Below are 1,153,433 nucleotides of genomic sequence, written 5' to 3'. Positions count from 1 at the left end.
CCGGGAACCCCGTCCCAAGGTTCGCCGTTCCTCCCCGCTAGACTTCGCATCGCCGGAGCCGGGCAACTGCCGCCGCCAGCAGCTCCCGATTGGGAGTAGCACGACGAGCGCGTGCGCCGCTCGCTCCCCCCTGCGTGGGCTGCTCCAGCGCGTGGCCAGACGAGGCCCAGCAGTCGGCCTCGCTCCGGCCCGTCTCCAATCGCGAGCAGGCCAGATCGCCCCTGGCCGCGTGGGCCTCCTGCTCGAGCCAGCCTAGCTGGGCATAGCCGCCTCCCGACCATGGCCTGCTCCCAGGCCATCGCCTCCACACGACCCAGTCGGCCTCCAGGCCCAGCTCCAGATCCGGGCCTCGGCCCGAGGTGAGCCTCTTTCTTCCTGCCCTATACGCCGTAGGCAGTAGATAGTTGTATTGCGCACATGCATCTGCTGTAGATTCGGCCCAATAGGTTTTTATTTTAGGTTTTCGAATTAGTTAATTTCACGGAGTTATAGATATTCAAACGCCCGTAACTTTTAATCCGTATGTCAGATCGCGATGATTTTGATATGTACCTCGTGTAGAATTTCGTGTAGGTTACGAATTTGGAACTTGCATAAATGTTTGAAGTAGTTTGTTGTGCCGAATACCTAGTTTTGCGTGCTGTCCCAATAGGACGCCCCGTAATTTATTTTTCGCGCAAGACCGTATAGCCCGGATGCCGTAGTATAAATGCGCATGTTTTAGGAACCCCTTTGTCATATATTTTAGAGTAGTCGGTGGTATTTTTGCGCATAGGGATTTGCCGCTAGTTTATTTTCCGTGTTTAGGACATATTCTCGCATTTACGTGCGGTGAAATTATTGTTGTGCAACCCCACATATTTTATATGTTTTCGGGGTAGAAAAATCCATGGGATTTTTCTGTGCAATTAGTTTTAGCTTTCGAGTAAGTTAGTTCGCGAGATATTTTGCTAAGTTGCCCTTTTGTTTAATTCGTAGGATTTATTCCGTGCCTCGTTTGAATTAGTTGTCAACTAGGGAGTTCTTCTTAGATGTTTTGTTTAGCCCCTGGTATTTTTGGTTGCAATAGAAATGCATGTCTAGGTGTTGTTTGCTTGCTCTCAAGTTGCTAGAAATAGTGCTGATTTGGAGGAGCTGAAATATTTCTAAGTATGGGATCTGTTATTATTTTGTTGCTGTCTTGTCTTGCTTGCATCTTGTGATCTGTAGCTCTTTTGAGGTTGGTCCAATGGAGTTAGTTGTACCTCTTATGTTTCTCTAGCATGCTGTAAATTTTCATGCCATTCGGAGTCCTGTAGATATAGGTTTTGTTGCTGTCAATATTGCTTCAGATCGAAAACTGCACTTTCAGGAGGTGTAATTTTCACTAAGTCTGAAATAGTGTGTGAGATGCCATTTTGTGTCTTCTTTTCCTAGTGCTCCTTGCTGCCATGCTAGTTGTTGTTAGTTGTTTGTAGTAGTGCTTCTTGCCCTCTTTCGTGTCATGTCTTGCTTGAGCATATCGGAGTTGTGTAGCTCGTAGTTGTGGGGCATAGAAAATGCTATGTGGCTGTTTTTGACAGATTGTAGTCAATTCTTGTTTTGCTCGTAGTTTTTGAACCGTAGCTCCGATTTGATCGTGTCCTACATGAAACTTGCTTATAATATTGTGTAGTTTCATTTTCTCTTGCTATTTGTATGTTTTGAAGTGCTCGTGACCGTCGTTGCAGACATTTTGCATTCATGCCATCATATCTTGCGGTGCTTGTAACTTTTGATCCGTAGCTCCGTTGGAGATGTTCTTTATATGTAGATTGCTTGAAATGACGCGTAGAATCGCGTGAAACTATTTGTTTTGATGTTTAACAACTAATTAAATGTGTTAATTCAGATCTGGACAGAATTGTAAATTAACATGTGAGGTCATCTCGGAGGTGCTATATGTCATTTCCGACCTCATTTAAAATGCCTAGATAGGTAGATTAATTACGCTTCACCTATTGCCATGTTTAATCACATTTAATATTGCCGTGTATCTAATCGGGATAGAACTAAATAATTAACGTGGAGTTTCGTCAATATGCAACTCGTTGCATATTGAACTTCACTTAATGTGTAGTGTTTGATTGTGTGATTTGTCATGCCGTGACTTGCATGTATTCAGCTGTTCATGCATCATTTGTGTTGTGCATCGTGTGGTGAATTCCGTGTGTTGATTTGTGTTTCCGGTTTGCTTCGTCTCGATAGAGTTCCGCAACGTGCTGGATTGTGAGGACCCGTTCGACTATGTCGGTTCGTCTGCTTCACGGAGGCATTCTTCTTCTAAGCAGGATCTCAGGCAAGATGATCATTTCCCCAGATACCATTACTATCATTGCCATGCTAGTTATATCGTTTCTGTCGTTATGTCTCGTTGCCTACCACATGTTGAATATCAGCCTCTCAACAATGTCATGAAACCTTCAACCTGTTCAACCTAGCAAACCACTGATTGGCTATGTTACCGCTTGCTTATCCATGTTGTTAGCGTTGCTAGTTGCAGGTGCAGATGCTTCCATGCGAAAGCATGGGTTCCTTGTTATATCACCATATTAATGCTATTTAATTTAATGGACCTATATACTTGGTAAAAGGTGGAAGGCTCGACCTTTTCTAGCCTCGTGTTTTGTTCCACCTTTGCCCCCCTTAGTTTCGGCTACCGGTGTTATGTTCCATAAATGAGCGCTCCTAACACGATCGGGGTTGTTATGGGGACCCCCTTGATAATTCGTTTTAGATTAAAGCTGGTCTGGCAAGGCCCAACTTTGGTACTACATTTGCCTAATAACCTAATAATAAAGCATAGGGACCCGCCGGCACCCACGGACTATTTTAATCAACCCCCGGGCCAGTGCTCCTCATGAGTGTTGGTCCAAAACAGAGCACCGTGCGGGTCCACCACGAGGAAACTCGAGGTTTGGCACTCGTACGCTTCGCTTATCCGTCGTGTCCTGAGAACGAGGTAGGCGACTCCTATCGGGATCGTCGACACGTCGGGCGGCCTTGTTGGATTAGTTTTACCTTTGACGAGATATCTTGTGCATCGGGATTCTGATGATGCTTTGGGTAATCTCAGAGTTGAGGTTTTCCACTAGGGAATCCGACGAGATCGCGAGCTTCGTGATTGAGGATTTCTATGCGGCTTGTGGTAATTTGTGATGGACTAGTTGGAGCACCCCTGCAGGGTTAAATCTTTTCGGAAAGCCGTGCCCGTGGTTATGTGGCAACATGGAAGCTTTGTTTAACACTGGTTCTAGATAACTTGAAGTTAACTTAATTTAAAATATGCCAACTGTGTGCGTAACCGTGACTGTCTCTTTCGGGAGTTCCTACTCCGATCGAGGACACGGTGGGGTTATGTGTGACGTAGGTAGGTGTTCAGGATCATTCATTTGATCATCAGAAGTTCACGTCCGCTATGCGTAGATCTTCCCCTCTTATTTCTGGTACTCGTAAGTTTAGCCACCAAATATATGCTTAGCCGCTGCTGCAACCTCACCACTTAACCATACCTCACCCATTAAGCTTTGCTAGTCTTGATACCTTTGGAAATGAGATTGCTGAGTCCCCTGTGGCTCACAGATTACTACAACACCAGTTGCAGGTACAGGTAAAGGTTACTCGACGCGAGCGCGTTGGTTGTACATTTGGAGTTGCTTCTTCTTCTTCTTCATCGATCTAGGATGGGTTCGAGGCCGGCAGCCTGGGATAGCAAGGATGGACGTCATTCTTCTTTTGTCGTTTGTTTTCGTCCGTAGTCGGACCCTGCTCTTACTCTTGATGATTATGTAATGTACTGATGTGACTCTGATGTAGCTTGTGGCGAGTGTAAGCCAACTCTTTATATATCTCTTCTTGTCAGTACATGTACTTGTAACGATATCCATTCTTGCGACACGACGATATGCGCTTCTATCCTGACGAGGCCCTCGTGCCAAATTGAGGATAGGGTCGCATCTTGGGCGTGACAAACTGGTAATACAAATAATAGTCATATTGTTGCAGCAATATTAATATGAGGTCACGCCTAGAGATTCTCCCTCGACTCCCTGCAAGGAAGCAATCCCGGAGCAACATTCTAGTTAAGTAACAGTTGTAGTTGTATAAGATCGGGACACAACTCCAAGTCGTCGTGTAACCGTGGACACGGCTATTCGAATAGTTAATTTTCATCCCTGCAGGGGTGCACCGATTTTCCCGTCACGCTCGATAAACTTTGGCCGGACACACTTTCCTGGGTCTTGCCCGGCCTCGGAACATTGACACGTCGTAGCCCCACCTAGACTCAACAGAGAGGCCAGCCCGTCGGTCTAATTCCTAAGCACGCAGGGGTCATGGGCCCATCACCCTTTGCACTCCTCCACGATTCGAGGGCGACCGATGTCAGTCCTAGCACCCCTTATTACAAGCGAGATGTCTCTCCGGACCACTAGGGCACGCGCCGCCCCATTACTGATGTGTGAAGAGCTTCGGCTGATACCACGACGCCGAGTACCCATAACTTCTCCCGTGTAGCCGGTTAGTGCGAAAAGGTCTCCGACCAACCCAGATCAAATACCCAAATCTATTAGTGTTTTAATTAACTCATCGACACATCCATGCGGGAATCCACCCGCCTAACATTATTTCATCAATGTTCCCAGTAACACGGTCAAGTAACTGTGTGGTTGTAACATCAGGGGGATCCGAGGTATCACCCTTTGGATTCCGAACGATGTAACCGTCAAGGTGGACTTAGAGGAATCACCCTCGAGGGTCTCACACTTGAGGGTTTGCACGACAGAGTCATCATCGGCAGTGGTGAAGGAGGAATGACCCTTGATAACCATGACCGACTAGCTGCACTACAAAGATATCATCATGAGTACTTCGCGAGGTATCACCCTCGGTACCCGATAGTAGCTCTGCAGCATCATACAACTAAGGGGGGGGGGGGGTGTAAGTCCTGTGTCGGGTCTTGGCTCGTCGATCAGGGATCAAGACTAGATGATAAAGCGGGGCAACTGGACTAAGGGTCGGAGGGGATGACTGAGCCACCTATACTAAGTAGTTTAAAGTGTGGTACTGGAAAGTAGCAGTTCATTAAAATTAGGCTATGCATCAGATATAGGAGCTAACCACAACAGTAGCAAAATTCTAATGCAATCATGAGGGAGAAAGAAATGGGCGATATAGGAATGATGAAGGGGGGTTTGCTTGCCTTGTTGCTCTACGGCAAAGGGCTGGTCATCGGGAAGGTAGTCGTACCCGGCAGCAGCGTCAGTCTCGGGGTCTACCGGTAAGAAGAGGGGGGAAGAAACAATAAATATAACACCAATGCAAACACTAAGCATGACATGCCAAAGCAAGGTTAGGCATGAGCTAAAGCAGTGCTATCCATCATAGACGGGTCGGGAAAATATCAGATGATATTTCCCAGGTCTCTGGCTACTACCGGGCAGACGAAAGTGGTGGAAAAGTTCCACGTTCATCATGCTACACGCATGTGAGAGATGAACGGATAGCGTAATCAGATTCGTGGGATTTTTCTGAGCAACTTTCATATATAAATTATTTTCATCGGAGCTACAAATTATTTTCTATAAATTTTTAAATTTTTAATTATTTTATGAGATTCACAGAATTAAATTAATTAAAAAAACATTAATACCATCAGCATGACATCAGTGTGATGTCAGCAGTCAAAAGTGGGGCTGACTCGTCAAACCTGACCAGTGGGCCTGAGCTGTCATTGACTGAGGGTTTAAATGCAGAGTTTCATTAATCCAAATATTGACTAATTAGTTGGGGCCCCACATGTCATACCCTGTTGGAATAACACAGGGGGGTTAACTAAATTAATCGAAGAAGGGCCCCACATGTGAGTGTCTATTTTTATAATCTAATGACATGTTTAATTAAACATGCTTACTTAGCTCTAATGGGGGGGGCATATGTCATAGGCCCAGGGGCGTGGCCCACACACAGTGAAGCTCGGGGTGGCCCACTCGCAAGGAAGCTGGGCGGTGGCCCCAGCCATGCCACGTCGGCAGTGGCGGCGTTGGGTCGCCGGAGGAGCTCCGACGAGCACCCAGAAATGGGCGGTGGCCCCAGCCATGCCACGTCGGCAGTGGCGGCGTTGGGTCGTCGGAGGAGCTCCGACGAGCACCCAGAAATACGGCGGGGCTCGGAAATCGCGTGTGGTGGATCAAATCGCGTGATTCTTGTTGCGTTCGCGAGCTGGTGCTCTCGCCGATCCGTTCTAGCCATCAGGAGGAGCTGGGGGTGACATGTGGTATCGCCGGCGTCATGTTTGACGGAGGCCCATGCGGGTAGGGGCGCGATGGCCGGTCGAAGGGGGAGAGGAGGAGGTGAGGGAGGATCCTTGAGGGCTCACCGGTGTGTGGAGAGGGGGTGGGTTCGGCGAGGTGCGAGGTAGGCCGGCGGGGAGGAGACGAGGATGATAGCAACGGGGCCGCAGTAGCGACGGCTCGGCGAGCTTGAGCTCGAGCTCGGGCAAGGGAGGGTCTAGTGGGGTCGAGTCGAAGGAGGCCGATGGAGGGGGTGGCGTTGGAGGAGGCCGGAGGAGGTGGCTGCATGGGGGAGCATGTGGAGGTGCTCGATCGGAGGAGGAGGGGCTTGCTACTGCAACAAAAGACCTTCCAACGGCGCCAGAAACAAGGGTGCTGACGAGAGACTATTCTTGTCTTGATTCTCCTGAGCAACGGCACCAGGAATCCTTCTCCTACGACTAAGACATTAGGGTCTTCCTAGGCAAATATGCAAAGGATTCCCCCATGGCCTTGGAGCCTTGCGTTGGTGTTCCCTCGAAGCGGAAAGGGTGATGTAGCACAACAGCGGTAAGTATTTCCCTCAGTTTTGAGAACCAAGGTATCGATCCAGTGAAGGAGTATCACAAGTGCCTGCACAAACACAAAGAGCTTGCTCCCAACGCTATGAAGGGGTTGTCAATCCCTTATAGATTGTTTGCAAAGTGAGAACTGAAAGCAAAAAGTAAACAAAGCAAAGTAAAGGAAAAGCTGAGATGATAATTGTGAGTAGACCCGGGGCCGTAGTGTTCACTAGTGGCTTCTCTCATGAAAGCAAGTAGACAGTGGGTGAACGAATTACTGTCGAGCAATTGATAGAACCGCGCAAAGTCGTGACGATATCTAAGGCAATGATTATATCTATAGGCATCACGTCCAAAACAAGTAGACCGATACTTTCTGCATCTACTACTATTACTCCACACGTCGACTGCTATCCAGCATGCATCTAGTGTATTAAGTCCAAAAGAACAGAGTAACGCCTTAAGCAAGATGACATGATGTAGATGGACAATCTCATATCTACGACAAATCCCATCTTGTTACCCTTGATGGCAACTACATGATGTGTGCCTTGCTGCCCCTACTGTCACTGGGAAAGGTCACCACACGGTAAGAAACCAAAACCAAGCACTTCTCCCATTGCAAGAATCATAGATCTAGTTGGCCAAACAAAACCCAAGACTCGGAGAGACTTACAACGATATCAAATCATGCAAATAAGAAACCAGCAAAGACTCAAATATATATCGTAGATAATATGATCACAAATCCACAATTCATCGGATCTCGACAAACACACCGCGAAAGAAGATTACATCGGATAGATCTCCATGAAGATCATGGAGAACTTTGTATTGAAGATCCAAGAGAGAGAAGAAGCCATCTAGCTACTAACTATGGACCCGTAGGTCTGAAGTGAACTACTCACGAGTCATTGGAGGGGCGATGATGTTGATGAAGAAGCCCTCCAACTCCAAAGTCCCCTCCGGCAGGGCACCGGGAAGGGTCTCCAGATGAGATCTCGCGGAAACGGAAGCTTGCGGCGGCGGAAAAGTGTTTTCGTGGACGCCCTGATTTTTTCTGGATTTTTAGGGAATTCATAGGCCAAAGACCTAGGGCTGGGGGCGCCATGGAGGCCACAAGCTTGGTTGCCGGGACCTCCCCCTGGCCGCGGCAACAAGGCTTGTGGGCTCCCTGTGGGCCCACTTGCTTGGCCCTCAAGCCTCCCGATCTTATTCCGTTCTGGAAAAAATCATTTTGGGAATATTATTCCGTTTGGACTCCGTTCCAAAATCAGATCTGAAAAGAGTCAAAAACACAGAAAAAACAGGAACTGGCACTTGGCACTGAGTTAATAAGTTAGTCCCAAAAAAGATATAAAAGGTAAACAAAACATCCAAAGTTGACAAGATAACAGCGTGAAACCATCAAAAATTATAGATACGTTTGAGACGTATCAAGCAGCCCCAAGCTTAACTCCTGCTCGTCCTCGAGTAGGGAAGTGATAAAGAATGAATTTTTGATGCTTTCATGCTACCTAGCATAGATGTCCTTTGTAACTCCTCTTATGTGACGTGAATGTTCAGATCCATTAGATTCAAATTAATAGTTTGCTATTGACGTGGAAACAATAATACTTCAAGCAAACTAGCAAACTAATCATGAACTTTCAAAATAACAAGGCCAAAAGAAAGTTATCCCTACAAAATCATATAGTATGGCTATGCTCTATCATCATTGCACAACGAATTTAAATCATGCACAACCCCGGTATTGGCCAAGTAATTGTTTTCACACCTTTAATTTCTCAAACTTTTTCAACTCTCACGCAATACATGAGCGTGAGCCATGGTTTTAGCACTATAAGTGGTGTGGAGTGTGGTGGAGGGTGCAAGAAAAACAAGGAGAAGAGGGTCACATTAACTAGGCATATCAATGAGTTGTGGAGATGCTCATCAATAGATATCAATGTGAATGAGTAGGGATTTCCATGCAAATGATGCACTAGAGCTAAGAGTATGTGAAAGCTCCTAAAGAAAACTAGTGGGTGTGCATCCAACTTGCTTGCTCACGAAGACCTAAGGCAAATTTGAGGAAGCCTATCATTGGAATATACAAGCCAAGTTATATAATGAAAATTTCCCACTAGCTATATGGTGGTGACAAAACGAGAGACTCTCAATCATGAAGATCATGGTGCTTAATATGCACAAGTGTGGAAAAGTGGTAGCATAAATATACAAGCCAAGTTATATAATGAAAATTTCCCACTAGCTATATGGTGGTGACAAAACGAGAGACTCTCAATCATGAAGATCATGGTGCTTAATATGCACAAGTGTGGAAACGTGGTAGCATTGTCCCTTCTCTCTTTTTCTCTCATTTTTTTTGGATGGTGAAAGTGCATGCTATGTCCCTAATCGACTTTTGGTGTTAATGACAACACATACACAGGAAACTAATCCTATTTGTTGAGTGTATCTCAGGATGACAAGTACTTTAGTAGATTGAGAATTATGTGCCAAAGGTTGTCTAAGAAGATTGTGATTTATATTTCGAGAAGGCTCGGGATTAAGAAAAGATGATGTAGACTATTCTTTTGAGTTTACTTATATCGAGTATAGGGATCCCGCACTATTAAGAGGGGATCACAGGTTTTGCGATGAACTTGCTCGTACCACATCTTCACTGTCATACCCAATAACACATATTCTCCACTCTGTTCTTATCTCAAAACAGGTCTATTGCCTCGGACATCCGGCTCCCTCCGGACGTCCGAGGGCCGGACGACCGGCAGGCTTCGGAAATCCGTAGCCCTTCACGAGAAGTTTATGAGTCATATAACTCGGAAATCCGGCTCCCTCCGGACATCCGAGGGCCGGACGTCCGACCAGCCCCGGAAATCCGAAGCCCTGCACCAGAAGAACATGAGCTCTATAACTCGGATTTCCGGCTCTCTCCGGACATCCGAGGGCCGACGTCCGTTCCCCTTCGGAAATCCGGAACCTCCCACCAGTAGAAGTTGAGTCGAATAACTCGGATTTCCGGTCCTCTCCGGACGTCCGGTGGCTGTTCAATTCACAGTATTTTCAGTCATATCTACAGGCATCGGACGACCGACCCCTCGCGGACCCCCGAACTTCTGACAACTGTCGGACGTCCGGACCCTGTGTGACTTAAAGTGTCCCCAACGGCTGTATTTCACTCCCCACTATATATACTCTTCTCCCACCTCGTGAAATAGTGTTCAACACAGCTAGAATACATACAAGAACACCTTTCCTCTCACTCACTCTTGTCTACACCAAATCCTAGATCCCAAGAGCATTTGTGAGTCCCTTTGAGTGTTGTTCCAATCAAAAGATAGACCGTCTCCCTCTCCTCCTTCCCACCAAAGTGATTTATGATTTGAGCAAGTTTTTAGCAATCCCCGTAATCTTGTTACTCTTGGAGGTTGGAGACTCCTAGGCGGTAGGAGTCTTCGGAGAGGAATCAAACCATTGTGATTTCCCTCGGAAAGTTTGTGAAGGTTTGGAAGCCACCTCAAGGATTACCACTAGTGGTTGAGAAACGCCTTCGTGGAGTTATCTCAAAGGGAGAATAGGGTGAGCCTTCGTGGCGTTGGTGTGCCTTCGTGGTAACATCCGCCCCTCTAACGGTGACGTAGCTTCCCTCCAAGGAAGTGAACATCGGGATACATCCTTGTCTCTCTTGGAGTTTCGGTTATTCCTAACCCTAAATCTCTACTTGTGTTTATCCTTATTACGTACTTGTATTTGATTATTGTTTACCGCTTGTCTTACTTCACTCTAAATAGCTTACTCCTTGTCGTAGCAATTATTAGGCCTACACTCATATTCTGCACTTTTGCCTAAAATTGCTAAGTAATTATTAAAATTTGGATTTGTACCTATTCACCCCCCCTCTAGGTCCATCTCGATCCTTTTCAATTGGTATCAGAGCCTCGTGCTCTATTCTTGTGGCTTAACCGCCCTAGAGCGAGATGCACGGGGTTCCAGCTACGGTAGCTGCAGTGCAGAGGGACGGGACTTCCTCGGAAGTCAAGTCTTTCACCTTTGAGGACCTGGAATGGGCCCTTGCCAAGAAAAAAGAGGAGCATGATGCTTCTCTTGAGACCATGGTCCAAATGAGACTAGCATCACTAACCACGGGGACAACCACGTCCCCGAGGGCCTCAGGGCCACATGTGCGCGATACTTCATCTGGCCAACAACCTCCGGAAAGGAACCAAACTAGTGTTCCATGGCTTTATGCTAGATCTCAAATTGAGAAACCTAAGTACAATCCTGGAGGAAAACCTCCCTTGCTTGATGACAATTCCGATTTTGCTTTGTGGAGAGTTGGTATGCAGGATCATCTTAGGTACGCCAATGATGAGATGTTGGACATCCTCGAGCATGGGTACAATCCTGTAGATCCAAGGTGCCTCACTCCCAGAGAAACTTATGACAAGCATCTCAATGACACTGCGATCATGTGCATAAGAAAAGGAATGAATGACAAGCAACGAAGACCTTACATTCACATCACAAGTGCCAAGGAACTGTGGGATAACATTATAAGGACCAAGGCCGGTACCTCCACTCTTCGGCTTGCTCAATATGAAATTGCCAAGGGGCAATTACATAATTTCTGTATGGAAAAGGGTGAATCTCCCAAGCAACTACTAGAATGGCTCATGACTCTCGCCGCAGACATTGAGTCATGTGACTGTGACAAGACGCAAGATGGTTTCAATCTGACCAAGAGATTTCTTGTGGACAAGTTACTTCATGCTCTTGCTCCGTATCACCATCAAATGGTATGGGACATGAGGCAGCACCATGGGTTCAAAGAAATGACTCCAGATGACATCATGTCCACTTTCCAATTATTTGAAGAGTCAAAAGCAAATGCAACAAAGCACCTTGCCATGCATGGCACTTCAACATCAAAGATCAATCTTGCTTTGAAAGCCAAGCATGAATGTGACGAAGAAGAAAGTGAAGAAGAAGAGGGTGATGATGACTGCGAAGATGGTGATGATGTTGACTCTGATGAAAGCCCATCTTATGAGGACATTGCTCTCTTTGTAAAGAAGTTCAGTGCAGGAAAGTTCAAGGGAAGATTCCCAAAGAAGAAGGTAAGGAAATGCTATAACTGTGAGGAAACCAACCACTTCTCCAATGACTGCCCTTATGAGAAGAGAGAAGACAAACCAAGGTTTCCAAAGACCTTTGTAAAGAAGAAGTTGCCAAATCCTATGAACTCCAAGTTCAAGAGGACAGATGGAAGAGCAATGGTTGCACAAGAAGAATCAGATCCAGAAGATGTTGGTGGAGTTGCCGGAGTAGCTCAGGATACACAAAACACCTTGAGGCTAGTCAACAAAAGTGGTGATGTTGTTCACTACAACTATATGAAGGACTACAAGGGCAACGCTCACAAGTGTTTGATGGAGAAGACTGCCATGGGAGATGAGGAAGACCAAAGCTCCCATGATAAGGTTAAGGTAACTCCATGGTTAAACTCTTTCAGTCTAGCTTCTACTCCATCTGATGAGTATCTTGATGCGGAATATCACCATGAGGATAATGACTTAGATCATCCCATGTTTGCTAAAATAAACAAATTTATGTGCTCTCTTAAAGGAAAGAAGCTCACTATGTTTCGCATACTTATGGAAATGGTGAGTAAGCACACCAATACCATCAAGGAACTCGAAACCCTCGTCACTGAGGAGAAGGAAAGAAATGAAATCCTTGAGCAGAAAGTCCTGTATGAGGAAGCACAAAATGATGCACTATGCTCAAAAGTAGGTGAAAACCTTGATAAACATGCTAATGATCTTGCCTCCTTGAAAAAGGCTGAATCTGTGTGCAAAGAGTTACTAAATGATAAAACCGACTTGTGAACTCTCATGCTTCCCTTTCTAAGGACTATGAGCGTCTATCCTTGTCTCTCAAAGACAAGGAAGAGAAACTCACTGTTCTTACAAAGAGCTTTGAGGCACTTAAGGTTACTTATCTTGACATTCTAGCTAAGGCCTACTCCTCACGTATCATTAATGTTGATACCTGCACTACTAACTCTAGTAGTGAACTGGCATCTATCCTTGAGGAAAACTGTTCGCTAAAGGCACAGTTAGACAGAGGTCTCATGACATGTGCACAAGGACAAAAGACTCTCAATGAGATCTTAAGTCGACACAATGGAGGCTTCGCCAAGGAAGGGCTTGGGTTCAACCCAAGCACTGCCCAGAAAAGTGCATCTCCTCTCAAGTGTACCACTCCGCTTAAAGAAATATTTGTACGAGAGGGACACAAGGAGAAAGGTAAGGTTGTGAGTGGATCGGCCACTAGGGGTTCGCCTACTCACAACAAGACAACCGAATTCATGCCTCCATCCTATGTACTACGCAAATCAAAGGAAGGAGAGGTCTATGCTAAATTCGTTGGTCCCCGTAATGCATTCCTATTCTATGCTATTTGGGTCCCTAAGACTCTTGTGACTAATGTGAAAGGCCCCATGACAAAATGGGTACCTCAAACCAAGTCTTAATTTGTTACAGGCTGTTTTCTCCGCAGGAGCCAAATGGGTGATCGACAGTGGATGCACCAATCATATGACCGGAGATAGTAACTTGCTCTATGACTTCATGCAAGCCATTCGACCATACATGCGCATTGTATTTGGTGGAGGGTCAAAAGGGCAGGTAATTGGGTTGGGCAAGGTAGCAATCACTAATGACATGTCTATTGCAAATGTCATGCTTGTCCAATCTCTTCAATATCATTTACTTTCAGTTCGCCAATTGGCTTCCGTCGGTTATGACACATTATTTGGACTAACGGGTGTGAAAGTCTTTAAGAGAGACACTCTCGAAGTGGCCTTTGTTGGAGAGTTGGATGGCAACCTTTACACGGTTGATTTCTCGAAAGAGAGCACCTTCCACACAACTTGTCTAATGGCCAAGGCCGACATGGGATGGCTGTGGCATCGCCGGCTCGCCCATGTTGGCATGAAAAATCTTCAAAATCTCTTAAACGGCAATCACATCCTTGGACTAACAAATGTATCTTTTAAGAAAGATCGTGTGTGCAGTGCATGCATAGCTGGGAAACAACATCAATCAAAACATCCACCCAAGAACATTGTATCCACTTCGAGGCCATTACAGCTCCTTCATGTGGATCTGTTTGGGCCTCCTTCATGGGCAAGTCTTGGAGGGAAAAAGTATGGCCTAGTCATTGTTGATGATTACTCAAGATATACATGGGTGTTATTTCTCAAGTCCAAGGACGAGACGAAGATCACCTTCATTGATTTTGCCAAACAAGCCCAGCAGAAGTTTGACAAGGACATCAAGGCAGTAAGAAGTGATAATAGCTCTGAGTTCAAGAACTACACCCTAGAAGAATTTCTTAGTGATGAGGGAATTGAAGATCAGTACTCCGCACCTTACACCCCTCAACAAAATGGTGTGGCAGAGAGGAAGAACCGGACACTTGTGGAAATGGCAAGGTCCATGTTAGACGAATACAAGTCACCACATAGTTTTTGGGCTGAGGCCGTCAACACAGCATGTCATGAATCGAACCGGCTCTTCCTTCGATCAATATTGGAGAAGACTCCATATGAGCTCCTAACTGGGAACAAGCCCAATGTTAAGTACTTTCGTGTGTTTGGATGCAAGTGTTTCATCCTCAACAAACGGGAACGGTTAGGAAAATTTCAATCCAAAACAACTGAAGGGATTTTTGTTGGCTATGGGTCAAACTCTCACGCCTACAGAGTCTACAACAAATCCACTGGATGTGTTATAGAAACCTGTGACGTGACGTTTGATGAATTTAACCGCTCCCATGGGGAGCAAGTTGATCTAAATGATGCAGGTGAAGAAGACTCCCCACAAGATATCTTAAACATGGGTGTAGGTGCACTTCTTCCCATGGAACAAAGACCTCATGATGATGATGAAGATGATGAGAGTATTTCTCATCCTCAAGACAGTTCACTGCCCGTACCTCCACAAGATACTAGCACACACATCATGCCAGTTGTTGAGGATCAAGTGGGAGAACATGTCTCCCACCCTGATCACACTCAAGAACAAGTTGATCTTCAAGAGGTAGACCAAAGTATGGGTATGTTTGATGATGAACCTCAACAAGTGCAACGCGAAGAGGAATATATTCCTCCGCACATAAGTGATCCATATGTTGAGGACGTTGATGATGGAGACAAAGTCGAACCTCGTGAAACCTTGACCTCCATCATGCCACGTGTGGCCGGTCGTGTTGATATTGATCAAATCCTCACCGGCGTGTCAGAAGGTAGAGTGACTCGTAAACAATTAACAAACTTTTGTGCTCACTTTTCGTTTGTCTCTAGTACTGTGCCACACAGGGTTCAGGATGCATTGTGCGACAATGACTGGCTCCTTGCTATGCAAGAGGAGCTAAACAACTTTACACATAACGAAGTATGGTCATTGGTAGAACGACCAACTGAGGAACATAATGTCATTGGAACTAAATGGATTTTCAAGAACAAGGAAGATGAGAATGGGACTGTCCTACGCAACAAGGCAAGGTTAGTAGCACAGGGGTACTCCCAAGTTGAAGGTTTGGACTTTGGTGAAACCTTCGCCCCTGTTGCTCGTCTTGAGTCCATTCGCATTTTATTGGCCTATGCTGCTTTCAATGGTTTTACTTTGCATCAAATGGATGTGAAAAGTGCTTTTCTTAACGGTCCTCTACAAGAAGAGGTATATGTATCACAACCACCTGGGTTTGTTGACCCTCACCACAAAGACCATGTATATAAACTTCACAAGGCTCTGTATGGCCTCAAACAAGCACCCCGTGCTTGGTACGATCATCTTAAGAAGTTCCTACTTGATGATGGCTTTGTGGTGGGGGTGATCGATCCCACTCTTTTTACTAAGAGGGAAAATGGTGATTTGATCTTATGCCAAATCTATGTACATGACATCATTTTTGGTTCTCCTAACATCCATTTATGCAAGAAGTTTGCGGCCTCCATGACCAAGACCTTTGAGATGTCACTCAACACGGACTTGAAGTTCTTTCTTGGTTTTCAAATACAACAATTTCAAGAAGGGATTTTCTTATCTCAAACTAAGTACCTCAAGGACATTCTTGAAAAATATGATATGACAAATGCTAAACCAATGAAGACACCCATGGCCACCGATGTAGTTCCAAATGAAGACACAAACGGTATTCCTTTTGACCCATCTACTTACCGCTCCATGATTGGTTCACTACTTTATCTTTGCACATATAGACCGGACATCATGTTAAGTGTAGGCATATGTGCTAGATTTCAAGCTTCCCCTAGGGAAAACCATCACACGGCGGTTAAGCATATTCTTAGATACCTTGTTCACACCCCAAAGTTAGGCTTATGGTATCCTAAGGATGCTAAGTTTGATCTTATTGGGTATTCCGATGCGGATTTGGCCGGTGATAAAGTGGGACGGAAATCCACTTCCGGTGCATGTCAGTTTCTTGGATGCTCCTTGGTAAGTTAGTCCTCGAAAAAGCAGAACTGTGTTTCTCTCTCCACGGCCGAGGCCGAATATATTGCAGCCGCAAGTTGTGCAACCCAACTGCTATGGATGAGGCAAACACTAAAGGATTATGGTATCACGTATCGACATGTTCCTCTTCTCTGTGACAATGGAAGTGCCATAAAGATCTCCGAGAACCCCATTGATCACCCTCGCACAAAACATATTGATATAAGGTATCATTTCTTGAGAGACCATGTGCAAAAGGGTGACATTGATATTACCCATGTGGGTACCGACTTGAAGTTAGCCGACATTTTCACCAAGCCACTAAGCGTAGCTAGGTTCTGTCAACTTAGGCGTGAACTTGGTATCTTGGAGCTTGACAACATATCTTGAAACCTTGCACACATACACACACACTCACATTATGTTTGTGTCTTGATGTGGGCATGCATTTAGGGGGAGTGAGTCTTAATTTTCTGTTTTTTTGCTTACAAAGTACGCATAAATCAATTTCTGTCTCCAAGTAGTATATGTTATGCTTGTAGGAAACTATGTTCGTACTTTTTGTGAGAAACCATGCAAGTCATCATCTAATCATCAAACAAAACCAAGCATCAGCCTCTGCCTCCTCCTCTTTCTCGGACGTCCGACATGTCTCGGACGTCCGGCGGGAACTCTCCTTCCGGTCGTCCGACCAGTGTCGGTCGTCCGACGCCATAATCACCTCCGGACGTCCGACGTCTGTCGGATGTCCGACGCCTCGGGCCTATAAATAGCTGGGCGCGGGGCTGGGCTCTTGCCCTAACCCTCAGCGCCCCTTTTCCTCCCTACCGCCGCTGCCGCCAGCTCAAGGAGCCCCCGCCTGCGCCGCCAGACCTGAGATCCGGCCGATCCCCTCCGCGGATCCTCCTCTTCTTCCTCCTCTTCCTTCACGGGATCCGTCTACAGGTTGCTCTTCCGTTCCTTTCGCGTTTGTTTTGGTTCTCTCTCTCTCCCATGAATCTCCATGTTTGTTCCTTATTTGGGATTTTCATCCGTGTAGGATATTGTGCTCCATGAACAAGACCAAGCACACCGCTCGGAAGACCGTGGCTGGCTCATCATCTCACGCCCCTCCTAGCACGGGGTCAGACTCGGATGGGCCACGTCGACCCTTCAAACGGACTGCCCGACGTTCTCCGGCCTGGCGTTCTCCGTCTCCACAACTCCCCTCGTCGTCTGATGGTGATGACCCCGACTTCGAGGAGGAGCTTGCCGCCGAGGACTTTGCTGACCAGCACGCCGATCGGAGGTCCAAGCCAAAGCCCGGGACTCACAGGGCGTCCTACATGCCACCACCTCCTCCTGCCCAGCCCGCAGGTGAAGCTCGTCGCATATCACTACAACCTCCTGCTACTTTAGGTCGTGCAATCACGAACTTCACCACACTTGGCGCGGCTTCATACCTCACTTTCCGCCGCGTCCTTGATCCATACGCTGTCGTATGTGACTCTACGGACTCACGTTTTCGCACACACGTCCAGGCAGACATTTTTACCACAGTCATAGTTCCTAAGGGTTTATCTGTTCATCTCTATATTGATGTTGAGAATATTCGCACGCACACGACGAAATATTCGGGTGCCATTGAGCTTACTGAGGCATCGGGGCTTGCCGCCCCGTTTGCCTTTCATCGCGACTTTAATGCTGCTGCCATTCACCAGTTCTATGCCACATGCTACTTTGGTCCAAACCACACTGTGAGCTGGATCACCTCTGACGTTCGCTTCACAGCTACCTATGATACATTTGTTGCTGCACTTGGTTTCCCCAACTCCGGCTTCAAAATACATAGGGATGATCCTAACCATGCGCATAAGTCCATTGACGCGTGTGGGTATCTTCTCAAACCACTAAGTGAGCTTGATGCGGATGAACGCCTGAAGGACCTTAACCAGGCATCCATCTGGCGCTCACCTTATTTCATCATTTTTCAGTGTCTCATTCGCACCATCTATCCCAAGATGGGTGATAAGGGTTCTTGCAGTGGCTATTCTATCGACATCATGTCTCACTTGTTCGAGAACCCCAAGGGCAAAATTAATGTGCCTCATTTTCTATGGCATGAGATTCGGCTTGCTAGCTTTCAGTACAAGCGAGCCTTTCCTCATGCCCCCTTCATACAGGCTCTTATTAACCATGTTGCTGATTTCTCTGTGGCTGTCACTCACACACATCGCAGGTGGGTCATTCCCGCTCACATGGCGGATAACTATGCTCCCAAGAAAACCCCCTCCTCCTCCACATCCACTCGCCGCACTGCTGCCCGGTCCGCCACCCCCTCATCTAGCTCTGCTCCTCTCGGCCGCATTGCCAAATTCCTTGGCAAGGTACATTCTGCTTTGATGAAGGCCGTCTCTTTCCAGTGTGGTCAATCCCATGATGTGGTTTCTCGCTTAGTCTCCTCCCAGAATGCCCTCAAGGCTCGTCTGAGAGCCTCGGGCGCTCTTGATGTGAGTGATGATGAGGCCCCTCCTGCTCCTCCTACTGATTTTGGCTTCCCATCTGGTCCTGAGTGGGCTGATTTCTTTGACGAGGCTGGTGGCAGTGGCTTGCCTGATGATGCTGATGATGATGCTGATGAGCTCTGAGCGTGGTTGGTGCTGTTGGTGTCTCCCTTTTTGGTACTTGTTGCCAAAGGGGAGTAATGTATCGTAGTTTTTAGTCTTTGGAGATTTAATGTAATGGATAAACTCATGTATGGCTACTTATGAATGTTTGTGATTTGCTATGGATTGCTATGGATTGCTATGATATTATCATAGACTATTATGTTTTGCTCCACTACTTCTATGATGATCTATTATCTTTACATGTTGATCCATTGGATGTTCGATATTTTATCATGCATATACTAAGGGGGAGCTCCGTACTAAATATCTCCTAGGCTATAATGTATGTTAAATCTTTTTTAGACCTATGTATATGTTGTCATCAACTACCAAAAAGGGGGATATTGAAAGTGCATGCTATGCCCCTAATCGACTTTTGGTGTTAATGACAACATATACATAGGAAACTAATCCTATTTGTTGAGTGTATCTCAGGATGACAAGTACCTTAGTAGATTGAGAATTATGTGCCAAAGGTTGTTTGAGAAGATTGGGATTTATATTTCGAGAAGGCTCGGGATTAAGAAAAGATGATGTAGACTATTCTTTTGAGTTTACTGATATTGAGTATAGGGATCCCGCACTATTAAGAGGGGATCACAAGTTTTGCGATGAACTTGCTCGTACCACATCTTCACTGTCATACCCAATACCACATATTCTCCACTCTGTTCTTATCTCAAAACAGGTCTATTGCCTCGGACATCCGGCTCCCTCCGGACGTCCGAGGGCCGGACGACCGGCAGGCTTCGGAAATCCGTAGCCCTTCACCAGAAGTTTGTGAGTCATATAACTCAGAAATCCGGCTCCCTCCGGACATCCGAGGGCCGGACGTCCGACCAGCCCCGGAAATCCGGAGCCCTGCACCAGAAGAACATGAGCTCTATAACTCAGATTTCCGGCTCTCTCCGGACGTCCGAGGGCCAGACGTCCGTTCCCCTTCGGAAATCCGAAACCTCCTACCAGTAGAAGTTGAGTCGAATAACTCGGATTTCCGGTCCTCTCCGGACGTCCGGTGGCTGTTCAATTCACAGTATTTTCAGTCATATCTATAGGCCTCGGACGACCGACCCCTGTCGGACGTCCGACCCCTCGCGGACCCCCGGACATCCGTCAACTGTCGGACGTCCGGACCCTGTGTGACTTAAAGTGTCCCCAACGGCTGTATTTCACTCCCCACTATATATACTCTTCTCCCACCTCGTGAAATAGTGTTCAACACAGCTAGAATACATCCAAGAACACTTTTCCTCTCACTCACTCTTGTCTACACCAAATCCTAGATCCCAAGAGCATTTGTGAGTCCCTTTGAGTGTTGTTCCAATCAAAAGATAGATCGTCTCCCTCTCCTCCTTCCCACCAAAGTGATTTGTGATTTGAGCAAGTTTTGAGAAATCCCCGTGATCTTGTTACTCTTGGAGGTTGGATACTCCTAGGCGGTAGGAGTCTTCGGAGAGGAATCAAACCATTGTGATTTCCCCCGAAAAGTTTGTGAAGGTTTGGAACCCACCTCAAGGCTTACCACTAGTGGTTGAGAAACGCCTTCGTGGAGTTATCTCAAAGGGAGAATAGGGTGAGCCTTCGTGGCGTTGGTGTGCCTTCGTGGTAACATCCGCCCCTCTAACGGTGACGTAGCTTCCCTCCAAGGAAGTGAACATCGGGATACATCCTTGTCTCTCTTGGAGTTTCAGTTATTCCTAGCCCTAATTCTCTACTTGTGTTAATCCTTATTACGTACTTGTATTTGATTATTGTTTACCGCTTGTCTTACTTCACTCTAAATAGCTTACTCCTTGTCGTAGCAATTATTAGGCCTACACTCATATTCCGCACTTTTGTCTAAAATTGCTAAGTAATTATTAAAATTTGGATTTGTACCTATTCACCCCCCCTCTAGGTCCATCTCGATCCTTTTCAGATGGGCTCTTTGGCCTCTTTTATTTCCTCACATGGGACAATGCTCCATCAATGATGATCATCACACTTACAACTCGAAACTTAGAGCAACGATGACTCTATATGGAATGCCTTCGGTAGTGTACCATGACAATGATCTAGCATGGCATGGACATTAATGGAAACATCACGCTAGCTATCTTACGATCATGCAATGGCAATGTAGATGTGGTGGCACATGTCATGGTGGTAGTTGCATGGCAATATATCTCAGATTGACTTTGAAAAAGCCATAGTAGGTAGGTATGGTGGCTGTTTTCAGGGAGGCTAATGGTGGGTTTTGTGCACCGACGAAAGTTGAATGGCACTAAAGAAGATAGTGATGGTGGAAGGTGAAAGTGCATCTAAACCATGGACTCAACATTAGTCATGAAGAACTCATATACTTGTTGTAAAAGTTTTATTAGTAATCGAAACAAAGCATTCAACGCATACTCCTAGGGGAAGGGTTGGTAGGTATAAACCATCGCGCGATCCCGACCGCCACACAAAGGATGACAATCAATAGACTAATCATGCTCAGACTTCATCACATAGCGGTTCACCATACGTGCATGCTACGGGAATCACTAACTTCAACACAAGTATTTCTAGATCCACAACACCTTACTAGCATAACTGCAATATTACCATAACCACAACTCAAAACTAGTTAAGATGAATCAAACTCCTCTAACTATTCAATGCACATGAAGGTGGAAGTTTTCGTATCCCTTTGGATAACTACCCCTTTTGAGACTACTTTCAAAGCATAGATCAACTACCAAGCCACACACCGCCATGCTATAAAATATATAAGTGAAGCGCATAGAGAAAAAGCAACTAGCTCAAAAGGTATAAGTGACGCACATGTGAGCTGAATTGTCTAACCAAAGGATATAAGTGAAGCTCGACAAAATCACAGTGAGTGCATGTCTCTCTCTAGGTGTGCAGAAAGGATGATTGTGACACAACAAAAATAAAAGACTCCTACGATACAAGACGCTCCAAGCAAAACACATAACATGTGGTGAATAAAAATATAGCCTCAAGTAACGTTACCGATTGATTGAAGACGAAAGAGGGGATGCCTTCCCGGGGCATCCCCAAGCTTAGGATTTTACAGCACCCTTGAATCATCTTGGGGAGCCTTGGGAATCCCCAAGCTTGAGCTCTTGCCACTCTTTATCTTTTTGTCCATAAGAACTTCACCCAAAACTTGAAAACTTCACAACACGAAACTTAAACAAAAACTCGTGATAACATTAGTATAAGAAAGCAAACCACCACTTCCTTAGGTACTGTAGAAAACTTGAATTCTACTTATCTTGATGTTGGGTTATTGTATTTTCAATCTTACATGGCTAATACCCCCCGATACTATCCATAGTTTCATCAAAATAAGCAACCAACACAACAAAAAACAGAATATGGATACAGGAGACCAGTCTGTAGCAATCTGTCTACTTCGTATACTTCTGGTACTTCAAAAATTCTGAAAACTTACGACAGTCTGACGAATTTGCGTAGAAATCAGCAGCAAAAAGAATCAACTCAAAAGATCTCACAGAAAAAAATGAAAATTTGTTTCGTGAGCAGTAAGTTTCTGTCTTTTCCAGCATGACCAAACGATCATCCCGAAGACTAATCATAACGGTTTTGCTTGGCACAAACGCAAAAAGAAACACAAAAAACACAATCGTAACAGAATTATGAAAGTGTGGAAAACACAAAACAGAAAGAAAAAGGATAGATTCGTTGGGTTGCCTCCCAACAAGCGCTATTGTTTAACGCCCTTAGCTAGGCAAAAGGTGATGGAATCACGTATAGTCATCTTTGGTGCTCAAACCAGAAGTAGCCCTCATCATAGATTCATAAGGCAATCTTATTTTCTTTCTAGAAAAGTGCTCCATGCCCTTCTTTAGGGGAAATTGAAATCTAATATTCCCTTCCTTCATATCGATGATAGCACCAATAGTCCTTAGGAAAGGTCTACCAAGAATAATGGGACATGTAGGATTGCAATCAATGTCAAGTACAATGAAATCCATGGGTACATAGTTCTTTTTTGCAACAATAAGAATATCATTCATACTTCCCATGGGTTTCTTGACAGGATAATCCGCAAGATGCAAATTAAGAGAACACTCTTCAATCTCATGAAAACCAAGAATATCACATAAAGATTTTGGAATCGCGGAAACACTAGCACCCAAATCACATAAAGCATTGCACTCATAGTTTTTGATCTTGATTTTGATAGTAGGTTCCCACTCATCATGAAGTTTTCTAGGTATAGAGACTTCTAGTTCGAGCTTCTCTTCAAGAGATTTCATCATAGCGTCTATGATATGCGCGGTAAAGGCTTTGCTTTGGCTATAAGCATGTGGAGAGTTTGCAATGGATTGCATCAAAGAGATGCATTCAAACAAGGAGCAATTATCATAATTGAATTCCTTGAAATCCAAAGTGGGAGTTTCATTACTACCCAAAATTTTGATTCTTCTACTCCACTCTCCACACTTTTATTATCAAGATAGGTGGACTCCGAATCATTAGGGAGTTTTTCAACCAAAGTGGATTCATATCCAGCCCCTTCATCAAGAGGTTTGACACGCGAAAACAAAGATTCAAGAGGAGTCACAACAAGCACTTTAAGATCTTCGTGATTTGCATCACTAGAACGCACCCTTTTAAACCATTCATGCCTAGCGCGAATGTGGGCGGTTCTTTCTTTGCTCTCATTCATGGAGACACACATAGCTTTCAAAGTTTCATACAAGTTGACCTTGGGAGGAGTACATCTAATTTTCAAAGCATCAATATCACAAGACATCCTATCAACGCTCTTAGCCAAATCGTCAATTTTGAGTAGTTTTTCCTCTATGGACGCATTGAAAATCTTTTGAGAGTTGATGAACTCTTTGATATTACTCTCTAAATCAGAGGGTAATTTGTTGTGATTTCCATAAGTGTTGTTGTAGGAATTGCCATAATTGTTAGAGGAGTTACTAGGAGAAGGCCTAGGAACATAGTTTCCTCTAAAAGCATTGTCGTTGCCAAAATTGTTCCTACCAACAAAGTTAACGTCCAAACTAGCGTTGCTACTCTCAATCAAGGAAGATAGTGGCACATCATTAGGATCTACAGTAGCGTTTCTACTAGCAACCAAATTCATCAACTCGTCCATCTTAGCACTAAGCGACTTAATTCTTCTATAGCGTGTACCTTTTTGCTAGCAGGTGACCTTTCAGTGTGCCACTGAGAGTAGTTGGTCATGATATTGTCTAGAAGTTTTGTAGCGTCTCCTAACGTGATTTCCATGAACGTTCCACCTGAGGCGGAGTCCAAGATATTGCGAGAGGCAAAATTCAAACCAGCGTAAAAGATTTGTATAATCATCCACAAACTCAAGCCATGAGCGGGACAATTTCTAATCATAAGATTCATCCTCTCCCAAGATTGTGCAACGTGTTCATGATCAAGTTGCTCAAAATTCATGATATCGTTAAGTAAGGAGATAACCTTAGCCGGCGGAAAATACTTGGATATGTAAGCATCTTTGCACTTATCCCAAGAATCGATACTATTTTTAGGCAAAGAAGAAAACCAAGTTTTTGCGCGATCTCGCAACGAGAAAGGAAAAAGCTTCAACTTAATCACGTCATTATCCACATCTCTTTTCTTTTGCATATCGCAAAGCTCAATGAAGGTATTGAGATGGGATGCGGCATCTTCACTAGGAAGGCCAGAGAATTGCTCTTTCATAAAAAGATTCAGCAAAGCTACGTTGATTTCATACGATTCCGCACTAGTGGCGGGAGCAATCGGAGTACTAATAAAATCATTATTATTGGTACTCGAGAAGTCGTAAAGTTTGGTGTTTTCAGCCATGATGACTTCAACAAACAAACAAGCAAGAAAACCGACAGAGGAAAATGGCAAAGGGCAAAAGAAAGCAGCAAAGGAAAACGACAAAAAGGCAAAATAAAAAGGCAAAGGAGAAAGGCAAATGAAAACGGCAAAAGTGAAGTGGGGGAGAGGAAAACGAGAGGCAACTGGCAAAAAAATTAAATGCAAGAGATGAGTTTGTGAGACAACTTGGATAGATCTCTCCTTCCCCCGCAACGACGCCAGAAATTCTTCTTGCTACTGCAACAAAAGACCTTCCAATGGCGCCAGAAACAAGCGTGCTGACGGGAGACTATTCTTGTCTTGATTCTCCTGAGCAACGGCACCGGGAATCCTTCTGCTATGGCTATGACTTTAGGGACTTCCTAGGAAAATATGCAAAGGATCCCCCCGTGGCCTTGGAGCCTTGCGTTGGTGTTCCCTCGAAGCGGAAAGGGTGATGTAGCACAGCAGCGGTAAGTATTTCCCTCAGTTTTGAGAACCAAGGTATCGATCCAGTGAAGGAGTATCACAAGTTCCTGCACAAACACAAAGAGCTTGCTCCCAACGCTATGAAGGGGTTGTCAATCCCTTATAGATTGTTTGCCAAGTGAGAACTGAAAGCAAAAAAGTAACAAAGCAAAGTAAAGGCGAAAGTGGAAATGATAGGTGTGAATAGACCCGGTGGCCATAGTGTTCACTAGTGGCTTCTCTCATGAAAGCAAGTAGACGGTGGGTGAACGAATTACTGTCGAGCAATTGATAGAACCGCGCAAAGTCGTGACGATATCTAAGGCAATGGTTATATCTATAGGCATCACGTCCAAAACAAGTAGACCGATACTTTCTGCATCTACTACTATTACTCCACACGTCGACCGCTATCCAGCATGCATCTAGTGTATTAAGTCTAAAAGAACAGAGTAACGCCTTAAGCAAGATGACATGATGTAGATGGACAATCTCATATCTACGACAAAGCCCATCTTGTTACCCTTGATGGCAACTACACGATGTGTGCCTTGCTGCCCCGACTGTCGCTGGGAAAGGTCACCACACGGTAAGAACCCAAAACCAAGCACTTCTCCCATTGCAAGAATCATAGATCTAGTTGGCCAAACAAAACCCAAGACTCGGAGAGACTTACAAGGATATCAAATCATGCAAATAAGAAATCAGCAAAGACTCAAATATATATCATAGATAATCTGATCACAAATCCACAATTCATCGGATCTCGACAAACACACCGCCAAAGAGGATTACATCGGATAAATATCCATGAAGATCATGGAGAACTTTGTATTGAATATCCAAGAGAGAGAAGAAGCCATCTAGCTACTAACTACGGACTCGTAGGTCTGAAGTGAACTACTCACGAGTCATTGGAGGGGCGATGATGTTGATGAAGAAGCCCTCCAACTCCAAAGTCCCCTCCGGCAGGGCACCGAGAAGGGTCTCCAGATGAGATCTCGCGGAAACGGAAGCTTGCGGCGACGGAAAAGTGTTTTCGTGGACGCCCTGATTTTTTCTAGATTTTTAGGGAATTTATAGGCCAAAGACCTAGGGCAGGGGGCGCCAGGGAGGCCACAAGCTTGGTTGCCGCGGCCTCCCCCTGGCCGCGGCAACAGGGCTTGTGGGCTCCCTGTAGGCCCACTTGCTTGGCCCTCAAGCCTCACGATCTTCTTCCGTTCTGGAAAAAATCATTTTGGGGATTTTATTCCATTTGGACTCCGTTCCAAAATCAGAATTGAAAAGAGTCAAAAACACAGAAAAAACAGGAACTGGCACTTGGCACTGAGTTAATAAGTTAGTCCCAAAAAAGATATAAAAGGTAAACAAAACATCCAAAGTTGACAAGATAATAGCGTGAAACCATAAAAAATTATAGATACGTTTGAGACGTATCAGGGCTCGACCGGTGGTGAGGTTCGGCCGAGGAGGCCCGTTTGGAGGAGGCCGGCAGCGTTGCACGCGGCGGGCGACGGTGGTGGGCCGGCGGCTGGATCCGGCCGGAGGAGGAGGTGCAGGTGGCCCCGCGGCGGTGTTCGGTGGGGATCGAGGGGCTCGGCCTTGCTGGGGAGTGGGGATGCGTGGGGGTTGGCCTCCTGATACGTCTCCAACATATCTACTTTTCCGAACTCTTTTGCCCTTGTTTTGGACTCTAATTTGCATGATTTGAATGGAACTAACCCGGACTAACGCTGTTTTCAGCAGAATTGCCATGGTGTTGTTTTTGTGCAGAAATAAAAGTTCTTGGAATAACCTGAAAATTTACGGAGAATTTTCTGGAATTAATGAAAAATACCTGCGCAAATATCTACCGGAGGGGGTGAGCCAGTGGGCCACAAGCCCACTAGCCGCGGCCACCCCCGCAGGCCGCACCAAACAGGCTTGTGGAGCCCACACAACTCCACCGCCTCCAAACTCAGCTCTATATATTCCGTTTCGCCCGGAAAAAAATCAAGGAGAAGGATTCATCGCATTTTACGATACGGAGGCGCCGCCACCTCCTGTTCTTCATCTAGAGGGCAGATCTGGAGTCCGTTCTGGGCTCCGGAGAGGGGAAATCGTCGCCATCGTCATCATCAACCTTCCTCCATCGCCAATTCCATGATGCTCTTCACCGTTCGTGAGTAATCTCATCGTAGGCTTGCTGGACGGTGATGAGTTGGATGAGATCTATCATGTAATCGAGTTAGTTTTGACGGGGATTGATCCCTAGTATCCAATATGTTCTAGAGTGATGTTGCTACTACTTGGCTATGCTTAATGCTTGTCATTAGGGCCCGAGTGCCATGATTTCAGATCTGAACCTATTATGTTGTCTCCAATATATGTGTGTTTTAGATCCTATCTTGCAAGTTGTACTCACCTACTATGTGTTATGACCCGGCAACCCCGCAGTGACAATAGCCGGAACCACTCCCGGAGATGACCATAGTATGAGGAGTTCATGTATTCACCACGTGTTAATGCGTTGGTCCGCTTCTTTATTAAAAGGAGAACCTTAATATCCCGTAGTTTACATTAGGACCCCGCTGCCACGGGAGGGATGGACAATAGATGCCATGTAAGTTCTTTTCGCTAAGCACGTATGACTACATACGGAATACATGCCTACATTAGATTGACGGACGGGAGCTAGTTACTTATCTCTCCGTGTTATAGCTGTTACATGATGAATCACATCCGGCATACTCATCCATCACCCATCCACTGCCTACGAGTCTTTTTCTACTGGTCCTTGTTACGTTACTCTGCTGTCACTACTGTTACTGTTGCTCTGTTGCTACTGCTGTTACTTTGCTGCTACTGCTGTCACTACTGCTGTTACTTGTTACTCTGCTACTACTGCTGTTCCTTGCTACTGCTGTCACTACTGCTGTTACTTTACTGGCGCCATTGATACAACAAGTTAGGAATAGTCTGCCGTCAACAGACCTGTTTCTGGCACCGTTGCTATCATACCACTTTGCTACTGATACTTTGCTTGTAGACACTAATCTTTCAGGTGTGGTTGAACTGACAACTCAACTGCTAATACTTGAGAATATTCTTTCGCTTCCCCTTGTGGCGAATCAATAAATTTGGGTTGAATACTCTACCCTCGAAATGCGATCCCATACGCTTGTGGGTCATCAAGGCTATTTTCTGGCGCCGTTGCCGGGGAAGCACATCTATATTCTCCGAGTCACTTGAGATTGACGTCTGCTGGTCACTATGAGGAATCTGAAAGATCCAAGAACTGAAATCTTGCCCTCAACTACGAGGACAGGTAAGGAACTGCCATCTAGGTCTACACTTGATTCACCTTCAGTTATGAGTAAGTTTGCGACATCACCTCCTGCTAGAAATCTTGATATGTCGCCTGTACTTGATGATGCTACTTCTGCAGCCCATGATGCTTATGATGATGCTATGCTTGATACTACTTTGCCTAATGATGCTATGCCTGATACTGCTTTGCTTGATGATGCTATGCTTGATACTGCTTTGCCACTAGGTGCATTCCTTGATGCACAAATTGCTAGAGTTGCTGCTAGACGTGATGATACTTCTGAAACTGCTGATACTATTGAAGTAGAACCTGCTACTATGCCTGAATTGCCTGTTATGCCTGAACGTTATGTTATGGAGGGAGAGATAACTGAGGATTTTCTTGCGTGTAAGGATAGCTATGATGTTGAGAAACTACTGCTCAAGTGGAAAGAAAAGTCTCTGAATGCTAGGATGAAATACGACCCGAAGTTTGCTACTTCGCCTATCTTTGTGACCGATAAGGATTATGAATTCTCTGTCGACCCTGAGTTAATCACTCTGGTCGAATCTAATCCTTTTCACGGTTATGAGTCTGAAACGGTTGTAGCCCATCTTACCAAACTGCCCGATATAGCCACCCTATTCACTAGTGAGGAAAAGATCCGCCACTACTATATCCTCAAGCTGTTTCCTTTCTCGCTAAAGGATGATGCTAAGACTTGGTTCACTTATCTTGCTCCTGGATGTGTGCGTAGCCCCCAGGATATGGTCTACTACTTCTCTGAAAAATATTTCCCTGCCCATAAGAAGCAAGCTGCCTTGCAGGAAATATACAACTTTGCTCAAGCTGAAGAAGAGAGTCTCCCACAAGCTTGGGGGAGGCTCATCCAGCCACTGAATGTTTTGCCTGATCACCCTCTTGAGAAGAATGAAATACTTGATATCTTCTATAATGGACTTACCGATGCTTCCAAAGACCACCTAGATAGTTGTGCTGGTTGTGTTTTTAGGGAAAGAACCGTAGAACAAGCTGAGATTCTATCGAATAACATCTTGTGCAATGAAAATGCCTGGACTATTCCCGAACCACCTCCTAAGACAACTCCGAAGAAAAGAGGTATTCTATTCCTCAGTTGTGAAGATATGCAAGAAGTCAAGAAATCTATGCGAGAGAAAGGCATTAAATCTGAAGATGTCAAAAATCTACCACCTATCGAAGAGATCCATGGTCTTGATAACCCGATACAGGTAGTAGAAGTAAACTCTCTGTGTAGGTTTGATGAGAGTGATATTCCTTTTGATAAACCTGCTAGCCTATGCCTGGATGAATTTGATAACTTTGTTGCCAAACAACAAAGTTTCAATGATTATGTTAGCAGACAATTGGAACAGAATGCTCGTATGCTTAGTTATTTAAGTGCTTGTGTGGATAGAAACGTCAATGATCTTAAGCTTCTGAGTAAACATGCCTCTATGGTTACTACTCAAGTAGAACAAGTACTTAAAGCTCAAAATGACTTGCTCAATGAGTTGAATGACAACTCTGTCAAAGTCGTCACTAGAGGCAGTAGAATGACCCAGGAACCTCTGTATCCTGAGGGTCATCCGAAGAGAATTGAACAAGATTCTCAAGGAGTTAGAAGTGATGCACCTAGTCATCCTAGAAAGAAGAAGAAAGATGATAAGGATTTGCACGCTAGCAACCCTGTTGCTGGTACACCTGAGAGTCCAAACGATGCCTCTGTCTCTGATGCTGAAACACAATCTAGTGATGAACATGAGCCTAATGATGATATCAATAGTGATGTTCATGTTGATGCTCAACCTAGCAACGATAAGGATGTGGAGATTGAACCTGTTGATCTTGATAACCCACAGCCTAAGAATAAGAGATATGATAAGAATGACTTCGCTGCTAGGAAGCATGGTAAAGAAAGGGAACCATGGGTTCAGAAACCCATTCCCTTTCCTCCCAAACCATCCAAGAAAAAGGAAGATGAGGATTTTGAGCGATTCGTTGAAATGATCAAACCCGTCTTCTGCAAATGCGTTTGACACATATGCTCAAAATGTCTCCGTATGCTAAGTACATGAAGGATATTGTGACTAATAAGAGGAGGATACCCGAGGTTGAGATTTCCACCATGCTTGCTAATTATACCTTCAAGGGTGGAACTCCTAAGAAACTAGGTGATCCCGGTGTGCCCACTATACCTTGCTCCATTAAAGGTAACTACGTTAGAACTGCTTTATGCGACCTTGGAGCCGATGTTAGTGTTATGCCTCTCTCTCTCTATCATAGACTTCAACTGGATAAGTTGACACCCACTAAAATCTCTGTGCAAATGGCCGACAAATCAACTGCTTTCCCTATCGGCATTTGCGAGGATGTGCCTGTTGTGGTTGCTAATGTCACTATCTTAACATACTTTGTTATCTTGGATATTCCTGAGGACGATGCCATGGCGGTCATCCTCGGAAGACCCTTTTTAAACACTACAGGGTCTGTTATAGATTGCAAAAAAGGCAATGTCACTTTCCATGTCAATGGTAGTGAGCATACGGTGCACTTTCCGAAGAAACAATATCGAGTACATTGCATCAATGCTATCGAAAAAACTTCATCGATTCTTATTGGGAGCTTTGAATGCCCTATACCTCCTGTTAAGATGAAGTATGATTTGCTTGTTGGGGAGATACACATCCCCATTGAGGTGACTTAGTGACTATTCGAAAATTCTCCGTTCTCTTTTCTGATTCGAAAAGGTTTGTCAAAGAAGACTTGATCAACCTCATTGACGGATTTCTTTCGATGACCATGAAGATGGATGAATCGAGGAGTCCAAACCTCTGTTCCGAGTTTTCACCTTCGGTTGCTTAGAAGAAAAATGATAGATTTAGTTTAGTTTTCCCTGTTTTCTGTTTTAGCGTCCGGTGGAAAAGTACCCCGGAAATAAAAGTTCGCTGAACGTCCTGAAAATCAAGTATGATTTTTTCTGAAATTTTTGGAAAATTCTGAGATAAAGAGCTTGTCTGGGGGCTGCACGAGTGGGCCACAAGCCGTGACAGCGCGGGCACCCCCTGGCCGCGCCACCCAGGCTTGTGGGGCCCATAGGCACCCCCTCCACTCATTCTTGCTCTCATCTGGTTCTCTTACCTCCAGAAAAAATCGTTTCGCAACACAAACCCGTGTTCTTGCTCCTCTTGCTGGGATTTTCGATCTCTTTGCTCAAATCACCATTCTCTGAACTGTTTGGAGAAATTACTCCTTGGTAAGTGACTCCTCCATTGGTCCAATTAGTTTTTGCTCTAGTGCCTTATACTCCGCGTATTTTTGCTGCCTTGGTGACCATGTTCTTGAGCTTTGCATGCTAATTTTAGCTGGTCCCAAGTAGTTTTGATGCGTAATATGGCCTCTAGGCACTTGTGGGAGTAGTTACTACGAGTTTTGTTGAGCCTTGTTTACCTTTCCTTAGAATCACTACAGATTTCAGAAATTTTCAGAGATAAAAAGGGAAAAGATGAGTAGGTTCTTAAGAGGCTCTTCAAGCCATGACCCGAAGGATGACGGGAGTGAGAAGAAGCCCAAGTATTTGGTCCCTCGAGTCGTAGAAGTTCGAGCTTGCGAGTGGCCAAGCGACGTGTTCTTACGCGCCGCTGGAATTTATGAGGACTTTTATCACTTGGTGGAAAACGCAAGCCTTACCGCCTTCGTTGAAGATAAGTGTCCGCAATACCTCCTCCTCACTAATATCTTCGTACAAAGCTTTAACTTCTATCCGAGGAAGAATCGTCCTATGGTTGAGTTTAAACTTTATGATATCCCCCAGCGCATGTCACTCCAGGATTTTTGCAGTGTTTGCAAATTACCTTACGTTGGGGATATTCATGAACCTCGTCCACGGGACTTGGAAGCTCTCATCGATACAATTGCTGTAGGAGAGGAGAGAGGAGTGTCTTGCACTAGAGCTGCTAGCATTCATTTTCCCGTGCTTCGATACTTCTCACTATTTTTGGGAAAATGTTTGATTGGCCGTGGGAAAGCTGGGTCACTTAGTTCCCCAGATCTTGTGGTCTTGCGCGAAGCCCTTTATAACGATAAAAATTATAGCTTGGGCGCTATAGTAGCTCAACAGTTGAACCTGGACCGTTATAAAGGTGTTTCCTATGGAGGTATCTATGCTACCCGTCTTGCCAGACACTTTGAGATACCTATTAGATTGGAGGAGGAAGAAGAGATTCTTCTTCCCGAGAGACATCTAGATTAGGATAGCATGGTTCGCCATGACTTTCTTGATAGAGATATAAGTAGAAGGATGATTTATAACCTGGTATTTAGTTAGGGTACTCATGAGACTATTACTTTGCCTTCTCCTTCTTTGTTCAATCTTCATGCAGGAGGTACATTATTATGCCCTCGGACATCTACGCATATTGGGGCTTAGCCCAACCACAGGTGCCCGTGCCCGAGCCACCAGTCGAGTACCAGACGCCAGTTTATCAATGGGAGCCAGAGGAGCTCACACAGCAGTGGCATCCTCAGTCCACTCTGGAGTATCCCGGAGCTGGTTATTTCCCTCCTTTGGAGTAGACCAACTTAGGCCAAAAGCCTAAGCTTGGGGGAGTACATGTTTCTCACCGACTTTACATTCTTGCTTATGCTTTCACCTTGTTCGTCGGTGTTCACACTTTGCCACTGTATCATCCATGCTAATTTATTTTCTTTTCTCGTTTTCTTTTCGTGTGTATGTCTAGTTTGAGAAAACCCAAAAATATTTCCTTTTTCTTCTTTTGCTTGTTGGGAGCTTTCCCGTGTAAATAGTTTTCTTTTTCTTTGGGTCAAGGTAGAAGATCATGGTTACAATGTTTAGTGGCTCTTGCATGCATACCTGTTTAGCTTTCAAAGAGCCATATTAATTTGTCTTCTCCTTTGTGTTTGCCTGCAGATTCCAGCTTTAGTCCTATGCACGAGCACACTTATTATTGTTCACATCGTTCGGTCGTGCAAGTGAAAGGCAATAATAACGATATATGATGAAGTGACTGAGCCTGGAAAAGCTGGTATGAACTCAATCTATTTTGTTTTTGTAAATATGACTAGCTCATCATGCCTGATTCAGCTTTGTTGTGAGACAAACATGTTTGCAATGACAACTTAGAGATCATACTGGCTTATGCCATGCTTACTTAGCTAGGAGCTTATAATGGTTTGTCTTGGATGCCCACATGAATGTTGAGATGACTATGATGTAGTATGATAGGATGGTATCCTCCTTTGAATGATTCAAGTGGTTTGACTTGCGCATGTTCACGCATGTAGTTGAAACAAAATCAACATAGCCTCTATGATGTTCATGTTCATGGTGATTTATGTCCTACTCATGCTTGCACTCAATGTTTGTTAATCTCAATGCATTTTGATGACTGTTGTCGCTCTCTAGTTGGTCGCTTCCCATTCTTTTGCTAGCCTTCACTTGTACTAAGCGGGAATACTGCTTGTGCATCCACCTCCATAAACCCAAAGTTGTTCCATATGAGTCCACCATACCTACCTATATGTGGTATCTACCTGCCGTTCCAAGTAAATTTGCATGTGCCACTCTCTAAACCTTCAAGAAATAATCTGTTTTGCGTGCCCGAACCGCTCATGTGGTGACAGGGGACTATCAATATCTTCCATGCTAGGCATGTTATCCTCGATATGTGTTTATTCACTACCATTCACGAGAAAGGGGCCGGTAATTGGAATTCCCAGTTCCATGCTCAAATCGAAAAGATAATTGCAAACAAAACTCCCCCAGGATTGATGTTGGTATGGACGGTACCCGAGGATTCGGCTAGCCGTGGAGTGTGATTGATTGGTGGTGGGGGAGTCAAAACTTTACTTTTCTGTTTGGGAACCGCCTATAACATGTGTAGCGTGGAAGATGTTGAGAACTCTTAGTCATTGCGTTGACAATGAGAGCATGCCACCCAAAATTATTATCTCTGTTTTCAAAGCTTGAGCTCTGGCACCTCTGCAAATCAATGCTTCCCTCTGCGAAGGGCCTGTCTATTTATGTTCCTGTTGAGTCATCCTCCTCTTATAAAAGCACCAATTAGAGAGCACCTCTGTCATTTTTGTGTTTTGCTTTTAACTGTGTTGAGTATGACTATGACTGGATCTTCTTTGCCATGAGTTAAAATGTTTAGTCAGCCCTTGGTCTTTGAAGGTGCTCTGCATTTATGTTTTGCGGTCTCAGAAAGAGCTAGTGAGATACAATCTGTTCGTACTGCTTCATGTTGTTTTGATTGAAGTGTTGACATTTGAGGTTTATTATTATTTGCTCGCTAACTGATTATGCCATTGATATGAGTTTACAGTGAGATCTAGATGTCATTTGCTTGTGTGGTTTGCTTGTGATCTTGCTGAAATTTTGGTTATGAGTTAGACATAGTTGCAACAACAAGATCAAGCAGAGTGCGTCAAAGTTTTTCTTTTGTCTCTTTCAGTTTGTCAACTGAATTGCTTGAGGACAAGCAAGGCTTTAAGCTTGGGGGAGTTGATACGTCTCCAACGTATCTACTTTTCCGAACTCTTTTGCCCTTGTTTTGGACTCTAATTTGCATGATTTGAATGGAACTAACCCGGACTAATGCTGTTTCAGCAGAATTGCCATGGTGTTCTTTTTGTGCAGAAATAAAAGTTCTCGGAATGACCTGAAAATTTACGGAGAATTTTTCTAGAATTAATGAAATATACCTGCGCAAAGATCCACCAGAGGGGGTGAGCCAGTGGGCCACAAGCCCACTGGCCGCGACCACCCCCAGGCCGCACCAACCAGGTTTGTGGAGCCCACAGAGCTCCACCGCCTCCAAACTCAGCTCTATATATTCCGTTTCGCCCGGAAAAAAATCAGGGAGAAGGATTCATCGCGTTTTACGATACGGAGGCGCCGCCACCTCCTGTTCTTTATCTGGAGGGCAGATCTGGAGTCCGTTCTGGGCTCCGGAGAGGGGAAATCGTCGCCATCGTCATCATCAACCTTCCTCCATCGCCAATTCCATGATGCTCTTCACCGTTCGTGAGTAATCTCATCGTAGGCTTGCTGGACGGTGATGAGTTGGATGAGATCTATCTTGTAATCGAGTTAGTTTTGACGGGGATTGATCCCTAATATCCAATATGTTCTAGATTGATGTTGCTACTACTTGGCTATGCTTAATGCTTGTCATTAGGGCCCGAGTGCCTTGATTTCAGATCTGAACCTATTATGTTGTCGCCAATATATGTGTGTTTTAAATCCTATCTTGCAAGTTGTAGTCACCTACTATGTGTTATGGCCCGGCAACCCCGCAGTGACAATAGCCGGAACCACTCCCAGAGATGACCATAGTATGAGGAGTTCATGTACTCACCACGTGTTAATGCGTTGGTCCACTTCTTTATTAAAAGGAGAACCTTAATATCCAGTAGTTTCCATTAGGACCCCGCTGCCACGGGAGGGATGGACAATAGATGCCATGCAAGTTCTTTTCCCTAAGCACGTATGACTACATAAGGAATACATGCCTACATTAGATTGACGAACGGGAGCTAGTTACTTATCTCTCCGTGTTATAGCTGTTACATGATGAATCACATCCGGCATACTTATCCATCACCGATCCACTGCCTACGAGTCTTTTACTACTGGTCCTTGTTACGTTACTCTGCTGTCACTACTGTTACTGTTGCTCTGTTGCTACTGCTGTCACTACTGCTGTTACTTGTTACTCTGCTGCTACTGCTGTTCCTTGCTACTACTGTCACTACTGCTGTTACTTTACTACCGCCATTGATACAACTAGTTAGGAATAGTGTGCCGTCAACAGGCCTGTTTCTGGCACCATTGCTATCATACCACTTTGCTACTGATACTTTGCTTGTAGACACTAATCTTTCAGGTGTGGTTGAACTGACAACTCAGCTGGTAATACTTGAGAATATTCTTTCGCTTCCCCTTGTGGCGAATCAATAAATTTGGGTTGAATACTCTACCCTTGAAAACTGCTGCGATCCCATACGCTTGTGGGTCATCACCTCCCCACGAGAGGAGAGGGAGAGCTGACGAGGGAGGTCTCGTGGGGTGGGGGTCTGGTAGCGATCTGGAGGACGAGGGGAGGCGCTCGGTGGGAGTTGGTGGGGGTGAACGAGAGGGAGCGGGGGGTAACGAGGGGATCCAGTCCCTCGTGCTGTGAGGGTGGCCGGTGGCGGCTGGGGGGAATGAGGGTAGTGTTTAGGGGGTTAGGTTTAGGTGGGGGTTTAGACCCCCCAACGTTAGTGGGCCGGTTTGGGTAGATTAGGTGGGCCGGCTCGCCTAGTTGGGGTCTTTTTTTCTCTTTTTTTGCTTATTTTTATTTTAGTTTTTCTTTTACTAGTACTGTTTTTATTTTATTTTACTTATAAACTAACGCTACAAAAAGGAAAATAACATGCCCAATATTGCAAGCAATATTTGGCATGGTCACCATCATTTTAAAGGCTCCTGAAAACGATAGGAAAAATATTATAATCCAAAAGGCTTTTAATAATTGTTTGACATCTCTTAACAATGGTCTTGAGGCACCTAATGATACGATAAAACGTTGGTTCCAATTTTATAATAACTCAGGATTATTTGCAACCGAGACATGATTTTTATTTCAAAGTTTGCAAAACTTTTAATTCCACTTTTGAAATGAATTTGAATTGCAAGAAAATTTGGTTGGAGCTTGATTCTAACGATGATCAACAATTGTATTAGCAAAATGTATTATCTTAATCTTGGCCATCACTGTAGCTTAATTACAATGATTACTGTAGCATTATCTGGGGATGTCACAACTCTCCCCTACTAATAAGGATTCTCGTCCCGAGAATTAAGAGGTAGAAAGAAAGAGCTCGGGGTATTCATCACGAAGATGATCCTCGCGTTCCCAAGTGGCTTTCTCTTGAGAATGATTTGACCATTGCACTTTAAGGAACTTGGTGACCTTGCGACGAGTTTGTCGTTCTGTCTGATCGAGAATGCGGACCGGATGCTCTTTATAAGAGAGGTCTTGTTGCATCTCAAGCATATCATGATCCATTGCTCAAATATGATCCTTGAAGCAGCGACGGAGCTAAGATACATGGAAGACATCGTGAACCTGAGAAAGGTTCACCGACAGTTCCAATTGATAAGCTACTTTATCACGCCTTTCGAGAACAGTGAAAGGACAAATATAGTGAGGAGCTAACTTGCCCTTGATCCCAAAACAGTGTGCACCTCTCATTGGTGTGACACGCAGATAAGCCTTTTCGCCAGGTTGATAGACCATATCTTGATGATGACGGTCATACTGACTCTTTTGACGAGACTGAGCAGCCTTCAGGTTCTCATGAATAATGTGGACTCAATCTTTAGCATGTTGGATAATATCCGGACTGAAGGGTGATCCTTCCATTGGACGGTGGCTATGGAATTTCATACGAAGCCAAGTGTAAAGGATACTATGAAATCAAAGATGTATAGGAGAGTCAGGTTTCGATCCTGTGGAACTTTTGGTTATCGGTCCACCAAGTGGGCTAAGAGTAGGCAGAGCGGTGACATCTTGCACGGTCTAGGTAGCAAGACATGTCAGAGGATAGCCTGTTAGTTATGTTGGCAACAATGTTGGTACCAAGGGCAGGGAACGAATAGAACCATTTTCCTGCTCGTTGGAACGAGGCGGACTAATAGGCAAAGTTCTCGTCCACCGGCGGCTACCGGAATGTTATCCACAATAGTAACAGGGTCTTACTGACAGAGTTGTATAACAAGGTTTTACCTAAGTAGGGAATTACCACTGCCTAGATAAGTTAGGTTACAAGAAAAGGTCAAACAGACCAATGGAAAGGAAAAATGTGTTCACACGCAAGTATTAGAGTATAACTTTCCCAAGCCATACGGAGCATGGTATACTTGATAGGGCATCAAATATATAACCATTTAGTTGAAGGGGCGAGGAGAATCATGATGCTTACCCATACAAAATTGTTTGGATAATTGATCAAGAACATTTTAGCATGACACTTCCAATGTTCTTGTAGACAACTGAAGTACCACATTCGTGGTTCGAGGTAGCATCGACATGGTCATCAGATAAAGGTTGGACTTTGGGTACACAAAGGATTCATCAAAATTAACTAATAAAACAAGTCATACAATTTGCTCGTGGTAAAATGGCTAACCTAACCTATGGAAGAAATTTTCACAATAGGTCCTTCGGCCCGGCGTGCCACACAAGACATCACCGTACCAGGTATAAAGAACAAGGTTATAATTATTGGGAAATGTTCCAACCATCACATCTGCCTGAGATTCAGATCTGTTTGGTGTCAGGACACCTCAGGCTGAGGATGCCTGAGTAGAAAAGGGGACCACCAAAAATAGAGGAGATGATAACGCAAGATTCTCGAGATATGAACTAGGGAAGCAAGTATTGGATTATGAGTTGCATTGTAACACACATGAACACAATGTCAAGACATTCGTGCCCACGTGGAATTCTTACAACACAATGCAACCGAGTTCTGATTCGAGAACCCTCATCGAGGATATCGAGGTCCTTGTGTAAGCCTCAATTAGCTCTTATGAAGGAACTTATTTTTCTTGATCAAATCAGTCAGTGGCTTGGGGTGCTAAGATAAATTATGAAGTGAAGATAGAAAATCTTAAAAACATATAACACTTCGCACATCCGTGAATGACTTGGGATGATCCTAGAGGGAGCAAAACAGAAGTTTCACATATTCACGGCAGCAAGAATGCACGTGAACCTTGGGAAAACACTTCTTCTTCTCAAATATATCCTTCACGAGCTAGGCACAAATATAGTGCTTTCAAAAGATTCATTACGAACCATGGAGAAGTTGAGGGTGTGATTGATGTGCTCAACAATAATCCCTCAAAATTTTGATAGGGATGAATTTCCAAAATTATAAGATCAAGGAGATAACATTCATCAGATCAAGTGATATAAAGACGTATGCTCGAGGAAGCATCAAGAATTTAAACATTGACTGAAGGGTGCACTCGGAAATACGGAACGAGTAGCACGTTCAATACTAAAATGATGAGTCAACAACCAACATACCAAGAATGAAACTATGAGTCATTAACTCCAAGACAACAGGGTTGCCAGAAGTATTGGAATCACACATCAGAGTTCACTTGTCGGTATACCAGTTATAAGCAACACGGTGACCAAGAAATGAATGATGATGGCGAGAAGTATCACTATATCAAGAATTCTCAAGAGGTGCAACGATGTTCACAACATTCTTGACATAAAGATGGTAATACTCCAAGGTAGAAGATAACATAAGCTGAACTAGCAAGGAACTCAAAGGACAACACAAAACATGAACACGTTTGTCTTCGAGGGAAGGCAACAAGGATGTCGATGATAATACAATTCATCGAGGGGAAGGGATGGTATTTCTCAACATGCATTTGATTGATACCCTACAAGAGCTCAGAATGCTGATGGTGATCACGGCACATTTGTCGAGAAGCTTCACGAAGATGTAATTGATCAACGACGAAATCAAGCAAAGGAATGGTGAAGCTAAAGGTTGTCGGAAACACAGTGAAGTCTGCTAGCTCAGAATCAAAATTGCCTTTCAAAACAACCAATATGATGTGGAAAGCTTGATGTGAGCTTAATGCATAGTTGGAAATGTGTTCCAGAGATGGAGGACATAGATAGCATGGTCAAGCTCCAACATGATGATGATGATGTAGCTTAACAACTTGGAATGACATGATATAGTACAAACTCGTAAGCAAAGAAGATTACTAAGAGTTCTTGGATCGCAATGCGTACTCGATTCTGTTATCGATACCCTTGAGTGTCCAATAACTCAAAACACGAGGAAAACTGGAATAAATGAAAATATCATAGTTGATGAGGAGCTCACAAGAAGTTATGTAGCTCCGTGATATCCTCGAGCTACAAGGCATAATACTCGGAGGTAGATCAACATTAAGGCTTGGATCGATGTATCGATCTGAAGAAGACAAGTACGTTAACTCGTCTGAGAATGAAGTCAAGGTAGGACAACATGGTCTGAACCACGATTGCAAAGGACAAGATAAGAGATACCAGATTAAACCACAGAATGAATGATTATTGATACGAGAAGCTTCTATGGTAAGATCAACGTCGTTTCCATGGGCATGAACACAAAGTTCAAGGTCGACTCCTATTTCATCAGTGCATCACCCACCATTTACTCCTCGCCTTTGACCAGGTTGTAGCTTTGAAAGAATATCCGGCAAAACACTAGAAGAGTAAGACTCATGAAAACTCGTCGGATCATATTGTTTTAGGAAGGCATAGTTCAACCCATCGGGGTATCTTAGGAACATATACCACAAACTTCAAGAGTAATTAACACATGCTTGACAACAGAGCATGGCCGACAAAAGCATATGATACAATTTATCAGAGGGAGAAAACAAAATTTACCAATGGCATCATGTGTCAGGGGACGCATATCACACGAATTTTTGAAAGCAAAGGATCTCGTTGGATAATAACCCAACAATGGGTTTGACGGTCCACAAAGGACCTCATGTGAGTGTCGGTACTCAATCAGAGGGAGGTAAAATGCAAGGCATCAGATTGTAGAACATCTGAAAAATATCGATACTTAAATAACAAAGGAATTTATGATTTCCCGGTTGTGTATCAGAATCAGAAGCTCCGATCAAATACAACAAGTTGAAAGGACTTAGATGGACAATCAACCAAGGTTGATTTGCCGCGAACCAACTCTATGTGGAAGGACATCTGAGCCAGAAAGATAATTTATGAGTATCAACAGATGATTGTGTGCATTCACACAAAGGTAGAATCAATAAGATCATAGGAAAATCACAATTGATTGTAATGAAGGCGGCTAGACATATGGATTTAACCATAATGCAAGCAGGTGAGAAAGGTCAAGAGCAATAGGCTACTGGGGATTCTGAAAGATCGAATAGCAATTCAAAGAACTTTCGAAACCCATGAAAACTGATGACGAACGAATCCCCGATAAAATAATTTGTTGCATCTCGTAAAACAAGAGCAATTGGAAAAGAAAGTATGAACGACATTTGTATGTCATCATTCATAGGGGTTGACGGAGGAAGGGAAATTGCAGAAGCGATGAGCACCAGCTTCCGAGAGAACATCGGAGAGTATCTTTGGAGTCTTCTGAGGAATCAAGCCATCGTCTGGAATTGCTGGGCACTTCGGGAGGAACTATTTACGAGAACCTAGAGTTAGAGTAAGCAAAATTTTTAACCCGAAAGAGAAGAGAGAGTAGAACCCAGAGTATAGAAAAGGAGTAAAAGATACTAATACCACCCAATTGAGATGTGGGCCCGTAAGCCACAACATCAAAGTTAGTAAGTTTTTCAAGCACTAGACTCAACTTCGGCCAAGGAGTTGGAAATGGGGCTACCTACAGACAGTCGGCTCTGATACCAATTTGTGACGCCCTCGATTTGATCGTACGCTAATCATACACGCAAATGCGTATGCCCAAGCTCAAGGACTCACGGGAAGATATCACAACACAATTCAAGACACAAATAAAACATACAAGCTTCATACTACAAGCCCGGGACCTCGAGGGCTAGAATACAGAAGCTTGATAAACACACGAGATATCGGAAGCAATGGATATCTGAGTACAGACATGAAACATGAGGTGCCTTAGAGAAGGCTAGCACAAAATATACAACGATCGAACGAGGCGAGGCCTCCTGTCTGGGAGCCTCCTAACTACTCCTGGTCTTCAGCGGCCTCCACGTAGTAGTAGGCATCGTCGGGGGTAGCGGTCGTTGTCGGCGGGATACTCCATCTCCTGGGCTCCATCACTTGGTCACAACAACGGTTCAAGGGGACAAAGGGGGAGCAAAGCAACGGTGAGTACTCATACAAAGTACTCGCAAGACTGACATCAGAACTATGCTAAGTATGCATCAGTTTCAAAGGAAGGGGTTTATATGTGGACTGACTGCAGCAATGCAAGAAAGAGAGGGAAGGCCTAGTCCTATCGAAGACTAGCATCTTCAGGGGTCTTGCAGCAATAGACGAGAGCAGAATAGTTAACACAAATAATAGTCATATTGTTGCAGCAATATTAATATGAGGTCACGCCCAGAGATTCTCCCTCCACTCCCTGCGAGGAAGCAATCCCGGAGCAACACTTAAGTTAAGTAACAGTTGTAGATGTATAAGGTCGGGGCATTGTTGGAAATATGCCCTAGAGGCAATAATAAAATAGTTATTATTATATTTCTTGTTTCAAAATAATCGTTTATTATCCATGCTATAATTGTATGGAATGGAAACATAAATGCATGTGTGGATATATAGACAAAACAATGTCCCTAGTGAGTCTCTAGTTGACTAGCCTGTTGGTCAAGGATGGTTAAGATTTCCTAGCCATAGACAAGTGTTGTCACTTGATGGTGGGATAAAATCATTATGAGAATGATGTGATGGACAAGACCCAAACTATAAACGTAGGATATAATCGTGTCATTTTGTTGCTATTGTTTTCTGCATGTCAAGTATTCATTCCTATGACCATGAGATCATGTAACTCACTGACACTGGAGGAATGCCTTGTGTGTATTAAACGTCGCAACGTTACTGGGTGACTATAAAGGTACTCTACATTCATCTCCGAAGGTGTTCGTTGAGTTAGCATGGATCAATACTGGGATTTGTCACTCCATGTGACAGAGAGGTATCTCGGGGCCCACTCGGTAATACAACATCACAAACAAGCCTTGCAAGCAATGTGACTAAAGAGTTAGTCACGAGATCTTGTATTACGAAATGAGTAAAGAGACTTGCTGGTAACGAGATTGAAATAGGTATGGAGATGCCGACGATCGAATCTCGGGCAAGTGGACAAAGGGAATGATATACGGGATTGTGTGAATCCTTAAAATAGAGGTTCAACCGATAAGATCTTCGTAGAATATGTAGGATCCAATATGGATGTCCAGGTCCTGCTATTGGATATTGGTCAGAGAGTGTCTCGGTCATGTCTACATTGTTATCGAACCCGCGGGTTTGCACAATTAAGGTTCGGTGAAGTTTTCGGTATAGTTGAATTATTGATGTTGGTAACCGAATGTTGTTCGGAGTCCCGGATGAGATCCAGGATGTCACGAGTGTCTCCAGAATGGTCCGGAAATGAAGATTGATATATAGGACTGTTGCATTTGGCTTCCGGAAAGATTTCGGGCATTACCGGTAAAGTACGAGCAGTGACGAATGGGTTCCAGGGTTTTACCGGGAGGGGCCACCCACCCGGGAGAGAACCTAATAGGCCCATGGGTGGCGCACCAGCCCTTAGTGGGCTGGTGAGGCCAGCCCAATAGTGCTATTTCGGCTAAAGCAAAATTAAAGGAAAGGAAAAAAAAGAGGAGATGGGCAAGAAGGAAATGACTCTTCCACCAAACCGAGTGGAGGAGGAGACCTTCCTCCATGGCTCGTCCGACTCCTCCTACTTGGAGTAGGAGGCAAGGCAGCCACCCCTTGGTTCCTCCTATATATAGTGGAGGTTTGAGAGGGTTTTTGCACCTCAAGCCTCTGTGCAAACCTCTCTCCCTCCACTACTTCGTGACACATCGCAGCTAGATCGGTACGACACGGCGAAGCCCTGCCAGAGTAGCTCCACCATCATCACCGCTACGCCGTCGTGCTTGTATGTGCATCTAGTGCCCCTTATTGATTTTGGTGGTTAGAAGACTTATAGGTTAAGTATCGAATGTGTTCATGAGTGTACACATGATCTATAAGTCACTGAGGAGTTTGAAATATTTGATGAATATCGACCCCTAAAAATGTATATCTTCGGTTGAAGAAATTGGTATGAAGCTGAAGAATTGAATCGCGAAGAATCTGCAATGAAATTGATATTCCTCATGAAGATATTGAAATTTAGGAATTCGGTGTGTCCTGAAGAAAATCATTCTCAAGACTTTGAAGCATGAAGATTTACTCTTTCTGTTTTGTTTTCTTCACACTTAAGTAATAGGAACACCGTACTGTTAAAGGGGGTCGAGGTAACACTTTGGAATGAATTTCCTCATGATGCTCAACCCAAGCCTAATCCTACCAAAAGCCTCAAGTGAGGAATATGAGTGACATGAGGACTCTCACGGTTGAGGGTTCCGACCGTTTCAGTAGCCATGCCACATCATTGGTCTTATCCACACCAACGGTCATATTATTTAAGGGCATTAGTGTCAAATCATGTCGGGATGCTCCCAGGCTATAAATAGCCACCCCCACAACCATTAGCTAGTTGGCTGCTCCGTTAGAAACTGACACTTGTCATAAGAGCAACCCAATTCCTCAGAGTCTTCGAGAGTAATTCATCAGTGAGGAAATACCCCAAACACCAAACCACAAACCGAGAACCAAGTGATTGAGCATCACTGAAGAAGTTGTTCCTGTGTGGGACTGAAGCCTTTTACCTTTGATGACTGTGCATCATCCAGACGGTTAGGCGTCATGGTCTAGAGCAATCCAGCAGTCAATTGTGGATAGCGAGGTGACCAAGTTTGTGAGGGTTTGGAAGTCTGCCCTGAAGACTTACCACGAGTGTTGGGCGAGGACTGTTTGTTCTTAGCCCAAGGAGAATACGGTAGGGACTGTGTGTCCCGGGACTGTGTGTCTTTTGGTTTCAATACCAAGCCGCTCCAAACTAGATGTACAACTGTCACAACAGTTGGAACTGGGTCATCAACTACTGTCTTCGCTGTGAAACGGGTTCTAATTCCTCAACTCTTTATATTCCTCAGATTATGTGTTGATGACTTTCACTATCACTATTTGAAGAATTTGCTGAAGACTTTCTCTGAAATTCCTCAACCCCAAATTCTTCACGCAAGTTAATCCTCATCTGTTTTCTGCGTGCCTGCTTATTGTGCAATCTGTTTTCACATTCCTCATACTGAAAAACTGTTGTAGTGAAACTTTGCACTCCTGATCCTTTACTGTTTCCGCTGTGAGTTAGTCATCAGTGAGGAATTTCCTCAAAAGGAATTTCCTCAGTGATGAAATTCTAAAAATCTCCTATTCACCCCCTCTAGTCGATATAACGCACTTTCAATTGGTATCAGAGCAAGGTACTCCGTTGTTCTGTGTGATTTTGGTTTAACCACCTCGAGTTTTAGTTATGTCGACTACAGGCATGATTAAGGTTACTGCAGCATGTCCTACTTTCGAAGGAAATAACTTTCCCTTTTGGAAGACCAAGATGCAGATGCATTTACAAGCTATTGACAATGATCTCTGGTATATTGTGGAACATGGCGTCCCCATCATCTCTGCTAGTGTCTCTGCTGCCGATGTGAAGAAATTCAAGCAACTTGATTCTCAAGCGAAGAATATCATCTGTGGCCATCTGAGCCCAAGCCAGTTGGGAAGAGTGAGTGATTTGGGCTCAGCAACACTTATTTGGGAGAGACTGTCCAAAGTAAATGAAGGAGTATCAACCCAGCGTGATTCTCGTGTTGATGTTCTTCGCAATCTCTTCAATCGCTTCAAGAGGCTTGACAATGAAAGCTGCCAAGATACCTTTGATCGCCTCACTGACATATCAAATGAGCTGCAAGCACTGGGAGCTCGAGACTTTACTGATCACGAAGTTGTGAAGAAACTGCTAAGATCTTTGGATTCTTCATTTGATACTTTAGTCCTGATGATTCAAGAAAGACCAGACTACAAGATGCTTGATCCAGCTGATATACTCGAAAGACTAAATACTCATGAATTCCAGCAAGAAGAAAAGAAAGATCTATATGGACCAAGCTATTCTAGACCACGTGCACTGAAGGCTAGAGCAATTTCCTCATCTGAAGAAGAAGACTCGGATGATAGCATTGGTGACCCTGAAGAATTTGGACAGGAGCTTGCAATGATCGTGAGGAAATTCCAGAGGTTTACACGACGTGGCTAGTTCGGTAAATCTTCAAGAAGAGATATGAGGAAATCAGAATCTTCATCTGAGGACTACAAGAAAAGAACCTGCCACAAATGCAAGAAATCATGTCACTACATTGCTGATTGTCCCCGTTGGGGAAATGAATCAAAGAAGAAGAAATACAAGGATGGAAGTTCCGATGACACGAAGAAGAAGAAGAAATCTTCAAAATCCTCATCTTCAAAGCCCTCATCGCACAAGAAGACTAGTTTCAAAAAGGCTCGAGCACTTATTGGCAAGGAAATGGATTCCGAGGCAGAATCAGAGGAATGTGATGAAGAGGAGGGTTCTGATGAAGACTCAGAATCCGGACATGCCAGTCTTGCACTTGCAACCACTTTCATCAGCAAGTCAATCTTCAACCTTGAAGAAGATGATAACCCCATCCACACTGATGACTATGCTGATGACTTTGCTCCAACCTATTGCTTCATGGCAAAAGGTTCAAAGGTACCGAATGATGCTTCCTCCTCTGATTCAAGTGACTGTGAACCTGATGATTATAAAAAACCCAGTTACATTAAACTTGCTATCATTGCCACTAAACAACAAACTGCCTTGGAAAAGCTTCAGAAACTGCTAGATAGAAGCAATGATCTGTTGAATGATGAAATGAATCTTACCCAAATCCTCACTGAAGATGTGAAAAGTCTTCAGTCTAGATTTGATAATCTTCAAGATTGTCATGATACACTCCTCGCTAATCATGATAAACTTTCCCATGAAGTTCTTCAAAGGAAGCTTGATCTAGAGAAGTTGAGGATTTCTCATGATGATCTTCGTATGGAAAATGATTCATTACTAGCTCAACAGATCAACGCTACTCAAACTGAATTCGTTCCTCCATGCCTGAAATGCATTGAACGTGAAACTGCCAATTCTTCACCAGAATCATCAAATGCTTCTATTGCTACAAATTCTTCAACTGCTCCTGTAGTGTCAAATTCCTCACTTGAGGAAAACACACATGTCACTGATGAAAATGCAGGGCTGAAGGAATTGTATGTGACAGGCATATACAAAAGTCTCAAAGAATATCAAACCCTTTGTGATGTGCTCAAAAAGCAGATCTTGAACAGGAACCCGAGGAAAGAAGGAATTGCCTTTGAGAGGAAATTGAATGCTGATGGATCTTATTGGAAACCTGAGCAGTATCCTAAAACCTCGTGGGTTGCTGCTACTGGGCCTCCTTTCGATCCATCCAATCTAACTGGTTTTTCATGTGAATTATCCTATTCCTCAGATGAGTCATTTGACTCAAACTATAAACTGTTCAAAAATCAAGATGGTGAAGTATTTGCTCGATATATTGGAACTAACTGCAGGAATGGCCCTCCCTTGAGGAAAATCTGGGTTCCCAAAAGTTGCCTTGAAAATCTTCAAGTGAATGTCTTCATGACACCACCATTGAAGAATTTGAACCCCAGATCAAATTCCTCAGGAGGACCAAAGTCTTCAAGAGGATGAAAATCCTCAACTGGTCAAAACTATGCTCGTACCCGTGCTAATGCTTCTAACATGTAGGGAAACTACAAGGAATAGGAATATGAGCGTTACTCTTCAAATCATTATGTTCATAAATCCTCAAACCAGTTCTCTGCATATCCATATGAGTACTTTAACCCCCCTACTGCTAAGAGAAGTGCATTAGCTTCAATGCCTCCTTTCTCATATGGTGCTCGCAAGATGATGAATGCTTTACCACTCCTTCAGATGTGGGTGGTGAAGAAATTGAACTAATCACTTCTGCAGGCCAGGTCTCCAGATGAAAATCATCATCTGAAGAAGTTGCTAGAGACCTGAGGAAATACTTGATAGGATGCAAGCTAATATTGATGAAACAGAAATATTTCACACTTGAGTAATAGGAACACCGTACTGTTAAAGGGGGTCGAGGTAACACTTTGGAATGAATTTCCTCATGATGCTCAACCCAAGCCTAATCCTACCAAAAGCCTCAAGTGAAGAATATGAGTGACATGAGGACTCTCACAATTGAGGGTTCCGACCGTTTCGATAGCCATGCCACATCATTGGTCTAATCCACACCAACGGTTATATTATTTAAGGGCATTAGTGTCAAATCATGTCGGGATGCTCCCAAGCTATAAATAGCCACCCCCACAACCATTAGCTGGTTGGCTGCTCCGTTAGAAACTGACACTTGTCATAAGAGCAACCCAATTCCTCAGAGTCTTCGAGAGTAATTCATCAGTGAGGAAATACCCCAAACACCAAACCACAAACCGAGAACCAAGTGATTGAGCATCACTGAAGAAGTTGTTCCTGTGTGGGACTGAAGCCTTTTACCTTTGAGGACTGTGCATCATCCAGACGGTTAGGTGTCATGGTCTAGAGCAATCCAGGAGTCAATTGTGGATAGTCGGGTGACCAAGTTTGTGAGGGTTTGGAAGTCTGCCCTGAAGACTTACCACGAGTGTTGGGCGAGGACTGTGTGTTCTTAGACCAAGGAGAATACGGTAGGGACTGTGTGTCCCGGGACTGTGTGTCTTTTGGTTTCAATACCAAGCCGCTCCAAACCAGATGTACAACTGTCACAGCACTTGGAACTGGGTCATCAACTACTGTCTTCGCTGTGAAACGGGTTCTAATTCCTCAACTCTTTATATTCCTCAGATTATGTGTTGATGACTTTCACTATCACTGTTTGAAGAATTTGCTGAAGACTTTCTCTGAAATTCCTCAACCCCAAATTCTTCACGCAAGTTAATCCTCATCTGTTTTCTGCGTGCCTGCTTACTGTGCAATCTGTTTTCACATTCCTCATACTGAAAAACTATTGTAGTGAAACTTTGCACTCCTGATCCTTTACTGTTTCCGCTGTGAGTTAGTCATCAGTGAGGAATTTCCTCAAAAGGAATTTCCTCAGTGATGAAATTCTAAAAATCTCCTATTCACCCCCCTCTAGTCGATATAACGCACTTTCAGTGCTGCCGGACAATTCAGCTACCTCTTCATCTCTCTTGCTGGATCAAGAAGGTGGAGATCATCATCGAGCTGTACGTGTGCTGAATGCGGCTGTGCCGTTCGTTCGATGCTAGATCGGGACGGATCGTGGGACGACGGAGATTTGGATCACGAAGACGTTCCACTACATTAACCACGTTTGTTAATGCTTCCCACTTAGCGATCTACAAGGGTATGTAGACCCGATCTCCCTCTCGTAGATGATCATCACCATGATGATCTTCGTGTGCGTAGGAAAATGTTTGTTTCCCATGCAACCTTCCGCCAACAGTGGCATCTTGAGCTAGGTTCATGCGTAGATGATATCTCGAGTAGAACACAAAAGAGTTTGTGGGCATTCATGTTCAATTTGCTGCCCTCCTTAGTATTTTCTTGATTCGACGGTATTATTGGATTGAAGAGGCCCGAACCAACCTTACTCGTACACTTATGAGAGACCGGTTTCATCGATAGACATGCAACTTGTTGCATAAAGATGACTGGCGGGTATGTGTTTCTTTAACTTTAGTTGAATCGGATTTGACCGAGGCGGTCCTTGGAGAAGGTTAAATAGCAATTTGCATATCACTGTTGTGGCTTTGCGTAAGTAAGATGCGATCTTACTAGATACCCATAGCAGCCACGTAAAACATGCAACAACAAATTAGAGGACGGCTAACTTGTTTTTGCAGGGTATGCATGTGATGTGACATGGACAAAGACATGATATGATATATTGGATGTATCTGATGATCATGTTGTAATTGTTAAATATCGACTTGCATGTCGATGCTACGGCAACAGGCAGGAGCCATAGGGTTGTCTTTAAACTAACGTTTGTGCTTGCAGATGCGTTTACTATATTGCTAGGTAGTAGCATTATTAGTAATAGCATAGATAGCACAACAACCTCGATGGCGGCACAATGATGGAGATCATGGTTTGGCGTGGGTGACGATGAAGATCATGCCGGTGCTTTGGTGATGGAGATCAAGAAGCACAAGATCATGGCCATATCATGTCACTTATGATTTGCATGTGATGTTAGTCCTTTTATGCACCTTATTTTGCTTAGAACTACAGTGTCATTATAAGGTGATCCCTCACTAAAATTTGAAGATAAAATTGTGCTCTCCCCGACTGTGCACCATTGCGACAGTTCATCGTTTCGAGACACCACGTGATGATCGGATGTGATAGACTCAACGTTCACATACAACGGGTGTAAAATAGTTGCACACAGGGAACACTCGAGTTAAACTTAACGAGCCTAGCATGTACAAACATGGCCTTAGAACACAATAGACCGAAAGATCGAGCATGAATCATATAGTTGATATGATCAACATGGAGATGTTCACCACTGAAACTATACTCAACTCACGTGATGATCGGACTTGAGTAAGTGAATTTGGATCATGCGACACTCGAATGACTAGAGGGATGTCTATTTGAGTGGGAGTTTATTAGTAATATGATTAGCTAAACTCAATTTTATTGAACATGGTCTGCGTGGGGGAGCTTGTGGAGGTGCTCGGCCGGAGGAGGAGGGGCTCGGTCGGTGGGGAGGGTCGGCCGAGGAGGCCCGTTTGGAGGAGGCCGGCGGCGTTGCGGGCGGCGGGCGACGGAGGTGGGCCGGTGGCTGAATCCGGTCGGAGGAGGAGGTGCAGGTGGCCCCGCGGCGGGGTTCGGTGGGGATCGAGGGGCTCGGCTTCCCTGGGGAGTGGGGCTGCGTGGGGGTTGGCCTCCCCACGAGAGGAGAGGGAGAGCTGACGAGGGAGGCCTTGTGGGGTGGGGTTCTGGTAGCGATCTGGGGGACGAGGGGAGTCGCTCGGTGGGAGTTGGTGGGGGTGAACGAGAGTGAGTGAGGGGTAACGAGGGGATCCAGTCCCTCGTGCTGTGAGGGTGCCTGGTGGCGGCTCGGGTGGGAATGAGGGTAGGGTTTGGGGGGGTTAGGTTTAGGTGGGGTTTTTATACCCCCAAGGTTAGTGGGCCGATTTGGGTAGATTAGGTGGGCCGGCTGGCCCAGCTCGGGTGTTTTGTTCTCTTTTGTTGTTTTCTTTTTTGTTCATTTTTATTTCAGTTTTTCTTTTACTAGTTCTGTTTTTATTTTATTTTACTTATAAAGTAACTCTACAAGAAGGAAGATAACATGCCCAATATTGCAAGCAATATTTGGCATGGCCACCATCATTTTAAAGGCTCCTGAAAACTAAAGGAAAAATATTATAATCCAATAAGGCTTTTAATATTTTTTTGGCATCTATTAACAATGGTCTTGAGGCACCTAATGATACGATAAAATGTTGGTTCCAATTTTATAATAACTTAGGGATTATTTGTAACCGAGGCATGATTTTTATTTCGAAGTTTGCAAAACTTTTAATTCCACTTTTCCAATGAATTTGAATTGCAAGAAAATTGGGTTGGATCTTGATGCCAACGGTGATCAACAATTGGATTAGCAAAATGGATCTTAATCTTGGCCATCACTGTAGCATAATTACAATGATTACTGTAGCATAATCCGGGGATGTCACACCACTATGGGTGAGACTCTCTTCGACACATCTTCACAAGTCCATTGTCACCACAATGGACGACAAGCTTCATGTATGGTCTCCTCGTGATGCTCCACTTGAACTTCCACACTGCAAACTTGATGACAATCACCACTTGATGTCATCCTGCATGGGTTTTAAGAGATCTTGTTTTTGATGCAATCCCATAGAAATATACGTAACCCCACATGGAAACCTCACAAAGACTATGGGTTATTACACAAAGCATAATGGATAATACATACCATACCATGGGATCACTTGATCCCACGTGGTACATCTTCTATGCTTTGCGTGTTGATCAACTTGAATCCACTCTTTGTACTTATTCCTTGATTAATCTTGTCTCTTATATTCTCTTCATAAATATGACGTCTTGAAGGTAAACATGAATGTTCACACAATATTCTTCTTCAAGACATAATTTCAATAAGCTCAACTCTCACATGAACAATCTTTGGATAAATCCTCAAATACCACCTTGGTCATCACATAAACTCCTTGAAACCAACAATTGGACTTTACGAAATTCCTATGGACAAATTCTTGAAATAAATCTCAAACAAACCGTTAGTCCATAGGTATTTTCATCAATTACCAAAACCACACATGGAGAAATATGCTCTAACACCGAGGTCGTGATACCTCAAGCCAATGCTCCAGTAGCCCCACCCAGACCAGTTTCCCCTTTAACCGTGATGGATTTTCTTAACATGTTTGCACTCAAAACCGCATTGTTGAAAGAGGTCCACTCCTCAGTCAAAGAGGAAATTGATGCACACTTAAATACATCAACATCCTCTTCAAACTCATTTCCAAATGAGGTCTTTGATGTAGATGACTCAAGGGAACCCCTTGGATCACCAGGTCGAACCCAGGAGCCTAGGTACAATGTCACGGAACCATTTTACTCACCTCAACCCTTGAAACATCCTCACATTAGTTTGTTTGGCCTCCACCCCCTTTGAAAGCTAATGCGTTTGCCAAGTGAAACCTAGATATGAAATCTCACATTTGAAGTGCATCTACATGATTGTGGTGATTGTGGTCAATGGTTTCAACCACAAGGACCTAATCATATCACCCCAAGGGAAGCGGTTGATGATCACCTCAATGCAACCACCCACAACATTTTGCACAATGTCATGACCGATGAGTACAGTGACTCCATTGCACTTCTCAAGACCGTAAAGGAAATTTGGGACAGCCTTGAAGAGCCCCTCGAGGGTGATGAAGCAATTTGAAGATCTCGGTTGGCCTTGATCAAGAAAGAGGTCAATTTGTCTGAAATGATGGCGAGACCGCGGAGGAAGTGTACCGAAGGTTGAAGTCTCTTGTGTTAAATTTGAGAACCATTGGATGCTCTTGGGCAAATGATGATTTCATAAAGGACAAGTTCACTGATGCAATTTTCTAATGGAACACACTATGTGATGATGATTTACCAATGTGTGGACTATCACAAGTTGACCGCGACTCAAGTCGTCTGTCACATCCCTGACACCTTAAGCAAGTTAGTCTTGTGCTCATGTCTTCTTTGCATTTGCATCTAAGAATTTTCAACAAGAACAAGAAAGTGGCAAAGGAAAAACTCAAAACCCTAGCCACTACTTTAAATAAAGAAAATCTCAAACTAGTTAAAATCAATGAACCCAAAATGGCCTCAAGAAAAGTTCAAACTTTCTGTTAAATCATGAAAGTAAATGAGCATTGGAGAAAACTATTTTCTTGACACTTTAGGCATTTTAAATTAATGCAAAAAAGCCACTGGTTTCAAATTTTAAATTTGAAATCAGAAACTATAAATTTTCAAAAATGTTGAAAACTTTGGAAATGGTTGGGAATATTATAACAAATATTCAGGTGTGTTTAAAATAGTTTTTACAACCTTTTTGGAGCTGAAATAAATAGCAAATCAATGTCAGAAATTAAAACAGAAATAAAACAGAAGGAAATGGAAAAGAGGTTACCTGTCGCCTAGCCTGGCCCGGCCCATCTCCCCGAGTCGTCTCCTCCCTCGCGCCAGTAGGAGCAGGAGGTGGCCGCCGCCTTCTCCGGCGCAGCCACGCACCTGTGCGCCTGCGTGGCCGCCGCCTCGCGCTGGCAAGGCCGGGGATAAGCTCCCCGAGGCCTCCTCTATCCATTCCCAGCGTCAGCTCTCTCCCTCCTCCCGGATCTCTCCTTCCCCTTCTGCCGCCATTGGAGCCGAGCAAAGCTCGAGCTGCCCGTGCCCCTAGCCTTAGCATCCTCTTGCTGAGCACGCCGTTAGCTCCGCCTCGTCGGTCTGGTCATCCCTGCAGAAGCCGAAGTCTCCCCGAGCTCTGCATCGCCCCAACGCCATCGTCTTCCACCTCCGGCCGCCGGACCTCTCCCGTCGATTCGCTCCCTCCGGCGCACCCCCGAGCCCTACAACAACACCATCAGAACCGCCATGAGCTCGTCTTCGTTTCCCCTCTTACCCCATGCTCTTCCGTGCACCGTAGCCCCGTTCCCCACCAAGGCCGAGAGCTCCTCGCCGCCGGTCATGTCGTCGCCGTCACTGTGGTGTCTGTTCCACGCGCTCGAGCTAGGGATCGAGCTCCTGGAGCCTCCAGGAGTGTGATGAGCCCATTAGCTGTCCTCCCCGTGCCCTAGAGCCATCAACCGCGGGAGGCCGAGCTTCGGCCGCCGCTTTGGCTCGTCGCCGGCGCCTCTCCCGGCGACCCTAGCCTCCCCTGATGCCCCTGCCAGTTCGGCTACTTCGCCAGCGTCCCGTAGCTGCAAACCGCGCTCGAATTGGTGCCGTGCAGCACCGTTTAGGTCGTCTATGGCGAGCCCTCCGCCACGGGCTTGGTCGCCGGCGACCACCCTCCGGTGGGCGTCGACGTGGCCGACCATTAGGGCGTAATTGCCCTCCCCTCAGTCACTGCCAGAGGGCCCCACGCCTGGTCAAACCCCAATTAGGGGCTGGTCAGCGCGGGGTTAGCCCCTGGGTCACTGACCAGTGGGTCCCCCTTGTCAGGTTTGACCTGAACAGGTTGGCTGACCTGCTGACGTCAGGCTGATGCAATAAAGAGAATTTCCAGTATAGAAATAATTCCAGGAAATTGCTAAAACTTGTAAAAATCATAGAAATTAATCTGTAACTCCAATGAAAATAATTTATATATGAAAAAGTATCAGAAAAATTCAAGGATTCTGAATATGATATTTGCAACCATGTTTGAAAAAGTTACAGAACCCTAACATGTAGAATAAGGAATAATTCAACTCTTATAATTACTTTTTAAATGGAATTTGGAAAATATTCAAATTTCATTATGAATGCCATGATCACACACTGTCCTAATTACAAATTTGTACCCTCACATGACATCTCATGCATGTTAACATCAAGTTGATCTGAGCATCAGGTCGAATCAATTAAACCGGTATTCGAGACTACCTCGTTTGAATTGTTATTCGAATGTGATTCAAATCAACTCTAAACCTAATACATATTGATTATAATAACTTATCACCTTGCATTCTAATGCCATGCTCATGCATCATTTTGATTGCATATGATTGTTATTGAATGTTGCCATTCATTTCGGTAGGCTCCGCACCCCCGGATTCCACCGAATATCCGTCTGACGGATATCGTCCCTCCTCTCAGCAACAAGGCAAGCAACCCTTTTGATCATCCCGATAAATCCCATGTTCTTGCTCCTGCACCTATTTATTGCATTAAGATCAAATGCTTCAACTGCTTTTGCCACGATAGTTGAACCCACTTCCTTTGCATGACCTAACCTTGTCATAGTAAATAGCCGAACCTTGCAACCTAGCATACCTGGTAGTTGCTTGAGCTATGATGTGCCATATCCTGCTATGCATGCTATGCTTAGAGTTGTGTATGGTCTGTCATCTGGGAGATGAACAGAATTGTGGGAATGCGTTCGGTGAGCAAAGGTTGTGTGTTGAACTTGATTTGGTAAAGGTACCGGTGAAAGGCTGTGTAGGAGTACATGGCGGGTTGTTTCATTGGAACCGTCCTTAGGAACTGAGTTCCGTGTATGTAATCCAAGACTAGATACTACCACATGCTGGGCCCTGAAATATGACCCCGCTCGGCCTATTAACCGCGTAGTACTCGGTCCAGGAGTTGCAAGTAGTTTCTGGTGTTTATAGTAATGCTGGAGGCCGTGCATGGTGCTGACCTGAGAGGTGGGCCGTGATGCGGTAGGCAGTGGCACGGTGTACCAAGTGGCACCCGGATGGTGGGCTCAGGAACCCTGCGCACATCGTTTGAGGCCGTGGCGGAAACCCCGGCCGGACTTCCGTACGGGTTACTCTCAGATAGGCGATAAACCTGGACTAGGTACTAGTGTGGATAACGGTCGTGGCCGACTCCCTCGCTGGGCTTCCGCTTGAAGGTTGCCGAGGTGCATGACATGCACATGGAGATAAGTGGCGAGAGCGTGTGTGACGAAGTACACCCCTGCAGGGTTATGATCTATTCGAATAGCCGCGTCCGCGGATATGGACTACTTGGAGACATATGTTGTTCATAGATAACTTCAATGGCTACTCATAAAATTGCGAAGATAAGCGTGAGTGTCGTGGACGGCATTTCCGTTCGGAGACGGAATGATTCCACGATAGTGTATTGTTGTGGTGTTAGTGGACTCGTGTGCGAGAAATCAAGTTGTCAAAATTATTTAAAAATGCAAGTTGTCTAGCCACGAGTCAAATGCTGGCTTTCCGCATGAAACCCCACAATACCTTTTGATACCTTGCATGAGTAGTTAGTTATCCTAAAGTCTTGCTGAGTACCTTCATACTCATGTTTGTTTAATAAATGTTGCAGAGGTTGCTAATGACCCTAATGGAGGGTTCTTCGTAGACATCGACGACGACGAGTAGCTGGTGTCCCAGCTACGATCTGGCCCTATGTTGGTCTGTAGTATAGTCAGGCCATGTGCCTTCTAGTTGTCCTGTCTGTACTCAGACAGTTTATAACTCTTCCGCTGGCTTGTAACTGAATGACTGCTATTATGGGTCGTGAGACCCTTAATGTGTAATATTATGTGTGTGGATCTTCCGAGCCTCTTAAATAAAGCTTGTATGTTTATGATTTTGTTGTGATGCCATCGATGTGTCTATACATATCGGTATGCCATGCGTACGTGTGTCGTACTTGATATGTATGGGGTTCGATTACCTAGTCGTGAACTTTAGTAGCACTCCTTACGAGGAAATGCCCCTTTGTGATCCAATGAGCCTTGGTAGTTCGCTACTGCTCCGGACACATTGGTTGACCGGCATGTGTCCTTCTTAGCTGCTGGGTCTGTCCCCTTTGGGGAAATGTCACGCGATGTAATGGAGTCCTTGTAGCTTGCTACGACTCGTCTACATTCGCTGATGACCGACACCTGCTTTGTTGGGTCATGTATGCCTGTCCTTGTGCGGTACTGCCACTTTGGTTTATGACTAGACATGTCGATCCGGGTTCTTTGACATTGGATTGCTAGCGACACTATCGCATACGTGAGTCAAAAGACGCAAACGGTCCCGACTAAGGTAAGGCTGCAGCCGTGGAGTTAACCGTGCGTGAGACCGCAAAGGGATGCGATGTGTTACAGGCTGGATTCCTATGGCTTAGGATCGGGGTCCCGACAGCGTCTCTACCTTCTCCACCCATGTGCTATTGGAGACCAAGTCAAGGAAGACTTTTGCAAGTAATCAAGCCACCTAGAATAGAAATCTTGCGTTGAAGGTCAAGAAAGATGGTCGCTCAATAATCTAGAGAAGAATAAGTGTTTGAAGAAAGTTGCAAGGATGATGGTGAGAGTACTATCCCGAAAAATGACTTTGCGGAAGACTTGGCTATCTTGGTCAATAAATATTTGGGTACCATGGCGAGTAAAGGGAATAATCTTCAAGGAAGGACCTTTGGAAAAATAAAGTGTTACCATTGTGATAGCCAAGACACTTTGTGCATGATTTCCCATGTGAAAGACGTGAAGAAAAATCTGACAAGGTTGTGCTCAAGAAGAAGAAATTCTCCAAGTTCACAAAGAGGAAAGATGACAAGGCGCTTGTTCATGAGAAGTATAGGTCCACAGATGAGGATGACGAAGATGATGACTAAGTGGGCATGGCCGCAATTGCCATGCATGCTACTACCTCCTCCTCCCCACTAACCTCATCGACTCACCCAATGAGAACAACCGCTTCACTGATCGATGCCTGATGGCTAAATAGGTAAACACTGAGTCCAAATCATCTAGTCCACTAACCGCACTACCAATATCTCATGTGAGATACTGGAGGATGTGTGTGAGGTTAGTGTGGATCATGATGAGGAATCCTTGATGGATTTCATGAAAACTCTTCATGGTGAGGTTCGTGCTCATTTAGCGATCTCCTCAAGTCACTTGCCGAACATGATGACTTTATTGAGAATGTTGAAAACCTCCTTATAGAGGAAAAAGAGAGAGTTGAACTCCTCGAGCATGAATTACATGAGAAGAGTGCTAGTAGAGCATCACTTGAGGAAGCGTTGCCCTCCCATGACATTGACTTTGTTAAAATCAATGATGATTTACAATTTTCTCTTCAGAAGAAAGACACTCTCACTCTTAAATATTAGAAAATTTTAGTTGATAACTCGAAGATTGTTTCGGAACATGAGATCCTTGTGAAAAGTTCCAACGTTGTTAAAGGTGACCTTATTGCACTAACCTAGTCATATGCTCAACTTAAAGCTACTACCATGAAGGACCTCTCTTCCATGTGTCGCATTGATTCAAATGATGGACCTTGTACGACTAACTTTGCTCATGATTGCAAATATCTTCAAGAAGAGAATGTGAAGCTGAAATCCCAAATAGATAAAGGGCTTCTGTTGTGTGATACGTCTGCAACGTATCTATATTTTTTTATTGTTCCATATGCTATTACATTATAAATATATGATACTTTATATCCTATTTTGTATCATTTTGGGATCTATATTATTAACCCAGTGCCAAGTGCCACTTGCTGTTCTTTGCCTATTTTTGGTATCGAGGAAATCTGTACCAAATGAAGTCTAAACGCTATGAATTTTTTTGACAATTGTTTTCTAAAAAAAAGCGACCCATGAAGCTTCGGGAGGAGTCATGAAGGGGCACGAGGAGACGACAAGGAAACAAGGCGCGCCCAGGGGTTAGCCATACCGTGACGCCTTCTGGGCCCCTCATAGATCCGTTTGACCTAATTCCACCTCCATAAATTCTCTAAGATCGAGAAACCAACAGAGAGCCACCCAAAGCACTTTTTCCACCGCCACAAGTCTTTGTTTTGATGGGAGGCCATCTGGAGACCTTTTTCGTTACTCTACCGGAGGGGGAATTGATCATGGAGGCCATGTGTGAGTAGTCCACCACATACCTACGGGTCCATATCTAGTACCTAGATGGCTTCTTATCTATCTTTGATCTACAATACAAAGTTCACCGCGATTCTCGTGGTGATATCTATCCCATGTAACCTTCTTTTGCGTTGGGTTTGTTGGGATCCCATGAATTGTGGGTTTATGATCAGATTATTCATTGAAAGTAATTGAGTCTTCTCTGAATTCTATTATGCATGATTATTATAGCTTCATATTTCTCTCTGATCTATCAGTTTTGTTTTGCCAACTAGATTGATTTATCTTTAGCGGGGGAGGTGCGTTGTAGTGGGTTCAATCTTGTGGTGCTATATATCCTCGTGACACAAGGGGACACAACATGAATTTGTATTGTTGCCATAAGTATAAAACGTTGGCATTTAACATATTGCTTGTCTTATTTTATGTACATGATGCCACTTTGCTCCAAACATTACTTTGTTTGTCATGAACTTAATACCATAGATGCAGGCATGAGTCGGTCGACTGGTGAAGTAATAGAAATAGATGCAGAATTGTTTCGGTCTACCTATTTATGGACATGATGCCTATATACATGATCATTTCCATGAATAACATGTCATAACTATGCACAACTCTGAGATGTGCCCAACAATAATTTGTCTACACATCGTATGCTACTTTCAAGAGAGAAGCCTCTAGCGAACACTATGGCCCCCGGGTCTACTTAAACATAAATACAAAAGCTCCAAAAAATACCTTGCTGTATTTTATTTACTTTTATTTCATTTTCCTTTTACAATATCTACCTCTATCAAGATTTAATCCTTGCAAGTAACGAGTTCAAGGGGCTTGACAACCCTCTTGCCCATGTTGGGTGCAAGTGTTTGGTTTTGTTTGTGTAGGTTTTGTTGAAATGAATTTTCTTGGTTCCCCTATTGGTTAGGTAACCTTGGTTATCACTGAGGGAAATACTTATTTCTACTGTGTTGCATCTCCTCTCCTCTTTGGGCAAAATCCCAACAAAGCTCACAAGTAGGAGGAAAAATTTCTAGCGCCGTTGCCGGGAAGCATCATCAAATTCTTGTCCGGTCCCTACACATAAATTATCTTTCACTTTTTCTACTTTTTTTATATTTTACTTTATATAAAAGTAAAAAGTAAAAATATCTCTATTTTCTTGTTTGCTTAGTTATCTAGGTTACTTGTTTGAAGTTGCTATCATGTCTGAATTTGTTATTGCTAAAGGTGAAAATAAGGATAATGATCCTAGTAAGAAGGACCCCCTCGTTAAGCCAGATACTAAAACTTTTGTAACAAGAAGCGGGAATATTATTGGAAAAATGTTATTCAAGAATTGTTTACTTGTAGGGGAGCTTTGGTAAACAATCATGAGCCTATTCTTACAAGAACTAATAGTTATGCTCAAGCTATTTCACCTCTTATTATCAAACTTGAAACAAGATTTATTTGTACTCATCCTACTTTGCAAAGATTGTTCTTGAATTACTTTGATAAGTGACCCTAGAGCTAAAAATATAGACACAATTGCTCTTATGCATGAATTTTATTATTTCATCCGCGAAGCTAGAGAAGTATTCGATCATTATGAGGTTGTAACAGCCCGAAACCGACACTCCAGAAGATTCCTTTTTATTCCGTTGTCGCCGTGTGATTCGTTTGGTTGTTGCATTCATCATGGCATCATTCGCACTGTCCACATTGCATAAGCACTTCGTTGCCATCATTATTCAAAACTTGCATCCGTTATTAGTTGCCGGTTCTCTCTGTCTTGTCGTCGACCGTTTCGAGACCAACCACACACGCACGCGCCCGCGACATCGTTTAAATATTGTTTTAAAAAGTGTGTATCAAACTATCTCAGAATGAGTTGAAAGTTGGCGTGTGGTATTATTTTAGTGTAGGTAAGTCGCCTGCCAAATTTTGTCGCAATCGGAGACCGTTTGATACCCGAACCGTTAAACCTATAGCGTCACTATAGCCGATGAAACCGCAGACGTTTTTAGTGTTACTAAATTATTGACGGGCCTTAAATCTATCTCTTCTCTCAGCCCACGAGACTCCTACATTGCCCACCTAGCCCACCGAACATCTGCTCGCAACCGGAGCGTCCGGTTGTGATCGCACGGTCGAAATGAGAGCTAAAAACCCTAAACCTAGCCCCCTTCCCTATATAACAACCCACCCGTGCCTTTTTTAGACCCCCTCTCTCTCCACCTCGTAATCCATGCCGCTAGCCTCCAGCCACCAGCCGCCATCTCCCACCTCCATGCGTTAGGCCCCCCGGGCCTCGATGTGGCCTGCCCGAGCCCATCCGGGGCCCGGGCCAGCCACGCACGCCGCCGCGACCCGTAGCTGCCAGTTGCCCGCCACCCGTCTCCTCCTCGCCTCGTGCCCGATCCAGTGCCCCGCGAACGCCGTCAGTGACAAAGAGCAGCTCCGGCGAGCCGCCACCGCGTCGACCCTACTGCCAGGCGAGTGCCTCGTGCCCTCGCATTGCTCTCCTTCTTCTCCGTGCTAATCCATCTCTCCTCCCTTCCTTTCGGAGCGGCTCCCTGTCAGGGGCCGACCGAAGCTCGCCGCTGCCGCGTCTTCACCTCCGGGAATGGGGGGCCACCGTCCATATCCACTTGTCCCCGCCATCGAAGATCGTCGAGCCACGTGCCCGCATCATTGCCCATCGCCCGTCGCCATGGCCGCCTGCTGCCTCCTGCTCATGCGAGAGGGACATGACGAACCCCGTTGACCGCGTCGCCCCGCGTGGGCCTCGCCAAGGCCCGACCCAGCGTGTCGCCCCAGCCCCGCTCGGCCGACCTGGCCCAACGCCAGTACCTAGCCTGGCACATGGCTCCCTCACCTCGGAGCCGAGCACAACCCAACACCAGATCTGTCGGGCCTGGCCCATCTGGTGAGCGCCCGACCACCACTAAATTTTGCCCTCAGCGTAGTATAGTACTGTTGTGCCGGCTGTGTACTATTGGGCCACTCAGATTCATCCCGTTTCGTTTTTTCTGTGTCGCGGCAAATTTTTCTAATATCCACAGATTTAAAAATTACACGATAGGCCATAGTTTTTTTGCGTTGCTCATAACTAATTAACCGTGCATCGGATGAAAATATTTTCAACATGAAAAATGTCCAAAATTTTGCGTAGATCAATATCATGTCACTTTCATGCATGTTTAAAAATGTTTAACCTGCTATTTGAATTAATTTGCATGATGCCATATTAAAATGATTTAATTCGTAGCAACATAACCGTGCGCCGGATTTAAAAAAATCATACATGAAAAATACTTAGAATTTCGAGCAGTTTCACATTATCCAACTTTCAAATATGCCAAAAATGTTTAACTTGTTGTTTGTAATATTTTCACATAAATGCCATGTTAAAACGGTTTATTTCATAACTAGTTATCCGTAGTCGATTAAAATGATCCACTTATGCAACTTGTCTAGAAAATTGTGTAGAATAACATGGTATCATTTATTTTGTTGTTTAGCAACTCTAAAATTGTGTATAGCCAGAACAGTATTGATTTTTAATTTGCATATGGGGACTTTCCGAAGTTGTTATTTGTTATTCCGGCCTCATTTAAACTTGCCTAGAATTTCATGTAGTTCCATAATATCTTGTACATCCATGATTTAACATGTTGTGGCTGTCGCATTTTGCATTCATGGCATATTATCTTGTGTTGGTCATATCTTTCAAACCATAGCTCCGTTCAAAATGATCTATATATTTAAATCGACTAGAATGATGTTTAGAGTCACATGGTCCACTTTATTTTGCTGTTTAATATATATAAAATGTGTTTAGTATAGATCTGGATCAATTTCGAAATTAACACATGGGGTCATTCCGGAAATGGTACATGTTGTTTCCAACCTCATTTAATATACCTGTATAGTGTAGTTTATTTATGCTTCACCTCTTGCCATGTTTAACAACATTTAATATTGTCTCGTACCTAAACAGGAGTGAACTAAATAAATCAAATATGGAGTTTCGTCAATATGCAATGAGTTACATATTGAGCTTCATTTAATGTGTAGGCGTTGATTGTTGTGCTTTGCCATACCATGAATAATTAAATGGACATGCATTATATTGTTGCGCGTCATGTCATGCATATGTTGTGGTGTTTATTGTGTGTTGATTGTTATTTTTGAATGGTTTCTTCTCGATAGAGTTCTGAACCCCTTCGGAGTGTGAGGATTCGTTCGACTACATTGGTTCGTCTAGTTTACGCATTCGTTCTTCTTCCAAGCGGTATCACATGCAAGATGAGCATTCCCCTAGATACCATTACTATCATTGGCATGCTAGTTGTCTAGTTTCTATCGCTATGTCTCCGTAGGATCGAAAGTATGTCTAGAGGGGGGGGGGTTGATTAGACTACTTGCCAATATTTTTTTGCATTTTCCCAATTTTAGTTGAGAGGCAGCTATGGGAGTTATAGAAAGTCAAGTACACCCTACACATGCAGTTCTAAGAGTAGAGCAGCGAAATGTAAAACATGCAAGTGTAAAGTAGAGGAGTAAGGTAGGGAGATCAAGTGCATGAGGTTGACACGGCAATTTTTGGCATGGTTCCGATAGGTGGCCCTATCGTACGTCCATGTTAGTGGAGACTGCAACTCACAGAAGGTAACGGCTGCGAGAGTCCACGGAGGGATCCACCCACGGAGGGTCCACAAAGAAGCGGCCTTGTCTATTCCACCAGGGCTTCCGTCCACGGAGGACTAGCCTTACTCACGGTAGATCTTCATGAAGTAGGCGATCTCCTTGCCCTTACAAACATCTTGGTTGAACTCCACAACACGAAGTAGGAGGCTCCCAAGCGACACCTAACCAATCTAGGAGGCACCACCCTCCAAAAGGTAATAGATGTGGTAGACCAATGAACTCCTTGCTCTTGTGCTTCTAAAGATAGTGTCCTCAACACAAAATGACTCTCTCACGGAATATTCATGGGTAGGAGAGATTGATTTGGTGGAAAGCTGTTTTGGGAGGCTAGAGATCAAGTTTTAAATGATTGGATTGGAATATCTTGGTCTCAACACATCTGTAGGTGGCTTTCTCTCAGAAAATGGATCTGGCAGTGAAGTGTGTAGGTGGGTGAAGGGGTCACCGAAGCTCGGAAATTCCGATTTTGTGTACGGAGGCACCCGAAAGTTGGTCACCCAAACTCGGTAGCACCGATATGGCTTAGGTTGCACCAATTTGGTGGGCATGGCTAGGGTTTCTGTCTGAGGTCAAACTCAGTGGGTCCGAAATGTGAAGTTGGTGACACCAAATTTGTGTATGTGGATTTTGATAGAATGGATATATGGGAAAATGACTGAGTATTTTGGTTGCTAACTTTGAGCACTTTGAGAAATTAGTTTATGTTACTACCTCACCCCCATTTAATAGTATTGGCTTTCCTATGGACTCAAAAGTAATTGCTCACAAATATAAAATGAAGAGTTTTCTAGCTTGAAGCTTGAGCCAATATTATTCCTTTCTTGCATCAAGTGGCATATCCACATAAGCCTTTAGCCGTAGCATCTTTTGAACTTTTCTGAAATATATTTGGAAAACATATTAGTCCAATGATGCATATGTTGTGATCAATTATCAAAACCATCCTACGGAGCAATTGTGCTTTCAATCTCCCCCTTTTTCTTAATTGATGACAACTTATAGATCAAAGCTTCAACAAATATATAATAAATGATTAGCATCGACACTTTGAGAAGTATGCGAAAAGAAAGAGCTCTCCCGAAATTTGTGCATTATTTAAAATTTGCATTTGAATGCAAATGCACAATCGATTAGGATCATGGGTCACTCTTCCATGTCACATACATCTTGGTGGTGCGCATACAAGATAAGAATGAATAGCAATGCACGAGACACCAACAAGATAAGTGAATGATCATCACATAGATAGCTAAGAGATAATATCGTAGCATCAACCAGGTAAAGCGTATGATCAAACACACATAACGAGATAAGTTCATCCAAAATTCCAAAGTTTTTGGAACCAAATGAGAGCAGATAAAATAAAAAGCTCTCTCTCTCTCTCTCTCTCAGTCTATGATCTATACATTTCTCCCCCTTTGGAAACAAGTTACCAAAAAGTTCAAAAGGTATAGAACTACTCGTCTCTCTAGGAAGCTGGTAACGGAGTCGATAGAAGAGCGTCCACAAAGGCATCTGCTGAGTGTCCTCGAGTTGGAGGAGTTGATACTGGAGGTACTTGAGCTAGAGTTGGTGTTGAAGGTGCTGATGCTTGAGCTGAAGATGTCTGCCTTGTCTCCTGAGGACGAACAACAACTGATCTAAGGTGAGTGCTGTACCGTGTGGTAGTGGGAGGAGGAGACTCATCATCATCATCATCATCATCATCTTCATCTGAGCGCGGGATCTCCACTAAGTCAACTTCATGTTGAAGCTGTTTGACTATAGTGGTCAACTCAATAACCTTCACATCCATGTCATGAAACTTTGTTTCCACGACTCTCTCAAGGCTTTTCTGACTTTGTAGTATCTCCTGGATGTTCTTCTCCATGCCTTGGATAGAGCTAACTAGAAATGCCATTTGCTCAGCTTGAGTTTTGAGCTGTGGAACAGGTGGTCGCCTATTTCTAGGAGCCTCACCTTCTGCCGCCTCTGCTGCCATTCTTGCTGCATCCGAGCTGGGATCATTGTCACCCATTACCACTTCATTGTCTTCAAACTCTGGCTAAAGAGCTAGATGGGGATGATCAAGTAGATATACATGCTTGCCTAGCTTGGCATTGATAAGCATATGAATGTAAGGGGCATATCCACATGATCTCTTCTGATCAGCAGCAGTTCTCCGGATAGTCTCTACTATCAAGTCCATCACTCTGAATCCGGTGTGGGTGTCCAAAAGGTGTAGCAGGTTGATGGAATGTCCTCTGGTCATCTTATAATCACCTGATTTAGGTATCAAGGTGTGTCCCAAAATAGTGTTAGTTGTGGGTATCCCTGCTTGCAAAAAGTACACTGAGCCCATCTTGTGACTAGCCAAATACTTGTGAGGAATTGGCTTGTACATATGGGCCATAGAGTTGTGGCTCTTCTTTGCTTCAGAATACACATCAACATCTCGATCTTCCTGCTTTGGGGCACCAATGATAGTGGCCCACTCATCAATCGCAGACTCGTAGTTGTGACCATTAGTCATGCAAACCAAAGAACCATCTCCATAGAAATGAATAGTTGCATAAAATTGCATGACCAACTCATCATTCCATGGGGTCATCTCCTTTCTAACAAAATCTTCAAGGTCCACTAACCTGGAATTTTTTAGGACATGGTGAAATAAGTCTTAATTCTCCTTGATATATGTCTAGTCATCATACCTCATATCACTAATAGCAGGACTCTTGTTAAACAAGATGGTCTCATAAAAATCTTTTTGTTCCTTGGTGTGAAACCTTGGATCAACAACAATTCTTCTTGTGACAACATATGGGTCAACAACTCTCCACTTTCTCAATCCAACATCCTTTATCTTCCTCATATCTTCTGCTACTAGGTGAGCAACATTGTGAACTGACAGCGTTGGTTGGAGCTTCTTGAGAATGGGTGCATTCTCATCTTCTTCCTCCTCTACAACAAAGGTACTGGAAGCAGGACCTTTCTCCTTGGCAGTTGCAGGAATGTCCTTTGTAGTCCTCTTGGGAGCTACAACCTTCTTTGCCTTGGATGGAGGCTTAGGAGCAGATTTCATGGCATCTTCCATGAGCTTCTTCTTCTTAGGAGGAACTGGGATCTCATCAGGAACTTCTTCTTCAAAAGCTTCTTCAGGGTCTTCATACATAGAAGTAGGTCTCCCCACAACATGAACTATCCTTTTCCTTGCTCTCTTCACTCTAGCCTTCTTGACAGGTTCATCACTAGAAAGTGGTGTGCTTCTCCTTACATAAGCAGGTGTTGTCAGATTAGCAGGATCAGCACTTACCTTCCCGACTGTCTTCCTTGGAGCCTTTGGAGGAGCTGAAGTTTCCTCCAACACAAAGTCTGAGTCCTCTTCATCAGAATTCAGTTTCTTCCTCTGCCTGGTGGCGGCCTTAGGCAAGCCATGGGAGCTATAGGATCCACGGTTAGTGTCAGACTTCTCTAGGCTAGTGCCTGAGCCCATCTCAACACTTGGTTCTCTGAAATCATTCTGACTATCTTCTGAACCACACATCTCTGACACACAGGCAGAAAATCAGCAGCAAATAGCAAAACATGTGAAGTAGATATAGGAAAGACAGAAGGATTGCACATCACAAAATTCAGATGTTTTCCAAAAATTTGAACAAAGAAATCCTTAGTTTTAGCTTTCTGAGGATCACATTTCGGTAGCACCGAACTTTCGGAGTCACTGAGACACATGAACTCCTTTACAGAAACTTGTTCATCATTTCGGTGGAACCAAAATTGAAAACATAGTTTCACCAAGTTCATTCTCAGGAACCCTGCTGTGTATCCCTAGCAATGGTGCCAGAAATACTTCTGCTACTGCAAAAAGATCTCCGGCAACGGCGCTGGAAATTGTCATGTCGACGGCACCAGGAATCCTTCAGCTGCGGCTACGCCTTAAGGGACTTCCTAGGCAAGCATGCAAAGGATTTCCCCCGTGGCCCTGGAGCCTTGCGTTGGTGTTCCCTCGAAGCGGAAAGGGTGATGTAGCACAGCGGTGGTAAGTGTTTCCCTCAGGTTGAGAACCAAGGTATCAATCCAGTGGAGGAGTATCTCAAGATCCTGCACAAACACAAAACTTGCTCCCAACGCTATGAAGGGGTTGTCAATCCCTTATAGATTGTTTGCCAAGTGAGAACTGAAAGCAACAAAGTAACAAAGCAGAGTAAAAGCGGAGGTGTAAACGATGGATGTGAATAGACCAGGGGGCCGTAGTGTTTACTAGTGGCTTCTCTCATGAAAGCAAGTAGATGGTGGGTGAACAAATTACTGTCGAGCAATTGATAGAACCGCGCAAAGTCGTGACGATATCTATGCAATGATTATTTCTATAGGCATCACGTACGAAACAAGTAGACTGATACTTTCTGCATCTACTACTATTACTCCACACGTCGACCGCTATCCAGCATGCATGTAGTGTATTAAGTCCATAAGAACAGAGTAACGCCTTAAGCAAGATGGCATGATGTAGAGGGATAATCTCAAACCAATGATAAAACCCCCATCTTTTTACCCTTGATGGCAACTACTTGATGTGTGCCTTGCTGCCCCTACTGTCATTGGGAAAGGTCACCACATGGTAGAACCCAAAACCAAACACTTCTCCCATTGCAAGAATCATAGATCTAGTTGGCCAAACAAAACCCAAGTCTCGGAGATACTTACAAGGATATCAAATCATGCATATAAGAAATTAGCAAAGACTCAAATATATATCATAGATAATCTGATCACAAATCCACAACTCATCGGATCTCGAAAAACACACCGCGAAAGAAGATTACATCGGATAGATCTCCATGAAGATCATGGAGAACTTTGTATTGAAGATCCAAGAGAGAGAAGAAGCCATCTAGCTACTAACTACGGACCCGTAGGTCTGAAGTGAACTACTCACGAGTCATTGGAGGGGCGATGATGATGATGGACAAGCCCTCCAACTCCAAAGTCCCCTCTGGCAGGGTGCCGAGAAGGGTCTCCAGACGAGATCTCGCGGAAACGGAAGCTTGCGGCGGCGGAAAAGTATTTTCGAGGCTCCCGTGATTTTTTGCGGAATATTTGGGAATTTATAGGCCAAAGACCTAGGTCAGGGGGCGGCCAGGGAGGCCACAAGCCTGCCCACCGCCGCCTCCCCTGGTGGCGGAGTGGGGGCTGGTGGGCTCCCTGGAGCCCACCTGGCTTGGCCCAAAAGCCCCCTGGTCTTCTTCCGTTCGGGAAAAAAATCATTTCGGGTTTTTTTTTCCGTTTGGACTCCGTTCCAAAATCAGATCTGAAAAGAGTCAAAAACACGGAAAAACAGGAACTGGCACTTGGCACTGAATTAATAAGTTAGTTCCAAAAAATATATAAAAGGTACATAAAACAACCAAAGAAGACAAGATAACAGCGTGAAACCATCAAAAATTATAATTCAAGCAAACTAGCAAAGTAATCATGAACTTTGAAAATAACAAGGCCAAAAGAAAGTTATCCCTACAAAAGAATATAGTCTGGCTATGCTCTCTCATCATTCCACAACGAGTTTAAATCATGCACAACCCCGGTATTGGCCAAGTAATTGTTTCACACCTTTACTTTCTCAAACATTTTCAACTCTCACGCAATACATGAGCGTGAGCCATGGTTATAGCACTATAGATGGTGTGGAATGTAGTGGAGGTTGCAAGACAAAAAAGGAGAAGATAGTCACATCAACTAGGCATATCAATGAGCTGTGGAGATGCTCGTCAATAGATATCAATGTGAATGAGTAGGGATTGCCATACAAATGATGCACTAGAGCTACGAGTATGCGAAAGCTCTTAAAGAAAACTAGTGGGTGTGCATCCAACATGCTTGCTCACGAAGACCTAAGGCAATTTTGAGGAAGCGTATCATTGGAATATACAAGACAAGTTATATAATGAAAATTTCCCACTAGCTATATGGTGGTGACAAAACGAGAGACTCTGAATCATGAAGATCATGGTGCTTTAATATGCACAAGTGTGGAAAAAGTGGTAGCATTGTCCCTTCTCTTATTTTCTCTCATTTTTATTTTTATTTTGGTGGGATCTTTGGCCTCTTTTTTATGGGCTTCTTTGGCCTCTTTTATTTCCTCACATGGGACAATGCTCCATTAATGATGATCATCACACTTTCAACTCAAAACTTAGAGCAACTATGACTCTATATGGAATGCCTTCGGTAGTGAACCGTGGCAATGATCTAGCATGGCATAGACATCAATGGAAATATCATGCTAGATATATTACGATCGTGCAAAGGCAAAGTAGACGTGGTGGTAGTTGCATGGCAATATATCTCAGAATGACTTCGAAAAAGCCATAATAGGTAGGTATGGTGGCTGTTTTGAGGGAGGCTAATGGTGGGTTTTGTGCACCGATGAAAGTTCCACGGCACTAAGAAGACAGTGATGGTGGAAGGTGAAAGTGCATCTAAACCATGGACTCAACATTAGTCATGAAGAACTCATATACTTGTTGCAAAAGTTTTATTATTAATCGAAACAAAGCATTCAACGCATACTCCTAGGGGAAGGGTTGGTAGGATAAACCATCGCGCGATCCCGACCGCTACGCAAAGGATGACAATCAATATACTAATCATGCTCCAATTTCATCACATAGCGGTTCACCATACGTGCATGCTACGGGAATCACTAACTTCAACACAAGCATTTCTAGATTCACAACACCTTACTAGCACTTCAATATTACCATAACCACAACTCAAAACTAATTGAGATGAGTCAAACTTCTCTAACTATTCAATGCACATGAAGGTGGAAGTTTTCGTATCCCTTTGGATAACTACCCCTTTTGAGACTACTTTCAAAGCATAGAACAACTACGAAGCCACGCACCGCTGCGCTCTAAAAGATATAAGTGAAGCACATAGAGCAAAAGTATCTAGCTCAAAAGATATAAGTGAAGCACATGTGAGATGAATTGTCTACCAAAAGATATAAGTGAAGCTCGACAAAATCATGGTGTGTGCATGTCTCTCTCTCTAGGTGTGCAGCAAGGATGATTGTGACACAAAAAAAATAAAAGACTCCTAAGATACAAGATGCTCCAAGAAAAAACACATAACATGTGGTGAATAAAAATATAGCCCCAAGTAACGTTACTGATGGATTGAAGACGAGAGAGGGGATGCCTTCCCGGGGCATCCCCAAGCTTATGCTTTTACAACATCCTTGAATCTCTTGGGGTGCCTTGGGCATCCCCAAGCTTGAGCTCTTTCCACTCTTTATCTCTTTGTCCATAAGAACTTCACCCAAAACTTGAAAACTTCACAACACGAAACTTAAACAGAAACTCGTGATAACATTAGTACAAGAAAGCAAACCACCACATCATTAGGTACTGTAGCAAACTTAAATTGTACTTATGCTGATGTTGGGTTACTGTACTTTCAATCTTCCATGGCTAATACCCCCTGATACTATCCATAGTTTCATCAAAATAAGCAACCAACACAACAAAAACAGAATCTGTTAACAGCAGACCAGTCTATAGCAATCTGTATATTTCGTATACCTCTGGTACTTCATAAATTCTAAAACATTACGACAGTCCGAAGAATTTACGTAGAAATCAGCGTAAAAAAGAATCAACTCAAAAGCTCTTACATAAAAAAAAATAAAATTCTTTTCGTGAGCAGAAAGTTTCTGTCTTTTCCAGCATGACCAAACGATCATCCCCAAGACTAATCATAACGATTTTGCTTGGCACAAACGCAAAAAGAACACAAAGAACACAATCATAACAGAATTATGAAAGTGTGGAAAACACAAAACAGAAACAAAAAGGATTGATTCGTTGGGTTGCCTCCCAACAAGAGCTTTTGTTTAACGCCCTTAGCTAGGCGAAAGTGATGGAATCACGTATAGTCATCTTTGGTGCTCAAACCATAAGTAGCCCTCATCATAGATTCATAAGGCAATCTTATTTTCTTTATAGATAAGTTCTCCATGCCCTTCTTTAAAGGAAATGGAAATCTAATATTCCCTTCCTTCATATCGATGATAGCACAAATAGTCCTTACTACCAAGAATAATGGGACATGAAGGATTGCAATCTATGTCAAGTACAATGAAATCCACGGGTACATAGTTCTTATTTGCAACAATAAGAACATCAGCGATCACACCATCTCTAATAAAGTACGATCACGACGTTCGGACACACCATTACGCTGTGGTGTTCCAGGCGGTGTTAACTGTGAAACAATTCCACATTGTTTTAAGTGAGAACCAAACTCGAAACTCAGATATTCACCCCCACGATCAGACCGTAGGAACTTGATCTTCTTGTTACGATGATCTTCCACTTCACTCTGAAATTGCTTGAACTTTTCAAATGTTTTAGACTTGTGCTTCATCAAGTAGACATAACCATATCTACTCAAATCATCAGTGAAGGTGAGAAAATAACGATATCCGCCGCGTGCCTCCACACTCATCGGACCACACACATCGGTATGTATGATTTCCAACAAGTCACTTGCACGCTCCATTGCTCCGGAGAACGGAGTCTTAGTCATCTTGCCCAGGAGGCATGGTTCGCATGTGTCAAGTGAATCAAAGTCAAGTGACTCTAAAAGTCCATCAGCATGGAGTTTCTTCATGCGCTTTACACCGATATGACCTAAGCGGCAGTGCCACAAAAATATGGCGCTATCATTGTTAACTCTAACTCTTTTGGTCTCAATGTTATGTATATGCGTATCGCTATCAAGATTCAATATGAACAATACTCTCACATTCGGTGCATGACCATAAAAGATGTTACTCATAGAAATAGAACAACCATTATTCTCTGACTTAAAAGAGTAACTGTCTCGCAATAAATAAGATCCAGATATAATGTTCATGCTCAACGCAGGCACTAAATAACAATGATTTAAGTTCATCACTAATCCTGATGGTAACTGAAGTGACACTGTGCCGACGGCGATTGCATCAACCTTGGAACCATTTCCTACGCGCATCGTCACTTCATCTTTCGCCAGCCTTCGTCTATTCCGCAGTTCCTGTTTCGAGTTGCAAATATGAGCAACAGAACCGTATCGAATACCCAGGCACTACTATGAGAGCCGGTTAAGTACACATCAATAACATGTATATCAAATATACCTAATTTTTCTTTAGCCGCCTTCTTATCTGCTAGATATTTGGGGCAATTGCGCTTCCAGTGACCCATACCCTTGCAATAGTAACACTCCGTTTCAGGCTTAGGTCAAGCTTTGGGTTTCTTCGTCGGATTGGCAACAGGCTTGCCACTCTTCTTCGAATTACCCTTCTTGCCTTTGCCGTTTCTCTTGAAACTAGTGGTCTTATTCACCATCAACACTTGATGCTCTTTACGGAGTTCAGACTCTGCGACTTTCAGCATCGCAAACAACTCGCCGGGAGACTTGTTCATCCCTTGCATGTTGTAGTTCAACACAAAGCCTTTATAGCTTGGCCGCAGTGATTGAAGGATTCTGTCAGTGATAGCCTCTTGCAGGAGTTCAATCCCCAGCTCAACTAGACGGTTTGAGTACCCAGACATTTTGAGCACATGTTCACTAACAGACGAGTTTTCCTCCATCTTGCAAGCATAGAATTTATCGGAGGTCTCATACCTCTCGATCCGGGCGTTCTTCTGAAAGATAAACTTCAACTCTTGGAACATCTCAAATGCTCCATGACGCTCAAAGCGACGTTGAAGTCCCGGTTCTAAGCCATACAAGACTGCACATTGAACTATTGAGTAGTCCTCCTTACGTGCTAACCAAGCGTTCTTAACATCCTGATCAGCCGTAGCGGGTGGTTCATCTCCTAGCGCAGCATTAAGGACATAATCCTTCTTCCCAGCTTGTAAGATTAGCTTAAGATTACGAGCCGAGTCTACAAAGTTGCTTCCATCATCTTTCAACTTAGCTTTCTCTAGGAACGTATTAAAATTCAGGATGACTGTCGCGTGAGCCATGATCTACAACACAAATATATTCAAAGTGGACTTAGACTATGTTCAAGATAATTAGAGTTTAACTTAATCAAATTATTCGCTAAACTCCCACTCAAAAAGTACATCTCTCTAGTCATTTGAGTGGTTCATGATCCACTTACACTAGCTCAAGTCCGATCATCACGTGAGTTGAGCATTGTTTCAGTGGTAAGCATCCCTATGCTAATCATATCATCTATATGATTCATGATCGACCTTTCGGTCTCATGTGTTCCGAGGCCAAGTCTGCACATGCTAGGCTCGTCAAGCTTAACCCGAGTGTTCCGCGTGCGCAACTGTTTTGCACCCGTTGTATGTGAACGTTGAGTCTATCACACCCGATCATCACGTGGTGTCTCGAAACGACGAACTGTAGCAACGGTGCACAGTCGGGGAGAACACAATTTCGTCTTGAAATTTTAGTGAGAGATCACCTCATAATGCTACCGTCATTCTAAGCAAAACAAGGTGCATAAAAGGATTAACATCACATGCAATTCATAAGTGACATGATATGGCCATCATCACGTGCTTCTTGATCTCCATCACCAAAGCACCGACACGATCTTCTTGTCACCGGCGCCACACCATGATCTCCATCAACGTGTTGCCATCGGGGTTGTCGTGCTACTCATGCTATTACTACTAAAGCTACTTCCTAGCAAAATAGTGAACGCATCTGCAAGCACAAACGGTAGTATAAAGACAACCCTATGGCTCCTGCCGGTTGCCGTACCATCGACGTGCAAGTCGATATTTTCTATTACAACATGATCATCTCATACATCCAATATATCACATCACATCGTTGGCCATATCACATCACAAGCATACCTTGCAAAAACCAGTTAGACGTCCTCTAATTTTGTTGTTGCATGTTTTACGTGGTGACCATGGGTATCTAGTAGGATCGCATCTTACTTACGCAAACACCACAACGGAGATATATGAGTTGCTATTTAACCTCATCCAAGGACCTCCTCGGTCAAATCCGATTCAACTAAAGTTGGAGAAACCGACACTTGCCAGTCATCTTTGAGCAACGGGGTTACTCGTAGCGATGAAACCAGTCTCTCGTAAGCGTACGAGTAATGTCGGTCCAAGCCGCTTCAATCCAACAATACCGCGGAATCAAGAAAAGACTAAGGAGGGCAGCAAAACGCACATCACTGCCCACAAAAACTTTTGTGTTCTACTCGAGAAGACATCTACGCATGAACCTAGCTCTGATACCACTGTTGGGGAACGTCGCATGGGAAACAAAATTTTTCCTACGCGCACGAAGACCTATCATGGTGATGTCCATCTACGAGAGGGGATGAGTGATCTACGTACCCTTGTAGACCGTACAGCAGAAGCGTTAGAGAACGCGGTTGATGTAGTGGAACGTCCTCACGTCCCTCGATCCGCCCCGCGAACAATCCCGCGATCAGTCCCACGATCTAGTACCGAACGGACGGCACCTCCGCGTTCAGCACACGTACAGCTCGACGATGATCTCGGCCTTCTTGATCCACCAAGAGAGACAGAGAGGTAGAAGAGTTCTCCGGCAGCGTGACGACGCTCCGGAGGTTGGTGATGACCTTGTCTCAGCAGGGCTCCGCCCGAGCTCCGCAGAAACGCGATCTAGAGGAAAAACGGTGGAGGTATGTGGTCGGGCTGCCATGGAAAAGTCGTCTCAAATCAGCCCCAATACCTCCGTATATATAGGTGGGAGGGAGGGGACCTTGCCTTGGGGCTCAAGGAGCCCCAAGGGGGTCGACCGAGTCCAAGGGGGGAAGGCTCCCCCCCAAACCGAGTTGGACTTGGTTTGGTGGGTGGGAGCCCTTCCCTTCCTTCCCACCTCCCTTTTTTTTCCTTTCTCTTTGATTTTCTTTTGTATGGCGCATAGGGCCCTTTTGGGCTGTCCCACCAGCCCACTAAGGGCTGGTGCGCCACCCTCATGGCCTATGGGCTTCCCCGGGGTGGGTTGCCCCCCCGGTGAACTTCCGGAACCCATTCGTCATTCCCGGTACATTCCCGGTAACTCCGAAAACCTTCCGGTAATCAAATGAGGTCATCCTATATATCAATCTTCGTTTTCGGACCATTCCGGAAACCCTCGTGACGCCCGAGATCTCATCCGGGACTCCGAACAACATTCGGTAACCAACCATATAACTCAAATACGCATAAAACAACGTCGAACCTTAAGTGTGCAGACCCTGCGGGTTCGAGAACTATGTAGACATGACCCGAGATACTCCTCGGTCAATATCCAATAGCGGGACCTGGATGCCCATATTGGATCCTACATATTCTACGAAGATCTTATCGTTTGAACCTCAGTGCCAAGGATTCATATAATCCCGCATGTCATTCCCTTTGTCCTTCGGTATGTTACTTGCCCGAGATTCGATCGTCAGTATCCGTATACCTATTTCAATATCGTTTACCGGAAAGTCTCTTTAATCATTCCGTAATACAAGATCCCGCAACTTACACTAAGTCACATTGCTTGCAAGGCTTGTGTGTGATGTTGTATTACCGAGTGGGCCCCGAGATACCTCTCCGTCACACGGAGTGAAAAATCCTAGTCTTGATCCATACTAACTCAACTAACACCTTCGGAGACACCTGTAGAGCATCTTTATAGTCAACCAGTTACGTTGCGACGTTTGATACACACAAAGCATTCCTCCGGTGTCAGTGAGTTATATGATCTCATGGTCATAGGAATAAATACTTGACACGCAGAAAACAGTAGCAACAAAATGACACGATCAACATGCTACGTCTATTAGTTTGGGTCTAGTACATCACGTGATTCTCCTAATGACGTGATCCAGTTATCAAGCAACAACACCTTGTTCATAATCAGAAGACACTGACTATCTTTGATCAACTGGCTAGCCAACTAGAGGCTTGCTAGGGACGGTGTTTTGTCTATGTATCCACACATGTAAATGAGTCTTCATTCAATACAGTTATAGCATGGATAATAAACGATTATCTTGATACAGGAATTATAATAATAACTATATTTATTATTGCCTCTAGGGCATAATTCCAACATTTGCATCACTAGAACGCATAGCTTTCAAAGTTTCATATCTAGCGTGAATTTCGGCGGTTCTTTCTTTGATCTCATTCATGGATATACGCATAGCTTTCAAAGTTTCATCCAAGTTGATCTTGGGAGGAGCGCATCTAACTTTCAAAGCATCAATATCACAAGACATCCTATCAACGATCTTAGTCAAATCGTCTATTTTGAGTAGTTTTTCCTCTATGGACGCATTGAAAATATTTTAAGAGTTGATGAACTCTTTGATATTACTCTCTAGATCACAGGGTAATTTATTGTGATTTCCATAAGTGTTGCCGTAGGAATTGCCATAATTGTTAGAGGAGTTACTAGGAAAAGGCCTAGGAACATAGTTTCCTCTAAAAGCATTGTTGTTGCCAAAATTGTTCCTACCAACAAAATTCACGTCCAAACTAGCGTTGCTACTCTCAATCAAAGAAGATAGTGGCATGTCATTAGGATCTACGATAGCGTTTCTACTAGCAACCAAATTCATCAACTCGTCCATCTTAGCACTAAGCGAGTTAATCTCTTCTATAGCGTGCACCTTTTTGCTAGCAGGCGACCTTTCAGTGTGCCACTGAGAGTAGTTGGTCATGATATTGTCTAGGAGTTTTGTAGCGTCTGCTAACATGATTTCCATGAACGTTCCACCTGAGGCGGAGTCCAAGATATTGCGAGAAGTGAAATTCAAGCCAGCGTATAGGATTTGTATAATCATACACAAACTCAAGCCATGAGCGGGACAATTTCTAATCATAAGCTTCATCCTCTCCCAAGATTGTGCAACGTGTTCATGATGAAGTTGCTTGAAATTCATGATATCGTTACATAAGGAGATGATCTTAGCCGGAGGAAAATACTTGGATATGTAAGCATCTTTGCACCTATCCCAAGAATCGATACTATTTTTAGGCAAAGAAGAAAAACAAGTTTTTGCGCGATCTCGCAACGAGAAAGGAAAAAGTTTCAACTTAAGCACGTCATTATCCACATCTCTTTTCTTTTGCATATCGCAAAGCTCAATGAAGGTATTGAGATGGGATGCGGCATCTTCACTAGGAAGGCCAAAGAATTGCTCTTTCATAACTAGATTCAGCAAAGCTGCGTTGATTTCGTAGGATTCCGCACTACTGGCGGGAGCAATCGGAGTACTAATAAAATCATTATTATTAGTGCTCGAGAAGTCGCAAAGTTTGGTGTTTTCAGACATGATGTCTTCAGAAAACAAACAAGCACACAAGCAAGCAAGAAACTGACAAAGGAAAACGACAAGGGCAAAAGAAAACGGCGAAGGAGAAAGGCGTATGAAAACGGAAAATGGGAAGTGGGGGGAGAGGAAAACGAGAGGCAACTAGCAACAAAAGTAAATGCAGGAGATGAGTTTGTGAGACCTACTTGGATAGATCTTGATCTCTCCTCCCCGGCAATGGCGCCAGAAATACTTCTGATGTTTGTTGTGTATCCCTGGCAATGGCGCCAAATATACTTCTGCTATTGCAAAAAGATCCCCGGCAACGGCGCCAGAAATACTTTTGATGTTTGCGGTGTATCCCTGGCAATGGCGCCATAAATACTTCTGCTACTGCAAAAAGATCTCCGGCAACGACGCCGGAAATTGTCGTGTCGACGGCACCAGGAATCCTTCAGCTGCGGCTACGCCTTAAGGGACTTCCTAGGCAAGTATGCAAATGATTTCCCCCGTGGCCTTGGAGCCTTGCGTTGGTGTTCCCTCGAAGCAGAAAGGGTGATGTAGCACAGTGGTGGTAAGTATTTCCCTCAGTTTTAGAACCAAGGTATCAATCCAGTGGAGGAGTATCTCAAGATCCTGCACAAACACAAAACTTGCTCCCAACGCTATGAAGGGGTTGTCAATCCCTTATAGATTGTTTGCAAAGTGAGAACTGAAAGCAACAACGTAACAAAGCAAAGTAAAAGCGGAGGTGTAAACGATGGATGTGAATAGACCCGGGGGCCGCAATGTTTCCTAGTGGCTTCTCTCATGAAAGCAAGTAGACGGTGGGTGAACAAATTACTGTCGAGCAATTAATAGAACCGCGCAAAGTCGTGACGATATCTATGCAATGATTATTTCTATAGGCATCACGTCTGAAACAAGTAGACCGATACTTTTTGCATCTACTACTATTACTCCATACGTCGACCGCTATCCAGCATGCATCTAGTGTATTATGTCCATAAGAACAGAGTAACGCCTTAAGCAAGATGGCATGATGTAGAGGGATAATCTCAAACCAATGATAAAAACCCCATCTTTTTACCCTTGATGGCAACTACTTGATGTGTGCCTTGCTGCCCCTACTGTCATTGGGAAAGGTCACCACATGGTAGAACCCAAAACCAAGCACTTCTCCCATTGCAAGAATCATAGATCTAGTTGGCCAAACAAAACCCAAGACTCGGAGAGACTTACAAGGATATCAAATCATGCATATAAGAAATCAGCAAAGACTCAAATATATATCATAGATAATCTGATCACAAATCCACAATTCATCGGATCTCGACAAACACACCTCCAAAGAAGATTACATCAGATAGATCTCCATGAAGATCATGGAGAACTTTGTATTGAAGATCCAAGAGAGAGAAGAAGCCATCTAGCTACTAACTACAGAACCGTAGGTCTGAAGTGAACTACTCACGAGTCATTGGAGGGGCGATGATGATGATGAAGAAGCCCTCCAACTCCAAAGTCCCCTCCGGCAGGGTGCCGGGAAGGGTCTCCAGATGAGATCTCGCGGAAACGGAAGCTTGGGGCGGCGGAAACGTATTTTCGAGGATCCCTTGATTTTTTGCGGAACGTTTGGGAATTTATAGGCCAAAGACCTAGGTCACGGGGTGGCCAGGGAGGCCATGAGCCTGTCCACCGTCGCCTCCCCCCTGTTGGCGGAGTGTGGGCTTGTGGGCTCCATGGAGCCCACCTGGCTTGGCCCAAAAGCCCCTGGTCTTCTTCCGTTCGGGAAAAAACATTTTGGTTTTTTTCTTCCGTTTGGACTCCGTTCCAAAATCAGATCTGAAAAGAGTCAAAAACACGGAAAAAACAGGAACTGGCACTTGGCACTGAATTAATAAGTTAGTCCCAAAAAAGATATAAAAGGTACATAAAACAACCAAAGAAGACAAGATAACAGCGTGAAACCATAAAAAATTATAGATACGTTTGAGACGTATCAAACCCTAGGTTCAAAATTGGTGGAACCAACTTTTGCAAATTGGTGTCACCGAGATGAGGTATGCGGACAGCTAAACGTAAAAACTTCTCGTCCACTAATTCTATGGGAACTTATGGTGGATGAGGGCTTTGCACGAGGTGGCTTGTAGATAAAATTTCCCAGTGCGTAAGATTTTGATAGAGGAAAGCAAAAGGAGATCTGAACCATACGCAAATTCGGTGGCGGTACGGCTATGGCAGCGATGGAGGTGAAGAATCCATCAACGGCGGCGATTCCCAGTGGCGGAGACGCACGGGAAGTCAAGGGTGACGACTAGGGGTCACGGGAGGCAGCTTAGGGCTTGAGGCGAAACAACTTTGACAATTGGAAATCAAAGATTTGGTTTGCTGGAATATATACCCTTGCGCTGTCGGTGTCACCGAGATGACGAAATCAGTGTCACCGAGTTCCTCTACTATTTGTTGACAGGGAAACTCGGTGTAACCGAGTTTGTGATTTCGGTGGTACCGAGATGGAAAACCAGATCAACTTTGTAAATTCGGTGGAACCGATTTTGTGAAGTTGGTCACATCGATATTTTCAAAGAGGTTTTGGAAGTCATCCATTGACGATATGGAACTCCGACTGCACCTTCACACAGAGGGATCGACAAGTGCTTCTTCAAGTTTTGTGATGAAGCATGAATAGAACTTGAGATGAGATAGCATAGGTAGGTAGAGAAGGGTCCTACACATTCTTGTCCATCCAATTGGGAAGAGATAAATCAAGAGCCAAATAACAACAATTGGATGTCCTCGAATGATCAAACACATGCAGACCAACATGCTCACACAATAAGAATGACAAATCAAACATGGTGAACATGCACAAACATCCTAGAAACTATCAAGCACTTAGGCGATGACAAATGTCATCTATATATGAGTATATTGACATAGGAGCCAAGTAAGAATACTTGATCATAGGTCATACTCATCATTAAGCACAAGTGGGGTTACCACTTTTACATAAGCATTAATGTGTTCATATCCTTAGGAGATGCTTATACTCAAGTTTTAGAGTAAAGCTCCGCCTTGATATGACATACCCCCTAAGAGGGATCAACTAACCTTAGGTTTTGTCGTAGAAGACTTCAAGTAAGTGAAGTAGTAGTGGATGCTCGAATTTTGATGAAGATCATCTTGAGTTGGGAGAAATCCTTGTTGTTTTCTTACTCTTCTCACCTACATGGGTTAGCCCCAAAGCACGAGGAACATATGCAACAATATCTATGGACATGGAGTGAAACACAAATGGGATGATGTCCAAAGATGCATTAATTACCTTATTCCTTGCTTACCTTTGAGGGAAAGTGTGACTCCTTGAACTAATGCATATGGTTGAGGTTGATTGCAAATAGTTCTTGCCAAAATGAATAAGAGTGAATTTCATTGGCGGAGTCACCCCTTAAGAACTCTCTAGTTCTTCCTCTTGGGAATCCACATCAACTTGATGGGGATTCTTGGAGTTGTGGTAGCACTAGATGAGGTAGATCTAGTAGTGTCCTTGGAAATGCACCTAACCTTGACTTGGGGTTCTTCTTCATATAGATTATTTTCATCTTGAAGCTTTCCCTTGCCTTTGTGGTCTTGTGGTAGAAGGCCATCTTGTGAGCTTGTTCCTTCGGCAGGAGTAGGATCATACTTCTCTTCTTGGGAAACAAACTTAGGAATGGGATATGGACCTTCTTCCCAATCATCTCCGTTGACGTTGAAGCAGCCAACACCTTGCTTGTTCCGATGTCCTCCTTGCTTGCGCACAATTTCCTCAAATTGCTTACTTCCGGCAAGACTCTAAAAGACACCCCTCTCTATAATCCCTTTCAATAAATCGTTTTCTTGCTCAAGTGTAACTTGGCTAAGAGAATCATTAGTGGAATCAATAGATCTACTAGCAACAACATTATTGGATTTAGCTTTAGCATTGTTATTACTAGATAGAGAAACTTTCTTGCCTTTGTTACTAGTGTTCCTAGGTTTAACTTGCGGAACAAAAGCATGCAAGAGTAATCATTTGGCTAGATAAGAAGAACTCTTCTTTCAAAGATCATCACTGATCGCTTTTAGGAACTCATGCTCGTGCTCCAAATTTAGCTTCTCGAAGCGTAGCTTCTCATGGGTTCTTGCAAGCTTTCTATGATCTTCTAGAGTAGTCTCATGAGCTAACATAAGAGTGTTTAATTCTTGATTTAGTCGTTCAATCTCTTTCTTATCATCATCATTCGATTTATCTTGACTAGCATGATAATTAGCAAGTTCATCTTCAGTGCAAGCATTAGTTTTGTCAAAGAGCAAGTCATCTTCTCCTAACAAGTCATCCTCGTCACTATTGAAATCCACATACTCGAGGTGTGATACCTCGGGGCCTTTAGCCATGAAGCAGTTTCCGTCTCCCTCATTCGGTGAATCAAATAAGTCGTAGGAGTTGGAGGAAACAAGTGTAATGCCGGCAACACCTTCATCTTGACTATGGTCGGAGTTGGAGTGATAGCTTCCCTTAGAGTGTTGATTAGACTCGGAGCAAGAGATCCATTCACCAACATGAGCTTGATGTATTCTTCTTGAGCTTCTCTTGGTGTATTTGTCCTTCTTCTCCGATTGCTTGCCTCTCCGTGAGTGTCTTCATTCATAGCGATCTTCTCTTCTCCTTCTCTCTCAGCGAGGTGACTCATCTCTTGAGCTTCGTATTCGAGGTGACTCTTCTCTTATTTTGTAGGGAGCCGAGCACTCATTGGAGTAGTGTCCGGACTTCCCATAATTGTAGCAGTTTTGGTCAGGACTTGACGAATGCTTCTCATCATGTCTCGAGCTTGAGCTTCTCTCTTTGCCTCTACTCTTGTAGAACTTGTTGAATTTTCTGACCATGAGGCATATCTCTTCACGAGTGATAGATTTTCCTTCGAAGTAGCGGGAGTATTGACTCTGTGACAACGGACCTTCCCCTGCAACGGCGCTTGAAGAATGCTGCTAGCAATCCCCGGCAACGAAACTAGAAGAATGTTCTTGATGGCCCACCAGCGCGTGGGTTCGCAGCAGTTCTCGAGGGTAGAGTATTCGACCCAAATTTGTTGATTCGCCAGGCAGGAGGTGAGAGGATAATCTCGAGTATTAGCAGCTGAATTTATCAGATTCAACCACACCTGAAAGATTAGTATCTGCAAGCAAACTAGTATGATAACAACAGTGTCAGAAACGATCTATTGACGATAGCCTATTCCTAACTGTCGTATCAATGGCGCTAGAAGTTGCCCGTTGATGGAAATTGTCTGTTCCCGTCAACGACCAGCGAACCAAAATTGTAGCAGGTAGTAGCAGTGTAACGTGTAATAGCAGTGGCAAGGAACAACAGTAGTGACATCAGTAGCAAGTAGCTACAGTAGCAAGCGACAGTAGTAACAATAGTAGCAGTAGAGCAAGACAAGTAACAACAGTAGTAGCAAAGCAAGACAAGTAACAGCAGCAGTGGGACAAACTCGTAGGCAATGGGTTGGTGATTTGTTTGGATGATATTCATCATGCAACAGTTATAACACGGAGAGATATGTGGCTAGCTCCCGTTCGTCAATGTGATGTAGGCATGCATTCCGTGTGTCGTCATACGTGCTTAGGGAAAAGAACTTGCATGACATCTATTGTCCATCCCTCCCGTGGTAGCGGGGTCCAAAAGGAAACTACGGGATATTAAGGTTCTCCTTTTAATAAAGAACCGGACCAACGCATTAGCACTTGCTCACCACATGAACTCCTCAAACTATGGTCATCACCGGGAGTGGTTCCGGTTATTGTCACTCCGGGGTTGCCGGATCATAACACATAGTAGGTAACTACAACTTGCAAGATCGGATCTAAAACACACATATATTGGCGACAACATAATAATTTCAGATCTGAAATCATGGCACTCGGGCCCTAGTGACAAGCATTAAGCATGGCAAAGTAGTAGCAACATCAATCTGAGAACATCGTGGATACTAGGGATCAATCCCCGTCAAAACTAACTCGATTACATGATAGATCTCATCCTACTCATCACCGCCCAGCGAGCCTATGAATAGATTACTCACGAACGATGAAGAGCTTCATGGAATTGGAGAGGGAAGAAGGTTGATGATGACGACGGCGACGATTTCCCCTCTCCGGAGCCCAAAACGGACTCCAGATCTACCCTCCAGATGAAGAACAGGATGTGGCGGTGCCTCCGTATCGCAAATGCGACGAAATCTTCTCTCTTGATTTTTTCTAGGACGAAAGTGAACTTCTAGAGCTGATATTGGGGGCGGCAGAGCCACGTGGGCCCCACAAGCTTGCTACCCGCCACCAGGGGGGTGGCGGCTACAGGGCTTGTGGCCCATTGTCCCACCCCCTCCGGTGGATCTTTGCGCATGTATTTTTCATATTTTCCAGAAATATTCTCTGTAAATTTTCAGAACATTCTGAGAACTTTCATTTCTCCACAAAAAACAACACCAAGGCAATTCTGCTGAAAACAACGTCAATCGAGGTTAGTTCCATTCAAATCATGCAAATTAGAGTCCAAAACAAGGGCAAAAGAGTTTGGAAAAGTAGATATGATGGAGACGTATCAATTCCCCCAATCTTAAAACCTTGCTTGTCCTCGAGCAACTCAGTTGACAATCTGAGAGAGAAAGAAAAACTTTGACAAACTCTGTTTGATCTTGTTGTTGCAACTATGTCTAACTCATAATCAGAATTTCAGCAAGATCACAAGTTAACCACATAAGCAAGTGACACAAAGGTCTCACGGTAAACTAATATCAATGGCATAATCAGCTAACGAGAAAATAATAATGAGTTTCAAATACCAACACTTCAATCAAAACAATCATGAAGCAATATGAATAGGTGGTATCTCACTAGCTCTTTCTGTGAACGCAAAACATAAATGCAGAGCACTTTCAAAGATCAAGGGCTGACTAAACATTGTAATTCATAGTAACGAAGATCCAGTCATAGTCATACTCAATATCAATCAAAAGCAAAGCATAAAAATGACAGAGGTGCTCTCTAATTGGTGCTTATATAAGAGGAGGATGACTCAACAGGAAAATAAATAGACAGGCCCTTCGCAGAGGGAAGCATTGATTTGCAGAGGTGCCAGAGCTCAATCTTTGAAAACAGAGATAATAATTTTGGGTGGCATGCTTTCATTGTCAACGCAATGACCAAGAGTTCTCAATATCTTCCATGATACTCATGCCATAGGCAGTTCCCAAACAGAAAAGTAAAGTTTTAACTCCCCCACCACCAATCAATCACACTCCACGGCTAGCCGAATCCTCGGGTACCGTCCATACTAACATCAATCCGGGGGAAGTCTTGTTTTACAGTTATGTTTTTGATTTAAGCGTGGAACTGGGCATTCCAATTACCGGCCCCTTTCTCATGAATGACAGTGAATAAACACATGTCGAGGATAACACTCCTAGCATGGAAGATACCAATAGCCCCCTGTCACCACATGAGCGGTTCGGGCATGCAAAATAGATTATTTCTTGAAGGCTTAGAGAATGGCACATGCAAATTTACTTGGAACAGCAGGTAGATACCGCAAATAGGTAGGTATGGTGGACTCTCATGGAAAAACTTTTGGGTTTATGGAAGTGGATGCACAAGCAGTATTCCGCTTAGTACAAGTGAAGGCTAGCAAAAGACTGGGAAGCGACCAACTAGAGAGCGACAACAGTCAGCAAGATGCAGTGAGTTTGACTAACATTGAATGCAAGCATGAACAAGATATGAATCACCATGAACACGAACATCATAGAGGCTATGTTGATTTTGTTTCAACTACATGCATGAACATGCGCCAAGTCAAGCCACTTGAATCATTCAAAGGAGAATACCATCCTATCATACTACATCATAGTCATCTCAAAATCTATGTTGGCATTCAAGACAAACCATTATAAGCTCTCAGCTAGTTAAGCATGGCATCAGAAACTATGATCTCTAAGTTGTCATTGCAAACATGGTTCTCTCACAACAAAGCTGAATCTGGGATGACAAGCTAGTTATTTACAAAAACAAAATAGATAGAGTTCATACCAGCTTTTCCAGTCTCAGTCACTTCATCATATATCATCATTATTGCCTTTCATTTGCATGATCGAACGATGTGAATAATTATAAGAGTATTGGACTAAGCTGAATCTGCAGGCAAACACAAAGGAGAAGACAAAGTAATATGCCTCTTTGAAAGCTAAATAGGTATGCATGCAAGAACCACTAAACATTGTAACCAATATCTTCTACCTTGACCCAAAGAAAAAGAAAACTATTTACACGGGAAAGCTCCCAACAAGCAAAAAAGAAGAAAGGAAAATCTTTTTGGGTTTTCTCAAAAGGACACAAAACAAGAAAATAAGAAAACGAAAATAAACTAGCATGGATAATACAGTGGCAAAGTGTAAACACCGGCTAACAAAGTGAAAGCATAAGCATGAATGTAAAGTCGGTGATAACACGTACTCCCCCAAGCTTAGGCTTTTGGCCTAGCTTGGTCTACTCCCAAGGTGGGAAATAACCAGCTCCGGGATACTCCAGAACAGACTATGGATGCCACTGCTGTGTGAGCTCCTCTGGCTCCCACAGATAAACTGGCGTCTGGTACTCGACTGGCGGCTCGGGCACGGGCACCTGTGGTTGGGCCAAGCCCCAATATGCGTAGATGTCTGAGGGCATAATAGTGTACCTGCCTGCATGAAGATCGAACAAAGAAGGAGCAGGCAAAGTAATAGTCTCTCGAGTGCCCTGACTAAATACCAGGTTATCAATCATCCGTCTACTAGCATCTCTATCCAGAAAATAATGGCGAACCATGCTGTCATAATCCAGATATTTCTCAGGGAGAAGCATCTCTCCTTCCTCTCCTAGTCTAATCGGTATCTCAAAGTGTCTGGCAAGACGGGTAGCACAGATACCTCCATAGACGACACCCTTTGAACGGTTGGTGTTCAATCACTGGGCTACTATAGCACCTAGGGTATAAGTCTTATCGTTATAAGGGCCTTCGCGCAAAACCGCAAGGTGTGGAGAACTAAGTGATCCAGCCTCCCCACGGCCAATCAAACATTTTCCCACAAATAGTGAGAAGTACCGGAGCATAGGAAAATGTATGCTAGCAATTCTAGCGTGAGACACTCCTCTATCCTCTCCAACATCAATAGTACCAACGAAATCCTCCAAGTCCCGTGGACGAGGGTCACGGATATCCCCAACATAAGGTTATTTGCATACATTGCAAAAATCCTGTAGTGTCATGCACTGGGGAACATCGTATATCATGAACTCAACCATGGGAGGATTCTTCCTCGGATAAAAGTTGAAGCTTTGAACGAAAATATTGGTGAGGAGGAGGTATTGTGCGCACTTATGTTCAACGAACGCAGTAAGACCCTTGTTCTCCACCAAGTAATAAAAGTCTTCATAAAGCCCAGCGGCGTGCAAAAATTCATCACTTGGCCACTCGCATGCTCGAACTTCTGTGACTCGAGGGACTACGTACTTGGGGTGGTTCTTCTCATCCTCCTTGGGGTTACGGCTTGAGGAACCTCTCAAGAACCTCCTCATCTTTTCCTTTTTCTAGCTCTGAAAAATTCTGAAATTTTTAGAGACTTCGAAAGAAAAGTGAATAAAGATGAACCCAACTTGTAGCAACTACTCCTACTAGTGCCTAGAGACCGTATCACGTGCTAAAACTACTTGGGACCAGCTAAATCAACATTTCTAGCTCAAGAACAGGGTCACCAAGGTAGCAAGAATACGCGAAGGATAAAGCACTAGAGCAAAAACTAATTGGACCAATGGAGGAGTCACTTACCAAGGAGTAATTTCCCCAAAACGGTTCGGAGAATGGTGCTTTGAGCAAGGAGATCGAAAATCACAGCCAAATGAGCAGGAACACGGGTTTGAGCTGCGAAACAATTTTTTCTGGAGGTGGAAGAAGAGGCTGGGAGCTGGAATGAGTGGAGGGGGTCCCTGTGGGCCCCACAAGCTTGCTAGCCGCCACCAGGGGGGGGGCTGCAGGGCTTGTGGCCCACTGGTCTGGCCCCCAGGCCAGCTCTTAGGCCGAGTAATTTTCAAATTTTCCAGAAAAAATCATACTAAATTTTCAGGACCATCGGAGAACTTTTATTTTCGGGGTATTTTTCTCTGGGAACAAAAACAGAAAAAGGAAAAACTATACTAAATCTATTATTTTTCTTCTAAGCAACAGAAAGTGAAAGCTTAAAACAGAGGTATGTGACTCTTTGATTCATCCATCTCATGGTCATCTAAAGAAATCCGTCAATGGGGTTGATCAAATCCTTATGAAAAAACCTTTTCGAATCGCAAGAGGAAACGGAGAATTTTCGAATAGCCACTAAGTCACCTCAATGGGGATATTTATCTCCCCAACAAGAAAATCATACTTCATCTTGACACGAGGAATAGGGCACTCAAGCTCCCAATAAGAATCGATGAAGTTTTTTCGATAACATTGATGCAATGTACTTGATATCGTTTCTTTGAAAAGTGCACTGTGTGCTTATAAACGTTGACATGGAAAGTGACATTGCCTTGCTTGCAATCTATAATAGCCCCTGCAGTGTTTAAAAAGGGTCTTCCAAGGATGACAGCCATGGCATCGTCCTCGGGAATATCCAAGATAACAAAGTCTGTTAAGATAGTGGTGTTAGCAACCACAACAGGCACATCCTCGCAAATGCCGATAGGAAAAGCAGTTGATTTGTCTGCCATTTGCAGAGAAATTTCAGTGGGTGTCAACTTATCCAATTCAAGTCTACGATAAAGAGAGAGAGAGACATAACACTAACACTGGCTCCAAGGTCACATAAGGCAGTTCTTACGTAGTTTCCTTTAATGGATCAAGGTATAGTGGACACTCCGGGATCACCAAGTTTCTTAGGAGTTCCACCTTTGAAAGTGTAATTGGCAAGCATGGTGGAGATCTCAAGATCTGGTATCTTCCGTTTATTAGTCACGATATCCTTCATGTACTTGGCATACGGAGACATTTTGAGCATATCAGTTAACCTCATCTGCAGAAAGATGGGTCTTATCATCTCAACGAAGCGCTCAAAGTCCTCATCATCCTTTTTCTTGGATGGCTTAGGAGGAAAGGGCATAGGTCTCTGAACCCATGGCTCCCTTTCTTTACCATGCTTCCTAGCAGTGCGGTCATTCTTATCGTATCTCTTAGGTTGTGGGTTATCAGGATTAACCGTAGGTTCAATCTCCACATCCTTATCATTGCTAGGTTGAGCCTCATTATGAACATCACTGTCCATATTGTCACCAGGTTCATGTTCATCACCAGATTGTGTTTCTGCATCAGACGCAGAAATATCATTAGGTTCTTCGGGTGTGACAGTATTTGGTGAACTAGCATGTAGGTTTCTATCATCCTTATTCTTCTCCTTAGGATGACTGGGTGTATCAGCATTGATTCCTTGAGAATCTTGATCAATTCTCTTAGGATGACCTTCAGGATACAAAGGTTCCTGAGTCATTTTGCCTCCTCTAGTAATGACTCTGACCGAGTTGTCATTTAATTCATTGAGCATGTCATTCTGAGCTTTAAGTACTTGTTCTACCTGAGTAGTAATCACAGAGGCATGTTTACTCCGAAGCTTCAGATCATTGACATTTCTGTCTACACAAACACTTAAATGGCTAAGCATACGAGTACTTTGTTCCAAGTGTGTGCTAACATAATCATTGAAACTCTGTTGTTTGGCAACAAAGTTGTCAAATTCATCAAAGCATAGGCTAGCAGGTTTGTCAAAAGGAATATCACTCTCGTCAAACCTACGCAGAGAATTCACTTCTACTACTTGTATCGGGTTATCGAGACCATGGATCTCTTCGATAGGTGGTAGATTTTTGACATCTTCAGATCTAATGCCTTTCTCTTGCATAGATTTCTTGGCTTCTTGCATATCTTCGGGACTGAGGAACAGAATACCTCTTTTCTTAGGAGTTTTCTTAGGAGGTGGTTCGGGAATAGTCCAAGCATTATCATTGATCAAGATGTTATTCAGTAGAGTCTCAGCTTGTTCTACAGTTCGTTCCCTAAAAACACAACCGGCACAACTATCTAGGTGGTCTCTAGAGGCATCGATAAGTCTGTTATAGAAGATATCAAGTATCTCGTTCTTCTTAAGAGGGTGATCAGGCAAAGCATTTTGTAGCTGGACCAGCCTCCCCCAAGCTTGTGGGAGACTCTCTTCTTGGGGTTGAGAAAATTTGTATATTTCCTGCAAGGCAGCTTGCTTCTTATGGGCAGGGAAATATTTCTCACAGAAGTAATAGACCATATCCTGGGGACTACTCACACATCCAGGAGCAAGAGCGGTGAACCAGGTTTAGCGTCATCCTTTAAAGAGAAAGGAAACAACTTAAGGATGTAGTAGTGGCGGATCTTCTCCTCACTAGTGAAAAGGGTGGCTATATCGTGTAGTTCGGTAAGATGGGCTACGACCGTCTCAGACTCATAACCATGGGAAGGATCAGATTCGACTAGAGAGATTATCTCCGGATTGACAGAGAATTCATAATCCTTATTAGTGATAAAGATAGGTGAAGTGGAAAACTTCGGGTCGTATTTCATCCTAGCTTTCAGAGATTTCTCCTTCCACTTGAGAAGTAATTTCTTAGCGTCATAGGCATCCTTACACGCAAGAAAATCCTCAGCTATCTCTCCCTCCATAACGTAACCCTCAGGTATATCAGGCAATTCATATCTAGGAGAGCTAGATCTAACAGGAGCAAAAGCAGGTTCTATCTCAATAGTATTGGCAGTTTCAGAAGCATCACGAGCATTGGCAGTAACTCTAGCAATATGAGCATCAATGAACACCCCTAGTGGAACATCAGGCAAAGTAGTACCTCTAGCAGTATCAAGCATAACATCATCAGGCAAAGCAGTATCAGGCATAGCATCTCTAGCATCATCAGGCAAAGCATCTCTAGCATCATCAGGCAAAGCATCTCTAGTAGTATCAGGCAAAGCAGTATCAGTCATAGTATCAAGCATAGCATCTCTGGCAGTAGCATCATAAGCATCATCAAGCATAGGCGACATATCAAGATTTCAAGCAGGAGTTGATGTCGCAAACTTACTCATAACTGAAGGTGAATCAACTGCAGAGCTAGATGGCAGTTCCTTACCTCCACTCATAGTTGAGGGCAAGACTTTGGTTTTTGGATCCTTCAGATTCTTCATAGTGATCAGCAGATATAAATCCCGAGTGACTCAGAGAATATAACAATACCTCCCCGGCAACGGCGCCAGAAAAATGCTGACTCTGTGACAACAGACCTTCCGCTGTAATGGCGCCAGAAGAATGCTGCTAGCACTCCCCGGCAACGAAACTAGAATAATGTTGTTGATGACCCACCAGCGCGTGGGTTCGCAGCAATTTTTGAGGGTAGAGTATTCGACCCAAATTTGTTGATTCGCTAGGAAGGAGGTGAGAGGATACTCTCAAGTATTAGCAACTGAATTTATCAGATTCAACCACACCTGAAAGATTAGTATCTGCAAGAAAAGTATCAGCAACAAAGTGGTATGATAACAACGGTGTCAGAAATGATCTCTTGATGGCAAACTATTCCTAACTGTCGTATCAATGGCGCCAGAAGTTGCCCGTTGACGGAAATTTTCTGTTCCCGTCAACGACCAGCGAACCAAAATTGTAGCAGGTAGCAGCAGTGTAACGAGTAATAGCAGTGGCAAGGAACAACAGTAGTGACAGCAGTAGCAAGTAGCAACAGTAGCAAGCGACAGTAGTAACAACAGTAGCAGCAGAGCAAGACAAGTAACAGCAGTAGCAGCAGAGCAAGACAAGTAACAGCAGCAGTGGGACAAACTCGTAGGCAATGGGTCGGTGATTTGTTTGGATGATATTCATAATGCAACAGTTATAACACGGAGAGATATGTGGCTAGCTCCCGTTCTTCAATGTGATGTAGGCATGCATTCCGTGTGTCGTCATACGTGCTTAGGGAAAAGAACTTGCATGACATCTATTGTCCATCCCTCCCGTGGCAGCGGGGTCCAAAAGGAAACTACGAGATATTAAGGTTCTCCTTTTAATAAAGAACCGGACCAACACATTAGCACTTGGTGAACACATGAACTCCTCAAACTATGGTCATCACCGGGAGTGGTTCCGGTTATTGTCACTCCGGGGTTGCCGGATCATAACACATAGTAGGTAACTACAACTTGCAAGATCGGATCTAAAACACACATATATTGGTGACAACATAATAATTTCAGATCTGAAATCATGGCACTCGGGCCCTAGTGACAAGCATTAAGCATGGCAAAGTAGTAGCAACATCAATCTCAGAACATAGTGGATATTAGGGATCAATCCCTGTCAAAACTAACTCGATTACATGATAGATCTCATCCTACTCATCACCGCCCAGCGAGCCTACGAATAGATTACTCATGAACGATGAAGAGCTTCATGGAATTGGAGAGGGAAGAAGGTTGATGACGACGATGGCGATGATTTCCCCTCTCCGGAGCCCAAAACGGACTCCAGATCTGCCATCCAAATGAAGAACAAGATGTGGCGGCGCCTCCGTATCGCAAACGCGACGAAATCTTCTCTCTTGATTTTTTCTCGGACGAAAGTGAACTTATAGACCTGAGATTGGGGGAGACAGAGCCATGTGGGCCCCACAAGCTTGCTAGCCGCCACCAAGGGGGGTGGCGGCTACAGGGCTTGTGGCCCACTGGCCCACCCCCTCCGGTGGATCTTTCCGCACGTATTTTTCATATTTTCCAGAAATATTCTCCGTAAATTTTTAGGACGTTCTGAGAACTTTCATTTCTGCACAAAAACCATACCAAGGCAATTCTTCTCAAAACATCGTCAGTCCAGGTTAGTTCCATTCAAATCATGCAAATTAGAGTCCAAAACAAGGGCAAAAGAGTTTGGAAAAGTAGTTACGATGGAGACGTATCAAGTATCACATGACGCTTTGTAAGCACTGCTTGACTTGTTGTGTAGCCCATCTTTGTCCTTGAGTGACATCTCATGAGTGGCAGTCCTACCAATGACTTCAGTTGGCTTGAGATATTTGTAGTGTGGCATCATTTGGATCAATGTGCACATTGTGTCATACTTACCATCGAGAGCTCTAAGTATCTTCTTGATGATGAATTTGTCGGTCATCTCTTCACTTCCTAAGCCGACAATCTCATTGGTGATGAGAGCTAGCCTAGAGTACATTTCTGCGACACCTTCACCATCCTTTGTCTTGAACTTGTCAAGCTGACTTTGAAGCACATCCAACTTAGATTCTCTGACAGAATTTGTGCATATCGATCAAAGTATACCAAATTTATTTTGCATTCTAGACGACTGATTTTGTTGAATTCTGCAGGGCATAGACAGTTTAAGATGATGTCGCAGACTTGAGCATTGAGTTGCAACATATTCAGTTCATGAGTTGTCACATCACGATCAGGTTCGTGTCCTTCTCCAAAAAAGTTACCTTGCACACCAACACGAATAATATCCCAAACATGAGGATTAAACCAATAATATGCATGTTCATCTTATGCTTCCAACTAGCAAAATTAGTGCCATCGAAACATGGATCTCTACGGTGATAGTTTCCCTCACTAGACGCCATAGTCTTCTAGGTTGTTAAACCAATGAAATGGAGACCAAAGCTGTGATACCACTTGTAGGATCGAAAGTATGCCTAGAGGGGGTGGGTGATTAGACTACTTGACAAGATACTCTTTTTGCCTTTTCCCAATTTTAGTTGAGAGGCAGCTATGGGAGTTATAGCAAGTCAAGTACACCCTACACATGCAGTTCTAAGAGTATACCAGCGAATGTAAAACATGCACGTGTAAAGTAGAGAAGTAAGGTAGGGAGATCAAACGCATGAGGTTGACACGACAATTTTTGGCATGGTTCCGATATGTGGCGCTATCATATGTCCGTGTTAGTGGAGACTTCAACCCACGGAGGGTAATGACTGCGATCGTCCACAGAGGCCTCCACACACGGAGAGTCCACAAAGAAGCAGCCTTGTCTATTCCACCACGGCTTCCGTCCACGGAGGAGTAGCCTTACTCACGGTAGATCTTCACGAAGTAGGCAATCTCCTTGCCCTTACAAACATCTTGGTTCAACTGCACAACACAAAGTAGGAGGCTCCCAAGCGACACCTAACCAATCTAGGAGGCACCACCCTCCTAAAGGTAATAGAAGTGGTAGATCAATGAACTCCTTGCTCTTGTGCTTCTAAAAATAGTCTCCTCAACACAAAATCACTCTCTCATAGAATATGCATGGGTAAGAGAGATTGATTTGGTGGAAAACTATTTGGGGAGGCTAGAGATCAAGTTTTAAATGATTGGATTGGAATATTTTGGTCTCAACACACGAGTAGGTGGCTCTCTCTCTCAGAAAATGGACGTGACAATAAAGTGTGTGTTCTGAGTGCTTCTCCCATGAGTCAGAGGTGGGTGAAGGGGTATGTATAGGCAGCACACAAAATGCAACCATTACACACAAAGTGGCAAACTCGGTGACACCGAAGTGAAAAATTCGATGGTACCGATTAGCACAAAGGTAGCAACTTTTGAATCTCGGTTAGACCGAAAAGGTGGCTAATGGTCAGATGACCAAACTCGGTGGCAACGATACTCAAACTAGGAAATCCTGATTTTTTGTACCGAAGCACCCGAAAGTTGGTCACCCAAACTGGATAGCACCGATATGGATTTGGTTGCATCGATTTGGTGGGAATGGCTAGGGTTTCTATTTGAGGTCAAACTTGGTGGGTCCGAAATGTGGAAGTTGGTGACACCAAATTTGTGTATGTGGATTTTTACAGAATGTATATGTGGGAAAATGACTGAGTATTTTTGTGGCTAACTTTGAGCACTTTGAGCAATCAGTTCATTTTACTATCTCACACCCTTTTAATAGTATTGGCTTTCCTATGGACTCAAAAGTGATTTCTCACAAATATAAAATTAAGAGTCTTCAAGCTTGAAGCTTGAGCCGATATTATTCCTTTCTTGCATAAAGGGGCATCTCCACATAAGCCTTTACCCATAACATCTTTTGAACTTTTCTGAAATATACTTGGAAAACTTATTAGTCCAATGATGCATATGTTGTGATCAATTATCAAAACCACCCTAGTGAGCAATTGTGCTTTCAGTCTCACTACCTACCACTTAACTGTCATCCTGCCAACATTACCATGAAAAACCTCTAACCCTCCACATCCCAACAAACCATCGTTTGGCTTTGTTACTGCTTGTTCAGCCTTCTTATAGCATTGCTAGTTGTAGGTGCAGATGCTTTCCATGTGCCAACATGGATTCCTTGTTATATCACCATATTATTGTTAATTAACTTAATGCACCTATATACTTGGTAAACGGTGGAAGGCTTGTCCTTCTAGCCTAGTGTTTTGTTCATCTTTTCCACCCTAGTTACTTGTGTACCGGTGTTATGTTCTATAATTGGGCGTTCCTAACATACTTGGGGTGTTATGGGGACCCCCTTGACTTTCGTTTTGGGATAAAAATCTTCTGCCAAGGCCCAACATTGGTACTATATTTGACCAACATAATAATACTGAAAAAACATAGGGCGTCATGAACCCGAGGATTAAGTCAACGTAATACAGGGAGGGCCAGTGCTGATGGTTATTGTCCTAAATAGAGCACCGTGCGGGGCCAACCCGGGGCAACTCGGGTGATTTCTCAGGCCACTGTACACATCGCTCATCCGTCATGTCGTGAAAATGAGATAGGCGGCTCCTATCGGGATCGTTGACACGCCGTGCGGCCTTTCTGGATATGTTTTACCCTTCTCGAACATCTTGTGCGAGGGATTCCGAGGATACTTTGGGCTATCTCGAGGTTGAGATTTTCCACTAGGAACCCGAGGAGATCACGGGTTTTCCGTTGTCGAGGTTTCCGACGCAGCTTGTGGTAGTTTGTGATGGACTTGTTGGAGCACCCCTATAGGGTTATATCTTTCGAAAAGCCATGCCCGCGGTTATGTGGCAACTTGGAAACTTTGGTTAACACCCGGTCATAGCAAACTTGAAGTAAACTTAATTAAAACTTACCAACTATGTGAGTAACCGTGACTGTCTCTTCTCGTGAGTTCCTGATCCGATAGAGGACACGATGGGGTTATGTTTGACGTAAGTAGGTGTTCAGGATGACTTTGTGATCATAATTAGTTCACGTTATATATGCATAGATCACCCCGCCCTTTTATTCTTGTACTCATAAGTTAGCCACCTCAAATAAATGCTTAGTCGCTTGCTGCAGCCTCACCACTTAACCGTACCTCACCCATTAAGCTTTGCTAGTCTTGATACCGTTGGAAATGAGATTTTTGAGTCCCCGTGGCTCACATATTACTATAACAATAGTTGCATGTATAGGTAAAGCGATACTTGACGTGAGCGCGATGATTGTTCTATTCGGAGTTCCTTCTTCTTCTTCTTCATCGATCTAGGATGGATTCTAGGCTGGCAGCGTGGGATAGCAAGGATGGATGTCGTTCTTTTATCGTTTGTTTCCGGCCATAGTCGGACTCTTCTCTTCTAGATGGTGATTGAATATATTGTTGCATTGTGTTGTTCATGCTATAGCTTGTGACGAGTGTAAGCCAATTCCACATATTCATCTCTTCTGTACATGTATTTGTAACAATATTTATTCTTGAGAAATGATGAGATGCGCTTGTATCGCTGTCGAGGCCCTCATGCCAAAATAAGCATAGGATCACATCTTGGGCATTACAAGTTGGTATCAGAGCAGAACCGACCTAGTATCTCCCTTGATTGATCGAACTTGGCCGAGTCTAGTCTAGTGAAAAACTACTTTGAGTCTAGCTATATATCAGAGACTAGGATTCTTTTGCTCCTCTTCTATGCTATGGTAAGGTTTATGACTTAGGAATTTTAATTCCAATCCACTTCTCACTCAAATTTTTTTAGGATCACGCGGGTATTTTGGAACCTCTATGATGTCGTTGTGACCGGGATTTTGTTCCGGTGCCTCCTGTTATCGAGGAGTTGAGCTCCACGGGATTCTTGTCACACTTGCTATCCTTCAGTTTCCTTAGTATCTCAGGAGGGAGGATGTTCAATATTGCTTCAATACTGTTTGTGGCGAGAGGAGTTTGGCGTCACCCACTACTAGGGAGAGCGTCCAGATGTACTGCCATACTTGGTATCATTGTGATTACGAGGGGCTAAGGTAGATGAGTCTATGAGATATCTGGTTATGTGTTGATGGACGTGATACACTGGATGGGTAGTGTTATTGCTAGGAGTTGAGTGATGGATTTACTCCTTGTATCCACGGACCCGATTGCATAACCGGAAAATGTCGGAAGTTCTTAGGTGGGAATTGAAGTACTTACCTAGGATTATCTTCCAACAGATGCATGATGTGAGGTTGGGGTTTGACATCTAGTGGATTCGTTTGTTCAGGGTCTTTATTACATCGGTTCTCATTGTGTCTTAAAGAGTCCTTGTAGCGTGCTACGACCCGGGGACGCTTCGTATGTCGTGTGCATTGCCTTGTACATGATGGATACTATAAGATAGAGCCCGTGCGAACCTTACCACAGAAATATCGAGATAATTCTCTGTCATGTATTTGATTCCGGCTTGTTTAGTAAGCCTCATCCTTTGTTTTGCTGGAATATGGTAATTTAAGTTGCTTCAATGTAAAGTGGTGATTTCATATCTTTCCTAAGTAGTGTTCTCATATTTTTATGGGAATGCTAATCCTTTTGTTCAACTGGAGTTTTCATGAAATTCTTCAACCGGTGTGCTTCTCTTCAACATAATTCAATCTTCTCCAAAATTTGCAAGATCAATCCTCTTTCCAGAGTTCGTATCATCTCTCCCAAGTTGTCTTGTGTTGCCCCACCCTCCCACCCTTTTCTTCAATGATTTAATTATCACCCAAATTTTTTTCTTTTCAGTGTTACTTCCTCTATCTCTTCACTCGTATTGTATCCGATGATTATTGTGAAGATTCTTAGGAGTTTCGAGTTCATCAGTTCTTCATTCCTTGTTTTTTTCTTTTCTGATGGATTCAATTCAAGCTTCGGTGTTCATCATATCCTTTCTTTTCGCTAAATGCTTTCTTGTGTTGGAAATTCTTATCCAAGCCTCTCTTGTTTATTCAACCTCTCTATTCTAGACGGAGTGCTACAGATATCTTAGAAGATTAGTGTTCTCATTCAAATCCTTCAATTATTTTGAGGTTCTCAACCTCCTCAAGTTCTTCATTTGTACCGGTGCAATATCTCTTTCTAAGCAATCTTTCAACGGTGTTCTTTTGAGTGGGCCCATAACCCATAAGTTTTCCTAGGATCTTACATGGCTCTTCTAATCTTTGCCGGAGAACTCTAATTCTTTTCATGTCTGATGTAAGTATGATTTTCATCAATCATATTCCTTCTCCAAGATTGCTTCAAATTAATTTTCATCATTGGCTCAACCTCATCCTTATTCACAGTTCTTGATTAGCTTAGTAATTCATGGTGTTGTTTCTCGTCAGCATTCTCAGCATTGGAGGCCGAAGAAGAGTTCCTCTTGAATCTTGCTCCATTCTCTTGAAGATGCATGGTTTCAGCTTGTTGTTATCCTCTCAAATTTTTCTCGATCATGAGTAATTCCTTCAATACCTAACCGGTGCATTTCAGTGTTGTGTTCATTTCTTGTTCCTCCGAAGGCCATCATTTCAGAAGATATCTTCACTCTCAGCTTTTAGCTTTCATTCTCAAATTCTTCTAAGTTGTTGTCTCTTCGTTCATCTCTCTATTATTCCAGTGCCTCATTCAAGTTCTCTATTAGGCAGATCATGGCCTCTTCATTCTCATGTATCTCCATTGATTCTTAGTATCCTCATTCATTTCTGAATTCTTAACGGTGTTTCCTTGAAGACTTCTTCAAGTTTATGCTCTATCTATCTCCTCAATATTTCAGGAATAATAAGTGGTATGCTAAATACGTTGCTTGTCATCAATTTAACTTGATCAAGGATAAACATAACATAATTATTATTCTTGTTCCCTTTAAGTGATTTCAATTCTTTTCCGGAGTTGTTCATCATGTCAATTCTCGATTCTAAGTTGTTCATCTTTTATTTTCCGGAGTTCCAAGTTTTCTCAAGTATCTCTTCATGAAGCTTAATCTAAATCTTTGCAAGGTCATAATCCTATTGTTTTCAATCTTCATTACTTTTGATCATTCTTTTGTATACGGAGGTGCATCATGGTCGTTCTTCAAATATTTAATTCATTCTCAAGGTGTTCTTAAAGATTCTTGTGCAGAACCTCAAGTGTTTTTTCTCTTGCATTTCAAAATGTAATTCTTCCTCCTTTATCCTTTGAGGTGGTGTTATGGCGTTCTTGATTTATGAGGAGTATCGAATAGATTTTTTTTTCAAGAATGAGATATTTAAACCCACAAATTCTTTGACCATGGGATATTTTAAACCCATGATTTCTTAATCGAGGTTATCTTGGATTAGGTTTCACCTAAAGTTTTTTCTAAGGATTGTTGCTATTATGGTGATTATTGTTGATCCAAGTTATCATTATATCCTCTTGGTGAAACAAGTTTTGCATGTCTTGTGGCTCCCAACAAATCTCTGTTTCCGTTAGTGGCTGTTTATCACCTCGTTATTTGAGATTTTCATAAGTCCACTACAAGCATCTTCTTTTCGTTGTTGACTTTTCAACAACTCCATTCAATTCTTCTTGTAAGACCGCTTAGCAAATTCAATTGTGGTAGTAGTAACCATTTTCTTCTCCGTCAAATGATCTAGTTTCTATTCTTGTGTAACGAAGGCCTTGTGATGTTGCTCTCTTTCATCCATTATCTTGTTTTATCAATATCATGTTATTCCCTTGCTTGTCCAACTAATGAGAGTGTTGTGTAATCTTTTCAAGTTATTTCCATCTCATCAAATTTTTGTCCTCTTTCCTATCGTAGTGTTGCTAAAATTTGTTTTGAATCCTGTCTTGTTTCTCGTGCCATTCTTCATCTCTTTGCAACCTTCAAGGATCGTTGGTTTCAATCATTTGTCAAAGAAGAAACTAAGTCATCTCTTGCTTTCTTCTTCCTCTTCCCCTTTCAATTTAGATCTCGGGGCGAGATCTCTTGTTAGTGTAGGAGAGTTGTAACAGCCTAGAACCGATGCTCCACAAGATTCCTTTTTATTCCATTGTTGTCGTGTGATTCGTTTGTTTGTTGCATTCATCATCACATCATTCGCACCATCCACGTTGCATCGGTACTTCGTTGCCATCAGTGTTCAAAACTTGCATTCATTATTGGTTGTTGGTTCTCTCCGTCTTGTAGTTGACCGTTTCAACACCAACCACACACGCCCGTGCCTACGCCATCGTTTAAATATTGTTTTTTTAAGTGTGTATCAAACCGTATCGAAATGGGTTGAAAGTTGGCGTGTAGTTTTATTTCAGTGTAGGTAGAGCGCCTGCCAAATTTCATGGCAATCGGAGTCTGTTTGATACCCGAACCGTTAAACCTATAGCGATAGTATAGCTGGTCAAACCGTAGGCATTTTCGGTGTTTCTAAATTGTTGTCGGGCCTCAAATATCTCTCTTCTCTCAACTCACTAGCCTCCTATGTAGCCCACCTAGCCCACCAAACCTATCCCCACAACCGGAGCCGTCTGATTGCGATTGCACGATCGAAATCGGAGCTAAAACCCCCTAAACCTAGCCCCCTTCCCTATATAACAGCCCACCCCTCCCATTTTTAGACCCCCTCTTTTCCCACCTCAGAATCGATGCCCCTAGCCTCCAGCCACCAGCCTTCATCTCCCACCTCCAGCCATCAGGCCCGCCCGGTCCCGGATCTGGCACATCCGAGCCCATCCGGGGCTCGAGCGAGCCCCGCACGCCACCGCGACCCGCATGTGCCACCAGCTCGCCGTCCGTATGGTCCTCGCCTCCTGCTGGATCCAGTGCCCGGCGACCGCCGCCAGCGACCGAGCGGCAGCTCTGGCGAGCCGCCGCTGCGTCGACCCCGCCGCCAGGCCAGTGCCTCGATCCCTCGCCTTTCTCTCCTCCTTCCCCGTGCTAATCCACTTCTCCTCCCTTCCTTCCGGAGGAGATCCCTGCTTGGGGCCGGCTGAAGCTTGCTGCTGCCGCATCTTTGCTGCCGGGAATGTGGGCCACCACCCTGATCTGCGCGTCCCTACCGCCCAAGGTCGTTGCGCCGCCTGCCCGCGCCATCGCCCCATCCCCCATCGCCATGGCCGCGTGCTGCCTCCTGCTTGTGCGGGAGGGACGAGACGAGCCCGGTTGATCTCTGCCCTACGCGGGCCTCGCCAAGGCCCTACCGAGCGTGTGACTCCAGCCCCGCTCGCCCGGCATGGCCCAGCGCCAGCACCTGCCAAGGCCGGCCAAGTGTGCCTCGCTTCGCCTCAAAGCCGAGTGCAGCCTAGCACCAGATCCCTCGGGCCTAGCCCATTTGGTGAGCGCCTTAAGACCGCTAAATTCCGCCTTGGGTGTAGTATAGTACTGTTGCGCGTGGTGTGTAGTATTGGGCGAGTCAGATTTGGCCCGTTGCGTTTTTTCGTCGCGGCGAATTTGTCTAATATCCAGAGATTTAAAAATTACAGAATAGGGCATGGTTTTTGCATTGCTCATAACTAATTAACCGTGCGTTGGATGAAAATATTTTCAACATGAAAAATGTCGAGAATTTCGTGTAGATTAATGTTATGTCCCTTTCATGCATGTTTAAAAATGTTTAACTTACTATTTGCGTTAATTTCTGTGATTCCATATTAAAATGATTTAATTCGTAGCAACATAACCGAATGTCGGATTTGAAAGCTTCATACATGAAAAATGCTTAGAATTTCGAGTAGTTTCACTTTATCCAACTTTCAACCATGCTAAAAATGTTTACCTTGCTGTTTGTATTATTTTCGCATAAATGCCATGTTAAAACAATTTATTTCATAACTAGTTATTCGTAGCTATGATTAAAATGATCGACATATGCGATTTGTCTAGAAAAATGTGTAGAATAAAATGCTAGCATTTATTTCGCAGTTTAACAACTCTATAATTGTGTATAGGCAGAATAGTATCGAATCCTTATTTGCATATGGGGACTTACCAAAATTGTTATTCATTGTTCCGACCTCATTTAAACTTGCCTAGAATTTTATGTAGTTCCATAATATCTTGTGCATCCATGATTTAACATGTTGTGGCTGTCATATGGATGCATATTGCATTCATGGCATATTATCTTGTGTTGGTCATACCTTTCAAACCGTAGATCTGTTCCAAATGATCTATATATGTAAATCGACTAGAATGACGTGTATAATCACACAGTCCGCTTTATTTTGCTGTTTAATATATATAAAATGTGTTTAGTACAGATCTGGACCAATTTCGAAATTAACACATGGGGTCATTCTAGAAATGCTATATGTTGTTTCCGACCTCATTTAAAATGCCTAGATAGTGTAGTTTTTTTTATGCTTCACCTCTTGCCATGTTTGAAAACATTTAATATTGTTGTGTACCTAAACGGGAGTGAACTAAATAATTAAAACTTGGAGTTTCATCAATATGCAACGAGTTGCATATTGAGCTTCATTTAATGTGTAGACGTTGATTGTTGTGCTTTGCCATACCATGGATAATTAAATGGACATGCATCATATTGTTGCGCATCATGTCATGCATATGTTGTGGTGTTTATTGTGTGTTAATTGTTATTTTTGAATGGTTTCTTCTCGATAGAGTTCCCAACCCCTTCAAAGTGTGAGATTCGTTCGACCACCTTGGTTCGTGTGCTTCACGGATTCGTTCTTCTTCCAAGCAGGATCACAGGCAAGAAGATCATTTGCCTAGATACTATTACTATCATTGCCATGCTAGTTGTCTCATTTATATCACTATGTCTTGCTACCTACCACTTAACTGCCAGCCTCCCAACATTGCCATGAAAAACCTCTAACCCTCCACATCCCAACAAACCATCGTTTGGCTTTGTTACCGCTTGTTCAACCTTCTTATAGCATTGCTAGTTGTAGGTGCAGAAGCTTTCCATGTGCCAACATGGATTCCTTGTTATATCATGATATTATTGCTAATTAACTTAATACACCTATATACTTGGTAAAAGGTGGAAGGCTTGTCCTTCTAGCCTGGTGTTTTGTTCCAACTTTGCCACCCTAGTTACTTGTGTATCGGTGTTATGTTCCATAATTGAGAGCTCCTAACATACTTGGGGGAAATATGGGGACCCCCTTGACTTTCGTTTTGGGATAAAACTCTTCTGCCAAGGCCCAACATTGGTACTATATTTGCCCAACATAATAATACTAAAAAACATAGGGCATCATGAACCCAAGGTGTAAGTCAACATAATACAAGGAGGGCCAGTGCTGATGGTTCTGGTCCTAAATAGAGCACTGTGCGGGGCTAACCCGGGGCAACTCGCGCGATTTCTATCATGCCACCGTACGCATTTCTCATCCGTCATGTCCTGAGAGTGAGATAGGCGGCTCCTACCGGGATCGTTGACAAGCCGGGCGTGCTTTCTGGATTAGTTTTACCCTTCTCGAACGTCTTGTGCGAGGGATTCCGAGGATAGTTTGGGCTATCTCGAGGTTGAGATTTTCCACTAGGAATCCGAGGAGATCACGGGTTTTCCGTTGTCGAGGTTTCTGACGTAGCTTGTGGTAGTTTGCGATGGACTTGTTGGAGCACTCCTACATGGTTATATCTTTCAAAAAGCCATGCCCACGGTTATGTGGCAACTTGGAAAATTTGGTTAACAACCGACCATAGCAAACTTGAAGTAAACTTAATTAAAACTTGCCAACTGTGTGAGTAACCGTGACTGTCTCTTCTCGTGAGTTCCTGATCCGAAAGAGGACAGGGTGGGGTTATGTTTGACGTAAGTAGGTGTTCAGGATCACTTCGTGATTATAATTAGTTCACGTCTGATATGTGTAGATCACCCCCTTTTATTCTTGTACTCGTAAGTTAGCCACCTCAAATAAATGCTTAGTGGTTGCTGCAACCTCACCACTTAACCATACCTCACCCATTAAGCTTTCCTAGTCTTGATACCTTTGGAAATGAGATTGCTGAGTCCGTGTGGATCATAGATTACTATAACAATAGTTGCAGGTACATGTAAAGCGATACTTGAAGTGAGCATGATGATTGCTCAATTTGGAGTTCCTTCTTCTTCTTCTTCTTCATCGATCTAGGATTGGTTCCACGCTGGCAGCCTGGGATAGCAAGGGTGGACGTCGTTCTTTTATCGTTTGTTTTCGTCTGTAGTCGGACCTTGCTCTTCTACATGGTGATTGAATATATTGTTGTATTGTGTTGTTCATGCTGTAGCTTGTGGCGAGTGTAGGCCAATTCCATATACTCATCTCTTGTGTACATGTACTTGTAACGATCTCCATTCTTCCGAAACAACGAGATGCACTTATATCCCTGTCAAGGCCCTCGTGCCAAAATAAGGATAGGATCACATCATGGGCATTACATAGGTGAACTATGAGAGCCCTATTATAGATGAAATTATTTATGATGAAGATCTTATGTGGAGATAAAGGTCTAGAGACCATCTTGCCTTTGAAGAAAATGCTAGAAAGGGAGTACCTAAGCTTGACTTGATCCAACAAGTATTTAACGGCATTAATAAACACTATTCTTGGATTGTCCAAGGTAATAAAGATGGGTATGATGTGGAATGTCTTGATAGAGCTAAGGTACTTGTAGATGATGAATATACAATTTCTTATGAAAGGTCCCTTGATGACCAAACCCTCAACAGTCAAGTTTAGGAAACTTAAAAATTATGAATGATAGTCTGTTTCGGTACTTGAGGTCTCCTAGCAGAAAGTATATTATCGAGAAAGAGAATTAGTGGGAAGTTCTTATGATGATATTATGCGTAAGAATGTGATGGATAATATAAAGTAATTGGGTGTCAAGGATGATAATACTTGATACTATGCATTATGCCTAGCTAGGGGTATAAAAAATATTGCTTGTTGGGAAGCAACTCAATAGTTATCTTTAATTTTTTGTTTTACTTTCTCTTTTGGTGTGTTGACATGATTATTATACTATAAAGATTGTGTTTTTATGTTAAACTAAGTTTTTGTGCCAAGTAAAGCATTTGGGATGATTTGGGTGATAGTAGAACTAATGTTGTACATAAACATAAACTTTTGCATCCAGTAAAGGAATTTTGGTTCTCTTGTGAACATGTTAAATTGATGAAATTTTTACACACTATTGGTATACAAATTTTGAGGTTGATAATTTTTTTTAGAATTTTTGGAGTTAGCAAAGTATGGTTTTAGTACAGATTATTATAGACCATTCAATTTTAATCAAATTCTGTTTTTGCTTGCATAGTTTGCTTGTTTTAATGATGCTATGGATTCTATCAGGGGGTATAAGCCATGGAGAAGTTAGGATACAATACCTATTATGAAATCATGAAACATGAATCAATTAATAATAATACATAAACTATTTCATATGTTTAGTATACTAACGGATCTCACGAGGTTTTGTTGAGTTTTGTGTGGTGAAGTTTCCAAGATATGGGTGAGAGAATGATGGATGAAGGAATATGGAGAAACAAGAATGATGCGGAGCATCCCATGGTCATCCCCATGGACCCATCACCAACACCTCAAGCTCCAAGTGGTCCCATGACAAGAGCCCGTGCACGTGCCATTGAAATCGAGGTGACATCTCTCCTTGCTCAACCATCATTTGATCCACTCAAGACATGCTCACTACCTCAAGTGGAAACACTGTGCATACACAGGTACTCGGAAGAAGATCGTGGAACGACTACGAAGGATCATTAGGTCGCCAAGCTCGAAAGGACCTAGGAGGAGCTGCGGACAAGATACAGTCTCCGGACGCCTCGACCACCACGGACGTCCGAACCATGGAGTCCAGCTCAAGCTAGAGGCCCAGCCAAATGCTACAACAGCCAGACGACCGACGATGTTCAGATGTGTGACACCCACCAGCGTCTGACATTTGATTATTTTTGGCAAAATTGTGGCAATTTAGAGATGGAAACATGTCCAGAATAAAATCCACGGAACTAAATCAACAAAATCTCCACAAATGAAAGATATTTTGGTAGGGCTATATTTGTGAGATTTTTTGAAATTAGGTCAAATGAAAACAAAATTTTGCTAGAAAGTGGAGGGCTCCAAAGTGTGAATCAACGTGGCTCAAGATACCAAGATGATACGGGGCACACCCGATGTGGTCAACTATTTAACACTTGGAGGAGAGAAAGGGATCAATCAAGACAAGAACTCAAAACACTCAAGGACAAATCTCCAAATCACACATATTCTAGATCCACAAAACATAAGAGATACAAGATCTAAAGTCAATGGAAGGATGCACGGTAATCGGAGCGTCTTCCCACTTCGGAGGAGGGGCCTTGAAATCCCTTGGGATCTTCCCTCGAAAGGGACCTTGGCATCCACTTGGATCTTCTCACATAGATGTGTTCATCTCCATGGGAGGAGGAAGTGGAAGGAGCAAAGGCTCAACTAAACATGAGCTAAACATATGCTAATCCTAAAATAACCACGGTGTACGGTATATATAGTCTAGGGGAGATACATGGATACATGGGCCATGACCTGAACGGCTATGCGTAGATAGGGTCCAGACGTCCCGAGGTTATGAGTCATCCGGAGGCTCACAGGGGATCATACGTCTGAAGTTAGCCGGAAATCCGATGATTTCCTTTCAGGTAAGGTGGCACCGAATTTGCGGAGGGCGTCAGATGTCCGTGGCACGGTCGTCTAGAGGTCTTCAGATTTCCATAGTTTTGGTGCTGGCTTGGTGGCACCGGATTTCCAAATGCTACAACAGTGAGATGTTTAGATGATGTTCAGACGTCTTACACCCACCCACCCATAGATCTAGCTTTCCCCCATCATCCCCATCAATTTCCACCGCCAAATTACCACAATTTTGCCAATTTTGTTTCGTGTTCATCCCATTGCCTCGAGTTCATCCTCAACGCAAGGTTAGCCCACGACATCCGTATTCTCTGGATGACCGACTGTCTACGCACATCCGGATATGCGGGACCAGTTAGACGTCCGACCAAGCCTGGACATCTGGACGACCGTGACGCAACTGATTTTTTCTAAAGTGGAACTTTTGTTCTCCACCATTTTATTACACATTTTCCATCGAAATTTCTTCCACAACCTTTTGCATTTGATATTTTTAGTCGCGAGCTTCCCACTTACTAAGGTGTTTCGGCTACTTAGGAGTGGTTGTACACCGGCATCGCCGCTCATCATCGCCCCGTATCTTCGTCGACCAACTCTTCGTTGACACCTCACCATAAGCAAGGACGGTAATCGCAATGACACTCTTGTCATATACCCTTGCCATTGCATTGTTACCCCGATCCTATTTGCGTTACTTGCCTATTGATACGTCTATTTTGCATCATGTTTTCATGTTGATAGTTATCGCTTCTTCGGCTGTTATTTCACTTCATGGTACAATTCTTATGCCTTTTCTCTCTTATTTTGCAATGTTTACATGAAGAGGGAGAATGCCGGCAACTCGAATTCTGGCCTGAAAGTGGAGCAAAGTTGAGATACCTATTCTGCGCAACTCCAAACGACGTAAAAATAAATGAGGATTTTTTTTCGGATTTATAAAAAATACTGGGCCGAAGAAGTGCCAGAGGGGCGCCAGGGGGTGGCCACAAGCCTGCACGGCGCGGCCACCCCCAGGCCGCGCCATGAGGGCTTGTGGGCACCTTGCTGGCCCACTAGCCCCCCTCTTCTGCTATATGAAGGGTTTCGTCCAGGAAAAAAAATCAAGGAGGAGCTTTTTCATGGTTTCGCCGCCGCCATGAGGCGGAACTTGAGCAGAACCAATCTAGAGCTCCGGCAGGACGATCTTACCGGGGAAACTTCCCTCCCGGAGGGGGAAATCGTCGCCATTGTCATCACCAACACTCCTATCATTGGAGGGGACTCGTAACCATCAACATCTTCATCAGCACCATATCATCTCCAAACCCTAGTTCATCACTTGTAACCAATCTTTGTCTCGCGACTCCGATTGGTACTTGTAAGGTTGCTAGTAGTGTTGATTACTCTTTGTAGTTGATGCTAGTTGGATTACTTGGTCGAAGAGTTTATGTTCAGATCCTTGATGCTACTCCTTGCCTCTCTGGTCATGAATATGATTATGCTTTGTGAGTAGTTACTTTTGTTCCTGAGGACATGGGATAAGTCATGCTAATAGTAGTCATGTGAATTTGGTATTCGTTCGGTAATTTGATTTGTTGTATGTTGTTTTTCCTCTAGTGGTGTTATGTGAACATCGACTACATAACACTTCACCATTATTTGGGCCTAGAGGAAGGCATTGGGAAGTAGTAAGTAGATGATGGGTTGCTAGAGTGACAGAAGCTTAAACCCTAGTTTATGCGTTGCTTCGTAAGGGGATGATTTGGATCCACTAGTTTAATGCTATGGTTAGACTTTGTCTTAATTCTTCTTTCGTAGTTGCGGATGCTTGCGAGAGGGGTTAATCATAAGTGGGATGCTTGTCCAAGTAAGGGTAGTACCCAAGCGCCGGTCCACCCACATATCAAACTATCAAAGTAACGAACGCGAATCATATGAACATGATGAAAACTGGCATGACAGAAATTCCCGTGTGTCCTCGGGAGCGTTTTTTCCTTCTATAAGACTTTGTCCAGGCTTGTCCCTTGCTACAAAAGGGATTGGGCCACTTTGCTGCACCGTTGCTACTTTTGTTACTTATTGCTTGCTACGAATCATCTCACCACCCAATCACTTGTTACCGACAATTTGAGTGCCTGCAGATTTTACCTTGCTGAAAACCACTTGTCAGATCCTTCTGCTCCTCGTTGGGTTCGACACTCTTACTTATCGAAAGGACTACGATTGATCCCCTATACTTGTGGGTCATCACCTATCGATCTAGACATTGAGTATTGTCGGGCTATGCTACTTGTGTGCATATATCATAGTATCATGTTTTGTGTTACAATAGTACCCACATACATAATTGCTATCTTGGCGTGGATCTCCCGCAAAGTAATCATAAAAAATACCATCGCCAAAAGAAAGAGAAGCAAAGATTTTAAGAAAAATAAGAAAAGAGCAAAAGAGCAATAGCTTCATAAATTTTGCATATCATACTTGATCATCTTGGATCACTTGAGGGAGTCACATCTTGCCTCAGACATACATACCAAAGTTGAGAATAGGAAGACGACATGTTTTGTTTCTTATAGGTTGTGCACAAGTTCGTATCACACCCATTTGAGCAATCATGCTAGCATCTCTGCAGTGTTGTGCAACACAAGCGTTTTCCGTGGATCCCACATTTTGTGCTCATTCCTTGGTTGCATGACCCCACTTTTCTATCCGTGTGTGTGTTTTCATGTATACTCATTTGCTATTGATCCATATCGTCTTACTTGCGAATTTGTGAATATCTTTCAACATTATTGAATTTTATTCTTGAATTACTTGAATTTTCTGCCACGATCCTCACCAAACTACTCCGTAAGACTTATTTGTGTAGGTGTGAGAGGACGATCTCTGGTACCGATTATACTATTTCCACATTTGCACATTGAGTGATCTTTGATCCATTGTCAACTTTGGGAACGGTAATTGGTGTTGTCTTCTCATTCTTACACTTATATCTACTTGATCGTTATGGATAGGCTAACCATGTCAAACCCAACATGTGAGGGGCAAGACACCGTCAGGAACAACTACATCAACAAACTACACTTCTTGAGCGCACGAAAAGTGAATGCGCCAAGCACAAGATGTCTTTCACAACCGCATCGAGTAACTCGCCATCGACATGCGCGAATCCAAGGTGTGCATGCGGGACTACCTTCATGACAAGCTATCAAGCCACATAGACGAGATCTGCGCCTTGATGGTGAACCGCACATCCTCAACATCTACTTCGTCAAGGCCGCGCCACTCCTCCGAGTACTCTTCCGACGGAAGTCCACGTTGAGCTCGACATCACCAACGCAACGACTATCGCCATCACCAAAAATATGACAATCCTTTCCATGGAAATGGATTGCAAGATCGACTTAGCGAGCGAGACCGGCGTCACCGACAAGAATAAGAATCTTTTGAGCAAGCACGACAACAACAACACCGGGAAGACGGTCGTCTCCGTGAAGAACAAGCAAATGAATCACAATGTGCTCTCCGTGAAGCAACACACGTCCTGGAAGAACGCACCACCAAGTGTGCGAGGAACAACAAGCACTCCGACGTGAGCATCAACAGGAAGCCGAGTGCCAAGTGGAGCACCAAGAACAACAAAACCGGGTGCGAGGACCTCGCCAACGCCCTCAAGCACGTCACGTCGAGCCTAACGATGACGAAGCCCCAAGGAAACAACAACGTCAACTCGACAACACCAAGGATGCACCTCCTCCAAGACAAGGGCATCACCAAAACAATCATAATGAGGAACAATGCTTCGACAAGCTCAAGTTCGCATGCATAAGTTCTCAAGGAGCAATGATCTCGAAGACTACCTCTCATGGGCACTCAAGGTTGACAAGATATTCTGTTTGCACAACTTTGAGGAAGAGAAGAAGATAGTCATGGCTTCTCTCGAGTTCCAAGACTATGTTCTCATTTGGTGGGAACAAGTGATTGAGCGAAAAAGGGAAAGGGGTGAAGCTCCTATCACCACTTGGGGCCAAATAAAGGATCTCATGAGAGCTCGCTTCGTGCCAACACACTACAACTGTGATCTCTTGAAGAAGCTACAAATCCTCAAGCAAGGTACCAAGTCGATAGAATAGTACTACCAAGAGATGAAGATGGCTATGCTAAGATCCCATGTCAAGGAAGATGACGAGAAATCGATGGCGCGATTCTTGAATGGTCTCAATTACCAAGTCAAGAAGATTGCGGATTTCTATCCCTAGTCCAACTTACTCAAGCTAGTGTATCAAGCCACCATGGAGGAACGCCAAGTGAAAGATGACTCCAAGTCCTCCTACAAGAACTATGGCTCAACTACACAAGATACTCCGACTACGACGCATTCAACCATGAAAGCTACTATGAAAAATGATGACAAGTCGAGTTTCAAGAAAATGATGACGTCATCAAGTCGCCGTCCTACTTCAAGCAACTACAAGTCCAGAGCGTCATCCTCTACTCCGACACCGGATGCTACTACTAAATCAAGCTCCATCAAGTGTTTCATGTGCCAAGGCCGAGGCCATAAGACTTTTGAGTGTCCACCAAGACACACCATAATCCTTCAAGACGATGAAACCTATGACTCTATGAGTGACGACAAGATGGAAGCATTGGAACACGTGCCCATGCACCGACAAGTGAATGAAGATGAAGATTCACAAATCTATTGCGACAATGATCCGAGCCCCACTCTCGTTGTTTCCAAGGTTTTTACTCTTCAACAACATCAAGACGAATACCAACGTTGCCACATCTTTCATACCAAGTCGGGCATCCAAGGAAAATCCGTCAAAGTCATCATTGACCCCGGAAGTTGCCACAATTTGGCAAGTGAGGACCATTACTCTCATCTCAATTGGTTAAGATGAAGCATCCTCGCCCCTACAAGGTCCAATGGCTTAGTGATTTCGGCACTCTCCAAGTCGACCACACCTTGCAAGTATCCTTCAAGATAGGCGCTTATGAAGATACCTTGGAGTGTGACGTGGTTCCCATGCACGTTTTCCATCTACTCCTTGGTAGACCTTGGCAATTCGACGGTGGTGTCATCCACAATGGTCGGACAAATCACTATAGCTTCAAGATGAACGGCAAATAATATGTACTTCTTCGACCAATGACTCCAAGCCAAGTAACCACCTACAAGCAAACTACATCGCATCATGGAGATAAAAGTGAGAGAGTGAACCACTTAAAAGAGAGTGAGAGCCACAAGCCATACTTGAGTGACTCCACAATGAAGGACAAGAAAGATCTAGTTCTTTTAGCCACCAAAAGAGATTTTAGGGATGTGAGTGGGAGCCCATTGAGTGTTATTCATTTTGTACTTGTGTGCAAAGCTGAGGTCGCAGATACTAATACTTCACAACATTTTCCTCTTATATTGTCTTGTTTGTTGCAGGAATTCAAAGATGTATTTCCTGATGAGCTACCTCCGGGACTACCACCAAAACAAGGGATCGGACACCACATCGACCTCATACCCAACGCACCACTTCCAAACAAGGCACCCTACTGTGTTAATCCTGAAGAAACTAAGGGGATAGAAAGGAAAGTCCGAAAACTCCTAGATAAAAGGCATGCGCAGGAGAGCTTAAGTCCTTGTGCGGTTCCGGTGATAGTAGTGCCTAAGAAAGATGGTAGTATGTGCAAGTGTTGAGATGGCCGCCTTATCAATGCTATAATCGTTAGATATCGCCATCCTATTCCCCGCCTTTATGATATGCTTGAGGAACTTAGTGGTGCTACTATATTCTCTAAAATTGATTTGAAAAGTGGTTACTACCAAATACACATGGAAGAGGGCGATGAGTGAAAGACAACATTTAAAACTAAGTTTGGTCTCTATGAATGGCTAGTTATGCCAATGGGTTTATCCCAAGCACCACATACATTTATGCGTGTCATGCATTATGTATTACGTCATATCACTGGATATTGTGTTGTGGTATACTTTGACATCATTCTTATTTTAAAAAAATGCTAGACGAGCATGCTAAACATGTTAGGGAAGCACTACAAGTTGTTAGGAATGAACAACTTTATGCAGACATGGATAAATGCACCTTTGGTGTTGACAAGGTTGTTTTCCTAGAATTTGTGGTATCTTCTAAGGGTGTGCAAGTTGATGAAACTAAAATTGCTGCTACTAAAACTTGGCCCACGCCTACAAATTTGAAACAAGTGCATAGTTTCCTTGGACCGGCCGACTTTTACCATCGATTTGTTAAGGTTTTAGCACAATTACATCTCCTCTAAATGCTTTGAGCAATAAAAATGCACCCTTTGCGTGGGGATCATCACAACAAAACACATCCCATAAGATTAATAATTTTCTTACTCATGCACCATTGCTTGCCTTACCAAACTTTGCAAAAACCTTCGAAGTGCATTGTGACGCTAGTATTAATGGCATAGGTGGAATGTTAATGTAAGATAAGCGCCCAGTTGCATACTTTAGTGAGAAAATTTATGATGCTCAACTTAACTATTCCATATATGACAAAGAATTGTATGTTTTGGTGAGAGTATTACATGCTTAGGATCATTGTCTTCGTGCACATGAATTTATCATTCATACCAATCATGAAACTCTCAAGTATCTAAAGGGCCAAACTAAGTTGAACAAATGACGTGCTAAATGGAGAGAATTAATTGAGTTCCTTCCTTATGTCATCAAATACATTAAAGGCAAAGAAAATGGTGTGACTGATGATCTTTCCCACAAATGCATGCTAGTTACTCAACTTGATTTCAATGTATTGGTTTTGAGCATATCAAACATTTGTATGAGCATGGTGTTTCATTTGCTACCCCATATGCTAAGTTCCATGTGAAACCTTATTGGGAGAACTATTACATGAAATATGGCGACCTTATGCGTGTTACCAAACTTTGTATACCCGAGTATTCTCTTTGTTTGTTGCTTCTGCAATAAGCTCATGGCCGGGGACTAATGGGTCACTTTGGACGCGACAAGACATATGCCACACTCTCCAACAAGTAATTTTTACCAAAGATGTTCTGTGATGTTGCACGCTTCACCAATCGATGCTCTACATGTTGCAAAGCTAAGTCAAAAGCTCAATCACATGGCCTTTACATGCCTCTTCCAATACCTTTCCAACCTTGGGAAGAAATTACCATGGATTTTGTGCTTGCTTTGCCACAAACTAAAAAAGGCCATGATTCCAGTTTTGTCATTCTGGATCGTTCTTCCAAAATGGCTCATTTCATTCCATGTCATAAGAACGATTATGCTTCACATGTTGCAAATCTATTTTGTAGGGTCATCTTATGACTACATGGAGTTCCCAAGACCATTGTCTCGGACCACGACGTCAAGGTCCTTAGGAACTTTTGTAAGACTCTGTGCGCCAAGCTCGGGATCAAGCTACTACTCTCTTCGGCCTATCATCCACAAATCGATGGACAAATGAAGGTGCCAGCCGGATGCTCTCAACGCTACTATGCGTGTTGATAAACAGGAACATCAAGGAATGGTAAGATTGTATCCCCATCACCGAGTACGCCTACAATCGCGGACATCACTTCATCACCGGCAAGTCTCCTTTTGAAGTGGTCTATGGTTTCAATTCCTTGTTTCCATTGGACATACTTCTCCACCACTTCAAGACTGTATTAACGTAGATGGAAGTGTAAGGGAAAGCTATATCAAGAAGATGCATGAAGATACAAGGCACATGATCGAACGTCAAGTGGAATGAGTCACCGCTAAGTGCAAGATCAACAAGCACCTCATGGTATTCAGTACCGGTGATCTTGTGTGGCTACATCTCCGCAATGATCGATTCCCCATCGAGCGCAAGTCCAATTTACTTCCTCGAGCCAATGGACCTTTCAAGGTGTTCGCACGCTACAACAACAATGCCCACAAGGTGAACATTCCTCGTGACAAGTACAACATGAGCAACATCTTCAATGTCAAGGAAATTTCTCCTTTCATTGGTGATGAAGATATTTATCTGAGGACGGATCTTTCCCAATGGGGGGATATGATGCGGAGCATCCCATGGTCATCCCCACGGACCCATCACCAACACCTCAAGCTCCAAGTGGGCCCATAACAAGAGCTCGTGCACGTGCCATTGAAACTGAGGTGACATCTATGCTTGCTCAACCATCATTTGATCCACTCGAGACATGGTCATTACCTCAAGTAGAAACACTTTGCATACTCGGGTACTCAGAACAAGACCATGGAATGACTACGAAGAACCACGAGGACGCCAAGCTCGAACGGACCAAGGAGGAGCTGCGGACAAGCTATAGTCTGCGAACGTCCGGACCATCACAAACGTCCGACCCGTGGAGTCCATATCAAGACCGAGGCCCAAACGAACGCTATAGCGGCCGAACAACTAACGACGTTTAGAGGTCCGACACCCCCAATGTTTGGACTTCCGAACCCAATCGAGAAATTTGGCGCCAACAAGCCAACACCAAAACTACGTAAATCCAAAAACCTCCAGACGATCGTGCCGCGGACGTACTACACCCTCCAAAAATCCGGTCTCACCTTACCCTAAAGGAAATCATCGGATTTCCGGCTCCCTCCGGCGTCCGGTCCTATGGGAGCCTCCGAACGACCGGTAACCTCCGGCGTCCGGACCGTGTTTGCGCATAGCCGGTCAGTCCACGGCCCATGTATCCCTCTATCTCCCCTAGACTATATATACCATACCCCATGGACGTTTCAGGGGTAGCATAGGTTGATCTCATGTTTAGTTGAGCCTTTGCTCCTTCCACTTCCTCCTCCCATGGAGATGAACACCTCTATGTGAGAAGATCCAAGTGGATGCCAAGGCCCCTTTCGAGGGAAGATCCCAAGGGATTTCAAGGCCCCTCCTCAGGAGTAGGAAGACGCTTCGATTACCATGTATCCTTCCATTTACTTTGGATCTTCTATCTCTTGTGTTTTGTGGATCTAGAAGATGTGTGATTTGGAGATTTTTCCTTGAGTGTTTTGAGTTCTTCTGTTGATTTCTCCCTTTCTATCCTCCAAGTGTGAACAGGTCAATCACATCGGGTGTGCCTGTACCAAAGAACCTAAGCTAAGGGATTCCCTAGAAACCCTAATTTAATATTCAAGGAAGACCCAAGCATCCAAGCTTGGGTATGCCCGGAAGGCATCCCCTCTTTTGGATCCAATCTATCGGTATGCCACTTGGAGCTATATTTTTATTCATCATATGCTATGTGTTTTCCTTGGAGCGTCATGTGTTATATTTTGTTTTGTTTTAGTTTGCCACAGTAATTGTTTGTTGAACACACATATTTTAGAGATACACACGGTCATCACAATTTGTTAGAATACTCTTTATGCTTAGCTTATATCTTTTGAGCTAGGCAGTTGCTCTAGTCCTTCACTTATATCTTTTAGAGCATGGCGGCGTTCAGATTTTTTAGAAATAATTGAATTCTCAAGCTTCACTTAAATGTTTTTGAGAGTATAATAAGAAACAAAAATGGTAAAGGGCATGAGTTATATGACTAGTCCAAAAAGGATATGTATTTAAGGGGGATATAATAAAAACCTTCATCTAGCGCACTAAAGAAGAAACATGTGTTCATTATATTGATGGATAATATGAAAGGGCATGAGTACATGATTATTTGTTAGTAGAAATATCGGTAATTAAAGATTGTTATTTTTTATTCATCTAAGTATTAACTATGGCATGGTGATGATGTGTGAGCATTTTTATGTTCGAAATGAAATCCTATCGTATTGTTCAAATCAGGGCACGCGATGGTTAACTCCTACCAACCTCCTCCCTAGGGGCATGCGTTAGTACTTTGCTTCGAGAGAGCTAATAAGTCTTTAAATAAGTATATGAGTTCTTTATGACTAATGTGAATCCATGGATATACGCACTCTCACCTTTCTGTAATTGCTAGCCTCTTAGGTACCGTGTGTTGCCCATTCTCACCTAGAGAGTCGGTGCAACCTTTGTCGGTGCATCCAAACGCCGTGATATGATATCTACCTATATCTTCCTCAAAACATCCACCATACCTACCTATCATGGCATTTCCATAGCCATTCCGAGATGTATTTCCATGCAACTTCCAGTCTTCTGTCACATGACTTGTGTGTTCATCATCATATTTCTTTGCATGATCATATATATGACATAGTATTTGTGAGAACACTATTCATCATTGTCTACATGTTACGCTAGCTCATTGCACATCCTGGTACACTGCTAAAGGCATTCATATAGAGTCATATTATTTTATGTTGAGTTGTAAGTAAATAAAAGTAGTATGATCATCATTATTAGAGCACCGTCCCAGTGAGGAAAGTATGATGGAGCCGAAGATTCCCCCACAAGTCGGGATGAGACTCCGACTGAAAGAAAGGAGAAATGGGGGAGGCGAAAAAGGGAAAAACCACCATGAAAAAATGAGAGAAAAGAGAGAAGGGGCAGTGTTACTATGCATTTACCACACTTGTGCCTCAAAGTGGCACCATGTTATTCATATAGAGAGTCTTCTGAGTTGTCATTTCCGTAGGCTAGTGGGAATTTTTCATTATAGAACTTGGCTTGTATATTCGGATGATGGGCTTCCTAAAATGCCTGAGATCATCGTTAGCAAGCAAGTTGAATGCACATCCACTTAACTTTCGTTGAGCTTTCTTACACTTATAGATCTAGTGCATCCATTGCATGGCAATCCCTACTCGCATTGATATCGATAGATGGGCATCTTTGTAGCCCGTTGATCTACCTAGATAATGCGAGGATTTCTTTTGCACTTTGACTCCTTTGATATCTACCACCATACTCTATTCCACCCATATGTTATATCCATGGTTCATGCTCATGTATTGCGTGAAGTTGAAAATGATGAAGCACGTTAGAAGTACAATCCAATTCCCTCGTTCGACACCAAGGTTGCGATAGCCTGACTTATTAGGGATGATAGACTACTCATATCAATAAGGAATTCCTTCTTTTCCGGGAGACCATTCAAACTGAACTCCGAGGTTAAGCATGCTCGGCTTGGAGTAGTTCTAGGATGGGTGACCGACCGGGAAGTTGATCCCGGGTGCGCATGAGTGAGGACAAAGTGCGCATAAAAGACTAGTATTGATATGTGGGGCCATTCTAGGTCCCGCCGAGAGTAAGGACCGCCGGCGGGTGTGTCCGTGGCATTACTAGTTGGTATTAGAGCCGACCCTCGAGGTTACACAGGTGTTTGCGGACAGGTGTGCAGTCATGTTGTTCATGACGTTTGTGACTCGTTGCGGCACACGACATGGCACATGTACTAGACTGTATGCATAGACGTTTGTGCCAAGAGGGAACACTCCCGTGGCCCAACGAGGACGTCGGTTCCTCTGAGTGGTGGTGTATGTGATAACTTGGCTTATTAGGGATGATAGACTACTCATATCAATAAGGAACTCCTTCTTTTCTGGGAGCCCATTCAAACAGAATTTCCAGGTTAAGCGTGCTCGGCTTGGAGTAGTTCTAGGATGGGTGACCGATCGGGAAGTTGATTCTGGGTGCGCATGAGGACAAAGTGTGTAGAAAAATCTACTATTGATATGTGGGCCCAGTCTAGATCCCGCCAGGAGTAACGAACACCAGCGGGTGTGTCCGGGGCGTTACAAAGGTGCTCATGATTTATATTTATGCCGTGAAGACGGAGTCATGCCATGCTTGATATAATAAAATGAGTAGGGGATAACTTTATTTAAGGACCATATATTTTGAAAAGTAATGATTATTTTATTTATGTTTATGGATATTATTATGTTGATATCAATTAGTTCATCGTTTCTCAATGATCACAAATTCTGGGTAGCATGTCACATAAAAAAACTTAAAAATAGATTACATGTTGGGTAGCATGTCACATCAATAATTATGTTTTTATCATTTACCTACTCGAGGACGAGCAAGAATTAAGCTTGGGGATGCTCATACGTCTCCAACGAGTCTATAATTTTTATTCCATGCTACTATATTACCAATCTAGGATACTTTATATGCAATTATATGCTATTTTATATCATTTTTGTGAGCTAACCTATTAACCAAGTGCCAAGTGCCAGTTACTGTTTTTTTCCTGTTTTCGGTTTTCCAGGTAATCTGTACCAATCGAAGTGCAAAAACTACGAATTTGTTTGATGATTTTTTGGTTGACAAAATAGACCGAAGAAGCTTCCGGAGGAGTGAGGAAGCTGCACGAGAGACGACAAGGCAACAGGGTGTGCCTAGGGGGGTAGGCGCACCCTGATGATTTGTGGCCCCTCGTGTCTCCATCTGACCTAATTTCACGTCCACTAATTCTATAGAATCGGGAAACAACCAGAGAGCCGCCCAAAACACTTTTTCCACCGCCGAAAGTCTCTATTCCAATGATATGCCATCTAGAGACCTTTTTGGGTACTCTCCCTATAGGGGAATCGATCATGGAGGCCATCTACATCAACCTTACTGCATCCATGATGATGCATAAGTAGTCCATCACAGACCTACGGGTCCATATCTAGTACCTAGATGGCTTCTTCCATCTCTTTGATCTTCAATACGAAGTTCACCGCAAATCTCGTGGTGATCTGTCTGATGTAATCTTCTTTTGCAGTGTGTTTGTTGGGATCCAATGAATTGTGGGTTTATGATCAAATTATGCGCTGAAAGTAATTGAGTCTTCCTTGAATTATATTATGCATGATTATTATAGCTTTGTATTTCTCTCCGATCTATTGGTTTGGTTTATACAACTAGATTGATTTATCTTCAATGGGAGTGGTGCGCTATAGCGGGTTCAATCTTGCATTGCTTTATATCCTCGTGACAAAAGGGGAAAACACGTATTTGTATTGTTGCCATTAAGGATAAAATAACGGTATATGGACATATTGTTTGTTTTATTTTGTCTACATCATGTCACTTTGCTCCAAGCATTACTTTATTTGTCATGAACTTAATACCATAGATGCAGGTAGGGGTCGGCCATTTGGTGAAGTAATAATAGTAGATACAGAATCGTTTTGGTCTACTTGTTTATGAACATGATTCCTATATACATGATTATTGCCATGAATAACATGTCATAACTATCCGCAATTTCGTCAATTGCCCATCGGTAATTTGTCTACCCACCATATGCTACTTTCAATAGATAAGCCTCTAGCAAACACTATGGCCCTCGTGTCTACTTAAACATAAATACAAAAACTCCAAAAATACCTTATTTTATTTTATTTACTTTACTTTTATTTTTGTTTTACAATATCTACCTATATCAAGATTTAATCCTTGCAAGTAACGCACTCAAGGGGCTTGATAACCCTCTTGCCCGCGTTGGGTGCAAGTGTTTGATTTTGTATGTATAGGTGTTGTTGAAAGGAATTTGCTTGGTTCTCCTATAGATTCCATAACCTTGGTTCTCAATGAGGTAAATACTTATATCTACTATGCCACATATCCTCTCCTCTCCGTGGAAAATCCCATAGCATCTCACAAGTAGCATTGTGATTCAAGGAGAGAAAAACCTCAATGACCTCTTGAGAAATCAAAAGGAGTGTGTTGCAATAGTGGGAATTTTGTTTGATCCTTCTTGCAAGGTGAAGAATAACAACAAGAATAAGATTAGTCCTACTACACCTCCTCAACAAAAGGTAGTGTTTGTGCAAGAAGGGAACAAGTAGAAGGAGAAGGAATCAAGGAGAGCTGGGAATGGCAAGGTCATTAGGGACAAGGCCATTCCTAAAGAGTTTACCAACACGAACAAACCATCCTATGTTCTCATGAGGGGAGATGATGGTTATACTTTTGCAAAATTTGTTGGCACGAACTATTATGATTATGCATGGACTATTTGGGTTACTAAGACCCTTGTTGATAACTCTCTAGGACCCACTGCAAAATGGTGAAATAAAATCATAGCTTGATTCATGTAGGACTATATCTCTGGTGGAACGCAATGGGTAATTGATAGTGGGTGCACTAATCATACGACCAGAGATAGAGAGATGCTTGTGGAGTTCATTAATTCTCTCAATGCCCCATCAACCATTTATTTTGCTGATAATAGCAAGGAAAAGGTAATGGGATTGGGAAAAGTCATAATCTTTAGTGATTCCTCACTCTCAAATGTCATGCTCGTTCAATCGCTTCACTACAATTTATTCTCAATGATTCAATTGGCACTTACGTGTTGTGATTCTCATTTTAGTGAATTTCATATGACCATCTTTAAGAGGAGCAATATCAAATTAGTATTTTTTGGGCATGTTGAGGACAAACTTTATGTGATTGATTTCTCGAAAGAGAAAACACATCTTGCAATATGCCTAATGGCCAAGGATTAAATGGTGTGGCTATGGCACCGACGACTAACCCACGCAAGCACGAGAAATTTACAAGCTTTCTTAAAGTGGGAGTAAATCCTTTGACTAACCAATGTGCCTTTTACCAAAGATCATTGTTGTATTGCTTGCATTGGTGCAAAGATACATGAAAAATCTCATAAAGTGAAGACTATCATTACTATGTCGAGGCCCCTTGGGCTCCTTCACTTGAATCTCTTTGGACCTGCATCTTTATGATAGTTTGGGAGGGAGAAGGTATTGCCTTGTCATTGTCGATGAATATACAAGATCTATTTGGGTACTCTCTCTCAAGACAAAATATGAGACCCAATAAAATTTTATAAACTTTGCCAAACAAGCTCAATATCTATATACTTGTGAGATCAAGGAAATTCAAAGTGACAATGATACCGGGTTCAAAAATTATACTATGGATGAGTTCTTGAGTGATGAGGGGATGAAGGACCAATATGCCATGGCCTATACCCCTCAACAAAATGGTATTACGGGAAGGAAGAGCCAAACTCTTATTGAGATGGCTAGAATCATGCTTGACGAGTAAAAGTCCATACAAGCTTTGGGACAAAGCCATGAATACCGCGTGTCATGCATCAAATCGGATTTATCTACGCAAGCTCAAGAACAAGACCCCTATGAACTCCTCACTGGGAGAAAGTCCAATGTCAAATACTTTTAGGTATTCGGTTGTAAGTGTTTCATTCTAAACAAGAAAACCCTCTTATCTTAATTTGAGCGTAAAACTTATGAGGGCATATTTGTTGGATATGGTTTAAACTCTCATGCTTACCGTGTTCTCAATAAATCCGCTGAATGCATTGAGGAGACGGTGAATGTGGAGCTTGATGAAGATAACGACTCCCGTGCAGAGCAAATTGTTCTTAGTGTTGTAGGTGATGAGGCCCCTTGACCCGCTGAAAGCACAATTTCTCCCTAAGGTGGTTTTGGTAATTAATCACAACATATGCATCATTGGACTAATGAGTTTATTCAAGTATATTTTAGAAAAGTTCAAAGATGCCTTGGCTATATGATTGTGAGGAGATTCCCCTTGATGCAAGAAAGGAATAGAATTCTCTCAAGATTTAACCAAGAAGACTACATTTTACATTTGTGAGAAATCAATTTTTGTCCATAGGAAAGCAAATACAATTAAAAAGGGATGAGGTATTATGATGAATTGGTCGCTCAAGTGCTTAGAGGTAGCCACCAAAAATACTCAGCCATTCTCCCACAAAATATCTCTGTCTAAAGCCAAACCAGATAATCAATGCCACCAACAATTTCGACTCGGCCCTACCGATTTTACACTTGACACATCCTATACCAAACCCTACCATCTCGTACCACCAACTTTCACATCTGTGTCATCGAGATTCATTGACCAATTTTCTATTGAGAAGATTTCAAGGATCAAAATTTCCAAGTTTGAAATCGGTCTCACTGAGATTTGGAAACTGGTCTAGATCATTGTATCAGTACTACCGAGATTCCTATATCGCTCTCACCGAGAATTCAAAAGTTGCCACATTTACTGCAACTTGGTACCACCGAGATTATTTTTTTTCATCAAGTTGATCAATAATTTTGTAACGGTTGGATTTTGGGGGATGCCTATATATACCCCTCCACCTACCTCTCATTCGTAGAGGAAGCACTCAAAACATGGACATACTTGCGAGATCCGTTTTTCTGAGGGAGAGAGCAACCTACTCATGTGTTGACATCAAGAGATTCCAATCCAACCATTTGAAACCTTATCTCTAGCCTCCCCAACTTTCTTTCCACAAGATCAATCTCTCGTACCCCTACCAAATATGAGAGAGAGTGATTGAGTGTTGAGGAGACTATATTTAGAAGCACAAGAGGAAGGAGTTCATTGTTCTATCACATCTATTACATTTTGGAGAGTGGTGCCTCCTAGATTGGTTAGGTGTCACTTGGGAACCTCCTACTTCGTGTTGTGGAGTTGAACCAAGATGTTTGTAAGGGCAAGAAGATCGCCTACTTCATGAAGATCTACCATGAGTGAGGCTAGTCCTGTGTGGACGGAAGCCATGGTGGAATAGACAAGGTCGCTTCTTTGTGGGCCCCTTCTGGGTGGAGCCCTCCATGAACTCTCACAACCGTTACACTCTATGGGTTGAAGTCTCCACAAACATGTACGTATGATAGTGCCACCTACCGAAACCATGCCAAAAATCACCGTGTCAACCTTTGCGATTGATCTCCCTACCTTACCCACTACTTTACATTTGCATGTCTTAGGTTCTGCTGCTATACTCTTAAATGTGCATGTGTAGGGTGTACTTGACTAGTCATATTTGCTAAAACTAGCACACAATTAAAATTGGGAAAATGCTAAGTTTTATCTTGTTAACTCGTGTAATCACCTCCCTCTAGACGTACTTTCGATCCTACAAGTGGTATCAGATCTTTGGTCTCCATTACATTGGTTTTACAACCTAGGAGAGTATGGCGTCTAATGAGGGAAATTATCATCGTAGAGGTCCATATTTTGACGGCACTAATTTTGCTAGTTGGAAGCATAAGATGAAAATGCATATTCTTGGTCATAATCCTACCGTTTGGGTGTTGTTCATGTTGGTGTGCAAGGCGATTTCTTTAGAGATGGAAAAGAACCAGATCGTGATGCAACAATGCATGAGTTGAAGATGTTGCAATACAATGCTCAAGCCCGTGATATCCTGTTCATCCGCTTGTGTCCCTAAGAATTCAACAAAATCTGTCGCCTTGAGAATGCAAAGGAAATTTGGGATACTTTGATTGATATGCTCGAAGGTGCTGATTCTCTGAGGGATTCTAAGTTGGATGTGCTTCAAAGTCAGCTTGACAAGTTCAAGATGAAGGATGGTGAATGTGTCTGTGAGATGTATTCTAGGCTAGCTCTCATCACAAATGAGATTGCCGGCTTAGGAAGTGAAGAGATGACTGACAAATTCATCATCAAGAAGATACTTAGAGCCTTGGATGGAAGATACGACACTGTGTGCACATTAATCCAAATGATGCGAAACTACAAGGATCTCAAGCCAACTGAAGTCATTGGAATGATTTTTGCTCATGAAATATCTCTGAAAGACAAAGATGAGTTGCGCAATAAGTCAAGCGGTGCTTATAAAGCTCCAAGTGATGCTCCCGATACTTCAAGTGACAACCTTGTTACCAATGAAGAGATAAGCCTCATGGTCAGAAAATTCAACAAGTTCTACAACAGTAGAGGCAAAGAAAGAATCTCAAGCTCAAGATATGATGAGAAGCGTTCGTCTAGTCGTGACTGAAACTGCTACAACTGTGGAAAGCCCGACACTATTAAAATGAGTGATCGACTCCTCACAAATGAAGAGAAGTGTCACCTTGAAGACGAATCTCAAGAGATGAGTCACCTCACAGAGAGATAAGGTGTAGATAAGATCATCATGAACGAAGACACTCGAGGAAAGGCAAAGAATAAGAGAAGAAGGACAAGTACACCAAGAGCAATTCAAGCAGAAGAGATGAAGCTCACATTGGTGAATAGGTTTGTGGCTCCGAGTCTAACAACAAATCTGAGAGAAGCTGTCAATCCAACTCTGACTACAGTCAAGATGAAGGTATTTCCGGTCTTGCACTCATTTTCTCCAACTCCTACAACTGATTTGATTCACCAAATGAGGGACTGTAAACTGCTTCATGGAAAAGGCCCCAAGGTATCACGCCCCGAGTACATTGACTTTTATAGTGATGAGGATGACTTGTTAGGAAAGATTACTTGCTCTTTGACAAGACTAGTGATAATATTGAAAATGAACTTGAAAATAATCATGTTAGTCAAGAGAAATCGAATGATGATGACAAGAAAGAGATTGAATGACTAACAAAAGAATTAAACACTCTTAAGTTAGCTCATGAAACTACTCTAGAAGGTCATAGAGAGCTTGTAGGAACTCATGAGAAGCTACGCTTTGAGAAGCTAAATTTAGAGCAAGAGCATGAGTTCCTAAAAGTAATCAATGATGATCTTCGAAATAAGAGTTCTTCTTATCTAGCCGAACGATTACTCTTGTCCACTTTTGTTCCACAAGTAAAACCTAAGAACACTAGTAAAAAGGCAAGAAAGTTTCTTCATCTAGTAACAACAATGCTAAAGCTAGATCAAATGATGTTGTTGCTAGTAGCTCTCTTGATTCCACTAATGATTCTCTTACCCAAGTTACACTTGAGCAAGAAAACGATTTATTGAAAGGGATTATAGAGAGAGGTGTATTCAAGAGTCTTGCTGGAAGTAAGCAATTCAAAGAAATTGTGCGCAAGTAAGGAGGACATTGGAAGAAGCAAAGTGTTGGCTACTTCAACATCAACGGAGATGTTTGGGAAGAAGGTCCATATCCCATTCCCAAGTTTGTTCTTCAAGAGGAGAAGTATGATCTTTCTCCTCCCAAGGGAACAAGCTCTCAAGATGGACTTCTACCATAAGACCACAAGGGCAAGGGAAAGCTCAAAGAGGAGACTGACTCATTTGAGGAATAACCCCAAGCTAAGGCCGAGTGAGTTCCCAAGGGCACTTCTAGTACTACCTCATCTAGTTCTACCACAACTCCAAGGATCCCCATCAAGATGATGTGGGTTCCCAAGATGAAGAACTAGAAAGTTCTTGAGGGGTGACTCTGCCAATGAAATTCACTCTTATTCATTTTTGCAAGAACTATATGCAATCAACTCCAACCATATGCATGAGTTCAAGGATACACACATTCCCTCAAAGGTGAGCAAGGGATAAGGTAATTAATGCATCTTTGGACATCACCTCCCATGTGTTTCACTTCATGTCCATAGATATCATTGCATTTGTTCCTTTTGCTTTGGGACTAATCCATGTAGGTGAGAAGAGTAAGAAACAATAAGGATTGCTCCCAACTCAATATGATCTTCATAAACAATGAGCATCGACCAAAACTACACCTACTTGAAGGAATGTACGACAAAACCCAAGGTTAGTTTATGCCTCTTAGGGGGAATGTCACATCTAGGGGACCTTCACTCGAAGACTTGAGTATAAGCGTCTCCGAAATGATGTGAACATATTAATGCAGTATGTAAAAGTGGTAACCCCACATGTGCTTAATCAATGAGTATGACTGCTACTTCTCAAACAACAACGCCAGAAATTGACACGTTGACGGAGACTTGCTTGCGTTGGTTTTTCCCTTGAAGAGGAAAGGGTGATGCAGCACAGGAGCAGTAAGTATTTCCCTCAGTTTGAGAACCAAGGTATCAATCCAGTAGGAGAATCTCGTCAAGTCCAGAGTACCTGCGCAAACACAAAAGAGCTTGCACCCAACACTGTAAAGGGGTTGTCAATCCCTTCAAGATTCTTTGCAAAGTGAGATCTGAAGGTGGAAAGTGCAACGAAGTAAAAAGTGTAAGGCTGAAAATATGGTGTGGAGTAGACCCGGGGGGCCATAGTGTTCATTAGAGTCTTCTCTCAAAATAGGAAATATCACGGTGGGTGAACAAATTACTGTCGAGCAATTGATAGAACCGCGCAAAGTCATGACGATATCTAAGGCAATGATCATACATATAGGTATCACGTCCGAGACAAGTAGACCGATAATTTCTGCATCTACTACTATTACTCCACACATCGACCACTATCGAGCATGCATCTAGTGTATTGAGTTCATGATGAATAGAGTAACACCTTAAGCAAGATGACATTATGTAGAGGGATAGTCTCAAACCAATGATGAAAACCCCATCTTTTTACCCTTGATGGCAACAACACGATGCGTGCCTCGCTACGCCTTCTGTCACTGGGTGAGGTCACCGCACGGTATGAACCCAAAACCAAGCACTTCTCCCACTGCAAGAATCATATATCTAGTTGGCCAAACAAAACCCACAACTCGAAGAGAATTACAAGGATATGAAATCATGCATTTGAGAGATCAGAAGAAACTCAAATAAGATTCATAGATAATCTGATCATAAATCCACAATTCATCGGATCTCGACAAACACACCGCAAAAGAAGATTACATCGGATAGATATCCATGCAAATCATGGAGAACTTTGTATTGAAGATCCAAGAGAGAGAGAAGAAGCCATCTAGTTACTAGCTATGGACCCGTAGGTCTATGGTGAACTACTCACGCATCATCGGAGAGGTCATGGTGTTGATGAAGAAGTCTTCCGTATCCGAATCCCCCCTCTGGCAGGGCACCAGAACGTGCCCCAGAAGGGATCTTGCGGAGACAGAAGCTTGCGGCGGCGGAAAGTACTTTCGATGATCTCCTCATTTTTATGGAATTTTAGAGAATATATAGACGTAAAACCTAGGGCAACGGAGCCTCAGGGAGCCCACAAGCGCCATGAGGCCTTGTGGGTCCCTGGTGGCCCCCTGCCCTGATTCTCCAGATCCCCGATCTTTTTCTGTTCCGGGAAAAATCTTTTTGGCAGTTTCATTCCGTTTGGACTCTGTTCAAAATCCTCCTCTGAAAGGGGTAAAAAACATGGAAAAACAGGAACTGGCACTTGGTACTGAGTTAATAAGTTAGTCCCAAAAAATATATAAAAGGCATGCAAAGCATCCGAAGTTTGACAAGATAATAGCATGAAACCATAAAAAATTATAGATACGTTGGAGACGTATCAAGCATCCCCAAGCTTAACTCCTGCTCGTCCTCGAGTAGGGAAGTGTTAAAGATTGAATTTTTGATGTGGAATGCTACCTAGCATAGTTGTTCTTTGCAACTTCTTTCACGTGACATGAATGTTCAGATCCGTAAGATTCAAAACAATAGTTTTCTATTGACATGAAAACAAAATACTTCAAGCAAACTAGCAAAGTAATCATGAAGTTTCAAAATAACAAGGCCAAGGAAAGTTATCCCTACAAAATCATATAGTCTGGTATGCTCTATCATCCTCACACAACTAATGTAAATCATGCACAACCACGGTATTGGCCAAGTAATTGTTTTCGCACTCTTATTTTCTCAAACTTTTTATAAATATAACGCAATACATAAGCGTGAGCCATGGATATAGCACTATAGGTGGAATAGATTGTGGTGGTGGTTGTGAGACAAAAAAGGAGGAGATGGTCACATTGACTCGGCGTATCAAAGGGCTATGGATATGCCCATTAAAAGATATCAATGTGAATGAGTAGGGATTGCCATACAAGGGATGCACTAGAGCTATAAGTATGTGAAAGCTCAAAAGGAGAACTAGTGGGTGTGCATCCAACTTGCTTGCCCACGAAGACCTAGGGCAATTTTGAGGAAGCCCATCATTGGAATATACAAGCCAAGTTATATAATGAAGATTCCCACTAGCATATGGTAGTGACAAAGCAACAAGCTCTCAATCATGAAGAACATGGTGCTATTATGAAGCACAAGTGTGGAAACGATAGTAGCATTGTCCCTTCTCTTTTTATCTCTTTTTTTTATTTGGGCTCTTAGGCCTCTTTTTTTGTGTGGGCTCTTTGGCCTCTTTTTTTATATATTTTCTCACATGGGACAATACTCTAATAATAATGATCATCACACTTTTATTTACTCACAGCTCATAGCTTAGAACGATGATGACTCTATAGGAAATGCCTCCGGCGGTGTACCGGGATGTGCAACGATCTAGCTTGGCGTATGACGTTGAAACATCTCGCTAGCTATCTTACGATCATGCAATGGCAATATGAGAGTGATGGCTCAAGTCATGAGACGGAACGGTGGGAGTTGCATGGCAATATATCTCGGAATGGCTATGAAAATGCCATAGTAGGTAGGTATGGTGGCTGTTTTGAGGAAGACATATGGTGGGTTTGTGCACCGGCGAAAGTTGCGCGACACTAGAGAGGCTAGCAATGGTGGAAGGTGAAGTGAATCTATACCATGGACTGACATTAGTCATGAAGAACTCACATACTTGTTCCGAAAGTCTTTATTAGTAATCAAAACAAAGTGCTAAACGCATACTCCTAGGGGAAGGGTTGGTAGGTGTTAACCATCGCGCGATCCCGACCTCAACACAAAGGATGACAATCAATAGATCAATTATGCTCTGACTTCCTAACATAGCGGTTCACCATACGTGCATGCTACGGGAATCACTAACTTCAACACAAGTATTTCTAGATTCACAACACCCTACTAACATAACTCTTAATATTACCAAATCCATGTCTCAAAACTAATTGAGAGGAATCAAGACTTCTCTTTCTACTAAATGCACATGAAGATGGAGGTTTTTGTATCCTATTTGGGTACCTATCACCTTTGGGACTACTCTCATAGCATAAGCCATCTACCAAGTCACGCACCGCCGTGCTCTAAAAGTTATAAGTGAAGCACATAGAGCAAAAGTATCTAGCTGAAAAGATATAAGTGAAGCACTATGAGCATTCTAGCAAAATCACGATGAGTGCATGTCTCTCTCTCTCAAAAAGGTATGCAGAAAGGATGATTGTGACACAACAAAAAGAAAAGACTCCTATGATACAAGACGCTCCAAGCAAAACACATATCATGTGGTGAATAAAAATATAGCTCCAAGTAATGTTACCGATGGATTGAAGACGAAAGAGGGGATGCCTTCCCGAGGCATCCCCAAGCTTAGGATTTTTGGTGTCCTTGAATTTGGCTTGGGATGCCTTGGGCATCCCCAAGCTTGAGCTCTTTCCACTCCTTATCTCTTTGTTCATGAGAACATCACCCAAAACTTGAAAACTTCACAACACAAAACTTAAACAGAAACTCGTGATAACATTAGCACAAGAAAACAAACTACCACCTCTTTTGGTACTGTAGCAAACTTTAATTCTATCTATATTGGTGTTTGGCTACTGTATTCTCAATTTTCCATGGCTAGTACCCCCCAATACTAACCATAGTTTCATCAAAACAAGCAACCAACTCAACAAAAACAGAATCTGTTAAAAACAGACCAATCTGTAGCAATCTGTATACTTCGTATACTTCTGGTACCTCAAAAAATCTGAAAACTTACGACTGCCTCGGAAAAAGGCATATCAACCAGCAGCAAAAAGAATCAACTCAAAAGCTCTTTCTGAATAAAAAATTAAAAATCATCTCGTGAGTGAAAAGGTTCTGTCTTTTTCCAGCAGGATCAAACAACCATAACCAAGACTAGTCATAAAGGTTTTTCTTGGCTCAAACACAAAAAGAAACACAAAAAACACAATCACAACAGAATTATGATGGTGTGGACACAATAAAATAGAAAGAAAAAGACAAATTCATTGGGTTGCCTCCTAACAAGCGCTATTGTTTAACGCCCTTAGCTAGGCATTGATAAATCAATGATGCTCACACAAAAGACAAGAATTGAAGCACAACGAGAGCATCATAAAGCATGTGAAAATCGCATCTAAGTCTAACATACTTCCTATGCATAGGCATTTTATAGGAAAACATATTGTCAAGACAACCAATAGTTGCCATATGCAAGGAAGAAGAAAGAGACAATAGCAATCTCCACATAACGAGAGGTAATTTGGTAACATGAAATTTTCTACCACAATATTTTCCTCTCTCATAGAAATTACATGTGGGATCATAATCAAATTCAACAAAATAGCTATCATAAAGGATATTCCTTTCATGATCCACATGCATGCAAAGTTGACGCTCTTCAAAAATAGTGGGACTATCATCAACTAAAGTCATGACTTCTCCAAACCCACTTTCAATATTATTGCAAATATCATTGCAACAAGTAGTGGACATAGCAAAACTAGAATCCCCAAGCTTAGGGTTTTGCATATTTTTAGCATGATTTTCGCTAATAGAATTTACATTGAAACCATTGCAATCATGTTTTTCATTCAAGGAGCCCTCGTGAATCATTTCATAAATTTCTTCATCACGATTTTCAGATTCACGCATCTCAAGCAAAACTCCATAGAGAAAGTCAAGTGCACTCAACTCACTAGCAATTGGTTGCACATAAGTGGATCTCTTAAAGAGATTAGCAAGTGGATGAGGATCCATATCAATAGATTTTCAGCAAGCAAAGATGCAAGCATATTGAAGGCACATAGCACACAAGCAAAGGAAAGGCAAACGAAAAAGGCAAATATTTTTGTAAATTTTTGTTTTTCAGAAGTGGGGGAGAGGAAAACGACAGGAAAAAAAGTAAATGCAAGAGATGAGTTTGCACCACTTACTTGGATGAGTTCTTGACTTGATCCTCCCCGGCAACAGGGCGAGAAATCCTTCTGCTACTTCTCAAACAACAGGGCCGGAAATTGACACGTTGACGGAGACTTGCTTGCGTTGGTTTTTCCCTTGAAGAGGAAAGGGTGATGCAGCACAGGAGCAGTAAGTATTTCTCTCAGATTGAGAACCAAGGTATCAATCCAGTAGGAGAATCTCGTCAAGTCCACAGTACCTGCGCAAACAAAAAAGAGCTTGCACCCAACGCTGTAAAGGGGTTGTCAATCCCTTCAAGATTGTTTGCAAAGTGAGATCTGAAGGCAGAAAGTGCAACGAAGTAAAAAGTGTAAGGCTGAAAATATCATGTGGAGTAGACCCGGGGGCCATAGTATTCACTAGAGGCTTCTCTCAAAATAGAAAATATCACGGTGGGTGAACAAATTACTGTCGAGCAATTGATAGAACCGCGCAAAGTCATGACGATGTCTAAGGCAATGATCATACATATAGGCATCACGTCCGAGACAAGTAGACCGATACTGTCTGCATCTACTACTATTACTCCACACATCGACCACTATCCAGCATGCATCTAGTGTATTGAGTTCATGACGAATAGAGTAACGCCTTAAGCAAGGTGAGATGATGTAGAGGTATAGTCTCAAACCAATGATGAAAACCCCATCTTTTTACCCTTGATGGCAACAACACGATGCGTGCCTTGCTACGCCTTCTGTCACTGGGTGAGGTCACTGCACGGTATGAACCCAAAATCGAGCAGTTCTCCCATTGCAAGAATCATAGATCTAGTTGGCCAAACAAAACCCACAACTCGAAGAGAATTACAAGGATATGAAATCATGCATAAGAGAGATCAGAAGAAACTCAAATAAGATTCATAGATAATCTTATAATAAATCCACAATTCATCGGATCTCGACAAACACACCGCAAAAGAAGATTACATCGGATAGATCTCCATGAAGATCATGGAGAACTTTGTATTGAAGATCCAAGAGAGAGAATAAGCCATCTAGTTACTAGCTATGGACCCGTAGGTCTATGGTGAACTACTCACGCATCATCGGAGAGGTCATGGTGATGATGAAGAAGCCCTCCGTATCCAAATCCCCCCTCCGGCAGGGCACCAGAATGTGCCCCAGATGGGATTTTGCGGAGACAGAAGCTTGCCGCGGCGAAAAAGTACTTTCGACGATCTCCTCATTTTTTATGGAATTTTAGAGAATATATAGGCGCAAAACCTAGGGCAACGGAGCCTCAGGGAGCCCACAAGCCAGGGGGCCGCGGCCCCCCTTGCCGCGCCATGAGGGCTTGTGGGGTCCCTGGTGGCCCCTGCCCTGATTCTCCGGCTCCCCGATCTTTTTCTGTTCCGGAAAAAATCTTTTTGGCAGTTTCATTCCGTTTGGACTCCGTTCAAAATCCTCCTCTGAAAGGGGTCAAAAACATGGAAAAAACAGGAACTGGCACTTGGCACTGAGTTAATAAGTTAGTCCTAAAAAATATATAAAAGGCATGCAAAACATCCAAAGTTTGACAAGATAATCGCATGAAACCATCAAAAATTATAGATACGTTGGAGACGTATCAGTGACCTATGATCAAATATTCTTACTTGGCTCCCAAGTCAATATAATCATATATAGATGACTTCATCATCGCCCAAGTGCTTGATAGATGCTAGAATGGTTGTGCATGTTCACCATGTTTTATTTGACATCTTACTGTGTGAGCTTGTTGGTATGCATATTTTGCTCATTAGAGGATATCCAATTGGTGTTATTTGGCTTTCTAGTTTATTTGGCCAATTGGATATATAAGAATGCCTAAGTACCTTCTTCTATCTATCTATGCTTTCTCGTCTCAAATTCTATTCATGCTACATCACAAAATTTGAGCAAGCACTTTAGCGACACTATGTGTGAGGAGCACTCGGAGATCGGTCTTGGCAAGGACTGCATTCCAAAACCTCCAAAAGTGCATCTCGATGTGACCAACATCAAAATCTCGGTACCACCGAAGCTTAGGGTTGATCAGGTTCTATCATCTCGGTGCAACCGAGTTTTGCTTTTCGACCTTACCGAGTTTCACTATGAGCTGACAGCTAAGGAACTCAGTGGCACCGAAAATCTCGTCTCGGTGTGTGATACGTCTCCATCGTATCTACTTTTCTAAACTCTTTTGCCCTTGTTTTGGACTCTAATTTGCATGATTTGAATGGAACTAACCCGGACTGACGCTGTTTTCAATAGAATTGCCATGGTGTAGTTTTTGTGCAGAAATGAAAGTTCTCGGAACGTCCTGAAAATTTACGGAGAATATTTCTGGAAAATATGAAAAATACCTGCGCAAAGATCCACCAGAGGGGACGGGCCAGTGGGCCACAAGCCCTGTCGCTGCAGCCTCCCCCCTGGCCGCGGCAACCAAGCTTGTGGGGCCCACGTGGCTCTGCCGCCCCCAACTCCAGCTCTATTTATTCCCTTACGTCCGGAAAAAAATCAGAAGAGAAGATTTCATCGCGTTTGCGACATGGAGGCGCCGCCACATCCTGTTCTTCATCTGGAGGGCAGATCTGGAGTCCGTTTTGGGCTCCGGATCAAGGAGATCGTCGCCATCGTCATCATCAACCTTCTTCCCTCTCCAATTCCATGAAGCTCTTCATCGTTCGTGAGTAATCTATTCGGAGGCTCGCTGGGCGGTGATGAGTAGGATGAGATCTATCATGTAATCGAGTTAGTTTTGACGGGGATTGATCCCTGGTATCCACTATGTTCTGAGATTGATGTTGCTACTACTTTGCCATGCTTAATGCTTGTCACTAGGGCCCGAGTGCCATGATTTCAGATCTGAAATTATTATGTTCTCACCAATATATGTGTGTTTTAGATCCGATCTTGCAAGTTGTAGTTACCTACTATGTGTTATGATCCGGCAACCCCGGAGTGACAATAACTGGAACCACTCCCGGTGATGACCATAGTTTGAGGAGTTCATGTGTTCACCAAGTGCTAATGCGTTGGTCCGGTTCTTTATTAAAAAGAGAACCTTAATATCCCGTAGTATCCTTTTGGACCCCGCTGCCACGGGAGAGATGGACAATAGATGTCATGCAGGTTCTTTTCCCTAAGCACGTATGACGACACACGGAATGCATGCCTACATCACATTGACGAACGGGAGCTAGCCACATATCTCTCCGTGTTATAACTGTTGCATGATGAATGTCATCCAACGAATCACCGATCCATTGCCTACGAGTTTCCCAGTGCTGCTGTTAGTACTGTTGCTGCTACTGTTACTTGCTACTGTTGTCACTACTGTTGTTCCTTGCCACTGCTGTTACTCGTTACACTGCTGCTACCTACTACAATACTTTTCTGGCGCCATTGATACAACCGTTAGGAATAGTCTGCCTTGTCAACAGATCATTTCTGGCACCGTTGCTATCATACTACTTTGTTGTTGATACTTTGCTTGCAGATACTAATCTTTCAGGTGTGGTTGAATCTGACACATTCAGCTGCTAATACTTGAGAATATTCTCTCACTTCCTGTCGCTTGAACCAACAAATTTGGGTTGAATACTCTACCCTCGAAAACTGTCGCGATCCCACGCGCTGGTGGGCTATTGCAAGAGAATTTCTAATTGTTGAGCAACTGGAAGCAGCTCTTTTCTGGCTCCATTGCCGTGGAGGCATCAAGTCAGGAATAGTTGCACGTCAGCATTTTTCTGGCGCAGCTGCCGGGGAAGGATTGCTATATTCTGTGAGTCACTTAGGATTTATATCTGCTGATCACTATGAAGAATCCGAAAGATCCAAAAACCAAAGTCTTGCCCTCAACTATGAGGGGAGGTAAGGAACTTCCATCTAACTCTGCACTTGATTCACCTTCAGTTATCAGTAAGTTTGCGACATCACCTCCTGCTAGAAATCTTGATATGTTGCTTGTGCTTGATGATGCTTATGATGCTACTGCTAGAGATACTATGCCTGATACTGCTAGAGATGCTATGCCTAATACTGCTAGGGATGCTATGCATGATACTGCTATAGATGCTATGCTTGATACTGCTTTGCCTGATGATGCTAGAGATGCTATTTTTCCTGATGATGCTATGCCTGATACTTCTAGAGATACTACTTTGCCTGATGTGCCACTAGGGGCATTCCTTGATGCCCATATTTCTAGAGTTACTGCTAATGCTCATGATGCTTCTGAAACTGCCTATACTATTGAGATAGAACCTGCTTTTGCTCCTGCTAGATCTAGCTCTCCTAGATATGAATTGCCTGATATACCTGAGGGTTATGTTATGGAGGGAGAGATAGCTGAGGATTTTCTTGCGTGTAAGGATGCCTATGACGCTGAGAGATTACTTCTCAAGTGGAAGGAAAAATCTCTGAAAGCTAGGATGAAATACGACCCGAAGTTTGCCACTTCACCTATCTTTATCACCGATCAGGATTATGAATAACATCCTGATCAACGATAATGCTTGGACTATTCCCGAACCACCTCCTAAGACAACTCCGAACAAAAGAGGTATTCTATTCCTTAGTCCTGAAGATATGCAAGAAGCCAAGAAATCTATGCAAGAGAAAGGCATTAGATCTGAAGATGTCAAAAATCTACCGCCTATCGAGGAGATCCATGGTCTCGATAACCCGATACAAGTAGTAGAAGTGAATTCTCTGCATAGATTCAATGAGAGTGATATTCCTTCTGACAAACCTGCTAGCCTATGCTTTGATGAATTTGACAACTTTGTTGCCAAACAACAAAGTTTCAATGATTATGTTAGCAGACATTTGGAACAAAGTACTCGCATGCTTAGTCATTTAAGTGCTTGTGTAGACAGAAATGTCAATGATCTGAAGCTTCTGAGTAAACATGCCTCTATGATTACTACTTAGGTTGAACAAGTACTTAAAGCTCAGAATGACTTGCTCAATGAATTAAATGACAACTATGTCAGAGTCATTACTAGAGGAGGGAAAATGACTCAGGAACCTTTGTATCCTGAAGGCCATCCTAAGAGAATTGATCAAGATTCTCAAGGAATTAATGTTGATACACCCAGTCATCCTAGGAATAAGAAGAAGGGTGATAGAAACCTACATGTCAGTTCACCAAATACTGTCACACCTGAAGAACCAAATGATATTTCTGCGTCTGATGCAGAAACACAATCTGGTGATGAACATGAACCTGGTGACAATATGGACATCGATGTTCATAATAATGCTCAACCTAGCAATGATAAGGATGTGGAGATTGAACCTACGGTTAATCCTGATAACCCACAACCTAAGAGATACGATAAGAATGACTTCACTACTAGGAAGCATGGTAAAGAAAGGGAGCCATGGGTTCAGAGACCTATGCCCTTTCCTCCTAAGCCATCCAAGAAAAAAGATGATGAGGATTTTGAGCGCTTTATTGAAATGATAAGACCCGTCTTTCTGTAGATGCGGTTAATTGATATGCTCAAGATGTCTCCATATGCCAAGTACATGAAAGATATCGTGACCAATAAACAGAAAATACCAGATCTTGAGATCTCCACCATGCTTGCCAATTATACTTTCAAAGGTGGAACTCCTAAGAAACTTGGTGATCCCGGAGTGCCCACTATACCTTTCTCCATTAAATGAAACTATGTAAGAACTGCCTTATGTGACCTTGGAGCCGGTGTTAGTGTTATGCCGCTCTCTCTTTATCGTAGACTTGAACTGGATAAGTTGACAGCCACTGAAATTTCTCTGCAAATGGCCGACAAATCAACTGCTTTCCCTGTCGGCATTTGCGAGGATGTGCCTGTTGTGGTTGCTAAAACCACTATCTTAACAAACTTTGTTATCTTGGATATTCCCGAGGACGATGCCATGGCTGTCATCCTCGGAAGACCCTTTTTAAACACCGCAGGGGCTGTTATAGATTGCAACAAAGGCAATGTCACTTTCCATGTCAACGGTAATGAGCATACGGTGCACTTTTCGAAGAAACAATATTAAGTACATTGCATCAATGCTATCCAAAAAACTTCATCGATTCTTATCGGGAGCTTTGAATGCCCTATTCCTCGTGTCAAGATGAAGTATGATTTGCTTGTTGGGGAGATACATATCCCCATTGAGGTGACTTAGTGTCTATTCGAAAATTCTCCGTTCTCTTTTGCGATTCGAGAAAGTTTTGTCATGAGGATTTGATCAACCCCATTGACGGATTTCTTTCAATGACCATGAAATGGATGAATCAAAGAGTCACATACCTCTGTTTTAAGCTTTCACTTTTTGTTGCTTGGAAGAAAAATGATAGATTTAGTTTAGTTTTCCCTGTTTCCTCTTTTAGCGTCGCAGAGAAAAGTACCCCGAAAATAAAAGTTCTCCTATGGTCCTGAAAATCTAGTATGATTTTTTTCTGGAATATTTGAAAATTACTCGGACTGAGAGCTGGCCTGGGGGCCACACAAGTGGGCCACAAGCCCTGTCACCGCGGCCTCCCCCTCGCCGCGGCAACCAAGCTTGTGGGGCCCACAGGGCCCCCTCCACTCATTCCAGCTCCCATCCTCTTCTTCTACCTCTAGAAAAAATCGTTTCGCAGCTCAAACCCGTGTTCTTGCTCATTTGGCTATGATTTTCAATCTCCTTGCTCAAAGCACCATTCTCCGAACCGTTTTGGGGGAATTATTCCTTGGTAAGTGACTCCTCCATTGGTCCAATTAGTTTTTGCTCTAGTGCTTTATCCTTCGCGTATTCTTGCTACCTTGGTGACCCTGTTCTTGAGCTTGAAATGTTGATTTTAGCTGGTCCCAAGTAGTTTTAGCGCGTGATACGGTCTCTAGACACTAGTAGGAGTAGTTGCTACAAGGTGTGGTTGGTCTTTATTCACTTTTCTCTTGAACTTCAAAAATTTCAGCAAAAGGAAATTATGTTCAGGAGGAAGTTTCATGGTGGTTCCGCAATTAAGAAGGGTCCCCGTCTTTCTATTTGGGAGCCCGATCCTTATCAACTAAGGGACGCACCGGTACAACCATGTGAATGGACTTCCGATGAGTTCATGATCGAAGCAGGCTTCAAGGATGAGTTTGATACACTTGTCTGCAATGCCGAGTTAGAAGAATTCCTTGACCGCGTCGCTATGACACGCTACCAGTTCCTTGATAGGGATGATGAATCCCTCCTATACCGATTGATATTTAACCGGCAACATGTTTTCCAGATTACCCTTCCTGCTCCTGCTTTCTTTGACTTTCAGGTAAAACGGATATACTACATAACCATAGGAGAGGCAGAGGAGTATGAGAGGGAGGCGACGGCTTCTCGTCTCCGTGAGGCAGCTATTCAGGCAGTGGCTGCAGCGCTCCCGTATAAGCCCTATTATGATTTTGGGTTTCGCTAGGACCATCCTTGGGAGTAGACCAAGCTAGGCCAAAAGCCTAAGCTTGGGGGAGTACGTGTTCTCACCGACTATGGGTCAAGGTAGAAGATATTGGTTACAATGTTTAGTGGCTCTTGTATGCATACCTGTTTAGCTTTCAAAGAGTCATATTACTCTGTCTTGTCCTTTGTGTTTGCCTGCAGATTCAGCTGAGTCCAATGCATGAGCACTCTTATTATTTTTCACATCGTTCGATCGTGCAAGTGAAAGGCAATAATGATGATATATGATGAAGTGACTAAGACTGGAAAAGCTGGTATGAACTCTATCTATTTTGTTTTTGTAAATATGACTAGCTTGTTGTCCCAGATTCAGCTTTGTTGAGAGAGAACCATGTTTGCAATGATAACTTAGAGATCGTAGTTTCTGATGCCGTGCTTAATTAGCTAGGAGCTTATAATGGTTTGTCTTGAATGCCAACATAGATTTTGAGATGACTATGATGTAGTATGATAGGATGGTATTCTCCTTTGAATGATTCAAGTGGCTTGATTCGGCGCATGATCATGCATGTAGTTTAAACAAAATCAACATAGCCTCTATGATGTTCGTGTTCATGGTGATTTATATCCTATTCATGCTTGCACTCCATGTTAGTCAAACTCATTGCATCTTGATGACTGTTGTCGCTCTCTAGTTGGTTGCTTCCCAGTCTTTTGCTAGCCTTCACTTGTACTAAGTGGAATACTGCTTGAGAATCCACTTCCATAAACCCAAAAGTTGTGCCTTATGAGTCCATCATAACTACCTATGTGCAGTATCTACCTGCCGTTCCAAGTAAATTTGCATTTGCCATTCTCTAAACCTTCAAGAAATATTCTGTTTTGCATGCCCAAACCGCTCATGTGGTGACAGGGGGCTATTGGTATCTTCCATGTTAGGCGTGTTATCCTCGACATGTGTTTATTCACTGTCATTCACGAGAAAGGGGCCGGTAATTGGAATGCCCAGTTCCACGCTTAAATCGAAAACATAACTATAAAACAAGACTCCCCCCTGGATTGATGTTAGTATGGATGGTACCCGAGGATTCGGCTAGCCATGGAGTGTGATTGATTGGTGGTGGGGGAGTTAAAACTTTACTTTTGTGTTTGGGAACCGCCTATAGCATGAGTATCATGGAAGATATTGAGAACTCTTGGTCATTGCGTTGACAATGAAAGCATGCCACCCAAAATTATTATCTCTGTTTTCAAAGCATGAGCTCTCGCACCTCTGCAAATCAATGCTTCCCTCTGCGAAGGGCCTGTCTATTTATTTTCCTGTTGAGTCATCCTCTTCTTATATAAGCACCAATTAGAGAGCACCTCTGTCATTTTTATGCTTTGCTTTTGATTGATATTGAGTATGACTACGACTGGATCTTCGTTGCTATGAATTGCAATGTTTAGTCAGCCCTTGATCTTTGAAAGTGCTCTACATTTATGTTTTGTGGTCTCAGAAAGAGCTAGCGAGATACCACCTATTCATATTGCTTCATGCTTGTTTTGATTGAATTGTTGGTATCTGAAACTCATTATTATTTGCTCGCTAGCTGATTATGCCATTAATATTAGTTTACCGTGAGACCTATGTGTCACTTGCTTATGTGGTTAACTTGTGATCTTGCTGAAATTCTGGTTATGTATTAGACATAGTTGCAACAACAAGATCAAACAGAGTTTGTCAAAGCTTTTCTTTCTCTTTCAGTTTGTCAACTGAGTTGCTTGAGGACAAGCAAGGTTTTAAGCTTGGGGGAGTTGATATGTCTCCATCGTATCTAGTTTTTCAAACTCTTTTGCCCTTGTTTTGGACTCTAATTTGCATGATTTGAATGGAACTAACCTGGACTGACGCTGTTTTCAGCAGAATTGCCATGGTGTTATTTTTGTGCAGAAATGAAAGTTCTCGGAACGTCCTGAAAATTTACGGAGAATATTTCTGGAAAATATGAAAAAGTGCCTGTGCAAAGATCCACCGGAGGGGGCGGGCCAGTGGGCCACAAGCCCTGTCGTCGCGGCCTCCCCCTGGCCGCGGCAACCAAGCTTGTGGGGGCCCACGTGGCTCTGCAGCCCCCAACTCCAGCTCTATTTATTCCCTTTCGTCCCGAAAAAATCAGAAGAGAAGATTTCATCGCGTTTGAAACACGGAGGTGGCGCCACATCCTGTTCTTCATCTAGAGGGCAGATCTGGAGTCCGTTTTGGGCTCCGGATCAAGGAGATCGTCGCCATCATCATCATCAACCTTCTTCCCTCTCCAATTCCATGAAGCTCTTCATCGTTCGTGAATAATCTATTCGTAGGCTCGCTGGGCGGTGATGAGTAGGATGAGATCTATCATGTAATCGAGTTAGTTTTGACGGGGATTGATCCCTAGTATCCACTATGTTCTGAGATTGATGTTTCTACTACTTTGCCGTGCTTAATGCTTGTCACTAGGGCCCGAGTGCCATGATTTCAGATCTGAAATTATTATGTTGTCACCAATATATGTGTGTTTTAGATCTGATCTTGCAAGTTGTAGTTACCTACTATGTGTTATGATCCGGGAACCCCGGAGTGACAATAACCGGAACCACTCCCGGTGATGACCATAGTTTGAGGAGTTCATGTGTTCACCAAGTGCTAATGCGTTGGTCCGGTTCTTTATTAAAAGGAGAAACTTAATATCCCGTAGTATCCTTTTGGACCCCGCTGCCACAGGAGGGATGGACAATAGATGTCATGCAAGTTCTTTTCCCTAAGCACGTATGACGACACACCGAATGCATGCCTACATCACGTTGACGAACGGGAGCTAGCCACATATCTCTCCGTGTTATAACTGTTGCATGATGAATGTCATCCAATGAATCACCGATCCATTGCCTACGAGTTTGTCCCAGTGCTGCTGTTACTACTGTTGCTGCTACTGTTACTTGCTACTGCTGTCACTACTGTTGTTCCTTGCCACTGCTGTTACTCGTTACACTGCTGCTACCTACTACAATACTTTTCTGGCGCCATTGATACAACCGTTAGGAGTAGTCTGCCTTGTCAACAGATCGTTTCTGGCACCGTTGCTATCATACTACTTTGCTGTTGATACTTTGCTTGCAGATACTATTCTTTCAGGTGTGGTTGAATCTGACACATTCATCTGCTAATACTTGAGAATATTCTCTCACTTCCTGTCGCGTGAACCAAAAAATTTGGGTTGAATACTCTACCCTCGAAAACTTCCATGATCCCACGCGCTGGTGGGCTATTGCAAGACAATTTCTAATTGTTGAGCAACTCGAAGCAGCTCTTTTCTGGTCCGTTGCCGTGGAGGCATCAAGTCAGGAATAGTTGCACGTTAGTAGTGTCACCGACAGAAAGGGGATATATATATATATATATATATATATATATATATATATATATATATATATATATACGCGGAACCCGATGGTTGAAAAATTACTTCAAACGTCGAACAACTGCACCCCTTTGCTACCACGCGCTAGTCACGTGGACATCTACTTGATTCTTCCATGCATCTTCGCCAGGAGTCCTTGCGCCGATGGATTCTTCACCGCGGCACCACCGTAGCGAATCGATGCCGAGTTGGGGTACGGATTTGATTTCCTTTTGCGCTCCAAATCTCATTCTTTGCGCATATAGGTCCTACCATTATCTATCCACTATTGCTACAAGTTATATCTAGCAGAGAATTCCATTATTTTAGCGAGCAAAGAAAATTTTAGGGTTAGCAGTCCACGAGATTGAATCTCGGTGTCACCGAGTTGCAAAAATCGGTCTTATCAATTTTGGTTTTAGGGTTACTGCGAATGTTCTCGATGGAACTGAGTTTTTCCTTCTTTTCAGTGAAACTGAAAAGGGTACCAAGTTTCTGTTAATGAGAACATATGTCTCGATGGCTCCGAAATTTCTGACTCGGTGGAACCGAAATCCTATTTTGGTGAATGTTAAAACTAAATTTTTCAGAGTTCAAATTTGATAAAACTTCTACAATTTTGTGATGCTTATCCTTTCCAGCTCTTCTATATCTTTTCACAGGGTCTGCTTGTGTGCGAGTCTGCTTGTGTGCTTGTCTGCGAGTCTTCTTGTGTGCTTGGTCTTGCAAGATGTCAGGTTCAGAGGATAGTCAGAACAACTTCAGTGAGCCCAGTGCTGAAACTAACTCACGCACTAGTTCTAAGAGGACCCCTTCTGACCCAGGTACTCCTAGATCCCATGGCATGCCCAAGGCAGTTACCAGGTCAAGGAGGAAGCTCAATTATGATGAAGAAGATGCTTACTTCATCCGTGAAGAATCTACTCCCCAGAATCTTCTTACTTCATCATAGCAGAAGGAATACTGTGAGAAAGGAGTATGCTAAACCTTCTGACACTAGAGCTCTAGAATCTTGGCTTGCAAAGAAGCCAGGTCAGAAAAGAGCCCTAAAGAGAACTATCCATGTTGTTGGAAGGCCAACCTCAATGTATGAAGATCCAACAAAAGTTGCTCATGCTGAGGAGGAAGAAAGTCCAACTGAGGTTCATCCTCCCAAGATGACAAAGCTGATGGCTGATGCTATGCCAAATAAGCCTTCTGCTCCCAAGAAGTCTCCAGCTCATAAGAAGTCTGTAGATCCCAAGAGGACTACAAAGGATATTCCTGCAGCTCAGAAAAACAAAGGCTCTGTGTCCAGAGATTTTGCTGCAGAGGAAGATGAGGATGCACCTGTGCTAATGAAGCTGAGAGCTCATTTGCCAACCCATGATGCTTCTCACCCAATTGGTGAAGACACGAAGAAGAGAAGAGATGCAGGTTTGAGGAAGTGGAGATCTAATGATCCATATGTTGTGAGAAGAAGAACTGTTGTTGATCCCCGCATTCACAAGGGAACAACAATATTTGTATGAGACAGTTTTGGTTGACAAGAGTCATGCAGTCAGCGACATGAGATATGTCGATTGGGAATACATAGAGGCCAATGAAGAATATTTTCCTCATGTGAGAGAAAATTTTAGGATGGTTGATATTGAAGGTTTTGTTGGCAAAGAGATGACTGCATGGAATGATGAGATGATCATGCAATTCTATTCAACTGCTCATTTCTATTCCAATGGAAGAATTGTTTGGATTACTGAGGGTCAACAGTATGAAGCCACTATTGACGAATGAGCCACTATCATTTGTGCTCCTAAAGCACAAGGAGACTTGGATGTGTATTCCATCAACATGTTGCATCATCCAGACACCCACACCCGGTTCTGAGTGATGGACTTGATAGTTGAGACTCAAGAGGACTGCTGCAGATCAGAAGGGATCTTGTGGATATGCTCCATAGAATCAAATGCTCATAAATGCCAAGATTGACAAGCATGCATATCTACTTGATTGTCCCCACCCGTCACTTCAGCCTGATTTTGAAGACAAGGAAGTTGTGATGGACGATAGCCAGCTACTGTCGAGAGGCAGCAGAGGCGGCAGTGGCAGAGGCTGCTAGGAATGCTCCAGGTCCAACCTCACAGCTCAGAACCAGAGATGAGCATATGTCCTTCTTGGTCAGCACCATCCAAGGGATGGATAAGAAAGTTTCTGAGATCTTTGTAAACCAAAATAGCCTTGAGAGGATCGTGGAGACGAAACTCCATGACTTGGATGTCAAAGTGACGGACTTGAGTACCACTGTTCAACAACTTCAGCATGAAGTTGATTGAGTGAAGATTCCCCGCTCCAACAGTGATGGTGAAGAGTCGCCCCTTCCTACCACCACACATTTCAGGACCCAGACTAGGTCAGCAGCTATGCAAGTTTTGGAAGCCAGACCATCTTCATCAGTTCAAGCTTCAGCTCGTGCTCCCGCACCTCCAGTGTATACACCTCTAGCTCCAAGGACTTCTATAGAAGCCTTTGTGGATGCTCTTTTGTACACTCCATCGTCAGCTATCGGAGGAGATCGTGCTGAGAGAGACACTTAGTTCTAGACCTTTGAACTTTTTGGTAACTTGTTGCCAAAGGGCGAGAAGTGTATAGATCAAATAAGCTTTGAGAGGGAGAGCTTTCATTTTGTTTGCTCTCATTTGTTTCTCCAACACTTTTGGTCTTTTGGTTGACTTTATCTGTTTAGAGGTGTGTTTGACCATACACTGTGGTTGTTTGATGCTACCATGTTATTACCTTTGAGCTATCTACATGATGATCATTCACTTGCTTGTTTGGTGTTATGTGCATTACTATTCATTCAAATCATTTATGCGCACCACCAAGTTGTATGTGACATGGAAGAGTAACCCATGATCCTAATCGATTGTGCATTTGCATTCAAACACAAATCATAAATAATGCACAAATTTAGGGGGAGCTCTTGCTTTTCACATACTTTTAAAAGCATCGATGCTAGTCATTGATTATATCTTGTAACAAAGCTTTGATCTATATGTTGTCATCAATTACCAAAAAGAGGGAGATTGAAAGCACAATTGCTCCCTAAGGTGGTTTTGGTAATTAATCACAACATATGCATGATTGGACTAATGAGTTTATAAAAGTATGTTTCAGAAAAGTTCAAACATGCCTTGGCTATAGGATTGTGAGGATATGCCCCTTGATGCAAGAAAGGAATAGGATTGGCTCAAGCTTTAAGCAAGAAGACTCTACATTTTACATTTGTGAGAATTCACTTTGAGTCCATAGGAAAGCCAATATTATTAAAAGAGGGTGAGGTATTATGATGAATTGGTCGCTCAAGTGCTTAGAGGTAGCCATCAAAAATACTTAGCCATTCTCCCACAAAATATCTCTGTCCAAAGCCAAACCAGCAGAATCGGTGCCACCAACAATTTCCACTCAGCCCTATTGATTTTACACTAACACAGATCCTATGTGAAACCCTACCATCTCGGTACCACCAACTTGCACATAGGTGCCACCGAGATTCAGTGACCAGCTTTCTGTTGAGAAATTTCAAGAATAATTATTTCTGAGTTTGAAATCGGTCTCACCGAGTTGCGGAAACTGGTCTACGTCATAGTCTCAGTACCATTGAGATTCCTATATCAGTCTCACCGAGCATTCAAAAGTTGCCACATTTAGTGAACTCGGTACCACCGAGATTCATTTTGGTGTCACCGAGTTGCGCAATAATGTTGTAACGGTTGGATTTTTGGGGATGCCTATATATACCCGTCCACCTACCTCTCATTCATAGAGGAAGCACTCGCAACATGCACACACTTGCCAGATCCATTTTTCTGAGAGAGAGCCACCTACTCATGTGTTGAGATCGAGAGATTCAATCCAACCATTTGAAACTTGTTCTCTAGCCTCCCCAAGCTGCTTTCCACAAGATCAATCTCTCCTACCCCTGGAAAATCTGAGATAGAGTGATTGAGTGTTGAGGAGACTATCTTTAGAAGCATAAGAGCAAGGAGTTCATCGTTCCACCACATCTATTACCTTTTGTAGGGTGGTGCCTCCTAGATTGGTTAGGTGTCGCTTGGGAGTCTCCTACTTTGTGTTGTGGAGTTGAACCAATATGTTTGTAAGGGCAAGGAGATCGCCCACTTCGTGAAGATCTACCAGGAGTGAGGCTAGTTCTGTGTGGACGAAAGTCGTGGTGGAACATACAAGGACGCTTCTTTGTGGACCCCTTGTGGGTGGAGCCCTCCATGGACTCTCTCATCCGTTACCATCCGTTGGTTTAAGTCTCCACTAACATGGACGTATGATAGCGCCACCTATCGGAACCATGTCAAAAATCAACGTGTCAACCTTTGCGTTTGATTTCCCTACCTTACCCTCTACTTCATATTTGCATGTCTTACTTTCCGCTACTATACTCTTAGATGTGCATGTGTAGGGTGTACTTGACTAGTCATAGTTGCTAAAAGTAGCCCACAACTAAAATTGGGAAAAGGCTAAGTTTTTATCTTGTCAATTAGTCACTCCCCCATCTAGACATACTTTCGATCCTACACCCGCTATAAGGACCATGGGGATAGGCCACATTCTTCCACAAGAAATACCCCAAGTCCAAGTAGAATAAGAAGTAGTAAGAGCCCCTCTTGTAGAATCACCACAACGGAATTCATCATCGACACCACATGTCCAAGATGCTTTGTGAGATCATGAACTTATCCAAAAACAAGATCACGTCCCTCACGTTCCCGAGCAAGATCGAGGACAAGCTCAACCAAGTGGTGGTGAACTAAATATTGAGGTCCAAGATGAAGCTCAAGATCAAGATCAAGCCCAACCTCAAGTATTTCCCACCGATCCACAACCTTGTGTACACGAACTTGAGGTTGTCACTACTGGAATTCAGTTTTTTGCCGTCTGCCATATATTTGATGTCTGCTGGTTGATGGCAAAGAGTGTATTTGCCGTGAGCTGCCGCAAAGCAGACAACAAAGAACTGGGTGATGGCATAGAATATCTTTGCCATCAGTCACATCTTTGCCGTCAGCCGCAGACGGCAAAGAGTCGCACAACAGACGGCAAATATATAGGTGGGGCCACCTGACCGCGGGGACGTTACGTCAAACTGGAGTCCCTTCTTTGTCGTCTGCTAGCGGACGACAAAGAGTCCGGAGGCAGACGACAAAGAGCTAACTCCGTAACGGCTCTTTGCCCCCACCCCGCCCCTCTCTCTCTAACTCACTTACGTTGGCCATTGTGTAACGGCTCCACACCCCGCCCCTCTCTCTCTCCCACTCCTCTCCCCGACGCCCACCGCCGCCACCACCGTCGCGTCGCCGCCCCTAGCGCCCCTGCACCGCCCTGGTGCCTCACAGCCCTGCCGCCGCCGCCCCACCGCCCTCATCGCCGCCCTGCCCCCCTCTCTCTCCCACTCCTCTCCCCGACGCCCACCGCCGACACCACCGTCGCACCGTCACCCTGGCGCCCCCGGCGCCGCACTGGTGCCTCACAGCCCCGTCGCCGCCGCCCAACCGCCCTCGTCGCCGCCCCGGTGCCCCCACAACCCCCTGGTGCCGCTGCCCCACCGCCCCCGGCGCCGCCCCGCCACCCTCAACACCCCCGGCCCCGCCACCCGCGACGCCACAGCCGCCCCTCCCGGTGAGCCCCCACACCCCACCCCCCCCCCCCCCCCCGCACGGGAAAATTAACTATTTGGTATTTAGTTTTTTGGAATTAGATTATAACTACAAAGTTGATTTTTATTGTTGTTGTAGTAGTTGTTCTTGTTATTATAGTTGTTGTAGTTGTTGTTGTTATTCTAGTTGTTGTAGTATTAATTGTTGTTATTGTAGTTGTTGTAGTAGTCGGTGTACCGGTTGATGAGCCCTATATTCTTAGCTTTTCATATAAAGACCATCTGCCACTAGTTAGTTAGCTTAATAGAAAGAAGAGGAAGAAGAAGGGAAGAAGATAAGAAGAGAAGAAGGGAAGAAGAGAATAAGAAAAATAAATAAGAAGGAGAAGAAGAGAAAAAAAAAAGAATCAGTGGAAGAAGAGGATAAAGAAAAATAGAAATAGAAATAAGAGGAAGAAGAAGAAGAAGAAGAAGAGGAGAAGAGGAGAAAAAAGAGAAAAAATGAAAAGAAGAAGAAGAGAAGAAGAAGGAGAAGGAGGATGAGGAGAAGGAGCCCTCCTTCTTCTCCTTCTCCTCCTTCTTCTCTCCCCCTTCTTATTTTTTAGCTCGTTTAGCTAATTATCCTCCAAAATGACATAATAAGCTAAAAACCTTGGTTAGCTCATGAATATTATATTCTTAGCTTGTTTTCCTAAAAAATGACATAATTAGAATATTTGTGTTGATCGGGTGGATTTACATGTGATAGTTGTCCCGTCGCTGTGAGGTGTGCTGTGCGAAGACCTCCCCGTGCGTTGTACGAGCTCTGCCCCTCCATTCGTGGGTCAGTACAAATTTCATCTCCTCCTCGCCCCTTCATTTATTGTGGCTCGGTTTCCGGATGAAGCTTTCTAGATTTAGGTAATTAAATTAACTTATCAATATGCGTGACCAGTATGCGTCTCCCGCTCGAAAGGGCGACATCTATAAATATGCATGTCTTTGCATATTTATAACCGCCATCCTTTCGAATTGTCCAACATTATCCATGGACAGCCCGAGTATGTGTAGACTGGGTACGTTTTCCCGTATGCTGTGCTCTGGATCCGATGCGGAATTTCGTCAGTGCCTCCATGTTGTTCTCCGGATGCACATCGTCTCTGTTTATTGCGGAGACGTGTATCAGGAGAACAACGGGGAGGTGCTGCCGAAATTTTGCATTGGATCCGGAGTAGAGCATGGGAAAACGAACCCAATCTACACATACTTGGGTGGGATTAGGACCTATATTTTCCTATTAGCGTGTAGGTTGCGTGGACGTAATAAAAATGGCGAACCTGATTAACCAATGAATATAAATGCTAAATTATATATAAATATATTTCTTCTCTCTTTAGTAGCTAGGCAAGATGAGTGATCGTGCGTGGATGTATACCGGTCACCCTAGTCAGAAAGAGATGACGAAAGAATGGTTTGTAAAAACAAAGGAATTTGTGAAAGCCGCATTCGCAAATGGCGAGGAAAGAAACTATTGCCCCTGTCCTGGATGCGACAACTATAAAAAGACGACAGAGGCTGTAATGATTAAACACCTGTAGAGGAGGGGTTTTAAGCCTAATTATACGGTGTGGACATTTCATGGTGAGTCTATACAACGCACAAGAGCTGAGGTAGTCCGTCGTCGCACCGACGAGCATGGTACCGGGATCAAAGACATGGTGCAAGACTTTGATGATGCTCGGGATTCGGAAGATGAGATGGAGGAATCTGCAAAGGCCTTTTATGAAATGTTGGAGTCTTCAAAACGTCCTCTCCATGAGCACACTGAGCTCTGTCTGCTGGATGCAATTGCACAAGTAATGGATCTGAAGGCTCAGTTCAACTTGGGAAGAGAATGCTACGACGCAATGATGACACCATTTGGACGCTTCCTACCCAAAGGCCATGTCATGCCTGCAAACCTGTACCAGTCGGACAAAATACTTCGTGTACTTAAGATGCCCTATGAGAAGATAGAGGCATGTGAGAAAGGATGTGTCTTATTTAGGAAGGAGTATGCACACTTGGACCATTGTCCCAATTGCGAGTCTTGCAGGTATCTTGTGGTAGACAACGGTATGGGTGAGAAGAGGGAGACCAAAATCGCAGTTAGTGTTCTTCGGTATATGCCAATCGTACCAAGACTTCAACGTCTTTTCATGGTCGAAGAGATAGCCAGACAAATGACATGGCACAAATTGGGCAAAAGAACCGAACTAGATGCAGATGGGAATAAGATGGTGGTACACACATCGGATGGGGAAGCGTGGAAACATTTTGATGGATTGCATCAGGATAAAATGGCAGATCCAAGGAATCCTCGAGTCTGCATCACCACGGATGGTTTTAATCCCTTCGGCATGACGGCAACCAAATATAGTTGTTGGCCTGTATTTGTCATTCCACTCAATCTCCCCCCGGACAGATTATGCAAAGAAAGAACATATTTTTGACGTTGATAATTCCAGGGCCCAATTATCCGGGGAAGAATATGAATGTGTACCTGCAGCCGCTTAAGGATGAATTGGAAGAAGCTTGGGATAATGGGGTCAAGACATACGATGCCGCTAGAAAACAAAACTTCAAAATGCATGTGTGGTACATGTACTCTATGCATGACTTTCCGGCGTATGCACTTTTCTCTGGATGGTGTGTGCATGGAAGGTTCCCGTGCCCCCAATGCAAGGCAGCTCTTCAGTTTCATTGGTTGCAGGAGGGTCGGAAGTATTCTTGCTTTGACTTGCATAGACAGTTCCTGGATCCTGACCATCAGTTCAGAAAAGACAAGAAGAACTTTACCAAATGTAAAGTTGTCAAAAACTTGGCACCACCTGCGTTGACAGGACAATTGATCCTGGATCAGTTAAACGCCCTCGAGCCTGATCCAGAGCGTCCAGGGTATTTCAAGGGGTATAATTCAAAACACGCCTAGACTCACAAGCCATGCTTCTGGGATCTGCCTTACTTCAAAGACCTCCTTCTTCCACACAATATCGACATGATGCACACTGAAAATAATATCGGAGAGGCTATTTTTGGTACATTGTTCGACATACATGGGAAGACAAAGGATAATACTAAGGCTAGAGTCGATCAAGAGACACTATGTCATAGGCCATTACAAAACATGCGAGAAGGCAAAGGAAAGCAGAAGTGGTCAAAGCCAAAGGCCTGGTTCAATCTTGGAAGGCCAGCTATGAGGGAAATTATCTTGTGGGTCAAAATGCACTTGATGTTCCCCTATGGGTATGCAGCGAATCTAAAGAGGGGAGCGAGTCTTGAAAAATTTAAAATCTTTGGTCTCAAGAGTCATGATTGGCACATATGGCTAGAGCGGGTAATGCCGGTGATGTTACGTGGCTTTATTCCTGAGGATGAATGGCTAGTACTAGCAGAGCTGAGCTATTTCTTCCGTGTTCTTTGTGCGAAAGAATTGTCGCCTGGCGTGGTAGAAGACATGGAGGAGTTTGCACCGGAGTTGTTGTGCAAGTTAGAGAAGATCTTTCCACCGAGCTTCTTTAATCCAATGTAGCATTTGATTTTACATCTACCGACCAAGGCAAGATTGGGTGGGCCCGTGCAAAATCATTGGTGCTATGCAACTAAGAGGATGCAGAAGACCCTTCGAGCTAAATGTAAAAATAAGTGTAGAATTGAAGCATCGATGGCTGAGGCATTCATTACTGAGGAGGTGGCAAACTTTGTGACAGCACACTACGAAGACAAAAAACATCATTTGCATAATCCGAAGCCTCGGCACAATGATGCAAACCCTAAAAAAGGTGGGTCCAACCTCAGCCTATTGAAAGGGAAGCTCGCACCAGCCGGTGCTTCGAAACCAATAACGTTGGATGTCGAAGAATGGCGGAACATTTCGTTGTATATCTTCAACAACCTAACAGAAGTGCGGCCGTACATCGAGTGAGTTCTCGACACATTTTCCCGTAACTTCTATTCCTTTGAACTGCTCTTATTCCTGGATATTTCAAACAGCCGTTATGTCGCCAAATTCTCGGATGGAGCGGTGATAGAAAATGATTCCGTCGAAGAGTATGAGCTTCTGTCAACGACAGGAGGCGGCTATCCCGGTTTCATCTCTAGGTTCAAATAAACGGTAATTATCAATAATGGACCATTTCATTTCTTGGTCTAACTTGCGCCTAATGCAACAATCATTCCGTATTAAACTTGTAGGCTAATTCAGAGTCTATGGATGCCAAATTGAGACAAGTCACTAATGGTTTTGACTATAAGGTCCATTCATTTGAGAAATACAACATCAACGGGTATCTCTTTCGTACCATTGGCAAAGAGCTATCTATGCCCGACCAGAAATCTACAAATTGTGGTGTCTCTGCTATCGGCGAAGGTGTTAGCGAGTATTATGGAAGAGTTGCAGCCATTTATGAACTTCAATTCTATGGTGAAAACCCACCGAACGTCGTAGTCTTCAAATGTTATTGGTTCCAGCCGAAGGAGACTAGAAGGACTCATGAACATATAGGACTAGTCGAAATCAATCCAAACACCCATTTAGATGTTCCCGATGTCTATATTACGGCTCAACAGGCGACCCAAGTTTTCTATCTACCGTGGGCATGCCAAACGGATAAGAATTTGGAAGGTTGGTATGTTGTTTATGAAGTGCCGCCACATGTTAGACCACCTCTCCCAAATGAATAGGATTATGATCCTCACATTAACTCAGACACATATGATGGAGAATTCTTCCAACAAACACGTCTTTCCAAGAAACGTTTCAACAACCGTCGTGCTTCACCCAAGAACATGGAAGTAGACAGTGACAATGAATCCGACTCCACCCCTAAGTCGGAACTAGAAGACCTCGAACTCGTAGAGGTTACTGATGCGGATGACCTGTCAATGCTTCACCGATTACAGAAAGGCCTTTCACAACTTCACGCCGTTGAACCCGACGAGCACGTCATTCATGAAGACATGGGTGATAGTGAAGATGATGATGCATTTATTGATGATGATTATTAGTTTGTAAGATTCACAACTTAAATTATATATATTTTAATCTTTATTATTCATGTACATATTATTATTCATGTCAGTTATTCAAATTTTTTATGTTGTACTAGTTTATTTTAATCTTTATCATGGCAGGTCACTAGGTGTTGAAAGATGGTGGGCGCTGGTCCAGATCCCTCGACGAGTTCTTCCCAGGCGCCCCACACAAGGGGTGGTACTTCCCTTCCACCCCTATCTCTCCGTAGAGCCTTGGCAGACAGTCTGTCGACACCACCCGTGGGTTCTTCTTCGTCGGCGGCATTTCTCACTGGGAGAGGTGCTGATCGGGTAGGGAAGAAGGGGAAGGGTACAGGGAGAGGTGGTGGCCGCAGAAGATCCAGGAGGACTGTTGAGCCGTCCTCGCAACCACCACCAGCTCATTCACCCGAGCATAGGACTACTATGCTCGACACGTTTGCGGAGGAGGCTACGGGGACTTCGGTCCAGGAGCCTGGTGTTGACGGGCATTCGTCCCATGAGACTCCGGTCCAGGATCAGCCTCGGGTCGAGGTGCATTCGGCCCATGAGACTACGGTTCCGGAGGCTTCACCCGACGTGGAGAGGTCCGGATGGGATGCCTGGCCGGATCAGACCGAGTTGCCGGATTGGACCGAGGGTCCGGGTGGCTCAGGGGGCGGGGATGGCGGGGATGAGTTTACGGATAGTGAGGGCAATGTGCAGGTGGACGGGGCCACCTTGTACAAGTGTGGTAGTACACGTCTCCCGGTCGTGCCGGCTACCCGCGAGCAGAGGCCGGTGATTAAACGTGAAGGAGATAGGTAAGTACATTTCCTCTTTTTTTAGCTTTTGCCTTCAAGTTTGTTCAAATATCTAATGTGTTGACCTTATCATACTGCAGGGGATGGGCACACCCTCCTGGAGTCTGCAAGCCGAACTCCGTCCTTGGTGTGCTTTGCCGGACAAATTTCCCGGGGTTTGTCACGTTGCGTGGTGAGGGTCAGGTTCCTACACTAGGATTTTCCTGGGAGCACTACCAGGATGCGCAGGCCCTGCCGGAGGATATTATAGATGGTGTCTTGTGCCACACGACGGCCGAGATGGTGATCAAGAGCTTTTGGATAAATTATCCTTTTACACAATCTAAAATTAACAATATAGCTAATTATTGTACTAATCGGTGTTTTCACGTTTGATTGCAGACCTTCTATAGGTGTGAGAATGGATATGAGGAGGAGGAGGAGGCGGCCAAGGTTCTCGAGGCCGGGTGTAGGCGGTCACTACAGAACTTACGCCACGAGGCTCGGCCGGAGGCTATTCGAGAGTACTACGCCACGCGTGGTATTAAGAAACAGAAGAAGGATTGTCGTGGAAGGTTTCTGAAGAAGGAGCAATACATGAAGTTAATTACCTATTCTTAAGTCCTTCTACGTAGTTTTCTTGATTTCATTCATAGGCATAGTGCTCAAAATTCTTTCTAATAACTTACAGGTGCCCCCGAGATGGTGTGCGGATAAGATGGATTGTTGGGAGGCGTTGGTTAATGAGTGGTGCATAGGCAACTGGCGAGCCGTCCACGACAATGCGAAGGATCGGCGTAGCCAAATGGTTGGTGTGCCACACCATCAAGGCAGCGCCAACTTACTTTAGTTCGGACGAAACTGGGTATGTGATTTGCTTCATGATTCATGCAATTCATTCTTCATGCTAATATTTCGTTCCTCTCTTTTAGGCGCATCACAATAAGATGGAGATGCCACACTTGTACGACCTGTATGGCATGGCCCATACTGCCTCGTACAAGAAGGCGAAGGCATTCTCTGAGTCTGACCTGGATGCTCCAAATAACTTCACCAACATATCATCCCACCACAAGCTCGTGACATACAGGGACACGGGGAAGGCTACGAAAGGGGATGACTTTAACCCGAGCCAGGAACCTTTGGATCCAGACCTGGTGATGATATCTGGTGGCGAGAGGCCCCATGGCTCGATAGCCATTGGAGATGGGATAATACCTTGTCCACTCACTCTCCCGCAGATCAAGGCGCGCCAGTCGAGCAGTTGTCCTGAGATAACGCGTCGTCCATGACCAGTCGATCTTACCATCGAGGTTAGTTGTACGGACTCAGAAAACTTTCATCCATTTCATTATGTGTGTCACCATAGATCATTACTGTGGTAACGAGGAATGGTGTTTCAGGCTGCTCTTCAGAAAGAGAGAGCGGCAAACCAGGCTGCTCTTGAGAAAGAGAGATTGGCAAGCCAGGCTGCTCTTCAGGCTACTCTTGATGAGAGTAACTAGACCACGACACGATTGCTTGAGGAGGAGAGGGCCCGGAATGAGGCGGGTCAACGGGCCCTGTACGAGCTTTTTGTGGTAAGTTTTTTTTCACATTAGCCAAATCATGTGTGTAATGTCTGTTTCATTACTAACTAATACGACCCACTCTTCAGGGTCTGTGCGAGAAGAGCGGTCAAGTCCCTCCGCCGATGCCTGTCTTCTCTTCGATTGGCACGGTGAGTTTCATTATAAACTAGTATTAATAATTGAGTGTCATCATGCTAACTGAGACATTGCAAAATATATTTTCTGCAGAATAACTCCCGAGCGGCACCGCACGACCCTTCTCCAGGGCAACTGTCTCCAAACGAAGTCGCCGCGAGCAACCGTGGTGTTTCTCCTCCTTGATGACCACTACGGTAAGTTTCTCTTCTCCTCTTTCATATTCTCCTTGCCTTAATTTCCCCAACAATCACATAATTAGCCCATTTAGCTCCAAAATGCCATAATAACCTCAAAATGGCATAAAAACCTTGGTTAGCTCATGAATATTATATTCTTAGCTTGTTTTCCTCTAAAATGGCATAATTAGCCCATATAGCTCCAAAAAGACATAGTTAGCTAATTGAGCTCCAACAAGAGGAGAAGAGGAGAAGAAATAGGAAAAATGAAAAGAAAGAAGAAGAAGAAGAAGAAGAGAAGAAGGAGAAGGAGGAGGAGGAGGAGGAGGAGGAGAAGGCCAAGGACCTTCTAGTCCTTCTCCTCCTTCTTCTTTATTTCTTCTTCTTCTTCTCCTCCTCCTCTTTCTTCTCCTCTTTCATATTCTCCTTTCCTTAATTTCCCCAACAATGACATAATTATCCCATTTAGCTCCAAAAACACATTATAACCTCAAAATGGCATAAGAACCTTGGTTAGCTCATTAATATTATATACTTAGCTTGTTTACCTCTAAATGGCATAATTAGCCCATATAGCTCCAAAAGACATAGTTAGCTAATTGAGCTCCAAGAAGAGGAGAAGAGGAGAAGAAATAGGAAAAATGAAAAGAAAGAAGAAGAAGAAGAAGAATAAGAAGAAGAAGAGAAGAAGGAGAAGGAGGAGGAGGAGGAGGAGGAGAAGGCCAAGGACCTTCTAGTCCTTCTCCTCCTCCTCCTCCTTCTCCTCTTTCTTCTTTATTTCTTCTTCTTCTCCTCCTCCACATCTTTCTTCTCCTCTTTCGTATTATCCTTGCCTTAATTTCCCCAACAATGACATAATTAGCCCATTTAGCTCCAAAAAGACATTATAAGCTCAAAATGGCATAAGAACCTTGGTTAGCTCATTAATATTATATACTTAGCTTGTTTTCCTCTAAAATGGGATAATTAGCCCATATAGCTCCAAAAAGACATAGTTAGCTAATTGAGCTCCAAGAAGAGGAGAAGAGGAGAAGAAATAGGAAAAATGAAAAGAAAGAAGAAGAAGAAGAAGAAGAGAAGAGGGAGAAGGAGGAGGAGGAGGAGGAGAAGGAGGAGAAGGCCAAGGACCTTCTAGTCCTTCTCCTCCTCCTCCTCCTTCTCCTCCTTCTTTATTTCTTCTTCTTCTGCTGCTCCTCCTCTTTATTCTCCTCTTTCATATTCTCCTTGCCTTGATTTCTCCAACAATGACATAATTAGCCCATTTAGCTCCAAAAAGACATTATAAGCTCAAAATGGCATCAGAACCTTGGTTAGCTCATTAATATTATATACTTAGCTTGTTTTCCTCTATAATGACATAATTAGCCCATTTAGCTCCAAAAAGACATAGTTAGCTAATTTAGCTCCAAGAAGAGGAGAAGAGGAGAAATGAAAAGGAAGAACAAAAAGAAGAAGAGAAAGAGAAGAGAAGGAGAAGGAGAACAAGGAGGAGGAGGAGAAGGAGAAGGAGGAGAAGGAGCCCTCCTTATTCTCCTTCTTCTTCCCTCCTTCTTCTCCTCTTCTTCTCCTTCTTCTTCTCCTATTCTCCTCCTCCTTCTCCTTCTCCTTCTCCTCCTCCTCCTCCTCCTCCTTATTCTTGTTTTTTCTTCTCCTTCTTCTCTTCTTGCTTCTTCTCATTTTTCTTCAACTTAGCTTATTTGTCATATATATGTTCTTCTTCTTCTTCTTCTGACTTTCTTATTCCCATTTTGCAGATTGGATGTACTACATGCATGGAAGCTGGCATTGGATTGCTTTAGTTCCCATTTTTATTTGAGTTGATGAACAATGTGGAACTATATGTATATGTATATATGGATGAACAATATATGTGCAACTATATGTATGTATATATGGATGAAACTTTGTATGTGTTGGTTCTTTTGATATATGGGATGTACGTTGATGAACAAATGGCATTGATGAGCTTTATATGTATATCATATATGTGTTGTGACCTATTTATCATATATGTGCTATGAATTATATATATATGTGCTGCGAAATAGAAAAAATAAACAAAAATGTGACAATATAGGCTCTTTGCCGTCTGCGAGCTGATGGCAAATGCCTTTGCCATCAGCTGACCGACGGCAAAGGTGCCACATGGCACCCAGCTATGCTCCCTGTGTGTCCATATAGTCTCTTTGCCGTCTGCTTCCTGGGGGGGGGGGCAGACGACAAAGAAGAGGGCACAGAGGAGGGGGAGGAGGGGTAGGCAGATGGCAAAGAGTGGAGGGGGGGAGGAGGTGGAGGCAGACGACAAAGAGTGGAGGTGAAGGCAGACGGCAAAGAGTGGAGGTGGAGGCAGACGGCAAAGAAGAGGGCAAGGAAGACGGCAAAGCCTTCGTTAGCCCCTAACGGAGGCAACGCCTGTCGGTTGCCGTCTCGACCTCTTTGCCGACTGCTCTTATGAAAAGCTGACGGCAAAGCTCTTTGTCGTCCGCTTCGGTGAGGCTGACGGCAAAGAAGCTACAATGCCGTCGTAGGCTGACGCAGAATTTTTGCTGATAGGTGGCAGACGACAAAGACCTTTGCCGTCGGTGGAGTCCTCTTTTCCGTCTGTGATGGCAGACGGCAAAGAAGCTGATTCATGTAGTGTGTGCAGTGAAGGGTGTCCTCGAGACTCAACCGTGATCAAGGTCAAGCATGTTCTACAAGCACAAGACCAAATGATGAAGATCTTGCTCTAAAATAGCAAAAATTAGCCGCCAAGTTAAATAATCTTCAACATCTCACCAAGAACATCTATGGATGCATAAAAAAGGGTAACTACTCATAGAAGCATGTCAAAATTTTGTGAACATCACTCATTTATATCTTGTGTCAAACCCCATAAGGTGGAAGATTCCCTTAATGACCCGATTGGGTGCTATGCATCAAGAACTCATCAACTTCACCCAGAACAAAGTATGGACTCTAGTGAAGTGTTCCAAAGAACATGGAAATGTCATTGGATCCAAGTGGATTTTTATGAACATGGAAAATTGAGAAGGAATAAGGCAAGGTTAGTGTCATAAGGTTTCCCCCAAGTTTAAGGTTTGTAGTTTGGTGAAACGTTTGCCCGAGTTGCTCGTATTGTGTCCATTCTTAGTTTGCTTGCATATGCTTCTCATCATAATTTCAAGTTATATCAAATAGATGTGAAGAGTGCTTTTTCTTATTGGTCCTCTTAAAGAGTTGGTGTATGTCAAGGAACCCCCCGATATCAAAACCCCCGATCACTCCTCTCACGTCTATGAACTCCATAAGGAGCTCTATGGACTTAAAGAAGCAACTTATGCTTGGTATGATCAACTTTTGGCGTTCCTATGCGAGAAGGGGTTTCAAATCGAGTTGATAGATTCCACTGTGTTAACGAAGAGGGTACACGTAGAATTTTGTGTGTGCCAAATATATGTTTATGATATTATTTTTTGTATCCACTAACCATGCTATTAACATTGAGTTTGAGAATCTTCTGACCAAGGAATTTTTTATGAGCATGATGGGAGAGTTGAAGTTCTTCCTAGGATTTCAAGTGAAGTAACCGAGAGGAGGAACTTTCATCAACCAATCATTATATATCCAAGACATGCTCAAGAAATTCATAATGCTAGATGTCAAGACCAAGAAGATACCATGCCCTCAAATGGTCACCTTAATCTTGGTCCCAATGGTAAAGTCGTTGATCAAAAGGTATACCACTCCATGATTGGTTCTTTTCTTTACCTTTGTGCATCTAGAGTGGAGACTATGTTGAGTGTATGTATGTGCACAAGATTTAAACATGCTACCAAGGAGAGCCATTATATGGCAGTGAAAATAATCCTTCAATATCTAGTTCATACCCAAAACTTGGGCCTTTGGTATCCCAAAGGATCAACATCAAGTTAATGGGATATTCCGACCCGGATTGGGCCAGAGACAAAATAGATCGCAAATCCACATCCGACTCATGTCAGTTTCTTGGAAGCTCCTTGGTGAGCTGGTCTTCAAAGAAGAAAAATTGTGTGTCTCTCTGCACCGCCAAAGCCGAGTACATTGTTGGTGGGAGTTGTTCTGCACAATTATTATCGATGAGGTAGACTTTGATGGATTATTGTGTCAAATGTAACAAAATGCCTCTTTTATGTGACAATGGAAGTGGTATGAAGATCGCTAACAATCCCGTGCAATATAGCCAAACCAAACGTATTTATATTCTTCATCAATTTATTAGGGATCATGTGGCAAGCGAGACAATGAGTTATTTCATGTTAACAATGAGAAGCAACTTGCTGATATTTTCACCAAGCCACGTGATGAAGCAAGATCCCATGAGTTAAGTCATGAGCTAAATATCTTGGATTTTAGTAACTTGGTTTGCGGCTCTTGCATGCACGTACATACTCAACTAGTATCTTGTTTTAGAGAGGTGTTTTCGGCCATCTCTCATCTCCCCGGAGATAAAGCCCCCATGGATGATGGTTTCACCAGCTCTTTTTCGAAATCCTGTTGGGAAACAATTAAAGTTCACATGATGCAAGCTATCAACTTCTTCTCCCTGCATGCTGCCAATTTGCAATGGCTAAATTCGACAAATATTGTTTTACTGCCAAAGAATGCAGGGGCTGAGAATATCTCTAATTTCCATCCGATCAGCCTGATCCATGCCTTTGCCAAGATCATTGCTAAGATTCTAGCTAATAACCCAACCCCTTTCATGGATGGCCTACTTTCCAAGGCTCAAAGTGCATTCATCAAGATTAGGAGCATACATGACAACTTCATGTTTGTGTGAGGCTTTATCAGGCAACTTCAGCAAACAAAAACTCTGTCCTTGCTGCTTAAGCTAGATATAGAAAAGGCTTTTGACTCGGTGGAGTGGGACTACCTCCTGGATTTACTACAACGACGGGGATTCCCTACTAGATTCAGAGATTGGCTGGACGCTCTCTGTGCCTCATCCTCCTCACGAGTTCTTTTTGGCATCCGTGGGAATCCGCTCCGACTTTGGAAGCGACTCTGTGAGGGGCCCCCTTCCCCCTTGCCTTTTGTCATAGCCATCCAACCCTTGTAGTAGTTGCTTGCAGAAACCACGGATGAGGGCCATCTCCACCGTCCGCGGGGACGGGCCACCACCTTGCGCACCTCCCTTTACATTAATGATGACTTAATTTTTGCCGCCCCAGTTCAAGATGACATTGATCAGTTAGTGGCTATTCTGACCAATTTTGGTGAAGTCATGGGTTTCGTTGCCAATCCCCTGAAGAGTGTGGTCGTCCCTATACGATGTGGCAACCTTGATCTCGACGCTATTCTGCAGAGCTTCCCCATTAAGAGAGTGGGATTACCCATGAGATACATGTGGCTCCCGTTTTCCACTCACAGTCTGAAGAATTATGATTGTCAATTCCTGGTGGATAAGGTGGCGGCCAAGCTCCCACCGGGCAAGGAAATAATACTAACACGATGGGACAAACTACCCTTGTCAAATCTATTTTGACTTCTCCGATGATCTTCCACATCACAGCGATAGAGGTGCCTCCGGGCACCAAAGAAAGTATCAACAAGATTCAACGGGCATTCCTTTGGGCGTGGACCTATCAGATAATGGGCGACAAGTGCAAAGTTAACTGGAAGGTGGGGTTTTCACCCAACCAACTTGGGATCCTTGACCTCGACAAATTCTCTCATGCGCTCAGGCTTCGTTGGCTTTGGTTTGCTTGGGTTGACCCGCAGCGGTCTTGGGTTGTCCTTGAAACTCCTTGCAATGACAAGGAATATGATATTTTCTGTGTCGCTACGACAATCACCATTGGAGATGGAATGCATGTGAGTTTCTGGCACCCCATTGGTTGAATGGACTTAAACCCCAAGACATTGCTCCGACAGCTTCTCCCTTTCCAAGCTTACCAACTGTGGCATCACTAAGGTCATGGCCAATAATTCCTGGGTCCGACATATTATCTTACAAGGCATACTCTTGGTTATCCTCATTCAGCAATGTTATCACCTTTGGTCAAGAATCCACAACGTTAACCTCGTCCCAGGCACTAGCGACGGCATCCTTTGGAAGTTCATGGCGGATTGATGTTACTCGGCAGCCACTGCATGCAGGATGCAATTCGCATGATTGATCAAGTCTGCGATGCCATAGATGGTCTATAAGATTTAAACGCCTCCAAATATTAAATTCGTCTACTCTCTCGTACTACAAGACATAATTTGGATGACCAACATGCTTCAATGCAGGGTCTGGCCAAACTGTGGCCTTTGTTAGCTTTGCAAGCGGGTGCCAGAGTCGCTCGCCCATATTATTTTCAAATGTCGCTTCAGAATCAGAGTTTGAAACTTTAACTTCCGCTGGCTGGGATGGCAATCTACGACCCCCTCTTGGGCCGACTTGGAGGCGGTGAACCAATGGTGGATTTTGAGCGAGGACCAACCAGGCTACACGAGGAAAGTGTTTAATTCCTTGCAGATGCTCATATGTTGGGAGGTTTGAAACGAAAGGTATGCTCGGGTCTTCCACAACAAGGCTACCCTACCCTCGAGGGTGGCGGCATCGATTAAAGACGATGCAAATACGTGGGCAATTGCTGGGGCTAAGTTTCTGGGTAATATTATCCCGGGAGAGTGATCCCTTTGTTCGGACCTGTGTGGTCCTATAACCGTGCAAAATATGTTTCTCTCCTTCCGTTTTTAATGAGATGAGACAAAGATTTTGCACCCGTTTTAAAAATAGAGAGTTCTACTGTAAATTAAGACGTCAAATATCTAGGGCTGGACCGTACATGCGAAAGATTCATTTGTTATGGGTGAAACCAATGCTTCAGATTTCCGGCGTCATCTTTGTTAAATTATTTCATCGTTTGTGCAAACCAGGTATGACATAAGGGAGAAGTGTACATTTTGGATGACAGTTGGTGCCTACTGTGTATGCATATGTGTAGTTGCTTCAAAAGAAGTTGTGATCTTGTTCAGTGCATGTGTAATATTTGTGTTCACGCGCTCCATTACCTCTGTTACGTAACTATCTCCAACCTTATTTGCCGCCGACCCGCCGTCCACGAGTGTCATCTCGTATATACATAATAATGGAACACTTAAGGCAATGGTGATGCAGAAGTCGCTTAATACCAGCCTGGCCCTCGTGAACAACAACTCAGGTTAGCCATAAACCATAGTTAGACCAAATAATCACTTGGAATTTAGAGAAGGTAACGACTTCCAAAGAGGTAATGATGAATAGCTAAACCAAACTTTTTGGCCTCAAGATGACTAAGACGAAAATCGACGTCTCCCCACACCCAAAAACGACAAGTGAAGTGATTAACTTCTCACAAATCATGCATGTAACATCGGTGCCGCCCATGAGAGCTTGGGGGTGAGAGCAACGACGGAGCTATGTGGAGTGCTAGGGGGCTGTTGCCCCCTAGCTTTGGACCAATATGTGAAGAAAAAAAAATTCTTGGAAGGACTTATATGAGAACTTTTTTAGTATTTTCCCCCCCAAACACTCGTATTTTCTTTTTTGCCCCCCTGCACATTCCGTCTAGCTCCGCCACTGGGTGAGAGACTTCTCCGTCAGAGCTAGTACGCTCCCGTTTCATCTGACTTTCCCCATCATGTGTTCATCGCCCCGCCCTGCCACTCACCTTCCTATTCTCCTTCTCCTCCCCCCCCTCCTCATCCCGCCTGCCTGCGTAGTGGTCACGAACTCAATCCGGTTCAGCACCTTCTCATTCAATCGGTTTGATCAAAGCATCCGAGAGTTGACCAAAAACCTCACCTTCAACGGGAACTCCAGCGTAAGCCAAGGTTCGCTGCATATCAATCCCCTCACAATGGACGAAATATTTCTAATAAACCATAACGTAGACATCTTTTATTCATCCACATTCCTCGTGTCAAAGTCCACCCCTGACGGCCGCAAGGAGATTGCCTCGTTCTCCACGACGTTCGCGATCTCCCTTGGGCACATCAACGCCATCATCAAGGGAGGGGAAGGCTTGGCCTTCCTCATCGCGTCTAGCGACGGCGGCCCACCACCCGATAGCTATGGCGGACTCATCGGGCTCTCGAACGGCTCAACCAAAGGAAACTCCAGCAATTGTTTCGCGACGGTGGAATTTGAGACGGCGCAGCAGGAGCACAACATTGATGACAACCACGTTGGGTTGGATGTGAACAGCGTGCAGTCTGTGTGCGCCATGCCCCTCGGACCCATGGGCTTCAACCTCAGTGATGGGACGTCACTAACCGTCACGATTGACTACGATGACAGCTCAACGAATGTTTCTGTTTCCTTGAGCAATGATTTAGAGAACAAGCCTGCTGCCACTGTGCTGCAATCTCCCCTTGATCTCTCAAGGATCATCCTCGGCAGGGAAGCTTACTTTGGCTCTGCAGCTTCGACAGGAGTACGGTGATATGTCTCCAACGTATCTATAATTTTTGATGGTTTCATGCTATTATCTTGTCAAACTTTGGATGTTTTGCATGCCTTTTATATATTTTTGGGACTAACTTATTGACTCAGTGCCAAGTGCCAGTTCCTGTTTTTTCCATGTTTTTGACCCCTTTCAGAGGAGATTTTGAAACGGAGTCCAAACGGAAGAAAATCCCCGAAAAGATTTTTTTCATAACGGAAGAAGATCGGGAAGCTTGGGAGCCAAGGCAGGGGAGCCTCAGGGGCCCCACAAGCCCCCACCCCGCGGACAGGGCCGTAGACCACGGCCCACAGGCTTGTGGGCCCCCTGGGCGCCCTCTGCCCTAGGGGTTGCGCCTATATATTCCCTAAAAATCCCAAAAAAATCAGGAGATCATCGAAATCACTTTTCCAAGTCAAGAACTCATCCAAGTAGGTGTCGCAAACTCATCTCTTTTATTTACTTTGTTTGCCAGTTGCCTCTCATTTTCCTCTCCCCCACTTCACCAATTTGCCTTTTTGCTTGCCTTTTTCATTCGCCTTTTCGTTCGCCATGTTTCTCGCCTGCTCTTTGTTTGCTTGTGTGCCCGCTTGCTTGCTTGCCCGAAGTCACCATGAATGAAAACACCAAACTTTGTGACTTCTTGAATACTAATAATAATGATTTTATTAGTACTCCGATTGCTCCCGCCACTAGTGCGGAGTCATACGAAATCAATGCCGCTTTGTTGAATCTTGTTATGAAAGAGCAATTCTCTGGCCTTCCTAGTGAAGATGCCGCATCCCATCTTAATACCTTCATTGAGCTTTGCGATATGCAAAAAAAGAAAGATGTGGATAATGACGTGATTAAATTGAAGCTTTTTCCTTTCTCGCTGCGAGATAGCGCAAAAACTTGGTTTTCTTCTTTGCCCAAAAATAGTATCGATTCTTGGGATAAGTGCAAAGATGCTTATATATCCAAGTATTTTCCGCCGGCTAAGATCATCTCTCTCCAGAATGATATCATGAATTTCAAGCAACTTGATCATGAACATGTTGCACAAGCATGGGAGAGAATGAAATTAATGATTAGAAATTGTCCCGCTCATGGCTTGAGCCTTTGGATGATTATTCAAATCTTTTACGCTGGATTGAATTTCGCTTCTAGAAATATCCCGGACTCCGCCTCAGGTGGAACGTTCATGGAAATCACGTTAGGAGAAGCCACAAAGCTCTTAGACAACATCATGACGAACTACTCTCAGTGGCACACTGAAAGGTCACCTACTAGTAAGAAGGTACATGCTATAGAGGAAATTAACTCGTTGAGTGCTAAGCTGGACGAGTTAATGAATTTGGTTGCTAGTAGAAGTGCTCCTTTGGATCCTAATGATATGCCTTTGTCTTCTTTGATTGAGATTAGCAACGCTAGCTTGGATGTTAATTTTGTTGGTAGGAATAACTTTGGCAACAACAATGCTTTTAGAGGAAACTACGTTCCTAGGCCTTTTCCTGGTAACTCCTCTAATAACTTTGGCTACTCCTACAACAATACCCATGGAAATTACAATAGATTACCCTGTGATCCAGAGAGTAATATCAAAGAGTTCATCAACTCTCAAAAGATTTTCAATCCGTCCATAGAGGAAACGCTACTCAAAATTTGACGATTTGGCTAAGAGCGTTGATAGAATGTCTACTGATGTTGATGCTTTGAAAGTTAGATGTGATCCTCCTAAAATCAACATGGATGAAACTTTGAAAGCTATGCGTGTTTCCATGATTGAGAGCCAAGAAAGAACTGCCAAAATTCGTGCTAGACATGAATGGCTTAAAAAGGCGTGTTCTCGTGATGAGAATCACGAAGATCTTAAAGTGCTTGGTGTGACTCCCATTGAATATTTGTTTTCTTGTGTCAAACCTAATGATTATGGGTCTGGATATGAATCCACTTTGGTCGAAAAGTGCCCCAATGATTCAGAGTCCATCTATCTTGATGCTAAAAGCATTGAAAGTCGAGTAGAAGATGTTAAAACTTTGAGTAGTAATGTAATTACTACCGTGGATTTCAAGGAATTCAATTATGATAGTTGCTCCTTGATTGAATGCATTTCTTTGATGCAATCCATGTTAAACTCTCCACACCCTTATAGCCAAAACAATGCCTTTACCGATCATAGCATCGAAGCTATGATAAAATCTCTTGAAGAGAAACTTCAATTGGAAGTCTCTATCCTTAGAAAGCTTCATGATGAGTGGGAACCTACCATCAAAATCAAAATCAAAAACTATGGGTGCAATTCTTTGTGTGATTTGGGTTCTAGTGTTTCTGCGATTCCAAAGTCTTTATGTGATGTTCTCGGTTTTAATGAGATTGAAGAGTGTTCTCTTAATTTGCATCTTGTTGATTCTACTGTCAAGAAACCCATGGGAAGGATCAATGATGTTCTTATTGTTGCAAATAGGAACTATGTACCCGTGGATTTCATTGTGCTTTACATTTATTGCAATCCTATTTGCCCTATTATTCTTGGTAGACCTTTCCTAAGGACTGTCGGTGCTATCATCGATATGAAGGAAGGAAATATTAGATTTGAATTTCCTTTGAGGAAGGGCATGTAACGCTTTCCTAGAAATAAAATAAGATTGCCTAGAAATCCATGATGAGGGCCACTTATGGTTTGAGCACCAAAGATGACGACACGTGATTCTATCACTTTTATGCCTAGCTAAGGGCGTTAAACAATAGCGCTTGTTGGCAGGCAACCCAATGAATTTATCTTTTTTCTTTTTGTTTTGTTGCGTCCACACCATCACAATTCTGTTGTGATTGTGTTTTTTGTGTTTATTTTTGTGTTTGAGCCAAGCAAAACCTTTATGACTAGTCTTGGTAATGGTTGTTTGATCCTGCAGGAAAAAGACAGAAACTTCTCGCTCACGAGATGATTTTTCATTTTTATTCAGAAAGAGATTTTGAGTTGATTCTTTTTCATTCTGGTTGATATGCTTTTTGCACAGGCCGTCGTGATGTTTCAGATTTTTTGAGGTACCAGAAGTATACGAAGTATACAGATTGCTATATAATGGTCTGTTTTTGACAGATTCTGTTTTTTTTTGAGTTGGTTGCTTGTTTTGATGAAACTATGGTTAGTATCGGGGGTACTAGCCATGGAAAAGTGAGAATACAGTAGCCCAACTCCAATATAGATGGAATTCAAGTTTGCTACAGTACAAAAAGAAGTGGTAGTTTGTTTTCTTCTACTAACGTTATCACGAGTTTCTGTTTAAGTTTTGTGTTGTGAAGTTTTCAAGTTTTGGGTGATGTTCTCATGGACGATGAGATAAGGAGTGGAAAGAGCTCAAGCTTGGGGATGCCAAGGCATCCCAAGCCAAATTCAAGGACACCAAAAATCCTAAGCTTGGGGATGCCAAGGCATCCCAAGCCAAATTCAAGGACACCAAAAATCCTAAGCTTGGGGATGCCCCGGGAAGGCATCCCCTCTTTCGTCTTCAATCCATCGGGAACATTAGTTGGAGCTATATTTTTATTCACCACATGATATATGTTTTGCTTGGAGCGCCTTGTATCGTAGGAGTCTTTTATGTTTGTTGTGTCACAATCATCCTTGATGCACACCTTTCTGAGAGAGAGAGACATGCACTCATCGTGGTTTTTCTAGAATGCTCATAGTGCTTCACTTATATCTTTTGATCTGGATACTTTTGCTCTAGTGCTTCACTTATATCTTTTAGAGCACGGCGGTGCGTGATTTGGTAGTTGGCTTATGCTATTAAAGTAGTCCCAAATGTGATAGGTACCCAAAGAGGATGCAAAAACCTCCATCTTCATGTGCATTGAGTAGAAAGAGAAGTTTCGATTCCTCTCAATTAGTTTTGAGACGTGGATTCAGTAATATTGAGAGCTATGTTAGTGGGGTGTTGTGAATCTAGATATACTAGTGTTGAAGTTAGTGATTCCCGTAGCATGCACGTATGGTGAACCGCTATGTTTGGAAGTCGGAGCATAATTGATCTATTGATTGTCATCCTTTGTGTTGAGGTCGGGATCGCGCGATGGTTAACACCTACCAACCCTTCCCCTAGGAGTATGCGTTTAGCACTTTGTTTCAATTACTAATAAAAACTTTCGCAACAAGTATGTGAGATCTTCATGACTAACGTGAGTCCATGGTATAGATGCACTTGCACCTTCCACCATTGCTAGCCTCTTTGGTGCCGCGCAATTCTCGCCGGTACACAAACCCACCATATGCATTCCTCAAAACAGCCACCATACCTACCTACTATGGCATTTTCATAGCCATTCCGAGATATATTGCCATGCAACTCCCACTGTTCCATCTCATGACTTGTGCGGTCACTCTCATATTGCCATTGCATGATCGTAAGATAGCTAGCGAGATGTTTTCAATGTCATACGCCACGCTAGATCGTTGCACATCTCGGTATACTGCCGGAGGCATTTCCTGTAGAGTCATCATCATTTTGAGCCGTGAGTAAATAAAAGTGTGATGATCATCATTATTAGAGCATTGTCCCATGTGAGGAAATAAATAAATAAATAGAGGCCAAAGAGCTCAAAAATTAAAAAAAAATTAAAAAAAAGAGAGGCCTAAGAGCCCAAATGAAAAAAAAAGAAATGGGAGAAAAAGAGAGAAGGGACAATGCTACTATCTTTTTTTCCACACATGTGCTACATAATAGCACCATGTTTTTTCACCATTGAGAGCTTCTTGCTTTGTCACCACCATATGCTAGTGGGAATCTTCATTATATAACTTGGCTTGTATATTCCAATGATGGGCTTCCTCAAAATTGCCCAAGGTCTTCGTGAGCAAGCAAGTTGGATGCACACCCACTAGTTTTCCTTTTGAGCTTTCACATACTTATAGCTCTAGTGCATCTCTTGTATGGCAATCCCTACTCATTCACATTGATATCTATTAATGGGCATCTCCATAGCCCTTTGATATGCCGAGTCAATGTGACCATCTCCTCCTTTTTGTCTCACAACCACCACCACACTCTATTCCACTTATAGTGCTATATCCATGGCTCACGCTCATGTATTGCGTGATAGTTATAAAAAGTTTGAGAAAGTAAGAGTGTGAAAACAATTACTTGGCCAATACCGGGGTTGTGCATGATTTACATTAGTTGTGTGAGGATGATGGAGCATAGCCAGACTATATGATTTTGTAGGGATAACTTTCCTTGGCCTTGTTATTTTGAAAGTTCATGATTACCTTGCTAGTTTGCTTGAAGTATTATTGTTTTCATGTTAATAGCAAACTATTGTTTTGAATCTTACGGATCTGAACATTCATGTCACGTGAAAGAAGCTGTAAAGGACAACTATGGTAGGTAGCATTCCACATCAAAAATTCATTCTTTATCACTTCCCTACTTGAGGACGAGCAAGAGTTAAGCTTGGGGATGCTTGATACGTCTCCAACATATCTATAATTTTTTATGGTTTCATGCTATTAACTTGTCAAACTTTGGATGTTTTACATGCCTTTTATATATATTTTGGGACTAACTTATTGACTCAGTGCCAAGTGTCAGTCATGTTTATTCCATGTTTTTTACCCCTTTCAGAGGAGATTTTGAAATGGAGTCCAAACGGAAGAAAATCCCCGAAAAGATTTTTTTCATATCGGAAGAAGATCGGGAAGCTTGGGGGCCAAGGCAGGGGAGCCTCAGGAGCCCCACAAGCCCCCACCCCGCGGCTAGGGGGGTAGGCCGCGGCCCACAGGCTTGTGGGCCCCCTGGGCGCTCTCTGCCCTAGGGGTTGCGCCTATATATTCCCTAAAAATCCCAAAAAAATCAGGAGATCATCGAAATATCTTTTCCGCCGCCGTAAGCTTTTGTCTCCGCAAGATCCCATCTGGGGCATGTTATGGTGCCCCGCCGGAGGGGGGATTCGGACACGGAGGGCTTCTTCATCAACTCCATGACCTCTCCGATGATGCGTGAGTAGTTCACCATAGACCTACGGGGCCATAGTTAGTGTCTAGATGGCTTCTTATCTCTCTTGGATCTTCAATACAAAGTTCTCCATGATCTTCCTGGAGATTTATCCGATGTAATCTTCTTTTGCGGTGTGTTTGTCGAGATCCAATGAATTGTGGATTTATGATCAGATTATCTATGAATCTTATTTGAGTTTCTTCTGATCTCTCTTATGAATGTTTTCATATCCTTGTAATTCCCTTCGAGTTGTGGGTTTTGTCTGGCCAACTAGATCTATGATTCTTGCAATGGGATAAGTGCTTGGTTTTGGGTTCATACCGTGCGGTGACCTCACCCAGTGACAGAAGGGGTAGCGAGGCACGCATCGTGTTGTTGTCATCAAGGGTAAAAAGATGGGGTTTTCATCATTGGTTTGAGATTATCCCTCTACATCATGTCATCTTGCTTAAGGTGTTACTTTGTTTGTCATGAACTCAATACACTAGATGCATGCTGGATAGCGGTCGATGTGTGGAGTAATAGTAGAAGATGGAGAAAGTATCGGTCTACTTGTCTCGGACGTGATCCCTATATGTATGATCATTGCCTTAGATATCGTCATGACTTTGCGCGGTTCTATCAATTGCTCGACAGTAATTTGTTCACCCACCGTGATATTTGCTATTTTGAGAGAAGCCTCTAGTGAACACTATGGCCCCCGGGTCTACTCCACACGATATTTTCAGCCTTACACTTTTTACTTCGTTGCGCTTTCCGCCTTCAGATCTCAGTTTGCAAACTATCTTGAAGGGATTGACAACCCCTTTGAAGCGTTGGGTGCAAGCTTGTTTGTGTTTGCGCAGGTACTATGGACTTGACGAGACCCTCCTTCTGGATCGATACCTTGGTTCTCAAAACTGAGGGAAATACTTACTGCTCCTGTGCTGCATCACCCTTTCCTCTTCAAGGGAAAAACCGACGCAAACAAGAGAAGTAGCAAGAAGAATTCCTAGCATTGCTTGGGAAGGACTTTTGTTGCCGTAGCATACGGTACCAGCGAAACTACGTGAAGAGTTGGAACATGACAGTGCAGATGTTGGAGGACCACCCGAAGAAGGCTAGTAGGTCTAACGTGAAGCTAGCTGTCGAGATTGGTTTGTCGTGCATCGCCGTCGTGCTGGTGATCGGCATCTTGGGAGGCGCTGTTATATACACAAAGGGTCTTATAGCTCTTGTGCGACGTTTTTCATAAAATTGGATGGAATGTGATGTTTTTCGCGAGAATGGCTATGGTGCGATAGTTTGGAGTGCGTGAATAGTCCACGCACGACATGGTCCTTAAGCTCAACTGATGCCCTCGTCGCACGTTAGGGGTTGGACCCACCACTCATCGACGTTGACGTGGGACCCAGACGGCTGCGACATGGCCCTGTCCCCATGTCGGTCAACCCCGTTACATGAATTTGTTTATTACGAGTGGGGCCTCACGCGTCCAGTCAGCCGGGGGCGTGCACTGTAGCGACCACTACCTCTGTTCATGGCGGAACCGTCTCGACCCGGCGATGCCCATTTCCCTGCGGGTTTTTCATTGCCACGCGCCGCCGTCCATCACTGCGGGTTTTTCTAGTATACGTCCTGTCATCTCGGCTTCTCCGGGCTGGAGGAAATCAATCCTGGCGACGACAGTAGATGGAGCGGGCGAGACGAGCGGCGACACGAGAAGAGAAGCGACAGTCTTCGTTGAGGCCGGCGGCGACGCAGGGCTTGCGGTCACAATCGCAGGTAACAACGACGAGGGAGTTTGGAGGATGGGGTGGTGCGGGTTGACGGTCACAGAGGAGACCGGCGGCCCGATTCGTGACTCGGGCAACGGCAAGGGATCCAAGCAAGCGAAACCGGAATTCGGTGAAGCAGGTGTTGAAGCCGGCGTGGCGGCGTCACGGATACAATGGCAAGGGTTTTCCAGTTTGCCGTCATTCGCTGCGGAGGTTGAGACAAAGGTTTACCTCGATGCGCAACATTGATGCGGGCGACCAGAGCAGCTCGGGCCAGAGCTCATCGAGCAGGATTTCAACACGGTCAACCCCGATTCAACGCAAGCCGAGCGTGGACTTCGAAGTAGCAGTGGCCCTGGAGGATTTCAGTCAAGTTGCCCGTCTGGCGGAGGACAGATTGGTGTGCTCTGAAATTCTCTGCGAGATGAAATTCAGTCAAGCTACAGAGCCAGCTGCAACAACAGAGACAACTCTAGGTCCATGGCATTCGGAGGGAAGATGAAAACTGGTTGATTGAGCTACAGAGTGTAGTTTAGTTTGGGGTCTCGTTTAGTTTGTGAATACTGTTAGCTGCAGACTGTAGTTTAGTTTGCCTAGGGCTGGGGGAGTACTTTTGGGGTGAACTGGCCATGTAATCACTCTGTCGAATACCTTGTGTGCGTGCTTGGTTACATGTCGATTTTGGTATTCGCATGTCCCTGTAGGTGAAATCTTGTCAGCAAGAGGAACATCTAGCTAACTTTGCGTTATTCTTGTGTTCCTTGTGGGCATGCGAGGCAACATCTAGTTGGGATTGTGGCATTCTAGCTCTATCGAACATCTAGCACTCCTCTGTTATTTTTTTTACATTGAAACCTTATGTACATGCTTATAAAAGATGTCATGTGTACAAGGTTTCTCCTTTTTTTGATTTTATATGGTTTATTATTTTCTATAGAAACCCAGATTTCACACCACATTTCTAACCAAATGGAACTTTGAGAAAGATTTTTTTCCACCATGTCTAAAATAGCCAAATAAATTTGAGTTGTTTGTATATGACAAACTAAGAACATGTGCACTCGTTTTCATTTTTTTGATTTTTTTAATTTTTTATGCTCATTTCAAATTTGGTCAAACCTAAGTTTGACCAACATTTAAACAAGTTTCAAACATGAAAATGAAAAACCAATCCTCGATCCTTCTTAGTCAGTACAAAATGAAGCTTTTGTGAGGTTTTTAAAAGTTTCAAGTTCCACACCCAAAACGAGTTGTGTTCACACATGAGCTCCAAAGGTAGGGTAAACAACCCCATTTCTAACCAAGTTTTTTCCACCATGTCTAAAACATTCAAATAAATTTGAGTTGTTAGTGTATGACAAACAAAGAACATGTGCACTGGTTTTTTATTTTTCTGTTTTTTTTGAATTTTTTATGCTCATTTCAAATTTGGTCACACCTAAGTTTGACCAACATTTAAACAAGTTTCAAACATGAAAACGAAAAACCAAGCCTAGATCCTTCTTAGTCCCTCCAAAACCAAGCTTTTGTGAGGTTTTTGAAAGTTTCAAGTTCCACACCCAAAACCACTTGTGTTCACACATGAGAGTTATAGTTTGAGATTTAAGATTTCACACCACATTCAAGCATATTTTTCTTGAATGTATCTATACCTTGTTTATCAATTGGAGTTGTTAGTATATGACAAACTAAGAACATGTGCACTGGTTTTCCATTTTTTTGAATTTTTTTTAAATTTTTTATGCTCATTTTAAATTTGGTCAAACCTAAAGTTTGACCAACATTTAAACAAGTTTCAAACATGAAAATGAAAAAGTAAGCCTGGATCCTTCTTAGTCACTCCAAAAACAAGCTTTTGTGAGGTTTTTGAAAGTTTCCAGTTCCACACCCAAAACCACTTGTGTTCACACATGAGAGTTCATAGTTTGAGATTTGCGATTTCACACCACAATCAAGCATATTTTGCTTGAATGTATCTATACCTTTTTTATCAATTGGAGTTGTTAGTATATGACAAACTAAGAGCATGTGAACTGTTTTTTTTCATGTTTTTTGAATTTTTTATGCTCATTTCAAATTTGGTCAAACCTAAGTTTGACCAACATTTAAACAAGTTTCAAACATGAAAACGAAAAACCGAGCCTGGATCCTTCTTAGTCACTCCAAAACCAAGCTTTTGTGAGGTTTTTGAAAGTTTCAAGTTCAACACACCAAAAATCACTTATCTTCACACATGAGAGTTCATAGTTTGAGATTTGAGATTTCACAACACATTCAAGCATTTTTTGCTTGAATGTATCTATACAATGTTTATTAATTGGAGTTGTTAGTATATGAAAAACTAAGAACATGTGCATTGATTTTCCATTTTTTTTATTTTTTATGCTCATTTCAAATTTGTTAAACCTAAGTTTGTCCAACATTTTTCAAACTAAGATTGCACTTTTCTAATATTTTTCAAACAATTTTCAAACAAGTTTAAAGCATTTTTCAAACAAATTTCAAACATTTTTCAAACAAGTTTCAAAAACCTAGTAAAAAACGCAAACTGCGCGAGATCTAGCACTATTCTAGGCGTAGTAGTAGGATTCGGCCCGATAATATTTTTTCGATAATCTAATTCTCACGATGCGCCTTTTGACTTTGGGCCACAACCCACGTACTAATTACTTTCTCAGGCCACGGCCCAACTTCGCGTTCCCCTCCTTTATTTATCCGGTGAAATGGGGTGAAATGTGTCGTACGCTAGCTATTATCACTCCATTCCAGATCTGAGCCACTCTCGACGCCAGTGACCAAAACCACGCAATACAGCCCCACTGCCGCAGATCCAGCGCCGTGGTTCGACGATCATGAGGCCCGGAAGTTCTAGATCGCGTGGCGGCCATTTCGGGGGCGGAAACCGCTCCGGCAAGGAGCAGCAAGGGGCGAAGCGTCCGGCGCCCGCCTGTGACCGCGAATGGGCAGCGCGGGTAGCTTCCGACGGCACTTGGAAGCGCGACACACGCAGGTACACCATCTGGGGCTCGCGCCGCCGCCTGCATTCGCTCATCGAGTTGTGGAGGAGCATGACTGCCGGATGGAGATAGTGGCGGCGGCGCGGGTGGCAAGGGGAGCTCCTCTGGCGCGGGTGGCCGGGGAGCTCCGCCATCGCACGCGCACCGCTGCCACCTTCGAAGAGGGAGGTGGAGGAGCAGGCCTTGGCACCACGCACCCGGCGCCTCGGTTTTCTGCCGGAGACTACGTCGACGACGGCGACCTCGTCGGCGTCATCACCAAGATCATGGAGCGCACCAAGGACGAGCCGCATGAGGTCCTCGTGCGCCGATAGATGGAAGAGTAGCTTGACGAGTTCCTCTACGGTGAAGCGGTCGAGAAATCCCGCGCTAACACAAGGTGGGGCGCCTCCGACTCCGACTCCGACTGAGCGGCGCTATCACCTCGTCGCCGCCGCACCCCTTGGGCTCAGGTGAGCCCAATTTGTGATCGAACTAGGGGTTGGAGCCGCGGGATCTATCTAATCCACTGAAATAGCGTAGATGTATGTAATCGAACCCGTAATCGAAGTACTAATTACCCGTGTGGCTTTTGCTCCGACGAGCTCGCCATTAGAACTACTCCGTGTGTAATAGTACCCATAATTATCTACTATGCTTGGTGAATCTTATGTGTGTTGTTTGAATTCGGTTGAATGCTTGTAAAATTTCCTGTTATGCTTGTGTAAATCGGAGCTCGCCGACATTGCCGTGCTTCGTCGTCGGAGAAGAAGATGGAGGATGCGTGCGCAGGGGAAAACGATTTAACGGTCGACGCTGCTATCCCATGCCGACGTGGATAAGCTATGGGTCCCAGCGGGCTCCCCCTAATCCTGATGGTTAAGCTCTGAGATTGCGCTTAAGGCCCATGTCGTGCCTGGGCTATTTGTGCGCAGAGAGATGTCGCAGCAGAGTTCTTGTTACGAACAATGTCGCTTTGCAACCAATTTACAGAAAAAACGTCGCACATGAGCTATTCACCCATACATAAAGAGAACGAGTAAGATGAAGGACACCATTGATTTCAGAACAATCCCATGAGTTCTCCGGGATTACACTTAGAGAGAGTTGAAGGATGGAACGCACAATTTCGAGGATGCAGCCAAGCTACGAAAGGGAAGTTTCCGGGTCGTTTTCCGTGCCAAGGTGCACGCCACGGAGGTAGCCGTGATTTTTTTTTCGAGAGCGAGCACAAAAGGCAAGAACGATTTTCTGGCGGAGCTCCGTGTGATAAACGGGCTCCGCCACAACCATCTTGTGAAATTACTTGGTAAGCGGCCCTCTTTTTCTAGCCCGTTTCTTTGTTTAACTTAATTACTCTGTTTGTTCACTCATTGCGTGGAGGTAGCATAGATTGGGAGGTAGACGACGAAGTCATGACCGTCTGTTCCCCTTTCTAGTTTATGGTAGACGACGGAATCCTGACCGTCCATTGTAGCTTGATATACTGCATGCTTGTAGGTTGGTGCCACCACCGAGACGAGCTCCTTCTGTTTTATGAACTGGTGCCACAGGGAACCTTGACAAATTTATCCTCGGCCACGACGGGCATGTCCTAAGCTGGGACCAACGCTATAATGTTGTGGTCGGTCTCACCTCCGCCAGCAACTACCTGCACTAGGAATACGTCACAATAGTTATTCACCGCGATATCAAGCCATCAAATATAAAGCTTGACAGTTCAATGGATGTGCATCCGGGGGACTTCGGTCTGGCTCGAACCCTCGACAAATCCGGGGCTGACGCCATCAGCGTAGGGGGCACCATGGGGTACATGGTTCCTGAGTGCCTCACGACAAACAAGTCCACGAAGGAGTCAGACGTGTATGCCTTCGGCAAGGTCATTATAAAGGTGGTATGCGGCCGCCTCAGTGTTGATGGTTTGGAGAACCTGTGGACGCTCTACGGCGCAGTCAGCGGGCGCATCGTCGCGGTCGTGGACCCGACCCTCGCCGGCCAGTTCGACCGCAGCGACGCCGAGAGGATCCTGTGCTGGGCTTGGCGTGCACGCACCCAAACCCGAGGAGCCAGCATGCACATGTGTATGTATTTTGTCTTCATGCGTTTTCATAGAAGAGGTTGTACATTCATACAAACATGGCCATGTGTTGTGGTTGGTGTTTTGGTTTTCAAACGGATTCATGCAATGGGTACTCGCACCAAGCACAATGTTTCTTGGATCTTCTTTAGCAACTCCATATACGGTGTTGAATGCTCTCCACTGGCTACCATCTATGAGGTGTCTTAGCCTGGGATCATCTTTATCGTCGGGCTTCTTCCTCTCCGCGTGCCAGCGCATGAGCTTTGCTTCTTTAGGATCAACAAAATACCACTGTAGACGGGAAGTGGTCGGAAAGGACCATACAACTTTCTGAGGAGCTTTCTTTCCTGCCTTCTTTTATCGAGAAGCATTACACACTGGACAGTTGATTTTTTCTACGTGCTCCCCCCGATAAATGATGCAATCGTTGATGCATGCGTGGTACCTAACGTGCGGCAAATCAAAAGGGCAAAAGATTTTCTTGGCCTCCTCGACACTATTAGGACACAGGTTCCCCGCGGGAAGAACTTTATTATGTAGATACGTCAAATGCTCATTGAGGCTTTTGTCTGTCCATTTATTTTTTGCCTTCGTCTTTAAAAGTTCGAGCGTGAAACTCAAGCGGGTCACCTCAAGATCGCAACCGTCATACAATGGAGTCCTCGAGTGCACTTCAAGTTGAGCCAGCTTGGCCTCCTCTCTAGAAGCAGCTCTCTCGCTAGTCGTACTCTTGCGAAGGAGGTCTCGAAGATGAGGGTCTTGCACGACTACACTTAGTAGCGTCGAAGACTCCGGTGTGACCACCGCCTCTTCTCCGCCATGTCCGGACTCTTCTTCGCCGAGTCCGGAATCTTCTCCGTCGCCGTCATTTCCGGACTCTTCCCCGCCACCATGTCCGGCACCATCGTCTTCGTGTCGATCGGTCATCTCTTCATCTAGTCCCATGTCGTTATTCCCTGCCATCTGGACGTCCTCATCATCATCATCTTCTTCACTAATCCACTGAGTGTAGCCATCCATGAAACCATTCATCAGCAGGTGCGCCTTCAAAGTGCCACGATCAAAAGGGTCCAAAAGGACTCCTTCCTTGCATCTTGCACACGGACATCTAATCCTAGTCCGATTATTTGCATACATGTCCATCACCGCCGATTGCATGTACCGCTCCACCTTCCATCCACTCACCTTCATGACCGACTGCACGGTATAACAAGCAAAAGGTTATAAAATAAATAATGCATGCATGCTTCAAAGTCATATAATTTTTTTGGCATGACCTTGCCTAAAAATAGGACATATTGAGTTTGCTCGAAATTCACCGAAACGAAAATAATTTGACATTTCGGCAAAACATAAGCAACTCGATCGGAGGGCATGTCACACTCGCACAAATCTCTCCATATATATATATCCCAAACACACATATTCTCATTCACAAACATATTCCCATTCTTTAAATGAACAACTTTTTTGTACTCACCTATATATCTCCCGAGAGAGACCGATCGAGAGAGATGATGAGAGAGACTGATCGAAAGAGCACGTGTGGATGGCTAAATAGCTAGCTAGATCTAGTTGTTGGTGAGGAGAGGTTAATCGAGCTATCTAACTAATGGAGATGGAGTTATGGTGGAGGGGGCATTAATATAATGGGGAGAGGAAGAGAGGTAGGACAAAGAGAGATGTGAGAGAGGCCATTTATGAAGGAGAGTTATGGTGGAGGGGGACATTAATGAGGAGAGAAGAGAGGTAAGAGGAAGAGAGAAGAAGAGCAACAATGGTGTGGAGAGTGTGGAGAGGGGAAAGGAGGGGGAGAGAGGTCAAAGTGGGGGAGAGGAGGGGGAGGGGGGGTAAAAAGGTGGCACTAGCCGCAACTAGCAGTAGCGCTGCATACCAGAGAGCGCTGCTGCTATTCTATTAGTAGTAGAGCTTGTCACGTGCGAGCACTACTACTATGTGGGGCCAACTAGCAGCAGCGGTGCTGCAAAACAAAGCGCTACCGCTAAACACTTAGCAGTAGCGCTGGGTTTTGGGCAACGCTGCTACTACAGCTACCGTCGGTGGCATCATCTCGTCCCACATAGTAGTAGCGCGTTTTTAATAATCAGCGCTACTACTAAGGTGTTAGTAGTAGCGCTTAACTGGATCATCGCTACTGCTATTTAGCAGCAACGTTTTCTTTTTTTTTTCAACGCTACTACTGATGTCCTGCCTATAAGGTTTTTCCTAGTAGTGGGACAGTGTTAAATCCGACATCTATCATAATAAAGAATGGTAGGTGTTCATCCATGGACCAAACTCGTCCCATGTTGCCATTATCTTACCAAGATGATATGTGTGTGTTTGTCTACTCTAAGATCTTGTTGATGGCCACATGCACCCAAATTCTTCTCCTCTGAATTTATTGATTAAATTCATCCACAAATGGCTAAATCACTTCCTCTGCTCAGCATGTGGGAAATTATTATTCACTCCATTTTCCATCCCCTTACATGCATCTCTTTGTATAGCCAAAGGTGACACTGTCCCTAGACATCTTTTCAACTTCATCATGAACCATGTCCATGAAGCCTTTGTTTCTGAATGAAACAAGCCAATAGCAACAAGGAACATCCAGTTGTGTCCATCTAGATCATTGCATGCTGCCAACTGACCATTCCACCTGGCTGCCAAAAAAGATGAGTCTATGCTCAAATATGGAAGACACCCTGCTTTGAAGTCATCGATGCAAGACTTCAAGGCCATAAAGAACTTGGAGAACTTGACTTCACCTTCCTCTCACACCTCAGTATCTATCTCCCCAACACTCCTAGGTGACCTCTTCTCCACCTCTACTTTGAAGTTGTAAAGCATCCTAAATGTATTTTCCCAATCACCATATAAATTTTCTCTCCCCTTTGTTTTGCCTTCCACACTTGGTATATTTCAGTTTAATGGGGTACATCTTTTCCATGTCTACTTTGAGTTTCTTGGCAGTAGTGTTTGGTTTTTTTGGCTAAAACTGGGGTTCTCTTTTCTGCAACCCAAACTTGAGATGTCATGGTTGATTCTTTGTGTGAACTTGTAATACAAGTATGTTGATTGGGGATTTGGTTAACCCTGGCAGTACTTCCATCAGGTTGTAGTCTAGGAGATATGTACCATTTGCAAGGCTTGATATTACCATAAAATCCTCTGCTCCTCACATGAAGCTTATTTCTATCAGTCCAAACAGTCTTGGCATCAAACTCGTGTTTCACTGCATAAGTCTTGAAAAACATCCTAAACTCGTAAACATTTGGCCACAAATTCCCCACTTCAATGATAGGGTTTTCCTTGTCATGCACATGCACCAGCTCATCATCATGTGCATCATCTATATCATCTGCAGCTTATTTCATCAATTGTGCATCTACATCTTCATCAACATTAGAAGGAAAACTAGATTCGCCCTATCCTTATTTGTGTCATCGATTAGAATGCCAAAAAGTCATCGATTAGAATGCCAAAAAGTTTGTCCATCTCAATGTGATGCATTAGTGCAACGAACAAATCAGTAGGCTCATGTAATTCAACTTCATTCCAATAAACAATAGTTGCAGTTTCAGTTCTAGCCATCTGACCCTCTTGGGTTCTCACTCTCAGTTTGGTATGTTGGGTAACGTAGCATAAATTCAAAAAAATTCCTACGCATATTCAGATCTTCCTATGGAGAGACCAGCAACGAGAGAGGGGTAAGAGCATCTTCATACCTTTGAAGATCGCTAAGCGGAAGCGTTGCTAGAACGCGGTTGATGGAGTCGTACTCGCAGCGATTCCGATCTAGTGCCGAACTACGGCACCTCCGTGTTCAACACACGTGCAGCCCGGTGACGTCTCCCGCACCTTGATCCAGCAAGGAGGAGGGAGAGGTTGGGGAAGAACTCTAGCAGCACGATGGCGTGGTGTCGATGGAGAGACGAGGTCTCCCGGCAGGGCTTCGCCAAGCACCAACAGAGAGGCGGAGGAAGAAGGGCAGGGCTGCGCCGAGAGAGAGAGAAAACAGTGTGCCAAAACAGCCCCGAAACCTCAACTATATATAGGGGGAGGGGGAGGGGGCGCAGCCCTTAGGGTTCTCACCCCCAAGGGGTGCGGCAGCCCCCATATGCGCCAGGAGGTGGTGGCCAGGAGGGGAGGAGGGGTGTGGCGCACCCCTGGTGGGCCTTAGGCCCACCTGGCTTAGGGTTTGCCCCCCTTTCCTCTCCCCTGCGCATTGGGCTGAGTGGGGAGGCGCACCAGCCCACCTAGGGGATGGTTCCCTCCCTCACTTGGCCCACCTTACCTCCCGGGGTCGTTGCCCCCCTTCGGTGGACCCCCGGGGCCACCTCCGGTGGTCCCGGTGGTCTCGGTACGTTACCGGTGATGCCCGAAACACTTCCGATGTCCGAAACCATCCGTCCTATATATAAATCTTTACCTCCGGACCATGTCGGAGCTCCTCGTGACATCCGGGATCTCATCCGGGACTCCGAACAACTTTCGGTAACCTCGTATAACAATTCCCTATAACCCTAGCGTCATCGAACCTTAAGTGTGTAGACCCTACTGGTTCGGGAGACAGGCAGACATGACCGAGACACCTCTCTGGCCAATAACCATCAGCGGGGTCTGGATACCCATGGTGGCTCCCACTTGCTCCACGATGATCTCATCGGATGAACCACGATGTCAAGGATTCAATCAATCCCGTATACGATTCCCTTTGTCTGTCGGTATAAAACTTGCCCGAGATTCGATCGTCGGTATACCTATACCTTGTTCAATCTCGTTACCGGTAAGTCTCTTTACTTGTTCTGTAGCACGTCATTGTGTGACTAACTCCTTAATCACATTGAGCTCATGATGATGTTCTACCGAGTGGGCCCAGAGATACCTCTCCGTCACACGGAGTGACAAATCCCGATCTCGATTCGTACCAACCCAACAGACACTTTCAGAGATACCCGTAGTGCACCTTTATAGTCACCCAGTTATGTTGTGACGTTTGATACACCCAAAGCACTCCTACGGTATCTGGGAGTTGCACAATCTCACGGTCGAAGGAAAAGATACTTGACATTAGAAAATCTTTAGCCTACGAACAATACGATCTAGTGCTTTGCTTAGGATTGGGTCTTGTCCATCACATCATTCTCCCAATGATGTGATCCTGTTATCAATGACATCTAATGCCCATGATGAGGAAACCATGATCATCTATTGACTAACGAGCTAGCCAACTAGAGGCTTGCTAGGGACACATTGTGATCTATTTATTCACACATGTATTACTGTTTCCTGTTAATAAAATTATATCATGAACAATAGACGATTATCATGAACAAGGAAATATGATAATAACCATTTTATTATTGCCTCTAGGGCATATTTCCAACTGTCTCCCACTTGCACTAGAGTCAATAATCTAGTTACATTGTGATGTATCGAACACCCATAGCATTATGGTGTTGATCATGTTTTGCTCGTGGAAGAGGTTTAGTCAACGGGTCTGCAATATTCAGATCCGTGTGTACTTTACAAATATCTATCACTCCACTCTGGACATGGTCCTGGATGGAGTTGTAGCGGCGTTTGATGTGCTTCGTCTTTCGGTGAAACCTGGGCTCCTTGGCTATGGCAATGGCCCCAGTGTTATCACAGAAGAGTGTCATTGGACCCGACGCGCTTGGAACCACTCCAAGGTCGGTGATGAGCTCCTTCATCCAAATTCCTTCATGAGCTGCTTCTGAAGAAGCTATGTACTCTGCTTCACATGTAGATGCTGCCACGACTTCTTGGTTGCTGCTACACCAGCTCACTGCCCCACCATTCAACACATATACGTATCTGGTATGTGACTTAGAGTCATCCGGATCTGTGTCGAAGCTAGCGTTGACGTAACCCTTTACGACGAGCTCTTCGTCACCTCCATAAACGAGAAACATTTCCTTAGTCCTTTTCAGGTACTTAAGGATATTCTTGACCGCTGTCCAGTGTTCCATACCGGGATCACTTTGGTACCTCCCTACCAAACTTATGGCAAGGTTTATATCAGGTCTGGTACACAGCATGGCATACATTAGAGAGCCTACGGCTGAAGCGTAGGGGACATAACTCATCTTCTCTCTTTCTGCTTCCGTGGTCGGCGACTGAGTCTTACTCAATCTCATACCTTGCAAAACTGGCAAGAACCCTTTCTTTGAGTTTTCCATATTGAACTTCTTCAATATCTTGTCAATGTATGTACTTTGCGAAAGACCTATGAGGCGTCTTGATCTATCTCTATAGATCTTGATGCCTAATATGTATGCAGCTTCTCCAAGGTCCTTCATTGAAAAACTCTTGTTCAAATAGGCCTTTATGCTCTCCAACATCTCTATATTATTCCCCATCAATAATATGTCATCCACATACAGTATGAGGAAAGCTACAGAGCTCCCACTCACTTTCTTGTACAAACAGGCTTCTCCGTAAACCTGTATGAACCCAAACGCTTTAATCACCTCATTAAAGCGAATGTTCCAACTCCGAGATGCTTGCACCAGCCCATAGATGGAGCGCTGGAGCTTGCACACTTTGTTAGCACCCTTAGGGTCAACAAAACCTTTTGGTTGCATCATATACAACTCTTCCTTAAGGTTCCCGTTAAGGAACGATGTTTTGACGTCCATTTGCCAAATTTCATAATCATAAAAGGCGGCAATTGCTAACATGATTCGGACTGATTTCAGCTTCGCTACGGGAGAGAAAGTCTCTTTGTAGTCAACTCCTTGAATTTGTCAAAAACCCTTTGTGACAAGTCGAGCTTTGTAAACGGTTACATTACCGTTTGCATCAGTCTTCTTCTTGAAGATCCATTTATTTTCTATGGCTCGCCGGTCATCGGGCCAGTCCACCAAAGTCCATAATTTGTTCTCATACATGGATCCTATCTCAGATTTCATAGCCTCAAGCCATTTGTTGGAATCCGGGCCTGACATCGCTTCTTCATAGTTCGAAGGTTCACCGCTGTCTAACAACATGATTTCCATCACAGGGTTGCGTACCACTCTGGTGCGGAGCGTGCCCTTGTGGACCTTCGCGGTTCAGTAGTAACTTGATCCGAAGCTTCATGATCATCATCATTAACTTCCTCTTCAGTTGGTGTAGGCGCCACGGGAACAACTTCCCGCGCTGCGCTACTATCCTGTTCGAGAGGGGGTGTAATTACCTCATCAAGTTCTACCTTCCTCCCACTTACTTCTTTCGAGAGAAACTCTTTCTCTAGAAAGGATCCGTTCTTGGCAACAAAGGCCTTACCTTCGGATCTAAGATAGAAGGTATACCCAATAGTTTCCTTAGGGTATCCTATGAATACACATTTCTCCGCTTTGGGTTCGAGCTTTTCTGGTTGAAGTTTCTTCACATAAGCATCGCAGCCCCAAACTTTAAGAAACGATAACTTAAGTTTCTTGCCAAACCATAGTTCATACGGTGTCGTCTCAACGGATTTAGACGGTGCCCTATTTAAAGTGAATGCTGCAGTTTCTAATGCGTATCCCCAAAATGATAGCGGTAAGTCGGTAAGAGACATCATAGATCATACCATATCTAATAAAGTGCGATTACGACGTTCAGACACTCTGTTGCGTTGCGGTGTGCCAGGCGGCGTCAGTTGTGAAACGATTCCGCACTTCCTTAGGTGTGTGCCAAACTCATGACTCAAATATTCTCCTCCATGATCAGATCGTAGACACTTGATTTTTCTGTCATGTTGATTCTCGACCTCACTCTGAAATTCCTTGAACTTTTCAAATATCTCAGATTTGTGCTTCATCAAGTAGATATACCCATACCTACTCAAATCATCGGTGAGAGTGAGAACATAACGATAGCCACCGCGAGCTTCAACGTTCATTGGACCACACACATCAGTATGTATTATTTCCAATAAGTCGGTTGCTCTCTCCATTATACCTGAGAATGGAGTTTTAGTCATCTTGCCCATGAGGCACGGCTCACATGTGTCAAATGATTCAAAATCAAGAGACTCTAATAGTCCATCAGTATGGAGCTTCTTCATGCGCTCAACGCCGATATGACCAAGGCAGCAGTGCCACAAGTATGTGGGACTATCATTATCAACTTTACACCTTTTGGTACTCACACTATGAATATGTGTAACATCACGATCGAGATTCATCAAGAATAAACCATTCACCAGCGGAGCATGACCATAAAACATATCACTCATATAAATAGAACAACCATTATTCTCTGACTTAAATGAGTAGCCGTCTTGCATTAGGCAAGACCCTGATACAATGTTCATGCTTAAAGCTGGTACTAGATAACAATTATTAAGGTTTAAAACTAATCCCGATGGTAGATGTAGAGGTAGTGTGCCGACGGCGATCACATCGACTTTGGAACCATTCCCCACGCGCATCGTCACCTCGTCCTTGGCCAGTCTCCGCTTATTCCGCAGTTCCTGCTTTGAGTTGCAAATGTGAGCAACAGCACCGGTATCAAATACCCAGGAGCTACTACGAGCGCTGGTAAGGTACACATCAATAACATGTATATCATATATACCTTTAACGTTGCCGGCCTTCTTGTCCGCTAAGTATTTGGGGCAGTTCCGCTTCCAGTGACCTTTTCCCTTGCAATAGAAGCACTCAGTCTCAGGCTTGGGTCCATTCTTTTTCTTCTTCCCGGCATCAGGCTTACCGGGCGTGGCAACAGCTTTGCCGTCTTTCTTGAAGTTCTTCTTACCCTTGCCTTTCTTGAAATTAGTGGTCTTGTTGACCATCAACACTTGATGCTCTTTCTTGATTTCTACTTCTGCAGACTTGAGCATCGAGTACAACTCGGGAATGGTCTTTTCCATCCCTTGCATGTTGTAGTTAAGCACAAAGCCTTTGTAGCTTGGTGGGAGAGACCGGAGGATTCTGTCGATTATAGCATCATCCGGAAGTTCGACTCCAAGTGAAATCAGACGACCGTGTAACCCATACATTTTGAGTATGTGCTCACTGGCAGAACTGTTCTCCTCCATCTTATAGCTAAAGAACTTGTCGGAGACTTCATATCTCTCGACACGGGCATGAGCTTGAAAAACTAGCTTCAACTCCTGGAACATCTCATATGCTCCGTGTTGCTCAAAACGCCTTTGGAGCCCCGTTTCTAAACTGTATAACATTCCACACCTAACTAGAGAGTAGTCATCACTCCGCGTTTGCCAGACGTTCAGAATGTCCTGGGCTGCTGCGGGAGCGGGAGGGTCACCTAGAGGCGCATCAAGGACATAAGCCTTTTTAGTTGCTTCAAGGATGAGCTTCAAGTTGCGAACCTAGTTCGCATAGTTGCTACCATAATCTTTCAGCTTGTTTTTCTCTAGGAATGCGTTGAAATTGAGGTTGACGTTGGCCATCTACAATATTTATAAAGACAACTTTTAGACTAAGTTCATGACAATTGAGTTCATTTAATCAAATTAAGTATGAACTCCCACTTAAATCGACATCCCTCTAGTCATCTAAGTGATACATGATCCATGTTGACTAACCCGTGTCCGATCATCACGTGAGACGGACTAGTCACCATGGTGAGCAACTTCATGCTGATCGTATTCCACTATACGACTCATGTTCGACCTTTCGGTATCTTGTATTCGAGGTCATGTCTGTACATGCTAAGCTCGTCGAGTCAACCTAGGTGTTTCACGTGTGTAAATCTGGCTTACACCCGTTGTATGCGAACGTTAGAATCCATCACACCCGATCATCACGTGGTGCTTCGAGACAACGAACCTTCGCAACGGTGCAAACTTAGGGGAATACGTTCTCGAAATTTTAAGAGGGATCATCTTATTATGCTACCCTCGTTCTAAGCAATAAGATGTAAAACATGATAAACATCACAATGCAATCATATAGTGACATGATATGGCCATTATCATGTTCGCCCTTTCGATCTCCATCTTCGGGCATCGCATGATCATCATCATCATCACCGGCGTGACACCATGATCTCCATCATCGTGTCTCCGTGAAGTCGTCACGCCAACTACTACTATCACTACTACTATAGCTAACCGTTAGCAATGAAGTAAAAGTAGTAAGCACATGGCGTTGCATCTCATACAATAAATTAAGACAACTCCTATGGCTCCTGCCGGTTGTCATACTCATCGACATGCAAGTCGTGAAACCTATTACAATAACATGATCATCTCATACATCATACATGCAACATCACAACTTTGGCCATATCACATCACATGTCAAACCCTGCAAAAACAAGTTAGACGTCCTCTAATTGTTGTTGCAAGTTTTACGTGGCTGATTTGGGTTTCTAGCAAGAACGTCTTCTTACCTACGTGAAAGCCACAACGATGATATGCCAAAGCTATTTACCCTTCATAAGGACCCTTTTCATCAAATCCAATCCGACTAGAGTTGGAGAGACAGACACCCGCTAGCCACCTTTATGCACGGTGTGCATGTCTGTCGGTGGAACCAGTCTCACGTAAGCGTACGTGTAAAGTCGGTCCGGGCCGCTTCTTTCCAAAATACCGTCGGAAAAGAATAAGAGTAGTAGCGGCAAAAAAATTAACAAATCATTGCCCACAACTTTTGTATTCTACTCGTGCATAGAATCTACGCATAGAAAACCTGGCTTGGATGCCACTGTTGGGCAACGTAGCATAAATTCAAAAAATTTCCTACACATATTCAGATCTTCCTATGGAGAGACCAGCAACGAGAGAGGGGTAAGAGCATCTTCTTACCTTTGAAGATCGCTAAGCGGAAGCGTTGCTAGAACGCGGTTGATGGAGTCGTACTCGCAGCGATTCCGATCTAGTGCCGAACTACGACACCTCCGCGTTCAACACACGTGCAACCCGGTGACGTCTCACCTTGATCCAGCAAGGAGGAGGGAGAGGTTGGGGAAGAACTCCAGCAGCACGACGGCGTGGTGTCGATGGAGAGACAAGGTCTCGCGGCAGGGCTTCGCCAAGCACCGGCAGAGAGGAGGAGGAAGAAGGGCAGGGCTGCGCCGAGAGAGAGAGAAAACCGTGTACCAAAACAGCCCTGAAACCTCAACTATATATAGGGGGAGGGGGAGGCGGCGCAGCCCTTAGGGTTCCCACCCCCAAGGGGTGTGGCAGCCCCCATCTACGCCAAGAGGTGGCGGCCAGGAGGGGAGGAGGGGTGTGGCGCACCCCTCGTGGGCCTTAGGCCCACCTGGCTTAGGGTTTGCCCCCCCCCTTTCCTCTCCCCTGCGCATTGGGCTGAGTGGGGAGGCGCACCAGCCCACCTAGGGGATGGTTCCCTCCCTCACTTGGCCCACCTTACCTCCCGGGGTCGTTGCCCCCCTTCGGTGGACCCCCCGGGCCACCTCCGGTGGTCCCGGTGGTCCCGGTACGTTACCGGTGATGCCCGAAACACTTCTGGTGTCCGAAACCATCAGTCATATATATCAATCTTTACCTCCGGCCCATTCCGGAGCTCCTCGTTACATCCGGGATCTCATCCGGGACTCCGAACAACTTTCGGTAACCTCGTATAACAATTCCCTATAACCCTAGCGTCATCGAACCTTAAGTGTGTAGACCCTACGGGTTCGGGAGACAGGCAGACATGATCGAGACACCTCTCTGGCCAATAACCATCAGCGGGGTCTGGATACTCATGGTGGCTCCCACTTGCTCCACGATGATCTCATCGGATGAACCACGATGTCAAGGATTCAATCAATCCCGTATACGATTCCCTTTGTCTGTCGGTATAAAACTTGCCCGAGATTCGATCGTCGGTATACCTATACCTTGTTCAATCTCCTTACCGGTAAGTCTCTTTACTCGTTTCGTAGCACGTCATTGTGTGACTAACTCCTTTCACATTGAGCTCATGATGATGTTCTACCGAGTGGGCCCAGAGATACCTCTCCGTCACACGGAGTGACAAATCCCGATCTCGATTCGTACCAACCCAACAGACACTTTCAGAGATACCCGTAGTGCACCTTTATAGTCACCCAGTTACGTTGTGACGTTTGATACACCCAAAGCACTCCTACGGTATCTGGGAGTTGCACAATCTCACGGTCGAAGGAAAAGATACTTGACATTAGAAAAGCTTTAGCCTACGAACAATACGATCTAGTGCTGTGCTTAGGATTGGGTCTTGTCCATCACATCATTCTCCCAATGATGTGATCCCGTTATCAATGACATCTAATGCCCATGATGAGGAAACCATGATCATCTATTGACTAACGAGCTAGCCAACTAGAGGCTTGCTAGGGACGCACTGTGATCTATTTATTCACACATGTATTACTGTTTCCTGTTAATACAATTATAGCATGAACAATAGACGATTATCATGAACAAGGAAATATGATAATAACCATTTTATTATTGCCTCTAGGGCATATTTCCAACATGGTAAACTTGGGAATCAATGGCCTCTGTGAAGCCCAATCATCATCTACCATCTACGCATCCAAGTGTGATGGCAGATATCCAATCTACGAATAAATATTCAGATCAACGAGCTCAGCGAAGAAAAACCCCTTGCTTGTCCAACCATTTTGTCGATAGATTTCTTAAAGAATCTATTCACCATATTCTATTTTGACACACTCTCCTTTCCAATCATCGAACCACAACAGTGATACTTCTTGCTCTAGACCTGTGTTGGGTCCGTGGGACCGGGGGTACCCACGGCCCTCGGCCTGCAACCCCACGCGTGACACGCTACACAGGCCTGATTCGGCTTGGCGGTGGGTCCAGCAAGCAATATCCTCGAGAGGGCCCTCGCCTTACGAGGCAAGTGTCGGAGGATCACTTTCAAGGAGCACGTGAGGTCGCTCGCTACAAGGACGTGTCCCCAGGACACCCCTAAGGCCCTCACAGGGCGGGCTCATCAAGGGCGACCAGGCAGGGTCTTGGGACCCTGCATCTTCACGTGGGTGACGCAGGCAGCACAGGAGCGGTGCGAGGGGGCACGGATAGAGAGTCTTTCCACTTTCGTGCTAAGGGAGCGGGGCCAACTGGCGGGCTCCTAGAGTAACTCCTAAAGGCTTCCCATTTGGTGCAAGAGGACCAATGCTGGTGGCTCGGCAGGACGGAGGTCACCCCTGAACCCACCAGCATGTCATGACGAAGAGCTTTGGCCAGCGAAGACCACCTTTGTCAAGATGGACTGCAGTCCTGCCCCCTTTCAAAATGGCCAATGTGGCAACCCTTCCCGCCGAGTGTTTTCGGGGAAACAGGACCAGAGCCTGTATAAAAAGGAGGTATGGTCTCCGTAGAAGGGAATCCATCATCTCCATTAGGGCAAGAACCAACCTTGTACCCTCTCTCTCTCCGACAAGCAATCCAGACAAGCAGGAGTAGGGTTTTACACCCCAAGGTGAACTGAACCTGGGTAAACTGCACGTGTGTTCTTGTTCATCTCCCTTAGCTCAAGCCATCATAGATTCGCCTCAGGTTGAGAGGTAGAACACGGAAGGAGAGCGAGCACACCCGAGTGTTTGAAACTTTTTGGGTCTGCAGAGCCCTGATTCCGACATTTGGCGCTCCAGGTAGGGGTGTGCATCCGTCCTCCAACTCCAGTTTCTTCTCCAGCTTCATCGAGCCCATGACCGACGTTCATCGTGTGCGCCCCAAGCGCTCGGTGTCGGACGGCCATCACCAACCCACTAGCGTCGCGACCACCACCTTTGCCGCCCGCGCCGTCCGCGAGCAACATGGCTCCCCACGGCCCCCGGTGAGGCAGGGTGGCCACATCACCGCGTCCCGAGTAGCATCTTCCTCAGCCTGTGTCCACGTGGGAGACCTGAACGTGCAGGAAGCACTGTTCATGGCAAGCGAACTGATCTGCAACTGCCCGACGGATGGAGGCTACGATGCGTGGGCGGACCACATCATCTAGCTCGTCACCGTCGCCAGGAGGGACCTGGCACCCTACGTCCCACTTCAGCCCACTGCGCCAGAAGCGGGGGGCTTGACCAGCGAACCGCCTCCACCGCTGCCCAGCGACTCGCTCGGTCCCCAGTCCGAGGGGCCCAAGCAGGGTCCACCTCGCGCCGTACTCCTGCTCCTCCGGGTGCCGGTAACTGGCTTTGGGCCATCACCAGGCCCCTACGGTGGCACGCCCGAAAGAATTGGTGGGAGGTTGCCCACTCATCACAACACGCCCACCAACAACACGGGGGACTATCGGGCAATCGGGTCTTCCCGCAATGAGCGCGCCATCCGGTGCTGGAACCACGTCGCCGGGTGTGAGAGTGATCACGACAGTAGCGGAGGGGACGACCCTCACCAAGTCCGACGCGACCAACCCTGCGGCAACAGCAGAAGCAATCTGCCTCAAGAAGACGCTCAACACGGGTGGGATCACAAGGCGCGTCCCTAGGATGGTGTCTCCCTGTTGTCGCGACCGCGACCCTCCGGGGGCCTCCTACCTTTGGATTAGGAGGCCGGTATCATGGGCCTTGCGCCCCTAGCCGGCGACCGGCTCCCTCCAGCATAGGAGGCTTCGCCGGGCGCGCACGTCAGGTCGGGCTCGGGGCCTCCTGCATGGAGCCACCTCGCTTGGTCGGTGTGACGAGGGGGCGCCCGGGGACCCCGTGGAGGCACACCCTGGCACGCACCCCCACGAGCCCGGAGTGTGGCACCAAGTGCCAAGGGCACAGGAGTTCACCGCTTAGGAGATCACTAAGGTGCAAGAGGTGCGGGCCATGCATGCCTCACGAGCTTTCGGGCCCCCACGGACCCTTGAAACCTTACAAGGCGCCAGCTCCCTGATGACCCACAATTCTAGGGGATCAATCGTAGTCCTTTCGATAAGTAAGAGTGTCGAACCCAACGAGGAGCAGAAGGCTCTGATAAACGGTTTTCAACAAGGTAATAACTGCAAGCACTCAAAGTAGCGGTAACAAGTGATGGTGTAGCGAGGTGAAACGTAGCAAGCGAAAAGTAACGAGTAACAAGTAGTAGCAATGGTGGAGCAAGTGGCCCAATCCCTTTTGTAGCAAGGGACAAGCCTGAACAAAGTCTTATAGGAGGAAAAACGCTCCCGAGGACACACGGGAATTTCTGTCATGCTAGTTTCATCATGTTCTTATGATTCACGTTCGTTACTTTGATAGTTTGATATGTGGGTGGACCGGCGCTTGGGCACTGCCCTTACTTGGACAAGCATCCCACTTATGATTAACCTCTCTCGCAAGCATCCGCAACTACAAAACAAGAATTAAGACAACGTCTAACCATAGCATTAAACTAGTGGATCCAAATCAGCCCCTCACGAAGCAACACATAGACTTGGGTTTAAGCTTCTGTCACTCCAGCAACCCATCATCTACTTACTACTCCCCAATGCCTTCCTCTAGGCCCAAATATGGTGAAGTGTTATGTAGTCGACGTTCACATAACACAACTAGAGGAAAAGACAACATACAACATATCAAAATACCGAACGAATATCAAATTCACAAGACTATTATTAACATGACTTATCCCATGTCCTCAGGAACAACAGTACTAATCACAAAGCATAATCATAATCATGATCAAAGGTGTAATGAATAGCATCAAGGATCTGAACATAAACTCTTCCACCAAGTAATCCAACTAGCATCAACTACAAAGAGTAATCAACACTACTAGCAACCTTACAAGTACCAATCAGAGTCGTGAGACGGAGATTGGTTACAAGAGATGAACTAGGGATTGGAGAGGAGATGGTGCCGATGAAGATATTGATGAAGATGCCTCCCCTCCGACCAGAGGAGTTTTTGTGATGACGATGGCGATGATTTCCCCCTCTGGGAGGGAAGTTTCCCCGGCAGGATCGTCCTGTCGGAGCTCTAGATTGGATCTGCTCAAGTTCCGCCTCGTGGCGGCGGAGAAACCACGAAAAAGCTCCCGATTTTTTTTGGGACGAAACCATTCATATAGCAAAAGAGGGGGGCTGGTGGGCCGTCAGGGAGCCCACAAGCTTGCCCTCCGCCACGAGGGGGTGGCGGTGGCAGGGCTTGTGGCGCCCTGGTGGCCCCCCTCCGGTACTTCTTTCGCCCAGTATTTTTTATATAATCCCAAAAAATTCCACGTAACTTTTAAGGGCATTTGGAGTTGTGCAGAATAGTGGACTAAGATTTGCTCCTTTTCCAGTCCAGAATTCCAGCTGCCTGAATTCTCCCTCTTCAAATAAACCTTGCAAAATAAGAGAGAAAAGGCATGAATATGGTACCACAAAGTAATATAACAGCCCATAAAGCAACAAATATCAACATGAAAGCATGATGCAAAATGGACGTATCAACTCCCCCAAGCTTAGACCTCGCTTGTCCTCAAGCGAAAACCAAGTTCCATAAACATGTCCACATGTTGAGGGACGAAGGTGTCGATGAAACATAATACGGACATGAGGGCATCATGATCACACATAGAACAACAATACATCATAAAGATTCTTATGGGAAAGTAACAATTCCTTCACAAAGCAAAGCATGAAGCAAAAACCTTACCGAGAAGTAACCAACAACAGTCCAAAGTCATTGAAGCAATTGCAATTTATCACAACATCAGAACGAGTCAAATAAGAGCTTGTAAGGCAAACCCACATACTCAATCATCTCTTTTGTTTTCTACAGTTGTTACAACTCACGTGGTACTCATGGTGTCCAAGTTTCAGCTGGACATAGAGGAAGATAGGGGCTTATAATTTTGCCTCCCAACAATTTACATCAAGGGTAAAGTCAACAACAATAAAGCATAAGTACTCAACTCCAAGTTGATATATGAATATAGATCTTTCCCAAGCATGTGACGGTAGCCAAGACAAAGGCAAAAATAGGGAATTGGTGAAGATCGACATGACTCTTACAAGGGCAAAAAGTAAAGGTACAAGATAGGCCCTTCGTAGAGGGAAGCAGAGGTTGTCATGCGCTTTTGAGGTTTGAATGCGTGTCCTCTTAGTGCTGAGGAACGTCACTTTATATTGCCTCCTGTGATAAAGAACTTTATTATGCAGTCTGTCGTTTTTATGTCTTCCTCATCACAGGTTCGTACAAAGCTTATTTTCCACACACTAATAGATCATACATATTAGAGAGCAATTTTTATTGCTTGCACCGATGACAACTTACTTGAAGGATCTTATTCAATCCATAGGTAGGTATGGTGGACACTCATGGCAAAACTGGGTTGGAGGTTTATGGATGCACAAGTAGTATCTCTACTTGGTGCGGGAGTTTTGGCTAACATGAGGTGGAAGCAATCGTCACATGCTAAGGGATCTCTAATCATATAACATTGTTTGGAACTAGGCAAACACAATTCATTATGTTGTCTTCCTTGTCCAACATCTACTCCTAAGCATGTAATAGTTTGGTGAGTGCTCACAATTGTAAAAAGTGTCTAAGATGATATATTTATATGTGAACCTCTCTTTCCTTATTACTTCTTATTAATTGCAACAATGACTGAGGTCTATGTTGATTTATTCTCAACAAGTTCCAATCTCATACGTGTCATATGTGAAGTTAGCACTTTCCATAAGATCGTCTCATGATCTTTCATGCTATCGTTCTTTTCATACTTTTGATCATGGCACAAAGCAAAGCCCTTGACTAAGATACTCTTTATTATATAGCTCGCAAGCTCGAATACATCGGGGGAGAGACAAAAACAAAGACTCAAACTAAACACTAAAGACTTATTCCTCTAAGAGAAGAAATAAAACTGAAAAGGAAAGAACTAAAACAAAGGTAAAAGCAAAAGATATAAAGGTGATACGATACCAGGGCAACTCCCCCAAGCTTGGCAGAAGCCAAGGGGATTGCCCATACCAATGCTTAGTTGTCTTCCTTTGGTGGTGAAGGTGGTGGAGTTGTTGCCTTTGATTCCAAGAGAGCTATCAATCTTTGACTTATACCTTTGATATCTGTTACATGGTTTTACAGCAAAACAACTTCACGAGAAAGGGAAATATTGCGAGCACGAGTTGTTTCGCAAAACCTCAAGAGTTCAATCAAGGATGGAGACAACACGTGGAGGAAGGGTTGGAGAAAATCTACTCCTTCAACGTCTTCAATATTGAACGTAGGTTGAACTTCCTCCCTAGCTTGGGTTTTCTCCTTAGCTTGGTCCCTGGCTTCTGTGACTTCTACTCTTTTCAGATCAGCATCTACTTCTTCGTGAACTTGGTCAAGATCATTCTCCCCAACATATTCTTGAGACATCTTTGCTCTAAATCTGAGGCAGACAACAAGCTCGAAACGAAAACAGAGGAAAACTGCGCGATACGGAGATCAAAACCTTCGAGCGAGTATATATTGATTTTTTCTGGACCAGAAGGAGTGATCCGCAAGAAAACGGAGTCCGGGAGGCACACGAGGTGCCCACAAGCCCTCTCTCCGCCACGAGGGGGGAGGTGGCGGTGGCCAAGCTTGTGGCCGCCTCGTGCGCTCTCCGGACTACTTTTTATTTTTCTAATTTTCCAAAATTTCCAAAATGGAGAAAATTTCCTATTGGAAAAGCATCGAAGTCCAATTTCTTACCGAAACAGATACTTCTTCGTTTTCAGGGTCTGAAACAAGCTGATAAACATCACTTATGTACTCCTCTGGAGTTATGACATTGATGATATTGGTCTCAACATTTATGGGAGTACCAGAGATGTAATGCTTGATTCTTTGCCCATTTACCACTCTAGGAAAATTTCCTTCCGTGTTATTGATTTTGATGGCACCGGAACGATATACTTCCTCAATAACATAAGGACCTTCCCATTTAGAGAGAAGCTTGCCTGCGAAGAATCTTAAACGAGAATTGTATAGCAGGACATAATCACCTACATTGAACTCTCGTTTCTGTATTCGTTTGTCGTGCCATCTCTTAACCTTTTCCTTGAACAACTTGGAATTCTCGTATGCCTCGGCCCTCCATTCACCTAACGAGCTGATATCAAACAACCGCTTCTCACCAGCAAGTTTGAAATCAAAGTTGAGCTCTTTAATTACCCAATAAGCTTTGTGTTCCAGCTCAAGAGGTAAATGACAGGCCTTACCGTAAACCATTTTATACGGCGACATGCCCATGGGATTCTTATAAGCAGTCCTATAATCCCATAGTGCATCGTCAAGTTTGCTAGACCAATTCTTTTGAGATCTATTGACGGTCTTTTGTAGGATCAATTTGATCTCCCTATTACTCAACTCCACTTGACCACTAGACTGAGGATGATAAGGAGATGCAACTCTACGGTTGACATCATACTTAGCGAGCATCTTGCAGAAAACACCATGAATGAAGTGTGAACCACCATCAGTCATCAAATATCTAGGGACTCCAAATCTTGGGAAAATGACTTCTTTAAGCATCTTAATGGAGGTGTGGTGATCAACATTTTTAGTGGGGATAGCTTCTACCTACTTAGTAACGTAATCCATAGCAACTAAGATGTGAGTGTACCCATTGGAACTCGGGAAGGGTCCCATATAATCAAAGCCCCATACATCAAATGGTTCAATGACAAGTGAATAGTTCATAGGCATTTCCTGACGCTTACTGATATTCCCTATTCTTTGGCATTCTTCGGAAGACAAGACAAACTTACGGGCATCCTTAAAGAGAGTAGGCCAATAGAAACCTGATTGCAATACCTTATGGGCAGTTCTATCTCCAGCGTGGTGTCCTCCGTAGGCTTCGGAATGACACTTCTGCAAGATCTGTCCCTGTTCATGTTCAGGCACACAACGTCTAATAACACCATCTACTCCTTCCTTATAAAGGTGAGGATCATCCCAAAAGTAGTGTCTCAAATCAAAGAAGAATTTCTTCTTTTGTTGATGGGTGAAACTGGGTGGTATTTATTTGGCTACGATATAATTTGCAAAATCGGCATACCACGGTGCACTATGTGAAGTGCGGATGACATTCAATTGCTCATCAGGAAAGCTGTCATCAATAGGTAGTGGGTCATCAAGGAAATTCTCTAGCCTAGACAAGTTATCTGCTACAGGGTTATCAGCACCCTTTCGGCCAATGACGTGCAAATCAAGTTCCTGTAGCAGGATAACCCATCTGATCAGCCTAGGCTTAGCGTCCTTCTTCTCCCTAAGGTACTTAATAGCAGCATGATTAGAGTGAATAGTGACTTTGGAGTCAATTATATAAGATCTGAACTTTTCACATGCAAACACGACTGCTAAAAATTCCTTCTCCGTAGTGGCATAGTTTCTTTGAGCACTATCTAGAGTTTTACTAGCGTAGTGAATAACATTCAACTTCTTGTCAACTCTTTGTCCTAAAACAACACCAACAACATAATCACTAGCATCACACATGATTTCAAAGGGCAAGTTCCGGTCAGGTGGTTGAACAATAGGTGCGGTTATCAAATCCTTCTTAAGTATTTCGAAAGCTTCTTCACAATCCTCATAAAAAACAAAAGGAACATCCTTCTGCAAGACATTGGTAAGAGGCCTAGAAATCTTAGAGAAGTCTTTAATGAACCTTCTATAGAAACTAGCATGACCTAGGAAACTTCGTATACCTCTGATATCTGTGGGGCAAGGCATTTTCTCAATTGCGTCAACCTTAGCCTTATCAACTTCAATGCCTCTTTCAGGGATTTTGTGTCCTAAGACGATACCTTCATTAACCATAAAGTGGCACTTCTCCCAATTCAAGACGAGGTTGGTATCTTCGCATCTCTGTGAGACTCGATCAAGGTTGCTGAGGCAATCATCAAAGGAAGACCCGTAAACGAAGAAGTCATCCATGAAAACCTCGACAAACTTTTCACAAAAGTCATATAATATAGCCATCATACATCTTTGAAAGGTGGCAGGTGCATTGCATAAGCCGAAAGGCATACGTCTATAAGCAAAGGTACCGAAGGGGCAGGTGAAAGTGGTTTTCTCCTGATCAGATTGTGCAACAGGTATTTGCGAGAAACCTGAATAACCGTCTAGAAAGCAGAAGTGTGTGTGTTTGGATAGCCTTTCTAGCATTTCGTCGATAAACGTCAAAGGGTAATGATCTTTCCTGTTTGCCTTGTTCAGTTTCCGGAAGTCTATCACCATCCTATAGCTAGTAATAATCCTTTTGTGGGATTAGTTCATGCTTATCATTAGGAACGACGGTGATACCTCCCTTCTTTGGTACGCAATGTACTGGACTTACCCAATCACTATGAGCAACAAGATAAATGATTCCTGCTTCCAGAAGCTTTAATATTTCTTTTCTAACGACCTCTTTCATCTTAGGATTTAATCTCATTTGATGATCAACAACTGGTTTAAAGTCAGGATCGGTTTTAATCTTGTGCTGACATAGAGTGGGACTAATACCCTTAAGATCATCAAGAGTATATCCAATAACAGCACGGTGCTTCCTCAGAGTTCTTAGTAACTTCTTCTCTTTGTGCTCTGAGAGGAGCACACTAATAACAAAAGGATATATCTCTTTCTCATCAAGATAGGCATACTTAAGAGTATCAGGCAACTGTTTAATCTCGAACACATGATCACCCTTTGGTGGGGGAGGATCCCCAAGCAGTTCAACAGGCAGATTATTCTTGAGAATATGATATTGTTCTAAGACAATTTTATCTATCTCATCTCTCTCCTCCATATGCATATCATTTTCATGCTCAAGCATATATTGTTCTAAAGGATCTGTAGGAGGTACGGAAATAGAGGCAAGAGAAATAATTTCATCCCTTCCAGACGACTCTTTTTCATGGGGTTGTCTTCCAAACTTGGAGAAGTTAAATTCATGAGACACACCCTCGAAACTAACTTTTACAGTCTGCTTAATGCAATCAATGTGAGCATTCACAGTGTTGAGAAAGGGTCTACCAAATATGATGGGACAAAAGCTATCTTGTGCAGTAGCAAGGACGAGGAAATCAGTAGGATACTTCGTCTTACCACACATGACTTGTACGTCTCTCACAATTCCCAGAGGGTAGATAGTGTCTCTATTAGCTGGCGTAATAGTGACATTAATGGGTTCTAACTCAGGAGGTGCAATCTCATCTTTGATTTCATCATACAGAGAACGGGGTATTGCACTAACACTAGCTCCCATATCACATAAACTATGGTAACAGTGATCTCCTATCTTGACAGAAACAACGGACAGTCCAACTACAGGTCCGTGTTTGTCTTTCGCGTGAGGTTTAGCAATTCTAGCGGAGTCCTCACAGAATTTGATAACATGCCCATCTATGTCTTCGGCTAAGAGATCTTTGGTAATAGAAACACTAGGTTCAAATCTAATCTCCTCAGGGGGTGCAAGTGGTCTAATGTAACCCCTAAGTATCATAGTTGGAGCTTTAGAATAATCCTTTATCCTAGCAGGGTATGGTGGTTTCTGAGTGTAAGCACAAGGAATAACAGGATCACTAAAAGCAATGACTTTCTTCTCAACTAGATTGGTTTTGGCTATGTTGCTTTCTACAGGAGGATGATATTTAAACCACTTCTATTTGGGAAGATCAACATGAGCAGCAAAAGATTCACATAGAGAAGCTACTATCTCAGAGTCAAGTCCATACTTAGCGCTAAAATCTCTAGAAGTGTTTGTCTCAACAAAAGATTTAACGCAATCAAACTGGAAATTCATACCTGACTCCTTACCTTCCTCCAGCTCCCAATCTTCAGAGTTACGTTTGATTCTCTCCAATAAATTCCACTTGTGGTCAATATCCTTCTTCGTAAAAGAACCGGTACAAGAAGTGTCAAGCATGGTGCGATCTTCATGAGAAAGACGAGCATAAAAGTTTTGAGTGATGATTTTTCTCGAGAGCTCATGATTGGGGCATGAATATAGCATTGATTTAAGCCCCCCCAAGATTGAGCTATGCTTTCCCTGTCACGAGGCCAAAAGTTATAAATAAAGTTCTGATCATGATGTACTAAATGCGTAGGATAGAACTTTTGATGAAATTCCAATTTCAACCGATTGTAGTCCCATGATCCAGTATCATCACATAGCCTATACCATGTCAACGCCTTATCCTTCAAAGATAAAGGAAAGACTTTCTTCTTTACCTCATCCTCGGGCAAACCTGCAAGCTTAAATAAACCACAAACTTCATCTACATAGATTAGGTGCAAGTCTGGATGTGAAGATCCATCTCGTGTAAAAGGATTAGCCAGCAGTTTCTCAAGCATACTCGAAGGAATTTCATAAAATATATTTTCAGTAGGTACCTCAGGTCGAGGAACAAATCCTCGTGCTTCCGTTCATGGTGAAGATACTCCAAACAAACTCCTCAAAGGAACAATTTCCATAGTGACAAGTGACAATAAATTTCAGCACAGTATATAAATGTTTCCTTACCAATTTCCACTTACCAAAGCCGCTTCACTCCCCGACAACGGCGCCAGAAAAGAGTCTTGATGACCCACAAGTATAGGGGATCAATCGTAGTCCTTTCGATAAGTAAGAGTGTCGAACCCAACGAGGAGCAGAAGGCTCTGATAAACGGTTTTCAGCAAGGTAATAACTGCAAGCACTCAAAGTAGCGGTAACAAGTGATGGTGTAGCGAGGTGAAACGTAGCAAGCGAAAAGTAACAAGTAACAAGTAGTAGCAATGGTGCAGCAAGTGGCCCAATCCCTTTTGTAGCAAGGGACAAGCCTGAAAAAAGTCTTATAGGAGGAAAAACGCTCCCGAGGACACACGGGAATTTCTGTCATGCTAGTTTCATCATGTTCTTATGATTCACGTTCGTTACTTTGATAGTTTGATATGTGGGTGGACCGGCTCTTGGGTACTGCCCTTACTTGGACAAGCATGCCACTTATGATTAACCTCTCTCGCAAGCATCCGCAACTACAAAAGAACAATTAAGACAACGTCTAACCATAGCCTTAAACTAGTGGATCCAAATCAGCCCCTCACGAAGCAACGCATAGACTGGGGTTTAAGCTTCTGTCACTCCAGCAACCCATCATCTACTTACTACTCCCCAATGCCTTCCTCTAGGCCCAAATATGGTGAAGTGTTATGTAGTCGACATTCACATAACACCACTAGAGGAAAAAACAACATACAACATATCAAAATACCGAACGAATATCAAATTCACATGACTATTATTAACATGACTTATCCCATGTCCTCAGGAACAAAAGTACTACTCACAAAGCATAATCATAATCATGATCAGAGGCGTAATGAATAGCATCAAGGATCTGAACATAAAATCTTCCACCAAGTAATCCAACTAGCATCAACTACAAAGAGTAATGAACACTACTAGCAACCTTACAAGTACCAATCGGAGTCGTGACACGGAGATTGGTTACAAGAGATGAACTAGGGATTGGAGAGGAGATGGTGCTGATGAAGATGTTGATGAAGATGCCTCCCCTCCGACGAGAGGAGTGTTGGTGATGACGATGGTGACGATTTCCCCCTCCGGGAGGGAAGTTTCCCCTGCAGGATCGTCCTGCCGGAGCTCTAGATTGGATCTGCTCAAGTTCCGCCTCGTGGCGGCGGCGAAACCACGAAAAAGCTCCCAATTGATTTTTTATGGAATGAAACCCTTCATATAGCAAAAGAGGGGGCTCGTGGGCCGTCAGGGAGCCCACAAGCTTGCCCTCCGCCACCAGGGGGTGGCGGTGGCAGGGCTTGTGGCGCCCTGGTGGCCCCTCTCCCGTACTTCTTTCGCCCAATATTTTTTATATAATGCCAAAAATTTCCACGTAACTTTTCAGGGCATATGGAGATGTGCAGAATAGTGGACTAAGATTTGCTCCTTTTCCAGTCCAGAATTCCAGCTACCTGAATTCTCCCTCTTCAAATAAACCTTGCAAAATAAGAGAGAAAATGCATGAATATGGTACCACAAAGTAATATAACAACCCATAAAGCAATAAATATCAACATGAAAGAATGATGCAAAATGGACGTATCACTCCCTCACAAGAGGGGTAGACCATCAGTAGCATGTGTCATCAACCGGCCTGACACACCCGTGGCAGGCTGGCTGTCAGGTGACTTTTGGGGTTGTTCGAATCGAGCAATTCCCTGTATTTTGCATTGCCCCGAGCGGGTATTTCCTGGATATGTGACGAACTTGATTAACCTTCACTTGAGATGGTGTCGTTTGTCTAAATCTTAAGCTCTGGTGTCTTGCCGCTTTCGGGGGCTGGCGCGCCCCCACAACCACCCTGTGGTGGTTCTGTGGTGGGGGTTAGACACGGCGTTTATGTCAGGACTTGTCCTCGCAGCGCTGAGAAATCTAAGTGAACGAACTCTAGCTCACAGGCTGGCCACCCGTGCTAGTCATTTCGCCTAGGTCCTTGGTGTCACGCCCTCCTGGAGAACCTTCACGGGTAGATGGTGTTGGAAATATGCCCTACAGGCAATAATCAAGTGGTTATTTATATTTCCTTCTTCTAGAGTTGTATTGATTGGAAACTCAAATACATGGGTGGGTACATAGACAACACTGTGTCCCTAGTGAGCCTCTAGTGGAGTAGATCATTGATCAAAGATGGTCAAGGGTTCCTGGCCATAGACATGAGTTGTCATTTCATAATGGGATCATATAATTAGGAGAATGTGTGATGGACAAGACCCAAACTATGAACGTAGAATATCACCATGTCAGTTTATTGCTATTATTTTCAGCATGTCAAGTATTTGTTCCTATGACCATGAGATCATGCAACTCACTAACACCGGAGGAGTACCTTGTGTGTATCAAACGTCGCAACGTAACTAGGTGACTATAAAGATGCTCTACACGTATCTCCGACGGTGTCTGTTGAGTTGGCATGGATCAAGACTGGGATTTGTTACTCCGTGTGACGGAGAGGTATCTCAGGACCCACTCGGTAATACAACATCATAATGAGCTTGCAAGCAATGTGACTAAAGAATTAGCCACGGGGTCTTGTATTACGGAACGGGTAAAGATACTTTCCAATAACGAGATTGAACTAGGTATGGAGATACCGATGATTGAATCTCAGGCAAGTAACATACCTATGAACAAAGGGAACTACGTACAGGATTAACCGAATCCTTGTGATCAAGGTTCAACCGATAAAGATCTTCGTAGAATATGTGGGAATCAATATGGGAATCTAGGTCCCGCTATTGGTTACTGACGGTAGAGATGTCTCGATCATGTCTGCATAGTTCTCGAACCCAGAGGGTGTGCACACTTAACGTTCGGTGATGATATAGATAATTTGAGTTATTGGGTTGGTGACCGCAGGTTTTTCACAGTCCCGCATGAGATCCCGGACGTCACGAGGAGCTACGGAATGGTCCAGATGTAAATATTTATATATAGGAAAGTGGTATTCGGGTTCTGGAATAGTTTGAGAGTTTTCTGGTATTGCACCGGGAGTGCCGAAAGGGTTCCGGGGGTCCACCGAGAGGGGCCCACCCACCCCAGGGGGCCACATGGTCCTAAGAGGTGGCACACCAGCACCTGGTGAGCTGGGCAGCCTACCCCAAGAGGTTCCATGCGCCCAAGGGTAGGTGGGAGGAGGTCCCTTGGTGGAGGAGGAGTCCTTCCTAGGGTATCCACCTCCCTTGTGGGAGGTGGACTCATCGCTAGTTCGGCCGAGCCACCCTCCTTGGAGGAGGGGCCAAGGCTAAGCCCTACCAAGACATTCCTCCTATAAATAGAGAGGGAGAGGGAGGCACCCAATACACAATTTCTTGGCGGCACCCTACCTGTATCTCTCGTAGTAATTCTCCACCATAATGATCGTGGCAACGCTTGGTGAAGCCCTGCTGAAATTGCACCACCGCCACCGCCACCACGCCATCGTGTTGTCGGAGTACTCAACCTATACTTCACCATCGCTCGCTGGATCGAGGAGGTGAAGGCGTCATCGAGCTGTACGTGTGCTGAACAAGGAGGTGTCGTTCGTTCGGCGCTTCATCAGGAGTTCGCGGGATGGATCGTGATTGGATCGCCAAGACATTCCACTACATCAACCGCATTATTTAACGCTTCCGCCTAGCGATCTAGAAGGGTATGTAGATGCAATCTCTCCTCTCGTAGATGGTCGTCTCCTAGATTGATCTTGGTGAAGTGTAGGAATTTTTTTGTTTTCCATGCAACGTTCCCCAACAGATGGAGGGAATGCGGCTTGTCTCATGCTGCCGCGGGGCAGGTGTCGTGTTGTGCCCCATGACAACTCCCCTCATGATGTTTTCTTGTGGCCGCTTGGGGTGCGATGGCGCTCATGTTTGGGCCATACGAGCATTCCGCCGACATGCGCAGTCCCGAACCGAAATGCGCGGGGCCTGAAGACTCGGTTGGGGACTCTTGAGCCTTGTGTGTGGGGTGTCCGCACAATTATCATTGCCCATGATACTCTCACGTAAGAATGAGTGAGCTGTATACTCTCAGAGCCTCCTAAGTGGAAGCCCGTGACAAGCCGCATCGTGGCATCGGTGGAGGGCTCCTGCCCACGCCCAAGTGGAAGTCCCTATGCTCCGCGCTAGCGGAATGATGTCGAACCACGACTATGCCCACATACAAGTGGAATCCCCTTGCATCGCCCTTGAAGACACCCCGCAGGCTTCAACTAACCCTAGGCTGATCCAGGCTAGACACGGCAGTCACACTTCTTTTAGGCTGACCCATGCTGGATACGACAACCACATTTCTTTCTAGGCAGACCCGAGATGGATACAGCAACCGCTTTTCTTCCCTTCTTTTTTTGACTTGTAAAAAAGCTCACGAGGATGACCCGTGCTGGACACGACAACCGCATTCCCCTTTTGGGCTTGCAAATAAGTTCGCCTTGGGTTTTAATGAAGATCCTGGTCTTCTGGTTTTCACGGGGTTTTGTTGTATTTATCTTTTCTTACCATGCTCATGCCTAGGGGAAGCCCCATGCATCATGCTGGGGAGAAGACAATGAAGATGCCCCAAGGGTCACACCAACTTAGGGTGGAAAGCCCTCAGTTCGGCAGTCATATGTGTCCCCGCGTCATGCGCACGATAGCCTTACCTTGGGCCTCACGCTCGCGGGGACTGGGCACGGTGCCTTGGTTGGGTCTGGCCCGGTGTTGCTGGGAACCTAGAGAACTGGGTTCTAGCTCGCGGGCATGCCCATGCGCACGTCACCTCACGAAGGCCCTTGGGGCTTATACTTCTTGCGTAACACCAAAATACAAGCAGGCAAGCGTGTACGATTCGGGACAAGGCATTTTCTATGCAAGAATTTCCTCAAGGGGCGTCGTGAGGCAGGCCCCGCAAACAGCAACCCCTTGCGCAAGTCGCTCGCCTGATTAAGGCGAGCCGCTGAGCGTCGTGCCTCAGGAGCCCTCATACCCACGCTCGGGGGCTGGACCTTAGCAACACGTAGCGTCGGGATGACCTCGAAGAGGGTGCAAGCTCAACAAAGAGCACCAGGGAGAAGCTTATTTTGGACCCAAAATAGCATTCGATTTGAGGCATGAAGGCAATAACCCCTGTTTACACGCCCCCACAGGGCCAACATGTTGCATTACAGGAAAGGGAAGAAAACACAAAAGAAGGAAGATCGGGCTCTCGAAGAACCACCACCAGGGACCCCAACGCTCGCGTAGCGCGCGCTTAGTTAGACCCCTCCTCTTTCACTTGGGCGCCTCGGAGCCGTCAGAGTCATTGTCGCCCCTCCTCCCCCCGAAGGAGGAGCTGCCGCTGCCATCGGTGCCGGAAGGGCTGCTGCTACCGTTGTTATCACCTTCCATGCAGCAGTCCAGGGGACCACCGACATTCCGGAAGGCCTTCATGAAGAGCGTGGCGGCCCCGTCAAACTTGAAGTGGAGCACGTGCCCTTCCTTAAAGTCCTGGGCAAGGCCGAACAACTTCCACCCACGCCTCAAGAACATGATGCCAAGGGAGTTGAACCCCATCGCCACCCAGGTAGGCCCGTTACAGCAGCCGTCTCGCTGCAACCACAGGCCCAGGGACAAGTGCTCCTCCATCTCCTCCGTGAAAGAGTTCTAGAGCCGGAGCCAAGTGCAAGGCCTGCCCAGTATCTGTACGATGAACTTGCAGGCTTTGTCGGTGGAGCGACTTCGTGACCAGGGAGGCCGGGTGTGTGCGCCGTGCCGTTGGCCCCGTCTGTGGCCGCCTCGTCCATCGTGCTCCTGCCCACGAGCAGAGCCCCTCCCGCGGCTTCTCAGGCCATCACAAGCCGCTGGTGGGGAGCGCCCGCACACCACATGAGTTGTCATTTGATAACGGTATCACATCATTAGGAAAATGATGTGATGGACAAGACCCAAACTATGAACTTAGCATATGATCGTGTGGTTTTTGCTATTGTTTCTTGTATGTCAAGTATCTGTTCCTATGACCATGAGATCATTCAACTCACTAACACCGGAGGAGTACCTTGTATGTATCAAATGTCACAACGTAACTGGGTGACAATAAAGATGCTCTTCAAGTATCTCCGAGGGTGTCTATTGAGTTTGCATGGATCAAGACTGAGTTGCTACTCCGTGTGACGGAGAGGTATCTTAGGGACCACTCGGTAATACAACATCATAATGAGCTTGCAAGGAATGTGACTACAGAGTTAGCCACGTGATATTGTATTAAGGAACGAGTATAGAGACTTTACGGTAACGATATTGAACTAGGTATGGAGATACCGATCATCGAATCTCGGGCGAGTAACATACAGATGAACAAAGAGAAATACATATGGGATTAACTGAATACTTGACATCAAGGTTCGACCGATAAAGATCTTCATGGAATATGTGGGAAACAATATGGGCATCTAGATCCCGTTATTGGTTATTGACTGTAGAGGTGTCCCGCTCATGTCTTCATAGTTCTCGAACCCGCAGAGTCTGCACACTTAACGTTTGGTGACGATATAGATATAGTTGACTTATTGGGTTGGTGACCGAAGGTTGTTTGGAGTCTCGGATGAGATCCGAATGACACAATGAGCTCCGGAATGGCCTGAAGTTTAAGATGTGTATATAGGAAAGTGGTATTCTACTTCTGGAATAGTTTTGTGGTTTTTTGGTATCGTACTGGGAGTGCCGAAAGGGTTTCGAGGGTCCACCAGGAGGGGCCCACCCACCCCAGGGGCCACATCAGCCTAAGAGGTGGCGCACCATTCCCTGGTGGCTGGGCAGCGGACCCCAAGAGGGCCCATGAGCCCAAGGGTAGATGGGAGGAGGTGCGTTGGTGGAGGAGGAGTCCTCCCTAGGGTGTCCACCTCCCTTGTGGGAAGTGCACTCCTCCCTAGTTCGGCCGACCCACCCTCCTTGGAGGAGTGGCCAAGGCTGAGCCCTACCTACCCCTTCCTCCTATAAATAGAGAGGGAGAAGGAGGCAGCCAATACACAATTTCTTGGCGGCGCCCTATATCTCTCTCTCTCATAGTAATCTCCATCATAGCAATCACGACAGCGCTTGGCGAACCCCTGCTAAAATTGCAGCACCACCACCGCCACCACGCCGTCATGCTGTCGGAGTACTCAACCTCTACTTCACCATCGCTCTCTGGATCGAGGAGGTGAAGGCGTCATCGAGTTGTACCTGTGCTGAACATGGAGGTGCCGTCGGTCGCCGCTTGATCGGGAGTTCGCGAGACGGATCATGATTGGATCGCGACGATGTTCCGCTACATCAACCGCGTTCTTTAACACTTCCGCCTAGTGATCTACAAGGGTATGTAGATGCAATCTCTCCTCTCGTAAATGGTCATTTCCTAGATTGATCTTGGTGAAGCGCTGGAAAATTTTGTTTCCCATGCAACGTTCCCCAATAGATTGAGGGGATGTGGCTTGGCTCACGCTGTGGCGGGGAAGGTGCCGTGTTGTGCCCCATAAAAACTCTCCTGATGATGTGCTCTTGTGGATGCATGGGGCGTGATGGCTCTCATGTTTGGGCCACAGGAGCGCTGCACCGACATACGCACTCCCGTGCCGAAACACGCAGGAGCACGTGAGGACCGGGTTGGGGACTCCTGAGCCTTGTGCCTGGGGTGTCCACCCAATTATCATTGCCCATGACACTCTCATGTAAGAATGAGTGGGTTGTATATGCTCGCAGCCTCTTAAGTGGAAGCCCACGACAAGCCATGTCGTGGCCTCGGTGGAGGGTTGCAGCCCACGCCCAATTGGAAGTCCTGATGCTCCGCACTGGCGAAATGACTATCGAACCGCGACTATGACCATGCCCAAGTGGAAGCCCCTTGCATTGTGCTTGGGGAACAATCGAAGAAGGCATCCCGTGGGCTGCAACTAACCCTAGGCTAACCCGTGATGGACAAGGCATTTACACTTCTTTTAGGTTGACCTGTGCTAGATATGGCAACCGCATTTCTTTTTAGGATGACCCGTGCTGGACACGGCAGCCGCTTTTGTTTTCTTCTTTTTTTGACTTGTAAACAAGTTCACCACGCTGACCCGGGCTGGACACGGCATCCACACTCCCCTTATTGGGATTGCAAACAAGTTTGCCTCAGGTTTTAATGAAGATCTTGGTCTTCTGGATTTCGCGGGGTTTGGTTGGATTTCTCTTTTTTTACCATGCCCATCCCTAGTGGAAGCCCCACGCATCGCGTTGGGGAGAAGACAATGAAGAATGCCCTGAGGGGCCACACCACCTTAGGGTGGAAAGCCCTCAGTTCGGTAGTCGCAGGTCTCCCGAGTGTCATGCGCATGATGGCCTTACCTTGGGCATCACGCTCGTGGAGGCTAGGCACGGTGCCTTGGACTGGGTCTGCCCCGGCGGTGCTGGGAACCTAGAGAACAGGGTTCTGGCTCGCGGGCACGCCCATGCGCACGTCACCTCAACAAGGCCCTTTGGGGCCTATACTTCTCGCGTAACTCCCAAATGCAAGCATGCAAGCGCGTACCATTAGGATGGTCAAGGGAACGTGAAGCAACAACCTAGCTAGGTAAGGGAAAGTACTAAGAAGTACTCGAGGGTTGTCGCCCCGAGGCCCGCGTCACATGTCAAGGACGGGAGCCTCTCGAGCCGCATGCTATGGGACCCCGTTGGCGAGAGCGCAGGAAACAAACGAAGGGAAAGGGAAGACCTTGTGAAGGAACGAGGGCACCCCAAGCATAACACGCAACTACTACTTAAAGCAAAAATATATTACATAATATCTAAGCCCCTCCCAAGGCCAGGTGATTCTTGATGCAACGGGAAAGGGATAGGAAAGCCTCTACGGAGGAGGCGCTGCCTTCGTCATGGCTCTCGAAGGCTCTGGTGCCAAGGCTGCCGCTCTCCTTATTGGGTGCAGCCTGGATGAACCACCTGACCAGGGACTACACGTGCTCGTACACCTCGTCCCTGAGGGAGCACTGGAGCATGGCGTGCACCGGCTCCATCACGCGGGAGAGGTCAAACGCGGGATCATGGCGGCGCAGGTTTGTGGGATCAATAGAAGATGTGTCTAGAGGGAGGTGAATAGACTACTTATCAAGATAAAATTCCTAGCCTAACCCAATTTGAAGGAAGGAAGAAATCCAGCAGTTCTAACAAGTCTAGTACACCCTACACATGCTAGTAAACATATAAGGCAGCGGAAAAGTAAAGACTTTGCACATCTAAAGGAGTAGAGTTTAGGAGATCAAACGCAAAGAGGTTGACACAACTAATTTTGGCATGGTTCCGATAGGTGGCCCTATCGTACGTCCATGTTAGTGGGGACTTCAACCCACGGAGGGTAACGACTCCGAGAGTCCACGGAGGGTTGCACCACAAGGGGTCCACGAAGAAGAGGCCTTGTCTATTCCACCACGGCTTCCGCCCACGAAGGAATTGGCTTAATCACGGTAGATATTCACGATGTAGGCGATCTCCTTGCCCTTACGAACATTTTGGTTCAACTCCAAAACACCTAACCAATCTAGGAGGCACCACTCTTGAAAAGGTAATATATGTGGTAGATCAATGAACTCCTTGCTCTTGTGCTTCTAAAGATAGTCTCCTCAACACAAAATCACTCTCTCATAGAATATGCATGGGTAGGAGAGATTGTTTTGGTGGAAAGCAGTTTGGGGAGGCTAGAGATCAAGTTTGAAATGGTTGGATTGGAATATCTTGGTCTCAAAACATGAGTGGCTGGTTCTCTCTTACAAAATGGATCTGGCAATGAAGTGTCTATTCTGAGTGCTTCTCCCATGAGTGAGAGGTGGGTGAAAGGGTATATATAGGCTGCACACAAAATACACCCAAAGTGGCAAACTCGGTGACACCAAAGTCATAAATTCGATGGTACCGATTAGCACAAAGGTAGTCACTTTTGAATCTCGGTGGGACCGATATACACAACTCGGAGGCACCGAAAAGGTGGCTAACGGTCAGATGGCCAAACTCGGTGGCACCGATACTCAAACTCGTAAATTCTGTTTTTGTGCACCGAGGCAACAGAATGTTGGTCATCCAAACTCGATAGCACCGATATGGATTCGGTTGTGCCAATTTAGTGGGTATGGCTAGGGTTTATGTCTCAGTTCAAACTCGATGGGTCCGAAATGTGAGAGTTGGTGACATCGAATTTTAGTATGCGGAATTGGATAGAATGGTTATGTGGGAAAAATGACTGAGTATTTTGGTGGCCAACTTTGAGCACTATGAGCAATCAGTTCATTTTACTACCTCACCCCCTTTTAATAGTATTTGCTTTCCTATGGACTCAAAAGTGATTTCTCACAAATATAAAATGAAGAGTCTTCTAGCTTGAAGCCTGAGCCAATCCTATTCATTTCTTGCATCAAGGGGCATCTCCACATAAACCTTTAGCCAAATCTCTCCATGGACTAAACCTGAAATATCTAGGTAAAAGTGTTAGTCCAAGAGACAATATATGTTGTCATGAATTTTCAAAACCACCAAGGTAGAATATGTGCTTTCAATCTCCCCCTTTTTGGTAATTGATGACAACATACAATCAAGGCTTCAAATAAGGATAAGCATTTAAATGTGATAGCTTTGAAGGAAACATGACTGGTACAGGCTCCCCCTAAATGTGTGCAATCCCTTTTAAAGGATAGTTGCTTTTGAATGCATAGACACACACAAGGTACAAGGACCAAACAAGTCATAGACATCTTGGCTATATGCATATAACATATGTGAGTGAAGGACTTCCATGTTCAAGACTCCCTCTTGCAAACAATGTGTGCAAGAAACAAGAGGTCATCACGAATAAGGATATGATGCATATACTTACCTTGAGGATCTTGAGTGTCTTAACATAGGAGTACACTTGGGAAAACAAATGTTAGATAACACAAGAGTACTCTGTTGTAAAGATGCAAAGAGCTTCATAAGTACCAAGATATTGAAGACATATTCAAGATAGGATTTGATAAAGGATATGTCTCCAAGAAAAATAAGAACTTTTCTCCCCTAGGGATGAATATGTAATAATTTCCTCTCCCCCTGAATCATAGCATTGTGGATAATGGGAGTAGGTAGGGTAAGATAAGTTCGAACCAATAAAACAATTTTATCACTCGCCCCTTAAAATGTAAGGTTTGATATATCTCCCTTTAGGTAGAACTCCCTGTAGGTAGACCTGCCTTTAGGAACAAATATCTCCCCGGTTGAAATTTCTCCCCCTTTTGTGTAAGCTTCTAGGTGATATTTCTCCCCTATAATTAGGTTCATTGGATGGGAGCTTTGATATTTCTCCCCCTTTGGCATTAATTTCAAAAAGGACAGATGGTAAGGGCTCATTGAGAGAAAGGGATCCTGGATACTTCTCTCTTTTATAAGGGTTCCTTGAATTTGTCTTTTCTCCCCCTTAGATAGTTTGTAGGATTCATCGAATGTTATCCCCCTTTTTTATGGATAAGAGTTCCTTGAACTATCTCCCTTTTTGTTAGGGATCCTAGATGATCCTCCCACTAGTAGGGAAAACCTTATAGGTAGGATCCTAGTAGTAGCGCTGGAAATTTGCATGCGCTCCTGCTACTTAGCAGTAGCGCTGGCTCTACCAAGCGCTACTGATAATACTCATAGCAGTAGCGCTGGATCTGTAAAGCATGCTAGTGCTAAACGTGGCCCGACGAGGCCACCGACGGTAACGGTAGCAGCATCGGGCACATAGAAAAAGCGCTACTAATAAGTTCAATAGCAGTAGCGCTTGTTGGGAAGCAGCGCTACTGCTATTGGGATCCCAATGAGGCCACTAACGGTAGCTGTCTTAGCAGGGCGCACATGAAAAAAGTGCTACTGGTAGGTTCAATAGCATTAGGGTTGCATTATAAAAAGCGCTACTGCTATGCATGGCTGTGGGCAGCTTCCACTCACGCACACACCCCTCTCCCCCCTCCCCCCTTTGCCCTCTCCCTCCTTTCTCCTCTCATCTCTTTAAGTTACTTCTCCACCATATAGTTGCCCTTCTTCTCTCTGTCTTGTACCTCTCTTCTCTCCCCATTAATGCCCCCTTCACCCTAGTTCTCCCACATAATTAAGGTCATCTCTCTCCACTAGTTAGCTAGGTCATCTCTCTCCCTCTCCACTAGTTAGCTAGGTCATCTCTCTCCATCTCCACTAGTTAGCTAGAGTCATATCTCATCACAATAACTAGATATAGGTAGGTCTAGCTATAATTAAGGTGAGTAAAAAGTTGTGAATTTCAATAATGGGAATATGTGTGTTTGCGATATGAAGGAATTTGTGTGAGTGAGATGCCCCGTGAGTTGCTTATGTTTTGCCGAAATGTCGATTTATTTCTGTTTCAACAAATTTCGAGAAAACTCGATATGTCCTATTTTAGGCAAGGTCATACCAATTTTTTATAAGACATTGATGCATGCATGCATTTTTTATAACCCTTTAGCTTGTTATAACGTGAAGTCATGAAGGTGAGTGGAGGGAAGGTGGAGCGATACTTGCAATCCGCGGTGATGGACATGTATGCAAATAAATGGACTGGATTAGATGTCCATGTACAAGATGCAAAGGAGTAATTTTGGACCCTTTTGATGGTGGCAGTTTGAAAACCCACTTGTTGATTAATGGTTTCATGGATGGCTATACTCGGTGGATAAGTGAAGATGATGATGAGGACGTCCACATGGCAGGGAATAACGACATGGGACTAGACGAAGAGATGACCGATCGACACGAAGACGATGGTGCCGGACACGGCGGTGGTGAAGAGATTGAAAACGGCAGCGATGAAGAGTCTGGACACGGCGGCGGGGAAGAGTTCGGACATGGTGGCGGGGAAGATTACGGACACGGCAGACAAGAGTTGACGGACACCCCACAGACTTTGATGCTACTAAGTTCAGTCGTGCAAGACCCTCATGTTCGAGACTTGCTCCACAAGAGTACGACTAGCGACAGAGTTTCTTCTAGAGAGGAGGCCAAGCTAGTGCATTTTGAAGTAGACTTGAAGACTCCATTATATGACGGTTGCGATCCCGAGATGACCCGCTTGAGTTTCACGCTCGAACATCTAAAGATGAAGGCTAAAAACAAATGGACAAACAAAAGCCTCGATGAGCATTTGAAGTATCTACATAATCAAGTTCTTCCCGTGGGGAACCTGTGTCCTACTAGTGTTGAGGAGGCCAAGAAAATCGTTTTCCCTCTTGATCTGCCACACATTAGATACCACACATGCATTGACGATTGCATCATTTATCGGGGGCAGCACGCGGAAAAAACCAGGTGTCCAGTGTGCAATGCTTCTTGATACAATAAGATGGGAAAGAGAGCTCTGCACAAAGTTGTATGGTACTTTCCAATCACTCCCCGTCTGCAACGGTATTTCGTAGATCCTAAGGAAGAAAATCTCATGCGCTGGCACGCGGAGAGGAAGAAGCCCGATGATGCAGATGATCCAAAGATGAGACACCTCGCAGATGCTAGCTAGTGGAGAGCATTCAACGCCGAATTTCGATTTTTCATAGAAGATGCAAGGAACATCGTGCTTGGTGCGTGTACCGATGGCATGAATTCATTTGGAAACTAGAGCACCAACCACATCACATGGCACGTCTTTGTATGGATGTAGAACGTCCCCCCATGGAAGTGCATGAAGACAAAGTACATACACATGAGCATGCTTCTGAAAGAGGAGCTAGACACGTTATGGAAATCGCCGCGCAAGACAAGGGACGCTAGCACAAGAGAATATTTCCATATGAGAGTTACGTTGATGACGATGGTGCACGACTATCTCGGTTACGGGTACACCTCAGGCTTGGTGTGCCATAGATACTGCGGATGCACGAGGTGCATGGATGATACAACGTCTAAGCAGCTTACGTCAACAAAAGATGGCGGGTCTTGGAAAATCATGTACATGGAGCATCGTAGATGGCTCGAAAAGGATGACCCGTGCAGAAAATGTGGAGATCTATTCAATGGTTTGGCCGAGCATCGAGGATGTCCACGTAAGAGGAGGGGCGCCGAAATCAATGAGTTGTCGAACAACTGGGAGCAGTACCCCGCGGCAGGAAAGGTGGAAAAGGACCGGAGCCACTGCTGAAGGTATGGAAAACGAGGTCAGTTTTCTGGGACTTGGAGTACTGGCCCAATCACGACATGCCTCATTGCCTTGATCAAATGCATATCACGAAGAATGTCCTTGAGAGCTTGCTTGGCACACTGTTGAACATGCCGGAGAAGACCAAGGATGGGCCGAAGGCAAGGAAATAGTTGGAAGGTTTGGAGATTAAGGGGGATCTCCACATGCCCGGTAAAAAGTCGACGGAGGAGACGGAGACGGAGACGGCGGCGGGGCCAAGGGGGAGAAGAAAAGTCAACAAGAACGAGGAAAATTGTTTCCCCCTTCTTGCTTAACCTTAAGTCCAAAGGATATTGATCAATTCATCAAGTGCCTTACGGGAATCAAAGTCAGTTCCGGTTACTGTGGGAAGATAAACAGATTTCTAGACAACAAGAAGAAAAGGTTCAGCGGGATGAAGTATCGTGACTGTCACGTGATGATGACACAGATACTCCCGGTTGCCATTAGAGGGATACTGGACAAGCGCATTCGTGAGACACTTACTGGTCTCTGCAACTTCCTCAACGTTATCTCTCGAAAGTCCATTAGTGTGAAGTAGCTCCGAAGGGTACAGGTAGAGATCGTTGTCATACTATGTGAGCTTGAGATGTACTTCCCGCCCATGTTCTTTGACTTCATGGTGCATCTGTGTGTCCACATCATGGAGGACATCATCTACCTCGGTCCAACATTCCTTCACAGCATGATGCCGTTGGAGAGGTAGAATGGGGTGATCAAAGGATTCGTTTGTAACATGGCCCGTCCCGAGGGGAGCATCGTCCACGGGTATCTGACCCAAGAGTGAATCTCATTTTGTGAGAATTATATGGGCAAAGAAGACCCTGTTGTTGGTTTGCCCGTCAACAAGCACCATGGGAGGCTCGGAGGAGAAGGTCACAACAATGGACAGAGGGAATTGCACGTGGACTACTCGGATCGACGGGACGACTTTGACATGGCTAACTTAGTAGGGCTACAACACCTAGATGTGGTAGATAATTATGTGACACTGCACAAAGAAAACATCGCAAAGAAGTACCGTGATCAGGGGATGCGCAAGACGGACGACGAAGTTACTGTAGAGCACAACGCCACTATCTTGCGTTGGTTCAAAGAGCAGGTTTGTGCTAATCCCCCGGAAGAGGGCAGTGTGGACGGGTTTCTCATACATGTCTTAGCACATGGCCCCGTGCCCAAACTCATGTCTTATGAGGCATACGATATCAACGGGTACACGTTCTACACGGAGGCCAAAGACATGGACAATCATTACCAGAACTCAGGGGTGACGATTGAATGCGTGACCGACTTCAATGGCACAACTGAAAGATTCTACGGAAGGGTCGAAGAGATGTGAGAGCTTAACTATGCTGGAAGGGACGATGCGACGATGTTCCGTGTCAGGTGGGCTAAGGCCGACATAAGAGAAAACAAGTATTTGACTACCATGTATATACCCGACGCAAAGAGCGCTACCATGAACCTTAACTTCAACGCAAAATCTGAGTCGTGGATACATGCTAAGCACGTGACACAATGCTTCTTCATAACCGACCGGACCAATCCCAGTCGTGTTGTCATGAGGACAGGCAAAAGGAACATCGTCGGAATGGATGGAGTCGCCAACGAGGAAGACTACGACCAATATGGCATGCCGATGAGGGAAGATGACGATGACGATGAAGCATACGCAAAAAGAAGAATCAAGACTACATTACCTAAGAAAGATCGTACTCCATGGTGCCCGAAAAGATAAATCAACACAACAAACAAGAAAGGAAAAATCTCAATGTGAAACGTCTTCGATGCAACTCAGAAACAATCATTTATATATATGTATGTGTTTTTTGTACGAAAAAACACATAGTTCCGGTAATATTCGCGCAGTGTGGGAGGGAGACGTTCTCGTCATTGACTGCATGCGTGCGAGAGGTCGGGAGAAAAACAAAAAACAAAAGGAAGAAAGCAATACAAAAGAAAAAGAAAAGTAATCGGAGAAGGAAAGGAAAATACTAAAAAGGAAAGAAAAGTAATAGAAGAAAGTAATAAAGAAAATAATTAAAATAAATTAATAACAAAAAGCAATAAAGAAAATAAATTTAGCAGTAGCGCTGGATTGATTACACCGCTACTACTAATTTAGCAAGTAGCGCTGGTCTAGTCGAGCGCTACTGCTATATAACATAGGTCATTTAAGAGTAGCGTTGGGTCAGAACCAACGCTACTGCTAAGTTAACACTAGCGCTAGTTCTAACCCAGTGCTACTACCACGTTTAGTTAACCGGCTCCTAACTCCCCTCTCCACCGATCCAGCATGCCGCCCTCGCCGTTGCGACCCCGACGCCGTGCCTCTTTCCTCTTTGTCGTCGACCCCCTCCAAGCACCATCACCCCCTCCAAGCATCGTCGGGGCCCCTCCACGCGTCGCCACCCCCTCAAAACGCCGTCGGTCCCCCTTCATGCGCCGCCCCCCTCCAAGCGCCACCGGGCCCCCTCCACGTGTCGTTGTTCGACCCCCTCCCCTCCCGCTCCGGTAAGCCCCCCGTCCCCTCCTCCCTACCGCCTCGCTCATGAACCCTAGCACCACACCACACGCCTGCACCCTAGCACCGCAAGTAATATATATGGATAGGAGAGAGTAGTAATGTTTATCAGTAAAGAAGCTAACCTAGCCTCCTCAAATAGGACTCGGTGACTATTTCTGGTTCGTAGCATCTTTAGGTGTATTATCTGCTTTAGACGTTTCCACTCAAGAAAGATTCTGTAGGTAGTAGTAGCATCTTTCTAAAAGAGTAATGGAGAGGGGACTACGATGTCAACAACGAAAGTTTCCCAGTCAAGATATCTATCATACTAGGCCCTTCGAGATATCTATCATACTAGTAGATAGTATATAGTACTACACTTGCTTGTATCTCTCTGAATGTGTAGATGTCAATGAATATGAGTACTGGTATTATTATTACTGCAAGTAGTATGTAAGAATAGTAGCAAATGTTCTTTTCTTTAAGTAATTTAGCAATATGGTTAGGCATGAGAGGTGCTAAACGATTTTCGAGTAAACAGATTTTATGGGGATTAGAAACCAGAATAAAACCTTGCAAAACTTCTGTTTTGAGAAAAACACAATTTGAATATTGAAAGTAGAAACCAGATTTTTTTTGTATGGACATCTATGCATCTTCATGAGAAGATTTTTTTTGTGAAAATGTTCGTTATGAGTAAAATGATTGCTCGTAGTTCATAATATTCTCTCATTTAGCCCATTTGTTGTACTTGTTCATTGTTGCTATATCCAGCTGGCCTATGTTTTGCCGGAATGTTGACTCATTTCCGTTCCGACAAATTTCACGGGCTCCATATGTCCAATGTTTAGCAAAGGTCATGTCAAAAATTTCCGTGAATTTCGGCATGACTTGTGCTAGAAAATAGGACATATCAAGTGCGCGGGCCGGAATTGCCCGAAAGGCGAATGAATCAACATTTCGACCAAATATATTCCCCCTTTTATTATTCATGTTATTCGGCCTAGAATTAAACTATTATACTTAAATACGTGTAGGAAATTAATATGTCTAGCCACGACGAAGCCGGGGGTTCTAGTTGCCACGAAGAAGACCATTTTGAGGAAGCTAATCATTTTTTTGAGTACCTGGACCAATGGGAGAAGCGGATGCAGGGTGGCAATGAGACCAACCCCGACAGCAACACTGCCACCGGCACCAAGACCGGCGATGATGTTGACGTGTCCGATGAAGGACAGAATCCGAAGAGGACAAGAAAAGCAAACGAGCTCGACACCGGAAAAATTGTGGTCACGGCGATGCACCCCATGAAATTAGAGCCAACGGCGTCGGAGTCAGCACGCAAGTGCTAAGGCAATCAACTAGGATGCATCCTCGAGGAAACCGCCAACATCAATGATGAAAAGTTAAAGAAGATACCACATATGGAGCACACGCTCCTTAGAAGTTGCACAATAGGTTCTTGTTCCCCGGGCGGACTAAAAAACTTCCATGGGATGATGAACCCATGACAAAGATAAAAAGCAAGGCAATGGTGACGTTCACCAACACCTTGTCCGCATGGAAAGTTAGGGTGAAAAAACCGATTCTGAAGAATGAATCATGGTCCAAGATTCATGCTGACAATCCGTCACTAACGGAAGAGGACTTAGAAAAATTCAAGGAGACTTGCACTACAGAAGAAGCGCAAAAAAAGTTCGAGAAAATGAAGGAGCTCCTTGCCAGGAACACGCCTGCCCACCTCCTCGGAAGCCGTGGTTACGAGGGGAAGAGGAAGATGTGGGCAAAGGAGGATGCCGAACGTGAAAGTCACGGAATACCCGACCCCCGGGCGGAGTTCACCGACCCGCAGGAGCGTGACTGGATCAGGGCCCTACACCGGTGGGTCCCCATCAATAAGGTCTTTTACAGGGACCCGAACACGAGAGAGTTCATGAGACTACAACAGGTAATTGTTGTATTACCACCTTATATAATTTGCTTCCAATCAATTTGACAACAAGTTTTGTCTCATTTATAAACCATCCACATTCCTTTTGCAAAAAGAGCAACACCAAAAGGCAGTTGAAAGTGACGAGTCGTCTCAGTCATTGGCGAGGCCTAAGTGGGACAACCCGGTCAACCGGGCCCTGAACATACTGAAAAACGATTCGGTGGACAAACCTCCATCGTATGGACATGTGAACGGAGTCGGAGATGGCGCCTCGTGAATGAATTGATACCACGCGAAGCGGGAGGAAAAAGAAGAGACAACAACTTTCTCAACAGACCATTGATGAGAAGGTCGCGCTGGCGGTCGATAAGAGCAAAGATGAGATGAAAGAAGACTTGTTCCAGGTAATCGACGATAAGGTCGATGTAGTTGTGGCAGCTTCCTTGAGCCAATTGGTTTCGGTAGTTTTTGAGTATGCGAGGAGGAATCCAGAAAAAGGGCCAGAGGACTTTCCCCTTCTCAGCTTTGTCGAGAGAAATTGGATGAACATCGCACCACCAGCACCTTCTCAAGCAACCGCACATGCTCCCGTACCTGGTCTTGCTCTGGTTCATAGCAGCCCGTCCTCCGTATGTGGCGTGCTCACCGGGGCTTCGTCTTTGGATGAGCTCAACGCCATCACGGTAATTACGCATCATACACTCTTCACCAGCATGTCTATATAGTCTTCCATTTCAGTTGCCTTTCAGATGTCTGACGTTGTAGTCATGTCTTCATAGGCCGATGAAACCCAGTGCACCCTACTGTATGATGTCAACATCTTGAAGGTGGACGTGGGAAAGGCAACAATCATGATGTCGAAGGACCGCATGCTCCACAACCGATAGATGCCACATGGTGTCTTCAAAGTTTTTGTGGCCAGTGTGGAAGCAGCTGGCTACGAGGATTTGCATCTTCCAATACCAGTTGCTGACGACGAGACCCCTAAACAGATTGACACATGCAAGAGCTGGATCTTGCCTTGGCCGAAGACTCACCTTCGTGTCGAGGCGCCCGTTAGCACACCAATGACAACTCCCCAACAAGGTATAGACACCACCCCACCTACCCAATTACCTGCACCTGTCGTGGCGGGTGATAGCGGTCGACGCAGCGAGGGAGAGCCTCCATTAGTGCTAGCTGGCATCGCCCTCATCGAAGAATCAAATGCTGATGATGTCATGAAGGATGCTTATGACCCTAACCAGTATATCAATACCGGCTATGACGATGCTCGGTAGTATGACTCAGGCTATGAGCATGGAGATGACTTGATGATGCCTGAATTGTCAGAGCCGCAACATCCTACGGCTGATTGCAAAAAATCTCTCTTCATGCGATCCTCGCAGGAGACGCCTCCAGAAGCCGCCTCTACCCAGCAAGAACAGCACGGGGGTCGTCCACTGGTAATTAGCCCGACAACGCTGGGGGTGGTGGTTAGGGAAGGTATGCCGGGCTCACTACTGCCACCTGCCAAGAAGCGAAGCAGGAGACCGGGAAGAAAGGATCTTAAGGCGCCACAACTTCATCAATCAACAAGCCGCCTCTAAAGCCCCGGGAGGTAGACATAATACATGTCATAGGTGCAGATCTTTTCCATGTTGCCGGCAACCCGACCCTACCTCAAGAAGCGCTAGAGAACGTACATAACAATGATCTAAGGAGACTTCATGATGATGTGCTGTCCATAGAGAGAAGGCTTCTCAACACGGGAAAAGCAAGATACGCGCTTTACCCGGCTCAGGTTCCGGTGCAATGTCATACGCCGACAAATGGCCCGCGGATAAGTTCATCCTCCGATTTGACTACATCTACGACATGTTCCACATGACCAAGCTGGATTTTTAGTTCATTCGCGTGGATGCGTTGTATCTCAACTACATCATCACGCGCGAGAACATAGAATATATTTGCGTCGCGGACCCGTACTTTATGCATGATAGCTTCTGGGCAGTCTGCAAAGAGCACCATGACTATGCGAGCAAGTACATCTGCGATTTCATGATCGCTAATAAGGAAAATGAAATGATTCTCCTGCCTTATCATCCCACGTAAGTCATCCGCGGATATCATTTCGATTGTTTTGATCATTCCTTTGCAAGCATTGAGGCTAATTTGAGTTGTACCTATTTTGCGCAGTGGGGGGAGCGTCCTCATCTGTCTGTACCCACAAGACTCCCATGCTCTGTACTTTGACTCATCGAAGAACATCGAGAAAAAAGATTACACACACATAAAGAGTGTTCTCGATAGTGCCATTTTCACCTACAACCTTACTAGTGGATATATCCAGTTGAAAAAGTACAGGAAACAAGCGTCGACTTTCGGCCATAAGACTGACTTCTACTGCATCCAACAACCGAACGGTAGTAAGCCTGATGGATTCTACCTCATGCACCATATGATCGAGTACATAAGGGATAGATAACGCCTTCGCATGTCAGCTACTTCCGGCGATGCCGAGATTGTCAATTGGGCCACAAACATAGGAAGTACACCAGATCATCCAATCCGAGCTGAGTTTTATCACATATAGTGTGAACTTGCCCAAGTGCTCATGAAGCAGGTCGTCGAACAAGGAGGGATGTTCTTCCATGGGCCAATGAGGCGGGAGAATGTCCGAGAACTACTACACGCTCAGGTCTGGACCTAAAGCCCTTCAACAAGCTCGGGTCATTCATCCATGAATATGAAGATTGGGGCGCCGACATGGAGGAGTGATTGACGATGACAATGTGTGTTTATAAGCAGTACTACCCGCTTTCTATGAACTAGCATATACATCGCTATGGTTAATTAGTTTGTGTATGAGGAACTTCATTATTTATGTTTACTGCTTGTATTCTGCTAACTATATATGCCTCTTTGTGTTTCTCAAGTACATTATATTGCATATTATACATCGTTGAATTAATCAACTAACGATGCAGGTACATAGATCGGAGATGGCGAAGGACTGCGACGTCATATTCATTGGGAGGGTTCCAGGGGTGTACGCCCACTGGCCAGATGCTCAGGCCCGGGTGGACAGGTACCCGACGGCTAGCCACAGAGGGTTCGACAGTAGAGCCGAAGCGGAAAATAGTTACTTGAAGTGGATGCTACGGCAAGAGAGGGAGCGAAACCGGTACCTCTAGAAGTATTACATAGTTGCGCTATTGCTCATGCTGGTCGCTCTTCTCTTTTACATGATGGTTTAGATAGGGATGATGAAACTTGTGGGTGTGCCATGACTTGTGTGTATCGCTATTTTCGAGATTTGATGATATTTCTGTTGGATAATGATATTTGTGTTGGATAATGATGATGTTGGTATAAATGACGAGACTATGTTATATGTGTATGATATGATGAGAATAATACATGTTTATTATGATATGATGAAACTACTGTATATAGCATGCACAAATGAGGAGGCATTAATACGACTAGAATTAATTATTGAAAGTAGGAACATTAGCAGTAGTGCTGGAATAGTAGCAGCAGCGCTTTTTTTATTCCAGCGCTACTGCTAACGTAAGTATCAATAGCGCTGTAAATCCAACGCTATTGCTAACAGGTTAGATGTTGCGCGTTAGTAGTAGCGCGGGCCACAGCGCTACTGCTAAGGGTAAAACTAGCGCTACTAGTAGGGTTTCTCCTACTAGTGTCCCTCTTATATTGTATGGGATCACTAAGGTTTTTCTCCACCAAGAGGAGTTTTCTCCCCCAAGAAAAATAATGCTAAAACAGATTTTGTCTCAGAAAGATTTTCAATAAGATGTTAGGAGGCAATGAAACATGGGATGACTGATAATATATCTCTCCCTAAGGCAAAAAACAGAAGTAAATATCAGAATTGTTTTAAGGCAGTGATAATATCGGAGTCATCGAGGCAAATTGGTTCAGGAGAACCGAGAATGAGAAACGGGCCTTTAGGAGAAATTGATTGGACCGAGTTTCCTAGATTGGTGAGACCGAGTTGCAATGTAAATCAACTCCTTACTAAAAATAGATAGATAAGAATGGAATAATTGTTTCAAGATTCCAATTGTAAAAGATACCAATTGTGAAAGAAACAAAAGTAAAAGAGAAACATAAGGTGGCAGCAAAAAAAATTGAAGTTTTTGAAATATATACATACATTTAGATGAGATTTAAATGGTTCCAAAAGAATATGAAATGCCAAATGTGAACCATACAATAATCTCCATCTAGATGTGGGGCGGTGACTACGTCACCTATATTAGAGTATTTGACTTGAGGGGTCAAGCAAGGATGCTTGATCATAGGTCATACTCATCGTTAAGCTCAAAAAGGGGTTACCATTTTTCGATTAAGCATGTCAATGTCTTCATATCACTTGAGTTGCTTTACCCCATGAATTGGTGTCGAGATTTATCAAGAATATGAGTACCTACCTTCGTATGATGCTGATGGTGTGGCATGTAGGTGAACTTGTTGTGGATGTTCAAAGTTGATGAAGATCATCTTGAGTTGGGAGCAATCCATGCCGTTTTGGTTCACTTTTCACCTACAATGGTTAGTCACGCACGGAAGAACATAATATATCCAAATGACATAAGTGAAATTCAATATCATAGAATTGTCAAGGATATGATTTTGTTGTCTTCTTCCTCCATCTCCGAAGAAAAGGTTGTTGATACTTGGCCATGTCAAGATTTTTTTGGTATGAGTTGACTGCAATCTTGTGGAGTGTATTTCTTCCAAGTACCTTCAAAAGGTTAGATCCAATACAAGGGAGCATAGTTTCCAAGATGTAGGATAGTCATATCAATGGCATCATGGAATGGGCAATCAAGCTCATGCCCCTGCATGCATCCGAGTGAGTCTAGCTTAGGTTTGAACCATCAATGGTGTTCAACTCACTCCTCAAATGATAGAACACTTTCTCATCAAGTGGTTTGGTAAAGATATCAGCTAATTATTTGTCAGTACGAACATGCTTGATATTTATATCTCCTTTACCAACATGATCACAAATGAAGTGATGTCGAACTTGGTTGTGTTTTGTTCTAGAATGTTGCACATGATTATAGGAAATCTTAATAGAACTTTCATTGTCACATAATAATGGAACTTTTCTAACATGAGTGCCATAATCCTTAAGAATTTGAGTCATCCAAAGTAGCTGTGCACAGCATGATCCAGCGGCAATGTATTCAGCTTCGGGAGTAGATAAGGATGTCGAGTTTTGTTTCATGGATGAGCAAGACACAAGAGATCTCCCAAGAAATTAACATGTACCAGTGGTGTAATTTAAGTCAACCTTTTCTCCAGCATAGTCTGAATCGGAATAGCCAACAAGATTAAAAGAAGATCCCTTGGGATACCATATGCCAAAGTTTGGTGTGTGTATAAGGTATCTCGCTATCTTTTTTACAGCTAATAGGTGAGACTCTTTTGGTGCTGCTTGGTATCGGGCACACATGCAAATGCTCAATATGATGTCAGGACGGGAGGCACATAAGTATAGCAATGAACCAACCATTGATCGATAAACCTTTTGATCAACGGGTTTGTCCTCCTTAGTGAGGTCAAGATGTCCACTAGTAGGCATGGGGGTTCTCATACCTTTGCATTCTTGCATGTTGAAATTTCTGATTAAGTGCTTGGTGTACTTGGTACGAGAGATAAATGTACCTTCTCTCAATTTTTTGATTTGCAATCCAAGGAAGAACTTCAGTTCACTAATCATGGACATCTATACTTCTCTGACATCAACTTTCCAAACTTTTCACTAAAATGTGGGTTAGTAACACCAAAGATAATATCATCCACATAAATTTGGCAAACAAATAGTTCTCCATTAACTCTTTTAGTGAATAAGGTTGCATAAATTTTACCAATCTCAAAACCCTTTTCTATAAGGAACTTCGTTAGCCATTTGTACCAAGCTCTAGGGGCTTGTTTTAGACCATATAAAGCTTTATGAAGTTTGTAAACATGATCAGGTGTCTTAGGGTTCACAAATCCAGGACGTTGTTTAACATAAACTTCCTCCTCAATTTCTACATTGAAGAAGGCACTTTTGACATCCATTTGGTACAGAGTTATATCATGGTGATTGGCATAAGCTAGAAGAATGTGATACGTCGCCAACTTATCTATAATTTTTGATGGTTTCATGCTATTATCTTTTCAAACTTTGGATGTTTTGCATGCATTTTATATATTTTCTCGGACTAACTTATTAACTCAGTGCCAAGTGCCAGTTCCTGTTTTTTCCATGTTTTTGACCCCTTTCAGAGGAGATTTTGAAACAGAGTCCAAACGGAAGAAAATCCCCGAAAAGATTTTTTCTGTAACGGAAGAAGATCGGGAAGATTGGGAGCTAAGGCAAGGGAGCCTCAGGGGCCCCACAAGCCCCCACCCCGCAGCCAGGGGGGTAGGCCGCGGCCCACAGGCTTGTGGGCCCCCTGGGCGCCCTGTGCTCTAGCGGTTGCGCCTATATATTCCCTAAAAATCCCGAAAAAAGTCAGGAGATCATCGAAATCACTTTTCCGCCGCCGCAAGCTTCTGTCTCCGCAAGATCCCATCTGGGGCACGTTCTGGTGCCCTGCCGGAGGGGGATTCGTATACGGAGGGCTTATTCATCAACACCATGACCTCTCCGATGATGCGTGAGTAGTTCACCATAGACCTACGGGTCCATAGCTAGTAACTAGATGGCTTCTTCTCTCTCTTGGATCTTCAATACAAAGTTCTCCATGATCTTCATGGAGATCTATCCGATGTAATCTTCTTTTGCGGTGTGTTTGTCGAGATCCGATGAATTGTGGATTTATGATCAGATTATCTATGAATCTTATTTGAATTTCTTCTGATCTCTCTTATGCATGATTTCATATCCTTGTAATTCTCTTCGAGTTGTGGGTTTTGTTTGGCCAACTAGATCTATGATTCTTGCAATGGGAGAAGTGCTTAGTTTTGGGTTATACCGCGCGGTGACCTCACCCGGTGACAGAAGGGGTAGCGAGGCACGCATCGTTTTGTTGCCATCAAGGGTAAAAAGATGGGGTTTTCATCATTGGTTTGAGATTATCCCTCTACATCATGTCATCTTGCTTAAAGCGTTACTCTGTTCGTCATGACCTCAATACACTAGATGCATGCTGGATACCGGTCGATGTGTGGAGTAATAGTAGTAGATGCAGAAAGTATTGGTCTACTTGTCTCGGACGTGATGCATATATGTATGATCATTGCCTCAGATATCATCATGACTTTGCGCGGTTCTATCAATTGCTCGACAGTAATTTGTTCACCCATCGTGATATTTTCTATTTTGAGAGAAGCCTCTAGTGAACACTATGAACCCCGGGTCTACTCCACACCATATTTTCAACCTTACACTTTTTACTTCATTGCACTTTCCGCCTTCAGGTCTCACTTTTGCAAACAATCTTGAAGGGATTGACAACCCCTTTGAAGCGTTGGGTGCAAGCTTGTTTGTGTTTGCGGAGGTACTCTGAACTTGACGAGACCCTCCTTCTGGATCGATACCTTGGTTCTCAAACTGAGGGAAATACTTACTGCTCCTGTGCTACATCACCCTTTCCTCTTCAAGGGAAAAACCAACGCAAGCCCAGTCTCCGTCAACGTGTCAATTTCTAGCACTGTTGTTTGAGAAGTAGCAGAATGTGAATGGCTTCAAGTCTAGCAACGGGAGCATATGTCTCACCATAGTCCATACCTTCGACTTGCGTGTATCCTTGGGCTACGAGATTTTCCTTGTTGCGTACAACTTATCCGTCTTCATCTTGTTTGTTCCGAAAGACCCATCTTGTACCAATGATGCTCTGCTCGCCTTCAGGATTTTGAACAAGTGTCCATACTTGGTTCCTCTCGAAGTTGTGTAGCTCTTCGTGCATGGCATTCACCCAATCTAGATCTTCAAGGGATTATTCAACCTTCAAAGGTTCAATGCTAGATATGAAATAATAATGCTCACAAAAGTTAGCTAAATGTGATTTAGAGAGAGTGATTCTCCCAGTTTTTATGTCACCGTAGATTTGATTCAATGGGTGATCTTTGTCCACTCTTGCTCTAACTCTTGACAGCTTCTTCTTGTTGGATGGTGGAGCTTCTTCTTCATCATCATCATCTGGCATGTTGTCATTGACATTGTCATCCCCTTGAGGTGGTTGTGAGGAAGGTTGAGGTGGATCATCACGATGTTCTTCTTCCTCTTCTTCATCATGTCGTGTACCGCTTGTGGATGCGTCCATGTCATTTTTTGGTTCTCCTTGACGCGAAGTAGGATCTTCCACTTGAATTGATGAAGTGCTTTCCTTCACCTCTATGGGATGAATCTTGCCAATGGAAAAGTCTTTGATAGCTTCCGAAGGTTCCTTAGCTCCTACATCATTTGGCAATTGTTCGACTTGCGAACCGTTAGTCTCATCAAACTTCATATCTACCGTCTCTTCAACTTTTCGAGTGAAGTTGTTGTAGAAACGGTAAGTGTGAGAGTTGAATCCGTAACCGAGTAGGAAACCTTCATAATATTTAGGTGCAAATTTAGGGTGTCGATGCTTATCAAGAATATAGCACTTAGAGTCGAATACCCGAAAGTATCCAACTTGGGGTTTGATATTAGTGAGTAGCTCGTATGCCATTTTATCGAGAAGCTTGTGTAGATAGAATCGGTTTATGGCATGCAAGTTGTTTCCATGGCTTCTGCCCAAAAGTGTCTTGGAGTCTTGTATTCGTCATGCATCGTTCTAGCCATCTCTATGAGAGTCCGGTTCTTCCTCTAAACAACTCCATTTTGTTGAGGTGTGTACGTCATCGAGAACTCATGTGAGATACCTTCTACGTCATGAAAAGTATCCACATTCGTGTTCTTGAACCCCGTTCCGTTGTCGCTCTGAACCTTCTTGATCTTCACTTCAAACTGATTATGAGCTTTGCGAGCAAAGTTCCTGAAGATCTTTTGTACATGCGACTTATCATTAAGAAAGAATACCCATGTGAATCTGGAAAAGTCATCAACAATGACTAAACCATAAGAATTTCCAGCGAGACTCTTGTAAGCATTGGGACCAAAGAGATCCATGTGAAGCAGCTCGAGTGGTCTTCTAGTAGTCATGATGTTCTTCACGACATGACTTCCACGAACTTGCTTTCCTGCTTGACAAGCACTACAAAATTTATCTTTGTCAAAGATAACATCTTTAACACCAAGAATATGATCACCTTTAATAAGTTTGTCAAGATTACGCATACCAACATGTCCTAGCCTTCTATGCCATAACCAACCTTTAGAAGATTTTGCAATAAGACATGTACCGGGTTTGGATATCTTAGAGAAATTAACAATGTATAGATCACCTCTACGGAAACCAGTAAAGACGATGTTGTGGTTGTCGCTACAAAACATTCGGCAGTCAACTTTTGTAAATAGCACATCAAAACCAAAGTCTGCTAGTCTAGATACGGAAAGAAGATTGTAGCCAAGGGATTCAACAAGCATGACATTTTGAATGGAACTATCATGAGATACGACCACCTTACCAAGACCAAGTACCTTACCTTATCTCCAAAAGTCACATACACTCGAGGTCCACGGATTGGTGTGATATCATGGAACATGTCTTTATCTCCTGTCATTTGATCGGTGCATCCACTGTCGAGAACCCGCTCCTTTCCACCGGCCATGTAGTCTCCAAGGTTCGCCATAAGACTAAGGTTCTTCATGGTCTTCTCATACTCGATGTCAAAGTCGTCATCTTCATCGTAGTAGTCATGCTCCACATAGTCATCATCAGATGAAGTTCCCTCATAAGAAATAAGAGTTTCACCATAATTTTGATTATGAAAATGTTCATGTTTATGCATTCAAATGGCTTCAACAATGATATTCTTAATAGTAAGGACATCTCCTTTGGAACGCATGAGGTCACGAAGTCAATTAGGCATTTATCAAAATTAGGATCAGTTGGCTTCATTTTTTGAATAGAAATGCATTTGTAGACAAGGATATCAAGATTTTTCAAGGAATAATTTGGATATCTTTTCTCTAAGTCTTTACAGAAGGTATGAGCACACTCAAAGTTTGCAAATGATTAAGCACATATCTTGATAATCCTCTAATGATTAGATTGACAGTGTTAAGATTACCAAGCATATCAATTTCATCTTCATGAGAAGGGTGTATGGGATCAATGGGAGGCGCATAGGGATATTCAACATACTTGCGCAAATGGAAGTCATTAAATATATCAAGCATTTCATCTTTCAATTGTCTAAAGTACTCCCTGTCAAGAATAGGCACTCTACAACTAAAAATCCCGGAACAAGTCACACTCATCTTCCTCCAACGGTGATTAAACCGAGGTTTTGGAGACCTTGCTCTGATACCAATTGTGGGATCGGTAGAAGATGTGTCTAGAGGGAGGTGAATAGACTACTTGTCAAGATAGAATTCCAAGCTTAACCCAATTTCAAGGAAGGCAGAAATCCAGCAATTCTGACAAGTCCAGTACACCGTACACATGCTAGTCAACATATAAGACAGTGGAAAAGTAAATATTATGCACATGTAAAGGAGTAGAGTTTAGGAGATCAAACGCAAAGAGGATGACACAACGATTTTTGGCATTGTTCCAATAGGTGGCGCTATCGTACGTCCATGTTAGTGGAGACTTCAACCCATGGAGGGTAATGGCTGCTAGAGTCCATGGAGGGATCCACCCACAACGGGTCCACGAAGAAGTGGCCTTGTCTATTCCACCACGGCTTTCGCCCACGAAGGACTAGCCTTACTCGCGGTAGATCTTCACGAAGTAGGCGATCTCCTTGCCTATCGGTGCACTAAAGACCGGGGTCTCCAGTGCCCCGGACTAGTGCAAGGACACCGGCAGCTCCCTCCACAGCGGCAAGGCGCGTCGCTAGAGCAAAGGGCGGAAGCAAGGCTCGGAAGCCCACCAAGTACATACTGCATGCCCCCGGAAAGCGCCCGCTTGTTGGGAATGAAGAAGAGGCCCCGGTAGGAGCTCCCCGCCAGGAAGGTAAACACTGCCAAGGCAAGACCCTCCCGCCAAAGAAGGACTGAGCCCCGGCAAGCCATGCTTGTCGGGAAGATTGACAAGGCCTCGGCAGGCCATCACCTCCCTGCCGAGAGGAACAAGAAGAGCCCCCAGCAAGGTAACCCTGCCAGGGAGGGAAAGAAGGCCCAGAGATAGGCGCGGGCCCTGGGCACCTACGCGTCCTGTGAACGCCTCCACTGACAAACACGCCACCGCCGATGCATGGACCACGCGTTAGCCCACACGCTAGCGCAACACCCCGAAGTTGCCACATGTGGGTATGTGTCCAACCCCCCTTGACGAGGTCATGAAGTTTGTCGAAGAATTTAATGCGCCACAGTAACACTGTGGCGGACGGTGGGCGATGTTGCACTCGTGAACCCATCGTTCACCCGCTGAGCCACTGTGGTGACCCCTTCGCCTATAAAAGGATGCCTGAGGCTCAGTAGAAAGGGCTTTTTTTGGCTTTTTGATCAATCGAAAGGTTGTAAGAGGGACAAATCTACAGTAAACTAAAACAAGTAAAAAAACACATGCAGGAGTAGGGTTTTACGCACAACACGGCCCAAACCTAGGTAAAAACGACCTTGTCGGACCCTGACTGTTTGTTCTGCTCTTGCCGCGACCCCTCTCCACGCCAAACCAGCAAAGGGGACCGTTGAGTCCCCCATAGGTGTTGATCCTTTCATCGACATATTTGGCACGCCAGGTAGGGGGAGTCGCCGGAAGCAGGCTGGCTTAGCGTCGTCCCGATCCGACGAGCTGTTCAACGGCTCCACGGATCTCAGTTCGCCGCACCAACTTCCCGGAGCGGGAGGAGGCAGTGGCTGCTCTGCCCACGCGCGAGAGCACATAGCGCCTCCATAGGTGTTATGCGAGCGTAGGTGGAAGGAGCGGAAGCCCCGAGGTCTGCATCGCTTGGCGAAACACCTCCTTGGAATGCCCGCGCTGCTGTCGAGGGTGTGACAGTGGGCTTCCGCCAGGCCTCCGACGCTTACTACGGCCATCGCATATCTCCGAAGTGCTGCATGGTCATCAAGGACGCATCCGAAGCCCCGAACCGCCCCTTTACGCGCCCTCCGGCTCGCATTTCTCCTTGGAGCATTGTGACGCCAGAAAGATGCACTCGGGGGCTCTGCCAGCAAACCTCTTGCAAAAGAGGTGAGAAAGTGTTGCATCCCGGCGCGCCTCTTTCCTTCAGTGTGGCCAAAAGCCACCGACGAGAACCTCGTCGGCAAGGACGCTGCTAGGGGCAACGTCAGCTTGCCGGGGGTGCAAGATATTCCTCCCCGGCAGCACCTTCAGATGCTGCGTCTAAGAATGCCGCGACGAGCAAGATAAGTACAGAGGCAAACCTCTTGCCAGACTCTTGGTAGACTAGTTGTATCCTTTTGAAGCATCGACTTTTGTATGAAAATCTCGCGTGTAGATGGACCTTGCTAGGATCAGTGCACTCCGACTTTGTTTCGAGCCTGTTCAACGACTTGAGCGGCCACATAGCGCCCTCATCTCGTTTAGAACTCATTCAGTGTTTCGGATGGCTACGTAGCACCGTATTTCGCCTCGAGCCGCGCTCGACAATTTACATGGTTGCACTGAGTGCGGCAAGGAGTCTTGCCGGTGACGACCTCCTCTGTTGAGTTTTCTAAGGATCCGCTCCTCTAAGTACTCGCGGCAGGATAAGTCAAGCCGGCAAGCATCCGAAAAGTGCAAGAGAATAATCGTAGAAGAGGAGAGTCGAATAAAGGATGCATCGATTCATTCATTTGTCTCGATACATTTGATTTCACTTACAAAGCATTGTTGTCTAACCTAAAGACTCTGTATTTTGACGAGGGACAACCTATGCGAAGGAGTGAAGTTCAAGAAGACAAAAAGGCGGAGCCCGTGACGCGGCTAGGGCTGGCTCCCCAGGACTAGCACTGTGGCGACGAGAACAAGATCAGCCCTGGCAAGCACCGCCTGACCCTCCTCTCGCCGTATCCCACAGAGCAGGGCACATGAAGGGGCGAAGGATCCGGAGTCCGCGAGTAGGCCTCCTCCTGGGGCCTGGGGGCAGCACCCGCTCCGGTGAGGTGGCCCAAGCAGAGGGCATCGAGAAGTCGGAGCTTGCGGAGGTGCCTCCCTCGCGAACACGAGGCAGCGACGCCAGCTCCGGCAAGGTGCCTCCGCTAGGCGGGGGCACGGCGTGAGTGACCTCAGCGGCAGGGACAGCAGTCAGTTAGAGCTGGGGCAGTCATACTCCTACTTGACCCCCCGGGATCCCGACCTGCCAAGAGCGCCACTGCCGCCGTTGTCCCCCTCATCGCTTTCGCTCGAGGAGGGACACTCGGCGCTGCTCAAGCTCTCTTCGCAGCAGCTGAGACGCACACTTGTGCACCCGTAAAACTTGACGGATAGCATATTAACTCCCGCTAGCTTAAAGCGGAGGATATGCCCATCCTCGAGGGTATGGGCGCGAGCGAAGGCTTTCCAGCCCCGCCCAAGCAGCATGGAGTGGCATTTCGGATACTCCACACGCGCCTGCATGGTGCCATGGGAGCATCCGTGCGCCCGCAACCACAAGACCGGGGGCTTGGCGGCCTCCAACGCCCTAGTGAAATGGAGGGGAGGTCTAGATGACCGCGCGGAGCGTCGCGCAACTCCACGACGAACTCCAGCGTCGTTCCGTCCGAGAGCCCGACAAGCCCAAGGGAAGCCGGTGACGCTGGAGTAGGGCTCCACCTCCCTCGACCATGTCCCCGGCGTCCTCGGCCCCCCGAGCCTCTTCCGCCACGGTCGATGGGTCTGTTGCTGGCTGCGGCCCCAGAAGTTGTGGCTTGATCTGAGCGGGATCGCCTTGCTGCCCTGGCGGCCAACGGAGGTCGGCCCCATCCCCTAACCATGGTTAGGGACGGGTGCCACCGTAAAAGTTGACAAGAAGCAAGAGAGACAAGGTGACAAGCGCTGAAGGCTTCGAGAGTGAGATCGATGGGCAAAACCTCCGTGCAAACACCCTAATTTATAGGGCAAAGCTCGAAGGCCACCCTCCTCGCTCCAGAAGCCACCACCCCTCTCGCCCGATCACCCTCAAGTCACAGGCGGAATATGGAACTGCCCTGACGGGCCAATGCATGCAGGGGCGGGCCCATCCATGCCCGCGGCTTTTGAAGGCCACGATCACCACTTGCCCGACCGCCGCTGCGCATGCACTACGCGTGGCAGAAGCGCTTTCAGGGAATAAAGGGGCCATCACAAGCACGCCGCGCACCCTCCCACTTCGTGCGTTCAATGCGCGACGTGGGGAAAGAAAGCCTGCAAAGGCTCGATTCCGATAAGCCCGGTGCCTGCGAGTCCGCGCGCCGCTTTGGGCCTGGCCCAACAACGCCTCGCATGCGTGTGTGGCCCAGGCCTGGGCGCTCCTGTTGGTTCACTAAAGACCAGGGTCTCCAGTGCCCCGGACTAGTGCGCGGACACCGGCAGCCCTCTCCACAGCGGCAAGGCGCGTCGCTGGAGCATAGGGCGTCAGCGAGGCTTGGAAGCCCACAAAGTACAGACTGCAAGGCCCTGGCAAGCGCTCGCTTGTTGGGAATGAAGAAGAGGCCCCGATAGGAGCTCCCCGCCGGGAAGATAAACACTGCCAAGGCGAGACCCTCCCGCCAAGAAGAAGGCCTGAGCCTCGGCAAGCCATCCTTGCCGGGAAGATTGACAAGGGCTCGACAGGCCATCACCTCCCTGCCGAGAGGAACAAGCAGAGCCCCCGGCAAGGTAACCCTGCCGGGGAGGGAAAGAAGGCCTCGAGAGAGGCGCGGGCCGAGGGCGCCTTCGTGTCCTGTGAACGCCTCCACCGACGAACACGCCACCGCCGATGCATGGACCACGCGTACACCCACACGCCAGCGCAACACCCCGAAGTTGCCACGTGTGGGTACGTGTCCAACCCCCTGACGAGGTTGATGTCCCACAAGCGTATGGGATCGCAGCAGTTTTCGAGGGTAGAGTATTCAACCAAAATGTATTGATTCGACTCAAGGGGAAGCGAAAGAATATTCTCAAGTATTAGCAGTTGAGTTGTCAATTCAACCACACCTGAAAGATTAGTGTCTGCAAGCAAAGGATCAGTAGCAAGGTAGTATGATAGCAACGGTGCCAGAAAAAGACTTGGTTGATGGGATTGTCAGTACCGCTTACCTTGCCTCGGCAACGGCACCAACAAAGTCTTGCAACAAGTAACAGCAGGGTAGCAAGGAACAGTAATAGCAGCAGCAGCAAAGTAACAACAGCAAAGTGACAGCAGCAAAGTGGCCCAATCCCTCTTGTAGTAAGGGACAAGCCTAGGCAAAGTAACGTAGCAAGGACCATTTGTAAAAGACTTGTAGGCAGTGGATCGGTGATGGATGAGTGTGACAGATGTGATTCATCATGTAACAGCTATAGCACGGAGAGATATGTAACTAGCCCCCGTTCGTCAATCTAATGTAGGCATGTATTCGGTATGTAGTCATACGTGCTTAGGGAAAAGAACTTGCATGACATCTATTGTCCATCCCTCCCGTGGCAGCGGGGTCCTAATGGAAACTGCGGCATATTAAGGTTCTCCTTTTAATAAAGAACCAGACCAACGCATTAACACGCGGTGAATACATGAACTCCTCATACTATGGTCATCTCCGGGAGTGGTTCCGGCTATTGTCACTCCGGGGTTGCCGGGTCCTAACGCATAGTAGGTGACTACAACTTGCAAGATAGGATCTAAAACACACATATATTGGCGACAACATAATAGTTTCAGATCTGAAATCATGGCACTCGGGCCCTAGTGACAAGCATTAAGCATAGCCAAGTAGTAGCAACATCAATCTAGAACATAGTGGATACTAGGGATCAATCCCCGTCAAGAACTAACACGATTACATGATAGATCTCATCCAACTCATCACCGTCCAGCAAGCCTACGGTGAGATTACTCACAAACGATGAAGAGCATCATGGAATTGTCGATGGAGAAAGGTTGATGATGACGATGGCGACGATTTTCCCTCTCCGGATCCCGAAACGGGCTCCAGATCTGCCCTCCAGATGAAGAACAGGATGTGGCGGCGCCTCCGTATCGCAAAACACGATGAAATCTTCTCTCTGATTTTTTTCCAGGCGAAACAGAAGATATAGAACTGAGATTGGGGGCGGTGGTGCCACGTGGGCCCCACAAGCCCTCACGGCGCAGCCATAGGGGGTGGCCGCGGCCTGTGGGCTTGTGGCCCTCTGGCACGCCCCCTCCGTTCGATCTTTGCGCATGTATTTTTTCTTTTATTCCAGAAAAAATCTCCCTAAATTTTTAAGACGTGCCGAGAACTTTCATTTCTGCATAAAAACAACACCATGGCAATTCTGCTGAAAACAACATCAGTGTGGGTTAGTTCCATTCAAATCATGCAAATTAGAGTCCAAAACAAGGGCAAAAGAGTTCGGAAAAGTAGATACGACGGAGACGTATCAGAGGTCAGGAAGTTTCTCGAAGCATTTAATGTGCCGCAGTAACACTGTGGCGGGCGGTGGGCGTTGTTCCACTCGTGAACCCACCGTTCACCCGATGAGCCACTGTGGTGACCCCTGCGCCTATAAAAGGAGGCCCGAGGCTCAGTAGAAAGGGCTTTTTTGGATTTTTGACCAATCAAAATGCTGTAAGAGGGACATACCTACAGTAAACTAAAACAAATAACAAAGAACATGTAGGAGTAGGGTTTTACACACAACGTGGCCCGAACCTGGGTAAAAACGACCTTATCGAACCCTGACGGTTGGTTCTGGTCTTGCCGCGACCCCTCTCCCCGCCAAACCAGCAAAGGGGACCGTTGAGGCCCCCATAGGTGTCGATCCTTTCACCGACATTGCCCTTCCAAACATCTTGGTTCTACTCCACAACACGAAGTAGGAGGCTCCCAAGCGACATCTAACCACCCTAGGAGGCACCACCCTCCAAAAGGTAATAGATGTGGTAGATCAGTGAACTCCTTACTCTTGTGCTTCAAAAGATAGTCTCCTCAACACAAAATCAATCTCTCACAGAATATGCATGGGTAGGAGAGACTGATTTGTTGGAAAGCAGTTTAGGGAGACTCGAGATCAAGTTTCAAATGGTTGGATTGGAATATCCTGGTGTCGAAACATGAGTAGGTAGTTCTCTCTCGCAAAATGGATCTGGCAATGAAGTGTGTGTTCTGAGTGCTTCTCCCACAAGTGAGAGGTGGGTGAAGGGGTATATATAGGCAACACACAAACTCCAACCGTTACACCTAAAGTGGCAAACTCGATGACACCGAAGTCATAAACTCGATGGTACCGATTAGCACAAAGGCAGTAACTTTGAATCTCGGTGGGACCAATATACACAACTCGATGGCACCGAAAAGGTGGCTGATGGTCAGATGGCCAAACTCGGTAGCACCGATACTCAAACTCGGAAATTCCGATTTTGTGTACCTAGGCAACAGAATGTTGGTTACCCAGACTTGGTAGCACCGATATGGATTCTGTTGCACATATTTGGTGGGAATGGCTAGGGTTTATGTCTCAGGTCAAACTCGATGGGTCCAAAATGTGAGAGTTGGTGATACAGAATTTGAGTATGTGGAATTGGACAGAATTTTATGAGGGAAAAATGACTGAGTATTTTGGTGGCTAACTTTGAGCACTTTGAGCAATCAGCTCATTTTACTACCTCACCCGCTTTAAATAGTATTGGCCTTCCTATGGACTCAAAAGTGATTTCTCCCTAATACAAAATGAAGAGTCTTCTAGCTTGAAGCCTGATCCAATCCTATTCGTTTCTTGCATCAAGGGGCATCTCCACATAAACCTTTAGCCAAAGCTCTCCATGGACTAAACCTGAAATATCTAGGTAAAAGTGTTAGTCCAAGAGACAATATATGTTGTCATGAATTATCAAAACCACCAAGGTAGCATATGTGCTTTCAATCTCCCCCTTTTTGGTAATTGATGACAACATACAATCAAAGCTTCAAGTAAGGTTAAGCATTAAAATGTGACAACTTTGAAAGGAAACATGACTGGTAGAGGCTCCCCCTAAATGTGTGCAATTCCTTTTAAATGATAGTTTATTTGGAATGCATAGACACACACAAGGTAGAAGGACCGGACAAGTCATAGACATCCTATCTATATGCATCAAACATATGTGAGTGAAGGACTTCCATGTTCAAGACTCCCTCTTGCAAATAATATGTGCAAGAATCAAGAGGTCATCACGAACAAGGATCTGATGCATATACTTACCTTGAGGATCTTGAGTGTCTTAACATAGCAGTACATTGGGAAAAACAAATGTTAGATAACACAAGAGTACTCTGTTGTAAAGATGCATTGAGCTTCAAAAGTACCAAGATATTGAAGACATATTGAAGATAGGATTTGATGAAAGGATATTCTCCAAGAAAATAAGAACATTTCTCCTCTATTCTCATGTGTTTGTCATGGCAGATGTCCTCATGAAAGGACTTAGTGGTGAAGCCAACACAACTATGTGGTGACTCAAAGGGGTTGATCGGGAAACGGGAGACGAGTTTACCCAGGTTCGGCCCCTCAGATTGAGGTAAAAGCCTACGTCCTGCTATGTGTATATTGTTATAGAACCGATTACAAGGGTGCGAATTCGCCTGACCTACCTCTCGATTGATCTTAACTTAACCCTATTAACCCTAGAGACTCACCTTGATATACAGGTCGAGGCTCTAGGTTTACGAGAGTCCGACCCTCATTACAATTCGTAAGCCGGTCTATCTCTAACTCGCCTTGTCTCCCACGTAAGGAAGACTCTGGTGTCACCTTCCTCACGTTGACCGTAAGTCGCCTTCACCGGGTCTTGGGCCAACCGTATCATTTGGCGCCTTCCACGTCTTAGACAATGGCCCATCCTGTTCGTAGAGGTAGAGCTGCCATTGCCCTGACCCGGTCTCATAGGGCGTGTCTTATAACGGGGTAATATCCCCAACATTAGGCCCAAGATTGACTTGAATTTATTCATGTCAATAGACTTTATTTTAACCTTTGGCAACTCAATTGACACTTCATCTTATTCCCAACGGAAAAATTGTTGGCTTGTGGACTTTCTCGATTTTTTCCGCCACGCGAAGTAATGACGTCACTTACTCCAAAATTCCAAGAATCTTCATGACGTCACCCAACGACTCCTTTCGATCTTATCTGTCCAACCCGAAAATCGAGGCGCCATTAATTCTGGATTTGCAACGCCTCCTAATTTCCCGCGCCCGTCGTTTTCATTTCCCCCCTCTGATCCTTAAATACCGATAGGGAATCTTTTTTTACTTCCGACCCTGGTGCGTCTTCTTCCTCCTTGAGTTGTTCAATCCTCGGCGCACCTCCATTGCATCTTCTCCGACGAACCTCTCCGAACCACGGATTCCGCCTCCATTCATCTCATACGCCAAGCATCGGTCTTCTTCCTCCGCCAGTTGATGCTTATTAGGTATGCCTTCATCTTCCTGTAATAGATCCGCTCAGGTCGTATGTTGTAGTTCACCGGAGTTCTTCTAGGGTTTGTCGCGCCACCATTAGCGGCGCGGGTTGATGCACTCCTTCCAACGCAGCAAACTCCTTAATAGGTAGCGGAACGGATGCGGGATGAATCTCGAATAAACCTTACTGATATGTTTGTACGAAAATCCATCCCCATTTAGTTGGTGTCGCCCCTGTTCTTCGCTGCTCGGTTTGGCCATTAATTTTTCTTTTCTGCATCGCTGGTAGATCCATTGTGTTCTGTAGTTTTGAAAAAAAATGTTCTTCTAACACTTAGCAAAATTCAATCTTTTTGTGGTTCTTCATGACCTAGTGGCGGCTTATTGTGAAACCGGCTTAATCTTTTTCGTGACTTGCCATCATCATGTGCCCTCTCATTCTTAGGCGATTTAAAACATTACGATGTCCCTTCTTGTTAGTCATTAGAATAACCCGCCATTTGTATCCATGCAGCCGGCCTCTTTCCAGCTTGGGACATTATGTCAAAGCCATCAAAATGTGACTGGTTACCTTTTGATATTAATGAAGTCGCCTTGCAACGTTTTGTGTCAATGGGGACCTTTCTTCCCAAAGAGGTGATTGAATGGAGAGCCCCTGTCATAGAAGTATGACCTCAACCCGCCGAAGGGGAAGTAATAGTCTTTGCAGACCATTTAGAGTGAGGCTTCTCTCCGCCTGGCTCAAAATTCTTCCGAGACGCCCTCAAGTTTTTTCAGTCTCCACCCCCAAGATTTGGGTCCCAATTCAATCAGTAGCCTGTGCCAATTCCAAGTTTATTGTGAAGCATACTTAGGAATAGAACCCACCGTTTCCCTGTTTAGGTAATGTTTCTATCTAAACCGCCAAACGGAATGTGCTGATGGTCCTAGCTTAGAGCTTGGTGGAGTCACTATCCAGAGGCCGCGTGAAACTGGCTTTCCTGCTGCCGCCTTGCCCAGCCATCTCAAAGGTTGGGGGAAGACCTGGTTTTAATGCAAAAACACCACTCCGGATCACGAAAATCCCATACCAGGTTATAGAGAAAATCACCTTCCAATGGACTTTCAACTCCCCGAGCCTGTGACTCGGGAAGAACAAGTCGCCCATAAATTTATTTGGCCCCTGCTGAGGGCTTTGAACGCCAATGGTTTGACTGGCGTCGACTTGATCCGATGCTGGATTGAATGGTGGATCATGCCTCTGAGTCGCCGTGAGGGTCTGATGTGTCAGTATGACGGCAATTTGAACAATGCTCAGCGTTTCACGAATGTCATGCTTGACACTAATGAAATCAAAAGTCTCGTGAAGAAGCTATGTGGTGAAACCAAAGAGGCTTGTTCAAAGTTGGTCAGAAACCGTTCTGTCTTGCCAATCCTGCTCCAGAGGTAGATAAATTTACCTCTCATCCGTTCAATTTGATGCCTTCTTATGCTCTTTGGTAGAACTAACTTCCCCTTTTGCTGAAAAATGCACCCTTCTAGAAACGTAGGATTCTAAAGCCGCCCGTGAAAAGGGTGAAAACCCTTGCCAAGAAGAAGAAATGTAAATCCGGTGTGGGCGAGTCATCCGTCGTGGGTGAGTCTCGATATAATGAAGATGTGTCTGAGGTAAATATTTGGACCGTCCCCGTGTTGCATCACGTATTTGTTCTAACCATTTACTTAACTTCGAGGGGGGTGACGTGGAAAGCGATGCTGAAGAGGCTGAGGTAATTTCCATATCTTCTGACTCAATTATTTCCTTGTAAAGACCTCAAAGGCGGGTTTGTAGGAAAGTTCCTATGAATCACCCAAATGCTCACTTGGATCCTAACTTCCTTTTGAAGAAGGCCTTATATACTCCAAAACGCCACACCCGTAGCTCTTCAGGTGATCTTATGGAGGGTTTGCCTGAAAAATCATCCGTCCGCAAACGTCATAATGAGGTACCTTCTCGTTTATTATCATGCTTTATTGACAACCTTGCTTGTATTCATCAAACTTCGTGACCATAATAGGTTTCTCCTCCTTCATCTGGCGACTCAGCATCCTCCAAATTACCACCTCTTGTTTCTGTCGTAGGGTATCATGTTAATTGTTGTATGAACTCTTCATATAATATTTTGATTAAGTATATCCTGACCCTTTCATCCTTGTACTGCTCAAGCCAAGAAATGGAAGATTGGCGGATCAACTTTGAATGCTGACAAGCCTGGAGCGGACGAAACAGACTCTCCTGTCCCTGACATTCCAGATGAAGATATTGGGGCTTACACTGATCCTCCAGAAGGCGTCCCCACGGGTAACATTCCTGATGCCCAAGCTATTCCATCAAGAACTGATGACATCGCGGTGGAGCCGAGTCACAAAGAGAAACTCAAGCCGCCAAGTCCCATGAAGTCAGCCAAAGGCTCTCTTCCCGAAGATGATGATGTCGTTATTACTGGGACGAGTCATAAGACCCGTGTCCGCAATGTTTTGGCAAAGCATACTGTCGGGGATGTCTCAACCAAGATGACGAAAGGAAAGTTTGGACTTGACCTCCCAAATATTGAGAAGTTAAACTTCGACGAACTTCAGGCGAGATATTTGAACCACCTTGCGTCGAGCCGGGATTTTGAAGTTGGCTTAGTAAATATTATGAAGAGAAGATATGAGGTATGTATGGAATAAACCGCCTTATATATCCTCCTGTAGCCCCCAAGGGCTGGGTCATCTTCTTGAAGATGAGTCGGGTCTTGTATACTTCTCTCTGAAAAGCTTCAACCTGTAGCCCCCAAGGGTCGTGTCATCTTTTTAAAGATGGGTCGGGTATTGCTTAAGAAATTAAAAAGCTTCAACCTGTAGCCCCCAAGGGTCGGGCCATCTTTGTAAAGATGAGTCGGGTCTTGCATAATAAATTGAAAAGCTTCAACCTGTAGCCCCTAAGGGCCGGATCATCTTTTTAAAGATGAGTCGGGTCTTGCTTAATAAATTGAAAAGCTTCAACCTATAGCCCCCAAGGGCCGGGTCATCTTTTCAAAGATGAGTCGGGTCTTGCTTAATAAATTGAAAAGCTTCAACCTGTAGCCCCAAGGGCCGGGTCATCTTTGTAAAGATGAGTCGGGTCTTGCATAATAAATTGAAAAACTTCAACCTGTAGCCCCGAAGGGCTGGGTCATCTTTTTAAAGATGAGCCGGGTCTTGCTTAATAAATTGAAAAGCTTCAACCTGTAGTCCCCAAGGGTCGGGTCATCTTTTTTAAAGATGAGTCGGGTCTTGCTTAATAAATTGAAACTTACCTTCCCTTTATAAAAGCAAATACATTAGCCCCCAAGTGTTTAGTGTATTGCTTGCAATATGCTTGATTCTTGACTGTCCGCTTTTCAACGCAACCAAATAATAGTAACGTTAATGATCCTCTTGCTTGATTTTGTAGATGACTATCAGTCAAGCTAACATATCCCTAAGTGAGATGAGAAAAAACTCGGGATGTCAGTAAGACGCAAGGGCCATAGTAGAAGAAAAACTCCAGGCTACGACGATCGAAGTTGGACAGATCAGGGTTGACTATCTCAGCTTTCAGGAGTCAATCTCAGCGGAACAAGCCGCCCTTATAAAACGAGCAGAGAAAGCTGAGGGTCAACTGGCAGAAGCCACAAAAGAATTGACTGGTCTACATCGTCATATCTCCCAAATGACCAACGCTATCTTTGGTAAGTCCTTCATAAAATATGTTATTACTTATTGCAAAGGACACAAGGTGCTTGGCGACTTATACTTCACTTGTTTCTTTATAGGCCCTCGATCCGCCAATCTTCAAGATGATCCGGTTCTGAAGCTAAAGTCCATATACACTCTGACGGAACAACTGTATGCTAGCGGCTTGCTAACAGTCAAGGCCGTCTGGGGGAACAAAGACCCGGTGAAGTACATCAAGGATATGCTGCGGCGGCTCTCAACCATTCCTCAACACATAGCCGAGATAAGGAAATCAGCCGTGCGAAAGGGCGTGATGGCAGCTATGAGCCGGGCAATAGCTTATGCTCCCGAGCTTAAGCCGGATGAAATAGTCGGCGGCTTCCATGAATACAAGGATGACGGCTCAGTATTCATGCAGGAAGACTACGCGCAATGTGTGAAGGATGTGCGCCCTGCAGCGGGGCGCCTTGTTGAATACCTTGATCTGCTGAAGTACCAGGCGGCTTACGATGACGAGGGGAAGCGTGTGGCGATTCCCAGTTTTGCATCTTTGGACTTAACGCCTCAGCGTCGTAAGCCTCCTTTTGCCTCTAACGCTCACCCGTTAACCATATTGAAGGAAGAAGCCGAATTTCATGCCTTAATCAATTGCACCTGGGATGTGGACAACATCCACATCCAAGATCCCGAAACCCCAACACAGGATGAGCCGGCGGCGACTTAGGCGTGGCGGCTCTCTGAAGGTTCATCCCGCAGAAGAGATTGAAATCGGAGAAATGTTGCCGTCGGGTTTTAACATAGGAAATTTCTGGCCTTGATGAGCCTTGTAATCTTTGCTTCGGAACATGCCAAAAACGGCTTTGTTTATGTATTTAATGTGTAAATTTGCATGACATTACCTTGGAATATAAGTTGCTTTGGTTTGGCTAGTTGAAGAAGCATTTTCATTGCTGTTTAATCTTTTGCTGGAAAGCATAATCACCATATAAGGTGTAAAATAAGCCGGCTTTGTGAGTCACGGCGGGTTGACGAGCTTGCAAGGCTCTTAATCAAACCAAAAGAGGTCTTTGCAAAAACCTTTATGTATTTAGACTAGCTGATCAGGCTCAAGTCAAGCTTCAGTGAAGCAGGTTCAGTGTACCCATGGTTTGTCTATTTTCAATATGCTGGCTCTCGCAAGTACCTCAATGTTTTAACCTTGGGAGTTCAGAGTCCAATACTTGGATTGACTCGCCAAGAGTACACGTTCCTTAAGGGCGAGTCAGAAAACATACAGTCCAGTATAACCATTTAGTAATGCGTTAATTTTTCGCTGGCCAAGAGGGTATTAAGGTGGGACTCAATGAGTCAGAAGCCCCCAAATGACCTATGATCAAGAAAAAGCGGGCATAGGATAGCAGAAGACAATGCTATTACTGCTAAACGACTTGGGAACTAGTAGCCCCCAAGTAAACCGGTTTTTATCGTTCATCATCATACATAGGCGCCTATGTTTGAACCGTGCAGCATGGCACTTGATCCTCTTTGGCTTTACTGGTACCCATGTTTGAGTGGTCACCACAAGGCGACTTACTCTCTTTGATACCAGTAGCGTCCATGTTTGAATAGCCTCCCCAACGGCGACTTATCCTCTTGGGCGACTTAACTTGGTCAATAAGGACTCATGCTCAGATGTGGCTGAAACGGCAGAGACCTAGAATTTCATGGGACCCAACTTTATTGATGTAATGTAAAGAGTACACAATAATATAAGTATGTACATAGATAAGGAGACAATGGCTCTAAGTATAATAGGGACGCAGATGAGCAATGTTCCGGGGGCGGGTTGTCTCTTCCTCCGTGGTTGGCTTGTCAGGGCGTAGATCAATCAGATAATACGAGCCGTTGCGAATATTTCTGCTGGCAACAAAAGGCCCCTCCCAAGGGGGTGAAAGCGTGTGCATACCCGTATGATCTTGAATCAACCGAAGCACCAAGTTTCCCTCCTGAAAGACCAGGCTTTTGACACGTCGACTATGATAATGACGTAGGTCTTGCTAGTAAATCACCGATCGGGTAGCAGCCAAATCACCCTTCTCCTCCAGGGCATCCAAAGAATCCTGACGTGCTTGCTCATTATCAGCTTCCACATACGCGACGAATCTTAGGGAATCGTGCTTCATATCACTCGGAAGCACCGCCTCTGCCCCATAGACGAGGAAGAAAGGAGTGTAACCAGTAGACCTATTAGGTGTTGTCCTGATACTCCAAAGTACCGAGGGGAGTTCTTCAACCCAACTACCCGGAATGTGTTGTATAGGAACCATGACCCGGGCTTGATCCCACGCAATATCTCCTGGTTAGCCTGCTCAGCTTGACCATTAGATTGTGTATGAGCTACTGCAGACACATCAAGCCGGATGTGCTCTCGCTGGCAAAACTCCTTCATTGCCCCCTTAGAAAAATTAGTACCATTGTCGATGATGATGCTATGAGGGTAACCACACTGAAAGATCATCTTCTTGAGGAACTTGACCACCGTTTATGCTTCGCAGTTACTGACTAGTTCAGCTTCAACGCACTTGGTAAATATATCAACTGCAGCCAGAAGATGTGTCTTCTTGTCCGAAGATCTTTTAAAAGGACCAACCATGTCAAGCCCCCAAACTGCAAAAGGCCATGTAATGTGGATCATGCGCAACTCCTGAGCCAGCACGTGCGCCTGACGTCCGAACTTCTGACATCCATCGCATCGATGCACTATATCTTCAGCATCGTCATGAGCCGTCAACTAGTCAAAATCATGAAGAAAAGCCTTTGACACCAAAGACCATGACCTGGCGTGATGTCCACAGTCACCCGCATGTATCTCATTGAGAATCTCTCTGCCCTCTTCTAGCAAATCATAACATTGCAAAATCCCACAAGTGCTTTGTTTGTGCAACTCACCTTTATGTATAACCATGGATTTGCATAGCCACACAATGTGTGTGGCGAAAACTTCATCACATGGCAACTCGCCTCGAGCTAGATAAGCCATGTAAGGTATCGTCCAATCAGGAATTGCTTTGAGGGTCGCCACCAATTGTGACTTCGGATCAGGAATTCCTATGTCTTCTTCAGAAGGGCAATTTCACAGAAGGGTTATGTAAAACATCCAAGAATAAATTAGGGGGACAGGATTACGCTGTGACGTCCCGAGCCACGAAAGGGCATCAACCGCCTCGTTCTGTCGATGATCAATATGATCAACCTGATAGCCATGGAAATAACCCGCCACCTCGGTTACCACTCACCTGTAAGCCGCCATCAATGGCTCCTTGGAATCCCAGGTACCTGATTATACGTCTCAAACGTATCTATAATTTTTTATGGTTTCATGCTGTTATCTTGTCATCTTTGGATGTTTTATGTACCTTTTATATCTTTTTGGGACTAACTTATTAATTCAGTGCCAAGTGCCAGTTCTTGTTTTTTCTGTGTTTTTGGCTCTTTTCAGATGTGCTTTTGGAACAGACTCCAAATGGAATAAAATCCCCGAAATGAATTTTTCCCGAACGAAAGAAGATCAGGGGGCTTGTGGGCCAAGGAGGGCTACAGGGAGCCCACAAGCCCCCACTCCGCCACCAGGGGGCGGCGGTGGGCAGGCTTGTGGCCTCCTTGGCGCCCCGTGACCTAGATCTTGGGCCTATATATTCCCCAAAAATCAGAAAAAAAATCAAGGGATCCACGAAAATACTTTTCCGCTGCCGCAAGCTTTCGTTTCCGCGAGATCTCATCTGGAGACCCTTCCCGATGCCCTGTCGGAGGGTACTTTGGAGTTGGAGGGATTCTTCATCATCATCATCGCCCCTCCAATGACTCGTGAGTAGTTCACTTCAGACTACGGGTCCGTAGTTAGTAGCTAGATGGCTTCTTCTCTCTCTTGGATCTTCAATACAAAGTTCTACATGATCTTCATGGAGATCTTTCCGATGTAATATTCTTTGGCGGTGTGTTTGTCGAGACCCGATGAATTGTGGATTTGTGATTAGATTATCTATGATGTATATTTGAGTATTTGCTGATTTCTTATATGCATGATTTGATATCCTTGTAAGTCTCTCCGAGTCTTGGGTTTTGTTTGGCCAACTAGATCTATGATTCTTGCAATGGGAGAAGTGCTTGGTTTTGGGTTCTTACCGTGTGGTGACCTTTCCCAGTGACAGTAGGGGCAGCAAGGCACACATCGTGTAGTTGCCATCAAGGGTAACAAGGCGGGCTCTATCGTAGATATGAGATTGTCCATCTACATCATGTCATCTTGCTTAAGGCATTACTCTGTTCTTTTGGAATTAATACACTAGATGCATGCTGGATAGCGGTTGACGTGTGGAGTAATAGTAGTAGATGCAGAAAGTATCGGTCTACTTGTTTTGGACATGATGCCTATAGATATAATCATTGCCATAGATGACGTCACGACTTTGCGCGGTTCTATCAATTGCTCGACAGTAATTTGTTCACCCACCGTCTACTTGCTTTCATGAGAGAAGCCACTAGTAAACACTACGGCCCCCGGGTCTATTCACACCTATAGTTTCCACTTTCGCTTTTACTTTGCTTTGTTACTTTGTTGCTTTCAGTTCTCACTTGGCAAACAATCTATAAGGGATTGACAACCCCTTCATAGAGTTGGGAGCAAGCTTTTTGTGTTTGTGCAGGCTCTTGTGATACTCCTTCACTGGATCGATACCTTGGTTCTCAAACTGAGGGAAATACTTACCACTGCTGCGCTACATCACCCTTTCCGCTTCGAGGGAACACCAACGCAAGGCTCCAAGGCCACGTGGGAAATCCTTTGCATATTTGCCTAGGAAGTCCCTTAAGGCGTAGCCGTAGCAGAAGGATTCCTCGTGCCGTGGACACACCTATTTCTGGCGCCGTTGGAAGGTCTTTTGTTGTAGTAGCACCTGACACTTGCTGAGACACTAAATCGGAGTCGCCCAAGCACCTGACTCGGCTCATATTAATCTCCTTAGCTATCCTGAGCCCGTGAAGTAAAGCTTCATACTCGGCTGCTTTGTTCGTGCAAGGAAACATGAGCTGCAAAACATAGCAAAACTTGTCACCTCATGGAGACGTCAACACCACTCCGGCGCCTGAACCTTCCAATTTCCTAGAAATGTTGAAATAAACCATCCAATAGGTGTTATCCGGCTTGTCTTCTGGAACTTGCAGCTCGGTCCAATCATTGATAAAGTCGACCAATGCCTGAGACTTGATGGCAGTACACGGCGCATACTTCACATGATGGGGACCAAGTTCTATCGCCCATTTAGCAATCCGCCCCATAGCCTCTTGATTCTGTATAATGTCCCTGATGGGTGCAGAATTGACCACGGTAATTGGGTGCTCCAAAAAATAGTCCTTCAACTTCCGGCTTGACATAAAGATCCCAAAGACCAACTTCTGCCAATGTGGATACCGCTACTTGGACAAGGTTAACACCTCGCTAACGAAATACACCGGCTACTGGACTCGATATTCCTTGCCTTCTTCCTTGCGCTCAACAACCACTGCCACACTCACCGCTTTAGAATTAGCAGCAATGTACAAGAGCATCGACTCCTTGTCAGCCGGGGCTGCCAGTACGGGCGGCTCAGCAAGTTGGTTTTTGAGGGCCTCAAATGCTTCATTGGCCGCATCAGTCCAGACGAAGTGATCAGTCTTCTTAAGCAACTGATAGAGCAGGATGGCCTTCTCACCGAGGTGACTTATGAAACGACTAAGTGCCGCGATGCGACCCGCCATTTGCTGGACTTGATTAATGTTGGCCGGCTTCCCAAGGGAGGTAATTTCCTTAATCTTGTCCGAGTTAGCCTCTATGCCACACTCGGATACTAGAAACCCAAGCAACTTTCCTGCAGGAACCCCAAACACTCACTTCGTTGGATTAAGATTCATCTGATAGACTCGGAGATTGTAAAATGTCTCCTTGAGATCACTTAGAAGCGTCTACTTCTTCTATGATTTTACCACAATGTCATCAACATAAGCGTGAACGTTGCGTCCAATCTGAGTGTGCAAACAATTCTGGATGCAATACTGATAAGTCACCCCAGCACTCTTGAGCCCAAAAGGCATTGAGACATAGCAAAAGGCACCAAAGGGGGTGATGAAAGCCGTCTTCTCCATATCCTCCTTGGCCATTTTTATTTGATGGTATCCTGAATACGCATCCAGAAAGCATAGTCGTTCGCAACTAGTCATAGAGTCAATGATTTGATCAATACGGGGCAGCGCAAAGGGATCCTTGGGACAAGCTTTGTTAAGGTCCGTATAATCAATGCACATACGGAAAGTGTCGTTCTTCTTGAGAACCAGGACCGGGTTAGCCAACCATTCAGGGTGAAAAACTTCAATGATGAAACGAGCAGCTAAGAGCCGGGCGACTTCTTCTCCAATTGCCTTGCGCCTCTCCCCATTAAAACAACGAAGGTATTGACGAATCGGCTTCATCTTGGGATCTACATTGAGATGGTGCTCAGCGAATTCTATTGGTACACCTCGCATGTCAGAAGGTTCCCATGCGAAGATGTCTTGATTCTCAAGGATGAATTCGATGAGAGCGCTTTCCTATTTGGGATCCAAGACGGTCCTAATGGTGAATTGCTTTGAAGAGTCGCCAGGGACAAAATCCACCTGCTTGGTGTCGTCCGTCGGTTTAAACTTAAGAGGCGGTTCAGAGTCGACCGTGGGTCTCTTCAAGGAGCTCATGTCAGCTGGATCCACATTGGACTGATGGAACTTCAGCTCTTTGGCAGCACACGCCGACTCAGCGTAAGGAGCGTCCCCTTCTTCACATTCCCAAGCTATCTTCTGGCTTCCATTGATTGTAATGGTGCCATTGAGATCAGGCATTTTAAGCTTGAGGTACACATAGCAAGGCCGGGCCATGAAACGGGCGTAAGCCGGCCGTCCAAACAAAGTGTTATAAGGGTTTTTGATCTTGGCGACTTCAAACGTCCATGACTCGCGTCTGTAATTGGAGTCATCACCAAAGGCCACATTCAACTTAATCCGCCCAACAGGGTACGCCGACTTACCCGGGACAATGTCGTGGAAGACCGTGGTCGAGGGAATCAAATTCTCCTCCTTAAAGTTCATCCACCGGAAGGTGTCGTAGTATAAAATATTGATGATGCTACCTCCATCCATAAGGACTTTAGAAAGAGTATACCCACCAACCTGAGGCGCCACCACTAATGCCAACTCGCGAGGGTTATCAATCTGGGGCGAATGATCGGCCCTGCTCCACGTCACAGGCTGCTTAGACCAATTTAAGTATCTGGGAACCGCTCGCTCAGTCATAATGATAGTCCTTTGCCTCACCTTCTTGTCCCTCTTGCAATAGCTCGTGGTAAAAACATGGTACTGTCCACCATTGAGCTGCTTAGGGTTTCTCTGAAAACTGCCCTGGTTGTTTGTCTGCTGGAACTCGCCCCGGTCGTTATACTGCTGATCGCCTTGGCAGATGACTATCCACCAATGTTATGTGAGCCGCCTCGCCCTTGAGCCCCCGGGTTAGAAAAATCACCGAGCGAAGAGCCACGTGACCTGCCCAGGCCAAACTAATCCCTCTAGGCGTCTTCTACTCCTCCGTGATGACCCTGAGACGCCTGGAGGCGAAACTCCTGCATCACAATGTTTTTCACAAGAATGAGTAAACGGAGCACCTAGAGTACTGTGCTTGGGGCAAGGTCCCTTGAGCATCTCCTCGTAATTGTGTGGATTCCTCCCAGTAAAGCCTCGGTCTTGAAAACCGCCATGGTGTGTGTTCCGTCGTTGATTTCGTGGCCTTACATTGGTGTTTGCAACAAAATCGGAGACGCCATCCTCCTGTCTCCTCTTCCCGTGACCTCCTTGGTTATATTTGCGCCCGGAGTGTTGGTGGAGACCCTTGCCTCCTTCACCTCTTTTAGCTTCAATGACCTTCTCGTCATCAGAGCCGACATCCTTTGTTCCGTCCGACTCAGCATACCTGGTGAGGGTGTCCATCAACTCGCCCATATCATGTACCTTTCGCTTGAGGCGGCCCAGCTTCAACACCAGGGGTTCGAAATGATAGTTTTTCTCCAAAATCAGCACGGCCTGAGCCACCGAGATATCGTCCGAGGAGTGGATGATTTCCACGACCCGCCGGGTCCAATGATGAGCGGATTCATCCGCCCGCTGAAAACAGTGCTCGAGATCTACAATAGTCATCGGACGCTTGCAAGTCCCGCGAAAGTTCTTGACAAAACTCTCCTTGAGTTCTACCCAGGTGTTGATGAAATTTGGCGGTAGGTTCTTTAACCACGTACGAGCCAGCCCTTCCAACATCATGGTGAAATACTTGACCAGCTCATAACTTTCCACCCACGCCCCCGGCTCAAGATCAGGAGTGTAGTTGGGCACCTTATGGGGACCTTTGAAGTCTGATGGCATGCATTCATTGCGCAGGGCGAGATATAGGCCAGGGACTCCGACGTTCCTACCTTGTCCACCAGGTCCTGAGGCTTGTTGGACATAACCCGGAACTCCTTCACTCGCCAGAGCCGCCGCTACTTCTGCCTCGGCCTGCCGGGCGGCTCGGGCAGCGTTGACAAGCGCCTGAGCGTTGGGAATTGGCGGCTCTGGCATATTGGCCTTAGGTTGAAGTCGATGGGCGTCGCTGGAAATCGCCGGAGTGTCATTTGGGCAGCTCTTCGTGTGGCTCGCCTGCGGCCTGGAGTGCAGGCGATCGCGGCTATATGAGAATTGAGCCTGCTGGACGACCGCAGTTTTTGACATTTCTATGGCGTTTCGTGCCTCCACCTCCAGGGAAGTATTCCCATGGATGGTGAGAGACTCTAGATGGCGGGTCGCAGCCAGCACGTTATCCACCAGATTGGAGAAGTGACCCCGAGGTGTTTGGAAGTGTTGAGTCGCGTGCGGGTTCAATGGAGGTTCCGTCAGCTGTTGAACGATCTCCCCACGTGGATCGCCTTAGCCTGGCGGGTTGCAACCTGCTCCGGGCGTTTGCGGGCTAGTGAATAGGTGAGTTGGATTAAGGTTGGGCGGGATGCAACTGTGGCGCCTCCTCTCATAGACAACTTCTGACGCAACTCGTCGGCGCTTGAGCCGCCATGCCTCCAACTTTAGATGCTCTTCTTCTTGATCGATCCGGGCTTGTCGATCCACCATTCAGGCCTTCTCCGCGTCGATCTGGCATTGTATCACGACCATCTCTTCACGAAGTTTAGTCAATTCGGCATTAACCTCCGCCTGGTTGTCAGCCGTCACGACCACCGGTGGGGTCTTGCCTGACCCGCTGGCCCCATTGGCGTCTGCCTCGTTTGGCTGGTCTTGAGACGCCGTGGCTCCTGTCGTATAGATGGCGATTTGGTGGGGGCATCCCTGCGGTTCTTCGGAGATCGTCGCCTCGGGAAAACCACCCAGCCTCCCTTCATGGAGAGGACAGATTGAAACGATGTCTCCCATCCACGACTCGCCATCGGAGTTGACTGGGGTGTCACCGCCAGCTTCCGGCTCTTCTGGGAGGGCGGCTCCTTGCGTGAAGCCGACACAGAGGCGACGCCGTCTGAGCTGACGTGTGGCCGGTTGGGCGAACCGAGCCGGATCGACGATCTCGGTGCAGATGTCCGGCTTGGGAACTGGCGTTTCAATATTGCCTATGAAGACATGGATCTTGCCGAAGGGGTCCCGGTACCCGGATTCGATTGATCCGGCCTCGGGACCCCAGCTTGAATTGTTGATGTAGTATTTTCCGAGGCGACTCTTTGTCATAAGGCCGACCGCATAGCTCCCGAACCCTAGAAGGGATCCATTTGAGAAGTCAACTCCACCGTGCGTAGGCCGAGCAGTGGGCGCCAACTGTCGTGGTATTGTCACGGAAGATGTCCTCGTGAAAGGCTTAGTGGTGAAGCCATCGCAACTATGTGGCGACTCAAAGGGGTTAATCGGGAAACGGGAGATGAGTTTACCCAGGTTCGGCCCCTCAGATTGTAAAAGCCTACGTCCTGCTATGTCTATATTGTTGTGGGAATCGATTACAAGGGTGTGAATTCGCCTAACCTAGCTCTCGATTGATCTTAACCTAACCCTATTAACCCTAGAGACTCACCTTTATATACAGGTCGAGGCTCTAGGTTTACAAGAGTCCGACCCTCATTACAATTTGTAAGTCGGCCCATCTCTAACTCGCCTTGTCTCCCATGTAAGGAAGCCTGTGGTGTCTCCTTTCTCACGTGGGCTGTAAGTCGCCTTCGCCGGGTCTTGGGCCAACCGTCTCATCTGGCGCCTTCCACGTCTTAGACAATGGCCCATCCTGTTCGTAGAGGTAGAGCCGCCATTACCCTGACCCGACCTCATAGGGCGGGTCTTATAAGGGGGTAATATCCCCAACACCTATGGATGAATATGTTATAATTTCCTCTCCCCCTGAATCATAGTATTGTGGATATTGGGAGTAGGTAGGGTAAGATAAGTTCAAACCAATAAAAATGATTGAATGGTTATGTGGGAAAAGGACTGAGTATTTTGGTGGCTAACTTTGAGCACTATGAGGAATCAATTCATTTTACTACCCCACCCCCTTTTAATAGTATTAGCTTTCCTATGGACTCAAAAGTGATTTCTCACAAATATAAAAGGAAGAGTCTTCTAGCTTGAAGCTTGAGCCAATCCTATTCCTTTCTTGCATCAAGGGGGATCTCCACATAAACCTTTGGCCAAAGCTCTCCATGGACTAAACCTGAAATATCTAGGTAAAAGTGTTAGTCCAAGAGACAGTGTATGTTGTTATGAATTATCAAAACCACCAAGGGATCATATGTGCTTTCAAGGTTGGAGAAGACGCGCGTCAGCACGCTGTCCAGAAGGTCGCATGCGCTGGACTCAATGTCTTCGTCCACCTTGGAGACGCTCGATTCCAACGCCTCCACCACCTTGAGGAAGAAGTCGAGGCAGCGCAGGGGCGTCCTTGACGAAACGCGGAGTGCACCACCCGCATGACGGTAAAGCTCTAGGAATTGCTTGGCGCGTTGCGCCTCCATCAGCTACATGCGTCGCCTCGTCCCTGGCCGCGTGCACGGCGTCGGCGGCTTCGCCAACTTGGGCCTGAAGCGACTCCAGCTCCTCCTTAGCACCCTTCTCGCTCAGGATGGTGTCATGGAGAGCGGTTTGGGCGCCCTACAGGTGGGCCTTGAGCGCGCTCACCTCCTCGTGGAGCGTGTCACACCTGAGCTGGAGGTGGGTTTCCGGCGGGGTGAGCTCACCGTGATACTCCTCCAGGATGGCCTCCCGCTCTAGAGAAACCCTCGCGACCGCATCAGCTAGGCTTCCTTACGCGCCTCTGTGAGGGCGGCCTCGTCCACAAGAATGCGCCCCTCTAGAGCGTCGAAACAATCACGCTCCACGTCCTGATTGAAGGCGGTCTGGGCGGCCTCCCGCTCACGAAGAACCACGTCCGCCTCCCGCTCAATGTTTGCCGCCTCCCTGAGGGACAGATCCGCCTCGTGCCCGGCGCTCCGAGAGGTGGCTGCGGTAATTTGGGTCGCATGCCCTAGGGCCCGCCATCACCTCATAGAGGGTTGTGTATCCTCCTGGCCTCGTCAGACCAAGCGCCAGTGACCAACGACGGACAGTGGCCGGGGCATACAGGCCATGCACGTGCCTACCGATGCCCCCAAATCCTCCTCCCATTCATGTGTTGTGCGTCATGCACCAGTGACGGAAAGTGGCCCGGGCATACAGGCCATGCACGTGCCTAGGCCTGGACGTGGCGAGCGGGCTTCGTGGCCCGCTCGTGGCCCGCTCGGTCCGAGCCGGCTCGGTCCAAGCCTGGTAGAAAATCCAGCCGGTCCGGGCTGCAGATTTCGGACCGCCGCTTTGTCGATACGGTCCGGTCTTTAACCGAGACCGCTCGCAGGACCGAGGTCTTCTCTGCTCGCCGCAGTCTTCTCTGCTGGCGTCGCCGTCTCCTCTGCTCGCCACCGTCTACTCTGCTCGCGTCGTCGTCTCCTTTGCTCTCCGCCGTATCCTCTGCTCGTCGTGTCTCCTCTGTTCGGGGCCGTCTCCTCTGCTAGCCGCCGCACGTATGCACTAGCACATGCACTGATGCAGAAGCAGTGCCCGCCACTGTTCCTCGTCTTCACGGCCATCGGCAACCCTTGGATGAACCACCATGTCTCCAGGCTTGCCGCTGCTTACCTCGATGTAGTGTGTGCACCACAGCAGCTCAGGAGTTCTCGATCAGGTGAAAAACAGAAAAGTCGTCCGCACGACAAGGTGTTCGAGCGCCGGAAAAACTTTTGTGTTTGTCTCCCTCCGCTTCGGTCATGTCTCCGGCGATCACTGTCCACCGGCAATTCCATTTTTGCACCAAGCTTGCCACGGGGACAAGCGCGCTACTGCTGTAATTTCTGAAGTTTCTATACATTGTAATGTACTGTAAAGTTGTCTCGGCATGGAGTATGTTGCAGTTGGTTCAGTAGTGCAATGTGGCAGCACTCTACATTGACAGATTCGTTGCAAAAATACAGCAAAGGAATACTGAATGTACAAGTGTAAGCTTGGTTAAGCAGCTAGCTAGCACATTTTGCAAACAGGAGCTGCTAGGACTTAAACTGCAGGAACTGCTGTTGTTGTAGCTAACGAGGACCTAAATTGCAACTAAATCGGAGCTAAACAGCTGCTGAAAGGAGTGTTCCAATCGGTCCTCACGGTCCTAAAAAGACTGACCGAGCCAGCTCACTTTCGAGCCGGTCCTGAAAATACGGACCGCTGAACAGCTCGGTCCGGTCCGGTCCGGACCGCGGCGGCCGGTCCAAACGCCGGCTCGGACCGGGACCGGACCGGACCATGTCCAGGCTGACACGTGCCTACTGATGCCCCCAGCACACCGGCAGCCCACACGCTTCCTTCGTAGACGCAATTTCTGTCCAGACACAACCCTTGCTACCTACACCGCTCGCTCGCCGTAGAAGGAAGGAGGTGTCCGCCAACTTCACCCCTCGCCTCAGCTTCAGGATTGCCAATTGCCAAAGCGGACCTTGGATTGACTCGGAGATGAAGGCGAAGCGAGTTCTACTGTGGCGCCTCGGCATTCTCAAAGACGATGTCACACTCGTCTCCAACGAGATGCTTGAGAGATACGCTCAACTCTTCGACCGGCCCCTGGTAGACGACGTCCTGGAGGCATTTGCGGACTTCTTGACCGTGGGTTTGAGAATGAGGAGGTCACCGCTCGCCCTCCTTGCGCTGCCCAACGGCACACTCGCCGCCAAGGTTCCCCCTTGAGGAACCCCGTGCGGTCTGGATCTAGATTCACTCCTATGAATGGATCAGGAGCAGCAAGCAATGAAGGAGGGGGCAGTGGACAACATGAAGGTACAATGGGAATGCCCATGCGGTTACAACACGCGAATCACAACACAAAGCAGAAGTTGGTAACAAGGATATGCGTTATAGCATCGGAGGAGGAACTCGCGAGATGGATTCCAAGGTGAAGCACCTCAGCAAAGGAAATCATAGCGCAAGCACGGTGCAACGCTTATTAAACCTCGAGGGAGAAGGGAATCAAGTGGAGGGCGTTCTGGGCGCTGCAACCGCCGCCACAATAAATGAAGCCTTTATGGTCTCTACTCCTCCAAGCTCAACCAGCAGCAATCCTCGTCTGCATGCATTGGAAACAAGTACACCCCAGATTACAGCATTTGTTCCCACTCCAATTGATGGTGTGGTGGTTAGCACGGTCAATTGCAAATGGGTCAACACCAACAGCGAGAGCCTCGACCGTGAGGAATTTGTGGCTAGAACTCCGGCAGTCACGAGAACTCTCTTCAGATGTGAGGTTCCCTCCCCGCTATTGCACTGCGAGGATTCCTTGCCACCGCGACCTTCCGAATTTTCCCAATAGCCGCTGGACAGGAAAAGTGGATTCAAAAAAGCGCTGACGTCAGAAGCGGGTTTGTGGAAACCAGCTTCACCCCACAGGACAAGGATGGAGACGTACAAGAGCAAGATGCCTTCTATGCGCAACTCGCTTTCGCCCACCCCCCACTAGGGTTTCTCACCCCCTTTGGCGGCTCTTTTGGGACACTGGCGAGCTGGCCAAACACCACGCTGTCAACACTAGATCCACCCCCAGAGAGAGAACCCCAAGGGCTTGAGTTAGCAAGATGTGAGCACCACACTATGGGAGAAGGCTCGAGGGAAAGGGGGCGAGGAAGAAGTGGTGAAGTAAGAGGGAAACACTCAGATCAACAGCTTCATCAACAATTCATTCCTCCACCTCCTGGTATGCAATTTGGCTTCAGTCTGGCCTAGAATCTTGCTTTTGGTTTTCAAGGGACCCCATGGCCATGGGTTCAATTCCCGCAGTATCAGGGTGCCCCTTCCCTCAGGGGCCCTGGAAAAAACAATCTAGTCCTGGAATGCAATGGATGCAGCCGTGGCAAACTGATTTTGGGATGTCGCAGATGCAGGCCCAATTCCCGCAAAATCAGCAACACTATCCTCAGTTTAATGCTAAAGGGCACCAACAGTCTGCCTCTCACCAACAGGGGCAGCACAAGCAAAAAGGAAAAGATGCCACCCAGCAATAGAAGCACATAGGGTAACCACATCAAGCTCCTGCCAAGACCACCATAGACACTCCTAAGGAAATGGATATAACACACAGAAGTGAGGAATATCCTGATGTCATCTTCTACAAGTGTGGAGATCCAGGGCATCACAAATCTGGTTGTGTTGTCCCAAAAAATTGCTACATCTGCAAAAGCTTGGACCATGAGGTTGTTGACTGTCCAGTGAGAAGCCAGCCCCACTAGACAACTAAGTACATTGGGAGCTCTGCTACTGACATTGAGTTCTATCACATCGAGCTACAAATAGAGAAGGATCCAAGATTTTTCTCTCTCAAGAACATAGGTATGGTGTACCTAGAGACTGGAGAGATAACCAAAGCAGAGCTAGCAAGTGAGTTTTGCACTATATCCAAGGCCTCCTGGCCATGGCTGATTAGACAAATTGATAAATGGTCTTTTTCTTGTTAAATTTCCACCACATAGCAAAGTGGAAGATGTGGCCAACTATGCATGTTTTGGACCGGTCAAAGAGGGAGTTTCTATTAATGTGTCAATTTGGGAAGGAGAACTGGATGCCTTTGCAGACCTTGCTAAAGTCTGGCTATAGCTGAGGGGCATGCAACCTGCTCTTAGATGTTGACTCGCAAGGCATGTTCAAAAGCTTTTTTTAAGCGATGGGGATCAAAGTGAGGTGCAGAGATATCTCCAAGATTCCCACTGAGAGATTGTTTGGGATTAACAAAAAACTTTACCAAATCAAGATCAATGGAGAGGAGAGTGTTGAACCTGAAAGTGTTGACACTCCCCTCATTGATCAAGATCAAGGCAATCATAGAGATAAAGACACAAACCTGGGAAGCAACAAACACAAGGACTCAAGGGGATCCAAAAACAACTCTACCCAATAGCCTATGAATACTTAGAATAGTGGGAACCCCTGCAAGAGGGTTGCGAAGAATCTTGGGGGATACATTCTACCAAAGTGGGAGCTGAAACAACACTCATTCAAGACGCAAATCAAGAATGTGGATAGGGCCATAAGAGCAATTGGATCACTCATTCCAGGAAGTTAGAGAGGAAATCCTGGCATGGATGGACACCTCTGAGGCTCACAAAAATAAATGCTTCAACCTCCTGTAATAGATGGAGCTTGTGGATGACACTGAACAAGGACAGACTTATGTTTGTGACATGTGTGAGGTGTCAAACACTCAGGGACACTCCTGTGGATTTCAGTCTCAAAAAATAGCTCTAGGAAGTGACAAGGAAGATGACAATGGCAATAAAACCAAACAATGGGTTCCAATTCCAGCTACTAGATAGAGTGGCAGAATTGATCTAAAAGGGAAAACAATAACTGAGATTGGTATGGAAGCCGAGAGAGTAAAAATCTTGAGATACCTGGTAAATACCATGCGAAGAACCAAGGTATTGTCAATAAAAAACCTTTCTCTGATATTCCTATAGATAACATGGTATATATGGCTAGTGATGTAGGTGTTAAAATTCAGGTAGATGATGTGAAACTCGGAAAAAAAGATAGAAGGTCTTGTTGCCCCAGGAAACTTTACTAAGACTCATATCCCTAAGACTATATTTAGTAATAGTAATTGGCCTTTGAACTCTGGGATTAATTCTGGTAACCGCTTTTCATGTTTAGAGGTTCCTCAGGACACTGTCACCACCTTAGATAAACAACTTGATGTTGAAGATAGATGTCACTCCCCTCACACTCCCACTCATCTACAGGATGAATTTGAAGACTCGGAGGAATCCCTTTGGACTAAAATCCACAACTATAGGCGGGGCAAGCACCCAAAGAAGAGAGATCATATATGAATAGTATCTTTTGGAATCTTAGAGGCATCAATGCCCCAGGCAAGAAACAAAATCTTGTAGATTTGATCTGCAAGACTAAACGTGCTCTCATTGGTCTCTTAGAGACTAAGAAAGATCAATTATCTGATTCTTTTCTAAAATCGTTAGTAGGTAATAGATGTTATACATGGAATTACCTCCCCTCAATAGTCTCTACAAGAGGCATTTTGGTGGGAGTGGATACAAACATCTGTGAAGTACTATCTTGGCACATAGGAACTTTTTCTGTTACCTGCCATATTAAAGTCAAATCGTTAGGGGTCAATTTCAGGATTGTAATAGTGTATGGGTCTTCATATAAAGAGGATAAGGACAATTTCCTATGTGAGCTTCATAGTCTATTTGTTGATTGTGAGACTCCAACCCTCATTGGGGGAGACTTTAACTTAGTTAGGTATAATTCAGATAAGAATAATGGTAGAGTTAATCACAAATGGTGTGACAAGTTTAATGCTTGGATAGAAAATTTGAGTTTGCTTGAGGCTAAACTTAGCAATAGGCAGTACACGTGGGACAATAATCAAGATGATCTGATTATGTCTACTATTCATAGGGTGTTTTGTAACACGTATATAGATAGGCTATTTCCACTAGCATCTATACAAGCCCTCCCCTGACTTGGTAGTGATCACACCCCTATTCTTTGGGATGCTCGTATAGGTCAACACCCTAAGAGCTCCAGATTTAAATTTGAAAACTGGTGGCTACTTAGGGAAGATTTCCCTACTATTGTTGAGAAGGCTTGGAACACCCCTATTTTCGGATCCTCTTCCATTGATATTTGGCGGGGTAAAGTTAGGAACCTGAGGAGAACTACCAAAGGGTGGGGTATTAATATAGAGGCAGAGCTTAGGAAGCTTAAGAAAGATATCATGAATGAATATGACACCCTTGATACCAAACCTGAAACTGAGGAGCTAACCACAGTGGAAGCACAAAGATTAAAAAGTATTATGATAGAGATGACCAAAATCGGGCTTAAAGAAGGAACTAAAGCCAGATATAGGCCTAGAGATAGAGATATCAAGGAAGGGGACAAAAACATTGCTTACTTTCAAGCGGTTGCAAATCAGAGGAGAAGAAAATCCAGCATTCATATATTGCAAGGACCTTTTGCCCCACCTCTGATAGCAATGAGATGTTTGAAATAGCATCTAATTTCTATAAAAGCTAATTAGCAGGGAAGAAACCTCTGGGTTTACTTTGGCTAACAACTTCTTTAGTGAGCAAGAAAAAATTTCCACCTCAGAAAATGAATTGGTTTCTGCAACCTTTTTTGAGGAAGAGATGAAGAATGACATTTTTAACTCCTATTCTGGATGGAGCCCCTGGCCCAGATGGGTTTCCTTTCCTTTTCTACCAAAAAATTTAGCCTCTCACTAAGAAAGACTTGATAGCTATGTTTGTAGATTTCCACCTAGGGAAACTGGACATTTTTCGTTTGAATTTTGCCATGATTACTCTCATACCTAAGGAATCTAAGGTGTCTGTCATGACAAAAATCTGACCGATTAGCCTTTTAAACTTTGTCTTCAACTTTTTTACCAAGGTGCTCACCAACAGATTTGGGATGGTCATGGAGAGGCTAATCTCCAAAAACCAATCTGCCTTCATCAAAGCACATACATCTTGGGGAGTGTGGTCACTACCCATGAAGTCATACATTCTGTTGTTAGGTCCAAGAGTAAAGGTATAATTTTAAAATTAGACTATGAAAAAGCCTTTGACAAAGTAGATCTAGATTTCTTGATGGCTCTCTTAGAAGCTAGCGGTTTTGATACCAAAGTACTCATCTGGATTAGGATGATTACTCATCAAGGATATGTTGGTGTTAAACTCAATAACATGGAGAGTAGTTTTTTCCTAACTAGCAAAGGATTGAGACAAGGAGACTCACTGTCCCCTTTTCTTTTCCACCTGGTTATAGATGTTTTAACTAGAATGCTTCCTAAACCCTATGAAATTCCTTTGATCAAAGGCCATGCTCATGACTTGTGTCCAGGAGGCGTCATCACCCTACAATATGCTCATGACACAATCCTCTTTGTAGATGAAGATCCCTCTAAAGCATTAAACCTGAAGTGGGTATTGACATGTTTTGAACAATTATTAGGGATGAAAATTAACTACAACAAAATTGAGATGATTCATCTGAATTTATAAGCTAGGGAGATAGATGCCTTTGTTGATATCTTTGGATGTCCAATTGGAAAATTCCCTATGAAATATCTGGGAATTCCTTTGCACTTCGAGAAATTATCTAGAGAGGATATCCAACCTATCATTGATAAAATCTTGAAGGGAATTGCAGGATGGAGAGGCAAGCTCCTTTCTTATGCTGCTAGGCTTGTCTTCATCAAAGCATGTCTAGCTAGCATACCCTTATACCTCCTTTACTTTTTCATGTTCCCTAAATGGGAGTAGATATGATTAACACCCAGATGGCAACTTGCCTTTGTAATGACATTGAAGGCCATAGAAAAATCTATTTAGCTAACTAGCCTCTAGTCACCATGAAAAAAGAATTTGGAGGTTTAAGCTTCCCCAACATACATGACCTGAACATCTTCTTGTTGGGGGCCTCGATAAATAGAGTCATGTTTGAGGTCGGCGATGCTAGGTCGACACCTATGGGAATCAACGTGAAACCCTTGTGATCGTAGGGTGCGGAAAGGTGACGTCAAGAGCGGAGCTAACAATCAGCATCCGACAAGCCTTTTTACCCAGGTTCGGGCCGCTTACGCGTAAAACCCTACGTCCTGCTTGTTTGGTTGTATTAATCGTTTCTGTTGTTGATCGTTAGAGTGACTGTTGATAACCTTCTTCTGGGCCCATGTCCAAAAAGTCTACCCCCCTTGTGAATGATCTAAGGGCCTCCTTTTATAGGCAAAGGGGTCACCTACAATGCTCGGTGGTAGGTTCACGAGAAGTTACAGTGAACCTAGAGTGGTGCTTATCCATCTACCACTGTCAGGTGCATTAAATGCACGTCTTGTCCTTGTCAGCGATATGCTGGTGAAGACACGTATCCAGGTGTTTCGACACCTGGACACTGTGCTGGCGCATGCGGAATGCGCTGGAACTTGGTGGGCGGTGGCACTGTGTCAAGGGCGGTCGCCCTCGAGTGCCTAGACCCGTCATCTCGGCAAGGGGGCTTGCCTGGGCCTTGGGCCTTCGTCCTAGAAAGGGAGCTTGACGGGGGCTTCAGTTGTCGTCTCGGCAAGGTAGGCTTGTTGGGGTCTTGTACTTGGTGAGCTCATCATGCCCGCCAAACGGGCGTGGCCTTGGTCATCCTCCCGGCAAGGTAGGCTTGCCGAAGCCTTGATTATTTTCCCGGCAAGGCAGGCTTGACAAGGCCTTGGTTATCTTGGGAGATGCATCTTGTCTGGGTCCTGCCATGCGCTGCTCGCATGGGCTCTTTGCGTCCGTGGACAAGTCTGGGGCACTAGGGACCCCAGTCTTTAGTGCACCGACAGGAGCCCCGGGGCCTGGGCCACACACACATGCGAAGCGTTGTTGGGCCAGGCCCAAAGAGGTGCATAGGCATTCATGGTTGGTCAGCTGGCGGTTACATTTCCCCACGCCCCGCGTCAGATGCGCGAAGTGGGAGGTCGTGCGCGGAGTGGCCTCTCCGCCTCCTGAAACGCATTTGCCACGCACGTGGCATGCACATTTATGGATGGATAGGTGGAAGACGTGGCCTTAAAAGGCGCAGTAGTGGTTGGCCCACCTGTGCATGTATTGGTGCAGCAGGGCAGTTCTCTGTTTTCCCGTGAGCTCGAGCGATTGGGCGAGAAGGGTGGTGGCTTCTAGAGTAAGGGAGGCTACCCCCGCACCCCGTCCTATAAATTGGGAGGGTTTGCGAGGGGTTTTGCTCACCCAACTCCTCCTGAATCCACGAACTCCTCGGTCTTGGTCTTCAGGATCTTCTTCTGTCTCCAGGTGGCACTCGTCCCTAACCATGGTTAGCGGACGGGGTCGGCCACTATCGGCCGCCAGGGCGGCGAGAGGGTCCCGTTCGGATCTTTCCATAGCTTCTGGGGGCGCCGCGGCGGAAGACGGCCCGGTTGCCCGTGGCGGAGTAAGGGCGACGGGTCGCGGTCGTCGTGGAGGTCGAGGCCGAAGGAGGCGGAGCGCTACTCCAACGCCTCCGCCTTCTCCGAGGCTTGCCCTTGTGGCGGTCCTCCATGTTGCCTTAGGGGCCCCTAGGTGTGCTTGTCGGCTGCTGCGAAGGTCGCTCAAGCGGCATTGAGAGCTATGCTTCGAACAACGGCAACGAGGGGGACGGCGGCTGTGAAGGTGCCGAGCCTAGTCACAAGCCCGGGGTAATTGAATTGGATGGCGATTCCCCCAGCTGGGACTGAGTGCTTCCTGCACTGACGCGGCCCGGTCACGCCTCTCCCTCACCCCGGAGGGGGGATCTCAACTGGATCCGTCACCCCCTTCTCGCGGCTTGACGAGGTCGAACCCGCTTCCGTCGGTACACCACTTGGGAGTCAGCGTGGATGTACCGCGGGCCTTGTCGCGCCTTGTCTTCATGAACTCCAATTCCTCCGCTTAGGTTGATCCTCTTCAAAAGACAGAGTCTTTAGGTTAGGATAACAACGCTTTGTAAGTGGAGTCCAATGTATCTTTTCAAATGAATGAAAAGATTGTTTCCCCCTTTTTCGATTCCGTTCTTTGTATGATTCGCCTTTGCATAGTCTGGGAGCTTGCCAGCAACTACCGGCAAGTCTCCTTGCCGCATTCAGTGCAACCATGGAAATCGCCAAGCGCAGCTTGAGACGAAATCGGGTGCTACGTAGTAGCTTGCTCTATTGATCAGGTTCGCAACTGTTTGAAGGCGCTCTATGGCCGTTCAGGTCATTTGAACGAGTTCGAAACAAAGACAAGGTGCACTAATCTTTGGAACGGTCCCAGTATGCGCAAACTCCACACACAAATATTGGAAACTTTCAAAGGGGAAGCAGAGGATCTATCTACTTTAGATCTGAATCTTAAACTTAAAAACTTATCTGCTCGCGCCGCGGTTGCATGGCGCTTGAGTCTTTTGCCAAGGCATCGGAGCCCTCGGCAAGCAGTGAATCACCGCTTTTGGCGGCCTTTTCCTCCAGCAAAGTCTCCTTGCCGACGGTCCGCGACCGTCGATTGCAGGAAAAGCTGACCAAGGTGTAACCCCTTTGCTTTTCTCTTGCTAGATTGCGCTTGCGGAGCCCCCGAGCGCGTCTTTGGGCGACGATGCGACGCTCTCAGGGGCGCAACACTCGCATTGGAGTGTGCGTTGGGGCTTCGGGACCGTGTGACGCATCCTCAACGACTATGCATCACTCCGCAGAGGTGTGTCCGCTGGAGTATGTGCCGAGGCCTCCGTGAAGCGACCAGGCGCGCCCTAGATAGTTGCGCGTTGGCCCCGAGCGACGCATCGGCCTGACGGCGCCGCCTTTGGAGCCTCCGCCTCCCTGCCCCGCGCTCGCGTAGGCCTTGGAAAGCCATAGCAGAACAGAGCATTCGCCGTGGTACCTCGTATCTGGGGGAACGCGATGTAGCACCCAAACTTCGAATAATCCGGTGTTGAGTTTGCTCTAATTCACGCACAACTCCACACCCCTACCTGGCGCGCCAAAGATGTCGGCGATGCTAGGTCGACACCTATGGGAATCAACGTGAAACCCTTGTGATCGTAGGGTGGGGAAAGGTGACGTCAAGAACAGAGCTAACGATCAGCACCCGCTAAGCCTTCTTACCCAGGTTCGGGCCGCTTACGCGTAAAACCCTACGTCCTTCTTGTCTGATTGTATTAAATGTTTTTGTTGTTGATCGTTACAGTGACTGTTGATAACCCTCTTCTGGGCCAATGTCCAAAAATTCTAACCCCCTTGTGAATGAGCTAAGGGCCTCCTTTTATAGGCAAAGGGGTCACCTAGAGTGCTCGATGGTAGGTTCACAAGAAGTTACAGTGAACCTAGAGCGGTGCTTATCCATCTACCGTTGTCAGGTGCATTAAATGCACATCTTGTCCTTGTCAGCGATATGCTGGTGAAGACACGTATCCAGTTGTTTCGACATCTGGACGCTGCGCTGGCGCATGCGGAATGCGCTGGAACTTGGGGGGCGGTGGCACCGTGGCAATTGCGGTCGCCCTCGAGTGCCTAGCCCTGTCATCCCGACAAGGGAGCTTGTCGGGGCCTTGGGCCTTCGTCCCGGAAAGGGAGATTGTCGGGGGCTTCGGTTGTCGTCTCGGCAAGGGAGGCTTGCCGAGGTCTTGTACTTGGTGAGCTCATCACGCCCGCCAAACGGACGTGGCCTTGGTCATCCTCCCGGCAAGGCAGGCTTGCTGAGGCCTTGATTATCTTCCCGGCAAGGCAGGCTTGCCGTGGCCTTGGTTATCTTGGGAGATGCATCTTTTCTGGGTCCTTCCATGCCCTGCAGGCAGGGGCTCTTTGCACCCGTGCACAAGTCTGGGGCACTAGGGACCCCAGTCTTTTGTGCACCGACATTTGATGAGGGTAAAATTTGGAAAACTATAATAGGAAACAAGTTTAAGCCACTCCCAAATTTTTTCTGCTCCCAAGATAGAGAGGCATCCACTTTTTGGAAAGGATTAGTGTGGGCCACTGAAGCAGTTAAATTTGGATATAAATGGGCTCTAGGGGATGGTACCAAAATTTGATTTTGGGAAGATTGCTGGTTTGGTTCAGCTCCTCTTTCCATACAGTTTTGGGATTTATATGTCATTTGTAGAGACCAAGGGCAAATTGTTAGTCACGTATGGGATGGAGTAAACCTGAAACTCACTTTCATGAGAGCTTTCTCCCCTCCTGGTACGCGACACTTGCACTTCGAGCATTTCTGACTGAAGTTAGATGGGTTCCATCTTGTGGTCTCGAAGGCGTGGGAATCTATACATCCGAACCCGGACCCATTCAGGCGCATCGTGGCCCATCTCAAAGACACTACGAGGCGGCTCCAAAGTTGGAGCTCGCAATACGTTGGCAACGTGTCCTTGCAGCTTAAGGTGGCTCAAGAGCTGATTGCCCGACTTGACGCCGCCCAAGACGAGCGCTCACTCTTCCCTTCTGAGACGTGGTTGCTGTGGAAGCTCAAGGCCTCCTATCTCGGTCTCGCCACACTCGAGAGGTCCATTGTACGGTAGAGGATGCGCCTCTCTTAGATGCGCAGTGAGGACGTCATCATCTCCTTCAAAGTGCATGCTTCACACCGCAAGCAGCGTACCTTCATGGTCTCGCTTTGCATGGGCGACCAGAGGATCACTAGTCACGACGACATAGTTGAGGAAGCCCTCAACCACTTGTCCGAGGGTCAATAGCTCCTATGCGACGTATTTGACATGAATTGGAAAAAATCCGACGTCATTCATCAGAATAGCTCAGGTGCGTCATTTTGTATGGCAATAATAGCCCCTATGCGACTAGGTGGTTAAAATGAGTGGAACGGACTATCAACAGTTGGTGCGGTTATGTTAAAGAAGGGGTTAAATTGATAAGTGCAACTGATGATGGGTCCTACTTGGCAGTGCATCAAGGTTAACGTTTCCCCATGACTGAACCCGTCTTGTTCACCTGCTCCCCTTCTCCCTTCTTTGTTCTTGACATCGACGATGGTAGTGGCGACAGAGCTTTTGTTCTAGGCTATGTCTTCGGTGGAGCTTTCGTTGACAACCACGGTGGCATATGTGGTGAGTGTATTCGGCTGTGCCGTCTCTCAAATTAGATCTGAGCGTGTGGGCTCAACGGGATCCAGATTGGAGGGTGGGGGCGGTGGTGGCATTAGACTACTTGAACAAGATGGAGCCACGGGAGAGTAGGTAATGTTCACTCTTTCCAACCTATGTGATGTGTGCCTCATCTATTTGTGCTGCCTCACACTGCCTGCCATTGACAAATAGGGGCGATGGTGCTCGGACATTCAAATTCACTGTCGAATTTTTTCCATCTAAGGCAAAGCTAGTCTATGGTAGTGTGCGGGACATAGAGAGAGATACAATTGTGAAATGGGAGGTTGAATTTTCAAAGATTGATCCACAACAAATGCACAACATGGAAGAGAGGGTCATGAAGAATGTGGTCGAGAAAATTGGGGAGAGCATTTTTGGGGGTTTAGAGCAAGAGGTAGCATTCTTACGGTTTGATAATTGGAAGTGTGCATATGTGAGAATTGAGAATGGTGAAGAGATAGTTGATGAGATCAATCGGCAAGACGACTGGGTAAGCAAACAAACTACCTTTCATGCTGAGCTCGTTGAGCTGAAATCACATTCTAAGGTTGGATATGTTCTGTCGAAGTTGGCTTCGCACATGGTAGATGATGTTTGGGATTCACAGAGACAGATAACATCCACGTGTATGGGTGAAGTGACAGTAATAGAAGGGGTTGATGCAGATGCACAAGAGGGTTGTGATGGTGCTCCAAGGGTTATTTCGGTTGATTGGAATTCTGTGGAATTAGAAGACACTACTGATTTGGTCATCGCACCAATGGCTGACATTGAGATGGCCACAAAATTTGGCATTCCAGTAGATGATCAAGATAAGTACGAGATGGCTAAATCGAGTTTTCCTAGTGATGGTAACAGAGATCCATGTGAAGATGTGGATGAACAACTCATGAAAAATGATGCACATGATGATGAGCTTCTAAATGTCTATGATAAAGAAAATCATGTTATTGAACTAGGGAGGTTGTTCCAAACATGAATGAGTTTAGAATGTGTTTCAATACTTATGCAGTCAAACATGAGTTTGATGCCAAGACTGTGTGAATTGATAGGAAGAAGTTTTATGAGAAGTGTAGAGGTTTTGATGGAAGTGTCAAGCCTTGCAAGTGGTACATATCTGCTAGACTTCAACCTGGTGGAAGTACCATCAAGGTTAATCAAATCCCACATCAACATACTTGTATTACAAGTTTACATAGAGTATCAACCATGACATCACAACTTTGGATTGCAGAAAAGGTCACTCCTATTTTAGCCAAGAAACCAAACACCACTTCAAAGAAACTTAAAGTAGACTTGGAAGAGCAATATCCAATAAATGTGAAATATACCACAGTGTGGAAGTCAAAAAAGTCCAATGAAATAATTATATGGTGATTGGGAAATACATTTCGGATGCTTTATAACTTCAAAGCAGAGGTGGAAAAGAGGTAACCTTGCAGTTCTGTGGAGATAGACATACAGGTAACAGAGGATGGCACAGTCCTTTTGTCCATGTTCTTTGTGGCTTTGAAGCCTTGCATAGATGGCTTCAAGGCAGGGTGTCGTCCATATTTCAGCATAGACTCATCTTTTTTTACTAGCAAATGGAATGATGAATTGGCAGCATGCAATGCTTTAGACGGACCCAACTGGATGTTCCCTGTTGCTATTGGTTTGTTTCAGTCAGAGACAGAGGTTTCCTAGACATGGTTCATGATGAAGTTGAAAAGATGCATAGGGTCAGTGTCACTTTGGCAGTACACACAGATGCATGCAAATGGCTAGAAAATGCAGTCAAGCATGTTTTCCCCCTTTCTGAGCAGAGGGAGTGCTTTAGCCATATGTGGATGAATTTGATTAAAAATCAGAGGAGAAGATTTTGGGAGATTGTGGCCAGCAGTAAGATCTTACACCAAACAAACACATTCATATCATCTTGATAAGATAAAGGTGGCATGTAGTGAGTTTGGTCCATGGTTGAACACCTACCTTTCTCTATTATGGTACAGGTCAGGATTTAACACTACCATCAAGTGTGCTCATATCAACAACAACTTGGCAGAATGTTTTAACAACAAGATAAAGCAGTTAAAGAACTTGCATGTGCATGACATGGTTGACCAAATCAGGATCATGATCATGCGCATGTGGGAATTGAGAAGAAGGATGGGTGATTGTCTGCAAGGGGTAAGCTTCTTGCAGTGGTACAACATGTGGTGAACAGGAGCAGAAATCCTACACATTTGTGTGTTCAAAAATCTTCATTGTGGGGTGCTCAAGTTAGAGATACCAAGACTGGAAGGATGCATGCTATTAACACTGAGTTGCATGACTGCATTTGCCTTGAGTGGCAACACACCAGGAATCCATGTGACCATGCATACTTTTCTTTGCCTCCCAACGCAAGATAAACATGCATCCATATTTGCATGAATATTACTAAGTGCCAAGATTCAGGGCTGCATATGGAACTCCAATTACAACACTTACAAATCAGTTTCAGTTTGTGTATTGGTGATCTGTGATATGTAGAATAAAACACTTGTGTATTGGTGATGTGTAGAATAAAAGACCTGTGTATTGGTGATGTGTGATGTAGAATAAAAATCTTTCCCCAATTTGTGTAATATTGTATTTATGTAATGCTATTCAAATTCTGGCTGAATTTCAAATTTGACCTAAAATTCAAATTAGAACCAAAATTCAAATTTGAAATTATTTAGTATGTGCTATTGATGTTACAATGCTTTCTCAAATATTAGGCATGTTAAGCAATAAATCTGAGCACTTATTGTTGATGTGAAACAGTATCATGAAAAATGTGCTTCAAATGAGCTCCGAAGCAAAAAAATCAACAATTTCTAAATGAGCCAAAAATCAAAACATGACATCTAGTGTGCAAATATAGGGTACATGCCAAATATGAGATTGTTTGGATAAACTATGACATGCTTAGCCCCAAACCCTAGCTTGAACAGCTTGAATCCCATGCAACCTCATTCATAAATAGCAATGTTTTGTGAAGGTTTTTTCATAAAAATACCCATAGACAAAGTTTCTTATTTTTTTCCAAGAACTCAGTCACATAAAACGATGATGGGTGCAAGTTTCATATTTTTATGATTTTTTAAATAGTTGTGCTCAACCCTAGCCTTCAAACCCTCATAACCCTCTCAAAACCCCTCAAACCCCATCTAAAACCTCTCACCCTTCCACGCCGCTAGATCTCTGTTAGTGGGCGGTCTGGATCAGGCACTAGGGCCACATCACTCATCCGCATGAGGCTCGTTCTGCGTTACGATTCACTGGATTCGGAAACGCTGTTTTCGTGGTGTTTCATCTCCGCTCGAATGGGATGAGTCGGCTGGGTAGCATGCATGCATGCGTGCCGTTGGGCCTTGATAAATGTAGCCCACCCATTGGACCCTTGGACCGAATATTGCCTCGCCTGCCTCTAACCAGACATACTCAGGAGGCTACATTGCATGCATGCGCGCTAGCAGCCTACGATGCATGCATGCACACGCACCCGACGCTGAGAGAAGACCGAGCAAGCATGACACCCTGACTGCCGACTGATGACCCACAAGTATAGGGGATCAATCATAGTCCTTTCGATAAGTAAGAGTGTCGAACCCAACGAGGAGCAGAAGGATCTGACAAGTGGTTTTCAGCAAGGTAAAATCTGCATGCACTGAAATTGTCGGTAACAAGTGATTGTGTGGTGAGAGGATTCGTAGCAAGCAACAAGTAACAAAAGTAGCAACGGTGCAGCAAAGTGGCCCAATCCCTTTTGTAGCAAGGGACAAGCCTGGAGAAAGACTTATAGGAGGAAAAACGCTCCCGAGGACACACGGGAATTTCTGTCATGCTAGTTTTCATCAAGTTCATATGATTCGCGTTCGTTACTTTGATAGTTTGATATGTGGGTGGATCGGCGCTTGGGTACTGCCCTTACTTGGACAAGCATCCCACTTATGATTAACCCCTCTCGCAAGCATCCGCAACTACGAAAGAAGAATTAAGACAAAGTCTAACCATAGCATTAAACTAGTGGATCCAAATCAACCCCTTACAAAGCAACACATAAACTAGGGTTTAAGCTTCTGTCACTCTAGCAACCCATCATCTACTTACTACTTCCCAATGACTTCCTCTAGGCGCAAATATTGGTGAAGTGTTATGTAGTCGACGTTCACATAACACCACTAGAGGAAAAACAACATACAACACACCAAAATATCGAACGAATACCAAATTCACATGACTACTATTAACATGACTTATCCCATGTCCTCAGGAACAAAAGTAACTACTCACAAAGCATAATCATATTCATGACCAGAGAGGTAATGAGTAGCATCAAGGATCTGAACATAAACTCTTCCACCAAATAATCCAACTAGCATCAACTACAAAGAGTAATCAACACTACTAGCAACCTTACAAGTACCATTCGGAGTCGCGAGACGGAGATTGGTTACAAGTGATGAACTAGGGTTTGGAGATGAGATGGTGTTGATGAAGATGTTGATGGTGACGAGTCCCCTCCGATGAGAGGAGTGTTGGTGATGACGATGGCGAAGATTTTCCCCTCCGGGAGGGAAGTTTCCCTGGCAGGATCGTCCTGTCGGAGCTCTAGATTGGTTCTGCTCAAGTTCCGCCTCGTGGCGGTGGGGAATCCACGAAAAAGCTCCTCCTTGATTTTTTTCCTGGACAAAACCCTTAACATAGCAGAAGAGGGGGGGCAGTGGGCCAGCAGGCTGCCCACAAGCCCCCTTGGCGCGGCCAGGGGGTGGCCGCGCCGTGCAGGCATGTGGCCACCTGCTGGCGCGCCTCTGGCGCTTCTTCGGCCCAGTAATTTTTATAAATCCGGTAAAAAATCCTCATTGATTTTTACGGTGTTTGGAGTTGTGCAGAATAGGTATCTCAACTTTGCTCCACTTTCAGGCCAGAATTCCAGCTACCGGCATTCTCCCTCTTCATGTAAACCTTGCAAAATAAGAGAGAAAGGGCATAAGAATTGTACCTTGAAGTGAAATAACATCCCAAGAAGCGATAAATATCAACATGAAAACATGATGCAAAATGGACGTATCAACTCCCGCAAGCTTAGACCTCGCTTGTCCTCAAGCGAAAGCCTAACTCAATAAATATGTCAACATGTGTAGGGAGAGAGGTGTCGACAAAACAAGATACGAACATGCATGCATCATGATCATGATCAGAACAGCAATACCAACATATAATCTCTCATGCTAAAGTGATAATTCCTTCACAAAGTAAAGCATGGATCAAGAACCTTACCGAGAAGTAACAACCGATAGCCTTTAGTCATTAAAGCAATTGCAATTTATCACAACATCAGAAAGAGTCAAATAAGAGCTTGTAAAGCAAATCCACATACTCAATCATTCTTTCGTTCTCTACAATTGCTACAACTCACGTGGAACTCATGAGATCAAAGTTTCAGCTGGACACAGAGAAAGATAGGGTCTTATAGTTTTGCCTCCCAACTGCTTACCTCAAGGGTAATGTCAACAATAATAATTCATGAATACTTACCTCCAAGTCGAGATATGAATATAGGTCTTTCCCAAGCATATGACCTTAGCCAAGATAAAGGCGAGATAGGGAATTGGTTAAGATCACCATGACTCTTTCAAGGGCAAAAATTAAAGGTACAAGATAGGCCCTTCGCAGAGGGAAGCCGAGGTTGTTATGCGCTTTTGAGGTTTGGATGTGTGTCTTCTTAGTGCTGAGGAACGTCACTTTATATTGCCTCATGTGATAAAGAACTTTATTATGCAGTCTGTCGCTTTTATGTCTTCCTCATGACAGGTTCGTACAAAGCTTATTTTCCACACACAAATAGATCATACATATTAGATAGCAATTTTTATTGCTTGCACCGATGACAACTTACTTGAGGGATCTCATTCAATCCATAGGTAGGTATGGTGGAGTCACATGGCAAAACTGGGCTGATAGTTTATGGATGCACAAGTAGTATCTCTACTTAGTGCGGGAGGTTTGGCTAATGTGAGGTGGAAGCAATCGTCACATTCTAAGGGGTCTCTAATCATATAACATTGCTCGGAGCCAAGCAAACACAATTCATTATGTTGTCTTCCTTGTCCAACATCTACTTCTAGGCATGCAATAGTTTAGTGAGTGTTCACAATCATAGATGGTGCCAGAGATGATATATTTATATGTGAACCTCTCCTTCTTTATCACTTCCTATTAATTGCAACCATGACCAAGGTCTACGTTTGCCTACCCTCAACAAGTTTCAATCCTCATTCTTTTTATATGTGAAGCCATCACTTCCCATAAGATCATTACATGATCTTTCATACTTTTGTTCTATTCTCACTCTTTTGATCATGGCAAGAGGCAAAGCCCTTCAACTAAGACACTCTTTATTATATGGCTCACGAGCTCGAATACATTGGGGGTGACACAGAGCAAAACTCAAGACTAAAAACACTAAGACTTTTAATCTACTAGAGAAAGAGAAAACTGAAAAGGAAAACTAAAACAAAGGTAAAGGCAAAAGAAGTGATGGTGATACGATACGGGGAAACTCCCCCAAGCTTGGCACAAGCCAAGGGGATTGCCCATACCCATGTTTAGTTGTCTTCCTTTGGTGGTGATGGTGGAGGATTTGTTGCAGCATGGGCTTGATCCTCCGTCTTCCAAGGCATAGGTGCTCCATCATGGAAAGATGAACGAGTCTCCGGAATCCTCAAATCTGCACCCAACCGTATTGATTTAAATCTATACTCATACTCACAGTTTTGGTTCTGTAGGTCATAGATCTGGGCCTGGAGTTGATCAATCTTGTCATAGAGCTTGGAGAGGTGCTTCCCAATGTCATTGGCATCAATCCTGTGCTTGCTGGTGAACTCCGTGATCATCGTGTGGTTGGCGTTGAGTCCACGCTCCACCATCCCTTGGCACTTGAAGACTAGTTGCTCCATTGCTTCGAGCCTCGTCTCCACGCTTCCGGTCTTCTTGGGCCCCTCAACATCATGGATGTGCAACATCCCCTCACGCATCTCGATGGATTGAGGGTGTTGCAGCACTCCCATGAGGTAGGGATTGATGACCTTCTCGAAGATCTTGTCCTTCGGAGCTTTTGGGGAAGTCATAGCGATCTAGATCTGCAACAGAAACAGGCTCGAAACGAGAAACATAGGAAATCTGCGTGATGCAGGGGTCAGACCAAACAAGAGTATGTATAATGATTTTTTTCAGACAAGAAGGAGTACCCCGCACGAAAACGGAGTCCGGGAGGTGCACGAGGTGGCCACAAGCCCTCCCGGCGCGGCCAGGGGGTGGGCCCGTGCCGGGCAGGCTTGTCACTTCATCGCGAACTTTCCGGACTACTTCCATGTTTTGTATTTTTTCAAATATTCCAAAACAGAGAAAATTTCCTACTGGAAAAGTTTTGGACTCTCTTTTCTTACCGAATCACATTCCTCTTTGTTTTCGGAGTCTCAAACAGGCTAATAAATATCCCTTAGGTATTCTTCCGGAGTTATGGTATTGCTAATATTGCTTTCAACATTTATGGGAGTACCTGAGATATAATGCTCGATTCTCTGCCCATTTACCACTCTCGGACAATTACCTTCCGTGTTGTTGATCTTGATAGCATCGGAACGATATACTTCCTCAACAACATAGGGACCTTCCCATTTAGAGAGAAGCTTGCCTGCAAAGAATCTTAAACGAGAGTTATATAGCAAGACATAATCACCTACATTGAACTCACACTTTTGTATCCTCTTATCATGCCACCTCTTAACCTTCTCTTTGAACAACTTGGCATTCTCATATGCCTGAGTTCTCCATTCATCAAGCGAGCTAATGTCAAATAACCTCTTCTCACCGGCAAGTTTGAAGTCAAAGTTGAGCTCTTTGATTGCCCAATAAGCTTTATACTCTAGCTCAAGATGTAAATGACATGCTTTACCGTACACCATTTTGTACGGAGACATGCCCATGGGATTCTTATAGGCAGTTCTATAAGCCCATAGTGCATTTTCGAGCTTCTTAGACCAATTCTTTCTAGACCGGTTGAAAGTCTTTTGCAGAATTAGTTTAATCTCTCTGTTGCTTAGCTCTACTTGACCACTGGACCGAGGGTGGTAGGGAGACGCAATTCTATGGTTGACATCGTACTTAGCAAGCATTTTACGGAAAGCACCTTGAATGAAGTGTTAACCACCGTCGGTCATTAGATATCTAGGGACTCCAAATCTAGGGAAGATAACTTCTTTTAGCATCCTGATAGAGGTGTTGTGATCAGCACTACTAGTGGGGATATCTTATACCCACTTAGTGACGTAATCAACAACAACTAGGATATGAGTATACCCGTTGGATTTTGGAAAAGGTCCCATATAATCAAAGCCCCAGACGTCAAATGGTTCAATGACAAGTGAATAGTTCATAGGCATTTCCTGACGTTTGCTAATATTACCTATTCTTTGACATTTGTCACAAGACAAGACAAACTTACGGGCATCCTTGAAGAGAGTGGGCCAATAGAAACCTGATTGCAATACCTTGTGTGTAGTTCTATCTCCCGCATGGTGTCCTCTGTAGGCCTCGGAGTGACACTTCTGTAGGATCTGTCCCTATTCATGTTCAGGTACACAATGTCTAATAACACCATCTACTCCTTCCTTATAAAGGTGAGGATCATCCCAAAAGTAATGTCTCAAGTCAAAGAAGAATTTCTTCTTTTGCTGGTACGTGAAACTAGGTGGTATATATTTGGCAACGATATAGTTTGCATAATCAGCATACCACGGGGCACTACATGAAGCATTGATGACATTCAGTTGCTCATCGGGGAAGCTATCATCAATAGGTTGTGGGTCATCAAGAACGTTCTCCAACCTAGAAAAGTTATCTGCTACTGGGTTATCAGCACCCTTCCTGTCGACAACGTGCAAATCAAATTCTTGTAGCAAGAGAACCCATCTGATAAGTCTAGGTTTAGCGTCCTTCTTCTCCATGAGGTACTTAATAGCAGCATGATCAATGTGAATAGTGACTTTGGAATCAACTATGTAAGACGTGAACTTTTCACATGCAAACACAACTCCTAAAAATTCCTTCTCCGTAGTAGCATAGTTTCTCTGGGCACTGTCTAGAGTTTTACTACCGTAGTGAATAACATTCAGCTTCTTATAGACACTTTGCCCTAGAACAGCACCAACAGCATAATCACTAGCATCACACATGATTTCAAAAGGTAAGTTCCAATCAGGTGGTTGAACAATAGGTGCAGTTATCAAAGCCCTCTTAAGTATTTCGAAGGCTTCCTCACAATCATCATCAAAAACAAAAGGAATATCCTTTTGCAAGAGATTGGTAAGAGGCCTAGAAATCTTAGAGAAGTCTTTAATGAACCTTCTATAGAAACCAGCATGACCAAGGAAACTTCTTATACCTTTGATATATGTGGGGTATGTCATTTTCTCGATTGCATCAACCTTAGCCTTATCGACTTCAATACCTCTTTAAGAAATTTTATGTCCTAAGACGATTCCTTTGTTAACCATAAAGTGGCACTTCTCCCAATTCAAGACAAGATTGGTGTATTTACATCTCTGTAAGACTCGATCAAGGTTGTTGAGGCAATCATCAAAAGAAGACCCGTAAACGGAAAAGACATCCATGAAAACCTCGACAATATTTTCACAAAAGTCAGAGAATATAGCCATCATACATCTTTGAAAGGTGGCAGGTGCATTACATAAGCCAAAAGGCATACGTCTATAAGCAAAGGTACCGAAAGGGTAGGTGAAAGTGGTTTTCTCCTGATCAGATTGTGCAACTGGTATTTGGGAGAAACCAGAATAACCGTCTAGAAAGCAGAAATGTGTGTGTTTGGATAGCCTTTCTAGCATTTGGTCAATAAAAGGCAAAGGGTAATGATCTTTCCTAGTGGCTTTATTCAGTTTCTTAAAATCGATCACCATCCTATAGCCAGTAATAATCCTCTGTGGGATCAATTCATCCTTATAATTAGGGACAACGGTAATACCTCCCTTCTTAGGGACGCAATGCACCGGACTCACCCAATCACTATGAGCAACAGGATAGATAATACCCGCTTCCAGGAGCTTTAGTATTTCTTTTCTTACTACTTCTTTCATCTTAGGATTCAGTCTCCTTTGATGATCAGCAACTGGTGCTGGCATAGAGTAGGACTAATGCCCTTAAGATCATCAAGAGTATATCCAATAGAAGCACGGTCCTTCCTTAGAGTTTTTAGAAACTTCTTTTCTTCATGCTCTGAGAGGCTAGCACTATTAATAACAGGATATATCTCTTTTTCATCCAGATAAGCATACTTAAGAGTATCTGGCAACTCTTTAAGCTCGAACACAGGATCACCCTTTGGTGGGGGTGGATCCCCAAGCAATTCAACAAGCAAGTTATTCTTAAGGATAGGATATTGTTCTAAGACAACTCTATCTATCTCATCCCTTTCATCCATATGCATATCATTTTCATGCTCAAGCAAGTATTGCTCTAAGGGATCAGTAGGAGGCACGACAATAGAAGCTAAGGCAATAGTTTCATCCCTACTAGGAAACTCTTTTTCATTAGGTTTTCTACCGAACTTGGAGAAATTGAACTCATGTGACACACCTTCAAAGCAAACAGTGACAGTTTGCTTCTCACAGTCAATATGAGCATTGACGGTATTGAGGAAGGGTCTGCCAAATATGATGGGACAAAAGCTATCTTGTGCAGTAGCAAGAACAAGGAAATCAGCAGGATACTTCATTTTACCACACAAGACTTCAACATCCCTAACAATTCCCACATGGCAGATAGTATATCTATTGGCAAGCTGAATAATGACATCAATAGGCTCTTTCTCAAGAGGTGCAATCTCGTCTTTAATTTCATTGTATAAGGATTAAGGTATTGCACTAACACTAGCACCCACGTCACATAAACCATGATAGCAATGATCTCCTATCTTAACAGAAACCACATGCGTGCCAACAACAGGCCTATGTTTGTCTCTAGCGTGAGGTTTGGCAATTCTAGCAGCATCTTCACAGAAGCGAATATTATGTCCCTCAACATCGTCGGATAGAAGATCTTTGATACTAGCAATGCTAGGTTCAATTCTAATTTGCTCAGGGGGTGTAGGTGTTCTAATGTAGCCTCTACGTATCACAGTTGAAGCTTTAGAATGATCCTTTATCCTAACAGGGAAAGGTGGTTTCTCAATGTAAGCACTAGGAACAATAGGATCATTATAACCAATGACTTTCTCTTCAACTGGATTGGGTTTAACTACATTGACTTCTATGGGAGGATGATATTTAAACCACTTCTCTTTAGGGAGATTAATATGAGCAGCAAATGATTGACATACAGAAGCTACTATCTCCGAGTCAAGTCCATGTTTAGCCCTAAAATCACGAAAAGTATTTGTTTCAGCGAAGGATTTAATGCAATCGAACATAAGATTCATACCTGACTCCTTACCTTCATCAAACTCCTAATCTTCATAGTTGCGTTTAATTCTTTCCAATAAATTCCATTTGAAGTCAATATCTCTCTTCATAAAAGAACCGGTACAAGAAGTGTCAAGCATGGTGCGATCATCATGAGAAAGCCGAGCATAAAAGTTCTGAATAATAATTTCTCTCGAGAGCTCATGGTTGGGACATGAATATAACATTGACTTAAGCCTCCCCCAAGCTTGAGCGATACTTTCTCTATCACGAGGCCAAAAATTATAGATATAATTCCGATCACGATGTACCAAATGCATAGGATAAAACTTTTGATGAAATTCCAATTTCAATCACTTGTAGTTCCATGATCCAGTATCATCACATAGCCTATACCATGTCAACGCCTTATCCTTCAAAGATAAAGGAAAGACCTTCTTCTTGACCTCATCCTCGGGCAAACCTGCAAGCTTAAATAAACAACAAACTTCATCTACATAGATTAGATGCAAGTCTGGATGTGATGTTCCATCTCCCGTAAAAGGATTAGCCAACAGTTTCTCAAGCATACCCGAAGGAAATTCAAAGCAGATATTTTCAGTAGGTGCAACAGGTTGAGAGACAACTCTTTGTGCTTTCATTTGAGGTGAAGATACCCTGAACAAGCCCCTCAAAGGATTATTATCCATAGTGACAAGTGACAATAAATTTCTGCACACTATATGAATGTTTCCTTACCAATTTCCACTTACCAAAGGCGCTTCACTCCCCGGCAACAGCGCCAGAAAAGAGTCTTGATGACCCACAAGTATAGGGGATCAATCGTAGTCCTTTCGGTAAGTAAGAGTGCCGAACCCAACGAGGAGCAGAAGGATCTGACAAGTGGTTTTCAGCAAGGTAAAATGTGCAAGCACTGAAATTGTCGGTAACAAGTGATTGTGTGGTGAGATGATTCGTAGAAAGCAACAAGTAACAAAAGTAGCAACGGTGCAGCAAAGTGGCCCAATCCATTTTGTAGCAAGGGACAAGCCTGGACAAAGTATTATAGGAGGAAAAACGCTCCTGAGGACACACGGGAATTTCTGTCATGCTAGTTTTCATCAAGTTCATATGATTCACGTTCGTTACTTTGATTGTTTGATATGTGCGTCGACCGGTGCTTGGGTAATGCCCTTACTTGTACAAGCATCCCACTTATGATTAACCCCTCTCGCAAGCATCCGCAACTACGAAAGAAGAATTAAGACAAAGTCTAACCATAGCATTAAACTAGTGGATCCAAATCAACCCCTTACAAAGCAACACATAAACTAGGGTTTAAGCTTCTGTCACTCTAGCAACCCATCATCTACTTACTACTTCCCAATGACTTCCTCTAGGCGCAAATATTGGTGAAGTGTTATGTAGTCGACGTTCACATAACACCACTAGAGGAAAAACAACATACAACACACCAAAATATCGAACGAATACCAAATTCACATGACTACTATTAACATGACTTATCCCATGTCCTCAGGAACAAAAGTAACTACTCACAAAGCATAATCATATTCATGACCAGAGAGGTAATGAGTAGCATCAAGGATCTGAACATAAACTCTTCCACCAAATAATCCAACTAGCATCAACTACAAAGAGTAATCAACACTACTAGCAACCTTACAAGTACCATTCGGAGTCGCGAGACGGAGATTGGTTACAAGTGATGAACTAGGGTTTGGAGATGAGATGGTGTTGATGAAGATGTTGATGGTGACGAGTCCCCTCCGATGAGAGGAGTGTTGGTGATGACGATGGCGAAGATTTTCCCCTCCGGGAGGGAAGTTTCCCTGGCAGGATCGTCCTGTCGGAGCTCTAGATTGGTTCTGCTCAAGTTCCGCCTCGTGGCGGTGGGGAATCCACGAAAAAGCTCCTCCTTGATTTTTTTCCTGGACGAAACCCTTAACATAGCAGAAGAGGGGGGGCAGTGGGCCAGCAGGCTGCCCACAAGCCCCCTTGGCGCGGCCAGGGGGTGGCCGCGCCGTGTAGGCATGTGGCCACCTGCTGGCGCGCCTCTCGCGCTTCTTCGGCCCAGTATTTTTTATAAATCCGGAAAAAATCCTCATTGATTTTTACGTCGTTTGGAGTTGCGCAGAATAGGTATCTCAACTTTGCTCCACTTTCAGGCTAGAATTCCAGCTGTCGACATTCTCCCACTTCATGTAAACCTTGCAAAATAAGAGAGAAAAGGCATAAGAGTTGTACCGTGAAGTGAAATAACAGCCAAAGAAGCGATAAATATCAACATGAAAACATGATGCAAAATGGACGTATCACCGACCAACGCCGAACGACGCCACCCGACTGATGCCACGGACACGTGGAGTGATGAAACATTGCATCATGTCTATGGATGCAGCATGCGGTTTCCCACGCGCATACACACTCCCGATGCCACCCACCGCCGCCCGGCTACCTTCTTCAAGTCATTACTTCCATGGTGAAATCGGGTGTGAAATCAGTGAGTCAACATGTCGAACTAGGGCTATATAAGCCACCTATTGTCTTCCTCTACCTCTCACACTCAACCATATCGCATCCATCAGGTATACTCTCCCATCTTCCCTCCTTCTTCTCCAAAAAGATAAACCGACGCCACCATGTAGTGCAACAGTGGACCTACCGCTCCCCCCCCCGTGCCAGAGAGGCTCTACCCTGTCGGAGTCTACGTAGAGAACACCCTTAGGGTGTGGGCGATATCAAGGTGGAGGGGTTCAAGGGAGTTCACTGAGTTCTTCCTTTTGGTCGGCTACCGCCACCTCCCTTGGGGCTCTCGCTACATTCACCAACCCCTTTAACGCCTTCGACCTCCTTGATCGAGTGTTTTGGTGAGGGTATGAGTTTATTGCTTTCACCACCCACAACATCTTCACGGACTTCAACAATATCTTCCCCACCCAGAATGGGATGCACACACCCCATACCCCGTTCACAACCAGGAGTGAAGGGCGCCCGGAGGAGCGAGGCGGCGTTTGATACGCCTCAAACGTATCTATAATTTTTGATGATTTCACGCTGTTATCTTGTCTTCTTTGGATGTTTTATGTACCTTTCATATCTTTTTTGGGACTAACTCATTAATTCAGTGCCAAGTGTCAGTTCCTGTTTTTTCTGTGTTTTTGACTCTTTTCACATCTGATTTTGAAACGGAGTCCAAACGGAATAAAAACCTCGAAATTATTTTTTTCCCGAACGGAAGAAGATCAGGGGGCCTCTGGGCCAAGCGAAGTGGGCTCCAGGGAGCCCACAAGCTCCCACTCCGCCACCAGGGGGGAGGCGGCGGTGTCAGGGCTTGTGGCCTCCCTGGCCGCCCCCTGACCTAGATCCTTGGCCTATATATTCCCAAAAATTCAGCAAAAAATTAGGGGAGCCTTGAAAATACTTTTCCACCGCCGCAAGCTTCCGTTTCCGCGAGATCTCATCTGGAGACCCTTCCCGGCGCCCTGCCGGAGGGGACTTTGGAGTTGGAGGGCTTCTTCATCATCATCATTGCCCCTCCAATGACTCATGAGTAGTTCACTTCAGACCTACGGGTCCGTAGTTAGTAGCTAGATGGCTTCTTCACTCTCTTGGATCTTCAATACAAAGTTCTCCATGATCTTCATGGATATCTATCCAATGTAATCTTCTTTGGCGGTGTGTTTGTCGAGATCCGATGAATTGTGGATTTGTGATCAGATTATCTATGATATATTTGAGTCTTTTCTCATTTCTTATATGCATGATTTGATATCCTTGTAAGTCTCTCCGAGTCTTGGTTTTTGTTTGGCCAACTAGATCTATGATTCTTGCAATGGGAGAAGTGCTTGGTTTTGGGTTCTACCATGTGGTGACGTTTCCCAGTGACAGTAGGGGCAACAAGGCACACATCAAATAGTTGCCATCAAGGGTAAAAAGATGGGGTTTTCATCATTGGTTTGAGATTATCCCTCTACATCATGTCATCTTGCTTAAGGCGTTACTCTGTTCTCATGGACTTAATACACTAGATGCATGCTGGATAGCGGTCGACGTGTGGAGTAATAGTAGTAGATGCAGAAAGTATCGGTCTACTTGTTTTGGACGTGATGCCTATAGATATAATCATTGCCATAGATATCGTCACGACTTTGCGCGGTTCTATCAATTGCTCGACAGTAATTTGTTCATCCACCGTCTACTTGCTTTCATAAGAGAAGCCACTAGTAAACACTACGGCCCCTGGGTCTATTCACATCCATCGTTTACACTTCCGCTTTTAGTTTGCTTTGTTACTTTGTTGCTTTCAGTTCTCACTTGGCAAACAATCAATAAGGGATTGACAACCCCTTCATAGCGTTGGGAGCAAGCTTTTGTGTTTATGCAGGATCTTGAGATACTCCTCCACTGGATTGATACCTTGGTTCTCAAACTGAGGGAAATACTTACCACCACTACGCTACATCACCCTTTCCGTTTGGAGGGAACACCAACACAAGGCCCCAAGGCCACGGGGAGAAATCCTTTGCATACTTTCCTAGGAAGTCCCTTAAGGCGCAGCCACAGCTGAAGGATTCCTGGTGCCGTTGCTGAGGGAATATCAAGCAACACTCCTATTTCTGGCGTTGTTGCCGGGAGGAGCATGTCAAGATAATTTCCCAACAACGTGCCTATTTCTAGCGCCATTGGAAGGTCTTTTGTTGCAGTAGCAGAAGTATTTCTGGCACCGTTGCCGGGGAGGAGAAATCAAGATCTATCCAAGTAGGTCTAACAAACTCATCTCCTGCATTTACTTTTGTTGCTAGTTGCCTCCCGTTTTCCTCTCCCCCACTTCACATTTGCCGTTTTAATTTGCCTTTCTCCTTCGCCGTTTTCTTTTGCCTTTGTCGGTTCCCTTTGCCGGTTTTCTTGCTTGCTTGTGTGCTTGTTTGTTTGTTGAAGTCATCATGGCTAAAAACACCAAACTTTGCGACTTCTCGAGCATTAATAATAATGATTTTATTAGTACTCCGAGTGCTCCCGCCACTAGTGCGGAATCGTATGAAATCAACGCACCTTTGCTGAATCTTGTTATGAAAGAGCAATTCTCTGGCCTTCCTAGTGAAGAAGCCGCATCCCATCTCAATACCTTCATTGAGCTTTGTGATATGCAAAACAAAAGAGATATGGATATTGACGTGATTCAGTTGAAACTTTTTCCTTTCTCGTTGCGAGATCGCGCAAAAACTTGGTTTTCTTCTTTGCCTAAAAATAGTATCTATTCTTGGGATAAGTGCAAAGATGCTTACGTATCCAAGTATTTTCCGTCGGCTAAGATCATCTCCTTACGTAATGATATCATGAATTTCAAGCAACTTGATCATGAACACGTTGCACAATCTTGGGAGAGGATGAAGCTTATGATTAGAAATTGTCCCGCTCATGGCTTGAGTTTGTGGATGATTATACAAATCTTTTACGCTGGCTTGAATTTCGCTTCTCGCAATATCTTGGACTCCGCCTCAGGTGGAACGTTCATGGAAATCACGTTAGGAGACGCTACAAAACTCCTAGACAATATCATGACCAATTACTCTCAGTGGCACACTGAAAGGTCGCCTGCTAGCAAAAAGGTGCACGCTATAGAAGAGATTAACTCGCTTAGTGCTAAGATGGACGAGTTGATGAATTTGGTTGCTAGTAGAAACGCTACCGTAGATCCTAATGACATGCCACTATCTTCTTTGATTGAGAGTAGCAACGCTAGTTTGGACGTGAATTTTGTTGGTAGGAACAATTTTGGCAACAACAATGCTTTTAGAGGAAACTATGTTCCTAGGCCTTTTTCAAATAACTCCTCTAACAATTATGGCAATTCCTACGGCAACACTTATGGAAATCACAACAAATTACGCTCTGATTTAGAGAGTAATATCAAAGAGTTCATCAACTCTCAAAAGATTTTCAATGCGTCCATAGAGGAAAAACTACTCAAAATAGACGATTTGGCTAAAAGCGTTGATAGGATGTCTTGTGATATTGATGCTTTGAAAGTTAGATGCGCTCCTCCCAAGGTCAACTTGGATGAAACTTTGAAAGCTATGCGTTTCTCCATGAATGAGAGCAAAGAAAGAACCGCCCAAATTCGCGCTAGACATGAATGGTTTAAAAGGGTGCGTTCTAGTGATGCAAATCATGAAGATCTTAAAGTGCTTGGTGTGTCTCCTCTTGCATCTTTGTTTTCGCGTGTCAAACCTACTTATGGAGGGGCTGGATATGAATCCACTTTGGTTGAAAAACGCCCCAATGATTCGGAGACCACCTATCTTGATGATAAAGGTGTGGAGAATGGAGTAGAAGAAGTCAAAATTTTGGGTAGTAACGAAACTCCCACTTTGGATTTCTAGGAATTCAATTATGATAATTGCTCGTTGTTTGAATTCATTTCTTTGATGCAATCCATTGCAAATATCCACATGCTTATAGCCAAAGCAAAGCCTTTACCGCGCATATCATAGATGCTATGATGAAATCTATTGAAGAGAAGCTCGAACTAGCAATCTCTATACCTAGAAAACTTCATGATGAGTGGGAACCTACTATCAAAATCAAGATCAAAAATTATGAGTGCAATGCTTTGTGTGATTTGGGTGCTAGTGTTTCCGCGATTCCAAAGTCTTTATGTGATATTCTTGGTTTTCATGAGATTGAAGAGTGTTCTCTTAATTTGCATCTTGCGGTCTACTGTCAAGAAACCCATGGGAAGGATCGATGATGTTCTTGTTGTGGCAAATAAGAACTATGTACCCGTGGATTTCATTGTACTTGACATAGATTGCAATCCTTCATGTCCCATTATTCTTGGTAGACCTTTCCTAAGGACTATCGGTGCTATCATCGATATGAAGGAAGGGAATATTAGATTTCAGTTTCCTTTAAAGAAGGGCATGGAGCACTTTCCTAGAAAGAAAATAAGATTGCCTTATGAATCTATGATGAGGGCTATCTATGGTTTGAGCACCAAACATGACTATACGTGATTTCATCACCTTTCGCCTAGCTAAGGGCGTTAAACAAAAGCGCTTGTTGGGAGGCAACCCAACAAATCTATCCTTTTTATTTCTATTTTTTGTTTTCCACATTTTTATAATTCTGTTATGATTGTGTTTTTTGTGTTTGTTTTTGCGTTTGTGCCAAGCAAAACCGTTATGATTAGTCTTGGGGATGATCGTTTGGTCATGCTAGAAAAGACAGAAACTTTCTACTCATGAAAAGAATTTTCATTTTTTTTTTCTGCAAGAGCTTTTGAGTTGATTCTTTTTGCTTCTGATTTCTACGCAAGTTCTTCAGACTGTCGTAATGTTTCGGAAGTTTTCAAGTACCAGAGGTATACGAAATATACAAATTGCTATAGACTGGTCTGCTGTTAACAGATTCTGTTTTTTGTTGTGTTGGTTGCTTATTTTGATGAAACTATGGATAGTATCGGGGGGTGTTAGCCATGGAAGATTGAAAATACAGTAACCCAACATCAGCACAAGTAGAATTTAAGTTTTCTACAGTACCTAAGGAAGTGGTGGTTTGCTTTCTCATACTAATGTTATGACGAGTTTCTGTTTAAGTTTCCTGTTGTGAAGTTTTGAAGTTTTGGGTGAAGTTCTTATGGACAAAAAGATAAAGAGTGGCAAAAGCTCAAGCTTGAGGATGCCCAAGGAACCCCAAGAGATTCAAGGATGCCGTAAAAGCCTAAGCTTGGGGATACCCCGGGAAGGCATCCCCTCTCTCGTCTTCAATCCATCGGAACGTTACTTGGGGCTATATTTTTATTCACCACATGTTATGTGTTTTTGCTTGGAGCGTCTTCTATCGTAGGAGTCTTTTTTTGTCACTATCATCCTTGCTGCACACCTAGATAGAGAGACATGCAGTCACCATGATTTTGTCGAGGTTCACTTATATCTTTTGGTAGACAATTCAGCTCACATGTGCTTCACTTATATCTTTTGAGTTAGACACTTTTGCTCTATGTGCTTCACTTATATATCTTAGAGCACAGTGGTGCGCGGCTTGGTAGTTGATCTATGCTTTGAAACTAGTCTCAAAAGGGGTAGTTATCCAAAGGGATATGAAAACTTCCACCTTCATGTGCATTGAATAGTTAGAGAAGTTTGACTCATCTCAATTAGTTTTGAGTTGTAATTATGGTAATATTGAAGTCATGCTAGTAAGGTGTTGCGGATCTAGAAATACATGTGTTGAAGTTAGTGATTCCCGTAGCATGCACGTATGGTGAACCGCTATGTGATGAAACCTGAGCATGATTAGTATATTGATTGTCATCCTTTGCATGACGGTCGGGATCGCGCAATGGTTTATACCTACCAACCCTTCCCGTAGGAGTATGCGTTGAATTCTTTGTTTCGATTACTAATAAACTTTTGCAACAAGTATATGAGTTCTTCATAACTAATGTTGAGTCCAAGGTTTAGATGCACTTTCACTTTCCACCATCACCATCTTCTTAGTGCCGTGCAACTTTCGCCGGTACATAAAACCCACCATTAGCCTCCCTCAAAACAGCCACCATACCTACCTACTATGGATTTTTCAAAGTCATTCCGAGATATATTGCCATGCAACTACCACCATGACATGTGCCACCACGTCTACATTGCCATTTCATGATCATAAGATAGCTAGTATGATGTCTATGCCATGCTAAGATCTTTGCCACGGTACACTACCAAAGGCATTCCATATAGAGTCATAGTTGCTCTAAGTTTTGAGTTGAAAGTGTGATGATCATCATTAATGGAGCACTGTCCCATGTGAGGAAATAAAAGAGGCCAAATAAGCCCACCAAAATTAAAAAAAAGAGGCCAAAGAGCCCACCAAATAAAAAAAATGAGAGAAAAAGAGAGAAGGTACAATGCTACCACTTTTTCCACACTTGTGCATATTAAGCACCATGATCTTCATGACAGAGAGTCTCTCGTTTTGTCACCACCATATAGCTAGTGGGAAATTTTCATTATATAACTTGGCTTGTATATTCCAATGATAGGCTTCGTCAAAATTGCCTTAGGCCTTCGTGAGCAAGCAAGTTGGATGCACACCCACTAGTTTTCTTTAAGAGCTTTCACATACTCGTAGCTCTAGTGCATCATTTGTATGGCAATCCCTACTCATTCACATTGATATCTATTGATGAGCATCTCCACAGCTCATTGATATGCCTAGTTAATGTGACTATCTTCTCCTTTTTTTGTCTTCCAACCTCCACCACACTCCACACCATCTATAGTGCTATAAACATGGCTCACGCTCATGTATTGCGTGAGAGTTGAAAAGGTTTAAGAAAGTAAAGGTGTGAAACAATTACTTGGCCAATACCGGGGTTGTGCATGATTTAAATTCGTTGTGCAATGATGATAGAGCATAGCCAGACTATATGTTTTTATAGGGATAACTTTCTTTTGGCCTTGTTATTTTGAAAGTTCATGATTACCTTGCTAGTTTGCTTGAAATATTATTGTTTCCACATCAATAGCAAACTATTGTTTTGAATCTAATGGATCTGAGCATTCACGTCACATAAGAGGAATTACAAAGGACACCTATGCTAGGTAGCATGAAAGCATCAAAAATTCATTCTTTATCACTTCCCTACTCGAGGACGAGCAGGAGTTAAGCTTGGGGATGCTTGATACGTCTCAAACGTATCTATAACTTTTGATGGTTTCACGTTGTTATCTTGTCTTCTTTGGATGTTTTATGTACCTTTTATATATTTTTTGGGACTAACTTATTAATTCAGTGCCAAGTGCCAGTTCCTGTTTTTTTTGTGTTTTTGACTCTTTTCAGATCTAATTTTGGAACGGAGTCCAAACGGAATAAAAATCCCGAAATGATTCTTCCCGAACGGAAGAAGATCACGGGGGCTCTAGGACAAGCGAGGTGGGCACGAGGGAGCCCACAAGCTCCCACTCCGCCATCAGGGGGAGGCGGCGGTGTCAGGGCTTGTGGCCTCCCTGGCCGCCCCCTGACCTAGATCCTTGGCCTATATATTCCCAAAAATCCAGCAAAAAATTAGGGGAGCCTCGAAAATACTTTTCCGCCGCCGCAAGCTTCCGTTTCCGCAAGATCTCATCTGGAGACCCTTCCCGGCGCCCTGCCGGAGGGGACTTTGGAGTTGGAGGGCTTCTTCATCATCATGATCGCCCCTCCAATGACTCGTGAGTAGTTCACTTCAGACCTACAAGTCCTTAGTTAGTAGCTAGATGGCTTCTTCTCTCTCTTGGATCTTCAATACAAAGTTCTCCATGATCTTCATGGAGATCTATCCGATGTAATCTTCTTTGGCGGTGTGTTTGTCGAGATCCTATGAATTGTGGATTTGTGATCAGATTATCTATGATATATTTGAGTCTTTTCTCATTTCTTATATGCATGATTTTATATCCTTGTAAGTCTCTCCGAGTCTTGGGTTTTGTTTGGCCAACTAGATCTATGATTCTTGCAATGGGAGAAGTGCTTGGTTTTGGGTTCTACCATGTGGTGACCTTTCCCAGTGACAGTAGGGGCAGCAAGGCACACATCAAGTAGTTGCCATCAAGGGTAAAAAGATGGGGTTTTCATCATTGGTTTGAGATTATCCCTCCACATCATGTCATCTTGCTTAAGGCGTTACTCTATTCTTGTGGACTTAATACACTAGATGCATGCTGGATAGCGGTCGACGTGTGGAGTAATAGTAGTAGATGCAGAAAGTATCGGTCTACTTGTTTTGGACGTGATGCCTATAGATATAATCATTGCCATAGATATCGTCACGACTTTGCGCGGTTCTATCAATTGCTCGACAGTAATTTGTTCACCCACCGTCTACTTGCTTTCATGAGAGAAGCCACTAGTAAACACTACGGCCCCAGGTCTATTCACATCCATCATTTACACCTCCGCTTTTACTTTGCTTTGTTACTTTGTTGCTTTCAGTTCTCACTTGGCAAACAATCTATAAGGGATTGACAACACCTTCATAGCATTGGGAGCAAGCTTTTGTGTTTGTGCAGGATCTTGAGATACTCCTCCAGTGGATTGATACCTTGGTTCTCAAACTGAGGGAAATACTTACCACCGCTATGCTACATCACCCTTTCCGCTTCGAGGGAACACCAACGCAAGGCTCCAAGGCCACGGGGGAAATCCTTTGCACACTTGCCTAGTAAGTCCCTTAAGGCATAGCCGCAGCTGAAGGATTCCTGGTGCCGTTGCTGTGGAGTATCAAGCAACACTCCTATTTTTGGCGCCGTTGCCGGGAGGAGCACGTCAAGATAATTTGCCGACAACGTGCCTATTTCTGGCTCCATTGGAAGGTCTTTGGTTGCAGTAGCAACGTTCGCCAGGAAGAGGAGGGGTACCCGAGGATGAGGAGAATAAGAACCCGGTTGTCCGACGGTGGCCTGATACATCTATCATATTTGTATTTTAAGTTGTAATCGTCTATATTCGTGCTACTATATTATTAAATTTTAAGTTCTGAGTTGTTAGAACCCAAGTTATATCGATGATGTTCGTGCTACTATATATCTATGTTATGTTCGTGCTAATATATGTATGTTTCGTGCTTATTCTTTATCTTTACTCCTTGAGTTTTTATGTATTTATGAACCATGCAAGTAACACCACATGGAACAACATTTTTCTAGGAGAAAAAAATATTTTGATTTACATTTTTCCATGAACAAAAACAAGTAACAGAAGTAATCTTTAAAACGTTAAAAGAAGTCAATTTTCTATGGAGAAATAGATGTTCGTGCTTATTCTTTATCTTTACTCCCTGAATTTTTATGAATTTATGAATCATGCAAGTAACACCACATGGAACGACATTTTTATAGGAGTAAAAAATATTTTGAATTACATTTTCCATGAACCAAAACAAGTAACATAAGTAATTTTTGAAACGTCAAATGAAGTAAATTTTCTATGAGCAAACACAAGCGGGCCCAAGTAAAACATGAGCTAGTTATTTGCATTTTGCCATATTTTTATGTTAAAAGAAGTAATTTTTGAAACGCTAAAAGAAGGGGCGTATATGTTTGTTAGAGGTTTATTTCCCGAAGCAACATTATATTTAAATGGTTTTAGCCGAAGCATTTTTTGCTAAATATGGGTGACTTTGTGCTATAAAAAAGGGTTGGTGTCCCTACGCGGGTGGGCTGGTTTATCTTTGGGCCTGGTTAGTTTCTCATGGCCCAACATCTATTCGGCACCCCACGGCTCAATATCGTTTTTTACCATGTACTCTTGACTGCAATGCACTTTGTTTTAACTAAACCAATAATCCATTGACTTCCACTGAATATATCATTAGACGAATTTAGGAAAGTTATGCTTGAGACAACTTCAGCTAGCAAATGATCCCTAGACTAACTGAAACTATGAGCTAGACACACTAACTGAAACTAGGGATCCCTGAAACTAGCTTGACACAAGTAAAAGAAAGCCATAGCAATGACACAACAATAAAATGCTTTGGCCATCATATTTTCTTGCTACCTCAAATCAATCACGTGCTTTAGTTGCTTGCCCATTTTTCTTCAGTTCACACTTTAGTCTAGCACTGTCCATCTTCAGATCTGCTCTGTCTGCCAAATGGAGGGTATGTTCAATAGCAAGCGGCACACCAAAATTGAGCTCCTCGGTTGATACCTCCAGTTTAAACCTCTCAACGTACTCATCGAGCCACTCGAAATGCCCACATTTCCTTAGAACCTGGAAAACGGGATCAGCGGCGCATATACCCTAGATCCACTACCGAAATTTGACGTAAACAGAAAGAAATTGAGGGAAATTAGACCATACGATTGATGAAAAACATAGATCTAACCTTCCCCGGTTGTGGCCTGCTCAAGCATTCCACGAACTCGCGCCCACGGTTGCCATTTTCTTCCTTCGCACAAGTCAAACGCTTCAGAGTTTCCATGTGCGGGCAATCGGGGCATCTTGTCAGCAGCACTGGACCATACTGCAGCCGGGTCCATGATTGCCAGGAGGACGAAGTCGAGCTAGACATTACTCGTCGGCGGCACGCTTTGTTTTCAGAGAGGAGGAAGAACAAGGCGGGGAAAATGAAAGGGGAAGGGCAATCAACGGGGTAGCAATGGGGATGGCTCGAGGCATGCGGATGAGCACGCGCTGCTTATGTGGATAACCTGTGGGTCCCACACGCATGTGAGTAAGTGGTGGGTCCCATGTTGATGTGGAGAACTGATGGGTCCCATGTGTCATAGCTCAAATCGCTAACCCCTAGTGTCTTGTATTTCATGGTTAAACAAGCCATGTCGCATAGGAGATATAGTTGGCTTCAAAGATGACGCACAAGAGCTATTTTTGTCAACTACGTCGTATGCTTTCCAATTCACATCAAATACGTCGCATAGGAGTTATTGACCCCTTATTCGACGTCCTTGGCTCTACTCAGGAGCGTGACTACACTGTGAACCTCCATTCGTTGCAAATAAACCAATTCAACCTTCAAGAGCTTGAGGTTTCATTCTGCGAGGAAGAGGTTTGGGGTGCGATGAAGAGCTTGCCTACCGGGAAGGCCCCCAAACCCGCCGGATTAAACTCTGAATTCCTACGCATGTGTTGGGATACTGTCAAACATGACTTTTGTGAGGCATTTGACAAGATCTACACCATGAATGAGATGGGTTTCCAGAAGCTCAATGAGGCCCTTCTAACCCTACTCCCAAAGAGGGCGGACGCGCAATACCTTTCCGATTTCCAACTGATCAAATATCTTTGCGAAGCTTGTCGCAAAGGTTCTCGCCCCGAGGCTCGCACCTAGGCTCGCTTCGATGGTTTCCACTAATCAGAGCACTTTATCGCCGGTAGATGCATCCACAACAACTTTCTACTGGCGCAATAGACGGCTCGACTTCTACACAACCTCAAGGCACCGCACATGCTGCTCAAACTAGACATTGCATGCGCCTTCGACTGTGTCTCATGGCCTTTGCTCTTGCAGCTCCTCGAGCACCTTGGTTTTGGATCCCGCTGACGCGAGTGGATCTCTATCCTTTTCCCCACATCGTCCACACGAGTACTCATAAACAGACACCCGGGGCCTCCAATCGTACATGCACACGGTGTGCATTAAGGTGACTCGGTCTCCCCGATGCTCTTCACCTTGGTCATATACGTGCTCAACTCCATGTTGCTACGGTTCGTTGATCTTGGCCTCCTCCAACACCTCACTATGAGGCATGCGACCTCGAGCATATCTTTGTACATGGACAACGTCGTCATCTTCTGCCACCCCGACCGCCATTATATTGCCACTTGTGCGAGGTGATTGGGAGGGCTTATGGTCTACACATGAACTTTAGCAAATTCCATGCCACCCCCATCTACTGCACTCATGAGTAGATCGCGACGATCGCGGCCAAGATGCATTGCCCGGTGACCCAGTTCCCCATCACCTACCTTGGCCTGCCCCCTCTCCATTCGAAAGACCTCTACACATGAGTCTCCTTCCCCTAGTCCAGAAGCTTGAGTGGAAGCTATCCACATGGCGACCTTCTATGCTTTACAAGGGAAATCATCTTGAACTCGTGTGAAACTTCCTATGGGCCATTCTGACGCACTTCCTAATAGCAATCTCCTTCAACCAATCCATTCTCAAAAAGGTGAATCATAGCATCCGCGAGTTTCTATCGGCCGGAAGCAAGTAGGCCAAGGGTGTCCAGTGTCTTGTCAACTGGAAGAGAATATGTTACCCCACCTCACTTGGAGGCCTCGACATCACATATCTTCAACGCGCTGGCATTGCTCTCGTGTGACGCCCCGGTAGTTAAGCTACAGTAACCACACACTAATGGTGCCATGTCATCAATTTTAACTAAGTTGATTTCCACTTAATAAAAACCAAAACTAAATTCAAATTTCAAATAAAGTAAAATAAATTATTTCATCAAACTATAAAATAAAAATAATGATTGGGTTGAAGATACTCCCTAAGTAATTGTCAATGTGAAACCAACATTTTATCATATCTGTATGTGCCTCAAAACAATTAAAACCGAGGCCAAAACTATTATTTAAGTGCCTTTTAAAATATGAAATTCCTAACTACTTTAATCAATGCTCAAACTTTTTGTGGCACTGCCTCAGTCTGCAATAAGAATAATGAACCAATATACAAAAATTGCAAAAGTCTTTTGATATTAAAAATAAAACTAAAACAGAAATTGTTTTAAAAACAATACATAAAAGATTTTTTTAAAGGAAATAAGAACTTCGTCCCCCTCATCAGGCCTTGTCCCAGCTCGCTAGCCAGGCCGGCCAATCCCCCCTCTCCCCCCTGGGCGGCCCATGTGCCCCCTCAAGCCGGCCCAACTTCCCCGTGGGGTATAAAACCCCACGAACCCTAGCAGCCACCCACCCCCAGCGATCACTTCTCCTTCCTCCCCCCACCGAGCCCTCCGTGTGGCGGCTGCCCCACGCCCCCTTGCACCAACCCCGATCTCGTCCGGTTCCGGCACCCTGCCAGCCGTCACCTCCACCACCTCGCCGACGTACCCAACCGTTTCCCCACCTGCTGCATCGAGCCTTGCCGACCTCCCCAACTGCTTCCCCAACGGATACATCGAGCCTCGCCGCCCCTCGATCCCCGACAACGCAAATGAGCCTCCGGGCTCCGTCCACCCCCGGCCGCCTCTCCTCTTCCTTCACTCCGGCCACCACTCCAACGACCCCGGCCCCGTGCACCACCACGGTTTCATGCCCCTCCAGCCGTCGGTTTCCCCTTTAGCCGTTGTCGGCTGCGTTCCCCCCCCCCCCCCACACACACATGCGGGTGGTTGCGCCCCGAGCTGCTGTGTTCAGGCTGTTGTTGCTAGTCGTGCCCCGGGCGCCCCACCGCGGCTCTAGCCACCGCATCCCCCGTGTTGCCACGTACTGTCACTGCCCCGCCATCGCACCCGCTGCTGCTGCGGACCGAGCTCGCCCATCACGTCAACCTCCACTAGTCATCGTCGCCTGGCCGCTGCCAGCACGATGGCGCACCGCGACGCCCCATGTCCGTCCCCGTCGCCAGCTCGCCACCTTTGGCCACGACCGTCGCGGCCTTGTGCCAGTGCGGGTCTGGCCAGAGACGTTGGCCTAGGCCTCTGCGTGGTGGGGCCGAAAGCCCCCACCCACTGACCGCTGGGCCCTCCTCATAAAACGAGGTTAACAATAGATAGATAAACCTAAGGAGATAAATAATTAAATTAATTAATTGGATGATTTAATTAATTAGCTAAACAATTAAATAATTAGGTATATTAAGGTTAGTTAGGTTAATTAACCTCTTGTTAACTTAGTGGCCTATCACATGTGGACCAGGAGTAATTAGTCACTAACTAATCTATTAAGCTAATTCAATTAATTAATTTGCACTAACTACACATGACAGGTGGGCCCCGCACTTATTAATCTGTTTAAGTACAAATTAAATTAATTAAAAACCGTGTCAATGGCATGTGGGACCCACTCGTTAGTTTGACCAGTCAATAGTGGTGTTGACTGATGATTTCGTGTTGACATTTTGCTGATGTCATAATCGTGATTTATAAATTTAAATAATCTGTTTTAATTCTGGATATTAATGAAACTTTAAAAATTAATATAAAATAAACCGTAAGTCAAATGAAAAAGTTTTGAACATGAAAGTTGATCAGAAAAACAAGACATACCCGGATACGCTATCCGTTCGTGTGTCACGCGTCGCTAGCATAGCGAACATGAAACTTTTCCGTTTGTTTTGCCTGTCACGTAATAGCCAAAGACCCAAGAAATATCATCTCATATTTTCCCGATCCGTCTATGACGGATGTTACTGCGTTAGTGCATGCCTAGCCATGCATATTGCCATGCCATGCATCGTGTTGCACCTGTTGCTGTTATTTATTGTTTCTTTCCCCCTCTTCTTACTGGTAGACCCCGAGAATCTTGTTGCTGCCGGGTATGACTACACTCCCGATGACCAGCCCTTTGCCGCAAAGCAACAAGGCAAGCAAACCCCCTTGATCATCCCTATATCGCCTATTTCTTTCTCTCTCATCTTTGCATTAGAATTTTGCTACTGTTGTAGATAGATCCTATTCTGATGCATAGCCTGTTTTTGATGAACTACTATTTTACTATACTGAAGTCTAAACTGTTTAGAATAGGTGGAGCAGTCATTCCCTTTGCCCCCTTAGTCCAGTTGCCCCCGCTTTACCGTCAGGTCTTGATCCCTGATCGACGAGCCAAGACCCGACACAGCACTTACACCCCCTTAGTTGTACGATGCTACAGAGCTACTATCGAGTACAGAGGGTGACACCTCGTTATGTAGTCCGATGTTAACGTTGTAGTGTAGTTGATCGGTGGTGGTTCTCGGAGGGTGATTCTTCGTTCTAAACTTCTAATAACGACTCTGTCGTAGAACCCATCAGGCGTGGCCCATCGAGGATGATTCCTCCCTGGCCATCTTGACGGTTACATCTTTCGGAATCCAACGAGGGTGATACCTGGGATCTCCCTAATGTTATAACCACACGGTTACTTGACCGTGTTACAGGGAACATTGACGAATAAATATTTGGCGGGTGGATACTCGCGTGGATGTGTCGATGAGTTAATTAAAATGTTAATGGATTTGGGTTTTTGATCTGGGTTGGTCGGAGACCTTATTCACTCTAACGATCTACGTGGGAGAAGTTAACGGTACTCGACATCGTGGTCTGGATTATCACCGTTTTTGTATAAGAGGTGCCAGGACTGACATCGGCTGCCCTCGCATCATGCAGGACTGTAAAGGGTGATGGTCTCATGACCTGTGCACCCTTAGGATTTAGACCGGCGAGCTAGCCTCTGTGTTGAGTCTAGGTGGGGCTGCGATGTGTCGATGTTCCCAGGCCGGGCATGACCCAGGAAAGTGTGTTCGGCCAGAGTTTATCGAGCGTGACGAGGAATATGTGGTGCACCCCTCCAGGGATGAAAATTAACTATTCAATAACCGTGTCCACAGTTACAGGAGATGCTAATCTTCGATAGGACTAGGCCTTCTCTCCCTATTCTCACATTGCTGTAGTCAGTCCGCATATAATCCTTCCTTTGATACTTATGCATACTTAGCATAATTTTGATGTCAGTCTTGTGAGTACTTTGGATGAGTACTCACCATTGCTTTGCTCCCCCTTTTCCCCTTGATCTGTTGCTGCGACCAGATGATGGAGCCCAGGAGATGGCGTATCCCATCGACGACGACTGCTACCCCGACGGTGCCTTCTACTACATGGAGGACACTGAAGACCAAGAGTAGTTAGGAGGTTCCCAGGTAGGAGGCCTCGCCTCGTTCGATCATTGTATCTTTTGTGCTAGCCTTCTCTAAAGCATTTTCATGTTTAATGTGTGTACTTAGATATTTGTTGCTTCCGCTGACTCTTGTGTTTATCGAGCTTCTGTATTCTAGCCCTCGAGGCCCCTGGCTTGTAATATGAAGCTTGTATGTTTTTTTCTTTGTGTCTAAAGTTGTGTTGTGATATCTTCCCGTGAGTCCTTGAGCTTGGTCTTACGCATTTGCGTGTATGATCAGCTTAAGATCAAATTGGGGGCGTCACAAGTTTCTATCAGAGCCAACTGCCTGTAGGTAGCCCCCTTTCCAACTCCTTGGCCGAAGTTGAGTCTAGTACTTGAAAAAAAACTTACTAACTTTGATGTTGTGTCTTACGGGCCCACGTCTCAATCGTGTGGTATTAGTATCTTTTACTCCTCTTCTAAACTGTGGGCTCTGATCTCTCTTCTCTTTCGGGTCAAAGATTTTACTAACTCTTGCTCTAGGTTCTCGTAACTAATTCCTTCTGGAGAGCCCCTCAATCCAGACGGTGGCTTGATTCGTGAGAAGACTCCGAAGATACTCTCTGATGTTCTCTCGAGAACTTTTCCTCATCGCTTTTACGATTCCCCTTCCTCCATCAACCCCTATGGATGACTACATACAAATGTCGTTCATATTCTCTTTCCAGTTGCTCTTGTTATTACAAGGTACGACAAATTATCTTACCGGGGATTCGTTCGTCCTCAGTTGTCATGGGTTTCGTAAGTCCTTAGAATTACTATTCGATCTTCCGAAATCCTTAGTAGCCTATTGCTCCAGACCTTTTTCACCTGTTTACATTATGGTTAATCCCATATGCCTAGTAACCTCCATTAAAATCCTTTGTGATTGTCCTTTGAGCTTATTGACTCTACCTGTATGTGAATGCATGCAATCATCAGTTGATCCTTCCAAGTTATCTGTCCGGCTCAAAGTCCTTCCAAACAGGAGCTGGTTCTCGACAGATCAACCTCGTTTGATTGCCCAATCTAAGTCCATTCAAATTACTTGTATTTTATCAGAACATCTCGATCTGATACACCAACCTAGAAATCGTAATTCCTTTGGTATTTAAGTATCAATACTTTTCAGAGATTCTATAATCCGATGCCTTGCATTATATCTCCCTCTGATTGAGTACCGATACTCACATGAGGTCCTTTGTGGATAGTCAGACCCATTGTTGGGTTATTATCCGACATCATCCTTTACATTCAAAAACTTCTTGTGATATTCCTCCCCTAATACGTGATGCCATTGGTAAATCGTGTCTTCTCCCTCTGATAAGTTCTATCCTATGCCTTTATTAGCCATGCTCTTCAAGAATGTGTTAATTACTCTTAAAGTTTATGGTATATGTTCCTAAGATGCCCCGATGGGTTGAACCTATGCCTTCCTAAATCAATATGACCCGAAGAGTTTTCACGAGTCTTACTCTTCTGGTGTTTTGCCAGATAATTTTTCCAAGCTACAACCTCATCAAAGGCGAAGAGTAAATGGAAGGTGATGCATTGATGAAGTGGGAGTCGACCTTGAACTTTGTGTTCATGACCATGGAAACGACGTTGATCCTATCATAGAAACTTCTTGTATCAATAAGCATTCATTCTATGATTTGATCTTGCATCTCTGATTTGGTACTTTTCGACCATGATTGTTCTTCTTTGATCATGTATGTATAAAAGTTAAAGTGTTTGTCTTCCACATATCAATACACCAATCTAACCTCTATTCTGATATACCTCCGAGTATTGTCCCTGGTATCTCGAAAATATCACAGAGCTATATAACTTGTTATGAGCTCCTCGTCAACTATGATGTTTTATTGATTCTGGTTTTCCTCGTGTTCTAAGTTGTTGGACACTCAAGGACACCGACAACTGAATCAAGTATGCATTACGATTCAACAACTCTTTGTAATATTCTTTGCTTAGGAGTTTGTACACAATCATGTCCTTCCAAGTTGTTAGGCTACATCATCTTCGTCATGCTAGAGCTTGACCATGCTATCTCCGTCCTTCATCCCTAGAACACATTTCCAACTGTGCGTTAAGCTTACATCAAGCTTCCAAAGTCATGTTTGTTGTCTCGAAAGGCAATTTTGATTCTGAGCTGGCAATCTTATCTGTGGCTCCGACAACCTTAGGCTTCAGCATTCCTTTGCTTGATGTCGTCGCTGATCGATTACATCTTCATGAAAACTTCTCAACAAATGTGTCGTGATTATCATCAGCATTCTGAGATCTTGCAGGGTATCAATCGAATGCATGTTGAGAAATACCATCCTTTCCCCTCGATGAATTGTATTATCATCGACATCCTTGTTGCCTTCCCTCCAACGCAAACGTGTTCGTGTTTTGTGTTGTCCTTTGAGTTCCTTGCAAATTCAGCTTATGTTATCTTCTACCTTGGAGTATTACCATCTTTTATGTCAAGAATTTCTTGAGCATTGTTGCACCTCTTAAAGAATTCTTGATATAGTGATACTTCTCGCCATCACCATCCATTTCTTTGTCTCGTGTTATTTCAAACTGGAACACCAACAAGTGAACTTTGATGTGTGATCCCAATACTTCTGGCAACCCTATTGCCTTGAGGTTAACAACTGATTGTTTCATTCTTGGTGTGTTGGTTGTTGACTCACCATTCTAGCATTGGTCGTCCTACTCATTCCGTATTTTAGAGTGCACCCTTCGACCAATGTTTAATTGTTGATGTTCCCTCGAACATACACCATCATATCATTTGATCCGACAAATGCTACCTCCTTGTTCTTATAATTTTGGACATTCATCCCTATCAAAATCTTGAGGGATTGTTGCTGAGCCCATCGGCCACACTCTCAACTTCTCCATGTTTCATAATGAAGCTCTTGAAAGCATTATCTTTGTGACTAGCTCATGAAGAACATGTTTGGTCGAAGAAGTGTTTTCCCAAGGTCCACGTGCATTCTTGCCGCCATGAATCTGAGAAAATTTTGTTTCACTGCCTCTGGGGTTATCCCAAATCATTCACGCATGTGCGAAGTGTTATATGCTTTGAAGATTTACTATCTCCACTTCATATAACTTTCTTAGCACCCTAATCCACTGACTGATTTGATTAAGAAAAGGAAGTTCCTTCATAAGAGCTAATATGTGCTTACACAAGGACCTTATTATCCTTGATGATGGTTCCCAAATCAGATCTCGGATGCATTTTGTTGTAAGAATCCCATGTGGGCACGAATGTCTTGACCTTGTGTTCATGTGTCTTACAACCGAACTCAAGATCCAATACTTGCTTCTGTAGCTCATATCCTAAGAATCTTGCATCATCATTATTTCTTCTCAGACATCTTGAGTCTGAGGTGTCCTGACACTAACCGGATCTGAATCTCGGGCAGATATGATGGTTGGAACATTTCCCAATAATTATAACTTTGGTCTTTACGTAACCCGATACGGTGATGTCTTGTCTAGCACACCTAGTCAAAGGACCTATTGTTATAGCATCTTGTTCAACAAGATTTGCCATTCTTCCATGTGGAAACTATATGACTTATTTTATAAGTTGTTCCTCATGTGTCCCTTGTGTACCCAAAGTCCGACCTTTATCTGATGACCATGTCGATGCTACCTCGAAGCACGGATGAGGTACTTCAAATTTTGACAGGAACATTGGAAGTGCAATGCTAAATTGTTCTTGATTAATTAGCCAAACCGTATGGTATGGGTAAACATCATGATACTCCTTGCCCTTTTATCAAGATGGTTAGGTACTTGATGACCTATCATGTATACCATACTCTACTTTTCCTCGGGAATAGTATACTCTAATACTTGTCTGTGTAAACACCTTTTCCTTTCCATTGGCCTGTTTAACCCTTTTCTTGTAATCTAATTTATCTAAGCAGTGATAATTCCCTGCTTAGGTAAAAACCTTTGTGTACAACTCTGTCAGTAAGACCCTGTTACTATTGTGGATAACATTCCGGTAGCCGCCGGTGGACGAGAACTTTGCCTATTAGTCCGCCTCGTTTCCACGAGAAGGAAAATAGTTCTATTAGTCCCTCGCCCTTGGTACCAACATTGCTGCTAGCATAACTGACAAGATACCCTCTGACATGTCTTGCTTCCAAGACCGTACAAGATGTCACCGCTCTGCCTACTCTTGGCCCGCATGGTAGGCCTGTTGGAAATATGCCCTAGAGGCAATAATAAATTAGACATTATTATATTTCTTTGTTCGTGGTAATCGTTTATTATCCATAATTTAATTGAATTGATTGGAAACACAAATACATGTGTGGATACATAGACAAAATATTGTCCCTAGTAAGCCTCTAGTTGACTAGCTCGTTGATCAAAGATGGTTAAGGTTTCCTAACCATAGACAAGTGTTGTCACTTGATAACGAGATCACATCATTAGGAGAATGATGTGATGGAAAAAACCCAAACTATAAACGTAGCATATGATCGTGTCAGTTTATTGCTACTGGTTTCTGCATGTCAATGTGTCTGTTCCTATGACCATGAGATCATGCAACTCCCGGACACCGGAGGAATACCTTGTGGGTTATCAAACGTGGCAACGTAACTGGGTGACTATAAAGGTTCTCTACATATATCTCCAAAGGTATCTCTTGGGTTGGCATGGATCAAGACTGGGATTTATCACTCCATGTGACGGAAAGGTATCTCGGGGCCCACTTGGTAATACAACATCACAACAAGCCTTGCAAGCAATGTGACTAAGGAGTTAGTTACGGGATCTTGTATTACAGAACGAGTAAAGAGACTTACCGGTAACGAGATTGAACTAGGTATAGAGATACCGACGATCGAATCTCGGGCAAGTAACATACCGAAGGACAAAGGGAATAGTATACGGGATTATATGAATCCTTGACATAGAGGTTCAACCGATAGAGATCTTCGTAGAATATGTAGGATCCAATATGGACATCGAGGTCCCGCTATTGTATATTGACCGGGGAGTTCCTCGGGTCATGTCTGCATAATTCTCGAACCCGCAGGGTCTGCACACTTAAGGTTCGGTGACATTTTAGTATAGTTGAGTTACATGTGTTGGTGACCGAAGGTTGTTCGGAGTCTCGGATGAGATCATAGACATACCGAGGGTTTCCGAAAAGGTCTGAAAACGAAGATTGATATATAGGATGGTTTCATTTGGTCACCGGAAAGATTTCGGGCATTACCGGCAGTGTACACGGAGTGACGAATGGGTTCCGGGTATCCACCGGGAGTGGCCCACCCACCCGGGAGTGAGCCCAGTAGCCCTAGGGTGGCGCACCATCCCTTAGTGGGCTGGTGAGGCCAGCCCAAGAGGGCTATGGCGCCACAAGGAGAAAATACCAAAGGAAAAGAAAAAAACAAGGAAAGAGGGAGGTGGGAAGGAAGGAGTGGACTCCTTCCCCCAAACCGAATTGGGGTGGGAGTCCACCTCCTCCTCCTTGGCCGGCACCCTTGGGGCTCCCTTGAGCCCCAAGGCTAGCCCCTCCCCTCCTCCTATATATATTGGTTGTTTTAGAGCTTTTGAGACACAACTTTGGCACGTGCAACTCAAACCTATACCATGTAGTTCTTCCTATAGATCGGATTTCTGCGGAGCTCGGGCGGAGCCCTGCATGAGTAGATCATCACCACCACCGGCGCGCCGTCACACTGCCGGAGAACTCATCTACTTCCCCGTCTCTCTTGTCGGATCAAGAAGGCGGAGATCATCATCCAGCTGTACGTGTGCGGGACGCGGAGGTGTCGTCCGTTCGGCACTTGATCGGAACGGATCGAGAGACGGTTCGTGGGACGGATCATGAAGACGTCCCACTACATAAACCGTGTTTATTAACGCTTCCACTTAGCGATCTACAAGGGTATGTGGATCCAATCTCCCTATCGTAGATGAACATCACCATCATAGGTCTTCGTGTGCGTAGGAAAAAATTTGTGCAACGTTCCACAACAAGGCCCATAACCCAAAGTTCCACAGGATCAAAACCAGACTCTCCTGTACATCTTTGACTCCAAAGTAACCTTTGCACGTGGCTTCATGTGCAAATTCCCGGGCCACCGTCCAATATGAGGATCTATTCTTGTATTAGACGCAATGTTTATTTCATTGCTCTAAACCCCCCCTTTCATATCTGTTTAGGCATCAAATGATTGCCTAGTCGTTTGAAACCTCTATACAATCATGTTGTATTCCCAATGAATACCGTGAATTACAACTTGAGGGATAATTCATGTCCTCTTCCCTGAGTTTGCCATTAGATGCCCAACTTTGTGTACCTCCATTCTCCCAAAGTTTTCCCTATTATCGCATCGTAGGACGATGAAGATCCGAAGGAAGTATGGCGAATTCATCAGGATGATCAAAGTCAGATAATTGAAGTCTCAAATGAAAGGGATCAACTTCTTCGAGAAGAACAAAGAAGACTGAGTAGACTCATTAGAATTTCGTAACCAAATGTTTCACCCTTACCTCTATCTCTTAATTCCCGGGACGATAATTTATTTTAGTGGTGGAGAGTTGTGACACCCCGGTAGTTAAGCTAGAGTAACCACACACTAATTATGCCATGTCATCGAGTTTAACTAAGTTGAATTTCCACTTGATAAAAACCAAAACTAAGTTCAAATTTGAAATAAAGTAAAATAAATTATTTCTTCAAAATATAAAATAAAAATCATGATTGGGTTGAAGATATTCCCTAAGTAATTGTCAATGCGAAACCAACACTTTATCATATCCTTATGTGCCTCAAAACAATTAAAACCGAGGCCAAAACTATTATATAAGTGTCTTCTAAAATATAGAGATTCCTAACTACTTTAATCAATCCTCAAAGTTTTTGTGGAACTGCCTCAGTCTGCAATAAGAATAATGAACCAAGATACGAAAATTGCAAAAGTCTTTTGATATTAAAAATAAAACTAATACAAAAATTGTTTTTAAAACAAAACAGAAAAGCTTTTTAAAAAAAGAAATAAGTACTCCCTCCCCCTCACTTGGCTTGGCCCAGCTCGCTAGCCACGTCGGCCCATCCCCCCCCCCCTCACTTCCCCCTGGGCCACGGCCCATGTGCCCCCTCTGGCCGGCCCGACTTTCCCTCGGGTATAAAACCCCAGGAACCCTAGCACCCACCCACCCCCAGCGCTTAATTCTCCCTCCTCCCCCCACCGAGCCCTCCCTGTGGCAGCTGCCCCGTGCCCCCCTCGCGCTGACCCGATCCCATCCGGTTTCGGCGCCCCACCGGCCGTTGCCGGCCACCGGACCCCCGCGCCTCCACCGCCTCGCCGACCTCCCCAACTGCTTCCCCACCGGCTCCATCGAGACTCGCCGCCTCCCGATCCCCGACAACGCCGGTGAGCCTACGGGCTCTGGCCACCCCCGGCCGCCCCTCCTCTCCCTTCACTCTGGGCACCACTCCGGCGACCCCGGCCTCGCGCACCATCACGGCTCCATGCGCCTCCATCCATCGGTTTCCCCTTAGCCGCTGCCCGCTGTGTCCCCCCCCCCCACACACACACACATGCGGGCGAGCGTGGTCGCGCCCCTAGCTGTTGTGTAATGGCTGCTGCCGCTAATCGTGCCCCTGACCGCGCCCCGCCGCATCCCCCGCACTTCCGTCTACTGTCACTGCTCCGCCATCGCAGCTGCAGCTGCTGCGGACCGAGCTCTCCCATCACGAGTACCTCCACTGATCGTCGTCGCCTGGCCCCTGACAGCACGCTGGCGCGCCGCGATGCCCCATGTTCGTCCTCACCGCCAGCTCGCCAACTTTGGGCAAGACCGTCGCAGCCCTATGCCCATGCGGGTCTGGCCAGAGAGGTTGGCCTACGCCTCTGCTTGGTGGGGCCGAAAGCCCCCACCCACTGACCGTTGGGCCCTCCTCATAAAACGAGGATAACAATAAATAAATAAATATAAGCAGATAAATAATGAAATTAGTTAATTGGATAATTTAATTAATTAACTAAACAATTAAATAATAGGTATATTAAGGTTAGTTAGGTTAATTAACCTATTGTTAACTTAGTGGCCTATGACATGTGGACGAGGAGTAATTAGTTACTAACTAATCTACTAAGCTAATTCAATTAATTAATTTGCACTAACTACACAGGACAGGTGGGTCCCCTGCACTTATTAATTTGTTTAAGTACTAATTAAATTAATTAAGAAATGTGTCAATGACATGTGGGACCCACTGGTCAATTTGACCAGTCAACAGCGGTGTTGACTAATGATGTCATGTTGACATTCTGTTGATGTCATAATCCTGATTTATAAATTTAAATAATCTGTTTTAATTCTAGATATTAATAAAACTTAAAAAATAATATAAAATAAATCATAAGTCACATGAAAGTTGATGAGAAAAACGAGACAAACACGGATACGCTATCCATTCGTGTGTCACGTGTCCCTAGCATAGCTAACATGGAACTTTTCTATCCGTTTCGCCTGTCCGGTAGTAGCAAAAGACTCGGGAAATATCATATGATATTTTCCCGATCCGTCTATGACGGATGTTATTGCGTTAGTGCATGCCTAGCCCTGCATATTGCCATGACATGCATCGTGTTGCACTTGTTGTTGTTATTTATTGTTTATTCCCCCCTCTTCTTACCTGTAGACCCCGAGACTAACGTTGATGTCGGGTACGACTACCCTCCTGATGACCAACCCTTTGCCACAGAGCAACAAGGCAAGCAAACCCCCCTTGATCATCCTTATATCGCATATTTCTTTCTCCCTCATGCTTGCATTAGAATTTTGCTACTGTTGTAGATAGATCCTATTCTGATGCATAGCCTGTTTTTGATGAACTGCTATTTTACTATACCGAAATTTAAACTGATTAGAATAGGTGGAGCAGTCATCCCCTTTGCCCCTTAGTCCAGTTGCCCCCGCTTTATCGTCAAGTCTTGATCCCTGATCGACGAGCCAGGACCCGACACAACACTTACACTCCCCTTAGTTGTACGCCGCTGCAGAGCTACTATCGAGTACCGAGGATGACACCTCGTTACGTACTCCGATACTAACGTTGTAGTGTAGTTGACCGGCGGTGGTTCTTGGAGGATGATTCCTTGTTCACCACTTCCGATAACGGCTCTATCGTACAACCCAGCAGGCGTGGCCCATCGAGGGTGATTCCTCCGTGGCCACCTTAGCGGTTACATCATTCGGAATCCAACGAGGGTGATACCTCGGATCCCCCTGATGTTACAACCACACAGTTACTTGACAGTGTTACTGGGAACATTGATGAATAAATGTTTGGCGGGTGTATTCCCGCGTGGATGTGTCGATGAGTTAATTAAAATGTTAATGGATTTGGGTATTTGATTTGGGTTGGTCGGAGACCTTATTCGCACTAACCGTCTACGTGGGAGAAGTTATGGGTACTCGACGTCGTGGTATCAGCCAAAGCTCTTCCGACGTCAGCAATGGAGCGGCGCGCGTCCGAGTGGTCTTGATTATCACCGTTCTTGTATAAGAGGTGTGAGGACTAACATCGGCCGCCCTTGCATCGTGCAGGAGTACAAAGGGTGATTGTCCCATGACCCCTACGCGCTTAGGATTTAGACCGGTGGGCTGGCCTCTCTGTTGAGTCTAGGTGGGGTTGCGACGTGTTGATTTTCCCGGGTCGGGCATGACCTAGGAAAGTGTGTCCGACCAAAGTTTATCGAGCGTGACGGAGAATATGTGGTGCACCCCTGCAGGGATGAAAATTAACTATTCGAATAGTTGTGTCCACGGTTATAGGACGACTGAGAGTTGTGCCCCAATCTTATATAACTACAATTGTTATTTAATTGGAATGTTTGCTCCGGGATTGCTTCCTCGCAGGGAGTCAAGGAAGGATCTCTGGGCGTGCCTTTAATTAATATTGCTACAAGAATATGACTATTAATTGTGTTACTTGATATATTCTCGTCTATTGTTGTAAGACCCTTGGAGATGCTAGTCTTTGATAGGACTAGGCCTTCTCTCCCTATTCTCGCATTGTTGTAGTCAGTCCGCATATAACCATTCATGTGATACTTATGCATACTTAGCATAGTTTTGATGTCAGTCTTGCGAGTACTTTGGATGAGTACTCACCATTGCTTTGCTCCCCTTTTCCCCTTGATCTGTTGCTGCGACCAAATGATGGAGCCCAGGAGATGGTGTATCCCGCCGATGACGACTGCTACACCGACGGTGCCTTCTACTACATGGAGGACACTGAAGACCAGGAGTAGTTAGGAGGTTCCCAGGTAGGAGGCCTCGCCTCGTTCGATCATTGTATCTTTTGTGCTAGGCTTCTCTAAAGCATTTTCATGTTTCATGTGTGTACTTAGATATTTGTTGCTTCCGCTAACTCTTGTGTTTATCAAGCTTCTGTATTCTAGCCCTCGAGGCCCCTGGCTTGTGATATGAAGTTTGTATGTTTTTATTTGTGTCTATAGTTGTGTTGTGATATATTCTCTGAGTCCTTGAGCTTGATCGTACGCATTTGCGTGTATGATTAGCGTACGATCAAATCGAGGGTGTCACATCTCCGTACCGGAAGGTTATGGCTAAAGCGCACGGATGCTACCAGACCATGGAGCCATCTACACATCCCCCACGACTCAGACGTGAGTGCCATCTTTAGGGCATCCACTTCTTGGGACATTGGCAACGGCAATACATGCAAATTCTGGACCGATCACTGGATCGACCGGACATCAGTGGTCGAGCTCGCCCCCCTTATCTTCACACTTGTCCCCCGAGGGCACCTCAAAGAGCGCACTATCCATGCAGGCCGCCATCTTCGATCATGGGTGCAGGACATTCAAGGAGCTGAGAATGTCATGAAAGCTGAGATTACAGGACTAGTAATTGTGATTGTAGCCTACGACGTTGAGGAATTTGCTTGGAGTTTTGGGATTCGTAGCAGTGGTATGTAAGTAGAGGCGACATCATAGGTGAGGTTCTAGGTCCTACCTTTCAAGGTGAAAATCCAAGGTTTGGCCTTCATTGGTTGTGCCTGATAAAGGCCTTGTTGAAGACATTGTTTTGAGAGCGGGGATTATCGCTAGGGTGAAAACCCAAAATTTACGATCGGGCGACGACGGTGCTAATGCATTGTTTCCTTCTTGGAGGCGTCGTTTTTTCAGTACATGGAATCATGTGTTGTGTTGGTGGTGGTTGTGCTGCTACTGCAAGTACTAAAACTCTGTAGGGAGACTTTTGTTTTTTAGCTACTTCTCCGTTTTTTGGTTGTGTGCATCCGTCATGCCATTAGGGCATTGAGTTGTTGCAGAGGCTGGGTATAATTGGTATCTCCATGATATCAATATATGCTCTTTATAAAAAAAAGGACATTCAGGGAGCACTTGGGTGTGAGGCCATGGTTCAATAAATAGACCTCTGGAGGCGGGTCTACCACATAAACCTCTCAGTAGAGCCCGATACCTTGACCTGGCGATGGACCACATCGATGAGATATTCTGCCCGCTCATGCTACTAGGCGCTATTCATTAGCTCGTGTGAAGACCCCCGTTGGAAACTATGAGGGCTAGTTTCCAATTTCATCCATTACATCCATCTCGAGCTACAGGAAGGAGATACACATTGAGGGAGAGGGGAGAGGAGCAAGAACATGCTATATGTTCACGCCACACACACCGTCCTAGCCGTTCGTTGCCCACCATTTAAGTACTAGCTGGTCATATAGGAGAAGCTTGGGCCTTAAGCCCATTCGGGTCCAACGAGCCGAGCCAGTTTGCAAGGCTCCCTTCTGGGTCGGTCTTTCTCTGGATTCACGGGTCTGTGAGTCGCTTGGTCGCTAACAATCCCTCCCCCCTTAGAAATGGCTTGAGCCCAAGCCGATGCCCGAGAAAATTGTTGTTGCAATGAGACCTTGTCCTCCCAGGTAGCCATGTATTCAGGCATATTGCTCCATTTGATCAGCACTTGAATCAAAGAAGTAGAGCCACGCTTGACCACCCTTTGTTGCAGCACTTGCTCAGGCAGGGACTAGAAACTGATCATCCGGGGTAGGCAACTAGGGTAACACCTGACAGTGTGGAGAAAGCACTCTCTTGAGTAGTGACACATGGAAAACTGGGTGTACTTTGCTGGTGGGAGGAAGCAACAGCTTGTAAGCCACTTCACCGACACGCTCCACGATCTCAAATGGTCCATAGAATTTAAAGGCCAGTTTGTGGTTAGCTTTGGGCGCCACTGAAGACTGAAGATAAGGCTGCAATTTGAGGAACACCTGGTCTCGTGTTGGAAATATACCCTAGAGGCAATAATAAATTCGTTATTATTATATTTTCTTGTTCATGATAATCGTTTATTATCCATGCTAGAATTGTATTGATTGGAAACTCAAATACATGTGTGGATACATAGAGAACACACTGTCCCTAGTGAGCCTCTAGTTGACTAGCTCGTTTATCAAAGATGGTCAAGGTTTCCTGACCATAAACAAGTGTTGTCACTTGATAACGGGATCACATCATTGGGAGAATGATGTGATGGACAAGACCCAAAATATAAACATAGCATGTGATCGTGTCACTTTGTTGCTATTGTTTTCTACGTGTCAAGTATTCATTCCTATGACCATGAGATCATGTAACTCACTGACACTGGAGGAATACCTTGTGTGTATCAAACGTCGCAACGTTACTGGGTGACTATAAAGGTGCTCTACATGTATCTGCGAAGGTGTCCGTTGATTTAGCATGGATCAAGACTGGGATTTGTCACTCCGTGTGACAGAGAGGTATCTCGGGGCCCACTCGGTAATACAACATCACATATAGGCCTTGCAAGCAATGTGACTAAAGTGTTAGTCACGGGATCTTGTATTATGGAACGAGTAAAGAGACTTGCCGATAAAGAGATTGAAATAGGTATAGGGATACCAACGATCAAATCTCGGGCAAGTAACATACTGTTGGGGATATTACCTGCGGTATGGCCAGCCCTAATGGGCCAGGTCAGGAAAGTGGCGACTCTTACATACATGACCAACATAAGCCTTGGTTTGGGCCTGGGGTGTGTTGGGAGATCTTGTAAGAAGGCCGCCACGGCCAATGAACCAGATGGTGGTTCAAGAATGACAAACAAGATAAGCCGCCAAGGAGTTTTCCTTGGCTTGAGGTACAGGACGACTTAGAATAAGGAAGGCCACAATTTGTAACATGGCCAGGACTTTGTAAACCCTGGGGCCTCGACCTGTATATAAAGGTGAGTCTCTGGGACTGATAGATCAACTTAGAAATCATCGAGAGCTAGGTCAGGCGAGTTACGCCCTCCTTGTAATCGAATCCACCATCAATATACACAAGTAGGACGTAGGCTTTTACCTCCACACGAGGGGCCGAACCTGGGTAAATCTGAGTCTCGCTTCCGCTCACCCCCTTTGAGTCGCCCCCAAGGTGCGATGGCTCCTTCACTAAGTCCTTTCACGAGGACATCTGACGTGACAAAACCACGACAATTGGCGCCCACAGTGGGGCCTGCACACGGTGGAGTTGAGTTCTCAAAGGGAGCCCATCCAGGGTCAGGAGGCTACGCGGTCGGCATCATGACGAAAAGCCGCCGCGGAAAATACTACATCGACAACTCGCCGTGGGGGCCTGAAGCCGATTCAATCGAATCTGGATACAGGGTCCCCTTCGGCAAGATCCACGTCTTCATCGGCAAGTTTGGGGCGCCCGTACCTGAGCCGGACACCTTCACCGACATCGTCGAGCCGGCCAGGTACGCCCATCCCACCAAACATCAGGTCAAGGGACGCCACGTTTTCGTTGGTTTTACGCAGGGGACCGACCTACCGGACGGGTCGGTAATCCAGGAGATCAACCCCATCAACTCGGACGATGAATCATCCATGGGCGATACAGATTCAATCTACCCTCTCTACGAGGGACAGCTCGGAGGGTTACCGCAGGCGGCAAACTCGAAGGACTTCGCGGGACTGCATCGACAAGTCGCCATCTACATGGCGGGGGCAGCACCGCCTCAGCCAAACCCGGCGGGTAACAATGAAACTGGCGGGTCGTCGAAAGCTCCGGCTCAGGCCATGGCAGACTTGGCAACAGAGACAGCCAAACTCATGGCGATCGTTGTGATAGCAGAGAACCAGGAAACAATCAACGCCGAACTGGCGAAGCTGCGGGAGGAGATGGCCAAGACTCAGCGGGACGTGGAAGCGGAAACCGCCAGGATGGCAACAGAGCAGGCCCAGATCACCGCGGAGACAGAGTGTTTAAACACTGAAGGCTGGCGGCTTGAGCGACAACAGCGTGCCTCTCATGCGATCCACCGGAGGAGACATCATGGCCGCCTCCCGACCGATATAAATCCAACTCGCCTCTTCGACAGCCCGCATACCCCCGGGATGAGACCCGGTTGACCTTGGCAGGCCGCTCCAGGGGATGATCCGGCTCGCCCGTCGCTTAACCCGCAACCGCCTCAGCCAACGGAGGCCCGTGCGCCCCGTTTCCAGACACCACGGGGTCACTTCTCGAATCCCGTGGATAACGTGCTGGCGGCAACCCGCCACGTGGAGTCTCTCCTGATTTACGAAAACTCCCCGACTGAAGTGGAGGCGAGAAACGCCATCGAGATGCTGAAAACGGCGGTGGTACAACATGCACAATATTCACATATCCGTGACCGGTTACACTCCACGCCCTAGGCGAGTCACACCAGGAGTCGCCGTGATGACCTGCGTGCGGTGACCAGCGTGCAACGGTGCCTGCCGCAGACCAACCCGCCCGGGATGCCCGATACACGAGCTCAAGATCTTGTGGATGCGGCGCGAGCCGCCCGCTTGATGGAGACGGCAGCTGCGGCGGGTCAAGGCTATCCGACATACACCCAACCTCCTCCCGCGTTGACCGATACAGGCGGCAGGCACGTTGGGGTGCCCTGTCTAACGCCCGCCCTCCACAACGAGCGTATGCCAAAAGATTTCAAAGGACCGAGAAAGGTACCCAATTACACACCAGATCTCGAGCCAGGGTCATGGATCGAAAGTTACAAGCTTGCAATGGATATGCTCGATGTGAATGAGGTGGTCTGCGCGAAGTATTTCACCATGATGCTCGAGGGAACGGTGCGCGCATGGTTGAAAAACCTGCTGCCCAATTCCATCCACACCTGGGCCGAGTTGAAGGAACGTTTCATCAAAAATTTCTGAGGAACCTCTAAACGCCCGATGACCATCGTTGACCTGCAACACTGCATCCAACGCCCGGATGAGTCGGCCCATCATTGGACGCGGCGGGTTGCAGAGGTCATTCATTCATCAGATGGCATCTCGGCCGCTGAGGCAGTGCTAATTCTGGAGAAAAATTGTCATTACGAGCCTTTGGTGCTGAAGCTCGGGAAGCTCAAGCGTAAGGTGCAGGACATGGGCGAGTTGATGGACACCGTGACCAGGTACGCCGAGTCAGACGACACTAAAGACCCCGGGGAAGATGACGACAAGGTTAGCACCGCCAGGAGAGGCGAGTCGTGAAAAGGCCACTCCCAATTCCAAGGGCGGAGCAACCACAACCACGCGGGACAAAGTAAAAGGAGACATTAGGAAGGCGTCACCGACTTCGTCGCTAATACTAACGCTGGCAACGGAAACCAACGCCAGAAGAAAAGGGGCTTCAGCGGGAAGAAACCACGCAATAATCACGAGATGCTCAAAGGCCCCTGCCCACAGCACGCCACCGCCGAAGGGCTGTCTACCCACTCTTGGGAGGATTGCTATGTGATGCAGGAATTCCGAGCTGAGGCGCTCAAGAATGGTCAATGAGGTGACCAAGGCGGACGTCAGGAACAGTTCGGCACTCCCGGGTCACACCGAAGCCCGTTTTGTGGGTTCCCTAACCTGGGCCCGCAGGGTGGGTCACAGTCTAATGCCGGGCAGTACCAGGTCCACAATCATCAGCGGTACAACACGCAGGGCGTGTTTCAGCAACCGCCCCCGCAAGGTGATCCCCAGCGGCAGGATGACAATGGCGGCTTTCAGAATAATCCTAAGCAGTTGAACAGTGGGCAATACCACGTGTTCACCACCAGCACTTGCAAACGGGACCAAAAGGTGAAACACAGAGCTTTCAGCGTGGTTGAGCCGGCGCTCCGTAGGTACCTTAAATGGTCTGAACAGCCCATTATCTGGAGTAGGGAAGATCACCCGCCTGGGTTGATAATCCCAGCGACTTGGCTTTGGTCGTGGCTCCCCAGGTCGGAGGTTACACCCTTTCCAAAGTCCTTATGGATGGCAGCAGCAGCATTAACATCTTATATTTCGATACCTTTCGGCGGATGAATTTCTCAGAAAAAGACTTTATGCCATCTTCCACGGTCTTCCACGGTATTGTTCCGGGTAAGTCGGCATACCGTGTTGGACGAATCAGACTTAACGTAGCTTTTGGCACGGAGTCTAATTACAAGAGCAAGTCCCTCATGTTTGAGGTGGTCAAGATCAAGAGCCCTTACCACGCGTTGTTCGGAAGGCCGGCTTACGCTCGGTTCATGGCCCGCCCATGTTACGTTTACCTCAAGCTCAAAATGCTTGGCCCTAAGGGGATTATTACGATCAATGGGGACAGGAGCATAGCCCAAGAATGCGAGGAAGGAGACGCGGCTTATGCCGAGTCGGCTTGCGCGGCCAAGGAACTCAAGTTTCACCAGGCCAATGTCGACCCGGCAGATATGACACCACTCAAGAGACCCACAATCGACTCAGAGCCGCCCCTCAAGTTTAAACCGATGGATGACACGAAGGTGATAGACTTCACGCCTGGTGACTCAACCAAGTAGTTCACCATTGGGACGGGTCTGGATCCCAAATAGGAAAGCGCGCTCATCGAATTCATCCGTGAGAATTGGGACATCTTTGCATGGAAACCTTCAGACATGCCAGGTGTGCCGAGAGAATTCGCTCAGCACCATCTTAATATTGACCCTAAAATAAAGCTGGTTCAGCAGTATCTTCGCCGATTTAATGAGGAACGGCGTAAGCAATTGGGGAGGAAGTTGCTCGGATTTTGGCCACTGGGTTCATCATTGAGGTTTTACATCCTGAATGGTTGGCTAACCCGGTCTTGGTGCTAAAGAAGAATGGCACTTTCCGCATGTGCATCGACTACACCGACCTCAACAGGGCTTGTCTGAAGGACCTTTTGCCCTTCCCCGCATTGATCAAATCATTGACTCTACGGCGGGTTGCGAGCGGTTGTGTTTTTTGGATGCTTACTCGGGATACCACCAGATCAAGATGGTTGTGGCGGACCCGGAGAAAACGTCCTTCATAACCCCCTTTGGAGCCTTTTGTTACGTGTCCATGCCGTTCGGGCTCAAGAGCGCGGGGGCGACTTATCAACGTTGCATCCAGAATTGCCTGCACAGCCAGATCGGACGCAATGTTCACGCCTACATTGCCGATATCGTGGTCAGATCCCAGAAGAAGGAATTACTTTTGGAGGATCTCAGGGAGACTTTTGACAATTTGTGCGTATACCAGATGAAGCTTAACCCTACCAAGTGTGTTTTTGGTGTTTCGCATGAAAGTTATTGGGTTTTCTGGTGTCAGAACGAGGCATCGAAGCTAACCCAGATAAAATTGAAACGATCACTTCACTAGGCTAGCCGGCCAATATCAATCAAGTTCGCGCATGGCGGGTCGCATTGCGGCTCTAAGTCGTTTCACAAGTCGCCTTGGGGAGAAAGCATCCCTCTTTATCAGCTGCTTAAAACAACTAATCATTTTGTTTGGACGGATGAAGCCAACGAAGGCTTTGAAGCCGTGAAGCAACAATTAGCTAAGCCGCCCGTATTGGCTGCTCCAACTGACAAGGAACCTATGCTCTTGTACATCGCGGCCAATTCTAAAGCGGTAAGCATGGCAGTAGTCATCGAGCGCAAAAAAGAAGGGAAGGATAACCCGGTTCAACGACCAGTCTACTTTATCAATGAAGTCCTAACCCTCTCCAAACAGCGTTATCCACATTGGCAGAAGTTGGTCTTTGGGGTATTTATGGCGAGTCGGAAGTTGAAACACTACTTTCAAGAGCATCCTATCATGGTGGTTAGTTCTGCCCCCCTTGGTAATATTTTACAGAATCGAGAGGCAACTGGACGGATTGCTAAGTGGCACATTGAGCTAGGACCTCACCACGTGTGGTATACCCCTCGCACAGCCATTAAGTCTCAAACACTAGTGGATTTCATCAACGGTTGGACCGAGTTGCGGATTCCAGAAGATAGACCTGATCACACATATTGGACCATCTATTTTGACGGGTCTAGGCAGCTGGAAGGCTCAGGGGCTGGCGTGGTGTTGACTTCGCCTCAAGGTGACAAGTTTTGCTATGTCCAACAATGCGGAAGAATATGAAGCCCTACTCCATGGATTGCGACTCGCCAAAGATATGAATCTCAGCACAGTCAGATGTTTGAGGGACTCAGATCTAGTGGCACAGCAGGTTTCTGGCATGTGGGATTCCAGAGATCCCTTGATGGTGGCTTATAGGTGACCCGTGTCAGACGTAGCAGGTCATTTTCATGGCTATCAGGTGGATCACATTGATCGTCGACTTAATGAGGCGGCAGATGCTCTTTCACGACTCGGTTCACAACGTAAGCCGGTTCCCCCTAATGTCTTTTTGGATGTATTGCATAACCCATCAGTAAGGCTGCCTTTAGAGGAAGACTTGGTGGTTCCTCATCCTGAGTCTCAACTTGTGGCGGCTCTCCGTGCTACCCCAGATTGGGCACTCCCCTACATAGCGTATCTGGCACGAGGCAATTTACCTACTGATAAGTTGTTGGCCTGCCAAAACGGCCGTCGATGCAAGTCCATGGTCATACATAATGGCGAGTTACACAAGCGAAGCACTTCTGGAGTATTTCAAAGGTGTGTCTCTTCTGAGGAAGGGTGTGCGATTCTTAACGAGATTCATGCAGGCGACTGTGGTCATCATGCCGGGTCACGCTCTCGGGTATCCAAAGCCTTTAGGCATAGGTTTTACTGGTTCACAGCTCATGCAGATGTTGAGGATATAGTTCGCCGATGTGATGGTTGCCAAAAATTTGGCATCAGATGCATGTGTCGGCTCAGGAATTATGGATGATCCCAATCACATGGTCGTTTGTGGTCTGGGGGTTGGACATGGTTGGTCCTTTCAAAATGTCGTCCAACAAAAAGACTCACCTGTTGGTGGCGGTTGACAAGTTTACCAAGTGGGTTGAAGCAGAGCCGGTTAGTAGCTGTGATGCAGACACGGTTGTCAAGTTCGTGAAAAAGTTGATTTTCCGCTTCGGGTATCCTCATAGTATCATTACTAATAATGGTACTAATTTATCAAAATGCGCCATGCAAGAGTTTTCTGGAAGGGAGCACATCCGGCTTGACGTTTCTGCGGTTGCACATCATCAGTCCAATGGAAAGGCAGTGAGGGCGAATCAAGAAATATTGTGAGGAATCAAGCCCCGGCTTATGGTACCTCTGGAACGTATCCCGGGATGTTGGGTTGAAGAATTGCCCTCAGTTTTATGGAGCATCAGAACCACCCCAAATCAATCTACGGGTTTTACTCCCTTTTTCCTGGTCTATGGGGCAGAGGCAGTATTGCCAAGTGACATCTGACACGATTCACCACGAGTCGCCACTTATGTGGAACAAGACAACGAGTTAGCACGTCAAGATTCGTTGGACGCTTTAGAGGAAGAGCGTGATTTGGCCATGTCGCGATCGGCGATTTATTAACAAGACTTGCGACGCTATCACAGCCACCGAGTCAAGAGCCGAGCTTTTCAAGAGGGGGACTTAGTGCTCTGGTCGATTCAAGACCATACATGTATGCATAAGTTATCCCAGCCATGGGAAGGACCATTTGTCATCAACAAGAATCTCTGTAATGGTTCATATTACTTAGTGGATCTTTGCCCGGATAGACCAATGACAGAGGTTGAGACAACTCGCCCATGGAACATAGCCCACTTGTGGACATATTATACTTACAGCCACTGGCTCCTTACCTATGATTACAATTTCGAATTTGTAATCCTTTATTTTATTTATAAAGCAATAAAGCCGGCGCCCACGAACTTCGGGGTCCTTTGCCATTTCAGCTTCTTGAAAGCATGAGTCTTTATTGTTCTACAAGTCGTCCAAGCATGGATGCTATCAACATCAAAGAGCATTAGTCGCCACGTCGCGCTTATTTCAAACCTTGACGTTGATACGCCAAAGAGGACCAAACTTGCCACGTTGCATGGTTCAAACATGGACACCTTATATGGTTTTGAGAATTAAGCCGACTTACTTGGGGGCTACTAGCTCCCAAGTTGTTTTGCAGTAAGAGCGTATACGCTTATGCAATCCTATGTCTGGATTTTCCCTAATCATAGGTCACTTGGGGGCTTCCACTCACTGAGTTCAGCCTGAATACCCTCTTGGCTAGTCAAAAATTAACACATTACAATGGTTATACTGGACTGTGTGTTTGACGACTCGCCCTATGGTCCCATGTACTCTTGGCGAGTCAATCCATTTTTGGACCCTGAACTTGCCTTGGTTAAAACATGAAAGGCACTGGTGAGAGTCGACACATGGAAAATAGACAAACCATGGGTTCACTAAACCTGCTTCACTGAAGCTTGACTTGCGCCTGATCAGCCGGTCTAAACAACTAAAGGTTGTTGCAAAAGCCTTCTTGGGGTAGCACTAGAGTTTTGCAAACTCGTCCTATCCCGTCGTAACTCATCGAGCCGATGAACTTTCTGACTATCTTTGTGGCATCGCCCAAAGGTTTCATAAAATATATATAACCCGCCGCGACTCACTAAGCCAGCTTATTGTTATGTCACATCCTGTTTTTGCTATCACTTGTCTGTATTGTGAAATTCTGAGCTTCTTAAATTTTTTCAAAACTAATGATGTGAGTGCCATGATTGACATTGTATGCGTGTATGCTTGATCATGTGAGCACTTAAAACCCTAAAAGTCCTTTGGTATTATACTGATTTCCAAAAACCTTGCTTATGACTAACCAAAGTAAAACCACCTTGAGTTGCACTACAAGTCCATGATAGCAAGCAGTGCTTCAACTCATATTTGGTAACCTGATTTTTACCTATCTTTATATTTCAAAACCACAAAAATAATTATTTTTGTGATTTTTTTCCTAATTAAATAACCTGTCCATTTCTAAGATCAGAATTGGTATTCCAACATGGGAAAATACTTTTGTGCTTTGGAAAAATCTGATTAAATATAAAGATGACCAAAAGGACATATATTTTCCATACATAAGATTTTAAACCCCATTATATATTATATTTCTTGATTAAAACTATAAAAGCTATTTCTGTCTGTTTTGGCATTTTGAAATATTTCCAAAGGAAATATTCTCAATAAATTCCTAGAAAATTCCAGTGATATCCCTAAGCCTCGTTTGGTGTCCACATAAAGTTTCACCTTGATCAAAGGTGGATAAGGACCCCAAATAACCCAAAAACCCTGTCTGTCCAGAATCAAGTTAGAGCAACTCTACGTAGCAAAGTTTGTCCAATGATGCTAAGACTTTGTAGGAGTGCCTAATACCTCAAATGAGGGTTCCACACCAAAAATGGGATTTGTGGGACTTAGTTTTCCCACACTCCCTTTGGAAGGAACAAATCTGGTCATATTGGAGTGTTTTCAAGTTTACAAAGCTAAACTTGTCCTTTGGAGCTCAAATTTGGTGAAACTCCATAGTTTACCACCAAAACCAAACCTGTTAAGTCTCGGCACCAGCGGTGGTGTGCAACCCCCTAAACCCACTGTCAAACACCTTCTGACAGATAGGAAAAAGCCACCTTAGCCACAGCTAAACCAAACTCCTTTGCTTCAAACTCTTAGATTAAGTGGCCAGCACGTGTATCTAGACCTAGTCAACTGGCCCCTCACTGGTTCAAAGTGGAAAGGCCAAAAATCCCAATTTAGATCTCAATTCATGACTGACAGCACCAGTATTTCTTGCCTCCTTTGACCAGCCAAAGCTCCCACTAAAACCAAACGGCTAGCCACACCCCCCAGCCAGTGCCAGGACATGCTGGACACGTCCAAAGTGCCTCAGAGCGCACCAGCATGCTGTGGCATGCCAAAACTATGCTCTGGGTGCGCTACAGGGAGTCACTGAGGTGGGGGCGACGCCCTCGGCCAGTTCCAGCCTCCCCGAGATGTCCAACCTCTTCCCCGACAACCCTTCTGCGTCGCGCAAGCCTCAGGGCCCCTCCTCTCTCGCGCTAGAGCTCGCGCGACGTGTGCCCGCGCGCTCCAGAACTGGCCAAGGTTGCGCGGCCAGGAATGCACGACTCTCCACTCTCTCTCTGCTGCAGATGGATCGGGCGGTCCAATACCAGGTCCTGAGACCGTGGTTTCAACCCCAACCTCTCTCTGCGCCCCCATGCGCGCCACGGTGAGTCACCGGCGCTCCTGAATCTGCTCACCATCGCGGGCCTATAAATAGCCCCTCCCCCTCGCTCCAGCACCCCTCAGATAGCTTCACCACGATCACTAGTACCTCCCTAGCCACCCCAGCCAACCAGCAGAGCCCTGGTGCTCGAGCTCGACCGAGGCCCCTCCACCTCGGAGCTCCGGTGGATCTCCGGCTACACGACGGCTCCTGCGCCCCTCGACCACCCAAACTGACCCCCTCGATCCGAGGAAGCTTTCCCCCAACTCGCTCGAGCTTTTCCGTGTCTCTAGCCACCCCCTCGACCACCTCCCGAAACCCCTCCACCACAGCCCCCTCGTCGCCGGCGAACCCCTGCCTCCCCGATGTTGTTTCGACCACCAGCAGGTAGGCAACAACAAGGCGAACCCATTCCCATGTTCGTTGGAGCATGAGCGCGTCGGCAACCTCGTCGACGTCCTCCTCCTCCTCCCTGTCCGGAGGTAGGAGACGACCCCGACAGGTGTGCCCCACCTGTCGTTGGCCTAGCCTCCTCCCCCGCACTGACCTCGGTCGCTGACCGCAGGGCCCCGTGCGTGAGGTTCAAACCTGACAGCGCGCGCGCCTGGGCAGGCTGTCGGCTGGCCCTGGGCCAGCCCAGCTCTAGGCCGAGCCAGGCCAGGAGCTAGCTTGTTTTCCTTTTTATTTTAAACCCTGGTTTCTAAGATTTTTACAAAAACATTTAACCAGTGTAAAAATATAATTCTTCCACATTTATTCTTCTAAAAATGTGTAGTATTTAATGATATGCTTAGATGAATTTTTCCAGGAACTATTCTATTTTATTATAATAAAAAGGACTAAATTGGAATAGTTTTGCTTCTGTTTGGTTGATTTCAAAAATATCCCTTCAAGGAAAACTAAGGCAAATATTTTTAAATGATATCTTAGATTTATCAGTAATAGGGAACATTTTTTTAAATGACTTTGTGATCTCTTTCTGTGTGAGCTATTTCTTATTTATTGTTTTACCAACGATAGAAAATCCGTGTGAGGAGGGAATCGGAGCGGAAGACCTCGAAGACCTCGGATACTTAGCTGAACAAGGCAAGCAACCCTTTGACCATGATTGAGCATATGTTATTTTGCATGTTAAAACAACAAGTATTCCCGTTGCATATGATCATAAGTGCCGGTAATCATTTGATATGGTTTTACCGAAGGCTACTCCGGAGTGTTTTGCATTGAGCTTGACTCTACCCCTTGAGGGTCATGCTAATACCATATTGACAAGTAAAGATAGCAGTAGTATTATCATGAGCATGGTGTTGTCATAAAGCAAGAGTTTATGAAAACCCCATCGGGTGCCAATAATGCCCGAGGGTGATGATGAGTTAGGTGGTCACTTTTGGTGAAGTGATGCACCGGTATTTGTGTGAGTAAGGTTTCGGAAATGGGATTAGATTTATGATGTGTCGACCGTCCCAACCTTACCAGTACGACCACGTTACCCCTTATGGGACGGGGCTATGTTAATTACTCTGATCGGTGCTAGCAAAGAGCCACATTACTAGTGGCGGGAGTGATGTGTGGTCACTCTCGTTATGGGGTCGTGCCGGGTAGGACGACTATGCCATTTTTATGAGTTCCCCTCAGACCGTTGGTCCCCGCATTGTTGGTACACTCCAGAGTTGGTCCTCGTAAGACGTACAACATGTGGGATGGGTACCAATCGAGTGGACCTCTTTGTCTAGTATCGTCAGGGGAAAGGCATTGATCGGGTACTTACCTCGAGTCGTGGATGACACGGAAGTTTCCCGGATCTCGTGGGTACAGCGTACTACCTCTGCATAGTGTAAACTATTCGAATAGTCGTCTCCATGGTCAAGGACAATTGGGTAATCCTGCTTAAACTACATCCTGATATTTCCGCATAAACCAAGTGTGCGTGAGTTGTGTGTGTGTGTGTGTGTGTGTGTGTGTGTGGTGATGAGAAAGGTGTTCTATGATCGCAATGATATGACCAAGTTCAGTGACTTGGCATATATGGTGAACCCGGATGGTTCATCCCTCGGCAGATATATTGATATTTGTAACCTGTTCTTCAAGAGTAATTATTTAACTTGATGCATATTCATGATCATTCCACCTAGATGAGTTACACTAGAAATGCATGGTATTGTTATCCTTCACTTTCGTTGATTATATCATGGGCTGTTTGCGAGTACATTCAAAGTACTCATTGGCTTGCCACTGGTTATGTTATTGACCAGACATGGAAGGACCGGAGTTTGGAGATGAGTACGTCTTCGGAGACACCCCTACGAACTAGGACGCTTCCGAGTCAGAATGCCTGTCGGTGTAGGCTTGATGGGATGGACACCGCTTAGCCCCTTTGTTTTCCGCTATTAGTGTACTCGTGTGATTTTGGCCTTAGGCCCTGTCTTGTGAACTTGACCCTTCGGTCACGTGTTGTAATAATTGGTACTTGGATGTAAGACTCTTTATTCAGTATCTGTGTTCGGTGAGCATTGATCTCTGGGATCACTGAGCACGGAGATTCTCGACTAGTAAGTCGGGGTCCCCACATGTTATAACCCGTCGCGACTCACTGAGCCGGCTTATTGTTTATAACCCGTCGCGACTCATTGAGCTGGCTTATTGTTTATAAGCTACCGTGACTCACTGAGTCGGCTTATTGTTTTCTATGATAGACAGGGTAAAGGACATTTTTTTTCAAGATATGACAAAGCTTTTGGGAAAGGCGATTCATATTAATGAAAGCCGCATTTTCCAAACACAAATTGCAAGGTACGGTTATCATATTGTTTTCCTGAATCCTAAGACTATTACATGGCTCACCAGGCCATACCGGGCATCATATCCCGGTCAGAAAGGTATCAAAATATTTTTTGCGGATCGGTTTCATGATAAGTCAGTTCAAGCCGCCTCCGGGTCACCCTGCCTTGAGCTTTCGCCGTCTTCGATTTGTAAGTCTCCCAGTTTCCAATTGCAATTGGTCAAGGCGACGAACTCGTCTTCATCACTCAAGATGGCAGAGAGATCAACGTCAAAGTCAAAGGGATTCTTACGGCGTCGTGGAGTCAGGCTGGTGATTTCATATGAAGGAGGAGTCACCTTTTTGTTGCTTTCATCATAAGCCGCCTGCTATTTGCCTAAGTCCAGGCTGTTTGCTAGTTGAGTCGCCGCGGAGCGAGACTCTTTCACGCAACGATGGTAGTCCTCCTCGGTGAACTCCGACGCATCATCTTTTAACTATGGAAAGCCAGCAGCTACTTCCTCCGGCTTAAGTTCAGAAGCATAGGCCAGACACCGACTTAGGGTGGTCAGTGCTCCTTTACAGGCGGCTGGCCTTTTTAATTCTTCTATCTGAGGCGGCAATGTTGGCAGGCAAGCCAGCATGTGCTTGATGGATTTTATGGGCTCCCTGTTGCCCATCACGGCCTTCATAGTCATCATGCCTCCCGTGTATAATTGCTCTGTGAAAGTATAAATCGCCTTCAGCTTCAGAATGCAATCATTCTGCAGGGTGGCGGCTCGCGGACCTATGAAGGATAGAATGAGATAATTAACATTTGCAATATGCTTTGCAGATCTTTTCAGATGAAGGGAATTTATCCTTACCAAAGATAGCTTGGATCATGTTGGAGATATGATGTTTTAAGCCGAAGAGTTCTTGAAGAGCGGCTTCTAGCTTTTCTTCGGCTTGTTGCGCCCGCTTTAAGATGGCGGCTTGCTCAACATGGGCTTTCTTTTCAAACTTTTGGTGTTCAGCTTTCATCTTCTCCATGTCAGCAAGGGCCAAGAGAAATTTCTCTTCAGACTTAGCTCGAGCATCCTGCTGTTTGGCTAAGCTTTCTTTTAAACCGGCCAAGGTTGAGTTGGCCCGAGTCAAGGATTCCTGCAAACAAAAATTGGGGAAGCAAGTTTCAGGACCATTGCAAGCAACATCCCTGACACTTGGGGGATAATGTATGATTCTTTTAAAGTCATACCATCATTCAAGACCCGGCTCATCTTTCAAAAGATGACCCGACCCTTGGGGGCTGCAGGTTGAAGAAATTTTATATTCAAAAGACCCGAATCATCTTTCAAAATATGACCCGGCCCTTGGGGGCTACAGGTTGAAGAACTTTTATATTCAAAAGACTCGGTACATCTTTCAAAAGATGACCCGACCCTTGGGGGCTACAGGTTGAAGAAATTTTATATTCAAAAGGCTCGGCTCATCCTTCAAAAGATGACCCGGCCCCTGGGGGCTACAGGTTGAAGAACTTTTATATTCAAAAGACCCAGCTCATCTTTCAAAAGATGACCCGGCCCTTGGGGGCTACAGGTAGAAGAAATTTTATATTCAAAAGACTCGACTCATCTTTCAAAAGATGACCCGGCCCTTGGGGGCTACAGGTTGAAGAAATTTTATATTCAAAGACCCGGCTCATCTTTCAAAAGATGACCCGGTCCTTGTGGGCTACAGGTTGCACAAAATTTTATATTCAAAGTCCCGGCTCATCTTTCAAAAGATGACCCGGCCCTTGGGGGCTACACATTACAGAAATGATGCAAAAGTATGATTCATCATGGATGACGTGCCCTTTTCGAGGGCTAATGGGAGGATATATTCACAAAAATAAAAATGTCATACCTCATGTTTGACTCGCATCAAGTTGGTCGCGCTTTTCTCCATCTCTTGGCTTGGTTCCAAGCGGCTCACAAAACCGGAGTATAATTCTAAACTCCAATTTTTCATAACGAGGAAGCTTCAGCTTGGTGATATCCTTCTCTGCAAATGTTTGGGCATCTTTTGGCGTATGCTTGGTTAACACCGCAGTTGCAGGCTTAGAGTAACCAGTACCAGTAACAATGACTCCATCTGGATCTTCAGGCGTCTTAGCTGGACTGGGCGGGTTAACGTTTTCAATTTCCTCCTTTTGAGGGCTTGAAGGCTCAGCTCGGATATCAGGAATATCATCAAAGGTATCGCCTTGGAGTTTAGTTGGATCTTCCGAAGCCTCTGGGATGGAGGCGCCTTTACCAGATATTTCAGCCACTTTGGGGGCTGAAGATGAGTCGCTTGTCTTCCTCTTGTTTGCTTGTGCTCTGAGAAACAAAGGTACCAATGTTGGAACAAAGGACATTGATGATTGAAAGAATGTGTTAGTAAAGAAACTTACCCCTGAACACGAACCATCGGGGGGAGAGTCGCCAGACGAAGGAGGTGAAACCTGATGAACAAGAATTCAAGGATTGAATAAATTGCGAGAATATCTTACACAAGAAGGAAAAGATACTCATAATGATATACCTCGCTTTGTCGTTTTGACCAGTTGCTGTTTCAGGTAAGCCGGACACTAGGTCTCCAAAATGGCTTCGAGTATGGCGTTTAGGTGTGTAACTTGCCTTCTTCAAAAGGAAATTGGGGTCCAGATGAGCATCCGGGTGAGACATGGGAACTTTCTTACAAATTCGCATGCCGGCTTGGGGAGGGAAGAAGTTGAGTCGGAAGAAACGGAAATTACCTCGACATCTTCATCCTGGCTCTCATATTCGTCATCCTATAAACAACAGGCGGTAAAGAATAAGTACAAGTCAAAATGAAGCAATAAAAATGAGGAATTTTTACCTATGACTGCTCTTCAACAACACGAGACTCGCCAACGACAGATGACTCTTTGGCTACAGCTTTGCCTTTGCTCTTCTTCTTCGTCGTCGTCTTGGAGGGAGGTTCGGTTGTCTTCTTGACGATAGTCTTGGTTCTCCGGGTCCAGAACACCGAAACCCTCTAATTAAATATGGTGGAAGGTTCAGGACTAGAAATATAGATGAGTATATGAAATAATTACATTTTGGAGCCGGTTGTTTACCTCTGGAGCCGGGCGATGCAAAAGGGTTTGAGCCCAATTTGGGAGCAATTTTCAATAGGCTCGCCACATAGCGTCTATATGATATTGACAATGTCTTCTTCTGAGAGCCTCACACTGAAATTGCATTGGGGGTGGTTCAAATCGCCATCATACTCACACATCAAACCATTCCAGCAGCTTAAGGGAAGAATCCTCCATTCTACCCAACAACGGATCAAGTCGATGCCGGTAAGACCGTTGGTGGTAAGGCCCCTCAACTTTCCAAAGATAGGAACGAGTGTGGCTTCTTCTTCTTCAGTCAACTTCTCACGCAACTCAAAGTCCATAGGTAGGCGATCCTCCCCCAAGCCCGGCAGAGGGTTCTCGTTGGGTGGAGAAGTGTCGCGGCAGTAAAACCAAGACTTTGCCCAGTCTTTGGGATGACTGGGCAAAGTGACTGCCGGAAACCCGCATTCACGGCGTCGCTGAATGTTGACTCCCCCCCCAGTTCTAAGCTAGGTCCATGGGCAAATTATGTTTGGCGGTTCAGATAGAAAAATTTCCGGAACAATAGCACGGTGGGCTCGATTTGCAGATAAGTGTCACAGCAAACTTAAAACTGGCAAAGATTACTGACGGAATTTGGTCCCAAGTCTTGAGGATGAAGTTGGAAGAAATGCAGGGCATCTCTAAAAAACTTTGAGCCAGGCGGCTTGAAACCTTGCTCCAAGTGATCAGCAAACACGACTACCTCTCCTTCGGCGGGTTGGGGAATTGTTTCTCCGAAGGTAGTCCGCCACCCAATAACTTCCTTGGGATCTAAACTACCCGTTTTTACAAAATTGTCAAGATAGGCATCATTGACTTTTGTTGGTAGCCAGTTGCATTTCGAGATAGTACCCATAACTACAAAAGGAAAAGAGTAGGGTGGGTTGCCACGAACTGCGGAATGGCGACTTGCCAGCTAAATAATCTAAGGTGTATCTACAGGGGTATTACAACTCGCCAGCCAAAATGATCTACGGTGTATCTACAGGGATATTCTAATTCGCCATGGCAAAAGGAGACGGGTTATGGTTCTAAAAAGGGTTTCCTTAAGGATATTCCTGATCGGAAGACAAACATGTTTCTAACGACAAGCAATAATTTATGGATCTATGGGCATTTTCCAATGGGGGGAATAAACGCCGGCTGAAGGATTGAACGCCATGGAACGCCCAACAACACTATGAAAAATGGTGCGTAAATCTGGGAACTACGGATTGATAGGAAACACAATAGGAACTATTGTGACTATCATTTTGCATGTGGGTCTACAATACCGCATCCAGATGGGCTAAGAAGCAAGGGGAAGTGGTGTTCATGGAGTTCTGACGCTGACCTAAGAAGTGCGAAGGTTTGGATCTACTCCTAATGGGAGGAGGAGATTTACTTGAAGGAAGAAGGAGATGTCGGGTGGGGATTGAAGAAGACCCGCGATGGCGGTCGCGCCCTAGACTGGCTCGGGAAGCTGCTGGACGGCGACGACGTGTGATGGAGCTTCAACGGTGACAGGATGGTCGAGGTGCGGCTGGAAAAGACGATGCGGCTGAAAGAAAGGAGTGGGAGTAGGTGGCGTTGCCCTCCCACTCCCCCGTGGCTATTTAAAGGCCCAAGGTAAGACAACAAATGGCAGGCGCGGGAATCGAGGTGACATACTGAAACCTGGATATGATGGCGCCTAAATTTTCAGGATGATAAGATAAGGACGAAAAAAGATCCATTGGGAATGATGTCATCGGAATTCCTGGAATATTGGAGAAGGTGACGTCGTCAACAAATGACCTGGCGACTCAAGCAAATTGAGGAAGCTGGCGGCTTATAATTCACTAAAGGAAAGATGGGAGTGAGATGAGTCACCAACAAGAGGAGAGAAGATTTGTTGGCATGAATAAATTCAAGTCAAACTTGGGCTTAATGTTGGGGATATTACCTGCGGTATGACCCTTCCTAATGGGTCGGGTGAGGAAAGTGGTAACTCATACATACATGACCAACATAAGCCTTGGTTTGGGCCTGGGGCGTGCTGGGAGATCTTGTAAGAAGGCTGCCACGGCCCATGAGTCGGATGGTGGTTCAAGAATGACAAAGAAGATAAGCCGCCAAGGAGTTTTCCTTGGCTTGAGGTACACGACGACTTAGAGATAAGGAAGGCCACGATTTGTAACGTTGCCAGAACTTTGTAAACCCTGGGGCCTTGACCTGTATATAAAGGCGTGGCTCTCGAACCAATAGATCAAGTTAGAAATAATCGAGACCTAGGTTAGGCGAGTTACGACCTCCTTGTAATTGAATCCACCATCAATATACCCAAGCATGACGTAGGCTTTTACCTCCACACGAGGGGCCGAACCTGGGTAAATCTGAGTCTCGCTTCCGCTCTCCCCCTTTGAGTCGCCACCAAGGTATGATGGCTCCTTCACTAAGTCCTTTCAAGAGGACATCTGCCGTGACAAAACCATGACACATACCGAAGGACAAAGGGAATGGTATACGGGATTATATGAATCATTGGCATGGAGGTTAAACCGATAAGATCTTCATAGAATATGTAGGATCCAATATGGACATCCAGGTCCCGCTGTTGGATATTAACCGGGGAGTGTCTTAGGTCATGTCTCCATAGTTCTCGAACCCGAAGGGTCTGCACATTTAAGGTTCGGTGACGTTTCGGTATAGTTGACTTATAGGTGCTGGTGACCGAAGGTTTGTTCGGAGTCCCAGATGAGATCACGGACGTCACGAGGGTTTCCGGAATGGTCCGGAAACAAAGATTGATATATAGGATTGATTCATTTGGCTTCCCGAAAGATTTCGGGCATTGCTGGCAGTGTACCAGGAGTGACAAATGGGTTTCGGGTTTTTATCGGGAGGGGACACCCACCCGGGACAGAACCTAATAGGCCCATCGGTGGCGCACCAGCCCTTGGTTGGCTGGTGAGGCCAGCCCAATAGTACTATTTCGGCTAAGGGAAAAATCAAAGGAGAAAGAAAAAAAAGGAGGTGGGAAGAAAGGAAGGGACTCCACCTTCCAAACTGAATTGGAGTAGGAGTCCCTCCTCCTCCCTTCGGCCGACGCCCTTGGGGCTGCCTTGAGCCTCAAGGCTAGCCCGACCCCTCCTCCTATATATACTAGAGGTTTTAGGGTTTTTGAGACACAACTTTGCCACGTGCAACCCTAAGCCTCTACTTCGTAGTTCTCCCTCTAGATCGGTTTTCTACGGAGCTCGGGCGGAGCCCTGCGGGAATAGATCATCATCATCACCAGCGCGCCGTCACGCTGCCGGAGAACTCATCTACTTCCCCGTCTCTCTTGTTCGATCAAGAAGGTGGAGATCGTAATCCAGCTGTACGTGTGCGGAACGCGGGGGTGTCGTCCGTTCGGCACTTGATCGGGACGGATCGTGAGATGGTTCATGGGACGGGTCATGGGACGGATCGTGAAGACGTACCACTACATCAACCGCGTTTATTAACGCTTCCGCGTAGCGATCTACAAGGGTATGTGGATCCCATCTACCTCTCGTATATGATCATCACCATGATAGGTCTTCGTGTGCGTAGGAAATTTTTTGTTTCCCATGCAACGTTCCCCAAGAGTGGTATCAGAGATAGGTACATGCGTAGATGATATCTTGAGTAGAACACAAAAGTTTTTGTGGGCATTGATGTTCGATTTGCTGCTCTCCTTAGTATTTTCTCGATTCGGCGGTATTGTTGGATTGAAGAGGCCTGGACCAACCTTACTCGTACGCTTACGAGAGACCGGTTTCATCGACTAACATGCAACTTGTTGCATAAAGATGACTGGCGGGTATCTGTTTCTTCAAGTTTAGTTGAATCGGATTTGACCGAGGCGGTCCTTGGAGAGAGGTTAAATAGAAATTTGCACATCACCTTTGTGGTTTTGCGTAAGTAAGATGCGATCATACTAGATACCCATAGCAGCCACGTAAAGCATGCAACAACAAGTTAGAGGACATCTAACTTGTTTTTGCAGGATATGCATGTGATGTGATATGGACAAAGCCATGATGTGATATATTGGATGTATGAGATGATCATGTTGTAATAGTTAAATATCGACTTGCACGTCGATGCTGCGGCAACCGGCAAGAGCCATAGGGTTGTCTTTAAACTAACGGTTGTGCTTGCAGATGTGTTTACTATATAGCTAGATTGTAGCTTTAGTAGTAATAGCATAGATAGTACGACAACCTTGATGGCAGCACGATGATGGAGATCATGATGATGGAGATCATGGTGTGGCGCCAGTGACAATGAAGATCATGCCGGTGCTTCGGTGATGGAGATCAAGAAGCACAAGATCATGGCCATATCATGTCACTTATGAATTGCATGTGATGTTAATCCTTTTATGCACCTTATCTTACTTAGAACGACGGTAGCATTATAAGGTGATCCCTCACTAAAATTTCAAGATGAAATTGTGTTCTCCCCGACTGTGCACCATTGCGAAAGTTCGTCGTTTCGAGACACCACGTGATGATCGGGTGTGATAGACTCAACGTTCGCATACAACGGGTGCAAAACAATTGCACACGCGGAACACTCGGGTTAAACTTGACGAGCCTAGCATGTACAGACATGGCCTCGGAACAGAAGAGACCAAAAGGTCGAGCATGAATCATATAGTTGATATGATCAGCATGGAGATGTTCACCACTGAAACTATACTCAACTCACGTGATGATCGGACTTGAGTTAGTGGATTTGAATCATGCGCCACTCAAATGACTAGAGGGATGTATGTTTTGAGTGGGAGTTATTAGTAATATGATTATCTAAACTCAATTATCATGAACATTGTCAGAAAGGTCTTTGCAAATTATGTTGTAGCTTGCGCTATAGCTCTACTGTTTTTATATGTTCCTGGAGAAAATTTTGTTGAAAGATGATAGTAGCAATTTTGCGGACTGAGTCCGTAAACTGAGGATTGTCCTCATTGCTGCGCAGAAGGCTTATGTCCTTAATGCACCGCTCGGTGTGTTGAACCTCGAGCGTCGTCTGTGGATGTTGCGAACATTTGACATATACATTTTTGATGACTACGTGATAGTTCAGTGCGTAATGCTTAACGACTTAGAATTGGGGTGCCGAAGACGTTTTGAAACGTCACGAACATATGAGATGTTCTAAGAGAAGAAATTGGGATTTCATGCTCGTGCCCTTGTTAAGAGGTATGAGACCTCCGACAAGGTTCTTTGTCTACTAAGTAAGGGAGAAAAGCTCAATCGTTGAGCATGTGCTCAGATTGTCTGAGTGCTACAATCGCTTGAATCGAGTGGGAGTTGATCTTCCAGATGAGATAGTGATGGTTCTCCAAAGTCACTGCCACCAAGCTACTAGAGCTTCGTGATGAACTATAACATGTCAAGGAAACATATGATGATCCTTGAGCTATTCGCAATGGTAGAAATCAAGTAGGAGCATCAATTGTTGATGGTTAGTAAAACCACTAGTTTCAAAAAAGGGCAAGGGTAAGAAGGGATACTTTATGAAACGGCAAAACAGTTGCTGCTCTAGTGAAGAAACCCAGGGTTGAACCCAAACCCGAGACTAAGTGCTTCGGTTATGAGGGAAACGGTCACTGAGGCGAAACTACCCTAGATACTTGGTAGATGAGAAGGTTGGCAAAGTCGACAAAAGTATATTGGATATACCTGATATTGATGTGTACCTTACTAGTATTCCTAGTAGCACCAGGGTATTAGATACCGGTTCAGTTGCTAAGTGTTAGTAACTCGAAGTTATAGCTACGGATTAAAAGGATACTAGCAAGGGTGAGGTGACGATGTGTATTGGAAGTAATTCTAAGGTTGATGTTATCAAACATCGCACGCTCCCTCTACCATCGGGATTGGTGTTAAACCTAAATAATTGTTATTTGGTGTTTCCGTTGAGCATGAACATGATTGGATCGTGTTTATTGCAATACGATTATTCATTTAAAGAGAATAATGGTTATACTATTTGCTTGAATAATTACCTTCAATGGTTTATTGAATCTCGATCATAGTGCTACACATGTTCATAATATTGATGCCAAAAGATACAAAGTAGTAATGATAGTACCACTTACTTGTGGCACTGCCACTTGAGTCATGTTGGTATAAAATGCATGAATAAGCTCCATGCTGATAGATGTTTGTACTCACTCATTTTTGAAACGTTTGAGACATGCAAACCATACCTATTGGTATAAACGCATGAAGAAACTCCATGCAGATGGATCGTTTGGACTCACATGATTTTGAATCACTTGACACATGCAAATCATACAACATGGGCAAGATGACTGAAGGCCTCGTTTTCCAATGTGATGGAACAAGAAAGTAACTTGTTGGAAGTAATACATCTTCGATGTGTGCAGTCCAATGAGTGCTGAGGCACGCAGTGGATATCGTTATGTTCTTACTTCACTGACTATTTGAGTAGATACATGAGTACTTACTTGATGAATCACAAGTCTGAAATATTGAAAAGTTCAAAGCTATTTCAGAGTGAAGATCGTCGTGACAAGAGGATAAGCTGTCTACAATATGATCATAGAGATGAATATCTGAGTTGCGAGTTTTGGTACACAGTTAAGACAATGTGGAAATTGCTTCGCAATTCATGCCACCTAGAACACCATAGTGTGATGGTGTGTCCGAACGTCATAGCCGCGCCCTATTGGATATAGCACATACTACGATGTCTCTTATCGAAATACCACTATCGTTTTGGGTTAGGTATTAGAGACAACCGCATTCAATTTAAATAGGGCACCATGTAATTCCGTTGAGATGACACCGTATGAACAATGGTTTGGAGAAACCTAAGTTGTCGTTTCTTAAAAGTTTGGGGCTGCGATGCTTATGTGGAAAGGTTTCAGCATGATGAGCTCGAACCCAAAGCGGATGAATGCATCTTCATTGGACACCCAAAACAGTTGGGTATACCTCCTATCTCAGATCCGGAAGCAAAGTCTTTGTTTCTAGAAATGGGTCCTTTCTCGTGGAAAGGTTTCTCTCGAAAGAATTGAGTGGGAGGGTGATGGAACTTGATGAGTTTATTGAACCGTCACTTCAACCAGTGTGTAGCAGGGCGCAGGAAGTTGTTCCTGTGGCGCCTACGCCAATTGAAGTGGAAACTGATGATAGTGATCATTAAGCTTCGGATCAAGTTACTACAAACTTCGTAGGTCGACAAGGTCACGTACTGCTACAGAGTGGCACGGTAACCCTATCTTGGAGGTCATGTTGTTGAACAACAATGAACCTACGAGCTATGGACAAGCGATGGTGGGCCCGGATTTCGGCAAATGGCTAGAGGCCATGAAATTCAAGAGAGGATCCATGTATAAAACAAAGTATAGACTTTGTAAGAACTACTTGATGGTCGTAAGACTATTAAGTACATATGGATCTTTAAAAGGAAGACAGACGATGATGGTGAAAAGTCACCATTAAGAAAAGTTCGACTAGTCGCAAAGATGTTTCCAACAAGTTCAAAGAGTTGACTGTGATGAGACTTTATCACTCGTAGCGATGCTAAAAGTCTATTGGAATTATGTTAGCAGTTGCTTCAATATTTACGAAATATTGCACATTGGATGTCAAAACATTGTTTCCTCGACGGTTTCCTTGAGGAAAGGTTGTATGTGATACAACCAGAAGGTTTTGTCGATCCTAAGGATGCTAACAAGTATGCAAGCTCCAGCTATCATTCTATGGAATGGTTGTGATTTACTATGATATCATCATAGACTATTATGTCTTGACTCTTTTATTTCTATGATGATCTATTATTCTTCCATGTTGATCCATTTGGAGCTTCGATTTTCTTACCATGCATATCCTAAGGGGGAGCTCCGTACTAAAATATCTCCTAAGACTATAATGTATGGTTAATATTTTTGAGACCTATGTATATGTTGTCATCAACTACCAAAAAGGGGGAGACTGAAAGTGCATGCTATGACCCTAATTGTCTTTTGGTGTTAATGATAGCACATACATAGGAAACTAATCCTATTTGTTGAGTGTATCTCAGGACGGCAAGTACTTTAGTAGATTAAGATTTCTGTGCCAAAGGCTGCCTGAAAAGATTGGTGAGTTATATGTCGAGAAGACTCGGGATTAAGAAGAGATGTTGTAGAATAGTCTTTTGAGTTTACTGATATTGAGTATAGGGATCCCGCACTATTAAGAGGGGATCACAGGCTTTGCGAGAAACTTGCTCATACCACATCTCTACAATCATATCAAACATCACATAACATCCACTCTCTACAATTCAACATATGTCCAATCTCCTCGGACATCCGGCTCCCTCCAGACGTCCGAGGGCCGGACGTCCGGTTGGCTTCGGAAATCCGCAGCCAGACACCAGTAGTTTGTACACACTATAACTCGGAAATCCGGCTCCCTCCGGACGTTCGAGGGCCGGACATCCGGCCAAGCTCCGGAAATCCGGAGGCCAACACCAGTAGTTTGTACACACTATAACTCGGAAATTCGGCTACCTCCGGACGTTCGAGGGCCGGACATCCGGCCAAGCTCCGGAAATCCGGAGGCCAACACCAGTAGTTTGTGTGCACTATATCTCGGACATCCGGCCACCTCCGGACGTCCGAGCTCCAGATGTCCTACCCCCGTCGGAAATCCAGAAGCCACCACCAGAAGAAATTGTGTTGTATAATATGGACTTCCGGGCCACTTCCGGACGTCCGGCTGCTGATGTATTCGAATAGGTTCAGGCTCACCTACAGGCCTTGGACGTCCGACCCCTGTCGGACGTCCGGCCGCTGCTAAATTCAGTTGAGCCCCAGTCATGCCTACAGGCCTCGGACGTCCGACTCCCTCCAGACGTCCGGCTCCTCGCGGACGCCCGGACGTCCGGCAAGTTTCGGACGTCCGGACCCTGTGTGACTTATTGCACCTCCAACGGCTAGATTTCACTCCACACTATATATACTCTTCTCCCACCTCGTGAAAGTGGGTTCAACACAGCCAAGATACATCCAAGAACACATTTCCTCTCACTCACTCTTGTCTACACTAAATCCTAGATCCCAAGAGCATTTGTGAGTCCTTTAGAGTGTTGTTCCAATCAAAAGAAAGATCGTCTCCCTCTCCTCCTTCCCACCAAAGTGATTTGTGATTTGAGCAATTTTTGAGCAATCCCCATGATCTTGTTACTCTTGGAGGTTGGAGACTCCTAGGCGGTAGGAGTCTTCGGAGAGGAATCAAACCATTGTGATATCCCCCGGAAAGTTTGTGATGGTTTGGAAGCCACCTCAGGGCTTACCACTAGTGGTTGAGAAACGCCTTCGTGGAGTTATCTCAAAGGGAGAATAGGGTGAGCCTTCGTGGCGTTGGTGTGCCTTCGTGGTAACATCCGCCCCTCTAACGGTGACGTAGGTTCCCTCCAAGGAAGTGAACATCGGGATACATCCTTGTCTCTCTCGGAGTTTCGGTTATTCCTAACCCTAACTCTCTACTTGTGTTAATCCTTATTACATACTTGTATTCGCTTATTGTTTACCGCTTGCCTTGCTTCACTCCTAATAGCTTACTCTTTGTCATAGCAATTATTAGGCTTACACTTATATTCCGCACTTTAGCCTAAAATTGCTAAGTAATTGTTAAAATTTGGATTTGTACCTATTCACCCCCCTCTAGGTCCATCTCGATCCTTTTCAATTGGTATCAGAGCCTCGTGCTCTATTTGTGTGTCTTAACCGCCCTAGAGCGAGATGGACATGGATCCAGCTGCAGTAGCTCCAGTGCAGAGGGACGGGACTTTCGCAGAAGTCAAGTCTTTCACCTCTGAGGACCTGGAACGGGCCCTTGCCAAGCAAAAAGAGGAGCATGATGCTTCTCTTGAGTCCATGATCCAAATGAGACTAGCAGCACTAACCACGGGGACAACCACGTCCCCGAGGGCCTCAGGGCCCCACGTGCACGGTACTTCATTTGGCCAACCTCCTCCGGAGAGGAACCAAACCAGTGTTCCATGGCTTTATGCTAAGTCTCAAATTGAGAAACCTAAGTACAATCCTGGAGGAAAACCTCCCTTTCTTGATGACAATTCCGATTTTGCTTTGTGGAGAGTTGGTATGCAGGATCATCTTAGGTACGCCAATGATGAGATGCTGGACATCCTTGAGCATGGGTACAATCCTATTGATCCAAGATGCCTCACGCCCAGAGAAACTTATGACAAGCATCTCAATGACACTGCAATCATGTGCATAAGAAAGGGGATGAATGACAAGCAACGAAGACATTACATTCACATCACAAGTGCCAAGGAATTATGGGACAACAACATAAGGACCAAGACCGGTACCTCCACTCTTCGGCTTGCTCAATATGAAATTGCCAAGGGGCATTACAGAATTTTTGTATGGAAAAGGGTGAATCTCCCAAGCAACTACTAGAATGGCTCATGACTCTCGCCGCAGACATTGAGTCATGTGACTGTGACAAGACGCAAGATGGTTTCAATTTGACCAAGAGATTTCTTGTGGACAAGTTACTTCACGCTCTTGCTCCATATCACCATCAAATGGTATGGGACATGAGACATCATCGTGCCTTCAAAGAAATGACTCCGGATGACATCATATCCACTTTCCAACTATTTGAAGAGTCAAAGGCAAATGCAACAAAGCACCTAGCCATGCATGGCACTTCAACATCAAAGATCAACCTTGCTTTGAAAGCCAAGCATGAGTATGACGAAGAAGAAAGTGAAGAAGAAGAAGGTGATGATGACTGTCAAGATGGTGATGATGTTGACTCTGATGAAAGCCCATCTTTTGAGGACATTGCCCTCTTTGTGAAGAAGTTCAGTGCAGGGAAGTTCAAGGGAAGATTTCCAAAGAAGAAGGTAAGAAAATGCTACAACTGTGAGGAAACCAACCACTTCTCCAACGAATGCCCTTATGAGAAGAGAGAAGACAAACCAAGGTTTCCAAAGACCTTCGTAAATAAGAAGTTACCGAACCCCATGAACTCCAAGTCCAAAAGGACAGATGGAAGAGCAATGGTTGCTCAAGAAGAATCAGATCCAGAAGATGTTGGTGGAGTTGCCGAAGTAGCTCAAGATACACAGAGTACTTTGAGGCTAGTCAACAAAAGTGGTGATGTTGTTCACTACAACTATATGAAGGACTACAAGGGCAACGCTCACAAGTGTCTGATGGCAAAGACTGCCATGGGAGATGGGGAAGACCAAAGCTCCCATGATAAGGTTAAGGTAACCCCACGGCTAAACTCCTTCAGTCTAGCTTCTACCCCTTCTGATGAGTATCTTGATGTGGAAGATCATTATGAGGATAACGATTTAGATCATCCCATGTTTGCTAAAATGAACAAATTTATGGGCTCTCTCAAAGGAAAGAAGCTCACTATGTTTCGTATACTTATGGAAATGGTGAGTAAGCACACCAATACCATCAAGGAACTCAAAACCCTCGTCACTGAGGAGAAGGACAGAAATGAACTCCTTGAGCAGAAAGTCCTTTATGAGGAAGCACAAAATGATGCACTATGTTCAAAAGTAGGTGAAAACCTTGATAAACATGGTAATGATCTTGCCTCCTTGAAAAAGGCTGAAAATGTGTGCAGAGAATTACTAAATGATAAAGACCAACTTGTGAACTCTCATGCTTCTCTTTCTAAGGACTGTGAGCGTCTATCCTTGTCTCTCAAAGACAAGGAAGAAAAACCCACTGCTCTTACAAAGAGCTTTGAGGCACTTAAGGTCACTTATCTTGACACTCTAGCTAAGGCCTACTCCTCACCTATTATTAATGTTGATACCTGCACTACTAACCCTAGTAGTGAACTGACATCTATCCGTGAGGAAAACTGTTCATTAAGGGCACAGCTAGACAGAGGTCTCATGACATGTGCACAAGGACAAAAGACTCTCAATGAGATCTTAAGTCGACACAATGGAGGTGTCGCAAAGGAAGGGCTTGGGTTCAACCCAAGTACTGCCAAGAAAAGTGCATCTCCTCTGAAGTGTACCACTCCTCTTAAGGAAATATTTGTACCAGAGGGACACACTGAGAAAGGTAAGGTTGTGAGTAGATCGGTCACTAGGGGTCCGTCTGCTCACAACAAGACAACCGAATTCATGCCGCCATCCTATGTACTACGCAAATCAAAGGAAGGAGAGGTCTATGCTAAATTCGTTGGTCCTCGTAATGCATTTCGATTCGATGCTATTTGGGTCCCTAAGACTCTTGTAACTAATGTGAAAGGCCCCATGACAAAATGGGTACCTCAAACCAAGTCTTAATTTTTTACAGGCTATTTTCTCCGGTGGAGCAAAATGGGTGATCGACAGTGGATGCACCAATCATATGACCGGAGATAGTAACTTGCTCTATGACTTCATGCAAGCCATTCGACCATACATGAGCATTGTATTTGGTGGAGGGTCGAAAGGGCAGGTAATTGGGTTGGGCAAGGTGGCAATCACTAATGACATGTCTATTGCAAATGTCATGCTTGTTCAATCTCTTCAATATCATTTACTTTCAGTTCGCCAATTGGCTTCCGTCGGTTATGACACACTATTTGGACTAACGGATGTGAAAGTCTTTAAGAGAGACACTCTTGAAGTGGCTTTTGTTGGAGAGTTGGATGGCAACCTTTACACGGTTGATTTCTCGAAAGAGAGCACTTTCCATACAACTTGTCTAATGGCCAAGGCCGACATGGGATGGCTGTGGCATCGCCGGCTTGCCCATGTTGGCATGAAAAATCTTCAAAATCTCTTAAACGGTAATCACATCCTTGGACTAACAAATGTATCTTTTAAGAAAGATCGTGTATGCAGTGCATGCATAGCTGGGAAGCAACATCAATCAAGACATCCACCCAAGAATGTTGTATCCACTTCGAGGCCGTTAGAGCTCCTTCATGTGGATCTATTCGGGCCTCCTTCATGGGCAAGTCTTGGAGGGAAAAAGTATGGCCTAGTCATTGTTGATGATTACTCAAGATATACATGGGTGTTCTTTCTCAAGTCCAAGGACGAGACAAAGGCCACTTTCATTGATTTTGCCAAACAAGCCCAGCGGAAGTTTGACAAGCACATTAAGGCAGTAAGAAGTGATAATGGCTCTGAGTTCAAGAACTACACCCTAGAAGAATTTCTGAGTGATGAGGGGATTGAACATCAGTACTCCGCACCCTACACTCCCCAACAAAATGGTGTGGCAGAAAGGAAGAACCGGACACTTGTAGAAATGGCAAGGTCCATGTTAGATGAATACAAGTCACCACATAGCTTTTGGGCTGAGGCCGTCAACACAGCATGTCATGCATCAAACTGGCTCTTCCTCCGATCAATATTGGAGAAAACTCCGTATGAGCTCCTAACTGGGAACAAGCCCAATGTTAAGTACTTTTGTGTGTTTGGATGCAAATGCTTCATCCTCAACAAACGGGAACGGTTAGGAAAATTTCAATCCAAAACAACTGAGGGGATTTTTGTTGGCTATGGATCAAACTCTCACGCTTACAGAGTCTACAAAAAATCCACTGGATGTGTTATAGAAACCTGTGACGTGACGTTTGATGAATTTAACCGCTCCCATGGGGAGCAAGTTGATCTAAATGATGCAGGTGAAGAAGACTCCCCACAAGATATCTTAAACATGGGTGTAGGTGCACTTTTTCCTATGGAACAAAGACCCCATGATGATGATGAAGATGATGAGAACATCTCGCATCCTCAAGACGGTTCACTACCCGTACCTCCACAAGATACTAGCACACCCATCATGCCAGTTGTTGAGGATCAAGTAGGAGATGACACTCAAGAACAAGTTGATCCTCAAGAGATAGACCAAAGTATGGGCATGCTTGATGATGAACCTCAACAGGTGCAACACGAAGAGGAATATCTTCCTCCGCACATAAATGATCCATATGTTGAGGACATTGATGATGGAAACGAAGTAGAACCTCGTGAAACCTTGACCTCCATCATACCACGTGTGGCCGGTCGTGTTGATATTGATCAAATCCTCACAGGCGTATCGAAAGGTAGAGTGACTCGTAAACAATTAACAAACTTTTGTGCTCACTTTTCGTTTGTCTCTAGTACCGTGCCACACAGGGTTTAGGATGCACTATGTGACAACGACTGGCTACTTGCTATGCAAGAAGAGCTAAACAGTTTCACACGCAATGAAGTATGGTCATTGGTAGAACGACCAACTGAAGAACATAATGTTATTGGAACTAAATGGATCTTCAAGAACAAGGAAGATGAGAACGGGATTTTTCTACGCAACAAGGCAAGGTTAGTAGCACAGGGGTACTCCCAAGTTGAAGGTTTGGACTTTGGTGAAACTTTCGCCCCTGTTTCTCGTCTTGAGTCCATTCGCATTTTATTGGCCTATGCTACTTTCAATGGTTTCACCTTGCATCAAATGGATGTGAAAAGTGCTTTTCTTAAAGGTCCTCTACAAGAAGAAGTATATGTATCACAACCACCTGGGTTTGTTGACCCTCGTCACAAAGACCATGTATATAAACTTCACAAGGCACTTTATGGTCTTAAACAAGCACCCCGTGCTTGGTATGATCATCTTAAGAAGTTCCTACTCGATGATGGCTTTGTGGTGGGGGTGATCGATCCCACTCTTTTTACTAAGAGGGAAAATGGTGATTTGATCTTATGCCAAATCTATGTAGATGACATCATTTTTGGTTCTCCTAACATCCATTTGTGCAAGAAATTCGCGGCCTCCATGACCGAGACCTTTGAGATGTCACTCAACACGGACTTGAAGTTCTTTCTTGGTTTTCAAATACAACAATTTCAAGAAGGGATTTTATTGTCTCAAACTAAGTATCTCAAGGACATTCTTGAGAAATTTGATATGACAAATGCTAAACCAATGAAGACACCCATGGCCACCGATGTAGTTCTAAATGAAGACTCAAACGGTATTCCTTTTGACCCATCTACTTACCGCTACATGATTGGTTCGCTGCTTTACCTTTGCGCATCTAGACCGGACATCATGTTAAGTGTAGGAATATGTGCTAGATTTCAAGCTTCCCCTATGGAAAGCCACCACACGGCGGTTAAGCACATTCTTAGATACCTTGTTCACACCCCAAAGTTAGGCTTATGGTACCCTAAGGATGCAATGTTTGATCTTATAGGGTATTCTGATGCGGATTGGGCCGGTGATAAAGTGGGACGGAAATCCACTTCCGGTGCATGTCAGTTTCTTGGATGCTCGTTGGTAAGTTGGTCCTCGAAGAAGCAGAACTGTTTTTCTCTCTCCACGGCCGAGGCCGAATATATTGCAGCCGCAAGCTGTGCTACTCAATTGCTATGGATGAGGCAAACACTGAAGGATTATGGTATCATGTATCGACACGTTCCTCTTCTCTATGATAATGAAAGTGCCATAAAGATCTCCGTAAACCCCATTGATCACCCTCGCACAAAACATATTGATATTAGGTATCATTTCTTGAGAGACCATGTGCAAAAGGGTGACATTGATATTACCCATGTGGGTACGGACATGCAGTTAGCCGACATTTTCACCAAGCCACTTAGCGTAGCTAGGTTCTGTCAACTTAGGCGTGAACTTGGTATCTTGGAGCTTGACAACATATCTTGAAATCTTGCACACATACATACACTCACATTATGGTTGTGTCTTGATGTGCGCATATATTTAGGGGGAGTGCGTCGTAATTCTATGTGTTTTTAAGCTTACAACATACGCACAGATCATTTCATGCATGTAATGATTCTAGAAAAACCAGTGCTCATAGTTTGTTTTATATATATATATACCATGAAAGTCATCATCATCACAACAAAATTACCAGAACCCCCCCCCCCCCTCTCTATCTCGGATGTCCGGCTCACTCCGAACATCCGGCGCCAGAAAACCTTCCGGACGTCCGACGCCTCTCGAACGTCCGGCGCCAGATCATCCACCCGTCGTCCGACACCTCTCAAACGTCCGACGCCTCGGGGACCCTATATAAAGCTGGGCGCGGGGCTGGGTCTTTTACCCTAATCCCCTGCGCCCCACTTCTCCCAGCCGCCGCCGCCAGCCCTGGGAGCAGCTCGAGGAGCTCCTCCCCAACGCCGCCCTCCTCGAGATCGGCCGATCTCCTCCGCGGATCCCCTTCTCCTCCGTCCGTACCCTTTACGGGATCCCTCTCAGGGCTCCATGGGCAAGACCAAGCACACCGCTCGGAAGACCGTGGCCGCCTCATCCTCTCGCATCCCTATGAACACGGGGTCGGAATCGGATGAGTCACACCATCCCTTCAAACGGGCTGCCCGGCGTCCTCCACCCCGGCAGCCACCGTCTCCATCACCGTCTGATGATGCTGACCCGACTTCGAGGAGGAGATTGCCGCCGAGGAACTTCCTCAACCCGTCGCTCGAAGGTCCAAGCTCGGGTCTCGCCGGGCCTCCTACATGCCACAACCGCCTCCTGCCCAGCCTGAAGGTGAAGCTCGCCGCATCTCTTTAGAGCCCCCTGCCACGTTAGGTCGTGATATCACCAACTTTACCACTCTTGGGGCTGCTTCCTATTTTACTTTCCGTCGCGACGTAAATCAATACGAGGTCGTCAGTGATTCTACGGATTCACGTTTTCGCACACACGTCCAGGTTGACGTCTTTTCCACGGTCATAGTTCCTAAGGTTTATCCAATCATCTTTACATTGACATTGAGCATATTCGCAAGCATCCGGCGAAATATCCGGGTGCCTTTGAGCTTATTGAGTCTTCGGGGCTTGCCGCCCCGTTTGCTTTTCATTGCGATTATAATGCTGCTGTCATTCACCAGTTCTATGCCACGTGTCATTTTGGCACCGACAACACTGTCACTTGGATGACCTCTGATGTTCGCCTCAAAGCCACTTATGCTACTTTTGTTGCCGCTCTGGGTTTTCCCCATTCCGGTCATAAAATACATAAGGATGATCCTAGTCATGCACCTAAGAACAATGAAGTGTGTGGGCACCTCCTCAAACCACTAAGTGAGCTTGATGAGGATGAGCACCAGAAGGACCTTAACCAGGTATCCATCTGGCGCTCACCTTTCTTCATTATCTTTCAGTGTGTCATCCGCACCATCTATCCCAAGATGGGTGATAAGGGTTCTTGCAGTGGCTATTGCATCGATATCATGTACCACTTGTTCGAGAACCCCAAGACCAAAATCAATGTGCCCCATTTCCTATGGCATGAGATTCGGCTTGCTAGCTTTCAGTACAAGCGAGCCTTTCCTCATGCTCCTTTTATCCAGGCACTTATTAACCACGTTGCTGATTTCTCTGTGGCTACCACTCACATCCATCGCAAGTGGACCATTCCCGCTCACATGGCGAATGATTTTGCTGCCAAGCACGCCCCTTCTTCCTCTACTACCACTCGCCGCACTGCTGCACGTGCCGCCACCCCTTCATCTAGCTCCGCGTCTCTCGGTCGCATTGCCAAATTCCTTGGCAAAGCTCACTCTGCTTTGATGAAGGCTGTCTCCTTTCAGTGTGGTCGAACCCATGATGTGGTTTCCCGCTTAGTTTCCTCTCAGAATGCCCTCAAGGCTCGTCTGAGAGCCTCGGGCGATCTTACTGTGAGTGATGATGAGGCCCCTCCTGCTACTCCTTCCATTGATTTTGGCTTCCCTTCTGGTCCTGAGTGGTCTGAGTTCTTTGTCGAGGCTGGGGGCAGTGGTTTGGCTGATGATGCTGATGATGATGATGAGCTCTGAGCTTGGTTGGTGTTATTGATGGCTCCCTTTTTGGTCCTTGGTGACAAAGGGGGAGTAATGTATCGTAGTTAAAATTTTATTCTCGTCATTTTTAGTCTTTGGAGATTTAATGTAATGGATACAATTCATGTATGGCTACTTATGAATGGTTGTGATTTACTATGATATCATCATAGACTATTATGTCTTGACTCTTTTATTTCTATGATGATCTATTATTCTTCCATGTTGATCCATTTGGAGCTTCGATTTTCTTACCATGCATATCCTAAGGGGGAGCTCCGTACTAAAATATCTCCTAAGACTATAATGTATGGTTAATATTTTTGAGACCTATGTATATGTTGTCATCAACTACCAAAAAGGGGGAGACTGAAAGTGCATGCTATGCCCCTAATTGTCTTTTGGTGTTAATGATAGCACATACATAGGAAACTAATCCTATTTGTTGAGTGTATCTCAGGACGGCAAGTACTTTAGTAGATTAAGATTTCTGTGCCAAAGGCTGCCTGAAAAGATTGGTGAGTTATATGTCGAGAAGACTCGGGATTAAGAAGAGATGTTGTAGAATAGTCTTTTGAGTTTACTGATATTGAGTATAGGGATCCCGCACTATTAAGAGGGGATCACAGGCTTTGCGAGAAACTTGCTCATACCACACCTCTACAATCATATCAAACATCACATAACATCCACTCTCTACAATTCAACATATGTCCAATCTCCTCGGACATCCGGCTCCCTCCGGACGTCCCAGGGCCGGACGTCCGGTTGGCTTCGGAAATCCGCAGCCAGACACTAGTAGTTTGTACACACTATAACTCGGAAATCCGGCTCCCTCCGGACGTCCGAGGGCCGGACATCCGGCCAAGCTCCGGAAATCCGGAGGCCAACACCAGTAGTTTGTACACACTATAACTCGGAAATCCGGCTACCTCCGGACGTCCGAGGGCCGGACATCCGGCCAAGCTCCGGAAATCCATAGGCCAACACCAGTAGTTTGTGTGCACTATATCTCAGACATCCGGCCACCTCCGGACATCCGATCTCCCGATGTCCTACCCCCGTCGGAAATCCGGAAGCCACCACCAGAAGAAATTATGTTGTATAATACGGACTTCCGGGCCACTTCCGGACGTCCGGCTGCTGATGTATTCGAATAGGTTCAGGCTCACCTACAGGCCTCGGACGTCCGACCCCTGTCGAACGTCCGGCCGCTGATAAATTCAGTTGAGCCCCAGTCATGCCTACAGGCCTCGGACGTCCGACTCCCTCCGGACGTCCAGCTCCTCGCGGACGCCCGGACGTCCGGCAAGTTTCGGACGTCCGGACCCTGTGTGACTTATTGCACCTCCAACGGCTGGATTTCACTCCACACTATATATACTCTTCTCCCACCTCGTGAAAGTGGGTTCAACACAGCCAAGATACATCCAAGAACACCTTTCCTCTCACTCACTCTTGTCTACACTAAATCCTAGATCCCAAGAGCATTTGTGAGTCCTTTAGAGTGTTGTTCCAATCAAAAGAAAGATCGTCTCCCTCTCCTCCTTCCCACCAAAGTGATTTGTGATTTGAGCAAGTTTTGAGCAATCCCCGTGATCTTGTTACTCTTGGAGGTTGGAGACTCCTAGGCGGTAGGAGTCTTCGGAGAGGAATCAAACCATTGTGATATCCCCCGGAAAGTTTGTGAAGGTTTGGAAGCCACCTCAAGGCTTACCATTAGTGGTTGAGAAACGCCTTCGTGGAGTTATCTCGAAGGGAGAATAGGGTGAGCCTTCGTGGCGTTGGTGTGCCTTCGTGGTAACATCCGCCCCTCTAACGATGACGTAGCTTCCCTCCAAGGAAGTGGACGTCGGGATACATCCTTGTCTCTCTTGGAGTTTCGGTTATTCCTAACCCTAACTCTCTACTTGTGTTAATCCTTATTACATACTTGTATTCGCTTATTGTTTACCGCTTGCCTTGCTTCACTCCTAATAGCTTACTCTTTGTCATAGCAATTATTAGGCTTACACTTATATTCCGCACTTTAGCCTAAAATTGCTAAGTAATTGTTAAAATTTGGATTTGTACCTATTCACCCCCCCTCTAGGTCCATCTCGATCCTTTTCAAGGGGTGCGCCATTACTATTTATTAGTAGTGGCGTGATAATAGTGGCGCACCTATAGTGCGCCATTAATAGGCAAAATAGGTGCACCACTAATAGCCTTTTTCTAGTAGTGAGAGGGTCTGCACACTTAAGGTTCGGTGACGTTTCGGTAGAGTTGAGTTATAGGTGTTGGTGACCGAAGGTTTCTTCGGAGTCCCGGATGAGATGATGGACGTCAGGAGGGTTTCCGGAATGGTCCGAAAATGAAGATTGATATATAGGACTGTTTCATTTGGCTTCCGGAAAGATTTCGGGCATTGCCGACAGTGTACCGGGAGTGACGAATGGGTTCCGGGTTTTTATCGGGAGGGCCCACCCACCGGGAGAGAACCTAATAGGCACATGGGTGGCGCACGAGCCCTTGGTAGGCTAGTGAGGCCAGCCCAATAGGACTATTTCGGCCAAGGGAAAAATCAAAGGAGAAAAAAAAGGAGGTCGGAAGGAAGGAAGGGACTCCACCTTCCAAATCGAATTGGAGTAGGAGTCCCTCCTCCTCCCTTCGGCCGACGCCCTTGGGGCTCCCTTGAGCCTCAAGGCTATCCCCTCCCCTCCTCCTATATATACTAGAGGTTTTAGGGTTTTTGAGACACAACTTTGCCACGTGCAACCCTAAGCCTCTACTTCGTAGTTCTTCCTCTAGATCGGTTTTCTGCGGAACTCGGGCGGAGCCTGATACGTCTCAAACGTATCTATAATTTTTGATGGTTTCACGTTGTTATCTTGTTTACTTTGCTTGTTTACTTCCACTTTCACTTTTACTTTTCTTGTTTACTTTTTGCTTTCAGTTCTCACTTTGTAAACAATCTATAAGGGATTGACAACCCCTTCATAGCGTTGGGTGCAAGCTCTTTGTGTTTGTGCAGGTACTTGTGTCTTGACGAGATCTTCCATTGTTTCGATACCTTGGTTCTCAAAACTGAGGGAAATACTTACCGCCACTGTGCTACACCACCCTTTCCTCTTCAAGGGAACACCAAAGCAAGGCTCCAAGGCCGCGGGGAAATCGTTTGCATATTTGCCAAGGAAGTCCCTAAAGGCATAGCCGTAGCAGCACGATTCCTGGCACCGTACCAGGGAAGGTCTGTTGTCGTAGTAGAGAAGGATTTCTGGCGTCGTTGCCGGGGAAGATCAAGTCAAGAATAGTCTCTCGTCAACGTGCTGATTTCTGACGAGGGGAGGATATCTATCCAAGTAGGTGTCACAAACTCATCTCTTGCGTTTTCCTTTTTTGCCAGTTGCCTCTCGTTTTCCTCTCCCCCACTTCACATTTGCCGTTTTTATTTGCCTTTCTCCTTTGCCGTTTTCATTTGCCTTTTTCCGTTTTCTTTTGCCCTTTGCCGGTTTTCTTGCTTGCTAGTGTGCTTGTTTGTTTGTTGAAGTCATCATGGCTGAAAACACCAAACTTTGTGACTTCTCGAGTACCAATAATAATGATTTTATTAGTACTCCGATTGCTCCCGCCACTAGTGCGGAATCGTATGAAATCAACGCAGCTTTGCTGAATCTTCTTATGAAAGAGCAATTCTCTGGCCTTCCTAGTGAAGATGCCGCATCCCATCTCAATGCCTTCATTGAGCTTTGCGATATGCAAAAGAAAAGAGATGTGGATAATGACGTGATTAAGTTGAAGATTTTTCCTTTCTCGTTGCGAGATCGCGCAAAAACTTGGTTTTCTTCTTTGCCTAAAAATAGTATTGATTCTTGGGAAAAGTGCAAAGATGCTTACATATCCAAGTATTTTCCACCGGCTAAGATTATCTCCTTACGTAACGATATCATGAATTTCAAGCAACTTGATCATGAACACGTTGCACAATCTTGGGAGAGGATGAAGTTAACGATTAGAAATTGTCCCGCTCATGGCTTGAGTTTGTGGATGATTATACAAATCTTTTACGCTGGTTTGAATTTCGCTTCTTGCAATATCTTGGACTCCGCCTCAGGTGGAAGGTTCATGGAAATCACGTTAGGAGACGCTACAAAACTCCTAGACAATATCATGACCAACTACTCTCAGTGGCACACTGAAAGGTCACCTGCTAGCAAAAACGTACACGCTATAGAAGAAATTAACTCGCTTAGTGCTAAGATGGACGAGTTGATGAATTTGGTTGCTAGTAGAAATGCTCCTTTAGATCCTAATGACATGCCACTATCTTCCTTGATTGAGAGTAGCAACGCTAGTTTGGACGTTAATTTTGTTGGTAGGAACAACTTTGGCAACAACAATGCTTTTAAAGGAAACTATATTCCTAGGCCTTCTCCTAGTAACTCCTCTAACAATTATGGCAATTCCTACAACAACACTTATGGAAATCATAACAAATCACCCTATGATTTAGAGAGTAATATCAAAGAGTTCATCAACTCTCAAAAGATTTTCAATGCGTCCATAGAGGAAAAACTACTCAAAATTGACTATTTGGCTAAGAGCGTTGATAGGATGTCTTGTGATATTGATGCTTTGAAAGTTAGATGTGCTCCTCCCGAGGTCAACTTGGATGAAACTTTAAAAGCTATGCGTGTCTCCATGAATGAGAGCAAAGAAAGAACCGCACAAATTCGCGCTAGGCATGAATCGTTTAAAAGGGTGCGTTCTAATGATGCAAATCACGAAGATCTTAAAGTGCTTGGTGTGACTCCTCTTGAATCTTTGTTTTTGCGTGTCAAACCTATTGATGAAGGGGCTGGATATGAATCCACTTTGGTTGAAAAACGCCCCAATGATTCGGAGTCCACCTATCTTGATGATAAAGGTGTGGAGAGTGGAGTAGAAGAAATCAAAATTTTGGGTAGTAATGAAACTCCCACTTTGGATTTCAAGGAATTCAATTATGATAGTTGCTCCTTGTTTGAATGCATTTCCTTGATGCAATCCATTGCAAACTATCCACATACTTATAGCCAAAGCAAAGCTTTTACCGCTCATATCGTATATGCTATGATGAAATCTCTTGAAGAGAAGCTCGAATTAGAAGTCTCTATACCTAGAAAACTTCATGATGAGTGGGAACCTACTATCAAAATCAAGATCAAAAACTATGAATGAAATGCTTTGTGTAATTTGGGTGCTAGTGTTTCCACGATTCCAAAGTCTTTATGTGATATTCTTGGTTTTCATGAGATTGAAGAGTGTTCTCTTAATTTGCATCTTACGGATTCTACTGTCAAGAAACCCATGGGAAGGATCGATGATGTTCTTATTGTTGCAAATAAGAACTATGTACCTGTGGATTTCATTGTACTTGACATAGATTGCAATCCTTCATGTCCCATTATTCTTGGTAGACCTTTCCTAAGGACTATTGGTGCTATCATCGATATGAAGGAAGGGAATATTAGATTTCAATTTCCCCTAAAGAAGGGAATGGAGCATTTTCCTAGAAAGAAAATAAGATTGCCTTATGAATCTATGATGAGGGCTACTTACGGTTTGAGCACCAGGGATGACTATACGTGATTCCATCACCTTATGTCAAGCTAAGGGCGTTAAACAATAGCGCTTGTTGGGAGGCAACCCAACGAATCTATCATTTTTCTTTCTGTTTTGTGTTTTCCACACTTTCATAATTCTGTCATGATTGTGTTTTTTGTGTTTCTTTTTGCGTTTGTGCCAAGCAAAACCGTTATGATTAGTCTTGGGGGTGATCGTTTGGTCATGTTGGAAAAGACAGAAACATTCTGCTCACGAAAAGAATTTTCTTTTTTTTATGTAATAGCTTTTGAGTTCATTCTTTTTTATGCTGATTGCTACGCAAATTCTTCAGACTGTCGTAATGTTTCAGAATTTTTGAAGTACCAGAAGTATATGAAGTATACAGATTGCTACGGACTGGTCTGCTGTTAACAGATTCTGTTTTTTGTTGAGTTGGTTGCTTATTTTTATGAAACTATGGATAGTATCGGGGGGTATTAGCCATGGAAGATTGAAAATACAGTAACCCAACATCAACATAAGTAGAATTTAAGTTTGCTACAGTACCTAAGGAAGTGGTGGTTTGCTTTCTTATACTAATGTTATCACAAGTTTCTGTTTAAGTTTCGTGTTGTGAAGTTTTCAAGTTTTGGGTGAAGTTATTATGGACAAAAAGATAAAGAGTGGCAAGAGCTCAAGCTTGGGGATGCCCAAGGCACCCCAAGTTGATTCAAGGATGTCTTAAAAGCCTAAGCTTGGGTATGCCCCAGGAAGGCATCCCCTCTTTTTCGTCTTCAATCCATCGGTAACGTTACTTGGGGCTATATTTTTATTCACCACATGTTATGTGTTTTGCTTGGAGCGTCTTGTATCGTAGGAGTCTTTTATTTTTGTTGTGTCACAATCATCCTTGCTGTACACCTAGAGAGAGACATGCACTCACCGTGATTTTGTCGAGCTTCACTTATACCCTTTGGTTAGACAATTCAGCTCACATGTGCTTCACTTATATCTTTTGAGCTAGTTGCTTTTGCTCTATGTGCTTCACTTATATCTTTTAGAGCACGGCGGTGCGTGGCTTGGTAGTTGATCTATGCTATGAAAGTAGTCTCAAAAGGGGTAGTTATCCAAAGGGATATGAAAACTTCCACCTTCATGTGCATTGCATAGTTGGAGAAGTTTGATTCATCTCAATTAGTTTTGAGTTGTGGTTATGGTAATATTGAAGTTATATTAGTAAGGTATTGTGGATCTAGAAATACTTGTGTTGAAGTTAGTGATTCCCGTAGCATGCACATATGGTGAACCGCTATGTGATGAAGTCTGAGCATGATTAGTCTATTGATTGTCATCCTTTGTGTGGCGGTCGGGATCGCGCGATGGTTTATACCTACCAACCGTTCCCCTAGGAGTATGCGTTGAATGCTTTGTTTCGATTACTACTAAAACTTCTGCAACAAGTATATGAGTTCTTCATGACTAATGTTGAGTCCATGGTTTAGATTCACTTTCACCTTCCACCATCACTATCTTCTTTAGTGTCGTGCAATTTTCGCCGGTGCACGAAACCCACCATTAGCCTCCCTCAAAACAGCCACCATACCTACTTACTATGGCTTTTTCAAAGCTATTCCGAGATATATTGCCATACGACTACCACCATGACATGTGCCACCACTTCTACATTGCCATTGCATGATCGTAAGATAGCTAGCATGATGTTTCCATTAATGTCCATGCCATGCTAGATCATTGTCACGGTATACTACCGAAGGCATTCCATATAGAGTCATCGTTGCTCTAAGTTTTGAGTTGTAAGTGTGATGATCATCATTGATGGAGCATTGTCCCATGTGAGGAAATAAAAGAGGCTAAAGATGCCCACCAAAAAAAAGAGGCCAAAGAGCCCACCAAAAAAAAGAGAAAAAGAGAGAAGGGACAATGCTACCACATTTCCACACTTGTGCATATTAAGCACCATGATCTTCATGATTGAGAGTCTCTTGTTTTGTCACCACCATATAGCTAGTGGGAAATTTTCATTATATAACTTGGCTTGTATATTCCAATGATAGGCTTCCTCAAATTTTCCTTAGGTCTACGTGAGCAAGCAAGTTGGATTCACACCCACTAGTTTTCTTTAAGAGCTTTCACATACTCTTAGCTCTAGTGCATCATTTGTATGGCAATCCCTACTCATTCACGTTGATATCTATTGATGAGCATCTCCATAGCTCATTGATATGCCTAGTCAATGTGACCATCTTCTCCTTGTTTGTCTTGCAACCTCACCACACTCTACACCACTTATAGTGCTAAAACCATGGTTCACGCTCATGTATTGCGTGAGAGTTGAAAAAGTTTGAGAAAGTAAAGGCGTGAAAACAATTACTTGGCCAATACCGGGGTTGTGCATGATTTAAATTCGTTGTGCAAGGATGATAGAGCATAGCCAGACTATATGATTTTGTAGGGATAACTTTCTTTTGGCCTTGTTATTTTGAAAGTTCATGATTACCTTGCTAGTTTGCTTGAATTATTATTGTCTCCACGTCAATAGCAAACTATTGTTTTGAATCTAATGGATCTGAACATTCACGTCACATAAGAGGAGTTACAAAGGACATCTATGCTAGGTAGCATGAAACCATCAAAAAATCATTCTTTATCACTTCCCTACTCAAGGACGAGCAGGAGTTAAGCTTGGGGATGCTTGATACGTCTCAAACGTATCTATAATTTTTTATGGTTTCACGCTGTTATCTTGTCATATTTGGATGTTTTGTTTACCTTTTATATCTTTTTTGGGACTAACTTATTAATTCAGTGCCAAGCGCCAGTTCCTGTTTTTTCTGTGTTTTTGACTCTTTTCACATCTGATTTTGGAACGGAGTCCAAACGGAATAAAATCCCCGAAATAATTTTTTCCAAAACGGAAGAAGATCAGGAGACTTGAGGGCCAAGGCAGTGGGCTCTCAGGGAGCCCACAAGCCCTGTTGCCGTGGCCAGGGGGAGGCCGCAGCAACCAAGCTTGTGGCCCCCCTGGTGCTCCCCTGCCCTAGGTCTTTGGCCTATAAATTCCCTAAAAATCCAGAAACAATCAGGGAATCCACGAAAACACTTTTCCGCCGCCACAAGCTTCCGTTTCCGCGAAATCTCATCTGGAGACCCTTCCCGGTGCCCTGCCGGAGGGGACTTTGGAGTTGGAGGGCTTCTACATCAACATCATCGCCTCTCCAATGACTCGTGAGTAGTCCACTTCAGACCTACGGGTCCGTAGTTAGTAGCTAGATGGCTTCTTCTCTCTCTTGGATCTTCAATACAAAGTTCTCCATGATCTTCATGGAGATCTATCCATGTAATCCTCTTTGGCGGTGTGTTTGTCGAGATCCGATGAATTGTGGATTTGTGATCAGATTATCTATGTATTATATTTGAGTCTTTGTTGATTTCTTATTTGCATGATTTGATATCCTTGTAAGTCTCTCCGAGTCTTGGGTTTTGTTTGGCCAACTAGATCTATGATTCTTGCAATGGGAGAAGTGCTTGGTTTTGGGTTCATACCGTGTGGTGACCTTTCCCAGTGACAGAATTGGCAGCAAGGCACGCATCGTGTTGTTGCCATCAAGGGTAACAAGATGGGATTTTATCGTAGATATGAGATTGTCCATCTACATCATGTCATCTTGCTTAAGGCGTTACTCTGTTCTTTTGGACTTAATACACTAGATGCATGCTGGATAGCGGTCGACGTGTGGAGTAATAGTAGTAGATGCAGAAAGTATCGGTCTACTTGTTTTGGACGTGATGCCTATAGATATAATCATTGCCTTAGATAACGTCACGACTTTGCGCGGTTCTATCAATTGCTCGACAGTAATTCGTTCACCCACCGTCTACTTGCTTTCATGAGAGAAGCCACTAGTGAATTCTACGGCCCCCGGGCCTATTCACAACTATCGTTTCCACTTTCACTTTTACTTTGCTTGTTTACTTTTTGCTTTCAATTCTCACTTTGCAAACAATCTACAAGGGATTGGCAACCCCTTCATAGCGTTGGGTGCAAGCTCTTTGTGTTTGTGCAGGTACTTGTGTCTTGATGAGATCTTCCATTGGTTCAATACCTTGGTTCTCAAAACTCAGGGAAATACTTACCGCCGCTGTGCTACATCACCCTTTCCTCTTCAAGGGAACACCAACGCAAGGCTCCAAGGCCACGGGGAAATCCTTTGCATATTTGCCAAGGAAGTTCCTAAAGGCGTAGCCGTAGCAGCAGGATTCCTGGCGTCGTACCTGGGAAGGTCTATTGTCGGAGTAGCAGAGCCCTGTAGGAATAGATCATCACCATCACCGGCGCGTCGTCACACTGCCGGAGAACTCATCTACTTCCCCGTATCTCTTGCCGGATCAAGAAGGCGGAGATCGTCATCAAGTTGTACGTGTGCGGAACGTGGAGGTGCCGTCCGTTCGGCACTTGATCGGGACAGATCGTGAGACGGTTCGTGGGATGGATCGTGGGACGGTTATTGGGACGGATCATGAAGACGTACTGCTACATCAACCGTGTTTATTAACGCTTCCGCTTAGCGATCTACAAGGGTATGTGGATCCCATCTCCCTCTCGTAGATGATCATCATCATGATAGGTCTTCGTGTGCGTAGGAAAATTTTTGTTTCCCATGCAACGTTCCCCAACATCTCCAACAACAAATGACCGGTCTGTGCGATGCTTATAAGCTTGGTGCTTCATTCGTTGTTGAGCATGCAACAAATGTTCTTTAACTAACTCCAGCACCACTGCTCGATCCGCCAGCCACTACTGCAAGTCTGGTGACTGAATCATGTCATCAGGTGAAAATCCAAAGTGGCGTCGAATGTGGCCATACACTATCTCAAACGGTGTTTTTCGAGTAGTTGAATGCCAATTGGTATTATAACAAAACTCACACAATGGAATCCATTTTTTCCAACGAGATGGATGCCCACTGACAAAACAACGAAGGAAGCACTCCACCTGTTGATTGAGTCGCTCAGTTTGACCATCGGACTAAGGATGCATGGCAGAGCTCATGTGAAGAAGAACACCAGTTTTTTGAAAAAGCTCACTCCAAAACTTGCTGGTGAAGATCTTATCTCGATCAGACACAATAGATTGCGGCATACCATATAATTTGTAGACAGTGTTCAGGAAATCTTCAGCAACAACCTCAGCCATAAAAGGATGGTGGATTGGAATGAAATGCCCATACTTGGATAGCTTATCAATAACCACAAACAATCAGTTGAATGTACCAGACATTGTTAGGCCTTCCACAAAATCAATAGTGACCATTTCCCAAGGAAGATTAGGTATAAGTAAGGGTTGTAACAGACCAGGATAAGGTATTCTTTATGGTTTTTCTTGTTGGCATGTTAGGCAGTGTTGCACATAAGTTTTGATGAACCCTTTCATGCCTTTCCACCTAAATAACTGCCTGATACACATGTAACTCACAAGGAATCCTGAATGACCACCCAAAGGGTTGTCATGGAATGCCGCCACAATTTTGTTATGCACTTGTGAGTCACTCCCAACCCAAACTCATTTGCCTATCCTCAGAATACCAGCCTTGAGAGGAAGTTTTGCATCAGTTGTAGGGTTCAAAGTCAGTTTTTGCCTCAAGTCAATAGCAACAGGATCAGTAATGTAACTCTGATGTATATCATTAAGCCAAGCAGGTTGAGATGACGATGCACTTCTGGTAGGGTATCCTGAACTGGAAGTGGTTTCCTCCACAGGGATCTACTACTGAATAGTATACTGGAACCCCAGTAGCTTTGTTAATGCTTTGTGCTACCATCTAGTGTGCAGTCTCTGTTTAGATAGACAAGCTAAACTACGCTGGTCGGTTTTGATAAAAAAAAGTTGCAAGTTGCAAATATTGTCTCGAGTGTTCCACTGCCAAAAGAATAGCTAAGTACTCATTCTCATATACTGATAGTGTTGTATTTCGTGGGCTTAGAGCTTTACTAGCATAAGCAATAGGGTGACCCTATTGCATAAGTACTGCACCTATGCCCACATCACAAGCATCAGGTTCAACAACAAATGTTTTGGAGAAATCTGGTAGGGCCAGAACAGGGGCTGACATCAAGGCAATGCTTGTTGTTCATCGGAAGACCAGATAAATGGAACACCCTTTTTCAACAAGTTTGTCACTGGCTTGCTTAACATACCATATTGGGATATAAATTTTCTGTAGTAACCAGCAAGGCCTAAGAATCCCCTGACTTCCATGGCAGATATGGGAATTGGCGAATCTTGAATGGCTGATATTTTAGTTGGGTCAGTGGCAACACCCTGCATGCCCACTAATTATATGTCCCAAATACCCAATCTGAGTTTCTACAAAAGCACACTTAGAGAGTTTGACTTTCCATTGGTGTTGCAACAGAAGCTTCAAAACCTCAGCCAAATGTTGCAGATGCAGCTCATAAGAAGCATTGAAGATTAATATGTCATCAAACAAAACCAAAGAAAATTCTCTAAGACAGGGAGACAAGGTATCATTCATAGAAAAATTGAATGTATTAGGCCCCCCAGTTAAACCAAAAGACACGACCAAAAACTCAAAATGGCCCAAGTGAGTCTGGAAAGCAGTCTTATGTTCTTCTCCTGGTGCCAGTCTGATTTGATGGTAGCCACCTCTCAGATCCAACTTGGAAAACCAGCTAGCACCTGCTAATTCATCTAACAATTCATTAATTAATGGTATAGGATATTTTCTCTTGATAGTTATGGCATTCAATTTTCTGTAATCATATACAGGTCTCCAAGTTATATCTTTCTTCTGAACCATGATCATAGGTGAAGAGAATGCACTATTACTATGTCTGATGATGCCAGTTGCAAGCATTTCTTGTACCTGTTTTTCTACCTCATCTTTGAGAGCAGGGGGCAGTCTCTATGGTCTAGTATGAACTGGTTGAGCTCCAGGAATCAATGGAATGGTATGATCAAATTTTCTTCTCGGAGGCAAACCGGTAGGCTTTTCGAAAACAGTGGCAAATTGATCAAGAATAGCTTGGATTTCCTTGGGTATTTCAGATTGTGTACTGTCAATAGTCACAAGCAAAGCTCACATCTCAATGAGAGCAATGAGTTGAGGGAATGCATCTTGACCCAACAAAGTTACATGGTCGTATCTCAGCTGGAAACTTAGCCAATGTGCTGCCCAATCTACTTGCATAGGACTGTGAGAAGCCAGCCAATCTAGACCAAGGATACCATCATAAGAACCAAACGACAAAACTCTAAAAGTACTCACAAAATTATGGTTATCACAAGACCATTGTCCATTCAGCAATTGTTTATCATAGGCAATCAACTGGACATTGGCAACCTTAACAATACTCACTGGCATAGAAGAGATTCCTTGCAGTTTTGTAGCCATAGATCCATCAACAAATGAATGAGTACTGCCAGAGTCCACCAGAAACACCAGATATAAGCCTTGCAACATAATCTTCAACTTCATTGTGGATGAGGCTGGTGCAGATAAGTCCCTCATAGCAGTTGCTGAAATAGAAACACAGTTGAGTTCGGTTTGTGAAGTTTCTTCACTATCACTATGTTCTCCGGTATAAAATGAAATTTCGTGCTTGCATTTGTGTTCCCGAGCCCAACATTCACCACAAATAAAACAAAGCCCCTTGGATTTCATGTATGCTCGCAGAGAAGCTCCTCTATCCTCTGTAGCACAGAGTTTTCGGGTACTGCCAACACTCCTTTTTCCATCGGTAGCTTTGATAGCAGAATTGGTTCCACTCTGGCGAGTCACTGCTAAAGAAACTGAAGACTTGTAACTTGGTGACATCTGGGACACCATCGATGTATCACCCAATTCTTTTAACAACAAGGCCAAAGCATATGCTGAATCGAGATCAGAGGGTTGTTGAATTCCCATCAACAAACGTATAGCTGGTATGAGACCCTCCAAGAACCTTGTAACATAATGAATAGATCTATGATTAGTCTCATAAGCAGTTAACTCATCATACAACTCTGAAAAACGCTGAACATAGTCCTCAATAGAGCTAGTTTGGCGGATGTGAAACATATGATGAACTAAGTTTTGATGCTTGTTGCGGTCAAAACAAGATTGCAACATTGAGCAGAATTCAGACCAATTGACATGGGGTGCACGGCGTTGAACATATTCGAGCCACCTTGCTATTGATCCTTCAAATTGGGCAGAGACAAAGGAGATCCACTGTTGTTGCAGAACGTTCCACAGCTTGAAGTAATCCTCACAGCGTGACTGCCACAGCTTCGGGTCGGAACCATCAAAACGGGGCAACTCCATCCGGGGTCCAAAATTCAGAGAGTCCAGTAGGAATGGCCGAAAACTTTCAGCGGCTTCCACCATCTGACGTGATTGATTCATCTCAGGGGCATACCTCGAGCTGGAGGAGGCACGTACCGAGAGCCCATGTTCCGCTCCTCCAGATCTGGTCGGAATCCGCCATACCCGCTTGCTCCGCTGTTGCTGGAGGGTGGTTAAGAGTTCGGTGGTGGCTCTCATAGCGACACCGGCGCGGATGATGGTGCTACATGAGTGATTCGGTTGGCACCAATTTTGCTGCGAAGTTCGTCGATGTCGACGCCTATGTCGACCTTGACGTCGTCGATGCGCCCGGACAGCAAATCTAGCTTGTTGTCCAGCTTGGCGAGAGCGATGACCGTAGCCTCGGTGTGGTCCGACGTGGTTTTGGTGACGGCGATGTTGAAATCCGCGCACAGGAACTCAAAGACGGACGGGTCTCCGATGAAATTTTTTACATGGCCTCGGCTCGCAGCCGTTGTGCTAGGCGGGTGCGATGGTGGTGGCTAGGGACCTCCAGGATTCGGCGGCTCTGATACCATATTGTGAGGGCTAGTTTCCAATTTCATCCATTACATCCATCTCGAGCTACAGGAAGGAGATACACATCGAGGGAGAAGGGAGAGGAGGAAGAACATGCTATCTGTTCACGACACACACGCCGTCCTAGTCATTCGTTTCCCGCCACCTGAGTACCAGCTGGTCATATAGGAGAAGCTTGGGCCTTAAGCCCATTCAGGCCCAGCGAGCCAAGCCAGTTTGCGAGGCTCCCTTCTGGGCCAGTCTTTCTCTAGCTTCACGGGCCTGTCAGCCGCCTGGTCGCTGACAGAAACTCACTTAGCGACCATGGGCGCCGCTCAAAATGAAGATCTTCATGTGGCTGGCCATGCAAGACCGATGCTGGACGACGAACCGGCTCATTCAGCGTGACATTCTCCCGACACCGTCACCTGCATACTATGTGAACAAGAGCCTAAAACCATGCACCACCTACTCGCAGGTTGTCCCTTCTCTCGAAAGGTCAGGCATGAAATCATGAGTTAGGTGAGAGCGAAGGCCAACCTACCCAATGCTACCATGGAGTTCTAGTCCTGGTGGGCGGCATTGTGCGACCGCGCCCCTGCTTCATGTCGCAAGGGCCTATCCTCCATCATCATCCTTACGACGTAGTGGATGTGGAAGATGCGACTGCGCCCCTGCTTCATGTCGCAAGGGCCTATCCTCCGTCATCATCCTTACAGCGTGGTGGATGTGGAAGCACCACAATGGATGTGTCTTTGATGGGGACCAACCATCCATCACTGGCATTTGCTCTATTATCAAGGAGGCGCGCCAATGGGCTAAGGTCGGCGCCAATGGGCTAAGATCATACTACTCGACACGTAGACCTAGCTTAGCCATCGGGGCCGAGCAACCCCGTTGTACTCTACTCTTCTCCGTCTATCACTACCATACTTCTATGCATACATGGCCATGTAAGAGCATCTACAACCGGACCCCTCAAATCCTCCTCAAACTCCCGGGCAGGCCGCCCGTTCACTGTCCGGTCACAAAAAATCGACCCAAACGGGTCTTTCAAACCGGCCTCAAACGCACAGGCTAACCAGCACCCTCCATTTCCAGCCCAAATATGGGACGGATAAGGAGGAGCTCGGGCGCGCCTCGACACGCTAGTCACGTCGGACCCGACAACCCGACCCTACCTTAAATTACACTAAATCCCCTAAACCCTTCCTCCTGTCGTCGTCCGCCAAGATTTCCCGTGCCCGACCCCTCGCCGTCTGGTACCCTTGCTCTCCATCCTCACCACATGTCCCGATCCGCCACTGTGATGTCTTCCACCCTGTCCCTAACCACCGCGTCGGAGACGCAGTCCACCTCGTCCGTCGACGGCCCTTCCTTCGCTTCGTCTTGCAAGCCAGAGAACATCGCCCGTAAGATGCACCATCACCGGCAGCGACAGAGGGAGTTGGCCGCACAATTACATGCGGGCGTCGTCGACGAGATGTCTCCCCCAACGTGTCGGGCTCCCCTAACCCCATCCATGCAAGCGCCGGCGCAGATTATGTTGTCCGGCACCATCGAGACGGACAAGGAGGAGGAGACGGACCCTTCCAGAGAGCTTTCCGGTCATGCAGCAGCCGTCGGTCCATGAGTGTGAGTCCTCATAGCTCGTTTGGAAACGGATGAGCACGGGCAACCCCACCGCTTGGGCTGCACTCGACATGCTCGATGAAATGTCTCAACAAGACCGGGTACATTTGCTCATGTTCAATCTAATGATTAATGTTTCGTATAGTTCATTAGTTCACACATGATGATTGCATGTCCGTTTGGTTGAACTATAATATCATTTGCTTTTGTTTAAAACTATTAAATTCAAACAATTTGTATCGGATGATCGACGTACATGGCTTGTATGAATTTAAGAGTCCGGATATGAGGTACGTGGATGAACGGAGCGAAATATTAGGGACAGTCTAAATGCGTCCGCAGGCGTGGCCGAACGCGTCGATGGAAAGATACGCAACCTGTATTCCTGAGGAATACGCCATCATGTCATGCCGGGAGCACCACCTGCCGGAGAATATGGTAGAGAGCCCGGAGGAATCCTTTGTGGTGCTCTTCCTCAGCCAGCCTCAGCATGCTCGCCACCTTCTCGAACTTGTCCTGCCCAACCGAGGCGTCCCCTGGCGAGGCTACCGGGCCGAGGTCCTTGTGGAGCTCCGGCGGCGACAGCGCCCACTGCATCGCCCAGATGGAGAGGGGCCGCATGTAGTGCAGCCCGCGGTAGCCTCCTTCCGCCGTCCAAGCCTCCGGCGTCTGGAACGCGTACCCGAAGCCATCTTTGGACCAGCTAGCGTCGTGGGCGCCCTTGGCCGTCCGGAACGCGGCCTCCAGCATGCCCTCGTGGATCATGGCGGCCGCGACGGCGTAGGTGGTGCCGGGCCATATCTCCTTGGACTGCGTCGACGACATGTCGGTGGTGCCGTCTGGCCGCATCCCGTTCACCGCCCCGACCGTCCCGCCCTTCACCCGCATGACGTTGTAGTCGAGCACCGTCCCCAGCGCGCTCCGGGCCTTCTCCTCCTCCACGACCGGCTCTAGGCCGCACACGTGAGCGTACCACTGTCCGGCGAGCTGGTCGGCCTGGATGGACGAGCTCGTCTTGCCGCCGCTGTTGTCGTAGTTGAAGTAGGTGCCGTTCCAGAGCTCGTCATCGTACACGCGCTTCGCCCTGAGATACCGCGCACGGAAGTAGCACTCGGCATCGCCGTCGCCGACGATGCGCGCCATGGCAGCGGCCGCCTGCAGCGCTGCAACCCAGATGCCGCCGGTGTAGGCGCTGACTCCGGACACGGACCACAGGTCGTACGTCTGGTCGGGGCGGCCCTCGTTCTCGATCATGCCGTCCCGGTCCCGGTCGAACTGGTCCATGTACGCCATGGCCAGGTACACCGCCGGCCACGCCGCCCTGGCAAAGGCGACGTTGCCCGTGGCGACGACGCCCCGGTAGACCTGCAGCACGAACTTGGGGTTGAGGTCCTTCCACCGCGACGGGTCATGGATCATGTACGCGTTGAGCTCGAACCACGGGTCGTTCAGCCCCACGTCGTGCGGCACCGAGCCGAGCACCTTGCGCGGCACGGTCTTGCCATTGAGGGTGCGCATGGGGCGTGGGTCGTGGAGGAGGACGGCGCGGGCGAAGTCGCGCTGGAGGCTGAGCTCGAGCTCCGGGAAGAGGGAGAGCAGCGCGAAGGAGGCGTAGAAGTGCACGTCGTAGGTGTTCCACATGTGGTACTCCATCGCCTCCAGGTATAGGAACTGGCCAACGTTCTCCTCGCCGTCCGCGAGCAGCGTCGCGCCGAGCGCCGCCGCCGAGTGCAAGTCCTCCGTCACAGATGTCATCTCGCGCAGGACGCCGTCCACCACTGGGGTGCCTTGCAGTTGCAGGTCTGTGCGGAACACGTCGAGGGAGAATGGCTCGGTCCCCGTCCCTGATGAGGCGACGCTCATCTTTGGAGGCCGTCCATCTGTGAGTCATTTGATAGAGATTTGTTGTCAGCTCCGTGCTGCAAATTCTGTACGGCGGATCATATACTTGCTGATAGTGCTCGAAGATGAGCATTCACCTGTCCATATGGTGCCTCCAGCGATCAGATAGTAGAGTTCGTTGAACAATGCGACCGGATACCTGAAGACAAACATGACATCGATTATCTAGTACTCTACGTAGTAAACGGGCATTTTCCGGGCCGGGCCGGGCCAAAAAAAAGCCCGGTGCTAAAAACCCAGGCCCGAGCCCGGTCCGACCCGACCGTCGGGCTTGATTTTTGGGCCCAAGCCCGGCCCGAGATGGGAAAAGCCCGACTGGGCGACCAGCCCGGCCCGACTGCGGTTGAATTTTTGATAGGCATGAGCCCGGCACGACGTGACCGACGGGCTCAACTTTTCGGCCCAAGCCCGGCCCGATGGGGACAACTAGGCCCGGCCTGGCCCTGGATTTTCGGGCCGGCCGGGCCGGGCTGCCCATGCCCAGGTATGAGTAAGCCCATATAAGTCATTTCTCCCCCTTGCAATTTTATACTCGGCAAACCATATACTTGGCTTCTCTTTTTAGTGCTTGGATCCGGGCTTTCAGGCTTCGGGCTGGACTTACACATGCGTGCATTGAAAAACAGCATTCGGGCCCAGCTTACACATGCGAGCATTGAAGAACAGCATTCGGGTCGGGCTTTCAGAATTAGTTTTGGGCCGGGCTCAGGCTTGAAAAAAGATGTATTTCAGGCTTTGCGGCGGGCTTGGGCTTGAGAAAAGGAAATCGGGCGTTTACAAGCCAGACCTGAAACCCGGCCTGGCCTGAGGTATGAACAGGTTTACCCTGGAATGATCTGCAACTACATAAGTTCCGCAGACTGGGAAGTAATTCTGGGTGTGTAGACGATGCCGACTGTAATGTCATGGGAAAAACTGTGAAGAGATAGTTGAGCAAAGTAATACTCCCTTCGTTTCTTTTTATTTCCCATATAAGATTTGTCTTGAGTCAAACTTCATGAAGTCTGACCAAATTTATATACAAAATGATCAACATCTACAGTACTAGAGATATACAGTATGAAATTTAATTCAATAAAGCATCTCATGGTATCGATTTTATATTGTGAATGTTGATCTTTTTTCCCGTAATCTTAATTAAACCTACTACGTTTGATTTAAGACAAATCTTATATTCCGACTAAAAAGAAATGAAGGGAGTACGAGCTGATTACCACTCAGGCAGCCTTTTGTCTTGCAGAATAGGCCTCTGCCACTCTTCGATTTTGGACTCCCAATCCATGTGTTCTACACTCAGAGAAGGAATAGCAAATGAGCATCAGAATTCTGACCACCTATGTCTAACAATCAATCACCAGAGCTTACCAAGAAGGGCATCATGAGCCAAGCTCTCTGCAGCCGCATCTCCATCCAAGCCACAGAATTTGGTGTACCTCCTGTTCCACAAAGCCATGTCAGTTACAAGGAAAAACAGCTAAAGTAAATTGAAAAAAAAAGCTAGAGTAGTAGTTTTGAATTTTAGTTTCATAAATATTTCAGCACCCATCAAAATTACTGTTTTTTTTCTACAACTGAAATGACCAAAATATCTGAAGCGAAAAGCAAATATTACTGTCTACTGAAATTATTAAAATTTAGTGAAATTCATCAAAATTTCACTCAAAGTGAAAACCAACTAACCCATGCAGAATCAGCAAAACACATCACCTGTGATACGTTTTCCCGTCTGGGAACTTCACCTCGGGGCACGACCACGACAGAGCAAATGACACAACACGGGTCCCCCCTGCCGGCACCGTCGTCGCGGCCGCCACCGCCGCTCCGATGGATGATCCGGGCTTCGATGCCCTTGGCTCTTTATCGGTGCGGGTTTCACTGAAGGAACCATGCTGTTTGATCTCCTCCCACATGTCCTTGGCCGTGAAGTCGCCGGAGTCTGACGACCCCATCGTGAAGAAAGGGCAGTCTGTGACGCGGACTTCCTCTGTTTCTTGAGACGCGATCGCGAACGTCACTGGCGGGTGCCCATCCGCAGTCCTACATTGGTGCCATCCCAAGTTAGCTGCTTCGTTTGCAGTTCTGTATCATTCGAGGTTTTGCAAAAGAGAAATGTTTAACACACCTGTGACGGAGAAGAACACCTTGCACACCATCACGCTCTCTGTGTAAGAACATAAAAAAGAATGGCAAGAACCAGTAAGTAATTAAGGTTGTAGAGAGATTGCTGCTGCATGGCATGAACCAGAAAGTGTGGAAAAAAGAACTGATGTTCATTACATCATCTTGGAGTTGGTGTGATTTCCAGTCAGCTCTGATCTCCCACCAACTGAATTCTAGAGGATGAACAAATAGATATTAGGTCCTTGCTGGTAAGGTGCTTTTATCTTCGTGCTAAAAGGCACCACGTTGGCTTGTTGCACTTACAGTCCATGTGAAGAGCAATGTTACATCTGCAGCTGTGCTCCCAGAATTTTGCACCTGCAAGAGTCACCAGCATAAGTAATTGCAATAAAATAAAATAAAATGGCATATTTAAAAAATTAAAAAAACTCAGCAGCAAATAAGCAAAAATGGAAGATGTACCGTAAATGTAAAAACTGCGACAGGGAAGCTGCTCTCCTTGTAGTTGTGAGGGATGATTGGTGATATCTGACGGCAGGTGATATTGATTTCAGGGTCAGGTTCACCTACATTTCAATTAGTATGGTGTACCATAGAAATATTCAGTTAATGGACATGTATCTATCAGGTAAAACATAAAAGTGCATACAAAACCTTATTTATGTTAGGAATTTACCGTCATAAACTGTCCAAGATCTTGGGAACAAGGCATGATAAGTACAGTTTTTCTCCTTAAGCTTCCAGTCCCAAGATCCAATACCGACCTTATCAACTCCCCTGCAAGTATGCACAATGAATGATATCTCTGGTCTATTTTAATGGACAGAAATATGCCTGTTGAGATCCACAGCTTACTTGAAGGCATCAGCAGTTGGCGCAGACAACACCGTCGAGTAGCTCTTTCCGTTGGGACGCGAGACGAACGCCTAAACGAGTGAATAGTGGCAATCATTAGAAGTTCTTTACAGTTAAGGTGACACTAGGCATTGCCTTAATGGAGAATGGAAGAGGTTAAGTATAGTTACTGAAAACTGGTTTGCAAGGATGGGCCTTTCTTCATATAACGCTGGGAATATCTGAAAATGCTGAAAGTACCCTCTGTAGCTTCTCCCAATGCTTCCTGCACTGAGAAAAGGATTTGTTTTGAGAACAGGCATGCAGCATCTAAAGTTCAATCAGCTCTTGAAAACAAATTCGAGTTAATATCACCATGGCAAGCTTCAAGGTGCCACGAAAGCTTATATGTATACCTAATTGACAGTGAACTTAGCTAATTTATAATCTGCAAAGAAAACAAGACTGAAACTTACCCAAGGCCACCAAGGGGTAGGCCACGGTAGCAGTTGTCCATCCATTTCCTGAATGGATCATAGAGTATATCCTTCGCAAAATTGAAGAATAATTGTTTGTTAAGTTCCATGACAAGGCAGAGTCAATTTACGTCAATGGTACATTTGTAAATGTTGAGCACTCACCCGGCCTTTTCCCCTTTGGTCGGCATTTATCATCAGGCCCTTGAGAATCATGGGTATCTGAAGGACCACCAGCAGGAATTTGGTTAGCATTAAGTTCATAAAGAGGAATAACATTTGTAGAAGTCGTTGCTCAAAGCAAACACGGTGTTGTTTCATCTGTCAGTTGCTTGCTAGCATGGCTGAGCAGGCCATTTGCGGCATGTATCATTGCCAAGTGTGACAGGTTTTGCAAAGTGAAGAGTAGGGGAGAGTTCTTTTTGATAATTTTGAACCTTTTCTGCATCACCTTTTTTTAAGTGAATCATGAATGAACTAGTTTTGAAACTTCAGCCACATCACCTCGGTGCTGTACCAGAAAAGGATAATGATGCGGTTTACAGTTTCCAAACTAGTCCATTTAGTCACACAGAAAGGCCATATATATCCTTCAAAATTGGCTCAAACAGAAACCTGGGAGCTATAAAATAAGTATGTTCAAACACGTACGATTGATATCATATCATTCATGGTCATGCTAAACAGTTCGATTTTCTTGCCTTCATCGTCAAATTTCCTCTGCCAGGTTCTTGTTGCTGGTTGTGCACAATTGATGTGCGAGCGCGCCTAAAGTAAAAACAAAACAAAAAACATTAGTTCGAGTTTTGTTTGCTGATGGAGGCAAAGACAGAAGCATTTCAAAAGGCCTGATCCTTACCTTTGTCTGCTCTAAACCTGAACTTCCCATGTTGGTTACAGATATTCTGTGGGTTGAAGCTGATCAGCTATTTGGATGGGTAGACAATTAGACATGCATAGTCAGAAGGAGAGAACCACAAATATATACTACTAGTTCCTACTTGGAAAAAGGAGCTGAGTCGAGATCCAGCTTAACGGAAAAAAAAACTATGTGTCAGACCCCGCATTTCCTGGAAAAATCCATTTCCCTCGCTTTAAGCTTTCTAGGCACATCATTGTGTTTAATGTGACATGTTTATTTGAAGGTCATTATGGAACAGATGATGACCACTGTCTCCCTTGTGCAAATCATGAATACAAGTTCCGGAGCTCTTTATTTCAAAAAAAGGAAGCAACTGTGGGAAAACACGATCATTACTAGATCTAGTTGCAGAAATGTCTCGGCGCTAAGAAAACAAGCATTTTCGCTACCATCTCCAAACGAAAAGAGGACCAATCTGAGTACGAAATAAGCGGTCAAAATCATGTGTTCCGGCATCCAAATTTCAAGCGTATATGACAGAGAACTAACCAAGGGAGGAGAAGACTAGTTACCAGTAGTAGCTGGATCTGAATGCTTCCACTCTACCACACCTGCATTGCTTTTGCTTGCTTGGCTCTTTGAAGAGATCTGCAGCTTTGCTTTATAGGACTCAAGCGAAGCAATATGCAGCATGAGGTCTTATTGTCATAAAAAATAACAATATCTTTTTTATCCTTGTATGTCAGGATAGTTGAACTGTCCTTTTCGCTAAGCTAATGATAACAATAACATGTAGTATGGCTACTGATTAGTGCTAAGGGCACTTAGCTGTTGAGGCTGCCAATCAGAAACCTCACCTTCTATTGTTATCTGTTTGGTAGCCATATGATCATAAAGGAGTTGGATCCTTCTATGGTAGCAATATGTAAAGTAGATGCTCAAAAGCCCGTATTTTGCCAAAAGAGGGAACAAAGCTTTACAGGTTCTGATTAGGGAAGAATAGGATTGGTGACAGGGAAGGTCCATGATGACTACTGACTCATCAGGCACTACTACTCTCATATAATACTGCTCTTAAACGGCTAGCAGGACAAAGATGTTATGTTAGCTCTGTCGATGGGATGGTTGACATAATCGCTACGACCCCCTTTTTTTTGCAGCTAATGGTAAACTGAGCCTCTACAAGAGCATGCAGGTTTACTACATGAAATCTTCAAGATATATAGATCCAATGCAGAAAGCAACCTCCAGCTCCAGAATGTAATGTATTCATGATGTCTGTCAAGAAAAACAAAACAATGAGATTAGAAAATCAAAACAAAAACACAACCGACCTCGGTAGGTGTGGACACTTGCACATACGCATGTTACCCATGTGCACATTGCCATTGAAATTTGAAAACGATCCCTCAAGTACACAATGAAAACCACATATGCATAATAAAGAATAAAACAGCCTGGGGAACTCAACCTGCTCAAGATTGCAGATCTACTTTGTTTAGTGAAAATCTGTGGATTCGAGGAGCCTCGCTGGGCGCGCCTCCTCCAAATATTCTGGGATGGGGAGACCCTCCTCCAGCACCCCTTCTGGGATATTCACCAGCGCGTCTCCGACTCGGAGAACGCGGCGCTCACAGCTCCGTTCTCTCAGGACGAGGTCTGGGCGGCCATCAAGGGTATGAACCCCGCTTCCGCTCCTGGACCGGATGGTCTCCCGGTGAAGTTCTTCCAGACCTTCTGGGATGTGATCAAGTCGGAGGTGATAGCTCCCTTTGATGAATTCTATGTGGGCTCCATTGACTTCTCTCGCCTCAACTTTGGGAACATTATACTTATTCCCAAGGTGGCGGGGGCGTCCGACATCCGCCAGTTCCGGCCGATCATGGTGATCAACGTGATCTTCCATATCCTGGCTAAGGGGTACTCCAATAGGGTGACCCAGTTGGCCGACCGTATTACCCATCCTAATCAATCGGCCTTCATCCAAGGTCGGTTTATCCTGGTTGGGGTCCTGGTCTTCCATGAGGTCCTGGACGAGGTGCGGACTAGGCGGCAACGTGCGGTCTTCTTGAAGATCGACTTCCACAACTCCACAAGGCCTATGATACCATATCTTTGGCCTTCCTTTGGGAAGTGCTCCTCCGGAAGGGCTTTGATGATCGGTGGGTGACCCGAGTTTTGCAGATGATTTCGTCTCGCCGGACCGCGGTTAACATCAACGAGGAGGCTGGACCGTACTTCCGCACCCACTGCAGGGTTAGGCAAGGGGATCCCTTCTCCCCCTTCCTGTTTAACATGGTGGTAGACGCCCTTGCCACCATCCTCGATAAGGCCAAGGCTCCCGACCACATTCATGGTGTTGTTACTCATCTCGTAGGAGGGGGAGGGGTCTCCCTCCTGCAATATGCTGATGGCACCATTATCATGGTGGAGGGATCTAAGGATGATATTATCGACCTCAAATTCCTCCTCCTTTGCTTTCAGCAGATGTCGGGGCTTAACATCAACTTCGACAAAAGCGAAGTGATGATCCTTGGCTACTCTCTCGACGAGGCCCAACTCATCACCGACCGCCTAAACTGCCAGCTTGGGTACTTCCCCTCCTCCTACCTAGGGGTACCCATTAGTGACTCGCGCCTCTCTGTCGCTGACCTGCGGCCTACGGTGTCCAAGCTTCAACACCGGATCGAACCGTGGCAAGGCCGGTGGTTGTCCAAGGCGGCCAGGACTATGCTCATCAACTCCTCCTTGTCCAGCCTTCTCATTTTCGTGATGAGCTTCTACAGTCTCCATGAGACTTTGCATCACGAGATTGCCAAGTACGAGTCTAGATTTTACTAGGCGGCGAGGGCGATAAGCAGAAATACCACATGGTCAGCTGGCCCGACATCTGCAAGCCCCGTGACCAGGGCGGTGTGGGGATCATATCGTCGAAGCGCATGAACATCGCCTTGCTGACTAAGTGGCTATGGAGGATTGCCAATGGTGACGGTGGCCTCTGGCTCGACATCATTAGGAGTAAGTACCTTCGGGGCCAGCCGCTGGCATTCTGCCAATGCTCCGGAGCCTCTCAGTTCTGGCAATCTGTGATCCAGTTGCTCCCTGTCCTTCGCATTGGTTCTTCCATCTCGGTTGGATCCAAGTCCGCTACGCTGTTTTGGTTTGATCGCTGGACCGGTGAAACACCGTTCGTCGTCCAATTCCCGGTATTATTCTCCATCGTAGTGGAGCCTAGGACCTCGGTTGAGGTCTCCCTTCTGGATCTTGGGCGCCTCTCATTTCGCCGCCCTTTCGGTCCGCCTAAGCTCGCTGCCTGGGATGAGATGCTGGAGTGCATCGCCCTCCACTCACCCGACGTCGACACCGCCGCGGACCACATGAGTTGGCGCGTGGAACCCTCGGGCCACTTATTGCCCCGTCGACTGCCCCGAAGGCCCTCACTAATGTGTGGGCCATTACGTTACCACTAAAAATCAGAATCTTCCTATGGCAATGGATCCGGGGCCGGGTACCCTCTGGGGTGGAGGTGCTCAAACGCAATGGCCCTAGAGATGGGATCTGCTCTCTGTGCGACGTGTTGGAGGACTCCAATCACATCTTCTTCACTTATGTCACCGCTCAATTCCTCTGGAGTTGCTTTTGCTTTCGCGACACCGTCGGAGGGCACTGGTGCCATACCAATGTCCGTGACATGTTCACGGAGATTCAGTCCGTCCCCTCGTCGGCCCGCCACATTAGGTGGCTGACCATTGAGGTGCTCACATGGACTCTCTGGACTATTCGCAACAAGCTTGTGATCCAGCGTATGCCCCTACGACGTGCCACTGACGCAGTTTTTAAAATGTGTGGTTTCCTGCAGCACCCGCGGCCGCTTAGCCGCTTCTCTGACTGAGACGTCATTAACAACATCATCGCCAACCTTCGTCTGATGGCTCTCCACATGGCACCCCCGCTTCCGCCGCCACCTCCAAAGCCAGATTAGCCTGATGTGGCTTTTACATCCTTCCACTGTTGGGTTTGGGTGTGGGTGTGTGTTTCCTAGGGCTTGTTCAATTGTGCCCTCAGCGGAACCCTTTGGTGGTGCCTTGTGATACTTATGTGCGCGCGTGTGTGTGCTGAATTTGTGTCGAATGTTGTGAACGGGCGGTTTGCTTTATTTATAAAGCGGGGCAAGCTTTTTCGGTAATATTTGCAATGCCCTCCTCCTCTTCCAAAAGCTCCATCTCAAGATTCTGTCTTGCATTCTTGCTGAAGGATGAGCTGATCTACTCCTCTTCCAGAAGGAGCTCAAAATGGGGTTAATGAAGCCCTAACTGGTGAAAAACCTTGGACACAACGGAGTGCCTCCCTGAATTGAATTGTTGTTCTTGGAGGTCGATATCCTTAACAAATAATCGAACCCAACGCCAGATCGAACGGGCTGGGGGCCGCCGTCTCCGCATCCCGCCACTACGAGTCGCCAAACGGATGGGACGCCATCGCCGAAGCATCCTCTGGTCTGGGGAATCGATTGGATTCAGTGGGGGAATGGAACCGCACTCGCGTCATTCAATCTTTTCTCGCTGATTCAGTGGGAGAACTGAATTCACATAGGGGGAATCGAAGCCTACACAGGGAATCTATGCTTTTTTCGGTCAGAAGAGGATAGATAATTCAGCACTGTTTGCTTGTGTATGCTTCTCAAGTGACACGATTCTGACCTGAAGAAGTAACTAATTCATAAAATGAAGGGCAGTACTCCGCGTTCGACGCGCCGGTCGCAGTCCAGTCGTCAGATTAATGGGTCGCAAAAATTTCTCGATGCAGTAAACTTAGACCAGGACGCGGTAAATTTCGTCCACGATTGTAATAAAAATATGATTGTATCAAAAAAAATATCAACGTAGTCGTAACAAAAAAAGGACGCTGATGATGCATGGTATCAAAACAAAATGTGGGTTGTAGCAAAACAATCCGGTGAACTCGGGTTGCAACTTTCACGAACGTGTATGCAACTTTTTTAATGAACGGTTGCAGCAAAAAATAATACCGGTTGTAGCAAAAATCAAACGTCGGTTGTAGAAAAAAAATCCAACGAACTCGAATTGCAACCAAACATGGATGTAACTTTTTTAATGGACAAATTATAGCAAAATGAGAAACGGTTGTAGCAAATTTAAACGTGGTTGCAACAAATCTGAGCGAAAAAATGTTGCAAGCCCGGGCCAGCCAGCCGTGCGGGCCGCGTGCGACCGGCCAAACGATTCGGCCGGCGCGCCGGCTGGAAGCGTTTTCCTAAAATGAACTATGGGTGAATTTTTTTTTACCGTGTTGACCCTTTTGTGTAGCACACGACGGTCGGACGCCACACTACACTATATAGCGTCTAACATACCGAAGCTACATTTCTAGCAAGCGTTCATGGTTGTGCAACGTAGGTGAAAAAAGTCATACTACATTGTGTAGCGTGCAGGTGAAATGAGCCACCCTACGTTATATTAAAATCGTTGTAATTTTTAATCCGTGTATTTTATGAAAACGTGTCTTATATGAATGTTGTGTATTTTTCTATGTTGTACGTAATGGTGGTATTTTCATTTATATTAGGATCAATTTTCTTGATGAAAACTCTTGTGCAAAAGTGCATCATAATATAAGTGACAGAATTTGTTAAGACTTATAAATTTGACATAATGATAACCATTGACCTATAGTTCTTATGCATTTGTATCCTATATGAGTTTTGCATTACATAGTGTGTACGTTCACGTCATGCCTATGCTTGCCATATTAATCATCTTTAACATGTTCATGTCTTGCATCTAAATGACTAACATGATAAATAATATTTTGTTGCAGAAAGTTGCATTTTATAGGATTCATAGTAAATATTTATGGCATCATATGAATATGTTATAATTATGAAAGTTGGAAATTTTTATGTCCACTTTAAGTCCATATCATTTTCATACCCACTAAATATCTACATCATTATATTTTGAGACACTAAAGTACGTAAGGCAATGTTTTGTGAGAATGACACGTTAATTTCACCAAGACGTTGGATGTCAACACAACTTTGCATTTTGTAAAATACATAGTAAATCAACCATGCTTCGTATAGAATAACTTTATATATGAATTTTGAGCATCTCCATGTCTACTTACAATATACAATCGCATGATATCCATATGAAGCATGGTTGATTTACTATGCATTTTATCCATATGAAGCATGCTTGATTTGCTATGCATTTTGTACAAAATGCATAGTAAATCAACCATGATTCATATGGAATAACTTTATATATGAATTTGAGCACTCATGCTCAAATTCATATATAAAGTTATTCTGTATGAAGCATGGTTGATTTACTATGCACTTTACAAAATGTAAAGTTTTGTTGACATCCAAGGACTTGGTGAAATTAACAAGTGTCAATCTCACAAAACATTGCCTTAGATACTTTAGTGTCGCAAAACATAGTGATGCAGATATTTAGTGGGTATGAAAATGACATGGATTTAAAGTAGACATACATTTTTCCAACTTTTATAATTATATCATATTCATGTGATGTCATGATTATTTAATATGGATCCTACAAAATGCAACTTTCTCTAACAGAATTTCATTTATAACATGTTAGTCACTTAGATGCAAGACATGAACATGTTAAAGATGATTAACATGGCAAGCATAGGCATGGCGTTAACTTACACATTATGTAGTGCAAAACTCATGCAAGATGCAAATGCATAAGAGCTATAGGTACCCTATGATAAAACAAAATAAGAATGAATATGTAACAACACCTGAAAGTATTTGATATGTTGCTTATACTAACGGATCTCACGAAGTTTTGTTGAGTTTTATGTGATTGGAGTTGTCAGGTTTTGGGTATTGTCTCGATGGACAAAGGATTGAGGAGCAAAAAAATTAAGCTTGGGGATGCCCAAGGCACCTCGAGGTAATATTCTAGGAAGACTCAAGTGTCTAAGCTTGGGGATGCCTCGGAAGGCATCCCCTCTTTTCGTCTCAATCCATCGGTATGTTACTTGGAGCTATATTTGTATTCGTCACATGATATGAGTTTTGCTTGGAGTGTCGTTTACTTTTGTTTGCTTTTACTTCCAATTTACCACAATCATTTTTTGCCGGAGACACCTATTTGAGAGAGAGAGAGAGATCACATCATCACAACTAGTTAGAATACTCTATGTGCTTCACTTATATCTTCTGAGCTTAGCACTTGCTCTAGTACTTCACTTATATCTTTTTGAGCATAGTGGCGTGTAGATTTTATAGAAATATTATGCTCTCGTTCTTCTCTTATACTCCCTCCGTCCCAAAATAAGTGTCTCAACTTTGTACTAGCTCTAGTACAAAGTTGTACTAAGCTTGAGACACTTATTTTGGGATGGAGGGAGTATTTGTTTAGCTGGAAAAATAGTAACAGTAATTTGCATGGTTCATAAGACTAGATAAAATAAAATTAGTATCCAATGAATGATGATAAAAACCATCATGTAGCACATATAGAAATTGTGGGTTAATGATATTGATGTGGTAATATGGAAAAGGTTTGAGTGCATTATTATTAATTCAGATATGTGTCGATATTAACTATGAAGAGATGTTAAACTTCTTGTTCATCTAAAAAAATAAAAGGCATGGTGATGATGTGTGTGCATTTCTATTCATCGTTGAAAATGTGTGTTGTTTTGAGTTGGAGTCGTGTGATGATTAATTCCTACCAACCCTCTCCCTCGGGGCATGCGAGTAGTACTTTGATTTGTGATAAACTAATAAAACTTTGCAATAAGTATATCAGTTCTTCATAACTAACGTGACACCATGGACATACGCATTCTCACCCCTCATATTTGCAAGCCTCATCGGTATCGTGCATCGCCCGTTCTCACCTTGAGGATCGGTTCAACATTCGCTGGTGCATCCAAACCTCGTGACATGACACACTCTTTTGCACATAAGCCTTTTTATATCCTCCTCAAAACAGCCACCATACCAACCTATCATGGCATTTCCATAGCCATTCCGAGATATATTGCCATGCAAATGCCATCGTCACTTCACATGACTAGTTCGTTCATCATCATAATGTTTTGCATGATCATATAGAGCTGACATAGTATTTGTGGAAAAGCCACCGTTCATCATATTTTTTATACATGTCATGCTAGATATTTTCACATCCTAGTACACTGCCAAAGGCATTCATTCAAAGTCATATCGTCCTATCAGTTTCATGATGAGTTGTAAGTAAATAAAAGTGTGGTCATCATCATTATTAGAGCATTGTCCCAGTGAGGAAATAAAAATGGGGGAGTGATGACGAGGTGATGTATATACTTATCGCCCCTCGTTGGACCCCAAGTGGAAGGTGGAGATGTAGTCAGCATCAAATTTCCCTTACACGAAGACTGTAAGGTTTATCAAACCAGGAGGACTCCTAGGATCAACAAGTATGTGTCTTCCACCCTGGCGCTAGCAGAAGACGTGGACCTGCACACACAACAAATAACTTTGCTCCCAACAAGTACAGAGAGGTTGTCAATCTCTCGACCTTGTAGTTTGCAAAGGATCAAAACACAAGCGGGAAAGTAATAGTGATTGCAACGGAAAAGTAAATGAAAGCGGTAAATGATGGAGGTGTGAGCAATGATGGTGATATGGACCGGAGTCAGATGACGTTCACTAGTGATGTCTCTCTCCCAAAAGGCGATAAACAACTATGCTAGGGTAAACAAATCACAGTTGGGCAATTGACAGAATTATGATCGCACCGCAAAGCTAATTATGCTCCTTGATAGTTAGAGGTTCAATAGTAATGGGCAGTACGCCAAGACAACTAGATCGTTTATTCATCAACATCTACTTACTAATCATCCACCTTGAGATATCTATCCAGAACATCTCTCCGGTATTAAGTTGCGAGCCCCACCCAAAGTGTAAACTCAAAGCAACGGACAACTGCATTAACGAACTATGTGTAAGGTAAACAATCCTTGCAACCGTGGTCACAAGCACCGTTGTTTTCTCCCTGGTGGCAACAAGCATATCCCCTAGTCTCATGTTTTTGTCACTCAAGCTAGACATCGAGGGGACCGAGCCCACAATCAGGCATAACGCTCCCTCTTGGAGTTACGATCTACTACTTGGCCAAAGCAATAAAAAGCAACGGAGAACATGCATGAATCACTAAGGAACATAATATAAAAGGATAATCAAATATACAACTCATAACAATCTGAACATAATCTCATAATCCATTGGATCCCAACAAACCGAGCATAGCAATATCAAGAGAATTACATAGATGCCTTGATCATGTAGGACAGCTCACAAGGACTAACCATTGAAGCACAATATTGGAGAGAAGACATCACATAGCTACTGGTCATGGACTCATGGTCCAAGGGAAACTACTCACGGCACATCCGGGAAGCGTCCATGGTGGTGGATAATCTCCCAGAGGTCAATCCTCCCTCCGGCAGGGTGCCGGGAAGAGGTCTCCTGACGCTCCCGATCTCGAAAGCGCTGCGGCGGCGGAACGATGGAGAAATTTGCGATTCCAGATAGTCTGCAAGGGTTTCCTCTCGGGACTCTAAATATAGGCCAAAGGAGGGAACCGGAGGAGGTGGGACCCACCCATGCGACCTCTTGGCGCGGTCTAGGGCCTGGCCGCGCCAGCAGGGCGCCTGGGAGGCCCCTGGCCCCCCTTCGGTGATCCGGAAGCTTCTGTTTCGCTAATTTTTTATATATGTTTTCTGGATTTCTTTCGGGCTTCAGAAAATTGGATAAAAGCCCCTGCAAAATAGACATCAGTAGATAGAAACTGGCACTGGGTGCACTGAGTTAGTAGGTTAGTCCAAATATGTGTAAAATAATATAAAAGTGTAGCAAAACATATAACAATGTCACCCAAAAGATCATGGAACAAGCAGAAATTAGATACACTTGGGACGTATCAGGGAGGCCAAATGATCCCACCATAGAAAAAATGAGAAAGAAAAGCGAAGGGACTTTTCTGCTATCATGTACCACACTTGTGCCTCAAAGTGGCACCTTGTTCTTCATATAGAAAGTCTCATGTTATATCATTCTTATGCTAGTGGGAATCACGTTTTAATAAACTTGGCTTGTATATTCCGATGACGGGCGTTCACAAATGCCCGAGGTCTTCATGAAAAGCAAGTTGGATGCGCACCCCACTTAGCTTCAACGGAGCTTTCATACACTTATAGCTCTTGTGCATCGTTTGCATGGCAATCCCTACTCCTTGCATCGATATCTATCGACGAGCATCTCCATAGCTCGTTGGTATGCCTAGTTGATGTGATACTATCTTCTCCACTTTTACCCCTTTGAAACCTACCGCCATATTCTATTCCACCTTTATGTTGTTGCCAATGGTTCACGCTCATGTATTGTGTGAAGACTAAAATTTTGATGAGTAATGAAAAAGTACAATCCAATTGCCTCACATGAACACCGTGTTGCTGGACATTTGTATTAATATGGTGAAGATGGAGCCATGCCTTGCTAATATAATAAAGATGGATGGGGTAAAACAATCTTTGAGGATCTATACTTTGAAAGATTAATGATTTTCTGCTTATACCTATAAGTATTGCTATGTAAATGTTTATTAATTCATCATTTCTCAATGATCATACATGCATAAGGTTACATCATGGATAACATGTCTGTAACAGCCCGAGACCGACGCTCCAGAAGATTCCCCTCTTATTCCATTGCCGCCGTGCGATTAGATTGTCTGTCGCATTCATCATCGCATCATGCTCATCATCTACATTGCATCGACACTCCGTTGCCGCCAGTTTTCAGAACTTGCATCCGTTATTAGTTGTCGGCTCTCCCGTTTCCATCGTTGACCGTTTTGAGACCAACCACACACGCACGCGCCCACGACATCGATAATATATTTGTTTTTAAAAGTGTGTATAAAACTTTCTTGGATTGGGTTGAAACTTGGCGTGCGGTATTAATATAATATAGGTAGGTGGTCTGCCAAATTTCATCGCAGTCGAGTCTGTTTGATACCCGAATGATCGACCGTAGCGGCACCGTCATCGTTTATCGTTGGACGTTTTTCGGTGTTTAAAAATCTCGTTGTCGGGCCGCAAAACCCCTCTCTTCTCTCATCCCATCATGGTTACACACCCACCTAACTCTAGGGCGCAGCCGAGACCGTCTGATTGCGATCCTACGGTCGAAATCGGGACTGAAAACACTAACCCTAGCCCCTGTCTATATATAGACAGCCAAAAACATGCCTCTCCTCGATTCCCGTGCTAACCTAATCATAGCCATCGGCCTCCGACCACTCAGCCTCCTCCTCTCTCCTCCATACGTCAGACCCGCCGAGCCCAGATCGGGCCCGGGCAGGCCCATCCGCCCGAGCTCCAGATCGGGAGAACCTCATCTCCTCCCATGGCAACACCATGCCCAAGCGGGTCCCGACCGCCTCCCCGTGCTCCCTGCTCTAGCCCAAGTCCGTCATCCCCAGTACTGGTGCAGAGTGTCCGGATGTACTATCATACTTGGTATCGTTGTGATTACGAGGATTTGAGGTAGATGAGTGTCCGAGATCTCTGGTTATATGTTGATGGATGTGATATACTGGACGGGTTAGTGTTATTGCTAGGAGTTGAGTGATGGATTTTACTCCTTGTATCCGTGGACCCGATTGCATGACCAGAAAATTAAGAGAGTTCTTAGGTGGGAATTCAAGTAGTTACTTATAGGACAATCTTGCAACAGATGCATGATGTGAGGTTGGGGTCCGACATCTAGTGGATTCGTTTGTTCACGGTCGTCTTACCGCGGTTCTCGTTCTGTCTTAAAGAGTCCTTGTAGCTTGCTACGACTCGGGGACGCTTCGTATGTCATGTGCATTGCCTTGTACACGATGTCTATTGTAGGATAGAGCCCATGCGATCCTATCCACGAAAATACCGGACAAAATCTTTGTCATGAATTTGTTCCGACTTGTGTTGTAAGCCTCATCCTTTGTTTTGTTGGAATATGGTAATTCGAGTTGCTTCGATGTCAAATGGTGATTTCATATAATTCCAACAGGTGTTATTATATTTGTATGGTAATTCAAATTCTTTTGCTCAAACAAATTATCTTATCAATTCTAGTCAACCGGAGTCGTCATGTCAATTCTTTTCCATCTGGTATGCTTATCTTCAAGTAATTCAATCCTCTCCAATATTGCAAGATCAATTTCTCATTTCTTTCCAAAGTTCATCTCATCTATCCCAAGTTGTCTTTGTTTTTTCCCACCCTCCCGCCCTTTTCTTTAGTGATTAGATTTCATCCAAGTGCCTTTCTTTTCAGTGTTGCTTCCGCCATCTTATCTTCTGTGTTGTTTTCGGTGATTCTTGTGAAGATTCTCAGAAGTTGCTAGTTCATCATTCTTCATTCTTGTTTTCTTCTCCGGTGGATTCAATTCAAGCTATTCATGTCCATCATATCCTTTTCATCCTTTAAATTATTTCCCATGTTGGAAATTCTTATCCAAGTCTCTTTTGTTTAATCATCTCTTTATGTTCTATCCGATGTGTTGAAGATTTCTTAGAAGTTTCTTGTTTTCAGTCCTTTCAATTATTTTGAGGTTCTCACCTCATCAAGTTTTCTTTATACCGGTGCAATCTCTCTTTTCTAATCAATTGTTTCAACGGAGTTTTCTTTTGAGTGATCCCATAACACACAAGTTTTTCCCAGGATCTTACGTGGTTGTTCTAATCTTTTCCGAAGATCTCTTAATTCTTCAAGTGTGACGTAAGAATGATTTTCATCACTCATATCCCTTCTCCAAGATCTATTTGAATTAATTCTCATCATTGGCTCAACCTTTTCATATTCTTTATTCCGGAATGTCTCAGTAATTCTTGGTTGTGTCCTCGTCTTCATTCTCAGCTTGGAAGACCGAAGGAGTGTTTCTCTCAAATCTTGTCCATTCTTTTGAAGATTGTCAGCTCACCTCGTGCTATCTTCTCAATTCTTGTCAATCATGAGAAATTCTCCATATCTATCCTATGCATTTGAGAGTTGTTTTCATTTCTCAATCCTCTGAAGGACATCATGTCAGAAGATATCTTCGTTCTCAGCTTTCAGCTTTCATTCTCAAATTCTTCTCAATTATTGTCTCTTCGTTCGTCTGTCAATTATTTCGGTGCCTTGTTCAAGTTTTATCTCAAGTGGCTCATGCATGATCTCTTCATTCTCATGTATCTCCATTCGTTCTTGTTATCCCCATTCATTCCAATTCTTACACGTCTCTCCTTCAAAACTTCTTCTAGTTCGTGCTCGTATCTCTTATCAAACTTTTCAAGAATAATAAGTGGTATGCTAAATCCGTTGCTTGTCGTCAATTTAACTTGACGAAGGATAAGCATAACATAATTCTTATTCTTGTTTCATGGTGATTTCAGTTCTTCTTTTGGAGTGGCTCGTGATATCAAATTCTTTATCTCAAGTGCTTCGTCTTTCTTTCCGGAGGTCAAATTTTTTCTCAAGCATTTCTTCGTGAAGCTTCATCTAAATCTGTGCAAGGTCATAATCTTATCCTTTCCAAACTTCATTTATTTTTCATCATTCTTTTGTATACGAAGGTGCATCATGGTGGTTATTCAAGGATTTAATTCATTCTCAAGGTTTTCTTCAAGATTCTTGTTGGAGTACATCAAGTATTTTTTGTCTTGCATTTCAAAGAGGAATTCTTCCTCCTTTATCCTTTGAGGTGGTGTTATAGCATTCTTGTTAGTGGAGGAGTCTCGAAGAGGGTTTGTTTCAAGAATGAGATATTTAAATCCACCAATCCTTTCATAATGAGATATTTTTTAACCCATGGTTTCTTCATTGAGTTATCTTGGATTAGATTTCACCTAAAGATTTCCCTAAGGATTGTTGCTATTATGGTGATTATCGTTGATCCAAGTTCTCAATATATCCTCTTGGTGTAAGAAGTTTTGCATCTCTTGTTGCTCCCAAGCAATCAATCCTTGTTTCTGTTAGTGGCTGGTTGTCAACTCATTATTTGAGATGGTCTCTACAAGCCCACTACAAGCTTATTGTCACGCCCAAGATGCGACCCTATCCTCAATTTGGCACGAAGGCCTCGTCAGGGATAGAAGTGCATCTCGTCCTGTCGCAAGAATGGATATCGTTACAAGTACATGTACTGAAAAGAAGAGATATATAAAGAGAGTTGGCTTACACTCGCCACAAGCTACATCAGAGTCACATCAGTACATTACATAAACATCATGAAGAAGAGCAGGGTCCGACTACGGACGAAAACAAACGAGAAAATGAAACAACGTCCATCCTTGCTATCCCAGGCTGCCGGCCTGGAACACATCCTAGATCGATGAAGAAGAAGAAGAAGAAGCAACTCCAAATGAACAATCAACACGCTCGCATCAAGTAACCTTTACATGTACGTGCAACTGGTGTTGTAGTAATCTGTGAGCCACAGGGGACTCAACAATCTCATTTCCAAAGGTATCAAGACTAGCAAAGCTTAATGGGTGAGGTATGGTTAAGTGGTGAGGCTGCAGCAAGCGACTAAGCATATATGAGGTGGCTAACTTATGAGTACAAGATTAAGAGGGGGAAGATCTATGCATAACAGACGTGACTACTGATGATCAAATGAATGATCCTGAACACCTACCTACGTCAGACATAACCCCACCGTGTCCTCGATCGGAGAAGGAACTCACGAAAGAGACAGTCACGGTTACGCACACAGTTGGCAAGTTTTAATTAAGTTAACTTCAAGTTATCTAGAACCAGTGTTAAACAAAGTTTCCACGTTGCCACATAACCGCGGGCACGGTTTTCCGAAAAGATTTAACCCTGCAGGGGTGCTCCAACTAGTCCATCACAAATTACCACAAGCTGCATAGAAATCCTCAATCACGAAGCTCGCGATCTCATCGGATTCCCTAGTTGAAAACCTCAACTCTGAGATTACCCAAAGCATCACCGGAATCCCGATGCATAAGATATCTCGTTAAAGGTAAAACTAATCCAGCAAGGCCACCCGGTGTGTCGACGAACCTCATAGGAGTCGCGTATCTCGTTCTCAGGACACACCGTCTATGCATAGTGGACGGTAGCCAAACCTCGAGTTGCCCCGAGGTGGCACCGCCAACTGCTATGTGGGTGGACCAACACTCATGCGGAGCACTGGCCCGGGGGGTTGATTCAATTATCCTCGGGGTCCGGAAAGTCCCTATGCAATTTTATTAGGTGATTAGGCAAATGTAGTACAAATGTTGGGCCTTGCCAGACCAGCTTTAATCTAAAACGAATTATCAAGGGGGTTCCCATAACAACCCTGATCGTGTTAGGAGCGCTCAATTATGAAACATAACACCGGTAGCCGAAACTAGGGGCAAAGGTGGAACAAAACACCAGGCTAGAAAGGCCGAGCCTTCCACCTTTTACCAAGTATATAGGTGCATAAAATTAAATAGCTTTTAAATATGGTGATATAATAAGGAACCCATGCTTTCGCATGGAAGCATCTGCACCTGCAACTAGCAACGCTATCAACAGGGTTAAGCAAGCGGTAACATAGCCAATCAGTGGTTTGCTAGGTTGAACAGGTTGAAGGTTTTCATGGCATTGTTGAGAGGCTGATATTTAACATGTAGTAGGCAACGAGACATAAACGGTAGCAACGGTAAAACTAGCATGGCAATGATAGTAATGGTATCTTGGGAAATGGTCATCTTGCCTGAGAACCCGCTTGGAAGAAGAATGCTTCCGTGAAGCAAACGAACCGACGTAGTCGAACGGGTCCTCACAATCCGGCACGCTGCGGAACTCTATCGAGACAGGGGAAACCGGAACAAGCATTAACACACGATATTCACCACACGATTCACAACACAAATGATGGATGAGCAGCTGAATACATGCAAGTCACGGCATGACAATTCACACAAACAGACACTACACATTAAGTGAAGTTCAATATGCAATGAGTTGCATATTGACGAAACTCTACGTTAACTATTTAGTTCTATCCCGATTAGGTACACGGTAATATTAAATGTGGTTAAACATGGCAAGAGGTGAAGCATAATTAAACTACCTATCTAGGCATTTTAAATGAGGTCAGAAATGACATATAGCATCTCCGGGACGACCTCACATGTTAATTTACAATTCTCTCCAGATCTGAACTAACACATTTAATTAGTTGTTAAACAGAAAAACAAATAGGTTCACGTGATTCTACGCGTCGCTACAAGCAATTTACACATAGAGAACATCTCCAACGGAGCTACGGTTCAAAAGTTACAAGCACCGCAAGATATGATGGCATGAATGCAATATGTGTGCAACAACGGCTACGAACACTTCAAAACATATAACCAGCAAGAGAAAATGAAACTACACGAGATTCTAAGCAAGTTTCATATAGGACACGATCAAAACGGAGCTACGGATCAAAAACTACGAGCTAAACAAGAAATCACTACAATCTGCCAAAATCAGCCACATAGCATTTTCTACGCCCCACAACTACGGGATACTCAACTTCGATATGCTCAAGCAAGGCATGACACGAAATAGGGCAAGAAGCACTACAACAAACAACTAACATCAACTAGCATGGCAGCAAGAAGCACTAGGAAAAGAAGTCACAAAATGGCATCCCACACACTATTTCAGACTTAGTGAAAATTACACCTCATGAAAGTGCAGTTTTCGATATGAAGCCATATTGACAGCAGCAAATCCTATAGCTACAGGACTCCAATTGGCATGAAAATCTACATCATGCTAGAGAAACACAAGGGCTACAACTAACTCCATTGCACCAACCTCAAAAGAGCTACAGAATAAAAGATACAAGCAAGACAAGACATCAACAAAACATAACAGATTCCAGACTTAGAAATATTTCAGCTCCTCCAAATCAGCACTATTTCTAGCAACTTGAGAGCAAGCAAACCACACCTAAACATGCATTTCTATTGCAACCAAAAATACCAGAGGCTAGAGTAAACATCAAAGAACAACTCCCTAGTTGACAACTTAATCAAACGAAGCACGGAATAAATCCTACGAAATAGACAAGAGGGCAACATGGCAAAATATCGCACGAACTAATTTACTCAAAAGCTAAAACTAATTGCACACAAAAATCCCATGGATTTTTCTACCCCAAAAACATATTAAATATGTGGGGTTGCACAACAAAATAATGCCACACAAAAATGCGAGAAAATAACCTAGACACGGAAAAATAAACTAGCGCAATTCCCTACACGTAAAAATACAAATGACTGCTCTAAAATACATGGAAAAATGGTTCCTAAAACATGAACATTTATTCTACGGCATACGAGCAATCCGGTTTTGCGCGAAAAATATCTACGGGACGAAACAATAAATACAGCACACGTTTCTAGGCATATGGCACGCTAAACGACGTCAAACAAATATGCAAGTATTATAATCGGATTCTATGCAAAATTCTACAAGAAAAACGTATACAACTCATCACGATCCGACTTACGGATTTAAAGTTACGGGCAAAATAATATTCAACTAATTTCTGGAATTTAAATAATTCCGAAATTAATCCTAAAATAAGGAATGGGCCGAATCTATTCCTAATGGGCTACACAGGTGCATGGCGCAGCTTAGTTAAATGTCGCCACGGGCGTGAAATAGGCGCTGGGGGGGTTGGATCTCACCGTGGGCCACTGGGCCGGCTGGGGTGCCTGGGAGGAGCTGGGCCGTCGGGGCCCACGCGCGGGTCAACGGGGGCGAGCACCTTCGTCCTCCCGTGCTCAGCACGAGGCCATGGCGGCCGGCCGGCGGCGGCTCGAGGCGGGGCTCGATCCGGTGGGGGGGGGGAAGGCTGCAAGAGGCGGGGAACGGGCGGATCTGCCCCCGCGCGACCGGATCCCGGCATCCACGGCGGCGAGGACTCCGGGCGGGGAAGCGGCTCGCTGGAGATGGCGGTGGCGGATCCGGGCAGCACGTAGGCGGGGTGGCGCGGGTCCGAGGGCGGCGGCTCTGGCGCACGGGGAGGCGGCGGCCGACAAGGCACCGGGTGGTGGCGCGGGGTGCTGCCGGTGCCGGCGAGAGGCGGCGGCGAGGCATGGCGCATCATGGCGAGGGGCAGTTCGCTGCGGCTCGGGAAGGAGGAGGGAGCCGACCGGGGCGGCGACGTCGCGATGGGCTCGGCCGGGCCCGATCTGGGCCTGGCGGGCCCGCGGGAGGAGGGGAGGAGAGAGTCTGCGGGAGGAGATGGCGGCTAGGGTTTGAGGGGGCACAGATTTCGAGGAGAGAGGGGATGGATGTCTAAAAAAATACACGGGGTCTATTTATAGACAAATGGGGGGCTAGGTTTAGCGAAATTCTGCCCCGGTTTCAACCGCGCGGTCGGATTCGACTAATTCCGAACGCGGGAACGGTCACGAGGCCGTGTAGAGGGGATATCCGGGGACGAGAGGGAGAACGGGCAGCGCGGCAACGAATTTTTAAAACACTGACAGACATCCGACGGTAGACCGAATACGGTGCCGCTACGGTCGACCGTTCGGGTACCAAACGAACTCCGATCGCGACGAAATTCGACAGGCGGCCTAGCTATAACTAATTACGACCGCACGCCAAGTTTCACCCCGATCAGAGAAAGTTTAACGCACACTTTTAAAACAGGGTTTCGATGATGCCGCGGGCGCGTGCGTGTGCGGTCGGGCTCACAACGAACAACGACGAGAACCGGCAACTAACAATGGATGCAAGTTTTGAAAACTGGCGGCAACAGAGGTGCCGAAGCAATGCAGATGATGCGCATGATGCGATGATGATGCGGCAAAAGAAAAATAACACACGACGGAAACGAAATAGATGGGGGAATCTTCTGGAACGTCGGAATCGGGCTGTCACACTTGTTCTTTTCGTTGTTGATTTTCCAACAACTCCATTCAATCCTCCTTTGTAGGATTATCTACAAGTTCAAATGTGCTCGAAGTTGTCATTTTATTATCCGTTCTTTTCTTTCTAATGATCTAGTTCCTATTCTCTTGTTCCAGAGTTGTTGTGATGTTGCTCTCTTTCATCCATTATCTAGTTCTGTCAAGATCATGTTCTTTCCTTTCTTATTCATTTGACCGGAGTGTTCTCTCTTCTTTCATGTTGTTTCCTTGCATATCAATTTAGTTGGTTTGTTGTGAATCTTGTCAAGATCTTTCCATCTTATCAAAAAATCCCTCTTTCCTACCAAAGTGTTGCCAAAATTTTGTTTGAATGCTTCCTCTTCCTCATCTCTTTGCAACCTTCAAGATTCATTGGTTTCACTCGTTTGTCAAAGAAGAGACTAAGTTTTACCTTTTTCCGTTTCTCTTCCTCTTCCCTCTTTCATTCTTAGATCTCGGGTCGAGATCTCTTGTTAGTGTAGGAGAGTTGTAACAGCCCGAGACCAACGCTCAAGAAGATCCCCCTCTTATTCCATTGCCGTCATGCGATTAGATTGTATGACGCATTCATCATCGCATCATGCGCATCATTTGCATTAGATCGGCACTCCGTTGCCGCTATTTTTGCAAACTTGCATCCGTTATTAGTTGTCGGCTCTCTCTATTTCCGTCGTTGACCGTTTCGAGACCAACCACACACGCACGCGCGTGCGGCATCAATAATATCTTTGTTTTTAGAAGTGCGTGTAAAAATTTCTCGGATTGGGTTGAAACTTCATGTGCGGTCTTAATATAATATAGGTAGGCCGCCTGCCAAATTTCATCGCAGTCGGAGTCCGTTTGATACCCGAATGGTCGAGCCTAGCGGCACCATTATCCGTTTATCGTCGGAAGTTTTTTGGCGTTTAAAAATCTCGTTTGTCGGATGTAAATCCCTGATACGTCTCCAACGTACCTATAATTTTTGATCGTTCCATGCTATTATATTATCAACTTTGGATGTCTCATATGCATGAATATGCTATTTTATATTATTTTTGGGACTAACCTATTGACCTAGAGCCCAGTGCCAGTTGCTGTTTTTCCTTGTTTTGACCTTTTTCAGATAGGAATATCAAACGGAGTCCAAATGGAATAGAACTTTCGCCATGATTTTTTATGGAAAATATCAAAAATACCAGAAGAAAAAGATGCCAGAGAGGAGTCCCGAGGAAGGCACGAGCCAGGGAGGCGCGCCCACCCCCCCTGGGCGCGCCTGGGGGCTCGTGACTCCCTCGTGGGTCCCCCTGACTTATTCTCGATGCCATCTGGTCTTATAAATACAGAAACCTCCAAAAAAAACCTAGATCGGGAGTTCCACCGCCGCAAGCCTCTGTAGCCACGAAAAACAAATCGGGAGCCCGTTCCGGCACCGTGCCGGAGGGGGAATCCATGTATGGTGGCCATCTTCATCATCCTGGCGATCTCCATGACGAGGAGGGAGTAGTTCTCCCTCGGGGCTGAGGGTATGTACCAGTAGCTATGTGTTTGATCTCTCTCTCTCTCGTGTTCTTGAGATGTCATGATCTCGATGTACCGCGGGCTTTGCTACTATAGTTGGATCCTATGATGTTCTTCCCCCTCTCCCTTCTTTTAATGAATTGAGTTTCTCCTTTGAAGTTATCTTATCGGATTGAGTCTTTAAGAACACTTGATGTATGTTTTGCACGTGTCTATTTGTGGTGACAATGGGATATTCATGTGAGTACTTGATGTATGTTTTGGTGATCAACTTGCGGGTTTCGTGACATCGAGAACCTATGCATATGGGTTGGCACACATTTTGACACTCCGGTAGAAACTTTGGGGCACTCTTTGAAGTTCTATGTGTTGGTTGAATAGATGATTCTGAGATTGTGTGATGCATATCGTATAATCATGCCCACGGATACTTGAGGTGACACTGGAGTATCTAGGTGACATTAGGGTCTTGGTTGATGTGTGTCTTAAGGTGTTATTCTAGTACGAACTCTAGGATAGATTGTACGGAAAGAATAGCTTCGTGTTATTTTACTACGGACTCTTGAATAGATCGATTAGAAAGAATAACTTTGTGGTGGTTTCGTACCCGACGATAATTTATTTGTTTGTTCTCCGCTATTAGTGACTTTGGAGTGACTCTTTGTTGCATGTTGAGGGCTAGTTATATGATCCAATTATGTTATCATTATTGAGAGAACTTCACTAGTGAAAGCATGAACCCTAGGCCTTGTTTCCACGCATTGCAATACCGTTCATGCTCACTTTTATTATTAATTACCTTGCTGTTTTTATAATTTCAGATTACAAAAACCTATATCTACTATCGATATTGCACTTGTATCACCATCTCTTCGCTGAACTAGTGCACCTATACAATTTACCATTGTATTGGGTGTGTTGGGGAGACAAGAGACTCTTTGCTATTTGGTTGCAGGGTTGCTTGAGAGAGACCATCTTCATCCTACGCCTCCCACGGATTGATAAACCTTAGGTCACCCACTTGAGGGAAAATTGCTACTGTCCTACAAACCGCTGCACTTGGAGGCCCAACAACGTCTACAAGGAGAAGGTTGCGTAGTAGACATCAAGCTCTTTTCTAGTGCCGTTTCCGGGGAGGTTAGAGCTTGAAGGTATATCTTTAGATCTTGCAATTGAATCTTTTAGTTTCTTGTTTTATCACTAGTTTAGTTTATTAATAGAAAACTACAAAAAAATGGAATTAAGGTTGCCTCATATGCTTCATCTTTTTAATGTCTTTCGTGAAAATGATGGGAAGGAAAACTGTGCTCAAGTGCTAGAAGAAGAATTACATAGAATGCTTGGCATAAAATATGTGAATGATGAGCATGATTGCAATGTTATTAGTATTAATTCTTTGAATACCCATGATGCTAATGATATGCAAAGCCACAAGCTTGGGGACGCTATGTTTGATGAAGATGATATTTTTAGTTCCCCCACTTTGAATGATCAAATTTATTATGATGAAAGCATGCCCCCTATTTATGATGATTATTGTGATGATACTTATGCTATAAAGAAGAAAGATGATAAAACTTTTCACAATTATGAGTACCCTTTTACTGAACATTACTCTTTTAATGTGGAAACAATTCGTAGTGTTCAAGTCTTTTACGATACTCCCACTACTATTGATGAGAATAAATTTCCTTATGTGGAGAGTAGTAAAATGTCTATGCATGTAGATCATGAAAAGAATGCTTTAGGTGCTGGTTATATTGTTCAATTCATTCATGATGCTACTGAAAATTATTATGAGAGAGGATCATATGCTTCTACATATTGCAATAATATCAAGCTTCCTCTCCATGTGTTGAAACTTTTGAAGTCATGCTTGTTTTATCTTCCTATGCTAGTTGATTCTTGCTCCAATAAATTGTTTGATCACAAAATCCCTATGCATAGGAAGTGGGTTAGACTTAAATGTGCTAGTCATATGCTCCATGATGCTTCCATTATGTTTCAATCCTTATCTTTTATGTGAGCATCATTGAAATCATCATGCCTAGCTTGAAAGGCGTTAAAGAAAAGTGCTTGTTGGGAGACAACCCAATAAGTATACTTACTGTTTTTGTGTGTTCACATGATTAAGCTACTGTATTAATCATGTTTTATTGCCTTAGTTTCAATAAAGTGCCAAGTAAAGCCTTTATGATTAGTTTGGGTGATAGTTGTTTGATCATGCTGAAAAAAACAGAAACTTTAGACTCGTGAAATCATTTCTAATTTCTATTAAGAGAGTGATTTTTGGTTGATTCTTTTTGATTCTGATTTATATACAAATTGCCTTAATTTTCATAATTGTTCAGAATTTTTGGAAGTGCATAAGTATGGTTATCATTCAGATCATTACAGACTGTTCTGTTTTTGACAGATTCTGTTTTCAATGCATAGTTTGCTTGTTTTTGTGTTTCCATAGATTATATTGAGTAATATAAATTGTGGAAATAGTAATATACAGTAGGCATTGTGTGAAAATAATTATGAGTCTTGTTTTGACAGTACCCAAGTGATTGATTTGCTCGTTATCATACTAACCCATCTCACGAAGTTCCGTTATGTTTTGTGTTGTGAAGTTTTCAAGTTTTGGGTAGAGTTTCGATGGACTATGGAACAAGGAGTGGCAAGAGCCTAAGATTGGGGATTCCCAAGGCATTCCAAAGCCATATTCAAGGACACTAAAGATCCTAAGCTTGGGGATGCCCCGGGAAGGCATCCCCTCTTACGTCTTGAATCCATCGGTAACTTTACTTGGGGCTATATTTTTATTCACCGCCTGATATGTGTTTTGCTTGGAGCGTCATTTTATTTTATTAGCACTTTCTTTATGTTATTTAGATTAATGTTTTTCATCATTTAGTTCAATAAAAATGTCAAGGGTAGCTTTTACCATGCTTAATTTCCAAGTTTAGGAGTTGCTGTTCCAAAACAGAAAGTTTGCTTGTAGTGCACAAATTCCCTAGAATTTTATGTATGTCAGAATAACTTGAAATTTGGAAAAAGTATGATATTATAAATTATATAAATCATGGAATTGTTTCATATTTTTTGGAGTTAATTAAGTATGGATCTTGCTGCATTCTTCACAGACTGTTCTGTTTACGCAGATTGATGTTATGTTTGCATTGTTCGCATATGTTTGCTTGTTTAATGATTCCATTCGATGATGGGAGTTTTAAATATGCAGAGGCATTTAGTATGCAATGTAAAATAATAATCTTAGTGATTTACTACAGTAGAGTATGATAAAGTTTTGCATTGATTTATACTAACCTATCTCACGAGTTTTTGTTGAGTTTTGTTTGGATGAAGTTTTAAGATTTTGGAGACCATCATATGAGAGGAATTGAGGAGACACAAAAGCTCAAGCTTGGGGATTCCCATGTCATCCCCAATACATATTTCAAGAAGTCTCAAGCACCTAAGCTTGGGGATGCCCCAGATGGCATCCCACCTTTCTTCTTCAAACAATTATCGGTTAGTATCGGTTGAACCTAAGTTTTTGCTTCTTCACATGATTCGTGCTATCCTTGAAGTGTCATTTTATTTTGTTTGAATAAGGTACTTAAGATCTGAAATTATTAGATGGGAGAGTCTTCACATAGCCAAATAATTATTCAACTACTCATTGAGCTTCACTTATATCTTTTGGAGTAGTTTGCCTTTTGCTCTAGTACTTCACTTATATCTTTGTAGAGCATTGCGGTGATTTTATTTTATAGAAATAGTTGAACTCTCATGCTTCACTTATATCATTTTTAGAGTATTAAACACCATGGTAATTTTCTTAGGTTATGAATCTAGTCCTAATATGATGGGCATCCAAGAGGGATATAATAAAATCTTTCATATAGAGTGCATCGAATACTATGAGAAGTTTGATTCTTTGCATATAGTTTTGAGATATAAAGATGGTGATATTAGAGTCATGCTAGTGAGTAATTATGGATTGGTAGAAATGCTTGTGTTAGAGTTTGTGATTCCCGTAGCATGCACGTATGGTCAACCGCTATGCTAGGAAGTCGGAGCATGATGTTTTTATTGATTGTCATCCTTTGTGTGGCGGTCGGGATCGCGCGATGGTTAACTCCTACCAAACCTTCCCCTAGGAGTATGAGTCTAGCACTTTGTTTTGATTACTAATTAAAATTTCGCAACAAGTATGTGAGTTCTCTCTGACTAATGTGATTCCATGGTATATACGCACTCTCACCCTTCCACCATTGCTAGCCTCTCTAGTGCCGCGCAATTTTTGCCGGTGCATAAACCCACCATATACCTTCGTCAAAACAGCCACCATACCTACCCATCATGGCATTTCCATAGCCATTCCGAGATATATTGCCATGCAACTTCCACCGTTTCGTTTATTATGACACGCATCATCATTGTCATATTGCTTTGCATGATCATGTAGTTGACATCGTATTTGTGGCAAAGCCACCATTCATATCTTTCATACATGTCACTCATGATTCATTGCGCATCCTGGTACACCGCCGGAGGCATTCATATAGACTCATATCTTTTGTTCTAAGAATCGAGTTGTAAGTAAATAAAATTGTGATGATCATCATTATTAGAGCATTGTCCCATGTGAGGAAAGGAAGGAAGCTATGATTCCCTCACAAGTTGGGATGAGACTCCGGACTATAAAAATAAAATAAAAGAGGCCAAAGAGCCCACAAAAAAATGAAAATGAAAAAAGAAAAAATAAATAAAAAAAGAGGCCAAAGAGCCCAAACAAAAAAATGAGAGAAAAAGAGAGAAGGGACAATGCTACTATCCTTTACCACACTTGTGCTTCAAAGTAGCACCATGATCTTCATGATAGAGAGTCTCATATATTGTCACTTTCATATACTAGTGGGAATTTTCATTATAGAACTTGGCTTGTATATTCCAATGATGGGCATCCTCAATTGCCCTAGGTCTTCGTGAGCAAGCGAGTTGGATGCACACCCACTTAGTTTCTTTTTGAGCTTTCATAAACTTATAGCTCTTGTGCATCTCTTGCATGGCAATCCCTACTCACTCACATTGATATATATTGATGGGCATCTCCATAGCCCGTTGATACGCCTAGTTGATGTGACCATCTCCTCCTTTTTGCCTCACAACCACCACCATATTCTATTCCACCTATAGTACTATGTCCATGGTTCATGCTCATGTATTGAGTGAGAGTTGAAAAGGTTTGAGAAAGTAAAAGTGTGAAAACAATTGCTTGACTAATACCGGGGTTGTGCATGATTTAAATACGTTGTATGGGGAAGATGGAGCATAGCCAGGCTATATGATATTGTAGGGATAATTCTCTTTGGCCATGTTATTTTGAGAAGACATGATTGCTTTGTTAGTATGCTTGAAGTATTATTGTTCTTATGTCAACATTAAACTTTTTGTCTTGAATCATATGGATCTGAATATTCATGCCACAATATATGTTAGGTAGCATTCCACATCAAAAGTTCAGTTTTTAGCATTTACCTATTCGAGGACGAGCAGGAATTAAGCTTGGGGATGCTTGATACGTCTCCAACGTATCTATAATTTTTGATCGTTCCATGCTATTATATTATCAACTTTGGATGTTTTATATGCATGAATATGCTATTTTATATTATTTTTGGGACTAACCTATTGACCTAGAGCCCAGTGCCAATTTCTGTTTTTCCTTGTTTTTGACCTTTTTCACATAGGAATATCAAACGGATCCAAACGGAATAAAACTTTCGCTGTGATTTTTTATGGAAAATATCAAAAATACCAAAAGAAAAAGATACCGGAGAGGAGTCCCGAGGAAGCCATGAGCCAGGGAGGCGTGCCCACCCCCGTGGGATGCGCCTGGGGGGCTCGTGACTCCCTCGTGGGTCCCCCTGACTTGTTCTTGATGCCATCTGGTCTTATAAATACAGAAACCTCCAGAAATTAGCCTAGATTGGGAGTTCCGCCACCGCAAGCCTTTGTAGCCACCAAAAACCAATCGGGAGCCCGTTCCGGCACCCTACCGGAGGGGGAATCCATCTCCGGTGGCCATCTTCATCATCCCGGCGATCTCCATGACGAGGTGGGAATAGTTCTTCCTCTGGGCTGAGGGTATGTACCAGTAGCTATGTGTTTGATCTCTATCTCTCTCGTGTTCTTGAGATGTCATGATATCGATGTAACGCGGGCTTTGCTACTATAGTTGGATCCTATGATGTTCTTCCCCCTCTCCCTTCTTGTACTGAATTGAGTTTCCCCTTTGAAGTTATCTTATCGGATTGAGTCCTTAAGAATACTTGATCTATGTCTTGCATGTGTTTATCTGTGGTGACAATGGGATATTCATGTGAGTACTTCATGTATATTTTGGTGATCAACTTGCGGGTTTCGTGACATAGGGAACCTATGCATATGGGTTGGCACATGTTTTGACTCTCCGGTAGAAACTTTGGGGCACTCTTTGAAGTTCTATGTGTTGGTTGATAGATGAGTATCTAGGTGACATTAGGGTCTTGATTGATGTGTGTCTTAAGGTGTTATTCTAGTACGGACTCTAGGATAGATTGAACAGAAAGAATAGCTTCGTGTTATTTTACTACGGACTCTTGAATAGATCGATCAGAAAGAATAACTTTATGGTGGTTTCGTACCCGACAATAATCTCTTTGTTTGTTCTCCGCTATTAGTGACTTTGAAGTGACTCTTTGTTGCATGTTGAGGGCTAGTTATATGATCCAATTATGTTATCATTGTTGAGAGAAATTCACTAGTGAAAGTATGAACCCTAGGCCTTGTTTCCTCGCATTGCAATACCGTTCGTGCTCACTTTTATTATTAATTACCTTGCTGTTTTTTATAATTTCAGATTACAAAAACCTATATCTACTATCCATATTGCACTTGTATCACCATCTCTTCACCGAACTAGTGCACATATACAATTTACCATTGTATTGGGTGTGTTGGAGACACAAGAGACTCTTTGTTATTTGGTTGTAGGGTTGCTTGAGAGAGACCATCTTCATCCTACGCCTCCCACAAATTGATAAACCTTAGGTCACCCACTTGAGGGAAAATTGCTATTGTCCTACAAACCTCTGCACTTGGAGGCCCAACAACGTCTAGAAGGAGAAGGTTGCGTAGTAGACATCAAACCCCTCTCTTCTCTCAGCTCATCATGGTTACACAGCCACCTAACTCTAGGGTGCACCCGAGACCGTCCGATTGTGATCCTACGGTCGAAATCTAAACTAAAAACACTAACCCTAGCCCCGTGTCTATATATAGACAGCCAAAAACCTGCCTCTCCTCGATTCTCGTGCTAACCTAACCCTAGCCGTCGGCCTCCCACCACTCAGCCTCCTCCTCTCTCCTCTAGCCGCCGAGCCCGCCGAGCCCAGATCGGGCCCGGGCAGACCCATTCGCCCCGAGCTCCACATGGGAAGAGCCTCGTCTCCTCCCATGGCAGCGCCATACCCGAGCGGCTCCCGATCGCCTCCCCGTGCTCCCTGCTCCATCCCAGGTCACCAAAGCGCCGCCCCTCGTCGGTCGCCGCTCCGCTACCGGTGCCCCACCGCTGGATCTAGCCAGAGCGAGCCTCCCCGCCGCCAGCCGAGGCCAGCGCCGCCCCTCGCCCGAGGAGGCATCTACCCCGAGCTCCTCCCAATGCGCCGCCGCCTTCTCCTCCCGCCGCCGTGCAGGTCGCCACCGCCACCTTGTGCAGGTCACCGCCCGTCGTCCCCGCATCGTCGGCTGGTGCGCGCCAGCGGTAGCTCGCCCCGATTTGGAACGGGAAGGGATCCAGATCGCCTCGCTCGCGTGCCCGTTGACCGCCTCGCCCCTCCTGTCGCACACGTCAGTTGCGAGTAGGCCCAGCCGAGCAGCCTCGCACACCACATCCAGGCCCAGCCGACCCCACCATCCTCCTCCTCTAGTAGGCTGAAAGGCCCGAGGTGAGCCCCCGTGCAGTCCTCTATATTGCGCCCCTGGTGAGACTTAGTTATGTTGCGCCATGGTCTGGTTTGGGACATAGCAGATTCGACCTGAGTAGTGTTTTTTTCTTTTTCACGTTCTGTGATTTTTTCAATTACGAGGGATTTTAGAAAATTGCATATTTTTAAAATGCCCGTAACTTTTAAACTGTGCGTCGTATGCAAAAAAACCGTAGATATGTAAAACGTGTAGAATTTCGCGTAGATTAATATTTTCCAACTCCCATGCATATTTAAAACCGTTAACCGTCCTATTTGCGTTGGTTTGCATGACAACGTGTTAAAATGGTTTAATCGTAGCTAGTTAACCATAGCTCCGTTGGAGATGAGATATATATGTAAACCGACTAGAATGACGTGTAGTTTCACGTGAACTACTTTGTTTTGCTGTTTAACAAACTTAAAATACATATAGGACAGATCTGGACATATTACAAAGTTAATGTATGGGGTCATTTCGGAGATGTTATAAGTTGTTTCCGACCTCATTTAAAATGCCTAGATAGGTAGTTTATTTGTGCTTCACCTCTTGCCATGTTTAACAACATTTAATATTGCCATCTAAAAAATGGGAGTGAACTAAATAATTAAATGTGGAGTTCCGTCAATATGCAACTCATTGCATATTGAGCTTCACTTAATGTGTAGTGTATGATTGTTGTGAATTGCCATGCCATGCCTTGCATAATTGAAATGTATATTCATCATATTAGGGTGTGCATCATAACGTGCATGTGATGTGGTATTATCATGTGTTGATTATTGTTCTGGTTGCTTCTTCTCGATAGGGTTCCGATCCGCTTCAGAGTGTGAGGATCCGTTCGACTACGTTGGTTCGTCTGCTTCATGGAGTCGTTCTTCTTCCAAGCGGGATCATAGGCAAGATGATAATTTCCCTAGATACCATTACTATCATTGCCATGATAGTTGTCTCGTTTCTTTTGCTATGCCTCGCTGCCTACCACCTTTTAAATATCAACCTCCCAACATTGCCATGAAAACCTTTAATCTGTCCACTACCGAGCAAACCTTGTTTGGCTATTTTACCGCTTGCTCAGCCTTTTTGATAGTGTTGCTAGTTGCAGGTATAGTTGCTTCCATCTAACAACCTGGGTTCCTTGTTATATCACCATATTAATGCTATTCAACTTAATGCACCTATATACTTGGTATAAGGTGGAAGGCTTGGCCTTCTAGCCTGGTGTTTTGTTCCACCTTTGCCCTTTAGTTTCGGCTACCGATGTTATGTTACATAAATGAGCAGTCCTAACATGCTTGGGGTTCTTATGGGGACCCCCTAGATTCTCGTTTTGGGATAAAACTCGTCTCGCAAGGTCCAACATTGGCACTATATTTGCCCAACATAATAATTATGTTAATACTGGAAAACATAGGGTGTCATGAACCCGAGGAGTAATTCAACATAATACAGGGGCCAGTGCTGTTGGTGTTGGTCCCAGATAGAGCCACTTGCGGGGCCACCCAGGGCAACTCGGGGGATTTCTATCCGGCAACCGTATGTATTGCTCATCCATCGTGTCCTGGGAACAAGATACGCGGCTCCTATCGAGATCGTCGACACGTCGGGCGGCCTTGCTGGACTTGTTTTACCTTTCTCGAGCGTCTTGTGCATCGAGATTCCGGTGATGCTTTGGGCTTTCTCACAGTTGAGGTTTTCCACTAAGGGGTCCGAGGAGATCACGAGATTCGTGGTCGAGGGTTTCTATACAACGTGTGGTAGTTTGTGATGGACTAGTTGGAGCACCCCTGCAAGGTTAAATCTTTCGGAAAGCCGTGCCCACGGTTATGTGGCAAACTTGGAAACTTTGTTTCACATCTGGTTCTAGATAACTTGAAGTTAACTTAATTAAAACATGCCAACTGAGTGTGTAACCATGACTGTCTCTTTCTTGAGATCCTTCCCCGATCGAGGACACGGTGGGGTTATGTTTGACGTAAGTAGGTGTTCAGGATCATTCATTTGATCATCAGTACTTAACGTCCGCTATGCGTAGATCATCCCGCTCTTTTATTCTTGTACTCATAAGTTAGTCACCTCAAATAAATGCTTAGTCGCTTGCTGCAGCCTCACCACTTAACCATACCTCACCCATTAAGCTTTGCTAGTCTTGATACCTTTGGAAATGAGATTGCTGAGTCCCGTGTGGCTCACAGATTACTACAACACGAGTTGCAGGTACATGTATAGAGTTACTTTGACGTGAGCGCGATGATTGTTCTATTTGGAGTTTCCTTCTTCTTCTTCTTCATCGATCTAGGATGGGTTCCAGGCCGACAGCCTGGGATAGCAAGGATGGACGTTGTTCTTTTATCATTTGTTTTCGTCCGTAGCCAACCCTGCTCTTCTTCATGATGATTGATTATGTTGATGTATTGATGTGACATTGTTGTAGCCCGTGGCGAGTGTAAGCCAATTCCATATACTCATCTCTTCAGTACATGTACTTGTAACGATATCCATTCTTGCAAAACGACGAGATGCGTTTCTATCCCTGTCGAGGCCCTTGCGCCAAAATAAGGATAGAATCGCATCTTGGATGTTACAATGTCACATCAAAAATTCCATTTGTATCATTTAACTACTCAAGGACGAGCAAGAATTAAGCTTGGGGATGCTTGATACATCTCCAACGTATCTATACTTTTTTATTATTCCATGTTGATATATTATCATTCTAGTATGCTTTTGGAGTATTTATTTACCATTTTATATGATTGTCTAGCACTAAACTATTGAGACAGTGCCCAGTGCTAGTTATTGTTTTCTACGTGTTTTTCACTTTGCAGGTTTTCCATACCAAACGAGGTAAAATTGACCTGAAACTTTTTGATGATTTTTTCTGGACCAAAAGAAGACCAACGAGCATCAGAAGAAGGCTGGAGGCCTCACGAGGCTATCACAAGCTAAAAGGGAGTGACCTGGTGGCGCCCTGATAGCTTGTGCCCCCCTTATGGCCCTCCGGACTCCGTTGTTCCGCTTCTCAATTGTCATCCACCCTAGAAACACCAGAGTGAGTCCTGAAACACTTTTTACGAAGCCACAAGTCTCTGTTCCGACGGGAGGCCATCTGGAGCTCCGTTCTGGCACCTTGCCGGAGGGGGGTCGATCACGGATGGTCTCTTCATCAACCTTGCTGGACTCAGGATGATGTGTGAGTAATTCACCATAGACCAAAGGGTCCATAGTCTGTACCTAGATGACAATCTCTCTCTTTGATCTTCCATAGAATGATCATCACATCTTCGCTTTGATCCATATGATGTAATTCCTTTTGTGCGGTGCGTTCGTTGGGATCCGATGAATTGTGGGTCTATGTTCAGATTATTCATGATAAATATTTGAGTCACATATGAATACTTATATGATTCTTATGTGCATGATTATGATAGCTTCATATTTCTCTCCAATCTATTGAAATAGTTTGGCCAACTAGATTGGTATTTCTTCGGTGAGAGAGGTGCGCTGTGGTAGGTTCAACGTGGCAAATTTATATATCCCAGTGACCGAAGGGGACAAGATGCATCTTTGTGTTGCTGCTACTAAGGATAAAATGATGGGGTTTATTCATATTGCTTGAGTTACTTTGTCTACATTATATCATCTTACTCCATGCATTACTTCGTTTGTCATGAACTTAATACATAGAGAGGCAAGCATAGAAGCGCTCTTGAAGTGAAGTAACAATAATAGGTGCAGGAAGGACTCGGCCTATTTTTTTATGGACATGATGCCTATATACGCAAGATCATTGCCGTGAATATCGCATAACTATCCGATTTTCTGTCAATTGTCCAACGGTAATTTGTTTACCCATCGTATGCTATTTTTCCATGAGAGATGCCATTAGGGAAAGCTATAGCCCCCGGGTCTATTCACAACATATTGATTAAACATTTATTACCTTGATGTAATTTAATTGTTTTTATTTTATTTTATGGTCTACAATTATCTACACACCTCACCTGCTTGCAAATAACAAGATGAGAGGATTGACAAACCTCTTGCCCTCGTTGGGTGCAAGTTGTTTATTCATTTGTGTGCAGCCACTGAAGATGGTTGTGGTTGATATTCCTATTGGTTCGATAAACCTTGGTTTCACAACTAAGGGAAATACTTACCCACTTTGTGTTACGATAACCCATTTCTCTTCACGAAAAACCCACGCAGATCACGAGTATCAGTATATTAGGCGCTACACAGTATAGTGTGACGGCCGGTTGTCAGAGGCTACACAAAAGGTTCATGTGAGTGAAAAACTTTCACCCATAGTTCACTTTGTGAATTAGTTGCGTGCTTAGGTCAGATTTTTCGATTCTACCCAAAAAGGATACTCGAGTGACATGGTTCATTTTCTACTTGTGTGTGTATGTTAGTGTTAAAGTTCTTTTATGTTAACATATGACGTCGAGTTAGGTTTAATTCAAAAGTTTTCTCTTTTTACACATCATTTTTCTCATATATTTTCTAGGTTTTATTATTTTAGATCAGTGTCGATCTAGTTATAGAGTTTTCTGATGCTTGAGGAGATATGTACTCCTTTTTTGTCTATCATCGAGCCTACAATCTTTTTAACTTTTGCAAGAATGGCTTGAAATTCGGTAATACAAGGACAATTCTCATTGTGGCCCCCTTTGGGAAGATAAAATTCTCATCATAATGTGGCAAGGACAATTTACATCCTAAGACAACAATATATTTCTTGGGAAACAACAACATTATTTTGCCCCTAGTTTTGTTTTTCAAAACAAAAGGTAGACTTCCTCAAAAAGAGTAGAACAAAATGGGAGTTATAGTAACAAAACAACCTATATGAGACACAGAAAATGATATATGAGACAAGAAATTGGCATAACAAGAAAAGGTCCAACACTCCCATCACGTGCGGTGGAGATCTTCACTCACCTAGTTGTCGGCTTCATCTCATACAACACGTCACTGAATTCTTAGCAATACTGTTTGTATAAGAGATTTCTTATAAAGTTGAAATATTTCATACCGTTTCACTAAAAATAAAATATTTTGTATCTAAATAGCTAGCTCCACTACTCTCTATGATCATCATCCCGATTATTAATACTCATCTATCTGCAAGTGGGTGATATTAAATAGTCATTCAAGCACTCAAAAGTTACATTTATTGCATTAATTTATCTATGCAAACTAAGTGACCAGAGTCATGCATGCCTTTTTTTCCTATGGAATCAATTCATGCATGTCAACACAAGTCAAATGCTTTCATTAAATTTTTGTGTGGTCATGGACATATATGTGTTGGATGTTTTGAACAAAAATAAAAAGTCCATGCTCAACATTTTTGTTAACATATGACATCGTGTTAATCTTGATTCTCGTCTTTTTGTACATATTTTTGTCACAAACTTTGTGTGTTTAATGTAGTGTCTAACAATATAGATGTTTGTATAGTTATAGTATTTGTGATGCCTAAGTGAGACTTGTAGTCTTTTTGCGTTTCATTGAGCTCTATAATCTTTTCAACTTTTTCATAAGATTGTCTTGAAATTCGGAAATAAAATGGTTGCACCCATCAATGGGAAACATAAATGTTATTTAGCCAGTAGTTCTTTTCTTTTCAAGAAAAAGTAGAGCAAAGTGGGAATGATAGAAAGAAAACAACCTACGTGAGACACCGAAAAGGATATACGAGGAGATAAGGAATTGGCTTAGCAAGAAAAGGTCCAACACTCCCGAAAGGCGTGGTGGAGATCTTCATCAACCAGGTTGTCTGTTTTGTCTTGCACAACACGTCAGTGAATTCTCAGCAATCATATTTCCATAAGACACATCTCATAAAGTTGAAACATTTCTTACTATTAATAAAAAGAAATATTTTGTATCTAAATAGTGAGCATCCACTACTCCATATAATCATGGCCTCAATTATTCATAATCATCCATCCATAGTTGGGTGACGTCAACTAGGCATGCATGCACTCATAAGTTACATTTATTACATTAATTTAGCTATGCAAACTAAGCGACCTCATTAAGTCATACATGTTATTTTTCCCCGTGGAATCAATTCATGCATGTCAATACAAGTTAAATACTACCATTATTTGGGTTTATTAGTCCCCTAGTATTTGGGGTTAGATGTTGACCGTAATTTGATTTACAAAATCTAATTGGCATGCCATAGAAATTTTATTGTTGTATTCGTTATCAGATTATGTTTTCAAGAATAACCCCCTCCCCTCTCCCCCCTCCGGCTGCACTCCGGCAAGCACCCCCAACACTGTAAGCCCCGCTAGCTGCCCCCACCTAGCAGCCGCCAGCGCCAGCCCACTAGCCTTGCCCCGCTGTGCTCCCGTGCCACGCTGCCCAGTAGCCCCGGCCGCCCTGCCCCTCACCACACCGGTCGTGTCGTGCGTGCCCTGCACCCCCTTTGTGCCTCCGCTGGCCGTTAGCCGCCTATCGCGCCCGCCTCCCACCGGTCGCCCTGGCCTCGTCCACTCCGGCCACCGGCCACGCCCGTCCGCCCCATCGTGCTGCCCCTGTCACGCTCCCCCACTGGCCACCATGGCCATGGCTTTGGCGGGCCTGGGCTACTGCCTGGTGGGGGCCCGAAACCCCTCACTCAGTGATCGTTGCCCCCTAGCCTATGACACACGGGGCCCACGCCCCCTAAACAAATAAAAACGTCTAATATATATATAATAAAAAATAATTCAAAATAATTAATTAGTCAAATTAATTTATTAATTTATTAATTTATTAATTAGTTAATTGGAGTTATTAAGATTAATTACTCAATTAATCTATTGTTAGCTGAATAGCCTATGACATGGGGGCCAAGCCCAATTAGGACCAATTAAAATTGTTTAATTAATCCAGCTACTTAATTTACTATAATTAGGGTATGACATGTGGACCCTCACCTGCTAATTAAATATATTTATTAATTATTTAAACCTGGAATTAAAATGTGAGTATGATAGTGGGGCCCATTGATCAAATTGACGAGTCAACACGCCCTATTAACTAGTGATGTGAGCATGACATCATGCCGATGTCATATTGAAACTATTGAATTAAATTAATTCTATTTAATGTTAGAATATTAACAAAACTTTAAAAATTAATATAAAATAATACATAATCCGGATGAAAATAATTTATACATAAAAATTGATTGAAAAACGAGACGAACCCAGATACGCTGTTTGTCCGTGTGTCACGCGTCCCTAGCATAGCGAACATGGAACTTTTCCATCATTTTCACCCATCCGGTAGTAGCTAGAGACCCGGGAAATATCGCCAGATATTTTCCCTATCCGTCTATGACGAGTAGTACGCGTTAGCTCATGCCTAGCACTCCATATTGCCATGTCAGGCATCATGATGCATCTATCTGCTTTATATTTATTGTTTCTTCCCCCTCTTCTCTCCGATAGACGCTCATGTTGATGCTGCTGCCGGGTACGACTACCCTCCTGACCACGAGCCCTTTGTCGCAGAACAATAAGGCAAGCAACTCCCCCCCTTGATCATTCCTATATCGCCCATTCTTTTTCCCTTGTGCTTGCATTAGATTTAGCTACTGTTGTAGATAGCTCATATTCTCATGCATAGCCATTGATGAACTTCTATTTTACTTTACTGCACTTTAAATACTTAGTATATGTGGCTTAGTGATTCCCATTGACCCCCTTAGTCCCAGTAGCCCCGCTTTATCATCAAGTCTCGATCTACTGATCGACGAGCCAAGAACCGTCACACACTCACACCCCCTTGGTGTACGATGCTACAGAGCTACTATCGAGTACCGAAGGTGACACCTCGATACATACTCCTGATGTTAGCTCTGTAGTGTAGTTAACCGGTGGTTGTTCACGGGGGGTGATTCCTCTTGAACCACTTCCGATAACGACTCTGTCGTAAAACCCCTCAAGCGTGGACCATCGAGGTTGATTCCCCTGGTCACCTTGACGGTTACATCGTTCGGAATGCATTGAGGGTGATACCTTAGATCCCTCTGATGTTACAGCCACACAATTACTTGACCGTGTTACTTGGTACATGTGGTATGTTGCGGGTGGATTCCCGCGTGGTCGTGATGAGGCGTGGCCGGGCATTATTAGCCCTTTCCACGCATACTCAAGACGGGCTGACGGGACAACATATCATGGATTGCTGATCGTCGCTGCAGTGTTAATTAAAATACTAATGGGATTTGTGTATTTGATCTGAGTTGGTCAGAGACCTTTTTGCACTAACCTTCACGTGGGAGAAGTTATGGGTACTCGATGTTGTAGTATCAGCCGAAGCTCTTCAGACGTCAGCAATGGAGCAACGCGCGCCTGAGTTGTCCGCGTAAGCATCGTCTTGTATAAGAGGTGCGAGCACTCACATCGGCCGCCCACGCATCATGCAGGAGCGCAAAGGATGATGGGCCCATGACCCATGTGTGCTTAGGATTTAGACCGGTGGGCTGGCCTCTCTCTTGAGCCTACGTAGGGTTGCGACTTGTCAATGTTCCTAGGCCGGGCATGACCCTGGAAAGTGTGTCCGTCCAAAGTTTATCAAGTGTGACGGGTGAGTTGGTCCACCCCTGTAGGGAAGAAAAATAGCTATTTGAATATCTGTGTCCATGGTTACAGGACGACTTGGAATGGTATCCTTATCTAATACAACTACAACTGTTAATTAACTTGAATGTTTACTTTGAGATTGCTTCCTCGCAGGGAGTCGAGGAAGAATCTCTGGGCGTGACTTAATTAAATTTTGTGCAACAATATGACTATATAATTGTGTTACATGTTCTACTCTCTTCTAATGCTACAAGACATGTGAAGATGCTAGTCTTCGATAGGACTAACCCCTTCTCTCTATTCTCGCATTGCTGCAGTCAGTCGACATATAACCCCCTTCCTTTCATACTGATACATACTTAGTATAGTTTTGATGTTAGTCTTGCGAGTACTTTGAATGAGTACTCGCCATTGCTTTGCTCCCCTTTTCCCCCTTGATATGATTGCCGCAACGAGATGATGGAGCCCAGGAGATGGCGTATCCCGCCGATAATGTCTACTGCCCTGATGGTGCCTACTACTACGTGGAGGCCGTTGACGACAAGGAGTAGTTCAGGAGGTTCTGAGGCAGGAGGCCTCGCCTCTTTCAATCAATGTATATTTTGTGCTTACCTTCTCTAAGGCAATACCCTTGTTTTATGGATGTACTCATATATTATTGCTTCCACTGACTCGTGTGTTTCTCGAGATTCTGTATTCAAGCCCTCGAGGCCCCTGGCTTGTAATATGAAACTTGTATGCTTTTATTTTTTGTCTAGAGTTGTGTTGTGATATATTCCCATGAGTACTTGACCTCGGTCCTACGCATTGCGTGTATGATTAGCGTACGATCAAATCGAGGGCATCACAAGTTGGTATCGGAGACGACTGCCTGTAGGTAGCCGCCTTTACAACTCCTTGGCCGAAGTTGAGTCTATTACTTGAAAAACTGTACTAACATTGTTGTGTGGCTTACGGGCCCACACCTCAATTCTTTGGTATTAGTATCTTTTACTCCTCTTGTATACTCTGGGATCTAACCTCTCTTCTCTTTCGGGTTAAAGAGTTTGCTAACTCTAACATTAGGTTCTCGTAATCACTTCTACTTAGAGAGCTGGACTATCTACTATTGTTCTTTTGATAATATATTATACACGCTGTCATTCGACATCCTTGAACCTTCATTTCAGATGCATCCTGCAAGACAAATCGTACGCCTGACTATGGTTGTCGATGCGAGTGGGTTCCCGGACATTCTGGTCGACCTTTTGTACAGGCTGGGATATCGCTGGTACCCCGAGTACACTGTGTACGAGGACTTCCACAAGTTCAACTAGGAGCAGTACCAGGGTGAGGTTTGCATCTTCGATCGGGAGGACATCTTAACCAACGACTTGCACACCTTCTGTGGATTTGGGGCGACGATCGATATGGCCGTCCAGGATGCTGCCTATATTGCTATCACCCGCCTTCATGGAGCGCACCCTCGCCTCGAGGGGACTGCATTCACATGCATCCTTATGCTCCTACTGGGGATGAGACTGGATCTGATCTCACTAGCTACACTGCCTCTGTTCGGGAGCACAACGATCGATCCTACGTCGTTGTTTGTACCGCCTACGTTAGTCGTCGGTACGACCCATAAGTTCTGGTGCAGTACACTGAGGTGCTGGATCGTGCCTTTCGAGCTTAGACTGTTGAGTTGTACGCCACGCGTACCCGTCTTTACGACGTGACGAAACAGTTGCTACAAGTAGTCACTTTGAGGATCCATCCTGGATAAATCCTCCACCCATGCAGGATAGAGCTACTATCAGGCCTTGAGTGGCCTGCTGTTGGAGGTCGTACCCCTCCACTTGGACCTTTGCTCCCCGATTTGAGGCGGTACCTACATATGAGTCACAACGCGATGCAGAATCCTGCCCCTAGGTTCTTCTATCAGGATCACCGTCAGCTATCCGGATTTAGCCATTCTCTCCAACATCGATGTAGCATTATCTCTATGTCTCGTTATTGTATCCCTCCACCGCGTGCCCGTGTGCCGCCTAGTGAGTCCAGGTTATCGCCAAATTTCGAATTTTAGTTTAAGTCGTTGTCTCCAATGTGATGTAGCATTATCGCTATGTATCTGTCACATCCCTAACCCTTAAGCAAGATAGCATTGTGCTCATGTCTTCTTTGCATTTGCATCTAAGAAGTTTCAACAAAAACAACAAAGTGGCAAAGGAAAAAAAACTCAAAACCCTAGCCACCATTTCAATTAAAGGAAATCTCAAACTAGTTCAAAATCAATGAACCCAAAATGGCCTCAAGAAATGTTCAAACTTTCTGATAAATCATGAAAGTAAATGAGCATTGGAGAAAACTATTTTCTTGACACTTTAAGCTTTTTGAATAAATGCAAAAAGCCACTGGTTTCAAATTTAAAATTTGAAATCAGAAACTATAATTTTCCAAAAATGTTGAAAACCTTGGAAATGAGTGGGGATATTATAACAAATATTTCAGGAGGTCTAAAATAGTTTTTACTTTTTGTTTTGGAGCTGAATTAATTAGCAAAACAATAGTTAGCAAAACAGAAAAAAATGGGAAACCTTACCTGTCGCCTAAGCCTGGCCCGGCCCATCTCCCCGCTCGTCCCCTCCCTCGCGCCAGTAGGCAGCAGGAGGTGGCCGCCGCCTCCTCCGGCGCGGCCACGCACCTGCGTGCCTGCCTGGCCGCCACCTCGCGCTGGCGACGACAGGGATAAGCTCCCCAGAGCCTCCCCTATCCATTCCCCGCCTCGGTTCTCTTCCTCCTCCCGGATCTCCTCCTCCTCCTTGCTGCCGCAATTAGAGCTGAGCTCGAGCTCGAGCTGCCCGTGCCATTGGCCATAGGATTCCCTCCCAGAGCACGCCATTAGCTCCGCCTCGTCGCCCTGGTCATCTCTGCAGAAGCCGAAGCTTCCTCGAGCCCTGCAACGCCCGCAACGCCGTCGTCTTCCACCTCCGGCCGCCGGACCTCTCCCGTCAATTCATCGCCCCCAGGCCTTCCCCGAGCCGTCTAAGCTCTGCTCTGCACTCCCCGTGAGCATGCGGTCGTTTCCCCTAAGTTTCCCCCGTCGATCCCCTCTCTAGCTCTAGTTTCACCAGAGCCCGACGAGGACCGCCGCTGCCGCTCGTCGCCGGTAGCCCTCCGATGATCAGCTCGTCCTTCCGAGGGCACCAGCAGCTCCAGGACGACGCGTAGATGCTGTAGCAGCTAAGAACCGAGCGTAGATCCCTCTGATTCAAAGACCCCGATGACGCCCGAGCCTTGGCCGCTGCCAAGCTCGTCGCCGGCGTCATCTCCGGCCAGATCAACCCCGACTAGGTGCAGAAATGAAGCTCCGGGAGTCGTGCCGTTCCTCTGGTGCTCTCCGCGCAGCATTTGGCCCCCTGTGCGCCGTTCCCGAGCCCCTCCGCCGTGCTGGTGGTCGCCGGAGGCTCCCCGCCGGTGAGGACGACCTCGCCGCCGGTGGATGCCGACGTGGCAAAGCTAACCCAGCAGCTTAGGGACCTAATCACTCGCTGACAAGTGGGCCCAAGGCCAAATCAAACCTCAGTTAGGGCTGGTCAGCGCGGGATTAGTCCCAGAGAGGCTGACCAGTGGGGCCCCCCTCTCAGGTTTGACCTCAACAGGTCGGCTGACCTGCTGACGTCAGCCTGATGCAATAAATAGAATTTCCAGTATAAAACTAATTCAGGAAATTGCTAAAAATTGTAAAAATCATAGAAATTAATCTGTAACTCCAATGAAAATAATTTATATATGAAGAAGTATGAGAAAAATTCAAGGATTCTGATTATGCTATTTTCAACTATGTTTGAAAAAGTTACAGAACCCTAAATTGTGGAATAAGGAATAATTCAATTCTTATAATCACTTTATAAATGGAATTTTGCAAAAATATTCAAATTCCATTATATATACAATGTTCACCACTGTCCTAATTACAAATCAGTACCATAACATGACATTTCATGCATGTTAACATCAAGTTGATCTGAGCATCAGGTCGAATCAATTAAACCGGTATCCGAGAATACCCCGTTTGAATTGCTATTCGAATGTGATTCAAATCAACTCTAAACCTAATACATGTTGAAAATAATAACTTGTCACCTTGCATTCTCATGCCATGCTCATGCATCATTTTGAGTGCATATGATTGTTATTGAATGTTGCCATTCATTTCGGTAGGCTCCGCACCCCCGGATTCCACCGAATATCCGTCTGACGGATATCGTTCCTCCTCTGAGCAACAAGGCAAGCAACCCCTTTGATCATTCCGATAACTCCCATGTTCTTGCTCCTGCACCTATTTATTGCATTTAAGATCAAATGCTTCAACTGCTTTGCCACGATAGTTGAACCCACTTCCTTTGCATGACTTAACCTTGTCACAGTAAATAGCCAAACCTTGCAACCTAGCATACCTGGTAGTTGCTTGAGCTGTGATGTGCCTTATCCTGCTATGCATGCTATGCTTAGAGTTGTGTATGGTCTGTCATCTGGGAGATGAACAGAATTGTGAAATGTGTTTGATGAGCAAAGGTTGTGTGTTGAACTTGATTTGGTAAAGGTACCCGTGAAAGGCTATGTAGGAGTACATGGCGGGTTGTTTCATTGGAACCGTCCTTAGGAACTGAGTTCCGTGTATGTAATCCAAGACTAGATACTACCACATGCTGGGCCCTGAAATATGATCCCGCTCGGCCTATTAATCGCGTAGTACTCGGTCTAGGAGTTGCAAGTAGTTTCTGGTGTTTATAGTAATGCTGGAGGCCGTGCATGGTGCTGACCTCAGAGGTGGGCCATGATGCGGTAGGCAGTGGCACGGTGTACCAAGTGGCACCCGGATGGTGGGCTTGGGAACCCTGCGCACATCGTTTGAGGCCGTGGCGGAAACCCCGGCCGGACTTCCGTACGGGTTACTCTCAGATAGGCGATAAACCCGGACTAGGTACTAGTGTGGTTAACGGTCGTGGCCGACTCCCTCGCTGGGCTTCCGCTTGAAGGTTGCCGAGGTGCATGACGTGCACATGGAGATAAGTGGCGAGAGCGTGTGTGACGAAGTACACCCCTGCAGGGTTATGATCTATTCGAATAGCCGCGTCCGCGGATATGGACTACTTGGAGACATATGTTGTTCATAGATAACTTCAATGGCTACTCATAAAATTTGTCAAGATAAGCGTGAGTGTCGTGGGCGGCATTTCCGTATGGAGACGGAATGATTCCACGATAGTGTATTGTTGTGGTGTTAGTGGACTCGTGTGCGAGAAATCAAGTTGTCAAAACTAATTTCAAAATGCAAGTTGTCTAGCCACGAGTCAAATGCTGGCTTCCCGCATGAAACCCCACAATACCTTTTGATACCTTGCATGAGTAGTTAGTTCTCCTAAAGTCTTGCTGAGTACCTTCGTACTCATGTTTGCTTAATAAATGTTGCAGAGGTTGCTAATGACCCTAATGGAGGGTTCTTCGTAGACATCGACGACGACGAGTAGCTGGTGTCCCAGCTACGATCCGGCCCTATGTTGGCTCTGTAGTATAGTCAGGCCATGTGCCTTCTAGTTGCACTGTCTGTACCCAGACAGTTTATAACTCTTTCGCTGGCTTGTATTTGTATGACTGCTATTATGGGTCGAGAGACCTTAATGTCTAATATTATGTGTGTGGCTCTTCCGAGCCTCTTGAATAAAGGTTGTATGTTTATGGTTATGTTGTGATGCCATCGATGTATCTATACATATCGGTATGCCATGCGTACGTGTGTCATACTTGATATGTATGGGGTTCGAATACCTAGTCGTGAACTTTAGTAGCACTCCTTACAAGGAAATGCCCCTTTGCGATCCAACGAGCCTTGGTAGTCCGCTACTGCTCCGGACACATTGGTTGACCGGCATTTGTCCTTCTTAGCTGTTGTGTCTGTCCTCTTTGGGGAAATGTCACGCGACGTAATGGAGTCCTTGTAGCTTGCTACGACTCGTCTACGTTCGCTGATGACCGACACCTACTTTGTTGGGTCATGTATGCCTGTCCTTGTGCGGAACTGCCACTTTGGTTTATGACTAGACATGTCGATCCGGGTTCTTTGACATTGGATTGCTAGCGACACCTATCGCATACGTGATTCAAAAGACGCAAACGGTCCCGGCTAAGGTAAGGCTGCAGCCGTGGAGTTAACCGTGCGTGAGACCACAAAGAGATGCGATGTGTTACAGGCTGGATTCCTATAGCTTAGGATCGGGGTCCCGACAGCGTTGGTATCAGAGCCTGACTGACTGTAGGATTACTAAGCCAAACTGGTCGAAGTTGAGTCTAGAATTTCTTAGTTATATATAAGGGAATTGTTTGTGGAAGGGAACGTAACACTCTTGTTCTCTTCTCAAGTTATTCTATTCTGATCATCCTCGTCTCTTCTGCGGGAATTAGGGACTAGGTTACTCATCTTCTCCTAGGCTCGTGTTTCCGATCGGTAGCTTATAGGACTACGGGTCGAGAGATATTGGGTTTCTTTTATTCCTAGGAAGCAGGAAGTAAGTTTGGTGACCAGAGAGTTGAACTTGATAGTTGAGTGGTTACGCTATTCCATTTTGGGTTGTCTCAAATTTGTTTTGAGCATTTACAGCCGTTATGCTGCCCAATTTTGCATTCAGAGCTCTAATGCTTTTGCATTACTCTCTATTTACAGATGCCTGGCCGTCCTTCTCGTCAGGTGGTACGTCTGACCAGGTGCATTGATGTACCGGGTCATACGGCCATGCTGGTCAGGGTGATGTCGGTGTGCGGTTACCACTGGTACCCCGAGTACACAGTGGAGGAACAGTACCGAGACTTCAACCAGAGCCAGAACATCTGCACTGTTAGGGTATTTCCAGACTACCCTGGAGCTGAGAAGCCAATCCATTGGTCCTATGGGTTGGGGGTCACCGTTGACATGGCAGTACAGGATGCTGCCTATTCAATGCTGACTATTATGAGAGCGAGACATGCACTGCTGCAGAATTCAGAGTTCTGCTATGTTCCGGCCTCTCAGTCTGGTGAAGAGGGATACCTCAGTGGAGTCTATTTTGATTCTTCTATGGAGGATCCACTTCTGTAGACCACTGTTGAGATGCTAGAGAACATAGACAAGGATGCTCGTGCTCTCCGCATGGAGCTTTATGCTACCCGTGCCCGTCTGTGGACAGCTTTGACGCAGCTGGCACCGGTAGTCCAGACAGGGTATGGAGAGATGGAGATGCTGAACCCTGTTAGGACCCATCTTCCGGCCCACGTTGACTGGCCAGCTATAGGAGGAGTCACACCTCTTCGGGGACCCCTCTTACCACCAGTCAGGGGACCAAGGCCACATCCGTGCCCTTATGGATCCCAGGGATCTCAGGCTAGAGTGTTTCCTGATCCGCAGGTTGAGCTTCGAGGTCATGGAGGTAATCTCTATGAGATGTTCTATGCGGATGCCTGAGCTGTGAGCGGAAGGATAGTATGGTAGTAGCCGTATGTTCACAGTCCTACGTGACTTGTGAAGTATGGTAGTAATGTGAAATGAATTCCGGAGGCCTAGATAAATAATGTATAGGAAGCTTGTACGCCTCTGATGAGTAGTTTCACAATTTCATCAGTTTTCTCTACGGTTAAGGTTGTACTGAACTATGTAAGGGTGTGTATGAACCATGGTGTATATATAGCAGTTGCTTGTTACCATGTTGTTCGGATATTCATTTCCGCATTCCGTGTGTTCAGTACATTCTTAATCCATAGCTAGTATTGATATGATATTGGTCTAAGCTATGAGTTTGTTTGTCAGGATGGTGTTCACCAGGTTGAACCGTGCCCCTGCTCATGAGCAAGGTGAGGGTAGTCAAGCGTCGCAGGAAGACCTGCCTCACCCACCTTCTCTGGTAGAAGTGATGCTTGAGGCAGAAAGAAACAAAAGGGAGACCAACCGACTGCTAGAGCGTATTGAGCAGAATACGGCTCGACAGCCTAGGAATGCTGCAGTGTCCCTCAATGACTTTGTGAAGCTGAATCCTCCAAAGTTTCATCATTCCGTCGATCCCCTCGACGCTGATGACTGGCTGTGCAGCATCTCACGCAAGATTCGCTCGGCGAATGTGTCTGAGGCCGACAAGGTGACCTTTGCGGCGTATTTCCTGGAGGGACCCACCAATCTGTGGTGGGAGAATTTTGAAGCTATGCGTCCCGCTGAACCAGTGGCCACATGGGCAGACTTCAGTGCAACTTTTCGTCTGCACCATATTCCAGAGGGCCTGATGGACAGAAAGAGAGAGGAGTTATGTGCCTTCACTCAGGGCAAGTTGTCTGTGGATGCCTATAGCCGCGAGTTCGGTAACCTCGCCCGCTATGAAACAGAGGAGGTGTCTACTGACGCCAAGAAGCAAGCAAGATTCCGTAAGGGTCTGAGCCCTGAGCTCCGTCGAGACCTGCGCCTCCATGAGTGTGCAAGTTTTCAAGCCCTGGTCAACAAAGCGATCAGTGCGGAGACTGGTCATTCTGACTTTGAAGCCACAAGGAAGCACTCCCGTGACTTTGGCTCATCTTCTGGTTCCGCGTTTCCAAAACGCAGGCTGTGGGTTCCAAACAGTTCTCTGCCGCCAAGATACAATCCGAGGCCATCCTACGTGGCGCCTCAGATGAATCAGGCCAACCCTCCAGCAAAAGCTTATGGTGGTCCTGCTAGCAATGCTGCACCACGTGCCAACCAGGTGATATGCTACAAGTGTGGAGAACCAGGGCATTATTCCCGTGCGTGTCCTCAGAATGTGGGTGCCAAGCAACCCGGAAAGTCCGTCGGGCAGGCCAAGTCGGACAAAGCTTTTTACGTGAAGCCAACTCCTGCACGTGGCCGTGTGAACTATGTGTCAGCAGAAGAAGCTGCAGAGGATCCCAACGTCATGCTGGGTACGCTTCTTGTTAATCATCACCCAGCGTCCGTTCTCTTTGACACTAGGTCTTCTCACTCCTTCATTTCAGAAAGTTATGCACAGTTGCATAACATGTCATTTTGTGATATGCCAATCCCATTGGTTGTCCAAACCCCTGGTAGTAAATGGCAAACCTCTAGGATAACCTATGACAATGAAATTCTAGTAGACAGGCTAGTTTTTCTAGCCTCATTGATAGCATTGAAATCTTCGGATATTAATATCATCTTGGGCATGGACTGGATGTCAGCTCACTATGCCAAGATTGATACTCACTCTAGAAATGTCCAGCTTACCCATTCCTCGGGTGAGATAGTAAATGTCTCTACTCGAGTTGCCAAATGCCAGCTCTATTCCTTAAATGCCAACCCTCTTCCGGAACTTGAAGACATTCCGGTAGTCCGTGACTTCCCGGATGTTTTTCTAGAGGAACTGCCAGGAATTCCACCTGACAGAGATGTAGAGTTTGTGATAGATCTTGTTCCGGGAACTGTCCCAATAGCCAGAAGACCTTATAAGATGGCACCCCTAGAGCTAGCCGAACTTAAGAAGCAATTAGATGAGGCCTTGAGCAAGGATTTCATTCATCCTAGCTCTTCTCCTTGGGCTTGTCCCGTCCTCTTGGTCAAGAAGAAAGACGGAACGGATCAGATGGTTGTGGATTATCGACCGGTTAATCTGGTCACGATAAAGAACAAGTATCCGCTCCCCAGGATCAACGATCTGTACGATCAGCTCGCTGGATCCTCAGTCTTCTCTAAAATGGATTTGAGGTTGGGATACCATCAAATCAAGATTAAGAACTGGGACATTCCGAAAACGGCCTTTGTTACTCGTTATGGCCAATATGAGTACACCGTTATGTCCTTCGGTTTAACCAATGCCCCATCCACCTTCTCTCGACTGATGAATTCAATCTTTATGGAGTATTTGGGTAAATTCGTCGTAGTATACCTCGATGATATTCTCATCTACTCAAAGAATGAACAAGAACATGCCGAGCATCTAAGGCTGGTATTGATGAAACTTCGAGAGCATCGCCTTTATGCCAAATTTTCAAAATGTGAATTCTGGTTACCAGAAGTGACCTATCTAGGCCACGTAATCTCTGGTAAGGGTATTGCTATCAATCCCGAGAGAGTTCAAGCTGTCCTTGATTGGACTCAACCTGAATCGGTTAAGCAAGTTAGGAGTTTTCTTGGTCTAGAGAGCTATTGTCGCCGCTTTATCGAGAATTTCTCCAAGATTGCAAAACCTCTAACTGAACTCCTCAAGAAAGATAAAAAGTTCGAGTGGACACCACACTGTGAGCATAGTTTTCAGGAACTGAAAAGACGCCTCACTTCCGCACCTGTGTTGTTACCACCAGATTTTTCTAAGGACTTTGTTATCTATTGCGACGCCTCGCGACAAGGATTAGGTTGCATTCTCATGCAAGATCGTCATGTGATCGCATACGCATCTCGACAGTTGCATCCACATGAGGATAATTATCCCACACATGACCTTGAGCTTGCAGCTGTGGTCCATGCTCTAAAAATCTGGCGACATTACCTTTTGGGTAATCGTTGCGAAATATTCACTGATCACCAAAGTCTGAAATATATCTTCACCCAGCCGGATTTGAATCTCAGGCAAAGACGGTGGGTTGAGTTGATCTCGGATTACGACTTAGGGATAACTTACACCCCGGGGAAGGGCAATGTTATGGCCGATGCACTAAGTCGTAAATCTTATTGTAACAATTTGATGGTACAACAAGGTCAACCACATCTCCATGAGGACTTTCAGAAGTTGAATCTTCATATTGTTCCTCAAGGATTCCTTTCTACCTTGGTGGCGAAGCCTACTCTTAAGGATCAAATTATAGCTGGCCAAAAGCGTGACAAGGGTATATCACGGATAAAGGAGAATATTTTTAGCGGAAACGCTAAAGAATTTTCCATGAATGATCAAGGTGTTGTGTTCTTCCAGAATCGTTTAATGGTTCCTAAGAACCCACATCTAAGGCAGTTAATCCTTAAGGAGGCTCATGATTCTCCTCTCACGATTCATCCCGGTAGTACTAAGATGTATCAGGACCTACGCCAGAGGTTCTGGTGGACTAGGATGAAGAGAGAAATTGCTGAGTTCGTTGCTAACTGCGACGTTTGTCATCGAGTTAAGGCAGAACATCAAAGGCGTGCTGGCACCCTTCAACCTTTAGCTATTCCTGAATGGAAATGGGATAAAGTTAGCATGGATTTCATTACCGGATTTCCCAAGACCAAGAAAGAAAATAATGCTATCTTTGTGGTCATTGACCGTCTTTCCAAAGTGGCTCATTTTCTTCCTGTTCGTGAGAGTATAACAGCTAGCCAGCTAGCAGAGTTATATATCTCTCGAATAGTGTCTCTTCATGGTGTTCCCCTGGAAATTAACTCGGACCGTGGAAGTATCTTTACTTCTCGCTTCTGGGAAAGTTTTCAGAATGCCATGGGGACTCACTTATCTTTTAGCACTGCTTTCCATCCCCAATCAAGTGGTCAAGTAGAAAGAGTGAATCAAATCCTAGAAGATATGCTCCGAGCTTGTGTTATATCATTCGGTATGAATTGGGAAAAGTGCCTTCCATTCGCCGAATTCGCTTATAACAATAGCTACCAATCGAGCTTGGGCAAAGCCCCTTTTGAAGTTCTCTATGGACGAAGATGTCGAACCCCTCTTAATTGGTCAGAAACCGGAGAGAGGCAACTCTTTGGCCCGGATATGATCCAGGATGCAGAAGAGCAGGTTCGCATTATTCGTGAAAAGTTGAAAACAGCCCAGTCTCGTCAAAAGAGCCAATATGATCGTCATCATAAGGCTGTGACCTTTGAAGTTGACGAGAAGGCTGACCTTCGGGTTACACCTTTGAAGGGTACCCATCGTTTCGGTATCAAGGGCAAATTGGCTCCTCGTTACATTGGTCCTTTTCGCATTCTTGCCAAACGAGGAGAAGTTGCCTACCAGTTGGAACTTCCTCCGCATCTTTCCAAGGTTCATGATGTTTTCCACATCTCGCAACTCACGCGTTGCTTCTCGGATCCTATCCGTGAAGTGGACCACGAAACGCTTGATCTACAAGATAACCTTTCTTACCGAGAATACCCCCTGCGTATTCTTGATCAAGCTGAGCGTACCACTCGATGTCGAAACCTCAAGTTTCTTAAAGTTCAATTGTCAAATCATTCTGAAAGGGAGGCAACTTGGGAAAGAGAGGATCGTCTCCGACTTGAATATCCTGCGTTATTCCCGACGACTTCTAAATGTCGGGACGAGATTCTTTGAGTGGGAGTGAGTTGTCACATCCCTAACCCTTAAGCAAGATAGCATTGTGCTCATGTCTTCTTTGCATTTGCATCTAAGAAGTTTCAACAAAAACAACAAAGTGGCAAAGGAAAAAAAAACTCAAAACCCTAGCCACCATTTCAATTAAAGGAAATCTCAAACTAGTTCAAAATCAATGAACCCAAAATGGCCTCAAGAAATGTTCAAACTTTGTGATAAATCATGAAAGTAAATGAGCATTGGAGAAAACTATTTTCTTGGCACTTTAAGCTTTTTGAATAAATGCAAAAAGCCACTGGTTTCAAATTTAAAATTTGAAATCAGAAACTATAATTTTCCAAAAATGTTGAAAACCTTGGAAATGAGTGGGGATATTATAACAAATATTTCAGGAGGTCTAAAATAGTTTTTACTTTTTGTTTTGGAGCTGAATTAATTAGCAAAACAATAGTTAGCAAAATAGAAAAAAACAAAACAGAAAAAAATGGGAAACCTTACCTGTCGCCTAAGCTTGGCCCGGCCCATCTCCCCGCTCGTCCCCTCCCTCGCGCCAGTAGGCAGCAGGAGGTGGCCGCCGCCTCCTCCGGTGCGGCCACGCACCTGCGTGCCTGCCTGGCCGCCGCCTCGCGCTGGCGACGACGGGGATAAGCTCCCCAGAGCCTCCCCTATCCATTCCCCGCCTCGGTTCTCTTCCTCCTCCCGGATCTCCTCCTCCTCCTTGCTGCCGCCATTAGAGCCGAGCTCGAGCTCGAGCTGCCCATGCCCCTGGCCATAGGATTCCCTCCCAGAGCACGCCATTAGCTCCGCCTCGTCGCCCTGGTCATCTCTGCAGAAGCCGAAGCTTCCTCGAGCCCTGCAACGCCCGCAACGCCGTCGTCTTCCACCTCCGGCCGTCGGACCTCTCCCGTCGATTCGTCGACCCCAGGCCTTCCCCGAGCCGTCTAAGCTCTGCTCTGCACTCCCCGTGAGCATGCGGTCGTTTCCCCTAAGTTTCCCCCGTCGATCCCCTCCTCTAGCTCTAGTTTCACCGGAGCCCGACGAGGACCGCCGCTGCCGCTCGTCGCTGGTAGCCCTCCGATGATCAGCTCGTCCTTCCGAGGGCACCAGTAGCTCCAGGACGACGCGTAGATGCTGTAGCAGCTAAGAACCGAGTGTAGATCCCTCTGATTCAAAGACCCCGATGACGCCCGAGCCTTGGCCGCCGCCAAGCTCGTCGCCGGCGTCATCTCCGGCCAGATCAGCCCCGGCTAGGTGCAGAAATGAAGCTGCGGGAGACGTGCCGTTCCTCTGGTGCTCTCCGCGCAGCATTTGGCCCCCTGTGCGCCATTCCCGAGCCCCTCCACCGTGCTGGTGGTCGCCGGAGGCTCCCCGCCAGCGAGGACGACCTCGCCGCCGGTGGATGCCGACGTGGCAAAGCTAACCCAGCAGCTTAGGGACCTAATCACTCGCTGACAAGTGGGCCCAAGGCCAAGTCAAACCTCAGTTAGGGCTGGTCAGCGCGGGATTAGTCCCAAAGAGGCTGACCAGTGGGGCCCCCCTGTCAGGTTTGACCTCAACAGGTCGGCTTACCTGCTGACGTCAGCCTGATGCTATAAATAGAATTTCCAGTATAAAACTAATTCAGGAAATTGCTAAAAATTGTAGAAATCATAGAAATTAATCTGTAACTCCAATGAAAATAATTTATATATGAAAAAGTATCAGAAAAATTCAAGGATTCTGATTATGCTATTTTCAACTATGTTTGAAAAAGTTACAGAACCCTAAATTGTGGAATAAGGAATAATTCAATTCTTATAATCACTTTATAAATGGAATTTGCAAAAATATTCAAATTCCATTATATATACAATGTTCACCACTGTCCTAATTACAATTCAGTACCATAACATGACATTTCATGCATGTTAACATCAAGTTGATCTGAGCATCAGGTCGAATCAATTAAACCGGTATCCGAGAATACCCCGTTTGAATTGCTATTCGAATGTGATTCAAATCAACTCTAAACCTAATACATGTTGAAAATAATAACTTGTCACCTTGCATTCTCATGCCATGCTCATGCATCATTTTGAGTGCATATGATTGTTATTGAATGTTGCCATTCATTTCGGTAGGCTCCGCACCCCCGGATTCCACCGAATATCCGTCTGACGGATATCGTTCCTCCTCTGAGCAACAAGGCAAGCAACCCCTTTGATCATTCCGATAACTCCCATGTTCTTGCTCCTGCACCTATTTATTGCATTTAAGATCAAATGCTTCAACTGCTTTGCCACGATAGTTGAACCCACTTCCTTTGCATGACTTAACCTTGTCACAGTAAATAGCCAAACCTTGCAACCTAGCATACCTGGTAGTTGCTTGAGCTGTGATGTGCCTTATCCTGCTATGCATGCTATGCTTAGAGTTGTGTATGGTCTATCATCTGGGAGATGAACAGAATTGTGAAATGTGTTTGATGAGCAAAGGTTGTGTGTTGAACTTGATTTGGTAAAGGTACCGGTGAAAGGCTGTGTAGGAGTACATGGCGGGTTGTTTCATTGGAACCGTCCTTAGGAACTGAGTTCCGTGTATGTAATCCAAGACTAGATACTACCACATGCTGGGCCCTGAAATATGACCCCGCTCGGCCTATTAATCGCGTAGTACTCGGTCCAGGAGTTGCAAGTAGTTTCTGGTGTTTATAGTAATGCTGGAGGCCGTGCATGGTGCTGACCTGAGAGGTGGGCCGTGATGCGGTAGGCAGTGGCACGGTGTACCAAGTGGCACCCGGATGGTGGGCTTGGGAACCCTGCGCACATCGTTTGAGGCCGTGGCGGAAACCCCTGCCGGACTTCCGTACGGGTTACTCTCAGATAGGCGATAAACCTGGACTAGGTACTAGTGTGGTTAACGGTCGTGGCCGACTCCCTCGCTGGGCTTCCGCTTGAAGGTTGCCGAGGTGCATGACGTGCACATGGCGATAAGTGGCGAGAGCGTGTGTGACGAAGTACACCCCTGCAGGGTTATGATCTATTCGAATAACCGCGTTCGCGGATATGGACTACTTGGAGACATATGTTGTTCATAGATAACTTCAATGGCTACTCATAAAATTTGTCAAGATAAGCGTGAGTGTCGTGGGCGGCATTTCCGTATGGAGACAGAATGATTCCACGATAGTGTATTGTTGTGGTGTTAGTGGACTCGTGTGCGAGAAATCAAGTTGTCAAAACTAATTTCAAAATGCAAGTTGTCTAGCCACGAGTCAAATGCTGGCTTCCCGCATGAAACCCCACAATACCTTTTGATACCTTGCATGAGTAGTTAGTTCTCCTAAAGTCTTGCTGAGTACCTTCGTACTCATGTTTGCTTAATAAATGTTGCAGAGGTTGCTAATGACCCTAATGGAGGGTTCTTCGTAGACATCGACGACGACGAGTAGCTGGTGTCCTAGCTACGATCTGGCCTTACGTCGGCTCTGTAGTATAGTCAGGCCATGTGCCTTCTAGTTGCACTGTCTGTACCCAGACAGTTTATAACTCTTCCGCTGGCTTGTATTTGTATGACTGCTATTATGGGTCAAGAGACCTTAATGTGTAATATTATGTGTGTGGCTCTTCCGAGCCTCTTGAATAAAGGTTGTATGTTTATGGTTATGTTGTGATGCCATCGATGTATCTATACATATCGGTATGCCATGCGTACGTGTGTCATACTTGATATGTGTCGTGAACTTTAGTAGCACTCCTTACAAGGAAATGCCCCTTTGTGATCCAACGAGCCTTGGTAGTCCGCTACTGCTCCGGACACATTGGTTGACCGGCATGTGTCCTTCTTAGCTGTTGTGTCTGTCCTCTTTGGGGAAATGTCACGCGACGTAATGGAGTCCTTGTAGCTTGCTACGACTCGTCTACGTTCGCTGATGACCGACACCTGCTTTGTTGGGTCATGTATGCCCGTCCTTGTGCGAAACTGCCACTTTGGTTTATGACTAGACATGTCGATCCGGGTTCTTTGACATTGGATTGCTATCGACACCTATCGCATACGTGAGTCAAAAGACGCAAACGGTCCCGGCTAAGGTAAGGCTACAACCGTGGTGTTAACCGTGCGTGAGACCACAAAGAGATGCGATGTGTTACAGGCTGGATTCCTATGGCTTAGGATCGGGGTCCCGACAGTATCATTGTTGTATCCCTCCACCGCATGCCTCCGTCCCGCCTAGTGAGTCCAGGTTATCACCAAATTTTGAACTTGTAGTCAATGGTTGACACGTCTCCAACGTATCTATAATTTTTGATTGTTCCATGCTATTATATTATCAACTTGGGATGTCTTATATGCATTTATATGCCATTTTATATCATTTTTGGGACTAAACTATTAACTCAGTGCCTAGTGCCAGTTTTTGTTTTTTCATGTTTTTGACCTTTTTCAGAAAAGAATATTAAACGGAGTCCAAACGGAATAAAACCTGCGGGATGATTTTTTCCATAACAGAAGATACGTAGAGGACTTGAGAACCAACACAGGAGGTCTCATGGGAGGTTAGGAGCCCCCCAGGCGCGCCCTAGGGGGGCGCCAAGCAGGCTCGTGGCCCCCCCGTGGCTCCTCTTCCCTACCTCTTTCGCCTATAAATTCCCAAAAATCTCGAAACCAAAGAAGAGAGCCACAAAAATACTTTTCCGCCGCCGCAAGCTTCTGTCTCCGCGAGATCCCATCTGGGGACCGTTCTAGTGCCCTGCCGGAGGGGGATTCAGACACAGAGGGCTTCTTCATTAACACCATTGCCTCTCCGATGATGTGTGAGTAGTTCACCATAGACCTACGGGTCCATAGCTAGTAGCTAGATGGCTTCTTCTCTCTCTTGGATCTTCAATACAAAGTTCTCCATGTAACTTTCTTTTGCGATGTGTTTGTCGAGATCTGATGAATTGTGGATTTATGATCAGATTATCTATGAATATTATTTGAGTCTCCTCTTATTTCTTATATGCATGATTTTGTATCCTTGTGATTCTCTTCGAGTTATGGGTTTCGTTTGGCCAACTTGATCTATAATTCTTGCAATGGGAGAAGTGCTTGGTTTTGGGTTCATACCGTGCAGTGTCCTCACCCAGTGACAGAAAGGGTAGCGAGGCACGCATCATGTTGTTGCCATCAAGGGTAAAAAGATGGGGTTTATATCATATTGCATGAGTTTATCCCTCTACGTCATGTCATCTTGCTTAAGGCGTTACTCTGTTTGTCATGAACTTAATACACTAGATGCATGCTGGATAGCGGTCGACGTGTGGAGTAATAGTAGTAGATGCAGATAGTATCGGTCTACTTGTCTCGGACGTGATGCCTATATGTATGATCATTGCCTTAGATATCGTCATGACTTTGCGCGATTCTATCATTTGCTCGACAGTAATTCGTTCACCCACCGTAATACTTGCTATCATGAGAGAAGCCTCTAGTGAACACTATGGCCCCCGGGTCTATTTTACACATCATATATTCAGATCTACATACAAAAATACCAAAAATACTTTGCTGCACTTTTATTTCTTTTCACCTTTTATCACCTTCAGATCTCACCTTGCAAGTAATCGTGAAGGGATTGACAACCCCTTTATCGCGTTCGGTGCAAGTTTGTTTGGTTTTGCGCAGGTTCATTGGTGCCTCATCTTTATACTCCTACTGGATTGATACCTTGGTTCTCAAACTGAGGGAAATACTTATTTCTATTTTGCTGCATCACCCTTTCCTCTTCAAGGAAAAAACAAACGCAAGCTCAAGAAGTAGCAGAAGAATTTCTGGCGCCGTTGCCGGGGAGTAGTCAAGTGAAGCATATCTACCAATTACCTATCGCAAACTCATCTCTTGCATTTACATTATTTGCCATTTGCCTCTCGTTTTCCTCTCCCCCACTTCTAAAACGATTTTCCGGAAATACTAAAAAGATTTTCCTTTTTATTCGCTCTTCTTCAGTTCGCCTTTTTGTTGCTATGTTTGCTTGTGTCGCCATGTGCCTTCTATTTGCTTGCATCTTTGCTTGCTAAAAATCTATTGATATGGATCCTCATCCACTTGCTAATCTTTTCAAAAGACCAAATTATGATGAACAATTTGCTAGTGAGTTGAGTGCACTTGACTGTCTCTATGGAGTATTGTTTGAAAATCATGAATCTGAAAATTTTGATGAAGTGTTGAAAGAAGAAAATTATAAAGTGGTTCATGATATCTGCTTGAATGAAAAACATGATTGCCATGTTGTTAGTGTGAATTCTCTGAATATCTATGATGCTAATGATATGCAAAACCACCAAGCTTGGGGATGCTATGCTTGATGAAGATGATATTTTTTGTTTCCCAAGTTTTGGTGATGACCCTTATGCTATAATTGATCATGAAAGTAATGCTTTGTGTGATAGTTATAATGTAAAATTCCTTCATGATGTTACTGAAAATTACTATGAGAGAGGAACATATGCTTTTACATATTGCAATAATATCAAGCTTCCTCTCTATGTGTTCAACGTTTTGAAGTTATGCTTGTTTTGCCTTCCTATGCTAGTTAATTCTTGTTCCCATAAATTGTTTGCCCACAAAATCCCTATGCATAGGAAGTGGGTTAGACTTAAACGTGTTTTTGCCATTCATGATGCTCTTTTTCATATCTCAACTACTACTTTTTATGTGAGCATCATTGAAATCGTTATGCCTAGCTAAGGGCGTTAAACAATACGCTTGTTGGGAGGTAACCCAATGAATAAATTTATTTTTGCTTTTCACTTTATGTTTTGTTGAGTCCACACCATCATGATTTATTATTGTTCTTTTTATGTTTTAATTAGTGTTTGTGCCAAGTAGAACCTTTATAATTAGTTTCGGTGATAGTTGTTTAATCATGCCGAAAAAATACAGAAACTTTGTGCTCACGAAATTATTTTTAGTTCCTATCCAGAAAGAGCTTTTGAGTTGATTCTTTTTTCTGCTGATTGATATGCAAATTATCCTAATTTCCATAATGTTTCAGAATTTTTGGGATACCAGAGGTATACAAAATATACAGATTTCTACAGACTGGTCTGTTTTTGACAGATTCTGTTTTTGTTGTGTTGATTACTTATTTTGATGAAACTATGGTTAGTATCAGGGGGGGGGGGGTGGTACGAGCCATGGAAAAGTGAGAATACAGTAATATAACATCAATATAAATGGAAATTAAGTTTACTACAGTACCTAAAAAGTTTGTGGTTTGTTTTCTTATCCTAATGATATCACGAGTTTCTGTTTAAGTTTTGTGTTGTGAAGTTTTCAAGTTTTGGGTGATGTTCTTATGGACAATGGAATAAAGAGTGGAAAGAGCTAAAGCTTGGGGATGCCCAAGTCATCCCAAGCCAAATCCAAGGACACCAAAAAGCTTAAGCTTGGGGATGCCCCGGGAAGGCATCCCCTCTTTCGTCTTCAATCCATCGGTAACGTTACTTGGAGCTATATTTTTATTCACCACATGATATGTGTTTTGCTTGGAGCGTCGTGTATTATAGGAGTCTTTGCTTTTTGTTTAATCACAATCATCCTTTCTGCACACCTTTTTGAGAGGGACATGCACTCATCGTGAATTTGTTAGAATACTCAATGAGCTTCACTTATATCTTTTGAGCTAGATAATTTTGCTCTAAGTGCTTCACTTAAATCTTTTTAGAGAACAACGGTGTCATATTTTGTAGAAATAAAAACTCACAATCTTGACTTATATCATTTTGAGAGTGTTCTGTCTCTAAGTAACTTGGTAATTGGCGTGTGCTATGAAATTAGTCCTAAATATGATAGGCATCCAAAGAGGATATAATAAAAACTTTCATATTCAAGTGCATTGATTAGTAAGAGAAGTTTGATTCCTCACAATTAGTTTTGAGATATGGATTTGCTAATATTAGAGTTATGTTAGTAGGGTGTTGTGAATCTAGAAATACTTGTGTTGAGGTTAGTGATTCCCGTAGTATGCACGTATGGTGAACCGCCATGTTAGGAAGTCGGGGCATAATCAATTTATTGATTGTCATCCTTTGTGTGGCGGTCGGGATCGAGCGATGGTTAACACCTACAAACCCTTCCCCTAGGAGTATGCGTTTAGCACTTTGTTTCTATTACTAATAAAACTTTCACAATAAGTATATGAGTTCTTCATGACTAATGAGAGTCCATGGTATAGATGCACTCTCACCTTCCACCATTGCTAGCCTCTCTAGTGCCGCACAACATTCACCGGTGCACAAACCCACCATATACCTTCCTCAAAACAGCCACCATACCTATCTATTATGGCATTTTCATAGCCATCCCGAGATATATTGCCATGCAAATTCCACCGTCCCGTCTCATGACATGTGCCGTCATTTTCATTTTCCTTTGCATGATCGTAAGATAGATAGCGAGATGTTCCAACGTCATATGCTAAGCTAGATCGTTGCACATCCCGGTACACTGCCGGAGGCATTTCATATAGAGTCATTATTGTTCTAAATATCGAGTTGTAAGTAAATAAAAGTGTGATGATCATCATTATTAGAGCATTGTCCCATGTGAGGAAATAAAAAAAAGGAGAAAAGAGGCCAAAGATGCCCACCAAAAGAAAAAGAGAAAAAAAGAGGCCAAAGAGCCCAAACAAAAAATGATGAGAGAAAAAGAGAGAAGGGACAATGCTACTATCTTTTTCCACACTTGTGCTTCAAAATAGCACCACGTTCTTCGTGATAGAGAGTCTCTTGTTTTGTCACTTTCATATACTAGTGGGAATTTTCATTATATAACTTGGCTTGTATATTCCAATGATGGGCTTCCTCAAAATTGCCCTAGGTCTTCATGAGCAAGCAAGTTGGGTGCACACCCACTAGTTTTCTTTTTGAGCTTTCATACACTTATAGTTCTAGTGCATCCATTGCATGGCAATCCCTAATCATTCACATTGATATCTATTGATGGGCACCTCCATAACCCATTGATACGCCTTGTCGATGTGACCATCTCCTCTTTTTTGCCTCACAACCTTCACCACACTCTATTCCACATACAATGCTATATCCATGGCTCACGCTCATGTATTGCGTGAGAGTTGAAAAGTTGAGAAAGTAAGAGTACAAAAACAATTACTTGGCTAATACCGGGGTTGTGCATGATTTAAATTCATTGTGTAGGGACGATGGAGCATAGCCAGACTATATGATTTTGTAGGGATAACTTTCTTTGGCCTTGTTATTTCAAAGTTCATGACTACTTTGCTAGTATGCTTGAAGTATTATTGTTTTCATGTCAATATTAAACTATTGTTTTGAATCTTATGGATCTGAACATTCATGCCACAATGAAGAAGTTACAAAGAACAAATATGTTAGGTAGCATTCCATATCAAAAACTCGGTCTTTATCACTTCCCTACTCGAGGACGAGCAGGAGTTAAGCTTGGGGATGCTTGATACGTCTCCAACGTATCTATAATTTTTGATTGTTCCATGCTATTATATTATCAACTTGGGATGTCTTATATGCATTTATATGCCATTTTATATCATTTTTGGGACTAACCTATTAACTCAGTGCCTAGTGCCAGTTTCTGTTTTTTCCGTGTTTTTGACCTTTTTCAGAAAATAATATTAAACAGAGTCCAGAAGAAATAAAACCCGCGGGATGATTTTTTCCAAAATAGAAGATACGGAGAGGACTTCAGAACCAAGGCAGGAGGTCTCGTGGGAGGTCACGAGCCCCCTAGGCGCACCCTAGGGGGGCGCCTAGCAGGCTCGTGGGCCCCTCGTGGCTCCTCTGCCCTACCTCTTTCGCCTATAAATTCCCAAAAATCCCGGAACCAAAGAAGAGAGCCACGAAAATACTTTTCCGCCGCTGCAAGCTTCTGTCTCCGCGAGATCCCATCTAGGGACCGTTCTGTTGCCCTGCCGGAGGGGGATTCGGACACGGAGGGCTTCTTCATGAGCACCATTGCCTCTCCGATGATGCGTGAGTAGTTCACCACAGACCTACGGGTCCATAGCTAGTAGCTAGATGGCTTCTTCTCTCTCTTGGATCTTCAATACAAAGTTGTCCATGATCTTCATGGAGATCTATCCGATGTAACTTTCTTTTGCGGTGCGTTTGTCGAGATCCGATGAATTGTGGATTTATGATCAGATTATCTATGAATATTATTTGAGTCTCCTCTAATTTCTTATATGCATGATTTCGTATCCTTGTAATTCTCTTCGAGTTATGGGTTTTGTTTGGCAAACTTAATTCTTGCAACGGGAGAAGTGTCCTCACCCAGTGACAGAAAGGGTAGCGAGGCACACATCGTGTTGTTGCCATCAAGGGTAAAAAGATGGGGTTTATATCATATTGCATGAGTTTATCCCTCTACATCATGTCATCTGGCTTAAGGCGTTACTCTGTTTGTCATGAACTTAATACACTAGATGCATGCTGGATAGCGGTCGATGTGTGGAGTAATAGTAGTAGATGCATACAGTATCGGTCTACTTGTCTCGGACGTGATGCCTATATGTATGATCATTGCCTTAGATATCGTGATGACTTTGCGCGATTCTATCAATTGCTCGACATTAATTCGTTCACCCACCGTAATACTTGCTATCATGAGAGAAGCCTCTAGTGAACACTATGGCCCCCGGGTCTATTTTACACATCATATATTCAGATCTGAATACAAAAATACCAAAAATACTATGCTGCACTTTTATTTCTTTTCACCTTTTATCAACTTCGGATCTCACCTTGCAAGTAATCATGAAGGGATTGACAACCCCTTTATCGCGTTGGGTGCAAGTTTGTTTGCTTTTGGGCATGTTCATTGTTGCCCCATCTTGATACTCGTACTGTATTGATACCTTGGTTCTCAAACTGAGGGAAATACTTATTTCTACTTTGTTGCATCACCCTTTCTTCTTTAAGGGAAAAACCAACGCAATCTCAAGAAGTAGCAATGGTCCGTAATCGAACCTATGTATGGATGTGTATGTCGAACTTGGTTATTATGAATATGCTTGAATTACTTCATGAATGATTACATACCCGTGCAATTACATTATGCTAAACTACCCGTGTTAAATTTTAACAAGATGGTTAGACCAGCTGGCCGCCCATGTAGTGTCGCAAACAATCCACCATCCCCGCCCCTGAATATATGGCTGGGATGGTCCAACAGTTTGAACTGAACTGCCAGTTTATGCAAGGTCTCATGGACCAATTCCCAAGGCCGAATCTGATCCAGCAGCAAGGCGTGACACTGCAAGACTTCAGCCGCCTCAACCCTGCGATTTACCGTAGCTCAACCCAGCCTCTTGATGCTAATGACTGGCTCCGTGACATTTCTTATGAGCTGGAGTCTGCCAGTGTTCCCTTGGAGAGCTATGTCAACTTTGCGGCTTACTTTCTGATGGGTCCTGCTGCTCAATGGTGGGATAGTCACATGCGCTCTTAGCGTGTTGGAACTGTCATCACTTGGACGGAGTTCCAAGCTGCTTTCCGTGCCCGCTACATTCCTCAGGGAATCATGGACCGAAACAAGCACGAGTTCCGCAACCTCGTCCAGGGCAACAAAACTATGGATGCTTATCAGCGGGAATTTCTAGACTTATCCCACTATGCTGAAGAATACATTGCAACCGATGCTCGCACACAGGAGAAGTTCTGTGATGGCCTCCACCCTCACATCAAGCTAGCACTCCTTGTTCGTGACTATGCTAATTTCACCACCTTGGTGAACAAGGACATTTAGGTTGAAATTGGTCTACAGGAATATAAGGATAGCAGCAAGCGCAACCGTGACATGCGCTCATTTTCGGGCTCATCTGCTCAGAAGTGGAAGATCTGGATTCACCCACAACATGTACCATGCACCTTCTCTTGCTCAACGGTCGTCTTATGCTGCAACTCGTGTGCCTCTTGCACCAGCTAGGCAGTCGAGGCCTCCAGCTCCACCACCACAAGCCCCTCCTTCCTGTCCCAAGGACGGGTTGTGCTTCAAGTGTGGTCGTCGAGGTCACCGTGCTAGAGACTGCACACAGAATCAGAATTAGCTGGCACTTCCCTCAACTTGCAGTGGCAACAATCAAAATTGCAACAACAATGCCAAGCCTGCTTATGTTCATGGTTAGGCCAACAACATTGAGATGGGTCAAGTGCAAGATCAGCCTGCTACAGTGATGGGTACACTTCTTATTAACTAACTACCTGCTTCTGTATTGTTTGATACATGTCGGCACCCCGATCCTAAGCCATACAACTCCGTCTTGTAACACATCATATCACTTTGTGGCCTCACGCACGGTAATCACCACGGCTGCCACCTTACCTTGGCCGGGACCGTTTGCGCCTTTTGGCTCACGTATATGACTATGTCGCCAGCAATCATATGTTAGATAACCTGGGTCGACATGGCTAGTTATGGACCCAAGTGGCACATCCGTACAGGGACAGACATACATAACCCAACACGGTAGGTGTCGGTCATCAACGAGTGTAGACGAGTCGTAGCAAGCTACAGGGACTCCATTACACCGCGTGACATTTCCCCGAGGGGACAGACACATCAGCCAAGAAGGATACATGCCGGTCAATCAATGTGTCCGGAGCAGTAGCAAGCTACCAAGGCTCGGTGGAAGCACAAAGAGGCATTTCCCTGTAAAGAGTACTACTAAAGGCACAAAACTAGGTGTCGAATCCCACACATATCAATGCATTGCAAACATACACACAATATGCACAATATGTGTAGATACAACATGGCATCACAACATAACTCTACAACACATAATTTATTTATTAGGCTCCGAAGAGCCAACATAGTATAATGTTACAAACAGAAGGGGTCACATGACCCAACATTCAGAGCATACAAGCATCAAGCGGAATTTACATGTCTGGGTACAGACATCTATTAAAACAGGCTGGAAGAGCCTAAAAGCTACAACGACCCTACCATAGGAGCCAGATCACTATCTGGGTTCCCAAGCTATTCCATCGATGTTAACGTCAAGAGGTAACATAGAGAGAACAACGTCTATTTCTGCAAAAATGTAAATAAGCAACAGTGAGTACGAAGGTACTCAGCAAGACTTACATCAGAACTAACTACATATGCATCATGTATCAATGAACGGAATTGTGGGGTTTATTGCAGAAGAGCCAGCTTTGACCTTTGGCTAACCTATTCTACGACAAAGTTTTAATACCTCTCTCGTTTCCTTATGAGAGAGCGCACACGAGTCCACATAACCATCACATCAATACACCACCATGGATCCTCTATCGTCATCCTACGAGAAGGCCATCCATAGCACTCACACTTATCTGGACCATTTTAGAGTATCCGTTAGAGTTATCTATGAACCATGCAAGTATCCAAGCAGTCCATATCCGAGGACGTGGCTATTCGAGTAGATAATTACCCTGCAGGGGTGTACTTCGTCACACATGCTTCCGCCACTTATCGCCAAGTGCACATAAAACAAGCACCTCGGCAATCTTCAAGCGGAAGCCCAATGAGGGAGTCGGCCACGGAAGTTAACCTACAATGACTCACGCCCAAGGCAGTCGCCTATCTGAGTTGGAAACCATAATGCAAGTCCGGCCGAGTTTTCCAACATGGCCTCAGACGATGTGAGCAGGGCCCCAAGCCGGCCCCGAGCGGGCCGTTCATCCACTTAGCAGGCCGTGCCACAACCTATGAACGTTTCGAACTACTTTGACTCCTGGACTGAGAACAAAGTAGTTAATAGGCCGAGAGGGGTCGAGTTACCGGAACCCAATGTGCGGTAGTAACTAGTCTTGGAACACTACTACTGCGACAACGGACCTTCCCTGACAACGGCGCCAGGAATCCTGCTGCTACGGGCTACGCCTATAGGGACTTCCTTGGCAAATATGCAAATGATTTCCCCGCGGCCTTGGAGACTTGCATTGGTGTTCCCTTGAAGAGGAAAGGGTGATGTAGCACATCGGCGATAATTATTTCCCTCAGTTTGAGAACCAAGGTATCGATCCAGTAGGAGGATCGCGTCAAGTCACAAGTACCTGCACAACCACAAAGAGCTTGCACCCAACGCTATGAAGGGGTTGTCAATCCCTTATAGATTGTTTGCACAGTGAGAACTGAAAGCAAAAAGGAAACAAAGAAAAGTAAAAGTAAAAGTGGAGACGATAGTTGTGAATAGACCCGGGGGCCGTAGTGTTCACTAGTGGCTTCTCTCATGAAAGCAAGTAGACGGTGGATGAACGAATTACTGTCGAGCAATTAATAGAACCGCGCAAAGTCATGACATTATCTATGGCAATGATCATATCTATAGGCATCACGTCCAAAACAAGTAGACGGATACTTTCTGCATCTACTACTATTACTCCACACGTCGACCGCTATCCATCATGCATCTAGTGTATTAAGTTCATAAGAACAGAGTAACGCCTTAAGCAAGATGACATGATGTAGATGGACAATCTCAAATCTATGATGAAAGCCCATCTTGTTACCCTTGATGGCAACAACACGATGCGTGCCTTGTTGCCCCTTCTATCACTAGGAAAGGTCACCGCACGGTATGAACCCAAAACCAAGCACTTCTCCCATTGCAAGAATCATAAATCTAGTTGGCCAAGCAAAACCCAAGACTCGGAGAGACTTACAAGGATATCAAATCATGCATATAAGAAATCAGCAAAGACTCAAATATAATTCATAGATAATCTGATCACAAATCCACAATTCATTGGATCTCGAGAAACACACCGCCAAAGAGGATTACATCGGATAGATCGCCATGAAGATCATGGAGAACTTTGTATTGAAGATCAATAGTAAGAAGAAGCAATCTAGCTACTAACTACGGACCCGTAGGTCTGAAGTGGACTACTCACGAGTCATTGGAGAGGCGATGATGTTGATGTAGAAGCCCTCCAACTCCAAAGTCCCCTTCGGCAAGGCACCGGGAAGGGTCTCCAGATGATATCTCGCGGAAACGGAAGCTTGCGGCAGCGGAAAAGTGTTTTCGTGGATGCCCTGATTTTTTCTGCAATTTTAGGGAACTTATAGGCCAAAGAGCGAGGGCAGGGGAGCGCCAGGGAGGCCACAAGCTTGGTTGCCGCGCCCCCTGGCCGCGGCAATAGGGCTTGTGGGCTCCCTGGGGGCCCTCTGCCTTGGCCCTCAAGTCCCTCGATCTTCTTTTGTTCTGGAAAAATTTATTTCGGGGATTTTATTCCGTTTGGACTCCGTTCCAAAATCAGATCTGAAAAGAGTCAAAAACACAGAAAAAACAGGAACTGGCACTTGGCACTGAATTAATAAGTTAGTCCCAAAAAAGATATAAAAGGTATATAAAACATCCAAAGTTGACAAGATAACAACATGAAACTATCAAAAATTATAGATACGTTTGAGACGTATCAAGCATCCCCAAGCTTAACTCCTGCTCGTCCTCGAGTACGGAAGTGATAAAGAATGAATTTTTGATGCTTTCATGCTACCTAGCATAGATGTCCTTTGTAACTCCTCTTATGTGACGTGAATGTTCAGATCCATTAGATTCAAAACAATAGTTTTCTATTGATGTGGAGACAATAATAAGTCAAGCCAACTAGCAAGGTAATCATGAACTTTCAAAATAACAAGGCCAAAAGAAAGTTATCCCTACAAAATCATATAGTCTGGCTATGCTCTATCATCCTTGCACAATGAATTTAAGTCATGCACAACCTCGGTATTGGCCAAGTAATTGTTTTCACACCTTTACTTTCTCAAACCTTTTCAACTCTCACGCAATACATGAGCGTGAGCCATGGTATTAGCACTATAAGTGGAGTGGAGTGTGGTGGAGGTTGCAAGACAAACAAGGAGAAGATGGTCACATTGACTAGGCATATCAATGAGTTATGGAGATGCTCATCAATAGATGTCAATGTGAATGAGTAGGGATTGCCATACAAATGATGGACTAGAGCTAAGAGTATGTGAAAGCTCTTAAAGAAAACTAGTGGGTGTGCATCCAACTTGCTTGCTCACGAAGACCTAAGGCAATTTTGAGGAAGCCTATCATTGGAATATACAATCCAAGTTATATAATGAAAATTTCCCACTAGCTATATGGTGGTGACAAAACGAGAGACTCTCAATCATGAAGATCATGGTGCTTAATAAGCACAAGTGTGGAAGGATAGTAGCATTGTCCCTTCTCTCTTTTTCTCTCATATTTTTTTGGTGGGCTCTTTGGCCTCTTTTTATTTATTTATTTATTTATTTTGGTGGGCATATTTGGCCTCTTTTTGTAAATGGGCTTCACTGGCCTCTTTTATTTCCTCACATGGGACAATGCTCCATCAATGATGATCATCACACTTACAACTCAAAACTTAGAGCAAGGATGACTCTATATGGGATTCCTTCGGTAGTGTACCGTGACAATGATCTAGCATGGCATAGACCTCAATGGGAACATCATGCTAGCTATCTTATGATCATGCAATGGCAATGTAGAAGTGGTGGCACATGTCATGGTGGTAGTTGCATGGCAATATATCTCGGAATGGCTTTGAAGAAGCCATAGTAGGTAGGTATGGTGGCTGTTTTGAGGGTGGCTAATGGTGGGTTTTATGTACCGGCGAAAGTTGCACGACAATAAAGAAGATAGTGATGGTGGAAGGTGAAAGTGCATCTAAACCATGGACTCAACATTAGTCATGAAGAACTCATATACTTGTTGCAAAAGTTTTAGTAGTAATAGAAACAAAGCATTCAACGCATACTCCTAGGGGAAGGGTTGGTAGGTATAAACCATCGCGCGATCCCAACCACCACACAAAGGATGACAATCAACAGACTAATCATGCTCACACTTCATCACATAGCGGTTCACCATACGTGCATGCTACGGGAATCACTAACTTCAACACATGTATTTCTAGATCCACAACACCTTACTAGTATAACTTCAATATTACCACAACCACAACTCAAAACTAATTGAGATGAATCAAACTTCTCTAACCACTCAATGCACATGAAGGTGGAAGTTTTCATATCCCTTTGGATAACTACCCCTTTTGAGACTACTTTCATAGCATAGATCAACTACCAAGCCACGCGCCGCTGTGCTCTAAAAGATATAAGTGAAGCACATAGAGCAAAATCAACTAGCTTAAAATATATAAGTGAAGCACATGTGAGCTGAATTGTCTAGTCATTTGAGTGGTACATGATCCATAAGTGACATGATATGGCTATCATCATGTGCTTCTTGATCTCCAGCACCAAAGCACCGACACGATCTTCTTGTCACCGATGCCACACCATGATCTCCATCATCATGATCTCCATCAACGTGTCACCATCGGGGTTGTCGTGCTACTTATGCTATTACTACTAAAGCTACGTCCTAGCAATATAGTAAACGCATCTGCAAACACAAACGTTAGTTTAAAGACAACCCTATGGCTCCTGCCGGTTTCCGTACCATCGGCGTGCAAGTCGATATTAACTATTACAACATGATCATCTCATACATCCAATATATGACATCACGTCATTGGACATATCATATCACAAGCATACCCTGCAAAAACAAGTTAGACGTCCTCTAATTGTTGTTGCATGTTTTACGTGGCTGCTATGGGTATCTAGTAGATCACATCTTACTTACGCAAAAACCACAACGGAGATGTGCAAATTGCTATTTAACCTCTCCAAGGACCGCCTCGGTCAAAACCAATTCAACTAAAGTTGAAGAAATCGACACCCGCCAGTCATCTTTATGCAACGAGGTTGCATGTCAAGCGATGAAACTAGTCTTTCGTAAGCGTACGAATAATGTCGGTCTGGGGCGCTTCAATCCAACAATACCGCCGAATTGAGAAAAGACTAAGGAGGGCAGCATATTGAACATCACCGTCCACAAAACCCTCTGTGTTCTACTCGAGATTACATCTACGCATGAACCTAGCTCATGATGCCACTGTTGGGGAACGTCGCATGGGAAACAAAAAAATTCCTACGCGCACGAAGACCTATCATGGTGATGTCCATCTACGAGAGGGGATTTGGATCTACGTACCCTTGTACATCGCACAGCAGGAAGCGTTAAGAAACACGGTTGATGTAGTGGAACATCCTCACGTCCCTCGATCCGCCCCGCGAACCGTCCCATGAACCGTCCCGCGATCCGTCCCATGATCCGCTCCGATCTAGTGCCGAACGGACGGCACCTCCGCGTTCAACACACGTACAACTCGACGATGATCTCGGCCTTCTTGATCCAGCAAGCAAGAAGGAGAAGTAGATGAGTTCTCCGGCAGCGTGATGGCGCTCCGGTGGTGGTGAAGGATCTACTCCTACAGGGCTCCGCCCGAGCTCCGCAGAATTACGGTGTTTGTGGTCGGGCTGCCGTGGCAAAAGTTGTCTCAAATCAGCCCTAGAACCCCACTATATATAGGAGGAGGGGAGGGGAGACTTGCCTTAGGTTCCAAGACCCCAAGGGTCCACCGGCCAAGGAGGTGGAGGAGTTCACCTCCAATCCTAGTCCAACTAGGATTGGAAGGTGGAGTCCTTCCCTTCCTTCCTACCTTTTTTTTTCTTTTCTCTTTGATTTTCTATCTCCTGCGCATAGGGCCCTTTTGGGCTGTCCCACCAGCCCACTAAGGTCTGGTGCAGCACCCCTAAGGCCTATGGGCTTCCCCGGATGGGCTGGCCCCTCCCGCTGAACATCCGGAACCCATTCGTCACTCCCGGTACATTCCCAGTAATGCCCGAAAACTTTCCGGTAACCAAATGAGGTCATCCTATATATCAATCTTCGTCTCCGGACCATTCCGGAAACCCTCGTGACGTCCGTGATCTCATTCGGGACTCTAAACAACATTCGGTAACCACACATATAACTCAACTATACTAAAACATCGCCGAACCTTAAGTGTGCAGACCCTGCGGGTTCGATAACTATGCAGACATGCCCCGAGGTACTCCTCAGTCAATATCCAATAGAGGGACCTGGATGCCCATATTGGATCCTACATATTCTCCGAATAACTTTATCGGTTGAACCTCAGTGTCAAGGATTCAGGCAATCCCGTATATCATTCCCTTTGTCCTTCGGTATGTTACTTGCCCGAGATTCGATCGTCGGTATCCGCATACCTATTTCAATCTCATTATCGGCAAGTCTCTTTACTCGTTCCGTAATACAAGATCCTGTGACTTACACTTACTCACATTGCTTTCAAGGCTTGTGTGTGATGTTGTATTACCGAGTGGGCCCCGAGATACCTCTCTGTCACACGGAGTGAAAAATCCCAGTCTTGATCCATACTAACTCAACGGACACCTTCGGAGATACCTGTAGAGCACCTTTATAGTCACCCAGTTACGTTGCGACATTTGATGCACACAAGGTATTCCTCCGGTGCCAGTGAGTTATATGATCTCATGGTCATAGGAACAAATACTTGACACGCAGAAAACAATAGCAATAAAATGACACGATCAATATGCTACATATATAATTTGGGTCTTGTCCATCACATGATTCTCCTAATGATGTGATCCCATTGTCAAGTGACAACACTTTCCTATGGTCAGGAAACCTTGACCATCTTTGATCAACGAACTAGTCAACTAGAGGCTCACTAGGGACAGTGTGTTGTCTATGTATCCACACATGTATTTGAGTTTCCAATCAATACAATTCTAGCATGGATAATAAATGATTATTATGAACAAGGAAATACAATAATAACTAATTTATTATTGCCTCCAGGGCATATTTCCAACAATGAGAGCAGGAGCGAGAGAATAGGATTTTGTCGGAATGTTCAAAGGGGTTTTGCTTGCCTGTTGATCAGAAGAACTCAGCTATTCTTCGATGCCGGTGATAACTACATCTCACAAGGTCTGTCAACAGATCAACAAGAATAAATTAATCACGACGAATGCTTCACAATGATGCATGAGCATGGCATGTTATCATGATGCCGATTTTACCTAATGCAAGTGATCACAAGTTGATTGAAGTTTATTTGATCTATATAAATCATTTTCAAAATCCAATTACATACATTTATAAGCCTATTGTGAATTTGTTATTTTCAGCAAGGTTAAATTGTTCAAACATGTATGAAAATGGTACCATTGGATTCCTTGCATTTTTCTGATAATTTTTCATATATAAATTATTTTCATCCGAGTTATATTTTAATTTCTATGATTTTTACAAGTTTTAGCAATTTTCTAGAATTATATTAAAACAGAAAAAGCTTTACTGCGTCACTGTGACGTCAGACTGACGTCATCAGTCAACAGCGCCTGGGCCAGGTCAAACCTAACCAGTGGGGCCCATTGGTCAGTGACCCAGGGGCTAAACCCGTGCTGACCAGCCCTAATTGGGGTTTGACTAGCCGTGGGGCCCTCTGGCAGTGACTGAGGGGTGTTTAATTAAGCGGTAATGGTCAGCCACGTCGACGCCCACCGGAGGGTGGTCACCGGCGACCAAGCCTGCGACGCAGGTTCACCGGAGTTGGCCGGAATCACGCTACGGGGCACTATCTCGCATGCGGTTTGCGCCTAAAGAAATCTGGCGAAGCGCCCGTTCTGGCAGGGGGTAGCAGGAGGGCTGGGGTGGCCAGAAAAGGTGCCGGCGACGAGCACGCGCGGCGGCCGGAGGTCGGGCTCGTCGAGGAGGAGCTCTGGAGGGAGTTCTCGCGTGGGAGAGAGAGTGGAAAGGAGCAGGGGCTCACTGTGGCTCCATTCTCGGCATCGGGGAGGTTGGAGAGGCCCTCTGTCCAACGAATCGAAGCGGGGAGCTCCAGTGACCGGAGGTGGATGAAGGTGGCGATGGCGACGCTGCGGAGGCTCGGGTGCTCGGAGAGGTTGACGGAGAGGAGCGACTCAATGAGGCGGAGCTGATGGGCTAGTCGGGGGAACGAGGGGTGGCCGGAGACGCGCTGGAGGCGAGCTTGGGCAAACCGAAAATTGCAGCGAGATGAGGAAGAAATAGAGGAAGGGAGGAGGGGAATGGAGCGGGGAGGATATAAGTAGAGGCGCTGCAGCGACACAACGAAGCAGGAGGTGGCTCCTGGGGCTGCCGTCGTGCTCGTCTTCCCCTCTCTTTTCTGGCACGAGGAGGAAGACGACACGGGAAGGCCCCCTGGCAGTTGGGCCTCGAGGTGAGCGTAAGGTAAGTTTCTTTCCCTCTCTTTTCTATTTTTATTTCATTTCTTTTCTGACATTTAGGTTTAGTTTTTAAAAAATAAAATATTTAAAGATTTTATAAAACCCTAAAATAGTGTTATGTGACAGTGATAAAAATAACCAATGCCACATAACAGTTTCATAACTTCTAAAACTTTTATTTTATATTAATCAAAGTAATTCCATTCCAAAAAGTTATTTGATCAATTCAAAAATCCATTTCAAAATGTTTGTGTGACCTAAAATATTGGTTTGACAAATTTATATCATGTCACTATTTTCTCAGTTATTTCGAACATTTTCCTCGTTCATTTTATGGTAATATTTCTATTGCCTTTTTGTCAATTTTTTCTTCCTTATGGCTTGATCACTTTCTAATCAAAAACTTCAAAATTTAAATATGCATGCATGAATGCTTGGCAAGCAAATAGAAACTAGGGCTGTGACAACTCACCCCCACTAAACAAGAATCTCATCCCGAGATTCAGGTGTAGTCGGGAAGAGGTCGGGGTACTCAAGCCGAAGCGATCTTCGCGCTCCCAGGTTGCTTCATTCTCAGAATGATGAGACCATTGAACCTTGAGAAACTTGATGTTGCGATGTCGGGTGCTACGCTCGGTTCCGTCAAGAATACGAACAGGATATTCTCGATATGAAAGATCATCTTGGAGATCATGCGTTTCGTGGTCTACTTCGCGGATAGGATCCTTGAAGCAACGCCTGAGTTCAGAAATGTGGAACACATCATGAACTTTGGAAAGCTGAGGAGGCAGTTCTAATTGGTAGGCAACTTCTCCCCATTTAGCGATAATGCGGAAAGGACCAATGTAACGAGGAGCCAATTTGCCCTTGATACCGAAACGATGGGTACCTTTGAGAGGTGAAACCCGAAGGTAAGCCTTCTCGTCAACTTCATAACTTACTTCCTTATGACGACAGTCATATTGGGTCTTTTGACGAGATTGGGAAGTTTTTAAATTCTCACGAATAATGCGAACTTGCTCCTCTTCATCCTGGATCATATCCGGTCCAAAGAATTGTCTTTCACCGGTTTCTGACCAGTTTAATGGCGTTCGACATCTTCGTCCATACAGAACTTCGAAAGAAGCTTTGCCCAGACTGGACTGGAAACTGTTGTTATAAGCAAACTCGGCGAACGGAAGACACTTCTCCCAATTCATTCCGAATGAGATAACACAGGCTCTAAGCATATCTTCGAGAATTTGATTAACTCTTTCTACTTGACCACTTGACTGAGGGTGATAGCCAGTGCTAAAGGAGAGATGAGTTCCCATAGCATTTTGGAAACTTTCCCAAAATCGAGAGGTGAAAAGACTTCCACGGTCTGAATTGATTTCTAGAGGAACACCATGAAGGAAAACTATTCAAGAAATATATAGGTCTGCTAGCTAACTAGCAGTTATACTCTCTCGGACTGGAAGGAAGTGAGCAACTTTCGAAAGACGATCGATGACAACAAAGATGGCATCATTCCCTTTCTTGGTCTTGGGAAATCAGGTGATGAAATCCATACTGACTTTAAACCATTTCCATTCAGGAATAGCTAAAGGTTGAAGGGTGCCAGCAGGCCTTTGATGCTCTGCCTTAACGCGACGACAAACGTCACAGTTAGCAATAAATTGAGCGATTTATCTTTTCATTCGGGTCCACCAGAACCTCTGGCGTAGGTCCTCATACATTTTAGTACTACCGGGATGAATCGTTAGAGGCATTTCATGAGCTTCCTTAAGAATCAAATCACGAAGTTGTTGCTTCTTAGGAACCACCAAACGATTCTCAAGAATACAACACCTTTATCATTTACCAAGAAACGACCAGCAACTCCTTTGGCGATGTTGCTCTTGATTCGGGAAATTCCCGTATCATGTTCTAGGATTCTATAATCTGATTCTCAAGATTCGGTTTCGTCACCAAGGTTGAAAGGAATCCTTGAGGAACAAGGTGAAGATTAAGCTTACGTAATTCCTCATGGAGAAGTGGTTGAGTTTCTAGCAACATGAGGTTGTTACAATAAGATTTACGACTTAGCGGATCAGCCATAACATTGCCTTTGCTTGGGGTGTAAGATATTCCTAAATCGTAATCCGTGATCAACTCAACCCACTGTCTTTGCCTGAGATTCAAATCGGGTTGGGTGAATATATACTTGAGACTCTGGTGATCAGTGTATATTTCACAATGATTACCCAGGAAGTAATGTCGCCAGGTTAACAGTGCATAAACTACAACTGCAAGTTCCAGATCATGTGTTGGATAATTCTCCTCATGTGGACACAACTGTTGAGATGCGTAGGCAATCACATGACAATCTTGCATAAGGATGCATCCAAGTCCTTGACGCGAGGCATCACAGTAGATAATAAAGTCCTTTGTGAAATCTGGGGGCACAAGTACCGGGGCAGTAGCCAGTCGTCTTTTCAACTCCTGAAAACTTTCCTGGCACCGTGGGGTCTACTCGAACTTCTTATCTTTCTTGAGGAGTTCAGTTAGAGGTTTGGCAACTTTGGAGAAGTTCTCAACGAAGTGGCGACAATAGCTTGCTAAGCCAAGGAAACTCCTAGCTTCACTGATTCAGGTGGAGTCCAATCAAGAACGGCATGAACTCTCTCCGAATTGACAACAATACCTTTCACGGAGATTACGTGACCTAGATAGGTCACTTCTGGTAACCAAAATTCACACTTAGAGAATTTGGCGTAAAGGCGGTGCTCTCGAAGTTTCATCAATACCAGCCTAAGATGCTCAACATGTTCTTCTTCATTCTTCGAGTAAATTAGGATATCATCGAGGTAAACCACGACGAATTTGTCCAAGTACTCCATGAAGATCAAATTCATTCAGCGGGAGAAAGTGGCTGGGGCATTGGTTAGACCGAAGGACATGACGGTGTATTCGTATTGACCATAACGAGTGACAAATGCCGTCTTAGGAATGTCCCCGTTCCTAATTTTGATTTGATGATAACCTAATCTCAAATCCATGTTGGAAAAGACTGCAGATCCAGCAAGTTGATCATACAGATCGTTGATCCTGGGGAGCGGATATTTGTTCTTTATTGTGACCAGATTAATCGGTAGATAATCTACAACCATCCGTTCCGTACCATCCTTCTTCTTGACGAAGAGGACATGGCAAGCCCAAGGAGAAGAACTAGGACAGATGAAACCTTTCTTCAAAGATTCATCAAGTTGGGTTTTAAGCTCAGCTAATTCTTGAGGAGGCATCTTATAGGGTCTTCTAACAATTGGAGCAGTTCCTGGGACAAGTTCTATGACAAACTCTACTTCTCTTTCACGTGGGACACCTGGCAGTTCTTCTGGAAAGACGTCCGGAAAGTCACGGACTACCGGGATGTTCTCAAGGTCTGGAAGAGGATTGGCATTGAGGGCATATATTTGGCATTTTGAAATACCAGATGAGACATTGACTAACTGGCCAGAGGTATGGGTGAGCTGAACAGATCTAGAGAAGCAATCAATTTTGGTATGATGAGCTATCAACTAGTCCATCCCCAAAATGATATTGATGTCTGAAGTCTGGAGAGGTATCAAGGAAGCAAGGAATACAAGACCATCAATAAGGATATGGTTCCCATGACTTACTGCATTAGTTTGCCATTTGGAACCTGGAGCCTGAATTACTAATGGAGTGGGCATATCTTTGAAAGCAATGTTATGCAAGGAGGCATAACGTTCGGAGATGAAAGAGTGAGATGCTCCAGAGTCAAAAAGAACTAAAGCTGGATGAGAATTTACAAAGAGTGGGTTAAGCACGACATCATCATCATCATCTTGAGCTTCTTCTGCAGATACATGGTGCACGCATCCGTGAGTTAGAGCAACTGACTTTTCCTTAGACTTCTTGGTTGGCGGCTTGCAACGGACAACACCCATTCCTGAAGGGGGTGGAACATAACCACGCAAAGGACAATCCCTTGAATAGTGTCTTGGCTTGCTACACTTGAAGCATGCTCCATAAATAGGGCATGGGTCTGGCTTGAACACTTGATTGATGAGGTTGATCTGGGGAACACTTGGCATCGGCAGACGAGGCGCCACATAGGATGGCCTCGGTACATATCTCAGAATAAGAGCAGCATTCGGGATCCATATCCTATGCTTCTGGGATATAGAAGTTGAAGATGATCCAACATCACGGTTGTGCTTGCGAGATTCCTCGTAGGTCATTCTTCTTGTTTATTATTTGATGGATTTGTTCACCAGGACCTCGAAACTGATGAACTCATGAAAACTAAGATCATGACGAAGCTTTGGGTTAAGACCTTTCCTGAACCTAGCTTGCTTCTTGGCATCCGTGGATACTTTTTCTGGTGCATAACACGCAAAGCGTCCAAACTCACGACTATAAGCATCCACATCCATCTTTCCTTGAGTCAAATTGCAAAACTCTTCTTGCTTACGATCTATCAGGGCCTGCGGAATATGATGCTCATGAAAAGCTTCACAGAACTCCTTCCATGCAGTAACTTGGCCTGAAAGACGCATAGCCTCAAAGTTCTCCCACCATAGACTAGCAGAACCTTCGAGGTGATATGTGGCATAGGTAACCTTGTCTCCTTCAGCCACGTTTGCATAACGCAGCTTGTTGTTGATACTTCGGAGCCAATCATATGCATCTAGTGGCTCAATGGAACGATGGAAGGTGGGTGGATTCAATTTGATGAAGTCTCTGATGGATACTGGCTCATTGCGCTGATAGGCTATATTCTTATCAATGTGCTCCAACAGGCGGTTGGTGGCATGCTTGTTCCTCTCAATTTCTAACATAACATCTATCAACAAAGGCGGATTAAGAGGACCTTCTTCATCCCTACCATCTCCAAAATGATCACGACCAGCAGCATTCCGGGTTACTCGCGACATCCTGAAGAAACAATCCAGGGTTCACAGACAAGGAAGAACACTAAACACCACAATCCAAGGGAAAATCGGACAACATAATAGCTGTACTGGCATGAAATATGAGGTATCGTGCAAGAGATTTGGGCAACATAACAACTCAATGTCATGGGTTCAAGGTGCATCAAGAACAGAGGCATCACTTCTCACAATTCTGATGGAAACAAGATTGACACACAGATACCATCCTACAAGTCCATGGTTCAGTAACTCGTCATCCTAGCAGATAGATAAGAAGCCTAGTCCTTAATTCCCATAGAAGAGAAGAGGTGACTCAGAATAGAGTGACTCAAGGGAAGGAGTAAAAAAGGCCTTATGTAATGATCTTTCATGCTTTTGTTCTCTTATTATTCTTTTCTTTAGATCATGGCATGGAGCAAGGCCCTTAACTAAAACACTCTTTATTATATGACTCACGAACTCGAATACATCGGGGGTGACACAAAGCAAAACTCAAGCCTAGATCACTAAGAACTTTATTCTACTAGAGAAAGATAAAACCAAAAAGGATCGAACTAAGAAAAGGTAAAGGCAAAAGATGTGATGGTGATACGGTACTGACGTCAGTTGTGCTTCTCTCGCAATGGCTCTAGAAAAGTGCTGATCCTGCAATCTCTAGTGTTAGCTAGACGAATGCTTATAACAACTAACCTTCTCCTGCAACGACACCAGAAGAATACTGATAGCACTCCCCGACAATGAAACTGGAAGAATGTTGTTGATGGCCCACCAGCGCGTGGGTTCGCAGCAGTTTTCGAGGGTAGAGTATTCGACCCAATTTGTAGGTACGCCAGTCAGGAGGTGAGAGTATACTCTCAAGTATTAGCAGCTGAATTTGTCAGATTCAACCACACCTAAAAGATTAGTATCTGCAAGCACAATAGTAACAACGAAGTAGCGGGTATCGGCAGTGTAACGAGCAATAGCAGTGGCAAGGAACAATAGTAGTGACAGCAGTAGCAAGTTGCTACTGTAGCAAGCGACAGTAGTACCAACAGTAGCAGCAGAGCAAAGCAAGTAACAACAGTAGCATCAGTAGTAGCAGCAGCAGAGCAAGACAAGTAACAGCAGTAGCAACAGTAGTAGCAGCAGAGCAATACAAGTAACGGCAGTAGCAACAGTAGTAGCAGCAGAGCAAGACAAGTAACAGCAGTAGCAACAGTAGTACAAACTCGTAGGCATTGGGTCGGTGATTTGTTTGGATGATATTCATCATGCAACATCTATAACACGGAGAGATATGTGGCTAGCTCCCGTTCGTTAATGTGATGTAGGCATGCATTTCGTGTGTCGTCATACGTGCTTAGGGAAAAGAACTTGCATGACATCTATTGTCCATCCCTCCCGTGGCAGCGGGGTCCAAAAGGAAACTGCGGGATATTAAGGTTCTCCTTTTAATAAAGAACCGGACCAACGCATTAGCACTTGGTGAACACATGAACTCCTCAAACTATGGTCATCATCGGGAGTGGTTCCGATTATTGTCACTCCGGGGTTGCCGGATCATAAGACATAGTAGGTAACTACAACTTGCAAGATCGGATCTAAAACACACATATATTGGTGACAACATAATAATTTTAGATCTGAAATCATCGCACTCGGGCCCTAGTGACAAGCATTAAGCATGGCAAAGTAGTAGCAACATCAAATCTCAGAACATAGTGGATACTAGGGATCAATCCCCATCAAAACTAACTCGATTACATGATTGATCTCATCCTACTCATCACCGTCCAGCGAGCCTACGAATAGATTACTCACGAACGACGAAGAGCTTCATGGAATTGGAGAGGGAAGGAGGTTGATGATGACGATGGCGACGATTATCCCTCTCCGGAGCCCAAGACGGACTCCAGATCTACCCTCCAGATGAAGAACAGGCGGTGGCGGCGCCTCCGTATCGAAAACGCGATGAAAACTTCTCTTTTATTTTTTCTGGGACGAAAGACAACTTATAGAGATGGAATTGGGGGCGGGAGGTTCCTGTGGGCCCCACAAGCCTGCCCACCACCACCAGGGGGGTGGTGGCGGAGCAGGGGCTTGTAGCCCACTGGCCCACCCCCTCAGGTGGATCCTGGCGCAGGTATTTTTGATATTTTCCAAAAATGCTCCCCGTAAATTTTCAGGACGTTTGGAGAACTTTGATTTCTGCACAAAAATAACACGAAGGCAATTCTGCTGAAAACAGCGTCAGTCCAGGTTAGTTCCATTCAAATCATGCAAATTGTAGTCCAAAACAAGGGCAAAAGAGTTTAGAAAAGTAGATACGTTGGAGACGTATAAACTCCCCCAAGCTTAAAACCTTGCTTGTCCTCAAGCAACTCAGTTGATAAACTGAGAGAGAAAGAAAAACTTTGACAAACTCTGTTTGATCTTGTTGTTGCAACTATGTCTAACTCATAACCATAATTTTAGCAAGATCACAAGTTAACCACATAAGCAAATGACACAAAGGTCTCACGGTAAACTAATATCAATGGCATAATCAGCTAACGAGCAAATAATAATGAGTTCCAAATACCAACACTTCAATCAAAACAAGCATGAAGCAATATGAATAGGTGGTATCTCGCTAGCTCTTTCTGAGACCGCAAAACATAAATGCAGAGCACTTTCAAAGATCAAGGGTTGACTAAACATTGTAATTCATAGCAACGAAGATCCAGTCATAGTCATACTCAATATCAATCGAAAGTAAAGCAAAAAAATGAAAGAGGTGCTCTCTAATTAGTGCTTGTAAAAGAGGAGGATGACTCGACAGGAAAATAAATAGACAGGCCCTTCGCAGAGGGAAGCATTGATTTGCAGAGGTGCCAGAGCTCAAGCTTTGAAAACAGAGATAATAATTTTGGGTGGCATGCTTTCATTGTGAACGCAATAACCAAGAGTTCTCAATATCTTCCATGCTAATCATGCTATAGGCGGTTCCCAAACAGAAAAGTAAAGTTTGAACTCCCCCACCACCGATCAATCACACTCCACGGCTAGCCAAATCCTCGGGTACCGTCCATACTAACATCAATCCGGGGGGAGTCTTGTTTTACAGTTATGTTTTCGATTTAAGCATGGAACTGGGCATCCCAAATACCGGCCCCTTTCTCGTGATTGACTGTGAATAAACACATGTCGAGGATAACACTCCTAGCATGGAAGATACCAATAGCCCTCTGTCACCACATGAGTGGTTCGGGCATGCAAAACAAATTTATTTCTTGAAGGTTTAGAGAATGGCACATGCAAATTTACTTGGAACGGCAAGTAGATACCGCAAATAGGTAGGTATGGTGGACTCTCATGGAAAAACTTTTGGGTTTATGGAGGTGGATGCACAAGCAGTATTCCTTCTTAGTACAAGTGAAGGCTAGCAAAAGACTGGGAAGCGACCAACTAGAGAGCGACAACAGTCATCAAGATGCAATGAGTTTGACTAACATTGAATGCAAGCATGAACATGATATAAATCACCATGAACATGAACATCATAGAGGCTATGTTGATTTTGTTTCAACTACATGCATGAACATGCGCCAAGTCAAGCCACTTGAAACATTCAAAGGAGAATACCATCCTATCATACTACATCATAGTCATCTCAAAATCTATGTTGGCAATCAAGACAAACCATTATAAGCTCTCAGCTAAATAAGCATGGCATCAGAAACTATGATCTCTAAGTTGTCATTGCAAACATGGTTCTCTCACAACAAAGCTAAATCTGGGTCGACAAGCTAGTCATATTTACAAAAACAAAATAGATAGAGTTCATACCACCTTTCTAGTCTCAGTCACTTCATCATATATCATCATTGTTGCCTTTCATTTGCACGATCAAACGATGAAAACGATAATCAGCGCATTGGACTAAGCTGAATCTGCAGGCAAACACAAAGGAGAAGACAAAATAATATGGCTCTTTGAAAGCTAAACAGGTAAGCATGAAGAACCACTAAGCATTGTAACCAATATCTTCTACCTTGACACAAAGAAAAAGAAAACTATTTACACGGGAAAGCTCCCAACAAGCAAAAGAAGAAAGAAAAATCTTTTTGGGTTTTCTCAAAAGGACACAAAACAAGAAAACAAGAAAACAAAAATAAACTAGCATGCATAATACAGTGGCAAAGTGTGAACACCGGCTAACAAAGCGAAAGCATAAGCATGAATGTAAAGTCGGTGAGAACACGTACTCCCCCAAGCTTAGGCTTTTGGCCTAGCTTGGTCTACTCCCATGGATGATCCTGGCGAAACCCAAAGTCATAATGAGTGTTATACGGGAGTGCTGCAACCACTGCCTGAATAGCTGTCTTGCAAAGTCGAGCAGCCGTCGCCTCCCTCTCGTACTCCTCTGCTTCTCCTATGGTTATGTAGTATCTTCGTTTAACCTGAAAGTCAAAGAAAGCAGGAGCAGGAAGGGTAATATGGAAAACACGCTACCGGTTAAATATCAAGCGGTATAGAAGAGATCCATGATCTCTCTCAAGGAACTCGTAGCGTGTTAGAGCGACACGATCAAGGTAGGCTGTACGGAGAGGAGGGTCTTCTGGATGGATGGATACTCCCAGAAAATTTGCTAAGCGTGTAGCATAAACTCCGCTAAAGAAATCCCCCTCACTGGCATTTTTATTCAGCCTTCTTGCTATAATGGCTCCCATATTAAAGCTCCTGTCACCTGTCACTGCGCTCTTAAGGATACTAAGGTCGGAAGCGCATAGGTGACAATGTGCACCCTTGCTGTTAATGCACCTACCTATGAAGAGGGCAAGGTAGTGCAAGGCAGGGAAATGGATGCTTCCTATGGTGGCTTGTGTGATATCTCTGGTTTCTCCAACAGTTATACTGGAGAAAAAGTCTCTGACCGAAGACTTAGGAGGATCAATAACACTACCTCCATCGGGTATCTTGCAAATCCTATTGAAATCCTCCAGACCCACGATATAGGATTTATCGTACAGATCAAACAGTATGGATGACTCATGGCCAGCTAAAAATTTAAATCTACGCACGAAAGAGGCAGTGAGCATAGCATACTGTTCACACTTATCTGAGAGGAATTCTTCTAACCCGGCATTGCGGACAAGTGCATCAAACTCATACTTGAAGCTTGCTTCGATCATGAACTCATCGGAAGGCCATTCACATGGTTGCACCAGCGCGTCCCTTAGTTGAAAAGGTTCGGGCTCCCGAAAGGAGAGACGAGGACCCTTCTTACTTGAGGAACCACCATGAAACTTCCTCCTGAACATAATTTCCTTTTGCTGAAATTTTTGAAGTTCAAGAGAAAAGTGAATGAGGACCAACCATACCTTGTAGCAACTACTCCTACTAGTGCCTAGAGACCATATCACACGCTAAAACTACTTGGGACCAGCTAAAATCAACTTTTATAGCTCAAGAACAGGGTCACCAAGGTAGCAAAAATTCGCGAAGGATAAAACACTAGAGCAAAAACTAATTGGACCAATGGAGGAGTTACTTACCAAGGAGTAATTTCCCCCAAAACAGTTCGAAGAATGGTGCTTTGAGCAAGGAGATCAAAAATCACCACCAAATGAGCAAGAACACGGGTTTGAGCTGTGAAACAATTTTTTCTGGAGGTGGAAGAAGAGGCTGAGAGCTGGAATGAGTGGAGGGGATGCCTGTGGGCCCCACAAGCTTGCACCCCGCCACCAGGGGGGTAGGTGGCGGTGGGGGGGGGGGGGCTTGTGGCCCACTGGTCAGGCACCCTGACCAGCTCTCAGGCTCAGAAATTTTCAAAAATTCCAGAAAAAATCATACTAAATTTTCAGGACCATCGAAGAACTTTTATTTTTGAGGTATTTTTCTCCGGGATGCTAAAACAGAAAACAGGAAAAGCTAAACTAATTGCATCATTTTTCTTCTAAGCAACAGAAAATTAAGACTCAAAAACAGAGGTATGTGACTCTCTGATTCATCCGTTTCACGGTCATTGGAAGAAATTCGTCAATGGGGTTGATCAAGTCCTTATGACAGAACTTTCTCGAATCGCAAGAGAGAACGAAGAATTTTCGAATAGCCACTAAGTCACCTCAATGGGGATATGTATCTCCCCAACAAGCAAATCATACTTCATCTTGACACGAGGAATAGGGCATTCAAAGCTCCCAATAAGAATCAATGAAGTCTTTTAGATAGCATTGATGCAATGTACTGGATATCGTTTCTTTGGAAAGTGCACTGTGTGCTCATTACCGTTGACATGGAAAGTGACATTGCCTTTGTTGCAATCTATAACAGCCCCTGCGGTGTTTAAAAAGGGTCTTCCGAGGATGATAGCCATGGCATCGTCCTCGAGAATATCCAAGATAACAAAGTCTGTTAAGATAGTGGTATTAGCAACCACAACAGGCACATCCTCGCAAACGCCGATAGGGAAAGCAGTTGATTTGTCGGCCATTTGCAGAGAAATTTAAGTGGGTGTCAACTTATCCAACTCAAGTCTACTATAAAGAGAGAGCGGCAGAACACTAACACCGGCTCCAAGGTCACATAAGGCAGTTCTTACATAGTTTCCTTTAATGGAGCAAGGTATAGTGGGCACTCCGGGATCACCAAGTTTCTTAGGAGTTCCACCTTAAAAAGTGTAGGTGGCAAGCATGGTGGAGATCTCAAGATCTGGTATCTTCCGTTTATTAGTCACGATATCTTTCATGTACTTGGCATAAGGAGACATCTTGAGCATATGAGTTAACCATATCTGCAGAAAGACGGGTCTTATCATCTCAACGAAGCGCTCAAAATCCTCATCATCCTTTTTCTTGGATGGCTTAGGAGGAAAGGGCATAGGTCTCTGAACCCATGGCTCTCTTTCTTTACCATGCTTCCTAGCAGTGAAGTCATTCTTGTCATATCTCTTAGGTTGTGGATTATCAGGATTAACCGTAGGTTCAATCTCCACATCCTCATCATGGCTAGGTTGAGCATTATTATGAACATCACTGTCCATATTGTCACCAGGTTCATGTTCATCACCTGATTGTGTTTCTGCATCGGACGCAGAAATATCATTAGGTTCTTCAAGTGTGATAGTATTTGGTGAACTGGCGTGCAGGTTTCTATCATCCTTCTTCTTCTCCTTAGGATGACTAGGTGTATCAGCATTGATTCCTTGAGAATCTTGATCAATTCTCTTAGGATGACCTTCAGGATACAAAGGTTCCTGAGTCATTTTGCCTCCTCTAGTAATGACTCTGACAGAGTTGTCATTTAATTCATTGAGCAGGTCATTCTGAGCTTTAAGTACTTGTTCTACCTGAGTAGTAATCATAGAGGCATGTTTACTCAGAAGCTTCAGAGCATTGACATTTCTGTCTACACAAGCACTTAAATGGCTAAGCATACGAGCACTTTGTTCCAAATGTGTGCTAACATAATCATTGAAACTCTGTTGTTTGGCAACAAAGTTGTCAAATTCATCCAAGCATAGGCTAGCAGGTTTATCAAAAGGAATATCACTCTCATCAAACCTACGCAGAGAATTCACTTCTACTACCTGTATCGGGTTGTCGAGACCATGGATCTCTTCGATAGGTGGTAGATTTTTGACATCTTCAAATCTAATGCCTTTCTCTTGCATAGATTTCTTGGCTTCTTGCATATCTTCGGGACTGAGGAATAGAATACCTATTTTCTTAGGAGTTGGCTTAGGAGGTGGTTCGGGAATAGTCCAAGCATTATCGTTGATCAAGAGGTTATTCAGTAGGGTCTCAGCTTGTTCTACAGTTCGTTCCCTAAAAACACAACCGGCACAACTATCTATGTGGTCTCTAGAGGCATCGGTAAGTCCGTTATAGAGGATATCAAGTATCTCGTTCTTCTTGAGAGGGTGATCAGGCAAAGCATTCTGTAGCTGGACGAGCCTCCCCCAAGCTTGTGGAAGAATCTCTTCTTGGAGTTGAGCAAAGTTGTATATTTCCTGCAAGGCAGCTTGCTTCTTATGGGCAGGGAAATATTTCTGACAGAAGTAATAGACCATCTCCTGGGGACTACACACACATCCAGGAGCAAGAGAGGTGAACCAGGCTTTAGCATCATCCTTTAGAGAGAAAGGAAACAACTTAAGGATATAGTAGTGGCGGATCTTCTCCTCATTAGTGAAAAGGTTGGTTATTTCGGATAGTTTGGCAAGATGGGCTATGACCGTCTCAGACTCATAACCGTGAAAAGGATCAGATTCGACTAGAGAGATTATCTCAGGGTCGACAGAGAATTCATAATCCTTATCGGTGACAAAGATAGGCGAAGTGGCAAACTTCGAATTATTTTTCATCCTAACTTCCCGAGATTTTTCCTTCCACTTGAGAACTAATTTCTCAGCGTCATAGGCATCCTTACACGCAATAAAATCCTCAGCTATCTCTCCCTCCATAACATAACCCTCAGGTATATCAGGCAATTCATATCTAGGAGAGCTAGATCTAGCAGGAGCAAAAGCAGGTTCTATCTCAATAGCATCGGCAGTATCAGAAGCATCACGAGCATTGGCAGTAACTCTAGCAGTATGAGCATCAAGGAACACTCCTAGTGGAACTGGCAAAGGAGCATCTCTAGCAGTATCAAGCATAGCATCATTAGGCAAAATAACATCTCTAGCATCATCAGGCAAAGCAGTATCAAGCATAGCATCTCTAGCAGTATCAAGCATAGTATCAAGCATAACATCATCAGGCATAGTATCAAGCATAGCATCTCTAGCAGTAGTATCACAAGCATCATCAAGCACATGCAACATATCAAGATTTCTAGCAGGAGGTGATGTCGCAAACTTACTCATAACTGAAGGTGAATCAAGTGCAGAGCTAGATGGCAATTCCTTACCTCCCCTCGTAGTTGAGGGCAAGACTTTGGTCTTCAGATCCTTCAGATTCTTCATAGTGATCAGCAGATATAAATCCCAAGTAACTCAGAGAATATAGCAATACCTCCCCAGCAACGGCGCCAGAAAAATGCTGACGTCAGCTGTGCTTCTCTGGAATGGCTCCAGAAAAGTGATGATCCTGCAATCTCTAGTGTTAGCTAGACGAATGCTTATAACAACTAACCTTCTCCTGCAACGGCACCAGAAGAATGCTGATAGCACTCCCCGGCAATGAAACTAGAAGAATGTTGTTGATGGCCCACCAGCGCGTGGGTTCGCAACAGTTTTCGAGGGTAGAGTATTCGACCCAATTTGTAGGTATGCCACTCAGGAGGTGAGAGTATACTCTCAAGTATTAGCAGCTGAATTTGTTAGATTCAACCACACGTGAAAGATTAGTATCTACAAGCACAATAGTAACAACGAAGTAGTAACAGCGAAGTAGCGGGTATCGGCAGTGTAACGAGCAATAGCAGTGGCAAGGAACATTAGTAGTGACAGCAGTAGCAAGCGATAGTAGTACCAACAGTAGCAGCCGAGCAAAGCAAGTAACAGCAGTAGCATCAGTAGTAGCAGCAGCAGAGCAAGACAAGTAACAACAGTAGCAACAGTAGTAGCAGCAGAGCAAGACAAGTAATGACAGTAGCAACAGTAGTAGCAGCAGAGCAAGACAAGTAACGACAGTAGCAACACTAGTACAAACTCGTAGGCATTGGGTCGGTGATTTGTTTGGATGATATTCATCATGCAACAGCTATAACACAGAGAGATATGTGGCTAGCTCTGGTTCATTAATGTGATGTAGGCATGCATTCCGTGTGTCGTCATACGTGCTTAGGGAAAAGAACTTGCATGACATCTATTGTCCATCCCTCCCGTGGCAGCGAGGTCCAAAAGGAAACTACGGGATATTAAGGTTCTCCTTTTAATAAAGAACCGGGCCAATGCATTAGCACTTGGTGAACACATGAACTCCTCAAACTATGGTCATCACCGGGAGTGGTTCCGGTTATTGTCACTCCGGGGTTGCCGGATCATAACACATAGTAGGTAACTACAACTTGCAAGATCGGATTTAAACACACAAATATTGGTGACAACATCATAATTTCAGATCTGAAAGCATGGCACTCGGGCCCTAGTGACAAGCATTAAGCATGGCAAAGTAGTAGCAACATCAAATCTCAGAACATAGTGGATACTAGGGATCAATCCCCATCAAAACTAACTCGATTACATGATAGATCTCATCCTACTCATCACCGTCCAGCGAGCCTACGAATAGATTACTCACGAACGACGAAGAGCTTCATGGAATTGGAGAGGGAAGGAGGTTGATGATGATGATGGCGACGATTTCCCCTCTCCGGAGCCCAAGATGGACTCCAGATCTGCCCTCCAGATGAAGAACAGGCGGTGGCGGCGCCTCCGTATCGAAAACGCGACGAAAACTTCTCTTTTATTTTTCTGGGACGAAAGACAACTTATAGAGCTGGAATTGGGGGCGGCAGGTGCTTGTGGTCCCCACAAGCCTGCCCACCGCCACCAGGGGGGTGGTGGCGGAGGAGGGGCTTGTGGCTCACTGGCCCACCCCCTCAGGTGGATCCTGGCGCAGGTATTTTTGATATTTTCCAAAACTGCTCCCCGTAAATTTTCAGGACGTTTGGAGAACTTTGATTTCTGCACAAAAATAACACCAAGGCAATTGTGCTGAAAACAACGTCAGTCCAGGTTAATTCCATTCAAATCATGCAAATTATAGTCCAAAACAAGGGCAAAATAGTTTGGAAAAGTAGATATGTTGGAGAAGTATCAGATACCGGGGCAACTGCTTGGCACAAGCCAAGGGGATTGCCCATACCCGTGCTTAGTTGTCTTCCTTTGGAGGTGATGGTGGTGGAGTCGTTGCAGAGTTCCTGAATTTGTTTAATTTCCTCTTGAGCACAAAGTTCTGCTCCTTCAGATCGTTAATTTCCTCTTCAAGCCTCAACACCCTTTGGCATAATTCTTTCTTACTCTCCTGCAAAAGACGAGAAGGGATAAACAAAATCTGAGGCTTGTTCCTTGAGTCAGGGAGGCTTGACTATTTGAACTCCACATATGTGTCTCCAGGTTGGGGTAGAGATGCCTCCTCTTCATCGGAACTTCTTCCTTCCTTCCCCTTGGGATCATAATCTTCTTCCACATCAGTGGTCCAACCATAGTGATCCAAGTCCCCATAGACCTTGGGATTAGCAAGGTAATCAGCCACATAGCTCTCCCCCTCTGAATCTTGAGAAGACATCTTGCCCTAAATCTGCGGCAGAAATAGGCTTGAAACGAAAACAGAGGATAATTGCGTGATACGAAGGTCACACCTTTCAGGAGAATATATAATGATTTTTTCCGACCAGAAGGAGTACTCCGCAAGAAAACGGAGTTCGGGAGGTACACGAGGTGGTCACAAGACCCCCAGGCGCGGTCAGGGGGTGGCCCGCGCCTGGCAGGCTTGTCGCCTCCTTGTGCGCTTTCCAGACTACTTTAAATTATTCTATTTTAAAAAATTCCAAAACGGAGAAACATTCCTACTGGAAAAGTTTTGGAGTTGGTTTACTTACTGAATCACATACCTCTTCGTTTTCGGAGTCTGAAACAGGCTGATAAATATCCCTTATGTACTCCTCCGGAGTTATGGTATTGATAATATTGCTTTCAACATTTATGGGAGTACTTGAGATATAATGCTTGATTCTTTGCCCATTTACCACTCTCGGAAAATTACCTTCCGTGTTGTTGATCTTGATGGCACCGGAACGATATACTTCCTCAACAATGTAAGGACCTTCCCATTTAGAGAGAAGCTTGCGTGCAAAAAATCTTAAACGAGAATTCTATAGCAAGACATAATCACCTACATTAAACTCACCTTTTTGTATCCTTTTATCATGTCACCTCTTAACCTTTTCTTTGAACAACTTGGCATTTTCATATGCCTGAGCTCTCCATTCATCAAGCAAGCTAATATCAAATAACCTCTTATCACCAGCAAGTTTGAAATCAAAGTTGAGCTCTTTGATTGCCCAATAAGCCTTATGCTCTAGCTCAAGAGGTAAATGGCATGCTTTACCGTAAACCATTTTGTACGGAGACATGCCCATGGGATTCTTATAAGCAGTTCTATAAGCCAACAGTGCATCATCGAGCTTCTTAGACCAATTCTTTCTAGACCTATTGACAGTCTTTTGCAGAATTAGTTTAATCTCTCTATTGCTTGGTTCTACTTGACCACTGGACTGGGAATGATAGGGAGATGCAATTCTATGATTGACATCATACTTAGCAAGCATTTTACGGAAAGCACCATGAATAAAATGTGAACCACCGTCAGTCATTAGATATCTAGGGACTCCAAATCTAGGGAAAATAACTTCTTTAAGCATCCTGATAGAGGTGTTGTGATCAGCACTACTAGTTGGGATAGCTTCTACCCATTTAGTAACGTAATCAATAGCAACTAGGATATGAGTATACCCGTTGGATTTTGGAAAAGGTCCCATATAATCAAAGCCCCAAACATCAAATGGTTCAATGACAAGTGAATAGTTCATAGGCATTTCCTGACGTTTACCGATATTACCTATTCTTTGACATTCGTCACAAGACAATACAAACTTACGGGCATCCTTGAAGAGAGTGGGCCAATAGAAACCTGATTGCAATACCTTGTGTGCAGTTCTATCTCCCGCATGGTGTCCTCCATAAGCCTCGGAGTGGCACTTCTGTAGGATCTGTCCCTGTTCATGTTTAGGTACACAACATCTAATAACACCATCTACTCCTTCCTTATAAAGGTGAGGATCATCCCAGAAGTAATGTCTCAAATCAAAAAAGAATTTCTTCTTTTGCTGGTAAGTGAAACTACATGGTATATATTTGGCAATGATATAATTTGCATAATCAGCATACCACGGTGTACTACGTGAATCATTGATTACATTCAATTGCTCATCAGGAAAGCTATCATCAATAGGTTGTGGGTCATCAAGAACATTCTTCAACCTAGACAAGTTATCTGCTACGGGGTTCTCAGCACCCTTCCTGTCGACAACATGCAAATCATATTCTTGTAGCAAGAGAACCCATCTGATAAGTCTAGGTTTATCATCTTTATTTTCCATGAGGTATTTAATAGCAGCGTGATCAGTGTGAATAGTGACTTTGGAATCAATTATGTAAGATATGAACTTTTCACATGCAAACACAACTGCTAAAAATTCCTTTTCAGTAGTAGCATAGTTTCTTTGGGCACTGTCTAGAGTTTTACTAGCATAGTGAATAACATTCAACTTCTTACCAACTCTTTGTCCTAGGACAGCACCAACAACCTAATCACTAGCATCACGCATGATTTCAAAAGGTAAGTTCCAATCAGGTGGTTGAACAATTGGCGCAGTTATCAAGGCCTTTTTAAGTATTTCGAAGGCTTCCTCACAATCATCGTCAAAAACAAAAGGAATATCCGTTTGCAAGAGATTGGTAAGAGGCTTAGAAATCTTAGAAAAGTCCTTAATGAACCTTCTATAGAAACCAGCATGACCAAGGAAACTTCTTATACCTTTGATATCTGTAGGGCATGGCATTTTCTCGATCGCATCAGCCTTAGCCTTATTGACTTCAATACCTCTTTCAGGAATTTTATGTCCTAAGATGATACCTTCATTAACCATAAAGTGGCACTTCTCCCAATTCAAGACAAGGTTGGTATCTTTACATCTCTGCAAGACTCGATCAAGGTTGCTGAGGCAATCATCAAAAGAAGACCCGTAAACAGAGAAGTCATCCATGAAAACCTCAACAATCTTTTCACAAAAGTCAGAGAATATAGCCATCATACATCTTTGAAAGGTAGCAGGTGCATTACATAAGCCAAAAGGCATACGTCTATAAGCAAAGGTACCGAAAGGGTAGGTGAAAGATGTTTTCTCCTGATCAGATTGTGCAACAGGTATTTGGGAGAAACTAGAATAACCATCTAGAAAGCAGAAGTGTGTGTGTTTAGACAGTCTTTCTAGCATTTGGTCGATAAAAGGCAAAGGCTAATGATCTTTCCTAGTGGCTTTATTCAATTTCCAAAAATCGATCACCATCCTATAGCCAATAATAATCCTCTGTGGGATCAATTCACCCTTATCATTAGGGACAACAGTAATACCTCCCTTCTTAGGGACGCAATGCACCGGACTCACCCAATCACTATGAGCAACATGATAGATAATACCTGCTTCCAGGAGCTTTAGTATTTCTTTTCTTACTACCTATTTCATCTTAGGATTTAATCTCCGTAGATGATCAGCATCTGGTTTGGAATTAGGAACAGTTTTAAACTTGTGCTGGCATAGAGTGGGACTAATGCCCTTAAGATCATCAAGAGTATATCCAATAGCAGGATGGTGCTTCTTCAGAGTTTTTAGTAACTTCTTTTCTTCATGCTGTGAGAGGCTAGCACTAATAATAACATGATATATCTCTTTTTCATCGAGATAAGCATACTTAAGAGTATCAGGTAACTGCTTAAGTTCGAACACAGGATCACCCTTTGGTGGGGGTGGATCTCCAAGCAGTTCAACAGGCAAATTATTCTGAAGGATAGGATGTTGTTCAAAGATAACTCTATCTATCTCATTCCTTTCATCCATATGCATATCATTTTCATGCTCAAGCAAGTATTGCTCTAAAGGATCAGTAGGAGGCACAACAACAGAAGCTAGGGCAATAATTTCATCCTTATTAGGCAACTCTTTTTCATGAGGTTGTCTACCAAACTTGGAGAAATTGAACTCATGTGACACACCTTCAAAGCCAACAGTAACAGTTTGCTTCTCAGAGTCAATATGAGCATTGACAGTATTGAGGAAAGGTCTACCAAATATGACGGGAAAAAAGCTATCTTGTGTGGTAGCAAGAACGAGAAAATCAGCAGGATACTTCGTTTTACCACACAAGACTTCAACATCTCTAACAATTCCCAAAGGCAGATAGTATCTCTATTGGCAAGCTGAATAGTGACATCAATAGGTTCCATCTCAACAGGTGCAATCTCGTCTTTAATTTCATCATATAAGGATTGAGGTATTGCACTAACACTAGCACCCACGTCACATAAACCATGATAACAATGATCTCCTATCTTAACAGAAACAACATGCGTGCCAACAACATGCCTATGTTTGTCTCTAGCATGTGGTTTAGCAATTCTAGCAGCATCTTCACAGAAGTGAATATCATGGCCATCAACATTGTCGGACAGGAGATCTTTGATAATAGCAATGCTAGGTTCAACTCTAATTTGCTCAGGGGGTGTAGGTGTTCTAATGTAGCCCCTACGTATCACAGTTGAAACTTTACAATGATCCTTTATCCTAACACGGAAAGGTGGTTTCTCAATGTAAGCACTGGGAACAATAGGATCATTATAAGCGATGACTTTCTCTTCAACTGGATTGGGTTTAACTACATTTACTTCTAATGGAGGATGATATTTAAACCACTTCTCTTTAGGGATATCAATAAGCGCAGCAAATGATTCACACAATGAAGCTACTATCTCAGAGTCAAGTCTAAATTTAGTGCTAAAATCACAAAAAGTATTTGTTTCAACAAAGGATTTAACGCAATCAAACTTGAGATTCATACCTAACTCCTTACCTTCATCAAACTCCCAATCTTCAGAGTTGTGTTTAATTCTTTCCAATAAATTCCATTTGAAGTCAATATCTCTCTTGATAAAAGAACCGGTACAAGAAGTGTCAAGCATGGTACGATTATCATGAGAAAGCCAAGCATAGAAGTTCTGAGTGATAATTTCTCTCGAGAGCTCATGGTTGGGGCATGAATATAACATTGATTTAAGCCTCCCCAAGTTTGAGCTATACTTTCTGTATCATGAGGCCAAAAATTATAAATATAATTCCGATCACGATGTACCAAATGCATAGGATAAACTTTTGATGAAATTCAAATTTCGATCGGTTGTAGTTCCATGATCTAGTATCATCACATAGCCTATACCATGTCAATGCTTTTTCCCTCAAAGATAAGGGAAAGACCTTCTTCTTGACCTCATCCTCGGGCAAACCTGCAAGCTTAAATAAACCACAAACTTCATCTACATAGATTAGATGCAAGTCGGGATGTGATGTTCCATCTCCTATAAAAGGATTAGCCAGCAGTTTCTCAAGCATACCCGAAGGAAATTCGTAGCAAATATTTTAAGTAGGTGCAGAAGGTTGAGGAGAAACTCCTTGTGCTTCCGTTTGAGGTGAAGATACCTCGAACAAGCTCCTCAAAGGATTAGTTTCCATAGTAACAAGTGACAATAAATTTCAGCACACTATATAAATGTTTCCTTACCAAATTCCACTTACCAAAGGCGCTTCACTCCCCGGCAACGGCGCTAGAAAAGAGTCTTGATGACCCACAAGTGTAGGGGATCTATCGTAGTCCTTTCTATAAGTAAGAGTGTCGAGCCCAACGAGGAGCAGAAGGATCTGACAAGTGGTTTTAAGCAAGGTATTCTCTGCAAGCACTGAAATTATAGGTAACAGATAGTTGTGTGATAAGATGATTCGTAGCGAGTAGCAAGTAACAATAGTAACAAAGGTGCAGCAAGATGGCCCAATCCCTTTTGTAGCAAGGGACAAGCCTGGACAAACTCTTATAGGAGGTAAAGCGCTCCCGAGGACACATGGGAATTTCTGTCAAGCTAGTTTTCATCATGTTCATATGATTCATGTTTGCTACTTTGATAGTTTGATATGTGGGTGGACCGATGCTTGGGTGCTGCCCCTACTTGGACAAACATCCCACTTATGATTAACCCTTCTCGCAAGCATCCACAACTACAAAATAAGAATTAAGACAAAGTCTAACCATATCATTAAACTATTGGATCCAAATCAGCCCCTTACGAAGCAACACATAAACTAGGGTTTAAGCTTCTGTCACTCTAGCAACCCATCATCTACTTACTACTTCCCAATGCCTTCCTCTAGGACGAAATAATGGTGAAGTGTTATGTAGTCGATGTTCACATAACACCACTAGAGAAGAAACAACATACAACGCATCAAAATATCGAACGAATACCAAATTCACATGATTACTTATAGCATGACTTATCCCATGTCCTCAGGAACAAAAGTAACTACTCACAAAGCATAATTATATTCATGACCAGAGAGGTATTGAATAGCATCAATGATCTGAACATATAATCTTCCACCGAGTAATCCAACTAGCATCAACTACAAAGAGTAATTAACACTACTAGCAACCTTACAAGTACCAATCAGAGTCGCGAGACGGAGATTGGTTACAAGAGATGAACTAGGGTTTGGAGATGAGATGGTGCTGATGAAGATGTTGATGGTGATGAGTCCCCTCGGATGAGAGGACTGTTGGTGATGACGATGGCGACGATTTCCCCCTCCGGGAGGGAAGTTTCCCCGGCAGGACGACCTTGCCGGAGCTCTAGATTGGTTCTGCTCAAGTTCTGCCTCATGGTGGCGGCGATTCCTCCCGAAAGCCTCCTATTGATTTTTTCTGGAACGAAACCCTCCTTATAGCAAAATAGGGGAGCCAGAGGGCCAACAGGGAGCCCACAAGCCCCCTAGGCGCGGCAAGGGGGGTAGGCCGCGCCTAGGAGGCTTGTGGCCTCCTGGTCGCTCCCCTCTGGTACTTCTTTCGCCCAGTATTTTTTATAAATTCCAAAATAATTCCTCGTTGATTTTCATGGCTTTTGGATTTGCACATAATAGGTATCTCAAACTTGCTCCCTTTTTAGGCTAGAATTCCAGCTGCCGGCATTCTCCCTCTTCATGTAAACCTTGCAAAATAAGAGAGAAAAGGCATAAGTATTGTACCATGAACTGTAATAACAGGCCATAAAGCGATAAATATCAACATAAAAGCATGATGCAAAATGGACGTATCATCCAACATGCTGAAGATCAAGCCCGCATTATTCATGACAATCTGAAGGCTACTCAGTCTCGTCAGAAAAGTCAGTATGACCGTCATCATCAAGATATGGTCTATCAATCTGGCGAAAAGGCTTATCTTCGAGTCACACCAATGAGAGGTGCACACCGTTTTGGGATAAAGGGCAAGCTAGCTCCTCGCTATATTGGTCCATTCACTGTTCTCGAAATACATGGAAAAGTGGCTTATCAATTGGAGCTACCGGGGAACCTTTCTCAGGTTCACGATGTCTTCCATGTGTCTCAACTCCGCCGTTGCTTCAAAGATTTTGTCCGAGTAGTGGCTCATGATATGATTGACCTACAACAAGACCTCTCTTATAAAGAGCATCCGGTCCGCATTCTCGATCGGACTGAACGTCAGAATCGTCACAAGGTCACCAAGTTCCTTAAAGTGCAGTGGTTAAATCATTGTGAAGATGAGGCCACATGGGAACGCGGGGATCATCTTTGTGATGAATACTCCAAGCTTTTTCCTTCTACCTCTTAACTCTTCGTACGATAATTTCTTGTAGTAGGGGAGAGTTGTGACATCCCCGAATTATGCTACAGTAATCTTTGTAATTAGGCTACAGTACCCTGATGACCCACAAGTATAGGGGATCAATCGTAGTCCTTTCGATAAGTAAGAGTGTCGAACCCAACGAGGAGCAGAAGGCTCTGATAAACGGATTTCAGCAAGGTAATAACGGCAAGCACTGAAAGTAGCGATAACAAGTGATTGTGTAGCGAGGTGAAATGTAGCAAGCAAAGAGTAACAAGTAACAAGTAGTAGCAACGGTGCAGCAAGTGGCCCAATCCCTTTTTTAGCAAGGGACAAGCCTGAACAAAGTCTTACAGGAGGAAAACGCTCCCAAGGACACACGGGAATTTCTGTCATGCTAGTTTCATCATGTTCATATGATTCGCGTTCGTTACTTTGATAGTTTGATATGTGGGTGGACCGGCGCTTGGGTACTTCCCTTACTTGGACAAGCATCCCACTTATGATTAACCTCTCTCTCAAGCATCTGCAACTACAAAAGAAGAATTAAGACAAAGTCTAACCATAGCATTAAACTAGTGGATCCAAATCAGCCCCTCACGAAGCAACGCATAGACTGGGGTTTAAGCTTCTGTCACTCCAGCAACCCATCATCTACTTACTACTTCCCAATGCCTTCCTCTAGGCCCAAATATGGTGAAGTGTTATGTAGTCGACTTTCACATAACACCACCAGAGTAAAAGACAACATACAACATATCAAAATACCGAACGAATATCAAATTCACATGACTATTATTAACATGACTTATCCCATGTCCTTAGGAACAAAAGTAACTACTCAAAAGACATATCATAATCATGATCAGAGGTGTAATGAATAGCATCAAGGATCTGAACATAAACTCTTCCACCAAGTAATCCAACTAGCATCAACTACAAAGAGTAATCAACACTACTAGCAACCTTACAAGTACCAATCGGAGTTGTGAGACGAAGATTGGTTACAAGAGATGAACTCGGGATTGGAGAGGAGATGGTGCTGATGAATATGTTGATGAAGATGCCTCCCCTCCGACGATAGGACTGTTGGTGATGACGATGGCGACGATTTCCCCCTCCGGGAGGGAAGTTTCCCCGGCAGGATCGTCCTGCCGGAGCTCTAGATTGGATGTGCTCAAGTTCCGCCTCGTGGCGGCGGAGAAACCACGAAAAAGCTCCCGATTGATTTTTTTTCTGGACCAGGACGCTTCATATAGCAAAAGAGGGGGGCTAGTGGGCCGTCAGGCAGCCCACAAGCTTGCCCTGCGCCACCAAGGGGGGTGGTGGCGGTGGCAGAGCTTGTGGAGCCCTGGTGGCCCCCCTCCGGTAGTTATTTCGCCCAGTATTTTTTAAATAATCCAGAAAAAATCCACGTAACTTTTGAGGGCATTTGGAGATGTGCAGAATAGTGGACTAGGATTTGCTCCTTTTCTAGTCCAGAATTCCAGCTGCCTGAATTCTCCCTCTTCAAATAAACCTTGCAAAATAAGAGAGAAAATGCATAAATATGGTACCACAAGTAATATAACAGCCCAAAAAGCAATAAATATCAACATGAAAGCATGATGCAAAATGGACGTATCAACTCCCCCAAGCTTAGACCTCGCTTATCCTCAGGCGAAAACCAAGTTCCATAAACATGTCCACATGTTGAGGGACGAAGGTGTCGATAAAACTTAATACGTACATGAGGGCATCATGATCACACATAGAACAACAATACATCATAAAGATTCTTATGGGAAAGTAACAATTCCTTCACAAAGCAAAGCATGAAGCAAAAACCTTACCGAGAAGTAACCAACAATAATCCATAGTCATTGAAGCAATTGCAATTTATCACAACATCAGAAAGAATAAAATAAGATCTTGTAAGGCAAACCCACATACTCAATCATCTCTTTTGTTTTCCACAATTGTTACAACTCACGTGGTACTCATGGTGTCAAAGTTTCAGCTAGACACAGAGGAATATAGGGGCTTATAGTTTTGCCTCCCAACCATTTATCTCATGGGTAAAGTCAACAACAAGAAAGCATAAGTACTCAACTCCAAGTTGATATATGAATATAGATCTTTCCCAAGCATGTGACGGTAGCCAAGACAAAGGAAAAAAAAAGGGAATTGGTGATGATCACCATGACTCTTACAAGGGCAAAAAATTAAAGGTACAAGATAGGCCCTTCGCAGAGGGAAGCCGAGGTTGTCATACACTTTTTAGGTTTGAATGCGTGTCCTCTTAGTGCGGAGGAACGTCACTTTATATTGCCTCCTGTGATAAAGAACTTTATTATGCAGTCTGTCGCTTTTATGTCTTCCTCATCACAGGTTCGTACAAAGCTTATTTTCCACACACTAATAGGTCATACATATTAGAGAGCAATTTTTATTGCTTGCACCGATGACAACTTACTTGAAGGATCTTATTCAATCCATAGGTAGGTATGGTGGATTCTCATGGCAAAACTGGGTTGGAGGTTTATGGATGCACAAGTAGTATCTCTACTTGGTGCGGGAGTTTTGGCTAACATGAGGTGGAAGCAATCATCACATGCTAAGGGATCTCTAATCATATAACATTGTTTGGAACCAAGCAAACACAATTCATTATGTTGTCTTCCTTGTCCAACATCTACTTCTAAGCATGTAATAGTTTGGTGAGTGCTCACAATTGCAAAAAGTGTCTAAGATGATATATTTATATGTGAACCTCTCTTTCCTTATTACTTCTTATTAATTGCAACAATGACTGAGGTCTATGTTGATTTATTCTCAACAAGTTTCAATCATCATACATGTCATAAGTGAAGTTATCACTTTCCATAAGATCGTCTCATGATCTTTCATGCTATCGTTCTTTTCATACTTTTGATCATGGCACAAAGCAAAGCCCTTGACTAAGACACTCTTTATTATATAGCTCGTAAGCTCGAATACATCGGGGGAGAGACAAAAGCAAAATACTCAAACTAAAAACTAAAGACTTATTCCTCTAAAAGAAGAAATAAAAACTAAAAAGGAAAGAACTAAAACAGAGGTAAAAGAAAAAGATATAAAGGTGATACGATACGAGGGCAACTCCCCCAACCTTGGCAAAAGCCAAGGGGATTGCCCATACCAATGCTTAGTTGTCTTCCTTTGGTGGTGATGGTGGTGTTGTTGGAGCAGTCTGATCCTCCGTCTTCCAAGGCATAGGTGCTCCATCATGGCAGGATGAACGAGTCGCCGGAATCCTCAAATCTGCAGCCAACCTTATTGATTTAAATCTGTACTCATACTCACAGTTTTGGTTCTGCAGGTCATAGATCTGGCCCTGAAGTTGATCAACCCTATCATAGAGCCTGGAGAGGTGTTTCCCAATATCAATGACATCCATCTTGTGATTGCTAGTGAACTCCATGATCATCGTGTGGTTGGCGTTGAGTCCACGCTCCACCATCCCTTGGCACTTGAAGACGTGTTGCTCCATTGCTTCGAGCCTCGTCTCCACGCTTCCGGTCTTCTTAGGCCCCTCAACATCACGGATGTGCAACATCCCCTCGCTCATGTTGATGGATTGAGGGTGTTTCAGCACTTCCGTGAGGTAGGGATTGATGACCTTCTCTAAGATCTTGTCCTTAGGAGTGTTTGGGGAAGTCATGATGATCTAGATCTGTCACAGAAACAGGCTCGAAACGAAAACAGAGGAAAACTACGCGATACACAGATCAAAACCTTCGGGCGACTATATATTGATTTTTTCTGGGCCAGAAGGAGTCCTCCGCAAGAAAACGGAGTCCGGGAGGCACACGAGGTGCCCACAAGCTTGCCCTCCGCCACCAGGGGGGTAGGGGCGGTGGCAAGGCTTGTGGCCGCCTCGTTCGCTCTCCGGACTGCTTTTTATTTTTCTAATTTTCCAAAAATTCCAAAACGGAAGAAATTTCCTATTGGAAAAGTATCAGAGTCCAATTTCTTGCCGAAACAGATACATCTTCGTTTTCAAGGTCTGAAACAGGCTGATAAACATCCCTTATGTACTCGTCTAGAGTTATGACATTGATGATATTGGTCTCAACATTTATGGGAGTACGAGATGCTTGATTCTTTGCCCATTTACCACTCTAGGAAAATTTCCTTCCGTGTTATTGATTTTGATGGCACCGGAACGATATACTTTCTCGACAACATAGGGACCTTCCCATTTAGAGAGGAGCTTGCCTGCAAAGAATCTCAAACGAGAATTGTATAGCAAGACATAATCACCTACATTGAACTCTCGTTTCTGTATCCGTTTGTCGTGCCATCTCTTAACCTTTTCTTTGAACAACCTGGCATTCTCGTATGCCTGGGCTCTCCATTCATCTAACGAGCTGATATCAAACAACCGCTTCTCACCAGCAAGTTTGAAATCAAAGTTGAGCTCTTTGATTGCCCAATAAGCGTTGTGTTCCAGCTCAAGAGGTAAATGACATGCCTTACCTTAAACCATTTTATACGGTGACATGCCCATGGGATTCTTATAAGCAGTCCTATAAGCCCATAGTGCATCGTCAAGTTTGCTAGACCAGTTCTTTCGAGATCTATTGACGGTTTTTTGTAGGATCAACTTGATATCCCTATTACTCAACTCCACTTGACCAATAGACTGAGGATGATAAGGAGATGCAACTCTATGGTTGACATCATACTTAGCTAGCATCTTGCGGAAAACACCATGAATGAAGTGTGAACCGCCATCAGTCATCAAGTATCTAGGGACTCCAAATCTTGGGAATATGACTTCTTTGAGCATCTTAATAGAGGTGTGGTGATCAGCATTTTTAGTGGGGATAGCTTCTACCCACTTAGTAACGTAATCCACAGGAACTAAGATGTGAGTGTACCCATTGGAACTCGGGAAGGGTCCCATATAATCAAAGCCCCAGACATCAAATGGTTCAATGACAAGTGAATAGTTCATATGCATCTCTTGACGCTTACTGATGTTCCCTATCCTTTGGCATTCGTCACAAGACAAGACAAACTTACGGGCATCCTTGAAGAGAGTGGGCCAATAGAAACCTGATTGCAATACCTTATGGGCAGTTCTATCTCCAGCATGGTGTCCTCCGTTGGATTTGGAATGACACTTCTGCAGGATCTGTCCCTGTTCATGTTCAGGCACACAACGTCTAATAACACCATCTACTCCTTCCTTATAAAGGTGAGGATCATCCCAAAAGTAGTGTCTCAAATCAAAGAAGAATTTCTTCTTTTGCTGATAGGTGAAACTTGGTGGTATGTATTTGGCTAGGATATAGTTTGCATAATTGGCATACCACGGTGCACTAAGTGAAGTGCGGATGACATTTAGTTTCTCATTAGGAAAGCTATCATCAATAGGTAGTGGGTCATCAAGGACATTCTCTAGCCTCGACAAGTTATCTGCTACAGGGTTATCAGCACCCTTTCGGTCAACGACGTGTAAATCAAATTCCTGTAGCAGGAGAACCCATCTGATCAGCCTAGGCTTAGAGTCCTTCTTCTCCATGAGGTACTTAATAGCAGCATGATCAGAGTGAATAGTGACTTTGGAGTCAACTATGTAAGATCTGAACTTTTCACATGCAAACACGACTGCTAAAAATTCCTTCTCCGTAGTCGCATAGTTTTTCTGGGCACTGTCTAGAGTTTTACCCAGTATTTTTTTTATAATCCAAAAACAATCCACGTAACTTTTCAGGGCATTTGGAGATGTGCAGAATAGTGGACTAGGATTTGCTCCTTTTCCAGTCCAGAATTCCAGCTGCCCGAATTCTCCCTCTTCAAGTAAACCTTGCAAAATAAGAAAGAAAAGGCATAAATATGGTACCATAAGTAATATAACAGCCCAATAAGCAATAAATATCAACATGAAAGCATGATGCAAAATGGATGTATCATACCCTAGGGATTAAGCTAGTGATTTTGCTAATCCACATATGATCACTATTGGAATCAAAGCTCAATTCAAATTCCTCTGCAATTCCAATTCATTTGAAAAGTGGATTTAAAAGTTCACCAAACCAGAAAATACAAATCATGCATGGATTGAAAATATGCACTAAGCTATTGTTGGAAATATGCCCTAGAGGCAATAATAAATTAGTTATTATTATATTTATTTGTTTGTGATAATCATTTATTATCCATGCTATAATTGTATTGATTGGAAACACAAATACATGTGTGGATACATAGACAAACACTGTCCCTAGTAAGCCTCTAGTTGACTAGCTCGTTGATCAAAGATGGTCAAGGTTTCCTAACCATAGACAAGTGTTGTCACTTGATAATGGGATCACATCATTAGGAGAATCATGTGATGGACAAGACCCAAACTATGAACGTAGCATATTGATCGTGTCGTTTTATTGCTATTGTTTTCTGCATGTCAAGTATTTGTTCCTATGACCATGAGATCATATAACTCACTGGCACCGGAGGAATACCTTGTGTGCATCAAACGTCACAACGTAACTGGGTGACTATAAAGGTGCTCTACAGGTATCTCTAAAGGTGTCCGTTGAGTTAATATGGATCAAGACTGGGATTTGTCACTCCGTGTGACGGAGAGGTATCTCGGGGCCCACTCGGTAATAGAATATCACACACAAGCCCTGCAAGTAACGTGACTAAGTAACGGGATCTTGTATTACGGAACGAGTAAAGAGACTTGCCGGTAACGAGATTGAAATAGGTATGCGGATACCGACGATCAAATCTCGGGCAAGTAACATACCGAAGGACAAAGGGAACGACACACGGGATTATATGAATCCATGACACTGAGTATCAACCGATAAGATCTTCAGAGAATATGTAGGATCCAATATGGGCATCCAGGTCCCGCTATTGGATATTGACCGAGGAGTGCCTCGGGGCATGTCTACATAGTTCTCGAACCCGCAGGGTCTGCACACTTAAGGTTCGATGATGTTTTAGTATAGTTGAGTTATATGTGTTGTTAGGGAATGTTGTTCGGAGTCCCGGATGAGATCACAGACATCATGAGGGTTTACGGAATGGTCCGGAAATGAAGATTGATATATAGGATGGTTTCATTTCGTTACCGGAAGGTTTTCAGGCATTACCGGCATTGTACCGGGAGTGACGAATGGGTTCCGGAAGTTCACCGGGAGGGGGGCAACCCACCCGGGGGACTCCCAATGGACTTAGGGGTGGCGCACCAGCCCTTAGTGGGAAGAAAACCAAAGAAAAAGAAAAAAGGGGAGGTGGGAAGGAAGAGAAGGACTCCACTTTCCAATCCTAATTGGAGTAGGATTCCTCCTCTCCTCCTAGCCGACGCACCCTTGAGGGCTTGGCCCTCAAGGAAAGCCTCCTCCCCCTACCTCCTATATATAGTGGTGATTTATGTCTGATTTGAGACAACTTTTGCCACGTGCAACTCAGATCTAGACACCATAGTTTTACCTCTAGATCGGATTTCTGCGGAGCTCGGGTGGAGCCCTGCAGAAGTAGATCATCACCACCACCGGAGCGCCGTCACGCTGCAGGAGAACCCAGCTACTTCTCCATCTTGCTTGCTGGATCAAGAAGGCCGATATCATCATCGAGCTATACGTGTGCTGAACGCGGAGGTGTCGTCCATTCGACACTAGATCGGAACGGATCGTGGGATGGATCGCGGGACGGTCCGTGGGACGGATCATGGGGTGGATCGAGGGACGTGAGGACATTCCACTACATCAACTGCGTTTCTTAACGCTTCGCGTTGTGCGATCTACAAGGGTACGTAGATCCAAATCTCCTCTCGTAGATGGACATCACCATGATAGGTCTTCGTGTGCGTAGGAATTTTTTTGTTTCCCATGCAACGTTCCCTAATAGTGGCATCATGAGCTAGGTTCATGTGTAGATGTTATCTCGAGTAGAACACAAAAGGTTTTTTGGACGGTGATGTTCGATTTGCTGCCCTCCTTAGTCTTTTCTCGATTTGGCGGTATTTTTCGATCGAAGCGGCCCAGACCGACATTATTCGTACGCTTACGAAAGACTGGTTTCATTGATCGAAATAAAACTTCGTTGCATAAAGATGACTGGCGGGTGTCGGTTTCTTCAACTTTAGTTGAATTGGTTTTGACCGAGGCGGTCCTTGGAGAGGTTAAATAGAAATTTGCATATCTCCGTTGTGGTGTAGCGACCCGACTCAAAACGTAACTGTGCCATCCCTGGATCAGTATGCTTGCACACACAGTACATCAATGTATATATCAAAGTGCAATCACATGTAAATAACATAAAACTGATATATACCTTAAATATCTCAGCGGAAACAGTCAAGGGATTGGAGTCCCAAATAACACCAACGGCAGGTTGAGTGCGGACCGTAACCCTGAATCGTGCTCTTACTCGTCGAGGAAAATATCTGCAACATAAGACATTGCAGCCGTGTAGGTCAGCATATTGAATATGCTGGCAAGCCACCAAAGAGAGGGGGTAAAATAATAATCATCTATTCTATATGCATATATGGAAGGTGGGGCTGTAAGTTTTTTAACGTAAAGCAAATTTTCTCCTACAACAAGAGGGGCTAAAAGCAAAATATAACTACAAGGTTGGTTGTTAACGAGATGGTTCCGCCAACCAGTTCTCATACCCAAGTTATAAATATTACCCTCATCAAATATATATAATGGTGTTGAGAATTCCAGATAACTTTAGTTCCTTTGGCTCAAGATGTCCATGACCGTGGACACGACTAATCGATTAGGTTTGAGTACTCTGCAGAGTTTTGCACACGTTCCCCACAAGATTTGATCGCCTCCGTTTATGTCCTCGCACTTCAAGGTGTTTGAAGATCGGATGATCAAAACACGGTCTTTCAACGGGTTCCTCTGATCCTCTGTCGGTGCCCATCCAATCCTACCGTTCTTCCACATCTGCTAACACCGCCTGTCCAGAGTCGCCATGTTGTCCAATCAAGCGAGAGCCCATAATGACTTGTGGCTGTGCAGGTAAGCCTTGGGTCTTGAAAATATCCGTGTGTCTCTTTGAGCCTGGGTGAAGCTTTCTGCAAGATGTCATGGCACGTCTACATGCATCCTGGGTCATCCACTGGTTTCTCCAGGGAGCCGATCAACCGTCCTTCACCCAGAGTTGCATTGCTTCCTGAGGTCTTGAAAATCTTGACTTAACCGGTCTTGGTTATTAAAAATATATCTCGCATCACTCGTGTTATTCACTCAACCAGAATCCCGTCTACTCAAGCATAGCAATATGAAATTTGTCGTCCCGGGCCAAGTAACGGGGTTGTTGGGTGCCTACCACAGGATACTAAAACATGTAACCATAATTTCCAAGTACCTACTCAGCATGCAATTGGGCAAAGAAAGGTGGAGCTACCATGCATAGAAAACATAGGTGACAGTATGATCAAAGCGACTTGCCTTGTTGATAGTTGTCGTGATCGAGCACTTCTAAGTAGCAAGCTTCGCACTCCGGGTGATCTATCGATACAAACAATTACACACCATAAGCACTACCATCATCAACAAGTAAAATAACATCACTAGCATAAAGTTGCTATGGCATAAAGTGAAAGAATTCACTTCACCTAACAAAGACAGAATCTGTTTTTGATAAAACCCCAAGTAAAATTATTTAAAAAAAATTCAAACTTATACTACAGAAATATATAATCACTAGGAAGCAGTAGCAAAAAGAATCAAATTAAAAGCTATTTTTAAACTCGCAGAATAAGAAAAACAAGGTTTGAATTAAATCTGATCTAATTCAAATTTGAAAAGTTTAAACATAGACAAATAATATGTTTTTGAAAACTGCAGGAAAATTGTGATCTACTGGAACAAGTTTCAACTCCAGCGGAGTTATGGATCAAAGGTTATGAGCAAAACGAAATTGAAACTCTCTCCGTTTTTGAATTAAAGCTGAAAAACAGATTAAACTAACTAGTGCACTGAGGGGGGTACGTGGCGTGCTCTCATTGGCTAGGATATTGTGTGCTGCGGGAGTAACTAGCAAACGGCCGTTAATTAAACAAAACCTTTCGGCTAAAACATAAGTGGGGTAAAACCGGTTCGGTTTTTGTCTGAAAACCGAAGGGGTACTACGCTTCTAATCACATGCGTTGGTCTACGATCTAACGACTACAGGAGAGATAGAGGGAGTTGGCTCACTAGGGATGGAGCTCCGGCGAACAGGAAGGTGACGGCGGCCGAGGTTGTCGCTCCCGCGAGGTTCCGGCGTGTCCGGGGCATGGGGAGGACGGCGACGCGTATCCTCCGTCGAATGGCGGCGACGGCGAGGTGTTTCGAGGCCGGGGAAGAGCAACTGAGGGCCGGGGAGCTTCGGCTTCAAGTCGACTCCGGCGAGGTGGTGGCGAGGTGCTGCGGCGAAGTGGGGCGGAGGTTTGGGGGAAAATGGGGTGCGGCGGCGGCGGCGAGCTCGCTGGTGGGGTCGGACGGTGTGGGCAGGCGAGGGTGACGAGGCAGGGCGAGGTCGGCTCCTCTGGAGCTTCGGCTCCGGTGAGCAGGGGGCTCGGCTGCAGGGGTGGCGAGGAGTGGAGGCTACGGGGGGGGGGGGGGGGGGGTGGCGAGGTGCGGTGGAGGGCTGTCCTTAAAGAGGGGCTAGGGGAGGCGAGGCAGGGAAGGGGATCGGGGCGCGGCGGTGCATCCGGCTCGATCGGCCATGGAAGGAAAGGGGAGGGATGAGAGAAAGGAAAGAGGAGGAAGAAGGCTGGCTCGGGGTGGGGATCGGCGCGGGCCCGAGTGGCAGGGAGAGGAGGACGCGGGCGCAGGGCTTGGTTGACTGGATCCTAAGGGATTCGGTCCCGGGCTAAAAAGGTATGGGCCGATTCGGCTATAAAGCGCCCGAGGCGCTTTCCTAATTAAAAAAAACCTTCCCGATTTTGTATTTTTCAAAAATAGAAAGTAAATAAGTATAAAAAGGAAATAAATAAATACCAAATATAGAGGTATTATATACCAAAATTTTCAGAAAAAAAATTCCTATTTATTTATCATTTTTCCAAGACCAAAATAAAAACTTTTTAAAAATGTTTTTTTCAGAAAAACCCCTAAAGGTTTTATGTTCCTTTTGTAATTACTTTCTCAATAAAAATCTCGTTTTCTTGGCTCAAAAATATTTCAAAAATGCCCCTGATTTTGGGAGGGTCGTTTTCCTCCGCTCTTTCTTGCTTGCAAGGATTTATTTTCGGGGTATTTCTCGGGGAAGAAAAATAGAGAAATGCAAAAGCAAAAATTTGAAAGAATTCAAATGCAAACTCCATTCAAATTCTTTATAGTTGAAGAAGTCATGTCATCTTCTCTCATTGCTTTTGAATTTGAATTTACCGGAGAAGGGGAAAGTCATTTTATTCCCTCTCATTCAAAAGTTTTGAAAAGTTTCAAATTTCACTCAAGCTTCAATCACTCAAGCAAACAAACAAACAATCTAATAATTATTTTTAACATTCCACAATTTGGGATGTTACAAACCTACCACACTTAAAATGAATCTCGTCCTCGAGATTCGGAGGGGCTAGAAAGAAAAGGTTAGAGTTCGGGGGTCTTCTAACAAATCCAACCTCCGGCAAAACGGGATGCCACAACACTTAAAATGAGAGTTACTGGTCCCTCAAATTTTTATTGAAATCCTCTCGGGTTTTGGCATCTGACTCCTCACAGTCTTCGTACTAACTCCTCTGGTGATGCTCTTCCGTTATATTCATAACATTTCCATTAAAACAAGGGTCCTTCTATTGATATAAGCTTCTTCCTTTACTGAGTCTTCTTAACTGACAGTCTTGTGATCAATTCTAAATAACCTATCGATGATTCTCATGGTGGTCTACCATTTGTGGCTATCCTGCAGAGAGAGGGGTCTTGTCTTCATCCTCACCGTAAAACTTCCTACGCGTGACAGCAAATGCCATGTACATGGGGCTTTCATCATACCATTCTAAGGCTTAAACAAAAGCTTCAAAGAACGTCGTCTCTCTCTATGGGTAAGTCTCTCAGATTTACCTTTTCGAATAGCAAGAGAATGATAAGAGTAAGTCGTCATGGTGGCCAAACCATGTCGCACTGAAATCATTACCTTGTATAAGGTTTAGTGAATCTCATATTCTAACCCTTGGGCATCCTCACAAGCGCTGCAGAGTTTCTCTTGTCCACGAACAAAGTTCGGATAAACCATTGGTTCTGCAAGCTGAACAAAACATCTATCGTTTCTTCACCACTCTTGGGTTTTCGTATGCTCCTAAGAAAATGTTCGCTGATACAAGTTTCCTTCTCCAAAAGGATAGTACTTGATCCTTATCAGTCCCGGGGTCTGTGGGTTTCAGGCATACTTGGGGTTACTCTGCCTTTAAATCCTATAGTGTTTCATTCCATCATACTCTTGGGGTAACCATCATAAAAATAATCCTCAGACTTATTTTTGGTACATACTCCACTCTGTGGGATACTTTCCATTGGTGTGTTTACCATGAAAAGGTATTGGTTCATCCATATATCATATTCATTTCATAATCAATCCTTTATTACATTCCTTAATTTCTTCTCAGAAACTCTAATTCAAAAGTACTTTATTACAAATGCTGCCATCCACATTGTTCGGTATGGTCAAGCATTTTCTGCCAACTTTATTGATTTGTCTCCCTTGGAGATACTTTAGTCCCACTGGAACTTTTCGAGGTGCTCCTTGAAATCATCCATCTTTTGCTTCATCATGGTGTCCATGAGCTTCATCTCCATCATCTCCGCATGCACTTCACTCAGGTATTCCTGGGTATGACGGAGTCTTGCTTCAAGTATTTCTCCAATCTGGCGTATGGCTTCCATGGCAGCTTCACGAACAACATCAAAGAAGGTTGCTCGTGGTACACGTGAAATGAAAAAGTATTGCCCCATAGTCTTTGGACAAAGTCCTTTCACATGGTGGAGGTGTACTTCCACACACAAAAGTTCTACTCCACTTTCCATGAATGGGTAGCCTTTGTAGACTGCATCACCTTCAAGACGAATGTGCTTCATCATGTCCTTCGGGATTTTTGCGTAATCATGATCACTGGTCAGGGTCATGATCGTTTCTGGGCCCTTGAGGAATGACTCGTAGAGAGTTATCATGTGCAGGTGTCAGTAAATAGGCACTTAGACGAATGTATGTGTCTCCTTGGTAATTATGGTACATTCCTACTCAGTGGATCTTGTGGGTTTAGCGATAACAACCACATTAAAAATGAAATATACTCATGCGTGCATAGACCATATTTTCTCATATCCTCATAAATGTTTAGATATCTTTGTTCTTAGAGAAACAACGCATACTGTTTCAACATAGGCAATCATGAGACAACAAATTCCATTTATTCATGAAGTTATTACAATCTCAGGGACTTCTGTTACAAAAATTCAACTCCATGATCACATGAAAAACAAGAGTGCTTCAGATTACACTAATTGCCGCGGTCAAAACTTAACTACTCCATTTTAGCTTTCTTTCTATGTGGACAATCATTAGCAAAATGTCATGCTTCCTTGCAACGAAAGCAAATGAGTTCTGACAAGTCTAGAGGCGTCTTAGTGTTTTCTTTTGCTCCTTGGGTTCCCGGCTTCCTTCCTGAGCACATGTATTTGTGGTGGCCAAATTCCATACACTTGTAACATCTAACATGACTCAGGTCTTTTTCTGCAGAGATTTGGCTCTTCCGAGGGTACTTTTTCTTCTTTCCAGACTCCTTCATTTTGGCGAGTTCTTCTATTTCAAGTGGATCAAACTCCACTTTTTTTGTTGGGAAGTTTCCCAGATACTCTTGGCTTCTTTTCGTGCAATCTTGTGAGTAATGTCCTTCTCCTCCACATGAGTAGCATGCATTGGAGAAAAATCTGGTCAGACCTTGTTCATCAGGGTCTTCTATATTTTCATGCATCACATGTTCTTCTAAAATCTTCTTCTTGAGGGTTTCCTTCATTGCATCTTTCTGCTGCTTGACAACTTGTTGCACCTTGGGGTAAATGTGACACGCCGCTGGGTAGTGGGTGGTTCCTTCACAAAGGGAACAAGTCACGTGACTACTTGGGCACTCCTTAGTTGGGTGATTTTCTTCACAATGAGTGCCTCCATCCTTGTGTTCTTCCTGGGTGTGTCCTATTTCTCCATAGATCTTGCATGCACAAGTCTTCTCCTTCAGATTATCATAGCACATACGAATGAGATGGGATCTTAACAGAGTCTTCTTGAATTCGTCCCAAATTTCTGCTCCACTAAATCCTTGTATGGCATGATGCATTTCCCACCAGATAGCAGCACTTTGTGTAAAGTACTGATGAGCGTGTGCCACTTCATACTTCCTTGAAATCAAATTGCTCCCGAAGTGGTTCTCCATGTTCTGAATCCATATTTCAGCCTCCAGCTGGGTCATTGGTCCAGAGACTAAAACTACAGCTTCATACTCCATCTGGTAGGGTTGAGGTTTTGAGATGGGTAAGAGAGAGAGAGAGAGGGAGATAAACACAATACAAACAATATTTTTGAGAATAGGTTTTATTTGTGGCCGTCGAAAAACACACACAAATGACGGCTCACAAATCATCGTAACTAACGTGGGTATATAATTGGGGTTTGGACTTCTAATGGTCATATAAACATTGGAACGTTTCGGGGTCTTCGAGTTCTACGGGTCTTGAGAGTCTTCAATTGGTGTAGCTTCAATTGCATGATGAAATCCTCTTTACTTTGGAGTAGAACTCGGTTGATTCTCCATGAGGTCAAAGGGGTGAGGGTATTGTCTAACTATTGGAGGTGAGAGAGAACATTTGATGAAATCAGAAGAGATGAGAGGTAAAGAATGTTCTTGGAAATAAAATTTTAGAGAGATCCTTTCCTAAGAAATTTCCAGTTTCTAGGGTCACGTCCTACAGTCAACATGTGCTCTGATACCATTTCTGTAGCGACCCGACTCAAAACGAGTCAAGCCTGTGTGTAATTGTGCCATCCCTGGATCAGTATGCTGGCACACACATTACATCAATGTATATATCAAAGTGCAATCACATGTAAATAACTTAAAGCTGATATATACCTTAAATATCTCAGCGGAAACAGTCAAGGGAGTGGAGTCCCAAATAACACCAACGATAGGTTGAGTGCGGACCATAACCCTGAATCGTACTCTTACTCGTCGAGGAAAATATCTGCAACATAAGACGTTGCCGCCTTGTAGGTCAGCATATTGAATATGCTGGCAAGCCACCAAAGAGAGGGGGTAAAATAATAATCATCTATTCTATATGCATATATGGCAGGTGGGGCTGTAAGTTTTAGCGTAAAGCAAATTTCTCCTACAACAAGAGGGGCTAAAAACAAAATATAACTACAAGGTTGGTTGTTAACGAGATGGTACCGCCAACCAGTTCTCATACCCAAGTTATAAATATTACCCTCATCAAATATACATAATGGTGTTGAGAATTCCAGATAACTTCAGTTCCTTTGGCTGAAGATGTCCATGACCGTGGACATGGCTAATCGATTAGGTTTGAGTACTCTGCAGAGTTTTGCACACGTTCCCCACAAGATTTGATCGCCTCCCTTTATGTCCTCGCACTTCAAGGTGTTTGAAGACTGGATGATCAAAACATGGTCTTTCAACGGGTTCCTCTGATCCTCTGTCGGTGCCCATCCAATCCTACCGTTCTTCTACATCTGCTAGCGCCGTCTGTCCAGAGTCGCCACGTTGTCCAACCAAGCGAGATCCCATAATGACTTGTGGCTGTGCAGGTAAGCCTTGGGTCTTGAAAATATCCGTCCGTCTCTTTGAGCCTGGGTGAAGCTTTCCGCAAGATGTCATGGCACGTCTCCATGCATCCCGGGTCTGATACCATTTCTGTAGCGACCCGACTCAAAACGAGTCAAGCCTTTGTGTAACTGTGCCATCCCTGGATCAGTATGCTGGCACACACAGTACATCAATGTATATATCAAAGTGCAATCACATGTAAATAACGTAAAACTGATATATACCTTAAATATCTCAGCGGAAACAGTCAAGGGAGTGGAGTCCCAAATAACACCAACGGCAGGTTGAGTGTGGACCGTAACCCTGAATCGTACTCTTACTCGTCGAGGAAAATATCTGCAACATAAGACGTTGCAGCCGTGTAGGTCGGCATATTGAATATGCTGGCAAGCCACCAAAGAGAGGGGGTAAAATAATAATCATCTATTCTATATGCATATATGGCAGGTGGGGCTGTAAGTTTTAACGTAAAGCAAATTTTCTCCTACAACAAGAGGGGCTAAAAGCAAAATATAACTACAAGGTTGGTTGTTAACGAGATGGTTCCGCCAACCAGTTCTCATACCCAAGTTATAAATATTACCCTCATCAAGTATATATAATGGTGTTGAGAATTCCAGATAACTTTAGTTCCTTTGGCTCAAGATGTCCATGACCGTGGACACGGCTAATCGATTAGGTTTGAGTACTCTGCAGAGTTTTGCACACGTTCCCCACAAGATTTGATCGCCTCCGTTTATGTCCTCGCACTTCAAGGTGTTTGAAGATCGGTTGATCAAAACATGGTCTTTCAACGGGTTCCTCTGATCCTCTATCGGTGCCCATCCAATCCTACCATTCTTCTACATCTGCTAGCACCGTCTGTCCAGAGTCGCCACGTTGTCCAACCAAGCGAGAGCCCATAATGACTTGTGGCTGTGCAGGTAAGCCTTGGGTCTTGAAAATATCCGTCCGTCTCTTTGAGCCCGGGTGAAGCTTTCCGCAAGATGTCATGGCACGTCTCCATGCATCCCGGGTCTGATACCATTTCTGTAGCGACCCGACTCAAAACGAGTCAAGCCTCTGTGCAACTGTGCCATCCCTGGATCAGTATGCTGGCACACACAGTACATCAATGTATATATCAAAGTGCAATCACATGTAAATAACGTAAAACTGATATATACCTTAAATATCTCAGCGGAAACAGTCAAGGGAGTGGAGTCCCAAATAACACCAACGGCAGGTTGAGTGCGGACCGTATCCCTGAATCGTACTCTTACTTGTCGAGGAAAATATCTGCAACATAAGACGTTGCAGCCGTGTAGGTCAGCATATTGAATATGCTGGCAAGCCACCAAGGAGAGGGGGTAAAATAATAATCATCTATTCTATATGCATATATGGCAGGTGGGGCTGTAAGTTTTAACGTAAAGCAAATTTTCTCCTACAACAAGAGGGGCTAAAAGCAAAATATAACTACAAGGTTGGTTGTTAACGAGATGGTTCCGCCAACCAGTTCTCATACCCAAGTTATAAATATTACCCTCATCAAATATATATAATGGTGTTGAGAATTCCAGATATCTTCAGTCATTTTCCTGATTTAGGGAGGGTCATTTTCCTCCGCTCTTTCTTGCTTGCAAGGATTTATTTTCGGGGTATTTCTCGGGGAAGAAAAATAGAGAAATGCAAAAGCAAAAATTTGAAAGAATTCAAATGCAAACTCCATTCAAATTATTTATAGTTGAAGAAGTCATGTCATCTTCTCTCATTGCTTTTGAATTTGAATTTACCGGAGAAGGGGAAAGTCATTTTATTCCCTCTCATTCAAAAGTTTTGAAAAGTTTCAAATTTCACTCAAGCTTCAATCACTCAAGAAAACAAACAAACAATCTAATAATTATTTTTAACATTCCAAAATTTGGGATGTTACATGTGGTGTTTGCGTAAGTAAGATGCGATCATACAAGATACCCATAGCAGCCACGTAAAACATGCAACAACAAATTAGAGGACGTCTAATTTGTTTTTGCAGGGTATGCTTGTGATATGATATGGCCAATGACGTGATGTGATATATTGGATGTATGAGATGATCATGTTGTAATAGTTAATATCGACTTGCACGTCGATGGTACGGCAACCGGCAGGAGCCATAGGGTTGTCTTTAAACTAACGTTTGTGTTTGCAGATGCCTTTTCTATATTGCTAGGACGTAGCTTTAGTAGTAATAGCATAAGTAGCACGACAACTCCGATGGCGACGCGTTGATGGAGATCATGATGATGGACCGGTGACAAGAAGATCGTGCCGTTGCTTTGGTGATGGAGATCAAGAAGCACATGATGATGGCCATATCATGTCACTTATGAATTGCATGTGATGTTAATCCTTTTATGCACCTTATTTTGCTTAGAACGATGGTAGCATTATGAGGTGATCTCTCACTAAAATTTCAAGATGAAATTGTGTTCTCCCCGACTGTGCACCGTTGCTACAGTTTGTCGTTTCAAGAAACCACATGATGATCGGGTTTGATAGACTCAACGTTCACATACAATCGGTGCAAAACAGTTGCACACGTGGAACACTCGGGTTAAGCTTGATGAGCGTAGCATGTGCAGACATGGCCTCGGAACACATGAGACCGAAAGGTCGAGCATGAATCGTATAGTTGATATGAGTAGCATAGAGATGCTTACCACTGAAACTATTCTCAACTCACGTGATGATTGTACTTGAGTTAGTGGATTTGGATCATGTACCACTCAAATGACTAGAGAGATGTACTTTTTGAGTGGGAGTTCTTAAGTAATATGATTAATTGAACTAATTATCATCAACATAGTCTAATGGTCTTTCCGAATTACGATGTAGCTTGCGCTATAGCTCTACTATTTTTATATGTTCCTAGAGAATATTTAGTTGAAAGTTGATAGTAGCAACTTTGCGTACTGAGTCCGTAAAACAGAGGATTGTCCTCATTGCTGCGCAGAAGGCTTATGTCCTTAATGCACTACTCGGTGTGCTGCACCTCGAGCATCGTCTGTGGATGTTGTGAACATCTGACATACACGTTTCTGATGACTACGTGATAGTTCAGTGCATAATACTTAATGGCTTAAAAGCAAGGTGCCAAAGACGTTTTGAAACATCACGGAACATAAGAGATGTTCTAAGAGATGAAATTGAGATGTCATGCTCGTGCCCTTGTTGAGAGGCATGAGACCTCCGACAAGATTATTTGTCTACAAAGTAAAGGAGAAAATCTCAAATCATTGAGCATGTTCTCAGATTGTCTGAGAACAACAATCGCTTGAATCAAGTGGGAGTTAATCTTCCAGATGAGATAGTGATGGTTCTCCAAAGTCACTGCCACTAAGCTGCTAGAGCTTCATGATGAACTATAACATATCAAGGATAGATATGATGATCCTTGAGCGATTCGCAATGTTTGACACTGCGAAACTAGAAATCAAGAAGGAGCATCAATTGTTGATGGTTAGTAAAACCACTAGTTTCAAGAAGGACAAGGGCTAGAAGGGATACTTCATGAAATGACAAACCAGTTGCTGCTCTAATGAAGAAACCCAAGATTGAACCCAAACCCGAGACTAAGTGCTTCTGTTATGAGGGGAACGGTCACTGAGGCGGAGCTACCCTAGATACTTGGTAGATAAGAAGGCTGGCAAAGTCGACAAAAGTATATTTAATATACATTATATTGATGTGTACTTTACTAGTACTCCTAGTAGCACGAGCGTATTGGATACCGGTTCGGTTGCGAAGTGATTAGTAACTCGAAATGAAAGCTACGGTATAAACGGAGACTAGCTAAAGGCAAGGTGACAATAAGTGTTGGAGAGTGTTTCCAAGGTTGATGTGATCAAAACATCGCACGCTCCCTCTATCATGGGGATTGGTGTTAAACGTAAATAATTATTATTTGGTGTTTGCGTTGAACATGAACATGATTGGATTGTGTTTATCGCAATACGATTATTCATTCAAAGAGAATAATGGTTATTCTATTTGCTTGAATAATTACCTTCAATGGTTTATTGAATCTCGATCGTAGTGTTACATATGTTCATAATATTGGTGCCAAAAGATGCAAAGTCGTAATGATAGTACCACTTACTTGTGGCACTTCCGCTTGAGTCATGTTGGTATAAAGTGCATGAAGAAGCTCCATAGTAATGGATCTTTGTACTCACTCATTTTTGAAACGTTTGAGACATGCAAACCAAACCTATTGGTATAAATGCATGAAGAAACTCCATGCAGATGGATTGTTTGGATTCACTTGATTTTCAATCACTTGAGACATGCAAAATATATACCACATGGAACAAGAAAGTAACTTGTTGGAAGCAATGAATTTTGATGTTTGCAGTCCAATGAGTGCAGAGGCACGCAGTGGATATCAGTATGTTCTTACTTCACTGACGATTTAAGTAGATATAGGAGTATTTACTTGATGAATCACAAGTCTGAAATATTGAAAAGTTCAAAGCTATTTCAGAGTGAAGATCGTCATGACAAGAGGATAATCTGTCTATGATATGATCATAGAGATGAATATGTGAGTTGCGAGTTTTGGTACACATTAAGACAATGTGGAAATTGTTTCACAATTCATGCCACCTAGAACACCATAGTGTGATGGTGTGTCTAAACGTTATAGCCACGCCCTATTTGATATAGCGCATACTATGATGTCTCTTATCGAATTACCACTTTCGTTTATGGGTTATGCATTAGAGACAACCGCATTCACTTTAAATAGGGCACCTCATATTTCCATTGAGATGACACAGTATGAACTATGGTTTGGAGAAACCTGAGCTGTCGTTTCTTGAAAGTTTGAGGCTGCGACACTTATGTGAAAAAAATTCAGTCTAATAAGCTCGAACCCAAAGCAGATAAATGCATCTTCATAGGATATCCAAAACAGTTGGGTACATCTCCTATCTCAGATCCAAAAGCAAAGTGTTTGTTTCTAGAAATGGGTCCTTTCTCGAGGAAAGGTTTCTCTTGAAAGAATTGAGTGGGAGGGTGGTGGAACTTGATGAGTTTAGTCAACCGTCACTTCAACCAATGTGTAGCAGGGCGCATGAAGATGTTCCTATGGCGCTTACACCAAGAGAAGTGGAAACTGATGATGGTGATCATTGAGCTTCGGATCAAGTTACTACAAACCTCGTAGGTCGACAAGGTCGCGTACTACTGCATAGTGGTACGGTAACCCTGTCTTGGAGGTCATATTGCTGAACAACAACGAACCTATGAGCTATGGAGAAGCAATGGTGGGCCCGAATTCTGACAAATGGCTGGAGGCCATAAAATCCGAGAGAGGATCCATGTATGAAGACGAAGTGTAGACTTTGGGAGAACTACCTGATGGTAGTAAGACTATTAAGAAAATATGGATATTTAAAAGGAAGACAGACGATGATGGTAACAATTCACCATTAAGAAAAGCTTGACTTATCGCAAAGAAGTTTCCGACAAGTTCAAAGAGTTGACTATGATGAGACTTTCTCACTCGTAGCGATGCTAAAAGTATGTTGGAATTATGTTAGCAGTTGTTGCATTATTTATGGAATATTGCACAAAGGATGTCAAAACATTGTTTCCTCAACGGTTTCCTTGAGGAAAGGTTGTGTGTGATACAACCAGAAGGTTTCTTTGATCCTAAATATGCTAACAAGTGTGCAAGCTCCAGTGATCCTTCTATGGACTGGTGCAAGCATCTCGGAGTTGGAATATACGCTTTGATAAGATGATCAAAGCTTTTGGGTTCGTACAAGGTTTATGAGAAACTTGTATTTCCAAAGAAGTGAGTGGGAGCACTATAGAATTTTTGATAAGTATATGTGGTTGACATATTGTAGATCGAAAGTGATGTAGAATTTATATGAAGCATAAAGGTTCTTTGAAAGGGGTTTTCCAAAGGAAGACCTGGATAGAGCTACTTGAACATTGGGCATCAAGATATATGGAGATAGATCAAAATGCTAGACAGAACTTTCAAATGAAATGCATGCCTTGACAAGTTTTTGAAGGAGTTCAAAATAGAGCAACAAAGAAAGAGTTCTTAGGTGTGTTGTAAGGTGTGAATTTGAGTAAGACTGAAAAGCCCGACCACGGAAGAAGAAAGAGAAAAGACAAAAGTCATCCCCTATGCCTTAGTCGTAGACTCGAGAGTATGCCATGTTGTGTACCGCACCTGATGTGTGCCTTGCCACAAGTCTGTTAAGAGGTACAGAGAGTGATCCAGGATTGAATCACTGAACAGCGGTCAAAGTTATCCTTAGTAACTAATGGACTAAGGAATTTTTCTCGATTATGGAGGTGGTTAAAGAGTTCGTCGTAAAGGGTTACGTTGATGCAAGCTTTGACACTAATCCGAATAACTATGAGTAGTAGAATGGATTCGTATAGTAGAGTAGACATTTGGAGTATTTCCGAATAGCACGTAGTAGCAGCATCTATAAGATGACATAAAGATTTGTAAAGAACACACGGATCTGAAAGTTTCAGATCCGTTGACTAAAACCTCTCTCACGAGCAAGACGTGATCAGACCCCAGAACTATATGGGTGTTGGATTCGTTGAAATCACATGGTGATGTGAACTAGATTATTGACTCTAGTGCAAGTGGGGGTCTGTTGGAAATATGCCCTAGAGGCAATAATAAATTAGTTATTATTATATTTCTTTGTTTGTGATAATCGTTTATTATCCATTCTATAATTGTATTGATTGGAAACACAAATACATGTGTGGATACATAGACAAAACACTGTCCCTAGTAAGCCTCTAGTTCACTAGCTCGTTGATCAAAGATGGTCAAGGTTTCCTAACCATTGACAAGTGCTGTCACTTGATAACGGGATCACATCATTAGGAGAATCATGTGATGGACAAGACCCAAACTATGAATGCAACATATTGATCATGCCGTTTTATTGCTATTGTTTTCTGCATGTCAAGTATTTTTTTCCTATGACCATGAGATCATATAACTCACTGGCACCGGAGAAATACCTTGTGTGCGTCAAACGTCACAACATAATTGGGTGACTATAAAGGTGCTCTACAGGTATCTCCAAAGGTGTCCTTGAGTTAGTATGGATCAAGACTGGGATTTGTCACTCCGTGTGACAGAGAGGTATCTCGGGGCCCACTCGGTAATACAACATCACACACAAGCCTTGCAAGCAATGTGACTGAGTGTAAGTCACGGTATCTTGTATTACGGAACGAGTAAAGAGACTTGCCGATAACGAGATTGAAATAGGTATGCGGATACCGACGATCAAATCTCGGGCAAGTAACATACCGAAGGACAAAGGGAATTACATACGAGATTATATGAATCCTTGACACTGAGGTTCAACCAATAAGAATTTCGGAGAATATGCAGGATCCAATATGGGCATCAAGGTCCCCCTATTGGATATTTATGGAGGAGTGCCTCGGGGCATGTCTACATAGTTCTCGAACCCGCAGGGTCTGCACACTTACGGTTCGATGATGTTTTAGTATAGTTGAGGTATATGTGTGGTTACCGAATGTTGTTCGGAGTCTCAGATGAGATCACGGACGTCACGATGGTTTCCGGAATGGTCCGGAAACGAAGATTGATATATAGGATGATTTCATTTGGTTACGGGAAGGGTTTCGGGCATTACCGGCATTGTACCGAGAGTGACGAATGAGTTCCAGAAGTTCACTGGGTGGGGGGCAACCCACCCGGGGGAAGCCCAATGGCCTTAGGGGTGGCGCACCGGCCCTTAGTGGGCTGGTGGGACAGCCCAAGAGGGCCTTGGCGCCAAGAGAAGAAAACCAAAGAAAAAGAAAAAAAGGGGAGGTGGGAAGGAAGAGAAGGACTCCACTTTCCAATCCTAATTGGAGTAGGATTCCTCCTCTCCTCCTAGCCGGCGCACCCATGAGGGCTTGGCCCTCAAGGCAAGCCTCCTCCCCCTCCCTCCTTTATATAGTGGTGATTTAGGGCTGATTTGAGACAACTTTTTCCACGTGTAACTCAGATCTAGACACCATAGTTTTACCTCTAGGTCGGATTTCTACGGAGCTCGGGCGAAGCCCTGCAGAAGTAGATCATCACCACCACCGGAGCACCGTCATGTTGCTGGAGAACTCATCTACTTCTCCGTGTTGCTTGCTGGATCAAGAAGGCCGAGATCATCATCGAGCTGTATGTATGTTGAACGCGGAGGTGCCGTCCGTTCGACACTAGATCGGAACGGATCGTGGGACGGATCGCGGGACGGTTTGTTGGACGGTTCGTGGGGCGGATCGAGGGACATGAGGATGTTCCACTACATCAACCGCGTTTCTTAACGCTTCCTAATGTGCGATCTACAAGGGTACGTAGATCCAAATCTCCTCTCATAGATGCACATCACCATGATAGGTCTTCGTGTGCATAGGAAATTTTTTGTTTCCCATGCAACGTTCCCCAACAGCTATTACAAAATTGTAACCAACATTTTTTGAATAATTTTGATGCCTCCAAATAAATCAATCTCGGGCCAAATCAATTATTAAATGTCGTGTTGCATTTTTACTGTGTACTAATAAATTCTAAAAAAAATTGTGACACTCTATAAAATACATTGAAAATTGTGGGCAAGTCCCATATTTTTATAGAAGTATTTTAGGTACTAAAATTAAATAAAACATAATGTAAAAAGGGGAAAAGAAAATTAAAAACAAACAAACAAACACACACCTCTCCCTTTGGGCCTCGGCCCATCTGGCCGCAAGGCCAGGCCGACCCGAACCAGCCCACTAACCGGGGGGGGGGGGGGGTAAATAAACTCCCCATACCCTAACCTACCCAACCAGCCACCCCCACTTCCCCAAAGCTCCCTCCCCTAGCGGCGACAGCCTTGCCTCGCCCCCACGCCGGACCGCTGGTGATACGTCCATTTTGCATCATGTTTTCATGTTGTTATTTATCGCTTCTTTGGCTCTTATTTCACTTCACGGTACAATTCTTATGCCTTTTCTCTCTTATTTTGCAAGGTTTACATGAAGAGGGAGTGTACCGGCAACTGGAATTCTGGCATGAAAGTGGAGCAAAGTTGAGATACCTATTCTGCGCAACTCCAAACGCCGTGAAAATCAACGGAGATTTTTCCCAATTTATAAAAAATACAGGGCCGAAGAAGTGCCGGAGGGGCACCAGGGGGTGCCCACAAGCCTGCACGGTGCGGCCACCCCCAGGCCGCGCCATGGGGGCTTGTGGGCAGCCCACTGGCCCACTGGCCCCCCTCTTTTGCTATATGGAGGGTTTCGTCCAGGAAAAAATCAGAAGGGAGCTTTTTTGTGGTTTCGCCGCCGCCACGAGGCGGAATTTGAGCATAACCAATCTAGAGCTCCGGCACGACGATCCTGCCGGGGAAACTTCCCTCACGGAGGGGGAAATCGTCGCCATCGTCATCACCAAGACTCCTCTCATCGGAGGGGACTCGTCACCATCAACATCTTCATCAGCGCCATCTCATCTCCAAACCCTAGTTCATCTCTTGTAACCAATCTCCGTCTCGCGACTCCGATTGGTACTTGTAAGGTTGCTAGTAGTGTTGATTACTCTTTGTAGTTGATGCTAGTTGGATTACTTGGTGGAAGAGTTTATGTTCAAATCCTTGATGCTACTCATTACACCTCTGATCATGATTATGATTATGCTTTGTGAGTAGTTAGTTTTGTTCCATAGGACATGGGATAAGTCATGCTAATAATAGTCATGTGAATTTGGTATTCGTTCGGTATTTTGATATGTTGTAGGTTGATTTTCCTCTACTGGTGTTATGTGAAAATCGACTAATAACACTTCACCATATTTGGTCCTAGAGGAAGGCATTGGGGAGTAGTAAGTAAATGATGGGTTGCTGGAGTGACAAAAGCTTAAACCCCAGTCTATGCGTTGCTTCGTAAGGGGCTGATTTGGATCCATTAGTTTAATGCTATGGTTAGACGTTGTCTTAATTCATCTTTCGTAGTTGCGGATGCTTGCGAGAGGGGTTAATCATAAGTGGGATGCTTGTCCAAGTAAGGGCAGTACCTAAGCGCCGGTCCACCCACATATCAAACTATCAAAGTAACGAACGCGAATCGTATGAACATGATGAAACTAGCATGACAGAAATTCCAGTGTGTCCTCGGGAGCGTTTTTCCTCTTATAAGACTTTGTTCAGGCTTGTCCCTTGCTACAAAAGGGATTGGGCCACTGGTTGCACCGTTGCTACTACTTGTTACTTGTCACTTTTCGCTTGCTACGTTTCACCTCACTACACCATCACTTGTTACCGCTACTTTCAGTGCTTGTAGTTATTACCTTGCTGAAAACCGTTTATCACAGCCTTCTCCTCCTCGTTGGGTTCAACACTCTTACTTATCGAAAGGACTACGATTGATCCCCTATACTTGTGGGTCATCACGACGCACTTGACACTTCTCGAGGCTATCACTCAAGAGCAAAGGAAAGCCCGTTTCAAGAAGCGTCTCGGGTACGGCGACCATCTAAAAGGCGTAGAGGAGAGGGTTAGAAATATATAGTGGGTGCGGTTCTCGGGTCACTCTAGGTGCACAATCGTCCGGCTATCGTCCATGCTACCTAAGGCTTCCTATAGCCAGGATGGCTCTGATACCAGCTCTGTGGGGACCCCGACTTACTAGCCGAGAATCGTCGTGCTCAGTGATCCCAGAGATCAATGCTCACCGAACACAGATACTGAATAAAGAGTCTTACATCCAAGTACCGAATATTACAACACGTGACCGAAGAGTCAAGTTCACAAGACAGGGCCTAAGGCCAAATCACTCGAATACATTAATAGCGGGAAGATAGGGCTAAGCGGGTGCCCATGCCATCAAGCCTACACCAACAGGCATTCTGACTCGGAAACGTCCTAGTTCATAGGGGTGTCGCCGAAGACGTACTCATCTCCGAACTCGGGTACTTCCATGTCTGGTCAATAACATAACCAGTGGCAAGCCAATGAGTACTTCCAATGTACTCGCAAACAGCCCATGATATGAACAAAGAAAGTGAAGGATAACAATATCATGCATTGCCTAGTATAACTCATTTGGGTGGATTGATCATGAATATGCATCAAGTTAAAGAATTACTCTTGAAGAACAGGTTACATATATCCATATATATCTGCTGAGGGCTGAACCGTTCGGGTTCGCCTTATATGCCAAGTCACCAAACTTGGTCATATCATTGCTATCATAGCAACGCCTTTTTCAACACCACACACACACTCACACACACTTGGTTTATGCGGAAATATCAGGACGTAGTTTAAGAAGGATTACCCAACTGTCCTTGACCGTGGACACGGCTATTCGAATAGTTTACACTCTGCAGAGGTAGTACGTTGGACCCACGAGATCCGGGAAACTGCCGTGTCTTCCACGACACGCGGTATATCACATACCCGAGGTAAGTACCCGATCAATGCCTTTCCCCTCACGATACTAGACAAAGAGGTCCACTCGATTGGTACCCAACCCACATGTCGTATGTCTTACGAGCACCAACTCTGGACAGTACCGACCATGCGGGGACCAACGATGTGACTGGAACTCATAAAAATGGCATAGTCATCCTACCCGGTACGACCCCATCACGAGAGTGACTACAATCACTCCCGCCGCTAGTAATGTGGCTCTTTGCTAGCACCGACCAGAGTAATTAACATAGCCCCGTCCCATAAGGGGTAACGTGGTCGTACTGGTAAGGTTGGGACGGTCGACACATCATAAATCTAATCCCATTTCCGAAACTTTACTCACACAAATACCGGGTGCATCACTTCACCAAAGGTGACCACCTACTCATCATCACCCTCGGGCATTAGTGGCACCCACGGGGTATTCATAAACTCTTGCTTTATGATAACAACATGCTCATGATGATACTATTGCTACTTCTACTTGTCAACATGGTATTAGCACGACCCTAAGGGGTAGAGTCAAGCTCACTGCATGCGCTCCGAAGGAGCCTTCGGTAAAATCATATCAAATGATTACCGGCACTTATGATCATATGCAACAGAAATACTTGCTATTATAACATGCAAGGTAACATATGCTCAGTCATGGTCAAAGGGTTGCTTGCCTTGGTCAGCTAAGTATCCGGGGTCTTCGAGGTCTTTCGCTCCGATTCCCTCGTCACACGGGTTTTTTATCGTCGATAAAGCCACAAATAAGAAATAGTTCACACAGAAACAGTCCACAAAGTCATTTTAAAAATGTTCCCTATTTCTGATAAATCTAAGATATCATTTTAAAAATACTTGCCTAAATTTTCGTTGAAGGAATATTTTTGAAAACAACCAAGCACAAGCAAAACTATTCCATGTAGTCCTTTTTAATATTGCAAAATAGAATAGTTGCTGGAAAAATTCATCTAAGCATCTCATTAAATAATACACATTTTTAGAAAAATAACAGTGGAAGAATTATATTTTTACACTGGTTAAATGTTTTTATAAAAATCTTAGAAATCCAGTTTAAAAAATTAAAGAAAAACACAGGCCAGCTCCTGGCCTGGCTCGACCCAGAGCTGGACTGGCCCATGGCCAGCCGATGGGCTGCCCAGGCGCGCGCGCCGTCAGGTTTGAACCTGACGCGCAGGGCCCTGCGGTCAGTGACCGAGGCCAGCGCGGGGGAGGAGGCTGGGCCACCGACAGGTGGGGCACACCTGTCGGGGTTGTCTCCTACCTCCAGCCAGAGAAGAGGAGGAGGACGCCGATGTGGCTGCCGACGTGCTCAAGCTCTAATGAGCACGGGAATGGGTTCGCCTGAACGTCGCCAACCTGCTGGTGGTCGAAACAAAGACGGGGAGGCAGGGGTTCACCGACGATGAGGAGGCCGTGGTGGAGGGGTTTCGGGGAGTGGTGGAGGAGGTGGCTAGAGACACAGAAAAGCTCGGGCAAGTTGGGGGAAGGCTTCCTGGGGTCAAGGGGGGGTCAGTTTGGTGGGTCGAGTGGCGCAGGAGCCGTCGTGTAGCCGGAGATCGATTGGAGCTCTGAGGCGGAGGGGCCTCGGTCGATCTTGAGCACCGGGGCTCTGCTAGGTTGCTGGGGTGGCTAGGGAGGTTCTTGTGGATGCGTGAAGCTATCTGAGGGGTGCTGGAGTGAGGGGAGGGCTATTTATAGGCCCACGACGGTGAGCAGACTCGGGTGCGCTGGTGACTCACCGTGGCGCGCATGGGGGTGCAGAGAGACGTTGGGGTCTAAACCACGGTCTCAGGACGTGGTATTGGACTGCCCGAACCGTCTGATACAGAGAGAGAGAGAGAGCGGGGAGAGCTGCATTCGTGGTCGCGCAAGCTTGGCCGAATATGGAGCGCGCAGGCACGCGTCACACGAGCTCTTGCGCGAGAGAGGAGGGGCCCTGAGGCTTGCCCGATGTAGAGGGGTTGTCGGGGAAGGGGTTGGACATCTCGGGGGAGGCTGGAACTAGCCGAGGGCGTCGCCCCCACCTCGGATACTCCCTATAGCAAGCCCAGAGCGCAGTTTTGGCATGCCACGGCATGCTGGTACGCTCTGGAGCACTTTGGACGTGTTCAGCTTGTCCTGGCACTTGCTGGGGGTGTGGCTAGCCGTTTGGTTTTAGTGGGAGCTTCGGCTGGTCAAAGGAGGCAAGCAATACTGGTGCTGTCAATCATGAACTGATGTCTAAATTGGGGTTTTTGGCCTTTCCACTTTGAACTAGTGAGGGGCCACTTGACTGGGGTTAGCTACTGGTGCTGGCTACTTAATCTGAGAGTTTGAAGCAAAGGAGTTTGGTTTAGCTGTGGCTAAGGTGGCTTTTCCCTCTCTGCCAGAAGGTGTTCGACAGTGGCCACAGGGGGTTGCACCCCACCACTGGTGCTGAGACTTAACAGGTTTGGTTTTGGGGATAAACCACGGAGTTCCACCAATTTTGAGCTCCATTGGACAAGTTTAGCTTTGTAAACTTGAAATCACTCCATTGTGACCAGATCTGTTCCTTCCAAAGGGAGTGTGGGCAAACTAAGTCCCACAAATCCCATTTTTGGTGCAGAACCCTTATTTGAAGTATTAGGCACTCCTGCAAAGTTTTAGCCTCATTGGACAAACTTTGCTATGTAGAGTTGCTCTAATTAGATTGTGGAAAAGCATGGTTTTTGGGTTATTTGGGGTCCTTATCCACCTTTGATCAAGGTGAAACTTTATGTGGACACCAAACAAGGCTTAGGGACATTACTGGAATTTTCTAGGAATTTATTGAGAATATTTCCTTTGGAAATATTTCAAAATGCCAAAGCAGACAGAAATAGCTTTTGTAGTTTTAATCAATAAATATAATATAAAATGGGGTTTAAAATCCTATGTATGGAAAATATATGTCCTTCTCATCATCTCTGAATTTAAGCAGAAAAGTATTTTTCCATGTTGGAATACCAATTCTGACCTTAGAAATGGACAGGTTATTTAATTAGGAAAATACTCACAAAAATAATTATTTTCGTGGTTTTGAAATATAAAGATAGGTAAAAATCATATTACCAAATATGAGTAGAAGCACTGCTTGCTATCAAGGACATGTAGTGCAACTCAAGGTGGTTTCACTTTGATTATCAAAGGTTTTTGAAAATCAAAAAAATACCAACAAGGATTTTAGGGTTTTAAACTTCACATGATCAAACATACAAGCATACAATGTCAATCATGGCACTCACAACATTAGTTTTGAAAAAGTTTTAAGAAGCTCAGAATTTTACAACACAGAGACGTGATAGCAAAAACAGGGTGTGACAATGCCAGCACAAGATCAAAACTGATCCTAAATTCAAACCAGTTGCTCATCATCAAAGGAGATTGAATCCTAAGATGAAAGAAGTAGTAAGAAAAGAAATACTAAAGCTCCTGGAAGCAGGTATTATCTATCCTGTTGCTCACAGCAATTGGGTGAGTCCGGTGCATTGCGTTACTAAGAAGGGAGGCATTGTCGTTGTCCCTAATGATAAGGATGAGTTGATCCCATAGAGGATTATTACTGGCTATAGGATGGTGATTGATTTTAGAAAGTTGAATAAGGCAACTAGGAAAGATCATTACCCTGTGCCTTTTATCGACCAAATGCTAGAAAGGCTGTCCAAACACACACACTTCTGCTTCCTAGACGGTTATTCTGGTTTCTCCCAAATACCAGTTGCACAATCTGATCAGGAGGAAACCACTTTCACTTGCCCTTTCGGTACCTTTGCTTATAGATGTATGCCTTTTGGCTTGTGTAATGCACCTGCGAGCTTTCAAACATGTATGATGGCTATATTCTCTGACTTTTGTGAAAAGATTGTTCAGGTTTTCATGGATGACTTCTCCGTTTACGGGTCTTCCTTTGATGATTGCCTCAGCAACCTTGTCTTGAACTGGGAGAAGTGCCACTTTATGGTTAATGAAGGCATCGTCTTAGGACATAAAATTTCTGAAAGACGTATTGAAGTTGATAAGGCTAAGGTTGATGCAATCGAGAAAATGCCATACCCCACAGATATAAAAGGGATAAGAAGTTTCCTTGGTCATGCTGGTTTCTATAGAAGGTTTATTAAGGACTTCTCTAAGATTTCTAGGCCTCTTACCAATCTCTTGCAAAAGGATATTCCTTTTGTTTTCGACGATGATTGTGAGGAAGCCTTCGAAATACTTAAGAGGGCTTTGATAACTTCACCTATTGTTCAACCACCTGATTGGAACTTGCCTTTTGAGATCATGTGTGACGCTAGTGATTATGCTATTGGTGCTGTTCTAGGGCAAAGAGTTGATAAGAAGTTGAATGTTATCCACTACGCTAGTAAAACTCTAGACAGTGCCCAAAGAAACTATGCCACTACGGAGACGGAATTTTTAGCAGTCGTGTTTGCATGTAAAAAGTTCAGGTCTTGCATAGTTGATTCCAAAGTCACTATACACACTGATCATGCTGCTATTAAGTACCTCATGGAGAAGAAGGACGCTAAACCTAGACTTATCAGATGGGTTCTCTTGCTACAAAAATTTGATTTGCACGTTGTCGACAGAAAGGGCGTGATACGTCTCCAACGTATCTATAATTTTTGATGGTTTCATGTTGTTATCTTGTCATCTTTGGATGTTTTATGTACCTTTTATATCTTTTTTGGGACTAACTTATTAATTCAGTGCCAAATGCCAGTTCCTGTTTTTTCTGTGTTTTTGGCTCTTTTCAGATCTGATTTTGGAACGGAGTCCAAACGGAATAAAATCCCCGAAATAAAATATTCCCGAACGGAAGAAGATCAGGGGGCTTGAGGGCCAAGCCAGGAGAGCTACAGGGGGGCCACAAGCCCTGTAGCCGCCACCAGGGGGTCGGCTAGCAGGCTTGTGGCCTTCCTGGCGCCCCCCTGACCTAGCTCCTTCGCCTATATATTCCCTAAAATACAGAAAAAATCAGGGAATCCACGAAAACACTTTTCCGCCGCCGCAAGCTTCTGTTTCCGCGAGATCTCATCTGGAGACCCTTCCCGGTGCCCTGCCCGAGGGGACTTTGGAGTTGGAGGGCTTCTACATCAACATCGTCGCCCCTCCAATGACTCATGAGTAGTTCACTTCAGACCTACGGGTCCGTAGTTAGTAGCTAAATGGCTTCTTCTCTCTCTTGGATCTTCAATACAAAGTTCTCCATGATCTTCATGGAGATCTATCCGATGTAATCCTCTTTGGCGGTGTGTTTGTCGAGATCCGATGAATTGTGGATTTGTGATCAGATTATCTATGATATATATTTGAGTCTTTGCTGATTTCTTATATGCATGATTTGATATCCTTGTAAGTCTCTCCGAGTCTTGGGTTTTGTTTGGCCAACTAGATCTATGATTCTTGCAATGGGAGAAGTTCTTGGTTTTGGGTTCTTACCGTGTGGTGACCTTTCCCAGTGACAGTAGGGGCAGCAAGGCACACATCGTGTAGTTTCCATCAAGGGTAACAAGGTGGGCTTTGTCGTAGATATGAGATTGTCCATCTACATCATGTCATCTTGCTTAAGGCGTTACTCTGTTCTTTTGGACTTAATACACTAGATGCATGTTGGATAGCGGTCGACGTGTGGAGTAATAGTAGTAGATGCAGAAAGTATCGGTCTACTTATTTTGGACGTGATGCCTATAGATATAATCATTGCCATAGATGACGTCATGACTTTGCGCGGTTCTATCAATTGCCCGACAGTAATTTGTTCACCCACCGTCTACTTCATTTCATGAGAGAAGCCACTAGTAAACACTACGGACCGTGGGTCTATTCACACCTATCGTTTCCACTTTCGCTTTTACTTTGCTTTGTTACTTTGTTGCTTTCAGTTCTCACTTGGCAAACAATCTATAAGGGATTGACAACCCCTTCATAGCGTTGGGAGCAAGCTTTTTGTGTTTGTGCAGGTACTTGTGATACTCCTTCACTGGATCGATACCTTGGTTCTCAAAACTAAGGGAAATACTTACCACCGCTGTGCTACATCACCCTTTCCGCTTCGAGGGAACACCAACGCAAGGCTCCAAGGCCACGGGGAAATCCTTCGCATATTTTCCTAGGAAGTCCCTAAAGGTGTAGCCGTAGTAGAAGGATTCCTGGTGTCGTTGCTGAGGAGAATCAAGACAAGAACAATCTCCCGTCAGCACGTGTTTCTGGCGCCGTGGGAAGCTCTTTTGTTGTAGTAGCAGAAGTTTTTTTGGCGCCGTTGCCGGGGAAGGAGAGATCTATCCAAGTAGGTCTCACAAACTCATCTCTTGCATTTACTTTTTTGCCAGTTGCCTCTCGTTTTCCTCTCCCCCACTTCACATTTTCCGTTTTCATTTGCCTTTCTCCTTTGCCGTTTTCTTTTGCCCGTTTCACTCTCCCTCTTCCTGCTCATTTGTGTGTGAGATAGTCCATCAATGGCTAGACCCACCACTCCAAACGATACCCCTGAGAATGAAGTTCTCAATTTTAGGCAGAATGAGGAAGACAATTTAAAGGACGCTTGGTACCGGATTTGCAATGCTCAAAGTAGATCTACTCATAAGCAATCCACCACGGTTCTTCTTCGCAGTTTCTATGTTGGAATTTCGCCTTGGAATAGGTATATCCTTGATACCATTGTAGGCGGGAATTTTTTTGGATAGCCATACTGTTGACTCCTATGGAGCTATCATGAATTTGGTAGGCTCACCCCCGCTCATGGTTAATGGAACTACCTTAACCTTGGAACACGTGATGCAAAGGCTTGACGCTATTGAAAACAAAATTGCCACAGTTGAACTTATTCAGGGTTCGGATAGAAAGATCCACAATCAAATTACTCAGTACGGATCCAAAGTGGGAATTTTTTTGAAAAATTTAAGGGAGAAGGAACTTATAGTTAATGACTCTTCTAGAATTGGCAAACTAGAAGATGTCATAACCAACTTGGGTTCCACTTTGGCCGCTGTGCAAAATACTCCAAATCTCACTCTCAAAAAGTCCGTCAAGTCTGTTTTTGTTCCGAAAGCTAGTGGTGAGTCATCCAATAAAAATGAAGATCTTAAGATGATAAATGATCACACTACTTATGGTTTGAGCACCAAAGATGACTATATGTGATTCCATCATCTTTTGCCTAGCTAAGGGCGTTAAACAAAAGCGCTTGTTGGGAGGCAACCTAACAAATCTATCCTTTGTCTTTCTGTTTTGTGTTTTCCACACTTTCATAATTCTATTATGATTGTGTTTTCTGTGTTTCTTTTTGCGTTTGTGCCAAGCAAAACCGTTATGATTAGTCTTGGGGATGATCGTTTGGTCATGCTGGAAAAGACAAAAACTCTCTGCTCACGAAAAGAATTTTCATTTTTTTCCTGTAGAAGATTTTGAGTTTATTCTTTTTTATGCTGATTGCTACGAAAATTCTTCAGAGTGTCGTAATTTTTCAGAATTTTTGAAGTACCAGAAGTATACGAAGTATATAGATTGCTACAGACTAGTCTGCTGTTAACAGATTCTGTTTTTGTTGAGTTGGTTGCTTATTTTGATGAAACTATGGATAGTATCGGGGGGTATTAGCAATGGAAGATTGAAAATACAGTAACCCAACATCAACATAAGTAGAATTTAAGTTTTCTACAGAACCTAAGGAAGTGGTGGTTTGCTTTCTTATACTAATGTTATCACGAGTTTCTGTTTAAGTTTCGTGTTGTGAAGTTTTCAAGTTTTGGGTGAAGTTCTTATGGACAAAGAGATAAAGAGTGACAAGAGCTCAAGCTTGGGGATTCCCAAGGCACCCCAAGATGATTCAAGGATGCCTTAAAAGCCTAAGCTTGGGGATGCCCCGGGAAGGCATCCCCTCTTTCGTCTTCAATCCATCGGTTACGTTACATGGGGCTATATTTTTATTCACCACATGTTATGTGTTTTTCTTGGAGCGTCTTGTATCGTAGGAGTCTTTTATTTTTGTTGTGTCACAATCATCCTTGCTGCACACCTAGAGAGAGAGAGATGCACTCACCGTGCTTTTGTCGAGCTTCACTTATATCCTTTGGTAGACAATTCAGCTCACATGTGCTTCACGTATATCTTTTGTGCTAGTTGATTTTGCTCTATGTGCTTCACTTATATGTTTTAGAGCACAGAGGTGCGTGGCTTGGTAGTTTATCTATGCTTTGAAAGTAGTCTCAAAAGGGGTAGTTATCCAAAGGGATACGAAAACTTCCACCTTCATGTGCATTGAATAGTTAGAGAAGTTTGATTCATCTCAATTAGTTTTGAGTTGTGGTTGTGGTAATATTGAAGTTATGCTAGTAAGGTGTTGTGGATCTGGAAATACTTGTGTTGAAGTTAGTTATTCCCATAGCATGCACGTATGGTGAACCGCTATGTGATGAAATCTAAGCATGATTAGTCTATTGATTGTCATCCTTTGCGTGGCGGTCGGGATCGCGCGATGGTTTATACCTACCAACCCTTCCCCTAGGAGTATGCGTTGAATGCCTTGTTTCGATTACTAATAAAACTATTGCAACAAGTATATGAGTTCTTCATGACTAATGTTGAGTCCATGGTTTAGATGCACTTTCACCTTCCACCATCACTATCTTCTTAGTGCCATGCAACTTTCGCCGGTGCACAAAACCCACCATTAGCCTCCCTCAAAACAGCCACCATACCTACTACTATGGCTTTTTCAAAGTCATTCCGAGATATATTGCCATGCAACTACCACCATGACATCTGCCAGCACTTCTACATTGCCATTGCATGATCGTAAGATAGCTAGCATGAAGTTTCTATTAATGTCAAAGCCATGCTAGATCATTGTCATGGTACACTACCGAAGGCATTCCATATAGAGTCATCGTTGCTCTAAGTTTTGAGTTGAAAGTGTGATGATCATCATTAATGGAGCATTGTCCCATGTGAGGAAATAAAAGAGGCCAAAGATGCCCACCAAAATTAAAAAAAATATAAAAAAAGAGGCCAAAGAGCCCACCAAAAAAATGATGAGAGAAAAAGAGAGAAGGGACAATGCTACTATCCTTCCACACTTGTGCTTATTAAGCACCATGATCTTCATGATTGAGAGTCTCTCGTTTTGTCACCACCATATAGCTAGTGGGAAATTTTCATTACATAACTTGGCTTGTATATTCCAATGATAGGCTTCCTCAAAATTGCCTTAGGTCTTCGTGAGCAAGCAAGTTGGATGCACACCCACTAATTTTCTTTAAGAGCTTTCACATACTCTTAGCTATAGTGCATCATTTGTATGGCAATCCCTACTCATTCACATTGATATCTATTGATGAGCATCTCCATAGCTCATTGATATGCCTAGTTAATGTGATCATCTTCTCCTTTTTGTCTTGCAACCTCCACCACACTCCACACCACTTATAGTGCTAAAACCATGGCTCACGCTCATGTATTGCGTGAGAGTTGAAAAGGTTTGAGAAAGTAAAGGTGTGAAAACAATTACTTGGCCAATACCGGGGTTGTGCATGATTTAAATTCGTTGTGCAATGATGATAGAGCATAGCCAGACTATATGCTTTTGTAGGGATAACTTTCTTTTGGCCTTGTTATTTTGAAAGTTCATGATTACCTTGCTGGTTTTCTTGAAGTATTATTGTTTCCACGTCAATAGCAAACTATTGTTTTGAATCTAATGGATCTGAACATTCACGTCACATAAGAGGAGTTACAAAGGACATCTATGCTAGGTAGCATGAAAGCATCAAAAATTCATTCTTTATCACTTACCTACTCGAAGACGAGCAGGAGTTAAGCTTGGGGATGCTTGATACGTCTCAAACGTATCTATAATTTTTGATGGTTTCATGTTGTTATCTTGTCATCTTTGGATGTTTTATGTACCTTTTATATCTTTTCTGGGACTAACTTATTAATTCAGTGCCAAGTGCTAGTTCTTGTTTTTTCTGTGTTTTTAGCTCTTTTCAGATCTGATTTTGGAACGGAGTCCAAACGGAATAAAATCCCCGAAATAAATTTTTCCCGAACGGAAGAAGATCAGGGGGCTTGAGGGCCAAGCCACGAGAGCTACAGGGGGTGCGCAAGACCTGTAGCCGCCACCAGGGGGCGGCGGCTAGCAGGCTTGTGGCCTCCCTGGTGCCCCCTGAACTAGCTCCTTCGCCTATATATTCCCTAAAATACAGAAAAAAATCAGGGAATCCACGAAAACACTTTTCAGCCGCTGCAAGCTTCCGTTTCCGCGAGATCTCATCTGGAGACCCTTCCCGGTGCCCTGCCGGAGGGGACTTTGGAGTTGGAGGGCTTCTACATCAACATCATCGCCCCTCCAATGACTCGTGATTAGTTCACTTCAGACCTACGGGTCCGTAGTTAGAAGCTAGATGACTTCTTCTCTCTCTTGGATCTTCAATACAAAGTTCTCCATGATCTTCATGGAGATCTATCTGAAGTAATCCTCTTTGGCGATGTGTTTGTGGAGATCCGATGAATTGTGGATTTGTGATCAGATTATCTATGATATATATTTGAGTCTTTGCTGATTTCTTATATGCATGATTTGATATCCTTGTAAGTCTCTCCGAGTCTTGGGTTTTGTTTGGCCAACTAGATCTATGATTCTTGCAATGGGAGAAGTGCTTGGTTTTGGGTTCTTACCGTGTGGTGACCTTTCCTAGTGACAGTAGGGGCAGCAAGGCACACATCGTGTAGTTTCCATCAAGGGTAACAAGGTGGGCTTTGTCGTAGATATGAGATTGTCCATCTACATCATGTCATCTTGCTTAAGGCGTTACTCTGTTCTTTTGGCCTTAATACACTAGATGCATGCTGGATAGCGGTCGACGTGTGGAGTAATAGTAGTAGATGCAGAAAGTATCGGTCTACTTGTTTTGGATGTGATGCATATAGATATAATCATTGCGATAGATGACGTCACGACTTTCCGTGGTTCTATCAAATGCTCGACAGTAATTTGTTCACCCACCGTATACTTGCTTTCATGAGAGAAGCCACTAGTAAACACTACGGCCCCCCGTGTCTATTCACACCTATCGTTTCCACTTTCGCTTTTACTTTGCTTTGTTACTTTGTTGCTTTCAGTTCTCACTTGGCAAACAATCTATAAGGGATTGACAACCCCTTCATAGCGTTGGGAGCAAGCTTTTTGTGTTTGTGCAGGTACTTGTGATACTCCTTCACTGGATCGATACCTTGGTTCTCAAAACTGAGGGAAATACTTACCACCGCTGCGCTACATCACCCTTTCCGCTTCGAGGGAACACCAATGCAAGGCTCCAAGGCCACGGGGAAATCCTTTGCATATTTTACTAGGAAGTCCCTAAAGGCGTAGCCGTAGCAGAAGGATTCCTGGTGCCGTTGCTGAGGAGAATCAAGACAAGAACAGTCTCCCGTCAGCACGTGTTTCTCGCGCCGTTGGAAGGTCTTTTGTTGTGGTAGAAGGGTGCTGATAACCCAGTAGCAGATAACTTGTCTAGGTTGGAGAACGTTCTTGATGACCCACAACCTATTGATGATAGCTTTCCCGGTGAGCAAATGAATGTCATCAATGCTTCACGTAGTGCACCGTGGTATGCTGATTATGCAAACTATATTGTTGTCAAATACATACCACCTAGTTTCACGTACCAGCAAAAGAAGAAATTCTTCTTTGACTTGAGACATTACTTTTTGGATGATCCTCACCTTTATAAGGAAGGAGTAGATGGTGTTATTAGACGTTGTGTACCTGAACATGAACAGGGACAGATCCTACAGAAGTGTCACTCCGAGGCCTACGGAGGACACCATGTTGGAGATAGAACTGCACACAAGGTATTGCAATCAGGTTTCTATTGGCCCACTCTCTTCAAGGATGCCCGTAAGTTTTTCTTGTCTTGTGACGAATGTCAAAGAATAGGTAATATTAGCAAACGTCAGGAAATGCCTATGAACTATTCACTTGTCATTGAACCATTTGATGTTTGGGGCTTTGACTATATGGGATCTTTTCCAAAATCCAACGGGTATATGCATATCTTAGTTGCTGTTGATTACGTCACTAAGTGGGTAGAAGCTATCCCCACTAGTAGTGCTGATCACAAAACCTCTATCAAGATGTTGAAAGAAGTTATCTTCCCTAGATTTGGAGTCCCTAGATATCTAATGATGGACGGTGGTTCACACTTCATTCATGGTGCTTTCCGTAAAACGCTTGGTAAGTACGATGTCAACCATAGAATTGCGTCTCCCTACCACCCTCAGTCCAGTGGTCAAGTAGAGCTAAGTAATAGAGAGATTAAACTGATTCTGCAAAAGACTGTCAACAGGTCTAGAAAGAATTGGTCTAAGAATCTCGATGATGCACTGTGGGCTTATAGAACTGCCTATAAGAATCCCATGGGCATGTCTCCGTACAAAATGGTGTATGGGAAAGCATGTCACTTACCTCTTGAGCTAGAGCATAAAGCTTATTGGGCAATCAAAGAGCTCAACTTTGATTTCAAACTTGCCGGTGAGAAGAGGTTATTTGACATTAGCTCGCTTGATGAGTGCAGAACTCAAGCATATGAGAATGCCAAGCCCTTCAAAGAGAAGGTTAAGAGGTGGCATGATAAGAGGATACAAAAGCGTGAGTTCAATGTAGGTGATTATGTCTTGCTATATAACTCTCGTTTAAGATTCTTTGGAGGCAAGCTTCTCTCTAAATGGGAAGGTCCCTATGTTTTTGAGGAAGTATATCGTTCAGGTGCTATCAAGATCAACAACACGGAAGGTAATGGTCCGAGAGTGGTAAATGGGCAGAGAATCAAGCATTATATCTCAGGTACTCCCATAAATGTTGAAAGCGATATCATCAATACCATAACTCCGGAAGAATACCTAAGGGACATTTATCAGCCTGTTTCAGACTCCGAAAACAAAGAGGTCTGTGATTCGGTAAGAAAACAGAGTCCAAAACTTTTCCAATAGGAATTTTTCTCCATTTTGGAATATTTGAAAAAATACAAAATTGGAAGTAGTCCGACAAGGGCGCGAGGAGGCGACAAGCCTGCACGGCGCGGGCCCACCCCCTGGCCGCGCCATGTGGGCTTGTGGCCACCTCGTGCGCCTCCTGGACGCTGTTTTCGTGCAAGGGACTCCTTCTGGTCTGGAAAAAAATCATTATATATACTTCCGTTTGGTCTGACCCCTGCATCACGTGGATTTCCCCTATTTTTCGTTTCGAGCCTGTTTTCTGCCGCAGATCTAGGTCAAGATTTCTTCTCAGGATTCAGAGGGGGAGAGCTATGTGGCAGATTACCTTGCTAACCCCAAGGTCTAAGGGGACTTGGAACGATATGGCTGGACCACTGATGAGGAAAAACACTATGATCCCAAGGGGAAGGAACAAACGAGTTCTGACGAAGAGGAGGCTCTTCTACCTCAACCTGGACGCACTCATGTGGAGTTCAAGAAGTCGAGCCTCCCTAACTCAAGGAAGACGTCTAAGAACTTTTTTATCCCTTCTCATTTCTTGCAGGAGACTAAACAGGAATTATGCCAAAGGGTGTTGAAGCTTGAGGAGGAAAATGATGACCTGAGGGAGCAGAACTTTATGCTCAAGTGGAAATTAGACAAGCTCAAGACCTCTGCAATAACTCCACCATCACCACCAAAGGAAGACAACTGAGCATTGGTATAGGCAATCCCCTTGGCTTTTGCCAAGCTTGGAGGAGTTGCCCCGGTATCGTATCACCATCACATCTTTTGCCTTTACCTTTGTTTTAGTTTTCCTTTTCAGTTTTTTCAGTACTTTAAAAGTCTTAGTGTTTTAGTCTTGAGTTTTGCTTTGTGTCCCCCGTGATGTATTCTTGCTCGTGAGCCATATAATAAAGAGTGTCTTAGTTGAAGGGCTTTGCCTCTTGCCATGATCAAAAGAGTGAGAATAGAACAAAAGCATGAAAGATCATGTAATGATCTTATGGGAAGTGATGGCTTCACATATAAAAAGAATGAGGATTGAAACTTGTTGAGGGTAGGCAAATGTAGACCTTGGTCATTGTTGCAATTAATAGGAAGTAATAAAGAAGGAGAGGTTCACATACAAATATATCATCTCTGGCACCATCTATGATTGTGAACACTCACCAAACTATTGCATGCCTAGAAGTAGATGTTGGAGAAGGAAGACAACGTAATGAATTGTGTTTGCTTGGCTCTGAACAATGTTATATGATTAGAGATCCCTTAGCAGATGACAATTTCTTCCACCTCATATTAGCAGAACTCCCACACCAAGTAGAGATACTACTTGTGCATCCATAAACCTTCAAACCAGTTTTGCCATGAGTGTCCACCATAACTACCTATGGATTGAATAAGATCCCTCAAGTAAGTTGTCATCGGTGCAAGCAATAAAAATTGCTCTCTAATATGTATGATCTATTAGTTTGTGGAAAATAAGCTTTATACGAACCTGTGATGAGGAAGACATAAAAGCGACAGACTGCATAATAAAGTTGTTTATCACAGGGGGCAATGTAAAGTGACGTTCCTCCGCACTAAGAGGACACGCATCCAAACCTCAAAAGCGCATGACAACCTCTGCTTCCCTCTACGAAGGGCCTATCTTGTACCTTTACTTTTTGCCCTTGAAAGAGTCATGGTGATCTTCACCAATTCCTTATTTCGCCTTTGTCTTGGCGACCGTCACATGCTTGGGAAAGATCTATATTCATATGTCAACTTGGAGGTAAGTATTCATGAATTATTATTGTTGACATTACCCTTAAGGTAAGCAGTTGGGAGGCAAATATAAGCCCCTATCTTTCGGTGTGTTCAGCTGAAACTTTGATCTCATGAGTACCACATGAGTTGTAGCAATTGTAGAGAACGAAAGAATGATTTAGTATGTGGATTTGCTTTACAAGCTCTTATTTGACTCTTTTTGATGTTGTGATAAATTGCAATTGCTTCAATGACTAAAGGCTATCAGTTGTTACTTCTCAGTAAGGTTCTTGATCCATGATTTACTTTGTGAAGGAATTATCACTTTAGCATGAGAGATTATATGTTGGTATTGCTGTTCTGATCATGATCATGATGCATGCATGTTCGTATCTTGTTTTGTTGACACCTCTCTCCCTAAACATGTGGACATATTTATTGGGCTAGGCTTTCGCTTGAGGACAAGCGGGGTCTAAGCTTGGGGGAGTTGATACGTCCATTTTGCATCATGTTTTCATGTTGTTATTTATCGCTTCTTTGGCTGTTATTTCACTTCATGGTACTATTCTTATGCCTTTTCTCTCCTATTTTGCAAGGATTACATGAAGAGGGAGAATACCGGCAACTGGAATTCTGGCCTGAAAGTGGAGCAAAGTTGAGATACCTATTCTGCGCAACTCCAAACGCCATGAAAACCAACGGAGATTTTTTTCCCAATTTATAAAAAATACTGGGCCAAAGAAGTGCTGGAGGGGCACCAAGGGGTGCCCACAAGCCTGCACGGCGCGGCCACCCCCCTAGGCCGTGCCATGGGAGCTTGTGGGCTGCCCACTGGCCCCCCCTCTTTTGCTATATGGAGGGTATCGTCCAGGAAAAAAATCAGAAGGGAGCTTTTTCATGGTTTCGCCGCCGCCACAAGGCGGAACTTGAGCAGAACCAATCTAGAGCTCCGGCAGGACGATCTTGTCGGGAAAACTTCCCTCCCAGAGGGGGAAATCGTCGCCATCGTCATCACCAACACTCCTCTCATCGGAGGGGACTCGTCACCATCAACATCTTTATCAGCACCATCTCATCTCCAAACCCTAGTTCATCTCTTGTGACCAATCTCCCTCTCGCGACTCCGATTGGTACTTGTAAGGTTGCTAGTAGTGTTGATTACTCTTTGTAGTTGATGCTAGTTGGATTACTTGGTGGAAGAGTTTATGTTCAGATCCTTGATGCTACTCATTACATCTCTGATCATGATTATGATTATTCTTTGTGAGTAGTTACTTTTGTTCCCGAGGCCATGGGATAAGTCATGCTAATAATAGTCATGTGAATTTGGTATTCGTTCGGTATTTTGATATGTTGTATGTTGTTTTTGCTCTAGTGGTATTATGTGAACGTCGACTACATAACACTTCACCATTATTTGGGCCTAGAGGAAGGCATTGGGAAGTAGTAAGTAGAAGATGGGTTGCTAGAGTGACAGAAGCTTAAACCCTAGTTTATGCGTTACTTCGTAAGGGGCGGATTTGGATCCACTAGTTTAATGTTATGGTTAGACTTTGTCTTAATTCTTCTTTCGTAGTTGCGGATGCTTGCGAGAGGGGTTAATCATACGTGGGATGCTGCCCAAGTAAGGGCGGTACCCAAGCGCCGGTCCACCGACATATCAAACTATCAAAGTAACGAACGCGAATCATATGAACATGATGAAACTAGCATGACAGAAATCCCCGTGTGTCCTTGGGAGCGTTTTTCCTCTTATAAGACTTTGTCCAGGCTTGTCCCTTGCTACAAAAGGGATTGGGCCACTTTGCTGCACCGTTGCTACTTTTGTTACTTGTTGGTTGCTACGAATCATATCACCACACAATCACTTGTTACCGACAATTTCAGTGCTTGCAGATTTTTTCCTTGCTGAAAACCACTTGTCAGATCCTTCTGCTCCTCGTTGGGTTCGACACTCTTACTTATCGAAAGGACTACGATTGATCACCTATACTTGTGGGTCATCAGCCAGCAACCTAGCCAGCCATCACCGTCGTCGGCCGCCTCTACCTCGCCGGCCCCAACAAGCCTTGATGCCCCCTTCTCGACAACACCGATGAGCCACGACGGTCCACCCCCTCCCCTCCCCCTCTGGCGGCACTCCGGCAAGCACCCTCGGCGCTCTGTACCCCGCTGGCCGCCCCCACCTCATTGTCGTCGGCGCGCCTCGCTAGCCTTGCCCCACTGCGCTCCCACGCCGCGCTGCCCCGCAGCCCCGACCGTACTGCACCACCCCGGTCACGCCGTGCGTGCCTCGCACCCCCTCCCTGCTCCGCTCGCCGCTAGCCGCCTACCGCGCCCTCCTTCCATGGCTCGCCCTCGTCTCGGCAACTCCGGCCACCGGCCGTTCTCCGTCCACCCCGCCGCACTGCCTTGTCCCCCCCCCCCCCCCGCCCCGATGGCCACCATGGCCATGGCCTTGGCTGGCCTAGGGCGCTGCCTAGTGGGTGGGAGTAACCCCTCAGTCACTAACTGTTACCCCCCAGCCTATGACAGAGGGGGGCCACACCCCTTAAACAAATAAAAAAACGTTCTAATATATAATAATAATAATAATAATAATAATAAAACAAATAAATATTAAAATTAATTAATTAGTGTAATTAAGATTAATTAGTGTCATGACCGGTTTTTTCGGGGTTTTAATTTCCCTTCAAAATGGCCCTTATGCATTCCAACCCCAGGAATACTATTCGATGGTGCATGAATCCTTGATACATTTTCCAAGAAAAATTACAAACTTGAAGTACAATACCGAAGTGGTCCATAGAGTACATCAAAAGGTTTCTAATGGTTGATGGTGGAAGTGATTCGGGAATCTCCAGCGTCTATGGGACTCCATTTCCCACAGGAACAGCTGACCTGGATAAATTCCTATCTCCCACAGTTGTTGTCTTCGGTGCCTAGGATCCGGGTTTATCGTCAAGTTCCTCCTCTGCAAGCACGCAATCTGGCCAAGACAATAGCCAGGGACAATCCATTGAGTACTTTGAATGTACTCGCAAACATCATGAAACAAACATAAATTGGCAGGGTTAATATACACTTGTAATAATACCAAAATAATTCGTCAACCCCGATGTACTTCTCAAGTACTAGTAATCAAAATTATAATCATACTCGGAAATTAGTAAGCAACCAATAAGAGTAAAATTAATGGATGTAATATAAAACATGCCTCCATCGGGCGTCTGAGCGACACCACATACAGGGCTTGAATAAAATCATAATGAGCATACCACAGTCGGGCGTATAAGCAACACCACATTAAGGGCTTATATGAAATAATAAACATACCGCAGTCGAGCGTCTAAGCGACACCACATAAAGGGCTTATATGAAATAATAAAGATGCCGCATTCACGCGTCTAAGCGACACCACATAAAGGGCTTATATGAAATAATAAACATGCCGCAGTCGGGCGTCTGTGCGACACCACATAAAGGGCTTCTATGAAATGACAATAAATAAAGAATATCCAGGAGGTAGAACCGTCCTAGGGATATTCAACAATCATCATCATAGGGGTTAATCCATAGAAAATAATGTTTATAATTATCCACCATATTTCCTGATTAGTCTCACAATTCTTTAACTGCCTCTGAAGACCGACACTGAGACCGACACTTGACTAGTCAACCAGTCGTCCTTGACCGTGGACATGGCTACTCGAATAGTTTTGACTCTGCAGAGGGTGTACTCTTTACCCACAACCCACGAGTTTCAATAGTCACTTGGACTAATCCCGCGTACGGATTTTTGGAAGTAAACTCTCAGAACCATTACACACCCATTCTTCTCCAGCATATACTGATATCACTCGGACTACGCTATGAGAGAAAAACCATAAGACGGGGAGGCTCCGACCTCGACTAGCATGGGATCAAATTTATACCACGTGCTACTAGGGGAGAGCTCTTCCCCTCTCGGTCCCAGATCGGAAACACCCATGCCCCCTGACCAGATGACTGGATTTAGTCCATGGCCATGGGTACCTTCATCCCAGCCCCACTACTTGGTGTGTACGTGGTAATAGGTTTACGACCTACTGAACCATATCCCCTTTCGGGAAGACCGTGGCAGCACGAATGGGTTAAGGTGACATACTAACAAGACTCGATCTACGGTCGACTCGGGAGGTTTAATTTATTCCCTGCATGATTAGCAAAAAAAGGATTTCACCACCATAGAGAGAGTCACTACCTATCATGCCTCGCTGACCATACGCATCACATGAGATGTCAGTCCCACAGTCGTATCTCCACGAGACAGTGACTCTCTTCGGATCCCATCCGAGAGGCATGTGTGGCAGAAAGATAAGACTTCTATCTTACCCATCTCACTCATGCATTCATCATACTTTCAAACATAAAGCCATATGCATGATCATCACATGAAATACCATCAATATTAACATAATCATAGTGTTTGCTTTAAAAAACAAAAACACACACAACCAACACATGTCAAGTTTGAGGATGCTTGCCTTCCTAGTGTAGAGAGGTAGGGTTCACTCTAAAACTTTTGCAAGTTTTTGCTCCTATCTCCATGACCTATTTTTAAAAATATTTTAATTAACACACAATATAAAAACAGTACAGAAATTTGTCTTAGAATTTCTTGAAATAAATACTAAAATAAACTAGATAGAATTTGAAAGAGGTGAGAAAAAGAATCAACTTAATTGGAGTTCTATTTTAGAAATTAGAGCCAGTCAAAGTTGGGTCAAGAATCTGTTTTAAAAAACAAACAGAAAAGAACACGTTTCGGCTCAAAATACGCTTTCTCAAAGGGGAGACGTACCAGGCCGACTACGCGTTCCCTAGAGGGAAGCGCACTCACGCGGGTGCATGGTTGAGGGAATCTTCCCACTTACCGACAGATGGGACCCATGGTCCTCCTTCCTGTTGTAGGTAGCTCCTATTCTCATGCATAGCCCGTTTTTGATGAACTGTTATTTAGTTTACTACACTTTAAGTGCTTAGTATAGGTGGCTCGATGATCCACATTGACCCCCCTTAGTCCCAATTGCCCTGCTTTATCATCAAGTCTCGATGTACTGATTGACGAGCCAAGACCCGTGACATCACTCACACCCCCTTCTTGTACAATGTTGCAGAGGTACTATCGAGTACCGAGGCTGACACCTCGATACGTTCTCCTGATGTTAGCTCTGTATTGTAGTTAACCGGCGGTGGTTCACGGAGGGTGATTCCTCCTGCACCACTTCTGATAACGACTCTGTCGTACAACCCCTCAAGCATGGACCATCGAGAGTGATTCTGCCTGGTCACCTTGATGGTTACATCACCCGGAATCCATCGAGGGTGATACCTCGAATCCTTCCGATGTTATAGCCACACAATTACTTGACCGTGTTACTGGGTACATGAGGTGTGTTGCGGGTGGATTCCCTTGTGGTTGTGATGAAGGGTGGCCGGGCACTCTTGGCCCTTGCCACACATCCTCGAAACGGGGCGATAGGACCACATATCGTGGATTGGTGATCATTGCGGCAGTGTTAATTAAATTGCTAATGGGATTTGGGAATTTAATCTTAGTTGGTCGGAGACCTTTCTGCACTAACCTTCACGTGGGAGAAGTTATGTGTACTCGATGTCGTGGCATCAGCCGAAGCTCTTCAGATGTGAGCAATGGAGCGGCGCGCGTCCGAGTGATCTGCGACTCCGCGTAAGCATCGTCTTGTATGAGAGGTGCCAGGACTGACATCGGCCGCCTACACATCGTGCAGGAGCACAAAGGGTGATGAGCCTATGACCCCTGCGCACTTAGGATTTGACCAGCAGGCTGGCCTCTTTGTTGAGCCTAGCTAGAGCTGCGACGTGTTGATGTTCCGAGGTCGGGCAAGACCCTCGAAACTGTGTCCGGCCAGAGTTTATCAAGCGTGACACGTAAGTTGGTGCACCCCAATAGGGAAGAAAATTAGCTATTCGAATAGTTGTATCCATGATTACAGGATGACTTGGAATGGTATCCTGATCTAATACAACTACAACTATTACTTAACTGGAATGTTTCCTGTGAGATTGATTCCTCGCAGGGAGTCGAGGAAGAATCTCTAGGCGTGACTTAATTAAATTTGCTGCAACAATATGACTATATAATTGTGTTACATGTCTACTCTCTTCTAATGCTACAAGACACATGAAGATGCTAGTCTTCGATAGGACTAGCGCCTTCTCTCTATTCTTGCATTGCTACACTCAATACACATATAACCCCATACCTTTGATACTGATGCATATTTAGTATTGTTCTAATCTCAGTCTTGTGAGTACTTTGGATGAGTACTCATCATTGCTTTGATCCCCTTTTTCCCCTTGATACGATTGCCACAACCAGATGATGGACCCCAGGAGATGGTGTATCCCGCCGATGATGTCTACTTCCCTGACGGTGGCTACTACTACGTGGAGGCCGCTGATGACCAGGAGTATTTCAGGAGGTTCCTAGGCAGGAGGCCTCGCCTCTTTCGATCTATGTATCTTTTGTGCTATCCTTCTCTAAGGTATTACCCTGTTTTATGTGTATACTCAGATATTGTTGCTTCTGCTAACTCGTGTGTTTCTCGAGCTTCTGTATTCGAGCCCTCGAGGCATCTGGCTTGTAATATGAAGCTTGTATGTTTTTATTTTTTGTCTAGAGTTGTCTTGTGATATCTTCCCGTGAGTCCTTGATCTTGGTCGTACACATTGTGTGTATGATTAGCATACGGTCAAATTGACGGCGTCACATACATGCTCCCCTCCTTCTCTATGTACCATGTGTATCACCACAGTAATGCCACAAAAATTATACTCGCCTTCCCGGGTGACCTAGGTCACCTAAACCATCGTACCCTTCCAAATCACCAAAGGCGGAAAACACACTCGCCTACCTAGGTCGTCTCACCTGATGAACCAAGGCGCCCAAACCAATGCACCGTTTCAAATCTCCTAAGACAGAAAACATACTCGCCTACCCTCGGTGACCTAGGTTGCCTCACGTACTGAACCAAGGCACCCAAATCAACGCACCCTTTCAAACCGCCTAAGATGGTAAACATGCTCGCGTACCCCGATGGCCTATGTCGCCCCATCCGTTCGACCAAATTGCCAAAACCACTATACACCTTCCAAATCGCCTAAGACAGAAAACATACTCGCCTACCCACCGGATATCTAGGTTGCCCCACCCATATAAACCAAGTCGCATAAACCATCGTACACCTTCTAAATCGCCTAAGACGGAAAACATACTTGCATACCCACCGGATAGCTAGGTTGCACCACCCGTCGAAACCAAGTCGCCTAAACCACCGTAGACCCTCCAAATCGCCTACCCACTGTTGACCTAGGTCACCCACCCGTCAAAATCAAGTCGCGTAAACCACCGTATACAATCCAAATCGCTTAAGAAGGAAAACATACTCGCCTACCCCTAGTGATCTAGGTCACCCCACCCGTCGAACCAAGTCGCCTATACCACCGTACACCTTCCAAATCGCGTAGGATGGGAAACATACCCGCCTACCCACTAGAGACCTAGGTCGCCTCACTCGTCGAACCAAATCACCCAAACCAACGCACCCTTCCAAATCGCCTAACACGAAAAACATACTCGACTCCCCCGGCGACATAGGACGCCTCACCCGTCAAACCAAGACACCCAAACCAACGCACCCTTCAAATTCGCCTAACAAGGAAAACATACAAGCCTCCCCCGGTGACATAGGTCGCCTCACCCATCGAACCAAGTAACCTAGACCATCGTACCCTTCTAAATCACCTAATAGAAAAAACATATTCACCTCCCTTGGTGACATAGATCGCCTCACCCATCAAACCAAGTAGCCTAAACCACCGTACCCTTCCAAATCGCCTAAGACGGAAAACATACTCGCCTACCCCCGGTGACCTTGCTCACCATTTCTAGGTAGAGTTAATGTCTGGTTGAACATGGCAGGGGCATGTGTGACAGTTTGAGTTGCCTTCACATCAGATGCATAGCAGTAGCAGTCACCGCAACAAGAAACTCTAGACCCATAACATTTTGGACAGGAGCAGAAAACAAATCTGTTGACTCGCCCACCCCCTCGATAGAAATAGACATTTTTAGGAGGCACTTGTGTACAGTATAGTGGTCCTTCATCACAATCATCAAAGTCATCAGGTAGTTTATTGAGATCAAGCATGCAAATTTTTAGAAGATAGAACAGAAATTCTTGTGTAAACGACATAATGTAAATGACAGCATACAAACTTCCCTTTTTTCTTTCTTTTTTACTACTAGTTAGGTTGGTAGGTCATGTTTACTACTAGTTGGCACAAAAATGCCAGTTCATGAATTTGTAGGATATGGGCATTATTTTTTCCTTGTACTACAAGATCACCTTTTTTATAGTAAATTCATTTACTTTTTTATCAGGTATGGAGAATCATGTATTTTACCTTGGTGTCTTTGAAGGGAGAAAATTGCCCAGTTTCTAGTGGTATTCTTGCCGGAGTTGTCCCATAGTTTTGCATGATGCGCAACAAAGAATTGCAAACAAGCATCGTTGCGTCCTTCAGGATTTGGTCTGGTCCTCCCACCTTTCTGGGGTTTTTTCATGCAAGGGAGCTCCCCCTGCTAGGCCATGGCGTGCGGGGAAGGCCGGGAAGAAATAGTTGGGGGGAAGGAGAGAGGAAGAAGTATCTTTGGTGGGCTGTTGGTTTGGTTTGGTGGGGAAGATGGGAGGACAATCATTTCCTTTCTTCTTGTCGAGATGTGACCGCGGGACTTCCTTTCTTGGCACGGGTGGGAGTACCGCACATGGACAACTTCCTGAAATGGCAAGTCGTGAGATAGCACCACTTCACGCACGCGTGATGTAGCAGCGTCCTTTTTGTTAACATATGACACCGCGTTATCTTTAATTCAGAAGTTTTTCTTTTTATAAATCATTTTGTTACATACCTAGTAGGTTTTTCCATTTTGAAAATCTAAACCGAGAACACACTTTCACTTGTTTTTGCAATAGATTTTATAAATTGCTTATTTATGCATTTGTTTTAGTTGCAACATGTGTGACATCATCTTGTTCCTAAAACACGTCCACTACGGCCATCAAGGTGTGGACTCCCACATTCATGGTCTTTCCCCTTCTGCAACCATTGCAACGAGACCGTGGCCCTGTTTGGATCCATGGGTTAGAGTTAGAGTTGGTTAGATTGGACTGAACTAACCCCCAAAATATCCAAACAGGAGGGTTAGAGTTGGTTAGATGCATCTAACCCATCCAAAACAACAACCCATCCAAGAGGTGCTTATTTGGGTTAGAGTTATGTGGGCCCCAGAAAAAGTTACTTTTCCCTCTACCTCCACCACACCAAATCCTGGTTAAAGGAACCAAATGATTGGAAAAACTGCATTTATTGATAATCTAACCCTGCCATCCAAACATCTCTTTAGTTAGAGTTAGTTTAGGGTTAGAATCTAACTCTAACGTCTAACCGAATTAGAGTATCCAAACAGGGTCCATGAACTACCTCTTGGTTTGGTGCGCATAGTATGGCACGGAGTTTCTTGCACGCTTGGAGTGGTGGACTAAACGAAATTGGTGGATGCGCAGCTCGCCGAGCGCTGGACGAGCGGCATCAGGCGCCATGATATGCACAGTTTCATCAAGCTAGTGCTTCACCAAATCCAGTGTGTTTGTTTCGTGGGAACTAAAGATAGAGGAAGGAATTTAAGGGTAAGGGGAATAAAAGTCCACTTATCGTTTAAAGATAAAGTGAGTTTAAGTGGGGCAGGGGAATGGGAGTTTTTCTTTGAATTTTTCACACGGAAGGAGGGGAGAACCCCTCAACCACGTGAATGTATTCAATCGAATTTGCATAGAAGCCTCGCGGCTCCATACAAGATAGGTTCAAGTGAATGAGAGTACACGGAGGAAAACAAGAGAAGAGACATAACCAAAAATTCACATGCACACGCACACGCACACGCACGCGCGCGCACACACACACAGACACACACACATCGAGCCGAACCTCCAAAAGACCCGCCGAGGGAACGACACAGAAGAAGGACTTTCGATGATCTAAAGCCGGACGCACCACCACCCACCGACCGCCATCACAAAACTCATCAACACAACCAGCAAGGAGGAGGACCTCGACTTACATCTTCATCTGACCAAGCAAGGAGAAGAGCCTTGAACTTTGGTCGTCTGGTCACCACCCAACAACAACCCGGAGACAGGGGGTGTCAGATGGGAACGAGGTGATCCATTGAGTAGGATAACGCCCCTGCTAACCCGGCTTTAGATGAAAATCAGATCCAAGTCCGACGCATGGCTAAACTGAGATCTCGCAAATAGGGAACCACCTCCTCGCCAAAAAAGCATACACCACCATTGCGCCCAAGCTGGCCGCACCACCACCACCATCAAACCCGTAGCGAGCAGCCACCACAGAGACCAACCTGAGCCGAACCCAGATGGCGCCTTCAAGAAGGGACGCGACACAAAAATGCAACGCCATCGTCCGTCCGATACAAACCTGGAACATGGGTTCCTTGGAGTCTCGAAGGGGTAGCCACCATGCCAACACAACCTCCAAGGAGGTTCGCGGCGCGCGAAGGTGTCGCCGTCACCGGCTCTGGCAGGAGCATGAGTTTCGCCCAGTGAGCAGACCACCTCCAACATAGCATCAATTTTGATCATAAATCACTGCTCATTGCACCACCACAGTGAAGGGCCACTGCAGCGCCGCCGCCACACACGACTAAATCCAAGCCACCGCAACCCAGATCTGGTAGGATCCAACCTAACTTGCCGCTCCCCATCAGATCTGAGCCAACCCGAGACCGGCAACCCGCGGGGGAAGGGCAAGCACCACCACTGAGCACCTCATAGGAGCAGACACCACCAGACCCCACCGTGCCGAACCAGCAGCCACCACCAACACCATCGAGGGCCAAAGGGAGATGTCAGTTCGGCGGAAGGCCAGTAGGAGGGTTCCATAATCGTGTCCACCCCACCATCCCTTACCTCCAGCAGCAAAAACGACGCACGCCAGAGACACGCCGCGCCACGCAACGTCGCACAGAGCACCCCCGACTCATGAGCGCTCCGCATGGTGAATGACGACCCGTCGCCACAAGATCTGTCAAGCTTTGCCGGGTAGGAGCTATTAAAGGCGGTGGGGGAGAGGGAGTAGCGAGGGGAGGGGGTCGCCGCCCGAGCCGCACTGGGGAGGACGACGCAGGAGGGAGGGAATATCCACTCTTTAGGGGAATGGGAGTTGAGGGTGCCAATTCCCACCAATTTCTTTCCATGTGGGACCTTGTTAATGTTGGAAATATACCCTAGAGTCAATAATAAAATAGTTATTATTATATTTCTTGTTTCAAGATAATCGTTTAATATTCATGATATAATTGTATTGAACGGAAACACAAATACATGTGTGGATACATAGACAAAACACTGTCCCTAGTAAGCCTCTAGTTGACTAGCTCGTTGATCAAAGATGGTTAAGGTTTCCTAGCCATAGACAAGTGTTGTCACTTAATAACAGGATCACATCATTAGGAGAATGATGTGATGAACAAGACCCAAACTATGAACATAGCATGTGATCGTGTTATTTTATTGCTACAGTTTTCTACATGTCAAGTATACATTCCGATGAGCATGAGATCATGTAACTCACTCACACCGGAGGAATTCCATGTGTGTATCAAACGTCGCAATGTAGCTTGGTGACTATAAAGGTGCTCTACAGGTATCTCCGAAGGTGTCCGTTGAGTTAGCATGGATCAAGACTGGAATTCGTCACTCCGTATGATGGAGAGGTATCTTGAGGCCCACTCGGTAATACAACATCACAAACAAGCCTTGCAAGCAATGTGACTAAAGAGTTAGCCAAAGGTTTTTATATTATGAAACGAGTAAAGAGGCTTGCCAGTAACAAGATTGAAATAGGTATAAGGATACCAATGATTAAATCTCGGGCAAGTAGCATACCGAAGGACAAAGGGAATGTTATACGGGATTAACTGAATCCTTGACAAAGAGGTTCAACGGATAAAGATCTTCGTAGAATATGTAGGATCCAATATGGACATCCAGATCCCGCCATTGGATATTGACCGGAGAGTGTCTTGGTCATGTCTACATAGTTCTCAAACCTGCAGGGTGTGCACACTTAAGGTTCGGTGACGTTTCGGTAGAGTTGAATTATTGATGTTGGTAAATGAATGTTGTTCAGATCCCCAGATGAGATGCTGTATGTCACGAGGGTTTCCGGAATAGGACGGAGAGGAAGATTGATATATAGGAACTGTCTGTTTGGCTTTCGAAAGGTTTTCACGCATTACCAGTAAAGTACCGGGAGTGACAAATGGGTTCCGGACTTCCACCGGGAAGGGCCACCCACCCGGGAGGGAACCAAATAGGCCCAAGGGTGGCGCACCAGCCCGTGGTAGGCTGGTGGCTAGCCCAAGGAGGCCTATTTGGCCAAAACGAAGAAGGAAAGGAGGGTGGGGCCAATCCGAATTGGGGAAGGGGACTCCTCCTCCAAACCGTATTGGAGGAGGACTCCTCCTCCTCTACTTGCGCCGGCCAAACCCTAGGGCTTGTCCCTAGGATGCCACCCCTCTGCTCCCTCCTATATATAGTGGAGGTGAGAGAGGATTTTTGCACGTCAAGCCAAGGTGCACCCCTCTCTCCCTCCACCACTTCGTGACACCTCGTAGCTAGTTCGGTATGATACGGCGAAGCCCTGCCGGAGTAGCTCCACCACCATCACCGCTACGCCATCGTGCTGCCAGTGGATTTAGCTACATCTTCGTCTCTCTTGCTGGATCAAGAAGGTGGAGATCGTCATCGAGCTGCATGTGTACTGAACATGGAGGTGTCGTTCATTCAGCGCTAGATCGGGATGGAGTTCATGGGACGGCTTGCGATTTGGATAGCGAAGACATTCGACTATATCAACCGCGTTTCTTAATGCTTTCCGCTTGGTGATCCACAAGGGTATGTGGATCTGATCTCCCCGCTTAGTGGATGACATATTGTTGATTGGAAACAATATAGAACTTTTGGAAAGCGTAAAGGATTACTTGAATAAAAGTTTTTCAATACGGACCCAATAGTTGGTGATACGTCTCCAACGTATCTATAACTTTTGATTATTCCATGCTTTTATATTATCTGTTTTGGATGTTTTATATGCATTGATATGTTGTTTTATATTATTTTTGGGACTAACCTATTACTCTAGAGCCTAGTGCGAGTTTCTGTTTTTTCCATTTTTTGAGTATTGCCGATAAGGAACATTAAACGGAGTCCAAACGCATAAAATCTCCGGGATGATTTTTCTCGGACCAGAAGAAACCCACAAGACTTGGAGTAGGGTGCAGGGCACCTGTCAGAAGGCCACAAGCCACAAGACTGCAGGTCTCCTAACCCTATTCTTCGGCCTATAAATTCCCAAATATTCCCCTATCGCTAAAAAGAGCCATCAAATACTTTTCCGTCGCCGAGAGCCTCTGTTCCCGTGAGATCCAATCTGGCAGCCTTTTCCGGTAATCTGCCGGAGAGGGAATTGATCACGGAGAGCATCTACATCAACTCCATTTCCCCTCCGGTGATGAGTGAGTAGTTCACCATAGACCTACGTGTCCATAGCTAGTAGCTAGATGGCTTCTTCTCTCTCTTTGATCTTCAATACCATGTTCTTCATGATCTTCATGGATATCTATCCGATGTAATACTCTTTTGCGGTGTGTTTGTCGAGATCCAATGAATTGTGGGTTTATGTTTAGATGATCCATGAATATTATTTGAATCTCTTCTGAATTCTAATATGCATGATTTCATATCTTAGCAAGTCTCTTCGATTTATTGGTTTGGTTTGGCCAACTAGATTGATAATTCTTGCAATGGGAGAAGTGCTTAGTTTTGGGTTCAATCTTGTGGTGTCCTCACCGAGTGACAAAGTAGGGGTAGCGAGGCAAGTATTGTATTTTTTCCATCGCGGATAAGAAGATGGGGTTTTCATCATATTGCTTGAGTTTATCCCTCTACATCATGTCAGCTTACTTAATGCGTTACTCTGTTCTCCATGAACTTAATACTCTAGATGCAGGCAGGAGTCAGTTGATGTGTGGAATAATAGTAGTAGGTGCAGAATCGTTTCGGTCTACTTGACACGGACGTGATGCCTATATGCATAATCATTGCCTTGGATATCTTCATAATTATTCACTTTTCAATTAATTTCTTGACAGTAGTTTGTTCACCCACCGTATTATTTTCCTACATGAGAGAAGCCTCTAGTGAAACCTATGGCCCCCGGGTCTATTTTCCATATTATACTTTCAGATCTATAAACCAAAAATACCAAAAATATCTTGCTGCAATTTATTTACTTGTGTTTCCACAATCTTTTATATCTACCTCTATCAGATCTCATCCTTGCAAATAACTCGGAAGGGATTGACAACCCCTTTTTAGCGTTGGGTGCAAGTGTTTGATTGTTTGTTTAGGTACTCTGATTGGGGCCTTGATTGTTCCAACTACTGGATTGATACCTTAGTTCTCAACAAACCGAGGGAAATACTTATCTACTTTGCTGCATCAACCTTTCCTCTTCAAGGGAAAACCAACGCAAGCTCAAGAAGTAGCAAGAAGTTGCTTACATATTAGGCATCAAGATCTATAGAGATAGATCAAGACGCCTGATAGGACTTTCACAAAGCACATACCTTGATAAGATTTTGAATAAGTTCAAAATGGAACAATCCAAGAAAGGGTTCTTGCCTGTGTTACAAGGTATAAAGTTGAGTAAGACTCAATGCCTAGTGACTGTAGAAGATAGAGAAAAGATGAGTGTCGTCCCCTATGCTTCAGCCGTAGGGTCTATCATGTATGCAATGCTGTGCACAAGACCTGATGTCAGCCTTTCCATAAGTATGGCGGGAAGGTTTCAAAGTAATCCAGGAATGGAGCACTGGACAATGGTCAACAATATTCTAAAGTACCTAAAAAGGACTAAGTAAATGTTTCTCGTTTATGGAGGTGACGAAGAGCTCGTCGTAAAGGGTTACGTCGATGCAAGCTCTGGCACTGATCCGAATAACTCTAAGTAACACCGGATACATATTTGTTCTCAATGATGGTGCGGTAAGCTAGTGCAGTTCCAAGCAGAGCGTCGTAGCTGATTCTACATGCGAAGCGGAGTACATAGTTGCCTCGGAGGCGGCTAAAGAGGGTGCCTGGATGAAGCAGTTCATGACAGATCTTGGTGTTCTGCCAATTGCACTGGATCCAATAGATTTGTTCTGTGACAACACTGGTGCCATTGCTCTAGCCAAGGAACCAAGGTTTCACAAGAGGACCAGACAAATAAAACGACGCTTCAATGCCATCCGCGATTACATCAAGGAGGAGGACATAAATATTTGCAAAGTGCACACGGATCTGAATGTTATAGACTCGTTGACTAAGCCTCTTCCACGAGCAAAACATGATCAAGACCAGAACTGTATGGGTATTAGATTCGTTACATTGTAAATCACATAGTGATGTGAAGCTAGATTATTAACTCTAGTGCAAGTGGGAGACTATTAGAAATATGCCCTAGAGGCAATAATAAAATAGTCATTATTTTATTTCCTGTTTCAAGATAATCGTTTATTATCCATGCTAGAATTTTATTGAATGGAAACACAAATACATGTATGGATACATAGACAAAACACTGTCCCGAGTAAGTCTCTAATTGACTAGCTCGTTGATCAAAGATGGTTAAGGTTTCCTTGCCATAGACAAGTGTTGTCGCTTGATAATGGGATCACATCATTAGGAGAATGATGTGATAGACAAGAACTAAACTATGAACGTAGCATGTGATCGTGTTATTTTATTGCTATTGTTTTCTGCATGTCAAGTATACATTCCTATGACCATGAGATCATGTAACTCACTCACACCGGAGAAATGCCTTGTGTGTATCAAACGTCGCAATGTAACTCGGTGACTATAAAGGTTCTCTACAGGTATCTCTGAAGGTGTCCGTTGAGTTAGCATGGATCAAGACTGGGATTTGTCTCTCCATATGACAAAGAGGTATCTCAGGGCCCACTCGCTAATACAACATCACAAACAAGCCTTGCAAGCAATGTGACTAAAGAGTTAGCCACGAGATTTTGTATTACAGAACGAGTAAAGAGGCTTGCCGGTAACAATATTGAAATAGGTATAGCGATACCGATGATCGAATCTCGGGCAAGTAGCATACCGAAGGACAAAGGGGATGTTATACGGGATTAACTGAATCCTTGACATAAATGTTAAACCGATAAAGATCTTTGTAGAATATGTAGGATCCAATATGGACATCCAGGTCCCGCTATTGGATATTGACCAGAGAGTGTCTCGGTCATGTCTACATAGTTCTCGAACTCGCAGGGTCTGCACACTTAAGGTTCGGTGATGTTTCGGTATAGTTGAATTATTGATCTTGGTACCCGAATGTTGTTTGGAGTCCCGGATGAGATCTCGGAAGTCACATGGGTTTTTAGAATAGTTTGGAGATGAAGATTGATATATAGTAAGTGTCCATTTGGCTTCTGGAAGGTTTTCAGGCATTGCCGGTAAAGTATCGGGGTGACGAATGGGTTCTGAAGTTCCACCGGGAGGGCCACCCACCCGGGAGGGAACCAAATAGGCCCAAGGGTGGTGCACCAGCCCCTGGTAGGCTGGTGGATAGCCCAAGAGGCCTATTCGTCCGAAGGGAAGAAGGAAAGGAGGGTGGGGCAAAACCGAATTGGGGAAGGGGACTCCTCCTCCAAACCGTATTGGAGGAGGACTCCTCCCCCTCTCCTTGCGCCGGACGAACCCTAGGGCTTGTCCCTAGGGCGCCACCCTTCCCCTCCCTCCTACATATAGTGGAGGTGAGAGAGGCTTTTTGCACCTCAAGCCGAGGCACGACCCTCTTTCCCTCCACCACTTCGTGACACCCCGTAGATAGTTCGGTACGGTACGGCAGGGCCCTGTCGGAGTAGCTCCACCACCATCACCGCCATGATGTCGTGCTACCGGAGAATTCAGCTACCTCTTCGTCTCTCTTGCTGGATGAAGAAGGCGGAGAGCGTTATCGAGCTGCACATGTGCTGAACGCGGAGGTGTAGTCTGTTCGGAGCTAGATCGGGAAGGATTTCATGGGACGGCTTGCGATTTGGATCGCGAAGACGTTCGACTACATCAACCGCGTTTCTTAATGCTTCCCTCTTAGCTATCTACAAGGGTATGTGGACAGGTCTTGCGTGTGCATAGGAAAATTTGTGTTTCACATGCAGTGTTCCCCAACAGTTAATTCATCGGAGACCTTTTTCCCAAACTAATGCTCTATTTGAAAGCAGTGTTATTTTTAACCTCGGTTTTTTTATACCGATGACAATGAATATTGTAGTTTATGAAAATAACATTTTTTTAAGTATTGTCGAAACAATGACATGTTTGGCAACAAAAGTATACACAATTGTAATATGCCACCGCTAAGGCAAGGCCTTTGTGGATACTGCAGTTTATAATACTACAATTTTAATTAGAGCCAAACACCTCAAAGTATTTAAAACCATAGTATGTTAAAAAATTGTACTTCTTGAAATACTTTAAAAATACTTCGCAACCAAATACAACCTAATTACCATCATATACCAAACAAGGGAATGGGAGTACAATTATATTTCTCACGTCTAATCTATTGATGAACTCGCTCGTGCGAAATCCCCTTCCCCTCCCCAAAGTTTACCAAACAGGCTTTCATATCTGATGAGGCAAGTAATTGGACAGTAAAACATAAGATTTCTTTAGTAGTATGCACTTGTTCTAAAATGGCATCAACATGGTAGATAGAATCAGGCTAGTAGTAGATGTTAATAAGGCTATTCTTTAGAAGAGGAAAAAACTACTTTGAAGTAGTGCTACTTTAGTTCACGACGGATATATCTGAAATAATGTACTCCCTCCGGTTAAAATAAGTGTCGTGGCTTTAGTTCAGCTTTAGTTTAAATTTGACATAAAGCCACGACATATATTTTTGGATTGGCGGGAGTAGATAGGATCAAAAAATATCCACTAGCATGGCTGGTCGTGAGATCTGAATCTCAACTTGCATTGCACTATATGTAGACACCCTTCTCCCAATCCACTTATTATTATTATTTTGAAACAAGGAAAAAGATTTTCCATTTGCATTATTAATGAAGAAGGTTAAGAGTTGAGGCCCTAGGAAAGAAGATACATCATTCTCGCAGCATGAAATTACACAAATGTTTCGCACCCGTTGTCGGGGTAAAAACGACAGATCTAGGGTAGGGGGCCCCAAACTGTTCAACTTAGATCGATGGGTTGTAGGAAAGAGGGGGAGGCAATGTTTACCCAGGTTCGGGCCCTCTTGAGGAGGTAAAACCCTACGTCCAGCTTGATTATATTGATGGGGAACGATGGTTACAGAGTTGATCTACCTCGAGATCATACGAGCTAAACCCTAGATGAGACAACTGATGACAAGATGATGTATATACTTCTCGCTCCTCATTGGTTACCCCAAGTGGAAGGTTCAGATGAAGTCAGCAACAAGTTTTCCCTCACACAGAGATTGTAAGGTTTATTGAACCAGGAGGACTCCTAGGACCAACAAGTAGGTGTCTGATACGTCTCAAACTTATCTATAATTTTTTATGGTTTCACGTTGTTATCTTGTCAACTTTGGATGTTTTGTTTACCTTTTATATCTTTTTTGGGACTAACTTACTAATTCAGTGCCAAGCGCCAATTCCTGTTTTTTCTGCGTTTTTGACTCTTTTCAGATCTGATTTTGGAATGGAGTCCAAACGGAATAAAATCCCCGAAATAAATTTTCCAGAACGGAAGAAGATCGGGAGGCTTGAGGGCCAAGCAAGTGGGCCCACAGGGGGCCCACAAGCCCTGTTGCTGCGGCCAGGGGGGAGGCCACGGCAACCAAGCTTGTGGCCCCTCTGGCACTCCCCTTCCCTAGGTCTTTGGCCTATAAATTCCCTAAAATCCAGAAAAAATCAGGGAATCCACGAAAACACTTTTCCGCCGCCGCAAACTTCTGTTTCCGCGAGATCTCATCTGGAGACCCTTCCCGGTGCCCTGCGGGAGGGGACTTTGGAGTTGGAGGGCTTCTTCATCAACATCATCGCCCCTCCAATGACTCGTGAGTAGTTCACTTCAGACCTATGGGTCCGTAGTTAGTAGCTAGATGGCTTCTTCTCTCTCTTGGATCTTCAATACAAAGTTCTCGATGATCTTCATGAAGATCTATCCGATGTAATCCTCTTTGGCGGTGTGTTTATCGAGATCCGATGAATTGTGGATTTGTGATCAGATTATCTATGATATATATTTGAGTCTTTGCTGATTTCGTATATGCATGATTTGATATCCTTGTAAGTCTCTCCGAGTGTTGGGTTTTGTTTGGCCAACTAGATCTATGATTCTTGCAATGGGAGAAGTTCTTGGTTTTGGGCTCATGCCGTGTGGTGACCTTTCCCAGTGACAGAAGGGGCAGCAAGGCACGCACCATGTTGTTGCCATCAAGGGTAACAAGATGGGCTTTTATCGTAGATATGAGATTGTCCATCTACATCATGTCATCTTGCTTAAGGCGTTACTTTGTTCTCATGAACTTAATACACTAGATGCATGCTGGATAGCGGTCGACGTGTGGAGTAATAGTAGTAGATGCAGGAAGTATCGGTCTACTTGTTTTCGACGTGATGCCTATAGATGTAATCATTGCCATAGATAACGTCATGACTTTGCGCGGTTCTATCAATTGCTTGACAGTAATTCGTTCACCCACCGTCTACTTGCTTTCATGAGAGAATCCACTAGTGAACACTACGACCCCCGGGTCTATTCACACCTATCGTTTCCACTTTCGCTTTTACTTTTCTTTGTTTCTTTTTGCTTTCAGTTCTCACTTGGCAAACAATCTATAAGGAATTGACAACCCCTTCATAGCGTTGGCTGCAAGCTCTTTGTGTTTGTGCAGGTACTTGTGATAATCCTTCACTGGATCGATACCTTGGTTCTCAAAACTGAGGGAAATACTTACCGCCACTGTGCTACATCACCCTTTCCGCTTCGAGGGAACACCAACGCAAGGCTCCAAGGCCACGGGGGAATCCTTTGCATATTGTCCAAGGAAGTCCCTAAAGGCGTAGCCGTAGCAGAAGGATTCCTGGTGCCGTTGCTAAGGAGTATCAAGACAAGAATAGTCTCCCGTCAGCACGCTTGTTTCTGGCGCCGTTGGAAGGTCTTTTGTTGCAATAGCAGAAGTATTTCTGGCGCCGTTGCTGGGGAAGGAGAGATCTATCCAAGTAGGTCTCACAAACTCATCTCTTGCATTTACCTTTTTGCCAGTTGCCTCTCATTTTCCTCTCCCCCAATTCACATTTGCCTTTTTCATTTGCCTTTCTCCTTTGCCGTTTTCTTTGGCCTTTTGCCTTTTTGCCGTTTTCCTTTGCCGGTTTTCTTGCTTGCTTCTGTGCTTGTTTGTTTGTTGAAGTCATCATGGCTGAAAACACCAAACTTTGCGACTTCTCGAGTACCAATAATAATGATTTTATTAGTACTCCGATTGCTCCTGCCACTAGTGCGGAATCGTATGAGATCAACGCAGCTTTGCTGAATCTTATTATGAAAGAGCCATTCTCTGGCCTTCCTAGTGAAGATGCCGCATCCCATCTCAATACCTTCATTGAGCTTTGCGATATGAAAAAGAAAAGAGATGTGGATAATGACCTGATTAAGTTGAAGCTTTTTCCTTTCTCGTTGCGAGATCGCGCAAAAACTTGGTTTTCTTCTTTGCCTAAAAATAGTATCAATTCTTGGGATAAGTGCAAAGATGCTTACATATCCAAGTATTTTCTGCCGGCTAAGATTATCTCCTTACGTAACGATATCATGAATTTCAAGCAACTTGATCATGAACACGTTGCACAATCTTGGGAGAGGATGAAGTTAATGATTAGAAATTGTCCCGCTAATGGCTTGAGTTTATGGATGATTATACAAATCTTTTACACTGGTTTGAGTTTTGCCTCTCGCAATATCTTGGACTCCGCCTTAGGTGGAACGTTCATGGAAATCACGTTAGGAGAAGCTACAAAACTCTTAGACAATATCATGACCAACTACTCTCAGTGGCACCCTAAAAGGTCACCTGCTAGCAAAATGGTACACGCTATAGAAGAAATTAACTCGCTTAGTGCTAAGATGGACGAGTTGATGAATTTGGTTGCTAGTAGAAATGCTCCTTTAGATCCTAATGACATGCCATTATCTTCCTTGATTGAGAGTAGAAACGCTAGTTTGGATGCTAATTTTGTTGGTAGGAACAATTTTGTCAACAACAATGCTTTTAGAGGAAACTATGTTCCTAGGCCTTTTCCTAGTAACTCCTCTAACAATTATGGCAATTCCTACAACAATACTTACGGAAATCATAACAAATTACCATCTGATTTAGAGAGTAATATCAAAGAGTTCATCAACTCTCAAAATATTTTCAATGCATCCATAGAGGAAAAACTACTCAAAATTGACGATTTGTCTAAGAGCGTTGATAGGATGTCTTGTGGTATTGATGCTTTGAAAGTTAGATGTGCTCCTCCCAAGGTCAACTTGGATGAAACTTTGAAAGCTATGCATGTCTCCATGAATGAGAGCAAAGAAAGAACCGCCCAAATTTGCGCTAGGCATGAAAGGTTTAAAAGGGTGCGTTCTAGTGATGCAAATCACGAAGATCTTAAAGTGCTTGGTGTGACTCCTCTTGAATCTTTGTTTTCGCGTGTCAAACCTATTGGTGAAGGGGCTGGATATGAATCCACTTTGGTTGAAAAACACCCCAATGATTCGGAGTCCACCTATCTTGATGATAAAGGTGTGGAGAGTGGAGTAGAAGAAATCAAAATTTTGGGTACTAATGAAACTCCCACTTTGGATTTCAAGGAATTCAATTATGATAGTTGCTCCTTGTTTGAATGCATTTCTTTGATGCAATCCATTGCAAACTCTCCACATGCTTATAGCCAAAGCAAAGCCTTTACCACGCATATCGTAGATGCTATGATGAAATCTCTTGAAGAGAAGCTCGAACTAGAAGTCTCTATACCTAGAAAACTTCATGATGAGTGGGAACCTACTATCAAAATCAAGATCAAAAACTATGAGTGCAATGCTTTGTGTGATTTCGGTGCTAGTGTTTCCGCGATTCCAAAGTCTTTATGTGATATTCTTGGTTTTCATGAGATTGAAGAGTGTTCTCTTAATTTTCATCTTGCGGATTCTACTATCAAGAAACCCACGGGAAGGATCGATTATGTTCTTATTGTTGCAAATAAGAACTATGTACCCGTGGATTTCATTGTACTTGACATAGATTGCAATCCTTCATGTCCCATTATTCTTGGTAGACCTTTTCTAAGGACTATTGGTGCTATCATCGATATGAAGGAAGGGAATATTATATTTCAATTTCCTCTAAAGAAGGGCATGGAGCACTTTCCTAGAAAGAAAATAAGATTACCTTATGAATCAATGATGAGGGCTACTTATGGTTTGAGCACCAAAGATGACTATACGTGATTCCATCACCTTATGCCAAGCTAAGGGCGTTAAACAATAGCGCTTGTTGGGAGGCAACCCAACGAATATATCCTTTTTATTTCTGTTTTTTGTTTTCCACACTTTCATAATTCTGTTATGATTGTGTTGTTTGTGTTTCTTTTTGCGTTTGTGCCAAGCAAAACCGTTATGATTAGTCTTGGGGATGATCGTTTGGTCATGCTGGAAAAGACAGAAACTTTCTGCTCATGAAAATAATTTTCGTTTTTTTTATGTAAGAGCTTTTAAGTTGATTCTTTTTCCTGCTGATTTCCCCTCAAATTCTTCAGATTGTCGTAATTTTTTAGAATTTTTTAAGTACCAGAAGAATACGAAGTATACAGATTCCTACAGACTGGTCTTCTGTTAACAGATTCTGTTTTTGTTGTGTTGGTTGCTTATTTTGATGAAACTATGGATAGTATCGGGGGTATTAGCCATGGAAGATTGAAAATACAGTAACCCAACATCAACATAAGTATAATTTAAATTTGCTACAGTACCTAAGGAAGTGGTGGTTTGCTTTCTTATACTAATGTTATCACGAGATTCTATTTAAGTTTCGTGTTGTGAAGTTTTCAAGTTTTGGGTGAAGTTCTTATGGACAAAAAGATAAAGGGTGGCAAGAGCTCAAGGTTGGGGATACCCAAGGCACCCCAAGTTGATTCAAGGATGTCGTAAAAGCCTAAGCTTGGGGATGCCCCGGGAAGGCATCCCCTCTTTCGTCTTGAATCCATCGGTAACGTTACTTGGGGCTATATTTTTATTCACCACATGTTATGTGTTTTGCTTGGAGCGTCTTGTATCGTCGGAGTCTTTTATTTTTGTTTTGTCACAATCATCCTTGCTGAACACCTAGAGAGAGAGACATGCACTCACCGTGATTTTGTTGAGCTTCACTTATATCCTTTGGTTAGATAATTCAGCTCACATGTGCTTCACTTATATCTTTTGAGCTAGTTGCTTTTGCTCTATGTGCTCACTTATATCTTTTAGAGCACGGCGGTGCGTGGCTTGGTAGTTGATCTATGCTTTGAAACTAGTCTCAAAAGGGGTAGTTATCCAAAGGGATATGAAAACTTCCACCTTCATGTGCATTGAATAGTTAGAGAAGTTTGATTCATCTCAACTAGTTTTGAGTTGTGGTTGTGGTAATATTGAAGTTATGCTAGTAAGGTGTTGTGGATCTAGAAATACTTGTGTTGAAGTTAGTGATTCCCGTAGCATGCACATATGGTGAACCGCTATGTGATGAAGTCTGAGCATGATTAGTCTATTGATTGTCATCATTTGTGTGGCGGTCGGGATCGCGCGATGGTTTATACCTACCAGCCCTTCCCCTAGGAGTATGCGTTGAATGCTTTGTTTCGATTACTAATAAAACTTTTACAACAAGTATATGAGTTATTCATGACTAATGTTGAGTCCATGGTTTAGATGCACTTTCACCTTCCACCATCACTATCTTCTTTAGTGTCGTGCAACTTTCGCCGGTGCACAAAACCCACCATTAGCCTCCCTCAAAACAGCCACCATACCTACCTACTATGGCTTTTTCAAAGTCATTCCGACATATATTGCCATGCAACTACCACCATGACATGTGCCAACACGTCTACATTGCCATTGCATGATCGTAAGATTGCTAGAATGATGATTCCATTAATGTCTATGCCATGCTAGATCATTGTCACGGTACACTACCGAAGGCGTTCCATATAGAGTCATCATTGCTCTAAGTTTTGAGTTGTAAGTGTGATGACATCATTGATGGAGCATTGTCCCATGTGAGGAAATAAAAGATGCCAAAGATGCCCACCAAAATATATATATATATATATATATATATAATAAAATAAAACTCCAAAGATCCCACCAAAAAAATGAGAGAAAAAGAGAGAAGGGGCAATGCTACCACCTTTCCACACTTGTGCATATTAAGCACCATGATCTTCATGATTGAGAGTCTCTCGTTTTGTCACCACCATGTAGCTAGTGGGAAAGTTTCATTATATAACTTGGCTTGTATATTCCAATGATAGGCTTCCTCAAAATTGCCTTAGGTCTTCGTGAGAAAGCAAGTTGGATGCACACCCACTAGTTTTCTTTAAGAGCTTTCACATACTCTTAGCTCTAGTGCATCATTTGTATGGCAATCCCTACTCATTCACGTTGATATCTATTGATGAGCATCTCCATAGCTCATTGATATGCCTAGTCAATGTGACCATCTTCTCCTTGTTTGTCTTGCAACCTCCACCACACTCCACACCAGTCATAGTGCTAAAACCATGGCTCACGCTCATGTATTGCGTGTGAGTTGAAAAAGTTTGAGAAAGTAAAGGTGTGAAAAAAATTACTTGGCCAATACCGGGGTTGTGCATGATTTAAATTCGTTGCGCAATGATGATAGAGCATAGCCACACTATATGTTTTTGTAGGGATAACTTTCTTTTGGCCTTGTTATTCTGAAAGTTCATGATTACCTTGCTAGTTTTCTTGAATTATTATTGTTTCCACGTCAATAGCAAACTATTGTTTTGAATCTAATGGATCTGAACATTCATGTCACATAAGAGGAGTTACAAAGGACATCTATGATAGGTTGCATGAAAGCATCAAAAATACATTCTTTATCACTTCCCTACTCGAGGACGAGCAGGAGTTAAGCTTGGGGATGCTTGATACGTCTTGTACGTATCTATAATTTTTGATGGTTTCACGCTGTTATCTTGTCAACTTTGGATGTTTTGTCTACCTTTTATATCTTTTTGGGACTAACTTATTAATTCAGTGCCAAGCGCCAGTTCCTGTTTTTTCTGTGTTTTTGACTCTTTTTAGATCTGATTTTGGAACGGAGTCCAAACGGAATAAAATCCCCGAAATAATTTTTTTCCAGAATGGAAGAAGATCGGGAGGCTTGGGGCCAAGCAAGTGGGCCCACAGGGGGCCCACAAGCCCTGTTGCCGCGGCCAGGGGGGAGGCCGCGGCAACCAAGCTTCTGGCCCCCCTGGCACTCCCCTGCCCTATGTCTTTGTCCTATAAATTCCCTAAAAATCCAGAAAAAATCAGGGAATCCACGAAAACACTTTTCCGCCGCCGCAAGCTTCTGTTTCTGCGAGATCTCATCTGGAGACCCTTCCCGGTGCCCTGCCGGAGGGGACTTTGGAGTTGGAGGGCTTCTTCATCAACATCATCGCCCCTCCAATGACTCGTGAGTAGTTCACTTCAGACCTACGGGTCCGTAGTTAGTAGCTAGATGGCTTCTTCTCTCTCTTGGATCTTCAATACAAAGTTCTCGATGATCTTCATGAAGATCTATCCGATGTAATCCTCTTTGGCGGTGTGTTTATCAAGATCCGATGAATTGTGGATTTGTGATCAGATTATCTATGATATATATTTGAGTCTTTGCTGATTTCGTATATGCATGATTTGATATCCTTGTAAGTCTCTCCGAGTGTTGGGTTTTGTTTGGCCAACTAGATCTATGATTCTTGCAGTGGGAGAAGTGCTTGGTTTTGGGTTCATACCGTGTGGTGACCTTTCCCAGTGACAGAAGGGGCAGCAAGGCACACATCATGTTGTTGCCATCAAGGGTAACAAGATGGGCTTTTATCGTAGATATGAGATTGTCCATGTACATCATGTCATCTTGCTTAAGGCGTTACTCTATTCTCATGAACTTAATACACTAGATGCATGTTGGATAGCGGTCGACTTGTGGAGTAATAGTAGTAGATGCAGAAAGTATCGGTCTATTTGTTTTGGACGTGATGCCTATAGATATAATCATTGCCGTAGATAACGTCACGACTTTGCGCGGTTCTATCAATTGCTCGACAGTAATTCGTTCACCCACCGTCTACTTTCTTTCATGAGAGAAGCTATTAGTGAACACTACGGCCCCCGGGTCTATTCACACCTATCGTTTCCACTTTCGCTTTTACTTTGCTTTGTTTCTTTTTTACTTTCAGTTCTCACTTGGCAAACAATCTATATGGGATTGACAACCCCTTCATAGCGTTGGGTGCAAGCTCTTTGTGTTTCTGCAGGTACTTGTGATAATCCTTCACTGGATCGATACCTTGGTTCTCAAAACTGAGGGAAATACTTACCGCCGCTGTGCTACATCACCCTTTCCACTTCGAGGGAACACCAACGCAAGGCTCCAAGGCCACGGGGGAATCCTTTGAATATTTGCCAAGGAAGTCCCTAAAGGCGTAGCCGTAGCAGAAGGATTCATGGTGCCGTTGCTGAGGAGTATCAAGACAAGAATAGTCTCCCGTCAGCACGCTTGTTTCTGGCGCCGTTGGAAGGTCTTTTGTTGCAGTAGCAGTGTCTTCCACCCAAGCGCTAGCAGAAGACGTGGACCTGCACACACACAAATAACTTTGCTCCCGTCCTTGTAGTTTGCAAAGGGTCAAAACACAAGAGGGAAGGTAATAGTGATTGCAATGGAAAAGTAAATGAAAGCGGTAAATGATAGAGGTGTAAACAATGATGGTGGTATGGACCGGAGTCACATGATGTTCACTAGTGACGTCTCTCTCCCAAAAGACGATAAACAACTATGCTTGGCTAAACAAATCACAGTTGGGCAATTGACAGAATTATGGACGCACCGCAATGCTAATTATGCTACTTGATAGTTAGAGGTTCAATAGTAATGGGAAGTACACCAAGACAAGTAGACCGTTTATTCATCAGCATCTACTTACTAATCATCCACCTTGAGATATCTATCCAGAACATCTCGCCGATATTAAGTTGCGAGCCCCACCCAAAGTGTAAACTCAAAGCAACGGACAACTGCATTAACGAACTATGCGTAAGGTAAACAATCCTTGCAACCGTGGTCACAAGCACTGTTGTTTTCTCCCTGGTGGCAACAACACATCCCCTAGTCTCATGTTTCTGCCACTCAAGCTAGACATCGAGGGGCATGAACCCACGATCATGCATAACGCTCCCTCTTGGAGTTACAATGTACTACTCGACCAAAGTAATAAATAGCAACGAAGAACATGCATGAATCACTAAGGAACATAATATAAAAGGATAATCAAATATATAACTCATAACAATCTAAACACAATCTCATAATCCATCGGATCCCAACAAACCGAGCATAGCAATAGCAAGAGAATTACATAGATGCCTTAATCATGTAGGACAGCTCACAAGAACTAACCATGGAAGCACAAGATTGGAGAGAAGACATCACATAGCTACTGTTCATGGACTCATGGTCCAAGGAGGACTACTCACGTCACGTTTGGGAAGCGTCCATGGCAGTGGAGAAGCTCCTGGAGGTCAATCCTCCCTCCGGCAGGGTGGTGGGAAGAGGTCTCCTCACGCTCCCGATCTGGGAAGCGTTGCAGCGGCGGAACAATGGAGAAATTTGCGATTCTGGAATTTGTGGAAGGGTTTCCTCTCGTAGGACTAAATATAGGCCAAAGGAGGGCACCGGATGAGGTGGGTCCCACCCAGGCATCCTCCTGGCGCGGCCAGGGGGTAGGCCGCGCCAGCAGGTTGCCTGGGTGGCCCTTGTCCCCCTCTGGCCAATCTTCGGTGATCTCGAAGCTTCCGTTATGCTGATTTTTTTATATATTTTTCCTGTAATTTTTCGGGCTTCGGAAAATTGGGTAAAAGTCCCTGCAAAATAGACATCAGCAGACAGAAACTAGCACTCCGTGCACTGAGTTAGTAGTTTAGTCCAAATATGTGTAAAATGATATAAAAGTGTAGCAAAACATATAGCAGTGTCACCCAAAAGATCATGGAACAAGCAGAAATTATAGATACGTTTGGGACGTATCAGCATCCCCAAGCTTAATTTCTGCTCGTCCTCGAGTAGATAAATGATAACACAATAATTTCTATGGTGACATGCTAATACACATATAAGAACTTCAAAGTAAAGCAAGTGAGATATGCAATTCAAGTCAAGACAATAACAAGCGAGAGTTTATATCTGGCATTGAGTTTAGCAAACTAAGAACATAAAGGTGCAAGAGCTCACGCTGTCCATGACTCGAATGTCTCCAAATTGTGTTTGCGTGAAAGAAGTGGGAGATGGCTTGAGATCACAAAATATATTTTTATTGAGAACTCAATCTACTAAAATTTCACACTTGGTCTCCTTCGGAATCTTATTTTGACTCATCCCCACACCACTAGTCAGGCACAAGTCAAAATGATCCTCTCCCTTTCGACTTTGAGCACTCATGCAATGGATGAGCTTAAGCAAGATATATTGGCACTTAGGATGGCAAATAGAATAATGATGGGGAAGGAATAAAAATTAGGTGCGAAAGGCTCACATCAATGAGGACAACCATAGGCGAGAGAAAGCCAAATGATAGATATGATGTGAGGAGTAGGGATTGCCATGTAATGGATGCACATATGAGCTAAGGTAAGCTCTCCAATGGAACTAGTGGGAGTGCATACAAATTGTTTGCTCATGAAGACCTAGAGCTCATTTGAGGAGGCTCATCATTGGAATATGCAAACCAAGTTCTATAGTGTAAGGGTCCACACATAGTTATCCATGAATGATAATCTCTATGTAGTACAAATATAGCAATGGAGTACGAGTGTGGATCTTTCAAAGGAATAGTAGTGTTGCCCCCTTCTCTCTTTTTATTTTTATTTTTTATTTTTCTCTTTATTTTTATTTTTTTGTGGCCTCTTTGGCTCTTTCTTTTTATCTCTCATTTGTCCTCTTTGGGATCTTTTGTTTGTCCTCTTTGGGATCTTTTGTTTGTCCTCTTTGGGATCTTTTCCTCACTTAAGGGCAACACTCTATGTTTTACATGAATAAAAAGAAGATCATCACACTTTATAAGAAGTACTCAACATAAAGACAAGTGAAAACTATCATGATGTATGCAAATGTATGCCTCTGCCAGTGTAGCAGGATATGCAATGATACTAGCGCGTCATGTAGTAATAATTGGGGCAAGGCCCAACTATCATGCGGCTCTACGATCAAGCAAAAGCATGTATGACATGAAGATCAAGTCATGAGATGGTGGATGTTGCATGGCAATGTATATCGGAATGGCTATGGAAATGCCTTAGTAGGTAGGTATGGTGGCTGTTTTGAGGAAAGATATAATGAGGCTTATGTATGACAGAGCGTATCATGTCATGGGTTTGGATGCACCGGCGGGGTTTGGACCAACTCTCATTGTGAGAAAGGGAGATGCACGGTACCAAAGAGGCTAGCAAAATATGGATGGTGGAAGTGCCAACAACCGAATACTCACATTAGTCCGAAGAACTCATACACTTATTATCGGTAACTCTCTATCTAGTTAGGAGGTTCACAAAGAGACAAGTACCCCCGAGGAGGAGTGTTTGGGGGTTTGGTTATGCTTCGCATCCTCGACTCATGGTAACGTGAGGGTACTCTATACTCCCTCCATTCCTTTATGTAAGGTGTATTATTTCCGACACGGTGACCAAGGCGCGTAATTATACACATGTTAAGACGAAATTAGCCTTGGCCAAATCATTGATTAGAGGCAATAAAATCATTTAGGCTAGGAAAGTAAGAGATACACACAATCATGAGAGAGATTCTTTCCTTTTTCTCTTTATAATAAGAGATGCATGCAATCAGGGGAGAGATGATTTTCTTTTTTGAAGAGCTAATGATGGAATTACAAAGAATTAGAAGAAATGCACCTTACATTGTGGAATTTTATAGAAAAACAAATACACCTTATATAAAGGAACAGAGGGAGTATATTCCAACCCCTCCAGAGGTTAGCGATCAATTTAGTAGTTAGAGTTCTCAACTAATTTTTAGTTTTTGAAAAAACACACGGATTTCCCAAAATACGAAACCTATCACTAATAGGCTCAAGCTCTTGGCACCAATAGTCCAAACATTACTCAAATCAATACCTCAAAACTATTGCAAGTTGCTACTATACTTAAATAGCAATCTTAATTATCAGCTCATGCAAGACACACAACTCAGTGCAACAAGCCAACTCTCTAAACAAGATAAGCATGATAACTCAAGAGACTTCCAAAATCAACCTAAATAAAAGCTCTTAAAAAGATAAGCATGAAAACTAAGAGCTAAGCATGACAATAGCTAAGTAAAGATGAAGAACACACAAAAAATATAAGCATGAAAACCTATGTTGTGTTCTAGAGTGGAATGGAGCGTGTCTCTCTCCCAAACAAGGTAGGATAGGTTCTGACTTGTTATGAACAGCAAGAAAAACTAAAACAAACTAAAAAGTAAATAGCAGGATGCTCCAAGCATAGCACATAACATATGAAGTGATAAAAATATAGCATGGAGATGGACGAACTAATGATTGTTGATAGAGAAGGGAATGCACGGGGGCATCCCCAAGCTTAGACGCTTGAGTCTCCTTGAATATTTCTTGGGGTGCATGGGGGCATCCCCAAGCTTGAGTGCTTGACACTCATGTATCTTCTTTCATCATCTCCCATCGCATACTTGAAAACTCCCTTCATACGAAACTCATCATAAGCTGATTAGAGTGGTTAGTAACCTTAATAAAATAATTAATTACGTGCTGGAAATAAAGATTTTCATGAAAATATACTGTTTATCATGATTTACAAAAGTTTTTTGCAAATAAAAAGTAAGCTTAGGATTTGCAAAACAATGAAAACGCAAAACATGGAAGAATCTGTAAAAACATAACAGCAGGTAGTAAATAATTTATTCGGGGCACTTTTGCAACTCAAATAAACAAACTCAGAACATATGACAGAAATTAAATTATATAGAGCATACATTAAACAAAATTCAGATCAAAAATATGATCTGGTGATTTTTGGCAATTTTTTCTGTCAAGCAGACAGAATCTGTTTCTGGACAGCATGTCACAACTTTTGAACTTTCTTGCAATCGGAGGCTATAACTTGGCACAAAGCTTAAAAATAAAGATACAATGATGTTAATATAGTAGTAACAAGAATCAAGACCACTAAAACTGAAAGTAAAAACTCAAAGTAAAGATGACAAGGGTTGTCTACCTAGAGCTCTTTCTTTATAGCCATAAAGATAGGCTTAACATTTTAATGATGCTCTCGTAGGAATAAGAGTTGTAGAACAAAAGAGAGCATCAAGAAGAAAATAACAAACACATTTAAGTCTAACATGCTTCCTATGCATAGGAATATTGCAATAGAATATTTTATTGAAGCACAAAGCAATAAGCATAGGAAGGCAAAACAAGTGCAGCTTCAAAACCTTCAACATAAAAAGAGGGAACTTGATATTGTTGAAATATCTATAAGCATATGTTTCCTTCTCATAAAAAAATTCAGTGGGATCATGAATAAACTCAATAATATAAGTATCACATAAAGCATTGTTACCATGATGCACATGGACTTCATGAAGAGGATAAAACTTGGAGTAAAAGAGAGACTAAATCTCTTCCCAATCCCGTAGGTGAGAATCATCTAGTAGCCTATACCATTCCAATGCTTTTCCTTTCAGTGACAAGGCAAATAATTTCCTTATGACTCCATCTCTTGTCAAACCTAAAATCTTAAATAACTCACAAAGTTCTGTAAGTTTCAACAAATGAATACTAGGATTGACTGTTCCATCTCTTGCATAACAATCATTCCTAATTATTTCAATTATCCCAAGTGGTATTTTGAATGGGATACATTCAGTAGGTGGAGGAGACTTATCTACCACGGGTGTGGTAAAGCGGCCTTCCCCAAGTAGCGAACTAAGCGTGCAGTTTTCCATAAGCCTAACTAGTGAAGTCACACAACTTGGTGTTTTCAGTGGAACCCATGGCAGCGGCAACAGGAAAGAACAAAACAACTAATTTTTTTGTGGTTTTTGGTATAACAATCTAAAGAAAAAACTAAAAAGAAAACTAACAAGACTAAAAAGCAAAGGTAAAGGATAGCGTGCAACTCCCCTATCTTCAAGACTGGAGTCCCCAGCAACGGCACCAGAAAACTTTGCCTCATGACGAGATGATGTATATACTTCTCGCTCCTCATTGGTTACCCCAAGTGGAAGGTTGATATGTAGTCAGCGGTAAGTTTTCCCTCACATAGAGACTGTAAGGTTTATCGAACCAGGAGGACTCCTAGGACCAACAAGTAGGTGTCTTCCACCCTAGCGCTAGCAGAAGACGTGGACCTGCACACACACAAATAACTTTGCTCCCAACGAGTAGAGAGAGGTTGTCAATCTCTCCGGCCTTGTAGTTTGCAAAGGATCAAAACACAAGCGGGAAGGTAAAAGTGATTGCAACAGAAAAGTAAATGAAAGCGGTAAGTGTAAACAATGATGGTGGTATGGACCGGAGTCACATGATGTTCACTAGTGATGTATCTCTCCCAAAAGACGATAAACAACTATGCCTGGGTAAACAAATCATAGTTGGGCAATTGACAGAATTATGAACGCACCGCAATGCTAATTATGTCACTTGATAGTTAGAGGTTCAATAGTAATGGGCAGTACACCAAGACAAGTGGACCGTTTATTCATCAGCATCTACTTACTAATCATCCACCTTGAGATATCTATCCAGAACATCTCTCCGGTATTAAGTTGCGAGCCCCACCCAAAGTGTAAACTCAAAGCAACGGATAACTACATTAACGAACTATGTGTAAGGTAAACAATCCTTGCAACCAGGGTCACAAGCACCGTTGTTTTCTCCCTGGTGGCAACAGCACATCCCCTAGTCTCATGTTTCTGTCACTCAAGCTAGACATCGAGGGGCATGAACCCACAATCATGCATAACACTCCCTCTTGGAGTTACAATCTACTACTCGGCCAAAGCAATAAATAGCAAAGGAGAACATGCATGAATCACTAAGGAACATAATATAAAAGGGTAATCAAATATATAACTCATAACAATCTGAACATAATCTCATAATCCATCGGATCCCAACAAACCGAGCATAGCAATAGCAAGAGAATTACATAGATGCCTTGATCATGTAGGGCAACTCATAAGGACTAACCAGTGAAGCACAATATTGGAGAGAAGACATCACATAGCTACTGGTCATGGACTCATGGTCCAAGGAGGACTACTCAAGGCACGTCCGGGAAGCGTCCATGGCGGTGGAGAAGCTCCCGGGGGTCAATCCTCCCTCCGACAGGGTGTCGGGAAGAGTTCTCCTGACGCTCCCAATCTCGGAAGCGCTGTGGCAGCGGAACGATGTAGAAATTCATGATTTTGGAAGTTGTGGAAGGGTTTCCTCTTGGACGACTAAATATAGGCCAAAGGAGGGCACCAGAGGAGGTGGGGCCCACCCAGGTGGCCTCCTGGCGCGGCTAGGGGGTAGGCCGCACTAGTAGGTCGCCTGGGCGGCCCCTGGCCCCCCTCTGGGCCATCTTCGGTTACGCTGATTTTTTATATATATTTTCCTAGTATTTTTCGGGCTTCGAAAAATTGGGTAAAAGCCCTGCAAAATAGACATCAGCAGACACAAACTGGCACTGGGTGCACTGAGTTAGTAAGTTAGTACAAATATGTGTAAAATCATATAAAAGTGTAGCAAAACATATAACAATGTCACCCAAAAGATCATGGAACAAGCAGAAATTATAGATACGTTTGGGACATATCAATAACTTTCATCTACGTATAAGAGCCCCTGTTTTATATAGACACTAGGGCCCCTAGGGTTACATGTTACCGACTTAGATCGGGGGTAGATGGGCCGAACTGGTCCTCCTTCCTTGGAATGCACGCCTAGTCTTCACAGCTTTCCATCTTGCTTCCGCAATTGTCAGATAATCTGATCTTCAACGACGCACCCATATGATCGGCCCATAAGGAACAACCCGACTGCCCGAGGACCCCTTAATCCGGAACTCCCTCAGTAGCCCTCGAACTAGCCTTCAACGTAATGTGTATGGTCTTCGGCTGCCGAACACATAGGCAGACCGGCTTGCACGGCGAGTTCCCCTCATACTCGGTTGGTATTGGTTTAGTCGCACCAATGACGTCGTACTATTAAAAATGGGTGTCATTAAATATAAAGGTTTTTAAAGGCCCAAAGGTGAATAGTCACCCATCTGACAATTCTTCTGAAGAAAACTCATGATAACAAATAATGAGAAAAACTCAAATCGCGGCTCAAGGCCACTTTCCCCGGGGCACGTTTTATCAACAAAAGAAATCATGTCCCAAATTTAAGGGGATTCTAATTAATGACCCAAGCCAACCTATGCACGTCCCATTGGTGTGGTTGTTTCGGGAAGTGGAGGAGTTGATGGCGCAGTAAGTGGAAACCCTTGGTTTCGCGACCTCCCTTAATAAGGGGGAAATAACCAAAGCCCATCATAGGCATTCTAAACCCTTGCTCCTTCTCCTTCCAAACTCGAGCACCCAGATCCATTCCATCTCCAACCCCTTTCTAGTCACTCTCAGCGTCTCCGAAGGGGACATCCAGGAGCCGAAGTGTTGTGGCTATATCGCACCCGGCATCGCCCACCGAGCACCACAAAAGGGCCAGGTGCTACCTATGCCATGGCCTAGGCAGCGGGTGGTGTTCGTCCCCCACTTCCTTCGGGGACTGGGCTTCCCACTTCACCCCTTCGTTAGGAGTCAGGTGTTTTATTATGGGTTAGATTTCCATGACCTTCCCCGGAAGTCCATTATGAACATCTCCATCTTCATCACCGTTTGTGAGGCCTTCCTGTGAGTTCATACGCATCTCGGTCTTTGTCTCAAAGTTTTTAGTGTCAAGCCAAAGTCGGTTGGTAGCCAGCATGCCGACTGCGGCGAGGCCGTGATAAGCAAGATCTACTGTGTGCCATGCCTGGCGGGCACACTGATTGACACCATCAAGAACTGACACAAGGAATGGTTTTGTTTCACAAAACCCCGAGAAGCCAACTGGGTGATACCCACCGAGTTCAGGTTTGGTCCCCCGGTGAGGCTATCCTCATGGGTCAGGAAAGGTCTGGACTAGGGCTCGACTTTGGATGTGAAGCAGCTGCAAAAACGCATCAAGAAAATGGTGTCAGCCAACATCCGGCTGACCGATGTAGTCCAGGTCACGCTCTGTCGCCACATTCTTCCCTGCCAGTTCCGAGACAACCCGATGTGGTCTCACAAAGCCGATGAGCCCTCAATAGTGCTCGAGTTCTACCGCACCACTCATGAAGACCTGTGGCGGATACTGCTCAAACCACAGCAGAAGTGGCCACGCGAGGAAGAAGACACCAACTTGGACGATGATACTCCCACCTTGGAGGTACATCCGAGCTTTATACCTACTCGGATTTTTTGGTTTATCGAAGATCTTATTATCGCTTTTCCTTTGCAGGAGTGGCTGGAACTGGCCAAGAACATAGAAGGCCCAGCTCTCCTCCCGAGGAACCTCCGACTCCTCTGCTGGAGTTGATGCTAGTAGAGGCGCCGTACGTGGCGCCGGACAATAAGAAGAAGGACACCCGCGGGGGTCTACGTCCGAGGACACTCATGCCTTCTCTACCCACGTGGGGGAGGATGCAGGCGAAGAGGAAGAGAAATATTCTCTTCAGGAGAGGAAGAGGGAGGTACCAAAGGGGGCCGAGGAGGGGATGCCTCCTTGTGCTCCGAAGAAACCTTGCAAGAGCAAGGTCGCCGTTTTTGGTGCTAACTCGGACTCCAACGATGAGGTCGGAGCCTTCGGGGCGATTCGTCGCCGAACACTTAGGGTCAAGCCCCTGTCCCAAAGGTACGGAATGCACTCCTTAATTTAATAGAGTTATACCAAATTTTTATCAATAATGAGAACCGAGTTGTTTCCTATCACAGCCAGGTCCGGGATCTTCCGATGAACCAAGTGTCAGAGAAAGGTTCGCTGCACACTAAGCTCGCAGATAGTGGGAACGCGTCCCACAATACCCCTCCCCGATCCTTGGATGATCTAGCTGAGGTGACGTCTCATCAGGCCCCGCTGGCCACTACAGAGGTGGTGATAGTCGAGACACATATATCGAATGCCAAGGATCGGGAGGTCCAGGCCGAAGTCGATACACCAGCGTGCGAGGAACGAGAGGTTCTGGCTGGTGTTGGTACATCGCTCGCAGAAGACCAACAGATTTTAGCCGAGGTCCCTACCTCGTTCATTGGGACCCAGGGGTGGTTCCTTCTCCACAAGTGGAGAAAAGAACCAAATTCCTTACGAGTATTGCCCAGAGAAAACTTTCGGAGGACCTGATACTCCGGTGTCTTCAGTGCCGCCCCAGCGCCGCCCACAGCAGAACAAGCTATGGCTGGGTGGCCGACCATAATGGAGGACCCCTTGACCGGCTCCTCTATAGCCAAAGAACAACGCACCGTGAAAGCACAATTGCTCCCTAAGGTGGTTTTGATAATTGATCACAACATATGCATCATTGGAGTAATATGTTTCCCAAGTATATTTTAGAAAAGTTCAAAAGATGATATGGCTAAAGGCTTATGTGGAGATGCCCCTTGATGCAAGAAAGGAATAAGATTGGCTCAAGCTTCAAGCTAGAAGACTCTTCATTTTATATTTGTGAGAAATCACTTTTGAGTCCATAGGAAAGCCAATACTATTAAAAGGGGGTCAGGTAGTAAAATGAACTAATTTCTCAAGTGCTCAAAGTTAGCCACCACAATACTCAGTCATTTTTCCCACATAACCATTATGTCCAACTCCACATACTAATATTCGGTGTCACCAACTTTCATATTTCGGACCCACCGAGTTTGACCTTAGACAGAAACCCTAGTTATTCCCACCAAATCAGTGCAACTGAATCCATATCGGTGCTACCGAGTTCAGGGTGACCAGCTTTCTATTGCCTCGGTACACAAAATCAGAATTTCCGAGTTTGAATATCGGTGCCATCGAGTTTGGCCATCTGACCGTTAGACACCTTTTCGATGCCACCGAGTTGTGTATATCGGTCCCACCGAAATTCAAAAGTTCTACTTTTTGTGCCAATCGATACCACCGAGTTTGTAACTTCGGTGTCACCCAGTTTGCCACTTGAGGTGTAACGGTTGGATTTTGCATGCTGCCTATATATACCCCTTCAACCACCTCTTACTTGTGGGAGAAGCACTCACAACACACACTTCATTGCGAGATTCATTTTCTGAGAGAGAACTACCTACTCATGTGTTGAGACCAAGATATTCCAATTCAATCATTTGAAACTTGATCTCTAGCCTCCCCAAACTGCTTTCCACAAAATCAATCTCTCCTACCCATGTCTATTCTATGAGATAGTGATTTTGTGTTGAGGAGACTATCTTTATAAGCACAAGAGCAAGGAGTTCATTGATCCTACCACATGTATTACCTTTTGGAGGGTGGTGCCTCCTAGATTGGTTAGGTGTCGCTTGGGTACCTCCTACTTCGTGTTGTGGAGTTGAACCAAGATGTTTGTTAGGGCAAGGAGATCACCTACTTCGTGAAGATCTACCGTGAGTAAGTCCAGTCCTTCGTGGGCGGAAGCCGTGGTGGAATAGACAAGGCCGCTTCTTCATGGACCCCTTGTGGGTGCAGCCCTCCGTGGACTCTCGCAGCCGTTACCCTCCGTGGGTTGAAGTCTCCACTAACATGGACGTACGATAGTTCCACCTATCAGAACCATGCCAAAAATCGCCATGTCAACCTCATGTGTTTGATATCCCTACTTTATTACTTTACTTTACACTTGCATGTTTTACTTTCCGTTGCTACACTCTTAGAACTGCATGTGTAGGGTGTACTTGACTTTCTATAACTGCCAAGGCTACCTCTCAACTAAAATTGGGAAAAGGCAAAACAATTATCTTATCAAGTAGTCTAATCAGCCCCACCCCCTCTAGACATACTTTCGATCCTACAAGTGGTACCACAGCTTTGGTCTCCATTACATTGGTTTCACAACCTAGGAGAGTATGGTGCCTAGTGAGGGAAATTATCACCGTAGAGGTCCATATTTTGATGGCACTAATTTTGCTAGTTTGAAGCATAAGATGAAAATGCATATTCTTGGCTTTAATCCTCATGTTTGGGTTGTTATTCGTGTTGGTGTGCAAGGTAACTTCTTTGGAGAGGGCCATGAATCGGATCGTGATGCAACAGCTAATGAACTGAAGATGTTGCAACTCAATGCTCAAGCCTCCAACATCATCTTCAATTGTCTATGCCCCGAAGAATTCAACAAAATCAATCACCTTGAGAATGCAAAAGAAATTTGGGATACTTTGATCGATATGCACGAAGGTATTGATTCTGTCAGAGAATCTAAGTTGGATGTGCTTCAAAGTCAGCTTGACAAGTTCAAGATGAAGGATGGTGAAAATGTCGCTGAAATGTACTCTAGGCTAGCTATCATCACCAATGAGATTGTCGGCTTAGGAAGCAAGGAGATGGCAGACAAATTCATCGTCAAGAAGACACTTAGAGCTCTTGATGGAAAGTATGACACAGTGTGCACATTAATCCAAATGATGCCAAACTACAAAGATCTCAAGCCAACTAAAGTCATTGGTAGAATTGTCGCTCATGAAATGTCACTCAAGGACAAAGATGGGCTGCACAACAAGTCAAGCGGCTCTTACAAAGCTTCATGTGATTCCCCCGCTACTTCAAAGGACAATCTTGTCACTGATGAAGAGATAAGCCTCATGTTAGAAAATTCAACAAGTTCTACAAGAGTAAAGGGAAAGAGAGAAGCTCAAGCTCAAGACATGATTAGAAGCATTCGTCCAGTCGTGACCAAAACTGCTACAATTATGGGAATCCCGAACACTACTCCAATGAGTGGTTAGCTCCCTACAAACTAGAGAAGAGTCACCTCGAAGACGAAGCTCAAGAGATGAGTCACCTCGCAGAGAGAGAAGGAGTAGAGAAGATCGTTATGAACAAAGACACTCACACAGAGGAAAAGAATCAAAGAAGAAAGATAAATACACCAAGAGCAGCTCAAGAAGAAGACATCAAGCTCATGTTGGTGAATGGGTTTCTGGCTACGAGTATAACAACCACTCCGAGAGAAGCTATCACTTCAACTCCGACTATAGTCAAGATGAAGGTGTTGCCGGCATTGCACTTGTTTCCTCCAACTCCTACAACCTATTTGATTCACCAAATGAGGGGTTCGGAAACTGCTTCATGGCTAAAGGCCCCAAGGTATCACACCCCAAGTATCTTGATTTTAATAGTGATGAGGATGACTTGTTAGGAGAAGATGACTTGCTCTTTGATAAAACTAGTGATTGCAATGAAAATGAACTTGCAAACTATCATGCTAGTCAAGATAAATCGAGTGATGATGATAAAAAATAAATTGAACGACTAACTCAGGAATTAAAAACTCTTAAGTTAGCTCATGAGACTACTCTAGACGACCATGGAGAGCTTGCAAGAACTCATGAGAAGCTACGCTTCGAGAAGCTCAGTTTGGAGCAAGAGCGTGAGTTCCTAAAATGATCAGTGATGATCTTTGGAAGAAGAGTTCTTCTTATCTAGCCAAATGACTTGTTTAATTTTGTTCCATAAGTTAAACCTAAGAACACTAGTAACAAAGGCAAGAAAGTTTCTTCATCTAGTAACAACAATGCTAAAGCTAAATCCAATAATGTTGTTGCTAGGGGCTCTCTTGATTCCACTAACAATTCTCTTAGCCAAGTTACACGTGAGCAAGAAAAAGATTTATTGAAAGGGATTATACAGAGAGGTGTCTTCAAGAGTCTTGCCGAAAGTAAGCAATTTGAGGAAATTGTGCACAAGCAAGGAGTACATCGGAAGAAACAAGGTGTTGGCCACTTCAACATCAATGGAGATGATTGGGAAGAAGGTTCATATCCCATTCCTAAGTTTGTTCCCCAAGAGGAGAAGTATGGTCCTACTCCTCTCGAAGGAAGAAGCTCGCAGGATGGCCTTCTACCACAAGAACACAAGGGCAAGGGAAAGCTTCAAGATGACATTGACCTATTTGAAGAAGAACCCCAAGCCAAGATCAAGTGGATTCCCAAGGACACTACTAGCTCTACCTCATCTAGTGCTACCACAACTCCAAGGATTCCAATCAAGATGATGTGGATCCCCAAGAGGAAGAACGAGAAAGTTCTTCAAGGGTGACTCCACCAATGAAATTCACTTTTATTCATTTTGGCAAGAACTATATGCAATCAACCTCAACCTTATGCATTAGCTCAAGGAGTCACACATTCCCTCAAAGGTAAACAAGGAACAAGGTAATTAATGCATCTTTGGACATCATCCCATGTATGTTTCACTCCATGCCCATTGATATTCTTGCATATGTTCCTTTTGCTTTGGCACTAACCCATGTAGGTGAGAAGAGTAAGAAACAACAAGAATTGCTCCCAACTCAAGTTGATCTTCATCAACATTGAGCATTGATACGTCTCCGTCGTATCTACTTTTCCGAACTCTTTTGCCCTTGTTTTGGACTCTAATTTGCATGATTTGAATGGAACTAACCCGGACTAACGCTGTTTTTAGCAGAATTGTCATGGTGTTGTTTTTGTGCGGAAATAAAAGTTCTCGAAATGTCCTGAAAATTTACGGAGATTTTTTCTGGAATAAAAGAAAAATACATGCGCAAAGATCCACCGGAGGGGGCGTGCCAGTGGGCCACAAGCCCACAGGCCGCGGCCACCCCCTATGGTCGCGCCGTGCAGGCTTGTGGGGCCCACGTGGCACCATCGCCCCCAACCTCAGCTCTATATCTTCCGTCTCGCCCGGAAAAAAAATCAGAGAGAAGGTTTCATCGCATTTTGCAATACGGAGGCACCGCCACATCCTGTTCTTCATCTGGAGGGCAGATCTGGAGTCCGTTTCGGGCTCCGGAGAGGGGAAATCGTCGCCATCGTCATCGTCAACCTTTCTCCATCGACAATTCCATGATGCTCTTCATCGTTCGTGAGTAATCTCATCGTAGGCTTGCTGGACGGTGATGAGTTGGATGAGATCTATCATGTAATCGAGTTAGTTCTTGACGGGGATTGATCCCTAGTATCCACTATGTTCTAGATTGATGTTGCTACTAGTTGGCTATGCTTAATGCTTGTCACGAGGGCCCGAGTGTCATGATTTCAGATCTGAACCTATTATGTTGTCGCCAATATATGTGTGTTTTAGATCCTATCTTGCAAGTTGTAGTCACCTACTATGTGTTATGACCCGGCAACCCCGGTGTGACAATAGCCGAAACCACTCCCGGAGATGGCCATAGTATGAGGAGTTCATCTATTCACCGCGTGTTAATGCGTTGGTCCGGTTCTTTATTAAAAGGAGAACCTTAATATCCCATAGTTCCCATTAGGACCCCGCTGCCACGGGAGGGATGGACAATAGATGTCATGCAAGTTCTTTTCCCTAAGCATGTATGACTACATACAGAATACATGCTTACATTAGATTGACGAACGGGAGCTAGCCACATATCTCTCCGTGTTATAGCTGTTACATGATGAATCCTATCCGTCATACTAATCCATCACCGATCCACTGCCTACGAGTCTTTTACTACTGGTCCTCGCTATGTTACTTTGTCCAGGCTTGTCCCTTGCTACAAAAGGGATTGGGCCACTTTGTTGCTGATGTCACTACTGTTGTTACTTGTTACTTTGTTGCTGTTGGTACTGCTGTTCCTTGCTACTTCGCTGTTACTTGTTGCAAGACTTTTCTGGAGCCGTAGCTAGGGAAGCATTCTTCTCAAGAATAATCCCCCGTCAACGTGTTGGCGCCATTGATACAACAGTTAGGAATAGTCTGCCTTGTCAACAGATCGTTTCTGGCACCGTTGCTATCATACTACCTTGCTACTGATACTTTTCTTGCAGACACTAATCTTTCAGGTGTGGTCGAATCTGACACATTCAGCTGCTAATACTCGAGAATATTCTTTCGCTTCCCTCGTGTGAACCAACAAATTTGGGTTGAATACTCTACCCTCGAAAACTGTTGCGATCCCATACGCTTGTGGGACATCAAGCATCCACCACTTCTTCACCTACTTGAAGTCTTCTACGACAAAACCCAAGGTTAGTTTATCCCTCTTAGGGGGGATGTCACATCAAGGGGGAGCTTTACTCTAAATCTTGAGTATAAGCATCTCCTAAGGATTTGAACACATTAATGCTTATGTAAAAGTGGTAACCCCACTTGTTCTTAACGATGAGTATGACCTATGATCAAGTATTCTTACTTGACTCCTAAGTCAATATACTCATATAGATGACTTTGTCATCGCCCAAGTGCTTGATAGCTGCTAGGATGTTTGTGCATGTTCACCATATTTTATCTATCATCTTATTGTGCGAGCATGTTGGTGTGCATGTGTTTGATCATTCGAGGACATCCAATTGTTGTTATTTGGCTCTTGATTTATATTTTGCCAATTGGATCGACAAGAATGCCTACGACCCTTCTCTAGCTATCTATGCTATCTCATCTCAAGTTATATTCATGCTTCATCACAAAACTTGAACAAGCACTTGTCGATCCCTCTGTGTGAAGGTGCACTCGGAGTTCCGTATCGTCAAAGGTTGCCTTAAAAAACCTCTTTGAAAATCTCGGTGAGACCAACTCCACAAACTCGGTTCCACCAAATTTCCAAAGCTGGTCTGGTTTTTCAATCTCGGTACCACCGAAATCACAAACTCGGTTACACCGAGTTTCCCTGTCAGCTGACAGTAGAGGAACTCTCTGACACCGATTTTGTAATATCGATGACACCGACAGCGAACGGGTATATATTCTAGTGGACGGGTTCCTTGAATTCAGATTGTCAAAAACCCTTCGCCTCAAAACCCTAAGCTACCCCCAGGACTCCAGGTCGCCGCCTTTGCCTCCCCGAGTGCCTCCGCCGTTGGGAATCACCGCCGTTGATGGAATCTTCACCGCCTTCACCTCCGTAGCCAGACAGAGACCAAGTTAGGGTATGGATCCGATCTCCTTTTGCATTCCTCCATCTGACTCTTACACATTGGAAAGTTTATCTACAAGCCACCATGTGCAAACCCTTCCCTTCCATCATAGTATCTCATAACATAGAGGAAGATGAAATTTTGGATCTAATCTGCCGCAGCATGCAACTCGGTGAGATCGAGTTTGCATAATCGGTTCCACCGATTTTCCTTTTAGGGTTCATGAGAAGCAACTCGATGGGAGCGAGCAGATCATTTCGGTCCCACCGAAACAAAATGCCAAGTTTCTATTAAGCGAGTGAGCTTTCTCGGTGACTCTGAAAATGCCAACTCGGTGCCACCGATTTACATCCTGCAGAAGATCATACCCTAAGTTTCATAGTTCAAATTTTGAAAATTCCTTCTGTGTTTTGTGATGCTCAAACCTTCTGCCTTTCCTATATCTACTTCACAAGTTTGCTGGTTTGCTGCTGAGTTTCTGCTTGTCTGCCAAGATGTCTGGATCTGAAGATAGCCAGAATGATTTCAGAGAGCGAAGTGTTGAGATGGACCCACGCACTAGTCCTGAGAAGACTGCTCTGACCCTGGATCCTAAAGCTCCTATAGCTTGCCCAAAGGAGCCACCAGGTAGAGGAACAAATTGAACTCAGATGAAGAAGACTCAGACTTTGTGCTGGAGGAAACTTCAGCTCCTCCAAAGGCTCCTAAGAAGACTGTCAGGAAACAGTACGCAACCCCTGCTGATCTTAGAGCTCCTGAATCTGCAAGGAAGAGCACAACACTTTCCACTGACAAACTTGCCAAGAAGGCTCATGTGAAGACAGCAAGGAAGAGAGTAGTTCATGTTGTTGGGAGCCAGACTTCTATGTATGAGAACCGTGAAGAGAATGCTGGTGAAGATGAGATCCCAGTTCCTCCTAAGAAGAAGAAGCTCATGGTTGATGCCATGCCTAAGAAATCTGCTCCTAAGCCTCCACCTAAGGCTAAGAAGGTGCCAAGGAGAAAATCCCTGCTTCCAGTGCCTTTGCTGGAGAGGAAGAATAAGATGAGAGTGCACCTATTCTCAGAAAGCTCCAACCAAATCTGCCAGTTTGCAATGTTGCTCACCCAGTAGTTGAAGATATGAGGAAGAGGAAAGATGCAGGTTTGAGGAAATGGAGAGGTGCAGACCCATATTGTCACACCCCAAAATTTTGAAAATGTTTTTCTGAAATAAATTTTTGCCTAGAATAAAAATTTTGAGGAAATGAATTGCTTCATGGCTCTTTTCAAAGCCTCTTTCCAAAAAAATTCTTTTCAAGTGGCTTCTCAAAATTTTATTTTCAAGCTTGAGCCCTTATTTAAGACCATCTGAATTATTTATTCAATTGGAGGGAAATATTATTTTGGCTATGTCCATTTGATATTTGAATCTCTGGATTTTTAAATAAGGTTTGAAACACTTCTTTCCCTTTATAAAGATATTTTCCCTATGAGAATATTTTTGAAAGTTTATGTTGGAATCTGAATACTTGCATAAGAACATTTCTTTTCTTCTCGTAAATTCTTGGGATATTTATTTCTAATCTTTTACCAGATTTCTTTTAATCAAAAACTGAATTGTATTTTATTTTTAGGGCTGATTTGCACTGCAACCTTGTGACAACTGCTTCTAAAAATTCTATAAAAATTTGTAGGTGACGAGTGATGTTTCTAGGTCACATTTATGCAAAAAATCTACTCAAGTATTTTGAATGTTTTAAGCACAATAACTGCTTTTCTAATCTGGTCCAGAATTGAGTATGTACTACAACCCCTAGAAATATTATTTTAAAAACTCCATAAAAATTGGGGGATGTCAAGTATAGACTAAGATTCAATTTTATGCAAACATCCCACTATGTACTATGTAAAATTTTAGCAGTACAACCATTTTTCTATTCTGGTCCAATTTGGTGCTTTACATTGCAACCCTATGTTTCCTTGCTCTGATTGCTTTGCAATTTTGCATGCTTGTTTGCAACCCTACCAAAACCTTAACTCGAGGATTTGAGCCCCATTGGATGAAAATAGATACATGTGATGATAGCCCCAAGTTTCTGCCCAGTATTGCATTTTTTAAAAGGTTACATTAGCTAATTTGGAATTTTGCCAAACCAACCCTACCACCATTGCTAGCACTTAGAGAGACCCTGATCTAGAAATTTTGGTGAGCATCAAAGATCATTTGGAGCCCCTGGCATTTCATCAAACACCTTAGACCATGACCAGATTTGGCATGAGTTCATGTTTGCATTGTGGAGTTGCCCCTCCACTCAAGCCAGCATGTCCATTAGCTTTACCTGAGACCCTAGCCTAACCCTGTTAAATTAGAGCAGAAGTGGAGCCATGTGGTGATTCCTGGCAATTCGTCGAACAGGTGTTGTGCATGCTCTGAGTTCACCCAAAGCGCGCATTTTGGACACGCATGTCCGAGCCGCCACGTCCCCCGTGACCTTGCCCTCTGGACCAGATGCAGAGCCGCGTCAACCCTCTCTTCCCCCCGACAGACAGTCGCCACCCCTGTGTGAGCAGAGCAACGACAACGCGGTCGCCGTCGCTTCCCCTCTACTACTGCCATGGTCGGCGCCGCCCGAGCCCCCTCCGTTCTCCACCTGCCCTGGACCCCTCCCCCTCGTCGCTTGCGGTTGCCCCGCTGCCCTACCTCCCTTGCTGCTGAGCCCTGCTGCCCCCCTGCTGCGCCTGAACCTCGCCAGAGATGTCGCCATCGTTCTTATTCGGAGGCCTGTGCGGAACCGATGTTCTCCGGCTATTTAAGGATCCCCCAAACCCTTTGAGCATCGCAGCGACCTCCCGAGACCATCAGCTCCCCTCCCCATCACCCAATTTTGCCGAAGCTACCTTCTGTGCTCGTCCGTGTCAGTAGCGTCGTCGTCGGCCTCTGGCTAAATTCCGGCAGCCCAAGCCCTGTAGCTCTCCCCTACCTACCCTACTAACCTCGATGAAGCCCTAGGAACCCATTCCCGATGCAGCCGTCGAGCCTGGCACCCGTAGGCCGAAGCCATCGCCGTCGGAGCTCTCTGTCGCCGAAGTGAGGAGAGGGCTCATAGATGGCCCTCGGCGCCGCCCTTGCCCTCCAGTGGATGGGGACCTCCCTCCCGAGTCTGCCGGTGTGCTCAGCTCTGCGGGAGATGCCCCCTAGCACCGACGAGCCCGTCGGAGTGCAGCTACACTCTGTCCATTGCGCACGAGAGGAGGGAGAAGAACCCGACGGGCGGGTCCCGCCTGTCGGTGAGAGAGCTAGAGCCCCCGAGAGGCGCAACCCCCCTGGTGCGTTTTCTTTTAAGTAAAGCGTATTCGTGCATAGCTGCCTCAGTGATTTCACTTCCTTTGTTAGAAAGTGTAAAGAGCCTGAAACATTTTCTTTATATTGATTTTATAATAAAAAAACAGATTTGACCAGTAGGTTTGACTGGCTATATCTTTTAGTAGGAAACTCCAAATCACTTGATTCTTTTTTCCTACTGGTTTAGAATTTCATCTAGTTTATTTTAGGATTTATTTTGGAATTTTCCAAACAAGTTTTGTGTGCTGTTTTGGATATGTGTGTTGATTCAAATATTTTCAAACTAGGGATTTGAAGAGTGGATACCAACTCCAAGATGATGGTGTACACATCACCCTCCTCAAACCCCTAAGGCAAGCATCTTGAATCTATATCTTCATAAGTTGTGTGATGATGGTGGTGGTGCTTATATTGCGTGATTGAGGTTATGTTAATATTGGCATCACATCAAATAATACTTTGCATTCTTCATTCATGCTACTCACATTATAACAATGGTGAAATATGGTGATGGCATGTGCTGGTTATGAGAGGTCGTGGAATAATCTAGTCACACGGAACGTGATAGGTTATGGCCTGATCATGACACAAGCACGATGATGCCGGTAAAACTTGGTTAACTCCAGTATCGACCTAGATAGACTCTTGTCCGTGTCATACTTCTATAACATGCTACCACAGTTTCCTGGATAATGGATTCGGTAAAGTCAGTGGTAGACCTATTATCAGTCACACACCAAGTAGAGGGACCGGTATGAAGGTATCCATGGCCATGGAATAAATCCAATCATCCGGTCAGGGGGCATGGGTGTTTCCGGTCTGGGACTGGAAGGGAATGGCCCTTCCGAGTGAGCGCGTGGTATAAATATTTTTGATCCCATGCTAGTCGAGGTCGGAGCCTCCCCGTCTTATGGTTTTGCCTTGGCGGCGTAGTCCGGGTGAAGCCGGGCTTCGCGGAGGAAAATCGGTGTGTGCTGATTCTGAGTGTCCGCTTCTAAAATGTCGTATGTGGTATTAGTATTATCGATTATCAAACCGTGAGTTGTGGGTAAAGAGTACACTCTCTGCAGAGTCAAAACTATTCGAGTAGTCGTGTCCACGGTCAAGGAAGTTGTTTGACGAGTCAAGTGTCGCTCCTAGAGTCGGTCTTTGGAGTATAAGGCCCTGTTCGGAGACGCTCCGCTCCGCAGCTCCGGGAGCGGAGCTGGCGGAGCTGTAGTTCAAATTAAGAGAGCTGCAGTTTGCCAGCTCCACAGATTCCGGGAGCTGGTGGATTACCAAACAGGGCCTAAATGGTGATAATAATAATGGTTGTGGTAAATCATATGATGATGTGGTGGCTGATCATATTATGATTACTACTCTGGACTAACCCCTATGATTATGTTGTTGGATATCCCTGGAACGGTTCTACCTCCTGGATATTCAATATTTATTATTGTTTCATATAAACCCTTTAGGTGGTGTCGCTCAGACGCCCGACTGAGGCACGCATATTTTTACTTATTCAGCATTATCATCTTTGCTTGTTTATCAATCATTGGTGGAAACATAGCTTATATTCTTGAATACATCCATGAATTAAACGTTTATGACAAGATATTATTGTTAGTAGAATTTGCATGCATCTTACCTGCTTAACGTGTTTGTTTTCTTTATGTTTGCGAGTACATTCAAAGTACTCACTGGCTTGTCCCTGGCTATTGTCTTGGCCAGATTGCGTTTGGAGAGGAGCACGATGCAGTCAACCCCGGAACCTAGGAGTCGAGGATAGGAGCCTTGTGAGATAGGAATTTATCCAGGTTAGCTGTTCCTGTGGGAATGGAGTCCCATGGGCACTGGAGATTCCTCGAGTCGCTTCCGCCGTCAACCTCAGACTTTTGTTCAACCTAGTAGCCCTTGATGGTCTTGTAACCCAGATTTTGTATTTTTCTTGGATATTATGTATCAAGTAAGTGTCTACCAGCTAACAAGAATCCTGGGGCTGGTAAACACAGAGACATGTTTTCTGGAAATTATTTTCTAAAAAACTCGTCGCCACATATATGCCATAAGGAGAAGAACTTGAAGTTCATCCAAGGTTTCACACCAAGGAACAACAAGACTTCTATGAGACTGTCCTGTTTGACAAGAGTCCAACTGTTAGTGATATGAGATATGTTGACTGGGCTTGTATCAAAGCCAATGAAAATTTATTTCCCATGTGCAATAAAATTTTGGGCTAGTGGACATTGAAGACTTTGTTGGAAAAGAGATGACCCCATGAAATGATGAGCTGATCATGCAATTTTACTCAATTGTTCATTTCTATGGAGATGGTTCTTTTGTCTAGATGACTAATGATCACAAGTATAAGTCTACGATTGATGAGTGGGCCACTATCATTGGTGCCCCCAAGCAGAAAGAGAGTGATGTGGATGTGTATTCTGGAGCAAAGATGAGCCACAACACCATGGACAATATGTACAAGACATTTCCTCACAAGTATTTTGCTAGTCACAAGATGGGCTCAGTATACTTCTTGCAAGCAGGGATACCCACAACTAACACCATTCTGAGACACACCTTGATGCCTAAATCAGGTGATGATAGGATGATTTGAGGACATTCCATCAATCTGCTACACCATTTGGACTCTCACACTAGATTCAGAGTGATGGATTTGATAGTAGAGACTATCTGGAGGACTGCTGCTGATCAGAAAAGATCATGTGGATATGCCCCTTACATTCAGATGCTTATCAATGCCAAGCTAGGCAAGCATGCATATCTCCTTGATCGTCCCCATCTACCCCTTCAACTAGAATTTGAAGACAATGTTGTGGTGATGGATGAAAATGATCCCAGCTCCAAGAATGGCAGCAGAGGCAGCACAAGCTGAGGCTGCTAGAAATGAGCCACCACCGGTTTCATAGCTCATAACTCAAGCTGATAAAATGGCATTTCTAGTTAGCTTTGTCCAAGGTATGGAGAAGAACATCTAGGAGATACTGCAAAGTCAGAAAACCCTTGAGAGAGTCATGGAAGCAAAGTGCCATGACATGGATGTGAAGGTAACGGAGCTGACCACTATAGTCAAGCAGCTTCAACATGAAGTTGACTCACTGGAGATACCGCACTCAAATGATGATGAAGATGGCGATGATGAAGAGTCACCTCCTCTCGCTGCCACTCAGTTCAGCACCCAGCCTAGATCAGCTGTTGTTCCTGCTCAGGAGACAAGACAGACATCTTTAGCTCAAGCATCAGCACCTTCAGCACCAGCTCCAGCTCAAGAACCTCCAATATCCACTCCTCCATCTCCAGGACCCTCAAAAGATGCCTTCATGGATTCTCTTCTGTTGACTCTGTCATCAGCTGCCCAGAGAGACGAGTAGCTCTATACTTTTTGAACTTTTTGGTAACTTGTTGCCAAAGGGGGAGAAATGTATAGATTATAGACTTCGAGAGAGAGAAAGCTTTTGACTTTATTTGCTCTCATTTGGTTCGAAAACTTTGGCCTTTTGGATGACTTTATCCAATTATCTGTGTTTGATCATACGCTTTGCTTGGTTGATGCTATGTTATTATCCTTTTAGCTATCTATGTGACGATCATTCACTTATCTTGTTGGTGTCATGTGCATTACTATTCATTCTTATATTGTATGCGCACCACCAAGATGTATGTGACATGGAAGAGTGACCCATGATCCTAATCGATTGTGCATTTGCATTCAAACGCAAATTTAAAATAATGCACAAATTTAGGGGGAGCTCTTGCTTTTCACATACTTCTCAAAATGTCGATGCTAATCATTGATTATATCTTTTGTCGAAGCTTTGATCTATATGGTGTCATCAATTACCAAAAAGGGGGAGATTGAAAGCACAATTGCTCCCTAGGGTGGTTTTCATAATTCATCACAACATATGCATCATTGGACTAATATGTTTTCCAAGTATATTTTAGAAAAGTTTAGAAGATGCTATGGCTAAAGGCTTATGTGGAGATGCCTCTTGATGCAAGAAAGGAATAAGATTGGATCAAGATTGAAGCTAGAAGACTCTTCATTTTATATTTGTGAGAAATAACTTTTGAGTCCATAGGAAAGCCAATACTATTAAAAGGGGCTGAGGTAGTAAAATGAACTGATTGCTCAAGTGCTCAAATTTAGCCACCAAAATACTCAGTCATTTTCCCACATAACCATTTTGTGCAATTCCACATACTCAAATTCGGTGTCACCAACTTCCACATTTCGGACCCACTGAGTTTGACCTCAGACAAAAACCCTAGCCATTCCCACCAAATCGGTGCAACCGAATCCATGTCGGTGCTACCGATTTCAGGGTGACCAACTTTCTGTTGCCTCGGTACACAAAATCAGAATTTCCGAGTTTGAGTATTGGTGCCATCGAGTTTAGCCATCTGACCATTAGCCACCTTTTCGGTGCCACCCAGTTGTGTATATTGGTCCCACCGAGATTCAAAAGTTCTACCTTTTGTGCTAATCGGTACCACCAAGTTTGTAACTTCGGTGTCACCAAGTTTGCCACTTTACGTGTAACGGCTAGATTTTGTGTGATGCCTATATATACCCCTTCACCCACCTCTCACTCATGGGAGAAGCACTTAGAACACACACTGCATTGCCAGGTTCATTTTCTGAGAGAGAACCACCTACTCATGTGTTGAGACCAAGATATTCCAATCCAATAATTTGAAACTTGATCTCTAGCCTCCCCAAACTGCTTTCCACCAAATCAATCTCTCCTACCCACGTATATTCTGTGAGAGAGTGATTTTGTGTTTAGGAGACTATCTTTAGAAGCACAAGAGCAAGGAGTTTATTGATCTACCACATCTATTACCTTTTGGAGGGTGGTGCCTCCTAGATTGGTTAGGTGTCGCTTGGGAGCCTCCTACTTCATGTTGTGGAGTTTAACCAAGATGTTTGTAAGGGCAAGGAGATCGCCTACTTCGTGAAGATCTACCGTGAGTAAGTCTAGTCCTTCGTGGGCGGAAGCCGTGGTGGAATAGACAAGGCCAATTCTTCATGGACCCCTTATGGGTGGAGCCCTCCATGAACTCTCGCAGTTGTTACCCTCCGTGGGTTGAAGTCTCCACTAACATGGACGTACGATAGCGCCACCTATCGGAACCATGCCAAAAATCACCGTGTCAACCACATGCATTTTATATCCCTACCTTACTCCTTTAATTCACACTTGCATGTGTTTACTTTCCGCTGCTACACTCTTACAACTGCATGCGTAGGGTGTACTTGACTTGCTATAACTGCAAAAGTTGCCTCCCAACTAAAATTGGGAAAAGGCAAAAAAATATCTTGTCAAGTAGTCTAATCACCCCCCCCCCTCTAGACATACTTTTGATACTACACACCCTTATGGGTGTGGTCTTAAAAAGTATTCAGTCCATTAACAGCGGACTGAACGAAGCCTTCAATGGCTTACTGATGGGTTTTAAGGTAAGTCGTGTAGTCTCTTAGATTTTATTTACAAAGTTATATACACCTTTATGGGTATAACAACCCCCGAGCCAGCGAAAGTTTGGCAAGCTTATTTGTGGCTCAGAATAACTCCTGATAGGGAGAGTAATCCCAATATTTTCCAATTATAATGGCGTTTTGAAGTAATTCTAGCCAAATGCTTTGTATGTCAATAAGTCTTAGTCGTTGTCATTCGTAATTCTGTTGTGCAGGTTTCATGCTCCACTACGAATGCCAACGCGCTAGATATAGCCGAGCTAAACCGAAAACTGAAGCTTTCCGATGATGAGCTCAACCGTGTGAATGTTCGGCTTGATGAAAAGGAGGGTAAGTTGCAAGTATTGTTGTAGATAATGTTAGTCCCTTTTAATACAGAAGGCCTCTCCTGATTTTTAACGCATGGCCTCGTTATGCCGATTTGGTCATCAACACAGGACGAAGAGTTCGAGAAACTCAAGGCCGAACTAGAGCAGGTCAAGAAGGAGGCCACTATCCACAATGTGGTGGCCGAACAAGCGGTTGCCGAGCTGAGCTCCGTTAAGGTGGAAAGTAGCAAGTATGAGGCCCCGGTGGCCGAGTATCAATAGGAGTTGCAGGAAGCCAGCTCAAAATTTGAGTCTTTGGAGCAGAAGTCTTGGGAGCAGGTAACCAAGCTCTCCAAGCTATCCGTCGAGCTTAAATTAGTGGGTGGAATGAAGGTTCTATGAAGAAGAAGTGCACCAAGCCAAGCAGATGGCAACTGGTAAGAAATACTTATTGCAACGTGCCTTTGGTGGAAACAGTTATGCATTTCTTACGTGGATATGGACTTTCTCAGGTGCCTTCACGGACCTCCCAAGGAGTGTGGCGGAAGCAAACAAGCACTACTCGGCCCATGACGGGGATGTTGAGAAGAGGCTCTTCTGGGCTTATTTTCAAACTATCAAGCTCAACCCTAGTCTGAGTTATCAAATGAAATGATGACCCACAAGTATAGGGGATCTATCGTAGTCCTTTCGATAAATAAGAGTGTCGAACCCAACGAGGAGCAGAAGGATCTGACAAGTGGTTTTCAGCAAGGTAATATCTGCACGCACTAAAATTATCGGTAACAAGTAGTTGTGTGGTGAGATGATTCATAGCAAGCAACAAGTAACAAAAGTAAAAACGATGCAGCAAAGTGGCCCAATCCCTTTTGTAGCAAGGGACAAGCCGGGACAAAGTCTTATAGGAGGTAAAGCGCTCTCGAGGACACATGGGAATTTCTGTCAAGCTAGTTTTCATCATGTTCATATGATTCGCGTTTGTTACTTTGATAGTTTGATATGTGGGTGGACCGGCGCTTAGGTACTGCCCTTACTTGGACAAGCATCCCACTTATGATTAACCCCTCTCGCAAGCGTCCGCAACTACGAAAGAAGAATTAAGACAAAGTCTAACCATAGCATTAAACTAGTGGATCCAAATCAGCCCCTTACGAAGCAACGCATAAACTAGGGTTTAAGCTTTTGTCACTCTAGCAACCCATCATCTACTTACTACTTCCCAATGCCTTCCTCTAGGCTCAAATAATGGTGAAGTGTTATGTAGTCGACGTTCACATAAAACCACTAGAGGAAAATCAACATACAACACATCAAAATATCGAACGAATACCAAATTCACATGACTACTTATAGCATGACTTATCCCATGTCCTCAGGAACAAAAGTAACTACTCACAAAGCATAATCATATTCATGACCGGAGAGGTAATGAGTAGCATCAAGGATCTGAACATATAATCTTCCACCATGTAATCCAACTAGCATCAACTACAAAGAGTAATTAACACTACTAGCAACCTTACAAGTACCAATCGGAGTCGCGAGACGGAGATTGGTTACAAGAGATGAACTAGGGTTTGGAGATGAGATGGTGCTGATGAAGATGTTGATGGTGACGAGTCTCCTCCGACGAGAGGAGTGTTGGTGATGACGATGACGACGATTTCCCCCTCTGGGAGGGAAGTTTCCCAGGCAGGATCGTCCTGCCGGAGCTCTAGATTGGTTCTGCTCAAGTTCCGCCTCGTGGCGGCGGCGAATCCTCCGAAAAGAGGGGGGCCAGTGGGCCAGCAGGGAGCTCACAAGCCCCCTAGGCGTGGCCAGGGGGGCCGCGCCTAGCAGGCTTGTGGCCTCCTGCTGGCGCCCCTCCGGCACTTCTTCGGCCCAGTATTTTTTATAAATCCCAAAAAAATCCACATTGATTTTCACGGCTTTTGGAGTTGCGCGGAATAGGCATCTCAAACTTGCTCCTTTTTGAGGCCAGAATTCCAGCTGCCGGCATTCTCCCTCTTCATGTAAACCGTGCAAAATAAGAGAGAAAAGGCATAAGTATTGTACCGTGAAGTGAATTAACAGCCCAAAAAGCGATAAATATCAACATGAAAGCATGATGCAAAATGGACGTATCATGAAACAACTCATGGAGCTGCATAGGATGGTGGGGTCGGATATGAAGGATCTCTGTATCCGGCTATGGCCTAACGAGCCTTTGTCGAGGAGTTGCTTCGGCTTAGTGCAGAAGTTGATTGATGCCACGCCTCGGATTGAGGTCTTGAAGCGTTCCGTCAGCATAGAAGGAGCTCGGATGGCCTTTGCAAGGACCCTAGTGCACTATCCAGGGATGAAGCGCCTGACGATGGCCACCGCACCTCCCCCAGCCGGGAAGGAGCACAGACGCCATGAGCTTTATTTTTCCTCTACGACGGAGGGTGCTCGGATTATAGAATCCCAGTGGTCGAAGGATGTAATCTTCGAGTAGTTGTATTTTCATGTGTCTTTGAACAACTTATATTTGCAATCTTTAGTATTTGTGCTATGTGTATTATTTTGACTCCTATTATTTGGTCGATTGAATCTGAAAGTTACGAGTCATCGGCTTCAGCCCCCGGGTAGATATTACTCGGGGTGTTTCATCGTATGTACTATTACCCTTAGCCGATGATTCGGTGGCCGAAGGTGGTGGTGTACGGTAGAAACGAGGCAATCAGAAATGCGGTTTTATTGCTTTCACTTAGCCTTAGGAGTATAAATTTGGGGGGCTGATTGGAAGCCCCCATATTTTTTCTGGGTAGTCGGATCAGCCGAATTTTGAAATAGCTACCATAGGTTCCGCAAAGGTGTAAACCCTTTGTTTAACACAGAACAGCTTCTAAGGCTTTTTGTTTTTCAGCTCGGGTTGCAGACCAGTTCTCGCTTATTATGACGGTCAGTTTTTCGCTAGGTATTTTAAGCCATATGCTACCTCTTGAGCTTGCGTTGGTTTTTCCCTTGAAGAGGAAAGGGTGATGCAGCACAATAGCAGTAAGTATTTCCCTCATTTTGAGAACCAAGGTATCAATCCAGTAGGAGTATCAAGCCAAGTCTCCACCGTACCTGCGCAAAAATAGCAAACTTGCACCCAACGCTACAAAGGGGTTGTCAATCCCTTCACGATTGATTGCAAGGTGAGATCTGAAGGCGGAAAGTGCAACAAGGTAAAAGTGTAGGGCTGAAAATATGATGTGAAGTAGACCCGGGGTCCATAGTGTTCACTAGAGGCTTCTCTCATGATAGCAAATATTACGGTGGGTGAACGAATTACTGTCGAGCAATTGATAGAACCGCGCAAAGTCATGACGATATCTAAGGCAATGATCATACATATAGGCATCACGTCCGAGACAAGTAGACCGATACTTTCTGCATCTACTACTATTACTCCACACATCGACCGCTATCCAGCATGCATCTAGTGTATTGAGTTCATGACAAACAGAGTAACGCCTTAAGCAAGATGACATGATGTAGAGGGATAAATTCATGCAATAGATATAAACCCCATCTTTTTACCCTTGATGGAAACAACACGATGCGTGCCACACTACCCCTTCTCTCACTGGGTGAGGTCACCGCACGGTATGAACCCAAAACCAAGCACTTATCCCATTGCAAGAATCATAGATCAAGTTGGCCAAACAAAACCCACAACTCGAAGAGAATTACAAGGATATGAAATCATGCATATAAGAGATTAGAAGAAACTCAAATAAGATTCATAGAAAATCTGACCATAAGTCCACAATTCATCGGATCTCGACAAACACACCGCAAAAGAAGATTACATCGGATAGATCTCCATGAAGATCATGGAGAATTTTGTATTGAAGATCCAAGAGAGAGAAGAAGCCATCTAGCTACTAGCAATGGACCCGAAAGTATGTAGTGAACTACTCACGCATCATCGGAGAGGCAATGGTGTTGATGAAGAAGCCCTCCGTGTCTGAATCCCCCCTCCGGCAGGGCACCAGAATGTGCCCCAGATGGGATCTTGCAGAGACAGAAGCTTGCGGCGGCGGAAAAGTATTTTCGTCGATCTCTCCCGTGGTTTTGGATTTTTCGGAGATTTATAGGCGGAAGAAGTAGGGCAGAGGAGCCACAAGGGGGGGGCCACAAGCATGCTAGGTGCCCCCGAGGCCGCGGCTAGGGGGCTTGTGGCCTCCCCTGGTGCCCTCTGCCTTGGTTCTCAAGCTCCATGCGTATCTACTGCTCTGGAAAAAATCTTTTCGGAGGTTTTATTCCGTTTGGACTCCATTTAATATTCTCCTCTGAAAAGGGTCAAAAACACGGAAAAAATAGGAACTAGCACTTGGCACTGAGTTAATAAGTTAGCCCCAAAAAAGATATAAAAGGCATACAAAACATCCAAAGTTTGATAAGATAATAGCATGGAACCATCAAAAATTATAGATACATTGGAGACGTATCAAGCATCCCCAAGCTTAACTCCTGGTAGTCCTCGTGTAGGGTAGTGATAAAGAATGATTTTTTGATGCGGAAGGCTAGCTAGCTTATTTGTCCTTTGTAACATCTTTCATGTGACATGAATGTTCAGATCCGTAAGATTCAAAACAATAGTTGCTATTGACATGAAAACAATAATACTTCAAGCAAACTAGCAAGGTAATCATGAAGTTTCGAAATAACAAGCCCAAAGAAAGTTATCCCTACAAAATCATATTGTCTGGCTATGCTCCATCATCCCCACACAACGAATTTAAATCATGCACAACCCCGGTATTGCCCAAGTAATTGTTTTCGCACTCTTACTTTCTCAAACCTTTTTCTACTCTCACGCAATACATGAGCGTGAGCCATGGATATAGCACTTATAGGTGGAATAGAGTGTGGTGAAGGTTGTGAGGCAAAATGGAGGAGATGGTCACATTGACTCGGCGTATCAAAGGGCTATGGAGATGCCCATCAATAGACATCAATGTGAAAGAGTAGGGATTACCATGCAATGGATGCACTTAGAGATATAAGTGTGTGAAAGCTCAAAAGGAGAACTAGTGGGTGTGCATCCAACTTGCTTGCTCACGAAGACCTAGGGCAATTTTGAGGAAGCCCATCATTGGAATATACAAGCCAAGTTATATAATGAAGATTCACACTAGTGTATGGTGGTGAAAAAACAAGAGACTCTCAATCATGAAGAACATGGTGCTATTATGAAGCACAAGTGTGGAAAAAGATAGTAGCATTGTCCCTTCTCTCTTTTTCTCACTTTCTCTTTTTTTTGGCTCTTTGTCCTCTTTCCATATATTTTTTTGTGTGGGCAACTTTGGCCTCCTTTTTTTCCTCACATGGGACAATGCTCTAATAATGATGATCATCACACTTTCATTTACTCACAGCTCAATGCTTAGAACGATAATGACTCTATAGGAAATGCCTCCGGCAGTGTACCGGGATGTGCAACGATCTAGCTTAGTGTATGACTCGATAGCTATCTTACGATCATGCAATGGAAATATGAAAGTGACGGGACATGTCATGAGACGTAACGGTGGGAGTTGCATGGCAATATATCTCGGAATGACTATGAAAAGGCCATGATAGGTAGGTATGGTGGCTGTTTTGAGGAAGCTCTATGGTGGTTTTGTGTACCGGCAAAAGTTGCGCGGCACTAGAGAGGCTAGCAATGGTGGAAGGTCAAAGTGCATCTATACCATGGACTCACATTAGTCATGAAGAACTCACATACTTATTGCGAAAGTTTTTATTAGTAATCGAAACAAAGTGCTAAACGCATACTCCTAGGGGAAGGGTTGGTAGGTGTTAACCATCGTGCGATCCCGACCACAACACAAAGGATGACAATCAATAAATCAATTATGCTCCGACTTCCTAACATAGCGGTTCACCATACGTGCATGTTATGGGAATCACTAACTTCATCACAAGTATTTCTAGATTCACAACACCCTACTAACATATCTCTTAATATTACCAAATCCATGTCTCAAAACTAATTGAGAGCAATCAAACTTCTCTTTCTAATCAATGCACAAGAATATGGAAGTTTTATTGTATCCTCTTTGGACGCCTATCATCTTTAGGACTACTTTCATAGCACAAGCCAACTACCAAGTTACTCAGAGAGAGCACTCTCAAAAAGATATAAGTGAAGATCGAGAGTTCTTATTTCTCCAAAATATGACACCGCCGTGCTCTAAAATATCTAAGTGAAGCACTTAGAGCAAATTTATCTAGCTCAAAAGGTATAAGTGAAGCACATGTGAGCTAAATTGCCTAACTCAAAAGATATAAGCGAAGCTCAATGAGTATTCTAGCAAATTCACGATGAGTGCAATTATCTCTCAAAAGGTGTGAAGCAAGGATAATTGTGACACAACAAAAAGAAAATACTCCTATAATACACGACGCTCCAAGCAAAACACATATCATGTGGTGAATAAAAATATAGCTCCAAGTAATGTTACCGATGGATTGAAGACGAAAGAGGGGATGCCTTCCTGGGGCATCTCGAAGGCATCCCCAGGCTTAGGCTTTTTGGTGTCCTTGAATTTGTCTTGGGATGCCTTGGGCATACCCAAGCTTGAGCTCTTTCCACTCTTTATCCCTTTGTCCATGAGAACATCACCCAAAACTTGAAAACTTCACAACACAAAACTTAAACAGAAACTCGTGATATCATTAGCAGAAGAAAACAAACTACCACCTCTTTAGGTACTGTAGCCAACTTGATTTATATTTATATTGGTGTTAGATTACTGTATTCTCACTTTTCCACGGCTAGTACCCCCCGATACTAGTTTCGTCAAAATAAGCAATCAACACAACAAAAACAGAATCTGTCAAAAACAGACCAGTCTGTAGCAATTTGTATACTTCGTATACTTCTGCTATCTCACAAATTCTGAAACATTACGACCATTTGGGAAATTGGCATATCAACCATAAGCAAAAAGAATCAAATCAAAAACTATTTCTGGATAAAAATTAAAAATAATTTCGTGAGCGAAAAGTTTTTGTCATTTTCCAGCATGATCAAACAACCATCACCAAAACTAGTCATAAAGGTTTTACTTGGCTCGAACACAAAAATAAACACAAAAAACACAATCATAATAGAATTATGATGGTGTGGACGCAACAAAACAGAAAGCAAAAAAGCAAAGATAAATTCATTGGGTTGCCTCCCAACAAGCGCTATTGTTTAACGCCCAAAGCTAGGCATAAGGCAAAAGAATCACGTATCGTCGTCTTTGGTATTCAAACCATAAGTATCCCTCATCATGGATTCATAAGGCAATCTTATTTTATTTCTAGGAAAATGTTCCATGCCCTTCTTTAAAGGAAATTTAAATTTAATATTCCCTTCCTTCATATCGATGATAACACCAATAGTCCTTAGGAAAGGTCTACCAAGAATGATAGGACATGTAGGATTGCAATCAATATCAAGAACAATGAAATCTATGGGTACATAGTTCCTATTTGCAATAATAAGAACATCATTAATCCTTCCCATAGGTTTCTTAACAGTAGAATCCGCAAGATGCAAATTAAGAGAGCACTCATCAATCTCATTGAAGCCTAGAACATCACATAAAGACTTTGGAATCGTGGAAACACTAGCACCCAAATCACACAAAGCATTGCATTCATAGTTTTTGATCTTGATTTTGATAGTAGGTTCCCACTCATCGTGAAGTTTTCTAGGAATAGAAACTTCAATTCAAGTTTCTCTTCAAGAGATTTCGTCATAGCATCGACGATATAATCAGTAAAGGCCTTGTTTTGGCTATAAGCGTGTGGAGAGTTTAGCATGGATTGCATCAAGGAAATACATTCAATCAAAGAGCAACTATCATAATTCAATTCCTTGAAATTCAAAGTAGTAGTTTCATTACTACTCAAAGTTTTGATATCCTCTACTCCACTTTCAATTCTTTTAGCATCAAGATAGATGGACTCCGAATCATTGGGGCGTTTTTCAACCAAAGTGGATTCATATACAGCCCCATCATCATTAGGTTTGACACTAGAAAACAAAGATTCAATGGGAGTCACACCAAGCACTTTGAGATCTTCGTGATTCTCATCACGAGAACACGCCTTTTTAAGCCATTCATGTCTAGCACGAATTTGGGCAGTTCTTTCTTTACTCTCATTCATGGAAACACACATAGCTTTCAAAGTTTCATCCATATTGATCTTGGGAGGAGCACATCTAACTTTCAAAGCATCAATATCAACAGACATTCTATCAATGCTCCTAGCCAAATCATCAATTTTGAGTAGTTTTTCTTCTATGGACGCATTGAAAATATTTTGCGAGTTGATAAACTCTTTAATATTACTCTCTAGATCAGAGGGTAATTTATTGTAATTTCCATGAGCATTGTTGTAGGCGTTGCCAAAGTTATTAGAGGGATTACTAGGAAAAGGCCTAGGAATATAGTTTCCTCTAAAAGCATTGTTGTTGCCAAAATTATTCCTACCAACAAAGTTAACATCCAAGCTTTCATTTCTACTCTCAATCAAGGAATACAAGGGCATATCATTTGGATCTAAAGGAGCACCTTTACTAGCAAACAATTTCATTAACTCATCCATCTTAGCACTCAACGAGTTAATTTCTTCTATAGCATGTACTTTTTTACTAGTAGGTGACCTTTCAGTGTGCCACTGAGAATAGTTTGTCATGATATTGTCTAGGAGTTTTGTGGCTTCTCCTAATGTGATTTCCATGAAGGTTCCACCGCAAGCGGAGTCCAAGATATTTCTAGAAGCAAAATTCAAACCAGCATAGAAGATTTGTATAATCATCCAAAGACTCAAGCCATGAGCGGGACAATTTCATTCTCTCCCAAGATTGTGCAACATGTTCATGATCTAGTTGCTTAAAATTCAAGATATCATTACGGAGATAGATAATCTTAGCCAGTGGAAAATACTTGGATATATAAGCATCTTTGCACTTGTTCCAAGAATCAATACTATTTTTGGGCAAAGTTGAAAACCAAGTTTTTGCTTGATCTCGCAACGAGAATGGAAATAGCTTCAATTTAATCACATCATTATCCACATCTTTCTTCTTTTGCATATCGCATAACTCAATGAAGGTATTAAGATGGGATGCGGCATCTTCACTAGGAAGGCCGAAGAATTGCTCTTTCATAACAAGATTCGGCAAAGCAGCATTGATTTCATATGATTCCGCACTAGTGGCGAGAGCAATCGGAGTACTACTAAAATCATTATTATTAGTATTCGAGAAGTCACAAAGTTTGGTGTTTTCAGTCATGGTGACTTCAGCAAGCAGACAAGCACACAAGCGAACAGAAAGTAAGCGGAAGAAAAGGGCGAACGAAAAAGGCAAATATTTTTGTAAATTTTTGTTTTTCAGAAGTGGGGGAGAGGAAAACAAGAGGCAAAAAAAGTGAATGCAAGAGATGAGTTTGCGACGGTTACTGGGATAAGCTTCACTTGATGCTCCCCGGCAACAGCGCCAGAAATTGTTCTTGCTACCTCTTGAGCTTGCGTTGGTTTTTCCCTTGAAGAGGAAAGGATGATGCAGCACAGTAAAATTAAGTATTTCCCTCAGTTTGAGAACCAAGGTATCAATCCAGTAGGAGTATCAAGCCAAGTCTCCACCGTACCTGCGCAAAAACAGCAAACTTGCACCCAACTCTACAAAGGGGTTGTCAATCCCTTCACAATTGACAAGGTGAGATCTCAAGGCGGAAAGTGCAACAAGGTAAAAGTGTAGGGCTGAAAATATGATGTGAAGTAGACCCGGGGGCCATAGTGTTCACTAGAAGCTTCTCTCGTGATAGCAAATATTATGGTCGGTGAACGAATTACTATCGAGCAATTGATAGAACCGCGCAAAGTCATGACGATATCTGAGGCAATGATCATACATATAGGCATCACGTCCGAGACAAGTAGACCGATACTTTCTGCATCTACTACTATTACTCCACACATCGACCACTATCCATCATGCATCTAGTGCATTGAGTTCATGACAAACAAAGTAACGCCTTAAGCAAGATGACATGATTTAGAGGGATAAATTCATGCAATAGATATAAACCCCATCTTTTTACCCTTGATGGCAACAACATGATGCGTGCCTCGCTACCCCTTCTGTCACTGGCTGAGGTCACCGCACGGTATGAACCCAAAACCAAGCACTTCTCCCATTGCAAGAATCATAGATCAAGTTGGCCAAACAAAACCCACAACTCGAAGAGAATTACAAGGATATGAAATCATGCATATAAGAGATCAGAAGAAACTGAAATAAGATTCATAGATAATCCGATCATAAGTCCACAATTAATCGGATCTCGACAAACACACCGCAAAAGAAGATTACATCGGATAGATCTCCATGAAGATCATGGAGAACTTTGTCTTGAAGATCCAAGGGAGAGAAGAACCCATCTAGCTACTAGCTATGGACCCGAAGGTCTGTGTTGAACTACTCACGCATCATCGGAGAGGTAATGGTGTTGATGAAGAAGCCCTCTGTGTCCGAATCCCCCCTCCGGCAGGGCACCAGAACGTGCCCCAGATGGGATCTTGCGGAGACATACGCTTGCGGCAGCGGAAAAGTATTTTCATGGATCTCTCCCATGGTTTTGGATTTTTCGGGTATTTATAGGCGGAAGAAGTAGGGCAGAGGAGCCACAGGGGGCCCACAAGCCTGCTAGCCCCCCCCCCCCCAGGCCGCGGCTAGGGGGCTTGTGGTTCTCAAGCTCCCTGCGTAACTTCTGCTTCGGAAAAATCTTTTCGGAGGTTTTATTCCGTTTGGATTCCGTTTAATATTCTCCTCTGGAAAGGTCAAAAACACGGAAAAAACAGGAACTGGCACTTCGCACTGAGTTAATAAGTTAGTCCCAAAAAAGATATAAAAGGCATACAAAACATCCAAAGTTTGACAAGATAATAGCATGGAACCATAAAAAATTATAGTTACGTTGGAGACGTATCACCAGACTAGCCGGCAATATAATCGCAGTGGTCCTCTCTTTACCCCTTAGCCGAACTAGCGGAACGTGAGGAGGTAAGAACGGGAGCAGGGCAACCCAACTATAGACCTAAGACATAATTCAGAACTGATGCATATAATGCAAGACCCGAGAGATCGGGCACTTAGGAAGCAGTGACGGTATAGTGGTCGGGATGGTGTTACCATCCGAGCCCCCGGTCTATGTTTTATCGCACTTTAGTGTGTGTAGAAAGTAACTTTGACTTGTCAGCGCCGATAAGCATAAAATGTGTGTATACGAAGGTACTTGGAATAATGTGTGCGATTAATTTTTATAACTCATAGCACCAAGGCAGCTGTTACAAGGAACTATCAATACAAGTTTTTTAAGAAACTTTACGAGCGGCCTAAAATGGGTGACTTGACATCCGCCTTGTTTTCGGGCGCGCTATATCTATTAGCCCTACTGGTGGTGGAAGTACTATCCTTCACAGGAAGTTGCTATCAGTAGGCGGACCTTGAGTAGAGGGTCTTGAGAAGCTGCTGATGAAACATGGGAGCTTGACGCTTGGGGTTCTTCATGACACCCTGTTGTTGGTTCGTAGAAGTGTGTTGGATCATAGCTCGGTTGACCCGATCACATAATCCCTGGTGGGTTGCTCCCACGGCTGCCCATGGAATTTTAAGGATGAAATTGTGTTTGTGAGGGGCATACCTTGACGGTGTTCAGGCCATGTCGTGGGAGCGGTATCCTTATGCACTCTAAGCCAAAGAAGTATCCGGCTGGTCGGATTGAGCTTGGGCTCATTTGCCTTCCCTCTGTGCCTTCGTTGCCAGCATGTGGCACTCAGCTTCCAATGCGACCGTCTGCTCCTCGGTCCGGAGAGAACGCTCTGTATTTTTGTTTACCGTGATGACTCCCTTGGGTCCGGGCATTTTGAGCTTCATGTAGGCGTAGTGGGGTATGTCATTAAAGCGGACGAAAGTTGTGCACCCGAGAAGGGCATGGTATCCGTTGCGAAAGGGGGCGACGTCAAAGATCAAGTCCTCATTGCGGAAGTTGTTGGCAGAACCAAACACGACTTCCAGTGTTATCGTGCCCGATCAGCGGGCTTCGACGCCTGGAATCACACCTTTAAAGGTGGTGCGGCTTGGTTTGATTCGTGCTGGGTCTATGCCCATATTTTTCCCCACATCCGAATAAATCATATTAAGGCTACTTCCTCCATACATGAGGACTCGAGTGAGGTGGAAACCATCGGCGATGGGGTCGAGGACCAGGGCGGCCAACCCTTCATGAAGGATACTGGTCGGATGATCCCTGTAGTCGAAAGTGATCGAGAAAGCCGACCATGGATTGTATTTAGGTGCTACGGGCTCTACGACGTATACCTCCCAAAGGGCTCGTTTCCTCTCCTTTTTGGGTATATGGGTGATGTAGATCATGTTCACATTTTTAACCTTAGGAGGGAGCTGCTTTTGGCCTCCATTGTTCGGGCCACGTGGCTCCTCGTTGTCTTCACTTTGTGGGGCCCTGTTTTGTTCATCAGTGGTTAGCTTGCCGGCCTATTTGAACACCCAACAATTACAGTTGGTGTGGGTGGCGGGATTGTCTTGGGTGCCATGAATCTGGTAGTGCCGCTAGATGATTTTATCCCATGGATTTGGTCCCTCCGTGTTACCTTTGAAGGGTTTCTTCCGCTGTACGAGCTTTGTATTCCGGAATCCAGCATTTATTGTTGTGTCATCGGCATCACCATTATGGTGGCAACATTTATTCTTGTATTTTCTTTGCTTGTCGTTTTCATCCCCAACTTCAGAGGTTCCAGGGTCATCCGCATTATGGCTGCACCGAGCTAGCCAATTGTCTTCACCCATGCAAAAGTGGGTCATGAGGGAGGTAAGGGCCGACATTGTTCTCGGCCTGTCCAGGCTGAGCTGTCTGGCAAGCCATTAGTCTCGGATGTTGTGCCGAATAGAAGCTATTGCTTTGGCATCCGTATAGTCTACGATTTGATTCTTCTTGGAGAGAAACCAGTTCCAGAATTCTCTGGCTAATTCCCCCGCCTTCTGGACGACGTTGCTTAGGTTGGATGAATCCGGTGGCCGGACATATGTTCCCTGAAAGTTAGATAGAAAAGCCTCCTCGAGGTCTTCCTAGCTTCCAATGGAATCTTCATATAGGTTGTTTAGCCAATGTCGTGCCGGTCATTTTAGTTTTAGTGGGAAGTATTTTATGGCGTGGAGGTCATCTCCTCTATACATATGAATGTGGAGAAGGAAATCCTCTATCCACACGGCGGGGTCTGTTGTACCGTCATATTGTTCAATGTTTACGAGTTTAAACCCTTCCAGAACTGGTGTTGCATGACCTCGTTCGTGAAACACGATGGGTGAGCAGCGCCTTTGATCCAGGCTATTTTATGCGGGAGATCGGCTCTGGGTTGAGCCCGGTAGGTTTCCCGGTCACTAAGCTTGTACGAGACCCGAGGTGGTTCGTCAACCCATCGAGTGGGACAGTACCTCCTAGATCCGTAGATGGACCTATTGAGACCTGATTTGATGTATCGTGGGTCGGGTATGTCCCCATGGTGCATATACTCTTTGCCTTTTCGGCATGGAGGTTCGGGTCTATACTCGTTCTCTATGGTCGTTCTGTCGCGCCCTTGAGGTGGGTGATCAAGCTAGTCATAGTCGATATGTCGGGGGGACACATGTTCTAGGGCCTCATCGTCGAACTGTGGGAGGAGGCGGCGGTGCTGGTATGTTTTCTTCTGGTCCAGCCACTCTATGTCGTATCCTTCTTCGGCCGCTAGGATTTTGGACCACCTATTATTGATGGTATCTTGTTCATCTTGGAGTTGTTGTTTCTTTGCTTTTAAGCTTTGGGCGGTGGCTATAATCCGCTATCGGAATTGCTCCTCGCCTTGAGGGTCTTCGAGAATTACGAATTCTTCGGCTTCAAGGCCGTCTAGGTCGTCGACGGGAGGGAGGTAATCATCGTCGTCGTCCGAATTGTTGTGGTCGTCGGGATCGTCATTGGTCAGTTCCTCTGGTTGGTCCTCGGGATTCTCGGGGTTGTCGTGCCCATCAGGGATCGTGTTCTCCTCTGTGGCTTGTGCAGAGCCCCTTCCGTTGGTTGCCTTGGAACGCTTATGCGGCTTTCGGCGTTTTGAGGGCTCATACGCGGGCTTATCGCCGTTTTGCTTGCGTGTGACGTTATATGTATCGCTAGGCATGTCTACCATGTAAACATAGTAGGTAGATGTTGCGGTCCACCGCCCGGTGATTATGGGGGTGGGTAGTAGGCCCCATCGTCCATATCCTAAATCTCTTCGGAGGCGTAGTCCAATGCGTCGGTTAGATCTTCGACGATGGCGATCAAGTGGGTGGTGTGTGGGCCGTAAAAGTCCCCATAATCCACCTCGGAGCCGATCTTCGAACATGTCGGACTTCAGGTAAGTGAGATTTGAAGCGACTGGATCTGGTCGAGCGTGTCGTTTAACATCGAGGGGCTGACCTGACCAATCCTTTCTAGGTTTTTGGAGTTAACCTCTACAGCTTCCGCACGGGAAGCCAGTTCACAAGTAGTTGTTTCCTTCTATCCGGACATCGTGTTCGGTTACGAGCTCAAACCCTCCTCTCTGGAGAAGAGGGGACCGAGACCATGGCCAGACAAGGGATCTAGACACAAGGAGTCAAGATTTTGAGATTCATCGGCCAAGGCCGTGAAGTTAGCGGGGCATAAATTGACTCGCGATTCGGTGGAGATTTCAAAGTCTCCTAACCTTATCCGATGACCGGGGACAAAACCTCTGATCTGTCCAGAAAGGCCGGTTAGGTCCGTGCGCGGCATGAAGCTGTCGATCGCGGGGACTTGTTCGGGGGAGAAGATGCCCCCATTGCAGACTCGATCGTTGATGATCAAGCGAGCCATCGATCCTTTCAGTGATCCAACGGCAAAACTCTCAATGAAAGCACCAATGTCAATGTCAAAACCGGAAAATCTCGGGTAGGGGGTCCCGAACTATGGATCTTAGATCGATGGGTTGCAGGAAAGAGGGGGAGACAATGTTTACTTAGGTTTGGGCCCTCTTGAGGAGGTAAAACTCTATGTCCTGCTTGACTACATTGATGGGGAATGATGGTTACAGAGTTGATCTACCTCGAGATCGTACGAGCTAAACCCTAGATGAGATAACTTGCCTCTAGGCATAAGAGCCCCTAGTTTATACAGACGCCAAGGCCCCTAGGGTTACATGTTACCGACTTAGATCGGGGGTAGATGGGCCGAACTGGTTCTCCTGTCTTGGAATGCATGGCTAGTCTTCAGAGCTTTCCATCTTGATTACTCCCTCTGTCTCGGCTTATAAGTCATCTTAGGTTGTGCACCGCGACCAAGACGGAGAGAAAAATGAGAGAAATTAATTTTAATTTTCTAATTAATACCATTGCATGCAATGAATTGACCACTGCATGATGTTCTAGTTAGTCTCAAGTCATTAAAAACATACACGCCCCACGTCTCTTATTGGTTGATTCCTTTAAGCTGGTTGTAATGGGGAGCATCATATACTAGTATCATGCATATGATACTAGTGTATGATACTATATCCGTAATGCATAATATCATATGTTAGTACCATAGGATATGTCATTTATTGCCATGCATGACACATAGTTGTACAACATTTAATATGATACGGTATCATAATATGATACTCAGCCCTCTCTTTCTTCATTTAATTCTATGTCACCTCATCAAAATTGCCTAGTTGGCATACATGATACTACCATTATGGCCAACCTTATTCATGTCAAAAAACAAGAAACGGGGTGGAAGTTAATGCACCGCGCCTAAGTGTTTTGGGATTATTTGGTTTTCGTCAGATGACTTATAAACCGAGACGAAGGGAGTATGCATCCCATATGATCGGCCCATAAGGGACAACCCGACTGCCCGAGGACCCCTTAATCCGGAACTCCCTCACCTGCTAAGCTCCAAAGCGAGCACTCCTCCTTGATCTTGGCGACCACCACTCCCACCGGTATGGTCGTGTTACGGTAAACTTTGGCATTGCGCTCCTTCCATATTTTCCAGGAGATGAGCATCATCAGGGAGACGAGCGGCCTTCGTGACGGGGCCCTCATAGTGGCATTCTGACTCCACCAATCCTTAACAGAGTGTATAACCCTCCAATCATTGGGTCATATATCATGGAGAGCGAGCCAACTTTTGATCATGTCCCAAATCCAAATAGTGTATTGGCACTCGTGTCGGAATCGGGGCTCCGCAGACCCAGAAAAGGATCGAATACTGGGGTGCGCTCGCTCTACTACCCTGTTCTACCTATCAACCTAATGGTGGCCCTCCGGTGGCTCGAGCTAAGGAAGATGAACAAGAACACACACACAGTTTACCCAGGTTTGGGCCACCTCACGGTGTAATACCCTACTCCTGCTTGTCTAGATTACTTGAGGTGGAAGACGAGCACAAAGGCTGGTTCTTGCCCAAGTGAAGACGGTGGGGATCCCCCTGCTACAAAGGTCGGGCCTCTCTTTTATACTAGCCTTGGTCCTCTTCCCAGAAAACACAATTGGAGGGAAGGGTTGCCACAGTGACCATTTTGAAAGGGGACAAGATTGCAGTCCACTCCGACAAAGGTGGTCTTCGCCTCCAAAAGCCTTTCTTCATGACGCGCTCGTGGGCTTGGGGAGTGACCTCCATCCTGCTGAGCCCCCAGCCTTAGTCCTCTTGCATCGATCAGGAAACCTATGGGGCTCGCTTTGGGAACCCGCGACTGGCTCAGCTCCCTTAACACCAAAGGGGAAAGCTTCTCCGTCCATGCCTGCTCGCACCGACCCCGGTGCCGTGCAGCGTGGCTGACATCACCCATGTGAGGGGGCAGGAGCGTACGGCCCCACCTGGTTGCCCTTGACTTGTCTGCCCCAATAGGTCCTCAGGTGGCCTCGGGATGCATCTTAGCAGTTAGTTGCTCCTTGAGGCCCTTGATGATGCCTTCTCGGCGCCCGCCTCGCGAGGCGAGGGGCCTCGTGAGGGTCTTGCTAGTTGGGCCCGCCGTCGGGCCAAATTCTCCCAACGCAGCTCGTCGCGCCCGTGGCCGCAGGCCGACGGACCTGGAAACCCCCGGTCCCAGGGGCCCGACAATAGCCCCCGAACCCGCGTTTTGCACGAGTCTGCCTAACGGGAGGGGGTGAAGCGACGCAGGCCCCAACCGCCTGCGGGCCAGGCTCGACGTGTGGCGCCCGGCAGACCGCAGGACTCTCCCTCTTCCCGCGACGCCTCGGGTATCACCTCGAGCAAGTTGACATGAAGCCTGCTTGCAGCGCTTTCCATCATTGTGTTGGGGAATGTTGCATGGGAAACAAAAAAATTTCCTACGCACACGAAGACCTATCATGGTGATGTTCATCTACGAGAGGGAGATCGGATCCACATACCCTTGTAGATCGCTAAGCGGAAGCGTTATTAAACGCGGTTGATGTAGTGGTATGTCTTCACGATCCATCCCTCAAACCGTCCCACGATCCGTCCCACGAACCGTCTTGTGATCCATCCCGATCAAGTGCCGAACGGACGACACCTCCGCGTCCCGCACACGTACAACTCGATGACGATCTCCACCCTCTTGATCCAGCAAGAGGGGCGGGGAAGTAGATTAGTTCTTCGGCAGTGTGACGGCGCGTCGGTGATGGTGATGATCTATTCCTGCAGGGCTCCGCCCGAGCTCCGCGGAAAACCGATCTAGAGGAGAGGGCAGCACGTGAGAAAGTTGTGTCGCAAAAACCCTAAAACCTCTAGTATATATAGGAAGAGGGGAGGTACTAGCCTTGGGGCTCAAGAAATCCCCAAGGGCGCCGGCCGAAAGGAGGAGGAGGACTCCAACTCCAATTCGGTTTGGGCAAGGAGGAGTCCTCCTCTTCCTTCCCACCTCCCTCTTTTTTTTTGTTTTTCTTTTCCTAGCGCCATAGTCCACTTGGGCTGGCATCACTAGCCCACCAAGGGCTGGTGCACCACCCTTGTACTATTGGGCTCACTCCCGGGTGGGTGGGCCCCTCCCGATGAAAACCCGGAACCCATCCGTCACTCCCGGTACACTGCCGGTAATGCCCAAAATCTTTCCGGAGACCAAATGAAACCATCCTATATATCAATCTTCATTTACGGACAATTCCGAAAACCCTCGTGACGTCCGTGATCTCATCCAGGACTCCGAACAACCTTTGGTCACCAACACCTATAACTCAACTATATTGAAACGTCATCTAACCTTAAGTGTGCAGACCCTGCGGGTTCGAGAACTATGCAGACATGACCTGAGACACTCTCTGGTCAATAACCAACAGCAGGACGTGGATGTCCATATTGGTTCCTACATATTCTATGAAGATCTCTATCGGTTGAACCTCTATGTCAAGGATTCATATAATCCCGTATACTATTCCCATTGTCCTTCGGTATGTTACTTGCCCGAGATTCGATCGTTGGTATCTCTATACCTAGTTCAATCTCGTTGCCGGCAAGTCTCTTTACTCGTTCCGTTATACAAGATCACGTAACTAACTCCTTAGTCACATTGCTTGCAAGGCTTGTTATGATGTTGTATTACCAAGTGGGCCCCGAGATACCTCTCCATCACACGGAGTGACAAATCCCAGTCTTGATCCATGCCAACCCAACAGACACCTTTGGAGATACTTGTAGAGCACCTTTATAGTCACCCAGTTACGTTGCGACGTTTGATAACCCACAAGGTATTCCTCCGGTGTCCGGAGTTGCATGATCTCATGGTCATAGGAACAGATACATTGACATGCAGAAAACAGTAACAATAAACTGACACGATCATATGCTACGTTTATAGTTTGGGTCTTGTCCATCACATCATTGTCCCAATGTTTTGATCCCGTTATCAACTGACAACACTTGCCTATGGCTAGGAAACCTTGACCATCTTTGATCAACGAGCTAGTCAACTAGAGGCTCACTAGGGACAGTGTGTTGTCTATGTATCCGCACATGTATTTGAGTTTCCAATCAATACAATTCTAGCATGGATAATAAACGATTATTATGAACAAGGAAATATAAAAATAACTAATTTATTATTGCCTCTAGGGCATATTTCCAACAGTCTCCCACTTGCGCTAGAGTCAATAATCTAGTTCATATCACTATGTGATTGTAATGAATCTAACACCCATACAGTTCTGGAGTTCAATCATGTCTTGCCTGTGAGAGAGGTTTTAGTCAATGGTTCTGAACCTTTCGGATCTATGTGTGCTTTACAAATCTTTATGTCATCCTATAGATGCCGCTACTACGTGCTATTTGGAAATATTCCAAATGACTGCTCTACTATATGAATCCGGTTTACTACTCAGAGTTATTTGGATTAGTGTCAAAGCTTGCATCGACGTAACCCTTTACGACGAACTCTTTAATCACCTCCACAATCGAGAAAAATTCCTTAGTCCATTAGTTACTAAGGACAACTTTGACTGTTGTTCAGTGATTCAATCCTGGATCACTCTTTGTACCACTTGACAGACTCATGGCAGGGCACATATCAGGTGCAGTACACAACATTGCATACTTTAGAGCCTACGGCTAAGGCATAGGGGACGACCTTCGTCCTTTCTCTTTCTTCTTCCATGGTCAGGCTTTGAGTCTTACTCAAAATCACATCTTACAACACATCCAAGAACTCCTTCTTTGTTGATCTATTTTGAACTCCTTCAAAAACTTGTCAAGGCATGCATTTCATTGAAAGTTCTATTTAGTATTTTGATCTATCTCTATAGATCTTGATGCTGAATGTTCAAGTAGCTCTATCCAGGTTTTCCTTTGAAAAAACTCCTTTCAAACAACTCTTTATGCTTTACAGAAATTCTACATTACTTCCGATCAACAATATGTCAACCACATATACTTATCAGAAATTCTATAGTGCTCCCACTCACGTCTTTGGAAATACAAGTTTCTCATAAGCCTTGTATAAACCCAAAAGCTTTGATCATCTCATCAAAGCGTATATTCCAACTTCGAGATGCTTGCACCAGTCCATAGAAGGATCGCTGGAGCTTGCATACTTGTTAGCATCCTTAGGATCGACAAAACCTTCTCGTTTTATCACATACAACCTTTCCTCAAGGAAACCGTCGAGGAAACAATGTTTTGACATCCTATGTGCATTACTTCATAAATAATGCAGCAACCGCTAACATAATTCCAACAGACTTTTAGCATCGCTACGAGTGAGAAAGTCTCATCATAGTCAACTCCTTAAACTTGTCGAAAAACATCTTCTCCATAAGTCGAGCTTTTCTTAATGGTGACTTTTCACCATCATCGTCTGTCTTCCTTTTAAAGATCCATCTTTACTTAATAGTCTTACGACCATCAAGTAGTTCTTCCAAAGTCTACACTTTGTTTTCATACATGGATCCTCTCTCGGATTTCATGGCCTCCAACCATTTGCCGGAATCCGGGCCCACCATCGCTTCTCCATAGCTCATAGGTTCATTGTTTTTCAATAACATGACCTCCAAGACAGGGTTACCGTACCACTCTATAGTAGTACGCGGCCTTGTCGACCTACGAGGTTTGCAGTAACTTGATCAGAAGCTTAATGATCACCATCATCAGTTTCCACTTCAATTCGTGTAGGCGCCACAGGAACAACTTCCTGCGCCCTGCTACACACTGGTCGAAGTGACGGTTCAATAACCTCATCAAGTTCCACCACCCTCCCACTCAATTCTTTCGAGAAAACCTTTCCTCGAGAAAGGACTCGTTTCTATAAACAAACACTTTGCTTCTGGATCTGAGATAGGAGGTATACCCAACTGTTTTGGGTGTCCTATGAAGATGCATTTATCCGCTTTGGATTCGAGCTTATCAGACTGAAACTTTTTCACATAAGCGTCGTTGCCCCAAACTTTCAAGAAACGACAGTTTAGGTTTCTCCAAACCATAGTTCATACTATGTCATCTCAACGGAAATACGCGGTGCCCTATTTAAAGTGAATGCGGTTGTCTCTAACGCATAACCCATGAACGATAGTGATAATTTGATACGATACATCATAGTATGCAGCATACCAAATAGGGTGCGGCTATGACGTTCGCACACACCATCACACTATGGTGTTCTAGGTGGCATGAATTGCGAAACAATTTCCACATTGTCTTGACTGTGTACCAAAAATCGCAACTCATATATTCATCTGTGTGATCATATCGTAGACAGTTTGTCCTCTTGTCACGACGATCTTCACTCTGAAATAGCTTTGAACTTTTCAATATTTTAGACTTGTGATTCATCAAGTAAATACTCATGTATCATCTCAAATCGGCAGTGAAGTAAGAACATAACGATATCCACTGCGTGCATCAGCACTCATTGGACTGCACACATCAAAAATGTATTACTTCCAACAAGTTACTTTCTTGTTTCATCTCACTGGAAAACAAGGCCTTCAGTCATCTTGCCCATGTGGTATGATTTGCATGTATCGAGTGATTCAAAATCAAGTGAGTCCAAATGATCCATCTACATGGAGTTTCTTCATGCGTTTATACCAATAGGTATGGTTTGCATGTCTCAAACGTTTCAAAAATGAGTGAGTACAAAGATCCATCAGCATGGAGCTTCTTCATGCATTTTACACCAACATGACTCAAGTGGCAGTGCCACAAGTAAGTGGTACTATCATTACTACTTTGTATCTTTTGGCATCAATATTATGAACATGTGTATCACTACGATCGAGATTCAGTAAACCATTGAAGGTAATTATTCAAGCAAATAGAATAACCATTATTCTCTTTAAATGAATAATTGTATTGCAATAAACACGATCCAATCATGGTCATGCTCAACGCAAACACCAAATAACAATTATTTAAGTTTTAACACCAATCACCATGATAGAGGGAGCGTGCGATGTTTGATCACATCAAAATTAGAATTACTTCCAATACACATCGTCACCTCACCCTTGCTAGTATCCTTTTAATCTGTAGCTATTACTTTGAGTTATTAACACTTAGCAACTGAACCGGTATCTAATACCCTGGTGCTACTAGGAATACTAGTAAGGTACAATCAATATCAGGTATATCCAATATACTTTAGTCGACTTTGCCAAACTTCTCATCTACCAAGTATCTAGGGTAGTTCCGCCTCAGTGATCGTTCCCCTGATAAAAGAAGCACTCAGTCTCGGGTTTGGGTTCAACCTTGGGTTTCTTTATTAGAGCAGCAACTGGTTTGTCGTTTCATGAAGTATCCCTTTAGCCCTTGCCCTTCTTGAAACTAGTGGTTTTACTAACCATCAACAATTGATGCTCCTACTTGATTTCTACTTTCGCATTGTCTAACATCGCGAATAGCTCAAGGATCATCATATCTATCCTTGATATGTTATAGTTCATCACGAAGCTCTAGAAGCTTGGTGGCAGTGACTTTGAGGAACCATCACTATCTCATATGGAAGATTAACTCCCACTTGATTCAAGCGACTGTTGCACTCAGACAATCTGAGCACATGCTCAACGATTGAGTTTTTCTCCTTTTACTTTGTAGACAAAGAATCTTATCGGAGGTCTCATACCTCTCAACAAGGGCACGAGCATGAAATCCCAATTTCATCTCTTAGAACATCTCATATGTTCCGTGACGTTAAAAACGTCTTCAACGCCTCAATTCTAAGTCGTTAAGTATTACGCACTGAACTATCATGTAGTCATCAAAAACGTGTATGTCAAATGTCCGCAACATCCACAGACGACGCTCGAGGTGGAGCACACCGAGTGGTGCATTAAGGACGTAAGCCTTCTGCAAAGCAATGAGGACAATCCTCAGTTCATGGACTCAGTCCGCAAAGTTGCTACTATCATCTTTCAACTAAAATTTTCTCTAGGAACATATAAAAACAGTAGAGCTACAATGCAAGCTACAACATAATTTGCAAAGACCTTTTGACTATGTTCATGATAATAAGTTCAATTAATCATATTACTTAAGAACCCCCACTCAAATAGACATCCGTCTAGTCATTCGAGTGGTGCATGATCCAAATCCGTTAACTCAAATCCGATCATCACGTGAGTTGAGTATAGTTTCAGTGGTGAACATCTCCATGTTGATCATATAAACTATATAATTCATGCTCGACCTTTTGGTCTCATGTGTTTCGAGGCCATGTCTCTACATGCTAGGCTCGTCAAGTTTAACCCGATTGTTCCGCGTGTGCAACTGTTTTGCACCCGTTGTATGTGAACGTTGAGTCTATCACACCCGATCATCACGTGGTGTCTCAAAATGACGAACCGTCGCAACGGTGCACAATCGGGGAGAACACAATTTTATCTTGAAATTTTAGTGAGGGATCACCTTATAATGCTAGTGTCGTTCTAAGCAAAATAAGGTGCATAAAAAAGGATTAACATCACATGCAATTCATAAGTGACATGATATGGCCATGATCTTGTGCTTCTTGATCTCCATCACCAAAGCACCGGCATGATCTTCACCGTCACCGGCGCCACACCATGATCTCCATCATCGTGCCGCGATCGAGGTTGTCGTGCTATCTATGCTATTACTACTAAAGCTACAACCTAGAAATATAGTAAATGCATCTACAAACAAAAATGTTAGTTTAAAGACAACCCTATGGCTCCTGTCGGTTGCCGTAGCATCGACGTGCAAGTCGATATTTAACTATTACAGCATGATCATCTCATACATCCAATATATCACATCATGTCTTTGTCCATATCACATCACAAGCATACCCTGCAAAAAAAAGTTAGACGTCCTCTAATTTGTTGTTGCATGTTTTACGTGGCTGCTATGGGTATCTAGTATTATCGCATCTTACTTACGCAAAACCACAACGGTGATGTGCAAATTACTATTTCACCTCTCTCTCCAAGGACCGCCTCGGTCAAATCCAATTCAACTAAAGTTGAAGAAACAGACACCCGCCAGTCATCTTTATGCAACAAGTTGCATGTTAGTCGATGAAACCGGTCTCTCGTAAGCGTAGAAGTAAGGTTGGTCCGGGCCGCTTCAATCCAACAATACTGCCGAATCGAGAAAAGACTAAGGAGGGCAGCAAATCGAACATCAACGCCCACAAAAACTTTTGTGTTCTATACTTCTATTCAAGATTACATGTACCCATGAACCTGGATCATGATGCCACTGTTGGGGAACGTTGCATGGGAAACAAAAAATTTCCTACGCACACGAAGACCTATCATGGTGATGTTCATCTACCAGAGGGAGCGGAACCACATACCCTTGTAGATCGCTAAGCGGAAGCGTTACTAAACGCGGTTGATGTAGTGGTTCGTCTTCACAATCCGTCCCTCAAACCATCCCACGATTCGTCCCACGAACCGTCTCGTGAACCGTCCCGATCAAGTGTTGAACGGACGACACCTCCGTGTCCCGCACACGTACAGCTCGATGACGATCTCCGCCTTCTTGATCCAGCAAGAGGGGCGGGGAAGTACATGAGTTCTCCGGCAGCGTGACGGCGCGCCGGTGATGGTGATGATCTATTCCTGCATGGCTCCGCCCGAGCTCCGCAGAAACCGATCTAGAGGAAGAACTATGATCTAGAGGAGAGGGCAGCACGTGGCAAAGTTGTGTCACAAAAACCCTAAAACCTCTAGTATATATAGGATGAGGGGAGGAACTAGCCTTGGGGCTCAAAGGAGGAGGAGCACTCCAACTCCAATTCGGTTTGGGGAAGGAGGAGTCCTCCTCTTCCTTCCCACCTCCCTCTTTTTTTCTTTTCTTTTGGTTTTTCTTTTCCTAGCGCCATAGTCCACTTGGGCTGGCCTCACCAACCCACCAAGGGCTGGTGGGCCACACTTGTACTATTGGGCTCACTCCCGGGTGGGTGGGCCCCTCCCGGTGAAAACTCGGAACCCATTCGTCACTCCCGGTACACTGCCGGTAATGCCCGAAATCTTTCCGGAGACCAAATGAAACCATCGTATATATCAATCTTCGCTTTTGGACCATTCCGGAAACCCTCGTGACATCCATGATATCATCCGGGACTCCGAACAACCTTCAATCACCAACACCTATAACTCAACTATATACCGAAACGTCATCTAACCTTAAGTGTGCAGACCCTGTCGGTTCGAGAACTGTGCAGACATCACCTGAGACACTCTCTGGTCAATTACCAACATCGGGACCTGGATGTCCATATTGGCTCCTACATATTCTATGAAGATCTCTATCACTTGAACCTCTATGTCAAGGATTCATATAATCACGTATACTATTCCCTTTGTCATTTGGTATGTTACTTGCCCGAGATTCGATCGTTGGTATCTCTATACCTAGTTCAATCTCGTTGCCAGCAAGTCTATTTACTCGTTCCGTAATACAAGATCCTGTAACTAAGGCTTGTTGTGATGTTGTATTACCGAGTGGGCCCCGAGATACCTCTCCGTCACACGGAGTGACAAATCCCAGTCTTGATCCATGCCAACCCAACAGACACCTTTGGAGATACCTGTAGAGCACCTCTATAGTCACTCAGTTACGTTGCGACGTGAACCCACAAGGTATTCCTCCGGTGTCCGGGAGTTGCATGATCTCATGGTCATAGGAACAGATACATTGACATGCAGAAAACAGTAACAATAAACTGCCACGATCATATGCTACGTTTATAGTTTGCGTATTGTCCATCGCATCATTCTCCCAATGATGTGATCCCGCTATCAAGTGAAAACATTTGCTTATGACCAGGAAACCTTGACAATCTTTGATCAACAAGCTAGTCAACTAGACGCTCACTAGGGACAGTGTGTTGTCTATGTATCCACACATGTATTTGAGTTTCCAATCAATACATTTCTAGCATGGATAATAAACGATTATTATGAACAAGGAAATATAATAATAACTAATTTATTATTGCCTCTAGGGCATATTTCCAACACATTGCTCTCCTTGACTTGCGTCGTCCTTGTGCACCTTCCTTTTCGCGCAAGATTGCACCCGCGAGTCTAGGTTGTTGCTCCGCGCCATGCCTTGCTTACGGAACCCTGTTGCGAGGCGCCCCGCTATAGACTTTGCATGCTTTTGAGCTCGCGCTTGGGCCCCGCACAAGAGGCTCGCCACCTGAGGTCTTTATGAAGCGGTCGAAGGCCTCGGTAAGATGTCGCGCGTGAGGGCAGGCCCGCGGGCCAGGACCCGCTCCTAAGAGCCAGCCAACAACGAGCGCCGTCCAGCCTCACGTTCCCTTGGCCTTCCTCCCCCGCGAAGTCCCTGAGGCAACCTCTCGACGCGGCCCCGCGGAGGCACCTTAAAGCCCCCGGCAACGGTTGCTTGTGTGAGCCCCGCGAGGCTCATCCCTCGTGAGGGCCCCGTCCCAGCCGCCTGGCGGTGATGCCTCTGGAGCCCGATCTTCCTTCTTTTGCATCGTCTTATTTTTCCTCTAATGCAACATGCTGGCCCCATGGGGGCGTGTAAAAGGGGTTATGTCCATCACACCTCAAATTGATTTGAAAGCTATTTTGGGTCGAAAATAAACTTCTACTTGGTACTCCAAGTAGAGCTTGCTCCTCCTCCCAGTCATTCTGACGCTTCATGGCATTAAGGCCCAACCCCCGGGCGTGGGTATGAGGGCTCCTGAGGCATGGCACTCAGGGGCTTCCCTTCTTCGCGTGAACAACTCACATGAGTGTTTTCTGCTTGCAGGGCCCACCTCGTGAGGCCCCTTGAGGGAAGTCTTGCATAAAAAACACCTTGTTTCAAGTGGTACGCGCTCGCCCGCTTGCATCTGGGCGTTGCGCAAGAAGTGTAGGCCCCAAGGGCCTTGATGAGGTGATGTACGCGCGGAGTGTGCCTGCGAGCCAGAACCCAGTTCTCTAGGTTCCCAGCACCGTCGGGGCAGACCCAGGCAAAGGCACCATGCCCAGCCCCCGTGAGCATGAGGCCCAGGGTAAGCTAGCGGGCGCGTGCCGCGGGGGAACTATTTTCTGTCTTCATCTTCTCCCCAGCGCGATGCATGGGGCTTCTACTGGGTGTGAGTATAGTCGCGGTTCGACAATCAGGAGGGAGGCACCGAGCGCGCGCGGAAAAATAGAGAAGACCAACGAAAACTCCGCGAAAATGAGAATACCAAGAAAATCGCTAAAACCGAAGGCAAACTTGTTTGCAAGTCAAGGAGGAAGGAAAGAAAGGTGGTTGCCGTGTCCAGCACGGGTCAACCTAGAAAGAAAGAAAGGCCGTCGTATCCAGTTTGGGTCAACCTAAAAGAAATGCGGACCCGGGGTGTCTCCTTCATCTTCTTCCCAGCGGGGAGCATGGGGACTACCAATGGGGACTACCAATGGGGACTACCAATGGGGACTACCGGGGTGTCTCCTCCTCCGCGTCCACGACGCGGCTCGTCGTGGGCTTCCACTTCAAGGGCCCGGGAGCATATACACCCCCAAAAACTCATGATTACGTGAGAGTGTCATGGTCTTCTTCCCCAGCGCGGATCATGAGGACTGCCACTGGGCGTGGGAGGAGACCCTTCTCCGCGGCTCATCCTGGGCTTCCACTTCGAGGGCCTCGGAGCATATACAACCCCAAAAACTCATTATTATGTGAGAGTGTCATGGTCTTCTTCCGCAGCATGGAGCATGAGGACTGCCACTAGGCGTGGGAGGGGACCCTCCTTCGCGGCCACGACATGGCCTGTCGTGGGCTTTCACTTCAGGGGCCCCGGAGCATACATACCCCCAAAAACTCATTATTACGTGAGAGTGTCATGGTTTTCTTCCCCAGTGCGGAGCATGAGGACTACCACTGGGCGTGGGAGGGGAACCTCCTCCGCATCCACAACACGGCTTGTCGTGGGCTTCCACTTCAGGGGGCCCAGAGCATATACAGCCCCAAAAACTAATTACTACGTGAGAGTGTCACGGGCGGTGATAGTTGGGCGGATACCCCAGGCACAAGGCTCAGGAGTCTCTAACCCAGCCTTCTGGTGTGCTCCTGCGTCCCAAACATGAGCGTCGTTCACGCCCCGCGTAGACTCGGGAGTGTCGTTGCGTGCCCCTATGGCCCAAACATGAGCGTCAATCACGCCCCGTGTAACCGTAAGAGAACGTCATCAAGAGAGAGTCGTCCTATGAGATGGCATGTCGCCCATCCGGCAGTAGCGCGAGCCAAGCAGCGCCCCCTTCATCTGTCCACGAGGACTTGTCGAGAGGGCGCGACACTAAGGACCTTAGCGAGATGGCTAGCACGGGTGGCCAGCCCGTGATTCAGAGCTCGGTCGCTTAGATTCCTCGGTGTTGTGAGGACAAGTCCTGCACACACGCCGTGTCTAACCCCTCAACGTCAATCCTTCTCAGGGTGGTTCGGGGGCACGCCAGCCCCCGGCAGCGTCGGAGCACCGGAGCTTAAAGTTCAGACAAGCTACACCATCTCAAGTGAAGGTTAATCGAGTTTGTTACACGTACATAAAATGCCCACTCGAGACGAGACAAAATACACGGAACTGCATGAGTCAAGCAACCCAAAAAGTCACCTCACGGCCACGCTGCCATGGGAGCGTTAGGCCGCTTGACGACATGCGATGCCGAGGCCCACCCTATGAATGGGGAGGGCGACTGGCTCTGGAAGCTTCAACACCTTGCGGGGGTGACTCATGAGGCCCCAAGAGCCCGCGGGGTCCGGCATTCACGAGGCGCGTGTGACCCCACTTCCTACTGCTTGCCGATCTCCTGAACGATGAACTCCCACGTCCTTGGCACCCCGTTCTACACTTGCAGGCCGAGGTGGGCCACTACACGATTCCCGAGCACCCATACGTAATGTCCGCCAAGCCAGGCGACTCCCAGGCGGAAGCCCCTGAGCCCGGCCTCATGAGGATGTCGGGCATAGCCTCCGATGCGGGAGGAAGGTGTGCACCGATCGAAGGCGTGGGGCCTGCGGCACAGATGCCAGCCGCGGCACCCCCTGGACTATCACTGCAAACGCGAGCCCGGCGCCGGGCAGCACGCTCGCCTTTGGCAGACTCGCCTACCTGATAGTCCTCCGTATTGTGGGTGCGCGCATTGTGGTGAGCACGGAACATCCCGCCGACCCTTCCGGGCGTGCCCGCGTGGGGGCCTGGCGGCGGCCTAGAGCTGGCCACTTGGACCCGGAGGAGCAAGAGCACGGTGTCGGGAGCACCTCGCCTGGGCCCGTTCAGCTGAGTCCCGAACGAATCACCGCGTGGTGGTGGCGGCGGCTTGCTGGCCGAGCCCCCCGCTTCTGGCACCGGGGGACGAAGCGGGGCATAGGGCGCCAAGGTCGTCCTGGCGATGGTGGCGAGCTCGGCGATGTGGTCCGCCCATGCGTCATACCGCGTGTCTGTAGGGCGGTGGCGAAGAACTCTCCCGCCATGAGCAGCGCGTCTTGCGTGTTCAAATATCCCACGTGAACGCAGGACAAGGCGGGCACCGCGGGGGGCACAACGGGGCGGCTTCCCTACCACATCGGGGGACATGAGGGGCCCTCTTGTCCGCAGTCGACAACGGTGGTGGTCGTGACGCTGGAGGGCTGGTAACGGTCATCCGGCGCCGAGCACTCGGGCCTCATGCGGTGAGCGTCCGCCATGTGGTCGGTGAAGCTAGGGCGAAACCGGAGCTGAAGAGCACATGCGCACCCCTACCTGGCGCGCCAGATGTCGGAATCGGGGCCCCGCAGACCCAGAAAGGGTTCAAACGCTGGGGTGCGCTCGCTCTCCTACCCTGTTCTACCTCTCAACCTCATGGCGGCCCTCTGGTGGCTCGAGCTAAGGAAGATGACCAAGAACACACACACACAATTTACCCAGGTTTGGGCCTGTTGGGAACGTCGCATGGGAAACAAAAAATTTCCTACGCGCACAAAGACCTATCATGGTGATGTCCATCTACGAGAGGGGATTTCCGATCTACGTACCCTTGTAGATCGCACAGCAGAAGCGTTAAGAAACGCGGTTGATGTAGTGGAAGGTCCTCACATCCCTCGATCCGCCCCGCGAACCGTCCCACGAACCATCCCGCGATCCGTCCCACGAGCCGCTCCGATCTAGTGCCGAACGGACGGCACCTCCGCGTTCAGCACACGTACAGCTCAACGATAATCTCGGCCTTCTTGATCCAGCAAGAGAGACGGAGTGGTAGATGAGTTCTCCGGCAGCATGACGGCGCTCTGGAGGTTGGTGGTGATCTAATCTCAGCAGGGCTCCGCCCGAGCTCCGCAGAAACGCGATCTAGAGGTAAAACCGTGGAGGTATGTGGTCGGGCTGTCGTGGCAAAAGTTGTCTCAAATCAGCCCTAATAGCTCCATATATATATATGAGGAGGGGAGGGGAGGCTTGCCTTGGGGCTCAAGGAGCCCCAAGGGCTGCGCCACCAAGGGAGGAGGAGTCCTCCTCCAATCCTAGTCCAACTAGGATTGGAAAGTGGAGTCCTTCTCTCCTTTCCCACCTTTTTTTTCTTTTCTCTTTGATTTTCTATCCTTGGCGCATAGGGCCCTCTTGGGCTGTCCCACCAGCCCACCAAGGGCTGGTGCGCCACCCCCAAGGCCTATGGGCTTCCCCGGGGTGGGTTCCCCCCCCCCCCCCCCCGGTGAACACCCGAAACCCATTTGTCATTCTCGGTACATTCCCGGTAACTCCGAAAACCTTCCGGTAATCAAATGAGGTCATCCTATATATCAATCTTCGTTTCCGGACCATTCCGGAAACCCTCGTGACGTCCGTGATCTCATCCGGGACTCCGAACAACATTCGGTAACCAACCATATAACTCAAATACGCATAAAACAACGTCGAACCTTAAGTGTGCAGACCCTGCGGGTTCGAGAACTATGTAGACATGACCCGAGTGACTCCTCGGTCAATATCCAATAGCGGGACCTGGATGCCCATATTGGATCCCACATATTCTACGAAGATCTTATCGTTTGAACCTCAGTGCCAAGGATTCATATAATCCCGTATGTCATTCCCTTTGTCCTTCGGTATGTTACTTGCCCGAGATTCGATCGTCAGTATCCGCATACCTATTTCAATCTCGTTTACCGGCAAGTCTCTTTACTCGTTCCGTAATACAAGATCCCGTGACTTACACTAAGTCACATTGCTTGCAAGTCTTGTGTGTGATGTTGTATTACCGAGTGGGCCCCGAGATACCTCTCTGTCACACGGAGTGACAAATCCCAGTCTCGATCCATATTAACTCAACGAACACCTTCGGAGATACCTGTAGAGCATCTTTATAGTCACTCAGTTACGTTGCAACGTTTGATACACACAAAGCATTCCTCCGGTGTCAGTGAGTTATATGATCTCATGGTCATAGGAACAAATACTTGACACGCAGAAAACAGTAGCAACAAAATGACACGATCAACATGCTACGTCTATTAGTTTGGGTCTAGTCCATCACATGATTATCCTAATGATGTGATCCCATTATCAAGTGACAACACTTCCCTATGGTCAGGAAACCTTGACCATCTTTGATCAACAAGCTAGTCAACTAGAGGCTTACTAGGGAGAGTGTTTTGTCTATGTATCCACACATGCACTGTGTTTCCAATCAATACAATTATAGCATGGATAATAAACGATTATCATGAACAAAGAAATATAATAACAACTAATTATTACTGCCTCTAGGGCATATTTCCAACACTCTCCCACTTGCACTAGAGTCAATAATCTAGTTCACATCACTATGTGATTCCAACGAATCCAACACCCATATAGTTATGGGGTCTGATCACGTCTTGCTCGTGAGAGAGGTTTTAGTCAACAGTTCTGGAACTTTCAGATCCGTGCGTTATTTACAAATCTTTATGTCATCTTATAGATGCTGCTACTACGTGCTATTCGGAAATGCTCCAAATATCTACTCTACTATACGAATCCGTTTCACTACTCATAGTTATTCGGATTAGTGTCAAAGCTTGCATCGACGTAACCCTTTACGACGAACTCTTTAACCACCTCCATAATCGAGAAAAATTCCTCAGTCTATTTAGTTACTAAGGATAACTTTGACCGCTGATCAGTCATTCAATCTTGGATCACTCTGTGTACCTCTTAACAGACTTGCTGCAAGGCACACATCAGGTGCGGTACTCAGCATGGCATACTTTAGAGTCTACGGCTAAGGCATAGAAGACGACCTTCGTCTATTCTCTTTATTCTGCCGTGGTCGGGTTTTGAGTCTTACTCAAATTCACACCTTACAACGCAACCAAGAACTCCTTCTTTGATGATCTATTTTGAACTCCTTCAAAAACTTGTCAAGGCATGCATCTTGTTGAAACTTCCATTAAGCGCTCTTGATCTATCTGCATAGATCTTTGATGCTCAACGTTCAAGTAACGCAATCCAGGTATTCCTTTGAAAACTCCTTTCAAACAACCTTGTATGCTTTACAGAAATTCTACATTACTTCTGATCCACAATATGTCAACCACATATACTTATCAGAAATTCTATAGTGCTCCCACTCACTTCTTTGGAAATACAAGTTTCTCATAAACCTTGTACAAACCCAAAATCTTTGATCATCTCATCAAAGTGTATATTCCAACTCCGAGATGCTTGCACCAGTCCATTGAAGGATCACTGGAGCTTGCATACTTGCTAGTATCTTTAGGATCGACAAAACCTCCTGGTAGTATCACATACAATGTTTGCTCAAGGAAACCGTCGAGGAAACAATATTTTGACATCCTACGTGCAATATTTCATAAATAATGCAACAACTACTAACATAATTCTAACAGACTTTTAGCATCGCTACGAGTGAGAAAGTCTCATCATAGTCAACTGTTTGATCTTGTCGGAAACATCTTTGCGACAAGTCGAGCTTTTCTTAATAGTGACTTATCACCATCATCGTATGTCTTCCTTTTAAAGATCCATCTTTACTCAATAGTCTTACTACCATCAAGTAGTTCTTCCAAAGTCTACACTTTGTTTTAATACATGGATCCTCTCTCGGATTTCATGGCTTCCAGCCATTTGTCGGAATCCGGGCCCACCATTGCTTTCTCCATAACTCGTAGGTTCACTGTTGCTCAACAACATGACCTCCAAGACAGGGTTACCGTACCACTCTGCAGTAGTATATGATCTTGTCAACCTACGAGGCTTGTAGTAACTTGATCCGATGCTCGATGATCACCATCATCAGCTTTCACTTCAATTGGTGTAGGCGCCACAGGAACAACTTCCTGTGCCCTGCTACACACTGGTTGAAGTGATGGTTCAATAACCTCATCAAGTTCTACCACCCTCCCACTCAATTCTTTCGAGAGAAACCTTTCCTCGAGAAAGGATCCGTTTCTAGAAACAAACACTTTGCTTTCGGATCTGAGATAGGAGATGTACCCAACTGTTTTGGATATCCTATGAAAACGCATTTATCCGCTTTCGGTTCGAGCTTGTCAGACTGAAACTTTTTCACATAAGTGTCGAAGCCCCAAACTTTCAAGAAACGACAGTTTAGATTTCTCTAAACCTCAGTCTATACTGTGTCATCTCAACGGAAATACGCGGTGCCCTATTTAAAGTGAATGCGGTTATCTCTAATGCATAACCCATAAACGATAGTGGTAATTCGATAAGAGACATCATAGCATGCACCATACCAAATAGTGCGTGGCTATGACGTTGAGACACATCATCACACTATGATGTTCCAGGTGGCATGAACTGCGAAACAATTTCCACATTGTCTTAACTGCGTACCAAAACTCGTAACTCAGATATTCATTTCTATGATCATATCGTAGACAGTTTATCCTCTTGTTACGACGAACTTCACTCCGAAACAGAATTGAACTTTTCAATATTTCAGACTTGTGATTCATTAAGTAAATACTCTTGTATCTACTCAAATCGTCATTGAAGTAAGAACATAATGATATCCACTGCGTGCCTCAGCACCCATTGGACTGCATACATCAAAATGTATCACTTCCAACAAGTTACTATCTTGTTTCATCTCAATGAAAACAAGGCCTTGCTCATGTGGTATGATTTGCATGTCACTAGTGATTCAAAATTAAGTGAGTATAAAGATCCATCAGCATGGAGCCTCTTCATGCAATTTATACCAACATGACTCAAGCGGCAGTGCCACAAGTAAGTGGTACTATCATCATTACCTCGTATCTTTTGGCACCAATATCATGAACATGTGTAACACTACGATCGAGATTCAATAAACCATTGAAGGTGATTATTCAAGCAAATAGAGTAACCATTATTCTCTTTAAATGAATAATCGTACTGCAGAAAACACGATCTAATCATGTTCATGCTTAACGCAAGCACCAAATAACAATTATTTCGATTTAACACCAATCCCGATGGTAGAGGGAGCGTGCGACGTTTTGATCATATCAATCTTGGAAACACTTCCAACACGTATCGTCACCTCGCCTTTAGCTAGTCTCCGTTTATGCCGTAGCTATCATTTCGTGTTACTAATCACTTAGCAACCGAACTGGTATCCAATACCCTCATGCTACTAGGAGTACTAGTAAAGTACACATCAACATCATGTATATCAAATATACTCCTTTCGACTTTTGCCAGCCTTCTTATCTACCAAGTATCTAGAGTTGCTCCGCCTCAGTGACTGTTCCCCTCATCACAGAAGCACTTAGTCTCGTGTGTGGGTTTAATCTTGGGTCTCTTCATTAGTGCAGCAACTGTTTTGCCGTTTCACGAAGTATCCCTTCTAGCCCTTGCCTTTCTTGAAACATAGTGGTTTTACAAACCATCAACTATTGATGCTCCTTCTTGATTTCTACTTTCGCAGTGTCAAACATCGCGAATCGCTCAAGGATCATTGTATCTATCCTTGATATGTTATAGTTCATCACGAAGCTCTCACAGCTTGGTGGCAGTGACTTTGGAGAACTATCACTATCTCATCTGGAAGATTAACTCCCACTTGATTCAAGCGATTGTCGTACTCAGACAATCTGAGCACACGCTCAACGATTGAGCTTTTCTCCTTTACTTTGTGGACAAAGAATCTTGTTGGAGGTCTCGTACCTCTTAACAAGGGCCCAAGCATGAAATCACAATTTCATCTCTTTAGAACATCACTTATGTTCCGTGACGTTTCAAAACGTCTTCGGCGCCTTGCTTCTAAGCCATTAAGTATTTTGCACTGAACTATCGTGTAGTCATCAGAAACGTGTATGTCGGATGTTCACAACATCTACAGACGACGCTCGAGGTGCAGCACACCGAGTGGTGCATTAAGGACAAAAGCCTTCTGCGCAGCAACGAGGACAATCCTCGATTTTACAGACTCAGTCTGCAAAGTTTGCTACTATCAACTTTCAACTAAATTTTCTCTAGGAACATATAAAACCAGTAGAGCTATAGCGCAAGCTACATCATAATTCGCAAAGACCATTAGACTATGTTCATGACAATTAGTTCAATTAATCATATTACTTAAGAACTCCCACTCAAAAGTTACATCTCTCTAGTCATTTGAGTGGTACATGATCCAAATCCACTATCTCAAGTCCGATCATCACGTGAGTCGAGAATAGTTTCAGTGGTAAGCATCTCTATGCTAATCATATCAACTATACGATTCATGCTCGACCTTTCGGTCTCATGTGTTCCGAGGCCATGTCTGCACATGCTAGGCTCGTCAAGCTTAACCCGAGTGTTCCGCGTGTGCAACTGTTTTGCACCCGTTGTATGTGAACGTTGAGTCTATCACACCCAATCATCACGTGGTGTCTCGAAACGAAGAACTGTCGCAACGGTGCACAGTCGGGGAGAACACAATTTCGTCTTGAAATTTTAGTGAGAGATCACCTCATAATGCTACCGTCGTTCTAAGCAAGATAAGGTGCATAAAGGAATAACATCACATGCAATTCATAAGTGACATGATATGGCCATCATCACGTGCTTCTTGATCTCCATCACCAAAGCACCGGCACGATCTTCTTGTCATCGGCGTCACACCATGATTTCCATCATCATGATCTCCATCAACGTGTCGCCATCGGGGTTGTTGTGCTACTCATGCTATTACTACTAAAGCTACGTCCTAGCAATATAGTAAAGCATCTCCAAGCACAAACGTTAGTTTAAAGACAACCCTATGGCTCCTGCCGGTTGTCGTACCATCGACGTGCAAGTCAATATTAACTATTACAGCATGATCATCTCATACATCCAATATATCACATCACATCGTTGGCCATATCACATCACAAGCATACCCTGCAAAAACAAGTTAGACGTCCTCTAATTGTTGTTGCATGTTTTACGTGGTGACCATGGGTATCTAGTAGGATCGCATATTACTTACGCAAACACCACAACGGAGATATATGAATTGCTATTTAACCTCATCCAAGGACCTCCTCGGTCAAATCTGATTCAACTAAAGTTGGAGAAACCGACACTCGCCGGTCATCTTTGAGTAACGGAGTTACTCATAGCGATGAAACCAGTCTCTCGTAAGCGTACGAGTAATGTCGGTCCGAGCCGCTTCGATCCAACAATACCGCAGAATCAAGAAAAGACTAAGGAGGGCAGCAAAACGCACATCACCGCCCACAAAAACTTTTGGGTTCTACTCGAGAAGACATCTACGCATGAACCTAGCTCATGATGCCACTATTGGGGAACGTCGCAAGGGAAACAAAAAATTTCATACGCGCACGAAGACCTATCATGGTGATGTCCATCTACGAGAGGGGATTTCCGATCTACGTACCCTTGTAGATCGCACAGCAGAAGCGTTAAGAAACGCGGTTGATGTAGTGGAACGTCCTCACGTCCCTTGATCCGCCCCGCGAACCGTCCCACGAACCGTCCCGCGATCCGTCCCACGATCCGCTCCGATCTAGTGCCGAACGGACGGCACCTCCGCGTTCACCACACGTACAGCTCGACGATGATCTCGGCCTTCTTGATCCAGCAAGAGAGATGGAGAGGTAGATGAGTTCTCCGGCAGCGTGACGGCGCTCCGGAGGTTGGTGGTGATCTAATCTCAGCAGGGCTCCGCCCGAGCTCCGCAGAAACGCGATCTAGAGGTAAAACCGTGGAGGTATGTGGTCGGGCTGTCGTGGCAAAAGTTGTCTCAAATCAACCCTAATAGCTCCATATATATAGGACGAGGGGAGGGGAGGCTTGCCTTGAGGCTCAAGGAGCCCCAAGGGTTGCGCCACCAAGGGAGGAGGAGTCCTCCTCCAATCCTAGTTCAACTAGGATTGGAAAGTGGAGTCCTTCTCTCCTTTCCCACCTTTTTTTTTCTTTTCTCTTTGATTTTCTATCCTTGGCGCATAGGGCCCTCTTGGGCTATCCCACCAGCCCACCAAGGGCTGGTGCGCCACCCCCAAGGCCTATGGGCTTCCTCGGGGTGGGTTGCCCCCCCCCAATGAACACCCGGAACCCATTCGTCATTCCCGGTACATTCCCGGTAACTCCGAAAACCTTCCGGTAATCAAATGAGGTCATCCTATATATCAATCTTCGTTTCCGGACCATTCAAACCCTCGTGACGTCCGTGATCTCATCCGGGACTCCGAACAACATTCGGTAACCAACCATATAACTCAAATACACATAAAACAACGTCGAACCTTAAGTGTGCAGACCCTGCGGGTTCGAGAACTATGTAGACATGACCCGAGTGACTCCTCGGTCAATATCCAATAGCGGGACCTGGATGCCCATATTGGATCCCACATATTCTGCGAAGATCTTATCGTTTTAACCTCAGTGCCAAGGATCCATATAATCCCGTATGGCATTCCCTTTGTCCTTCGGTATGTTACTTGCCCGAGAGTCTATCGTCAGTATCCACATACCTATTTCAATCTCGTTTACCGGCAAGTCTCTTTACTCGTTCTGTAATGCAAGATCCCGTGACATACACTAAGTCACATTGCTTGCCAGGCTTGTGTGTGATGTTGTATTACCGAGTGGGCCCCGAGATACCTCTCCGTCACACGGAGTGACAAATCCCAGTCTCGATCCATACTAACTCAACGAACACCTTCGGAGATACCTGTAGAGCATCTTTATAGTCACCCAGTTATGTTGCGACGTTTGATACACACAAACCATTCCTCCGGTGTTAGTGAGTTATATGATCTCATGGTCATAGGAACAAATACTTGACACGCAGAAAACAGTAGCAACAAAATGACACGATCAACATGCTACGTCTATTAGTTTCGGTCTAGTCCATCACATGATTCTCCTAATGATGTGATCCCATTATCAAGTGACAACACTTGCCTATGGTCAGGAAACCTTGACCATCTTTGATCAACGAGCTAGTCAACTAGAGGCTTACTAGGGACAGTGTTTTGTCTATGTATCCACACATGCACTGTGTTTCCAATCAATACAATTATAGCATGGATAATAAACGATTATCATGAACAAAGAAATATAATAACAACTAATTATTACTGCCTCTAGGGCATATTTCCAACAGGGCCACCTTGTGATGTAATACCCTACTCCTGCTTGTCTGGATTACTTGAGGTGGAAGACGAGTACAAAGGCGGGTTCTTGCCCTAGTGAAGACGGTGGGGATCCCCCTGCTACAGAGGTCGAGCCTCTCTTTTATACTGGCCTTGGTCCTCTTCCCCAAAAACACAATTGGCTGGAAGGGTTCCCACAACGGCCATTTTGAAAGGGGATAGGACTGCAGTTCGCTCTGACAAAGGTGGTCTTCACCTGCAAAAGCCTTTCTTCGTGACACGCTAGTGGGCTCGGGGGTGACCTCCGTCCTGCAGAGCCCCCAGCCTTAGTCCTCTTGCACCGATCACGAAACCTTTGGGGTCGCTTTGGGAACCCGCGGCTGGCTCAGCTCCCTTAACCAAAGAGGAAAGCTTCTCCGTCTGCGCCTATTGGCACCGACCATGGGGCCGCGCAGCATGGCTCACGTCACCCACGTGAGGGGGGCAGGACCATACGGCCCCACCTGCTTGCCCTTGACTTGCCTGCCCTGCGAGGTCCTCACGTGGCCTTGGGATGCATCTTAGAGGGGAGTTGCTCCTTGAGGCCCTTGATGGCGCCTTCCCGGCGCCCGCCTCACGAGGGTCTTGCTTGTTGGGCCCGTCGTCGGGCCAAATTGGCCTAGCACAGCGCGTCGCGGCCGGGGCCGCAAGCCGACGGGCCTGGTACCCCGGTCCTAGGGGCAACAACTCGAAGAGAAGGTGGGCCGCTGTTTCCTGAACTTGTTGGCAGAGCGGACATAGGTTGCAGTTCGGTCATCCGCGGTGGTACAGTCCGCCAGCCGTCCAAATCATATTGTTGATAACGAGCGAGGCAGAGAGTTTGCACTTTGGGGGTGCCCAGTTTTTTCATACATTTTGGTTCATATCCGTGTCCACCAAACAATGAAATGAGCCCGGTATGCCGAGGATGCGGAGTAATGACCGTGAGTTGTGAGTTTCCAGCTGATGGAGTCATGCATGGCCGGGTCCAAGTGAATGTGGGTGAGTCTTTCCCAAAACTGACAAACTGGGCGATGTGCTCAGGGAGACGACCGAGGTTGCCTTCACCCGAGAGATCCAGGAGACATTAGTCAATGCCTTGTGGACAGAAGAGTTCTTTTTGTTGGAGATTTCATAAATTTTTGAAGCAATATCTTTGGGTCTTATGCCATCAAGCCAAGTTGACTTCCATAAAGTTGCACGAAGGCCATCTCCTACATGAACCTTGGAGGCCGACGCGAAGATGTTGTGGTCATGCTTGTTGCAAGGAGTGCCCAAGCCCACCCAAGGCTTGGTTGGGTCCTGCCAATTAAACCACAGCCAACGGAGCTGAAGTACTGTCGCAAACTTTTCCAGATTTAAAATCCCAAGACCACCATGCAGCTTTGACTTGCAAACTTTCTCCCAATTCACCTTACATTTTCCTCCTGTGACCTTGTCACACCCAGCCCAGAGATAGGCACGACGAAGAGCATCAATCTTTTTCAAAACTTTAACTGGGGAATTTAAAGCCGTCATATAGTAGATGCGATGGTCGTGATGACCGACTTGACGAGAACCATTTTTCCAGGGGCCAAAATGTAATTATAGTATACTACAAAGGCAAAACTCAGTACAACATTATCATCATTATGTTGAGAGCAAATTACTGATATACTTACGTTTTTCTAACAAACGCAAACAACTACTACCTCCGTAAAGAAATATAAGAGCGTTTATATCACACTACGATCTGAACCCTCTTATATTTTTATAAAGCGAGTATTAAACTCCCAAGGAGTTCCTGTTATTTCCTAGACACTTGGTGACTGAGAAACCAAAATAAAAAGGGACCATGCCCCAAAAGGAAAGGGAGTGTCTAGTTTTCAGTCATCTGTTTTCCAAAAAAATATCGAAACAAAGACAAAGGCTACCTCATATATTAGTTAAGCAGAAGAAAATTGCCCATTTAATTACGAAAAACCGGACAAAAATCAAAACAACTAGGACAAAGCCTGCTCCCATCAACTGAAACACTCAGGACAAAGCCCACCTTAAACGACGACATGTCGACCCGCAATTAGACAACGCAGCTCCGACTGTGACGAAGAACTCAGCAGAACAAAACCAGGCACGGCTGGCGCCATGGAAGATCGGCGAACGGGCCGCCTGCAGCCAGTCATCATACACCACAGGGCCCCACCGCCGCAGCTTCGACTCCATAGCAGCAAACAATCCGAGACAATATTGTGGACACACCGAAGAAGAGACGACTACCGCAACCATTGCCTCGTCGACAACCTCGCTCCCACCATCATCGTTGCCATAGAAGTCTAGACGCCATAATGATACCCTCGGGGCCGCCGCCCAGACATCCACCGCTCCGTGCGCCCAGCGCAAACAACCGGCACCGCCTTATGGGTCCGCCGCCCCGACATACCACCGCTCTCCTCGAGCAGCAACGCTGCACAACCCAGCTGCCCACGATGCTCAGGGCAACCGCTCGCAGACTCAGGGTCGGCCCACAGGCCGGGGCAACGGGGCGCCTGCCCTGGGCCCCTCGGAGGTAGGGGCCCCGGCCCAGCACCGCAGCACGTAGCGAGCCTCGCCTGTTACCTCTCGTCACCTCGCCTCCTGTGGTTGCCTCGCCAATTAAGGTCCTGCCCTGCCCTCATTGACTCCTCCTCGAGGAACAACGCCGCGGCTCCCGCGCCTGATTCGAGGCGACGAGGCCGTCGCTCCCGTGCCGCCATTAATGAAGACCAACGGTGATTTCCCTTCCCCAATCTTCTCCCTCCTTCCCCTAATCCGCAACAGATTTGATGTTAAATAGCTGAGACACTCCCAGGCCCTGGAGACTCCTCCTCCAGATTCGGAATTTCGGAGCAGGGGAAGGACATCGCTGCAGGATTTGCATCTAGTTTTGAGGCCCCTTCTCTACTCGTCGGTGCAGCCGTGCAGGGCCTGCACCGGTGCATCTCTGGAGGCTGGAGCCAGGGGTACGTCACACCTATACGTATACAGCAGTAGAGTAGCAGTATTCTCATTTTCTTTTCTGCTTGGTCCTCTATTCCTCTATGAAAACTGATTTATTCTTGATACACAGAGAGTGTAGGGAGCACAGGGAAGATTTCACATCGAGATCGAGCCCATGTCCAGGTGCTTTTGTTCCCTGTATTGACTCTTTTTTTGCAATTGATTGGTGACATGTCCTTTAGAAAATGTTTATCTCGTAGTGAGAAAAGGAAGAGAAAAAAACAGAGAGATGAACTAATAGAATCCGAGAAAAAAGGTTCAATTGACAAAAAATTTCCATTTAGAAGAGTGATCTTTTGTACAACTATATTGTTTTCGTACTACTATGTTGTACATCTCTAGATTATTACAAATAAATAACATGTGGCGTGTGCTTCATTGTCCCTGTTCAAAGACCATTGATCTATACTATGTACTGATTACTGAATTGCTGTTAAAATACGACAAATTCTAAATTTTTATCTGTCTACAAGGGTCACATTTTGTTGTCTCGCCCCGGGGCCTCTGAAATGTATGGACCGGCCCTGCGCAGACATACGTCGTTTTCCTTCTTCACGCAGTTCTTAACAGGTGTCTTTGTAGTAATTTGAGTTCAGACTGTATAGCCGAAAAAGCAATTGTTTTCATTTCAGTTTGAGGTCGTATTCTCCCTCCCCCTCTTCGACCTTCAAACACATGTTGGCCCCAGCCCATCCCCTAACCGGTCACTTGCAAACCCGTTACCAATTCATACCTTGACGCTTTGTGTCGACATGGACTGAATGGGAGTGACATTAGCTTCAATAAAAAGTAACAAAAATAGGAGCCAAGTAAACATGATACTGGATGCAAACTAGACTCTCGCTTGGCTGTATGCCCTTTAATTTTCCTCTCTTTCTCAAAATTGGCCACAACAATAATATAATGGAGACCAAAAAACTGATAAATGAATGCTCACACTGGAAATAAACAAAAAAAAAGATGCACAAATGGCACACTATGTGTAAGTGCATCTAGTGCCCCTTAGTGATTTTGGTGGTTTGAAGACTTATAGGTTAAGTATCTAATGTGTTTTTAAGTGTACACAGGATCTATAAGTCATTGAGGAGTTTGAGATATTTGAAGAATATCGACCCCTAAAAATATATGTCTTCAGTTGAAGAAATTGGTCTGAAGTTGAAGAAATGAATCGCGAAGAATCTGCGATGAAATTGATATTCCTCATGAAGATATTGATATTGAGAAGATCGGTGATTCCTGAAGAAAATCGTTCTGAAGAAATTGAAGCGTGAAGATTTTCGCTTTCTGTTTTACTTTCTTCGCATTTGATGAATAGGAACACCGTACTGTTAAAGGGGGTCAAAGTAACACTATGGAATGGACTTCCTCATGATGCTCAACCCAAGCCAAATCCTACCAAAAGCCTCAAGTGAGGAATATGAGTGACATGAGGACTCTCACAGTTGAGAGTCCCGACCGTTTCGATAAGCCACGCCAAGTCACTGATCTTATCCACTCCAACGGTCATATTATTTAAGGGCATTAATGTCAAATCATGTCGGGATGCTCCCAGGCTATAAATAGCCGCCCCCCACAACCACTAGCTGGTTGGCTGCTCCGCTAGAAACTGACACTTGTCATAAGAGCAACCCAATTCCTCAGAGCTTTCGAGAGTAAATCATCAGTGAGGAAATACACCACCCACCGAAACCACAAACCAAATCTAGTGATTGAGCATCACTGAAGAAGTTGTTCCTGTGTGGGACTGAAGCCTTTTACCTTTGAGGACTGTGCATCCTCCAGACGGTTAGGCGTCATGGTCTAGAGCAATCCAGCAGTCAATTGTGGATCGCCGGGTGACCAAGTTTGTGAGGGTTTGGAAGTCTGCCCTGAAGACTTACCACGAGTGTTGGGCGAGGACTGTGTGTCCTTAGCTCAAGGAGAATACGGTAGGGACTGTGTGTCCCAGGACTGGGTGTCCTTTGGTTTAAATACCAAGCCGCTCCAAACCAGATGTACAACTGTCACAGCAGTTGGAACTGGGTCATCAACAGCAGTCTTCACCAAGAATCGGGTTCTAATTCCTCAACTCTTTACATTCTCTGTATTATGTGTTGATGACTTTCACTGTGACTGTTTGAAGAATTTGCTGAAGACTTTCTCTGAATTTCCTCAACCCCAAATTCTTCACTTGAGTAAATCATCATCTGTATTCTGCGTGCCTGCTTGCTGTGCAATCTGTTTTCATAATCTTCACTCTGTAATACTGCCATTGTGAACGATTGCACAACTGATCCTTAACTGTTTCCGCTGTAAGTTAGTCATCAGTGAGGAATTTCCTCAAAAGGAATTTCCTCAGCAATGAAATTCTAAAAATCTCCTATTCACCCCCCCTCTAGTCGATATAACGCACTTTCAATTGGTATCAGAGCAAGGTACTCCCTTGTTCTGTGTGATTTTGGTTTAACCACCTGGAGTTTTAGTTATGTCGACTGCAGGCATGTTCAAGGTGACTGCACCATGTCCCACCTACGAAGGGAAGAACTTTCCTTTCTGGAAGAACAAAATGCAACTGCATCTGCAAGCAATTGACAATGATCTCTGGTATATTGTGGAAAATGGCGTTCCCCTCGTTTCTGCAAGTGTCACTGCAGCTGATGTGAAGAGATTTAAGCAACTCGATTCTCAAGCGAAGAACATCATCTGTGGCTATTTGAGCCCAGGTCAGTTTGGAAGAGTAAGTGCTTTGGGATCTGCAACACTGATCTGGGAGAGATTGTGCAAGGTAAATGAAGGAGTATCAACCCAGCGTGACTCTCGTGTTGATATTCTTCGAAATCTCTTCAATCGCTTCAAGAGACATGACAATGAATGCTGCCAAGACACCTTTGATCGCCTCACTGATATATCAAATGAACTGCAAGCATAGGGAGCTCGAGACATCACTGATCACGAAGTGGTGAAGAAACTGCTGAGATCCTTGGATCCTTCATTTGACACTCTAGTTCTGATGATTCAAGAAAGACCAGACTACAAGATGCTAGATCCAGCTGATATTCTTGAAAGCCTAAATACTCATGAATTCCAGCAAGAAGAAAAGAGAGATCTATATGGACCAAGCTATTCCAGACCACGAGCACTGAAGGCTAGAGCAATTTCCTCATCTGAAGAAGAAACAGATGACAGCAGTTGTGACCCTGAAGAATTTGGACAGGAGCTTGCAATGCTTGTGAGGAAATTCCAGAGATTTACACGACGAGGCCAGTTCGGTAAATCATCAAGAAGAGACATGAGGAAATCAGAATCTGCATCTGAGGACTACAAGAAACGGACCTGTCACAAGTGCAAGAAATCAGGTCATTACATTGCTGATTGTCCTCGCTGGGGAAAGGAATCAAAGAAGAAGAAATACAAGGATGACAGTTCTGATGACTCAAGGAAGAAGAAGAAATCCTCAAAATCCTCATCTTCAAAGTCTTCCTCACACAAGAAGACTAGCTTCAGAAAGGCTCGGGCACTTATTGGCAAGGAAATGGATTCCGAGGCAGAATCAGAAGAATGTGATGATGAAGAAGGCTCTGGAGAAGATTCAGAATCCGGACAGGCTAGTCTTGCACTAGCAACCAATTTCGTCAGCAAGTCAATCTTCAATATTGAAGAAAATGAGTGCACCATCCATACTGATGACTATGCTGATGACTTCTCTCCAACCTATTGCTTCATGGCAAAAGGTTCAAAGGTATCACATAATGCCTCCTCCTCTGATTCAAGTGACTGTGAACATGATGATTACAAAAAACCCAGTTACAGTAAACTTGCCATCATTGCCACTAAACAACAAACTGCTCTGGAAAAGCTTCAAAAACTGCTAGACAAAAGTGATGATCTGTTGAATGATGAAATGAATCTTAATCAAATCCTAGCTGATGACATGAAAAATCTTCAGTCTAGATTTGATATTCTTCAGGATCGTTATGATACACTCCTCACTGATCATGAGAAGCTTTCCTACGAATTTCTTCAAAGGAAGCTTGATCTTGAGAAGCTGAGGATGTCTTATGATGATCTTCGTACTGAAAATGATTCATTACTAGCTCAACAGATCAGCGCTAGTCAAGTTGAATTTATTCCTCCATGTCTTAAATGCATTGATCGTGAAACTGCTAATTCTTCACCAGAATCTTCAAATGCTACCACTGCTACAAATTCTTCAACTGCACCTGTTGTGTCTATTTCTCACTTGAGGAAAACACAAATGTCACTGATGAAAATGCAGGGTTGAAGGAATTGTACTTGACAGGCATGTACGAAAGCCTTAAAGGACATCAAATCCTTTGTGATGTGCTCAAAAAGCAGATCTTGAACAGGAACCCGAGGAAAGAAGGAATTGCCTTTGAGAGGAAATTGAATGCTGATGGATCTTATTGGAAACCTGAGCAGTATCCCAAAACCTCATGGGTTGCTGCTACTGGGCCTCCTTTTGATCCATCTAATCTAACTGGCTTCTCATGTGAATTATCCTATTCCTCGGATGAGTCATTTGATTCCAACTATAAACTGTTCAAAGATCAATCTGGTAAAGTATTTGCTCGATATGTTGGAACTAACTGCAGGAATGGCCCTCCTGTGAGGAAAATCTGGGTTCCCAAAAGCTGTCTTGAAAATCTTCAAGTGAATGTCCTCATGACATCACCTCTGAAGAATCTGAACCCCAGATCAAATTCCTCAGGAGGACCAAAGTCTTCAAGAGGATCAAAATCCTCAACTGGTCAAAACTATGCTCATACCCGTGCTTATACGTCGAACATGCAGGGAAACTACAAGGAATATGATTATGAGTGCTACTCTTCAAATCATTATGTTCATAAATCCTCAAACCAGTTCTCTGCATACTCATATGAGTACTTTAACCCCCCTACTGTTAAGAGAAGTGCATTAGCTTCAATGCAACCTTTCTCATATGGTGCTTGCAGGATGTTGAACGCTTTGCCACCCCTTCAGATGTGGGTGGTGAAGAAATCAAACTAATCACTTCTGCAGGTCAGGTCTCTAGATGAAAATCATCATCTGAAGAATTTGCTGGAGACCTGAGGAAATGCTTGATAGGACGCAAGCTAATGATTGATGAAATAGAAATATTTCACACGTCCTTACATTTCTGTAGTGATGAAATCACTAAACTGATGAAATTAGCATCATATTCTTCAAACTTGAAGCATATGAGATGGTAAGCTGTACTAATTCATCTGCAGGATGACAAACCCAAAAACACTGAGTGGGTTCTCGATAGTGGCTGCACACATCACATGACTGGTGATAAAAGCCTACTGATGAATATGCCACTAACTCCATCACCTCTGAAGCAAATCACATATGCTGATAAAGGTAAAAGCAAGGTATTGGGACTTGGCAAAGTAGCTATTTCCAAGGATAGGCATATGGACAAAGTGATGCTTGTTGAATCCCTTGGTTTTAACCTCATGTCAGTCTCGATGCTTTGTGATCTTGATATGATTGTTATCTTTGGTAGATATAGATGTGTAGTCATCATGGAATCTGACAGATCCAAAGTCTTCGAAGGTGTAAGAAGAGGGGATTTGTACATTGTTGACTTCTCTACAGGTCCTCAACCGGCCACTTGCTTACTAGCAAAAACCTCAGAAGGATGGCTGTGGCACCGAAGACTAGGTCATGCAGGCATGAGGAATTTGCACACACTTGCGAAGAAGAAGCATGTCATTGGCATCGAATCTGTCAAATTCCTCAAGGATCATCTCTGCGGTGCTTGTGAATCTGGGAAAATGACCAGATCCAAGCATCCCTCCAAAACCATTATGACCACTACCCGTCCATTTGAATTGCTTCATATGGATTTGTTTGGACCTACTCACTATGCAACACTAACCAATGCAGCATCTCTATATGGCTTTGTCATAGTTGATGATTATTCCATATACACTTGGGTGCATATCATAGTGTATAAAACTGAAGTGCAGGAAATCTTCAAACGATTCTCTTCAAGGGCCTCGACGAACTTCGGCATCAAGATCAAACATATTAGGAGTGATAATGGAACCGAGTTCAAAAACACTGGTCTTGATGATTATCTTGATGAACTTGGTATTAGTCACGAATTGTCTGCTCCTTATACTCCTCAGCAGAATGGTGTCGTCGAAAGAAAGAACTGGACTCTGGTTGAAATGGCAAGAACTATGCTTGAAGAATATCAGACTCCTCGTCGCTTCTGGCCTGAAGCAATCAACACTGCATGTCATATCATCAACAGGGTATATCTTCACAAATTCCTCAAGAAAACCTCATATGAACTCCTCACTGACAAGAAACCCAATGTAAGTTATTTCAAAGTCTTTGGTGCAAAATGCTGGATTAGAGATCCTCATCATAGCTCAAAATTTGCACCTAAGGCACATGAAGGTTTTATCCTCGGTTACGGAAAGGACTCGCACACCTACAGAGTTTTCAACAACTATCACAACAAAGTTGTTGAGACTGTAGATGTGCGGTTCGATGAAACTAATGGCTCGCAAAGAGAGCAATTGCCTTCTGATCCAGATAAGTTGTCTCCTGAGGAAGCAATAAAGCTTAAACCTACTGAAGACATTGTTCCCATTGAGGAAATTGGTGAAGAAACAATCCCCATCGCTGATGAAAGACAAGAAGATGTTCCTGAGGAAATTGCAACAACACCACTTCCTCAGCCCAGACAAAATCCTCAACCAGCTCATCCGAGGATTGCAAATGAAGTAGAACTTGAAAAAATCCTCAACGACATCAACGCGCCAGGTCCTCTCACTCGCTCAAAAGCTTCACACTTAGTTAACTTTTGTGGGCATTTCTCTTCTGTATCTATCACATAACCCTCAAAAGTAGTTGAGGCTTTTCTGGAACCGGAGTGGATCCAAGCCATGCAAGACGAACTTCTTCAATTCAAGCTGAATGACGTATGGGAGCTCGTCAAACGACCCGATCCTCGCAAGCATAACATCATCGGCACCAAGTGGATTTTCCGAAACAAGCAAGATGAGGACGGGCAAGTGGTGAGGAACAAGGCACGACTTGTAGCCCAAGGCTACACCCAGGTTGAAGGAATAGATTTCGATGAAACTTTTGCACCTGTTGCTAGACTTGAAGCTATTCGAATTCTACTTGCTTATGCTAATCATCATAACATCATCTTATATCAAATGGATGTGAAAAGTGCATTCCTCAATGGTAAGCTTGAGGAAGAAGTATATGTTGCTCAGCCCCCAGGTTTTGAGGATCCAAAGAATCCAGACAAAGTCTTCAGACTCAAAAAGGCGCTATATGGTCTCAAGCAAGCCCCTCGGGCATGGTATGATACACTGAAGGAATTCCTCATGAAGAAAGGCTTCAAACCTGGTTCACTCGATCCAACTCTTTTCACAAAATCTTATGATAATGAACTGTTTGTATGTCAAATTTATGTTGATGATATCATATTTTCACAAAACACCCCCCATCCCCGTCAATAACGGGTACCCAATACCCGTCGGGTATCCATGGAGATCTCAAAACTAACTAGGATAGGTGAGATTGGAGAGTGCATATTTGTTCGGAGAGGTGAAAAAAAATATTTATGTGGAATATCTAGACATTAATCTATATATTATGCATTTGCAATACGTATGACATAGTTTTCGGGTATCTATGGAGTCCCCATGGGGGAAATTTCATCCCCATCCCCGCCCCGCCGGACTAAAGGGTACCCACCAAACAATACTCATGGGGCGAATTTGTCCCCCATCCCCCCTCCATGATGGATAAATCCCCACGGGTACCCGTCCCCACAAGGAATATTGCCACCTTGACACAGATGTGGGTCCTCTAGTGTTTTTTCCTTATCTCAAGGAGGAATTTCCGCCCCTCGCATTCCTCAAAAAGCACGCAGTCATCAGTGGCACAATTGAATTCAACCCTTGTGTGGCATGGGATAAACTGCAGAAAAGAGCAAAAATAAATGAAAAGGGAAGAGCAAAATATAGGCTATCTTCATGCTTGCTGGAGCATGACCGCATGAAACGTTTGCAGATGAGACTGACAAATAGCTAAACTCTAAAAACGGTTAGACTAAAAAAGAAAATGAATGCAACAAATAAAGACTAAATTAGAAGATGAAATCTAAATAAAAGCTGAAGTTGATATAATTCCATCAATTAAAAGGAATAAGTTATGTCGGACACAGGAAAAAGCTGAAATCATACACAAACAAAAGAAGAAATGAAATGTATAACTGAACAGGACAACTATCATGCTATCATAAAACATTAAGGGAGGTGTTGGTAATACCCACATCATAGCCTCCTAAAAATGAGTGATGAATGAAAAGTTGACCATATAAAGAGAACTAAACTGTAGTCATAAATGAATAACTGAATGGCCCCTTCGCTCCACTCCGCTCGTCCCAGCTCCCGTGTCCCTAGCCTAGTCGAGCAGCCCCGCCTCCGTCCTGGCCGCCGGCTGCCCCCGCCTCCCCCGCGCCTTGGCCCCCTTCGACGACGGCCGCGGCGCGCGCCGCCACCACGGCGAGGATCGCTGGAAGGACTCAGACAGCTCCTCCTCCGGCATGTGCTCCTACCGCGACGTTGCCCGCACCCCCCCCCTCCTCCTCCGCCGTCGGCGGCTAGCTGCAGGCGGCTCCCGCCCCGCCCCTGCACGCACTCGCATCGACCTGCCTGGGCCCTCGCTCGGAGGTCCACCGCGTGGAGGAGGCGGCGACGCCCGCAGCGAACGCTAGCGGCGCCTGGGAACTGCCGAGCAGCAGGAAACGACGCAACGCCCGCCGCGTGGACGCTCCCACGCCGCAGCTCCGCCGCAGCCCCACGCCGGAGGAGTCGGCAGGCCTCTGCTTCCACTGCCTCAACCCGGGCCACGCCGTCCGCAACTGCACTAACAGGCTGCGATGCCGGCGCTGCCTTCTCCTCGGCCACGAGTCCAGGAACTGCACGCCTACGCGTCGGGCACGTGATCGTGCTCTGCTGACGACGGCCGCTCCGCCCCAGCGACGCGCAACACCAACGCCCCACCCCCCACCCCCCACCGCCTCGCGCCGCAACACCCGTTGTCGGCCCCTCGGGCCCAGCGCACGTCCTCATCCCCCGCTCCGTTGAGATCGAGGAGGCTGAGGCGGTGCTACAGAGCGGGATGGTGGCCACCATCACTGGCTCCAGGCCACCCGTCGCTGCAGACGAGGTCGCAGACGCGCTCTTCAACAACCTTGACCTGCACCCCGGCGATTTCTCGGTCCACCTCCACCACCCCGAGGATTTCCTCATCATCTGCGCCTCGCAGGCAATCAAGGACAGGATCTACCGCGATCACCACATTGAAGGCCCCTCCTTCTCGCTGTCTCTCCGCCCCTGGAGCAAGCTCGCCCACGCCGGCTGTGATAGCCTGGATGTGACAGCCCGATGCCGACGTTCCAGAAGATTCCCCCCTTTATTCCATTTTCGTCGCGTGTCTATTTTCTTTTGTCGCATCATCGTCGCATCATGCGCATCATCTGCATTGCATCGGCATCTCCGTTGCCGCCAGTTTTCAAACTTGCATCCGTTGTTAGTTGCCGGTTCTCGTCGTTGCCCGTTCTGAGTTCGACCACACTCGCACGCGACCGCGGCATCGTCAAATCCCTGTTTTCAAAGTGTGCGTAAAACTTTCTTCGATGAGGTTGAAATTTGACGTGCGGTCTTATTTTAATATAGCTAGGCCGCCTGTCGAATTTCGTCGCGATCGGAGACTGTGTGGTACCCGAACGGTAGACCGTAGCGGCACCGTATCCGGCCAACCGTCGGACGGTTATCGTTGTTTTAAAAAATTTGCCGCGTCGCCCGTTTCCCCTCTCATCTCCGGATATCCCCACTACACGGCCACTTACCCGTTCCCGCGTGCGGAATCGTCCGAATCCGACCGCACGGTTGGATCCGGAACGGAATTCCGGTTAACCTAGCCCCCCCCCCATTAGTCTATATATAGTTCCCTAGTGCGGTTTTAGACAGCCCCCTCCTTCCACCTCGGGATCCGCGCCCCGAAACCCTAATTCCCCCCCCACCCCCCCTATCTCTCTCCTCCCACCAGTCCCAGCCGTCGCGGGCCCGGGCAGGCCCATCCGCCGCCGCAGCCTCCGGATCCCGCAGCTCCAGTCCATGGCCTCCCCCTGGCCGAGCTCCTCCTGCACGCGCCACCGCATCTCCCCGTCGGCCCCGCCTCCGGCCGCCGCTCGACGGAAGCCCACCGGAGCGCCGCCGTCCTCCGCGCCGCCTTCTGTCCCCACCGTCGGTGACCTCCAGGAGGTTCCATGGCCGCCGAATCAAGCCGTTGCCGCCCAGTCTCTCCCCTCGAAGCTTGCCGCCGCCGCAGGGAATGGATCCCTAGCGCCCGGATCCGCCCGAGGCCGCCGAGATCTGGTCTCCCTCGCCCTCGCCCGCCGGCTCTGCTCCCTTCGCCGGCGTTCGCTTCAGAGTTGCCGCCGTCGCGCGCCACAAGCAAACTCGGGAGGACCGAGCCGTGCCCCAGCGAGCGCGTTGACCGCGACCAGTTGGCCAGCGTCCCGGCCCAGCTCGCCACCAGAGGCCCGATGGCCTTCCTCGCCCCGCGTGGGCCTGTTCCTCCGACCGGCCCATCGCCTCGCCTCCACCGCTCCACAGCCCAGTCCAGGCCGGCCCAAACCGAGGTGAGCCTGTCCCCTATCCCGCGCCCGTGGCGTGTGTTAGCAATGTTGCGCCCCCTCTGTTAGGCCCGTTAGTCAATTTAGGGTTTTCGGTTTAGTTAAATTCCAGTTAATAGACGATATTATCTTGCCCGTATCTTTTAATCCATAAATCGGATCGCGACCTGTAGTACATGGTTTTGGCGTAGATTTTCGCGTAGATTCCGTTTTTGCAACATGCATAATCGTTTGACGTAGTTTGAGATGCCATATGCATAGATTTACGTGTTGTTCCAATAGGATTTGTTCCGTAGTTTATTTTCAGCTCGAATGTCGTAGGTTAAATGTCCATGTTTTAGGGACCCCTTTGCCATGTATTTTAGAGCGGTCATTGGTATTTTTGCGCGTAGGGATTTGCCGCTAGTTTATTTTCCGTGTATAGGTTATTATCTCGCATTTACGTGTGGCATTATTTTTCTTGTGCAACCACATGTTGTTGGCGCAATTAGTTTTAGCTTTTGAGCAAGTTAGTTCGCGCGATATTTTGCCATGTTGCCCTCTTGTCTTTTTCGTAGGATTTATTATGTGCTCCGTTTGACTAAGTTGTCAACTAGGGAGTTGTTCTTGGCTGTTTAGTCTAGCCCCTGGCATTGTTGGTTGCAATAGAAATGCATGTTTAGGTGTGGTTTGCTTGCTCTCACGTTGCTAGAAGTAGTGCTGATTTGGAGGAGCTGAAATATTTCTAAGTCTGAGATCTGTTATATTTTGTTGTTGTCTTGTCTTGCTTGTAACTTGTGATCTGTAGCTCTTTTGAGGTTGGTGCAATGGAGTTAGTTGTAGCCCTTGTGTTTCTCTAGCATGCTGTGAATTTTCATGCCATTTGAAGCCCTGTAGCTATAGGTTTTGCTACTGTCAATATGCCTTCAGATCGGAAACTGCAGCTTCAAAAACTGATATTTTCACTAAGTCTGAAATAGTGTGTGGGAAGCCATTTTGTGACTTCTTTTCCTAGTGTTCCTTGCTGCCATGCTAGTTGTCGTTAGTTGTTTGTTGTAGTGCTTCTTGCGCTCTTTCGTGTCATGCCTTGATTGATTATATTGGAGTTGAGTAGCTCGTAGTTGTGGGGCGTAGATAATGCTATGTGGCTGATTTTGACAGATTGTAGTGATTTCTTGTTTTGCTCGTAGTTGTTGAACCGTAGCTCCGATTTGATCGTGTCCTACATGAAACTTTCTTAGAATCTCGTGTAGTTTCATTTTATCTTGTTGGTTGTATGTTTTGAAGTGCTCGTGACCATCATTGCACACATATTGCATACATGCCATCATATCTTGCGGTGATTGTATCTTTTGAACCGTAGCTCCGTTGGAGTTGTTCTCTATGTGTAAATTGCTTGTCTCGACGCGTAGAATCATGTGAACCTATTTGTTTTGCTGTTTAACAACTAATTAAATGTGTTAGTTCAGATCTGGACAGAATTGTAAATTAACATGTGAGGTCGTTTCGGAGATGGTATATGTCATTTCCGACCTCATTTAAAATGCCTAGATGGGTAGTTTAATTGCACCTCACCTCTTGCCATGTGTAACCACATTTAATATTGTCGTGTACCTAATCGGGATAGAACTAAATAACTCGTATCTGGAGTTTCGTCAATATGCAATTCTTTGCATATTGAACTTCACTTACTGTGTAGTATATGGTTGTTGTGAATTGACATGCCGTGACTTGCTTGTATTCTGCTGCTCATGCATCATATATGGGTTGCATTTTGTGTTGTGCATCTTGTGGTGAATATCATGTCTTGATGCTTGTTATCGGTTTCCCCCGTCTCGATAGAGCTCCACAAGCATGTCGGATGTGAGGACCCGTTCGACTACGTCGGTTCGTCTGCTTCACGGAGTCATTCTTCTTCCAAGCGGGATCTCAGGCAAGATGACCATTTTCCTAGATACCATTACTATCATTGCCATGCTAGTTTTACCGTTTCTATTGATTATGTCTCGTTGCCTACCACATGTTAAATATCAGCCTCTTAACAATGGCATGAAAACCTTCAACTTGTTCAACCTAGCAAACCACTGATTGGCTATGTTACCTCTTGCGTAACCCTGTGTTAGCGTTGCTAGTTGCAGGTGCATTGCTTCCATGTGAAAACATGGGTTCCTTGTAATATCACCCTATTAAATGCTATTTAATTTAATGCACCTATATACTTGGTAAAAGGTGGAAGGCTCGGCCTTTCTAGCCTGGTGTTTTGTTCCACCTTTGCCCCCTTAGTTTCGGCTACCGGTGTTATGTTCCATAATTGAGCGCTCCTAACACGATCGGGGTTGTTATGGGGACCCTCTTGATAATTCGTTTTAGATTAAATCTGGTCTGGCAAGGCCCAACATTGGTACTACATTTGCCCAACATAATAATTCTGTTAAATTGAAATGCATAGGGAGTTAGCGCTACCCGAGGAGTAATTCTACATAATACAGGGAGGGCCAGTGCTGATGGTGCTGGTCCAAAACGGAGCACTGTGCGGGGCCAACCGAGGGCAACTTGGGAGATTTCTATCAGGTCACCGTACGCGTCGCTCATCCGTCGTGTCCTGAGAACGAGATGTGCGGCTCCTATAGGGGTCGTCGACACGTCGGGCGGCCTTGCTGGATTAGTTTTACCTTTGACGAGATATCTTGTGCATCGGGATTCCGGTGATGCTTTGGGTAATCTCAGAGTTGAGGTTTTCCACTAGGGAATCCGACGAGATTGCGAGCTTCGTGATTGAGGATTTCTATGCGGCTTGTGGTAATTTGTGATGGACTAGTTGGAGCACCCCTGCAGGGTTAAATCTTTCGGAAAGCCGTGCCCGCGGTTATGTGGCAACATGGAAACTTTGTTTAACATTGGTTCTAGATAACTTGAAGTTAATTAATTAAAATATGCCAACTGTGTGCGTAACCGTGACTGTCTCTTTCGTGAGTTCCTTCTCCGGTCGAGGACACGGTGGGGTTATGTCTGGCGTAGGTAGGTGTTTAGGATCATTCATTTGATCATCAGTAGTCACGTCCGCTATGCGTAGATCTTCCCCCTCTTATTTCTTGTACTCGTAAGTTTAGCCACCAAATATATGCTTAGCCGCTGCTGCAACCTCACCACTTAACTATGCCTCACCCATTAAGCTTTGCTAGTCTTGATACCTTTGGAAATGAGATTGTTGAGTCCCCTGTGGCTCACAGATTACTACAACACTAGTTGCAGGTACAGGTATAGGTTATTTGACGCGGGCGCGTTGATTGTTCATTTGGAGTTGCTTCTTCTTCTTCTTCACCGATCTAGGATGGGTTCCAAGCCGGTAGCCTGGGATAGAAAGGATGGACGTCGTTCTTCTTTTCTCGTTCGTTTTCGTCCGTAGTCGGACCCTGCTCTTATTCATGAAGCTTATGTATTGTACTGATGTGACTCCGATGTAGCTTGTGGCGAGTGTAAGCCAATTCTATATATATATATATATATATATATATATATATATATATATATCTTCTTTTCAGTACATGTACTTGTAACGATATCCATTCTTGCGACACGACGAGATGCGCTTCTATCCCTGACAAGGCCCTCGTGCCAAATTGAGGATAGGGTCGCATCTTGGGCGTGACAAGTTGGTATCAGACCAGTACCGACCTAGGAGCCCCCTTGATTGATCGAACTTGGCCGAGTCGAGTCTAGTAAAAACTACTTTGAGTCCAGTTATATATCGGAGAGTAGGATTCTTTTTTCTCCTCTTCTATGCTCTGATGAGGAATCTTGACGTAATAATTTATTCTACTCCTCTTCTCACTCAAAAAAAATTAGGATCACGCGGATATTTTTGGGATCTATATGATGCCGATGTGACGGAGTTCTGTCTTGGTGCCTCCTGTCTGACTTGATTTTCTTCCAGGGAGTTGAGCTCCAGGGGATTCTTGAGCACATCGTTATCATTCAGATTTCTTAGTATCTCAGAACGAAGGATGTTCGTAATTTCTTCAATACTAGTAGTGGCGAGATAACCCCGATGTCCCCAGTACTGGTGCAGATTGTTCGGGAGTACTGCCATACTTGGTATCGTTGTGATCACGAGGGTCTGTTGTAGATGAAGGTCCGATATTCTGGTTGTGTGTTGACGGATGTGATACAGGTGACGGGTTAGTATAGGAGTTGTGTGATATTACTCCTTGTATCCGTGTACCAGATTGCATGACCAGATATTTTGGGAATTCTTAGGTGGGAATTCAAGTAGTTACTTATAGGACAATCTTCCAACAAATACACGATGTTAGGTTGGGGTTCGACATCTAGTGGATTCGTTTGTTGACGGTCGACTTACAGCGGTACACGTTGTGTCTTAAAGAGTCCTTATAGCTTGCTATGACTCGGGGACGCTTCGTATGTCGGGTGCACTGCCTTGCACTTGATGGCTACTGTAAGGATCGAGCCCGTGCGATCCTGCCCACGAAAATATCGGACAGAATCTTTCTCATGAGTTTGTTCTACCTTGTTTCATAAGCCTCTCCCTTCTGTTTTGTTGGATTATGGTAATTCAAGTTGCTTCGATGTCAAGTGGTGATTTCAGATCTTTCCTAATCTGTGTTCTCATATATTTATGTGAATGCTAATTCTTTTGCTCAATCAATTGTCTTATCAATTCTTGTCAATCGGAGTCGTCATGTTAATTCTTTTCAACCGGCGTGCTTCCCTTCAAGTAACGCAATCATCTCCAATTGTGCAAGATCAATATTTCTATTTTATTCCGGAGTTCATCTCATCTGTCCCAAATGTCTTTGTTTTCCCCGCCCTCCCGCCCTTTTTCTTCAGTGATTGGATTTTCATCCAACAGTTTTCTTTTCATTGTGCTTCCGCTATCTGTTCTTTTATATCCTATCCGGTGATTCGTTGTGAAGATTCTCAGGAGATTCGTGTCATATTTGTTCATTCTTGTCATCCTTACCGGTGAATTTAATTCAGTTGTCCGTGTTCATCATATCCTTTTCATCCTTGTAAATTCTTTACCATGTTGGAAATTCTTATCAGTCTTCTTGTTATTCATTTCTCTCTAGTCTATCCGGAATGTTGTAGATATCTCAGAAGTTTCTCATTTTCAATTAGTTAATTATTTCGAGGTGCTAACCTCATCTAGTTTTCATTTGTACCGGTGCATTCAATCTTTCTTTCAATCTTTTCAATGGTGGTTTCTTCGAGTGGGCCCATAACCCACGGGTTTTCCCAGGATCTTATCTGGCTCTTGTAATCTTTTTCGGAGATCTATAATTCTTTTCAACTATGACGTAAGTATGATTTTCATCAGTCATATTCCTTCGTCAAGATCAATTTGAATTAATTCTCTTATTTGGCTCAACCTTTCATTCTTCTTTGTTCCGAAGTGTCTCAGTAATTCTTGGTGTTGTTTCTCGTCATCATTCTCACCTTGCAAATTCCAAGGAGTGTTTCTCTCAAATCTTGCTCCATTCTTGTGAAGATTGTCATCTCAGCTTCGTGTTATCCTCTCATTTGTTCCAATCATGAGAATCCATTTCTCGCTATCCGGTGCTTTTCTGAGTTGTTTTCATTCTCGTTCCTCCGAAGGCCATCATTTCAGAAGATTCTTCGTTCTCAGCTTTCAGCTTTCATCCTCAATTCTTCTCCATTGTTGTCTCTTCGTTCGTCTCTCAATTATCCGGTGCCGTGTTCAAGTTTTCTCTCAGGTGGCTCATGAGCTCTTCATTCTCATGTTTCTCCATTAATTCGTGGTGTTCCCATTCAGTTGTGAATTCTTATCGGTGCGTCCTTCAATCATGATTCAAGTGGCGTTTTTCTCTCTGCCTATTCAAGATTCTTTCAAGAAGATTAAGTTGTATGCTAAATCCGTTGCTTGTCATCAATTAAACTTGATGAAGGATAAGCATAACATAATTCTTATTCCTGTTTCATTATGATTTCAATTCTTCTTTCGGAGTGGCTCTTGATATCAATTCCTTTTTCTCAAGTGTTCTTATCTTTTCTTTTCCGGAGTTCCAAGTTTTCTCAAGTATCTCTTCGTGAAGCTTCATCGAAGGCTTTGCAAGGCTTCAATCTTATTCTTTTCTACCTTCTTATCTTTGCATCATCCTTTCGTCATGGTGGTTCTTCAAGGATGTGATTCATTCTCAAGTGTTCTTCAAGATTCTGTTGGAGTACCTCAAGTATTCTTTCTCTTGCATCTCCAGTGCATTGTTCTTCCTTTATCCTTTGAGGTGGTGTTATAGCATTCTTGTTAGTGTAGAAGCCTCGAAGAGTTTTCCTTTCAAGAATGAGATAATTAAACCCACCAATTCTATGATCATGAGATGTTTCCAACCCATGATTTCTTCATTGAGCTATCTTGGTTTGGATTTCACTTAAAGCTTTTCCTATGGATTGTGCTATCATGGTGCTTGTCATTAATCCAAGTTCTCAATGTATCCTCTTGGTGTAAGAAGTTTCATATCTTTGCTTTCAACCTATCCTTGTTTCTTTTAGTGGTTGGTTGTCACCTCATATATGTTGAGCTGAATTTCATAAGCCCACTACGATTTTGTTCTTCGTTGTTGGTTTTCCAACTACTACGTCAATTCTCTGTCTGGAGGCTCTTCAGTTCTATTGTGATGCTAGTTGTCATTCTTTTCTTCATTCTCTTCTTCCGCTTGAGCTAGTTCATATTCTCTTGTTCCGGAGGCATTGTGATGTTGCTCTTTGGGTCTATTAACTTGTTCTATCAAGATCTTGGTGTTCCCTTGCTCTATTTAGTTCTTTGTTATTATATTCTATAATTCTCTCTTCTTATCGAATTTTTTGTCCCATTTTCCTACCGAAGTGTTGCCGAAATTTTACATGAATTCTTGCTTGTTTTTCGTATCATTCCTCATCTCTTTGCAACCTTCAAAGATCGTTGGTTTCACTCGTTTGTCAAAGAAGTGACTAAATATTTACCTCTTGTTCTTCTCATCCTCTCCCCCTTTCGTTCTTGGATCTCGGGGCGAGATCCTCTTGTAGTGTAGGAGAGTTGTGACAGCTCGATGCCGACGTTCCAGAAGATTCCCCCCTTTATTCCGTTTTCGTCGTGTGTATATTTTCTTTTGTCGCATCATCTGCATTGCATCGGCATCTCCGTTGCCGTCAGTTTTCAAACTTGCATCCGTTGTTAGTTGTCGGTTCTCGTCGTTGTCCGTTCTGAGTTCGACCACACTCGCACGCGACCGCGGCATCGTCAAATCCCTGTTTTCAAAGTGTGCGTAAAACTTTCTTCGATGAGGTTGAAATTTGACGTGCGGTCTTATTTTAATATAGCTAGGCCGCCTGTCGAATTTCATCGCGCTCGGAGACCGTCTGGTACCCGAACGGTCGACCGTAGCGGCACCTTATCCGGCCTACCGTCGGACGGTTATCGTTGTTTTAAAAATTGTTGCCACACCGCCCGTTTCCCCTCTCATCTCCGGGTATCCCCATTACACGTCCACTTACCCGTTCCCGCGTGCGGAATCGTCCGAATCCGACCGCACGGTTGGATCCGGAACGGAATTCTTGTTAACCTAGCCCCCCCCCATTAGTCTATATATAGTTCCCCAATGCATTTTTAGACAGCCCCCTCCTTCCACCTCGGGATCCGCGCCCCGAAACCCTAATTCCCCCCCCCCCCCCCCTCTCTCTCCTCCCACCAGTCCCAGCCGTCGCGGGCCCGCCAAGCCCAAATCGGGCCCGGGCAGGCCCATCCGCCGCCGCACCCTCCGGATCCCGCAGCTCCAGTCCATGGCCTCCCCCTGGCCGAGCTCCTCCTGCCCGCGCCACCGCATCTCCCCGTCAGCCCCGCCTCCGGCCGCCGCTCGACGGAAGCCCACCGGAGCGCCGCCGTCCTCCGCGCCGCCTTCTGTCCCCACCGCCGGTGACCTCCAGGAGGTTCCATGGCCGCCGAATCAAGCCGTTGTCGCCCCGTCTCTCCCCTCGAAGCTTGCCGCCGCCGCAGGGAATGGATCCCTAGCGCCTGGATCCGCCCGAGGCCGCCGGGATCTGGTCTCCCTCGCCCTCGCCCGTCGGCTGTGCTCCCTTCGTCGGCGTTCACCTCAGAGCTGCCGCTGTCGCGTGCCACGAGCGGACTCGGGAGGACCGAGCCGTGCCCTCGCGAGAGCATTGACCGCGGCCAGGTGGCCAGCCTCCCGGCCCAGCTCGCCACCAGAGGCCCGATGGCCTTCCTCGCCCCGCGTGGGCCTATTCCTCCGACCGGCCCATCGCCTCACCTCCACCGCTCCGCAGCCAAGTCCAGGCCGGCCCAAACCGAGGTGAGCCTGCCCACTATCCCGCGCCCGTGGCGTGTGTTAGCAATGTTGCGCCCCCTCTGTTAGGCCCGTTAGTTAATTTAGGGTTTTTTCGGTTTAGTTAAATTCCTGTTAATAGACGATATTATCTTGCCCGTATCTTTTAATCCGTAAATCGGATCGCGACATGTAGTATATGGCTTTGGCGTAGATTTTCGCGTAAAATCCGTTTTTGCAACATGCATAATCGTTTGACGTAGTTTGAGACGCCATATGCATAGACTTACGTGATGTTCCAATAGGATCCGTTCCGTAGTTTATTTTCCGCGCGTGTTCGAATAGCTCGAATGTCGTAGGTTAAATGTCCATGTTTTAGGGACCCCTTTGCCATGTATTTTAGAGAGGACATTGGTATTTTTGCACGTAGGGATTTGCCGCTAGTTTATTTTCTGTGTATAGGTTATTATCACGCATTTACGTGTGGCATTATTTTTGTTGTGCAACCCCACATATTTTATATGTTTTCCGGGGGATTTTTCTGTGCAATGGATTTTTCTGTGCAATTAGTTTTAGCTTTTGAGCAAGTTAGTTCACGCGATATTTTGCCATGTTGCCCTCTTGTCTTTTTCGTAGGATTTATTCCGTGCTCTGTTTGACTAAGTTGTCAATTAGGGAGATGTTCTTGGATGTTTAGTCTAGCCCCTGGCATTTTTGGTTGCAATAGAAATGCATGTTTAGGTGTGGTTTGCTTGCTCTCAAGTTGCTAAAGTAGTGCTGATTTGGAGGAGCTGAAATATTTCTAAATCTGAGATCTGTTATATTTTGTTGTTGTCTTGTCTTGCTTGTAACTTGTGATCTGTAGCTCTTTTGAGGTTGGTGCAATGAAGTTAGTTGTAGCCCTTCTGTTTCTCTAGCATGATGTGAATTTTCATGCCATTTCGAGCCCTGTAACTATAGGTTTTGCTGCTGTCAACATGCCTTCAGATCGAAAACTGCAGCTTCAAAAACTGTTATTTTCACTAAGTCTGAAATAGTGTGTGGGAAGCCATTTTGTGACTTCTTTTCCTAGTGTTCCTTGCTGCCATGCTAGTTGTTGTTAGTTTTTTGTTGTAGTGCTTCTTGCCCTCTTTCGTGTCATGCCTTGGTTGATTATATTGGAGTTGAGTAGCTCGTAGTTGTGGGGCGTAGATAATGCTATGTGGCTGATTTTGGCAGATTGTAGTGATTTCTTGTTTTGCTCGTAGTTGTTGAACCGTAGCTCCGATTTGATCGTGTCCTACATGAAACTTTCTTAGAATCTCGTGTAGTTTCATTTTCTCTTGTTGGTTGTATGTTTTGAAGTGCTCGTGACCGTCGTTGCACACATATTGCATACATGCCATCATATCTTGCGGTGATTGTATCTTTTGAACCGTAGCTCCGTTGGAGTTGTTCTCTATGTGTAAATTGCTTGTCTCGACGCATAGAATCACGTGAACCTATTTGTTTTGCTGTTTAACAACTAATTAAATGTGTTAGTTCAGATCTGGACAGAATTGTAAATTAACATGTGAGGTCGTTTCGGAGATGCTATATGTCATTTCCGACCTCATTTAAAATGCCTAGATAGGTAGTTTAATTGCGCTTCACCTCTTGCCATGTGTAACCACATTTAATATTGTCGTGTACCTAATCGGGATAGAACTAAATAACTCGTATCTGGAGTTTCGTCAATATGCAATTCTTTGCATATTGAACTTCACTTAATGTGTAGTATATGGTTCTTGTGAATTGACATGCCGTGACTTGCTTGTAATCTGCTGCTCATGCATCATATGTGGGTTGCATTTTGTGTTGTGCATCTTGTGGTGAATATCGTGTGTTGATGCTTGTTATCGGTTTCCCCCGTCTCGATAGAGCTCCGCAAGCGTGTCGGATGTGAGGACCCGTTCGACTACGTCGGTTCGTCTGCTTCACGGAGTCATTCTTCTTCCAAGCGGGATCTCAGGCAAGATGACCATTTCACCAGATACCATTACTATTATTGCCATGCTAGTTTTACCGTTTCTATCGATTATGTCTCGTTGCCAACCACATGTTAAATATCAGCCTCTTAACAATGCCATGAAAACCTTCAACCTGTTCAACCTAGCAAACCACCGATTGGCTATGTTACCGCTTGCTTAACCCAGTGTTAGCGTTGCTAGTTTCAGGTGCATTGCTTTCAAGTGAAAACATGGGTTCCTTGTTATATCACAGTATTAAATGCAATTTAATTTAATGCACATATATACTTGGTAAAAGGTGGAACGCTCGGCCTTTCTAGCCTGGTGTTTTGTTCCACCTTTGCCCCCTTAGTTTCGGCTACCGGTGTTATGTTCCATATTTGAGCGCTCCTAACACGATCGGGGTTGTTATGGGGACCCCCTTGATAATTCGTTTTAGATTAAAGCTGGTCTGGCAAGGCCCAACATTGGTACTACATTTGCCCAACATAATAATTCTGTTAAATTGAAATGCATAGGGAGTTAGCGCTACCCGAGGAGTAATTCTACATAATACAGGGAGGGCCAGTGCTGATGGTGCTGGTCCAAAACAGAGCACTGTGCGGGGCCAACCTAGGGCAACTTGGGAGATTTCTGTCAGGCCACCGTACGCGTCACTCATCCCTCGTGTCCTTTGAACGAGATACGCGGCTCCTATCGGGATCGTCGACACGTCGGGCGGCCTTGCTGGATTAGTTTTACCTTTGACGAGATATCTTGTGCATCGGGATTCCGGTGATGCTTTGGGTAATCTGAGAGTTGAGGTTTTCCACTAGGGAATGCGACGAGATCGCGGGCTTCGTGATTGAAGATTTCTATGCGGCTTGTGGTAATTTGTGATGGACTAGTTGGAGCACCCCTGCAGGGTTAAATCTTTCAGAAAGCCGTGCCCGCGGTTATGTGGCAACGTGGAAACTTTGTTTAACACTGGTTCTAGATAACTTGAAGTTAATTAATTAAAATATGCCAACTGTGTGCGTAACCGTGACTGTCTCTTTCGTGAGTTCCTTCTTCGGTCGAGGACACGGTGGGGTTATGTCTGGCGTAGGTAGGTGTTCAGGAACATTCATTAGATCATCAGTAGTCACGTCCGCTATGCGTAGATCTTGATGGGGTTATAGTCCTAGGGTAGGGTCATAGGCCTGCCCTGTAAATCCTACCCAAGGACTACCCCTCATAAGGGACAAGGCCCTTAGTCAGTTCCGACTGAATTAAGGAGTCCCCATCATCCAGTCGGTAACAGGTCCTCGACCATCCAGTCGAAGACTAGCATTCGGAGAACATCCAACTAACCGACTGGATGCCACTCGGAACATCGTAACCCCCCTGAAGGGAAACGGTCGTACGTTTCCCGGTGCATTTATTAGCATTTAGGACGTACGTTACCTGTAACGTACGCATTCAATCGCCACTACTCCACCCCTGTACCGGAACCGTTCTGGAGGACAGCGTACTCTATATAAGCCACCCTCCCCCGCTGGTGCAGGGGTTAGCAAATCATTGTATTACATATTCCACTCGACAAACAAGCTCCCAGAGCACTGAGACGTAGGGCTATTACCTCCACCGTAGAGGGGCCTGAACTCATACAACCTCGCCATAGTTGGGACTCTGCCCATCCTTTTCGTACCCTACACATCTACTGTCAGGCTTATACCCACGACAGTTGGCGCCCACCGTGGGGCACGCGTCTAAGCGACTTCCGACGAGTTTGCGACTACATCACTTCGTCATGTCGTCCGGTGGAGATTCAAGCATGGGTCACGAGATCCTCTTCGGCGCTCTCTCCTTCATCGTCGACGATTCGGCATGGCTTCGGGACGCCCCTCTCGACGTCGAGGCGCTTCCCCGTCGCGGGGCTACGCACTTCCGTGCCGGTGCCCGCGGCATTCTTCTTCTCCAGCAGTCGGCTCCGGTGTCGACCTACACCGCCGTCACGCGCCGCAACAAGCGGTCCCGCCGTCCGCGGCTCCAGCGTTGGGTGCAACACGCCCAGGCGCGCCAGAACGCGTCTTCACGAGTGGCGATTCTAGGGTCGGTTGCGGTTGCCCCGCCGTCCCAGCGCTCGGGCTCGGTTCCGACTGAGTTTCCTTCCGAGTACGCGGGTCGCGGGCCTGCAGCAGAAGTACACATGGCCAATTCCCATGAAGATCCCCGTCAAGCTGGCCGGAACGAGCACGAGATCGGCGAAACGTCCGGCGCGCGTCGTCCGCCTCGCCGTTCTGCCAGTCGGCACACTCGACGGAGCAACATGGAGTTGTTCCGCACACCTCTCCTCAACTTGGCCGCGGCTACCAAGATAGTCGATTCCCTTCAGCCGACTGATTCAGAGGCTGGCAGGGGAATCGACCAAATCCGCGCCCTGTTGCATACGGCGCAGCAGCAAAATTAGGCGGTCACCCAGTCGCACAACAGGATCTACAATAGTTCTGTTCATGCGAATACGCATCGGTCAGTTCATAGCCCTGGTTCTCATCAGCGACACAGAGGAGGCAGTCGTTCCATAAATCCCGAAGATCGTCGCCGTTCATGCACCCCTCCACGGGGTGGGCCCTACGGGCCCCGACATCATGATGATCGGCGTTCAGTCGGCGGCACTTACGACCCAAGGCCCGACGCAAGAGGGCATATCACCCAGCGGAGGGTCAACAGGGGCCGAGCCCACCGCGATGGTTACGATATTGACCGTCCGAGTGGAAGCAGGGCCATCGTTTCTGGTCCCGAGTGTTTCAGTCGAGCCATCCGTTCGGCTGACATCCCTCCCAACTTCCGATTGGCGACGGGAATTAGCAAGTTTACAGGGGAGTCCAAGCCAGAAACGTGGCTGGATGATTACCAAGTAGCAGTCCAGATCGGAGGAGGAGACGACCATGTCGCCATGAAGCACCTCCCTCTGATGCTCGACGGCTCGGCGCGAGCGTGGCTGAACCTGTTGGCCCCCTCAAGCATCTACAGCTGGGCAGATCTGGCCTGAGTGTTCATCAGGACCTTCGAAGGGACGTGCAAGCGCCCTGCTGGCCTCGTGGAGCTCCAGCACTGCGTCCAGAAACAGAATGACCCCTGCGAGATTTCATTCAGCGTTGGACAACTCTCTACCACACGGTGGAGAACGTCACGGAGCATCAAGCAGTCTGCGCCTTCAAGGCAGGCGTGCGGTACAGGGATCTGTACCTGAAGTTCGGCCGAACAGGCGACATCTCCATGAGCAAGATGATGGAGATAGCAACACGCTATGCAAATGGTGAAGAAGAAGACCGCATCCGAAGCGGCAAGCACAAAACAGTCGCTGATGGAGATGGGGGCAACACTTAGAAGCAGAAGCAGAAAGCTCCGACCGCTCCGCAAGCAGAAGCTGCAGCCGTAACCAATGCCAAGTTCAAAGGCAAAGGGAAGGCTCAATTCACCCCCAAGAACAAGCAGTTCAATAACCCCATCCTGGACCAGCCATGTCCGGTTCATACGAAGATGGATGAAGAGGGCAACCCCATATATGCGAAGCATACCACTCGACAGTGTCGCCTCCTGATCCAGGGGTTCAGCGAAGGGCAACCGAGTGAAAAGGACAACGAACAGGATGAAGAGGATAAGGAGGATCCGTTCCCCCAAGTCCATGCAACGCTCATGATTTTTGCTGACGTTGAGAGCAAGAGTCGACTGAAGCTGGTGAACAGGGAGGTGAACATGGCCACCCCTACCAACCCCAAGTTCCTCAAATGGTCTCAGACTGCGATCACCTTCGACCAGTCGGATCATCCGGCACATGTACCCACCTCGGGGAGATAGGCTCTGGTCGTCGACCCGGTGGTGGAAGGAGTCCGACTACGCAAAGTCCTCATGGACGGCGGCAGCGGCTTGAACATCATGTACAGTGACACTCTCAAGGGGATGGGCATTCCGATGTCCAAACTCAGCGAGAGCAGCATGCAGTTCCATGGAGTCGTCCCTGGACGGAAGGCCAAGTCACTCGGCCAGATCGCGTTGGACGTCGTTTTCGGCTCCGACAAGAACTTCCGCAAGGAAAAGCTGACGTTCGAAGTGGTGGACTTCCAGAGCGCTTACCACGCAATTCTGGGCCGCCCAGCGTATGCGCGTTTCATGGCCCGTCCATGTTACGTATACCTGAAGCTGAAGATGCCAGGTCCGAAAGGCGTGATCACCATCACGGGCAATCGACAGCGAGCTGAAGAGTGTCTGCAGCAGGGATCAAGAATCGCCGATCAGCAGATGGCCGTCCTCGAGCTCGACGAGTACAAGAAAACAGTCGACCCCGCCGACCTGATGCGCTCGAAGAAGCCAGCTTCAGAGTCTGCATTCCAGTCGACGGGAGAAACGAAGAAGGTCGGCATCCACCTGACGGACGACACTGCTGCCCCGACGAACATCTCCACCACCCTCGATCCTAAATAGGAAGCCGAGCTCACCCAATTCCTCCGTGAGAACTGGGACATCTTCGCATGGAAACCCTCTGACATGCCAGGTGTACCCAGGGAGTTGGCTGAGCACCGACTGCATGTGGATTCCACCGCTCGGCCCGTCCGAGAGCGCCTGCGCCGGTCCGCCGCGCACAAGAAGAAGGCAATCGGGGAAGAGGTGGCCAAGCTGCTGGCAGCCAACTTCATTCGCGAGGTTCACCACTCCGAGTGGCTCGCCAATGTTGTCATGGTGCCCAAGAAGGACAAGTCGCTCCGAATGTGCATCGACTTCAAGCATCTCAATAAGATCCGTCTGTATGGCCCCGATGAATTAAAAACAGCCTTCATCACCCCATTCGGGTGCTTCTGCTACATCACTATGTCATTCGGTTTGAAGAATGCAGGAGCTACCTTTATGCGCATGATCCAAAAATGCCTTCTCGACCAGATCGGTCGGAATGTGGAGGCATATATGGACGATATCGTAGTCAAGTCGCGCAAAGGTTCTGACCTGCTGACTGACTTGGCAGAAACATTCGCCAACCATCGTAGGTACGATATCAAGCTCAACCCGCCAAATGTTCATTCGGCGTTCCCAGCGGGAAGTTACTCGCTTTCTTGTTTTCCGAACGAGGGATCGATGTCAACCCCGAAAAGATCGGGACCATCGTCCGAATGGAGAGGCCGGTCAGAATACACGATGTTCAACGGCTCACAGGTTGCCTAGCGGCTTTGAGCAGGTTCATCAGTCGACTTGGCGAGAAAGCGCTTCCTCTGTACCGACTCATGTAGAAATCAGATACTTTCGAGTGGACAGACGAAGCCCAAGTCGCATTCGACGACCTCAAAGTCCTACTTTTCACCCAGCCGGTTCTTACTGCTCCGCTCAGTAAAGAGCCCCTTCTTCTGTATATCGCGGCTACAAATCAAGTCGTCAGTACTGTTCTTACAGTCGAACGAGAAGAAGAAGGCAAAGCATACAAAGTTCAGCGGCCAGTGTACTACGTCTCCGAAGTCCTGACTCCTTCCAAGCAGAGGTATCCCCACTATCAAAAACTTATCTACGGGATCTACATGACTGCGAAGAAGGTGGCCCATTATTTCCAAGACCACTCGGTGTCTATCGTTTCTGATGCTCCGTTGTCGGAAATTCTCCACTATCGAGACGCGTCAGGCCGAGTGGCGAAGTGGGCAATAGGGATGTTGTACTGCGATATCAAGTTCGAGGCCAAGAAAGCTATTAAGTCTCAAGCTCTGGCTGACTTCATAGCAGAATGGGTAGAACAACAGCAACCGACCCACATCTACTCGGCCCATTGGACAATGTTCTTCGATGCGTCCAAGATGTTGAATGGCTCCGGCGCTGGCGTTGTGATCATATCGCCAAAGGGCGACAAACTCAAGTACGTGCTACAGATACACTTTGATTCCTTCAACAACGAGACAGAGTATGAAGCTCTCCTCTACGGGTTGCACATGGCCATCTCACTCGGCATCCGTCGCCTGATGGTCTACGGCGATTCGGATTTGGTGGTCAATCAAGTGATGAAAGAGTGGGACGTCAGGAACCCCACCATGACCACATACTGCAATGCAGTAAGGAAGCCTGAGAAGAAGTTTGAAGGTCTAGAACTTCACCATGTTCCGAGACTGAAGAACCAAGCAGCTGATGAGTTGGCAAAACTCGGATCCACTCGGAGACCAGTCCCGAGTGACGTCTGCCTCGAGAACCTTCACCTTCCCTCAGTCAAAGAAGATCCTTTTACAGAGGAACCAGTACAACCAAAGAGTTCAACAGATCCGACTGAAGTCGATGTACCTGCTGTGGTTGATCTGGTCATGGAGATTTTTGCTGTCATCCCCGATTGGACTGTGCCTATCATTGCATATATCCTGAGGCAGGAACTACCTGAAGACGAAGTCCAGGCCAGGCAGATAGTCCGCAGGTCGAAGTCATTCACTGTCATTGATGGCCAATTATACAAGGAAAGCGTTTCAGGCGTTCTTCAACGGTGCATCTCCCCAGAGGAGGGGCAGCTAATCCTGAAAGATATTCACTCAGGAACCTGCGATCATCACGCCTCTTCGAGAGCAATCGTCGCCAAGGCATTCAGGGCTGGTTTCTTCTGGCTGCAGGCAAACGAGATGGCTAAAGATATGGTCAAACGATGTGAGGGCTGTCAGTTCTACTCCAACAAGTCACACAAGCCAACATCTGCGTTGAAGAGAATCCCTCTTGTCTGGCCGTTCGCAGTGTGGGGATTAGATACAGTCGGTCCATTTAGGACAGGCCAAGGGGGATACACACATCTATTGGTGGCAGTCGACAAGTTCACGAAATGGATCAAAGCCAAGCCCATCAAGAAGCTCGACGCCTCAACAGCCGTCAAGTTTGTCAGGGACATCATCTCCAGATTCGGTGTACCTCACAGCATAATCACGGACAACGGGACAAACTTTGACTCGGACAGATTCAAAGGTTTCTATACAAGCCAAGGTATCCGAGTGGATTTTGCTTCCGTGACGCATCCTCAGTCCAATGGACAAGCAGAGCGGGCGAATGGGCTTATTCTGCAAGGTTTGAAGCCCCGACTCCTGCGAGAGCTGGGACATGTCGCTGGCGCATGGGTCACCGAGCTACCTTCAATGCTTTGGGGTCTTCGCACAACCCCAAACAGATCTACAAGGCGATCACCGTTCTTCCTCGTCCACTGAGCAGAAGCAGTCCTTCCGAGTGACTTACTTCACAATGCTACACGAGTCGAACTCTTCTCCGAAGCTGAAGCAGAACAAGCAAGGCAAGACGGAGTGGACCTTCTAGAGGAGGAGCGCGAGATGGCACTGACTCGCTCAACCATTTATCAACAAGATCTGCGGCGTTTTCACGCGCGACACGTCAGGAGTCGTACGTTTCAAGCAGGCGACCTGGTGCTCCGAGTGGATCAGCAAAGACCTCACAAGTTGGCTCCTGCCTGGGAAGGACCCTTCATCATCTCCAAGGTGCTGAATAATGGAGCATACAGACTCTACAACGTCGACAGGGAGACAGACGAGCCGCGAGCATGGAACGGAGATCTCCTGAAGCGCTTCTACACGTGACCATCGACTGAAGCAATGTAAAGAACAAGTATTGGTGAAATAATATAAAGCAGATTGAGTTTTTTGCAGGTTCAAAGTTCTTCCGCGGTCGTAGACTCCGGTCCCAAAAAAACTTAGGTGCGATCCAGAATCGCCTAAGTATTAACTTTCTCCGAGTGTGCACTTAACGTCACACTCGGGCACTTAGCTGCGATCCAGAATCGCCTAAGTATTAACTTTCTCCGAGTGTGCACTTAACGTCACACTCGGGCACTTAGCTGCGATCCAGAATCGCCTAAGTGTTAACTTTCTCCGAGTGTGCACTTAACGTCACACTCGGGGACTTAGCTGCGATCCAGAATCGCCTAAGAATTAACTTTCTCCGAGTGTGCACTTAACGTCACACTCGGGGACTTAGCTGCGATCCAGAATCGCCTAAGTATTAACTTTCTCCGAGTGTGCACTTAACGTCACACTCGGGGACTTAGCTGCGATCCAGAATCGCCTAAGTATTAACTTTCTCCGAGTGTGCACTTAACGTCACACTCGGGCACTTAGCTGCGATCCAGAATCGCCTAAGTATTAACTTTCTCCGAGTGTGCACTTAACGTCACACTCGGGGACTTAGCTGCGATCCAGAATCGCCTAAGTATTAACTTTCTCCGAGTGTGCACTTAACGTCACACTCGGGCACTTCGCTGCGATCCAGAATCGCCTAAGTATTAACTTTCTCCGAGTGTGCACTTAACGTCACACTCGGGGACTTAGCGGCGATCCAGAATCGCCTAAGTATTAACTTTCTTTGAGTGTGCACTTAACGTCACACTCGGGGACTTAGCTGCGATCCAGAATCGCCTAAGTATTAACTTTCTCCGAGTGTGCACTTAACGTCACACTCGGGCACTTAGCTGCGATCCAGAATCGCCTAAGTATTAACTTTCTCCGAGTGTGCACTTAACGTCACACTCGGGGACTTAGCTGCGATCCAGAATCGCCTAAGCACCCGCATGCCTCTGACTGTATCCTACAGGTACACTCGGGAACTCAGCAGACCCTCATTGAGGCTCATGTGGAGGTCAAAACAACCGACAACTACATGAGTAGCAGACCCTCATTGAGGCTCATGTGGATGTCAAAACAACTGACAACTACATGAGTTGCAGACCCTCATTGAGGCTCATGTGGAGGTCAAAACAACTGACAACTACATGAGTTGCAGACCCTCATTGAGGCTCATGTGGACGTCAAAACAACTGACAACTACATGATTAGCAGACCCTCATTGAGGCTCATGTGGATATCAAAACAACTGACAACTACATGAGTTGCAGACCCTCATTGAGGCTCATGTGGAGGTCAAAACAACTGACAACTACATGAGTTGCAGACCCTCATTGAGGCTCATGTGGATGTCAAAACAACTAACAACTACATCAGTAGAAAATCGCCCCGAGTGCGACCTGATAGTCGCACTCGACAACCTAGCTGCGATCCCGTATCGCCCAAGTACTCTTTGACCTCTGAGTACGTCCTACCGATCCACTCGATGATCATACAGATCCAATCGGAAATTCTACGGACCCTCAATGAGGCTCATGCAGATGTCAAGACAACTGACATGTTCCGAATGTTTGCCTTTGGCTTCACCAAGAAACGCCAAACAAAAACTCGAGTCAAAATTGCAACAGAAGAGCAAAGGATTCGATTCAAGGTTCAAACAAAGATAGTGGCTCGGTGTGGATCAAGCTTACCCACACCGAAACAAGAATGTGACGGCCAACAGCAATGGCCAAAGTTTCTTACAAATCAACACTCGGCATACCGAGGATAAAGTTTTCTTACGCTTCGTCTGGATTGGCGCCAGGACTGGAGGGCTCCACGAAGGTGTCCAGGTCGATTCCGTCGGCGATGCGGGTGGCACTTTCAAGGAAGGTTTCCATGAAGTCTTCGAATCGAAGTTTCTTCGTGTTGGCGACCTTCAACGCTTTCAGCTTCTCCTCGCGCACCTCCTTGCAATGCACTCGGACCAAGGACAGAGCAACGTCTGCACCACAGCGAGCCGCAGATTTCTTCCATGACTGCGCTCGGTTGGGGACCTCCTCCAGTCGACTCATCAAGTTTTCCATCTCCTGTCGCGACTCATCTTTCGGCCAAAGCACCTTGTCGATCCGGCCGACGACTTCTCTCAGTCGACCGATGAAAGGACCAACTTTGCCCACGTGAATGTGCGCTGCGATCAGGTCTCGATTGGCGTCCTCGCCGAGTGGAATGTTCTCGCGAATCGACCGCTCCACGTCAGCTGCTTCAGCTTCAGCGTCCACGCAAAAATCTGCAAACACAGGGCAAGCAAACAATCAGCGCCGAGTGTAACGCACGTACCACAAGCACTCGGAAAAATAGGACTTACCACCCAAACGCGTCATCATCTGCCGAGCCCAGTCACTGACGTATTTCTCCTGCGCTATACACCGTTTGTTCAGCACATCCATTTGTCCCATCAGCGTGGACCTTTGCTTCCCCATCTTCTCAACTTCAGCAGTCAGCGCTTTGTTCACTTCACGAGCCTGCTCCAACGATTTCTCTCGTTCCGCCAGCACTTCCTTCATTCCAGCCATTGCAATCAGTGTCGCATCCAGCTCACCAGCAAATTGCACCTTTTCTGCCCTCAGAGCCTCATATGCTGTCCCCATCTCGCAAGTTTTCTTCCAGTCAGCGCCAAGAGACGATCAGACAAATCCAACAATACAAAGTCTAAGTTCTTCAGACCCCTGCCGACGCAAGCAGTCGACAGCGGTCTCGGGGACTACACCCAGTGGGTTCACTGAGAGTGACCCCACTGGCATGCAACTCAAACAGGTCCGCCCTATTGAGATCCATGACAACACTTACGCCTACAAGGCTAATACCACCCGACCTGAGTAAAATTACTCTCGGAGACTCTTACAGTAGGTCCGTCAGGTGGAGTTGCTTCTTCTTCTTCTTCTTCTTCACCGATCTAGGATGGGTTCCAGGCCGGCAGCCTGGGATAGCAAGGATGGACGTCGTTCTTCTTTTCTCGTTTGTTTTCGTCTGTAGTCGGACGCTGCTCGTATTCATGAAGCTTATGTATTGTACTGATGTGACTCTGATGTAGCTTGTGTCGAGTGTAAGCCAATTCTATATATATATATATATATATATATATATATATATATATCTTCTTTTCAGTACATGTACTTGTAACGATATCCATTCTTGCGACACGACGAGATGCGCTCCTATCCCTGACAAGGCCCTCGTGCCAAATTAAGGATAGGGTCGCATCTTGGGCGTGACACTGGAGCACCGCGTCGAGCTCGAGCTCCGTTGCGTCCCGGCGCAGGCTTGGAACCTGAGCACGGTCGAGCGCCTCCTCGGAGACTCTTGCTGAGTGGAGCGCCTCCATCCGAAGACATGATCCAGAGCCGACCTCGCCACCTTCAGGCTCTCAGGGCGCACCCGTGACCCGACGTCCATCCGTCGCCATGCCGTCCTTGAGATCATCGAGTGCATCCCGTCGCGCGTCCCCTCCCAAGCGCCTACGTTGTGCACCCTGACATACCAGGTCTCCATCAGGGTGGTGCGTGAGGAGCGGGGTCGGCCTGCGCCACCACTGGACATCCACGCTAACGGCCCTGGGGGCGCCGGTGGAGCTCCTCCTCCTGAGCGCAACGATGGTCGCGTCCCAGGCCGTCGCCGTGGCCGCAAGCGCTGCCGTCCCAACACGCCCACCGCGCACGCTGGCCGCGCCGACGACGCGGTGCTTGACTCCCTGGCCTGGTCCGCCGCTGGAGGCTCGCGTCGTTCCAACGGTGTCGCCGTGGATGCCAACTCGCGCTCCGCCGATCACCGCTTCTGTACGGCGTCGCGGTCCAAGATGTCGCCGTGGCCTGGTCAGGCCGGGGCCCATCACCATCGTCACCGTCCTGAAAAAGGAAAAGGCGTCTGGCAAAGGAAAGAGCGACAGCCTGACGAGGCAGGGGCCGGGCCCTCCACGGTCCAAGATGCTACTGGGTCGCTTTTGGCAGAGACAGTGGCGCCTCCCGATTGCTCAGCCGTCCTTCCTCGCCAGGCACGAGGGCCGCCACTCACCAGCCGCGATTGTCGCCTTCCGCGCACGAGCAGGATCCGTCCTGCTCCTCGCCTGGCACGGCCGACGCGCTGACCCCATCAGCCCTGGATTCGAGGCGGGACGATCGCGAGGCGGCCCCTGATTCACCACAAGACGAGATGGTCCCCGATTCGCAGCCCCTGTCGCCTGCGGTGCAAGAGGAGGATGCCCTGTCGGGACAAAGCGCATCCTTGGCGGCGTCACCTGCTGCCAGCCCGCGCTTGGACCGATCTGCGGTCACGCCAACCCGTTCTGTCGGCTCGGAGCGGGATTCAAATCTCGCTCCCCTCAAGCTGGACATGGACCCATCACAGCTGACACCTGGGACGCCCTCCCCCCTCGGGCTGGGCCCTGGTCGCCTCTCGGCTGGGCTGGGCCTGGCACCACCATTGATCCCCGCTCTGAGCCGAGGCCGGCCAGCCCCTACACCGCGGAAACACCCCGCCGCACTGCATGCCGCTTTGCCTCGCCGCCCATTAGGCTGCGGAGATCGCGCCCGAGAACAGAAACGCGCCCAACCTCCTGGACGCTGGGGGATTTCCTCGCGGCTGCCACTGGCCAGCTTAAGGCTGCACTACCGACCCCCGGGAAGCGCCCTCGTCGCCCTGCCCTATGTTTCTCGCCACGCCATGGCCGCTCAGCTACTTCGAAGGTTGCGGCCTCAGTGCCACCCACCGCGGAGCGGCGGGCTCGCGTGCAGGTCCTGCGCACCCTGGGAATCATCGACGCCAACCAGACGATCACTGATGAAGCGATGAAGGCCTATGACGGGGTGTTCACGACAGAAATCTCGGTTGACATGCTCGCTGCCATCGCCAAACTGGTTGATCGCGAGCTGCCCGCGAGCACTACCTCGGCTCCTTGCATGCCTGTGCCTGCTGGCTGCCTCGCGGAGGTTTAGCCCGCCGTTGTAATCCGATCGTCGAACTAGTTGCTTTATGGCTTACAATCTCAAGTTTGTGATCTGGAATGTGCGCGGGTTGAACGCGAGGGCGCGACGCCTGGCGATTCGCTCGCTCATTGCTACAGCCGACTCGTCGGTAGTATGCCTGCAGGAAACGAAGATGGAACTTATCGACCCCTCGATAGTCTCGGAGGCTCTGGGCCTCGACTTTTACGACTTCCTATTCCTGCCCGCGGAGGGCACGCGCGGGGGCATACTCCTAGCGTGGAAGAGCAGGGTCGTGACTATTTCCGACCCATTGTTCACCACCAATGCCCTCACCGCTAGGGTAGCCACATCCGAGGGCACTCCATGGTGGATCTCCATGGTATATGGCCCCCAGGACGACGACGGCAAGATCGCGTTCCTCCAGGAGATCCGGGACGTGCGTCGCGACTGCACGGGCCCGTGGATGATCTGCGGCGATTTTAACCTAATCATGCGCGACGAGGACAAAAATAACGGAAACCTGAACCGAAGGATCATGGGCCGCTTCCGGCGCTGCATTAACGACCTCGCCCTGAGGGAGGTGTATCTCAACGGCCACCGGTACACGTGGTCTAACGCTCAATCCCCGCCCACACTAGTTCGCCTGGATCGGGTCCTCTTCTCGTCGGACTGGGAGGACGTCGTAGGCGAGTGCCACCTGCACTACCTCACTTCGGTGGTCTCCGACCACAGCCCCCTCCTGCTGGATTGCTCCCCCACGCCCCCACCCCACTGTCGCTTCCGCTTCGAGGAGTTTTGGCTGCGCCTTGACGGGTTCCAGGAGACAGTCGCGTAGGCTTGGGCGTCAGTGGATGACGTCGACCCTTTCCGCCGCCTCCGGCTACGCCTGCACGCCACCGCCAGGAGACCCACCAGCTGGAGCGCGAAATCGGTTGGCAGCGTCAAGCACAAGCTCGCTCTATGCAGGGTGCTCATCCTCAACTTTGATAAAGCTCAGGAGGATCGGACGCTATCGCCGCACGAGGCTTGGTTGCACAGGAGCTTGAAGCTCGCCTTCTTGGGTTTCGCCTCGCTTGAGCGCACCATCGCCCGACAGCGGGCGCGCATCGCCTCGCTTACGGATGGGGACGCCAACACCGCATTCTTCCACGGGCAATGCTCCTACCGACGGCAAAAAAACACAATCTTCAGCCTGTAAACGGAAGACCAGATCCTCACCGAGCAGAGCGAGATGGCGGAGGCTGCTTTCGGGCACTTCGGCGGCCTCATTGGCACGGCCCCCGACCGTGAGTGCACGCTCAACCTCGAGCACCTGATAGACCCCGACGATGACCTCTAGGACCTCGACGACCGTTCACGGAGGAGGAAATCTGGGGCACGATCATGCGCATGCCGGCGCGCAAGGCGCCGGGTCCTGATGGCTTCACCGCGGAGTTTCTCCGCGCCTGCTGGGGTACCGTCCAGCTCGACGTCATCGCCGTATTCCACCAGCTACACCAGCTAAGGGGCAGAGGATTCCACCGCCTCAACCAGGCCATGGTCTCTCTCCTCCCCAAGCGCTCGGATGCTCAAGCGATCGGCGACTTCCGACCCATCAGCCTCATCCACCTAGTCGCCAAGGTGTTCGTGAAGACGCTCTCCCTGCGCCTGGCACCGAAGCTGGACAGGCTAGTCAGCAAGAACCAGAACGCCTTCATCGCCGGTCGTTCCCTACACGACAATTTCGTGCTCGTCCGGCAAACGATGCGCCTGCTGCACCAGCTGCGCGCGCCCCGGATCCTGCTCAAACTCAATCTCGCGCGCGCTTTCGACACCATCTCATGGCCCTTCATGTTTGAGGTACTCCGTCAGTATGGCTTCGGGAGCAGATTCCTGGACTGGCTGGCCATCTTGCTATCGTCCGCTTGCTCGCGGGTGCTGATCAACGGCGAGCCCCCCCCCCCCCCATTTGGCACCGCCGAGGGCTGCCGCAGGGCGACCCTTTGTCGCCCCAACTGTTCGTCCTCGCCGTGGACACGTTGGGACGCCTCTTTCGGCGGGCCGCGGCCCTGGGCATCCTGGAGCACCTACGCCCATGCCGCCCCATCCCGGTCATCTCGCTCTACGCGGACGACATGGTGCTGTTTTGCCACCCCTCCCCGAGCGACCTAGCCGCGATCAAGGCGATCCTGGAGCTCTTTGGGCAAGCCACGGGCCTCCATGTTAACTACGGCAAGAGCTCAGCCACCATGCTAAACTGCGCTCCGGGTGACACTGTGCTGATCTCGGAGCTCCTTGGGTGCAAGATCACGGACCTGCCGCTCACATACCTTGGGATCCCTCTCACCATTCGACGGCCCACGAGCGCCCAGCTGCAGCCCCTGGTCGACACGGTTGGCGGCATGCTACCCAACTGGAAGTCCAGACTCATGAACAAAGCGGGCCGCCTAGCTCTTGTCAGGTCCGTGCTCTGCGCCATCCCCATACACCAAATCCTCGTCTTCGCCCCTCCGAAGAAGACGATCAGGCTCATCGAGAAAATTGAGAGAGGATTCCTATGGGAAGGTCGCGCCGCCGCTAACGGAGGCAGCTGCCACGTCAACTGGCGCCGTATCTGCCGGCCCCTTCCCCTTGGCGGCCTTGGAGTCCGGGACATGGAGCGTGCTGGGCTCGCCCTACGGCTGCGATGGCTCTGGTTCAGCCGCACCGACGAGGGTCGCGCTTGGCACGGCCTTGACCTCCAGTTCTCCAAGGAGGAGCACGCCATGTTCTTCGCCTCCACCTCGCTCGCCGTGGGAGACGGCAGAATGGGCAAGTTCTGGGAGGATCGTTGGATCAATGGTCGCTCCATCCGTGAGATCGCACCGCAGCTTTATGCTTGCATCCCCAAGCGTCGGCGCAAGCGGCGCTCCATTGCGGAGGGCCTCCTGAACTATGCATGGACTCGAGACATTCACGGAGACATGGGCATCCACGAAATCGGTCAATACATGCTGCTGTGGCGTGAAACAGAAGGCGTTGCCCTCAACGACTAGCCAGACCGGCTTATCTGGAGATGGACCTCGAGCGGCTCTTACTCTGCGCGCAGCGCCTACTTGGCAACCTTCCACGGCTCCGCTAGCTGCGACTCATGGCAACTGACATGGAGGAGTTGGGCTCCGCCACGCGTGAAGTTCTTCCTCTGGCTCGTTAGTCTGGGCAGGTGCTAGACAGCGGACATATTACGCCGTCGCGGCTTGCAACACCACCCGCGCTGCGTCTTCTGTGATCAGGAGCCCGAGACGATGCGCCACCTGCTCGTCACCTGCCCCTTCTCGCGACAGGTGTGGCATGAGACGCTCTCTTGGTTACGGCTGACATGTCGGCCGCCGGACCAGGAGGCCACGCTGAACGACTGGTGGACGCACGCCAAGCTGGATACGCCAAAGCCCACGCGCAAGGGGTTGGCCACGATCACTCACCTGACGGCGTGGATGCTCTGGAAGCACCGCAACTCTTGTGTATTTGACGGCGAGCGGCCTTCCATTGCCCTGCTATCGACTAGGGCCTTCCATTGCCCTGCTATCGACTAGGATCAGAGAGGAGGCAGCCCTTTGGGCTAGGGCTGGGGCAGTTGGCCTTGGGGTGATCTTGCCGCTAACATGGGATGTTCACTAGTTTCCTGTTTTTCTTTTTTCCCGGTGAGCCTCCTTCTCGGAGACATGTAAAGCTAAACTATCTCCCTTTTTAATGAAATGAAACGCAGAGTATTTGCGTTTTCTCGAAAAAAAATAAATAACTGACCATGACAGTGAACTAGACTATAGTGATAAAAAAATCGAAACGGAACTATAGTGATAGTGCTAGTGATAAATTAAATATATTCAGAACTAAGTTACCACTGAGCTTTCAAAGTCCTCCGACAATCAAACCCAAAAATTTAAACCCGATGAGCGACGGCCAACGCAGTCAGACTTGCAGATTGGGCACACCATCCCCGTTACATATGTGGCAAAGAAAAAACTATTTGTTAGCAGAAAGAATACTGGAAAACTAAGAACAGAGACCAACCAGATAACTAATTTAAACCACAGGAATTATAAACACGTATCAAGTCTAACAAATTTAAAATGAATGCCGAAAATACAAGAATACTAAAAATAACCAAAAATAATAAGCATAATCGAAACCAAACTAATTAGAATAATAAATGACTTAACTTAAAACTGATAGACAAGAACAAACGCTGACCAAATAACTGAAGAGAACTAAAATGGGACACTTAAGATACTGAACAAACACTGACGAAAAAACTGAACACTTAACATATAGCTGAAGAGAACTAAAACTGATACTTAGGAATACTGATAACTAAAAATTGAAAATAATCTAGCAAAAAAGCGTTAAAAAAAATGAAGACTAAAATCTTAGCACTTACAGGAACATAAGGTTGACAACAGAAATAACCATCTACTAAAAGACAAGACTTATGAGAGGTATGACTTAAGAAAGATGCAAATGATAACTGAATATGATAAAATGAGGACTGATTCTATTACGAAAACTAATATAAGACTGAGAAGGCAAGCTTACAGACCGAGGAACAAAAATAATGATTTAACTAGTTAGAATAATAAATGACTTAACTTAAAACTGATAGACAAGAACAAACACTGACCAAATAACTGAAGAGAACTAAAATGAGACACTTAAGATACTGAACAAACACTGACAAAATAACTAAACACTAAACATATAGCTGAAGAGAACTACAACTTATACTTAGGAATAGTGATGACTAAAAACTGAAAATAATCTAGCAAAAAACCATTGCAGAAAACAGAAAACTGAAAACTAAAAACTTAGGACTTACAAAACATAAGGTTGACAACAGAAATAATCATCTACTAAAAGACAAGACTTATGAGAGATATGACTGAAGAAAGATACAAATGATAACTGAATATGATAAAATGAGGACTGATACTATTACGAAAACTAATATAAGACTGAGAAGGCGAGCTTACAGACCGAGGAACAAAAATAATGAACAATGAATACTTAGGAATGAGTACTGAAAATAAGTGGGACAAATGAGAGACTAATCTACTATCATTATTAGATGAAAAAGCTACACTAACCCAGACTAGAAAAAGAGATTGAATACTGAAGAAATGAAAAGGTAGAAATGATGAATGGCAAAGAAAATTAAGTGAAGACTTTGCCATCCTCTATAAATGACAAGATGGAGAAGAACAAGGCAGATCAATGAAGAATGACAAGACAACAGATAAAATTGCACACAGGAGGACAATAAAATGTCAGGATTCTACTTCAAAAGTGTCAAATTAGTCAGCTAGAAAAGCATATGACCTGTTTCCGATTCCAAAATATAAGAAGTGCCAAAACAGTAAGAACACTCGATTAATATTTTTGCTGCACTTCACACACCCGCAAAAACACACATCCCACCACCCTGGAAAAAATAGTGACCTGCTACACACATCCATTCCTGGCAAAAACATCCTATAAATATGAGCTCACTGAACTAGAAATCTCTTCATCCATATTCTGACGGAATGACCTGACCGCTCCATCATAACAAATGGAATTGGCATACAAAAAACTGAGAAAAATCGCATAAAAATATGACAACACATACTGAACAAGCCCACCCAGGGGAACCTCCTTTCGATTTATCAAGTTTGACAACACTCCAAATCTTTTGCAAAACAGTGTCTGGATGGTAGAGGCTAGGGTTCTACCAGGTCTCGGACGTAGGTTGTAGGGGTGGAAGTGCGGGCTGCGAGGTTGGGGACGCCGGCGCCGGCGGTTGGGCGCCGTCGCGGCGTGAGAGAGAGAGAGAGAGGCGGCGGCTAGGGTTTGGGGCTCTCGTCTCCTGAGGGAGACGACAACAGAATATACTGTTTATTGTCTGATTAATATCGAAGGGGTACATGTGTTTATAAAGGAGGACAGCCTCCACTAAACCCTAGATAACTTGGACTCTAACTTGGACTCTAATATAACTTGGACTTCTAAGATAGGTAAGATAACTTGGGCTAAGCCCGTAATAAACCCTGCCCATTGGGCCTCCTCCGTTGGTACGTTGTACCGATCATAACATCTCTCCCCGCCTTCTCAAACAGCTCGTCCTCGAGCTGAACATCTGGAAACTGCTGGCGGAAATCGTCGAGCTTCTCCCAAGTCGCTTCCTCCTCTGGCAGGCCGGTCCATTGTACCAAGACATGCCAGACGCCACGACGTTGCTGCGCCTGTAGCACCTTCGCCACCTGTGCGGAAGCTGGAAGGAGGCGGCCATCCGAAGTAGGAGGAAGGGCCGGTGTCGCTGCAGGAGGGTCCCCGCGGTAGGCCTTCAGTAAGCCGACATGGAAGACGTCGTGGAGGCGAGAACCAGCTGGCAGCTCCAAGCGGTATGCGAGTGTGCCGACACGCTCCAGCACACGAAAGGGACCGGCGTAGCGAGGTCCGAATTTGCGCTTGGAGCACGGGTCCAGAGACTGCGTGGTCCTGTGGAGGAGGCGCAGCCACACCCAATCGCCCACCGCGAACTCTGCCTCGCGATGATGAGCATCGTAGTACTTCCGAGCCAGCTGCTGTGATTGGAGAAGACGCTGGCGTGCCTCAGCCAGAATGTCGTCGCGGGTGCGGAGTAAGTCGCCCGCCGTCTCGGACCGAGCCGTCCCAGGCTCGTAAGGGAGCATCGCCGGAGGTGGGCACCTGTAGACCACCTCGAAAGGCGTGGTGCGCAGGGCGGAGTGATAGGAGGTGTTGTAGCAGTACTCCGCCCACGCCAACCAGTCCACCCAAGCTCGTGGACGATCACCAGTAACACAGCGCAGGTACATGGCGATCACCTTGTTGACCACCTCGGATTGGCCGTCTGTCTGAGGGTGGAACGCCGTGCTCATGCGGAGCTTCACGCCCGCCAGTCGAAAGAGATCCCGCCAGACATGTCTCGTGAACACGGGATCACGATCGCTGACGATGGACGACGGAAAACCGTGGAGGCGGACGATGCCGTCGAAGAAGGCCCGCGCCACGGAGGCGGCTGTATATGGATGACCCAGGGCGATGAAGTGCGCGTACTTGGAGAAGCGGTCAACCACCGTGAGGATGACGGATTTGCCGCCCACCTTGGGAAGGCCCTCGATGAAGTCCATGGAAATATCCGCCCACACCTGGGAGGGTACGTCCAGCGGCTGCAGTAGACCCGCGGGTCGTAGTGTCTCCGTCTTGTTCCGCTGGCACGTCACGCACGACCGCACCCAGTCGCGGACCATCGCGCCATCACCGGGGATGTAAAAATCAGCACGGAGACGATGGAGAGTCTTCTGCACGCCCTCGTGCCCTGCAGAGTGCGCCAAGGTCAGGACCTGGTGGCGCAGGTCGCCATGGTCGGGCACGAAGATGCGGCGGCCATGTAGGAGTAGCCCCTCATCCAAGCGCCAGGGCGCGTCCAGCTCGCCGGCGTCAAGGCGCTGGCGCAGGCCCTGGGCGTCCACGGCCGTCGAAGTTGCCCGGCGAATGTCGTTGATGAAGGCGAAAGATGGCCCGGAGCGAATGCACATGATAGTGCCAGCCATGGCGACGTCGTCCGCGACATCCTCAGTGTCGCGGCGGGACAAGGCGTCGGCGACCGTGTTGAGACGGCCGGGGCGGTACTCAACAGTGAAGTCGAAGCCAAAGAGCTTGCTGATCCACTGGTGTTGCGGAACTGTGGAGAGGCGCTGGTCCAGCAAGAACTTGAGGCTGTAGTGGTCCGTGCGCACACGGAATGACCGGCCCCAAAGATAAGGCCGCCAGTGGCGCACCGCCTGAACCAGCCCAATAAGCTCGCGCTCGTAGGCCGCGAGCTTGTGATGGCGAGCGGCGAAGGGGCGGCTGAAGAAGGCGAGCGGTCCCTCACCCTGGTGAAGGACGGCGCCGAAGCCGATGCCAAAGGCGTCGCAGTCCACGATGAACAGCATATCAAAGTCCGGCATCTGGAGGACGGGTCCCGTCGTGAGCCCCTGCTGGAGAGCCTCGAATGCCGTAGTCGCCTCCTCGTCCCAGGAGAAGGCGTCGCGTCGAAGGAGACGCGTCAGTGGCGCAGCGATGAGGCCGAAGTCCCGGATGTACTTCCGGTAGTAGCCGGCGAGGCCCAAGAAGCCGCGGAGCGCCCGCGGTGACCGCGGGATCGGCCACGCGGCGACGGCGGCGACCTTGTCCGCGTCCATCGCTACCCCGTCCGCCGAGATGACGTGCCCCAGGTACGCGACGGAGGTCGTGCCGAACGAGCACTTCGAGCGCTTGAGGTGAAGACGATGCGCTCGAAGCTCGTTGAAGATGATGGCCACATGTTGTAGATGCTCTGCCCAAGATGCACTGTAGATGAGAATGTCATCAAAGAAAACAAGCACAAAGCGGCGCAAGTATGGGCTGAGCACGTCGTTCATCAGGGCCTGGAAGGTCGCCGGCGCGTTGGAGAGGCCGAACGGCATCACCAGGAACTCGAAGTGGCCATGGTGAGTGCGGAACGCCGTCTTCTCGATGTCGTCAGGGTGCATGTGCACCTGATGGTAGCCCGAGCGAAGGTCGAGCTTGGTGAAGAAGCGCGCTCCGTGTAGCTCGTCCAAGAGCTCATCCACGACGGGGATGGGGAACTTGTCCTTGGACGTCAGGGCGTTGAGGGCGCGGTAGTCGATGCAGAAGCGCCATGTGCCGTCGGACTTGCGCACAAGGAGCACCGGGGCGGAGAACGGCGATGTCGAAATCCGGATGATGCCCTGCGCGAGCATGACCGCCACCTGACGCTCGAGCTCGTCTTTCTGCAGCTGAGGGTACCGGTACGGACGCACGGCTACAGGTGCCGTGTCCGGCAGCAGGTGGATGCGGTGGTCACAGGGCCGCACGGGAGGGAGGCCCTGTGGCTCGTCGAAGATGTCGCTGTGCTGCTGCAGGAGGTCGGCCAGGAGGGGATGCGCCTCGTCCAGTGCGGACGCCATCAACTGGAGCTGTGGAGTCAAGGCGCCGGAGCCGCCGATGCCTGTCCACTGAACGCGACGGCCGCCCTCGCGCCAGAAGATGAGGGACAGCACATCGAGGTCCCAAAGGATGGGGCCGAGAGTGGACAGGAAGTCGATGCCAAGGATGAAGTCGTAGCAGCCCAGGTCGATGCCGACGCAGTCGATGGAGAATGGCTCGTCGCCGATGAGGACGGGAACCTGCCGCGCCACCCCCTGGCAAGCAAGGCGGTCCCCGTTGGCGACGGTGACGCTGAACTTCTCCGAGCCCGCCGGTTGGAGTGCGAGGCGGCGCATGGCGTCCCTGGACAGGAAATTGTGCGTCGAACCCGTGTCCACGAGCGCGGTTAGACGCTCCCCGTTGATCGTCACCGGAAGCAGCATCGTCTTTGCCGTCTTGATGCCAGCCATGGCATGAAGGGAGACGACGAAGGCGGTCGCGTCGACCGGCCCGTAGGTCGTGACGCCGGCCTCGGAGAGTGTGGTGGCGTCGAGCTCCGCGGTGAGGGCCTCCACCTCCGCGTCGTCGACGGTCTCCAAGTAGAACAGGCGGGCGCACGTATGACCCGGCGCATACGGCTCGTCGCAGTTGAAGCACAGGCCCTTGCGGCGCCGCTCGAGCTGCTCGGCCGACGTCAAGCGCCGGAAGGTGCGTGTCGGTGCGGGGGCAGCCGCCGTAGCGGCCGGCAGGGCGGGGCGTGTCGGGGTGGCGGCCCCCGGGGCGGGGCGGGTCGGGGAACGCGTGCCGCGGCCCGGGAACGCCTGTTGCAGGGCGTTGGCGCGCTGCTCGTACGCGCGTGCGTAATACATGGCCGTCTGCAGGTCCTGGGGGTCGCGCATCTCGACGTCGATGCGGATGTGGTCGGGAAGGCCGCCGACGAAGAGCTCGGCGCGTTGGCGAGCCGTGACGTCAGGCGCATGGCAGGCCAACGTCTGGAAGCGGTCGGCGAAGTCCTGCACCGAGGTGGTGAAGGGAAGGCGACCGAGCTCGGCCAAGCGGCTCCCACGTATGGGGGGCCGAACCGGAGGAGACACAGGTCGCGAAAGCGCTCCCATGAAGGCATCCCGCCCTCGTCCTGCTCGAGGGCGTAGTACCAAGTCTGGGCGGCGCCACGGAGGTGGTAGGAGGCGATCCACATGCGGTCGGACGCCATGGTCCGCTGCCCCCTGAAAAACTGGTCGCACTGATTGAGCCAGTTCAGGGGGTCGACGGTGCCGTCGTAGGTGGCGAACTCCAGCTTGGTGAAGCGGGGTGGCTGCTGCACGTGTGGCGAGGCCGCGTAGGTGCCCTCGTGACGGCCCAGCGCGGCGGAAGGAGAGTGTTGCGGCACCACGGAGCTCCCGGCGTACGGATCAGTGTACCCGCCGAACCCCCCGAAGGTGGGGCGGGTGGCGGCAACACCGTCGGCTGTAGTGGCGCCGTCGTGTAGGTCGGCGTGTCCATCCACGTCGGTAGCGGGGACGGCGACGGCGGCCACCAGACCTGGGTGATCGGCAGGCCCTGGGGCACGACAGTCGCCGGGGGCGGTGGCGCGAAGGGCGCTGCCGGCGGAGGCGGTGGTGGCGGGGTTGCGTACGGAGCCTGGAGGAGAGTCCGGAGGTTCGAGACCGCCAGGTTGAGGTCGCGGATCGCCGAGGACATCTCCGCCGGGGAGAGGACGGGTACGGGTTCGGCCGCCAGGGCCGCGGGACCGGAGGCGGCCGGGCCTGAGGTGGCCGGCGGCGGTGAGTGGTGCGGCGGCGGCTGCTGCTGTGAGGTGGCGGGGAAGGCGGTGGTGGCGGCGGCGGCGGTGGTGGTGGGAAGGTCCGACAAACTCATCGAACCCAAGCTACCTAATACCAAATTGGTAGAGGCTAGGGTTCTACCAGGTCTCGGACGTAGGTTGTAGGGGTGGAAGTGCGGGCTGCGAGGTTGGGGACGCCGGCGCCGGCGGTTGGGCGCCGTCGCGGCGTGAGAGAGAGAGAGAGAGGCGGCTAGGATTTGGGGCTCTCGTCTCCTGAGGGAGACGACAACAGAATATACTGTTTATTGTCTGATTAATATCGAAGGGGTACATGTGTTTATAAAGGAGGACAGCCTCCACTAAACCCTAGATAACTTGGACTCTAACTTGGACTCTAATATAAATTGGACTTCTAAGATAGGTAAGATAACTTGGGCTAAGCCCGTAATTAACCCTGCCCATTGGCCCTCCTCCGTTGGTACGTTGTACCGGTCATAACACTGGATGTATATATGAAAAATGTGACATGGCCAAGTATCTGAGGGGTTAGGGCACTAGTGCGGTGGAAAATCAGGAGACGGAACTATGTACTACCGCGTGATTTCGTGGTACAGCAGAGCAAAAATGCCCTGTGAATCTAATCATGGTGACCCCGTGGCACGAACAAATTAATACAAATGGGCTGAAAAATAATGAAACAAGACTGAGCAAGCCAACTCTGGGGGGTGGAGCACGGGGATATGGGGGGAACGCTGGCCATACCTTCCGCTGGCCAGTGACAGTGACTAGTTCTGGCACCCCGACGAGCGCTTGCTACTGACGAACTAGACGGGAGAGCTCCGCCGATCTCCTCTCTGTACCACCCTCTCTCCTTCCTCTCGCTGCTTTCGGTCTCTAGCCACCCTGGCAGCTGCACGCGCTCCATAGCTGAGATGTGTGGCCGCTGCTCACCGACGGCTGACGGGGGACGGCTTCCTCCAAAGCCTCCGCTCTCTCCCCTCCACTCCTCCGCCGTACAACGACAAATGACAAAAACGGGCCACCAGGCAACCCGCCAACCCGAAACCCGAGAACAGTTGGCCCCTCCCGCGATGCCCAGGAGAAAAAGAAAAAAGCACACAACGACACTGAGATTCGTGCATGACCCGACGGCACAAAAAAAGCCTGAAGCCAAATTGAAAACAGACGGCTGAAAAATAGTAAAAGTGAAAGGAAAAGGCGAAACAAAAAAGTTGACAGCGAAATCAAAATAAAAAGGGACCGCGCCCCCAAAAGGAAAAGGCGAAACAAAAAAGTTGACAGTGAAACCAAAACGGACCGCCCCCAAACTCATTGCATTGGCACCGAAACAAACCTGCAATACACTCGGAGCGATCAATTAGTGGATGACAACTGGAGCTCCTGAAGCAAGCCTGCAATACTCCATACAGTCAGTTATATATCCTCAAATACAAGTACGGACTACATAGATGTGAAAAGAGTGAAACCACTGTCTACAGATATAATTTTATGCCACTTTACCTTTCTTCGACATTGATCACTTTCTCTTTTTCAAAGTCGAACAACACTACATTCGAAGAGGGTATCTTTCCTGGAAATGGATCGCACATCCCTACCCTCCTGCTTCTGGACAAGTTAAAATGAATCCCCTTTTGGCGAGTGTGCTTCTTCACAAACTCTGCAACAAGCTGCATGCTTCATGATCTATGTGAATCAATCAAATGTAGGGATAAATTAGCATGAATATGTTGAGGCAGATGATGTCCAAGGCGAACGGTGTTACATACCTATCCTGGTGACTATGAGACAAAGAAGAGCGTTTATGCTTGCCCGTGGCATCACTGGAATTTTCAATTTCTGAAGCTCTGATAGAGGATGCAGCACTAGTTCTAGGCTTTATTGCACCGAGTGGGGGCAGCTCTAGATACGACGGGTACTCAAGCCGCGTGAACCACGGCTTGTAGGAGCCTTCAACAAAGCCAAAACCAGGGTGGCTCAGTCCACAGGCCATGAGACACATGAGCAAGTTCGCGGGCTTCAGCTTGCCACCGATGGAGCCTGCTGTAGTTTCCAGTACACTTCTCCTGCTGGCTGCTTCTGCCTGCAATGTCCCACTCCTAGGAGGGTACTCTCTTGCAGGTGGATGCTTGAAATGGGAGTCATCAATAATTTCTAGGATTTCTGGGGATACTCTTTCCGTGTCATGTCCCTGCTGCAGCTTCACAATGCCCACCTTGCTTTATCATCGGTGTGTGTGTGTGTGTGTGTGCGTGTGTGGCCGCATCATGCGCTACCATGGGATTGTTAAGGCTGGGTGAGCTTGCGCATGCTTGTCTGGGGGCCGAGCTTCCTGAGGAACCTGGATGTGGCATTCTGCATTGCTCGCCATCACCAATGGTGGAGGCACGAAGTTGGCTGGGGAAGCGGCGATGGCACCGCCTCTTTGATGGTCAAAACAACAGCAGCATGAGGTGGTGGTGGTACTGCCTCTTTGATTCCAAATAAGAATAGGATAAATATGTCAAAAGCAGGTCTGATTACACCTCCCCTGATCTGGAGGTGATACAATACAAGAAAACGATAAGAAAAGAAAAAAACCTTCGCTACTCAGCAGTACTATAGTTCAGTTCAAATTTATCCCGAAGCATAACTGAATTAATTAGATAACAGAAAGATCAATACAAATGGCACATGTTATTAGCCGTATTTGCTCTACTGCGTGTATTTACTGGCAAAGTTGTGGCTCTCAAAGAGAGCAGATCCATATCAAATGCTTTTTGTCCAGAAATGGCACAAACAATCCTACTTATGTGCGATCAGTAAATGTTGTGAAATGATCAACCAGTAAGAAAAGCAGCTCATAACATTGGATAATTGTAATCTATCTACTCCCTCCGTTCCTAAATATAAGTCTTTGTAAAGATTTCACTGGTAAACTACATACGGATGTATATAGACATACTTTAGACTATAGATTCACTTATTTTGTTCCGTATGTAGACCTCTAGTGAAATCTCTTAAAAGACCTATATTTAGGAACGGAGGGAGTATTATATACTTACTAAAATAAAAGGCAAACAAGCCATTAGGTTTGTCCACATAGATTAAATATTATTTCGGTCGTTAATTTTAGATATGAATGGTTGAGGTTAAAAGATTTATGTGTTACGTAAAAATATTAACATGTACAAGCAGTGCAACATGTCACGTTAAAAAGACGTCAAGTCACACGATGTCTTGTTGAAACTGTTTTAGCCACAAAGTGTCAAAAAAAATTGACAGCCACGAGCACTTCCTATTCAATATGTCGAGCAGCCTATGCTAAGAAACTCTGTACGAGATAACCACGAGCACGTTAGGCACATATGTCTTTCCTTCAACGGGCAAGAACATCCACAAGTACAAGTCCAACATGCAAAACCAAACAAATAAGGATAGCATCAACCACACATCAGGTGACGGCAATTCCAAACATGGGCACATATAATCAGATAAGACAAATATATAATCAGATTTCCACACGTTGTTGGCCATGTCAACCAAGCCAGCGCAACCCAATGAAGAAAAAGTAGTAAGCCAAGACAGCCGACTTGAACACATCACAAGAAGGGCACAATAAAATCAAAGTCGGTCGGCCAATACCACAAAAGAACACGCAACTTACGCCCCACAGAGATTGGAGTCAACAGAACTACCAGCGACCTGCAAATCAACGACCGAAGAAGCCACGGTCAAACTGCTTCACTCGACGTTCGACGAAGTCCCGCCCAACTGCCTCTGACCTGAACTATCATGTTTGGAAATTATTATTCAGTAAACTAACTTATTCAGAATAAAATTTTCATAGGTACTTCACCAATGGCAAAAAAATCCTATTCCTGCACTATGGCGTACAAGAGGTTGAGCGACTTAACAACAAGGAGACAAAATTTGAACATTCAACTGAAAGTAATAAGATTATTTATTTTGCAGCCAGAGAATAATAGAGTTTCACCTACCAAATTGCCATGTGAACTCCTGTGAAAGAGTAACCACAGGATAGCACTAGGACTAAACAAAGATGGGCGTCAAGACAAATATCATCATCATCACGTGAGCCCCGTGCTGGCAAAAAAAGAGGAGACTGAGGTCGATTGTAACATCAGATGACTCAAGAAGATGAGTGCACCGAGACAAGTTTGCCTGAAGAAAGGAAAATGATGTCCACCGGGAACAAGAAATATGTTATAGCAAAAAAAAAAAAATACAAGGCTTGAAGATGCAGATGAAGTACGGGCAGCAAATTCCTGGAGAACATGGAAGTTATCCAGAAAATTATTGGTTGTAGCTTATCAAATAAATAGTAACACATCCTATTGGTATTTACCAAGATATAGCCAGAGTACTCGACATTGACCAGAAGGATGTGTTTGGTTGAGCTGCAGATTCTGAAAAAATTGCTGAGGAAAAGCTGGAAGTTGGAAAGTTGGGGTACCCCAGCTTTGAAATTTACACTAAAAAAAAGCTACAGATTCTCAAAAGCTGCTTTCAACATTTACCCCTTTGGTTAGCTTTTAGCTTTTCAAAGAAGAAGTTGATAACAAAAGCTGAACCAAACACAGCCTAAGTCATACTTATTAGATTATAAGAGTGTGTGTTGGCACTGTGTTCTTAATCCAAACTACATTGAATACTTTCGTCATATCTACCAATATAAGGAGATGTTGGTGTTAGGAAGTATTAGTATTAGTCTAGGAGTCTAGGAGTCCTTATTAGTCTATGCTTACTTTCCTTGCACCTCAAGTCTTGTGTAATATATATATGCCCCTTGGGCCTTCAATAAACATAAGTTGCTTTCCTAACATGGTATTAGAGCCCTAGGGTTTTTTTCGCACGCGCAACTCGTGCTTTTTTCCTCGAACCCGACGCTCTCGCTGCAGCCTCTCTCGCTGACGCTTCCTCTCGCGTCGTGCTCATGCTGCAGCCGCGTCTCCAGCCTGCCCCACCCCGCCGCCGCCTGTCCAACGCCGCTGGATCTCGCTCCCGATCCGGTTTCTCCCTGGCCGCTGGCTCCTGATCCGGTTTCTCCCTAGCCGCTGGCTCTCGTTCCTCTCCCGATCTGACTGGCTGCTGGATATCTCGTCCTCGCCGCTGCCTCGATCTGGAGGCCGACTCCACCTGCCTCGACCCTGAAGGAACGAAGGAGGAGAGCAAAGCAGGGGATCGATCTGGACGCCGCCGCCCCTTCCCGCTGCTGTCCGCCTCCAGCTTTGGTCTCCCGTCCCGCTTCGCCCGGTTCCGCTTCGAGGTTGCCGGCGTCGCTCCAGCTCGAGGCTGTCTACCACGAGTAGTCGCTCGAGCTCGCATCTGGCACAGGGATTGAGTCCGCTACAGCCAGTATGGCAGAGGGATCGAGTCCGCTACAGCCAGATCGAGTCCGTTGTAGCCAGATCTGACGCCCCATCTCGCCAGATCGAGTCCGCTCCAATCCTGCTGTCAGACGCGGACGCGGTTTGCTGACTGAGTTCCAAAAAAAAATGTCTGCTGCATCCGACTATGTTGTTGTTCCTCGTTGTCCGGTGATCTTTGATGGCACTAACTATACCGAGTTCATTGGCTTCATGCGCATTCACATGCGTGGCATCCGCCTATGGGGTGTTCTTTCTGGCGAGGTCTGCTGTCCGCCACGTTTTCATGCGGATGCTCCTCAAACTGTGAAGGATGCAGCTAAGGTTGCTGATGAGGCTGCTATCCGTGCTTATGATGAGAAGGTTTTGGCTTATGAGGAGGCTCTTCACGTGTACCATGGTGCTCTGCCCGTTTACACCCAGTGGCTTGATGATGATGCTCGTGCTGCCGCTGTTCTCACTGCTAGTGTTCTGCCTCAGTTTGCTTCTGAGTTTCTGGGCTTTCCTACTGTATTTGAGATGTGGACTCGCCTTCGTCAGCGCTATGAGCCCTCTGGTGATGCCTTATACCTCTTTGTGGTTCGTCAGGAGCATGCTCTTCAGCAGGATGACTCTACTGTTGATGACTTCTATGCACAGAGTTCTGCTATCTGGCGCCAGCTCGATTCTCTCCGCACTGCTGGTTGTCGTACTTGCCCCTGTTGCCAGGCTGTCCAGGCCAACTTGGAGTTTCATCGCGTCTACGAGTTCCTGTCTCGGCTCCGTAAGGAGTTTGAGCCTCGGCGTGCTCAGTTGTTTGCTCGTGGCCGTTTTTCTCTCATGGAGGCGCTTTCTGAGATTCGTGCTGAGGAGACTCGCTTACGTGGTGCTGGTTTGCTGGAGGTTCCCTTGGTGCTCGCTGCTCGGGCTACTTCTACGCCCCCTGCTGCACCGACCCCTTCTCACTCGAGTGCTCCGCCGCTCTTGCCCACTCCTTCTGGAGGCTCAGGTCGCCCCCGTCCACATTGTGGCTACTGCAACAATGATGGTCATATTGAGTCCCACTGCTACACGAAGAGGAAACACTTGCGCCAGGCGCAATCATCATCTATAGAGACTTCGTCATCTACCTCGACAGCTTCAGCCATCGCTTTGACTGAGCAGGATATTCTGCAACTTAAGCGTCTGCTCGCTGCTTCAGGTTCTTCCTCGACGGGTACTGCTGGTATTCTGACTCAGGCTTCCCGCACTGAGCAACCATCTTCTACACAGTCAGGACCGTCTCACGCACACTCTGGTTGGAATTGGCCTTCGCCGCCATGATATTATTTTTTCTCTTCCGCTGCCATCATCCCTAATCTAGTGTGTGTTTTCTAGTTTTCTATTTTTTTCCGCTGCGTCCACCAAACCCGTTGATATTTTGTGTTTTCTCATGCCATGCGAGTCCACCATACCTTAGTCCGTCGGCCTTTTCTTTGGTCCTGATCCTTTCTATGCAACTTTTGTGGCCTATTTGCCCTTGTTGTTTTCTATACGATTTTCTGGACTTCTTTTGCATTGTCGATCTACGTCCATCGTGCCTTATCCGCCGAGCTTCTTTCGCCGACGGTTGTCGTGGACTATGATTTTCTGCACAATGCTTTATTCTCTTGATGTGCCATCTTCTTTTGACAACCCATCTTCTCTTTATACTTATGTTGTATCTTCAAGTGATGCGGTCTCTTCCTCTGACGTGCCATCTCTTCGGTGTCTTCCTCGTGATGTGCCATCTTCTTTTGACAACCCATCTTCTCTTGATACTTATCTTGTATCTTCAAGTGATGCGGTGTCTACCTCTGATGTGCCATCTCTTCGTTATCTCCTTCGGCGACTCGACAAGTTTTGAAGACTCTTCATGCTACGACGACACTCTCAAGACGCGGATTTGGATTATCATTTTTTGTTAGTATTACACTTCTTCAAATGCAATGCTATTGCATACGCTTTGCATTTGAGGGGGGGTGTTAGGAAGTATTAGTATTAGTCTAGGAGTCCTTATTAGTCTATGTTTACTTTCCTGCACCTCAAGTCTTGTGTAATATATATATGCCCCTTGGGCCTTCAATAAACATAAGTTGCTTTCCTAACAATTGGCACTTCCAGAAGCATGCCATATTATATTTATTTGAAATACATTCACATGAACACTTTTCTGAGTTTTATGTTTGTTCTATCCTATGGCCTTATCAGTTCAAGGGAATCATGAGAAAAGCACAGATAATATAGTATAAGTAATATAAAAATCTTAGGAATAAGTAAAAGAGATAATATGCATTACGAATGACGCAGAGCAATCGCGCTTACAGTGGTAGAGGCCTGACCGCACCACCAATGAGAAAGGCGGCAACGCGCTGGCTGGACTCATTGGACAAGGAATCTGAAGAAACCCAAACATTGTACACTAAATATGTGGAAATAATTATCTCAGCTTTGTTACAGAAAACTATGGAGTAAGTTATGCCTGATGATAAACTTGAGAAGTTGGACCTGAACCAGAAAGTTGAGAAGTTAAAGGCACATCTAATTCTATAAAACAATTACTACTGTGTTTCTAATTTTCTTAACTGATCATCCTGCATGCTACAGAAGTGTTGAAGAAACACTATTAAAGATGGGTAGAATCTCCACCAAAGAACATAATGTACATTCTAATCAATACAAAATCGATAGGGAAATCGATAGAAAATGACATAATAACTCTATAGTTCACGTTTTCTAAATTACAAGTACATACTTAGTGCTTCATTGTACAAAAAGATTCTTAAAATCAAACTTCAAAATTATACCCTTGCCTCTGATTTTTTTTATAGAGGAACTGAATAAATCAAATTATAATGTACATATATACTGCCAAGCAAGAGGCGAATGGAGAGAATAATGAGAGAACAAGGGATTTGTACCTGTCTCTCCTCCTACGTGTGTGCTCACATGAGAACCATGGCACCGAGCAGTCCGCGGTGCGACATGAGTAGTGCCTCCATCCACACAACAACGGCTAGGGTTTGAGGACCTGACCAGAGGAGTCACAATCAGATGAACAAAATTGACTATATAGATGTTAACAAGTGCAAATGACAGTATCGACTAAAAAAATTGATGTCATAGGAACGTACGATGGATATAACATTTTTCGTATAAAGCTCCATAAAATTGCTAATAACTAAAAGAATGGCCATGTAGTCGAGAGATGCGAAAGGTCAAAATGGCTAGAAAGCTAAAAGAATGGAGATAACCAAAACGCAAATAACTGTGTGAATCTAAAACACTATATGTAGAGGAGTTTGTTATATAATAATGATAATCATCTACATAATGCCAATACAAAATAATAGAAGTTTAGATGACTAAACAAAATATCAAAAGACTAATCTTTCATTACAAAAATAAACATATCCAAATCTAGCCGCGCAAATGCGCGGGTACACCCGCTAGTTTCTTCTTGATAGAACTGAGCAGCAAGTAGAGCTAACAAACTAATGAGCTATTAGTATTCCAAGGTTGTCAATATCAGTCATCAATTCTCAAAATGTGAAGTATGAAGATGGCTCTCTCGCTCCCGCTCCGCTCCCCTCTCCCTCTGCGCCCCGCTTGCCTAGCCACCGCGCCGCGCCGCCCGGACTGCCCCGCCGGCAGCACCCTCCCCGCGCTCCTCCCCGCCCCTCGCGCCATGGCTCTGGTGCCGGCTGACCCTGTCGACCGCCGGACGTCCCTCTCCGGCGAGCGCGTCTCCTATGGGGACTGCTGCTCTGGCTCGGAGAGCGGCTCGTCGGCGCGCTCGTACAGCGACGTCGCCCGCACCCCGCCGGCCGTCCCCGCGCCGTCGGCCGCCGCCGCTCCTGGCTGCGTCGCTCCCGCGGCCCGTCCTCCCGCCAAAGACCGACTTGGCCCCCGCTCGGAGGTCCACCGTGTCTCGGGCGGGCCGGTGCTGGACGCAGATGGTTTCCAGCAGGCTCGTCGCCGGGAACATCGCCGTCGCCCGCGCCGGGAGGCTCCGGCCAGGCCCTCGACCTCGCGCCGCCACAGCCCTTCCCCCGAGGAGCTCGCGGGCCTCTGCTTCAGGTGCCTCGATCATCGCCACTGCGTCCGGGATTGCCCAAACGACATTCGCTGCCGCCGCTGCCTCGCCTCTGGTCACTCACGTGACTGTGATGGCAGGCGGCCCGCGGCCGCGACCCAGCAATCCCCGCGCAACGCCCCGGTCCTGCAGACCCGGCTTCCTCGCGCTGCCCCTCTCCCAGCGGCGCGCCCTGCTCCCGTCCTGCAGGCTCCAGCCCCCTCCCCACCTCCGGTCTTGCCGGCCGCGGACGCGCCCCCCGCGTGCTCATGGCGCAGACCGAGGAGATGGACGAGGCCGAGCTGGTGCTCGCCCGCGCGATGGTGGCTTCGGTCACAGGCACCCGCCCCTCCGTGTCCATTGACGAGGTCGCCGTGCTGCTCCTCGGCTCCCTCGAGCTCGAGGAAGGAGACTTCACGGTTCACCAGCACCATCCCGAAGATTTCCTGATCATCTTCTCCTCCCTGGCTATCATGCGGCGGCTCCACGGCGAGCACTTCATCAGCTCCGCCCGCTTCTCGCTGTCGCTCCGGCCCTGGTGCAAGCTCGCCCACGCCGGTGCCGGCGAGCTCGAGTACCGCGTCGAGCTGGAGCTCCGCGGCATCCCCGCTCACGCCTGGTTGCTCTCCACTGCCGAACACCTGCTGGGAGATTGCTGCTAGATCGAAAGACTGCATCCCCACACTCGTTCCCGCAATGACATGGCGGTCTTCCGCGTCTCAGGGCGCGCGCACGACCCGGCTGCCATCCGGCGCGCCGCCGTCCTGGAAATCGTCGAGCAGTTGCCCGGCCACGTGCCCTCGGAGGCGTCGGCCGTCAGGACGCTCACGTTCCCGGTGGCCATCGCCCTCACCAAGGCCGAGATGATCAGAGCCGCTCCAGCCGCTGCCCACTCCTCCGGCAATGGTGGCGAGGCTGACGACGCTACTGGCAGGCATGGCCCTGGTCCGAGCAGGGGGCAGGGCCCCGGCAATGGACGTGCGCGCCGGCGCGGCCGCAAACGTCGACGTACGGACGGGGCATAGGCCGGCATGGCAGTGGACGCTCTGGTGCTGCATGCCCACGACGGCTCCGGCCGCTCCGGCGGTGTCTGTACGGTCGCGCCCTGGCCGTCCTCGGCCGCACCGCGACAGGGGCGCCGCCCCGCGCGCCAGGGGATGCTCGCCTGGCCCGGTCAGCAAGGGCCTGCACACCCGCGTCATGGCGCCAGGAAAGGAAGGCGCCAGGGGCCCGCGGTGACGCCCAAAGCCACTTTGCCGGTGGCCCCATCGCTAGCTGCCAATCCCCCCCCCCCCCCCCGCTGATGACGACGCGACGGCTGGCAGTGGGACGGGTGGCATGCCCCCATTCGCTGGACGAGGACCGGAGGGGGCTGCAGTTTCAAACTCGCCCTTGACCGAGGATGCTTCGCCCGGGCCCACCACTACTGCGCCCGATCCCACGCCCCGTCGGGATCGTGGCCAGCCACGACCGGCTCCTGCAAAGCAACCAGATGGGATGATCCCCCCAGTCCCTCCTGCAGCCCTGTCTGGACCGAAGGGGGCGAGGATCTCCTTTGCCCCCTGCACCGCCGCAGCCTCTCCCTGCAAAGCCTCAGCAGGCCCACGCGCGCACCCACGACGGGGAGGCGGGACGCGATCTGCACGCTCCCGCCAATTCGGCCACGCCCGCCCCGTCCCCACCGGCCCCAGCTGTCACCCCGGGACCCGCGGAGGTTGGTGCTGCTGACCCTGCCCCTGCACCCGCGGAAGCTGACCTGGCCAGGCCCGCTGCTGCTGCGAATGGGCCCAGGACCCAGAATATCGCTGCCCCTGGGGCCACGCCTGTCGAGACACCCGCGCTAGCTGCCATGCCTACCGGGGCGAACGGGCCTGCGACGCCCACGGAGCCTTCGACCCAGCCGTGCGTGGAACCGGGCTCATCCCTCTGCCCAGGGCGCCTCTCGATCCTGCAAAGACCCTCGCCCAGGCAGGACTCCTCCCCCTGCGCTGCTAGCACTAGCACCCGTGCTCTGGTCCCAGGTCGCTTCGCCTCGCCGCCGATCACCCTGCAGCGACGGCGCAACTGCCACGTCTCCAGCCAGCCCTGGACGCTGGGTGCCTTCCTCTCCGCGGCCACCAAACAGCTCGATGTCGTTCTGCCCTCTCCCGGGAAGCGGCAGCGCCCCGCCCTCAACTTCAGTCCCAGGAGGGGACGTTCCGCAGCCGCCGACACCAAAGCCACGGCTCCTTGCGCATCAGATCAGCGCGCGGTGGTGCAGATTCTGCGCACTCTCGGCATTGTGGGGGTGAACCAGCAGATTGCTGCCACATAGATGAAGGCCTATGACGATATGTTCGCCATGCCGCTGGGGCTTCCAGTGCTGCAGGCCATGGCCGCCTTGGTCGACCGAGCTATCCCCGCTGACATGGCTACGCCGGCGGGTGATGTCATGGTCCGTGCGCGCTAGGCTGGCGGCGACTGTTGTCGATCTCTCTCCCATGTATCGAGGTCCTCAGATAGTGGTCTGGAATGTTAGGGGATTAAACTCGCGCGCTAGGCGCTGCGCGATCCGCTCTCTGCTATGTACTACTCGGGCATCCATTGTATGTCTTCAGGAAACGAAAATGGAGTTGATTTGCTCGTCGACTGTGTGACACCCTCGGGTCCGAGTTCGATGGCTCTACCTATCTCCCGGCCGACGGCATTCTCATTGCTTGGAAAACTAGGGCTGTCACCATTTCCGACCCCCTATTTACCCAAAACGCGATCACGGTCAAGGTGCGCGCCTGAAGGAGCCCCGTGGTGGCTTACCACGGTGTATGGCCCCCAAGGCGACCCCGAGAAGCTGCTGTTCCTGCAAGAGTTGCGGGACATTCGCGCCGCATGCCAGGGCCCATGGATGCTATGTGGCGATTTCAACCTCATCTACCGGGATGCTGACAAGAGTTCGGGCAACCTGAATCACCGCATGATGGGCAGATTCCGGCGTGCCATCAACGACCTTGCCTTGAAGGAAGTCTACCTCAACGGGCGCCGCTTTACTTGGTCCAACGAGCAATCGCCGCCGACGCTTGTGCACCTTGACCGGGTTCTATGCACCTCGGAGTGGGAGGACTGCCATGAGGAGTGCCACCTCCGTTGCCTTGCATCCGTCGTGTCCGATCACTGCCCACTGCTCTTGGACTGCTCTCCTATGCCCGTGGCCCATAGGCGCTTCCACTTCGAGGAATTCTGGCTCCGCCTCGACGGATTCCACGACACCGTCGCCACAGCCTGGAACTCGGTGCATGACCCCAACCCCTTCCAGCGGCTGGTCCGACGCCTCCAGGCCACTGCCCGCGCCCTTACGAGCTGGAGTGCCCGCTCCACGGGCAGCATCCGGGACAAGCTGGCCATCTTCCGCGAGCTGATTGCCCGCTTCGACCTCGCGATTGAGACTCGCCCGCTCACCCTGTTAGAGGATTGGTTGCGCAGGCAGCTCAAGCTGTCATACCTTGGGCTCGCCTCCCTGGAGCGCACTATCGCGCGGCAGCGCGCCCGTATCACCTTCCTCGCGGAGGGAGATGCGAACACGAGCTTCTTCCACCGGCAGTGCACTTACCGCCGCCAGAAGAATCGCGTGCATAGCCTCATAGTCGATGGGCAGGTTCTGTCTGATCACGAGGAGATGGCCCAGGCTGCATTCGAGCACTTTGACGGGCTCCTGGGCACTGTGGTGGACCGGGAGCACACGCTTGACCTGGAGCAGCTCATCACGCCCGGCCATCTGGACAGCCTGGACGAGCCATTCACTTCCGAGGAGATCTGGGCTGCGGTGAGCCGCATGCCGCCGCACAAGGCACCGGGGCCGGACGGGTTCACCGCCGAATTCCTGCGCGCCTGCTGGTGCATCATCAGGCAAGACATCCTGGACGTCTTCGAGCAGTTGTACGCGCTACGAGGGAGAGGGTTTGGTAAGCTCAACCAAGCCCTGCTCACCCTGCTACCCAAGCGCGCGGATGCCCACAAGCTGGGCGACTATCGACCCATTTGCCTGATCCACATCGTCGCCAAGATATTCGCGAAGGTTCTGTCGTTGCGCATCGCCCCCAAGCTTGATAGCCTGGTGAGCCGCAACCAGAACGCCTTCATCGCTGGACTCACGCTCCACAACAACTTCATGCTCGTCAGGCAGTCTCTGCGGATGCTCCAGCACCTGGGCGCGCCGTGCATCATGCTCAAGCTCGACCTCACGCGGGCTTTCGACTCCATATCCTGGCCGTTCCTCTTCGAGGTCCTGCGCCAATATGGTTTCGGTGACAGGATCAGCGAATGGCTGTCCATCCTGCTCTCTTCAGCCAGCACGCGAGTTATGCTCAATGGAGTACCCGGCCCCCCGATCTGGCACAGGCGCGGGCTGCGCCAGGGTGACTCCACATCGCCGCTGCTCTTTGTCCTGGCGGTCGATGCGCTGGCTCGCCTCATGCATAGGGCGCTCCAGACCGGCATCCTCCGGCGCCTGCACCCCCGACGCAGCATTCCGGCAATTTCACTATATGTCGACGACGTGATGATGTTTTGCCACGCTGACATGGAGGAGGTTATTGCTGTGAAGAGCATCTTGGGCATCTTTGACACCGCATCTGGCCTGCGGGTGAACTACGGCAAGAGCTCCGCCACGACCCTGCATGGGGGTGAGGATGACGACACCCTGCTGGAGGCGCTGGGCTGCCAGCCTGCGGGGCTGCCCATCACGTACTTGGGCATCCCGCTCTCCACTCGCCGGCCCTCAGCGGCACAGATGCAGCCACTGGTAGACGCCGTCGCAGGCCGCCTTCCGTCCTGGAAGGCATGGCTCATGAACAAGGCAGGACGGCTGGCATTGGTTAAATCTGTCCTCAACGCGATCCCGATTCACCAGATGCTGGCCCTTTCGCCCCCGAAGAAGATCCTGAAACAGCTTGAGAAGATCCAGCGTGGCTTCCTCTGGGCTGGGCGTGAGGCTGCAATGGGAGGGCACTGTCACGTTAACTGGCGCACTGTCTGCCGACCACTCGCCTACGGCGGGCTGGGCATTCGAGACCTGGAGCGCACGGGGCTAGCGCTCAGGCTCCGCTGGCTCTGGCTATCGAGGACGGATGCCGACCGTGCATGGCAAGGCCTTGACCTACAGTTCTTCCCTGAGGAGCGCGGCCTATTCCATGCATCCACCCTCATGCTAGTAGGTGATGGCCTCACCGCTCTGTTCTGGGAGGACCGATGGCTGCATGGGCAGTCAATTCGCGAGCTTGCGCCACTCCTATACCTATGCATCCCCAAGAACAGAAGAAGAGCGAGGACGGTGGCGGAAGGCATCGCCGGCAATGCCTGGGCCCGTGACATTAGAGGTGTGGTGGGCCTGCAGGAGATAGGCCAATACTTGAGGACTTGGCAGCTCGTCGCTCGCATCAATCTATCCTCGGAGCCGGACAAGCTCATCTGGAAGTGGACGGCCAACGGCATCTACTCGGCGAGGTCTTGCTACCGGGCAACCTTCCATGGATCATTGACATGCCACTCTTGGCAGCTCATTTGGAAAGGTTGGGCTCCCCCGAAAGTCAAGTTCTTCCACTGGCTTGCGGATCTGGACCGCAGCTAGGCTCGCGCGCCGAGGGCTCCCTCACCACACTCACTGCCTCCTATGCGACCAAGAACCTGAGACTATCCAACACCTGCTGATCTCCTGCTCCTTCGCGCGGCAGGCATGGCATGAGACGCTGTCCTGGCTGCACCTCCCGGTCCCTCTGCCGATGCATGACGCCTCCATCCAGGACTGGTGGAGTAGGGCGAGAGACGCCACCCCCCCCCCCCACCGCTCCGCAAGACACTGCGATCTGTCGCGCTGCTGGTCCCCTGGATGATATGGAAGCATAGGAAAGCGTGTGTGTTCGATCACATACCTCCGTCGCTGAACGAGCTCTTAGATAGGATACAAGATGAGGCTAGGTGCTGGGCTCGGGCTGGGGACAAAGGGCTTAGGGTAGCCTTGCCCCCAACCTGGGATGTCCACTAGACCTACATGTAACCGTGTTGTAACCACCTCTTCGGAGGCTTTAAACTATCCCTCCTTTTCAATGCAAAGAAACGCAAGGCTTTTGCGTTTTCTCGAAAAAAAAATCTCAAAATGTGGCTACTATAAAGTAGGAGCACTAGCCATTCATAATTGTGATTTCACCATGTTCTTTTTTTCTCTTCGGAAGCGCCAGTTCAGAAGTAATGGATGGGAGGACCATGATCAAGGTATAGATATTAGCGGAACAAAGTCTCGTCGTTATCTGGAAAAAGTGAGCAACTCCTAGATAAGTACTCCTACCAATGTTCAACAGTTTATAGTAATCAAAAGCAATTGGTCTGCACGTATTTGAAGATCATCAATTTGAGTAACCAAATATGAGTTATATGCCAAAAAATATACCACTATAAGCTTCTTCCAAAAAGAATTCAAAGGTACTTTTTGAATAATTATACATATTTCATTGGACAAATTGATGATCTAGGAATATGTGCAGGCCTTCTATACCGTAACAGAGGTGGTACCTCATATCCATCCCTGGCCCTAGCATACCTGCAAAGATATTAGGTTTTAACCAAAGTTCATACAATTGGCTTAGATAACAAGGCATCTTTACACATGATGTTTTGCACAGAGCAATTCAGAGAGAAGTACTTGCTGAGTTTGTATGGCTCCTTCCAGATTTCCTAAAGAGGGCAGTATTATTGTTGTTCGTCTCACTTTATGTAGCATGTTTAATCAACGTAATGCGCATCTGCCATAATATTACAGTAACAACGTCACTGAAGCTATTTATTTCATTCCGTTGTTACACCCTCACCGACCGGAAGATCTCTACTGGAAGTTGCTCCTTAACTATAAAGGTTTCCTTGAATATACATAACTTATCATACTTCAGATAGCTCGATATCCAAGTAATAAATTTGTTTCGTCAAGCAAGAAGTAAAAAATGGTAAGTATATTTATCATAAATTTAGGAGATGCCGTATTGCAAATATAGCCTATCCATTTTAGCTAGGAACAAGCATTGCTTATCCGAAAACAGAGAAGCATAACATCTGGAACATATGCTATATTGCAGCACTCTTCTCTACCTTATCTACTCTATCAAGGAGATAGCACATAGAGAAAAAAATAAAAGCAAGATAAAGTAGTTATAATGTAAAGTGTGCTCGCTGATGCTGGGGGTTAACATAAGTGAAATGTAAATGTACATGAAAGATGAAGCCTTGATCAGCGAAGGTTCCATGGAACCGAATGTAAGTGTACATATGGCACTATGTGTAGTTTCAATCAGACCACAGAAGAAACGTTCCTTGCTTATCAAAGAAATATTCGTCGCTTTGCAGGTCAAGCAGCACATCAACTTTAGATTGTCGTACGGCTATATTTCAGTTTCCATGACCCTTTAGTAGTCAAGGAAGACAGCATATTGTTATAACTAGTAAGCAAATGCTCATAGGAGGATATGTTATTCATAGCATGTCATATGCAACAGAAGACAGTACTCATGATTATAATTATGTGCTTCACTTAAAGAATAGATGCCCAGAAGGCCAGAACACCTATGTACTGATAAAAGCTATACATCATTGACTACTCGTGAGTCATAACTATCATATGTTGAAATGTATTGGGGAAACACAAAGTTATGAATTCAACTAAATAGCCAAAGGATATGTGAATTAGTACAATGATTCCTTACAGGAAATGAGCAGTGATTAGTGCTAAGGAACTAATTGATCAGAACAGGTACTCTTAGCAGCACGGAGCTATACATTGCTGGAATGCTGGTTACGAAAATTCCTCTCGAAGTGATACTGACTGGATCATCTATACGCTAAACCTGACAACAAAGTTCAGACATGGTCTACACACAACTCACTTGAAAAAAGCATGTCGTGTTCTCCAACACCCTCTTATCTTGGAGAAGAAATCAGCGGAGCACCTCGACCTTCTTCTTGCCCTTGAGGAAGACCTCCCTGTCAACTAGTTCACGCATGTACCCATCAAACTTCACAGGAACTCCAGCATTTAGCCTCTTCATCTCCAGGAACCACTTGCTGTCTTTTCTCCAGAGCCTCTGAAACTCATCCAGGTAACACAAGTTGTTGTGCTTTGCCTTAAGCGCCTCCATGGAGACCGTGTTGATCCCCTCTCCAGCAATATACACTTGCCTTCCTACATCAACACCATCCTCGATTCCCCGAATGAGGTCCTCAACACTGCCACCAACATGGACGGAATCAAAGTCTTGTTGCATACTCGAGATGATATCATTAACAATGCTCATCAAACTTGGTGCCAAACATATGGCATGGTGCGGCAGAGAGAGCACACGCTCCGCCTCATCCTCACACACATGGTACCAGTAATTCCCTGGCTCCACGTCCCCAAATTTCCTGACAATCAGGGAGTCCGTAGCCTTGGAGAACTTGGTGGGGCCAACCCTGGTGTCCTCAATGAGCCGGAGCCCGAGCTGGCCCTGCGCTCCCCACCTGTCCCAATCCTCCCAGAACTGTCTTTCCTCGATGATGTCCACCACTGATGACCTGAGATGGTCGACGTCGAAGTAGAAGGCGAGGCGCTTGCCCTCCTCGGGCATGCCGGCGGCTGTGTAGGAGGCCGCGAGGCAGAGGGTGAGGTCGAGGACGAGGGTGCGGTTGAGGTAGCGGGCCTCGGCGAGGGCGCAGAGCAGGCTGCGCGTGTAGTGCGGCATGGGCTTGCAGCGGTCGCCTCCACCGTGGTAGGAGAGGTAGGTGGCGGCGGTGAACTGGGACCGGGAGAGCGGCGGCGGGGGCGGTGCGGCGGTGGCATTGGAGGCGCCGGGGCGAGGCTTGCGGGCGTTGGGGCCGGAGTGGTAATCGCCGATGGAGGTGACGGAGTAGGCGCAGGTGTGGGGGTCCCGCGTGATGGCGAAGCGGCGGTAGTCCTTGGTGGTGGCGGTGGGGGAGGCGGAGGCGGAGGAGTTGGTGCGGGCGCGCCATGCCATGTCGCAGGAAGCGGAGGGCGGGTCGCCGGGGACGGGGCGGCCGAAGCGGGCGAAATGGACGGCGGGGAAAGCGTCGATGGCGCTGCGCATCATGAGGTGGAAGAGGCGCGGGTCGGCGCAGTCCAGCGGGGAGGAGAGGTCGCAGGATGAGGCGTCCTCCTGCTCCTGATCTTCATGGTCCTGGTGCTGCAGGTGGTGGTGGGGCGTGGAGGCGAGGGGGGGAGGGGTGTAGATGGAGATGGAGGGGGCGAGTGGGAGGCGGAGCAGGGTGAGGATGAGGAAGGCGATGAGGATGATGGCGGCGGCGACGTGCGCCGACGAGGAGAGGAAGGCGCCGCGCCCCAGGAGCGGCCTGCTCGGATCCATAGTGACGGCGGCGAGATTTGGGTCGGTTCCGAGTTCGGACCACCGCGCGTGCCGCTGTGGCCTTTCGGCCGTGCAACTGTGAAGTGTCCGTCTTTGTCAGTTTGTCTGGCCCATCGATCATTTTTTTCCTCAAAATTATATCTTGAAATTTGAACTTCTACATGAAATCTGATTTGAACCATAAGTACTGGTTTTTTGAACCAGACCATGCTAACCCTAGCCAACAACTATTTTCCGTGTTACGAATCAATCTGTGTGGTTGGATGATTATTGAAAAGACAGTGATATCTAACACATGAGGATTCAAATCCGATGCTTGCATTATTTTTGTATTTATTTTATAATTTTCGACGATGCGCATTCGATGCGTCTGCGTTTGTAGTGTAGTGTGTTTTAAAAAAATTGTCATCCTCGTCCAAAACGTGTTTGCTCTTCAAGTTTGTTGATGTGGCATACTTGAAAGAGATAACTCGTCCATGAGGTATAATACTCGGTATGAATAAGGATGTCGTTGGATTGTTGAAGAACATTGTATGAAAAACAAAACAAAATCTTACACACCCGCACGATCTATCCATGAAGATGTATAGCTATGAGAGAGGAAGTGTATCCACATACCCTTGCAGATCGCTAAGCGGAATCGTATATAACGTGGTTGATGTAGTCGTACGTCTTCACGATCCAATCGTGATCCGTCTTGATCTAGTGCCGAACGGACGACACCTCCGCGTCCATCACACATGCGGCTCGATGACGTCTCCGCCTCCAGCGAGTGAGGCCGAAGTAGTACATGAGTTCTCCGGCAACACGACGGCGTGGTGGCGCTGGTGGTGGTGCTATCCCGGCACGGCTACGCCGAGCGCTACCGAAATCGCGAACGGAGGAGAAAATGATCTAGGAAGAGAGAGGGGCGCCAAGGGCCTCGTGTGTCCTCTTGGGGCACCCCTCCTGTCTATATATAGGTGGAGGGGCGTGGGAAACAACCCCTCCAAGCCCTAGGACGCAGCTAAGGGGAAGGAGATGGAATCCTAGTCCTCCTCCTTCCCTTACATAAATAGGTGGACTTTCCATCTTTCTCAACTGCATGGGCCTTCGAATGACTTGTGTGTTTGGTCTTTCAGGCGTGCAACTGTGAATTGTTGGTCTTTCATCAAAATTATACTCCTATCTTGAAATTTGAACTTGTACATAAAATCTGATTTGAACCATAAGTACTGGTTTTTTGAACATGACCATGCTAACCCTAGCCAACAACTATTTTCCGCGTCACGAATCAATCCGTGTGATTGGATGATTATTGGAAAGACAGTGACATCTAACACATGAGGATTCAAATCCGATGCTTGCATTATTTTTGTATTTATTTTATAATTTCCGACGATGCGCATTCGATGCATCTGCGTTTGTAGTGTGTTCTAAAAAAATTGTCGTCCTCGTCCAAAACACGTTTCCTCGTCAAGTTTGTTGATGTGGCACACTTGAAAGAGATAACTTGCCCATGAGGTAATACTCGGTATGAATAAGGATGTCGTTGGATTGTTGAAGAACATTGCATGGGAAATAAAAAAATTCCTACGAACATGCACGATATATCCATGAAGCTGCATAGCTATGAGAGAGGAAGTATATGTACATATCCTTGCAGATCGCTAAGCGGAAGCGTATATAACGTGGTTGATATAGTCGTACATCTTCACGATCCAATCGCGATCCGTCTTGATCGAGTGCCGAACTGACGGCACCTTTGCGTTGAGCACGCGTGTGGCTCGATGACGTCTCCGCCTCCTTGATCCAGCGAGCGAGGCCGAAGTAGTAGAAGAGTTCTCCGGCAACACGACGCCATGGTGATGGCGGTGGTGGTTCTATCCCGGCACGACTACGTCGAGCGCTACCGGAACCACGAAGGGAGGAGAAAACGATCTTTGGAGAGAGAGGGACGCCAAGGGTTTGGTGTGTCCTCTTGGGGCACCCCTCCCGTCTATATATATATATAGGTGGAGGGCCGTGGGGAACAACCCCTTCAAGCCCTAGGGCGTAGCTAAGGGGGAGGAGATGGAATCCTAGTCCTCCTCCTTCCTTTAATACATTGATGGACTTTCCACCTTTCCTAACTACATGGGCCTTGAGGGACTTGTGCGTTCGGCCCAATAAGGACAGGACCCCTCCCCTTAGCCCATGCAAAACCTTGGTGAAAGGATCGATATGGTTGACTAAGGGGGTGAATAGGCAACTAACAATTTTTAAGCATTTCTTAAACAAATTAAGTTTAGCAACAAATGGGTTGTCTAGAAATGCAACTAAGTGAGCAACCTATATGATGCTAGCAACAAGAATAACAAGTAAATAACAAATACAAGTAAAGGTAAGAAGTAACCACAAGTGGAACCGATAAAGACGAGGATGCGTGTGACAGCCCGATGCCGACGTTCCAGAAGATTCCCCCCTTTATTTCGTTTTCGTCGTGTGATTATTTCTCTTGGTCGCATCATGAGCATCATCTGCATCGCATCGGCACTCTGTTGCCGCCAGTTTTCAAACCTTGCATCCGTTGTTAGTTGCCGATTCTCGTCGTTGTCCGTTCCGAGCCCGACCACACACGCACGCGCTCGCGGCGTCGTCATACTATGTTTTTAAAAGTGTGTTTAAAACTTTCTCTGATTGGGTTGGAATTTGACGTACGGTCTTATTTTTCTATAGGTAGGCCGTCTATCGAGTTTCGTCGCAATCGGAGTCTGTCTGGTACCCGAATGGTCGACCGTAGCGGCACCGTCTTCGGTTATTCGTCGGACGTTTGTCGGTGGTTTTAAATACGTTGCCGGGTCGTCCGTTTTCCCTCTCGTCTCCGGATCTGCCCGAGCCGGCCCACCTGGGGGTGGCCACCTCCCTTGTTCGGCCCAGTCCCGCCTCGCCTCGGCCCACTGCCTCCTCGCCCCAGGCCGGCCGAAGGTGAGTCTGCCCCTATCCCTCGCCCGTGGCCTGATTAGCTAAATTGCGCCTTAGTTTCGGCCCGATAGATTTATTAGAATTTTCGGTTTAGTTAATTTCAGGATTATATTAGGTATTTCAAACGCCCGTAACTTTTATTCCGTAAGTCGTCTGGCCGACGTATATTAGTTGTAGACTTTAGGATTCTCTAGCATGCTGTGAATTCTCATGCCATTTGGAGTCTTGTAGCTTATGGTTTTGCTGCTGTCAATATGCCTTCAGATCGAAAACTGCAGTTTCATAAACTGTTATTTTTCACTAAGTCTGAAATAGTGTGTGAGATGACATTTTGTGACTTCTTTTCCTAGTGATCCATGCTTCCATGCTAGATGTAATTAGTTGTATGTTGTAGTGCTTCTTGCCCTCTATCGTCTCATGCCTTGGTTGTGCATTTTAGATTTGTGTAGCTCGTAGTTGTGGGGTGTAGAAAATGTTATGTGGCTGATTTTGGCAGATTGTAGTGATATCTTGTTTTGCTCGTAGTTGTTGAACCATAGCTCCGTTTTGATCGTGTACTATATGAAACTTGCTTAGAATCTCGTGTAGTTTTTATTTTTCTTGCTGGTTGTGTGTTTTGAAATGTTGTGGATACCATTTGCACACATATTGCATTCATGCCATCATATCTTGCGGTGCTTGTATCTTTTGTTCCGTAGCTCTGTTGAAGATGTTCTCTATGTGTAAATTGCTTGTAACGACGCATAGAATCACGTGACCCTATTTGTTTTGCTGTTTAACAACTAATTAAACGTGTTAGTTCAGATCTGGCCAGAATTGTTAATTAACATGTGAGATCGTTTCGGAGATGCTATATGTTATTTCCGACTTCATTTAAAATAACTAGATAGGTAGATAAATTGCGCTTCACCTCTTGCCATGTTTAATAACATTTAATATTGCTGAGTACCTAATCAGGATAGAACTAAATAATCTGTATGTGGAGTTTTGTCAATATGCAACTCATTGCATATTGAACTTCACTTAATGTGTAGTGTTTGATTGTGTGATTTTTCATGCCGTGACTTGCATGTATTCAGCTGATCATGCATCATATGTGGATTGCATCTTGTCGTGCATATGCCGTGGTGAATATCGTGTGTTGATGCTTGTTTTCGGTTTCCTCAGTCTCGATAGAGTTTCGCAAGCGTGTCAGATGTGAGGACTCGTTCGACTACATTGGTTCGTCTGCTTCACGGAGTCGTTCTTCTTCCAAGGGGGATCTCAGGCAAGATGACCATTTCCCCAGATACCATTACTATCATTGCCATGCTAGTTATTTCGATGCTATCGATTATGTCTTGTTGCCTACCACATGTTAAATATCAGCCTCTCAACAATGCCATGAAAACCTTCAACCTGTTCAACCTAGCAAACCACTGATTGGCTATGTTACCGCTTGCTTAACCTTGTGTTAGTGTTGCTAGTTGCAGGTGCAGTTGCTTCCATGTGATAACATGGGTTCCTTGTTATATCACCATATTAAATGCTATCTAATTTCATGCACCTATATACTTGGTAAAAGGTGGAAGGTTCGGCCTTTCTAGCCTGGTGTTTTGTTCCACCTTTGCCCCCTTAGTTTCGGCTACCGGTGTTATGTTCCATATTTGAGCGCTCCTAACACGATCGGGGTTGTTATGGGGACCCCCTTGATAATTCGTTTTAGATTAAAGCTGGTCTGGCAAGGCCCAACATTGGTACTACATTTGCCCAACATAATAATTCTGTTAATACTGAAATGCATAGGGAGTTAGCGCTACCCAAGGAGTAATTCTACATATTACACGGAGGGCCAGTGCTGATGGTGCTGGTCCAAAACAGAGCACTGTGCGGGGCCAACCCAGGGCAACTTGGGAGATTTCTATGAGGCCACCGTACGCGTCGCTCATCCGTCGTGTCCTGAGACGAGATACGCGGCTCCTATCGGGATCGTCGACATGCCGGGCGGCCTTGCTGGGTTAGTTTCACCTTTGACGAGATATCTTGTGCATCGGGATTCCGATGATGCTTTGGGTAATCTCAGAGTTGAGGTTTTCCACTAAGGAGTCCGACGAGATCGCGAGCTTCGTGATCGAGGATTTCTATGCGGCTTGTGGTAATTTGTGATGGACTAGTTGGAGCACCCCTGCAGGGTTAAATCTTTCGGAAAGCCATGCCCGCAGTTATGTGGCAACGTGGAAACTTTGTTTAACACTGGTTCTAGATAACTTGAAGTAACTTAATTAAAATATGCCAACTGTGTGCTTAACCGTGACTGTCTCTTTTGTGAGTTCCTTCTCCGATCGAGGACACGGTGGGGTTATGTGTGACGTAGGTAGGGGTTCATTTGATCATCAGTAGTCACGTCCGCTGTGCGTAGATCTTCCCCCTCTTATTTCTTGTACTCGTAAGTTTAACCACCAAATATATGCTTAGCCGCTGCTGCAACCTCACCACTTAACCTTACCTCACCCATTAAGCTTTGCTAGTATTTATACCTTTGGAAATGAGATTGCTGAGTCCCCTGTGGCTCACAGATAACTACAACTCCAGTTACAGGTATAGGTAAAGGTTACTTGACGCGAGCGCGTTGATTTTTCATTTGGAGTTGCTTCTTCTTCTTCTTCTTCTTCTTCTTCTTCATCGATCTAGGATGGGTTCCAGGCCGGCAGCCTGGGATAGCAAGGATGGACGTTGTTTTCTTTTCTCGTTTGTTTTCGTCTGTAGTCGGACCCTACTCTTCTTCATGATGTTTATGTATTGTACTGATGTGACTCTGATATAGCTTGTGGTGAGTGTAAGCCAATTATATATACATCTCTTTTTTCAGTACATGTACTTGTAACGATATCCATTCTTGCAAAACAACGAGATGCGCTTCTATCCCTGACGAGGCCCTCGTGCCAAATTGAGGATAGGGTCGCATCTTGGGCATTACAATATGTTTCCGAAGTTCCTTCCCTTTGAGGGGAAGTACGTCTTCGTTGGAGCGATGTGGAGGCACAATGCTCCCCAAGATGCCATTAAGGCCACCGTATTGTCCTCACGCCCTCACATAATGCGAGATGTCGTGATTCCACTAGTGGTTCCCTTGAAGGCGGTGACTGAACCTTTACAAACAAGGTTGGGGCAATCTCCACAACTGAATTGGAGGCTCCCAATGAGACCACGAAGCTTCAACACAATGGAATATGGCTTCGAGGTGACCTCAACCGTCTAGGGTGCTCAAACACCCAAGAGTAACAAGATCCGTGAGGAATTGGTGGGGAAATCAAATTTATCTTGGTGTAAGTGTAGATCAAGGCCCTCTCAAGCAAACCCTAGAGTATCAACAAGTTTTGTTGGTTGGGAAGAGAGATCGGGCAAATATTGAGCTTGGAGCAACAATGGAGCTCATGGTTGGAAAAGGTAAAGTTCGCTGGGAAGAAGAACCCTTTATATAGTGGGGGAACAGATCCAACTGTTACCCACTTGCTCTGCCATCACCAGAGCGGTACTACCGATGATAAGAGGTAGTACCACTCTAGAGAGGGCGGTACTACCGCTGAGACAGAGGGCAGCAACCTGAGCGGAAGGCAGGAGCCGGCCGTACGTCCAGAGCGGTACTACCGCTCATAAGAGGTAGTACCGCCTCCTATATCCGCTCAGGATAATCTACGGACCTAGCCCAGAAGTACCGAGGGTTTCTGGCGCGGTAGTAACAAGCGGTACTACTACCCGTCGGGCGGTACTACCGCCCTGTACTACCGTTCCAGAAACCGCTCAGCTCGAGATGAAAAGTGTCGAGACCCATGGGTAGAGACACTAGCCAGCGGTACAAGCTAGGCTACTTTCACTCTAGAGCGGTAGTACTGTCGGCCTGGGCAGTACTACCGATGATAAGAGGTAGTGCGGCTCAGAGAGCGGTACTACCGGTAGGGTCCTTCTGGGTAGGGTTGGGCAAAGAAGGATGCTCCATTGAGGCGGAAAAGAGGGTGCGAGGGAAAGTGTACGTGATGATTCCACCCAAACCTTTCCGAAGCGAACCCCCCTCTTAATATTACGTCTTTTCCTATGACTCAAGTCCACCGGCAACAAAGTGTGATGTCTACTACACAACCTTCTTCTTGTAGACTCGTGTTGGGCCTCCAAGCGCAGAATTTTGTAGGACACTAGCAAATTTCCCTCAAGTGGATGACCTAAGGTTTATCAATCCGTGGGAGGCGTAGGATGAAGATAGTCTCTCTCAAGCAACCTTGCAATCAAATAACAAAGAGTCTCTTATGTCTCCAACACACCCAATACAATGGTAAATTGTATAGGTGCACTAGTTCGACGAAGAGATGGTGATAAAGTGTAATATGGATGGTAGATATAGGTTTTTGTAATCTGAAAATATAAAAACAGCAAGGTAACAAATAGTAAACAACAAGCAAAACATTGTATAAATGCTTGGAAACAAGGCCTAGGATCCATACTTTCACTAGTGCAAGTTCTCTCAATAATACTAACATAGTTGAATCATATATAAATCCCTCACGTGCGACAAAGAGTTCACTCCAAAGTCACAAATAGCAGAGAACAAACGAAGAAATTACTGTAGGGTACGAAACCACCTCAAAGTTATCTTTTTTAATCAATCTTATGAGCTATCCCTATAAGTGTCACGAACAGCCCTATAGTTCGTACTAAAATAACACCTTAAGATACACATCAACCAAAACCCTAAGGTCACCTAGATACTCCATTGTCACGACAAGTACCCATGGGCTTGATTATACGATATGCATCACACAATTTCAGATTCATCATGTTCAATCCAACACAAAGAACTTCAAAGAGTGCCCCAAAGTTTCTACCGGAGAGTCAAGACGAAAACATGTGCCAACCCCTATGCATAGATTCCCAAGGTCATGGAACCCGCAAGTTGATCATCAAAACATACATCAAGTGGATCAATAGAACACCCCATTGTCACCACGGATATCCCATCGCAATACATACATCAAGTGTTCTCAAATCCTTAAAAACTCAATCCGATAAGAAAACTTCAAAGGGAAAAGTCAATTCATCACAAGAAGATAGAGAGGGGAAAACTCCATATGATTCATCTATATTAATAAAGCTCGGGATACACCAAGATCGTGCCATCTCAAGAACATGAGAGAGAGAGAGATCAAACACATAGCTACTCGTACATACCCTCAGCCCCGAGGGTGAACTACTCCCTCCTCATCATGGAGACCGCCGGGATGATGAAGATGGCCTCCGATGATGGTTTCCCCCTCCGGCAGGGTGCCGGAACGGGCTCCCGATTGGTTTTTCATGGTTCTGGAGGCTTGTGGCAACGAAACTCCCGATCTAGGTTTCTTTCTAGATGTTTCTTGATTTATAGGAATTTTTGGCGTCGGTTTCACATCAATCCGATGCGCGACGGACCCGCAAAGCCACGGGCATGCCCTAGGGGGCGCCCCTGGATTGTGGCCAGGTGGTGGACCCCTCCGGTTGATTCTTTCGCTAGTATTTTTTATATTTTCCAAAAATATTCTCCGTAAATTTTCAGCTCATTCTGAGAAATTTTATTTCTGCACAAAAACAACACCACGGTAGTTCTACTGAAAACAACGTCAGTTCGGGTTAGTTCTAATCAAATCATACCAAAATCATATAAAATTATTGTAAACATGGCATGAGTACTTCATAAGTTATAGATACGTTGGAGACGTATCAAAGTGTAAGAGAGAAATGCGGCTTCATATCAATACACCGAGGGGCATGAATCGTCTTTGTGCCAAATGGAGAAATACCTGAAAGGCTTAGTGCACACGATTAGTCCGCAAATGCATTGTTATCAATCACCAAAACCACTAGGGTTGAAATATACCCTTACAATCTCCCCCTTTTTGGTGGACTGATGATAACATGGAATTTGAATAGAAGATAAATATGAGATAAAATGGAAACCCCACTCTCTACAAAATATAGACATGCTCCCCCTAGATGTGTGCACTATTTAAGTATGCTTTTGGAATGCAAAGTGCACACACTAGGATCAACACTCCCCCATATTTTATAGACATACACTACTTGCACTTAGAGGAAAACTAAAAGTAATATAGTTGCAAGAAGTGGTGTGAGCATTATCAATAGGGAACAAGATAAGCATCTGACAAACTTAATAAATATGATAAAACAAAGGTAGCATATGTCTCACACCATAAGACGTAGTCCCACGAGAGTCTCACACACATAAAAAGCAAAGCAACATATGTCTCACACCACATGACATAATCTCCAAGCAAAGCAAATGATAAAAGAATTCACGAGTGAATAAAGATGGGCAACGAAAGAACACTCGTGACTCTCGCAAATCCAAACTCTCTCCCCCGTTGGCAGCAAGACGCCAAAAAGGACAGAGAAAACAACGAGGATCCAGGAAGGGCGGTAATGCTGAAACATCAATATTCGCCAGACTCATAGCTGTGCTGAACGGTGCCAAGAGGAGTAGGAGAGCCACGTAACTCAGCATCGGAATCCCATGGGTAGTGATGAGCAATCCAGTGTCCTCATGAGTGAGTCTGTCCTCAGAACCGCTCTCAGTTGTTAAACCAACATGCCTACCAAGATCCTTGTGACGACTGATAGCTGCCTTTTCAGCCACATGAGCCCTGTACTGACCTTTGGCCTGCAGACAGTAGAGTTTCTTCGTCTTCTCCTTGAGCTTCTTAGCCCAAGATGGTTCTTTAGTAGGGGGAACAGAACGGGAAGCGGTGTCATCTTCAGCCACAAAATCCTCATCAACCTCTTCATCATTAGAATCCTCATCGATGCCTTCTGGCACATCCTGCTCAGGGGCAGTGTGAGTAGCCCACTTGTCCTTCTACTAAAGTTGCACAACCTTGTGCAATACCAGCTCCCCAGCCTCAAACAATTCGCCAGGTATGGTTTATGCCCATGTCATCTCAATCAGATGTATCAGAAAGGGCCCATAGATGGGTCACTTATGCTTAGAAATAGCAGAATGGAGCTTAGGCCACATAACATGAGAAACATCCAGTGGCTTCAGATTAACCTTGAATTTATGAAACTAGCAGTAAAGAAGCATATCCACAAAGTAAGAGTGGACCTGATCCATATTCCCAACTCGAGGAAACAAAGTGTGGAGAAAGATGTGGTGCATGATATCTAAGAATGGTTCCAGCACCCAAGTGGACTTGCCTTTTGTAGAGGAGGTCTTCTCGGTACTTTACTTGTAAAGTGCTTGCTTGTGGGTGGCGGCAGTTTCTTTGTGGGGACGGAAACCAAGAGGGGTCTCGAGTGCCTTATCCTCGGTGTCAAGCATGTTCATAAAGGTCTTCCAGGGAACATAAAGTAACATGTCGTTTGTCATCCAAGTCAAAGTCCTGTCCTCATCAGTTCCCAGATGCACTATGGGAAAGAAGATAACAATAATCACGACATCAAAGTCTTTTGTTGAACTACATAATGTTGAGAATGCCCATTTTTTCACAGAGAGAAAGGGCAGTCCCGAAGTACCTGACATTCGGTTGCAAATATTCAACGTCAATGTATTTGACATGTGGAACATACATGTTCTTTCTTGGCTTCAGAATGTCATTGTAGACTCACAGTTGCTTCTTGTTCCAAAAGGGATGGTTGCGCATAGAAGTCTCCTGGGGTTTGCCATAGGGACAGGCCTTGCGGGACATCTAGAAATCCTTAGCATTCAGACAAGCCATGGATTGGGACTTCAAGGGCTTGATAGCAGGGCACTTCCCTTTGGACTTGGAAGCAACTTGGCAAGCACTTTCCTCAGGAACAGACCCATGCGGTTGACTTGAGCTATCTGCCTCAAAGGAGCGGTAACGCTTCATGCTTCCACGACTGGGGTTTGTCCTACGCTCCTGATGAGCAGAGCTGCAACCTCCTGATATCAAAAACATAACCAGAGGAAAACACGAGAGTAAACAAGGTGCATAAGATAAGAAGAAACTAAGAAATGGGAGAAAGAGGTGATGAACTAGTGGGAATGAAGTGCACAGGCCATCCCAGAGAGGTAGTACCACCGTTAGGAGCGGTACTACCTCTTATGAGCAGTAGTACAACCTGAATAGCGGTAGTACCGCTCAGGATAGGGACCATGGGATGAAAACCACCACGGGTCAGATCCGGTACTACCGGGGATGCCACGAGGACTAAATTCCTACAAGAACATCACGTGTACTCCCTAGCCACTTTCCACACCCTTCACATGCCACAAATCGGGACTAAAAATGAGGTATACAACCCATATTGCCCAAAATCTGGATCTAAAAAATAGATCAAACAAAGAGAAGAACGGGGGGCGATACGAGTATCCATGGCAAGAGGAAGGGGTGGGGATCGATTCCACTGGTTGAAATCGCGAATGAATGGCCGAAAACGGAGATTGGCGGCGGCCACCGGAGCCCTTGGGTCATCTGGAGAGAGACACCCACGAGGAGGAGTCGAGATGAATGGGTATGGGAAGTGGAAACTGCCCCTGCCCGTGCCCATAACCCCCTCGCGGAGTCAACTAAGCGGTAGTACCGCGCCCGAGCGATAGTACCGCTGGGGCCAGCAGTACTACCTCTTATCATCGGTAGTATCGCTCAGGGCAGCGGTAGTACCACCCCAGTAGGCCAAAAAAACATGCAGAAAAACATCATTCTTGGTACCATAAAGTGGCATGAGACATAAAAACACGTCATGGAGATGGCGACACTCCAAGTTGTGAAGAAACACACGTACAGAGAAATAAATTTGGAGTGACACAGACGAAAAACAACATGCTCTCGAGAGGCAAAAACCTCAAGGAGGAGGGGGCGGTGGCCAAAGCCACCTATGTTTGAGTCAATTGGTATGGCACTCCGAAGATTTTAACCTTGGGCCCGTGACCAAAACTCGACTTTGAAGCACAAATGTCATCTAAAATGATTATTGTGAAATACTTGATCGATTTATGCATAATAGGGGGAGGGAGAGTTCGTTAAGAGAACAACAATCCCCCTAAATTCATGCCTACATCTAAAAAGATGGTATGATGAGAATGGTGGGGTGTACCTAATTTCAAATCACATTGCTCAAATCAATGATATTTAGCTCATGCCTTAACTCGCGAAATCTTGCTTCATTCAATGGCTTCGTGGAAATATCTACAAGTTGATTATTAGTGGTGAGGTAAATGAGATCAATTTCCACACGCTTGATATGATCCCAGATGAAGTGGTAACAAATACTAACGTGCTTCGTCTTGAAGTGTTGAACGGGGTTGTTGGTGATCGAGATTGCACTTACATTATCACAATAAAGAAGCACTTTGTCACATGTGACACCGTAATCCTTTAAAGTTTGCCTCATCCAAAGTAAGTGAACACATCAACTTGCAGCAGCGACATACTCGGCCTCGGTGTACGAGAGAGAAACACAATTTTGTTTCTTGGAAGACCAACTTACCACAGAGCAACCAAGAAATTGGCAACCTCTGGAAGTTCACTTCCTCTCCACACGGTCTCTCGCCCAATCCAAATCCGAGTATCCTATTAGATCAAATGAAGCACCTTTGGGATACCATAAACCAAAGTTTGCGGTATGAGCAAAATATCGAAAGATTCGTTTGACATCCACATAGTGACTTTCGTTAGGTGCGGATTGAAATCATGCAGAAATTCCCACACTCAACATAATATCAGGTCTAGATGCACAAAGGTAAAGCAAAGAGCCAATCATAGAGCGATATACCTTTTGATCCACAACTTTACTATTGGGATCAAGGTCAAGATGGCAGTTGAGAGGCATGGGAGTTTTTGCCTTGGCTCGTTTGAGATCATCCATCTTGAACCTCCTGAGCATGTCTTGAGTATATTTTGCTTGATTGATGAAGGTTCCTTGACTTTGTTGCTTGACTTCGAATCCAAGGAAAAACTTCAACTCTCCCATCATAGACATCTCAATTTTTGGGTCGTTAGTGCATCAAACTCTTCATTAAAAGCTTTGTTAGGAGAACCAAAGATAATATCATCAATGTATAGTTGGCATATGAACAAACTCTATTTGACCTTCTTAGTAAAACGAGTGGGGTCAATTTTCCCAGTTTCAAACCCATGATCATGCAACATCTGAGTAAGGTGCTCATATCATGCTCGTGGGGCTTGTTTAAGGCCATGGAGTGCCTTGTCGAGAACATAAACATGATTGGGGAACTTGGGATCCTCGAACCCCGTGAGTTTCTTGGCATGTACAAACTCCTTAAGGGGACCATTAAGAAATGCACTCTTCACATCCATTTGATATAATTTGAAGTTATGATGTAAAGCAAATGCAAGCAACATGCGAATAGATTCAAGGTGAGCAACGGGAGCAAAGGTTTCACCGTAGTCGATACCCTCGACTTGGGAGTAGCCTTCTGCTACCAGTCTTGCCTTGTTACGAATGATGACACCGTTTGCATCTTGCTTGTTCTTAAAGATCCACTTAGTTCCAATGACATTGTGGTTCTCCTTTGGTCTTGGCACCAATCGTCACACCTTGTTGCGCTCGAAGTTGTTGAGTTCATCATGCATGGCTTCAACCCAGACCATGTCTTCCAGCGCCTCTTGTACCTTTAGGGGTTCAATGCAAGAAAAAAATGCATGATGGGCACTAAAGTTTGTTAATTGACGACAAGTGGTTGCCCCTCTCATCAAGATACCGTAGACATTCTCTAACACATGATAATTCTTTATGAGCTTGGCAGCATCCCTCGCGGCACGTCTTTCTCGAATGTCCTCAGGGGTAAGTGATACGTCCATTTTACATCATGCTTTTATATTGATATTTATCGCATTATGGGCTGTTATTACACATTATGGTACAATAATTATGCCTTTTCTCTCTTATTTTATAAGGTTTACATGAAGAGGGAGAATGCCGGCAACTAGAATTCTGGGCTGGAAAAGGAGCAAATTTGAGATACCCATTCTGCACAACTCTAAAAGCTATGAAAATCAGCGAGGAATTATTTCGGAATATATAAAAAATACTGGGTGGAAGAAATACTGGAGGGGAGCCACCAGGAGGTCACGAGCCTGCCAGGCGCGCCCCACCCCCCTGGGCACGCCTGGGGGGCTCGTGGGCCCCCTGTTACCCCTCCGGCTCCCATCTTCTGCTATCTAGAGGGTTTCATCCCAGAAAAAATCAAGGGAGAGATTGTCGGGACCCCGATCCTAAGCCATAGGAATCTAGCCTGTAACCCATCGCATCCCTTTGTGGTCTCACGCACGGTTAACTCCATGGCTGCAGCCTTACCTTAGCCGGGACCGTTTGCGTCTTTTGACTCACGTATGCGATAGTATCGCTAGCAATCCAATGTCAAAGAACCCGGATCGACATGTCTAGTCATAAACCAAAGTGGCAGTACCGCACAAGGACATGCATACATGACCAACAAAGCAGGTGTCGGTCACCGGCGAATGTAGACGAGTCGTAGCAAGCTACAAGGACTCCATTACATCGCGTGACATTTCCCCAAAGGGGACAGACACAGCAGCTAAGAAGGACACATGCCGGTCAACCAATGTGTCCGGAGCAGTAGCGAACTACCAAGGCTCGTTGGACCACAAAGGGGCATTTCCTTGTAAGGAGTGCTACTAAAGTTCACGACTAGGTAATCGAAACCCATACATATCAAGTACGACACACGTACGCATGGCATACCGATATGTATAGATACATCGATGGCATCACAACATAACCATAAACATACAAGCTTTATTTAGAGGCTCGGAAGAGCCACACACATAATATTACACATTAAGGGTCTCACGACCCATAATAGAAGTCATACAATACAAGCCAGCGGAAGAGTTATAAACTGTCTGGGTACAGACAGGGCAACTAGTAGGCACGTGGCCTGACTATACTACAGAGCCGACGTAGGGCCAGATCGTAGCCGGGACACCAGCTACTCGTCGTCGTCGATGTCTACGAAGAACCCTCCATTAGGGTCATCAGCAACCTCTGCAACATTTATTAAGCAAACATGAGTACGAAGGTACTCAGCAAGACTTTAGGAGATCTAACTACTCATGCAAGGTATCAAAGAGTATTGTGGGGTTTCATGCGGGAAGCCAGCATTTGACTCGTGGCTAGACAACTTGCTTTTTGAAATTAGTTTTGACAACTTGATTTCTCGCACACGAGTCCACTAACACCACAACAATACACTATCGTGGAATCATTCCGTCTCCATACAGAAATGCCGTCCACGACACTCACGCTTATCTTGACAATTTTATGAGTAGCCATTGAAGTTATCTATGATCAACATATGTCTCCAAGTAGTCCATATCCGCGGACGCGGCTATTCGAATAGATCATAACCCTGCAGGGGTGTACTTCGTCACACACGCTCCCGCCACTTATCGCCATGTGCACGTCATGCACCTCGGCAACCTTCAAGCGGAAGCCCAACGAGGGAGTCGGCCACGACCGTTAACCACACTAGTACATAGTCCAGGTTTATCGCCTATCTGAGAGTAACCCGTACGGAAGTCCGGCCGAGGTTTACGCCACGGCCTCAAACGATGTGCGCAGGGTTCCCAAGCCCACCATCCGGGTGCCACTTGGTACACCGTGCCACTGCCTACCGCATCACGGTCCACCTCTCAGGTCAGCACCATGCACGGCCTCCAACATTACTATAAACACCAGAAACTACTTGCAACTCCTGGACCGAGTACTACGCGATTAATAGGCCGAGCGGGGTCAAATTTCAGGGCCCAGCATGTGGTAGTATCTAGTCTTGGATTACATACACAGAACTCAGTTCCTAAGGACGGTTCCAATGAAACAACCCGCCATGTACTCCTACACAGCCTTTCACCGGTACCTTTACCAAATCAAGTTCAACACACAACCTTTGCTCACCGAACACATTCCACATTTCTGTTCATCTCCCAGATGACAGACCATACACAACTCTAAGCATAGCATGCATAGCAGGATAAGGCACATCATAGCTCAAGCAGCTACCAGGTATGCTAGGTTGCAAGGTTCGGCTATTTACTGTGACAAGGTTAAGTCATGCAAAGGAAGCGGGTCCAACTATCGTGGCAAAAGCAGTTGAAGCATTTGATCCTAATGCAATAAATAGGTGCAGGAGCAAGAACATAGGAGTTATCGGGATGATCAAAAGGGTTGCTTGCCTTGTTGCTCAGAGGAGGAACGATATCCGTCAGACGGATATTCGGTGGAATCCGGGGGTGCGGAGCCTACCGAAATGGATGGCAACATTCAATAACAATCATATGCAATCAAAATGATGCATGAGCATGGCATGAGAATGCAAGGTGATAAGTTATTATAATCAAGTTGTTTTAGGTTTAGAGTTGATTTGAATCACATTCAAATAGTAATTCAAACGGGGTATTCTCGGATACCGGTTTAATTGATTCGACCTGATGCTCAGATCAACCTAATGTTAACATGCATGAAATGTCATGTTATGGTACTGATTTATATCTAGGGTAGTGTGTGATCATTGCATTTATAATGAAATTTGGATATTTTTGCAAATTCCATTTATAAAGTGATTAAAGAATTGAATTATTCCTTATTTCACAATTTAGGGTCCTGTAACTTTTTCAAACATAGTTGAAAATAGCATAATCAGAATCCTTGAATTTTTCTGATACTTTTTCATATATAATTTATTTTCATTGGAGTTACAGATTAATTTCTATGATTTTTGCAATTTTTAGCAATTTCCTGAATTAGTTTTAAACTGGAAATTCCATTTATTGCATCAGGCTGACGTCAGCAGGTCAGCCGACCTGTTCAGGTCAAACCTGACAGGGGGGCCCCACTGGTCAGCCTCTCTAGGACTAATCCCGCGCCGACCAGCCCTAACTGAGGTTTGACTTGGCCTTGGGCCCACTTGTCAGCGAGTGATTAAGTCACTAATCGGCTGGGTCAGCTTGCCACGTCGACCTCCACCGGCGGCGAGGTCGTCCTCGCCGGCCGGAAGCCTCCGACGACCACCAGCACGGCGGAGGGGCTCGGAAACGGCGCACAGGGGGCCAAATGCTGCGCGGAGAGTACCAGAGGAACGACACGTCTCCCGCAGCTTCATTTCTGCGCCTAGCCGGGGCTGATCTGGCCGGAGATGACGCCGGCGACGAGCTTGGCGGCGGCCAAGGCTCGGGCGTCATCGGGGTCTTTGAATCAGAGGGATCTACGCTCGATTCTTAGCTGCTACGGCATCTACGCGTCGTCCTGGAGCTGTTGGTGCCCTCGGAAGGACGAGCTGGACATCGGAGGGCTACCGGCGACGAGCGGCAACGGCGGTCCTCATCGGGCTCCGGTGAAACTAGGGCTAGAGGAGGGGATCGACGGGGAAAACTTAGGGGAAACGACCGCATGCTCACAGGGAGTGCAGAGCAGAGCTTAGACGGCTCGGGGAAGGCCTGGGGGCGACGAATCGACGGGAGAGGTCCGGCGGCCGGAGGAGGAAGACGACGGTGTTGCGGGCGTTGCAGGGCTCGAGGAGGCTTCGGCTTCTGCAGAGACGACCAGGGCAACGAGGCGGATCTAATGGCGTGCTCTGGGAGGGGATCCTATGGCCAGGGGCACGGGCAGCTCGAGCTCGAGCTCGGCTCTAATGGCGGCAGCAGGGAGAAGGAGGGGATCCGGGAGGAGGGGAAGAACCGAGGCGGGGAATGGATAGGGAAAGCTCTGGGGAGCTTATCCCCGTTGTCGCCAGCGCGAACCGGCGGCCAGGCAGGCACGCAGGTGCGTGGCCGCGCCGGAGGAGGCGGCGGCCAACACCTGCTGCCTACTGGCGCGAGGGAGGGGACGAGCGGGGAGATGGGCCGGGCCAGGTTTAGGCGACAGGTAACTCTTTTCCTTTTTCTTCTGCTTTTTGTTTTTCTGTTTTGCTAATTATTGTATTGATAATTAATTCAGCTCCAAAACAAAAAGTAAAAACTATTTTAGACGTCCTGAAATATTTGTTATAATATCCCCACTCATTTCCAAGGTTTTCAACATTTTTGGAAAATTATAGTTTCTGATTTCAATTTTTAAATTTGAAACCAGTAGCTTTTGCATTTATTTAAAATGCTTAAAGTGTCAAGAAAATAGTTTTCTCCAATGCTCATTTACTTTCATGATTTATCAGAAAGTTTGAACATTTCTTGAGGCCATTTTGGGTTCATTGATTTTGAACTAGTTGAAATTTCCTTTAATTGAAATGGTGGCTAGGGTTTTGAGTTTTTCCTTTGCCACTTTGTTGTTTTTGTTGAAACTTCTTAGATGCAAATGCAAAGAAGACATGAGCACAATGCTATCTTGCTTAAGGGTTAGGGATGTGACAACTCACTCCCACTCAAAAGAATCTCGTCCCGAGATTTAGAAGTCGTCGGGAATAACGCAGGATACTCAAGTCGGAGACGATCCTCTCTTTCCCAAGTTGCCTCCTTTTCAGAATGATTTGACCATTGAACTTTAAGAAACTTGAGGTTTCGACGTCGAGTGGTACGTTCAGCTTGATCAAGAATACGCATGGGGTATTCTCGGTAAGAAAGGTTATCTTGTAGATCAAGCGTTTCGTGGTCCACTTCATGGATAGGATCCGAAAAGCAACGCCTGAGTTGCGAGACGTGGAAAACATCATGAACCTTGGAAATATGCGGAGGAAGTTCCAACTGGTAGGCAACTTCTCCTCGTTTGGCAAGAATGCGAAAAGGACCAATGTAACGAGGAGCCAATTTGCCCTTGATACCGAATCGATGGGTACCCTTAAAAGGTGTAACCAGAAGGTAAGCCTTCTCGTCAACTTCAAAGGTCACAGCCTTATGATGACGATCATATTGGCTCTTTTGACGAGACTGGGCTGTTTTCAACTTTTCACGAATAATGCGAACCTGCTCTTCTGCATCCTGGATCATATCCGGGCCAAAGAGTTGCCTCTCTCCGGTTTCTAACCAATTTAGAGTGGTTCGACATCTTCGTCCATAGAGAACTTCAAAAGGGGCTTTGCCCAAGCTTGATTGATAACTATTGTTATAAGCGAATTCGGCGAATGGAAGGCACTTCTCCCAATTCATACCGAACGAAATAACACAAGCTCGGAGCATATCTTCTAGGATTTGATTCACTCTTTCTACTTGACCACTTGATTGAGGATGGAAAGCAGTGCTAAAAGATAGGTGAGTCCCCATGGCATTCTGAAAACTTTCCCAGAAGCGAGAAGTAAAGATACTCCCACGGTCCGAGTTAATTTCCAGGGGAACACCATGAAGAGACACTATTCGAGAGATATATAACTCTGCTAGCTGGCTAGCTGTTATACTCTCACGAACAGGAAGAAAATGAGCCACTTTGGAAAGACGGTCAATGACCACAAAGATAGCATTATTTCCTTTCTTGGTCTTGGGAAATCCGGTAATGAAATCCATGCTAACTTTATCCCATTTCCATTCAGGAATAGATAAAGGTTGAAGGGTGCCAGCAGGCCTTTGATGTTCTGCCTTAACTCGACGACAAACGTCGCAGTTAGCAACGAACTCAGCAATTTCTCTCTTCATCCTAGTCCACCAGAACCTCTGGCGTAGATCCTGATACATCTTAGTACTACCGGGATGAATGGTGAGAGGAGAATCATGAGCCTCCTTAAGGATTAACTGCCTTAGATGTGGGTTCTTAGGAACCACTAAACGATTCTGGAAGAACACCACACCTTGATCATTCATGGAAAATTCTTTAGCGTTTCTGCTAAAAATATTCTCCTTGATTCGTGATATACCCTTGTCACGCTTTTGGCCAGCTATAATTTGATCCTTAAGAGTAGGCTTCGCCACCAGGGTGGAAAGGAATCCTTGAGGAACAATATGAAGATTCAACTTCCGAAAGTCCTCATGGAGATGTGGTTGACCTTGTTGTAGCATCAAATTGTTACAATAAGATTTACGACTTAGTGCATCGGCCATAACATTGGCCTTCCCCGGGGTGTAAGTTATCCCTAAGTCGTAATCCGAGATCAACTCAACCCACCGTCTTTGCCTGAGATTCAAATCCGGCTGGGTGAAGATATACTTCAGACTTTGGTGATCAGTGAATATTTCGCAACGATTACCCAAAAGGTAATGTCGCCAGGTTTTTAGTGCATGGACCACAGCTGCAAGCTCAAGGTCATGTGTGGGATAATTATCCTCATGTGGACGCAACTGTCGAGATACGTATGCGATCACATGACGATCTTGCATGAAAATGCAACCTAATCCTTGTCGCGAGGCGTCGCAATAGATAACAAAGTCCTTAGAAAAATCTGGTGGTAGCAACACAGGTGCGGAAGTCAAGCGTCTTTTCAGTTCCTGAAAACTATGCTCACACTGTGGTGTCCACTCGAACTTTTTATCCTTCTTGAGGAGTTCAGTCAGAGGCTTTGCAACCTTGGAGAAATTCTCGACGAAGCGGCGACAATAACTCGCTAGACCAAGAAAACTCCTAACTTGCTTAACCGATTCAGGTTGAGTCCAATCAAGGACAGCTTGAACTCTCTCGGGATTGACAGCAATACCCTTACCAGAGATTACGTGGCCTAGATAGGTCACTTCTGGTAACCAGAATTCACATTTTGAAAATTTGGCATAAAGGCGATGCTCTCGAAGTTTCATCAATACCAGCCTTAGATGCTCGGCATGTTCTTGTTCATTCTTTGAGTAGATGAGAATATCATCGAGGTATACTACGACGAATTTATCCAAATACTCCATAAAGATTGAGTTCATCAGCCGAGAGAAGGTGGCTGGGGCATTGGTTAAACCGAAGGACATAACGGTGTACTCATATTGGCCATAACGAGTAACAAAAGCCGTTTTTGGATTGTCCCCGTTCTTAATCTTGATTTGATGGTATCCCAACCTCAAATCCATTTTGGAGAAGACTGAGGATCCAGCGAGCTGATCATACAGATCGTTGATCCTGGGAAGCGGATACTTGTTCTTTATGGTGACCAGGTTAACTGGTCGGTAATCTACAACCATCCGATCCGTTCCGTCTTTCTTCTTGACGAAGAGGACGGGACAAGCCCAAGGAGAAGAGCTAGGACGAATGAAACCTTTGTTCAAGGCCTCATCTAGTTGCTTCTTAAGTTCGGCTAGCTCCAGGGGTGCCATCTTATAAGGTCTTCTGGCTATTGGAACAGTTCCCGGAACAAGATCTATCACAAACTCTACATCTCTGTCAGGTGGAATTCCTGGCAGTTCCTCTGGAAAAACATCCGGGAAGTCACGGACTACCGGAATGTCTTCAAGTTCCGGAAGAGGGTTGGCATTTAGGGAATAGAGTTGGCATTTGGCAACTCGAGTAGAGACATTTACTATCTCACCCGAGGGATGGGTAAGCTGGACATTTCTAGATTGAGTATCAATCTTGGCATAGTGAGCTGACATCCAGTCCATGCCCAAGATGATATTAATATCCGAAGATTTCAATGCTATCAATGAGGCTAGAAAAACTAGCCTGTCTACTAGAATTTCATTATCATAGGTTATCCTAGAGGTTTGCCATTTACTACCAGGGGTTTGGACAACCAATGGGGTTGGCATATCACAAAATGACATGTTATGCAACTGTGCATAACTTTCTGAAATGAAGGAATGAGAAGACCCAGTGTCAAAGAGAACGGACGCTGGGTGATGATTAACAAGAAGCATACCCAGCATGACGTTGGGATCCTCTGCAGCTTCTTCTGCTGACACATAGTTCACACGGCCACGTGCAGGAGTTGGCTTCACATAAAAAGCTTTGCCCGACTTGGCCTGCCCGACAGACTTTCCGGGTTGCTTGGCACCCACATTCTGAGGACACTCACGGGAATAATGCCCTGGTTCTCCACACTTATAGCATATCACCTGGTTGGCACGTGGTGCAGCATTGCTAGCTGGACCACCATAAGCTTTTGCTGGAGGGTTGGCCTGATTCGTCTGAGGCGCCACGTAGGATGGCCTCGGAGTGTATCTTGGCGGCAGAGAACTGTTTGGAACCCACAGCCTGCGTTTTGGAAACGCGGAACCAGAAGACGAGCCAAAGTCACGGGAGTTCTTCCTTGTGGCTTCGAAGTCAGTATGACCAGTCTCGGCACTGATCGCCTTGTTGACTAGGGCTTGAAAGCTTGCACACTCATGGAGGCGCAGATCACGACGGAGCTCAGGGCTCAGACCCTTACGGAATCTTGCTTGCTTCTTGGCGTCAGTAGACACCTCCTCTGTTGCATAGCGGGCGAGGTTACCGAACTCGCGGCTATAGGCATCCACAGACAACTTGCCCTGAGTGAAGGCACAGAACTCCTCTCTCTTTCTGTCCATCAGGCCCTCTGGAATATGGTGCAGACGAAAAGCTGCACTGAAGTCTGCCCATGTGGCCACTGGTTCAGCGGGACGCATAGCTTCAAAATTCTCCCACCACAGATTGGCGGGTCCCTCCAGGAAATACGCCGCAAAGGTCACCTTGTCGGCCTCAGACACATTTGCAGAGCGAATCTTGCGTGAGATGCTGCACAACCAGTCATCAGCGTCGAGGGGATCGACGGAATGATGAAACTTTGGAGGATTCAGCTTCACAAAGTCATTGAGGGACACTGCAGCATTCCTAGGCTGTCGAGCCGTATTCTGCTCAATACGCTCTAGCAGTCGGTTGGTCTCCCTTTTGTTTCTTTCTGCCTCAAGCATCACTTCTACCAGAGAAGGTGGGTGAGGCAGGTCTTCCTGCGATGCTTGACTACCCTCACCTTGCTCATGAGAGGGGCACGGTTCAACCTGGTGAACACCATCCTGACAAACAAACTCATAGCTTAGACCAATATCATATCAATACTAGCTATGGATTAAGAATGTACTGAACACACGGAATGTGGAAATGAATATCCGAACAACATGGTAACAAGCAACTGCTATATATACACCATGGTTCATACACACCCTTACATAGCTCAGTACAACCTTAGCCGTAGAGCAAACTGCTGAAATTGTGAAACTACTCATCACAGGCGTACAAGCTTCCTATACATTATTTATCTAGGCCTCCGGAATTCGTTTCACATTACTACCATACTTCACAAGTCACGCAGGACTGTGAACGTACGGCTACTACCATACTACCCTTCCGCTCACAGCTCAGGCATCCGCATAGAACATCTCATAGAGATTACCTCCATGACCTGGAAGCTCAACCTGCGGATCAGGAAACACTCTAGCCTGAGATCCCTGGGATCCATAAGGACACGGATGTGGCCTTGGTCCCCTGACTGGTGGTAAGAGGGGTCCCCGAAGAGGTGTAACTCCTCCTATAGCTGGCCAGTCAACGTGGGCCGGAAGATGGTTCCTAACAGGGTTCAGCATCTCCATCTCTCCATACCCTGTCTGGACTACCGGTGCCAGCTGCGTCAAAGCTGTCCACAGACGGGCACGGGTAGCATAAAGCTCCATGCGGAGAGCACGAGCATCCTTGTCTCTGTTCTCTAGCATCTCAGCAGTGGACTGCAGAAGTGGATCCTCCATAGAAGAATCAAAATAGACTCCACTGAGGTATCCCTCTTCACCAGACTGAGAGGCCGGAACATAGCAGAACTCTGAATTCTGCAGCAGTGCATGTCTCGCTCTCATAATAGTTAGCATTGAATAGGCAGCATCTTGTACTGCCATGTCAACAGTGACTCCCAACCCATAGGACCAATGGATTGGCTTCTCCGCTCCAGGGTAGTCTGGAAATACCCTAACAGTGCAGATGTACTGGCTCTGGTTGAAGTCTCGGTACTGTTCCTCTACCGTGTACTCGGGGTACCAGCGGTAACCGCACACCGACATCACCCTGACCAGCATGACCGTATGACCCGGTACATCAATGCACCTGGTCAAACGTACCACCTGACGAGAAGGACGGCCATGCATCTGTAAATAGAGAGTAATGCAAAAGCATTAGAGCTCTGAATGCAAAATTGGGCAGCATAACGGCTGAAAATGCTCAAAATAAATTTGAGACAACCCAAAGATGGAATAGCGTAACCACTCAACTATCAAGTTCAATTCTCTGGTCACCAAACTTACTTCCTGCTTCCTACGAATAAAAGAAACCCAATATCTCTCGACCCGTAGTCCTATAATCTACCGATCAGAAACACGAGCCTAGGAGAAGATGAGTAACCTAGTCCTTGATTCCCACAGAAAAGACGAGGATGACCAAAATAGAATAACTTGAGAAGAGAACAAGAGTCTTATGTTCCCTTCCACAAACAATTCCCTTATATATAACTAAAGCAATTCTAGACTCAACTTCGACCAGTTTGGCTTAGTAATCCTACAGTCAGTCAGGCTCTGATACCAACGCTGTCGGGACCCCGATCCTAAGCCATAGGAATCTAGCCTGTAACCCATCGCATCCCTTTGTGGTCTCACGCACGGTTAACTCCATGGCTGCAGCCTTACCTTAGCCGGGACCGTTTGCGTCTTTTGACTCACGTATGCGATAGTATCGCTAGCAATCCAATGTCAAAGAACCCGGATCGACATGTCTAGTCATAAACCAAAGTGGCAGTACCGCACAAGGACAGGCATACATGACCAACAAAGCAGGTGTCGGTCACCGGCGAATGTAGACGAGTCGTAGCAAGCTACAAGGACTCCATTACATCGCGTGACATTTCCCCAAAGGGGACAGACACAGCAGCTAAGAAGGACACATGCCGGTCAACCAATGTGTCCGGAGCAGTAGCGAACTACCAAGGCTCGTTGGACCACAAAGGGGCATTTCCTTGTAAGGAGTGCTACTAAAGTTCACGACTAGGTAATCGAAACCCATACATATCAAGTACGACACACGTACGCATGGCATACCGATATGTATAGATACATCGATGGCATCACAACATAACCATAAACATACAAGCTTTATTTAGAGGCTCGGAAGAGCCACACACATAATATTACACATTAAGGGTCTCACGACCCATAATAGAAGTCATACAATACAAGCCAGCGGAAGAGTTATAAACTGTCTGGGTACAGACAGGGCAACTAGTAGGCACGTGGCCTGACTATACTACAGAGCCGACGTAGGGCCAGATCGTAGCCGGGACACCAGCTACTCGTCGTCGTCGATGTCTACGAAGAACCCTCCATTAGGGTCATCAGCAACCTCTGCAACATTTATTAAGCAAACATGAGTACGAAGGTACTCAGCAAGACTTTAGGAGATCTAACTACTCATGCAAGGTATCAAAGAGTATTGTGGGGTTTCATGCGGGAAGCCAGCATTTGACTCGTGGCTAGACAACTTGCTTTTTGAAATTAGTTTTGACAACTTGATTTCTCGCACACGAGTCCACTAACACCACAACAATACACTATCGTGGAATCATTCCGTCTCCATACAGAAATGCCGTCCACGACACTCACGCTTATCTTGACAATTTTATGAGTAGCCATTGAAGTTATCTATGATCAACATATGTCTCCAAGTAGTCCATATCCACGGACGCGGCTATTCGAATAGATCATAACCCTGCAGGGGTGTACTTCGTCACACACGCTCCCGCCACTTATCGCCATGTGCACTTCATGCACCTCGGCAACCTTCAAGCGGAAGCCCAGCGAGGGAGTCGGCCACGACCGTTAACCACACTAGTACATAGTCCAGGTTTATCGCCTATCTGAGAGTAACCCGTACGGAAGTCCGGCCGAGGTTTCCGCCACGGCCTCAAACGATGTGCGCAGGGTTCCCAAGCCCACCATCCGGGTGCCACTTGGTACACCATGCCACTGCCTACCGCATCACGGTCCACCTCTCAGGTCAGCACCATGCACGGCCTCCAGCATTACTATAAACACCAGAAACTACTTGCAACTCCTGGACCGAGTACTACGCGATTAATAGGCCGAGCGGGGTCAAATTTCAGGGCCCAGCATGTGGTAGTATCTAGTCTTGGATTACATACACAGAACTCAGTTCCTAAGGACGGTTCCAATGAAACAACCCGCCATGTACTCCTACACAGCCTTTCACCGGTACCTTTACCAAATCAAGTTCAACACACAACCTTTGCTCACCGAACACATTCCACATTTCTGTTCATCTCCCAGATGAAAGACCATACACAACTCTAAGCATAGCATGCATAGCAGGATAAGGCACATCATAGCTCAAGCAGCTACCATGTATGCTAGGTTGCAAGGTTCGGCTATTTACTGTGACAAGGTTAAGTCATGCAAAGGAAGGGGGTCCAACTATCGTGGCAAAAGTAGTTGAAGCATTTGATCCTAATGCAATAAATAGGTGCAGGAGCAAGAACATAGGAGTTATCGGGATGATCAAAAGGGTTGCTTGCCTTGTTGCTCAGAGGAGGAACGTTATCCGTCAGACGAATATTCGGTGGAATCCGGGGGTGTGGAGCCTACCGAAATGGATGGCAACATTCAATAACAATCATATGCAATCAAAATGATGCATGAGCATGGCATGAGAATGCAAGGTGATAAGTTATTATAATCAAGTTGTTTTAGGTTTAGAGTTGATTTGAATCACATTCGAATAGTAATTCAAACGGGGTATTCTCGGATACCGGTTTAATTGATTCGACCTGATGCTCAGATCAACCTAATGTTAACATGCATGAAATGTCATGTTATGGTACTGATTTATATCTAGGGTAGTGTGTGATCATTGCATTTATAATGAAATTTGGATATTTTTGCAAATTCCATTTATAAAGTGATTAAAGAATTGAATTATTCCTTATTTCACAATTTAGGGTCGTGTAACTTTTTCAAACATAGTTGAAAATAGCATAATCAGAATCCTTGAATTTTTCTGATACTTTTTCATATATAATTTATTTTCATTGGAGTTACAGATTAATTTCTATGATTTTTGCAATTTTTAGCAATTTCCTGAATTAGTTTTAAACTGGAAATTCCATTTATTGCATCAGGCTGACGTCAGTAGGTCAGCCGACCTGTTCAGGTCAAACCTGACAGGGGGGCCCCACTGGTCAGCCTCTCTAGGACTAATCCCGCGCTGACCAGCCCTAACTGAGGTTTGACTTGGCCTTGGGCCCACTTGTCAGTGAGTGATTAAGTCACTAATCGGCTGGGTCAGCTTGCCACGTCGACCTCCACCGGCGGCGAGGTCGTCCTCGCCGGCCGGAAGCCTCCGACGACCACCAGCACGGCGGAGGGGCTCGGAAACGGCGCACAGGGGGCCAAATGCTGCGCGGAGAGTACCAGAGGAACGGCACGTCCCCCGCAGCTTCATTTCTGCGCCTAGCCGGGGCTGATCTGGCCGGAGATGACGCCGGCGACGAGCTTGGCGGCGGCCAAGGCTCGGGCGTCATCGGGGTCTTTGAATCAGAGGGATCTACGCTCGATTCTTAGCTGCTACGGCATCTACGCGTCGTCCTGGAGCTGTTGGTGCCCTCGGAAGGACGAGCTGGACATCGGAGGGCTACCGGCGACGAACGGCAGCGGCGGTCCTCGTCGGGCTCCGGTGAAACTAGGGCTAGAGGAGGGGATCGACGGGGAAAACTTAGGGGAAACGACCGCATGCTCACAGGGAGTGCAGAGCAGAGCTTAGACGGCTCGGGGAAGGCCTCGGGGCGACGAATCGACGGGAGAGGTCCGGCGGCCGGAGGAGGAAGACGACGGTGTTGCGGGCGTTGCAGGGCTCGAGGAGGCTTCGGCTTATGCAGAGACGACCAGGGCGACGAGGCGGAGCTAATGGCGTGCTCTGGGAGGGGATCCTATGGCTAGGGGCACGGGCAGCTCGAGCTCGAGCTCGGCTCTAATGGCGGCAGCAGGGAGAAGGAGGGGATCCGGGAGGAGGGGAAGAATAGAGGCGGGGAATGGATAGGGGAAGCTCTGGGGAGCTTATCCCCGTCGTCGGCAGCGTGAACCGGCGGCCAGGCAGGCACGCAGGTGCGTGGCCGCGCCGGAGGAGGCGGCGGCCACCTCCTGCTGCCTACTGGCGCGAGGGAGGGGACGAGCGGGGAGATGGGCCGGGCCAGGCTTAGGCGACAGGTAACTCTTTTCCTTTTTCTTCTGCTTTTTGTTTTTCTATTTTGCTAATTATTGTATTGATAATTAATTCAGCTCCAAAACAAAAAGTAAAAACTATTTTAGACCTCCTGAAATATTTGTTATAATATCCCCACTCATTTCCAAGGTTTTCAACATTTTTGGAAAATTATAGTTTCTGATTTCAATTTTTAAATTTGAAACCAGTAGCTTTTGCATTTATTTAAAATGCTTAAAGTGTCAAGAAAATAGTTTTCTCCAATGCTCATTTACTTTCATGATTTATCAGAAAGTTTGAACATTTCTTGAGGCCATTTTGGGTTCATTGATTTTGAACTAGTTGAAATTTCCTTTAATTGAAATGGTGGCTAGGGTTTTGAGTTTTTCCTTTGCCACTTTGTTGTTTTTGTTGAAACTTCTTAGATGAAAATGCAAAGAAGACATGAGCACAATGCTATCTTGCTTAAGGGTTAGGGATGTGACAGATATTTCGGGAAGAAATGTCGCCGCCACGAGGCGGAACTTGAGCAGAACCAATCTAGAGCTCCGGTAGGGCTGTCCTGCCGGGGAAACTTCCCTCCCTGAGGGGGAAATCATCGCCATCGTCATCACCAACACTCCTCTCATCGGAGGGGACTCATCTCCATCAACATCTCCATCAGAACCATCTCATCTCCAAACCCTAGTTCATCTCTTGTACCCAATCTCCGTCTCGCGACTTCGATTGGTACTTGTAAGGTTGTCAGTAGTGTTAATTACTCCTAGTAATTGATGCTAGTTGGATTACTTGGTGGAAGATCATATGTTCAGATCCTTAATTCTATTCAATACCTCTCTGATCATGAACATAATTATGCTTTGTGAGTAGTTACGTTTGTTCCTGGGGACATGGGATAAGTCTTGCTATAAGTAGTCATGTGAATTTGGTATTTGTTCGATATTTTGATGCGTTGTATGTTGTCTTTCCTCTAGTGGTGTTATGTGAATGTCGACTACATGACACTTCACCATTATTTGGGCCTAGAGGAAGGCATTGGGAAGTAATAAGTAGATGATGGGTTGCTAGAGTGACAGAAGCTTAAACCCTAGTTTATGTGTTGCTTCGCAAGGGTCTGATTTGGATCCACGAGTTTAATGCTATGGTTAGACTTTGTCTTAATTCTTCTTCCGTAGTTGCGGATGCTTGCGAGAGGGGTTAATCATAAGTGGGATGTTTGTCCAAGTAAGGACAACACCCAAGCACCGGTCCACCCACATATCAAACTATCAAAGTAGCGAACGCGAATCGTATGAACATGATGAAAACTAGCTTGACAGAAATTCCCATGTGTCCTTGGGAGCGCTTTACCTTATATAAGAGTTCGTCCAGGCTTGTCCCTTGCTACAAAAGGGATTGGGCCATCTTGCTGCACCTTTGTTACTATTGTTACTTGTTACCCGTTACGAATTATCTTATCCCGCAACTATCTGTTACCGATAATTTCAGTGCTTGCAGAGAATACCTTGCTGAAAACCACTTGTCATTTCCTTCTTCTCCTCGTTGGGTTCGACACTCTTACTTATCGAAAGGACTACGATAGATCCCCTATACTTGTGGGTCATCAGTAAGTTGAGGAGGAACCTTTTTGTGACCTTTACCACCTTTGCAAGCTTGATCTTGATCTTGAACATGGTCTTGATCAAGAGCATGGTCTTAATCTAGAGCATGCTCTTGATCTTTAGATTTCTCAGAGGTGTGAGCTTGATCTAGAGCATGCTCTTGATCTTGAGATTTCTCAAAGGTGTGAGCTTGATCAAGGACATCACTTGGTGAAGCACCATCATGAGGTTGATCTTCTCCTTGATCTTGATCATAGGGTTGACGACCTTCAGTTTGTTCTCCGGAAGCGTGTGGGTCTTGCATTGGTGATGGTTCCACTTGAGTGGAACACTGTCCTTCTCCATCTGTCACAAGGGGTACCTCAATGGGTAGGAAGTGTCCCACGCCCATTCTTATTACGGCTTGGGAAGGAATTTCATCACCTACATCACAGAGACCACTTTGCTCCACTTGGGAGCCATTATTCTCATCAAACTCCATGTTACACGTATCCTCAATGAGTCCATTGGACTTGCTGAGTACACGGTAAGCACGAGAGTTTGTAGCATAACCAACAAAAATGCCCTCTTGAGCTCTAGGTTCAAATTTAGACAAACGAGCACCTTTCTTAAGAATGAAACACTTACAACCGAACACATGGAAGTACTTGAGGTTGGGATTGTTACCGGTAAGAATTTCATATGGTGTCTTGTTCAAGCCTTTGCGGAGGTAGAGCCAATTAGATGCATGACATGCGGTGTTGATGGCTTTGGCCCAAAAATTGTACAGAGATTTAAATCCACCATCATGGTTCTTATCACGCCCATCAATGTCCAATTCTTCCTTTTCGCTACACCATTTTGTTGAGGGGTATATGGTGCGGTGTATTGATGCTGAATTCCCTCGTTACTCAGAAATTCATTTAAGGTGTAATTCTTGAACTCGGTGCCATTGTCACTTCTAACCATTAATATATTTGCCTCATGTTGACGTTGAACTTCATTGGCAAAGTTGATGACAGTTTGTTGGGTCTCACTCTTCCTCTTGAAGAAGTACACCCAAGTGTATCTTGAGTAATCATCCAGCATCACCAAGCAATACTTTCTTCCCCCAAAACTATCAAAATATGGAGGACCAAAGAGATCCATGTGGAGGAGCTCCAAGGGCCTCTTCGAGTATATGGTAGTTGTTGGGCGGTGAGCTGTCTCATGTAGCTTTCCTTTAATGCATACACTGCAAGCACGATCTTTGGCAAAACTCACATTTGTTAGTACAAGAACGTGATCCCCTTTGAAGAGACTTTGCAAAGATCTCATATTGACATGGGCTAGCCGGCGATGCCACAACCATCCCACATCAGCTTTGGCCATTAGGCAAGTCGCGGTCTTAGTGTGTCGCTCCAAAAAATTAACCACATAGAGACCGTTCTCGACATGCCCAACAAAAGCTACTTTAAGAGTCTTGCTCCAGAAAAGGGTCACAAAGTCAATACCAAAGAAAGTACTAAAACCCATGAGTGCAAGTTGATGAACGGAAAGTAAATTGTATGCGAGGATCTCAACAAGCATGACCTTTTCAATGGTAAGTTCCGGAGAAATTACCACCTTGCCGAGGCCCAATACCTTTGAAATCGCATCATCACCAAAGGAGACTTGGGTGGCTACGGATGGGTCGGTATGAACATCCACCACCAAGTCCTTGCTTTTGGTCATATGATTTGTCAATCCACTATCAAGCAACCATGACACTCCACGGGAAGCAAACTCCCGCATAAGATCAATGCCTGGATTTAGGTACCCATTCTTTAATGGGTCCTTTCAGGTTAGTAACAAGGGTCTTAGAAACCCAAATATACCATTTAATGTACTCATAAGGGGAACCAATAAATTTAGCAAAGAAATTTCCATCGCTAGCACGACATAAAACATAAGATGGGTTAAAGTCACACGCATTGTTGGGAGGGAGGGTTTTGCCCTTCTTGGTATTACCACCCTTAGCTTTACTCTTCTTTTCATGAGTACCCTCCCCAGCCTTGACAAAGGTTTATTTAAGCAATGGAGGTTGCTTGGTCTTGATCTTCTTGTTATTCTTGGCCTTGGGTGCAAACCCAACTCCTTCCTTTGCAATCACTTCCCTTTGATTGCTTAGAAGGTCATTGAGATTCTTTTCACCTTGAATGCATGTCACAAGGCCTTTCTCAAGCTGCTCCTTTAATTTGGCATTCTCATCCACAAGATGTACATGCTCACAACATGGGTTAGTAGCATGGGCATTATCAGTTAAAACAAACGGAGAACATGTGGCTATTTCCTTAATGAGTTTTACTTGGAGTTGAGCATGAGACTCTTTTAAAGAGGCATGAGCACTCTTTAAAGCCTTATGATCCTTGTCAAGTATGGCTAGCTCTTCCTTGAGTCTACCATGGTCAATCTCAAGTGCAAACTTTTAGGATTTAAGAAAACGGGTAAGAACAAGAGCATGATCATGATCTTTCTGTAATTTAGCAAGGTCATCATTGCATGACTCCTAAAGAGCCAAACGAATCCCTTGCTATTCCTGAAGAGCAATGGAAAGATTCGCTATCTCGTCGACATAGTCACGACTATGTCCTTGTAACATAGAGATAGTTTCTTCACGAGTTTCAGTGAGATCATTAGCCTCTCCTAATTGTTAGAAGAGAGCAACAAAACGCTTCTTGATTTTACCCTTGACTTTTCTCATGAATCTATCAAAGGGATTTTCTTCATCATTTACCTCCTCTAGTTCATCTCCACTAAGCATAGGAGAAGGGGTTGTGGAAATAATAGTTTTGATGTTGGAGGTTACCTTGTTGGATGCTTTGGCCATAAGGCACTTGGCAATGCGGTTCTCGTTGGGGTGTTAAAGAGGGACACCTTGCCTGGGGAAGAAGATGCAATGGCCACCGTGTCCATTCCCACTACTTCACCACTTGCATCATCGTCATCATCCTCATCGGATAGATATTCTTCTTGAGCCACCAACACCTTTAGGGGTATTTTCCTGGAGAAGTTTTTCTTGTTGGGGAAGGGCTTGGCCTTGTCTTTGCGAATAAACTGGCCACCATTGTCTTCCCTCTTCTCATAAGGACAGTCTTCCACAAAGTGACTCACATTGCCACAGTTGTAACAAGTCCTCATGCGTTGCTTGCCTTTGGAGAAATTGGGCTTTGAGTTTCTCTTGTTGCCCCAAAACTTCCTTGATACAAGAGCCATCTGCTCGTGATAAACATACTTGGTGTCTTCGGGTCACATTTCCTCCTCTTCTTCTTCATCTTCCTCCATAGCAGCCTTGGACTTCAAAGCAAGGTTGGGAGAGTATTTTCTTGACCGTTGGACACGAGCTAGAGCATTGTCAGTGGTCTTGTTCAATATTTTCATGGCAATGAACTCATCCAACACATCGCTTGAGGACATGGAGTGAAAGTCCGGCCTTTGACGAATGACGGAGGACATGGACTTGTTGAAATACATGATAGCCTTGAGGAACTTACGCTTGATCAAATTGTCATCCACATCCTTGCTTCCACGATCTTGAAGAGCAACGGCCAGCGTTGTCACTATTCGGTAGAGCTTACAAGGGTATTCATCCTCAATCATAACAAATTCATCGGCCTCATGAAGTATCATTTAATAGTTAGACCATTGAATACTAGAGCTTACCTTGTACATGGAAATTATGTGGTCCCAACAATCTTTGGCACGGGTGAAGGGACGCAAATGAGTAAGATCTTCAATGAGAACTATAGCTTGAAGGATGAACAATGCGGAGTGATTGAGCTGACTATCGACCTCTTCTCTTGGAGTGAGGTTTATTGGATCATGTGGGTAGTAGCCTTGCTCAATGATTCTCCAAACTTGTGTTGATGTGTGATTCAAATGAGCCCTGATACGAAAAACCCAGTTAGCAAAATCATTCTTAACAAGCTTAGGAGGAGGACCAAGGTTAATAATATGCGATGGATGTACCAGTCCTCCATAGACCACGGGAGGAGGAACCGATGCAAAGGTATTTGCCCACTCATTCCTTGAGGCAATTTATTTCTATCACTACTACCATTTTCCTTTTCGGAGTTGGTCTCCATGTCCGAAGTTGTGGGATTAACCATATGCAACGGATCGGTAAACAATTTGAAGCCATCAAGGAAATCTTTCAGCATGTTTTTGACCTCGATAACCATTGAGGATCTAAAGGTGGACATGACCTCATTTAGATCCTCACGGGAGACCAATTTTGCAACAGCTGCCTTGGGCAACTCCACAGCCCAAACCTCATCGTTGGCCATACTCTTTGGGTGGTGAAACCCTTAATAAAGAAACCTCGCTTTGATACCAATTGAAATGATAGATATGGTTGACTAGAGGGGGTGAATAGGAAACTAACAATTTTTAAGTTTTTCTTAAACAAATTAAGTTTAGAAACAAATTGGTTGTCTATAAATGGAACTAAGTGAGAAACCTATACGATGCTAGCAACAAGAATAACAAGTAAATAAATAATACAAGTAAAGGTAAGAAGTAACCACAAGTGGAACCAATGAAGACTAGGATGTGTTTCTGAAGTTCCTTCACTTTGAGGGGAAGTACGTCTCCGTTGGAGCAGTGTGGAGGCACAATGCTCCCCAAGATGCCACTAATGGCACCATATTCTCCTCACGCCCTCACAAAATGCGAGATGTCGTGACTCCACTAGTGGTGCCCTTGAAGACGGCGACCGAACCTTTACAAACAAGGCTGGGACAATCTCCACAACTGAATTGGATGCTCCCAACAAGTCCATGAAGCTTCACCACAATGAAATATGGCTTCGAGGTGAACTCTACCATCTAGGGTGCTCAAACACCCAAGAGTAACAAGATCCACGAGGGATTGGTGAGGAGAATTAAATTTCTCTTGGTGGAAGTGTAGATCAAGGCCCTCTCAAGCAAATCCTAGAGTATAGACAAGTTTTGTTGGCTAGGGAGAGAGATCGGGTGAAAATGGAGCTTGCTGCAATAATTGTGCTTTTGGTTGGAAAGGGTAAAGTTCTCTAGGAAGAAGAACCCCTTTATATAGTGGGGGAACAAATCCAACCGTTACCCACTTGCTCTGCCCGCACCAGAGCGATACTACCGCTCTAGGGAGCGGTACTACCAATGATAAGAGGTAGTACCGCTCTAGAGAGGGGGGTACTATCGCTGAGACAAAGGGCAGCAACCCGAGCGGAAGGCAGGAGCTGGTAATACAGCCAGAGAGGTACTACCGCTGCCAGGAGCGGTACTACCGCTCATAATAGGTAGTACCTCCTTCTATATCCGCTCACGATAAGCTGCGAACCTAGCCTAGAACTACCAATGGTTTCTGGCGCGGTAGTAACAAGCAGTACTACCTCTCACTGGGAGGTACTACCTCCCGTTGGGCGGTAGTACCGCCGTGTACTACCGCTTCAGAAACCGCTCAGTCCGACACGAAAAGTGTCGAGACCCACGGGCAGCGACACTAGCCAGCGGTACAAGCTAGGCTATTTCTGCACTAGAGCGGTACTACCGCCGGCCTGGGCGGTATTACCGCTTGGGTCCTTCTGGGTAGGGTTGGGCAAGGAAGGATGATCCATTGAGGCAAAAAAAAGGTGCGAGGGAAATTGTACGTGATGATTCCACCCAAACCTTTCCGAAGCGGACCCGTTCTTAGTAGTACGACTTTTCCTACGACTCAGTTCCACCGACAACAAAATGTAAGATGCAAAGTCGTCTTCATATCAATACACTAAGGGGCATGAATCGTCTTTGTGCCAAATGAAAAAATACCTGAAATGCTTAGTGCACATGATTAGTTCGCAAATGCATTGTCATCAATCACCAATACCACTAGGGTAGAAATATGACCTTACACTTGGGACGTGGTGGAACCCTTTGTGGAATTCCAGACTCCTCTAGAAGTTTCTGAAACCTTATATAAGCTTCCGAGTACAATACCGAATAAACCCAAAACGTTTTCGATAGACAAAATATGACTTCCCATATATAAAATTTTACCTCGAGATCATTTTGGAGCTCCTTGTGGCGTCGAGGATCTCATCCGGGACTCCGAATAACATTCGGTCACCAACATACATAACTCAATAATACTATATGGTCATCAAACTTTAAGCGTGAGGACCCTACGGGTTCAAGAATCATGTGGACATGACCGACACACCTCTCCGGTCAATAAACAATAGCAGAACCTGGATGCCCATATTGGTTCCCCACTTATTCCACAAAGATCTTTATCAGTCGAACCACGATGTCAAGAATTCAATCAATGTCGTATGTAGTTCCCTTTGTCCAACCGTATGTTACTTGCCCGAGATTCGATCGCTGATATCTCCATACCTAGTTCAATATCGTTACCGACAAGTCTCTTTACTCATTCCATAATACAAGATCCCGTGACTAACTCCTTAGTCACATTGCTTGCAAGCTTCTTGTGTTGTTGTATTACCGAGATGGCCTTGAGATACCTCTCCGTAAAATGGACTGACAAATCCTATTCTCGATCCATGCTAACCCAACAGACATCCTTGGAGATACCCGTAGAGTAACTTTATGATCACGCAGTTACGAAGTGACATTTGGTACATACAAGGCATTCCTCCAGTGTCAGGGATTTGCATGGTATCATGGTCTTAGGAACATATACTTGACATGAAGAAAACAATAGCAATAAACTTAGTGATACGATCAAATGCTATGCTTACGGTTTGGGTCTTGTCCATCACATCATTCTCCTAATGGTGTGACCCCGTAATCAAATGGAAACTCATGTCTATGGTTAGGAAACCTTAACCATCTTTAATCAACGAGCTAGTCTAGTAGAGGCTCACTAGGGATACAGTGTTGTCTATGTATCCATACATGTACGTGAGTTTCCGATCAATACAATTATAGCATGGATAATAAACGTTTATCATGAATAGGGAAATATGATAATAACCAATTTATTATTGCCTCTAGGGCATATTTTCAATAGTCCGCCACTTGCAGTAGAGTCAATAATCTAGTTCACATCGCCATGTGATTCACACCAAATGAGTTATGGGGTTTGATCATGTTTTGCTTGTGAGAGAGGTTTTAGTCAACGGGTCTGCAACAATTAGATTTGTGTGTACTTGACAAATTTATATGTCATGTTGTAGATTCTGCTACCACACTCCACTTGGAGCTATTCCAAATGATTGCTCCACTATACATATCTGGTTTGCGACTCAGGGTCATCCATATCAGTGTCAAAGCTTGCATCAACGTGACCCTTTACGACGAACTCTTTAGCACCTCCTAACCAAGAGATATTTCATTAGTCCTCTTTAGGTACCTATGGATAATTTTTACCGTTGTTCAGTGATCCACTCTTGGATCACTCTTGTACCCCCTTTCCAGACATGTGGCAAGGCACACATGTCCGATACATAGCATGGTATACCGTATAGAGCCTATGGCTAAGACATAGGGGACGACCTTCGTCCTTTCTCTTTCTTCTGCCGTGGTCGAGCTTTGAGTCTTACTCAACTTCACACCTTACAACTCAGGCAAGAAACCCTTCTTTGACTGATCCATTTTGAATACCTTCAAAATCTTGTCAAGGCATGTGCTTTGTGAAAGTCTTAAGAGGCTTCTTGATCTATCTCTATAGATCTTGATGGCCAACATGTAAGCAGCTTTACCTAGGTCTTCCTTTGAAAACTCCTTTTAAACAACCCTTTATGCTTTCCAGAAATTCTACATCATTTCCGATCAACAATATTGTGGGAGCACTATATTCTGGAAAGTGAGTGGGAGCACCGTAGTATTCAATTATACTTAGTGTTGGTTCACTAGTCTAAAATCTGATTTTATACATAGTTTTCAATATGTTATGTGTAGAATGGTGTAACCACCACCATGTTGAGTGTGAAAGTCAAGGTGCGCCTAGAAGGCTTGTGGGCCCCCTGTGGCTCGTCTGCCCTACCTCTTCCGCCTATAAATTCCAAAAAAATCCAAAACCACGAGAGAGATCCACGAAAATACTTTTCAGCCGCCGCAAGCTTCTCTCTCCGCAAGAGCCCATCTCGGGCACGTTCTGGTGCCCTGCCGGAGGGGGGATTCGGATACGGAGGGCTTCTTCATGAACACCATTGCCTCTCCGATGATGCGTGAGTAGTTCACCATAGACCTTCGGGTCCATAGCTAGTAGCTAGATGGCTACTTCTCTCTCTTGGATCTTCAATACAAAGTTCTCCATGATCTTCATGGAGATCTATCCGATGTAACTTTCTTTTGCGGTGTGTTTGTCGAGATCCGATGAATTGTGGATTTATGATCAGATTATCTATGAATCTTTTTTGAGTTTCTTCTGATCTCTTATATGCACGATTTCATATCCTTGTAATTCTCTTTGATTTGTGGGTTTTGTTTGGCCAACTTGATCTATGATTCTTGCAATGGGAGAAGTGCTTGGTTTTGGGTTCATACCGTGAAGTGACCTCACCCAGTGACAAAAGGGCTAGGGAGGCACGCATCGTGTTGTTGTCATCAAGGGTAAAAAGATGGGGTTTATATCTATTGCATGAATTTAACCCTCTACATCATATCATCTTGCTTAAGGCGTTACTCTGTTCGTCATGAACTCAATACACTAGATGCATGCTGGATAGCGGTCGATGTGTGGAGTAATAGTAGTAGATGCAGAAAGTATCGGTCTACTTGTTTCGAACGTGATGCCTATATGTATGATCATTGCCTTAGATATCGTCATGACTTTGCGCGGTTCTACCAATTGCTCGACAGTAATTTGTTCACCCACCGTAATATTTGCTATTTTGAGAGAAGCCTCCAGTGAACACTATGGCCCCAGGGTCTACTTCACATCATATTTTCAGCCTTACACTTTTACTTCGTTGCACTTTCCGCCTTCAGATCTCACTTTGCAATCAATCTTGAAGGGATTGACAACCCCTTTATAGCGTTGGGTGCAAGCTCGTTTGTGTTTGCGCAGGTACTCTGGACACTTGGCTTGATTCTCCTACTGGATTGATACCTTGGTTCTCAAACTGAGGGAAATACCGCGAGAAGAATTTCTGGCGCCGTTGCCGGGGAGGATCAAGTCAAGAATAGTCTCCCGTCAACGTGTCAATTTCTGGCACCGGGGATTATTCTAGGTGAAGCTTATCCAAGTAAGTGTCGCAAACTCATCTCTTGCATTTACTTCTTTTTGCCTATCATTTTCCTCTCCCCCACTTCTGAAAAAACAAAAATTTACAAAAATATTTTCTTTTTTCGTTCGCCCTTTCTTTCGCTTGCCTTTCCTTTGATTGTGTGCTATGTCCCTTCATTATTCTTGCATCTTTGCTTGCTTAAAATCTATTGATATGGATCCTCATCCACTTGCTAATCCCTTTAAGAGATCCAATTATGTTGAACCAATGGCTAGTGAGTTGAGTGCACTTGACTTTCTCTATGGAGTTTTGCTTGAGATGCGTGAATCTGAAAATCGTGATGAAGAAATTCATGAAGTGATTCACGAGGGCTCCTTGAATGAAAAGCATGATTGCAATGGTTTCACTATAAATCCTATTAGTGTCAATCATGCTAAAAATATGCAAAACCCTAAGCTTGGGGATGCTAGATTTGCTTTGTCCACTACTTATTGCAATGATCGTGATTGGGGTGATAATTTTTCTTATGATCTTGAAAATTTGTTTAACCCTCATGATGATTATGATGTTTGCAATAATATTGAAAGTGGGTTTGGAGAAGTCATGACTTTAGTGGATGATAATCCCACTATTTTTGAAGAGCGTCAACTTTGCATGCATGTGGATCATGAAAAGAATATCCTTTGTGATAGCTATATTGTTGAATTTGATTATGATCCCACATGTAATTGCTATGAGACAGGAAAATATTGTGGTAGAAACTTTCATGTTACCAAATCACCTCTCGTTATGTTAAGATTGATATTGTCTCTTTCTTCTTCCTTGCATATGGTAACTATTGGTTGTCTTGACAATCTGTTTTCCTATAAAATGCCTATTCATAGGAAGTATGTTAGACTTAGATGTGATTTTCACATGCTTTATGATGCTCTCGTTGTGCTTCAATTCTTGTCTTTTGTGTGAGCATCATTGAATTATCATTGCCCAACTAAGGGCGTTAAACAATATCGCTTGTTGGGAGGCAACCCAATGAATTTACCTTTGCTTTTTTGCTTTCTGTTTTGTTGCATCCACACCATCATAATTCTTTTATGATTGTGTCTTTTGTGTTTCTTTTTGTGTTTGAGCCAAGTAAAACCTTTATGACTAGTTTGGTGATGGTTGTTTGCTCCCGCTGGAAAAAGACAGAAACTTGTTGCTCACGAAATTATTTTTCATGTTTATCCAGAAAGAGATTTTGAGTTGATTCTTTTTGCTGCTGGTTGATATTCTAATTTCCCAAACTGTCGTAATTTTTCAGAATTTTTGAGATACCATAAGTATACGAAGTATACAAATTGCTACAGAGTGGTATGTTTTTGACAGATTATGTTTTAGTTGTGTTGGTTGCTTGTTTTGATGAAACTATGGATAGTATCGGGGGGTACCAGCCATGGAAAAGTGAGAATACAGTAATCTAACACCAATATAAATAGAAATCAAGTTTGCTACAGTACCTCAAGAGGTGGTAGTTTGTTTTCTTGTGCTAATGATATCACGAGTTTCTGTTTAAGTTTTGTGTTGTGAAGTTTTCAAGTTTTGGGTGATGTTCTCATGGATAAAGGGATAAAGAGTGGAAAGAGCTCAAGCTTGGGGATGCCCAAGGCACCCCAAGCCAAATTCGAGGACACCAAAAAGCCTAAGCTTGGGGATGCCCCGGGAAGGCATCCCCTCTTTCGTCTTCAATCCATCGGTAACATTACTTGGAGCTATATTTTTATTCACCACATGATATGTGTTTTGCTTGGAGCGTCTTGTATCGTAGGAGTCTTTTCTTTTTGTTGTGTCACAATCATCCTTGCTGCACACCTTTTGAGAGAGACATGCAGTCATCGTGATTTTGATAGAATACTCTTTGAGCTTCGCTTATATCTTTTGAGTTAGGCAATTCAGCTCACATGTGCTTCACTTAGATATTTTAGAGCACGACGGTGTCATATTTTGGAGAAATAAGAACTCTCGATCTTCACTTATATCTTTTTGAGAGTGATCTCTTTGAGTAACTTGTTAGTTGGCTTGTGCTATGAAAGTAGTCCCAAAGGTGATAGGAGTCCAAAGAGGATACAATGAAACTTCCATCTTCTTGTGCATTGATTAGAAAGAGAAGTTTGATTCATCTCAATTAGTTTTGAGATATGGATTTGGTGATACTAAGAGTTATGTCAGTAGGGTGTTGTGAATCTAGAAATACTTGTGTTGAAGTTAGTGATTCCCGTAACATGCACGTATGGTGAACCGCTATGTTAGGAAGTCGGAGCATAATTGATCTATTGATTGTCATCCTTTGTGTTGCGGTCAGGATCGCGCGATGGTTAACACCTACCAACCCTTCCCCTAGGAGTATGCGTTTAGCACTTTGTTTTGATTACTAATAAAAACTTTCGCAATAAGTATGTGAGTTCTTCATGACTAATGTGAGTCCATGGTATAGATGCACTTTAACCTTCCACCATTGCTAGCCTCTTTAGAGCCGCGCAACTTTCGCGGGTGCACAAACCCACCATATGCCTTCCTCAAAACAGCCACCATACCTACCTACTATGGCATCTTCATAGCCATTCCGAGATATATTGCCATGCAACTCCCACCGTTCCGTCTCATGACTTGTGTCGTCAGCTTCATATTGCCTTTGCATGATCGTATAGCTAGCGAGTCATACGCCAAGCTAGATCGTTGCACATCCCGGTACATTGCCGCAGGCATTTCCTATAAGAGTCATCATTGTTCTAAGCATTGAGCTTTGAGTAAATTAAAGTGTGATGATCATCATTATTAGAGCATTGTCCCATGTGAGGAAAAAAATAGGCCAAAGTTGCCTACAAAAAATATATGGAAGAGGCCAAAGAGCCCAAAAAAGAGAAGATGGAGAAAGAGAGAAGGCACAATGCTACTATCTTTTTCCATACTTGTGCTTCATAATAGCACCATGTTCTTCATGATTGAGAGTCTCTTGATTTGTCACCACCATATGTGGGAATCTTCGTTATATAACTTGGCTTGTATATTCCAATGATGGGCTTCCTCAAAATTGCCCTAGGTCTTCGTGAGCAAGCAAGTTGGATGCACACCCACTAGTTCTTTTGAGCTTTCACATACTTATAGCTCTAAGTGCATCCATTGCATGGTAATCCCTACTCTTTCACATTGATATCTATTAATGGGCATCTCCATAGCCCTTTGATACGCCGAGTCGATGTGACCAGCTTCCCCTTTTTGTCTCACAACCTCCACCACACTCTATTCCACATATAGTGTTATATCCATGGCTCACGCTCATGTATTGCGTGAAAGTTGAAAAGGGTTTGAGAAAGTAAGAGTGCGAAAACAATTACTTGGCCAATACCGGGGTTGTGCATGATTTAAATTAGTTGTGTGGGGATGATGGAGCATAGCCAGACTATATGATTTTGTAGGGATAACTTTCTTTGGCCTTGTTATTTCGAAAGTTCATGATTACCTTGCTAGTTTGCTTGAAGTATTATTGTTTTCATGTCAACAACAAACTATTGTTTTGAATCTTACAGATCTAAACATTCATGTCGCATGAAAGAAGTTACAAAGGACAAATATGCTAGGTAGCATTCCACATCAAAAATTCAGTATTTATCACTTCCCTACTCGAGGACGAGCAGGAGTTAAGCTTGGGGATGCTTGATACGTCTCCAACGTATCTATAATTTTTGATGGTTCCATGCTATTATCTTGTCAAACTTTGGATGTTTTGTATGCCTTTTATATCTTTTTTGGGACTAACTTATTAACTCAGTGCCAAGTTCCAGTTCCTGTTTTTTCCGTGTTTTTGACCCTTTTCAGAGGAGAATATTAAACGGAGTCCAAACGGAAGAAAACTCCCGAAAAGATTTTTCCGGAACAGAAGATACGTAGGGGGCATGAGAACCAAGGCACAGGCCACCAGGGGAGGCCACAAGCCCCCTAGGCGCGGCCAGGGGGCGCGCCTAGCAGGCTTGGGGGCCCCGTGTGGCTCGTCTGCCCTACCTCTTCCGCCTATAAATTCCCGAAAAATCCAAAACCACGAGAGAGATCCACGAAAATACTTTTCTGCCGCCGCAAGCTTCCGTCTCCGCAAGATCCCATCTGGGGCACGTTCTGGTGCCCTGCCGGAGGGGGGATTCGGATACGGAGGGCTTCTTCATCAACACCATTGCCTCTCCGATGATGCGTGAGTAGTTCACCATAGACCTTCAGGTCCATAGCTAGTAGCTAGATGGCTTCTTCTCTCTCTTGCATCTTCAATACAAAGTTCTCCATGATCTTCATGGAGATCTATCCGATGTAACTTTCTTTTGCGGTGTGTTTGTCGAGATCCAATGAATTGTGGATTTATGATCAGATTATCTATGAATCTTATTCGAGTTTCTTCTAATCTCTTATATGCATGATTTCTTATCCTTGTAATTCTCTTCGAGTTGTGGGTTTTCTTTGGCCAACTTGATCTATGATTCTTGCAATGGGAGAAGTGCTTGGTTTTGGGTTCATACCGTGCGGTGACCTCACCCATTGACAGAAGGGGTAGCAAGGCACGCATCGTGTTGTTGCCATCAAGGGTAAAAAGATGGGGTTTATATCTATTGCATGAATTTATCCCTCTACATCATGTCATCTTGCTTAAGGCGTTACTCTGTTCGTCATGAACTCAATACACTAGATGCATGCTGGATAGCGGTCGATGTGTGGAGTAATTGTAGTAGATGCAGAAAGTATCGGTCTACTTGTCTCAGACGTGATGCCTATATGTATGATCATTGCCTTAGATATCGTCATGACTTTGCGCGGTTCTATCAATTGCTCGATAGTAATTTGTTCAGCCACCGTAATATTTGCTATTTTGAGAGAAGCCTCTAGTGAACACTATGGCCCCCGGGTCTACTTCACATCATATTTTCATCCTTACACTTTTACTTCGTTGCACATTCCGCCTTTAGATCTCACTTTGCAATCAATCTTGAAGGGATTGACAACCCCTTTATAGCGTTGGGTGCAAGCTCGTTTGTGTTTGCGCAGGTACTCTGGACACTTGGCTTGATTCTCCTACTGGATTGATACCTTGGTTCTCAAACTGAGGGAAATACTTACTGCTACTGTGCTGCATCACCCTTTCCTCTTCAAGGGAAAAACCAACACAAGCTCAAGAGGTAGCACTATTCCACCACGGCTTCCGTCCACACAGGACCAGCCTCACTCACGGTAGATCTTCACGAAGTAGGCGATCTTCTTGCCCTTACAAACTTCCTGGTTCAACTCCACAACACGAAGTAGGAGGCTCCCAAGAGACACCTAACCAATCTAGGAGGCACCACCCTCCAAAAGGTAGTAAATGCGGTAGAATGATGAATTCCTTGCTCTTGTGCTTCAAAAGATAGTTTCCTCAACACTCAATCACTCTCTCACAGATTTGGCATGGGTAGGAGAGATTGATCTTGTGGAAAGCAACTTGGGGATGCTAGAAATCAAGGTTCAAATGGTTGGATTGGAATCTAGATCTCAACACATGAGTAGGTGGCTCTCTCTCAGAAAATGGATCTGGCAAGTGTAAGTGTGTTCCGAGTTCTTCCCCTCCAAACGAGAGGAGGTGGATGGGGTATATATATGCATGTCCCAAAATCCAACCGTTACAACCTTATTGCCCAATTCGGTGACATCGAACTAAATCTCGGTGGTACTAAGTTGCACTAAATGTGGAAACATTTGAATTCTCGGTGAGACCGATATATGAATCTCGATGGTACCGATACGATGACCTAGACCAGTTTCCAAATCTTGGTGAGACCGATTTCAAACTCGGAAATTCCGATTCTAGAAATCATCTCAACAAAAAGTTGGTCTCTGAATCTCGGTGGCACCGATGTGAAAGTTGCTGGTACCGAAATGGTAGGGTTTGACATAGTATGTGTGTGGTGGAAAATTGGTAGGGTCGAGTGGAAATAGTTGGTGGTACCGATTTTGCTGGTATAGCTTTGGACATAGATATTTTGTGGGAGAATGACTGAGTATTTTTTGTGGCTACCTCTAAGAACTTGAGCAACCAATTCATCATAATACCTCACCCCCTTTTAATATTATTTGCTTTCCTACGAACTCAAAGTGATTTCTCACAAATGTAAAATGTAGAGTCTTCTTGCTTGAAGCTTGAGCGAATCATATCCACTTCCTTACATCAACGGGCTTCTCCTAACTATCCTATAGCGAAGGCATCTTTGAACTTATCTAAAATATACTTGGATAAGATCATTAGTCCAATGATGCATATGTTGTGATCAATTATCAAAACCACCTTAGGGAGCAATTGTGCTTTCAATCTCCCCCTTTTTGGTAATTAATGACAACATATAGATCAAAGCTTCGACAAAAGATATAATCAATGATTAGCATCAACACTATGAGAAGTATGTGAAAAGAACGAGCTCCACCTAAATTTGTGCATTATTTGAAATTTTCATTTGAATGCAAATGTACAATCGATTAAGATCATGGGTCACTCTTCCATGTCACATACAACTTGGTGGTGCACATGAATGATATGAATGAATTGTAATGCACATAACACCGAACAAGAAAGTGAATGATCATCAAGTAGATATCTCAAAGACAATAACATGGTAGAAGCAATCAAACAAAGTATATGGCCAAACACTTCTCCCAAATGAATAAATTCATCCAAAAGACCAAAGTTTTGAAAAACCAAACGAGAGGAAATAAAATGTAAAGCTCTCCCTCTCGAAGCCTATTTGATCTATACACTCCCCCCTTTGGCAACAATTTACCAAAAAGTTCAAAGGTCTAGAACTAATTGTCTCTCTAGGCTCGATCTCCTCCTGTGGCTGATGATGGACTGCATAGAAGAGCGTCGACGAAGACTTGTGCTGATGTCCCTGGAGGTGCAGGTGTAGACAATGGAGGTGCAGGAGAAGGAGCTGAAGGTGCCGCAGCTTGAGCTGATGAAGATGGTCTTGCTTCTGGACCTCGCACAACTGCTGACCTAGTCTAGGTCGTGAACTGAGTAGTAGTAGGAAGAGGCGACTCTAGATCATCACTGCTGGAGCGAGATATATGCACTGAATCAACTTCATGCTGGAGCTTCTCAACAGTGGTAGTCAACTCCCTTACCTTAACATCCAGGTCATGGAATTTTGTCTCCACGATCCTCTCAAGGCTCTTATGGTTTACCAAGATCTCAGAAATGTTCTTCTCCATCCATTGGATGGTGCTGACTAAGAATGACATCTGCTCATCTGTGGTTCTGAGCTGTGGGGTTGGAGATGGAGCATTCCTAGTAGCCTTTTCCTGTGTTGCCTGTGCTGCCTCTTGAGCAGTAGCTGAGCTGGGATGGCTTGAGTCCATCACAACTTCATTATATTCAAACTCTCACTGAAGTGGCAGGTGGGGACGTTCAAGCAGATATGCATGCTTGCCAATCTTGGCATTGATGAGCATTTGAATATATGGAGCATATCCATAGGATCTCTTTTGATCTGCAGCAGTCCTCCTGGCAGTCTCAACTATCAAGTCCATCACTCTGAACCGGGTGTGGGTATCTAAATGATGCAGCATATTGATGGAATAACCTCTAATCATCTTATCATCTCCTGATTTGGGCATCAGGGTGTATCTCATAATGGTGTTTGTAGTAGGTATCCCTGCTTGCAAGAAATAGACAGAGCCAAACTTGTGCGTCACACATACTTATGAGGCACTGTCTTGTACATGTTAGCCATGTAGTTGTGATTCATCTTGGATTCTGAATACATATCTAAGTCTCCTTCTTGTGCCTTTGGAGCACCTATGATAGTGGCCCATTCATCAATTGTAGACTCATACCGGTGACCTTCAGTCATCCATACAATCCTTCCATCTGAATAGAAATGAGTGGTGGAATAGAATTGCATGATCATCTCATTGTCCAAGCAGTCATCTCTCTACCAACAAAATCTTCAGTATCAACCATCCTGAAGTTTTCTCTCACATGGGGAAAATAATGTTCATTGGCCTTGATATATTCCCAATCGACATACCGCATGTCGCTGACTCCTGGACTCTTATCAAGCAACACAGTCTCATAGAAACCTTGTTTCTCCTTTGTGCGAAAATGGGGATCAACAATAGTTCTCCTTCTCACAGCATATGGATCAACTAATCTCCACTTCCTGAGTCCTTAATCTCTTCTCTTTTTCATGTTCTTAGCAGCAGGATGAGAAGCATCGTGAGATGGCGGATGAGCTCTCAGCTTCATTAGCACACAGACATCCTCTTCTTCCCCTGCAACAAATTCTCTAGACATAGAGCCTTTGTTCTTCTCTGTTGTAGGAATGTCCTTTGTAGTCTTCTTGGGAGCTACAGACTTCGTAGCCTTAGGCGCTGAAGGCTTGGGGGCAGTCTTCTTAGGCATAACATCAACCATCAACTTTTTCTTCTTAGGAGGAGGGACCTCAGTAGGAATTTCTTCCTCCTCCTCATCAGCAGCTTCTGCTGGATCTTCATACATTGAGGTTTGCCTACCAACAACATGGACAATTCTATTCCTAGTTCTCTTTTGACCTCGCTTGTTTGCAAGCCTAGCTTCACGAGCTTTAATGTTAGTAGGTTTGGCATATTCCTTCCTCATAGTCTTCCTGAATGTGGTCTTCTCCTTCTGCTTCTCACGAACAGATCCTTCTGGGATAAAGTCAACATCTTCTTCATCAGAATTGATCTTCCTTCTGGACCTAGTAGCAGCCTTGGGTAAGCCATGGGAGCTAGGTGTTCCTGGGTCAGAAGGTGTCCTCTCACGACTAGTGCTTGAGCCCATGTCAGCACTGGGCTTACTGAAGTTGTTCTCACTATCCTCTAATCCGGATATCCTGACAAATGAGCCAAGCAGACAAGCAAACAGTGTGAAGAGATATAGAAGAGCTGGAAGGGATGAGCATCACGAAAATCAGAAGTTTTGAAAAGTTTGAACTCTGAAAAATTAGGTTTAATATTCAGCAAAAGGGGATTTCGGTTCCACCGAGCCAAAAATTTCAGAGCCATAGAGGCTGACATTCTCATTAACTGAAACTTGGCACCCTATTCGGTTTCACCAAAAAGGAGAACTTGGGTCCACCGAGAATGTTCTAAGTAACCCTAAAACCAAATCGGTACGACCGAGTTTTATGAATCAGTGACACCGAGATTCAATTTTGCGAACTACTAACCCTAAGATTTCAATTGTTCTCTACACTACGGGAACTTTGTTCTCGATAGAATTAGTGTAGAAGTGGACAGAAATTGTTAAGACCTATTTGCACAAGAATTAGATTTGGAGCACAAAGAGGGGCCGGATTCATACCCTAACTTGGTGGTGAATCCGCTACGGCGACGACGGCGGTGGATATTCTTGTTAGAGGAGAAGACTCCGGTGGCAAGGGTGCATAGGAGAATCAGTGGGAAGTCCAGGGGACTAGGGCACAATAGCGAGGAGGTGCAAGAGGTGACGTTTGAGGAGTTGTTTCAATCGTCGGGTCCGCGGGATATTTATATCCCTGGTTCTCGGTGACTCCGAGATGGAGTTTTCCGTGCCACCAAGTTCCTTAACTGTCACCTTACAGAGAAACTTTGCGAGGCCGAAAATAACAACTCGGTGGTACCTAGATGGGAAAACCTGATCAACCCTAGGCTTCGGCGGGACCGATATTATGAGGTTGGTCACACCGAGATGCACTTTGGGAGGTTTTAGAATTCAGCCCTTGTCGAGACGGATCTCCGAGTGCTCCTCACACAAAGTGTCCCTAAAGTTCTTGCTCAAATTTTGTGATGTAGAATGAAAAGAATTTGAAACAAGAAAGGATAGATAGATAGAGGAAGGTACTTAGGCATTCTTGTATATCCAATTGGCCAAAAGAAATAGAAATCCAAATAACAACAATTGGATATCCTTGAATGAACAAAATATGCATACCAACATGCTCACACAATAAGATGTCAAAAAACATGGTGAATAAGCGAAAACATTCTAGCATCTATCAAGCACTTTGGCGATGACAAAGTCATCTATATATGAGTATATTGACATAGTATCCAAGTAAGAATACTTGATCATAGGTCATACTCATCGATTAAGCACAAGTGGGGTTACCACTTTTACATAAAGCATTAATGTGTTCACATTGTTTAGGAGACGCTTATACTCAAGTCTTAGAGTAAAGCTCCCCTAGATATGACATGCCCCCTAAGAGGGATAAACTAACCTTGGGTTTTATCGTAGAAGACTTGAAGTAGGTGTATTAGTAGTGGATTCTCATTGTTGATGAAGATCATCTTGAGTTGGGAGCAATCCTTATTGTTTCTTACTCTTCTCACCTACATGTGTTATTCCCAAAGAACAAGGAACATATGCAAGAATATATATGGACATAGAATGAAATACATGGGAGGTGATGTCCAAAGATGCATTAATTACCTTGTCATTTGCTTACCTTTGAGGGAATGTGTGACTCCTTGAACTAATGCATATGGTTGGAGTTGATTGCATATAGTTCTTGCTAAAATGAATAAGATTGATTTCATTGGTGGAGTCACCCCTCAAGAACTTTCTAGTTCTTCCTCTTGGGGACCCACATCGACTTGATGGGGATCCTTGAGTTGTGGTAGCACTAGATGAGGTAGTGCTAGAAGTGTCCTTGGGAACCCACTCAACCTTGGCTTGGGGTTCTTACTCAAATGAGTCAATCTCCTCTTGAAGCTTTCCCTTGCCCTTGTCGTCCTGTGGTGGAAGGTCATCTTGAAATCTTGTTCCCTTGGGAGGAGTAGTATCATACTTGTCCTCTTGAGGAACGAACTTCGGGATGTGATATGGACCTTCTTACCAAACATCTCCGTTGACATTGAAGTAGCCAACACCTTGCTTCTTCCAATGCCCTCCTTTCTTGCGCACAATTTCCTCGAATTGCTTACTTTCGGCAAGAATCTTGAAGACACCTCTCTCTATACTTCCTTTCAATAAATCATTTTATTTCTCAAGTGTAACTTGGCTAAGAGAATCATTAGTGGAATCAAGAGAGCTACTAGCAACAACATCATTTGATCTAGCTTTAGCATTGTTGTTACTAGATGAAGAAACTCCCTTGCCTTTGTTACTAGTGTTCTTAGGTTTAACTTGTGGAAGAAAACTAGACAAGAGTAATAATTTGGCTAGATAAGAGGAACTCTTCTTCGAAGAACATCATTGATTGTGTTTAGAAAGTCATGCTCTTGATCTAAATTTAGCTTCTCAAAGCGTAGATTCTCATGAGTTCATGCAATATCTCTATGATCTTATAGAGGAGTTTCATGAGCTAACGTAAGAGTGTTTAATTCTTTAGTTAGTCGTTCAATCTCTTTGTTATCATTATCCTACGATTTCTCTTGACTAGCATGATTATTTTCAAGTTCATTTTCAATGTTATCACTAGCCTTATCAAAGAGAAAGTCATCTTCTCCTAACAAGTCATCCTCATCACTATCAAAGTCAAAGTACTCGGGGTGTGATACCTTGGGGCCTTTTGCCATTAAGCAGTTTCCAATCTCTTCATTTGGTGAATCAAATAGGTCGTAGGAGTTTGAGGAAACGAGTGCAAGACCGGAACACCTTCTTATTGGTTGTACTCGGAGTTGGAGTGGTAGTTTTTTTCGGATTGGTTGTAAGACTCAGAGCCAGAAGCCCATTCACCAACATGAGCTTGATGTCTTCTTCTTGAGCTGCTCTTGGTGTACTTGTCCTTCTTCTCCGATTCCTTTCCTCTCCGGGAGTGTCTTCGTTCATAATGATCCTCTCTACTTCTTCTCTCTCTACGAGGTGACTCATCTCTTGAGCTTCGTCTTCTAGGTGACTCTTCCCTTATTTTGTGGGGAGCCGAGCACTCATTGGAATAGTGTCCGGAGTTTCCACAGTTGTAGCAGTTTTGGTCACGACTAGACGAACGCTTCTCATCATATCTTGAACTTGAGATTCTCTCTTTGGCTCTACTCTTGTAGAACTTGTTGAATTTTCTGACCATGAGGCTGATCTCTTCATTGGTAACAAGGTTGTCATTTGAAGTAGCGGGAGTATCACTTGAAGCTTTGTAATCACCGCTTGACTTGTTGTGCAACTCATCTTTGTCCTTGAGTGACATTTCTTGAGAAACGATCCTTCCAATGACTTCAGTTGGCTTGAGATCCTTGTAGTTTGGCATCATTTGAATTAATGTGCACACGGTGTCGTATCTTCCATCCAAGGCTCTAAGTATCTTCTTGATGATGAATTTGTCGGTCATGTCTTCACTCCCTAAGTCGGCAACATCATTTGTGATGAGAGCTAGCCTAGAATACATCTCATCGAATCTTTCGCCATCCTTCATCTTGAACTTGTCAAGCTGACTCTGAAGCACATCCAACTTGGATTTCCCGATAGAATCGGTACCTTCATGCATATCAATCAAAGTATCCCAAATTTCATTTGCATTCTCAATGCGACTAATTTTGTTGAATTCTCTGGGACACAAGCAGTTGAACAGGATATCACACGCTTGAGCATTGTACTGCAACATCTTGAGCTCATTCGTTGTCGCATCGTGTCGTCTTTTCGTGAAATACTCGTTTGTCCTAGGACTTCCAAACACGTCATAAGCTAAACAGACCCAGTTATCTTCCTTCTCTGAAGAAATCATCATGCACACCAACACGAACAACAGCCCAAACAGCAGGATTATAACCAAGAATATGCATTTTCATCTTATGCTTCCAACTAGCGAAGTTTGTACCATCGAAATATGGACCTCTTGTAACGCCCCGGACACACCCGCCGACGGCCGTTACTCCTGGCGGGATCTAGACTGTCCCCACATATCAATACTAGTCTTTTCTGCGCACTTTGTCCTCACTCATGCGCACCGGGGACCAACTTCCCGGTTGGTCACCCATCCTATAACTACTCCAAGCTCCAAGCCGAGCACGCTTAACCTAGGAGTTCTGTTCGAATGGGCTCCCGAAAAAGAAGGAATTCCTTATTGATATGAGTAGTCTATCATCCCTAATAAGCCAGGCTATCACATACACCACCACTCAGAGGAACTAACGTTCTCGTTGGGCCACAGGAGCGTTCCCTCTTGACACAAACGTCCGCGCATCCTGTCCAGTACATGTACCATGACGTGTGCCACGACGGGTCACAAACGTCATGAACAACATGACCGCACACCTGTCCGCAAACATCCGTGTAACTGCGAGGGTGGGCTCTGATACCAACTTGTAACGACTAAAACACACCCGCCAACGGCCGTTACTCCTAACGGGATCTAGACTGGCCCCACATATCAATACTAGTCTTTTCTGCGCACTTTGTCCTCACTGATGTGCACCCGGGACCAACTTCCCGGTCGGTCACCCATCCTAGAACTACTCCAAGCCGAGCATGCTTAACCTAGGAGTTCTGTTTGAATGGGCTCCCGGAAAAGAAGGAATTCCTTATTGATATGAGTAGTCTATCATCCCTAATAAGCCAGGCTATCACACCTCTATGGTGATAATTTCCCTCACTAGGTGCCATACTCTCCTAGGTTGTGAAACTAACACAATGGAGACCAAGGCTCTCATACCACTTGTAGGATCAAAAGTATGTCTAGAGGGGAGGGGTGATTAGACTACTTGACAAGATAAAAACTTAACCTTTTCCCAATGTTAGTTGTGGGCCAGTTTTAGCAAGTATGACTTGTCAAGTTCACCCTACACATGCACATATTCAATCCACACAGGACTAGCCTCACTCTGGTAGACCTTCCTGAAGTAGGCGATCTTTGCTACTGCAACAAAAGACCTTCCAACGGTGCCAGAAACAAGCGTGCTGACGGGAGACTATTCTTGTCTTGATACTCCTCAGCAACGGCACCAGGAATCCTTCTGCTACGACTACGCCTTTAGGGAATTCCTTGGCAAATATGCAAAGGATTCCCCCGTGGCCTTGGAGCCTTCCGTTGGTGTTCCCTCGAAGCGGAAAGGGTGATGTAGCACAGCGGTGGTAAGTATTTTCCTCAGTTTTGAGAACCAAGGTATCAATCCAGTGAAGGAGTGTCACAAGTACCTGCACAAATACAAAGAGCTTGCACCCAACGCTATGAAGGGGTTGTCAATCCCTTATAGATTGTTTGCCAAGTGAGAACTAAAAGAAAAAAAAACAAAGCAAAGTAAAAGCAAAAGTGGAAACGATAGGTGTGAATAGACCCGGGGGCCGTAGTGTTCACTAGTGGCTTCTCTCATGAAAGCAAGTAGACGGTGGGTGAACGAATTACTGTCGAGCAATTGATAGAACCGCACAAAGTCATGAAGTTATCTAAGGCAATGATTATATCTATAGGCATCACGTCCAAAACAAGTAGACCGGTACTTTCTGCATCTACTACTATTACTCCACACGTCGACCGCTATCCAACATGCATCTAGTGTATTAAGTTCATGAGAACAGAGTAACGCCATAAGCAAGATGACATGATGTAGATGGACAATCTCATATCTACGATAAAAGCCCATCTTGTTACCCTTGATGGCAACAACACGATGCATGCCTTGCTGCCCCTTTTGTCACTGGGAAAGGTCACCACACGGTATGAACCCCAAACCAAGCACTTCTCCCATTGCAAGAATCATAGATCTAGTTGTCCAAACAAAACCCAAGACTCGGAGAGACTTACAAGGATATCAAATCATGTATATAAGAAATCAGCAAAGACTCAAATATATATCATAGATAATCTGATCACAAATCCACAATTCATCGGATCTCGACAAACACACCGCCAAAGAGGATTACATGGGATAGATCTCCATGAAGATCATGGAGAACTTTGTATTGAAGCTCCAAGAGAGAGAATAAGCCATCTAGCTACTAACTACGAACCCGTAGGTCTGAAGTGAACTACTCACGAGTCATTGGAGGGGTGATGATGTTGATGTAGAAGCCCTCCAACTCCAAAGTCCCCTCCGGCAGGGCACCGGGAAGGGTCTCCAGATGAGATCTTGCGGAAACGGAAGCTTGCGGTGGCGGAAAAGTGTTTCCGTGGATTCCCTTATTTTTTTCTGTATTTTAGGGAATATATAGGCGAAGGATCTAGGTCAGGGGGGCACCAGGGAGGCCACAAGCCTGGTAGTCGTCGCCCCCTGGTGGCGGCTACAGGGCTTGTGGCCCCCCTGTGGCTCTCCTGCCTTGGCCCTCAAGTCCCCTGATCTTCTTCCGTTCGGGAAATTTTTTATTTCGGGGATTTTATTCCGTTTGGACTCCGTTCCAAAATCAGATCTGAAAAGAGTCAAAAACACGGAAAAAACAGGAACTGGCACTTGGCACTGAATTAATAAGTTAGTCCCAAAAAAGATATAAAAGGTACATAAAACATCCAATGTTGACAAGCTAACAACATGAAACCATCAAAGTTATAGATACGTTTGAGATGTATCAAGCATCCCCAGGCTTAATTCCTGCTCGTCCTCGAGTAGGGAAGTGATAAAGAATGAATTTTTGATGCTTTCATGCTACCTAGCATAGATGTCCTTTGTAACTCCTCTTATGTGACGTGAATGTTGAGATCCAATAGATTCAAAAAAATAGTTTGCTATTGACGTGGAAACAATAATACTTCAAGCAAACTAGCAAGGTAATCATGAACTTTCAAAATAACAAGGCCAAAAGAAAGTTATCCCTACAAAAGCATATAGTCTGGCTATGCTCTATCATCATTGCACAACAAATTTAAATCATGCACAACCCCGGTATTGTCCAAGTAATTGTTTTCACACCTTTACTTTCTCAAACCTTTTCAACTCTCACGCAATACATGAGCATGAGCCATGGTTTTAGCACTATAAGTGGTGTGGAGTGTGGTGGAGGTTGCAAGACAAACAAGGATAAGATGGTCACATTAACTAGGCATATCAATGGGCTGTGGAGATGCTCATCAATAGATATCAATGTGAATGAGTAGGGATTGCCATACAAATGATGTACTAGAGCTAAGAGTATGTGAAAGCTCTTCAAGAAAACTAGTGGGTGTGCATCCAACTTGCTTGCTCACGAAGACCTAAGGCAAATTTGAGGAAGCCTATCATTGGAATATACAAGCCAAGTTATATAATGAAAATTTCCCACTAGCTATATGGTGGCGACAAAACGAGAAACTCTCAATCATGAAGATCATGGTGCTTGATAAGCACAAGTGTGGAAGGATAGTAGCATTGTCCCTTCTCTCTTTTTCTCTCTTTTTTTGGTGGGCTCTTTGGACTTTTTTTTGGTGGGCATATTTGGCCTCTTTTTGTATATGGGATTCGTTGGCCTCTTTTATTTCCTAACATGGGACAATGCTCCATCAATGATGATCATCACACTTACAACTCAAAACTTAGAGCAACGATGACTCTATATGGAATGCCTTTGGTAGTGTACCGTGACAATGATCTAGCATGGCATAGACATTAATGGAAACATCATACTAGCTATCTTACGATCATGCAATGGAAATGTAGAAGTGGTGGCACATGTCATGGTGGTAGTTGCATGGCAATATATCTCGGAATGACTTTGAAAAAGCCATAGTAGGTAGGTATGGTGGCTGTTTTGAGGGAGGCTAATGGTGGGTTTTGTGCACCGGCGAAAGTTGCACGGCACTAAGAAGATAGTGAAGGTGGAAGGTGAAAGTGCATCTAAACCATGGACTCAACATTAGTCATGAAGAACTCGTATACTTGTTGCAAAAGTTTTAGTAGTAATCGAAACAAAGCATTCAACACATACTCCTAGGGGAAGGGTTGGTAGGTATAAACCATCGCGCGATCCTGACCACCACACAAAGGATGACAATCAATAGACTAATCATGCTCAAACTTCATCACATAGCGGTTCACCATACGTGCATGCTACGGGAATCACTAACTTCAACACAAGTATTTCTAGATCCACAACACCTTACTAGCATAACTTCAATATTACCACAACCACAACTCAAAACTAATTGAGATGAATCAAACTTCTCTAACTATTCAATGCACATGAAGGCGGAAGTTTTCATATCCCTTCGGATAACTACCCCTTTTGAGACTACTTTAAAAGAATAGATAAACTACCAAACCATGCACCGCCGTGCTCTAAAAGATATAAGTGAAGCACATAGAGCAAAATCAACTAGCTCAAAAGATATAAGTGAAGCACATGTGAGCTGAATTGTCTACCAAAGGATATAAGTGAAGCTCGACAAAATCACGATGAGTGCATGTCTCTCTCTCTAGGTGTGCAGCAAGGATGATTGTGACACAACAAAAATAAAAGACTCCTACGATACAAGACGCTCCAAGCAAAACACATAACATGTGGTGAATAAAAATATAGCCCCAAGTAACGTTACCGATGGATTGAAGACGAAAGAGGGGATGCCTTCCCAGGGCATCCCCAAGCTTAGGCTTTTACGGCATCCTTGAATCATCTTGGGGTGCCTTGGGCATCCCCAAGCTTGATCTCTTGCCATTCTTTATCTTTTTGTCCATAAGAACTTCACCCAAAACTTGAAAACTTCACAACACGAAACTTAAACAGAAACTCGTGATAACATTAGTATAAGAAAGCAAACCACCACTTCCTTAGGTACTGTAGCAAACTTAAATTCTACTTATGTTGATGTTGGGTTACTGTATTTTCAATCTTCCCTGGCTAATACCCCCCGATACTATCCATAGTTTCATCAAAATAAGCAACCAACTCAACTCAACAAAATCTGTTAACAGCAGACCAGTCTGTAGCAATCTGTATACTTCGTATACTTCTCGTACTTAAAAAATTCTGAAAAATTACGATAGTCTGAAGAATTTGCGTAGAAATCGGCAGAAAAAAGAATGAACTCAAAATCTCTTATAGAAAAAATGAAAATTCTTTTCGTGAGCATAAAGTTTCTGTCTTTTCCAGCATGACCAAACGATCATCCCGAAGACTAATCATAACGGTTTTGCTTGGTACAAACGCAAAAAGAAACACAAAAAACACAATCATAATATAATTATGAAAGTGTGGAAAACACAAAACAGAAATAAAAAAGATAGATTCGTTGGGTTGCCTCCTAACGAGCGCTATTGTTTAACGCCCTTAGCTAGGCATTGATAATTCAATGATGCTCACACAAAAGACAAGAATTGAAACACAACGAGAGCATCATAAAGCATGTGAAAATCACATCTAAGTCTAACATACTTCCTATGCATAGGCATTTTATAGGAAAACAGATTGTCAAGACAACCAATAGTTACCATATGCAAGGAAGAAGAAAGAGACAATAGCAATCTCAACATAACAAGAGGTGATTTAGTGATATGAAAGTTTCTACCACCATATTTTCCTCTCTCATAATAATTACATGTGGGATCATATTCGAATTCAACAATGTAACTATCACATAGGATATTCTTTTCATGATCCACATGCATGCAAAGTTGACGCTCTTCAAAAATAGTGGGATTATCATCAACTAAAGTCATGACTTCTCCAAACCCACTTTCAATAATATTGAAAATATCATATTCATCATGAGGCTTAAACAAATTTTCAAGATCATAAGAAAAATCATCGCCCACTCATGATCATTGCAACAAGTAGCGGACAAAGCAAAACTAGCATCCCCAAGCTTAGGGTTTTGCATATTTTTAGCATGATTGTCACTAATAGAATTTATAGTGAATCCATTGCAATCATGCTTTTCATCCAAGGAGCCCTCGTGAATCACTTCATGAATTTCTTCATCACGATTTTCAGATTCACGCATCTCAAGCAAAACTCCATAGAGAAAGTCAAGAGCACTCAACTCACTAGCAATTGGATCAACATAATTGGATCTCTTAAAGAGATTAGCAAGTGGATGAGGATCCATATCACTATATTTTCAACAAGCGAAGATTCAAGCATATTGAAGACACATAGAACACAGCGAACAGAAAACAAGCGAGAGAAAAGGGCGAACGAAAAAGGGCAAATGAAAAAGGCAAATGAAAACGACAAATGTGAAGTGGGGGAGAGGAAAACGAGGGCAACTGACAAAAAAAAGGTAAATGCAAGAGATGAGTTTGTGAGACCTACTTGGATAGATCTCTCCTTCCCCGGCAATGGTGCCATAAATACTTCTGCTACTGCAACAAAAGACCTTCCAACGGCGCCATAAACAAGCGTGCTGACGGGAGACTATTCTTGTCTTGATACTCAACAACGGCACCAGGAATCCTTCTGCTACGGCTACGCCTTTAGGGACTTCCTTGGCAAATATGCAAAGGATTCCCCTGTGGCCTTGGAGCCTTGCATTGGTGTTCCCTCGAAGCAGAAAGGGTGATGTAGCACAGCGGTGGTAAGTATTTCCCTCAGTTTTGAGAACCAAGGTATCAATCCAGTGAAGGAGTGTCACAAGTACCTGCACAAACACAACCAGCTTGCACCCAACGCTATGAAGGGGTTGTCAATCCCTTATAGATTGTTTGCCAAGTGAGAACTGAAAGCAAAAAGAAACAAAGCAAAGTAAAAGCGAAAGTGGAAACGATAGGTGTGAATAGACCCGGGGGCCGTAGTGTTCACTAGTGGCTTCTCTCATGAAAGCAAGTAGACGGTGGGTGAATGAATTACTGTCGAGCAATTGATAGAACCGCGCAAAGTCGTGACGTTATGTAAGGCAATGATTATATCTGTAGGCATCACGTCCAAAACAAGTAGACCGATACTTTCTGCATCTACTACTATTACTCCACATGTCAACCGCTATCCAGCATGCATCTAGTGTATTAAGTTCATGAGAACAGAGTAACGCCTTAAGCAAGATGACATGATGTAGATGGACAATCTCATATCTACGATAAAATCCCATCTTGTTACCCTTGATGGCAACAACATGATGCGTGCCTTGCTGCCCCTTCCGTCACTGGGAAAGGTCACCACACGGTATGAACCCAAAACCAAGCACTTCTGCCATTGCAAGAATCATATATCTAGTTGGCCAAACAAAACCCAAGACTTGGAGAGACTTACAGGGATATCAAATCATGCATATAAGAAATCAGCAAAGACTCAAATATATATCATATATAATCTGATCACAAATCCACAATTCATCGGATCTCGACAAACACACCGCCAAAGAGGATTACATCAGATAGATCTCCATGAAGATCATGGAGAACTTTGTATTGAAGATCCAAGAGAGAGAAGAAGCCATCTAGATACTAACTACGAACCCGTAGGTCTGAAGTGAACTACTCACGAGTCATTGGAGGGGCGATGATGTTGATGTAGAAGCCCTCCAACTCCAAAGTCCCCTCCGGCAGGGCACCGGGAAGGGTCTCCAGATGAGATCTTGCGGAAACGGAAGCTTGTGGCGGCGGAAAAGTGTTTTCATGGATTCCTTTTTTTTTTTTCTGTATTTTAGGGAATATATAGGCGAAAGAGCTAGGTCAGGGGGGCGCCAGGGAGGCCACAAGCCTGGTAGCCGCCGCCCCCTGGTGGCGGCTACAGGGATTGTGGCCCCCCTGTGGCTCTCCTGCCTTGGCCCTCAAGTCCCGAGATCTTCTTCCGTTTGGGAAAAAATTATTTTGGGGATTTTATTCCGTTTGGACTCCGTTCCAAAATCAGATCTGAAAAGAGTCAAAAAACACAGAAAAAACAGGAACTGGCACTTGGCACTGAATTAATAAGTTAGTCCCAAAAAGATATAAAAGGTACATAAAATATCCAAAGTTGACAAGATAACAACATGAAACCATCAAAAATTATAGATACGTTTGAGACGTATCAATCTCCTTGCCCTTACAAAATTCTTGGTTCAACTCCACAACACGAAGTAGGAGGCTCCCAAGCGACACCTAATCAATCTAGGAGGCACCACCCTCCAAAAGGTAATGTATCCGGTAGAACGATGATATCCTTGCTCTTATGCTTCAAAAGTTAGATTCCTCAACACTCAATCACTCTCTCACAGATTTGGCATGGGTAGGAGAGATGGATCTTGTGAAAATAAACTTGGTGAAGCTAGAAATAAAGGTTCAAATGGGTGGATTGGACTCTCTTGATCTCAACACATGAGTAGGTGGCTCTCTCTAAAAAAATGGATCTGGTAAGTGTCAGTGTGTTCTGAGTGCTTCCCCTCCGAATGAGAGGAGGTGGATGGGGTATATATAGGCATCTCCCAAAATCCCACCGTTACAACATTATTGCCCAACTTGGTGATACCGAAAAGAATATCGGTGGTATCGAGTTTCACTAAATGTGGCAACATTTGAATTACCGGTGAGACCAATATATGAATCTCGGTGGTATCGATACGATGACCTAGACCAGTTTCCAAATCTCGGTGAGACCAATTTCAAACTCGGAAATTCCAATTCTTTAAATCTTCTCTAGATAAAGTTGGTCACTGAATCTCGATGGCACCAATGTGAAAGTTGGTGGTACCGAGATGGTAGAGTTTGGCATAGGATCTGTTTGGTGGAAAATCGGTAGGGCCAAGTGGAAATAGTTGGTGGCACCAATTTTGCTGGTATAGCTTTGGACAGAGATATTTTTTGGGAGAATGGCTGGGTAGTTTTGGTCGCTACCTCTAAGCACTTGAGCAACCAATTCAGAATAATACCTCACCCCTTTCAATATTATTGGCTTCCTATGGACTCAAAGTGATTGCTCACAAATGTAAACTGTAGAGTATTCTTGGTTGGAGCTTGAGCCAATCCTATTCCTTTCCTTGCATTAAGGGGCTTCTCCTCACAATCCTATAACCAAGTCATTTTTGAACTTATATGAAATATACTTGGATAAGATCATTAGTCCAATGATGCATATGTTGTGATCAATTATCAAAACTAGCTTAGGGAGCAATTGTGCTTTCACTCACCCAAAAGTTGAAAACTTCAATCACACAAAACTTAACGAAACTTCATGAGATCGGTTAGTATGATAAATATAGATCATTCACTTAGGTATTTTGAAGACAAGATTCATAATTGTTATCACAGGATGCCTACTGTATAATATCATTCCCATAATTTATATCTCTAAATACAAGCTATGGAAACACTAAAACACGCAAACTATGCACGCAAAACAGAATCTGTCACAAATAGAACAGTCTGTGAAGATCTGAATGAAAACCACACTTACCTGACTCTAAATATTCTGAAACATTAGGACAACACAGAGAGTTTGCAAACAGAAATGGTGTAAAAATTTCCTAATTTTTTGATGCTCGAGTAAAATCATAGAAATTCTGCACTGGACGTAAAATTTTCTGCTTTTGCACAGATTCAAACAAGCAAGTATCCACACTATGCCAAAGGCTTTACTTGACACTTTATCAAAATAGAAGATATAAACATGATGATCACAGTAGCTTAATCATGTGAACACTAAAAAACAGTAAGGATAATTATTGGGTTGTCTTCCGTCAAGCGCTTTTCTTTAATGCCTTTTAGCTAGGCATGATGATTTCGATGATGCTCACATAAAAAGTAGTAATTGAAACATGCAAGAGAGCATCATGAAGCTCATGACAAGCACATTTAAGTCTAACTCACTTCCTATGCACATGGAATTTGTAAGAAAACAATTTATTGTAGCAATAATCAGCTTACATAAGAAGGCAAAACAAGCATGACTTCAAAACTTTGAACCCATAGGGAGGAAACTTGTTATTATTGCCATTCCTACAAGCATATGTTCCTCCATCATAATAATTTTTAGTAGCATCATGAATGAGTTCAACAATTTAACTGTCACATAAAGCATTCTTTTCATGATGCAAAAGCATATACTTTTTCTTACTACGCACACAAGCAAAATTCTTATTATTCATAGTAGTGGGAGCAAACTCAACAAAATAACTATCATGAGATACTTGACTGACATAATCCATGTGAAAATGAAAATCATGATGACAAGTCTCATGGTTATTATTACTCTTTATATCATACATGTCATGACAATAATCATCATAGATAGCAACTTCGTTGTCATAGTCAATTGAAACCTCTTCCAAAATAGTAGACTTATCACTAAATAAAGTCATGCCCTCTTCAAATCCACTTTTATCATTATGAAAAGATTCAACACGCTCTAAAATAGTGAGATCGTTAGTACCTGGAATTGACACTCTTCCAAACCCACTTTATTTATATTCATCATAAATAGGAGGTATGCTTTCATCATAATAAATTTTCTCATCAAAATTTGGGGGACTAAAAATACCATATTCATCAAACATAGCATCCCCAAGCTTGTGGGTTCGCATATCATTAGCATCATGGATATTCACAGAATTCATACTAACAATATTGAAATCATGCTCACCATTCAAGGATTTTATGCCAAACATTTTATTGAATTCTTCTTCTATCAATTGAGGACAATTTTCCTTTCCATCATTTTCAAATAACAAAGAGTCTCTTGTGTCCCCAACATACCCAATACAATGGTAAATTGTATAGGTGCACTAGTTCAGCGAACAGATGGTGATAAAAGTGTAAGATGGATGGTAGAAATATATTTTATAATCTGAATAAGTAAAAACATCAAGGTGGTAGTTAATAAAACATAGCACAAACGGTATTGAAATGCTTGAAAATGAGACCTAGGGTTCGTACTTTTGCTAGTGCAATCTCTCAACAATGTTAATATAATCAGATCACATAAGAATCCCTCAACTGCGATAAAGAATCACTCCAAAGTTCCTATATAGCAGATAACATAAGAAGAAATTGTTTGTAGGGTACGAAACCACCTCAAAGTTATTCTTTTTAATCAATCTTTCCAAGAGTTCGTACTAAAATAACAAGTTATCCTTTCCGATCGATCTATCCAAGATTTCGTACTAAAATAACACAGTAACAAATTCATATTCATAATACTTAGTCGAACACAAAGAACCTCAAAGAGTGCCCCTAGATTTCTACCGGAGAAACAAATACGAGAACGTGCATCAACCGCTATGCATAGATTACCCCAATGTCACCTCGGGAATCCGCGAGTTGAGTGCCAAAACATATATCAAGTGAATCAATATGATACCCCATTGTCACCACGGGTATTCATAGCAAGACATAAATCAAGTGCTCTCAAATCCATAAAAGTATTCAATCCGATAAAACAAAATATCAAAGGGAAAACTCAATTCATCACAACAAGATAGAGAGGGCGAAACACCATATGATCCAACTATATTAACAATGCCCGCGATACATCAAGATCGTGCCATCTCAAGAACACGAGAGAGAGAGATAGATTAAACATATAGCTACTTGTACAAACCGTCAGCCCTGAGGGTGAACTACTCCCTCCTCATCATGGTGGCCATAGGGATGATGAATATGGCCTCCGGTGATGATCTCTCCCTCCGACGGGGTGCCGGAACGGGCTCCCGATTGGTTTTTCATGGCTACAGAGTCTTGTGACGGTAGAACTTCTGATCTAGGGTTATTTCTGGTGGTTTCTATATTTATAGGAACTTTTGGCGGTGGAATCATGCCAGGATGGGCCATGAGGTGTCCACTACCCATGAACCCACAGGCAAGGCCTCCGGCGTGCCCTAGTGGGCAGTGGCAACCTCCTTCACCTTCTTGTCCTCCAATGAAGATTATAGTGCCTCTTTTGTTCCAAAAAATATTTAAAAAGTTTCATTGCATTTGGAGAACTTTTATTTTGCCACAAAAAACAACACCACGGTAGTTCTGCTAAAAACAATGTCAGTCCGGGTTAGTTCTAAATAAATCATATAAAGTGCATCGAAACCATATAGAAGTATTGCAAACATAGGCAAACATGGCATGAACACTTCATAAATTATCGATACGTTGGAGACGTATCAGTTGTCAATCCTCTTGTCTTGTTATTTGCAAGCAAGTGAGGTGTGTAGATAATTGTAGATAGCAAGATAAAATAAAAAACAAGTAAATAGCAACATGGTATTGAAGATTTTATCAATATGTTATGAATAGATCCGGGGGCCATAGTTTACCCTAATGGCATCTCACATGAAAAATAACATACGATGGGTGAACAAATTATTGTTGGGCAATTGACAAAAAAGTGGATAGTTATGCGATGAGAGTATAGGGCGACTCCTGCCTGCATCTATTACTATTACTCCACTCATCGACTGCTATCCATCATGCATCTAGAGTATTAAGTAAAACACAGTAATGCATGGAGAACAATGACATGATGTAGACAAATAAACTCAAGCAATATGAATAAACCCCATCGTTTTATCATTATTAGCTGCAACAAAAAAATGCATCTTGTCCCCTTCAGTTAGTGGGATATAGTAATTCGCCAGGTTGAACCTACCACAACTCACCTCTCTCACTGAAGAAATATCGATCTAGTTGGCCAAACTATTTTAATAGATCGAAGAGAATTATGAAGCTATCATAATCATGCACATAAGAATCAGATAATTATTCAGAGGATACTCAAATATTTATCATGAATAATCTGAACGTAAACCCATTCATTGGATCCCAACAAACGCACTTCACAAAAGGAATTACATCATATGGATCAAATCGAAGATGCGATGATCATTTTATTGAAGATCAAAGAGAGAGAGAGATTGTCATCTAGGTACTGGCTATGGAACCGTAGGTCTGTGGTGAACTACTCACACATCATCGTGAGGGCAGCAAGGTTGATGAAGAGGCCCTTCGTGATTGATCCCCCTCCGGCAAGGTGCCCGAACGGAGCTCCAGATGGCCTCCCATCAGAATAGAGACTTGTGGTGGCGTAAAAAGTGTTTTGGGACTCTGTGTGATGTTTTTAGGGTAGATGTGAATTTATAAGCGAGAGAACGGAGTCGGGAGGGCAACGAGGGAGGCACAAGCCATCAGGGCGCCCCCAGGTCACGCCCTGTTAGATTGTGGGACTCTTGTGAGGCCTCCAACCTTCTTCCGATGCCCGTTGGTCTTATTTTGGTCCAGAAAAGTCACCTAAAAGTTTCACGGCAGTTGGACTTCATTTGGTATGGAAACCCTGAAAAGTGAAAAACACGCAGAAAACAACAACTAACACTGGACACTGGGTCAATAGGTTCATGCTCAGAAATAATATAAATTGGTAAATAAATACCTCAAAAGTATTCTACAATGATAATATATCAGCATGGACAGTCAAAAATTATAGATACATTGGAGACGTATCACTTCTCCATAAGACTTATTTATGTAGGTGTGAGAGGTACGATCTCCAATTCCAATTCTACTATTTCCATATTTGCACATTGAGTGATCTTTGATCCATTTTCAACATACGAAATGGTAACTTGGTATTGTTCTTCTCATTCTTCCACTTATGTCTACTTGAGTGATATGGATAGGTCAAGCATACCAAACCCGCCATTTGGAGAAAAAGACGACGATGCGAACAATTATGTCTCAAAGATGCACAAAAATCTATGCACCAATTGCGGGATGTCTTGAACGACCACATCAAGATACTCGCCACACACTTGCACAAATCTGAGGAGTGTACAAGGGACTACCTCGACACCAAGCTAGCAAGCCAAATGGACGAGTTTTGTGCCTTGATGGTTATCCGTGCTTCCACAACATCTACATCATCAAGGCGGCGCCACTCAAGTCGCCACTCATGAAACTAATCTTTCGACACAAGTCCACCTTGAGCTCAACATCATCAATGTAATGATGGTCGTGACCATCATGAGTCGGACAACCCCTTCCATGCGAATGGATCACAAGATCGACGCCGCGAGTGTGAACGACATCATCAACAAGGACAAGAAGCTTACGAACAAGAACAACAATGTCGTGAAGGCAAACACCTCCATGAGGAACAAGCGCTCTAAGCACAATGTTTCCTCCATCATGATGTAGCACACGCCTTGCAAGAATGCAACCGCCAAGCATGCGAAGAACAAGAGGCACTCCAATGTGAATGCCAAGATGAAGCCGATCGCTAAGAGGATCACCAAGAAGGAAGGAACCGAGTGCGTCCGCCTCGGCAAGACCCTCAAGAAAATCATGATGATCCCCATGAAGAAGAAGCCCCAAGGAAAGAGCATTGTCACCAAGACAATAACAATGAAGAGCCTCCTCCAAGACACGCGCATCATCTTCAACACCACAATGAAGAATGTCGCTTCGACATGCTCAAGTTCACCATGCCTAAGTTTTCCAGAAGAAATGACCCCGAAAACTATCTCTCATGGGAACTTAAGGTTGACAAGATGTTCTGTCTACACAACTATGAAGAGGAAAAGAAGATCGCCATGGCTTCACTTGAATTCCAATACTATGTTCTCATTTGGTGGGAGCAAGTGATTGAGAAAATAAGATAAAAGGGTGAACCCCCTATCACCACTTGAACTCAAATGAAGGACCTCATGAGAGCTCACTTCATGTCGGCTCCTACAATCATGATATCTTCAAGAAGATACAACTCCTCAAGCAAGGCACCAAGTTGGTAGAAGAGTACTACCTAGAAATGGAAATTGCCATGATCCGATCTAATATGAAGGAAGATGATGAGAAAACAATGGAGAATTTCTTGATGAGATAAACTACCAAATCAAGAAAATCCCAGACTTCCAACCCTACTCCAACCTACTCGACCTAGTGTATCAAGCATCAAAGGCGGAACGCCAAGTGCAAGATGACTTCAAGTACTCCAAGTTCTCTTCGAAGACATACGACTCAAGTACACAAGCTCCCCCAACTTTGACGCTTTTGACAACAAGAACTCCGACAACTACTAGTGAAAAGCCAAGTTACAAGTCAACGACGTCTTCTTCGAGTCGTCCTCCTTCTACAAGCAACTACAAGCCTAGAGCTTCATCCTCTACACCACCTTTGGATGCTCAAGCCAAAACGAGTTCCATCAAGTGCTTCACGTGCCAAGTCCGAGGCTGCAAGATTTTTGAGTGCCCAATAAGATACACTATGATCCTTCAAGATGACGACACGTATGATTCTATGAGTGGTTAAGAGATGGAAGCTTTGGAAGCTTTGGAGCACGTGGCCATGCACCGACAAGTGAATGAAGATGAATATACTAAAATCCATTGCGACAATTATCTAAGCCCCGCTCTCATTGTTTCTAAGGTTTTGACACTTCAGTAACAACAAGATAAAGGCTAATGTTGCCACATTTTCCATACAGAGGTGGGTATACAAGGAAAATATGTCAATGTCATCATCAACGGTGAAAGTTTCCAAAACTTGGCAAGTGTTCCAAGCTAGAATTGGTCAAGAAGAAGCACCCACGCCCCTACAAGTTTTAATGGCTTAGTGACTCCAACACCCTCCAAGTAGACCACACCATGCAAGTATCTTTCAAGATTGGTGCCTATGAAGACACTTTCGAGTGTGATGTCGTTCCAATGTTCGTTTGTCATATTCTTCTTGGAAGACCTTAGCAATTTGACAACAACATCATCCACAATGGTCGGACCAAACACTATAGCTTCAAGATGAAGGGCAAAGAATACGTGCTTTGACCCATGTCTCCAAGTCAAGTGACCGCTGATAAGCAAGCTTCACCCCGTCGTACAGATAAAAGTGAGAGAGTGATCCACCTAAAAGAGAGTGAGCGCCAAAATCCATATTTGAGTGACTCCATGATGAGGGAGAACAAATATTTAGTGCTTTTAGCCACCAAAAGCGAATTAAGGGATATGAGTGAGAGCCCATCAAGTGTATTTCACATTGTACTTGTGTGCAAACATGAGGTCGTGAGTACTAATGCTTCACAACATCTTCCTTTGGTTTCGTCTCATTTATTGCAGGAATTTCAAGATGTTTTTCCCGATGAACTACCTCATGGATTGCCTCATCTATGAGGGATCGAGCACCACATCGACCTTATACCTGGCGCACCACTTTCGAACAAGGAAGCCTACCGCACGAGCCCCGACGAGACTAAGGAGATACAAAGGCAAGAGCAAAAACTCCTAGATAACGGGCATGTTCGCGAGAGTTGAAGTCCATGTGCTGTTTTGGTGATTCTAGTGCCTAAGAAAGATGGTATGCATATGTGTTCCGATTGCCATCCCATTAATGCTATAGCCATTATGTATCGTCATCCAATTCCATGCCTTGATGACATGCTTGATGAACTTAGTGGAGCCACTATATATTCTAAAATTGATCTTAAAATTAGTTACCATCAAATTCGCATGCAAGAAGGCGATGAGTGGAAAACAACTTTTAAACTGAAATTTGGTCTGGTTGGTTATGATCATGGGTCTATCACAAGCACCTCGCGCTTTCATGCATGTTATGCATTATGTCCTTCGGCATCTCATTGACTATTGTGTTGTCGTATACTTTGACGATATTCTTGTGTTTAGAAAATCTCTAAACGAGCATGTTGCACATGTTAGGGAAGTACTGCAAGTTCTTAGGAAAGAGCAACTATATGCAAACATGGAAAATGCACTTTTGGTGTTGAAAAGATTGTTTTCCTAGGATTTGTGGTATCTTCTAAGGGTGTTCAAGTTGATGAAATTAAAATTGATGCAATTATAACTTGGCCCATGCCTACAAATTTGCAACAAGTGCGTAGTTTCCTTGGACTATCCAACTTTTATCATCACTTTGTTAAGGACTTTAGCACGATTGCATATCCTTTACATGCTTTGAGAAAGAAGAATGCACCCTTTGTTTGGGGACCGTCGCACCCGCTTTCCACGAGCTTCAAAATTTTCTTACAAATGCACCATTACTCGCATTACCCAATTTTGATAAAACTTCTGAAGTGCATTGTGACGCAAGTGGTAATGACATAGGTGGTGTGTTAATGCAAGAGAAACACTCAATTGCGTACTTTAGTGAGAAACTTGCCAAGATCAACTCAATTACCCCATATATGACAAAGAATTGTATGCTTTGGTTAGAGTCTTATATGTTTGGGAGCATTATGTTCGTCCACGTGAATTTGTCATTCATACGGATCATCAAAGTCTAAAGTATCTTAAGGGTCAAACCAAGTTGAACAAGCGGCATGCTAAGTGGTGTATATTCATTGAATTTTTCCTTATGTCATTAAATACATTAAGGATAAATAAAATATTGTGGCGGATGCTGTTTCCCGCAAATGCATGATATTTACTCAACTTGAATTGAGTGTCATTGGCTTTGAGCATATTAAAGACTTGTATGAGCATGATGTTACTCTTCGTACTCCTTATGCCAAATGTTAATCTAAGAATTTTTTGGAGCAATATTACATGAAAGATGGCTATCTTTTGCGTGCTAACAAACTATGCATACCCGAGTCTTCTCTTTGTTTGTTGCTTTTATAATAGGCTCACAGTGGAGGATTTATGGGTCACTTTGGACGCGACAAGACATATACCCCCTCTCCAACAAGTATTGCTGGACAAATATGTTTCATGATATCGCACGATTCACCAACCGATGCTCTACATATCGCAAAGCTAAGTCAAAAGCTCAATCCGATAGTTTACACATGCCACTTCCAATACATTTTTAACCTTGGGAAGATATGAGCATGGACTTTGTGCTTGGTTTGCCAAGAACTAAAAATGGACATGATTCCATTTTTGTTGTCGTGGATCATTTTTCCAAAATGGCTCATTTCATTCTATGTCACAATATCGATGATGCTTAACATGTTGCAAATGTTTTTTGTAGGGACATATTAAAACTACATGGAGTCCAGAAGACCATTGTGTCGGACCGAGATGTCAAGTTTCTTAGCTACTTTTGGAAGACGCTATGCGCCAAGATTGAAATCAAACTCCTATTCTCTTTGACTTAGCATCCACAAACCAATGGAGAAACAGATGTCACCAAGTGGATGCTATCAACGCTCCTACGTGTTTTGATCAAGAATAATGTCAAGGAATGGGAAGAATGCCACCCCACCGCCAAGCATGCTTACAATCGCGTGCGTCACTTCACCACCAGCAAGTCGCCATTTGAGGTAGTCTACGACTTCAACCCATTGTATCTATTGGACATACTCCCGCTACCAATCCAAGACCATGTGGATACGGACACAAGTGCAAGGGCAAGCTATATCAAGAAGATGCATGAAGATACAAGGCACACGATCGAACGTCAAGTGGAACAAGTGAGCACCAAGCGCAATATCACCAAGTACACCATGGTGTTCAAGAGTGGTGATATTGTGTGGCTACACCTTCGCAAGGATTGATTCCCCGCCTTGCGCAAGTCCAAGATATTTACTCGAGCCGAAGGAGCTTTCAAGGTGGTGGAACGCTACAACAACAATGCCTACAAGATTGGCATTCCATGCGACAAGTACAATGTGAGCGACATCTTCAATGTCAAGGACCTATCCCCTTTCCATGATGATGAGGATCTCGATTTGAGGACGGGTCTTTCCCAAGGGGGGGGGGGGTGATGCAGAGCATCCCATGATCATCCCCATGGATCCTTCACCAACACCTCAATATCAAAGTGGTCCTATGACGAGAGATCGCGCACGTGCTATCGAAACCGAGGTGACATCTCTCCTTACCGAACCATTGTTTGATTCCCTCAAGACATGGCCGCTACCTCAAGCGAAAACACTTTGTATGCTCAGGTATTCAGAGGAAGGTCATGGAACGCCCGCGAAGGACAGCGAGGACACCAAGCTACAAAGACCCAAGAAGAGTTGCAGAAACGCTATAGCCACAGGATGACCGGCCCACACCGGACATCTGACATCCTCGAGATCAACCAACCCAAAGGCCCAACTGAACTCTACAGCGGCCGGACGACTGACGAGGACCGGATTTATGCCATGTTCCAGCGATTTGACGTCCGGCCGCCTCCAAACCCGGCGCCCCAACACCAGCACCGAATGTACAAAATACCAAAGCCCTCCGGACAACTGTGCCTCCGTACATTCGTTCGCCTCTGGAAATCCGTTACCCTTGCACCCGAACCGAATCATCGGAAGTCCGGCTCGCTCCGGACGTCTGGTCCTTCACGAGCCATCGGACGACCGGTAACTCCCGGACATTCGGAGCCTGTCTGCGCGCGAGCCTCGGGCTTGGCCATGTACCTCTCTCTCTAAACTATAAGTACCATACCCCCTTGACGAATTAGGGTTAGCATATGTTTGGCCCATAGATATAGTTGAGTATTGCTCCTTCCACCCCTACCATGGAGATGACCTCCATGTGAGAAGATCTAGTGGATGCCAAGGCTCCTTCATTAGGAAGATCCTCTAAGGATTTCAAAGCCCCGTCTATCCCGAGTGGGAAGACTACCTCGTTATTAGTATCCCGTGTTGAACTCGGTTTGATGTATCTTTTTGTGTTTTTATGGATGTAGCAGATGTGTGATCAGAGATTGTTCTTGAGAGTATTTTTATTTCTCTTTAATTTTCTTCCGTTTCCCTTCTTGTGTGAAAAGATTGACCACCTCGGGTTTCCCCCGTATCACCCCATGTATTGAGAATTTTCTTCCCTTTGACGGGAACAATATCATTATGAGTAAAACTCCTACCCCCCAAAATTAAATAAAGATAGAGTATGCGTCATCTAATACACTATGCTACCGAAGTTTGGCCCCTTCTCATTCAATTGAGGTGTTTAATTTTGGATTTGGTTCAAGATTTTGATCGGGTCCATGGTTTCTGAAGGACCTGTTTCATTCAGTTAAGGTATTCAATATTGAATTTGATCCGCGATTTTGACTCGGCCAACTTTTTGTTGGGGAACGTTGCATGGGAAACAAAAAAATTCCTACACACACGAAGACCTATCATGGTGATGTCCATCTACAAGAGAGATTTGGATCTACGTACCCTTGTAGATCGCACAGCAGGAAGCGTTAAGAAACGCGATTGATGAAGTGGAACGTCTTCACGTCTCTCGAATCGTCCCACGATGAGTTCCAATCTAGTGCCGAACGGACGGCACCTCCGCGTTTAGCACACGTACAACTCGACGATGATCTCGGGCTTCTTGATCCAGCAAGCAAGACGGAGAAGTAGATTAGTTCTCTGGCAGCAGGACAACGCTCCGGTGGTGGTGATGATCTACTCCTACAGGGCTCCGCCCGAGCTCCTTAGAAATCAGATCTAAAGGTAAAACTATGTGGTCTAGGGTTGAGTTGCACGTGGCAAAAGTTGTCCCAAATCAGCCCTAAAACACCACTATATATAGGAGGGAGGGGGAGGGGCTTGCCTTGAGGGACAAGTCCCTCAAGGGTGCGTCGGCGCTAGGAGGAGGAGGACTCCTCCTCCAATTCGGTTTGGGAAGGAGGAGTCCTCCTCTTCCTTCCCACCTCCCAATTTCCCTTTCCTTTTTCTTTTCTTTTTGGTATTTCTTTAAGTGGCGCCATGGGCCCCTTGGGCTGACTCCGGGAACCCATTCGCCACTCCCGATACACTGTCGGAATTGCCCGAAACTTTCCGGTAACCAAATGAAACCATCCTATATATCAATCTTCGTTTTCGGACCATTCTGGAAACCCTCGTGACGTCCGTGATCTCATCCAGGACTCCAAACAACATTCGGTAACCACACATATAACTCAACTATACTAAAACATCATCGAACCTTAAGTGTGCAGACCCTGCGGGTTCGAGAACTATGCAGACATGCCCCGAGGCACTCCTCGGTCAATATCCAATAGAGGGATCTCGATGCCCATATTAGATCCTACATATTCGCCGAAGATCTTATCGGTTGAACCTCAGTGTCAAGGATTCACATAATCCCGTATGTCATTCGCTTTGTCCTTCGGTATGTTACTTGCCCGAGATTCGATCGTCGGTATCCGCATACCTATTTCAATCTCGTTACCGGCAAGTCTCTTTACTCGTTCCGTAATACAAGATCCCGTGACTTACACTTAGTCAAATTGCTTGCAAGGCTTGTGTCAGATGTTGTATTACCGAGTGGGCCCCGAGATACCTCTCCGTCACACGGAGTGACAAATCCCAGTCTTGATCCATACTAACTCAATGAACACCTTCGGAGATACCTGTAGAGCACCTTTATAGTCACCCAGTTATGTTGTGACGTTTGATGCACACAAGGTATTCCTCCGGTGCCACTGAGTTATATGATCTCATGGTCATAGGAACAAATACTTGACACACAGAAAACAATAGCAATAAAACGACACGATCAATATGCTACGTTCATAGTTTGGGTCTAGTCCATCACATGATTCTCCTAATGATGTGATCCAGTTATCAAGTGACAACACTTGCATATAGCCAGAAAACCTTGACTATCATTGATCAACTGGCTAGCCAACTAGAGGCTTGCTAGGGACATTGTTTTGTCTATGTATCCACACATGTATCTATGTTTTCATTTAATACACTTATAGCATGGATAATAAACGATTATCTTTAAACAGGAAATATAATAATAACTATTTATCATTGCCTCTAGGGCATATTTCCAACACTTTTTCCCAACCAGCCTAAAAAACTCATCAATCTGGCGCATTCTCTCGCCACGTGGAAACAAGAAGCGTCAACATGTGAAGATGTCGCATGAATAGAAAACTTTCAGCCCCCAACACAAGAAACTTTCCACATATGTATGAGTTGATTTGCAAATAGCACATAGTCGCATTGGCAAGGGAGCCCACCAAAATACCACATTTACAAAAAACCATACACCATCTTTTCCACGTGCCAAACTAACTAACAAAAAATTATGAATCCCAACAACACTGATAACGCAGCGAAGGGCACTCAACCCTTCTAGTATTGACTAACTAATTGCACCTCCGTTGCAAGGAGGCATATACATTTTAGTTGTTCATATCATTTATTAGTTGTGTCTCTAGTATACCTTTCACTCACTATCTCTGCCTCCCCAATCCAATCTTACTACCTTTGTCATTGACTCATTCAGTCACAACCATCATTCCACTGTCACCCATACACACTTTCGACAAACAAAATTGGAATTAAATCAGCAGGAGTACTACATTTTTAATCTGCCAAACAAAAGAATAGTTTTTATATTGCTGACGGAATGAGATGTGATGTGAGGCAAATAAGTTTCGAAATAAATCAATGGATGGGGATTTGAATTGATGCGATATGTGATGTTGGACAAATAAAATTGAAAATAAAAGGGTGGGGTCACTACATTTTCAATTTGTTTTTTTCTGAAAGTAACGTTTCCAATTTGTCAAATGAAAAAAGAATTACTTTCAATAATCCGGACAACTAAAATTGGAAATAATTATGTGGGAAGGGGTGGAATAAAATGACTGACAAAAAAAAATCTGAAGGTGAGAAAGCAAATGGCCAAATCTCCTTTGTAGGACCTGATAAGTGTCATACGTATGGCACGAAGCATGGCACGAAGCAATTCTGTCCTAATGTTTTTGGTGACAACTTTAGTTATCCAAGAATAACAACTTTAGTTGTGAAGCATAACAACTTTTTATTTGTTTGACAAGTTTTATTATTCTTTTATTTCTTTTTTCGATAGGAACTTTAGTTATAAAAATCATGACGGTGTAACTTCGTGCAATACGTATGACACTTATTATTTGGGCCTTTATATTAACCTAAATACTAAAAAGTGCAGCTGTACTATTTGAGTGAAACGAGCGCACCCTCACGCAACACGTCATTCCACTTTATTTCATTTTTTTTCATAATACTATAACTTTTGAACCGTGCATCAGAACGACGATCCGTTTTCACGGCTGTGTTTCTTACGACGAGCTCTTCAAAACTAGATTTCATATGGATAGGTTTGAACAAACTTTTTTTGAGCAACTGTGGGGTGATATTTAGGCAACTTTAGTTGTAAAGAAAAGAAACTTCTTATTAGTGTGCATAGTATGATCACCTATCAACGAAAATTCCTTCAAAATTATCAATCATGACTAGAAGGTTAAATAACGTCACCCTTTAGCAACCACATGGCAAATGTGTTCAGCTATTTTCAAACTGAAATGGTTAAATTATGCGTGGGATGTGCATGCTCGACTCCGCATGTGTTGGATGTCCATTAATTAATGTATGATTTTTTTCTAAAAAGCTATAACTATCAAACAGTGTGTCGAAATTATGATATGTTTTTACCGTTGGGTTCCTCGTGACGAACTCTTGAAAACGAGATCTCATATGAATATGTTTTGAAGATTTTTTTTGAAAAGTAACTTCGATGCTAGATGAGGCAACTTTAGTGCTAAACAGAAGTACTTTGATGCTAGATGTATTGTGTCGTGTGTATACCAAGGAAAAAATAGCGCAACCTTCAAAAAAACGCTATGAACGAAATAGCGTGCTAATAGCGCGCTATTTTGTAAAATAGTGTGTCACAAAACATTGTTCAGATTTCAGCATATAGCAACACAAATGACAGATTTCAGCAGCTAAAACCGAGGAGACGGCAAGGGGCGGCAAGAGGAGAGGAGGCTGCGAGCGGAGGAGGCGACAAGAGGCGGTCGGCCGTGGCTGGAGGAGACGGGCGAAGCACCGGTGGCCATCGCTGCCGCCGTCGCTCGGTAGGTTTGGTTAGGGATTTAGGATTTAGGGTTCGCTCGGTAGGTCTGGTCATCGCTATAGGTTTGGTCGCCGCTGGTTAGGGTTACCGGGCCGAAAAGCCCAAAAGAATAGTGGGCTGATGAAAAATTCGTGCGAAAAAAATAGCGTCGCGTCGAAAAAATAGCGCCGATACGCGCTATAGCGCGAAATTGCCGTATTTAGCGTGAATAGCGCAGTAGTGAGTGAAATATGCATAGCGTAGCGTTTAGTTTTTAAATACGCTATTAGCGCGCTATAGCGGCGTTTTAGCGCGCTATTTTTTTCCTTGTGTGTATACACATGAATTGCTTGTTGAATGCACTGGAGTTGCGCAAAACACACACTAAAAGTTGCTTACTTTTTTTTGATATTCGAGTGCAATTATGGCAACTATTTACAAATAGCAGGCAACTAAGCATTAATGGCAGGCAACTGAACATTAACCGTAGGCAATTGACCATTAGTAATAGGCAACTAAGCATCAAAATTGAGCAACTTCATAGTATTTTGTAGGCAACTGAACGTCAAAATTGAGCAATTTCACATTATTTGTAGGCAATTGATCATCATTGTTTAATTATGTAAAGATTTTAGAGGTGAATCTAGTCAACTGTTAGTCGTGGTAACCAACTTAGAAGAATTCTTCGCTGATAGATAGTCATACAAAGGGGGGAAAGGAGTTGCTTGTCTATAGCGCTAAAGTTGCCTCATCTAGCACACAAAGTTGCTAAAAAAAGTTCGTCGAAACCTATCCATATGGGATCTAGTTTTGAAGAGCTCGTCGTAAGAAACACAACCGTGAAAACAGATCATCGTTGTGACGTCCGGTTCAAAAGTTATTACTTTTTAAATTATTTAAAATGCTAATAAATGCACGTCGGTGGCTGTCTTGAGGTGCGCCAGCTACCTCGCGCGAACGTCGCTCCGCTCGGTAGCCGCGTCCAAATCATGACAGTGTAACTTCATGCCATACATATGACACTTATTATTTAGGCCTTTATATTAATAGTAGAGATTCATCATGGTATAAGCACCAAGAATGGAAAAAATAAATCAATGGAGTATAAGAACATCTTCAACGCTCTCCGAAAACTACTCCGCGCTATAGAAATTGCGTTCTTTTGCGCACGCGCGTCCGCGTTAGCCGGTCCAGCACAGGCAGTAAAGTCGCACGCGCTGGATAATAGGTTGCGCGCAGAACGAAATGCCACCCCGTGTTGGTATTTCGGGCGCCCGCTCCAGCACGAAACACTTCACTCTCTCTCGCGCACGTCCTCTCTCCCATCCCGCGCCGCCTCCGGAGAAACCGCCCGATGCAGCGCGTTGGCGACATCCCCTCACCCCTTCCTACACCCGTGACCCCTCCCCGCCACCGCCACAAATCCTAGCGCGGGGCTGAGCATCGCCGGCGCCGCTCCTCCAAGCGACGACCTCATGCGAAGCTTGTTCATGGCGCCACGGCCAACCGCGGTGGGTGTCGTCACGCCGCCGCCGCCCGCCGTCAAGCCACACCCCTTGTCAAGCAATCGAATGCGGCGGCCGTGACGGTGGAGATGACCCGAAAGAAGAGGGCAACAGACGGCGCCGGTGCTAGTAAGCGACCGAAGAAGAAGCTTGCAAGGCACCCAACCGCGGTTTGCAAGGCATGATTGTGTTTGACCTTTATATTTATTTGTGTTTGAACTTTATATTTGTCATGATCTTTCTTAAATGATTTTGAAATATCCCATGCAATTCAACTAAGAGCATCTCCAACAGCGGCGCAAAAAGGCGCGCGCGCGCTAAACATGCATTTTACCGCGCGCGGGACAGATTGGCGCGCTCCAGCGGGGGCGGGAAAACCGCGCGCGCGGGAACCGCTTGCGCGCGCGCGAAAAGGCGGCAGCTCGCGCGGCATTTTTGCGGCGCCGCGTCCCGCGCGCCTATAAAAGGCAGCGCGCTGCCGCTCCCTCGCGCCACCGCTCCGCTCTCTCTCTCTCCCTCTGCCTCTCACGCCGCCGCCCTAGAGCGCCGCCACCGCTCCAGCACGCCGCCCCGAGGCGCCACCATGCCGCCGCGCCGCCGTTCTACGTCGGGCTACCGCGGCGTCCGCCAGCGCCCTAACGGCGGGTTCTACGCCGAGATACGCTCCGGCGATCTCCGGCTTAGCCTCGAAACCTACGACACGGCGCACGAGGCCGCCCGCGCGTTCGACGCGGCGGCGTGACGCCTAGGCAGGCCGCGCCGCCAAATGAACTTCCCAGACGTCGACACGCTCCAGCAGGCGTTAGACCTCGCCCCGCCGCCTCGTTTAAACTTCGCACAAGACCGTGCGGAGCACACTGCGCTGCAGCGCCGCCTCCTCATCGCCTAGGAGGACGAGCGGGTCATGGCGGAGTGGCGCCGGCGCCACCCGGAGGACGTCGCCTACGAGCAGGAATATAGGGCAAGGCGCCGCGAGGAGCGGTTGGACAGGCGTCGTCGGAAGGCATTGGCGTGTGCGCAGGCCGACCTCGTCAATGCAGGTGGGAGGTCCTTCTTCACTGAAGAAGATGAGCGTTGGTTTGACATCTGGCTGTCAACCTCTGACGACACCAACGACGATGATGATGGTGCAGATGACTGGAGCGACTGGGATTAGTTTTTTTGTTTTCGAACTATCTAGCACCGAACTATCTATCTATGTTTTCGAACTACCTATCTAGTTGCAATCTATGTAAAATAACTTTGTATCCTTTTATTTAATGCAATCTACTTATTAAAAAATGTTGTGCGCGCGCTGCATTTTTGGGCACTGCTGGAACGGCGCGCGCGTTGCATTATAGCGCGGCTGTTGGAGCCAGCGCCTATCCCCGCGCTAAACCAGCCGAAGCGCGCGCGACAAACGTCTTTTTTGGGCGCGGCGCGTAGCGCGGCTGTTGAAGATGCTCTAAGCTATGTTGTTCGAATGCAAAAATAATGTACATTAAAAATATTTCACAGTTGGTTGGTTGTTCGAGCGCGGCATTAGAGACGCGTCTGCGCCATTTTGCAACGTCTGCTGAAATATCAGGGTCGCGCTTCATTTTACCGCGCCTATTGGAACGGACGCCTCACCGCGCGTGAAAAAACCGTATTTCTGTACTGCAAATGTTTTTTCAGGGCTAGCCGTAGCGCAACTGTTGAAGTTGCTCTAATATGTTCCGGTCAGGTTAAGCATGTAGCTAGCTAGAGCTTGTAATCATCACGATGGCAATGCAGCACTCACTCAAAATTGGACGGGATGGGATCCCTTCCCTTGGTCGCCACATTACGGCTCATCTCATCATGACTAGCTTGAACGCAGCAAATTAAGCAACCATAGCTAACAACAATGCTGACTGCATTGAATAGATTAGATAAGCTCCTTCTGAAATAATTAATCTATCAATTTTTCCTTGTGGATTACTACTACTAGGATAACAAGTGCCTACATAGTAGTGATAAGAAAGAAGCGAAGCTAGATCGAGATCATGCAAGCCATGCTCTGGTGCCCGGGATAATGAGGAGCCGTGCAAGCACAAGCACAAGCACAAGCAGGGGTGAAGGAGGAGTCAAGAACTGTAGCCTATGGGCTGCGGCTATCGCCTCTGTCCTTCTCGCCATCTTGCTTGCCTCCACCACACACCTCCCTGCTTCGCCCTCCGATCCTCTGGTACAAGGCCGCCGCCGGCGGCGGCAGTGCGACGAGCAGGCCAGATGGGTGGCCGGCATCGCGTCCCAGCTCAATGCCACCCTCGTCCTGACCGTCGACCACCTCGGCTGCGGCAACTTCAGCAGCGTGCAGAAGGCGGTGGACGCCGTGCCTGACCACGGCGCGGCCGGCGGGCGGACGCTGCTGGCCGTGGGCGCCGGCATCTTCCGGGAGAAGGTGGTGTTGTGGGGTAACAAGACGGGCGTGACGCTGCACGGCCGCGGCAACCTGAACAGCACCGTGGCGTGGAACGACACCGCCGGCTCAAGCGGTGGCAGCACCCCGTCCAGCGCCACCTTCACCGTCCTCGCCGCCGGCTTCGTCGCCTACAACATCAGCTTCCAGAACACGGCGCCTCCGGCGGACCCGGGCGCCAGCGGAGGGCAGGCAGTGGCGCTGCGCGTGGCCGGCGACCAGGCAGCGTTCCACTGGTGCGGCGTCTACGGCGCGCAGGACACGCTGCTGGACGAGCAGGGGCGGCACCTCTTCCACGGCTGCTACGTCGAGGGCTCCATCGACTTCATCTTCGGCAACGCCCGGTCGCTCTACCTCAACTGCACCATCAGCTCCGTCGCGGCGGCCACCAGCAATGGCGGCGGCGTGACGGGGAGCATCACGGCGCAGGGGCGCGGGTCGGCGTCGGAGAAAACGGGGTTCGCGTTCGTGGGGTGCAGCGTGGTGGGGACGGGGAAGGTGTGGCTGGGGCGGGCGTGGGGGCCCTACGCCACGGTAGTGTTCGCGAGGACGTACCTCGCCGCCGGCGTCGTGGCGCCGGAGGGGTGGAACGACTGGAACGATCCGGCCAGGCGCCAGACGGTGTTCTTTGGGGAGTACGAGAGCACGGGGCCCGGTGCGGGCAGGGACGGGAGGGTGCCGTACGCGCGGCAGCTGGATAGTCGACAGGCCGCGCCCTTCATGGACGTCTCCTACATCGACGGCGACCAGTGGGCGGTGCCGCCACTGCCAGTAGTACTAGCATTGCCGCGGCAGCACGGCGAAGACGATTCAGATCATGCGCGCCACGGGGAGAAGTAATGTAGCTGCATGTACCCTGCAAGATTTAACATCTTTTTTGCCCTTTTTGTGGGTTTGATTTCGTTTTTCTGCAACTAAGTTTTTTCTTTTCGAAATGGGACAACTTTCTGAAAATAACAACAAGGTAGATGTTCCATAACTGGCTCTGCAATAATTGCTTTGTTGCAAAACCACTAAAGTTACTTTTATGTCTTGCAACATGGACGATGTTGCGGAAAAAGTTTTGCAACAAAGGTGGTGTTGCAGAATTACTATTTTGGTCTTCATCTTTTTTGCAGCATAAATGATGTTGCGGGAGGACTTTTGCAACATGGACAATGTTGCAGATATTTTTACTGAAAATAGTGACGTCGTGTGCTGTGCGAATCGAGTGGTGTTGCAAAACTATTATTTTTTCTTTATATTTTTCGCAACATTGATGATGTTGCGGGTTGACTTCTGCAACATGAATAATGTTGCAGAATTTTTTCTCTCAAAATAATGATGTCGTTTGGGGTGTGAATTGAGAATTTTCTGCAACAGATATGATGTTGCGGGAGGGCTTTTGCAACAAGACCCTTGTTGCAGAAATTATTAGAAAGGACTTCTGCAACATGAATAATGTTGCAGAAATTTTTCGTTGAAAATAATGATGTCGTTTGCGGCGTGAATCGAGAAATTTCTGCAACAGATATGATGTTGTGGAAGGACTTTTGCAACAAGGCCCTTGTTGCAGAAATTATAAAAAAAACATTGACCGACTAGAGCAAACGACGAAGGGCGAGAGGGGAGGCTGAAGCGGCGCAGCTAGGCTGTTGGTGGCTGAAGTGGAGTTCGGGTGTGCACGACTCGAGCGGCGGCCACCTGTGGCATTCACACATGACACGTGTTGAGCATAGGAGGAGATGGACGTAGGGAGTATAATCCATCGGCCGACGAAAATCTTTTCCCTTATATTAATTGTCAATAAATTTATATAATACTATACTCCAAATAAGAAAGAGTTAAATAAACCCTGCATATTTTATTGATTACATACGAAAGCCAAATGTGGGTCTCATACATGTCAGTATGATTGCAAACATAAAACATTAAAAAATACATTCCATGGTTTTCGGACACTGTTAATTAGAAATTGAGTAGGAATGACATTTTTTCGATAAGATCTATGTATCTCGACCTTATAGATATGACACCTATACCCAAATCAATTTATATTTGAAAGGTCAAAATCTAGTTAAAAATAAAGGTTTTCATGTGATTTGTCCACAAAGAAGTTATTTTAACGAAGGACAATTTAGCAAAACGTAATTAGGCAGGTAGTCAAAGATGCATTTTTATGATAACAACGAGAGTATCAAACACCTCTTTTTAGAATGTCCAGTGGCTAGGATATTGTGGTGCTTGGTTCATATAGCTTTCAATGTCAACCCAAAGTAATACACACGTTATTCCTGACGTGGTCAGATGGGTTGAGATTAACACGACAAAACATACATGGTTGGGTTTATGTGCATTACTTTGGGTTATATGAAACTGCAGGAATGATTTGGTGTTTAACGTAAATAGTTCTATCAACTTTTTGCAGGTTATCTACATGGCTACTGCCATGATCCGTATGTGGTCGTTACTCACTTCTGCGTAAGCCAGGAAGCCTTTGGTTACTGGGTGTGTCCGTTGAAAGATGATAGCTCGGGATATCTTCAACCGGTTTGAATGACGGTTCATTAATAGGATAGGTGCTTAATCATCTAAGCTTGTTTCAGCCGGTTGTGACGCTTTGGATGTTTATTTCCTTTCGGTACTTGAACTCATGTTGCTCGGCTTTGTGAACCTCCTTTTGAATTTGTCAAATAAATAGCAGCATGCATCTATTGATGCAGAGACCGAAGGTGCTTCTCCTTTTCTAAAAAAATTGTTTTCGAACACAAGACCTCCTCTTAAATTGCCTCCAATTGGCTAAACAGTGATTTGTGTACAGGTTACTGTTTAATTTTTATGATAAAAAAGTCTTTTGATATAAAACAACAATTATTATCATTATACGATCACTGTCTATTAGTTCTTAATTTTGTTTTTATTACTGTGTAGTTTGAAGAGGTAAACATGAACTTTTCAAAAATTTAGTGGATTTAAACAATTTAATGTATATTATCAAATATTGTTAATTTTTGTATCTTATTTCACGACCAGATGCACGCACAATTATGGTGTATCTTCTTTGTATTTTTATTAGAATATGTAATTATTAAAAAAACCAACAACGTTGTATTTTGAAAATGCTTCAATGTGTATTAAAATAATTGTGTACATAAACAAATTCTATCAATGTGCTAAAACATTTTAAACGTGTTTGTATAAATATAGAAATGATTTTACAAAATAATTTTTTAATACATGTAGACTTTAAAAAAAAATAGATGTTGTCAATTTTTTGAATGCATGATGAACATTTTTCAAAAGCACGTTTTAAAGAACCCAGAGTTTTCTAGAAATATGTTTAATATTTTTTTAAAACGAACTAATACTTCCTTTTAGTTTAGGGCAATTGTAATATTTTCTGAAATTTCTTTTTCAAACATAAAAATATGAGAAATGATTAATATCCACCAACAAATTGCTCCCAAGCGTCAACCGCCTCCATAGTCTACCACGTGTTCATGTGGCCCCACGCGTTCTTCACCTTTCCTTCTGTATAAACACCTCCATCTTATTGAGGAACAGGTGTTAGGGCATTTTCCTGCCTTAGTGTCTTGGTGCGTCAGGATGCTGCACAACGATTGTACCGCTGTCTCCGGGCGGTTGTACCGCCAAAGTCTGGCTAACCCTCGAGTGGCGGCCTCAGGGGGTTGTACCGGTCTAGTACCGCCCCCACCGGACTCGTCTTTGTTTTGGTGATGTACTTGGGCGATTGCGGGCCGGTAGTTCCAGTCATGTCTCTTTGACCGGTACTACCGGTGTCCAGGGCAGTTGTACCACTCAGGACATAGCCGCATCTTCGTATCTATTTGTAGCGGTTGCATCGTGGCAACCACCGCCTCAACATCACTCGAGGGTGCTTCCTCTCTGTTTCCACGCGCTTGTTGGGTGGTGGTAGGGCAGTTGTTCCTGTCCTCCTGGGTGACCGGTACTATCGACCTGGCCACTCGTGGTACCGTTGGTTAGGGTTGGTGCGAATTACCGCCTCATTGAGAAAACAGTGTAACAGTTGGAAATGGGGGGCACTATATAAAGTGGTGCCTTTTCCACCTATCACTTTACGTCTTACCCGTGTCTCTCCACCATTGATGCCCTCCAAGCTTTCTTGCCCGACCTCTCTCTAGCCACTCAAACTTGTTGATTTGCTAAGGATTGAAGGAGGAGATCTAGATCTACACTTCCACCAAAAGGAAACTTCATTCCCCCATACTTTCTTGTGTGGATTTTGTTACTCTTGGGTGTTTGAGCAGCCTAGATGGAAGAGCTCACCTCGAAGCCATAGTCCGTTGTGGTGAAGCTTCATGGTTTCGTTGGGAGCCTCCAATTCAGTTGTGGATATTGCCCCAACCTTGTTTGTAAAGGTTTAGTTGTCGCCTTCAAGGGCACCACTAGTGGAATCATGACATATCGCATTGTGTGAGGGTGTGAGGAGAATACGGTGGCCTTAGTGGCATCTCGGGGAGAATTGTGCCTCCACACCGCTCTAATGGAGACGTACTTCCCCTCAAAGGGAAGGAACTTCAGAAACACATCCTCGTCTTCATTCGTTCCACTTGTGGTCACTTCCTACCTTTACTTGCTACTTGCTTGTTATTATTGTTTTTAGCATCATATAGGTTGCTCACTTTGTTGCATATCTAGACAACCTATTTGTTGCTAAACTTAATTTGTTAAAGAAAATCCTAAAATTGGTAGTTGCCTATTCACTCCCCCTCTTGTTAACCATATCGATCCTTTCAATTGGTATCAGAGCTACGTCTCTTGATTAAGGGGTTCACCACCCAAAGAGTATGGTTGACGAAGGGGATCTGGTTGTGGGGTCACCCGGGGGCATGGATGCGAACGCCGTCTCTCGAGAGGATCTAAATGATGCTATGTCCTCACTTAGATCCTTAGTGGCTACCGAGGTCAGATCCATGCTTAAAGATTTCTTTGAGGGGCTCAAACTTCCTATCGACTCGTTGCGAGTGGTTAATGATATGTCTCCAATGTATCTATATTTTTTGATTGTTCCATGCTATTATGTTACCATTTTAGAACACTTTTTATGTACTTATCTACCAATTTATATTATTTTTGAGCACTAACCATTAATCCCCGTGTTTTTCCACTTTTCAGGTTTGAGTACCAAACAAAGTCCAATTGACCTAAAACTTTTTGTGTCTTTTTTCTGGGCCAAAACAAGACTGTGAAGCATCGGAAGGAGGAAACAGGGTGCATGATGGCCCCACAAGCCAATAGGGAGTGGACTAGGGGGCGCCCTGATGGCTTGTGGCCCCCTTGTGGCTGTCCCAACCCCGTTCTTTGGCCTATAAATTCCCATCTACCCTAAAAACATCGAGGGAGGTCCCGAAACACTTTTTACACTGCCAGAAGTCTCTGTTCCAACGGGAGGCCATCTAGAGCTCCGTTCCGGCACTCTGCCGGAGGGGGGATCAATCACGGAGGGCTTCTTCATCAACCTTGCTGCTCTCATGATAATATGTGAGTAGTTCACCATAGACCTACGTGTCCATAGCTAGTACCTATGTATCTATTTGATCTTCAATACCATGCTCCTCGCATCTTCGCTTTGATCCATGTGATGTAACTCTTTTGTACGGTGCATTTGTTGGGATCCGATGAATTATGGGTTTATGTTCAGATTGTTCATGATAAATATTTGAGTCTCCTCTGATATATAATATGATTTTTATGTGCATGCTTATGATATCTTCGTAATTCTCTCTGATATATTAAAATAGTTTGGCCAACTAGATTGATATTTCTTCGGCAAGAAAGGTGCAGTGTAGTAGGTTCAACCTCGCGAGTTTCTATATCCCAGTGACACAAGGGGACAAGTTGCGTCTTTGTGTTGCTGATACTAATGGTAAAACAATGGAGTTTATTCATATTGGTTGAGTTTACTTTGTCTACATCTTGTCATCTTACTCCAAGCATTACTTCATTTGTCATGAACTTAATACGTAGAGAGGCAAGCATAGGAGCGCTCTTGCAGCAAAGTAATAGTAATAGGTTCAAGCAGGAGTCGGCCTATTTGTTTATGGACATGATGCCTATATTTACATGATCATTGCCGCGAAAATCGCATAACTATCCGCTCTTGAATCGATTGCCCAACAATAATTTGTTTACCCACCATGTGCTATTTTCATGAGAGATGCCATTATGGAAAACTATGGCCATTGGGTCTATTCACAACATATTGCTAAAAACTCCAATACCTTGGTGCCATTTATTTTCTTTTCTTTTATTTTGCATTTTACAAACTATCGGCAATTATCTACACACCTCATTTGCTTGCAAATAACGAGACCAGGGGATGGACATCCCTCTTTCCCGCGTTGGGTGCAAGCGTTTTGTTCTTTTGTGTGCAGCCGGTGAAGATGGTTATGGTTGATATTCCTATGAGTTCGATAAACCTTGGTTTCGTAACTAAGGGAAATACTTACCCGCATTGTGCTACGATAACTTGTTCCTCTTTACGAAAACCAAACGCATATCAGAAGTATGAGGAATGATTTCTTGCGCCGTTGCCGGGGAATATCGTCACCAACTATCAAGTAACTCCACAAAAAATTTCATTCACTTGTTCCTCTTTTTATTGTTAGTACACCTCCTACCAAAAGAAACAAAGATCTTAAAACGATTAGTGTTCACCCTAACTTTATAAACCTGCTAAAAGAACCTATTTTCAAGTCTCCTATTGTTCCTATTATCCCTGGTTGTACTATTAAGGAGCTCTATGTCAAGGATGACAACTCTTGAAACTATGCAATATGCCTAGCTACGGGTGTAAAATAATAGCGCTTGTTGCGAGGCAACCCAATAGTTATCTTTATTTTTGCTTTCTACTTTCTGTTAGTGTCGTGGTTTTGTCACGGCAGATGTCCTCGTGAAAGGACTTAGTGATAGACCCATCGCACCTTGGCGGCGACTCAAAGGGGTTGAGCAGAAGCGAGACTCGGGTTTACCCAGGTTCGGCCCCTCCGATGGAGGTAAAAGCCTACGTCCTACTTTGTGTATATTGATGGTGGAATCGATTACAAGGAGGGCGTAACTCACCCGACCTAGCTCTCGATGGATTGTAACTTAACTTATCTTCCCTAGGGACTCGCCTTTATATATAGGTCGAGGTCCTAGGTTTTACAAAAGTCCAGGCAACATTACAAATCATGGCCGACCATATCTCTAAACCGCCTTATCTTCCAAGCAAGGAAACGGCCACAGCGACTCATCTTCTCCATAGGTATTGAACCGCCATCTAGACTCTGGGCCCGGTCTGCTCTCCGTTGAAGTTCTCCTTGCACCTCTTAGACCATGGACCAAGGCCTATCTTGATTATGAATGTTCAACCACTGTGCACCTGACCCGGCCCAATAGGGCGGGTCATACCGCAGGTAATATCCCCAACATTAGGCCCCAGATTGACTTGAATTCATTCATGCCAATAAACTTTCATACGTGTCTACGGCGACTCACACATGATATCTGACCTTTCTCCTTCAACGAGTGACAAGCCGCCAATCTTCATGATTCGCCTGAATCGCCAGGTCTTTTATTGGTGATGTCATCTTCTCCACTACTCCAGGGATCTTGATGACGTCATTTCCAACGGATCTTTCGTCTTATCCTGTCATCCCGAGAATCTAGGCACCATCATTTCCGATTTGCAATGCGCCTCCTTGACTCCCACGCGTGTCGTTTAAATTTTTGCCCTAGGCCTTTAAATAGCCGCAGGGGAGAAAGTTGTATCCCCACCTACCTCTATTCCATCGCCCCCACTGCGTCTTCTTCCTCAAGCTCGCGCCATGAATGCCGCGCCGTCATCGAACCTTCGCTTCAGATCGGTTGTTCTCGAACTGATTTGGGCGTGGTTTTCACTGCAAACCTCCATGGCCTGCTTCCGTCGTCGCCCCCATTCAACAGGTAACTCTTTCTCTTCTAGTAGATCCAAATCTCAAACTTCCCGAGTTCTTAGGGCAGCATCGGAGCTCCTCGAGCATTTACATATTGTGACATCGATCTGCATAGGCACTGTTTTTAGATCTCACATTTTAGCAAAGAACTGCAGTAGTCCCATCAACACTCCTCGGTAGATCTATTGTTCCCCCCATTACTTCACATGACCACCACACAGCTCCACAGTGTCCCTGTGTTTTTAGCGCTTTTATTTTGGCAAGTTATTATCCTCAATAAAATCACCCGTAGATCCGTGAACTCTGTCATGGTGTTGGAAATGTGTTTATCCTCAACTAGAAATATTCTAAGGGAAATTTTAGAAATGTAACCCGCCTTTAGTGCTATGGCGAGTCACAATGTCCTTTTAGATATTTTTCCACCTGTTGGCTGGAGAATCACCACTTTGTAGGTCCTTACGACCCGCCAATCATTCTTATGAAGATCTCCGTCCCCATCCTCTAAGCTTGCAGTCATGATCTCCATCTCTCAATGCAACTGGTTACCAACAAAAGTTGACGATGGCTACCTTGTGAACTTCGTGAACGCCACAAGAAACGATCGGCTGGTGAACCGCCCTAGGAGAGCAACGCCCTCAACCCGCCGAAGGGGAGGTAGTCATTTTTGTTGATCACCTAGAGCGAGGCCTTACACCACCCAACTCAAAGTTCTTCAGGGACGCCTTGCATTTCTTCGACCTCCATACCCAAGACTTAGGCCCAAACTCCATCAGCAACCTTTGCCAGTTCCAAGTATTCTGCGAGGCTTATCTGCAGATAGAGCCTACTGTACTTTTGTTCAGGAAGTTCTTTATTTGAACCGCCAAACAGAGTTTGCCAACGGGCCGTGCCTAGAGCTCGGAGGAGTTAATATCCAGAGGCGACGAGAATGCGGTTTCCCGGCTGCTGCACCGCCCAGTCACCCCAGGGGTTGGACAAAAATTTGGTTTTACTGCCGTGACACCTCTCCATCCAATGAGAACCCCTTACCAGTTTTTAGGCAGGAACGTCTGCCCATGGATTTCAAGATGCCTGAAAATCTAACTAAGGAATAAGAAGCTTTATTCGTCCCTGTCTTTGCAAAAGCTTAGGGCCTTAACCGCCAAAGGTCTTACCGACATTGGTTTGATCCGCTGTTGGGTGGAGTGGAGAATTATGCACTTGAGCCTCCGGGACGGCTTAATGTGTGAGTTCAATGGCGACTTAAACCACCCACAATGTTTCTACAACGTGAGGCTTGAAGAAAAAGACGTTGTTGAAATTGTGAAGAAGTTAAGTGGCGAGCCTGTTGAAAACTGCTCCAAGATCGGGTTAAAACCTTTCAGTGTTTCTAATCCGGCTCTAGAGGTAAAACATCCCAACTCGCCCTTCTAACTTTTAATATACTCAGGCTTGTCTCTAGTCCGGGCTTTAATTATGTCAATCAGAGGGGTTCAGCCTTCTGGAACCGAAGACCCAAAACCGTCGTCAAGAAAGTATCGGAACCCGCCCCAAAGAAGAAGAAAACCAGGGGCAAGGCCACCACAAAGGAGTCATCCGTTGTGGGCGAGTCTCGGATCGCCGAGGAACAATCAGAGGTAAATGCTCTTTGTCTTTATTATTTTAATCTGACTTGTACTCATACTTTGCCGCTTCTATTTATAGGATGATAACATTGAGAGCCAAGATGAAGATGTCGAGGTAATTTTCATTTCTTTCGACTCAAACTCTTCTCCTCCCAAGCCGGCAAGGCGAATCTGTAGAAAAGTTCCCATGTATCACCCGGATGCTTATCTAGATCCCGATTTCCTTTTGAAGAAGGCGACTTTGACGCCCAAACGTCATACTCGAAGACACTCTGGGGACCTCTTGTCCGGCTTGCCCGAGAAAACAGCTGGTCCTAAATGACAGAGCGAGGTACATTTTTATTAAATGTCCTTTCTTCCTGTGCAAATCATTCTCATGATTTACTTAATCTTTAAATCCTACATCCAACAGGTTTCACCTCCTTCATCTGGCGACTCAGCTGCCTCAGCTCTTCCCCCATTGATCCGCCTTCAGGGGTAAGTTCTTTCATCAACATGCTCTGTTGGGTGCCAATATTTCTATTTTAACATATTTACCATCGTTCCGCAGGGCTCAAGCGAAGAAGAGGAGAACCGACGAGTCATCATCCGCTCCCAAGGTGGCTGAAATATTTGGAATGAGTACCTCCATCCCATAAGCTCAAGATGAGGTGGCTGAGACTCATGCCGAGGCCTTTGATGATTTCCCTGACATTCGGGACGAGCTTCCAAGTCCTCAGAAGGAGTCAACTGAAAACCTCAATCCGCCAAGTTCTCACAAGGCGGCTGAAGACGTGATGCCTGACCTAGATCCAGTCGTCGTCATTGGTACCTGTTTTTCCAAACCTGCATCCCCGGTTTTAACCAAGCATGCACCCAAAGATGCCCCGGTCTTTGAAGAGAAGGACATGACCAAACTGAAGCTTCCCAATTTTGAGAAGCTGGAGTTTGATGAACTGTACTATAGCTTTGTGAGTCTCCTGGAGACGAGCCATGAAATGGAAAAAAGCTTGGCTAATATGATGCGAAGAAAACATGAGGTATGATACCTGTTAACCTTCTTGACATGTCTTCCCATTAGCCCTCCAAAGGGCGAGTCATCTGTGATGAATCGTGCTTTGTGTAAACTTTAAACCTGTAGCCCCCAAGGGATGGGTCATCTTTTTAAAGAAGAGCCAGATCTTTTAGTTTGCACTTGAAGAAAGCTTCAACCTATAGCCCCAAGGGTCGGGTCATCTTTTTAAAGATGAGCCGGGTCTTTAGCATATATTTGAAGAAAGCTTTAACCTGTAGCCCCCAAGGGCCGGGTCATCTTTTCGAAGATGAGCCGGGTCTTTAGCATATATTTGAAGAAAGCTTCAACCTATAGCCCCCAAGGGCCAGGTCATCTTTTTAAAGATGAGCCGGGTCTTGCTTTAAGATATTACCTTAGAAAAAATGAATCGTACATTACCCCCCAAGTGTCAGGGATGTTGCTTGCAGTGTGCATGAAAATTTCTTTGCCCTGATGTTTTGTAGGAATCGTCGACTCGGGCCGAGTCAACTGTAGCCGGCTTGAAGCAAAGTCTGGCTGAGCAGCAAGACGCTTGAGATAAATTTGAAGAGAAGCTTCGCCTTGCACTGGCTGATATTGAAAAAATGAAGGCGGAGCACAAAGAGCTTGAAAACAAGGCCGACACTAAGCGAGCTGCCTTACTGAACTGGGCAGAACAAGCCGAGGAGGAGATGAGAGCCGTCGTGCAGGAACTGTCCGGGTTAAAACATCATATCTCAAAAATGGCCCATGTTGTGTTTGGTAAGTGTCCACCTTTTCTTTCTAAAGTCGTGTTGTAAGATCTTCCGGCAACTTATGATCGTGCATCATTACTGCAGGTCCTCGAGCCGCCACTCTTCAAGATGATTGTATTTTAGTATTGAAGGCAATTTATACCTTGATAGAGCAACTGTATACTGGTGTGTGATGACTATGAAGGTCGTTATGGGCGACAAAGAGCCCATAAATTCAATCAAGTATATGCTGGGATGCTTGTCCACACTGCCACCCCAAATAGAAGAGCTGAAAAGGTCAGCCACCCAGAAAGGAGCACTGACCACCCTGAGCTGGTGCTTGGCCTATGCTCCAGAGCTTAAGCCGGAGGAAGTGACAGGGGGATTTACAGAGTATAAAGACGAGGGTTAGAGTTTACTGAAGAAGATTACCATCGCTGTGTGAAGGAATCTCGCTTCACGACGACTCAACTGGCAACCGACCTAGACTTAACCAAGTATCACGCGGCTTATGATGAGCACAGCGACTGGGTTACTTCTCCCTCGTATGAAATCACCATTCTGACTCCACAACGCCGTAAGCATCCTTTTGACTCTGATGCCGACCTATCCAGCATCTTGACTGACGAGGATGAGTTCCACGCCTTGACCAACTGCAATTCGAAATTGGGCGACTTACATATCGAAAATGGCGAAAGCTCGAGGCAGGATAATCTGGAGGCGGCCTGAACCAGGAGTTACTTGAAGATCACCCACGGAGATCAATTTAAAAATCCAACGTCGGGTTATGTAATTTGTTATGACCTTCCGAGCCATGAATAGGCTAGAGACGAAAACATCATTATGATACACCTGTACCTTTTGCTGACTTTGAAGTCTCACCCTTTCATTAATATGAGTCGCCATTAGTAGGCGCCTTTGCGATGTCTTTGACACATAATTACTCCCCCTGTTTGTCACAGAAGAAATAATAAGCCGGCTCAGTGAGACGCGGCGATTTAGAATGAATTTTTATAAAACTCTTAGCTATGCTACAAAGATACTTTTTAGTCATAAAGGTTGTCGGCTTAATGAGTTACGACAGGGCAGGACGAGCTTGCAAGGCTCTAGTGCTACCCCTGAAGGCTTTTGCAATAGCCTGAGTTGTTTAGACCGGCTGATCAGGCGTGAGTCAAGCTTCAGTGAAGCAGGTTCAGTGAACCCATGGGTTGTCTATTTTCCGTATGCCGGCTCCTGCTAGCACCCTTCATGTTTTAGCCTAGGCAAGTTCATGGTCCAAATAGTGGATTGACTCACCAAGAGTACATGGGATCATAGGGCGAGTCGCCAAACACACAGTCTAGTATAACCATTGTAATGCGTTATTTTTTTGCTAGCCAAGAGGGTATTCAGGCTGAACTCAGTGAGTAGAAGCCCCCAAGTGACCTATGATTAGGGAAAAGTCAGACATAGGATTGTAGAAGCGTTTACGCTCTTACTGGAAAACGACTTGGGAGCTAGTAGCCTCCAAGTAAGTCGACTTGATTCTCAAAACCATATAGGGTGCCTATGTTTGAACCGTGCAACATGGCAACTTTGGTCCTCTTTGGCGTACCAGTATCCGGTTTTGAAATAAGTGCATCATGGCGACTTATGCTCTTTGATACAGATAGCGTCCATGCTTGGTCGACTTATGAAACAATAAAGACTCATGCTCTCAAGAAGCTGAAACGGCAGAGACCCCGAAGTTCATGGGCGCCGACTTTATTGCTATATATATAGAAAGAGAGTACAATGACTAAACTATGTACAATGATAAGGAGCCAGTGGCTCTAACTATAATAAGGCCGCAAGTGGGCAATGTTCCAAGGCCGGGTTGTTTCAACCTCTGTTGTTGGCCTATCTGGACGAAGATCCACCGGGTAGTAGGAACCATTATGAAGCCTTTTGTTGATGACAAACGGTCCCTCCCACGGAGGGGATAACTTATGCATACCAGTATGATCCTGAATCAAAGGGAGCACTAAGTCGCCCTCCTAAAAGACTCGGCTTTTGACTCGGTGGCTATGATAGCATCGCAAGTCTTGTTGGTAAATCACCGACCGTGATGCTGCCAAGTCATGCTCCTCCTCCAAAGCATCCAATGAATCTTGACGCGCCAGCTCGTTGTCTTCCTCAACATAAGCGGCGACTCATGGCGAGTCATGCCTGATGTCACTTGGTAACACCGCCTCAGCTCCTTAAACCAAGAAGAAGGGCGTGTAACCAGTGGATCGATTAGGGGTAGTCCTGATGCTCCACAGAACAGAAGGAAGCTCTTCAACCCAACATCCCGGGGTACGTTCTAGAGGAACCATAAGTCGGGACTTGATCCCCCGCAGAATTTCTTGATTCGCCCTCTCCGCCTGTCCATTAGATTGGGGTGTGCAACTGCAGAGACATCAAGCCGGATGTGCTCTTTTTCACAAAATTCTTGCATGGCGCCTTTGGATAGATTAGTGCCATTGTCAGTAATGATACTATGAGGATACCCGAAGCGAAAAATCAACTTCTTGAGGAACTTGACGGCCGTGTCTGCATCGCAACTACTGACCGGCTCTGCTTCAACCCACTTGGTAAATTTGTCGACCGCCACTAGTAGGTGAGTCTTTTTGTTGCAGAACATCTTGAAGGGACCAACCATGTCCAGCCCCCAGACCGCAAAAGGCCATGTAATTGGGATCATCCGCAATTCGTGAGCCGACACATGCATTTGACGCCCAAATTTTTGGCATCCGTCACATCTGCGCACTATGTCCTTAGCATGTGCGTCAGCCGTTAACCAGTAGAATCCATGCCTAAAGGCTTTGGACACAAAAGAGCGCAACCCGGCATGATGACCACAATCGCCAGCGTGGATCTCATTAAGAATCGCACACCCTTCTTCAGACGGGACGCCCCTTTGAAAAATTCCAGAAGTGCTTCGTTTGTGCAACTAACCTTTATGCATAACCATGGATTTGCATCGCCGGATAATTTGGCGGGCCAGCAACTCATCAGCAGGTAACTCGCCTCGCGCCAGATACGCCATGTAAGGGACCGCCCAATCCGGAGTGGCATGGAGGGCCACCACAAGTGAGATTCGGGGTGAGGAACTGCTATATCCTCCTCAGAAGGCAATTTCACCGATGGGTTATGCAAAATATCCAAAAAGGCATTAGGGGGAACCGTCTTACGCTGCGACCCGAGTCATGAAAGAGCATCAGCTGCTTCGTTGAGTCGATGATCGATATGATCAACCTGATAACCATGAAAATGACCCGCCACGTCTGACACAACATGCCTGTAAGTCGCCATCAAAGGATCCCTGGAATGCCACATTCCAGAGACTTGCTGTGCCACCAGATCTGAGTCGCCCAGGCATCTGACTCGACTGAGGTTCATCTCTTTGGCGATTCTAAGCCCATGGAGCAAAGCTTCGTATTTCGCCGCATTGTTAATACATGGGAACATGAGTCGGAGGACATAGCAAAACTTGTCACCCTGAGGTGAAGTTAGTACCACGCCAGCCCCGAGCCTTCCAGCTGCCTAGACCCGTCAAAATGGATAGTCCAATATGTGTGATCAGGTCTATCTTCTGGAATTTGCAGCTCGATCCAATCGTTGATGAAATCCACTAAGGCATGAGACTTGATGGCCGTGCGGGGCGTATATTTCATATGGTGAGGACCAAGCTCGATGGCCCACTTAGCAATTCGCCCGGTTGCCTCACGGTTTTGTATAATGTCGCCAAGTGGCGCAGAGCAGACTATCGTGATCGGGTGCTCCTGGAAGTAGTGCTTCAGTTTCCGACTCGCCATGAAGATCCCAAAAACTAACATCTGCCAGTGTGGATAATGCTGTTTGGAGAGTGTTAAGACTTCGTTGACAAAGTGTACCGGCATTTGGACCATATATTCCTTTCCTTCTTCCTTGCGCTCGACAACCACTCCAACGCTTACTGCCTTATAGTTGGCAGCAATGTACAGGAGCATAGGCTCTTTGTCAATAGGAGCGGCTAAAACGGGAGGCTCAGCCAGTTGTTTCTTCAAGGCCTCGAAAGCTTCATTGGCCGCATCCGTCGAGACAAAACGGTCTGTTTTCTTGAGCAACTGATAAAGAAGGATGGCCTTCCCCACAAGGCGACTTATGAAACGGCCTAGAGCCGCAATACGACCCGCCATGCACTGAATTTGGTTGATATTGGCCGACTTGACAAGTGAAGTAATCGCCTTGATTTTGTCTAGGTTAGCCTCAACACCTCGTTCGGACACCAAGAAGCCCAATAACTTCCCTGTAGGAATGCCGAAAACGCACTTGGTTGGGTTAAGCCTCATCTGATGCACACGTAGATTGTCAAAAGTCTCCTTAAGATCCTCCAAGAGTGACTCTTTCTTCTGGGACTTTACCACTATGTCATCAATATAGGCATGAACGTTGCGCCCAATTTGACTGTGTAGGCAATTCTGGATGCAGCGTTGATAAGTCGCCCCCGTGCTCTTGAGCCCAAACGACATAGACACATAACAAAAGGCACCAAAGGGAGTTATGAACGATGTCTTCTCCTGATCCTCCAAAGCCATTTTGATGTGGTGGTAACATGAGTATGCATCCGAAAAAACAAAATTGCTCGCAACCTGCCGTAGAGTCAATGATTTAATAAATACGAGGGATGATGAAAGGGTATTTCGGGCAAGCTTTGTTGAGGTCGGTGTAGTCAATGCACACGCGGAAGGTACCATTCTTCTTGAGTACCAAAACCGGATTGGCCAACCACTCTGGATGAAAAACCTCCACAATGAAACCAGCGGCCAAGAGCCGGGCTACTTCCTCCCCAATTGCCTTATGCATTTCTTCGTTAAACCGGGAAAGATATTGCCGAACCGCCTTTATCTTGGGGTCAATGTTAAAGTGGTGCTCAGCGAATTCTCTCGGTACACCCGACATGTCACAAGGTTTCCATGCAAAGATGTCTCGATTCTCATGGATGAATTCGATGAGCGTGCTTTCCTATTTGGGATCCAAACCCGCCCAATGGTGAATTGCTTGGAAGAGTCGCCGGGCGTGAAATCCACCAATTTAGCTTCATCTGTTGGTTTGAACTTAAGGGGCTGCTCTGAATCGATCGTGGGCTTCTTGAGCGGAGTCATGTCCGCCGGATCGACATTGGCCTGATGAAAGTTGAAGCTTCACAGGTCGACACAGCATAAGCCGCATCTCCCTCTTCGCATTCCTGAGCTATCTTACGGTCTCCACTAATCATGATAGTTCCTTTAGGGCCTGGCATCTTGAGCTTGAGGTAGACATAACATGGACGGGCCACAAAACGGGCGTAAGCCGGCCGACCAAAAAGCGCGTGGTAAGGACTCTTGATCCTGACCACCTCAAACATGAGGGACTCGCTCATGTAGTTAGACCCGGTGCCAAAAGCCACATTAAGTTTAATCCGCCCTACAGGGTATGCCGACTTACCCGGGACAATGCCACGAAAGATCGTGGAGGATGGCATCAAATCGCCTTCCGAGAAATTCATTCTTCGGAAAGTGTCGTAGCATGAGATGTTGATGCTGCTGCCTCCGTCCATGAGGACCTTGGAGAGGGTATAGCCCCTTATCTGTGGTGCCACAACCAATGCTAAGTCGCTAGGGTTATCAACCAGGGGCGGGTGATCCTCCCTGCTCCAGATAATGGGCTGCTCAGACCAATTGAGATACCCGAGGAGCGCCGACTCAATGACGCTCAATGTTCTGTGCTTGACTTTTTTGTCCCTTTTGCAAGTACTGGTGGTAAACACATGATACTGCCCACTGTTTGACTGCTTAGGTTTGTTCTCGAAGCCGTCGCTGTCATGCTGCTGCTATGAGCTACCTTGTTGAAGTTGCTGCTGAAAACCGCCCTGCGCGTTATATTGCCGACTGTTCTAGACTTGATACTGCCCAACATTAGCCTGTGACCCACCCTGTGGACCTGGGTTAGGACAACCACCAAACAGATTTCTGTGTGAGCCGCCGGACCCAAACTGATCCGGGCGTCCGCCATGACTATCTCCTTGACCGTTTTTGAGTCCCTCGGCACGAAACTCCTACATCACATAGCAGTCTTCCCAAGAATGGGTGGATGGACCTTTCGCTGTGGTATGTTGTGGGCAGTGGCCCTTGAGAATCTCATGATAGTTGCGTGGTTTTTTCCAGTTGAAGCCCCTTTTTCTTCTGCCATTGGTTCCCATTCCCAGTGTTAGTATTGGCAACGAAATCAGTGGCGCCTTCCTGCTGCCTTTTCTTCCCTTGACCCGCGGGGTTGTAGTTGCCTCGCCCCTGAAACTTAGGATGGCCTCTGGATGACTCCCCCCTTCTGGTGGTGGTGGTTTTATCATTCTTTGATTCGGCATACCTAGTCAAAGTGTCCATCAGTTCCCCCATATCTTGCACTTTGCGCTTGAGTCGCCCAAGCTTCAACACCAAAGGCTGGTAGTGATAGTTTTTCTCCAAGATCAGCACGGCCTAAGCCGCCGAAATGCCATCCGATGAGTGGATCACCTCTGCAACCCGCGGCGTCCAATGATCGGCCGACTCATCTGGGCACTGGATGCAGTGCTGTAAGTCGACAATAGTCATCGCGCGCTTGCAAGTCCCTCTGAAGTTTTTCACAAAACGTTCCTTCAACTCGGCCCAGGTGTTGATGGAGTTGGGCAGCAGGTTCTTCAGCCAAGTGTGCATTGTCCCTTCAAGCATCATTGTAAAATACTTGGCACATACTGCTTCATTAACATCAAGCATATCCATTGCAAGCTCGTAGCTTTCAATCCACGCCCCTGGCTCTAGATCCGGCGTTTAATTGGGAACCTTGCACGGGCCTTTGAAATCCTTCAGCGTACACTCGTTGCGGAGGGCGGGTGGCAGACAGGTTATCCCAATGTTCCTACCACCTGACTCGGCCTGCGTAGGGGAAGGCAACACATAAGACGGATAGCCTTGACCCGCCGCGGTCGTCGTCTCCATCAGGCGGGCGGCTCGTGCTGCATCCATGAGGTCTTGAGGCCGGGTGTCAGGTATCTTGGGCAGTTTGATTTACGGAGGGCGTCGCCGTTCACTGCTGGACACCGCGGGCGGGTCATCATGACGGCTCCTGGTGTGACTTTCTTGAGGTGTGGAGTGTAGCCGCTCGCGGCTATATGAATACTGCGCCTGTTGGACCACCACCGTTTTCAACATCTCAATAGCGTTCCTTGCCTCTACCTCACCCAGAGAATTTCCATGGATGGGAAGAGACTCGAGGTTGCGGGTCACCACGAGTACGTTATCAACGGGGTTTGAAAAGTGACCCCGCGGCGTCTGAAAGCATGGTGCTTGAGCCGGTGCCGGCTAAGGCGCCTGCGGGTTGGGAGGCGGCTGCGCCGGGTCAACGTGCTAGGTAACGTGCCATGGCCGGTGAGGCTCCATCCCAGGTGTATGTGGGCTATTGAAGAGTCGAGTTGGATTCAAATCAGCTGGCGGACGATTGAGATGCCTCCTCTGGTGAATCACATTGGAAGCACGCTGTTGTCGTTCAAGCCGCCAGAACTCAATGATGACCCACAAGTATTGGGGATCAATCATAGTCCTTTCGATAAGTAAGAGTGTCGAACCCAACGAAGAGCAGAAGGATCTGGCAAGTGGTTTTCACCAAGGTAAAATCTGCAGGCACTGAAATTGTCGGTAACAAGTGATTGTGTGGTGAGATGATTCGTAGCAAGAAACAAGTAACAAAAGTAGCAACGGTGTAGCAAAGTGGCCCAATCCCTTTTGTAGCAAGGGACAAGCCTGTACAAAGTGTTATAGGAGGAAAAACGCTCCCGAGGACACACGGGAATTTCTGTCATGCTAGTTTCATCATGTTCATATGATTCGCGTTTGTTACTTTGATAGTTTGAGATGTGGGTGGACCGGCGCTTGGGTACTGCCCTTACTTGGACAAGCATCCCACTTATGATTAACCCCTCTCGCAAGCATCCGCAACTACGAAAGAAGAATTAAGACAAAGTCTAACCATAGCATTAAACTAGTGGATCCAAATCAGCCCCTTACGAAGCAACGCATAAACTAGGGTTTAAGCTTCTGTCACTCTAGCAACCCATCATCTACTTACTACTTCCCAATGCCTTCCTCTAGGCCCAAATAATGGTGAAGTGTTATGTAGTCGACGTTCACATAACACCACTAGAGGAAAAACAACATACAACACATCAAATTACCGAACGAATACCAAATTCACATGACTACTATTAGCATGACTTATCCCATGTCCTCAGGAACAAAAGTAACTACTCACAAAGCATAATCATATTCATGACCAGAGAGGTAATGAGTAGCATCAAGGATCTGAACATAAACTCTTCCACCAAGTAATCCAACTAGTATCAACTACAAAGAGTAATCAACACTACTAGCAACCTTACAAGTACCAATCGGAGTCACAAGACGAAGATTGGTTACAAGTGATGAACTAGGGTTTGGAGATGAGATGGTGCTGATGAAGATGTTGATGGTGACGAGTGCCCTCCGATGAGAGGAGTGTTGGTGATGACGATGGCGACGATTTCCCCCTCCGGGAGGGAAGTTTCTCCGGCAGGATTGTCCTGCCGGAGCTCTAGATTGGTTCTGCTCAAGTTCCGTCTCGTGGCGGCGACGAATCCACGAAAAAGCTCCTCCCTGATTTTTTCCTGGACGAAACCCTTCATATAGCAAAAGAGGGGGGCAAGTGGGCGAGCAGGTTGCCCACAAGCCCTCATGGCGCAGCCTGGGCGGGTGGCCGCGCCGTGCAGGCTTGTGGCCAACCCGTGGCGCCCCTCTGGCACTTCTTCGGCCCAGTATTTTTTATAAATCTGGAAAAAATCCTCGTTGATTTTTACGGCGTTTGGAGTTGCGCAAAATAGGTATCTCAACTTTGCTCCACTTTCAGGCCAGAATTCCAGTTGCCAGCATTCTCCCTCTTCATGTAAACCTTGCAAAATAAGAGAGAAAAGGCATAAGAATTGTACCCTGAAGTGAAATAACAACCAAAGAAGCGATAAATATCAACATGAAAACATGATGCAAAATGGACGTATCACTCAACACTTAGCCGCTCTGTCTCCGCATCGATCTGAGCGTGTTGGGTTGCCATCCTGGTGGCTTCTCCTTCAATGTCGCGTTGGATCTTGGCCATCTCCTCCCTTAGTTTTGCTAACTCGGCGTTGACCTGTTCTTGGTTCTCCGCCGTCACAGTAATCGTCGTGAGTTTGGCCATCTCTGCTTCAAAATCCGCCATGGCTTGAGCCGGGGTCTTCCCTGATCCGCTGGCTTCGTTGTTGCCAACTGCGGTTGGTTGAGGTGCCGCTGCTCCCGCCATGTAGATGGCGACCTGACGATGGGGTCCTTCAACGTCCTCGGAGATTGCCGCCTCAGGCAGTCCCCTAGCCGCCCTTCGTGGAGAGGATAGATCAAATCCATGTCGCCAATGGACGACTCGCCGTCCGAGTTGACAGGGGTGTTCTCCTGGATCACCGGCTCATCCGGTAGGTCGATTCCCTGCATAAAACCAACGAAGGCGTGGTGCTTCCTGACCTAATGTTTGACAGGATGGGAGTACAAAGCCGGCTCGACGATGTCGGTGAAGGTGTCCGGCTCAGGTACGGGAGCCCCAAACTTGCGAATGAAGACATGAATCTTGCCGAAGGGGACCCTGTATCCAGACTCGATTGAATCGGCATCAGGCCCCCACTGAGAGTTGTCGATGTAGTACTTTCCACGATGGCTCTTAGTCATGAGGCCGACCGTGTAGCTCCCACACCCCAGAAGGGCTCCCTTTGAGAACTCAATTCCACCGTGCGCTAGCCCCACGGTGGGTGCCAACTGTCATGGTTTTGTCATGGCAGATGTCCTCATGAAAGGACTTAGTGATAGAGCCATCGCACCTTGGTGGCGACTCAAAGGGGTTGAGTGGAAGTTAGACTCGGGTTTACCCAGGTTCGGCCCCTCCGATGGAGGTAAAAGCCTACGTCTTGCTTTGTGTATATTGATGGTGGAATCGATTACAAGGAGGGCGTAACTTGCCTGACCTAGCTCTCTATGGATTGTAACTTAACTTATCTTCCCTAGGGACTCGCCTTTATATACACATCGAGGTCCTAGGTTTTACAAAAGTCTAGGCCACATTACAAATCGTGGCCTGCCATATCTCTAAACCGCTGTGTCTTCCAAGCAAGGAAACGGCCACGACGACTCATCTTCTCCTTAGGTCTTGAACCACCATCTAGACTCATGGGCCTCGCCGGCTCTCCGTTGAAGTTCTCCTTGCACCTCTCAGACCCTGGGCCAAGGCCTATCTTGATTATGAATGTTGAATCGCCGTGCACCTGACCCGGCCGAATAGGGCGGGTCATACCGCGGGTAATATTCCCAACAGTTAGTGTGTAATAAAATAATTGTTGCTACTGTAATGATTGTGTTTTTATGTTTCCATTAGTGTTTTTGCCAAGTAAATCCTTTGGGATGATTTGCATAATGAGTAGAACTAATACGATGCAAAACAGAAACTTAGACGTCCAATGCAGCATTTTTCTGATTTACTCGAACATCTTTTTAATCTAAAGTTTTTTACATAGTAGTAATATACAAATTCCTCAGGTCTTCCTAAATTTTCAGAATTTTTGGGGTTACATAAGTATGGCAATTAAATATATTACTACAGACTGTTCTGTTTTAAACATATTTTGTTTTTGCATGCATACTTTGCCTGTTTTGATTATGCTATAGATTATTTTGAGAGGTATAAGCCATGGAGAAGTTAGAATAAATTACCTTATGGTAAAATAAAGGAATAATCAATTTATAAAAGTATCTAAAAGTATTTACTATGTTGCCTATACTAGGGGATCTCACAAATTTTTGTTTAGTTTTGTGTGGTTGAAGTTTTCAAGTTTTGAGTATTATCTCGATGGACAAAGGAATGAGAAGTGGCAAGGGCCTAAGCTTGTGGATGCCCAAGTGAAAGCACATATGATACCTTGGTGGTTTTGATAATTCATGCCAACATACATTGTCTCTTGGACTAACACTTTTACCTAGTATATTTCAGGTATAGTCCACACAGAGAATTGGATAAAGGATTGTGAGGAGAAGCCCCTTGATGAAGGAAGAATAGGATTGTCTCAAGCTTCAACCAAGAAGACTCTTCATTTTACATTTGTGAGAAATCACTTTGAGTCCATAGGAAAGCCAATACTATTAAAAGGGGATGAGGTGTTATGATGAATTGGTTTCTCAAGTGTTTAGAGATAGCCACCAAAAATATTCATCCATTCTCCCACAAAATATATTTGTCCCAAGCCACATATGCAAAATTGGTGCCACTAATATTTCCTACTCGGCCCTACCGATTCTACACTTAGATAGATCATATGCCAAACCCGCCATCTCAATACAACCAACATTCATATCGGTCCCACCGAGATTTGCTGACCAACATTATGTTGAAATGATTTCAATTTTGGAATTTACGAGTTTGAAATCGGTCTCATCGAGTTTGGAAACCAGTCTAGGTCATCATATCGGTACTACCGAGATTCCTATATCAGTCTCACCGAGAATTCAAAAGTTTTCACATTTAGTGCAACTCGGTACCACCGAGATTCATTTCGGTGTCACTGAGTTGGGAAATAATCTATCCACCACTACCTTGCTTCACAATTTCTATGTTGGTGCAACCACTTGGTATAGGTTTGTCCTTGAAATTATCGCTGGTGGGAACTTTTTGATGTGTCACACTTTGGATGCCTACAATGCCATTGAGATCTTGTGGGAATACCACCCATTATCATTAATGACACCAATTTAACCTTGGAACATGTCCTGCAAAGGCTTGATGTTGTCGGAAGTAAAATGATTACTATTGAAACCATTGAGGTGTTAGACAAAAAACTGCATAACCATATCACTCAATTTGGGTCACAAGTAGGGATTATTTTGAAAACTTTGAAGGAAAAGGATGCTATTATTAATGAAATGGTAGAACAAGGTCTGAGTAGAATTGATAAAATGAAGGAGGTGAATGACAAGGTGGGATCCGCCTTTACACCATCTAAAACTAATGAGGTTACTTCTCGTAGCAAGAGTCCTAAATTTATTTACATTCCTAAGAGCGTTAGTACACCTCCTACCAAAAGAAACAAAGATCTTAAAATGATTAGTGTTCACCCTGGCTTTATAAACCTGATAAAAGAACCTATTTTCAAGTATCCTATTGTTCTTATTATCCCTGGTTTTACTATAAAAGAGCTCTATGTCAAGGATGACAACACTTAAAACTATGCAATATGCGTAAATACGGGCGTAAAATAATAGCGCTTGTTGGGATGCAACCCAATAGTTATCTTTATTTTTGCTTCCTACTTTATGTTAGTGTGTGATAACATAATTGTTGCTACTTTAATGATTGTGTTTTTATGTTTTAATTAGTGTTTGTTCCAAGTAAAGCCTTTGGGAAGATTTGCATGATGAGTAGAATTAATACGGTGCAAAAACAGAAACTTAGACGCCTAGTGGAGAATTTTTATAATTTACTCAAACGTATTTTTAATCTGAAGTTTTTACACAATACTAATATACAAATTCTCATGTCTTCCTAATGTTTCAGAATTTTTGGAGTTACAGAAGTATGGAAATTAAATATATTACTATAGGCTGTTTTGTTTTAAATAGATTTTGTTTTTCCATGCATAGTTTGCTTGTTTTGATTATGCTATAGATTATATCGAGGGGTATAAGCCATGGATAAGTTAGAATACATTACCTTATGCTAAAATAAAAGAATAATCAATTTATAAGAGTACCTAAAAGTATTTATTATGTTGTCTATACTAACGGATCTCACGAAGTTTTGTTGACTTTTGTGTGGTTGAAGTTTTCATGTTTTGGGTATTATCTCGATGGACAAAGGAATGATAAGTGGCTAGGGCCTAAGCTTGTGGATTGCCAAGTAAAAGCACATATGTTCCATTGGTGGTTTTGGTAATTCATGAGAACATACATTGTCTTGTGGACTAACACTTTTACCTAGTATATTTCATGTATAGTCCATAGAGAGCATTGGCTAAAGGATTGTTAGGAGAAGCCCCTTGATGAAGAAAGAATAGTATTGGCTCAAGCTTCAATTAAGAAGACTCTTCATTTTACATTCATGAGAAATCACTTTGAGTCCATAGGAAAGCCAATACTATTAAAAGGTGATGATGTGTTATGATGAATTGGTTGCTCAAGTGATTAGAGATAGCCACCAAAAATACTCAACCATTCTCCCACAATATATATATATATATATATATATATATATATATATATATATATATATATATATATATCCCAAACCACATATGCAAAATCGATGCCACCAACATTTCCTACTCGGCCCTACTAATTCTACACTTAGACAGATCTTATGCCAAACCCACCATCTCGGTACAACCAACATTCATATCGGTGCCACCGAGATTTGGTGACCAACATTCTCTTGACATGATTTCAAGTTTCAGAATTTCCGAGTTTGAAATTGGTCTCACCGAGTTTGGAAACCAGTCTAGGTCATCGTATCGGTACCACCGAGATGCCTATATTGGTCTCACCGAGAATTCAAAAGTTGCCACATTTAGTGCAAATCGGTACCATCGAGATTCATTTCGGTGTCACCGTGTTGGGAAATAATGTTGTAATGGTTGGATTTGGGGGTTGCCTATATATACCCCTCAACCTACCACTCATTCGCAGAGGAAGCACTCGGAACACACTTACACTTGCCAGATCCATTTTTTCTGAGAGAAAGCCACCTACTCATGTGTTGAGATCAAGAGATTCCAATCCTACCATTTGAAACTATATCTCTAGCCTCCCCAAGTTTCTTTCCACAACATCAACCTCTCCTACCCATGTCAAATCTGAGAGAGGGCGATTGAGTGTTGAGGAGACAATCTTTTGAGGCACAAGTGCAAGGAGTTCATCATTCTACTACAACTGTTAACTTTTGGGGGGTGGTGCCTCCTAGATTGGTTAGGTGTCGCTTGGGAGCCTCCTACTTCGTGTTGTGGAGTTGAACCAAGATGTTTGTATCGGAAAGTAGATCGCCTACTTCGTGAAAATCGCATAACTATCCGCTCTTGTATCAATTGCCCAACAATAATTTGTTTACCCACCATGTGCTATTTTCATGGGAGATGCCATTATGGAAAACTATGGCCCTCGGGTCTATTCACAACACGTTGCTAAAACCTCAAATACCTTGTTCCCATTTATTTGATTTAATTTAATTTTGCATTTTACAATTATCTACAATAATCTGCACACATCATTTGCTTGCAAATAAGGAGACCAAGGGGATTGACAACCCTCTTGCTCGCGTAGGGCGCAAGCTATTTGTTCTTTTGAGTGCAGCTGCTGAAGACGGTTGTGGTTGATATTCCTATTGGTTCGAGAAACCTTGGATTCGTAACCGAGGGAAATACTTACCCGCATTGTGCAGCGATGACCCATTCCTCTTCAAGAAATTCCGACGTAGATCACAAGTCTTTCCCCAACAAGAACAACTTCTCCAAAAATATGCCCCAAAAAGTTGTTTGTGGTTCATGAATAGTACCTCTCCAATGAGGATGATGATGATGACGCAAGTGGTGAATAGTACCTCTTCTCCAAGCAAGGTGTCCCTCTTCAATGCCACAAACGAGAACCACATTGCCAAGTGCCTTATGACCAAGGCATCCAACAAGGTAACCTCCCACAGCAAAACTACCATTTCCGCTATCCCTTCTCCTATGGATAGTGGAGATGAAAAAGAGGAGGTAAATTTTCAGGAAAATTCCTTTGATAGATTCATGATAAAGATCAAGGATAACACCAAGAATCATTTTGTTGATCTCTTAGAACAACAATGTGAGGCTAGTGACCTCATTGAATCTCATGAAAAAACTATCTCCATGTTACAAGGGCATAGGCGTGACTATGCATATGAGATACTGGATGTTTCATTTCTCTTGAGGAAGAGCGAGGTCTTCGTTTGACTCTTCAGGAGTCACACAATGATGGCCTTGATAAATTACAAAAATATCTTGATCTTGCTTGTGCTCTTTCTCGTGTGCTCAAATCCGAAAAGGTTGCACTTAGGGTTGATAATGATAGACTCAATGAGGAGTTTGTCATACTTCACAAGGCTCACAAAGCTTTGAAGAGTGCACGTGCTTTTCTAAAAGAGTCTCATGCTAAACTACAAGTAAAACTTACTAAGGAAATAGCCACGTGTTTCCTTTCATGCTCATTGATAATGTCAATGCTACTAACCCGTGTTGTGAGCATGTGCATCTTGTGGAGGAGAATGCCAAGTTGAAGGAGCAACTTGAGAAAGGCATTGTGACATGCACTCAAGGTGAAAAGAATCTTAATGACCTTTTGATCAAACAAAAGGAAGTGGTTGCAAAGGAAGGAGTTGGGTTTACACCCAAGTCCAAGAAGAACAAGAAGATCAAGACCAAGAAACCTCCCTCGCTCAACGAAACCTTTGTTAAATCCGAGGAGGTGATACTTGTGATCTACGTTGGGTTTTCTAGGAAGAGGCACAGGTTACCGAAGCACAATGTGGGTAAGTATTTCCCTCAGTTATGAAACCAAGGTTTATCGAACCAATAGGAATATCAACCACAACCATCTAGCACACAATGCGAGCAAGAGGGTTGTCAATCCTCTTTTCTTGTTATTTACAAGAAAGTGAGGTGTGTAGATAATTTTAGATAGCAAAATAAAATAAGAACAATTAAATAGCAGCAAGGCATTGAAGGTTTTATCAATATTATTTGAATAGACCCGGGGGCCTCATGTCTACTACAAAACTTGTTCTTGTAGACTCGTGTTGGGCCTCCAAGCGCAGAGTTTTGTAGGACAGTAGAAAATTTCCCTCAAGTGGATGACCTAAGCTTTATCAATCCGTGGGAGGCGTATGATGAAGATGGTCTCTCCCAAGCTACCCTGCAACCAAATAGCAAAGAGTTTCTTGTGTCCCCAACACACCCAATAATATGGTAAATTGTATAGGTGCACTAGTTCGACGAAGAGATGGTGATACTAGTGTAATATGGATGGTAGAAATATTTTTTTATAATATGAATGAATAAAAAGAGCAAGGTAGCAATTCATAAAACATAGCACAAACAATATTTCAATGCTTAAAAACAAGGCCTAGGGTCTGTACTTTCGCTAGTGCAATCTCTCAACAATGCTAATATAATTAGATTACATAAGAATCCCTCAACGTGCCATAAAGAATCACTCCAAAGATCCTATCTTGCAGAGAACATAATAAGAAATTGTTTGTAGGGTACGAAACCACCTCAAAGTTATACTTTCCGATCAATCTTTCCAAGAGTTCGTACTAAAATAACAAGTTATCCTTTCCGTTTGATCTATCCAAGAGTTCGTACTAAAATAACACCATAACAAATTCCGATTCATAATATTGAATACAATGCAAAAAACCACAAAGAGTGCCCCAAGATTTCTACCGAAGAAAGAAAGACGAGAACATGCATCAACCCCTATGCATAGATTAGCCCAATGTCACCTCGGGAATATGCGAGTTGAGTGCCAAAACATGTATCAAGTGAATAAATATGATACCCCATTGTCACCACGGGTATTCATAACAAGACATAAATCAAGTGCTCTCAAATCCACAAAATTATTCAATCTGATAAAATGAAATCTCAAAGGAAAAACTCAATTCACCACAACAAGATAGAGAGGGAGAAGCACCATATGATCCAACTATATTAACAAAGCCCAAGGTACATCAATATCGTGCCATCTCAAGAACATGAGAGAGAGAGAATAAACACATAGCTACTGGTACAAACCCTCAACCCTGAGGGTGGACTGCTCCCTCCTCATCATGGTGGCCATAGGGATGATGAAGATGGCCTCCGATGATGATCTCCCACTCCGACAGGGTGCCCGAACGGGATCCCGATTGATTTTTCGTGGCTACACAGGGTTGCGGTGGCGAAACTTCTCATCTAAGGTTATTTCTGGGGGTTTGTGTATTTATGGGAATTTTTTGGCGTCGGGCTTACGGCAAGGTGGGCCACGAGGTGCCCACTACCGACCAACCCACGATCAAGGCCTCTGGCGCGCCCTGGTGGGTCGTGGCAACCTCCTTCACCTTCTGGTCCTCCCATTAAGCTTCTAGTTCCTCTTTTGTCACGCCCAAGATGCGGCTCTATCCTTATTTTGGCACGAGGGCCTCGACAGGGATAGAAACGCATCTCGTGGTTTCTCAAGAATGGATATCTTTAGAAGTACATGTACTGAAAAGATGAGTATAAGGAGTTGGCTTACACTCGCCACAAGCTACATCAGAGTCACATTAGTACAATACATACAATCATCATGAAGAAGAGCAGGTTTCGTCTACAGACGAAAACAAACAATAAAATAACAACGTCCATCCTTGCTATCCCAGGCTGCCAGCTGGAACCCATCCTAGATCGATGAAGAAGAAGAAACTCAAAATGAACAATCAACGCGCTCGCATCAAGTAACCCTTACCTATACCTGCAACTAGTGTTGTAGTAATCTGTGAGCCACAGGGACTAAGTAATCTCATTTCCAAAGGTATCAAGACTATCCAAGCTTAATGGGTGAGGTATGGTTAGGTGGTGAGGCTGCATCACGCGACTAAGCATTTATTTGGTGGCTAACTTACGGGTACAAGAATAAAGAGGGGGATGATCTACGCATAGTGGACGTGAACTACTAATGATCAAATGAATGATCCTGAGCACCTACTTACGCCAGACATAACCCCACCGTGTCCTCGATCAGAGAAGGAGCTCACGAAAAATACAATCACGGTCACACACTCAATTGACATATTTTAATTAAGCTTACTTCAAGTTATTTAGAACTGGACGTTAAACAAAGTTTCCACATTGCCACATAACCGCTGGCCCGACTTTCCGAAAGATTTAACCCTTCAGGGGTGCTCCAACTAGTCCATCACAAATTACCACAAGCCGCATAGGAATCCTCAATCACGAAACTCGCGATCTCATCGGAGTCCTTAGTGGAAAACCTCAACTCTGAGATTACCCAAAGCTTCACCAGAATCCCGATGCACAAGATATTTCGTAAAAGGTAAAACTAATCCAGCAAGGCCGCCTGGCATGCCGACAGTCCCAATAGGAGCCGCGTATCTCGTTCTCACGACACGACCGTATGAGCTAAACGTCGGGTTGGCTAAACCTCGGGTGACCAGGGGGCGCTCGACATCGCTCAGTTTGGACCAACACTCATGAGGAGCACTGGCCCGGGGGTTGATTAATTATCCACAGGGTTCGGAAAGTCCCTATGAAATTTTATTAGGTTATTAGGCAAATGTAGTACCAAAGTTGGGCCTTGCCAGGCCAGTCTTAATCTAAAATGAATTATCAAGGGGGTCCCCATAACAACCCCGATCGTGTTAGGAGCGCTCAATTATGGAATATAACACCGGTTGCCAAAACAAAGGCGACAAAGGTTGAACAAAACACTAGGCTAGAAAGGCCGAGCCTTCCACCTTTTACCTAGTATATAGGTGCATTAACTTAAATAGCATTAATATGGTGATATAACAAGGAACCCATGTTATCACATGGAAGCAACTACACATGCAACACTAACACATGGTTAAGCAAGTGGTAAGATGGCCAATCAGTGGTTTGCTAGGTTGTAGAAGGTTGAAGGTTTCATGTCAATGTTGAGAGGCTGATATTTAACAGGTGGTAGGCAACGATACATATCGAAAGAAACGAGACAACTAGCATGACATTTATAGTAATGATCATCTTGCCTGAGATCCCGCTTGTAAGAAGAACGACTCCGTGAAGCAGACGAACCGACGTTGTCGAATGGATCCTCACATTCCGACACGCTTGCGGAACTCTATCGAGACGAAGCAAACCAAAACAACAATAAACACACAATATTCACCACCGCACATGCACAACATGATGCACACCCTAATATGATGCATGATTAGTTCAAATATGCAAGGCCTGGCATGGCAATTCACATCACGCAAACACTACACATGAAGTGGAGCTCAATATTCAATGAGTTACATATTGACGAAAATCCATGTTTAATTATTTAGTTCCCTCCCGTTTAGTTACACGGCAATATTAACTGTTGTTAAACATGGAAAGGGGTGAAGCACAAATTAATCTACCTATTTAGGCATTTTAAATGAGGCCGAAAACGACATATAGCGTCTCCGAACTGACCCCACACGTTAAAATCTAAATCTGTCCAGATTTCTACTAATCACATTTTATGTTTGCTAAATGGCAAAAATATTGGTGCACATGAAACTACACGTCGTTCTGGTTGATTTACATATATGTCTCATCTCCAACGGAGCTACAGTTTATTAAATATGACCTAAACCGTTTCTAACACGTTGACACGCAAATCAATGCAAACATCATGTTTTAAGTATTTTTATCATGCATAAAAGCTGGAAATTATTAACCTACGCAAAATTCTAGCCAAGTTACATATCTAATTTGTCACAATTCGACGCACGTATTAAAAGTTACGGGCACTTGAAAATATGCTCTTTTTCTGAAATTAAATAAATTGGAGGACCTAAAAAAATACTAACGGGCGAATCTTGCCGAACTGGGCCTAACCAAGGCATGGGCACAAGAAAATTAAAATGCGCATGGGCGCGAAATAGAGGGCTCACGGGGGGGGGGGGGGGGGGATGAGCTCACCTTCGGGCCTCGGGCCGGATCTGGAGAGGAGCTTGGCCAGGCTGGGCCTTGGAAAGGCACCTGGGCCAGCTCGGGGCGGATGGGCTGAGGGCTGTGTGAGGGGAACGTGCTTTGCCTCTCGCAGTAGAGCAGCGAAGACTTTCAACGATGGCGGCGGCGGCTTCCGCGGGGCCAACGACGGCGAGGTTGACTTCCAGGCGACGGGACCCTGCGGGAACTGGCGAGATCCAACGAGGTTAGCCTCCAGTAGTGACGGAGGTTGTAGATCAGGGAAGGCAGAGCTCTGCACGACCATGAAGGCAACCATGGCGGGGCATGTGAGCTGGGGACGGCGTCCTACTCAGCGAGGAATGGGTCCGGGACGGAGCTCGTCAGGTGGTCGTCGATGGCGCCTGACCCTGCGAGGCAGTGGAGAGGTCAAGGCGGGGCGGCGCTGGTCAGGGGAAAGCTCAAGACCGAGCTCCTCTCGATCTCGAGAAGTTGGATCTGGCGGCTGCAAGGGAGCTCTCCGGGCCGTTGTATCTGGGATCCGGCGGTCCAGATCGAGCAGGGCTTTGGCTGTGATGGTTGGCTGGTTTGTCACAACAAGGAGAGGTAGGTGGGTGGCGGCACTGCTCAGGAATTGAGGATTTTGTCTCCCTAGGTCTAGGGTTGACTGAGTAGCTAGGATTCATCTACTATTTATAGCAGGTAGCTAATAGGAGGGGTTTTTTGCACCGTTTTTCGACCCTCCGATCCCGATTGGACGGACCGATCAGAGAGGTGGTTTTGGTGGGTTGTAGTGGCTGTGTTAGATAGGCTAGGTGGCGACGAGAGGGAGACTGGTGGCCCGTGACACGAGATTTTTTAAACACTGGAAAAGCCATCCGCCGATACACCAATGACGGTGCCGCTACGGTCGACCGTTCGGGTCTCAAACTGACTCCGATTGCGACAAAATTTGGCAGGCGGCCTACCTACATAATATTAAGACCACACGCCAAGTTTCAACCCAATCCTAGAATATTTTATAGGCACTTTAAAAAATATATTTTATTGATGCCGCGAGTGCGTGCGTTTGTGGTCGGTCTCAACACGATCAACGATGAATAACCGAGAGAACTGGCAACTAATATCGGATGCAAGTTTTGAAAACCGGCGGCAACGGAGTGCTGATGCAATGCTGATGATGTGAATGATGCGATGATGAGTGCGACAAACAATAATTAACCCGGCGACAGCGAAATAAAAGGGGAATCTTATGAAGTGTCAGTCTCGGGCTGTCATATCTTTTGTTCCAAAAAAAATCGTCAAAAAGTTTGGTTGCATTCGAAGAACTTTTATTTCTGCACAAAAAACAACACCACGGTAGTTCTGCTGAAAACAACATTAGTCTGGGTTTGTTCCATGCAAATCATACCAAAACCATATAAAATTGTTGTAGACATGGCATGAATACTTCATAAATTATAGATACATTGGAGACGTGTCAACATCCCCAAGCTTAATTCCTACCAGTCCTCTAGTAGGTAAATGATAAAATAAATAATTTATGAAGTGTGAATGCTAGCATAGTGCATAAGTTTGATCAATGATAATTTCAATCACTTGTCCTAGCATCATAAAAACAACTCTTTCTCATAAAACTCATCACGACAAAGTGGCAATTGAAAATTGAATTTTTGATATGGAATGTTGTGTAACATGTTCATCATATTCTTTTCTTTATAGCATGGACATGTGGATATGTAGATGATTCAAACTAATAGTCTATAATTTGACATGAAAACTTTAATACTCAAGCATATCAACAAGCAACCAAATATTTCAAAATATCAACGCTAAAGAATGCTATCCCTAGCCCATTGATAACCCAAAAGTGTAGCGGATCATTTGTAGCCTTTTTTGATAAGTAAGATTGTTGAACCCAACGAGGAGCTAAAGGTAGACTAAATATTCCCTTAAGTTATATCGACCACTGATACAAGTCTATGCAGACTTAACATTTTCTTTACCTAAAACAAGAAGTACTTTGTGAGAAAATAAAGAGTAAGTAAATAACAGTAGGGGCTGTTTAGTAGAAAGCTTTTTGTGTAACGCAAGAAAAACATTGTCCATAGGCAATTGAATATAACATGATAGATAGTTATCATGTGTAATGAGGGATAGGCATACGCTAACACACTTTCGTACTTGGATCATATGCACTTAGGATTGGACCTCTAGCAAGCATCCGCAACTACTAGAAATCATTAAGGTAAACCCAACCATAGCATTAAACATCAAGTCCTCTTTACTCCCATACGCGCACAATTCCCTTACTCGGGTGTAAGTTTGTGTTACTCTTGCCACCCACTATAAGAGAATCATGGACATATTGCAAACCCTCCAGCGTGTATCCATCACGTGTGCGCATCACGGAAAGCACCTTAGGAGAACACTATATTAACATACAACTCAGATCAATAACATCATATCACAATTAACCTATAGGACAAAACGGATCTACTCTAACATCATAGGATAACCACATATCATTGGTAAATAGTACCTAGTGTTGAGCACCATGTTTAAGTAGAGAGTTACAACAGTAAAAGAGGTGTTACACCGCTGCATAGAGGGGGAGAGAGTTGGTGTTGATGGCGGCAAGACTGTTGATGTAGATCGTCGTCACGCTCCTTGCCCCGACGGCACTCCGGTGCCACCGGGATAGAGAGGGAGAGACCCCTCCTCCTTCTTCTTCCTTGGCCTCCCCCTAGATGGGACAAGAGTTCCCCCTCTGGTCCATGGCCTCCATGGTGGCGCAGGGGCAGGAGCCCCTCCGAGATTGGATATCCCTCTTCGTTCTCTTCTATTTCGCATTCCTGTTTTCTGCCCTTCACCGTTTCTTAAAGTTCCGAAGATATGTAGCTACGATCGGGCTGAAATTTCGCGGGGGATTTTTATCCATAAATTATCTTTCTTGCACCCGAAGAAGAGCCCCAACTGACTTGAGGGCTGCCCACTAGACACCACCACGCGTCAGGGGGCCGAGGCGCGCTCTCGTGTCTAGTGGAGACCGTGGGCCTCCGCTTGCGTTGATTTTGCCTCCCAGAAATCTCATATATTCCAAAATAATTCTTTGTAAATTTTTGTCGCGTTTGGACTTTGTTTGATATGGATATTCTGTGAAACAAAACACATGCAACAAACATGAACTCACACTTGGGACAAGATCAATATGTTAGTCCAATAAATCATATACAATTTTGCCAAAAATATGTGAAAGTTGTATAATATTGGCATGGAACAATAAAAAATTGTAGATATGACGGATATGTATCACCATCCCCAATCTTAATTCCTGGTCGTCCTCGAGTAGGTGAATGATAATTGTTTTTGATGTGGAATGCTACCTAGCATAATCTTGGTCATATATCTAATCATGGCATGAATATTAAGATACAAGTGATTCAAGGCAATGGTCTATCATTTAACAAAAAGACATCCATACTCATATTTGCTAGCAAACAATCACGTCCTTTCAAAATAAGAATGCTTGAAGAATGCTATCCCTATAAAATCATATAGCTTGTCATGCTTGGTCTTCCTAGCGTAAGGTACAAACCATGAGCACCTCGGTGTCAAATCAAGCAATTGGATCGTACTTTTTAATGCGCTTCAGCTTTTTATTACTCACTCAATACAGGAGCGTGAACCATGGATATAACATAAAGGTGGAATAGAATATGGTGGTAGGTTTCAAAGGGGTAAAAGTGAAGAAGAAAGTCTCGCATCAACTCAACATATCAACAGGCAATGGAGATGCCCATGAGTGGATATTAATGGGAGGAGTAGGGATTGCGATGCAACGGATGCACTAAGAGCTATAAGTGTAGGAAAGCTCAATATGAAAACTAAGTGGGTGTGCATCAAACTCTATAGTAAAAAATTCCCACTAGTATGTGAAAGTTAAAACATAGGAGACTCTCCATATGAAAAATATGGTGCTACTTTGAAGCACAAGTGTGGAATTAGCATGCCCCTTCTCTCTTTTTCTCTCATTTATTTATTTGGTCTTTTCTTTCTTTTTTTGTGGAGGGTTCGTTTGGCCTCCTTCATTTTACATTTTTTGTCTAGAGTCTCATCCCCACTTGTGGGGTAACCATAGTCTCCATCATCCTTTACTCACTGGGACGATGCTCTAATAATGAATAATGATGATCATCACACTTCTATTTACTTATAACTCAATGTTACAACTCGATACCTAGAACAAAGTATGACTCTATATGAATGCCTCTGGCAGTGTAGTAGGATGTGCAATGATCTAGCATAGCACGAAGATTAAAAATGGGCAGGCTATGGAATTATCATGCTAGCTTTCTTACGACCATGCAAAGAAATACGACAACGAATGCTCAAGTCATCAAAACGTAAGTGGTGGAAGTTGCATGGCAATATATCTCGGAATGGCTATGGAAATGACATAATAGGTAGCTATGGTGGCTGTTTTGAGGAAGATATATTAAGGCTTATGTGTGATAGAACGTATCATATCACGGGGTTCGGATGCACTTGCGAAGTTTGCACTGACTCTCGAGGTGAGAAAGGGCAATGCACGACACCGTAGAGGCTAGCAAATTGCGGATAGGTAAGAGTGCGTATATCCAAGGATTCACATTACTCACAAAGTACCCACATACTTATTGCAAGATTTTATAAGCTCTCTCGAAGAAAAGCACTACTTGCATGCCCCTAGGGAGAAGGATGGGAGGAGTTAACCATCATGCGACGCCGATTATAACAGCACAACGGATTTCAATCAAGGATAAATTATGCTGCAACTTCATCGCATTACTAGAGACTATACGTGCATGCTTCAGGAATCACAAACCTTAACATCACTATTCTTACTAATCCACAATAATCAACTAGTTCACCCACATATTACAATCTTAATGTCGCAAAACTATTGCAGGGAATCAAACATATCATACTTTGTGATCTACAAGTTTTATGTAGGATTCTATGACTAACCATGTAAATGTCCAATTCCTTTTGACTCTCTAAATAGGTATAAGTGATGCATGAGAGTTAAATTCTACAAATAACAGTTTTCTATATGTAGTGAAACAGGCAATCCAAACTTCAAATGATATAAGCGAAGCACATGAAGCATTCTATAAAGCCATACTCAAAAGACATAAGTGAAGTGCAATGAGCTTTCTATAAAACAACCATGGACTATATAATATCAGCATGTTGCATAAAATAGAAGTGAAAACTAAACACAAAAGATGGTCCAAGATTTACGCATATCCGTGAATAAAACGAAGACAAAAACGTACCGATACTTGTTGAAGAAAGATGGGATGCCTTGGATATTTACTTGGGGTACCTTGGACATCCCCAAGCTTAGACCCTTGAGTCTCCTTGGATATTTACTTGGGGTACCTTGGACATCCCCAAGCTTGAACTCTTGCCTCTCCTCCATCTCCTCATATCGAGACCTCCTCGAACTTCGAACACTCCATCCACATAAAACTTAACAGAAAACTCATGAGATCCGTTAGTATAATAATCCATATTACTACCTTAAGTACTGTTGCAAATCCATTCATATTTTGTTTCTGCATTATAGCTATTGTAACATGACTTCTCCATGGCATATACCACTGATACAATCGATAGTTTCATGGAAACGAGCAAAACAGTGCATCAAAAACAGAATCTATCAAAAACAGGACAATCTGTAGTAATTTGAACATTGACCATACTTATTTAAATTTAAAAATTCTAAAAAAATTAGGAAGAAATGGAAAATTTCATAGAATTAGTGTGTAAAAATTTCAGAAATTTCGATGTTCTAGTTAAAATTTAAAATTCACGCACTACAACCAAAGTTTCTGTTTTTGCTCCGCACATACCGGCAAGCAATCTAATCATCCTAAAGGCAAATCCTGGCACATTATTTTTGTAATACAACGGTATTTATAAAAGGGGATAAATATTTTTGCTGAAAAGCTTCTGTAATCAAGATTCACAATGTTTCCATGGGCATGAACTGTAACAGCTAGGAACCGAAGCTCCAGAAGATTCCCCATTAATTCCATTGTCGTTGTGTGATTCGTTTGTTTGTCACATTCATCATTGAATCATTCACATTATCCACATTGCATCGAACTCCATTGTCATCCATTTTTGAAAACTTGCTTTCTGTTATTATTTGCCAGTTCTCTCCATTTTTGGCGTTGACCGTTTTGAGACCAACCACACACGCACATGCTCGCGGCATCGTTAAAATATTGTTTTTAAAAGTGTGTATAAAACTTTCTAGGAATGGGTTGAAAGTTGGTGTGCGGTCTTATTTTATTGTAGGTAGGACGCCTACCAAATTTTGTTGCAATCGGAGTTTGTTTGATACATAAACCGTTAAACCTATAGCGGCACTATAGCCGGTTTATTCGTGGGACGTTTTCGGTGTTTTAAAAACTCTATCACGGGCCACAACCTCCCCCTCATCTCATACCAACCCATCCTAAACATCCCACTAACCCATGCTAGCCTAACCCCGCGATCGAAGCCATCCAATTGCGACCAGAGAGCTCGAAATGGTGCCAAAAATCCCAAACCCTAGGACCTTCCCAATATAAACGCCCCACCTACTAAAAATGACCTTCTCGCTTTCCCATCTCAAGCTCCGCACCCCACCAGTCCAGCTGCCGCTCCCACCTCAAATTCCACCACAAGCCACTCCCACGCAGCCACTTCTCAACGCCTGAGTCACACCGCCGCCAGCCAGACGTTGCACCATCGCCTGTAGCACCAGCGCTCGCCACTTGGTGGTCCAACAACTAGACGCAACCCCCAGGCGCGGCCTGCCCGGCCTGGCATTCCCACACCCGTGCCCGAGTGCCCCACGCGCCTCCCAGGCGCTCTGCCCGTGCGCCATTGTGCCTCCCGCTTCGCCGCCGCTCTGCCCTACTGCCGGTGCGCTCCACCGCCGCATGCCTCGTGCCATCCCGCTTCGCCCGCAGCTTGCTGACCTTGCCGTCTTCCTCTACACCGCCCTGCGTCGCCGTTGCAGCTCCCCGCGTGCGGCACACCTCGAGATGGCACCCACAACTTGCCACCTGTCCCCGTCCGGCAAGGCCCAGTCCACTCTTGGCCAGATCTGGCGGCCCCTCACCCGGATCCCCGCATGCTGCTACCCTCTGAACCTAGTGTCGCCCCATCGCCCCTCGTCAATGTCTTTAACCTCCACCATGGCTATCCGGCCTCCACTTCCCAGCCGAATCGGGACGACCCCATCCCAGATCTCGGCGTCCGACGACCCTGCAACCAAACGCTAGTCCGGATCGCCCCGGATCCTCTCCTCCAGTTTTCTTTCTTTGGGAGTTCCACATGAGTGTCGGAGTGTGAGGATTCATTCGACTACGTTGGTTCATCTGCTTCATGGATTCATCTTCTTCCATTAGGGATCGTAGGCAAGATGATCATTTCCCTAGGTACCATTACTATCGTTGCCATGCTAGTTGTCTTGTTTCTATCGCTATGTCTCGCTGCCTACCACCTATTATGTTAAGCCTCCCAACATTGTCGTGAAAAGCCTCTAACCCCTCCACATCCCAGCAAACCACTATTTGGCTATGTTACTGCTTGCTCAACCTTCTTATAGCGTTGCTGGTTGCAGGTGTAGTTGCTTTCCATGTGAAAACATGGGTTCCTTGATATATTGCCATATTATTGCTATTTAATTTAATGCACCTATATACTTGGTAAAATGTGGAAGGCTTGGCATTTTAGCCTGGTGTTTTGTTCCATCTTTGCCACCCTAGTTACTTGTGTACCGGTGTTATGTTCCATAATTGAGTGCTCCTAACATGCTTGGGGTTGTTATGGGGACCCCCTTGACTTTTTTTTGGGATAAAACTCTTCTCGCAAGGCCCAACATTGGTACTACATTTGCCTAATAACTTATAAACTTGCATAGGGACCCGTCGACCCCCGTGGATAATTAATCAACCACCGGGCCAGTGCTCCTCATGAGTGTTGGTCCAACCCAGAGCAACTATTAATGCTAGCTGGGGCAACTCGGTGTTTGGCGTGTAACCATCGCTCATCCGATGTGCCCTGAGAACGAGATACGTGGCTCCTATCAGGATTGTCATCACGTCAGGTGGCCTTGCTAGATTTTTTACCTTTCTCGAACATCTTGGGCGAGGGATTCCGAGGATACTTTGGGCTATCTCGAGGTTCAGGTTTTCATACCAGGAATCCGAGGAGATCACGAGTTTTGCATAGTCTAGGTTTCAGATGCATCTTGTGTAAGTTTGTGATGGACTAGTTGGAGCACCCCTGCAGGGTTAAATATTTCTGAGAGCCGTTCCCACGGTAATGTGTCAACTTGGAAACTTTGTTTACTACCTGGCCATAGCAAACTTGAAGTAACCTTAATTAAAATATGCCAACTGTGTGTGTAACCGTGGGTGTCTCTTCTTGTGAGTTCTTATCCAAAAGAGGACACGGTGGGGTTATGTCTGATGCAAGTATGTGTTCAGGATCACTTCAAGATCATTATTAGTCCACGTTCATTATGCGTATATCACCCTCTCCTATTCTTGTACCCGTAGGTTAGCCACTCAAATAAATGCTTAGTTGCTTGCTACAGCCTCACCACTTAACCAAACCTCACCGACTAAGCTTTGCTAGTCTTGATACCTTTGGAAATGAGATTGCTGAGTCCCTGTGGCTCATAGATTACTACAACAACAATTGCAGGTTCACGTAAGGCGATACTTTGATGTGAGCGCGGTGATTGTTCTATTTGGGGTTCTTCTTCTTATTATCATGCTTCTTCTTCATCGATCATAGGATGGGTTCCACGCTGGCAGCCTGGGATAGCAAGGATGAACATCGTTCTTTTATCATTTTTTTCATTCGTAGTCAGACCCTGCTCTTCTACATGATGTTTGAATGTATTTTTGTATTGAGATGTTTAGGTTGTAGCGTGTGGTGAGTGTAAGCCAATTACATATACTCATCTCTTTTGTACATGTACTTCTAACGATATCCATTCTCGCAAAACGATGAGATGTACTTTTATCCGTGTCGAGTCCCTCGTGCCAAAATAAGGATAGGATCACATCTTGGGAATTACATGAACAAAGTTCAAGGCTAGCCCCCACTTCAACGGTGCTCGTCCTTCTCACTTTCACTCTTCTTTTGGAAAAGGTTTTCAGTTCCCCACTTTACATACTTTTTTTTGTTTTTAAATAATTGGAAAGCACACAACAGAAATAAATGACTCTTTAAAATGGTCCGAGCTAAGGTAAGGTGTCAGCCGTGGTAATAACCGTGCGTGAGACCATAAAGTGATGTGATGTGTTACACATTGGATTCCTATGTAAGGTCAGCTCTATGCACAACCCCCAACATATTCTAAAAACACCAGAAACTACTTGCAAATCCTGGACCGAGTACTAGGATATTAATAAGTCGAGGAGGGTCATATATTAGGGCACAACATGTGGTAGCATCTAGTCTTGGATCACATACACGGAAATCAGTTACTATGAACAGTACTAATGAGACAAGCCACCATGTACTCCCACACAGCCTCTCATCAGTACCTTTACCAAATCAGGTTCAGTACTTAACTTTTAAAACCAGAACACATTCATTCACTTTAGTTCATCATCCAAATGAAACAGGTCTGACAAAACTCTAAGCATTGCAAGGTAAGGCACATCATGGCTCAAGCAACTACCAGGTATGTGTTGGAAATATGCCCTAGAGGCAATGATAAAATAGTTATTATTATATTTCCTGTTTCAAGATAATCATTTATTATCCATGCTATAATTGTATTGAATGAAAACATAAATGCATGTGTGGATATATAGACAAAACAATGTCCCTAGTAAGCCTCTAGTTGACTAGCCAGTTGATCAAGGATGGTTAAGGTTTTCTAACCATATGCAAGTGTTTTCACTTGATGACTAGATCACATCATTGGGAGAATGATGTGATGGACAAGACACAAACTATGAACGTAGCATGTGATCGTGTGATTTTGTTGCTATTGTTTTCTGCGTGTCAAGTATTCATTCCTATGACCATGAGATCATGTAACTCACTAACACTGGTGGAATACCTTGTGTGTATCAAACGTTGCAACGTTACTGGGTGACTATAAAGGTGCTCTACATGTATCTCCAAAGGTGTCCTTGAGTTAGCATGGATCAATACTGGGATTTGTCACTCCGTGTGACAGAGAGGTATCTCGGGGCCCACTCGGTAATACAACATCACATATAAGCCTTGCAAGCAATGTGTCTAAAGTGTTAGTCACGAGATCTTGTATTACAGAACGAGTAAAGAGACTTTCCGGTAACGAGATTGAAATAGGTATAGGGATACCGACGATCAAATCTCGGGCAAGTAACATACCGAAGGACAAAGGGAATGGTATACGGGATTATATGAATCCTTGGCACAGAGGTTCAACCGATAAAATCTTCGTGGAATATGTAGGATCCAATATGGACACCCACGTCCCGCTGTTAGATATTGACCGTGGAGTGTCTCAGGTCATGTCTGCATAGTTCTCGAACCCGCAGGGTCTCCACACTTAAGGTTCGGTGACGTTTCGGTATATTTGAGTTATAGGTGTTGGTGACCGAAGGTTGTTCTGTCACATCCCTAACCCTTAACCAAGATAGCATTGTGCTCATGTCTTCTTTGCATTTGCATCTAAGAAGTTTCAACAAAAACAACAAAGTGGCAAAGGAAAAAAAAACTCAAAACCCTAGCCACCATTTTAATTAAAGGAAATCTCAAACTAGTTCGAAATCAATGAACCCAAAATGGCCTCAAGAAATGTTCAAACTTTCTGATAAATCATGGAAGTAAATGAGCATTGGAGAAAACTATTTTCTTGACACTTTAAGCTTTTTGATTAAATGCAAAAAGCCACTTGTTTCAAATTTAAAATTTGAAATCAGAAACTATAATTTTCCAAAAATGTTGAAAACCTTGGAAATGAGTGGGGATATTATAACAAATATTTCAGGAGGTCTAAAATAGTTTTTACTTTTGTTTTGGAGCTGAAATAATTAGCAAAACAATAGTTAGCAAAACAAAAAAAAACAAAAACAGAAAAAAAAATGGGAAACCTTACCTGTCGCCTAAGCCTGGCCCGGCCCATCTCCCCGCTCGTCCCCTCCCTCGCGCCAGTAGGCAGGAGGAGGTGGCCGCCGCCTCCTCCGGCGCGGCCACGCACCAGCGTGCCTGCCTGGCCGCCGCCTTGCGCTGGCGACGACGGGGATAAGCTCTCCAGAGCCTCCCCTATCCATTCCCCGCCTCGGTTCTCTTCCTCCTCCCGGATCTCCTCCTCCTCCTTGCTGCCGCCATTAGAGCCGAGCTCGAGCTCGAGCTGCCCGTGCCCCTGGCCATAGGATCCCCTCCCAGAGCACGCCATTAGCTCCGCCTCGTCGCCCTGGTCATCTCTGCAGAAGCCGAAGCTTCCTCGAGCCCTGCAACGCCCGCAACGCCGTCGTCTTCCACCTCCGGCCGCCGGACCTCTCCCGTCGATTCGTCGCCCCCAGGCCTTCCCCGAGCCGTCTAAGCTCTGCTCTGCACTCCCCGTGAGCATGCGGTCGTTTCCCCTAAGTTTTCCCCGTCGATCCCCTCCTCTAGCTCTATTTTCACCGGAGCCCGACGAGGACCGCCGCTGCCGCTCGTCGCCGGTAGCCCTCCGATGATCAGCTCGTCCTTCCGAGGGCACCAGCAGCTCCAGGTCGACGCGTAGATGCTGTAGCAGCTAAGAACCGAGCGTAGATCCCTCTGATTCAAAGACCCCGATGACGCTCGAGCCTTGGCCGCCGCCAAGCTCGTCGCCGGCGTCATCTCCGGCCAGATCAGCCCCGGCTAGGTGCAGAAATGAAGCTGCGGGAGACGTGCCGTTCCTCTGGTGCTCTCCGCGCAGCATTTGGCCCCCTGTGCGCCGTTTCCGAGCCCCTCTGCCGGTGGGGCCCCCCTATCAGGTTTGACCTGAACAGGTCGGCTGACCTGCTGACGTCAGCCTGATGCAATAAATAGAATTTCCAGTATAAAACTAATTCAGAAAATTGCTAAAAATTGTAAAAATCATAGAAATTAATCTGTAACTCCAATGAAAATAATTTATATATGAAAAAGTATCAGAAAAATTCAAGGATTCTGATTATGCTATTTTCAACTATGTTTGAAAAAGTTACAGAACCCTAAATTGTGGAATAAGGAATAATTCAATTCTTATAATCACTTTATAAATGGAATTTGCAAAAATATTCAAATTCCATTATATATACAATGTTCACCACTGTCCTAATTACAAATCAGTACCATAACATGAAATTTCATGCATGTTAACATCAAGTTGATCTGAGCATCAGGTCGAATCAATTAAACCGGTATCCGAGAATACCCCGTTTGAATTGCTATTCGAATGTGATTCAAATCAACTCTAAACCTAATACATGTTGAAAAAAATAACTTATCACCTTGCATTCTCATGCCATGCTCATGCATCATTTTGAGTGCATATGATTGTTATTGAATGTTGCCATTCATTTCGGTAGGCTCCGCACCCCCGGATTCCACCGAATATCCGTCCGACGGATATCGTTCCTCCTCTGAGCAACAAGGCAAGCAACCCCTTTGATCATTCCGATAACTCCCATGTTCTTGCTCCTGCACCTATTTATTGCATTTAAGATCAAATGCTTCAACTGCTTTGCCACGATAGTTGAACCCACTTCCTTTGCATGACTTAACCTTGTCACAGTAAATAGCCAAACCTTGCAACCTAGCATACCTGGTAGTTGCTTGAGCTGTGATGTGCCTTATCCTGCTATGCATGCTATGCTTAGAGTTGTGTATGGTCTGTCATCTGGGAGATGAACAGAATTGTGAAATGTGTTTGATGAGCAAAGGTTGTGTGTTGAACTTGATTTGGTAAAGGTACCGATGAAAGGCTGTGTAGGAGTACATGGCGGGTTGTTTCATTGGAACCGTCCTTAGGAACCGAGTTTCGTGTATGTAATCCAAGACTAGATACTACCACATGCTGGGCCCTGAAATATGACCCCGCTCGGCCTATTAATCGCGTAGTACTCGGTCCAGGAGTTGCAAGTAGTTTCTGGTGTTTATAGTAATGCTGGAGGCCGTGCATGGTGCTGACCTGAGAGGTGGGCCGTGATGCGGTAGGCAGTGGCACGGTGTACCAAGTGGCACCCGGATGGTGGGCTTGGGAACCCTGCGCACATCATTTGAGGCCGTGGCAGAAACCTCGGCCGGACTTCCGTACGGGTTACTCTCAGATAGGCGATAAACCTAGACTAGGTACTAGTGTGGTTAACGGTCGTGGCCGACTCCCTCGCTGGGCTTCCGCTTGAAGGTTGCCGAGGTGCATGACGTGCACATGGCGATAAGTGGCGAGAGCGTGTGTGACAAAGTACACCCCTGCAGGGTTATGATCTATTCGAATAGCCGCGTCCGCGGATATGGACTACTTGGAGACATATGTTGTTCATAGATAACTTCAATGGCTACTCATAAAATTGTCAAGATAAGCGTGAGTGTCGTGGACGGCATTTCCGTATGGAGACGGAATGATTCCACAATAGTGTATTGTTGTGGTGTTAGTGGACTCGTGTGCGAGAAATCAAGTTGTCAAAACTAATTTCAAAATGCAAGTTGTCTAGCCACGAGTCAAATGCTGGCTTTCCGCCTGAAACCCCACAATACCTTTTGATACCTTGCATGAGTAGTTAGTCATCCTAAGGTCTTGCTGAGTACCTTCGTACTCATGTTTGCTTAATAAATGTTGCAGAGGTTGCTAATGACCCTAATGGAGGGTTCTTTGTAGACATCGACGACGATGAGTAGCTGGTGTCCCAGCTACGATCTGGCCCTATGTCGGCTCTGTAGTATAGTCAGGCCATGTGCCTTCTAGTTGCCCTGTCTGTACCCAGACAGTTTATAACTCTTCCGCTGGCTTGTAATGTATGACTGCTATTATGGGTCGTGAGACCCTTAATGTGTAATATTATGTGTGTGGCTCTTCCGAGTCTCTTAAATAAAGCTTGTATGTTTATGGTTATGTTGTGATGCCATCGATGTATCTATACATATCGGTATGCCATGCGTACGTGTGTCTTACTTGGTATGTATGGGGTTCGAATACCTAGTCGTGAACTTTAGTAGCACTCCTTACAAGGAAATGCCCCTTTGTGATCCAACGAGCCTTGGTAGTTCGCTACTGCTCCGGATACATTGGTTGACCGGCATGTGTCCTTCTTAGCTGCTGTGTCTGTCCCCTTTGGGGAAATGTCACGCGATGTAATGGAGTCCTTGTAGCTTGCTACGACTCGTCTACATTCGCCGATGACCGACACCTGCTTTGTTGGGTCATGTATGCCTGTCCTTGTGCGGTACTGCCACTTTGGTTTATGACTAGACATGTCGATCCGGGTTCTTTGACATTGGATTGCTAGCGACACTATCGCATACGTGAGTCAAAAGACGCAAACGGTCCCGGCTAAGGTAAGGCTGCAGCCGTGGAGTTAACCGTGCGTGAGACCACAAAGGGATGCGATGTGTTACAGGCTAGATTCCTATGGCTTAGGATCGGGGTCCCGACAGCGTTGGTATCAGAGCCTGACTGACTGTAGGATTACTAAGCCAAACTGGTCGAAGTTGAGTCTAGAATTGCTTTAGTTATATATAAGGGAATTGTTTGTGGGAGGGAACGTAAGACTCTTGTTCTCTTCTCAAGTTATTATATTCTGGTCATCCTCGTCTTTTCTGCGGGAATTAAGGACTAGGTTACTCATCTTCTCCTAGGCTCGTGTTTCTGATCGGTAGCTTATAGGACTACGGGTCGAGAGATATTGGGTTTCTTTTATCCCTAGGAAGCAGGAAGTAAGTTTGATGATCAGAGCGTTGAACTTGATAGTTGAGTGGTTACGCTATTCCATTTTGGGTTGTCTCAAAATTTGTTTTTGAGCATTTACAGCCGTTATGCTGCCCAATTTTGCATTCGGAGCTCTAATGCTTTTGCATTACTCTCTATTACGGATGCCTGGCCGTCTTTCTCGTCAGGTGGTACGTCTGACCAGGTGCATTGATGTACCGGGTCATACGGCCATGCTGGTCAGGGTGATGTCGGTGTGCGGTTACCGCTGGTACACCGAGTACACAGTGGAGGAACAGTACCGAGACTTCAACCAGAGCCAGTACATCTGCACTGTTAGGGTATTCCCAGACTACCCTGGAGCGGAGAAGCCAATCCATTGGTCCTATGGGTTGGGGGTCACCGTTGACATGGCAGTACAAGATGCTGCCTATTCAATGCTGACTATTATGAGAGCGAGACATGCACTGCTGCAGAATTCAGAGTTCTGCTATGTTCCGGCCTCTCAGTCTAGTGAAGAGGGATACCTCAGTGGAGTCTATTTTGATTCTTCTATGGAGGATCCACTTCTGCAGTCCACTGTTGAGATGCTAGAGAACAGAGACAGGGATGCTCGTGCTCTCCGTATGGAGCTTTATGCTACCCGTGCCCGTCTGTGGACAGTTTTGACGCAGCTGGCACCGGTAGTCCAGACAGGGTATGGAGAGATGGAGATGCTGAACCCTGTTAGAACCCATCTTCCGGCTCACGTTGACTGGCCAGCTATAGGAGGAGTCACACCTCTTCGGGGACCCCTCTTACCACCAGTCAGGGGACCAAGGCCACATCCGTGTCCTTATGGACCCCAGGGATCTCAGGCTAGAGTGTTTCCTGATCCGCAGGTTGAGCTTCCAGGTCATGGAGGTAATCTCTATGAGATGTTCTATGCGGATGCCTGAGCTGTGAGCGGAAAGATAGTATGTTAGTAGCCATACGTTCACAGTCCTGCGTGACTTGTGAAGTATGGTAGTAATGTGAAATGAATTCCGGAGGCCTAGATAAATAATGTATAGGAAGCTTGTACGCCTCTGATGAGTAGTTTCACAATTTCAACAGTTTGCTCTACGGTTAAGGTTGTACTGAGCTATGTAAGGGTGTGTATGAACCATGCTGTATATATAGCAGTTGCTTGTTACCATGTTGTTCGGATATTCATTTCCGCATTCCGTGTGTTCAGTACATTCTTAATCCATAGCTAGTATTGATATGATATTGGTCTAAGCTATGAGTTTGTTTGTCAGGATGGTGTTCACCAGGTTGAACCGTGCCCCTGCTCATGAGCAAGGCGAGGGTAGTCAAGCGTCGCAGGAAGACCTGCCTCACCCACCTTCTCTGGTGGAAGTGATGCTTGAGGCAGAAAGAAAAAAAAGGGAGACCAACCGACTGCTAGAGCGTATTGAGCAGAATACGGCTCGACAGCCTAGGAATGCTGCAGTGTGCCTCAATGACTTCGTGAAGCTGAATCCTCCAAAGTTTCATCATTCCGTCGATCCCCTCGACGCTGATGACTGGCTGTGCAGCATCTCACGCAAGATTCGCTCGACGAATGTGTCTGAGGCCGACAAGGTGACCTTTGCGGCGTATTTCCTGGAGGGACCCGCCAATCTGTGGTGGGAGAATTTTGAAGCTATGCGTCCCGCTGAACCAGTGGCCACATGGGCAGACTTCAGTGCAGCTTTTCGTCTGCACCATATTCCAGAGGGCCCGATGGACAGAAAGAGAGAGGAGTTTTGTGCCTTCACTCAGGGCAAGTTGTCTGTGGATGCCTATAGCCGCGAGTTCGGTAACCTCGCCCGCTATGCAACAGAGGAGGTGTCTACTGACGCCAAGAAGCAAGCAAGATTCCGTAAGGGTCTGAGCCCTGAGCTCCGTCGAGACCTGCGCCTCCATGAGTGTGCAAGTTTTCAAGCCCTGGTCAACAAAGCGATCAGTGTGGAGACTGGTCATACTGACTTCGAAGCCACAAGGAAGCACTCCCGTGACTTTGGCGCATCTTCTGGTTCCGCGTTTCCAAAATGCAGGCTGTGGGTTCCAAACAGTTCTCTGCCGCCAAGATACACTCCGAGGCCATCCTACGTGGCGCCTCAGACGAATCAGGCCAACCCTCCAGCAAAAGCTTATGGTGGTCCAGCTAGCAATGCTGCACCACGTGCCAACCAGGTGATATGCTACAAGTGTGGAGAACCAGGGCATTATTCCCGTGAGTGTCCTCAGAATGTGGGTGCCAAGCAACCCGGAAAGTCCGTCGGGCAGGCCAAGTCGGGCAAAGCTTTTTACGTGAAGCCAACTCCTGCACGTGGCCGTGTGAACTATGTGTCAACAGAAGAAGCTGCAGAGGATCCCGACGTCATGCTGGGTACGCTTCTTGTTAATCATCACCCAGCGTCCGTTCTCTTTGACACTGGGTCTTCTCACTCCTTCATTTTAGAAAGTTATGCACAGTTGCATAACATGTCATTTTGTGATATGCCAATCCCATTGGTTGTCCAAACCCCTGGTAGTAAATGGCAAACCTCTAGGATAACCTATGACAATGAAATTCTAGTAGACAGGCTAGTTTTTCTAGCCTCATTGATAGCATTGAAATCTCCGGATATTAATATCATCTTGGGCATGGACTGGATGTCAGCTCACTATGCCAAGATTGATACTCACTCTAGAAATGTCCAGCTTACCCATTCCTCGGGTGAGATAGTAAATGTCTCTACTCGAGTTGCCAAATGCCAACTCTATTCCCTAAATGCCAACCCTCTTCCAGAACTTGAAGACATTCCGGTAGTCCGTGACTTTTCGGATGTTTTTCCAGAGGAACTGCCAGGAATTCCACCTGACAGAGATGTAGAGTTTGTGATAGACCTTGTTCCGGGAACTGTCCCAATAGCCAGAAGACCTTATAAGATGGCACCCCTAGAGCTAGCCAAACTTAAGAAGCAATTAGATGATGCCTTGAACAAAGGTTTCATTCGTCCTAGCTCTTCTCCTTGGGCTTGCCCCGTCCTCTTCGTCAAGAAGAAAGACGGAACGGATCGGATGGTTTGAGATTACCGACCAGTTAATCTGGTCACCATTAAGAACAAGTATCCGCTCCCTAGGATCAACGACCTGTACGATCAGCTCGCTGGATCCTCAGTCTTCTCCAAAATGGATTTGAGGTTGGGATACCATCAAATCAAGATCAAGAATGGGGACATTCCAAAAACGGCTTTTGTTACTCGTTATGGCCAATATGAGTACACCGTTATGTCCTTCGGTTTAACCAATGCCCCAGCCACCTTCTCTCGGGTGATGAATTCAATCTTTATGGAGTATTTGGATAAATTCGTCGTAGTATACCTCGATGATATTCTCATCTACTCAAAGAATGAACAAGAACATGCCGAGCATCTAAGGCTGGTATTGATGAAACTTCGAGAGCATCGCCTTTATGCCAAATTTTCAAAATGTGAATTCTGGTTACCAGAAGTGACCTATCTAGGTCAAGTAATCTCTGGTAAGGGTATTGCTGTCAATCCCGAGAGAGTTCAAGCTGTCCTTGATTGGACTCAACCTGAATCGGTTAAGCAAGTTAGGAGTTTTCTTGGTCTAGCGAGCTATTGTCGCCGCTTCGTCGAGAATTTCTCCAAGGTTGCAAAGCCTCTAACTGAACTCCTCAAGAAGGATAAAAAGTTCGAGTGGACACCACAGTGTGAGCATAGTTTTCAGGAACTGAAAAGACGCCTGACTTCCGCACCTGTGTTGCTACCACCAGATTTTTCTAAGGACTTTGTTATCTATTGAGACGCCTCATGACAAGGATTAGGTTGCATTCTCATGCAAGATCGTCATGTGATCGCATACGCATCTCGACAGTTGCGTCCACATGAGGATAATTATCCCACACATGACCTTGAGCTTGCAGCTGTGGTCCATGCACTAAAAACCTGGCGACATTACCTTTTGGGTAATCGTTGCGAAATATTCACTGATCACCAAAGTCTGAAATATATCTTCACCCAGCCGGATTTGAATCTCAGGCAAAGACGGTGGGTTGAGTTGATCTTGGATTACGACTTAGGGATAACTTACACCCCGGGGAAGGCCAATGTTATGGCCGACGCACTAAGTCGTAAATCTTATTGTAACAATTTGATGCTACAACAAGGTCAACCACATCTCCATGAGGACTTTCGGAAGTTGAATCTTCATATTGTTCCTCAAGGATTCCTTTCTACCCTGGTGGCGAAGTCTACTCTTAAGGATCAAATTATAACTGGCCAAAAGCGTGACAAGGGTATATCACGGATCAAGGAGAATATTTTTAGCGGAAACGCTAAAGAATTTTCCATGAATGATCAAGGTGTTGTGTTCTTCCAGAATCGTTTAGTGGTTCCTAAGAACCCACATCTAAGGCAGTTAATCCTTAAGGAGGCTCATGATTCTCCTCTCACCATTCATCCCGGTAGTACTAAGATGTATCAGGACCTACGCTAGAGGTTCTGGTGGACTAGGATGAAGAGAGAAATTGCTGAGTTCGTTGCTAACTGCGACGTTTGTCGTCGATTTAAGGCAGAACATCAAAGGCCTGCTGGCACCCTTCAACCTTTAGCTATTCCTGAATGGAAATGGGATAAAGTTAGCATGGATTTCATTACCGGATTTCCCAAGACCAAGAAAGGAAATAATGCTATCTTTGTGGTCATTGACCATCTTTCCAAAGTGGCTCATTTTCTTCCTGTTCGAGAGAGTATAACAGCTAGCCAGCTAGTAGAGTTATATCTCTCTCGGATAGTGTCTCTTCATGGTGTTCCCCTGGAAATTAACTCGGACCGTGGAAGTATCTTTACTTCTCGCTTCTGGGAAAGTTTTCAGAATGCCATGGGGACTCACTTATCTTTTAGCACTGCTTTCCATCCTCAATGAAGTGGTCAAGTAGAAAGAGTGAATCAAATCTTAGAAGATATGCTCCGAGCCTGTGTTATTTCGTTCGGTATGAATTGGGAGAAGTGCCTTCCATTCGCCGAATTCGCTTATAACAATAGTTATCAATCAAGCTTGGGCAGAGCTCCTTTTGAAGTTCTCTATGGACGAAGATGTCGAACCCCTCTTAATTGGTCAGAAACCGGAGAGAGGCAACTCTTTGGCCCGGACATGATCCAGGATGCAGAAGAGCAGGTTCGCATTATTCGTGAAAAGTTGAAAACAGCCCAGTCTCGTCAAAAGAGCCAATATGATCGTCATCATAAGGCTGTGACCTTTGAAGTTGACGAGAAGGCTTACCTTCGGGTTACACCTTTGAAGGGTACCCATCGATTCGGTATCAAGGGCAAATTGGCTCCTCGTTACATTGGTCCTTTTCGCATTCTTGCCAAATGAGGAGAAGTTGCCTACCAGTTGGAACTTCCTCCGCATCTTTCCAAGGTTCATGATGTTTTCCACGTCTCGCAACTCAGGCGTTGCTTTTCGGATCCTATCCGTGAAGTGGACCACGAAACGCTTGATCTACAAGATAACCTTTCTTACCAAGAATACCCCGTGCGTATTCTTGATCAAGCTGAGCGTACCACTCGACGTCGAAACTTCGAGTTTCTTAAAGTTCAATGGTCAAATCATTCTGAAAAGGAGGCAACTTGGGAAAGAGAGGATCGTCTCCGACTTGAGTATCCTGCGTTATTCTGACGACTTCTAAATCTCGGGACGAGATTCTTTTGAGTGGGGGTGAGTTGTCACATCCCTAACCCTTAAGCAAGATAGCATTGTGCTCATGTCTTCTTTGCATTTGCATCTAAGAAGTTTCAACAAAAACAACAATGTGGCAAAGGAAAAAAAACTCAAAACCCTAGCCACCATTTTAATTAAAGGAAATCTCAAACTAGTTCAAAATCAATGAACCCAAAATGGCCTCAAGAAATGTTCAAACTTTCTGATAAATCATGAAAGTAAATGAGCATTGGAGAAAACTATCTTCTTGACACTTTAAGCTTTTTGATTAAATGCAAAAAGCCACTAGTTTCAAATTTAAAAATTGAAATCAAAAACTATAATTTTCCAAAAATGTTGAAAACCTTGGAAATGAGTGGGGATATTATAACAAATATTTCAGGAGGTCTAAAATAGTTTTTACTTTTGTTTTGGAGCTGAAATAATTAGCAAAACAATAGTTAGCAAAACAAAAAAAAAACAAAAACAGAAAAAAAATGGGAAACCTTACCTGTCGCCTAAGCCTGGCCCGACCCATCTCCCCGCTCGTCCCCTCCCTCGCGCCAGTAGGCAGCAGGAGGTGGCCGCCGCCTCCTCCGGTGCGGCCACGCACCTGCGTGCCTGCCTGGCCGCCGCCTCGCGCTGGCGACGACGGGGATAAGCTCCCCAGAGCCTCCCCTATCCATTCCCCGCCTCGGTTCTCTTCCTCCTCCCGGATCTCCTCCTCCTCCTTGCTGCCGCCATTAGAGCCGAGCTCGAGCTCGAGCTGCCCGTGCCCCTGGCTATAGGATCCCCTCCCAGAGCACGCCATTAGCTCCGCCTCGTCGCCCTGGTCATCTCTGCAGAAGCCGAAGCTTCCTCGAGCCCTGCAACGCCCGCAACGCCGTCGTCTTCCACCTCCGGCCGCCGGACCTCTCCCGTCGATTCGTCGCCCCCAGGCCTTCCCCGAGCCGTCTAAGCTCTGCTCTGCACTCCCCGTGAGCATGCGGTCGTTTCCCCTAAGTTTTCCCCGTCGATCCCCTCCTCTGGCTCTATTTTCACCGGAGCCCGACGAGGACTGCCGCTGCCGCTCGTCGCCGGTAGCCCTCCGATGATCAGCTCGTCCTTCCGAGGGCACCAGCAGCTCCAGGTCGACGCGTAGATGCTGTAGCAGCTAAGAACCGAGCGTAGATCCCTCTGATTCAAAGACCCCGATGACGCCCGAGCCTTGGCCGCCGCCAAGCTCATCGCCGGCGTCATCTCCGGCCAGATCAGCCCCGGCTAGGTGCAGAAATGAAGCTGCGGGAGACGTGCCGTTCCTCTGGTGCTCTCCGCGCAGCATTTGGCCCCCTGTGCGCCGTTTCCGAGCCCCTCCGCCGTGCTGGTGGTCGCCGGAGGCTCCCCGCCGGCGAGGACGACCTCGCTGCCGGTGGATGTCGACGTGGCAAAGCTAACCCAGCATCTCAGGGCTTAATCACTCGCTGACAAGTGGGCCCAAGGCCAAGTCAAACCTCAGTTAGGGCTGGTCAGCGCGGGATTAGTCCCAGAGAGGCTGACCAGTGGGGCCCCTCTGTCAGGTTTGACCTGAACAGGTCGGCTGACCTGCTGACGTCAGCCTGATGCAATAAATAGAATTTCCAGTATAAAACTAATTCAGGAAATTGCTAAAAATTGTAAAAATCATAGAAATTAATCTGTAACTCCAATGAAAATAATTTATATATGAAAAAGTATCAGAAAAATTCAAGGATTCTGATTATGCTATTTTCAACTATGTTTGAAAAAGTTACAGAACCCTAAATTATGGAATAAGGAATAATTCAATTCTTATAATCACTTTATAAATGGAATTTGCAAAAATATTCAAATTCCATTATATATACAATGTTCACCACTGTCCTAATTACAAATCAGTACCATAACATGACATTTCATGCATGTTAACATCAAGTTGATCTGAGCATCAGGTCGAATCAATTAAACCGGTATCCGAGAATACCCCGTTTGAATTGCTATTCGAATGTGATTCAAATCCACTCTAAACCTAATACATGTTGAAAAAATAACTTATCACCTTGCATTCTCATGCCATGCTCATGCATCATTTTGAGTGCATATGATTGTTATTGAATGTTGCCATTCATTTTGGTAGGCTCCGCACCCCCGGATTCCACCGAATATCCGTCCGACGGATATCGTTCCTCCTCTGAGCAACAAGGCAAGCAACCCCTTTGATCATTCCGATAACTCCCATGTTCTTGCTCCTGCACCTATTTATTGCATTTAAGATCAAATGCTTCAACTGCTTTGCCACGATAGTTGAACCCACTTCCTTTGCATGACTTAACCTTGTCACAGTAAATAGCCAAACCTTGCAACCTAGCATACCTGGTAGTTGCTTGAGCTGTGATGTGCCTTATCCTGCTATGCATGCTATGCTTAGAGTTGTGTATGGTCTGTCATCTGGGAGATGAACAGAATTGTGAAATGTGTTTGATGAGCAAAGGTTGTGTGTTGAACTTGATTTGGTAAAGGTACCGGTGAAAGGCTGTGTAGGAGTACATGGCGGGTTGTTTCATTGGAACCGTCCTTAGGAACTGAGTTTCGTGTATGTAATCCAAGACTAGATACTACCACATGCTGGGCCCTGAAATATGACCCCGCTCGGCCTATTAATCGCGTAGTACTCGGTCCAGGAGTTGCAAGTAGTTTCTGGTGTTTATAGTAATGCTGGAGGCCGTGCATGGTGCTGACCTGAGAGGTGGGCCGTGATGCGGTAGGCAGTGGCACGGTGTACCAAGTGGCACCCGGATGGTGGGCTTGGGAACCCTGTGCACATCGTTTGAGGCCGTGGCGGAAACCTCGGCCGGACTTCCGTACGGGTTACTCTCAGATAGGCGATAAACCTGGACTAGGTACTAGTGTGGTTAACGGTCGTGGCCGACTCCCTCGCTGGGCTTCCGCTTGAAGGTTGCCGAGGTGCATGACGTGCACATGGCGATAAGTGGCGAGAGCGTGTGTGATGAAGTACACCCCTGCAGGGTTATGATCTATTCGAATAGCCGCGTCCGCGGATATGGACTACTTGGAGACATATGTTGTTCATAGATAACTTCAATGGCTACTCATAAAATTGTCAAGATAAGCGTGAGTGTCGTGGACGGCATTTCCATATGGAGACGGAATGATTCCACGATAGTGTATTGTTGTGGTGTTAATGGACTCGTGTGCGAGAAATCAAGTTGTCAAAACTAATTTCAAAATGCAAGTTGTCTAGCCACGAGTCAAATGCTGGCTTTCCGCCTGAAACCCCACAATACCTTTTGATACCTTGCATGAGTAGTTAGTCATCCTAAGGTCTTGCTGAGTACCTTCATACTCATGTTTGCTTAATAAATGTTGCAGAGGTTGCTAATGACCCTAATGGAGGGTTCTTTGTAGACATCGACGACGACGAGTAGCTGGTGTCCCAGCTACGATCTGGCCCTACGTCGGCTCTGTAGTATAGTCAGGCCATGTGCCTTCTAGTTGCCCTGTCTGTACCCAGACAGTTTATAACTCTTCCGCTGGCTTGTAATGTATGACTGCTATTATGGGTCGTGAGACCCTTAATGTGCAATATTATGTGGGTGGCTCTTCCGAGCCTCTTAAATAAAGCTTGTATGTTTATGGTTATGTTGTGATGCCATCGATGTATCTATACATATCGGTATGCCATGCGTACGTGTGTCTTACTTGGTATGTATGGGGTTCGAATACCTAGTCGTGAACTTTAGTAGCACTCCTTACAAGGAAATGCCCCTTTGTGATCCAACGAGCCTTGGTAGTTCGCTACTGCTCCGGATACATTGGTTGACCGGCATGTGTCCTTCTTAGCTGCTGTGTCTGTCCCCTTTGGGGAAATGTCACGCGATGTAATGGAGTCCTTGTAGCTTGCTACGACTCGTCTACATTCGCCGATGACCGACACCTGCTTTGTTGGGTCATGTATGCCTGTCCTTGTGCGGTACTGCCACTTTGGTTTATGACTAGACATGTCGATCCGGGTTCTTTGACATTGGATTGCTAGCGACACTATCGCATACGTGAGTCAAAAGACGCAAACGGTCCCGGCTAAGGTAGGGCTGCAGCCGTGGAGTTAACCGTGCGTGAGACCACAAAGGGATGCGATGTGTTACAGGCTAGATTCCTATGGCTTAGGATCGGGGTCCCAACATGTTCGGAGTCCCGAATAGATCACAGACGTCATGAGGGTTTTCCGAATGTTCCGAAAACAAAGATTGATATATAGGATTGTTTCATTTGGCCCCTGGAAAGATTTCGGGCATTACCGGTAGTGTACCGGGAGTGACAAATGGGTTCTAGGTTTTTACCGGGAGGGGGCCACCCACCCGGGAGAGAACCCAATAGCCCATGGGTGGCGCACCAGCCCTTTATGGTCTGGTGAGGCCAGCCCAATAGGGCTATATCGGCTAAAGGAAAAATCAAAGGAGAAAAAAAAGAGGGGGGTGGGAAGGAAGGAGGGGACTCCTCCTTGCCCAAACCGAATTGGAGTTGGAGCCCCCTCCTCCTACACTCGGCCGACGCCCTAGGGGCTCTCTTGAGCCCCAAGGCTAGCCCCTCCCCTCCTCCTATATATACTAGAGGTTTTAGGGTTTTTGAGACACAACTTTGCCACGTGGAACCCTAAACCTCTACTTCGTAGTTCTTCCTCTAGATGGGTTTTCTGCGGAGCTCGGGCGGAGCCCTGCAGGAATAGATCATCACCATCACCGGCGCGCCATCATGCTGTTGGAGAACTCATCTACTTCCCCGTCTCTCTTACTGGATCAAGAAGGCGGAGATCGCCATCGAGCTGTACGTGTGCTGAACACGGAGGTGTCGTCCATTCGGAGCTAGATCGGAACGGACCGTGGGACGACGGTGATTTGAATCACGAAGCTGTTCCACTACATCAACGGCGTTTATTAACGCTTCCCGTTTAGCGATCTACAAGGGTATGTGGATCCGATCTCCCTCTCATAGATGAACATCACCATGGTAGGTCTTCGTGTGCGTTGGAAATTTTTTGTTTCCCATGCAACGTTCCCCAACAACATGCTGGGTTGCATGGTTTAACTATTTACTGTGACAATGACAGGTCATGTAGAGGAATGGTTCAACTTCCAAAGCAAATAACATTTGAAATGATGTGTCCTAATGCAATAAATGAGAGCAGAAGCGAGAACATGAGATTTTATCGGAATGCTCAAAAGGGGTGCTTGCCTTGTAGATTTGCAGAGGGATACACTCCTTCAGTTGGATACCTCTGAGTATCATGCGGAGCGAAGCCTACCACAATGCAAACAGGTAAGAATCAATACACGACAAGTGCAACAATATAATGCCTGATCATGACATGACAAGAATATGTTGGGTGAGCTAATGTATCTATTAATAGATAGGTTGAAGCTCGTTTGAATCAAATATTCAAATTCCACTTCAAATAAGGTATTTTCAAATACCCTTTAATTTATTTGGCTTGGTGAATAGGTATAACTTGTTCTATCATGCATGGTAATACCACTAATAGATTCCTTGGGTTTTTCTAATAAATTTTCATATATGAATTATTTCAATTTGAGTTACAGATTATTTTCTATGAATTTTAGAAGTTTTAAACTATTTCTAGAATTGAAGTAAACCAGAAATGTATTACTGCACAAGCATTGCATGAGCATGAAATCAGCTGGTCAAACGGCCGTTGCAGGTCAAACCTGACATGTGGGGTCCTCATGTTAGTGACACAAACTTAAAATAGGAATATTTAACTTTAAACTTAATTAGTGGGGCTGGGGCCACTATTAGTGACTCTTTAGGGTTTTAATTAGGCAAATTAATTAGTTTAAATTAACCAAAGCTTAAACAGAGCTAGGGCCACCTGCCACTGACCCAGGGGTCAACCCCGGTGGTCAGCGGGGTCGGACTCACCGGCCTTTAGCCGCCGGTGGAACCAAAGAGGACGGAGGGGATCAAAATACCTATTCCGGCGACCAAATCTTCGGTGGTTTGCTCCAATCGAACAACCACTTAGCCATGAGGCTAATTGGGCAAACCCCATGGGCTGAGGTGGACTAGAACAGCACCGACGACGAGCTCAATGGCGGAGCTCCTCGGGTCCTGATGGAGTAGAGACCACGAAACAAAAATGACCAGGGGGAGGGGACTGGATCCTGGGGCTCACAACAAACTCGATGGCGTCGAAAGCGAGGTCGGGGAGGCATCGAAGACGGCGAATCGACGACGATGGTGGTCGGAGCCGAGGAAGAAGGTGGGTCGGGGTCGTCGCTCCAGGGGCTCCCGCGATGCGTTGCTCGGCGTAGAGGACGAGGGGGACCAGGCGGAGCTTGAGGAGGGGTCAAAGGGGCTCGAGACCTACTCAAGCTACGGCGGCTACCTTCGGCTGCGGCGGCCATGGCGGCAGAGGGGAGAGGAGAGAAGAGAGGGGGCGTCTGGGAGCTAGGATGGATCAGGACGATGCCGGGGATACTTATCCCCTTCACCAGCATGCCGATCATGCACGTAGCTGCATGCTAGAGGCACATCACGCGGCGGCCATCTCCTCCTTTGTGAGTCGGTAGGAGGAAAAGGACAACCAAGGGGGGTGTTGGGCCTTCACTTCACGTAAGTGGCCGAGGGGTTTTTCTCCTTTTTTATTTAATTGTTTTTTGTACTATTTTATTATTTCTGACATTTTTTTATTTTATTAGGCCAAAACACTTAGCCCAAAATGTCTGAAACATTTTATAGTTTATAGTTTAATATTTTCAAACTCACACAAAAGTATCAGAAATTTTGGAGCATCTAGATAATTATAGTGCATTAATTGATATTTTTAGAAGATTTGTTGGATTAAATTAAATGCCAAAAGGGGTGTGATAAATAAAATGCATCCCTGAAATATTGTTGCCAATATTTATCAGAAAGGATGAACATTTTCAAAGGCCATTTTTGGTTCATTGAAAATCACATATTTTGGAATTGTTTTAATTAGGTGAGGTGCTAGGTTTTCTTATTACCCATTTGTGGGGACCCCAACTTACGAGACGAGATCCCCGAATGAACGTGCTCAGTGATCCCAGAGATCAATGCTCAGGGAACACACATATACTGAATATTAAGAGTCTTACATCCAACATACCGAAATAGTACATCAAATGACAATCAAGGTCAAGTTCACATAGGTAGGGCCTATAAGGCCAAATCACACCGATACATCTACTAGCGGAAGTCTTGGGGCTAAGCAGGTGCCCATTCCATCAGCCTACACAAACAAGCATTCTGATTGGGAAGTGTCCTAGTTCGCAAGTCCGTATCCGATGACGAATTCTTCTCCAAACTCCGGCCCTTCCATGTCTAGTCAATAACATAACCAGTGGCAAGCCAGTGAGTACTTTTAATGTACTCGCAAACAACCCATGATATGGATAATGCAGTTGGTATGATAACAAGTAATATGCAGTATTGGTGGATAGCAACTTGCTTATTAATAAACAAGATCATAGATGAATGTGCAACATAAGCTAGATGGTATTTAGGAGAACAAGTTATAGATATCAACATATCTGCTGTGGGCTGAACATTTGGGGTTCACCCAATATGCCAAGTCATCAAACTTGGTCATATACTCTCTTACTCAGATAACTCCTTGAACACACACACTCTTTGCTTTTGCGGAAATGACTTGATGTAGTTTAAGCAGGATTACCCAACTTTCCTTGACCGTGGACACGACTATTCGAATAGTTTAACACTCTGCAGAGGTTGTACGCTGTACCCACGAGATCTGAGAAACTGCTGTGTCATCTACGACTCGCGGTATATAACATACCCGAGGTAAGTACCCGATCGATGCCTTTCCCCAGACGATACTAGGCAAAGAGTTCCACTCGATTGGTACCCAGCCCACATGATGTACGTCTTACGAGCACCATCTCTGGACAGTATCATCCATGCGGGGACCAACGGTGTGCCCGGAACACGTAAAAATGGCATAGTCGACCTACCTGGTACAACCCCGTCACGAGAGTGACCACATATCACTCCCACCACTAGTAATGTGGCTCTTTGCTAGCATCGACCAAAGTAATCAACAAAGCCCCGTCCCATAAAGGAGTATCGTGTCGTACCTGTAAGGTTGCGACGGTCGACACATCATAAATCTATTCCTGTTTCCGAAACCACTCACACCAAAATGTACCCGGTGCACCACTTCTTCACAAGTGGCCACCTAACTCATCATCACCCTCGGGCGTTAGTGGCACCCGATGGGGTTTTCATAAACCTTTGATATTTCCCATCATCATGCTCATGCTTCTACTATGCTTAGCTCTACTTGTCAACATAATATTAGCGTGACCCTCATAGGTGGTAGGATCATGCTCAAATGCAAGTGCTCCGGAGGAGCCATCGGAAACATCATATGGATGATTTACCGAATATTCATGATTATATGCAACGGGAATATTTGCTCTACTAGACTGCAAATAATATTTTGCTCAAACATGGTTGAAGGGTTGCTTGCCTTGATCAGCTAAGTATCTGGGGTCTTCGGGGTCTTCGAGTCCAACTCCTTCGTCAAACATAGAATATATCGTCATAGTAAATAATAGAATAATAAGTAGCTCACTCAAAAAAGAACACAAACTCACTTTAAAAATGTTATCCTATTCTGATAAATCTATGTTATAGTTTGAAAAATATTTGTCTCTGGTTTTTGTGAAAAGATTATTTTTAAAGTCAATTTAAGAAAAGCTAAAGTATTCAAAATAAACCTTTTAATTATCACTGTACACAAAAGTTGTCATAAAAATTTGCTTAACAACTTTATTAAATCCTACAAATTTTTAGAAGAATTGTGGTGGAAAATAATTAAATCTAATTGAATAAAAAATTCTAAAAAAAATAATTTAAAACAAAAATACAACAAAAATGAAAAAGGCACCAATCCTGGCCTTGCTCGTCTTGTGGCTGGGCCGGCCGAGCTGGCCGGCCAGCCAGCGAGCCCAGGCGCGCACCATCAGGTTCAAACTTGACGCGCGGGCCCCTATGGTCAGTGGCTGAGAGACAAGAGAGGGAGAGAGATGTGCCACCTACAGGTGGGGCACACCTATAGGGGTCGTCTTCCACCTCTGGACAGAGGTGAGGGGAGGCACGCCAGCGGCGACACCGACGCCCTCGAGCCCCAACGATGGCAGGAATGGAAACAACACGTCGCCGCCTACCCGCTGGTGGTCGAAGGGATGACGGGAGGCCCTGGGTCACCGACGAAGAGGTGGCAGTGGCGGAGCCGATTTAGGAGGTGGATGAAGTGTCTATTACAAGGAGGGATTAGCTCGGGGAAGAGGTGGGGAAGCTCCCTAAGCTCAGTACGGTCACGGAGGAGGAGAGAGGAGCGCGAGAGATGGCATGTAGCCCGAGATCGACGGAGCTCTGGAGCGGCGGGGCCTCAGTCGATCTCGAGCACTGGAGCTCTCTGTGATTGAATGGGGTGGCTAGGGACTCGATTTACGCTCTGGAGGAGTGGAGTGAGGGTGCAGGAGCGAGGGGGAAGGCCTATTGATAGGCCCTCAATGGTGCACCGAGCGGGAAGAGCCGGTGGTTTCACTGTGGCTCGCAGGAGAGGCAGAGAGACCTTGGAGTCGAAACCACGATATTGCGGACATGGTTTAGGAACCCTATGACTCACTGAGAGGGAGAGAGAGCAAGGAGTGCACGTGCATGCATGGTCGTGTTCTTTTGGCCGAATCTGGCGCGCATGGGAACGCGTCGCTTCGGCCAACACAGCAGGGGAGGAGGGGCCCTGAGGCTTCCCTAATGGAGGAAGGTTGTCGCGGATGTGGAGAGGCATCGATGGGTGGCTTAAACCGGCCGGGGCTGGCCACCTTTGCCGCGAGCGCGCCCTGTAGAACGCCCAAAGCACAGTTTTGGCATGCCACGACATGCTGGTGCGCTCTGGGGTGCCTTGGCTGCGTCTGGTGTGTCCTGGGGTGGGGTTAGATGATCCCTAGCCGTTTGAGAGCTGAGAGACTCACTGTGGGTCAAAGGGAGTGATTAAAGAGATGATGCCAAACTTGAGCCAGGAACTAAAATGGAGATTTTGGCTCTTCTGCTTGGAACCAGAGGGCGGCCACTCATCTAGAGTTGAGGAGTGGTGCTGGTTGCTTGGTCTATGAGTTTGAAGGAAAGTGCATGGGTGTAGAGTGAGGTAAGTGCTGTTTTACCAAGCTGGCAGAAGGTGTTCGACAGGTGTTTGGGGTAGCTACACTTCACCACTAGTGATGAAAGTTAACACGATTAAGTTTGATGCAAAAATAGGATGCTCCACCAAATTTGACCTTCATTGGATAAGTTTGGCAGTGCAAACTTGAAATAAACCCCAAATGGGCAGATTTGTCCTTTCCAAAGGGAATGTGGGTAAGTTAATCCCTACAAATCTCATTTTTGGCAGAGGCTCCTCATTTGGGTGTTGAGCACGCCTACAAAGTTTCAAGCCATTTGAACAAACTTTGCTATGTAGAGTTGCTTCAACTAGATTCTGGACACAAAGGGTTTTAGGATTATTTGGTGAAGCAAACCACCTTGGAATGAGGTGAAACTTGGCATGGCCACCAAATATAGCTTGGGAAGATTGCTGGAATATTCTGGGAATTTATTGGAAATATAATATTTCAAAAGGTCAAAACAGACAGAATAGGTTTTCAAGGATTTGCTCAAATATTTTGAACATAAATAGTGGTTGCAAATCTTATGTATGTAAAATATATGTCCTCTGAGTATCTCCAAATTTACTCAAATTTTTCTGAGGGAGAAAAGTAATTTGTCATATAGAAATATCATTTCTGGCCTCATAAATGAACATGCAAATAAAATAGGAAAATATTTTGTAAAATATTTATTTTATGATATTGGGGAGTTAAAATAGTTCTAAAACCAGATTACCATCTTTGGATTAAGGCACTCCCTTGTCATTAGGGAGTTGCGGTACAAACCCAAAGCAAGGTCTTGAAATAGTCAAAAATGAGAAAAGGTTTTTATGAAATAGTCATGTTATAAAAGCTATTTTTTGGGTCACTCAATCAATCATACACACAATCAATGACAAACATGACACTCATAGAACTTGTTTAAAAAGTTTTAATAAATTCAGATTTGGAAATTACAGTTGAAGTGAGATAAAAACAGGGTGTGATAGATCTATCCCCTTACAAGAATCTCGTCCCCGAGATTCCTAAGCTAAGTGCTAAAAAAGTGCGGAAATTCAGATCGAAGATAGTCTTCATGCTCCCATGTTGCTTTTGCTTTGGTGTGGTTGCATCCACTGAACCTTGAAATATTTGATGGTGCGGCTTCTGGTGCAATGCTCTGCTTCATCCAGGATGCGGATCGGCCTCTCACGATATGTGAGGTCTCGTTGGAGGTTGATGGATTGATGGTCAATGTCCTTGTAAAGATCTGGATGGTTTGGCGCTTGCATACGTTTCCTAAGTTGTGACACGTGGAAGACGTTGTGCACACCTGAAAGTTCCGGAGGTAGCTCCAACTGGTAAGCAACTTCTCCATGCCTTGTCGCGATCTTAAAAGGTCTAATGGACCTTGGAGCAAGTTTCCCCTTGACATGGAAACGCTTGGTTCCTTGAGAGGTGTGACATGGAGGTACACCTGGTCTCCGAGGTTGAACTCCAATTCCCTGCGGTGGGAATCCGCATAGCTCTTCTGTCTTGACTTGGCTGCCTTCAAGTTTTCCCGGACAAGTTGCACTTTGTCTTCGGCTTCATGAAGAGCTGCCAGCCCAAAAATCAATGCTTCACTAGTTTCGGACCAGTTGAGCGGGGTGCAGCATTTCTGTCCATATAGCACTTCAAATGGGGCCATCTCGAGACTGGACTGGTAGTTGTTGTTGTATGAGAACTCAGCGAACGACAGGCAGTCTTCCCATTTAGTCTTGTGTGCTAAGACACAAGCGCGAAGCATATCCTCAAGTATCTGATTCACTCGCTCCGTTTGCCCGCCCGCCTACACGTGGAAGGCGGTGCTGCAGGAGAGTTTGGTTCCAAGAGCTTCTTGGAACTTCTTCCAGAATCTTGAGGTGAATTGCGTGCCTCAGTCAGATACAATTTCCTTGGGAACTCCATGGAGGCTAACAATACGCTCAATGTAGAGGCTAGCCAGCTTGTCATCACCATAATTGGTGCTGACCGGAATGAAGTGAGATACCTTGGTTAGATGGTCGACGATGACCCATATGGAGTTATGGCCTCTGCTGGACCCTGGTAGACCGGCGACGAAGTCCATGCCGACTCGGTCCCACTTCCATTCGGACACATGGAGATGTTGTAGCAATCCAGCACGTCGTTGGTGCACAACCTTGACCCACTGGCACATGTCGCATTTGGCGATATAGGAAGCTATTTCCCTCTTCATGCCATTCCACCAGAACCTTTTCTGGAGGTCTTGATACATCTTGGTGCCACCGGGGTGAATAGAGTAGGGTTTGTAATGAGCTTCTTGCAGGATTAAACCCTTGAGTTCAACCTTGTCGGGTATGCATAAACGTTTCCCAAACCACACAACTCCTTGTTCATCCACTGAGAATTCTGGGGCCTTGCCTTCCTGGATCTTCTTCTTGATGCCTTCAATGCTCTTGTGCCCCTTCTGGGCCTCTTTGATGTTGTCTTCTGGAGTCGGTTTGACTTGAAGGTCAGCTAGGAATCCCGGTTCAACTAGCTCCAACCCGAGGCTTTCCAGCTCTTCATATAAGGCGGTTAGCCTTTCCTTGAGCATAACATTCAAGGTACTGGCCTTCCACCTTAAGGCATCGACAACACATTGGCCTTACTGGGGTGTGCTATTTCTCAAACAACAGCGCTAGAAATTGGCACGTTGACGGAGACTTGGCTTGCGTTGGTTTTTCCCTTGAAGAGGAAACAGTGATGCAGCACAGTAGCAGTAAGTATTTCCCGCAGTTTGAGAACCAAGGTATCAATCCAGTAGGAGAATCGCGTCAAGTCCAGAGTACCTGCACAAACACAAAAGAGCTTGCACCCAACGCTATAAAGGGGTTGTCAATCTCTTCAAGATTGATTGCAAAGTGAGATCTTAAGGCAGAAAGTGCAACGTAGTAAAAGAGTAAGGCTGAAAATATAGTGTGAAGTAGACCCGGGGGCCATAGTGTTCACTAGAGGCTTCTCCCAAAATAGCAAATATTACGGAGGATCAACAAATTACTGTCGAGCAATTGATAGAACCGCGCGAAGTCATGATGACATCTAAGGCAATGATCATAGATATAGGCATCACGTCCGAGACAAGTAGACTGATACTTTCTGCAACTACTACTATTACTCCACACATCAACCGCTATCCAGCATGCATCTAGTGTATTGAGTTCATGACGAACAGAGTAACGCCTTAAGCAAGATGACATGATGTAGAGGGATAAACTCAAATCAATGACGAAAACCCCATCTTTTTACCCTTGATGGCAACAACACGATGCGTGCCTCGCTACCCCTTCTGTCACTGGGTGAGGTCACCGCACGGTATGAACCCAAAACCAAGCACTTCTCCCATTGCAAGAATCATAGATCAAGTTGGCCAAACAAAACCCATAACTCGAAGAGAATTACAAGGATATGAAATCATGCATAAGAGAGATCAGAAGAAACTCAAATAAGATTCATCGATAATCTGATCACAAATCCACAATTCATCGGATCTCGACAAACACACCGCAAAATAAGATTACATCGGATAGATATCCATGAAGATCATGGAGAACTTTGTATTGAAGATCCAAGAGAGAGAGAAGAAGCCATCTAGCTACTAGCTATGGACCCGTAGGTCTATGGTGAACTACTCACGCATCATCGGAGAGGTCACGGTGTTGATGAAGAAGCCCTCCGTATACGAATCTCCCCTCCGGCAAGGCACCAGAACGTGCCCCAGATGGGATCTTGCGAAGACAGAAGCTTGCGGCAGCGGAAAAGTATTTTCGTGGGTCTCCTGATTTTTTTAGGGATTTTAGGGAATTTATAGGCGAAGGAGCTAGGGCACGGGAGGCCCAGGGAGCCCACAAGCCTAGGAGGCGCGGGCCCCCTGGCCGCGCCATGGGGGCTTGTGGCCTCCCCCGGGACTCCTTGCGTTGGTTCCCTAGCTTTCTGCGTATCTTCTGTTCCGGAAAAAATCTTTTCGGAAGTTTTATTCCGTTTGGACTCCGTTTAAAATCCTCCTCTGAAAAGGGTCAAAAACACAGGAAAAACAGGAACTGGCACTTGGCACTGAGTTAATAAGTTAGTCCCAAAAAAGATATAAAAGGCATACAAAACATCCAAAGTTTGATAAGATAATAGGAGGAAACCATAAAAAATTATAGATAAGTTGGAGACGTATCAAGCATCCCCAAGCTTAACTCCTGCTCGTCCTCGAGTAGGGAAGTGATAAAGACTGAATTTTTGATGTGGAATGCTACCTAGCATAGTTGTCCTTTGTAAATTCTTTCATGTGACATGAATGTTCAGATCCGTAGGATTCAAAACAATAGTTTTCTATTGACATGAAAACAATAATACTTCAAGCAAACTAGCAAGGTAATCAAGAACTTTCGAAATAACAAGGCCAAAGAAAGTTATCCCTACAAAATCATATAGTCTAGCTATGCTCCATCATCCCCACACAACTAATTTAAATCATGCCTAACCCCGGTATTGGCCAAGTAATTGTTTTCGCACTCTTACTTTCTCAAACGTTTTACAACTATCACACAATACATGAGCGTGAGCCATGGATATAGCAATATAGGTGGAATAGAGTGTGGTCGTGGTTGTGAGACAAAAAGGAGGAGATGGTCACATTGACTCGGCATATCAAAGGGTTATGGAGATACCCATTAATAAATATCAATGTGAATGAGTAGGGATTGCCATACAAAGGATGCACGAGAGCTATAAGTATGTGAAAGCTCAAAAGGAGAACTAGTGGGTGTGCATCCAACTTGCTTGCTCACGAAGACCTAGGGCAATTTGAGGAAGCCCATCATTGGAATATACAAACCAAGTTATATAATAAAGATTCCCACTAGCATATGGTGGTGATAAAGCAAGAAGCTCTCAATCATGAAGAACATGGTGATATTATGAAGCACAAGTGTGGAAAAAGATAGTAGCATTGTCCCTTCTCTCTTTTTCTCTTTTTTTTGTTTGGGCAACTTTGGCCTCTTTTTATTTTATGTGGGCAACTTTGGCCTCTTTTTTTTCTCACATGGGACAATACTCTAATAATGATTATCATCACACTTTTATTTACTCACAGCTCAAAGCTCAGAACGATGATGACTCTATAGGAAATGCCTCCGGCAGTGTACCGGGATGTGCAACGATCTAGCTTGGCGTATGACGTTGAAACATCTCGCTAGCTATCTTACGATCATGCAATGGCAATATGATAGTGACGATACAAGTCATGAGACGAAACGGTGGGAGTTGCATGGCAATATATCTCAGAATGGCAATGAAAATGCCATAGTAGGTAGGTATAGTGGCTATTTTGAGGAAGGCATATGGTGAGTTTGTGCACCCACGAAAGTTGCACGACACTAGAGAGGATAGAAATGGTGGAAGGTGAAAGTGCATCTATACCATGGACTCACATTAGTCATGAAGAACTCACATACTTGTTGCGAAAGTTTTTATTAGTAATCGAAACAAAGTGCTAAACGCATACTCCTAGGGGAAGGGTTGGTAGGTGTAAACCATCACGCGATCCCGACCGCAACACAAAGGATGACAATCAATAGATCAATTATGCAGTGACTTCCTAACATAGTGGTTCACCATACGTGCATGTTACGGGAATCACTAACTTCAACACAAGCATTTGAAGATTCACAACACCCTACTAACATAACACTTAATATTACCAAATCCACGTCTCAAAACTAATTGAGAGGAATCAAAACTTCTCTTTCTACTCAATGCACATGAAGATGGAGGTTTTCGTATCCTCTTTGGGTACCTATCACCTTTGGGACTACTTTCATAGCAAAAACCAACTACCAAGTCACGCACAACCGTGCTCTAAAAGATCTAAGTGAAGCACATAGAGCAAAATTATCTAGCTCAAAAGATATAAGTGAAGCACGATGAGCATTCTAGCAAAATCACGATGAGTGCATGTCTCTCTCAAAATGTGTGCAGGAAGGATGATTGTGACACAACAAAAAGAAAAGACTCCTACGATACAAGATGCTCCAAGCAAAACACATATCATGTGGTGAATAAAAATATAGCTCCAAGTAATGTTACCGATGGATTGAAGACGAAAGAGGAGATGCCTTCCTGGGGCATCCCCAAGCTTATACTTTTTGGTGTCCTTGAATTTGGCTTGGGATGCCTTGGGCATCCCCAAGCTTGAGCTCTTTCCACTCTTTATCCCTTTGTCCATGAGAACATCACCCAAAACTTGAAAACTTCACAACACAAAACTTAAACAGAAACTCGTGATATCATTAGCACAAGAAAACAAACTACCACCTCTTTAGGTACTGTAGCAATCTTGATTTATATTTATATTGGTGTTACATTACTGTATTCTCACTTTTCCATGGCTATTACCCCCCGATACTATCCATAGTTTCATCAAAACAAGCAACCAAATCAACAAAAACAGAACATGTCAAAAACAGACCAGTCTGTAGCAATCTGTATACTTTGTATACTTTTGGTACCTCAAAAATTCTGAACAACGACGACTGCCTGGGCAAAAGGCATATCAACCATAAGAAAAAAGAATGAACTCAAAAGCTCTTTCTGAATAAAAATGAAAAATAATCTCTTGAGCAAAAAGTTTGTGTCTTTTTCCAGCAGGATCAAACAACCATCACCAAGACTAGTCATAATGGTTTTGCTTGGCTCAAACACAAAAATAAACACAAAAGACACCGTCGTAACAGAATTATGATGGTCTGGACGCAACAAAACAGAAAGAAAAGATAAATTCATTGGGTTGCCTCCCAGCAAGCGCTATTGTTTAACACCCTTAGCTAGGCATAAAGCAACAGAATCATTATCGTCGTCTTTGGTGCTCAAACCATAAGTAGCCCTCCTCATGGATTCATAAGGAAATCTTATATTCTTTCTAGGAAAAATTTCCATGCCCTTCTTTGACGGAAATTGAAATCTAATATTCCCTTCCTTCATATCGATGGTAGCACCGGTAGTCCTTAGAAAACGTCTACCAAGAATGATAGGGCATGTAGGATTGCAATCAATGTCATGCACAATGAAATCCACGAGTACATAGTTCCTATTTGCAATAATAAGAACATCATTGATCCTTCCCATGGGTTTATTGACAGTAGAATCCGCAAGGTGCAAATTAAGAGAACACTCCTCAATCTAATTAAAACCCAGAACATCACATAAAGACTTTGGAATCGCAGAAACACTAGCACCCAAATAACACAAAACATTGCATTCATAGTTTTTTCTTTTGATTTTCATAGGAGGTTCCCACTCACCATGAAGCTTTCTAGGGATAGAAACTTCCAATTCTAGTTTCTCTTCAAGAGATTTTATCATAGCTTCGACAATATGAACGGTAAAGGCCTTGTTTTGGCTATAAGCGTGTGGAGAGTTTAGCATGGATTGCATCAAGGAAATGCATTCAATCAAGGAGCAACTATCATAATTGAATTCCTTGAAATCCAAAGTAGTAGTTTCATTGCTACTCAAGGTTTTAGTATCTTCTACTCCACTTTCAATGCTTTTAGCATCAAGATAGATGGACTCCGAAACATTGGGGCATTTTTCAACCAAAGGGGATTCATATCCAGCCCCATCATCATTAGGTTTGACACAAGAAAACAAAGATTCAATGGGAGTCACACCAAACACTTTAAGATCTTCGTGATTCTTATCACGAGAACACGCCTTTTTAAGCCATTCATGTCTAGCACGAATTTGGGCGGTTCTTTCTATGCTCTCACTCATGGAAACACGCATAGCTTTCAAAGTTTCATCCATATTGATCTTGGGAGGAGCACATCTAACTTTAAAAGCATCAATATCACTAGACATTCTCTATGGACATTCAAAGTTTCAATATCACTAAATATCAACGCTCCTAGCCAAATCGTCAATTTTGAGTAGTTTTTCCTCTATGGACGCATTGAATTTTTTTTGTGAGTTGATAAACTCTTTGATATTACTCTCTAGATCAGAGGGTAATCTATTGCAATTTCCATGAGTATTGTTGTAGGAGTTGCCAAAGTTATTAGAGGGGTTACTAGGAAAAGGCCTAGGAACATAGTTTCCTCTAAAAGCATTGTTGTTGCCAAAATTATTCCTACCAACAAAATTGACGTCCAAGCTAGCGTTGCTACTCTCAATCAAGGAAGACAAGGGTATGTCATTAGGATCTAAAGGAGCACTTCTACTAGCAACCAAATTCATTAACTCATCCATCTGAGCACTTAACGAGTTATTTTCTTCTATAGCGTGTACCTTTTTACTAGTAGGTGACCTTTCAGTGTGCCACTGAGAGTAGTTCATCATGATATTGTCTAGGAGTTTTGTGGCTTCTCCTAACGTGATTTCCATGAAAGTTCCACCCGAGGCGGAGTCCAAGATATTTCTAGAAGTGAAATTCAAGCCAGCGTAGAAGATTTGTATAATCATCCAAAGACTCAAGCCATCAGCGGGATAATTTCTAATCACCAATTTCATTCTCTCCCAAGATTGTGCAACATGTTCATGATCAAGTTGCCTAAAATTCATGATATCATTACGGAGATAGATAATCTTAGCCGGCGGAAAATACTTGGATATATAAGCATCTTTGCACTTGTTCCAAGAATCAATACTATTTTTGGGAAAGACGAAAACCAAGTTTTTGTTCGATCTCGCAACGAGAACGGAAAAAGCTTCAATTTAATCACATCATTATCCACATCTTTCTACTTCTGCATATCGCAAAGCTCATTGAAGGTATTAAGATGGGACGCGACATCTTCACTAGGAAGGCCGGAGAATTGCTCTTTCATAACAAGATTCAGCAAAGCAGCATTGATTTCGTATGATTCTGCACTAGTGGCGGGAGAAATCAAAGTACTAATAAAGTCATTATTATTAGTTTTCGAGAAGTCACAAAGTTTGGTGTTTTCAGTCAATGTGACTTCAGCAAGCAAGCAAGCACACAAGCGAACAGAAAGCAAGCGAGAAAAAATGGCGAACGAAAAAGGCAAATGAAAAAGGCAAATATTTTTGTAAATTTTTGTTTTTCAGAAGTGGGGGAGAGGAAAACGAGAGGAAAAAAATGTAAATGCGAGAGATGAGTTTGCGACACTTACTTGGATGAGTTCTTGACTTCATCCTCCCCTGCAACGGCGCCAGAAATCCTTCTCCTACTTCTCAAACAACAGAGCCAGAAATTGGCACGTTGACGGAGACTTGGCTTGCGTTGTTTTTTCCCTTGAAGAGGAAAGGGTGATGCAGGACATGAGCAGTAAATATTTCCCTCAGTTTGAGAACCAAGGTATCAATCCAGTAGGAGAATCGCGTCAAGTCCAGAGTACCTGCGCAAACACAAAAGAGCTTGCACCCAACACTGTAAAGGGGTTGTCAATCTATTCAAGATTCATTGCAAAGTGATATCCGAAGGTAGAAAGTGCAATGAAGTAAAAGAGTAAGGCTGAAAGTATAGTGTGAAGTAGACCCGGGGGCCATAGTGTTCACTAGAGGCTTCTCTCAAAATAGCAAATATTATGGTGGGTCAACAAATTACTGTCGAGCAATTGATAGAACCGCGCAAAGTCATGACGATATCTAAGGCAATGATCATACATATAGGCATCACGTCCGAGACAAGTAGACCGATACTTTCTGCATCTACTACTATTACTCCACACATCGACCGCTATCCAGCATGCATCTAGTGTATGGAGTTCATGACGAACATAGTAACACCTTAAGCAAGATGACATGATGTAGAGGGATAAACTCAAACCAATGATGAAAACCCCATCTTTTTACCCTTGATGGCAACAACACGATGCGTGCCTCGCTACCCCTTCTGTCACTGGGTGAGGTCACCGCACGGTATGAACCAAAAACCAAGCACTTCTCCCATTGTAAGAATCATAGATCAAGTTGGCCAAACAAAACCCATAACTCGAAGAGAATTACGAGGATATGAAATCATGCATAAGGGAGATCAGAAGAAAATCAAATAAGATTCATAGATAATCTAATCATAAATCCACAATTCATCGGATCTCGACAAACACACCGCAAAGGAAAATTACATCAGATAGATCTCCATGAAGATCATGGATAACTTTGTATTGAAGATCCAAGAGAGAGAAGAAGCCATCTAGCTACTAGCTATGGACCCGTAGGTCTATGGTGAACTACTCACGCATCATCGGAGATGTCATGGTGTTGATGAAGAAGCCCTCCGTATCCAAATCTCCCCTCCGACAGGGCACCAGAACGTGCCCCAGATGGGATCTGGCGGAGACAGAAGCTTGCGGCGGCGAAAAAGTATTTTCGTGGGTCTCCTGATTTTTTTGGAGATTTTAGGGAATTTATAGGCGAAGTAGCTAGGGCAGGGGAGGCCCAGGGAGCCCACAAGCCTAGGAGGCACGGGCCCCCCTGGCCGCGCCATGGGGGCTTGTGGCCTTCCCCGGGACTCCGTGCCTTGGTTCCCAAGCTTTCTGCGTATCTTCTGTTCCGGAAAAAATTGTTTGGGAAGTTTTATTCTGTTTGGACTCCATTTAAAATCCTCCTCTGAAAAGGATCGAAAACACAGAAAAACAGGAACTGCCACTTGGCACTGAGTTAATAAGTTAGTCCCAAAAAAGATATAAACGGCATACAAAACATCCAAAGTTTGACAAGATAATAGCATGAAACCACCAAAAATTATAGATACGTTGGAGATGTATCAGGGTGATATTGAATGCTGAGGTCGTAGTCTTTGATTAGCTCCAATCACCTTCGTTGCCTCATATTAAATTCCCTTTGAGTAAATATATACTTCAGACTCTTGTGGTCGGTGTATATTTCACATCGCTTCCCTAGAAGGTACCGTCTCCATGTGTTCAGGACATGCACTACGACTGCCAACTCGAGATCATGCGTGGCGTAGTTATCCTCATGCGAGCGCTGTTGTCGTGACAGGTAAGCCATGACCCTGCCGTCTTGCATTAGGACTCCACCGAGCCCGGTTCTTGAGGCATCACAATATATCACAAACTCCTTGCTGATATCTGGAGTAGCCAATACTGGGGCGGTAGTCAGTCTCTTCTTCAACTCCTGGAAGCTTTCTTCGCACTCCGGCGTCCATTCGAACATCTTGCCCTTCTTCAAGAGCTGAGTCATTGGTCGAGCGATGCGGGAGAACTCTTCCGCGAACTTGCAGTAGTATCCCGTGAGTCCGAGGAAGCTTCGGACTTTCTTCACATCGATTGGTGACTCCCAATTGGTTACCATGGTAAAATTGGAAGGATCGATCGCCAATCCATTTGCCGTCATGGTATGACCGAGGAATCCAACTTCATGCAACCAGAATTTGCATTTGCTAAACTTGGCATAAAGCTGGTGCTCTCGAAGCTTTTCCAACACTAGTCTCAAGTGTTTCTCATGTTCCTCTTCAGACTTGGCGAAGATTAATATGTCATCGATGAAGACGATGACAAACTTATCCATGTATTCCATGAAGACTTTGTTCATGAGGTACATGAAGTATGCTGGGGCATTGGTCAACCCAAATGACATGAGTGTGCACATGTATAGACCGTACCAAGTCAAAAATGCCGTCATAGGTATGTCCTTGGGTCGGATCTTCACTTGGTAATATCCAGATCTGAGGTCGATCTTGGGAAATACCATGGCACCATTTAATGGGTCAAATAGGTCCTCTATCTTGGGGAGTGAGTACTTGTTCTTGATTGAGACTTCATTGAGAGAACGGTAATCGACGCAGAGTCTGATAGTCCCATCCTTCTTAGACACGAACAGAACAGGTGATCCCCAAGTTGATGCACTCGGACGGATGAATCCCTTCCTGAGTTGTTCATCCAACTGCTTCTTCAACTCCGCTAGCTCCTCGGATCCCATCCTATAAGGCTTCTTATAGATAGGCCTTGATCCGTGCATGAGCTCAATGATGAACTCGATTTCTCGGTTAGGAGGCATCCCTGGCAGCTCATCAGGAAAGACGTCCGGGTACTCACAGACTATTGGCAATCGGTCCAACTCTTCTTCCGATAGGCAATTTACCTGAGGAACATGAGTGGATGTGGGCTCAGGGACATACTTGACTTTGATCCCTTGGTCGCTCGCCATGGTAATAGCCCTTTTGGCATAGTTTAATATGCTTTGGTTCTTGGCCAACCAATCCATTCCAAGGATCACGTCCAAGCTTTGCGACTTAATGACAATGAGATCTGCTGAAGCTTATCCCATTAATGTTGATCCAGACTCCTCTACATCCTAGGTTGGCCCTTAGCACTGCTCTCGGGGTATGTACTGCCATTTGCCCATTAAGGAGGGTAGGCTTCAAATTACACTTTCCGCAAACTTTCGGGTAACAAAATAATGCAAAGCACCACAATCAAACAATACCGTTGCTGGGATGGAGTTGACGAGGAACGTACCCAGTATTCAGTCCGGGTCTTCCTGTGCTTCTTCTATGGAGATGTGATTAATGTGTACCCTACCATGGTACTGCTGGTTGCACGGATCTTGGTTTCCGACTTGGTGCTCCTTGACCTTGTCCTTGATTAGGGCATTGGGGCGCGGTGCATCGGGCTTCTTGTTGGGGCACTGCCTGGAGTTGTGCCCAGTCTGTCCACATCCGAAGCACGTAACCTGCCCTAGGATGTTGGGCTTGAATCCACTGTTATTGGGCGGGTTGATTGCTGGTTTGGTGTTGACTTGCTGCTGGGGCTGGTAGTTTTGGCGGAACATTGGTGCCTTGTACTGTTGTTGCTCATAGTTGGGTCTTGCTGGGGTTGACTGCCATGGGCGTGGCTTCTAGTTACTGGATCCTCCATTACCCATCAACTTGCGGTTATGGGTATCATCCATTGCATGACGCTTATCCTCAAGCATGAGGGCCTTGTTCACTTGATCGCAGAAGGTCCGACATTCACAGATAACCAGCTCATACTGAAGCGACTGTTGGAGTCCTTCCATAAAGCGTTCCACCTTTGCGGCTTCAGTGTTGACGTCTTCCGGTGCACATCTTGACAGGAGGTTAAACTTTTGTAGGTACTCCTTGACTGTTCCACTTCCTTGCCTCGAGGCTCGGAATTCCCGCTTCTTAATGGTCATCATTCCAGGTGGAATGTGAGCGGCGCGGAATCCTTCCTTGAATACTGCCCACGTGATAGCTTGCCCTTCTCGCATGAAATAGAATCCGTCCCACCAAGCTCTGGCCGTTCCTCCGAGACAGTGAGAAGCATAAAGGACTTTCTCGTGGTCATCAGTGCACTTGACCAACGCGGGGAGGTCTTCAATGGTGCGGATCTAGTCATCGACATCCAGTGGTTCAGTTGTCTCCGTGAATATAGGGGGCGTAGTCCTCATAAACTCAGATAGAGTGGAGCGACTATTGCCATTTCCGTTTTGCAGCCGATTGTTCACTAAGACTTGAGCCAGCTGTTGGATAGCAGCATTGTTGGCTTGACGTTCCTCTCGGAGAGCTTGGAGGAACTAAGCCACTGTTAGGCTCTCCGGAGGAGGCGGTGGCGGGGGAATGTCGCCCTGCTGCTGCTTGAGGTGATCTCCAGCCTGAGCGGTCCCACCGGTTCCCTGCTCCTGGCCAGAAGTGGTAGTGCTAGGGTTGCCGAAGGTGCTGGTACGAGTTGAAATCATGATCCTTTTTGGGGAGCAGACAGGTCAATATGCCGAAGTGCTAGTGTGTGAGTCGACAAAGGTTCTGAGAAAATTAATGCATTGAATTAAAACAAGTGATGTAGTCTCTTACAAGCTGCCTAAGGCAAAGATGCGGCTTGCATTAACATGATCACACAACACTCATGGTTCTCATGAACCTATACACGGACTCAACTACGCATGGGGAGACTCCTAATTTGCCTAAGACGCTCCTCTAAGCGGCGGACTATTCGGTCTCGTATGCAGGCTCTGCAGGATCTTCGTCTTCATCTTCATCGGTACCTTCCTCCTTCATAGGTGTGGGAGATGGGAGCGGTCCATCACGACGTCTCTTTGTTGGTGAAGGAGTGCGGAGCTCAGGGTACTCTTTCGCGGTGAGACAAAGACTCTAAATAGGAGTGTCCTGGAGCGGTGGTATTCCCCCTCGGAAGGCAATGCATGAATGCCCTCCAGTTGCTCCTTCCTTCTTGACCTTGCGGGTCTTCATCTTCTCCAGGCGAAGTAGGTCCTTGACTTGGTGCAGTTCTGGGCGAAGCGTCACAGACTCCTTGATTAGAAGGTGAGTCAAGGTGTCGGCGGAGAGGCTAAAGTAGGTCTCAAACCTGAGTGGCGTCCCGTCCTCCGAGGATGGGTTAAGCGTCCTGCTACGGTTAATCCCGTCCTTAATAAAAGGCAGCTGAAGAGTAGTCGGCTCGTTAGCCATCTCGGGAAGGATGTCGCAGAGACGCACGAGCGCCTTTCGTGCGGCTGTCTCCACTGCCAACATCATATTCTCCATTTGTAGCCCTTCAAAGAACCAACTAGTTCGGGAGTCGTTTGCCTTCACTATCACGTCGACGTGATATTCCTTTGTGTCGGCGTTGACCCAGTGCTCGTGGTAGAGAAAAATGGGTGTGCGGCGTACTTGACACTTCTCCAGGCTGTCTCCCAAGAGTAGGGGAAATCCCGTCTCCAGAAGCATCACAGGTACGGCGACCATCCACAAGTTTGTAGGAGAGGGTTAGAAATTTTGTGGTTGGTAGAAAATCTCAAGTATAAGGGTTTAGTGTACTACTCATATCAGCTATCGTCCATGCTACCTAAGGCTTCCTGCAGTCAAGATGGCTCTGATACCAGCTCTGTGGGGACCCCGACTTATGAGTCGAGATCGCTGAATGAACGTGCTCAGTGATCCCAGAGATCAATGTTCACCGAACACACAGATACTGAATATTAAGAGTCTTACATCAAACATACCGAAATACTACATCAAATGACCATCAAGGTCAAGTTCACATGGTTAGGGCCTATAAGACCAAATCACACTGATACATCTACTAGTGGAAGTCTTGGGGCTAAGCGGGTGCCCCTGCCATCAGCCGACACCAACATGCATTCTAACTGGAAAGCGTCCTAGTTCGCAAGTCCGTCTTCGATGACAAATTCTTCTCCAAACTCCGGTCCTTCCATGTCTAGTCAATAACATAACCAGTGGCAAGCCAGTGAGTACTTTGAATGTACTCGCAGACAACCCATGATATGGATAATGCAGTTGGTATGATAACAAGTAATATGCACTATTGGTGGATAGCAACTTGCTTATAAATAAACAAGATCATAGATGGATGTGCAACATAAGCTAGATGGTATTTAGAACAACAAGTTACAGATATCAACATATCTACTATGGGCTGAATACTTTGGGTTCACCCAATATGGCAAGTCACCAAACTTGGTCATATCAACTCTTACTCAGATAATTCCTTGAACACACACATGCTTGGTTTATGCGCAAACGATTGGACGTAGTTTAAGAAGGATTACCCAACTGTCCTTGATCATGGACACGGCTATTCGAATAGTTTAACACTCTGCAGAGGTTGTACGCTGTACCCACTATACCCAGGAAACTTCCGTGTCATCCACGACTCGCGGTATATAGCATACCTGACGTAAGTACCCGATCAATGTCTTTCCCCTGACGATACTAGGCGAAGAGTTCCACATGATTGGTACCCAGCCCACACGATGTACGTCTTATGAGCACCATCTCTGGAAAGTATCATCCATGTGGGGACCAACGGTGTGCCCGAAACACGTAAAAACAGCATAGTCGACCTACCTGGTACGACCCCGTCATGGAGTGACCACATATCACTCCCGCCACTAGTAATGTGGCTCTTTGCTAGCACCGACCAAAGTAATCAACAAAGCCCCGCCCCATAAAGGGGTATCGTGGTCGTACATGTAAGGCTGGGATGGTCGACACATCATAAATCTATTCCTGTTTCCGAAACCACTAACACCAAAATGTACGTGGTGCACCACTTCTTCTCAAGTGGCCACCTAACTCATCATCACCCTTGGGCTTTAGTGGCACCCGACGGGGTTTTCATAAACCTTTGATATTTACCATCATCATGCTCATGCTTCTACTATGCTTAGCTCTTCTTGTCAACATAATATTAGCGTGACCCTCATAGGTGGTAGGATCATGCTCAAATGCAAGTGCTCTGAAGGAGCCATCGGAAACATCATATCAATGATTTATCGAATATTCATGACCATATGCTTTAGGAATATTTGCTCTACTAGCATGCAAATAATATTTTTCTCAAACATGCTCAAAGGGTGCTTGCCTTGATCAGCTAAGTATCTGGGGTCTTCAGGGACTTCGAGTCCAACTCCTTCGTCAAACGTGGAATCTATCGTCGTAGTAAACAATAGAATAATAGATAGCTCACTCAAAAATAGAACACAAACTCACTTTAAAAATGTTATCCTATTCTGATAAATCTATATTATAGTATTAAAACTATTTGTGTGTGGTTTTGGTGAAAAGATTATTTTTAAAGTCAATTTAACAAAAGCTAAAGTATTCAAAATAAGCCTTTTAATATCACTATACAGAAAAGTTGTCATAAAAATTTGCTTAACAACTTTATTAAATCCTACTCATTTTTAGAAGAATTGTGGTGGAAAAATAATTAAATTTAATTGAATAACAAATTCTACAAACTCTCTTAAAACAGAAATAAAACAAAAATGAAAAAGGGCTCAGCCCTGGCCTGGCTCTGCCTGTGGCTGGGCCCGCCCAGCTGGCCAGCCAGCCAGCTAGCCCAGACGTGCGCGCCGTCAGGTTCAAACCTGATGCGCGGGTGCCTACGGTCAGCGACTGAGAAAGGAGAGAGGGAGAGAGATGTGCCACCGACAGGTGGGGCACACCTGTCGGGGTCTTCTTCCACCCGTGGACAGAGGGGAGGGGAGGCATGCTGGCGGCGACACCGACGCCCTTGAGTCCCAACGATGGCGGGAATGGAACCAACCCGACGCCGCCTACGTACTTGTGGTCGAAGGGATGACGGGGAGGCCCTGGGTCACCGGCCACGAGGTGGCAACGGCGGAGCCGATTCGGGAGGTGGATGAAGTGGGTGTTACTGGGAGGGATTAGCTCTGGGAAGAGGTGGGGAAGCTCCCTGAGCTCACTAAGGTCACGGAGGAGGAGAGAGAGGAGCGCGTGAGCTGGCCTGTAGCCCAAGGTCGACGGAGCTCTGAAGCGGTGGGGCCTCGGTCAATCTCGAGCACTGGAGCTCGCTGTGCTCGAATGTGGTGGCTGGGGGCTTCATTTAGGCTCTGGAGGAGTGGACTGAGGGTGTAGGAGTGAGGCGTAAGGCCTATTTATAGGCCCTTGATACATCTCAAACGTATCTATAATTTTTGATGGTTTCATGCTGTTATCTTGTCATCTTTGGATGTTTTATGTACCTTTTATATCTTTTGTGGGATTAACTTATTAATTCAGTGCCAAGTGCCAGTTCCTGTTTTTCTTTGTTTTTGGCTCTTTTCAGATCTGATTTTGGAATGGTGTCCAAACTGAATAAAATCCCCGAAATGATTTTTCCCTAACGAAAGAAGATCACGGGGCTTGTGGGCCAAGCCAGGAGGGCTACACGGAGCCCACAAGCCCCCCGTCCGCCACCAGGGGGGCGGCGGTGGGTAGCCTTGTGGCCTCCCTGGCGCCCCCCTGACCTAGATCTTTCGCCTATATATTCCCTAAAATACAGCAAAAAATCAAGGGATCCACGAAAATACTTTTCCGCTGCCGCAAGCTTCCGTTTCCATGAGATCTCATCTGGAGACCCTTCCCGGTGCCCTGCTGGAGGGGACTTTGGAGTTGGAGGTCTTCTACATCAACATCATCGCCCCTCCAACGACTAGTGAGTAGTTCACTTCAGACCTACGGGTCCGTAGTTAGTAGCTAGATGGCTTCTTCTCTCTCTTGGATCTTCAACACAAAGTTCTCCATGATCTTCATGGAGATCTATCCGATGTAATCCTCTTTGGCGGTGTGTTTGTCGAGATCCGATGAATTGTGGATTTGTGATCAGATTATCTATGATATATATTTGAGTCTTTGTTGATTTCTTATATGCATGATTTGATATCCTTGTAAGTCTCTTTGAGTCTTGGGTTTTGTTTGGCCAACTAGGTCTATGATTCTTGCAATGAGAGAAGTGCTTGGTTTTGGGTTCTTACCGTGTGGCGACCTTTCCCAGTGACAGTAGGGGCAGCAAGGCACACATCGTGCAGTTGCCATCAAGGGTAACAAGGTGGGCTCTGTCGTAGATATGAGATTGTCCATCTACATCATGTCATCTTGCTTAAGGCGTTAGTCTGTTCTTTCGGACTTAATACACTAGATGCATGCTGGATATCGGTCGACATGTGGAGTAATAGTAGTAGATGCAGAAAGTATCGGTCTACTTGTTTTGGACGTGATGCCTATAGATATAGTCATTGCCATAGATAACGTCACGACTTTGCGCTGTTCTATCAATTGCTCGACAGTAATTTGTTCACCCACCGTCTACTTGCTTTCATGAGAGAAGCCACTAGTAAACACTATGACCCCCGGGTCTATTCACACCTATCGTTTCCACTTTTGCTTTTACTTTGCTGTGTTACTTTATTGCTTTCAGTTCTCACTTGGCGAACAATCTATAAGGGATTGACAACCCCTTCATAGCGTTGGGAGCAAGCTTGTTGTGTTTGTGCATGCACTTGAGACACTCCTTCACTGGATCGATACCTTGGTTCTCAAACTGAGGGAAATACTTACCACCGCTGCGCTACATCACCCTTTCCGCTTCGAGGGGACACCCACGCAAGGCTCCAAGGCCATAGGGGAAATCCTTTGCATATTTGCCTTGGAAGTCCCTTAAGGCGTAGCCATAGCACAAGGATTCCTGGTGCCGTGAACACGACTATTTCTGGCGCCATTGGAAGGTCTTTTGTTGCAGTAGTAGAAGTATGTCTGGCGCCGTTGCCGGGGAAGGAGAGATCAATCCAAGTAGGTCTCACAAACTCGTCTCTTGCATTTACTTTTTTTGCTAGTTGCCTCTCGTTTTCCTCTCCCCCACTTCACATTTGCCGTTTTCATTTGCCTTTCTGCTTTGCCGTATTCTTTTGCCCTTTTGCCGTTTTCCTTTGCCGGTTTTCTTGCTTGCTTGTGTGCTTGTTTGTTTGTTGAAGTCATCATGGATGAAAACACCAAACTTCGCGACTTCTCGAGTACCAATAATAATGATTTTATTAGTACTCCGATTGCTCCCGCCACTAGTGCGGAATCGTAAGAAATCAACGCAGCTTTGCTGAATCTTGTTATGAAAGAGCAATTCTCTGGCCTTGCTAGTGAAGATGCCGCATCCCATCTCAATACCTTCATTGAGCTTTGTGATATGCAAAAGAAAACAGATGTGGATAATGATGTGATTAAGTTGAAACTTTTTCTTTTCTCGTTGCGAGATCGCGCAAAAACTTGGTTTTCTTCTTTGCCTAAAAATAGTATCGATTCTTGGGATAAGTGCAAAGATGGTTACATATCCAAGTATTTTCCGCCGGCTAAGATTATCTCCTTACATAACGATATCATGAATTTCAAGCAACTTGATCATGAACACGTTGCACAATCTTGGGAGAGGATGAAGCTTATGATTAGAAATTGTCCCGCTCATGGCTTGAGTTTGTGGATGATTATACAAATCTTTTACGCTGGCTTGAATTTCGCTTCTCGCAATATCTTGGGACTCCGCCTCAGGTGGAACATTCATGGAAATCACGTTAGGAGATGCTACAAAACTCCTAGACAATATCATGACCAACTACTGTCAGTGGCACACTGAAAGGTCGTCTACTAGCAAAAAGGTGCACGCTATAGAAGAAATTAACTCGCTTAGTGCTAAGATGGACGAGTTGATGAATTTGGTTGCTAGTAGAAACGCTACTGTAGATCCTAATGACATGACACTATCTTCTTTGATTGAGAGTAGCAACGCTAGTTTGGACGTGAATTTTGTTGGTAGGAACAATTTTGGCAACAACAATGCTTTTAGAGGAAACTATGTTCCCAGGCCTTTCCCTAGTAACCCCTCTAACAACTATGGCAATTCCTACAACAACACTTATGGAAATCACAACAAATTACCCTCTAATTTAGAGAGTAATATCAAAGAGTTCATCAACTCTCAAAAGATTTTCAATGCGTCCATTGAGGAAAAACTACTCAAAATAGACGATTTGGCTAAGAGCGTTGATAGGATGTCTTGTGATGTTGATGCTTCGAAACTTAGATGCGCTCCTCCCAAGGTAAACTTGGATGAAACTTTGAAAGCTATGCGTGTCTCCATGAATGAGAGCAAAGAAAGAAACGCCCAAATTCGCGCTAGGCATGAATGGTTTAAAAGGGTGCGTTCTAGTGATGCAAATCACGAAGAACTTAAAGTGCTTGATGTGTCGCCTCTTGCATCTTTGTTTTCGCGTGTCAAACCTATTGATGTAGGGTCTGGATATGAATCCACTTTGGTTGAAAAACGCCCCAATGATTCGGAGTCCACCTATCTTGATGATAAAGATGTGGAGAGTGGAGTAGAAGAAACCAAAATTTTGGGTAGTAATGAAACTCCCACTTTGGATTTCAAGGAATTCAATTATGATAATTGCTCCTTGTTTGAATGCATATTTTTGATGCAATCCACACGCTTATAGCCAAAGCAAAGCCTTTACCACGCATATCGTAGATGCTATGATGAAATCTCTTGAAGAGAAGCTCGAACTAGAAGTCTCTATACCTAGAAAACTTCATGATGAGGGGAACCTACTAACAAAATCAAGATCAAAAACTATGGGTGCAATGCTTTGTGTGATTTGGGTGCTAGTGTTTCCGCGATTCCAAAGTCTTTATGTGATATTCTTGGTTTTCATTAGATTGAAGAGTGTTCTCTTAATTTGCATCTTGCGGATTCTACTGTCAAGAAACCCATGGGAAGGATCGATGATGTTCTTATTGTTGCAAATAAGAACTATGTACCCGTGGATTTCATTGTACTTGACATAGATTGCAATCCTTCATGTCCCATTATTGTTGGTAGACCTTTCCTAAGGACTATTGGTGCTATCATCGATATGAAGGAAGGGAATATTAGATTTCAATTTCCTTTAAAGAAGGGCAGGGATCACTTTCCTAAAAATAAAATAAGATTGCCTTATGAATCTATGATGAGGGCTACTTATGGTTTGAGCACCAAAGATGACTATACGTGATTCCATCACCTTTTGCCTAGCTAAGGGCGTTAAACAAAAGTGCTTGTTGGGAGGCAACCCAACGAATCTATCCTTTTTTTCTGTTTTGTGTTTTCCACACTTTTATAATTCTGTTATGATTGTGTTTTTTGTGTTTCTTTTTGCGTTTGTGCCAAGCAAAACCGTTATGATTAGTCTTGGGGATGATCGTTTGGTCATGCTGGAAAAGACAGAAACTTTCTGCTCACGAAAAGAATTTTCATTTTTGTTCTATAAGAGCTTTTGAGTTGATTCTTTTTGCTGCTGATTACTACACAAAGTCTTCAGACTTTATTAATTTTTCAGAATTGTTGAAGTACCATAAGTATACGAAATATACATATTTCAACAGACTAGTCTCCTGTTAACAGATTCTGTTTTTGTTGTGTTGGTTGCTTATTTTGATGAAACTATGGATAGTATCGGGGGGTATTAGCCATGGAAGATTGAAAATACAGTAACCCAACATCAACATAAGTAGAATTTAAGTGTGCTACAGTACCTAAGGAAGTGGTGGTTTGCTTTCTCATACTAATGTTATCACGAGTTTCTGTTTAAGTTTCGTGTTGTGAAGTTTTCAAGTTTTGGGTGAAGTTCTTATGGACAAAGAGATAAAGAGTGGCAAGAGCTCAAGCTTGGGGATTCCCAATGCACCCCAAGATATTCAAGGATGCCGTAAAAGCCTAAGCTTGGGGATGCCCTGGGAAGGCATCCCCTCTCTCGTCTTCAATCCATCGGTACCGTTACTTGGGACGATATTTTTATTCACCACTTGTTATGTGTTTTTGCTTGGAGCGTCTTGTATCATAGGAGTCTTTTATTTTCATTGTGTCACAATCATCCTTGCTGCGCACCTATAGAGAGACATGCACTCATCGTGATTTTGTCGAGCTTCACTTATATCTTTTGAGCGAGACACTTTTGCTCTATGTGCTGCACTTATATCTTTTAGAGCACAACGGTGCGTGGCTTGGTAGTTGATCTATGCTTTGAAAGTAGTCTCAAAAGGGGTAGTTATCCAAAGGGATACGGAAACTTCCACCTTCATGTGCATTGAATAGTTAGAGAAGTTTGATTCATCTCAGTCAATTTTGAGTTGTGGTTATGGTAAAATTGAAGTCATGCTAGTAAGGTGTTGTGGATCTAGAAATACTTGTGTTGAAGTTAGTGATTGTAGCGACCCGACTCAAAACGAGTCAAGCCTCTGTGTTTCTGTGCCATCCCTGGATCAGTATGCTGGCACACACAGTACATCAATGTATATATCAAAGTGCAATCACATGTAAATAGCGTAAAACTGATATATACCTTAATTATTTCAGCGGAAGCAGTCAAGGGAGTGGAGTCCCAATAAACACCAACGTCAAGTTGAGTGTAGACCGTAACCCTGAATCGTACTTTTACTCGTCGAAGAAAAATATCTGCAACATAAGACGTTGCAGCCGTGTAGGTCAGTATATTGAATATGCCGGCAAGTCACATAAGAGAGGGGAGAAAAGTAATCATTTATACTATATGCATATATGGCAGGTGGGGCTATAAGATTTTAGCGAAAAAGCAAGTTTTTCTCCTACAACAAGAGTGGGCTAAAAGCAAAATGTTACTACAAAAGTTGGTTGTTAACGAGATGGTTCCGCCAACCAGTTCACGTACCCGAGTTGTTAATAATTACCCTCATCAAATATATTTAATGGTGTTGAGAAATCCAGATAACTTCAGTTCCTTTGGCTCAAGTTGTCCATGACCGTGGACACGGCTAATCGATTAGGTTTGAGTACTCTGCAGAGTTTTGCACACGTTCCCCACAAGATTTGATCGCCTCCGTGTATGTCCTCGCACTTCAAGGTGTTTGAAGACCGGATGATCAAAACATGGTCTTTCAACGGGTCCCTCTGAATCCCTGTCGGTGCCCATCCATTCCTATCGTTGTTCTACATCTGCTAGCACCGCCTGTCCAGAGTCGCCGCGTTGTCCAACCAAGCCAGAGCCCAAAATTACTTGTGGCGGTGCAGGTAAGCCTTGGGTCTTGAAAATATCCGTCCGTCTCTTTGAGCCTGGGTGAAGCTTTCCGCAGGATGTCATGGCCGTCCCCAGCATCCCGGGCATCCGTTGGGTTCTCCAGGGAGCCGATCAACCGTCCTTCACCCAGAGTTGCATTGCGTCCGGGGTCTTGAAAATCTTGTCTTAACCGGTCTTGATTATTTAATCAACCTCGCATCACTCGTGTTATGCACTCAACCAAAATCCCGTCTACTCAAGCATAGCAATATGAACTTTGTCGTCCCGGGGCCAAGTATCAGGGTGTTGTGTGCCTACCACATGATACTACAATCTATACTAAAATTTCCAAGTACCTAAGCAGCATGCAATTGGGCATAGGATGGTAGAACTACGATGCATAAAACATAGGTGATAGCATGATCAAAGTGACTTGCCTGGTGATGTTGACGAAGAAGAATTTCTCGAGAAAATAACTTGATAGACTACTCGTCACTCTCCGATGAAATCTATATAACAAACATATCATTAACATAAGCACTCATACTAGCAATCAATTCTAGCAATCAAAACAAAAGAGAGAGCGAATAGGGATCCGAAGGAAACTTCAAATAAGACTAGGGAGTCTTCTACTATGTCAAACACTAAATGATTTTTGTCCAACAGAAAATAATAACAAGGAACTAAGATATAAATCTAACTAAGATAAAATAAAGTATTATTCACAAAACTTTTTGAAAGTATTCCCAAACGGGATTTGAAGCAGTGGAGAAACCAATTGCAAGTTACTAAGGAACTAGAATTGATTTCATGAAAACAAATAAAAATAAAATCATCACTTGTTGCAAAACTACTGTTTAGCTAACATAAAAAAAACAATAATCCTTCTGAAATAATAAAGAAAATATTTTAAAACAAAAATAGAAAAGGAATTAGCCGAAATCCTAAAAGAGGTGGAACAGAAATTGTTTCACATGAAACAGTGAGCTAAAATATTCAAACAAATCTGAAATTTTTACCACTGTTAACTAAGATCACTAGTGATCAGTAGCAAAAAGAATCAAATTAAAATCTATTTTTAAACTCCTGGAATAAGCAAAACAAGGTTTAAACTAAATCTGATCTAAATTAAATTTGAAAATTTTAAACATAGACAAATTATATGTTTTTAAAAACGACAGGAAATTTGTGAGCTACTGGAAAAAGAATCAACATTATTGGAATTCGGGATCAAAAGTTATGGGCTAAACAAGATTGGAACTTTTCTGGAATTAAACAGAAAAAAAGCTAACTAATGAACGACCACGTGGCGATCTCTGGTTGGTTAGACCTGTGCGCTGCGGTGCTAAACTAACAAACGTCCGCACATTAGAAGAAAACTGTTTGGCTAACTAATTAAATAAAACAACCGCCGGTTCTTTTTAGAAAACCGAGGGGGTAAGTAACTATGTAATCTACACCGTAGATCCTGATCTAAGGGATGAAACTACATAAAAACAAAAAAGAAACAAGAGGGGGATGGAGCCTTACCGTGCTGGCAATGGCCGATGGGGCTCGGGTCGAGGTGGAGCTCCGGTAGGGATGGGGGTCGCCGGCGGGGGGGGGGGGGGGGGTGGGGTGGCAGGGGGGGGGGGGCGGTGGAGGGGGGGCGAGGTGGAGGGGGCCTGCAGGTGGGGGGCGACGGGGAAGCTCCTGGCGATGGGAGGAGTTCTGGGAAGTTTCTGGCAGGAACTTTTTCGTGGGGTGGGGAGGGTGCCGACGGGAGGGGTGGTGGAGGAGGGGCCGAAGGGGTGGGAGGCGCGGCAGGGGTGCCAGTAGGGCGAGGTGGGGGTGGGGTGGCAGGGGGAGAAGCTCCGGTGGGGTGCTCCTATGAGTTTTCTGGTGGTCAACTCCGGCGAGGTGGCGCGCGAGCTAGAGGCGGTGGTTTCAACAGGAATGGAACGAGGGAGCCATGGGGGTTCTTATAGAGGCGACGGGAGGTGCTGGGAGGGAAGGTGCTTCGCGAATCCCGGAGGTGGGGATTCCTGTCACATCCCTAACCCTTAAGCAAGATAGCATTGTGCTCATGTCTTCTTTGCATTTGCCTCTAAGAAGTTTCAACAAAAACAACAAAGTGGCAATGGAAAAACTCAAAACCCTAGCCACCATTTCAATTAAAGGAAATCTCAAACTAGTTCAAAATCAATGAACCCAAAATGGCCTCAAGAAATGTTCAAACTTTCTGATAAATCATGAAAGTAAATGAGCATTGGAGAAAACTATTTTCTTGACACTTTAAGCATTTTAAATAAATGCAAAAGCCACTGGTTTCAAATTTAAAAATTGAAATCAGAAACTATAATTTTCCAAAAATGTTGAAAACCTTGGAAATGAGTGGGGATATTATAACAAATATTTCAGGAGGTCTAAAATAGTTTTTACTTTTTGTTTTGGAGCTGAATTAATTAGCAATACAATAATTAGCAAAACAGAAAAACAAAGCAGAGAAAATGGGAAAAAGCTTACCTGTCACCCAAGCCTGGCCCGGCCCATCTCCCCGCTCGTCCCCTCCCTCGCGCCAGTAGGCAGCAGGAGGTGGCCGCCGCCTCCTCCGGCGCGGCCACGCACCTGCGTGCCTTCCTGGCCGCCGGTTCGCGTTGGCGACGACGGGGATAAGCTCCCCAGAGCTTCCCCTATCCATTCCCCGCCTCGGTTCTCCTCCTCCGCCCGGATCTCCTCCTCCTCCTTGCTGCCGCCATTAGAGCCGAGCTCGAGCTCGAGCTGCCCGTGCCCCTGGCCATAGGATCCCCTCCCAGAGCACGCCATTAGCTCCGCCTCGTTGCCCTGGTCGTCTCTGCAGAAGCCGAAGCTTCCTCGAGCCCTGCAACATCCGCAACGCCATCGTCTTCCTCCTCCGGCCGCCGGACCTCTCCCGTCGATTCGTCGCCCCCAAGCCTTCCCCGAGCCGTCTAAGCGCTGCTCTGCACTCCCCGTGAGCATGCGGTCATTTTCCCTAAGTTTTCCCCGTCGATCCCCTCCTCTAGCCCTAGTTTCAACGGAGCCCGACGAGGACCGCCGCTGCCGCTCGTCGCCGGTAGCCCTCCGATGATCAGCTCGTCCTTCCGAGGGCACCAACAGCTCCAGGACGACGCGTAGATGCCGTAGCAGCTAAGAAACGAGCGTAGATCCCCCTGATTCAAAGACCCCGAGGACGCCCGAACTACGGCCGCCGCTCCGGCTCGTCGCCGACGCCTCTTCCGGCGACCCTAGCCTCCCCAGATGGTCCTGCCAGATCGGCCACTTCGCGAGCATGCTGTAGCTGCCAACCGCGTGCGTTTTGGTGCTGTGCAGCGCCGTCTAGGTCGCCTCCGGCGAGCCCTCCGCCGCGGGTCTGGTCGCCGGCGACCACCCTCCGGTGGGCGTCGACGTGGCCAACCATTAGGGCGTAATCGCCCTCCCCTCAGTCGCTGCCACAGGGCCCCACGCCTGGTCAAACCCCAATTAGGGGCTGGTCAACGCGGGATTAGTCCCAGAGAGGCTGACCAGTGGGCCCCCCCTGTCAGGTTTGACCTGAACAGGTCGGCTGACCTGCTAACGTCAGCCTGATGCAATAAATGGAATTTCCAGTATAAAACTAATTCAGGAAATTGCTAAAATTTGTAAAAATCATAGAAATTAATCTGTAACTCCAATGAAAATAATTTATATATGAAAAAGTATCAGAAAAATTCAAGGATTCTGATTATGCTATTTTCAACTATGTTTGAATAAGTTACAGAACCCTAAATTGTGAAATAAGGAATAATTCAATTCTTTTAATCACCTTATAAATGGAATTTGCAAAAACATTCAAATTTCATTATATATGCAATGATCACACACTGCCCTAATTACAAATCAGTATCATAACATGACATTCATGCATGTTAACACCAAGTTGATCTGAGCATCAGGTCGAATCAATTAAACCGGTATCCGAGAATACCCCGTTTGAATTGCTATTCGAATGTGATTCAAATCAACTCTAAACCTAGTACATGTTGAAAATAATAATCTATCACTTGCATTCTCATGCCATGCTCATGCATCATTTTGAGTGCATATGATTGTTATTGAATGTTGCCATTCTTTCGGTAGGCTCCGCACCCCCGGATTCCACCGAATATCCGTCTGACGGATATCGTTCCTCCTCTGAGCAACAAGGCAAGAAACCCTTTTGATCATCCCGATAAATCCCATGTTCTTGCTCCTGCACCTATTTATTGCATTTAAGATCAAATGCTTCAACTGCTTTTGCCACGATAGTTGAACCCACTTCCTTTGCATGACTTAACCTTGTCACAGTAAATAGCCGAATCTTGCAACCTAGCATACCTGGTAGTTGCTTGAGCTATGATGTGCCTTATCCTGCCATGCATGTTATGCTTAGAGTTGTGTATGGTCTGTCATCTGGGAGATGAACAGAAATGTGGAATGTGTTCGGTGAGCAAAGGTTGTGTGTTAAACTTGATTTGGTAAAGGTACCGGTGAAAGGCTGTGTAGGAGTACATGGCGGGTTGTTTCATTGGAACCGTCCTTAGGAACTGAGTTCCGTGTATGTAATCCAAGACTAGATACTACCACATGCTGGGACCTGAAATATGACTCCGCTCGGCCTATTAATCGCGTAGTACTCGGTCCAGGAGTTGCAAGTAGTTTCTGGTGTTTATAGTAATGCTGGAGGCCGTGCATGGTGCTGACCTGAGAGGTGGACCGTGATGCGGTAGGCAGTGGCACGGTGTACCAAGTGGCACCCGGATGGTGGGCTTGGGAACCCTGCACACATCGTTTGAGGCCGTGGCGGAAACCTCGGCCGGACTTCCGTACGGGTTACTCTCAGATAGGCGATAAACCTGGACTAGGTACTAGTGTGGTTAACGGTGGCCGACTCCCTCGCTGGGCTTCCGCTTGAAGGTTGCCGAGGTGCATGACGTGCACATGGTGATAAGTGGCGAGAGCGTGTGTGACGAAGTACACCCCTGCAGGGTTATGATCTATTCGAATAGCCGCGTCCGCGGATATGGACTACTTGGAGACATATGTTGTTCATAGATAACTTCAATGGCTACTCATAAAATTGTCAAGTTAAGCGTGAGTGTCGCGGACGGCATTTCCGTATGGAGACGGAATGATTCCACGATAGTGTATTGTTGTGGTGTTAGTGGACTCGTGTGCGAGAAATCAAGTTGTCAAAACTAATTTCAAAAAGCAAGTTGTCTAGCCACGAGACAAATGCTGACTTCTCGCATGAAACCCCACAATACCTTCTTGATACCTTGCATGAGTAGTTAGTCATCCTAAAGTCTTGCTGAGTACCCTCGTACTCATGTTTGCTTAATAAATGTTGCAGAGGTTGCTAATGACCCTAATGGAGGGTTCTTTGTAGACATCGACGACGATGAGTAGCTGGTGTCCCAGCTACGATCTGGCCCTACAAGGAAATGCCCCTTTGTGATCCAACGAGCCTTGGTAGTTCGCTACTGCTCCGGACACATTGGTTGACCGGCATGTGTCCTTCTTAGCTGCTGTGTCTGTCCCCTTTGGGGAAATGTCACGCGACGTAATGGAGTCCTTGTAGCTTGCTACGACTCGTCTACGTTCGCCGATGACCGACACCTGCTTTGTTGGGTCATGTATGCCTGTCCTTGTGCGGAATTGCCACTTTGGTTTATGACTAGACATGTCGATCCGGGTTCTTTGACATTGGATTGCTAGCGACACTATCGCATACGTGAGTCAAAAGACGCAAACGGTCCCGGCTAAGGTAAGGCTGCAGCCGTGGAGTTAACCGTGCGTGAGACCACAAAGGGATGCGATGTGTTACAGGCTGGATTCCTATGGCTTAGGATCGGGGTCCAGACAATTCCTCTGTCCATGGATGGAAGTTTCTGTAACGTGAGGAAGGAGAGAGGTAGGAGAAGATCTCCTGTTGGGCCAAGTTTGGAAAGTCTTAATGGGCCAGTAGGTCTTTCCAAATAAAAAGGGATTCCTTTCCTATTTCTAAAACTAGGAAACTAAAACGATAAAAAGGAAATCAAATCAATTCGGAATAAAGAGTTTCTATATACTAAAATTATCAGAAAAATAAAATATAGATGATGGGCATTTTTCCACGGCAAAAATAAAAACTTCAAAAAAAATTATTTTCACAAAATTGCCTAAAAGGTTTATTTTCTTTTGCGAATAATTTTCAATTGACCCTCTAAGTTTGAGGGTTCAAATAACTTTCAAAATGCCCGTGGGTTCGAGGGTCATGTTCCTCCTCTCTAGAATGTATTTCCCGGCATTTCTTGCATGAAAAAAAAACGAATGGAAATGCAAAAGAATTCAAATGCAAATATCTTCGTTCAAATTCTTTATAGTTGAAGAAGTCATGTCATCTTCTCTCTTTGCTTTTAAAAGGTTGAATTTGAATTCACCGGAGAAGGGGAAAGTCATTTTATTCCCTCTCATTCAAAAGTTTCGAAAAGTTTCAAATTTCACACAAGTTTCAATCATTCACGCAACCAACAAACAATCTAATAATAATTATATTAACATTCCAAAATTTATAATTTTGGGATGTTACAGTGATTCACGTAGCATGCACGTATGGTGAACCGCTATGTGATGAAATCTAAGCATGATTAGTCTATTGATTGTCATCCTTTGTGTTGCGGTCGGGATCGCGCGATGGTTTATACCTACCAACCCTTCCCCTAGGAGTATGCGTTGAATGCTTTGTTTCGATTACTAATAAATTTTTTGGAACAAGTATATGAGTTCTTCATGACTAATGTTGAGTCCATGGTTTAGATGCACTTTCACCTTCCACCATCACTATCTTCTTAGTGACGTGCAACTTTCGCCGGTGCACAAAACCCACCATTAGCCTCCCTCAAAACAGCCACCATACCTACCTACTATGGCTTTCAAAGTCATTCCGAGATATATTGCCATGCAACTACCACCATGACATGTGCCACCACGTCTACATTGCCATTGCATGATCGTAAGATAGCTAGCATGATGTTTCCATTAATGTCTATGCCATGCTAGATCATTGCCACGGTACACTACCGAAGGCATTCCATATAGAGTCATCGTTGCTCTAAGTTTTGAGTTGAAAGTGTGATGATCATCATTGATGGAGCATTGTCCCATGTGAGGAAATAAAAGAGGCCAAAGATGCCCACCAAAATAAAAAAAGAGGCCAAAGAGCCCACCAATATATATATATATATATATATATATATATATATATATATATATATATATATGAGAGAAAAAGAGAGAAGGGACAATGCTACCACTTTTCCACACTTGTGCATATTAAGCACCATGATCTTCATGATTGAGACTCTCTCGTTTTGTCACCACCATATAGCTAGTGGGAAATTTTCATTATATAACTTGGCTTGTATATTCCAATGATAGGCTTCCTCAAAATTGCCTTAGGTCTTCGTGAGCAAGCAAGTTGGATGCACACCCACTAGTTTTCCTTAAGAGCTTTCACATACTCTTAGCTCTAGTGCATCATTTGTATGGCAATCCCTACTCATTCACATTGATATCTATCGATCAGAATATCCACAGCTCATTGATATGCCTAGTTAATATGACCATGTTCTCCTTTTTGTCTTGCAACCTCCACCACACTCCACACCACTTATAGTGCTAAAACCATGGCTCACGCTCATGTATTGCGTGAGAGTTGAAAAGGTTTGAGAAAGTAAAGGTGTGAAACAATTACTTGGCCAATACCGGGGTTGTGCATGATTTAAATTCGTTGTGCAATGATGATAGAGCATAGCCAGACTATATGCTTTTGTAGAGATAACTTTCTTTTGGCCTTGTTATTTTGAAATTTCATGATTACCTTGCTAGTTTGCTTGAATTATTATTGTTTCCACGTCAATAGCAAACTATTGTTTTGAATCTAATGGATCTGATCATTCACATCACATAAGAGGAGTTACAAAGGACATCTATGCTAGGTAGCATGAAAGCATCAAAAATTCATTCTTTATCACTTCCCTACTCGAGGACGAGCAGGAGTTAAGCTTGGGGATGCTTGATATGTCTCAAGCGTCTCTACAATTTTTGATGGTTTCATGATGTTATCTTGTCATCTTTGGATGTTTTACGTACCTTTTATATCGTTTTTGGGACTAACTTATTAATTCAGTGCCAAGTGCCAGTTCCTGTTTTTTCTGTGTTTTTGGCTCTTTTCAGATCTGATTTTGGAACGGAGTCCAAACGAAATAAAATCCCCGAAATAATTTTTCCCGAACGGAAGAAGATCAGGGGGCTTGTGGGCCAAGCCAGGAGGGCTACAGGGAGCCCACAAGCCCCCCATCCACCACCAGGTGGCGGCGGTGGGCAGGCTTGTGGCCTCCCTCGCGCCTCCCTGACCTAGATTTTTCGCCTATATATTCCCTAAAATACAGAAAAAAAATCAAGGGATCCACGAAAATACTTTTCCGCCGTCGCAAGCTTCCGTTTCTGCGAGATCTCATCTAGATACCCTTCCCGGTGCCCTGCCGGAGGGGACTTTGGAGTTGGAGGGCTTCTACATCAACATCATCGCCCCTCCAATGACTCATGAGTAGTTCACTTCAGACCTACGGCTCCGTAGTTAGTAGCTAGATGGCTTCTTCTCTCTCTTGGATCTTCAATACAAAGTTCTCCATGATCTTCATGGAGATCTATCCGATGTAATCCTCTTTGGCAGTGTGTTTGTCGAGATCCGATGAATTGTGGATTTGTGATCAGATTATCTATGATATATATTTGAGTCTTTGCTGATTTCTTATATGCATGATTTGATATCCTTGTAAGTCTCTTCGAGTCTTGGGTTTTGTTTGGCCAACTAGATCTATGATTCTTGCAATGGGAGAAGTGCTTGGTTTTGGGTTCTTACCATGTGGTGACCTTTCCCAGTGACAGTAGGGGCCACACATCGTGTAGTTGCCATCAAGGGTAACAAGGTGGGCTCTGTCGTAGATATGAGATTGTCCATCTACATCATGCCAACTTGCTTAAGGTGTTACTCTGTTCTTTCGGACTTAATACACTAGATGCATGCTGGATAGCGGTCGACGTGTGGAGTAATAGTAGTAGATGCAGAAAGTATCGGTCTACTTGTTTTGGACGTGATGCCTATAGATATAATCATTGCCATAGATGACGTCATGACTTTGCGCTGTTCTATCAATTGCTCGACAATAATTTGTTCACCCACCGTCTACTTGTTTTCATGAGAGAAGCCACTAGTAAACACTACGCCCCCCCCGGGTCTATTCACACCTATCATTTCCACTTTTGCTTTTACTTTGCTTTGTTACTTTGTTGCTTCAGTTCTCGGTTGGCAAACAATCTATAAGGTATTTACAACCCCTTCATTGCGTTGGGAGCAAGCTTTTTGTGTTTGTGCAGGCACTTGAGATGCTCCTTCACTGGATCGATACCTTGGTTCTCAAACTCAGGGAAATACTTACCACCACTGCGCTACATCACCCTTTCTGCTTCGAGGGAACACCCACGCAAGGCTCCAAGGCCACGGGGGAAATCCTTTGCATATTTTCCTAGGAAGTCCCTTAAGGCGTAGCCGTAGCGGAAGGATTCCTCGTGCCGTCAACACGACTATTTCTGGCGCCATTGGAAGGTCTTTTGTTGCAGTAGTAGCCCTCAACGATGAACCGAGCGGGAAGCGCTGATGGTTTCACCGTGGCTCGCAGGAGAGGTAGAGAGAGCTTGGGGTTGAAACCACAATATTGCGGAAGTGGTTTAAGACCCCTGTGACTCACTGAGAGGGAGAGAGAGTGAGTAGTTCGCGTGCATGTGTCGTCGCGTTCTTCTGGCCGAATCTGGTGCGCGTGGGCACGTGTCGCTACGGCGAACAGAGCAGGGGAGGAGGGGCCCTAAGGCTTCCCTGTTGCCGAAAGGTTGCCGGGGACGTGGTGAGGCATCGATGGCAGGCTTGAACCGGCCGGGGCTGGCCACCTTTGCCTTGGGTGTGCCCTATAGCGTGCCCAAAGCACCGTTTTGGCATGCCACGGCATGTTGGCACGCTCTGGGCTGCCTTGGATGTGTCTGGTTTGTCCTGGGGTGGGGTTAGATGATCCCTAGCCGTTTGAGAGCCGAGAGACTCACTGTGGGGCAAAGGGAGTGATTAAAGAGATGATGCCAGACTTGAGCCAGGAACTAAAATGGAGATTTTGGCTCTTCTGCTTGGAACCAGAGAGGGGCCACTCGTGTGTAGTTGAGGAGTGGTGCTGGTTGCTTGGTCTATGAGTTTGAAGGAAAGTGCATGGTTGTAGAGCGAGGTAAGTGTTGTTTTACTAAGCTGGCAAAAGGTGTTCGATAGGTGTTTGGGGTAGCTACACTTCACCACTAGTGATGAAAGTTAATACGATTAAGTTTGATGCAAAAATAGGATGCTCCACCAAATTTGAGCATCATTGGAAAAGTTTGGCAGTGCAAACATGAAATCACCCCCAAATGGGCAGATTTGTCCCTTCCAAAGGGAATGTTGGGTAAATTAATCGCTACAAATCCCATTTTTGGCAGAGGATCCTCATTTGGGGTGTTGAGCACTCCTGCAAAGTTTCAACCATTTGAACAAACTTTGCTATGTAGAGTTGCTTCAACTTGATTCTGGATAGAGAGGGTTTTACGATTATTTGGTGAACCAAACCACCTATGAATGAGGTGAAACTTGGCATGGCCACTGATGACCCACAAGTATAGGGGATCTATCATAGTACTTTCGATAAGTAAGAGTGTCGAACCCAACGAGGAGCAGAAGGATCTGACAAGTGGTTTTCACCAAGGTAATATCTGCAAGCACTGAAATTATCGGTAACAAGTAGTGTGGTGAGATGATTCGTAGCAAGTAGCAAGTAACAAAAGTAACAACGGTGCAGCAAAGTGGCCCAATCCCTTTTGTAGCAAGGGACAAGCCTGGACAACGTCTTATAGGAGGTAAAACGCTCCCGATGACACATGGGAATTTCTGTCAAGCTAGTTTTCATCATGTTCATATGATTCACGTTCGTTACTTTGATAGTTTGATATGTGGGTGGACCGGCGCTTGGGTACTTCCCTTACTTGGAAAAGCATCCCACTTATGATTAACCCCTCTCGCAAGCATCCGCAACTACGAAAGAAGAATTAAGACAAAGTCTAACCATAGCATTATACTAGTGGATCCAAATCAGCCCCTTATGAAGCAACACATAAACTAGGGTTTAAGCTTCTGTCACTCTAGCAACCCATCATCTACTTACTACTTCCCAATGCGTTCCTCTAGGCCCAAATAATGGTGAAGTGTTATGTAGTCAATGTTCACATAACACCACTAGAGGGAAAACAACATACAACACATCAAAATACCGAACGAATACCCAATTCACATGACTACTTATAGCATGACTTATCCCATGTCCTCAGGAACAAAAGTAACTATTCACAAAGCATAATCATATTCATGACCAGAGAGGTAATGAGTAGCATCAAAGATCTGAACATATAGTCTTCCACCAAGTAATCCAACTAGCATCAACTACAAAGAGTAATTAACACTACTAGCAACCTTACAAGTACCAATCGGAGTCGCGAGAAGGAGATTGGTTACAAGAGATGAACTAGGGTTTGGAGATGAGATGGTGCCGATGAAGATGTTGATGGTGATGAGTCCCCTCCGATGAGAGGGGTGTTGGTGATGACGATGGCGACGATTTCCCCCTCCGGGAGGGAAGTTTCCTTGGCAGGATCGTCCTGCCGGAGCTCCAGATTGGTTCTGCTCAAGTTCCGCCTCGTGGCTGCGGCGAATCCTCCGAAAAGCCTCCTCCTGATTTTTTCCAGACCGAAACCGTTCTTGTAGCAAAAGGGGGTAGCCACAGGGCCAAGTGGGAGCCCACAAGCCCCCTAGGCGCGACCAGGGGGGAGGCCGCGCTTAGCAGGCTTGTGGCCTCCTCTGGTGCCCCTGTGGCACTTCTTCAGCCCAGTATTTTTTATAAATCCCAAAAATATCCTCATTGATTTTCACGGCTTTTGGAGTTGCACAGAATATGTATCTCAAACTTGCTCCTTTTTCAGGCCAGAATTCCAGCTGCCGGCATTCTCCCTCTTCATGTAAACCTTGCAAAAGAAGAGAGAAAAGGCATAAGTATTGTACCGTGAAGTGTAATAACAGCCCAAAAACCGATAAATGTCAACATGAAAGCATGATGCAAAATGGACGTATCAACTCCCCCAAGCTTAGACCTCGCTTGTCCACAAGCGAAAGCCGAGCTCAATAAATATGCCCACATGTTTAGAGAGAGAGGTGTCGACAAAACAAGATACTAACATGCAGGCACCATGATCATGATCAGAACAGCAATATCATCATATCATCTCTTATGCTAAAGTGACAATTCCTTCACAAAGTAAAGCATGGATCAAGAACCTTACCGAGAATTAACAACCAATAGCCTTTAGTCATTGGAGCAATTGCAATTTATCACAACATCGGAAAGAGTCAAATAAGAGCTTGTAAAGCAAATCCACATACTCTATCACCTTTTAGTTCTCTACAATTTCTACAACTCACGTGGTACTCATGAGATCAAAGTTTCATCTGCACACAGAGAAAGATGGGGTCTTATAGTTTTGCCTCCCAACCATTTACCTCAAGGGTAATGTCAACAATAATAATTCATGAATACTTACCTCCAAGTTGACATATGAATGTAGATCTTTCCCAAGCATATGATGTTAGCCAAGATAAAGGCGAAATAAGGAATTGGTGAAGATCACCATGACTCTTTCAAGGGCAAAAAGTAAAGGTACAAGATAGGCCCTTCGCAGAGGGAAGCAGAGGTTGTCATGCGCTTTTGAAGTTTGGATGTGTGTCCTCTTAGTGTGGAGGAACGTCACTTTATATTGCCGCTTGTGATAAAGAACTTTATTATGCAGTCTCTCGCTTTTATGTCTTCCTCATCACAGGTTCGTACAAAGCTTATTTTCCACACAATAATAGATCATACATATTAGGGAGCAATTATTATTGCTTGCACCGATGACAACTTACTTGAGGGATCTTATTCAATCCATATGTAGGTATGGTGGACTCTCATGGCAAAACTGGGTTGAAGGTTTATGGATGCACAAGTAGTATCTCTACTTGGTGCGGGAGTTTTGGCTAATATGAGGTGGAAGAAATTGTCACATGCTAAGGGATCTCTAGTCATATAACATTGTTCGGAACCAAGCAAACACAATTCATTATGTTGTCTTCCTTGTGCAACATCTACTTCTAAGCATGCAATAGTGTAGTGAGTGTTCACAATCATAGATGGTGTCAAAGATGATATATTTATATGTGAAACTCTCCTTCTTTATCACTTCCTATTAATTGCAACAATGACCAAGGTCTACATTTGTCTACCCTCAGCAAGTTTCAATCAACATTCTTTTTATATGTGAAGCCATCACTTCCCATAAGATCATTGCATGATCTTTCATGCTTTTGTTCTTTTCTCATTCTTTTGATCATGGCATGAGGCAAGGCCCTTAACTAAGACACTCTTTATTATATGGCTCACGAGCTCGAATACATAGGAGGTGACATATAGCAAAACTCAAGCCTAAAACACTAAGACCTTTATTCTACTTGAGAAAGAGAAAACCGAAAAGGAACAAACTAAAACAAAGGTAAAGGCAAAAGATGTGATGGTGATACGATACCGGCGCAACTCCCCCAAGCTTGGCACAAGCCAAGGGGATTTCCCATACCCATGCTTAGTTGTCTTCCTTTGGAGCTGATGGTGATGGAGTAGTTGCAGAGGTCTTGAACTTGTTTAATTTCCACTTAAGCATAAAATTCTGCTCCCTCACATCATCATTTTCCTCTTCAAGCCTCAACACCCTTTGGCATAATTCCTGCTTATTCTCCTGCAAGAAACGAGAAGGGATAAACAAAGTCTTAGGCTTCTTCCTTGAGTCAGGGAGGAACGACTTCTTTGAACTCCACATGCGTGTGTCCAAGTTGAGGTAGAGGAGCCTCCTCCTCACTAGAACTTGTTTGTTCCTTCCCCTTGGGATCACAATCTTCTTCCTTATCAGTGGTCCAGCCATAAGGATCCAAGTCCTCGTAGACCTTGGGGTTAGCAAGGTAATCGTCCACATAGCTTTCCCCCACCGAATCTTGAGAAGACATCTTGCCCTAAATCTGCGGCAGAAAACAGGCTCGAAACAAAAACAGAGGAAATCTGCGTGATACGAGGGTCAGACCTTTCGGGAGAATATATAATGATTTTTTTCAACCAGAAGGAGTACTCCGCAAGAAAACAGAGTCCGGGAGGCACACAAGGTGGCCACAAGCCCCCCAGGCGCGGCCAGGGGGGTGGCCCGCGCCTGGCTAGCTTGTCGCCTCCTCGTGCACTTTCCGGACTACTTCAAATTTTTCTATTTTTTCAAAAATTCTAAAAAGGAGAAAGATCCTACTGGAAAAGTTTTGAAGTCTGTTTACTTACCAAATCACATACCTCTTCATTTTCGGAGTCTGAAACAGGTTGATAAATATCCCTTAGGTACTCCTTTGGAGTTATGGTATTGATAATATTGCTTTCAACATTTATGGGAGTACCTGAGATATAATGCTTGATTCTCTGCCCATTTACCTATCTCAGACAATTACCTTCCGTGTTGTTGATCTTGATAGCACCGGAACGATATACTTCCTCAACAATGTAAGGACCTTCCCATTTAGAGAGAAGCTTGCGTGCAAAAAATCTAAAACGAGAATTATATAGCAAGACATAATCACCTACATTGAACTCACGCTTTTGTATCCTTTTATCATGCCACCTTTGAACCTTTTCTTTGAACAACTTGGCATTCTCATATGCCTGAGGTCTCCATTCATCAAGCGAGCAAATATCTAATAACCTCTTCTCACCAGCAAGTTTGATATCAAAGTTGAGCTCTTTGATTGCCCAATAAGCTTTATGCTCTAGCTCAAGAGGTAAATGACATGCTTTCCCGTACACCATTTTGTACGGAGACATGCCCATGGGTTTCTTATAGGCAGTTCTATAAGCCCACAGTGCATCATCGAGCTTCGTAGACCAATTCTTTCTAGACCTGTTGACAGTCTTTTGCAGAATTAGTTTAATCTCTCTATTGCTTAGCTCTACTTGACCACTGGACTGAGGGTGATAGGGAGACGCAATTCTATGGTTGACATCGTACTTAGCAAGCATTTTACGGAAAGCACCATGAATGAAATGTGAACCACCGCCGGTCATTAGATATCTAGCTACTCCAAATCTAGGGAAAATAACTTCTTTAAGCATCCTGATAGAAGTGTTGTGATCAGCACTACTAGTTGGGATAGCTTCTACCCACTTAGTGACGTAATCAACAACAACTAGGATATGAGTATACCCATTGGATTTTGGAAAAGGTCTCATATAATCAAAGCCCCAAACATCAAATGGTTCAATAAGAAGTGAATAGTTCATAGGCATTTCCTGACGTTTACCGATATTACCTATTCTTTGACATTCGTCACAAGACAAGACAAACTTACGGGCATCCTTGAAGAGAGTGGGCCAATAGAAACCTGATTGCAATACCTTGTGTGCAGTTCTATCTCCCGCATGGTGTCCTCTGTAGGCCTCGGAGTTACACTTCTGTAGGATCTGTCCCTGTTCATGTTCAGGTACACAACTCTAATAACACCATCTACTCCTTCCTTATAAAGATGAGGATCATCCCAGAAGTAATGTCTTAAATCAAAGAAGAACTTCTTCTTTTGTTGGTATGTGAAACTAGGTGGTATATATTTGGCAACGATATAGTTTGCATAATCAGCATACCAACATGAAGTATTGATGACATTCAATTGCTCATCAGGAAAGCTATCATCAATAGGTTGTGGGTCATCAAGAACATTCTCCAACCTAGACAAGTTATCTGCTACGGGGTTATCAGCACCCTTCCTGTTGGCAAGGTGCAAATCAAATTCTTGTAGCAAGAGAACCCATCTGAGAAGTCTAGGTTTAGCATCTTTCTTCTCCATGAGGTACTTAATAGTAGCGTGATCAATGTGAATAGTAACTTTGGAATCAACTATGTAAGACCTGAACTTTTCACATGCAAACACGATTGCTAAAAATTCCTTTCCCGTAGTAGCATAGTTTCTTTGGGCACTGTCTAGAGTTTTACTAGCATAGTGAATAACGTTCAACTTCTTATCAACTCTTTGCCCTAGGACAACACCAACAGCATAATCACTAGCATCACACATGATTTCAAAAGGTAAGTTCCAATCAGGTGGTTGAACAATAGGTGCAGTTATCAAAGCCTTCTTAAGTATTTCGAAGGCTTCCTCACAATCATCGTCAAAAACAAAAGGAATATCCTTTTGCAAGAGATTGTTAAGAGGCCTAGAAATCTTAGAGAAGTCTTTAATGAACCTTCAATAGAAACCAGCATGACCAAGGAAACTTCTTATACCTTTGATATCTTTGGGGTATGGCATTTTCTCGATTGCATCAACCTTAGCCTTATCAACTTCAATACCTCTTTCAAAAAATTTATGTCCTAAGACGATGCCTTCATTAACCATAAAGTGGCACTTCTCCCAATTCAAGACAAGGTTGGTGTCTTTACATCTCTGCAATACCTGATCAAGGTTGCTGAGGCAATCATCAAAAGAAGACCCGTAAACGGAGAAGTCATCCATGAAAACCTCAACAATCTTTTCACAAAAATCAGAGAATATAGCCATCATGCATCTTTGAAAGGTGGCAGGTGCATTACATAAGCCAAAATGCATACATCTATAAGCAAAGGTACCGAAAGGGCAGGTGAAAGTGGTTTTCTCCTGATCAGATTGTGCAACTGGTATTTGGGAGAAACCAGAATAACCGTCTAGAAACTAGAAGTGTGTGTGTTTAGACAGTCTTTCTAGCATTTGGTCGATAAAAGGCAAAGGGTAATGATCTTTCCTAGTGGCTTTATTCAATTTCCTAAAATTTATCACCATCCTATAGCCAGTAATAATCCTCTATGGGATCAATTCATCCTTATCATTAGGGACAACGGTAATACCTCCCTTCTTAGGGACGCAATGCACCAGACTCACCCAATCACTATGAGCGACATGATAGATAATACCTGCTTCTAGGAGCTTTAGTATTTCTTTTCTTACTACCTCTTTCATCTTAGGATTTAATCTTCGTTGATGATCAGCAACTGGTTTGGAATCAGGATCAGTTTTAATCTTGTGCTGGCATAGAGTGGGACTAATGCCTTTAAGATCATCAAGAGTATATCCAATAACAGCACGATGCTTCCTCAGAGTTTTTAGTAATTTCTTTTCTTCATGCTCTGAGAGGCTAGCACTAATTATGACAGTATATATCTCTTTTTCATCAAGATAAGCATACTTAAGAGTATCTGGCAACTGTTTAAGCTGGAACACAGGATCACCCTTTGGTGGGGGTGGATCCCCAAGAAGTTCAACACGCAAATTATTCTTAAGGATAGGATATTGTTCTAAGACAACTCTATCTATCTCATCCCTTTCATCCATATGCATATCATTTTCATGCTCAAGCAAGTATTCCTCTAAGGGACCAGTAGGAGGCACAACAATAGAAGCTAGGGCAATAGTTTCATCCCTACTAGGCAACTCTTTTTCATGAGGTTGTCTACCAAACTTGGAGAAATTGAACTCATGTGACACACCTTCTAAGCCAACAGTGACAATTTGCTTCTCACAGTCAATATGAGCATTGACGGTATTGAGGAAGGGTCTACCAAATATGATGGGACAAAAGCTATCTTGGGCGGTAGCAAGAACGAGGAAATCAGCAGGATACTTCGTTTTACCACACAAGACTTCAACATCCCTAACAATTCCCACACGGCAGATAGTATCTCTATTGGCAAGCTGAATAGTGACATCAATAGGTTCTATCTCAGCAGGTGCAATCTAGTCTTTAATTTCATCATCTAAGGATTGAGGTATTGCACTAACACTAGCACCCACGTCACATTAACCATGATAACAATGATCTCCTATCTTAACAGAAACAACAGGCGTGCCAACAACAGGCCTATGTTTGTCTCTAGCATGTGGTTTAGCAATTCTAGCAGCATCTTTAGAGAAGTGAATATCATGGCCATCAACATTGTCGGACAGGAGAACTTTGATAATAGCAATGCTAGGTTAAACTCTAATTTGCTCAGGGGGTGTAGGTGTTCTAATGTAGCCCCTACGTATCACAGTTGAAGCTTTAGAATGATCATTTATCCTAAGAGGGAAAGGTGGTTTCTCAATGTAAGCACTGGGAACAATAGGATCATTATAGGAAATGACTTTCTCTTCAACTGGATTGGGTTTAACTACATTGACTTCTAAGGGAAGATGCTATTTAAACCACTTCTCTTTGGGGAGATCAATATGAGAAGCAAATGATTCACATAATGAAGCTACTATCTTAGAGTCAAGTCCAGATTTAGCGCTAAAATCACAAAAAGTATTTGTTTCAACAAAGGATTTAACGCAATCAAACATGAAATTCGTACCTAACTCCTTACCTTCATCCAGCTCCCAATCTTTAGAGTTGCGTTTAATTCTTTCCAATATATTTCATTTGAAGTCAATATCTCTCTTCATAAAAGAACCGGTACAAGAAGTGTCAAGCATGGTGCGATCATCATGAGAAAGCCGAGCATAGAAGTTCTAAATGATAATTTCTCTTGAGAGCTCATGGTTGGGGCATGAATATAATATTCATTTAAGCCTCCCCAAGCTTGAGCGATGCTTTCTCTGTCATGAGGCGAAAAGTTATAAATGTAATTCCGATCACGATGTACTAGATGCATAGGATAAATCTTTTGATGAAATTCTAATTTCAATCGATTGTAGTTCCATGATCTAGTATCATCACATAGCCTATACCATGTCAACGCCTTACCCCTCAAAGATAAGGGAAAGACCTTCTTCTTGACCTCATCCTCGGGCAAACCTACAAGCTTAAATAAACCACAAACTTCATCTACATAGATTAGATGCAAGTCTGGATGTGATGTTCCATCTCCTGTAAAAGGATTAGCCAGTAGTTTCTCAAGCATACCCGAAGGAAATTCATAGCAAATATTTTCAGTAGGTGCAGCAGGTTGAGGAGCAACTCTTTGTGCTTGTGTTCCAGGTGAAGATACCCCGAACAAGCCCCTCAAAGGATTAGTTTCCATAGCAATAAGTGACAATAAACTTCAGCACTCTATATAAATGTTTCCTTACCAAATTCCACTTACCAAGGGTGCTTCACTCCCCGGCAACGGCGCCAGAAAAGAGTCTTGATGACCCACAACTATAGGGGATCTATCGTAATCCTTTCGATAAGTAAGAGTGTCAAACCCAACGAGGAGAAGAAGGATCTGACAAGTGGTTTTCAGCAAGGTAATATCTGCAAGCACTGAAATTATCGGTAACAAGTAGTTGTGTGGTGAGATGGTTCGTAGCAAGTAGCAAGTAACAAAAGTAACAACGGTGCAGAAAAATGGCCCAATCCCTTTTGTAGCAAGGGACAAGCCTGGACAAAGTCTTATAGGAAGTAAAACGCTCCCAAGGACACATGGGAATTTCTGTCAAGCTAGTTTTCATCATGTTCATATGATTCGCGTTCGTTACTTTGATAGTTTGATTTGTGGGTGGACCGGCGCTTGGGTACTGCCCGTACTTGGACAAGCATCCCACTTATGATTAACCCCTCTCGCAAACATCCGCAACTACGAAAGAAGAATTAAGACAAAGTCTAACCATAGCATTAAACTAGTGGATCCAAATCAGCCCCTTATGAAGCAACGCATAAACTAGGGTTAAAGCTTGTGTCACTCTAGCAACCCATCATCTACTTACTACTTCCCAATGCGTTCCTCTAGGCCCAAATAATGGTGAAGTGTTATGTAGTCGACATTCACCTAACACCACTAGAGGAAAAGAACATACAACACATCAAAATACCGAACGAATACCAAATTCACATGACTACTTATAGCATGACTTATCCCATGTCCTCAAGAACAAGAGTAACTACTCACAAAGCATAATCATATTCATGACCAGAGAGGTAATGAGTAGCATCAAAGATCTGAACATATAATCTTCCACCAAGTAATCCAACTAGGATCAACTACAAAGAGTAATTAACACTACTAGCAACCTTACAAGTACCAATCGGAGTCGCGAGACGGAGATTGGTTACAAGAGATGAACTAGGGTTTGGAGATGAGATGTTGCTGGTGAAGATGTTGATGGTGATGAGTCCCCTCCTATGAGAGGAGTGTTGGTGATGACGATGGCGACGATTTCCCCCTCCGGGAGGGAAGTTTCCCCGGCAGGATCGTCCTGGTGGAGCTCTAGATTGGTTCTACTCAAGTTCCGCCTCGTGGCAGCCGCGAATCCTCCGAAAAGCCTCCTCCTGATTTTTTCCAGACCGAAACCCTTCTTGTAGAAAAAGGGGGGAGCCAAAGGGCCAAGTGGGAGCCCACAAGCCCCCTAGGCACGGCTAGAGGGGGAGGCCGCGCCTAGCAGGCTTGTGGCCTCCTGCTGGCGCCCCTCTTGCACTTCTTCGACCCAGTATTTTTTATAAATCCTAAAAAAAACCTCGTTGATTTTCACGGCTTTTGGAGTTGCGCAGAATATGTATCTCAAACTTGCTCCTTTTTCAGGCCAGAATTCCAGCTGCCGGCATTCTCCCTCTTCATGTAAACCTTGCAAAATAAGAGAGAAAAGGCATAAGTATTGTACCGTGAAGTGTACTAACAGCCCAAAAAGCGATAAATATCAACATGAAAGCATGATGAAAAATGGATGTATCAGCCACCCAATATAGCTTGGGAAGATTGCTGGAATATTCTGGGAATTTATTGGAAATATTTCCTTTGGAAATATTTCAAAAGGTCAAAACAGACATATTAGGTTTTCAAGGATTTGCTCAAATATTTTGAACATAAATAGGTGATGAAAATCTTTTGTATGGAAAATATATGTCTTTTGAGTATCTCCAAATTTTCTCAGATTTTTCTAAGGCAGAAAAGTAATTTTTCATACAAAAATATCATTTCTGGCATCCGAAATGGACATGCAAATAAAGTAGGAAGATATTTTGTAAAATAATTATTTTATGATATCGGGGAGTTAAAATAGTTCTAAAACCAGATTACCATCTTTGGGTGAAGCCACTCCTTTGTCATTAGGGACATACAATGCAAACCCAAAGCAAGGTCTTGAACTAGTCAAAAATGAGAAAAGTTTTTTATGAAATAGTCATGTTATAAAAGCTATTTTTGGGGTCGCTCAATCAATCATACATAGAATCAATGAAAAACTTGGCACTCATAGCACCTGTTTAAAAAGTTTGAATAAATTCAGTTTTTGAAATTACAGTTGAAGTGAGATAAAAACAGGGTGTGACACCATTTCAAAGTTGAAAATTTTAAACATGATGCACATTCTAGCTACGCACAAAGCAAATGAAAACTAGGGATGTGACAACAACTTCCGGGTTGTCTCCCTGGTAGCGCCTTCTTTAAAGCCATTAAGATAGGCATAAGGTGCTCAAATAATGGATCCACCTGGATCCCAAGGTATAGCAAAGCCAATTTTAATTAACAATGATTTGTAATTTAGTAGTGAGCACAAAGCAACATATATAATGCAATGAAAAAGTCTAAATTTCTTCCGGTACATTGGCATGTCATAAAAGAATAATTCATTCACACAAAGTAAAGGCCAATACATAGCATACGTAGTTTCTTGCAATTTTATCGTATTGGAAACAAAGAGAGGTGAAGATTTGGTTCCTCTCTTGTAATAATTGCAAGTAGGATCAAGAAGCACATGCATATTATATCCATCAAAATCATCATGTGAAGTTCTAGAACGCAACCCATCAATATAATCCTTATAAGTGCAAACTTATCCTATATAGTATAGTTGGGTGAATTCAAAAATATAATAGGACTATCATGTGTGGGTGAATTCAAAAATATAATAGCAACGAGTTCATGCTTAACATAAGGAACTACAACAAATTCATCTTCATAAGCATAATTCATATTGGCATCTTGGTCACAAGCATAGCAAGCATAAATTTCGTCAAAAAGGGATATTTCAAAAGAATCAACGAGATAATAGTAGTTATCATAGCATTCATCCTTCGGTAAGAACGAAGGGAAATTAGACTATGTATGAGTTGAAGAGTTACTCTCATTAGAAGGTGGGCACGGGTAGCTAATCTGCTCTACCTCCTTTTGTTCTTCACACTCCTCATCATCTTTTTCATCCAATGAGCTCACAGTTTCATCAATTTCTTGTTCCATAGACTCCTACAAAATATTAGTCTCTTCTTGGATAGAAGTGGATTCCTCAATATATATAGTTTAACGTAAGCATTAGAAGCATAGTTTTCATAACAATATTTCAGTATGGCAAAATTTTCAGATTTGTAAAGAGTAGCATCATACTTTTCAATCAAAGAAGCAATTTCATAAGCACCCTTGAAAGCAACAAATTATTAAATTTGTTCAACATCATAATAACTATAAACACCTTTAGCATAAGAAGATAATATTCCGTTATGACTAAAATCACATTGGTAGGGAAGGTGTTTCTTAGGGTCTTCAGAACAACAAGTTTAATCATATATTTCACATAAATTCCAAGCATAGCAATGAAAAGTATTATTATGATGCCATGAAAGTTTCACTTTTTGAAATAAGCGGTGTCACACATAATACGCATTCTCATCTAATGACTTGACCTCAAACTAGTTGGGGTTTCAGCACGAACACATAGGGATGGAAGATAGTCCAAGTAAAAAGCTTCAATAGTATGATACATTTTGGGTGGTTCTTCAACCATCGGTTCGGTAGGTAGAACTATTTTTTTTGTATTTTTCTTTTCCTACCCATAACTAAACATAGAAAGAAGAACAAAACAAACAAATACTTAGTGATAAAGCAACCAAGCACACATGAGAATATTCACCACACACTATTGCTCCCTAGCAATGGCGCAAGAAAAAGATATTGATAACCCACAAGTGTACGGGATCATTTGTAGCCTTTTTCGATAAGTAAGAGTGTCGAATCCAACGAGGAGCTAAAGGTAGAAAAAATATTTCCTCAAGTTCTATCGACCATCAATACAACTCTATGCACACTTAACGTTTGCTTTACCTAAAACAAGAACAAAACCAGAAGTAATTTGCGAGAAAATAAAGAGTAAGTAAATAAAAGTAGTGGTTTTTTGTAGAAAGCTTTTTGTGTAACGCAAGAAAAAGATTGTCCATAGGCAATTGAATATAACATGATAGATACTTATTATGTGCAATGAGGGAGAGGCATACTCTAACACACTTTCCGTAGTTGGATCATATGCACTTATGATTGGACCTCTAGCAAGAATCCACAATTACTAGAAATAATTAAGGTAAACCCAACCATAAATTAAACATCAAGTCCTCTTTACTCCCATACGTGCACAACTCCCTTACTCGGGTGTAAGTTTTTGTCACTCTTGCCACCCACTATAAGCGAATCATGAACATATTGCAAACCCTCCAGCGTGTATCCTTCATGTGTGCGCATCACAGAAGGCGCCTCAGGACAACACCATATCAACACACACCTCATATCAATAACATCATATCACAATTAACCCGTAGGACAAAACGGATCTACTCAAACATCATAGGATAACCACATATCATTGGGAAATAGTATGTAGTGTTGAGCATCATGTTTTAGTAAAGACATACAGTGGTAAAATAGGTGTTACACCGCTGCATAGAGGGGGAGATAGTTGGAGTTGACGGCAGCAAGATTGTTGATGTAGATCACCGTCACGCTCCTAGCCCCGGTGGCACTCCGGCACTAGCGAGAGAGAGGGGGAGAGAGCCCCCTCCTTCTTATTCTTTATTGGCCTCCCCTTAGATTGGATCTCCCTGTGTGTTCTCTTCTGTTTCACGTTCCCATTTTCTAGCTCTTCACCGTTTCTTAAATTCCTGGAGATCCGTAACTCCGACCGGGCTGAAATTTTGAGGGGATTTGTATCCATAAATTAGCTTTCTTGCACCTGAATAAGACCCGCAACTGACTTAAGGGTGCCCACTAGACACCACCCCGTGCCAGGGGGCCCACGTGCAAACTTGTGTCTAGTGGAGGTCATGGGCCTCTGTTTCTGTTGATTCCGTCTCCAAAAAATCACATATATTCCAAAATAATTCTTCATAACTTTTTTTTGCGTTTGGACTTCATTTGATATGGATATTCTACGAAACAAAAAACATGCAACAAACATGAACTAGCACTTGGGACTGGATAAATACGATCATCAAAATGTTTGCCAAAAATATGTGAAAGTTGTATAATATTGGCATGTAACAATCAAATAAAAATAAAAATTGCATAAAATTAAATAGGTAGGCCCTTCGCAGAGGGAAGGAGAGATTTGTGGATGGTGCTAGAGCTCAAAGCGAAAAATTTGAGAGATAAAATATGTTGGGTGGCATGCTTTTCCTATCAACAAAAACGACTAAGAGTTCCCAATATCTTCCATGCTAAACAAATCATAGGAAGTTACCAAATTGGAAATAAAGTTTATTCTTTTTTCCACCATTGTTTCACACTCCACGGCTAGCCGCGTCCACGGGTATAGTCCTGTGATGCCCTGGATTTAATCATACACGCAAATGCGTACGATCAAACTCAAGGACTCACGGGAAGATATCACAACACAACTCTAGACACAAATAAACATACAAGCTTCATATTACAAGCCAGGGGCCTTGAGGGCTAGAATACAGAAGCTCGATAAACACACGGGTCAGCGGAAGCAACAAAATATCTGAGTACAGACATTAAAACACGGGGTGCCTTAGAGAAGGCCAACACAAAGGAAACAACGATTGAACAAGGCGAGGCCTCCTGCCTGGAACCTCCTAACTACTCCTGGTCTTCAGACGCCTCCACGTAGTAGTAGGCACCGTCAAGGTAGCGTCGTCATCGGCAGGATAATCCATCTCCTGGGCTCCATCATCTGGTCGCAGCATCGGATCAAGGGGGCAAATGGGGAGCAAAGCAATCATGAGTACTCATCCAAAGTACTCGCAAGACTGACATCAGAACTATGCTAAGTATGCATCAATATCAAAGGAAGGGTTTATATGTGGACTGACTGCAGCAATGCGAGAATAGAGAGAAGGCCTACTCCTATCGAAGACTACCATCTTCAGGGGTCTTGCAGCAAAATACGAGAGTAGAACAGGTAACACAATTAATAGTCATATTGTTGCAGCAATATTAATATGAGGTCACGCCCAGAGATCGTTCCTTGACTCCCTGCGAGGAAGCAATCCCGTAGCAAACATTCCAGTTAAGTAACAGTTGTAGTTGTATAAGATTGGGGCACAAATCCAGGTCGTCCTATAACCGTGGACACGGCTATCCGGATAGTTAATTTTCGTCCCTGCAGGGGTGCACCAAGTTTCCCGTCACGCTCGATAACTCTCTCGTCGGACACACTTTTCTGGGTCATGCCTGGCCTCGCAATGTCGACACGTTGCAGCCCCACCTAAGATCAACAAAGAGACCAGCCCGCCAGTCTATATCCTAAGCACAAAGGGGTCATGGGCCCACTTGCCCTTTGCGCTCCTACACGATGCAAGGGAAGCCGATGTCTGTCCAAGCACCCCTTAATACAAGCGCGATGCATCTCGGGACCACTCAGGCACGCACCGCTCAATTGCTAACGTTTGAAGAGCTTCGTCTGATACCATGATGCCAAGTACCCATAACTTCTCCCGCTTAGCCGGTTAGTGTGAAAAGTTCTCCGACCAACCCAAATCAAATACCCAAATCCATTAACATTTTAATTAGCTCATCAACACATCCACACGGGAATCCACCCACCTAACATTTATTCATCAATGTTCCTAGTAACATGGTCATGTAACTGTGTGGTTGTAACATCAGGGGGATCCGATGTATCACCCTCGTTGGATCCTGAACGATGTAAACGTCAAGGTGGACTTAGAAGAATCACCCTCGAGGGTCTCACACTTGAGGGGATGCATGACAGAGTCATCGTCGGGAGTGGTGAAGGAGGAATCACCCTCGATAACCACGACCAACTAGCTACATTACAGAGATATCATCATGAGTACTTCAGGAGGTGTCACCCTCGGTACCCGATAGTAGCTCTACAGCGTCGGACAACTAAGGGGGCTGTTAATGCTGTGTCGGGTCTTGGCTCGTCAATCAGGGATTGAGTCTTGATGATAAAGCAGGGGCAACTGGACTAAGGGGGCAAAGGGGATGACCGAGCCACCTATACTAAGCAGTTTAATGTACGATACTGAAAGTAGCAGTTCATCAAAGACAGGATACACATCAGATATAGGAGCTAACTACAATAGTAGCAAAATTCTAATGCAAGCATGAGTGAGAAAGAAATGGGCGATATAGGAATGATCAATGGGGGCTTGCTTGCCTTGTTGCTCTGCGGCAAAGGGCTGGTCATCAGGAGGGTAGATGTACCTGACATCAGCGTCAGTCTCGGGGTCTACCGGTAAGAAGAGGGGGAAGAAAAAATAAGAAATAGCAACGGTGCAACACTAAGCATGACATGACAATATGCATGTGTAGGCATGAGCTAACGCAGTAACATCCGTCATAGACGGATCGGGAAAATATCACATGATATTTCCCGGGTCTCTGGCTACTACCGGCCAGATGGTTCGAATGCTAAATGTCCATGTTCATCATGCTAGGAGCATGTGACAGATGAACGGACAGCGTATTTGGATTCATGGGATTTTTCTAATCAACTTTCAGATATAAATTATTTCCATCTGAGCTACGGATTATTTTTATTAAGTTTTAAAGTTTTATTCATATTCTAGAAATTCACAGAATTAAATTGAGGTGGCCCACATGTTAGCGGCCCATGCTGCCCGGTCAACGGGGTTGACCCAGTCAAACCCGATTGGTGGACCCGTAGGGCCTGTGGTCAGTGGCACGGGGTGAGGCCCGGAGGTGCCAGGTCAGCGGCCGACGCTTGAGACGCGCTCCGGCGAGCCCTTGCGCAGCGGCGAGCTCCGGCGAGGGCCACGAACTGACGAGGTTGCCGAAAATACAGCTCCGGCCACCGTTACGAGCACCGCGAGCAGCTATGGAAAGCTGGCGCCGCCACCGTACCATTCCGGCCATCTGGGCAAACCAGAATGCGTGTGGCGAGCGCTATGTCGCCAGCGGTGGAGGAGCTTTCGGGCGGCGGTGGCATCTAGCGAAGCAGCGTGAGCCAGAGAGATCTACGGGCACCAGGCGCATCTACGCGACATACGAAAGCGAACGCTGGCGCCGGTTGGACCAAAAGCTCACCAGAGACGCGCCGGCGTTGAGCTCCGGCGGAACCGAGCCTCGGCTCTGGTGGGATCGGGTACTAGGGGACGTGATCGAACGAGCGAGGAGAGGGGAAAAGAGGGAGGCCTCACCGCGATCCTGTAGGGGTGCAAAGTGGGCTCAGGGAGGCTCGACGGTGACGAAATCCGGCGGTGAAGCTCCGGTGTCCCGAGGAGGAAGACGATGGGGATTCGGCAATGCAGGGGCTCCATGGCTCGATCCAGCGGTCGAGGAGGAAGAGGTGGACGCGGCGGAGCTCCTTGGCGTGACGCAAGGTGCGAGAGGTACTAGGGGCAGGGCTAGCAGACGGCCATGGCGACGGCTGCGCTCTGGTGAGGCAGGGAGGAGACACGGGGTGAGAGAGGGGGGAATGGGGGTGAGCTAGGGTTCCAGGGAGGGTGTGGCGTCTTTGTAGCCGTTAGGGGGACACGGAATTCGTGCCACAGCAATGGGGAAGGCCGGTGGCGGCCATCGGCCATGGCCACGTCTCCCCCCGTGAGCAGTGGGAGGAAGACGATGGGGGAGGTGGGCTGGGCCGGCTGGTTCACTTAGGCCCAGCCAGTGAGGCCTTTTCTTTTGTTTTATTTTTCTGTGTGCCTTTTCTGTTTTCTTTTTCTATATTTCTAGTTTCATTTACTAATATCATTATTTTGGCAATAATTCTCTTCAGTAAAAATGTGCCACTCGGTCCATAAAATACTTTGCAATATTCCACATGGCCAAATACACTATGGGCATTTTTGGAAATTGTCTGTTTTATCCAAAGACATTGAAGAGCACTTTTAAATGTAAATTGGTGTTGTTATTAAAGTTGGGGTCCACACCATATGTTTGGTGATGTTGTTTTCCTAAACAACATTTGTTTTGTGATTTATAACAAATGTGCAACAATTTTCTTTTGATGTTTGCAACTTTATTTAATCAGAATAAAATTTAATGGCCTTTTTAAAAGGAATTTGAAAGGATATATCAATTTCAACTTGATCATATCTAATTTAGCAAAATGATTTGTTGCTGATCATGGTCATCACTGTAGCTTAATTACAATGCTCAGTATAGCAAAAGCTGAGGATGTCACAACTCTCTCCTACTAATAAGAATCTCGTCTCGAGAATTAAGAGGTAGAAGGAAAGAGCTCGCGGTAGTCATCACGAAGATGATTCTCGCGTTCCCAAGTGGCTTCATCTTCAGAATGATTTGACCACTGCACTTTATAAGAGAGGATTGACCACTGATTGCGATGAGTCTGACGTTCTCCCTGATCGCGAATGCAGACTGGATGCTCTTTATAAGAGAGGTCTTGTTGCAGTTCAAGCATATCATGATCCACTACTCGAATAGGATCCTTGAAGCAGCGGCGGAGCTGAGACACATGGAAGACATCGTGAACCTGAGAAAGGTTCACCGCCAGTTCCAATTGATAAGCTAACTTTCCCTTGATTCCAAAACGGTGTGCACCTCTCATTGGTGTGACTCGAAGATAGGCCTTTTCGCCAGGTTGATATACCATATCTTGATGATGACGGTCATACTGACTCTTCTGACGGGACTAAGCAGCCTTCAGATTCTCATGAATAATGCGGACTTGATCTTTAGCATGTTGGATAATATCCGGACCGAAGAGTGATCGTTCCCCAGTTTCTGACCAATTCAGAGGAGTTCAACACCTTCGTCCATACAATACTTTGAAAGGGGCCATCTTCAAACTAGCTATTGTTCTAGGAGAACTCGACATACGAGAGAGATTCCTCCCATTTCTTACTGAAAGAAATGACACAAGCTCGAAGCATTTCCTCGAGAATTTTGCTGACTCATTCAACTTGACCCTGGGATTGAGGGTGAAATGCGGTGCTGAAGGACAGATGAGTCCCCATAGCATTCTAAAAACTTCCCAGAATTTTGAAGTGAACAAGCTACCACGGTCTGAGCTGATTACCAACGAAATACCGTGAGGTGAAACAATTCTTGACATATAAAGATCTACGAGTTGACTAGCATTAATTGTTTCTTTGACGGCTAGAAAATGTGCAATTTTGGATAGTCGGTCAATGACGACAAGAATAGCATCATTACCCTTCTGAGATTTGGGAAAACCAGTGACGAAGTCCATTTCAACATGGTCCCATTTCCACTCAGGAATAGAGATAGATTGCAGAGTTCCAGCAGGATTTTGATGTTCTGCTTTGATTCGCCGACAAATATCACATTCTGCTACATAGCGTGCAATGTCTTGCTTCATGTTGGGCCACCAGAATCTTTGACGGATGTCTTGGTACATCTTGGTACTACCCGGGTGAATAGACAATGGTGTGTCGTGAGCTTCTATCATCACCTTTCTGGTCATTCTGAGATTTTCCTTTTTATTTGGGATGAATAGGCGACCCTTGAAGTACAAGGGCCACCTTCAGCAACAGTGAATAAGGAGGGTTTACCTTCTGTAAGGTAACGTCTAATCCTTTCGACATCATCGTCATAACCTTGCAGAGTCTTGATAGTGCCCACAAGATCTGGTTCAACAACCAGGTCTGAGGGAACCCTGATTTACCACACAGAGATTCATCTTGTGAAACTCTTCAGGAGGGGGAACAGGATAACCCTGAGGAACAATATGGAGGTTCAGCTTAGGGAATTCCTCTTGCAGACTATCGTTAACCTTATGAACTTGGAGGTGGTTGCATTATGACTTGCGACTCAAGGCATCAGCCATTACGTTAGCCTTGCCGGGGGTATATGATATATTACAGTCAAAATCTGCTATACGCTCCATCCATCTCTGTTGGCGGAGATTTAGATCCGGTTGAGTGAACAAATACTTCAGACTTTGATGGTCGGTGTAGATTTCAGAGCAATTACCGATAAGGTATTGTCGCCATCCTTTCAATGAATGTATAACTGCGGCAAGTTCGAGATCATGAACTCGATAGTTCTCTTCATGACCACGCAGCTGACGTGATGCATAATCAATCACTTTGCGATCCTACATCAGAATACAACCTATTCCTTGATGAGAAGCGTCACAATATATGACGAAATCCCGTTTCATATCCGGAGGAGCAAGTACTGAAGCGGATGTCAGTTTGTCCTTGAGTGCCTAGAAACTTTCCTGACATATATCAGTCCACTCATACTTAACACCTTTGTGAAGCAGATTGGTTAAGGGCTTCGCAATCTTGGAGAAGTGTTCGACGAACCGACGACAATAGCTGGCAAGTCTGAGAAAACTTTGGACTTGCTTGACATTCTTCGGGGGAGTCCTGTCAAGAATAGCTTGAATTCATTCAGGGGTGACTGCAATACTATCCTTGGAGATCACATGACCAAGGTATGTCACTTTGTACAGCCAGAATTCACATTTAGAATACTTTGCATAAAGTTTGTGCTCCGGAAGTTTATCCAGTACAAGACGAAGATGTTCGGCGTGCTCTTCTTTATTCTTAGAAAATACTAGAATATCATCCAGATATACCATGATGAATTTGTCGAGGTAGTCCATGAATATATAATTCATCAATCGAGAGAAAGTTGCCGAGGCATTGGTTAAGCTGAAGGACATGACGGTGTACTCGTGTTATCCATAACGAGTAACAAAGGCGGTATTTGGAATATCCTCCTTGCGAACACGGATCTGGTAGTATCCCAACCTCAAGTCGAGCTTGGAGAAGATTGTGGAATTAGCAAGTTGATCATACAGATCATTTATCCGAGGAAGAGGATATTTGTTTTGAATAGTGGCCTGGTTGATAGGACGATAGTCTTGAACCAAACAATTTGTCCCATCCTTCTTCTTAACAAAGAGAGAAGGTGCTCTCCAAGCAGAGGAACTCGTCCGAATGAAACCTAGACGAAACGGGTTGTCAATTTCTTGCTTAAGTTCAAGAAGTTCATGTGGTGGCATTTTATAAGGACGCTTGGCGATAGGAGTGGTACCGGGTACCAAGTCAATGACAAACTCTTGGAGAAACATCTTGGAATTCCCGGACAACTGGAATGTTTTCGATCCCTTCAAGAGGCGACGCATTTAATGCATTCAAGGCATATAGTCGTGCCTCCGCATCGCGGACGAGATGAGCACGGTAGCTTATTAATTCATCTGAAGGGTGTAGGAGGTGGGCGGTCTTGGTGGCACAAACGATTGAAGTCGTATGGGTTTTCAACCAGTCCATTCCCAATATGAGATCAATGTTGCAAGAACTCAGTAACATGGGAGCGGCAAGGAATTCCAATCCTTCAATTTCAACTGGGACATTGGAGCACAACATGGAGGGTCGGCATTGGCCCGCAGGGGCGTTTACCACTATCGGGATGTTCATCTCTCCATACTTAATGCCATGCATGAATGCAAAATTTTCTGACATGAAGGAATGCGATGCTCCTGTATCAAACAATACAAAAGAAGGTATTGAGTTAACGAGAAGTGTACCCATCACGGTAGCAGGCTGATCCTGAGCTTGACCCATCTCAATGTTGTTGGCCTGACTACGAACATAAGCAGGCTTGGCATTGTTGTTGCGGTTCTGGTTGTTTCCACTTCGAGTTGAAGGAAGTGCCAGCTGATTCGGATTCTGCCTGCAGACTCCAGCACAGTGACCTGGACGGCCACACTTGAAGCACATCCCGTCCTCAGGACGGGAGGAGGAACTCGAGGCGGTGGAGCTGGAAGCCTCGGCTTCCTAGGTGGTGGAGGAGGCAGACGAGGTGCGGCATAGGACGGCCTCGAAGCAGGAGCAGGTGCATAGTACATGTTGTTGGGAATCCAGATCTCCCGCTTCCATGCAGATGAGCCCGAAGATGAGCTCGTGTCATGGTTGCGCTTGCTGCTATCCTTGTATTCCTGCAGACCAGTCTCAACTTGAATGTCTTTGTTCACGAGGGTGGAGAAATCAGCATAGTCCTGAACGAGGAGGGCCAGCTTGATGTCAGGGTGAAGGCCCTCACGGAATTTCTCCTGTCTGTGTGCATCAGTTGCAATATCTTCTTCAGCATAGCGAGATAAGTCCAGAAATTCCTGCTGATAAGCATCCAAAGTCTTGTTGCCTTGGACAAGGTTACGGAATTCACGCTTCTTCCGGTCCATGATTCCCTCAGGAATGTAGTGAGCATGGAAGACAACCTTGAACTCTGTCCAAGTGATGATAGTTCCACCGGGCTGAGAGCGTCGGTGACTGTCCCACCATTGAGCAGCGGGACCCTTCAGGAAGTAGGCGACAAAGTTGACATAACTCGCCAGGGATACATTGGCAGACTCCAGCTCATAAGAAATGTCATGGAGGGAGTCATTAGCATCAAGAGGCTGAGTTGAGCTGCGGTAGGTCGCAGCGTCGAGACGGCAGATATCTTGAAGTGTCATGCCTTGCTGTTGGTTCATGTTCGGCCTTTGGAACTGATCCATGAGCCCTTGCATAAACTGGCGGTTCAGTTCAAACTGTTGGATCATCCCCGTCATATATTCAGGAGGCGGGGATGGTGCATCGCTGGCGGCGCCACACGGGCGGCTAGCTGGTCTAACCATCCTGCTAAATATTTAACAGGGGTAGTTTATCTTAATGTAATTGCAAAGGCATTGTACGCATTCATGAAGTAATCAAGCATGACGAAAGGGAATAGCGATAGATATGTCATAGTAGTTGAGTTCGACATACAGACCCATTCATAAGTTCGATTACAAACCATTGATTACAAATTCAAAATTTGGCAATAACCTGGACGCATTAGACGATAACCTAGACTCACTATGCGGCACACAGGCACGCGGTGGAAGAGTACCACAACAAGACTTAGCGATAAGGCTACATCAACGTCGGAGAAAACGATCAAATCTGGGTAGCTCTGGGTGATAGAAGGTACGAACAGGACCATGCGTCCCGTGGTGACTCTCGTGTGGGTAACACATCCAATCGGGGAGCAGAGGTCCAAGTGCATGGGTACTATCCCCAACATCAGTCCACTCAAGTCCTGGTGATACGTCTCCAACCTATCTATAATTTTTGATGGTTTCATGCTATTATGTTGTCAAACTTTAGATGTTTTCTATGCCTTTTATATCTTTTTGGGACTAACTTATTAACTCAGTGCCAAGTGCCAATTCCTGTTTTTTCTGTGTTTTTGACCCTTTTCAGAGGAGGGTTTTAAACGGAGTCCAAACGGAATGAAACTTCCAAAAAGATTTTTTCCGAAACAGAAGACAATCGGGAGACATGAGAACCAAGGCAGAGGGTCACCACGGACCCCACAAGCCCCTAGCCGCGGCCAGGGCGGCCCGCGCCTCCCAGGCTTGTGTGCTCCCTGGGCCTCCTCTGCCCTATGTCTTTCGCCTATATATTCCCTAAAATCCCAGAAAAAATCAAGAGAGCCACGAAAATACTTTTCCGCCGCCGCAAGCTTCTGTCTCCGCAAGATCCCATCTGGGGCACGTCTGGTGCCCTACCGGAGGGGGGATTTAGATACGGAGGGCTTCTTCATCAACACCATGACCTCTCCGATGATGCGTGAGTAGTTCACCATAGACCTACGGGTCCATAGCTAGTAGCTAGATGTCTTCTTCGCTCTCTTGGATCTTCAATAAAAAGTTCTCCATGATCTTCATGGAGATCTATCCGATGTAATCTTCTTTTGCGATGTGTTTGTCGAGATCCGATGAATTGTGGATTTATGATCAGATTATCTATGAATCTTATTTGAGTTTCTTCTGATCTCGTATATGCATGATTTCATATCCTTGTAATTCTCTTCGAGTTGTGGGTTTTGTTTGGCCAGCTTGATCTATGATTCTTGCAATGGGAGAAGTGCTTGGTTTTGGGTGCATACCGTGCGGTCACCTCACCCAGTGACAGAAGGGGTAGCGAGGCACGCATCATGTTGTTGCCATCAAGGGTAAAAAGATGGGGTTTTCATCATTGGTTTGAGTTTATCCCTCTACATCATGTCATCTTGCTTAAGGCGTTACTCTGTTCGTCATGAAGTCAATACACAAGATGCATGCAGGATAGCGATCGATGTGTGGAGTAATAGTAGTAGATGCAGAAAGTATCGGTCTACTTGTCTCGGACGTGATGCCTATATGTATGATCATTGCCTTAGATATCGTCATGACTTTGTGTGGTTCTATCAATTGCTCGACAGTAATTTGTTCACCCACCGTAATATTTGCTGTTTTGAGAGAAGCCTCTAGTGAACACTATGGCCCCCGGGTCTACTTAACATCATATTTTCAGCCTTACACTTTTACTTCGTTGCACTTTCTGCCTTTAGTTCTCACTTTGCAATCAATCTTGAAGGGATTGACAACCCCTTTATAGCGTTGGGTGCAAGCTCTTCTGTGTTTGTGCAGGTACTCTGGACTTGACGCGATTATCCTACTGGATTGATACCTTGGTTCTCAAACTGAGGGAAATACTTACTGCTCCTCTGCTACATCGCCCTTTCCTCTTCAAGGGAAAAACCAACGCAAGGTCAAGAGACGACAGAAGATTTCTGTCGCCGTAGCACCTGGTGGCAGCTCTGTCCTGCTCGGCTCGAAGATGTGCGCAGGGTGGACTGTTGGCTGCAAATCTGTCAACGCATCGTAAAGACGGGCACGTGTGGCGTACAACACCACAGTCAGAGCTCGAAAAACACGATCCAATGCCTCAGTGTATTGCACCAGTACCCGTGCATCGTAGCGGCGCGTCACGTAGGGGGCTCATACAGCGACGTCGGATCAGTCGTTGCGCTCCCGAACGCGAGCAGTGTAGGTAGTGAGATCAGACCCAGTATCATCCCCAGTAGGAGCATAGGAGATTTATTTGAAAGCAGACCCCTCCAGGTGAGGGTACGCTCCACGGAGATGGGTGATAGCGATATAGGCCGCATCATGGACGACCATCTCGATCGACAACCCAATATGGCAGAAGGTGTGTCGCTCGCGGGTGGAGTTGCCCATCTACTCGAAGATGCGAACCTCAGCCTCGTACTGGTTGAACTAGCGGAAGTCCTCGTACATAGTGTACTCGGGGTACCAGCGATATCCCAACCTGTTCAAGAGGTTGACCAAAATGGCCGGGAACCCAGTCGTCTCGGTGGCCAGTGTCAGGCGCACGTGTTGTCTTGCGGGACGCATCTGAAAAGGAAGATTTAAGGATGTCAAATGATAGTGTGTGTAACATATTATCAAGAGAACAAGAGTAGATAGTCCAGCGCTCCAGGTTGATGTGATTACGAGAACCTAATGTTAGAGTTAGTAAATTCTTTAACCCGAAAGAGAAGAGAGAGTAGAAACGAGAGTATAGAAAAGGAGTAAAAGATCCTAATACCACCCAATTGTGATGTGGGACCGTAAGCCACAACATCAAAGTTAGTAAGTTTTCAAAAACTAGACTCAACTTCGGCTAAGGACCTGGAAAGGGCACTACCTACAGGCAGTCGGCTCTGAAACCAAGTTGTGACGCCCTTGATTTAATCGTATGCTAACCATAAACGCAAATGCGTACGATCAAACTCAAGGACTCACGGGAAGATATCACAACACAACTCTAGAAACAAATAAAACACACAAGCTTCATATTACAAGCCAGCGGCCTCGAGGGCTAGAATACAAAAGCTCGATAAACACACGAGTCAGCGGAAGCAACAAAATATCTGAGTACAAACATTAAAACATGGGGTGCCTTAGAGAAGGCTAGCACAAAAGAAACAACGACCGAACGAGACAAGGCCTCCTACCTGGGAACCTCCTAACTACTCCTAGTCTTCAGCAACCTCCACGTAGTAGTAGGCACCGTCGGGGTAGCAGTCTTCGTCGGCAGGATAATCCATCTCCTAGGCTCCATCATCTAGTCGCAGCAACGGATCAAGGGGGCAAAGGGGGGAGCAAAGCAATGGTGAGTACTCATCCAAACTACTCGCAAGACTGACATCAGAACTATGCTAAGTATGCATCAGTATCAAAGGAAGGGTTTATATGTGGACTGACTGCAGCAGTGCCATAATAGAGAGAAGGCCTAGTCCTATCGAAGACTAGCATCTTCAGGGGTCTTGCAGCAAAAGACAAGAGTTGAACAAGTAACACAACTAATTGTCATATTGTTGTAGCAATATTAATATGAGGTCACGCCTAGAGATCCTTCTGCGACTCCCATCCTTGCAGCAAATATTCGAGTTAAGTAACAGTAGTAGTTGTATAAGTTCGGGGCACAACTCCAAGTGGTCCTGTAACTGTGGACACGGCTATCCGAATAGTTAAATTTTCATCCTTGAAGGGGTGCACCAAGTTTCCCATCACGCTCCGTAACACTCTGGCCGGACACATTTTTCTACGTCATGCCCGGCCTCGGAATATCGACAGTCCCAACCACACCTAAGCTCAACACAGAGGCCAGCCCGCCGGTCTATATCTTAAGAACAAAGGGGTCATGGGCCCACTTGCCCTCTGTGCTCCTGCACGATGCAAGGGCGGTCGATGTCAGTCCTAGCACCCCTTAATACAAGCGCGGTGCATCTCGGGACCACTCGGGTGCCTGCCGCTCCATTGCTGACGTCTGAAGAGCTTCGACTGATACCATGACGCTGAGATACCCATAACTTCTCCCGCGTAGCAGGTTAGTGCGAAAAGGTCTCCGACCAACCCAGATCAAATACCCAAATCCATTAACATTATAATTAGCTCATCGACACATCCACCCGGGAATCCACCTGCCTAACATTTATTCATCAATGTTCCCAGTAACATGGTCAAGTAACTGTGTGGTTGTAACATCAGGGGGATCCGAGGTATCACCCTCGTTAGATCCCGAATGATGTAACCGTCAAGGTGGACTTAGAGGAATCACCCTCGAGGGTCTCACACTTGAGGGGATGCATGACAGAGTCATCATCGGGAGTGGTGAAGGAGGAATCACCCTCAATAACCATGACTGACTAGCTACACTACAGAGATATCATCATGAGTACTTCACGAGGTATCACCCTCAGTACCCGATAGTATCTCTGTAGCGTCGTACAACTAAGGGGGGTGTTAGTGCTGTGTCGGGTCTTGGCTCGTCAATGAGGGATCGAGTCTTGATGATAAAGCGGGGGCAACTAGACTAAGGGGGCAAAGTGGATGACTGAGCCACCTATACTTAGCAGTTTAATGTGCAGTACTGAAAGTAGCAGCTCATCAAATACATGCGATGCATTAGATATAGGAGCTAACTACAATAGTAGCAAAACTGTAATGCAAGCCACAGGGAGAAAGAAATGGGCGATATATGAATGATCAAGGGGGGGTTTGCTTGCCTTGTTGCTCTGCAGCAAAGCGTTGGTCGTCGGGAGGGTAGATGTACCTGGTAGCAGCGTCAGTCTCGGGGTCTATGGTAAGAAGAGGGGGAAGAACCAATAAATAGTAGCAACGGTGCAACACTAAGCATGACATGGCAATATGAAGGTGTAGGCATGAGCTATCGCAATAACATCCGTCAAAGACGGATCAGGACAATATCAGATGATATTTCCCGGATGTCTGGCTACTACCGGCCAGATGATCCTAATGCTAAATGTCCATGTTCATCATGCTAGGAGCATGTGACACATGAACGAACAACGTATTTGGATTCGTGGGATTTTTCAGATCAACTTTCATACATAAATTATTTACGTCTGAGCTATGGATTATTTTCAATTAAATTTTAAAGTTTTAATCATTTTCTAAAACTTAACATAATTATATTAAATAAAAAAACATTAATAACATTAGCATGACATCATCACTATATCATCAGTCAACAGTCTCAGCCGACTGGTCAAACTGTCTCGTGGGACGCTACTGTCATAGACCTAGTGGCTAACCAAGGTTTAATTAATTCGAAAATTGATTAATTAGTAAATGGGGCCACATTTCAGCGACACGGTAGGCTGATTATTTATTTCTAATCTTAATCTATTTACTAATTAGGCTACTAACAGAGGTGGCCCACATGTCAGCGGCCCATGATGCCCAGTCAGCGGGGTTAACCTAGTCAAACCCGATTGGTGGACCCGTAGGGCCCGTGGTCAGTGGCACAGGGCAAGGCCGAGAGGTGCCAGGTCAGCGGCCGGCGCAGGAGACGCGCTCCGGCGAGCCCGAGCGCGGCGGCGAGCTCCGGCGAGGGCCAGGAACCGACGAGGAAGCTCCGGCGTCCCAAGGAGGAAGACGACGGGGATCCGGCAATGCAGGGGCTCCGAGGGTCGATCCAGTGGTTGAGGAGGAAGACGTGGACGTGGCAGAGCTCCTCGGCGTGACGGCAAGGCGCGAGAAGTACTGGGGGCACGACTAGCCGATGGCCAAGGCAGCGGCTGTGCTCGGGTGAGCCAGGGAGGAGACACGGGGTCAGAGAGTGGGGAATGAGGGTGAGCTAGGGTTCCACAGAGGGTGTGACGGCTTTGTAGCCGTGAGAGGTGGCACGGGATGCGTGCCACGACGATGGGGAAGGCCGGTGGCGGCCATCGGCCATGGCCACGTCTCCTCCCGTGAGCAGTGGGAGGAAGACGATGGGGGAGGTGGGTTGGGCCTGCTGGGTCACTTAGGCCCACCCACTCAGGCCTTTTCTTTTGTTTTATTTTTGTGTGTGCCTTTTCTGTTTTTTTTTCTAGTTTCATTTACTAATATCATCATTTTTGCAATAACTATCTTTAGCAGAAATGTGCCACTCGGTCCATAAAATACTTTGCAATATTCCACATGGCCAAATACACTTTGGCCATTTTTGGAAATTGTCTCATTTATCCAAAGAAATTGAAGAGCACTTTTTAATGTAAATTGGTACTCTTATTAAAGGTGGGGTCCACACCATATGTTTGGTGATGTTGTTTTCCTTCACAACATTTGTTTTGTGATTTATAACAAATGTGCAACAATTTTCTTTTGTTGTTTGCAACATTATTTTATTACAATAAAATTTAAAGGCCTTTTTAAAAGGAATTTGAAAGGAGATATTAATTTCAACTTGATCATATCTAATTTAGCAAAATGATTTCTTGCTGATCATGGTCATCACTCTAGCTTAATTACTATGGTCACTGTAGCAAAAGCTGAGGATGTCACACGTCCATACCAACACTTTCTAAGGAATTTATTATTCGACAACATAAAATAATTTTGATTTGCATTTCGGGACTGGGCATCCCTATCATCGCCATACTTTTGTGAAATGACAAGTGAATAAACACTCATCCTAAGAATAACCTTTTAACATGGAACATACCGGCCATCCCACACCACTTCATGAGCGGTACGGGCACACAAAACAGAAATTTATTTTGAATATTAGAGTTGGTACATACAAATTTACTCAGAACGACACTAAAGTACCGCATATAGGTAGGTATGGTCAAATCATTTGGCACAACTTTGGGTTTAAGATTTGGATGCACAAGCAGCATTCCCGCTTATTACAAGTGAAGGGTACCAAATAGATTGATAAGCGCCCAACCAAGGAACGAAAACCATCATAAACAAACATTAAACATAACTAACACCGAATAATGCAACATAAGTAGAATGTAATTTCATAGCATAATTATTGACTTCATGTGCATGCATAGGGAATCACAAACTTTAACACCAATACTCTCACTCAAAGATGTCAGAATCGTGACTCAAGTCTTAAAATCTTACCAACTTACGATCCAAACTAGCCCCTCCGATTCTACGATTTTTCTCATAGAATCTAAGTTTCGACGATCCTGATAGTTAAGATTCTACGATTCACAATCCTAGCAACGGAGCTCCGATCCGATTCAGAATCGCGATTCTGACAACTTTGCTCTCACTAAAGCGTAATTACTCATCAAGACAACTCACATATCACTATCTTCATATCGCAAAACTATTCCAAAGAATCAAGTTTAACATCGGATGATCTTCATGAAAGTTTTTGTTATATCTCCCTGGATATTTATGAATTTGGGACCAATTTTATAAAAGTGAATTGTCATTCCTAATAGCAAGCCCTTAAACAAATATAAGTGAAGAACAAGAGCACAAGTTTCTTTAAAATTTTCAACTCTCAAAGTAATATAAATGAAGCAAGAGAGGATTTCTTCAAAGTTTCTACTAACTGTCAAAATAGTTTAAGTGAAGCATGCGAGCATATTTCTTCAAAATGACAGCACCACCGTGCTCAAAAAGATATAAGTGAAGTACTAGAGCAAATAATCAAACTACTCTCAAAAGATATAAGTGAAGATCAATGAGTAGTCAAACAACTAAGTATCTATGTGAGGGTTCTCTCTCAAAATATTTTCAGATCCCATATTCTACTTCAAACAGGAAATAAAACAAAAGACACTCCAAAAATAGCACATATCATGTGGACAAATAAAAATTTATGCTCAACATAGGCTAACCGATAGGTGTTGATGAAGAAAGGTGAGATGTGAAGCATCCCCAAGCTTAGATGCTCGAGACTTCTTGAAATATTTACTTGGGTTACCTTGGGCATCCACAAGCTTGAGCTTTTGTATCTCGTTCAATCCTCTCATATCCCAGTTTCACCTAAGTCTCAAAAACTTCATCCACACAAAACTTGAAAAGAACTCGTGAGATAGGTTAGTGCACATAAGCATAAATCAACTCTTTATTTACTGACAAGACAAGTTGCATAACAATTTCCAAACATTAGTTATTGTATACTATTATTTCCACAATTTATATCTACTAATAGAAGTCATGCAAACTCTAGGATAAGTAGATAGCAAAACTATGATAGCAATCTGTCCAAACAGAACAGTTTGTAGTAATCTATATAAAATGTGTACTTCTATATCTCTTAAAATTCTAAACTTTTATCAAATGATATATAATTTGTATGACAGTACAGTGCAAAAATTTCAGAAACTTTGCATGTTCGAGTAAAATATGATAATTCAAATACTGCGACATAAGTTTGTGTTTTTGTACAACACACATCACACATGCAATTCAACAATTCTAAAGGAAATTCTTGGAACTTTTTATTGAAAACAAGATTATAAATAACATCTAACAGAGAACAGAAAAGATAAAATGGTGATCCAAGCAAAACACATATCATGTGATGAATAAAAATATAGCTCCAAGTAAGATATACCTATAATGTTGGAGATGAAAGAGGGGATGCCTTCCGAGGCATCCCCAAGCTTTGACGCTTGAGTCTACCTTCGATATTACCTTGGGGGTTCTTTGGGAATACCCAATCTTAGGTTCTTCTTTCTCCTTATTCTCCTCATATTTGCCTCTCACCCAAAACTTGAAAACTTTAATCACACAAAACTTAACAAAACTTTGCGAGGTCGGTTAGTATGATAAATATAGATCATTCACTTAGCTAATGCCAAGACAAGATCCATAATTGTTCTCACATGAGTCCTACTGTATTATATCATTCCCATAATCTATATCACTCAATATAATCTATGGAAGCAGTAAAACAAGCAAACTATGCACGGAAAAGAGAATCTAGCAAAAACAGAACAATATGTGAAGATCTGAATGAAAACCAAACTTCCCGGATATTAAAAAATATTAAAAATTATTAGAACTTAGACAATTTGGATACAAAAACTGTGTAGTATTTTTGGAATTTTTTCATGCTCCAGTAAAATCATAAAAATTCGGCACTGGACGTAAAAGTTTTTGTTTTTGCACGCAATCAAACAAATAATTATCCATACTATCCCAAAGGCTTTACTTGGCACACTATTAAAATAAATGACAGAAAACATGATTAAAACAGTATCTTAATCATCATAATGCACAAAATTGGTAGGTATAAGTATTGGTTTGTCTCCCAACAAGCACTTTTATTTAATGCCTTTTAGCTAGGCATGATGATTTCAATGATGCTCGCATAAAAGTAATGAATTGAAACACAATGGCGGTATCATGAAGCATATGAAAAGCACGTTTAAGTATAACCCAATTCCTATGCACATGTATGTTGTGATCAAATTATTTATGGGATCAAGAATCAACTAGCATAGGAAGGGAAAACAAGCATGACTTCAAAAGTCTGAAGACATAGGGAGGAAACCTGATATTATTGCAATTCCTACAAGCATATGTTCCTCGCTCATAATAATTTTCAGTAGCATAATGATACGTCTCCATCGTATCTACTTTTCCGAACTCTTTTGCCCTTGTTTGGACTCTAACTTGCATGATTTGAATGGAACTAACCCGGACTGACGTTGTTTTCAGCAGAGTTGCCGTGGTGTTGTTTTTGTGCAGAAATAAAAGTTCTCAGAATGTCCTCAAAATTTACGGAGATTTTTTCTGGAATAAAAGAAAAATACCTGCGCAAAGATCCACCTGAGGGGGCGTGCCAGTGGGACACAAGCCCACAGGCCGCGACCACACCCTATGGTCGCGCCGTGCAGGGTTGTGGGGCCCACGTGGAACCACCGCCCCCAAACTCAGCTCTATATCTTCCGTTTTGCCTGGGAAAAAATCAGAGAGAAGGTTTCATCGCGTTTTGCAATACAGAGGCACCGACACATCCTGTTCTTCATTTGAAGGGCAGATCTGGAGTCCGTTTCGGGCTCCGGAGAGGGGAAATCGTCGCCATCGTCATCATCAACCTTTCTCCATCGACAATTCCATGATGCTCTTCATCGTTTGTGAGTAATCTCATGGTAGGCTTGCTGGACGGTGATGAGTTGGATGAGATCTATCATGTAATCGAGTTTGTTTTTGACGGGGATTGATCCCTAGTATCCACTATGTTCTAGATTGATGTTGCTACTACTTGGCTATGCTTAATGCTTGTCACTAGGGCCCGAGTGCCATGATTTCATATGTGAACCTGTTATGTTGTCTCCAATATATGTGGGTGTTAGATCCTATCTTGCAACTTGTAGTCACCTACTATGTGTTATGACCCGGCAACCCCGGAGTGACAATAGCCGGAACCACTCCCGGAGATGACCATAGTATGAGGTGTTCATGTATTCACCGCGTGTTGATACGTCTCAAACGTATCTATAATTTTTGATGGTTTCATGTTGTTATCTTGTCAACTTTGGATGTTTTATATACCTTTTATATCTTTTTTGGGACTAACTTATTAATTCAGTGCCAAGTGTCAGTTCCTGTTTTTCTGTGTTTTTGACTCTTTTCAGATCTGATTTTGGAACGGAGTCCAAACAGAATAAAATCCCTGAAATAAATTTTCCAGAACAGAAGAAGATTGGGGGACTTGAGGGCTGATACCTCTCAAACGTATCTATAATTTTTGATGGTTTCATGTTGTTATCTTGTCATCTTTGGATGTTTATGTACCTTTTATATCTTTTTGGGACTAACTTATTAATTCAGTACCAAGTGCCAGTTCCTGTTTTTTTTGTGTTTTTGGCTCTTTTCAGATCTGATTTTGGAACGGAGTCCAAATGGAATAAAATCCCTGAAATAAATTTTTCCCGAACAGAAGAAGATCAGGGGGCTTGAGGGCCAAGCCAGGAGGGCTACAAGGGGCCCACAAGCCCCCTATCTGCCACCAGGGGGCGCGGATGGCAAGCTTGTGGCCTCCCTGGCGCCCCCCTAACCTAGCTCCTTCGCCTATATATTCCCTAAAATACAGAAAAAAATCAAGGGATCCACAAAAATACTTTTCCGCCGCCGTAAGCTTCCGTTTCCGCGAGATCTCATCTGGAGACCCTTCTCGGTGCCATGCCGGAGGGGACTTTGGAGTTGGAGGGCTTCTACATCAACACCATCGCCCCTCCAATGAATCGTGAGTAGTTCACTTCAGACCTACGGGTCCGTAGTTAGTAGCTAGATGGCTTCTTCTCTCTCTTGGATCTTCAATACAAAGTTCACCATGATCTTCATGGAGATCTATAGGATGTAATCCTCTTTGGCGGTGTGTTTGTCGAGATCCGACGAATTGTGGATTTGGGATCAGATTATCTATGATATATATTTGAGTCTTTGCTGATTTCTTATATGCATGATTTGATATCCTTGTAAGTCTCTCCGAGTCTTCGGTTTTGTTTGGCCAACTAGATCTATGATTCTTGCAATGGGAGAAGTGCTTGGTTTTGGGTTCTTGCCGTGTGGTGACCTTTCCCAGTGACAGTAGGGGCAGCAAGGCACACATCATGTAGTTTCCATCAAGGGTAACAAGGTGGGCTTTGTCGTAGATATGAGATTGTCCATCTACATCATGTCATCTTGCTTAAGGCGTTACTCTGTTCTTTTGGACTAAATACACTAGATGCATGCTGGATAGCGGTCGACGTGTGGATAATAGTAGTAGATGCAGAAAGTATCGGTCTACTTGATTTGGACGTGATGCCTATAGATATAATCATTGCCATAGATGTCATCACGACTTTGCGCGGTTCTATCAATTGCTCGACAGTAATTTGTTCACCCACCGTCTACTTGCTTTCATGAGAGAAGCCACTAGTAAACACTACGGCCCCCGGGTCTATTCACACCTATCGTTTCCACTTTCGCTTTTACTTTGCTTTGTTACTTTGTTGCTTTTAGTTCTCACTTGGCGAACAATCTATAAGGGATTGACAACCCCTTTATAGCATTGAGAGCAAGCTTTTTGTGTTTCTGCAGGCAGTTGAGATACTCCTTCACTGGATCGATACCTTGGTTCTCAAACTTAGGGAAATACTTACCACCGCTGCGCTACATCACCCTTTCCCCTTCGAGGGAACACCAACGCAAGGCTCCAAGGCCACGGGGGAAATCCTTTGCATATTTTCCTAGGAAGTCCCTTAAGGCGTAGCCGTAGCAGAAGGATTCCTGGTGCCGTTGTTGAGGAGTATCAAGACAAGAACAGTCTCCCGTCAACACGCCTATTTCTGGCGCCGTTGGAAGGTCTTTTGTTGCAGTAGCAAGGGCCAAGGCAGGAGGCCCACAGGGAGCCCACAAGCCCTGTTGCCGCGGCCAGGGGGGCCCGCGGCCACCAGGCTTGTGGCCTCCATGGCGCTCCCCTGCCCAAGCTCTTTGGCCTATATATTCCCTAAAATCGCAGAAAAATCAGAGCGTCCACGAAACCACTTTTCCGCCGCCGCAAGCCTCCGTTTCTGCGAGATCTCATCTGGAGACCCTTCCCGGTGACCTGCCAGAGGGGACTTTGGAGCTGTAGTGCTTCTACATCAACATCATTGCCTCTCCAATGACTCGTTAGTAGTCCACTTTAGACCTACGGGTCCGTAGTTAGTAGCTAGCTGGCTTCTTCTCTCTCTTGGATCTTCAATACAAAGTTCTCCATCATCTTCATGGAGATCTATCCGATGTAATCCTCTTTGGCGGTGTGTTTGTCGAGATCCGATAAATTGTGGATTTGTCATCAGATTATCTATGAATTATATTTCAGTCTTTGCTGATTTCTTATATGCATGATTTGATATCCTTGTAAGTCTCTCCGAGTCTTGGGTTTTGTTTGGCCAACTAGATCTATGATTCTTTCAATGGGAGAAGTGCTTGGTTTTGGGTTCATACCGTGCGGTGACCTTTCCCAGTGACAGAAGGGGCAGCAAGTCACGCATCATGTTGTTGCCATCAAGGGTAAGAAGATGGGCTTTCATCATAGATTTGAGATTGTCCATCTACATCATGTCATCTTGCTTAAGGCGTTACTCTGTTCTTATGAACTCAATACACTAGATGCATGCTGGATAGCGGTCGACATGTGGAGTAATAGTAGTAGATGCAGAAAGTATCGATCTACTTGTTTTGGACGTGATGCCTATAGATATGATCATTGCCATAGATAACGTCATGACCTTGCGCGGTTCTATCAATTGCTCGACAGTAATTTGTTCACCCACCGTCTACTTGCTTTCATGAGAGAAGCCACTAGTGAACACTACGGCCCCGGGGTCTATTCACAACTATCATCTCAACTTTTACTTTTACTTTGCTTTGTTTACTTTTTTGCTTTCAGTTCTCACTTTCCAAACAATCTATAAGGGATTGACAACCCCTTCATAGCGTTGGGTGCAAGCTCTTTGTGTTTGTGCATGTACTTGTGACTTGACGCGATTCTCCTACTGGATTGATACCTTAGTTGTCAAACTGAGGGAACTGCTGACAGCCGCTGTGCTACATCACCCTTTCCTCTTCAAGGGAACACCAACGCAAGGCTCCAAGGCCGCGGGGGAATCCTTTGCATATTTGCCAAGGAAATCCCTATAGGCGTAGCCAAGTAGTAGAAGGATTTCTGGCACCGTTGCCGGGGAAGGTCTTTTGTTGCAGCAGCACAAGGATTTCTGGCGCCATTGTCGAGGAGAGAGCAAGTCAAGATCTATCCAAGTAAGTGTCACAAACTCATCTCTTGCATTTACCTTTTTGCTAGTTGCCTCTCGTTTTCCTCTCCCCCACTTCACATTTGCCGTTTTCATTTTCCTTTCTCCTTTGCCGTTTTCTTTTGTCTGTTGCCTTCTTTTTCCGCCCGTTTTTCTCGCTTTCTCTTGGGCTTGTTCGTGAGAGACCTTTCCTCATGGCCAAACCAAATTATTTCAGAAGGTTGGAAGAGATTGAAACTGGTGTCAAAGGTTTCATGTCTTCTTAGTTTGACCAAAATAGTTACTTCCGTAGGGAATTAAAACAGCAAAATTCTTTTATGGCCTGTTTGAATAAAGAAGTTGATGATATGGCCAAAGAATTCCTTGCACTAAATTCTCATCTTGCTCACCTTGAAAAATTGGTGGGCCAAATTTCTGACAAGCACGCTACCTTAGTCAATAAGATGGCAACTAAACGTGAAATTTGTGATGCAAATCACGAAGATCTTAAAGTGCTTGGTGTGACTCCTCTTGAATCTTTGTTTTCGCGTGTCAAACCTATTGATCAAGGGCTTGGATATGAATCCACTTTGGTTGAAAAACTCCCCAATGATTCGGAGTCCACCTATCTTGATGATAAAGGTGTGGAGAGTGGAGTAGAAGAAATCAAAACATTGGGTAGTAATGAAACTCCCACTTTGGATTTCAAGGAATTCAATTATGATATTTGCTTCTTGTTTGAATGCATTTCCTTGATGCAATCCATTGCAAACTCTCCACATGCTTATAGCCAAAGCAAATCCTTTACCACACATATTGTAGATGCTATGATGAAATATCTTGAAGAGAAACTCGAATTAGAAGTCTCTATACCTAGAAAACTTCATGATGAGTGGGAACCTACTATCAAAATCAAAATCAAAAACTATAAATGCAATGCTTTGTGTGATTTGGGTGCTAGTGTTTCCACGATTCCAAAGTCTTTATGTGATATTCTTGGTTTTCATGAGATTGAAGAGTGTTCTCTTAATTTGCATCTTGCGGATTCTACTGTCAAGAAACCAATGGGAAGGATCAATGATGTTCTTATTGTTGCAAATAATAACTATGTACCCGTGGATTTCATTGTACTTGACATAGATTGCAATCCTTCATGTCCCTTTATTCTTGGTAGACCTTTCCCAAGGACCATTGGTGCTATCACCGATATGAAGTAAGGGAATATTAGATTTCAATTGCCTATAAAGAAGGGCATGGAGCATTTTTCTAGAAAGAAAATAAGATTGCCTTATGAATCTATGATGAGGGCTACTTATGGTTTGAGCACCAAAGATGACTATACGTGATTCCATCACCTTATGCCTAGCTAAGGGCGTTAAACAATACCGCTTGTTGGGAGGCAACCCAACGAATCCATCCTTTTTATTTCTGTTATGTGTTTTCCACACTTTCATAATTCTGTTATGATTGTGTTTTTTGTGTTTCTTTTTGCGTTTGTGCCAAGTGAAACCGTTATGATTAGTCTTGGGGATGATCGTTTGGTCATGCTGGAAAAGACAGAAACTTTCTGCTCACGAAAATATTTTCATTTTTTTCTGTAAGAGATTTTGAGTTGATTCTTTTTGCTACTGATTTCTACACAAATTCTTAAGACTGTCGTAAGTTTTGAGAAATTTTGAATTAACAGAAGTATACGAAGTATATAGATTGCTACAGACTGGTCTGCTGTTAACAGATTCTGTTTTTATGAGTTGGTTGCTTATTTTGATGAAACTATGGATAGTATCGGGGGGTATTACGCATGGAAGATTGAAAATACAGTAACCCAACATCAACATAAGTAGAATTTAAGTTTTCTACAGTACCTAAGGAAGTGGTGATTTGCTTTCTTATACTAATGATATCACGAGTTTCTGTTTAAGTTTCGTGTTGTGAAGTTTTCAAGTTTTGGGTGAAGTTCGTATGGACAAAGAGATAAATAGTGGCAAGAGCTCAAGCTTGGGGATTCCCAAGTCACCCCAAGTTGATTCAAGGATTCTAAAAAATCCTAAGCTTGGGGATGCCCCGGGAAGGCATCCCCTCTTTCGTCTTCAATCCATCAGTAACATTACTTGGGGCTATATTTTTATTCACCACATGTTATGTGTTTTTCTTGGAGCGTCTTGTATCGTAGGAGTCTTTTTTTTTGTTGTGTCACAATCTTCCTTGCTGCACACCTAGAGAGAGAGACATGCACTCACCATGATTTTGTCGAGCTTTACTTATATCCTTTGGTTAGGCAATTCAGCTCACATGTGTTTCACTTATATCTTTTGAGCTAGTTGATTTTGCTCTATGTGCTTCACTACTATCTTTTGGAGCACCGCAGTGCGTGGCGTGGTATTTGATCTATGCTATGAAAGTAGTCTCAAAAGGGGTAGTTATCCAAAGGGATATGAAAACTTCCACCTTCATGTGCATTGAGTAGTTAGAGAAGTTTGATTCATCTCAATTAGTTTTGAGTTGTGGTTGTGGTAATATTGAAGTTATACTAGTAAGGTGTTGTGGATCTAGAAATACTTGTGTTGAAGTTAGCGATTCCCATAGCATGCACGTATGGTGAACTGCTATGTGATGAAGTCTGAGCATGATTAGTTTATTGATTGTCATCCTTTGTGTAGCGGTCGGGATCGCGCGATGGTTTATACCTACCAACCCTTCCCCTAGGAGTATGCGTTGAATGCTTTGTTTCGATTACTATTAAAACTTTAGCAACAAGTATATGAGTTCTTCATGACTAATGTTGAGTCCATGGTTTAGATGCACTTTCACCTTCCACCATCACTATCTTCTTTAGTGCCGTGCAACTTTCGCCGGTGCATAAAACCCACCAGTAGCCTCCCTCAAAACAGCCACCATACCTACCTACTATTGCTTTTTCGAAGCCATTCTGAGATATATTGCCATGCAACTACCACCATGACATGTGCCACAGCTTCTAAACTGCCATTGCATCATCATAAGATAGCTAGCATGATGTTTCCATTGATGTCTATGCCATGCTAGATCATTGTCACGGTACACTACCGAAGGCATTTCATATAGAGTCATCATTGCTCTAAGTTTTGAGTTGTAAGTGTGATGATCATCATTGATGGAGCATTGTCCCATGTGAGGAAATAAAAGAGGCCAGCGAAGCCCATTTACAAAAAGAGGCCAAAGATGCCCACCAAAAAACAAGAGGCCAAAGAGCCCACAAAAAAAATGAGAGAAAAAGAGAGAAGGGACAATGCTACTATCTTTCCACACTTGTGGTTATTAAGCACCATGATCTTCATGATTGGGAGTCTCTCGTTTTGTCACCACCATATAGCTAGTGGGAAATTTTCATTATATAACTTGGCTTGTATATTCCAATGATAGGCTTCCTCAAAATTGCCTTACGTCTTCGTGAGCAAGCAAGTTGGATGCACACCCACTAGTTTTCTTCAAGAGCTTTCACATACTATTAGCTCTAGTGCATCATTTGTATATCAATCCCTACTCATTCATTTTGATCTATTGATGAGCATCTCCATAGCTCATTGATATGCCTAGTTAATGTGACCATCTTCTCCTTGTTTTCCTTGCAACCTCCACCACACTCCATTCCACTTATAGTGCTAAAACCATGGCTCACGCTCATGTATTGTGTGAGAGTTGAAAATGTTTGAGAAAGTAAAGGTGTGAAAACAATTACTTGGCCAATACCGAGGTTGTGCATGATTTAAATTCGTTGTGAAAGGATGATAGAGCATAGCTAGACTATATGATTTTGTAGGGATAACTTTCTATTGGCCTTGTTATTTTGGAAGTTCATGATTACCTTGCTAGTTTGCTTGAAGTATTATTGTCTCCACATCAATAGCAAACTATTGTTTTGAATCTAACGGATCTGAACATTCATGTCACATAAGAGGAGTTACAAAGGACATCTATGCTTGGTAGCATGAAAGCATCAAAAATTCATTCTTTATCACTTCCCTACTCGAGGACGAGCAGGAGTTAAGCTTGGGGATGCTTGATACGTCTCAAACGTATCCATAATTTTTGATGGTTTCATGCTGTTATCTTGTCAACTTTGGATGTTTTATATACCTTTTATATCTTTTTTGGGACTAACTTATTAATTCAGTGCCAAGTGCCAGTTCCTGTTTTTTCTGTGTTTTTTACACTTTTCAGATCTGATTTTGGAACGGAGTCCAAACGAAATAAAATCCTCGAAATAAATTTTTCCAGAACAGAAGAAGATCAGGGGACTTGAGGGCCAAGGCAGGAGGCCGACTGGGAGCCCACAAGCCCGGTTGCCGCGGCCAGGGGGGCCCGCGGCCACCAGGCTTGTGGCCTCCCTGGCGCTCCCCTGCCCTAGCTCTTTGGCCTATATATTCCCCAAAATCCAAGAAAAAAGCGTCAACCGAAACCACTTTTCCGCCGCCGCAAGCTTCCGTTTCCACAAGATCTCATCTGGAGACCCTTCCCGGTGCCCTGCCGGAGGGGACTTTGGAGCTGGAGGGCTTCTACATCAACATTATTGCCTCTCCAATGACTCGTGAGTAGTCCACTTCAGACCTACGGGTCCGTAGTTAGTAGCTAGATGGCTTCTTCTCTCTCTCGGATCTTCAATACAAAGTTCTCCATGATCTTCATGGAGATCTACGGATGTAATCCTCTTTGGCGGTGTGTTTGTCGAGATCCGATGAATTGTGGATTTGTGATCAGATTATCTATGAGTTATATTTGAGTCTTTGCTGATTTCTTATATGCATGATTTGATATCCTTGTAAGTCTCTCCGAGTCTTGGGTTTTGTTTGGCCAACTAGATCTATGATTCTTGCAATGGGAGAAGTACTTGGTTTTGGGTTCATACCGTGCGGTGACCTTTCCCAGTGACAGAAGGGGTAGCAAGGCATGCATCGTGTTGTTGCCATCAAGGGTAACAAGATGGGCTTTCATCATAGATTTGAGATTGTCCATCTACGTCATGTCATCTTGCTTAAGGCGTTACTCTGTTCTTATGAACTCAATACACTAGATGCATGCTAGATAGCGGTCGACGTGTGGAGTAATAGTAGTAGATGCAGAAAGTATCAGTCCACTTGTTTTGGACGTGATGCCTATGGATATGATCATTGCCATAGATAACGTCATGACTTTGCGCGGTTCTATCAATTGCTCGATAGTAATTCGTTCACCCACCGTCTACTTGCTTTCATGAGAGAAGCCACTAGTGAACACTACGGCCCCCGGGTCTATTCACAACTATCATCTTAGCTTTTACTTTTACTTCGCTTTGTTTACTTTTTGCTTTCAGTTCTGACTTTGCAATCAATCTATAAGGGATTGACAACCCCTTCATAGCGTTGGGTGCAAGCTCTTTGTGTTTGTGCAGGTACTTGTGACTTGACGCGATCCTCCTACTGGATTGATACCTTGGTTCTCAAACTGAGGGAAATACTTATAGCCGCTGTGCTACATCACCCTTTCCTCTTCAAGGGAACACCAATGCAAGGCTCCAAGGCCGCGGGGGAATCCTTGCATATTTGCCAAGGAAATCCCTGTAGGCGTAGCGAAGCAGCAGAAGTACTTCTGGCACCGTTGCCGGGGAAGGTCTTTTGTTGCAGCAGCACGTGTTAATGCGTTGGTCCGGTTCTTTATTAAAAAGAGAACCTTAATATCCCTTAGTTTCCATTAGGACCGCGCTGCCACGGGAGGGATGGACAATAGATGTCATGCAAGTTCTTTTCCCTAAGCACGTATGACTACATACGGAATACATGCCTACATTAGATTGATGAACGAGAGGTAGTTACATATCTCTCCGTGTTATAGCTGTTACATGATGAATCACATCCGTCATACTCATCCATCACCGATCCACTGCCTACGAGTCTTGTACTACTGGTCCTCGCTACGTTACTTTGCCTAGGCTTGTCCCTTGCAACAAAAGGGATTGGGCCACTTCGCTGCTGCTATTACTTGTTACTTTGCTGCTGCTACAACTGCTGTTCCTTGCTACTCTGCTGTTACTTGTTGCAAGACTTTGTTGGAGCCGTAGCCGGGGAAGCATTCTTCTCAAGAATAATCCCCCGTCAACATGCTGGCACCATTGATACAACAGTAAGGAATAGTCTACCGTCAACAGATCGTTTCTGGCACCGTTGCTATCATACTACCTTGCTACTAATACTTTGCTTGCACACACTAATCTTTCAGGTGTGGTTGAATCTGACGCATTCAGCTGCTAATACTTGAGAATATTCTTTCGCTTCCCGTCGTGCGAACCAACAAATTTGGGTTGAATACTCTACCGTCGAAAACTGCTGCGATCCCATACGCTTGTCAGACATCAAGGCTTTTTCTGGCGCCGTTGCCGGGGAGGCACAACTATATTCTCTGAGTCACTTGGGATTGACGTCTGCTGATCACTATGAGGAATCCGAAAGATCCAAGAACTAAAATCTTGCCTTCCACTACGAGGAGAGGTAAGGAATTGCCATCTAGCTCTGCACTTGATTCACCTTCAGTTTTGAGTAAGTTTGCGACATCGCCTCCTACTAGAAATCTTGATATGTCGCCTGTGCTAGATGATGCTACTTCTCCTGCCCATGATGCTTATGATGATGCTATGCTTGATACTATGCCTGATGATGCTATGCTTGATGCTATGTCTGATGATGCTATGCTTGATACTATGCATGTTATGCTTGATACTGCTTTGCCACTTGGTGCCCTTGATGCACAAATTGCTAGAGTTGCTGCTAGATGTGATGATACCTCCGAAACTGCTGATACTATTGAAGTAGAACCTGCTACTATGCCTGAATTGCCTGTTATGCCTGATACGCGCTATGTTATGGAGGGAGAGATAGCTGAGTATTTTCTTGCGCGTAAGGATAGCTATGATGTTGAGAAACTTCTGCGCAAGTGGAAAGAAAAATATCTGAACGCTAGGATGAAATACGACCTGAAGTTTGCCACTTTGCCTATCTTTGTGACCGATAAGGATTATGAATTCTCTGTCGACCCTGACTTAATCACTCTGGTCGAATTTGATCCCTTTCATGGTTATGTGTCTGAAACGGTTGTACCCCATCTTACCAAACTGCACGATATAGCCGCCCTATTCACTAGTGAGGAAAAGATCCGCCACTACTATATGCTCAAGATGTTTCCTTTCTCGCTAAAGGATGATGCTAAGACTTGGTTCACTTCTCTTGCTCCTGGTTGTGTTCGTAGCCCCCAGGATATGGTCTACTACGTCTCTGAAAAATATTTCCCTGCCCATAAGAAGCAAGCTGCCTTGCAGGAAATATACAACTTTGCTCAAGCTGAAGAAGAGAGTCTCCCACAAGCTTGGGGGAGGTTCATCCAGCTACTGAATGCTTTGCCTGATCACCCTCTTGAGAAGAACGAAATACTTGATATCTTCTATAATGGACTTATCGATGCTTCCAAAGACCACCTAGATAGTTGTGCCACTAGTGTTTTTAGGGAACGAACTGTAGAACAAGCTGAGATTCTGTTGAACAACATCTAGTGCAATGAGAATGCTTTGACTATTCCCGAACCACCTCCTAAGCCAACTCCGAAGAAAAGAGGTATTCTATTCCTCAGTCCTGAAGATATGCAAGAAGCCAAGAAATCAATGCGAGAGAAATGCATTAAATATGAAGATGTCAAAAATCTACCACCTATCGAAGAGATCCATGGTCTCGATAACCCGATACAGGTAGTAGAAGTAAATTCTCTGCGTAGGTTTGATGAGAGTGATATTCCGTTTGATAAACCTGCTAGTTTATGCATGGATGATTTTGATAACTTCGTTGCCAAACAACAGAGTTTCAATGATTATGTTAGCAGACAATTCGAAAAGAATGCTCGCATGCTTAGTCATTTAAGTGCTTGTGTAGATAGAAACGTCAACGATCTTAAAATTCTGATTAAACATGCCTCTATGGTTACTAATCAGGTAGAACAAGTACTTAAAGCTCAAAATGACTTGCTCAATGAGTTGAATGACAATTCCGTCAGAGTCTTCACTAGAGGCGGTAGAATGACCCAGGACATGTGTATCATGAGGGTCATCCGAAGATAATTGAACAAGATTCTCAAGGAGTTAGCACTAGCAACCCTGTTGCTGCCACACCTGAGAGTCCAAACGATGTCTCTATCTCTGATGCTGAAACAGAATCTGGTGATGAACATGAGCCTAATGATAATATCAATAGTGATGTTCATGAAGATGCTCAACCTAGCAATGAAAAGGATGTGGAGATTGAACATAGTGTTGATCTCGATAACCCACAGCCTAAGACTAAGCGATACGATAATAATGACTTCGCTGCTAGGAAGCACGGTAAAGAAAGGGAACTAGGGTTCAGAAACCTACGCCCTTTCCTCCCAAACCATCCAAGAAAAAGGATGATGAGGATTTTGAGCGATTCATTGAAATGATCAGAACTGTCTTTCTGCAGATGCGTTTGACTTATATGCTCAAGATGTCTCCGTATGCTAAGTACATGAAAGATACTGTGACTAATAAGAGGTGGATACCTGATCTTGAGATCTCCGCCATGCTTGCCAATTACACTTTCAAGGGTGGAACTCCGAAGAAACTAGGTGATCCCGGTGTGCCCACTATACCTTGCTCCATTAAAGGCAACTACGTTAGAACTGCGTTATGCGACCTTGGAGCCGGTGTTAGTGTTATGCCTCTCTCTCTTTATCGTAGACTTGAACTGGAGAAGTTGACACCCACTGAAATCTCTCTGCAAATGGCTGACAAATCAACTGCTTTCCCTATCGGCATTTGCGAGGATGTGCCTGTTGTGGTTGCTAACACCACTATCTTAACAGACTTTGTTATCTTGGATATTCTCGAGGACGATGCCATGGCTGTCATCCTCGGAAGACCCTTTTTAAACATCGCAGGGGCTGTTATAGATTGCAAAAAAGGCATTGTCACTTTCCATGTCAATGGTAATGAGCATACGGTGCACTTTCCGAAGAAACAATATCGAGTACATTGCATCAATGCTATGAAAAGACTTCATCGATTCTTATTGGGAGCTTTGAATGCCCTATTCCTCATGTCAAGATGAAGTATGATTTGCTTGTTGGGGAGATACACATCCCCATGGGGTGACCTAGTGACTATTTGAAAATTCTCCGTCTTCTTTTGCGATTCGAGAAAGTTTTGTCGATGGGATTTGATCAACCCCATTGACGGATTTCTTTTGATGACTGTGAGATGGATGAATCAAGGAGTCACAAACCTATGTTCCAAGCTTTCACTTTAGGTTGCTTAGAAGAAAAATGATAGATTTAGCTTAGTTTTCCCTGTTTTCTGTTTTAGCGTCCGGTAGAAAAGTACCCCTAAAATCAAAGTTCTCCCAACGCTGTGAAAATCAAGTATGATTTTTTCTGGATTTTTTGAAAAATTCTGGGACAAAGAGTCTGTCTGGGGGCCACACCAGTGGGCCACGAGCCCTAGGAGCGCGGGCACCCCCTGGCCGCGCCACCCAGGCTAGTGAGGCCCACAGGCACCCCCTCCACTCATTCTTGCTCTCATCCGCTTCTCCTACCTCCAGAAAAAATCGTTTCGTAGCTCAAACCCGTGTTCTTGCTCCTCTTGCTGGGATTTTCGATCTCTTTGCTCAAATCACCGTTCTCCGAACTGTTTTGGGGAAATTACTCCTTGGTAAGTGACTCCTCCATTGGTCCAATTAGTTTTTGCTCTAGTTCCTTATACTCCGCGTATTTTTGCTGCCTTGGTGACCATGTTCTTGAGCTTTGCATGCTAATTCTAGCTGGTCCCAAGTAGTTTTGATGCGTAATATGGTCTCTAGGCACTTGTTGGAGTAGTTTCTACTAGCTTAGTTGAACCTTGTTCACCTTTCCTTTTGGTCGCTGAAAATTTCAGAAAAGGAAGATGTTCAGGAGAAACTTTCATGGTGGTTTCTCAAGCAAGAGAGGTCCCCGTCTTCAATTCGGGAGCCTGATCCTTACCAACCTAGGGACGCACAGGTACAACCATGTGAATGGCCTTCTGATGAATTTATGATTGAGGCAGGCTTCAAAGATGAGTTTGATGTATTTGCTCACAATGTCGGACTCGAAGAATTCATCTGCGATAAATGTGAACAGTATGTTTCTCTCACTGCCTCTTTTGTTCGTAGATTCAAATTTTTAGCTTGCCGTGAGCCATCGGTACTGTTTGATCTCTATGATAAATCGTATACCATGGATTTAGAGGATTTTAGTAGAATTTGCAAAATACCTACTTGGGGTAGCCTCAGTGATCCTCCTAAATCTTTGGTTAGAGATTTTTGTGATGGTATTACGGTTGGAGAAACTAGAGACATTACGAAGCTACCATGGGGGGTATTCATTTTCCTGCCTTGCATTACCTTGCCCTCTTCATAGGCAGATGCATTAATGGCAAGATTGGGCATTGTCACCTCTGCGCACCCGACCTTAGTATCCTTAAGAGCGCAGTGACGAGTGACAAAAGCTTCAACATGGGAGCTAATATAGCAAGGAGGCTGAATAAGAATGCTATTGAAGGGGATTTCTTTGGTGGGATCTATACCACCCGCATAGCAAAATTTCTTGGAGTACCTATCCGCGAAGGAGATCCCCCGCTCCATACAACTTTCCTTGACTGCGTTGCATTGACATGCTACCAGTTCCTTGAGAGGGATGATGAATCCCTCCTATACCGTTTGATATTTAACCGACAGCGTGTTTTCCATATTACCCTTCCTGCTCCTGCTTTCTTTGACTTTTAGGTAAAACAGAGATATTACATAACCAGAGGAGAGGCAGAGGAGTATGAGAGGGAGGCAAAGGCTGCTCGTCTCCGTGAGGCATCTATTCAGGCACTGGCTGCAGCGCTCCCGTATAACCCCCATTATGATTTTGGGTTTCGCCAGGACCATCCTTGGGAGTAGACCAACTTAGGCCAAAAGCCTAAGCTTGGGGGAGTACGTGTTCTCACTGACTTTACATTCTTGCTTATGCTTTCACTTTGTTAGCCGGTGTTCACACTTTGCCATTGTATCATCCATGCTACTTTATTTTCTTTTTCTCGTTTCCTTTTCGTGTGTCTGTCTAGTTTGAGAAAACCCAAAATATTTTCTTTTTCTTCTTTTGCTTGTTGGGAGCTTTCCCGTGTAGATAGTTTTCTTTTTATTTGGGTCAAGGTAGAAGATATTGGTTACACTATTTAGTGGCTCTTGCATGCATACCTGTTTAGCTTTCAAAGAGCCATATTACTTTGTCTTCTCCTTTGTGTTTGCCTGTAGATTCCAGCTTTAGTCCAATGCACGAGCACACTTACTATTGTTCACATCATTGGGTCGTGCAAGTGAAAGGAAATAATGACGATATATGATGAAGTGATTGAGCCTGGAAAAGTTGGTATGAACTCCATCTATTTTGTTTTTGTAAATATAACTAGCTCATCATGCCTGATTCAGCTTTGTTGTGAGAGAAACATGTTTGCAATGACAACTTAGATATCATAGTTGCTTATGCCATGCTTATTTAACTAGGAGCTATTAATGGTTTGTTTTGGTTGCCAACATGAATGTTGAGATGACTATGATGTAGTATGATAGGATGGTATCCTCCTTTGAATGTTTCAAGTGGCTTGACTTGGCGCATGTTCACGCATGTAGTTGAAACAAATCAACATAGCCTCTATGATGTTCATATTCATGGTGATTTATGTCCTACTCATGCTTGCACTCAATGTTAGTTAAATCTCAATGCATTTTGATGACTGTTGTCGCTCTCTAGTTGGTCACTTCCCAGTCTTTTGCTAGCCTTCACTTGTACTAAGCGGGAATACTGCTTGTGCATCCACTTCCATAAATCCAAAGTTGTGCCATATGAGTCCACCATACCTACCTATGTGCGGTATCTACCTGCCGTTCCAAGTAAATTCGCACGTGCCACTCTCTAAATCTTCAAGAATTAATCTGTTTTGCATGCCCGAACCGTTCATGTGGTGACAGGGGACTATTTGTATCTTCCATGCTAGGCGTGTTATCCTCGATATGTGTTTATTCACTATCATTCACGAGAAAGGGGCCGATAATTGGAATTCCCAGTTTCATACTCAAATCGAAAAGATAATTGCAAACAAAACTCCCCCAGGATTGTTGTTGGTATGGACGGTACCCGAGGATTTGGCTAGCCGTGGAGTGTGATTGATTGGTGGTGGGGGAGTCAAAACTTTACTTTTCTGTTTGGGAACCGCCTATAGCATGTGTAGCGTGGAAGATATTGAGAACTCTTAGTCATTGCGTTGACAATGAAAGCATGCCACCCAAAATTATTATCTTTGTTTTCAAAGGTTGAGCTCTGGCACCTCTGCAAATCAATGTTTCCCTCTGCGAAGGGCCTGTCTATTTATGTTCCTGTTGAGTCATCCTCCTCTTACAAAAGCACCAATTAGAGAGCACCTCTGTCATTTTTATGCTTTCCTTTTAACCGTGTTGAGTATGACTATGACTGGATCTTTATTGCCATGAATTACAATGTTTAATCATCCCTTGGTCTTTGAAGGTGCTCTGCATTTATGTTTTGCGGTCTCAGAAAGAGCTAGCGAGATACCATCTATTCGTACTGCTTCATGTTGTTTTGATTGAAGTATTGACACTTGAGGCTTATTATTATTTGCTCGCTAGTTGATTATGCCATTGATATGAGTTTACCGTGAGACCTAGATGTCATTTGCTTGTGATGTTGCCGAAACTCTAGTTATGAGTTAGACATAGTTGCAACAACAAGATCAAACAGAGATTGTCAAAGTTTTTCTTTTGTCTCTTTCAGTTTGTCAACTGAATTGCTTGAGGACAAGCAAGGCTTTAAGCTTGGGGGAGTTGATACGTCTCCGTCGTATCTACTTTATCGAACTCTTTTGCCCTTGTTTTGGACTCTAACTTGCATGATTTGAATGGAACTAACCCGGACTGACGCTATTTTCAGCATAATTGCCATGGTGTTGTTTTTGTGCAGAAATAAAAGTTCTCGGAATGTCCCCAAAATTTACGGAGATTTTTTCTGGAATAAAAGAAAAATACCTGTGCAAAGATCCACCTCAGGGGGCGTGCCAGTGAGCCACAAGCCCACAGGCTGCGGCCACCCCCTATGGTCGCGCCGTGCAGGCTTGTGGGGCCCACGTAGAACCACCGCCCCCAAACTCAGCTATATAGCTTCCCTTTTGCCTGGAAAAAAAATCAGAGAGAAGGTTTCATCGCGTTTTGCGATACGGAGGCGCCGCCACATCCCGTTCTTCATCTGGAGGGCAGATCTGGAGTCCGTTTCGGGCTCCGGAGAGGGGAAATCGTCGCCATCGTCATCATCAACCTTTCTCCATCGACAATTCCATGATGCTCTTCATCGTTCGTGAGTAATCTCATGGTAGGCTTGCTGGACAGTGATGAGTTGGATGAGATCTATCATGTAATCGAGTTAGTTTTTGATGGGGATTGATCCCTAGTATCCACTATGTTCTAGATTGATGTTGCTACTACTTGGCTATGCTTAATGCTTGTCACTAGGGCCCGAGTGCCATGATTTCAGATCTGAACCTATTATGTTGTCGCCAATATAGGTGTGTTTTAGATCCTATCTTGCAAGTTGTAGTCACCTACTATGTGTTATGACCCGGCAACCCTGGAGTGACAATAGCCGGAACCACTCCCGGAGATGACCATAGTATGACGAGTTCATGTATTCACCGCGTGTTAATGCGTTGGTCCGGTTCTTTATTAAAAGGAGAACCTTAATATCCCGTAGTTTCCATTAGGACCCCGTTGCCACGGGAGGGATGGACAATAGATGTCATGCAAGTTCTTTTCCCTAAGCACGTATGGCTACATACGGAATACATGCCTACATTAGATTGATAAACGGGAGCTAGTTACATATATCTCCGTATTATAGCTGTTACATGATGAATCACATACGTCATACTCATCCATCACTGATCCACTGCCTACGAGTCTTTTACTACTGGTCCTCGCTAAGTTACTTTGCCTAGGCTTGTCCCTTGCAACAAAAGGGATTGGGCCACTTCGCTGCTGCTGTTACTTGTTACTTTGGTGCTGCTGCTACTGTTGTTCCTTGCTACTCTGATGTTACTTGTTGCAAGACTTTGTTGGAGTCGTAGCCGGGGAAGCATTCTTCTCAAGAATAATCCCCGGTCAACGTGCTAGCGCCATTGATACAACAATTAGGAATAGTCTTCCGTCAACATATCGTTTCTGGCACCGTTGCTATCATACTACCTTGCTACTCATACTTTGCTTGCAGACACTTATCTTTCAGGTGTGGTTGAATCTGACACATTCAGCTGCTAATACTTGAGAATATTCTTTCGCTTCCCGTTGTGCAAACCAACAAATTTGGGTTGAATACTCTACCCTCGAAAACTGTTGCGATCCCATACGCTTGTGGGACATCACATAATGAAGGAATTCAACAATATAACTATCACATAAAGAATTCTTTTTATGATGCACAAACATATAACTTTTATTACTACCCACACATGGAAAATTATTATCATTCATAGTAGCGGGAGCAAACTCATACAAATAACTATCATGAGATACTTGATTGAGATAATCCATGTGAAAATTAAAATCATGATGACAATTTTCATGATGATCCTTATTCTTTATAGCATAAAAGTCATCAGAATAATCATCATATATAGGAGGCATGGTTTCGTCATAATAAATTTGCTTATCAAAACTTGGAGGACTTAAAATAGAATCTTCATCAAACATAGCATCCCCAAGGTTGTGTCTTTGCATATAATTATCATCATTAATATTAATAAAATTCATACCAACAATATTGTTATCATGCTCATTATTCAAGTATTTCACATTAAGTGTTTTCATAAATTCTTCCTCTAGCAATCGAGCACAATTTTCCTTTGAATCATTTTCAAGAAAGACATTATAAAGATGTACAATATGAGACCACCTCAATTCCATGTTTTTGTAATTTATTTTTATAAACCAAACTAGTGATAAAACAAGAAACTAGATCTAAAGATATACCTTCAAGCACTCACGTCCCCGGCAACGGCGCAAGAAAAGAGCTTGATGTCTACTACACAACTTGTTCTTCTAAACTCGTGTTGGGCCTCCAAGCGCAGGGTTTTGTAGAGCAGTAGCAAATTTACCTCAAGTGGATGACCTAAAGTTTATCAATCTGTGGGAGGCGTAGGATGAGGATGGTCTCTCTCAAATTGCGCTGCAACCAAATAACAAAGAGTCTCTTTTGTCCCCAAGACACCCAATACTATGGTAAATTGTATAGGTGCACTAGTTCGCGAAGAGATGGTGATGCAAGTGTAATATGTATGGTAGAAATATATTTTTATAACCTGAATAAATAAAAACAACAAGTTAGCAATTCATAAAATGTAGCACAAACGGTATTGCAATGCTTAAAAATCAGGCCTAGGGTCCATACTTTCGCTAGTACAATCTCTCAACAATGCTAATATCATTGGATCACATAAAAATACCTCAACGTGCGATAAAGAATCACTCCAAAGTTCCTATCTTAAGGAGAAAATAATAAGAAATTGTTTATAGGGTACGAAACCACCTCAAAGATATTCTTTCCGGTCAATCTTTCCAAGAGTTTGTACTAAAATAACAAGTTATCCTTTTCGATCAATCTATCCAAGAGTTCGTACTAAAATAACACCATAACAAATTTAGATTCATAATACTCAATCCAACAAAAAGAACTTCAAAGAGTGCTTCAAGATTTCTACCAGAGAAACAAATACGAGAACGTGCATCAAACCCTATGCATAGATGATCCCAATGTCACCTTGGGAATCCCCGAGCTGAGTGCCAAAACATATATCAAGTGAATCAATATGATACCCCATTGTCACCACGGGTAATCATAGCAAGACAGAAATCAAGTGCTCTCAAATCCATAAAAGTATTCAGTCCGATAAAATGAAATCTCAAAGGGCAAACTCAATTTATCACAACAAGATAGAGAGGGGGAAACACCCTACGATCCAACTAATATTACAAAAGTCGGCAATATATCAAGATCATGCCATCTCAAGAACACGAGAGAGAGAGAGAGAGAGAGAGAGATTAAACACATATATACTGGTACGAACACTCAACCCCAAAGGTGGACTACTCCCTCCTCATCATGGTGGCCATAGGGATGATGAAGATGACCACCGGTGATGATCTCCCCCTCCGGCAGGGTGCCAGAACAGGCTCCCAATTGGTTTTTCGTGGCTACACAGGATTGCGGAGAAAGAACTTCTCATCTAGGGTTATTTCTAGGGGTTTCTATATTTATAGGAATTTCTGGCGGCGGTCTCACATCAAGATGGGGCATGAGGTGCCCACTACCCACCAGCCCACGTGCAAGTCCTGTGGTGCACCCTGGATGGTAGTGGCCACCTCCTTCACCTTTGTGTCTTCCCACGAAGCTTCTAGTTCCTTTTTTGTTCCAAAAAAGGCGTCAAAAAGTTTCATTGCATTTCGAGAACTTTTATTTGTCCAAAAAAACAATACCACAGTAGTTCTGCTGAAAACATCATCTGTCCGGGATAGTTCCATGCAAATCATAGCAAAACCATATAAAATTGTTGTAAACATGGTGAATACGTTGGAGAGGTATTAGGGCCATACTTTTCCCTAATGGCATAGAATGGTTGAACAAATTACTATTGGGCAATTGACAAAAGGCAGATAGTTATGTGATATTCACGTAAATGATCCTGTGTATATAGGCATCACGTCCATAAACAAGTAGACTAACTCCTGCCTGCACCTATTACTATTACTCCACTCATCGACCGCTATCCAGCATGCATCTAGAGTATTAAGTAAAACAGAATAATGCATGGAGAACAATGACATGATGTAGACAAAGTAAACTCAAGATATATGAATAAATCCCGATGTTTTATCCTTGGTGGCAGCAACACAAAGACATATCTTGTCCCCTTCTGTCACTGGGATATAAAAATTCGCTAGGTTGAACCTACCACAACACACCTCTCTCACCGAAGAAATATCGATCTAGTTGGCCAAACTATTTCAATAGATCAGGGAGAATTACGAAGCTATCATAATCATGCACATAAGAATCATATAAGTATTTAGAGGAGCCTCAAATAATTGTCATGAATAATCTAAACATAAAACCACAATTCATCAGATCCCAACAAATGTACCGCTCAAAAGGAATTAGATCATCTGGATTAAAGTGGAGATGCGATGAGCATTGTATTGAAGATCAAAGAGAGAGATAGATTGCCATATAGGTACTGGCTATGGACCCGTAGGTGTGTGGTGAACTACTCACAAATCATCGTGAGGGCAGCAAGGTTGATGAAGGTTGCCGAAACAGAGCTCCAAATGGCCTCCCGACGGAATAGAGACTTGCGGCAGCGTCAAAATTGTTTCGGGACTCCCTATGATGTTTTTAGGGTAGATTAGAATTTCTAAACGGGGGAACAAAGTTGGGAGGGCCTCGAGGGAGGCACAAGACGTGCGGGCACACACCCCAAGGTCGTGCCCTGTTGTCTTGTGGGTCCCTCATGAGGCCTCCATCGTTCTTCCAATGCTCGTTGATCTTCTTTTTGTCCAAAAAAATCACCAAAAAGTTTCAGGGCAATTGGACTTCGGTTGGTATGGAAAACCTGAAAAGTAGAAAAATCACAGAAAACAACAACTGGCACTGGGCACTGGGTCAATAGGTTAGTGCTCAAAAATAATATAAATTGATAAATAAATACATCAAAAGTATTTTAGAATGATAATATATCAGCATGGAACAATAAAAAATTATAGACACATTGGAGACGTATCAATCGTCCCCAAGTTTAATTCCTATTCGTCCTCGAGGAGGTAAATGATAAAAATAGAATTTTTGATGTGACATGCTATCCATGATTAACCTTATGCATGTATGCTCATTGAGAAATGGTGAATTAACAAATATTAACACAACAATACTTATAGGTATAAGCAGCAAATCATTAATCTTTTTAAGTATATGATCCTCAAAGATTCTTTTACCCCTATCCATCTTTGTCATATTAGCAAGGCATGGCTCCATCTTCACCACATTAATACAAATGTTAAGCACCACGATGTCCAATTCAGTCAATTGGATCATACTTTTTCAATATGCATCAACTTTTTATTCTTCGTGCAATACATGAGTGTGAACCATTGGCCATAGAATAAAGGTGGAATATAATATGGTGGTTGCTTTCAAAGGTGTAAAAGTGGAGAATATAGTCTCACATCAACTAGGCGTACCAACAAGCTATGGAGATGCCCGTTGATATATATCAATGCGAGGAGTAGGGATTGTCATGGAGATGATATACAAGAGCTGTAAGTGTACGAAATCTCCACTGAAGCTAAGTGGGGTATGCATCGAACTTGCTTGCTCATGAAGACCTCGGGCATTTGAGGAAGCCCGTCATTGGAATATACAAGCCAAGTTTATGAGAAAGTGATTCCCACTAGCATATTAATTATATAACACGAGACTCTCTATATGAACAAAAAGGTGCCACTTTGAGGCACAAGTGAGGTAAAGGATAGTAGCAAAGTCCCTTCTCTCTTTTTCTCTCATTCATTTTTTTATTATGGTGGGCTCATTTTGCCTCCCCCATTTTTATTACCACACTAGGGCAATGCTCTAATAATGATGATCATCAAAATTTTATTTACTTACAACTCTATATGAAAACTAATAGGACGATATGACTATCTATGAATGCCTCTGGTAGTGTACCGGGATGTGCAAAGATCTAGCATGACATGGATCAAAAATATAATGAGCGTGGCTTTGCCACACATACTATGTGATCTCTGCATTATGATGATGAACAAACTAGTCATGTCACTACAGGAATCAGCTTCTTTGACGTCCGCCATCACAGACGGCAAAGAGGACTCCACTGACGGCAAAGAGTAATACACAAACGGCAAAGAAAACTCATGTCGGCAAAAATTCTGTGTCAGCCTACGACGGCATTGTAGCTTCTTTGCCGTCAGCCCCACCGAAGAGGACGGCAAAGAGCTTTGCCATCAGCTTTTCATAAGAGCAGTCGACAAAGAGGTTGAGACGACAGCTGACAGGCGTTGCCTCCGTTAGGGGCTAACGGAGCCTTTGCCATCTGCCTCGCCCTCTTCTTTGCCGTCTGCCTCCACCTCCTCCCCCCTCCACTCTTTGCCGTCTACCTCCACCTCCTCCCCCCCCTCCACTCTTTGTCGTCTGCCTACCCCTCCTCCCCGTCCTCTGTGCCCTCTTCTTTGTCGTCTGCCCCCAGGAATGTAACATCCCAATTTTCCTAAATTCAGATGTTAATAGATCATTCATATGCATCTCATATTTTTATGCATTATTTGCTCTTCTGAGAATTTTATTCATTTTGCAACTTCGGGCAATTTATTTGAGTGGAGATAATATGACTTCTCCCGTGTGAAATAAAAAGTTCGTGATATTTAAAATGTCGTTTGGGGTTATCCGATTTGGTTTTGCAAGTTTTTATAATGCCCGAAATTATTTTTAGTTAAGTTTTTAAATGCTATTTGTGTGGCCTATTGCATTAAAACTATTTTCAAAATATTTGCATTAGGTGGAATTAGGTTCCTTTATTATTTATTAGGTGGATTTATTTTATATATATATATATATTAGATTTTTAATATATATATATATACTTATATATATTACTATATGCGTATATTTTCTATATATATATGTATATATTTTCGTATACGTATATTGTTATTATTTTTTTCTGTTTTTTTTTTCTTTAAAAAAATATTATTTAGTTTTCTTTTGTGTGTGATTTTATTAAGAAAAAAAAAACCTAACCGGGCCGAGCCAGCTGGCTAAGCCAGCCTGCCCGGCCAGAACGCAGCAGGGAGCCGGCCCAGGCTATGCCAGGAGTCCCGAGAGCCCCAGCGCATCACGTCCCAGGGCCAGCACCAAGAGCGCCCTGTACCCATCGTTCAAGCCAGGGATAGACTCCTTTTCTTTTCCGATCGCGAGCTATAGCCGAGAAAAGTGTAGCTTTTGTCCAGATTTGTTTTTCTCCACAACCCAAATCCTCTTGCTGCCGCAATTTCGACCATCACCGAAGCACCCCGCAGCAGCACGTCGTCACGTCCGAGTTCGTCCGTGTTCGTCGGAGTTCGCGGAGCCGCCGTCACCGAAGTCCGTTCGACCGCCACCGGAGAACCATCGGAGGAGCCACACCGAGACGGTTTCGTTTTTCCCCACTGTTCGTGGTGAGAACGCACGCACGAGCGATTCATCAAGTCCTGATGAACAGCTTCAGGACGAAATTCAATCTGTTTTTAGTCTGTTTTAGCTCTGTCAGATTCTCGGTATAATTTTGAAACGCGTTTATCTTTTTACTCGTAACTCCGATTCAGGAAATTCTTTTTCCTGTGATCTCGTATTGATGAGTAGAACATGTTAGAACCAGTAGTTTTCAGTTTTACGAAAATTAATTTTTTTTGTTAAACAGATTATTTTAAACCTACCGGAGGCCATATTTTGCAAACCGTTCATCCGGTTTAGTTGATTCTTTTTGCGTTAACATCGTATCAGCATGTAGATGATTTTATACCTGCTGCCATGCTATTTATGCTTTGGTTTTAAACAAGTTGTTTTATTGCCAATGATTTTATTTGGTGTTATTTGATTGTGGTGATTGATTGGTGTGATTGTTTGCAACGTGTAGATTGTGCGGAGTGCGACGCAAACTATTGTCAGGAGTGTGACCTTCTGAATCAGAATCAAGGCATGTTACATGTTGATCATCCTTTACCTATTATTTTTCTATGCATGTAGTATTATACCACCCTATGAAAGTTATGCATGTATAGGAATATTATTATTGCTATGCTATTGAGCTATATCCCTTCGTCATTGAAGATCGTGTTAGATATATTTTGCTATGCTATGTAGACGGGGATTGGTTTCTGTATTCATTGAGTTTATGTGAGGATTACTACAAAATAAATTGAGTAGTAATTCAGGATATAATACACCTCTAGGCGGATATGGTATTGCTGGGTGGTTTCAAGAACATCATGGTTTCTACCCTCTGAATGTAAGTGGAATGTTGCCCAGGTTCAAAAAGATCAAACAGACTTAGTGACTAGTAGCTTCCTTGTGCGACCACTGGCTATTATGGGCTCTGGCTTAGTTGATCAGTCGTGGAAACCTTACCCGGATGTGCCAGCTGATGTAGCTATGATAGGTGGGATGGGCCTCCTATGGGACTAGGTGACTACTTCTGAAAGACTTCGTCTCAATCTTCGGGTTGGGTCCAGTGGGTACAGCGTACTAACCTCTGCAGAGTGTATAAACTAATCATGATTAGCCGTGTCCCCGGTTATGGACAATTTTGAGCAGCTAGGCCATTACAGTTGTTGGATGATCTTGACAGATGACACACTTAATAAAACTTGATGGGGAACTTAATGATGGTAATAGGTTGGAGTTGGAGATGCCAATTCAACCATATATAAGTATTGTAGCAACAAATTAAAACTTGACTATTAGGTAGCTATGAGGATAAAATCAGCTTTCTGCAAAATAACCATCAGCCTTTCTTTTGTTATACTATGCATATACATGTAGGTCCGTTATATTATCTTTTCTTGTGTAACTTGCCAATACATTCAAAGTATTGACCTATATGGCTGCAACGTATCATGTTGCAGGATATTCAGACGAGGAGTAAGGTACCGTTAGGGTCGCGAGTCTTCACTCAACATCGCCAGTGGGCTATGATGGGACGCATCGTTATTATTCTGCTACTTTTCCGCTGTTTATTAATATAAAGCTAGCTAAGTGCTATGCAGATTGTTATATTTTATAAATTCTGGATCATACGTTATTATAAATGATGCACTTGCTATATCTGGTTTTCATCTATACTGTGTGTGCTAGCGAGTCGATCCAGGGACTAGCAAAGTAAAGCACAGAGACTCAAATCCTTCGAGGTTTGGTCGTTACAAGGAAGCAGACGACAAAGAGACTATATGGACACCCAGGGAGCACAGTTGTGTGCCATGTGGCACCCTTGCCGTCGGTCAGCTGATGGCAAAGGCCTTTGCCATCAGCTGGCAGACGGCAAAGAGCCTATATTGTCACATTTTTGTTTATTTTTTCTATTTCACATCACATATATATATAATTCATAGCACATATATGATAAATAGGTCACAACCAAAGAAACAAATAGCGCGCTGTTCGAAATAGCGCAGCCTTCAAAAAACGCTATGAACGAAATAGCGTGCTAATAGCGCGCTATTTTGCAAAATAGTGTGTCACATAACATTGTTCAGATTTCAGCATATAGCAACACAACTGACATATTTCAGCAGCTAAAACCGAGGAGGCGGCAAGAGGTGGCAAGAGGAGAGGAGCCTGCGAGCGGAGGAGGCGGCAAGAGGCGGTCGGCCGTGGCTAGAGGAGACAGGCGAAGCACCTGTGGCCGTCGCTGCCACCGTCACTCGGTAGGTTTGGTTAGGGATTTAGGGTTCGCTCGGTACGTCTGGTCGTTGCTATAGGTTTGGTTGCCGTCGGTTAGGGTTACTGGGCCTGAAAGCCCAAAAGAATAGTGGGCTGATGCAAAATTCGTCTGAAAAAAAAGCATCGCGTCGAAAAAATAGCATAGATACGCGCTATAGCGCGAAATTGCCGTATTTAGCGTGAATAGCGCCGTAGCGAGTGAAATATGCATAGCATAGCGTTTAGTTTTTAAATACGCTATTAGCACGCTATAACAGTGTTTTAGCGCGCTATTTTTTTCCTTGGTCACAACACATATATGATATACATATAAAGCTCATCAATGCCATTTGTTCATCAACGTACATCCCATATATCAAAAGAACCAACACATACAAAGTTTCATCCATATATACATACATATTGTTGCACATATATTGTTCATCCATATATACATATACATATAGTTCCACAGTGTTCATCAACTGAAATAAAAACGGAAACTAAAGCACTCCAATGCCAGCTTCCATTCATGTAGTACATCCAATCTGCAAAATGGGAATAAGAAAGTCAGAAGAAGAAGAACAACAACATATATATGAAAAATAAGCTAAATTGAAGATAAAGAGAAGAAGCAAGAAGAGAAGAAGGAGAATAAGAAACAAGAATAAGGAGGAGGAGGAGGAGGATGAGGAGAAGGAGAAGGAGGAGGAGGAGGAGAATAGGAGAAGAAGAAGGAGAAGAAGAGGAGAAGAAGGAGGGAAGAATAAGGAGAATAAAGAGGGCTCCTTCTCCTCTTTCTCCTTCTTATCTTCTTCTTCTCCTCCTCCTTCTTCTCCTTCTCCTTCTCTTCTCTTTCTCTTCTTCTCTTTGTTCTTCCTTTTCATTTCTCCTTTTCTCCTCTTCTTGGAGCTCAATTAGCTAACTATGTCTTTTTGGAGCTAAATGGTCTAATTATGTCAGGTTCTTATGCCATTTTGAGCTTATAATGTCTTTTTGGAGCTAAATGGGCTAATTATGTCATTGTTGGGGAAATTAAGGCAAGGAGAATATGTAAGAGGAGAAGAAAGGGGAGGAGGAGGAGAAGAAGAAGAAATAAAGAAGAAGGAGGAGAAGGAGGAGGAGGAGGAGAAGGAGTAGAAGGTCCTTGGCCTTCTCCTCCTTCTCCTCCTCCTCCTCCTCCTCCTTCTCCTTCTTCTCTTCTTCTTCTTCTTCTTCTTCTTTCTTTTCATTTTTCCTATTTCTTCTCCTCTTCTCCTCTTCTTGGAGCTCAATTAGCTAACTATGTCTTTTTGGAGCTATATGGGCTAATTATCCCATTTTATAGGAAAACAAGCTAAGTATATAATATTAATGAGCTAACCAAGGTTCTTATGCCATTTTGAGCTTATAATGTCTTTTTGGAGCTAAATGGGCTAATTATGTCATTGTTGGGGAAATTAAGGCAAGGAGAATATGAAAGAGGAGAAGAAATAGGAGGAGGAGAAGAAGAACAAGAAATAAAGAAGGAGGAGGAGAAGGAGGAGGAGGAGAAGGACTAGAAGGTCCTTGGCCTTCTCCTCCTTCTCATCCTCCTCCTTCTCCTTCTTCTCTTCTTCTTCTTCTTCGTTCTTTTCATTTTTCCTATTTCTTCTCCTCTTCTCCTATTCTTGGAGCTCAATTAGCTAACTATGTCTTTTTGGAGCTAAATGGGCTAATTATCCAATTTTAGAGGAAAACAAGCTAAGTATATAATATTAATGAGCTAACCAAGGTTATTATGCCATTTTGAGCTTATAATGTCTTTTTGGAGCTAAATGGGCTAATTATGTCATTGTTGGGGAAAGTAAGGCAAGGAGAATATGAAAGAGGAGAAGAAAGAGGAGGAGGAGGAGAAGAATAAGAAATAAAGAAGAAGGAGGAGAAGGAGGAGGAGGAGGAGAAGGACTAGAAGGTCCTTGGCCTTCTCCTCCTCCACCTCCTCCTCCTTCTCCTTCTTCTCTTCTTCTTCTTCTTCTTCTTTCTTTCTTTTCATTTTTCCTATTTCTTATCCTCTTCTCCTCTTGTTGGAGCTCAATTACCTAACTATGTCTTTTTGGAGCTATATGGGCTAATTATGCCATTTTAGAGGAAAACAAGCTAAGAATATAATATTCATGAGCTAACCAAGGTTCTTATGCCATTTTGAGCTGATAATGTATTTTTGGAGCTAAATGGGCTAATTATGTCATTGTTGGGGAAATTAAGGCATGGAGAATATGAAAGAGGATAATAAATAGGAGGAGGGGAAGAAGAAGAAGAAATCAAGAAGAAGGAGGAGGAGGAGGAGAAGGATGAGAAGGACTAGAAGGTCCTTGGCCTTCTCCTCCTGCTCCTCCTCCTCCTTGTCCTTCTTCTCTTTGTAAGTGCATCTAGTGCCCCTTAGTGATTTTGGTGGTTTGAAGACTTATAGGTTAAGTATCTAATGTGTTTGTGAGTGTACACATGATCTATAAGTCATTGAGGAGTTTGAGATATTTGAAGAATATCGACCCCTAAAAATATATGTCTTCAGTTAAAGAGATTGGTGTGAAGCTGAAGAAATGAATCGCGAGGAATCTGCGATGAAATCGATATTCCTCATGAAGATACTGATATCGAGAAGTCCGGCGGTTCCTAAAGAAAATCACTCTGAATAATTGAAGCATGAAGATATACACTTTCTGTTTTACTTTCTTCGCATTTGAGTAATAGGAACACCGTACTGTTAAAGGGGGTCGAAGTTACACTATGGAATGAATTTCCTCATGATGCTCAACCCAAGCCTAATCCTACCAAAAGCCTCAAGTGAGGAATATGAGTGACATGAGGACTCTCACAGTTGAGGGTTCCGACCGTTTCGATAGCCACGCCAAGTCACTGGTCTTATCCACTCCAACGGTCATATTATTTAAGGGCATTAGTGTCAAATCATGTCGGGATGCTCCCAGGCTATAAATAGCCACCCCCACAACCACTAGCTGGTTGGTTGCTCCGTTAGAAACTGACACTTGTCATAAGAGTAACCCAAATTCCTCAGAGCCTTCGAGAGTAATTCATCAGTGAGGAAATACACCACCCACCAAAACCACAAACCAAACCTAGTGATTGAGCATCACTGAAGAAGTTGTTCCTGTGTGGGACTGAAGCCTTTTACCTTTGAGGACTGTGCATCCTCCAGACGGTTAGGCGTCATGGTCTAGAGCTTTCCAGCAGTCAATTGTGGATCGCCGGGTGACCAAGTTTGTGAGGGTTTGTAAGTCTGCCCTGAAGACTTACCACGAGTGTTGGGCGAGGACTGTGTGTCCTTAGCTCAAGGAGAATACGGTAGGGACTGTGTGTCCCGGGACTGGGTGTCCTTTGTTTTCAATACCAAGCCGCTCCAAACCAGACGTACGACTGTCATAGCAGTTAGAACTGGGTCATGAACGACTGTCTTCTGTGAGAAACGGGTTCTAATTCCTCAACTCCTTACTTTCCTCGTATTATGTGTTGATGACTTTCACTGCGACTGTTTGAAGAATTTGTTGAAGACTTTCTTTGAATTTCCTCAACCCCAAATTCCTCACGTTAGTTAATCCTCATCTGTATTCTGCGTGCCTGCTCACTGTGCAATCTGTTTTCACATTCTTCACTCTAAAAAACTGCTGTTGTGAAACTTTGCACTTCTGATCCTTTATTGTTTCCGCTGCAAGTTAGTCATCAGTGAGGAACTTCCTCAAAAGGAATTTCCTCAGTGATGAAATTCTAAAAATCTCCTATTCACCCCCATCTAGTCGGTATAACGCACTTTCAATTGGTATCAGAGCAAGGTACTCCGTTGTTCTGTGTGATTTTGGTTTAACCACCTAGAGTTTTAGTTATGTCGACTGCAGGCATGTTTAAGGTGACTGCAGCATGTCCTACCTATGAAGGAAAGAACTTTCCCTTCTGGAAGAACAAAATGCAAATGCATCTACAAGCTATTGATAATGATCTCTGGTATATTGTGGAAAATGGCGCCCCATCATCTCTGCCAGTGTCACTGCGGCTGATGTGAAGAAATTCAAGCAACTCGATTGTCAAGAGAAGAACATCTTTTGTGGCCATCTGAGCCCAGGCCAGTTTGGAAGAGTAAGTGCTTTGGGCTCTGCAACACTGATCTGGGAGAGACTGTGCAAGGTAAATGAAGGAGTATCAACCCAGCGTGACTCTCTGTTGAAATTCTTCGCAATCTCTTCAATCGCTTCAAGAGACATGACAATGAAAGCTGCCAAGACACCTTTGATCGCCTCACTGACATATCAAATGAACTGCAAGCACTGGGAGCTCGAGACATCACTGATCACGAAGTTGTGAAGAAACTGCTGAGATCTTTGGATTCTTCATTTGATACTTTAGTTCTGATGATTCAAGAAAGACCAGACTACAAGATGCTTGATCCAGCTGATATACTTGAAAGGCTAAATACTCATGAATTCCAGCTAGAAGAAAAGAGAGATCTATATGGACAAATCTATTCCAGACCACGTGCACTGAAGGCTAGAGCAATTTCCTCATCTGAAGAAGAAGACACAGATGATAGCATTTGTGACCCTGAAGAATTTGGACAGGAGCTTGCAATGCTCGTGAGGAAATTCCAGAGATTTACACGACGTGGCCAGTTCAGTAAATCTTCAAGAAGAGACATGAGGAAATCAGAATCTTCATCTGAGGACTACAAGAAACGAACCTGTCACAAGTGCAAGAAATCAGGTCATTACATTGCTGATTGTCCCCATTGGGGAAAGGAATCAAAGAAGAAGAAATACAAGGATGACAGTTCTGATGACTCGAAGAAGAAGAAGAAATCTTCAAAATCCTCATCTTCAAAGCCCTCATCACACAAGAAGACTAGTTTCAGAAAGGCTCGGGCACTTATTGGCAAGGAAATGGACTCCGAGGCAGAATCAGAGAAATGTGATGAAGAAGAGGGTTCAGAAGAAGACTCAGAATCCGGACAGGCTAGTCTTGCACTAGCAACCACTTTTGTCAGCAAGTCAATCTTCAATCTTGAAGAAAATGATTGCACAATCCATACTGATGACTATGCTGATGACTTCGCTCCAACCTATTGCTTCATGGCAAAGGGTTCGAAGGTACCAAATAATGCCTCCTCCTCTGATTCAAGTGACTGTGAACCTAATGATTATAAGAAACCCAGTTACAGTAAACTTGCTATCATTGCCACTAAACAACAAACTGCTTTGGAAAAGCTTCAGAAACTGCTAGATAAAAGTGATGATCTGTTGAATGATGAAATGGACCTTACCCAAATCCTCACAGATGACTTGAAAAGTCTCCAGTCTAGATTTGATAATCTTCAGGATCGTTATGATACACTCCTCACTGATCATGAGAAGCTTTCCTATGAATTTCTTCAAAGGAAGCTTGATCTTGAGAAGCTGAGGATGTCTCATGATGATCTTCGTATGGAAAATGATTCATTACTAGCTCAACAGATCAACGCTGGTCAAGTTGAATTTATTCCTCCATGTCTTAAATGCATTGAACGCGAAACTGCTAATTCCTCACCAGAATCATCAAATGCTACCATTGCTACAAATTCTTCAACTGCACCTGTTGTGTCTATTTCCTCACTTGAGGAAAACACAAATGTTACTGATGAAAATGCAGGGTTGAAGGAATTGTACGTGACAGGCATATACAAAAGTCTGAAAGGACCCCTTGTGATGTGCTCAAAAAGCAGATCTTGAACAGGAACCCGAGGAAAGAAGGAATTGCCTTTGAGAGGAAATTAAATGCTGACGGATCTTATTGGAAACCTGAGCAATATCCCAAAACCTCATGGGTTGCTGCTACTGAGCCTCCTTTTGATCCATCTAATCTAACTGGCATTTCATGTGAATTATCCTATTCCTCAGATGAGTCATTTGACTCCAACTATAAGCTGTTCAAAAATCAATCTGGTGAAGTATTTTCTCGACATGTTGGAACTAACTGCAGGAATGGCCCTCCTGTGAGGAAAATCTGGGTTCCCAAAAGCTATCTTGAAAATCTTCAAGTGAATGTCCTCATGAGACCACCACTGAAGAATCTGAACCCCAGATCAAATTTCTCAGGAGGACCAAAGTCTTCAAGAGGATCAAAATCCTCAACTGGTCAAAACTATGCTCGTACCCGTACTAATGCGTCTAACATGCACGGAAACTACAAGGAATATGAATATGAGCGTTACTCCTCAAATCATTATGTTCATAAATCCTCAAACCAGTTCTCTGCATATTCATATGAGTACTATAATCCCCCTACTGTTAAGAGAAGTGCATTGGATTCAATGCCACCTTTCTTATATGGTGCTCGCAGGATGATGAATGCTTTGCCACCCCTTCAGATGTGGGTGGTGAAGAAATCGAACTAATCACTTCTGTAGGTCAGGTCTCCAGATGAAAATCGTCATCTGAAGAATTTGCTGGAGACTTGAGGAAATGCTTGATAGGACGCAAGCTAATGATTGATGAAATAGAAATATTTCACACGTCCTTACATTTTTGTTATGATGAAATTACTGATCTGATGAAATTAGTATCATATTCTTCAAATCTGAAGCATATGAGATGGTAAGCTGTACTAATTCATCTGCAGGATGACAAACCCAAGAATACTGAGTGGGTTCTTGATAGTGGATGCACACATCACATGACTGGTGATAAAAGCTTACTGATGAATATGCCACTAACTCCATCACCTCTGAAGAAAATCACATATGTTGACAAAGGTAAAAGCAAGGTATTGGTACTTGGCAAAGTGGCTATTTCCAAGGATAGGCATATGGAAAAAGTGATGCTAGTTGAATCCCTTGGTTTTAACCTTATGTCAGTCTCGATGCTTTGTGATCTTGATATGATTGTTATCTTTGGTAGATATAGATGCGTAGTCATCATGGAATTTGACAGATCCAAAGTCTTCGAAGGTGTAAGAAGAGGGGATTTGTACATTGTTGATTTCTCTACAGGTCCTCAACCAGTCACTTGCTTACTAGCAAAAACCTCAGAAGGATGGATGTGGCACCGAAGACTAGGTCATGTAGGTATGAGGAATTTGCACACGCTCGCAAAGAAGAAGCATGTCATCGGCATCGAATTAGTCAAATTCCTCAAGGATCATCTATGCGGTGCTTGTGAATGTGGGAAAATGACCAGATCCAAGCATCCCTCTAAGACTATCATGACCACTACACGTCCATTCGAATTGCTTCATATGTATTTATTTGGACCTACTCACTATGCCACACTAACCAATGCAGCATCATTATATGGCTTCGTCATAGTTGATGATTATTCCAGATACACTTGGGTGCATATCATAGTGTATAAAACTGAAGTGCAGGAAATCTTCAAACGATTTTCTTCAAGGGCCTCGACGAACTTTGGCATCAAGATCAAACATATCAGGAGTGATAATGGAACCGAGTTCAAAAACACTGGTCTTGATGATTATCTTGATGAACTTGGTATTACTCACGAATTGTCTGCTCCTTATACTCCTCAGCAGAATGGTGTCGTCGAAAGGAAGAACAGGACTCTGGTTGAAATGGCAAGAACTATGCTTGAAGAATATCAGACTCCTCGTCGCTTTTGGCCTGAAGCAATCAACACTGCATGCCATATCATCAACAGGGTATATCTTCACAAATTCCTCAAGAAAACCTCATATGAACTCCTCACTGACAAGAAACCCAATGTAAGTTATTTCAAAGTCTTCGGTGCAAAATGCTGGATTAGAGATCCTCACCATAGCTCAAAATTTGCACCTAAGGCACATGAAGGTTTTATGCTCGGTTATGGAAAGGACTCGCACACTTACAGAGTCTTCAACAACTATCACCACAAAGTTGTTGAGACTGTAGATGTGCGGTTCGATGAAACTAATGGCTCGCAAAGAGAGCAATTGCCTTCTGATCCAGATAAGCTGTCTCCTGAGGAAGCAATAAAGCTCAAGCCTACTGAAGACATTGTCCCCACTGAGGAAATTGGTGAAGAAACGATCCCCATCACTGATAAAAATCAAGAAGATGCTCTTGAGGAAATTGCACCAGCACCACTTCCTCAGCCTAGGCTAAATCCTCAACCAGCTCATCCAAGGATTGCAAATGAAGTAGAACTTGACAAAATCCTCAACGACATCAACGCACCAGGTCCTCTCACTCGCTCAAAAGCTTCACACTTAGTTAACTTTTGTGGGCATTTTTCTTTTGTATCCATCACAGAACCCTCAAAAGTTGCTGAGGCTTTTCTGGAACCGGAGTGGATCCAAGCTATGCAAGACGAACTTCTTCAATTCAAGATAAATGACGTATGGGAGCTCGTCAAACGACCAGATCCTCGCAAGCATAATATCATCGGCACAAAGTGGATTTTCCGAAACAAGCAAGATGAGGACGGTCAAGTGGTGAGGAACAAGGCACGACTTGTAGCCCAAGGCTACACCCAGGTTGAAGGAATAGATTTCGATGAAACTTTCGCACCTGTTGCTAGACTTGAAGCTATTCGAATACTACTTGCTTATGCTAATCATCATAACATCACTTTATATCAAATGGATGTGAAAAGTGCATTCCTCAATGGTAAGCTTGAGGAAGAAGTATATGTTGCTCAGCCCCCAGGTTTTGAGGATCCAAAGAATCCAGACAAAGTCTTCAGACTCAAAAAGGCTCTTTATGGTCTTAAGCAAGCCCCTCGAGCATGGTACGATACATTGAAGGAAGTCCTCATGAAGAAAGGCTTCAAACCTGGTTCACTCGATCCAACTCTTTTCACAAAATTCTATGATAATGAGCTATTTGTATGTCAAATATATGTCGATGATATCATATTTGGATGTACTGACAAACGATACAGTGATGAATTTGCCTACATGATGAGTGAAGAATATCAGATGTCCATGATGGGGGAGCTGAAATTCTTCTTAGGTCTTCAAATTCGTCAACAAAGCAATGGAATCTTCATATCACAGGAGAAATACCTCAAGGATGTTCTGAGGAAATTCGACATGCATGAATGCAAAGGTGCCAAGACTCCAATGCCTACCAACGGCCACCTCGGCACTGATGAAAATGGTAAATACTTCGATCAGCAGGTATATCGTTCTATGATTGGCTCTTTACTGTATCTATGTGCATCTAGGCGAGATATAATGCTTAGTGTTTGCATGTGTGCACATTTTTTGAAGCAAATCCGAAGGAATCACACCATAAGGCTGTGAAACATATTCTTCGATACTTAGCTCACACACCAACACGGATTATGGTATCCCAAGGGTTCCAATCTTCATCTGGTAGGGTATTCTGATTCTGACTATGCCGGTGACCGTGTGGATCGCAAGTCAACTTCTGGCACATGCCATTTCCTCGGAAGATCACTAGTTTGCTGGTCCTCAAAGAAGCAGAACTGCGTATCACTCGCCACTGCCGAAGCTGAGTACATTGCTGCTGGTTCTTGCTGTGCTCAATTGCTCTGGATGAAGCAAACCCTCAAGGACTACGTCATCAACATGAAGAATGTGCCTCTCTACTGTGACAATGAGAGTGCTATCAAGATTGCATACAACCCAGTACAACACTCGAAGACCAAGCACATCCAGATTTGTCATCATTTTCTTCGGGACCATGTCCTCAAGGGCAATATCCTCATCGACCATGTGAAGACTGATGATCAACTGGCAGATATCTTCACTAAGCCCTTGGATGAGAAAAGGTTTTGCATGTTACGGTGTGAGCTAAATATCTTAGAATCTTCAAATGTTTTGTAAAAGCATGCACACATCCTAACACTTATGCAAAGTTGATGACTTGGATGTGCAACACATGATGAATCGATTTTCTTCAACTAATGAAGAATGTCACTCTGAGTGTGAAGAAATTAACGAAGAAATTGATTCTGAGGGCCCTATGACTATTGTACGCGGCGTGTGTAATCAACATTCTTATATGGTGGGTCACGCCACCGCCCAATGTGAAATTCCTCAAGTTGATTTTCTTCAATTGTTCTGTTTCCTCAAAATGTGTTTTTCTTCAAAACAACTATTCTTCATTGTGATGATTTATCACAAAATCTTCAAAAAACACTTGATGACTTTCATTTGACTAGATAGACTATGATTTCAAGTCCTCAATAGCATTCACTTATTGCTATTTCTTCAAGTTGATATTTCTGCTAAGTGAATGTGATCGGACCCTACTTTCCCTCTATGCTATACTCTTCCAGTCTATTCAATTCTTCATATGCGTTCTACTTGAAACTTTGTTCAAAATCCTCACTGCGTCCTTGTCAGCTGATGATTTTGTAACGAAAATCCTCAAATATTCAAAAATTGTTTCTTTAATACAAAGTAACTGAACCCCACTTCCCACGATCGGATAACCACGATCTCCACTATCTCCACTGCATCGTACGGGAGCTACACGTGTCCTGCGGAGACATAGAGGCAGGGGCTATCTGGTCCGAAATTCTCGCGCCAACAGTAAGTTTTGGCTATAAATATGTCCTTATCCCCCTCGGCATACTCTTCTTCGCCCCATCACTCTCCTGCCACAGCATACACCACCGAACCCTAGCGCCATCACTGGTAGTCTCGTCGCCGGTGAGGAAGAGCTTCACTGCCTCGACTTCTCCGTCGCCGGAACCACGCCGGAGTCGGACCATCTTCATCCGCCGCCGCAGTAGACGTCCTCTGTCGCCGGGTTAGGGTGCATTGGACACACGACCGAAGAGCTTCTCCACACACAACTTTATGTGTTCTTCGTGCGCACCTTCCAGGATAAATATATCCCATTTTTACACCAAGTTAGATCTAAAATTTTACATCTTCTATGTGAAATCTGTTTTCCTCAAGAAACGATAAGCACCTGATTCTTCAAACACTGCCTATCACCACATCATTGATGAACTATGCTAAGCATCTAAGATTTTCACGAGATTCCTCAATTGTGCGAATTTTCGGATCTGTACAACTATGGAACCCAAGAACAGTATGCTTAGGCAAATTCCTCAACCACTGGTTATATTCCTCAAACTGTCAAACTTTTTCATTTTCTTCAAATCTGAGAACGCATATGACCTCTCCAAATTCCTCGCAACTATACTCTGTTCACAGGTACACACATGTCAGCTGATGAATCTCTCGGTTCTCATCACATTAACTCATTTGCAGCGTTTCTGGAAGAAACTCTTCAAGTCTCATCAGAATCCTCAAGAGTTCAATCTCATCAGCAAAATCCTGAAGTGAAGAAAATGGAGGAAGACAGAAAACAGAAGGGAGGAAAGAAACTTGAGGAAAACACAGCTGTGGATATCCCTGAGGGTATTTACTTGGACTATTGGACGCCTGATGAAAATGCGACAATGGGCAAGAGAAAGATACGGCTGCAGAAGATAGAACGCCGATGGGCGAAGGAATGGAAGGAATACAGGTTTGTGACTCCCAAGTATGCGAAGAAATTCGCTCTGAAGCCCCCTGGCAGAAGGGCCCCACTTGAAGAGCATCAAGTAGCACATCCCTCAAGCCTCATGACTATTGATGACTATCCAGATGAGAAGGAAAAGCATCTCTCGAAGCTCAAGAAGCAGGCAGAAGCTGTAGTGAGGAAATTCAATGAATCCTCAGCTGCTGCCTCAGCTGCTGCTACTTCCTGTGCCACAGAAACCTCTGGCTCAGAAATTCCTCAAATGCAGTCTGTGCCATCAAAGCCAAGGGCTCCAAAGCCTCAAGAGAAGTCTACTCAGGCTTCTGTCAGAAAAACCTTCAGCACCAAAACCTTCAACACCAAAACCATTAGTGCCAAAGCCCTCAGCTCCAAAATCCTCAGCTCCACCTCCAAAGCCTCAAGAGAAACCAGTACAGAAGCAAGTCATGAAGCCTATGACCGCTAGCTCCAGCTCCTCACTCCCAGCTGCAACCAGCTCGGAGCAAAGTCTTCAACACCTCCTGCGAAGACTTTGGTAACTGCTGAACATGCAACTCTCCCAAGCCCCAGCAAAATCATCACAGTCCCGTCTGCATCAGAGGGAAGTGATGAATTTGATGATGAAACCCTGCAAGCCATCATCAGGAACAAACAGGAAAGAGTAGCTCAAGCATCAGGTAGTGCCATTCCTCTGGCCATGGACCCCAAGGTCCTCCTTGACTACATCAACATCTGGTATGGGGATCGAAACACTCCAGTTGATGATTTGAAGCTTCCGCCTGGCATGAGTCACATGGTGACCACTTTCATCAATGAAGCCAAGTGGAAAGAACAGCATGCCAGGCATGCCAAAGTTGCAAAGATAAAAAAGGAGAAATTCCTCAAGCAGAATCTCCTCAAATTGACTCCTGATGCACTGGTGTCAACACACGCAGAGCTGAAGAAATTGACTGACAAGTACGCCAAGCTGCCAGATCGTAAAAGCTTCAAGAGCAATTTCATCAAGCTGGCCACTAGTGCTGTTGATGACTACAACAAGAAGGCCGCACCCCCAGCACCAACTCCTCAGCCCTTGATTGAGGAGCCTGCAGATGAATCTCCTCATGATGAGGAAACTCCTCAAGCTGAGGAAGTACACCAAGAGCCCCGTGTTGATGAACCGGCCATTGAAGAAATCATCATGGAAACTCCAGCTGATGAGACTGCCACTGACCCAGCTGCTTCATCAAAGCAGGCTAATGACTCTGTTCCAGCTGGTTCCTCAATACCAGCTGAAGAATCTGTAGAAAGAATCCCTTCACCAAAAGCTTCAAAGGTGAAGAAGATGACTCCGTTTGCATCAGACGTGGAGAAAACCAGGGCTGCTGAAAAGGAAGCCAAAAATAGAAAGGCCTCTTCAGCAGAAGAAGAAACAGAGGCAAAACGCCTCAAAGCAATTGAAGAAACTGCTCCTCTGGACCCTGTGCCCCTGAATGTCGCTCCTTCCTATGAAATGGTCATCATTGATGATCCAGCGAAATAGGCAGATGAGGAAATGAAAGATGTTGCCCCTGAGGAACACACTGACGAGGAAATTCAAATAGACGAAAGTCCTCAACCTTTCATTCCTCAGAAAGACAATGTTCAAGCATTAGCCACACCAGCTGATGAAACTGCCTCTGCCACAAAGCCAGCTGAGGAAGAACAAACTGAAAATCCTCAAGCTGATGAAATTCCACACTCTGAGCAGAATCCTCAAGATGAGGAACAGGCTGATCCAACTCCTCCAACTGAGCACGAAGAAATTCCTCAGCCTGAAGCACAGCCAGAGCAAGCCCCTCAGCCTGACACCCAGCAAGCCCCATCTCCTCAGCCTGAAGTACCAGCTGCTGAAATTCCTCACCCTGAGGAGAATGCACCTGAACAAGAAAATGCATTTGTCGTGCTCAACCCAGAGACTACCATTGTTGTCTCCCCTCCTATTCCTCAGCAAAATCTTCAGCCAGTTCAGCGTCAGCCATTCTCCAAGCGTCCAAAGTTTCAAAAGGAAAATTTCTTTGAAGAACGCATGTACTTCATCGGAGAGAACCCCTATGACAAGCCTCAAATGAGGCATCTGAAGTTTTGGACTAGGACTCAGATGAATTACTATGCCTCTGTGCTATGTGGACGAAACAAGATATTCCAGCACAGGCATATTCCTCATGTTGAACTTGAAGCAATACCGTGCCTGGAGCCAGTCCTCAGTGTACTCCATGATGCAGGTTTACTCCCAATGTGCTCCGACATATCTGACTGGAACAGCGAGCTAATTCTTCAGTTCTATGCCACTCTTCACATATTTGGCAACCCTGAAGACATTCACACATGGGTATTTGATTGGATGTCCCAAAACACTCACTACAAGGCTCCTGCTACTGAACTCCTCAGAGAACTGCTCGTACCAATTCCCTCAGATGAGGCTGTGAAGCTTTATGGTGAGCGTGAGCTGCCAAATGGAATGATGGAAGTCCTCATGAAGCCTTTGGCTGAAGGAAAATCTCCGAGAACAACCTTCCTCGTCCACGAGCTCAAGTACACACCCAGGTCTGTCTACAGAATCCTCTGCAATGTGCTCGCGCCGATCAAAGGCCATGATGATGAAGAAGATGTTGTAGGCCTCATGAAGAATATCCTATTCAACATCATTCATGGTATTCCTATCAACATCGATGATTTCTTCTTGAGGACATTGGCCGACAATGCTATGTGTCCTTTTGATCACAAGATATATGCTCCATGGATCATGAGATTCATCAGGACAAGGACAGGCATCAACTTTCACGTAGATTTCCAAAACCATATGGGTTATATGCCTCCTATCCGGGTCAACAAGAAGACTTTCGAGTCCATTGAAGGAAAAGGCAAATATGTGATTGAAGAAGGCAGTAGGCCCTTGATGGCCAGTTCAGAGAGCCGGAAGCTTATTCTTCATGGGATGATACTGAGACTCGTCCGGCAAGCCCCGTTCCTCCTCGCGTGATGAATACCAGAGAGCTCCTCCTCAGTCTTCACCAGAAGGTGGATCGCAACCACAAATGGGTCAAACGCCAGTTTGGTGCCATTGTGAAAACCCTCACTGAAACACAAAACTCTGTGAAGCTCAACCATCACTATCTACATGAGGTTTTCGATCGCACCTGGGCTACACTTGCACATCTCAAGACTCAGACTGATCTTGAAGAAATGGACTTTGAGCGAGACTTTGAATGGTCGTAGCCTCCCAATAAGAAGTTCAGGCCTATTCCAGTGCCAGACCTTGAAGACAGCTCCTTTTCTTCATTCCGCACTTCTGAAACTGATGAAGACTAGCTCGACACTGCTACCGGTCCAAGGAAGAAGACTCCTCCCAAGAAGCATCACGGCTCTTCCTCAACTGCCAAGAAGTGAAGTCTTCACGGGCGTTAGTCCTCAGTTTGTCCCTTTTTGTCACTTGATGACAAACGGGGAGAAACTTGAGAGTTAGTCTTCAAGCGGGATATTTTTGGGGCTTATGAACTATATTTAAGTTACAAACTCTTGGCTCTTCTGAAGTTTTTATGTAATGAGTTGTAACTTAAGCCCGATGGTACTCTTACGCTTTTGAACGTTTTTCTTCGCATGCTTATACCTCAAGTTTTAATGCACGCATGTTGGAATTCGTCAGATACCATTTGTCATCATGCATCTTCATTTTCGTCATATGATATGTTACATGTATGCATGATTTACAAGACTCAAGGGGAGATCTCCATGATATAAATCATCAATGTGCATTTGCTGTAAAAAGAAAAATCCTCAAGATATGCACATCTTCAGGGGGAGTCTCTCTGAATCTTGATTTCAAATTCTTCAAATGAGTATTTACACTTCATATTTATGATCCCTGTTGAAGACTTAACCTAATTGTCATCAACCACCAAAAAGGGCGAGATTGTAAGTGCATCTAGTGCCCCTTAGTGATTTTGGTGGTTTGAAGACTTATAGGTTAAGTATCTAATGTGTTTGTGAGTGTACACAGGATCTATAAGTCATTGAGGAGTTTGAGATATTTGAAGAATATCGACCCCTAAAAATATATGTCTTCAGTTGAAGAGATTGGTGTGAAGCTGAAGAAATGAATCGCGAGGAATCTGCGATGAAATCGATATTCCTCATGAAGATACTGATATCGAGAAGTCCGGCGGTTCCTAAAGAAAATCACTCTGAATAATTGAAGCATGAAGATATACACTTTCTGTTTTACTTTCTTCGCATTTGAGTAATAGGAACACCGTACTGTTAAAGGGGGTCGAAGTTACACTATGGAATGAATTTCCTCATGATGCTCAACCCAAGCCTAATCCTACCAAAAGCCTCAAGTGAGGAATATGAGTGACATGAGGACTCTCACAGTTGAGGGTTCCGACCATTTCGATAGCCACGCCAAGTCACTGGTCTTATCCACTCCAACGGTCATATTATTTAAGGGCATTAGTGTCAAATCATGTCTGGATGCTCCCAGGCTATAAATAGCCACCACCACAACCACTAGCTGGTTGGCTGCTCCGTTAGAAACTAACACTTGTCATAAGAGCAACCCAAATTCCTCAGAGCCTTCGAGAGTAATTCATCAGTGAGGAAATACACCACCCACGGAAACCACAAACCAAACCTAGTGATTGAGCATCACTGAAGAAGTTGTTCCTGTGTGGGACTGAAGCCTTTTACCTTTGAGGACTGTGCATCCTCCAGACGGTTAGGCGTCATGGTCTAGAGCTTCCCAGCAGTCAATTGTGGATCGCCGGGTGACCAAGTTTGTGAGGGTTTGGAAGTCTGCCCTCAAGACTTACCACGAGTGTTGGGCGAGGATTGTGTGTCCTTAGCTCAAGGAGAATACGGTAGGGACTGTGTGTCCCGGGACTGGGTGTCCTTTGGTTTCAATACCAAGCCGCTCCAAACCAGATGTACGACTGTCACAGCAGTTGGAACTGGGTCAACAACGAATGTCTTCTTTGAGAAACGGGTTCTAATTCCTCAACTCCTTACTTTCCTCGTATTATGTGTTGATGACTTTCACTGCGACTGTTTGAAGAATTTGTTGAAGACTTTCTCTGAATTTCCTCAACCCCAAATTCCTCACGTTAGTTAATCCTCATTTGTATTCCGCGTGCCTGCTCACTGTGCAATCTGTTTTCACATTCTTCACTCTGAAAAACTGCTGTTGTGAAACTTTTTACTTCTGATCCTTTACTGTTTCCGCTGTAAGTTAGTCATCAGTGAGGAATTTCCTCAAAAGGAATTTCCTCAGTGATGAAATTCTAAAAATCTCCTATTCACCCCCCCTCTAGTCGATATAACGCACTTTCACTCTTCTTCTTCTTCTTCTTCTTTCTTTTTATTTTCCCTATTTCTTCTCCTCTTCTCCTCTTGTTGGAGCTCAATTAGCTAACTATGTCTTTTTGGAGCTATATGGGCTAATTATGCCGTTTTAGAGGAAAACAAGCTAAGAATATAATATTCATGAGTTAACCAAGGTTCTTATGCCATTTTGAGGTTATTATGGCATTTTGGAGCTAAATGGGCTAATTATGTCATTGTTGGGGTAATTAAGGCAAGGAGAATATGAAAGAGGAGAAGAGAAACTTACCGTAGTGGTGATCAAGGAGGAGAAACACCACGGTTGCTCGCGGCGGCTTCGTTTGGAGACGGTTGCCCTCCAGAAGGGTCATGCGATGCCGCTCGGGAGTTATTCTGCAGAAAAGATATTTTGCAATGTCTCAGTTAGCATGATGACACTCAATTATTAATACTAGTTTATAATGAAACTCACCGTGCCAATCGAAGAGAAGACGGGCATCGACGGAGGGACTTGACTGCTCTTCTCGCATAGACCCTGAAGAGTGGGTTGTATTAGTTAGTAATGAAACACACATTACACACATGATTTGGCTAATGTGAAAAAAACTTACCACAAAAAGCTCGTACAGGAGCCTGGCTTGCCAATCTCTCTTTCTCAAGAGCAGCTTGGTTTGTCGCTCTCTCTTTCTGAAGAGTTGCCTGAAACACCATTCCTCGTTACCACAGTAATGATCTATGGTGACACACAAAATGAAACGGATGAAAGTTTTCTGAGTCCGTACAACTAACCTCGATGGCAAGATCAACTGGCCGTGGACGACGCGTTATCTCAGGACAGTTGCTCGACTGGCGCGCCTTGATCTCCGGGAGAGTGAGTGTACAACATATTATCCCATCTCCAATGGCTATCGATCCATGGGGCCTCCCGCCACCAAATATCATCACCAGCTATGGATCCAAAGGTTCCTAGCTCGGGTTAAAGTCATCCCCTTTCGTAGCCTTCCCCATGTCCCTATATGTCACGAGCTTGTGGTGGGATGATATGTTGGTGAAGTTATTTGGATCATCCAGGTCAGACTCAGAGAATGCCTTCGCCTTCTTGTACGAGGCAGTATGGGCCATACCATAAAGGTCGTACAAGTGTGGCATCTCTGTCTTATTGTGATGAGCCTAAAAGAGAGGAACAAAATATTAGCATGAAGAATGAATTGCATGAATCATGAAGCAAATCACATACCCAGTTTCGTCCGAACTGAAGTAAGTTGGCGCTGCCTTGATGGTCTGGCACACCAACCAGTTGGCTACGCCGATCCTTCGCATTGTCGTGGACGGCTCGCCAGTTGCCTGTGCACCACTCATCAACCAACGCCTCCCAACAATCCATCTTATCCGCACACCATCTCGGGAGCACCTGTAAGTTATTAGAAAGAATTTTGAGCGCTACGCCTATGAATGAAATCAAGAAAACTACGTAGAAGGACTTAAGAATAGGTAATTACCTTCATGTATTGCTCCTTCTTCAGAAACTTTCCGCGGCAATCCTTCTTCTGCTTCTTAATACCACGCGTGGCGTAGTAGTCTCGAATAGCCTGCAGCCGAGCCTCATGTCGTAAGTTCTATAGTAACCGCCTACACTCGGCCTCGAGAACCTTGGCCGCCTCCTCCTCGTATCCATCCTCACACATATAGAAGGTCTGCAATCAAACGTGAAAACACCTATTAGTACAATAATTAGCTATATTGTTAATTTTAGATTGTGTAAAAGGATAATTTACCCAAATGCTCTTGATCACCATCTCGGCCCTCGTCTGGCACAAGACACCATATATAATCTCCTCCGGCGGGGCCTGCGCAGCGTGGTAGTGCTCCTAGGAAAATCCTAGTGTAGGAACCTGACCCTCACAAGGCAACGTGATAAACCCCGGGAAATTTGTCCGGCAAAGCACACCAAGGACGGAGTTCGGCTTGCGGACTCCACGAGGGTGTGACCATCTCCTGCAGTATGATAAGGTCAACGCATTAGATATTTCAACAAACTTGAAGGCAAAAGCTAAAAAAAGAGTAAATGTACTTACCTATCTCCTTCAGGTTTAATCACCGGCCTCTGCTCGCGGGTAGCCGGCACGACCGGGGGACGTGTACTACCACACTTGTACACGGTGTCCCCGTCCACCTGCACATCTCCCTCGCTATCCGTAAACTCATCCACGCCATCCCCGCTCCCTGAGCCACCCCGACCCTCGGTCCAATCCGGCAACTCGGTCTGATCCGGCCAGGCATCCCATCCGGACCTCTCCACGTTGGGTGAAGCCTCCGGAACCGTAGTCTAGTAGGCCGAATGCACGTCGACCCGAGGCTGATCCTGGACCGGAGTCTCATGGGACAAATGCCCGTCCACACCAGGCTCCTGGACCAGACTCCCCATAGCCTCCTTCGCAAACTGGTCGACCATAGTAGTCCTATGCTCGGGTGAATGAGTTGGTGGTGGTGGCGAGGACGGCTCAACAGTCCTCCTGGATCTTCCGCGGCCACCACATCTCCCTGTACCCTTCCCCTTCTTCCCTACCCGACCAACACCTCTCCTAGTGGCCAATGCCACCGACGAAGAAGAACCCACGGGTGGTGTCGACAGACTGTCTGCCAAGGCTCTACGGAGAGATAGGGGTGGAAGGGAAGTACCACTCCTCGTGCGGGGCGCCTCGGAAGAACCCGTCGAGCAATCTGGACCAGCACCCACCATCTTTCAACACCTGGTGACCTGCCATGATAAATATTAAAAGAAATTAGTACAACATAAAAAAATTGAATAACTCACATGAATAATAATATTTACATGAATAATAAAGATTAAAATATATATAATTTAAGTTGTGAATCTTACAAACTAATAATCATCATCAATAAATGCATCATCATCATCACTATCACGCATGTCTTCATGAATGACGTGCTTGTCGGGTTCAATGGCGTGAAGTTGTGAAAGGCCTTTTTGTAATCGGTGAAGCATTGACAGGTCATCCGCATCAGTAACCTCTACGAGTTCCAGGTCTTCTGTTTCCGGCTCAGGGGTGGAGTCGGATTCATTGTCACTGTCTACTTCCATGTTCTTGGGTGAAGCACGGCGGTTCTTGAAACGTTTCTTGGAAAGACGTGTTTCTTGGAAGAATTCTCCATCATATGTGTCTGGGTTAATGTGAGGTTCATAATCCTGTTCATTTGGGAGAGGTGGTCTGACATGTGGCGGAACTACATAAACAACATACCAACCTTCTAGATTCTTATCCATTTGGCATGCCCACGGTAGATAGAAAACTTGGGTCGCCTGTTGAGCCATAATATAGACATCGAGAACATCTAAATGGGTGCTTGGATTGATTTCGACTAGTCTTATATGTTCATGAGTCCTTATAGTCTCCTTCGGCTGGAACCAATAACATTTGAAGACTACGACGTTCGGTGGGTTTTCACCATAGAATTGAAGTTCATAAATTGCTTCAACTCTTCCATAATACTCGATAACACATTTGCCGATAGCAGAGACACCACAATTTGTAGATTTCTGGTCGGGCATAGATGCCAAAGGTACGAAAGAGATACCCGTTGATGTTGTATTTCTCAAATGAACGGACCTTATAGTCAAAACCATTAGCGACTTGTCTCAATTCGGCGTCCATAGACTCTGAATTAGCCTACAAGTTTAATACGAAACGATTGTTGTATTAGCCACAAGTTAGACCAAGAAATGAAATGGTGCATTATTGATAATTACCGTTTGTTTGAACCAAGAGATGAAACCGGGATAGCCGCCTCCTGTCTTTGACAGAAGCTCATACTCTTCGACGGAATCATTTTCGATCACCGCTCCATCCGAGAATTTGGCGACGTAATGGCTGTTTGAAATATCCGGGAATAAGAGCAGTTCAAAGGTATTAGAAGTTATGAGAAAATGTGCTGAGAACTCACTCGTTGTACGGCCGCACTTCTGTTAGGTTGTTGAGGATATACAACAAAATGTTCCGCCATTCTTCGACATCCAATGTTATTGGTTTCGAAGCACCGGCTGGTGCGAGCTTCCCTTTGAGTAGGCTGAGGTTGGACCCACCTTTTTTAGGGTCTGCATCATTGTGCCGAGGCTTCGGATTATGCAAATGATGATTTTTGGCTTCGTAGTGTGCTGTCACAAAGTTTGCCACCTCCTTAGTAATGATTGCCTCAGCCATCGATGCTTCAATTCTACGATTATTTTTACATTTAGCTCGAAGGGTCTTCTGCATCCTCTCAGTAGCATAGCACCAACGATCTTGCACGGGCCCACCCAATCTTGCCTCGGTCGGTAGATGTAAAATCAAATGCTGCATTGGATTAGGGAAGCCCGGTGGAAAGATCTTCTTTAACTTGCACAACAACTCCGGTGCAAACTCCTCCATGTCTTCTACCACGCCACGCAACAATTCTTTCGCACAAAGAACACGGAAGAAATAGCTCAGCTCCGCCAGTACTAGCCATTCATCCTCAGGAATAAAGGCACGTAACATCACCGACATTACCCGCTCTAGCCATATGTGCCAATCATGACTCTTGAGACCAAAAATTTTTACTTTTTCAAGACTCGTTCCCCTCTTTAGATTCGCTGCATACCCATCGGGGAACATCAAGTGCATTTTGACCCACAAGATAATTTCCCTCATAGCTGGCCTTCCAAGATTGAACCAGGCCTTTGACTTCAACCACTTCTGCTTTCCTTTGCCTTCTTGCATGTTTTGTAACGGACTATGACATAGTGTCTCTTGATCGACTCTAGCCTTAGTATTATCCTTTGTCTTCCCATCTATGTCGAACAATGTACCAAAAATAGCCTCTCCGATATTCTTTTCAGTGTGCATCATGTCGATATTGTGTGGAAGAAGGAGGTCTTTAAAGTAAGGCAGATCCCAGAAGCATGGCTGGTGAGTCCAGGCGTGTTTTGAATTGTACCCCTTGAAATACCCAGGACGCTCTGGATCAGGCTCGAAGGCGTTTAACTGATCCAGGATCTGTTGGCCTGTCAACGCAGGTGGTGCCAAGTTTTTGACAACTTTACCTTTGGTAAAGTTCTTCTTGTCTTTTCTGAACTAATGGTCAGGATCCAGGAACTGTCTATGCAAGTCAAAGCAAGAATACTTCCGACCCTCCTGCAACCAATGAAACTGAAGAGCTGCCTTGCATTGGGGGCACGGGAAAGTTCCATGCACACACCATCCAGAGAAAAGTGCATACGCCGGAAAGTCATGCATAGAGTACATGTACCACACATGCATTTTGAAGTTTTGTTTTCTAGCGGCATCGTATGTCTTGACCCCATTATCCCAAGCTTCTTCCAATTCATCCTTAAGCGGCTGCAGGTACACATTCATGTTCTTCCCCGGATAATTGGGCCCTGGAATTATCAACATCAGAAATATGTTCTTTCTTTGCATAATCTGTCCGGGGGAGATTGAGTGGAATGACACATACAGGCCAACAACTATATTTGGTAGCCGTTATGCCAAAGGGATTAAAACCATCTGTGGTGATGCAGACTCGAGGATTCCTTGGATTTGCCGCTTTATCCTGATGCAATCCATCGAAATGTTTCCACGCTTCCCCATCCGATGTGTGTACCACCATCTTATTCACATCCGCATCTAGTTTGGTTCTTTTGCCCAATTTGTGCCATGTCATCTGTCTGGCTGTCTCTTCGACCATGAAAAGACGTTGAAGTCTTGGTACGATTGGCATATACCGAAGAACACTAACTGCGATTTTGGTCTGCCTCTTCTCATCCATACCGTTGTCTACCACAAGATACCTGCAATACTCGCAATTGGGACAATAGTCCAAGTGTGCATACACCTTCCTAAATAAGACACATCCTTTCTCACAAGCATCTATCTTCTCATAGGGCATCTTAAGTACATGAAGTATTTTGTCCGACTGGTACAGGTTTGCAGGCATGACATGGCCTTTGGGTAGGAAGCATCCAAATAGTGTCATCATCGCGTCGTAGCGTTCTCTTCCCAAGTTGAACTGAGCCTTCAGAGCCATTACTTGTGCAATTGCATCCAGCTGATAGAGCTCAGTGTGCTCATGGAGAGGACATTTTAAAGACTCCAACATTTCATAAAAGGCCTTTGCAGATTCCTCCATCTCATCTTCCGAATCCCGAGCATCATCAAAGTCTTGCACCATGTCTTCGATCCCGGTACCATGCTCGTCGGTGCGACAACGGACCACCTCAGCTCTTGTGTGTTGTATAGACTCACCAATCTACACAACGGTCCACACCATATAATTAGGCTAAAAACCCCTCCTCTGCAGGTGTTTAATCATTACAGCCTCTATCGTCTTTTTATAGTTGTCGCATCCAGGACACAGGCAATAGTTTCTTTCCTGGCCATTTGCGAATGCGGCTTTCGCAAATTCCTTTGTTTTTACAAACTATTCTTTCGTCATCTCTTTCTGACTAGGGTGACCGGTATACATCCACGCACAATCACTCATCTTGCCTAGCTACTAAAGACAGAAGAAATATATTTATATATAATTTAGCATTTATATTCATCGGTTAATCAGGTTCGCCATTTTTACTACGTCCAGGCAACCTACACGCTAATAGGTGAAGATAGGTCCTAATCCCACCCGAGTATGTGTAGATTGGGTTCGTTTTCCCATGCTCTGCTCCGGATCCAACGCAAAATTTCGGCAGCACCTCCCTGTTGTTCTCCTGATACACGTCTCCGCAATAAACAGAGAGGATGTGCATCCAGAGAACAACAGGGAGGCACTAACGAAATTCCGCATCGGATCTAGAGCACAGCATACGGGAAAACGAACCCAGTCTACACATACTCGGGTTGTCCATGGATAATGTTGGACCATTCAAAAGGATGACGGTTATAAATATGCAAAGACATGCATATTTATAGATGTCGCCCTTTCGAACAGGAGACGCATACTGGTCACGCATACTGATAAATTAATTTAATTACCTAAATCTAGAAAGTTTCATCCGGAAACCGAGCCATAGTAAATGAAGGGGCGAGGAGGATATGAAATTTGTACTGACCCACGAATGCAGGGGCAGAGCTCGTACAACACACGGGGAGGTCTTCGCACAGCAGACCTCACAGCGATGAGACAACTATCACATGTAAATCCACCCGATCAACACAAATATTCTAATTATGTCTAATTATGTCATCTTTAGGAAAACAAGCTAAGAATATAATATTCATGAGCTAACCAAGGTTTTTAGCTTATTATGTCATTTTGGAGGATAATTAGCTAAACAAGCTAAAAAATAAGGAGGAGAGAAGAAGGAGAAGAAGGAGGGCTCCTTCTCCTCGTCCTCCTTCTCCTTCTTCTTCTCTTCTTCTTCTTTTCATTTTTCCTCTTTCTTCTCCTCTTCTCCTCTCCTTCTTCTTCTTCTTATCCTCCTCCTCCTCCTCTTCTCCTCTTCTTCTTCCTCTTCCTCTTATTTCTATTTCTATTTTTCTTTATCCTCTTCTTCTACTTCTTCTTCTTTTTCCTCTTCTTCTCCTTCTTATTTTTTTCTTATTCTATTCTTCTCTTCTTCTCTTATTCTTTACTTCTTCTCCTTCTTATTTTTTTCTTCTCTTCTTCTTCTTCTTCTTCTTCTTCTTCTCCTTCTTATTTTTTTCTCCTCCTCCTCTTCTTCTTCTTCTTCTTCTTCTTCTTCTTCTTTTTCTTCTCCTCCTCCTCCTCCTCCTCTTCTTCTTCTCCTCTTCTCCTCCTCATCCTCTTCTTTTTCTTCTTCCTCCAAAAAACTAAATAACAACAAGTAAATTTCCCATGGGGGGTGGGGGTGTGGGGGCTCACCGGTAGTGTTGGGGCTGCGGGGGCGGCGTCGGGGGCTGCGAGGCAGTGCCTGGGGCGGCGGCGCCGGCGGTGGGGCTGCGGGGGCGGCACCAGGGGCGGTGGGGAGGCGCCGACGAGGAGCTATGGGTACCGGGGCGGCGGCGAGGCTGTGGGCCCCTGAGGAGGCGCCAGGGGCGGCGGCGCGATGTGGTGGCGGCGATGGGGGGTCGAGGGAGAGGAGCGCGTTTGACAGGATCAGGATGGGGAGAGGATTGGGACGGACGTTAGTAGGGTCTATACTCTTTGTCGTCTGCCTCTGGCATCTTTGCCGTCAGCCAGCAGACGGCAAAGAAGGGCGTAGTTTGACCTAAGGTTTCCCCGGCCAGATGAGCATCTTTGCCATCTACTGTCCCCTTCTTTGCCGTCTAAGGCAGACGACAAAGAATTGACTGCTCGCAAAGACCTTCTTTGCCATCAGCCAGTTCTTTGCCATCTACTTTGTGGGAGCTGACGGCAAACACACTCTTTGCCATCATCTAGCAGACGGCAAAGATTTGGCAGACGACAAAAAACTGATTTCCAGTAGTGTGTGAAGTGACGATGGCATTTGCATGGCAATATATTTCGGAATGGTTATGGAAATGCCATAATAGGTAGGTATGGTGGCTGTTTTGAGGAGGATATTAAAAGGTTTATGTGCATTATAGCGTGTCATGTCACGGGGTTTTGATGCACCGGCGAAAGTTGCACCGATCCTCAAGATGAGAATGGGCGATGCATGGTACCGAAGAGGCTAGCAAATATAAAAAGGTGAGATTGTGTATATCCATGGTCTCACATTAGTCATTAAGAACTCATGTACTTAATGCAAAGTTTTATTATTTTTATTGCAAATCTAAGTACTACAGGCATGCCCCGAGGGGATAGGGTTGGTAGGAATTACCATCACATGACTCGGACCCAAAACAACACTAGGATTTCAACGAGGAATAGAAATGCTCACACATCATCACCATACATTTTTAATTTTGTTAGATGAACAAGAAGTTTAGGATCTCTTAATATCGACATCTATCTGAATTAATAAGAATGCACTCACACCCTTTTCATATTACCACATCAATATCATTAACCCACAATTTCTCTATATGTGATACATGTTGGTTTTAATAACCACTCATTGAATACTCATTATTTTTGATCTAGTCTTATGACCCATGCAAATTACCTTCACTATTTTTCTAGATGTCAAACAAATACATGTGAAGAACGAGAGCATAATATTCCTATAAAATCTACACGCCACCATGCTTAAATATATATAAGTGAAGTACTAGAGCAACTTCTAAGCTCAAAATATATAAGTGAAGCACATAGAGTATTCTAACAAACTGTGATGATGTGGTACCTCTCTAAAATAGGTGTGTCCAGCAAACAAAAAATTGTTTAAACTGAAAGTAAAAATAAAGAAAAGCAAACTCCATTCCAAGTAAAACTCATATCATGTGATGAATAAAAATATAGCTCCAAGTAACATACTAATGGATTGAGACGAAAAGAGGGGATACCTTCCGGGGAATCCCCAAGTTTAGACGCTTCAGTCTTCCTAGAATATTACCTTGGGGTGCATTGGGAATCCCCAACTTAGGATTTTGCTTCTCCATAATCCTTTGTCCATCGGGATAGTACCCAAACCTTGGGAACTTCAACCACATAAAACTCAACAAAACTTTGTGAGATCCGTTAATATAAGAAACATATCAAATACTTCCAGGTTTTGTTATAAGTTGATTATTATTTTATTTTAGCATAGGGTACTATATCTTAACACCTACATGGCTTATACCCCAGATACAATCCATAGCATCATCAAAACAAGCAAACTACGCAAGCAAAAATAGGATTTGACTGAAACAGAACAGTCTGTAGTAATATGTAATAAACCTGTACTTCTATAACTCCAAACATTCTAAACAATTAGGACGACGTGATGAATTTGTATTGCAATACTGTGTAAAAAAGTTCAGCATAAAAAGACGTCAAGTAAAATCGGAGAAATTCTGCGCTGGACGTTAAAGTTTTTGTTTTTGCACCGTATCAATTCTACTCATCATGTCAATCATCCCAAAGGCTTTACTTGGCAAAAACACTAATTAAAACATAGAAACAAAATCCTTGCAGAGTCATGTTATCACAAACTAACATAAAGTAAAAAGCAAAAATAGGGATAACTATTGGGTTGCCTCCCAACAAGTGCTATTGTTTTACGCCCCTATCTAGGCATATTGCATAGTTTCAAGTGTTATCATCTTTGACACTCCATCCATAAGTGGCCCTCATGATTGATTCATATGGTGGCCTAGTTATATTTTTGTGTAAGTGTTCAATTCCCTTTTTAATGGAAACTCGAAACTTATATTTCCCTCTTTCATATCAATGATTGCACCTATAGTTCGTAGGAAGGGTCTTCGAAGTATAATTGGACAAGTATGGTTGCAATGAATATCAAGCACAATGAAATCTAGAGGCACATAGTTCTTATTTGCAATTATCGGCACATCATTTATTCTACACAAGGGCTTCTTAATGGTATAATCCGCAAGATGCAAGTTTAGGGAACACTCTTCAATATTAGTGAGACCAAGCACATCACATAAAGTTTTAGGTATAGTTGAAACACTAGCACCAAGGTGACACAAAGCATTGCATTCATAATTATTTATCTTAATTTTAATAGTAGTTTTCCACTCATCGTGCAACTTTCTAGGAATAGAAACTTCAAGCTCAAGTTTCTCATCATAAGCTTTCACCATATCTTCCATTATATGTTGAGTAAAAGATTTGTTTTGTTCATAAGCATTGGTTGAACTAATAATGGATTTTAGCAAGTAAATACATCTACTAAAAGGAAATTATCATAAGTAAAGTCCTTGTAATCCAAGATAGTGGACACATCACAAGTTAAGGTTTTGACCTCTCCAAACCCACTTTTTTCAGTTTTAGCATTAAAATCATCACCCTCCAAGCAAACGGGGTGCTCCTTTACTCTAGTCTAATCATATTGAGTCCCTTTATGATTAAAATTCAGATAAGTAAACAAAGATTCAATAGGAGAAGTACCAATCATTTTAGGATCTTCATCATGATTCCGATAAAAACCGGGTGGAAGAGTTTTTTTCTAGTAATTCTCGCCTAGCTTTCAACTTAGCGGTCCTCTCCTTACTTTAATTAATAGAACTTGGATATATTTAATAGTCTTATTAAAATCATGATTAGGAGGCAAATCATTTAAGAGTTTCTACATCAAAAGCAATCGCATCCATGTTTTTAGCCAAAGTATCAACAACATGCAATTTTCTTCTACCATAGTATTGAATTTTTTTGGGGAATTAATGAATTCCTTTATTGTGTTCTCAAGATCAGAGGGTATACTACTAGAAGTTTTAGAGGAATTTCCATAAGAATTGCCATAACCATTAGGATTTTTACCGGGATATGGTCTAGCATTGAAATTACCCCTATAACATTGTCGTTGAAATTATTTCGCGAGACAAAGTTCACATAAATATCATCATTATTTTGTTCAATCAAGGTAGACAAGGGCATATCATTAGGACCAGCATGAGTATTTTTATTAGCAACCAAATTCATAAGAGCATCCCCTTTTTCACTCAAAGCCGTGATTTCCTCAATAGAATTTACCTTCTTACCAGTTGTAGCTCTTTCTGTATGCCATTTAGAATAGTTGGCCATAATATTGTTTAGAAGTTTGGCGGACCCTCCTAAGGTCACCTCCATGAAGGTACCACTTGCAGCAGAATCTAGAAGATTCCTAGACACAAAGTTTTGTCCAGCATAGAAATTTTGGATAACCATCCACAAGTTTAAGCCATGCGTTGGGCAATTTCTTGTCATCAATTTCATCCTCTCCCAAGATTGTACAAGATGTTCATGATCTTTCTATTCAAATTTAACTATTATTTTTCCAAGGGAGATGATTTTAGTAGGAGAAAAATACATGGAAATAAAAGCATCTTTACACTTATCCCATGTTCCAATACTATTACGTGGTAAAGATGAAAACCAAGCTTTAGCTTTCTCTCTTAGCGAAAAAGGAAACAATTTTAATTTCACAATATCATTACCATATCCTTTTTATTTTGCATATCACAAATTTCAACAAAGGTTTTGAGATGTGAAGCGGGATCCGCATCAGGACTTCCCGAAAATTTCTCTTTCATGACAAGATTCATTAATTAGCAGTAATATCAAAAGCATCCGCACTAGGGGCGGGTGGTATAGGAGTACTAATAAAATCATTGTTATTAGTATTTGAGAAGTCACACAACTTAGTAGTATCTTCAGAGATGGTGACCGAACAAGTAAAGTAACAAGCAAGACAAGCAAACTAGAGAGTGAAGATGCAATCTAGTGACGAGCTAAGCAAGCAAAGATAAATATTTTTGTGTTTTTATTTCTTTATGAGACAAGATAAATATACCGTAAAGTAAAAAGTGGAATGAGTAATTGAAAATTTGTGTGGAGTTACTTGGTAATTGGCGACGATATTCCCCGGTAACAGCGCCACAAATCCTTCCTCATACTTGTGATCTGCGTTGGGTTTTCCATGTAGAGGAATGGGTCATCTCATTAAAATGTGGGTAAGTATTTCCCTCAGTTATTAAGCCTAAGTTAATAGAACCAATAGGAATATCAACCACAATCGTCTTCTGCGGCTACACACAAAATAACAAACAACTTGCACCCGACGCGGGCAAGAGGGTTGTCCATCCTCTTGTCTTGTTATTTGCAAGCAAGTGAGATGTGTAGATAATTGTAGATAGCACGATAAAATAAAAAAAGTAAATAGCATCAAGGTATTGAAGATTTTAACAAATGTTGTGAATAGACCCCGGGGCCATAGTTTTTCTTAATGGCGTCACTCATGAAAAATAGCATACGATGGGTGAACAAATTATTGTTGGGCAATTGACAAAAAAGTGGATAGTTATGCGATATCCATGGCAATGATCATGTGTATATAGGTATCACGTCCATAAAAAAATAGTGCGACTCCTACCTGCATCTATTACTATTACTCCACTCATCGACCGCTATCCAGAATGCATCTAGAGTATTAAGTAAAATAGAGTAATGCATGCAGAACATTGACATGATAGAGACAAACTAAACTCAAGCAATATGAATAAATCCCATTGTTTTATCCTTAGTAGAAGCAACAAAAAGAAACATCTTTTCCCCTTTTTTCACTGGCATATAGAAGTTTTACATGTTGAACCTACCACAACGCACCTCTCGCTGAAGAAATATCGATCTAGTGGGCCGAACTATTTCAATAGATCGGAGATAATTACGAAGCTATCATAATCATGCACATAAGAATCATATAAGTATTCAAAGGAGACTAAAATATTTACCATTAATAATATGAACATAAATCCACAATCCATTGGATCCCAACAAATGCACCGCACAAGAGGAAATACATCATATGGATCAAAGCAAAGTTGCGATGATCATTGTATTGAAGATTAAAGAGAGAGAGAGAGAGAGAGAGAGAGAGAGAGAGAGAGAGAAAGATTGCCATCTACGTACTAGATATAGACCCATAGGTCTATGGTGAACTACTGACACATCATTGTGAGGGTAGCAAGGTTGATGAAGAGGCCCTCCGTGAGTGATCGCCACTCCGGCGGGGTGCCGAAACGAAGGTCGAGATGTCTTCCTGTCGGAACAGAGACTTGCGACAGCGTAAAAAGTGTTTCGGGACTATCTCCAATTTTTTGAGGGTAGATGAGAATCTATAAGCCACAGAACAGAGTCGGGAGGGTCACGAGGGAGGCACAAGCCATCAGGGAATGACCCCGCCAGGTCGTGCCCTATTGGCTTGTGGGCCCCTCGTGAAGCCTCCATCATTCTTTCGATGCTCGTTGGTCTACTTTTGGTCCAGAAAAATCACCAAAAAGTTTCAGGGCAAATGGAATTCATTTGGTATGGAAAATCTGAAAAGTAATAAACACGCAGAAAACAACAATTGGTACTAGGCACTGGGTCAATAGGTTAGTGCTCAAAAATAATATAAATTGGTAAATAAATAACCCAAAAGTATTCTAGAATGATAATATATCAGCAGGGAACAATCAAAAATTATAGATACATTGGAGACGTATCAGGAGGGTACTCATGGGAAGAACAAGGACAAAGCTTAGGGTCGTAATGCCAAGAAGGGCAAAACCCTCCCTTCCAACAATCCGAGTGACTTTAACCCCTGTTATGTTTTATACCGTGCTAGTGATGGAAACGTCTTTGCTAAATTTGTTAGTTCTCCTTATGAGTACATTGAATGGTCTATTTGCGTTCCTAAGATCCTTCTTACTAACTTGAAAGGACCCATTAAAGAATGGGTATCTAAATCCAAGCATTGATCTTATGTAGGAGTTTTCTTCTGGTGCAGTGTCATGGTTGCCTAATGGTGGAGCGAAAAATCATATGACCGGAAGAATGGACTTGGTGGTGGACGTTTATCCCGACCCATCTGTGGCCACTCAAGTCTCCTTTGGTGATGATGCAATTTCAAAGGTATTGAATCTTGGCAAGGTGGCAATCTCACCGGAACTTTCCATTGAGAATGTCATGCTTTTTGAGACCCTTGCATACAATTTACTTTCCGTTCATCAACTTGCACTAATGGGCTTTTTTACTTCCTTTGGTCTTGACACTGTGGCCCTTTTGTGGAGCAAGACTCTTAAAGTATCATTTGTTGGGCAAGTCAAGAACGGTCTTTATGTGGTTAATTCTCACAGCGACCCACTAAGACCGCAACTTGCTTAATGGCTAAAGTTGATGGGGGATGGCTTTGGCATCACCCGCTAGCCCCTGTCAATATGAGATCTTTGCAAAGTCTCCTCAAAGGGTTCACGTTCTTGTACTAACAAATGTGAGTTTTCCCAAAGATCGTGCTTGCAGTGCGTGCATTGAAGGAATGCTACATGAGACGACTCACCGACCCACAACTAGCATCTACTCACCTTGGAGCTCCTTCACATGGACCTCTTTGTCCCTACAACCTTTTATAGTCTTGGGGGTAGAAAGTATTGCTTGGTAATAGTGGATGATTACTCGAGATACACTTGTGTATACTTCTTCAAGAGGAAGAGTGAGCCTCAACAAACTATCATTGACTTTGCCAATGAACCTCAATGTCAACATGAGGCAAAGATTTTGATGATTAGAAGTGAAAAATGGCACCAAGTTCAAGAACTACACCTTGGATGAGTTTCTAGGTGATGAGGGGTTCAATAACCATTATTCCGTACCATATACCCCTCAACAAAATGGTGTTACGGAGAGGAAGAACCGGACGTTGATGGATGCAGCAAGGACAATGATAGCCGAATTCAAATCTCCAACACCACATGTCACACATCTAATAGGCTCTACCTATGCAAAGTCTTGAACAAGACTCCTTAGAAAATTCATACCGGTAACAAGCCAATCTCAAGTACTTTCGGGTGTTCGGTTGTAAGTGTTTCATTCTCAAGAAAGGTGTTCGTTTGTCTAAATTTGAACCTAGAGCGCAAGAGGGCATATTTGTTGCTTATTCTACAAACTCTCATGCTTACCGTTTTCTCAACAAGTACACTGGACTCATTGAGGAGACATGTAACATGGAGTTTGATGAAAATAATGGCTCCCAAGTGGAGAAAAGTGGTCTTTGTGGTATAGGTGATGAAATTCCTCCGCGAGCCATAAGAAGAATGTGTGTGGGCCACTTCCTACCCATTGAGGATCCCCTTGGGTCTGAAGGAGAAGGACAATGTTCCACACAAGTGGAACCATCACCGACGCGAGACTCTCACGCTTCCGAAGAACAAAACGAAGGCCTCAACCTTGTGGTCAAGATCAAGGACAAGATCAACCTCATGATGGTCTCACCAAGTGATGTGCTTGATCAATCTCACTCCTATGAGAATGCTCAAGATCAAGAGCAAGCTCAAGATCAATACCAAGCTAAAGATCAAGAGCAAGCTCATGATTGCGGTGAAGGTCTCAAAAATGCTCCTCCTCATCTTTCCATGGAGGATATTTTAGAAATATGTGCTGCCAAAATTGCTGCCAAGCTCCACAAGAAACATCATATATTGGAGAATGTCTACGATAGCTTGAAGATAGGGGTAACCACTCATTATCAATCAACAAACTTTTGTGCACATCATGTGTTTGTTTCTTGCATTGAACCTCTAAAGGTACATGAAGCGCTTGAGGATGTGGAGTGGCTTGAAGCCATGCATGATTAAATTAATAACTTTGAGCGCAACGAAGTGTGGCAATTGTTAGCAAGACCAAAGTAGAACCACAATGTCATTGGAACCAAATGGATCTTTTGGAACAAGCAAGATGCTAACAATGTCGTCATTTCCAACAAGGCAAGATTGGTAGCACAAGGCTACTCTCAAGTCGAGGGTATCGACTATGGTGAAATCTTCTCTCCCATTGCCTGCCTTGAATCTATTCGCATGTTGCTTGCATTTTCTTCTCATCATAATTTCAAATTATATAAAATGGATGTGAAGAGTGCCTTTCTTAATGGCCCCCTTAAGGAGTTGGTATATGTCAAGGAACCCCCACGGTTTGAGGATCCCAAGTTCCCCATTCATGTATACATTCTCGATAAGTCACTCTATGGCCTTAAACAAGCCCCACGTGCGTGGTATGAGCACCTTACTGAGATGTTGCAAAAATGTGGCTTTGAAATTGGGAAAAATCTATGCCACTCTTTTAACAAAGAAGGTCAAAGGGAGCTTCTTCATATGCCAACTATATGTTGATGATATTATCTTTGGTTCTCCTAATAAAGCTTTTAATGAAGAGTTTGTCGCACTAATGGCAAAATAGTTTGAGATGTCTATGAGGAGAGAGTTGATGTTCTTCCTAGGATTTGAAGTCAAGCAACGCAGTCGAGTAACCTTCATCAACCAAGCAAAATATACCCAATACATGCTCAAAAGGTTCAAGATGGATAAACTCAAACCGGCCAAGGAAAACACTCCCATGCCACTGAAATGCCAACTTGACTTACATCCCAATGGTAAAGATGTGGATCAAAAGGTATATTTCTCTATGATTGGCTCTTTGCTTTACAGTTGTGCATCTAGACCAGATATTATGTTGACTGTGGGAATTTGTGCACAATTGCAATCCGCCTCAAATGAAAGTCACTTGGGGGCTGTCAAGCGAATCTTTCGATATTTGGCTCACTCCCCAAACTTTGGCTTATGGTATCCCAATGCTGCTTAATTTTATCTCATAGGATATTTGGACTCGGATTGGACGGGAGACTGTGGGGAGAGGAAGTCAACTTCCGGAGGTTTCCAATTCCTTGGTTGCTCTTTGGTAACTTGGTCTTCAAAGAAATAAAATTGTGTTTATCTCTCGTCCAGCGAGGTAGAATATATTGCTTCTGCAAGTTGTTGTGCTTAGTTGCTCTGGATGATGCAAACTTTAAAGGATTACGGTGTCACGTGTGACGAAATGCCTCTTTATTGTGATAATGAAAGTGATGTCTCAATGTCCAACAATCGAGTTCAACACTGCAAGACGAAGCACATTGATATTAATCATCATTTCACCAGAGATCATATCAAGCGTGGGGAGATTGATCTTATTCACCTCGAGACTAATGAACAACTTGCAAATATTTTCACAAAGCCATTGATGAAGCAAGATTTCGCGAGTTAAGGCATGAGCTAAATATCATTGATTCATGGGTTGAAATTAGGTACACCCCACCACTCTCATCATACTATCTAGTTTAGGGAGAGTGTCGTCCTCTCAATGAACTATCCATACCACTATTATTCATTAACATCTTTCACCAATTAATCCAACAAGCATCAACTACAAGATATAATCAACATTACTAGCAACCCACATGTACCAATCTGAGGTTTTGAGGCAAAGATCGACTACAAGAGATGAACTAGGGTTGGAGATGAGATGGTGTTGGTGTTGATGTTCACGAAGATTGGTTCTTCCACGAAGGAGGAAGCATTAGTGATGACGATGCCTTCGATCTCCCCGTCCCGAAGGAAAATTTCCCCGGCAGAATCACACTGTCGGAGAGAAAAGGAGCCTCTGCCTAGGTTTCTGCCTCGAGACGGCGGCGCTTCGTCCTAAAAGTGATCTCTTGATTTTTTTTATAGGGTAAAACACACGATATATGAGAAGATGGACGTCTGAGGGCCAGCAGGGTCCCCACAAGCCATCAGGGTGCGGCAAGGGGCTGGGCCGCACCCTAATTGCTTGTGCCCAGCTGGCAGCCCTCCTCTGGTGTATTTTTGTTCCATAAATTCTTAAATAGTCCAAATATATTCTCCATAAAATTTTAGGTCATTTGGAGTGTGGTGATTTCTCTGCCTATGCTTCCGTTTTCCGGTCCAGAATCCCAGTTTCCAGATATTTCCCTCATTGTGATGTTCCTTGCATATTCAGAGAGAAAAAGGCATAAGAATTGCATAACAATTTGGAATAATGGACAAGAACAAAGTAAAAGGTACAAAAAATCATGATGCAAAATGGACGTATCAACTCCCCCAATCTTAGACCTCGCTTGTCCTCAAGTGAAAGCCGAGCTCTAAAATAATGACCACATAATTTGAGAGAGAGGTGTCGATAAAAATAGAATACGAGCATGAGGGCATCATGAATGACATCTTAGCAGCAAGTTTCTCATCATATAACTTCTCATAAACAAGTAATATTCTATTCACAACTGAAGAAACATGAAGCACAATCTTTATTGAGAACCATAAAGCAATGCAATTAGTTATTGGGATAATCATAGCTTTTGTACTTGAGAGAAGAGTCTATGTAAGAGCTTTGTATTTATAGCAAGTTCACATCTTCAACTATAATGTAGCCCTCTATAATTGTTAACATAGGAAGATGAGGGCTTTATTATTCTTGCAACCCAACTTACTTACCTAAAGGATAATGCCAAAGTAATGGAACATGATCATCTACATTCCACTAGTTATATTTGTTTGAATCTTTCCTTAACACATAATGCTTCCCGCTAAAGAGTTGAAGAATATAAATTTTGTAAGAATGTAAAAGATAGACCCTTCATAGAGGGAAGCAGAGGTCGTCATGAGATTTTATTTGTTTGACATGTTGAATCTCTTAATGCAAAGGAACATCACTTAATATTTCCCCTTGTGATAGCAAAATTTATTATGCACTTTGTCGCTTTTATTGCTTCACCATCACAAGATCGTACAAAGCTTACTTTCCCTTACAATAAAAAATCTTACATGATTAGAGGCAATTTTTATTGCCTTGTGCACCAATGACGACCTACTTGAAGGATCTTATTCAATCCATGGGTAGGTATGGTGGACTCTCATGGCAAGACACTGGGTGTAAAGGTTATGGATGCACAAGTAGTATCTCTACTTAGTGCGACTCTTTAGGGCTAGTGAAAGATCTTAAGCAAGCATCACATGTTAAAGTATTCAATACCATATAAATTTTATGCAAATGAAAACAAACATGATCATTATGTTGTCTTCCATGTCCCACCTCAACACTTGGTCATTATATACTACTTTGATGGGAGCTCACAATCATAGCAGGTGTTCAAAATAGTGTATTTATATGTAAATCTCCTCTTCTCTATCACAGTTTTGCATAGATCATACCAATTACTAACACTATGTTTGTTAGTTTTCAACACTTCTTATTGCTCATACCTCTTTTCTATGTGAAGTCATTACTTCTCATGAGATAGGCATATGATCTTTTTCTATTATTTTTATTTCCATGCTAAGATGATGGCTGCAAGTGAGGGAGAGGCACATAATCCGAACTAACTTTATTATATAACTCTCGCACTCGATTAGAAGGATAGGTAGAACTCAAAGCAAAAACTCTAAACAAAGAAAATCTGAAATTTTAACTTTCTGAATCATGAAAAACTAAAGATCGAACTAAAGTAGGTAGTGGTGAGAAAAGCGATGGTGATACTATACTGGGGCACCTCCCCAAGCTTGTAACAAGCCAAAGGTGGTCCCCATATCCATGTACTCAAGCGTTCTTCGGTGATGGTGGTGGTGAGCTGCAATCCTCCATCTTCCAAGGCACAGGTTCCCCATCAAAGATAGAATCCCACGTCCTCGGGATCCTGAAATCAGCTGCGAGGCTCGTCCTTTTAAACCTAGATTCATACTCACAATTCTGGAGTTGGAGTTCATAGATTTGATCTTGGAGGCTGTCAATCCGTTCTTGGAGCTTGTATAGAACCACCCCCACACTCTTTGTGTTCAACTTGTTCTCTCAGATGAAATCTGTGATCATGGAGTGGTTAGCACTCAGACCACGCTCAACCATCCCTTGGCACTTGAAGATCTCCTTCTCCACCGTTGCAAGCCTGGCCTTCTTGCTTCCCTTCTTCTTGGGACCTTGAAAATCCCGGATGTGAAGCACCCCATCGCTCAGCTCGATGGCTTGAGGGTGCTTCATCACCTCCGGTAGGTAGGGGTTGATGACCTTCTCGAAAAACTTGTCCTTGGATGGCCTTGGTGACGTCATGACGATCTAAATCTGTCACAAAAATAGCTCGAAACAAGAACAGAGGAGAAACTCGCGTTGTGATGGTCAAAACATACGGGAGTATATATAATGATTTTTTCCAGGTCAAAATACGTGTTGTGGAAGAAATCAGAGTCCGGAGGGCACACAGGGGCCCCACAAGCCATCAGGGAGCGGCCAAGGGCTCGGTCGCGCCGTGTTGGCTTGTGCCTCCCTCGTGAGTCCTCGTGACTCCATTTTATTTTAGTATTTTTTCGAAAATACCAATAATGAAAAAAATATATTTTTTTGGAATTTTTGGAGTCAGTTTACTTACCGTATCACATACCTACCCTTTTGAGCATTCTGGGCGTTCCGGAGGGTCTCTCTTATGTGTTCTTCTGGAATCATAACTTGAATAATGTTAGTTTCAATGTTAAGAGGCGTACCTGAGATATAGTCCTTAATTCTTTGACCATTTACCACCATTGGCTTTTTGCCTTCGAAGTTATTAATCTTTATAGCACCTCACTCATAGACCTCTTCAACCACATAAGGGCCTTCCCACTTGGAGAGAAGCTTACCTACAAAAAATCTGAAACGAGAATTGTACAAAAGCACCAGGTCTCCTACATTGAATTCTCATTTTTGGATTCTTTTGTCATGCCATATTTTAACCTTTTCCTTAAACAACTTGGCATTTTCGTAAGCTTGTGTCATCCATTCATCTAGTGAACTAATGTCAAATAACCTTTTCTCACCGGCAAGCTTAAAATCATAGTTAAGTTCCTTAATTTCCCAATAAGCTTTACGTTCCAACTCAAGAGGTAAATGACAAGCTTTCCCATAAACCATTTTATAAGGGGACATCCCCATAGGGTTCTTGTAGGCATTTCTATAAGCCCATAGAGCATCATCAAGTTTCTTAGACCAATTCTTTCTTGATCTTTTAACCATCTTTTGCAAAATTAACTTTATTTCTCGATTACTCAATTCAACTTGACCACTAGATTGAGGGTGATAGGTTGACGCAATTCTATGGTTAACATCATATTTAGCTAAGAGTTTACAGAAATCACCATGAATAAAATGAGAACCACATTAGTCATTAAATATATAGGGACTCCAAACCTCGGGAAGATAATGTCTTTAAGCATTTTAATACAAGTGTTATGATCAACACTACTAGTAGGAATAGCTTCTACCGACTTAGTAACGTAATCAACAACAACTAGAATATGTGTGTACCCATTAGAGGAAGGAAAAGGTCCCATATAATCAAATCCCCAAACATCAAATGGTTCAATAGCAAGTTGATAATACATATGCATTTTCTGGCGTCTACTAATGTTACCAATTCTTTGACATTCTTATCATGAAAGTACATATTTATGAGCATCTTTAAAAAGAGTAGGCCAATAAAAACCACATTGTAATACCTTGTGTGCACTTGTGTCACTAGCATGGTGCCCTCCATAAGCCTCAGAGTGACATTTCAGTAAGATTTGTCCTTGTTCATGCTCGGGTACACAACATCTAATAATACCGTCAACTCCTTCTTTATAGAGATGTGGGTCATCCCAGAAGTAATGTCGTAAGTCATAGAAGAATTTTTATTTTATTGGTATGTGAAATTAGGTGGTACGTATTTATCGACAATATAATTAGCATAATCAGCATAGGAAGGAGTACTGTGTGAAGTATTTATTGCAGCAAGTTGTTCATCATGAAAATTATCATCAATAGGAAGTGGGTCATCAAGAAAATTTTCTATTCTAAACAAGTTATCTGCTACGGGGTTTTCACCTCCCTTCCTATAAACGATATGCAAGTCAAAGTCCTGTAGTAAAAGCACCCACCTAATAAGTCTAGGTTTAGCATCCTTCTTTTCCATTAGGTATTTAATAGCAGCATGATCAGTGTGAATGGTTACTTTTGAGTCAACAATGTAAGTACTAAATGTATCACAAGCAAACACAACTGCTAAAAATTCCTTCTCAGTGGTGGCATAATTTCGTTGAGCATTGTCTAAGGTCTGACTAGCATCATGAATAACATTCAATTTCTTGTCTACTCTTTGCCCTAGAACAGCACCAACAGCTTAGTCACTAGCATCACACATAATTTCAAACGGTAAATTCCAATCACATGGTTGGACAATAGGTGTAGTAATTAAGGCTTTCTTAAGTATTTCAAAGGCTTCCATACAATCATCATAAAAAACAAACAAAATATCTTTTTGAAGAAGATTAGTTAGTGGCCCAGAATTTTTTGAGAAATATTTAGTGAAGCGCATATAAAAACCAGCATGACCAAGGAACCTTCTTATACCTTTGATATCTTTTGGGCAAGGCATTTTCTCTATTGCATCAACTTTGGCTTTGTCTACTTCTATACCTCGCTCGGAAATTTTATGCCCAAGTACTATACCTTTGTTTACCATAAAGTGGCACATCTCCCAATTCAATACAAGATTAGTTTCTTCACTTCTGTGCAAACCTCGATCAAGGTTGCTTAAGCAATCATCAAAGGAAGTCCCGTAAATGGAAAAATCGTCCATGAAAACCTCAACAATCTTTTCACAAAAGTCAGAGAATATAGCAGTCATACATCTTTGAAAGGTAGCAGGTGCATTGCATAAACCAAAAGGCATACGTCTATAAGCATAAGTTCCAAAAGGGCACGTGAAAGTAGTTTTCTCTTGGTCATCCTTAGACACAAGTATTTGAGAAAAACCGGAATATCCATCAAGAAACAAAAATGTATGTGCTTAGATAATATTTACAACATTTGATCAATAAAAGGCAAGGCGTAATGATCTTTCCTAGTAGGTTTATTTAACTTCCTAAAATCTATGTCCATCCTATAACAAATTACAATTCTTTGCGGAATAAGTTCATTCCTATCATTAGGAACAACAGTTATACCTCTTTCCTTAGGAACACAATGAACGGGACTTACCCATTTACTATCAGTAATATGATAGATTATACCTGCCTCCAGAAGCTTTAGTAATTCAGTTCTCACCACTTCTTTCATTTTCTGATTTAAGCAGCGTTGATGATCAATGACAGGTTTAGCATCTGGCTCCATATTAATCTTGTGCTGACATAAAGTGGGACTTCTGCCCTTAAGATCATCAGGAGTATATCCAATAGCAGGCCTTTGCTTCTTCACAGTTTAAAGTAATTTAATTTCTTCATGCTCTGAAAGGTTAGCACTGATAATAACATGATATATGTTCTTCTCATCAAGATAAACATATTTCAAGGTATGAAGTAAAGTTTTAAGCTCAAACACGGGATCTCCCTTGGTTGGAGGGGGATCCTCGAACATATCAACAAGTAAGTTGTGTCTAAGAATAGGTGTTTGTCTAAGAAATATATCATATTTCATTCATATTCATATCATTTTCATGGTCTAGAAAATATTGTTCTAGTGGATCGGTAGGAGGCACGACAATAGAGGCAAGACCAATTATTTCATCCTTACTAGGTAATTCCTTATCATGAGGTTGCTTACTGAACTTGGAGAAATTAAATTCATGAGATACATAGTCAAATTTTACTTTAACCTTTTCAGTTAAACAATTAATTTGAGCATTAACAGTACTCAAGAAAGGCCTACCAAATATAATAGGACAAAAATTATAGTTGGGTACCTAATTTTTCCATGCAAGACTTCGATACCTCTAACAATCCCAAGCGGTGCAAAAGTGTCTCTATTTGCAAGTTTAATAGTAACATCAATATACTTAAGTTCACATGGTGCTATGTCATTCTTGATATCATCACAGAGGGAAATAGGTATATCACTAACACTTGCTCCCAAGTCACACAAGCCATGATAACAATGACCTCCAATTTTAACTGAAACAACACACATGCCAACAACTAGTTTATTTTTATCTAGCTCATCATGTTTGTTTCTAACAGGTTTTGCAATTCTAGAAGCTTCATCACTGAAGTAGATAGCCTAACCATCAATATTATCAACTAGAAGATATTTAACCATAGCAACATTAGGCTCAATAGTTATTTGTTCAGAAGGTGTAGGTGTTCTAATGTATCTCTTATTAACCATAGTTGTAACCTTAGCATGTTCCTTAATTCTAATAGAGAAAGTAGGTTTCTCAATATAAGCAGTAGGAACAATTGGGTCAACATCGCTAACAATTATTTCTTACTTCTTAATCTTAATAGGTTCCTCTAATTGTTTCTCACCGGGTGGATGATATTTAAGCCACTTCTCCTTAGGGAGAACAACATAAATAGCAAAAGGTTCACAGAAAGAACCTACTATCTCAGAGTCAAGGCCATACTTATTGCTCATCATGAAAGGTATTAGTTTCTACAAAAAATTTAACACAATCAAACTTAAGCCTTATACCTGACTCTTTACCTTTGTCGAGTTACCAATCTTCAGAGTTGCTTTGATTTTCTGACAAAAGATCCCATTTGAATTCAGTAGTCATATTCATAAAGGAACCAAAAGAACAATCGAGTAGTACTTGATCGTCATGAGAAAGCCGAGCATAAAAAAATGTATAATCATTTTTCTTGAGAGTTCATGGTTGGTGCAGGTGTGCATCATAGATCTAAGAGTCCCCCAAGCTTGAGCGATACTTTCTCCTTCACGAGGCCAGCAATTATAAATAAAATTCCGATCACGATGAACTAGATGCATAGGGTAAAACTTCTCATGAAATTCCAGCGTCAAGCGATTCCAGTCCCACAATCCAATATCATCCAGTAGCCTCTACCATATCAATGCTTCTCCCTCCAAAGATAAAGGAAAAAACTTTTTTCTTAACTTTGTCTCTAGCCAAACCCGCAAGCTTAAAGAGTCCACAAACTTCATCGACAAATATTAAATGATAATCAGGATGAGCTGTACCATCATAAGGACTAGCTAGCAGTTTCTCTAACAAACCAGAAGGAATCTCATAATAACTATTCTCAGTAGGTTGAGGAGCAACCTTTTCCACTTCCCTTCGAGGTGAAGATGCCTCAAACAAGCCACTCAAATGGTGGTTGTCCATAGCAACAAGTAACAGTAAATTTCAGCACCTATCAAAAATACTTCCTTACCAATTTCCATTTACCATACGCAATTCACTCCCCTGCAACGGCGCCAGAAAAGAGTCTTCATGACCCACAAGTATAGGGGATCAGTCGTAGCCCTTTTGATAAGTAAGGGTGTCGAACCCAACGAGGAGCAGAAGGAAATGATAGGCAGTTTTCAGCAAGGTATTCTATGCAAGTGCTATTAGTGACAGTAGTAGATAGTTTTGCAGCAAGATATTTTCTAACAAGTGACAATTAACAATAGTAACTAAGGTGTGGCAAGGTATACCAATCCTTTTTACAGCAGAGGATAGGCCATAAAGTGTTCTTACATGAAGAAAGTGCTCCTGAGGACACATGGGGATTCTTTATCTAGTCATGTTCATCATGTTGAATTGATTCGTGTTCGCTACTTTGATAATTTGATATGTGGGTGGACCGGTGCTAAGGTGTTGTTCTTACTTGAACAAACAACCCACTTATGATTACCCCTCGTGCAAGCATCCGCAACTACGAAAGAAGAATTAAGACAAATCTAACCATAGCATGATACGTGTGGATCCAAATCAGCCCCTTATGAAGTAACGCATAAACTCTGGTTTAAGCTGTTGTCACCCTCGCAACCCATCATCTACATGTTACTCGACAATGCCTCCCCTTAGGACCTTAACATGGTGAAGTTTCATGTCGTCCATGTTCACACGACATCACTAAGAGAAGCAACAACATGCATATCATCAAAATATCGAATGAATGCCAATTTCACATGATTACTTGTGACAAGACTTATCCCATGTCCTCAGGAACAATAGTAACTACTCATACCTCATTAACATGTTCAAGATCAGAGGTATAATGATGATGACAAAGGATCCGAACATAACATCTTTCACTAATTAATCCAATAAGCATCAACTACAAGATGTAATCAACACTACTAGCAACCCACAGGTACAAATCTGAGGTTTTGAGACAAAGATCAAATACAAGATATGAACTAGGGTTGGATATTGTCGGGACCCCGATCCTAAGCCATAAGAACCCAGCCCGTAACACATCACATCACTTTGCGGCCTCACGCACGGTAAACTCCACTGCTGCCACCTTACCTTGGCCGGGACCGTTTGCGTCTTTTGGCTCACGTATATGAATATGTTGCTAGGGTTCAAACGACAAAGAACCCGGGTCGACATGACTAGTTATAAACCCAAGTGGTACATCCGTATAGGGACAGGCATACATAACCTAGCAAAGCAGGTGTTGGTCATCAGCGTGTGTAGACGAGTCGTAGCAAGCTACAAGGACTCCATTACACCGCGTGACATTTCCCCGAGGGGACAGACACAGTAGCAAAGAAGGATACATGCCGGTCAATCAATGTGTTCCGAGCAGTAGGAAACTACCAAGGCTCGATGGAATCACAAAGAGGCATTTCCCTGTAAAGAGTACTACTAAAGGCAAACAACTAGGTGTCGAATCCCACACATATAATGCATTTCAAACATACACACATTATGCTCGATATGTGTAGATACAACATGGCATCACAACATAACTCTATGACTCAAGCATTTATTAAAGACTCATAAGAGTCAACATAGTATGATATTACAAACAGGGGTCTCGTGACCCAACACTCAAGTCATACAAGCAACAAGCGGAAGCAAATCATGTCTGGGTGCAGACATCTACTAAAAGTGGCTGGAAGAGCCTGAAAAGCTACTACGACCCTACCAAAGGAGCCAGACCTCTGTCTGGGATTCCCAAGCTATTCCGGTCACCATCGAACACATCGCGTAGAACCTTTTAATAAGTCTAAATCTTCTCTGCAAAAACATAAATAAAGCAACCGTGAGTACAAAGGTACTCAACAAGTCTTACATCAGAACTATCTACCATGCATCATGTTTCAATGAAAGGATTGTGCGGTTTGATTGCAGCAAGCCAGCTTTGACTCTTGGCTAACCTGTACTACGACTACAAGTTCTTTCTTTGAGGTGGGATAGCGCACACGAGTCCACATATTCACGAATTCAATACACCACTATGGATCCACTCTCGTCTCCCTACGAGAAGGCCTTCCATAGCACTCACACTTATCTTGCATGTTTTAGAGTATCCATTTAAATTGTCTATGTACCACGTAATGTTTCCAAGTAGTCCATATCCGAGGACGCGGCTATTCGAACAGATTACAACACCCTGCAGGGGTATACTTCTTCACACACGCTCCCACCACTTATCACCATATTCACGTCATGCATCTCGGCAACCTTCAAGCGGAAGCACTGGCGTGGGTGTCGGCCACGACTGTTAACCATGCAAGACCCTAGTCTAGGTTTATTGCCTATTTGAGACTGAACCCGCAAGGAAGTCCGGCCGAGGTTTCCTCTACGGCCCCAAACGATGCGCGCAGGGTTCCCAAGCCCACCATTCGGGTGCCACTTGGTACACCGTGCCACTGTGTATCTACCGTAGTGAAACCTACCCCGTCGGGCAGAGCTAAACACGGCCGCCAACACTTTTCCTACAAACACCAGAAACTAATTGCAACTCCTGGACAGAGATCTAGGCGATTAATAAAACGAGAGGGTCAATTAAGTATCCCAATGTGTGGTAGTATCTTGTCTTGGATAACACACACATAACTCAGTTCTTAAGGATGGTCCCAATGAGACAACCCACCATGTCCTCCTACATGGCCTCTCATCGCTACCTTTACCAAATCAGATTCACACCTTTACTCTCACACTGTAGGACATGAACACAACCATTCCGATTCATCATCCAAACGGATCAGACCCGACACGACTCTAAGCATAGCAGGCATTGTAAACAAGCATGGATGAGTAAGCACAACAAGGCTCAAACAGTTGCTACTCATGCTAAGTGGTTTCAACTGTTTACTGTGACAAAATCAGGTCATGCAGAGGAATGGGTTCAACTACCGATAACATGTACAGTTGAATCGTGATTGTCCTAATGCAGTAAAAGAGAGCAGGAGCGAGAGAGTGGGTTTATATCAATATGCTCAAGGGGGGTTTGCTTGCCTGACACGTCTGAAGATAGCAATGAGTCTTCATCAATGTCAACGATCACATCGTCGGAAACATCGTTTACCGAGAGGGAACAACACCGGCAAACAAGAAAGAACAACAATTACTTCATGGAAATGCAACACTATGACGCATGCTCAAGACATGAAATGAAAGGTGGCAGGGCTAATGTGGCTATCATTTCTTAAGTTGAAGTTGGTTCGAATTAGGATTCAAACATCACTTCAAGCCGGTTATTGTTCCGGGTACCCTTTTAATTTATTCAACCTGATGCTCATAACAAATTGTTTCAACATGTATGGAGTTAGTATTTTGAGGTACTGATTTGCATTGACCAATGTTTGAGCATAGAAATTGAAGTGGAATTCAAATAAGTAACAATTTCCAACTCCAAACTATTTATTAAATTTACCCTATTCATCATTTTGCCTATTTGGTGTTGTTAACTTTTTCAAACATGCATGAAAATGCCATAATCAGATTCCTTGGATTTTTCTGATACTTCTTCATATATAAATTATTTTCATCCGAGTTATATTTTAATTTCTATGATTTTTACAAGTTTTAGCAATTTCCTGGATTAATTTTATAATTGAAAATCAATTACTGCGTCAGCACTGCATCAACATTGCGTCAGCAGTCAACTGGCTTGGTCAGAGTCAAACCTCACGTGTGGGGGCCACACGTCAGTGACTCAGTTTAATAACATGTTTTTTTAGCTAACTAATGACTTAATTAGAAGTGAGGCCCGTCTGTCATTGGCTCTGGGTTAATTAGTAGCTTTATTAGGGCTAATCTAATCCTGACCGGCCGGGCCCACATGGCAGTGGCTCAGGCCGGCGAGGTCAACGCCGGCGACCAACCGGGCGACGGAGGCGTCCATTCGGGGCGGGGACGGGTGGAATGGTTACTAAGGGTGCGTTGCTTCTTTTGGTGGCAGCTAAGTGGCTGGAGGGGCACCGGAGGTACGCCGGCGACGAGCCTAAGCGGCGGCGGGGTTCGGCCGTGGCGGGGAGCGGGGCTAAGGGGCACGGGAGAACGTGGAAAGAGAGGGGAAATGACGGTGAACTCACGACGGTTCCATTTGCGGTGACGGGGAGGTCGGGGTCGCGTCGGAGGGGGTGAATCGATGGAAGGGGGCCGGCGGCCGGAGGTGAGGAAGACAACGGCGATGGCGACGAGAGGGGTCGTCCGGGCTCGATTGCAATGGCGAGGAGAAGCAGGGCGTCGAGGCGCTCCTTCTGGGCTTCTCGGAGAGGCGAGGGAAGGTCGGAGGCTGCACGGACAGCGACGGCGACGGCTTAGCCATGGCCGATTCGGGCACGACGAGAAGAGAGCGGGGGAGAGGATGAGCTCGAGGGGAGAAGGAAGAGGCGTGCACGGGGTACTCATCCCCGGCGTCTACGTGGCTTGGGGCAAGCAGGAGGTGGCCGCGGGACGTGGCCTCGCTTGCCAACACGTCGGCACGCAGCTGCTTCTCCTCCTGGCAGGAGGAAGAAGACAGCGGTGCCCCTAGTGGGCTGGGCTGGACTAGGTAGGCGCCAGGTAATTCCTTTCCTGTCTTTTCCTTTTCTGTTTTTTTATTTCTAACATTTGTTTTATTTGTTTTGGCTCTAACTAATTCAAAGAAAATAGGTAAACAACTCTGGGGTGTTATTTGGAATATTTCCAATCCATGTGAAGTTTTCAACATTTTATAAAACTAGGAGGTATTTGAAATCAATTAATTAATTGATTTCAGTGGCTTTTGAGTTTAAAATAAAATGCCAAAAGTATTTTGAAAATATATATCACCCCTGATATTTTCTTTCCAACATTTATCAAAAATGATGGACTTTTATGAAAACCATTTTGGTTCATTGATTTGTTACCACTTTTGAATTGTTTTGCATATAGAGTTGCTAGGGTTTTGTTTTGAATATAGAGTAGCTAGGATTTTTTTCTCTTGTTGAACCTATTTGGATGTTGTTTGGTGTTAGAGTTTAGTCATCCCCATTTGTAAATCATCCAAATTGAATAAAATTGATTTGAATGCATTCATGAATGCTTACTGATGCAACTAACTACAAGATATAATCTAGGGCTATGACAGATATGAGATGGTTCTGGTGTTGATGTTGACGAAGATTGGTTCTCCCACGAAGGAGGAAGCGTTGGTGATGATGATGGCTTCGATATCCCCCTCCCGAAGGGAAATTTCCCCGGCATAATCACACCGTCGGAGATAAAAAAGGGCCTCTACCTAGGTTTCCACCTCGAGACGGCGGCACTTCGTCCCGACAGTAATCTCTTGATTTTCTTTTCTAGGGAAAAACACGCCATATAGGAGAAAATGGATGTCAGAGGGCCAGCAGGGTCCCCACAAGCCATTAGGGCACAGCCAGGGGCTGGGCCGCGCCCTGTTGGCTTGTGCCCAACTGGCAGCCCTCCCCTGGTGTATTTTTGTTCCACAAATTCTTAAATATTCTCTGTGAAATTTCAGGTCATTTGGAGTGTGGTGATTTCTGTGCCAACTCTTCCGTTTTTTGGTCCAGAATCCCAGTTTTGAAATATTTTCCTCAATGTGATGTTCCTTGCATATTCAGAGAGAAAAATGCATAACAATTGCATAACAATTTGGAATAATGGACAAGAAAAAAGAAAAAGGTACAAGAAATCATGATGCAAAATGGACGTATCATACATAAATTGATCAAGTCTTTCACATTAGTCATCATTGATGACACTTGTGCTCCAAAGACGAGTTTTGGTCATGGGTCCAAGGTTAAAATCTTTATGGTGCCATACCAATTGACTCCAACGTAGGTGGATTCGGCCACAGCCCTCTCACGTTCATGTTTGGTTTGCATGTTTCTTGTATCTTATTCTCTATTGTTATTTTTTCTTAAGATCCTAGATATGTGTAACCTTCAAGGGCGGGTCCTTTATTTTTGCTATTTTTGCACCCTTGGGGTATACCTTACCATATCTTAGTGACACTATTGGATCCCATGCCTTCCTACTCCCAGAAACCCTCTTTTCCAATTGTACGCATCTTGACATGACGATTGGTGTGTGTAGCCGGGCGGTGAAACCGGTGTGATTGGCAGTTCTATTGCTGATCAACTAGCATGTACTTCTGGCCGGTTCTACAGCAAGTTAACGGCGGTTCTTCCATGGCCTGCCAGCTACGGAAGCACCACCCGCAACCCTAGCGGTAGTACCAGGAGCGGTACAACCGCCCGCAGCCTGGGCAGTATATAAAGGGTGCGGGTTGAAGGGCATTTCTTCTTCCCCTTCATGCCCAACCTCCCTCCTGCCCTAGCCACCGGCCGCCGTCACCATCATCCCGGAGTGCCCTCCGGTGCCCCGTATCTGCGAGACTCTCTCGGATCTACTCTGAGGAGGCTCCCTCCCCTCCGATCTCTTACCATGGACACCGGTAATGCTTTGTCTTCCTTCCTCCTTGATTTCTCCCCATGGATCCACCATTGTTAGGGCGTTGCTTGGATTCCCGTGTTTTTGTCCAAGCTATTTTGTGGAAGAGATTCTAGTATTAAACTCTATTGCTTGTGGTTGTCTAGAATGTTAAAATATTGCTACAAGGTTCGCATCCGCATGCGTCGGTTTCTCCTCAAAGTTGGGCTTCTTGTGCTCAGCGGTATGACCGCTTTTATTATCAGTACAACCGTGATAGCGGTTCTACCGCCTCGTGGACCGATTCAAAAGGATGTTGTGAATCCTGTAGCATTGTTTCAATTTCTCTACTTCATAGTAAATATATTCCTCAATTTTTGCATACAACCCCTTATCTTTTTGGGTTTCTTGTGTGCTACTCGCGTGTGTGTGTAGGTGGCTGAGGTTCTCGCTCTGCTCCAGAACGGAAGACCAAAATCGAGCCTGGAGGCTCAAGCGCACTTAGGACTATTCAGAAGAGGAAGTAGTCATTCCCACCAAGCCAACTTGTTGTGAGAAGTCCATGGCTATCAAGCAAACGCTGGTATTCCCTTGAGCAAACGGAAGCTACCAGATTGGGTGAAGTTTTGTATCCAAAATCACTATGAGGTCCCTGTCGCTCCCTGTTGGACCACTGCTCAGTATAGCAATGAGATACAGATCACGATTGTGCACGAGCTGTTTGAGCACAACAAGAACATGTTCACCAAGCAATGAATGATTGATCTTGATCACTAGAGGGACAACACAGATTACTTTGGTGAGGCCTTGGAACTATGCAAGGAGTTTGACTTGATTAATAGCATGTCCATCAACTATGACTTTGATGTGCAGCTTGTTCATAAGTTCTATGCCACTGTTCATTTCGTCATTGACGACACACGTATCTAATCCTTCATGTGTCGTGATGATTTCTTAAGTGTTCTTTGGAGGGCGTTCTGCAATGCTCTGGGGTACGGTGATACCAATGTCTCGGGAAATGCGACATCCGTCCTCAGGATCGTGTGTCTCCCATGCAGAAGGAGGAGCTCACCCCTGTGTACATTCCGAGGCGCGGTATCAGTGGTGAGTCTAAGGATCTGCTGCAAGTTTATGATATCATGCACCGGGTCTTCCACAATGTGTTTCTACCCAAAGTTGGGAATCAAGATGAGATTCATTACTATCTGGTGGACTTGCTTGTGGCTATGCATACTGAAGCCGACTCTTGTGCTACTTTTGATGTGTCCAATTGGATGTGGGAGGAGATGTTTAACATGGTCATTAACCGGAAGGTTCTATTTATGATCCATTCGTCATGTGCTTTCTGATGTCAGTTTGGGGAGTTCGTAGGCCCGGTGAGGTGATGTCTTCTTCTGATAACCATACCGTGCATGAGACCAACCAGCTCAGGAAGAAGAAGCATGCTCTACCTTGCATTCCCCCTGATGACCCTATGGATGTTTTTGCCACTTCCAGCGATAGCAATTTTGAGCTCGAGGCCGGGGACAAGCCCTCTTGGGTTACCAAGCTCACTAACAAATTAAGGAAGACCTTTTGCCTGTATACTCATGTCGAGAAAAAGCTCTATAATGCCCATGTTAATGATAAGCTGGCCAGACACGGAACTATTCAGATTATGCGAGCTCTCAAAATTTATACTGAGAGTGGTTCTGAGAAGACCATCACTCCTGAGGAGAAGTGTATCTACGAGCACAACACGTGGACTCATGATGAGGCCTCGGGCCATCCGACTGATGCGTCTTCTGCTCGTGCTACTAATGACAATATGGAGTACGATGACGAGACTGAAGATGATGATGATGATGATTCAAAGGATACTCAGGAGTCAGAGGAGGATGACTGAGCTCTGGGGCGCTAGCATCATTCTTTTCATTTTTGGTGTGTTGATGCCAAAGGGGAAAGAGTTCTATTAGGACGGGATTTGCATGGGCGTGGTTATCCACAGTCGAACTTTTTATCGCTTTTCAGTTGTGCTTACAAACCATGTGTGGAGACTTTGTGCATGTTGTGAGACATGCAATCCCAACTTTATCTTAAGTTTATCTAGTTTGTGTCTCTTATATTTAGTAGAGCGCGCATATCTTTGGTTTCCTCTATATTATGCTCTACTTATACATGTGCTTGTTGTTGTTGTCTATTCTTATTTCTACTCTCTTATAGGTCTATTATTTCAAGGGGGAGCTCTGTCACGTTTATGGGCATATCAAGGACGCACACATTGAGGGGGAGTTCCCGTTTTTAAGTCCATCATTGCAAATTGTGTAGTTTTCATCATCCACCAAAAAGGGGGAGATTGTTAGGGCATTTTCCTGCCTTAGTCTTTTGTTGATGATGACAACTCATTATGTGATCTAATGGTGTGTGAAGTTCTTCACGTACCTCATTTTGGACACAAGATGATTGGGCTTTCCCTCCGGACGGGAAAGAACGAAGATAGTCTTCTCTACGTGTTTATTTCTTTGGTCGTAGGGAACCGGTACTGTTAAGAGGGAATTCACGTCGGAAGGTAGTGTGTATGCACGTACACATCCTTTATCTCCTACCCAAGATTCCTTCCAATCCTTGAGAGAGGTCCTCATTTCTTTTGTTGTCAGCTATTTTCTCTCCTAGAGGTTGTACCGCTGGTTCCAGCGGTTGCCGCGACGCGCCGATTCGCGAGAGAGGCTCCGGCGCCACCACTTGTGAGGAGCGACGTGGGTTACCTCGCCTTCTTCGAGAAGGTGGTGCATGCGCTGGATGCCGGCATCTCCCGAGTGGAGGAGGAGAGCGCGTCCAGCGCGCGTGAGCTTCTCGGCCTTGCCTTGACGCTCATCTTCTCCAACTTGCGCCACCTCGTCCCGGAGCTCGATCTCCAGCGCGTGGTCGAGCCTGTGCCTGCTACTTCCTGGCGTCCTCTTCGGGAGGAATTCCGCCCGCGTGTGGACAACTTGGTGGAGCCGTATGTCTAGGAATCTGCCTCAAGCGAGGAGGAGGGCCTCGACGCCGAGCATGCTGGCACCGTGGGTGACGTCGGCAGCCCCTCCCCTTAGGCGTCCTCAGCTTCCGTCTCCTTCCCCTATGATATTGGATCAAGAACCTTGCCCTGTCGGGCGTTTTAAGATTTTGTTCGTTACCTTCTCGGTTTCCTTTATCCTTTCACCCCTGAATTGATAGCTTTCTCATCGGCGGTCGTCACGGGTTGGCTTCGAGGTTTAGGTTCCGTCACTGACCCAACCATTGCTTTGGGGTGACGGGGTTGGGACCCTCAGGAGGTCCTGTCCTCCCAAGGCACCACTCGTGCCGCCGTACTTCGGTCAAAGGACTCCTTCCTTCCCGCGGTTGAATCCTTAGCATGCATGTTTTTAATTCATTGTTAGTTTGACATGAGGCGATAAGGTTCCAGTCCGGGCCTGCGGGGTACTTAGCTCGCGGGTTTGTGTCGATCCCTTGCGTAGTCCCTCCTGTGTATCTCCTGTTTCGTAGGTGGACGGGGTCAAGAACCTTTCAGCACTCTATGTCTGCGGGTCCCGGTCCCACACATTTCCCTGCCTCTGTAAGGCGCATCACGTTACCAAGGTTGTCCCCCACACGGCAAGGCCCTGACCCGAACGTCAGGTCGCCTTGTGACCGGTAAGGCTCCTGAGGCGTGCCAGGAGCCCCACTTTCTGGCCCTCGAGTAATTCCGCAGTCCGCTCCTTTGTTCATCGCCCCAGGGGGCCCTGAGGCCTCCCAAGACTATTTGTGGTGGTATCAAGTTTTGGTGCGGACCCCCAAGCGGGGGTTGACTACTGAAAAATGTTTGCCCGTGGGGTGGCAAGTCCTTGCTTTCATGCCCTTTGACTCCTAGGGGCAGTGCAGAGCGTTCATCTCCAAACACGTCCTCCGTACGGGAGGTATTAAAGCTAGTGAAATAAGAAAGTGCCAGAGAAAGTTTCCCCCTTTTTTCAAATGTTGGGCACTGAGAATTAGAAAACAACTTTTGGAACCGACAAGTTTATGTTCAGTGAAAAATAGTTCGAAATCCAAGAAAAGCAAGAAAAGGCCGCGCCCGGCACTCTGATGACCCACAAGTATAGGGGATCAATCCTAGTTCTTTCGATAAGTAAGAGTGTCGAACCCAACAAGGAGCAGAAGGATCTGACAAGTGGTTTTCAACAAGGAAATATCTGCAAGCACTGAAATTGTTGGTAACAAGTGATTTTGTGGTGAGATGATTCGTAGCGAGCAACAAGTATCAAAAGTAGCAACGGTGCAGCAAAGTGGCCCAATCCCTTTTGTAGCAAGGGACAAGCCTGGACAAAATCTTATAGGAGGAAAAACGCTCCCGAAGACACACGGGAATTTCTGTCATGCTAGTTTCATCATGTTCATATGATTCACGTTCGTTACTTTGATAGTTTGATATGTGGGTGGACCAGCGCTTGGGTACTGCCCTTACTTGGACAAGCATCCCACTTATGATTAACCCCTCTCGCAAGCATCCGCAACTACGAAAGAAGAATTAAGACGAAGTCTAACCATAGCATTAAACTAGTGGATCCAAATTAGCCCCTTACGAAGCAACGCATAAACTAGGGTTTAAGCTTCTATCACTCTAGCAACCCATCATCTACTTACTACTTTCCAATGCCTTCCTCTAGGCCCAAATAATGGTGAAGTGTTATGTAGTCAACGTTCACATAAGACCACTAGAGGAAAAACAACATACAACACATCAAAATATCGAATGAATACCAAATTCACATGACTACTATTAGCATGACTTATCCCATGTCCTCAGGAACAAGAGTAACTACTCCCAAAGCATAATCATATTCATGACCAGAGAGGTAATGAGTAGCATCAAGGATCTGAACATAAACTCTTCCACCAAGTAATCCAACTAGCATCAACTACAAAGAGTAATCAACACTACTAGCAACCTTACAAGTACTAATCGGAGTCGCGAGATGGAGATTGGTTACGAGCGATGAACTAGGGTTTGGAGATGAGATGGTGCTGATGAATATGTTGATGGTGACGAGTCCCCTCCTATGAGAGGAGTGTTGGCGATGACGATGGCGACGATTTCCCCCTCCTGGAGGGAAGTTTCCCCGACAGGATCGTCCTGCCGGAGCTCTAGATTGGTTCTGCTCAAGTTCCGCCTCGTGGCGGCGGCGAATCCACGAAAAAGCTCCTCTCCGATTTTTTTCCTGGATGAAACCCCTTCATATAGAAAAAGAGGGGGGCTAGTGGGCCAGCAGGCTGCCCACAAGCCCTCATGGCGCGGCCTGGGGGGGTGGCCGCGCCGTGCAGGCTTGTGGCCACCGACACGCGCCCCTCTGGCACTTCTTCGGCCCAGTATTTTTTATAAATCCGAAAAAAAATCCTCGTTGATTTTTACAGCGTTTGGAGTTGCGCAGAATAGGTATCTCAACTTTGCTCCACTTTCAGACCAGAATTCCAGGTGCCAGCATTCTCCCTCTTCATGTAAACCTTGCAAAATAAGAGAGAAAAGGTATAAGTATTGTACCGTGAAGTGAAATAATAGCCCAAGAAGCGATAAATATGTTGGAAATATGCCCTAGAGGCAATAATAAATTAGTTATTATTATATTTCTTAGTTCATGATAATCGTTTATTATCCATGCTATAATTGTATTGATTGGAAACACAATACTTGTGTGGATACATAGACAAAACACTGTCCCTAGTAAGCCTCTAGTTGACTAGCTCGTTGATCAAAGATGGTCAAGGTTTCCTGGCCATAGGCAAGTGTTGTCACTTGATAACGGGATCACATCATTAGGAGAATCATGTGATGGACTAGACCCAAACTAATAGACGTAGCATGTTGATCGTGTCATTTTGTTGCTACTGTTTTCTGCGTGTCAAGTATTTGTTCCTATGACCATGAGATCATATAACTCACGGACACCGGAGGAATGCTTTGTGTGTATCAAACGTCGCAACGTAACTGGGTGACTATAAAGATGCTCTACAGGTATCTCCGAAGGTGTTCGTTGAGTTAGTATGGATCGAGACTGGGATTTGTCACTCCGTGTGACGGAGAGGTATCTCGGGGCCCACTCGGTAATACAACATCACACACAAGCCTTGCAAGCAATGTAACTTAGTGTAAGTTGCGGGATCTTGTATTACAGAACGAGTAAAGAGACTTGCCGGTAAACGAGATTGAAATAGGTATGCGGATACTGACGATCGAATCTCGGGCAAGTAACATACCGAAGGACAAAGGGAATGACATACGGGATTATACGAATCCTTGATACTGAGGTTCAAACGATAAGATCTTCGTAGAATATGTAGGATCCAATATGGGCATCCAGGTCCCGCTATTGGATATTGACCGAGGAGTCTCTCGGGTCATGTCTACATAGTTCTCGAACCCGCAGGGTCTGCACACTTAAGGTTCGACGTTGTTTTATGCGTATTTGAGTTATATGGTTGGTTACCGAATGTTGTTCGGAGTCCCGGATGAGATCACGGACGTCACGAGGGTTTCCAGAATGGTCCGGAAACGAAGATTGATATATAGGATGACCTCATTTGGTTACCGGAAGGTTTTCGTGCATTACCGGAAAAGTTTCGGGCTCATCGGTAGTGTACCGGGAGTGCCGGGAGGGGTGCCGGGGACCATCGGGAGGGGTGTCACGCCCCAAGGGGTCTCATGGGCTATGGGAAGAGATAAACCAGCCCCTAGTGTGCTGGAATAAGTTCCCACTAAGGCCCATAAGGTTTGAGAAGGAAAAAACACAAGGTGGAAAGAGTTTCCAAGTGGGAAGGTGGAATCCTACTCCAAGTAGGATTGGAGTAGGACTCCTCCACCTCCAATTTCGGCCAACCCTTGAGGGTTTGAGGCTGCCTCTTCCCTCCCCCTCCCACCTATATATACGGAGGTATTAGGGCTGATTTGAGACGACTTTCTCACGGCTGCCCGACCACATACCTCCATAGTTTTTCCTCTAGATCGCGTTTCTGCGGAGCTCGGGCGGAGCCCTGCTGAGACAAGATCATCACCAACCTCCGGAGCGCCGTCACGCTGCCGGAGAACTCTTCTACCTCTCCGTCTCTCTTGCTGGATCAAGAAGGCCGAGATCATCGTCGAGTTGTACGTGTGCTGCACGCGGAGGTGCCGTCCGTTCGGTACTAGATCGTGGGACTGATCGCGGGATTGTTCGCGGGGCGGATCGAGGGACGTGAGGACGTTCTGCTGTACGGTCTACAAGGGTACGTAGATCACTCATCCCCTCTCGTAGATGGACATCACCATGATAGGTCTTCGTGCGCGTAGGAAATTTTTTGTTTCCCATGCGACGTTCCCCAACAGTGGCATCATGAGCTAGGTTCATGCGTAGATGTCTTCTCGAGTAGAACACAAAAGGTTTTGTGGGCGGTGATGTGCGTTTTGCTGCCCTCCTTAGTCTTTTCTTGATTCTGCGGTATTGTTGGATTGAAGCGGCTTGGACCGACATTACTCGTACGCTTACGAGAGACTGGTTTCATCGTTACGAGTAACCCCCTTTGCTCAAAGATGACTGGCAAGTGACGGTTTCTCCAACTTTAGTTGAATCGGATTTGACCGAGGAGGTCCTTGGATGAGGTTAAATAGCAACTCATATATCTCCGTTGTGGTGTTTGCGTAAGTAAGATGCGATCCTACTAGATACCCTTGGTCACCACGTAAAACATGCAACAACAAAATTAGAGGACGTCTAACTTGTTTTTGCAGGGTATGATTGTGATGTGATATGGCCAACGATGTGATGTGATATATTGGATGTATGAGATGATCATGTTGTAATAGAAATATCGACTTGCATGTCGATGGTACGACAACCGGCAGGAGCCATAGGGTTGTCTTTATACTAACGTTTGTGCTTGCAGATGCGTTTACTATTTTTCTAGGATGTAGCTTTAGTAGTAATAGCATAAGTAGCACGACAACCCCGATGGCAACACGTTGATGGATGATCATGGTGTGGCGCCGGTGACAAGAAGATCGTGCCGGTGCTTTGGTGATGGAGATCAAGAAGCACGTGATGATGGCCATATCATGTCACTTATGAATTGCATGTGATGTTAATCCTTTTATGCACCTTATTTTGCTTAGAACGACGGTAGCATTATGAGGTGATCTCTCACTAAAATTTCAAGACGAAATTGTGTTCTCCCCGACTGTGCACCGTTGCGACAGTTCTTCGTTTCGAGACACCACGTGATGATCGGGTGTGATAGACTCAACGTTCACATACAACGGGTGCAAAACAGTTGCACACGCGGAACACTCGGGTTAAGCTTGACGAGCCTAGCATGTGCAGACATAGCCTCGGAACACATGAGACCGAAAGGTCGAACATGAATCGTATAGTTGATATGATTAGCATAGAGATGCTTACCACTGAAACTATTCTCGACTCACGTGATGATCGGACTTGAGATAGTGGATTTGGATCATGTACCACTCAAATGACTAGAGAGATGTACTTTTTGATTGGGAGTTCTTAAGTAATATGATTAATTGAACTAATTGTCATGAACATAGTCTAATGGTCTTTGCGAATTACGATGTAGCTTGCGCTATGGCTCTACTGTTTTTTATATGTTCCTAGAGAAAATTTAGTTGAAAATTGATAGTAGCAAACTTTGCAGACTGGGTCTGTAAAACCGAGGATTGTCCTCGTTGCTGCACAGAAGGATTATGTCCTTAATGCACCACTCAGTGTACTGCACCTCGAGCGTCGTCTGTGGATGCTATGAACATCCGACATACACGTTTCTGATGACTACATGATAGTTCAGTGCAAAATACTTAATGGCTTAGAAGCAAGGCGCCGAAAATGTTGTAAAACGTCACGGAACATAAGTGATGTTCTAAAGAGATGAAATTGTGATTTCATGCTTGTGCCCTTGTTAAGAGGTACGAGACCTCTGACAAGATTCTTTGTCCACAAAGTAAAGGAGAAAGGCTCAATCGTTGAGCGTGTGCTCAGATTGTCTGAGTACGACAATCGCTTGAATCAAGTGGGAGTTAATCTTCCACATGAGATAGTGATAGTTCTCCAAAGTCACTGCCACCAAGCTGTGAGAGCTTCGTGATGAACTATAACATATCAAGGATACATACAATGATCCTTGAGCGATTCGCGATGTTTGACACTGCGAAAGTAGAAATCAAGAAGGAGCATCAATAGTTGATGGTTTGTAAAACCACTAAGTTTCAAGAAAGGCAAGGGCTAGAAGGGATACTTCGTGAAACGGCAAAACAGTTGCTGCACTAATGAAGAGACCCAAGATTAAACCCAAACCCGAGACTAAGTGCTTCTGTAATGAGGGGAACAATCACTGAGGCGGAGCAACTCAAGATACTTGGTAGGTAAGAAGGCTGGCAAAAGTAAAGAGAAGTATATTTGATATACATAATGTTGATGTGTACTTTACTAGTACTCCTAGTAGCACAAGGGTATTGGATACCGGTTCGGTTGCTAAGTGATTAGTAACGCGAAATGAAAGCTACGACATAAACGGAGACTAGCTAAAGGCGAGGTGACGATACGTGTTGGAAGTGTTTCCAAGGTTGATATGATCAAACGTCGCACGCTCCCTCTACCATCGGGATTGGTGTTGAACCTAAATAATTGTTATTTGGTGCTTGCGTTAAGGCATGAACATGATTGGATCGTGTTTATTGCAATACGATTATTCATTCAAAGAGAATAATGGTTACTCTATTTGTTTGAATAAACACCTTCAATGATTTATTGAATCTCGATTGTAGTGTTACACATTGGTGCCAAAAGATACGAGTTAATGATGATAGTACCACTTACTTGTGGCACTGCCGCTTGAGTCATGTTAGTATAAATTGCATAAAGAGGCTCCATGCTAATGGATCTTTGTACTCACCTGATTTCGAATCACTAGTGACATGCAAATTATACCACATGAGCAAGGCCTTGTTGTCATTGAGATGAAACAAGATAGTAACTTGTTGGAAGTGATACATTTTGATGTATGCAGTCCAATGGGTGCTGAGGCAAGTAGTGGATATCATTATGTTCTTAATTCAATGATGATTTTAGTAGATACTAGAGTATTTACTTAATGAATCACAAGTCTGAGATATTGAAAAGTTCAATTCTGTTTCGGAGTGAAGTTCATCGTAACAAGAGGATAAACTGTCTACGATATGATCATAGAAATGAATATCTGAGTTACGAGTTTTTGGTACACAATTAAGACAATGTGGAAGTTGTTTCACAGTTCATGCCACCTGGAACATCATAGTGTGATGATGTGTCTGAACGTCATAGCCACGCACTATTTAGTATGGTGCATGCTGTGATGTCTCTTATCGAATTACCACTATCGGTTATGGGTTATGCATTAGAGACAACCACATTCACTTTAAATAGGGCACCGCGTATTTCCGTTGAGATGACACAGTATAGACTGAGGTTTAGAGAAATCTAAACTGTCGTTTCTTGAAAGTTTGGGGCTTCGACACTTATGTGAAAAAGTTTCAGTCTGATAAGCTCGAACCCAAAGCGGATAAATGCATCTTCATAGGATATCCAAAACAGTTGGGTAAATCTCCTATCTCAGATCCGAAAGCAAAGTGTTTGTTTCTAGAAACGGATCCTTTCTCGAGGAAAGGTTTCTCTTGAAAGAATTGAGTGGGAGGGTAGTAGAACTTGATGAGGTTATTGAACCATCACTTCAACCAGTGTGTAGCAGGGCATAGGAAGTTGTTCCTGTGGCGCCTACACCAATTGAAGTGGAAGCTGATGATGGTGATCATTGAGCTTCGAATCAAGTTACTACAAAACTCGTAGGTCGACAAGGTCGCGTACTGCTGCAGAGTAGTACGGTAACCCTGTCTTGGAGGTCATGTTGTTGAGCAACAGTGAACCTACGAGTTATGGAGAAAGCGATGGTGGGCCCAGATTCCGACAAATGGCTGGAAGCCATGAAATCCGAGAGAGGATCCATGTATGAAAACAAAGTGTAGACTTTGAAAGAACTACTTGATGGTCATAAGACTATTGAGTAAAGATGGATCTTTAAAAGAAGACAGACGATGATGGTGATAAGTCACTATTAAGAAAAGCTCGACTTGTCGCAAAGATGTTTTCGATAAGATCAAACAGTTGACTATGATGAGACTTTCTCACTCGTAGCGATGCTAAAAGTCTGTTAGAATTATGTTAGTTGTTGATGCATTATTTATGAAATATTGCACGTAGGATGTCAAAACATTGTTTTCTCGACGGTTTCCTTGAGCAAACATTGTATGTGATACAACCAGAAGGTTTTGTCGATCCTAAAGATACTAGCAAGTATGCAAGCTCCAGTGATCCTTCAATGGACTGGTGCAAGCATCTCGGAGTTGGAATATACACTTGGATGAGATGATCAAAGATTTTGGGTTTGTACAAGGTTTATGAGAAACTTGTATTTCCAAAGAAGTGAGTGGGAGCACTATAGAATTTCTGATAGGTATATGTGGTTGACATATTGTGGATCAGAAGTAATGTGGAATTTCTGTAAAGCATACAAGGTTGTTTGAAAGAAGTTTTCAAAGGAGTACCTGGATTACGCTACTTGAACGTTGAGCATCAAAGATCTATGGAGATAGATCGAAAGCGCTTAATAGAAGTTTCAACAAGATGCATGCCTTGACAAGTTTTGAAAGAGTTCAAAATAGACCAGCAAAGAAGGAGTTCTTGGTTGCGTTGTGAGGTGTGAATTTGAGTAAGACTCAAAACCCGACCACGGCAGAATAAAGAGAATAGACGAAGGTCGTCTTCTATGCCTTAGCCGTAGAATCTAAAGTATGCCATGCTGTGTACCGCACCTGAAGTGTGCCTTGACTCAAAGTATGTTGAGAGGTACAGAGAGTGATCCATGATTGAATCACTAGCAGCGGTCGAAATTTATCCTTAGTAACTAATGGACTAAGGAATTTTTCTTGATTATGGAGGTGGTTAAAGAGTTTGTCGTAAAGGGTTACGTCAATGCAAGCTTTGACACTAATACGGATAACTATGAGTAGTGAAACGGATTCGTATAGTAGAGTAGATATTTGGAGCATTTCCGAATAGCACGTAGTAGCAGCATCTATAAGATGACATAAAGATTTGTAAAGAACGCACGAATCTGAAAGTTTCAGAACCGTTGACTAAAACCTCTCTCACGAGCAAGACACGATCAGACCCCATAACTATATGGGTGTTGGATTCGTTGGAATCACATGGTGATGTGAACTAGATTATTGACTCTAGTGCAAGTGGGAGACTGTTGGAAATATGCCCTAGAGGCAATAATAAATTAGTTATTATTATATTTCTTAGTTCATGATAATCGTTTATTATCCATGCTATAATTGTATTGATTGGAAACACAATACTTGTGTGGATACATAGACAAAACACTGTCCCTAGTAAGCCTCTAGTTGACTAGCTCGTTGATCAAAGATGGTCAAGGTTTCCTGGCCATAGGCAAGTGTTGTCACTTGATAACGGGATCACATCATTAGGAGAATCATGTGATGGACTAGACCCAAACTAATAGACGTAGCATGTTGATCGTGTCATTTTGTTGCTACTGTTTTCTGCGTGTCAAGTATTTGTTCCTATGACCATGAGATCATATAACTCACGGACACCGGAGGAATGCTTTGTGTGTATCAAACGTCGCAACGTAACTGGGTGACTATAAAGATGCTCTACAGGTATCTCCGAAGGTGTTCGTTGAGTTAGTATGGATCGAGACTGGGATTTGTCACTCCGTGTGACGGAGAGGTATCTCGGGGCCCACTCGGTAATACAACATCACACACAAGCCTTGCAAGCAATGTAACTTAGTGTAAGTTGCGGGATCTTGTATTACAGAACGAGTAAAGAGACTTGCCGGTAAACGAGATTGAAATAGGTATGCGGATACTGACGATCGAATCTCGGGCAAGTAACATACCGAAGGACAAAGGGAATGACATACGGGATTATACGAATCCTTGATACTGAGGTTCAAACGATAAGATCTTCGTAGAATATGTAGGATCCAATATGGGCATCCAGGTCCCGCTATTGGATATTGACCGAGGAGTCTCTCGGGTCATGTCTACATAGTTCTCGAACCCGCAGGGTCTGCACACTTAAGGTTCGACGTTGTTTTATGCGTATTTGAGTTATATGGTTGGTTACCGAATGTTGTTCGGAGTCCCGGATGAGATCACGGACGTCACGAGGGTTTCCGGAATGGTCCGGAAACGAAGATTGATATATAGGATGACCTCATTTGGTTACCGGAAGGTTTTCGTGCATTACCGGAAAAGTTTCGGGCTCATCGGTAGTGTACCGGGAGTGCCGGGAGGGGTGCCGGGGACCATCGGGAGGGGTGTCACGCCCCAAGGGGTCTCATGGGCTATGGGAAGAGATAAACCAGCCCCTAGTGGGCTGGAATAAGTTCCCACTAAGGCCCATAAGGTTTGAGAAGGAAAAAACACAAGGTGGAAAGAGTTTCCAAGTGGGAAGGTGGAATCCTACTCCAAGTAGGATTGGAGTAGGACTCCTCCACCTCCAATTTCGGCCAACCCTTGAGGGTTTGAGGCTGCCTCTTCCCTCCCCCTCCCACCTATATATACGGAGGTATTAGGGCTGATTTGAGACGACTTTCTCACGGCTGCCCGACCACATACCTCCATAGTTTTTCCTCTAGATCGCGTTTCTGCGGAGCTCGGGCAGAGCCCTGCTGAGACAAGATCATCACCAACCTCCGGAGCGCCGTCACGCTGCCGGAGAACTCTTCTACCTCTCCGTCTCTCTTGCTGGATCAAGAAGGCCGAGATCATCGTCGAGTTGTACGTGTGCTGAACGCGGAGGTGCCGTCCGTTCGGTACTAGATCGTGGGACTGATCGCGGGATTGTTCGCGGGGCGGATCGAGGGACGTGAGGACGTTCCACTACATCAACCGCGTTCACTAACGCTTCTGCTGTACGGTCTACAAGGGTACGTAGATCACTCATCCCCTCTCGTAGATGGACATCACCATGATAGGTCTTCGTGCGCGTAGGAAATTTTTTGTTTCCCATGCGACGTTCCCCAACAAAATATCCACATGAAAACGTGATGAAAAATGGACGTATCAACTCCCTCAAGCTTAGACCTCGCTTGTCCTCATGTTTAGTGAGAGAGGTGTCGACAAAACAAGATACGAACATGCATGCATCATGATCAAGATAAGAACAACAATACCAACATATAATCTCTCATGCTAAAGTGATAATTCCTTCACAAAGTAAAGCATGGAACAAGAACCTTACCGAGAAGTAACAACCAATAGCCTTTAGTCATTGAAGCAATTGCAATTTATCACAACATCAGGAAGAGTCAAATAAGAGCTTGTAAAGCAAATCCACATACTCAATCATTCTTTCGTTATCTACAATTGCTACAACTCACATGGTACTCATGAGATCAAAGTTTCAGCTGGACACAGAGAAAGATAGGGGCTTACAGTTTTGCCTCCCAACTACTTACCTCAAGGGTAATGTCAACAATAATAATTCATGAATACTTACCTCCAAGTTGACATATGAAGATACATATTTCCCAAGCATATGACGTTAGCCAAGACAAAGGCGAAATAGGGAATTGGTGAAGATCACCATGACTCTTTCAAGGGCAAAAAGTAAAGGTACAAGATAGGCCCTTCACAGAGGGAAGCAGAGGTTGTCATGCGCTTTTGAGGTTTGGATGCGTGTCCTCTTAGTGCGGAGGAACGTCACTTTATATTGCCTCCTGTGATAAAGAACTTTATTATGCAGTCTGTCGCTTTTATGTCTTCATCATCACAGGTTCGTACAAAGCTTATTTTCAGCACACTAATAGATCATAGATATTAGGGAGCAATTTTTATTGCTTGCACCGATGAAAACTTACTTGAGGTATCTTATTCAATCCATAGGTAGGTATGGTGGACTCACTTGGCAAAACTGGGTTGAAGGTTTATGGATGCACAAGTAGTATCTCAACTTAGTGCAGGAGGTTTGGTTAATGTGAGGTGGAACAATCGTCACATGCTAAGGGATCTCTAATCATATAACATTGTTCGGAGCCAAGAAAACACAATTCATTATGTTGTCTTCCTTGTCCAACATCTACTTCTAGGCATGCAATAGTTTAGTGAGTGTTCACAATCAAAGATGGTTTCAGAGATGATATATTTATATGTGAACCTCTCCTTCTTTATCACTTCCTATTAATTGCAACCATGACCAAGGTCTACGTTTGCCTATCCTCAACAAGTTTCAATCCTCATTCTTTGTATATGTGAAGGCATCACTTCCCATAAGATCATTACATGATCTTTCATGTTTTTGTTGTATTCTCACTCTTTTGATCATGGCAAGATGCTAAGCCCTTCAACTAAGACACTCTTTATTATATGGCTCACGACCTCGAATACATCGGGGGTGGCACAAAGCAAAACTCAAGACTAAAACACAAAGACTTTTAATCTACTAGAGGAAAAGAAAACTGAAAAGGAACAAACTAAAACAAAGGTAAAGGCAAAAGATGTGATGGTGATACGATACCGGGGCAACTCCCCCAAGCTTGGCAAAAGCCAAGGGGATTACCCATACCAATGCTCAGTTGTCTTCCTTTGGTGGTGAAGGTGGAGGAGTTGTTTCAGAGGTCTTCACCTTGTTTAATTTCCACTTGAGCATAAAATTCCGCTCCCTCAGATCATCATTTTCCTCTTCAAGCTTCAACACCCTTTGGCATAATTCCTTCTTATTCTCCTGCAAGAAACGAGAAGGGATAAACAAGGTCTTAGGCTTCTTCCTTGAGTCAGGGAGGCTCGACTTCTTGAACTCCACATGCGTGTCTCCAAGTTGAGATAGAGGAGCCTCCTCTTCATCGAAACTTGTTTGTTTCTTCCCCTTCAGATCATAATCTTCTTCCTCATCAGTGGTCCAGCCATAGGGATCCAAGTCCCCATAGACCTTGGGATTACCGAGGTAATCTGCCACAAAGCGCTCCCCCTCTGAATCTTGAGAAGACATCTTGCCCTAAATCTGCGGCAGAAAACTGGCTCGAAACGAAAAACAGAGGAAATCTGCATGATGGAGGGGTCAGACCAAACGGGAGTATATATAATGATTTTTTCAGACCAGAAGGAGTACCCCGCACGAAAGCGGAGTCCGAGAGACGCACGAGGTAGCCACAAGCCGTCACGGCGCGGCCATGGGGTGGGCCCGCGCCATGCAGGCTTGTCGCCTCCTCGCGCACTTTCCGGACTACTTCCAATTTTTGTATTTTTTTAAATATTTCAAAACGGAGAAAATTTCCTACTGGAAAAGTTTTGGACTCTGATTTCTTACAGAATCACATACCTCTTCGTTTTCGGAGTCTAAAACAGGCTAATAAATGTCCCTTAGGTATTCTTCCAGAGTTGTCGTATTGATAATATTGCTTTCAACATTTATGGGAGTACCTGAGATATAATGCTGATTCTCTGCCCATTTACCACTCTGAGACAATTACCTTCTATGTTGTTGATCTTGATAGCACCGAAACGATATACTTCCTCAACAATATAGGGACCTTCCCATTTAGAGAGAAGCTTGCCTCCAAAGAATCTTAAACGATAGTTATATAGCAAGACATAATCACCAACATTGAACTCACGCTTTTGTATCCTCTTATCATGCCACCTCTTAACCTTCTCTTTGAACAGCTTGGCATTCTCATATGCCTGAGTTCTCCACTCATCAAGCGAGCGAATATCAAATAACCTCTTCTCACCGGTAAGCTTGAAATCAAAGTTGAGCTCTTTGATTGCCCAATAAGCTTTATGCTCTAGCTCAAGAGGTAAATGACATGCTTTACCATAGACCATTTTGTAAGGAGACATGCCCATGGGATTCTTATAGGCAGCTCTATAAGCCCACAGTGCATCATTGAGCTTCTAAGACCAATTCTTTCTAGACCTATTGACAGTCTTTTGCAGAATCAGTTTAATCTCTCTATTACTTAGCTCTACTTGACCACTAGACTCAGGGTGATAGGGAGACGCAATTCTATGGTTGACATCGTACTTAGCAAGCGTTTTATGAAAAGCACCATGAATGAAATGTGAACCACCGTCGGTCATTAGATATCTAGGGACTCCAAATCTAGGGAAGATAACTTCCTGAAGCATCCTGATAGAGGTGTTGTGATCAGCACTACTAGTGGGGATAACTTCTACCCACTTTGTGACGTAATCAACCGCAACTAGGATATGAGTATACCCATTGGATTTTGGAAAAGGTCCCATATAATCAAAGCCCCAAACATCAAATGGTTCAATGACAGGTGAATAGTTCATAGGAATTTCCTGACGTTTGCTAATATTACCTATTCTTTAACATTCGTCACAAGATAAGACAAACTTAAGGGCATCCTTGAAGAGAGTGGGCCAATAGAAACCTGATTGCAATACCTTGTGTGCAGTTCTATCTCCCGCATGGTGTCCTCCGTAGGGCTCGGAGTGACATTTCTGTAGGATCTGTCCCTGTTCATGTTCAGGTACAGAACGTCTAATAACACCATCTACTCCTTCCTTATAAAGGTGAGGATCATCCCAAAAGTAATGACTCAAGTCAAAGAAGAATTTCTTCTTTTGCTGGTACATGAAACTAGGTGGTATGTATTTGGCAACGATATAGTTTGCATAATCAGTATACCACGGTGCACTACGTGAAGCATTGATGACATTCAATTGCTCATTGGGAAAGCTATCATCAATAGGTTGTGGGTCATCAAGGACGTTCTCCAACCTAGACAAGTTATCTGCTACTGGGTTATCAGCACCTTTTCTGTCAACAACGTGCAAGTCAAATTCTTGTAGCAAGAGAACGCATTTGATAAGTCTAGGTTTAGCATCTTTCTTCTCCATCAGGTACTTAATAGCAGCGTGATCAGTGTGAATAATGACTTTGGAATCAACTATGTAAGACCTGAACTTTTCACATGCAAACACGACTGCTAAAAATTCCTTCTCTGTAGTGGCATAGTTTCTTTGGGCACTGTCTAGAGTATTACTATCATAGTGAATAACATTCAACTTCTTATCGACTCTTTGCCCTAGAACAGCGCCAACAGCATAATCACTAGCATCACACATGATTTCAAAAGGTAAGTTCCAATCAGGTGGTTGAACAATAGGTGTAGTTATCAAAGCCCTCTTAAGTATTTCGAAGGCTTCCTCACATTCATCGTCAAAGAAAAAAGGAATATCCTTTTGCAAGAGATTTGTAAGAGGCCTAGAAATCTAAGAAAAGTATTTAATGAACCTTCTATAGAAACCAGCATGACCAAGGAAACTTCTTATACCTTTGATGTCTGTGGGTATGGCATTTTCTCGATTGCATAAACCTTAGCCTTATCGACTTCAATACCTCTTTCAGAAATTTTATGTCCTAAGACGATGCCTTCATTAACCATAAAGTGGCACTTCTCCCAATTCAAGACAAGATTGGTGTCTTTACATCTCTGCAAGACTCGATCAAGGTTGCTGAGGCAATCATCAAAGGAAGACCCATAAACGGAGAAGTCATCCATGAAAACCTCGACAATCTTTTCACAAAAGTAAGAGAATATAGCCATCATACATCTTTGAAAGGTGGCGGGTGCATTACATAAGCCAAAAGGCATACGTCTGTAAGCAAAGTTACCGAAAGGGCAGGTGAAAGTGGTTTTCTCCTGATCAGATTGTGCAACTGGTATTTGGGAGAAACCAGAATAACCGTCTAGAAAGCAGAAGTGTGTGTGTTTAGACAGTCTTTCTAGCATTTGGTCAATCAAAGGCAAAGGGTAATGATCTTTCCTAATGGCTTTATTAAATTTCCTAAAATAGATCACCATCCTATAGCCAGTAATAATCCTCTGTGGGATCAATTCATCCTTATCATTAGGGAAAACGGTAATGACTCCCTTCTTAGGGACGCAATGCACCGGACTCACCCAATCACTATGAGCAACAAGATAGATGATACCTGCTTCCAGGAGCTTTAGTATTTCTTTTCTCACTACTTCTTTCATCTTAGGATTTAATCTCCTTTGATGATCAGCAACTGGTTTGAAATCAGGATCAATTTTAATCTTGTGTTGATATAGAGTAGGACTAATGCCCTTAAGATCATCAAGAGTATATCCAATAGAAGCACGGTGCTTCCTCAAAGTTTTTAGTAACTTATTTTCTTCATGCTCTGAGAGGCTAGCACTAATAATAACAAGATATACCTCCTTTTCATCAAGATAAGCATACTTAAGAGTATCATGCAACTATTTAAGCTCGAACATAGGATCACCCTTTGGTGGGGGTGGATCCCCAAGCAGTTCAACAGGCAGATTATTCTTAAGGATAGGATATTGTTCTAAGACAACTCTATCTATCTCATCCCTTTCATCCATATGCATATCATTTTCATGGTCAAGCAAGTATTGCTCTAAGGGATCAGTAGGAGGCACGGCAATAGAAGCTAAGGCAATAGTTTCATCCCTACTAGGTAACTCCTTTTCATGAGGTTGTCTACCAAACTTAGAGAAATTGAACTCATGTGACACACCTTCAAAGCCAACAGTGATAGTTTGCTTCTCACAATAAATATGAGCATTGACAGTATTGAGAAAAGGTCTACCAAATATGATGGGACAAAAGCTATCTTGTGCGGTAGCAAGAACGAGGAAATCAGCAGGATACTTCGTTTTACCACACAAGACTTCGACATCCCTAACAATTCCCACAGGGCAGATAATATCTCTATTGGCAAGCTGAATAGTGACATCAATGGGCTCTATCTCAATAGGTGCAATATCATCTTTGATTTCATCGTATAAGGATTGAGGTATTGCACTAACACTAGCACCCACGTCACATAAGCCATAATAACAATGATCTCCTATCTTAACAGAAACAACAGGCATGCCAACAACAGGCCTATGTTTGTCTCTAGCGTGAGGTTTAGCAATTCTAGCAGCATCTTCATAGAAGTGAATATTATGTCCCTCAACATCTTCGAACAGAAGATCTTTGATAATAGCAATTCTAGGTTCAACTCTAATTTGCTCAGGGGGTGTAGGTGTTCTAATGTAGCCTCTACGTATCACAGTTGAAGCTTTAGAATGATCCTTTATCCTAACAGGGAAAGGTGGTTTCTCAATGTAAGCACTGGGAACAATAGGATCATTATAGGCAATGACTTTCTCTTCAACTGGAGTGGGTTTAACTACATTGACTTCTAAAGGAGGGTGATATTTAAACCACTTCTCTTTGGGGAGATCAATATGAGCAGCAAAGGATTCACACAATGAAGCTACTATCTCAGAGTCAAGTCCATACTTAGCGCTAAAATCACTAAAGGTATTTGTCTCAACAAAGGATTTAGCGCAATCAAACGTGAAATTCATACCTGACTCCTTACCTTCTTAAAGCTCCCAATCTTTAGAGTTGCGTTTAATTCTCTCCAATAGATTCCATTTGAAGTCAATATCTCTTTTCGTAAAAGAACCCGTACAAGAAGTGTCAAGCATGGTGCGATCATCATGAGAAAGCCGGGCATACAAGTTCTAAATGATAATTTCTCTCGAGAGCTCATGATTGGCGCATGAATATAACATTGATTTAAGCCTCCCCCAAGCTTGAGCGATGCTTGCTCTGTCACGAGGCCAAAAATTATAAATATAATTCCAATCATGATGTACTAAATGCATGGGATAAAACTTTTGATGAAATTCCAATTTCAACCGATTGTAGTCCCATGATCTAGTATTATCACATAGCCTATACCATGTCAACGCCTTGTCCTTCAAAGATAAAGGAAAGACCTTCTTCTTGACCTCATCCTCGGGCAAACCTGCAAGCTTAAATAAACCACAAACTTCATCTACATATATTAGATGCAAGTCTGGATGTGATGTTCCATCTCTTGTAAAAGGATTAGCCAGCAGTTTCTCAAGCATACCCAAAGGAAATTCAAAGCAAATATTTTCAGTGGGTGCAGCAGGTTGAGGAGAAACTATTTGTGCTTCGTCTCGAGGTGAATATACCCCGAACAAGCCCCTCAAAGGATTAGTATCCATAGTGAAAAGTGACAATAAATTTCAGCACACTATATGAATGTTTCCTTACCAAGTTCCACTTACCAAAGGCGCTTCACTCCCCGGCAATGGCACTAGAAAAGAGTCTTGATGACCGACGAGTATAGGGGATAAATCGTAGTCCTTTAGATAAGTAAGAGTGTCGAACCCAACGAGGAGCTGAAGGATCTGACAAGTGGTTTTCAACAAGGAAATATCTGCAAGCACTGAAATTGTTGGTAACAAGTGATTGTGTGGTGGGATGATTCGTAGCGAGCAACAAGTAACAAAAGTAGCAACGGTGCAGCAAAGTGGCCCAATCCCTTTCGTAGCAAGGGACAAGCCTGGACAAAATCTTATAGGAGGAAAAACGCTCCCGAGGACACACGGGAATTTTTGTCATGCTAGTTTCATCATGTTCATATGATTCACGTTCGTTACTTTGATAGCTTGATATGTGGGTGGACCAGCGCTTGGGTACTGCCCTTAGTTGGACAAGCATCCCACTTACGATTAAGCCCTCTCGCAAGCATCCGCAACTACGAAAGAAGAATTAAGACGAAGTCTAACCATACCATTAAACTAATGGATCCAAATCAACCCCTTACGAAGCAACGCATAAACTAGGTTTTAAGCTTCTGTCACTCTAGCAACTCATCATCTACTTACTACTTCCCAATGCCTTCCTCTAGGCCCAAATAATGGTGAATTGTTATGTAGTCGACGTTCACATAACGCCACTAGAGGAAAAACAACATATAACACATCAAAATATCGAACGAATACCAAATTCACATGACTACTATTAGCATGACTTATACCATGTCCTCAGGAACTAGAGTAAGTACTCACAAAGCATAATCATATTCATGACCAAAGAGGTAATGAGTATCATCAAGGATCTGAACATAAACTCTTCCACCAAGTAATCCAACTAGCATCAACTACAAAGAGTAATCAACACTACTAGCAACCTTACAAGTACCAATTGGAGTCGCGAGACGGAGATTGGTTACAACTGATGAACTAGGGTTTGGAGATGAGATGCTGCTGATGAAGATGTTGATGGTGATGAGTCCCCTCTGATGAGAGGAGTGTTGGTGATGACGATGGCGATGATTTCCCCCTTCGGGAGGGAAGTTTCCCCGGCAGGATCGTCCTATCGAAGCTCTAGATTGGTTCTGCTCAAGTTCCGCCTCGTGGCGGCGGCGAATCCACAAAAAAGCTCATCTCTGATTTTTTTCCTGAACGAAACCCTTCATATAGCAAAAGAGGGGGGCTAGTGGGCCAGCAGGCTGCCCACAAGCCCTCATGGCGCGGCCTGGGGGGTGGCCGCACCGTGCAGGCTTGTGGCCACCTGCACGCGCCCCTGTGGCATTTCTTCGGCCCAATATTTTTTATAAATCCGGAGAAAAATCCTCGTTGATTTTTACGGCGTTTGGAGTTGCGCAGAATAGGTATCTCAACTTTGCTCCACTTTCAGGCCAGAGTTCCAGTTACCGGCATTCTCCCTCTTCATGTAAACCTTGCAAAATAATAGATAAAAGGCATAAGTATTGTACCGTGAAGTGAAATAATAGCCCAAGAAGCGATAAATATCCACATGAAAACATAATGCAAAATGGACGTATCACACTCTCGCTGGCATAGTCATTGGTGGACTACATGGGTTTCCTTGCCAGCTGCGGGCATAGTCATTGGTGGACTGTGTTGATTGCCTTCGTCTTCTCCCCAGCACGGAGCATAGGGCTGCCACTAGGCGTGGGATGGACCCCTCCGTGTCCTCGGGGGCCCCTAGGCGTATACAGCCTTGGCTCGTTATTACGTGAGAGTGTCACGGTGGGGGTATATATGGGAGGTCGCGAGGACACTTTGGCCTCGCGAGTGTCCCTACCCCCGAGGCATAGGTGCCTGATTCCGGAAGTCATTGGTGGACTGTGTTGATTTCCTACATCTGTACCCAGCGTGGAGCATAGGTATTCCACTAGGCGTAGGGTGGACCCCTTTCGCGTCCTCGGGGGGGGGGGGGGGGGGGGGGGGCTGGGCATATACAGCCTCGGCTCGTTCTTACGTGAGAGTGTCAGAGGATGAAGTAGGTTACGGAAGGATTGAAGGACGATGAAGAGTTGCGACGGGTTGATGCAGGTCTTGCGTGCTCCTTCCCCGGAGGCCAGTTAATAGATTTTTATGGCTCTATGTTGACAGGTCCTAGTCCCGCACATTTCCTGTCGTCATGAGGCGCCTCATGAGGCAAGACCCCGACATCCCCCGATACCGACCAAAACTGGACGGCACCAGGGTGGTCAAGTAGCTTTGTTACCAGTAAGTTTCCTAAGGCACGATGCTCAGGAACCCCCCTTAACGTTCGAGCGGCTCTACATCGCCAGGATCCAGTCCCGCACATTTACCAACCGCCGTCGCGTGTGACCGAGTGAAGGGATGCAGCTACGGGGTCAGGCCCTGCCACCCGTGATAATGACCGGATAATCGAGGACGATGTCAAGGGCGGCAGGTGGCCTTGTGACCGGTAAGGCCCCTGAGGCGCGATGCCCAGGAGCCCCCTTTTGATGTTCAAGCGACTCTGCATCGCCAGGACCAGGCCCCGCACATTTCCCGACTTCCGCTGCTTGGACCGAATGAACAATCTCAGCTCTGGGGTCAAGCCCTGCCACCTGTGATAACGACCGGATATCCGAGGACGATATCAAGGGTGGCAGGTGGCCTTGTGGCCGGTAAGGCCCCTGAGACGCGATGCTCAGGAGCCCCCTTTGACGCTCAAGCGACTTTGATTTTATCCTGTCGATTGTGGTCCTGGGGAGCTGCGAGGATTCCCCAGTCCCCATGTCGGGGCGACCCGCACAACCCAGAGCCCCCGAGCGCGGGAGGTTTATTGTCCAAAGATGCAAGCAAGGAAGTGTGTCAGATCGCCAAGTGGATGCAGCAGAAATTTTGAAGATTGCACAAACGATACGACGGGCAGAAGCATGCCCTGAATATTTCCAGCTCCTACGGTGAGCAGACACTTCCTAAGGCAGTAGATCCAAAAATTACCTCGAATAGCTTCCTTGTGCGTGAGGAGCGGCTCGCGGGGCCTGGATCTCGATGCCCACACCTGCATCGTGGTTGCCCTGCGTGACCCGTGCCACTTGTGTCTCGTCGCTGCATTTTACTCGTCCTCTTGAGGTTTGGGGTTCGGCCCTACGTACTTCTTCCGCGGGGAAGGCGGATGGCGCCACGTCCCGCAGCTCGAGGGCGCCTCCCTCCCCGCGCCTCTTGGGCCCGGCTCAAGGAGGGGCCCTGAAGCGCACCTCACTCCTCACGAGGATAGGCGCCCGGGGGGGACGCCTCAAGCTCTTCCTCATCGGGAGGGTCAGGTGATGCCGCATACTCCGGCACGTACGACTGCATGTATGCGTTCAATCAGCCTCCGTGGCCGCTCAGCAGTGCGATGGTGGTGGTCCCTCTCGATGGTGGAGGGGACCTCCCCCCCTGGTAGTACTGCTCGGAGACCTTTCTGCGATAAGCCTCCGCGCAAAGTCGCTTGTTCCTGTTGCTGTCGTTAGCTGGTCCCGGCGTCGCCTGGTGCTGATTCCCTCCTTGGTGCCCCGGCATGTCTCCGTTGTCGTAGTTCGCCCGCGTCGATGCCTCCGCCCTCTGCTGGCTGTGCCGAAGGGAGCACTCTTGTCTGGCCGCCCCAGGCTGTCGGGGGCTGACCTAGTCTTGGTGATGCACACCGGTGTGTGCGTCGGTCGTAATGCTGTTCTCTTCGCGACCCTACTGGTTGTCTCCGTGATGCGCCTTGGGGCTGGCCGCCAGGACCTGGAGGAGGAGGAGGGCTGCACGGGACGCGTCTCTCTCGGCCCCACCCAGCATAGGAGGGGCCCCGTTGCTCGCAGCCCCGGGGGCTGGCATGAGGGGTGAGCCCCCGACGCCCGACACTGGCGGCCTTGAAAACGAGCGGGGTTGGATGACATTCTGGGCGATGGTGATCAGCTCCATGATGTGGTCTGCCTAGGCGTGAAAGCCCCCTGCGTCGGTCATTGACGGAGCATTTCGCTCGCCATCTTCAATGCGTCATGTGTGCCGAGGTCCCCCAAGTTGATACGACGCGTCGTGGGTGTCAGGGGCACCACCCAGCTGTCGAGCGCCTGGGTGGTGCATGTGGTTGCGAAGGTGGAGACGACATTGACGATCTGGTATGAGCCGCCCGGTACCGCAACGCCGACGTGTGCGCTTCCGGCCGTCGTGATGTGGTGGTTGGCAGCCAGCTTGATGAGGCTCGAAGAAGCCGGTTGGGTGCCGGTCGTCGGAGCAACGGGCCTGGGTAAGGTGAAGCTCGGAGATGACCTTAACACACCCCCTACCTGGAGCGCCAAATGTAAGATTTCAGGCTCCGCAAAACTCTAAGGATTCAAACTCAGGGGCATTTGTGAAGATCTCCCATGGCCTAACCTCGCCCAGCTCTCTATTGGATGGGAACCGCGACGACCTCACTGGATGGTGAGGGAAACACAGAACACAACAGTTTACCGAGGTTCGGGCCGCTGCGAAGCGTAAAACCCTACTCCTTTGGTGGATTGCCTCTCGCGAAGGTTGGTGGATGAACTAGTATAGTGCTTGGGCGCCACCGGAGGCACGATGACCTTGCGGGGTTCTGGTGGGTGAATGAATGTTTTGGGGGTCAGATCCCCCTCTAGGAAGCAACCTATCCTCTATTTATAGTGGCGGCCCCGGTCCTCTTCCCTTATTGTTTCGGTAGGAAGGGATCCCATAGTGGCCAATTTTGAAGGGGGACAGGGGAACATGCTCCCCTGTCCAAAGGTGGTCTTCGCCTGCAAAGTAGCTGCCAGGGTTGCAGGGGCTGGCCCATGGGTGACGTCTGTCCTGCCAGCGGGCGGCCAGGGTCTTGTTGCACCAGAATGGAAACCTTTAGAAGATGCCTTGGGAACCTGCATTCGTCCTTGCTCCCTTTGCACTAAAGGGGAAACTGCACCGCCCTGCTGTGTGCTGCACGCATGTCCTTCGCTTGTGTGACCCTTGACTTCTGAGGCCGGGCCTCGCCTCGGAATATCCGTCACTCCGGAGGGGTCCTGAGGTGGTCCCCTGCGGGTCTTGATGCAGCTCCTCCTCACGAGGCTTGGACCCTCGCGGGGCATTGTCCTAAGTGACGCCGGGCCCATTGGTTTTAGGTCGATGAAGTGGGCCAGCCCTGGGCTGCACGGAGGCAGGTTTGGGTTCCCCCATTCCCAGAACGCCGACACTTACCTTTACATGCATTTTTTACTTGCTTGTTATTGTTGTTGTTAGCATCATCTAGGTTGCTCACTTTGCTGCATATCTAGACAACCTATTTGTTGCTAAATTTAATTTGATAAAGAAAAGCGTAAATTTGGTAGTTGTTATTCGCCCCCCTCTAGTCAACCAGATCGGTACTTTCAACATGGCCTCGGCTCGCACGGACATCGGCAATGTAAAGACTATAAATTTGAGCAACAAGACCTTCGTTGCAGAATAATTCTGCAACAATACCTTTGTTGCCAAAAAATTCTGCAACTTTTCTGACTTCTGTAAAATTTGTGTAACAAGACTTTTGTCACCAAAATTTCTTAGACAAGACCTCTATTGCAAGGAATTTTTTTTATAACAAGACCTTTGTTGCAATATGAAAAATATGTTATTTGACCTATGTTGTAATATCTTCTACAACATGACATGTATTTCTGCAACACAACCTATGGTGCAATGGTATAGGGTGACACCGAGTCACTCAATTTATGAATTCGACCTCTTACAAGATGGCAGATCTTTTTAAAAAAATCTACCGACTAACACATAGCAGCTCCCAAATAATATAGCATAAAATAATAATAAATAACTTGTGCAGGTCCATAAGAGCGTCATATATTTAAATAAAAAAATAAGATACACACTTTAAGAACTAAATAGCAATGCGATATATATGGTTCTACTCAAATATGTTTGTTTAGTAGACCCTGGTTCGCGAGTTCCCACGTTCGAACTCTCCTGCCTGAAATTTTATTTATTTGTGTTTAATCATACCGACATGTGGGAGCCATGTTTATGGGAGTTTCTAAAGAAAATTTCACATCACCAACATATCACACCCTTTGTCAAAACCCTTCTTCCCTTCACCTCGACGACTAGGGAAAATCCCCCCTCCAGGTTTGCCGACGAGCGCATGAGCTCGCCTCCCCTGTGCCTTTCTTCGATGGCCAATGGCAGGGAGGAGAATTCTATTGCCTTCGTTCCAACTAGTAGTTTAAGTAAGGTTTTTTTAATCCTTGCAGGTATGTCACTCTGATGGATGGCATTGCTTCTTCTTCAAATTTATCTTCAGGACTCCGATTCTCCTCGAGTTCGTTCATTGAGAGGTAGTCGAAGAAGCCCATGTGTAGATTCCTTCCATCTCCTTGGGGAGCGAGGTCTGGGTTTCTCGTTGTGCATGAACAATGGCAATATGTGATATTGATGCTTCAGATCCATTTAAGGATTCAATTATGGTGATTGTGGCTCCGTCATGTTGGTCCTTAAGGGAACATGGATGAAGACTTCAGGCTGTCATCGACAAGGTAAGGCAGCTTCGATAGGGGAATGACGATAATGACGCATCGACAGGTCGTGCTGACAACGACAGTGGCCGATCGGAGAAACCTTGATATACTGTAATGTTTATTATGTCTGAGATTGTTTATACTTTCAATGAACTTTATAATAGATATGCATTTTTTCGAAGAACAAATATCATGCTCTTTGTCCCTTGGTGACGCTGGTGGAGCGGCGATTTATAGCACGTAGGTGCAGGGGCACCGACCCCATTTTTCTTTTGACTTCCATTTTCTGAACCGAAAGTCCAACTTACATTTTGTTTACATATTCGTAATTCTTGTGACTAAGACTTTGCAACAAGGCCACTTTTAAATATGTTTTGAGAAGTTTTAAAAAGTTTACCAAGTTTCAACTACTAAAACTTCATAAGAATGAACGACGAAATCGCTAAGTTTCAAAGAGTAAACCTTACAATCTTGCAAGGACTCAAACGCGTTTGCATATTGTGAAGCAATCCTGTGGCCGAATGACTGGGCAGGTGCGTGTGCCAGCATCTTCATGCCAAGTTCACGCACCAGTACAGTAGGTAGGTTGGCGATATAGTAGGCAAGGAAGGCAGTCAAGGCCAACATCGCGAAAAACTGGATCAAGACCATGATGATAAATCCAACATCACTAGTAGAAAAAGGGCCTTTTGTCCCGGTTCATAAGGGCCTTCTGTCCCGGTTTCGGAACCGGGACAAAAAGGTCGTTACTAATGCCCTTTGCCTTTAGTCCCGGTTCTTACACGAACCGGGACAGGTGAGCCTCCACGTGGCCGCTGCGGCCAGGCCAGGCAGGGGGGCCTTTAGTCCCGGTTGATGACACCAACCGGGACCAAAAGGCATCCACGCGTCAGCACCTGGCTGGAGCTGAGGTTTTTTTTTAAAGGGGCAGGTTTAGGGGTTAGTTTAGGTTGTTATTAGCTAGCTAATAGAGAAAAGTGTCCTCTCTTATATATCTCCGTGCTTGGTCATCCGTCGTGCTTTGTCGAACATATTTACAAAATGTAGACACGAGTTACATGCACATATATGCATCTTTTTTACACTATATCATTTCATATCATTTTCGTCGAATGGCAATAGTATTCTAATCGATCATCTAACAACTCATCATCAACTTAATCATATACCAAGTTATCATATGATACACATAAAATAAAACAGAGAAACATCATAATATATATAGTCAACATATGCATCACGCATCCTAATTAATCGATCATGTCAAGTAATAATATAAACTAGAATAACCTGTCTCTCATAAGACCTAGTCCTCGCTCTTAGATATAATGTCATAAAATAGAATAAGACCTATGGCTCCATGATGAATCACAGAGATCCAACGGTCTCCAGCTTGTGGCTTGCGAACCTTCTGTATTTCTCTCCATGCTTCAATTTGGAGTCTTTTTTATCTTGATTTGAAGTTAATCAAGTATGGAGCATAGAACTCAGCCCTCAGCGGGCTTCTAATTCTCATTTGACCTTCTGGGTCCATTAACGGAGGCACTACATCATGTGGCAGCTGTTGTTGAAGAACAGAATAATAACCTAGTTAGCAATGTAATCAACACCATTATGCAATAGTGGAGCGTACTTAATTAGGAAACTCTTACCAAGACATTTTGGCGAATGTAATCTGGACTCAACCTATGCACTAGTGGCATGTAAAGTGAATAATTTTGGCCAATTCCAAAATGATACGGGAAGGTATCCCGCCAGAACACCAGCAAGAAGAAAGTGGAGAAGATTATCCTTCTCCTCCCAAGTTAGATGTGATCCATATGTGTAGTGTGTCGTGTCAATTAATTTTCGTAATTCAGTCGAAGCAACGAAATAAGCCATAAATTATAATTTAACAAATTTAGTATATAGATGAACACCAACTATTTCTAAATATAAATGCAAATTACTTCACATGGAGGTAAAACAAGAAGCATATCATCCACAACCACCCAAATTTTGTAATAATTTAATGTTTCAAAAATAGTTAGGAATTTTGTAATTGTCCACAAGATGTGGGCATTATATAAACCATTCAAAACGACCACATGTGCTACGATCATTCAAAGGACAATTTGGGTTGTTGTTGTTGTTTGTACAACATGTAACATGATATAATTATAACTATGGCCCAATAACTAGGAACCTGCAACGTGTGGCCAAAGTTTTAATAGACGATGAACACCACACGACATCTAAATTGCGAGAGGAAAATAGGTTGAGTACACCAACTATTTATAAATAGAAATGCAAATTACTTGACAAATATGGTTGAGAAACTCACATGGAGGTAAAACAGGAAGCATATCATCGACAACCACCCAAATGTCGATGTTGTTTGGCATATTATCTTCAGGGCGAAGATCGAAGGTAATTTCCATTCCCTTCTGAAATCCATATGCCTTGCAAAGATCTTCCCACTTTGGGCACCCAAATTCTGTTTGAAAAACTGAATGAAATACTTGGATAACAAATGTGTGACCATGTCTCCTCGTCTCAATTCTCTCGTGGTCTTCGAAACCGAGCCTCTACAACACATATCTTCTCGCATGGCAAGGGAGGTACAGATCACCGTTCTCGTCAAGCTTCATGCTGAAGAACCTATCGTCTCGCAGGTGAGGCATGTCGCACATACCCCGAGAGTCGCCACAATATTCACACTCGCAATATCCATCGTCAGACATTTCCTGTTTTAATATGGTAAATGTGTGTAAACAACAATATAATCGTGACACACTATATATATCGAAAGAATTGAACATCTATATATAATAACTCTTCATGCTCGCATCATGCATCATCATATATAACAACAAGTCCTACTAATTAATCATCATCATCCATAGTTAAATGAAGTGTGTCACGATTATATATAACAACAAGTCGACGTCGATGCGGGAACTACTTACATATATAGTTAAATAAAGTAGTTTTATTAATTAAATCAACTAGTTCAACTCCTAACCACTTACTATAAATAAATAAAGTAGTACTTACTGAAAATGAACTACTTCTATATATAGTAAAATAAAGTAGTTTATTAAATCAACTAGCTAGTTCAACTATATAGGAAGCACTTACTATAAATAAAATAAAGTAGTACTTACTAAAAATAAACTAGTTTAACTATAGTTCTATTATTTTTCTAACTAATTATATTAAACACTTTCTCTTCTTATTTTTTCCTATTTCCTCTATTCTAAATATGAACATATTCATAAATGACCTTGATCATGCACAATTTTCCTATACATACACAATATGAACATATACATAAATTGACAAAGAAAATATTATGAACAAAAAAATCATAAAATTCTATGAACAAAATTACAACAGAAAAAAATCATAAAAATTCTATGAACAGAAACAAATCATAAAAATTTGACATATTCGATCTTTGCATATATATGAACATACAAATATGCATATTCAACAATAATATCACCAAAAAAATTCTTTTAACAGAAAAAAAATCTTTGCTCACGGCGACGGTGTCGGGGATGGCGACGGGCGACGGCGAGGTGCGGTGCGGGGCGGGGCGGCGCAGCGACGGTCAACGGTGAGGTGCGGCGCGGGCCGGGGCGGGGCGACGACGGGCAGGGGCCGGCGGCGTCGCGGGGCATGGGGCGCGGGGCGGGGGGTGGCGACGGCATTGGGGCGGCGCGAGATGGCGCGAGGCAAGACGGGCAGCCTGGCGGCGTCGGGATCGAATGGAGAGAGGGGGAGAGATCAAAATTTCTAAATTGTCGCTTATGTAGCCCCATCTTTTGTCCCGGTTGGTGGCACAACCCGGGACCAAAGGTCTCTTTTCAGCAGCCCGACGGGCGGGAAGCAGAGGCATTGGTACCGGTTGGTGGCACAAACCGGGACCAAAGGTCTCTTTTCAGCAGCCCAAAGGACGGGAAGTAGAGGCCTTTGGTCACGGTTGGTGGCACCAACCGGTACCAATGCCTCCCTTTAGTCCCGGTTGGTGCCACCAACCGGGACCAAAGGCCTTGCGCGGTGCAGTGCTATGTTTAGTCCCACCTCGCTACCCGAGAGGGGCTCGGAGTGGTTTATAAGCCCTGCCGAACCAACCACTTCGAGCTCCTCTCTACTGCAAGCTTACGGGTCTAAAATCACTCTCTGTGCTTGAGGGCCTATTGGGCCTACTGCGGGCCTGCATCCTGGCCCTAGTAATGGGTTTCTAGTCGTATGCAGGCCGTGGTGGCCTTGTAGGTGGCACTTTTTTTTTAAAAAATCCTGTTTTTGCTTTCTTTTTTGTTTCTAATTACTTATTTATTTTCTTTTACGATAATTATTTTGGCTATTAAATTTTGTAACAAAATTCTAATTACTTATTTATTTTCTTTTATGATAATTCTTTTTGCTTTTAATGTTTTGAACAAAATTCTAATTACTTATTTATTTCTTTTATGATAATTATTTTTGCTATTAATAGTTTTTTGTGTTCAAAATGCACCATTCAAAGCCACATCATCAATTTACAACCCTTTCTAACTTCATTTGTTATTTTTCATGCATTTACTGATTATTATGAGCTATAAGACCGTGAAATTGAAAAGCATTTGAAATGAACTCTGAAAAGGTTCCAAGTTGGCATGGTATCATCATTTCACCCACATAGCATGTGCGAGAAAGTTGAGAGGGTTACGACAAAAACTGGATGCACTTCGTGTGCAAAATGGACATCCTCTTTCGAAGTATCAGGTTTTCATACAGAAACTCGTGTGTTACAAAGGGATTTCATTTTTTGAACTAATTTGAACTCCATAGTTTTTCTGTGTTCAAAATGCACCATTCAAAGCCACATCATCAATTTACAACCCTTTCTGACTTCATTTGTTATTTTTCATGCATTTACTGATTATTTTGAGCTATAAGACCATGAAATTGAAAAGCATTTGAAATGAACTATGAAAAGGTTCCAAGTTGGCATGGTATCATCATTTCACCCACATAGCATGTGCGAGAAAGTTGAGAGGGTTACGGCAAAAATTGGATGCACTTCGTGTACAAAGCGGACAATATCTTTCGAAGTATCAGGGTTTCATACGGAAACTCGTCTATTACAAAGGGATTTCATTTTTTTGAACTTATTTGAACTCCATAGCTTTTCTGTGTTCAAAATGCACCATTCAAAGCCACATCTTCAATTTACAACCCTTTTGACTTCATTTGTTATTTTTCATGCATTTACTAATTATTTTGAGCTATAAGACCATGAAATTGGAAAGCATTTGAAATGAACTCTGAAAAGGTTCCAAGTTGGTATGGTATCATCATTTCACCAAAATAGCATGTGCGAGAAAGTTGAGAGGGTTACGGCAAAAACTGGATGGACTTGATGTACAAAACGGACAATCTCTTTCAAAGTATGAGGGTTTCTTACGGAAACTCGTCTGTTACAAAGAGATTTCATTTTTTTCAACTTACTTGAACTCCATAGTTTTTATGTATTCAAAATGCACCATTCAAATCCACATCATCAATTTACAACCCTTTCTGACTTCATTTGTTATTTTTCATGCATTTACTTATTATTTTGAGCTATAAGACCATGAAATTGAAAAGCATTTGAAATGGACTCTGAAAAGGTTCCAAGTTGGCATGGTATCATCATTTCACCCACATAGTATGTGTGAGAAAGTTGAGAGGGTTACGGCAAAAACTGGATGCACTTCATGTACAAAACGGACAATCTCTTTCGAAGTATCAGGGTTTCATACAGAAACTCGTCTATTACAAAGGGATTTCTTTTTTTGAACTTATTTGAATTCGATAGTTTTTCTATGTTCAAAATGCACCATTCAAAGCTACATCAACAATTTACAACCCTTTCTGACATCATTTGCTATTTTTCATGCATTTACTGATTATTTTGAGCTATAAGACCATAAAACTGAAAAGCATTTGAAATGAACTCTGAAAAGGTTCCAAGTTGGCAGTGGTGACAATTTTAACACAACACATGATATCCATTACATCTAGGGCACAACGTTACATTTGTTCAAGTTCACAACAGTGCACAAATGATAGAATTACATCTAGGACACAACTCACTAGCAGAAACATAACACACACTGCCATTTAATTGGTTTGCTTAGATCAACTAGAAACTAAACTAGCCAGAATGATGATGCCAAGAACAAAGAGAAAACCCATTGTTTCCATGAGATCATTCCTTTTCTGCAACTTCAATTGCATTTTCTTGTTTTCATTGTTCAGATCCATAACCTTCTTCTCCATCCTACTAGCTTTGATCCAACTACGTTCAAGGCCACCATGGAGCTCCTCAAAAGCTTGCCCCACTAGCTCAGTGGGAGGGGGTCAATCCAAACAACCCAATCACACTCATCAGGAAGCTGTTAAATCAGAGTTCACATAATTAGGTGAAATTCATAACTTTGCAATAAATCGATGAAAACAGAGTACCAAATGATGTTTTGAAGAATTACATCGAGTGGACAACCCAAAAACCTTCTTCCCGTGCTTGCTCCACCCCAAGAACCACAGCGAGTAGGAATTAGCCCATGCCCCGGGAAAGGGTGATTCGAGCACTCCTCAAGGACTTAGAAACTTGGATTGGGAATGAAAAATTCGGATTGGAACTCCACAATCCCGCAGCCATCCACCTACGAGCCAGAAAGGCGCATATTACGACCCATCCCTCGAAACCCTAGATGAGAAATCCCCAAATCCAATGTCAACCAAAAATCCAAATCGACTTACCTCACTCTGTGCGGAGGAGCTTGCACATGACATTGCGGACGTACACATGGACGTGCCCCAGCGGTGAAAACGGGGACGGGGCGTGACGGACCGCTAAATCTAGACAAATCTCGGGAAAAATGGAGCTCCGAGGTCGAGCTTCGAGAGGAGAAAGCTTAACTAGTGTGGCTCGGGCATTTCATCGAACACCTCATGTGCATACGAAGTAAGCTACAGCACCCAAATGCCCTCCCCTCGTCGGCCAGAAAAAAAAGAGTGCTCTGTCGCAGCGATGGGTACAAATAGGCAAATTATTTGTCCCGGTTTGTGGCATACACCGGGGCTAAAGCCCCCCCTTCTAAACCAGTTCAAGGCATGAACCGGTACCAATGGATGTGGGCCAGGAGCGCGGCCCATTGGTCCCGGTTCATGCCTAGAACCGGGACAAATGGGTTCACACGAACCGGGACCAATGCCCACGAGGCCCCGGCCGGCCCCCTGGGCTCATGAACCGGGACTAATGAACCCCATGGGTCCCGGTTCATGAAGAACCGGGACTAATGGGATGGCCAGGCCCGAACCAAAGCCCTATTTTCTACTAGTGCATAGACGAGTGCATGCAAAGACAGCATGCGTATGTCAAGGGGGCTCAGATTGGATGACTTTGCAGAGAGCTAAGTCAGCAGTACATACCTTGATGTAACGTATATGAACCGCAGTATCAAAAAAATAACCTATACTGAAACTGTATAAGTGAAACAAACATTTAACTATTATATCTTTAGTGATTCCACATTATTGAAATTGAAAATATAATTGTATAAGTGAAATATAAGTGAAGAATTGTATAAATGAAACAAGAACTGATACGTTGATCTAAAATTGAAAGACTCGCACAGAGCTAAGTCAGGCTATTGTAGCTGGATGACTTGGTTGATCTAAAATTGGAAGACTTGCACATAGTTAAGTCATTTTATTGTAGATGGATGACTTGGTTTATCTAAAATTAGAAGCATCGCACAGAGCTAAGTCAGGCTATTATAGCTGGATGACTTGGCCACATGAAGTGAGTGAAACCCGAGCACACTGTTAGGGCATGTACAATGCCACTAGTAGAAAAAGGATCTTTCGGCCGAGGGCCGAAAGACCATTAGTCCCGGTTCAAACCAAAACCAGGACCAATGCCAGGCATTGGTCCCGGTTCGGTTTGCCGGGGCATTGGTCCCGATTTCGTTCACCTCACTAGTCCCGGTTCGGTGAAAACCTGGGACTAAAGATCCAGCGACTCCCACGTGGCGTGCCGCGGATCATTAGTCCCGGTTTGTGGCATGAACCGGGACTAAAGGGAAGGCTATTAGTCCCGATTTTAGACAAAAACCAGGACTAAAGTTCTGCCTATATATACCGTCACCCCTGCCCACTCTCCTCTGTTTTTTGGCTGAAGTGTGCCCATGCCATATGCCACCCTTGCCACTCTAGTTCATGCACTTGACGTGTTCGATGAAATGCCCGAGCCACACTAGTTAAGCTTTATCCTCTCCAAACTCGACCTCCAAACTCCATTTTCCTCAATATTTGTCTACGTTTGGCCGTGCACCAACTCCATAAGTGTTTTAAAAGGTTAGCTACTTCATTATTTCATGTGTCACTGCTAATTTAGCTCATTTGAAATGCCCAAATGAACTTCTTGGAGTCTGCACATGTGTAGGGTGCCGTCACGTGCCCGTCCTCACAGTTGTCGATCGCCCCGCGCTGATCTCGTCCCGAGCACCACCGTGGTGAGCCTCTTGTTCTTGTCTTCTTTCTAAAAAGAAAAATATATTCTTACTTGTATGATTTAGATACATACTTGTATAAATTATTTACTTTTATTATTTTTTGTTATTATATAGTATGATGGTTTTGGTATCCGCCTCCGTCAGCCCTCGTCCTGTCTATGATTCGGATGTGGTATATATTATCTTTTATAATTATTTATTTTATTTATTGTTTATGACAATTATGACGACCAATGTGACATATATTTTTTAATCTAGGAGGTATGTGAACCGGAAATTCCAACCCACATAGAAATTCTTCTCGAGAAATTAAATTTGGTTGAAAAAGAAAACAAATACTTGAAGGAAAAATTGAAAATAATTGAGGACAAGAATATGGAACTAGAGCTGCATGTCGCCGAAGTCATCGATGATCGCAAGATGAAGATCGATGCGATGTTGTTGAAGATGGATGCACAACGCTTGAATATGGATGCAATGCGCTCGAAGATGGATGAAATACGCTTGAAGATTAGGAATATTAGAAAATATGCCATTGATAAAGAGGCGTGGTATCATTATGCTTTTGGGTCAATTGTTACCTTAGTTGCGATTTTGATCGCATTTGTTGTTGCATTTAAATGTTTTACATAGTTATGTGTTGTTTTATGAGAGAACTTTATGTATTTATTTTTGCAATAATAATGTTTGATCACTACTGAGCTTTGATTTTAATGTGATGATGAACTTGTATTAATTTGGTCATTTCTTTATTCATGATATTCTGCAATGGTTTTTTGATATACTTAATTTCATAATAGAGATGAACCGCCAATGGATGTACGGTGAGCGACGCACTTGAGAGTACATTATGAACAGGGACTAATTAATGCCCGGGTCATACTAAAGTTCACACGAAATGGTATCCTTGACCGAGGTTAGCAACTTTCTTCATGTGTAATTGATACAAAAATATTGCATGCGTCAATGTACGGTGGTCATTTCACTATTCATGTATGATGCCAGATCGATGCACGGAAGCGATGGATGTACGGCGAACGATGCGCTTTCGGATTTATTGCAGGCCTGCATAAATTTATCGATGTGGCTGAGGCAAACAAAGTGGATAATTTTATGCCTTGTCCATGTGTTGGCTGTCGAAATGTGAAGGAGTACTCTAGCTCGAAAACCATTCATCTCCACTTGCTTCAGAATGGTTTCATGCCCTCATATTATTGTTGGACCAGGCACGGAGAAAGAGGGGTTACGATGGAAGACAATGAAGAAGATGATGATGATGACAACTATCCTATGTTCACTGAAGAACACGGTGATACTACAATGGAAGACAATGAAGAAGAAGGAGGTGAAGAACAACCGGCATCAGATGAGCCCGCTGATAGTCTTGGTCAGGTCATTTCTGATGCAAAGAGAGAATGCGATACAGAAAAGGAGAAGATGAAGTTGGAGGCCATGCTAAAGGATCATAAAAAGTTGTTGTACCCAAATTGCAAATATGGCAGCACAAAGCTCGGTACCACACTGGAATTGTTGAAATGGAAGGCAGAAACTGGTTTATCTGACAAGGGATTTGAGAAGTTACTGAAAATATTGAAGCCGAAGCTTCCAAAGGATAACGAATTGCCCGAGACTACGTATGAAGCAAAGAAGGCTATTTGCCCTCTTGGATTAGATGTGCATAACATACATGCATGCATTACTGACTGCATCCTGTATCACGGTGAGAAGTACGAGAATATGGAAAAATGCCCGGTATGCACTGCAAGTCGGTACAAGATTAGGCAGGATGACCCTTTTGATGTTGAGGGAGATGACGAGCCCCCCAGGAAGAAGGTTCCTGCTAAGTTTATGTGGTATGCTCCTATAATACCACGGTGGAAACGTCTGTTCAGAAACAATGAGCATGCCAAGTTGATGCGATCGCACAAAGACGAGCGTAAGAAAGACGGGAAAAAGTTGAGACACCTTGCAGATGGGTCGCAGTGGAGGAAAATCGAGAGGGAGTGGCCGGACTTTGCAGATGACCCATGAAACTTATGGCTTGGTCTAAGTATAGACGACATGAATCCTTTTGGGGAGCAGAGCTGCAGTCACAGCACCTGGCCCGTGACTCTATATATCTACAACCTTCCTCCTTGGTTGTGCATGAAGCGGAAGTTCATTATGATGCCAGTGCTCATCCAAGGACCGAAGCAACCCGGCAACGACATTGATGTGTACCTAAGGCCATTAGTTGATGAACTTTTGCAGTTGTGAGCCAAACCAGGTGCACGTGTGTGGGATGAGCACAAACAGCAGGAATTTGACCCACGAGCATTGTTGTTCGTAACCATCAATGATTGCCCTCCTCTTAGTAACATTTCAGGACAGTCAAACAAGGGATACAATGCATGCACGCACTGTTTAGATAAGACTAAAGGTACATATTTGGAAAAATCTAAGAAGGCTGTCTACCTGGGGTGTCGTCAATTTCTACCGACCAATCATCCCGTAAGAAAGAAAGGAAAGCATTTCAACGGTGAGGCAGATCGCGGGAAGAAGCCTAACCTCCCTACTGGTGATGAGTTATTGGCTATGGTCAAGGATTTGGATCAAATAGTAATCTTTGGAAAGGGTCGTGGTGGTCAATCTGTTCCGAAAGACGACGTTACCGGACACGTGCCCATGTGGAAAAAGAAATCTTTATTTTGGGAGCTACCCTATTGGAAACACCTAGAGGTATGGTCTTCAATCGACGTGATGCACGTGACGAAGAATCTTTGCGTGAACCTGCTAGGCTTCCTGGGCGTGTATGGGAAGACAAAATATACAACAGAAGCACGAGAGGAGCAGTAACGTATGAAATACCCATACGACAAGAAGACTGATAAAGGGCGTCAATACTTAAGCAGCTACGCTCTTAGCAAAGCCGAGAAGGAAATATTTTTTGAATGTCTTAGTAGTATGAAGGTCTCCGCTGGCTTCTCGTCTAATATAAAGGGAATAATAAATATGGTAGAGAAAAAATTCTAGAACCTGAAGTCTCATGATTGCCACGTGATTATGTCGCAGTTGCTTCCGGTTGCATTGAGGGGCTTCTACCGGAAAATGTTCGATTACCCATTGTGAAGCTATGTGCATTCCTCATTGCAATATCTCAAAAGGTAATCGATCGAGAACGTCTGGAAAGGCTACAGAAGGATGTGGTCCAATGTCATGGCAAATTTGAGTTGGTGTTCCCCCCCGTCCTTCTTCAATATTATGACGCATCTCCTGGTTCACCTAGAGATTCATGGGAGGTTCATGGGAGTCTTAAAGAAATATGTTCATAACCGTGCAAGGCCAGAAGGAAGCATCTCCAAGGGCTATGAAACAGAGGAGGTCATTGGGTTCTGTGTAGACTTTCTTCTTGACCTTAAGCCGATTGGTATTCCTGAATCACTGCATGAGGGGAGACTGAGTGGAAAAGGCACACTAGGAAAGAAAGCAGTGATATGTAGGGACGGACATTCTTTCACTCAAGCACACTACACAGTTCTAAAAAGTTCCACCTTCGTGGCTTCATATATCGAGGAGCACAAGAATTTTGTACGCTTCGTGTTCTCGGGGAAGGCTATCTCGTGGATTGAAGAAAAACACATGGATACTTTCAGCAGTTGTTTGCGAGCACGTCTCATGAATGACAACACTGTTGGAGATCAACTCTACTTGTTGGCCGCGTCACCTTCTTCGACTGTATTACATTTCCAAAGGTACGAGATAAACGGGAATACTTTTTACACGACCGCCCAAGATAAAAAGAGCACCAACCAAAACAGTGGTGTCCGCTATGATTCCACGGACGATAATGGGAAAAAGGACACATACTACGGTTACATAGAGGATATATGGGAACTTGACTACGGACCTAGTTTGAAGGTCCCTTTGTTTCGGTGTAGTTGGGTGAACATGAATGGAGAAGGGGTAAAGGTAGACCAGTTGTACGGAATGACAATAGTTTATCTCAAGAATCTTGGTTACATAGACGAGCCATTCGTCCTAGCCAATGATGTGGCTCAAGTTTTCTACGTGAAATACATGTCCTCCAGACTGGAAAAAGAAAAAATAAGAAAATGAATACATCAGACGATGAGCCAAAGCGTCACATAGTTCTTTCAGGGAAAAGAAACATCGTGGTGATCTAGGACAAGACAGACATGTCAGCAGATTATAATAAGTTTGATGAAATTCCGCCCTTCATAGTGAGAATTGACCCAAGCATCCCGTTAAATAATGAAGATGCTCCATGGCTACGGCCAAATCGATCAGAGGCAAGGGATCGAAATATAAATCTATGTAATATATTAAACTTTATGTGATGTGTACTAATATATTAAACTTTATGTGATGTGTACTATTGTATTAAACTTTTTGTGATGTCTACTAATGTATTAAACTTAGAGAGAGATCGTCCGTTTTGCACATGAAGTGTGTCTAGTTTTTGTCGGAACCCTCTCAACCTTTTATCACATGTTATGTGGATGAAATGATGATACCATGCCAACTTTCAACATTTTCAGAGTTCTTTTGTAGTGCTTTTCAATTTCACGGTCAACTAGCACAAAAAAATAAGTAAATGCACGAAAATATCAAATGAAGTCAGAAATTGTTGAAAATTTGTGATGTGCCTTTGAATGGTTCATTTTGAACACACAAAAAGTATGGAGTTCAAATAAGTTCAAAAGAATGAAATCCCTTTGTAATAGATGTGTTATAGTTCGAAACCCTGATACTTCGAAAGAGATTGTCCGTTTTGTACACGAAGTGCATCCAGTTTTTGCCGTAACCCTCTCAACTTTTGATCACATGCTATGTGGGTGAAATGATGATACCATGCCCATTTTCAACATTTTCAAAGTTCATTGGTAGTGCTTTTCAATTTCAGGGTCAACTAGCTAAAAATATAAGTAAATGCACGAAAAATATCAAATGAAGTCAGAAATTGTTGAAAATTTGTGATGTGCCTTTGAATGGTGCATTTTGAACACACAAAAAGTATGGAGTTCAAATAAGTTTAAAAGAATGAAAGCCCTTTGTAACATATGAGTTATCGTTCGAAACCCTGATACTTAGAGAGAGATTGTCCGTTTTGTACACGAAGTGCATCCAGTTTTTGTTGTAACCGTCTCAACTTTTTATCACATGCTATGTGGGGTGAAATGATGATACCATGCCAACTTTCAACATTTTCAGAGTTCATTTCTAGTGCTTCTCAATTTTAGGGTCAACTAGCTAAAACAAATAAGTAAATGCACGAAAAATATCAATTGAAGTCAGAAATTGTTGAAAATTTGTGATGTGCCTTTGAATGGTGCATTTTGAACACACAAAATGTATGGAGTTCAAATAAGTTCAAAAGAATGAAATCCCTTTGCAATATATCAGTTATCGTTCGAAACCGTGATACTTCGAGAGAGATTGTCCGTTTTGTACACGAAGTGCATCCAGTTTTTGTCGTAACCCTCTCAACTTTTTATCACATGCTATGTGGTTGAAATGATGATACCATGGCAACTCTCAACATTTTCAGAGTTCATTTGTAGTGCTTTTCAATTTCAGGGTCAACTAGCAAAAAAAATAAGTAAATGCACGAAAAATATCAAATGAAGTCGGAAATTGTTGCAAATTTGTTATGTGCCTTTGAATGGTGCATTCTGAACACACAGAAAGTATGGAGTTCAAATAAGTTCAAAAGAATGCAATCCCTTTGTAACAGATGAGTTATCGTTCGAAACCGTGATACCTTGAGAGAGATTGTCCGTTTTGTACACGAAGTGCATCCAGTTTTTGTCGTTACCCTCTCAACTTTTATCACATGCTATGTGGGTGAAATGAAGATACCATGCCAACTTTCAACATTTTCAGAGTTCATTTGTAGTGCTTTTCAATTTCAGGGTCAACTAGCTAAAAAATTAAGTAAATGCACAAAAAATATCAAACGAAGTCAAAAATTGTTGAAAATTTGTGATGTGCCTTTGAATGGTGCATTTTGAACACACAAAAAGTATGGAGTTCAAATAAGTTCAAAATAATGAAATCCCTTTGTAAGAGATGAGTTATCGTTCGAAACCCTGATACTTCGAGAGAGATTGTCCGTTTTGTACATGAAGTGCATCCAGTTTTTGTCGTAACCCTCTCAACTTTTTATCACATGCTATCTGGGTGAAATGATGATACCATGCCAACTTTCAACATTTTCAAAGTTCAATTGTAGTGCTTTTCAATTTCAGGGTCAACTAGCTAAAAAAATTAAGTAAATGCACGAAAAATATCAAATGAAGTGAGAAATTGTTGAAAATTGGTGATGTGCCTTTGAATGATGCATTTTGAACACACAAAAGTATGGAGTTAAAATAACTTCAAAAGAATGAAATCCCTTTGTTAAAATCTTAAATAGAAAACAAAAATCAAAGAGAAAAATTATTAAAGTAAAAAAAATGCCGCCTATTGGGCCATCACGGCGTGCATACGACTAGAAACCCTACCCGACAGGTGGGCCAGGATGCAGGCCCGCGGGCTCAATATAGGCCCAACAGGCAACGAGAGGACAAATTGGCCCGAAGGCCTGCTTTAGAGAGGAGCTCGATGGAGATGCTGCGGCGGGGATTATAAATTAGTGCCAGCGCCCCTCGTACGGCGAGGTGGGACTAAATATATCGCGTAGCGAGCCGATGGGCTTTAGCCCCGGGTCGTGGCTAGAACCGGGACTAAAGATCCCCTTTAGTCCCGGGTCTAGCGCCGACCCGGGGTTAAAGCCCCTCGCCTTCCCGCCTCCTCACCTGCCAAAAACAACCTTTAGCCTCGGGTCATGGGAAGAACCGGGACTAAAGGGTGGTCTTTAGTCCCGGTTCTTCCCACGACCCGGGGCTAAATATCCTCCTATATAAGCGGGACTTCAATTTTTCCAACCCCCACCATCGCCAGTTTCATTTTCTTCCTCCTCGTGCACCACACGCGACGCCGAGTTCGACGCCGGCAGGCTGCCCCAACGTCCGCCTCGCTGTCGCCATCGACGATGCTCCTCGTCCTCCTCGCCGGCATCAGATCTCCGTGCAGGCCTCTTCTCCCCCGAGGTGAGCCACCGGCCCTCTTCTCCCTCTCCTCATGAGGCGCCGCGGCCGACGAGCTCGACAGCGCGCCGGCCATTGGAGCCATGGCCTCCCCTCCCCGAGCCCACCCCCCACCTAGCCACCACCGGAGATGCCCGATCCATCTCCGGCGTAGGAGCCCCGTGTCTCCAACGTATCTATAATTTTTTATGGTTTCATGCTATTATCTTGTCAAACTTTGGATGTTTTGTATGCCTTTTATATCTTTTTCGGGACTAACTTATTAACTCAGTGCCAAGTGCCAAGTGCCAAGTGTTTTTGACCATTTTCAGAGGAGGATTTTAAACGGAGTCCAAACGGAATGAAACTTCCAAAAAGATTCTTCCGAAACAGAAGACGATCGGGAGACTTGAGAACCAAGGCAGAGGGTTACCAGGGAACCCACAAGCCCCCTAGCCGTGGTAGGGGGGCCGCGCCTCCTATGCTTGTGGGCTCCCTGGGCCTCCTCTGCCCTAGGTCTTTCGCCTATATATTTCCTAAAATCCCAAAAAAAATCAGGGGAGCCACGAAAATACTTTTCCACCGCCGCAAGCTTCTGTCTCCGCAAGATCCCATCTGGGGCACGTTCTGGTGCCCTACCGGAGGGGGATTCGGATACGGAGGGCTTCTTCATTAACACCATGACCTCTGCGAGGATGCGTGAGTAGTTCACCATAGAGCTACAGGTCCATAGCTAGTAGCTAGATGTCTTCTTCTCTCTGTTGGATCTTCAATACAAAGTTCTACATGATCTTCATGGAGATCTATCAGATGTAATCCTCTTTGCGGTGTGTTTGTCGAGATCCGATGAATTGTGGATTTATGGTAAGATTATCTATGAATCTTATTTGAGTTTCTTCTGATCTCTTATATGCATGATTTCATATCCTTGTAATTCTCTTCGAGTTGTGGGTTTTGTTTGGCTAGCTTGATCTACGATTCTTGCAATGGGAGAAGTGCTTGGTTTTGGGTTCATACCGTGCGGTGACCTCACCAAGTGACAGAAGGGGTAGCGAGCACGCATCGTGTTGTTGCCATCAAGGGTAAAAGATGGGGTTTTCATCATTAGTTTGAGTTTATCCCTCTACATCATGTCATGTTGCTTAAGGCATTACTCTGTTCGTCATGAACTCAATACACTAGATGCATGCTGGATAGCGGTCGATGTGTGGAGTAATAGTAGTAGATGCAGAACGTATTGGTCTAATTGTCTCGGACGTGATGCCTATATGTTTGATCATTGCCTTAGATAGCGTCATAACTTTGCGCGATTCTATCAATTGCTCGACTGTAATTTGTTCACCCACCGTGATATTTGCTATTTTGAGAGAAGCCTCTAGTGAACACTATGGCCCCCGGGTCTACTTCACACCATATTTTCAGCCTTACTCTTTTACTTCGTTGCACTTTCCGCCTTCAGATCTCACTTTGCAATCAATCTTGAAGGGATTGATAACCCCTTTATAGCGCAGGGTGCAAGCTCTTTTGTGTTTGCGCAGGTACTCTAGACTTGATGAGATTCTCCTACTGGATTGATACCTTGGTTCTCAAACTGAGAGAAATACTTACGGCTTCTGTGCTGCATCACCTTTTCCTCTTCAAGGGAAAAACCAACGCAAGCCAAGTCTCCGTCAACGTGCCAATTTCTGGCGCTGTTGTTTGAGAAGTAGCAGAAGGATTTCTGGCGCCGTTGCCGGGGAGGATCAAGTCAAGAACTCATCAAAGTAAGTGTCGCAAACTCATCTCTTGCATTTACTTTTTTGCCTCTCGTTTTCCTCTCCCCCACTTCTGAAAAACAAAAATTTACAAAAATATTTGCCCTTTTCTTCGTTTGCCCTTTTTCGTTTGCCTTTTTCGTTCACCCTCTTCTCTCGCTTGCTCTCTCTTTGCTTGTGTGCTTGCTTGCTTGCTGAAGTCACTATTGATAATGATAATAATGATTTTATTAGTACTCCGATTGCTCCCGCCACTAGTGCGGAATCATACGAAATAAATGCTACTTTGTTGAATCTTGTTATGAAAGAGCAATTCTTTGGCCTTCCTAGTGAAGATGTCGCATCCCATCTTAATACCTTCATTGAGCTTTGTGATATGCAAAATAAGAAAGATGTGGATAATGATGTGATTAAATTGAAGCTTTTTCCTTTCTCGTTGCGAGATCGAGAAAAAAATTGGTTTTCGTCTTTGCCCAAAAATAGTATTGATTCTTGGAACAAGTGCAAAGATGCTTATATATCCAAGTATTTTCCACCGGCTAAGATTATCTCTCTCCATAATGATATCATGAATTTTAAGAAACTTGATCATGAACATGTTGCACAATCTTGGGAGAGTATGAAATTGATGATTAGAAATTGTCCTGCTCATGGCTTGAGTCTTTGGATGATTATACAAATCTTTTACGCTGGCTTGCATTTCGCTTCTAGAAATATCTTGGACTCCGCCTCGGGTGGAACGTTCATGGAAATCACGTTAGGAGAAACTACAAAACTCCTAGACAATATCATGACGAACTACTCTCAGTGGCACACTGAAAGGTCACCTACTAGTAAAAAGGTACACGCTATAGAAGAAATTAACTCATTAATTGCTAAGATGGATGAGTTAATGAATTTGGTTGCTAGTAGAAGTGCCCCTTTAGATCCTAATAACATGCCCTTATCTTCCTTGATTGAGAGTAGCAACGCTAGCTTGGACGTTAATTTTGTTGGTAGGAATAATTTTGGCAACAACAATGCTTTTAGAGGAAACTATGTTCCTAGGCCTTTTCCTAGTAACTCCTCTAATAACTTTGGCAACTCCTACAACAATAGTCATAGAAATTACTATAGGTTACCCTCTGATCTAGAGAGTAATATCAAAGAGTTTATCAACTCGCAAAAGATTTTCAATGCGCCCATAGAGGAACAACTACTCAAAATTGACGATTTGGCTAGGAGCGTTGATAGAATGTCTAGTGATATTGATGCTTTGAAAGTTAGATGTGCTCCTCCCAAGATCAATATGGATGAAACTTTGAAAGCTATGCGTGTTTCCACGAATGAGAGCAAAGAAAGAACCGCCCAAATTCGTGCTAAACATGAATGGCTTAAAAGGGCGTGTTCTCGTGATAAAAATCACGAAGATATTAAAGTGCTTGGTGTGACTCCCGTTGAATCTTTGTTTACTTGTGTCAAATCTAATGATGATGGGGCTGGATATGAATCCACTTTGGTTGAAAAACGCCCCAATGATTCGGAGTCCATCTATCTTGATGTTAAAAGCATTGAAAGTGGAGTAGAAGATATTAAAACTTTGAGTAGTAATGAAACTACTACTTTGGATTTCAAGGAATTCAATTATGATATTTGATCCTTGATTGAATGCATTTCCTTGATGCAATCCATGCTAAACTCTTCACATGCTTATAGCGAAAACAAGGCCTTTACCGATCATATCGTCGAAGCTATGATAAAATCTCTTGAAGAGAAACTTGAATTGGAAGTTTCTATCCCTATAAAGCTTCATGATGAGTGGGAACCTACTATCAAAATCAAAATAAAAAACTATGAATGCAATGCTTTGTGTGATTTGGGTGCTAGTGTTTCCGTGATTCCGAAGTTTTATGTGATGTTCTGGGTTTTAATGAGATTGAGGAGTGTTCTCTTAATTTGCATCTTGAGGATTCTACTGTCAAGAAACCCATGGGAAGGATCAATGATGTTCTTATTATTGCAAATAGGAACTATTTACCCGTGGATTTCATTGTGCTTGACATTGATTGCAATCCTACATGGCCTATCATTCTTGGTAGACCTTTCCTAAGGTCTATCGGTGCTATCATCGGTATGAAGGAAGGGAATATTATATTTCAATTTCCTTTAAAGAAGGGCATGGAAAACTTTCCTAGAAATAAAATAAGATTGCCTTATGAATCCATGATGAGGGCTACTTATGGTTTGAGCACCAAAGACGATGATACGTGATTCTATCGCTTTTTGCCTAGCTAAGGGCGTTAAACGATAGCGCTTGTTGGGAGGCAACCCAATGAATTTATCTTTTTATTTCTGTTTTGTTGCGTCCACACTATCATATTTCTATTATGATTGTGTCTTTTGTGTTTCTTTTTGTGTTTGAGCCAAGCAAAACCTTTATGACTAGTCTTGGTGATGGTTGTTTGATCCTGCTGGAAAAAGACAGAAACTTTTCTCTCACGAGATTATTTTTCATTTTTATTAAGAAAGAGCTTTTGAGTTGATTCTTTTTGCTGCTGGTTTATATGCCTTTTTCCCAGGCAGTCAAAATTCTTCAGAATTTGTGAGGTTTCCATTAGTATACGAAGTATATAGATTGCTACAGACTGGTCTGTTTTTGACAGATCCTGTTTTGTTGAGTTAGTTGCTTGTTTTGATGAAACTATGGATAGTATCGGGGGTACTAGCCATGGAAATTGAAAATACAGTAATCTAACACCAATATAAATATAAATCAAGATTACTACAGTACCTAAGGAGGTGGTAGTTTGTTTTCTTGTACTAATGATATCACGAGTTTCTGTTTAAGTTTTGTGTTGTGAAGCTTTCAAGTTTTGGGTGATGTTCTCATGGACAAGTGGATAAAGAGTGGAAAGAGCTCAAGCTTGGGGATGCCCAAGGCATCCCAAGCCAAATCAAGGACACCAAAAAGCCTAAGCTTGGGGATGCCCCGGGAAGACATCCCCACTTTCTTCTTCAATCCATCGGTAACATTACTTGGAGCTATATTTTTATTCACCACATGATATGTGTTTTGCTTGGAGCGTCTTGTATCGTAGGAGTCTTTTCTTTTTGTTGTGTCACAATCATCCTTGCTGCACATCTTTTGAGATAGACATGCACTCATCGTGATTTTGCTAGAATGTTCATCGTGCTTCACTTATATCTTTTGAGCTAGATAATTTTGCTCTATGTGCTTCACTTAGATCTTTTAGAGCACGGCGGTGCGTGACTTGGTAGTTGGCTTGTGCTATGAAAGTAGTCCCAAAGATGATAGGTACCCAAAGAGGATACAAAAACCTCCATCTTCATGTGCATTGAGTAGAAAGAGAAGTTTTGATTCCTCTCAATTAGTTTTGAGACGTGGATTTGGTAATATAGAGTTATGTTAGTAGGATGTTGGGAATTTAGAAATAATTGTGTTGAAGTTAGTGATTCCCGTAACATGAACGTATGGTGAACCGCTATGTTAGGAAGTTGGAGCATAATTGATCTATTGATTGTTATCCTTTCTGTTGCGGTCGGGATCGCATGATGGTTAACACCTACCAACCCTTCCCCTAAGAGTATGCGTTTAGCACTTTGTTTCAATTACTAATAAAAACTTACGCAACAAGTATGTGAGTTCTTGATGACTAATGTGAGTCCATGGTATAGATGCACTTTCACCTTCCACCATTGCTAGCCTCTCAAGTGCTGCACAACTTTCGCTGATGCACAAATGACCACCATATGCCTTCCTCAAAACAGCCACCATACCTACCTACCATGGCATTTTCATAGCCATTCCGAGATATATTGCCATGCAACTCCCACCGTTATGTCTCATGACTTGTGTCGTCACTCTCATATTGCCATTGCATGATCGTAAGATAGCTAGCGAGATGTTTCAACGTCATACGCCAAGCTAGATCGTTGCACATCCCGGAACACTGCCGGAGGCATTTCCTATAGAGTCATCATCGTTCTGAGCTTTGAGCTGTGAGTAAATGAAAGTGTGATGATCATCATTATTAGAGCATTGTCCCATGTGAGGGAAAAAAAGGAGGCCAAAGAGCCCAAATATAAAAAAGAGGCCAAAGAGCCCAAATAGAAAAACAGAAAAAGAGAGAAGGGACAATGCTACTATCTTTTTCAACACTTGTGCTTCATAATAGCACCATGTTCTTCATGATTGAGAGCCTCTCGTTTCGTCACCACCATATGCTAGTGGGAATCTTTATTATATAACTTGTCTTGTATATTCCAATGATGGGCTTCCTCAAAATTGCCCTAGGTCTTCGTGAGCAAGCAAGTTGGATGCACACCCACTAGTTCTCCTTTTGAGCTTTCACATACTTATAGCTCTCGTGCATCCTTTGTATGGCAATCCCTACTCATTCACATTGATTTATATTAAGGGGCATCTCCATAACCCTTTGATACGTCGAGTCAATGTGACCATCTCCTCCTTTTTTGTCTCACAACCACCACCACACTCTATTCCACCTATAGTGCTATATCCATGGCTCACGCTCATGTATTGCATGATAATTGAAAAAAGGTTTGAGAAAGTAAGAGTGCGAAAACAATTACTTGGCCAATACTGGGGTTGTGCATGATTTACATTAGTTGTGTGGGGATGATGGAGCATAGCCAGACTATATGATTTTGTAGGGATAACTTTCTTTGGCCTTGTTATTTCAAAAGTTCATGATTACCTTGCTAGTTTGCTTGAAGTATTATTGTTTTCATGTCAATAGCAAACTATTGTTTTGAATCTTACGGATCTGAACATTCATGTCACATGAAAGAAGTGACAAAGGACAACTATGCTAGGTAGCATTCCACAAAGAAAATTCAGTCTTTATCACTTCCCTACTCGAGGACGAGCAGGAGTTAAGCTTGGGGATGCTTGATACGTCTCCAACTATCTATAATTTTTGATGGTTTCATGCTATTATCTTGTCAAACTTTGGATGTTTTGTATGCCTTTTATATCTTTTTTGGGACTAACTTATTAACTCAATGCCAAGTGCTACTTCCTGTTTTTCCGTGTTTTTGACCCTTTTTAGAGGAGGATTTTAAACGGAGTCCAAACGGAATGAAACTTCCAAAAAGATTTTTTCCGAAACAGAAGATGACCGGGAGACTTGAGAACCAAGGCAGAGGGTCACTAGGGACCCCACAAGCCCCCTAGCTGCGGCCGGGGGGGCCTGCGCCTTCCAGGCTTGTGGGCTCCCTCGGCCTCCTCTGCCCTAGGTCTTTCGCTTATATATTCCCTAAAATCCGAGAAAAAATCAGGGGAGCCACGAAAATATTTTTCCGCCTCCGGAAGCTTCTGTCTCCGCAAGATCCCATCTGGGGCATGTTCTGGTGCCCTGCCGGAGGAGGGATTCGGATACGGAGGGCTTCTTCATCAACACCATGACCTCTCCGATGATGCGTGAGTAGTTCACCATAGACCTACGTGTCCATAGCTAGTAGTTAGATGGCTTCTTCTCTCTCTTGGATCTTCAATACAAAGTTCTCCATGATCTTCATGGAGATCTACCAGATGTAATCCTCATTGCGGTGTGTTTGTCGAGATCCGATGAATTTTGGATTTATGATCATATTATCTATGGATCTTATTTGAGTTTCTTCTGATCTCTTATATGCATGATTTCATATCCTTGTAATTCTCTTCGAGTTGTGGGTTTTGTTTGACTAGCTTGATCTATGATTCTTGCAATGGGAGAAGTGCTTGGTTTTGGGTTCATACCGTGCGGTGACCTCACCCAGTGACAGAAGGGGTAGCGAGGCACACATCGCGTTGTTTCCATCAAGGGTAAAAAGATGGGGTTTTCATCATTGGTTTGAGTTTATCCCTCTACATCATGTCATCTTGCTTAAGGCGTTACTCTGTTTTTCATGAACTCAATACACTAGATGCATGCTGGACAGCGGTCGATGTGTGGAGTAATAGTAGTAGATGCAGAAAATATCGGTTTACTTGTCTCGGACGTGATGCATATATGTATGATCATTGCCTTAGATATCGTCATGACTTTGCGTGGTTCTATCAATTGCTCGACGGTAATTTGTTCACCCACCGTGATATTTGATATTTTGAGAGAAGCCTCTAATGAACACTATGGCCCGCGGGTCTACTTCACACCATATTTTCAGCCTTACTCTTTTACTTCGTTGCATTTTCCGCCTTCAGATCTCACTTTGCAATCACTTTTACTTCACACCATATTTTCAGCGTTGGGTGCAAGCTCTTTTGTGTTTGCGCAGGTACTCTGGACTTGACGATATTCCCCTACTGGATTGATACCTTGGTTCTCAAACTGAGGGAAATACTTACTGCTCATGTGTTGCATCACCCTTTCCTCTTCAAGGGAAAAACCAACGCAAGCCAAGTCTCCGTCAACGTGCCAATTTCTGGCACTGTTGTTTGAGAAGTAGCACCCCGCCGCACCCAGTCCCTCTCTGAGGTTCGAGCCGCCGATGCCGTACGTACACACACGTACACACACACTCTCTCTGAAACACTAGCTCTGAAAAATTGAGGGTTAAGAAATAAAATTAGTTAATTAGATAGTAAAACAGAAAATTAGGATTATTGTTTTAGGTAATTTAGTTGTTTTAGTTGTTTAGTTTTTTTTTACAAAAGTTTGATGAGAATTTTGACATTTGCAATTTTTTTTATGTATTTGCACTTAATTACTCCCTCTGTTTGTAAATATAAGTCTTTTTAAAGAGGTTCCATTAGTGGACTACATATACAGATGTATATATATAGACATACTTTAGAGTATATGTTCACTCATTTTGCTCCGTATGTAGTTTTCTGACGAAATCTTTAAAAGGTCTTATATTTTGGAAAGGAAGGAGAGTACAAATTTAGAAAATTTTATTAAACAGTAGGAATTTAAATAGGAGGACATACGATGCCCGGCCAGCATCCTCGTCGTCGACTCGGTGGGGGCCACCGGCTTGATATGCGCCAGCGTGTGTGGGACTAGGCTCCGCCGGGCTGGCACTGGGAGGAGTTACCTTCCGGGGCGCGCAGCTTGGTGAGGAACCAGGCTCCCGTCGTCGACCCGGAGCTTGTTTGGTGGCAGTCGCGGGGGCCACAGAGGGTGCAGAGGGTGCCGACCCCCGAGGAGGAGGTACATGGAGGCGTTGGATGCCAGGTTCGACAGGACCTGTCAAGTTCTTTGGGGATCTCACCGGAGCTATGATCCGGTGATGGTCCCTGCTCTTTGGGTGTCCACCGCCCGCGCCTCAGTAGTACGATGGCTCTTTGTTGCCTGATGTGTCGTTATTATTCGATGTATTACTGTATTCGAGAGATGTATTATTTATGTATTCCAGATTATATATTAGATAATATTAAGTGGATTATTCGATGATGCATTAATTAAGTGGATTATTCGATGTATATATATAGTTTTAGTTGTTAGTTAATTTAGTTTTTTATGTTTAATTAATTTGTAGATACTATGGACCCACACGGTAGAGACGAATATCACGAAGACGTGATGCATGGTTTCATCCGCGGGGATGATATTTTAGTTGGCGATGTCGATGTCACCAATCAGTTTCTGAACGAGTCCGGCGAGGGATATGAGTCTCTCAACACACAAGGTAGAAGCTCCGGTGAGGTAGACGCCCACGCCTCGGGCGAGGGAGGAATCGGCGGTTCCAATGAGGAAGAAGCCGAAGAGGGAGAAGCCGATTTCTCTGTTGAGGTGCATATATATATATTAATAAATTAATCCTCTGCTATATGTACACATATATTAACGCTCTTTCTTTTAGCCCTCCGGATCGAGCAAAACTTCAGTACGTACGAAACGAGGCCCAACCAAGAAGCTGGATGACGGTCAGAGGTACATGATTGAAACACTCTCACATGCCGGGGAACCAATTGCTCCCGCAGATGTAAAGCAGAAGTTTGTGAAGGCATGCAGAGTTGTTGTTAGGGACCACATCCCTATCACCATTCGAGAATGGATTAAGCCAAGGGATCACGAAGGAGTCTCATATGTCGACACAGCAGCCAAAGAAAACCTTTGGAGAAAGCTCATGCTTAATTTCACCCTGCCGGCGCCAGAGGTGGATCCAGATGAGGAGGGGCCAAATGTGGAGGAAATGAATAGGCGAAAAGAGGCCCTAGAAAAAAAGTCAAGGAGTGGGCTCTTAAGAAGATGGCCGATCGATTCAGGGGCTGGAAAAAAAGATTGCACGTCGATTTTATCTTGAAAGATAAGACTCCAGATTTCGATCACGGCTATGAGAAGATAAAAGACTAATGGGCTGAATTTGTGACGTACAAGAAATCGGAGGACGCCTTGAAAAAGTCTGAAAAAATAAGGCGAATGCAGGCAAGAAGAAGTACCACCGCATTATGGGGCCTGGTGGTTAAGGCACTAAGATGGCTGAGTGGGAAGCACTTGAGGCATCATATCTAGGAAAAAATCACTCTAGAGCCCTTAAGATGGCTCCCACGAGGAAGAAACTGGTTTTACGGGCATGGGGGCACGTTGGACAAAGAAGGAAAGGAAGTATATAACCAAATACACACAGATAACCCCCTACCCATCGAGGAGATTAGACGTGCAGTACAGGATGTTGAAGAGGGAGTGTTCGTTCCCGATAGAGAGAACGACAAGCTCACACGCGCCCTCGGGAATAAGGAACACAAAGGGCGAGCATGAGGCTTACCAGGCACCCTGCCATGGACGCTTGTGTTTTCCGAGGAAAGAAAGAGATTTCCTGATAGAAGCCATCAGAGGAGAAAGGAAAAGGAGGCAGCTGAGAAAGCAGTTGCTACAGACCGGCTGCATAATGTAGAAGAAGGAGTAAAGTGGCTGCAGCAAGATCAAATCGAGAGACAACAAGGTAGCGACCAATCTCAGCGGCTCATGATAGAAGCTGCATCGAATCGGAAAAGCAGTGTCGCTTACACGCAGCTCCAGGATGATGGTGATGATGCACCGACGACAAGTCCTCCTCGTCACTACCCAGTGGATGATATCACTCAGAGCACACATTGTGAGCTAAAGGTGAAAGTTGCTAACTTAAGGTTGACGGTGGCGGTCGGCATGGCCTTACCAATTGGACCACGTCCAACTTGGCATTGATCTCTAGTTCCACAAGGGTACGCTGTCGTCACGATGGATGAAGTGATGAAAGATTATGAGGAGCTGAAGCTCGACCACCCTACAGGTGAAGATAGGGATTTGACTCAACTTAGAGAAGTCAAATCCCAAACCGTTGTATGGACAAAGGAGGACATCTTCCTTCCAAATTGGACGTCAAGGCCACCGACTCCTGATAGCAGCAATCCTTCTTCGCCTCCACCACACTAGTGTCCAGCGCAACCGTCGTCTTCGCCACCTCACCAATCTCTAGCGCAGCCGTCGTCTTCGCCGCCTCACCAGTCTCCAGCGCAGCGTCTCCACCGCCGCATCAGCCGTCTCCACCACCCCATCAGTCGTCTCCACCAGCCGTCTCCACCGCCCTGTCAACCGTCTCCACCGCCCCGTCAGCCATCTCCATCCACTCAGGATCAGAGCAAAAAGCGGAAACATACCACCGCTATTAGTGGTGGCAGAAAGGGGATCCGATCACCAAAACTTAAGTTGTCGCCCCTCCCAACAGTACCTCATAAGAATATGGTGAAGAGACCTTGGGACTATACTGGAGAGGACAATATTAAGAGGGCACACGCCCATCATAAACAGTGGAAGGCTAAAGTGGCTAACAAGAGTAAATCGAAAGAGCAGAGTATCCGGCCACCCCAGGAGAGCACGCCACGGTAGTGAAAATGCTGAAAAAACTTGAAGATCCCCTGCCACCGTTGCGACCAGACTAAGAACGCTCTATTATCAAGTCGGCTCAAGCAAAAAAGCAGCGGTTGAAGAGTAGTACGTTCAGCGGGAAATCAGTTGCCCAGCTCGGACAACAGAAAAACCAATCGTTCCCCCGCTCAAAGTGTATTCCGAAACAAATGTGTGCTCGAGCGGAGCTGTGGTCCAGGAGAAGAAAGATGAAACAGCTGGCCTCGATCCGGAATTTGTTGCAACCTATGGAGAAGCAGCCAAGGCTCAAGGCATGTCTATTGATGAGTACTTAACCCATTTGGAGGTATTCACTGACTTAGAATACACGTACCGGTACGGGCATCCTCTGGTCAAACCTGGGTTAGTCAAAGATCTACCAACAAACATGCAAAGAGTTGATAACCCACAAGTATAGGGGATCGCAACAGTTTTCGAGGGTAGAGTAATCAACACAAATTTGTTGATTCGACACAAGGGGAAGAAAAAGAATATTCTTGAGTATTAGCGGTTGAGTTGTCAATTCAACCACACGTGGAAGACTTAGTATCTGCAGCAAAGTATGTGTAGCAAACTGGTGTGATAGCAACAGTAGCAATAGTGACATCAGTAGCAGTAACAGTAGCAGCAGTGACAGCAGTAGCAGCAAAGTAACATAGCAAGGACCAGTAGGAATAACTCGTAGGCATTGGATCGGTGATGGATAATTATGTCGGATGACATTCATCATGCAACAGTTATAACATGGGGCGATATGTAACTAGCTCCAGTTTGTCAATGTAATGTAGGCATGCATTCCGCATATAGTCATACGTGCTTAGGGAAAAGAACTTGCATGACATCTATTGTCCATCCCTCCCATGGCAGCGGGGTCCTAATGGAAACTAAGGGATATTAAGGTTCTCCTTTTAATAAAGAACCGGAACAAAACATTAACACTTAGTGAATACATGAACTCCTCATACTATGGTCATCTCCGGGAGTGGTTCCGGCTATTGTCACTCCGGGGTTGCCGAGTCGTAACACATAGTAGGTGACTACAACTTGCAAGATAGGATCAAGAACACATATATATTGACGATAACATAATATGTTCAGATCTGAAATCATGGCACTCGGGCCCTAGTGACAAGCATTAAGCATGGCAAAGTAGTAGCAACATCAATCTCAGAACATAGTGGATACTAGGGATCAATCCCCATCAAAACTAACTCGATTACATGATAGATCTCATCCAACCCATCACCGTCCAGCAAGCCTACAATGAAATTACTCACGAATGGTGAAGAGCATCATGGAATTAGCGATGAAGGATGGTTGGTGATGACAATGGCGATGATCTCCCCTCTCTGGAGCCCAGAACGAACTCCAGATCTGCCCTCCAGAGGAAGAACAGGTGGTGGCGGCGCCTCCATATCGTAAAACGCAATGAACTCTTCTCCTTGATTTTTTCCAGACCGAAGGGACTAAATAGAGCTGGAGTTGGAGGCGGAAGAGCCCCGAGGGCACCACAAGCCTGCTAGGCGCGGCCAGGGGGGCGCCTCCTGGGCTTGTGGGCTCCTCGCTCCACTCCTCCAGTTGATTCTTGCGCCAGTATTTTTTATATATTCCACAAAAAATCCTCGTAAATTTCCAGGTCATTCCGAGAACTTTTATTTCTGCGCAAAAACAACACCATGGCAATTCTGCTGAAAACAGCGTTAGTCCGGGTTAGTTCCATTCAAATCATGCAAATTAGAGTCCAAAACAAGGGCAAAAGAGTTTGTAAAAGTAGATACGACGGAGACGTATCAAGAGTGCATGACTGGTACATGCAAGCATGTCATGAATCGGAAAACTGGCTCTACTTAGCATATGAAGACGAGCATTTCGGGACTGGACGAGGCGTGATTATGATTGAATTCAAAGAATTATATCAGTTATACAAACAAGACGCCCTCGATAAAGCTATCATCAGTGCCTATTGTTTGTAAGTATTATTAATTTATGTCATTAAGTCTTACTTAGCTCGTTCTTGCATGTATAATCTTACTCATCACTATATTAATTTTGGAGAATGAAGATTCTCGAAGGCAAAAGAGGACAAATCTATGACATTGGGTTCATTGACCCATATTACAATCATCACCAAAGTGTCGAAAAGAATCCCCACAATATAGAGAATAACTTGGTAAAGGCGTTAAGGTTTTGCAGTACCAAAAGGGAAATACTATTTCCTTACAACTTCAAGTGAGTGTTATACTATACACACATTCTATTTCACTTACTCGATGTTATTGTAAGTGTACATATAATTGACTCGTTATGCTCGCGCAGGTTCCAATTTATTTTGTTAATCATTGTACCTGACAAAGGAGAACTAATAGTCATGGACCCGAAACACACACCCCTCACTGCATGGACAGACATGCAGGAATGCCTCCAGAAGTAATTTCAATCATTATGGCACTACATCGGGAACTTCTCGTTCATTTCCTCATAGCAACAGGAATTAATATAGAACTCCTCTATTCATTTCCTTTTCTTGGTAGGGCTTGGAAATGGTTCACCGCCAAGACTCGAGGTGATTGGAAGCCAGAGCTTACATTTAGACTAACAAATGTAAGTAACTACTAGCTAGATCCGCGCATCTCTTCATTCTAGTTTCAATACCATTATAATTCTTGATTATGTTTTTGATTGAACTCTGTTCTCATAAAGTGCTTGAGGCAGGAACACGGGAACAATTTATGTGGATACTGATACGTCTCAAACGTATCTATAATTTTTGATGGTTTCACGTTGTTATCTTGCCTTCTTTGTATGTTTTATGTACCTTTTTATATCTTTTTGGGACTAACTTATTAATTCAGTGCCAAGTGCCAGTTCCTGTTTTTTCTGTGTTTTTGACTCTTTTCAGATCTGATTTTGGAACAGAGTCCAAACGGAAGAAAAACCCCGAAATGATTTTTTCCCGAACGGAAGAAGTCCAGGGGACTTTTGGGCTAAGCCAGGTGGTCTCCAGGGAGCCCACAAGCCCCCACTCTACCACCAGGGGGGCGGCGGTGGGCAGGCTTCTGTCCTCCCTGGCTGCCCCCTAACCTAGGTCTTTTGCCTATAAATTCCCAAATATTCCTCAAAAAATCAGGGGAGCCTCGAAAATACTTTTCCGCCGCCGCAAACTTCCGTTTCCGCGAGATCTCATCTGGAGACCCTTCCCGGCACCCTGCCGGAGGGGACTTTGGAGTTGGAGGGCTTCTTCATCATCATCATCGCCCCTCCAATGACTCGTGAGTAGGTCACTTAAGACCTACGGGTCCGTAGTTAGTAACTAGATGGCTTCTTTTCTCTCTTGGATCTTCAATACAAAGTTCTCCATGATCTTCATGGAGAGCTATCCGATGTAATCTTCTTCGGCGGTGTGTTTGTCGAGATCCGATGAATTGTGGACTTGTTGTCAGATTATCTATGATATATATTTGAGTCTTTGCTGATTTCTTATATGCATGATTTGATATCCTTGTAAGTCTCTCTGAGTTTTGGGTTTTGTTTGGCCAACTAGATCTATGATTCTTGTAATGGGAGAAGTGCTTGGTTTTGGGTTCTGCCATGTGGTGACCTTTCCTAGTGATAGTAGGGGCAGCAAGGCACACATCAAGCAGTTGCCATCAAGGGTAAAAAGATGGGGTTTTTATCATTGGTTTGAGATTATCCCTCTACATCATGTCATCTTGCTTAAGGCGTTACTTTGTTCTTACGGACTTAATACACTAGATGCATGCTGGAAAGCGGTCGACGTGTGGAGTAATAGTAGTAGATGCAGAAAGTATCGGTCTACTTGTTTCGGACGTGATGCCTATAGAAATAATCATTGCATAGATATTGTCACGACTCTGCATAGTTCTATCAATTGCTCGACAGTAATTTGTTCACCCACCGTCTACTTGCTTTCATGAGAGAAGCCACTAGTAAACACTACGGCCCCCGGGTCTATTCACATCCATCGTTTACAACTCCGCTTTTACTTTGCTTTGTTACTTTGTTGCTTTCAGTTCTCACTTGGCAAACAATCTATAAGGGATTGACAACCCCTTCATAGCGTTGGGTGCAAGCTTTTGTGTTTGTGTAGGATCTTGAGATACTCCTCCCCCGGATTGATACCTAGGTTCTCAAACTGAGGGAAATACTTACCTCCGCTGTGCTACATCATCCTCTCTGCTTTGAGGGAACACCAACGCAGAAGGATTCCTGTTGTCGTCAACGTGCCCATTTCTGGCGCCACTGGAAGGTCTTTTGTGCAGCAGCATAACGGACATCATAAGCATTCCTGCACCATTGCCGGGGATCCTTTCGAAACATCAGATACCATGATTGCGAGTTCATTCGCGAGACGACCCATGAGAAGGGCAAAACCTGGGACATAAAAAAATTGAACTACGATAAACAATACTCACAACTTTATTTTATTACCGTGAATTGTGTTCGATTTCATTGATATATATTGACCCATTCTTTAAATTAGATCGAACGGTTGCGGGACAGTGTTCTACCACAAGAACGTATACGAGCAATTCTAGAGGAAATTGTCGGATTCTTTGATGCAGAGGTCCTAGATCCCAAGGGAGAATACTATTGCCATTCGGCGAGAAATATATGAAATGATATAGTGTAAAAAATATGCATATATGTGCATGTAACTCGTGTCTACATTTTGTAAGTACGTTCAACAAAGCACGACGGATGAGATGGTGTAATATATTCATGATGATGTGCAAGTTGTTCCTTTATTGGTGTGTATGTGCAATCCAATTTAGTGCAAAACAAAAATTAAAAAATGTCCAAAACAAATAAATGGGAAAATAGGGGGCAGCAAAATAGCCCCATCCAATTTAGCGCAAAACCCTAAACCCAAAAATTTCTCAAAAAAATAGCGGTGATATAGCCCCGGGACTAATACCCATCCCCCCTCGCTCCCAGCCCCGCCACGTGGAAGGCCATTATCCCCGGTTCGGGGCCGAACCGGGCCAACCGGGGCTAAATGCCCTTTTTCTACTAGTGTGCATAGCTTTAGGGTGATGTCCCGTATGCCATGTAGGATTGGATGTTAGAAAAAGTATGTTTGGATAAGGAAGCAGGATCCTATGTAGGGGGGTGCTTGAAGATAAAAGGTGTGGTCCGGTGTAAAAGGCTGAAAAAGTTAGAGTGAAAAGTAGAGATGCATGTGTATTAGAGTCTTTATTTTTTATTCTTTGATGAAGCATCCTGATGGTAGCTTGCATTGGAGAAAAAAAATTCAATATAGATGCCTCAAGCTATTTTTTATCATGGGACATCTGTATCCATATGTCACAATTGTACATGCCCTTAGACATGCCACTAGTCGTGCCATATCGAGCCATCTCTTTTAGGCCGAGTCCATGAATGGGCATGATGGCGGCCATCAGTACTTATGATCCATTCCTTTGGAAAAGAGGGTAATATCCTCTTCCACTACATAAGTGATGCACAATATCAAACGTCAATTATTAGATCGTTTATACGATCTAGGACAAGAAAAAAATAGCATCCCCTCGTACTAAGAAACAACAAGTACAAAAGAAAATAAATCCTTATGAATCTTGCTTTTAATAGTTGGACCCAAAAATCGTTGGTATCCATTCCTCTACTTAGCAGAGTAAGAACAACTTGCACTCAAAAAGTGTGGTGGCATGCCGCGCCCGTAAGAAAGCCCGTTGATGTCCTATATGAGCGTTTGGATATGTTTGATCTCAAATCATTACTTGCCAAATGCATAATTTGTGAACTTCATGGATACAATCACAATCCAACCATCATCCAAATCCACGGCGTAAGCACCTAGATGCATTACCAATTTTCCTCCAAACAGTAGTTTAATTTGTTGTTTATTTTTCAGAGTATGCTCATTTTCTTTTGGCGAGCAAGGCTTGTCAGTGTCGTCTGTAGCTCAAGTTTAGGGTATTCTTTTATAGTAGCAATGTTTCAACTAAGAGAGCTACAATAACAATCACAATCAATGTGTTTCAAGGTTGTGGGATCACTAGAAGGGGTGTATAGAGGGAGGGTGTGAATAGACTACTTACAAATATTATAACATAGCCTTTTCCCAATTTTAATCGTTGGCAGATTTTAGCAATTCTAACAAGTCTAGTGCACCCTACACATGCTAGTCAACATATATGGCAACGTAAACTAAAGACATTGCACATGTAAGTCAGGAGTAGAGTTTGGGAAGATCAAACGCAAAGATAGACATGGTGATTATTGGCACGGTTTCGATAGGTGTTGCTATCGTACATTCACGTTAGTGGAGGATTCAACCCACAAAGGGTAACAGCTGCGAGAGTCCACGGACGGCTCCACCCAGAAGGGGTCCATGAAGAAGTGGCCTTGTCTATTCCACCATGGCTTACGTCCATTAAGGACTAGCCTCACTCGGGGTAGATCTTCATGAAGTAGGTGATCTTCTTGCGTGTACAAAATTGTTGGTTCCACTCCACAACATGAAGTAGGAGGATTCCAAGCAACACCTAACCAATCTAGGAGGCACCACCTGTTGGGGAACGTCGCATGGGAAACAAAAAATTTCCTACGCGCACGAAGACCTATCATGGTGATGTCCATCTACGAGAGGGGATGAGTGATCTACGTACCCTCGTAGACCGTACAGCAGAAGTGTTAGAGAACGCGGTTGATGTAGTGGAACGTCCTCACGTCCCTCGATCCGCCCCGCGAACAATCCCGCGATCAGTCCCACGATCTAGTACCGAGCGGACGGCACCTCCGCGTTCAGCACACGTACAACTCGACGATGATCTCGGCCTTCTTGATCCAGCAAGAGAGACGGAGAGGTAGAAGAGTTCTCCGGCAGAGTGACAGCGCTCCGGAGGTTGGTGATGACCTTGTCTCAGCAGGGCTCCGCCCGAGCTCCGCAGAAACGCGATCTAGAGGAAAAACCGTGGAGGTATGTGGTCGGGCTGCCGTGGAAAAGTCGTCCCAAATCAGCCCTAAAACCTCTATATATATAGGTGGGAGGGAGGGGACCTTGCCTTGGGGCTCAAGGAGCCCCAAGGGGGTCGGCCGAGTCCAAGGGGGAGGACTCTCCCCCCCCCAAACCGAGTTGGACTAGGTTTGGTGGGAGGGAGTCCCCCTTCCTTCCCACCTCCTCCTTTTTTTCTCTCTTGATTTTCTTCTCCTTGGCGCATAGACCCTTTTGGGCTGTCCCACCAGCCCACTAAGGGCTGGTGTGTCACCCCCAAGGCCTATGGGCTTCCCCGGGGTGGGTTGCCCCCCCCCCCCCGGTGAACTCCCGGAACCCATTCGTCATTCCCGGTATATTCCCGGTAACTCTGAAAACCTTCCGGTAATCAAATGAGGTCATCCTATATATCAATCTTCGTTTCCGGACCATTCCAGAAACCCTCGTGATGTCCGTGATCTCATCCGGGACTCCGAACAACATTCAGTAACCATCCATATAACTCAAATACGCATAAAACAACGTCGAACCTTAAGTGTGCACACCCTGCGGGTTCGAGAACTATGTAGACATGACCCGAGAGACTCTTCGGTCAATATCCAATAGCGGGATCTGGATGCCCATATTGTATCCTACATATTCTACGAATATCTTATCGTTTGAACCTCAGTGCCAAGGATTCATATAATCCCGTATGTCATTCCCTTTGTCCTTGGGTATGTTACTTGCCCGAGATTCGATCGTCAGTATCCGTATACCTATTTCAATCTCGTTTACCGGCGAGTCTCTTTACTCATTCTTTAATACAAGATCCCGCAACTTACACTAAGTTACATTGCTTGCAAGGCTTGTGTGTGATGTTGTATTACCGAGTGGGCCCCGAGATACCTCTCCGTCACACGGAGTGACAAATCCCAGTCTTGATCCATACTAACTCAACTAACACCTTTGGAGATACCTGTAGAGCACCTTTATAGTCACCCAGTTATGTTGCGACGTTTGATACACACAAAGCATTCCTCCGGTGTCAGTGAGTTATATGATCTCATGGTCATAGGAATAAATACTTGACACGCAGAAAACAGTAGCAACAAAATGACACGATCAACATGCTACGTCTATTAGTTTGGGTCTAGTCCATCACGTGATTCTCCTAATGACGTGATCCAGTTATCAAGCAACAACACCTTGTTCATAATCAGAAGACACTGACTATCATCGATCAACTGGCTAGCCAACTAGAGGCATGCTAGGGACGGTGTTTTGTCTATGTATCCAGACATGTAAATGAGTCTTCATTCAATACAATTATAGCATGGATAATAAACGATTATCTGGATACAGGAATTATAATAATAACTATATTTATTATTGCCTCTAGGGCACAATTCCAACAGTCTCCCACTTGCACTAGAGTCAATAATCTAGCCCTCACATCACCATGTGAATTACATTGTAATAAATCTAACACCCATACAGTTCTGGTGTCGATCATGTTTTGGCCGTGGAAGAGGTTTAGTCAGCGGGTCTGCTACATTCAGATCCGTGTGCACTTTGCATATATTTACGTCCTCTTCCTCGACGTAGTCGCGGATGAGGTTGAAGCGTCGTTTGATGTGTCTGGTCTTCTTGTGAAACCGTGGTCCCTTTGCTAAGGCAATGGCACCCGTGTTGTCACAGAACAAGTTTATTGGATTCAGTGCGCTTGGCACCACTCCAAGATCCGTCATGAACTGCTTCATCCAGACACCCTCCTTAGCCGCCTCCGAGGCAGCCATGTACTCCGCTTTACATGTAGAATCTGCTATGACGCTTTGCTTGGAACTGCACCAGCTTACTGCTCCCCCATTAAGAATAAATACGTATCCGGTTTGCGACTTAGAGTCGTCCGGATCTGTGTCAAAGCTTGCATCGACGTAACCTTTTATGGCGAGCTCTTCGTCACTTCCATATACGAGAAACATCTCCTTAGTCCTTTTCAGGTACTTCAGGATATTCTTGACCGCTGTCCAGTGATCCACTCCTGGATTACTCTGGAACCTACCTGCCATACTTATGGCCAGGCTAACATCCGGTCTAGTGCACAGCATCGCATACATGATAGAACCTATGGCTGAAGCATAGGGGATGGAGCGCATATGCTCTCTATCTTCATCAGTTGCTGGGCACTGAGTCTTACTCAATCTCGTACCTTGTAAAACTGGCAGGAACCCTTTCTTGGACTGTTCCATTTTGAACCTCTTCAAAACTTTATCAAGGTATGTGCTTTGTGAAAGTCCTATCAGGCGTTTTGATCTATCCCTATAGATCTTAATGCCTAGAATGTAAGCAGCTTCTCCTAGGTCCTTCATAGAGAAAATTTTATTCAAGTAACCTTTTATGCTCTCCAAAAGCTCTACGTTGTTTCCAATCAGTAATATGTCATCCACATATAATATTAGAAACGCCACAGAGCTCCCACTCACTTTCTTGTAAATACAAGATTCTCCAACCACTTGTATAAACCCAAATGCTTTGATCACCTCATCAAAGCGTTTGTTCCAACTCCGAGATGCTTGCACCAGTCCATAAATGGATCGCTAGAGCTTGCACACCTTGTTAGCATTCTTAGGATCGACAAAACCTTCGGGTTGTATCATATACAACTCTTCCTTAAGGAAACCGTTAAGGAACGCCGTTTTGACATCCATCTGCCAGATTTCATAATCGAAAAATGCAACTATTGCTAACATGATTCTGACGGACTTAAGCATCGCTACGGGTGAGAAAGTCGCATCGTAGTCAACTCCTGGAACTTGTGAAAAAAACCCTTTGCCACAAGTCGAGCTTTATAAACGGTCACATTGCCGTCAGCGTCCGTCTTCTTCTTAAAGATCCATTTATTCTGAATAGCCTTGCGGCCCTCAGGTAGTATCTCTAAAGTCCACACTTTGTTCTCATACATGGATCCTATCTCGGACTTCATGGCTTCTAGCCATTTGTTGGAATCTGGGCCCACCATTGCTTCTTCATAATTTGCAGGTTCATTGTTGTCTAACAACATGATTGATAAGACGGGATTACCGTACCATTCTGGAGCAGCACGTGATCTCGTCGACCTGCGTGGTTCAATAGAAACTTGAACTGGAGTTTCATGATCATCATCATTAACTTCCTCCTCAACCGGCGTCGCAACGACAGAGGTTTCCCCTTGCCCTGCGCCACCATCCAGAGGGATGAGAGGTTCGACAACCTCGTCAAGTTCTATCTTCCTCCCACTCAATTCTCTCGAGAGAAACTCCTTCTCGAGAAAAGTTCCGTTCTTTGCAACTAACACTTTGCCCTCGGATTTGAGATAGAAGATGTACCCAACTGTCTCTTTTGGGTAACCTATGAAGACGCACTTTTCCGCTTTGGGTTCCAGCTTTTCAGGCTGAAGCTTTTTGACATAAGCATCACATCCCCAAACTTTAAGAAACGACAACTCTGGCCTTTTGCCATACCACAGTTCGTATGGTGTTGTCTCAACGGATTTTGATGGTGCCCTATTTAAAGTGAATGCAGCTGTTTCTAATGCATAACCCCAAAATGATAATGACAAATTAGTAAGAGACATCATATATCGCACCATCTCTAACAAAGTACGATTACGACGTTCGGACACACCATTACGCTATGGTGTTCCAGGCGGTGTCAACTGTGAAACAATTCCACATTTTCTTAAGTGATCACCAAACTCGAAACTCAGATATTCACCCCCACGATCAGACCGTAGGAACTTGATCTTCTTGTTATGATGATTTTCCACTTCACTCTGAAATTGCTTGAACTTTTCAAATGTTTCAGACTTGTGCTTCATCAAGTAGACATAGCCATACCTACTCAAATCGTCAGTGAAGGTGAGAAAATAACGATATCCGCCGCGTGCCTCCACGCCCATCGGACCACACACATCGGTATGTATGATTTCCAATAAGTCACTTGCACGCTCCATTGTTCCGGAGAACGGAGTCTTAGTCATCTTGCCCATGAGGCATGGTTCGCACGTGTCAAGTGAATCAAAGTCAAGTGACTCCAAAAGTCCATCAGCATGGAGTTTCTTCATGCGCTTTACACCAATATGACCTAAGCGGCAGTGCCACAAAAATATGGCGCTATCATTGTTTACTCTAACTCTTTTGGTCTCAATGTTATGTATATGCATATCGCTATCAAGATTCAATATGAACAATCCTCTCACATTCGGTGCATGACCATAAAAGATGTTACTCATAGAAATAGAACAACCATTATTCTCTGACTTAAAAGAGTAACCGTCTCGCAATAAACAAGATCCAGATATAATGTTCATGCTCAACGCAGGCACTAAATAACAATGATTTAAGTTCATCACTAATCCCGATGGTAGCTGAAGTGACACTGTGCCGACGGCGATTGCATCAACCTTGGAACCATTTCCTACGCGCATCGTCACTTCATCTTTCGCCAGCCTTCGTCTATTCCGCAGTTCCTGTTTCGAGTTGCAAATATGAGCAACAGAACCGGTATCGAATACCCAGGCACTACTATGAGAGCCGGTTAAGTACACATCAATAACATGTATATCAAATATACCTGATTTTTCTTTGCCCGCCTTCTTATCTGCCAGATACTTGGGGAAATTGTGCTTCCAGTGACCCATACCTTTGCAATAGTAACACTCCGTTTCAGGCTTAGGTCCAGCTTTGGGTTTCTTCGGCGGATTGGCAACAGGCTTGCCGCTCTTTTTCGAATTGCCCTTCTTGCCTTCGCTGTTTCTCTTGAAACTAGTGGTCTTATTCACCATCAACACTTGATGCTCTTTACGGAGTTCAGACTCTGCGACTTTCAGCATCGCAAACAACTCGCCGGGAGACTTGTTCATCCCTTGCATGTTGTAGTTCAACACAAAGCCTTTATAGCTTGGCGGCAGTGACTGAAGGATTCTGTCAGTGATAGCCTCTTACGGGAGTTCAATCCCCAGCTCAGCTAGACAGTTTGAGTACCCAGACATTTTGAGCACATGTTCACTAACAGACGAGTTTTCCTCCATCTTGCAAGCATAGAATTTATCGGAGGTCTCATACCTCTCGATCCGGGCATTCTTCTAAAAGATAAACTTCAACTCCTGGAACATCTCAAATGCTCCATGACGCTCAAAGCGACGTTGAAGTCCCGGTTCTAAGCCATACAAGACTGCACATTGAACTATTGAGTAGTCCTCCTTACGTGCTAACCAAGCGTTCTTAACATCCTGATCAGTCGTAGCGGGTGGTTCATCTCCTAGCGCAGCATTAAGGACATAATCCTTCTTCCCAACTTGTAAGATTAGCTTAAGATTACGAGCCCAGTCTACAAAGTTGCTTCCATCATCTTTCAACTTAGCTTTCTCTAGGAACGTATTAAAATTCAGGATGACTGTCGCGTGAGCCATGATCTACAACACAAATATATTCAAAGTGGACTTAGACTATGTTCAAGATAATTAGAGTTTAACTTAATCAAATTATATGCTAAACTCCCACTCAAAAAGTACATCTCTCTAGTCATTTGAGTGGTTCATGATCCACTTACACTATCCCAAGTCCGATCATCACGTGAGTTAAGTATAGTTTCAGTGGTAAGCATCCCTATGCTAATCATATCATCTATATGATTCATGATCAACCTTTCGGTCTCATGTGTTCCGAGGCCATGTCTGCACATGCTAGGCTCGTCAAGCTTAACCCGAGTGTTCCGCGTGCGCAACTGTTTTGCACCCGTTGTATGTGAACGTTGAGTCTATCACACCCGATCATCACGTGGTGTCTCGAAACGACGAACTGTAGCAACGGTGCACAGTCGGGGAGAACACAATTTCGTCTCGAAATTTTAGTGAGCGATCACCTCATAAAGCTACCATCGTTCTAAGCAAAATAAGGTGCATAAAAGGATTAACATCACATGCAATTCATAAGTGACATGATATGGCCATCATCACGTGCTTCTTGATCTCCATCACCAAAGCACCGGCACGATCTTCTTGTCACCGGCGCCACACCATGATCATCCATCAACGTGTTGCCATCGGGGTTGTCGTGCTACTCATGCTATTACTACTAAAGCTACATCCTAGCAAAATAGTAAACGCATCTGCAAGCACAAACGTTAGTATAAAGACAACCCTATGGCTCCTGCCGGTTGCCGTACCATCGACGTGCAAGTCGATATTTCTATTACAACATGATCATCTCATACATCCAATATATCACATCACATCGTTGGCCATATCACATCACAATCATACCCTGCAAAAACAAGTTAGACGTCCTCTAATTTTGTTGTTGCATGTTTTACATGGTGACCATGGGTATCTAGTAGGATCGCATCTTACTTACGCAAACACCACAACGGAGATATATGAGTTGCTATTTAACCTCATCCCAGGACCTCCTCGATCAAATCCGATTCAACTAAAGTTGGAGAAACCAACACTTGCCAGTCATCTTTGAGCAAAGGGGGTTACTCGTAACGATGAAACCAGTCTCTCCTAAGCGTACGAGTAATTCCGGTCCAAGCCGCTTCAATCCAACAATACCGCGGAATCAAGAAAAGACTAAGGAGGGCAGCAAAACGCACATCACCGCCCACAAAAACTTTTGTGTTCTACTCAAGAAGACATCTACGCATGAACCTAGCTCATGATGCCACTGTTGGGGAACGTCGCATGGGAAACAAAAAAATTCCTACGCGCACGAAGACCTATCATGGTGATGTCCATCTACGAGAGGGGATGAGTGATCTACGTACCCTCGTAGACCGTACAGCAGAAGCGTTTGAGAACGCGGTTGATGTAGTGGAACGTCCTCACGTCCCTCGATCCTCCCCGCGACCAATCCCACGATCAGTCCCACGATCTAGTACCGAACGGACGGCACCTCCGCGTTCAGCACACGTACAGCTCGACGATGATCTCGGCCTTCTTGATCCAGCAAGAGACACGGAGAGGTAGAAGAGTTCTCCGGCAGCGTGACGGCGCTCCGGAGGTTGGTGATGACCTTGTCTCAGCAGGGCTCCGCCCGAGCTCCGCACAAACGCGATCTAGAGGAAAAACCGTGGAGGTATGTGGTCGGGCTGCCGTGGAAAAGTCGTCTCAAATCAGCCCTAAAACCTCCGTATATATAGGTGGGAGGGAGGGGACCTTGCCTTGGGGCTCAAGGAGCCCCAAGGAGGTCGGCCGAGTCCAAGGGGGAGGACTCTCCCCCCCAAACCGAGTTGGACTAGGTTTGGTGGGAGGGAGTCCCCCTTCCTTCCCACCTCCTCCTTTTTTTTTCTTTCTCTCTTGATTTTCTTCTCCTTGGCGCATAGACCCTTTTGGGCTGTCCCACCAGCCCACTAAGGGCTGGTGTGTCACCCCCAAGGCCTATGGGCTTCCCCGGGGTGGGTTCCCCCCCCCCCCCGGTGAACTCCCGGAACCCATTCGTCATTCCCGGTACATTCCCGGTAACTCCGAAAACCTTCCGGTAATCAAATGAGGTCATCCTATATATCAATCTTCGTTTCCGGACCATTCCGGAAACCCTCATGACGTCCGTGATCTCATCCGGGACTCCGAACAACATTCGGTAACCATCCATATAACTCAAATACGCATAAAACAACGTCGAACCTTAAGTGTGCAGACCCTGCGGGTTCGAGAACTATGTAGACATGACCCGAGAGACTCCTCGGTCAATATCCAATAGCGGGAACTGGATGCCCATATTGGATCCTACATATTCTACGAATATCTTATCGTTTGAACCTCAGTGCCAAGGATTCATATAATCCCGTATGTCATTCCCTTTGTCCTTCGGTATGTTACTTGCCCGAGATTCGATCGTCAGTATCCGTATACCTATTTCAATCTCGTTTACCGGCAAGTCTCTTTACACGTTCCGTAATACAAGATCCCGCAACTTACACTAAGTTACATTGCTTGCAAGGCTTGTGTGTGATGTTGTATTACCGAGTGGGCCCCGAGATACCTCTCCGTCACACGGAGTGACAAATCCCAGTCTTGATCCATACTAACTCAACTAACACCTTTGGAGATACCTGTAGAGCACCTTTATAGTCACCCAGTTACGTTGCAACGTTTGATACACACAAAGCATTCCTCCGGTGTCAGTGAGTTGTATGATCTCATGGTCATAGGAATAAATACTTGACACGCAGTAAACAGTAGCAACAAAATGACACGATCAACATGCTACGTCTATTAGTTTGGGTCTAGTCCATCACGTGATTCTCCTAATGACGTGATCCAGTTATCAAGCAACAACACCTTGTTCATAATCAGAAGACACTGACTATCATCGATCAACTAGCTAGCCAACTAGAGGCATGCTAGGGACGGTGTTTTGTCTATGTATCCACACATGTAAATGAGTCTTCATTCAATACAATTATAGCATGGATAATAAACGATTATCTTGATACAGGAATTATAATAATAACTATATTTATTATTGCCTCTAGGGCACAATTCCAACACCACCCTCCAAAATGTAATAGATGTGGCAATAAGATGAACTCCTTGCTCTTGTGCTTCAAAAGAGAGTCTCCTCAACACTCAATCACCCTCTCACATATTTGGCATGGGTAGAAGAAATTAATTGCGTGTAAAGCAACTTGGGGAGGCTAGAGATCAAGTTTCAAATGGATGGATTGGAATATCTTGATCTCAACACACGAGTAGATGACTCTCTCTTAGAAAAATGGATATGGCAAGTGTATGTGTGTTCTAATTGCTTCCTCTGCGAATGAGAGCTAGTTGATGGGTATATATATGCATATCCAAAATTCAACCGTTACAATATTATTGCCCAACTTTGTGAAACCAAAGTGAATCTCGGTGCACCGATTTGCACAAAATGTGGCAACTTTCGAATTCTAGGTGAGACCGATATAGGAATCTCGGTGGAACCGATATGGTGACCTAGGGTAGTTACCTAATCTTTGTGAGACCGATTCCAAGACATGGAATTTCTGATTCTTGAAAACGATAAACCAGAAAGTTAGTCACTAATTTTTGGTGGCACCGAATGGAATGTTGGTGGTACCAACATTCTAGGGTTTGGCATAGGTTCTATCTCGAGAAAAATCAGTAGGGCTGAGTGGAAAATATTGGTGGCACCGATTTTGATGTTTAGTATTTTTGTAGAGAATTTTGTGGGAGAATGGCTGGGTATTTTTGGTGGCTATCTATAAGCACTTGAGCAACTAATCCATCATAGATACCTCACCCGCTTTTAATAATACTCCCTCCATTTACTTTGCATCTATACAGGGCCACCATGAAAAATACACTTTGCATCTATACAAAGCCACCAACAGTAATCGAGACAAATTTAATGATATTTCCTCGTACTAGAAACCCATTTAATAATTGCATGCATGCAAACATAATGAGAGTCCAATCAGTTTCCTATTCATTCCTTGCATGCATGTGGTGTATTAATGATCTCATCAAACACAAAGGAAAATTCATTTACAAAGCAAGACATTAAAGTTTACCTTGGCTCGCCTATGGACTCAAATGTGATTTCTCACAAGTATAAAATGTAGAGTCGTGTAGCCTGAAGCTTGGCCAATCCTATTCCTTTCCTTTCATCAATGGTTTCTCCTCACAATCCTTTGCCAATGCATCTTGGAACTTTTCTGAAATATACTAGGTAAAAGTGTTTGTCTAAGAGATAATGTATGTTGTCATGAATTATCAAAACCACCAAGGAAGCATATGTTCTTTCAATCTCCCCCTTTTTGGTAATTTATGGCAACGTACCATCAAAGATGAGCAATAGAGTATGATAGATTTGAACGATACATGACTAATAGAAGATCCCCCTAAATGTGTGCAATCCCTTTCAAGAGATGTCTACTTTGGACTTCATGGGCACACACATAGTAGAAGGGACAAGTCAAGTCATGTAAATCTTGGCTATATGCATCAAAAATGTGAATAAAATGTTTCCATGTCCAAGACCCGCTCTTGCGAACAATATGTGCAAGAGACAAGGGATCATCTTGAACAAGGATATGATGCATATACTTACCTTGAGGTTCTTAAGCATCTTAGCAGTAGGAGTACACTTGCGAAAACAAATGTTAGATAAGACAAGAGTATTCTATTGTAAAGATGCAAAGAGATTCAATACTACCAAGACATGGAAGACATATTGAAAGTAGGATTTGATGATAGATATATTTCCAAGAATATTTAGAACTTTCTCCCCTAAGAATGAATATGTAAGATTTCCTCTCCCCCTGAATCATAGCATGCAGATATTGGGAGTAGGTAGGGTGAGACAAGTTCAATCCAAAGTAGGAGATAAAAAGTGTAAATAAAACTTCCCTTTAGGGATTTCTCCTCCTTTTATATCTCTCCCCCTTAATGATATTTCTATATCCATCTTTGTAAGCTGGGATATATCTCCCCCAAAGGAAGAATGTACCACCTTTCGGTATAAATATATAGAAGCTTCAATGTATCTCCCCTTTTGGCACTAATTTCCAAAAATCTGAGAGGGTAAAGGTTGATTGAGAATAAGGGATCCTGGATTCTTCTTTCTTTGTTAAGGGTTCCTTGAATTTTTCTCTCCCTTGAGTATAGATAAGGGTTCCTCGAAAGTTACCCCCCTTTACGTAGGGATCCAAGATGTGTTCCCCTTTGTGGGATCACTTAGAAGTTTCTCCCCCTTAGGAACAGATCCAGAAATACTAAGAGAGTCGCAAAAATCGTAGGCAATAGTATAATTCGGAATTTCTGAGGCAATATGATTCGGTAGGACCGAATGTGATCTTAGGCCACTCGGAGAAATCAGTTAGATCGAGTTTCCTAGATCGGAGAGACCGAGTTGCAATTAAAAATTCAACTACTCAACTCAAATAGATAGAAAATATCCAAAAGTTTTGAAACAGAAAAGAGAAAACATTTTTTATGTCAAATATATACATACATATAAATGAGAATTGAATGGTTCCAAGAAAGCATGCAACAAAAATATGAACCGTACAAGAATCTTCATCTAGATGTTGGGCGGTGACTAGGTCACCTATATTAGAGTATATTGACTTGAGGAGTCAAGCAAGAATGCTTGATCATAGGTCATACTCATCGTTAAACGCACAACAGGGTTGCCATTTTTCGATTAATCATTTTAATGTATTCATATCACTTGAATTGATTTACTCATGACTTGGTGTAAAGTTTTATCAAGGATATGAGTACATACCTTCAAATGATGTTGATGACATCGCATGTAGGTGAACTTGTCGTGGATGCTCAATGTTGATGAAGATCATCCTGAGTTGGGAGCTATCCTTGTCTTTTTCTTCTTCACTTTTCACCTGCATAGGTTAGTCATTCAAGGAAGAACATAATATATCCAAATGACAAGAGTGAATTTATCATCATATAGTTGTTAAGGATATGATTTCGTTGTCTTCTTCTTTTGTCTCCGAAGAAGGGGTTGTTGATACTTCGTCATGAAAATATTGCTTTTTATGTGAGTTGATGGAAATCTTGTGGAGTGTAGTTCTTCCAAGTAACTACAAAATTTTATATGCAATACAAGGGAGCATAGTTTTCCAAGATATAAGAGGGTGTCATATCAATAACATCATAGAATAATCAAGTAAGCTCATGCCCTTGGAAGCATCCTAGTGAGTCTAGCTCAAGTTTGAATCATCTATGATGTTCAACTCATGCCTCAAGTGAAAAACACTTTCTCATCAAGTGGCTTGGTAAAGGTATTAGCCAATTGTTTGTCACTTTGAACAAGCTTGAGATTAATATCTCCTTTACCAACATGATCACGAATGAAATGATGTCGCACTTGAATATGTTTAGTTCGAGAATGTTGCACAATGTTATGGGAAATTTTAATAGCACTTTCATTGTCACACAACAATGTAACATGTTTCACATGAATGCCATAATCCTTAAGAGTTTGTTTCATCCATAGTAATTGCACGCAACATCATCTGACAACAAGTATTCCACTTTGGTGGTAGATAAAGATACCAAGTTTTTTTCTTGGATGATCAAGACACAAGATATCTCCTAAGAAATTGACATGTAGACGAGGTGGATTTTCTATCAATCTTATCTCTCGCATAGTCCGAGTCGGAATATCCAACAAGACTAAAAGTAGATCCCTTGGCACCATATGCCAAAGTTTGGTGTATGTATCAAGTATCTCACTATTCTTTTCACGGCCTTTAGATGACACTCCTTAGGTGTCGCTTGACATCGGGCACACATGCAAACACTCAACATGATATCGGGACGGGAAGCACAAAGATATAGTAATGAACCGATCATTGATCGATAAACCTTTTGATCAACCGGTTTGTCCTCCTTGGTAAGATCAACATGTCCACTAGTAGGCATGGGAGTTTTCATACATTTTCACTCTTGCATGTTGAACTTCTTTATTAAGTCCTTGGTGTACTTGCTTTGAGAGATAAATGTACCTTCTCTCGTTCGTTTGATTTGCAAACTAAGAAAGAATTCTAGCTCATGCATCATGGACATCTCATACTTCTCGGACATCAACGTTACAAACTTTTCACTAAAATGTGGGTTAAAAGATACAAAGATAATATCATCCACATAAATTTGGCACACTAGTAGTTCTCCATTAATGCTTTTAGTGAATAAGGTTGCATCAATATTATCAATTTTAAAATCCTTTTCAATAGGAAACTTTTTTAGGAATTTGTACAAAGCTCGAAGGGCTTGTTTAAGACCATATAAAGCTTTACGAAGTTTATAAACATGATAAGGTTTCTTTGGGTTCATAAAGTCGGGAGGTTGTTTGACATAAACTTCCTCCTCAATTTCACCGTTTAGAAAAGCACTTTTGATATCCATTTGATAAAGAGTAATATCATGGTGATTGTCATAAACGAGAAGAATTCAAATGGCTTTAAGTCTAGCAACAGGGCATAGGTCTCATTGTAGTCCATACCTTCGACTTGTGTGTAACCTTGATCTATGAGACGTGCCTTGTTGAGTACCACTTGGCCATCTTCTTCTTGCTTGTTCTGAAACACCCATTTTGTACCAATGATGTTGTGCTCATCCTTGGGCTTCTCCATGAGTGTCCAAACTCCATTCCTCTCGAAGTTGTGTAACTCTTCGTGCATGGCATTCACCCAATCTGAGTGATGTAGTGCTTCTTCTACCCTCATAGGCTCAATACTAGAGATGAATTAGTAATGCTCACAAAAGATAGCTAAATGAGTTTTAGAGCGAGTGATTCTCCCGTTTTGTATGTCATCGAAGATTTGATTCGAAGGATGATCCTTGTCCACTCTTGCTCGAACTCGTAACAACTTTTTCCTTTTAGATGGTGGAGCTTCCTCATCATCTTCTTCTTCTTTGTTGTCGTTGAAGGTGTCATCTCCTTGAGGTGGTGGTGAAGAAGGTCGAGGTGGATCATCACGGTGTACTTCTTCCTCCTCTTCATCATGTCGTGTACCACTTGTGGATACCTTCGTGTCATTTTGTGGTTCGCCTTGACGTGAAGTAGGAGCTTCCACTTGTGTTGATCAAGTGCTTTCCTTCACCTCCATGGGATGAATGTTGACTATGGACAAGTCTTGGATGGATTCTGAAGGTTCCTTAGCTCCGACATCATATTTGGCAATTGTTTGACTTGCGAACCATTAGATTCATCAAACTTCACATCTACCGTCTCTTCAACTTTCTGAGTGAAGTTGTTGTAGATACGATAAGTGTGAGAGTATGATCCGTAACCAAGTAGGGAACCTTCATGAGATTTAGGAGCAAATTTAGAACAATGAGGCTTATCTAGAATGTAGCACTTAGAGCCGAATACTCGAAAGTATCCAACTTGAGGTTTGTTACCGGTGAGTAGCTCGTATGACGTTTTACCAAGAAGCTTGTGTAACTAGAGTCGGTTTGTGGCATGACAAGATGTTTCCACGGCTTCAGCCCCAAAGTTTCTTGGCGTCTTGTATTCGTCAAGCATCATTCGAGCCATCTCTATGAGAATCCGGTTCTTACTCTTAACAACTCCAGTTGTTGAGGTGTCTATGTCACCGTGAACTTATGTGAGGTAGCTTCTTCATCAAGAAAAGTATCCACATTTGTGTTCTTTAACTGCGATCAATTGTCACTCCAAACGTTCTTGATCTTCACTTCAAATTGATTTTGGAATTTCAGAGCGAAGTTATTGAAGATATTTTGTACCTTTGACTTGTCATCAAGAAAGAATACCCACATAAATATGAAAAAATCATCAACAATAACTAGACCAAAAGAATTTCCACCGAGGCTCTTCTAAGCTTTGGGACCAAAGAGATCCATGTGAAGCAGCTCGAGTGGCCATGTAATAGTTATGATGTTTTTCACGGGATGACCTCCACCAACTTGTTTTCTTGCTTGACAAGCACTAAAAAGTGTATCTTTGTCAAAGGTAACATCTTTAACATAAAAAATATCACCACCTTTGATAAGACTGTCAACATTACGTGTATCAACATGTCCTAGCCTTCTACGCCATAACCATCCTTTAGAAGATTTTCCAATAAGACATGTACGACAATGCATAGATCACCTCTATGAAAACTAGTAAATACCATGTTATGATTGTTTCGATGAAACACTTGGCAATTGACTTTCGTAAATAGTACATTGAAACAAAAATCAGCTAATCTAGATACGGAAAGAAGATGAGAAAATTGCCACTATATCACTAGTGGAAACTGCAAGTGCGAAAATACTACTATAAAAAACCGAAGTGCCAAAATAACACTGCTCTCTTAGTTTTTCAGGCCAGAATAACACTCCCTTTAGATGTCTAACCAATTATGTGAGTCAATCTGTTAGCATCCTACTAGTTTTTTTGGTATTTCCAATATTCCCCTTATCTCTAAACCTAAAGAGGGGAACTGACCCGTATTCCCCATCTCTCCCATATACATTCATGGCGCGTGCGGGTGCTACGGCAACAAAAGTCCTTCCCGAGCAAAGCCAGGAATTCTTCTTGCTACTTCTCTTGCTTGCGTTGGTTTTTCCCTTGAAGAGGAAAGGGTGATGCAGCACAGGAGCAGTAAGTATTTCCCTGAGTTTGAGAACCAAGGTATCAATCCAGTAGGAGAATCTCGTCAAGTCGAGAGTACCTGTGCAAACACAAAAGAGCTTGCACCCAATGCTATAAAGTGGTTGTCAGTCCTTCAAGATTGATTGCAAAGTGAGATCTGAAGGCGGAAAGTGCAACAAAGTAAAAAGTGTAAGGCTGAAAATATGGTGTGGAGTAGACCCACGGGCCATAGTGTTCACTAGAGGCTTCTCTCAAAATAGAAGGTATCACGGTGGGTGAACAAATTACTGTCGAGCAATTGATAGAACCGCGCAAAGTCATGACGATATCTAAGGCAATGATCATACATATAGGCATCACGTCCGAGACAAGTAGACCGATACTTTCTGCATCTACTACTATTACTCCACACATCGACCGCTATCCAGCATGCATCTAGTGTATTGAGTTCATGATGAACAAAGTAACGCCTTAAGCAAGATGACATGGTGTAGAGGGATAATCTCAAACCAATGATGAAAACCCCATCTTTTTACCCTTGATAGCAACAACATGATGTGTGCCTCGCTACCCCTTCTGTCACTGGGTGAGGTCACCACACGGTATGAACCCAAAACCAAGCACTTCTCCTATTGCAAGAATCATAGATCTAGTTGTCCAGACAAAACCCACAACTCGAAGAGAATTACAAGGATATGAAATCATGCAGAAGAGAGATCAGAAGAAACTCAAATAAGATTGATAGATAATCTGATCATAAATCCACAATTCATTGGATCTGGTCAAACACACCGCAAAAGAAGATTACATCGGATAGATCTCCATGAAGATCATGGAGAACTTTGTATTGAAGATCCAAGAGAGAAGAAGCCATCTAGCTACTAGCTATGGACCCATAGGTCTATGGTGAACTACTCACACATCATCGGAGAGCTCGTGGTGTTGATGAAGAAGCCCTCCGTGTCCGAATCCCCCTCCGGCAGGGCACCATAACGTGCCCAGATGGGATCTTGCGGAGACAAAAGCTTGCGGCGGCGGAAAAGTACTTTCGATGATCTCCTGATTTTTTTCTGGGATTTTATGGAATACATAGGCGCAAAACCTAGGGCAGAGGTGGCCCAGGGAGCCCACAAGCCTGGATGGCGCGGGGCCCCCTGGCCGCGCTATGAGGGCTTGTGGGGTCCCTCAGGACCCCGTGCCTTGGCTCTCAAGTCTCCCGATCATCTTTTGTTCCGGAAAAAATCTTTTTAGAAGTTTTATTCCGTTTGGACTCTGTTCAAAATCTCCTCTGAAAGGGGTCAAATACATGGAAAAAACAGGAACTAGCACTTGGCACTGAGTTAATAAGTTAGTCCCGAAAAATATATAAAAGGCATACAAAACATCCAAAGTTTGACAAGATAATAGCATGAAACCATCAAAAATTATAGATACCTTGGAGACATATCAGCTGGCGCTGGCTCTACTGCCCTTCCGCTCGCCCTCCGCCCTCCCCTAGCTTCACCACCCAACGCCGCACTCCCGCTCGCCCCCGATGAGGCCCTGGCGAGGCCGTCCTCCGGCATCGACGCCACCTGCTGGAGCAACCTCTCTAGGGTCCCGATGCCGCCCTCCCGCTCGCCGCCAGACCAGGCCCTCGACGGCCTCGCTGCTGGGGTGAATATCTGACTTTAAATCTGATCTTTTTATTACAATCTGATGCTTTAAATATGATATGCATGGCGTATTTAGTATGAAAATATGATTCTTGTGGCATGTGATTCTAAATGATGATCCTCTGTTTGCATTTTCAGATTCGATGGGCGATTTCAAAGTAGAAATAGATGTTTAATCTTACTTGACGTTTGTAGACTGCAGAAGAGTGTACATAAGAGGTAGAACATGGAATTTTCTGGCTAGTCGGGGCTTGTCCGTGGAGCGGTAAAGGAGGTTGTGTTGGGGAGGTACACATGGTCTGCTGATCAGAGAATGATCATTTGGTATGGATCTGGAGGTAACACCGTCCCATTGATCTTTGAATCAGAGATAGCTCAATTATTTGATATATGATCTAACACAAAAATAGTAAGGATTGGTCTGACCATTGAGAGCAAACAGCAACAGAATGAACCAGCCCATGTTATGACCGAGGAGATGGATGATCAGCCGGTTCACGCTCCATTCTTTGCTTGTCCTAAGCAAGCCTATGAAGGGGAGTACGAGGATGATGAGCCTGTGGGATGCAACGAGGAGAACACCTATTTGCATGAGGAGAATGTTGAGTCAAAGGAGAATGATGATCCATAAAAGAATGTCGAGCCAAAGGTTGGAAGAGTTCCATTGGGAACACTGGATGTGGAGAACTCTTATGATCCACAACATGTGTGAGGGGGTGAAGAGGCTTTACTTAAGAACAATATGGCTGCTACTTATATCCATGATAAAAACAATCCTCGAATTGAAGTAGGAGCCACATTTCCTAACTCTAAAGGATTTAAAGTTGCTTTGGGACAATTAGCAATTAGAGAAGATTGGTCCTTTGGCACGCAGTATAGTGACCCTCAGAGATTTAGGGCTAATTGCACTAATGAGGATTGTCCATGGAGGATACATGCCTCAAAATTACCTAACACAAAAACTTTCATGGTATGATAAGTACTGTTGTTTGCTTCTTGCTTTGGCTTATGTTATTGTTGATTTGTTTATTTTTACTGTTGTTTATTTGGCTCTTATGTTTCTTAATGTTACTGTAGGTAAAAAAACTTCCGTTTGGCCATACTTGTGGGAGTACCAATTTCAGCAAAGGAATGGAAAATAGAGATTGGCTTGCTGATAAAGGGAATGGTGCACTTGAGGAGAATCCCACGGTGACTGCAAAACAACTTAGATAAACTTTGCAAAAGGAGTATGATATTAAGCTTCAGTACATCGATGTTTGGAAAGGAAGAGCTCGCGCAAAGGAACTTTAGAGCCGAATTATTGGCAACCAATCCTGGAAGTATATTTGAGATAGACATAAAAACAACTACCAACAAAAGGAGTGACGTTGTGCATGTTTTCAATAGGTTGTTCATTGCCTTCAAGCCATGCATTGATGGGTTTTTGGCAGGGTGTAGACCATATTTGGAGGTTGATGCAACATTTCCTAGTGGGAAATATACCGGACAATTGGCAGCCGCAATTGGTGTGGATGGGCATAGTTGGATATTTCTGGTAGAATTTGGAATATTTGAGAAAGAAAACATTGAAAATTGGGTATGGTTCATGGAGGAGCTGAAATTGGCAGTTGGAGAGACACAAGGGCTTGCAATCCATACAGACGCATGTAAGGGGTTGGAGAATGATGTTTCTAAGGTCTACCCGAATTGTGAACATAGAGAATGCATGATGCATCTAATGCTTAACTTCAAGAAAAAGTTCAAAGGTGACATACTAGATAATATGTGGCCTACAACTTGTACCTATGAAGTAGAGAAGCATACATCTAGGATGGCAGAAATACAAGCACAAAGTGCTGAAGCAGTAGCCTATTTGAATATGCATCACAACTTGGTGTGGACAAGAAGCAAATTTTCAGCAATGACAAAAGTTGAGTATGTCTGCAATAATTTGGCAGAGGATTGGATTAAGGACATGAAGCAACTTGCACTTGTCGATCTTTTGGACAACCTCAGGGAAATGATAATGAAATTGTCCGAGAAAAGGAGAGTTGTTGCCGAAATGCTGCTAGGTTACATGCTACCTAGTGTCATAAAGGAGTTCAATTTGAAAAGCAAGGGGATGCACTATTTGGAAGCAAGAGCATCACCAAATACAGCAGAGATTTCAGGAAATGGATGGAGGCACACTGTTAACATGGAGGAAAACAAGTGCTCTTGTAGAAGATGGCAGATTTGTGGTAAGCCATGCACACATGCTCTTCGGGTCATATTCTCCAAAAAAGCCAAGCTAGTGGATTATATTGATGAGTGCTTCTTAGTGCCAAGATTCAAAGCGGCATATGAGGGAATTCTCATTCCAATTAGGAGTAGGTCCCAATGGCCCAAGGTAAATCCTGGATTTGATATGTTCCCTCACAAGCTTACCAAGAGTGCTGGACGTCCAAGAACTAGGAGGATAAAGAATTACATCAAAGGTGGAACTGGCAGAAAACACAAATGCAAAAGGTGTGGAGCATTAGGTCATCTTTCAAAGACATGCAAGGAGCCAGAGATTGAAAGTGACGCGGACCGAGATGCTACTCCTCCATGGTAATTATTTCATGAGTCTAAATTTCTTTCGCATGCTGCCAATTATCTTGCATATTAATTGTATTCAAATGTAGGAAAAGATCAAAGGTTGAAGCAAGCATCACAACTACTTCTTCTCCTAAGACACCAACTAAGCAAGGTACTCAACTTGGTAGTCCTACAAGTCCAATGACAAGGCAAATGGCATCAACTATTGCAATTGCTTCAACACCTCCTAGTGCATAAACAAGGAGAAAAATTGCTGCTCCTAGCCCTATTTTATGAGTCCAATTCATTTGATTGTGAGATGCATGATTTTTCTGTGAAAACATTCGGATTCCAAATTGCCTTCATCTTAATCTTTACTTTGTTTTCTCTCAAAACAACAATGCCATGTGAAGGAGGATATCAGCAAGCTTTTTGATGTTGAGCATCCTAGATTATAACTTGTAGTAGATTAATTAGATGTTATGTAGTCAAAGTCAGTATTCCTATCCTACGGTACGAAGACTCTTTGCAACCATGTATGCATGCATAGTAGGCACAATCGTGTACAAGAGGTGCTCTTTTGGTATGCTATACTGTGGTGTGACTTATGTGAACCATTTTGTGTTTGTTCATTCTGTGCTGAAGAGGTAAGGGCATGCAAGTCTTTTTCAGATGATGTTAGTCTCTGTTATGAACTGGTGGTATTTTAACTAGAAAAAACTAAACTCGATGCTATTTTGGCAAGTTGGCTATTACTAGTGGTATTTTGGCATGTTTGGTTTTGACTAGTGGTAGTTTGGCTATTCACTCAAAGAAGATTGTAGCCAAGAGATTCAACAAGCATGACATTTTGAATGGAACTATCGTGAGATATGACCACCTTACCAAGACCAAGTACCTTACCCTTGTAGTTGTCCCCAAAGGTCACATACCTTCCTTGTTCTTGATCTGATGTGATCTCATGAAACATGTCTTTATCTCCGTTCATGTGATTCGTGCATCCACTTTTGAGTATACACTCCTTTCCTTCGGCCATGTAGTCTCTAAGGTTTGCCATAAGACTTAGGCTCCTCATGGTCTTCTGATACTCGATGTCAAGCTCTTCATCTTCATCGTAGTAGCCATGCTCCACATTGTCATCGTCAGATGGAATTTCCTCGTCACAAGAATCAAGAGATTCGTCAGAATCTCGACTATGACATAGTTCATGTTTATGCATGTGAATGGCTTCAATAATGGCTTTATTAAGGGTAATGCCATCTCCTTTAGCGCGCATGCGGTCACAAAGCTCCAATAGACTTTTATTAAAATTTGGATCATTTGGCTTCATCTTGTGAAAGGCAATAGATTTTTGGAAAATGATATCAAGATTTTTCAAATCTTTCCACAAAGAATAAACACATTTCAAAGGTCTTCATTTGATTAAGAACATTCCTTAGACATCCTCTAATGATGAGATTAACAGTTTTAAGATTACCAAGCATATTAACTTCTTCATCATGAGAGGGGTGTAAGTGACCAATAGGTGGCACATAGGGATTTTCAACATATTTGCTCAAATGGAATTTATCAAATATATCTAGCATTTCACATTTCCATTGTCTATAATACTCGCCATTGAAAATAAGCACTCTACAACTAAGATTCCCCAAACTAGAGAAATCCATCTTATTCCAATGGTGATTAAACCAAGGCTATGGATACCAATATCTGATACCAATTGTGGGTCACTAGAAGGGATGTCTAGAGGGGGCTGAATGGACTACTTGCAAAGATTAAAACCTAGCGTTTCCCAATTTTAGTCGTTCGCACATTTTAGCAATTCTAACAAGTCTGGTGCACCCTACACACGCTCGTAAAGATATATGGCAGCAGAAATTAAAGACATTGAACATGTAAGTAAGGAGTAGTGTTTAGGAAGATCAAACGCAAAGATGGACACGAGGATTTTTGGCATGGTTCCGATAGGTGGTGCTATCGTACGTGCACGTTAGTGGAGACTTTAACCTAGTGAGGATAATGGTTGGGAGAGTCCACGGAGGGCTCCACCCACATGGGGTCCACAAAGAAGCGTGTTTGTCTATTGCACCATCGCTTACGTCCATGAAGGACTAGCATTACTCGGGTTAGATCTTCACGAAGTAGGCGATCTCCTTGCATGTACAAACTTCTTGGTTCAACTCCACAACATGGAGCAGCAGGCTTTCAAAGCGACACCTAACCAATCTAGGAGGCACCGCCCTCCAAAAGATAATAGATGTGGTAGTACGATGAACTCCTTGATCTTGTGCTTCAAAAGAGAGTCTCCTCAACACTCAATCGGTCTCTCATAGATTTGGCATGGGTAGAAGAGATTGATTGGATGGAAGCAATTTTGGGAGGCTAGAGATCAAGTTTCAAATGGATGGATTGGAATATGTTTATCTCAACACATGAGTAGATGGCTCTTTCTCAGAAAAATGGATATGTCAAGTGTATGTGTGTTCTGAGTGCTTCCTCTCTGAATGAGAGGTGGTGGATGGGTATATATAGGCATATCCAAAAATCCAACCATTATAACATTATTTCCCAACTCGGTGAAGCCGAAGTGAATCTCGATGGCCTCGATTTGCACAAAATGTGGCAATTTTCGAATTCTCGGTGAGATCGATATAGGAATCTCGATGGTACCGATATGGTGATCTAGGGGAGTTTCAAAATATCGGTGAGACTAATTCTAAGACTTGGAATTTCCTATTCTTGAAAACGACAAACCAGAAAGTTGGTCACCAATTTTCGGTGGCATCGAGTGGAATGTTGGTGGTACCGAGATTCTAGGGTTTGTCATAGGTTATGTCTCTGAAAAAATCGGTAGGGCCGAGTGGAAAATATTGGTGGCACCGATTTTGATGTTTAGGCTTTTGACAAAGAATTTTGTGGGAGCATGGCTCAGTATTTTTGGTGGGTGTGTGTAAGCACTTAAGAAACCAATTCATCATAGATACCTAACCTCCTTTTAGTAGTACTAGTTGACCTGTTGCGCCAAATGGTGCAGAGGAAGACTAAAACCCTGTTTGCTATGAAAAAAAATCCCATGGTTTAGTCCCCTCTAATAGGAAACACGGTGAAATGTTATGTATAATGATATGAATATACACGCCCTAACCTAATTGCACAGAGTCTAATTTAGAACAAAAAACATGCCTTGGTATGAAAAATGAAGATAGAATTATCTTTCAAAATCTATACAATGAGTGTTTTGAATAAGTATTGTCTTTCTCGGTAAAAATTAGTTTTAGCAACCACTTAGGCATAGAGCCCCATTTTAAACTATGATCACTTTAAAAATATCTGTTGCGCCAAATAGGGCAGAGGCCCATTAAATCCATGTGCATAATGAAAAAAATATTTTAGTTGTTATGGTTGTGGGCAAGCATATATGGTAACAAATTTAGCCCCCTTTTAATAAAAAAGAATGATGTGTTTTTATTAATCTTCTGTTTGAGCAAGCACGCATGGTAATAATTTGGATCCCTATGTATACAAAAATAAAGCATTTTGTTTCCCAGTTCCTTCATGAAGTGATAACTATAGTCTCTTATCTATATTTTCAGCTTGCGTTTCATGAATACAATTGCTTCCATAGTAGTGTAGCCACATGGCTGTTTTTGTTTCCAATACATATGTAGAAAAAAGGGAAATAAACAGGCACACACACCCTGTCGTTGTCGCATACTTTGCTTCGATACTCAGCCAACGCTAGGCCCAAAGTTTTTTGAAGAACATCCAACATCATTCTGTAAGGTATTTTCACCATCGGTGGAGCATCTTGTAGAGTGATATTAGGGAATCTACGATAATTTTAAAGCTGCCACATTATTTAATAATCTATAAGGGAGAAGAATTGGCAGGTTATCCTCCAATGACCAAAAATAAGCAGGCTAATTGACAATTTGGGGAACCAAGCATAGAAGGTGCTCACTACAAAAAATCCATTCTATAAGATTGAAATTAACTGGTAACAACGATCAAAAGATGTAACTTAGTAGAGTATCACACCCAAGGGCATTTTCATAAAGGAAATATGCCTTTCTTTTCTATCAGGAATGGAGAACTAAAAGCCTTATTTATTTTTATTGCAAAAATCAACCTGAGCAGGCTGTTGTGTAGAGTGTTTGTCAATGGAAGAGGCAGGAACCAATAGGAATTGGTTGTATAGTTCTTCTATCATGCTGCTCCATCCTACAAAAAAATAAAACAAAATAAGATAATTGTTAAATTAGAAAAAGTTTTTTTCATGGAAACTGGGGCTTTTAGCATGTGAAGTAACGTCAGCAAGATGTTCTTCAAGTTGCTTATTGGTAGAAGATTCTGCACAGTCGACGAGTGAAGGTGGCATTGGAGTTTGAGAAATTCCATCTCTGTGCATAATAGCAATACATCCTTTCGATTGAATTGAGCATGTTTCAGAAGCCTTTTGCAGTTCACATGCCACCAAGAGCATCCTTTTGCAGTTCACATCGTTGACAAAATATCATATCCCTTTCTCTTTCAATTGTATCGTTGGGTAACCTATGTTTTCATTTATCATATTTCCCCAAATTAATCATGACTGCCTTGCTATCGCCTACTAAAGGCACCGTTCTCTTGATTTAAACGAATGAAGTACATAAAATTTATATCAAGTCACAAACAAAAAAGTCAAATACCTATTTCATGAATACATTCATATTTCCCTCAAGAAAAAACCTAAATAACCAGTTCTAAGTTTAGCTGAAACTTCGTCCGAGTTATTGAGTCACTCATTGTTCTACTCATAGCTTTTAAACCGCTTAAGCGATCTCGGCAGATAAATTATTCTTAGATACCTATAGAGAATTCCCTACAAGTTTATTTAAGGTGATTGGGACAAAAACTGTCTCTAAATTGGATGAACACAGGTATATAGATCTTCTCACAGCCTCACTATTACTAAACAGTATCATCGTTTCTGGCTTAACTCCCAAACTACCAATCAAATTTGAGTGAAACCAGCACCATTGGAAACGTAAAAACAAGAGCTACAACTATTGTTTTAGGAGTACATTGAAATTCCGAACAGATTATGCCCAGAATTTGAAAGAAACCTAGTGATAAAATATACGAGCTAGCAGCTACAAATCTGAATATAATTCCGCCTTATCTCAGCACCTGCGTGTGTTTGCTATAGGAGAAAATAAACAAAATACAGACACCATTTGCACCTTGTTGTGAGCACATGCCACCTCCAACTGGGATGAACCAAGGTTAAAGGCAGTGTCTTCTCCAAACTCAATAATCCTAAACAGGAACGGTTTTAGGAAAACTAACAACTTATTCAAGGTTAAACTTGTTGCGGAATAATAGGTTTCTAGTGTTACTTTTCAATATAGAAGAACTAACAACTGAGAAATAACCTAGAAGATACAAAACAAGGCTCGGATATATATTCAAAAACCAAAGGAAATGAAACTGGTCAGCTATCAACAAAAAGACAGGAAGTAACATCATAAATTTGAGAATCAGCATCACAATAATCTAATCACTACAAAATATGGTTGTAATTTGTTGTTTCTATAACTAAGCAATCAAAAGTAGTGCACAAAATATATGGAAAAAACACTACATCATCTCCCAGAAGCATAAAAGGTTATAGTAGCCCATCATCTCCACTCTAGGTATATCAAAATTAAACTAAGCAAACTGGACACATCCAAGAACCAAATTTTATCTTAATAAACGTCAATACCATGAATAACAATAAGAATATTTAGTACAACGCTAGTACAAACCTGACACAACCAGAATAACATGAGTAACAATACCTTTTTCGGCAATAGTGAAATTACGTGAATGTCCCTATGTAGTGAGGGAAACAGAGTAAACTGAAGCCTCATGACCCAAGACTGTTCTTTTTCATTCTAAAAACAGTGGCATCAATTTAGTAACTTCAACTTAAAGATGGCCCCAAAACCGGAAGAAATAAAAAGAAAGCTATAACACGAGAAGTTTTGCAACTGGACTCATAAATAATACATATGAATGTTTATGAGATAACAACTATATAAACTCTGCCTGAGGAATCTATATAGTTGAAGATCCTCATTAGAGGGCACCAATTGCATAAACATAAGATATATTTACCAATTGGCGAGCCTCCTAACCCTTCATGTTCTCAACTAAAGTGCCATGCAAACAACTTCTAGACAGAACCCGAAACACACCGTCAATAAATTTTAGTATCTTACAAAGCCTCCCCAAGATGAGATAGAGTTGACAGAGAAGAGCTTCACACCAATTGACAATTAGCGAGGGCAGCTTGCATACCTGAAAAGAACATAGCAGGGCAAAAGTTCATACTACTGAAAAGAAAAATCTCTCCATTTTCTGTTCAGTTTGCACGGGTTCGGTCGATATGAACCTGGCTACTAATCTCCACAGGCGGCGGCTGCGCAAGGGACAAATTTCAGAGCTTTGGATAATTACTGGAATTGCATTTTCAGAAGGAAGTTACAATTTCTAGATGCTAAGTGACTACATTCAAAGGGATACCTCCTTGATTGCAATTTTCAAGCTTGCTGACATCAATCCCAGGGAGAAGTCTCTTTGTCAAACACACCTCAAGCTCATGTTTTTATTATATCTTCTCATCCAAAAAAAATGAGAGGTTTATCTAAAAAAATGAGAGTCATCTGAAACAAAAATTGAAATGGAACTGCTCCTGTTCCAGGGTTTCACCGATCCGTATGCAAAGAAAAGATCCCCCAAAAAATGGAACTGCTCATGTTCTATGGTTCCAGGATGATACGTACGCAAAGAAAAGATCAACCATATATTTCTGAAGAGGACTAACTGACCTTGAAGACGATGTTGCTGAGATTCGGCAGCTCCATCAAGCAGGTTGTTTGTCCCTGCTTCAGCACACATGCTGCTATGTGGAGCAAGATGGATGCAGAGGCGACGATGCTCAAGATGCAACGGAGGCGAGCCAATCAGCCTCCCTCACTCGCATCCGCGCCTCTCCTCCTTCTCCGACCAGCGACGCCCAGTTGATCTCCTCTTGTCGCGGCCCCATGATGTCCCACAAGCGTATGGGATCGCAGCAGTTTTCGAGGGTAGACTATTCACCCCAAATTTGTTGGTTCGCACGACGGGAAGCGAAAGAATATTCTCATGTATTAGCAGCTGAATGTGTCAGATTCAACCACACCTGAAAGATTAGTGTCTGCAAGCAAAGCATCAGTAGCAAGGTAGTATGATAGCAACGGTGCCAGAAATGATCTGTTGACGACAGACTATTCCTAACTATTGTATCAATGGCGCCAACACGTTGACGGGGGATTATTCTTGAGAAGAATGCTTCCCCGGCTACGGCTCCAACAAAGTCTTGCAACAAGTAACAGCGGAGTAGCAAGGAACAGCAGTAGCAGCAGCAGCAAAGTAACAAGTAACAGCAGCAGCGAAGTGGCCCAATCCCTTTTGTTGCAAGGGACAAGCCTAGGCAAAGTAACATAGCGAGGACCAGTAGTAAAAGACTCGTAGGCAGTGGATCGGTGATGGCTGAGTGTGACGGATTAGATTCATCATGTAACAGCTGTAACACGGAGATATATGTAACTAGCTCCCGTTCATCAATCTAATGTAGGCATGTATTCCGTATGTAGCCATACGTGCTTAGGGAAAAGAACTTGCATGACATCTAATGTCCATCCCTCCCGTGGCAGCGGGGTCCTAATGGAAACTATGGGATATTAAGGTTCTCCTTTTAATAAAGAACCGGACCAACGCATTAACACGCGGTGAAAACATGAACTCCTCGTACTATGGTCATCTCCGGGAGTGGTTCCGGCTATTGTCACTCCGGGGTTGCCGGGTCATAACACATAGTAGGTGACTACAACTTGCAAGATAGGATCTAAAACACACATATATTGGCGACAACATAATAGGTTCAGATCTGAAATCATGGCACTCGGGCCCTAGTGACAAGCATTAAGCATAGCTAAGTAGTAGCAACATCAATCTAGAACATAGTGGATACTAGGGATCAATCCCCATCAAGAACTAACTCAATTACATGATAGATCTCATCCAACTCATCACCGTCCAGCAAGCCTACGATGATATTACTCATGAACGATGAAGAGCATCATGGAATTGTCGATGGAGGAAGGTTGATGATGACGATGGCGACGATTTCCCCTCTCCGGAGCCCCGAACGGACTCCAGATCTGCCTTCCACATGAAGAACAGGATGTGGCGGCGCCTCCGTATCGCAAAACGCGATGAAACCTTCTCTCTGATTTTTTCCCAGGCGAAACCGAAGATATAGAGCTGAGTTTGGGGGTGGTGGTGCCACGTGGGCCCCACAAGCCTGCACGACGTGACCATAGGGGGTGGTCGCGGCCTGTGGGCTTGTGGCCCACTGGCACGCCCCTCAGGTGGATCTTTGCGTAGGTATTTTTCTTTTATTCCAGAAAAAATCTCCGTAAATTTTCAGGACATTCCGAGAACTTTTATTTCTGCACAAAAACAACACCATGGCAATTTTGCTGAAAACAGCGTCAGTCCGGGTTAGTTCCCTTCAAATCATGCAAATTAGAGTCCAAAACAAGGGAAAAAGAGTTCGGAAAAGTAGATACGACGGAGACGTATCAACTCCCCCAAGCTTAAAGCCTTTCTTGTCCTCAAGCAACTCAGTTGACAAACTGAGAGAGACAAAAGAAAAACTTTGACGAACTTTGTTTGATCTTGTTGTTGCAACTATGTGTAACTCATATCCAGAGTTTCAGCAACATCACAAGCAAACCACAAGGAAATGACATCTAGGTCTCACGGTAAACTCATACCAATGGCATAATCAACTAGCGAGCAAATAATAATAAGCCTCAAATATCAACACTTCAATCAAAACAACATGAAGCAGTATGAATATATGGTATCTCGCTACCTCTTTCTGAGACCGCAAAACATAAATGCAGAGCACCTTCAAAGACCAAGGGCTGACTAAACATTGTAATTCATGGCCATGAAGATCCAGTCATAGTCATACTCAACACAGTTAAAAGAAAAGCATAAAAATGACAGAGGTGCTCTCTAATTGATGCTTTTGTAAGAGGAGGATGACTCAACAGGAACATAAATAGACATGCCCTTCGCAGAGGGAAGCATTGATTTGCAGAGGTGCCAGAGCTCAAGCTTTGAAAACAGAGATAATAATTTTTGGTGGCATGCTTTCATTGTCAACGCAATGACTAAGAGTTCTCAATATCTTCCACGCTACACATGCTATAGGCGGTTCCCAAATAGAAAAGTAAAATTTTGACTCCCCCACCACCAATCAATCACACTCCACGGCTAGCCGAATCCTCGGGTACGATCCATACCAACAACAATCATGGGGGAGTTTTGTTTGCAAATATCTTTTCGATTTGAGCATGGAACTGGGAATTCCAATTACCGGCCCCTTTCTCGTGAATGATAGTGAATAAACACATATCAAGGATAACACGGCTAGCATGGAAGATACCAATAGCCCCCTGTCACCACATGAGCGGTTCGGGCATGCAAAATAGATTATTTCTTGAAGGTTTAGAGAATGGCACATGCAAATTTACTTGGAACGGCAGGTAGATACCGCACATAGGTAGGTATGGTGGACTCATATGGCACAACTTTGGGTTTATGGAAGTGGATGCACAAGCAGTAGTCCTGCTTAGTACAAGTGAAGGCTAGCAAAAGACTGGGAAGCGACCAACTAGAGATTGACAACGGTCATCAAAATGCATTGAGATTAACTAACATTGAGTGCAAGCATGAGTAGGACATAAATCACCATGAACATGAACATCATAGAGGATATGTTGATTTTGTTTCAACTACATGCATGAACATGCGCCAAGTCAAGCCACTTGAAACATTCAAAGGAGGATACCATCCTATCATACTACGTCATAGTCATCTCAACATTCATGTGGGCAACCAAGACAAGCCATTATAAGCTCCTAGCTAAGTAAGCATGGCATAAGAAACTATGATCTCTAAGTTTTCATTGCAAACATGTTTCTCTCACAACAAAGCTGAATCAGGCATGATGAGCTAGTCATATTTACAAAAACAAAATAGGTCGAGTTCATACTAGCTTTTCCAGGCTCAGTCACTTCATCATATATCATCATTATTGCCTTTCACTTGCACGATCGAACGATGTGAACAATAATAAGAGTGCTTGTGCATTGGACTAATGCTGGAATCTGCAGGCAAACACAAAGGAGAAGACAAAGTAATATGGCTCTTTGAAAGCTAAACAGGTATGCATGCAAGAGCCACTAAACATTGTAACCAATATCTTCTACCTTGACCGAAAGAAAAAGAAAACTATCTACACGGGAAAGCTCCCAACAAGCAAAAGAAGAAAAAGAAAATCTTTTTGGGTTTTCTCAAACTAGACAAACACACGAAAAGGAAATGAGAAAAAGGAAATAAACTAGCATGGATGATAGAGTGGCAAAGTGTGAACACCGGCTAACAAAGTGAAAGCATAAGCAAGAATGTAAAGTCGGTGAGAACACGTACTCCCCCAAGCTGAGGCTTTTGGCCTAACTTGGTCTACTCCCAAGGAGGGAAATAACCAGCTCCGGGGTACTCCGGAGTGGACTGAGGATGCCACTGTTGTGTGAGCTCCTCTGGCTCCCACCGATAAAATGTCGTCTGGTACTCGACTGGCGGCTCGGGCACGGGCACCTGTGGTTGGGCTAAGCCCCAATATGCGTAGATGTCCGAGGGCATAATAGTGTACCTGCCTGCATGAAGATTGAACAAAGAAGGAGCAGGCAAAGTAATAGTCTCACGAGTACCCTGACTAAATACCAGGTTATAAATCATGCTTCTATTTATATCTCTATCAAGAAAGTCATGGCGAACCATGCTATCGTAATCTAGATATCTCTCGGGAAGAAGAATCTCTTCTTCCTCCTCCAGTCTAATAGGTATCTCAAAGTGTCTAGCAAGACGAGTAGCGTAGATACCTCCATAGACAACACCCTTAGAAGGGTTCAGGTTCAACCGTTGAGCTACTATAGCGCCCATGCTATAAGTTTTATCGTTATAGAGGGCTTCGCGCAAGACCGCAAGATCTGGGGAGCTAACTGACCCAGCCTTCCCACGGCCAATCAAACATTTTCCCACAAATAGTGAGAAGTACCAAAGCACGGGAAAATGTATGCTAGCAGCTCTAGCGCAAGACACTCCTCTCTCCTCTCCTACAGCAATAGTACAGATGAAAACTTCCAGGTCCCGTGGACGAGGCTCATGAATATCCCCAACGTGAGGTAATTTGCAGACATTGCAAAAATCCTGGAGTGACATGCGCTGGGGCATATCATAAAGTTTAAACTCAACCATAGGAGGATTCTTCCTCGGGAAGAAGTTAAAGCTTTGTACGAAGATATTAATGAGGAGGAGGTATGGCAGACACTTATCTTCAACGAAGGCGGTAAGGCGTGCGTTTTCCACCAAGTGATAAAAGTCCTCACATATTTCAGCGGTGCGTAAGAACACGTCGCTTGGCCACTCGCACGCTCGAACTTCTGCGACTCAAGGGACCAAATACTTGGGCTTCTTCTCACTCCCATCATCCTTGGGGTCATGGCTTGACGAGCCTCTTAAGAAACTCCTCATCTTTCCCTTTTCTATCTTTGAAAATTTCTGAAATTTTTAGTGATTCTAAGGAAAAGTGAATAAGGCTCAACGAAACTTGTAGCAACTACTCCAACAAGTGCCTAGAGACCATATTACGCATCAAAACTACTTGGGACCAGCTAGAATCAGCATGCAAAGCTCAAGAACATGGTCACCAAGGAAGCAAAAATACGCGGAGTTTAAGGCACTAGAGTAATTTCCCCAAGGAGGAGTCACTTACCAAGGAGTAATTTCCCCAAAACAGTTCGGAGAACGGTGATTTGAGCAAAGAGATCGAAAATCCCAGCAAGAGGAGCAAGAACACGGGTTTGAGCTGTGAAATGATTTTTTCTGGAGGTAGGAGAAGCTGATGAGAGCAAGAATGAGTGGAGGGGGTGCCTGTGGGCCCCACAAGCCTGGGTGGAGCGGCCAGGGGGTGCCCGCGCCCCTAGGGCTTGTGGCCCACTGGTGTGGCCCCCACACAGACTCTTTGTCCCAAAAAATTTCAAAAAATCCATAAAAAATCATACTTGATTTTCACAGCGTTCGGGTAACTTTTATTTTCGGGGTACTTTTCTACCGGACGCTAAAACAGAAAATAGCGAAAACTAAACTAAATCTATCATTTTTCTTCTAAGCAACCTAAACTGAAAGCTTGGAACACAGGTTTGTGACTCCTTGATTCATCCATCTCATGGTCATCGAAAAAAAATCCGTCAATGGGGTTGATCAAGTCCCCTCGACAAAACTTTCTCGAATCGCAAAAGAAGACGGAGAATTTTCTAATACTCACTAGGTCACCTCAATGGGGATGTGTATCTCCCCAACAAGCAAATCATACTTCATCTTGACACGAGGAATAGGGCATTCAAAGCTCCCAATAAGAATCGATGAAGTCTTTTCGATAGCATTGATGCAATGTACTCGATATTGTTTCTTCGAAAAGTGCACTCTATGCTCATTACCGTTGACATGGAAAGTGACATTTCCTTTGTTGCAATCTATAACAGCCCCTGCAGTGTTTAAAAAGGGTCTTCCGAGGATGACAGCCATGGCATCGTCCTCGGGAATATCCAAGATAACAAAGTCTGTTAAGATAGTGGTGTTAGCAACCACAACAGGCACATCCTCGCAAATGCCGATAGGGAAAGCAGTTGATTTGTCGGCCATTTGCAGAGATATTTCAGTGGGTGTCAACTTATCCAGTTCAAGTCTACGATAAAGAGAGAGAGGCATAACACAAACACCGGCTCCAAGGTCGCATAACGTAGTTCTAACGTAGTTGCCTTTAATTTAGCAAGGTATAGTGGGCACACCGGGATCACCTAGTTTCTTAGGAGTTCCACCCTTGAAAGTGTAATTGTCAAGCATGGCGGAGATCTCAAGATCAGGTATCCTCCTCTTATTCGTCACAATATATTTCATGTACTTAGCATACGGAGACATCTTGAGCATATCTGTCAAACGCATCTGCAAAAAGACAGGTCTAGTTATTTCAACGAATCCCTCAAAATCCTCATCATCCTTTTTCTTGGATGGTTTGGGAGGAAAGGGCATAGGTTTCTGAACCCACGGTTCCCTTTCTTTACCGTGCTTCATAGCAGCGAAGTCATTCTTATCGTATCTTCTATTCTTAGGCTATGGGTTATCAAGATCAACAGGTTCAATCTCCACATCCTTTTCATTGCTAGGTTGAGCATCGTCATGAACATCACTATTGATATTATTATTAGGCTCATGTTCATCACCATATTGTGTTTCCGCATCAGAGATAGAGATATCGTTTGGACTCTCAGGTGTAGCAGCAACAGGGTTGCTAGCGTGCAGGTTCCTATCATATTTCTCCTTCTTTCTAGGATGACTAGGTGCATTAGTGCTAACTCCTTCAGAATCTTCTTCAATTCTCTTCGGATGACCCTCGGGATACAGAGGTTCCTGGGTCATTCTACCGCCTCTAGTGACGACTCTGACGGAATTGTCATTCAACTCATTGAGCAAGTCATTTTGAGCTTTCAGTACTTGTTCTACCTGATTAGTAACCATAGAAGCATGTTTACTCAGAAGTTTAAGATCGTTGACGTTTCTATCCACACAAGCACTTAAATGACTATGCATACGAGCATTCTTTTCCAATTGTCTGCTAACATAATCATTGAAACTTTGTTGTTTGGCAACGAAGTTATCAAATTCATCCATGCATAAACTAGCAGGTTTATCAAAAGGAATATCACTCTCATCAAACCTACGTAGAGAATTTACTTCTACTACCTGTATAAGGTTATCGAGACCATGGATCTCTTCGATAGGTGGTAGATTTTTGACATCTTCAGATTTAATGCCTTTCTCTCGCATAGATTTCTTGGCTTCTTGCATATCTTCGGGACTGAGGAATAGAATACCTCTTTTCTTTAGAGTTGGCTTAGGAGGTGGTTCGGGAATAGTCCAAGCATTCTCATTGCATAAGATGTTGTTCAACAGAATCTCAGCTTGTTCTATAGTTCGTTCCCTAAAAACACTACCGGCAAAACTATCTAGGTGGTCTTTAGAAGCATCGGTAAGTCCTTTATAGAAGATATCAAGTATTTCGTTATTCTCAAGAGGGTGATCAGGCAAAGCATCCAGTAGCTGGATGAGCCTCCCCCAAGCTTGTGGGAGACTCTCTTCTTCAGCTTCAGCAAAGTTGTATATTTCCTGCAAGGCAGCTTCCTTCTTATGGGCAGGAAAATATTTTTCAGAGAAGTAGTAGACCATATCCTGGGGGCTACCTACACAACCAGGAGCAAGTGAAGTGAACCAAGTCTTAGCATCATCCTTTAGCGAGAAAGGAAACAGCTTGAGCATATAGTAGTGGCGGATCTTTTTCTCACTAGTGAATAGGGTGGCTATATCGTGCAGTTTGGTAAGATGGGCTACAACTGTTTTAGACTCGTAACCGTGAAAGGGATCAGATTCGACCAGAGTGATTAACTCAGGGTCGACAGAGAATTCATAATCCTTACCGGTCACAAAGATAGGCGAAGTGGCAAACTTCTGGTTGTATTCCATCCTAGCGTTCACAGATTTTCTTTCCACATGCGCAGTAATTTCTCAACATCATAGCTATCCTTACATGCAAGAAAATCCTCAGCTATCTCTCCCTCCATAACATAGCGTGTATCAGGCATATCAGGCATAGTAGCAGGTTCTACTTCAATAGTATCAGCAGTTTCAGAGGAATCATCACATCTAGCAGCAACGCTAGCAATTTGTGCATCAAGGGCACCAAGTGGCAAAGCGGTATCAAGCATAACAGGCATAGTATCAAGCATAGCATCATCAGGCATAGTATCAAGCATAGCATCATCAGGCATAGTATCAAGCATAGCATCATCAGGCATAGTATCAAGCATAGCATCATCATAAGCATCATGGGCATCAGAAGTAGCATCATCTAGCACACGCGACATATCAAGATTTCTCGCAGGAGGCGATGTCGCAAAGTTACTCAAAACTGAAGGTGAATCAAGTGCAGAGCTAGATGGCAATTCCTTACCTCTCCTCGTAGTGGAAGGCAAGATTTTAGTTCTTGGATCTTTCGGATTCCTCATAGTGATCAGCAGACGTCAATCCCAAGTGACTCAGAGAATATAGATGTGCCTCCCCGGCAACGGCGCCAGAAAAAGCCTTGATGTCCCACAAGCGTATGGGATCGCAGCAGTTTTTGAGGGTAGAGTATTCAACCCGAATTTGTTGGTTCGCACGACGAGAAGCGAAAGAATATTCTCAAGTATTAGCAGCTGAATGCGCCAGATTCAACCACACCTGAAAGATTAGTGTATGCAAGCAAAGTATCGGTAGCAAGGTAGTATGATAGCAACAATGCGAGAAACGATCTGTTGACGGCAGACTATTCCTAACTGTTGTATCAATGGCGCCAGCACGTTGATGGGGGATTATTCTTGAGAAGAATGCTTCCCCAGCTACGGATCCAACAAAGTCTTGCAACAAGTAATAGCGGAGTAGCAAGCAACAGAAGTAGCAGCAGCAACAAAGTAACAAGTAACAACAGCAGCAAAGGAGAACCGATTCACTGCCTACGAGTCTTTTGCTGCTGCTGTTACTTGTTACTTTGTTGTTGCTGCTACTACTGTTCCTTGCCACTTCGCTACTACTTGTTGGAAGACTTTGTTGGAGCCGTAGCTAGGGAAGCATTCTTCTTAAGAATAATCCCTCGTCGACGTGCCGGCGCCATTGATACAACAGTTAGGAATAGTCTGTCGTCAAGAGATCATTTCTGGCACCGTTGCTATCATACTACCTTGCTACTGATACTTTGTTTGCAGACACTAATCTTTCAGGTGTGGTTGAATCTAACGCATTCAGCTGCTAATACTTGAGAATATTCTTTTTCTTCCCGTTGTGTGAATCAACAAATTTGGGTTGAATACTCTACCCTCAAAAACTGTTGCGATCCCATACGCTGGTATTATGGTTGGAGAAACTAGAGACATTACTCAAGCTACCATGGAGAGTATTCATTTTCCTGCCTAGCATTACTTTGCCCTCTTCATAGGCACATGCATTAATGCCAAGATTGAGCATTGTCACCTCTGTGCACCCAACCTTAGTATCCTTAAGAGCACAGTGACGGGTGACAAAAGCTTCAACATGGGAGCTACTATAGCAAGGAGGCTGAATAAGAATGCTATTGAAGGAGATTTCTTTGGTGGGATCTATGCCACTCGCATAGCAAATTTTCTTGGAGTACCCATCCGCGAAGGAGATCCCCCGCTCCATACAGCTTTCCTTGACCGCGTCGCTTTGACACGCTACCAGTTCCTTGAGAGGGATGATGAATCCCTCCTATACCGTTTGATTTTTAACCGGCAGCGTGTTTTCCATATTACCCTTCCTGCTCCTGCTTTCTTTGACTTTCAGGTAAAATAGAGATATTACATAACCAGAGGAGAGGTAGAGGAGTATGAGAGGGAGGCAAAGGCTGCTCGTCTCCGTGAGGTAGCTATTTAGGCAGTGGCTGCAGCGCTCCCGTATAACCCCCATTATGATTTTGGGTTTCGCCAGGACCATCCTTGGGAGTAGACCAAGTTAGGCCAAAAGCCCAAGCTTGGAGGAGTACGTGTGTCTCACCGACTTTACATTCTTGCTTATGCTTTCACTTTGTTAGCCCGTGTTCACACTTTGCCACTGTATCATCCATGCTAGTTTATTTTCTTTTTCTCGTTTTCTTTTCGTGTGTCTGTCTAGTTGAGAAAAACCAAAAAGATTTTCTTTTTTCTTCTTTTGCTTGTTGGGAGCTTTCCCGTGTAGATAGTTTTCTTTTTCTTTGGGTCAAGGTAGAAGATATTGGTTACACTGTTGAGTGGCTCTTGCATGCATACATGTTTAGCTTTCAAAGAGCCATATTACTTTGTCTTCTCCTTTGTCTTTGCCTACAGATTCCAGCTTTAGTCCAATGCACGAGCACGCTTATTATTACATCGTTCGGTCGTGCAAGTGAAAGGCAATAATGACGATATATGATGAAGTGACTAAGCCTGGAAAAGCTGGTATGAACTCGATCTATTTTGTTTTTGTTAATATGACTAGCTCATCATGCCTGATTCAGCTTTGTTGTGAGAGAAACATGTTTGCAATGACAACTTAGAGATCATAGTTGCTTATGACATGCTTACTTAGCTAGGATCTTATAGTGGTTTGTCTTGGTTGCCAACATGAATGTTGAGATGACTATGATGTAGTATGATAGGATGGTATCCTCCTTTGAATGTTTCAAGTGGCTTGACTTGGCGCATGTTCATGCATGTAGTTGAAACAAAATCAACATAGCCTCTATGATGTTCTTGTTCATGGTGATTTATGTCCGACTCATGCTTGCACTCAATGCTAGTTAATCTCAATGCATTTTGATGACTGTTGTCGCTCTCTAGGTTGTCTCTTCCTAGTCTTTTGCTAGCCTTCACTCGTACTAAGCGGGAACACTGCTTGTGCATCCACTCCCATAAAACCAAAGTTGTTCCATATGAGTCCACCATACCTACCTATGTGCGGTATCTACCTGCCGTTCCAAGTAAATTTGCATGTGCCACTCTCTAAATCTTCAAGAAATAATATGTTTTGCATGCCCGAACCGCTCATGTGGTGATAGGGGCTATTGGTATCTTCCATGTTAGGCGTGTTATCATTGATATGTGTTTATTCACTATCATTCACGAGAAAGGGGCGGGTAATTGGAATTCCCAGTTCCATACTCAAATCGAAAAGATAATTGCAAACAAAACACCCCCAGGATTGATGTTGGTATGGACGGTGATTTGGCTAGCCGTGGAGTGTGATTGATTGGTGGTGGGGGAGTCAAAATTTTACTTTTGTGTTTGGGAACCGCCTATAGCATGTGTAGCATGGAAGATGTTGAGAACTCTTAGTCATTGCGTTGACAATGAAAGCATGCGACCCAAAATTATTATCTCTGTTTTCAAAGCTTGAGCTCTGGCACCTCTGTAAATCAATGCTTCCCTCTGCGAAGGGCCTGTCTATTTATGTTCCTGTTGTGTCATCCTCCTCTTATAAAAGCACCAATTAGAGAGCACCTCTGTCATTTTTATGCTTTGCTTTTAACTGTGTTGAGTATGACTATGACTGGATCTTCATTGCCATGAATTACAATGTTTAGTCAGCCCTTGGTCTTTGAAGGTGCTCTGCATTTATGTTTTGCGGTCTCAGAAAGAGCTAGCGAGATACCATCTATTTGTACTGCTTCATGTTGTTTTGATTGAAGTGTTGACACTTGAGGCTTATTATTATTTGCTCGCTAGTTGATTATGCCATTGATATGAGTTTACCGTGAGACCTAGATGTCATTTGCTTATGTGATTTGCTTGTGATCTTGCTGAAATTCTGGTTATGAGTTAGACATGGTTGCAACAACAAGATCAAACAGAGTTCGTCAAAGTTTTTCTTTTGTCTCTTTCAGTTTGTCAACTGAATTGCTTGAGGACAGGCAAGGCTTTAAGCTTGGGGGAGTTGATACGTCTCCAACGTATCTACTTTTCCGAACTCTTTTGCCCTTGTTTTGGACTCGAATTTGCATGATTTGCATGGAACTAACTCGGACTGACGCTGTTTTCAGCAGAATTGCCATGGTGTTGTTTTTGTGCAGAAATAAAAGTTCTCGGAATGTCCTGAAATTTTACGGAGATTTTTTTCTGGAATAAAAGAAAAATACCTGCGCAAAGATCCACCTGAGGGGGCGTGCCAGTGGGCCACAAGCCCACAGGCCGTGGCCACCCCCTATGGTCGCGTCGTGCAGGCTTGTGGGGCCCACGTGGCACCACCCCCCCCCAAACTCAGCTCTATATCTTACGTTTCGCCTGGAAAAAAATCAGAGAGAAAGTTTCATCGCGTTTTCCGATACGGAGGCGCCGCCACATCCTGTTCTTCATCTGGAGGGCAGATCTGGAGTCCGTTTCGGGCTCCGGAGAGGGGAAATCGTCGCCATCGTCATCATCAACCTTCCTCCATCCACAATTCCATGGTGCTCTTCATCGTTCGTGAGTAATCTCATCATAGGCTTGTTGGACTGTGATGAGTTGGATGAGATCTATCATGTAATCGAGTTAGTTCTTGACGGGGATTGATCCCTAGTATCCACTATGTTCTAGATTGATGTTGCTACTACTTGGCTATGCTTAATGCTTGTCACTAGGGGCCCGAGTGCCATGATTTCAGATCTGAACCTATTATGTTGTCGCCAATATATGTGTGTTTTAGATCCTATCTTGTAAGTTGTAGTCACCTACTATGTGTTATGACCCGGCAACCCCGGAGTGACATTAGCCAGAACCACTCCCGGAGATGACCATAGTATGAGGAGTTCATGTATTCACCGCGTGTTAATGCGTTGGTCCGGTTCTTTATTAAAAGGAGAACCTTAATATGCCGTAGTTTCCATTAGGACCCCGCTGCCACGAGAGGATGGACAATAGATGTCATGCAAGTTCTTTTCCCTAAGCACGGATGACTACATATGGAATACATGCCTACATTAGATTGATGAACGGGAGCTAGTTACATATCTCTCCGTGTTATAGCTGTTACGTGACGAATCACATCCGTAATACTCATCCATCACCGATCCATTGCCTACGAGTCTTTTACTACTGGTCCTCGCTACGTTACTTTACCTAGGCTTGTCCCTTGCTACAAAAAGGATTGGGCCACTTTGCTGCTGCTCTTACTTGTTACTTTGCTGCTGATGTTACTTGTTACTTTGCTCCTGCTGCTACTGCTGTTCCTTGCCACTTCGCTGCTACTTGTTGAAATACTTTGTTGCAGCCGTAGCTGGGGAAGCATTCTTCTTAAGAATAATCCCCCGTCAATGTGCTGGCACCATTGATACAACAGTTAGGAAAAGTCTGCCGTCAACAGATTGTTTCTGGCACCGTTGCTATCATACTACCTTGCTACTGATACTTTGCTTGCAGACACCAATCTTTCAGGTGTGGTTGAATCTGACGCATTCAGCTGCTAATACTTGAGAATATTCTTTTGCTTCCCGTCATGCGATAGTGGGACATCATAGTCTACCCTCGAAAATTGTTGCAATCCCATACGCTTGTGGGACATCATAGTCCGTGCATAGTTTTTGCATAAGTGTGCTAACACGCAACACAATATTAGATATGGTAAATTTATTCTATTGTTAGTACCTTTCTGATATAGTTAATACTTATTGTGTGGCGGTGTCTAATAATTATATGTTAAATACCATCGTCTTCTCACGTGAAAATTGGACGACCAATATGCCAACAAACATGCCCACAATGGATTCGTCGTTGTATACGGTTAGGATCCAATGCATCTACAAATCTTTCCCATAGTGTGAAAACCGCACGTTGGTTGTATGAAAATATTTGTCTGGACCATGCTGCAGCCGAACCTACGCTCGACATCATTGATCTCTGGATACTGTTCATGATGATCTGTACAAGGTTGATTAAAGAATGCATGACGACATATATTTTGCAAGTTAAACAATGCATGGCACAAAGTGTTGGATGGAGTTAGCATGCATGACGTGGATCCACATGTAGGAGGATGTTGAATCGTACAACATGGAGTATAGGTTCGACTCAACCATGGTCCTGAATCATGCCTCTAAAAATCTTACCCATAGTGTCAGAATTGCATACTCGATGTACGAAAATGTTTCTCTCGACCGTGGTTCAGCAGAACCTACGCTCGGCACCATTGCTTTGTGGATACTGTTCATGAGGATATGTACATGGTTGATTAAAGAATGCATGACAAAAGATGTTTTGCAAGTTAAACAATGCATGGCACAAAGTGTTGGATGAAGTTGGCATGCATGGCACAGATCCACATGTAGGAGGATGTTGAATCGTATGGCGTGAATTATAGGTTCGGCTAAACCATGGTCCTGAATCACGCCTCTCAACGGTGATTGTGTCGCCACCACCGACGGGCGTCTTCCCTAGGAAGAGGTTGGGGAGAGGTGGTCGTGATGCTACTCAGATTTTCCCTCAGTTGATGTGCGTCTCCCCTAGCGGTGAGGTTGGGGAAGAGAGCACCATCGTGTTGTGTCGTTCACCTATCCCTTTGCCATCACGGTTGCTAACTCCCGCTAGGGAGATGGAATATGCATACCAAAGGCGGCACATGCATCAGTTGAGATGGTGAGGTGGGTGGGAATGGAGGGGTGATGGAGGATGGCGATGGACATCGGCGAAGAATGATGTGTGCGGGGCAGTGAGAGGTGTATAGGTTAAGGCAGCAACAACGGCTTCCCTTTCTTTGGAACAACGAAGAAGGGTCGAGCGAGCGTCCGGAGGTGCTGAAGGCCCACATATTACGGCAAGCCTTTAAGAGGTAAATACTTAGGCGCGGTTAAAGAAGTCAAAAAATAGGAAAACTCAAATCGTTGCCGCTTTAGTATTGTTATTATTGAAGTATGGATCTCGCTAATAGCTTTAAAATTAAATTACAAAAAATTATAGACTTAGGTTCTGTTAAAAATACAATGATTGTGACAGTTTCAAATGGCCTAGTGCAAAACACATAGGTTTTTTGTTAAACCTTGACTAGTTAGTTTTCAAACATACATATCACTTGTAGTGGAGGTAAATTAAACTATTTTCATATAAACCTAACATAGACCATCTTCAACTCATGGGGGATGAGGAGTTATCAAAGATTGTCATCATTGTACAAGTTGATGATCATCGTCTCTCATTAACAACTTGATTGGTTCCTTGAATGAATTTTGTCACCTTGCATATGTGGCCAGTGCAGCCTGGTTGGGGTGATACAGGCTCTGAGCCATATTATTTACCATGTTTGGTTTCCCACAAAGCTGTGTGGCGGAACGTTGCATTGAAAACAAAAAAATTATGCAAATACCCAAGACCTATCTATGGAGATGCATAGCAACGAGAGGGGAGAGTGTGTCTACTTACCCTCGTAGACTGTTATGTGCAAGCGTATATAACGCGATTGATGTAGTCATACTCTTCATGATCCAATTGTGATCCAATACGATCCAGCGCCAAACGGACGACACATCCACGTTCAGCATATGTGCGGCTCGATGATGTCTCCTCCTTCTGGATCCAGCAAGTGGGGGAGGAGAAGTAGATGGGATCACGACCAGCACACCGACGTGGTGGGCATGCAGGTTTTAGCAGGTATTCGCCAAGCACTACTGAAAAACTAATCTACGGAGGAACATGGTAACGACAGGGAGAGGGCTGCCGCCGGGGCGTGGGATTGCTGTGTCCAGCCCCCCTCCTCTACTATATATAGGAGGCAAGGGGCACAGTTGGAGCGCATCCTTGGCCCCTCCTCCAAGAAGGGCCGACGACTAGGGAGGAGTATGGCCTCTCCTCACAGGTGCCTCTCCTGGCCTAGGTTGGTTAGGGTGTCACCCCTACAGCCCATGCGGGCCCACGGGGAAGGTGGACCCCCTGGTGGTCCCCGTGAATCCTTTCAGCACACCGATACGTTACAGGTAATGCCCGAAGCTTTTCCGGTGACCAAAATAGGATTTCTCGTAAGTAAATATTTACCTATGGACCATTTTGGAACTCCTCGTGACATCCAGGATCTCATCCGAAACTCTGAACAACATTCGGTCACCAACATGAATATCCCAAAAGCACTCTAGCGTCACCGGACGTTAAGCGTGTGAACCCTATGGGTTCGAGAATCATGTAGACATGGTCGAGACACCTCTTTGCAATAATCAATAGCGGGATCTGGATGCCCATATTCGTTCCTACATATTCCACGAAGATCTTCATCGATCGAACCACGATGCAAAGGATTCAATGAATCCTATATGCAATTCCCTTTGTACAACGGTATGTTACTTGCCCAAGATTCGATCATCGGTATCTCCTTACCTAGTTCAATTTCATTACTGGCAAGTCTCTTTACTCATTCCGTAATACAAGATCCCGTGACTAACTCCTTAGTCACATGTCTTTCAATCTTCTTATGATGTTGTATTACCGGGAGGGCCGAGAGATACCTCTCCATCACACGGACTGACAAATCCCAGTCTCGATTCATGCCAACCCAACAAACACCCTCAGAGATACCTGTAGATCACATTTATGATCACCAGTTATGAAGTGACATTTGATACACACGAGGCATTCCTCCGGTGTCAGGGAGTTGCATGATCTCATGGTCTTAGGAACAGATAATTGACATGAAGAAAGAAGTAGCAACAAACTAAGTGATACGATCAAATCCTATGCTTATGGTTGGGTCTTCTCCATCACATCATTCTCCTAATGATGTGATCTCATTATCAAATGAGAACTCATGTCTATGGTTAGGAAATCCTCACCATCTTTGATCAACGAACTAGTCTAATAGAGACTCACTAGGGACACTATGTTGTTTATGTGTCCACACATGTATTTAAGTTTCCGGTGAATACAATTTTAGCATGGATAGATTGTGATGAACAAGGAAATTTGATAATAATGACTTTATTATTGCCTCTAGGGCATATTTCGAACAGTCTCCCACTTGCACTATAGGTAATCATCTAGTTCACACCGCCATGTGATTCACACCCAATGAGTTCTAGGGTTTGATCATGTTTTTCTTGTGAGAGAGGCTTTAGTCAACGAGTGTGCAAAATTCATATCTGTGTACTTTGGAAATTTATATGTCATAATATAGATGTTTCTATCATGCTCTAGTTGGAGGTATTCCAATTGACTTCTCCACTATACATATCTAGTTTGATACTCAGAGTCATCCGGATTAGTGTCAAAGCTTGCATCAACGTAACCATTTACGACGAACTCTTCATCACCTCCATAACCAAGAAAAATTTCCTTAGTCTTTTTTAGGTACCTAAGGATAATTTTGACCGCTGTCCAATGATCCACTCATGGATCACTATTGTACCCCCTTGTCAGACTCATGGCAAGCACACATTAGGTGTCGTACACCACATGACATACAGTATAGAGCCTATGGGTGAGGCATAGGGGACGACCTTTGTCCTTTCTCTTTCTTCTATCATGGTCAACCTTTGAGTCTTACTTAACTTCACACCTTACAATATAGTCAAGAACTCCTTCTTCAACTCACCAATTTTGAACTCCTTCAAAATCTAGTCAAGGTATGTGCTGTGTGAAAGTCTTACTACGCGTCTTGATCTATCTCTATAGATCTTGATGTCCAATATTTAAGAAGCTTTATCCAGGTCTTCCTTTGAAAAACTCCTTTCAAACAACCCTTTATGCTTTCGAGAACTTCCACATAATTTCCGATCAAGAATATACCATCCACATAACTTATCAGAAATGCTACAGTGGCCCCACTCACTTTCTTGTAAATACAAGTTTATTCATAAACTTTGTATAAATCCAAAAGCTTTGATGACCTCATCAAAGAGCATATTCCAACTCAGAGATGCTTGCACCATTCCATAGAAGGATCCCTGGAGCTCGCATTCCTTCTAATATCCTTATGACCGACAAAACCTTCTAGTTGTATCACATACTACCTTTCCTTAAGGAAATCGTTAAGGAAACAATGCTTTGACATCCATCCATCGAAAAATGCAACAACTGCTAACATAATCCCAACAAAATTTGAATCGCTAGGGGTGATAAAGCCTCATCATAGTCAACTCCTTAAACTTGTCAAAAACCCTTTGCAACAAGTCGAGCTTTACACATAGTGATATTACTACCAGTGTTTGTCTTCTTAAAGATCCATTTATCCTCAATGGCTTGCCGGTCATTGGGAAAGTCTACCAAAGTACATACTTGGTTATCATACATGGATCCTATCTCAAATTAAATGTCCTCTAGCCATTTGTCGAAATCTGGGCCCATCTTGACTTCCTCATAGTCCGTAGGCTCATTGTTGTCTAACAACATGGCTTCTAGGACAGGATCATCATACCACTTGGGGCAGTATGTGTCCTTTTCACCCTATGAGGTTAGGTAGTAACTTGATCCAAAGTTTAAATCATCATCATTAGCTTTTTCTTCAGTTGGTGTACACATTACACGAACACATTTCTGTGTTGCGCTACTTTCCAATTGAAGTGAAGGTTTGATAACCTTATCAAGTTCTACCTTCTTCCCACTCACTTCTTTTGAGAGAACCTCCTTCTCTGGAAAGGATCCATTCTTGTCAACAAAGACCTTGCCTTCGAATCTATGATAGAAGGTATACCCAATTGTTTATCTAGGGTATCTTATGAAAATGCACTTTTCCGCTTTTGGTTCGAGCTTATCACACATAAGTGTCGCATTCCCAAACCCTAAGAAATGAGAGCTTAGGCTTCTCGCAAAACCATACTTCACACGGTATCATGTCAACTGATTCAGATGGTGCCCTATTTAAATTGAATGTAGTTGTCTCCAATGGATAACCCCAAAACGGCAGTGGAAAATTGATAAGAGACATCATACACTACTGAAATTCATAAATTTGCCGTCTGCGAAAGCGGACGGCAAAGGGTGCAACCACGGACGGCAAAGGCTTTGCCGTCGGTCAGCTGACGGCAAAGTAGACGGTACAAAAAATCCGGTGAAGAGGTTCTTTGCCGTCAGCTTTCCCAAAGCGGACGACAAAGAATCTTTGCCATGAGTGGGCAGACGGCAAATTAACTGGGACGACAAAGGGTGCAACGTCCCCGTTAAGTGTTAACGGCAAGCCTCCTCCCTTTGTCGTCTGCCTCCCCTCCTTTGCCATGTGGGGGCAGACGGCAAAGAGGCGAGAGAGAGGGGGCAGATTCCCCCCTTTGCTGTCTGCCTCCACCCCTTTGCCATGTGGGGGCAGACGGCAAAGAGGGGAGAGAGAGGGGGCAGATTCCCCCCTTTGCCGTCTGCCTCCCCCCTTTGCCATGTGGGGGCACACGGCAAAGAGGGGAGAGAGAGGGGGCAGATTCCCCCCTTTGCCGTCTGCCTCCCCCATTTGCCATGTGGGGGCACACGGCAAAGAGGGGAACCAGCCCCTTTTTTATTTATTTTTTGTTATATCCAGCATTTTTAACAATAATCAGGATATATATATATATATATTTGACATAAATAAATTTCTTTCCGTACTCATAACCATATTAAAATAACCTCTTATATCCAGCTTTCAAGTTGCATCCACGTGCATACAAAGTTTCATACATTACACCAGTTTCATCCACGTGCATACAAAGTTTCATATATTCATATACTACAATAGTTTCAATACAACCCATGGTACAAGAAATCATCTTCAAGCATTCCATCAATATTTTCCAAGCTTCCCGTGAAGTGAAGGTAATCTGCAAAATGACAAATAAGAAAGTTAGAAGAATAATACTAGATGAAGTAGTGTATATATAGGTTATTTTGGAGAGAAATTAGCTAAGTATAGACTATTTAGGAGCTAACTAAACTAATTAAGTCATTTAGGTGGAACCCTAGCTAACTATAGGTCGTTTCGGAGCTAACTTGGGTAAAATAGGTCATTCCGGAGCAAACTATGCTTATTAAGCCATTTTTGATCTAGTTAGGCTAATTATAGGCCATTTAATACCTAAGTTAGGGGGAATAGGTCATGTTGCAGCTACGTAAGCCTTATTATGTCATTTCGAGGATAATTAGCTAATTATAGGTCATTTTTTATTAAATAGACCATTTAGGAGCTAACTAAGCTAATTATGTCATTTAGATAGATAATTAGCCAATTTAGGCTTTCTTGGATGAGTCTAAGCTACGTAGAATAAGAGAAAGAGAAGAAGAAGTAAAAGAAGGAGGAGGAGGAGGAGAAGGAGACGGAAGAGGAGAAGAAGAAGAAAAGAAGAAGGAGAAGGAGAAGGAGGAAGAAGGAGGAAGAAGAAGGAGAAGGAGGAGCTCCTTCTCCTTCTTCTCCTCCTTCTCCTCCTTCTTCTTATCCTCCTCCCTCTCCTTCTTCTTCTTCTTCCTTCCTTTCATGTTTCCTCTTTCTTCTCCTCTCGTCCCCTTCTTCGGGCTAAATTGGCTAAGAATGCCTTTTTGGAGCTAATTATGTCATTTCGAGGATAATTAGCTAAGTATAGGTCTTTTTTATTAAATAGACCATTTAGGAGCTAAATAAGCTAATTATGTCATTTAGATGGATAATTAGCCAATTTAGGCTTTGTTGGATGAGTCTAAGCTACGTAGAATAAGAGAAAGAGAAGAAGAAGTAAAAGAAGGAGGAGGAGGAGGAGAAGGAGACGGAAGAGGAGAAGAAGAAGAAAAGAAGAAGGAGAAGGAGGAAGAAGGAGGAGAAGGAGGAGAAGGAGGAGCTCCTTCTCCTTCTTCTCCTCCTTCTCCTCCTTCTTCTTATCCTCCTCCCTCTCCTTCTTCTTCTTCTCCTCTTCTTCTTCTTCCTTCCTTTCATTTTTCCTCTTTCTTCTCCTCTCGTCCCCTTCTTCGGGCTAAATTGGCTAAGAATGCCTTTTTGGAGCTAATTATGTCATTTGGAGGATAATTAGCTAAGTATAGGTCATTTTTTATTAAATAGACCATTTAGGAGCTAACTAAGCTAATTATGACATTTAGATGGATAATTAGCCAATTTCGGCTTTGTTGGATGAGTCTAAGCTACGTAGAATAAGAGAAAGAGAAGAAGAAGTAAAAGAAGGAGGAGGAGGAGGAGGAGGAGGAGAAGGAGAAGGAAGAAGAGAAGAAGAAGAAAAGAAGAAGGAGAAGGAGGAAGAAGGAGGAAGAAGAAGGAGAAGGAGGAGCTCCTTCTCCTTCTTCTCCTCCTTCTCCTCCTTCTTCTTATCCTCGTCCCTCCCCTTCTTCTTCTTCTGCTATTCTTCTTCTTCCTTCCTTTCATTTTTCCTCTTTCTTCTCCTCTCGTCCCCTTCTTCGGGCTAAATTGGCTAAGAATGCCTTTTTGGAGCTAATTATGTCATTTCGAGGATAATTAGCCAAGTATACGTCATTTTTTATTAAATAGACCATTTAGGAGCTAACTAAGCTAATTATGTCATTTAGATGGATAATTAGCCAATTTAGGCTTTGTTGGACGAGTCTAAGCTATGTAGAATAAGAGAAAGAGAAGAAGAAGTAAAAGAAGGAGGAGGAGGAGAAGGAGAAGGAAGAGGAGAAGAAGAAGAAAAGAAGAAGGAAAAGGAGAAGGAGGAAGAAGAAGGAGAAGGAGGAGCTCATTCTCCTTCTTCTCCTCCTTCTCCTCCTTCTTCTTATCCTCCTCCCTCTCCTTCTTCTTCTCCTCCTATTCTTCTTCTTCCTTCCTTTCATTTTTCCTCTTTCTTCTCCTCTCGTCCCCTTCTTCGGGCTAAATTGGCTAAGAATGCCTTTTTGGAGCTAATTATGTCATTTCGAGGATAATTAGCCAAGTATACGTCATTTTTTATTAAATAGACCATTTAGGAGCTAACTAAGCTAATTATGTCATTTAGATGGATAATTAGCCAATTTAGGCTTTGTTGGACGAGTCTAAGCTACGTAGAATAAGAGAAAGAGAAGAAGAAGTAAAAGAAGGAGGAGGAGGAGAAGGAGAAGGAAGAGGAGAAGAAGAAGAAAAGAAGAAGGAGAAGGAGAAGGAGGAAGAAGAAGGAGAAGGAGGAGCTCATTCTCCTTCTTCTCCTCCTTCTCCTCCTTCTTCTTATCCTCCTCCCTCTCCTTCTTCTTCTCCTCCTATTCTTCTTCTTCCTTCCTTTCATTTTTCCTCTTTCTTCTCCTCTCGTCCCCTTCTTCGGGCTAAATTGGCTAAGAATGCCTTTTTGGAGCTAATTATGTCATTTCGAGGATAATTAGCTAAGTATAGGTCATTTTTTATTAAATAGACCATTTAGGAGCTAACTAAGCTAATTATGTCATTTAGATGGATAATTAGCCAATTTAGGCTTTGTTGGATGAGTCTAAGCTACGTAGAATAAGAGAAAGAGAAGAAGAAGTAAAAGAAGGAGGAGGAGGAGGAGGAGGAGGAGGAGAAGGAGAAGGAAGAGGAGAAGAAGAAGAAAAGAAGAAGGAGAAGGAGAAGGAGGAAGAAGGAGGAAGAAGAAGGAGAAGGAGGAGCTCCTTCTCCTTCTTCTCCTCCTTCTCCTCCTTCTTCTTATCCTCCTCCCTCTCCTTCTTCTTCTCATATTCTTCTTCTTCCTTCCTTTCATTTTTCCACTTTCTTCTCCTCTCGTCCCCTTCTTCGGGCTAAATTGGCTAAGAATGCCTTTTTGGAGCTAATTATGTCATTTTGAGGATAATTAGCTAAGTATAGGTCATTTTTTTTTATTAAATAGACCATTTTGGAGCTAACTAAGCTAATTATGTCATTTAGATGGATAATTAGCCAATTTAGGCTTTGTTGGATGAGTCTAAGCTACGTAGAATAAGAGAAAGAGAAGAAGAAGTAAAAGAAGGAGGAGGAGGAGGAGGAGGAGAAGGAGAAGGAAGAGGAGAAGAAGAAGAAAAGAAGAAGGAGAAGGAGAAGGAGGAAGAAGGAGGAAGAAGAAGGAGAAGGAGGAGCTAACTAAGCTAACTAAGCTAATTAAGCTAACTAAGCTAACTAAGCTAACTAAGCTAACTAAGCTAACTAAAGTAACTAAGCTAACTAAGCTAACTATGTCATCTAGCTATATTTTATTAAATAGGTCTTTTTGGAGCTAACTAAGCTAATTATGTCATCTAGCTATCTTTTATTAAAACACTAGAAATAACATACCTAAGTTAGGGTAAAGCACGGTGGCTCTGGCTTGTTTCACCTGGAGAAGGGTGCCCTGGAGAAGGCTCGATTGTAGAAGGGTCGTGCGATGCGTTTCGGGACATATTCTGCACCAAACATCGTTTGCAATGTGTAGTTAGCATGAGGACACTCTTAAGATCACTCCACTGAAATGAAACTCACCGTCCCCGCCACGTTAACGACTGGCATCGGCGGAGGGACTTGGCCGTTCTTCTCGCATATAGACTGTACATTTTGTTTCGACAAGTCAAACTTTTTATTTATTAATGAAACGGACATTCAAATTCAAGATTTGAAATAACATGAAGAAGAAACTTACCACGAAGAGCTTGTATATGGCCCTGGTAGACGCATCATTCCGTGCCCTCTCCGCCTCCACCAATGCAGTCGTCCTCTCCTCCAGCTCCCTAATTTCCTTATCCTTCTCCGCCATAGCCGCCTGCATTGCCTCTCTCTCTTTCTGAATAGCAGCCTACAACAGAACTCATTGTTAGCATATTGGTTCCAACGCACAACATAATGCGGAAAGATATTTGAGTCCATTAAACTAACCTCGATGGCGAGCTCGACTGGCCGTGCACGACGTGTTATCTCTGGACAAGAGCTCGTTTGGCGTGCCTTTATCTGCCGGAGAGAGCTAGGACAACGTATAAGGCCGTCTCCAATGGCGATCGAGCCATGGGGCCTCCCGTTGCCAGCTATCATCACCAGCTCTGGATCAATAGGCCCCTCGCTCTGGTTAAAGTCCTCCCCTTTCCTCGCCTTCCCGTGATCTCTGTACTTCACGAGCTTGTCGTGGGAGGAGATGTTGGTGAAGTTTTCTGGATGCTCGAGGTCAGACTCAGAGAATGCCTTGACCTTCTTGTACGAGGCAGTATGGGCCATCGCATACAGGTCGTACATCTGTGGCGCCTCCGTCTTATTGTGACGCGCCTAAAAGAGAGAGAGGAAAATTGTATTGGTAAAGGGCTCAAGATAGCATTAAGAATGAATTGCATGAGGCATGAAGCAAACCACATACCCAGTTCTCGCCAAATTGGATTAAGTTGACGCCCCCTTGATGGTGTGGCATGCCAACCATTTTGCCACGCCTCTCCTTGGCATTGTTGTGGCTGGCCTCCCACGTTTCGAAGCACCACTGATCCACCAAGGCCTCCCAACAATCCATCTTATCCACACACCATCTCGGGGGCACCTAAGTTAATAAAGAGAAATTTGAGCGCGTAAGAACCAAATCAAGGAAACTAACTACAAAGCCTTAATAATATGTAATTACCTTCATGTAATGCTCCTTCTCCATCTTAGCATCACGGCACTTCGCCTTGTCAAGCCTAATACGCCGCGTGGCATAGTAGTCTCGAACAGCCTGCACCCGAGCCTCGTGCCGAAAGTTTTGAAGTAGGCGGCGACATTCGGTTTCGATAACCTTTGCCGCGTCCTCCTCGTATCCCTCCTCACACCTGTAATAGGTCTGCAAACGAGACAACACCGATTTGTACAATAAATAGCTATGGTTGATTTATAATTGTGTGAAAGAGAAATTACCCAGAACTTTCGGATCACCATGTCCGCCCTCGTGTCACACAAAACACCGTCGATCTCCACCTCCGGCGGGGCCGGGGCACCCAAGTAGTGCTCCCAGGTCATTCCTACCTCTCGCTCCCGACCGGGCAACATAACAAACCCTGGGAAGTTTTGACGGCAAAGAACACCAAGGACGCTGTTGGGCTTGCGGACACCCTTGGCAAAAATCCAACCCCTACAGTATGACAAATTAAAGCCAAAACATTAGATATTTGAGAAAATGCGAAGGCAAAAGGTTAAATAAGAGTAAATTAACTTACTTGTCCCCATTTGGCCTAATCGACCACCTCTTCTCGGGGGTCGTTGGCACGAGCGGGAGCCCCGAACTACCACGCTGGTAGACGGTAGCCCCCTCACCCAGCTCCTCATCGCTACCAGCATGGCCACTTGCCTCAGGCCAGGTATCCCACTGGGTCTCTTGGGACGTACCCTCATCCCTGCTTTGCTCCGGAGTCGCCTGGAAGGAAGCCTCTGGGACAGGAGTCTCGTGGATCGAAGGCTCGTCGACCTAAGGCTCGTCGACCCGAGGCTCGTGAACCGGAGACCGTGTAGCCTCCACCTCAGACGAATCCACCCTAGAAGTCTTGTGCTCAGCTGAATCAGCTTGGGGTGGTGGCGGAGACCGTGTAGCCCTACCTCTCCCGCGGCCACGTGTACCTTTAGTACAACATAAATACCAACATGAGTAATAAAATGTATATAAATACCAATATGCATACAACACGAGTACAACATAAATACCAACATGAATACAACGTGTACCTTTAGTGCCTCTCGGCTTCGCGGGGGGTCGACCTCCTCTCACGGGGGGTGCTCCTTGCAAAGTAGAGAGCAACACTCTCCGAAGAGGCGAGGCAGGAATGGAAGTACCCATCCAATCACCCGCCGACGAAGAAGCAGCCGCGGAGTACTTTCGACCCTTTCCCACCATCTTTCAACACCTGTCATGACAAAGAGTAAATGAAATTAGTACAACATAAATACAAACAGGAGTAATAAAATGTATATAATTTAAGTGTATCATCGTCATAAATACCAACATGACTAATAAAGATTGAATACCTAACATGAACTCAAAATTTATATATAGTATAATAGTTGAATACCTAACATGAACTAATAACAATCGTCCTCTTCTATATATTCTTTGGGGTGTATAAATGCATCATGATCATCACTATCATCAATAAATGCATCATCATCATCAGTATTACGAAGAACATGTGGAAGGCCACCATTATGTAATCGGTCAAGAAGTGACAGGTCATCCGCAGCAGTAACCTCTTCTTCTTCCAGCTCTTCCTGTTCGGGCTCAAGGGTTAAAACGGATTCACTGTCGCTGTCTACTTCAATGTTCTGGGGTGAAGTAGAGCGGTTCTTGAAACGTTTCTTGGACATACGTGTTTCTTGGAAGAATTCTCCTTCATATGTATCTGGGTTGATGTAAGGTTCGTAATCCTCTTCATTGAGGGTAGGTGGTCTAAAATGTGGTGGCACTTCATAAACGACATCCCAACCTTTGAGATTTGGATCAGTTTGGCAGGCCCACGGTAGATAGAAAACTTGTGTCGCCTGTTGAGCCGTAATATAGACATCGGGAACATCTAAGTGGGTGTTTTGGTTGATTTCGACTAATCCTATATGTTCATGAGTCCTTCTAGTCTCCTTCGGCTCAAACCAATAACATTTGAAGACTACGACGGTCGGTGGGTTTTCACCATAGAATAGAAGTTCATAAATTGCTTCAACTCTTCCATAATACTCGGTGTCTCCTTCGCCGATAGCACAGACAGAACAATTTGTAGTCTTTAGGTCGGGCATAGATAGCTCTTTGCCAAAGGTACGAAAGTGATACCCGTTGATGTTGTATTTGTCAAATGAACGGACCTTATAGTCAAAACCATTAGCGACTTGTCTCAACTCGGCGTCCATAGACTCTGCATCAGCCTACAAGTTTAATACGAAAGAATGGATGCATTAGCCGCAAATTAGACCAATAAATCAAATGGGCCCTTAATGGTAATAAATTACCCTTTGGTTGAACCAAGATATGAAACCGGGATAGTCACCTCCATGCTTTGCGAGAAGCTCATACTCTTCGACGGAATCCTTTTCGATGACCGCTCCATCCGAGAATTCGGCGATGTATCGAATATATCAAATATCCGGGAATAAGAGTAGTTCAAAGCAATTAGAAGTTGCGGAACAATAAATTACCGAGAACTTACTCGATGTACGGCCGCACTTCTGTTAGGTTGGTGAAGATATACAATGAAATGGTCCGCTATTCTTCGACATCCAACGATTTCCCTTTCGAAGCACCGGATGGTGCGAGCTTACCTTTGAATAGGCTGAGGTTGGATCGAACTTTTTCTCGAGCGCCATCACTGTACCGAGGCTTCGGGTTATGCAAATGATGATTTTCGGCTTCGTAGTGTGCTGTCACGAAGTTTGCCGCCTCCTCAGTAATGAATGCCTCGGCCATCGATGCTTCAATTCTACGTTTATTTTTACACTTAGCTCGAAGCATCTTCTGCATCCTCTCAGTTGAGTAGCACCATCTATTTTGAACGGGCCCCCCATTCTTGCCACGGTCGGGAGAGGAAAAATCAAATGTTGCATTGGATTAAAGAAGCCCGGTGGAAAGATCTTTTCTAATTTGCAGATCAACTCCGGCGCCAACTCTTCCATTTCATCTAGCACGCCAGGCGATAGTTCTTTCGCACAAAGAGAACGGAAGAAATAGCTCAGCTCTGCCAGTACTAGCCATTCATCCTCACGGATAAAGCCACACAACATCACCGGCATTACCCGCTCAATCCATATGTGCCAATCATGACTCTTGAGGCCAAATATTTTCAATTTCTCAAGACTCGCTCCCCTCTTTAGATTCGCAGCATACCCATCGGGGAACATCAACCGCATTTTCACCCACAATAGAATTTCCCTCATAGCTGGCCTTTCAAGATTGAACCATGCCTTTGGCTTCGCTATGCTTTGCTTTCCTTTCCATTGTCGCAAGTTTTGCAACGGTCTATCACATAGAGCCTCCAGGTCGATTCTAGCCTTAGGATTATCTTTTGACTTCCCCTCTATGCCGAACAATGTACCAAAAATGGCCTCCGCAATATTCTTTTCAGTGTGCATCACGTCAATGTTGTGTGGGCAAAGGAGGTCTTTGAAGTAAGGGAGATCCCATAAGCATGACTTGTGAGTCCAGGCGTGTTCCGTATTATACCCTTTGAAGTATCCTGGACGCAAAGGATCAGGCTCGAGAGCGTTTAACTGATCAAGGGTCTGTTGGCCTGTCAACACAGCTGGTGCAGTGTTTTTGACAACTCTACCTTTGATGAAATTCTTCTTGTCTTTTCTGAACTTATGGTCAGGATCCAGGAATTTTCCATGCATGTCGAAGCAAGAATACTTGCGACCAGCCTGCAGCCAACGGAACTGAAGAGCTGCCTTGCATGTGGTGCACGGGAACCTTCCATGCACACACCAGCCAGCGAATAGCGCAAACGCCGGATAATCATGCATCGAGTACATGTACCACACATGCATTTTGAAATTTGTTTTCGTAGCCCCGTCGTAGGTCTTGATCCCATTATCCCAGGCTTCTTGCCACTCATCCTTAAGCGGTTGCATGTACACATTCATATTCTTCCCTAGATAGTTGGGCCCTGGAATTATCAACGTCAGGAATATGTTCTTTCTTTTCATAATCTCTCCGGGTGGCAAATTTAGTGGAATGACAAATACAGGCCAACAACTATATTGTGCTGCCGTCATACCATACAGATTGAACCCATCCATGCTGATGGCAACTCTAGGTTGCCTTGGATCTTCCAATTTATCCTTATGTAATGCATCGAAGTGCCCCCACGCAAAACCATCTGAAGTGTGTACCAGCATCTTGTTCCCATCCGCATCTAGTTCGGTTCTTTTGCCCAATTTGTGCCATGTCATCTGTCTGGCCGTCTCTTCGACCATGAAAAGACGTTGAAGTCTTGGTACGATTGGCAGATATCGGAGAACACTAATGGGGATTTTGGTCTGATTCTTCTCACCCATGCCGTTGTCTACCACAATATACCTGGAAGAATTGCAAATGGGGCAATAGTTCAAGGCCACATACTGAAGCCTAAATAAGGCACATCCATTCTCACATGCATGTATCTTCTCATTGGGCATCTTAAGTACACGGAGGATTGTCTCTGACTGGTACAGGTTTGCAGGCAGTACATGGCCTTTGGGTAGAAAGCGTCCAAATATCGTCATCATCGCGTCGTAGCATTCTCTGCCTAGGTTGAATTGAGCCTTCAGAGCCATTACTTGTGCGATGGCATCCAGCTGACAAAGCTCAGTCTGCTCGTGGAGAGGACGTTTTGAAGACTCCAGCATTTCATAGAAGGCCTTTGGAGATTCCTCCATCTCATCGTTCGAATCACGAGCATCATCAAAGTCTTGCACCATGTCTTCAATCCCGGTACCATGCTCGTCGGTGCGACGATGAATCACCTCAGCTCTAGCACGTTGGTCAGACTCACCATGAAAAGTCCACACCGTATAATTAGGCGTAAAACCCCACTTCTGCAGGTGTTTACCCATTTCAAACTCTGTCTGCTTTTTCCATTTGTCGCAGTTGGGACAAGGGAACCATGTTTTATGCTGGCCATTTGCAAATTCGGCTCTCACAAACCCCCTGGTTTTTGTTAACCATTCATGGGTCATGTCTTTCTGACTAGGGTGACCAATGTACATCCAAGCACGATCACTCATGTTGCCTAGCTACCTATGGGGGCACAAGAAATAAATATATAATTCATCATCTATATTCATACGCTAATCAAGTTTGTCAATTTTATTACGTCCATGCAACCTACACGCTAATAGGTAAAGATAGGTCCTAATCCCACCCGAGTATGTGTAGACTGGGTTCGTTTTGCCATGCTCTGCTCCAGATGCGACGCAGAATTTCGGCAACACCTCCCCGTTGTTCTCCTGATACATGTCTTGGCAATAAGCAGAGAGGATGTGTACCCGGAGAACAACAGGGGAGGCACTGACGAAATTCCGCATCGGATCCGGAGCACATCATACGGGAAAACAAACCCAATCTACACATACTCGGGCTGTCCATGGATAATGTTGGACAATTCGAAAGGATGGCGGTTATAAATATGCAAAGAAATGCATATTTATAGATGTCGCCCTTTCGAACGGGAGACGCATACTGGTCATGCATACTCATGATTGAAGAAACCTATAGGGAGCAAGTTTCATCGGCACGAAGACCGGGACAGAGCAAATTAAGGGGGTAGGAGGAGAAGTCATTTGTGCTCACCAACAAACGCAAGGGCGGAGCTCGTCCAACGCACGTGGAGGTCGTCGAACAACTGCACATTGAAATTCACCCGATCAACACAAATATGATGTTTTTATAATTAACATAATCGGAAAATATGTGACCTAACTCATAATTTACAAAATTATGACCCCGTCGGCTTAGTGGCGGCGATGGTCGGTGGTGTCGGTTGTCGGTGGCGTCGATGGTCGGTGGTGTCGGGTGTCGGTGGCGTCGGCGGTCGGGGGTTAGTTGTGTCGGTGGTCGGGGGTTAGTGTTGTCGGGGGTCGAGGATCACTAGCGTCGGGGGTTGGGGTCTCTTTGGTCAACAAGACGGCGAAGAGGTGTCGGGGGTCGGGGGTTGGGGGTCAATGGTGTCGGGGGTCGGGGGTCGGGGGCCGGGGGTCGAGGGTCAGGGGCGTCGGGGGTCGGGGGTCGAGGGTCAGTGGCGTCGGGAGTCAAGGGTCAGTGGCATCAGGCGTCGGGGGTCGAGGGTCGAGGGCCAGTGGCTCCTGTAGTCGAGGGTCAATGGCGTCGGGCATCGGGGGTCGGGGGTTAGTGGAGTCGGGGCTCGGGAGTCGGGGGTCAGGGGTCAGTGATGTCGGGCGTCGGGGGTCGGGAGTCGGGTCTTAGTGGCATCGAAGGTCGGGGGTCGAGGGTCGGGGGTTGGTGGCGTCGGGCGTCGGGGGTCGTGGGCTGGGGGTCGGGGTCGGGGTCCTTTTCTTTCTTCTTCTCCTCTCTCCTCTTCTTCTTCTTCTTCTTCTTGATCATCATATTATTATTCGTCTTCTTCTTTCTCCTCCTCCTCCTCCTCCTCCTCTTCTTCTTCTTCTTCTTCTTTCTTTTATCTTTGTCCTCCTATCCTCTTTCTTCTTCTTCTTCTTCTTCTTCTTCTTCCTTTTTCTTCTAGTTTATTATTCTCTTATTTTCTTCTAAGTTTTTTTCTATCTATTGTTTTCTTCTCTATCTACTTTTTCTACCTAATAAACTAACTATCTAATTTCACATAAAAAACGGGGCTCTAAATATCCAAAAAGAACCTATAAGTAAAGCAAACTTCTACTTTATTATATAACTTCAAACATGTGTTATTTAATATAATATCTGTATAACTATCGTATACGAACTCTTTTCAGCTCCGGGATCACACGTCCTTGTGGGATACATGATTGATGCTTCTTACTGTTTTCTAAAACATACACAAGTAACATGAATCAACTTACTTACACTCTTTTCAACAATACACAAGTATCATCATGAAGGAATTCCACAATATAACCAACTCACTCTTTTCAACTTACTTTGTAATAAAATCCATCCTCCTATGAACAATTTAAGCTGAGAAAAAACAGGAAATAAAGAAAAAAAGAAAAAAAATTACCTGCAGTGGCGCCCCTTTGCGGGGAGGAGGGGAGCGGGGAGAGCCGGTAGTCGGCGGCGGGGAGGAGGGCCGCGGGGAGGAGGGCAGTGGGAGGAGGGCAGTGGGAGGAGGGCAGTGGGAGGAGGGCCGCGGGGAGGAGGGCAGTGGGAGCAGGGCAGTGGGAGGAGGGGCGGGCGAGCTCCAGCCGTGGGGGTGGCGCCCCTTTGCGGGGAGGAGGGGAGCGGGGAGAGCCGGTAGTCGGCGGCGGGGAGGAGGGCCGTGGGGAGGAGGGCCGCAGGGAGGAGGGCGGCGGCGGTGGGCCGGAGCAGTGAAGGGGTGGTGGCGGCGGCACTGTAGGGGGCAGGGGCGCGCGCGAGATGACAGGAGATCGACGGGGAGCGTGCCGTTAGGGGAGCGGGGGTGGGGGCTGGGTGCCGTTAGGGGAGCCCCCCTTTGCCGTCTGCAGAAGCTGGGAGGCGGACGGCAAAGGGGTGGGTGGGTGGGGTGGGCTTCGGCCGTTAGGGGGAGCCCCCTTTGCCGTCCGGGTTTTCTTTGTCGTCCGCCTCCGAGCCCTTTGCCATGCGTCAGCGAACGGCAAAGAGGTGGCTGACGGCAAATAAAACCTTTGCCATCAGCAACCTCTTTGCCGTCTGCTTTGTGCCAGCTGACGGCAAAGAAGATCTTTGCCATGTGTCAGCAGATGGCAAAGGCATGGCAGATGGCAAATTTCTCAATTCCAATAGTGATAGAACGCACCATATACAATAGAGTACGACTATGATGTTGGGACACACTATCGTGTTCTAGGTGGCGTGAGTTGTGAAACAATTTCCACATTGTCCTGCATGACAAACTCGTAACTCAGATATTCACCTCCACGATCATATCATAGATAATTTATCTTCTTGTCACTATGATATTCACCTTCACTCTGAAATTTCTTGGACTTTTCAAAATTTCAGCCTTTTGTTTCATTAAGTAAAATACTCGTATCTACTGAAATTATCTATGAAGGTAAGATAATAATGATATCCACCGATGCTTCAGCAGTCATCGAACTGCACACATCAATATGTATTCTTTCTAATAAGTCACTTACCCGCTCCATCATACCAGAAAACAGGGTCTTAGTCATCTTGCCTAAGAGGCATGGTTCGCATGTCTCAGTCGATTCAAAATTGAATGAGTCCAAACATCCATCAACATGGAGTTTCTTTATGCGGTTTATACCAACATGACCTAAGCAGCAGCGCCACAAGTATGTGGTACTAGCATCATTAACTTTGCATCTTTTGGCATCAATACTATAAACATGTGTATTAGTACGATCGAGATTCAATAAATCATTCACATTGGGTGCATGATCATTAAGATATTATTCATGTAAACAGAATAACCATTATTTTCTGAGTTAAATGAATAATCATATCACGATAAGCAAGATCAATATAATGTTCATTCTCAACGCAGGCACCAAATAATTTTTTTAGATTTAATACTACTCCCGAAGGTAGAGAGAGTGTGCCGACGGTGATCGCGTCAACCTTGAGCACACTTCCAACGTGCATTGTCACTTTGTCCTTAGCTAGTCTTGTTTATTCCACTGCTCCTGTATCGAGTTACTAATATCAACAACTGAACTGGTATCAAATACCCAACGGCTACTACAAGCACTGGTGAGGTACACATCAATAACATGTATAGCATATATACTTCTGTTGACGTTGCTAGCCTTCCTATCTACCAAGTATCTAGGGCTCTCCGCTTGAGTGACTGTTCCCTCTTACAACAGAAGCACTCAATCTCGGGTTTGGGTCCAACCTTGAGTTTCTTCACTCGAGCAACAACTGGATTGTCATTCTCAAAGTTTGCCTTCTTGCCCTTTTCCATCTTGAAACTAGTGGTTTTACTAACCATCAACACTTGATGCTCCTTCTTGATTTTTACCTTCATGGCGTAAAACATTGCGAGTAGCTTAGGGATCATCTTATCCACCCCTTGCATGTTATAGTTCATTATGAAGCTCTAGTAGCTTGGTGGCAGTGACTTGGAGAACTCTGTCAATCTCTATCTTATCTGAAAGATTAAATCCCACTTGATTCAAGAGATTGTAGCACACAAATAGTGTGAGCACATGCTCACCGATTGAGCTATTCTCCTCCATCTTGCAGGCAAAGAACTTGTCGGAGGTCTCATACCTATCAACACTGCAGGAGCCTCAAATTTCAGTTTCATCTCTTGGAACATCTCGTATGCTTTATGACATTCAAAACGTCTTTGGAGCCTCAATTCTAAGTCGTAAAGCATGACACACTAAACTATCAAGTAGTCATCACAACGTGCATGTCAGATGTGCAAAACACCCACACATGACGCTTGAGGGGGTGGCGCACCGAGCAATGCATCAAGGACATAAGCCTTCTATGCAGCAATGAGGACAATCCTCATAACACGGACCTAGTCCTCATAATTGCTACCATCATCTTTAAACTTAGTTTTCTCTAGGAACGTATCAAAATACTAGGGTCTATAGTGCGAGCTATTGATCTAAAACATAATTGGAAAAGACAGTTTGACTATGTTCATGATAATTTGTTCAAGAAATAAAATTACTAATGAACTCAGACTCAAATCAACATCCCTCGGTTTTTCTAAGTGTGACATGACCCAAACCCACCAACCCAAGTCCAATCATCATGTGAGATGAGGTGATTTCAATGGTGAACATCTCCATGTTCATCATATCTACTATATGACTCATGTTCAACCTTTGTGTCTCCTATGTTCTGAGGCCATGTCTGTACATGTTAGGCTCGTCAAGTTTAACCCAAGTATTCTTCATGTGCAAAACTGGCTTACACCCGTTGTATGTGAACGAAGAGTCTATCAGACCCGATCATCACGAGGTGCTTCGAAACAACGAACTTTCCCAATGGTGCATACTTGGGGAGCACACCATTTTATCTTGAAATTTAGTGAGGGATCATCTTATAATGCTATCGACGTCCTAAGCAAAATAAGATGCATAAAAGGATAAAAATCACATGCAGATCATATAAGTGGCATGATATGAACATGATCATCTTCTTATTTTGATCTCCATCTCCAAAGCACCAGCATGATCTGCATTGTCACCGCCATGACACCATGATCTCCATCATCATGTCGTCATGTGGTTCTCGCGCCAACTACTGCTTCTACAACAATTGCTAACTCATAGCAATAAAGTAAAGAAAAAGGCATAAGTAAATTAAAGACAACCTAATGGCCCATGCTGGTTGTCATACTCATAGACATGCAATTCGTGATAACTATTACAAAACATGCTCATCTCATACATCACATATATCATATCATGTCTTGGCCATATCACATCACAACATGTCGTGCAAAAACAAGTTAGACGTCCTCTAATTTGTTGTTGCAAGTTTTCGTGGCTGCTAAGGGCAACTAGCAAGAACCGTTCTTACCTACGCAAAGCCACAATGGTAATATGAAAGTTGCCTTTTAACCTTCTACAAGGACATGCCTCTATCGAATCCGACTAAACAAAAGTGGGAGAGACAGACACCCGCCAGCCACCTTTATGCAAAACAAGTTGCATGTCAGTTGGTGGAACCGGTCTCTTGTGTGAGGACAAGTAAGGTTGGTCCGAGCCGCTTCATCCCACAATACCACTGAAAATCAAAATAAGACTAAGGAGGTAAGAAATCTGAACATCAGCACCCAAAAATACTTTGTGTTCTACTTGTGCATATCATCTACGCATAGACCAAGCTCATGATGGAACTATGGGGGGACGTTGCATGGTAAACAATTTTTTCCTACAAACACCCAAGATCTATCACCAGAGATGCATATCAATGAGAGGGGAGAGTGTGTCTATGTACCATCGTAGATCTTTAAGAGGAAGGGTATACAAAGTGGTTTATGAATTCGTACTCTTCACGGTTCAATCATGATTCACCATCGAACGGACGACACCTCCGCGTTCAGCACACACGTGCGGCTTGATGACATATCCTACTTCTTGATCCATCAAGCACTGGAGGAGAAGTAGATGGGATCACGACCAGCATGCATGCGTGGTGGTGATGTAGGTTTCAGCAGGGCTTCGCCAAACACTAATGAAAAACTGATCAGCGGAGGAACAGGGTAACGGGAGGGAGAGGGCTGCCACTAGGGCATGGGGTTGTTGTGTCTAACCCTCCCCCTCTCCTCTACGATATATAGGAGGCAAGGGGTAGGTTTGGGGCGCAACGTTGGCCTCTCCTCAAAGGAGGGTCGACGACTAGGGAGGAGTCCTCCCTCCACAAGGAAGGAAGGAGTCCCCCTCCTCCAAGGCACCTTCGGGGTGCCTTGTGCCTTTGGGACTCTTCCCACCAAGCCACATGCACCTATACGGGCTGGTTCTCACGGCTTAGGTTGGCTAGGGCGCCATCCCTACAGCTCATGCGGACCCATGGGGTAGGTGGACCCACTCAGTGGACCCTCGAAACCCTTACGACACCCGATACATTATAGGTAATGCCCGAAACTTTTCCGGTGACCAAAATAGGACTTACCATATATAAATCTTTACTTCCGGACCATTCCGGAACTCCTCATGACATTCTGGATCTCATTTGGGACTCCCAAAAACATTCGGTCACCAACATGAATATCCCAAAACTACTCTCGCGTCACCGAACGTTAAGCGTGCGGACCCTACGGGTTCAAGAATCATGTACACATGAACGAGACACCTCTCTGGTCAATAACCAATAGCGGGACCTGGATGCCCATATTGGTTCCTACATATTTCACGAAGACCTCCATCGATCGAACCACGATGCCAAGGATTCAACCAATCCCGTATGCAGTTCCCTAGTTCAATCTCCTTAATGGCAAGTCTCTTTACTCGTTCCATAATACAAGATCCCGTGACCAACTCCTTAGTCACATTGCTTTCAAGCTTCTTGTGATGTCGTATTACCGAGAGGGCTGAGAGATACCTCTCCATCAAACGGAGTGACAAATCCCAGTCTCGGTTCATGCCAACCCAACAGACACCCTCGGAAATACCTTAGAGCACATTTATGATCATCCAGTTACAAAATGACATTTTATACACAAAGGGCAGCTTACTCCGGTGTCAGGGAGTTGCATGATCTCATGGTCTTAGGAACAAATACTTGACATGAAGAAAGCAGTAGCAACAAACTAAGTAATACAATCAAATGCTATGCTTACATTTGGGTCTTGTCCGTCACATTATTCTCCTTATGATGTGATCATGTTATCAAATGACAACTCGTGTCTATGGTCAGGAAACCTTAACTATGTTTGATATACGAGCTAGTCTAGTAGAGGCTCACTAGGGACACTGTGTTGTTTATATGTCCACACATGTATTTAAGTTTTTGGTCAATACAATTCATGGATAATAACCGAGTATCATGAACAAGGAAATATGGTAATAACCACTATATTATTGCCTCTAGGGCATATTTCCAACAAGCCTGTGATGGATGAGGGCATCAACTTTGTTCCCAGTGTTAGGTTGTCCATGTTTCGTGATTTGTGGTTGTGCTCATGCACTAAGTTTGTGTTTGGTTGCATATGTTAGGCTTGATGTAGTTACCTTGTAGCCCAATGTGGTGAGCTTACTATCTATCATCCGAATGAGTGTTATCATTGCTTGTTACATACGATCACAAGAGAACAACAAAACTACAATGGCAGAAAATGGACAAGGATTCTAAAGTTCTTCAGCCTACTTAACATGATATAAACTACACCCTTTTATACTCCATGCTTGCTCTTATATGTGATGGAAAACTTGGAGTAATCATCCTCCGCCTACTCTCTAGTCTTAAACCCTCTATAGCAATTTTTATTATAATAGTTGACTTGTTCATGGTAGACATATTATGCCTACCACGAGGTGTAGACTCCTGAAACATCCTGAGTACACCACATGCCACTTCATCTACCAATATATAGGTACAAAAGTTCACCAAGAAGAACAAGCAACACAAGTTGACAAAACATATATAACAAACCAACATACCATGCATGATTAATATACCCAAAAGCATCACACATTCATCCCATCTACTATGGTGTCATCCTATCACTACAAAACCACCTCGAGTTCAGCATCATCATCTGAGGGGTTAGTATATACCACCTCAACAAAATATATATAGTCGATCAAGAATTTTAATGCTCTAGCTACCAAAAATATACATCATCATGATGCATTCCACCATCACTAGAGATCCCTGCACTACACATAATAGTTCTGGCTCAGACATGTCCTAAGTCAGAGCGTCTTTTGGTCCACTTCCATCCCAACAAACTCACTAGCGATGTACCACACATCCTTTTCCACATGAAGGTGGACATAGAGGAAGACTATTTCATTGCATTCCTCTTCATTGCCTCCTAATCTGTGTATTGCCATCCTTAATGGACGCCATAGTAGTTACTGCATGGATCGCCACCACCAAAAGTCTACTACACACCCTCAAATATCTCTGCATCCGAAGGAAATGGTTGGGAGTCTTCAATATATGCATGAAAGGTCACGGTATTTGACAAAACAAGGGCCTACCTTAAGTCTTCGATGTTCATCTCCTACGAGGGTTAGCATCATATTAGCTTAACAAGAATAATGCATCTAACACAATACCATAGTTCACATGGATTGATCATCAAGGTCAACACACTAGCACATCTAGAAAATTAGCATGGAGTGATCATGAAGTTCAACACACTACGACATCTACCATAGTACACATGGAGTAAACATCAAGCTCAACATACTACCACATCTAGCATAGTCGCATTAAAACGACACGGAAAACATGTGCATGTATCACCATAGAATGAACATCACCGCTGGCAACAAGAAAAACCTACCATACTACCAAAATGGTACCACTACAATCTGATCTACCATCTCCTCACACAACATAATGAAGCAATACGTGCACAACCTACCATACTACGTGCAGATCTACTCTAATCTACCACACTCATAGACCTAAGCTACAATGAGTAGGTACTGATGTTACTTACAACCATAGGAGTAGCAGGGAGGAGGCCATAAGAATGAGTGATAAAACTCATGAAATTGGTAGAAAATAAGAAAATTATGTTGAAACGAAATAACCATCTAGATGCCCAACAATATAAAACATGTGCTAAAAATGCTAAATCTCTAAGAACATGGAAAACTATATGATACCCCGTGTGTTGTGGTAAAAATTGGGTCTAATATATTTTAATAAATTTGAATTGTAAGAAACATATGTATTAGTATTAGTAATATATGAACTAAAAGTAAAACTACATATTATATGTTATAATTTATTGAATATAAGTAGTGCAATATAATGGTAAAAATCCATGCATGTTGTGGTGAGTCTTTAATGACGTGACATGTGTGGTGTGGTAGACTATGTGCATATTAAGATAAATATAAATAGTAGGAATAAACTAGTGGAACAATTTTTCTCGTACATGTTCACGTGGACCTTTGAGTGTGGCATGTGTAATGAGGCATATGTGCGTGTTAAGATAAATATAGTGTTGATCAACTATTTAGATATATAGGATTAGTAGTCTGCACATAATCTAAATCCAACGAAAAATGGCCGATGCCTTGGAAAATGTCATCTAATACCCATGAATAAGTGAAACCTAGCTAAAAGAATAGCCTCAATGGTAGCTACATTTATTGAATCGGCACAATCATGGAAAATAGAGCTTGATGGAAGAGTATTTCCTTGTAAAACAAATCCTTCGTTCCAAATTAAGCTTCCCTGGTTCAGCTAATTTGGAACCTAGGAGTAACAATCAAGGACGCGACAATTTGTGCACTAACTTTCAAGAAATATCTATAACAGAAGAAAATCAGGTGCTAACTTATTCTCTACCTAATGAGATGTTCCAGTACAATTGTGCGCTAACACCAATGAAATTAGTAAAATGTAAAAATTAGGCCCAACTAAATTTTTTATCTAATGAAAAAGTTTCCAAGGACGTATGCTAGAAACAAAAACGTCCCCTAACATCAAAGCGTGTAGTTAGACAAATAGGAATTTGGTAAGGGTGACCCGATCTTTCTTTGCGAGGAACTTGCTCCATTTCGGTACAAATCGACCATAACGACCCAACTATACCACACACTAAATGGTGTGTCTTACTAATTGCTAGACCAATCTCCTGAAGATTAATGGTGTTGTTCAAAACACAATCTGCCTCACCACAAAGGTCTAGCCCCCGCGTGCAATCGACAATAAACAATAAGTAAGAATTAGATGATACCCAAACGTTATTGTAGAAATGTTTTGCAGTATTTTTTGAGCCAAAGACAATAGTTCTACGGTAGTTTTACACAATAAATAAAGGAATTTTTATTCTTATGCCCCTGGTTCCTTAGTTGTATTCACTTGTCCCAATTCACTCATTTTGCAACCTTTTTGAGCAACTTTTTTTGGGGGGAAAGTGAAGAAAATATGAATGCAAAAAAACCCAAGACATGGGGAAAAGTGAGGAAAGAGTTAATGAATGGGGAAAATGAGTACAACTAAGGAACCAGGGGCAAAAGAATAAAATCCCATAAATAAATATGTACAAAGGGATACAAAAATTACATAAAGTTGCATTCAGCCAATGCTAGTTTCGTAACGGTTAACTGAAGAGTGGTGGATCGTGTTCTCCGATTCTACCATACCGAAAAGGAAGGCCATGACTACCCTCTCCATGCTCACTTCTAGGACAATCTAGAATGAACGGAATGCTCGCATATTCAAACACAAGAGTGCCCGGCGGACGGTTATACTAGCTAACATCAAGATCGAGGCTCAAAATTGGGTCACTTCTGGTGCAAAGAAATTGGAATCCATCATGTCGCGAGAGTAGGCCTTTTGTAGGTGTTGTAACACAATGGGTGTTGTAACAAAAACATTAAAGTCATTTTCCCTCTTAATTGGAGAATGAGTCAAGTCTTTTGCCTCCTTTCAAAAAAAAATTGTAAACATGATGATATTTAAGGAATCTATTGCTCAGTCCAAGACTTGATCTTGTGCGCTTTAGATGGATTTTCTCTGATCTCTGTTGCGGCTAGTCCTTCTTTAAGATAGTAGACCCAACCATGGTGGTGGGAAAAATCTTATCATTTTCGACTGACCAGATAGTCCAGCAACTCATCAAAATGATGTCTAATGGAATATCAATTGGAATAAGTTGAGTCATCAGGCATATCTCGTGATAACTTAATGTCCCTTTATTTTTATTAGGGAAATAAGGGTGGTATCAACAATTCAATGCAAATGGGTAGTCCCATGGTTTCTTCCACATTGGCAGAGCATAATACACAGTTATAGGAATGGAGATGCATGTTCTTTCTCTTCAACAAATTTCTAGTATTGACTATGTCATGAAGTAGAAGCCAAAAGATTGTATCCCTAAGTTTGACACAACAAGATCACAGAAGTTTGAAAGTTGGTCCACTGATGGTATTGTACACTTTCATGGAGGAGAAGTGAGGTGATTTTCCTTGCAAGTACCAAGCATCATGCTAGTTTTGAGGTTGTCTGTTATTGAGCTTAGTTTGAAGTTGCAAGTATTGGGAAAAGGCTTGGCTGGATAGTGACCTATGAAAGTGTTCCTCAAGTGCTTGTTCCATCATATGCTGAAATGTGATATCCTTTCCAATGGAAAGGGTGAATATCTCATGTTACTTTTGGCTCATTCAAATGTTATGCCAAGTATCATACCATAATAGAATACTGTTACCTTTTCCAGCTTTGCAATGCGTGATCTGCTTGAAGTTTTGCATCAGTTTGAGGACATCTTTCAACGAGAAAGAGCCTATAATTCTATCTCCATGAGTTGCTTTAGAGTAGTTGGCTTCCCAAATGATCTTGACCCAAGCTATCTTATCTTTGTTGAGAAATTTATGAAGGAATTTCATTAGAAGGGCTTGATTATGGGTTGAAATGTCCAGAATGCCTAATCCACCATGGCTCCTAGGTTGACCGACTTTGTCCGACGATGTTATGTTTCACACTAGGTTTTAATGACATTTGGTTGTGTGGAACATGAATATTTATATCAATGATACAGTAACTAATGCCCTTAGAGACAATGGTTATGTCAAACCAAAATCATCTGGCGCTTAGGGTTCCGTTCCCTTGGCGTTCTAGCGAAAGCCACGTCGCCACCGCCGCCGGTCATCATGCCGACCACGTGTGGCAAGCCCTCCACCCTCACTCCCATGCAGGACATCGGAGCTACTGCAGCCTCATCCGCCAATCGGTTTGCATGGCTCGTTTTGGCCCGTCTTCATGTCGTAGGGGAGGGGGACTCCAGGTGCCCTAACCCCTCACGCAAGAAATCTCCCTCGCTGGGTTACAAAAGCCCATGTAGTGTTCGGGTGAGGCAGCGAGAGTACATTGCAATTCACCCAAGAGAGAGCCTACGCTCCAAACTAATCTGTTACGGGCCAGCATGTCGACGACCTCACAGAACTCGGGCAAGTCGTCGGTGGCTTCCAACGTGAACTTGGTGGTGGGTGCGGGTGCATACAGGGCTCCCTGTGTGGATAATGCTCGCCTGTAGCCTACCTCCATGGGACCTAAGGTGGCCACACGTATCAATCCGAGGATGCAGACGCTGGTGGTCTTGGACCATCTCAAAATGGCAGGTACGGCAGGGACGACATGATCGTCGCTGGCTGAGCATGAAAGCAAGGACAAGCACAGAGAAGTACCCGAGGAAACCTCCTTCAGGGAGGACCTTTAGGGCGACTCAGGGCTGGTTGAGGTGGACCTTGAGGTCAACGCGGGACTGTGATCATGCTTGTGTACTCCCTGGTGCGACCGTCCCCTTTTACTCTGTTCGAGAACATCGTCGGTGGATGGAGGTTGAAGGGGGACTTTGACTATGCTTACCAGGGAGACAACAAGTATTTGGTACACTTTGGTTGTGGGTCAGACATGGCTCGTGTGCTCGGTGGAGAGCCATGGCAGTATGAGCATGATCCACCGCTGATTGAGGCGTACGATGGTATGAGGAAAGTTTCTGACAACACTCTGAACACAACGAGAATTTGGGTGTGTATCCTGGATGTGCCCATGAATTGGAGGTCCGACGCCGTGGTTCGTGAGTTGTGTGTCCACCTGGGTACTATCCCGCAAACTAAGCTAGATGGGGATATGAGCAACTATGTCTGTGTTCGAGTGGTAATTCCATTCTACCACCCGCTCGATACTATAGTCGCTATGTTTGTCAAGTTGAAGGAGTAGAGAAAGAAGTTGGAGTTCCAGATCCAGTATAAAAAGCTGTCAAATATTTGCTACTCATGCGGATATGTCGGGCACCAACAGAAATCATGTGATAGAAGGGGTAGAGGCGGCACTCCATTTGGCAAATTCAGGGGCAAACTCTCTTGCACATAGCCATGGAGATTCGGCAGATAGACTCGAATTGTTAAAGCCAAGGCTAACCTGACAACCTACATGGGTATTGATTTCTCCTAGGAAAGCACAGGCTCTACAGGCCATCTAAGAGACGGAAGAGGGATGCACATGTCAGAAAGGGGCTCGTTGCAGTGCCCAAAGGAGAAACCTGATCACAGCACTGAAAACCTAGCCGTTGATAAGATGCTTGCCGCAAAGATGCAGGCGATGCCTCGGACCATTGCAGATACTGCCACTACCGGAGCTGGCGGCAATGCTCCCCAGGTCCAGATGTCAACACAACTTCAGGTGGGCGTGCAGATAGCTCAGGACTCACTCCCTCGAAGTTCAGATATGATCCCTGCCATACGTAACCTATCCCGAGATATCAATATGGAGGACGCATACCTAGTAGAGGAGGTGTCAACCCTTGGAAAGCATGTAGCAGCAGAGAACCAAGTTGCTGGTACCGAAGGAGACAGTGGTGGACAAACACTATTGGTTTACTTCAACACAACAAACCCTAATGATTCTGTGATTTCAGGCACTCTAAGGAAATGCAGGAATCCCGTATTGCTGGGCTGGCAGAAGAACACAATTGGAGATGGGATGTTGGACCAGGCCATGGAGGACAAGTCTTACACACACGAGGCAGTTGGCCCACGGGCCGACGACAAGCTTGACAGGGCCGACGAAGCCCCGTCAGGGGCAATGAATATCCTAAGCTGGAATTGCCGAGGGGGAAGGAACCCTCAAACAACTCCCGATCTTGTGAGCTTAGCCCAACCTCATTCCCCTAGTATCTTTTTCTTTGTGAAACTAGGCATCTAAAAAGTAAAATGAAGCATTTGTGTGCTCATTTAGGTGTGAGAGGTTTTGATGTCTTTGATTGTAATGGTCGTATTGGTGTTCTTGCCCTGTACTTGGTTGAGTTAGTCATTCTAGATGTAAAATAAATAAATGAACAATATATTGATACATACGTTATTGGAGTGATGGGTGAGCCCCCGTGGAGGCTTACCTACGTCTATGGCGAACCTCCGTTGGAGGATCATCCTCACTTGTGGGCTCTCCTACGAAATCTCCATTAACAGGCTTGTATGCCATGGGTGGTAGTGGGAGACTTCAACGAGGCGATGTGGAGTTTTGATCACTTCTCCAACACACCACGCTCTACAGGTTAGATGATTGATTTCCGAGATGTTCTTGAAGTCTATGGGCTGGGAGATCTTGGATTTGCAGGCCTCCCCTATACATTTGACAATCGTCGTGGAGGCCGCACCAATGTCAAGGTTCGCCTCAACCGGGCGGTGGCTGACAACGCTTGAAAGGACGTGTTCACCCATGCGAGGGTGGAGCAAGTGGTGGCCCCGACATCCGACCACCTGGCCATCCTTCCAAGTGTGCGTCCGAGGAGCCACGCCATCTCGAAGAAAAACGATGTCGTCAATACGAGGTCATATGGGAACGGGACTCCTCCCTCCGTGAGGTAATAATGAGTGACCGGATTGAACTGGGTAGGTTGTTACACCTAGGTGATGTTGCCTCTAGTCTTGGGGATGTGATCAAGGAGTTGCGGGCATGGAGCCACAAAAAATTTGGTAATGTTATTAAGGATATTAACAAATCTCGCTCTCGCCTCAAGGAGCTTATTTCTATGAATATAGATAGGAAAGAGATATGAGAAGAGACCGATAGAATGAATGAACTGATATATAGAGAGCAGATGTTGTGGATGCAGCGATCACGTATCACTTGGTTAAGGGAAGGCGGCCGCAATACCAAGTTCTTCCATCGAAAGGTGTGTGGAGGGTATACAAAAACCACATAAAAGTCCTTGTTTATGATGATGGCGCTGTATACCAGGACCATGATTCCATGACGGGCATGGCTACAACATACTTTGCTAATATCTTTGTTGCTCACCCTTCCCTCGATGCGAATCCAGTAATCAATCTTATTAACCACGAGGTGTCTGACCACATGAATGATGGTTTATGTCCATATTTCTCTGATAAGGAATTTGTCGATGCTCTATTTTACATTGGGCCACTAAAGGTGTCAGGCCCTCATGGATTCCATGCCATTTTCTTCCAGTGTAATTGCGATGTCATGAAAGTCCTGGTAACAAACGGGGTTAAATAATTCTTTTGGACATGAATTATGCGTGAGGGGATGAACAACACCTTTATTGTTCTCATCCCAAAGGTGGATAATCTCAAGCGACTCGCGAAGTTTCGCCCTATCAGCCTACGTGATGACATATACAACGTGGCGGCTAAATGTATGGTGAAGTGTGTGAGTCCTATACTGGATGACATAATTTCACCGGAGCAGAGCGCTTTTGTTCCTCGCGGTATGATCATTGATAATGCACTGATTGCTTTTGAGTGCTTCCACCCTATTCAACACGAAAAGGACCCAAGAAAGTGATTTTGTGCGTACAAGCTGGACCTATCCAAAGCATATGATAGGGTGGACTCGGTCTTCTTGGAGCGAATGATGCTAAAGATGTGTTTCACTCACCGTTGGGCGGACTGGATTATGGCTTGTGTCACCTCGGTGAGATATACAGTGAAATTTAATGGAATTATTCGCACCGTCGAGAGGGCTACATCAAGGTGATCCTCTATCCCCGTTCTTATTTCTGTTTGTGGCCGACAGGCTATCCGCTCTACTGAAAGAAAGCAAGGAAAAAGGCGAGCTCACACCGCTAAAAGTGTGCCGCAGAGCTCGAGGTGTGTCGCATCTAATGTTTTCCGATGATACACTACTATTCTTTAAGGTCAAGGAGGAAGAAGCCCTCAAGGTCAAGGAGGTGTTGAGTACATACGCTAAGGCCACGGGACAATTCATCAACCCCGCCAAATGTAGTGCTATGTTTGGTTCGGCATGTGACTTGGGCAAGCAAGATGAGGTGCGAACAAGTCCGAACATTGTCACTGTCACTTTGGAGGAGAAGTATCTTGGGCTCCGATCGCCCAAAGGACGCATGATGAGAGGTAAATTCCAAAATCTACAATCTCGGTTACTCAAGAGGATTATTGCTTGGGGGAAACCCTATCCTTGGCTGGCAAGGAAACTATGTCAAAGCAGTTGCTCATGCTATTCCAACTTATATCATGGGCATTTTCAAGCTCCCTATGTTTGTGTGCGATGACCTGAATAGGATGGTTCACAACTTCTAGTGGGGTGCCTCGGAGGGGAAAAGGAAGACACATTGGCTGGCTTGGCCAAATATTAGCTCAGAAATGAAACAGGGGCATGGGGTTCACAGACTTTTGCCTCTTTAATGAGGCCCTCCTCGCGAGACAGGCCTGGTGCCTTCTTACTAAACCTACCAGTCTTTGTGCATTGTATTAAAGGCTTGATACTACCATGACAGCTGCTTTGAGGACATAGTGTTCTAACGGAACGCCTCTTCGACCTGCCAGGCTCTCCAACATGGCCTTGAGCTCCTGAAAAAGGGCATCATTTTGTGGGTCGGCAATGGCCAGGACGTCCGTGTGGGGCTTGATCGGCGGCTACCACGTCAACCATCCTGCCTTCCCATCACTAAGCAGGGGACCTACCTTATACGATGGGTGGCTGAGCTTCTAGATGCTGATGGTCCCTGGTGTACGGCCATACTGCGGCGACACTTCTTGCCGGTGAATGTAGTCATCATCACTTCTATCAAGACTTCACCATGCATCCCAGAGGATATCATCGTTTGGGCACCAGAAAAGAACAACATCTTCACAGTTCGATCGGCATGCCGCCTGACAATCGACGAGGGCGAACGTCTATTGGCCACCGCCACGAGCAGGGCACCGGATGGTCGTCGCGCCATCTGGAAGATCATATGGGGGTGCCCTTCTCCCTCAAAGGTATGTGTGTTTGCATGGAGGGTCCTTGCAAATTCTCTTGCTACTTGGGATAACAAAGTTTCATGACATCTTGAGGTGACTAATGTTTGTCCCCTATGTGGTGTTGAACGCGAGGACGGCTTCCACGAGCTCTGCGGGTGCCCTCCTGCGAAGGAACTATGGAGGCTCATGACGCTGGACTGGAACATATCCAAGGTGGAGTCCATTCGGAACACAGTTCCGGAGTGGCTCTTCACACTACTCGAACTCCTGGAAGAGATGTCAAGACCGATGGTTCGGATGACCATGTGGTGGGTGTGGCATGTGCGGCATGATATTACTCATCACAAGCCCCCACCACTGGCTGAGTCTTCTCGCCGGTTCCTATAGAGCTATATCAACTCCTTGCTATGTATCAAGCAGCACCCGACAACCAACATGGAGAAGGGGAAGCTGGTGGTTTGTACTAACCCACCGCAGAAGACGTCCCGCAGGTTGACCCTAGAGCGGCCCGGTTGGTCCCCCTACAACGGGTTGGGCCAAACTTAACACGGACGGCAGCTTTGTTGCATCCACAGGAGCGGCATGCGGCGCCATGGTCCTCCATGACGATAGAGGGGATATCATCTTTAGCGCTTGTAGGCACATTCACACATGTGATAGTGCCCTCGAAGCGGAGCTCCTAGCTTGCAGAGAAGGTTTAGCTCTTGCTCTCCACAGGACCATGATGCCTATCATCATGGATATGAAAAGCACGGAGGCGGTGGCGATGCACAATGCAACCACGATGGAGAGATCGCCTCTCCGGTCTATAGTTCATGAGACTAGAAGCCTAGCTGAACGCCATGCTCGAGAGATTGTCTTCTTAAAATGTAATCATGCGCAGAACATCACGAGCCATGAGATGGCTGCGTATGGCCGTAGTACCCCCTGTACGGCTGTTTGGTTTGTTGGAGGGACGGAATTCCTTGTAAACTAGGCCTCAGCTGAAAGGCCACCTTAAGAAATGAGAATATTCCCCCCCCCCCCACACACACACAAAAATGATATGGTACCTACACATATGATTTACTATGTTTGATTATTATATAATTGTAGAATATTGCTCCCATCCTGGTTTATTGACCCCTTCGTATTGTGTGATAAATTTTGACCGTTGTTTTAACTAAAATATATATAACTTGTAGTTCACAAAACATATATTGTTGGATTCGTATTCGAAAGAGGTGTTCAATGACAATATTTTTGTGGTATATAACTTATTTTTGGTAGTTAAATCAAAGTTCGAGGCTATCTATTTATATGTAGAAGGTAACAACGTGAGTATTGTGAATATGGATTAAGGGTTGATTAAGTTGTGTTCAAAAAGCGGTTCGGCGGCGTTCGTTGGACACTTGAATTTACACAAAGTTTGAACAACTTTCTAGGCGTGGTATTTAATTGTGTTGCAACATAGGGGATATTCGGTCAGCCCCGGTAGGGCCCCCAAATCAACTTTAGGTTAGTTTCCTCCATCTATTGAGATGGTTGAAACTTTCTATTCTTTTGCATTACAACTTTGCATGGTCTTCTCATAAAAGTGAGGTAACGCCACACCTACATATGATTATGGACAATGTTTTGTAGTCCTTCTCCCTACTAAGACAAAGTCACTTCATATTTTTATGTCTAACTTTGATCATTAATTTTATAAAGAAAATGCGAGTCATATTTCATATAAAGTATGCCATTGGATGCACATTTCAAAGAACTTTTTGTTGGAGAACGTTGCATGGGGAAAAAAAACTTCCTACGCACACGAAGACCTATCATGGTGATGTCCATATACGAGAGGAGATTTGGATCTATGTACCCTTGTAGATCGCACAGCAGGAAGCACTTAAGAAACGCGGTTGATGTAGTGGAACGTCTTCACGTCCCTTGATCAGCCACACGAACCGTCCCATGAACCGTCCCGCGATCCGTCCCACGAACCGTCACGCGATCCATCCCACGAATCGTCTCGCGATCCGTCGCACAAACCATCTTGCGATCCGTCTCACGATCCGTTCCGATCTAGTGCCGAACGGGCGGCACCTCCGCGTTCAGCACACGTACAGCTCGATGACGATCTCCACCTTCTTGATCCAGCAAGAGGGGCGGAGAGGTAGAAGAGTTCTCCGGCAGCGTGAAGGCGCGCCGGTGGTGGTGATGATCTACTCCGGCAGGGCTTCGCCTAAGCTCCGCAGAAATACGATCTAGAGGAAAAACTGCGTGGTGTGGGGTCGAGTAGCACATGGCAAAGTTGTGTCTCAAAAACCCTCAATACCTCTAGTATATATAGGAGGGAGGGAGGGGAGGAGGCAGCCTCAAACCCTCAAGGTTTGGCCGAAATTGGAGGTGGAGGAGTCCTACTCCAATCCTACTTGGAGTAGGATTCCACCTTCCCACTTAGAAACTCTTTCCACCTTGTGTATTTCCTTCTCAAACCTTATGGGCCTTAGTGGGAACTTATTCCAGCCCACTAGGGACTCGTTTATCTCTTCCCATAGCCCATAAGACCCCTTGGGCCGTGACACCCCTCCCGATGCTCCCCGGCACCCCTCCCGGCACTCCCGGTACACTACTGATGAGCCCGAAACTTTTTCGGTGACCAAAACAGGACTTCCTATATATCAATATTTACCTCCGGACCATTCCGGAGCTCCTCGTGACGTCCAGGATCTCATCTGGGACTCCGAACAACTTTCGGTTACCAACACCTATAACTCAACTATACCGAAACATCACCGAACCTTAAGTGTGTGCAGACCCTGCGGGTTCGAGAACTATGTAGACATGACCCGAGACACTCCTCGGTCAATATCCAATAGAGGGACCTGGATGCCCATATTGGATCCTACATATTCTCAAAAGATCTTATCGGTTGAACCTCAGTGTCAAGGATTCATATAATCCCGTATATCATTCCCTTTGTCCTTCGGTATGTTACTTGCCCGAGATTTGATCGTCGGTATCCGCATACTTATTTCAATCTCGTTACCGGCAAGTCTCTTTACTCGTTCCGTAATACAAGATCCCCTGACTTACACTTAGTCACATTGCTTGCAAGGCTTGTATGTGATGTTGTATTACCGAGTGGGCCTCGAGATACCTCTCCGTCACACGGAGTGACAAATCCCAGTATTGATCCATACTAACTCAACAGACACCTTCGGAGATACCAGAAGAGCACCTTTATAGTCACCCAGTTATGTTGCAACATTTGATGCACACAAGGTATTCCTCTGGTGCCAGTGACTTATATGATCTCATGGTCATAGGAACAAATACTTGACATGCAGAAAACCATAGCAATAAAACGACATGATCAATATGCTACGTTCATAGTTTGGGTCTTTTCCATCACATGATTCTCCTAATGATGTAATCCCGTTATCAAGTGACAATACTTGCCTATGGCTAGGAAACCTTGACCATCTTTGATCAACGAACTAGTCAACTAGAGGCTCACTAGGGACAGTGTGTTGTCTATGTATCCACACATGTATCTGAGTTTCCAATCAATATAATTCTAGGATGGATAATAAATGATTATTATGAACAAGGAAATATAATAACAACTAATTTATTATTGCCTCTAGGGCATGTTGAGGAACGTCGCATGGGAAACAAAAATTTTCCTACGCGCACGAAGACCTATCATGGTGATGTCCATCTAAGAGAGGGGATATTCGATCTACGTACCCTTGTAGATTGCACAGCAGAAGCGTTAGTGAACGCGGTTGATGTAGTGGAACGTCCTCACGTCCCTCGATCCGCCCCGCGAACCGTCCCGCGATCAGTCCCACGATCTAGTGCCGAACGGACTGCACCTCCGCGTTCAGCACACATACAGCTCGACGATGATCTCGGCCTTCTTGATCCAGCAAGAGAGACGGAGAGGTAGATGAGTTCTCCGGCAGCGTGATGGCGCTCCGGAGGTTGGTGATGATCTTGTCTCGGCAGGACTCCGCCCGAGCTCCGCAGAAACGCGATCTAGAGGTAAAACCGTGGAGATATGTGGCCGGGCTGCCCTGGCAAAGTTGTCTCAAATCAACCCTAAAACCTCCATATATATAGGGGGAATAGGGGGAGCCTTGCCTTGGGGTCCAAGGACCCCCAAGGGGTTCGGCCAAGCCAAGGGGGGGAGTTCTCCCCTTCCAAACCGAATCCAACTAGGTTTGGAAGGAGGAGTCCTTCCCCTTTTTCCCACCTCCTCTTTTTTTTCCTTTTCTCTTTGATTTTCTTCCTATGGAGCATAGGGCCTTCTTGGGCTGTGGTTGCCCCCCCCCCCCCCCCCGGTGAACACCCGGAACCCATTCATCATTCCCGGTAGATTCCCGGTAACTCCGAAAACCTTCCGGTAATCAAATGAGGTCATCCTATATATCAATCTTCGTTTCCGGACCATTCCGGAAACCCTCGTGACGTCCATGATCTCATCCGGGACTCCGAAGAACATTCGGTAACCAACCATATAACTCAAATACACATAAAACAACGTCGAACCTTAAGTGTGCAGACCTTGCGGGTTCGAGAACTATGTAGACATGACCCGAGAGACTCCTCGGTCAATATCCAATAGCGGGACCTGGATGCCCATATTGGATCCTACATATTCTACGAAGATCTTATCGTTTGAACCTCAGTGCCAAGGATTCATATAATCCCGTATGTCATTCCCTTTGTCCTTCGGTATGTTACTTGCCCGAGATTCGAACGTCAGTATCCGCATACCTATTTCAATCTCGTTTACCGGCAAGTTGTTGGGGAACGTCGCATGGGAAACAAAAATTTTCCTACGCGCACGAAGACCTATCATGGTGATGTCCATCTACGAGAGGGGATGAGTGATCTACGTACCCTTGTAGACCGTACAGCAGAAGCGTTAGAGAACGCGGTTGATGTAGTGGAACGTCCTCACGTCCCTCGATCCGCCCCGCGAACAATCCCGCGATCAGTCCCCGATCTAGTACCGAACGGACGGCACCTCCGCGTTCAGCACACGTACAGCTCGACGATGATCTCGGCCTTCTTGATCCAGCAAGAGAGACGGAGAGGTAGAAGAGTTCTCCGGCAGCGTGACGGCGCTCCGGAGCTTGGTGATGACCTTGTCTCAGCAGGGCTCCGCCCGAGCTCCGCAGAAACGCGATCTAGAGGAAAAACCGTGGAGGTATGTGGTCGGGCTGCCGTGAGAAAGTCGTCTCAAATCAGCCCTAAAACCTCCGTATATATAGGTGGGAGGGAGGGGAGGAGGCAGCCTCAAAACCCAAAGGTTTGGCCGAAATTGGAGGTGGAGGAGTCCTACTCCAATCCTACTTGGAGTAGGATTCCACCTTCCCACTTGGAAACTCTTTCCACCTTGTGTTTTTTCCTTCTCAAACCTTATGGGCCTTAGTGGGAACTTATTCCAGCCCACTAGGGGCTGGTTTATCTCTTCCCATAGCCCATGAGACCCCTTGGGGCGTGACACCCCTCCCGATGGTCCCCGGCACCCCTCCCGGCACTCCCGGTACACTACCGATGAGCCCGAAACTTTTCCGGTAATGCCCGGAAACTTTCCGGTAACCAAATGAGGTCATCCTATATATCAATCTTCGTCTCCGGACCATTCCGGAAACCCTCGTGACGTCCGTGATCCCATCCGGGACTCCGAACAACATTCGGTAACCAACCATATAACTCAAATACGCATAAAACATCGTCGAACCTTAAGTGTGCAGACCCTGCGGGTTCGAGAACTATGTAGACATGACCCGAGAGACTCCTCGGTCAATATCCAATAGCGGGACCTGGATGCCCATATTGGATCCTACATATTCTACGAAGATCTTATCGTTTGAACCTCAGTGCCAAGGATTCGTATAATCCCGTATGTCATTCCCTTTGTCCTTCGGTATGTTACTTGCCCGAGATTCGATCGTCAGTATCCGTATACCTATTTCAACCTCGTTTACCGGCAAGTCTCTTTACTCGTTCCGTAATACAAGATCCCGCAACTTACACTAAGTTACATTGCTTGCAAGGCTTATGTGTGATGTTGTATTACCGAGTGGGCCCCGAGATACCTCTCCGTCACACGGAGTGACAAATCCCAGTCTTGATCCATACTAACTCAACTAACACCTTCGGAGATACCTGTAGAGCATCTTTATAGTCACCCAGTTACGTTGCGACGTTTGATACACACAAAGTATTCCTCCGGTGTCAGTGAGTTATATGATCTCATGGTCATAGGAATAAATACTTGACACGCAGAAAACAGTAGCAACAAAATGACACGATCAACATGCTACGTCTATTAGTTTGGGTCTAGTCCATCACATGATTCTCCTAATGATGTGATCCCGTTATCAAGTGACAACACTTGCCTATGGCCAGGAAACCTTGACCATCTTTGATCAGCGAGCTAGTCAACTAGAGGCTTACTAGGGACAGTGTTTTGTCTATGTATCCACACAAGTATTGTGTTTCCAATCAATACAATTATAGCATGGATAATAAACGATTATCATGAACTAAGAAATATAATAATAACTAATTTATTATTGCCTCTAGGGCATATTTCCAACACAAGTCTCTTTACTCGTTCCGTAATACAAGATCCCGCAACTTACACTAAGTCACTTTGCTTGCAAGGCTTGTGTGTGATGTTGTATTACCGAGTGGGCCCCGAGATACCTCTCCGTCACACGGAGTGACAAATCCCAGTCTCGATCCATACTAACTCAACGAACACCTTCGGAGATACCTGTAGAGCATTTTATAGTCACCCAGTTACGTTGCGACGTTTGATACACACAAAGCATTCCTCCGGTGTCAGTGAGTTATATGATCTCATGGTCATAGGAACAAATACTTGACACACAGGAAAAAGTAGCAACAAAATGACACGATCAACATGCTACGTCTATTAGTTTGGGTCTAGTCCATCACATGATTCTCCTAATGATGTGATCCCGTCATCAAGTGACAACACTTGCCTATGGTCAGGAAACTTTGACCATCTTTGATCAACGAGCTAGTCAACTAGAGGCTTACTAGGGACAGTGTTTTGTCTATGTACCCACACAAGTATTGTGTTTCCAATCAATACAATTATAGCATGGATAATAAACGATTATCATGAACAAAGAAATATAATAATAACTAATTATTATTGCCTCTAGGGCATATTTCCAACAGTCTTCCACTTGCACTAGAGTCAATAATCTAGTTCACATCACCATGTGATTCCAACGAATCCAACACCCATATAGTTATGGGGTCTGATCACGTTTTGTTCGTGAGAAAGGTTTTAGTCAACGGTTCTGAAACTTTCAGATCCGTGTGTTCTTTACAAATCTTTATGTCATCTTATAGATGTTGCTTGCATCGACATAACCCTTTACGACGAACTCTTTAACCACCTCCATAATCGAGAAAATTTCCTTAGTCCATCAGTTACTAAGGATAAATTTTGACCGCTGCTAGTGATTCAATCATGGATCACTCTCTGTACCTCTCAACAGACTTTGAGTCAAGGCACACATCAGGTGCGGTACACAGCATGGCATACTTCAGATTCTACGGCCAAGGCATAGAAGACGACCTTCGTCTATTCTCTTTATTCTGCCGGGATCGGGTTTTGAGTCTTACTCAAATTCACACCTTACAACACAACCAAGAACTCCTTCTTTGCTGATATATTTTGAACTCCTTAAAAAAAACTTGTCAAGGTATGCATCTTGTTAAAACTTTCTATTAAGCGCTTTCGATCTATCTCCATAGATCTTTCATGCTCAACGTTCAAGTAGCGCAATCCAGGTATTCCTTTGAAAAACTCCTTTCAAACAACCTTGTATGCTTTTACAGAAATTCTACATTACTTCTGATCCATAATATGTCAACCACATATACTTATCAGAAATTCTATAGTGCTCCCACTCACTTCTTTGGAAATACAAGTTTCTCATAAACCTTGTACAAACCCAAAATCTTTTATCATCTCATGAAAGTGTATATTCCAACTGTGAGATGCTTGCACCAGTCCATTGAAGGATCACTGGAGCTTGCATACTTGCTAGTATCTTTAGGATCGACAAAACCTCTTGATTGTATCACATACAATGTTTGCTCAAGGAAACCGTCGAGGAAACAATGTTTTGACATCCTACGTGCAATATTTCATAAATAATGCAGCAACTACTAACATAATTCTAACAGACTTTTAGCATCGCTACGAGTGAGAAAGTCTCATCATAGTCAACTGTTTGATCTTGTCGGAAACATCTTTGCGACAAGTCGAGCTTTTCTTAATAGTGACTTATCACCATCGTCGTCTGTCTTCCTTTTAAAGATCCATCTTTACTCAATAGTCCTATGACCATCAAGTAGTTCTTCCAAAGTCTACACTTTGTTTTCATACATGGATTCTCTCTCGGATTTCATGGCCTCCAGCCATTTGTCGGAATCCGGGCCCACCATTGCTTTCTTCATAACTCGTAGGTTCACTGTTGCTCAACAACATGACCTCCAAGACAGGGTTACCGTACCACTCTGCAATAGTACGCGACCTTGTCAACCTACGAGGCTGGTAGTAACTTGATCTGATGCTCGATGATCACCATCATCAGCTTTCACTTCAATTGATGTAGGCGCTACAAGAACAACTTCCTGCGCCCTGCTACACACTGGTTCAAGTGATGGTTCAATAACCTCATCAAGTTCTACCACCCTCCCACTCAATTCTTTCGAGAGAAACCTTTCCTCGAGAAAGGATCCGTTTCTAGAATCAAACACTTTGCTTCCGGATCTGAGATAGGAGATGTACCCAACTGTTTTGGATATCCTATGAAGATGCATTTATCCGCTTTGGGTTCGAGCTTATCGGACTGAAACTTTTTCACATAAGTTTTGAAGCCCCAAACTTTCAAGAAACGACAGTTCAGATTTCTCTAAACCTCAGTCTATACTGTGTCATCTCAACGGAAATACGCGGTGCCCTATTTAAAGTGAATGCGGTTGTCTCTAATGCATAACCCATAAACGATAGTGGTAATTCGATAAGAGACATCATAGCATGCACCATACCAAATAGTGCGTGGCTATGACGTTCAGACACATCATCACACTATGATGTTCCAGGTGGCATAAACTGCGAAACAATTTCCACATTGTCTTAACTGCGTACCAAAACTCGTAACTCAGATATTCATTTCTATGATCATATCGTAGACAGTTTATCCTCTTGTTACGACGAACTTCACTCTGAAACAGAATTGAACTTTTCAATATTTCAGACTTGTGATTCATTAAGTAAATACTCTAGTATCTACTCAAATCGTCATTGAAGTAAGAACATAATGATATCCACTGCGTGCCTCAGCACCCATTGGACTGTATACATCAAAATGTATCACTTCCAACAAGTTACTATCTTGTTTCATCTCAATAAAAACAAGGCCTTGCTCATGTGGTATGATTTGCATGTCACCAGTGATTCAAAATCAAGTGATTATAAAGATCCATCAGCATGGAGCCTCTTCATGCAATTTATACCAACATGACTCAAGCGGCAGTGCCACAAGTAAGTGGTACTATCATCATTACCTCGTATCTTTTGGCACCAATATCATGAACATGTGTAACACTACGATCGAGATTCAATAAACCATTGAAGGTGATTATTCAAGCAAATAGAGTAACCATTATTCTCTTTAAATGAATAATCGTATTGCAATAAACATGATCCAATCATGTTCATGCTTAACGCAAGCACCAAATAACAATTATTTAGGTTTAACACCAATCCCGATGGTAGAGGGAGCGTGCAACATTTTGATCATATCAATCTTGGAAACACTTCCAACACGTATCGTCACCTCTCCTTTAGCTAGTCTCCATTTATGTCGTAGCTATCATTTCGTGTTACTAATCACTTAGTAACCGAACCGGTATCCAATACCCTCATGCTACTAGGAGTACTAGTAAAGTACACATCATGTATATCAAATATACTTCTTTCGACTTTTGCCAGCCTACTTATCTACCAAGTATCAAGAGTTGCTCCGCCTCAGTGACTGTTCCCCTCATTACAGAAGCACTTAGTCTCAGGTTTGGGTTTAATCTTGGGTCTCTTCATTAGTGCAGCAACTGTTTTGACGTTTCATGAAGTATCCCTTCTAGCCCTTGCCTTTCTCGAAACTTAGTGGTTTTACTAACCATCAACTATTGATGCTCCTTTTTGATTTCTACTTTCGCAGTGTCAAACATCGCGAATCACTCAAAGATCATTGTATCTATCCTTGATATGTTATAGTTCATCACGAAGCTCTCACAGCTTGGTGGCAGTGACTTTGGAGAACCATCACTATCTCATCTGGAAGATTAACTCCCACTTGATTCAAGCGATTGTCGTACTCAGATAATCTTAGCAAACGCTCAACGATTGAGCTTTTCTCCTTTACTTTGTGGACAAAGAATCTTGTTGGAGGTCTCGTACCTCTTAACAAGGGCACAAGCATGAAATCACAATTTCATCTCTTTAGAACATCACTTATGTTCCGTGACGTTTCAAAACGTTTTTGGTGCCTTGCTTCTAAGCCATTAAGTATTTTGCACTGAACTATCGTGTAGTCATCAGAAACGTGTATGTCGAATGTTCATAGCATCTACAGACGATGCTCGAGGTGCAGCACACCGAGTGGTGCATTAAGGACATAAGCCTTCTGCGCAGCAACGTGGACAATCCTCGGTTTTACAGACTTAGTCTGCAAAGTTTGCTACTATCAACTTTCAACTAAATTTTCTCTAGGAACATATAAAAAACAGTAGAGCTATAGCGCAAGCTGCATCGTAATTCGCAAAGACCATTAGACTATCTTCATGACAATTAGTTCAATTAATCATATTACTTAAGAACTCCCACTCAAAAAGTACATCTCTCTAGTCATTTGAGTGGTACATGATCCAAATCCACTATCTCAAGTCCGATCATCACGTGAGTCGAGAATAGTTTCAGTGGTAAGCATCTCTATGCTAATCATATCAACTATACGATTCATGCTCGACCTTTCGGTCTCATGTGTTCCGAGGCCATGTCTGCACATGCTAGGCTCGTCAAGCTTAACCCGAGTGTTCCGCGTGTGCAACTGTTTTGCACCCGTTGTATGTGAACGTTGAGTCTATCACACCCGATCATCACGTGGTGTCTCGAAACGAAGAACTGTCGCAATGGTGCATAGTCGGGGAGAACACAATTCCGTCTTGAAATTTTAGTGAGAGATCACCTCATAATCCTACCGTCGTTCTAAGCAAGATAAGGTGCATAAAGGATTAACATCACATGCAATTCATAAGTGACATGATATGGCCATCATCACGTGCTTCTTGATCTCCATCACCAAAGCATCGACACGATCTTCTTGTCACCGGCGCCACACCATGATCTCCATCAACGTGTCGCCATCGGGGTTGTCGTGCTACTCATGCTATTACTACTAAAGCTACGTCCTAGCAAAATAGTAAACGCATCTGCAAGCACAAACGTTAGTTTAAAGACAACCCTATGGCTCCTGCCGGTTGCCGTACCATCGACATGCAAGTCGATATTATCTATTACAACATGATCATCTCATACATCCAATATATCACATCACATCGTTGGCCATATCACATCACAAGCATACCGTGCAAAAACAAGTTAGACGTCCTCTAATTTTGTTATTGCATGTTTTACGTCGTGACCATGGGTATATAGTAGGATCGCATCTAGCTCATGATGCCACTGTTGGGGAACGCCGCATGGGAAACAAAAAATTTCCTACGCGCACGAAGACCTATCATGGTGATGTCCATCTACGAGAGGGGATATTCGATCTACGTATCCTTGTAGATCGCACAGCAGAAGCGTTAGTGAACGCAGTTGATGTAGTGGAACGTCCTCACGTCCCTCGATCCGCCCCGCGAACCGTCCCGCGATCAGTCCCACGATCTAGTGCCGAACGGACGGCACCTCCGCGTTCAGCACACGTACAGCTCGACGATGATCTCGGCCTTCTTGATCCACCAAGAGAGACGGAGAGGTAGATGAGTTCTCCGGCAACGTGACGGCGCTCCGGAGGTTGGTGATCATCCTGTCTCGGCAGGGCTCCGCCCGAGCTCCGCAGAAACGCGATCTAGAGGTAAAACCGTGGAGATATGTGGTCGGGCTGCCGTGGCAAAGTTGTCTCAAATCAGCCCTAAAACCTCCGTATATATAGGGGGGAGAGGGGGAGCCTTGCCTTGGGGTCCAAGGACCCCCAAGGGGTTCGGCCGAGCCAAGGGGGGAGTCCTCCCCTTCCAAACCGAATCCAACTAGGTTTGGAAGGAGGAGTCCTTCCCCTTTTTCCCACCTGCTCTTTTTTTTTCTATTTGATTTTCTTCCTATGGCGCATAGGGCCTTCTTGGGCTGTCCCACCAGCCCACTAAGGGCTGGTGCGCCACCCCCAAGGCCTATGGGCTTCCCCGGGGTGGGTTGCCCCCCCCCCCCCCGGTGAACACCCGGAACCCATTCGTCATTCCCCGTACATTCCCGGTAACTCCGAAAACCTTCCGGTAATCAAATGAGGTCATCCTATATATCAATATTCGTTTCCGGACCATTCCGGAAACCCTCGTGACACCCGTGATCTCATCCGGGACTCCGAACAACATTCGGTAACCAACCATATAACTCAAATACGCATAAAACAACGGCGAACCTTAAGTGTGCAGACCCTGCGGGTTCGAGAACTATGTAGACATGACCCGAGAGACTCCTCGGTCAATATCCAATAGCGAGACCTGGATGCCCATATTGGATCCTACATATTCTACGAAGATCTTATCGTTTGAACCTCAGTGCCAAGGATTCATATAATCCCGTATGTCATTCCCTTTGTCCTTCGGTATGTTACTTGCCCGAGATTCGATCGTCAGTATCCGCATACCTATTTCAATCACGTTTACCGGCAAGTCTCTTTATTCGTTCCGTAATACAAGATCCCGCAACTTACACTAACTCACTTTGCTTGTAAGGCTTGTGTGTGATGTTGTATTACCGAGTGGGCCCCGAGATACCTCTCCGTCACACGGAGTGACAAATCCCAGTCTCGATCCATACTAACTCAACGAACACCTTCGGAGATACCCGTAGAGCATCTTTATAGTCATCCAGTTACGTTGCGACGTTTGATACAGACAAAACATTCCTCCGATGTGAGTGAGTTATATGATCTCATGGTCATAGGAATAAATACTTGACACGCAGAAAACAGTAGCACCAAAATGACACGATCAACATGCTACGTCTATTAGTTTGGGTCTAGTCCATCACATGATTCTCCTAATGATGTGATCCCGTCATCAAGTGACAACACTTGCCTATCGTCAGGAAACTTTGACCATCTTTGATCAACGAGCTTGTCAACTAGAGGCTTACTAGGGACAGTGTTTTGTCTATGTATCCACACAAGTATTGTGTTTCCAATCAATACAATTATAGCATGGATAATAAACGATTATCATGAACAAAGAAATATAATAATAACTAATTATTATTGCCTCTAGGGCATATTTCCAACAAAATGCATACTTGTGGTTGTTGTTTTCTTTGCTCTTGCTATTCTAGCAAAGATGCGGTGATGTCTTATGTATCCAAATGTTGTTGAAAAAGCAAAGAAATGCATTATTCTAGCAAAGATGTAATGCAAATTTAGGTTTTCCAGGCCGGGAGAAGCTGCGCCAGATCAGACCCGCAAAGCCGACTCGTAAAAAAACATATTCCACGAATATGCTTTTTTACGGGTCCGTTATGCGGGGTCTGCATCCACGGCCGTGCGCGCCGGCCCTCAAAGGTGTTTTTCCGCGAACTGCAAATACATTTTGTGGGTCGAACGGATACGGGGTCTGCTAGAGTTGCTCTTAGTACGGTTATCCAATGGCAGCTAGTGTGTTCGCTGGAGCCAAAAAACTAACGTTCGCCCATTAACATTTCGTGGAATCAATCATGGTCAATAATTATGTGATACCCCATAAATTCGCTGGAATCAATCACAATCAATCATCCTTCGTTTTCTATTTCTATCTCTGTCTCAACTATCACGGAAAAACAATCAGTCACGACAAGGTATATATTAGACACGATTGGTATGAAGTCACACAAAAATATTTATGCCTCGCTGCAACGCACAAAAAATTGTCTAGTATATCAAAAAAATGTATAAGGAAATAAAATGCGTAATCTATGAGCTTTACACCCAATCACAAGACTAGCAAAAACTTACAAAAGCAATGGCAACCCAGACATTATTAGCTTTCCACCTAAAAAAAGGCATGTGCATGGCCAGATGAAAGAAGAAGAAAAAAGACCCGCAAATAAATAAAGGCTGCCTTTATTCATTGGTTCAGCTGTTGGAAAAGACTCCACATGACTCCACGAGGGCGAAAGAAGGGGCGGGGCAGGGCAAAGTACATCGACATGCGGCATGCATGCCAACCCTTTCTGGTTCCTCTTGCTTGAGTAGGCGGGGTATATCCTGGATGGAGATGCCATCACCATTGCTAAAGTTAAAAGGCAGGAAAAAGGGGTGGACACGCATATCCCTCAGGAAGATGCCGCCCATCGATCACGGCCAACTTTCTCCATCGGTTGCTCACTGTATAAAAGCATCGAGCAGCCTAATCTCTCGTTCTCATCTTGCACCGTCACACACACACACGCACACACACCGAGATACAAATGCAGCTGCCGGCCGGCCGGCGTGCCATGGCCATGTGATCAAGCATGCTTGCGGCGGCGCCGGTGCATTCGCCGGGATGGATCTGAGGCGGTGGCCGATCGTTCTGCCCCGCGGTACCGCCGGGGCAAATCCGAGACGACACTCTGCATGCCGTCGGGTCCTGCAGATTCAGGCATGCACGCAGATGCAGGAGCTAGCAGGTGCATGCATGGTTGCTGCTCCAGCTAGCTGATTTTTTCAATCCCCTACAGGGCAATTTCGAACCTTTGGCAATTCTCTTGGACATCAATACAAGTAGTTTCATTCATGGCCGGTTGGATCGACTAGCTAGTTATTAGGTTATACGTACTACACATGAGGATTAACTGGTGTATGGAATAAAAATACTGTGAGTTGTCTGTGAACGGTTGCCCTGAGCAGCGTGGGCTGCGGACAGCTGGACAGCTGGGTTGTGTGGCGTTGTTGTTCGAGGAGAGCGGTGGTATGTCGGGGCGGTGGTCCCAGAAGACTATGTCGGTTGATTGTGCTGGGCGCGATGGAGCGGTGGATGTCGGGACGGCGGCCCCGAGAATCACTAGGGCGTCCAGACTTGAGTGGCAATGATGATGGTGGGAGCAATGTCGGTGGCGCGGTAATGGTTGCGGTGGTCAGTTCTTCTTCGGCGTGTCCACGTTATTGCCTCGAATTGTTTGTTGCTGTGGAGTCGAAGCTGTGGTGCCGAGGCCCTGCGGTATATGATGACTTGCTGCAGGTAGCCCGTTCAGCGATCTTCCGTGGCGCCAGCCATGCCTGGTTTTGGCCTTCAGACTTTTTCGTCAGAGTCGGAGTTGCGTTGTCTGGGGTAGATCGACGTGTCGTCGATATGGGGTGCTTTGGCATGTGTACTTCAGTCTATGGGAATGGGTTTGGCCTTAACTGTCCCGGCTTTCGCCTTGTTTTCGTAATTAATGTCAGCCGGCGACAGCAACGTTGGACTGAATTCTGCTGGAGAGAGAGGTGTTTTGCGTTGCGAAAACTTGCAACTTTTCTTGCTGTTCTTCATTGGTATATAAGCTACTGAATACAGAAGGGAAAACGGGGATCGATCCGAGCTTTGCGGCGTGCCATCCCACGCCCGCTCGCCTCTCCCACGATGGCGCCATGCTCGCATGTAATCTCGCCATCCCACGATGCGCGCACGGCGGAGCTACTGGCCCGTCTAACTAAGCGGGCAAGCTAACTAACCAGCTAACTAACCTAGCTACAACTGCGGATCAGCCGCACAAACAAGCTCGTGCAGCTGCCGGTTTATTCTGACTGAAGTTTGACCTGACGACTAGAACGGGTGCAGGTTTACAGAGACAACAAATCCCCCCTTAAACCTGACGCCCTGATGAAAACTCCATGACTCCAAGCTTGAGCCTCATCTCCACGAATCTTGTGCGGCCCAATGCCTTGGTAAGAACGTCGGCGAGCTGGCCGTTGGTTCCGATGTGCTCAACGTCCACCTTGCCTTCACCCACCTTCACGCGAATATAGTGATAGCGAGTGTCGATGTGTTTGCTCCGCTCGTGATGAACTGGGTTCTTGCAGAGCTCGATTGCAGACATGTTGTCTATCCGCAGCTTCACCGTTGTCGGGGGTTTGCCGATCAGCTCGCAGAGGAGTTGGCTCAGCCATACCCCCTGACACGCTGCTGTTGCCGCTGCGATGTACTCCGCCTCGCAAGACGAGAGCGCGACGACCTTCTGCTTCTGCGACGTCCATGTGATGATGCCTGAATTGAGGAAGAAGACATACCCAGTTGTGCTCTTTCGGTCGTCGAGGTCACCAGCGTGATCGCTGTCACTGAACCCTGTCAGAACAGGATCCGGTGTCCTCCCCTTCAGGTAGCAGCACCCGAAGCTTGTCGTTCCACTGACGTAGTGCAGAAGATGCTTCACGGCCGCCCAGTGTACCATTGTGGGAGTCTCCATGTACCTGCTCACCATCCCAACGGCGTGAGTGATGTCGGGCCTGGTGTTGCAGAGGTACCGGAGACTCCCGACGATGCTCCGGTAGCGCGTGGTGTCAACAGCATCAGCAGGGTTCCCTTTGCACAGCTTCGGTCGTGCTTCCATCGGCGTGTGGCAAGGGTTGCAGCCAGCCATGCCGGCTGCCTCCAGGATCTTCACGCCATAAGAACTTTGGCAGATGGTGATCTCACCTCCCTCTTGCTTCACTTCCAGCCCGAGGTAGTAGCTCAGCAGGCCGAGATCGCTCACGTCGAACAGGTGGTGCATTTGTTCCTTGAACGCTGCGATCTCCTACTCGCAGGTGCCCGTGATGATCAGGTCGTCGACGTAGACGCCGACGATGAGCATCGCCTTGCCGTTGCTTCTCTTGTACACATCGTGTTCGAGTGGGCTCCGCTCGAAACCAAGCGAGACGAGGGATTCGTCCAGCTTTGCATTCCATGCCCGTGGTGCCTGACGAAGCCCATAGAGTGCCTTTCGCAGCCGCAGTACCTTGTTCTCGTTGCCGACGCTGACGTACCCTGGTGGCTGGTGCACGTAGACCTCCTCCATGAGGTCGTCGTTGAGGAACGCGGACTTCACGTCCATATGATACACCCGCCACTCACGGTGGGCAGCCACCGCGAGCAGCAGCCGCACGGTCTCCATCCTTGCCACCGGCGCAAAAACCTCGTCGAAGTCTACCCCCTGTCGTTGGACATAGCCTTTGGCGACGAGGCGCGCCTTGTGCTTGATCACGTTGTCGTCTGGGTCCTTCTTGACCTTGAAGACCCATTTGAGGCCTATCGCGCGGTGACCGCGCGGGAGTGTGGCAAACTCCCACGTGTCGTTGCCGCGAATAGACCCCAGCTCGTCGTCCATGGCCTTGCTCCAGCGCTCCTCTGAGAGCGCTGCGTCCACGCTAACAGGCTCCTCTGCAGCGGCGAGACACAGCTCGCTTAGATCGTATGCATCCGCCTCCGCTGCCAACACGAAGTCATCATACAGCTTGTTAGGCTGTACAATGCCATCACGTGCCCGCATGAGCATGGGGTGCAGCGGGGGCGGAGCAGTAGGAGCCGTCGCTGGGCGTGGTGCCGGAGTGTCTGTCGCTCCCGCGATGGTGTCGGCGCTCGGCGGTGGCGAGGAGCGTCCCATTGACGCGCCATCGTCAGCGAAGGTGTTCCGTGTTGGTGCGGGCGTAGCTGGTTCAGGAGCCGAGATCTCACCGCTCGTGCCCGAACCTACAGGGAAGGTGCTCGTGACTGGGTAGGAGAAGAGCTCGACGCAGAACAGGGCAGCCTCCTGTGCCCCCGCCATCTCCTCCCAGTCCCAGCGCGTTCCTTCATCGAAGACGGCATCGCGTGTGACGTGCACGCGATTTCCGACGGGGTCGAAGACGCGGTACGCCGCCGTCCCGGGCTCGTAGCCGAAGAACACCATGGGTTTGCTCCTGTCCTCAAGCTTCGACAGGTGCGGCTTCGTTGTCTTGACATGCACTACAACCCGAATACACGCAGGTAGCTTACGTCGGGTTTATAGCCGTGCCATACCTCAAACGGCGTCCTACCATCGACGCTCTTCGTGGGCGAGCGGTTCAGCAGGTAGATGGCGGTGGAGACCGCCTCCCCCCAGAATCTGGCCGGCACCGCCATGGCTTTCATCATGCTTCATGCGGTGGCGATGATCGTCTGGTTGCGGCGCTCCACAACGCCGTTCTGTCGAGGTGAGTACGGCGCCGTGAGCTGCCGTCCCACGCCCTCGTCTGCGCAGTACGCCGCGAACGTAACCACCGTGAACTCTCCTCCTCGATCCGTGCGGAGCAGGCGCAGTTTGCGCCCTGTTTCCACGTCTGTGCCGGCCTTGAACTGCTTGATGGACGTCGCCGCCTGGTCTTTCATCGTCAGAAGCGTGAGCCACATATAGCGGCTCAGATCATCGACCAGCAAAAGGAAGTAGCGGCGTCCTCCTGGCGTCTCTGGCATGATCGGCCCGCATAGGTCGCCATGCACCAGGTCGAGCTTCTTCGCCTGCTGTGGGAAAGACGCACAGCGTTGCTTCCCAGCGAGGCAGCCGTCGCAGAGCTGCCCGGCGTGGTCGATCGTGGGCAGCCCTCGCACCATGTTCCCCCGCGTGAGCTTCTGGAGTGCGTCAAAGTTGAGGTGGCCGTAACGCTCGTGCCACCTCCAGGATTCGTCACCGCGAACTGCTGCAAGGCAGAACGGCTTGGCGATGACGAGCATGACGATGTACAGCCGATTGTGCGCCCTGGGCACCGTGGCGAGGAGGCGGTCGCGCCGATCACGGAGCTTCAGATACCCGCCGCGGATCGTGATCTTGCAACCGCTTTCCTCGAGCTGCCCGAGACTGATGATGCTGCTCCGAAGGCGAATGGATGTGGTAGACGTCGGCGAGGGCGACGTGATCACCGTTGGCGCAGGCGAAAAGCACAGTCCCGCGCCCCTTTATCTCCACCAGCGATCCGTCCCCGAACTTCACCGTGCCCGTGACGGTGGTGTCCAGGTCCGAGAAGGCAGAGAGGTGCCCCGTCATGTGGTTGCTCGCCCCTGTGTCGAGGAACCAGGCGTCGTCACGGCGCGGGTCATTGGCGAGGAGGGCGTGCTCGACCGCCTGCTCAGCATGCATGCCGCCCCCGTCCGTTTGCGTCGTTGGCGCATTCACTTACGCCATCATCAATGATGGTCCGTCGTCGTCGCTGATGTTGCAGGTGCGGATGAGGAGGGCAGCCTTCTCCTCTTCGCCGGCCTGGACGAGGTGTGCTTGTGGTCGTGGCTGCTGCTGTTGTTGCCCTTTGCGTTCTCGCCGTGGCTCCTTGCAGTCTCGTGCGATGTGCCCTGCAAATTTGTTGCAGTTGTAGCACTTGACCTGCGACATATCGCGGTCAGAGCTACCTTGTCGTTCTGCTGCTTGCCTCGACCCTTCCTGCCGCTTCCGCCGTCGGAGTTGGAGCCCTGCTCCTTCATCCTTTTTCCGCGTGCGATCCATTCCTCCTCCGTGAGGAGAAGCTGGGATCCCATTCCCTCCGATGAGCCGCCCCCGTAACGCTTTTCAGCGGAGGTGAGACGGCCGATCAGCTCCTCCACAGACAGCTCCTCGAGGTCGAGCAGCGTTTCGATCGAGCAGGCTATGTGTGAGTATTTAGGGGGGACTGCATTGAGGATTTTTTCGATGATTTTTACCTCCTCAACTTTGTCCCCCAGGGACTGCAGATTGTTGGCGACGTTCGTGGCGCGGATGGCGAAGCTGTCGAGCGTCTCGCCGTCTTTGAACGCAAGCGCTTCGAACTCCCTGCGGAGGCGTTGTGCCGTCGCATTTCGCGCGCGGTGCACCCCCATCTTCATCAGTTTGACAGCCTCCCACGCCTCAGCGGAGGTGGTCTTGGAGGCGAGGATAGGCACCAGCTTCGGTGGCACTGCACGGATCAGTGCCGACAGGGCCGCCATATCCTCGCGATCTCCCGGCTCTCCCATGCCAGACATGGCCTCCCAGAGACCTTGCGCGCGCAGGTTGATTTTCATCACCTGCGCCCACTCGATGTAGTTTGTCGACGTCAGTGTGGGGTAGACGATGTGGGAGCTTGCGCCGGCGTTGCGGATCGCGCGCTCGTGGACGACGACCTCGTTGCCGCCCCTGCGAATCACGCTCCTGCCGCGTGGTCGCGCTGCCGACAGTGGTGACCGCGACATCGTTGGCGACTTGCGCCCCCTTGCTCCACTGCCTCTCCGTCCTTGTTGCCGCCAGCCATGGCGCCCTCGAACACTAGCTCTGATGCCACTTGTCTACCGGCGACAGCAACGTTGGACTGAATTCTGCTGGAGAAAGAGGTGTTTTGCGTTGCGAAAACTTGCAACTTTTCTTGCTGTTCTTCATTGGTATATAAGCTACTGAATACAGAAGGGAAAACGGGGATCGATCCGAGCTTTGCGGCGTGCCATCCCACGCCCGCTCGCCTCTCCCACGATGCCGCCATGCTCGCATATAATCGCGTCATCCCACGATGCGCGCACGGCGGAGCTACTGGCCGTCTAACTAACTTAGCGGGTAAGCTAACTAACCAGCTAACTAACCTAGCTACAACTGCGGATCAGCCGCACAAACAAGCTCGTGCAGCTGCCGGTTTATTCTAACTGAAGATTGACCTGACGACTAGAACGAGTGCAGGTTTACAGAGACAACAATTAATTGAACAATTTTCTTTTCCTTATTTAATAGATGAGGCAATCTTTGCCTTCATTTCAAAAAAAAATACTGTGAGTTAGTTCTTAGCTCTCTGTCTTGGATGCATCAGATGGAATTGTAATGCATTTTCTTGAGTAGCATCAATTGAAATAAGCTGTGTGGTGCTTAACTGGAGAAGTGGGAATTGCTCTTTACAGCAAAGTGAAGCTCGTGCTTCTGTGTTGAACGGAATGCGGACTATGTGCTCAACTATTTTTGCCATGGCATTATTTTTTAATTAAAGGTTTTTATTACTTAAAAGGTTTTGTCATGGCATTATGAAATCTAGTATCTTGAAAGCTCGTTTATGTTTAGCTGTTGAGAATCAGGGCCGGTCCGGGGGTGGCCGCCCCGGGCCCCCAAAATCCAGGGACCCCCGAGGTATGTATATGTATATTACTATATTAGTATGTAGGCTAGATTGTGGCCCATATTATTATAAGGAAAGAATCTCTCGATCGCTTGATTTCAACGCAACAGATATCGAGGTAACCAAGGATCGTTAGAAAACAAAAAAACAAGCAATCTGACGATTCCTTTACCGAGCCCTAGCTACTGTCCGCCGCCGACGTGACTGGCCGTACGCAGCAGTCCTGCAGGACATCAGGAGAGACCCAGGCCCTGTCTCGAGAACACACGCGTAGCAACGGCAGCAGCCCTGCAGGACAACAGCAGTCTAGCAGGACGCAGGCGCTTGGAACTTTGGAAGTGAACGCCGGGTTGACCACGCAAGCGGCTACAAATTAACACATCAGGAGAGTCAGACGCATCACGCGCAAGCTTGAGCCTTGATCATGCCTGCAGCCAGCCTGTACTCATTTACTCGCCGCCGTCCTCTGGTAATTAACCGTCCTTTGATTAAAGCGATTTAAGCAAGTCTACAGGCTACATAAATTAGTATGCCGCGCTTAATTCCTTTCATTCATGTGCAGACCTGCAGAATATAGTCTGCACACACGTACAATAGAGAGTATTGAGAATCTGAAATTTGGCCATCAGGATTCAGGAGGATCAGGTGATATACAAATTCTTACAACAGATTTTTTTGGTTCACAGCTGGCACCGTTCAACAACTGATGCAACATTTTTTTTTGTTTTTAGAATTGTGTTTGTTGTCATGCCGGCCAACAAGAGGAAATATCCATCGGGTAGCGACAAAAGGAAAAAAAAGATGGCGGTAAAAAAATTGATAAACTTGCAACGCGGAGGTATTCGACAATTTCTCAAGCCAAGTAATATTGGTGCTTCGAGTACTTCGCCAAACCCAGATGATGCGTTGGCGATTGTTGCCATAGTGGAAGAGCAACCGAAATATCTTGGTAAACGCAGCTTGGCTTTTCGTGGAAACAGTGAGAAGCTTTGCAAGGATGATAATGGTAATTTCTTAGCTTGCATTGAGATGATTGCAGAATTTGACATGGTAATGCAAGATCACCTTAGACGTATTGAGAACAAAGAAATCCATTATCATTATTTCAGTCATAAAAAACAGAATTAGTTGATATCTCTTTTGGCTTCTCATCACATGTTCTATCATAAAGGCTGTTAAAGAGACCAAGTATTTCTCTGTTATCCTAGATTGTACCCTTGATGTTAGTCATCAAGAACAAATGACTTTTTTAGTTCGATGTGTTAATCCGTCTGATGGGAAAATAAAAATTGAGGAGTACTTTCTGGGGTTCTTGAAAGGGGATGACACTTCTGGCTTAGGGATTTTTAAAGTACCGCTTGAATCTCTTGAGTCTTTTGGCCTAAATATTAAAGATATAAGGGGTCAAGTTTATGACAATGGTTCTAATATGAAAGGAAAATATCGAGGGGTACAATCTAGGTTACTTGATATGAATCCAAGAGCATTATATATGCCATGTGCTTGTCATAGTCTCAATCTCACTCTTTGTGATATGGCAATATCATGTGAGAAAGTTGTTTCATTTTTTGAAATTGTTCAGGGCATATATGTATTATTTGCTGGCTCTACAAAAAGGTGGAATGTTTTGCTTAAACATGTTCCTAGTTTGACCGTGAAATCATTGACCAATACTCGTTGGGAGAGTAGAATCAAAAGTGTTACATCAATAAGATATCAAGCCAGTGAGTTAAGATCGGCTTTGTGTGAGTTACGTCAAGCTTCTGACACTGATCCTAAGGATAAAAGTGATGCAAAAAAAATTATTTGATGTACTTGGTCGCTTTGAGTTTCTAATTGGTATGATTATTTGGCATGATATTCTATTTGCTGTAAATAAAGTTAGCAAGATGTTGCAATCATCAACCATGTGCATCGACTCCGCTTTGAAGCAAATAAAAGGTATAACACAATATTTTGAGAAGTACAAAGATGAGGGATTTTCTTCCAGTTTGAGCGCCACTAAAGGTATGCAACTGAAATGGGAATAGAGCCATTGTTTCCAGTGAAACGTCGTGTTACGAGGAAGAAGCAGTTTGACGAAAATGATTGTCAAGAAGAAATTCTAGAAGGTGAGAAGGCTTTTCGTGTTAAATATTTTAATGTTCTGGTTGATATGGCGATCAATTCTTTGAATGATAGATTTAAAGAACTCATGGTGTTTAAAGATATATTCGGATTTTTATTGATCTCGGGCACCCTCAAGTCATTAAGTGACAGTGAACTTGAAGAATGTTGTACGAAATTTACAGAAACTTTCTCTTTTAATGGTTCGTCAGATGTTGAGGTATACAATCTTATTTCTGAATTGAAGATTATGAGATTCACTTTGTCGGATGGCGTAATGTCTGCTATGGAGATTTTTGGGCATCTGAGAGAAGTTGATTGTTATCCTAGTATCTTCATTGCCCCGGCTGAAAGAAGCTTTTCAAAATTACTGTGCCTATGACGGTCGCATTTTATTTACTGTGCCTATGACGGTCGCATCGGCTGAAAGAAGCTTTTCAAAATTAAAGTTATTAAATAATTATTTGAGGTCAACAATGACTCGAGAGAGATTAAATGGTTTGGCTACTCTATGCATCGAGAAAAATTATTGGATGATATTGACATCGACCCCATCATAAGTGACTTTGCATCGATGAATGTTAGAAGAATTTTTCAAGATAATATGTATAAATTATTTGCTACGCATACAGATTTTGGTTGCATCTAAGTGTTACTAATAATAATTTATATATACATTTTTAGACAAGTATATATATGTTTTTTGAGGCAAACTATGTATATATATATATACATATATTATAAATACTTATATATTAAGGGCCCCTAATTTTTAGTTTGCCCCGGGCCCCCGAATTCTTAGGACCGGCCTGAAATCACTTCGACAATTCAGAATTTTTAACTTGCTTAATCATTTTTTAAAGGAAAGGAAAACATGACTTTTTAATCGGAAATTTACAAGTAAATGCATCCTCTCTGCCGCGGCCGAACAAGAGAATCAGTAACATTCATTTGGTTTTAGTATTAATAGATCTTTCACATTCATTTAATGGCACATAAATTGTAAATGTGCACCGACCGAACCAACCAAGTTATAAAATGATGGCATGGACCGTGGAGCAAACATAGTGCCAGGACAAAGACAGAACGCAAGAAAAGAGATACAATAGTCGTTGGCCATGTTTCGGACCATTTCTTTCCTGAACACACATAAATATACGGATCGTGGATTAGAGGACGTCTTCAGAGACCGGCTAATTTCAGTAGCAGTCAAAGAAAATAGCATCTCGTGGGCATAAGAGGTGTCGGGAATCCGTTCATTACACATGTGTCCTGTTTCACCTACTAACTTACAAGTGATGGTCTTGTAAGTTTTTTGTTTGTTACCTTTTAACCTGTTCAAGGAGGCTAGGGACTGGCACTCGCAACGTATCTGGTAACTATAGCTGGAGACCCGACGTTGGAGCATCGGAGGCCAGTCGTACTCACACCATGAGTGTGTTGGCACAGGTCTCGACCACAGCAACGCTATACTTTTCGACAATACACAGCGATGTAGCTCGATTACTTTCCGAGTCGCCGGATGGACGGAAGATGTCTACATCCATGTACAACTAGCCTAAGCTAGCAAGCAGGCTGTTGGATGCTTTTTGTGTCTAGCTATAGCTTGCACGCTTGCTAGGTCAAGTCGCCGGTTTGATCGCTCAAACTCTTTCGCCGAAACACACACGATACTAAGCATATGAGACGCCGAGTCCGCGGTCATGATGCCCACTAGCTGATTTTCGGTGCGATTGTAGTTGACTTATGTCTTCTATTCTTTCATGCAGTCCTTCATGTAGTGATACATCGTATGAATGTGCTTGCTCCCCGCACTGAATCCTCGAGTAGAGAAAATATATACTCACTATCAACATTGAGCACCACGTGTTCCGGATCTCGATCCATGAAATCATCATGTAGCTAGCATTCCTAGCCACACATCTTGACACTCTGCTTCACTTGAAGTCGATGTCACCAGTTTTTGCTTTCGTGATAGCCAGCTGACTACGCTTCCACCAAGAAAATATGCCACGTCCGAGGTACTCTTACGGCTGTCAGCAATTTCTTCCTTGTCACTATCTCTTTCTTGCTTAGCTCAAGACGAGGTTCCATTGAAGCATCAATTGGACTGCAATCTTTCATGCCACAAATTTCAAGTACCTTCCTTGTATATGCCTTTTGATATAATGTGATCCCTTCTGATTTTTTGACCTCTAGCCTGAGGTAGCAACTCAAAAGACCTAGATTATCCATCTTGAAAAGGTCCTTCATGTGTAGCTTGAACTTTGCAATCACATCTTCATCTGCTCCAGTTATCAATAGATCTCGTCGTAGATGTCAACTAGTAGACGATCAATTCCTCCACCTCTCTTGTACATTGCATGCTTCAGTGGGGCTTCCTTAAATTCAAGAGAAATCAAAGTCCGATCAAGTTTGATGTTCCACACCCGTAGCTTCAATACCTCGTGTTCTTCTTCCTCTTTGATGAAACTCGGTGGTTGATTCACATTCACATCTCCTTCGTTCAAAACCGTGGATTTTACATCCATGTGATGTATCTTCATGATTCTTGAGCTGCGAGAGCGATGAGTAATCTCATCGATTCCATCTGTGCAATGGAAACAAACACTTCTTCGAAGTTGACACCTTCATCTTGCATGTACTCTTTGGCTACTAGGCTTACTTTGTACTTCACACACCCTTCAACAACTCTCCCCGTCTTAAAATCCCACTTGAGATCCATGACCTTTTCATTGTTGGGAAGATCCACCAGCTCTCATACATTGTTGTTGTGGATCGACCTCAACTCTTCTTCCATGTCATGACGCCCACACTCCTTCATATTTGTGCCTTCGAATTTCGTCGGTTGTAGCTGTATGGATATAGCTGATGGTGTCCTTTCCTCCGTTACACTCACATGTGACGTTGCTTGCATGGCTCCTCGTAACTTCGGGAGTAAGGCCTTACCATTTGCTTGAGCAGCTGTTGGCAAAGCTAACTTTTCAAACGCGGGTAGGGACATTATTTCGCCATCTCCCGTGTGAAAATTTGCAGGCAACAAGACAGTGTAGGACTTTGAGATGCGTTTTCTTCTGCTGCTCGGCTATCACCTGAACTGCTACCCAGTAAACCGTCTGGGTCTTCTACTGCATTGTTCTGTGTGTCACATGTTGTTGGGCCGTTGCTTTCTTGGTTGTATGGCCCTTGCAAAATTTCTGGGATTTGCTCCCCTTTTTTCACCGGTTGGCCACCACGTGATCGTGAGCTCCCATGTGGAGCTGCTGTACATGGCTTCTTGTAGAGTTCACCACTATCCAACGTGTTTGGCCAACTCGTACATCCACGAGGTTGAACGCTCGCTGCATTGTTGCCTTTGGACACTGCAGCCGCTGACATTGATTTTATAGCCGTGTGATGTGAGTTGCATGACGCGTCGCTGCTACCCACACATGCTGCTGCGTTAGCTGCCTGCTTCTGCGGGCTGTCTAGCATAGCGCCTGGTCTCGCCATGTTGGATCTACAGTGACTCTTCACGTCCGTGCAACTAGCTATTGCATTGTGAAACACCCTATTTTTTTATTTTTTTAGAAATGAAGGATGACCCCACGCTCGTTTGTTACTGAACAGCGTGACATGATTGATGCGCACGTGCCTAATTTTGCTTCAGCATACTTTGATTCTTGGTCTTCACGCACCATGTACACCAAAGTGACGTTCGTGTCCATAGCATCGACACAAATTTCAAAATTATGTCTCGCGTCAGTAGCTTCGAGACGAGTTATGAAATCACCCCTCATGTGTGTAACAAGGCCACTTCTCCATGACCGAGCACACGGAGTGAGCGCTTCCTTCTCTCTAGCAAAGTTGGAACTTAAATCCATAGCATTGATGTAAGTTTCGGAATCACCTCCCGCATCCGTAGCATCGACACGAGTTTCCGAACCATGATCTTGAAAGCAAACTTTTTCTTCATGGAGCGCGACAATTTGTTTAGCCGACACTTGAAGAACTAGATCCTCCTCGTCCATGAGTTCACACATCAACATCATGTCACTTTCATCTCCTTGCTGGGCTATGAGCGCCTTCTCCTTCAGGGGATCCTTGCACTCCGACTTGAAGTGCCCCATGATGCCACAATTGTGACACTTGATCTTGCGCTTGTCGAACTTCTTCTTCTTCTTCGGAGAGCCATCGCTGGCTTCATTTTGATTTTGTTCGTTTGGCACACAATCTTGGCGAGTGTAACTACTAGAGCCCTCATCTTGTTTCCTTGAGTCCAACGCCTGCCATTGAGCCCGCGTGAGCATGACATTCTCATCGTTCCTCCCGTCCCCAAACTATACCGCATACGCTCATCGTGAGCCTTGTAGTGTCCGACGAGGTCATCCATGGAGAGGGTCGCGAGATTGACGCACTGCTCGATTGCCGTTACAATTTACAGGTACCGGGGAGGAGCCGCACGCAAGAATCGGCGGGCAACTAAGGCCTCCGTGAGGTTTTCTCCAAGTGCGCGGATCCGATTGACGAGAGTAGCTACCCGTGAAGCGAACGCGTCCACAGACTCATTGTCGCCCATAATCAAAGTCTCATATTTCCTTAAGAGAGTTTGGAGATTAGCTTGCTTGACGTGGGTGTGTCCCTCGAACATGAGCTTCAAGGTATCCCACACCTCCTTCGTCGTTTCTTTGGCGATCACGTGTTGGAGGAGATCCATCGGCATCACCGAGTAAATCGTCGATGCCGCCTGCCGATCCTTCCAGTGCTCGGCTCCCTCCTTCTTGAAAGCGTCGCCTCCTGGATCGACTGCGTCCCACAACACATTGGCGCGCAGACAACACGCCATCAGGGCCTTCCAGACCCCGAAGTTCTCGCGATCAAATCGTGGGTACAACGAACTCACCGGAGCAGCAAATGCTTTAGCCGCATCGAAGTATGTCGCCAGCTGCTTGGCCTTGTCGTCCTCCGACATGATCTTCCATTACTAGAAGATCAACCGCGCTCCAGATATCAATTGTTGGCACAAGTATCGACCTCAACGACGATGTTGCCGAGTACATTCCGGCAATACGCAACAACGTAGCTCGATTACTTTCCGAGCCGCCGGATGGACGGAAGATGCCCACATCCACGTACTACTAGCCTAAGCTAACAAGCAGGCTGCTGGATGTTTTTTGGCTTTTTTTTAAATATTGTTTTTTTTTGAAAAATATAGTGCTATTTTGAAAATTTTCTAAAATGTGATCCTGTCGGCCTAGCCAAAACCAATAAGTCTCTGTCGGCCTTGGCTAGGCCGATAGGCCTGTTGTCCTGGCATTTGGCAACCTATCGGCCTTGACTAGGCCAATAAATTCCTATCAGCCTTGGCTAGGCCAATTAGTCCCTATCGTCCTTGGCTAGGCCAATAAGTTCCTATCGGCCTTGGCTAGGCCAATTAGTCCCTATCGGCCTTGGCTAGGCCAATAGGGACTAATTGGTGTTGGCTAGGCCAATAGGTGCATGGAAAAAAACTTGCATGGAATTTTTCCCACCACCGTTTCCCTCCAGACTTTCGTACCATTTCATTTGCCGCCCCGTTTCCCGCCAATTTATCCTCGCCTCCTTTCCCGCCAAATTTTCCCTGCGAGTTATATCCGCAATGAACCAACTAAGCATAGAAATAGATATGAATATGTCTCATACATAAAATAGATATATGTCTCATACATAATTAGATAGCCATGTCTAAAGTGATAGATAGAAGGGAAAGAGCTCTGCATCACTCACAACGTCTGCCTTGGCGCTCTGGTGGTGTGGGAGGCGTATTCCATCAAAACCTGTGGGGGGCTTAATGTTACGAAGAGGAATCTCGGACCCGCCCTGGTCATTCTGTGTATCCTGTGTGGGCCATGGTGGAGGAGTCGAGAACATGTCCAAGCACATGTTTTTCTCCGTAGGTAGCTCTTCTTGTTCACTCGCACACCCGGCCGGACGCCGACGCCTCATGATATGCATAGGATCCCGCAGGAGGGACCATACTAGTTGGATTTAGCTGAAACATGAAACCCGCAGTGGGACTGTGATGTTGCGGAGTTGGCTGAAACACGAAGCTTGATGAGGGAGCATGGTGATGTGGCCGATGCCACGCCGAACTGCCAGCCTGGTCAGGAGGTGGTGGATGGGGCATCGGTTGCTGTTCTAGACGTGGACGCGGCTGATGTCGATGCACGGAGGGACGCGGCTGATGCTGCTGCTGGTGCTGTTGTTGAACAACGTCCGAAGTGCGGGTGCACGTGATAGCTCTATAGACATCGCGTATCTTCTGCTCCAAGCGCTTGACCCATGGCTGAATCTGAGACCTCGGTACCAGAAGAGGTCCACTGGACAATTGTCGATCAAAGTTCATCACCTCAGTATGAAGACTGTATGGCAACTCACACTACAGGAATCAACTTCTTTGCCGTCTTCCATAACACACGGCAAAGAGGACTCCACCGACGACATTGATCAATCCGCAGACGGCAAAGAGAACACCCGTCGGCAAAGATTCTGCGTCAGCTTACGACGCCATTGTAGCTTCTTTGCCGTCAGCCTACCCTAAGCTCACGGCAAAGCTCTTTGCCGTCAGTGTCAGGCACTGAGTAGCCGACAAAGAATTTAAGATGGCAGCCGACAGACGACGCCTCCGTTAGGGCTAACGGAGGCTTTGTTGTCTGCTTCCCTCTCCCTCTTTGTCGCCTGCTTCCCCCCCCCCTCTTTGTCGTCTGCTTCTATGGGCCAGCACAGAGTTGGGCCAGCACAGGAATCAGCTTCTTTGTCGTCTACCTCCCGAGGCAGAGGACGACAAAGAGCCCATATGGCCAGCTGCTGCTGCCCAGGTTGCACAGCTGGGTGCCACGTGGACTCTTTGCTATCTCCTTCCTGATGGCACAGGCCTTTGCCATCAGTTGGCAAATGGTAAAGAGCCAATATTGTCACATTTTTTTTATTTTTTCTATTTCACAGCACACATATATATATAATTCATAGCAGATATATGATATATAGGTCACAACACATATATGATATACATATAAAGTTTAGCAATGCCATTTGTTCATCAATGTACATCCCATATATCGAAAGAACCAACACATACAAAGTTTCATCCATATATACATACATATAGTTCCACATATATTGTTCATCCATATATACATATACATATAGTTCCACATTGTTCATCAACTCAAATAAAAACTAGAACTAAAGCACTCCAATGCCAGCTTCCATGCATGTAGTACATCCAATATGCAAAATGGGAATAAGAAAGTCAGAAGAAGAAGAACAATAACATATATATGACAAATAAGCTAAATTGAAGAAGAAAGAGAAGAAGCAAGAAGAGAAGAAGGAGAAAAAACAAGAATAACGAGGAGGAGGAGGAGGAGAAGGAGAAGGAGAAGGAGGAGGAGAAGAGGATAAGAAGATGGAGAAGGAGGAGAGAAGAAGAAGGAGAAGAAGGAGGGCTCCTTCTCCTTCTTCTCCTCCTTCTCCTCCTTCTCTTCTTCTTCTCCTCCTCCTTCTTCTCCTTATCCTTCTCTTCTTTTTCTATTCTTCTTTTTCTTCTTCCTTTTCATTTCTCCTCTTCTCCTCTTCTTGGAGCTAAATTAGCTAACTATGTCTTTTTGGAGCTAAATGGGCTAATTATGTCATTATAGAGGAGACAAGCTAAGTATATAATATTAATGAGCTAACCAAGGTTCTTATGCCATTTTGAGCTTATAATGTCTTTTAGGAGTTTAATTAGTCATTTTAATGAGCTAACCAAGGTTCTTACAATGTTTTTACCTAACTAAGCTAATTATGCCATTTTGGAGAATAATTAGCTAAGTATGTCTTTGTTGGGGGGAAAATAAGCTAAATTGAAGAAGAAAGAGAATAAGCAAGAAGAGAAGAAGGAGAAGAAAAAGAAGAAGGAGATGGAGGAGGAGAAGAAGAAGGAGAAGAAGGAGGAGAGAAGATGGAGAAGAATAAGGAGAAGAAGGAGGGAGAAGAAGAAGGAGGAGAGAAGAAGGAGAAGAAGGAGAAGAACGAGGGCTCCTTCTCCTCCTCCTCCTTCTCCTTCTTCTTCTCTTCTTCTTCTCTTCTTCTTCTCTTCTTCTTCTTCTTCCTTCTTTTCATTTTCCTATTTCTTCTCCTCTTCTCCTCCTCCTCCTCCTCCTCTTCTTCCTCCTCTTCTTCTTCCTCTTATTTCTATTTCTATTATTATTTATCCTCTTCTTCTACTTATTCTTCTTTTCTTCTTTTCGTTCTTCTTCTTCTTCTTATTTTTTTCTTCTTCTCTTCTTCTCTTAGGCCTTATTATGTCATTTAGGAGAGAACTTAGCTAAGTATAGGTCATTTTTATTAAATAGGCCATTTTGGAGCTAACTAAGCTAATTATGTCATTTTGGAGGATAATTAGCTATGTTGTGAGTTAACCAAGGTTCTTATGATGTTTTTACCCTAACTAAGCTAATTATGTCATTTTGGAGGATAATTAGCTAAGTATGTCTTTGTTTGGGAAAATAAGCTAAATTGAAGAAGAAAGAGAAGAAGCAAGAAGAGAAGAAGGAGAAGAAGGAGAAGAAAAAGAAGGAGGAGGAGGAGAAGAAGAAGGAGAAGAAGGAGAAGAGAAGAAGGAGAATAAGAAGGAGAAGAAGGAGGGAGAAGAAGAAGGAGGAGAGAAGAAGGAAAAGAAGGAGAAGAAGGAGGGCTCCTTCTCCTCCTCCTCCTTGTCCTTCTTCTTCTCTTCTTCTTCTCTTCTTCTTCTTCTTCTTCCTTCTTTTTGTTTTTCCTATTTCTTCTCCTCTTATTTTCTCCTCCTCCTCCTCCTCTTCTCCTCTTCTTCTTCTTCTTATTCCTCTTATTTCTATTTCTATTATTCTTTATCCTCTTCTTCTACTTATTCTTCTTTTCTTCTTTTTTCTCTTCTTCTCCTTCTTATTTTTTCTTCTTCTCTTCTTCTCTTCGGCCTTATTATGTCATTTAGGAGAGAACTTAGCTAAGTATAGGTCATTTTTTATTAAATAGGCAATTTTGGAGCTAACTAAGCTAATTATGTCATTTAGGTGGAAGCCTAGCTAACTATAGGTCCTTTCGAAGCTAACTTGGGTAAAATAGGTCATTTCGGAGCAAACTATGTTTATTAAGCCATTTTGGGGCTAGCTAAGCTAATTATAGGCCATTTAATAGCTAAGTTAGGGGGAATAGGTCATCTTGGAGCTACGTAAGCCTTATTATGTCATTTAGGAGAGAACTTAGCTAAGTATAGGTCATCTTGGATCTACGTAAGCCTTAATATGTCATTTAGGAGAGAACTTAGCTAAGTACAGGTCATTTGTTTTATTAAATAGGCCATTTTGGAGCTAACTAAGCTAATTATGTCATTTAAGTGGAAGCCAAGCTAACTATATGTTGTTTTGGAGCTAACTTGGGTTAAATATGTCATTTTAGAGCAGGAGGAGGAGAAGAAGAAGAAATCAAGAAGAAGAAGAAGAAGAAGGAGGAGGAGGAGGAGAAGGAGGAGAGGAGAAGGTCTCCTCCTTCTGCTTCTTCTCCTCCTCCTCCTCCTCCTTCTCCTTCTTCTTCTCTTCTTCTTCTTCTTCCTTCTTTTCATTTTCCTATTTCTTCTCCTATTGTCCTCTTCTTGGAGCTAAATTATCTAATTATGTCAAAAATAAACTAGAGAAAACTTATTGTCGTGGTCATCAAGGAGGAGAAACACGAGGGTTGCTCGCGCCGGCTTCGTTTGGAGACGGTTTCCTTGGAGTAGTGTCATGCGATGCCGCTCGGGAGTTATTCTACAAAAAAGATATTTTCCAATGTCTTAGTTAGCGTGTTGACACTCAATTGTTAATACTAGTTTATAATGACCATTCAAATGAAACTCACCGTGCCAATCGCAGAGAAGACGAGCATCGCCGGAGGGACTTGACCGTTCTTCTCGCACAGACTCTGAAGAGTCGGTCATATTAGTTAGTAAGAAACAGACATTACACACATGATTTTGCTAATGTGAAAAAAAACTTACCACAAAAAGCTCGTACAGGGCCCGTTGACCCGCGTCATTTCGGGCCCTCTCCTCCTCAATCATTTGTGTCGTGGTCCGGTCCCTCTCCTCAAGAGCAGCCTGGCTTGCCAATCTCTCTTTGTCAAGGGCAGCCTGGTTTGCCGCTCTCTCTTTCCGAAGAGCAGCCTGCAACACCATTCCTCGTTACCACAGTAATGATCGATGGTCACACACATAATGAAATGGATGAAAGTTTTCCAAGTCCGTACAAGTAACCTCGATGGCAAGATCGAATGGCCGTGGACGAGGTGTTATCTCAGGACAGGAGCTCGACTGGAGCGCCTTGATCTCCGGGAGAGTGAGTGGACAACGTATTATCCCATCTCCAATGGCTATCGAGCCATGGGGCCTCCCACCACCAGATATCATCACTAGCTCTGGATCCAAAGGTTCCTGGCTCGGGTTAAAGTCCTCCCCTTTCCTAGCCTTCCCCGTGTCCCTGTATGTCACGAGCTTGTGGTGGGATGATATGTTGGTGAAGTTATTTGGATCATCCAGGTCAGACTCAGAGAATGCCTTCGCTTTCTTGTAGGAGGCACTATAAGCCATGCCATAAAGGTCGTACAAGTGTGACATCTCCATCTTATTGTGATGCGCCTAAAATAGAGGAACAAAGTATTAGTAAGGGACTCAAGCTAGCATGAAGAATGCATTGCATGAATCATGAAGCAAACCACATACCCAGTTTCGTCCGAACTAAAGTAAGTTCGCGTTGCCTTGATGGTGTGGCACACCAACCATTTGGCTACGCCAATCCTTCGCATTGTCATGGACGGCGCGCGAGTTCCCTGTGCACCACTCATCCACCAACGCCTCCCAACAATCCATCTTATGCGCACACCATCTCGGGGGCACCTATAAGTTATTAGAAAGAATTTTGAGCGCTACGCCTATGAATCAAATCAAGAAAACTACATAGAAGGCCTTAAGAATAGGTAATTACCTTCATGTACTGCTCCTTCTTCACATGCTTTCCACGGCACTCCTTCTTCTGCTTCTTAATACCACGCGTGTCGTAGTAGTCTCGAATAGCCTTTGGCCGAGCCTCGTGGCGTAAGTTCTGTAATAACCGCCTACACTCGGCCTCGAGAACCATGGACGCCTCCTCCTCATATCCCTCCTCACACCTATAGAAGGTCTGCAATCAAACGAGACAACACAGATTAGTACAATAATTAGCTATATTGTTAATTTTAGATTATGTAAAAGGATAATTTACCCAAAAGCTCTTGATCACCATCTCGGCCCTCGTGTGGCACAAGACACCATCAATAATTTCCTCTGGCAGGGCCTCCGCAGCCTGGTAGTGCTCCCAGGAAAATCCTAGTGTAGGAACCTGACCCTCACCAGGCAACGTGACAAACCCCGAAAAATTTGTCCGGCAAAGCACATCAAGGACGCTGTTCGGCTTGCGGACTCCATGAGGGTGTGCCCATCCCCTGCAGTATGATAAGGTCAACGCATTAGATATTTGAAGAAACTTGAAGGCAAAAGCTAAAAAAAGAGCAAATGTACTTACCTATCCCCTTAGGCATAATCACTGGCCTCTGCTCGCGGGTAGCCGGCACGACCGGGAGATGTGTACTACACGCTTTTACACGGTGGCCCCGTCCCCCTGCACGTCGACCTCACTATCCGTAAACTCATCCCCGCCATCAACAGAACAGCCACCCGGACCCTCGGTCCAATCCGACACCTCGGTCCAATCCGGCCAAGCAGTTCATCCGGACCTCTCCACGTCGGCCAAAGCGTGTGTGGCAGGAGTCTCCTGGGACGTAGCCTCAGGAACCGGAGTCTCGTGGGTCGAAGGCACCTCGACCCGAGGCTGATCCTGGACCGGAGTCTCATGGGCCGAATGCCCATCCAAGCCGAGTCTCCTGGACCGGAGTCCCCGTAGCCTCCTCCTCAAACGGGTCCACCATAGTAGTCCCATGCTCGGGTGAATGAGATGGTGGTGGTGGCGAGGACAGCGCAACAGTTCGCCTACCTATTCCGCGGCCACCACCTCTCCCTATAACCTGCCCCTTCTTCCCTACCCGACCAACACCTCTCCTAGTGGGCAATACCGCCGACGAAGAAGCACCCGCGGGTGGTGTCGTCAGATTGTCTTCCAAGGCTCTACGGAGAGATAGGGGTGTAATGGAATTACCACACCTCGTGCGGGCCGCCGAAGAAGAACCCATCGAGCGATCTGGACCCGCGTCCACCATCTTTCAACACATCCTGACCTGCATGATAAAGATTAAGAGAAATTAGTACAACATTAAAAAATTGAATAACTGACATGAATAATAATATGTACATATATAATTTAAGTTGTGAATCTTACAAACTAATAATCATCATCACTAAAATCTGCCAAGAAACAAAAATCTGCTATCAGTAGTATCCATTAACTATTCACAATGATTACATCATAACTTTTTTTACTCGAGCATGTGTATCCAGTTTGAACTCCAAATCTTATGTCAATGTTGTGAAATTATTTTTGTTATTTTCTTCATCTCTATTGGATGGTATTAGTTGCACATTTATACCTAGAGTGGAGGTTGCATCTCGATTGGGTTTATAAGTCACGCATGAGGTTTTAGGACTTTGACTTTACTAATAAAAAAATATAATACGCATCACAAATTATATGGTTAGAGTCATCATTTGACAATGAATCTAAAAATATATTTTTGTAAAATATAACATATGTTTCCCTAGTCAAACTGATGACCTAAAAACACGTGCCAGCCTTATGAACCCAACTAGAGGGCTCCCTTGAGATTGAGTTGCCCTCCCTCCAGCATTGCTAAAATAATTTTTACTACTAGTCTCAAAGTCCAATCTAGTCATTTTTTAGCTCATCCTAATACATATTTGCACTTCTAAGGCAGCTCAGTCCCCCCTCCATTTTTAGCTCATCCTAATACATATTTGCACTTGTAAGGCAGCTCAGCCCCCTCCATTTTTAGCTCATCCTAATACATATTTGCACTTCTAAGGCAGCTCAGCCCCCTCCATTGTATATATATATATACATACATGCTACCCTTCTGTATTTGGTTGTCACCAACTGCTTTTCTCATGATACCTCAAATTACTTGCTTTCTAGAACTCAATCCACTTTCTCGAGAACATGATATTTTCACTGCAATATATTTCAAGATATTTTATTTAGTTTGGTGAACTAAATATCTACTAAGAATTTCAAAGAGCAAATTGCACCAAAACTACAAAATCACTGGCTTTTAATGAATAATCTAACCTACAGGCAGTAATCTCAAATGTTTCTAGCTGACTAATAGTAATTCACTCTCATAAATATGATTTGTTTGGGACCGTAATTGAAATAGCCATTAGTATGAATTTTATAGCAAGGTCTTCAAACACAGATGGCAATTTTGCCGTGTTTACTTGAAGAAACTGTCATGTTCCTGCAAAACGTTGGCAAATTTTTCCTAATCCTAAGGCTACGCTGCGAGCACACAACCACCATTCCTTGCCTCCAAACGACTCCACAAATTATATATATACATACATACATAATACCAAATCTCAACAAAATATATATACTGTAAGAAATTCCAAGAACATTTTGAGTGTCATTTTCGGAATGTTGGAATGAAAATTTCTTTATAGATCCATATATATGGGTGGGGGTGTGGGGGCTCACCAGCAGGGGTGGCTGTGGCGTCGTGGGCGTTGGGGCCGGGGGTGTTGAGGCTGCGGGGCGGTGCCGGGGGTGTTGGGGTTGTGGGGCGGCGCCGGGGGCGATGGGGTGGCGGTGTCGGGGGGCTGTGGGGCACTCGGGCGGTGGGGCGGCGACGGTGGGGCTGTGGGGCACCGGGGCGGCGCCGGGGGCCCGGGGGGCGGCGGTGGTGGCGGCGGTAGGCGTCGGGGGGAGTGGAAGAAAAGAAGAGAAGAAGAGAGTGAGAGAGAGAGGGCCGGGGTGGGGGCGGGACAGCCGTTACAAAATACTAACGCTTTGTCGTATGCTCGCAGACGACAAAGGGTCTAGACTCTTTGCCGTCTGCCTCCGGACTCTTTGTCGTTCGCCAGCACACGACAAAGAAGGGACTGTAGTTTGACCTAACATTCACTCGGTCAGGTGGGACCAGTCCAAAGCTTTGCCGTCTACTGATCTGATCTTTACCGTCAGCCGCCGACAGCAAAGAAGTGACTAATGGGAAAGACATTCTGTGCCATCAGCTTGTTCTTTGCCGTCAGCTTTGTGGCAGCGGACGACAAAGACACTCTTTGCCGTCAGCTAGCAGCCAGCAAAAAACTGAATTCGAGTAGTGTCACCCTGAAATTATCACGAGGATTAATAAGTACGTAAGACAAAGTATGTATCAAGAAGTTGTATTAGGTAAATATAATAAATATTACCGCGTACTACCTGGAGCGAGAAGTATCATAGGTCGGGTACGTATCAGACGTATGAGGGTCCGGTATCTCATCTGTATTGGAGTGTTGAACAATGCATAATCGTGTCCCTCTCATGTACCGATCCAAATAGGCATTGTATTCAGCGAGATCAAATGCGACATGTTCATGCCAGAGACGTTCAGTGGCAGTATCCCATTCTGTAACGTACTGTTTAAGCCTAGTTAGTCATTGAGCCTATGTTCTATTAGTTCCCTTCCTTGTCATCATGTCCATATGCTTCAAATACCAGAAAATATTTGCACTGGACCAGGTCCATAATGAATGAACACCGATAGTGTGTGTTTCAATATTGAACCCTAAACAACTGGCCAGCCATTCTGTCAACTGACTAAGAGACCATGTTTCACGGGTAGTCACTGGCACCTCAGCGTACTGAAATTCACTAAAATCAGCTCACATCTCATTTCTTTGAACAGTACCAAGACCATAATGCAAACATAACTTCACTAAAGCAGACATCTCTGCTGACCTAACAAATTATTCAACAAGGACAAATTTTAGACGAAGGACAAACCTAAATATATTTTCCAAATCTACCGGAGATCCTAAAAATATTTAAACTACTTAATTGAGAGGCTTAAATATATTTGAATCTAATAAGAGAAACTAAAAATATTTAAACTACTATATGGACTGACCTAAATATATCCGATTGTACCGGACTAGCTAAAAATATTTAAATTACTTAATTCACTAACCTAAATATATCCAAATCTACCGTACCACCTAAAAATATTTAAACTACTTAATTCACTAACCTAAATATATCCAAATCTACCGGAGCACCTAAAAATATTTAAACTACTTAATTCACTAAATTAAATATATTCAAAGCTACCGGAGCACCTAGAAATATTTAAACTACTAAATTGACAAACCTAAATATATCCAAATCTACCGTAGCACCTAAATATATTCAAATCTACCGTAGCACCTAGAAATATTTAAACTACTTAATTCACTAACCTAAATATATCCAAATCTACCGTAGCACCTAAATATATTCAAAGCTACCGGAGCACGTAAAAATATTTTACCCTTGAAGCGTGCACAGAAACGACGAACACCGAGAAAAATGACGAACACAACAACCACCACCACCACCTCCAACTGCACGACAACAACCACCTTCACCCACACCTCCACCACCACCACCACTACCACCACTACCACCACCTCCACCTCCACCTGAACCTCCACCACCACCACCACCCAAAAAGATTGAACAACACCGCCACGAACTACCCCATCGCGAGTGAGATGGATGGTTTGGCTGCTCTAACCCTATACAATAGAACTACGGTGAGAAATGTGGAAAAAACGGCTAGGATTAAGTGTAGAGATGAGGGATTTTTTTGGTGGGGAGTGAAGGAAAGAGGAGAAGGAGATAAGGAGGAGGAGGAATGGGAGGAGGAGGAAGAATGAGAGGGGTGGGAGCGGCCATTGGCTGGCTGGCCGGCCACCTATCGACCACGCCAAAGCCGACAGGCCTATCGGCCAGGCCGAGGCCGATTGGCCAGCCTCCAGGCCGAGAGGGTGAGGGGTGACATGGACGGGCCAGTATTCGGCCTACACGTGGCTGACTGGGACTACTCGGCAACGCCAAAGCCGACACGTTCCAATCGGCCCCGCTTGGGCCGACAGGATCCAATCGGCCACCTCTGGGCCGACACCACTATATTTTTGAAAATTTTCAAAATAGCGCTATATTTTTCAAAAAGAATAAAAAAAAGGAATATTAAAAAAATAGCTGCTTTTTGTGTCTACCTATCATGCACGCTTGCGAGGTGCTCAAACTCTCTCGCCAAAACACACGCCATACGAAACACACGAGACGCCGAGTTGGCCACAAGACCGTATCGATCTTGATGTTTGTATTGCTTTGATTTTGGTTGTTAGATTACAAGGCTAGGTACATGTATATATACTAGTCTAAGCTAGCTAGCTACATGACCAGGTCGGTCAGGACTACTAATCCTAATCGGATTAGAAATCCAACAAGACCACACGTACACCTCTCATGTACTAATTCGTGTTTAAGTCTAAGAATCAGCCTCCTAAACACAATGTCGTTGAAATGGATGGTTTCATGGAGTGTGTCAGAGACTCTTGGAGGATTCCATCCAGGAAAGGGCATATTACTGCCATCATCATGGATAAGTTCAAGCACCTAAGGCAGGCCCTAAAGAAATGGCAAACTAATCTTTCTCAGCTCAAACTTCTTATTGATAGGTGCAACCAGGTTGTTCTTTGTCTTGATGATCTAGAGGAATTAAGACCCCTGTATAGGCGTAAAGCTAATTTCAGGGTGATTGTCAAGTTGCATTTGGATCATCTTTTGCATCTGCAGTTCCTTTACTGGAAAAAGAGCTACAATTCGTTTCATCAAAGTTGGGGAAGAGAACACAAATTTTTTCCATGCCATGGCAACTGAAAGATATAGGAAAAATTCCATTTCTTCTCTTAAGTTGAGTGATGGATGTGTTATCTCTGATCATGAACAAATTGCTAGCTGTTTCTGGACTTCTTTCAAGGATAGGATGGGGTCCTCCCAAGGTATTAATATGGCTTTTGACCTGCAATCCCTAATTCAGAAGGTGGAGGGGCTGGATGTGCTCACAGAACCTTTTACCAAGACTGAAATGGATCAGACAGTGAAGGAAATGCCCACTGATAAGGCCCTTGGTCCTGATGGTTTCAATGGGATTTTCTTCGAGAAATGCTGGCCTATTATTTGCCCTGAATTTTATCAACTTGCAGCTGATTTCCATGGTGGCATTGCTAAGCTTGAGAACATGAATTCATCCTATATAACTCTGATTCCCAAAAAGAACTCCCCTAAGAAGGTTGGTGACTTTAGGCCTATATCTCTCACAGGAATGGGACTTAAATTCTTGTCTAAAATGATGGCCAATAGACTGCAATTACAAGTAATGAAATGTATACACAAAAACCAGTATGGCTTCATCAAATCCAGAACCATCCAAAATTGTGTCGGCTGGACACTAGAGTACTTGCACCAATGTCACCAGTCCAAGAAACCTATTGTCATCCTTAAGCTGGATTTTGAAAAGGCTTTCGACTCTGTGGAACATGAGTTCATCTTTCAGATTCTGAGACATAAGGGTTTTAATGATAGATGGATCCTATGGGTGCAACAACTGCTCAATTTTGGCTCCTCCTCTGTTCTTCTCAATGGTGTTCCTGGCAGAAAATTTATGTGCAGGAAAGGGGTCAGACAGGGAGACCCTATGTCCCCTCTTCTTTTTGCAATTGCTCTAGATTTTTTGCAAACTTTGGTCAACACGCTTTTAGAGGATGGTCTCATTCAATGACCAATTCCTTGTCATGACATAGACTTCCCTATAGTGCAGTATGCTGATGATACTCCCATAATTCTTCCTGCAGAAGAATCTCAGTTGCTTGAGTTCAAAAGTATGCTACTTCTGTTCTCCCAATCCACTGGTCTTCAGGTGAACTATCACAAGTCTGCCCTCCTCCCCATCAACATAGATCAAGATCAGCTGAAAAGATTGGCAGATGCTATTGGTTGCAAGGTGGGTTCCTTGCCATTCACCTACCTTGGTTTACGTGTGGGAACAAATAAACCAAGGATAATTGATCTAATACCATTAGTGGATAACATGGAAAGAAGACTCAGTGCCAGTTCTTCCTTCCTGGCCCAAGGGGGCCGTTTGCAATATCTAAACTCAGCTTTGTCATCAGTGCCTATCTTCTTTCTCTGCAGTTTTGATGTCCCTCCAGGGATCCTTAAATAGTTAGAAAGAATCCAACGACAATGCTTATGGAGAAAGAATGGACAAGATCATGCCCCCTCTCTTGTTGCCTGGGACCTTGTATGCAGACCTAAGATGAAAGGTGGGTTGGGGATCATGAATCTGGCTATCCAGAATGAAGCCCTGCTCCTCAAACATGCAGACAAGTATTTGAATAAAGCTGATATTCCCTTGGTCAAATTGATTTGGAACACATATTATCATAACACATTTTCCCAAGGTACCTCACTCTGTGGTTCCTTTTGGTGGAAGGACATCTGCAAACGTCTCGATATGTTCAGAGATGTGACTTATGTTAAACCAAATAGAGGTGATACATTCTTGTTTTGGCCTGATTCCTAGTTGATTGGGGATTCTATCAAACCACTGGCTATTAGGTTCCACAGACTGTTCTTTTTGTTGTGGATTCTTTTTGCACTGCTAAGGAAGTTCTCCATGCTTTTCATGACAACAATATGCTATCCATGTTCCACTTACCTCTCTCTGAACAAGCCTACAAAGAACTGGATTATGTAAATTCTATGCTCCAAAATATTCACATAAACCAGAATGCTGATGATATCTGGCTCTGGAGTAAAGATTCTAAACCATACACTGCCAAGAAGTATTATGTCCATATCCACCAACCCATCACACCAAACCCCTTGCTCACCTGGATCTGGAAGAGCTGTTGCACCATGAAAATCTAGATGTTTGCCTGGCTGATGGTTATGGACAGACTTAACACTCAAGACATGCTTGAGAGGCGTCACTGGAAGGTGCCTGACTCAAATCTTTGTGTTCTCTGTCATGCCAGGATCAAGGAGGACAGAGATCACTTGTTTTTTAATTGTCTTTTCAGTACCAGGATTTGGAATTATCTCCAGATCTCATGGCAGGGAGATTCTATGTGGGGTACTTCTTTAGCTGCAAGAAGAGACTTTCATCACCCTTTCTTCACTGAAGTGGTCTTCACTGCTTGCTGGAACATATGGACTGTCAGAAATGCAAAGGTTTTTAATCACCAGCAACCACGGTTCAGAAAATGAAGGGCTGGCTTTATTCAGGATATTTCACTACTAGCACACAGGATTAAATCTAGCTTTAGGGATGATCTCCTTAGATGGATAGCATTTTTACCTCCTTGAGCTTTGTATCTCCCCCACCTTCACCTCTTGTATATTCTTGTCCTCCTTTGTACATATTAATCCCTTTATAAATAGAGATAAAAGAATGTGGGGGTTTCCCTACAGTAGCCGGTCAAAAAAACACGATGCCGTTACGTATGGAGCCTTGTGTTTTATTTCAACTCTAATCGATACAAGTTACAAGGGGAGGCACACATATTTATACTCACCCAAGACGTCTATACCAATCCTACTCGGGTGATGATTTAGAATCAAACACGGACACACATATATACGTATACACAAAGGGCTCGGACGTAATACTTTTGTGTGCTTAATTCCAACAGAGTGACTCACCTAGCTGCAGCGCAGGGGCATCAGATAGTGAAGCAAGGGCGAGGCACAAGAACAATAGAGCATACTCCCTCCGTTCCTAAATATAAGTCTTTTAAGAAATTTCATTTAATGGCTACATATGGAGCAAAATAAGTTAATCTATACTTTAAAGTATGTCTCTATACATCCGTATGTAGTTCCGTAGTGGATCTTTAAAAAGACTTATATTTAGAAACGGAGGAAGTAGATGTGACATATGTCGGCAAGCGCAGCGGACGAGGGAAGGGAAATTTTTGGTACCTGGATGTATATACATCCTATATGCAAAAGAAATTTAAGAAATTCAATAAAAAATTCATTTTTTTGAAAACATTTAAAAAATAAACTAGAATTTTATTATACTTGTAAGAGAATTTCTTAAACAGAAAATTACACTTTGACTTCTTTTCAAAAGAGATAAATTTTCGGTCAAAATAGTATAAATAGTGATCTATAATATTTAATAATGTTTGTCCTTTTTCCAGAAGTCAATGTTGACTCTTTTTTCTTAAAAAATTATATACTAGTGCAAAACAAAGTCATGTTTAATCTAAAAATACTTTAGAACTATTTTGAATTTTTAATTAATTATTATAAGCAATTCCTAATATATGATGCATATATAAGCACGAACCAAAATGTATTTTCCGCGGCTGAGGCTACTTCATATGCTTTCCTGTGTGCGAGGCATATGTAGTCCAACTGGTACATCATACTCAGATAGACCGTTGGCTCCGCGACGGGAAATGTAGCATTGTCGCTGTCAGGGTCTTGGGAAAATCCTGCTAGAGTCGGACCACTATTTTTTGTTTTTCAAGATTGTCCTGCACCACTAAATTAACTTGATCGTATCATGCGAGTTGTTGTGTCAATTTATGCAGTATATTTTGAAGAGATTTGATTCCAGAATCCCAATATGAAAATGGAAATTGGGAAGTCATATGACTTATTTTTTAATTGTACATGAAAATATATAATTGGTATTATCCTCGATTTGAGAAAAATATAGATAGTGAGATTTATGAGCGGACATGTCTAATGAGTTGAGATTTGAGTATGTTGAGAGAGTAACGACAATCAATTACTACATCCGTCTCAACATAAGTGACTCGACTTTGGAAAAATCAAATTCGACTCTTGGAAGCATATGCTCCTGTCCACCATTTTTTTATAAATGTATTTTATTTTAAATAATTAGATGTGTTTTTTGTCACATCCAAATGCTACCTGCAGTTGTTTAGCGAAAAATCTTAAGCATTTTGAGTTGTGCGAAAAAAACAAATCAAACACCAAATGTTAGCTACAAATGTTAAAATTAACTATGTTTTTTCACCGATGAAGTATCGCTATCCCGTTTCGCATGAAAATTTTCAAGCATGCTTGTTAGATTAAGATGAACATCCAAAAAAAATTCAGTTTTTTAAAGATTTATTTATAATTTATTTAAAATTTACTAGTCATCACGCAACATATGCTCCCAAGAGCCGAAAGAGCCCTCCCCTCGACTTTATACTAAAATTTGTCACTTATTTTATGACGGAGGAATTACTGTTTGGGTATATAGAATTAGCGCTCAAATCTTATTTGGGTATATAGAATTAGCGCTCGGATCTTTCGACGACACCCAAGGATCATGGAGGCGTTGAGCTCGGATGTGGGATGGCATGGTGTCGATGATTTTGTTATCTCTCGACAATGTACAAAAAAATTAGAAAGATTTGTTCTGTATGTTGAATGCTATTTTCATGAAAAGGAGGATAAACCCCCGGTCTTTGCATCTATGTGATGCATGCAACCATTTTATTAATTATTTACAAAGACCTTATAAAGTAATACATCCATAAGTGTGAACCCATCACCTTGACAACATCTGTTGTTATACCAGACGGGGTTGCACATTAGGGGTAGTCCTATGGACCTGCTTCCCTAGACCCACCTACGCCCCATACGGACATCAGTGTCCTTCAAGTCACCGGTGTAGTCTCAACCTCACTTGGTACAACATATCGTCACTCGGCTTGCGTGGAGTCACTTGAATCGCCTTGTGTCAGTCGGACGCACCCTCGCACTCGGACCTCAGCAAGATGATGACACCGAAGAGGCTGCAACGACTAAGGACTTAAACCAACACATGAAGGTAACGCCACGAGTTATAGCTACTGTTTCTAGTAACTCCTTTATTTATTAGCATTAACTCACCTTGTAATGAAGCTCGGCCGGTCGTGGCATACACTATATAAGACACTCCCGGGCTCCATCTCAAGGATTCAGCACCTTGTAATCTTTCATACACCACAAAAAACATCACCCTCAGGGCTCGAGACGTAGGATTGTTATCACTCACGAGTGGGGCCCGAACTCGTACATCCGAGTGTATCCTCTACGCCTAGTGAGACTACGCCCCTCCGATCGTACCCCCTGATACTATTGTCAGGGTCATTCCCATGACAGTTGGCGCAACCGTGGTGCTGCGCGTCTAGCAAATCCAGCGTAGTTGGAGTTTTTTACATTTTCCGTCGACATGATGACACTCGATGTTGAGATCCTTTTTGGCTCCCTCAGCTTCGTCGTCGACGACTCGGCTGGCTGCAGGATGCGCCACTGGACACCAACGCCCTCCTTGCTCGAGGTATGTCGCATTTCAGTGCAGTTGCACACGGGGTCCTGATTCGGCAACCATCGGTGTGATACCACTCGGTACCCCCGCGCCTCGCTGCTGTCCGTCGCAAGGGCTTTGGGCACTCACGGATGCATCGGTGGAACAAACACGCCATGGCCAACCAGGCCATCTCGAGAGAGGTGGATATGCTCAGTTCCGATGAGCCCACCGTCACCCTTTTTCCGTCATCAAGCGAAGAATCACTCGACGACTCCGAGTGAGAAAGCAGTATGGTGCCGCCGATGTCTTGATGGCCGACATGAACATGGGAGGCGGCCCTAGTTTCGTCGTGGAGAATTCTCCCGGGCGTGATGGCGGAGAGCGTCTCCGCGGCGACGGCAGCCACCACTTTCTACAACCGCTCACTGAGCAGCAACCGGAGGAACTTTGGCGAAGGAGCGAACATGCTCTCCGCACCCCATCACCGGGAATACCACAGAGGAGATCACGCTGGAGAACACACATCTGGTCAATCTAGACGAGCGCAAGCGACTCAAGCGGCTGCAGTGGTCACTCGACGCTCGGTCCACGAGGGACCAGCCGAGCTCCAGCCATAGTCGTTGGTAGTTGTTCGCGAACGACCGTCCGCGTCATTTCTAGGTGATGCGGACGCCTTTGTTGAACCTGGATGCAGGCACTTGGATCGCTGATTCCATTCAGCCGAGTGACAGTGCAGTCGGGGAAGGCATTCAACAGATCCAAGCTTTGTTGAAGACTACCATGCAACCGAATTCCGCGGTGTCGCAGTCGCAGCATCGCATCCACAGCAAGTCCGTCCACGCGGACACCATGCAGTCATCTCATAGCCCGCACACGCTAGGAATACGCCAAAGGTCCCCTCCTCTTCCAAGAGGCCCGCACAGGGACTGGAGGAAGGATCATAGGGTCCGGAGCATGTCACCTCCCCCGAGGAGTGGCTCACTCGATCGCCAACCCCATGACCGCAAGCCAAGCCCCAATTGGCATTGGGGTAATGGGGACGACGACTATCGGGCCCCCAGTTCAACGCTCGGTCTATAATCACGCAACACGTGGTTGATCGGTCGTGAGATGGTCTGGGACTGTCTGGCCTCGAATGCTTCGGCTGACACATCCGAGAGGCAGAGATCCCATCCAAATACAGATTGGCCACGGGGATCGAAAAGTCCAATGGTGAGTCAAAGCAAGAGACCTGGCTGGAGGACTACCGAGTGGCAGTCGAGATAGGCGGCAGCGATGATTACGTCGCTATGAAGCATCTGCCCCTCATGTTAGAGGGGTCGACGAGGGCATGGCTCAATCAGCTGCCCTACAGCAGCATCCACAGCTGGGGCGATCTAAAAGGAGTGTTCGTCAAGACCTTTGAGGGCACCTAAAAGCGTTCAGGCAGCTTGATACAGTTGCAACATTGTGTCCAGAAGAGCAACGAGACTCTTAGGGCGTACATCCAGTGGTGGACCACACTGCACAACACCATGGAGAATGACACCGAACACCATGTCGTGTGTGCTTTCAAAGCGGGCACTCGGTATCGGGAGCTTATTTTCAAGTTTGGCCACTGGGGGACCTATCCCTCAGTCGGGCCATGGAAATCGCCAATCGGTATGCGAATGGTGAAGAGGAAGAACGCCTCCGCAGCAGCAAATGTTGAGCCAGTGAAGCCCCTCGGTCGGGCAATGCTGGGAAAAAGTAGAAGCAAAAGGGCGACCCATCGGGCAAAGCCGAAGTAGTTGCTATCCCGGCACAGAGCCAGAACAAGTCCAAGAAGAATAAAAAGGATTGGGCAGGAAACAAGAAGGCCAAGTCCAAGAGCATCCTTTTGGACCAGCCGCGTCCAATTCATGCTCGGAAAGACGACGAAGGGGAGACCATCCCCGCCAGGCACACAGCTCGCGACTACCGCCTGCTCCGGAAAGAGATGGGCAGAGAGCCCTCCGAGGAAAAAGAAGATGAGGATGACCTAGAGGACACCTCCGGGTATCCGAACATCAAAGGGACCCTCATGATCTTTGCTGATGTCGGGAGCAAGAGTCGATTAAAAGTTATCAATAGGGAGGTGAATATGGCAGCCCCGACTATCATGAAATACCTCGAGTGGGCGAAGACGCGCATCACATTTGACCAATCGGATCACCCGACCAACATAGCCACCCCCAGGAGGCAAGCATTGGTGGTCGATCCAGCGGTCAATGGGTTCCTTCTGCAGAAACTCCTCATGGACGATGGTAGCGGCCTCAACATCATATACGTCGACGCTCTCAAAGTTATGGACATTCTGTTGTCCCGGCTGAGCAAGAGTAACATGTAGTTTCACGGGGTCATCCTCGGAAAGAAGGCCGAATCACTCGGCCATATAACTTTGAATGGTGTATTCGATAATGAGAAGAATTACCGTAAGGAGAGGTTGACTTGTGAAGTGGTTGACTTCCGAAGCGCCTATCACGCCATCGTGGGTAGGCCCGTCTACACACGTTTCATGGCCGCCCATGTTACATGTATCTTAAGCTTAAGATGCCAGGGCGAAAAGGCATGATCACGGTGACGGGCAATCGGAAGGTTGCCGAGGAGTGCCTCCGGCAAGGCTCTAGGATCGCCAACGAGCAGGTCCTCGCACCCATGATGGGTACAAGGAAGCAATGGATGCCGTAGATCTGCTCAAGTCGAATCGGCCAGCTACTGCGTCCCCTTTCAGTTGGTCGATGAGACGAAGCAGGTCCATGTCCACCCTATCGATCCGAGTTCTTATGCGACAAACATCTCCACTTCACTCGAGGAGAAAGAGGAAGCTGAGCTCATCCACTCCCTCAGTGAGAATTGGGATATCTTCACATGGAAGTCGTCCGACATGCTGGGGGTTCCCAGGGAGCTGGCTGAGCACCGCCTCTGAGTGGACTCAAAGGTCAAGCCCGTGAAGGATCACCTACGCCGCTCCTCCGTGGAGAAGCGTAGGGCGATCGGCGAGGAGATCGCTCGGCTCCTAGCTGTCGATTTCATCCGTGAGGTCTACCACTCCGAGTGGTCTGTGATGACCCACAAGTGTAGGGGATCTATCGTAGCCTTTTTGATAAGTACGAGTGTCGAACCCAACGAGTAGCAGAAGGTAATGACAGGCGATCGTGAGCAAGGAATAACTGCAAGTCCTGAAAGGTTACTTTTTATGGGTTTTCTAGTATAAGCAATAAGGAAATAAATGCAAGGAAAGTAAACGGTGCCGAGGTGCAGCAAGTGGCCCGTTCCTTTTGAACACAAAGGATAAGCCGAGGGAATAAACTTATAAAGACTAAGGCGTTCCTGAGGACACACGGGCGAGATAGTCAAGTGCTTTCGCCATATTCTGTCTAGTACTATGTTTTGTATTGATAAGTGTTATGTGGGTAGATCTTAACTAGTGCACCGTATAGGCTAAGACAAGTACACTCTTATGATGAATCCCCCTTGCAAGCGTCCGCAAATACAAGAGAGAAATTGAGGCAAAGCCTAACCATAGCAATAAGCTTTAGAATCCAATACTCCCTCGTGCAAAAGTATGCGAACTAGGGTTCGGATTTCTGTCACTCCGGCAACCCACCATAAGCATTATTTATGCACGATGCATTCCCCTAGGTCCTTAAAAGGCGAAGTGTTATGTAGTCGACGTTCACATAACATCAGTAGAAGAATAACACCATAACTTAAATATCAATCAACACATATTACTTCAACATCATATGACTACTAGCAACTAGACTTCTCCCATGTCCTCCAGAACTAAAGGAACTACTCACGAGACATAAAAGAGATCATGATCAGAGGTGATGAAAATATGATGAACAATCTGGTCATAACAATAATTCTCCAACAAAACTCAATAGCATTCACCAGAAAAGAGTAATCAACACCGATAGAGTAGAGGGGATGAATAGTGCAAGGTACAACTCCGACTGCAATGGTAAAGTCAGATGGGGTGAAGATGGAGATGGTAGTGGTGATGATGATGATGATGATGATGATCTCGATGATGCCCGTGACGATGGTGATGACGATGAGGACGATCTCCCCTTTTGGGAGGTGTTCTCCCCGGCGGAATCTGCCCGCCAGAAAGGTCTTTTCTTCTCTGTAGGTTTCTGCCCCAGAGCGGTGGCGAAATCCGGAAAAACTTATGTCCCCGTAACTTTTAGGTCACGACGGTCATATAGGCCAAAGGAGAGCACCGGAGGCGGGATCCATCACCCAGGCGGCCTCTGGACGCGGCCTAGGGGTGACCCGTGCCACCAAGTCGCCTGGGTGCCTGGTGGCCCCCCTCCAGCCCTCCTTCGGCATGTCTTCGTGATTCGTTCAGAAACTTCTTGCCCATAAATTTCAGCACATTTGGAGATGTTCTGATATGGTAACTCTTCATGCTATTTTCTCCCCTGAATGCTGCGTCTGTTGTTTCGGCATCGGAAAGTTGTAAGCTGTGTAAAATAAGCCAAAACACTATAAGTGCATCGTTATATTATGAAATATATCAATGAATAGAGACAAATTATGATACAAAATAGTGATGCATTTTGGACGTATCAACTCCCGCAACTTAGACGTCGCTTGTCCCCAAGCGAATACTGAGCTCCGTAAACCTGTCCACAAGTTTAGAGAGTGAAGTGCCGATAAATAAGAATACGGACAAGAAGCATCATAATTTCTCTACTAAACTCAACCATCCTCAACAGCAATCTCAACTCATAAGGACCATATGAAAGAGTAATATCAATTACAATCAAAAGTAGGGCTAAGGAAACTCATCAAACCATGGCAAACGTGTCCTTGGTCAGAGAACAACTAATAACTTTTAACTTTTGCTCTTCCTCTTGTACTTTGATGAGATCAATTGAATTTTTTTGAAAGAACATGTTATTAGACAAGAAGTGAAAATGCTAACACAAAGGAAGATGTTTCCTTTAGCTAGGCTTAAAAAACAACTTACTCATATTAATGATAATGTCAACAAAGTTGTGATATGGCAATTCTCAATGAAACAATATAAATGCATGCATCTTTGTCAACATAAGGTGTGTGCTCTTTTATAGGATAGAAAGAAGTAGGTTTGCTAACTCAACATAAAAGTAAAAGATTAGCCCTTCGCAGAGGGAAGTAGGGAAAACTCATGTGCTAGAGCTTTTAGAGATTTTGAAATCAACAAGATTGTAAAACAAGCTTTTGAGACGTGCATAATTCATCAACGAATGCTAGCAGATAGCCCAATACTTCTCATGCTGGACAAGTTTTGAGGAACGACTCCCAAAGTGGGAACGATCACATCCCCTTAGTCTCCTTTGTTTATCACTACCAAAGTTTTCTGATTTCTCATCAACAAAGCGTGAAGGAGGTTTTGTTTGTTGTTATTATCTTTTACGAGCTAGGCGCACTCATGTCAGTACCTCCTTGTATTAGGGGTTCGCAGATTAGACATGCAAACCCAGGATAAAGATTGTCCAGTATGGGAAGATTATGAATTATCTACTACTTCCTCATGAGCTAAAACTGAGGCACAAAACAGGGAATAATATTTTGAAGGTTTAAAGATAGCACATGAGTAATATACTTTAGGAGTGGCGGTGAAATACCACATATAGGGAAGGTATGGTGGACTCTTGGGAAGGTTGAGGTTTCAAGGTATGGATGCACAAGCAGTATCCCCGCTTAGTACAAGGGTTGGTTAGCAAAGGCTTTTGAGAGCAGACAAATGATGTTGAATTGGATGCAAAACAATATAAGGTTTAACATAAAGAATTGGCATGAAACAACAAGTTGTCTTCCTTGTCAGCATAACACTTCAAGCATAAGAACATAAAGGTTTTGGCTAAGTCGCTACTAGAAAAACTGATGATTTTTGTTATGACCAATGCTACGTTTGACAAGATTAAATAAAGTTTTCAAAGCCATACCTGATATGTAAGATCAATACTCCCATAAGAATCAGCATATAAGGTCGACTGCATGAAGAGAATATCAGGTGCAGCAAAGAAACCAATAGACTTCTCATTAATATTCCATCATAGACAACTGCACACTCACGGATACAAGACTCCCCACAAAGGAGTGATAGACCTCAATGCAAACACCTATTTCATAAGATAACTTCCCTAGACATGATATGACACTAAACTTGGCCATAAAAGATAAAGGATAAAGATAAACATAAAATAAAGACACCGAGCACTCCACCAAGCTTAGAACAAGCTAAGGGAATGCCATTACCCATGAAGATTTCACTCTTCATTCTACTTGTTGTTCTTCAAGTCCGTTATTATGCGTAGAAGGGTTTGGTTTTCAGCTTCCAATATAGCCACCTGTACTTTAAGCACACGGAAGTCTTCACAGAATTGGTTAGTGATTCTGTAAGCTTCGGATATAGCAGATGACACACGTGGAGCTTCCGGTGGAGGGACAGTTCGTGAAAGGTTCAGAGAAAGATCATGTTGAGGGTTAATAAACCCCACGATGATGGGGTTGATGGAGCTGGATCCTCATGATGAAGGATCTCCTTCTTGCTGCATGGTGACCATCTTGACTTCCTCTGTCACGGAGCGCTCCATCTCTGCTTGCCTTGCTGCAATTTCTTCATTAGTAGCCCATCTGGTGACCTTTCCTTGGTTGATATCTTGCTGGACACGGCGGAGACGATGACCCGTGTAGTCTTCCCTGCTTGAGTCGCAAGAGGACATCTCGAACAATAGCTTCTTAGCCTGGCAGCAAAAGGTCGAAAGAGAAAACGCACGGAATCGCAAGATACAAAGCCGGGACGATCCGGGAAAATATATAGCAAAAATTTATACACCAAAAGGAAGGTAACAAGCCAAAGTGGGGTCGGAGACGGACTCCGGGTGGTCCAGGTGGCCTCTTGGTGCGACCAAGAGGTAGCCCGCGCCACCAGGTCGCCTGGAGCACCTGGAGCTCCTCTCCGGCTCCACTTCGGCTCGTAACTTTCCTAATTTGGCAAAAACATATAATACGGAACTTGTATGGATGTTCGCGAAGTTTCCTTACCGTATTTCATACCTATTCATATTCTGCTTCTGCTCGTGTCTGACACAGTGCTGCAATATGTTCTTCGTGAGTAGCTACTTGTATCACATCCACCTCTACATTGATGGGGTCTCCAGTCATGTAATGCTTGAGTCTTTGCCCATTCACAACATGTGGTTGTGTGCCTTCAAAATTATTAATCTTGATTGCACCGGAGCGATAGACTTCTTCGATATGGTTGGGTCCTTCCCACTTGGAAAGTAATTTACCTGGAGAAAACCTGGAACGAGATATATACAACAAAACTTTATCACCAACATTAAATTCACGTTTTAAAATTCTCTTGTCATGCCACTTCTTTAAGTTTTTTTGAACATTTTGCGCTCTCGTAAGCTTCACTTCTCCACTCATCTAGAGAAGTGAAGTTCATGAGACGCTTTTCACCAGCAATCTTTGGGTCAGCATTAAGCTCTCTAACAACCCAGAAAGCTTTGTGCTCTAACTCGAAAGGTAGATGGCATGCCTTGCCATAGACCATCTTATACGGAGACATCCCCATGGGATTTTTGAAGCAGTTCTATACACCCACAAGGCATCTCCTAACTTTTTGGACCAGTCCTTGCTAGAATTGTTCACTGTCTTTTGCAAGATCAACTTGATCACTCTATTTGTGAGCTCAACTTGCCCACTTGTTTGAGGGTGGTAAGGTGAAGCAATTCTATGATTAACATCATATTTGGCTGGAGCTTTTATAAAAGCACCATGTCTAAAATGTGATCCTCCGTCTGTCATGAGGAACCTAGGTGCACCAAACCTAGGGAAGATTACATCCTTGAGCATTTTCAAAGATGTCTTGTGATCAACACTTTCCTTGGGGATTGCTTCAACCCACTTGGTCACATAATCAACAACCACTAAGATGCGAGTGTACATGTGTGAAGGAGGAAACGGACCCATAAAATCAAAATCCCAATAATCAAAAGGCTCAATGACTAGAGAATAATTCATAGGCATCTCACTTATCCTACTAATATTTCCAACTCTCTCGCACTTATCACAAGATAAAACATAATTTCTAGTGTCTTTAAAGAGAGTAGGCCAATAAAAACCTGACTCGAGAACCTTGTGTGAGGTCCTCTCACTGGCATGATGACCTCCATAAGGACTGTTATGACATTGTCTCAAGATATCCTTCTGCTCATGCTCCGGTATGCATCTCCTCACGATCCCATCCGGACCTTCTCTAAAAGGATGTGGGTCATCCCAAAAGTAATACCTCAAGTCGTGGAAGAATTTCTTCCTCTGCTGGAATGTTAAACCTGGAGGAAAAAACTTTGCAACAATAAAGTTAGCATGATCTGCATACCATGGATCGGAATTAAATTGTACTTCCAAAACAGCTAACTGTTCATCAGGAAAACTATCGTTAACCGGAATAGGATCATGTGGTATGTCCTCCATCCTAGAAAGGTTGTCTTCTACAAGGTTGTCTGCTCCCTTCCTATCAACAATCTGCAAATCAAATTCTTGAAGCAGAAGGACCCATCTGATAAGCCTTGGTTTGGCATGCTTCTTTTCCATAAGATATTTAATAACAGCATGATCAGTATGAATGATGACTTTGGAATCAACAATGTAAGGCCTAAACTTATCACAGGCAAACACTACCGCTAAAAACTCTTTCTCAGTAGTAGCGTAATTCTTTTGAGCACTATCAAGGGTTTTGCTAGCATAATGTATAACATTCAATTTCTTCTCAACCCTTTGTCCTAACACAACTCCAACAACAAAATCACTAGCATCACACATGATTTCAAAAGGCAAATTCCAATCAAGTGGTTGGACTATAGGGGCAGTTATCAAGGCTTTCTTAAGAACTTCGAAGGCTTCCTTACAATCTTCATCAAACACAAAAGGAATATCCTTCTAGACAATATTAGTGATAACCCACAAGTATAGGGGATCGCAACAGTTTTCGAGGGTAGAGTATTCAACCCAAATTTGTTGATTCGACACAAGGGGAAGCAAAAGAATATTCTCGAGTATTAGCAGTTGAGTTGTCAATTCAACCACACCTGAAAGACTTAGTATCTGCAGCAAAGTTTTAGTAACAGAGTAGTGTGATAGCAACAGTAGCAACGGTAACAGTAGCAGCAGTGACAACAGTAGCGGTAACAGTAGCAGCAGTGACAACAGTAGCGGAAACAATAGCAGCAGTGACAGCAGTACCGGTAAGGTAACGTAGCAAGGACTGGAAGGAAAAGACTCGTAGGCATTGGATCGGTGATGGATAATTATGCCGGATGACATTCATCATGCAACAGTTATAACATGGGGAGATATGTAACTAGCTCCAGTTCGTCAATGTAATGTAGGCACGTATTCCGTATATAGTCATACGTGCTTATAAAAAAAGTTGCATGACATCTATTTTCCATCCCTCCCATGGAAGCGGGGTCCTAATGGAAATTACGGGATATTAAGGTTCTCCTTTTAATAGAGAACCGGAACAAAGAATTACCACTTAGTGAATACATGAACTCCTCGTACTATGGTCATCTCCGGGAGTGGTTCCGGCTATTGTCACTCCGCGGTTGCCGGGTCATAACACATAGTAGGTGACTATAACTTGCAAGATAGGATCAAGAACACACATATATTGATGAGAACATAATAGGTTTAGATCTGAAATCATGGCACTCGGGCCCTAGTGACAAGCATTAAGCATGGCAAAGTAGTAGCAACATCAATCTCAGAACATAGTGGATACTAGGGATCAATCCCCATCAAAACTAACTCGATTACATGATAGATCTCATCCAACCCATCATCGTCTAGCAAGCCTACGATGAGATTACTCACAAACGGCGAAGAGCATCATGGAATTGGCGATGAAGGAAGGTTGGTGATGACGATGGCGACGATCTCCCCTCTCCGGAGCCCAGAACAGACTCTAGATCTTCCCTCCAGAGGAAGAACAGGTGGCGCCTCCGTATCGTAAAACGCGATGAACTCTTGTCCTTGATTTTTTTCGGACAAAACGGACTAAATAGAGCTGGAGTTGGAGGTGGTGGAGCTCTGAGGGCCCCACAAGCCTGCTAGGCGCGGCCAGGGGGCCCGCGCCTGGTGGGCTTGTGGGCTCCTCGCTTCACTCCTCCGGTAGATTCTTGCGCTAGTATTTTTTATATATTCCACAAAAAATCCTCATAAATTTCCAGGTCATTCCGAGAACTTCTATTTCTGCGCAAAAACAATACCATGGCAATTCTGCTGAAAACACCGTTAGTCTGGGTTAGTTCCATTCAAATCATGCAAATTAGATTCCAAAACAAGGGCAAAAGAGTTTGGAAAAGTAGATACGATGGAGACGTATCAACTCCCCCAAGCTTAAAGCCTTGCTTGTCCTCAAGCAATTCAGTTGACAAACTGAAAGAGACAAAAGAAAAACTTTTACGAACTCTGTTTGATCTTGTTGTTGCAATTATGTCTAACTCATATTCAGATTTTCAGCAAGATCATAAGCTAACCACATAAGCAATGACATTTAGATCTCATAGCAAACTCATATCAATGGCATAATCAACTAGCGTGCAATAATAATAAGTTTCAAACGTCAACACTTCAATCAAAACAATCATGAAGCAGTATGAATAGATGGTATCTCGCTAGCTCTTTCTGAGACCGCAAAACATAAATGCAGAGAACCTTCAAAGACCAAGGGCTGACTGAACATTGTAATTCATGGCAAAGAAGATCCAGTCACAGTCGTACTCAATAACAATTAAAAGCAAAGCATAAAAATGACGGAGGTCCTCTCTAATTGGTGCTTTTATAAGAAGAGGGAGACTCAACAGAAACATAAATAGACAGGCCCTTCGCAGAGGGAAGCATTGATTTGCAGAGGTGCCAGAGCTCAAGCTTTTAAAACAGAGATAAATAATTTTGGGTGGCATGCTTTCACTGTCAAGGCAATGACCAAGAGTTTTCACCATCTTCCATGCTACACGTACTATAGGCGGCTCCCAAACAGAAAAGTAAATTTTTGACTCCCCCACCACCGATCAATCACACTCCACGACTAGCCAAATACTCGGGTGCCGTCCATACCAACAACAATCCAGGGGGGGTTTTGTTTGCAATTATCTTTTCGATTTGAGCATGGAACTGGGCATTCCAATTACCGTCCCCTTTCTCTTGAATGATAGTGAATAAACACATATCGAGGATAACACGGCTAGCATGGAAGATACTGATCGCCCCAATGGGGATGTGCATATCCCCAACAAGCAAATCATACTTCATCTTAACGGTAGGTATAGGGCATTCAAAGCTCCCAATAAGAATCGATGAAGTTTTTTCAATAGCATTGATGCAATGTACTCGATATTTTTTATTTGGAAAGTGCATCGTATGCTCATTACCATTGACATGGAAAGTGACATTGCCTTTATTGCAATCAATAACAGCCCCTGCAGTGTTTAAAAAGATTCTTCCAAGGATGACTGCCATGGCATCATCCTCGGGAATATCCAAGATAACAAAGTCCGTTAAGATAGTAACGTTAGCAACCAGAACAGGCAAATCCTCGCAAATGCCAATAGGGAAAGCAGTTGATTTGTCGGCCATTTGCAGAGAGATTTCAGAGGGTGTCAACTTATCCAATTCAAGTCTACGATAAAGAGAGAGAGGCATAACACTAACACCGGCTCCAAGGTCGCATAAAGCAGTTCTAACGTAGTTTCCTTTAATGGAGCAAGGTATAGTGGGCACTCTGGGATCACCTAGTTTCTTAGGAGTTTTACCCTTGAAGGTGTAATTAGCGAGCATAGTGGAAATCTCAACCTCAGGTATCCTCCTCTTATTAGTAACAATATCCTTCATGTACTTAGCATACGGAGACATTTTGAGCATATCTGTCAAACGCATTTGCAGAAAGACAGGTCTAATCATTTCAACAAATAGCTCAAAATCCTCATAATCCTTTTTCTTGCATGGTTTGGGAGGAAAGGGCTTGGATCTCTTTGATAGGTGGTAGATTTTTGACATCTTCAGATTTAATGCCTTTCTCCTTCATAGATTTGTTAGCTTCTTGCATATCTTCAGGACTGAGGAATAGAATACCTCTTTTCTTAGGAGTTGGCTTCGGAGGTGGTTCGGGAATAGTCTAAGCATTCTCATTGCACACGATATTATTCAATAGGATCTCAGCTTGTTCTACAGTTCGTTCCCTGAAAAGACAACGGACACAACTATCTAGGTGGTCCTTAGAAGTATCTGTTAGTCCATTATAGAAGATATAAAGTATTTCATTCTTCTCAAGAGGGTGATCAGGCAAAGCATTCAGTAGCTGGACGAGCCTCCCCCAAGCTTGTGGGAGACTCTCTTCTTCAACTTGCACAAAGTTGTATATTTCCTGCAAGGCAGCTTGCTTCTTATGGGCAGGAAATTATTTTTCAGAGAAGTAGTAGATCATATCCTGGGCTACGCACACAACAAGGAGAACGAGAAGTGAACCAAGTCTTAGCCTCATCCTTTAGCGAGAAAGGAAACAACTTAAGGATATAGTAGTGGCAGTTCTTTTCCTCACTCGTAAATAGGGTGGCTATATCGTGCAGTTTGGTAAGATATGCTACAACCGTTTCAGACTCATAACCGTGAAAAGGATCAGATTCGACCAGAGTGATTAACTCAGGGTCGACAGAGAATTCATAATCCTTATCGGTCACAAAGATAGGCGAAGTAGCAAACTTCGGGTCGTATTTCATCCTAGCGTTCAAAGATTTTTCTTTCCACTTGCGTAGTAAGTCCTCAAGATCATAGCTATCCTTACAAGCAAGAAAGTCCTCAGCTATCTCTCCCTCCATAACATAACCCTCAGGCATATCAGTCAATTCATTTCTAGGAGATCTAGTTCTAACAGGTGAAATGGCAGGTTCTACTTCAATAATCTCAGCAGTTTCAGAAGTATCATCACATCTAGCAGCAACTCCAGCAATTTGTGCATCAAGGAATGCAACTAGTGGCAAAGCAGTATTAAGCAAAGCATCATCACAAGCATCATGGACAACAGAAGTAGCATCATCAAGCACACCCGACACATCAAAATTTCTAGCAGGAGGTGGTGTCGCAAACTTTCTCATAACTGAAGGTGAATCAAGTGCAGAGCTAGATGGCAGTTCCTTACCTGTCCTCGTAGTTGAGGGCTGATACGTCTCCAACGTATCTATAATTTTTGATGGTTTCATGCTATTATCTTGTCAAACTTTTTTGGGACTAACTTATTAACTCAGTGCCAAGTGCCAGTTCCTGTTTTTTCCGTGTTTTTGACCCTTTTCAGAGGAGGATTTGAAACGGTGTCCAAACGGAATAAAACGTCCAAAAAGATTTTTTCCGGAATAGATGATACGCACGAGACGTGAGAACCAAGGCAGAAGCCACCAGGGGATGCCACAAGCCCCTAGGCGCGACCAGGGGGCCCGCGCCTAGCACGCTTGTGGGCCCCCTATGGCTCGTCTGCCCTACCTCTTCCGCCTATAAATTCAGGAAAAATCCAAAACTGCGCGAGAGATCCACGAAAATACTTTTCCGCCGCCGCAAGCTTCTGTCTCCGCAAGATCTCATATGGGGCACGTTCTGGTGCCCTGCCGGAGGGGAATTCGGATACGGAGGGCTTCTTCATTAACACCATGACCTCTCCGATGATGCGTGAGTAGTTCACCATAGACCTACGGGTCCATAGCTAGTAGCTAGATGGCTTCTTCTCTCTCTTGGATCTTCAATACAAAGTTCTCCATGATATTCATGGAGATCTATCCGGTGTAATCTTATTTTGCGGTGTGTTTGTCGAGATCCGATGAATTGTGGATTTATGATCAGATTATCTATGAATCTTATTTGAGTTTCTTCTCATCTCTTATATGCATGATTTCATATCCTTGTAATTCTCTTCGAGTTGTGGGTTTTGTTTGGCCAACTTTATCTATGATTCTCGCAATGGGAGAAGTTCTTGGTTTTGGGTTCATACCATGCAGTGAACTCACCCAGTGACAAAAGGGGTAGCGAGGCACGCATCATGTTGTTGCCATCAAGGGTAAAAAGATGGGGTTTACATCATTGGTTTGAGTTTATCCCTCTACATCATGTCATCTTGCTTAAGGCGTTACTCTGTTCGTCATGTACTCAATAAACTAGATGCAAGCTAGATAGCGGTCGATGTGTGGAGTAATAGTAGTACATGTAGACAGTATCGGTCTACTTGTCTCGAACGTGATGCCTATATGTATGATCATTGCCTTAGATATCGTCATGACTTTACGCGGTTCTATCAATTGCTCGACAGTAATTTGTTCACCCACCGTAATATTTTCTATTTTGGGAGAAGCCTCTAGTGAACACTATGGCCCTCGGTTCTACTCCACATCATATTTTCAGCCTTACACTTTTACTTCGTTGCACTTTCTGCCTTAAGATCTCACTTTGCAATCAATCTTGAAGGGATTGACAACCGCTTTATATCGTTGGGTGCAAGCTCGTTTGTGTTTGCGCAGGTACTCTGGACACTTGGCTTGATTCTCCTACTGGATTGATACCTTGGTTCTCAAACTGAGGGAAATACTTACTGCTCTTGTGCTGCATCACCCTTTCTTCCTCAAGGGAAAACCAACGCAAGCTCAAGAGGCCGCCGGTGATTCCTGGCGCCGTAGCAAAAGGATTTCTGGCGCCGTTGCCGAGGAGGATCAAGTTCTAGGTGAAGCTCGTCCAAGTAAGTGTCGCAAACTCATCTCTTGCATTTATTTTTTTGCCTCTTGTTTTCCTCTCCCCACTTGTGAAAAACAAAAATTTACAATTTTTTTTGCCTTTTTCGTTTGCCTTTTTCGTTCGCCCTTTTGTCTCGCTTGCTTTCTGTTCGCTTGTGTGGGATAGTCTACCTGTCCTCATGGCTAGACCCACCGCTTCGAACGATACTCCTGAGAACGAAGTTCTCAATTTAAAACAAAATGAGGAAGAAAACTTGAAGGATGCTTAGTATAGGATTTGCAATGCTCAGAGTAGATCTACTTGTAAGCAATCTACTACCGTGCTGCTTTGCAGCTTTTATGTGGGCATTTCCCCTTGGAATAGGTATGTTCTTGACACCATCATAGGTGGAGACTTCTTGGGTAGACATACCGTTGGTTCTTACGAAGCTTTAATAAATTTGGTAGGCTCACCCCCACTCATGGTTAATGGAACTACCTTAACTTTGGAACATGTGATGCGTAGGCTGGATATCATTGAAAACAAAGTTGCTACGATTGAACTCATTGAGAATTTGGATAAAAAGATCCACAATCAAATCACTCAGTACAGATCCAAGGTGGGAATGACTTTGAAAAATCTAAAGGAGAGGGAACCCACAATTAACGAAAAACTAGGTCATGATTCCACTAGGATTGGCAAACTAGAGGATGTTATAACCGACTTGGGTTCCGCTTTTGCCGCTGTGCAGAACACTCCAAATTTTGCCCACAATAAGGCCACCAAGTCTGTTTTTGTCCCAAAAAATAGTAGTGAACCATCTAGTAAGAGAGATGAAGACCTTAAGATGATGAGTGTTCACCCTACTTATGGTTTGAGTACCAAAGACGACGATACGTGATTCTATCACCTTATGCCTAGCTAAGGGCGTTAAACAATAGCGCTTGTTGGGAGGCAACCCAATGAATTTATCTTTTTATTTCTATTTTGTTGCGTCCACACCATCATAATGTTGTTATGATTGTGTTTTTTGTGTTTCTTTTTGTGTTTGAGCCAAGCAAAACCTTTATGATTCTTTTGGTGATGGTTGTTTGATCTTGCTGGAAAAAGACAAAAACTTTTCGCTCACGAAATTATTTTTCATTTTTATTCAGAAAGAGCTTTTGAGTTTATTCGTTTTTCTGCTAGTTTATATGCCTTTTTCCCAGGCTGTCGTAATTTTTCAGAATTTTGGAGGTACCAGAAGTATACGAAGTATACAGATTGCTACAGGCTGGTCTGTTTTTGACAGATTCTGTTTTTGTTGTGTTGGTTGCTTGTTTTGATGAAACTATGGATAGCATCGGGGGTACTAGCCATGGAAAAGTGAGAATACAGTAAACTAACACCAATATAAATAGAAATCAATATTGCTACAGTACCCAAAGAGGTGGTAGTTTGTTTTCTTGTGCTAATGATATCACGAGTTTCTGTTTATGTTTTGTGCTGTGAAGTTTTCAGGTTTTGGGTGATGTTCTCATGGACAAAGGGATAAATAGTGGAAAGAGCTCAAGCTTGGGGATGCCCAAGGCATCCCAAGACAAATTCAAGGACACCAAAAAGCCTAAGCTTGGGGATGCCCCGGGAAGGCATCCCCTCTTTCGTCTTCAATCCATCGGTAACATTACTTGGAGCTATATTTTTATTCACCACATGATATGTGTTTTGCTTGGAGCTTCTTGTATCGTAGGAGTCTTTTATTTTTGTTGTGTAACAATCATCCTTGCTGCACACCTTTTGATAGAGACACGCACTCATCGTGAATTTGCTAGAATACTCATTGTGCTTCACTTATATCTTTTGAGCTAGACAATGTTGCTCTATGTGCTTCACTTAGATCTTTTAGAGCACGGCGGTGCGTAACTTGGTAGTTGGCTTGTGCTATGAAAGTAGTCCCAAAGAGGATAGGTACCCAAAGAGGATACAATAACACTTCCACCTTCATGTGCATTGAGTAAAAAGAGAAGTTTGATTCCTCTCAATTAGTGTTTAGACGTGGATTTGGTAATATTAAGAGTTATGTTAGTAGGGTGTTGTGAATCTAGAAATACTTGTGTTGAAGTTAGTGATTCCCGTAACATGCACGTATGGTGAACCGCTATGTTAGGAAGTCAGAGCCTAATTGATCTATTGATTGTCATCCTTTGTGTTGCGGTCGGGATCACGCGATGGTTAACACCTACCAATCCTTCCCCTAGGAGTATGCATTTAGCACTTTGTTTCGATTACTAATAAAAACTTTCGCAATAAGTATGTGAGTTCTTCATGACTAATATGAGTCCATGGTATAGGTGCACTTTCACCTTCCACTAGTGCTAGCCTCTCTAGTACCGCGCATTTTTCACTGGTGCACAAACCCACCATATGCCTTCCTCAAAACAGCCACCATACCTACCTACTATGAAATTTTCATAGCCATTCCGAGATATATTGCCATGCAACTCCCAACGTTCCATCTCATGACTTGTGCCGTCACTCTCATATTGCCATTGCTTGATCATAAGATAGCTAGCGAGATGTTTCAACGTCATACACCAAGCTAGATCGTTGCACATCCCGGTACACTACCGGAGGCATTTCCTATAGAGTCATCATCGTTCTAAGCTTTGAGCTGTGAGTAAATAAAACTGTGATGATCATCATTATTAGAGCATTGTCCCACATGAGGAAATAAAAAAAATAGGCCAAAGATGCCCACCAAAAAATATGAAAAGAGGCCAAAGAGCCCAAACAAAAAAAAGAGAAAAAGAGAGAAGGGACAATGCTACTATCTCTTTCCACACTTGTGCTTCATAATAGCACCATGTTCTTCAGGTTTGAGAGCCTCTTGTTTTGTCACCACCATATACTAGTGGGAATCTTTATTATATAACTTGGATTGTATATTCCAATGATGGGCTTCCTCAAAATTGCCCTAGGTCTTCGTGAGCAAGCAAGTTGGATGCACACCCACTAGTTCTCCTTTTGAGCTTTCACATACTTATAGCTCTAGTGTATCCTTTGTATGGCAATCCCTACACATTCACATTGATATCTATTAATGGGCATCTCCATAGCCCTTTGATATGCCTAGTCAATGTGACCATCTCCTCCTTTTTGTCTCACAACCTCCACCACACTCTATTCCACCACAGTGCTATATCCATGGCTCACGCTCATGTATTCCGTGAGAGTTGAAAAAGGTTTGAGAAAGTAAGAGTGTGAAAACAATTACTTGGACAATACCGGGGTTGTGCATGATTTAAATTAGTTGTGTGGGGATGATGGAGCATAGCCAGACTATATGATTTTGTAGGGATAACTTTCTTTGGCCTTGTTGTTTCGAAAGTTCATGATTACCTTGCTAGTTTGCTTGAAGTATTACTATTTTCATGTCAATAGCAAACTATTGTTTTGAATCTTACGGATTTGAACATTCATGTCACATGAAAGAAGTTACAAAGGACAACTATGCTAGGTAGCATTCCACATCAAAAATTCAGTCTTTATCACTTCCCTACTCGAGGACGAGCAGGAGTTAAGCTTGGGGATGCTTGATACGTCTCCAACGTATCTGTAATTTTTGATGGTTCCATGCTATTATCTTGTGAAACTCTAGATGTTTTGTATGCCTTTTATATCTTTTTTGGGACGAACTTATTAACTCAGTGCCAAGTGCCAATTCCTGTTTTTTCTGTGTTTTTGACCCTTTTTGGAGGAGGATTTTAAACGGTGTCCAAACGGAATAAATCTTCCGAAAAGATTTTTTCCGCAACAGAAGATACGCACGAGACGTGAGAACTAAGGCAGAAGCCACCAGGGGACGCCACAACCCCCCTAGGCGCGTCCAGCGGGGCCGGCGCCCAGCAGGCTTGTGGGCCCCCTGTGGCTCGTCTGCCCTACCTCTTCCGCCTATAAATTCACGAAAAATCCAAAACTGCGCGAGAGATCCACGAAAATACTTTTCCGCCGCTGCAAGCTTCTTTCTCCGCAAGATCCCATCTGGCGCACGTTCTGGTGTCCTACCGGAGGGGATTCGGATACGGAGGGCTTCTTCATCAACACCATGACCTCTCTGATGATGCGTGAGTAGTTCACCATAGACCTACGGTTCCATAGCTAGTAGCTAGATGGCTTCTTCTCTCTCTTGGATCTTCAATACAAAGTTCTCCATGATCTTCATGGAGATCTATCCGATGTAATCTTCTTTTGTGGTGTGTTTGTCGAGATCCGATGAATTGTGGATTTATGGTCAGATTATCTATGAATCTTATTTGAGTTTCTTTTGATCTCTTATATGCATGATTTCATATCCTTGTAATTCTCTTCGAGTTGTGGGTTTTGTTTGGCCAACTTGATCTATGATTCTTGAAATGGGAGAAGTGCTTGGTTTTGGGTTCATACCGTGCGGTGACCTCACCCAGTGACAGAAGGGATAGCGAGGCACACATCGTGTTGTTGCCATCAAGGGTAAAAAGATGGGATTTACATAATTGGTTTGAGTTTATCCCTCTACATCATGTCATCTTGCTTAAGGCGTTACTCTGTTCGTCATGAACTCAATACACTAGATGCATGCTAGATAGGGTCGATGTGTGGAGTAATAGTAGTAGATGTAGACAGTATCGGTCTACTTGTCTCGAACGTGATGCCTATATGTATGATCATTGCCTTAGATATCGTCATGACTTTGCGCGGTGTTATCAATTGCTCGATAGTAATTTTTTCACCCACTGTAATATTTGCTATTCTGAGAGAAGCCTCTAGTGAACACTATGGCCCCCGGGGTCTACTCCACATCATATTTTCAGCCTTCAGATCTCACTTTAGAATCAATCTTGAAGGGATTGACAACCCCTTTATAGCGTTGGGTGCAAGCTCGTTTGTGTTTGCGCAGGTACTCTGGACACTTGGCTTGATTCTCCTACTGGATTGATACCTTGGTTCTCAAACTGAGGGAAATACTTACTGCTCCTGTGCTGCATCACCCTTTCCTCTTCAAGGGAAAACCAACGCAAGCTCAAGAGGCCGTCGGGGATTCCTGGATCCGTAGCAAGGGCAAGACTTTAGTTTTTGGATCTCTCGGATTCCTCATAGTGATCAACAGACGTAAATCCCAAGTGACTTAGAGAATATAGCTATGCCTCCCCGGCAACGACGCGAGAAAATAGTCTTGATAAGACACAAGTATAGGGGATCGCAACAGTTTTCGAGGGTAGAGTACTCAACCCAAATTTGTTGATTCGACATAAGGGTAAGCAAAAGAATATTCTTGAGTATTAGCAGTTGAGTTGTCAATTCAACCACACTTGAAAGACTTAGTATCTGCAGCAATGTTTTAGTAACAAAGTAGTGTGATAGCAACAATAGCAACGGTAACAGTAGCAGCAGTGACAGCAGTAGCGGTAACAGTAGCAGCAGTGGCAGCAGTAGCGGTAACAGTAGCAGCAGTGATAGCAGTAGCGGTAACACTACCAGCAGTGACAGTAGTAGCGGTAAAGTAATGTAGCAAGGACCAGAAGGAAAAGACTCGTAGGCAATGGATCGGTGATGGATAATTATGTCGGATGACATTCATCATGCAACAATTATAACATGGGGATATATGTAACTAGATCCAGTTCGTCAATGTAATGTAGGCATGTATTCCATATATAGTCATATTTGCTTATGAAAAGAAGTTGCATGACATCTATTGTCCATCCCTCCCGTGGCAGCGGGGTCCTAATGGAAACTACGGGATATTAAGGTTCTCCTTTTAATAGAGAACCGGAACAAAGCATTAGCACTTAGTGAATACATGAACTCCTCATATTATGGTCATCTCCGGGAGTGGTTCCGGCTATTGTCACTCCGGGGTTGCCGGGTCATAACACATAGTAGGTGACTACAACTTGCAAGATTGGATCAAGAACACACATATATTGATGAAAACATAATAGGTTCAGATCTGAAATCATGGCACTTGGGCCCTAGTGACAAGCATTAAGCATGGCAAAGTAGTAGCAACATCAATCTTAGAGCTTAGTGGATACTAGGGACCAATCCCCATCAAAACTAACTCGATTACATGATAGATCTCATCCAACCCATCACCATCTAGCAAACCTACGATGAGATTACTCACGAACGGTGAAGAGCATCATGGAATTGGCGATGAAGGAAGGTTGGTGATGACGATGGCGACGATCTCCCCTCTCCGGAGCCCAGAACGGACTCCAGATCTGCCCTCCAGAGGAAGAACAGGTGGTGGCGGTGCCTCTGTATCGTAAAACGCGATGAACTCTTCTCCTTGATTTTTTTCTGGACGAAACAGACTAAAAAGAGCTGGAGTTGGAAGCGGTGGAGCTCTGAGGGGCCCACAAGCCTGCTAGGCACGACCAGGGGGGCGCCTGGTGGGCTTGTGGGCTCCTCGCTCTACTCCTCTGGTTGATTCTTGCGCCAGTATTTTTTATATATTCCACAAAAAATCCTCGTAAATTTCCAGGTCATTCCGAGAACTTTTATTTCTGCGCAAAACAACACCATGGCAATTCTGCTAAAAACAGCATTAGTCCGGGTTAGTTCCATTCAAATCATGCAAATTAGAGTCCAAAACAAGGGAAAAAGAGTTTGGAAAAGTAGATACGATGGAGACGTATCAATTAGTGAGGGCTTTTGAAGTCTTAGAAAAGTCTTTAAAATCTTCTATAGAAACCAGCATGACCGACGAAACTACGAATGCCTGTGATGTCCTTTGGATAAGGCATCCTCGCGATTTCTTCGACCTTTTCCTTGTCCACCTTGATTCCCTTTTCAGAAATCTTGTGGCCAAGAACAATTACCTCATTGACCATGAAGTGGCACTTCTCCCAGTTGAGTACCAAATTCGTATCCTCACATCTCTGCAAAACGTTATTAAGGTTGTGGATACAATGGTCAAAAGTGGTTCCATAGACAGAGAAATCGTCCATGAAGACCTCCACAATTTCCTCACAAAAACCATGAAAGATAGCAGACATACGTCGTTGAAAAGTAGCATTAGCATTGGATAAACCAAAAGCCATATGTCTATAAGCATAAGTACCAAAGGGACAAGTAAAAGTGGTCTTCTCTTGTTCGGCAGTGTTAACATGAATTTGAGAGAAGCCAGAATACCCATCAAGATAGCAAAAGTGAGTGTTTTTGGATAACCTTTCAAGTATTTGGTCAATGAACAGTAGTGGTTAGTGGTCCTTCGTGGTTTCCTTGTTCAGCTTCCTATAATAAATACACATTCTATATCCAATAATAATTCTTTGAGGTATTAGTTTATTCTTATCATTAGGAACCATAGTCGTACCTCCTTTGTTGGGAACACAATGTACCGGACTTACCCACTTACTATTAGCTATAGGGTAGATAATACCTGTGGCTAGAAGCTTGAGGATTTCAGTCCTCACAACATCCTTCATCTTCGGATTCAACCGTCGTTGATGATCAACAACCGGATTAGCATCAGCTTCAAGATTGATAGTATACTGACAAATAGATGGACTAATCCCTTAAGATCATCAAGGGTATAGCCACTAGCGCCTCGGTGTTTACGAAGGACTTCCAATAATCGCTCTTCTTCATGTCCTGAAAGGTTAGCATTCATAATAACATGATATACTTTCTTTTCATCTAAATAAGCATACTTGAGCGTATCGGGAAGAGGTTTAAGATCAAACACCGGGTCTTCTTTTGGTTTCGATAAAATTCCCAAAGGCTCAACCGGAAGGTTGTGCTTCAGGATAGCAGGTTGTCTCAAGAATATATCCTCTAGCTCATTCCTTTCCTACATATGCATATCATTCTCGTGGTCCTCCATAAATTGCTGCATAGCATCGTTAGGGGGAATAGCAATAGAAGCAATCTCTTCAATGATTTTATCATTACTAGGCAAATCAGTACCACGAGTTTGCTTCGAGAATCTAGAAAAGTTAAGTTCATATGGCTCACCATTAATTTCAACACATACTTTTCCTTTCCTGCAATCTATAATAGCTCCACGAGTTTTGAGAAAATGCCTACCAAAGATAACAGGGCAAAAACTATCTTTCACTGAATCAAGTACTAGAAAGTCGGTAGGATATTTTACGTTTCCACATATGACTTCGACATCTCGCACAATTCCAATAGGAGAGATAGTTTTTTTGTTTGCAAGATGAATAGTAACATCAACTTCTTCAATTTCACATGGTAGAATCTCATTCATGATTTCTTGATAAAGTGAAAAAGGAATAGCAATAGCACTGGATCCCAAATCACATAACCCGTAATAATTATGATCTCCTATTTTAACAGATACAACTGGAGTACCTGAAATTGGGTCTTTATTCTTGGTTGTAACAAGGTTAGTAGAAACAACACAAAATTGTATATTGGAATCCTCAATATTACTAGTGACAAGATCCTTGACTAATGCAACTTGAGGATTGACCTTAATCAGGTCCTCATGCTCATCAGTCGTTCTTTCACTTTTATTCAGTATGCCTGTGACAAAAGAATGCTTCCTCATCCTTATGGGAAAATGGGAGCTTTTCATATAAAACTGTAGGCAAGATAGGGTCAACAACATTGATATCAAGAGGTAATTCCTTAAAAGGTTTATGGTGTCAATCCTCCCTCTTCTTAGAAGAATCACTATGAGAGGCAAAGTCTTTGCAAAAATCAATTAGAAGCTGGGAATCAAGACAAATCTTAGCACAAAAGGTATTGAAGCAATCAGTTTTCACATAGCTCTCAATGTAATCATGCTCATAATTTATAATAGGTTCAATACCTTTATCAATATCCCAATCTTCAGTGTTCTTCTGGATCCTTTCAATAAGATCCCACCTAGCTTTAGTGCTTTTGTTGGAGAATGCCCCCCTAGAGGAGGCATCAAGCATCTCTTTATCTTGACGAGAAAGCCTTGCATAAAAATTTGTAAGAATAATTTCCTTGGGGATCTCATGATTGGGACATTTGAGCATTAGGGATTTCAATTTCCCCAAGATTGAGCAATGCTTTCTCCATCACGAGACCAAAAGTTATAAATATAGTTCCTGTCTTGATGTATTTCATGAAGAGGATAAAACTTTGCATAAAAGAGAGGCATAAGATCTTGCCAATTTAGCAAATGAGAGTTATCAAGAAGCCTATACCAATCCAAAGCCTTATATTTTAATGATAGAGAGAATAAATTTCTCATAACAAAATCCATTGATATACCTGCAAGCTTAAATAAGGAGCATAGTTGTGAAAGATATAGCAAGTGTTCACCTGGATGTCTATCTCCTGCATATCGATTAGCCAAGACACAATCAATAATACTAGTTGGTATTTTAAAGGGCACACTTTCAGTAGGTGGGGGAGGCTTCTCCACCACAATAGTGTTGGGGCGGTTCTCCACAAGCAAAAAACCAAGAGCAGAGTTGTCCATAGGGACAAAAAGCGGAAACAACAAAATAAAAACAACACGTATAGCGTAAGGGTTTCCTTACCAATTTCACTTACCAATAGCGCTACACTCCCCGGCAACGGTGGGAGAAAATGGTCTTGATGACCCACAAGTGTAGGGGATCTATCGTAGACTTTTCTATAAGTAAGAGTGTCGAACCCAATGAGGAGCAGAAGGTACTGACAAGCGATCTTGAGCAAGGAATAACTGCAAGTACTGAAAGGTAACTTTTTATGGGTTTTCTAGTATAAGCAACAAGGAAATAAATGCAAGGGAAGTAAATTGGGTCGAGGTGCAGCAAGTGGCCCAATCCTTTTGACCACAAAGGATAAGTCGAGGACTAAATTTATAAAGACTAATTAAGGTGTTCCTGAGCACACACGGGAGTTCACCATATTCTGTCTAGTACTATGTTTTGTATTGATAAGTGTTATGTGGGTGGATCTTAACTAGTGCACCGTATAGGCTAAGACAAGTACACTCTTATGATTAATCCCCCTAGAAAGCATCCGCAAATACAGGAGAGAGATTAAGGCAAAGCCTAACCATAGCAATAAGCTTTAGGATCCAATACTCCCTCGTGCAAAAGTATGCGAACTGGGGTTCAGATTTCGGTCACTCTAGCAACCCACCGTAAGCATTCTTTATGAATGATGCATTCCCCTAGGTCCTTAAAAAGGCAAAGTGTTATTTAGTCAACATTCACATAACACCACTAGAAGAATAACACCATAACTTAAATATCAATCAACACATATTACTTCAACATCATATGACTACTAGCAACTAGACTTCTCCCATGTCCTCAAGAACTAAAGGAACTACTCACGAGACATAAAAGAGATCATGATCACAGTCGATGAAAATATGCTGAACAATCTGGTCATAACAATAATTCGCTAACAAAACTCAATAGAATTCACCACAAAAGAGTAATCAACTCCGGTAGAGTAGAGGGGATGAATAGTGCAAGGTACAACTCCGATTGCAATGCTAAAGTGAGATGGGGTGAAGATGGAGATGGGGCTGGTGATGATGATGATGGTGATGATGATCTCGATGATGGCCGTGACAATGGTGATGACGATGAGGACGATATCCCCTTCCGGGAGGAGTTCTCCCCAGCGGAATCTGCCCGCCAGAAAGGTCTTTTCTTCTCTGTAGGTTTTTGCCCCGGAGCGGCGGTGGAACTCCATAAAAATGTCTGGCCCCATAACTTTTAGGTCACGACGGTCATATAGGCCAAAGGAGAGCGCCGGAGGCGGGACCCACCACTCAGGCGGCCTCTGGGCGCGACCTAGGGGTGACCCGCGCCACTAGGTCGCCTGGGTCCCTGGTGGCCCCATCCGGCCCTCCTTGGCCTGTCTTCGTGATTCGTTGAGAAACTTCTTCCCCGTAAATTTCAGCACAATTGGAGATGTTCTGATATGGTAACTCTTCATGCTATTTTCTCCACTGAATCCTGTGTCTACTGTTTCGGCACCAGAAAGTAGTAAACTGTGTAAAATAAGCCAAAACACTATAAGCATCATCATATTGTGAAATATATCAATGAATAGAGACAAATTATGATACAAAATAGTGATGCATTTTGCACGTATCATTTTGCGAACGTGGTCATGGTGCCAAAGAATAACAATTAACTCCGAATGTGTCTTGACTTCAAGCATCTCAATCGGGCCTGCCCGAAGGACAACTTCCTTCTACCCCGCATAGATCAAATCGTAGATTTAACTGCCGGATGTGAACGTTTGTCGTTCGTGGATGCATACTCCGGGTACCACCAAATCCGAATGTATGGACCTGACAAAATAAAAACAACCTTCATCGCCCCATTCGGGTGTTTTTTGCTACATCACGATGCCATTCGGCCTGAAAAACCCAAAAGTGTTTTCAGGAACATATCTGTTGGAATGTCGAAGCGTGCATGGGCGACATCATGGTCAAGTCCAGGAAAGGTTCGAACCTTCTGGCCGACCTCGCCGAAACCTACGCGAACCTCCGACCCTTCGAGATTAAGCTCAATCAAGCCAAATTTACCTTCGGTGTTCCGGATGGAAAGCTACTCAGTTTCCTCATTTCCGAACGGGGTATCGATGCCAATCCCGACAAGGTCGGTGCCATCGTCCATATGAGACGGCCGGAGCGCATCCATGATGTGTAGAGGCTTATGGGCTGCCTTGCATCCCTGAGCCACTTCATCTCAAGACTCGGTGAGAAGGTTGTGCCTCTTTACGAGTTGATGAAGACATCCGACAGATTCGAGTGGACCGACGAGGCACAGGTCGCATTCGACCAACTTAATGCTCCGCTTTCCACCCAGCCAGTGTTAGCGGCTTGGAGTAGCCGGCAGCCCTTGCTCCTGTACATTGCTGACACTAGCTAATTGGTTAGCACCGTATACAGCATAGAGCATGAAGAAGCGGGCAAGGCGTACAAGGTACAAAGGCCCATCTACTACATCTTTGAGGTACTGACCCCCTCAAAGCAAAGATATCCACACTACACGAAGCTGGTTTATGGGATCTACTTGACAGTAGAGAAGGTAGTCCACTATTTTCAAGATCAATCGGTCATTGTCATCACTCACGCCCCCGTGGTGGAAATCCTACACAATCGGGATGCTACTGGCTGAGTGGCCAAATGGGCGATTAAGCTCCTACCACTGGAGATCAAGTTTGAAACCAAGAAGGCAATCAAGTCTCAGGCCTTGGTGGACTTTCTTGCTGAATGGATAGAACAAGAGCAGCCGGCTCTGCACATCCCCGAGCATTCGACTATGTTCTTAGATAGATCCAAAATGCTCGATGGCTCGGGGGCTGGATTTTTTCTCATTTCCCCCAGGGAGACCGACTGAGCTACGTGCTCCAAATCCACTTTGATTCATCCAACACCGAGGCCGAGTACGAGGCCCTCCTGTATGGGCTCCGTATGGCAATCTCACTCGGCATTCGCCGATTGATTGTCTATGGCGACTCGGATCTCGTTGTCAATCAAGTAACGAAGGTATGGGACATTCGAAGCCCATCAATGATAGTCTACTGCAGCGTAATCACGAAACTAGAGAAAAACTTCGAAGGGTTGGAACTGCACCATGTGCCCCGAGTTAAGAATCAAGCGGTCGATGATTTGGCAAAGATCGGGTCCACTCGGAAAATAGTTTTGAGGGGCGTGTTCCTCGAGCATTTACACGCCCCCTCGGTCAAGGAGGATCCCTTCACAGAAGAGTCCCCACAAGCAATCGGTCCGTCTAATCCGATTAACATCGACGTCCCGATCGTGGTTGACCTCGTCCACGAGATGTTGATCATCACGCCCGAATGGACACAGACTTATCTGGCTTATTTTCTCCAACAAGAGCTCCCGAGGACGAAGAGGAATCCCGCCAAATGGTTCGGTGGTCTAAAGCTTTTGAAGTACTTGAAGACAAAGTGTATAAGAAGAGTGTTACAGGAGTAAGTCTAAAGTGCATTTCCCCAGAGGAAGGACTACGTATCTTGCACGAGATCCACTCGGGAACCTATGGACATCACACATCCTCTCGGACCCTAGTGGCCAAGGCCTTCTGATCAGGTTTTTATTGGCCCCGAGCCAATGAGGCAGCTAGGTACTTGGTGGACCTGTCTGTGGGATGCGAGTTCTACAAGAATCAGTCGCACAAGCCTGCATCCGCGCTGAAAATGATTCCACTCACTTGCCTATTCGCGATGTGGGGCCTTGACATGGTCGGCACTTTATGCACCGGGACGAGTGGATTCACCCACCTGCTAGTTGTAATGGATAAGTTCACCAAGTGGGTCGAGGCTAAACCCATCAAAAACATAGACACGACCATTGCCGTCAGTTTCATTCGGCAGATCATCTCTAGATTCGGAATCCCTCACGACATCATCACGACAACGGAGCAAACTTCAACTTGGAGGAGTTCCGTGAGTTCTGTCACTCCCAATGCACTAGGGTTAATTATGCCTCCGTGGCGCACCCCAGTCGAATGGGCAGGCAGAACGGGCGAATGGTATGATACTTCAAGGACTGAAGCCCCAGCTAAGGCGAGACCTCAAATATGCCGCATGCACATGGGTAGAAGAATTACCATCCGTCTCGTGGGGTATGAGAACCACTCTGAATCGTTCAACCAAGCATACTCCATTCTTCATGGTGTACGTGTCGGAAGCCATTCTGCCGAGTGACTTACATCGCAACTCCCCCCGAGTGGAGGAGTACAATGAAGCTGAAGCCGAAGCAGCACGCCAAGACAATTTGGATCTTCCGGAGCAAGAGAGCGAGCTGGCCATCATTTAGTCCACGACATACTAGCAAGACCTACGACGCTACCATGAAAAGCAAGTGAGGGGTCAGGTGTTTCAAGAGGGAGATTTTGGTCCTCCGACTGGACCAACAAAAGCCTCACAAGTTGGCACCTCTATGGCAAGGGCCATTCGCCATCTCCAAAGTCCTGCACAACAGAGCTTATCGGCTGTACAACGTCGATAATGACGTGGAGGAGCCGAGAACCTGGAACGCAGACTTGTTTCGCAAGTTCTACACATAGAACTTTCCCCTTTTTCATTCTTGTAATGAATCCGAATGATTAGAAGAATAAAGAGCTTACTTTCTTCAACTATTCACAAATACTTCACTCTGGTGAAACACGCCCCCAGTGGGTGAAAATCCTTAACAGCGAACCTGTTTTCACTTAAGGTAAAACTTGCCTAGAGTACGGACAACCTCCTCACTCGGGGGATAAGCTACGAACCAGATTTGCCTAAGTTAAAACAGGTTCCGAATGAAGACAAGATCTTTATTCAGACACCAACATGGAGAGGACCATCAGCGAGTTCGCAAGAACAATCATTTATTGGTAGCGAACCTGTTTCTCCTAAGGTAAAACCTTCCCCGAATGGTGACATCCTCCACACTCGGGGGCTTAGCTTCGAACCATTTTTCACCTAAGTTAAAGCGGTCCGAATGAAGGCAAGATCTTCATTCGGATGCCAAGATAAACAAAACATTCATTTCTTAGTAGTGAACCTGTTTCGCCTAAGGTAAACCCTTCCCCGAGTGGGGAAAGCCTCCACACTCGGGGTCTTAGCTGCGAACCCGTTTTGGCCTACTTAAAGCGGTTCCGAATGAAGGCAAGATCTTCATTCGGACGCCAAGATGAACAGAACAATCATCCCTAGCAGCAAATCCACTTTCGCCAAGGGTGAAACGATCCCGAGTGAGGATAACTTCCACGCTCGGGGGCTTAGCTGCGAACCAGCATTCGCCTAAATAAAAAATGATCCCGAGTGAGGACAACTTCCACACTAGGGGGCTTAGCTGTGAACCAGCATTCGCCTAAGTCAAAAACGATCCTTAGTGAGGACAACTTCCACACTCGGGGGGTTTAGCTGTGAACCAGCATTCGCCTAAGTCAAAAACGATCCCGAGTGAGGGCAACTTCCACACTCGGGGGCCTAGCTGTGAACCAGCTTTCGCCTAAATAAAAAACAATCCTGAGTGAGGACAACTTCCACACTCCGTGACTCACATGCGAACCAGTTTTTGACCGAGCAAAAGTGGCCCCAAATAAAGACGACCAAGCAAATAAGATCCAAAATCAAATGTGGATAAATGGAATCAAGTTAAGCTAAAGGTACGCATAAGAGAGGGCCCAGAGCCCACTTGTAGTTTGGGGATACATAAAACCACTCGGCATCCCGACGTGAATTAAAACTTAAATGTCTTTCCTCCGAGCATCACTCGGAGGCCGAAGATTCCACAGCTTCCACGAAGGTGTCAAGATCGATTGCCTCCGTGATCCGAGTGCCGGCATCCACGAATATCTCCATGAAGTCTTCAAACTTGGTGCTTTTTCGGTTGACAACCCAAAGACTCTTCAGCTTCTCTTCATCCACCCCTTTAGAGTGGATGCGGACGAGTGAAAGGGCAATGTTAGTTTTGGCCCTCGCCGTTGACTTCTTCCATGACTTGAGTTCATTAGGGTTGGCGTTCACATGGTTCATGGTGGTCTAAGCATCCATTAGGGGTGCACTGTCAGCGGCTTTTTCCTAGTCTATCTCCCCAACGGCCGACTGGAGCCACTTGAAACAAGCCAGTACGTAATCGACGGGAGCCTCCAGCCTGAGGAGAGACAAAGCAGTGATGTCCTTCAGAAGCCCTCTCTTGGGATCAAGCCCTTTCTCTATTTGTGTCGCCTCTTCTTCAACTTTAGCAGAGAAGGCTGCACTCAGTGGAAAAACAAAGGATGATAAACGTCACTCGGAAATTTCAGAGTGGCAATGGGGAATCATTCAGACTCTTAACATACCTTTAAGCTTCTCACAGAGTTCCATGCTGAAGTTCTCAATAAACTTCTCCAGCTTAGCTTTCTTGGCGGCAACTTTCTCAATTTTGGCCTCCCACTTGGCATAATGCTTCTTCAGCTCGGCAAGCTCCATCGCAGTCTTCTCCGCACTGGCATTCAGAAGCCGATTCTCTTCTTCCAGCTTCCCAACCGTCTTTAGCTTGGCTTCGGCCTCGTGGATCTTCAGCTTGGCCTCCTTCCAAGAACATGTGAGATCTTCATTCCTCTTCTCGATGGCATCCTTGATGGTAACTAGAGAAATGGAATTCTTCAACCTCTCACAAAGGCAATCTGACAAGACAGCGCTAGTCGAATAAGAAAGATAACCAGAGAGGGAATCAGTCGGATAGCGAGAGCTTACCTTCAGCTTTTCTTTTTTCCTACTCTAGTCGTTTGTTCTTGGTTTTTTTCTGCATCGAGTCTGAGTCGGAGTTGCTGCAACTCTTTCTCCATGGCATCATCACGCCCCCCAGCCCGCAAGAAGTCTGCCATCAACAAGTACAAGTAAAGCATAATATAATATCGCAACTCTAAGACTATCGCCGACTGCTTTAGTCGATGGTAGCCTCGGGGACTACACCCAGTGGGTGCGCTCAGCGCGCCCCCACTAGGGAGACACAAGATAAGGGCTCCGCACCCGACGAGCCTCTATCGAACAAGACAAGGAAACTGATACTACCGCTAACTGCCTCAGTCGACAGTAGCCTCAGGGACTACACCCAGTGGGTGCGCTCAGTGCGCCCCCACTGGAGATATAGATGAAAGAAAATGGCTTTGCACCCTACTACCCTCCATCAATCATATAAAGAAACAGAGACTATCGCCGACTGCTTCAGTCGACGGTAGCCTCGGGGGAATACACACAGTGGGTGCGCTCAGCGCGCCCCCACTGAAAGCAAACACCCAGTGGTTGTGCCTTCGAGCATGTCCACTCGGGATTCCCACTCGGGAACAAATTCAGAAACAAGTATGAAACAAACGCGTACATGACTCACCCGAATGTTATTTGCCACGGCTTCACTCGCGTCATACGCCTCCTTCAATCACCCAACCGTCACGTCCAGCTGAGCCAAGGCTTCCTTGCGAGCCCCCTTCTGATCCTCCGGGGTATGGTGGAGCTGGAAGACGTTGCGATCCTTGGGGAGAGGTGATGGAGTGGTCAACGGATATAGTCCGTGTGACGCCCCAGCCAAGGTGGTCTCCTGCACCACGACAGTCTTGGCCTTGATGCTCACTCGACTAGGAGTCGGAGCCTACTTCAGCACTTCCCCAACTACATAGGGGACGTCTCTGTCGAGTTCAATCACATTTCGCGGCTATGCACATGTTTACAAGACATTCGAAAGGCCACTCGTATGGCTAAAACCCGAGTCTCGAATGGATTACCACAAAAGCTCAAGGATTACCTTTGGATGAAGCGACATCAACGTCAGCTCTAACTTTGTCACATGTCTTGGGTTCCAGCAAAGCAGTTGAGGTATCGTCCTTGCAACAGGAACAACAAAAATCCAATCATCACTCACAAGACATTGCTCAAAATGGGATGGATCACTCGGTGGGAATACTTATGCTAAACCACGGGTACATCGACCTTAATGCGCGGCAGAACGGCCTTGCGGGGTTTGGT

The 1,153,433-nt window shown here is 44.7% G+C and overlaps 4 protein-coding genes and 2 long non-coding RNA genes across 9 annotated transcripts; 1 reads left to right on the top strand and 5 right to left on the bottom strand.

Annotated features, from left to right (window-relative positions):
- Window positions 1-321,889: 321,889 nt before the first annotated feature.
- Window positions 321,890-323,048, bottom strand: LOC123411709. Its single transcript, XM_045104673.1, has 2 exons — window positions 322,776-323,048; window positions 321,890-322,696 (listed from the first exon to the last, which is right to left on the bottom strand). Exons 1-2 carry the CDS (start codon window positions 322,939-322,941, stop codon window positions 322,407-322,409), a joined length of 456 nt encoding a protein of 151 aa, XP_044960608.1. The 5' UTR covers window positions 322,942-323,048; the 3' UTR covers window positions 321,890-322,406.
- Window positions 323,049-324,339: 1,291 nt separating this feature from the next.
- LOC123411710 lies at window positions 324,340-324,911 on the bottom strand. Its single transcript, XR_006613314.1, has 4 exons — window positions 324,775-324,911; window positions 324,671-324,706; window positions 324,457-324,554; window positions 324,340-324,376 (listed from the first exon to the last, which is right to left on the bottom strand). It is a non-coding gene; the product is annotated as an uncharacterized LOC123411710 (long non-coding RNA).
- Window positions 324,912-359,094: 34,183 nt separating this feature from the next.
- On the bottom strand, window positions 359,095-366,056 carry LOC123411707 (non-lysosomal glucosylceramidase-like). 3 transcript variants are annotated; one of them, XM_045104670.1, is made up of 17 exons: window positions 365,684-366,056; window positions 365,109-365,175; window positions 364,901-365,017; window positions 364,415-364,471; window positions 364,250-364,320; window positions 363,965-364,064; window positions 363,795-363,865; window positions 363,616-363,716; window positions 363,402-363,505; window positions 363,243-363,296; window positions 363,096-363,151; window positions 362,941-362,979; window positions 362,526-362,855; window positions 362,184-362,254; window positions 362,033-362,105; window positions 360,896-360,957; window positions 359,095-360,796 (listed from the first exon to the last, which is right to left on the bottom strand). In XM_045104670.1, the coding sequence occupies exons 2-17, from the start codon at window positions 365,136-365,138 to the stop codon at window positions 359,322-359,324; spliced, it is 2,811 nt and encodes a 936-aa protein (XP_044960605.1). In that variant the 5' UTR covers window positions 365,139-365,175; window positions 365,684-366,056; the 3' UTR covers window positions 359,095-359,321. The 3 variants fall into 3 exon arrangements, with proteins under 3 accessions (XP_044960605.1, XP_044960606.1, XP_044960607.1); XM_045104671.1 differs by having other exon boundaries at window positions 365,661-365,741; XM_045104672.1 differs by lacking the exon at window positions 365,684-366,056 and having other exon boundaries at window positions 364,951-365,017; window positions 365,109-365,126.
- Window positions 366,057-643,027: 276,971 nt separating this feature from the next.
- Window positions 643,028-648,571, bottom strand: LOC123409953. 2 transcript variants are annotated; one of them, XR_006612947.1, is made up of 4 exons: window positions 647,877-648,571; window positions 647,281-647,353; window positions 643,570-643,675; window positions 643,028-643,358 (listed from the first exon to the last, which is right to left on the bottom strand). It is a non-coding gene; the product is annotated as an uncharacterized LOC123409953 (long non-coding RNA). The 2 variants fall into 2 exon arrangements; XR_006612946.1 differs by having other exon boundaries at window positions 643,028-643,353; window positions 647,877-648,568.
- An 8,121-nt stretch (window positions 648,572-656,692) lies between these two features.
- LOC123409952 lies at window positions 656,693-658,462 on the bottom strand. Its single transcript, XM_045102824.1, has one exon. The coding sequence runs from the start codon at window positions 658,399-658,401 to the stop codon at window positions 656,980-656,982; it is 1,422 nt and encodes a 473-aa protein (XP_044958759.1). The 5' UTR covers window positions 658,402-658,462; the 3' UTR covers window positions 656,693-656,979.
- Window positions 658,463-736,989: 78,527 nt separating this feature from the next.
- On the top strand, window positions 736,990-738,537 carry LOC123410533 (probable pectinesterase 15). Its single transcript, XM_045103481.1, has one exon. The coding sequence runs from the start codon at window positions 737,172-737,174 to the stop codon at window positions 738,396-738,398; it is 1,227 nt and encodes a 408-aa protein (XP_044959416.1). The 5' UTR covers window positions 736,990-737,171; the 3' UTR covers window positions 738,399-738,537.
- The last annotated feature ends 414,896 nt before the right edge of the window (window positions 738,538-1,153,433 follow it).

The sequence above is a fragment of the Hordeum vulgare genome, chromosome 7H, assembly GCF_904849725.1.
Source record: "Hordeum vulgare subsp. vulgare chromosome 7H, MorexV3_pseudomolecules_assembly, whole genome shotgun sequence".
Classification (NCBI taxonomy): Eukaryota; Viridiplantae; Streptophyta; class Magnoliopsida; order Poales; family Poaceae; genus Hordeum; species Hordeum vulgare.
The sequence above is the reverse complement of the archived record's forward strand: the minus strand, read 5'-3'. Positions and strand labels throughout refer to the sequence as shown.

Coding starts and splice junctions, on each gene's coding strand:
- LOC123411709 (XM_045104673.1), bottom strand. CDS start 322,941: ATGGAGAAGATGAAAGCTGAACACCAAAAGTTTGAAAAGAAAGCCCAT. Junction 322,697..322,775: donor CATGATCCAAGCTATCTTTG/GTAAGGATAAAT, acceptor TATCCTTCATAG/GTCCGCGAGCCGCCACCCTG.
- LOC123411707 (XM_045104670.1), bottom strand. CDS start 365,138: ATGGGAAGTTCAGGTTTAGAGCAGACAAAG. Junction 363,866..363,964: donor TCCTTGCAAACCAGTTTTCA/GTAACTATACTT, acceptor TCACTCGTTTAG/GCGTTCGTCTCGCGTCCCAA. Junction 363,297..363,401: donor TCGCAGTTTTTACATTTACG/GTACATCTTCCA, acceptor TGACTCTTGCAG/GTGCAAAATTCTGGGAGCAC.
- LOC123409952 (XM_045102824.1), bottom strand. CDS start 658,401: ATGGATCCGAGCAGGCCGCTCCTGGGGCGCGGCGCCTTCCTCTCCTCG.
- LOC123410533 (XM_045103481.1), top strand. CDS start 737,172: ATGAGGAGCCGTGCAAGCACAAGCACAAGCACAAGCAGGGGTGAAGGA.